This window comes from Podarcis filfolensis, assembly GCF_964270895.1.
Source record: "Podarcis filfolensis genome assembly, chromosome: 12".
NCBI lineage: Eukaryota > Metazoa > Chordata > Lepidosauria > Squamata > Lacertidae > Podarcis > Podarcis filfolensis.
This window is the reverse complement of record NC_139614.1, coordinates 34,741,094-35,894,526: the sequence shown is the minus strand read 5'-3', so window position 1 is coordinate 35,894,526 and position 1,153,433 is coordinate 34,741,094. Positions and strand designations below refer to the sequence as shown.

Genomic DNA, 1,153,433 nt, shown 5'->3' with positions numbered 1-1,153,433 from the left:
AATTGTTAGATTAGAATCCTCAGCACTCACATTAGGAAGTGAATCCCATTCAGTTTAGTGGAGCTTACTTCTGAGTAAATGTTTTCCTATTGCTCTGTTGTTAGACTGGAAGGGTTTGTTTACCTGCTGTTACTTAGCTCCATGGGGAAGGCAAAAAAACACCTTCTCCCAGAAACCCCCTCTCCATGATGCAGCATCGAACCAAGAGGGATTCAGTGGGAAAATGGCAGCCTCCAACAGCAGCTGCCATGTTGTTTCCAAAAGTTGCTTCTGTGTGATGTTGCATCTGACTTTTTGTAAGTTTTGATAGTGTGCTATACCCTCTCTGAAGTTTCTAGGGATACTTGCTGAACAGGACTTATTTGTACATAATCATTATAGGAGAATCTTGGCCAGTGGGGAGAGTACTTCTGGATAATATGGCATGATGTTAAAGTGATTTGTGGAACCTTCATTTCAATTCTGCTTCCAGCTAATTGTGGAATAGCAGTGCCTCCACAGTACTAAAGAAGCAACCTCTGGGCCATAGGGAAACGGATTGAAATTAAGCAGGATTGTTGCGGCTCTGAAGACTTAAACCTTTTGAAAAACCCAGTATGCCAGACATGAATGAGATCATTTCAATATGTTTGCAATAGGATGCCAGTTTTAAAGGGGAGGGGTGCAAATTGGCAGTGAAATGGCTGCCTCTTGTGTCTTTCACTTGCCCTCTGTGTCTTTTGAAAAGCTCTGCCTTAATCTCTAGTTTATCATTTGCCCTCCAACACTGTTTATTCTTAAAATAAACAAGCTGTGAGCCTTCCGAGAGTCCTACAAGAAATGAACAGCTTGCAAAATCCCCACCAGAGTGCAAAGTAAGCAATTAAAATAAAAATACTTTCCTATTATTGCTCAGGACCTCTAATGCAGTTTCATGCCCTGAATCACAGGGCTCTGTGTAACTCGGCATAACATCTGCCACTTCAGCTGAAAAAGCGAAATCTCCAAGATTTATTGAGCAAAAACATCTGATCTGGCAATATGTTGTGATCTAATATAGCAGAGGTGAGCCTGAGAGGAATGCCGCTTCCCCATCCCAGACCAGGATGGAAACTATTTTTGAGATAACTCTAGTGAATAACATATTCTGCAGAAGTTATAGCCAATGGCCTCAGGAACCACTGGAAGGTGATGGGCTAACATATGTAGGGATGATAAGGTCATCCCACAATTAATAACATCCTTTACTCAGCAATCCATTGAACAGAGGCAAAATCTTCTTATTTCATTGGAGCCAACATTGAGACTAGTCTAGAGCTGGCTAGAAATATAAATATGGGGCCAATGGAATTGTTTGCGAACAGGACAAGGAACTTCTGAGGTTGAAAAATAGGCCATTGTAGAGACAGCATGACGTCTGGTGAAGAGGTAGATGTTGGCACAGCAAATAAATAAGTTCTAAAGTGAAGACAAAAAGTTATCATAAAAATATTTGCCCAGCTTACTGGTGCTACTTCGAAGGGGCTTCATATACGCTATAGCTGCACGGTCAGGCCCACTTTTCATGGGTTCACCTTATAGCACAGCTTCAGTGATTAAGGCCCAGAACCACCTGCCCAGAACCTCTTAGTGGAGGGCACCAATTTCAGTGAAAATACTAAAATGGAAGACGTGGTTGGACCCACTTGGTGTTAAAGTCACACTGAGGGGGAAATCCATTGAAAGTTAGTTGCAATATGTGCAGGGAAATTTTGTGATATTGCAGTAAAGTTAGTTCTTACATTGTAGGATTGTAAATCTGTATGGATCGAATACCTAGAAGCCATAAGAACTACTACCCTCCACCCAAGAGGTTGAAATCTATGTCCAGATTTAGATGAGTATCCAAGTTCCAGAAGTCCAGAAGAAACAAAGAAGAAACTAGTCAAAAGAACTTGTAGGAAGTATGGAGTCTTTTGTAATCATTCTTTGCTGCACACGTAATAAAGCTGTACCAGTAAGATGTGAACGAGTCCTTACATTTTAATCCATGTGCCAGTCTGTTACTGAGTTTTTGTGGAAGTGCTAATTGCCAGACTTTGGTATAGCAGTTTATCAAAGACTCCCCCTCCACATTTCCCCAATACTTAGCTATAACAAGTCATGCTGTGAATAGTAAGTATCCAACGGCTTAAAGCGCAAATCTGTATTTTCTCCACACACACACACACACACACACACACACACACAGCTTTAGCAAGGCCGACTCTGGGGATTTAACTGCTTTTCTGTCCAGTTATTTTATGAATTTCATTGAACGTGTCCCAAAATTTAGCTACCTTTTCCACAGGCCCACCACACTGTTGTGTAATATGCAGAATTATTAACAATAAAAATAAAAGAATATCTAGCAACAAATTGGAACAGGAGAAATGTGTTCTGTTTAGATTAGGAGAAGCAGGGAGGTCAGGGCTGTGCAGCACAAAATGCTGCTGCCAGGAGGCTATTGCTGCAGCTCTGCCTCACCAGACAAGCCACTCCAGATTTAGACAGGATAAACTACTAGCACCATTTACCTGAATAAATTATGTGAAATTGACCAGGGCAAGCATATCTTTGATGCATTGCCATGCTAAGTGGAAGCCATGATGGATTTCCTAACACTTGTGCAGGCCCAGAAAATCAGTGCTCCTTTCAGATTATCTTGTCGCAAGAATATTGTTTCCATACCAAACACTCTCTTGGTATTATTGTGTTTCCGTAGCACTATGTTATACGATGAAATGCAGCTCCTCCGCCGATGAGTTCGCCATTAGTCTTGGTTTTCCATGCCTATACATCAAAGCAATTTGTACTGCAAACACAAGCAAAGGGCAGCTTCAGCAAGCACAGACATTCATGGAACAAACAGCACAGCGCATTAGTAGGCAGTGGGTCAGCATGCTCAATGAATGCTCCCAGGATCAGGCAAATATTGGCAAAGCCCAAAGCAAACTGAAATGACTGGACTGCAATGGAAGAAGAGTGCCACGGATCTGGCGCTGCAGCGCAAGGGAGCAAAATCAAGCCGCCTCTGCATTTAGCGAGAGAAGCGCAGCGCAAAAGTCTCCAGATTAAGTGAATTGCAGCGCTGGTAAGCACAGAAGAAAAGCGCAAAGATGAAAGTTTAGGGAAGCTTTTAATGTTTAATAGGTTATTGTATTTTAGTGTTTTGTTGGAAGCCGCCCAGAGTGGTGGGGAAACCCAGCCAGATGGGTGGGGTATAAATAAATTATTATTATTATTATTATTATTATTATTATTATTATTATTATTATTATTACAAATAGGCAAAACATAATGCAATGGATAAGGAGAAGATTAAAAATGAAAGGGAAAATCTTTGGGTGTGTGCTTCGTACACATAGGAGCATAGGAGCCAGCCTCTAGGTGCTGAGGTCACTTCAGGGACCCCAATAAAACATTTGAGAGGCCAGCCCCCCAAATTGATAGGTGTTGCCATTTAAATGGTGTGCATGCACCACATCTGGATGGGGCTTACTCCCCCCCCCCAATATTTTATCCTAGTTGGCCCATTTTTCTTTCTGAAGCAGGAGTGAGGAATGCCCAGACCAAGACTGGTCAATGAGGCCATTTCCCACAAACAATGTGCATTTGTTAGTCAGCTGGCATCACTCATGATGTCAGCTGATGGACAGGAGGACACGGTTCAGTTCTGCCTTGGCTGTCACAATCATATGCATGCCTACTCAAAAGTAACCCCACTTAATTTATGGGACTGATTCCCAGGTGAATGAGGATAGGACTGCAGCCTCAGTCTCCTTTTTCATTTTTTGGGTAGTTTTGCTGCCAGACCTCCCATGCTCCTTTTGTCCTTTGAAATAAAATAGGTTGCTGTTCTATTTCACACCAGCAGCGCATGACCTATCAAGAAAAGCTGCTCTATCTAACAGTTACCATCCTAGCTAACACTACTGAGCATGACAATATGAAATTTGCCAAGAGGAAATGAGGGCTATATGACAAGGCTCTCTTTGTCATTTCCCCCCTACACTACAATTCTATCTTTGCAGCAACAGCACAATCAACAGTGGTTTGTTTTGTTTGATGCAACTCTATGAGTCCCTGGGGAGACTTGCCCATCCTCCTGGCAATTGCTACTGCAACGGAAATTGAAAGCAGTTGCGACTGCAACATGCAGGGCAGAGAATAGCAGATCGGGGAGAAGCATGAATTATGGGTTTCATTAGTTGTCATCAATGTATCAGTGACTAGCTGCAGCAAATGGATTTAACATGGTAATTTGTAATAAAAAGTATTTCAGGTGTTTGAAAATGATTTTTGCAATTAACCAAGTGTAATTATATTCCATGAGCAATGAAAGATGGTCTGCAAACCAGAGAAAACACTCTCCCTACCTGCTTATAGCACCAATAATTTATAGCAGTGTTGGGGAACCTGTGGCTCTCTAGATGTTGTTGGGCTCTAATTCCCATCAGCTGCAGCTGGGCATTGGGCCAGGATGCAGTTCAACAACATCTGGAAGGCCACAAATTTCTGATCCACTATATGCTAATACCTATTTGAGGTTTCTTTTCTTTTCTTTTGAAAATTGCACCACCAATATACAGCAGAGAAGCACTGGCAGATTCAGGGTAACCCTGAAACTTGCAGAAATAGAAAACATAAAAGCACCCTACAATAACCACATGCACTGTGACTCCTTCCCAGTCTAATCTATCAGGTTGTCTAGCTGATATGTGACATCTACAACCTTTGCACCAGGTGGGCAAGTCACCATGTGGTCTACACACGCATCACAAACCACAGTGTCAATGTCTCTAATGTCTGAATCACTCACTAGCAGGAGCCACCTACCCCACCTGTCTTGGTGCAAAAGGATAGCTACTCAGCCCCTATGAAATAGGTCCCTCCTAAGGGTTCATTTCCTTCTTCCTCAGGTGACATCCTCCATCCCAAGTTTGGGAATTTGATTGCTTCCAAGCTGGCGAAATACACTACAACTCTTCCTCTTACTATCTTGTCCAAATCTCACTGGACTGGAAGGGCTGGAAGGAAAATACGCTGCAGCATGATGTGCATTTTCTGTACTGGATACAGTGTGTATGTGTGTGTGTGTGTGTTTGTGTAAAATCAATTGGACAGGGTGTAAAGCTGCTGTGTTTCCCCTAAATTGGTTGTAAGAGGGCTGGAGCCTTACAGATATTACACTTGAATGAAAAATCACACACTATAACTTGAAGTACATATATTCTTTAATGGCTCACCCAGCAGCACATGAGCCGAGAGAGAAGCAGCAAACCACCCCATTTCTAGACTTGTTTCAGATGTATTGCTGTTAAAGGCTTTTGCTTCCTGTTCAGATTGTCTGTGGTCAAGGGAGCAGGGAAGTTTTAGACTCCAAAGGCCTCTTCATTTAAGATACTTTAAGGTATCCCTAACAATGTAAAGCAGAGCTGCCTCCCATAATCCAACTCCCATCAGGCCAAACAGTGTGGTCCAATGGTCAGAGATGATGGGGTTCTCGCAACATCTGACAGGCCACAGTTTCCCCACCCCTCATATAGAATGTGTCTGTGCTAAACAGAAGCATTCGCAGGAGAGCAGGGATTGGCTGTAAGTAGGAATACACATTCAGTGGAATTATATTTTTTCTTAAGTAACAATGGGATCGCAGCCAGGTACCATCTATCATATGATGGCAATACAGTAGAGTAGAAGATCTTGATATCTAGGCAGATCCAGAAGCTGGAGCAGACCAGGAATTGCTCCAGCAAAAGACAAGGGTAGACTTCAAATGAGCTTATCCATTCAGTGGCGTAGCGTGGGGGATGCAGGGTGGGCCGGCCGCACCGGGCGCAACATCTGGGGGTTAGGGCAAATCCACGGGTTAGGGGGCGCAAATTACTTGCCTTGCCCCGGGTGCTGACAACCCACGCTACGCCACTGTATCCATTTCTCCCCATAACAACTGTCATTCATTCGCCCATTCCCTTCAGCCCTCAGAATCTTTGGATGACTATGATTCTGCTGGGCCCTTCCTTAATATTCCCATTTCCTGTAGCATCCAAAGGCATGGAAAGCTTTTCAAACCTCCTTGTGCCATTCGTGTTCCTTTTTTTTTTTTTTGCCACACACCAGATTGCAAAGGTAATATTTGGGTCAAGGGACAGAAGAGCACACTTTTACCCTTCGATTCAAGGCACTTATAAATCGCATATGGACACTTGAGATGTATGAATGCCCACACTCACCTTTCCATAGGCAGGCATAATTTATGTGCCGGCCTTCTTCTCAGAATAATTTTGCCTTCCTTTTTGCAATAAGTACAGTTTCCATGTTCACTTGGGGAACATCTCTTATCTCACTGTCTGCTTCGGCTGTGCTTTGTTCCCGCCTTGCTGCTGTTCCCGAGCGCTGCCAGGAGTTTGCCGCCGCTGGAGAAGAAAGGCTTAATGAAATTCAAAAACTTTCGGTGCATTCATCTTATTTACGATCAAAGGCAGCGAATGAAAAGGAAAACATTTTTCAAAGGGGATGTTGACAGGTTTTGAATCAGTCATGTGGTCAAATGTGTTTTGCCGCAACAAGAATCGTATCAAGGGGACCTCGGTGGCAGGAGATGCATTGGATAGCTTTAAACTTTTAAAAGATAGCTGTGCTTCTGATGGAGAATGCATGCAGGATTGCTTCCCCCCTCTCCTTAACAGAGGTTTCTGCATCAGCCAGGCATTAATTCAACAGGTGTAGCTTTCCCAGTACTTTCCTCTAGCATAGAAATGATGACGGGGGAAGTGACAAACACCAAATTTCTGTCTGTTGGGCAACTCTTGAGGTACCAGGAGCTCTGCCTGGTAAATTGTGTTGGTAAATTGGGAGGTGGGCTAGGAGCAAAGGGTTCAAATCCTCCCACTCAGCCATGGAGCTCACTGAGAGGGAGGAAGGGAGCAGAGGTGGATTTAGGGGAGCATGACTTTTTCGATCACACTGGGTGCCAAGCCTCAGGGGTGCCACAACTATGAGGTAGAATGGAAGTTGAGAGGTGGCGGCAGGGGATGGGGGAGTAAATTTTGGCATCGCACAGGGTGCTGCTAAAATTTGAGACCCAAAGGTCACTGGAGAGAGAGTGTGAAATAAATGTAACCAATGAATTTCACAAATATTGCACTCATCTGAGATATGTGAAATGGCTGCAGGGGTGAAGAAATCTGACAAAAATCTGATGTTATGAGAGACGTGTGTCCATTTTTTACACACCATCGGAAGCCCAGGATGCACCGCCAGGAGCCCAGAACCTCCAAAAGGTGAAGCCATGCATTCTGTCTGAGCTCACCAGCCTCTGTCTAGGCAGAGAAGAAGTGCTTCATCTTTGTAATGAGATGTCAGCTGCTAAGCAGCGAGAGGAATGGGGTGCTGATGGAGGTGGTGGAAGAAACATTATTTGGAATGAAACCTTTTGTAATGGTTGGGGAAAAGGTGTGACACGAGAGCATCCTGACCGTCAGCTGCTATAAGACTTGCTGATTTAACTACCTGCTGTATATCAAGTGCTGATACAGCACCTCACCAATTGTATTATTCTGCTGACGTTGCAGAGAGATGCACACAAACATGAACATATTTTGAAATGGAAGTCTTAGAGTGGTGAGGTTTGTTAAGTTGACATATCAGCTGAAAACTAAAGATCCATTAGGTCAATCAGAAGGAAGAGAATTCATTAATGCCAAAAGGAAAGAAGGGAAGTCTCTTTATAGATTGGGGAGCGAGGAGGGAGACACATGCACGTGGAATAATAATACTTCAAGGCTTAACTGAATGTTATTTAATTTTCTCCCTTTTAGCTAATGGAAGATGATATAAGTTAAATTCACTTTTCACCTTTGAGTGTGCCAATACATCAATGAAGCCAGGCCCTTGCTCTTGTACAGCAAGATCAATAGGTCTCAAAAACATGCCCTCATTATTCCAGCAAATGCATTGGGCTAGAGAGGACTAATATTGAAATCTGGAGTCACTCACCACCGTTGATCTGCTAGTTAAATGTGCACAACTTTTAGGAGCTCACATTACATTTATTTGATGCCAGTACCAAAATATCTTGACATACATGGCTAAGTTTTACCTCCACTATTGGAGGTAAATATATTATTTATACCCTACCCATCTGGCGGGGTTTCTCCAGCCACTCTGGGTGGCTCGTAACAGAATATTAAAAACACCAAACATAAAAAACTTCCCTAAGCAGGGTTGCCTTTAGATGTCTTCTAAAAGTCAGATGGTTGCTTATTTCCTTGACATCTGATGGGAGGGCATTCCAGAGGGCAGGCACCATTACCAAGAAGGCCCTCTGCCTGGTTCCCTGTAACCTCACTTCTCACAGTGAGGGAACCGCCAAAAGGCCCTCAGAGCTGGACCATATGCCCCTGAATCCCAGTTCCTGGGAATCAGAAATGTGGAGAGTCCTGTTGCACCCAGGTCCTCTTCATGGGCTTCCCTTAGGCATCTGGTTGTCTGCTGTTAGCCCAAATATGCTATATTATTCCTTAATAATAAACACCAGAAGGTAGTTTTCCAATAAATCTTGTATAGTACACAGTTGGCCAGATTTAAATGGGAAATTAAGGTGTAGCATCCTGCTTGTGGTTAACGCTTAGCTGGAATGAAATATTCAACGCAGCAATAGCGAAATTAAAATAATAATTTATTTGTCAGACAAATAAATGACAGACACAGTGGTATATGGTTACCAAAGCTCTGCCCACTCCAGCCCTGATGGTCAGCACTTATATTTCCTCAGCCCAGCCCCCTTGCTCCTCCTTTGGCTGCCTCTGTCCAATCAGCCTGGTTGAAATTCCTATTGGCTGTTTGCTAGAACCAATCATAAAAGATACACCCATTTCCTATTACCTTTTATGGGAGACAAAGAGCTATATTTCCTTCTATCTATAAATGGCAAACAAGTAGCCATATATCTTACATTTGCCTCAACAAGGCACCTTAATTACCAGATCACCTCTTGCCCTTCTTGCCCTTTTGCCCTCCAAAACAGATGGCTAATGGGTTTAAATTTTTATCTTAAACAGAGGTCAAAGATCTTGGGTTCACATTCTCACACACCATCAATGAAAGATCTCCTTCTTTGGAGGTCTTTAAGCAGAGGCTTGACAACCATATGTCAGGAGTGCTCTGATGGTGTTTTCTGCTTGGCAGGGGGTTGGACTCAATGGCCCTTGTGGTCTCTTCCAACTCTATGATTCTATGATTCTATGAAATAAGAATCTAACATAAGAATCTAACATTTCTTACTTTCTAAATCCTTTGCATAATTACATTTAAGCCAATATATTTCATACATAACATATATAGATTTTTAGAAGCAAAGGCCTTTTCTAAGTAAAAACTTCTTCAGTTTACAACCCCCTTTCCCGGCCAGTTGCTTTTCCTATTAACTCTTGCCCTTTAACCTGTGGCTCAAGTCTCTAATGGGAGACACATGGTATTATATTTTGTTAAACAATGAATCCTACTATTTACTAACTCTTAATTAGTGCTTTTGCAGCTTGATTGTATTCTGTAGGGTCAGTAACCTAGTAACCTTTGCTCTCAGCCTGTAATTCCCTTTTTACAACTTTGAGAATTTTGGCTCCTGCTATAAATCAGGGGGCCCTTTTCCAGGAGGATAAACATAAACATCTGCCAAAAGTCTTTTAGACAGCTGGTCTTCTGCCTGGCATTAAAAACACACAAGCATCTGCAATATATATATATATATATATATATATATATATATATATATATATATATATCTCATTTAAAAATACAAGTCTTGATCAGATGCCTCAAAGGTACGAAATTTAATAAATAAATAAATAATAATAATCCCATATGCTATTTCATAATCCCTCATATGAGCATTAAACTTTGCATCAGTTTTTTTTTACCTGCCAAGAAAACAGAAGACATCAACCAAGCAATATGCTTAACAGCTTTTAATTAAACAACTTTACTCTGCTCCTTTGTATTTTTACAGTGGTTTCCTTTCAAAAAAGTAACTTAAAATTATACTACAAATGCCCACTATTGTATGGCATTATCTATCCTTTGCATTCTTACCAGTAGGTGGTGCAAGCATTTTTTCTGTGTTGGCAACCATTCCTGCATATTTATGGATCCAGAACTCTTGTTGACTAAGCCCTCCTGTCACCATTATTATCTCACTGAGTGCATTATGATGCTATTATGCCATAATGTGTAGGCAGATTGTAAATAAGTTGATAGGACCAAAAGTACTGGAAGCTACTATTCTGTATATTTATACTGGCATAATAAATGCAAAGTAAAATAGCATAACAGCAATGCCTTCTAAACGCTATTATTAAAGAGCTAAGTTTGAAGATGCAAATTGCAAAACAATGGCGGCATGACTGTAATGTTTTCTGCGATGTTACCAGTAAAGGAGAATTTTGCAGCAAATCCTAAGGAGGCTTACTCAGAATCAAGTCCCATTGATTTCAGTAGATTTCACTTCCTAGTAAGGATGCTTAGATTATGTAGACATCAACTACTGTGCTTAGGAATCTCAGTGGATTTAGTTAAAAAAAATATCAGTACTCAATGATGTCTGTTTGTGATGACCCTGGAGTTGTGCAGAAGTCTCCTCCCCTTTGCAAGAAATCTCATGGCCAGGGTGTGGGTGTTGGAAGGGAGTGGTAAAATTATCCCAACTACTGTTTTGCTTTGTTTTTTACTGCTCTTAAATGGCCCCCTTCCTCTCTGTGCTTTGACTCCTGAGAAAACTCCATGTGGCTTTGATAAGAATAAAAGCAAGTTCATGTTATGGATGGCTCTTCTTCTAGTACAGGGGTCAGCAAACTTTTTAAGCAGGGGGCTGGTCCACTGTCCCTCAGACGTTGTGGGGATCTGGAATATATATATATATATATATATATATATATATATATATATATATATATATATATATGTTGGGGGGGATGAACAAATTCCTATGCCCCACAAACAACCCAGAGATGCATTTTAATAAAAGACACATTCTACTCATGTAAAAACACGCTGATTGCTGGACCGTCTGTGGGCCGGATGCATTTTAATAAAAGACACATTCTACTCGTGTAAAAACACGCTGATTGCCGGACCGTCTGCGGGCCGGATTTAGAAGGCGATTGGGCCGGATTTGGCCCCCGGGCCTTAGTTTGCCTACTCATGGTCTAGTATCTGTTAGACCCTGGAATGTATATTTACTGACGTGATAGAGCAGAAAGGGGACTCTGTATTGGAAAAGACACAAGGGCAGAGCTATGGTATGGCTTGCTCATTCATTTTCTCTTCAGAGGGGGATCTCGAGGATTTCACGAGTCTGACAATATTGGTTCTGCCACTCCTCTCTATGAGATGAGCCGCACATGCAGGAAAAGCACATGGCACACGCAGCCTTCTTGGAATTGTTCTGCTTCAAAATGCAAGCTTGCCTAATAGTGTGAGCAGCCCATGTGCTGGGAGAATGGAGGAGAAGAGGACCATGGGAGGGATCAGTGGCCTCTCTGTGGTGTTCTCTGCCTCATGCAGCTTACAAAGCAGAATACTCAACCCAGAGACGTGTGTGTGTGTGTGTGTGTGTGTGTGTGAGAGAGAGAGAGAGAGAGAGAGAGAGAGAGAGAGATTCCAAAAAGAGCAACATGATGAACTGTCACGTTTATTAAAAGCTTACCATAATTTATATAAAAGCAACATTCACTTAGCATGGCTCATCTTAGGAATAAGCACCAATATTATTATTTTTAATTTGCTGTTTTTGTTTTTTTGTTCACATGGTTTCATAATATGCTGTGACTAAAGGATGGTCATTTTCTAGAGTTAGGTGGGGAATACTTTCAAAACAAAGCTAGTTTACTACAGTGTAACTACTTAAGTTCCCTTTGCCTCAATGGGACCAAAGCATAGTGGTGAATGAACACATTGCAGACAGTATGGATTTTGATAAAGTGGCAATACATCTTTTTATGCACTTTCTACAAAGTTTGGAAAAGTTCCTTCCTTCCTTCCTTCTGCAAGAGGAAACAGTTTCTCTTCACAGATTTTAATATATATATTACCTGGAAAGCAGAAGTGCTAAGTAGAGCACATAGAAAAGATCCATGGTGTTCTTCTGAGCTGCCGCCAGCCACCTTTTCACTTTCCTTCTGTTTTCATTCTTGGTCTCGGTCGCATTAGAAGGCAGCATGAAGAACAGAAGCCTTTTGGGCACAGCTTGAGCAAGTCATACAGAGAGAAATCCAAAGCACAAAGAGCTTGCCTTGTGCCTTTTCCTACATACAATGGTAGAAGAAGGGCTGCACAATGTGCAATGATGCATATACACTGCTGTGGCAAAAGGTGGCTGGGCATATTTGGGAGGGGATGACATGAGTCTTGGAATGGCAGCAAGCATCAACAGTGATGCTGCACCGTGGACCTGGTTCCTGGCATCAGGTGGGGTTCCTGGTGGCACTGGAGTCCTCCAAAACTTCTGGGCACTAAGTAAGTGTCCAACCATGCTGACTCCTGATGCTACGCTGGCAGAAGGTCCCAGGCACAATCCCTGGTATCTCCAGGAAGCTGCAGGTGGTCTGACAGGTCTCAATTCAAGACCCCAAGAGCTGCTACCAGTCAGTAGATGTGGTTTGGACCTCAGTTTGGTGACTGGAAAAAACAAACAAACAAACAAACAAACAAACAAACAAACAAACAAACAGCCTGCCTCCACCTGAAGTGTTTGGGAGGCTGCCTAGTTTGGGGTTTGACTCCAAACTGCTTCAGAAATAAATGAAGCTTTATTTCACTCCCCAGTCAGTATTATGGAGAAATCAAACCCCCAATAACTTCCATAGTGAATAAAATCAAATTATAGGAAAATGTGTCCAGGGGCTGGGTGAGTGGGTGCTAGGCATCTATAAAATATGCTTATTTTTCAGAAGGAACCCTCTATCATTTTTTAATAGTTTAGCAGATTGGGATGAAATTTCAGGTATGATAGACTCTCCTGAGAGGATGAATCCTGCCAAATGCCAGAAGATAGTTGCAGGGGGTGTCCTGCAAGAGGAATCTTCACCATTTGGGTGACTTAAAAGGTTTCCCTTTTTTATATACAATTGTTATCAATGTAGCAGAAAGAAGAGAGATAAGCAACCTGCCTAACTGTAGGCAGCTAGGACCAGCTTTTTTGTGTTAGGAACTTTTAAAGTTTTATTTGAGCCAAAGTGGGTGAGCCAAAGCACAGTAGAACCTTCTGAGGGACTGATTACTGCCAAATTTCAGAAAGATGGCTGCATTGGTTTTCTTGCAAGGGCAGCCTTTACATATTTGATGTGTTGTTTTTTTTTAAGTAATTGCTTAATCTTCCCTATTGTTTTCTGAGATTTTAAAAAATGAAAATACCAGACATGAGAGAGGGGCCGGTATGGAATAAACCTGTCAAATTGCAGATAAACAGGTGCATTTTTGTGTGCTAGGCACCTTTAAAAAAGATTTGCAGACAGGAAGAAACTAAAAGAGATTCACTATCCTTCATAAGGTTTTGTTTGAGATCAGTTTCAGTGGTACTCCTAGGTGGTACTACATACAGAGTAACAAGCAAAGTGTATTGATATGAGAAGTAGCCTAGCATGCGTGTTGAAAACTTTATTTTTGTGCCCCTCCATACAAGTACCACTTAGACACACTCAAACAAAAACACAAACTGCCACATTCTGTGCAAAGCTATCAAGCCATACAAATATTTTTGTACACCACTAAATTAAACGTTACACTAGGTTGTAGTAAAATTGGGTTGTTAAGTGATTCTGAAAGCACTTTTTTCCTGAAGCATTTTGAAAAAGTAGTAGGAGAAATGCAGGATGACTTTCCGGAGTGCCTAGTTGAATTGTTTGGACACAAAGGAAAGAGTTTAGCAGTGAATTAGCATTTTGCAAAAGTGTTGTGCGGGAGATATTTGTGACAGTGATAGATGGAGTCCCAACTCTTTGAGTATTTAAGGGATAAGCAAGCAACAGAAGGAAAGAAATGATTTAGAGTGCAACAATGGGCCGTGCTTTGGAATAATGGAATGAAATGAGGAAGTGGTGAACCTTGTACAAATAGATTAGGAAGCAGTAAACAATATATAAGCTCGAATAGTGAGGAGAATTGATATGAGAGAATACCCCTCCTCAAAACTGTTTCATGTATGCCTGTATGAGACATCTCTTGCATAAGCTCCTCTCTTCATGACTTAGAGCTGGACATATGAATTGGCTGCTATGAAAAGTGTTGTGTTTAAGGATTTGTGAGATCTCTTCTGGAAGAAAATGCAGGGTGCGATTTTTAAAACAGATAGATACAATGGGTTGTCTCCAGCCATAGCTCCTACACAGAGAAGGCTCACTAAAATAAATGAAAGTTAAATCTTGATGAACAGAGCAATCCAAACCTCTGATCCGCTGATCTGGAGGTTTGTTTGTTTTTTTATGAAGCAAAAGTATCCCTCTGCCCAGCTCTACTTCCATTCCTATCCCCCCACCCCCAAAGTATAATTCCCAGAGTTTCCTGGTGATGGGAAGTTTTGCTTCTGCACATAAGCTGAAGCATTCCTTCCTCACCCACCCTAGAATGTTTCGTTCACATTGAGTTCATGGAACATCGTACCCTGACCTGTTCTTAATGCATGGTTGACCACATCTACGGAATGTGATAGTTATGTTCTTTTAAGTTTTGCTATATCAATCACTAGCAATAGTTTAATAAGGAGGTTTTCATACCTGTCCAATTCTGTGTTCCCTTTCCTAACCTTTAATCTATTGATGATTAATGCCTATATGCAACCCTTGCATTGTATTTGTGTTAACCAATCAGCAACAAGCACATATGTGGCAATGCTGTAATATTCAATAAAAAGGACTCCCCGAGACATGCTCGAGAGATGCCTCCCATATGACACTTGTCATTCGTCTGTCGTTTATTTCAACCCAACATCTGGTGACCCCGACGTGAAGTCTAACTGATTGTTAAACCACTCTGGAAAATGTAGCTCTGTGAAGGGAATAGGGATCTCCTAACAACTCTCTGCTCTCTTAACAAACTACAGTTGCCAGGGTTATTGGGGGAGAGCCAGGGGAATTAAAGGGGTATGATATTGCCTTAGGGACGCGGGTGGCACTGTGGTCTAAACCATTGAGCCTCTTGGGCTGCCGATCGGAAGGTCGGTGGTTTGAATCCCCGTGACGGGGTGAGCGCCCGTTGCTCGGTACCAGCTCCTGCCAACCTAGCAGTTTGAAAGCACGTCAGAGTGGAAGTAGATAAATAGGTACTGCTCCAGTGGGAAGGTAAACGGCGTTTCCGTGCACTGCTCTGGTTTCGCCAGAAGCGGCTTAGTCATGCTGGCCACATGACCTGGAAAAACTGTTTGTGGATAAACGTTGGCTCCCTCAGCCAGTAAAGCAAGATGAGTGCCGCAACCCGAGAGTCGTTCGCGACTGGACTTAACTGTCAAGGATATTGCCTTAAATGTATATTGCAGAGGGTATTTGGTTTATATATTGTCTGCATTGACTGGCAGTGGTTGTCCATGGTTTCTGACACTAGGCTTTCCCAACCCTGCCTGGAGATGTTGAGGATTGGGATCTTCTGCTTGTGCAGCATGTGCTCTTCCAGTTGGAGCCATGTCATGGTTGAGCCTAGTACCCTACCTCACTTTATCTTTGAAAGGCAGCAGTCTGGAGAGGTTCCTTTCTTGGTCTACCATGGATAGAACCTCAGTTGGTTAGAGTGAGTGCTGACAGTGGCGGAGTATATGTCTGTGCTGACTAGGGAGGGCGGACGAGGCACCCCCTGATGAAGCAGGGCTATTGATTTCATGCTGGGCTTATGGGCTTCCCAGAAATATCTGGTTGGCCACTGTAGGAAATGGGATGGCAGACTAGATGTTCTTAAGGCTGAAATCCTATGCACACTTACTTGGGAGTAAGCCCCATTGAACTCACTGGGACTTGTCTTTGAATAGATCTGTACAGCATTACACTGCAATTAGAAAGAGTGAAGCATATGCTTAACTTCCCCATTGAAATCAATCTCAAATATGCCCAGTTTTAGGTGGATTGTGCCATGGTTGTTTTAAAAAAAATAAAATACAAAGGAAGAAACATGTTAAAAGTTTATATTCATTTCAGAGTTGTTGGAAGCAGAAATACAGTTGACAGTACAATTTAGAACTGTGATGTTGATAGAAATCAGAGAGATAAGTTCAGTTGTGCCATTGACAGGTGAGAGCATTAATGTGATGTGTTAGTGCTTTGTCTTCCTACGTGTACTTTGTAAAATTATTCACTGCAATACATTTTTATATAAAAGGGCAAGCAATTACAAACAGTGCATGTCAGAAGGATACGATTCTAATATTTCATTGGGGGGGGGGGGACATTCACGCACGTACAAAGCCTAAACTTATTTAATAGTTAACTGCTTTGAATATTACCATATTCACAAAGCCACACAGCACCACTCTGCCTCCAAATAATGAATCATGATGTGATCTGAGTTGCTTAACTATCACATCTGCTATTCGGTGTCTTGGATTGCACACCACCTGCATATTTAGCAGGTTAAATGATTTCTGGTCCCTAAATATGGTTTCATTATCTGAAATGGGGCACAAATGGACACATATGCAAAGTCAACACAACTGGGGCAAATGCAGGAAAGGCACAGATTGAATGCTGTCAGATGTCTGCATAACCTGGCACTGGGAATGCATTCTTTATAGAAGTTTTCCTTTCATTCTCCCATTCCATGCATTTCTTGCTCTTAATTAGATTGTAACCCTGCAGGCCTTATTATTATTATTATTACCACTACTACTTTTAATTAATATTCAGGGCCTATTAGTCACTTGTACTTACCAGATTATTCTTCTTGACATGCCATAGCTCCCAGATTCCACCCCTCTTGTATTTCCATCTCAGTTACGATTTGACTTTCCCTTCCTTTTTGGGTTGGATTTCTCCGTGGGGTCTGAAATGACAGCAACCAAGGGTTGGAGCCTGCTTATTGGCATCTGTCCGTCTCAAGTGACAATTGAGTTTGCCTCTGGGGGTGAAGTCAAACCTCTGTGTTAGCAGCATCAAAGTGACCTATCTAGGGCACAAACCTGGGCAGTGTGTATGGCGGTCCTGGGCTGCCAGATGACAAGACTACCCCTCTCGGCCTCACTGCTGTGGTTCAAAGGAAAACAGAGCAATACATTTGGCACCAGTGTGGTGTAGTGGTTAAGAGAGGTGGACTCGTAATCTGGTGAACCGGGTTTGCGTCTCTGCTCCTCCACATGCAGCTGCTGGGTGACCTTGGGCTAGTCACACTTCTCTGAAGTCTCTCAGCCTCACCCACCTCACAGAGTGTTTGTTGTGGGGGAGGAAGGGAAAGGAGGTGGATGGGCTACCTTCCCGGATTGATGAGTCCCATCTGCCCCTCACTTCCCTCTACAGCATGTGGAGAAACCACCTTCTTGACTGTTGGACCCACTATTGGTCTTGTCCACTAAGGGAGGCAGGTGACGCTGTGGTCTAAACCACTGAGCCTCTTGGGCTTGCCGATCAGAAGGTTGGCGGTTCGAATCTGCACGATGGGGTGAGCTCCCGTTGTGCCAGAAGAGGTTTAGTTATGCTGGCCACATGACCCGGAAAGCTGTCTGTGGACAAACGCCGGCTCGCTCGGCCTCAAGTGAGATGAGTGCCACAACCCGATAGTTGCCTTTGACTGGACATAACTATCCAGGGGTCCTTTACCTTTACCTCTACCTTGTCCACTCAACTTGCCAGAGCCTGTCTTCACATGCAGGGGAAGTCCCTAATTCACTGAGGGTTTGACACTCATCGGCTACCCTCATCTGGTTTAAACCCCATCAGTGGTACCACCCCTCCCCAATACAGGGGTTTATTTCCAGTGAACTTGGTGAAAAGCTAGCCTAGATTTTTCCTCACATTGCTTATTTTCCATTTGCAGGGGAGTAATGTGGACATACGTAGTTGTCTTATACTGAGTTAGCTCAGTATTATGTGTATGACTGGATACTCTAACCAGGACTGAGCTCACCTGTATGTGTGGGGCTGCCCCCCACATTGTTGGGGTGTGATCCTGTTTGCAGAGAGAATGTGCAGGAGGAATTTGCATAGGTGAGGATAATAAGACCTCTTGCAGTGCAGGACTGACAATATGTTTCATCTTCAGCTGTCTCCTCCATTGATAAAGAGCAATTCAGTCAAATTAAAAACATGAAGACATTTTCCTTCAAGCCACATTGAGCAATCAGGGCTAATAGAAAACATACTGTGCTCCCGAAGCAGATAATAATGCCAATGATGAGGTATTACAGTTTGGAGGAAATGGTTTTTTGAGGAAAATAATAAGCTCATTTAATGAGCTAAATGGGATGAGATGCTTTTCATAAATATGCCAAAAGGGACATAATATTGGAAAAGGGGCATGATATTGTGTGGAATTAATGCTGTCATGTAAGGTTTGTGTTTCTGTTCCTGTTGAAATCTATGAAAAAGCAGCCACTGATTTATGATGAAGTTATAACAAGTCTCTGAGAAGTAGTCTTTTCTTTTAGAGGGGATGGACAGTTGCATTCTGTCTAGAAATCTGGATTTGCAAGGGATGCCTTGCATTATAGTACAGCCATCACTGCCAACATGTGGATGAGCTTCTATGAACGTGAATCTGTCTGTGCATATGGCCCCTTTATTTTATTTCTTATTTTGTTTACAAAATTGTAATAAACCAAGGTTAATTTATTGCTTTTAATCTTTTGAATTTTATTTTATTTTATTATTGTTTCAACAACCATTTTGCAAGTAATATTCCATAATATGGAATTAAAAACTTCTTACGAGTTTTTTTTTTTGATCACTAGCTATTGCCTAAATAGCAAAATGATGGATGTCCAACATGCAGTCATTGGGACCCTGTGACTTCAGCAGCAGCACTAGTAAATCACATGACATTGGAGGCAGGGAGAGAAGTCCAATTGGCTGTCCCCTCCCTGCATAAGTGTGACACATGGAGGATACTAGAACGAACCACCATTTTATCTAGTCCCTATGTATGTGGGAGTATGTGGGGGTCTCTTGTTGGACCAAGGTCCTCTGCTTCATTTTCATGATCCACAAAAAAGATTTCAGCAGAATTTTTGATTTAGACTCTTCTGCTAATCACTAGATTTAACATCAAAGAGCTTCAACCAACTGAGAACACTTTTTTGTGTCTGTTTGGCTCCGGATCATTATTCCCAAATCTCAGGATCTGATACCAAATGTTGCCAGGGAGTACTTAATACAGCATTATTGCATTTTATATTATTTTTATTAAAACAATTATACATTCAATCAAACAAACATTATGTTTAAATAAATAATAATAATAATAATAATAATAATCATTATTATTTATTTATTTATTTATTTATTTATTTATTTATACCTGGCCCACGCTGGGTGGCTTCCATTGGGCACCAGACATTAAAAACTTCCCTGAACAGGGCTGCCTTCAGTTGTCTTTTAAAAGTCCGGTAGTTCATTTCTCTTTGACATCTGGTGGGAGGGTGTTCCACAGGGCGGGTACCACTACCGAGAAGGCACTGGTTCCCTGTAACTTGGCTTCTTGCAGCGAGGGAACCGCCAGAAGGCCCTCGGCACTGGACCTCAGCGTCTGGGCGGAACAATGGGGGTAGAGACGCTCCTTCAGGTATACTGGGCCGAGGACATTTAGGGCTTTAAAGGTCAGCACCAACACTTTGAATTGTGCTCGGAAACGTACTGGGAGCCAGTGTAGGTCTTTCAAGACCAGTGTTATGTGGTCTAGGTGGCAATCAACCTCAAAAACAAAAGGAAAAAACCCGAGAAGAGGCAGATTATTATTTATTATACTCTTTTAGCTTCAACCTTGTACATGTTTACATGGGCACAAGGCCTCTGAACTTAAACAGGCTGACGTCTGAGCAGGCATGATAAGTTATATCTATCAAAGATCCAACTGGCTAATGGCTGATGGGACTTGTAGTCAAAAACATATGGAAGGCACCAGATTGTCAAAGGCTGGTATAAACCGTCTCATAATTAATATGGGAAATATAATATGTCTCAGGTGTAAAGCTAACATCTTTATGACTTTTGCTTAAGGAGTTCAAATACGTGGCCTGTGATTCTGAGAAAATAAGAAGGTGCACTGCATGTTTTGATGTATTTTCATTTTGCCTTACTGCTGAAAGGGCATCAGCAAATTGCTTTTGACTCCAATGCTGCTTATCTGTGGAGATGATAAAATTTTGAAAGAAAAATGGATTTTATACCGCCGTTGTGAAAAATAAAGGAAGGCACTTTAAAATATGGTATATTCATAAGATGGATTTATGCTTTCATATTGCATTTGCAGAGACATAAACAGGGGAGTTGGTCACAAAACATGAGCCGGTTTGGGCAATGAAATGTTCACCTTGTTTATAGGCTTTTCCCATAAAGGTCACCAGTAATCCAAATAAAATGCAGCAGCTTACTCTCCCAGGAAGGCTAACCTACTTCTTTTCCTGTTTGATGTTCTCTCATCTGTCTTTTAAAAAACATAAATAGTGAATCCACTCAGTGGAGGAAGAACACCAAATTGGTCAAAAACTGCAGGAGGAGGAGATTGAAAAATGGTGACACGGTTTTCATGGAGAGAGCTGGCTTCCATCAGCTGATAAGAAACAGGATACAGAACAACAGATTTCCTCAGCTGCATTGCCAACATTAAGAACAAACAGCAAAAAGCCGTCACCTCCCAAAATAAATGTTAAAAATAAATGTGACACCCACCTTTTAATCTTGAAGTTCTTTTCCAAGAATGACATTTGGAGACAAAGTAAATTAAAACTCCGATAAAGCTCTTGTCGAGGAGTTACCTCAGCCATTTTGGAGAAGGGAAAGTGGTTTCGTTCCTTTTAACAACATCATTTTTTAACATCCTTCCCTGCCTTTCACAGCCAGATTTCTTGTATAAAGAAACAAGATACTTTGATATTTCCTGCTGTTTTTTGTTTGATTCAGAGAGGGAGCCAACAAAACTTTCATGAAGTGAGAAAGACGAAAAAGTTCTGAGACCAAAACACACGCACGCACACATTTCATCTTATGTGACTCATCTCAGAATGACGGATTCCTTTGAAAGAAACGGTGTCACATTGTGTTGGTTGCATTCTTCAAATTGCCTGTGATATTTCTTTATTGCTAAAACATTTTCCAGGGAAGCAGGACAAATCATGCTGTACAACCATTTGAAAGAGTTGGCAGAACATAGGAAGCTGCCTTATTTCAACTCCGGCCACTGGTACAGTTAGCTCAGTGCTGTTTCTGACAGAGGCTCGTCAGGGTTTCAACCAACAGCACTTTCCCAGCCTGAGCTGGAGATCTCAAAGATAAGACCCAATAATAATAATAATAATAATAATAATAATAATTTATTATTTATACCCCGCCCATCTGGCTGGGCCTCCCCAGCCACTCTGGGCGGCTTCCATAAAAACCAAAAATACAATAAAATATCACACGTTAAAAACTTCCCTGAACAGGGCTGCCTTAAGATGTCTTCTGAATGTCAGGTAGTTGTTTATCGCTTTGACATCTGCTGGAAGGGCGTTCCACAGGGCGGGCGCCACTACCGAGAAGGCCCTCTGCCTGGTTCCCTGTAGCTTTGCTTCTCGCAATGAGGGAACCGCCAGAAGGCCCTCGGCGCTGGACCTCAGCGTCCGGGCAGAATGAAGGGGGTGGAGACGCTCCTTCAGGTATACTGGACCGAGGCCGTTTAGGGCTTTAAAGGTCAGCACCAACACTTTGAATTGTGCTCGGAAACGTACTGGGAGCCAATGTAGGTCTTTCAAGACCGGTGTTATATGGTCTCGGCGGCCGCCCCCAGTCACCAGTCTAGCTGCCGCATTCTGGATTAGTTGTAGTTTCCGAGTCACCTTCAAAGGTAGCCCCACATAGAGTGCATTGCAGTAGTCCAAGCGGGAGATAACCAGAGCATGCACCACTCTGGCGAGACAGTCCGCAGGCAGATAGGGTCTCAGCCTACGTACCAGATGGAGCTGGTAAACAGCTGCCCTGGACACAGATTTGACCTGTGCCTCCATGGACAGCTGTGAGTCCAAAATGACTCCCAGGCTGCGCACCTGGTCCTTCAGGGGCACAGTTACCCCATTCAGGACCAGGGAATCCTCCACACCTGCCCGCCTCCTGTCCCCCAAAAACAGTACTTCTGTCTTGTCAGGATTCAACCTCAATCTGTTAGCCGCCATCCATCCTCCAACCGCTTCCAGACACTCACACAGGACCTTCACCGCCCTCACTGGTTCTGATTTAAAAGAGAGGTAGAGCTGGGTATCATCCGCATACTGATGAACACCCAGCCCAAACCTCCTGATGATCTCTCCCAGCGGCTGCATGTAAATGTTGAAAAGCATGGGGGAGAGGACAGAACCCTGAGGCACCCCACAAGTGAGAGCCCAGGGGTCTGAACACTCATCCCCCACCACCACTTTCTGAACACGGCCCAGGAGGAAGGAGCGGAACCACTGTATGACAGTGCCTCCAGCTCCCAGCCCCTGAAGACGGTCCAGAAGGATGTTATGGTCGATGGTATCAAACGCTGCTGAGAGATCCAGCAGAACTAGGAAACAGCTCTCACCTTTGTCCCTAGCCCGCCGGAGATCATCAACCAGTGCGACCAAGGCAGTTTCAGTCCCATGATGAGGCCTGAATCCCGACTGGAAGGGATCCAAATCAATTGGATGCAACGCATGCGCTCTATTACTGAGCTATGGTCCTCTGCCCAATAGGATGATGTCATAGTATAGACCAGAAAACTGTATAGCATGCAGTGTGCTTTATGAAACTTCATTCACTAAAAAGAGTGTTTCAGAATCTATTCCCACAGCAGCAGAAGACCCTAGACCAGTGATGGCCAAACTTGGCCCTCCAGCAGTTTTGGGACTACAACTCCCATCATCCTTCGCTAACAGGACCAGTGGTCAGCGATCATGGGAATTGTAGTCCCAAAACAGCTGGAGGGCCAAGTTTGGCCATCACTGGTCTAGGGCCTTCAGCTCTTTGACCTGCTGCCTTTTGTCCAGCAAAACTCCTTTACTGCTTACTTCTTTCCCGAAAACTTTACTTTCCAGCTTTGTTTTCATCTTTTCTCCGGAGTTCCTCCTTGCTTCAACTGCATGCTTCTTTTACCCTGCTTTCTCAGGTTCCTGCTTTTCACAGAATCACAGAATTGTAGAGTTGGAAGAGACCCTAAGGGTCATCTAGTTCCATGCCCCTTTTGCCCAACATGGGGCTCAAACCCACGACTCAGAGCTTGAGAGTCTCACGCTTTACCAACTGAGCTATCCCAGATAGATAGATGCCTACTGCCTACTGTTCCCCACTGTCACCTAACCCCTTTCTTGACCAGCCTTGCTTCTATGCCTCTGTCCTTCCCCCTCACAGCACACAGACCCCAATCCTGATATTAAACTGATATGTCAGGCCCTGTCTTGATGAGATCGCCCTTTGTGTTAGAATGCCTCATCAGAAAGCCTCTTTCCTGGGCATCCTTCAGTCCCCACTTTCTCCAGCTTTTTAGAATCCTCTAGGAGACTTTTCCATGCCAATCTCCCATCAAGCCTCTCTGATCGTGTGGATGGCTGTGGAAGCAATACTTCATCTTCAGATTGCCTAGATGCTGGGACAAGCCATGAGGAATGTGTGACAACATTCGTTTTCATTTCCAGGAAAAGAAAAAAGAAAAGATCTGCATTGAAAATCTATCAGGGCAACATGAAGGAAAGGGTGGCATAAGCAGCTACTTTGTCCTTCTTTTCTGCAGTAATATAGAGGCTGAAATGGTGAAAGCTCTGGATATTTGAAATGCAAATCAGGAATTGGGAAGAAAAGCCTGTTTCATTTTAGTGCTGTATGTAAAATAGATAAGCTGCCTTTGCAGGCTGAGCTATTTGAGATATAACTCTTCCTACTGAATGAATGCTCTGCTTTTGTTTTTCCTCATCATGTTACGAAACCATGTTGTTTTGCCACCGTCCAGCCGCATCCATGCAGCAGCGCAAATGTCGATCTCAACTGAATTTCACATGCATTTCAGTAAAACCCTTAAATGTTTTATTTCAGTCCTTAATTACATTGATAAGAAAGAGGCCGGGGGAGGGGGGAGGTATGAATATGTTGCTTAACGATTTTACAGCATGAGCCTCCTATAGCAAACTAATCACTTGTTTTTTGTATTTTAATTTGTCCTGAGCCAATGATCAAAACCCATTGAAAAGGAACCTTTCTGGACTGGATGACTGTAGAAAAGCCAGCAGAATCCTGTGGTTGTTAAGATATTTTTTTTTGTGTGTGTGTAATATTTTCCTTATATTAATTGACCTTTGCATATTAAGGACCATGACAAATTGCTGGTTTTTTTTTGTGTTTTTTTTTTGCTGGGTGTAGTCTGCAGTGTGCCATTGATGCAATAACACTGCATAAGTGGTAGGTTTATACTGGATCGTCTACACAGCATTCCACTGTTCTACAATACTTTCCCAATATTACCACATTGCCTGGAAGGGCACTCTTAATCTCAAGGTCATGGGTTTGAGCCTCAAATTGGGCAAAAAGATTCCTGCATTGCAGGGGGTTGGACTAGATGACTCTTGTGGTCCCTTCCAGCTCCACAATTCTATGATTCTGTGATTCTATGGTTCTCACACTATAGGACATTGAAAGCAGGACAACCTGTGTCCCCAAGCATTTGTGATATGAAAAGTTACAGGATTTCAGCAGGAAGTTATGGGACATACACTGATTGGGGGAAAAGCAATGTGCCTTCCCTGAAACATTAGCAGGTGCAAACAAGTATAGAAATGTGCAAAAAGGTAAAATGGGATGCAGATGGCGCTGTGGTCTAAACCACTGAGCCTCTTGGGCTTGCTGATCGGAAGGTCAGTGGTTCAAATCCACTTGACGGGGTGAGCTCCTGTTGCTCTGTCCCAGCTTCTGCCAACCTAGCAGTTCAAAAGCACACCAGTGCAAGTAGATAAATAGGTACTGCTGTGGCAGGGAAGGTAAACGGTTTTTCCGTGTGCTCTGGTTTCTGTCACGGTGTCCCCTTGCACCAGAAGCAGTTAAGTCATGCTGGCGACATGACCTGGAAAGCTGTCTGTGGACAAACGCCGGCTCCCTCGGCCTGAAAGCAAGATGAGCGCCGCAACCCCATAATTGCCTTTGACCGGACTTAACCGTCCAGAGGTCCTTTAACTTTACTTTCATTACCTAGAAATATGTATAACTGCTTTAATACCATCCAGAGCACAAGTAATCGTTGAATGCACAATAAAAAGGATGTATGGAGGGACTCTGAGTGGTAGAATAAAATGTACTTCACTTTGCTGATTTATCTTAGACAGCAGAGAGCAAAGTCAATGAGTATCTGTCAGCATCATATGCTTAGTTTATATGTATCATATGCTATAGTTACAAGTCAGTGCCAAAACTCTAATTTGGATTTCACCCATCTCTTGCTCACCAAATGATCACACATCCAATAGCCATCTGAGAACAAACATTTAAGGAACTTTTTTTTATTCTGCAAAGAGACATGTTGGTAGATTATAAAGATCAGTTTTAATGCTGTTTGCTTCCAAGTTATTTTTTTAATATAGCAAGAAAGACAGCTTGAGTAATAAAATGAAATTCAATCCCCACCAGACCAACATTTTAAAAGAAGAAATACAGTTCCCAACTGCTGAGGGAAAACATTTTGTTGCTATTGCAGGGTCACAGATGGGGATGTAAACTATTGAACTTGGATACCTCTTTGCAGATGAGACAATAGTTGGTAATTAGTTCCATTCCTTCTTAGTTCAGTAAGAGAAAAAGTATCCAAATGTCTGCATGATTCTCCTTGTGAGTGTTGATAATAACCAATATTTCTTGCGCTCTCTAACAACAGAATCCTATGAGTTATAACACTGAGACAGGGACCCTCAAATATTTTATTGAGCTGCATTTTTAAGCAAACTGACTGATTCACTCTTTTCAGTCTAACAAGCAGATCAAAGCACAGTTTTCTGTTGATTTTTGCACTTCTCTGAATTTTTCAATATACTTCTTGGCTTAAAAAAACAAGTACAAAAATGCATATAAAAATGTGTATTTGGGGTAAAAATGAGCACAACCTGTGCATTTTAGAAGAAAATCCATACAAAATGCATATATTAGGAAATATGTGTATAAAAATGTGAATTTTATGAAAAGATTGTTAAAATATTGTGAATCTTCGTGCTTTTTTTTTAAAATGCAGATTGGTGCAAGAATGGGATAGACTGGTCTGATGAATGTACTAAAATGAACCAGAAATAGACAGATATATCAATTCCTTCTCTGAAATAGCCATTTGTGGTGCTTTCATAGGACTATTAGTGATTAAAGCAAAGGGTCAAACCCAGAAGCTCCCTTCCCCAACTGCCACAAAAGCATCTCATAACTCCAGGATTTTGGACCCACAGAACCTTTAGAACAGGCATAGGCAAACTCGGCCCTCCAGATGTTTTGGGACTACAACTCCCATTATCCCTGACCACTGGTTCTGTTAGCTAGGGATGATGGGAGTTGTAGTCCCAAAACATCTGGAGGGTCGAGTTTGCCGATGTCTGCTTTAGAAGCTGATGACTCAGGGCATACACAGCATACTTTTAAATCGCCCCCTGTAGTTTGCTAAGGGTGCTGGGAATTATAGCTCTGTGATGGAGAAAACTACAGTTCTCACACTTCTTTGGGGGAAGCAATGTTCTTTAAAAGTATGGTATTTACATCGTGTAAGAGTCAGAGATTTTATGCACAGTCCAGTTGCTAGTTCTGATCAGCTGTCCTATAACCAGCATCTTCCAGAGGACCAAGTACATCCATCATCTTTGTGGAATTGGTTCATATGATCTCCGGTGTGCCACTGGCTGCATTATTAAAGAGCAACTGGGACACAGATATTAGATTCATTTTTATGATAAGCAAAATATATGGCTGTTAATACAAACACACCTGGAAATCATTTCTATTGTGCTATGCAATGCCATTTTCCTGTTTGACAACATCTCCCGCTGAAACCCCATGGGGAATCTAAGGGTATGAGGGTCTTGGGCAATGCCATACCTTGCTCTTTCCTGCCCATTCAAAGTGACTGAATGCTACATGTGAGGTCCTTGGTTTATGTTTAACCTTTGAACAAAAACTGCAGGAGTGAATAGAATGAAAATTCATGTCACATATTTATTTCACAAGGTAGAGGCTAGAGCAGAACAGACCTCTGCTATGTATTCCCAGCACCTCTAAATTTGTTTTACTAGTGATTTAACTTTACACTGTGCTTGCTTTGCACTCTCCAGTTTATTGGTTTTACTGTCATATAAAATTATTGGCATTTTCTTTATGGTTTGGATTTCATAAAACCAAAACCCAGCATTTCCTTAAAATGGTCATATGCTGTTTTTTACAGGGCAAACCTAAGTCTCCATGCAGAAGTAAGTCCCACAGAGTTCAATAGGGCTTACTCTTAGGTAAGCGGGTATAGGCTTGCAGCCTCAACAAATTTTGTGTTTCATAATAATAATAATAATAATTTTATACCCCAGGAGAATAGTAAAAACATAATAAAACATTAGACATTAAAAACTTCCCTAAACAGTGCTGTCTTCAGATGCCTTCTAAAAGTCAGATAGTTGTTTATTTCCTCGACATCTGAAGGCAGGACGTTCCACAGAGAAAGGCAGGTGATGGACTGACAGCAATTTCGTAAGAGAACCAAGTTTCTGAGTGTCTGTACTATGATATAACACTGACTCAAGTACCCAGCCATTCATAGTTCTGCACTGTCACACATCCTCTATTTTCTAATGTGGTTCATACCTAGATGCTTTGTTTCCCCTTGCTACATAACAAAGCACCAAGAGCCTTTTTTTCTTGAATACAACCATGGCTTGCTTAGCAACCATCAATCTTCATATGGCAATGGGTTTGCTGCATTCCTCTGAGTCACTTTCCTTGGACCTATGCCAGCGTGAGCAAGGATGAAGTAACTGCTCTATGCACTGCTGCAAAAGTCAAGGCAGATGTGACACTGCAATCCTATAGATATCTATACATCTATATATATACGGTATATGCTTAAGTGATAAGGGAAGCACCAAAGTAATTCTGCTGTACTCTATCGCTGTGGGTCCATGACTTAATATTCATCAGGTATCCCTCCTCATTTTGCAACTGGTTTTCCCCAGAGACCTATAGCCTGTGGGATGTGTCTAATAGCAGCATGGCACAGCTCCAAGCGTAATGGCTCAAATGCTAGGAAAATATACGTTTACCACATGATTACAATACACATACTGAAACTGGACACTGTGTGATTTAGGAAGTGCTGTAGTGCAGAATTGTACCTCTAGTCCATTGTCAGACATGATCATGCCTCAGAAATATTATGGTTATACCATTTAAATGTAATGGGTAACCAAGGACTGATAAGTGAGTGATTATCACTTTCCTGGAGCAACTGCAGAGTTTACAACACACTGTATTTTCATGTCTAAAAGGGTAGGAGGTGTTTTTTTATGTGGAAGGTATTTTTATATGATTGGAGCTTCCTGCCCCCCGCCCTGGCCCCCATGTATCTATGTTTACGTTTTAAATGTGTTGCTAGCTGCTTGGAGACCTTTGGGTAACAAGTGACCAGAAAGTCTAATAAATAAACAACCAACCAACAGATTATTAGGTTTGTTCACCCTAACCTGGAAACACAAACCTTTATATCAGAGAAGCTGATTTTCTGGACCAAATCATTGTGCCTATATTCTGAACTCCAACATGTGCTGCTCTGAACTCCTTGGAGTAAGGCTAAGATAAAAATGTAATAAGGAAATAATGGGAAGGTTCTGTTTATGATCTAGTTGTTCATTTGTTAACAGCCGCCCATACAGTAACAAGCTGCAACTGGAAAAATCTGTATTCTTCTACACTGGATGATTGGTTAAATAATATATGTTTAAATTGAAAAACTGGTAGAAAGAAGACACTATAACAACCAATTTATTGTGGAGTTTGTTTATTAGTTCCCAGCATGGCAAAGTATAAGATAATATTGACCTGTGTTTGTTTGCTTGGAACTTTATAGAGCTCAGTCACACCAGGATGAAACTATAAATAATAGTAACAACTGACTATTAAACTTGAATTGCTATTTTTCATTTAAGTGAATAATTATTCAGGGGGTATACTGTACTGTACATTGTACACCACAGAAAATTTTCAGTTAAAAAAACTGGGGAGGAATGGGTGAGTATCCACTTCTATTGACTTTCATACTTCCTGTTTCCTTAGGAAAGGTGCAAGACCAGTGCTATTGCAGAAAACCCCCTCATTTCTAATGGGGGCCAGGATAGGATATCACCCAGATGGATGATGCCCTTATTCAACATTTGTTCATATGCTTGTTATTCCATTCCCTCTGTAGCTCACCGGACATGCTGTGTTAATATCAGCCAAGCTCTACATGTTGCTGGAATTTACTGAGGAATTAATTATACTGTGACCTAAACGGACTTGAAACAAAGGCAAGGGATGTCATTACACAGAGTTTAGAAACACACTGGGATCTTCTTTGTTTCCACTTCTCATGATTAATCTGAGATGCGTTAAGACTGGTATTTAAATAAATGAACAGGCAGCTGCAAGGGATCAGATAGGCAACACTCAGTAAGATGAATAATATTTGCAAATGTAAAACAAAATTTGAAAACTTTGAAGCTGAGCTGACTCACCAAATGCAATTATGTTAGATATAGGATGAAGCTGACAAATGGGGCCTGTAACAAAATGTTGTGCTGCTTCTGTTCAAAGTACCAGCCTACCAGGCCCACTGAGTTCCACAATGCTACCCTACCATTTTTCCTACTCTCTTGGTTTTCTGTTCATTCCATCACAGTCAGCTGGTATTCTGTGCCCACTTAGTGTGCTGTCCTCACTGGGACAGCTGCTGTTGCTTTAGAGGGGTTCTCCCTTAGGATTTTCCCCCTTAAAGATTTTGTCTGCAAACTTTGCAGGGGCGGGAGGGAGGTTCTCTTGAGAATACTGTACTGATACCTACCTCTTCTTTCTCAGTTGCCCCACTTTGGCTCCTGGCCTGGTGGCACTTCATACTGGTATGATAGAAGAAGAAGAGGAGGAGTTTGGATTTGATATCCCGCTTTATCATTACCTGAAGGAGTCTCAAAGCGGCTAACATTCTCCTTTCCCTTCCTCCCCCACAACAAACACTCTGTGAGGTGAGTGGGGCTGAGAGACTTCAGAGAAGTGTGACTAGCCCAAGATCACCCAGCAGCTGCATGTGGAGGAGGGGAGACGCGAACACGGTTCCCCAGATTACGAATCTACCGCTCTTAACCACTACACCACATCAGTTTTAATTCAGGGGCACGATCTCATCCTCAGGATTGTGGGAGCCTGCCACCACAACTCTGACATGCAGGCATGCGCATTGCAGCAACCAGCATGTTTGCATTGCGGCGACCGGCAGCGATTCCTCTTCCTCCTCCTATCCACAACCAGTGAGGCATCCTTTTCTGTGGGGAGAGGACTCAGAGGCGGAGAGACTGCTGCTGCATCTGAGCCCCAACCCCCAGAAAGGGATCCTTCGCTCTCTGGCTGTGGAGGGCAGAGCTGAACTGCTTCTTTCTCGGAGGCAGTACCATTACTGCCTGTTGGCTTTTTTCATTGACTTTGTGGGAGTCCAGCCCCATAATTATATTATTGTGGGTGCCCACGGCCACCTGGAGTTGGCTCCTATGATTCAGTTTGCCTGGGGAAGAGTAAATGTGGAGCATCCCTTTACAGGCAGTGCTGCTATACTCTGCTGCTTGCCAGCACTTGACATAACATCCCTCTCATTTAGGCATGGATAAAGTCTCCAGCGAACCGATTAGCTGGCGAGTGAAGAGGATCCCTGCCTTTAGGGTCAAGAAAATGAGAAGTCCATGATTGGATCTCTTGCATTTGCTTACAAGGGTGAATGCAGTACCTTAATGTTCCTCTCGGGGGCAAATAGCAGTTCAGCAGGGCGGGGGGCACGTTGTACAAACAATGGAGATGGAAAGGGTTAATCTACATTCTCCCTGAACCATAGTCTCAATCTGAATTGTTCCTTCTTCATTGGTTCCAATTACATCATGGCTGTACAGATGGCAACCATTTTGTGTGTGTTTGACTGGAACACAACCACAAACACACATGCCATTTTTGGCCCCAGAAGCGGGTGGAATGGTGGCAGAACTGGGCAAGGTGGGGTGGGCTTATGTGGACTCCACCAACACTCACAATGACCCAGAATGCAACCCCCACACAAATGGGGAGTTGCCAGTACAGAAAATGCAGGAGACCCAATCCCTAGTTATGCACACAGAGTGCAAATAATGAAATTAGAAAAAGGATCAGGTAGTGGGTGATTTAAGAAATACTAGGGTCTGAGACCCTGAAGAGCACCCGCTGTTCAGGATATTGGATCAGATGGGAAATAATCTGTGATGGTATAATTCTGCTTCCTACCCTTTAGTCAGTAGTTAAATAATGTTAAGCAAAAAATTATGTTCTCAAGACTATACAAAGAAAACCTCCTATTTTTCAGGCACCTCATATAAAAAAGCAGTTTGAAAATCTTTTAGAAAATAGGTTTTTTTAAAAAATATAAGAGTACTGCTACATGTCTGAGCAACTCCCAGATGAAAACAGAGGGAACACAGGTGAAAATGGGAGCTATAGCCTTGTAAAAGTCAAATACCCAAACAATATTTTACTTTTACGCTACTGACCAAAGGGAGGGGGAAACCTTCAATGAGCTAGCTGATGTTCTTATTAACTTTGGAGCAGGGGACCTTGTCATGGGAGGAGATATGAATGTTGTAAAGAACAACTTCATGGGTTGCTGTGGCACAAATGCAAAAAGCAGGCACTCATTAGTCAGATGGTTTTAAAAGGGGATTAAATGTTTTCAATTAAAAAGATTTTCGGAGGATTCAATATCCAGATGAAAGGGATTATACCTTTCTTTCAATGACAGACATGTTTCTGCTTCCTGCGCTGTTAATTAGCAAAGACCATCACAAAGAGAGAGGTAGCTCCTTATATGCAAATCATTTCCCGGTATATGTTTGCCTTCTCTTTCGTTTGAACTTTTACATAGATCATGGAAATTAAATCAAATGTACCTGGAGGCACCAGGGACTGACCATGGAACCTCCAGCATGAAAGGCATATAGTCTGCTATGGTTCTTTCCCATAGGGAAATGGGGAAAATAATAATAATAAACCAGCCATCCATCAGCTCCTACCCTTGCTTCTGTTAGTCTACAGGGGTGGTTCTGGCACAGATTTTTCCACCCAGGTGGCAAGAACTGCTCTGTTAATATGGATAAAGATATAGTTATGACGATAAATAATTATACTGAATGCTGAGACAAATACAGAAAGAAAATAGCTCCAAAATTATCACCTTCGAATTAGTTTTAGATTATGAACTCACTAACTTCAAATGGTGCTGTGGGAAGTTTGAAATAGGGATAATGTTGCCTGACATCAAAGCATTACAGAGGGTTTGCGGAGTTTATATGTAAAATGCTTATTTCAATATTTATCCATCAGGTTTGTTTGCTTACTCAAAACTGGAAATGCATCGTTATCAACACGTCCCACTAATTTTGAAATAAAACACCTTTAAATGGAAATAAAAAGACATTGGCAACAACTTATCCCATCTAAATAGAACCTTGTTCATGGCCAGCAGAATCACACTATTACATACAAGATGCAGCTCGTTCATTATTTTTAAATGTGTTTAGATTTAAGAGAATCACTCCATGGTAGCTCTGCATTCGCATCTCATGCCATACAAAGTATCCAAGATATATACAAATCTTAATGGACTGTGTTGGTTTTGTGCTAAACCCCAGTGAAACTTTATCAGTTGTGGTCATTTTTGAGAGCACAAAGGGCTACAGTACTGGGAAGTTGTGAATGAAATAATGGTAGAAACTATGCAGTCTCATTTATCCCCAAATATTTACACCATCCTGCTTAAATTCAAAGGCCACCACTACAAAAAAGTATTTATAAGGGATGAACTCTGATGATACATTACATGGTAACTGATTAACATATTGTTAATTTGGAGAATCTGTGCCTGAATCAAAGGTTTTCCTCCTCTCTATATTTATTAGCAATTTTTATAGGTTGAAAGTAGAATGGAAAATAATCCCCATTGAATTCAATACGATTTACTTCCAAGTAGACATAGTTAGGCTTATGGCCATAATTTATAGTTACAGTGCATCCATTACTGAAACATAATAACATCTATGTAAACATGAGTACTGTAACATTTAAGCTGGCTGGGACTTTTCAACTGAGGTTTTTAGAATGATTTTTAATAAGCATTTTATGATTTAAGAGTGCTACTGTACAATGTGTTCTAACTAGGGCTGACAAGGAAAGGAGAAAGAAGAAAAACATCCCATTCTCCTTGTACTTTTTGACTTACTCAAACAGTAATTTTAACGTCTGGCATATTTATTGTGGGCTGCTGCAAATGGCTTAATTAATATTTTGTACTTTGAGCAGGAATTTGCATTCTTTTTTTTTAATATAAAAAATAATAATCCCGAAATGTCATGATTCTTTCCTACTCCTCAGAATGCATTTAGTGGCAGAAAATTACTCAAGCCCAGTTGCTAAATAATTAAACAGCAGAGCAAAAAGAAATAAATGTTAAGTGGGTAAAGAGCTCCTCTTAAATTGATTCAAAAGTCCTGTTTGGCTGTTCTGTTTGTGCTCCTGATATCAAACACATGAAGGAGAGGAGGTGTGTGCCTTGCCAAGCCACACCCCCTCCAGCGAAGCTCCACCCCTTTTTCAGCCCTTCATGAATGCATGAAGCAGGGAGTCACTTCACTCATTGAGGTTCCCTTTGTGCTTTAAAACCCCGATTTTGCCAAATCCTGAGTTTAACATTAACACATAGTGCAGAGAAAGTGAAGTTTTTCTCCCTCTCAATAACAGAACTCTAGGTCAACAAATCTAAATGGTGGATTATTCAGGAAAGATAAAAGTGCAGGATTTTTGACCACAGGATTGAAAATGCTGGTGAATTTTCAATGAGAAAAGAGGGAGAAACTGAAACTGACGGATTCACCCACTTTTGGGTTTTGTGCAACACTGACCCTGCCATAGCTTCACTTCTGCTCCCTCCCTCCTACTAAGTGGTCATGAATCCGCTGCTAGACAGCACCCTAAAGGTAAAGGTAAAGGGACTCCTGACCATTAGGTCCAGTCGTGGCCAACTCTGGGGTTGCAGCGCTCATCTCACTTTATTGGCTGAGGGAGCCAGCATACAGTTTCCGGGTCATGTGGCCAGCATGACCAAGCTGCTTCTGGTGAACCAGAGCAGCGCACGGAAATGCCATTTACCTTCCCGCTGGAGCAGTACCTATTTATCTACTTGCACTTTGACGTGCTTTCGAACTGCTAGGTTGGCAGGAGCAGGGACCGAGCAACGGGAGCTCACCCCGTCGCAGGGATTCGAACTGCCAACCTTCTGATCAGCAAGTCCTAGGCTCTGTGGTTTGACCCACAGCGCCACCTGCGTCCCAGACAGCACCCTATGTGAGGCCAAAATCTGGAGCCCCCAAATGGATCTTCTCAGTTATGGCTCTTCTCCATTTTGCATCCCCTCTGCTCAGCACCGAAATCTGGCACTGGCTACAGTTCTGCTCCACCAGGTAAGCCTGCTTAAGTGGGATCCAGCAGAGCTTTTTCAAAAAATATTTTCAGAGGTGGTGGGGGCAAAGCACAATATAATTGATTTGTTGTAGTATACATTTCAAAAATATTTGCGATGCATGCATAAAAGATGAGAAAGAACTGGCCCGAGGTGATTAATGTGCAGAATCAAAGGTTCCTTCTCCAAGAAATAAGTAAAAACAAAGATAACGATAGATAGCAATCAATGAAATTAACATAAATATATTTCCTCTGTCTTTGGAGAGAATAAAGCAGCGTTCCCTCTATTCAGGTGGGTTCACAGTATAGTAAAACAAAAACAGAAACAAATCAACCTGCTATTCCTGAGAGATGAAAAAAGTACACAAAATTATGAAAAACTAGAATTAGCATAATTAATTTGTGAGGAAGTTAAATGAAACCCAAGTGGTGTGAAATGTTAGCAACTAGTGCTCAAGGAAAAGATGGATATATTTAATACAAGAGTAATAAAGAATGAACACTCTCAGAATAAAATGTTAACTGTATTTTTTTTTGGCGGGGGGGGGGGCTGGCAATAAGCTTGAGCCATGGTGCAGTCACTGCGAAGTGCAAAGATATAACCCAAATTATCCCATTTTATTTCACTGAGACGAAACAACATGAAATCCAAATGCTTCTGCTTAAATGGATTATGGATTCAGTTTTACAAATGTTTCTATTATATCAGGATTATTCAGATTGTACTCAAGAAAATCCATGTTCAAAACCAAGCCCTCTAGTTTAGACTCTTTTTAAACAACAACAACAACAACAACAACAACACTACAAATGAAAGCTTGCTATTTATGAAAATGGTAGGTTTAGAAGTGTGTTTAGAACATTTCTAAAACCGTACTGCTGGAAGAAGAGTTTGGATTTGAGATCCCGCTTTATCACTACCCGAAGGAGTCTCAAAGCGGCTAACATTCTCCTTTCCCTTCCTCCCCCACAACAAACACTCTGTGAGGTGAGTGAGGCTGAGAGACTTCAGAGAAGTGTGACTAGCTCAAGGTCACCCAGCAGCTGCATGTGGAGGAGCGGAGACGCGAACCCGGTTCCCCAGATTACGAGTCTACAACTCTTAACCACTACACCACACTGGCTCTTGTCCTCCAGATATTGTTGAATGTCAACTCCCTCAGCCTCATTTATCATGGCCAATTGCCAGGCATGAGGGGAGTTGCCCAACATGATCTGGATCTGAGGGCAACGTTTTCTTTACCTCTGCCATACTTTTTCAATAAATTAGCCCAGATGAACACATACCAAAACACAGACATTTTCTTTTGCTCCTTAGGATTTTCTGCAAAGGACTGTAGTTTTGCAAATATCCTGAAAAGGGTAGAAATCCATGGCTCTCTCTCAAAACCACATTGCCCAGAGTTCATTGCATGGAAAACCATTGCTGTTAAACTAATGGACGTTCATAATGTAGCCATGCTGTAAGAGATTTAAAGCAGCTGAATGTAAAAACACCATTGCAATTTTACTGATTTATTATGCAATAAGTGTAGGTGACTGGCTGGTTACCATTTTGATAGAAAGAGACCATACTGCATGTCTGTTTATCTTTAGTCTAAGGTGGATTCCCCCACCCCCTTTTAAAAATGCACTCAGGGGAGTAAATCATGTCACCTCAAACAAACTGGCTCCTAAGCCTTTTGACAACAGTGGCAGACAACTCTTCAGCAGTTCAAGAAATGTGACTAACTATAGCTTCAAAGATGTGACACTAATTGCATGGAAATAAATAGCAGTCACCCCCTTATCAAGGCCAATTTATAGAGCCCATTGTTAAAATTAAAAACCACTAGTTTCAAGTTCTCTTCTGACTTCATCATATTCACTTCAAAGCATCTTCTTATACATTGGGTTAGCTCAGTCAGTAGAACATAAGACTCTTAATCTCAGAGTCCCATGTTGGGCAAAAGGATTCCTGCCCCTTATGGTCCCTTCCAATCCGACAACTTTATGGTTCTATGATTCTAGTTGGATTCTATTTGGATATTAGTAATGCCTGTCAAAGTTTTACATTTTACTTTTGTGTTACTAAATAAGAACCATTAGTTAAATAGTTTTGTGTTACAGTGTAGTTTCATTAAATCTCACATCAGTAGGGTGGTTTTTTTAAATTATTATTATTCTTGTGTGACTTTGGTACTGTAAGTAACTTAACCCAAATAACCATTTGTTGTCTAATTTCTTTGTCCAGAAAACCGGTGCAATAAACAACTTCGTAATCCAGAAGGCATGCAGGAGTGAAGAACATGTTGCGGGGCTGTGTTTAGATTTCAGGCATGAGTGAAGGGTTTTATTAAGTTAAAGGTAAAAGGACCCCTGACTGTTAGGTCTAGTTGTGGACGACTCTGGGGTTGCGGTGCTCATCTCGCTTTACCGGCCGAGGGAGCCGGCATACAGCTTCCAGGTCATGTGGCCAGCATGACTAAGCCGCTTCTGGTGAACCAGAGCAGTGCATGGAAATGCCGTTTACCTTCCTGCCGGAAGGTATTTATCTACTTGCACTTTGACGTGCTTTAGAACTGCTAGGTGGGCAGGAGCAGGGACCGAGCAATGGGAGCTCACCCCATCACGGGGATTCAAACTGCCGACCTTCTGATCAGCAAGCCCTAGGCCTGTGGTTTAGACCACAGCGTCACCTCTCTTATTAAGTTAAGAGAGGTCAAATATTCTGTGAAAGAATCCCAGATATCAGTCCCAAGCCCATTAAAATGAATGTGCTTGGAGCGGGTGGGGGACATTCTTGGTGGACTGAATACATACTGTACAAAGCAATGGATAGATGATTTGGTCAGAATGAGCTAAATCAGCGGAGTGGGGGGTTGCTTTTTTTTTAGTCCAGTATGGTTTTGTGCAAGGAAAGAAGAATAAGGAGCTGCTGAACATTAATGATTCAGATTTCAGTGAGATGAAAGGCAAAGACAGTGGGAGCCCACAGCATTGCTGGAGAAGTAGAATAAAGTCGGAGATGGTTGAAAGTCATAAGAGAAATTAATTTTCCTTTGTTTTCCTCCTCCAAGCTATTTGGACCCTCCTTCCCCATGCATCATTACAGAAAAGAAGTTGAACTCTGATAAAGCACATGCAGTATTTACTTCCAAGCAAATGGTAACAGCCTGTTATGGAGAAGGAATGCATGCACATTTTCATGCAAGGGAATGCTCTTCTGTTATTTTAATCACCAGATGCTTGCTTTTGACACATTAAATTCATGAATATGTTACTGCAATTGTAGCTGCTCTAGGTTAGACATTTTTGCATGGAACTTCTCCAATAGAGCAATCTAGAATCTGCAATTGTTCCTTCCAATGCAGCCCTATTTACACAGAAGGAAGTTCTGTCTGCAGTTGCTTCTTTATTTAGGGAGCAACCCTATACTTACCTGAAGGCTGGCTGAGAGGCCTTAAGGTGTGGCATTGTGAGCTGGTGGGTGGCCAGACAATCGGTTTGTTTGTGCAACAACCATAAATACTCCTGAAGATTCAAGTTTTAAGAAGATTCATATCTATAGATGCAAGAAAATCAAAAGGGTGCTGCTTCCAGGCCAACAACTACATCATTCCTCTCCAATGCAACCTAAGTTGTTCTTGACTTGAAATAAAAGGTTTATTTAAAGCTGCTAAGTGTAAATGTGAGGGGAGAGAGTGGCTGAAATCCATCACAGTTAAGAGCTATGAATTGAAAAGAAAGGCATTTTCAAATGCATGACAAAGGAGTAATAAGCAGTAGCTGAGACTTCCGGGTCAGCACCATCGGCGAATGGCGGAGTTCCCCTGATCGGAGGAACTTGCTTCGCGAGAATCGGGTCTCCTGCCGCGCCGAAGGTGGAGACCCTCTAGAAATCCCAGGTGGAGAAAGCCTGGGAACATGGGATTCGGCAGGGCACCAAGAGCGCCCCCTACTCATGGGGAACCCCATCTGGGGGCTCCGGAGAGAAGTGGGGTGAGTGGCATGGTGCTGTGAACTGACTGCTACTTTCGCGGAGAGAAGCCGCACAGCCGTCGCCGGAGAGCGCTGACTTTTTCCTGTGGACAATTGGACTTAAAAGTAATTACCCGTGAGTAAAGTGAAAAATTGGAGTATTAAAAGCTGAATTTGACAACGAACGGGGGGAGGTGCAAAACAGGAAGTCCACCTTCCTCTTTTTGTAAATAGTCGGAAGCAAACAGGCACAAGCTAAAGCCTGAAAGTCTGCTTTAAACGTTTAAATTTCCAGTACAAAAATAGCGAACCCTCCCTGGAAGCAGGGGAAAAGGGGGGGGAGAGATTCTGGACTTTATTTGCCTGCAAAAAGAGAGGGAGAAATCAACTCTCCATCACTCGGAACCTGGGAACGGCAGCCATTAAAATCGCTGCATTTCGGAGCTCCGCTTTGACTGGGAACAGACTGTGTTTTTGACTGTCAGTGAAATAGTGAAACTAAAGTGAAACTTTGTTTCAATTACTTTCTCCTGGTTTAAAAGATACAAATTACCTTCTTCTGACCTAAAGTCAAGATTAGATACTAAATATATAGGTGCAACGGCAATTTAATTTTACTTTAAAAAAAAGGATACTTTGGACTAACATAAGAGAAACAATAACTATTTCCCTCTAGAGGAGGACTTTGAAACTGCTTCAAGGAGTGGAATTTTCCAACTTCAAAGATAAGACTCTGGGACTGTGTTTGACCTTGAGGGTTTGTGTGTTATGGCAGATGGCAAAGAAAAAATAGACCCCTCAATACAAGAAAAAACAACAAGGTCTGGGAAGTCTTTTCGAAGAGCCTCTACATCTGGCCCTCCTGCCTCATCTGCAGCTGCATTGATGCATTCTAAACCAAAAGGAATGATTTTGGAAGAAGTTCTGGCACTTGCTCTGAGTAAAATTAATAATTCATTGGAACAAATGAATAAAAAATTGGATCAAAATACACAAAGCATAAATAGTTTGGGACAAAAAGTTAACTCTAACACAGAAACAATTGAGAAATTGGTTAAGGAGTCTAATTCAACCCGGCAGATTGCAGAGGAGGTTAAGGAAAAGGTCGGTGCTGTGGAAGCGAAGGTTACTCAACTGGAAACAGAGGTTCCAGATCTGCAGAAGCAAGTGGAGGATCATAAGCTGACGCTGTCTATGATTGAGCTTAAGGAGAAACAGACAAATTTGAGGATTCGAGCAATACCTGAACTAGAGAAAGACTCTCTGGTAGACTATCTTACGGAGGAATTTGCAACCTACTGGGACCGGGACTTGGAAAAAGACGAGTTTAAAATCGTGAGAGCCTTCAGACTTGGAAGAGGAGGTAAGAAGGAGAAAAACAGAATAAGAGACTGTTTGATTACCCTCCGATCTAAAGAAGAGAGGGATAAAATTTTGAGTTGGCATTACGAGAAGACTCTGGTAATACACCAGTCAAGAGTGGAAATATTTAAAGATATCCCTAAATATCTTTTGGACCTGAGGTTCAATTTTGGAGATTTGGTCGCTTTGCTGAGAAGGAATGAAATCAGCTTCAGGTGGGAATTTCCTCAAGGCCTGTCATTTAGTTTTAAAGGAAGGAAAATAAAAATAAGATCAGTAGAAGACAAAACAAAGTTCCTGTATAAATACGAAGAGGATTTACACAAGGGAATTGGAAAAGAGCCAACAACATTGAACAGAGGATCACCAGACAGAGGACCGGAGCAAACAGGGGAGAGAATATCACCAAGTAAGGGAACTTTACCTAACAGTTTGAAAGCACGTCAAAGTGCAAGTAGATAAATAGGTACCACTCCAGCAGGAAGGTAAACGGCGTTTCTGTGTGCTGCTCTGGTTTCACCAGAAGCGGCTTAGTCATGCTGGCCATGCTGTAAGCCAGCTCCCTCGGCCAATACAGCGAGATGAGCGCCGCAACCCCAGAGTCGGTCATGACTGGACCTAATGGTCAGGGGTCCCTTTACCTTTACCTTTACCTGTTGTGTTACAGAATTAAGGCTTTATAACTTCCAAGGAGAGGGGAAGGAGAGTCCACCACTTTCAAAGGGAGTCCTTTCCAATGTTGGACTCCTGCTGCCCCAGGTGACTGCCTCACCTTGCCTCATGGCTCAGCCCTGGGAATGGCGAAAACTACTCTTAAATACGGTGCCCTACCTAAACTGAAAGGCACCACTTTCCTCTTGGCCCTGTATAAACAAACGTAACATTCCCTAGTTTTGTTATGTCTCAGTAACATACTTTCCAAAGAACTGTCCAAAATGGCACATTTCTCCCATCTTCAAGCTTTTTGAAAAGGGTAGTATTTTTGTGGTTTAATCTCTAAATCTTTCCCTCCCTTTCTTCCAAAAGCAAAGAACTGTCATAGACTTACCATGGCATGGCTCTCTGAAAGGTCTTTTCAGTTGACAAATATGAATAAGTTAACAAAGAGGACTGTGCATATATTGACCTTTATCTAAAGGCTTAATACATTCTGCAGTGAAGTAAAATGGGGAAAGAGTGATGGGTGGGTGGGGGAGGAGGGAGAACATTTTTGTCATTCTAAAAACCATGGCATCATGACATTTTTGTCATTCTAAAACCCCCCCTTTTTTTGGGTGAGCATTTATTTTCATTTCAAGAAATTGAGTGTTTCCTACTGTCTATACATTTTGGGGCTGGATGAAAAACTACAGGCTCCCTTTCAGAAATAGTAGGGGGATGTGCGCTGCTATGCTGTTTCCTTTATCTTCTGTGCTCAGAAAAGAAAGCGTTTACACTGCTTGAAGCTGAAGGCTGGGGCTGCATGAATCTTTGGATTTGACGGGAACTTTCATTGATGTGGAAAGGCATTGGGAAACACTTCAGCCAGGGTTGCAAACATGCATGGAATGGAACCCAGGCTAAGCACCTCACATACTAATGTCCATGCAAGAGGGGAGATTCTTGTGCTGATTTCGCTTTGGAAGCAATAGGCGGAAATACAGTTTTGAAGGCATCAAGTGTGAGGGTGTGCTGGTGTCAAGAGAATGTGGCCAATGCGGACAGCTCAGTGAGGGCACAATCGTGAAGCCAGTCTGACACTCCTTCGCCTGCACCTGTGCTGTATTGAGTCCTGCTGGCCACTATTGGATCCTGCCCTGTATATTAACCAAACACACTTCAGAGGGTGGTAGGACATTGACCTGAGCCAGGAGGGAGGAGGAATAATAGAATCTTAGAGTTGGAAGGTACACCATCTAGTCCAACGCCCTGCTGAAGCATCCAATGACAGATGGAAGATGCTACCTACAACTAATCCAGAATGCGGCAGCTAGACTGGTGACTGGGAGTGGCCGCCGAGGACTTTCTGGCGGTTCCTTCGCTATGAGAAGCCAAGTTACAGGGAACCAGGCAGAGGGCCTTCTTGGTAGTGGCGCCCACCCTGTGGAACGCCCTGCCACCAGATGTCAAAGAGAAAAACTACCAGACTTTTAGAAGACATTTGAATGCAGCCCTTTTAAGGGAACCTTTTAATATTTAATAAACTATTATATTTTAAAATTCTGTTGGAAGCCACCCAGAGTGGCTGGGGGAGCCCAGCCAGATGGGTGGGGTATAAATAATAAATTATTATTATTATTATTATTATTATTATTATTATTATTATTATTGTTGTTGTTGTTGTTGTTATTGTTATTAACCTTTCAGATATGCCAGACCCAGTCTTAGCTCTAGGCACTTTCAACATAATTCCTGCACAGAGCCTGCATGGATACATGGCTGAGGGTGGGTGTTATGTTGAACATGCATATGTGTCAGGGATTGGACTCAAGAGGGCGAACCGGAGGAGGAGGAGTGATGGAGATCACACACCCCTTCTCCTGCAGCTTCCATTGAGGAGGAAGGCAGTCCTGAATTACAGCAGGGCTTTGAGGAAGATACGTAACAGCTCAGAGACAGGCGATCAGCAGAGTTATGCTGTGCTAGGAGAAGGAAGGAGGGAGAGAGACAGAGCAGCTATCTGACACGTCACTGGACAGCATAACTGACCCCGCTTCTCCCAAAACACAGTGTTCGTTAAGGGTGCAAGAACAAAGAGCGCAGAGACAGTTGTCCACGGACAGATATCATAGAAGCAGGTGTTGTTGCTAGAGGGAAAGGGGGAGGAGCTCAGTGTGAGCAATTCCATCATGGAGGAATGACTTGGATTCTTTGTCTTTCACTGTGAGGACTGAATAAATCATAAGTAAGAACTCTCTCGTTTCCTCCTTGCTTTTTGGTGCCATCAGGGGGAGGGAGAGGATCCCTCAAGCCTGACAATATGTTAATGTATAATATGCCTGGCCTTCAGATGTCAAAGAGAACAACTACCAGACTTTTAGAAGACATCTGAAGGCAGCCCTGTTTAGGGAAGCTTTTAATGTTTGATGTATTATAGTATTTTAATATTTTTTTGGAAGCCGCCCAGAGTGGCTGGGAAAGCCCAGCCAGGTGGGCGGGGTATAAATAAATAAATAAATAAATAAATAATAATTATTCTCTTACTATGGGGAAGGCAGGGGGCTTCATACTGGTGGTGGGTGGCAGCAAAGCCAGAAATTGTCATCTCTAGCTACCCCCCTCCATCCTTTCTGTCTCTCTCTTCCTCTTTGATCCCTTCAAGTCCCGTGGCAGTGGTAGCTCTTCATAAGAATGCAAGAAAAGCCTGCTGGATCAGGCCAATGGCTCAACTAGTCCAGCAGCCTGTTCTCACAGTAGCTTCACACTTCTCACAGATGCCAATGGGAAACCACAAGTAGGGCCTGAGCACAAGAGCACTCACCCCTCCTGCATTTTCCAGCAACTGCTATTCAGAAGTACATACCATCCAACTTTTTCTGACGCAAAACCAGGACGCATGTCTTGCAGGACATACTCCTGGGTGAATCACGTGATCCATGCCTCACTCTTGCCCTGGAAAAAAAACAACACTTTTTCCAAGAGGGAGAGTACAGCGAGATCATGGCACCCAAAATGGCCACCGAGATCTCATATAAAAACAATGGGATGTCCCATTTTTCAAAGGCCTTTGAAATGTATGGAAGTATACTGCCTTTGACTCTGGGTAAAAAATAAAAATAAAAATGGAGGCAGACCATAGCCATCATGGCTAGTAGCCATTGATAGCCTTGTCCTCCACAAATTTGCCCAGTCCTCTTTTGAAGCTATCCAAAATGGCAGCCATCGCTTCCTCCTGTGGGAGGAAATTCCATAGCACTGTATGAGGAAGCACTTTCTTTTATTCCTTCCTGAATCTCCCAACATTCGGCTTCCTTGGATGTCCATGAGTTCTACTGTGAAAAGAGACAGGGAAAAACTTTCCTCTACCCACTTTCTCTGCTTAATTTTATTAACCTTTGTTATGTCGCATCTTGCTTGCTTTTCCTCTAAACTAAAAAGTCGTGTACCGTTTCTCAAGGTGGAGCCGCTCCAACCCCACCTCAGCCCTTTGGGAACTTCTCCCCTATTGACAAGACTGCCGCATCATGCAAAAATCATGTCCTATTTTTGTCACTGTTCATGCTGTTAAAATGACAAACGATGACAGAAACCCCAGGAAGAAATTTTACACTAGATAAAACTGACTGATAAGCATGAAATTTATGTTAATTACTTATTTCACTTCCAATATTTTAGACACCTACAAGGTAGGGAGGGTGGGGGTGGAGGAACACATGCTCTTCTGCTGGGATGGTAGTGTATAATTCAATGTTGCTGTTGTTGTTTAGTCGTTTAGTCATGTCTGACTCTTCGTGACCCCATGGACCAGAGAACGCCAGGCACTCCTGTCTTCCACTGCCTCCCGCAGTTTGGTCAGACTCAATAATTCAATGTAACTCAAGCTAAATGCTTCGTTTGCATTTCACAGACCAAGGGAGGCACTGTGGTGTATAAATGATCCAGAATTCTTCTTCAGGCAAAGGTGTTCAAAATGCCTCCCATGAAATGGCACCTCTCTCTTTCTCTTTCTTTCTCTTTCTCTCTCTCTCTCTCTCTCTCTTCTCTCTCTCTCTCTCTCCTTTCTCTCCTTTCTCTCCTTCCTTCCTTCCTTCCTTCCTTCCTTCCAACAGAGTTGTGTTCAGCTAGAGAATGCATTATTGCTTTCCAACTTATGGTACCTATTTCAAGCCACCTGGACTAATGCAGGGATTGGAATATCATTGTGCGAAGTTTTCTGGCCTTGCTTCTATTCAAGGCACAAGGTTAAAAACTGCTTTATTTCAGAAGACATCTATGCTATCACTGCTGTTTTAATTTCTGTTTTAAATTTTGTATATTGAATGTATCGAGAACCAGATGTGATGAAAAGCAGGCTGTAATTTTTAAACAAACAAAGAAAATCCTTCAGATTTCACATTTCTCCAGATAGTGTCATATAGTTACCAGTGTTGCATCCCCTTTTACAATAGGGGATGAATGGATCAGAGCATTCCCAGTCCACGTCAATTTTCCAATTTCCATAAGCCCATTCCCTTTTTCGGTATTAATCTGCATTTTTTTAAACATACGAAAATTTGCATTTAAATAAATGTATTTGTTGCTAAATAAGCATCTTATCTCAGTGAACACATATCTAAATATATGTCACACTTAAAAATGTAATTCGGTTTGGGGTTGTTGTTTTTAAACTGAAAACCCGTATCACACTACTTCAAAGAAATGTGAAATCTCAATGATATTATTTATTTTATTCCTATTGAACAGGAAAGGTAATATTGCTACTCAGTTAAACTCAGCTGGATAGACCTTGATGTTGTCAATATTAGAATCTACACTGAAGAACTTTGTTCAGTTATTAGCCATTCCTAAAAGCCCTCTTCAAGCATTATACATGTGAAGAAATACACAATTTCTGGGAAACAGGACTGCACCACGGGCTGCACCCAAATTCCATGTGGTTTCCTCTTGCCCCACCTATGATATCCATGCACTGGGTGCAGATGTCTGCAGGCATAAAGCCTACACAGATTGCCTTTCCCATAACTGAAATCCTTGCTTGCAAAATTCCAAATCCTGGGGAAGCCTACTCACAAAGTGCTCTAAGCACATGGGCATTTCCCCTAGCCATACTACCCTAAGGTCAGAGGCAGTGATCCCACTCCCTGGTACCCATATAAGAACACCTTCATGCGCACAGTATGTATGTAGAAACTTCCATGGTGCACATTATTGCAATTACTGCAAATGAGAAGATCTGTATCAGCATCTTTACAAAATGGCCATTTTAAAAAAACTGCACAAAGCACACTTGACCTTAAGGTTGTTCACTTTGCAGGGAACAATGGTATAGTAATGAATTTTTGGATGAACGAACACACGCACACATGACATTCAGCTCTTGGTGTATCTGCTTATGCCATATTTACAATTTCAGTGGCATATTCTTTATCAATTTCAATGCTCAGCAAAGATACAGTCCCTGAAAAATGTTAATTTCCATCACCAGAGCTTCAGTATGCGACACAGCTGAGCACCCTGTGCTTTATCATTCAACTTTTATAAACTGCAGAAGAAAAGTATTTTCATTCTTATTGCCTCATTTTGAAAGACAAGGCAACTGGTGACTTTCCACGGGTTACATTCTTTCTTGTCACTATTCCCTTCATTTCAAGTCTCGGCCTTCAAAAACAGGAAATGGGAATGCTGCAAACAGCACCTTGATGACGAATTTCCCCAGGCATTTTTAATCTTTTTTCAGGAGCTGATTTTCAGTGTCGTTTGTTAGTGCTATCACAGGATGCTATCAGGATGTGTGGGACCACATTGCTTCTGAACTTCTGCTGTATTTTCAGATTTCAAAGAAGTCTTCAGGCACTGGCTAAAAAAAGATAGCAGGCATTGCCGTTTTTATTGATGATCATAACACTTCACATTTGCGCAAGCTTCTATAAAGTTTGAGTGTGCCATCCTCTCTTGCTGAAGTGGCCATATGTTCAATGCAACTGGAAGCTTCATCACAGAGTACTTATGGGATTAAACTATTATGGCATGCTTATCTGTTTCCCCCTTCCTCTGGGTTCAGATGCTCAGTTTTGTCCACCAGATCCCAGCAATATCTAATATAGCCATGCCCAGTCCAGGTGGATAGGCCATATGAAAAAAATGGACTCTTAATGGCATGTCTGCCTGGAGAACAGGTGTATGGAGTGGGGTACGCAAAATACTGCACACCATTTAAAGAATTTTTTTTCTTTTTTTAAAAAATGAACACACAATATTGCTTTGAGAATTGTATGCATGAACCCGCCTTCCAGTACGTTCAAGAATATTTTATCTCTTCCAGTTAAGTAAGATTGAAATGAAGATTGACTGAATCAGAAGCTGCTGGAACTTTTGAGATGTTTGACATTTGTATTCACTTTCAATAGGAACAATTTGCTTTCAGGTATGTAAAAAATCTAAGGCCTTAATTTTTTTATTAAAAAAAGTATCATTAAAACAGAGATAAAAACAAAACACTACTGGAGCAAGGAACACCTGGGCAAAAAAACCCACAACTGATGGATGATACTACATGTATAGCAGCGGAAAGTACATTCCAAAGTGCAGAAGGACGCCAGAAAATTCTGATGTTGGGGCCACCACCCCAAGATATTCTGTAGGGTGTGGTGCCATGAGTAAAATTTTCCCATATGACCCAAGTGATGCTACCAGTCTATGCAGGTAATCTGCCCTGAATTATTCAGGGCTTTATTTGTTAATAACAACTCCTTTAACTTGGTCTGGCAGCTAATTGATAGCCAGTCCACCATTTGATGTACAAATTAGACCATCACCATTTGAGCTTTAGATTTGAGTGGGGAAACTTGAATTTAAAAATCTGCCATTGTTACCACTACTTTGACCATGAACCAATGTCCATTTAGTGATACTGGTTTAAATTCAGGCAGTGCAGGTTATTCGGCTCACCTGAAAAGTTGTCATGAGTTGAGTTCTTCTTCCATAGCAGGGTCTCTCTGCCATGTATTTTCTTAAGAAAGAAGTTATTGGGAGATGGCAATTTCACACTGCCACTAAGGACAGAAGTTATAAAAACTGTCACCTTACCAAAGTAATCTTTGAAATATATTGTTTTAAGTTTCAGCTCTTGGAATGAAACACAGCTATAATAAACAATGGCAGTAAAACAAACTCTGGAGATACCATAGTTCTTCTCTTATCACCGGAAAGACAAATGAAAAGTTCACAAATGTGAATGGACTTGTCTTACGAGGGTTCTTTCTCAGAGAATGGGGGAGGGGGACAGCTTTTGCAGAAAAAGGAAAGCTAGCAAGCTCTCCCAATACTTCATTTGAGAAAGGACAATTAGCTCAAAATGGACAGCCAGAAATAATTAGGGCAGTATGAAATGGCTTGTTGTTTGGTTGTATTTCTAACATTATATCTATATCTATAATAATGGGACAGGTGTCACGATGCATGCAAGCTCTCCAAATGTTTATGAGACAGTGGAGGATGAAAAGCTGCTGTTTTCTCCCAAATACACCTTTGATCAGTGCAAAGCCTACGGTAAGCTCATTGGCTAGCTTCTGCATGGAGAATTTGACTCTCTCTTTAGCAAACAGTCTCCTCAGATAAAGTAAACTTTGCACAGAAAACAGGATGTGCTAGACAGAAACTCTGGCTTCTGTATCTTGTAAACCTTTTCTAACAGTCCTAATAGAAACACTGAGCTTTGGATGAAGCTCAGATCACCTAAGCTGGGAGGTCACACAGATTTTTAATAATCAGATATAATATGAATATATAGCGAATACACATGAATCCTACAGTCCAGCGGGTTGCATTTATATTTACCCATTTCCTTTGCAATAGACAATGCAGCATAAGAAGGCACACCTCATATTCAGATGTGTAGGACTGAAACACACAGTTAAATTATTAGGATCTGTTGATGTTAATAGATGGTGCCAGCCATATATATATGTAAAGGATGACACAGAATTGCACAGTATTACTACCAAGGAGCTCATTAACAGATTCTGGGGAATGATTAACTTTAGGAGTTCATGCTTAAGCAACATAGAACCGGCTGTCACTCCAGTCAGAGATGGGCCTATGTAAGTGGCTCCTTTTGGCTCTGCACCCCTGACACCTGCACCAATTTTACCCCTGTATGGGAAGAAAGACTGAGTTCATTACTGGCCCAGGGAGAAGGGATTTCTGTGAGCCCATTTCCTGTGGCTATCCCTGTGATGTTAACATATGAGAGTGCTGGAGGTGAAATAGTTAAACAAGTTACCCAGGGGGGTGGAGTCAGAGGGACTATAAAACCAGCTCTGGGAGGGGTGAAAGGAGAATTTGTTGGGTGGTTGGTTGGAGTGGGAGTGAATGGGGATAGAGTCTGTGGGTAGGTTGAGTTAGTTTAGCGAAATAAGTTGAGTCAGGAACAGTTAGGAGCTAGGAAGATGAGTAAATATCTGAGAGGTGGTTCAGTGAGTGAGAGCAGGTAGCGGAAGTTATCGGTCTGGATAGGCACCCTATGATTGTAATTGACCGATACTGTTTATGAAACCACATGCTTGTTAAACTGCAATAAATAAACAGAAGTTTATGTTCCAATTTGAAGCTGACTGGACTCAGTATTGTCCCAGGTAGGGCCTGGGTGGTGGCAGCAAGAAATAAATTGGTGGCACAGGGATCAATAGATGGTGAAACATCTGGGGACCCTGTGTGATCATCACAGTCCCCTACTAGTGGGAGCTGCCATATCCTCCCTACCCAGAATGCCCTGCAATGGCACTGTGAGAAAAATAAAATGGCTGACGGCTCCCAGCTGCTGCCAACATCAGTTCAGCTACCAACACTATTGCCATAGACAGCAGCAGAAGAGAAAGAAAAAGAAAAGATGAAGTTAATAATGAAATGAATGCAACATAAACAAATGAATAAGGAAACAAATGTGATTTTAATTAATGAATTAGGTTGTGGGGGGGAATGCCATTTTAAGAAGCATTAATTTTGCATGTTCCTTTTACAGTTAAGGATGCTGTTCTGCTTGGGTCTTTTCTGTGGGCTTCCCACACACATCTGTTTGGTCACTGTCAGAAGAGGATGCTGGACTAAATGACCTTTGACCTTATCTGGCAGCCTCTTCTTAGGTTCTTATTTTGGGGGATTCTTTGATATTTATGTATAGCTGCCAACGTTTCCCTTTTTTAAAGGGAAATTCCCTTATTCCGAATAGGATTCGTTGCAAGAAAAGGGAAAAGTCGACAGCTATGTATTTATGCCTCCTTAGCCCTTGTATCCCAAATGTAGTGTAGTGAGTCTTCACAACCACCACAAGAAGTAGTAGTAGTTTATAATTATAATTATTACCATGATATTTATTGCTGTTATTAAATTTATTCATTGATTTTTTTTAACCAATGAAGGGTTGAAACCAAAGTAGCTCACATCAAATTAAAAATACGACAAACAACCAAAGCAATACAGCCATAATTAATACTAAGAGTGTTCATGCCACATGAGGCTTTGGTTTCTTTCTGATCAATTTCTCTTTGGGTTGGCCTCATTCTTCTGCTTTGTTCAGAACACTGGGAGGGAAATTCAGCCAAGCATCGCACAAATGCTCTTTGGTAGTACAAAATACAAGCACCCTTTCTCTAGGCTCTTGTATAATCTGTTCTGAGTTGGGGATAGGTCTGCAACTTTTGGTACTTCTCTAGACTAAGCAGGCCTTTAAATAAGAAGCCTGCTCATTCCAGATAAAGATCGTGGTTTTTTTTTTTTTAAAGAAAAGGTTTGTTCACTGATAAAAGTCCAGCAATAAAACAACTGGGAATTCCTCAGTCAACGAAACCAGCAACATTTTACAGCAGCTGAGTACTTTTGCTTCATCTCTGTTCTTTTACTGTTTCCAGTTGTCTCCTCCTCTGATTCACCAAACTCTGCAAACACTTACAAATCATGGCAATAAAACACAATGACAAAAACCAGTGCTTTTTTTCTTTAAAAAAATGTTTAGGGGTACTCTCATTTTCCTACTCATATTGAGATACTGCCCCTCAATGAGGCCAAACTTAGATTCACAAAATGTTTAGGGGTATGCGTACCCCTGCGTACCCCCAGGAAAAAAAGCACTGTATGTAACAAAACAGTAGAACAATCCTGATGACAATGTGAATTTTGCTGCAAACGGCATTAACTTCTGTTTTTACCATTTTATGTTCCAAGAATTCCTCCGTCATTGCTTCATTCCAAGTCATTCTGGGGCAAAAATGATGGCCACCAGTGGAAACTGCTACCAATCCACCCTGTACCCTGGAACAATGAAACATACAGAGCAGCCTGAGAAAATTAAATGGTTGGCTGCTTTTAAAAAGCTGGTACTGAGGACAGAAAATGTGAACTAGCTTTAGATCTCATCTTCCGTTCTGTTCCTTCCACATTTCAATCATTTTCTTATAGTGTTTATATGGGTAAAAAACAGGGGGAAATGATGGATGATAAGAGGCTGAAAATATATATTTTCTATTTGTCACTTCATAGGAAAAAGCTGAAAATAATTTGAGAGCAAATACATTTTCTCTTTTGTAAAAATAGGAGCCTCTACTCTCTGTTTATTACTGTGTGTGTTTTGGAGAGTCTGGAAAATAGATTTGTGATATTTGCACTTCACATTTCGCTCTGCAAAAGGAAAAGTGAATTTTGTCTGCTCAGTGGCATTCATATGAATGAGTGTTCAGAAACTAGCCATATTTTAAAGTGGCCTCATTTCTATTATTTCTTCCATGCTTTTATGGGAACACAATAGTACCAGCATCTATTTAAATATACATCACTTAAGCCAGTAGGCTTCAATTCTGCAAATTGAATTCATCACAGAATTTTAAAAGTGTTACTGCCATCAGACTTTCTTCCAGGATTTGTTGCCCGAGGGTTTATGAACCAAAAGATTCATAGGGTCCTTTGATGAGCACAGTCAATAGGCAGCCCATGAACAATGTCCAGCTGCTCCCTTTCATACGGGAGCTTGCTTCCTTGAACAGTTTGTGAGGGTGAGAGTCATCACTGATTCTTACCTGGAGAGCATTCCTCTTTCCTGGGAGGAGCGACTGCAAGATAAGAAGCAGTACCTTTCCTAGAAGCCAGAATTCGGCTTAAAAGGGGGGCCAATTGAGAGTTGCATACGGTGATACCTCGGGTTAAGTACTTAATTCGTTCCGGAGGTCCGTTCTTAACCTGAAACTGTTCTTAACCTGAAGCACCACTTTAGCTAATGGGACCTCCTGCTGCCGCTGCGCTGCCGGAGCACAATTTCTGTTCTCATCCTGAAGCAAAGTTCTTAACCTGAGGTACTATTTCTGGGTTAGTGGAGTCTGTAACCTGAAGTGTATGTAACCTGAAGCATATGTAACCTGAGGTACCACTGTACTGCTTTTTCTTACAGGTTCATTTCCCACTCCAAAAATCCCCTGCATCTCCAAGATGGCTCCTCATTTCCTGAAGAACATTAAGATGTAACAATTTCCCATCCTTAATTATTTACTGTTTTATCAAACTGATGGTGCGTATTTTCATACTTTCAAAGCATCAAATTCCTAACTCTAGAACTATGTAGAGATAAGATCTCTTTCTGTTCCTGCTTCCCTACTGGAAAGTCATACTCCCTTATTGAAATTCCTTCCACATGGTGATGGAGGAAGAGCCTTCAGCACCAAAGGGAATGTGTCACAGCACAGCAAGTCTCCCTCACCTTCAGCTACTCATGTGCAGTGGACAATCTCTCTCTCTTCTTCCCGCCCCCACCCCCAATTCAGTTACAGAGTTCCTGTCATAGAATTCTATGAAGTTGAAATAGCCAAAGGGGAAAGCAAGACAAGATTCTGAGGCTCACCCTGAGGGGGAAGCATTTGAACCAAGTTGATGTCATCAGAAGAACCAAATTTGTTATCCGGTCCAAATTTAGAAATGAGGCCAAGTAACAAAGTGTGGCCACTTTTACTCAACTTGTGTTGGTGGTGATGGGGACAATGCAAGGTCTTGGTGAAGGTACATAGCTTTGTCTTCCGCACTCTCTGGCAACTGGAACACAGCAACACCAGAATCCCATGCACTAAGGAACTGGGAAATGCAATTTTCCCATAGTCTCTGTGTCCTCAAAACAAAAAAGAATGGTCATGACAAGACATTTCCCTATTTATTGGAGCTTTCTGTTTTTCCTCCCACGCTCTCAGGTATCCATGGGAAGTCCATGATATGTCTAGAAAAGGGATGATGAACCTGTGGCCACCCAGAAGTTGCTGGATTCCACCGGTCCCAGCCAGCGTGGCTGATGATCAGGGATTATGGGAGTTGTAGTACAAAAACATCTTGAGGGCCACGAGTTCCTCATCCCTGGGTTTTCTACACAACATCCACATGTGTGAGCAGGGCTGCCGACAGATTGGTAGAAACAGTTGGGTTTGCGGTAGGGGGAGGCATAGCCAGCTTCCATTAAAAGTAAGTTCCTGTATGCTTTAGATCAAAATATATAAGCTGAAACAGGAAGGACACCCCCCTCCAATTTCCGTGAAATGAGCTAGCCTGGTTGGTAGTCTCCATTTTAGAGGGTTTTAACCAATGGGTGAAGTTTAGAACTGTGATTGGCAAGTGACCTTTTTGGACACCACAAGGCAGAGCTAGGAATTTGAGAACTGCTTTCCCCTAATTCTCTCTCATTGCTGCTCAGACATTGCATATAATGGTGTGCGCGTACATATTACATGTGTGAGTTTATGGCTTTGACATGTGCCTGCCCCCATCCACTGTTCTCTGCTTTGTGTCTTTCATTATATTACGTACATTGATCTGTTGTGCTTTCCTCTCTTTTAAAACTGCATCTGTTCTCAGATAGCTGAAAATATTTTATTCTTTCAAAACAAAAATTTTGTAACACCTTCTATTTCCCTTGGTAGTAGCTAATGTCTACTGGCTTTCTTAGGAAGGTACCATCTGCTTGAGCTGCACAGTCTTTAATTAGCCTGAAGATGCCTAATGAAGTCTAATTTTTTGTTGTTGTTATGCAGTGATGAGACCAAACATTCCCTAACTATATATTTCCATTTCTAAGTCATGCAGTTTCTTTGTAGCAAATATAAATGATATACAGGAAGATATTTAGCATAATTCGGAAGGTGGGGGTGGGAGAGAGGCCTTAATGCCATGTGCATTTTCTGTCCTTCTGCTCACTCATTTTACCATGAAGGTCATGATAGGTTTAATCAGCTTTTTTTCTGCTTGGTTGCAAGTTCCCTCAGAGCGGCTTCTAAACAAGAGATGGGCTTCACATATCACTTGAAGATTTACCTTCAGATACAGTAAATCTTTGAATGTTTACTTAGGACTGGTCCTGTCATTTACAGGGTGAAGGAGCTGCCTCATGTGGCAGATGCCAGGATTGAAATTACATTAGTCCCCTGAGCTAGCTTGATGCCATCAGGTACTGAAGATGTGTCATGCTCCATACTGTCCTGTCACCAGAGTTGAGGAGGTAATATTCAGCGGGTGGTGCTGTGGTCTAAATCACTGAGCCTCTTGGGCTTGCCAACCAGAAGGTTGGCCATTCAAATCCCTGTGACGGGGTGAGCTCCCGTTGTTCTGTCCCAGCTCCTACCAATCTAGCAGTTTGAAGGCACGCCAGTGTAAGCCCGCTCACACTTTTGGGTGCGGTGGCATTGCGGGACGGAGGAGGCTTCACTGGGGCCCCGATGGAGGAATTCAACCTGACTGGGCCCTTCCTATGCAGATCCTATGCCTGCACCCTGCTTTGGCAAATGGGGTTGCAGGCTGGGACTTGGGCGGTGTGGGGGCGGAGCCAATGGAGCCAGCAATGGGCTTCCCTTGGATCTGCCCCATACTCATTTACGCAGCCAGCACCCTGGGCTTAGCCGGTTTCTTCCTGCGTCAGGTTTTCCCCGCCCACCGACCCTCGGACTTATAGTCAGTGACCTTGCTGTGGCTACAGTGGTTGCCGTCCTTTGATGGGGCCAGGTAGGAATTTGCCCACCGAGCTAATTGGCACTGACTTGGTGGTTTTGCCTACCTCATAGCAAATCGTCACAACTGGTTGGCCATTGGGGCAATCCTTTTGTTTTGGATGGAGGGGAGGTTGTAGTCTCCGCCTGCCCCTCCAAACGCTGGGTATCCTGCTAAAGGGATCTGGGGGGAGTGGCCATGTCCATGTGCCCTGGTGGGGCCAGGGCCGAAGGCACTCCCCCAGACCGCAGTCCCTGTGGGGGCCACCCTATTAGATGTAAGTCTTAGGAACCGCCACCTGGATTGACCATGTGTCACTTCTGATGGGCGGGCCAGAAGTATTTTGATTGCCCCATGCTGAAGCCAAACCTCTTTAGGGGAGGTGAGAGGAAGTCGAGGAAACAAGGGAATGAAAGATAGACTATGGAAAAGGTGTGATGTATGTTTTTAAATGGTTATTGTTTTGTTTTGTTTAGGGTTAAGGTGGGTTAGGGTTTTGTTTAGCTTAGTTTAATGTGTTTAGGTTGTGTTTTGTATTGTTTATATATTGTATTGTATTGTTTTTTTTCTTTCTTTGTTTCTTCTTCTTCTGTGTTTTCTCTTTTCCTTTTCTGTAATCTTTAAAAGTAATAAATATTATTTTAAAAAAAGAAGCCAAACCTCTTTAATCTGTATTCAATAAAGTTGTGACCTGTTTTAACCCAAAACCAGTCTCTTTGGTCTTTCATTATATGGGTCAGGGATGGGAAGTTGGATGCCTGGTCCTGCAAGTAGATAAATGTGGTGGGAAGGTAAATGGCATTTCTGTGTGCTCTGGCTTCCATCACCGTTGCACCAGAAGAAGTTAAGTCATGCTGGCCACATGACCCAGAAAGCTGTCTGTGGATAAACACCAGCTTCCTCGGCCTGAAAGCGAGATGAGCCCCGCAACCCCACAGTTGCCTTTGACTGGACTTAACCGTCCAGGGGTCCTTTATCATTACCTTTTTACCTATTCAGCTCCTAGAGGCGAAGGTCCCTTTGGTTCCCCTAATAAAATATTTGAGGGCCCCCCCAAGGTTGATGAACATTGCCATTCAGAGGGTGTCTGTGCACGATGTCATGTGAACCTGACTGAAGACCCCTGGCAGAAGTCTTCAGCCAGATTCAACACTGTGGCCACACCCCCTTGCATGCCCAGGATTGGTTCATTCAAATGGGCAGCCTCCCAGCATCCCACATGGCTGTCCTGCAACAGCTGTGCAGGGCAGAGCAATGGCCCCCAGCTCAGCCAAGGTCACACCAGGCTCCAAACCGCCACTCTCTGGCAGCGGATGGTAAGCAACAATTCTTCTGCAGGATCCCTGCAAATCTTTACAAAAACTAGCTGCAAGTTTATGCCACCTTGGGGAAAATGTTCATTTTACTTGTAAATCTGCTTATTGGAGAGACAAGTCTGTTCTGAAGCTCCAGTTTGCTCATTCGGAACTAGTGAATACATCTGTTCACTTGCAGATAAAGGGCAAGATGGTCTGATGAATCCAGTAAAACCATCAATATATTTTTTTTTTGCCGCAATATTGCAGATATCTATGCATTCATCCTTAAAGCATGCAGCTTATCTTCTAATTGGAACTGGGTTATATTTATTTATTTATTCTTACTGGTGATCCATTAGCTAGCATATTTTTAGTGATAGAAGTGCCTTCTAATCCTTACCACAGTTTCTTGCTTCTCTTCTCCTTCTCTGTTTCAACATGATCTTTGGACATTTCTTCTTTCTATTCCAAATTATTTCACCCAGCTTATTGTTTTATTGATGGTGTTATGTACTGAAGTTCTCACCCTGGGCCAGCAGGGGGATACTGTAGATAGTTCAGGTCCACATATGCAAATAAGGGATTGAAAGTGACATTCAGTGATTGGATAGTTACAGAAAGTTGTTACAGTTACATGGTACTGGAGCTCTATATAAGCAGGCTGGCTGAACCCTTCAGTTCAGTTCTGTTCTGGCCTCTGAATAAACAAGAGCTGTTTGAAGAATCTCTGTGTCGTCTGATATGTTCACCCACAACTTAACAGATATTCCAATTGGATCTATGTGGGCCCAATGGGGGCAAGCCAAAGGAACACAGTAAGATGCCTTAAACTGAGTCAGACCATTAGTCCATTCAGCTCAGTGTTGCCTACACTGACTGGCAGCTACTCTCCTGGATTTCAGATGGGAGACATTGTGAGTCCTACCTGGAGATCAGCATCCTTCTGCATGCAAAGCTGATGTTCTGCCACTAAGCTACAGCCATGTTTCCTCTCCCAAGAATGACCCTGAGGACAATATATTGTCATGACACAGCATGACAAAACATGGGTCTCCAAACAAAGCGAGTTCAGCAAGTGTTAAAACAAATACAGTTTATCCTGACCTCTTTGAATGCCATTTATCACAAGGTTTTAGGCACAGTTCTGTTGGAAAGGTTACTGCAGAGTAAGGGCTGACAAAATGTAACATTTGCCTTCATGAAATAATAATGTGTGCATTTCTTAGATTGATCAGAGTTACAACAACGGGGCAGAATTTGCTTTCCCTTTCTGAGCCACTTTGCATATTTGTTTATTTTGCCAACAATGGTACAATAATGTTCACGATATAATATGGAAATAGCTATGTGCCTGTTTTGCTCTGCATAACAAGCATCAGTAAGCCAACAGAATGGTGAAATGCAAACCCATTTCTCATAAGTACACATCATCCTGTTATATTCCTCATCTTCACCATGGCATTGTACATCAGGAGTCTACATCACTGGTGCTGTTGCAGTGGGGGGGGGGAGTGGATTCAAATGATACCCTCCCATTTGTGGAAAGAACCCATGAGGGCTTTTGCAGGGCCTCACAGGCCAGCCCTGCCTCCTGCTGCAGACATGTGCTCTGGTCATGCCTGCTCCCACCCACAAGTTCAATCGGTCCTTGATGCGCTGATGTCCTTCATGCAAGAGGAGACACCTCCCATATGGAAGAGCAAGCTACTAGATACAGATGCATTAGCATTAGACATAGATACATTAGCATGCTACTAGCATTTCTTTCACATGCCAACAGAACATGTGAGCAGCAGGGAGGTGTACCCTCTGCATGTGGCAGGGTGCAGCGCAAGCCCATGCAGCCCCACAGGTCCCTTCACAGATTTTCTCAATGCATGTGTGGGGCGTAATCTGAACTTTGGGTGTGGGTTTGGACACAATCAGTATGAGAAAGCAAAGAGGGTAAGCGAAAAATACGGTACTTCTGACCATGGATGATACTGCTGCTGCTGGCCTACGCTGTACTATAAGATCCTATGGAAATGATACAATATTAAAATCAGTAATAACAACAACAACAACAACAACAATAATAATAATAATAATACAATTAGAAGCTGAGACTTGATACGGAATGCATGTAATAAATAAATGCACAATACATTTAGCATTGATACGACTCTATTTCAGCCATTTTTGACCAGCAGGCTTCCATATCATCTTTCCCAAAGCCTCTCCTGCTCTTTTCTATTATGAGATGTGACAGCAAGCCAACAAAGTGTTCTTTTGTTGTTTCCTTTGCAACGTCTCTGTATGAAGTTAGCAATTAACGGGTCTATAAGCACCCAACCAGAGATGCAGTTATTGAACAAACTTAATGGAATGTCAGTAAATATAACAAATAGGTGGAAGGAAGTCAATGGACAGTCACTACCACGACTGTAACAAAAGGAAGAACCTTTATTTAATGGGAATCCAAACAAATGACCTTGCCTTTTTATTGTTCGCCTGGATAAATAATAAAACCAAACAAGTGAAATGAGCTCTTAAATTTAGGCTAAACAAAATGAAGCCATAGCATTATGGGTTACAACTTTGATCTTCCCACGCCTTCTCTAAGATGTGCATCAGGAACAGCAATCACACTGCAAGTTAATCTGAATCTCAATAAAGGCACAGTATATGTTGTTACATAGTTTAAAGTCATATTGAGTATGCCAAATCTGCATCAGGCAGCTTTCTTCCCCATGCAAGTAGCAGTTTGAGAGGAGCAATTTTTGTCAGGACCTAGAAGGAGAAGGGAGGGTTACACTCCCCCTCCGCTCCTGCTGTTACTTGCATTTTTAAAACAGTGTGTTAAATGAAAACTTTATTTAATTTCATGTCCAGTTTGGCCCTCATTTATTTTGGTTTCTCTGTTTCTCATTATTCCAATCTTAAATTCAATTCTCTACATTTCTTAAGAATCCTCATGAAAATTTGTCATTATTTTACTGCAAATTTATCCTGAGATATACATTTTTCTGTAACTCTGATGAATATACACATTTTTTGCCAACTATTTCCCTTAATTAACACCAGTGGCGTAGTGTGGGTTGTCAGCACCCGGGGCAAGGCAAGTAATTTGCGCCCCCTAACCTGTGGGGGCAGAGAGCTGCGAGTGCGAGCGCCCCCCCCCAGATGTTGCGCCCGGTGCGGCTGGCCCCCCCTGCACCCCCCACGCTACACCACTGATTAACACACTTTCTTATGCTATTTTCACTCATTTCACTCATACATGCACTTTTGTACACTTTTTTTTTTTAGTTGGAGAATTGCATCGCAAAATCTGGAGAAGTGTGAATCCTGAAGGATAATTGTGTTACTGTTCACATATTGGTTCAAAAAGTGCAAGCTAGATCATTTCTCATTATAACACAAACAAAATCAGATTTCTCCCCACCCCCCACCCTGCCCTGCATATCCCTAGCTAGAACTGAGAAATGGTATACATGATACAGCGCTGAATTTGTGTGATCTACAAAAAGTAGCATGAGCTCTCAGGAAAATCCCTGGAGGAAACTGTCTTGGATGTTTCAACAACAGCATCAAAGGAAATGCTGTTGGCAAACTTATGGTTAGCCTGGGAGCATTGTGTTGGAATTAGGGACTTTGCAGTATTGCAGGAGAAACTGGCAAACTCACCTTTAGCCTCTTGCAGTAGGCAGAGAACAAAGCAGTGCTGGAAGCTATTTCCTCTTCACCATTCTTGAAGACAGACAGACAGACACACACACACAGACAGACAGACAGACAGACAGACGGTTAAAATTTTCACAGCAATGTATGGAATCTTCAGTTAAAGTGAATAGAAAGGAATGTAACTATAGCCCTGGCTCTGTTTCAGACCTCAAAACCATGCATTTCTCTTTGTAATCCTTACAGGTCCAGACCAACAGTCTTGGGGGCATGTTTTCAGTTCATGACCAGCATCTCTAAAGGAGCAGAGTCCTTCATTGCTATTCTCTTTCTCCTCCATGCGATACAATAGTTAGAAAGCACCTGCAAATGCTTCACAATCCAGGCTGAGCCGCTTTCTAATACCTGTTTTATGAACATAGGCAGGTGTGAATAAATCAAATGATCCTGAACCTATTGGCTCCATTTGTGACATTAAGTGGCAATTTGCATAATGGTGCTGTCAATCAAAAGTGAGAAGCAGCTGGGAATTTCCCCTAACCCTAATTCCATAGAATAGGAGTATTTCCCCTCACTTGGTAACTTTTATCCGTGCCATGTGAGTTGTCTGAAATTGTTGTTGTTGTTGTTTAGTTGTTTAGTCGTGTCCGACTCTTCTTGACCCCATGGACCAGAGCACGCCAGGCACTCCTGTCTTCCACTGCCTCCCGCAGTTTGGTCAAACTCATGTTTGTAGCTTCGAGAACACTGTCCAACCATCTCGTCCTCTGTCGTCCTCTTCTCCTTGTGCCCTCAATCTTTCCCAACATCAGGGTCTTTTCCAGGGAGTCTTCTCTTCTCATGAGCTGGCCAAAGTATTGGTGCCTCAGCTTCACGATCTGTCCTTCCAGTGAGCACTCAGGGCTAATTTCCTTAAGAATGGATGCGTTTGATCTTGTTGCAGTCCATGAGACTCTCAAGAGTCTCCTCCAGCACCATAATTCAAAAGCATCAATTCTTCGGCGATCAGCCTTCTTTATGGTCCAGCTCTCACTTCCATACATCACTACCAGGAAAACCATGGCTTTAACTATACGGACCTTTGTTTGTTGTCTGAAATATTTTTCTCAAATGCATGAAGTTTGTTTTGAATTGCATGCATGGCCAGTGTGAGTCTTTCTCAGCCACCCACCCTTAATCACTGAACTAAAGAAGCTTTAAGGTTTAAGAATAGCATACCTTCCAAGTGCCCATTTTTGGTGCCATGATCTCGTGTGCTTTTGCACTGCGCTCTTGCATGGAAAAAGTGCTTTGGGGGGCATTATCTTGCATGTTTTGGGGCACCATACAAGATCTTACTCCCACCCCAAAAACACTTTTTCAGGGCAAGTGTGAGGCACAGGTCATGTGACTTCCCCAAAAGTGCATCCCGGAAGATGTGCATCCCAGTTTTGCACCAGAAAAAGTTGGAAGGTATGGAATAGGCATGTCACTACCATGTTTTCCAAGACCCATTGCACATTTCTCGTTACACATCATCAAGTTTTGATAAACCTAAGCAAAGAAAGCAATGTCATTACAGTGGTACCTTGGGTTACATACGCTTCAGGTTACACACTCCGCTAAGCCAGAAATAGTGCTTCAGGTTAAGAACTTTGCTTCAGGATAAGAACAGAAATCGGGCTCCGGCGGCGCGGCAGCAGCAGGAGGCCCCATTAGCTAAAGTGGTCTTCAGGTTAAGAACAGTTTCAGGTTAAGAACGGACCTCCGGAATGAATTAAGTGCAGTGGTGCCCCGCAAGACGAATGCCTCGTAAGACGAAAAACTCGCTAGACGAAAGAGTTTTTCGTTTTTTTAGTTGCTTCGCAAGACAAATTTCCCTATGGGCTTGCTTCGCAAGACGAAAACGTCTTGCAAGATTGTTTCCTTTTTCGTAAAACCGTTAATACCCAGGGTGCATTGCTTGAAGAGGTGCAGTTGTGACTTGACTTCGAGGAGCAACACATAGCACGCAGTGTGGTAGCCTTTTTTGAGGTTTTTGAGGACTTTGCTGATTTTTGAAGCTTTTCCAAAACTTCTTTTGAAGCCATTTGGTAAGTTAAACTTTTAAAACTTTTTTGGGGGTTTTTGGATTTTGGGTTGGAATTCAAGGACTCGGTGTTGGGGAGAGGTTTGCAAGAATCTGGGAGCTTGTGTGGTTTTTTCCTGCATTTTTATGATCTTTTGTGACCATTGGGCCACTCTGCTGCTTTTTTAAAAAAAATTCTGGGTTTGAATTTCTGTGTGGTGGGTGGCTGGGGGAACAGTTGAGGAGGGGTTTGCAAGAATCTGGGAGCTTGTGTGGGTTTTTTTTTGAATTTTTATGATTTTCTGTGACCATTGGGCCACTCTGCTGTTGTTTAAAAAATTTTCTGGGTTTGAATTTCTGTGTGGTGGGTGGCTGGGGGAACAGTTGAGGAGGGGTTTGCAAGAATCTGGGAGCTTGTGTGGGTTTTAAATTTTTTTTTATGATTTTCTGTGACCATTGGGCCATGTTGTTGTTTTTTTAAAAAAAATTCTGGGTTTGAATTTCTGTGTGGTGGCTGGCTGGGGGAACAGTTGAGGAGGGGTTTGCAAGAATCTGGGAGCTTGTGTGGGGTTTTTTTTGAATTTTTATGATTTTCTGTGACCATTGGGCCATGTTGTTGTTTTTTTTAAAAAAATTCTGGGTTTGAATTTCTGTGTGGTGGCTGGCTGGGGGAACAGTTGAGGAGGGGTTTGCAAGAATCTGGGAGCTTGTGTGGGTTTTTTTTTTTGAATTTTTATGATTTTCTGTGACCATTGGGCCATGTTGTTGTTTTTTTAAAAAAAATTCTGGGTTTGAATTTCTGTGTGGTGGCTGGCTGGAGGAACAGTTGAGGAGGGGTTTGCAAGAATCTGGGAGCTTGTGTGGGTTTTTTTTTTTGAATTTTTATGATTTTCTGTGACCATTGGGCCATGTTGGTTTTTTTAAAAAAAATTTCTGGGTTTGAACTTCTGTGTGGTGGCTGGCTGGGGGAACAGTTGAGGAGGGGTTTGCAAGAATCTGGGAGCTTGTGTGGTTTTTTTTATTTGAATTTTTATGATTTTCTGTGACCATTGGGCCATGTTGTTTTTTTTTAAAAAAAATTCTGGGTTTGAATTTCTGTGTGGTGGGCGGCTGGGGGAACAGTTGGGGAGGGGTTTGCAACAGTTGGGGAGGGGTTTGCAATTTCTGTGTGGTGGGTGGGTGGCTGGGGGAACAGTTGAGGTTTTTGAAGACTTTGGTGATTTTTAAAGCTTTTCCAAAACTTCTTTTGCAGCCATTTGAGGATTTTGAAGACTTTGGTGATTTGCAGCCGTTTCTTAAGTTAAACTTTTAAAACTTTTGGGGGGGTTTTTGGATTTTGGGTTGGGTGTTTGGAATTCAAGGACTTGGTTCTGGGTTTGAATTTCTGTGTGGTGGGCGGCTGGGTGCTTTTGAATTTTTTGGATGTGAAGCACTGATATTTTTTCTTCTTCTGAGTTTACGAAGGTAGGAGCTGTGCTGTCATGGGACCCAAGAAGACTGCTGGTGCAGAGGCCAGCGAGAGGAAGAAGGAGAAGGTGACGCTGGAAATGAAGAAGGAGATCATCCGGAAGCACGACGGTGGAATGCGTGTGACAGACCTCGCCAGGGAGTACGGCAGGAACCCATCGACCATCGGCACCATCCTGAAGATGAGGGAGAAGATCCTTGCGACTGATGCAGCCAAGGGAGTCACCAGGATCGTGAAGAACCGCCCAGCTGTTCTGGAGGAGGTCGAGAAGTTGCTGCTCATCTGGTTAGAAGAGAAGCAGCGTGCAGGGGACACAGTGACTGAGGCCGTCATTTGTGAGAAGGCCAAGGCCTTGCACGCAGACCTCGTCCGGGAACAGCCAGGAACCTCAGGCGAGCCAGAAGTCTTCAAGGCAAGCAGAGGTTGGTTTGACCGGTTCAAGGCAAGATCTGGAATCCACAGCGTGGTCAGGCATGGAGAGGCTGCCAGTTCTGATGTTCCTGTGGCTGAAGACTTTGCAGCGGAGTTCCTGGAGGTTGTGAAGACGGAGGGCTACGTTCCACAGCAGGTCTTCAACTGCAATGAGACCGGGCTGTTTTGGAAGAGGATGCCCAAAAGGACTTTCATCACACAGGAGGAGGCCAAGTTGCCTGGCCACAAGCCCATGAAGGACCGTCTGACCCTGCTCTTCTGTGCCTCGCTGAGCAGGCCTCGCTGGAAGAGGAGGAAGCAACTGAGGAACGGCTGTCCTCCAAAGAACTGAGGGACATTTGCATGAAGTGGAAGGATGTGCAGGCTTTTGCACAGCGGCACCACCCTAACAAGCACGTGGTACATGACCTTGCGAACACTTTTGATACAACGGTCATGTCGCCTTTCAAGGAGGTGCTGAAAAGGCGGATGAAGCAGCAGACCATGGACAGGTTCTTCAGCAAGAAGCAAAGAGTGGAAGAGGAACCTTCTTCGAGTGGTCCCCCAGAGTCTTAGAAAATGTACTGTACACTTTGTTGATTTTTAAATGTTTTTCTGTCATGTTTAGAAACTTAATTTATTGTTCCTTAAATTTTTGAAATGCTCTTTACAGTATGTGTGACTTTAAAGAGCAGTTAATAAACTCTTGTTATACCAAATTTGGCTTTGTTTGGACTTTTTTTGACCATAGGAACGCATTAATTGAATTTCAGTGCATTCCTATGGGATTTCGTGCTTCGCAAGACGAAAAATTCGCTAGACGAAAAAAACTCGCAGAATGAATTAATTTCGTCTTGCGAGGCACCACTGTACTTAACCCGAGGTACCACTGTACATTGGAAAGTATTTGCACCAATACACTGGATCAATACTTTAGACCCAACCCCACTTACAAAGGACCTTTCCTAGACCAATGGCCTGTGCCAGCAGTGCGGGCCTCAATGGGCAAAGTGATGGAGCTGCAGGGTGAAAGAGAAATTATTAGCACAATCCTGAGTCTCTCAACTATTTCTCTGCAAAGTGATGTAAGTGGAAGTATAAACTTACCACAGCAACAAATGCCTTCTTGCTTACGGATTCTTTTCATCCTTTTCATGTAAGCCTCCCTTTGATGTCTTGATGATCCAGTCGAGATCCCACTTCCAGTATCCTCAAGATACGATCAGGAAAACAAGTCCAATCATTTCACTGGGTTCATAAAATGGAGAATGTTTTTCTGCTTCAGGGTCTCATGACAGTGCTGGACAGGCAAATGTGGGCAGAGCAATGAATGTGGATTGTGCCACAGTACAGTAGGGCAGTTTCTATGCACTCATACACCACTGTATCTAGGGGGAAAAGGCCAAAATCAGGTTTCAAAGACACATGACAGCCAGGTAAGAACATTTGGCAAAGCAGGGCCAATGAGAAATGTGGCCTGAGGAGAGGGGGTGTGGCCTGAGAAGGGGTGTGGCCTGAGGAGAGCCCTGAGGGCCTGACAGAGAGGCCTGGCTGATTGAATGCAGCCCCAGGCCATTGCAGAAATGGGAAAGACAAAGAGTGGAGCATACAGAAAACTTCCTGTCCTCTTTTGAACATTCTTGCTTCTCTTTGCTTTACTGGAAAAATGGGACCTGGCCAGAAATTGTCCAAGCAAGTCTTTCTCTGGCTCAGTTCCTCATTTGACTCAGCGGGGCCAAGTGTGTGCGTGTGTGTGTGTGCTTTAACAGTCATCTTCATTGGGGCATAACAAAATACATGTTGCTTTTCATGACATCAGCAAAACATTCATCCATTGGGTAACAGAAAGAATGAGCAGATTTGCAACCACCAACAGGTGCATATGGTGGAGCAGCCAACCCCCCACCCCCACAAAATGCCGAGGCACACATATTCCAGCTCAGATATTTCACAACATGGCCAGGAAAATGATACAACCAGGCCAACCGTTTGTTAGCTAAAATCCTATCCAGTGACTTCTCAGCTGTGTGCCCCAGATAAGTAAGAGAAACACTATTTGAAATTAATCCAAAAGAATGTCTTTGTACTATTCATTTTGCTTTTCCATACCTCTAGCCAAGTTTCTATGCACTAAGAACTGGGACTCTTGGAGCCAAAACCTTTCCCCCCAGATACAAGCTTGAGCTGCTCTCAGATGAATTTTTAATACAGCTGCCTCTGAAATATTCCAAAACAGCAATCCTAACAAAAAATATTGGTTCCCAGTTCTCAGCATGACTGACCACTTACCCTTTCATTCTCTTCATGTTTAAGAGATGAATGCTTATTATGACAGCTGGCCCCTTGGACAATAAAATAAAATAAGAAATGGAACAATGTAGAAGACCAAGAATCATGCAAAGCTGTTCTAAAGCCCCTACAATTGAGGTGGGCATCCTGTGGCCCTCCAAATTGTGCTGGACTACAACGTTCATAATCCCTGGCCCTTGGTCATTTTGGTTGGAGCTGGTGGGAATTGGAGTCCAGTTTGGAGTACACCAGTACCCCCCCCAACATACCCTAAGTTCTCTTACGCCTCTATTGTATACATCAGGCATTGCTACGGCCTTCTTCCTAATAGGGTTCCTGCCTGGCAATTGTAACTCCTTTGAGGGAACTTTGTTTTACTCAGGGACAATGAATTACTAACTGAATCCCGTGTTCTAGGTACAGCTCTGATGAGACCTTAGCCTATTTCCCTGTTTTCTTATCTGATATTAGGATAGAGTTCTCTGGTTTGGATGTAATGGGAAACTCTAGCTTAATGCAGCTTGGGATTGCCATGCCTAAGTCAATGTCTGATTGAAGAAAAAGGGGGAAGAAGCAAGGGATGAGTGTATTCACCCATAACTTCATGAATCATAGGACTCGGCTATACAGCTGCAACCAAAACAGTATAAATGTTATGAAACCTTAGATGGTTGTCTGAGTATGACCATTGTGCTTTTTGGATATGGTGGATGCATGAGGATGAAGGAGAAACAAAAGGGTACCTTCTTGACGAGGTGCAACCTCTGTGTCTTCTACCTATGAGTGCCGAAACATTTTGCAGATGTGAAGAATGGAAATGTTTGTATGCACATCACATTGGTGTCCTGTTCTCTATTATTTTCCTCTTTCTTAAGTTCAGCAATTGTGTACATAGAAGCAAAATTATTTTCTATTTAACTGCCGTCTGCTCTACCATGATTATTTGTGAGATAATATATTTGCCTTCTGCCACGCAATAAAAATTGAGGTTTATTTTTAGGCAGGATGCAATTATGTTCCATGACCTCTCATGCCCTGTTTCCTATCTAATCAAAGATTATCCCTAACCTGACTGAAAAAGGGGGTTCTGCTTTCTACTGCTTCTGCATTTTTATTGTGGGATGCTGAACCAATAACTATTTGACAGTGCAGAGGATTCTGGGGGCATGCTAGCTCTTCTGCCACCAGAGCCATTCTCCCTAGTAGTAGCAACCCACAGAAGTCGAAGGAGCTGACTCAGCAATACTGGATTCCCTCTGAAGCAACCCCATCCAGATTCTAGGGGTGCCCACAATGCTCATATATAAAGATTGCATTTATAATTGAGTTAAATCAGCAAGTTCCAGCAAGCCAATCTTGGGGACCTACAGGGCAATATTTCAACACCTGTACGGAGGGGTTTGACACTGTATTTGAAAGGGAATTACAATTAAATATTTGGAGGTTAAGACAACAATAAAAAGCAGGAACTCTTTATGGTTTGAATAATTCCAAATTCATTCTGAACTGCAATAACGTATCTGAAATTTCAATCAAATCAGAGAAATGGGAGATTTTAAATAATACTAAAACAGATTAACACAGATTAGTGAAAATATATATTTGTGGTTGAACTACAACATGGAACCAGAGCAGGTTAGATGCTAAATGGACTCAGAACAATGGGAAAAAATATACTAGTGGAAGTTTGGGAGAAGTTAGGAACAACTGCACATAAGTTTTTCCTGAATTCAAGGATAAGAGGAAATTGTTATAAAATAAATGCAGGTGGTATAGTATCTATTAATAACTGACAGATCTTATACGCTGGCAAATGGAGAGGGACAACTGTTTCAACAATGAAAAAGGGGTATAATAAAATATGGGATTATGCAGTAATGGTAAAATTAACATATTATATAAGGTTTAAGGAATATAATTGCAGAAAAAATACTTTTATGTTAAACTGGAACATGTTTTTTTGGGGGGGTTATTGCAAGTTACATGGAGAATTTCCAAGAGTTAGTTACAGATTTTCAATGTTCTAATGAGGAGGAAAATTAAAGAGTATCTGTATGTTGTTTCTCTTTTCTTTTTTGTTGGTACAGTATGGAAAATTATTTCATTATTCAGTATACAAAATACAAATTGGAAAAAGCTTTCTTCTTGCTCTCTCATATAAGAAAGGTAACACCCACACCATAAAGTCCTCTTATACCACTTTTTAACAGTCATGGCTTTCCCCAACCTATGACCTCTCTCTCTCTGTTTAGACTGATAAGTCAGTACAGCAATAAAGGTACAGTGGTACCTTGAGTTACAAACACCTCAGGTTACAAATGCTTCAGGTTACAAACTCCACTAACCTGGAAGAGTTACCTCGAGTTGAGAACTTTGCCCCAGGATGGGAACAGAAATCGTGTGCCGGCGGCGCAGTGGCAGCAAGAGGCCCCATTAGCGAAAGCACACCTCTAGTTAAGAACAGTTTCAGGTTAAGAACAGACCTCCGGAACAAATTAAGTTCGTAACTAGAGGTAACTCTGTACAGGGATACTCTGGCAAGCCAGAGATCCCTTACTTTGTCTAAACCCATGCAAATCCATTGCAGCAAGCTAAATTGCAACAAAATTTATAACAAAAGCTCCTTGCATTGGAAATCACAATGATTTACTATAGCTCATAAGCCTTTTCAAATTTGGATGGGACTGTAATTTCTTTCTTCTTCAAATTTAACTACTAAACTAACATGATATAACTTTGTCGCCTTTATAACAACATTAACCTGCCAAATTGGAGTAAAAGCTTTGTAGCTAGAAGAGAGCCTCTGTTGTGAAGGTCAGTGACAGCAATCAAGAATGCAACCTTATATATTAAAAACAACGCGTAACTTAGAAAATGAACATATCAATCACCCTGCGGCACTACATAAAAGTGCCCAATCAAATTAAAATGTAAAGTGATGGCAGAGTAAGGGGACTTGAATGTGCTGCAGAGCTAAAGTGGAAAGTGGAAAGACACACGGCCAGGTAAATGCAGGATTTGGGCATCCTCTGCCTGCATCATAGCCCTAATGCTGGAAAAAGTGAGGGCAGCTGCAGGAATGACTCAAAGGGTGAGTGGAAAGTGCTTAACTCTTCAATTGCTTGCCGATTATTTTCTACAACCCTTACTCCAAGCTGCCTTTTAACTATCTTTACCAGCTGGGACCCCAAGAACAGAAATAAGCTCACGTGACAAGAAAAGGGTCACTGGATAGTCATTTCAGAGAACGAGTGGATGGGGAAAGGAAGGTTTAACACAGGCATAGGCAAACTCAGCCCTCCAGATGTTTTGGGACTACAACTCCCATCATCCCTGATCACTGGTCCTGCTAGCTAGGGATGATGGGAGTTGTAGTCCCAAAACATCTGGAGGGCTGAGTTTGCCTATGCCTGGTTTAACATCTCCCTCTAGCTTTTCACATTATTTCTCTCTTGTGAATGACTTCCAGCACCTATGGCCCTGTTATGCCAACAAGTATGAATATGGGAAACCATGTTTTCTGGGATAATGTGTAGTTCCACCCTTAATTGAAACAAGCAATGGGAATGTATTTGGAGAAGAATTCCATTGGGTGGCGAAGTATTTTGTGGCATTTCATAGCAACAGACTCCTTCCAAGTCTGTGCAGCTCAATCAATCAATTATTATCGACTTTCATATGGCATATTCTTAATGGACATGTGGGATGTACAATAAAAAGATGGAGCATGGAGTGCAGCTGTTCAGGATTCCAGACAGTGCCTTCTGCTTCCTCTTAGGGACAGGTGAGTCTGTCAGTTTCTGTGTGTCCTAGTTTCTCAGTTTTCCAGTCTTAAATTCAGATCTCCACATCAGTCGCAGTCGTTATTGTTTTCTGAGGTCCTCATTCTTGTATGTTATTTCCATGAGGATCTGCATTTATAGGCTTACCTTTCAAAGGCAGATGCATTTTTTTGTAGACATCATTTGACTTGGCTTGAGAACAGCACTGTTCAGAAAAGCACAAATTCTGAAGGATGGTTGCATCTTAGTTCCCTTATTGTTTCAGAAGGCAGGGCAGGTTCATCCTTAAATGTGAACTGAATCTAATTTCTCCCTTATCCCTCCTCCCCCTCAGGGTAGGCAGAAAACAGATAAGGATCTACAGGTGAATCTCTGGATTGGACAGGGTTTCTGACTTCCAGTTGTTTAGCAGGAACAACAACAATTGCCCCTCCCTTCTAAATAAAAGCACTGAATCAAAGGAAACTTGGGGAAAATCAAGAAGTGGATTTTCATCTAAAAGGCTACGAATGCTGAGGAGGTCATCACAAGAGGCTGGGCCTTCTCATTGGCAGCAGCCCAACTATGGAACTCCCTCTCTGTAGAGATCAAGTTGTCTCCTAAATTATGTTCATTAAAGCTGCATCTTAAGACCTATTTGTTCTGGCAGGCCACCTGAACAGAACAGGAGTCGACACCATTTGCAATAGTTGTCTGTATCCATTGGATTTGAAATTTCTTTTGTATGTTTTAGGCACTTTGGGGTGTTTCATGGGAAGTAATTAATAAATTAAATGGGAGACCAGAGTTCAAATCCCTACTCAGCCATGAAGCCCACTTGGTGACCTGGAAACAAGCTCTGAGCCTAACCTACCTCATGGGGTTATAGGAAAGATATAGTGGTGAGCATGAGAAAGCATATATGCCATTTTGAGCTCCTTAGAGAAAATGCAGAATATCAATTGAATAATAAATGAAATAAATTCCTGAGATGAGCATCTGCTTAGAATTCCTATGTTCCTAAGTTCTAAGTATATGCTTTCCTCCTGTGCCACTATTTTGTACTTGGCTCCTGTTATTGTATGCTAGGCTTCCAGTAAATGACTGGAGTAAATCCCATTAGCCTGATTTCTGTCATTTCCTGATGTAAAGGCTTAGACCCATACCAGGATTTTGTGTGTGTCAGATCTGAGACACAGAGTAACATCTGCTGGTAACATGTGGGCATAACTGTACAGTGGTACCTCTGGTTACGAACTTAATTCGTTCCGGAGGTCCATTCTTAACCTGAAACTGTTCTTAACCTAAGGTACCACTTTTGCTGAAGGGAGGCTTTGACCGTACGCCGAAAGGTCGTCATTGCTCTCCCCTGCGGCGGCGGTGTTACGGGGGCGGCTATCTCTGCTTGAACATATGTTCTCCAGAGCCGGCCCATCCTCCCCACACACACTGGATAACCCTGATGCTCCCTAGGTCCCCGGCGGGGGACTGGGGAGGGAGAACGCCCAATGCCTGAGCCAAGGTCTACCCACATTTGAAATTTAATAAAGTTGTGGCCAATTTAATCCCATAGCACGTTGTCTTGAGTCGTTATTCCACATGACGGGGGGACCGCGCGGGATCTGGGGACTCCGCCTGTCCACGCAACATGTGGGCATAACTGTACAGTGGTATCTCTGGTTACGAACTTAATTCGTTCCGGAGGTCCATTCTTAACCTGAAACTGTTCTTAACCTAAGGTACCACTTTTGCTAATAGGGTCTCCCGCTGCCGCCACGCTGCCGCTGCACGATTTCTGTTCTTATCCTGGGGCAAAGTTCTTAACCCGAGATACTACTTCCGTGTTACCGGAGTCTGTAACCCGAAGTGTTTGTAACCCAAGTTACCATTGTATATGACACCAGCCTATATTTTATTATCCTAAAGTTGATCAAGCATAAAGTAACTAATTGGCTGCTTCAGAACTTAAATTAAGCTACACATTTCAAACAGCAAAAATCACAAATTCAGAAATCATTAAAGAACATTTAAAACACTTAGGAAAATGTTTGCAATGCCGAGTATATCGTGGCATTTATTCTTTGACTGACTGGAAGTTTTTTAAAAATAAATCCTTTTATTGGCTTTAGATTCACTTTTAATGCCATGTATTCCCTTTCTGCAAAAATGAAAAACATACATCAATGCTTAGTTGATCATAAATAATAGAAAATGAAGTTTGGAACAAGCATTTAAAACTCAAGGTATCAATGTAATACTATTACTGCTTTAGCATTTGAAGCAGAATCTAACAGAAACATATAATGTGAAACCATTGATGAAACAGCTTATATTAACTGCCTTAAGTTCATTGTTTGGTTTCCCTAAAGCCTTACATGCCAGCATCCCCTTCCTCTATCTTTCTTCAGTTTGCAGATGTGGGATACAAAAGATCATGGGAGATGTAGTGTTGTATAAATTTCAAACTATGAAGGCAGTGGCTTAGGCTCCTGAAATCTTAGGACTTTTGTTTTTCATTCTGTTTACACCCTGCCTTTCTGGTCAGATGGGCATTCTAGTGATTCACGGCATTCTAAAACTAAACGGGTACAGCGATTTAAAGCAAGATAATAAACCATGCTAAAATGGTTCATTGCTGAATAATTTGTTTGTGTCAATCTCTTGCACAATGCAAAACATGCCCAGATATCATATGCTCTTAGGAGAGGTGACATAACTCTGAACTGCTTGTGGCATTTTGTGACCTTAAAATATAAATATTTACTTCTTTGGAGGCTAAGTTCTCCACTGCTGTGCTACTAAAATGTAGAAATACTTCTGCGTGTTCTTTACGAGCCACAAACCAGTACTCTCTCATCTTGATAAAGTGCCTTTCCAATTTGTGCATTTCCTCCCTTCATTTCTTTTTTTTTTTTAAAATTAGGAGGCTTCACACCTCTGCTTTCCAGGCCAGGAGCATACGTCCTCCTCCCCAATTTTAAAAGTATCCTACCACAGCAAAGCTTCCTTCCCACACATATACATGGCCAGCACACTGTCTCCCAGTAACTGATTGTAGCAACTTCTTACACCTGCAGATATCATGTGAGCAGCATAATGTGTGAATGCACCTCAAGCGAGCACCTCAGCTGAACTAGTTCAACTGAAACTTGAGGACAAGAAAATTTTGCACCCACTTCCCGGATCACACTTCTTGCCCATGGAAATACAAGGCGGTGGCCAGCTGCACATTGTTATGTGGGACCTTAATTGGCTAGAATTGCACAAGGAGGCACAGCTGCACACTGAGAGAATTATGTTGCCATAGATGAATAAATCATGTGCATTGTAAGCAATGGCCATTTTTGCACAAGAGAACAATTTGCGACCAGTCAATTCAAGGAGCTGCAATCATCTCAGATCTAGCCAAGAAGTACATTGTATGTTTTGTCTTCTGTAATAGTTCAGGCTTTATTTCCCATTATTTCCCAGAGTTAAAGTCTGTCATATTTAATGTATAGTCTCTGGAGATTAGTTCTGAAGGCAAGATAAAATAGGGAAGGCCCTGAAGCGTTCATTCCTGAATGAGAAAATACTACTATGCTATTAATGTGACATTCATTCACAAATCAAGGGAGGATGCAGCTAAAACATATTCTGTTAATCTTTCACATTAAAAGAGAGGAAGAAAATTATACTGTAAGAGAGAGAGAAACCAGTGGCAATGCTTAAAACTACTTCCCAGGGTGTACATCCCATAGACCAAAACCTATTTTTAAAAATCAGACCCTGCTTTTCACATGTGTCTCAAAGCAGCTGACAAAGAAAAAAAAATGAAACATACAAGGTACAACATTTAAAACAGAGATGAAAACATCAGAAAATAAGAACATTGGAGTTGCATTCTTGGAGCAAAAGCTTCCTGAAATAAAACCGCTCTGACCCAATATCTAAAACTTTGCAAGAATGGTGCCTGCCCACTGGGAAGAAGTTCCACAGAGTTGGGCCCATTATGCTGAAGGTATGACTCTTTGACATGAGTTTTGCTTCTGGACCACTAATCGTGCTTCCCCAAGCTATCTTGATAATCACTTGGGACATATGGGACAAGGCAGTTCAATAAGCATGTCTAGAACTGCCTGTGTAACTCATTCATATTATGTAGTTGGTTGCCATACTTACAAAAGAGTTAACGGAAGTGTATGTAGCAGTGTTTTTGAGGAAAAGATATTGGTAGAAATCCACCTGTAGCAATTTGTCAATAAGTCAAACAAATATGGACAGCATACAGAAGCCATCAAAAACCCCTTTGTCCAGAAGGAAACATGAAGACTTCAACTGGGGGATAGGGGAGTTACAAGAAGGTTGTTCGTGGAGAAGAGTAAGATCCGAACGTAGCATGTGTGCTCAACTGAATATGCTTACAAGCCTCCTTGTGATCAGGTATGCTGCTAAGATTGTATCCTGAAGAAAGATGTTGCTGTGTAACTGCTGGAACCCTGAAGAGAAGCACTCCTGTTAGGGCTGGTGAGACACTGCAACATTTGGGTGTGGGTGCCACTCATGTGACACAGTTCTATGAACAAAAGCAATTGGCTGTCTCATCTCTCTAACTGTACCAAATGAATGCTGAATGTCCTTGTGCCTCATTAACCTAGTCAAATGTTAATTTATCCTGGATATTAAAAGTAAGTAAAACCACCAAACTCAACATTTCTTAAACTAGTATATTCTTCTGGTCCATTCCTTTTCAGCACTAGGGTGTTGAAAGGGTGCTGAAAGTTGCACTAGGGTGCAAAATAGTTTCTATTTTGGGGAGGGAGGAATTAATAGGAAAGCCCACATGAACACAGAATGAGGATCAGTCCTAAAGGGCCTTGATACGATTTCAAGGCCACGGGCAAGCTTCTAGATGGCACCATCACCTTTTTGTCATTTATTTCAGTGCAATAAATCTCAATAATAATGCTCTACTTCACAAGGTTGTTAAGTCCTGCAATGCCCTATGCATATTTAAAATAATACTTAAATGTTTAATAAAAGCTATTTGAGAGAAAGCCTTACACATCCTATATCAATTTTAATTCCTATGAAATAATGATTGCGTTTTTTGAGAGTATATTGCGTGTTAAAACCCAGCATAAACATTTCCCCTTTCTGTTTCCCTTGTCAGGAACAATAAGAAACTACATCTCCTAAACATCCCAGTGGGAAATGATGTGTCTGAGTGGCCAGGTCAGGCAAGGAAGGCCTACAAGGTCTTTCCAGTGAAATGTCCCCATTGTAGGAGAGACCTATTCCCCTCACAGAGCTGCAATTCCCAGAGTTCCTTGGAAAGATGGATTGGTTTTAAACCACTCCGAAGACTGGAGCTCTGTGAGAGGAATAGGGGTCCCTTAACAACTCTCAACACCCTTAGAAAATGGCACTTCCCATGATTCTTTGGGGGAAGCCATGTCTGCTTAAAGTGGCGTGGCACTGCTTTAAATGTAGAGTTCAGAAGGGGTCAACGTCTGTTGCTCATCTGGAGCCTTATCTCTATTGACTTCCAGCTCCTTTTGTCCATGGTCGCCATTTTGTCCATACAGTAATTGGCACTGGCACTGGCACACAAGTGCAAATGGTGATAAGCAACATTTTCAGAGGGAGTGGAAGACTGAAGCTCCACATGTGCCAGGGCTGGTTCAGATGCAGGTCAGCACTCAAGATGCAGAGACAAGCAGAAAAGTTAGCTCATTATTTATTTATTTATAAAAAAAACCCAGCATACCAGGCAGCAATGCGTACAAACAGGACTGGCCCTCATAAAACAATTACCAGGACTGAAGGTCTTTGTCTTGTACATCCCACTGTCTCCTCCCCAGCCGGATGTCTCCCTCGCAGCCTTAAACTATGTCGGGGAGGGGCCACCTCTGCTATATTCAAAGCTCTCTGTGACCTTGGAGACAAGTGGGGAGGGGAGCTTACCATAGTAGGAAAAGCAAGCTCCATGGATTCTTCTTCAGCCTCTGCCCCTCCTTCTATGCTTCAGGTCCTGAATCTGCATTGCTTTCTGGCACCTGGCTCTTCTCTCTCACTCAAGCCTGTTGCTTCTTCAGCCTCCAACCATTCTACCCCAATGTCATCCTCCACCATTACTTCCCAGGTTCTGAGCCTTCCTCCTCTGAGGCTTGGCTTCCCTTGGCGGTTCCCCAACTGGTGCCTCTCACCACTCCTCTTCAGCCAGCCAGGCCCTGACAACATGCTACTAAACATACAAGTTCCACATATATGTCAGCGGTAGATTTGGATATTGTAAATGCATTCTAAAAATAGACTTCAAAATAGCATAACTCTAGCTGCACATATTTGTGAGTTCCACTGAAATTAATGGGAGCTACTATTCCATGGCAGCATTCTTAGGCAAAGGGTGTAAAAAGAAATAATGTTAATTAACAGATACATTGAAAAATATTTGAATATTGCAATGTTTTGGTCAGCACTCCAGTAATGATCACAATTAGCAATCATATTTTGATTGAAATATATCAGTCCCATCAGGTTTTACTGCACTGTAATGTGAACCATCTGATTCTACTCCACGTTGCATGTATAAGCTGTGCGAAAATGCGTTTACCTGTTACAAACTTTGCTTTTCAACCAGACAAAAACATTTTCCTTTAGATTTCCATTTGCCCGAAGAGTCTTCTGTTATAATGGGTTTTATTACACAGAAGAAGAGAATGCAGCAAATAAATAAATAAAAGATTTCCATACTCCATCAAAGTAAATTAGCCATTTTAAAACTCAACTCTATTTTAAAAAAACCCAAACAACTTGTTTTTAAAAATTACCCTGTAAAAATGAGTAAACTGCTAGTTAAATCTGCTTATGCTCCAAAGGAAATGCTTAGCTCATGAAAAGCCTGAGATGGTAAAAAAGAACGAGGAAGCGAATAAAAAGGAGGGGGTAAACTTCCTGCTTTGCATACAAACAACAGAGACTGTATTAGGCAGAAAGAACTTAGCTATGCTTTGTTCGCATTGAGTTTATAATAATGTTAACTAAGCCACACCCCTGTTTATTCTAATAAACTCTTATCTCTCATTTATTTGTACTATCATTCAAAGGAACTGAGGCTGCCCCAACCTAACACTGTATAAACATTATAATCAGCTGTAAGGGCAATTATACATGTAACAAAGCAAACACAACTGTTGTACAGTGGTACCTCGGGTTACATACGCTTCAGGTTACAGACTTTGCTAACCCAGAAATATTACCTTGGGTTAAGAACTTTGCCTCAGGATGAGAACAGAAATCGTGCAGCGGCGGTGCAGCAGCAGCAGGAGGCCCCATTAGCTAAAGTGGTGCTTCAGGTTAAGAACAGTTTCAGGTTAAGAACAGACCTCCAGAACGAATTAAGTTCTTAACCCGAGGTACCACTGTATATGCATACATATTGTGAATTCTGGTTTAAGCAGTGCTGCTTGATGCATGTAAATAACTGTTTAAAGGGGGACTGGGATCTGGGAGACCAGGGTCTAAATCCTCTCTTGGCCACGAAGCTCACCTTGGGCCAGTCACCATCTCTCAGCCTAACCTACTTCACAGGGTTGGTGTGAGGATTAAATGAGTATGCCACCTTGAGTGCCCATCTATTTTGAAAATTGGTTTGTCTGTCTGTCTGTCCTCTATAGATTTGAACACCTCTTGAGATATCGTCACCAAAATTGGCATAAGGGTTCCAAGTGGAAGTCGTGGTTTTCATTGATGTTAAGATGCTGGCTGCCATTTTGAATCAGGATGGCTGACTGAAATGTGACTTTTGCATGACTACACCCATTTTGGGACATAGGTTCAGCCACCACTTGTAATTTCATCACCAAACTCAACACAAAAATGGTACAGTACCATTCCAGCCTATGAAGTCACTGCTCCAGATTCAATCTGCTGCACAGCTAGCCGTGCTGGCACTGGGTTTTGGGGGGTCCCTAATCTCGTCTTCATTGCCAATGCCAGTGAACATTCACTGGCCTTGGGTTCCCAATATACACAGCTACCTAAGGGAGAGGGCAAGGTGAGAAGAGGCTTCTTCTTACTCCTGCCACTGCTCATTTGCTTAGAAAAAAATCCCCAGGTAAACAGGCAGTGACAACAAAGAGGTGATGCAGAGTGGCTCCAGGGGTTAACTTTGCCCCACCACCTGCTGCAATGTGGGCCTTTGCAGGTGCCCAAAAATGTCATCCCAACATGATAGAAACTCAGGAAGTTGCCTTATGTGAGTTGGGCTTAGAAATAGTTACTTATTTTCAAAGAGTGTCTTCTCCAGCTAAATAAGCACTCCATATATACCTTTAGGGGAAAATTTCCCTAGCCTCTATCCCCAACCAATCACTCACAACCAAGAACAGATGCTTATACAGACGACTCTCAGAGCCTCAAGCTTTTCCTGCTTCTTCCAATTTCAAAGTTGGGTCAGATGTTTCAAGAACAGCTTGTTTATATTCACCCTCTGATCAGAACACTGCCTAAAGCCCTCTGGTGTGAGAGTCTGTTGCTTACTTGAAGCTTCACTGCAGCCTCATAGAATAGTTCCTTTCTCCCCTTAGCCATCAAGTCCACCCTTAAGGTCCTTTTTCAGCAGGATTCTCTCTGACAGCCCATCTTACTTTTTCCTGATTAAATAGGAATAAGAATAAGAATTTATATACCGCCCTATACCCGGGGGTCTCAGGGCAGTTCAGGACTGATAACCAATGGTCTCCAATTGATTATGCTCTTCCCCAGCTGGAACCTTTGTCCAATCATGTTCTTAGCTTCATCGGGATCCTCACCTATTGGTCTTCTTTAATGATGAATCAGTGGTTACATATGGACCTTCCAACAACCAATATAATTTATTGACCCCTTGATCGTTCCAAATGGTATTTCACCATATAAAAATAATTATAGCTTATCCCACTATAATAGTGGAATGATGATGAAGTCAGGCAATCTTGTGGGACTGCTGCATTGGCTCTGCTGGTGCACCTGCGCAGCCCTGACCTCATCACTATCTGTAGCCAGATGTACTTGGACTCCAACTCATCAGCCCCAGCAAGCGTATCCAATAACCAGGGATGGTTGGGGTTGTTGTGGGCACCTGTCTGTCTCGAGAGACAATGGAAGACTGTGTCATTGGAAAAACTCTGGGGCGCAAGCCTGGAAAGTGTATATGAAAGTTCTGGGCTGCCCACATAACAAGATCAGCCTCACTGATGTATTCCAAAGGAAAGCAAAATAGTACATTTGTCACCAGTTTGGCTGCAGGAATTGTCACTAACATACAAGACAACATCCAACCGTCTTAGGGACACCACTCTAGATTTGTGTAGGCCTTTTCGTCTCCCACAAGCCAGTAGACATAGATTATTCCTCAGGGTTTACTCCTGAAGCCTTTCTCACAAATGAGTATAGCCACAAGGCAGCAGAAGTTTAAGGTCAGAGTTTTCCTTCTCCTAGATGGGCTACTTTCCCAGATTGACGAGCCCCATCTGCGGTCCAGCAACATCTGAGGGCTACAGGTCTACCACCCTAGCTGTAGTGAGGAGGAGTTTTCTTCTTAATTTCTTCATATATTGAGCCCCCTACCACCCTAAACAGGATACCATAAGGAACCTGATTTTGGGAAGCAAGTGCTTGGGATTTGTCTGGATGTGACGATAGACTGCTCTGCCTCCTTTCTTTTAGCAAATGTTTTGTGCCACTGGGGAAGTGGTAATTCTGTATTGATTTGTTGTTGTTTTTTTATGTGATGCCAATAAAAGGTTTGATGATGATGATGATTTGTCTGGAGTTCTATGTCTGGTCTGTAGTTTCATCTTTAAGTAGTCTAAGCCATTGAAAGCTAATTACATTTAATCATGAGGTAGCCTCTGCGGCATGGACCTCTGCCATCCAAGAACTCAACTGCTGTTTTTGTTCTCTTATCATTACCCTTATCAACTCCTAAACCAACCAATAGCAAATTATAGTGATTACACATTTTCTGCATAAACAGTTCCTGGCAACTAAGCAATACGACACTGTTAAGCAATAGCAATGAATTATTGTTCTTGGCTAGTGATACAGTCTTATGATTGCATATTGATAATGTCTTATCAACACATGCATTTTTCTTTCTTTTTTAAATAAAATAAGAGCATTTCAGTAGTCTCTGCTATTTCTAACACATTTGTGCTAGGTGATATTTTATGCTTCAGTATGACTAACAATTTACAAGATAATATATAGAAGTTTCCTCATTGGGTGCAAAGTTAGTTATTGATACACTCTGCTTCATGCAGAAGGTCACATGAAACTTCCTGCTTGAAGAACAAGAGCTGCCTCACTGGACTAGATTAAAGGCTTGGTCTACACAGGATGAAGGAGTCTGCACTCCTTAGGTAGTAATGTTCCACATCAGAACAATAGGATAGGATCATGTTGTAATATATAGTTGCTGATTCACATTTGTGTGCATGAAAGAGTTAGCCTGAGTGCAGGTTGCCAGTGGGGGGTGGAACTTAGCAGGAACACTGCAGCCTTTTGTTTTCTCCCTCCCATTCTTCTCTCTCTTTGTGCTTCCTGGAACAAGCAAGGAGCCATGAGATAAATGGCTCCCAGCTGCAAGAAAAACCAAGTGAATGAAATCTCTCCAAAAGAGAGATTTTACTGTCTGCATTTTTGCTAAACCAAAGATTGCATGATTTTTTTAAAAAGGAAACCAAGTACTTTTATTTTTAAATCATTTGGAACCCTTTTCATCTTTGTTTTGCTGCCAGTAGATGGAGACTTGTTTGATGTAACTTCTGGAAACGATGAGTAAAATACTAATTTGCAAAGCTAAGTGTGATTTGTTCTAGCCTAAGTATTTTCATGGGGAATATTTGTTTAAAGGTGCATTAGGACAGATGCAAATCTAACCAGGTTTTAATGTGCTTGAAGCAATTGCCATTGTGCCAACTCTGCTACAAGAGAATCAATTATCTCTCTTCCAAGCCTCTCTCTGCAACAGATCAGACTAAAGACCTATCTAGGTGAATATCCCTTTCCTACTTTCACAGGGGATAAATAGTCTAGCAACACTGTGTGAATATTGGAAAAGGCAGCACACCTTTAAAGTCAATATAGTGTATCTAGCAAAGCTGAAATCCCATCCTAGCTTCAGGAAAGAAACAGTTAAAGGGTCACTCTGAAAAATCCAATGTTGTTGCAAAACGATAAAACTTAACAAGATAGAAGTAATCCCTTTACTACGGTAGTGGCTAGTTTTAATCTCCCCACAGTGATTGCTTTTAAAGTAGAGGAATAATCGGCGTATGACCTCTTTTGTTTATCCTTCTTGGCTAAGAACTTTCCCTTCATAGCCTTAATATACCAGTGTTCTCACAGATAAAGCAAGTCAGTATATGCACTCAGCTAAGGTATATATATATATTACACAAATGGCTGCTTTGTTGTTGATTCTGAGAGCAGAAAAGCCATGGTATGAGGAGTAAAGGAACCTAAAACATTTGTACCTAAAGGAATTCCTCTGTTGCAAGATCTCACAAATAAGCTCACCTGGAAATTTCACTTGGCTTAATGGCCCTGTATTGAAGGGCATTGATCATTCTATCCCCCAGCTTCCCACTGAAGCCTTCCGCAATCTGTCCTTATATGCTTTCTGCTACCAGGTTAGTATGCATTTTCTTTTTTTATTTGTTTACAGTGTTTCTAGGTAGCCCTATAAAAAAGTTCTCATGTGGACTCACACCAAAAAGACAAATAAAACTTTTTAAAAAATCAGTAACTCAATAATAAAATTCAATTCAACCATTAAAGTACAAAGGCAGCATAAAAAGAGGCACACAGAGAGAAAAGGACAGCTGGAAATACTTGGGAAAATGAAAAAGAGATAATTGGCAGATGCAAAAATGACACCAACAGTGCAATCCCAACCATGCCTTCTCAGACATAAGTCATATTTGATTCAATGGGGCTACTCCCAGGAAATCAGGGCATCTCTAGATCCACTCCATTTGATTATCTGGGTGGTGTTTATTGGCTTGCAAATGCTACTCAGAAATATTAAAATAAAATAAATGACAAGAAGTGATGAATGATTTGCATTTGTGAAGCTGTCTCATTAACTCATAGGAAACCTAACCGTTGTTCAACGGAGGACCTCATGAGAGATGCATGACTTTGTCCATGATACACATTGCTGAAAGGAAGAAGAGTTTCTGCATATCCTGTACATCAGCAATGGGGAACCTTTGGCCCACCAGATGTTGCTGGACTACAACTTCCATCATCAGCCTTGACTATTGACCATGCTGACTGGGGTTGGTGGGAGGTAGAGTTTAGCAACATCCAGAGGGCCAAAGGTTCTCTGCATAAACAGTTGCTTCCACTTTACCTTTGTATTTGCAATTGTATTCATGGCCATTCAGAAGCAAGCCCCAGGAAGTTTAGTGAGATATACTTACAAGTGACCTTGAATAGGATTGCCACCTTAAACTAGAAAGTTCCTATTTATCATAGTTACACAGAAGCGGTAATCAAACTACCACACTTTAACGAGGTTGCCTTTTAGAATTCAAATGTACATCTGTACAAAACGAAAGGAGGCAGCTATGCATTTGAAGTCACCTAACTGAATGTGACTGAGCACAAGAAAGATGCTTTAACTCATATGGAATAATTCACTAGGCCAGAATGAAGTTGGATATACATCACAAATTGATTAAGGGCTGCATCAAACATAATGTTGCAAGAAAGTCCTTGGAATGCATGCTGGCAGAGAACGGAATGTATAATTAGGGACACCCAAGGGGGCAGCCACACATTCCTGACAGCAATTCTATTATCAGGATAACACTCCTTTCAACAGCCTGGACAACAAGCAGCATTTAGGGGTAGATCAAGCTGCCTTTATGAATGGTCCAGGCCATGTGGTGTTTTCATTACATGAATGTGTCTGAGAGACAGTCAGAGTGCATCATATGGAGAAGGTTGTGAAAATCTAAAAGAAATTATTTGTGGTAGAAAAGCACACTTCTGTTAATCCACGCAGAGATGCACACAGTTCCTCATTTTCTCAGCTCACTCTCCCATAACTGCACACTTTTACTTAACTACACTAACTGAGTACCACTGAAGCAAGGTCAAAGTAAGAGACTCTATTTAACTGGGTTCTTTCTTCCTAGATGTTGATCTACTGCTCCCTTGATTAAGGGCTGGTTATGATTTTCTTCTAAAGCGGAGATGGGGAACCTGTGGCATCTGGATGTGTTGGGCTCCAACTCCCATCAGCCCCAGCATGATATAAATGTGTATCGTGGTCAGGGCTGATGAGAACTGTAGTCCAACAAGAGCTGGCAGACCATAGTTTTGCCAACCCTGCTTTAGAAAACAGTACAGGTGGGGAGACATGGTGCCACCCTCCCAACATTCACATCACTGCTGTTTACCTGGGTTGAGATGAGACAGTGATAAAGTCGGGTCCACATGGTTGCACCAGTGTGAAAACTGAATTAGTAACAGTGAGGGTCCTGCTTGTGAACTCGTGTAGGCCTGACTCACTGTCATCCTACCTCAGCCCCAACCAAGTAAGTGGCTGTGATGCCTGTGTGTTGGGAGGGTGGCTCTGTGGCTCCATCCCTGTCTACCCCCCACTACTGTTAGAAAAAACCAGAACCTGAAGAACCCAAGAAGTGAATAAACAGCTGGCCAGTACTACAAATACACAGCAAACAATTTTGGCAAGGGTAGGAGGCCAAATACCAGAGCACCATGTTCATTCAATAACTGCATTCCATTATTTGTCTTTTAAAGATGCAAAGGATATTTATAGTTTATTGCATGGTGGGTAGTTGGGAAAATCAGTGGTGCTATCAGGGCAGGACTTAGGTCCAAAAGCTGACAGCCCAATTCAGCAGAGTTATCAGGAAGGACCCAAAACAGAGGAGATGGCTTACTGCTGGAGGGTCAGGCAGCCTCTGTGGCGAGGGATGCTATTTGCAGCTCCAGTTCCAGCTGGTTCCCCAGCTAGTGCCCTTTTTTGGACAGAGATGACTTAGCCATGGTACTCCATGCTCTGGTAACTTCCAGGTTGGATTACTGCAGTGTGCTCTACATGGGGCTGCCCTTGGAGACAAATTGGGAGCTTAACTGGATCAAAAATGCTACAGCCAGATTAATGGCTGGGTTCCATTTAGTACTCATATGACCCCCTATTTTAAAACAGCTGCATCAGTTATCAGTTTGTTTCCAGGCTCAATTCAAGGTACTCACCTTAGTGTTTAGAACGCTAAATGACTTGGGCCTCAAATATCAGATAAAATGCCTCTTTCCCTACAGTTCTTCTCAGGTGTTAAGATCAACAAAGGAGACCCTCTTGGCCAGGCTTCCTCAAACTCGGGCCTCCAGATGTTTTGAGACTACAATTCCCATCATCCCTGACCACTGGTCCTGCTAGCTAGGGATGATGGGAGCTGTAGTCCAAAAACATCTGGAGGGCCAAGTTTGAGGAAGCCTGCTCTTACAGTTCCACCACCCTGGTGGTGCCCCAGGAGAGGGTACTCTCTGCGGCAGCTGTTTGGTTATGGAATTCCCTTTCCACAGTGGGGCATCTGGCACCTTCCTTATATAGCTTTCATCGTATGCTGAAGAAACACCTTTTCGCGTTGGCTTTGACACCTGAGATAAGTATTTTTGAGGTGCACCCTATTCCTGTGTGATTTATTTTAACTGTTTTATAATGTTGAATTTTGGAATGCTGTAACTCTCCCTGGGATGTGCTGGTGGAGGAGGGGTTGTTGTTTGTAATACACATTACCATCTAAAGAGAGATGCCGCCCCTTAAAAGCATTAAATTCAGTGTCTATAACATGCCCTAACTGCACTACTGGAAGAAATGTAAGTTTTTAAAAGCATAAAATCTCATAACAGATAAATATATGATGCACTGTGTACATGCATAAGGCAGAATCTGATCACAGATAAATATAGATACATAAACTCAATGTGTGTGGTTTTTCCCATTGGAAGCAGAAGCTCATGTAAAGAAAATACATAGTTAAATATGTCTGTATTACAGGAAACAGGCTTTTTTATTTAAAAAAACCCAACAACAAACCCTCACAGTACACTTCTGATAAATATGCATTTGATAAAAGGCAGCTCTCATATTATATCTCATAATAACTTGCATAATTTTAGGAGTTGCCGTGAAAATGATCAACTTCAAAACAAATACAAACAAGTAATTATAGTGCCTAAATATACTTCAAAAAGGGTTGGAAACGCACTCTTGATTGACTGATTTCCATATTCATAGGAGGCATGAAAATTCATTTTTCACATCTGTATGGATTGCAAGCAATAACTCTTGAGCAGAAATGTGAAATTGCAGGCTGTAACTCTTAGGAATGAACTATACATTTTTATAGCTAGAAAAGAACTTAGCTCAACTCACATCAAAACAAGAAGTAATATTTTATTTGTGATTGGGAATAAAAGTTGTTCCTTTTTCAAAGTAGGGAATTTATAATAAATGTATCAGTGAAATATTCACTAAAAGTTTAATAAAGACTTTAGCAAGGAGTATAAAGCTTTATTAGCAAAAATGAATTAGTATCCTAACATACTTGGCTCCTAAAGCCAAAATTGTTACCCTAAACTTATGGCAGTGCCATAGATGAAATAGTACCTTTCCTGAAACCAATAAACAAAGGTGGCAAAAATATATATCCAAATCCCAGCTAGTCCCATGTTGCAGAAAGAGCTGGATAGGAGATGAGTGCGTTGTTGCTTCTTTTTCAAAGTGATGGCTTGGGGAAGCTGTGGGGCCTTTAAAGCTACACCATACACTGCCCTCTCATTGGCTGGGTGGTATGAAGCCATTGTAGCTGACTCCACCCTGAACAGCTTGGGCTCCTTTTCCAGCAAGAAAGAGGCAACACTGCCCCCCCAGGACACAGTGAGTAGTGCCATTGTAAGGATCCTCAATTACCTTCGTGTGTGTGTGTGTGTGTGTGTGTGTGTGTGAGAGAGAGAGAGAGAGAGAGAGAGAGAGAGAGAGAGAGAGAGAAAATTTCGGTAGTCATACAAGGAAAAAAAGATAGTAATTATAGTCTTAGAAATTCTCTAAAGAGGTGATCTAGAAATGTTGTCCCCACCTTCAAAAAGTGGAAAAAAGAAGGTCCAGGTAACTACTGAGTTTGACATCAATACTAGGAAAGGTCCTAGAACAAATAATTAAACCATCAGTCTGTGATCACTTAGAAAAGGATGCTAAGACCAAGCATGGGTTTCTTAAAAAGAGTTCATGCTAAACGAATCTCACTTTTTATAGTTATAAACTTGGTAGATCAGGGGAATGCTGTGGATGTAGTACATCTTGATTTCAGTAAGCCTTTTGACAAATTCCCCCATGTTATTCTTGCAGGGAAGCTGGTAAAATGTGGACTGGATGAGATAACTGGTAGGAGGATTTGTAGCTAGTTGACTGACCAAACCCAAAGAGTGCTTACTAACGGTTCCTCATCATCCTGGAAAAAAGTGACAGTGTGTCCCAGGATTCTGTCCTGGGCCTGTTGTTGTTCAACATCTTTACAAACAATTTGGATGAAGGTACTGAGTAGACGCTCATCAAATTTGCAGATGACACTAAACTGGAATGGGGAAGCTAATGCTGAAGACAGAATTGGAATTCAAAATGATCTTAACTAGGGCTGCCATACATTACCAGGATTTCAAAGGTGGAATTGACGTCCGGGGGCGGGGGTGTGTGTCCAAAAAGTGGCTGTTTGTCCTTGATCTTAGGGAAGTCAATTGAAAAATCACAGGGTTGTTTTTTTTTACTATTTTGAAATATGGCAACCCTATCTTAACAGATTGGAGAACAGGGCCAAACCTAACAAAATGAATTTCAATAGGGACAAATGTAAGGTTCTGCACTTAGGCAGAAAGAAGCCACTGGACACCTGACTTGCCAATAGTACATGTGATATTAATCTAGGGGTCTTAGTAGACCACAAGCTTAACATGAGTTAACATTGTGGTGCAGCAGCAAAAAAAGCTATTGCTAGGCTGTATCAACAGAAGTATAGTTTCCCGATCAAGGGAAGTAATAGTCCTACTCTATTATACATTGGTCAGACCACACCTGAAGTACTGTGTCCAGTTCTGGGCACCACAATTTAAGAAGGATATGCACAAGCTGGAATGTGTGCAGAGAAGGGCAATCAAGATGATCAGAGGTCTAGAAACCAAGCCTTAGGAGGAACGGTTGAGGGAACTGGGTATCTTTAGCCTGGTAAAGAAGAGACTGAGAGGAGATATGATAGCCACCTTCAAATATCTTCAGGTATCTAAAGGACTGTCCCAGGAGGATGGAGCAAGCTTGATTTCTCTTGCTCCAGGAACTGGGACTGGAACCAATGGATTCAAGTTACAAGAAAGGAGATTCTTGTATATTTGACAGTGAAACAGATCCCCACATGACGTGGTGGACCATTCTTTCTTGGAGATTTTTAAACAGAGGTTGGCTGGATGGCTGTCTGTCACATATGATTTACCGTAGTTGAGATTCCTGCATTGGCAAGGGGTTGGACTAGATGACCCTCCCAACTCTTCAATTCTATGATTGACACGGTATAAGAAAGGGAAATGAGTATTCCGAAACACTGGAAATATTCCATCCAAATAAATAACTTAAAGGTTGCAATCCTATGCATATTTGCCTTGGAATAAGTCTTCTTTAACTCAATAGAACTTCTATGTAAATGTGTCTAATGTTAATATCTCACTCATTTCAACAATAATCTGATTTTAAAGTTCTTACCTTTGCCTAGAATGTGCTCTTTTCATTTTTAACCTGAATGCAGGTTTTAAAAAAGTCTTAAGGTTTAAGATTGTGCCCATTACTTTCATAAGAGTAGCTTTTAACTACCCTAAACTACTTCTATTGTTAAATGTCAAGTTTCCCACATGGAAGCCAAGAACAATGTCATTTCTTTGCATTCTGGACTTACTCTTCTCAATGAAGATGTCTGTTTTCAGATGTTATTTCCTAATTATTTATACAGCTACAGTTCATATATTTCCAGGTATGAATGTTGAGTAAAATGCAATGACTGACTGAGCTCCTTTAATGCTAAAAATGCAGTTTTAAAAATAGCTTGCTTATTGGGAATGCCTTAAGCAAAAACTGTCATCGTGGGAGTGAGCTGAAATTTGATTCAATTTTCATTTAAAGGCAAGCCAATCTAATTTGTCCTTTATGTAACAGAATGTGAACTAAAACACAGCCATTTTTCTAAATTTGCAGTTTCTGAATTTTGCAATACAATTCTTCAGTCACGGAATGCATGTACAAGGTTAAAGTTTGTGTAAAAATGCATATATTAGTGAAAATAACAAAAAAAGCATCATATATGGGGGAATTGCTTTGCAAAATGATGATGATGATGATGATGATGATGATAATAATAATAATAATAATATAATAATAATAATAATAATAATAATACACTAAGCAAAATTGCAACCACACTATATCAGGAGACATTGGCCCTAAAATGCTGGTGAATTTTCATAACGACTTGATTTTTCTCTAATCACAAATATGATGTGGAAATGTAGAAAACTGAAACTTAACACTAGAAAAACAAGAAACTGAAGCTGATATGTTTGCCCATCCCTAACCATGCTTATTCCTTTGTCTTCAGTGCTTCTCCTCCAGGTGCCCCACTCCTGGGAGCATAGACCATTTTTCAACCTCCAAGCTCTTCAAACTTCCTGTCCCTACTGCATTCTTGCTCTTGTAGCCATTATAGCCTCGCTAGCAGAGCCTGCCCAGCCTTTAAGCCTCAGGTGGAAGCAGCCCCCCAGGAGGCATGGTCGCATATGCCCCACTTGTCCCACCACCTCTGCCATCAATGAAGAAGCTGTGCCACGATTGGCGCCAATTTTGGGCACAGTCACGTCTGTTTGGGAGATATCATCCCAAATTGGCTGAAATCAGAACTGATGGTGGCATCACTTCTCCACAAATGGTGGATGTGGCAGGGTGTACAGCGGCAGCAGAAGCAAGTAGGAGGTGGTGGGAGCGTTGGCAGGGCAGAGCAACACTTCCTGTTTTGCCTCAAGCGTGAAATGGGACACATCACCCCTGCTTGATAGGTTCTGGCTTATCTGTAGCTGTCTCTTGACATCTTTTTCCACTTTTCCCAGGTCCTGGCCCTCACCTGGGAATCCACCCAGCCCTACCAACATACCTAGATACTTTGAAACTTTTATTTTCTATGTTGTTGTTGTTTTTTGCATTTGGTAAAAGTTTAAATAAAGTATGTTAAATATTTATGTCCCGATTGCTTTGGTTCTTCTATACTTTCTCCAACACAGCAAAGATGCAGAAGTATAGGAATGTGCTAACTCATTGTTCTGATCCAATATGGTAGTGTCATGTTCACAATAGGAGACAGACAGATAACCAATCTTGAAAGGCAATCCACTGTCAAATATCAGCTTCACACAGAGGACTAGATTTGATGAGTGTTGTCAGTGCAGGTGTACTTAATGCTCCCAGCAAGAAGTTTCATAAAAATCGAAGGTTGATGCTTAGAGCAGCCAAACTGACAAGTATATTCTAACTAGCTACTTTAAAGGTGGGCCAAAAAATGCTGGAGGATTTTTAAGAAATATGGATGAGTTTTTAATACATCCTGAACGCAAGTATCGTTTGATGTGGTAAACAGTTTTAGCCATTTTCTGATATGATAAAAAGAAGAATGAAAGTAACCTCAGGTTTCAGTAGCTTTTCCAGCATCTTCTCATTCACTGTGTCACATCTTCTTTACAAGCACCTGATTCCCTTTAGAAGTCTTTCAGATCTTTCTAACAAGGCCTCATTTCCCAATAGGGAAACATGGAAAAGGAAAGGTTAGAAACAGATGCATTTGTATTGGGGGGAAAGTATTGCTAAAAGCCAAGTAGGTGAGCTGGGGATGCAGTGCAAAATGAAACACAAGTCAGAAACAAGTTCAGCGATACATCAAGAGCACGAAAGCAATTTCTCAAAGGTGATGAAAGAAAATGTGCTCTTTTTTTAGGTCTCTGGAAAACAGGTGCAAAACTAATTTTAGGATCGTTATTTTCCTGCAAAATATGCATTAAGAAGAACTCTTGATTACTCGTTTCTTCATGGCTGCCTTTCCCCCTCCTCCGCCATCTTGGGTTTTCATAGGCAGGGATACATCAAAAGGCTCAGTGTCCATACCCCTGGTCCCTCTCTTGCTGCACACAAATAACCACAACCACTGGATTCTTCAGTTTGCTGTTGTTTATTAGGGGCAAGGTATTACATCACACACTCATCCCCCTTGAATATCCTCCAGAAGTTCCTTGTTAAGATACCTGTTGGGCATAGGCTGAAGCTGACACTTTACTGTAGCTAGGCTACTTGCCCTTCAAATTCCTTTCCAGCACCTTCTCTTTGTTGAACTTTGGCTCAATTGGAAGTCCAGTAAAGCCTGCTCTTCCCAGTTATAAGGTACTCTGTGGCTTCACAGCCAACAGTTGAGCCTCTCCCCAGTTATTCCGTATCCCCCCAGGCGTTCTCCACCAGGAAGACCTGCTGACCAGAGACCTAATCCTGCATCCACACAACCAACAATTCAGTAAGATTAATAACAAAGTAGCCACCAAAGTCAGTGGAATCACACTAGCTCCAGGTTTTCAACCAGTGTGCCATTGCACCCTGGGGTGCCCTGAATGGTGGTCAAGGGTCACACTGGCCTCTGTGTCTCTTTCCTTCCCTCCCTCCTCTGATGCGCTCTCATGTCTCTGCCTCCCAAAGGCTTGCACAGCTGTTTATTGCAGCAGCCCTGGCTATAAGGTCCACAGGCAAATGGTGCCTCAGGGAGGCACCTCTCTTTGGGGCAGTGGGGGGCAGCTCAGTGACCAGGGGCTGCAGTAGCTGCCTGGAGGACTCACAAGGAGAGGGGAGAGGAGGCTGAGGGAACACTCCACAAGAGAGGGTGTTTGAAAAAAGGGTGAGAGGCTACCAGCTCTGCAGGCAATGGGTGACATACCATACTTTTCAGTCTATAAGACATCCCCTTGTATAAGACCCCCCCTATTTGGGGGGACTCAATTTTAAGAAAATGAGGGGAGATGGCCCAAAGTTGTTGAGCCTCTCCCCCCATGGAGCTGCGGGCAGGAAACACTCCCTAGATCATTTCCCATGTGCAGCAGCATTGGGTGAATTTGCACTCCCGCCAGCCATCTGGTTTTTGGGAGCACAACCTCTTCCGATGCCACCATGCAGGGAGAATGACCCAGGGAGCGCCAGCTGTGCGCAGTGGCATTGGGGGAAGTTGCTCTCCCACCAACAAGCTGGCTGGCAGCGCGTAGCTTCTCCCCCCCCCCCATGCAGCTGCGGGCAGGAAACACCCCCAGATCGCTCCCCGCTCACTGTGGCATCGGGGGAAGCCACGCTCCCACCAACCAATGCCACTATCCGTGTATTGGACGACCCCAGTTTTTTGATGTGATTTTTGAGTCAAAAAACCTCGTCCAATACACAGAAAAATATGGTAACTGGGCACAGGGATGGCGCAGAAAGAATGTAATTGGTTAAGGGAGCCGTGTACTCAAAAAGGTTGAAAACCTCTAGGGTAAGGTTACCAGACTTTTTTCAATGAATCCGGGGACACTTTTCAACTTCCTACTAAATAGATGTATTTTGTCAGGGGACTGATTTGTAAATCCGGGGACTGACCCCGGGAAACAGGGATGTCTGGTAACCTTACAATCTAGGGCTAACTTTCATAATGAGTTGACTCCCCCAACATGCAGATGAGACTCAGTGCAGCAGTCCGCAGCACTTTCTTTACATCCCTAGATAATGGAATAATACATAGGTACTTAATGCATACTAGTGGTCTCAAAGTGATGGTGCAGATTGCCTTGTTGTATAAATTTAGAGAATGGAGTAGATTTTTGGTGTTCATCAGGACTAGCTGAAATATTGTTCCTCTTATTCCAAGTTGACTAGCTGCCAAAGCTTACTTTAGCCCTGGTGACGAGACAGTGCTCTCCTCCACACCTGAGGGCAGCAAATTAATGAAGAAGGTCCAGATCCATCCACTAAGACCTTGCTGTAGGTAACTCATTGGACCGAGGATGACATGGTTTTAGGAGCTGCAGCTGAAAACATTAGCTAGTTGCCTTGTCCTTTTCTTGGAACCACTGTGGTGTTGCACTCGCTAATGGGGCATTTTGTGGCTAACATAATAATCACATAATTAGCATCAAAGATCCCACAGGTGCCTGCAGATCAATATATCTACAGTACAAGATTCCAGACACAACGCAGCAGGTGCAGAGATTCACATTCTGGTATCATCCAAAGGCACAGGGAGTTGCTGCTAAAGCAGATATATTTTGAGACTTAGTGGCAGTGTGGCTTAATTGCTACTCGGGGGTATTGAAGAGGGAAAAAAGAGGCAAAGTGACAAAAAAGCATGACTTCAGTGTCCAGAGAGGGATTTTCAACAGGATAAACACTGGCTGCCTTCTGTGCCAAAATGCTCCTCAGATAGTTTTGTTTTAAGATGGGAGAAGCGGAAAGTGTATTTATGTCTCAATACATATTAATAACCACTTCCGATGATGCGAAATCCTTCAAGCGTTTTTCTTTTCCACAGGAAGAAAAGAGAGCTAACTTACCCTAATGCTTGAATACATTTATTGCCTTTGTTGGTGGGAGAAATGCAGGATCAGATCTAAGGTATAAGTGGAAGTCAGGCATGGAGCCTTCTGCAGGGACCTTCCAGCCCGCTCTAATGTTTGGGCAGCTCCAAGTGCACAAGAGAGATGCAAGCACAAAGCCGGTCCCGAAATTAATTGAAGAGCTGATGCTCACATGGGAACTCCAGATGTACATCAGAGCCTCTGGCTCATGGTGTGTGTATCTTTCTGTAATAAATGTAGCTTTTCTGTTAGCATGGGTTGGTGTTTCCAGAAGGAAAATAACAACCAAGTTCACACAGCACACTGAGCCACACCTTGGCTTCAGAAGACTGCACAGATATGTTGGCTCCCAGCTGCTGTTGCCAATCTAAGCTTGAATGTGTTGTGTAAACCAGGACTCGTGGTTAAGCTTTCTCCTCACCAACCTTGAGTGCTAGGAAAGTGCAGCACGGCAGCCAAAAGGACCAGCTATGAGGTCCTCTCTAGGAAAGGATCACCTGCTTCATGTGGTCTTCCAAAGCCAAGGTGGTGCTGTGTGAATCAGGCCAATGTGGAATTTCCTGGCCACTTGGGCTGAACCAGTTGTTTATTTATATACCACGTGGTGGCTGGCCAAAGGTTACCCAGTGAGCTTCATGGCTGAATGGCGATTTGAACCCTGGACTCCAACACTGAAACCATTACAGCACCCTGGAATCAAGAGAGTTTGACAGTCCTCTCTCCTTGGAGCACAATGACCTCCAAGGAACTCATTAATTTGTCCTTAGAAGAGGAAATATTTGTTTTATTTTGGACATTGTAGCAGTTTGGTTTAAGCAAATGTGCATACTCTGGGTTTAGGCAAAATTAGGGGCCTGCAATTATTTGCTTGTTTAGCTATTATAATCATTATTAAAAGCTCATTAGTTTAGATATTCAGTAATTGAAATCACAAATATTTTTGTTATTCCACTTTGTTTTCATTTTCCATTGCTTTGAAGAGGAAATCTGCTTTTCTGATGCCCTGCCTGTAACTGTGTTTTCTACCTAAATGCCATAACATTTGACTACCCGCTCCAAGGAATCTGGCATGCAAAATTTCAGCCGTACAGAGAAAATGTTCCCATTTCATCAGCAAAGACACAGGGATGGACAGCCTAACTACTGCCTAAACGCTTCATAAAGAGAACTACTAACAACTCGCTAAGCATAAGTGAATGGGAAATAGAGTGTAATATAGTGTTGAATGGATTCTAAATACTTTAAGGAACTGCAAGAGGTAATGGAAAGGGATCTGTTTTTGCAGAAATACAAAAGGCATAACAGAAGGACCTGCAGACACATACTCTCCAAGGAGAAATAGCTCATAGTAAAAAACAGACACCCCCCGACCAAGTATTTGTCTCCCTTTTAGAAAATAACAAGGGCATCCCACCATCACTGTAACTAGACAGTTATATGTGGAAAGATATACGTTGGACATCTTACAGTGGCAATCTCTCCTTGCCCCTTTTCTCCGCACCTCTAACTTGACCTATGCTGGTTCCAAGGGGAAATGAATGTTAAAATGGCACCGAGTTCCAAATGAGAGACAAATTAATAAATGAGGCTGAGAACCATTTCAGAACACTGGAATTTATTTCTTTAATAATACTGAATGAAATGAATGGGCCACATTCATTTCAACTTTCCATTCATTATGAAATGGATGTGCACTCCTAGATAAAATGAGTGCATTTTTAAAAAGTGAATGGACACTGTAGCTCCTCCAACAAGGCACAGAATGTTATGCTCCTTCCATGTGTAAGACTGATAAGCGCACATGCGCATGCACACACGCATACACTTAAAACTCTGTAGATAGGGAACAAGAAGAAGATCTAATACCTGGAATTAGATCTTTACATTCTAATACCTGGAATTAGATCTTTACATTCTTATTTCCTAAGTGAAGTTTCTCCCTGTGTGTAACAAATTGATCTCTGATAACATCTAGACAATCTGAACAGTTTTTTTTAAAAAATCGGAGACCAATTTGTTAAAATCCAGACAATCTGAAGGCAGTTCTATTGAAGCAATTAAGAGCCTTTAGCCTTGGTAGTATTGGGGGTATACCATAATTATATTTACTTCACCAGTGCCACAAATCTCTGGAGTCAACAGGGAGATTCCCTGCTCCCTTCAGCCGAGTACCTGATTGCAGTCTCTTTACTTCCTCCCATGGAAGTGAATGGGTACCAGGAATTTTGCTTGTGATCTATAATCGAATGGCTGTTGCCATTCCCAGCCTTTCTGCTTGCATGTGATCCAAGGAGCCCTCAATGGTACTAGTCCATCTACCAGGGGTGGGTGTGTGTGTGTGTGTGTGCCATAGCTCAGTGCCAGAGCATCTGAAGGTCCAAGATTCAATCCCTGCCATGTCCAGGTAGGGCTCTCTCTGAAACCCTGAAGAGCCTATCCAAGTCATTGTAGACAATACTGAGCTTGGTTTAAGGAAGCTTCTTCCTATATTCCTATGCCACACTTCAGTGGTTCTTCAGCTGCTTAGGATGGTGCAGTAAAACTGCTTCTCACCCATAAACCGAAGCATCTCTGTACAAATATCACCTTTACTGATTGAAATAAACTGCTCTTGTGTTCCACCCCCCAAAAGAAACTGTGCACTGGCCACCGACATATTGAAAGAGATTGAATGAATTCCTTCTCTTCATTTAGTCTTTGGGCTCTCGAGAGAGAGGATGTTCTGTGTTCTGGAAGCCCTTGTTTTGTATTTGAATTTAGTTTTAGACAACGTGTCTCTTTCACCATCTGTCTCAATAATGAGCTCTGACTGCCAGTGTAGTTACTTTTCTCTGCCCATTTGGGATGGCCCATCAAAAATCAGTGCCGCTGATGACTCATCTGTCTGCTAGCTCTGCTATCGCAAATGGAACTGACACCCCTTGTTACAAACACAAACACAGCTTAAAGCAGCCGCGTCAACTTCGCTTCCAAAGACATTTGCTCCCCCAACAAGGATTTAGAGTTGCCTTTGAAGTCACACACCAATAATGTGATAGTCTCCCCAATAACACAAGAGATAAGGCCTTGGCAGCCCTGTTCTCCCAGCTCAAATCAGGGCAAGGATCTGTCCACTCAGGGCTACGGGAATCCTGGGCTCCTGTCATTATCGCCCCTAACAGGAGTGTTTCTTTCAAGATTCATAGTCTTCCCTGCTTTTCTTTCCCAATTCTATGCTTACTGAGCATGCTCAGTCCTCATAAGATGTTTGCTGTTGCTGTGTGTGACCCCATTAAATGCTAAATTGGCGTGTACTTTGCAAACTTGAGTTTTCCCCCAAACATGCTGCCACATCGTCTTCTTGTTTCCCAGTGGCCTCATTTTGAGCTCCAATCCTATCTGCGTTCACCACCTGAATTTGCTCTTATAGAGAACGATGAAAATGAATGATCTTAGATAGCGCAGCTCATTTTATTATTCAGCATTATTGATGCACGTGCCCGCTAGAGATGTCAGATACTTCAGATGAAAACAGGAACAGGAGCAGAAATTGCCAATATTTGTTTATTCATTCCACGTTCAGAGCGGGAATCAAACCAGCAAATACAATTGGCATTCACTGTTGTTGTTGTTGTGGTTGTTGTTGTTGTTGCTGCTGCTGTCTGCCCACAAACAACACATAATTAATTTTGTCCCTCTTCTCCCCACATCCACATTGCATTTTTTTGCATTGAAATGAATAGGGTTGAATAACATGACAATGTACCCTATGTAAATAAGTATTTACATTATGTAAGTTACATAATTTCAACACAGCAAAGAGTAGGACAAATGTGGTTTTTGGCAGAAGAGGAACGACAGCAGAATGAAAACACTGCTGCATGGGGGAAAAAATATAGGACAAAAGTGAAAACAATGCCTTCTAACATCCCTAGTGTCCATGCCAGGATGTGTCCTGGCATCCGTTTTCAGGATTTGTCCAAGGCTACCGTTGTTGCTATCTCCACGTTACGAGGCAGAAGGACTTCTCGGTAGTAGCGCCCGCCCTGTGGAACGCCCTCCCATCAGATGTCAAGGAAATAAACACCTGACTTTTAGAAGACATCTGAAGGCAGCCCTGTTTAGGGAGGTTTTTAATGTTTGATGTTTTATTGTGCTTTTAATTCTGCTGGAAAACCCAGCCAGATGGGTGGGATATAAATAATAAATTTATTATTATTATTATTATCATCATCATCATCATCATCATCATCATCATCATCACTGGAGTGGTATCTTTGACCACTCTTCTGGGTTTTGTTCTAGAAAAGTCACTACCACCAGTTTGTCTAATAAACTTTTAAGAACTGGTGTTTGTCACTTTGTTTTGTGGCACAGAATAACATGCTGTGTGGTATTGAGCTTTTGTCCAATTGAAGTGCATTTGAAGGGTGGAGTCAGTGGTGGATCTTGGGGCCTCAAATTTCAGTGGCACCCTGTGCGATGCCAGAATTTGGCTTCTGTCACACGTTATTCTAAATCATAGCTGTGGCGCCCCTGGTGACACCCCTGAGGCTATCCGCCCCGTGCAACCCAACCGGTTGTGCACCCCTAAATCTGTCTCTGGGGAGTGCATACCTTTCAAGCACCCCAGAAAAAAATGGGACACATTTTTTCCTCAAGAGATCTTGGTGGCCATTTGGGTGCTGTCATCTTGTGCACTCTTGCCCTGAAAAAGTGCTAGACCAGGTTTCCTCAACCTTGGTCCTCCAGATGTTTTTGGCCAACAACTCCCATGATCCCTAGCTAGCAGGACCAGTGGTCAGGGATGATGGGAATTGTAGTCTCAAAACATCTGGAGGGCTGAGGTTGAGGAAGCCTGTGCTAGACGCTAGTCCAGAAGGATGAATGGGGTTGGCCCACAAGTAACCTTATATATATTTAGTAAGGAAATGGAGTGTGTGAATACTCAGTAGAATTTCTTCCATTTATTAGGGCAGGGGTGGCTAACCCTTTCCAGCCCAAGTGTGGCATTAATGATAAGCCACCCATCTGAAGGCCACACATTCTTCAGGCCCCGACTGGCAGGTGAGGTCATGCTGTTGGTGCCACCACTGGAGGCTGCCCAGTTGGGCATGTGTGTGTGCGTGTGTGGGGGGGTGACCTACGACAGAGCCTGTTCAGTGGTGACTCCCTGGTTGTAGATTTCTTTCCCTAGTGAGGTGCATCTGTCTCCATCCTAAAGTTCCAGGAGGAATTTGAAAACATTCTTGTTTACCTAGGTATTTCGTGGCTGAAGAATACTATTCCTGTTCAACCCCAAGATTACTGGATATAGTGCTATTTTTCTAGAAAAAGAGGTCCAGATCTCAGCAGAAACGCTTCCCTTGTTCTGTTATAATGGCAATGGCCCCCACAGGAGAAGTGCCAGAAATCACCTGATAGATGCCGGAACTGAGTTCTGGTGAGCTCCCTCGGGGGGGGGGGGGACCCTGTCTGGATGGAGTATTGTTTTAAACTGTACCTGCTTCTAGTTTTTAACTGTTTCTAAATGGTTTTTGTTTTAAACTGTAGATTTGTTTGCAGCCCTGGGCTCCTTGGGAAGGAAGGGCAGGATGTAAATTCTTTAAATAATATCAGTGGTGGCTTTGGCACATATACCTATGTGCCCCCCCAATAGCGCACACATATACTAAGGACTCAGTGCTGGATCCAAGTAATAGGGTGAATGAGAGTGATTCTACACCTCCCCAAGTCAAACTGTGATGCCAACAAAGTCAGATCAGGGCCCCACAAAGCCAGGGCTGCCATAAATCCGGAATACGGCAGTCAGAATCAGTATCTGGATGGAAATTGCTGAAATGCCCATGTTGAAGTTTAGATTTTGGTGAATTTCCTTAAAAATAGCTTTAAAACTTCACTTTTTGTGAGTTTGCCCCCCCCAAAAGCTCAACAACTTTGTTAAAGAAAGCTTTTGTGTCCAGATTTTCACCTTTTGAAATATGGCAACCCTACACAAAGCCTCATGTTGCTCTGCCATTTTGTTTTCTGTGCTCTCTACTTTGCTGTACCTCTTTCTTTCTCAATGTTAGGTTAATGGGCTCTGCATGATGTGAGGCTAGCCAACAGCTCCTGTGGAGCACCGAAGAACTCTGGATTATTTCCTTTTAAGCATTTTGTTAAAGCAGAGCAGTGAAGAGACTTTTTAAGAGTTAAAAAACCCTTCATTTAACTTTTAAAGAAGTCATCCACTGCTCTGCTTGAAGGGGTAAAAAAAAAATCACCTGAAACTCCTTCAACACACTAGAGACATTATTAAAGGTAGACCCACCTTTTAATGTTTACTGGAGGACGTCTCCTCAAAACGCAAACAAGCCTCATGAAAGCCGAACTGGATGGGGTAAAGCTGCTTATTTTTTAATATATATTTTAAATCAGCAGGCAAGAATATACAACACTCAGCCACCTCTGAATAGATTCTGGAATTCTAGTTGGCCTAATAAAAAAGGTATTGCCCTTATATGGATTATGCAGGAAAACGAATCCCCTTTACTTCCCTCATTAAAAACAAACAAACCTGGACCTACAATTTGGCAGGCCTCTGCGGCGGATTTTGTGCCTGTGAATTTCATTTGCTTCTGCCAAAATGGCAAAAGGTTATACCCACTTTTAGTTACCCAGTAAGAGTGAATGGGAAACACAGAGCCCCATTTTATATAGAGCAGCTTATGCAGAATAATAATAATAATGATGATGATGATGATGATGATGTCACAACTAAAAATTGGCCGCTGTTTCTTTAATGCTAAAAGAACTAAGTCAGCTTGAGTCAGCAGCCTACAACGACTCATGCAACCTTTCACCAAATTGTATCTGTATATATAGAGTGGTCAATGTTAGTGTTGGGTGTGGGTTGGTTGGATGGATGGTAGAAAGCTTGTTGTGTTTGGTGTGTGTAAAAGCTGTCGGTCGTGGTTGAAGAAGACTTTTTAAGAATAAAAGCAGCAATACTCTGCTTCTTGCAGAAAAAGAGTCTTTCTCAAAGACTCTTTTGTGCCAACTAAGGTCTGAGGACTAGGCAAAGGAGTAAAAAGGAGGTCAGAACCTCCCCCCCCCCAAACACTGACAAATAATATTAATAATTTTTATTTATACGCCGCCCATCTGGCTGGCTTTCCCCAGCCACTCTGGGTGGCTTCTTACAAAAGATTAAAAATACATTAAAACAGGCACCCCCAAACTCGGCCCTCCAGATGTTTTGGGACTACAACTCCCATCAACACTGACCACTGGTCCTGTTAGCTAGAGATGACGGGAGTTGTAGTCCCAAAACATCTGGAGGGCCGAGTTTGGGGATGCCTGCAATAAAACATCAGTCATTAAAAACTGCCCTAAACAGGGCTGCCTTCAGATGTCTTCTAAAAGTCAGGTAGTTGTTTATTTCCTTGTCATCTGATGGGAGGGTGTTGCAAAGGGCGGGTGCCACCCCCGAGAATGCCCTCTGCCTGGTTCCCTGTAACTTCGCTTCTCTCAGGGAGGGAACCACCAGAAGGACCTTGGAGCTGGACCTCAAGTGTCCGGGTTGAACACGGGGAGGAGACGCTCCTTCAGGTATACTGAGTTGAGGTCGTTAGGGCTTTAAATCATATCAGGGGGCGTTATATACAAAAAGCAGGTACAAAGCATATCTTGGGGGACACACACATATACCACATACAGACTACATGCAGTTGCCACGTCATGCGACACACATGCTTCTCCCTATCCCCGCACTGTGATTGGAATAAAACTGCAGAGCTTTGAAAAATTGAAAATCAAAGTGCGAGATTGGCTCCATTATTACCAAATAATAGAGGGATACAATTTGGACAAAAAAGTTGGCTTCCAGGTGGAAAAATCAAAATTGGAAACGGAATTGTTAGATTCAAAAATTAAGAATTTGTCAAGAATGTATAACTTGTGGTTGAAATGGAACACTCAGGATGAAATGGTAAAATCAGCTATGATTAAATGGGCACAAGACGTTGGACATAATATAATGATGGCTGACTGGGAACAGTTATGGACCACAGGTATGAAATTCACGGCATGTAATGCCCTAAGAGAAAATTTAATGAAAATGATTTATAGGTGGTACATGACACCAGTCAAGCTTGCAAAAATTTACCATTTGCCCGATAATAAATGTTGGAAATGTAATGAGACTGAAGGTACATTCTTTCACCTTTGGTGGACATGCCCAAGGATTAAGACATTCTGGGAGACGATTTATAACGAAATGAAAAAGGTATTCAAATATACCTTCCTGAAGAAACCAGAGGCCTTTCTCCTGGGCATGGTTGGCCAATTGGTACCAAAGAAGGATAGAACTTTTTTTTATGTATGCAACAACAGCAGCAAGAATACTTATTGCGAAGTATTGGAAGACACAAGATTTACCCACCCGGGAAGAATGGCAGATGAAGTTGATGGACTATATGGAACTGGCGGAAATGACTGGCAGAATCCGAGACCAGGGAGAAGAGTCGGTGGAAGAAGACTGGAAAAAGTTTAAAGACTATTTACAGAAATACTGTAAAATTAATGAATGTTAGAAAAATGTGGGAATGAAGTTATATGGCTTTAGTAGAAATGTTATAAGGAATTAAGTATAAATAGATTATTAGAGCATTAAAGGAAAAAATAAGGTTAGAATATGTTAAGATAATTATAGGATAGAAAACAGAGGAAGATGGGAAGGAATTGCTGAAACAATTAACAGAAGTGGAATACAAAAAGGGAGGTGTGAGGAGGTCGTGGAAATAAGCGAATGAAAGATAAGATATTGAAATTGTTTTATGTGTTTTAAACTGTTTTTATTCTGTTTTGTTAGTCTAATGTGTTCGCTTTGTTAGTCTAATGTGTTAGTGTTATGTAGTTTTTTGTATTGTATTGTATTGTTCATTTTGTTTTGTACTGTTTAAATTGTTGGAAAACTAATAAATAGTATTTAAAAAAAAAAGGAGATGGGGGATCCCATCTTTTGCTCTTTGCAGATCATTCTGTGGCTATAGTGAGAATGAGATGTACCACTGGCCTGATCCAGCAAGCTCATCTTACGTTCTTCAGCCTGATCAAACCTGTGGGCTGCAAGTTCGTAACCTTTGTATTAAGGCTATTGATCACTTGTAAAACTGCCCAGCATTACACAGCTGATTTCACTGGCTGGTTTGTTTTATTCTAGCCATGTTTTCATGTCAAGAATGTCCCTCCATCCCTCCCTGTCAAGGGTTTAATTCGTAATCATGCCACGAACAATTATCCCATGGAAAAATGGCATGTCATCTCGTTACATAAGATGATTCCTATCTACGCCACTGACAAAGCTGCATTCGCATTTGATCTGCTGACGTACTGAGGTTTTTTTGGATTTTTTTGCTTCATCTGGATTTTAATGTGCCTTATTACATCCACCAATCTGCTGAGCATTTTAAAAGACCACTTGGCTAATGTCAGAAACACTACAGTCATCATCCTAAAAGCACCAGTCTGCTAAGCATCTAAGGATACTGGAATCCCAAATAAATATTTTGGTACAAATTAATCTTTTCATGTAAACCTTTCACTAAAGAGCAGCTGGTCCCTACACAGTTGCCAAAGGAATGTAGCCTGCTCTTTCTGCACAGCAGACCTCACTGCTATTACAATTGTGCAAGCAGAAATTTTATTTACTGAAATATTTCTTAAACTGCCCATCATCAGATGATCCCAGGACAGCATGCAAAACCATGACAAACTGTTCATACAACATGCGAATGCAATAATTAAAAAAAACCCCAGCAATATACAAGAGACTGCAAGAGAAAAGACACGCAAAAAACAAAACTGAAATGTAGAGAAAATGGCACCTAAAACAGGTGTGGGTAACTTTGAGCAGTCTTTTCCACTGTCAAACAGCTCATACCATCAGGAAGTTATTCCTAATATTCAGTCTACCTCCTTTTTATTCTCATTTGAATCCGTTTGTTTGGATTTGACCCTCCCCAGCAACAGCAAGCCAATTTGTTATACCATCTCTCTGACAGCCTTTTAAATATTTGAAGACGGCTCACTCACATTTCCTCATAATTACCTCTTCTCCAGGCTAAGCATACCCAGTTAAACAGACACAAACACATACCGAACACCCAAGCCGCTGGGCCTTAACAATATGTGCAACATCACTGCTGGATCAGAACGATCACCATTAAAAACTAGAGAATGCTTACGAAACATTTAATTCTGGATTTGTCTCACAGTCCAAATTTGTGCTTCCAATTATAGTAGCAGGATTCTTTGCCAATACTGACACTTAGCCACAGACATTGGAGTAAAGAATCATATTTGTATCATTTTCAATCCAATCAAATTAAAAACATGGAAAGTATAGATGACCACAGTTAACTTCATTCCATTCTTGTTTCACACAAAAAAGGCAGAATTTGCCATAGTGAATCAAAGGAGGCATGAATGGCATTTCCCTATAGATATCAGTACTACATGGTCACATGAATATGCCTATTGGCCAAAGTAAATGAATCCAATGTCCTGAACCCTTGGCCTACCTGGTGGCAAGCCAGTATGTCAAGTCCCCAGTCCAGGGTCAATCCATGTGTCAAAAGGAAGCAGAGTCCCACAGAAATCCTGGAGCACCCAAGCTGAGGTCCATCTACATGGGCAGTTGGGCAGAAACAGCACCTCAGCTCTGCTGCCCTTTAGTACTTTGCATGCTGGTTACAGCACCTGGGCTCGATGAGGCAGGTGACCCCCACCTGTTTCAAGCCAACTCCGGCTGAGGAATCACACACCTCCTCCCAGAGCTAGTGAGCTCCACCTGGCCAGCTAGGGAAATGGGCTGTGGGTGCTTGCCTGCCTCAGCCTCCTGGAGTTCACCTTCCGCTGCTCCCTGGAGACAGGGGCCCCTCTGGGTCCTGCTGTTCTGGTTCCTGTGCATTAACCCCCATCCCCTTGTCATCCTCCGTCACCCTGTGAGTACTTCCAACACCAACCTCTCCTTCCCCATCCCCAGCTTGCCCCAGTGTGTCCCAGTCCTGGCTACACTCTTTGCTGGGACCCTATTCCTCTTCCCTGTTGTCCTGCCAGTTCATGACACCCATGTATTTTCTACAATGCAATGGAATTAATGAATTGCCCCAATTCTCACATACTGGTTATTACCATAAAGCCTAGACACTGGTGTGTTGTTGTTTTTTTGGGAGTAATAACCAAAGATTGAACCTGATAACATTATTATTTTTATTTCATTTAGATTGCTGTATATATCTTTTGTATTATTTCAAATTTTTGGTTTTCTAACAAGCAGATAAGCCTACCTAGGCTGCCTGCCCCGTCCCACTGTCTGCTGCCAAATGACACAGGCATTTTCCCATTCACGTCAGTGGCATACAACATTGTAAAATTATCTACATGTGGTTTATTCAGTTATGGCCCAAAGGCACAAACCACCGAGTTCTCCTGTGAACATCCCACAGAGAGGGATAGAAGCGTTTGAAAGCAACACAAGATAGTCCGTGCCCAAGATGTTAACTCTCATGTGACTCTTTCTTACCACCAGAGGTCCTTAAACTAGACGAATTAAGAGCAGCGTCGTGGAACGCATCTGTTGAGAAGGATTAACACTGTGCCGCAATGGCCATAACGGGGCTCTGGAGTGACATGAATTTAGTAAGTGGTACAAGTATCAAGCTTGGCACCATGAGCAAAATATGCTGTGCATCCATTCATGCGTCAAACTAACAGCAAGCGAACATTCAGTAATTGTTACATTAGGCCCATTTTTATTGGTGATTCATAATTTGCTGTCTGGTATTTGTGATCCGTAAGAATGAGCATTTTCCAGGATTCTACATGTGGTGCCTGCCACCTGAATTAACAGCCTGTGGCAATCAAAGATGCCCAGAAGCAAAATCAGAATCCCTTGGGCAGCTGCAATGACTCCATGGCCTTTGCAGGCTCCACAAGATAAGATAGGGTGGCTGAAGAATGTCAGCCTCATTTGCTACACCATTAATTAGCAGTACAACTGCTGAGTTTCTGGGACTAAAGACAAAATGCATCTCCCCATATCTTATTAGTACATTTGTTATTAAAGAACATTACCAGCTATTGAAAAGAGCAGGCTGTGTGATTGCATAATTTGAAATATTATTTACTCCTTGCATTGCTGCATTTGACAAGAGTGTGTTTCCCTGACTTCCTTTATCACTATTCTCTTATACCAGTGATGGAAGGTATTCAGTGGGTGTAAGAGAGAGAACCTTTGCCCCTCCTGATGTGATTGGATTCCAGCTCCTATTCTCGTTTATCTTCATCCAAGCTGATGGGAGTTCAACAGCATCTGGACCATGTGTCTCCATGCCATGGCAAAAGCATGGCGGGTTCTTGTCCATGAGATGTTGCTTGCAGGTGACGCAGCCTTGACAGCACTCTCTGAGGAAGCTCTACAGATTCATCAAACATTTTGCACAAGCCTGCAGGGACTTCACACTCACCACCAGCCTGACAAAGACCAACATCTTCGGTCAGAATGTCACCAGCACTCCACGCATCAGCATTAGTGATCACACGCTTGAGGTGGTAGATGACTTTGTCTACCTGGGTTCCATCATAACCAGCAACCTCTCCATAAACAATGAGCAGGACAAGCAAATTGGCAAGGCAGCTACACCAATGGTTTGCCTCTCCAAAAGGATATGGGAGAATGTGATGCTAATGGCCAGTACCAAGATGGAAGTCTACCAGATGCCCTTGAACTCTGATAACTTGACTGGATGAGAGCCAACAAACTGAAGCTCAGTCCAGGTAAGACTGAGGCACTGTTACTGGGTGGTTCCCTAGACCAGATGAATGGGAGGTTGCCTGCTTTTGATGGGGTTACATTCCTTCTGAAGGACTGGGTACGTAGCTTGGGGACGCTTCTGGATCCACCGCTGCTGCTTGAGGCTCACATGGCCTCCGTGGTGCAAAGTGCCTTCCATTAGCTGTGGCAGGTTTATCTGGACAGGGACAGCCTAACTTCTGTTGTCTATGCTCTGGTAACCTCTAGGTTAGATTACTGCAATGCATTATACATGGGGCTGCCTCTGAAGACAGTTTGGAAACTTCAGCTGGTGCAGAATTCAGTGGTCAGGTTGCTCACCAGGGCAAAACAGTTTGGGCATATAACGCCAATCCTGGCCCGACTGCACTGGCTGCCAATCAGTTTCTGGGCTCAATTCAAAGTGCTGGTTTTGACCTATAAAGCCTTAAATGCCTCAGGACTGCAATACCTCAAGGACTGCCTCTCACCATATGAACCTACCTGGACCCTGTGTTCATCATCTGAGCCCCATCTTCATGTGCCATTTCCACAAGAGGTCCAGAGGGTGGCAACATAAGAACGGGCCTTTTCTGCAGTGGCTCCGTTTGTGGAATGCTCTCCCCAGAGAGGCTTGCCTGGCACTTTCATTATTCATCTTTAGGCGCCAGGTGAAAACATCCTTCAACCAGACCTTGGGCTGTTTCACATCCAATACCCTTTTAAATGTATTGTGGGAGGGATGTGCTATTGGTTTCTTCTTGTTCTTGTTCTTATTATTATGTATTTTGTGTTTTTTTTAATCTTGTATTTTTATGTTGTGAAGAGCCCTGAGATCTACAGGTGAAGGGTGGTATACAAATTTAATAAAATATTAATGCTAATAATGCCTCTAGTTTGTTTAACTGGAGGATACTGAGAGGTGTGTTTACATTTCTTGCTCCGTGCTCCTTTGCCCCATGCCCTGTCTATCACTGGCCCCTGGAAGGTTGCTCAGAAGGGAATGCGGCCCTTGGACTGGAAAAGTTTCCTCACCAGTAATCTACTTGGCCCTCAGGTGAATAAACTTTTTGTTTCCTTCTCTACAATACAGCCGTCCACCCAGACCTGTCACTGGAAGAATGGGAGGCCCCTGCACAGAATGAGTTCTGGTTTGTTACCAGGAAATGGAAAAGTCCAGGAAAGGAAAATGACTTTTTAACAGTTTTGTAGTTAAACCACTGCTTTCAGTAATGTCCCATCTTCTTCTGGATGACTAGTGGACACACAGCAAAATGAATCCAACAGAGGAAATAATGAATACAGAAAATACAGTATTGTATTATTTACTGAAGGAAATAACAAGTAAAAATCATGGAGGTTTTGTTTCCCCCCCTTTAAAAAAACCAGAACCATACAAGTATTGATGTGAAAATGTAAAGAACCGTGTTATAAAGGTGCGACCTGAAAAGGTATCTGAACAACCTGAAACTACTATGATTCAAGTGCTGCTGTTCATACGGAAGGTGAAATTAATGAATGGGTTTCACAATGCAATAATGTCCATACAAAATCTGAATAGACATTTTAGTAGCTCAATATATATTGCCCCCTTTCCATCCAAAGGAATATTTCACTGGGAGTTTTCTTTAAAAAAATATTATCTTTCCCAGTCAGGAAAGGAAAGGGTTTTGTTGTTTAAGAAACCATGGCTTCCAGAGGCAGGCAAAGTTATAGCACTGCAGATAAATGAACCACTTTCCCTATACAACATAAAATCTTATTTTAATATTAAGGATTATTTTACAACTCAGTGGAAATATGCAGCAATGCAATATATTTCCATCGTCCGGATGGCAAAAAAAGCACTCTTAACAGTCACAAGAGCCTGCCTTGTGTTAGCTATAAAAAAAATAGATTTATATATATATATATATATGTATTTATATATATATATGCATGTATGTATGTATGCAGCTACTATGTGCATTAAACAATACTTCTACGTGAATCTGCAGGGATTGCAACACATTTAATGTTTGTCTTGGGGAGGGGTGCGGTGGAACCAACAGCATTGTTCTCAAGTGACCTGTGACAGAATGGTAAGAGTTAAAAATGGTAATAATTTCTTTTTGTGTTTCAAGGCTGTTTCCCCTCTGGCATCAGCCAAACACATCTACCACTTCTGTTTCAATCCACATTTCAGGAGCATAAGCATTATCCCTGAAACTATCAGCTAAATACTAGGCGTGGCCACTCCTAAGCGACTTACTCCCAAGCGAGCGTACCTGGCAGTGCTGACTCCATCTCACTTTTGTGAAGATCAAAACTGAATATTAGTCCAATTTCTCTGTATATTCCAGCAGGACAGCTCAATTTCACCATAGTGAAAAACCTTACAGCTTTTTTTTTTTTTTTAGAAACCCCCCCTGACAACTCTCTAATGCTTTGTCAACTATAGAAATATAGTTGTGATCAAAACAATAATAATCACAGTTCATGGGATATAAGCCTACAGAATACAAGAAGGACTCTTGTTGTTTTCAGATGTATATCATGTTTCTGGACTTGGGTGGAGTTTTCTCATTTTATTTTTAGAAATGAAAATTGCATTACTCATGAACTGCAGAAAACTGCTTAGCTATGTTATCTGCATCAGATTGATCTCACCAGTAGCCTTGTCAAACGAGAAACATTGCCTCTGGGGCTGAAAGGATAACCCACCGGTAACAGCTGTAATAGAAACACCATCACTGCACTGGATCCAGAAGGGAAGCACTGTTCTGAACTAAAGCTTTATATCCCGAATCACTCTATATCTCCGATACCTAGAGAGCATGGCAATAGTGTTCATCATTCTCCTACTGTAGGTGTTTCTGAGGGGTGCTACTGAAACATGGCATGGTGATTTGCTGTGAGGGGGGCAAAAAAATATCTCTGAAAGGGTAATCGGGTATCCTAGACACTTTTCCTTGGAGAAAGTTTATCCAGAACTCCATTCTGTCTCTCTCTTGGGTTTACAGCAGCTCAGATTTCCATTTCTTTCATCAGAGGCAGAGTAAATGTCTCACACCTGTAGGCCAGTACTGGTGATCTGCCTTAGAAATCCTAGCACTGCTCTGACACAATGAAGCCTTCCTTTTCGCCAACCGGTTCCACTTCGGCATAAGCAGGGTGTCCAGAGCCTCTCCGAAATTTCATTGCAGGCCATCTGCTGGGGCGACGCTAGAAGAGTGGACACAAAAACAAAGGCAGTCAGATTCTAGCAGAAGCTGTCCCAAGCTCTACATCAGTGGTGGCCAAACTTGGGTCTCCAGCTGTTTTGGGACTACAATTCCCATCATCCCTGACCACTGGTCCTGTTAGCTAGGGATGATGGGAGTTGTAGTTCAAAAACAGCTGGAGACCCAAGTTTGGCCATCACTGCTCTACATAAATCTATGTAAAAATGTAGGGTCAGTTCCAGACCTAGGCCACATTCACACCACACATTTAAAGCACCACCATACAGTTGTATGGGAAGGGTGCTGAGAATTATTTGGAGACCCCCTATTCCCCTCATGGAGCTATAATTTTCAGAGTGGTTTAACCCTCTTCCCCCAGGGAACTGCGGAAATTGTAGTTCTGCGAGGGGAATAAGTGTCTCCAAACAACTCTCTGCATCCTTAAACTACTGTTTGTCGGGATATTAATCAATGGGACTTCAGTTAGTCATTATGACAATAGTTCTATGTAACTTGCCTGATGACACACAATCAAATGGATTCTAGAATTTCAGCAATGCTGCCTGGGAATGTTCACGTTCTGTGTGTAAACAACAATTTCTGATACTATAAATCAGAAATAAAAATAATCAGTTTATGTAAGATGGGATGCAGTTGTCATACAAGAAGTGAAAAACCCTGAAAGTTACTTTAAAAACTTGAAAATTGTCTGAAGAACATCTTTCCACTCCTTTTCATGTGTGAGATACTGTGTTTTTTAAAAAAAGTTTTGATTCTGAAGTTTCTCATTAATAATAACATAGCAAACAGTAAGGGTTGTCTAATTGTACCGGTGAAGCCATGGAACTTTGACAGGAGCTATTATTCATTCACTTGACTGAGCTACCGATCCAAACTCAAATATTTCAGCTATTAATTGATAATACAAATAAAAGTTAATTGTCCTGCCGGGATTTGCAGTTCTTCACACTCCTGCAGTCCAGGAGAAGCCAAACTAATCTCTCATCATTTTTAGACTTAGCAGTGGCTACTAAGCTGAGAAAAGGTAAAGGATGGGGAAGAAGTAGATATTACAGACCTACTTCACAAACACTGATTAAATTTTATAGACTGCATACGAGTGGAACTTTTTTAAAAAATAAAAAAATGTATCTACAGAAGATGTCTCTAGCACTGGAGCTCCAAGTATGGGCAGTGGAAAGGATTTTAGCTCCATTCCCCTCCCCCCCAGAGCAAGGTAATTATGCAATCTGCTGGAGTACCAGGGTAACTGATGAACCCCCTTCGCTCTGGAAACTAAGTGACGTAATCACTAGGTTATGAAGTCTGTGACAGTTTAGTATAGAAGCAGTTAAGAAAATGAGGGAAATAATGAAGCACAGGCTGGGTACTTCCTTCTTTTTCTTCAATGAGGTTCTTACTTCACACTAGCTGTTCAGATGGTAGCATTTCAGTTAGCTAAAGATTAATTTGTTAAAGCTCAATGTGTTTTACACTTTTTCTTTTAATTCTCCCTGGGTCTATGGTTAAAGGGGCAGCCATGATGAACTGCTGAAATGCCCATGGGACAATTGTGACTTTATTCACACATATCTTTGTCAAACTAAATGTGCTTTTTATGGTTCTCCTTATGATCTCTGCCTTGCATTGCAATGGTGGAATCTAGGGTTTAGAAATTGGTATCAAAGATGACAGGTGTAATGAGAAACCAAACAAACCAAAAGTTTAAAACTGAGTGGGAGTGTTACCGAGTATACTTAGAAAAACACTGTTCCCAAACAAAATCCTTAATATGCTTTGATTAATTTTCACAAATTAGATAACAGACAATGTACGCCATGTAAGATCAGTGAACTAAAAGTTGAGAAAGGAGACAGTTAAAAAGAAAAAGAAGTAGTAAGGACCTGCAGTGAGGTGGAGGGAAATCATCTCTAAAGACTTAAGATAAAGTGTGATTTGATGTTGAGTTATTCTGGTTTTTCTTTATGTAACTTATTATGTTTTGAAGAATGAATGGAATAACTGTACTAATAATCAAACTCAATAAAGAATATTGGGAGGGGGAGAATCTTAAAGAAACAAAACAAAGCTTGCTGAACTGAACTAAACTGAATTTTCCAACTAGATCAGCTTATTGCTTAAGTGTCCAGATGTCCTTAAAACAGAAATGAGCTATTTGTTATTTGCCTTTTGAAAAACAAACCAGCCGGCTTCTCTCTTTGCCATGTACTCAAATGAATACTATAAGCACAACAGCAAACACACCACCAGCTGGGCAGAGAACACCAATCGAATTAAGAAGCTCTCCTGGATAGCCTTCTAACATCTAACAAAGATATCCCATAGTCTATTCAGGTGTTAGCCTCACTGAGTACTTGGGGGACTTGTGCAATGAGACTCTCAGGTAAGTGAATATAGGATTGCAGCCACAGAATGCACATGGCAAGCATGGCTGCAGAACACCTTTGTCTTCCAAACAATGAAAACAGCCAGTTAAGATATTTATTTACGGTGAAAGTGTTACTAAAAACAGTGGGAGGGGGAGTGTTATGTGATTTTGTATGCGTGCACAGCAACCCACTGGGACTGTAAAAAAAGAAAGAAAGTTCTGGATGCTGTGAGCAAGTAAGTAGTGGGAGAGATCCGTTATGCACATGCCACAGGGAGATAAAGATTAGGGGATAAGTGATGAAGGAGAAGATTGGTGATAGAATAACTGAACAGATGTGCTCGCTGGGGTTTAATGATTTCCACATATTGCGCAAGCAAAGGAATATGGGTATATTGGCATTTAATGACTATTTCCCCCATGGCTCCTGATGAAACTGAGAAGCATATTGTTATGCCTTATAAGGAGCTATATAATTTTTTATGTACACCAATAATGCTGTACATTTTACCTACTACAAGAATTCAGTTACAGCAATTACGAGCGCTGTGTATGCGCTCTGATTCAGTGTTAGTTTGCTGAGATTCTAAATAATCTCTTTATATGCATTTCCTTCCATGAGTTTATTCCACAATAAACTCATAATGTCTGCGGTGGAGATCATTTCAGAAACATGTTGTTTTGTCCACCAATGCACACAGAAAGGGTGCCTGAAACTATTCTGCATGCTGAGAGGCTTGCCAAATTGGAAACATAACAGTTTATCATGGGGGTGGGGTGTCTCCATTACATTAAACATCTTTTTTTGTTATTTGCTGCATGCAGAGAAATGTAAATTATGAGGTGCCTTCGCTAGATTACTTGCAATTTTACTACCAGTTTACTAAACAAGTCCTTGTGGTAACTTGCTACATTACAATATTTATTAAAGGGAAAATGATAGTATTAGGGCTAATCAAGCAAACAAACAAACAAACAAGTTTCATTTTCATTTTTGGGAACTACTGAGTCTTCTCTCCCCACCTCCATCAACCACCCCATAAAAAGTTCTGTCACTGTTGTTGGTCATGAAGCCACTCCCCCCTTTAAAGGAAGAGGGCTCTACAGACTGGTGAAAGAGCTGTGCAGATGCCAACGAGACACGTCTACTCAAAAGTAGTCTCATTTGAGTCTAGGGTTGTAGATTAACGCTTATATTGAAATCATTTGACATTTGATTTGTTGATTCATCCATCCATCTATCCGCCTAGCAACGATGTTGGCATTCCCATGATGAAATTGCCTTGATGAGGTTCAGCATGCAGAATGGTCCAGTTGCTGTGGAGGTGGATTGTGTTGCTTATGTGAATTATTTCTACCTTCAGTTGAACCCAGTGAGGCACAACCACTTTACCCACAGAGTACAGTAACACTGAGAGCAGTGCTGTGTGGTACGGGAATCTTCACTCCAATTCAGCAGCTTGTCCAGATGAAAAGGCTTTTCTCTTCATACCTGTTCCTTGCATGCAGCTGTGCGGTGGATGCATACTTTGCTTGCATAGGCAAGCATTAAATGAGTTACCAACATATGGATTGGCAAATCCACCGAATCACATATCTGCACAGGTGGCCATCTGCTTAGCCTTAAGACACTTGCATGCGCATTCAAACAGCAAAGGAATGAAGTAGATAAATCTTCCCTTCTATACCTAGATGTGCTTCCACATACACTGGATGGTGCCTCTGCAAAAGGCAACGGTCTGAAGACCCAGGACACAGCCCTATTGCTGAAGCTAAGCAGGCTGGACTCTGTGAGTTGCCTGCAAGAAACTCTGCCAGGACTCTTGGAAAGAAGAGCAGGGTATGAAAAATAAAGAAATGCAATTCCTACAGAAACCAGCAGTCATATGCATCACATTGTTGCCCACAGCCGTGTCTGGAACAAGGCTACTGTCGACTTTCCTATAGGAACAGTGATAGTTTGGTGTTTTCTTTTTGTAAGACACAGAAAATATGCAAGAAAGGAACACTGAGTTAAGATGAATTATTTCCACCATTATTGATAATGGTATGTGTTATACTGATATTAACTAGTGTATCATGATGGCACAGTCACATTAATATGGTCAACTATTGCAAAGATGATTCAGAGACAGGGCTGGAGACAGACTACTTGACCTCAGAAATTTATTCAGCAAACAAGTCAGATCTGTCACTTAACATGTCGTTTTGGGGAAAAGGTCATGCTCAAGTTCGCTGCAGTTAAACTGGCTTGAGATACACTCCCTGCCTGTTATCATACTGCCCAGCTAAAGGCCAAGCATTGTAAATCAAAGAAGAACAATAGCAACACGACAGGAAAAGACAAAAGCCAGTGCTTATCAGGACTCTGAGAATACTTCAGAGTTTCAGCATACAGGAAGCAGACCAGCCTCTGACCAGGTTATAGGTGGAAGATTTGGTGATCTAGTATGACAAACACATCTCACCTCAATAAAGAAGAGACTGGCTGCTGACGTCGGATGGTGGTACATATAAACTGTCACAAGTATTGCCGCTGCAACAATCAGGACCAGTATGAAAATCCCAACAATTAAACCTGCGTGAAGAGTCCCGCTTTTTCTCTCTGCTGCGCTGTCATCTGTTGAGGCTGTAAAAAAGAAGAAAGAACACCATAAAACTCCAACCCAACATTTCATTTTGTTTCCCTCTTTCCCATAAATACAAGGTTTTACTCTAGGAAACTGAGGCGCCTCTTTTCCTGTGAGCTACATACTCATATATTGCCAATGAAAATGGACAATTTCCAAATGCTCTCTTTATTTCTAGCTCAATAAACAACATTAATATAGTTTAGGGAAAGAAGATGCATAAGGCGGGAGGCAGGAATGGGACATGATCAAGATGTAGAGCTTGGGGCCATCCAAGGAAGCTAGATATGGAAAGAGTAGAGCAAACACACGAAAGCACTTATTTACACAGTGGTCCTGCAAGAGATAGTGATGGTCACCAACTTGGATAGCTTTAAAAGAGGATTAGACAAATGCATGGAGAATAAGCCAAATTCAATGGCTACTAGCCAGATGGCTATGTTGTATTTTCACTGCTGGAGGCAGTGTGCCTCTGAATGCCAGTTGCTGGGAATCTGGTCCTGCCTTTGGTCCTGCTAGTGGGCATCCCATAGGCTTCTGGTTGGCCCCTGTATGAAGAGGATGCTGAACCAAAGGGGCCTTTGGCCTGGTCCAGCAGGGCTTTCCTTCTTTGCACACAAAATGTAGGCATCCCAGCGTTTCCAAATTAAGCCACATAATGAATCTACATTTTGTTTTCCCACTAATGTAGCACCGCTGCCTACAGACATACATTAATTGAACGCTGCAGGTCATCATCACATCTTGCAAGCTTCCAAGTTACGAGCTATCGCAAATCTTTCTGAGGAAGAGTCAATAAAATTGGGCAAGTGCAGAGCATCATCTCCCAAACTTCTGTGCTACAGCGGAGCAGATGGGCATTAAATGGTCCTCAAATATTTTGATCGGAACAGAGCCTAAGTACCATATAAAAATGCTGCTGAAAGCCATCCCGTTGCTAAACTTTTATGGCAACACGTTCCATGTTGTAATACGCTGACAGCTGAGAAAGGGACAAATCAGAGCAAGTACCATCGACAACAAAAAAATCTTCCAAAAGCTAGCCAACCAGAACTCTGTTTAAAACTGATGCCATGAAGTTTAGTATATTTAGCTAGTTTCTTGGCGTCTGGCTGCCGGTGGCAAAGAACAATTGTAGTTTTGGATGCTCTGGACATCTAATGGGATACTGAAAGCTTACTATTGGGTAGAATAGCCTGTTTTCCATAAATAAAACACTGCATGGGCATTGGACCAACACTGCCAGATAAATAAGAGTCATCAAAAGAGGTCTGGAGTTTTGAATGAATATCATTCAAACCCAGGAGTGCAATCCTATGGTCCCTGGGAAAGGCTACATTGGCCACTACTCAGCTGGGAGTTGTATGTAATTGTGGCTCCCTCGTGAGCATACATGAACGGTGCATGGGTTTTCAAGCTTATGTCTATCGCATTCAGAGCATGCCCTGAAAACATTTTTAAACATTGCACTGGCACCAGGAGCTGCTGGCAGGGAAGGGTGGTGGCATGCCCGTGGCTTCATGGCATTGATGATGTTGCAGATTATTGAGAAGAAAGCGGGAAGTGAGGTTGGTGCTGCACTAATGGAACAAATCTGGTTCACCCATCAGGGTGTTCTTCTCCCACCTGGTAAACTACAGTGACGTTGCTTCCCAGAGGCCACATGCACAACAATGCCACTCCATTCTGGCTGCTCTTGATTGACACCTGCTTTCCAGAGTCCTGCTTGGGGCCATGGCTTTATTTGAGAATAGGCTACAGAGCAGGCATGACCACAGCAGTACTGTGTGAAAGCACTCTCTTCTAATCCAAATCAGACAGACCACAGACCCCTGGGTGCTAAAACTTGGGAGATTGGCACTGCCCAAGTAGAATTTGTCAGCAGAGTTGCCTTTGGTTTTTCAAACTGGAGGACTGAATTTTTTCACTTTCGCTTCCCAAATGATGTTCTCAAGACAAGTATCGCATTTCCTTGTTTTAGAAGGGCAACTGCCAACAAAGCATGGTGGGCTCCTGTATTTCATTTCTGCTATTTGAAGATTTAGGATCTGTTGAATCAATCATTTCATTCACATGCTGTCTTTCAAAGGTTAAAACCGTGCTCAAGGCAGCTTACAACTTATTAAAAAATTACAAGCATAAAAAGTAGTCATAAACAATAAGCTAAACATCAAAAAGTGCACAACCAAACTGAACGATTTCCATATAAATCACTAGATACAAAATAAAGATAAAAAATAATAATAATCAACAACAATACCCTAGCCCCTGCCTACCTGACCTGCTTACGGCTATTCTTTTAGATGATTCTATAACTGATGGATAAATTGATTTATTTAATTGGGTTGTTGCTGTTGTTATTACAGTATGCTGTTTTATAGTATGTTGGGAAATGCTCTGGGATTCTTTTGCAAGAGAATGGTCTCTAAAAGTTTTGTTAGTAATAATTTTTGCTGTCAGTGGATTAACATCCACTGACAGGTCACCACCAGAAATGAGGGGCCTGAGGCAGCAACACTAGCCTGTCACCATAAAGATCTTAATAATGTGGTATGGAAGCAGTCCATTTGTGGTGTATTTCTAATTCCCACCAATAAGGAGCTACTAAATAGGCCCTAACAAGGAGACCGACACATTTTCGAAGAGTTCACAATTTGCAGTCCAAATCTTCCTGTGGCACCAGTATGTGTGAGTTAAACTTCTTCACAGTAGATACAAGCAAAGCTCTATTAAAAAGAGATTCAGGCCACAGACATCTTAGATAATGCTGGATTTCAACAAAACCACAAGCTAAGAAAGTAAGAACCATAAAAACTAATCCTATCCATTTGATATTCATACAGTGTTTAGCATCCAGGTTTGAAAATGAGAATTCTGTCACTTCCAGACAATACATATGCCAACATCTTGTCAGTATTTCTGCCAGCCTCAGCTTATGAAGCGCTCCATGTATATTGGACAAAGGGATCAGCATGCCAAATGCAAAAGGAACGTGAGGTACATGTATGTGTGTGATTTTTAAGTGTCAAACGGTATACAAACAAAGGATCTGCATAACTGAAGTCCCATAAATTGATAACCTCGTGGTTAAAATGTAAAAGGGAAATCATTTTTACTCTGTTTGCACAGACAATGAAAAAGGCTGTCAACTTTGAAAAACTTTTCGCTGGCAGGGATGGCACCAGACAGTTTCCTTACAAAGTGGTGGAAAAGAAGGGAAGGAAGAAGCAACCTCAGAACCTTTTGCGGGTGAAAATAATGTATTACGTTAACCACAGTGTTATGCCTATTGGTGTGGTTGCTTGAGAGCGATAGGCAAGGTCCCTCACTGGTCTTTTCAAAGGCTTTATTATTGGTGCAAAACGTTTACAATGTATTGCTATTCCATGTCTTGCTCACTCACTAGCAGAATCTGAAAGTGGGTGGTCCTTAAACTTCCCCCAGCAGAGTAGTCTCTTGACCCGCAGCTGACGCCTCCCTTCTCTGCGTGAAAGCCTACTGCGCAGGGAAGGCTTGAGTAAAGGGGGACCTCCCTCCTCCCCGCTTCGCTCATGTACTGTGTCTTGGCTCTTTCTTGCATCCTCCGAGCTCTGCAGCTCTTCCCCACTAGAGGCGGGGCTTCCTGCCTCCACTGAGGAAATGCTGCTTCCCACGATTTTTGGAGGCCCTCTGTAATCCATCTGCCCTTCCACCTCTCGCCTCTGAGCTGATGGCAGTTCCCTGACACACAGCTTATCTGATGTTGCCAGGACAATGGAACCCTTGACGCTCCTCTCCTCACCATCTCTGCAAAGTTCATTTGCAATTAAGGTGACCACAAGAGAGTGCACTTAAGTGTCTGACTGCTTTTGATGAAAGCGCTGATGCTGTGCTGTTTTTGCTGTATTTATTTGTATTATTTTAATAGATTTATCTCTCTCTCTCTCTCATTCCATGTTCATTTTTTAAAAAAATCTCCTATGTTTTTAGCTGTTCTTATTTTTATTTGTAAGCTACCTTGAGTCCATGTCAGGGAAATAGATGGGGTATTAATAAATATGTAATAATAATAATAATAACAACACAAGGTTGGTATACATTATTGGCAACATCTGATACAAAACAACATGCTCAGGAACTCAATAAACAGGTATGTTGCCTTTTTATTACATATACAGGGAAAGGAAGGTCTGGACAACTTTCCAGATTCTGCTACTAGCAACTGCAGTTGAAGGATCTCAGGTAGCAAGAAAATGAAATAATTCTACCTGAAGACCAAAGTAAACAGGATGCTAAAGCTAAAGGAGTCAGTGTAGCTATGGGACTCCAGAAAAGAATTATAAAATCTCTTTCTTTGTACTATTTCACAATCTAAATTGTCCCCCCACTGGAAGCTGCTATTTCTATGTACCTGTATTTCCCCCACTAAGGATGAAATTACAATTTGGAGGAGAGGGTTAGATCAGGAAAACAGCATTGGGAGAAAAGGTCCACACCCACCCACCAGATCCCTCAGTGATGCAATCAGGATCTATTTCCACCCCCTTCTGCTTTTAACTTTAAAAAGACAAACAAGCAGGGTATCCAGTAATGGATTTCCCTTCTGCCTGTAATGTGGGGCTGAAAATTTCCTAGTGCTTTATTTTTCCACGGAAGATTTTCCATTTCAAAAGTTTATTAGTGACAATGAATGGATGCCCATTGCAACACATTATTATGCAAGGTTTGCAGTTTCAAAGTTTTGACATTTGTTTACTCCATACAAGTAAAATAAACATGGTAAGTTAGATCACCCTCCAGGGCACCACATTTTTTTATGATGCAAACTGGGGTGTTTTCTTATGCAAATAACCCAAATTTGCATGGGAAAATTGTAATTCAAAATTCTCTGGAAAAACCACTTCACTGCTTTTGTCAATCCCCTGCTGTCTTACTTTAGATGGCAGAAAACACCAACAGGCTCCACAGTTATAACCCAGATTGCATCCTGTGGACATTCTGAAATCAGTTGTAGAATGAATGAAATGAATCCACTATCATTCTGAGTCTCTCTCTCTTCTCCATGATAAGATCCCAGCCCCCCAAAATGCAGCAGTAATGTTGCATGGATATCATTGAGCATTAGCCTACAAGGCAAGATCAGAGAGCAACAAAGTACTATCCAAAGAATTCTCCTTCTATGAACCAAATGAAAATTAAATTGCAATCCTCAGTTCTTTTACCCTAGAATAATTGTCTCTGGAATCACAATAATTGCTGCAGAACTATGTTATTTGCAGACTACATCTCAATTCCTTTTGGGATTACAAATTCTAAAAGAGTAAACTGATCAAGGAGACATCTTTTATTTGACCTGCATATGCAAGCTTTTGAATGCAACAGAGATCTTCTGCTGGTGTTCTGCATATTCTCAATCCTGGAGGCTGTTCTGATGCAAAAACAAGTTTAAATTCAATGGCAGTCATTTTCCACCTTGCCATTTATATAACTGCTTTTCAAAGCAAAATAAGATTTTGGCATCCAGCATGGAGAAAAAAAGTTACATTCCCATCACTTAAGGAAACAAACCGTAGTGATTTGAATAATCTCTTTGCTTAATTTCTGCGCTATTCTGAACGTTTTCAGCAGCAAAGGCTGCAGTAAAAAACGGTGCTCAGTGAAGCGCGTGGGGGGGGGGGGGCTGGGAAAAATCTGGAGCAAATCCAGGCATTTTATACCAACACATTTTGAGCAAACTCCAAAACCCCATGAAACAAGCTGAAGTGAAAGCAATTTATCAGAGTGACTAGATTAAATTTCCTCAAAGTAAAGATTATTAATCTGGGAGGCTGCTTTCCCAGGATGAATGACTTCAGCACTTTTCTCTTCCGGCAGAGAATTTAAACAAGCCCTTTGTTAAGAGAGAAAGAAGGAGTAAACACCCAGCTCATCATTCCTTGAAACAAATAGCACCACTTCCCCGAGAACCTCACCATGAAAAAGCGCTGAAACCTAGCCATATCAAAACAGAAAATGCTGGAGAATAAACAAAGCAATTTTACAGCACGCGTGTACACACACACACACACACACACACACACACACGTATACGTATATATAATTACTTACAAGTTTATGTTATTTTTAGCAGTTACCAAGACTGCTGATATCACTAGCAGTGAAAAATGCTGATGAGCCAACTGTTTCAAAAAGTGATGGATGTTCATTCAACAGTCATGCAATGTACTGGAGAGCCAGTATGGTATAGTGGTTAGGTTCCTGGACCAGGACTTTGGGAGGGTCTAGTTCAAATCTCCACTCGGCCATGAGGCTCCCTGAGCCAGTCTCCATCTCTTGGTCTAGCCTACCCTGCAGAATTGTGAGGGTAGCATGAGGAGGAGGAGAACCTTGAGCTCATTGAAGGAAAGGTGGCATCCAAATGTAATAATACGTAAAAACATTTACCACTCCACCTTTCAGGAGGGTTGGGGCTGGATTTTGAGCCATTCAATTATCTATTGAGGGCTCTCCTCTTCCTTTTCCTCTTGTGCTTGGCTTTGATTGTCTCTTGGTTCAGAAGTGCATGCAAATGGGTTGCTTGTGCACAGACCTGATTACAACGGAAGGTTTTGGTAATTCTCCTACAGATGCAGCTGATTACGGAGTCTGATTTCAAAAGGGTATACAGCATTTTCAGAAGAAATAATCTTGTTGCTCATATGAATATAGGCCCAGTAATTAACACTTCTTTGAGATAAAGGAATTTGGTGCCAGAAAAGAGTTTTGGAATACAGAAGCGGGCGCAGTTAAGAATCAGCAATCAGGAGACTGATGAAATGAACAAAAGGAGGAAAAGCAGGGATATGGGATGATGCCAGTAGGAAAGGTGAACAACATGAGAAGATGGCAATGAGACCAGGAAGCAGTAGTAGGCAATGTGGTGGAGGAGAGTTACTAAACCGACCTTCTGGAATGACTGACACTACTTTTCTGACAATAATTTTCAAGGCTTTACATTTTCAGGGGGAGCAACAGACGCTTTAGAAGTATTGCAGATAAGAGAAGCTATTACTAAACTTTAGCACAACTTGTTCTAGCTTGAAATTTCACTTTTTAAAAGTTGGGACAGAAGGTCTAAATGGCTCAAGAGGTTGAAAAATCTTCCAAGATAGGACTTAATTTTCAGCAGGGGTGGACCAATCTGTCAGTTTTGGTTTCTCCTTCTTCCAAGCTTAAATTCAGTTCACCAGATTTCCACATTTTTTTGCAATTAAAAAGAAGTCCGCACAAAAACAGCATTTTAAAAGTGCATCTCTTCTAAAATACACATTTTTGTATGCAGTTTTGCCTAACATACACATTTCTGAAAGTGATGTATCCTAATGTTGTTTTCACATATACATGCATTTTAATACACATTGTCCCCATATATGTGCAATTTTGGTCCACATATTTTTTGGGCTGGAGAACTGCTTTGCAAAATTCAGAGAAGTGTGAATTTCAGAGGATAGCTTGTTTCTCAGTTCACATATTGCTTCTGGAAGTGTAAACTAAATAGATTTGCATTAAAAGACAAACTGAATTTCTCCCTCACCCCTTCTTTTCTTAGGGCAGACCCAGACAGAACTGCTTTGCTGCCTCTACCAATCAACATTTACAATATTCCAAAAAAGCTGAGCTGGAGGACATATAGCGAGACAGACTGTACCTTAAAAAGACAACACACATCTGGATAAACTGTATTTCGAAAGGAGAAGCCAATAAAAGCAATGGGGAATTTACAACGAGAAACCATTCAGCGTTCCCACGGGGGTTTAATGCTTTTAATTACAGGTGATTTCCCCATAAATATAAAATAAAATAAAAAGGTCAGAATAGTTTGACCTAAGCCGGCAGTAAGATTTAAAATGTAATTAAGTCACCATGTGATAAATTATGGCCTTAAGTGTTACAGTGTGAAAGGAATGGCAGGATTATTAAGAATCCTTTGGTTGTTTCTAATCAAGTATTGACTGTGGCGCCCCAACGGAGCCCAAGTAACGACACAGCCTCATTGATCAGATACAACTCACTTCTCCAATTCGATAAGAGTTTAATAGAGGATCTTATTTTGGGAAAGCTGATGGCTTTTTATTTGTCTGGCTTGGGATTGTCTGCCTGAAAGGCTAACAAAGCACAGCTAGAGAAGTTTTATCAGCCTAATCTGAGAGCTAGGATAAAAAGCAGTGCATAATTGAGGATGTACCATGAGCAGAGTCCCCAATTTAAAAAGGTAGCAGTTAGCATTTAGTTCTTCCTCCCCATTTTGTTTGTTTGTTTCAAGCAGTACTGGGAAGAAAGCAACAGCATAAGCAAAGCTCTCTACATAACTACCGCTTTTACAAGACTTTCCATGCTGAAGTGCCCCACAGACATTCAGAGAAAACTCAGGTCGTAAACAAGCTGAGTAAAGACTGACCGGGGCGGGAGGGAATCAAGCGCTTCTAAGCTGAGTTGCATGATTACAATAATCACGAGAAGTCAGCCATCCACAGACTTGAAATTCCATGCTGCATAATGTAGAGTTTTACAGGTCGTCACTGGAGGCAAGCAAACCAGCCCTTTTGCCCACACACTTCTAGCAAAAGCTAAGGCCATGGAAATGCTCAGAAATCTGATCTCATATATCATCACTATATGTACTTGGTTTGCTTTTGCTTTGATTTCTTCCTTTGGGGAAAAGGAAGTCCATAACAGGAAAAGATCTATTGCTGTTTTCTGTTAACACAACAACAACAACAACACATGACTGATTTCCAGTATTATAAATTGCATGCAGCAACTCTTCTTTAGACCTGGAAAGCCACAATCAGAACATACTGAGTGTTGAACACTCTGACCTTTGCTGTGAAATGTGCTAGAATGAAGCGCAGATGAGAAGCAATTAAGGGCTGATTTGCTCTGTCTTCAGAAAAGGGAAAGGGGGGGAAAAAAGCGTCCGAAGCATGGTTACTAGCAGAACATAAACAACGGGACTTAAAAAATAAACAATGAAATGAAAAGGAAATGAAAGAATGAGTTGGGGGGGGATTACTGACTCCTAAAGCATCCTTGACATTCTGAAACACAGAATTAATTGTGGTTGACTGATGAAGAGCTACAGTCCATCAATAGGGATGGGAGGGTTGTTGCTGGCTGATCAATGTTATTATTCTGTCCCAAATTTCCTCTATAGTGTCAGGAGTTGAGCAATGTAGTTTTCTTTGCCTGCCTAAGCTGACAGGTCCTGGACACAGAAGTAGTTTGCAAGTGAAATGTGTTTTGCACTAGGAACATCAGAGGCACATGCTTGAACAGTAAGAAGAGAATAGAAGCTACAGCAACCTCTGTGACCATATGAACACAGGGAATGAGCACTTAACTTTTGGGAGTGTGCAAGGATGTGAAATGCATTAACAAGATACCTTGGGTGGGAAGGAGATTCTTAAGAGATAGTGCTCTTTTAAGGAACCAGACAGAAGGAAGGGTAACTGTGGTAGACAGAATTCTGGAACCTTTATGAGTTCATCAGATCTGAGCTTAGGCCAGGGATGAGACCATCCAGGTGTTGATGGACTCTTAAATCCCACCACTCCTGATCACTGGCTATGCGGCCTGGGATTAATGGTAGTCTCCATCCCTGGCCTCAACCAAAACTAAGTCATGGAGGGATGACTGACAAAATTAGTCCATTCTTTTCTCTATTAGAATGTATTTTCCTACATCTACCTTTGTTTTCCTAGTTAGGCAAAGCAGGGCATATACTCCATAAATGAATAAACCAGTGTCAAGTATGTTTGACTAATTGGGGAAATGAATTATGCATTTAATAATGTCAATAACATAATAACGTACTGTGTACTCTCCTAGAATGTCTTCCATAGTATTGTGGTACCAAAAAATAAAATAAAATAAAATAATAATAATAATAATAAGGCAAGTGACTTCTCCTGTGGGTTCAGGACAAGGTTTCTCTGAGACAGATTAATGTGGTTCCAAGGAATGTAGCTGACATTATTTGAACACAAAGATTAGCTGCTCTTACCTCCATTATCTTTTAGGTGTAACGCTATCTTGGTATCATCTAGAAAAAGAAAATCAAAGCTATTAGAACACAGAACTTTGCATAAAAATCTGATATAATGCTTTACTTGTGATTCTTATTATTTCCAGTTTACCTTTGGTATTCTATTTGGTCCCACATTCACAGTAGGCTGTGCACATCAGTAATTTAAGAGCATTTCTGTACTACAAATATACAGTAATTTAGCATTCTCCAGTTTTTTGAAGCAACTAAGGATTCTTGACATCAAGAGGAGATGGTGTTGTGCTCTCCAGTTTCAAATTCCCCAAATGAGGGGTGCTAAGAACTTGTAACACGACTTGGGAATTCAAAAGTTATTTTGATTAAATTAATGTAACTTAGTTTCGCCTGGTAAGTAAACTGTGTGCAGAACTGCATGGAAATCATTAAAAATTATTGCCAAGGGCTTGCAGTTGTTGTTATTTTAACATTACCTGTCATTTTCAGAAGGTAAAAGTAAAATTCTTTTGTTTTTCCAAAAGTAGTTCATGTGCTTCTTCATCAAAAATAAACTTACAAAGCTAAATGTTGTCCAATCACAAAAAATAATAGCAGTTTTCAATTCTTCACAGCAAAAATGGTATTTTTAAGATCTCTCACTGAAGAAATGTGCAAAAGTTAACTTTCATCCTGAACCCCTAAAATGACATGCCCTGCGTGACGCCAGAATGTTAATGTTACCTTTGTACAGGTGCTTTCCTTCCACACTCACACAACCCTCTCTAGCCTCCGTTCAGGCAAGCATGAGGGTTGATCAGAGTTTGAGGACAGAACCCCTCATGGCGGGTGCAGGGTGTGGCTCATGAAGAATTCCATGGATCAGAGAGAGAGGCCAGGAGGTCTGCATTCAGCCACTGGCCCTCCCTTGGTTTGTAGTATCTTTGGATCAGAATCACTACGTGAGGATTGCTTTCCCCCAATGTGCTGATGTCATGTGAGGTTTTCGCCCTAGGAAGCTTAGCACAACAGATAACCCCTTCCAGTTTAAGTTACCTTCTGTGGGTAGGCTAGTTGGCAGATGGGATGTCGTGGCTCCTTTGGTAGTGGTTAAAACTCTGAATCTCATTGTTGTCTGCTGGATAGCAGTAGTGGTATGAGGAGGCATTTGCGTCGTGTCTACATTCTTCTCACAAATCTTATCTTTAGACTACAGAGCCGGGAGGGGGGGAGGGGGGAACACAAACAAGAAAGGAGAAAATTGGTTCTCAATGAAGGCCATTTGTCTCTGATCTACAGACATCTAAAGCAAGCACAAAATGTCAGACCGGAGTGAGTGAAAATGGAAACCTTAAATCAAGACTTAAAAAAAAAAAAAATCAAGACAGAATACTCTCTGCCTTGATTAAAAAAAAACGGGGAGAGAGGCAGTGCAGAAATCTGTAAGATGGGTGAGGATGAATTGCAGTGACCAAGTTGGAGGAGGGAAGGATCTCTGGGCATGTTCAGATTCTCTGCTATGCTGGGAATGCTGATTTGTCGTGGAAGGGCCACATACATTAGCGGCTGTTGCACTACACAATTCCCTTCATCCCTGAACATTGTTGGCTGGGGCTGATAGTAGGGTCCCATGCTGGCTACCCCTATTTGTTTATCATTACTTCACATGCTCTTGTTACGGAAATTGGGGGGGGGGCGCGTGCATATCTTTAAAGTTGTTATATGTTACAAATATTATGCATAAATGTATCCTTTTAACTTGACAGCTCAGGGAAGTTACCTAGCTTTAAAAATCATATAAAATCAACTCCTTTGCTAGTTTCCTTCATTCCAGTGCCAATTTGCTTCATTGGCCACTCGGTCCTCACCATAATCCCTCAAGCGAGAGGTCACATACTCACAGGAAGGTACTCATAGGTGTCAATCACTGGGCAAAGGCACTCCTCAGGACTCGCCCAGGTGGAAGACTATGCAAACCGAAGTTCTATTGTCCCTTTGTAGTAGGTGCTTAGAATGTACATATCCTGTTGCCCCAACACATCCCTCCTATGTTAATCATGTATAACCCTCCCCTTTTCTAATGTAGCAATGAGGTAGCAATGATGTAGTGATGATGCTTAATGAACTGTATGCTGGGATAAGGTAGAAACTTTTAAAAGTCCTTGTCACCCCATCCTCGGGGTTCAAAAATCCTCTTTGAACCTGTTGCACAATAAACTTTGGTCTACAGCTATTTGCTCTGGTTGGTGGCTGGATTCCTTCCTTTATTCCGCAGGGACCCACGGGCTCTGCTCGACGAGCTGGGTGACTGAGCAGCCTCGCACCAAGATTTTTCCATAACACTCTAAAGCTGAGACCTAGGCCTTCCAAACATAATCCAGGGCTAGTCTCCAGCGTGACCTGACATACAAGACCATCAGTATCTACAAAACAATTGGCAGGCTAGTACTTTGGTACTAAGCCACTCATTTTGTTACTGTCCAGCATTTATAGCACATCTCATCTTTTCCCATACCATGAATAACTAATAAAAGGAAACATTGCTAAATCTTAAAAAACAACAACACCTACTCATCATCTTTAAATGTCATTAACAGCTATTCTAGCATGCGTTCCAAAATGACAAGGTCCTTATGCATGGAGAATACTCTGGGATTCAGAATCCATGCCCAAAAGATACTGTTAGGGAATGTGAGGGAGAGGCACACTTGTAACCAGCATCAGGTGCTCATGGCAATAGTGATGGAGCAGATGTTCAGCTGTCAACCTGGATTATCTCCAGGGAGAAGCTGATCCCCCAAATTCTCCTTTCAACATTGGTTAGCAGGGGAAAGTTGTATCTCTGGATCAGGACCATAATCTCAGGTTTGTTTGTTTATTTACTTACTGCCCCAGCTGTTCACAAAAGATATTTATTAAATATGGGATGTCAAAACATTACCTCTTCAGGGCATCCACCATCTACCCAGTCTTGCCGATGACGATCAAATCCACTGGAACATCTTTAAACGATGGTAAGGGATTAAAGCGATCCGGATGCAAATGAAAAATAGATTGGTTGGATAAAGAGGGAAGGGGGGTGGAGAGAGGGAAGGGGAAAGTAAGTCCTTTACTGTTAAACCTTTATGATCAACAGAGTATTCACTTCATTTAGGATGATATTCCAAGTCAAAATGATTAATTCTCCCTATAAGGAACTAATTTTCACGATTAGACAATTTGACATGTCAGTGTCTTTTTGCTATGGATAGTTAATTGTTTCATTTTACTATGCAGCAGGAGATTAAGGTTTGATCTCAAGCCTGTGGATTTAAGCCAATTTAATTTATTCTGTCCAGCATTTTCCCTTCATTTTGTATAAAGCCATACTACAAAGAACACACTGTACCAAGCAATACGGCTCTGTTTCATCATACTAGGCGATCAGAGATATCAAGGAATCCATAAATGTCTGATCAGTGCATGCCAGGTTTTAGGCAAGAACCCATCCAAAACAGTCTCAAAAGCAACTTTTGAAGAAATTCTTTCCTTGAACTTTCCATTTTTTTATTGCAAAGACGTGGGATGCCCATAAACTTTTACCCTAATTAACTGAAAATTAATGAGGTTGACACCAAATTATAGTGTATGATATACAAGGAGTGCATTTCAAAGCAGCTGGTAGAATTATGCTTTAATTATTCCCAGGGAGCATCCAACAGCGCAAGAATTGTCATTAATTGTTTTAAGGTGGCTTGAGATCTTGAATAGGAAAGTGCTGCAACTATGTAACTTATTAAGCAAGAAGGTGTGGCGTAATCAAGCTCAACTTACACATGAGATGTTGCTCAACTATAGAAATCAACCCAGCGCTATATTGACAGAAATTATTCAATGCTTGCAATTTTTTAAAAAATAACAAAAGCAAAACACATTCATTTATTTTGTTCCATCAACCATGGCTTGTTTTAAGCCACAAAAACTGGCTCACACCTTAACACTCAGCTGAGAGTCTTTGATGAATATGCAACTAAACTAGGCAGAAGTCCTGCACTAGGGGCGGGGGAGAGGAAGGGAGAGGCAGTGCGCGGAGATGTGTACAGTGTTAGACCATGGTTTAGCATGCAATCTTATCCACACTTACCAGGAAGTTAAGTCCCATTGCACAAATGAAGGCAGCTTTCTGCAGTACTGAAGCAGGAAATCTTTGTCTATTAACTGCCTGCCTACACTGCATGAGAGGAACTGAAATAATTCCTGACCAAAACATGTGGAACAAGCAAGTTATCTGGATTACTCTGCCCTAAGGAACTTGAAAGACCTAAGGGCACTGCTTATTTGACACTTTCTGCTGAGGCACTGGTGAACCTAAAAAGCCTTACTGAAAAGCTGCATTATCAGAAGTGATAGCTTTGGCTCCAAGTGAAGCTATCTGCAAAATGTTTCCAAGGCATATGTCAGAGACTCATCCGTCACAGAGCATATAATCATTGTTGCATCCCCAAATTACGACTCTGTAAGCTATCATTACAATGTATTTCCTGCTTAGAACACAACATTTAATAAGCCTTTCATTTACTGGCACAGCGATAATTCCCCATTGCCATGAAAACACCATGGTAGATTTGATTAGTTATGCCATTTGTACCATCTGTCAACACAGCCGTTTTATAACAACTTCATTCTCAAAGGATGACCCAAGTCTGCTCCTGGAGAAGCAATTAACAGACCACATTTGAGGACAGGGGAACAAGGGCCTTATTTGAAGGGGAGGGGGGGAAAAACCTGAGGATTTTCTGCTTCTCTTGTTTACATGGAACACAGAAATGTGATGTTAGGAGTTGCAGTGGGACTAAGAGATGTTTACAGACATAATGGTGATGGTTTGATTTGGCTAGTGGCTCTTGATAGGGAACCACAGGGAACAGAGCAGATTTATTCCAGGGTAGTGAATGTAAGAGACAGAAAGAAGCAGTAAACATCTTGAGGTCTCCTAGGGGGTCATTTGTCCTTATTTTTGGCACAGAGAAATAAGGCTGTTTATTTACTATGCTACCTGAAAGTGGTTTTTCTAAATAAAAATATTCTCCTTTTATAATGGTGAAAAGGGAGAGGTCAAAATCTACCAGCATCTTTAGAAATTTCTGCATAATGGGATGGATTCAGCATGTTTCATTTGAGAATGTTTCCTGCCCACCAAAGAGCTGTCAAGGGCAAAGGGGTGTTGCCAGGAAAAATGTGGCAACCCTCATTTAGACAACACAGCCAGAAACAACTTACAAAAAGGGTCAGTAGTGGGGCAGGAGACCCACAGCTTGGACCCCCAGGACCATCTCTTTATAATAGCCATGGTCTGTCAGCAACAGAGAAACGAAAAGATTCTAAGCAGAACTGTTGTCTTTAGACCAGGAGAGAGACTAAAGGCTGATAAGTGGCATGTATTGTCTCAGAATTTGTTAGTTTGCAACAATATGTGAACAGACTTCAGGGTACACTGAGGCCTGTACATATTTTTGTGGTTGGAAAAGTGGGTGAAGGATTAAGTGTATTGAGGAGGGACGTATTTTTTGAACATCGTTCTAATCAAATGCTCATCTGAGTCCACAATGAATCTTGTTCCACAGGAAGAGAAGAGGTATTTTTAAAGTCTGGGAACTGTTCTCAATGGTATGCATGTCTGCTCAGAAGCTGGTCCCATTGATTTCAAGGTAATCCCAGGTAAATGAGCTGAAACGATGATACTAGCAAATCGAACGAATGATTTATCAGAAGGAGGGTAACGGGTATCAAATAAAATATAATTTCTAAAAATGCTAGTGTTCAGCATTGTAAACTTGAAGACACTAAAAAGTACATTAAAAAGTACAGCGTCACTCTGTCCTGTAGGCCAGATTAAAAAGGTGTGTCTTCACACCCCACCTAAAATTCAGTAAGGAGTGAGTCAACCTTACCTCTAGGGGGACAGAGTTGTGCTGAAAGGGCTCTATAACTGAGAAGGCCTTCTCCACACCACCTCCCTATATGGTATCCTTGGCAGTGGGATTGCAAGGAAGGTCTCCTCAGAAGATCTTAAGGCAAAGGTCAGCAGATAATGGGAGAGGTTCTCCTTCAAGTACATGGAGCCCAAATAATTCAGGGCTTTTTAACTGGGCAAGAAAATTTTGAATTGTGCCTGGTAGCATATAGGCAGTGAACACTGTTTGTGCAATATTTGTCTTATATGGTCCCAAATAAAACAACCACTCACACCCCTGGTGGCTGTGCTCCACGCTAGGTGTAGCTTCCAGACAGTCTTTACAGATTTCGCACATTATAATAATCTGAACATGAGGTTACCAGGGCATGGTACTTGTTGCTAAACTATTCCATTCCAGTAATTGCTGTAGCTGGCACATTCCTTGCTACTGAGGTCACCTGAGTATATAGTGCAGAATCAGGAAGTATCACCAAGCAACAAACCTGTTCCTTCAGGTGAGGGCAAACCCCTCTAGCACAGACCATAGCTCCAAATCCTCGACATGGATCTGTCTACCATCTGAGCCTCTATCTTGCTGGAATTCAGTTTCTGTTTATTTACCCTGATCCAGCCCATTACTGCCTCCAGACACCAATCTGGCACTTGCACACCTTCACCTGGAGAAACAAGAGCTTGGTGTCATCTGCATATTGCTTCCATGCCATTTACCAACAGCGGTGTCTAATTCAATGTGAATATGAGTTACTACCCTCAACAAGCCTTGCAAATCTGAAATCAATGGAACCAATTCATCAGGATTTAACTCAACATCTATTAATTTTCATGGGAACTAAGTGGATCCAGAAAAAAGTCTGTTGCTAATTTTGTTTAAAGGATATTATTAGTGAGTGTTCACATTCTATGATGACCTCAGGCCTCTGACCATCAATCATTTATATCCCATCTTTCAGGATATAAATCCATCTAATCCTCATTCATAAGAATACACACTATATTGATGGGCTGGCTACGTTTGTAGTTGCCATCAGACTTAGGGTTGGAACATAAGAAGAATTCTTCCAGATAAGGCCAAAGGTCTGTCTAGGCTAGCATCTTGTTTCCCAGATGAAGAAGAAAAAGAAGAGTTTGAATTTGATATCCCGCCTTTCACTCCCTTTAAGGAGTCTCAAAGCGGCTAACATTCTCCTTTCCCTTCCTCCCCCACAACAAACACTCTGTGAGGTGAGTGGGGCTGAGAGACTTCAAAGAAGTGTGACTGGCCCAAGGTCACCCAGCAGCTGCATGTGGAGGAGCAGAGACGCGAACCCGGTTCCCCAGATTACGAGACTACCGCTCTTAACCACTACACCACACTGGCTCTCCATAGATATCTATGGGAAGGACATGAGTACAAGAGCCTTCTCTTGCTGTTGTTCTCCAGTGGCTGGTATTCAGAAGCATGGTGCCCCTGGTCTTGGAGGACACATATAGCCATCACAACAAGCTCTGAGCTTTGGAAGTTCTCAGAGATCATGAGACTAAGGAAGATCCTCCCACTCACCTCTTACTTGGGGCTGGGACAGGCACCATAAATAAGCTCACCAGAATAAAAAAAAGCCCATGCTTGCCGCTGGCAAGAGCATTAGCAGATCCATATTGAATGGCTGCCCTCCTATTCCAGATGTGGAAAGCCTAGACAAATCGGAAAGGCCGACTGACATAGGCAGATGAACGCAGTAAAACTCTTAGACTGATTTAATCAACACAGACAAGAAACAAGCTAAGGAAAGCCTTGAAGATTCTATGACAGATGGTGTTTGTTCATTGAGCTTGGATGGTGTGGGCTCTAAGTTTAAGGCATACTGGAGTTTTTTCCTTCCCCTCTGGGTTACATTTGTCTTTAGATGAATGCAAAGTCAAATTAAAGTGAACACACAGCAAAAACAGTCAAATGCTGATTACTGATGAATTATAGAAGAGTAGGGGCTCATCAGTTTTCTCATTAGGAATACCCATTAGCACTCATTACACCTAGAGGTGGGAAGCAAATGGTTTAATTACTGCTATTATATAATGCGTGCATTGGAGGAGTCAGCAACAAAAAATATCTAGGGTGGCTTTTCATGTAACCTTTCATAGTTTGTGTTGTTACTGGAATCTAAAATGCACCCATTTTAGCACTGGAGGAGAATTTCGTTTGCTCTGTGTTATTAAGTGAAGCAACCTAATTCTCACCTTGTTCCAAATGGTTTGGAACAAGATTATCCTTCGGATGATGCACTTCTCTGAATTTTGTGATACTGTTCTCTGCTTAAAGGTGAATGTGTAAACGGATGTGTATTTTATGATAAAACGTGTTTAAAAATGCATGTATTATGATAAAATACAGACTGATCTGTCCACCAATAGCCTGCATGTAAATGTTTCCCCATTTCATTTAAAAATATGTAGGAGGGAGCATGTTTGCATATTTCATTGGCAAGTTGCCTGCTTAGTGCACCTATCCACCTTGCATGACAGATCCGTAGCAGTTGTTGTTAAATTTATTACCCGCCCTTCAGCAGCATGTCCCTGGACGGGTTGCAACAATTTAAAATTCAATATTAAAAACAGTTAAGACAAATCGCAGTCACAGGAATATAGCACATGTGCCTTTAGCTATCTCTGTCCAAGTACAAATCAGCGTGGGAGAAACTCTGCAAAACAAAAGCGCAGAAGCACCATGGGAATGACCAGATGCAACCGGACCAGTCTCCCTCAGAGGAAGTCGTGTGCTATTACAATCAGGGAGGCCGCGCATAGCTAGTTTCCCACACAGTGTTTATGCTGGTCTCCAGGCTGCATCCAACTTGAGAAACACTTCCACATGGAGACACATACCGTATTTTTTGCTCTATAAGACTCACTTTTTCCCTCCTAAAAAGTAAGGGGAAATATGTGTGCGTCTTATGGAGCGAATGCAGGCTGCGCAGCTATCCCAGAAGCCAGAACAGCAAGAGGAATCGCTGCTTTCGCTGCACAGCGATCCCTCTTGCTGTTCTGGCTTCTGAGATTCAGGATATTTTTTTTCTTGTTTTCCTCCTCCAAAAACTAGGTGCGTCTTGTGGTCTGGTGCGTCTTATAGAGCGAAAAATACGGTAAATATATTCAGTCATAGACAGAAAGGTTTATGAATGTATGTAAACATGTACCTCCAAATACTTAAATATATAGAAGATAGCTGGAAAATTACCTGCTTTCAAAGTGTTTGCTACAACTTTGCATTGGGCCATAAGGACCTTATGAGACCTAAACCAGGGTTGGCTAACCCTGTTCAAGCCAAGGACTGCATAGGTCCATGATCAGCAGTTGAGGGGCTGCATGTCAAAGTTGGTGTGTCTGATGTATAAAATTGTGTGTGGCCATTTAAAAAGGGGGAAATTTTGCTGTGGTGGGGGCCACAATAATCTTTCGGAACCACAGCAGAAAACCTATAAGTGTGGTCACTCTCCCCCCTTTTTAATGACTTTTTTGTGGGGGAAGAGGAACTTTTTGATATCACAGTTTCAAATTGTGGTACCTATGGGAACAGTCAGTGAAAATAAATGAATTTAAAATTAAGGAAGAAGACCTGAGCTAAAAGTGCAGCCCTGCTTCAAAGATATTTGGTGTCATCTAAATGCAAGCAATCCATAAATACAGTTGATGCCAATCATGTGAGCCTACTATATTGTTCAGGGTAAACTGAAAGCTTGCACTCTCTCGTATCAACAGTTCCATACACAGCATATCTGTATGTGTAGCCATACACACCCACTCTAAAGATGGCAGGGAAAGCTCTCTCAAACAATCAGAAAAGCTTCCATAGCACAGGAAGGTTTATTGTGCTCCTACGAAATATGCCTGATGGATCTCTGTGATCCAGATCCAGATTAGCTCCACTGTCCTACACAATTGTCAAAATATCAATACTGCATTTTCAAATAACAGGTGATTTTGTATTAGGTAAGTATATACCTAAGTATCTACCTATGACCCTACAGTTTTATGCCCCAGTAAACTTCAATATAATAACTTTACAAAGCATCACCTGTGCTACTGCCATTTACATTCAAGTCCACGTTAGCTTAGTGTCTGTTTATAAACTTAAGCTTAATTTCTTTCTTGGGCAATTACCTTTATTTTCGAGAGAACTAATTATTTCATTAGTATGAGCAAGCAGGGGACACGTTGCTTGCCCTTTAATCAAGCCTGCCCATAAATGCTTTTGCTGTTATGGATGCTCAGCAATGGTATATCAGTTAGTACTTCTGTATACATGCTTGGCTAAACCTAAGAAAATTAGGGCAGCAAATTAGGGCAACCAATCACATCAACGACAAGTGCTTGATGAGACATCTAGAGTCAAAGCAAAACCCTTCCAAATTGTATGTAGACAGCAACAATGAAGACCAAAATGGGAAAATAGAAGTGGCAGAGAACCATTAGCAACTTCAGATCCTCGCATACAGCAATATAAGGCAAAAAAATTTTTCATGATAAGGTCCTGTGTGCAGTTTTATACAGTGGTATCTCAGGTTGCATATGCTTCAGGTTACATATGCTTCAGGTTACAGACTCCGCTAACTCAGAAATAGTACCTTGGGTTAAGAACTTTGCTTCAGGATGAGAACAGAAATCGTGCTCCGGCGATGCGGCGGCAGCGGGAGGCCCCATTAGCTAAAGTGGTGCTTCCGGTTAAGAGCAGTTTCAGGTTAAGAACTGACCTCCAGAACGAATTAAGTCCTTAACCCGAGGTACCACTGTAACAGGGATAAGGAACCTCTGGCCGTCCAGATGTTGCTGGACTCCACCTCCCTGCCCATTGGCTGTTCCTGACCATTAATGATGCTGGCTGGGGTGATGGAGTCCAATAATGTCTGGAGGGCCACAGCTTTCACATTTTTGTGTTAGAAAATCAGGCAATCAGTTTACTAAAGGTCATTACAATTATCGTGACAAAACACGCAGACATCCAGTCAATAAAAGCTTTTATACACCTAAGGATAAGAGGTGCCTCTCACGAGGAAGCTCATTTTCCTCTGCAAAAGCACATTTCAGGTTTTGTGCCACTACAGCAAAACTGGATACTTCACATGTTAAGTGTTTGTCCTTATTGCACAGTGGGAATTTTATTTTCGTCATAAGTTATGGGCTTCTGTTCCTGATTTGTTTTTAAAAAAAAGGTCAAATGGGAGTTTTAATTTTTATTCTTTTCCCTTTCCTTAGCTGTAAGGAACTTGAAGAAAATATTCATAGGAAAAGAGCAGGTCATATATATGGGACAATGCAAAAGATAATGCCTAAATCTTCCACAGTTTGCAGTCCAAACAGAGGTGCAATTTAGGGGCGGGTGAGGAAGAAGGTATAGAGGAAACCATGCAACATAAATTGATTGCAAACAGAAACAATGGCAGACCTGGAAACATCTTTGTTCTGTTGGTAAGTAAATGGCACAGGATGAAATTTTCAAGCAGCAATCTTTATTACGGTCCAGAGACCCAACAAAACATTACAAATCAATACACAGTTCATACAGCCTACCTCCAGGTTAATCAAGCATTTTGTTTAGAATATAGGGCTCATTTGTTCTTGCAACCATCGATAAAAACTTTGCCACTGCCAACCTTCTAGCTTTTGTCCGGTCTTCCAGTAGGAACCTGACATAGTGAGCCTCTGATTTTCCCGGGAAAGGCACCAGCAAGGGTAGTATCAGTTCAGCCCTGGCCTGCTCATACTTCGCACAATGCAACAAAATATGGTTTATGGAATTGATGTCTTGAGCACACGAGCAAAGTCTGTCCTGGTAGGGAACTCCTCTCAACCTACCATCCAGCACTGCAGAGGGGAAGACATTTAGTCTGGCTTTGGTGAAAAGCCTTCAATAGTTAGGTACTGTCAGGTTTTTGATGTAAGATGTTAACTCAAAGACATACCCATATTGAACTCCTGCTGCCAGCGGACTACAGACTGCATGTGATCGAGATCGCAAGTCACTGTGTGCATTGTCCCATAATCTTTGCTTTAAAACCTTTTGGGCACCTTCATAACCCAGGTAATACAGTTGGGGGGGAGACAGACCAATAGAGGTGGCTTTTTTAGCCATGGTTTTCTGCCATTTGCTGACAAATTCCTCATTGGTCAAATCTTGGTACAGACCCTTCCCTAGATTAAAGACTGAAATCCTGAGCCAATGTTTTAGGGCAGCCCACCACGCTCTAGCTGAAATTGGGCATTCACCAGCTTCCAACAGAAGTACGGAGTTGGGGACGCAGTTAGGTACCTGCAGCAGAGATCGTATAAATTTTGCCTGAAAGCCATCTAGCTTTGGCAGGTCCCCATTATGCCAGATATTTGCTGCATACAGGAGTTGGGAAATGGGCTTTGCGTTGAAAACCCTTAAGGCTGCTGGAACATATTTGCCGCCCTTTGTGAAGAAGAATCTATATATGGCTAGCTTTGTAATCTCCGCCTTTTGAAGGGAGGTTTGCCAATGGTGCTTCCAAGATCCTGTATGATGGAATGTGAGCCCTAGGTAACTGAAGTATTTTACCTGTTCAAGGTTGTGGCCATCCAGCACCCATTTAGACTGGGAGAATCTTCTTTCGAAGACTAAAATTTTAGATTTTTCATAATTTATGGATTTTCAAGCCATAAAGGCCCTTTGTAGTAAGTCATGGAAGGTAAAGTCAAGGAAATGACTTTTCAAAATGTGTCTCTCTTTAAGATGTTGAAAACAAGTCCAATGTCTGGATGGGTTCTACGTCCTGTTCAATATAATAATCACTTAATTTATTTTTTAATGGTTTGCTGCACACGTATTAGATACACCTTTTTTTAAAAAGGTGCAGACCAAGTTCCAAAAGCTGTAGTTTATGGTTCCATGAAGACCATTGGCTATTTCTGTCACTGCATTTTGGCTGTTCCAAGTAGCATTTCTTTGGTAATCTGCTAATGTCCATCTGTTCTCATTTAACCTGTTATATGATAGCAGGTAAGTATATATGCATTGCTGTTGACATTAACCTGAACCCTACTCTAACCTGAGTTGCTAGAATACCTGCTCTGATAACTGCCTCCTCTGGCATCTTGGGAGAAAGAAAAATGCTACCTCCTTGTAATCTTTTTTAAAAAATTAAAATCCAATTCTCAGAAATGGCAGGGTAAGGTGGTTGCTCCACTCTACTTTGTGAACCATGTAGCTAAACTCTTAGAGCTAGTCTAGATGCGCAAAGAAATGCATGTGTGGAGGTGTCATGCCAGTGCAGATTACGGGACTGGAGCATTACCACACACTGCTTGTGGTCACATTTCTAGCTGTGTTTGTTGAAGAAGAAGAAGAAGAGTTTGGATTTGATATCCCGCCTTTCACTCCCTTTAAGGAGTCTCAAAGCGGCTAACATTCTCCTTTCCCTTCCTCCCCCACAACAAACACTCTGTGAGGTGAGTGAGGCTGAGAGACTTCAAAGAAGTGTGACTGGCCCAAGGTCACCCAGCAGCTGCATGTGGAGGAGTGGAGACGCGAACCCGGTTCCCCAGATTACGAGACTACCGCTCTTAACCACTACACCACACTGGCAACCACATTGTTGCCTTATTACAATCTCATCTCATGCTGCTTAAGTGCAATACCCAACTGTTACACCTCTCTTAGACTCCTGATCTTCCCAGAATGAACTCAGGCCCTGGTCTAAACTCGGATGAGCAGGTATGCTGGTTTTTATTTTATTCTAATACAATATACCATCACAAATTGCCGCCAAACTCCCCCCACCCCATGCTGGTTTGATGCTAAACACTAATTTGTGATGTTGGAAAGGGCTCTTTGGTTTTCAAATAAATGTTCTATTTTGATGCAAAAGGTACCATTTTTCCACAACAGGAGCTAAAACTCCAAGACCATGTTATTTGATGGAAATTGCAGTTCATAAAAGCAGTAATACTGTGAATGAGGAAATGGACAAATGCAAGGAAACAGCAGTAATCAATTTAGAAGCATTTCCGTTCTTACCCATAGGGATTTGTCAGTAGGCCACCCCCACTCTGGCACACTTTTCTTTATTGGAAGCAACGGGACAATGACATACTTTACCAAAGGCAATCATTTACAACACGCAGCATGCTCTAAAAACACAGGAGATAATTTTGTGGGGTTTTAGCTGTTTTTAAAAAGCAAAACTTCTCCCCCACCCGCCGCCGCCACCATGAAACACAGAGACACATACACCCCAACATCTCTGCCAGTTCTTCCCTTTATCAGTGAACATGGCAGTAGGAAAAGCATGGGGGGGCTAGTGAATTCTTTCTAGCTAGTTTTCAGATCAAATCAGAAATGATAATCACCAAACCATTGCATAATGCATTGTGGGGATGTGGGGGAAGAGGCTGGGATCTAGAATTTTAGGGGTCTACTTGTGAGGGCCTCCAGCCATTCGCTCTACAAGAGATCAACAGCTCCAGAGATAGCCAGGTGGAGAGATAAGGATCTGGCCTGCTGGGCCAAAAAGGTTCCTCACCCCTCCTCTAGAGGAAGCATCCTGAGAGCTCATGGGAACTCAGGATCCAAGCTCCCTAGGGAAACCTGGATCCTTCCCCAAATGCTCACAGATTATTTCAGACATCTGCAGTCTTGGGCACTGGAGGGAGAAGCTATATTGGGAACTGTGCTGGAAAGGACAGAACTGTGTGCCTGAGTGCATATGGACCGGAAGCTACAACATTAACAAAGATGGCTACATCTTGCAAAATCTTAGCATGTTTTGAACTTCCTTTGCTGACCAACCCAAATCATGCACACTCAGATTCTGGTAACAAGGATTAGGCTTGTAAGGAAGCTATTGTTACACACAATGCAAATGATTTGGTTTATGGGGAAATGTGTACCGAGTGCTTCCAGGCAAGGGCTAAATTTGGTAACAGGCCATTGGGATATCCAAAAACAGCTCATTGGCAACTGTGATTTTGTTTGATTTAGTGGATTTTCTTCATGAAGCATGAATAGGGATTACATTGGAATATGCCCTGGCATTTTGATGTCAATGAAGTTGTGAGAATGCTGCAAAAATGGGGGGGGGGGACCAGGAGCACCCACTATAACACAGTCAGGACATGGGGTAAGTTAGATTTCAAAAGTGATGGGGGAAGCCTAATACAATACTGCTGCTTTTGTTACATGCAGGTCTGTTTGGCTCTGGGTCATAATCTTCTTCTATGAAGATATTTTATTTAGGTATAATATGTATAATATATGTCAAATATTGTTGCCAAAACTAATTGACAAATTAATCAACTGATCTCAAAGGGGAAAACTGAATGACACAACTCATCCCAAGAAGAAACACTCAGACTTTCAAAGAACATAGGCAACCTTTTAATGTCAGTGACTCTTTGTCTGTTCTCTCCCAGACCCTCATTAGATCTCTGCAAGCCCCAGAAAAGCTAAAAGTCTTATTTTCTTTGTACATTTTCCTTTCACTAACGACAAGAATTTCTGAATCTAATTTCTTGGGCTTAAAGAGCAACAAAACCTAAAGCAAAAATGAAGCACTAATACAGCCAAGCTTGCATAACAGGAGTTTCTGTTGAATTCATTCAAGCTAACCAAGGTCAGCAGCTGGGGAACGTTTTAAAAGCTAAGACTGTGTAGAATGATTGTGCTCTTTATATTCCAGCTATTTTGTGACTTAAAATTGTCCCTACTGCTGCCATACTGGATGAAACCATGAAACATTCAATGTCAGTCTTTCCCAATGACCCAAATGAGTGTACAATCTGTATACCTGACTACAGAAATAGTTGTAGCGTACACATGTGCAGTTACTCACATGTAACACTCACAGATTTACAGTCTGTGTACCCAACACCTGAGCTGTAGAAACTACCAAGTGTAGACTCTTTTACACAAACACTTTTACCCATTTCTGTAAAACATATGAACAAGTCTATTGTTAGCAGTATACAGTGGACGCTCCGGATACGAACTTAATTCATTTTGGGGGTCTATCCGCAACCTGAAATGTCTGTATTTGGAGGCGCCGCTTCTGCACATGGTGTGATAAAGCACTTCTGCACATGTGCGCGTGGTGAAACCCAGAAGTATACACTTCCAGGTTTGCCGCATTCACAACCCAAAGTTTACGTATCCGGAGGGATACATAAGTAGAGGTACGGCTGTAATAGTGTTTGATTCTGTAACAGTGGGACAACATATTGGTCCCACATGATGCATTTGTTTGAGGAGGGGAGTCAGTGACAGCCTTTCTTCAAAGGTTTCACCCAGTGGAGGACCTCATCATGACAATCACCACATCCTTCCCCCAAAGATAGGCATAGGAACACTCTCAAAGAGAGTCTAAATATGTAGGCAACAGTGTTGAGCCATTATTTAACACAGATATGCATATACACATGAACCCACCCACCCAAGAGCAGCAGTTCATAGCGTACTGCTCAGTCTATTAGGGTAAGCATGAATGAGTACAATCCTGTGCATAGTTTCCTAGGAGTAAGCTCCCTTGAAAAAAGAAAATGGAAATGAGATAGAGGCACAACATGGTGCAGATAATGTCGAGCAGGGGGCAGAAACCAGACCTGTGGTGCTCCTCACCAGCATACATCTGTCAGTCACAGACCTGAAGGAACTGCATTTCACACAGCAGTTACTATCAGAAAAAGCACACTAAGAAGGAATGCATTCCACCCCCCCGCAACAAAATATGTAGGCAGATCAGCAAAGAGAGGACCTAGCTAAAGGACAGATTTTCAATTTCTTGCAACAACCATGCAACGATTTAACTCAAGCAAAAATGTGGCCCATCTGGAAATGCCCTGAATATTAAGAAAAGTCCAAGGACCTATAAGGCTGTTCCAGTCTATTTTCTCTTTTGACACAGCAACACGTTCCCGGTCTTCTAAACCATGGTTTAGAAGCCTATGGTAAAGGGTACATTGCCCTGGAGGTCAATGCTTACTGAATGAACCTTTCTCCCCAAGCCTGGAGTACGCTGGCTGGTCCTACAGGGATTCTGAGGAAGGAACCTTATTACTTTATATATCGCAAATTGAAAGGTCAAAACCATCACTTCAGTTGTCAGTAGGAAATAAATCAGCCCAATTAAAAGAATCCCTATGCATTATATAGGGCAAGAGAAAAATGGATTCATTATCAGTGCCATTGTATATCAAAGGCCAGAATTAACTAGCTTTTCTTACCTTTGGAGTTTATTGCACCAGCTGCAGTTGAAGCCAATCTGAGCCGTGACACATGGCCCACAGCTGTTAAACTGGAGGCAGGCTGCAACAAGAAAAGACCCAGGCAGATAAAAACTTCACCCTGCAAATATTTCCTACCACCAATAGTTTTCTAAGGACTAAAATAATGTATTCTCCTTAAAATAATTGGTGAATAAGTGAGTTCCAACCATCTGTCATTAGAAACAGGCTACTATGACACACTATGGAAATAGGCACCACCTATGAAATATTGATCTTTGAGATTCAATTTTAATCCTGTCTGTAAGTATACTACCATTTCTGCAAATCTTCATTTCTTGCCCAGCTCTTAAATTCGCCTTTTGCCATGAAAGCATTCAATTATTTCTTTATGTCTCTTTCCTTTTGAGGTCTTACATTTTGTGGCGTATAGCTAATGTTCTTGTCATATAGACGTAATAAGCTGGGGTAGGAAACTGTGTAAGAGCTGTAATTGGATTAAGAGGGGGATGGGAGCTGACTCCAGTTTCTACTGGTGGTTTGTCTAGCAATTTACATTCCAAGCTTTCTTTAAAGTGTGTGTGTGGATGAGATACAAAATAAGTGTTTGTCACCACTTCCTTTGCAGGGCTTATTATGCACCCATGATCACTTGGTGATCAATATACAATTGCCAGATATTGGATGTTGGGATATACTGGTATTATCTAGAGAGTAACCAGTTAGGTATGTCTGGCCTTTGAAATGTAGTTCTTCACATTTTCTTTTGTTCTGGTGTGTGCCCTGATGTCTCTCTCATGTATTTATATTTTCCTTATTTAAAGTAAATATACAATAAACAAAGGAATCAATATTGAAAAGTTCAAATGCAACAAAACAATAACGCTGTGGTGTGTGGATGAACAGGAAGAAAATCATGGCTGCTTCATCTTCCTGCTGTGTTGTGCTACTGGGAGCTAAGCCACAGTTTGGCTTACTGTTAGGCTCATGGTTTGTTGCTCTTCAAACAGCCACAAGCTGTAACCAAGGTTTCTTTTTGGCTTACCACTCACTCATGGTTTGTTTGGGGAGACAAACCATGAGCTGGGATGCAGATGTAACAGTAAGCCAAACCATGGCTTAGCTCCCAGCACAGCAGGAGTGATGGAGAATCAAAGAGGTTTAGCTCCTAGTAGCATGGCAGGAGCAGAGAAGCAGCAATTTTCCCTGTGTGCGTCAACATGCTGTACACTCAGCTTTAAGCCATAGTTAACTATCATTTAAAGTGACATGTGAACCAGGCCATCGTGGGCTAAGAGGGAAGATGTCTCTAAAGAATTTTAAAACTAATAGATGGTCTTTAAGAATGACATATATCATGTGCTTCTTGGTTTGTACTTACTGGGTAGAGGAATCATCTCAACAGCTGACAGATTGGTAACCTTTGACATTTGAAGCTCCACTCTGTGGTACTCATATATCGTTCTTCTACGGACATCTACCAGGAAGGAAACAACAACTTTAAATTCAGAAGTTGAATGTGTCTGTTGCTGACTATGCTGCAGGAAGCAAGCTCAGCCGGTTTAAATGGTTTGGAGGTGGACCTGAGTGAAGACAGGCTTGACCCAGGTCCGTCCCCAAAATTCTGCCCAGCAACCTGGCCATGATTGGCTGATTCAAATTCAAAGTGACAAGATGTCCTGCCACTCCCCGCAGCTGGCTGAGCCGGATGACGTTGCCAGCCAGCTGTGCAGGAAGTTTTTGCCCTGCTTTGGCTTGCCTGAGGGCGTGCTGGGTCACAACTGCTCCTTGCCACCAAAAATGGTAAGCAGTCTTTTCTGTCATGGTGCCCAGAATACAGCAGGTCTTATCCAGCTGGCTGTGGGTGATTTTTGAAGATTGTTGGATGATTTTTTGCAGGGCAGTCAAGACTCAATTGTTTTCACAGGCATTTTGTTGCTGAGTATAATATGATTTATTTCAATGCTCCTGGTGCATTTCTTTTGTTTGTGTGTTGCTATTTCATCCAGTTATTTCAGACATGTCGTTTGTAAGCCAACTTGTAAGCCTATTTGATTACTGCTGACAGACAAGTGGGATAAAAAAAAAATCCTCAAAATAATTAGGTATCACTGGTAAAATATAATAGCAGTTTATCACTCAGTTTTGTTTACAACGTCCTCCTTTGTAATGCAAAACTTTCTCTGAAACTTGGGAGAGTTCACCGAAAAGTTTAAATGGAGGCCAGAAAAAGAATCACGCATCAACATGTTTTCATTGTATCATCCCACATTATCTCAGAAGTAATTTTGGACAGGATTATAGTTTGAGCTGGTATAGAACTGAAGCCAGAACCTCTCCTCAAGGCAGAATGTTAATTGCCAAGCCATGAATTGATTGCTTTGAAAGGCTTCTGCAAATATTATTTATAAGCAAAAAGATGATAAAAAATCAGCATCTAATTCTAGCTTTTCTATTCATTATTTTATTATTATAATCATGTTCAGGCCTGTATTACCCTCATGACTACAAGACAAGCTTGCATTTTCATACTATAACACTGAGAAACTATGATGACCTTTTACTCTGGACTTCCGAGTTCTTACAAACTTCTACTGAATGCAATTAAATTCATATTCATGGGGGAGGGGTGGGGGAGAGAAGGCACAATTTATAGGCAGGCCAGGAAACAAATTGCCTATGACTAGACGAATGGGTGATTATAATGCAGGAGGTAGGAGAAGGGTAATTAATGGTGGGGCATCTGCACCACACTGAGCATCAACCAGAATTGGAGAAGAGAGCAGAATCAGAGCAGATATGGATTGATCTCACACAGAAACCCGGCATGAAGAAGCAACACTTAGTTGGATAATGAACCGGAAAGACAGAATCAACCAATCTGCAGGATCAAGAAATCCAGATCAACATCATTGACCCCTTTCTCACTGAGGGAGACAAAGGGATCAAAACAAAGACCCACCCTCCTGGAAAAGGATTTTGATCAAAGGACAGTGCTTCACTCATATCCCAAATGGAGCTGGTAAACAGAATCCTTATAATCCCGAAAAGGATTAATCTATCTCCCAAAGAGGAAGGCTTCCTCTTCCTCCAGCTTCTCCACATTTTCTTTTCACTTTCCCAATATCTTGGCATGAGCAGCTGAAAAATAGGGAATGTAAGGAGTACAGGTAGCTGCCTCAGACAGAAGGCAGGCCCACACCCTACTTGTAAAGCATACCCAACACACATTTAAAGCACTCGACTTTCCTCCAAAGAATTCTGGGAACTGTAGTTTGTTTAATGGCACTGGTGGGGTTGATGAGGAAACTATAGTTCCCAGTATTCTCTGTGTGGGGTGGAAATGTGATTTAAATGTATGGTATGTATCTGCCCTAAGTCCATTAAGGTCAGAATTGCCTGCACTGACCAGCAGTAGCTCTCCAGGGTTTCAGGCAGGGGTCTCTTCTGGAGAGTCAACCTGGCACCTTCTGCATATGAAGCAGGTGCTGTACCACTGGGCCAAGTGATTAGGGGGTCCTTGACATGTTACCATTTGGGACCTTCTTTTTTTTTAGAGCTATGAAAGAGGAGCCTTCCTACCCCATTTTCCCCACCTTGAGGTCTCATACTTCCACCTTTCTTCCACTGAGGTACTGAAACCCAGACAGACAGAAACCATTTGCAGAAAAAACATTCCCCACACAGTATTTAAAGGGCCTGTAACCTTGGCTGCGGGACGCAGGTGGGGCTGTGGGTTAAACCACAGAGCCTAGGACTTGCTGATCAGAAGGTCAGTGGTTCGAATCCCTGCGACGGGGTGAGCTCCCGTTGCTCGGTCCCTGCTCCTGCCAACCTAGCAGTTTGAAAGCACGTCAAAGTGCAAGTAGATTAATAGGTACCGCTCCGGCGGGAAGGTAAATGGCGTTTCCGTGCGCTGCTCTGGTTCGCCAGAAGCGGCTTAGTCATGCTGGCCACATGACCTGGAAGCTGTACGCCAGCTCCCTCAGCCAATAAAACCAGATGAATGCCGCAACCCCAGAGTCGGACACGACTGGACCTAATGGTCAGGGGTCCCTTTAACTTTACCTAACCTTGGCTGCATTCCCCTCTCAGCTTAGTCTACCTCACAGGGTTGTTGCAATGATAAAAATGAGGTTAGTGGCAAAGCCATGTCCATTGCTCCGAGTTTCTCAGAGGATAACAATGAAAATCAATCAGCAGATACGATTCCTCGCTTACCAGCAAGCAAGATGGAGCAGTGAGTGGTATTCTACTAATCTGTCATGTCAATGAAAGGATTGCCGTTAGCGTAGCGGGATTCCCCCCCCCACTCTCTTTGTCTTGTGCCCTCCCCAAATCTGTTCTGGAGGGCTGGGGGAACCTCTAGAACAGACTTAAGGGTCAATAGGGGGAGGAGAAATGAAGTATTCCGGTCACACAAGTGGCAATCCTTACGTTGATGGGACCCTGTCTTAGCGTGGCTACAACCCACTGAGTTCAACAAAGCAGCCAGTACTGCCTGTTTAGCAGCAGTAATTTCTGTTATATACTGGCAAGGCTCCCTATACCCAGAGCACAGTGGAGGGTGCTTTTGTTCTTATCTTGTTTCATAGGCACATACTGGCAGGATGTGGCACAGAAACAAATCCACAAATTATTCTACTTAACTTCTTATCATGGCTGAGCACCATCATTGCCAATTAAATCAGCGTGTTATTTAGTTTAGGGCCAATTCTTTCAAACCCTCTTGATGAAAGGCTTCTCTCCCCCCGCTTCTCTCTCTTTCCCTCAGATGTGAACCTAACATCCTATTAAGTGAATAAATTACTGCCACCCAGCCAGTCTGAATGAATTACTAGGAAGATTCTGGGATAGATATCTATCCTGGAAGGTCTGATACCTGTCTGGCGCTCCAAATGCACTGGGCTAGAACATGTGTGCCGAGGCTAAGCTAATTTGGGCTGGATCTGAGAACCTTTGTTGCCAAGCGGGGAAGATTTATTCCCCCACAGTGACTTGCCCGTATGATGCACCTGCCAACACAGAGCATTGCAGGGATGTGTTTGAAATGAACTCCTGCCAGCGCCAGCGGCTTTAATTTGTTTCCCCCAAAGAAGTCGGGTCCTTCAGTCCAAAAAAGCAAGCCAATGAATACCTAAATAAAAATGATGGTATTGGCACTTCAGCTGAACCTTTCAGTGTTCCGTCATTAGCAAAGGTTAACTCGGGGCACACTGGCTTGGCATAAGCTGGCAAATTCTGAATGTGCTCCTCAGGAACAGTTTGAGAAAGGGATTGTAGGAAGCTATTAGGCCTTTGTGACAACACCTCTCATCAGAAGGGAAAAGAAAGAAAAATGCCCACAGCTGAACTGCTAAGGTGACTGGCTCTAATAGTGTAAGGCTGAAATCCTATGCCAATTTATCTGAGAAGAAGCCCCACTGAAATTAATGGGACTTACTTCCGAGTAGACATATACAGGAATTTGGGAAGAGTCAATGTGTCCATTTCAGCTTCTCCTTTTTCTAATCTTAAATTCACTTTCTATATTTCTGTATCAGTTTGCATTTTTAAAAGGCCTCGTGGATATTGACCAGCATTTTACTGCGACTTTCTCCTAATATACAGTTTTGCATTCGGTTTTGCCAAATACACACATTTCCACCCCAAAGCACTTTTTTCTGATACAATGCATTTTCGCTTGTTAGTTTCACCAATAACCATCAATAACCTCTTCACAGATAACTCAGAAACATAGGTCAGCGCCCTTAAGAAACTACAACCCCCAGAATTCTTTGGAGGAAGAATTTTGTTTGAAATGGTATCGTAGCATTTTAAATGTGTGGCATGACTGTGGCTCAAGAGCAGGTGTCAGCACTGCTGGGCCCTGCTGAGGCTCTGAGACCCAAACAGGGTATTCAAGGAAGCCTGGTACTAAAAATGAGCCTGACTAGAACCATCTTTTGTATTCTAAACCAAATCCCCATGACCCCTCATCAAACACAATATTAAAAGCTGCTTTTTAATGGATGAACACTCGAGGAGGAGGAGATGTGAGCATTGCAAATACGGCACAATAAATCTTACAGTGCAGTGATTACTGTGAGCATCCTACTGGAACCAGGGACTGGCTCATCATCTCAGAGGCCAAGATCCAGGAGACACAGATGTAATGCAAAAAGGGGACTCCTGGTGCAAGCACATGACTACAAACTCATATTTCCTACTGACCTGTCAAAGCAGATCCACATCCTTTAACCATCCTTCTCACCCACTTTGCCTCTCTGTCATTTGCCCAATACTGCTACCTTCCCCTTCTCTGCCTGGAGAAGCCAAACAAAGGGAATGCACAGCTAGGTGCTGGGCTAGATGGTGCTCGCATATCAGGATCTTGACTGAGTTGGCACCCTGCAACTTTCTCCAGTCAGTGAATGAAGAAGAAGAAACCATAGAGGGAGGGTCAGGAAGCTAGAGAGTCAGGAAGGACAAGACTGAAGGACTTGAACCTGCACTACAGCCACTGCTTTCAATGCCTGACACCTAAATTGAGAAGGCAAGGTCACAGCACAGATGAGGAATGTGCTACCAAGCCCTCTTTCTTATATCTATATATAGGTTAACTGAAGGAAGTTCATGGAAGGAAAGTGTGCTCTCCCTTCCTATTCCCCACATCCCCTGGCTGGAAGGTTGGGGACCCACCTGAACAATGTGGAATGGGCTACAGGGAGAGGGAAGAGCTGCTCCCAATCTGACCTGCATTAAGGAAGTTCAGAGTTTTATCCAGCTTCTTCCCCTTTCACATATGAAAACTTCTTGAGCAATGTTGGATGGGTTGCAGGAGGAGTAGAGAACTTCTCCCAGTTGGTCTTGGTTTTTAAGGTAAGTTGAACTTCACAGAAGAAATCTTTCCTGTACCCTCCTTCCCTCTGCCCCCAGAAAGCCTCTCTGGAGATCCAGCAGTCCTCCTGAACAATATGGGACAGGAAACAGGGAAGTTGCTTAACTTAAGGAAGCTGATAGGAAGAAAGCTTCCTGCTCTATCCTTACCCCCAACTGCTTCTGTGCCATCTCATTCAACATTTTTCATTAAACACCACACCCTTCAGAGGTTTTTTTTTTGGGGGGGGATTACAGGTAGTTGAAGAGGGTTGAACAAGATGGGAGACTTTAGGCTCCAATCCTTAAGATCTTTTCCTCCAGAACCACCCACTGGACGTCCTTCCCTGTACTACTCTTTGAGTTTTCCAAAGTTCTGCTCAAGTATATTAGTGTGAAGGGACACGGGTGGCGCTGTGGGTTAAACCACAGAGCCTAGGATTTGCCGATCAGAAGGTAGCCGGTTCGAATCCCCGCGACGGGGTGAGCTCCCGTTGCTCAGTCCCTGCTCCTGCCAACCTAGCAGTTCAAAAGCACATCAAAGTGCAAGTAGATAAATAGGTGGGAAGGTACCTATTTATCTACTTGTACGTTTCCGTGCGCTGCTCTGGTTCGCCAGAAATGGCTTAGTCATGCTGGCCACATGACCCTGAAGCTGTACGCCGGCTCCCTCAGCCAATAAAGCGAGATGAGCACCGTAACCCCAGAGTCAGTCATGACTGGACCTAATGGTCAAGGGTCCCTTTACCTTTTTATATTAGTGTGTGTTCACAGTGTATCTGTTTTCTTCACTCAGAGCCCAGGGGGATGCACTGGGTCTGTTTCTTGTTACATGGCTATATCATACATTTAAAGATTTCTGAGTTACACTCATCACTGAATGTCTTATGTTGAGTTTTGTAGGAGAAACCAATGACTGCACTGAATCCAAAGTCATTGATTTCTGTGAGTTATTATCAAAGAGATTAAAAGTTTGTTATATTCCTATCTATCTCAATTTTAAGAGGATAACTATACGAGTGAATGATTTATTTCTAAGACAATCATTTGAATTGATTCTTTCTTACAACCTAGGCGATAAACTGTCTCAATGTTTAGCCATCTATGGAAAAATCCTGTAGGCTAGATCAATATTTATACTGTCTATGCTCAAGATCACTTAACACAGATTAATTACCCCTTAGCACACCTTCACTGCCCCTTTGTTCACACAACCTGGACTATTAAAGGCAGGAGAAGTGCTAAATCCCTCCTCCCTCGAATGCATTCAGTGAAATCTAACAGGTGGGGATCCATGGTCCTAACTTAACTTTAGTCAGTGGCAGTGCTCCTGCAGAAAATGACTGTCTTGACAGTGAAGATTTTCTTTAGAGATTACTATCAGGCAACTTCCTGCAGGTTAATTTATATGCCAGTGTGAATATGCCCTGTGCCCCAAGGCTCTCTGTTATAAAAATTCCCCATCTATCATAGCCCATATGAGTTTTTGACAGAGTGCAACAAATAAAAATTTAAGGACACTTAAAGTCCTTTTAAAATGGTTCAATCCCCAATGCCGAAAACAGTGGTGGTGCCTGTGGCCACATTGCCCAGAGGGAGCCCCACCCTACCCCACCCCTGTCCAGTGTTAGTGGTTGCTGAGTTATACTAAAAACTCCATGCCATGTGGCTTGATATTAGAGAAATTCTATCCATGTCTATTTAGAAATATCCAAAAAAGCCCAATGGGACTTAGTCCCAGGTAAGTGTGTATGGAATTGCAGCTTTATTCTCCTTGTGATGGTTGTCATCGCTCAATGAGTTACCACAGGGCAAATTGTCTTTTATCTACTCTATATCTGGGCTTCAGGCCAATTATTATTAATCGGGACTGTGAAGAATTATGTACTGGTCCAAAAATTCTTTTGCTAATTTATGAGTTTGTGTACATCTGTTTCCATCCATCCATCCAATTCTATACTAGACCTGTAGTAGAATCGTAGCAATCTCTGTGCCAGTACATGTTTTGCCATGCCGCATCCCAATAATTATTTTCATTAAAGATAAAGAGTTGTGTGAAGGGTCTTGGGATTTCTCCCCACAGCATTTGGCTCACAAAAAGTTGCCCCAGAGGGCCAGAGGGAAGGGTTGGACTTCTAGAATAAAGTGGGTAGGAAGCAATGGATGGGGAAACTGGCAGAAAATGGGTATGGCAGATACAGGAGTAGGGGCTGGTAGAAATGGCCCTTTCCTGCATCGCTGCATAATGTATGTCTCTCATCGCTGCATAATGCATGCTGCTCAGTTTGCTAATTTAATTATTTCATAAAATCCACACACCACTCGAATGTAAAAAACCTCAAAGTGGTATACGAAAGATAAAACCGTAAAACCAAGAAAAAAATTACAACTCTACTTTAAAAGTAGGGTACGGCCTTTCCTGCTAATTTTAGGGCACAGGCATGCTAATAAAGAGAGAGACCCATTCTCTGTGGTGATGCCCTATCTGTAGAATGCCCTCCCTTGGAATCACATATGGTGCTTATGCTTTTTTATCATTTTGGCACCGTTTGTTTGTTTGGGCAGCTGTAGGCTCCTAGTGTTTACATGAAGAAGTAAGGTTCTATGGCTTTTATATACATTGAAATGTTAAGGTTTCTCTTGTGTTTTTATCTATTCCTTTTTATCTGATTGTAATGAGTTTGTGATTTTATTTCTTGCCCAGCCTGGGATTCAGTTCTTTATGTATTTAGGTGTAAGGAGATATAGAACAATGCTTATATATCTCTAAGCCTCCTGCAAGAAACAAATAGTCCAACAGAACCATCAAACAGGCTAAGGGAAACTTTCTCACATCTCCCTTTTGCAATAATTGACTGGGCTGATTTATGGCCCGTTTAGCATCTTTGGAAAGACAAGAATGCAAGAACATGCACACTTAAGGAAAAGCTGACATAGGCTCTCTGTGGCCCAACTTGATTTATTTTGTCAGGAGAGTGGTATATTGCCTGCAGCTTCAAAAATATGTATCTGCTTTGCAAAGACAGCGATGAATGAGCCTTTTCTTGAATATTACATACCAAAGGAGCCAAAAGAAACATTTTTTTTTAATAGAAAGTGGGATCCCCACGCTTTACAAAGGAGAATTCTCAAATAGCTGCCAGTACTTTTGTTTCCAAATCCTGAAGCTGTGGGGCTGCCGGCTGCCCAGCCTCCTGTGCCTCTGTTCAAGGTCCCTCTGCAACACGTAAGACCTTCTAGAAACAGCTTTCTAGAAAGGGATATCATTCCTTAGGCAAGGCATACTCTCCTACACCAGGTTGATACATCAGGGCCACAATAGTGCTAAGCGTGGAAGTGCCATCACAGTGTTGATTCTAATGGTCTATGCTGTGATACGCAGCAAGGACACTGGAAAGGGATGGTCTGTAATCATTAGTCTGCCAACAAAAGGAAGAGTGAATACTAATTTCAACCTTGAAAGCTAAACCGGAGAGCCAAAGCAAAGAAGATGGTGCCCAAAGTATTATTAACACACGGTGAGATGTTTTCCTTGGTTTTTAATGAAGGCATCCTATATTTGCTCTAAACTGTGCTGTCTTAATGAAAGGGAAATCTGTACTGTTGAACAGTTACAATTACGTGATCAGCTGGGATTAGTTAATTTCAACAAATTTACGTGACCAGCCGGGTATAGGCTCCTTAATCTCCCTTCAAAGAATGAAGAAACTGCCCATGGGAAATTCCAAGACAGTGAAAACAATGTATGGAATTTTCTTCAAAGCAAATCTATTCCAGTGGTAGCCAGCATGGTGCCATCTAGGTGTTGCAGCCCCATCGGCCTCAGCTAGTATGAAGGATGATGGTAACTGTAGTCTGACAACATCAGGAGGGAACCACACTTGCTACTGCACGCTGTTCTGATAAATATTGTTTAATTTATTTCAGCCAGCTTAGAAAGGCATCTTATGTCCAATTTCTTTGTCTCTTCCAAAGCAAAATAAGAAACAACAACAAAAGCACAACCATACAATTACTATTCTGGAAAACATGAAGGAGTAATCCCATGGAATACAGAATTATACCATCTCCCCCTTTGGGCTAACAGCCACATTTGGCTTTATCGGTTCAAGACAAACAATGAAGCAATGAACAACTGTGGGAGTTGTAAACCAAAATGAAATTATATTTAAATTAACAAACAGAGACTTCATAAGCATTTTGTTTTCTGTTTAGTTAAAACATATTTTCGATCTCTTTAAATTTGCTTTCCACTCAATCATCCCCTCCCCTTCAAACACAAACACACAGGCTTACGTAACATTCATTAGCATGCATTAAAAAAACATACTGGGAATTTGCTGGATCCTGTGGACAACCACAAAGGCATCTGACAGGCCCACCTTCACAGGGTGGTTGGTTGAACTGATCTGTGTCACTGAGACAGGAATCTGCAAGACAAAAATAGACAAATGCCATATGCATACCTATATAAAAAATGCTCTCTTCTACTTGTACCCTACAATTTAATTGATAGAATCAAATGCAATGATAGAATCAGAGCAATACAGTCTGTTGTATCTGACCCCCCACCAATAGGCAGTTGCCCAGTGATGCCAACCTGTAATGGCATTTCTACTCACCAGCACAGCCTTGAATTGTCTTCACATTATCTAGATTCTCTGTACAGCACCTTTAGGCCTTTTATTTTTCCTTTTAATGAAAGGGACAGCTGGATGGGAGCTGACGAAAATAATACTGAAGTGTACTATGAGATTTGGCTCTGGTTTAGTACTTCAGTTTTGATGGACTTGTTAATCAATCCCTCATAAGTACTTTAGCAATTACAATTTCTAGCCTACCTTTCAGTAATCAACAAGGAGAAAGTAAATTTACTTTGCGCCAGCCAATTATAGGCTTCATTGTCAATTCACTGCAGGGAAGAAACTCGCAAAACCTTGAAGTACAATGAATATTTTTTCCTCAAACAGTTTAGCTTGCTTATTGTGTAAACAGGCTCCTCTTAATGCTGTTTTGCTAACACCTAATACAATTCTGCACACAGAGCCACACAGAAACTATATTACATTGGGAAATGAAATCCGTTTCTATTACTGAATATTTCATAGAAACTCTGTTAACTTTTGTAAGCACTAAAAGTGATAACCCATTTTGGCTAAGAGAGGGAAGTGGACTAATATAGTGAATCTAAGAATAGTTTTGTTTTAAAGAGCTGTGGTGTCTATTGCAGAAAGCAATCATTTAATCTTTGCATAAGCGGGAACAAAATAATGCTTGTAAGTAGTGCTAATGTTCCGCGCTGCAAGTCTTCCACACATAATAAACCACCACTGAAATATCTCTACATTATTTGGTCTATTTTTTTTCTGAATTTTCCTAAGGCGACAACTCTTGCCTGCTCATTTAGGCAGTAATGAGCCTCCAGTCATATAATCACCAAGGAGCCATTACAGAAGTTGTAACATTTGCTGCCTTTGCAGAATGTATTGTGGGTGAGGAAGGAAACAGAAAATAGTTCTGGGATAGAATGTGAAGAGTTTCTTCGGCTACATGAACAAAGGTATGTGATGCTGGAAAGTAGCCAGAAATGGCTGGATCCCATGATGATTTATCTGCTAAGAGACAATAGTGACATTCAAGCATCACAACATGCTTTCATGAACTTTGGGCTCATGTGCTTCCCCTTCTTCCTCTCTTCTTTGCACAAAATGGGACCAGATTTAAACCTTCTGGTCACAGTTTGTAACAAAACAGTTTCTTGTTTCATCTGGATATGCAAAACTTTGCTAGTTAACAAACTAGGATATGGTTTGAACCTGGTTTGTTTGTTTGCTTATCATTACATTTATAGCCCACCTTTCTTCCAAGAAGTTCAAGGTGGTTTTCCCACTCCCCATTTATTCTCACAACAACACTGTGAGGTAGGTTGGGCTGAGAGGCAGTGATCGGCCCAAGATCATACCTGATTAATGAAAACATTCTATGCAAATGCTTTTGACTGTGGTTTGCCTTGTGCATTGTCCAGGAATTTCACCTCCAGTGGCGCAATAGTTAATCATGGTGACAATATTTCCACAGGCCACTGTTTCCATTTAATCCAGAAACAAGAAACTGTTGTTTGTCAAAACCATAGTGAAATCAGGATCAAACCAACTATGGTTTGTTACAAACTCTGGTTGGCCTGCAACGGCCTGGCCCCATTTCACTGCTCATTTTTGTTCCCCAGAATATACACAGGGCTCATGTCTGCCTCCTGAGAAACTTTACTGTGAACCATAGGTGTTGCAGAGGAAGAAAGATCAAAGAGCCCTGTCCAAACCATTAGGTCATGCTGCTGTTTTGGCAAGGGCTGCTGACTGAGAAGTGCAATTGATAGTAGGAAAGTCCCATGAGTAAAATAGGAGTGAGGAAAATACAAAGGGTATCAAGAATGACCCAGAGACTACTGCTAGAGGGCAGCTGAGTGCTGGGACCCAGAAGGCAGGAGCTGAGTTGAGGAATCAGAACTGGAAGGATTAAACCAGGTGTCACAGCTAAGGCCCACACAAAGCCAAACCAGAGTCAAAAACACCTTGCTGCCCAGACATCCCAAGAAGTCCTTCTGGTCTAGGACAGCTTAATGACAAGCCTTGGTAGGCAGGGCCAATCCACAGCCTGAGATTATTTCACCAACAACATGTTCTTCACTAGCTAGAGAGTATCAGCAAAATATTTCCAAGCTGCAGTTTTGATAACCCACCACATGGGGCAGAAGCACCCAGAACTAAAGTTTGAGAACAACAGCTCTAGCAGGTCCTGACACTGTGCCTTGTATTTTTAAGGGTGAATCAGCGCTTAATTTTCCTTTTAAAAAACTGGATCTACTATTTATGTTGATGCTGTGAACAGTTGACAAGAAAATCATTACGCTGTGATGAAAAGGCGAGGGCAGCATCTGATGATAGGCAACGGACAAGCTGACAGGAGAAATGATTTGTTTTCATGTTAATATTTATTGGTTGAATCAAAACTTCCTACTGCACAAGAGAGTCATAGAAACCATCCCCAGGAGAATGTTTTTTCAGTGCCAGCTGAGACATTACTAGAGTTGGCTGGCAGGTGCAAATCAGTAGCAGCTGACGGGGCAAGCCAGAACTGGTCTCCCATCACTGCAGCTTACCTGGGCAGGCCTGGGGTGGGGTGGTGGCAGAGTCAGGGCTGCCCAGACACACAGGCGGAGCCAACCTGGCTTTTCCAACTGGTGCATCCATACAATCCTGACCTGGCCACCGCCCTGGCTCATCCTGGTAAGCTGCCACAGCGCTGGTGTCTGGAGGGCAGCTCTATCCAACCACATCAGATTTTTTTAAAAAAATATTTATTAAATTTGTATACCGCCCTTCATCCAAAGATCACAGGGCGGTTCACAACATGAAAATACAAAATGAAGACACAAAATACACAATAAACAAAAGCAAAAGCAAAACAAACCAGTAACTCCCCCTTCCACAAGAGGACCTGTATGGGCAATCTATCCAGAAGATATTTGTATTTTAAGGAGTTTAGTGATCTAACTTGGTCATCTCTTTCTGCCTCTGTTTACTTCCCTTCTCTATCTCTTGTTAAAGTTCTTTGATGGCTGAGAGCAGCCTTTAATGTATAATCTGGTGGAAGGAAGAAGCGATAGTGATGGGTAATGTTATGTACTGAAGTTCTCACCCTGGGCCAGCAGGGGGATACTGTAGATAGTTATGCAAATAAGGGATTGAAAGTGACGTTCAGTGATTGGATAGTTTTAGAAAATTGTTACAGTTACGTTGTACTGGAGCTCTATATAAGCAGGCTGCCTGAACCCTTCAGTTCTGTTCTGTTCTGGCCTGTAAATAAACAAGAGCTGTTTGAAGAATCGCTGTGTCGTCTGATATGTTCACTCACAACTTAACAGGTAACCTTCTGACCTTCTTTGATGGTAGACATTGTTTGGAGGAATGTGCAGTATTGGAAGAGGGGTCTAGCTAATTAATAATCTGCACTAGCTAGTCGGGCAAGGCACGTGGTCTAACAAGTTAGCTATCTATAAATTGGATGGTTTTTTGGCATAGTTCTGAGAAGCTTGTGCATGGACTGATCGAAGGGCTGTGCAAACAAAGGCTACCAAGATGTCACTTCGCCACTTCTTGAGAAATTCCTAGTGGCAGATCCAAGTGCTTGCTTGGTAACGTATATAATGCTTGTTGTTTAGAATAAAATCTTTAACCTTTCACTCACTTGTGTTTGTATTGCTTCTGAATCTCATTAAAAGTACCACCTTGCATTGGGCAAGACCTCTTATTTCCATGGGTGCTAAGCTTGTAAGAGGCTTGAACCCTCCAAACCAAATCCAAATCGTATGGGAGAGCACACAGAGCTATTACTGTATTGGCCCGAATATAAGCCGCACCTGAATATAAGCCACACCTTTAAAATTGGAGGGAGGAAAAGAAAAAAATACCTGAATATAAGCCGCTTCCTTCCTCGCTGCTCCTGGCTACATACTTGGGGGTGGGGGGGAGCCACGCTGCGTCACAGGCGGCCTTTCCCTTTCCTTGCTCTCTCCCTTCCCAGCCTTGGGGGAGAGGATGGGGGACTATGTGTGGGGCGGGCGCTGCTCCTGGCACTGTTTGCCCTGCACTCCTGGCTGCATACCGTAAGGTCGCGAATATAAGCAGCACTTTAACTTTTCACAGTTGGAATTTGAGAAAAAAGTGAGGCTTATATTCAGGCCAATACGGTATATTTAACTAAAAAGATAGCTAAACTGTCACATTAAAGGGCCTAGGGATGCAAGCAGTGAAATATCAGGGCAAGTTGGTACGCAATATTTATTCCATAAAATGGGACTGCCGGTTTCCCTCATGCCGTATCTTAGAAGAAGCTGCAGTAATCTTCTCTGATGCCATATTGCACACAAAGGAACTCCCTTGTGAGCAGAGTACTATTTACACCCATTAGATTGCTCTAACACCATCCAAACTCTCCTCTAAGCTTTCATCATGAAATCAGCCTGGTGCCTTAACGCGATGTCAACTCGCCCAGTGCCTGGGCAGAGGCTGCACAGATACCCAGAAGCCCCTTTGCAGCTCCAGGAAAGGGCTGGTGTGGGAGGAGGGGGGTGCAACTGCATTCAAAAAGGAGGATTTGTGACCCCCAAATCCTGAATTCAACTAGCTCAGTAATGTTTATTTGCTCTAAATAAAAAAATCATTGCAAGTAATCTTAAACAAATGGCATTATATCTGCACTCTATATTCAGTTAACAGTCAAACTAATTTTCTGCACACTCTTTGTTCCTTTTTCTTCCTTGTGGGGAGAATAATTCCTCACTAAAACCTCTAACACTGCACCATACCTCCCAATGTTTTCTGCTATAGCTTATTCATTTCCTGGATTAGTCCTGGAGGCAGATTTGGTCTGTGTAAAAATGTTACTGGGGGGCAAGGGAGGCACCGTGTGGTTTTGCCTAGTCCTCCCTCTCTCCTGGGATGACCCTGACTGTTCCTGACAGCAATCTCTTAGATGGGCAAAGAGCATCCTTTGAACGGTAGCATCTAGTCTTGGCACAGAAAAAAGTCTTCTGTGTTAAGATGGCAGAGCATTGAGGCTGTCGCTTTTTAAATATTTCAGCTGCTTGAGCGGAGCAGGATTTTAAATTTAGTAAATCATTTTGGTGCTTGAACTCACCTCTTTATAGCCAAATATGATACGCCCATCATTGAGAAGTGTTGCTTGAAATGTGAAACTGCCCAGATTGTAATTATCCTGTAGATGTACGTGATCCCACTGGACAACCAATGCAGTACCTGTCAAGTCCAAAGTCGCGAAGAGGAGAGGAAAATGTCACCGTAAATTATAGGGTAGCCATTCAGCAGCATCTGATACCATACAAAATGTAACTTTATAGCAATATTATCACAACTATTACTATTGCTAAATAGGCCTTACAGTGGATAGAGCTTTATCTATTGTTCAGACATGCTTAGCCTACAGAAGAGAAGATAATTTGACTGAGGGGTGTTCAAATACACCTCCAAACATCAGCCACCGCCTCAGCGGAAAACAGAAGGTAAGGTGGGTGCAGAATCCTGGCATCCAATGAAATGTGAACATGTTAAAAGGGGGTGTTTTCAATGTCAGAGAGCCCAAGACAGTGCAAACAGGAACTGAGCAGCAAGAAAAAAGTCTTTTTCACGCAGCATGTGCAATGCAATTGAAGCCAGTGGCTACCCCTTATCTTCAGTGGCGTAGCGTGGGGGGTGCAGGGGGCCCCGGCCGCACCGGCCGCAACATCTGGGGGTTAGGGTTAGGGGGCGCAAATCCACGGGTTAGGGGGCGCAAATCCATGGGTTAGGGGGCGCAAATTACTTGCCTTGCCCCGGGTGCTGACAACCCACGCTATGCCACTGCTTATCTTGCAACAGCAAATTACAGAGTTTAATTAATACTACAACTTTGTGAAGAGGCATTATATTTCCTTTAGATCTGTGACTAATGTTGTAGGGTTTGTAGGGCTGAACTATTATACTATTGGGATAATAAATGCCAGATTCAGAACTGCCTCCATCCACAGCTGTGCCACCTGCCTGAATCTGAGAGGTGATGGGCCAGCCAAAGCCTTCCTCCATTGGGATCAACTGCCATTTGGCTTCACCTCTCCTTATTTTTCTCACCCCTCCCTGTTCCTTCTTCCTCTTCTATCATAGTTTGTAAGACATTGTTTTCCACTGCAAACCTCCCTGAGAGCTTTGGCAGCAAGGTGATATAAGAATGAATGAAGATGCACACAAGTGGTCAGGATTGATACTCTGGTACCTAAGAACATGATATATTTATTATGGGCTGCCTGGGCTAGTACCTATACATTGATGCTGGCCTACCAAAAAATTCAAGCTAGTCCTTAGAAAAAAAAATTCAGACTTCGAAGCCACAACAGGTCAGGTCTGAGTGAAACAATGATGCTACATATTTTATTATTTTTTAAAACTCTCTGTGTGCAATTGTTTAAAATATTGTTTCCTCTAAATCAAAACTGCTAGCTTTCTTTCATCATAGGTTTTTCATTGTGTTATTTAGCTCATAACTCACTGCCTATAAAACTTAAGGATGTTTACCAAAATGCTGACACAGAAATGTTAATATTTAAAGCATTCCATTTTCACCCCGTCCATTTATTATGCATAAGATTATCTTTTCTTATCTACTGCAAGCTTTCAGAGTGGAAGGGTATTAAATAATATACATCATTGGTGGTAAACATTAACTACACCGGCTAAATAGAATCACCATGAATTTATGGATGATGCCCATATTAATAATGGTGTTGAGCATCTTAGTTGCACATGTCCCACTCTTCTTTACGCACATTGTTTTGTTGAATCCCCATGGACCAAACTATAATCCTTCTGACCTACCAAGCTGGATGCATCAATGTTAAGATTTATACACTGCCCTTCATATCTCAGGGCTGCCCTTCATCTCAGGGTTGTTCACAAGATAAAAATACAAAATAAAACACAAACAAATAGTTAAAACAAAAACAAAGGCCTGGTTGAAGAGGAACCTTTTCACTTGGAGCCTAAAAATAATGTGAAGGCACCAGCTGGACCTCCCTAGGGAGAGCATTCCACAAGCAGGGAGTTACTGCCGAAAAGGCCTGTTCTCGTGTTGCTACCCTCTGGACCTCTCACGAAGGAGGCACAAAGAAGGGCCTCAGGTGATGACTGCAGAATTCAGGTTGGTTTATATGGGGAGAGGCGTTCCTTGAGGTACTGTGGTCCTGAGCCGCTTCAGGCTTTATAGGTCAAAACCAGCACTTTGAATTGGGCTCGTAGCTAATTGTCAGTCAGTGTAGTCGGGCCAGGATCGAAGTAATATGCTCAAACCATCTTGCCGTGCTGAGCAAAGCCCTGGCATTGTGGCTTACCATGTGCTGGAAAGCCCCCGTTTTTGCATTCTTGAATATAAAATTCCTGTTGTGTCTTTTTGTTGGATCAGCAGCTTGAAAATGTATTCCCAGGTAACTAGTATGCCCTACAAAAGTGGGGCAAATCCTTTTTTAAAAAATATAAACAAGGGTGACAATGGGCAGCCTTGTCTTGTTCCTTTAGTTATTTTACAATTCTCAGTCAACACATCATTTACTATCAATTTTGCTGACTGTTCGGTATATATTGCCTTGACTCCTCTTATAAAAGTGTCTCCACAGCTCATGTACTCTAAAACGTTAAACATAAAATCCCAGGAGACATTATCAAATGCTTTCTCTGCATCTAAAAACATTAAGGCTGCTTATTTTTCATTCCTCACTTTTAAATATTCTATTATATAAATTATATTCCTAATAATGTCCTCCATTTGTTGCCTTGGCAAGAATCTGGCCTGATCGTGATGGATTACCTCTTTTAATACAGTAAAAGCGGGGCAAATCCTGATATCGTCCTGAATACAAAAGGCACTGGGTTGTATTCAATCAACTCTCACTCAGTGTAGACCACTTGAAATTACTGGACCTAAGTTAGTCATGGCCATTAAATGTAAGTAAAGCCTGCCGGGTCAGGCCAGTAGCCCATGTAGTCCTGTTCTCACAGTAGCCACCCTGATACCTGCGAGAAACCTGCAAGCAGAACTGAAGCACAAGAGCACTCTGCCCTCCTGTGGTTTCCAGGAACTGGTATTCAGGAGCATTACTGCCTCTGACTGGAGGCAGAAGATAGCCACCCAACCCTCTTTTAAAGTCAACCAAGTTGGTGCCTCCTGTGGGAGTGAGTTCCATAGTTTAATGATGCGCTGCATGGATAAGTATTTTCTTTTATCTGTACCCAAACTTCCAACATTCAGCATTGCTGGATGTCGACATGTTCTAGTGTTACGAAAGAGGGAGAAAAACTTCTTTCTATTCACTTTCTCTGTGCCATGCATAATTTTATAATCTTCTATCACGTCACCTCTTACTCACCTTTTCTCTAAACTAAAATATTCCCAAGGTATTTAATTTCAACAGGTCTACTCTGAGTAAAGAATAGCTGAATGCAACTCCTCTTTAGTAAATATATAAGAGTTTATTTCAGGCATTTGCTTACAAAAAAATGCCTTTTGGACTCTGAACTGACTCATTCCCTCACAGCATATGCTTTGATTCACATCTCAACAAGTTTTCCTTGTCAGAGTGACCTAACGACAACTCAGAATGGGTCAGTGTGATTCAAGCTCAATGCACCATGGAGAGTATCTTAAAGCATCAAGATAATAGTTCAACAACAACACGCTGTAATTTATTCTTGTTTCTTACCAGCACTTTGGCGGAAATAAAAAAAGCAAGTCATTTAAGGGGGGAAATTGAAGCATGTTCATTATGTTATCTTCAAATGGAACTTTCACAATCTCGCTGCATAAATTATTTCACTGCATAGCGCATCACTGGATGGTGTGAAACAGACAGACATGTTTGCAATTTACTTTCTGAATATTGATCGGGTTGCTTCTATTTTATTTAAAAGCAATTCTTCCATACAAATATTCATTTTGTCTCGCAAATATTTGGTTATTATGCATATGCAATATGTGCATATATCGGTCCACAAAATTATATAGCCTATTTGGTGATTTGACAAGAGATAGATATATATTCATTTCCTGGTAACGAAACCTGAGACTACATTCCTTGACATGATGTTGCCACTAGAGACTCAGGAGGCCTCACTGTCGAAGATTGCCTATTTCCAGCTCCAGTTGGTTCACTGACTATGGCTGGTGTTGGACCAAGATAAGCAGGTATCAGCAATTCATGCTCTGATGACTTTGCACTCAGATTACATGGGGCTGCCCATGAAAACTATCTGGAAGCTACAGCAAGTTTAGAATGCTATTGGCATGTCATTAGCTGGGGCAGCAAGATGGGAGAATATAACAGCAATCCTAAAAGCACTGCATTGGCTTGCTAAGAATTACAGAGACCTATTCAAAGTGGTAATAACTTATAAAACCTGAAATGACTCCAGCCCCAAGTGCCTCCTCCAATAGCCACCTCGATCCTTATCTTGACCAGTGTTCCCCATGAGGATTCACTGTGGGGGGATTTGGTAGAGATGGGCATTTTGGGTAGTGGGGCTTCAACTTTGGAGTGATTCAGGCAAGATTTTCACCAACCTCGTATGTATGCGTTCCACCACTGTGCTGCCTCTTGGCTCCTCTTTTCCTGGTATACTGTGATTCAACCTTCCTGAGCTAATTAACCTAGTTTCGCCATTATGCCCAAACTGGGAAACTCCAGTTAACAGGATCGGAACTAGCCAGGATCTTAATCCATGGGTAGAAGGTGGTTTAAAGGGCTTGAGAAGGCACTTGGGAAAGGACAGAGCAAGACTGGCCCCCACAGTTAGAAAAATCATCAACAACCCAGATTAATAAGCTAAGGACAGCATTCTATCACATAAAATTCTGTACCAGGTATTTGACCTTCGGGAGCTGTAGGTAAAGTAAGGCTTATTAGATTATTATATAGGAGCACTTTGCACACCATCTTGATGAGGGTTATTAACCTCAGACATGCTCTACCTCTGGGTGAAAAACGACTCTAAGAATGCAAAATGGTTCCTATTTAATGTACTGATGGTACCAGAGGGAGCATATAATTTTGGAAGACTAGAGGGTTGTCTTTTTCAGCTGATGAAGTTAATTGAGATTCATGACTAAAGTAAGATTTAGGACTTTAGCAGCTTGGATGGATTATAATATTGGATAATGTTTGCCAACACAATCTACCAATAACATTTTAAACCATGGTATTTGACTCAGATGGATGGCTAGCCGGATGAATCAAACTTCTGAGAGCTAAATATTATAAACCGTCTTCAGTGTTTATTTTCCTACAAAGAACAAAAAAAGATGAGCTAAAGGATAATCTGGCAGAAGGATTAATACTTACCATTATCAAAGTATCTGACAGTCGAGTTTCTTGATACACTAGGGTCAAAGTTGGCCATCAAAGGTGCGATGTATTGCGTAGCTGTTAGCATTCGATGCACAACTTCCCCTGTATATATAAAACCTATAATAAAGAAACAAAAGAGCAGAATCATGTCAGCCACAGCTGAAAAGTTAATACATGCCAGAGTTAATTAGGTGCTGCCAGAGCTTCAAAGAGTTACTGAAGGAAAATTAATCTCATCACCAGGTTTTAATAATGAATCAAAGAACGGCAAAAGAATACAGAAAAAAACACCATAAAGGCCAAGAGAAGAATAGATTCCCATGAGGAACAAAAGTCAGGGGCCATATTGATAGGGAAATAATTCAGGCCAGTGTTCATCAGCTGGGATCTTCAGGCCACTTTTGAGAGGTGGGGTGAACATAAAGCCTGTTGCTAACATTATGTGGAAGACCAATAGTCTTTCTGGTTTATAGTTCTGTCACTTACACTGCAATTCCATGCATGCTTGCTCACTCTGTTCCTTAGGGCTACCTTAACTCTGTAAAGTGCACAGTATTTATTTGTGAGTGTGTTTGCTAATTATTCCATCATCAAGCTCATAAAGCATTTGCCCTCTTCTGCTTTAAATTCTAGCTCACAGTCATATCTTGAATTGTGCAGAGATACAGAATTTCTCTTAAGAGTTTTTGTGTACTTGGTATTGAGCAGTTCCTAAGCACCCAATAACCAGCTGGCTGAAATGCTGTGCAAGAGCTTTTCACAAGTGGGGTGGAACAACCCACCTATCAGCTGTTTGATATCATAATGATGTCACTCGATTGACAGGTGGCTTGTCCCATCCACCTGTCCAAGTTGGTGGGCACCAAGTATACATACTGCAATCAACACCTGTTGTCAGATTGCATTCTCTGTTTCATTGAAAGCAGGGATGGGGAATGTGTAGCCCTCCCTCCCCAATGCTGTTGGACTACAGCTCCCATCGTCACTGACCACTGGCCATGCTGGCTGGAAGTGATGGGAGTTGGAGCTCATCAACAACTAGGAGAGATCAGTCCCCCTGCCCCGGTCCAAAACAGATCAGCCACATCTGACCAATGCTGCAGCTAGATTCACAAGGTAATACATTTTCTGCTCTCTCAGTAAATGTTGCACTGTGGATTGCTGCCACCCCTGCTCCAAAGTTACAGGAAGAAATAAAAAGAAAGGGAAAGTAACAAGATGGATAACTGCAAGCCAGGAAGCATTTCTGGGATCAAACGTCAACTCTAGTCATGCTTCAGTACAACTTGGAAAGAAACACAGGGTAAGTTCAAAGCATCCCACAGATTCAAGCTTGAATGGTCTCCCGCTGAACAGGATATTTTATCATTTTCACTAATACCCTGAGTAAATCGCAAATGTAAACCAAGCATATTTTTGAATAGGCTTGCACAGACATTTGGCAAGAGCTGGCTTATACTGTCTATGACCCAGTTTTCTGATGGTTACATTTGCTCTCTGTTGATTCATTGTGGCCCAGCAAGAATGTTCCAAACCTACAGTTTCCTGAACTACTTAATCTTTCCTTTGTGGGAGGGGTTTGGCATTTCCGGAAAGACTCTACAGCTTGAAACATAAGACACTGTCTTCTCAACTGCCTGAGTAAATTAATCAAGTTACAGCATGGAAAGTTATTAAAGAGGGGATTTAAAATGGTATCGTATAGCTTTACAGAAAGCCTTTAGACCAGGAAAGAAAAATTTATGAAAAGCATGGACTGATTAGGGATGACTTGCTGATACAAGTGCATTTGTTTTGTGTGTGTGGTTTTTTTTTACTGTTTTATCATGTGTTTGCTGCCCTGGGGTCATTTGAGAGGAAGAGTAGGTTATAAATGTAATAAATTATATTCAATAAATAATAATGATGATGATTCTAACTAATAAATAACAACCACTACTACTGCTTTTATTTTTATTACGTAGCATGATATAAAGTACTGTCCCGCATTCTGCAACATAATAAAACAGAACAAAATGCACGCACCCAATGATACAGGATTCTACAGTAATTCTTACATTCGATGATTCGGATCCAAATAACACATGAGTTGTTCTGCTTGCCCAAGACAGATCCAAGTGTCTCAGCAGCCCACCACAATACATGTCAAATAAAACATGTGGTACCTCAGGTTAAGTACTTAATTCGTTCCGGAGGTCCGTTCTTAACCTGAAACTGTTCTTAACCTGAAGCATCACTTTAGCTAATGGGGCCTCCTGCTGTTGCCATGCCGCCGGAGCACGATTTCTGTTCTTATCCTGAAGCAAAGTTCTTAACCAAGGTATTATTTCTGGGTTAGCGGAGTCTGTAACCTGAAGCGTATGTAACCCAAGGTACCGCTGTACATGCTTTGCATGTAAAAAGTTCCATCTCCAGTAAACCCAGAGAGTGCTGGTAAGGACTACTGGCTGCAACCTTGGAAAGCTGCTTCCAATCCATGTTGACAATACTGAGATAGGACCAATGGTGTGGCCTGGTGTAAGGCATCTTCTCATGGTCCTAACTTCTTTTGAAACTGAGGGGAGGCAGTTTGTGATAATGGCATGGAAGTCAATCGTGGTGGTGGTGGTGGGCATTTAGAAATCTTACTTGGTGTATACCCAAGCTGCTCGGTGTACCTGGTCTCTGTATCCCAGCCAAATCATTAGCAACCTCAATTTTGGGGCCTGCTCATTCCTTCACGGGACACGGGTGGCACTGTGGGTTAAACCACACAGCCTAGGTCTTGCTGATCAGAAGGTCGGCGGTTCGAATCCCCACGACGGGGTGAGCTCCTATTGTCCGGTCCCTGCTCCTGCTAACCTAGCAGTTCGAAAGCACATCAAAGTGCAAGTAGATAAATAGGTACCGTTCTGGCGGGAAGGTAAACGGCGTTTCCGTGTGCTGCTCTGGTTTGCCAGAAGCAGCTTAGTCATGCTGGCCACATGACCCGGAAGCTGTACGCCGGCTCCCTCGGCCAATAAAGCGAGATGAGCACCGCAACCCTAGAGTCGGTCACGACTGGACCTAATGGTCAGGGGTCCCTTTACCCTTTACCCTTTACCCTCCTTCACACACTTGCCCTCTCCCCACTTGCATGCATTTGAGGAAGTGGACTCTAATCAATGAAAGCTTATGCTGTAAAAAAAAAAACCAAACTGCTATCCATCTTCCCGGATTCCCTGCATTGTTTTTATTTTGTCAGTTTCTGAAAAGCAATATCCTTGCACCTCTGGGCTAGTGTACTGAAGCATGAGTGCATTGCCTGAAGAACCTTTCTTCTCTCTTGTGAATCTGCCTGTCTAGTAAGGTTGGCTGTTGCAGCCCTCTGACATGTGCCATTGCCTTCTGAGGCAGAGTTGGTAGCTTTTCCTCTGGTGGCGCCTTGCCTTCCTGCTCTAGGAAATTTAAGTTCTCTTCCCCCTTTACTTGTGTTCCAATGGAAACTCAAAAATTCCTTTTCTGAACAAGTGTTTGATTCTGTCGCTGCTTAATATACCAATTTCAAAAGCTGCTTTTTGTTTTGCTGCTTAGTTTTGTTAATTTGTGTTTTAACAAATGGAATAATGCCATGTTTATATAGTTGCTTTCTTTTGAGTAAAGAGAAAAGCAGGGTGTTGTTACTTTTTTTTAAAAAAAAGAAGTAGTTGTGAGGTCTCCTTGTTCTGCTCAAAGTTGATTAGGTTGTCTAGGAATCGCTGGGTTGAAAAAAATGACCTTATTTAAAATGTATAGGAGTTTTTGCATTGACTTAATACTGTGAAAGCCTAAGTTGGTAAGGCTCCACAGCCTCAGAGTCATATTTCAAGCCTACCTAGGGAAATCAGCTGTTTGTCAAAAAAAAAGACTAATTTACTTAATATAATTTAGATAGTGCTTGGTAGAACCATATGTTAAAAGCTCTGGCTAACACAAAGGTCGGTGCTTAATTAGCTGGAAAAGCAATTGTCTGTCAGTGATGACAGCACAATGAAAGGTTTTGTATGACAGAGTCTTCATCTGGGCAAAGCTTGCATGGCTCTTTGAGCATGGAAGCCGATTTGATGTTATTGGACAGGTTGCAGCAGCATATAGAGTAGGCCGATAAGTGCACAGAGTGCCTTTTAAGAGATTCGAGGTCACTGCCGCCTCTCGTCCTAGGGCATTTGGAGACAACAACCATATTGCTTAGAAAATCACTAAATCTTACAGCCTTCCTCTCAGCTTTCCTCTGAAAATGCATTCGTCAGCAAAAACAGGATATAAGAGATGCACTCAAACCTTCCAGGCTCTTCAAATTTTATCATCTTTCCAGTTATTACTTAAGCCAAGAAAGTGTGAAGGCCCTTTGGGAGGAAAGGAGGGATATAAATTTTAACAAATATATAAATAAATACATTTCCATCCAAAAATAATCGCACCAGGACACAAAGTGGCTGAAATATTCTGACCTGGCCTATTAATTAGATAATTCTAAATTACAACCAATGGCATATCTTACTAGTTTTATCAGATACCAGACCTACAACATGGCTGGAGCTGAGGTCCACAAGAACCTTCTCCTGCTTTCAGATAGGCTGGCTGAATGCAGAAATGCTATGGAGGGGCTCAGCATAGCAAACTACCATCTCCTCCAACTGCTAACATGCTGAAGCTGAGCAAGCTGTTTGCTTGACTCAAGCTGCTTGCCAAAGACAGACCTCTACCATATTAGGAAGTGCATCAGAGGTCCTACTGCCCCTCATACCTCCACAACTATTTGAGCACATATCTCCAGTTCTCAAAAGCTTGCACTGCCTTGCACTCTACCAGGCCAGCCAGATTCAAGGTTCTTGTCTGATTTTTATAAGGCCATTAACAACTTAAGTCCAGAATACCTCAATCTAGGATTTGTCCTAGATCATGGTCTGTGAGGGCTAGCAGTCTGGAAATAAATAGATACCACTGATGCTGACATTTCTACTGTAAAGAACACAGATAGCCAAGCAAGGGAGCAGTCAAACCCATACGCAGGTACAGGGTAACCTGAGACTACTGAGATCAGCTCTGCCTGTACCTGATGGACAAACATCTCAGATTGAGGAGCCAAGCCAGAGGTTTATAAAACCCTCACACCCCCACCCCCAATTCTTGCAAAACTGGCATTTCCACTACCACTTTCTGGCTAAGTGGTATAAGCATTAGGGATAAAAAGGGGGGAAAGCAAATTAAATGAAGTTTAAAAGTTGGTAAATATAACCCAACTTGTTACATTTAAGGCTTGACCTTTTTCGGGGAGAGGAAGCAGTAAATGGGGCCTACTAAAATGACAAGATTGCACACTTGTGTTGCAGTACACAACCTATGTAATTTTGTTTTGGCTCCTCCATGCTCAGATAACCAGCAGAATGTGTGTCACCACACAAAAGGGATGAGTTATAACAGAGGATGTTCTCTAAAGGACCAACACATAAATGGATTGAAAAGAAAGAAAAACGGGGGGAATTTTATGTAGGCGTTTCCTGCACTATTTTTCCATAATAGAGAGGAGCTGCCTTGAAAGCAGAGCAGTGGGGTGTAAATTTTAAAATCTTTCTTCTCTTTATTGGTGAAACTGCACATGAAGGGTATACTATTGCTATTGCCAGCATGCTGTTCTGCTGCACCAAAGGACAAATACACAGGAATCATAGAATAGTTAGAATCACAGAACTGTTGTCAGGGACTGGGCAGACGAGGAATGGTGGAGACTGCCTCCCCAACCTGACCCTTCCAGAGAAGAGGAAACAGTTCAGACTTACAACAGGGGTTTGAGGGAGGCCATAGCTCAGAGGCAGATGAGGGGAAAAGTTGGGAAATAATGGGAGAGGAGGAGGAGGCAGAGCCGGAGCAGCAGCTGACTGACACGTTGTCACTAGAAAGCATTCCAGACCCACCATCTCCCAGAACCCAGCGAGCCTTAAAAGTAGGAGAGCAAAGAGCTCAAAGACAGAGGGCATTAAGCGGCACCCGTAGAGAAGGTGATGACGATGAAGATGAATGATGAAGTGGGAGAGAAGCAAGGTGGAGATTCACTCAGGACAACAGCATTATCCAAGAGGCTGTGTTCCAAAGCCTCTCTCTGTAAATATTGAATAAAAAACGGATGGTAAGAAACTTTTCCTTGTCTTTGTACGTTCCTGGGCAACTGGCTGTGGGAGTTGCTTGCAGCTGCCTGACAACTGTAGAGTTGGAAGGGACCACAACAGTTACCTAGTTAAGTGGTTTTCAACCAGTGTGCCATGGCACCCTGGGGTGCCTTGAATGATGGTTAGGGGTAACACTGGCCTCTGTCCCTCTTTCCTTCCCTCCCTCCTCTGATGCCCTCTTGCATCTCTGCCTCCCAAAGGCTTGCACAGCTGTTTATTGCAGCAGCCCTAGCTATAAGTTCCGCAGTCAAATGGTCCTCTGGGAGGCATCTCTCTTTGGGGTGGAGTGGGGGCAGCTCAGAGACCAGGGACGTCAGCAGCAGGACTCCCAAGGAGAGGGGAGGGCAGAGGAGGCTGAGGGAACACTCCACAAGGGAGAGTGTTCAAAAATGTGTGAGAGGTTGCCAACTCTGCAGGCAAGGGGTGCCATAACCGGGCTCCTGAGCCCCACAGGGGTGCTGCAGAATGAATGTAGTTAGTCAAGGGAGCCGTGGACTCAAAAAGGTTGAAAACCTCTGATCTAGTCCAAAATCCCAGCAATGCATGAATCCTTTGCCCAATGTGGGGCGCAAACCCATGACCCTGAGTTTCAGAGTCTCGTGCTCTGCTGACTGAGCTATCCCAGGAGAATCAAACTTATGAGGAAGGACCGTAACTCAGTGCTGGAGTATCTGCTTTGAAAGTTCACAGGTTCAGTCCTCGGCATCTCCAGGTGGGGCTGGGAATGTCACCCTGGACAGCTGCCGTCATTCAGTACAGCTAATACTGAGCTCAACAGACCAATGGTCTGGCTACATACAAGGCAGTTTCCTGTTTCCTATAGTTGCTAGACTGCTTTCCAAGGATGGGTGCCCACCTACAATAGCAGATGAAGGAACTGTTTAGTCTAAACAACTACTGTTAACATCACGATTGTATTATGTTGATCTTTTCTAATGGAATATACTGTTTTGCGCTCAACCATTTCAAAGTGGTAAGAAGTGCTGTACACCACCTTCTGGAATGCATTGAATTGAAGCAGTTTTGAAGGTTTGTTGTGTCCTTCTGAGTTGTTTATTTACCAACCCTCAGATTTAGTAGGGATTGCGTGTGCAGCAGAAGCAAACACATAGGGCAGGAGGCGCTCATCTTAAAGCAACGTAAGTTTAGCTTAAACCAGCTCTCAGCGCAGTAAATTGCATTTTGCTTTTTGCAAAGAATTACAGCTAGCCAGTTAAACCAGCTACTGATCCTGCTGATCCAGAACAAAATCACTGTTTGGTGGAAATCAACTGAAAAACTCTACCAGAAACCAAGGAACCAAGTTGTGCCCCAGGTGACTTGCTGCTGATTTCAGTGAACTTCTCATTTCACAAAACTGTGAAGATTACTTTCTAAGCCATGTTTTTAAACCTATATGATTGCAGTTTTCCCTGATACCGAGAGGACGTTTTCTTGATGACTAATGGCATGAAATCAGCCACCTGTTCACTTCTGTAGGATTTATTTCTAAGGAGGTAGCTTAAAGCTGCCTTGTGATGTGTGAATAAGCACAAAACAAATTTGTATACAATTTCATTTTTGATCTCATATGCTTTTTATACTTATCAGCCACGTTGGGTTAATACACTTCTCCTGGCATAAACCCACATTACTTCTTCATTCAAGTTATACAGCTTCCTGATACAGTATTGCATCAATGGCATCATGCAATTCTTGTTGAAATGCTACACATTACGTACAATAATACTGTATTAATGTATAGCATGCAAATTATATGTTCAATAGTATTTTGAGCAATGCTGATAATATTCCACAATTAGGGATACAGCCAGTTATAAAAATTGAAGCTGAAATGTCAAATGTGCACTTCATAACGAAATCAAAGCTTAAATACATAAACATTAGTAAGATGCATAGAATTCAAAATGGATTTTGAAAGGCTCATTGTAATGTTTTTAAAAGGAAGATGCAGATGAAATATATTTAAAATGGTATCATTAAAATTACAGTTCAGTAGACATTTATGACCAAATAATGGTACAGCTTGAATTTCAGCATGCTTATTTTATGTCTAAACCTGACTGGAATCCACACAGTGTAGCAAAGGAGGAGGGAATGCATACAAAATCTGGGTATCGAGATAACATATATATTTGGTTTGAAACCACAATGCTCAATCTCCTTGGAAACTTCTGTGGTTAAGAGCAGACAGGCACAGTAACACAAGTTTAACTACTTAGATTAAACTTCCAGTCTAGAGATTTCAAGCTATAAAAAAAACCACCACAAACTTTTAATCTGAAAATTAACTACTATGCTGATAAACGGAAGCCTTAAAATAAATCTGCACCATTTATGTCACATTGCAAGACTGTAGTTTTCCCTGTTATATTCATTGTCAGACATTCACCCAGTCATTCTAGAGAACAATGGTGTTTTTGTGGACAGAACTCTCTTTAAAAGGTTAGAACTCAATAGCAGCCTTGCTCATATGGGTGGTTTGCCAGCTTGAGCCTGCACTGATGAATTTGCTGCAAGTTCAGTGCAAGACCGTGTTACATTAGTAGGGTGCCTCATTCGGCCTAATTCTTATTCTCCCTAAATCACATTACCTTTCCCCTTCAATAATTCCTTCTCCATCCATCCAGTAGCACTAGACACAGTGAACCTGCTGAGAATGTGGCTTTTTTTTTTTTGTCCTGGAGTGGGGATCACAGAAGAACTCAGCCGAGACTTTTAAGCGTAATAGGGAAATGAGCAAAAGGGAGCACCAGGGGAATAACATTCACTGGGAATCACACTGCACATATTCATTAAGCAAAGGCAAGAAACGTTTTACCAGTGCTTAGTTTGAAGGATTCCCGATCAAGAACAGAAAACAAGTATTTAGACAAAATATTATTCTCACATACTTTACTCTAGATGATCACAATCAAGATTTTGTAATGCTAGAAGCAAACAATATAATTATTACTTTTATATAGTTGGTGTATTTATTATTTCGTTGTTGCTTCAGTAAGGAATTTGGACTTCACTCCTACGGAAGGACTGCAATTTTGTGCTCGACAATGTAGCCCTGGAGGAGTGCCATCGCCGTTATAATTACACTAAGATTAGTGAGTTGGGGAAACAAAAAGACAGAAATGATTCCACATCCCTAAGACAATATAAGAGTGTTTAAGTAAGAGAATAATGAGCTTGGGCCTTGCACTCTAATAATGAACTTGGGACTTGCACTCAAGATCAGGGAAGGAGTGAAGCAAAGTCTCCCACGCTCTCTTATATTGCTTTATTTCTGGACAGGCTAGAGATTCCTTTTGCTTTCTTTCAGCTGACTAGCACTCAATTTATAAACCTTTGTGCCTGGCCAGCAATGCCCACAGAACATCCTTGCAACGCCAGCATACAGTCACCACTTGTGATGGGGCAACCCTTAAGCACTGAGTCTTTGCATTGTGCTATAAAGCTGGAGTCTATATTCTTTTTCTTCTTCTCTCTTTTGAGAAGGATGCCTCTGACGAAAAAGCATACGCAGGCCACATAGATATGAAGGGTCAGTATGCCAGCCAGCCAACTACCAGCCTATTTGTTATTTATCAAGGTGCATTGCAGTCAGGGTGGATTTGATTTAAATCAAATCAAGTAAGACTTGATTTAAATCCTTTTTTTTTTTACAGAAAGGCATTCTTGCTGGTATAATCTTAATATTTACAACCAGATGAAGGTTTTGTTTTTGGAATAATAAATTTTCAGAGTAGTTTTTACAGTTATATCAAAAATTACTGATTTGGTTATACTATTAGCAATACATAGACAGATAATTATGAAATTATTGTGAGGCTTAATAAGTGAACTGTTTATATTTGGACAACTTTTCTGCTGTACTTTATTGGAAGGAGAAAAATAACCATTTCCTTAATAACAATTTAAACTATTTATTTAACTGAAACAATAACATCCTAGCAGATGTATCCATGTTTGTTAACTGATGTGGTTAAACATTTTTTTTTTTAACTTGGACTGATTTTCAGCACACATGAAAAACTTAAAACAAATCCTTATTTCCTGACGGTCTTTGGACTATAATGTAACTTAAATAGAAAACTATATTTAGAAAGATTTTTTCCTCCAAAAGCATTTTATTTTAAAAATCCAATTTAAATAAAAAAAAATCAATTTAAATAAAAAAATCTTATTTAAATAAAAAAACTGTTTGGTTTTTTTAAAAAATCATTGATTTTTATCCACCCTGATTACAGTATATAAAATACAATAAAAATGGTCTATAAATATCTACAGAACATTATTAAAGACATTGATAAAACATCAGTAAATACTGGTTGGCTCAAGGGGGGAGGGGAATCATACCGTGAAGGCCTGTCTAAACAGTGCAGTTTTCAGAAGATGTCTGAAAGAGGGCAGGAACAGCTCCTACCACACTAAACCAAACCACAGATGGGTGGGGAACCACCAGAAGTGCCCCATCAGAGGATCTCAGTGATTGAGGTGGAGTATAAGGGATCAGATAACCCAGAAGGGCTTTGTTTAGGGTTTGGTCATTAACCCAAGAACCCTGTACCTTGCTCAGTAGCAAATCAATCAACCGATCAATTGTCAACCTATTATTTGATTGTTGTCAAGTATCATCAGATATTCCAACAATGCCACTGTGTACAACAGAACAGTGTGCGTTACATAGTCTGTCCTGCACCTTTAGTTTGTTTGTTGCTCTCAGGTACAGTGGAGGACGGTGTTCTTCTACCATTAGTGAAGTAAAATTAAAGTTTCAGGGTACATAATGAGGACAGGGCACAGTCCTCCCTTTGCCTCAGGCAGCTAAATGTCCACTTCTCGTCTATGCATCTTGTCTATGAAAGCGGATGCCACAATAAATGTGTTAGTCATTAAGATGCCACAAGATACTTTCTTGTTTTCTTCTTTAATGTAGAATTAATTGAGCTCACTAGCTGTTTAAAACACTTAAAAAAGAAAGGGGAAACCCATTTATTCTTATTAAATAAAATGATACGCAGAAAGTGCAATATGTAAAGTCACTTTCATCTCTCCATTATGGGAATAAATAAATCTTTTATTTTCTCCATATAGCAGCAAAGGCAGTAACAAGAGCCAAGGGTATGTGGTTAGCAATGACAAGTTGGCTTGTAAGTTAAATGTCAGGATTCAGTATTTGAACCAGTTGGTGTCTCAAATCCTTCACAGTTGTCACAAGGTCCCTGTGCTATTTGATCATTTAGGCAACCTTACATGCAGCCTCCCTTTTCTGGCATTTATCTGACGGGGTCAGTTTGCAGTTTGTGAATCCCCTGACACTTTTAACATTACTACTTGTTAGCCCTGCTAGACAGACAACTTGGTTGAATAAATATCAGTCAAATCCCCTGTGGGCTAAGAAGCAAGTAGGAAGACCGGATTTGTATGTCTACAACCCAGTATGGTAGGAGTGTATAGAAGAACAAATGGTTTAATAAGCATTCAAGACGTTTACCGTGATGGTTTATCACATACATGTTCAGTGTACTGCTTTAAGCTACCTGAAGGCCATTTTGGGCAAACAGCAGGACAGATGGCAAACGGGTGTTAATCCATCTACAACCATGCTCAGAATGCAACTAAGAGCACACTTGTATACTGTCATCCATGCACTAACACTAACCCGGGAGCAAGCTCCATTGAGTAAGCATGCAGGATTTCACATGTAATTGTGCAACAACCAGAAGGAACGCTGGAAAGAGATTGAATTTAGTTCTACAGATGAAACTTCAACTAGTAGCAAAAGCAGAAATTGACTGGGGAAAGTATTCCACGAGAGATAGGGGAACAAGTTCCAGCAATGCTTTATGGCCTTCAAGTACCACGTGACTCTCCTCATTCCCGTGCCAAATGTGGGCAATGTAATCATATGGTAAGTTACAAGCAGTGGCAAAGCATCCGTGTTACCTTCCAAGGGAGTACTGTGAAATTAGAGGGTGCATGCAGGGCTGTTTCCACTTCCCCAGTCAGAGTGCAGGTTACAATGTACTTATGGCTAGACTTAACACAGGATAATTGTGGCATGTAGTTATGGCACATTTGCCGCAAACCCCCCTTTGCTTTCCATGCAAAGAAAACATTTGTTTCGTGAAGAACCCGAGAGCCTTCTTAGGCTTGGGAACTCACATCGTAAGAGCTGATCAGTTAACCACAGTTAAAAGATCAACAGCAGGCTAGGTGATCATACACCCATTCATGAAGCGTAAGGCCCACAATGGTCATGATAGCTACAAATTAATTCAAGTATCAGAGAGTGTGTGCTCTTAATGTATTTCTGGGAAAGGCAAGTGGGAGAAGGCCACTGCACTCCTGTCCTGCTTCCTGGTTGACCATAGTAGGATTAAAATGTTGTAGTAGATGGGCCTTTCTTATGATTCTGCAGAGCTCTTCTTAATATTCAGATGCAGAAATCCTTCCTTCCCAACCAGGATTTTTTCAACAAATTTTGGAGTTAACAATAATCTTGTGGAAAGTCTGGTTAAACCTAAACTTTTTAAAAGAAGCAGAAGCAGAATGAATTCACTATGGAAAGGGAATGTTTCATTCCATTGCTGCTTCCAGTAACTTAACCACAATTAAGAAACATGTGCACTCTTCCACCAGAAGGCGTTCCGGACGCCATACCTTTGGCATGCCCATCCCTCCTCACTTGTTCCCCAGACTTCTATGACCTCATGGTGACTCAGCAACAGAGGAGCTCATTGCTTCAACACATAACAATCAACTCAAATTCATTGCCCTAGTGGAGTATACTGGCAGAGAAGTCTAAGCTGAGCTGGGAAGGGAAGGGAAGCTGAGCATGGCTAAGGGCTGCACACGGACCAGCCTTCCCTCTTTTTATCTACTAAGCTTTTCACTCCAAATAAAGGCAGGAACAACTTTGCATTTATTCTGTTGCTATGGCCATATATATTCCACACCTTATCGAAGCCTTATGGGAACATGGAATGGAAAATATCAGCTGTAAGTCTTGGAAGACCTGCTTTCTTGACTTCCAAGGCCATTTTTCACCTGGCCTGGGAGTGCAGGGACCTGACTGCAAAAGCTGGGGGCTGAACAGACACTTGGGATGGGGTATTGTTTAGGGAATTTTTTTTTTTGCTGTTTTTAATATTAATTTTTTGCAACTTTATTTTAGATCTTACTACGGTTTGGTTGTGTAGTTTTGATGTTTTATTTATTGCTTAGGACTACTTTTGTTATAGGGACGCCGGTAGCATCCACTTTTGTTATGTGGTGGTGCAGCAATAAAACTGCTAGCACAATTGCAAAGCTAAGCAGGGTCTGGTATGGATTCAAATTGGATGGGAGACCGCATGCTGAGAGTCCTCCATTACAGGGGGTTGGTCTAGATGACTCTCCGGATCCCTTCCAGCTCCACAATTCCATGATTCTATGTTGCAAGCCGCTTTGAGCATGTGTCTAACTATGGAAAAGCGGCATACAAATAAAATGATGGTATGATGGAAGGAAAATTTTTTGAAGGTGATATTTCTTGAACTTTGTTGCTACTTTTTAGCTATACAATTTAACTCTCTCGAAAACTGTGCATTTTAAGCTTTGAAATAACACCTGCATGTGGACATTAAATGGAGATCCAAGATCTTGGGCACCAAATTCTAAGCTGGGACAACCATTAGGATGAACATCTAACTATACTTGCCTAAAATGCATTACATAAGTGTTTTTCACTGTGGAAATGTATTGTAGAAGTGTGAGGGGCGGGGATTCCTATTTTAAAGTGATCTGGAGGCAATTTATATCCTGGACCATAAGTACATCAACTCTGCTTACATGGGTTACATGCCCAGTTGCAATCAATGGCAGTCAAAAACAAACAAGGCCAATGCAGCAAGGTGTCTTGTGGTACCTTAAAGACTAACACATTTATTAAGGCATAAGCTTTTATTGAGTAGAGTCCATCAGGTGCATGAAATGTAATATGTACTTGGGAGGTATATATACACACTGAGGGTGGGAGGAATTGAAGGGAGCAAGGTACTGTAATGTAAATGCAAAAAATACAGACAGTGGCAATTCTATTCAAGTAAAAGAGTTCTTATTTTGCATACACTCTGTGTCCCTTGTGATGCTTTGAAACCAGAGACCCCAAAATGAAGAGGGTAGAGGGGGCTCATGTCACCCAAGATTGAAGCGGGGGGGAGGGACTGACTTCCATTGGGATGATAATCAGACAAACTGACAGTGGAACGGTCTCCCTCAGAAGGTTCTAGACTCTCCTTCCTTGGAAGTTCTTAAGCAGAGGTTGGATGGCCACCTGTCAAGGATGCTTTAGCTGAGGTTCCTGCAATGCAGGAGGCTGGACGTGATGTCCCTTGGGGTCCCATCCAACCCTATGATTCTAACCCATTTGCTGTTACAATTAAGGCTAATTGATAGAGGTGAGGGAGAGATGCAGCTGTGTGCCGCAGCAATTGAATGCAATTACTAGGCTTGGGAGCAGAGCTTAGCAATAGAGGAAGGAGCCAAGCTGAGCTGAGAGCTAAGGAGAGAGGCAGACAAAGCTGAGGTTGAGAGTGAAGAGGCTGAGCCCTCGACAGCGAGTTTCTAGTTCTTCTGCCTGTTCTGTGATACTCATGGATGGTGTCTTCAGTACAGCTGAAATCCTTTTTCAATTTAATATTTAACACTGGACATTTCTTAGCCCCATTCGCACCTTAAGACACTTCTGGAGTGCCTGTATGCAACATACATGACAATGTGTCTTAGTAAAGGTAAAGGGACCCCTGACCATTAGGTCCAGTTGCGGACGACTCTGGGGTTGCGGTGCTCATCTTGCTTTACTGGCCGAGGGAGCCGGCGTACAGCTTCCGGGTCATGTGGCCAGCATGACTAAGCCGCTTCTGGCGAACCAGAGCAGCGCACAGAAACGCCGTTTACCTTCCCGCTGGAGCGGTACCTATTTACTTGCACTTTGATGTGCTTTCGAACTGCTAGGTTGGCAGGAGCAGGGACTGAGCAACGGGAGCTCAACCTGTCCCAGGGATTCGAACCGCCGACCTTCTGATCAGCAAGCCCTAGGCTCTGTGGTTTAGACCACAGCACCACCCACGTCCCTGTATGCAACATACATGACAATGTGTCTTAGAGGCATGCAAATCAGCATGTAGAAACAGCTGCCCTGCTATAAAAAGATTCTTTGGATTTAACTGGTCTTTGAGAGGGAAAACTCTTCTGTCAGTTCAGAAGATTAAAAAATGTCTCTGACACAGCTTTACCTGCAATTTTGTACAAACTGCAGAGTAGTCAAGTTCTTTTTTTATGTGGCACTCTTTCCCTTTCCAAAGCATTCCTAGAAAATTAAACCCATGAAGCATGCAAAAGAGAGAGAGAGAGAGAGAGAGAGAGAGAGAGAGAGAGAGAGAGAGAGAGAGAATGTGCCATTTCAAGTACAGGAGCCCTCAGTATGAAAAGCTGCTACCTTAGAACTATTATGATACTGCTTCCCTCCCAGTAAAAAAGAAAAGCTACACACACCATGTTTTTCTAAACCTCCGTATACAGAAAATGTTATTCTGGTGGCTGCTGTTGTACAAGAGGCCTCCCAGCCATCACCCCCCTTATCTACAATTTTTGTGTCAGGAACTATAAATTGTCAGAGGCCCCTTATATTTTAAAACCACTTTCTCCTTTCCTATTCTATTCTCATTTCTCACTCTGGAGCCTCACCATTCCATGTTGCTTTCTATCTTTGAAAATAATTTTGTCAAAATTAGCAAATGGCCTACAAAACAAAATTACACAGTTGCCAATAGTGACAGACACTACAACTCATGCCGCCCCCTCCCCAAACTTTTCAGTGGCTTATTTTTCTCAAAGCAACTTAGCAGAGATGAAGCATTTCTGATGGCTTAAGATGCATCTTCCCTAGGTCTCCTCCTTATCTATTTTCACAGAGTGGAAAAGGAGGAGAAAAAAGCTTTCTTGCTTGGAATTACAGAGTCCATAACATAATCTTCTGTGCACTGTACTTAAATGAAAATCAATAAAAGTTCAGGCCATAACTCTCCATTCTCGTTTTGTAAAGTCAGCCACCAAAAGCCTTCAACATTCAGCCTGTTTGTCAGTGTGTGGCCGACCCACAGTGTGACTGACACTGGAAGTGTGTCTTTTAAAAACATGACGACACCTAGCTAAGCGAACAGAGAAAAAGACAGTGCAGGCTGGGAAATGAGAGAAGGGACACATGAGGGCATAAACAGAATGGTATCGTTCAGAAGATATGTGGTGTTTGCTCTTCCCTCACAAAACGATCAAGGAGAAAAATGTTTAGTCCATCACACTGCCTCTCTTTAATGCTCACTATTAGTGCTGAGAAACTGCTTACTGCTCACAGCACACTAGCAACAGATTTCTCTCAATAAGAGATTTTTCTTCTCTCTATTTATGTTTATTGCTCTTTTTTATAGTTGCTTCTTGCGACTTCTTCCCCCGCCCCCCTTAAAGCCTGCTTCATTCAGCCTTTTGAAATTGGGATTGGTCTGTGTATCAAAAGACTGCTCTATCAGGGCTGACATTTTGTAGCTCCTGAGGCACAACAGCAAGTGGATCTCCTGTCAACAACTTTGAAGGCACACACTACCCAAGACTCGCCAAGTTACTTGGGCACCTGAGGCAGATAACCCCACAAGTGCCACTTCCTTGGGAGTAAAAATGCATCAATATAAAAGAAAAAGAAAACAATATGATGCCCAGAATCGGCTGCCTTACTATGCCTTTCGGTAGGGCTGGCTGTGCGCTTTATAAAAAAGGTAAAGGGACCCCTGACCATTAGGTCCAGTCATGACTGACTCTGGGGTTACGGCGCTCATCTCGCTTTATTGGCCGAGGGAGCTTCCGGGTCATGTGGCCAGCATGACTAAGCTGCTTCTGACGAACCAGAGCAGCACACGGAAACGCCGTTTACCTTCCCGCTGGAGCGGTACCTATTTATCTACTTGCACTTTGTTTTTTTTATATAAATTTTTATTGATTTTCCAACACATATTAAAAAACAATACAAGACAATACATAAACAAACAAACATATAAACACGTATAATTTCTTAACCTCTTTTTCTTAAACCTTGTTTCAACGACTTCCCCATACCTCCCTTTTCTGCATCCCTGTTTTAAATTTTCCCAGCAACCCCTAATTTCAATACTTGTAATACAATTTCTGATCTTTTTCCTCTTATCCAATTACTTATCACTGCAATTCTGTTTTACATTACCCATGACATTTTAGCACTCATTAATTTTACAACAGTTCTTAAGATAAATATCTACTTGCACTTTGATGTGCTTTCGAACTGCTAGGTGGGCAGAAGCTGGGACTGAGCAACAGGAGCTTACCGCATCATGGGGATTCGAACCGCTGACCTTCTGATCGGCAAGTCCTAGGCTCTGTGGTTTAACCCACAGCGCCACCCGCATCCCTTGCATGCGCTTTATACACCAGCCCAAAACATTTGCACCATTACATATCTTCAGTGCCACAGCTACTCGATGCACCCAGTTGGGTGTTCAAAGATTCATGCCCCCCTTTTTTCAATGGGGAACACAAATCAATGTACACACTAAGATTTGCTTGCTTTAATGAACACAGAAAGCTTTTCAGGGATAAGCGCCCACCTCAGAATCTATTCACTGATCTGCCACGGCGCACCATCCCACTTAGCATCATGCTATTATGTTATTTTGAAAATTTCTAAACTGAGACTTCATCCAAAGCATCAGTTCCGAGGAGGTGTGCATAAAAATCTAATATCAATACAATACCAAATACCATTCTAAAATATAGACGCACTTTTACTCTCGCAAGACTGAATGTATTGCCCTCGGCTGTACTTGAGGGACGATTCCAACAGATTCCACATGAAAAACACTTATGTCCCTGTGGAGATGGCAGTCCCGAAATGGTGGCACATGCCCTTCTGGCTTGCACTCCTTTTTTTTTGTCCATTCTGGGTCGCCCAACCACTGCCATAGTGTCCTTTCTCTTGGCAGATCAAGATGAGCAGGTGACAGCAAAGGATGCAAGGTTTTTAGCTGGGGCAATCAGAGTAAGATCCACCATTTGACTATTGATTCAAAACCCCAAAATGTATTTTATATAATTGACTTTTTATTTCTATTATTTGTATATTGTATTGTCGTTTTATTGATATGGCCGATGGCTGATGCAAATAAAGATTCATTCAAATACAAAAAAAGCCCCTCAATGTATAATATAGTAATAATATTTGAGAAGTAATAAACCAAAACTATTCAATCAAGTAAGACAGTTTAATAGTTGTGTTTTTTTAAAAAAACAAAACTGGAAACATGAAAAAGAAACACTTTAATCTGCTACTGAAAATAATACAGCCTTACTTCCTTTGAGAGGTTATTTCAAAGCTGTGGCACCACCACTAAAAAGGTCTTCTGCTTCGTGGATGCATAGGAATGGATGCATTCCTACAGAGAGAACTTGGAAAAAGGCCTCATCTGAAGACCTTCATGTATGGACAAGTTACTTTTTTTCTTTTAGTAAGTTAATGCATTTTTACACTACTCCTTATCCAGCAAAGTCCCCTGCAGGGCAGCTCACACAAGATTAATAAGAATAATAGCTTAGATGAGAACAGTAGAAAGTGCATGCCATCTTGAAATGGCCTGTTTAATGGGGTAGTGATAATGACAGATTGCTTCTCCTGTCTGCTTCTTCCTCTCCAGCTCACAAGGCAGTTCCTTCTAATGGCTTCAGGGAGGAGAGGAAAGGAGAGGTCCAGTCCCAGCTGAAGAACCAGCAACTGGCTGACATGGTGATGCTGTCAGCTGGCAATTGTGGCTTCTTCTCTCCTACTCTAATCTGTTAACTGATTCTAACCCAGGCTTCCTCAAACTCGCCCCTCCAGATGTTTTAAGACTACAATTCCCATAATCCCTGACCACTGGTCCTGCTAGCTAGGGATCATGGGAGCTGTAGGCCAAAAACATCTGGAGGGCCAAGTTTGAGGAAGCCTGTTCTAACCTGTCTCCCTTTCAACCCATTAACTTAATATTTGGCCTGGTTTAAGGGGTGGGTCATGATGACATTTACAGTCCTAAGCATCTATGGCAGGCATGGCCAAACTTGGCCCTCCAGCTGTTTTGGGACTACAACTCCCATCATCCCTAGCTAACAGGACCAGTGGTCAGGGATGATGGGAATTGTAGTTCCAAAACAGCTGGAGGGCCAGGTTTGGCCATGCCTGATATGGGAACATCTGCTCCCCTCTCTTTAACAACTGCCGTAAACCTGAAGGCCCTTGAATTAGGGTTGCTTGGTCCAAACGAATAAGGTATTTGACATCTGTTGAGAACCTGTTGCATTCTTGGAATTCAGAAGCAAATATTTAATCTCAACTATGTAGAAACCTACTGGGTTTATTTATTTATCAACAAGTTTGTTGATTTGAGGGAGGTGATAGATGAGCAGCAAAGCACATGATTTGTATGCAGAAGATTCCAGGTTCATTCCTCAGCATCTCTACACAAAAAAAGTTCAGGTGGCAGGTGATGGAAAAAACCTCTGCTTTAGACTCTGTTTATCAGAGTAGACAATACTTGGCCACTGTTTATCAGAGTAGACAATACTTGGTTAGATGGATAATTCTGCCTGGTATAAAGCTAAGGATAGCTCAAGTTGCCTGACAGTATTGGGGGGCATATATGGTGGAAGTGAATGTTCATTTTGAAATCAAGCCTTTAGCTCTTTTGTCTGTGGAGACAGAAAGGAAAGTGTGTCGGGGGTATTGTAGTACCCAATTGCTCACTAGGAATGAAATGGCAAGCTACCTGCATTTATATGCCCTGGCTGTTCTGCAATGATTTCCCAAACCCTTAAGTCCTCTCACCACAACATTTCAGGCCACCGGTGAAAGCATTCTATTTTCTGTATGGGAAAATGTTTGGACACAAGAGACTTCACTTTTTTAGATGATAATGTTAAGGAGACAGTTTTCAAGGTTATTAGGGCTCAACTAGATGTGACATGGAAGGGGGAGTCTATGTGGGCTTATATTTTTATTTCAAAGCAGCTGTGTGGGTTGCTAATTTTATGGAGGAAGCCGCTCTGGGAAGTGGTGAAGGAATTGTTTAGCCCTCTTGTGCCTTGTCTCCAATTTAAATCACTTTACTAAAGCTTCAATTAGGTCTACAAGGGGCAAAACTTACAGATGCTGTACCTGTCCTTAGTGGACAGTACTTAAACCCAGGGAAAAAAATTAATAAGCAGGGATGGAAGGGAATTTTGTTCAGACTGCATTTTTAAGGGAAATGATCTAATTTGCATTTTATAAATGAATACATGGATTGGAACATAATTATCCTTTGAATTTCACACACTCTGAATATTGAGATACGGCTGGGGAGAAAAGTACCATAATATATCACAAAATTATAGGATAAAATACATTTAGAAATGTGTGCATTGAGTTAAAATATGTTATTTAATTGCATGTTTTGTGATAAACTACACATTTAATTATGAATTTTGGTACAGATTCAACTCACTCATTGATATAAAAAGGATGGGTTTTTTTGAATGGACACATGCAGAACTGACACACAGACAATAAACAGATTGATTCATCGATCACATTCATAAATCAGAAGATACCCTGAGCAGGGAGGCCAGTGGTAAGAAGGGTACTTTTCACATTTCTGCTAGAAATGATCAATGATTCAAGCCTGAATTCAAAACAAATATATGAAAGCTAAAGCGAAAAACAAAATTAGATTTCAGATTGGAAAATCTTTTTTTAAAACCTGTACATACATTCATACATACATACATACGTGTGTGTATCTATATCTCTGATGTAATTCTTTCAATGAATCAATGGTTATGAGCATTAGCTCCACAATATGAGGATGGACTCACAAGAAATCAATCAACAATGAGCCATGCTAATCCTGAAGATTGCCTACTAATATGGAAGCCTTTTCTAGTTTACCCAGAAGTGAATAAGATCTTAAAATAAACCTCAGGTGTCTGTATTTACTTTTGTTGTTGTTCTACAGTATAATCCAATGCGTGCCTATTCCATACCCGCCAACTGCCCCAATTCCACCAGGACTGCCATGGAAACCGTTAAGCAATGATGGTTTCTCACTATGTCCCGCAAATCCTGGTTGTTACAAGCAGGGCAGAGGGGAATGTGACTGGTGTTGTGGCACCGAGTGCAGGGTTTCTGGGGTGGTTCAGCAGGTGCCACCACTGTTATGAAGGCAAGAAGCAGAGGCGTGCACCAGATTTGGGCATCACCGGGCACAATTGAAATTTCAGGCACCAAGGTCCGCTACTGATTGGGAAAGGGAGTGAGACTGGTCCCTCCTTCTCTCGCCTCTTACGAGCCCCAGCTCCTCTCCCTGCGCTGCTTCTCTCTTGGCTGCAATGCACGTCCTTAGGAATAAATACCATTAAACTCAGTGCAACTTTCTGCTGAGTAAATGGGTATATTGTCAGGATTCTATTAGGGCTTTAAAAAACAACAACAAACCAAGCATCATCAACATCAGCAGCAATTATTACTTCTACCGCACCAACTTCGTTGGACTGGTCATGTTGTGCAGATGCCTGATGATCGTCTTCCAAAGCAACTGCTCTATTCCAAACTTAAAAATGGAAAGTGTAACGCTGGTGGTCAACAAAAGAGGTTTAAAGACTCTCTCAAGGAAAATCTTGTAAAAATGTAGTATAAACACTGACAACTGAGAAACACTGGCATGTGAGCACTCCAGTTGGAGAACAGCCTTTACCAAAGGTGTCATGGACTTTGATGATGCTCAAACTCAGGACGCAAGAGAGAAACATGCTAAGAGGAAGGCACACTTGACAAATCCACACCGTGATCAACTCCCGCCCGGAAACCAATGTCCCCACTGTGGAAGGACGTGTGGATCCAGAATTGACCTCCACAGTCACTTATGGACTCATTGTTAAAACCGTGTTTATGGAAGACAATCTTACTCGGCTATGAGTGATTGTCAAGGAGAAGAAGAAGAGAAGAGAAGAGAAGAGAAGAGAAGAGAAGAGAAGAGAAGAGAAGAGAAGACTTCTACTACTACCAGCAAATAACAACAAAATGGTTACATTGCAGAATTTACCTGTTCCACTACTTCCTAAAAATGTACAGGATAAATGCTGCAGAATTAACTGTAAATGACACTGGGGTGCCTGCTGATTTGGAAATGGTATTCACAGCAAAGCCCATTTTAATTAATGCTCCAAATTCTTCCCAGATGTTGCAACAAAGGTTCTGACAGGTCCTTGACCATAAAACAGCTTGAATCCCAATGACATTCAAAGTTAGGGAATTGGAGTTGCAGCATCCAGACTAGCACTGAGTGACAGAATAGAATCATAGAATAGAATCACAGCGTTGGAAGGGACCCTGAAGGTCATCTAATCAACCCCCCTGCAATGCAGGAAGTTTTTGCCCAAAGTGGGGGTCAAACACACAACCTTCAAATTAAGAGTCTCATGTTCTACTACTTAGTTTAGGCATACTGTTTGCTTATGTCATATACTGATATTTTCCTATCTAAAAATAATAATACAGTGGTACCTCAGTTTAAGAACAGTCCTGTTTACGAACTCTGCAAAACTGGAAGTAGTGTTCTGGTTTGGGAACTTTACCTCGCTCTAAGAACGGAAACCGAATGGTGGAAGGGCACCGGCGGCAGGAGGCCTCATTAGGGAAAGTGCGCCTCAGTTTAAGAACGGATTCAGGAACAGATTAAGTTCATAAACCAAGGTACCACTGTATCCGTTTACGAAGTCACACATTTTTACACTCAAGACCTATGTCTCCCTATATAAACCAAGCTGGACTCGGCATTCATCCTCTGAGGCGCTTCTTCATGTGTCTCCTGCCTGTAAGGTCCAGAGGGTGGCAACACGAGAACGGGCCTTTTCTGCAGTGGCCCCCCGTTTGTGGAATGCTCTCCCCAGGGAGGTTCATCCAATCACCTTCCTTATATATGCTTAGGCGCCAGGCAAAAACGTTCCTCTTTAACCAGGCCTGTGGCTGATTAATATTCTACAGCTTGTTAAATTTTTTTTTTTGGGGGGGGGGAGGTGGCTTTATTGTTTCTGTTTTAATATTTTGTGGTTTTATCTTGTGAACCAGATCTTTTGTTGAAGGGCGGTATATAAATTTAATACACAAATAAAAATAAGTATCTGATGCTGCTACCACAGCTACAGTCAAATGATAGAATTAGAGTAAAGGTAAAGGACCCCTGGACGATCATGTCCAGTCAAGGGTGACTATGGGGTACTGCGCTCATCTCGCTTTCAGGCTGAGGAAGCTTTCCGGGTCATGTGGCCAGAATGACTAAACCACTTCTGGGGCAACGTGACACCATGACGGAAACCAGAGCACACGGTAACACCACTTACCTTCCCCCCGCAGTGGTACCTATTTATCTACTTGCACTGGTATGCTTTAGAACTGCTATTTTGACAGAAGCTGGGACAGAGCAACGGGAGCTCACCCCGTCACAGGGATTTGAACTGCTGACCTTACAACCAGCAAGCCCAAGAGGCTCAGTGGTTTAGACCACAGCGCCACTCGTGTCCCAGTACTCTTTTAAGATCTTACAGTGATTAGGGGTGGAAACCGCTAATGCAACGCCACAGCCCCAAACCCTACGCACATTAAATGAATGCATGAAAAACATATAAAAAGGGCAACTTTATCTCTTTGCATTTTATCTAAAGATCTAAAGATAAAATGAATTCCATAGAGGAGGGCTGGGATACAAATTTGACAAACAAATTAAATAAATTAGTTCCCTTCTAAAATAAATTGTGTCTTTTATATAAATAAATACACAAATATGTTCTCTTCTAAAAAGGTCTCCTCTCTTTTCTTCTCTCTCTCCTCTCGCTCATTCAGTGTTTGCTGGCTTTCACTAGGCATTTAAAGGAGTTCCTCTTCTAATTAAGCTTCTCCTGTGGCTTTAGTTTGTTTAAAACTGAACTTCACACAGTGTGACATGTTATTTTCTCAGTCATGCCCACAAGTTAATTAGGGAATGTGTGTGCTATTCTGATATTACCTTCTCTGTTATTTTAATTTAATGTTCAGAAACCTCTGCTGTTTCTACACAAGTGGGCACTCATATCTCAGCAAACAAGACCCCAGATGTGAACATTTCTGGAAAAACAACAACAACAACAAATTAACAAACCTGAAGCTCCCCAGCTTTATTCAGAACAAGGTACAAAGCAGGCCTTTTCAATAAAGCAGTGTGTTTTTCTTCAAAAAGAAATCCAGCAAATATCCACAGAAGAGAGATACTGCGTGGCTTTGAGCTACAGAGTCAGTTTTTCTGCAACCAAACAGTCGTCCAGGTCCAGGTTCCATCTTTTCTCCTTCCTCTTTTTTAAAGAACGAAGCAAAGCCTCTCAGTCAGTGAAAAAAGCCTATATCTATTTACAGGACTTACTCGCACGTAACGCAAAGCGAAACCTTGGCCAAGCAATAATGTGCAATCCGGTGGGTCAACCAGAGTGAAAATTGCAGCCACTTCACTCCTCCCCAGTCCTGCTGTGGCTATGCCAACTGGAGTTAAGCCATGGTTTGGCTTAGTAATGAAGACAAATGCAGGTTTCATTGCCACCACCACAACCACTAAAATTGGTGCAGTCTTCTGGGGCCAGAAAAATGGGAGCCTAGATCAGGCCCCTGAACTGGGAGTTAGCCACTTTTGGTGTAGACAGTACTGAACTGCATGGATGAATGATATAACTCAGTATTAGGCAGCTGTCTATGTGTAATATACTCCACTGCCCAATATCCCCACACTGAAGATTGTGTTCTGATGGTTACCTTTCTGAGCTAACGGGGACAACTGTCTGACTTGATATAAGGTAATTAGGTCTGTTCTCACCACTGAACTATGGTCTCACATAGTGGGAGCTACTGTGCATGAATGTGTGGGTCAGCCCAACCCCCCAAATAATGGGCCAAGCCATCCCCTGCATCCTTTCGACTGATGCTGAGTATGTGCTGGCCGGGGACCAGTGTTAGAAACTTGGATACATAAACTAGGTGCCAAATGGCTTCTTAACCCAGGGTTATAATCACCAAAAGGGAATGTCTGGTTGCCATTTTGGGGCCAGGTGGCTCAAAAGTCGTATTTTTCAATTTGACTTTTTGGTTCCTGAATTTCATTCCGATAGTGCAGATAAAATATCATGGATAGAGGATGTGTTGCTAGTGTGTGAAAACAGTCAAGATCCCCAGACATGCACCTCCATGCACTGATAAGATTTAGACCTGCTTAAGTCTGGCAAGATTTCTTAATCAGGTGCCATCAGTCTATGCCCTAGGACTGCTGCATGCATTAAAAAAGGGAGAATAGAAACAGACAGAAACTTCCCTTCCGCAACATCTCTATAATGGGGAAGCAATAGGGGAAAGTGCATAGGTGCGGAAACATGGAAGGATTTGCCTTGTGGGACACTGTATGGCAGGGAAAGGGAACTTGTGGCTCTCTGAATGTTACTGAACTCCAGCTTCCACCAACCTCAGCCAGCACAGCTAATGGGAGAATGATGGGAGTTGTAGTCTGACATCTTCTAGAGGGCCAGTTTCCCTACTGTAGTGGTCAGCAGTTATAAACATAGTTGTGCCACATTCATATTTTTTTTGTCCTCGTGCTATGAAAGCAGTTACAGTGGTACCTCGCAAGACGAAATTAATTCGTTCTGCGAGTTTTTCGTCTTTCAAAGCACGGGTTCCCTGGGTATTAACGGTTTTAAGAAAAAGGAAACAAACTCGCAAGACGTTTTCGTCTTGCGAAGCAAACCCATAGGGAAATCCATCTTGCGAAGCAACTCAAAAAACGAAAAACTCTTTCGTCTTGCGAGTTTTTCGTCTTACGAGGCATTCGTCTTGCGAGGTACCACTGTAATAGGAATTTTGCACATTCTGCAATTCCACAACTATGAATATGGCTCCTGGGTGCAAAACCAACCATCCTGAGAAACTCAGCTTTCTTCCTCTTTCTTCCCCCAGAAGTGTGTCCCACTGTGCTCAATGAGGGCTACTTTCCAGCATTTTTTTTTTATTAAAAAAAAATAGGATTGCAGCCTCGGAAGTATGTGGGGAAACACCTGGTGGCATCTGAAAAGCTGGAGTGTTTTAGCAAACTTCCCAAGGGGGCTGCATAATACTAGTGCACAGCTCTTGTCCAGGACTAGCAGGGCCAAAATTATGCAAATGCCAGCAAATCAGTGCAGAACTGTTTAATTACAGCAAATGCTGGCTGAGAACTGTAGATGCTTATGCAGAAGAAATTCTTATTGCCTGTTCAGTGGACCAGACACAGGTGCATAGGATTCCAGGTTTAGGCAAGCTGCAAACTTCAGCCTTTTTTGCAATGGAATTTGGGTTACATTGGTACAAAGTTTTCATAGTCTATGAGCACAGACTATACACAGGTTATCATCAGCACTTCTGTAGGGCACAGCAATTTCAGCTAAATTGTACAGCTGGGGAAACCAGAGCATGAATAAGTGTATAGAGACATGCTGGAGGTTTCCGTTTGTGTTATTTATAAAGTTAGTTCAGTGGGCTGCTGCATTACACAAAGTATCTGCAGAACGTTGATAACGGTTATGCTGGGAGGGGTGTTTGTTTTCTTAAAAAATCTGCTTTAATCTTTACCTGCCGGGCAAGACACTGTTTTGATCAGACTGGGTCTCGTTTGTCAATTTTCAGCTGTGTTACTATGGAAACTTCACAAAACATATGGAGTGTAGGCGATGCTACAGACCCATCACATTTGGGTAATGGACTGGGGGAGGGCAGTGCCAAAACCTCCTTTGTATTTATTGCCCACCAAAACTAAAGACATTCCTCGAGGGCTTTAAAAGGTTAAGGGGTTTTCCACGGATCTTTCGTAGCCAGTATAATGAGAACCTCCCACTCAGTATCTCCTTAAGAATCTCTCTGCTCACTTCCCAACAAAGGGACTATCTTTGATTTGCTTCCTCGTGGGGTTTATTATCGAGAAGCTACTCATCTAGAGCCTGCTTATATGTCTTCCCACAAAACAGGGATTTAGGCTGGTGCTTCCAGTTCAGCCCTTAAACTTGAGCAGGAGACAGATGAATGACTTCATGAACTATCTTTTGGATTTTTCAGAACTGATGACTGGGATAGGCTCCAATGCTTTTTAAAGCTGTAGTCAGCATACAATTATTTACAGTAACTGGAATGGAAACCCCTTTCTGAATTTCAGTAAAGCATGATGTCTTGAAATCCATGAATTATAAGAGGCATTCCTGCAACAAAATGTGGCAGCACAGAATGCTGTTGTTCATTATGGCAACCACTCGGTTTGATTTCCCCTCCCTGTATTTCCATTCACAGTCAGCATTCCATGCCCACTGGTACATTTTTCGTTTTGAGTCCCTCCCCTTTTATGACTTTTCTTTTTTTTAAAAAAGTCTGGTATTTCTGCATACTTTCAGTTACCCCCCCACCCCCACCCCCCATTGCTGATACATCCCTTCTTATGTGTGAACAGTGCTGTTTAGGCTACATAAGCCATGGCACTCACAGCCTGAGCATTATAAACAGAGCTGAAGAGAACATTTTCAAAGAACGCTTTGCTGCAGCTCTACAGTGGTACCTTGGGTTAAGTACTTAATTTGTTCCGAAGGTCCGTTCTTAACCTGAAACTGTTCTTAACCTGAAGCACCACTTTAGCTAATGGGGCCTCCCGCTGCTGCCGTGTCGCCGGAGCACAATTTCTGTTCTCATCCTGAAGCAAAGTTCTTAACCTGAAGCACTATTTCTGGGTTAGCAGAGTCTGTAACCTGAAGCGTATGTAACCTGAGGTACCACTGTCCTATGGAAATATCCAGCTTGGTTTTGAGGAATCCACAGTTCAAACTGCACCACAGTCTTGCTAAGGCAAGCCATCTCTCCATCTCAATATGGAGTTAAGTCTATCCTCCCAGAGGTGATGTCAGAATAATTTGGATAATGTAAAGAGATTTCAAACTAATAATAATAATAATAATAATAATAATAATAATAATAATAATAGCTCTAGCTTTTGGTTGTTTTTAATTACAAGTCACCTTGAGTTTCCTGGATGACAGGTGGGATGTAAAGGTAAAAAAAAATAATCAAATAAATAAACAAATTTATAAACAAACAAACAAGCGATGAGCAGGAATCACCAAAAGAAGCTATTTGGCAAAGATTGAAGCTATAATAAAATAAACAAGGGAGAAGGGGGAAAGGATACAGTACCCCCCCTAAAGTCACGAGCTACATTTTGCATCAGAATATTGGCAGTCCATCCCCCCAACCTCTTTTTCCTAACCTAATAATGCTGCAGATGTGTTTGTTGAGAAAACAGCAATAATGTAGGCATCTAAATATAATCCATGGAGGCGGCTGGAGGGGTGTGTGGCAACAAATCTGCTTTTGCTGAAAGGCCAGCCTTCATTCTGTTTCTAAAGTAGGTAATAAGTGAAGAGAGTTTCTGTTAAGTGCAAATGACCTTTAAGATCTAAGATGACTGCAAAATGGTTAATAATGAAATAGAAAGTGGGAAAGCCCTCTATTCTTCCTGACAGTTCATTTCAGGCTTCAAATGTTTGTTGATTATGTCCAGCCAGCTTAGTGCTTTTCCCCCATAAGAGGTACTCTCAGCCCACATGACAGAAAAATGCCACCCACAGTTTGCCAATATCATAACACTTCTTTCCTTTATCAGGCAGGCAGGAGAATACATTAGGCAAGGTGTTTCAAAACAATTTGCGGGATCTAATCAAAGAGTTACGACTACAGCACTGAAGTGATTAATCAGATGACTAAAACATTTTGATCAACTCTAAAGGTGCCCTCAATTAATCTGGCATTTAAATAATAATAATAATAATATAAACTGCAACTTGCAAGATCCATATTGTTGTAAGAATTTCCTCTTTTGAGAGAGAGAATAGGACATGCGTCTTCTAAGATTATCCCTGTTGTGATATCTACATGCAAACGCTAAAATGAAAGATTGGGCTCATTTCTTTTGTTTTTTCCTCTCATATGTAAACATAAGAAGAGTGAATCAATTAATTTTTAGAGGTAGCCTTAAAAAGGTTCAGGACCACAATAGCTCAAGGACTGTTTACCTCCATATGAACCTACCAAGACCCTGAGATCATTCTCTGAGGGCCTTCTTCGTGTGTCTCTTCCACATGAGGTCCAGAGGGTGGCAACATGAGAACAGGCCTTTTCTGCAATGGCTCCCTGTTTGTGGAATGCCCTCCTCAGGGAGGTTTGTCTGGCGCCTTCATTAGGTGCCAGGAGAAAACTTTTCTTTAAGCAGGCCTTTGACTGAACGACATCTAACACCCTTTAAAATGTGTTGTGGGAAGGGGGATTACTGGGTTGCCTTTGTTTTTGTTTTTACTGTGCAGTTTATGTCATTTATGTTGCAATTTTATGTTGTGAACCGCTTTGAGATCTACAGGTATAGAAAGAACAAGAATAAAAATAAAAATAAGTGAAAACCCCACATCTTCAGATAAAGAATTGCCCTGTACACATTTTAAACCAGACTTCCCCAACCTGGTACCCTTCAGATGGTTTGAACTACATACCCTTCAGCCCCAACCAGCATGCAGCTGATGAGAGTTTTAGGCCGAAACATCCAGAGGGTACCAGTTTGGGGAAGGATCCCATCGTTCCTGGCCATTTACCATAATGTCTGGGGCTGATGGGTACTGGAGTCCTACAACTACTGGAGAACCACAGGTCCCTGTCATAAGACAATATTCAGACACACCTTCTCCAAAACAATTGCTTAGGTTCACTAGCCTCTTACATTTGAAAAGTGCTACTCCTGTTTAATGCAAGATTAGATTTGATGGTCCAATTTAGCTTTAAAAAGTGTTATTGAAAGGGGGGCACGCTATAAAGGTAAAGGAAAAGGGACCCCTGACCATCAAGTCCAGTCGTGACCGACTCTGGGGTTGCAGCGCTCATCTCGCTTTATTGGCCGAGGGAGCCGGTGTACAGCTTCCGGGTCATGTGGCCAGCATGACTAAGCCGCTTCTGGGAAACCAGAGCAGCGCACGGAAACGCCATTCACCTTCCTGCGGAAGTGGTACCTATTTATCTACTTGCACTTTGACGTGCTTTCGAACCGCTAGGTTGGCAGAAGCTGGGACCGAGCAACCAGAGCTCACCCTGTTGCAGGGATTCGAACCGCCAACCTTCTGATCGGCAAGTCCTAGGCTCTGTGGTTTAACCCACAGCGCCACCCACGTCCCGAACACGCTATACACTGCCCTATATTCTTGCTGCTTTTCATGATCTTTGCCGCTACTCTGACAACCCAATCCTACACCTGACTTCTAAGCCCATTGCCAATGCTATATTCTTCTCTCCTAAATGAAAACATCTGAAATGTTCTGTCAGGAAGACTTTCTATCATCAGAGAGCTGGAAGGCCTCTCGTGGTTTCCTAGGTACCAGAATTAGCATACACAGGAATTCCCCCATGACAGATATCCACCTCTAGAAGAACAGGATTTGATTAATTATACTAATAATGGCAGTGCAAACTGATTTACCTCACAGACATGAATCAAGTAACCTTGGTAAAACATGGATTGAGGGAAAGGATATGCTAATTGCTCAAGCCAACCCATGTGAGTTTCTCTCTCTTTTTCTCTCTCTCTCGTATTAATTGAGGGTCAAAAATCATCATTCAAGACTGCTTGGTAGTGAAATGCAAATGTTGTATGGGTGGTAAAAAACAAAATTTGGCTTTCTTGATCTGTTATAGATATGATGGAGCTCCTTGCAATTTAGCACTGTGATATTTAAGGAGAATGCATCATTTGAGCCCCTTAAAGGAGAAGCAACAAACTCTTTGCTGACATGATAAAAATTGGAAGTCGTCAAAAAACAAACAATGGCTTGGTTCACCCTGTCACACATAGCCACTGACAAAACCGTTGTGATGCCTCAGATTTGAATGTTCCCTCTTTTACTCCCCGGCATGCCACGTCATTTTGGGTCATTTTTATGAGTAAAGTGACTAAATCATCACCATCCCTTATTGATTCACTAAAACAGGGGTTCCCAAACTTTTTTTCAAAGAGGGCCAGATTTGATGAAGTGAACATGCGTGAGGGCTGACCAAAGTTGCTGAGCTTTTTTTAGGATTAAAGTTGCTGAGCTTTTTTTGGAATTTTATCCCAGGACATATACTGCCACGCAGGCCAGATTAATTCAACCGGTGGGCCGGATTAGTCCCCCGAAACGGACTTTGGACATGCCTGCACTAAAAGCACAGTTTTCCTTTATGTGTGTGTTTCACAAAACATAAACCATAGTCACTTGTTCTCTCCCCCAAAATGAATACCATTGCCTGATGGGAGAGCAGGGGAAAAGAGGAGAGAGCACATCATTACTACCTTTTCCCATATCCCCACAGCCTCCCACATGACTGAGACTGAATGTCTGCAGTGGAGAATCTGCTCTCTGTGGGTAGGCTCCCCACACAATTAAGAACCCTGATCTTCCAGCAGAGCAGGCTCCCTACTGCAGACATTTGACCTCCAACATGAGGGGTTTGCAGGAAGAGCAATGGGGACATGCAGTCCTTCTTCCTGTTCTGCATACAAATAGGGAACGCTGTGGTCTAAACCACTGAGCCTCTTGGGTTTGCCAATCAGAAGGTTGGCGGTTTGAATCCGTGCGACAGAGTGAGCTCCTATTGCTCTGTCCCAGCTTCTGCCAACCTAGCAGTTAGAAAGCACACCAGTGCAAGTAGATAAATAGGTACCACTTCCGCAGGAAGGTGAATGGTGTTTCCATGCACTCTGGCTTCTGTCACGTTGCACCAGAAGTGGTTTAGTCATGCTGGCCACATGATCCGGAAAGCTGTCTGTGGAAAAACACTGGCTCCCTCAGCCTGAGGCGAGATGAGAGCTACACCCCAAAGTTGTCTTCTTGGACTGAACTTAACCATCCAGGGGTCCTTTACTTTTACCTTTGCATACAATAGCAATTGCATTGGGGGGGTGTTTGTTAGTTAATAGGGCTATGGTTTGCCTCCAGAGCACAACTGGAAATTATGCTTTAAGGGAGATTCCAATGCTGGTTTAGAGGTGAACCATCATTTACTCAATTCTGATGTAACAGCAAACTATGGTTTGCACAAGTGAGAAAGTGCAGGAAGTAATCTGCGTGCACAGATGCTGAGGATTTAATAGGATGCCCTCAGAACATTGATTCCCCCCTGAGAAAGGTTTCTTCTTTTTCTTGGACAAACAGTAGAATAATACAGGATATTTCTTTTTCTATATTTGGTCGGTGATGTCTACCTATCTCATCATCTCGAGAGTTTGCGTGTCTGGTTGAGCGAAGGAGTGACAGACACTTTTATCTCTTTCATTCCTAAGTATCTATGCCATCCTTTTTTTTGCCCATACATCAACCTCTTCCCTCCATTACTAACCTTGCCATGAATTAAAAGCACACAACCCCAGCATTATCCCCTCCTAGGTCTGTTGTTAGCCATTCCCTTCCTTTCACAGAAACACCTCTTTTCTCTCTCTACTCCTCCATTTTAAAAGAGCTAAATGACAAAGCTCGGATTTGAAATCCTCTCCCCTCCCCTATTCCTTTTCAAAGATGGCCATACATAATTGGCACCCCACGTATCTTTCTGTACATGTGGGTGTCCTGCTTTGGTAACAAGGAGTTGTTTGCGCAACTTTTATTTTAATGGTAGAACAGCAATTCTCATTGCAGAAGTGGAAGAAAAGCCGTTGTAGCAGCCAACACAAAACACAGTCTTCTATAGGGCAAACTAGACATGGTTCAAAGCAAATCACATGCTGCTGTGTCATTAAAAGAATGTTACCAGCAAGTGCAAGTGAGGGCAGGTTTTTGCAGGGACTGCGGGTGTAACAGCTTTCTCCCTTGCAGCCCTTATAGGCCATAGGAAAGAAGCTCCCTTAGGCATCAGCGATAACCTCCCTCCTATTTCTAAGCCCTAGGAGGATTTTTTTTAGCTGCAGCAGGGGAGCAAATGGATAATCTCCTCCCGCATGCATAGAACCCAATGAAAACTGTCATCCTGCACCTACAATTAATAATTTCTTTTTTAAAAAAATGCAAGTTCTGTGCTTAGTTCCATGTCTACTTTGACCCTACGCACCAGCCATTTCAGAACTGAAACACTTGCCAATTGATCAACCATTCACAGCAAACTCTTAGCCAATTAGCAGTGCAACTGATGCATTTCTAAGTGGCTTGATGGATTGTTGTTCATATGCAAAAGTGAATGAAGAGGTTAAAGTCTTCCTATAATTAAATCTATTCACTTTAATATATTTATAGACCACCTTTTAGGGTTAAACCTCTCAAAGCAGTTTTCAACATGTTAACAATCATCTATATACAGTAGTTGCAAATCATGAAATGATGGGAAAATGAAGTGTGTGATATGACCACACCGCCTTTATAGGTCAGCAACTCCCTTTCCCTCTCTCCCACTATGCATCTAATAGTGAGGGGTCAGGAAAGGTGTAAAGAGAAGACATTTATTTAAAATGTTAATAAAATTTTCTGATCCATGGTAAGGATTATTTATACCAGTTTGCTGACACAGAGGACAGGGTGAATTTGAAAGAACTGGTGATCTGGCCTACCCAATTTTGGATATTTCAAGCTCTACCGTAGTTCACTTTCTCTCTCTCTCTCTCTCTTAAGAAACCTGATTTAAAACATCTGAAACTCTTGTCAGATTATTCAAAAGTGAAACGGGTAGAAAGCCACTTACCCCCAGTTGCCACAGTAATTTCACGTAGGAAATGGCCATAAAATGGAAAATCGAACGATAGATTCACTCTCTGCAAGGAACAACACCAGAAAAGAAAATCAATAATGTAAGGAATAGCAGAGACCCCATTCACTTTAAACCCATTCACTGCTGCTTTTGCTTTAAGGTTTTTTGCTTTTTTTTTTAACAGTAGCCTTATGCCATCCTCAATTTGGAATCAAAAGTGGAAACAATTCTGCATACCAGATAAAACTTGGAAACTTATATAGGGAGCATGTAGGGAACCCTAATTGTCAAGAGTTCTAAATCACACATATAGAAAACCTCCCACATCAGAAGCCCTGATCAACACAGAGGGGCAGGAGAAGCCGAATGGCTTTAGGGGTTGGGCTAAATGCAAAGCCCCTTTCACTGCATTTTGGACCATGTACTATGCCTGAAGAGGGCTTGTCTTGCCAGTAAATCCCACCGACACACATAGGAAGGAGTTGGAAGTGTATCTGCAATGGACACTGTCATTACATAGCCTGTGTGCTGCCACCAGCATGGCTGCTGAATTGTGCAGAGGAAAGCAGTGAAGAGGCTGCCTAGAAGAAGCATCAGCTGCGGAAGAGCTCACAGCTTTATGGAAGGAAAGCACCAGGGGGCAGAAGCAGCAGGGGGGCAGCTCTTCAGAAGACGAGCTTTGTACACTCTTCTGGTGCCAGTGTTCTATGCCAGGCACAAAGGCCCACTTTGCAGCCATGCTCTGTCTTTCTGCTGGTATGTTGTATTCTTCTTGGGAAAGAGCACAAGGGGGCCATTCTCTTCAACTGTTGCACATAAGCAGCAGCCTTTTGCCACTTTATTGCCAGGCTTCATAATTTGCTATTAATATATCCCAGACTGGCCTAGATTCTAACTGGGAGAAGAACTCAGAAGCTTTCCCCTTCCTCTGAGTCTCCAGCTCATGCTCAGCTGCACTGCTTACCTTGTTGCCACTGCTGCAACACTGGCGGCAGGAGAAGGAAGGAAGGAAGGAAGGAAGGAAGGAAGGAAGGAAGGAAGGAAGGAAGGAAGGAAGGTTCTCCCATTGGTGCTGCTATGATAGCAAGTCAGGTGCCAGGAGCACTGGGAAATATAGTTTCTCATGGAAAGCCTTTCTCTTGGGCCTCCTATGGCAGCAAATCAGTTGTAGTACTGGTAAATATACTTTTCTCGTGGCTCCCAATGGATGGTTGAAGACTCACGGGTGGGTGAGCAAAAGAGGTTTGAGAGAGCAATGGGTGGAAGGAGTTCAGCAGCTCCTGAGTGCTGCGGGTGAGAGATTTCATTATACTTCAACTGGCTAAATTTGACTTCATTAGACTTGTGGTGGGGGCAACAGTCTGGGTTAGCTCACCAGGCACATTGGTGGCATTGAAGTTAGAAAGGAAATTAAAAAAACTGGCAGCACCTGTCAAATATCTGGGAAGTGATGCTGTTGTTTTGCAAATTTCAAATAAAAATAATCTTCATTTCTGGATCACATTGGAATAGCACAAAAAGGGGTAAGAGGACAGAGCGGAAGGGCTGTAGCTCAGTGGCAGAGAATGCACCCAGAATCCGGTTCAATCCCTGGCATCTCCAGGTAGGGTTGGGAGATCCTGGGTCTGAAATCCTGGACAGCTGTTGCAAGTAAATATAGACAACACAGTGTAGGGCTCAATGGACCAGTGATCTGACTCAGTATAAGACAGTTCCTCTACTTCTTCCCAATAACGTTGCACATTCCATTCACTCCAAGCAATTGGCCACGTTTAAAAATCTTTCAAAAAATTTTTTTTCTAACTAAGCTTATGTCTGTCTCATTTTAACTTTCATATTGCCTCAGATTTAATTGGTTTTCCCCATCTCTCCAGAAAGGATTAGTTTCTCCATCTATCAGGTATTTTTAATGACTTATTTGGTATGAAATTAATCATTGAATATTTACAGCAGCTTCAAATTAGATTTCTTCTTCTTTTTCATTAGAAGCCAGAATTTGAAAGGGTTTATTTACACATATCTTGTTTAGAACTGGAAGAACTAATTCCATTTTATAAACAGAACATCCCAAGGAGGGGTTGCAGGAGGAACTTCCAAGATACAAGATTTATACTAATTGAAATATATTCTCCAATCTGGTTATTTTATACCTTTTCACTACTTATCAGTATTTAACAAGTAACATGGAATATTACCATTGGAAAAGCCAATTTGGGGGCTTATCTGGTCCCAGAGCAGTCTTGGTAGGATTAAAGCAAAATAAAAAGTGAGGTAAATCATGTCAAATTTGTGGCAAAGGGGGCAGAAAAAAGGAAAATAAGATATGAATCCATGTTACTGGCAGTAACTTTACACCTTTAGCAAGCAATTCTGTTGGTCAGTAGGTATTCTGACCGTATTTAATGTACAATCCTATGGAGTTGAGGGGGGTCCTCTGGTGGAGGAACCAAACAAAAGGTGGATTCCTTCCTTCCTTCCTCCCTTCCTTCCTTCCTTCCTTCCTTCCTTCCTTCCTTCCTTCCTTTCCAGTGTTGTGTGTTCCAGTTAGAGTGTCAGACTAGGACCTGGGAGACCAGAGTTCTAGTCCTAACTCAACCATGAAACTCACTAGGTGACCTTGGACCAATCACGGTTCCTCAGCCAAACCTACCTCACAAGGCAGGGAGAAGAGAAAGAATTATGTACAAAACCTTGAGCTCTTTGGAGCATAGGTGGGATGTAAAATGAAGAAACAATTTCCCTCCCACTGGTCCCAATAAATATGCCAGCTCCAGGGCTGCTGTAGTTTCCCTCTTCCTGTTCCTGAAGCACACACTCCTTTTCTCTTACTGCTCTCATTGCTGAAGGTGGATCAGCAATGGCGGCAGCCCTTCCTACCACGGTGTTGGAAAGATTTCCAACTACTGACCTCCACCTCTGAATGCGGGCCACTTTTTCTGACCAACAGCCTACAATCCATTCTCCCCATCATAGAGTTGCTCCCTTAGATTTTGCTTTAGTCATTTCCTTTCCCTACTGATCACACTTTTCCCAGTTTTATTTCATCCAGTGGTTTGCAGTAGCAGCTGGTGCACTGCGGCAAAGTTCCCAACACTGCCATTGCTACAGTTTACCTGGATGGGTCTGGGGCAGGGAGGCAGGAAGGGCAGTGAGACCAGCACTGTATGGGCACAGCAGTGCAGGTGCCACACTGACCCTGCCAGTGTGTCTACACAGTCCTAACCTTGCTGCCACCCAACTCCTTGCTGGTAATCTGTAGAGATGCTAGTGTCAAACAGCAGCTGTGTGGCATTGCCACACAACACCAGCCACTACCACTGGTGTGCAAAATCCAGATCCATGATCTGCTTCTCTCCCAGCTTGATTGCTGCCAATGTTTCCTACAATACAGCCCAAAAATAGTTTGAGAGGGAATAATACTCAAAGTGAGCTATTACTAGAAAAAGTAATGGCCACGACTACACACACTTTTCACATAGCAGTTGGGTGAGAAAGACTACATGGGCTTATATGCACTGCAATTCTAAGCATGTTTACTCAGAAGTAAGCCTTGCCGAGTTAAATTGAGTTTACTTTGCAAAAAGCCAACTTAGGATCACAGCCTAAATTAGCATGGAACGTGGTTCCTTGAAAACCACTCTTCACATATTCAGATTTAATTTGATAGCTTCAGTTCGGGGGGGCGGGGAATGGCCAAATTCAAAATGTTGGGGAAAGCTCAACTGCTCTTTTTAAAGTTCAGTTATAAAAAGTCTCCATGGACATCCTCAGATCTCTTTCCTTACTTACCAGCAAAAATAAAGCCAAGATTTTCACTTCAATGCTCTTCACTTTATCTTTCTGTTTTTTCCTTCCTTATTATAGTCCACTTATTCTGTTCTGCTATGAAGTCCCAGAACACACACTCTTGATACCTCTTAGATCTTTCAGCTGCCCTTCAAAGTTTACTTCTTCTGCAAGGCCTTCTTTAAACTCTACATTTCTTTACTTCTGCTCTCTGACTTACAAGGACCTGTGTGTTCCAGTATGTCCTACAGAGATATATGAGTACTGTAGCTATTTTCAAAAGAAGAGTAGGGATTGTTCTTTCACCCCAGCATGCCTCGCTACAACCTGATGCCCTTTTTTTTTTTTGCCACAGGCACAATTTAAACCAGTTGTGACTGCAATTCTATGCTTATTTACTTGAAGTATGTATGCCCTTTTGTTTTCTCAAAGCAATGTGCATAGGATTGTAGTCTATGTCTACAAAACACATGTCCCTTCTTTCTTAAGACTGTTATAAGCTGCAGATGCAACCTATATCGTCATGTCCACCAACATCATGCCTTCATTTGGACATAACATGATAATAAGCCACAGTTTACAATGAGCCATAGTTACTGGAAAAAAAATACTCACCCTCCCCTTTCTCTGGCTCAACCACAGAAGTTGTTGGAAGCAACAACTTCTTCATTTCAGCAATCTGTAGTTTATCACCACATTGGAACTGCAGTTAGTTTAAACTACAGTTTATTGAAACAAACCAGGATCAGAAACCATGTTTTGCTTTTGACATTTTTCAGTAAACCACAGTTCAAACTAAAAACACTTCAGTCCAATTCAGATGCAATGGCAAACTATTATTAGCTTATAGCAGATGCTTCCAATCAGCGGCGGAGCATATGCCCGCGCTGCCAAGGGCGGGCACGCTCCCGAGGGGGGGGTGCAGAGGGTGCCCTCCCAGGCACAGGATAGCCGCTCAGGTGCCACAGGAGCGGCGCATGCTCCCTTCAGCCAGGGGCGGAGCGAGCCACCCATGGCGGACATCCAGCACGCCGCACGCCCACGACTCCCAAGCCTCCCCCAAGCTGTCAAAACAAAGGGGGAAGGGGGGAATGCCGCTGGCAAAGTGGCGTAGTTCCCCCCTTACCCTGATGACTCGGGGTAGGCTTGGGAGCTGCGGGCAGGCAGTGTACCGTATGTCACCCCCCTCAGTGAGGGCACCTGGGGTGATCTGCCCCCCCCACTCCCCCTTCCTACTCCCCTGCTTCCAATCTCTTTCTGCCAGCTGTAGCCCAAGGGGTGTGCTGTAGCCCAAGTCCCAAGCAGGCTCATTTAATAACTTTGAACTGTGGTTTGGTGTTACATTTGAACTGGGTCTCTCTCCCCGACGACTCCAGCTTTTGTTGCTGATTAGTTTAAGAATCCAGCATGAATAAGGGTTCTGGTAAGACTGAAAACTTGCTCAGCCCTTTGTGCCATTTCAGCTGGTCCTAATATAGGCGTTGTGCTACAGTACCTGTGCTTTTGTATATTTATATGCCTCCTGCGTATTTTCACAAGGGCACGAACTAATCCAAATACTTGGGTGACCGCAACTATTCTTTGAGATTAGATCCTCTTACGGCAACTCCCTCTCTTCCCCTTCCCTGTCCAACCTTGAACAAAAAAAGCAGACTCTTTATTAGCAGAAAGAGGGACAGTTCTTGCTTTGCTCTCCTAAACATCACACACATAGATCACGTTTTGCCTATAAAGCCTTGTTGTCTTGTGCTTTTTAATTCTGCCTCAAGTGTACTGAATCATAAAGGTCTCTGTATCTCACTAACTGAACCTGTTCCAATAAAATAGATAATCCTACAGTACCTTCATTGCACCTCTCATCCTCTGAGGCAGCCAAGGTGGCAAAACAAACAAACAAAACCAGAATACAAAATAACAAAGTTTCCTATGGGGAAATATATTTAAAAATCCCGAATTCAGCAATTATGGAACATTTATAGATAGCTTATTGCAAATATATTTTTAAAAAGTGGAATTTGCAGGGAATTTTTTCTGGTCATCATTTCAGAAAACAATTTTCTAACTCATTAATATCCTAGATTCAGTTTAGTTTAGGAGATTAAGCATCATTCACGTTTTCCTATATTAATTCAGCCTTCTCAATTTAGAAAGCATCTGATGAATGAGCGTTTAACAAATTTAGACCCCCTTATAAGGAACAAACCTTAAGAAGCCATTTTTATTTTTATCACTTAATCTTTGCATGATGCAAAAATTGTCATTTGCTGGCTAATGATGGAGATTCATCTCTTTACAAGGGCAGAGAAGACATTTCAGGCAAGCTCTGAACAAGACAGCCCTTAGATTTTTTAACACTCTAACAGTTTTATGATTCCTCCCCCCCCCACTTTCTCCAAATTTATTATCTTGGGAAGTTGGAAGAAAGCATAAAAAAGTGAAGTGGTGTCAAGTCCAACTAGAAGCCACATTTTTCTTCTTGCACCTGCAGGTACAAGATTAAAATCTTGATTTAACCATAATCAGTATACTGGAATTTCTTTTTTCCCCTTTTTAGTTTGAATGGAAGGATTTGCTAAGTGACATGCTTGTACGCTGAGTGGATTGCCAAGGTGACATTAAGCGCATATCTGATTGCACAGCCTCTTACTGGGAAAGAGTCACATTAATTGTGTTAGGAAGCTTGGATCCAGCATCCGTTTGGAGAGTTTGGAATTATAAAACTATTACTCTAAGAATGAATGGCTACAAGACCATTCATGCAAAGGTGCTGAGATGCAAGTAGGGGATCGAATTATACACATCAAGTGGATAACAATTGGATGTGATAGATTACTAACCAATCTCTTGGTAATTCATACCATGAAAATATTGAAAAGGGGAGGGAAGTGACTCTTGTGTTGCCTTTTTCTTGCAAGATTCTCAAATGGCAGAATTGTGTCAGACGTTCTCCTGAGTTTGAATTCCTGCCTGGGCAACTGTCTCTTAAAGTTCTCACCAAGAATTTTTAAAGCAACACATGTGGCTGTGAACTTGATGATACACACACACACACACACACACACACACACACACACACAGCTTCTTCATGAGTGTATACTGGTTTCTTCAGAAGCTACAAGTCAACATCACAATGGCCATATTCTACCTCCACTGTCTAAGGCAGTATGCCTCTGAAAACCAGTTGCTGGAAATCACATGTGGAGAGAACACTGTTACATTCAGGTCCTGCTTGTGAGAATAGGAAACTCGGCTCAATGGGTCATTGGCCTGATCCGGCAGGGCCTTATGTTCTTAGTAGAGGACAGGTATGCCTCCTACCAAGTCCCTGCCCCATCTGTTTCCATAGCCCCCCATATCTGCTGGCCTTTGCCTCTATTTCCAAAGGGACACATGAAGATCACACCAAAGGTCTATGTAGTCCAGCATCTTGCTCATCACAGAGGCCAATCAGATGTGTATGGGAAGCACACAACCAGAACAGGAAAGCAACAGCTCCCTCCCACTGTCGTTCCCCTTCTCTTGTGAATGCTCATGCTCCAGGCACCATTTCAAAAGATGCTACATATGCAATTAATCTAAAACAAGTCACCATATGAAAGCATATTGGATATTAGCAGGGCCAGTGTTCTCCCCCCTTTCCCCTTTGGATGGAGACTTACAGGGCTACTCGTGCGAGCAAAAACACTACTAACCAAAGCGGTCGTCAGTTCCAATTCCCAGCAACTTAATTGGACAGCTACAACAATCAATGGCCTTTTAATTTACGGCTAAAGAGTTAATATAATTACTAACGTTTCTCATTAAAATGAGGAAAACAAACACATTTATACCATTCTCACGCAACGCTAAGCCAAGCCAAGGCTTAGTGTTGGCTTAGTGCCAACAAGCAAACATGCAGGCTCATGTAAAGAAGATCACGAGTGCTCAAATCCTCTGATCGTGAATCAGAACAGCACCTCTGTATTCATACAAGCTTTTGGCTGCATCAGCAAACTCCAATATAATATACGCCATAATTTATGTCCCTATAATCTCTCACTTCAACAGAACGAATTCTCTATGCATATGTATTATATACCGATGAGTCACAACAGCACTCTCAGATTGTGCCTGTTAATTCACAAGTTCTTGTGGTACTCCCTCATCCTCATCACATTGGTTTCTTATTTTTAGGCTGCTCTAGCTCATTTTAGCTTTACAGTCCTCACAAAGGCCTTCAAAGAGGCAAATCATTGGAACAATCCTTGCAACTTAATTGTTCCCACAACTCATCTGAATTCAGTATTATTTAACTTTGGGTCAAGTATGCTGGGCTGCATGGTTTTGGCTTGGAAAAGAGAGGCAGGCCTACAAAAATGGTTGCAATTCCTTTGACGAAAACATCACTGCTTTTTCATCTTGCTCTTGTCTCTTTCCCAATTCGCTTTCCAAGAGTGCTCAAGAAAAGATGTGTTGGCAGAATAGCCATACCATTAAGCATCCTTATTTGTAGCAGAGTTTGCTTTTTATTAAACACCCAACCATGTCTAGAAATCTCATATAACTGATACTGTGCTGTATTAGGTCCATTCTTAACTCAGGAAACTGCCAGACTCCAGCATTTCCACTTTGCTCCATCCATTTATTAGCTATTCTTTTCAGTTTGGCTGGGAAAAGAGAGCTTCTATAAATTATGTTGTGTCAGTCTAAATCTGGAGGGTTTATTACCTCCCTCTCCTCTTGAATCCTACAGAGATTCTCTTCCATCTACTGCTCTTCTCTCAGCCTGTCACCTGGTTGGTGAGTTTATTGGTCCTGGGAAATGATATGACACAACCCAATGGAGAGCAGAATTCTAACTCCTTTATTTCTTCTCCGCTCGTCCTCTGAACTGCAAATACTTTCTTCTGCATTTTTAAGACTTCATGAACTATCCCTTAAAGCTATTTACTTTGACTCCCTGCCCCCCCACCCCCGGTGTCAGCATTCCATCTGATTAGTCTTCAGACCAATAGAGCAAAAATCCATTCCATCACACGACAATGGAGTTGTCATTTTTGCTATGGAATTTACATCCCCTTTAAGGTCAGTACTGACTCTTTCCTTCCAGGAGCTTCCAGTGCTCAGGTCAGCTGTGGGAATACCATTTTGGAAGTCTTACAGCATCCAATTATACTTGTAAGGTAGCGGCTTAGTTTAGCATTCTCGCTACAAGGAGTGCGTGATCAGAATTAACCAACACAGATCTTTGATGTGGAAATGGAATTATACCTGCCACCTCTGTTATCATTTGACAAGAATCAACAGCTGAAAAACAACAATATTTTGACAAGGATCTAATAGTTCTCAGAAACTCAGGTACCACGGCTCCTCATACAAATCTAAAGGGTAAATACAGGGCTGCTACATTTTAGTTCTAAATATGGCAGTTAAGCTAGTCAATTTGTAAGATAATTCGCCTGTCAAGTGAACTCGAAGGCAAAACAGCCACTGGCTTGAATGACACCAAGATTACATATATTTTCCCTCCCAAGGCATTTTATAATACTGCTGCAGGTCTGTTGAGAGATTTAAAGCTCATTGACACTGGAGTAAGGTTTTCTGAGGGAAATCTAATCCTACAGGAACATATTCAGGGCATTTTATAGTAATGTGGGGAAACCCACAAAAAAACACACCATAGAACCAGTTACAGATCTGAGCTATAGGTTCAGAGGTGAACACCCTGCACTAACAATTATTCTACACACATTATAGTGTGTTTATGCCAGAGGTAAAACAAAAAACAATAAGCAACCACCAAGTGGGGATATATCTTTTAAAAAAAGAAGGAGGCCATTTCAACTTTAGAAATCCCACAAGCGTTAAAAGCAAAAAGCTTCATAATCATTAAATCCTTTGCAAGCCACCAAATCTATTTTGCCTGTAAACTAGCCTTCTTCCCTGGCACAATATCATAGCTGTTATGGTTACAATTATATATTGAAAAATAATTCCCAGCCTCTCAATCCATTCTGGTAAAGCAATGGTCTAGCAGTGATGTCACCTCTAATGTAATATAGGGACCTAAGAAGAGTTTGCTAGATGAGGCCAATTGCCCATCCCGTCCAGTTTCCCTTTTTCACAGCTGCCAGCCAGATGCCAATGGGAGGCCTGCAGGCAGGGCCTGAGGACAACAACATTCTCCTCCTGTGGTTTCCAGTAACTGTATTCAGAAGCAGACTGCCTCTGACAGTGGAGGGGGAGAACACAGCCAGCCATTGCAGGTTTGAGTCTTCCCGTTTCTTTCAATGGCCTGCTGTGTATCACAGAGGGAGCCAAGATGTCAACAACAACATAAGATTAAATAGCAATGCATATCAAATGCCTTACTGCAGCTTGCCGGTGTGTGTTGGAGAGGATCCCATGAATTTTCACTTTATCTTTCTCCATTTTGTCAATGTTCACCCACAGATCTCGGCTGGTAGAATCAAATGGGCCATATGTCCTTGAAGTATAATAATTGTGATCCATATCCTCCTGGAAGAAGAAGAAGAAAAAAAGCCAAACACAGATTTAAAACGACTCAATTTCCAGAGGGTTATTTTTTTAAAACTGTTTATAAATGCAAGATTTATTCATTTCCTGCAGAAACTGGTAAGGTTTTATTTCCTTCTCCCATAAATTAAGGTGACTGAAGAAAAAAGAGGAAAAAAACCAGCACATTTTATTATGTGAATACTAAAACAGGAAAGTGGAGCATCAACTCAGCTTGTGTTAAATCTCATTTTACAAATGCAATTTTTGCATCCTAAGATCTCAGACAAGCAACTGCTGCAAATGCAGAAATAATTCTGCCCTCTGATGCAGCAATGGCCAATAAACGTTTTGGCAACAGCTTCCCCAAGTAGCATCATGTGTTAGTGCTTAAGCTTTTTTGTGGTGGCCCTGAAGCTCCTGTCTGACATGCCATCTCCTCTCCTCCTGTAGCCTTGGGGAGGGGTGGTGCTCTGAGTATTGGCCAGGAACCCAGACCACTTGCATGTGGAGCTCCAATCTAGGGCGGGAATGTCCAGCTCCATTGGCTCTTCAGGTGACTGGCAATTGGAGATCTGCTGGGGGGGATCCTCCTTCTCCTCCAGGGAGACCCCTGGTACAGCTGACCCCTAGTTTGTTCCAGATAACCATCGTTTCATAGTTTAGATGAAATTTGGAACTATGGTCAATTGAAGACTTTCAGGTTTAACTGCTGCATGCCAAGAAAAGAGAAGAGGCTGGGGTGTGGGGTAGGGGACAAAAGTGTAATTCCGTTTATTAGGCCAAGATATGATTATCTGAAAACAGCCACACACATGTGGTACTTTCATATATTTATTCAGCACAGTAAGGTTAAGGTAAAGGTAAAGGGACCCCTGACCATTAGGTCCAGTCACGGAGGACTCTGGGGTTGTGGCGCTCATCTCGCTTTACTGGCTGAGGGAGCTGTCGTTTGTCCACAGACAGCTTCTGGGTCATGTGGCCAGCATGATTAAGCCGCTTCTGACAAACTAGAGCAGCACACGGAAGCACCATTTACCTTCCTGCCAGAGCGGTACCTATTTATCTACTTGCACTTCGTGCGTTCAAACTGCTAGGTTGGCAGGAGCTGGAACTGAGCAATGGGAGCTCACCCCGTCGCGGGGATTCAAACCGCCAACCTTCTTGGGCAAGCCCAAGAGGCACTGTGGTTTAACCCATAGCGCCACCCGCATCACAGTAGTTTCTGTAATGTAACAGTAGTTTCTGTAATGTAACTAATGGCTTTTTAAAAAGATTCCTCTCTTTGCATTCTCTAAATATTTTTAAAAAGCAGCTTTGTGGTTTGTTGCTAAAAGCTGAAACTGGAGGCAAATGAAAGCAAAAATGGAGATCTGGTTTATGTGGAGCCAAAAGGACAAAGCCGCTTAATCTCATCGAAATTAGTTAATCATTTCATAGATGCAAAACTGCAGTGCTATGTGCAGAACAAATTGCCAACATTCTCAGAACTGGTGTGATTCCTCTGACTGATACTATCACAAGCAAAAAAGATTGTTTACTAGCTCTTTTGACAGGAACCATGTGATATGCCTCTGATTTTCGCATCCCATCCCATCACTCATCTCATAGCAAAGGTAGAAGGTATAATCCATTTTTATCTGAGGCCAATGGAAATGACAATGGAGACTCATGCAAGTTCATGCACAGCTATGCGAATCCACAGCACTAAACTCCCCTATGTAGTATTTCATATTCGCAAACTTGATAGCTTGATAATGAGATTTTTGAAGCTTTTCAAGGACTTAACTCTAGCATACACATCTCAAGAGATGCAGATAATAAATTTTGCTTATCTGGGGGAAAACACCTGTAATTTATTAGTGACCATTATGAAACACTGGTGCCCACTGTTTGAAAATCAATACTGCTTTACCCTTCAGATATGGTTTTTTAAAAAAATTACACTGAAAAGTCACTTGCTTGGGCTATGGGGGCCTCTAATGCACAACTGACATGTGTTTTTCACCGTGTGCCCACTCTGAGCAGCTTCTGATCTTACATCATCCTTAGACATCAGATGAATGCACAACTTGTGGCTCATCGAGCTGAGGTCTCTTCCTTGGCTACGCCTTTGCAATCCCACGCAAGTGGGTCTCTACACATGGATGGCAGATCGTTAGTTGAGCAGATCTGCACAAGTTCTCTTGGCTGCTCTGGAGACAGTCATGGCCAAGAGTGCACCTCTTTTTGGATAGATCAGATTTGGCCACAGTCATACATGCCTTACCTTCATCCAGATTGGACTACTCATGTAATGCATGAGATGCCTTTAAGATTGTTCAGAAAATTCAGCTGGTGTAAAATGCAGCTGCCATAACACTGAGTGAAACCAGAAAGACAGAACTTAAAATTCTGATACAAAACTCCTTGTATTGGTTGCTGATCCACTTCCAAATCTAATCCAAAGGTCAAATCCATGGGGCTTTTGTGAATATGTGTGCTGAAGTGCTCTTGGTTGGTGGATTTAATTTGGACCAAGTCACATGTTTTAAAATGATTTTGGGTTTTTTCCAAAAAATAATAATCTTACCCACCTTGAACATGACCAGCAGGAGATACAATCCCTTTAAAAAAATAAACTTGTCACATCGCTGCTGTAAAGTCCAAAGGGAAACTTGGGCAGAAAATATGGGGAAAGTTTTGTTATGCTTGTACTTGTTTCCTTTTTGATATCTGCACATCCAGGTGACTACAGATTCTGTAACACTGCTATGTGCCAGGCAAGTGCAACTAGCCTGAATCCATGCCAGGGATGTTAGAATTATTGCTCTGATAGACAACTTGTGCTCCTGCTTCTAAGATGAAGAGCCTTGGGGCCATTATCACACTACATTCCCTGATAGTTCCGCTTAAGAAGCTTATAGAAGAGCAATCAGAAGATGTGCAATGTTATTACTTGGGAACGGTCAGAAATGTGCCTTGGGGACACATGGGTTTGGTTAATTCCACAAAGTTTACTGAACATACGTTTGAGATATGTATCCAACACAGTTCAGAAGTTACATAGACAGAACGCAGACAGCAACATGAAAAAGGCACTTAGCAAAGCCTTGCTTTGATCCCTAAACTAGTAAAAAATTTTAAGAGGAAACTTGTTTTTTAAATACATTAAATGCTTTCTTGAAAAAACAGCAAAGTAATAAAAACAAGGAACATGTAAGGAATCGTGGATCTCAGGAATAGACAGCGCCAGGAGACTTAGGCTCATCCAGACTTCCTTTTGCGCCATGTTTTGCGACACAGGTCCAGGATTCAAAAGCTGTGTAAGAGCTGCTTTTTTTGTCCTGGCACTTTCCCCAGGAAAACCCATGTTTTATTGCTGAATCGGAGCAAATGGCAATCAGGTTTCTCGTGGATCACTGTTTGTTCCGATTCAGCAGTACACCATGAGTTTTCCCAGGGAAAACATGGGAACAAATAAAAAACTGCTCAGACATTGAGCTTTGAAGAGCGGATCTGTGCCTAGAAAGTGTAGCATAACAGGAAGTCCAGATCAGTCCATGCCAGAGATGGTAATTTTACCTTTGGTGCTGCCATGGCAGTCCACCAGAAGAAGGAGCCATTGTCCTGCAATCCATTGGGTACCACAAATGCAGCTGGCTAGAACAAAGTTCTTCAATTTGCTGATTCAATGGTTGCCAGGCAATGTCCTGTTCATATTTTTATAAACAAATAAATAAAAGGAGGGGTAAGTGGGATTTCATTTGGCCCTATATATCCTCAGACTTTATCCTGATTCCCGAGTCTGAGCAACTTGCCCATAGAGAGGAGGTCAAGTTGCTTCAGATTCTTGCTCATCAACATATCTGTCTCTCCATGCTAATGTCTTTCCTGCTTTACCTTCTGGCTTGCCTACTCATTGATCACCAGGGTTGACTGTTCCTCCAAGACAAACAGCTGTGACACCTTTCCAAGCAGCTTCACAGAAGCAGAACACAAGCTGTATAACGAAACATGTTCTTTCTGAATCCTTGTTTTTTAAAAAAGCTGCAGTTATGGTTAAGAATTGTTAAGAGATGCAAGATCTCACCTGAGCATTGTAAAAACGATGCCAAGCATTCCTCAAACGGTGGAAGCTAAGCAAACAAAGGCTAACTAATCTCTAAAGCACCTCATGTCCGTCTGTATATGTCATGCACTGAAGTTCTCACCCTGGGCCAGCAGGGGGATACTGTAGATAGTTTTCACTCAGGTCCACATATGCAAATAAGGAATTGAAAGTGACGTTCAGTGATTGGATAGTTACAGAAAGTTGTTACTGTTGCCTTGTGGTTGAGCTCTATATAAGTAGGTTGGCTGAACCCTTCAGCTCAGTTCTGTTCTGGCCTGTGAATAAACAAGAGCTGTTTGAAGAATCGCTGTGTCGTCTGATATGTTCACCCACAACTTAAGAGTATAAAGTCTAGTTTCACCCCTTATTATAAAAACAAACAAACAACTCTAGGGGGAAATCAACAGACACCTACTTCTTCCTTTGATTGGGTTACTCACAATCCTGCATTAATTGTGTTTTATCTTGTATTTTATTCTGTGAACTGCCATGAGACCTTATGATGAAGGGCAGTATATAATTTTAATTAATAAATAAAATAAGTAAATCATAATTAATCATATTGAGTGCCCGTGGATTGTAGTAAAAGAAATGTACAGCTGTTACCTACCTTTAAAAAATTTATAATAAGGGATCAGAAATTATTCCATATATAAGCTTTAGAACTCACAACTGCAGTGTGCAGGATGCAGACATTAAGTTAAATGCACTCTTGAAATGGGACCTCAATCCATGCTTTTCTTTTAACAACCAGCAAATCAAATATTTAATTATAGCCTCTAGCTCAACAATCTAGGTTGCGTGTATAATAGCTGATAAACAGCTACTCAAGAACAATCAGAGTCAGTTCCAATTAATATATCATTAGAGCCAAAGGAATGAGAACTGCTTAATAAATGTAACAGGAGAAGCTTCATTTCTGACACTTCCACAAGAAATAATTTCTGAACACCTTATATTTTAAGTAAGGGGGGGGAAACCATATGAAGGAAAGGGGAATGCACATTGCCTCTTAAAATATTTTGTTTGTGTATCTTGATGCTTTACTTGATGCTTCCAGAACATCTTTAAGGTCAGCCCCACATACAGAGAATTACAATAATATAGCCAGGATGTCACCAGTACATAAGTTACTGTGGTAACAATATTATTGTCCTAAAACATCTGTAGCTGGTAAAGGTACTCCTTGCCACTGAGGCCATTTGAGCCTCCAGATAGAACACTGCATTTAGGAACAACCCCATCTAGAACATGCCATATACCCAATTTGTGGATATGAGAACCTCTGCCTTGTTGGGATTCATCTTGTAAGCCCTCATTCAGCTCATCACTCTTATTCCCTTTACACCTTCCACCTGTTAGGTTATTGTAGAAAAGAGGAAGTCTATGGATGCATCACAGGTCCTCATCCAGAGCTCTCTCGCATCTCTGATCAAATTACCCCAAATCCCAATCTTTCTATTCATGGGTGCTAATCTCTTGACAAGGGGAAGATGAATCAATCATACTGTAATAAATGGTCTCATTTTAATGTTTGCAGAATGTAGCATTTAATGGTAGGAGAGGTGTTGCTGCGAATTTGTACTACCACTGAAGCATGCAACTCTTAAATGGCTACTTTATATAATAAAGTTTCCATAAACCGGTTTCTATTTTGTTGGAAAACAATCTTATCATTTCCACTGGTGGATTTTATATGTCTCAGCATGGCATTCCTATACCGTAATACAGTCTACCATGGCTAGATTTATAGACATCTTGAAGAAGCGAAGCTGACATACTGTAAAGATTTATTTCAAATTGCCCTCTGAGATAGGTATGCAATGCTGCAGATCTTGTAAAGCAGCTAAGTACAGGGTAAAAGGTCTTGAGCAGAATCAAATATTCAGAACTACTACAAGATAGTGCTGTGTTTGGAAGGGGTGGGAGGAGGAGACCTCCACTTTAAGTAATAAAAAAAGCTGTCAAAATAGGGTTTTTTAAATAGCCAATTGCTTTCTAGTGGAAATTTGAGCTCCCATTTGGAGAAAAACAGGGTAAGTCCTCTGAGTCAAAGCAGTAGGACAGGGCTTCCCCTTCATGCAGAGAGAAAGGAGATATTTCTGCCTTAAGAGGGAACATATTCAATTGGTTTAATCGAACAGGGAAGTTGTTTTGGAGAGTCTCTGCTGGTGTGGTTTCTGAACTCGGTTTTAGTTCAGATAGTTGCAAGCCTGAACCCTCAGCTTATCAAGTGCTTCTTTGTACTGTTAATACTGATTATCAATCTAACCATTATCATCCACTAGCCTTCCTCTAAAGAACTGAAGTCTGTTGAGTTAAGCCTGTACTCTATGGTTGAACTGTATCCATCATTACTTCTTTGGGTTTCGCTTTGTTAGATTATTAAAATACATATGCAGGTACCCAATGAGGACTGAGATGCTCAGTGGCCGTGAAACGCTTTCTAAGTGAGGAGGGAACTGAGGGAGGGCAGAGGCAGAACAGAGTGGCTGGAAGCCTAAAGAGGAAGCCCTTCATGCTGCAACATTTTGTTGCTGATCCCACACATATAGAACATACTGGGGCAGGGAGAGGACAAAATATTCAGTCTTTACTGCAAAGGTCACAAGTAATCAAATGAATAGTCCTATACTTTGTAAGCATCACATGAACCACCCTTTAGAAATTATTAGCCTTTTTTCTCCTTCCTTGATCACCCCAGCTACAACAGTAAAGGTAAAGGTAAAAAAGGTACCCCTGACCATTAGGTCCAGTCGTGGCCGACTCTGGGGTTGCGGCGCTCGTCTCGCTTTATTGGCTGAAGGAGCCGGCGTACAGCTTCCGGGTCATGTGGCGAGCATGACTAAGCCGCTTCTGGCAAACCAGAGCAGCGCACGGAAACACCGTTTACCTTCCCGCCGGAGCGGTACCTATTTATCTACTTGCGCTTTGATGTGCTTTCGAACTGCTAGGTTGGCAGGAGCAGGGACCGAGCAACGGGAGCTCACCCCGTCACGGGGATTCGAACCGCCAACCTTCTGATTGGCAAGTCCTAGGCTCTGTGGTTTAACCCACAGCGCCACCCGTGTCCCTAGAGGAACCAACCACCACACAAAATGAAACCATCATGCTTATAATTCCTGGATATTATTGAATGGTCTCTCCCAATGCAAAAAGCTGCACTGTAATGACAATCCTAACTTTTACATATGCTTCATAAACAGCTGTGCCACCAGGGTTTTCAGAGAATATGAAACACTTCTGCTTCATTTTTCATGGTGGCTTCTCTCCTATTGTACGTCTAAAATTAATTTCACACTGTTTTAAGCAAGAGTGCTGTGTGATGGTCCACAAACATAAAATGAATTCTACGTCCGATTCCTTTTTCCCAACAGTGAATGTGACGGAAATGGGTAAGAGCTGACAATATTTGCAGCTTTGCCAACAGAGTAGGACCATAGCATTGAAGCTGCACAAAGCACCACAGAAAAGTATCCTTAGCATGAAGAGCTCATGATAGACTACAAACACACAGACAGAAGAGGAAAACACTAAAGACAGACAATAATAGTTTATATAAGAGGTGTATGCCAGGGATAGCCAATGTGGTCTCCTTGATATGTTGCTGGACTCAGCCTTAACCATCAGGGCCAGTGGTCGGCTATGATCCAGATCAACATCTGGAGGGCACCATATTGGCTACCTTGTTATCCCTTTGTAAGGATTTACACTATCCATCCAAAACTAAGACTGAAATTCCTACTTTCTCTGGCTTCAGTTTAGACAGCTGCAGCATGAGTTCCTGGCACAAGAGAAAGATGGATTTCAGCTAATCTTTATGCTGTACATTCTTCAGATTGTTGATTATGCCAGAAAGTTCACTTGCTGTCACTTGATCACGGAGACTCTGAATATACAGAAAATTAAGTCCCTGCTAGGATCTTGGCAGTAAGGAAATTGCAAAGATGTTCATTTGCTATGTGCTCAGGTTTAAAAGAATTGCAGTGAATTAAGCCATTACAAGAATCTTGGCAGTAAGAAAGCTGCAAAGCTGTTTGAGGAATGAAAGTGAGGTAACTTTTGAGATGCTAATAGTTTCTTTCATACAAAAGCTTTTGCCATGTGAGAAAATGTGGCGTTGCTTGGAACAGAATTTTAAAATGAGCAAAAATGGCTTACTTGAAAATTGGCATACGTGAAGATTAAGGGTGCAGTCCTATACACACTTACCTAGAAGTAAGTCTCATGGAACTCAGCTGGGGTTACTTCTTAGTAGATTTGTAAAGCACACTTACCTGGGAGCAAATCCCACAGAACTCAGTGGGACTTACCGTATTTTGCGCCCCATAGGACGCACCGGCCCATAAGGCGCACCTAGTTTTTTGGGGGGGGAAATAAAGAAAAAAAATTATTTCCCCCCCAGCCCCCAGAACAGGCTGCTCTGCGCAAGCCGGGGGAGGGCTCTCGCGGCTTGCGCAGAGCTACCCGAAGTCCTGACGTGACTGCCCAGTGCGCCGGGGCTTCGGGATAAGAGGCGGCTCTGCGCAAGCCGGGGGAGGGCTCCCACGGCTTGCGCAGAGCTACCCGACGCCCCGGCGCGCTGAGCAGTCACTTCGGGTAGCTTCGGGATAAGAGGCAGCGCTGCGCAAGCCGGGGGAGGGCTCCCGCGGCTTGCGCAGAGTTTCCTGAAGCCTGGAGAGCGAGAGGGGGCGGTGCGCACCAACCCGTCTCGCTCTCCAGGCTTCAGCAAAAGCCTGCATTCGCCCCATAGGATGCACACACATTTTCCCTTCCTTTTTGGAGGGGGAAAAGTGCGTCCTATAGGGCGAAAAATACGGTACTTCTGAATAGACATTCATAGGCTTATATTGCAAACTCCATTTTTTTAAAAAATACACTTATGGCAGAACCCTAGGCATGTCTATTGACAAGTCAGTCTCACTGAATTTAGAGGTACCTACTGTCAGGCAAATGTGTGTATCCAGGAATAAAAGCTGATGGGGTAATGGGAGGAATTCCAGATGACTCTGTGGTCTTCCTTGACAGATTTAAGATGCCCAGCATATGGCAGGGTATTAGATAAGCTGCTACACCAAAGTTATTACAAAATAACTGCTTAATTGCTCTCAAATGCATCCAATTGCTTGGTAGTTCTCTAGCCAAGAAATCAGTGAAACAAAACAGAAAGTTGTTATTAACTTCCTTATTTATTGATGCATAAACTAGGATGGCTATTTCCATCTGGACTATGAACTTAATTCTTAATTTTTGATAAGCTCAAAAGTTACTTTGGATTAAGTTATCTAAGATATATTTGAATCAGTTGCTGGAACCAGGGTTATAACAGCATGAACTGTTAGACAAAATTAACTAAAGCCCAGCTTTCAGTAATACCGTACTGGCCTGGAATATAAGCCTCACTTTCCCCCAAAATTCCAACCGTGAAAAGTTAAAGTGTGGCTTATATTTGTGACCTTACGGTATGCAGCCAGGAGCATGGGGCAAACAGCACCAGAAGGGGCGCCTGCCCTGCACACAGTCCCGGTCGTCTCTCCCAAGGCTGGGAAGGGAGAGTGAGGAAGGGGAAAGGCCACCGGCAACGCAGCGCAGCTCCCCCCCTCCCCAGGAGCAGCGAGGAAGGGAGCGGCTTATATTTTTTTCTCCCCCCTCCAATTTTAAAGGTGCGGCTTATATTCAGGTGCGGCTTATATTCAGGCCAATATAGCACTTTAGACCTGCTCATATGAGCACATTAAGATGCCTTGTGCTGGACTAAGGTAAGGAGAATGTATGGCCCTCCAGGTGTTGGATTTTAAATCCCCATTGGCTGTGGGCACCATGGCCAATGGTTAGAGATGATGCATAGCCACAGTTCCCTCATGCCCAATATGGCTTCAGTGCCATCTACCCTCTCAGCCTTGCTAGATAAGATCCTTTTAACTTGACATGCCAGGGATTGATTTGTTCATAATTCCTGGGTAGTGGACCCCTAAGACTTCCTACTATTACCATAACTTTTCTATTTTAAACGACTTCGTTGTCAGCAACGTGAACAACTTACTTGGAGAGAGTCCAGGATCAGAAGAATGTCTAGAGAAAGGGGAGGTAACTTCTCAGTAACTTAAACTCCAAGCCAAAAAGTATTCAGGTAGTGTGATAACCACCAAAACTGTTTGCCTGCTATACAGTTCTATGTTGCCTCAGTAACATATGAAGTCCCAGTGATATGGGCTGACATGGATCATATCATTCTTTCCCATCCCAGTGTGGCTCCCCACCCACAACTGGCCCACTAAGGTGGACATGAGAAAAACAGCTGCATCCTGCATGAGGCCAGGGCACCAGAGCCAAGTGAGCCACAGGGGAGGTTTTTCTGCAACTACCCCACCATCATCTCCATAATATATGAAGTAGGCATAAACCCAATTGCAAGAGTGAATGCGACAAATCAGTGATTCTGGACCATTCACGAGGTTTCTCCCTCATAATATAGCTGATGGAAATGTTTAGGATTGGTGAGCATGTGAGACAGGGCCTTCTTGGTGGTGGCCCCACGTTGTGGAGATTTGTCCTGTTAACAACCATTTGGCTGATTCATCTGGCATTCACGAAGGCCTTAAATATGTATTATTTTACTAAAAGAGAATTCTAGTGATTTAAGTCATTAAGTCTCTTTGCACATCTATATGTCTGTATCCATTCAGCGCTTCATACTCAGCCTGCAGTTCTTTTTTTTTTTTCTCTCTGTACAGTATATTACTTTGCAAGGGTTTGGCCCTGAAAAGCAACTAAATCATAGTGGGAATAAATAAATCAAAAGTACTAGTTTAGGGCCTCTCCAATTCACTCTCTGTTTCCCTAACCCCTGTCTGCACCCTGACCCTTTCCTAGTCTTGATTCTCCATAACTGTCCCACTCCCAAGCTTCTCTATCAGATTTGAATTGTAAGGGCAAGCTCATTGTGACTTTGTGTGCTTTGGCCTCGTGTAAAAAAAAAAGTGCTGGTTTTTAACCTTGGCTTTTATCTCATTTCCTGGGGTAAGTTCAAGCATGTGGTCCTTGGGATGCTGCCAGACAGGCAAAAGTGGATATTAAAGAAGCTCAGATTTATTTATAAAACACTCATTTTGGTTTGTCAACAAATTCTCCCTTGCAGAACATACTTCCACACAGCATTAGCAAATCACATAAGAATATCTGCCTCTCCCCACCAGATAGGAAAACATTTGCCTTGCTTTATGTAGCCTGGTTAGCCATCTAAGGTATTTTACACGAAACCTTTCCTGTGCGCTGAAGGAGCCTCTGACATGGCACATGCTTTGGCTCCTGGCATTTACTTCTCTGTAACACATTGGTGATGGGTTTTTTAAAAATCCTGCTACAAATAGTAGGCTGAACTGTCATTCAAATCATCCAGCCTCTCACAGGGGAAACTAGCAGGTCAGAGAGAAGCTGACATTCTAGTCTTCTATGTGCAGGGGGTTAGACACCCACACCCACACCCACACACCCACACACCCACTGTATTTTCCCGTGCATAAGATGTTTTTTGCTTTAAAAAAATAGTCAAAAATTGGGGGGGGGTCATCTTATACACAGATGGTATAAGGGGGTTCGGGCTTCGGCTCTGGTGTGAATGGCCTGGGCTCAGGTTTGAGTATGGGCTCTGGCACAGGCAGCCTGGGGTTTGGTGCGGATGGCTCAGGCTCTGGCCTGATTTCTTAATTGGGGTTAAAAAAATAGGGGTTATCTCATACATGGGAGTGTCTTGTACACGGAAAAAGACAGTGTGTATTAGGCCTGGGCGATATATTGGTATATCGCCCAGGACCGGTATGAGTAGCAGATCATAATGTTGGTTTCACTCAGCGGTATATAGCTGGTGAAACCGCCATTGTTCCAGAGTCCCTCTGCTAGCAGTCTCTGCTGGAGGGAGTCAAAAGAGTTCCTTCCTCCAGCGGGCACTGCTGACAGAGGGAATCAGGAGCGGCGATGGTTTCACCAGCGATATATCGCTGAGTGAAACCGCCACCCCACTCTGCCCTAATACGACAGAGAGGGAGAAACAAGCTATATTGGTGAGGCGCCAATACAGCTTGTTCCTCCCTCTGCATCTTTAAACTGCTCAACTGAGGAGTGTGCAGCTGCCCTTGCCTCAGTCAAGCAGTTAAAGGGAGCCCCCAGCCTAGTGCTGGCTCCCACAAGCTGGCGGCAGGGTGGGGGCTCTGTGAAACTGCTCAACCGAGGGGAGCGCAACTGCCTCTCCCTGCAGCAAGCAGTTAAAGGAGTCCTGATGCTCTGCATGCGAGCAGCAAGAGCACCAGGGCTGTTTCAGCTGGGGGGGGGGGACCTTCCCTCCCCCCAGCTGAGCGGCATAAACAAGCTGCATTGACCCAGCCTGTGAGCCTGGGTGAAAGCTGTGAGCCTCAAGGTGAGAGCTGGGGCAGTTTCACCCAGTGTCATGTGGGCAGAAGCCAATGCATCTTGTTTTTTTCAACATTGCAAGGTATATTGAATCAGAATGTTCCTGGAAACTGTCTTGGTCCATATGCATAGCACTGTTGGTTCAAATGAGTAGGTCGAACAGCACTTGGGGCCGTCCTTCTGTAACAGAGCACCAACCCTCTTAAGTAAGATAGTTTCCCACCCACTTCTGCCTCATGCTATTGCTGAAAGAACCTGCTACTAAGAAACCTCCTAAGAATGACAATGGGATAGTCTTCACTCTTTACCATTTCTTACAGCTCAAGGAGTGGTGGGGGAGCTCAAAGCTAGGAAATACAAATATAGTACCAGGTGGCTTTGGTCAAGATGAATGAAACCATAAGGAGTGCTGCAGCGGAGATCCATTGCTCTCTTGGGAGAGGAGACAGCAGATATCTATGTGGGTCTGCTTCCCCCTCTTTTCCTTCTTCCTGTTCAGTTCTGCCTCCTAAACAAGGAGCTAAGTTTAGCACCTAAGCAAAGAGCCTGTGAATACATTTACTCTAAAATATCAATCAGGACTGGGAGTTCACTCAAATCACTTTGTATATAGGGTGAAAATGGGGGAATCAGAGCATGATGTAGCTTCCATGCAAGAAGACACTGAGTAGCATCCTTAATGCGGTAGCCATTTCAGCTTTTAACTGTGCCTTATATAATGTAAGTGTTATATTAGATTGTCAGTCAAATGGTGGGAATGTATATGGGGAAAACTTGGATGAGGGACTGCTGAGCCCTTGCATAATAAGGAAGTCTGTTTCCCTATCTCTATCTGGTACCATACAATAACTTTTCTCAGAGTTCCAACATGCCTTTCATCCCAGGTTCACTGGGCACAAATAACAAGCCCCCTCTCCTGTATCTCCTGCCCTCTTCATTCACTGCCATCACATGCTCCTTCCTACAGCCTATATGCTTATCTTATTGCTGTGCATGCTGCACAATGCACAACTTCCCTGGGCCATACTTCTCATATAAACACCCTCAGGGTGGCTCGCACAGTAAAACTAAAACAAATATAATATACTAAACAAAAATGTAAAAACATGAATAAACTGGGAGCATTAAAAACAAGCACAGCATAACTATTAAACAGTTGAACAAAGAAGAAATTGCTTTTGCCAGGTACTGAAAATTTATCAAAGGAGGCACCAGGTAAGCTTCCTCGGGAAGAGAACTCCATAAATGGGGTGCCAACACTGAGAAGGCTCTCTCCTCAGTTGCCGCCTGCCTCACTGCTGATGGCAGAAATGCCTCAGATGATGATCTTGATGCATGGACAGGCCGATGTGGAGGTGATGCTCTGATATCCTGGTCCTAAGTCATTAAAGGTGCATTCCTGGCAGGCCTTTGGGACAGATGTCCAGGGCACCACTCAGCAGCAAGAGCTGAAGGGCCCCTGAACACAGCAGGGTTGGCTTGCCACATTTTGAAGAAATACACATTGCATTGCATGTAAAGTGCCTAGCTGCACCACTGCAACTCATGCAGTGCTTTAAATGCAAGAACTGCTGCAAACACAGCTTGTTTCTCTGTGCTCCTCACAATCAGATCACAAAGGCAATATAATAAATGATTTAATATTGTTTTTCTAATTCACCCTACCCAGTCTGCCTATTTATTTGACTGATCTATTGTTTTCCCAGCATCTAGAACTTCAAGAGGTTATGTTCAGGCATGAGGTAAGAGAAAATCTGTGTCTTGGTTCCTGGGCAGAAGCTTTCCATGTTAAAGCCTGCCCCTTCTGAGATTGCAAAGCATGTTATTCAGCCATATTTGTAAACCATATTTTTTGCTCTATAAGACGCACCAGACCACAAGACGCACCTAGTTATTGGAGGAGGAAAACAAGAAAAGAAATATTCTGAATCTCAGAAGCCAGAACAGCAAGAGGGATCGCTACGCAGTGAAAGCAGCAACCCCTCTTGCTGTTCTGGCTTCTGGGATAGCTGCGCAGCCTGCGTTCACTCTATAAGACGCACACACATTTCCCCTTACTTTTTAGGAGGGAAAAAGTGAGTCTTATAGAGCAAAAAACATGGTATCACCTTCCCTGAACCTGTGTGGATAGGGATCAGTATACAAGCCCCACCCTTTCGAATCCTCATGCACGTCACTCTCATGAAAAAAGGGGTGGATTCCCTTGCCCCATGACCAATGTCTACTCAGGTTCTGGTTGAGCAACTTTTCCAGAAGCAGCAGAATCAAATCCAAGAAGAGAGCAGATTTAAAAGAAACATCTTGGAGGGTAGCAGAGGTCCTGTCTGGGAAGTCTGCTCCTATCATACAGTCCCACATTAAAAACACAGTGACTTTTGCAGTCCCATTCCATTTGGCAAGCTCTTCCACTTCAGTTGAGTTACATGTGAGAAGCACTGCCCCAGGGCCTTTATGTCCACGTGCATAGCTCAGTCTGACTTGTGGGATACCCAGACAGTAGATAACAGGGAGAGCAATGAGAGCACAGTCCCTAGCTCTGCCAACTGTGAAAAGCCACAGACACAACTGATATCCTTCCAGAGAAACAAAGGAATTCCTTAACAATTGCCTAAGTTTCAAGGATGCCTGGGGAAAATAGGTAAACACATGGTCATTTTTCTTACTTAAGCGGTTATTCCAAAAAGATGGGAAGGCAGCGAACAGGTGGCAAGTGTTGTTCACGTGCTTTCAAATAGGCAAACATGTCTGCAGATGCCGGCACCACAGAACCCCTTGAATTTAGGGGTCTGGTGTAAGCTCGCAGTTGCAACTCCTGCAACACATTCAACATGCAGCTTTCATTAATCCTGCCAACATCTGGAGACCCAAAGCTGCAGAAAGGCTGATATAGACTAGGAATAGCCAAGGTGGCACTCTCCAGTTAAAACATTTTTAGCTCCCCTGCTACCGCAGGTGCGATGAATGTTTGCTGAACTACAATTCCCATCATCCCTGGCCCATTGTTCATGGTTGCTAGGGCAGATGGGAGTTTTCATTCAGCAACATCTGGATGACCAAAGGCTTACAGAAAGTACCTGCCTATTATCCTTTAATGTCAGGTTTTAAATTATTATGTCAATACATTTTTTTTTGTATACAGGACAGCAAACGAGGTGTTCAGTTCCCATCAGCCCTGATCATTGGCTATGCTGGCTGGGCTCAACAGGAATCAGGAGTCCAACGACATCTGCGCAGTACCTCATTGGCCAACCTTACTATAAATATAATAATAATCTTCAAATTTATTACCCAGCCTTCACCAGCAAGTCCTAAGAATGTAAAATTCAGAATTAAAAACAGTTAAAACAAATTACAGTCACAGGAACATGCAGCTACAACACCTATGCTACACAATGGTAGACCTAACAACTATGCTGTCTTTGACCTAGTGCATATTCTCATGCAAAGTTGCCTGACATCCTGAATCAGACCATAGGCTACTCTGCCTGGCAGTGGTCCTTCATGGTCTTGGCAGAGGTCTTTCCCTCCCTATCACTCCTTTTGCTTAGATAACGTCCCCTCCCACACCAGCTTTCTTGTAGCCTTACCTAGCATGGAGAAGTTTTTGCTGGAATTTCCCTGGTGGATGAGAAGCTTCAATAATTGGGAGGGAAGTCTCTCTCTCACACACAAATGAACTATATGTTATTCATGTAATACCAAACCAGAACCCTAGAAAGCATCCTCATCACAAGACAGCTAAATCGCCAGCAGTTACAAGGGAAAGAGGCAAACAGCTTGGGGGAGAACACTAAGCATCTGTTCTCTATCAGGGGTAAAATCTATAAACAACTCTGACAGCTTTATGATGTCCAGAGCTCCTTATCTGACATTCACTGGTGGATACACCAGTTTAATAGGGATTTTTCTCCATATGAAGAATTGCCATCTTAGAATATAGGTTATATTTTGCGCAAAAATAAAAATAACAGAAACTCATTTTATCTGGATTTGATTTATAATCCTTCTGGATCTCATTAGCAACTCTCCTAAAGTAGTAGCAAACTCAAAGTACATGGAGCCATCTTCGTGTTTACATTCCACAACAGAGTTGAGCTAAAACCCTTAAGCAATCTGTGCTGCCATACATTCCCTGCAGAGTCCAATGTTGTGCAGTGGAGCAAGCGCAGGAGCCTTAGGGTATGTTCACATTACCACCTAACTCCATATCCAGCATACAGTTGTACATTGGTTCTCAAACAGAATGTGTTCCAGGAATCCATTCAACTCCCGGAACCGTTCAAAAACCAAAGCACGGTTTCAGATTGGCTGCAGGAGCGTCCTGTAGCCAATCGGAAGCTGCGCCGGACGTTCAGTTTCTGAAAATTGTTCGAAAACCGGAACACTCATTTCCGGGTTTCGATTGTTCGGGAGCCGATTTGTTCAGGAGCCAAAGTGCTTCCAAGGTACGACTGTACTCCCATGGCCAGTTTTTGAAGCCGTATTCACACAACAATCCATCTCTAAAAGTTAGTTCGATGAGATTTTTCACAAGCCAGCTTCAATCTGATTAGAAAACAGTGTTCACTTTGTACTTCAGAATGGTGTGCACATTTGAGACTGATGGCGCACATGGGCAGAGAAGCGCACATGCGCAAAGTAACGCCTTAATGAAAAGGTGACCAGGGTCAGGGTTGCCGTGGCAACAAAACAGGTCATGCAGATTATCTCTGCTCCGTCTCTGATGTGAACAACCCCACATAAATGTGGCTTGAAACACAGTGGGTGGGGTGGGGGTGTGCCTTTGCTGCTTTTTAAAGCAGCTAATGTGAACATAGTGCTGCTGCAGTGGACACCTTTGCCCATTATTTACTGCTAAGATCAGGCCTCCCTCTCTGACCCGCAGCCATCAACCTTTGCTTCACCAGCGCTACTGAGGGGAAACCTCTGTACATTACAGAAGCAAAAGGTGTGGCAAAGTGGGGTTGTTCTGTGCCTATTTAAAGAAATGTGAGGTTTATGGATGAAATGGTACTCAGCAAAATATAATGGAAATTGCTATAAATTGTTGAGATGGGCAAACACAGGAACAAAAGAAGACCATTAGTACTGTCCACTCCAGGGGTGGGGAATCTCTGAGTCTTTAGTCTAATTAATAATGCTCAAGAAGGTTCATTGGTTCATAGTTGGGTTTCCAGGAACAACACAAAGTACAATTTTAGCTCTTTAAAGCCTGGTCTCTTTTTGTCCTTTTTGTCCTAGCTCTGTTTGTTAACTGAGCAATATCATCTGCAGTAATAGCTTTACAGAAGTAAAGCAATATACTTCTAGGAAACGGAATATACCTAGGGTGCTCAAGTCTTTAGTATGTACATCAGGCTACCTGGAAGCACCATATTGAAGAACTGGCACAATATTCTAAGAGTGAATCTCAGCTTGAAATATCTTACTCTTTTGTTAGACATTCTTCCACCTATGAAGACCACATTTTTTCCTTCTTATATCCTAATAAAGGGTTGGTTATACCCTCCCCGCAAATAATAATACCTAGTCTTAGCAATGTTAATTGCAGGAAATATCTTTTCCAAGAAGGAAGCGGCATTTTTGTATTAAAAATGTTTGCAATTGACTACAGTGAAAAATGTTTGCTGTCAAACTGCACCAGCAAGAGAGTAGAATAAATAAATTCTTTGAAATGAAAAACTAAGCAATCTGACTTCAATGCCCAGTTTGTTATCGACTCATGTCAGCTACCACATTCACCAAAAAGAATTAGAAATGAAGCTTCTTAGATGTTTGCACAATTTTGGTGTACGCACACACACACACACACACCCGCTTACATTTTCTGTTGTGCAACCTGCAGCTGGAAGGATGAAAGAAAAAGACTTCACTGTATTCTTAGAGCACATTCTCACTAGGTGCTTAGTTATTAACTTTTATTCATTTTTTTGAGCTGCCCGAGAGCTCAGCTAAGTTTAGCTCATGCACCACAGTTTTGCTGCCCTTGCTATTTTAAATAAGTTTCCAGCAGGAGAGTTGAAGAGCAAAGAACTGTGCAACTGAGTGAAATTGTTGACCTCTTTCTGGAAAGAATACAGCACTTACCTACATTACAGTATGCAAAGCTGAAGAGCCACACAAACAAAAGAACTGGGAGAAGCATTTGCTGGCATTCAGAGAGGAAATACTGCATAAGCACTTGCTAATAAGCATGCAAGCCTGATGTGTCACCAACTTTTCAATGGGACTAAAGCTTGGCTAACAAATCTAGGTGACTGAAACATGTAGGGGGAAATTGTTTTTTATTATTATTTATTTAATCAATTTTTCGATGCAAACATCAACCGCAAAAGACACATACAACAAAAACCAATTACAGTAATAACACAATTTGACAATTCAGATTTGGATACACTGATATACCTATGACTACATCTTTTTAAACAATATTTTCCCACCTCTCTCTCCTCCCTCTACTTTCCACCACTATCCGTCTTATCTTTTAAATATTTGTTTCAGATTTCTTCATATTTACCCACTCTTATTTTGCGTTGACATGCAATTTGTTCGTATATAGCTAATCTGTCCATTTTATCAATCCATGTGCTCCATGGAATCTTTTTGCAGCTCTTCCAATTCATCAAAACAAGTTTTTTTGCTTCTAATATAGCACGCTACATCCATTTTTTTGACCACTTGAAATCTCCCACGTTTCCGGAATATAATTTGGAATTAAATTTAGTTCCCCTAAATAACAATTTCTTTTTATTACTCTTGCTATAAATATCCTCACCTCGCACCAAAATGATCTTATCATCGGACAGTTAATCAACATATGTATTAAGTTCGCATTTTTACTTCCACATCTCCAGCAACTGTCTGCACTTGTTATTTTCTTCTGGTATAGTTTTCCTGGAGTCCAGTGGACTCTGAATATTATTTTCTGTGGAAGAAGTCTGTCTTAGATCCATAGAGGCTATTTCTGTTGATTTTATACTTGAGTCCCATATATCATTTGTTATCTGTACTGAGCAGGGGAAAATTGTAGGCGCATGTGTACCCACAGTGGAGAGTGTATTCTGTTGCATTCTGACACGGAATGCTTTTGTCCCTGTCAACGTAATGTTAGGGGGTTTTGACCAGAGGTTCAGACTGTGGCTCAATGCACCAACAAATCCGCTCTTGAACGACTGCAAGGAAGAGCACAGTTGTGATCTGAACACATGGCAAAAGCCACACACAGTTACTTCATCACGGAAAGAATTCAGGGTAACCTGGGCCTAAATCTAAGTCAGGGAATTAAACTGGCCCTAATCTAGCCTGCGGGACGCGGGTGGCGCTGTGGGTTAAACCACAGAGCCTAGGACTTGCTGATCAGAAGGTCGGCAGTTCGAATCCCCACGACAGGGTGAGCTCCCGTTGCTTGGTCCCTGCTCCTGCCAACCTAGCAGTTCGAAAGCACGTCAAAGTGCAAGTAGATAAATAGGTACCGCTCCAACAGGAAGGTAAACGGCATTTCCGTGCGCTGCTCTGGTTCGCCAGAAGCGGCTTAATCATGCTGGCCACATGACCCGGAAGCTGTACGCCGGCTCCCTTAGCCAATAAAGCGAGATGAGAGCCGCAACCCCAGAGTCGGCCACGACTGGACCTAATGGTCAGGGGTCCCTTTACCTTTACCCTTTAACCTAGCCTTAAAAAATGCAATGTGAAATGGGGGTGGTCCCTGAAGAATGGAAAGCAGTGTTTCAGCTGTGTCCTTTTTTTTTATAAGTAAATACTAATCCAGTGCACAAGCCTCGTGTTCTGAGACTCTGCATTGCTGAACTTGATATCCTGCAGACTGGACATAAAAGCATAGGCAGTAATTAAAGTGCCCCATGACACTTCTTAAGAGAAAAGCGGCACTAATCCTGGCTTCCAAGCCTGAGACTAATTAAGATAAATAACAGGCTTCTTTCTACATTAACACAAAAAAGAAGCTTCTGATAAATGAGATTTGGTTCTTAACCTAATATACCACACAAATAAAGGCCATTTCCCTGCTGCATTCCAGGCAGAATTTAAAGTCTTGGGAAATCCATGGAGAAGTTCAAAAAATTGACTTGGGCATACAAAAATTAATACACACACAAAAATATTTTAACAGAGGTGTGGGGAATAGGGTGCAGATCCTCAGCTCCCTCACCTCTCGCTGACCACTTTGGCACATGGGCAAGGCAGCTCACCTGCCAATCACCTGACCTTCCTGTGATACCTGGTGACCCAACTTTAAAGGGAAAGGATCAGGAGAGCACACTTGTTTCTTTCTTTTCTTCATCTGCAGCCAAGCTTGAATTCAAACCAGCTTGCAAAAGAAGATCCCTGGCAAAAGGGGCTTGCAATCAGTGCCAATCAGCTGATCAGTGCTTACTGAGGACTTTGTTTTTGACAGTGCTTGGCTGCAGTCCAGAGTTTCCCAAGCGCAACTGGTCCCTATGAGGTTTGCAGTCAACACTGATCAGCTGGTCGGCACTGACTGCAAAAGCTGCTTTCCACGGAAGTAGCTCCACTCGGTTGCTCCAACTGGAAGCACACTTTCAGGCTCTCAAATGTTCCTTTGCAGCCACTTTTTAACACACACACACACTACCATAATTCTCATATATTGTATCTTTAGCAGTTGCATACAACAAAGCAATATATAAAATATTATTTAGCGATGCACATTCAGCAACAATGTTATATAGGGAGCACAAGTAACAGCCATTGATTTATCTGCTCCACACCTGATGTCATATATAATAGCAGGCATGGGGGGCAAGTGGAGGTGGGTCCGGGAAAAACTGCTTTGCAGGCTAAATAAGGATCCCTGCCAGATCCAGTTTGACCTGCAGGCTGGAGATTCTGCATGCCAAATTTAACACACAAAGGTTTTTCTTTTAATAACCATTGCATAAAGTGTCACGCGTGGAATCTGTAGTCTCTGCTTTCCCCTCTTGCAGCTACACCTCTGGCAAGTTATGAGAAAAAGCAAAGTGTCTCCTAGTGGATTTAAGGAACAAGCAGTCAGATCTTGCACATGACCTTGGATAAATGGCAGTCTGTCAGTAATCTCTGAAGCAGGGTGAAAAGCAGAAGAGAAATCTTGATTATTAGTAGCAACAGTCCTTTTCATTGATCAAGGCTTTACTCAAGGCCAGCACAGGGAACCCTGCCTTCACAACTACCCCCCTGTGCCAAATTCCTTGAACGTGTATCAGAGGCTTATCAGGACTTGCAGTGGAAACACTGAATCATTCACTTCTTGGAATGCATTTGTCTGACAGAAAGTTGATAAAAGCTAGGGCTCCCATTAGATAAAGCGCTAGCTTATTGTCTTTGGAGACAAGTTTAATCAAAGTTTTAATCAGCCAGCAGTGGCCCAAATGGTAGTTGCTCAGCACTGGAAACAAGCTTTTTACACTCAGTGACTGGGTAATTACAGTAAGACAGAAACTAATCCAACATCACAGGCCCATGACCGTGACCAGTTTATGGATACATGGATGCCATTTAAAATATATTGTGAGCTTGGGGGATTCCATTGTTGAAGTAGCCAGGCCAGCTTTTTGGTAATGGCCCTAAGTATGGATCTGAAAGGAAGTTGCTTTGTGCCAGATTGCAAATGGGCGGACTCCCTCCTCCCTCACCTCGCTGGTAGTGAGAAGGACAAGAGTTGAGGTGTGTTAGAGAACTGGCCTAGGATCAGGCAGAAGCCAGAGAGTGACTTCTGCTGGAATCCCAGGCTGTGCCTATGGGAGAAGCAATAACTTCTGGGGTGTTGATGTTGTGAGCCCCTTCATAGTAGACTCAAATGGTATATTTGTGTAAATAAACCATCTGTCATAAAGACACCACAGTCTCCGCTGTCTCGCATATCAAGGAAACTGAATCCTGGGCAAGCTCCTAAAACCCCTGGAATCTCACAATACTTAGAAATAGGGGTGATGTGCAACAAGGGGTAAACAACAGGTCGTCCATTTTCAACCCCCTAGGGATCCAAATATATTTTTGGAAAGATTGCAACCTCCCCAACTGCCTGTGCTCCCTGATCTGAAAAAGCTCCAAGGGGGAAGTTATCCCAGGACAGCTTCCTTGAAGCTTTTTTTAATTGAAGCACAGGAAGGCAGGAAGTCTGGCTACTGAGTGCTTGAGATCACTGTGGTCGCTGATTTTGTTTTTAAGGTAAAATCTTCCTTTTATCTTAAATCTTTCTGCACTGGCTTCTTCAAAAGTAAAAAAAGAATTCACTTAAGCAGCAAGAACAATGGGCAGCTCTCAGGCACACTATAGGCAGCCTCCTCACCTTCTCATGCTTACAGGAAAGCTGAGCTGAAGCCAGCATGAGCTTTTCAGGAAATGCAAGTACACAGAAAGACTGCAAAGTGCAGACCACCAAGGAGATGTTTTGCAGGATGAAAGGAAGTATGATACTCACAAATACCCCTTGGCCACACTGAAAGGAAACTAAGTGTGACAAAACCAAGGCACCCCATCCCTGAGAACTTCAATGAATCTTTTTCTCCCCTTTGAATTAATTTTTGAATGCAATTTCTTTTCTCATAACTGGATGGTGAATGTGTGTTTTTTATTTAAAAAAAAAACTAAGAAGAATTTTTTAGCATTGCACTCATGAGAATTCCTACCACTTCTGCCCCTACATCTTCCTCAAGATACTTAGGAAGGGGGGGGGGAGCAAGACGACAGTCATGATGGATGGTTTGCAGAACTATTTCCAGTCTTCAGATTGAACATTTTAAAAGCCCCAACCATTTTTGGGTCAAGTAGGAGAGCAGTCAACCAATCCCTACCAACTGTTCATAACCTCTCAGGTTATGATGAGGAGAAATCAAAGAACGAGGACCTTTACCAAAAAAATGTCAAATTTAGTCCATTAGGCTTGGAAAATGACCAAACCACATCCCTGTTCTTATATTTACCATGGCATGGCTGTAAATGTCAAATATATGTCTTGTGACTCAATCCCTTCTGACATTTAGTGGTACGTTTCAAGAATCACTAAGAGCCTTCAATAAATGGCAGGCTTTAGTTTCGTTGCCATTATTTACCAATAGTTATTCACATTTCACGTTTACTGGGGCACGCAGGGCAGGATACAAATGTTGTAAATAACATTGGCAGTAAAAATGTGAAGTGTGAAAAAGTCTTAACAGCACCAGTTTTGTGACACAGCTGTGTCTGGGACTCTGCTTATAAATACAAAGTACTTGCCCATGACCCTTTCAAAATAAGTTCATGTATTGTGCAGGAATAGAAGTGCAATATGTCAGATTTGAAAAGGTCCCAAAAATTGGAGTTTACATTCCCTTCCAATCATACAGCACATGAAATGCATTAGCTGACAAGAGGTGCTTCTCAAACTATTCACAACATTTAGCTAATTCCGTTTAGCCACGACAAGCACATATTTCAGACTCCATTTTCTCCATTTTTGTCCCCTTTAAACTGGGCTTCTAGCCATGTCTCTGTTTATTATCTTCCTTAAAGAGTCCACATAATTCACTGATAGCAGCATCAAACCTAACACAGCAGTCTCCAGAGGTTATGGTGCTTGTTATTTACCTGGCAAACTAGTTGTAGAAATATTAATCCAACTTAGAAAAACATATTTATCTTAGGAAACTCAAGCCATGCTGACCCATTTTTTGGGTCAGCGATCAATATGGACACATCTTGCTGAAGTCATTGCCAAAACATGATTTAGACAGATCCATAGCTGTCAACTTTCCCCCTTTCTTGCGAGGAATCCTATTCGGAATAAGGGAATTTCCCTTTAAAAAGGGGAAACCTTGACAGCTATGGACAGATCCGGATTCTGTCCAGGCTTCCTGATTCTAAAGACTTTGATAGGCTCTGAGTGCCCCATGAAGCCATTTCATGCTCTGCAATGTCTGCATGGCAGCCATTTTATGACTGGCACCTACAGAACTCTCTCAAAATACCAAAATGTGCTCACTGGTTCAGAAAGTTTGGCACCCCTTGCCTGCCAGTTTGGACCACACCCTTCTCTCAGCCCCTGAAACCAAGAGAAGATCCCTAGTGAGGCCTGAAAAAGGTACAAGGAAGGGTCGTCCCAGCCCATGATATGCAATTGTGCGTCAGCAAGATACCTCATATGAGCAGGCTGAAGATCTCTTGCAGAAAAATAAATATTTTAAACCGGAGGTACAAACTGCTACCTTTGCAATTCCTTTTATCAGTGGGATCTATTTAAACTTTGAATCTCTCAGAACTTTCCTTAACCTTCAAGCGAGAACCTGAAGGATTAATCTCTGCTCAGATAACCACTTCTGATTTTCCTTTATAACCCCCCACCCTAAATAGCTGTGTGGTGCTGCAGTGTGCCATGAAAGCATAAGGCTGCTTGGTCTGAGCGAGTCAGAAGTGAAACCCACCTCCGTCATTTCACCTATAAGCAAAGTTTCAGCACTCCAACAAGCGATTCTACTGTTGCCAAGATGAGTTGCTTCATTCTAATTCTGGCTGCAATGGGGGAAGAGCATGGACACCTATTTAGGAAGGGGGATGAATTAAGGAAAACAACAGAGACTGGAATTCTATAAAGGGGTTCTTGTCACTTTAGCATGGGGGCAGGTTTTTCCATCAAGGGCAGCATTCACTTGAAGGCAACGTTTGAGGGGGGAGCAGGGACATGCCAGTAGTGTGCAGAGCCACACACAAACATCAGTTCATACATCCATCTGCCCTAAGCATCAGAAGTGAACAGGGGCAGTAGCACAGGTGGGTGTCCAGAGGAAGTGAGGAAGGATGCGGTTGAATAAATGGATGGACATGCAGCAAAAGGGAAACATGCATAGTTGGGGGAAGCAGCAGGCCACCTGACCTGGACAGTCAGGGCAATGGACTGGATGAACAGACTGTATGTCTGGCTCAGAGTCTGTCCTGGTATCCTCCTGAGCCTTCAGATTCAGAGCAGGAGTGCAGAGTCTCCAAGCGCCCCTATTTTCCAGGGACAGTCCCAGATTTAGAGAAGCCGCCCTGGTTTCTGATTTGATTCCGGAATGTCCCACTGTTCCTTAGGACATCCCTATCCTCATTGGAGAAATGTTGGAGGGGACGTCTCTATTTTCATCGGAGAAGTGTTCGAGGGTATGGGAGCAGGGAGCAACAGAGAAGAACTTGCAAAAGGAGGAGGATGTGCAGCAGAGTCTGCTTGATGAAGCCCCCTGCCCCAGATGTGCCCAGGCAGGAGACTCAGGCAGCGGCAGAGCTAGCCTCTCGGGTATCTGGAGCGGCACACATGCCGTGCACCCGGGGGGCGGAGCGAGCCACCCAGGGGGCGATCAGCGCAGCAATTGGTGCCCATTGAGGCAATTGGCACCCAGCAGGGCAGTGCGGCGATCCACCCAGGGGATTTTGTCACACATACCCCCAGGGATGACACCTGGGGCAGACTGCCCCCGCCCCCTTCCTGCGCCCCTGGACCCAGGGACTGGGCCTTCCCAGCCTGTGGAGGACAAGAAAGGCTGAGAGGCCTAATCTGCTGGGACAGAGCAGACGAGTTCTGAGGAAGAAGAGTGCCCAGCCATCTCTCCCAGGGAGAGGCAACACATCAAGAAAATAGATTCGTTTCCCTCAGAGAAGACTCTGCCTCCAGGCCTAGAATGATTGCAGAAATGGAGTTTCTCAGGAGTAGCTGGGCTTTCATATTCATTGTACACTGCTGATAAGTTTTTCTGGGTGTTTTTTGTGTGCGTGTGTGTTTTTACAATCAACGGGTATATAAATATTTTAAATAAATATTAAAACACTGCTTGATGCAAGGCATCCAAGGAGGTGTTTGCCTTACTAAAATCATAGCAGGAAATCCAGAGTTGGAGCATCCTGAACAGATGCCCAGCTTCTGCCTGAAGGTCTCCAGCAAGTGAAATAAATGAGTACACGCACACCCCAACATAGTTTGCATCACAGTCAAACTGCTCTTACTGTCAAGAGGTTTTTCCTAATGCCCAACTGAGTGCTGCTGAGCTTACTCCTTAAAATGATCAGTGCGTCTTACTGCACAAATACTCCTTAAGGTAAAGGTAAAGGTACCCCTGCCCATATGGGCTAGTCTTGCCAGACTCTAGGGTTGTGTGCTCATCTCACTCTATAGGCCGGGAGCCAGCGCTGTCCGCAGACACTTCCGGGTCACGTGGCCAGCGTGACAAACTGCATCTGGCGAGCCAGCGCAGCACACGGAACGCCGTTTACCTTCCCGCTGGTAAGCGGTCCCTATTTATCTACTTGCACCCGGGGGTGCTTTCGAACTGCTAGGTTGGCAGGCGCTGGGACCGAACGACGGGAGCTCACCCCGCCGCGGGGATTTGAACCGCCGACCATGCGATCGGCAAGTCCTAGGCGCTGAGGTTCTACCCACAGTGCCACCCGCGTCCCCTCAAATACTCCTTAGTTAATATCAAAAATTCCTTCATGATCAGAATACTTGTGACCGTTATTACAAGCTAGTTCCTGTTAGACCTTTTGCTATCTTAATCCGCTGCAAAGTTCACTATAAAGAAAATTAGACCAGCTAACCCAGACCTCCTACCTACCAAGCATATTTGTCAATACTAACTTAACAAATGTAATTGGGAAGTAGGGGGGAAGAGGCCTAGAAGAAAATAAGACAGTGATATATTACTTCATCAGCTGCCTAGGAACATATGACATCACGAGGTGAACAAAAAACCAGCTGGACGGTATATATAGATGTAAATGAATTACAATCCCATTAGAATTCTGGTTTCAGATCCAAATGCCAAGCTTCTTTTTTGATTTATGAATGGTAAAAAAAATTCACTTTCCCATTTTTCTTTATTAAAAGCACCTTAAAAGAAAAGGGAAGGTGAAGGATATAACAGAAATGCATGTGATTTACATTTGATTGTGATTAACATATTAAAAAATCAGCTTTGAAAAAGCTTCAACTCTTCTTTTAACTCTGCGTTAGGGAGACAAAAATTGTTCTCCTCCTTCTACATACACAAACACACACACACACACACACACACACACACACACACACACCTTCTTGCTGCCTGAACACAGAGGATTTGATTATGCATAGAATAAATTGTATTCCCTGTTTAATGGCAAGGTAATTTTCTGGAATAAACTCTTGAAAAGCTTGAATGAAAACAATTTAATACAGCACCTGGGACTCTTCAGCATAACAGAATAGTTTCCCAAGAAGAATATGGCAAATTTGTTTTTCTGCAGTCCCTTAGGAACAACAGGAAAAACCTTTACTTTCACTTACCAACTGGTCTTAGCATCCACGTAGAAATTTTATTCAAAGCAGCAACGTATTATGCTCTGGAGTAGATTCCATTTCCATTACATTTTAATTATTGAACAGTAAGCTACCACAAGGAAAATGATACTGTCCACAGATAATTCCAACGCTTAATCTTGGTACTGGCGGAGGGAAACCCCCCCCCCTTCCCAATTCTGTAATATTTGAAAGTGCACAACTTACTTGCCTATGTAACTTAGTTGCACCCTCCCCACAACATTCCTGTGTAAATCCAACCCCAACCTTCCCATGCTGAGTGCTCTGCAGAGGGCTTTAAGTCATGTCTACTTGCCTTAACAGATGTTCCAAGCAAATGTGACTTAAAGCTGCCTGAAATGGCTTGTGTGTACGTACAGTGGTACCTTGGTTCTCGAATTTACCGTATTTTTCGCTCTATAAGACGCACCAGACCACAAGACGCACCTAGTTTTTGGAGGAGGAAAACAAGGAAAAAAATATTCTGAATCTCAGAAGCCAGAACAGCAAGAGGGATTGCTGCGCAGTGAAAGCAGCACTCCCTCTTGCTGTTCTGGCTTCTGGGATAGCTGTGCAGCCTGCATTCGCTCCATAAGATGCACACATATTTCCCCTTACTTTTTGGGAGGGAAAAAGTGAGTCTTATAGAGCAAAAAATACGGTAATCCGTTCTGGGAGTCCATTTGACTCTGAAATGGTTCGAAAACCAAGGCATGGCTTCCGATTGGCTGCAGGAGCTTCCTGCACTCAATCAGAAGCTGCAGAAGCCGCATTGGACGTTCGGCTTCCAAAAAAAGTTCGCAAACCAGAACACTCACTTCTGGGTTTGTAGCGTTCAGGAGTCAATTTGTTCGGGAGCCAAGCCGTTTGAGTACCAAGGTACCACTATATATTGGATGCGAACTGAATGGGACCACCACATGTTCAATGGAAGTGTGTTTAACGGCTTCCACGTGCATACAGCTGCACATGCGCAGATGCCCTTTCATGCAGCTGCACACTTGCAGAGGTTGGGGGAGAAGATTATTTCTTATTAGAAGAAATAATCCACACATGAAACAGCTTCTGTTCATATGCCTTCAACTTTTTGTTTTTAAAATATTAATTCACTCCTGCCCTGCTCAGCACAGCACTGAGTCCGTATCATCCATAATCACTCCTAAAAGACACCCCTGTGTTGGCAAAGTCAGCTGTTTTATCTCTCTTTCTCTCTCTTTTTTAAAAAAAGAATCCTGTAACTGAGTCATTGTTGAGTGTGAATTGAACTGTGAAGGTAATCTGAGCTGTTTGCAGTTTTGAAGAGGGCTGGAAGGGGTGGAATTAGAAGCTGCTTTCATGTGCAATTAACTCAAAAGTTTTAAAGAAAGAAGATGTGCCCCCCACTGATTGCTGTCTGCTCCTTCCAGAGCTTAATTTCTAAACTGTAAAGTGACATGGCTTAATTGTCTCAAAGGTGTGATCTCTAACTCAATTGTGTTCCAGGTGGGAATGGATGGGAGGAAGTGTCTGCTTCAAAGAGAGACAGACACATACACTCTTGTTTTAATATTTGTAGCCCAGCTGTCAGCTTTGAGATTACACTTAACTAATAGGGATGGTTGATTAATCTGATGTTTGAGAATTCCATTATGGACCAACGGAACCTCGCATCCCAGACTAAGGTTACCCTCTGGCTTCACACTTCCTGATATATATATATGCATTTTAAAATGTGTGTTTTGAGAAAGAAAAATGGTTTCAGATTGCTATTCACACAAGTGGTTAAAAAATAAATAAATCACAAATTACAGCAGAAATAGGACAGAAAAGAATTGAACAGTGAACGCCAGGGTCCATCCCTACTTACAAGAGAAATTACATTCCAAACTCCCCACCCACAAAATTTGCAGTTCCAGAGATGCTGTAATGGCAATCCGTTCTAAGTACCGTATTTTGACCTCTATAAGACGCACCAGACCACAAGACACACCTAGTTTTTGGAGGAGGAAAACAAGGAAAAAAATATTCTTAATCTCAGAAGCCAGAACAGCAAGACGGATCGCTGCGCAGTGAAAGCAGCAATCCCTCTTGCTGTTCTGGCTTCTGGGATAGCTGTGCAGCCTGCATTCGCTCCATAAGACACACACACATTTCCCCTTACTTTTTAGGAGGGAAAAAGTGAGTCTTATAGAGCAAAAAATACGGTAATTACCTGGTTCATATGACATGGTAAGTGTGGGACCAGTCTGGTCTGTGGTAGAGCATCTGCTTTGAATACAGAAGTTCCCAGGTTCAATCCAGGTAGGGCTGGGAGTCCTGAAACCCAGCAGAGCTGCTGCTGGTCAGTGCACAATACTGAGCTAAGTAGATCAAATCTTTGACTCAGTATAATAGCAACTTCCTGTGTGTTCGACTCCCAAGAGAAGAGCATGGAGCTGCTTTGCTCTTCCCCTGTCCCTTTCATCACTACGCTATGCATTGCTGAGCTAAGTTGGCTTAGTGTGACATCTAAGCTAGCGTAGTCAGATATATCAAGAGCATTTATTGTGGTTGTTTTTCTATATACATCATGATAACTATAGCAGTGTTATGAGCACAGTTCAAGCAGTAAATCCTTTTTCAAGAAATGAAATCCCTGCCTTTGGAATTTATACCTAGTATGTAGGTCATTTAATTCTTGCAGCAATTATAACTCAGGGCAGTGGTCTGAACATAATGGTAAACCATGGCTTAGCATCACATCAATGAGCTGCAGCTAGCATCAGGCTTGTGCATTCCCCCATATCATCTCTGCCTCTGGCATGCAGCAAAGAAAATGAGAAAACTCCTTTATTTCTGGTTTTAATCTAACCAGAGTTCCCCCATTACACTCAAAACTTGGAGGGGGGAGAAACTTTGGTTAGTTTAAGTTCTAGTTGGTGAACACTTCAGGATCTTACTAGAGTTTGATCCTGTCTTGTTTAAATTATGTAGAGTTTTTATCTAACTGGGATTCCCAGGGAAATCTGGTTAAGGGCATAATATTCTGGTCTCCTCTCACATGCACTAGTGGGAGAGAAAGAAAGAGGAGGCGTATGCAGTCCCAGGGCTCCCTACACTCTTCCACAGAAAGCTAAACAATGCTTTAGCATAACATCATCATACTGGCCTGGCATGAGAGCCCAGTGAGCTGGCCCTAATTTCTGGTAAACCATAGTGTGCCATTACATCCAGGCAAACTATGGTTGCCTTCAAACCAAGCTGATTTGGAAACAAATGATAGATTTCACAAGCTGTTGTTTGCTCAGTTTGCATGTATAACCAAATGACAGTTCACAATGAAATGGGCTGTCAGAGAGGGAACTGGAGCATGCAGAGGAAGGAAGGACACCATTTTCTTAAAAAAACTGTAACCTAAGGAAATGGGTAAGGAGATACTAACAATGTAAATCTAGCTATATTTTGGCACTATATCAAAGTACATTGCATTACACTGGAGAAAAATGTCTGATTATTATTTTTTTAATGGAATCTCACTTCGTAGGAATATCATTCAATATAAATAAGAGACTATCATCCAAAACATAAACAGCAAAATGTGAAAAAGAAGAGCAACTAAGATCAATGCCACTGTGTGGGGCTTCTGATGAGCATAAAGCATTGGGAGAAATGATGGTTATTCAGAACAGGCAGAAACACACAGCTACCTCTACTGTGGTTATCCATTAAGGACCTCCTCGTATATCAAGAGTGGACTACTATGGTTGTTACAATAAGGATTTAGAATGGAAGCCACTCAGACATGGGGGCATTAGCAAGTTTCTTTATCGTGCTGCGAAGCCTTTAAGAAAAAAGCAATAGTGGGAAGGAAACTGGATCTAACACAAAAAGTTTTGGGCACAAAGCTTGTGTGTGTGTGTGTGTGTGTGTGTGTGTGCAGCATCGTTACACAGCAGGGAACCTTTTTCAGCCCAGGGCCACATTTCCTTCTGAGGCCACATGCCAGTGTTGGACAGAGCCAGAGGCGAAAGTGGACAGTGCAAATAATGTAAACATTACAATCTCTGGCAGTAGGCCACTTTCTACAAACCCACACACCCCTCTCTATGTGTTCAAGGACACATTCCAGTCTGGCAAAGACATTCTGGGTGTGAAGGAGGGCTGGTAAGAAGTGTGGCCTGGAGAGACACATTCAGCCTGAGGATCCCCTGCTCCCTAGCCCCTAACAATCCCTATATGGTGACAAGTTTTCATACCCCCTTCTCACCATCTTAAGGCAACAGAATGAAGATAAATAGCTCCCTACCTCGATCTGGGTAGTGTTGTCGTGTGTGTCATCAAGCAGCAGATCTGTGAAGCCCCCAGGTTCTGAGGAGTCCTGCCCCACACTGGCTCTGTTGGTGTCAACTGACTTGAGGAACTCTGAATGCCGTTTCCATCTGTGGCTGTATCTGTAGGAATCCACGCGAATGTTCTCCTCCACTCGAGGAAAGCTTGGAACCATTTCATAAAATGCACCTATTTGACAAAGAGATTTTTGTTGGGTTAAAGCGAGATAGAAAAAATAATAATCCAGCAACATTCTTCTGATATGTATTATTTACGAGTGGTTCTTGCAACAAAATGTTTTGGGTTTTTTTGCATTTCTGCAAACTTTGGGGCGTCACTGAGCCAACTGATACCTCACTCTTGTTCCATTTTATTAAACGATGTATCAAATGCATTTTATTAACAACACTTTTCAGACAGAAACCTCAACGCTTCTTTATATGACTAGCTGCAGAAATATGGCATGTTAACTAGACAATATTCTTACTATTGTATAGTTTGGGGGAAAACAGGAGAAAGTAAAGCAATACTTCTTTAGTTTTCAAGCAGTGAGAGATTTCTGATATGTCAAACTTTGCCTTCTTACTTAGAAACATGCACAGTATGTTTTATTTTGAAGTTACCTATCTATAGCTCTGAAAGCTATTCTGCTGCTACAGTTGACATTAATCTGCTAGTAAAAACCTTAATAGAACTGTTCTTTGGGCCAATTCATAACTGAACACTGCCTTTTGGAGGTCAGTTTTCTGAATACATTCATTATAGGCAGCAGCAGTTTAATTTAAAAAAATGGTGATAGATAACCTTGATCAGATGAGTGCATATGCCTTTCCAAATCTTTGTCCTAATAGCATGACTCTATGATAAATTCACATTAGGGGAGGAATGATTTGAAGGTATGGGCATTAAAAAAAAAGATTTTTACTTACAATAGCTAAAATGCCTTTAGATGCATATAAACACAACACTTATTTAGTTCATGATGTTGATGGCATTTTAGAATCATGCATTAAAATTTTCAAGATTCTTGAACAGGGATCACCAGATAAGATATTTTCCAAGTTTTCTTCTAGCTCCTTGAAAACCTTTTCATAGTCTATGTGAAACTGTGCCCACGCTGTTTCTGGTCTCAAGTTCACCTTCAACCACTTACACATTTTTAAACGCCCCCATCATTCCCTGTGTTTTCTGCTAATGTAGCCCAGATGGTACCATCAATTTGCACAACCAGCAGGCTTGGTGGTGGGTGGGGTGCAGTGGGGGGGGGGAATGGCAAAGCTTGAAACATTTTAAAAAATTTTAAGTGCAGCTTAGCCTGGGAATTCATAGAATCATAGAGTTGGAAGAGACCACAAGGGCCATCGAGTCCAACCCCCTGCCAAGCAGGAAACACCATTCTATGAGCATCCATACTTCTCTGGTCCTGCAGCAAAAACTGAACTTTAAAACTTTACTGAACAGGTAACTGGTTTGGAATTATCATCATCAATTTATTTACTGCCTTTTACACAATAATCTCAAGGTAATGTACAGTAAAAACAGGAAATAGTAGTTAAAAAAGCCCCAGCAGATGGATAGATAGATATATGGGGAAGTTTTTTATATTTGATGTTTTTATGTGCTTAATGTTTTTGATTTGTTGGAAGTTGCCCAGAGTAGCTGGGGCAACCCAGTTAGATGGATGGCATATAAATAATAATGATAATGATAATAATATACAGTTATACCTCTTCTTGAGAATGCTTCATGTTGCGTTTTTTCGGGTTAAGAACCCGGCAAACCTGGAAGTGTTTACTTCTGGGTTTCGCCATGCGCGTGCACACACACAGAAACGTTCTGCGTGATTTGCGCGTGTGCAGAAGCGCTCTATTGTGCTTTGCACATGCACAGAAGCACCACTCTGGTTATGGACTTTTCGGGGTGCGAAGGGCACCCCGGAACAGATCATGTCTGCAACCAGAGGTACCACTGTATATCTAAAACAAAACAAAAACAGGATAAAATAGATACTGGTTACTGAGGGACTTGCAAAATGAATGTGCAGGGCAATGCACAATTCAGCCAAGGGTCCATGTGAATCACAATAATGATTTCTCTCTGCATTGGCCCCCTTAGAATGATGTTTGTGGTTTAACATGGAGAAAGCAATGCGCAGTGGTACCTCGGGTTACAAACACTTTGGGTTACAGACTCCAAGAACTTTACCTCAGGATGAGAACAGAAATCACGTGGTAGTGGTGCAGCAGAAGCGGGAGGCCCCATTAGCTAAAGTGGTGCTTCAGGTTAAGAATAGATTCAGGTTAAGAACGGACCTCCGAAACGAATTAAGTACGTAACCAGAGGTACTACTGTAAAGATAAGCCTGCTGCACATAATAATATTCAAGTTAGATGCATAGTGATTTGGATCTATGCCGCAGAAACAACTGTATCTGCTTTTGATTGCAGGCGTCCCAAACAATAATGCCGGTTTGTGGGAAAATGGATACAGCCATGTAAATAAAGGAAAATATTTTGCACATCCTAGCTTCCCCCTGCTACAGTATTAACTTTCTCTGTTTCTTCAGAGCAATAGCTGAATGCAGCTAATGACCTCTGCGGATAGAAAGACATTAGACTCACAGGAAATTTTATAAGGGACTTGGACTGTTATCACCGAAGATCTCAGAGTTTGCACTCAATTAGCACTGCAATGTCATTCAATTCAGCTGGAAAACAGCCAGATATTGTAAGGGCATCTGACAAATAGTTCCATCATAAGAGAAGGTAGCACTGATTAGCAGCAGCTTGCTTTGCAATTTATGTGGACAGAGGCAGTGCTGCAATAACACTCCGTACTTCGTGCTGGAGAACCACAGTGCCCAATGCACAAGGCTTTTGTTGTTTATAATCCCTTCACTCACTGCCACACAAGACGAAACCTTGCATGAAGCTCTCCCCCAGCAAAGATCTCACAGCACTGTTTTGGAAGGAGCAAGATTAGCAGCAAGGGGGTTTATAATGAACACATAATTAAGCCTGCGTTTTGCTCTAATGATTTTAGCAGTTGTCCTTGAGGTTTGCATAAAATTAGACGCTAAAGTGATTAGGCTGGCAATTTTATTCCCCGCTTATGTGGAATTTAAATTTAAGATCGGAGCCCTACCTCGGAGGAAAGCGGCATGAAGGGAAGGGGAACTGGCAGTCTTGACAAGCTCTTACTACGCTGAGATCAGTCAGAATTAATGAATGGTTTGTTGGCTGCATTCAGGGCCACTTGTGGCTGCTGTTGATCAATCCAGCCCTCTCCAGTCAGTGCAATCAATGAGAGAAGCACTACACCAGAAATGTGTGTGTCTTATAATTCACTCAACTCAGGCAGGTCTCAAAAGAATACTTGAGCAGAGAGGGTGGGAAGAAACCGCAATTAAAAAAAAGAAAAAAGAATAGCTACCAACTAGGCCTTATTCTGATACAGAGCATTTGTGCTAAGTTGCTTCCTGAGAAACAAAAAAACAAAATAGAAAACATGCTCAACTGTGAAAGTAGAAGAAAGATCCATTTTCTATTTTAACCAATTAAGCTGAAAACAGATTCTTAATTTGTTTTTCAGGGCTATCCATCCCAGAGCCTGCACCTAATACCGCATACAGCTTAAATTTGGAATCAAATTGAATTAAGCCCTTAAAACCATTTCAGGGGTCATGTGTGTGGAGAAAACAGGCTTTCTCATGTATATGCTTAACTGATTGAGCTCACTGTCTATGCAAATGGAGCTGCACATGTTAGAAATACCAGCAGTGGAACTTTTGGGGGGAATAGAGCTGGGGAAAAGCTGTACTGCATTCTCACTAGAAAGCATATTGTCTCAAGGGCTGCTTTCCTAGCATATCTCTCTCTCCACATGGTCAGTCCCAGTAACTGTGAACAGTCAAATGTCTGTGGACCGATGTTTTCAATGGGAATTGAATGGTTGCCTCAAGCAATCTTGTGGTGGCAGTTTTATGTGGAAAGGAACTCCACGTAGGAAACATCGTGAAAACCATGTCTCAGAATCATATGCCAACAGCTTATTCCTTTGCACATCTACGCATTGAACTAATCACCACATAACACAGTCTACAGTTTGCATGCTGCTACTATCAGAAGTACTTTCCTGGTCAGTAATGTCACATTCATGTACCCCCTGAGGCCCCTTTTCTTTTTTAAAAAATAAATTATTATTATTATTACTAAGTTTTTACATCAAGTTTAAGGCACTTAAAAGTAAAATGAATAGAACAATAACAGTAACAAACGAAACAAGTGTGGGACAATCAAATTTTAAATCAATGCCAAGCAGGTTCCGTATCTATGTCAAATGTAGTCCATAATATTCCACAAGCCACCTCTTTCAAGTGACATTTCCCCTAAATGAATATAGAAGCCAGGCACAGGGAGGAAAGTGTTCTATATCCAAATCTATAAAGTTGATTAATGCTGAGTTGGGCCATTGTTCCACCCAACCATATAATAAGTCACCTGCTGGGTTAGGTCAAAGACCTATCTAGTCCAGCAGTCCATGTCCACAGTGGCCAACCACTTGCCAATGGCAGGGGTAGCCAACATGGTGCCCTCCAGGTGTTGGGCTTCAACCCTCACCCTGCCTGTCCTTTGGCCATGCTGTCTGGGGGTGATGGGAACCAGAGTGCAACATGGGAAGCCCACAAGCAGGATTATATGTTTCCCACTCCAGCAGCTGGGATTCAAACCCATGATGTCTCTGATACGGCAGACATTATCTATTTATTTATACCCTGTCTTTCCCTCAACACTGGGACTCTATGCAGCTCACAGAAATTTAAAAAAATACAGACAAAGTACACATAGCTAAGAACATATGAAGGGTTATTGTTAAAAAGTACTTAAGCTATATGGGATTGAAACAGTGCAAAGATGTATCCACTAAAATGCAGATGATAATTAATTAATCCTAGACCCACAGAATTGTAGAGTTGGAGGGGTTATCTAGTCCAACCCCCTGCGATGCAGGTGTGGATCTCGAACCCAGAACCCTAAGAGTCTTGTGCTCTCCAATCTGAGCTATCCCATAGGTTAATTATAATGATTAATAGGTAGTACATAACCATCTCCTTTTCTAAACAGCTCGTCACTGCAACTTGTGGTGGCAAATCTCATCATTTACATCTATATGCTGCATGAGGAAGGACTTCATTTTATCTATCTGAATCTCTCACCAGGGTTCTTGCATTATGAGAGAGGGAGAAGCTTCTCCTTATCTACTTTCTCCACACCTTCCATGATTATATACACCTATGCCACATCCCTCATATTAATTACTTGCCTTTTCCCTAAGCTCAGAAGTCCCAAGCTTTGTGACTCTCTGTTTTTAGGAGAGTCCAGCCTGGTACTGTCTAGTCTGATTGATAACAGCTTTCCAGAGTCTCAGACTTTCCTGTCACCTCTGGCCTGAGCCTTTCTAGCCACTGGAGATTCTGGGGCTTGAACGTCCTTTTGCATGCAAAACATTTGTTCTGCCACTGAACTCTGGCCGCAGAATTACAATGTGCAAGGAATAAATCACACGCTTATTGCAAGCTACAACATGCACGCAACTCCACTGGACTGTGCATGGTGCGCTGAGGACCTGCATCAACTAGTCGCCACTAGGTGTCAGCAAACTTTTTCAGCAGGGGGTCGGTCCACTGTCCCTCAGACCTTGGGGGGGGTGGACTATATTTTTTTTGGGGGGGGGGATGAACGAATTTCTATGCCCCACAAATAACCCAGAGATGCATTTTAAATAAAAGGGCACATTCTACTCATGTAAAAACATGATAATTCCCAGACCGTCCGTGGGCCGGATTTAGAAGGTGATTGGGCCGGATCTGGCCCCCTGGCCTTAGTTTGCCTACCCATGGGTTAGGAGGACAGCCTGAAGGAATGACTGGTGGATGTCACTGTGGTATACTGAAAAAATAAAAACACAAATACAAGCATTTAGCTGTCAGAAGAAAAAATATCAGCAGGCTGTTTGCTTAATTCCTAGAAGTGTAAACTGCCTATTTGCTCTTGGGCAGCTATTCTTGTTTTTAAATGGGCTGCCCTTTGCAACTAGTGCTTGGAGACACATTGGAAGAGTGTAATAAAACTGGTAATGTACAGAAACCTACCATATAGCTTCAAGGGATAGTGCAGATTTTTAACTTTGCAAAGTGTTTTCTTAAACAAAAGAAAATGCTCATGGCAAAAAGAAATCCTGAATAAACTGGACAACTGGCAGGCCTTTTTCTTATGGGCTATTAGGCTCCTCTTGTGGAAAAAAATAAACTAAATAAACTGTTCTTTAGAAAAGAGACAGACTCAAGGATGCACAGGCAGTGACAATAGATGTGTGATCACCAACACATGGGTCCTTTAGGATCTGGAAGGTCAAATGGGGGCAGAAGGAGGGAGCGAAACAGGGGCAGGGCATCCACAAATGTATGCAGAGGCCGGGAAGGGAACCCATGTAAATAATTTTAATGGAGTCTTAAGAGGTGGATCCAGACATAATGCCATTTCATGAACTAGCCCTGTGCTGGAGCACTGCCTCCTCCCCTTCGCTCCTCCCTTTTCACTCTCTAATAATAGCCACCCAGAGTGGCTGGGAAAACTAGCCAGATGGGTGGGGTATAAAGAATAAATTATTATAATTATATTATAATTTCTCCCCTCACTTCTGATCAAGGCTGCAATCTTAACCAGAATGAAGTCCTATTTAATTTACTAGGGCTTACTCCCAGGTTAGGACTGCAGCTTTAGTGGCAAACCATATAAATCAGAATACAGCAAGCTATGGCTTGTGCAAACCATAGGTTGCAAGATCTGGATGTAACAGCAAATTATAGCTGGCAGCTAAAGCAGAAATGAGAGAGGAAATCAGATGTGCAAAAGGAGGAATGGGTGCACAAGTTCACGGATCCATTCATATAGCAGCAAGCCAGTGTTTGATGTTATGTCTGAAATGACCCACATGTGCACATTAACACACACCCGTGCAAATAATGTGTGTGTGTGTGTGTGTGTGTCTACAAACAAATTAAGCTACCTTCTTATTAGTCATAATAATTCTTATGTGTTTCCTAATTTTGAATTATTTATTATTCCACTTCTACTAATCACAGGTAGACCTCTCTTTCTTTAGAAATCCTCATTGCTACCCTTCTGAGATATCACAAGACACTGCCCAAAATCTTCCCATCTTATCTTAAAATACAGGGGAAGATCCTCATAATGCTTAATAATAATAATCATTTATTATTTATACCCCACCCATCTGGCTGGGTTTCCCCAGCCACTCTGGGCAGCTCCCAACAGAATATTAAAAACATGATAAAACATCAAACATTAAAAACTTCCTGAAACAGGGCTGCCTTCAGATGTCTTCTAAAAGTCAGATAGCTGCTTATTTCCTTGACATCTGATGGGAGGGCCTTCCACATGGCGGGCACCACTACCAAGAAGGCCCTCTGCCTGGTTCCCTGTAACCTCAGTTCTTGCAATGAGGAAACCGCCAGAAGGCCCACTGCACTGGATCTCAGTGTCTGGGCTGAACGATGGGGGTGGAGACGCTCCTTCAGGTATACTGGGCTGAGGCCATTTAGGGCTTTAAAGGTCAGCCTCAACACTTTGAATTGTGCTGGGAAACGTACTGGGAGCCAATGTAGGTCTTTCAGGACTGGTGTTATATGGTCTCGGCGGCCACTCCCAGTCACCAGTCTAGCTACCGCATTCTGGATTAGCTGTAGTTTCCAGGTCACCTTCAAAGGTAGTCCCATGTAGAGTACATTGCAGTAGTCCAAGTGGGAGATAACTAGAGCATGCACCACTCTGGCGAGACAGTCCGCGGGCAGGTAGGGTCTCAGCCTGTGTACCAGATGGAGCTGGTAGACAGCTGCCCTGGACACAGAATTGACCTGCACCTCCATGGACAGCTGCGAGTCCCAGGCTATGCACCTGGTCCTTCAGGGGCACAGTTACCCCATTCAGGACCAGGGAGTCCTCCACACCCGCCTGCACCCTGTCCCCCCAAAACAGTACTTCTGTCTTGTCAGGATTCAACCTCAATCTGTTAGCCACCATCCATCCTCCAACCACCTCCAGACACTCACACAGGACTTAAGGGTTAGGGTCTACCCATTATCAAGTGGGCAGAACAGGATATGTAGAGAGGGAGCCACAATGACTAGTGTCCCACATCAGTCTCCTTTGGGAAGGACTGTCAATCTGTATGACACACATCCAGTTGCTCCTGAGCTTAATCCTATGAATGTTTACACAGAAGTTAAGTTCTACAGAGTCCAATGGAACTGTAAACTTTGTCAAGTACGAATCATTCACTCCTACTAATAATATGCCTACCAATAAAGCACTGGAACTCTATCCTTTAGCTCAGTGTTTTCACATTGATCATGTGAGTCACAGCCTTTTAAAAAACAATGTTTCTAATAACCTTCTTTCCAACTGTTAAAACAAAATTGCTTCATCCACATTTATCACAGTGGCAGTTTACGTTTTAGAAAATAAGAGATAACTAACAGCCAGCCAGCTGACTGCTCAAATAATATCAACTGACTGCTTCCCGAACCTTAGTTTTTAGAATCATTTACCATTTAAGAGAAAGTGGAACCATCTAATCCTCCATTTAAATGCAAATTCTCATTCTGCTCTTGAGGGGTTTCCAGAGAATGCTAACTCCACCTTATTTAAACACATTGGACATACACTTAGAGGGATTTTTTCCAGTCAATTACTGGATTATAAATACTTCCGCAAGATCAAGCACCAATGTTTAAGGGAGCCTCATCTATAATACAGGCGTGTCGGTTCTTCCCCTGCTTGGAAACCAGCCCACTTGAGGTTTCTCAAGGTTGTCACAAAACCATGCCACCCAGCAAGAGAGGGAACTTTTATTTTTTGGCCTGGTCTTAGAACAGTAGCAGTCTTTCATACGCAAGAGCACTTCACTTTGTTAAGTGAAGTGACAGATGTCTAACTTTAAAATCCTGCTGCTGTTAATTAAGACATTTTACATAGGTGCTATAATTAAAAGCAAGGGAATGACACTGATTATTTCCCCACAACTAGGCAGGAACGTCTTGAAATATAAGGCAAAGATTCATTCTCATCATGGAACAGATCTTCATATTATCATGCATTTTTCTCTCGTTGTCATTATACCAGGAATTCTTTTTCTGCTTCTTTAGGTGATAATGATGTGTGGTTGTAGCCAACGAAGTTCTGCTCAGAGGAGACCCATTGAAATTAAAGGACTAAGTCAATCATGTCTATCCTTCCACAGAATCTCAGAATTGTAGAGTTGGTAGGGACCACAAGGATCATCTAGTAGTCCAACCCCCTGAAATGCAAAAATCTTTTTGTTCAACATGGGACTTGAAGCCACATCCTGAGATTAAGAGTCTCATGCTGTATCAACTGAGCTAGTAACACTAATGGATACAGCACATGGTCACCATAATATGGTCCATCAAGCCAAACATATCCAAATTAGCTGTCTCCTGTGGCCTTCCTTCCTTTGTTGTTGCTCCAACAACAGGCAGGCATTAAGAGCAGGAAGCTTTCAGTATCATGGTAGGTTGCCAGAGCGTGCTGGTGGGTTCATGTTAGGCATGGCAGATCATGTAGGGCTGTTTGGGGGGGTGATGGTGATTCCAGATACTGACCTTGGGATATTCCGAATGCAAATTGTGTTCTCTCCCGCTGCACTATAGCTCCTTCCTTCTTGATGCACATTGTCCAAATATAAACAGTGGCCCAGTTTTATATTATTAACAACCATCTGCATGGTTCGCAAGAATCTGCTAGCAATCTCCTCTATCAGAAGATGGCTGCTTATTATTTTTCATTTGATTTTTGTCCCACAGTCTGAAATCAAAGGAGAAAGATCAGTAGGAAACATAAACAGTGGTTGTCTGGAATTAAAAACTATGGATGCTATGTTAGCCGTACTCAGAGTAGACTGATTGTTATCAGTGGCCTTGGGTCCACTGGCCAACATTAGATATCACCCTAAATAGGGTATCCTTAAACAGTGAGATGGAAAGGAAACTTTGGAGTTTCCTTATTTGTCACAGTCAAAGTGAATTAGCCATTATTGTGCATCATGCACAGTAATTTGGGAGGAAAAACATATTGGTTGGGAAGTGGCCCATCTTATAGGAAGGGAGATAAAATTAGCTTGTTGGGGTTTGTTTTACCCCTAATTCTTTCCACCAAAGTTTGCATTTCTAACAAGCATATAGCAACGTTGACCCAACAGATAATTTCCATCCCTGCCAAAACAAGAACATGGCCAACAGGCATCTTTCATCATCCCCTCCAGCTTCAGTTAAGGTAAAACATCAGCCAGCTATAAAGACCAAGAAATGTTTAAACAGCCTGGCAGTCTTTTGCCTAACAGAGTCCTTTTTTTGCCAAGGCTTCAACCCACAGACTGGCTGACAGCCCATCTTCAACCACAGAAGCCACCATCAGGTTTGGAAAGAAACCCTTTACATCTTGTGGTAAAGAATGGATTCTGGAATAATCTGATTTGTCGAGTGCTGTGGAAATACACTGAGCCTTATTACATTCTACCTACTGCAGAAAGGAGAACAACTTTAGAAATCACACTTAATTCAGACCTGTAAACAAGACAGCCGCCTAATTGATTGTGGGGAGAGATAATGGCCTCCAGGCAACCCCGCAGATAAGCATTTGTGAATCAAAAAGAGGGCTGGCTCTTTTAGGGGGTTTTCCCCCAGTCATCTTTGTTCTGCCCATCACCAACACACCCGTAGGCAGGTAAGAACGCTAGTTAAAAGACTAACTTCTGTGAACTTATTTGCAAGGCTGCACTTAATTGGTAAGTCAAAATCGATTTTAGAAGGATGAGTGTAACCTGTGACTTAAATTCATGGGTCACAAACTTGAGAGCCATTATTTGTTTTAAATTAGGACTGTCACCTGACTAAATAAATGCTAATCACAAATCCTATCAGTTTGAGGCTGGTCCTAACTGGGGCCAGAGGCCAGAGGGTGACAGATTCTTCACTGCCCTTGGTGGTAGTGGGGGGCAGGTTTTATATTTTTGGGCATGCTAACTCAAAGCAGATTGTTATCTTTAGGAAATGCATATCCTCCAACATGTTGAGTACCAAAACTGGGACACACGTCTTCCCACCCACATGAGATCATGGACACGTGAGAGCACGTGCCCCACAAGACACGGGCTCTCACAGCGCCCAAAAATGTGCATTCTGGAGTGCTGCATGAGATTGTAGGCCTGAAGGAACACTTTTTTTCAGGGCAAGATCCTGGTGTGAAATCGTACAAGGTCATGGAGACAAAAATGGCCGCCGCGCTCCCACAGGGCAGGGGGAAATGGGATGTCCCAGTTTTTCTGAGACACTTGGAGGGTAAGGAAATGGGATGAGATTTGGATCCATCACAAGCCTCATTCTGCCCTCATAATGCCCAGTTTGGGGGCTACTAACAGCAGCAGTGCCACCCACAGGGACAGCAGAGGAATTCATGGTAGCAGAGCACCTCCATTTGTGGACAATAGTGGGGAACTACCTCTGCGGCATCCTAACCCAACAGCAAGGATAGGAGATCATGGTTGCTTGTCAATTAATTGATTGATTCACTAGTTTTTAGATGATGTATGTGTGTGTATAATTTTAGTAAAGGTAAAGGTGCCCCTGACCATTAGGTCCAGTCGTGGCCGACTCTGGGGTTGCGGCGCTCATCTCACTTTATTGGCCGAGGGAGCCAGTGTACAGCTTCCGGGTCATGTGGCCAGCATGACTAAGCCGCTTCTGGCGAACCAGAGCAGCGCACGGAAACACTGTTTACCTTCCTGCTGGAGCGGTACCTATTTATCTACTTGCACTTCTGTGCTTTCGAACTGCTAGGTTGGCAGGAGTAGGGACCGAGCAACGGGAGCTCACCCCATCACGCGGATTCGAACTGCCAACCTTCTGATCGGCAAGTCCTAGGTTCTGTGGCTGCAGTCTAAAACCTGTGAGATAAAAGGCAAATCCTTGTTTTAAGATGGTTCTTACAATCTACAGTTTTTATAAAAATGAAGGGGTGGGGTGGAGATTTTGCTGCCCAATACATTACGGTCAAACACATTTAACCAATTGTAACAAATTAATTGGTTAATGGTTGGTGCCCTGTTTAAAATATTTACATTCCACTTTCCTGAGGCTCAAGGCAGTTGATGTAAGACACAACAAAGTGGTTGCAGACCTTTCAAAAGGGCATGTGGAGGATCTGGTGTCGATAAGACGATTCCCATGTTCTATGGAACAGCATTCCTGATGAACACAGGCTGCCGCTATCTGCACTTTCCAGGGGGGAAATGAATACACTTTTGTTCCAACAGGCTTTTCCAGCTGGTTTAATAGGTCTTTACCATGAGTGTCCACTGCTGGGTTTCAGTCTTGTTTGAAATGTATCTGCTATGTGTGTGTGTTGTTTAAACTGCTTTGAATTACATGTAAATTGCCTTGAGATGCTGGTTTAGAAGGTGATTAATGAATCAAAGATGACAATGATAATAATTACTATTATTCCAGCACCTCAGAGAAATGGCAAAAGAGGGCCTGCTCAAAAGCATTGTTCATCTCATACAATGGGTAGATCAGAAAAATGATGGCAGCGCAAGCATTGAAATGGAAAGAAACAGTGCCATGGACTGGTTGGACGCAGGGGAGTGGTGGAAGGAACTAGCTGGGAACCCCCAAGGGAAGAAGGTCAGAGCCAGGGGGTTGGTGGTGGGACGGCCACTAGCACCCAGAAAAATGCACGCAGGAAGCCCAGTTGCTACAGAGCTGGCTGAATATATTGTTACTTCCCTAGGGTACCTTCTGAACCAGCTTGAAGACAGCTGTAAGAAAAAAAAAACATTGCAGCCTTCAATCTTTGAGGTTACAGAAGCGGGCAGAAGTACTGTGAATCCTGTCTGTTCCAAAAAGGGTTGGGACTTATACCACAACTTTAGCTGATGAAAGAGACTTCTGGCTACTAAGGTTATCTGGTTCCAAGTTCCAAATCTGATCCAACGGAATAAGTACAACACCCACACCAAAGCAAGCAGAACTACCCTCAGGAGTTCTAAGATTTCCCACTAGAATCTCCTCTTGCCAACTTTAAACAATCCCTGTTCTAGGCAGCACATATAGCTTGGGCTACTAAGCAATGAACTTGAGGAAACACCATAACATACATGATCCTCCACACAGGTGGGAATATCCGTCTAAAACAGAAACTTGAAAAAGTTGTTCACTTCCACAATGCTTTTTATTTATTTTTTTGACATCCAGTCTGCTGCTCTGAGAAACCTTACAACATGGATCATCAATCGGGTGCCCATGGCACCATGGCACCCACAAAAGCCTTCTTCAGTGCCCCCAGGATACATCATAACTCCCAGATTCTAAGCGTTCATTAAAAAATAATAATTGCATTTTTAGAACCTGAGACATGAGGCAAATCGTACAGGCACCATTCTTCCCAGTTTTGGGGTGATAAATTTGCCTGCTCTGCTCTTTTAGTGTTTCACCTGGGAAGGACCCCTGCCCCCCAAAAATGCCCTCCCTAGGAAAATTCCTGCATGTTTGTGGGAGAGGGAGAGATGTACACATGTAGTCAATGTGAAGCGGGGGGAGGGAGTGTACATATGTATGTGTGGTCTGTGAGAGGGAGGTAAGAAATAGCAGCAGCAGCAGCAGCTTCCTCCTAGTGCCCTCTGGCCTACTTGACTATGCCACTGCGTTTTTCTTTTGCTCTGTCAGCCCTTAGACCCAGGAGCAGAGTGAGCTCTGCTGACAAAAATGTCTCTTGCCTGCTCTTTGGTAGACTCACGCCATACTTTTAAACTGACATAGAGAAGCTCGGTACAGCAAAACCTGATAACTTCCACAACGGTGCTGCATGGAACTGTGTCAAGCTGATGACAGTAATAGACGAAGGGAATAAATCTCCCTTCAGCTGCCAGTTTTATTAAATTCAGGACTGTTTTGCTCCAGGCTCCAATGCCTTCTTTCTCTGAGTCTGCACATAACAGCTCCTCCAAGGTTTTCCTGCTTAAGGCAGCGCATGGCTTCAGAAACCACCGACCACTTCCAAGGACATGAACGCTGCCAACAACACTGGGTTTGACCAAAGTGCTAATGCCCACTCACTCTCTTTCCATCGGTGGTCAACCAAAGGATCGCCACTTCCTCCCACTCAGAAATTAGCAGCATAGAAACAACACTACTGTCACAATTCCATCCCCGCCAGGGTATACTCCAAGGGCAGGCTTCCATATGCAATCTGCTTTCTTATTACATGCTGCTTAAGCGATATCCCAGAGCTATTTTAAACATCTGTTTAGTTACTTTTCATTCCATGTACAGATAAACCCTTCTTCCCATTTAATCCTGTGGAGAGGAAAAATCTTAGAGAGAAAGAATATTTCATAAGAAAATGTGCATGGACTGAGGGAAAATACAAGTCTAAATTGTTTCTGTTTGCATAAACCAAAGGTCAGAGGGAACATCCTGATATATAAGGCACTTTGGCTGTCTTCCTTCAACTGGTAAAGACATTTTTATTCTAGCATTTTTATTCCATTTTGCCTCCTAGGTATCTGGTGTAAAAGGTCATGTTTTATCTGTCTTCGCTGTATCTTCAGTATGTTATTATTATATTTCAAATACTTTTATTGTATTTTATGACATTGTGATTTTAAGCTGTTGGAAGATGCCCTAAATAGTGCATAGTACTAAAAATGGCAACAACTGAGAATACTCAATATTTAAGCAAAAACAACAAATAGTGTTTTGGTACCTTAGAGACGTTAGAAATCTGATACATTTCATGAGATATAGTAAAAGGGATGTTCACACATCACATTCAATGAGTATACAATCTGTGTACACAAACAGTTGTGGTGTACATTTGTATGTACTGTACATTAACATGTAATGCTCAACAAATGTATAATCTGAATGCACAAGAAATGAGATGTGCAAAACAGTATGCTTAGTTGTACATGTGTAGAGACAGTTTGTAAATGTGCTTAGTGTAATGTGCAAATGACTCAACCTTATTCCTATGACTCATAAGTTTCAAACTGTTTTCAGTTTTAAATTGTTGTGGCCCACTCTGGGATGGTAAAGGGAAAATAATAAATTCAGACAGATAAAACAACTTCATTTTCATCACCGTTGCTAATGCTAAGCATGAGTTCATCTGATTGGGAGACTTGAGCTTGTATAGTATTTTTCTTTAAAGAGATTGTAACGTGAGATTGTCAATGGATTTTTTTTATCAATTCCAATGTCAAACATAAAGAGTTGGTTTCTTTCTTATGGCAATAGCAAGACAAATAGTTGCTTCCAAACTGACCCCCCCCCCCATCACAGAAACATGGACCCAATATGTGTGGGATATAGCACTTCTGGAACACTTAACTCACCATTGGAGGGCAATTAGATGAATAACAAAGAGAGATGGGTGTGACTCTTTATGGTCTCGATTTATATCGTTTATTAACAATAGTACAGCAGTCTCAGCCACAGTAGCTACTATGCAAAAAATATTTTGACGTTTAGATTGAAGTATTCCCTGTGAATGTGAGCTGAATTTGTAATGCAAAATATTTTCCAAGTTTGTTTTGATGCCATGTGGCTGACTATATGGAAAACTTCACATGGATTTTTTGTGGAAGACAACACTTTGTGTTTGGTAACTGTAAAGGGAATTGGGGGTTGCTCGTGCGTAAGGGGGCTGCTGCTCTAGGCAACGTTGTCTGGCTAAACCTTTCCCTGGCTGGACAGCCCTTTCTCCGTGGCTGTGTCAGTCACTGGCAGAATCCGTCAGTGGGCGTTTCCTGAACTTCTTCCAACATAAGAGCTCTTTGACGCCAAGTCTCCGCCTAGCCTCCCTGCGCGGAAGTCTTCTGCGCAGAGTGGGCGTGGCCACGGGAGGTCCTGGGCTCTCCCCGCTGGTCTCTGTGGAAGAGTCTTGGAGCCCTCTCTCCGAAGTGCTTCCCTGCTCCCCTTTCTTCCTGGTGTCACGCCGATTTCCTTCCCCAAAGGAAGTGTTCTCTCTCTCCCTGCTGGTCCCTTCTCCTGCATCGTTGGGGAGCCTTACCTCCACTCTTGGCTCCGATGGCAGTTCCCTGACAGTAACTGTTTTAAATATTTTCAATAACATTTAGGGGGAGGGAAACACAGGTGGTAATAACTAAGTATTTGTTTATGAAGAGGTCCTGTGGTCTGGATCTAACCATCTTTCTGTGGTGTCATGTCAGTCAGCAAGCTGGGGTCTCATAGGATAGGTGTGGGGTCTGGAGCAGCATGGATTCCAAGTGAGAGGAAGAACTCATATGCAGAAGTAGAACTAGAAGCTACTAGAACAGCTCTGCTGCCTGTCAGGCAAAAACATCTCTTCCTATTGCTATGAACAAATCTTTTGGCAGTATCTTTAGCTGTAGGCATGACTGCACATGAGCCCCTCCACCCATACTTGGATGACTCACTGGCTAGCTAAAAAAACATTTTATTTACTTACTAAGTTAGAAAACAAAATGTTTTAAACTAACATGGACAATACACTAGAGAGTTCCTTCAGAACTTCCTCTCCAGAGTTGTTTTTAGATTGTGCTCTAAAAATAATTAACCAAATGCCAAATGAATGGCAATATGTTCATGAGACACAGAAAACACACAGAGAGATTATTTGTAAAACACTATAAACCACTCCTGGGAGGGCAGCAGGAAAAAAACAGTCAACAACCTTCCAGGGTTAAGCACAGCCTGCTCCCCGTCAATCAATGCCGTGGACAGCAGACTTTGCAGCAAATATTGCAGAATGATCAGAGATGGAAATAAACCAGGCTCATCTTATTTGCAGAAAAGGCCGCAGAAAGGGCTTCTTTACAGGTTAGTCTATACTATTGCATGCTGTGGCATTCATTTTCAAGACAGTACAGTGGTACCTCGGGTTACATACGCTTCAGGTTACAGACTCCACTAACCCAGAAATAGTACCTCAGGTTAAGAACTTTGCTTCAGGATGAGAACAGAAATCGTGCTCTGGCGGCACAACAGCAGCAGGAGGCCCCATTAGCTAAAGTGGTGCTTCAGGTTAAGAACAGTTTCAGGTTAAGGACGGCCCTCCGGAACGAATTAAGTACTTAACCCGAGGTACCACTGTAAAGCAAGTGCATTTGATGTTCTTGAGCGAAGGTGTTGCACAACAGGTCAGAAGAAAGTAGTAAAAACTCTGGAAAGAATTACAGTCCACCAGCCTACAGAAGCAAGGCAGAGACCCACAGAACCATGCAACTAATTCTCCACGGCCAAGGGTGCCTCAGGCAGGCACTTTTAAAGTCGTAGCCCAGCATGTCACATGCTCAACCACTTTTGAAAGTCACACTTGGGAAACAGATTGTGATACAGCCCGGGAGTCTGCTGTTCAAAGGCAAGGAGGGGAGTCAATAATTCCATGGGGTATGCCTATGTTATCTTTGGAGCCCTACTCAAGGTGATAAAACGATAATGAAAAGTGCTTTGTTAAGACAAAAAATTATCACAAAACTGGATCATGGATCTCGCTAAAACATAGAAAAGGACAAATCAGAGTTTAAAAATGATAAGTTATTTTTGTCCTGTCTAATAAAATCCTAATTAAATACAGCCCTGTCATCTCCTTTAGATACTGAATCTGTAGTTGGTAATGAAGCTAATTTGTGCTTGGCCAAGACTCTTACAGTAACTGATTACATACAGATGCCAGTTCTCCAAGAGGAAATTTTGCAACCACCTGTTTTCAATTTCAGGACTGGCAGTCTTGCGCTTTCAGAGCTTATTGGCATAGTGTGCGGGTGTGCCATCTGTTTGGCACAGCTTCCATGTTCAACCAACCAATCCATACTCATAGAAACACAAACATCTACAGCACTTCCAGTACCGATGCATGCAGAAAGAGCAGTCTCTGAACACCTTCTCTCATATATTTCTCCACAGAAAAAAGAACCAGGTTTGGAATAGGTAACCTTGGAACAGAGCCAACGTGTGTGCTAAATTGCATACTGTGGGTCAAAACCCCAATTTCTGCTACGTTTGAATGGACATCTGCTACCCCTGAGTGTCTCTGAAAGCTGCGGTAGTTGTTGGTTTACAGTCAAGCAGTGCATAAGTTGTATGAAATAACTTCAGGACAAGTTTTTCCTCTTTAGCTTGACCAACTTCACCCACTCAACGAAGGGGAACATTCTCCATAACTCAATTCCTTTCAAGGAGTGCAATCCAGGGCCGGCTCACCTATGAGGCAAGGTGAGGAGACTGCCCGAGAGGCAGCATATCCAGCCTCCAAGGAATGCATTGGCTGCTGCTGCTGCCACAGTGGCAGCAACAGTCATGGCATGCTCCTTGGAGGACAGATCTGCCACCTCCTTGGCAGCCATTGTCTAACTGCACCTCTACAGTGGCTTATTGGGAAAAGGATGTGCTTCTGGTCTCTTCCTATCCCTGGGGAGGAAATGGCAGAGGCTTCCCTCTGGTCTCCTGGGGTCTGCACCCACCCAGTGTGATTTAGAGTGCTCCCCTCTCCCATGACAGCCTTTGATTGCCACTTCAACCACTGGGTAAGGTTGATTTAAACCCCACTCGATTCTGACCAAACGAAACCTCCTCGAGCACAATATACATCAGGAGGCTTAGTTTGGTCAGAATTGAGTATACACTTCTAGAGTTAATGCTAAATACATTACTTCAGGTAAATGAGCCACCATAGCTGCCAGAGGGCTGTGAAAATCTGTGTCCCGGGCTTTTTAGACTAATCTACTATCTGAAAGCAAAGGGGCATATTGGTTACCAGGTGTGAATTCCCCCCCCCCCCAGCTCTCCTCCCCCACTATATAGCCAAACGACACCTAGAGCAGGCATCCCTAAACTCGGCCCTCCAGATGTTTTGGGGCTACAATTCCCATCATCCCTGACCACTGGTCCTGTTAGCTAGGGATGATGGGAGTTGTAGTCCCAAAACAGCTGGAGGGCCAAGTTTGGGGGTGCCTGACCTAGAGGGCCACAGGTTTCCTATCCCTGTCTTAAACAAAGGAGGATATCCAGTGAATATCCACACTAAAGGTATTTAATATTCTTTATGCTTACCAGTCTAAGGCAGACATATGATTAAAATGTTACTTCAGTCCACAGAAAATAATACTTGGAATATAATTTCAGTGTATTTGTTGAGGTCTCAAATGTACTGCCAGATTTATTTCGCCTAGAAGAGAGTGTGCATCTTAATTTTGAAACTAATTCTGACTCTGTCAATCAACAACATTATTACATAGCATCCATCAAACACAGCAGTCAACTGTGGGAAAAATGATAATTAGATTATCAAGCAAATAGGATCTATCCCCTTGGGGGCTTGCTATATATTAAAATGACATCACCTTTGGTCCAGAATTGTGCTATACTGAAGGGAACTAACTTACCATTATGTACTATTAAACTGAAATAAAATTTCATGGACTATGGCACATACTAAATTGGGTACCTACTTAACCTTAGGCATGTGTTTTAATGTATTGCCTCTAATGAGTTGTAAATATGTGTTTAATATACTCTTCTGGAAAGGTATAGAATGAATTACATGCTTAGGTTCCACACTATGAAAGAAGCACTATTCCAAACAAAGGCCAACTTAATACTAAGGTAGAAACCATGGACAATAGGGGTCAGGTGTGGAATTTAATTGATTCACTACAATTCTAGAGCTCCCTGTAAAGAGAGATTGATAAGTTAAACCACTCCAGAAGCTGTAGCTCTGGGAGGGGAATAGGCGTTTCCTAAAAACTCTCAGCACCCTTAACAACCTACAGATCCCAAGATTATTTGGGAGAAGATGTAACTGTTTAAAGTTGTTTCACAGCAGTTTAAATATATAGTGTGAATGTGGCCTAAGAATACAGACTAATCCAAAAATGCGGAATGCAATAAAATTACTCTGGCATATGCAGCATATACTAATTTGCATTTGTAGACAGATAAATGATAGATGATAGATGATAGATAGATAGATAGATAGATAGATAGATAGATAGATAGACAGATGATAGATAGATATAGATGCTAGATAGCCACAGATAAAACACGTGAGCCAATAGCCTTTCTTTTGATTAAAAAAACCAAAACCAAGTAATGTTAGAAAGTTAATCAAATAATAGATCTTATTCTAATTGTCCCTGCTAAATATTTTGCAGTTTTTGCTGTCACCTGCCATATATATCTGTCTGTGTATATGAATGATGGCAAGCCCCAAAATGCATGAGCTTACAATCTATAAAATGGTATTCAGCCACCCACTGAATATTTTTTTCCTCACACTTCGTGAATTCAGGAAAATTACCATATCTGTCTTTATATATACCACCAACGTAAGAAAAGAATATACTGGCAATGAACAACATAAAATCATCAATAACATTACATTCATAAAACAAGCACTGTCCTGACCAAAAGCAAGTAATTTGCTAAACCCTTAGCAGCTAATCTAAACCTACAAACACTATTAATAAACAAAAGATGGAGGCTGCTGGCTTCCAATCAGTGCATTAACATTTTTATTGGAAGTGCAGATGACAGACCCACACTATTATGAATCCACTGCAATCATCACTGAGAAAGAAATGTCCATTCACCACAACAGAGTGGATGGACAAGAAATAATTAGCATAATGTATGTGCTCTATGAAAACAACAACAACAATTTGTGGGTGTTACAAACTGCAGCTCCTTCAGGGAAGGGTTCTTCCTTTTCAGAGCATTCTGGGGGCATATTTCTTGAAAACCACTTAGAGGCGTTACTACAGGCAAGCAGTATATAAATAAAAGATCAACAGCTGTTTACTGGTTCATTGCGGACATTAAAAGACAAGGCTTGTCAGTGTTTTCTGTAAATCACGTGACAATCTGTTCCATTTCTCATTCTTTTTCTTTCCCAAAAACTAGCTGTACAAAATTCCAATGGTTTGACTTGTAGGGAAAAGTCAAAAGGTCATACAGCATGCTCTAGTTTTCTACTCCAGGATGCTAGAACTAACATAAACAACATTTTCAAAGAAAATCTCTGTTTCCCACCCACAAGTGTAATTTTGAACAAGAACAGCAATAAAGGACTTTTTGAAGACTAAACTTTTGGCCAAAACTGGGGCGGGGGGATGGGGGGGGTGACTGGCAAATAAAGTCTTTCCAGTTGTCTTCTTCATGGGCAAACCTAAAGCCCGACTTTATGTCAATTAAGCTATCAACTATGGGAAGCCATCTGGCAGAAACCAAATTTGCACTGACTTCAAAAGACTATGAAACCATTCTTAGCAGTTAACAAATCCTGAACTGGAGTTCTCAGAATGTGAACTCCACATGCCCTGCAAGGACTTTTGAACTGACGCCACAAGGGCATCGATAGCGACAAGTGACAATGCAACACCAAATACTTTATAATTATTCAGTCCTTGATTTCAGATCGGCTACAGCAGGGCAACTTCTAAAATACAGCCACAGGCTTACCTGTGGTATATCTCTCTCTCCCTCCCTCCCACTAGAAATCTAGAGAGTCTGTGAAAAGAATAGGGTGGAGGGGATATGACTCTCCAAAATTATGAGAAGTAACATATCAGCAGTCCACAGGGAGTAATTATATTAACATCTGTCAGCAGAACCTGGGTGGTGCATGGCTTTAAGTCAAGGGTTACCTCCCTTCTAGATAGGCTTTGTTCTCTCTGAGTTATCCAGCAGGTCTATTCACTCACTTGGGAATAGTTCAAAACTTTAATATTTAGATTCGATGGAATGGTGATGAATAATATCCAATGTAATCTCCCTTCTGTGTGATTCCAACTTTTTGCTCAGGTCTTCAGAGAGAGAGAGAGAGAGAGAGAGAGAGAGACCGGTGCTCTCGTGTCCAGGCATCTCAGAGTTCCCAGTCCCAGCTGGCTTGAAGTCATTGCCTGTCAGCTGATAGCCACTGACTTCAAGCACTGCTTTTGGCAAGCACAGCAGGTCCAAGACATTTTGGCCCCTGAGGCAAACGACAAAATGCATCCTCCCACTAGGGAAGCAGGGGCGAGTGAAAATCTACACCAAGAACAAGGGAGGGAATCAAATCAACCTTGCCCAACAGTTGAAGTGGGAATCAAAGGCCATTGCCGGCAGGAGGGGTACAGTGCCCAGGACAACCCAGTGGGCAGCCCCTGCCATTTCCTCCCTTGGGCTCAGAGGAGACCAGCAGCACCTCCTATTCACCAAGGGGCCATGGCAGAGGTGGCACTGGGGGTGGGGGGAGAGGATGCTGAGGATGAAGCAGATCCAGCCTCCAAGGATAGCACCGCAGCTACTGCTGCCACCGCGACAGCAGCAGCAGGCCAGGCGATTCATTCCTTGGAGGCCAGGTCTGCAGCCCCTGTGGATCCTGCCACTTGAAGTGGTCGCCTCATCTTGCCTCATGGGTGGGCCAGCCCTGTCGGCAGGGGTTGGCAATGCTGCAGCCTATTCTATTTTATTAGTATTAAACTTTATTTGACAAACAACATTTAATTACACAGCAAACCACATCACTCCATAGTATACTACAGAACACAACTATACACAACTATACATTGTATACATCACCATTAACTAATTTACAGAACAAAAAGAAAAGGAATAAAGGGGGGAAAGGGAAAAAGAAAAGATTAAGAAGAAATAAAATTGACTTCTGATTAAACCCATTGTACCGTTGCTTATTTTGATTATTTTACACACAGCGTCATACTATTGTTTTGTTTTCCTAGTTGTTATCCAGAATGCTTAACTGTTTATCACCTACTTCTTACAAGAATCAGTCGAGATCTGCCAGGAGATTTTTGTTATTACAACAATTTTTCAAATATTCTTTAAATATTTTCCATTCTTTATGTACCTTCTGAGTCGGGTTTCCTGTAATTCTCTCTGTCATCCTATCCAACTGTGAATACTCTATCATTTGGACCTGCCATTCGGTTATTGTAGGAATCTTTTCACTTTTCCAATTCCTTGCTACCAGAATCCTGGCTGCAGTTGTTGCATACATGAAAAGTGGTCTGACTTTTTTATTTTATTTCTGATGACATTATCCCTAAAAGGTTTGATGCTACAGCCTATTCTAGTGGACTTGCTGTCACTGCTGACCACTGTTGACAGCAAGTCTCCCTTGCCAAGAAACAAACAGGGGTGCACTTTAAGGTTCCCAATTGTCTGTTGGAAGCTGCAGCTCCACCTGCCCCAAAATAAGATGTGACATTAGGTGTGGAGCAGGTAGGCATGATTTGGGGGAAGCAGCCTTGCAGGCCACACTGCGATCCACGCTGGGGCAAATAAAGCCCATGGGTCAGAGGTAGCTCAGTCCTGGATATAGCAATTATGAATAATAGCTTTGATGCTGAACCAGGCTCAGTGATGAACTAAGGGAAGGAGGAGTCCCTTCAAGAGGATCCTCTTTCCCCTCCCTTTCCTGATCCAGATTCACTTCTAATGGTCTAAGGCAATCTACAGAAGTTGCCTTTGTGAAAGTCAAACGGAAGACACTCTCTCCATACACACACACAATAAAAAAAAATCATTTATTAGTAATACCCTTATTTAAAAATGTTTCCATCTAATTTTATTCAGTCTGGACTTGTCATCGTGTCTTCCAGTCACTTTGCCCATGATAGCTTGAGTCAGGCGTCAAACACTAATTGACCGTGCATTTCAGCAGCCAAAAAGAAAAGGGAGTATCAATCTTCACTTTCTTTGCAGTGCTAAATGAAATCTGAATACAACTGGCAAGCCTTTGATGAACATCGCTTTATACCAGAACATTCGCTGTCACATTTCAAAGAAGTGGGGAGAGAGAGAGAAGATAATGGCTTCATTTCCCTTTATTCTACATCAAAAAGCAAAAGACTACAAGAAACACACTTCTCTGTGTTCTTATTAATACACTGGACATGAATTCCAGAGAGAGAGAGATGCATTTAGGAAAGGCAATAAGATAGCAATGGAAATCCATCTTATGTTCTAGGACAGACTTTCCCAGCCTTGTGCCCTCCAACTCACACCAGCCCCGGCCAACATGGGCAATGGTCAGGGATGACTGGAGCTATAGACCAAAACATCTGGAGGGCACCCTGTTGGTTAAGGTTGATCTAGGGGAGGAGCATAATATTAGGAAGCGTGTGCTTGCACTATTCCTGCTCAGCAATATGGAATAATCTAGAGGGCCACATTCAGACAGAAATGATAATTCAACCATAAACATCATATTACTGTCAACAATTTGGTTCTGTCTATCAGCAAGGCTAACAGCTGGTGTGTCATTCCTAATTGCCAACATTCCTAATTGACATGGCAAAACACAACCGTTCGTTTAAAAAATTAAATCCAATCAACAGCCACACAATACTGATGAGAATGACACTGGATGGCTACAATTCTGGACAAGAATGGAAATGTGTCCCTGATAGGTATCTAGCCGCTCTGTCTGCAACAACAAAGCTTCACAGCAAAAGTTCTTCAAAACTTAAAACCTTTTCAAAGGAATTGAAAGCATCTTAGACTGGTATAGCCAAACAGATAAGGAGGAGTGAATTTGTTATACTTTCTACTGTATGCACAGTAGCAAGGAAAATCAGCGATGCAGTCAGTCCTTAGGGTAGACCAGTAGTTTTCCAGGGAGCCCTGGGATTCGTTAATGAGGTTACCAATGGCAAACAAGCTCTTACAGATCTTGTTTACCACCCTAATAGCATGCATAGCCAATGTGGTAGCCTCCAGTTGGACTACAATTGCCAGCACATCCAATGGTCAGGGATGATGGGAATGGTAATCCAAATAATCACATTTGGTTCCCCTGCCCTACAATTTGCAATGGAAAGAAAGTGTAAATCTAGGTCACTCTCTCAGCTCAGGTGGTGAAATCTAACAGGAGCAACTAACTCCCCCGTTGGTCAACTTGGACTCCCTGTAAAAGTTCCTAACGTCTCTGGCATACACAGGGTTTCCACTGCAGCTGAATTTTTGCAGAAAGACTTCCTATAATACTTTCTTAGGCTATAAAAATCAACTGCTGTGTCAAAAGTATTCATTACCTCAACACTGATGGGTGGGAAGAGTCTTCTGGGAGCATCAGCTGATGGAGCAGACATTGAGAAACTAAAACATTTTGATCCTAAACTGTTAATTTGTCATGTAGCTAAAAGTAAACAATCTGAAAAAATATCTTTACAACTGGATAGGGCAGGGAACAAACTGCTCTATAATTTTAGTGTGAGGATGTGGGATCCAGAATACATATTCTGAAGTCAATCGTTTTTCTTCTTCTTCTTTTAATTGTTTCCCAGGGTCTATTCACAAAGCATTACGAAAGTATGAAAAGATTGGCTGCCCACCTGTAACATGTTAATTGTGAGCATTTGCCACTACACACAGGGTTGGGCCACATAAAATAATGAAAAGTGACGTTTATCACTGGAATGCAATTTAAACTTGCCATGTCATTTAATGTACCAACTAAGAAGCTATTATGAGATAATTCGGAAATGGTTACAAAGTTAAGCAGCAGATCGGATGGAAGTACCTTCCATAAAAACACAGAACACTAAATACAACATACTGGAGAGATCACAGGTTAGAAACATAACAAGATCAATGTTAGTAACTGAGATTAAACTTTTTCAAGTCAAGCCAACAACTGCAATTACAAATCAGCATAAATATATATCTCATTTTATACCATCTATTTTGCTAATCTGCAGAAACAAACAAAAAAAAAATCCCAACTACATTGTATGGGAGATGCAGGAGCCAAAAATTCAAATGTCCTGTGTTCAGAGTGTTGGTGTTTTGCTTTTATTAAGAAGGGAAAGGTATCTAATAATGCAGTCCTAAACATATTTTCTCACAAGTTAGTCCCCTTGAGTTCAGTGAGACTTATTCTTAGGTATTGCAAGGGTTGCTGCTTAAAAGACTGTAATTAAACTATGGCACATTGGGAAATCTATTCTAGATCAAACAAAGTGACTTATTGGAATATATCAAGCATGTAATTTTGTGATCTGTCCCATACGAGAACTGACACTGTCACAAACTGTTCACTGCCTGTTTGCAGCTACTTCTTTCACAGACTTTCTTCCAGTCTAATTTAGCAAAGTAAAAGCATAAAAACAACAAAACCCAGCACTCTTTTCAAAGGCAAAGGTACCTCACATCGGCATTCATTAATTTATTAGAACGAGGGAGATGTTTCTTGCTTTCTCCATTCGAACAGTTTTGTCCATCCGAACATTTTTGTGTGATTTCATAATCAAAGGACTGCTGAAATCTGAAGCAAGGGCTTTTCTATGTAGATCAGACCCTTATATTGGGTATCTTTATTTTAAAAAAACAAATCGAAGCAGCCATGGGAAATGTAAGCTTGCCAGGAAAATGCAAGCAAGCTTTAATTTATTTATTTTTCCAAACCAACTATAATGATGACACTGAAACCTTTGCTTAGATTACACTATAAGTCTCTTCACTTTCTTACCAAATTGATTTTAATGGTGGCCTTTGACTTGCCTGCTCAGAACCACCACCCAAACATTGAGTGTGGCTGGACAGTTTTGAAGGCAAGAAAATGGGGAGAGTCCGGCAAGTTGCAAGTAGAAAATACAAAGGCTCAGTTCCAAAAATAAAAGCACCTCAAATTGGGTGATGTATTATAAAAGCCTCTCCCTTCCACAGGAATACAAATTACCTTTAGTACTGCTTTCTCCTCCAAATGAACCAGTCATCAAATAATTTCATTCCCTGGAGAGACTGTTTGATAGAGTTAAATACATATGAAAGAGTAAAGCATTACTGTAGTTCAAGATGTCTCTCTGTCAGCTGAAATCCCTTGGGGGCGGGGAGCAGGGAAATATGGTCCATTTCAGCTAAGGAGAAATAGGGAATGAAGAGCATATAAATTACATGCAAAGCAGAACAGACTTGAGCTCTGATAGATCCTGAGTACTAAATTCAAGCTGTTAAGATCAGAGCCCCAGAATAAGGTTGCATGTTCACAGATTTGCTTGACTTTGTGAGTTAAACTAGGGTTCTTCAAGGTACTGTGATTTCATAAATCGTGTCCTCCCTAAAAGAGGGCACGTGTTGCGGTGAGACCTGGAGACCTCCTGTGTTGTGGGTGGGTAAGACGGGATAGCCACAATACCCGATTGGTAGGTCCCTCGATGTTGGGTTTACTCTGACTCAAAGCTTCCTCTTTCGGCTCGTGCATTCGGAACACCCGCCCACCTCTCCCTACTTTTAGGGCTTTGTGCTTGATCTTGATATGCTGTCGTGTGTTGTCTGTCATTGGGACAGGGGCACGGCAGGAATTTTCCCCACTTGGCTGATTGACTGTTGCCATTTGGGTTTCGCCTGCTGCGTAGCAAATCATCACAACTTGTACAGTTGCGGATAGGCTCTGGTTCAGGTGATAGGGATGGGAGAATGGTTTTGCCATCCCTATGTGAAGGGTATTCCATTAAAGTAATCCAGGGACTCAGCTGGTTTGGTCAACCCCCAAGAGTTGTGCCTGTGCCTGAGTCCAGGGGAGCATCTGGGGGGTGAACATAGTCTGTTCCCAGCTTTTCGCCTACCCAGGTATTCATCCTTGGCTGACCTATGCTGGTGCCCTGGGTCAGCGCTGCCTGCAAGGGTGCAGGGAGCTAGTCGAACCAGAACCTATGCAACCACTCACTTTCTGTAATCAATAATGTTGTGGCCTAAATTCTGCCAAAGACCAAAACTAAAATTTGAGTCAAATGTGTCTTTATTTAGGGGGGAGGTATCTGGGTCTGAACATACAAATGATCTTGGCCAGTGTATCTACTCCCCCAAATACACACAAGAACACATAAAAAAAGATTTCTACAAAAAGATGCACAGTTCTCACATTACTGCTCTAAACGTAAGAGAATCACAGTGTAACTTTTAGGGAATTGAATTGCAACGTTGATATGCAACCTACATTGTCAGGAGATACAGGGCAGCCTAAAGGAAGTACTTCATACACTGCACAGTTAAAACTACTGAATTCACTAAATTCAAGATGCAGTGTTAGGAACCATCTTTAAAATGGGATTAGACAAATTCACGGAGGCTAAGGATATCAGTGGCTAATAGATATCACAGCTCTATTACCTTGCCATAAACTATGCACCTGCTACAATTCCCCCTCTACACAACCAAGAAATGTACAAGAGTCCTGTCCTCTTTTTAACCTGACCACCTTACATGTTATTGCTCTCTCACACACATGCAATAACCCAAATTTGAAGTAAATGAATAAAAATCATCTTCTGATTAATAAAACACAATCCTTTTGCTTTCAGACATCCCCACAGTAATTACTCCAGCCAGCTGCATGGGTACATTTTTCTTAAGAACCATGCACAAGTCTTTTGATAATAGTAACAAATAAGTTTGCTGACTGAGACTTCAAAGCATCAAGTGACTTCAGTAATTTTGTCTTAGTTATTTGGAGACTTCTGCAGATGTTCCCCCAGCTGTGTCATAAAATAACCACAGGGGTGAGTGTAAGCAATAAATAAGCCTGCTTCACAAAATGGAAGGTAATCTTTAAAATTAACTTATCTTACTACCCACAGATGGTTCCATCTCACTCCTCAGAATCAGCTCTGACCCTCAACTTCTTTCATGCTCCCCCTTTGGGGAGTACACTGTCTGCTCTATTCACCATGGTCTTGCAGATGTGTGGTGAAAAGGCCTCCTTTTAAGACCCATTTCATATAAGATGTTTTCTAAACATCTACACTTAACTGAGCAAAAAACAAACAAATATGGGTGCTCCCCATCCTAGCTTTGGGGGGTTCACAAGTATATAAATTACAGCTTCAAGACACAAAATATGAATGTGTTTCAGCAATGAGTGGTTTCATTTAATTTCTTTTTAAGCATTTATACTCTGTCTACCAACCAAAGCTCTTGATGCAGCTTACATACAATAAATCAGGCACAGGCAAACTCGGCCCTCCAGATGTTTTGGGACTACAACTCCCATCATCCCTGACCACTGTCCTGTTAGCTAGGGATGATGGGAGTTATAGTCCCAAAACATCTGGAGGGCCGAGTTTGCCTATGCCTGTACAATATATTTGAAAAAGAATAAAACAGGCAATAGGACAATCATTAACAGCGTGGGGCAAAATTTGTATATGAAATTTCTTGCCCTAGTTCTCCAGTGTTTCAACAAGTGCCATTCTACAGCTGACTCTCCTGGCCAGGAAATGTGAAGCAATTGGATATTAGGTGGCTGGTGCAGCTGTCTCTCACAGCCTCAGGAGATACTGATACTTGCTGATTCTGCCATTGCTGTCATTGTCTGGCAAATATTGAGGCCCACTTTTCACAAATAGCTGATTGGGTGGTAAAGCTGCTATCCTCTATAGCCATCTAATGGGATTTTATTCCAAGCAGACATGAACAGGATTGTACTGCCAATCTGGACGAAACTGTAAGTGGGATCTTTTATCACAGGGGTAGGCGACCTAAGGCCCGTGGGCCGGATGCAGCCCAATTGCCTTCTCAATCTGGCCCACGGACAGTCCGGGAATCAGCGTGGTGTTTTTACATGAGTGGAATGTGTGCTTTTATTTAAAATGTATCTCTGGGTTATTTGTAGGGCATAGGAATTCATTCCCCCCACCAAAAAAAATATAGTCCTGCCCCCCACAAGGTCTGAGGGACGGTGGACCGGCCCAAGGCTGAAAAGGTTGCTGACCCCTGTTTATCAACTTTGCTCAATCCATGGCCTTCCTGATGGTGGGCTGCAAACTCCCATCATCTCTGACTGCTAGCTGGGGCTGCTGGGAAATTGAATCTAAATCATCTGGAGGGTGTCAGAATGGGGAAGGCTAGCCTTATAGTATGATTGAATGTTCACTCTCCCAAAAAGGTACTTCACACTGAAAATTAGCATGCTCTGGAGAAGGCTGGGTCAAAGCACTTTGCCCTGACATTTGGTTGTCTACCCTTTAAAAATAAACTCCAGTCTAATGAGCAAGAGTATCAGCAGGACTACAGCAAATATTTTCACTGTGTATAGGAAAACACACACCATTCATTCTCATTTATGCCCAAGCAGCATGTTGTGCTGATGCACAAATTCCTCTGACAGAGCTCCAGAGCGTGACCGTGTGTGCGTCTGCTTAATTCTTCAAACACAGACATTTCCCCTCTTGTACTAACAAAAAAGGCAGGCGGACATTACTACTTGTCAACATAATAGCAGACCATGTATATTCAGTATCTCAAACAATTTTAAGCATCTTATGGGAACAATCCTAGCCCTCCGATGTCAATAGCTGGGGTGAAGGTTAGGATGACGTGTAGGCCCCTCTCCACTGGTGGAGAGCAGTGCCCCTGGTGTGTGGCAGAGGCCACTCAAGCAGGCAGGGGAACTATCACCAGCACTCATTCCACCCACCAAAACTGGCAGAGGGCTCTGAAACAGGTGCAGTGGGAGATGTGAGGCTGAGTAGACAGTGGATTGGCATGGAAAGTGAAACTAAAACCAGGATTGTTGTTGGCGTCCACCTGTCTCAAGAGACAATGGAGTGTATCAAACTTCTGCATTAGCAGCACCAAAGTGACTTTCGCAGAGTGCAAGCCTGGGCAGCATGTCTAGAGGTCCTGGGCTGCCCAGATGACAAGACTGATGTGCTCTCGCTGATGTGGTCCAAAGGAAAGGAAACAAATACATTTGACACCAGCTTAGCTGCAGGAGCTGAAGCACAGTAAGTTCTACAGCAGTGAGTTGTTGCATGGTCACTTTTAGACAATGAGTTACTGTTAATCTACTGCCGTTTCTGGGATTGACTGAACAGGTGATGAGCTGGCCAGAGGTCTGCTGAATTCTATGGTGGCCCATTGCCAGGTGAGGGGTGCAGATTGCTTTGCCAGCCTGGAGCTGGTGCAGCAAAAAGGAAGGAAACGAGGAAGGAGTAAAACTGCACCCCCATACACACACTTTTTGTCCTGTCTGGTGGGAGCCAGTAGGGCTTCAGATGCAGTGGTGCTCCACGGCTCCCACCACCCCAGGCAGGGTTAGTGTTGCTGCTATCCTCTACACACAATGGAACTTACTTATAAGTAGACATGCATAGAGGTGAACCATTAAAGTAGCTGCAAGTCCCAACATTCAACCCTGGGGACACATCAAGATTTGATTAACTTACTCTGTATAAGGGCAGCTTCCTGTGAATAAGCAAGACTCTTGGCCCATCTAGCTCACTGTTGTCTACACTGACTGGAAGCCACTCTCTCTAGGGTTTCAGGCGGGAGTATTACCCAGTTCTACTTGGAGGTCCCAGGGACTGAGCCTGGACTTCCTGCATGCAAAGCCAATGGCGCTGAGCCGTTATCCCAAAACCCAGGGCAAAAATCACCATGCAACTGAAATTTCACTCAGCCTTTGCAGAAGGATTTGTGCCTGCTTTTTTGTCTGCCAAGATCAGTTTTTAGAATCCAGTTTGCAAGCAATAAAATCAATGAAAGTGAAATTCCAAGCAAATTGCTTTGCTATTGGCAGGAGAGTTTACATAGTCTTCTATCCTCTGCAAAGGAAATCCCATGTGACTCAGGATGATTTAATATAAACAGGGAATGGCTTTGATACATATGCTGCCATCCCTCATATTTTCAAAAATGTTTTAAAACAAACAACATTTGGAAGAAAGCAAGCCCTAATGTATGATCCTTGTCTGGGCACAAAGAGATACAGGCTATCAGCTCTATATGCTTTCTGATTCCCTACTGCTTTGCTGTAGAGTACATTTTTACTTTTCACATTTGCACATCTACAAAACTTAATCTACAAAGCTTAATCGGCAAGGCTTCCAAGACATCTCAGCCCAAAATTTGATTTTCTGTATGTTTGTATTTATTTATTTTCTATTAAATTAAACAATTCCAGCATGTGGCTTATCTGATTAGTTCTTTAAATGGTGCAGGTCCTTAGATTGACTTATGTCTTCTTGTTAATGTTAAGAAAGATTTAACACCTGGAAAACTTATTTCGCCAACCACCTTTTCTTCATATGGAGCAGATGGAGGAGTCAAAGGCATTCACGCACCTCAGCCTGAAGTAAAGGGGAAGGTAAAAATTCCACATGGAAATCCAGTTTATGTAGGTCTCACCCCCCGCCTTCCCAATTTCCATTTATTTATTTAAAACATTTATATCCCACTCTTAAGTACTGTACAACACCATGAGTGCATTCTGATGTGGGGTTACTGTGTTGGTTTCCCTGGTTATAATGCTAGTGTTTCTGTGACAGATTCTAATGCTCCTTTTATACTGCATTATCTGTTGTGTAGGGACGCGGGTGGCGCTGTGGGTAAAACCTCAGTGCCTAGGACTTGCCAATCGTCAGGTCGGCGGTTCGAATCCCCTCGGCAGGGTGCGCTTCCGTTGCTCGGTCCCAGCGCCTGCCAACCTAGCAGTTCGAAAGCACCCCCGGGTGCAAGTAGATAAATAGGGACCGCTTACTAGCGGGAAGGTAAACGGCGTTTCCGTGTGCTGTGCTGGCTCGCCAGATGCAGCTTGTCGCGCTGGCCACGTGACCCGGAAGTGTCTGCGGACAGCGCTGGCCCCCGGCCTCTTAAGTGAGATGGGCACACAACCCTAGAGTCGGACACGACTGGCCCGTACGGGCAGGGGTACCTTTACCTTTTTATCTGTTGTGTTATGGCACCATTGTACCTCTATGTCATGCTAAATTTAATTCACACCAGTGGCTGTGGTGTAACACAGCAGCAGACATCATTGCACATGTTGTGCTGTCCGAATGCAACCTAAATACATCACAGCAGATTAAGATAGCAATAAATTATGTAAAGGCCTGCGTAAATAAATGGGTCTTTAAGTGGTGCCTGAAACTCACAATGGTTCACTCCAGGCTTATTTGGAATGGGAGGAATTCCACAAAAGGGCTTATACTTCCATTTTTCTGGGGAAATGTTGCAGAAAGAGACAGGAAATAAAGAGGCCGGCATCCTTCCTCTTGTGTAAAGACTCACAAGATGTCCATCATCCACAACTAATTGCTGTAGCAGATTTAGTCTCCCTACTCACCCCTCTCTAATCACCATCTTCCCAGGAAGACCACTTAGGCATCAACAAAGGAAAAAATGTATCAGCATAGAGAGGACAACTGGAAATGCATATTAGCATAGAATTTGCATATGCTAATTTCTATGTATAAATACAAATCTGGAAATAATTACTATATTTTAAATAGAAATATACCTGTGACAAAGGGCCTATCTGTACTATACTACAAGCAATTCCATACCACTTTAAATGACCCCGGCTTCCCCAGAGAACCTGGGGAACTGTGGTTTGTTAAAAGTGCTGACAGAGCCACAGTTCCAGAGTGGATTAACAATCAATCCCACTTCCCAGGAATTTAAAGCAGACAAGAAATTCTGGTTTTCCATGCCACGACATTCTAAGACAAAAAATAAAAAAGAAACAAAAACAGTCAAGGAACAGAAAACACGCTGAAGAAATTATGCATAATTGTCAGGGCTTTTTTTTTTTTCATTCAGAACTCACTGGAACTCAGTTCCTGCACCTCTCAGATGGGCGCCATTGCCATTCTATGGGAACAACGGAGGCGTTCATGGTGAGCTCTGGCACCTCTTTTTCTAGAAAAAGTGTACAGTGGTACCTCGGGTTAAGTACTTAATTCATTCCGGAGGTCTGTACTTAACCTGAAACTGTTCTTAACCTGAAGCACCACTTTAGCTAATGGGGCCTCCTGCTGCTGCCGTGCCACCGGAGCACGATTTCTGTTCTCATCCTGAAGCAAAGTTCTTAACCTGAAGCACTAGTTCTAGGTTAGCGGAGTGTGTAACCTGAAGCGTATGTAACCTGAAGTGTATGTAAACCGAGGTACCACTGTAATAGTAAAAGTAATGGCACCAAAGGAAGGAAGGACAAACTACTGTCACCCCAATCCTTACCCACTGCTTCAGAATGGTTATCTAAATTCTGGCACTCTTAAGTAGACATTCTGAGGTTTAGGGCTGAGGTGCCAGAGAGTTATAGAGAGTAATAGGACTTGTCCCTGCCCGCCCCATAGTACGGCCTGTCAGAAAAGACTAATAAAAAGAAGGGAGCATTTCACCATGACCTGTATTCAGCCATGCAGAGCAAAGGAAAGGAAGTAACTGTTCTTTGAGTGAAGAGAAAAGGGTTGGGGGTTGGGGGAAAATGCAAGCCTTGTCATCCATGGTTACTGCCTCCACATCAAGCAGTAAAAACAATACATCAGTTCCAACTGAAAGTATACGAGCTTAATAAATTACTGTTACTTTTTGGGTGAGGGAGAATTGATCAACAAAGGCACAAGTTGTGGGAACTGACAAACTCCAAAACAGAACACGCCAGTGTTCTCCCGTTATTTTAATATATGTATTACAGTTTCTAAAAGGCTGAAATCTCAAGCATCCCTTTCATAACTTTTAAAAGAAAATGGCATGTGCTTCGGCAAGATAACATTGCCAAAAGGTGGGGGGAATTTGCAAACTTGCCTGGTTCATAACAAAAACATATTTTTATATCAGCCTGACTGCTATAGGCAATTTATATTCCTGCAGATAAGAGTCAGTCATTGTGATGTACTAGGCAACTTTTTCCATAGCAACTTTTGTCAAACTGTATATCCTGATGTACCACCTGTGGTCCTCCACTCGAAGTGTTTTGAAACGATATGAATGCAAGAGCACACAAGCTTCTAATTTTACTCAAATTATGGTCTTGGGGCTTTTTGTAAATGTATGCAGGTTCTTATAGTTTGGGACATATAAGTACATGACTAAATAGGAAGTAGCAAACAGGTTGAAAACAGAATGCCCATTTTACAGGATTCCCTCCCCGCCCCCTGTCTTGGAATAAATATAAAACATAGACCCGAGACCTTTTTCAGATATGCATTTTTTAAACAAACTTTCAGTTTTGGAGAGGGGAGGGTTCTGATTTCTGTTGCGTAGAGGTTTGGACCCTCCCCCCTGCATTCTGTCATGAGAAACCTTCGCCAGTGGTGGTAGTGAAGGAGGCAGAGTGAAAAACGGACAGATCAATAGATATTGATTCTTATCTTTGTACGATAGGCTGCACACCAGTCATGCAAAATCAGAGACATCTGCACTCACCCACATCCCTCCATCCGGGCGAGCAAGGGACATTATTACAATTCAAGGACACATTCCAGTCAGGCAAAATGACTGGTGTGGGGCACAGAGTAGGGTCCTGGGGTGTGGCCTAGGGAGAGCCAGACAGGCTTAGAGAGGCACATTTCTCTCTGGACCTGAGATTCCCAACCCCTGCTCTAGAGAAAGCAGCGTGCAACATGCTATTGTTCATGACTAGCCTCGTGTGGCTAATAACCACATGAAATGGCCCCGGCAGAAGGTCATTCATTGGCTTCATAAAGGTGTGTCTGGAAGGTACACCTGTATCAACACTATGCATTGTTTATGGAGATGGACAGAGCGATCCTATACATGTCTACTCACACATCTGCATGTATAGGTTTCTCTGAATCCTGGAGCCCTGTGTGATCAAGGGAAGTCTACATGGGTAAGCTTCCCTGCCACCTGTGTTTAGTGCCCAACACAGGGCACAGCGCCCTGGCCAGACAGACAGCATGTGTTTTACTGCACACAGTGTAGGTGGGATATTTAGAGAGGAGAAGGGCCAGGTATGAATTTGATTAACGCTTCCATTTTTCTCTAAGCCGATTTCCCATTCAGCCAGACCCATACGAGATGTCCTACGCTTTGGGTCAGAAAGTAACAGGGAAACACTGGAGGGGGGGTGTTGCAAGAGGGCTAAAGGTTAAACACATGAACACACACAGAGAGAGCAGGTTCTCCAAAAATCTTGGTTCTCTTACCCATATTTGCCACCAAACATTTAGATCAGGCTCTAATATTAAAGTTTTTATGCCTTTCAATGTTGTGGTTTTTTAACCGAGAATAGCTACACATACCTTGGCAACAAGAATATTATTCAGTAATAAAATACAACCAAAGCAAGTCCTATTATGACATATAATGGGTACTGAGAATCCCCTCCAAACATAGCTTTTATTTTTCATAACCTTAAACCATGAAAGCAATTGCTTAATTTAGTCAGTCTTTGGCAATAGCTGCTCATTAGGTCTACAGAAGCAGCATCAGAAGAAGAAGAAAAAAGAATTCATTTGCCAGCACTACTGTTAAATAGAAAATCACTTCTGCCATACCTAAAATACAATTTACTGTCAATACATTGCTGCAGACAATAAAGTGCCACGGCTAGTTGTATAGTCCTCACAAAGCAAATTAACAGGTAAAAGGAAAATGAGGAATATGAAAACCTCCTTCCTCATGAAGACTAATCTGTGCTTAATTCTCAGTTGGGGTGCAGCTTCCAACGAGGAGAAACCATGTTATTTTGCCCTTATATTTCTGTGGATTCTAAACTGCTGGCACATTAGCAGTTTCTGCTCCCGGACCCAACAGTCTTCGGATTGAATGACACAGCAGGAGCTCACCATGGCATTTTTACCATCTCCCTTTTACTTCCAAAATCCCTATCACGATCAAAGACCTACCCCAGCCTCTGCTTTCCTCCAGCAAGTGTATCTATCCTCACACTCCACTTCCCATACCAGAAAGGGAATAATACCAAATACTTCTGCACCAATTCTATTAGCTGTCTTCCCGAGCCTGATAATATATGAAAAACTAAGGGAGTTTCTCATAAGGGAGTTTCTGAGAACAGTGCACTGTGTCTGAACAATGAGATATATTACGTTTGCCATGGAAATCCCAACAATGGCAACGTTTGGAGGAAAACAGTAAGAATCCCACCCCACAAAAACCTTTTAAGCTAATAAAACCACCATTGTAAAAATTTCCACCCCCCAAAAAATACTTTTCTTCACCTAAGCATGAGCAAGGATGAATTCTTACATAGTCTTACTCAATTTTGGACTATTCTTTTCTTCAAGATGACCCAATTGCCTATTCCACTATATCAAAGAGGTTTATAACTTGGTCATAAAACCATCAAATTACCCATCAGTGGAATATCAAATAATTCCACTCTAGGTCTCAGAAGAGCCAGGCATTCTCAGCTATCCAGATGTAGCTGCTCTTATATTGCTCTTCTCTTCTCCGTGGTGCAACTGTGCTGAGGGCTGACTCCACACTTCTGCACAGGCTACCCCCATCTTAACCATTTCAGATTCCCTCTGGAGAAACAACTTCAGATATATTTATGTTTCAAAACTATGAAGTTGCCAAATATTTTGAGCCCTCTACAATAAACCAAACCTGGTGCCTTTCTGATATCTTTCAAAGGATTCGGGACTGTGCAACTTTGGAGTAGCTTTCTATCACCCCTTGCATAACATGTGTGCCTTTTTAACCAGGCCTTTGGTTGATCTTATTGACATCCAACACCCTTTTTGAATGTTGCATTTTTGGGAGGGGGCGTTTATTGCTTTTGGTTTAATTTTCTATGTTGTGGTCTTGTTGTGAACTGCCCTGAGACCTCCGGGTATAGGGTGGTGTATTAGTTGAATGAATGAATATAATAATAATAATAATAATAATAATAATAATAATAATAATAATATTGAAGTTTGCTGTAGTGACTCCATACGTTCTAATCAGTGCCGGATTTTCATATAAGCTAAACAAGCTATAGCTTAGGGCCCCACTCTCTTGGGGGGCCCAACAAAATTTAAAGGGGGAAAAATTGGATGTACATTTCCAAAGTATAAGATAAAAAACAAATAAAATGGCTTTAGATACTTATTAAGTCCATAAATTACCATATTGCACAACACAAAAAACAGTGGCAATTTGTTGTTGACAAAGGACAGCTGGACATCTAAAGGACACCATTACCTTCAGTAGCTTAGGACCTCATCAAACATAAATCCAGCCCTGGTTCTAATGCTCCTTTTTGGAAGAGGTATGGCCTGTGTTGAGATGTATAAAAGGCAAAACGGATGTTCGCATTTATAGTGAAAGCTGATGCAGAAGTAAGTCCCTCTGTGCCCAGAGGAGCTGACTTGCTTGTAAGTGTTTAGAATTGCAGCCTAAAAAGAGCATTCAAAATTTACAGACCAAGCTTGATAGCAACTTTATCACTGAAGCTGAAAGGCTGGAGACAAGGGAAGCTTTTCAAGGAAAAAAAAATCCAGCTGCATAATGATACTTCATTAAGCCAATTGCAATTTATGAAGTTACTGTGTGTGCGCATGCAGAGTCTGGCAGAGTTCCCTTCAGATATTATTATATTTCGATTCCCATCAGCCCCAGGCAGAATGGCCAATAGTTAGAGGTGATGGGAGTTGAATTTTAGCAACTGGAGGGCTACAGGTTCCCCATTCCAACATTAAGAAGGCAGGGTTGAAAGCGTGGAGTTGTGGGAAGGCTCTCCAAATCCCACTACCTCTCAGCTCAAGAATTACTATTTACATGTTTAGTCAACTGTATTTTTTAACATTTAATTTATGCTTTTAGTGAAAATGCAGGAGCGTTTGGTGCAAGAAAACCCCCCAGAATCCTCTTTAAGTGGATTCCCTCAAATTAGTACAATTTGTTAATTGCTTTATTCTTTAAATAATTTATTAGCTTTCAAAACTGCTGTCACTTCTCTGGTTGGACCTGCCTTATTTGAAGTGGTTTTTACATTAGGCTGCTGATGCGGCTGGATGGTTGAGATAATTGCTGTCAGAAGTCCACATTCTTGTTTTAACAAGCATCTACATGCAAAACTGTGTGTTTAAAATCATGTTAGGCAGGCAACATTAGCACCATTAGCATTAAAGCCTGTTGTCAAGCAGTGCACTCCCTTGAAAGAACTTTGGAAACAGATCTAATAATTATTTTCCCCAAATTCACTGTGTAGCTCTACCAGTGAAAAGGCACAGTCTCTTAGCAAACTGGCTTTTCGGAAGGTGCATTAAATATACTGTATATAGTTTTCGGAAATCTTATCACACAAAGACAAATGACATATTTTCCAACAAAAATACAACACAAAAATATTTGTATTTAAGAACACAGGAAGATGCCCCACACCAGATCAGACTATTTGTCCAATTTATTGAAATGTTGAAAGATCCAGCCAATTCCCTCTTGCTGCCCAATAGGCTCAGAACTCTGTTCTGACATGATGTATGAGAACGCCCTTTGCAATTTTACTACAGTTGCTCATACAGCCAAGAAATGGTGTAGCAGATGAAGGAGTGCTTTAACTCTTCAGCTGTTTAGTTGAATAAATAGCTCAAAACAAATCCATGTAGGGTAACAAGGCAGTGATCCTTCTTGATTGGATTGGGGCATTAAGCAGAGATTGACATTTGTTCAGCTGGCAATTTAGTTTTTAAAATGTTGTCCACATATTTCCTAGCCACCACTCTTTTTGAAGCATCTCCTCTTTTACTGCGCTACCTTTTCTTTACCTAGTTTTCCCTCCCTCCCTCGTACATTTACTTTTGAAAACAGAATCAACACAAACCTTCAACAAAAAAGATAAACAGTGATTTTTGCCAGCATACAAAACCCAGGCAAAGATTTGAGTGTACCGAGGGACAGATGATGATGGGTGCTAAGCAAACTTGCCTAGAACTGTTCAAGTGTGCTTTGTTCTGACTAAGTCCAGCAACATTTGATAGCAAGAAGCAGCCTGAATGAAATAAAAAGCCAAGGATTAAAATGGAAAGGATTATAAACTTAGAACAGAAAAAGAGACTGAGACTGCCACAGAAGTGATGTCCTGATAATGAAACTCGGAACTACGGCACTGTGCTACTTATATATCTAGTTCATCTTTACAAAAGTTATTAATATGGCTGGGATTCCAAGAGAATATTAGTATGTCTAAAGCACTTCTGAGATGAAAATTTTGCCAATTTCCCTTCCTGTCTGCGGCTGCCTGTTATTCTGTCTAGCAGGCTGCAGTAGACCACTGGTTTTCAACTGGTGGGCCACGGTCTGATCCAAGGTGGATCACACAACAGATTTGCCAGTGAAGCCTGTCAATTCTAACATTAGAGGAATGCACAGAATTGTGCTGAAACTCAAATTTCCTAAATATTAAGGACTAGCCAACAGGATCTGCACTGCTCTTTCACCTATAGCAACATAGTACATTGTTGCCACTGTTTTGTTCACCCTTTCATACTTTGGTTTCCCCCACTTTCCTAAAACTTTACAGTTGCTATCTCATTTTATTACATGAGTTCTTTCCCTGTACGTATCCCATGATGGACCATGTCTTGTTAATATTTGATGGACCACATATGTTGATGGAAACGACTTGGGTTTTTGCTAGGTCGGCAGAAAGAATTATTAACTTAAAACTCAACTCCATTCCCACCATCTAGCACATACTAAAGAACTGTAGAAGACACACAGGGCTGGCTCAATTTGTTTTGCCACTTGCCGTCAAAAGCAAGATGCCACCCAGACTCATTCCATCTACTGAAGCCAACCAGACTGGCAACTTCAGCACTGGCAGCAGGACAGCGTCCTCCACAGCACCCAAAGACATTAGGCAGGACAGGCCACATGGACACAGAACTCTGTCCTCTTATGACCTTGTTGCTGCCTTCAGAATAGCACAAATCCAAGGATAATTAGTACTGCTCATGCAGGGGGAAAACCAATAAGGGAGACAGCTCTTGGATCACAAATGCATAACACTGTATACAAGTAAGTCTCAAACGATCCCTCAGTTCAGGGGTAGCCAATGTGGCACCCTCCAGACGTTGTTGAACTAAAGGCTCCCATTTCTCATCATTGGCCAAGCTGGCTGGGGCTGATGGGAGTTGTAGGCCAACATCATCTGGAGGGTGCCATGTTGGCTACCTTAATTTATCAACATACATTCTCAAGCCCTTTGTTTCTAGTACTTCCCATCTGTTACCAAGCTACCTTCAGACAGATGTGCATGCCATGTTCAATGTCTTAGCTTTTATCTACAAAGCTTCACTATGCATTATCTAAAAGGAAGCTCTATAGCTCCAAGGCAAGAACGGCAGTTGACAGCCTTTACGCTCTAAACAGAGCAGAACCATATAAACACTTGATGACCTCATCAGCTCAGCAATCAGAACATTCTGAAGAGTCCGTACAAGACAGCTGAACTTGCTCTCCAAAAAAACCCACAACCAGCAGCACCATTTCTCCTGCCTCCCTTTCACTATGAAAAAACAATAACCATGAAACAGCTTCTGGAGAAAGAAAGGCTGAGACCAGTCATTGAAGAATCCATGTAGCTAATTAGGTTACACACATTTCTTTGGCTAGTGTAATTTTTTTAAAAAAGAAGCTTTTGTATCTGTAAGGTCAAAGTCAGACATCAGGTTAACAGAATTAAAGGTAATTTTCCATTTTTTAAAAAATAATGTGTAACTAGAGAACAGGACTGAGCACTGGTAGACAGTTGTATCAGTGTTATACTATCTGTGTGCATGTACAAACATGTACATAAGTCACTCAGTAACTGCATTATCAGTGTTAGAAACAGATATGAAAGATATATGGCACCTTAAACCTAGGTTATAGGCACAACAATGGAATGTCTAGGTACACTTTTTTATTACAAGAATACAAAGCTGAAAATGAATGAACCACAGCTAAAATCTTATATTCATTTTCACATGGTCTAGTCCTCATCTGAAGACTGCAAAAAACAAAGCCATGCTTCCCCTGCCCACCCCAGCCCCTAATATTCTTAAGAGGGTCTCTTCTCCAGTCTTCAGAGAGTGGCTGGAAGTGGAGAGGCAGAAAAAGGTCCTCCTTTCCTTCCACTCTGCAGTTTTAATCTGAAATCTTAGGCACAGTACTGCGCCCAGAGTTCTGAAACTGCTCGCACTGATGAAATTCCCTGTCACAAAATGCACCTAGAACAATAGGAGTTTTGAACGGTGTGCATCATCAATTTACAATTTGCACAGGTGAAATTATGCATGGCAGGCAAACCTTTAAATCAATTGGTCTGCCCAGTTCTGAGGGATCCTGGCCCAGTGTGTACATTTTGCAGCTCCCATGAGATCACCTGCAGGGATATTTGGGCTCAAGAATCACAGGGAGGTGCCAACAACAGGTTTTGTGATTAAAAGGGCACCCACAATTCCATGAATATGGCCACATGTGTAGTCCTATAAAAAGATACTAACGGTCTCATGAGATCCCCACCAGGCTGTGGATCTGCCAAAGGCCCATAAACTTCACAGGTGGTTCTGTGTGAGCCATCAAAATAGCCCAGGGTACAAATTTCCATATACCACAGACTTACTGGGTTTCTCCAGCTTCCCTCCCCAGTATAGCCCCCCCCAAAGGCCCTCATGAAAGGCAGGGAATATACCAGAGACAGATTCAACATGGTGCAATGAGATGTAGCCAGAAGCATACTCCGCCAATCCTTCCCTCCTTGAAGTTTTTTCCTAGCCATGACCCGGGACAATGTAGTGGTGTAAACCTATGTGAATCAGCCTGAAGACAGAGAGAGCTGCTTCCAAATGCACTGTGGGGAGTACATACACACTTTTAAATTAAGGGGGTAAACCTACAGTGCAGGACTTATTATTAATGTTAGGAGTATCTCTTGCTTCATTTTGGGAGGGGGAGGAAGTGGAAAGAGGGAGGGGTTTTAAAAATGCTTGAAAAGGGAGGATTTGAGTATTCTGTCTTAAAACCCATAAATGGAAAAATAAATACAATGAATATAGGTTATTAATCTAGACATATTAAGCTTTTGTTTGGAAAATATCTGTGGCTTCTGCTCTTTTTCCATGTCCTCATATTTGAAGTCAAGGAAGAATGTTCCCTCAGATCAGACTGACAAACCTAGGTGGTTTGTCACACTGCCCATCACATTTTCCAATTATGTTAATACCTGTATGTAATTTAGCTGTGGCATTCCAGAGAACATAGTCTGTGTAGTCTTCAGAGCTAAGCAGCCAGAGGTATCTCTCAACTGTATTAGCTTTACAGCCTTCCTATGCTGTTCCCTGATTGCGGCCTGACAGCTTGTTTCAGCTCTCACAAACATTTAATGTTTATTCATGTTCCTGCTGAAGTCCATGATTAAATAAGTCAAATATTGACACCAACAAAAGCAGGACCCGGCTCACACCTCCATCCCAGAATTAACCATGAACCCATTAAACAACATGTGTATTTCAATTAAAGGCAGCACACAATTCACCCTGAGGAAAATGTCAGGTGACAGTAAAAGGCTATTTTCAAGGAGGTAGAACACTACCAGAAAATAGCTAGATTTCCAGGGGTGATATATGCAGCTATAACTTTGTGAGCCAGAATCGGTGTTGGACAAGAGTTTCTGGTTTGTAAGTTAGCAACTGCATAGAAACAGGAATCCTGATCCATCTAGGGTGGCTAGTTACACGGCACCGAAACCAGGGAAATGGGCTGCACTTAACGAAATTATACTGGGAGTACATCCATTGAAATGAATAGACCCAAGTGAGGTATGTTCATTAATTTCATGGGTCTGCTCTTGAGTTTGATGATGTTGGGAGAAACTCCATGCCTCACTAAAAGAAGAAAGAAAGAGAGAGGTATTTATAAAATTTTATAATCTAAAAGTCTAGGTATTTATAGATTTATAAATATATATTACCTATATGAAAAATGCAGCACAGTAGGGAAGACTGTGACCAGGCTAACCTGCATTCTTGTTCAGTTTACTTGCCAGGTTCTGACTGTTGATAGACAAATCTATGGTTGCTCTCCTATTCTTTCCTTTCTTTCTTTCTTTCTTTCTTTCTTTCTTTCTTTCTTTCTTTCTCTTTCTTTCTTTTTCTTTAAGCTGCCCATCACCTCTCACAGTATGACAGCCAGGCAGATGATGAGGCAGTTGCTGTGCCAACAGATCCTGCCCCATCAATGTAATGTAGGAATGCTTGGACCATGTTTTGATTTTCATTCATTCACTCCATGCTGACGCTGGGCCAGTTGTGCTCTGTTTATGAATTCTAAACAATAATTTGGGCTGAGGTTGTGTGTACAGTGATGCTCTTCCATGAAACATGCCGTCCATTCAGAAAACCAGTGAAGCTGAAGCCGTATAAACAAAAACTGAGTCACAACAGAAAAAAGATACAATAGCTGCAAATTTTGGCTGGTAATATGCCAGTGAGCATATTATCACAATAAGCCCTGCTAACGCTTTTTTTTTTTTTTTAATACAAAATGTACATATAGAAAGAGAGAGCTGAAAACGGAAAATGTAGCTCCATTTCCCTTTGCTCTCATGCTGGGAATATCAAGTGTGCACTGGCGACTGAAGTGAATTGATTGTTCTGGCTTATAAATGCATTTACTTGTTATAGCTGCATTGGGTTTTAACAATACCGAATACTATTGTGCGTGCCTCCCACCCCAGGAAAAAAAATTATAATCCTTATATATACAGAACAGCACAAGGATTAAGAATAATGTGAACTGCCTTGTGATTTTTTTTTTTTTAAATCACACAACCACCTGGGCATCATGCTTGTCACAGCAAAAGCTTCTACAGGCTATATAGTAAAAGTAAATCCTCCACACCAAACTCTATGAAAGCCTATCAAAAAAGCATGACTGGCGAGATATGATTGTGTTTGTCAGTCACATCAAAAGCTGGATTATTACTGCGTTTCACAGTGATGAAGGTCAGCACAAAACCCGTTAGTGGATAAAAACAGACCCAAGTCTTCCAACACCGCAGGAACAAACCAAGCTTCAACGACAGCATTCACTACGATGGGCAGACCAGCCAAACCTCAAGCGATGGAAACAGCAAAGGCAAGAAGACGCCCGTCATTTCAGTGACTCCCTGAATGCAAGCATTATTTATTACTGCAACTCGATCGCAGCTGCGTTCTATACACAAAACAAACACAATGTTTCCTTCCACATTAACCACGCTTTCAAATTATATTAAACCTTGTACAAATATAACTGGAGCAGTCACTATGCCTTTAAAACATCCGTATTTACATGAATTACCATAATCAGTATTCTACTGCCTGGTCACAAGATACTACTGGATGGCACCATCAGTGCCACCAAAAGAATACAAATGTTTTAATATTGGTGAGCCAAAGGCAACTAACTAGCTTATCTCTGTTTCTGTGTCTCTCTCAGAACCTACCTGTCTTGCAAGGTTGCTTTGAAGATAAAATAGGGGAGATCATGGCTGCCACCCTGAGATCAGTATGAGAAAGACAAGGATAAACAAGTAGTGTCCCTCTTGTGATGCATGTCCATCCTCCTGTCTTCTTCCAACTACACTCAACCCAGAGCAGAAAGGATGGGGGTGGAAGGGGACTTTCCAAACGTCACTTCCAACATGGGCATGTGAGATGTGCCCTTTGTCATGGCACTGTTCCCAGACCTCATCTCTCAGCTGTGATGAGGCAAAAAAAATGGGGCACATGAGATGCTACCCACTGCTGGAGAGAGGAGGAATAGAGGAGGCATAGGCAAACTCGGCCCTCCAGATGTTTTGGGACTATAACACCCATCATCCCTGACCACTGGTCCTGTTAGCTGGGGATGATGGGAGTTGTAGCCCCAAAACATCTGGAGGGCCGAGTTTGCCTATGCCTGGAGTAGAGACTATTCCATGCTATAGCTCACCATTCAGACACCACCACCAGGTGAGCAAGAAATGGGAGAACTCAACTGTTGCATTTTTCTATGTGGAAGAACTGTGGCTCAGGGGCAGAGTGTCTCCTTTGAAAGCCCTGGTTTCAATCTCCTGGTGGGTTTGCGAGAGGACCCTGTCCAAATTCCTAGAGAGCTGCTGCAAGTCAATGTAAACAATTCTGAGCTAGATGAAGCCATGGTCTGATGTGATGTAAGTTTACATGCACAACTGCATTGCTCTTTGTTGTAGGAAAACCTTGGATAACAGGCTGTGGATGGGCCTGAGTTAAATATGGATAATAATAAAAATGAAGAACCTTCAGGACTTTTTTTCGATCTCATTGATGTTTTTGCTTCAGGAGGCAATGGCTTTCCTTAGAATATCAGCTGATCCAGTTGCCCTCTAATGTTTGGGAAGAGGAAGTCTTGCCAAAGAGAGAGGGACTCTGCTTATTTAGTGTAGCCAGCAACAATCCCAGAGCTTGTAGCCAAAGAAGACATTTCTGTTCAGTAAGACTAGTTTCCATTTTGCTCAGTGGCTTAGTGCACTTGGCATTACACAGCTTGAGGCAATCCGAGCCAGCAGAATAAAATGCAAGAGTCACCACAGCTAACAAGCTTTACTTTCCCTCAAATGCCTCACCCAAACCAGTTGGCGACAACTTTTTTTTAAAAAATGAACTTCTCACTCGCTCTCATTTTCTTTACTCATCACAGCCAAACTTCAATTTGGAGTCTTGCTGGGAACAGGAACATGTGCATTCATTCTTAAGACCACCAAGACACAGGAAAAATCATGGCAGCTGATGTGTTGGCGGTTGTCACTCATTTGCAATAATCCATAAAAATGGCAGATGGAAACAAGCAGACCAATCTACTCCTGATATCCTAAAAAAGCAAGGGCCAAAAACTAAAAATCAGTTTGTATGCCAAAGTTATTTGAGGGACTGGATATAAACATAAATGACACCATGACATGCACATAATTAACTGTTCCTATACAAAGGATTTAGGCTGACTCACCAAGAATGGTTTTAATAAATGGCTACATAATTTCTTAAACCCCAGCAAAGTGTTAAAGCTGCTCTTCACGAAAACCTGGCAGTTCAATTGCTTGTTAATACGGCAAGTGCCAAGGAGTATGCTCCAGTACCCAGCAGAGATCAATAACCAGCAAATCAAGAACTCGGGCTTGAAAAATGGAAATCTACTATTCTCTGCTAAACATTGGATTGATTGGTATCATTTTCCAATACTCTATTTTTTTTTAAAGCGTACTTGGCACCCACAGCATCGCAATAAACCCAATCCATCATCTGCCGCTCTTTCCTCTCCCCATTTGCAAAGCTGTTAACTTCACAAAGGTCACCAAACAATAGAGAAAACTACGAGCGGAGCCAAAACAACAAACGGTACAAAGGATCATTTTATTTACTTGGGTGGACACATTAATGAATTTTGCTTAGTCTGGGAAAAGGCACAGTGCAGCCCTGGCAGAACTTGTTGCATACAGAGAGTGATGCAAGAGCTTTGCCAGTAGAATGTACGGTAAATGGTAATTAAGCAATTAAACATGAAAACAACGTGGGCCAGGTTGAACTAATGCTGCCTCATTCCTCTCACAACTTCTTCCGCCTCAGAAGTTGTTATACAGTGGTACCTCGGGTTACATACGCTTCAGGTTACAGACGCCGCTAACCCAGAAATAGTACCTTGGGTTAAGAACTTTGCTTCAGGATGAGAACAGAAATCGTGCTCCGGTGGCCCGGCAGCAGCAAGAGGCCCCATTAGCTAAAGTGGTGCTTCAGGTTAAGAACAGTTTCAGGTTAAGAACGGACCTCTGGAACGAATTAAGTACTTGACCCGAGGTACCACTGCACTTCCAAAATGGCACATGCCCTGTTTGGTTAGACCAGAGTCTTGCAATTGTCGGAGGAAAACTGGCCCGACTCTCTGGCCCCACACAGGGCAAGACCACCTTTGCCCCGATCTCCCTTCCTCAACCCTCCTTAACTAGACGCTGACCCACATGCCCTACTATATGCTAGCCCTCTGTGTGCACCCAATTTCCATGAGAATTGCAGACTCTTCTTCAGTGCCTGCAGCTTACTCTATCATCAAAGCATTCTCTATTAAATTCTCTACTCTCTGAAAACAACTGTCTAATACTTGAGTTGTTTCTTGTTGTTGCTGGGTTTTCTTTTGTTTTTTGCTCCACACTTCAAAAGTCCTCCGTTGTACCTGCTTCTCTTCAACTCCGTTTCACCTCTGCAAGTTCACCGCTCTCCATCTTTAATTTTATTTTTTAAAGAGCGAGGGAAAGAAATTGGACAAGCAGTGTGTTACTTCCAGGCACTTGGCCCATTTTATGCCACTGTGCAGGTGAAATAATAGGAGATGGCTACGGAGGTGAATTCTCGTCTAAGGCCACAGGATTATCCATAGCTATGAAAGGTCAGTGTTATTGGTATACAAGAGTGTGTATTTCTGCATTGATTTATTTTTACAGCCTTTTCTTAAGGCTCCAAAAATTGTGGAGACCTACCAGGAGGAAATGTTCCCCCAGCCACTTCTGCAGCTACCTATCATTATGTGAACACCTACTGGACGAGATAAATGTTTAAAAGGACAAGATGATTACTAGCCTATCAACAGCTTGCAACTTCTAAAATAAATTGTCTGACCTAAGGTAGACCCAAGATAAACCCAGAAGGGTAAAATGAATGCTGGTGCTTCCTTCTTCATTATTTACTCTCTCTTTTTTGAACAATACTGCCTTTTTTTTTTGAAAGCACAGAGTTCAAATGTGAAAATGCAAAAAAAAAATATAATAATCTAAGACATAAATAGATACTCTTAAAAACCTGAGCCATTGATTGTACCTAACCTGACCCCTGATGCCCTCACAGGCCCCCATCTGCAGTCTGCAAAGCAATGCCATTTTACTGTGATAAATGGTCACTTCCCGCAGCTCGCACAAACTGCACGACAGATGGTGCTTCCCAAAGCCATCTTTTATCTCAAGTGTTTTAAAGAGAAATGTTTCTCTCTCTTTTTCTTATGTGGAGGAGAGATGGGGAGGGGGTGGGGAATCAATAACAAAAAGGCTTCAAGAAACTCCAGTATTTTCTGTCTGGCCAGGACAAAACAGGCAAATATGAAATAAAATATACAGCCAGAAAAAATATCAAAAGAAAGATAATTTCCCAAGGATGGTATTCAACTAAGTTTCAGTGGACACACTGAAATTAACCAGCCTAATTTAGTACTGATCATTAATCTCAGTGGGTCTACTTTGAGATAACTTAATTGAATACCACCCCAAGTGTTTGACCGCAGGGACCTATTAAGCTAACGTGTGAATGAGAATATTTTAAACCAGTGGTTCACAACCTATTTGAGACAAGTACAGTGGTACCTTGGGTTAAGTACTTAATTCGTTCCAGAGGTCCATTCTTAACCTGAAACTGTTCTTAACCTGAAGCACCACTTTAGCTAATGGGGCCTCCTGCTGCCGCCACACCACTGGAGCACAATTTCTGTTCTCATCCTGAAGCAAAGTTCTTAACCCAAGGTACTATTTCTGGGTTAGCGGAGTCTGTAACCTGAAGCGTATGTAACCGGAAGCATATGCAACCCGAGGTACCACTGTATCGGATTGGAATAACTATTGACCAGTCATTCATATTCCCTTCTTAATGAAGGTGGTGGAGGGAGTCAGGATGACAAAGCTGCAAGCATTCTTGGTTGAGGCAGATTTTTTAGATCCTTTCCAGTCTTGGTTCAGGCCTGGCTATGGGACTGAGCTGTCTAGTTATGCTATGGGATGCTGTAGAATACTAATTTATCCCCAACAGTACTTAATATCTGTATGAAGCTGCTGGGAATGGTCTTTACGAGTTTTGAGGCAAGGTGACACCAGTATGCTGATGACACTCAAGCTCTCTTTTTCCATATCATATGAATCATGATAGCAGCAGAGTGATGCCCAGACACAGAGTTAGGACAAATGAGGGAATGTAAGTGGAGCTTGAATCTTGGCGAGATGGAAGCACTGTAGGCAAGTGGGCATTTTGAAAGTTATAGCTCTGTGAGGGTACTGGGAGTCTCTCAACAACTCTTAGTACTCTTAAACCACAGTTCTTAAAATTCTTTTGAGGAAGCCATGACTGTCTAAAGTGGTATCACAGTACTTTAAATGTATGGTGTGAATATGGCCAGAGTTTAAGGAGCCCCAGCAACTTCTGAAGAATATCCAGCACTCAGGCTGTGTGCTTTGCTTTTTTAAAACCTTTTGTTTGTACAGCTATGAGACAGCAGAAGAATGCGGTAACAAGACACTCAAGAAGTGGCCAGTAAAAATCAAGAGCTGTTTTGGATTTTCATTATCGATTAGGATTTTTCGGCCATCACTTCAATTTATGGGAGTGCTTCTGTCTATTTGACTGAAGATTGAGTATCACTTTCAGTAAAGTGTCTAGCAAACCGCTATGCCAATATAGGTAAATCAAGTGAGGGGAAATATCACACAGCCTTCAATAATTTGGAACAGAGTTATTTTGCAGCTGGGGTGAACAGCATCGTCGAGCATTTTGGCAGTATGTTCTTAATGCCTACCATTTATGATCTCAATTTAGGGCGCAAGGTAGCAATCCTTCTTTCTCACGTAATTAAACCTTGCTCAAAGAGGTATGCCTCATTTAAATCAATGAGCCAAGGACTGGGGGTGAGTGACAGAAATGCATATGCAGGAAAAGGTCTCAGGGAGGCATGGAGATGAAAACAGAACAGACTGTTTTCCAACACATTCATTTTAGCAAATTATGATTTACAGATGGAAAGTCACACTCTTCCACACATGATGCATGGGTGACCTACACATTTACTGAGCATATGCCTCTGACACAAGGCTGAGTTTAGAGTCAATTGTAAACAGACAATAACCTCTGATGGCTAAATTGTTCAACACAGAGCACTTTCCTTACTGGAGACAAGAAGAAACTTAAGGCTAAAAAGAGACAGAGATATCAATGTGAAGAGCCAGAAAAATGCTACATGTTCTATAGCAGCAGAATATAGCCTATTCAAAAACAACAACACAGATATAAATATTTATTACGGCAATAAGATAATCACTGCAGTTTCTAATTATGTGTGAGTTAAGTGTAACACTATAGTATTTAAGATTTAGCCAGGAAAATCTATTGATTCCAAAAGAGGGTCTAGTAAAGCATAAGGATTAGAAGATTTAGCCTGTAATAGCAGTATTGTAAACACCTGCAATTCCGTCACAAATATGGGAGCATTAGGAGCTACCTAGAGACTGGAGAGAAACGGGACAGGAAGAGACAGACGCTTTGCATGCAGAAGGCCCTAGGTTCAATCCATAGCAATGCATTTTGTAGATGTGCTGTGCCACTGTCTAGAGGCAGTGAAGGACTGGATAAGGGCCAGTAAACTATAGTTGTATTCCAAAAACACAGAGGTACCATGGATAGGCAGTTCTCAAAGTCAGAAATTGGGGATATGACCCATTTTGGATGGAGTTGCACTCACCATCAAGAAACATATACCAACCTGCCCCAGCAGGGGACCATAGGAATGTGGATGGTGCTGTGGTCTAAACCATTGAGCCTCTTGGGTTTGCCGATCAGAAGGTCAGCGATTTGAATCCACAGGACAGTGTGAGCTCCTGTTGCTCTGTCCCAGCTTCTGCCAACCTAGCAGTTTGAAAGCACACCAGTGCAAGTAGATAAATAGGTACCGGTGCGGCAGGAAGGCAAACGGCATTTCCATGCACTCTGGCATTCATCACGGTGTCCCGTTGTGCCAGAAGCGATTTAGTCATGCTGGCCACATGACCCGGAAAGCCGTCTACAGACAAATGACGGCTCCCTTGGCCTGAAAAGTGAGATGAGCGCTGCAACCCCATAGTCGCCTTTGACTGGACTTAACCGTCCAGGGGTCATTTACCTTTTTTTATCTTAGCAGAGGACCTTACAGATAAGCAAGGCTACTGTGGACACAGACAGCAGCAACCTCTAAGGTCACACTCCAGAGAAGCAGTGGCTCCAAAAAGGACAGCCTAAATTTTGGCTCCTGATAAGCAAAAGGTTAAGATCAGGTCCATACAACGTGCTAGTAGCAAAACACTGCTCCAACAAGCTCACCCAGCCTTACTCAAGGCTTTTAAGCTAGAGCTACCAGAACCCTACCCTGAGCCCAGCTGTGGCCTCTTAAGAGGCTTCTGTGGAGAGTATTCCTCCTGAGGAAAGCCTTACTCCTGAGTAGCCCTTTACTCTTCTGCCACCAAGCACTTCTGACTGTGAGGGTCTCAGTCTGCCTCTTGAGCTGCTGGTGGTTGTTCTACGTCAGAGGCCCAGCTCCTTTTCTGCGGGAAAGGATCCTTCCCTGTCTCCCTGGAGCATCCCAGATTTTCCTCAGCTGTTGGTTTGGGATGTTTCTTGGGGAGCCAGATCATCCTAAAAAGAGAAATAATCTGACAGGAGCATTGCTACATAGCTTGGGGATAATCCACTGATCTTGGTGGCAAGGAATGCATCTTCTCACCTCCAGATGTTTTCTCTTCTTCTACTAATTTATTGTTAAATTTATATTCCTCCCTAAGGAGTCCAGGATGGCAAACAACAAGTGATAGAACAACAAAAGAGCTCCACAAAAGATAGAACAACAAAAGACTTCCAGTCTTGCTGGAAGTCAAAGGTCTTCAGTAGGTGCTGAAAAATCAACAGAACCATCACCTGTCTAATATTCATGGGGCGGGAACTCTGAAAGGTAGGTGCTAAAGGCCCAATACCTACTGAAAGGTAGGTGCTAAAGGCCCAATACCTACATGGTGTGGGATGACCTCCTAACAAGGTGGTATCAGGATCTTGCAGGGGTGAGATGATCTTTCAAATATCCTGGTTCCAAAATGTATAGGGCTTCATACACCAAAATTAGCACTTTGAACTTAGTCCTGTAGCTATTTGGCAGACAGTGCAATTCTTTCAGCAGTGGGGTAACAGGCTGACAATATCCTGCCCCACTGAGCAGTCAAATTGCCACATTTTGCACCAGCTGAAGCTTCCTTACAAAGCTGAAGGGCAGCCCCACAGACAGCACATTGTTTTGAGAGCAACTGGAGCAGAATTGCAGCTGTTGACCATTTCTTTGACAATCCTCTTGCAGACCATTTGAAACCAGTTACGAAACGGATTAGAACCTCCAGTTCCATTGACAAACTATATGTTGGGGGAGTGTCTATGTGTGTGGGGAGAGAACCTGTAGCTTTTAGATAGGATTACAGCTCCCACTTTTCCTGAACACTGGCCATGTTTGCTGGAGCTGATGAGAGTTGGACAACAGCACCTGGAATGCAATAGGCTCCCTACGGTCGGTTTAAGTAAACTCTAAACAACAACCAATGGTTCTTTTCCCCTCCCCCAAACTTACAGATATTTCCTCCCAATTAAGCAGCTGCATTACTTCATTGTCTCTCACAAAAACAACAAAAACAAATGCTTGGTCCTTTAATGCATTGAAGTCACAGTCTTACCAAATGAAGGAAAACCCACAAACTGCATGAATCATCCCATTCTCGTTGTTTGTTCTTTCTCAGATTTTGGCAACACTTGATCAAGACATTAGTGACAGCATCACATTGCTCATTCAATTAGATTCCATGTGCTGCATACAGAAGCAGAGAGGGCACATCACACCTATGCAAGGCATGCCGAGAAAGCATTTTGTTTGTCTAAACTCTTCCCCTTCAGCATATTTAAGTTGGAGAGTGAATTTTCACTGATTAGAATTAACTCTTTATCCTGCCTCCTGGCGAGAGCTCCACCCAAAAGGTTTCTTCTTGCAGATTTTCAGTGATCAACAGGCCATGCGCTCTAGAAATACCAAATAAAAAAAAGCAGTATTTTAAGTATTAATGATAAATAAGTCAGTAGAAAAACCCAATCCTGCAAAGCTGCTACATGGGTGCATGCCAACACAAGAGATCGCATTTATTATTGCTGCTCTTGTTGTTGTTATTTTATATAACCCTTAATGCAAAACCAGGATTCTAACCTGTTTACAATGTATAGAACTTTAAAATATAAATATAGTGGAACCTTGGTTTTTGAACGTAATCCGTTCTGGAAGACCGTTCGACTTCCAAAATGTTCGAAAACTGAGGATCAATGGGCGGTTGGCAAAATCCATTGAAAAAAATGGAAAAACACACAGCGGAAGCAGTTTGGCTTCCAAGGCATGTTCGAAAACGGAAGCAATTACTTCTGGGTTTTCAGCGTTCGGGTTCCGAATTGTTCGTCAACGGAGGCATTTGAGAATCGAGGTCCCACTGTATCCTGAACGGATCCATTAAAGCAACACAGTAATGATGCTCTTGGGCACTGCTAGGCAGATGACTGAGCTCTCAGTTCCCATAGTGATGATCTCCTACTGGGGAGGGAGAAGAGTCTGAGCACCACCCCTCTGCCCTTTCCCCGGTACGTGATCCATGTTGGACCTCAGAGCAAAGTTCAGCTGAGAGACTGAGATCCTTGAGGGCAGCAGTAAGAAGATCAGCTTGGACTACAGCCATAATTGCACAAGCATAGCTGTGTTTCAATGGATATTCTAATGCATCTATATCTTATTGGACCACTCCTGTGGAATGCTCTCCCAACAGAGATTCATCAGTGACTACTATTTCGACCTTAGACATTTGCAGAAAACTTTTCTTTGCTTCCAGGTTTATGCAGAAAACTAAGGAAAACATTTTCTGTGATATTTAGCTAGTGATCGGTTTTAATTACTGTGTAGCTTTTACTGCATTATAATGGTTGTAAACTACTTGTAAAATGTTGTAAAATATTTGTATACTGAAATTTCATTAAAAAAAATTAATGTGTCTGTGATACCTTAAATATATCCTGTCACAACTAAAGAGCTAGATTATTACTCAACACCCTCCCCCCTTTCCCTCTCATCTTGACGCCTTTAAATCTGACACCTTCATAACATATATATTTAGGTGCCAGGAGAAAACATTCCTCTATAACTTTGGCTGATTAACATTCTATGGCCTTTTAAATGTGTTTGTAGGAAGGGAGTTATTGGGTTTTAGCTGGTTTGTCTTATTATGTTCTCATTTTGTATTTTTATGTTGTGAACTGCCCTTCGTCTTCAGATGAAGGACAGTATACAAACGAAATAAACAAATAAATAAGGTTTGTATTTGGCTTGTATGAAAAACATTATACTTTTAACATTAACCACGGTTGGTCTAGTTCGGATAACATGACAAACCGTGGTTAAAGGAGTTAAATAAAAGTGAATGCTTCCAAATCCTTTATGCCACACCAGCATAGAAAGAGGGAGTGGGAACACTGCAGCTCATTCTAATCACACTAAATTATGGTTTTGCATGGCATCCAACTCAGGCCACTAAGTCCTAGTAAGTCTTTTCTATACTATTATACATGATCTGCACATGCCCCAAAATGCTGTTCTTTACTACTTCACATTTTACATGTAATCAGGACCTCAAAAAAAGAAATATCACAGATTGTCCAACCTCCAACACGGAGCAATCTTGGACTGTGATCAACTCGTTTGTGCTAAAGCTGTCAGTGATTACTAAACAATTATATTAAATTAGCTTCCACAATTAGCAGTCAGTGTAAGCAAACAGAAGTGAATTTAACATATGGCGTTCTTCGCAATTTCTGCAGAAAGCTGGGGGAGACTGATAAATATGCCACATAATAATAATCTGCATTCCGAGAGAAGCTTGGAAACCAGCAAAGTTTCACAATTAAAATAATTTTGCCTCCTCTCTGTCAAAAAAAGTTGTGGTTAACAACCATTTATGCTACATTGGTTTCCTATCCTGAGGTGAAGAGAAGTCATCTTCTTGAAGATCTTTTCAACAAACATTGGGGGTGGGGAACAGGCTTTGAAAGATGGTCTAACACACTACCAAACAAAAATGCTTATACTGTAAAGGATGGTACCTCGGGTTAAGTACTTAATTCGTTCCGGAGGTCCGTTCTTAACCTGAAACTGTTCTTAACCTGAAGCACCATTTTAATTAATGGGGCCTCCTGCTGCTGCCGTGCCGCCGCTACACGATTTCTGTTCTCATCCTGAAGCAATTTCTGTTCTCATCCTGAAGCAAAGTTCTTAACCCGAGGTAATATTTCTGGGTTAGCGGACTCTGTAACCTGAAGCGTATGTAACCTGAAGTACCACTGTACAACAGAAGCCCTTGCGTCAACTGAAAGTCAATTTGTAACAAGATTTGACTCTGGAGATTAAGATCTCCCAGGAGGAACAGCTTGCATTGGAACATAGGTAGCTGCCTTATACAAAGTCGTAAAATCATAGAATCATAGAGTTGGATGGGGCCATGAGTCCAGCCCCCTGCACTGCAGGAATGGGCCAATGGGTCAGTCCAATGGGCCATCTAACTTGGTACTATATACACTGGCTGGCAGCAGCTATCCGGGGTTTCAAACGGGAAGTATACGATGATATACAATATCTTTATCGTCATTGTCCCATACAGAACAATGAAATTGAAAATCTACATAAAACATTCAAAAACCCCTAAAAACTCTGAAATCTCATTTAAAAATTCAATATACTATAGAGACTCCTTATGCTGCTTTTAGAACCAGAATTGCATTTGCGTAGAAACTGTTTCTCAGGCGGCTAGTCCTGGTCTTTATAACCCTATACCTTCTTCCAGAAGGCAGAAGCTGAAAGAGATCGTTTCCGGGGTGCATACTACCTGTGCTATCTCTGCAGCTTTCTTATAGCACCTGACAGCATAGATTTGATCTAAGGTGGGAAGAGTGCACCCAATTATTCTCTCTGCAGTCTTTACAACCCTGGACGGCATTGTTTTTTCCCTGGCCGTGCAGCTCCCAAACCACACACAGAGACCATAAGTTAATACACTCTCCACAGTGCAATGGTAAAATGCCATCAACAGGTCCTTTGAGAGTGGAGAGTGTTGTTGCACTCAGGTCCTGTTTTTCAGCTTCTTCCCTCCAGCACCTGGTTGGCCACTGTGAGAACAGGATGCTGGACCAGATGGGTGTTTGGCCTGATCCAGCAGAGATCTTATCTTTTTAACATGCCTTTTCCTCTTGAAATGTGGTTCCCCTGGCTGGTGCTTCTGAAGCAGGGAGCCCCTCCTGTGCGATTTAGAACTCTGATCCTCTAGTAATACCCCAAAGAGGGATTGTTCAGTCTTTGAAAAGTCTGTCTGTACATTCCAGTCTCTTCTCATAAAAATAACAGTGATCAGCACCTTGTCAGTTTGCTTCATCAAGGGCCCAACCCTTTTAAAGTTTAACCTTGTCGGAAAAGCTTGTTTTTAAAGCTGCTGGGTGAGAATTAATGCTCACGTTTCAAGTGAATGACTTGAACTACATGAGTGTATATTTGCATGCTAACTCACTGAACATTTGAATTAGATGGTATTAACTCTTCATTACTGACTTGAGAACCTTTCAAATGAGAGGTAAGAACTTAATCCAAAATCAAACATGAGATTACGCCAGAGCTGTTCCCAGGCACAGTTTGAGCTGTCTATCCTACAGTGTGCCGGGTGTGGTGATGGACAAAAGGCGCACCACTTAGCAATATTATCTGCCTTCTGATGTACACAGAATCACAGAATTGTAGAGTTGGAAGGGACCCTGAAGATCATCTAGTCCAACCCCCTGGAATACAGGAATAGGCAGCTGTCCCATACGGGGATCAAACCTGCAACCCTGGCATTATCAGCACCATTCTCTAACCCACTGAGCTATTCAGTCCATGACCATGCACAAGAAAACCCAGTATTTTATTAAGGTAACTGTGTGGAAACATCCACATGTTGTTCTCATGTCAGTCAATGTTCACAGAACCAAACACATCATTTCTTCTAGAAGTCCTCTTGCGATGTGAGTACTGGAAAACTTGCTCCCTGCTTTGCAGGTAATTTTCCATCTGGCCTGGGAATATGGAGCCCTGACTGATTCCAGCTAAAAAAGAAGAGGCAGCTGACTAGACTCCTGGGCTGGGGTATTGCTTGAGGCAGCTGGGGTGGGGGAATTGTTGCTTTAAATATATATATATCGTATCTTTATTTTAGATCTTATTATGATTCATATCAACAACCTCAGATATGCAGATGACACAACCTTGATGGCAGAAAGTGAGGAGGAATTAAAGAACCTTCTAATGAGGGTGAAAGAGGAGAGCGCAAAATATGGTCTGAAGCTCAACATCAAAAAAACTAAGATCATGGCCACTGATCCCATCACCTCCTGGCAAATAGAAGGGGAAGAAATGGAGGCAGCGAGAGATTTTACTTTCTTGGGTTCCATGATCACTGCAGATAGTGACAGCAGTCATGAAATTAAAAGAAGCCTGCTTCTTGGGAGAAAAGCAATGACAAACCTAGACAGCATCTTAAAAAGCAGAGACATCACCTTGCCAACAAAGGTCCGTATAGTTAAAGCTATGTTTTCCCAGTAGTGATGTATGGAAGTGAGAGCTGGACCATAAAGAAGGCTGATCGCTGAAGAATGGACGATTTTGAATTATGGTGCTGGAGGAGACTCTTGAGAGTCCTATGGACTGCAAGAAGATCAAACCTCTCCATTCTTAATAATAATAATAATAATAATAAATATTATTTATATCCCGCCCTCCCCAGCCGAAGCCGGGCTCAGGGCAGCTAACAACAGTAAAACAGTACAACAGTACAACACAACACTCTAAAATCATTCATTATAAAATTAATTCAAATCAAACCAATGGCAACCATCGGGCCAGAGCTCTGTGAAGATTGCCGAAGGAGTGAGTCAGGTTGTGCCCTGGCCAAAGGCCTGGTGGAACAGCTCTGTCTTGCAGGCCCTGCGGAAAGATGTCAAGTCCCGCAGGGCCCTAGTCTCTTGTGCCAGAGTGTTCCACCAGGTCGGAGCCACAGCCGAAAAAGCCCTGGCTCTAGTTGAGGCCAGCCTAACCTCTCTGTGGCCTGGGACCTTCAAGATGTTTTTATTTGAAGACCGTAAGTTCCTCTGTGGGACATACCAGGAGAGGCAGTCCCGTAGGTACGAGGGTCCTAGGCTGTATAGGGCTTTAAAGGTTAAAACCAGCACCTTAAACCTGATCCTGTACTCCACCGGGAGCCAGTGCAGCTGGTATAGCACCGGGTGAATGTGATCTCGCAGCGAGGACCCTGTAAGGAGTCTCGCTGCAGCATTCTGCACCCACTGGAGTTTCTGGGTCAGTCTCAAGGGCAGCCCCACGTAGAGCGAGTTACAATAAGGAAATCAGCCCTGAGTGCTCACTGGAAGGACAGATCCTGAAGCTGAGGCTCCAATACTTTGGCCACCTCATGAGAAGAGAAGACTCCCTGGAAAAGACCCTGATGTTGGGAAAGATGGAGGGCACAAGGAGAAGGGGACGACAGAGGACGAGATGGTTGGACAGTGTTCTCGAAGCTACCAGCATGAGTTTAACCAAACTGCGGGAGGCAGTGGAAGACAGGAGTGCCTGGCATACTCTGGTCCATGGGGTCACAAAGAGTCAGACATGACTAAACAACTAAACAACAACAACATGATTCATGTGGAAACAGTTTGATTTGGTTGTATACTTTTTGATGTTTTGTTTGTTGCTTATGGCTACTTGGTTATGTTTTGAATTATGCATTTTTTTATATTGTAAGCTGCCCTGAGCAGGGTTCTGAAAAGTGGCACACAAATAAAATTATGTATGTATGTGCAGTGCATTCCCTTGTATGTCTACTCTGAACTAAGTTCTATTAAGTTAAATGGGTTTTATTCCCAAGTAAACATAAACAGGATCACAGCTTCAAGTAAACCTGTTGCTTGTGCAAATCATGGGGCAAAATAGTATCTCCATTAGCATCCAAACTTTGAGTGCCTCCAGACTGTTGCTATTTTCAGGTGGGATTCAATAACATAACAGCAATTTCTGGTTGTGTAATTACAGCTGATCTAACATTCCTGTGAAACAAACCCGCTCCCCCCCCCATAAAAATCTGACTTTTTGCAATAAGGAAAGTGATGAAGTGATGAGGAAATGCACTGGAAAGTGTGGGATAACATTTGATTGATACAATGTTGTCTAACTTCCATGTGAACAAATTAGAGCAATTGCTCAATAAATAGCTGACATCATCTAACTTGCCTGCAAACTTTTGGACACACAATAAACAGGTTGTCTGCAAGCGACCTCTGCTCTATGCACTGCAGCACATGTCAGCAAGAGGTATGGCTTTATTGATGTTTCTTTCTGCTTAGGCATGCAAATGCCCCTATTCCTCAGAAAAACAGTGTTCATTACAGGAAACCATCATTAAGACACCCATTCGTCAAAGAGCTGGGTGTACATCTCATGAGTAAGTGAGGTTTTGTAGTTTCTCATGATACACTGTACAGTGGTACCTCGGGTTACATATGCTTCAGGTTACATACGCTTCAGGTTACAGACTCCGCTAACCCAGAAATTTTACCTCGGGTTAAGAACTTTGCTTCAGGGTGAGATCAGAAATCGTGCTCTGGCGGTGCTTTGGGAGGCCCCATTAGCTAAAGTGGTGCTTCAGGTTAAGAACAGTTTCAGGTTAAGAACAGACCTCCGGAACGAAATAAGTACTTAACCTGAGGTACCACTGTATACTTAAAAATTTTGTCTCTGAAAAACAGCTAGAATTGTCCTTATATAACAGCCGTTTTGGAAAAGTCATTGCAACCATTTTGCTGAAGCCCAAATCCTTCAGTAGCCCCAGCTACAGAATCCTTATACTGAAGCAGGCCATTGGCCCATCTGGCTCAGTATTGTTGACACTGGCTGGCAGCTCCCCAGGGTTTCAGGGAGAAGGCATTCCTAGCCCTACTACCTTTTGCCAATGATTACATCTGGGACCTTTTGAACATAATGCATGTGCTCTGCTGCTGAGCAACAGTCCTTCTCAGTTACCAACTTTCAAGGCAACAGTCACAAATAAATTACAGTGTAACCTCGGGTTACAAACACTTCAGGTTACAAACTCCACTAACCCGAAGTAGTACCTCGGGTTGAGAACTTTGCCCCAGAATGAGAATGGAAATGCGCGCTGGTGACGCAGTGGCAGCAGGAGGCCCCATTAGCGAAAGCGCGCCTCAGGTTAAGAACGGTTTTGGGTTAAGAACGGACCTCCAGAACGAATTAAGTTCATAACTCGAGGTACCAGTGTAATTAACTGAACAATTAATATATAAGGTCTGGGAAGGAGGCAGGTTCTTAGCATACCTTAGGTGAAAAAGTGCCATTTTTAAAAGAGAATAGCAATGATGAAGCTTGTTTGTATTTAAAGAGAAAAGGAGGGAAAGAGAAGGAAATCTAATAAAAAGGGTTTTTAAAAAATCTCCTTGAGCTGTCAAGCTCTAAGGTTTAGCCAGTGCACACATCTTACTAACAATACCTTCCTGGCCAAGGTAGCAACAGAACATTTTGCTGATGCCATGCTGCTTGCACCCTGTGCCCTGGAGGACCAATTAAGATGGGGCTGCAATGTTCAGACCCAAGTATGATGCCCAGCCTGATATTTCATCTCCCAACAGCACTAAATGTCATCATCTAAGCAGACCAGCTGTCTGTATTCCAACAGCATGAAGAGGGGGATTTTTTTTATTTTTTATTTTTGGCAAAACTGATACCAGCCCCACAGCGCTGCAATGTCAGGTGGCAGCTGTTTCAGTGACAATTCCCCAAACTAAGAAGAGTTTTGCACTGGAATGTGTGCAGATGTTTTTGTCAGAACAGCTTCAGCACAAATAACTGCCTTGGCAAACAAACAAACAAACAAACAAACAAAAATCCCCCTTTTATTAGTAATTCTTATCTCTAGTTCCTGGGAAAAGATGTGGAAAATAATTCATTCTGTTTTTATCATGGCTAAAAACCCATTCAATAATTTTTGGTTTATTATTCAATCATCTGCCCCCCTCCCCCCCAAACCTCCTTGAAATATTTTTTTCTCCTCTTTCCCCTTTGCTGGCCTTCTAGGACCATTAGCAAGAGGTAATTATATTTAAATATTTTGCATATTGTCTGACAAGGACTGGAGAGACTCAGGTCCAATTCCTTACCCAGACACAGGCTCACTGGATGATCATGGGCCTGTTACGACCTTTCAGCCTAACCTACCTTACAGAATTGTTTTGAGAATTGAAAGTTGAGAACCACATATGATCCCTTGAGCAACTTGGAGAAAGAGCAGGATTTAAACATAATAGTTAAATGCAGCACAATCCTGTACATGTCCACTCAAAAGTAAGTGCTTCGGGGCTGGCCTAAGGAAGAACAGCAAATGGTTTCCCTCTCCTGTCCCACACACGCCAAGTCAAGGTACACAGTGTCCAAGGCTGGCCAAGTTATCTTGGCACTGAGGCAGATAATCTCGCAAGTGCTGCTTCCATGGAGTAAAGATGCAATTATTAAAATAAATGACAATTTGCTGCGCCTTCATGATACTAAATTCAGCTACCTCACTATGCCTAATGGGAGAGCCGGCACTGTTCCCTTATTAAAATAAGTACTGTTAGACCCTCCGTGAAACTAAGATGTCCCTTTTATTTACTGCGTTCAATCCTGCTAGGATGTCAATCTCTACTGGCCTTTCATTGTGATATCAGTTAAAATAATTTCCCTTACATCTTATACTTGACATTTGTATTCCACTAAATAAAGCCATCTGTTAAACATGTGCTTTTTAAAAGCAGAATAACACATTTACACAAATAATGCCCGCAACCCCCCCCTAAATCTCTAACCCTGTATTCAGGAAAAAAAAAATTTTTTTAGCCAAATTCCTTGGCCAAAAAAAAAAGAAAGAATCAAGCAGGATAGGGAGGGTGTAGGTGGAATGCAACTACAAGTACAGTGGTACCTCGGGTTACATATGCTTCAGGTTACATACGCTTCAGGTTACAGACTCTGCTAACCCAGAAATAGTACCGCGGGTTAAGACCTTTGCTTCAGGATAAGAACAGAAATCGGGCTCCGGCGGCGCGGCAGCAACAGGAGGCCCCATTAGCTAAAGTAGTGCTTCAGGTTAAGAACAGTTTCAGGTTAAGAACGTACCTCCGGAACGAATTAAGTACTTAACCCGAGGTACCACTGTACTCTAGGATGACTATTAACTATTATTATTTTTAAATGCATACAGCTTTTCAAAAAATGAGGGAAATTCTAACAAGACACACTGCAGCTGCATGAATGAGAGACTGAACTGTTTAAGGACAGGGAGTCAATATGTCCTTCAGAATTAAACCCAAAAAATCTATATGCACTGCAGAATTACAAACCCTTAGTTTTATAGGAAATTAAATTTCAGCACGGGGGGGGGGGAGGGGGGAGGACAGGTGACCTAGAGAGAGATGTCACAGTCATCCATATCTGTCTCTTTGCCAGATAGCAGTCGAGGGCCAAAACAGCTAGCTATGGTATGCCACCATTCATACTAAGCATTGATTTAAATAAAATATTAATCATCTTAACATTTTCTAGCTTGCATAATGCATTGCTTTTGGCTTGCCAGTGCTTTGCATTACCTATCCACGATGCCCATGAGAATTGGAACTATTTATTTCATTAATTACATATCCTGCTCTTCGGGCCCCGAAGGGACTATAAGAGCGGTTTAAAAGGAAATTGCAAACACACACACACACAAACTACTAAGGTCACAATCTGGCAGTAAGCCACGCCCGGGACTTATTTCTAGCAAAACTTTATTCAAAATCATTCATATACCGCTTAATATTTCAGAAACCTCTGAATGGCAGACAAGGTTATGCTTGAAACAATGGTCAAAGCAGCTGGAGTGACATTTACAAAAATTGCAATGGAGACTGAATTCAATATCTATATCTATATCTATCTGACAAAGTGAGCTCTAATCCATGAAAGCTTATGCTATTGGAAATTCATTAGACTCTAAGATGTTGTGGGACTCTGGCTCCCATCATCCCTCACCATCTGTCATGCTGTCTGGGGCCAATGGGAGGTCCAGCAACATCTGGAGGGCCACAGGTTCGCCATTCCCTGCTTCCAAGGGCCACAATACATTTTGCACAGCTCTCCCTTGAGACGCAGCTAATTTTTTTCTCCTTTTCTTCTTGCCTCTCAGTACGGCAGTTAAAAAAAACAACTATTAACAGTCTATATGTGTATTCTCCTCCCTAACCTAATAAATTATTATGAGAAACAGCAACCCCAAAGCGAGGTGGCCAGCTCAGGATAGTAGTTATATAAATGGCTTTCCTGAAATGTACCCAACACCTAAATTATTCTGATTACCACTCTTTTCTAAAACTGGCTGAAATAGAGTTTTTCAGTACAGATGCCACTGTGATTTCAATTCCTGCTTTATTATGCCTTGGCTAAAGGTCACTTGCAAGGAAGTTCTACTGTTAGATCTGAAATGAAACATTCTGAACAAATATTTTAAGCAGGCAAATCTTCGCCCAGCTAAATGACTGTTCAAAGGAGATTTACTAATTTTAAAAGGCATTCTTTATCACTGTGCTATTAAAAGGCACTGCCTTTTTTGCACCCAGATGTGAATTCCACTCCCCATTAGCGCGCTCAACGTGAAATGGCCACCCTGCTTTGAGTTCCAAGCTTTGAGTTCCAAGCTCTTCTCCTTCTGTACCTTCACGTTTGAACATTCCCCCCCTTCTTTGTGTGCATTTTCAAAAAAAGCACACAAAACAACACAAGCTGTAACCAAAGATTGTTCTTGGTTTACCATTCGTGGTTTGTCTGGGGGAGACAAATCACAAGTCCAGGTCTGAACATAACAGTAAGCCAAACATAACATAACAGTAAGCCAAAGCATGGCTTACTTGTGAGTAGCACAGCAGCACCAGGTGAGGAGTACAGCAGCCAGAGTCTTTGCTCCATGGAGCTGCTAATTTAATCATTGGCACTAAGCTTTTTTTCAAAGAGGGCCAGATTTAATGAAGTGAAGGGCTGTGAGGGCCGACCAAAGAGCTTTTTTTAGGGTTGCAGTTGTTGAGGTTTTTTTAGGATTTTACCTCAGGAAATAAACTGCCACGGGGATCAGATTAAACCGACTAGCAGACCGGATTAGGTCCCTGAAACGGACTTTGAACATGCCTGCACTAAGCCATCTTTTTTGGTACATGTTCCTTATTTGAAGCAGAAAGTGGTGGCTGCTTCTCTGGGCAATTAACCTCCACCTTTTTGTTTTGGTGGCTTTTTTGCTTATAACTGTCACGGCTAGCAGCAAGGGGCAGGCTAGGCCAAGGATCCAAGACCTCAGGGCCTGGGGCCAGATCTCTGCCTTCAAAATAAAAGAATCAATTTCCCAAGGGAAAAGCAACAAAGCAAAGCATGCCCAGCAAACTGGCCACTCCTCAGCCAATAAGTGAAGTCAGAGTTGTGATGAGTGAGTCACTTGTCTCACCAGGTGACAGGAATCCCTGAAGTCATAAACAGCTACTACAGTGGTACCTGTGGTTACGTACTTAATTTGTTCCGGAGGTCCGTTCTTAACTGAAACTGTTTTTAACCTGAGGTTCCACTTTAGCTAATGGGGCCTCCCGCTGCCGCCACACAATTTCTGTTCTCATCCTGAAGCAAAGTTCTTAACCCGAGGTACTATTTCTGGGTTAGCCGAGTCTGTAACCTGAAGCGTATGTAACCTGCGGTACCACTGTACTTGCTATTTTCTTTCCTGTTTGTATCCCCTTAGACTCTCCAGAGCAGGCTTCCTCAAACTCAGCCCTCCAGATGTTTTTAGCCTACAACTCCCATGATCCCTAGCTAGCAGGACCAGTGGTCAGGGATGATGGGAATTGTAGTCTCAAAACATCTGGAGGACCAAGTTTGAGGAAGCCTGCTGCAGCGCAAACCCTATCTTGTGTTCTGTTGCCCTTCATTTATTTCCGTAGAAATCAGGAGAAATCAACTTCTAGGGAGCACCCATCTCAGAAGATATTTCTACTAACTACTAAATGCCAGTATATAACGTGCGGGTGGATGTTAAACACACAATGCAAAACTCTGCAAAGATAAAGCCCAGGCAATTGACATGCAGTACAATCACGTATGTGTTTACTCAGAAATAAGACTATCCTTAATGGGGCTTGCTCCCATGTAAGTTAAACTGGATGTAGGATTGCAGTAAGACAGGCTGAAGCTGAACTTAACTGAGGAAGCAGAAAAACATGGCAGTCCAAGCATCTAGCCCCAGCCACTGCCAACACTGCCCCCAGAGGACAGGATCACACTTCAAAACGACCTTGACAGATTAGAGAACTGGGCCAAAACAAACAAGATGAATTTTAACAGGGAGAAATGTAAAGTATTGCACTTGGGCAAAAAAAATGAGAGGCACAAATACAAGATGGGTGACACCTGGCTTGAGAGCAATACATGTGAAAAGGATCTAGGAGTCTTGGTTGACCACAAACTGGACATGAGCCAACAGTGTGACGCGGCAGCTAAAAAAGCCAATGCAATTCTGGGCTGCATCAATAGGAGTATAGCATCTAGATCAAGGGAAGTAATAGTGCCACTGTATTCTGCTCTGGTCAGACCTCACCTGGAGTACTGTGTCCAGTTCTGGGCACCACAGTTCAAGAAGGACACTGACAAACTGGAACGTGTCCAGAGGAGGGCAACCAAAATGGTCAAAGGCCTGGAAACGATGCCCTATGAGGAACGGCTAAGGGAGCTGGGCATGTTTAGCCTGGAGAAGAGGAGGTTAAGGGGTGATATGATAGCCATGTTCAAATATATAAAAGGATGTCACATAGAGGAGGGAGAAAGGTTGTTTTCTGCTGCTCCAGAGAAGCGGACACGGAGCAATGGATCCAAACTACAAGAAAGAAGATTCCACCTAAACATTAGGAAGAACTTCCTGACAGTAAGAGCTGTTCGACAGTGGAATTTGCTGCCAAGGAGTGTGGTGGAGTCTCCTTCTTTGGAGGTCTTTAAGCAGAGGCTTGACAACCATATGTCAGGAGTGCTCTGATGGTGTTTCCTGCTTGGCAGGGGGTTGGACTCGATGGCCCTTGTCGTCTCTTCCAACTCTATGATTCTATGATTCTATGATTCTAACACTACCAGGTGCTGCCAGAAGCAGCATCTGTAGCCTGAGAGCCATGACCACGGACCAGCTTCTTATTCTGCCGCCTTCCAACATAGTCAGAGAACCCTTCCTGCAATCAACAAAGGAGCACTGCTCCTCATGGATGCTGCCATCTTAACATGGCAGCTGAACACAGGCCACAGGAAGCAAAGGAAGCAGCTCTACCTGCTGGACCCTGGACAACCCCCCCCCCCATACAATGAAGACTGAAATCACTACAGGAAAAAATCCAGCAGTGAAGCTCTCAGGGCCATAAACACCAGCGTTGTGAGGCTGGTTAGCGAAGGAGTGTGGGGGATTGCCTGTAAAGCTGTCTTATGATGTACGTAGGACCAAGGGATGTGGAAGGTGAGGGAGCTTCTGCAGTGACCTGCAACACCTACGCCATGTTTGTCTTCGTGACTGAGAACCTGCACAACAAGACCTGCAGCAAGTCCTAGCTGGCTGCCTTGCTGGAAGAGAAGGTATAGCAACTTGAGGCCGGCCTATCCACACTTTGTGCCATCGGGCAAGATGAGGACATTCTCGCTTGACCAGAGTGGACAGCCCTGGAGTAGAGATGCAGGTGGGGTGCCCCTTAGTAGGGAGGAAGATTGACCAATGTAGGAGACGAACCCCTCAAGGAACATGACACAAAGAAGCAGGACTGTCAGCAGCCATGCTGTGTCTCTGGAGCTGCAAAATCAATTCCATGTCCTCACCTCAGACACTAATTCTTGGCCAGAGGAGCCAGAACAGCAGTTGCAGACCTCAGAACACATCCAGGTGGCAGTGGGAGATACAGTGCACATAACAATTCCTGTCACTCCCCAGGGAAGGAAGAGATGTGTGATGGCGGCAGGCGACTCCCCTTGGAGGGGTGTGGAAGCAGCTGTTAGTGGAGGAGTGACTCATGGTTTCAGTTGCCTTTATACTAATGCACAAAGTATGGGGAATAAGCAAGAAGAATTTGACCTCTTAATTCTGGGTGACATATATAAGCTAATAGGCATTACCGAAACCTTGTGGGATGAGACTAATGAATGGAATCTAGAAATTGAGGGCTATAACCTATTCAAAAGGAATAGACCAAATCTACGCATTCAATCTGAACTTTTGTGGCTCTTGTCTGCATTCTCTAAAATTGCAATGCTTCTAATAAATTATTAAAATATAATCCTTCCTTCTTTCATTTTTCCACATAAAATGAGCGCAAGCAATTTCATATGCTAGCTGCTCTGGAGCCAACTGCATGCCGCTTGAAAGGAAGGTTAATCATATGATGTAGAGCATTTAATTCTTCAACAAAAGAACAAGGTTTGCATTGTTTAAAGACGTTGGTCAAATCTTTTTACTCTCGCTGGATGAAAAACGGGACACACCTCAATCGCCACTTTCATCCTCCAAATCGAGCAATATACTGCCCTACACACAGCAAGGCACCGCAGTGCTGTCTACAATCCCAGTACAATAGACTTTAGCTTTGCATTGCAGAAGCAGAAGTAATCTGATCAAAACCGCCCGCATGTCAAAGCTTTGGCATCTGGAAATGCGTGAACCGACAATGCACCATTTCAAAACGGGCACGCTGTCATATCTGCTGCTCGCTAAACTATGGGAAATGTTTGCAGAGAACAGAGGATTAGCTTTCCCTAGTAGATTCCTTCTGTTCATCCACTGTTGAGCTCAATAATGCAAGCCGGCCGTGAAATCAATAGTTTCCTGCTTGCACCTTTTCTCTCTCCCTCTTTGAAAGCAAGGCACAATGGTGTTTATTAAAGAGGCTCAAGAGCTGCCGTCAAAATAAAGCCGATAGGACTTAGAGGCCATTGATCAAAAAGGACGTCAGACGCATCAGAGGCCCTAGAACAATCTAACACCACCTCTTGTTTCAATGGAATCCCCAAACCATAGCAGGTGAGGAAGGAGGGGATTCATCAACATTCAAATAACTGGAGAAGGAACAATAATGAGAGCTGGGCAAGTGGCTAAGATCCTGGACAGGGACATTCTGTGTTCAGGTCTCACTTTGGCCATGAATCCACTCTCTCTCAGCCTCTGCTCTCCATCTGTGAAATGGTGAGAATATCAGCAGTTGTTAGAAGTACTGAGATACTATATTGAGGATGGACAAATCTGTCCACTTTAGCTTCTCTCCATTTCTCTGTTTTTCCCCTCAGTTCCCCCTGTTTCTGCAGCAATTTGCAAATTTCTTCTTAATTAAAAGAAAATCCTCATAAAAATGCAACATTTATTGTGTTTCTCCTAATATACACATTTTTGTATGCATTTTTGACTACAGGCACACTTTAGCAAGCTATTCCCACTCATATACAAAAGTATGTGTTTGTTATTTTCACTAACAGCTGCATCTTTATGCACACTTTCCCCTAATGCCTACAGTTTTGTTTTGCAAGTGGCGCAGCAATAAAACTGCTAGCACATTTGCAAAGCTAAGCAGAGTCCAGTATGGGTTTCAAGTTGGATGGGAGACTGTTGAGATTTCTGCATTGCAGGGGTTTGGACTAGATGACCCTTGGGGTCCATTCCAACTCCACATCTCTATGATTCAGTTGGAAAACTGCATTACAAAATTCAGAGGAGTGCAAATTTCAACAAATAATAGTGTTTCAGTTTGCATATTGGTCCAAGAAGTGCCAATCTTATTAAAATACAAACAAAATCATCCCTTTATTGTATCCAACTTAATGTTCAATGGTCATTGAACACCCTACTGCATAGGAATGCAGCCATACAGTTTACCTGGAAGTAAGCACCACTTAGTTCCGAGGAGCTTACTCCAAAGTAAGTGCACACAGGATTGCAGCTATGAAATCCAATCATATGAACATTTATTCATATGGTACCCATGTGTTCAATGGGGCTTCCTCTCAGGTAAACATCTGCAGCACTGCTGCCTTTCTTCCCTCATTCAATAACTCATTTTACAAGAATTTGAGGCAGCTTATTTAAGACAGAATATAAAAATCAATAATATATTATATACAACAATCAGTAAAGCATCCTAGACAGACCTGTAAAGCATGACAAGCTAATCTGTTAAGATTGAACAGTTTAAAGATTTATCTGCTTAATGATGAGTGAAAAACCACCATTTTTACATGGTCTCATTTGCTTTTGTCAGCAGCTCCCTCCCTCCCCACCCTGTGTGGCTCATGGCAACATGTCTACTGGGTAACAGCAGACACAGGTGACGGTGGAGTCATGAGTGAGATGAGAAACTACCTGGCTGCTTGCTCGAGCAGGGAGTGATGCTTGCCAGCTTACCCAACTAACACTACTTGGCCGACTGCTGTGCAATTAACAGCAATTCCAAGTTGCTGTAATCAGCAGGTGAAACCGTTCATCGACTGGAGGTGAACATTATCGCCTAGTGCCTTCATCTCAAACTAATGCAGAAGGCAGAAGAGCAAGAGCTTGTTTAAAAATCTGGTGACTATCTATGTAGAAAGATGCAAGGTTTCTCCATTAGTATAAAGCTGTAATCTCACTGAAAAAGGTTCATATCAAGGACCATGAAAACATACTTATGAAGAAAGATACAACACCCAGAGATAATTACAGCCTTAACGTTGTCTTCTTTTGGGGGGGGGGGATTAAAGCCCCAGGTTTCTAACAAGATGCAGCAGAAAATATAGGAGGAATAAAAGTGGACATGTTCCAAAAGCTTAAGCAGTTACTAAAGCATATACAGTGGTACCTCGTGTTATGTACTGTCCCCCTTACGAATGCTGCTGGTTATGCGCTCCGCTAACCCGAAAGTAGATGCCCCTTGCTGCGACCTTTGTCCCAGGCTGCGAGCGGAAGTTGCGCTCCGGTGGTGTGGCAGCAGCGGGAGACACCATTAGAGAAAGCATGCCTCATGTTACAAGAGGTTTCCTGTTACGAACGGACCTCCAGAACGGATTAAGTACGTAGCACGAGGTACCACTGTATTCTAAAAACCAGCGAAAAGTGAATCGCAGAAGGCTGGGCAGTACTGACCCTGAAGGCCCAGACCTGTGTGCCAGGCATTCATGTACCAACTAAAGCCTCTCCTAGAAAGAGATTGGCAGGATTATTCATTCCCTAATGCTAAACTCCAGATTAGACTACCACAATGTAATATATGTGGAGCTGACTTTGGATACTACACCCAGAAACTTCAACTAGACCAAACTACAGCTACTACAAACTGGGACCAGTCAGTGCAAACACATCTCACTGGTTCTTAAACAGCATCACTGGTTGCCAGTCCATTTCCAAGCAAAATTGAATGTGTTGGTCATGTGGCTTTGAACCCAGGTACTTGGAAGGACAATCTCCTTTTCTACAAACCTGCTGCCATATTAAGATCATCTTCAAAGTCTATCTTCTAGGCATCCCCACATCTGAGGCTAGCCAGGTGGCTACAAAAGAGCCTTCTCAGCTGTGGCATCCCAACACAGGAATACCCTCTCCAGGGAGATTGACTACCATCTGCTTTTATGAGTTTTTAGCACCATCTGAGGAAACCCTTTTTACTTTCCAAGATCTTTTAAAACTGTGGCTTTACGTACTTTGTTCTGCTGCCATGATTTGTATGGGTTTTATCGTTCTGCTGCCTCTGTTGTTTTATGATCATCTGGTATCTTGGGAATTTTTTTTAACTGAAGAGTGCATATCCACTTCTAGATAAATTTCAAAAATAAATAAAAAAAGATCTACACTTCCCATCAACCCAACCTGGCACAGTGACAGAGCTACTATTTATTCCATATCTTCAGCTTGAAGGTCACTTTATTTGAAGTCTGAGCCAATCTTTTCATTGGTAGTCAGCTCGTTATTAATTTAACTATTAGCAGTTAGGGTCAATTTGCTGTTCTCTTTTCTGGCTTTATTTCAGTTTGATGCATTTTATTTCCCGCCCCCCCCCCCTCTCCCAACTGCAGTTTGATTCTATTCAGATTCTACAGTGCATTTCTGGCTGCTTTTTCTCATATAGGAAAACTACATTGCTGTGCATAGGACCTACTTGATGATCAAAAGACTCAACTGAAGTCAAACTGTAACTAAGTAGTTTAGGCATAGACACTTACCAAGGAGTAAGTTGCATTGAACTCAATGGTACTTACTACTGAATAGGCTTGAATACGATTACACTGTTTGTGAACTTGCATTCCTAACTAGTAATGCTTTAGGGTGTATAGCTAGGGAAGGGGTAGAAATTCTGTTCACTTCTCATTTAAAGGCAAACCTACCTAATTTGCACTTTCCCAAACCATATGCAAACTGGAATGCAGCCATCCCTCAAAATTTGCACTTCTCTGAACTTTGCAGTGTAGTTCTCCAACCGAATAATTTGTACAAAAAAATTCATATACTAGAGTGAAGGGTATGTAAAAATGCACACATTAGTGAAAATAACATGCAAAAATGCATTATATTAAACTTTTTTGCAAAGATGTGATAGTGGGCAAAATTGCATACAAACTGTTTGTATTAGGGGAAATTCACTAAAATGCTGATGAGGTTTCATTAGGACATTTTAAAAAAAATGAAGAGCAAACAAATGTGGAAATGTGGAGAGCTGAAATTAAGGGTAGAAAAATCAGAAACAGAGAGAAATCAAAACTGACAGATTCACCAATCCCTGGTTCCAGCCCACTGGCTATGTTTGGGGACTAAGATTATATAACCAAGTCCTGGTCAAGCTGGAGAACATAACACGGTGGGTATACCCAAAGGACAAGGCTATACAAGACTTGGTTTAGCAGCAGCTCTTCCTACTACAAAAACAGAGGTGTACCTACTTAACCAGAGTTTGTCGCAGCCCTCTCAAGAGCAAATATTTAGTTTTGGCCACTTCCAGACTGTCACTATTTCATAGGTGCTCTTGCACAACAAACCCACTTCCCCCACAAAAATTGAACTTCTTGCAAAAAGGAAAGTGATCAGAAATACACTGAAAAATGTGACATAACAATTGTTTGACGCAGCACCATAAAACCTCTCCACCAACAAATCAGAATGAATGCTCAACAGCGGACATCATATAACTTCCTCACAAAGTTTGTGCAAACTAATCAGGATGAATGGTGGTCAAAAGTCACCTGGAAATGACCTTTAGCTGCCTAGCATGATTTCTCTGTCTCTCTGCTGATGGGAGAGACTCAGTAGTCAAAGGACATCAACCATGTTTCTTCAGCCAAGGGGAAAAGAGAAGAGCACTATGGCTTTCTAGTCCAGGATATATTTTTCATCTCCCCTCGTCTTTCTGCCACACCAGAAAGCACAAGTGTACCAAAGAAGAATGGCCCTCCCATTCATGGAAACTCAGGGGCTAAGGCTATACAATGAAAATCTGCTTCCACAATGAGAGTTCTGATTTCTCTTCTCCCTACTCCTTCCCCCTGCACACCTCCAAAATATGTTCTAGAGCAGTGTTTATCAAACTTGGGTCTCCAGCTGTTGTTGGACTACAACTCCCATCATCCTCAACCACTGGTCCTGCTAGCAAGGCATGAAGGGATTTGTGCAACAACAGCTGGAGACCCAAGTTTGAGAAACTCTGCTCTAGAAGCTCTCCCAAGTCTCTGGAGATGATTTTGTGGGTGCACAGGGGCTGCGGCAGGAAAGAAAGGAGCGATAATCCCCTTCATCTGAGTAGTGGCCATTTGCTCTATGCTGGATTTCATCCAAGGCTTTGGAAAGGCTCCAGTAGTAGATCATGCTCCAGGTTCTCCCAGGTGAAATCCCTGATCCCTGCTGCCCCAATCCAACCCAGCCAAATGGTATCAGGCAGTATGGCTGGGAAAGACTCGCTGGCCAAGACCCCAGGAATTCACTGGCAGCTGGAGATAGCGGGCCAGATGAACCAGCTACCCGACAGTGCAAAACAGCATCACATATTCATAGCTATGGCAGCTTGTAGTCTCAAGCAAAGGCACATATAGCATCGGGAGTTGTAGGCAGGCAAAGCATTTGTCACTCAGTGGCTTACCCCCTAGATGAGCAGCAAATTACACAGTTCCACCAGAGCAAGCAGCTGGAACACTTGGGGCGAAGGGGCAGCTCCCCAGCCGATTATAAGGAGGCTAGATAAGGCCACTTTTTATTGACTCAGAGTAGAAACTACAGAATCTGCTTGTCTGTTACATGGGTAGCCTGTAGCAGAGATAGGAACCAAAGCTACCATCTCTTTTATTTACAGCATTTACTGGCTGCCTTTCCAGAGACTGCTCAAAACTAGCTTCCCAAAGTCACTCACTGCAAAAAAAGCCTCTCTTTTTCAATGTGTCTTGTTAACAGTTGCCGAAATGTGTGTGTGTGACTGCATACCTGCAGAAACTGTAATACTGAGGAATGCCATAAAGTCAAGGTATTGTAAAAGGTGAGAGTGTGGAGGAAGGATGGGGATGAAATGCTGTTACGCCACCAAGCAAATATCGCTGTGCAACAGCCAGCAGTGCAGACATGTAAGATCACGCAGAGAGCAAGGAATAGACAAGGGCGGTGTAACCTGTCAGGATGCATTACGGGACAGGGGCAGCAGGCAAATAGAAGGTGAAAGCAAAGGCAACATGGCAAGACTCTGGGCACCGCGTAGAAATGTCCAGAGGCCTCTGCGGCATGCAAAACAAGCAAGGCATGATGATTAGAAGCAGCTCCTGAAAGAGCTGGTGGATAGGAAGGAGTAAGCAAAGGGTGACTGAACTCATAAAGCAGCAAGCAAGCGGAAGAGGCACCCCTCTTCTGGCACACAGCTCTAGCGATACAAAGCATAATGCTCACATCACCGCCTGTTTATCTTGCTCTTTCTTTTAAAAGAAGGGATGCAGTTCAGTGGTGGAGCATCCTCTTGGCATGCAAAAATGCCTAGGTTCAAAAATGCCCGGCATCTCCAGATAGGGCTGGGAAAGACTCCTTGAGAGACATTGCTAGTCAGTGTGAACAATACTGAGTGAGGTGGACTGAAGGTTTGTGCTGTTGTGTTTTTGGAGCGTCAGATCAAGCCAAACAAAATCTCCCTGGGTTAGCAGAGCCCTCACAGGAGCCTAAGTAGCTCTTTGGACCCCAACCAATACAAACTGCATTGTTTTAAAGTCTTAAAAGTTTTATGTTGTGAACCACCCTGTGATCTTCAGATGAAGGGCAGTATACTAATTAAATAAGTGAGTGAGTAAATAAAAACTCTTTTACAAACAAATGTCCATTCTCTTCTACTAAATGCTCATTATTGCTCAGGCAATGCCTTTCAGATAGATTTTTTTTAAAGCCACAGGAAAACAAATTGTTCAGTAAAGGTAAAAGGTAAAGGGACCCCTGACCATTAGGTCCAGTCATGACCGACTCTGGGGTTGCGGCACTCATCTCGCTTTACTGGCCAAGGGAGCCGGCATACAGCTTCCGGGTCATGTGGCCAGCATGACTAAGCCGCTTCTGGCGAACCAGAGCAGCGCACTGAAACGCCGTTTACCTTCCCACCGGAGCGGTACCTATTTATCTACTTGCACTTTGATGTGCTTTCAAACTACTAGGTCGGCAGGAGCAGGGACTGAGCAACGGGAGCTCACCCCGTCGCGGGGATTCGAACCGCCAACCTTCTGATCGGCAAGCCCTAGGCTCTGTGGTTTAACCCACAGTGCCACCCGCGTCCCAGCACTTTCTACTAAATCCCCTATTAGGTGGGCATCAAGGCTCTTAGTAACATCGTATGTTTCTGTGGAAGGAAAAGGGAGAGAAATGCTACGTATTTCATGGGAAAGCAAGAGAACAGTCAAGGATTTGCTTTGGCAAACACAGATAAATGATCTAACAGGGTACCCACAATTGCAGACAGATGCACGTTTACAGAGGGAGCCGTTTGCATTTCACAATCCCCAGCAGAAGAGATATATGATTTCTTGTTATATGGCACTTTAACCAATTCCCCACTGCTGCCTCCACTTGCAAATCTTAAGAAAACCAGAATGACATAAGATACTTTGCTGGACCTTCAGGCTAAACCACTACTTCCACAGTAGAGCTGTAAACATATAGAAAACTCCCAGAGGCCACAAAAGCCCTGACCCTAGCCCTGTTATTATGCATCATTATTCCTTCTCACTCTCAATTCCTGCTTCAATATAAAACAGGTTTTATAAGATTGTATGAGTATCCTCAGGAAATTATACCCCTTGGAAAGTCAAGATACCACTTTTCTTGCAAGCAGAAGCAGGTGCTTGGCAATTAAAAAGGACACAAAAGACTCAAGAATTCTGAGATGACATCCCAGCTGATAATTTAAGACAATGAGTCTTTTCATTCTTCTTCCAACAAATATTACATAACAGCCAGTGATAAGAAAAGGAATACAGTGAGGAACAAATATAAACTTTCCTTTTGATGCTCAAGTGGAAAGAGAGAAAGAAACTCCCAACTGCCAACTCCCAATATATCTTCTTTACTGAGAAATGAATAATAAAGACTAATAATTATTGTTTCAACGGGCCTTTCTTGCTAGCACTGAACAAAAATTACTCAAAGGGAATATTGTGGGGAAAAACTATTTTCTTCGCATCTTATCACCCTGTTCAGACACAGACACAGAATAATCCAAACCCCCTTTTGCTCTGGGCTGGGAAAGGGGGTTGAGTTGAGGTGTCCTTCTGGACCCTGCCTGCAGAATCACAACTGTCCCACATGGAGCTCCCTGTTCCACCAAACGAATGTACAAGTAGCTGTATTGCAGCTTTCCAAGGGAGAGTCTGTGCTGGCCTGGAGTCCACTGGATCCTGGGCCAGTCTCACCACCATCACATGAGCTAGTGCAGCGATTTGCCTACCCTGGCATAACACCCCAGCCAGCACAAGCTGCAGAACTGGAGGTGAAGCAGTGTGTCCCCGTCCCCCCCACTGAAGTTTGGATGGCAGCTTTACAAAAGCAGGAACAGTGAGTTTAGATCTAGAATGCCGTAAGTGGGATTCTCCTCCAAGAACAGAGTCAAATATAGGGTTAAATATTGAGCTGAGCCAAAACATAAAACTGAAGCTGGTTGTTATACCGTCTTCCTTAATTGCTATATATTAATTAGCAATGCAGCATGCAGGAAGACTTGAAGATTCGAGGAAAGGGGAACATAGGAAAATGTCTTAATCGTAGTCAGATCTAACTAGTTCATCTAACAAAGTACAGTGGTGCCTCGGGTTAAGTACTTAATTGCTTCCGGAGAGCCATTCTTAACCTGAAACTGTTCTTAACTTGAAGCACCACTTTAGGTAATGGGGCCTCCTGCTGCTGCCGCGCCGCCGGAGCCCGATTTCTGTTCTTATCCTGAAGCAAAGTTCTTAACCTGAAGCACTATTTCCGGCTTAGCGGAGTCTGTAACCTGAAGCGTATGTAACCCGAGGTACCACTGTACTTGCTATTTTCGTTCCTGTTTGTATCTCCTTAGACTCTCCATAGCAGGCTTACTCAAACTCAGCCCTCCAGATGTTGTTGACCTACAACTCCCAAGATCCCTAGTTAGCAGGACCAGTGGGGGCTTTAGAAAGGGAACAATTCCCATTCCTACCTGGAGATGCTAGTGACTGGACCTGGGACCTTCTGCATGCAAGGCTCTACCACTGGCGTAAGGGGTGTGGCATGCTGATAAAGCAAAGGTAAACATCACAGCTCTGGCATTAGAACAGAGAAAGATAATTTCCCCCCCTTTAAACTAAATACAGTTACCTTTCCTCATAGGGGAGCTACTTCATTCCTCTTCTGAACCTTTTTCAACTCAACAGTATCCTTTTAGAAGTGTGGCACCCAGAACTATACCCAACATTCTAAATGCACCCACACCAAAGATTTGTTTAATGACATTATGATACCAGCAATTTATTTTCCTTTCCTTTCCTAAGGATCTCTAGCATTGGAATTTGCCCCCACACTGGGTCAGCATCTTCATTAGCCTATCCACTATGACCACAAGGTCTCATTCTTGATAAGTCGCCACCACCTCAGGCCCTATAAGTGTATACATGGAATTAAGTTTGCTTGTTTTTGCCCCAAGATGCATCAATTTACACTTGTTTACAATGAACTGCATTTGCTGTTTTACCATCCAGGTATGGGTGGCGCTGTAGTCTAAACCACAGAGCCTAGGGCTTGCCGATCAGAAGGTTGGCGGTTCGAATCCCCGCGACAGGGTGAGCTCCCGTTGCTCGGTCCCTGCTCCTGCCCACCTAGCAGTTCGAAAGCACGTCAAAGTGCAAGTAGATAAATAGGTACAGCTCCGGTGGGAAGGTAAACACTGTTTCCGTGTGCTGCTCTGGTTCACCAGAAGTGGCTTAGTCATGCTGGCCACATGACCTGGAAGCTGTCTGCAGATAAACAACGGCTCCCTCGGCCTATAGAGAGAGATGAGCACACAACCCCAGAGTCATCCGTGACTGGACCTAACGGTCAGGGGTACCTTTACCTTTACCTATGCCTGAGGAGTATCTAGAAAAATAGCATCTGATGCTTGTTGCCCCTGTTCAGCAATACTAAGTAATACAAGACACACCTGTAATTGTTATATCTAGACCATAGTCTACCCACAAAGGATGAGTCAGGCCTTTATAAAGCCATGCTGATTTACACCAACGAACAACCTGTGCCCCTGACTTTGCTATTGCCTTCACAGGCAAAGCAATCTTAGAAGCTGAGAGGCAAATTACAACTTGCAGAATTAGAGGCAATATCCTGAAAATTCAGCTCCCATAAATTATGGCCTTAGCTTGAAAGGAAGAAACAAGCTACAATAATAATTATTCAGAGGAAGAATATTCAAATTAGTCTTCTTGCTGCTCAGCTGAGGCGTGTGACAACAGTGCCTTTACACTTTATTTATTGAATGTGTCCCATTGTGAACAACTAAAGAAGAATAAGTATTGTAAAAAAAAAAAAGGCAGAGTAAATTCTAGCATTATATTGCATAAATGTAATGGCACTACTTATTAGAAGTGTGTTCCATGAACTTTTTAAACACAGCCATTACTGAAGACTGTAGCATAGCCTTGTGCTTTCAAATTAATCATGTTTAAGTTTCCTGTGGCGTGGAAGGCTATGAATACAAATGGAGTAAACCCTTAATAAAATTACCAAGGAGCAGCCGCGCTAAGTCTTGTGCAGCAAAAACAACCAATAGTCTCGTGGCAACTTAAAGAGCAGAACAGATTTATTGGGACAGAGAAGCTTTCTGTGGACTTTGTCAGATACACAAAAGTAGGGCTCATGTGGCGATGAATCTGTTAGTCTCGTAAGCTGGCACAAGTCTCAGGGTTGTATTTAGTACTGAAAGCCATTTTTGCTGGAGCTTTTTGTCTTTGATAACAGTATGTCGGGGTTGGAGAACCAGCAGCCCTCTAGATGTTGCTGGACCACAGCTCTTATCACCCCTGGTTACTGGCCATGCCATCTGGGGCTGAGAGTCCAACAACATCTGGAGGACCACACTTTCCCCACCTATGGGTTATGTCAGAGGCTTCATCTCAAATGATGCTCTTGAGAGCATAGTAAACCTCCTTACACCAAGACAGACCAATGGCCCATTGAGAAGGAGTCTGGGAAAATCGTAAGGTACAAAGAAGGAGGAAATGGAAGAAGCAGTAAATTACTAGGGACTGCACGGTGATCAGGCTTGTTAGGCACTGGAGATAGTTAAGCTGTTAACTAGCTGGATATGTTTGCAAAACCAGAATAGGGCCAAACCTCCAGCCCAGTTTTATCTGTCTGGAATGAATATAGGGATTTTCCCCACCCTAATATCTCTGCTAATAACCATCTTTTATGATAAAGACTTCAAAGTGACTAGAAGAGTCATGATTTTATAGCTGGCAAGATCATTTATTTTACAGAATTTAAAAAATGATGAACAACCTAATATATTTAATTAGGTAAGAGATAAGATAGGCATAACCACCTCTCTCTTTTCCCAATAGCTGCAAATAAGAAAGATGAGAACTGAAATTCAAGGATCTCATAGTATTAATAATACGTTGTTAACGTAATCTGAATAATATGTTGTGAACATGAAGTATTACAAGGGTCTACTGTTTAAAATGTATGTAATCTTGATGAAAATGGAGACAAGAGACATCAGATCTAGGCTATTATGAGAAGGGTTCGGAACTTGAATTATTGCAAGAGCATGCTGTCCAAAATATATGTAATCTTGATGAAAATGACATCAACTCTAAGCAATTATGAAAAGGGGATCTGAAAAGAACTGCCGTCTTTAAGAAAAGGAAAAGTGCAGGAATACATCTACGGCTGGTCCTAATTATTTCATTCAGACATCGCCATGAATCATAGTTTATTGTGTTGGGAACAAATGGCATCAAGTCTCAGGCTCACACACTTCCCCCTCCCCTGTCCTCGAGAAGGAGATCAGAAACTGTCGTTTCCGTTTTTCTAACTAACTAGAGATTGTCATTTCATCCAAACCCAGCAAACTGTGGTTAATCTTAAAAAGGGGTTGTTTGAAACAAGTTACTTCAAAGTATGCAATATACATATTTTTTGTTTCTACAAACTACAGTTAAGATTAACCAATGAATGCAGGGTTTGGACAAGTGAACTGCGGCATGATGAAGCTATTATATTTTTCTTATAAGTCAGATATTATGCAACAATAGAAGGGTGAGAAAATATTGGGGAAGCGTTCCAGGAAATAACAGGTAATGAAACACTGGAAGACCTGCTCCCTGCCTTACAGGCTTTTTTTCCACCTGGCCTGGGAGGGTGGGGCCCTGACTGACTCCAACTACAAAAGCTGAGGCTGCTGAATAGACTCTTAGACTGGGGTATTGCTTAGGGATTTTTGCTGGGGTGGTTGTTGCTGTTACAGTGGTACCTCGGGTTAAGTACTTAATTCGTTCCGGAGGTCCATTCTTAACCTGAAACTGTTCTTAACCTGAAGCACCACTTTAGCTAATGGGGCCTCCTGCTGCTGCTGCGCCGCCGGAGCACGATTTCTGTTCTCATCCTGAAGCAAAATTCTTAACCTGAAGCATTATTTCTGGGTTACCGGAGTCTGTAACCTGAAGCGTATGTAACCTTAAGCGTATGTAAACCGAGGTACCACTGTATTGATATTGATTTTTAGTATCTTTATTTTAGATCTTATTATGATTTATGTATAATTTTTAATTTGCTTGTGTACTTTTGGATGTTTTATTTATTGTTTATGACTACTTTTGTTATATTTGTAGTTATGTATTTTTTAATGTAAGCTGCACTGAGCATGGCTTTAACTGTGGAAAGGTGGCATACAAATACGTAAAATCATGTATTAATATATGTATTATGTAATAGAAAAGGATTTAAACCTGAAGAATTTATCAAGAATTATTATATATATATTTAGTAAAATCCTGGTTATTATTCGGCTGGTCTTCTTACTTCTCAAATGTGATTAAATCCAAATAACTGTGCTTTTGTATTCCCCCCTCCCTTTTGATGGATAGGTCTTATTTTTCTTTCTTAAAAAAATCAATAAGATACTACAACTGATACATTGTCACTGAACAGATTATCGTATCTGCTTAATAAGACAAGGCGCATATTAGTCCATGTTAACACCCCTTTTGCTTCTACCTTTGCACAAGCTATGATTAAACCAGAAAGTCTCTAATTAGTTAAGAGTTTCATATTTCAGCCAAACCAGGAAACTATGGTTATCAGCTTCAGAACAAGGCAGGATATTAAACCAACTTCAAACCATGGTTACCCCAGTTGGATGAAATATGGATGGCTTATTATCGAGACTCATGCAGCGGGAAGAGAAAAAGGACTCCATCCAGGTGGAAAAGACTTAGGGCACATCCACACTACACATTTAAACAGTGCTATTTTTCTAGAAAAATAAGTACTGGAACTCACCAGGAACACCTCTCTTGTTCTGTCATAATGGCAATGGCACCCACCTGGGGAAAAAACCCCTGAACTTAAAGCATCGTTATACCACTTAACCAGTCATGGCTTCCCACCAAAAGGCCTAGGAACTGTCATTTGTTAACAGTGCTGAAATATGGTAAGAGACCCCATATTCCCCGCATAAAGTGACAGTTCTCCGAGTTGTTTAGCAATCAATCCTTCCCAGGGAACTCTGGGAAATGCAGCTTCGTGAGGGGAATATGAGGTTCCCTAACAACTTGGATCACCCTTAAAAACTACAGCTCCCAAAATAATTTGAGGAATCTTGACTGTTAAAAGTGCCTTAAATGTACAGTGCAAATGTTGTCTTATTCATCTCTCAGCTTGTTCAGCCAATCCACAATCACCTGAACACAGCCACTGTATGTCTGAGTCTGAGCTAGTAATATATTGCCCTGGTCAGGCTGTATACTACAGTAAGTCGGATGCTGGGCTTCCAGTCCATAAATTTTTGAACTGCAAACAAACTATTAATCTATTATGTTTATGGCAGCTGCAACCTGGCAGGCTGCTCTCTTAATTTAGTTCCCTAATGGATCCCACATTAACTAAGTAGCAAACTTGAATAAGAAATGTGTCAGGGAGCCAGGCTTTGCCACTTAGAAAGAGACAAGCTCTTCACTCCCATCATCTTGTGACAAACTTATGTGTATGAAGCAGCGACATTTCAAAGGGAAAATAAAATAAAAACCAACAAGCGTTTTGAAAAGCTCTTCACAAGCAGTTATGTTGCCTTCAGCAGTATTAAAGGTGCTTTGTGATGCAGGGATGCTTTAACATCAATCTGAAAAGGGATATTATTAATGGCTTCCAAAAAAAAACCTTTATGAAAACAGTTCTCTTCTAATCAGGCCCATCCAGAGCTTGTCTGAGGCCTGGGGTGGAAGTCTTGTTAAAATAAAGTTATAAACTCTTGACAAGACAGTGTAAGTCCAGCAGGCTCCTGGCTTACCCTCTGAGGACTGGGACAAGTGTACTTGACTGCCCTCATCCCAGGTCTGCTTCTAAGTTGTTGTTTTTTGTTAGGAAATCTTTTATTAATTTTTCACATAAACAAATAAACCTGAATTACATAACATACAAAACAAAAAAACACTACAAATGAATAAAAACAATAAAGTAAGAAAAGATAAAGAAACAAACATAAACAATTACTATATATTACACTTACATGTCAAATTAAAATATATAACTTCCAATAATTATCATTATACTACTTATATTATCTATATTCTTTGCACAGATTCATATTTTTTCATTTTTTGTGTGTGTGTGTGTGTGTGTGTGTGTGTGTGTATTCCAATATAATATTTTATGTATTTCTTGCTTACCAGTATCACTCTATTTCTGCAAGTATCTTATTGTTCGTACAGTACGATTTTAGATATTCTTTGAATATTTTCCATTCCCTATATACCTTCTGGTTTGACACTCCTCTAATTTTTCCAGTAAGGAAAAGGTCTGCTTCTAGGTTACTGCTGTCTTTCATTAAAAGCATAAGAGCCAAAGGCCTATCTAGTTTAGCATCCTGTTCTCACAGTAGCCAATCAGACGCCTGGGAAATGCCTCAAGCAGACCTAGAGTGCAAACAGCAGTCTCCCCACTTGTGATGCCAAGCATCCTGCCGTGACAGTGGAAGGTAGCCATAGTTAAGCAAGGGATGGGCAGCAATAGGTAAAGGTAAAGGGACCCCTGACCATTAGGTCCAGTCGTGACCGACTCTGGGGTTGCGGCACTCATCTCGCTTTATTGGCCGAGGGAGCCAGCGTACAGCTTCCGGGTCATGTGGCCAGCATGACTAAGCCGCTTCTGGTGAACCAAAGCAGTGCACAGAAACGCTGTTTACTTTCCCGCCGGAGCGGTACCTATTTATCTACTTGCACTTTGACGTGCTTTCAAACTGCTAGGTTGGCAGGAGCAGGGACCGAGCAACGGAAGCTCACCCCGTTGCGGGGATTCGAACCAACGACCTTCTGATCGACAAGCCCTAGGCTCTGTGGTTTAACCCACAGCAACAGCGCTATCCTCAAAGAGGTTCCAGCCTAATAAGTATCAGCAAATATTTGATTCAAGCATGAAACACACACACACTTATTTCAACTGCTAACACCTTGACCCTGTCAAGAATCAGGCCCAGTTTAATTAGAAATTCCTGCATGTTAACAGACGCCACAAATATCTGCCTATCCACCATTTCCCGACTGAAGTATGGCAGAATTGAAAAGAGTTCTACATGTCAACTTGTCCATTCGAGATCTGCATGACTGATAGCCTCATAAACAAATTGTAAAGCTTCAACCGTAAATTTTACAAGAGAGTTACAAACAAACAAAAATTATTTTTTTAGAGGAGAGAATAAAATAAAGCTGGCAGCAGAATACTATTGATCTGAGAAATCAGTGAACTGAATCCTGTACTGCGCGGTGATGAATTATAAGGAAAGGATATATATAAGCAGTAATTAGCAAGGGTTTCCTGGCAATGGGCTACCTGGAAACAAAGGAACAGATGTCTGGGCAACTACATACCTATATACTAGAGGATTTCATTAGCATCCAAGCTGCCATACTGAATACCAAATGGAGGAAACCTATGTGTTCAGATTTAAGTTACATATGAACTGAACGAGCAGCAGTACAAATAGAATGGCAAAGTTGTGTGAACATTCCTGTCAGATTATTGTCATCTAGGCTGCCCTCAAAAACAGTGATTGCTCAACCCAAACCAAAATATTCATTTTTCACTGATAATTGGCTCTCTAGGCATAAAATGATGTTCAGATTCCTAAGCACCAACACACTAGAAATGCTTTCAGGTTAAAAAATTGCTACTCACAAACTTAAAAGACTGCTTTCAAAAAGTGGAATTACTATAGCAGAAATGTATTGGTGTTTCTCATGTGTATGTGTATTGTGCAGACATAAATATATAAAGAACTGTATCAGCACCAGCTTAAATTAAACCATAGCAACGATATTTTGTTTACAAAAAATAATGTATCACCTCAAAAGGCAACACAACAAAACTGAGGGGGTCTTACTATATACGACAAAGAAGTAACTGACATAGCATGGATCATATCCAGATCTGGGTTCTGGAGAATTTTTACTGGTCTCTAGCAGGTCTATCAAATTTTAATGCAGGTGTGGTAAAAAAATGTGTCCAGTTTTGTTCATAAGGAAAAGAAGAGAGAAATAAAAGTTGTTAGAAGCAGGTATTTCCACACTATAATGTTACACCTCTTTTGAATTGTGTATGCAAAACATACACACAAAATATGTAGCACAGGCTGCATTCTGTTGATCACTCTGTTCTCCAGACAGAGCAGAGAACTCTAGGACCAGAGACACATCTTACCAAATAAACTCAGCTCATCAGAAATGCAAACATTCAGGGTTTCAGCTATAGAGCATATATATTCAGATACAGTTACTCCACATGCGCATAATGCTAAATCATTCTTTAGAATTACAAGGACAAGCCTATACAAACCTTAAGGCTCACGAGCTTCCAGAAGCTTTTGCTTCCGTTCTGACTAACCACAGCTAAGCATGTCTGGCCAAACTGTGATAAGTCCTAACTATGGTTTACTCTAAAACAAGGCAACTTCAAAAACTGGTGTATGAAGCTAGCTTGTTTTAGACTTAACACTAAACAGGTTAAGCAAAAACAGAAGTGGAAATTTTCAGTCTCTTCACAGCTGCACTGGAGAAGATGAGGAAACACATGAGCCCAGGGCACACGCACAGCGTCATCCTTGTAACACTAAACCATGGTTTTGCGTCCTGTGTGAATGCGGCCACTGTGTCTCTGAGCTCTATAGCTGGGAAACACTAAATATTGAATGGCAGCAGCTTTATTAAGGAGCACAGCTATCCATGATGGGCTGAGTGTATTTGGCAAGATACACTTCTGCCCCAACCTCCAGTTCACTTACCTGGAGTAGAGTGACTCAGAAAATGCAGAAGCTGGCCACATCCCTGCTTCATATTAAACAATGCACATATTTTTACAGCATACACCTTCCCAAAATAAAGTCCAATCCGTACAGTTCTAACGTTAAAATAAAATTGGTTCATGTAAACATTGGATTGCTATGCTTTGGTACAATCCTATATTGTTTGCTGGGAATAAACCCAACTGAGACTTATTTTTGAGTAGGCACGTCTGGGATTGTGCCGTTAAATCTTTTCTTTCTTTGACTTCTGTTCATCAGTTTCAAAACAGCAAACATCATCCTAAGCTCCAATGACATGAGTCTACACAGCCAAGCAAGGAATGCGTTCAGTGGAATTATTCAAGTCTGTCTAGCAGTTATCTCATGGCTGAATTATTCTGCTCACTGTCAAAACAGCCTTTCTTGGAACCATTCTGATTTTAGTGCCTATAAATTATAGCACAATTCTAGCATACATTATTGAGACAAAACAATTGGCTACCTTCCCTTTTTTTTGGAACGAAACACACACAGTAGCTTATCTAGGGTGACAAGAGCAGTATCCTAACAGCAGGCGCAAGGTCTGGAATACAAGAATGAATGCCACTGAAAATCAATATAATTGCATGAATCTCACACATTCAAAGAGAAGTTTCACATTTATTTAGTTGTTGTTTTTTTTTTTTTAAAAAAAGATTAATGACATACAGGCAACCCCCATTTTAGGTGTGACCAATATGTGAGCGATCACATACACACACATTGTTGAACCTGTAAGTGACCCAGAAGCTTTATAAAAGATGTCCCTAAAAGGGTAGAATAGGGGCAGGGTGAAGGAGAACAGAGCAGAGCAGAGTGTTTCCATTTATGCAGGGGTTACGTTCCAAGTCACTGTGCGTTTAAGGGAATGTTTCTGTTTGAGGAGCTTTTTTTGTTTAATTTAGCATTTGTTTTGTGGCAGGGCAAAGGGGGGAAGAGAGAGAGAGACAGTGCACATATTTAATGCAAGATGAAGGGAAATGTTGTTGCTATTGTTTCCTGGATGCTTGTTTATGAGCTTGTCAGTGAATTTCTAAAATGAACTTTTTTGGGCTCTATGCCTGCCTGGGTATCACAATGACTGACTCCATATCCTTCCCCAAACCTGGAAGATATCCTTCCTGAACTCATCAATAAGAGGCTGATTGTGATTCCCCTGGTATGATGTACTCTGCGCAGAAACAGAGGCTATTACTTCACATTTTCAAAACAGAGTGGTGCTGATGTGCCCTGGATCATATGAAATAATCATTTTTGTCTGTTGGTTGGAATACTGTACTTTGCTCCTTTAATTTAGAGGGGGAAGCGTTTTGGACAACGAAGTGGGAGAAAACTGCATGGAACTAGAAGCAAATACCGTATTTTTCGCTCTATAACACGCACCCGACCATAACACGCACGTAGTTTTTAGAGGAGGAAAATCCATAGGCATGCCACCCGTAGGCATTCCCTCCATAACACGCACAGACATTTCCCCTTACTTTCTAGGAGGAAAAAAGTGAGTGTTATGGTATTTGTCACATTTTAAAAGTTTCTGTGTGGTGGGGCTTGTTTGTTTTTTTGACAGTGGACACGAACGTGTAATCAGCACTAGAATTCAAAAACAGGTGTCATGTGGTATGGCTTAATTGCTAAACAAGAGGTACAGAGTCAACCTTGTCTGAAAGTCACGGTTAGGCCCTCTTACATGGGAGCTTTTCCCCTGTACATAGATGTATAGAAAATAATTGGCTTTCTTTGGTGAAGAAACAGTAGCGCTCTGCACATGCATAATGACACCCCTTCCTAAATAAGTGATGTACAGATCTTATTGTGATGAAAACAGCAAGGAAAAAGTTGCAGCCCTACCAAGTCAAAATGTTACCAGGCACCACGGACTGTGCCTTTTCTTATTTAATTACAATTGAAAATCTGTAGCTTTAATAGATAAAAACCTCAGTGTGGTGGTGGTGGGGTCACGATATATGGTTCACACCCTGGCACATGTGTGGTTTGTTAAGGCACTGCACACACATGGAAGCTAGAGAATTCTTAAAAGCTCTCTTTCTGGAAAAACTTCAGCATTTTCCCTAAGTCCTCAGAACAACTGGGAGTCTTAATTGCTGGCTTCGCTTCCAAACAAACATTCACTTCATCCAGTTTAACTTGCTCAGTGTTTAGTCTCGCTGGTGCAAAGCAGGTAAAGCGAAACCTTTTGGTGGCCCAACTTCTGCCTCTCAGTTCCTGCAGCTGCCATGGCAAAAGCATCCATGATAAACCTTAACATGGAAAATCTTATGAACTGATTAGCTTGGCAAAGCAGGCTAATAATGTTCAAGTGCGCAGAGGGGATCGCAAAGTGGCTTTGAGACTACTTATGCCTCCTGAAACCGCAGCAAAGGCAGCAGTTCTGCCCTCTAGTGGGTAAATGTTAGCAAGATGAATTTATTCACAGAGATTTCGCAATCAGATCCTGGTTAGTGATGCTAACAGTTCACAGCTTGATCTACAAGGAAGATTCATTGTGTATTACAAACACAACACAGAAAGGCTAATAACAGCTAAGGCTGAAGAACAATTTTTTTTGTCTCTCTGAAGAAGAAAAACTACAGAAAACCATGGCACAGTTATATAAGAAACAAACTACAGTATATGATATACACTAATGCATATAAAAATGCCCCGATAATTTTTTTGGGGGGGTGTTAAAAAGATGGTTTGAGAGGAGTGGGATTTAAAGCAGAGAGCAGAGGTGAAAGAGGGTGCTTAACCACTGTCCCTCACTGTTAGCACATTTGCAAAGCTGAGCAGGGTTCAGTATGGTTTCAAATTGAAAGGGGGACCGTGTGTCGAGATTCCTGCATTGCAGGGGGTTGGACTAGATCATTCTTGGAGTCCCTTCCCACTCTACAATTCTATGATTCTATTCAAAATCGCTAGCAGCAATTATCATGTAACACAAATCCACAGTTTCGTGCTACATGGACAAGCTATAGCAACCCCAGCCAAAGTGTTGGGCTCACACACTTCCCTTCCTGTTTCAAAGAATGATGACTTGTTTCACATGAACAAAAAATCCTGGACAACCAGGAGTTATGAAGCTGACTTCTTTAACTAACCAGAATTCATTGCAAGCCAAGACTTCTGGATCATACAACACTTAAAATTCGCATTCCTAATCTGTCCTGACTCATTGCTTGGGTTCGTTGTGTGTTGCCCACATAGCGTTCAACCTCACTTTAGTGTTACGTGGAAATGCAGCCACAAGCAAATTAAGGAAATGACAGGGTCATGATGCTGCTCTGATGTCACAAAACCTTCACAGACTCTGACATTTCAGGCATAAAATTTTGTGATATCAGAGCAACATACTCCATGGTTTGGGGAGTGTTAATCTCAACCAACCGAAGCCAGAGTCCTGGCCCTGCAATTTCCAGGATTTTACCAGAGAGCCTGACAGCATCCAGTCAGGTTGCATTCTACCATCATGACCCCACCCCAATTTCTTTCATTTGTTCCTGGCACAATTACAAAGCTTCTGTTTTCCAAACCAAATTTGAATGCTGCAGGCTGTTGACGCCTTCTTCACAACTCTACAGCCACATGAAAGCATCCCGAATAATATCCAAAATGGCATGGGGGAAGGGTCCAAAAACAGGATATAGATTTGAGAGATAAGTCTGTGTTTATAATGCCGCCCCCCCCCCCGGGAGTTAGGTACACTCAAATCCATTCATTTTAATGGGCTTAAGCACTCCTAATGCTAGGCTGGATTGTGGCCAATGTATACATTTCAAACTAAAAGTAAATTAATGGGGAACTGAATATTGAACATATGAACGTGCCTTATGCCAAGTCAAGTCATTGGCCTGTCTGACCTAGTACTGCCTACTACAGGAGTATGTTGGACTACAATTCCCATCATCCCTGATGATGCTGGACATGCTGGCTAGGGTTGATGGGACCTGAAGGGCACAGTGTTGGCTACTCCTGCCAGATTTTCTCAAAAGCAACATGGTACTCTCCAGTTGTTGTGGGACCAACTGCCATCAATCCCAGGCAACAGGGTCAAAGATCAGAACTGTAGCCCAGCAACATCTGAAATATATCACATTGGTTACAGCTGATCTAAAGCCACAGACAGATCTTTCTTCCTGGCTCTGCATCCTGCATTAGCAACTGAACCTGGGACCACTTGCATGTAAAGCATGTACCTTACCACTGTAGCTTTCTCCCATTCATTCCTTGGTGAACATGCAGGTATAAATATGCATGCCACCCTTAAGATTACAATTTTTCTGGGTGGAAAAACCCATGTGCTTCTGTGGAAGGCAGAACCCACTATTTGTAAAGCCTTGCTCCTGGCATATCGCCCTGCTGTTCAGGTGTTATTGAATCACAATGTTACGTTGTGCAGTGATATGCTGCCTGGCACAACATTTAGAGTCTCAGAGCTACAGGGGTCTAGAGAGACAATCCTGCGCCACTGGAGAAAATGCAAGATTTGACATTGATTTCTGTGGGAATAGGGGCTCCATCTTGATAGGCAATCAAGAAGCAGTCTAAACCTTTGCTGCTTAAATATTTTTTACTTAACCTATTAAGGCCCACAGTATGAAGAAATCAATAGCGCTTAAATGAATAAATATCAGTGGTATTAGTAAGTCAGTCTGTGCTGCTATGGTGGTAGATATTATTAAACTTATTACATTTACAATTATAAGAGCTAAATGACCATATCTGATGCAGAATAACTGTGTTCTCTTAAACTGATTGATTGGTTATTATCATTGATCAGCCATCATAGGAAAAGCTTTATTAGGTTATCAAGTGCTAAAGCTGGGATGGGAAACCTGTGATTCTCCATATGTTGTTGGGACTCCAGTTCCCATCATCCCTGACCATTAGCCATGCTGTTTGGGGCTGATGGGAGTTGGAGTCCAATAACATCTGTACCGTCATAGATGCCGCCACAGATGCCCCATTAAGTGCAAAAGCTCATCACTTAACGATCACCACCACTTCAGTTCATCATATTATCATATCTTCATAAAAACAGCAAGTATGTGACTTCTGTATTTTCTCCTTAGCCTCACCTAGTATATTAGCACTCAGTATATTGATTTGTCATTTAACAATTCCCAAGTTTACCTGTCAACCTCCTTCTCCCTCCCCCAGACCTTCTACGGTATCTTTGGGCTGCCAAATCTGGCACAGGGCCACCAAGGTTTTTCAGGCTCATTAGTCTGCTTTTTACAGGTGTCAATTATTCCATAACATCTACTCACCTAGCAAATGGGAGTTCTCGCCTGGTTATATCTTATGTATCGTTAGTTCACAGAGCTTAGTCTGATGTTAATTTGTTAAAAGGCCAGGAACAGGAAAGACTGTGATGAAGGAATCCGACACAGGGAGACACACGTGTTGATTCCTTATAATTGATTTGGCTGCATTCTCTGTGGCCTTCCAGCCAAAGACTCTGATTTTAAAGGCAGATGCCATACTTGTCAGACTATCTGTCCATCTAGCCAAGTGGTATCTACTCTGACTAGCAGCTGCTCTTCAAACTGCTCTCCAGAGAGAGGTGTTCTGATGTGAACTCAGTGTGGCGTTAGAAGGGAAAGAGATTACAGTGAAAGACACATAGACGATGTCACAGGTGGCAAGACACTGGTCAGAGGAGAGATGGCTTTAAATCCCAGGAAATAGATTTAGCAGGTGGCCTTGCCCAGCTCACAAACCTCCAGCCTCCGTAACTTCCATACTGGAAATATCAATGGCAACCATCCTTCATAGGTATTCATGTGTTTTTAAATTTCCATTTATGAATCGCTTCCGATAAAGCATCAATAGTCAAACATAAATACGATTTATAAGCCAATACAAATAAAGAGTAAGATGCAAATCTCCATTTCAAAGACTCATTGGAAGAGGAAGGTCTTCAACAGGAGGGAGCACCTATGGTTAGGTCCTGCTACACTAAAACTCCCATTCCAACATGATGTTAAACAGACTTCCTGGAGAGATGGCGTCTACAGGACTCACTGAATATATATGGGGTGAGATGATCTTTTAGGTACGTGGTCCCGAGCTGTATAAAGCTATGTACACCAGCACTAGCACCTTGAACATACCCAGGTAGCTAATTGGCAGCCAGTGCAAGTTTTTCAGCAGCATCGCTACATGATGGCGGTATTCTGCCCCAGTGAGAACCCCAGCCGCTGCATTTTGCACAGGCCTCAGCTCCCAGTCGACTTCAGGAGCATCCCCACATAGAGCACATGGCAGTAATCTGACGTGGAGGCTACCAGCACATGAAGAACAGGGGCCAGGCTGTCTCAGTCCAGATCGCAGATGAAATTCTAAATTGTCACCAGTGACCAGGCATCTTATTCCATTGCTCAGATCCTCTCACTCATTTATTACACTCCTCTCTCTCTCTCTCTCTCTCTCTCTCTCTCTCTGTGTGTGTGTGTGTGTGTGTAAGTTCATGAGGCTCCCTGGCAACCCCCATTCAGATATTGCCCTGGCTGAGACCAGCTTGGCTTTAACAATGTGACAGCATCATCATGTGCCCACAGACCATCCTCTGGCCCCTTAGCAAGCTGTCTTCAGGCAACTATTAGCTTGCAGAAGGCAAACACTCTGAAGAAGCAAAGAGGGATTCTTCTTTAAGACAATCTGATGGAAAGCAGATATTCAGAAGCACTTTAAAATTATGTAAGCCCTAATATGCTTTAATCACTGCTTTGTACTCACAATCAAGATTGATTCCCCTCAGCCCCACTTATGGCTGCTGTGCTGTGCAACTCTTAAACAGCGATAATAATTGTGTACAATCGAGATATGATGGTTATTTCAGATTAGCCTTAGGAAAATGAGTAGGATATGTGCACTTTCACAGTTTGGCCCGATTTTAAGGTTCAGTATGCACTCTGTGTAGGTTAGGATGAGCACAGTGTAACAATTCTGCATAATGATTCTTAAGGTAAAACAACCTGAGCACCTAGCTGTCAACGTTAACAGATGCCACATAAAAAGGCCACATAATTATAGCAGCAACAACATCCGCCATACCATCAGGAGCTCATTCACTTGGACACCATCCAATATTCCACACAACATCACTCATCAATAGCGACAGCCTTCTGGTGTCTACACAGGATGAACAGATCAGTCTCTAAAGATAAATGGACCCAGATTTGAAATCCGAAGAAGCAATGTTGAGAAAACTCACCATTCTTCATCCCCCCACCCAAATCCTTCCAGTTGGAGATGCCAGTGCAATATTGTGGGGAAAGACCTTATTGGAAAATTTGATTCTATTCTCATTCAGGTCTTGACCAAAACCCAAGCTTGCTATGAATAGTCACTATTCTGATATGCCACAGGCCTTCTGGACTTTTTGGATTTCATGCCCTTTTGCTTCTACGGTGCTTTTCCTCTCTGCATACTGGTGCGTTTGTGCGCACACACATAGGTGCAACCTGCCAAACGCATCTAACAGTGAGTGCAACTCCACAAAAACTTATGCCACCATAAATTATTATCTTTCAGTATGCCACAATGCCCTTTGCTGCTCCCCCCCCCCCCCCGTTACAGACTAATGCTACAAACCTACAAACACTTCAGAGTAAGTCCCACTGAACTCAGTGAGATTTGCTGCTCAGTAAACACGCACTGGATTTGTGGAAAATACTTGGGGGGGCATTATCCCATAGAATGCACACCACCTCCCCTAACTGCGTGAACAAACCTTAATAGCACAAAGCCTTTGATCTAGCCCTCTTGCAGACCCCCCCCCCCATTTCCCTACCAGCTTAACAGCAGGAAATGAAAGGACAGGAAACAATATTGCTATATCTGAGAAGAATGTGAAACCTGGGTTCACTCCTTAAGGAAAAGCAATGCCATCATCATTATATATTCACACCAGCCAATAATTTTTTTGTCTGCACCCTTGTAAGAACAGGAAACAGAACGGAAGGAATAGATGCTAGCTACTGCTTTGAGCACGAACCATCTTCTCACATAAAGAAGGGCAGAAAAGAACAGATTAGCACTTAAATAAAAGGATGGGGCTTAATAGAGGAGGGAGAAACAGAGGCTCTGGAATCCACTCTCCCCCACCATCCAATGCACAGATAAAAGAAGGCAAAGGAAGCCTACTGGGGCCTCTGTTTTTATTACATATGGAGATGGGAGAGTCCCAATGAAATGGTAAAGCTGCTTTGTAAGTGCACAAATGTTAACACTTCACATTCTACATTCTTGATGCAAGGATATGTATTTTTTTCTGGCAAGGTTTCCATGTGCCTGTAGTAGCTGTATGCCAAGGAGAAGATTGAATGAATGTGGCTGTCCCAAGCACACAAGGTGGGCAAAACATCATCAGCTGAACTTCTACTTTCATGAATAGATTAGAGGCACACAGAATTCAGCAACCCCATGCAGAAGGAGAGATCGGATTGCCCATTCTGGATAGGCAGGCTGGTTTACAGGTGAAGATGCCAAGGTACTTGCTGCTGGACCAGGAAGCAAAGGTCTGCAGCCAGGACAGGTTACCTGCTCCCACGGAAACAGGTGGAATCCACTCAATCCACAAGGAAGAAGATTCTGTACTCCTATTTGGAGTCCGTTGAGATTTTCCTCTACCTCACTGCAAAGTCTGCCAGCAGCTGACCCTGAGCTATGCGCCTAAGAACTCCTCAAGCAGACAGGAATTCAACAGGTGTCTATTTCTCTCCTCATTCCAGAACGGTGGCAGAAATTGCACCAGCCCTGACACTTTTAGCGGGCATGGCAAACAGCTCTTTAATAAGAGTTTGGAGGAACCGGATTAATCTGACACATCATTAAAATCACACAGAGAAGGTGCCCTGAAGACCTTACCATCCCACACCCCTCATTTAAGGGAAGGATTCTTGACACACAAACCCACAACGTCTGCCCTCCACATTGCACCCTTGGGGGACAATACTAAATTCCATCACTCAGGCAAGCATGTGCCAGGAGGAGGAGCAAGCAAGGGAAGCTGTGCAAACAGTGGCAAGTGCAGTGAAATGATCCAGCTGAATCCAAACACACCATGCCAGCCTACATGGCTGGGAAGGGCTATGATAGAATCATAGATTCATCAAGTTGAAAGGGACCACGAGGGTCAACTAATCCAAAGTGGGGCTCAAACCAACAACGCTGAGATTAAGAATCTGATGATCTGCCAACTGGTGATAATGGATGTCAATTAGTCAGACTCTCAGTCATGCCTGGAACATCATTTGTTCCAGAAGCCATTTGGGGAGGGGCGGCTGATTTTGGCCCTATAGGTGGAAACTGGTTGCAAGAAAGGCAAGAAAAAGAAACTCTGCACATGTTTCAAAGCCTCCTAAAACTAAATCTCAGGGCTCGGAGAAATGGGTGCTCGCCTCAGTAAGGCGGGATCCTCTCACGCCAAAGATATTTAACCCTACTTAGTCCTGGCAAATCTAGATTTATCACGTCGCCTGGATGAGGAAGAGCCAGCCCCCCAGTGCTGTAAAGCGCAAGGCGGTGGTCGTCTGTGGAAAACTTCAAGCGCGACGGTGAACTTTGCCACTTTGCTTAACTCTGCCCACCAGCGCGCGCGCACACGCACGCGCCCCAGCCCGTCCAGGCCAGCCTCCTCTCCTAACCCTTCCTTACCGTGACTCTGCTTCGACTTCAGGGCGCCGATGAGCTGCAGCCGGTCCGCCAAGCACTGCAAAAGTAGCAGCACTCCCGCCGCCGCCACCTGGGCTCCCCCCAGCTTCGCCATAGCGCCTCGCGGGCTGCGCGCTCGCCGGTCCGCCTCCCGCTGGACTCTCGGTGCGCCGCTTCGGGGAGCGAAAAAAGCAGCAGCAGCAGAGCTCAGGAGGAAAGATTCGCGCGCCTCCCTCCCCCTCCCTTCCCTTTAAATCCGGGGTGGAGGAAAGTCACTTTTTATTCCGATCCGATTTCATTGAGCCGGGCAGGAGAGGCGCCGACGTATCCCAGTCCCGACTGTCGCCGCCGCCTTTTTGTTTTTCCAGCCTGCGAAGCCAAAAGGCGATCTTAGTCCAACGGCATAATAACGAGGAAAGAAGGGCGTAAAAGGGCGTGAGTGCGTTTCCCCGCGGGCGGGAGTGTGAACAAGCGAAACCGAAATCAGAGCCGACCACTAAGTACTGTACCAAAGTCGCCCAAAAGCGCGGGGGGGGGGAGAGGGGAGTGCTTTAGCGTGCGTGTGTGTGATCCCCACCGAGTAACTCTCCCTTTCTTTGCTAAGCCTGAGCCGATCTCCAAGGGAGGAGGGGCGGCCGGCTTCAGAGCCGACGGCGATCCTTTCCCCAAACAAAACAAAACAAGAGCCCTTTCTCTGGGAGTGTCCTCGCCACACACGCGTCCTCCTCGCAGACCCTCCTCCCTTCCTCGCAAACTCCTCCAAGCCGTGACTTCCCGCCGAGCGATCCAGGGGAGAAATCCAGGGGGCAGAGTCTTAAAATGATTTCGGAGACGAAACAAGCCCTCTCGCTCTTCCTGCGCGAGGACGGGATGGAGGGGGACGAGGGTGGCTCTCCCAGGAGCCTGAAGGAGGCCGGGTCCAGGCGACCCCCCCCCCCCTCCTCGCAATTGCCTTAAGGCGATTGCTCGAGATTAGGCTTGAGTCTTTTTCTTTTTTAAGAAAAAAAAAGAGGAGGCTCGTCGGCTGTCCAATTAAAAACAAAGCCAAAGGGTAAGGGCGGGCGAGGGGCTGGAGGGAAGCGCCTCCGAAGCCACGCCGAGGTGGTCTCTCCCTCGCGAGGGAGAGGGCGAAGCAACGCCCGGGCAGATGCTGGATGCGAAATAGTTTGGCTGTTTGGCCGCCGGGGGAGGCGGGAGCGGCGCGCTCGCTTCCCTTCGGCCAGGCAGCCGGTGCCTCGCACTGGGGCAATGGGGCTCGCCTCGCTCAAGGCGCAGCAGCAGCAGCAGCAGCAGCAGCAGCCGCAGCCGCCCCGCTCGCCCTCCTCCCCCCACCTTCCTCTGCCGGAAGCCAGCTGCCCCGGCCGATGCTCTTCCCCGGAGGAAGACGAGAGACCAGCAGGAGCCGGGAAAGGAGAGAGAGAGGGAGCTCGCCGCCGCCGCCGCGCCTCCTCCTGCTGCCTGGGCGCCTCCGCGCGACTCTGCCTCGCTGAGTTTGGTCTCCCAGCAGAGACGGGTCACACGCGCCCCTCCCTCCCTCCCTCAGCCTGCGCGGAGGGAGAGCCAGAGAGAGGCATCGCTCCTGCGCGGCGGGAGAGGGAGCAGCCGGAGGGCTCCCCCAAACGAGCGCATGGGGCCGGAGGGGAAATCCTCTCCGAGGAGGATTGGGCGCAGCCGAGAGAAGCCTTTCGAGGAGCTGCAGTGTCCCCAGGAAAGCCCCGTCCCAGCTCTGCCTGCCTGCCGTGGGGCTCGTATCGCCCTTCAAAGCGCGCGGGAAACTAGAAATGTGGGGACTTGGGGTTTTCCTCGGGCTGAATTCCGAGCCTTTTCACAGTCTGGTGGCGGGAGAGAGGGGAATCAGCTGCGAGGGAGGAAATAAAAGGGGCTGCACGCCCGCACGCCTTTCCTATGGCCAGGCTACAGAGCTGCTGTTTGCAGCCCAGTCTGAACGGCTCCTCGCCAACCCCGTCGATGGTTTCTCAGGCACCCTCCTCCCTCCAAACCTGCTTCGCCCTGGGACGTGCCTATAACTCGTGGTTCTGATGTCCCAACGCTCCCACGGGGCACATTTCAGTCAGGCGGAGGAGGGGGGCGTTGGCTAACGGCCAACAGGCAGAAAGGACTGTCCAACAATGCGATTATCCACACACACACATCTGATCCATGGATTAACATCAAAATCCTTGCATTAAAGCTCACTCCTTAGGAACCAGTGGGTCATTAGGCTTTCAGATGCACTTTGAACAAAGAGATGTTCAAAGGGAAAGCTGCTTTTAATAACGCACCTTCCCCCCCCCACTGCTTTTTGCAGGTACTATTGGTCTGGGTCTCATCCAGCATCTTTTCAGTACACCCAGTTAGGATTCAGCAGTCCAGTTGTACACTCTTGGGTATTCAGCATTATCTTAAGGCGTGCAATAATCACATGCCCACTTTTGCAGCATCTTCATAGCATCCCAAGTCTCTCTTGGAATGCTCTCTTTATCATACCTTCCAAGTGTTTACTTGTGTAACACGCTTTACCATATCTTGCAGAGAAGCACCTCAGAGAAGGCCAAATCGTCATCCTTAGACTTGGTTGATGATATCTTAATTGACCCTCATGGCTCACTCCTGAGGTTGAGCTGCAACATGGAAGCCATAGGAAATGTTTCAATGTGGTTATTCAACCAGTGGCAGACTTTGGGCTTCACCGGCACCTTGTGTGACGCTAACATTCAGGCCACCCTCCCCACCTCTCACACTCCATTTGGGCAGCCCCTCCAGGGTACTACTCAGTGCATCCGCACAGGTCATACTACAGTAAAACTGCCTGTATATTCAACCACACCACAGTAACTATAGAAGAGACCCTCACCGGTTAACCATCTAATGTAATGATGACACCAGGTGACTGACAGGTAGGTGGTCCTGCCCACCTATCAAAGTTGGCCCCTGGGGGTAGGAGGAGAGGTCTGATTCAGCAGTTTGTTCCCAGCAAGAAACTATAAGCAGAGAGTTCAGCTGCACTCTTTGCAAGGATCTGTTCCATGCTGGCAAAACAGCACCCAACAGGATCTGCTCATCGGTAGATGAGCAGAGGGTTCAGTTTTGTTCTCTGCAGCACCCAGCAGGGTTGAAACCTGACATACACTCCCATCAAGTGATGGGCTGGTCTTCAGAAGATTGACAGGTGGTCCAATGTGGACCCTCTGGTGGTGCAAGATTGGCCTGTGGGCCAGAGGTTCCCTGCTCCTGCACTAGATGTGGATAGATGTATTGCACATCTGTATTCCTGCCTGTGTTGTCAGGGGGATCCAACAGTGAGCATCTCTTGCACACAACAGCTGCTGCATGGCATCTCTGCTATACAGTGCTATACACGACTCCCATGTGTTAGCTGTAATGTAAAAATCAGCCATCAGTTCACTGTTGCATACCAATACTATGGCATTCTATTCACTTGTATGCTTTTGAGAATATCATCCTTAGTAATTAACAAGACCATTCACCTTTCAAATTGTAATTATATAAATAGGGCTGCAGTGCTTCAAACGTAACAGCTAAATACAGTCATACATTAGCCCAGAAGGATAAGCAGCAAATCAGATTTTATCTAAGCAAGATGTTTAAAGTTGCATCAATCTTATAATTAATTGTTTTACCCTTTCATGCTTTGGCATTCTGGCGCACTGAAGCAGAACTCTTAGCCTCCGTTGTCCCTTGATCTCTCTGGTTATTCGCTGTGAAACACGATGGATTTTTGTTTACAGGTTTGGATTTTTATCTGAAAGGATTTAAATTGATTTAAATTGGCAGAGTGGGGAGAACAAACTAAAAAAAAAAAAGCAATATAACCACAGTACGCCTCTGATATGCCAGACTCAAATGTGCACACAGAGATGTGGCTCCATGAATTAAAACAATCAAGGCAGCTTGCAACAACAAGAAATACACAATATAAAACTGTAAGAGCCCTGGCTTTCAATGCCCCCAAGTAAGAAACGTGTGCACAGATATGCATACTGACCGTACCATCTGAGTTATTGGTGAGAAACATGAGGACAGCATCTGTCTGAAGGGATCCTATATGAGAATAGATATCTGCATGGGGGGGCTCCCTCCATGGTGATGGAAACTGAATTAGAGGTTCGGAACCCATGGAAGAAATCCTAAACGTTGAGGGAGTGGAGAGGCATTCTATTCAATTCACATTTAACGGTGAAGCTACCTAATCTGTACTCTCCAAAACAATGCAAGAACCAAAGCATAGTCATCCTTTGAAATTTGCACTTTTCCAACTTTTGTGCAATGCAGTTCTCCAAGCAAGTAATTTGTAGAAAAATACATACACTGGGGTAAAGTGTGCATAAAAATGCATTCTGTTAGTGAAAATAATGTACCAAAATGCATTATATAACTGGGAAACTGCTTCACAAAAATGTGTATATTGAGCAAAATTGCATGCAAACATGTATACTGTATTAGGAGAAATTTGCACCAAAATGCTAATGAATTTTTATGAGGACTTTTTTAAAAATTAAAATTTTTGAACTGAATTTAAGGCCTCATATGATGGTCTCGGGGTCTGGGTAGGTTCATATGGAGAAAGGCAGTCCTTGAGGTATTGCTGTCATGAGCCATTTAGGGCTTTATAGATTAAAAAAACAGCACTTTGAATTAGGCCCAGAAACTAATTGGCAGCCAGTGCAGTTGGGCCAGGATCAGTGTAATATGCTCAAATGGTCTTGCCCCTGTGTGCAACCAGGCTACTGAATTCTGCACCAGCTGAAATTAAGGTAAGCAGTTCTGCCCCACCAACTGCTACCAAATATTCCCTTTTGTATGTTCAGGTATGTTGAGGTTAAGAATTTAATTCGTTCGGGAGGGCCGTTCTTAACCTGAAACTGTTCCTAACCTGAGGTACCACTTTAGCTAATGGGGCCTCCTGCTGCCGCCGCACCCCCATTTCTGTTTTTTTTTTTGTATAATATTTATTGAAATTTTACAAAAACATAAAAGAAATAAGAAAAGAAAAAGATAAAAAAAGAAAACATACATAAAAAAGTAAAAAGAAGAATAAAAATACAAAGTACAAAAAACGAATAGATACAAAAGAGTTAAAAACAAATCCATTTTTTGTAACTTTAAACTCATTAGCTTGTTTCCTTGACTTCCTCACACCTCCCCTTTTTGTATTCCCATTTAAATAATCAAATCAGCAAATCCTTACCCTCTTTCGTTTATCTTAACTCTATATCTTAACATATTATAGCTCTATATTTTCATCCATTATCAACTCATTTTTGCATATTCTCATTAACTTTGTTGCTAATACCTGTTATTTTCAATCCAACATCATTTTTAACATTCATTAATTTTACAGTGTTTCTGAAGATAGTCTTTAAATTTCTTCCAATCTTCTTCCACCAACTCTTCTCCCAGGTCTCGGATTCTGCCAGTCATTTCTGCTAATTCCATATAGTCCATCACCTTCATCTGCCACTCTTCCAGGGTGGGTAAATCTTGTGTCTTCCAATACTTTGCAATGAGTATTCTTGCTGCTGTTGTTGCATACATGAAGAAAGTTCTATCCTTCTTTGGCACCAATTGGCCGACTATGCCCAGGAGAAAGGCCTCTGGTTTCTTCAGGAAGGTATATTTAAATACCTTTTTCATTTCATTATAGATCATCTCCCAGAAAGCCTTAATCTTTGGGCACGTCCACCAAAGGTGAAAGAATGTACCTTCATTTTCTTTACATTTCCAACATTTATTATCGGGCAAATGATATATTTTTGCAAGCTTGACTGGTGTCATGTACCACCTGTATATCATTTTCATAGTATTCTCTCTTAAGGCATTACATGCCGTAAATTTCATACCGGTGGTCCACAACTGTTCCCAGTCCGCAAACATAATGTTATGACCAATATCTTGTGCCCATTTAATCATAGCAGATTTAACCGTTTCATCCTGCGTATTCCATTTTAACAGCAAGTTATACATTCGTGAAAGTATCTTAGTTTTGGGATCTAACAATTCTGTTTCCAATTTTGATTTTTCCACCTGGAAGCCAAATTTTTTGTCCAAATTATAGGCCTCTCTTATTTGATAATAATGAAGCCAGTCTCGCACTTTATCTTTTAATTTCTCAAAACTCTGCAATTTCAATTTATCTCCTTCTTGTTCCAATATTTCCCAATATTTCGGCCATTTGGCCTCCATATTGAGCTTTTTCTGAGCCTTCGCTTCCATTGGTGACAACCACCTTGGGGTTTTATTTTCCAGTAAGTCTTTATATCTTATCCAGACATTGAACAATGCTTTCCTGACAATATGGTTTTTTATTGCTTTATGTGCTTTAACCTTGTCGTACCACAAATATGCATGCCACCCAAAAACATTGTTAAAACCTTCTAGGTCCAAAATGTCTGTGTTCTCAAGAAGCTGCCAGTCTTTCAACCAGCAGAATGCTGCTGATTCATAGTAAAGTTTAAGATCTGGCAGGGCAAATCCGCCTCTTTCCTTTGCATCAGTTAATATTTTAAATTTTATTCTGGGCTTCTTGCCCTGCCAGACAAATCTAGAAATATCTCTCTGCCACTTCTTGAAACAGTCCATCTTGTCCAAAATTTGCAATGATTGAAACAAAAATAACATTTTTGGCAATACATTCATCTTTATAGCTGCAATTCGACCCAACAAGGAAAGCTTCAAATTTGACCATATTACTAAGTCTTTTTTCACTTCTGTCCAACATTTCTCATAATTATCTTTAAATAAATTTAAGTTCTTAGCCGTCATATTAACCCCCAGATATTTTACTTTCTTAACTAATGTTAAACCCGTCTCCTTCTGAAACCTCTCTTTCTCAATCGATGTTAAATTTTTCTCAAGAACTTTAGTTTTTGACTTGTTCAGCTTAAATCCTGCCACATGACCAAATTCTTGAATTATTTCTAATACTCTTTTCGTACTAGATTCTAGCTCCTGTAACGTCAAAACTAGGTCATCTGCAAAAGCTTTCAATTTGTATTGTTTGGCTCCGACCTGGATACCTTTAATCAGACGGTCCCTTCCGCCGCACCCCCATTTCTGTTCTCATCCTGAAGCAAAGTTCTTAACCCGAGGTACTATTTCTGGGTTAGCGGAGTCTGTAACCTGAAGCGTATGTAACCTGAAGTGACTGTAACCCAAGGTACCACTGTACCCAGAGGTACTGTGGGTACTTAACACCTGAATAGAGCTAAGTTAAACAAAGACCAAGAGACAGCAGATAAAAGCCCAAGGAGTGTAGAAAACATTTTCCAAGCTAGAAAAACAAATCAAAACACTAATAAACGTCATATGTAGCAGGAAGGTTTGATTATGTTTTTGGCAAATGTTGGGGTTCTGCTAAGGTTCCAACAGAATGAACTTCACAAATTCTTTGCAACATGCTCATCTTCCATTCCCTCCCTTTCTTCTTTCCACTAATGCTTCAGACAGTTACCTGCTTACTATTACAAAGCCAACAACCCAGGAGTCCATTTAACATCTTTTCATTTTTAGATGTTGTACGTATGACTTTGAAAACAGTGACTCGTATCACCATTAAACAATCCACTACCGTTTATTGAGATGTGCATGCTTTCTCTTGTTACAATACATAAAGCAGAACATGCAGTGTTAATTTTGCCATTGGAGAGAGAAGAAATTGTCAAGTGTCCTGGGATCCCCCAAAGTCTTTCAGCTTCTTCCTTCTCTTGCTAGTAGATCCGGAGGAAGATGGCAGCTGTTACGCTTCTTGAAGCCTGTTTGGTCTGTTAATGCAACATTAGCAGATTTATCTTTCTGAAAGTGAAATTCTTAAAGTGGGAAGTAATTGGTTTGATACGTTTAAAGAACACCTGCTGGGATAATTACCCATCTATCTCACACTGAGGATGAGAAGATGAATGAAATAAGAATTGCAAAAGCTTTATTGGTGCAGTGCAAGATCAAGGATATTTGATGTTAAGGAATGAGTTCAATGTCTGTTTCAGAAATTAAGAGCCCACCTTCCGAAGTTGCCAGAGGGTTTCCATTCATACAGTGGTACCTCGGGTTACGAACTTAATTCATTCCGGAGGTCCATTCTTAACCTGAAACCATTCTTAACCTGAGGTACCACTTTAGCTAATGGGGCCTCCTGCTGCCACACAATTTCTGTTTTCATCCTAAAGCAAAGTTCTTAACCTGAGGTACTACTTCCAGGTTAGCAGAGTCCGCAACCCAAAGTGTTTGTAACCCGAGGTGTTTGTAACCCAAGGTACTACTTTATTTACCAACAGAGATTCAACTGCACATGTTGTCAGTCTTCCATGGGACACAGGATTAGGAAGGACTGAAGCACTTTGGCCTTTCCATGCATTCTTATTCTATGAAAATAGAACATGGACAAGGGTGGCACTGTGGTCTAAACCACTGAGCCTCTTGGGCTTGCTGATCAGAAGGTCAGCGGTTCGAATCTGCACGATGGGGTGAGCTCCCATTGCTCTGTCCCAGCTCCTGCTTACCTAGCAGTTCAAAAGCACGCCAATGCAAGTAGATAAATAGGTACCGCTGCGGTGGGAAGGTAAACAGTGTTTCCATGTGCTCTGGTTTCAGTCACGGTGTTCCGTTGTGCCAGAAGCATTTTAGTCATGCTGGCCACGTGACCCGGAAAGCTGTCTGTGGACAAATGCCAGCTCCCTTGGGCTGAAGCAAAATGAGCGCCGTAACCTGATAGTCACCTTTGATTGGACTTAACTGTCCAGAGGTACTTTACCTTTACCTACCTATTCTGTGAAAGGAATTCAAAAAGTTAGGACAGCCTCACCCTTCCAGGTCAAGTCGGAGCAACACACTGCCCAAATTGATAGCGCATAACAAACAAGAAGTTGCATTAAATAGACTAGAGAAGGAAAACCACAGACCCTCCAGGCCTTTCTATCAGGCCTCAGATATTGTTTGGCTTGCCTGGAATGTGTCCTTGAACACTGATAGTATAGGATGGCTCTGAAAAATTTCAAGAGGCCAACATATTTTACAAACAAACAAACAAGGCAATGCACACCCCATGGTATGTTGGGAAGTGACTGGAAAGAAGAAAGGATACTGTATATAACAGCAAATGTGGAGAGGAAGGAATAAAATAGGACATGGGGTGATAAAAGAGGGTATACAAGTACCAGGGTTAAGGGGCAGAGGTTATAAAAGGTCTGGCTTCCTTCTAAAGGCATTAAAAGTCTCAGGCAATACAGTAACTTCCACAGCTGTTTATGATATCTGTCTTCAGGACCATAACACTGGTCAGGTTCCAAGCAGACAGAGATTCTTAGGCCTGTAATTTTATGGTCAGCTTTAGGGAGCATTAAGATTACTTTGGTTTAATGTTCTGACATCTTCTATGAGTGTAACTCTCAATTCCTGGGTAAAACTCCCATTGAGGTATTATTATTTCCTTGCGTCTAGTATATATGTTTGTTTAAGAGCTGTAAGCTACATAACTCTATAGTTTGGTCCTGAAACTTACATCAAACAGCTGATGCATGCATTTGCTTTCCAAAATATGCATCAGGGCCAATACATACCCAACCCACATGTGTGTGTGATTACTTTATGCATGCTTTTAAAAAAAAACAACAAAAGTAAGAACTTCCATGACACAAAAAAAGTAATACGACAATTGCCCCTCAAATACGGACCCAGGTTCAAATTCCTTCTTCTGTGGCCTTGCTGGGTGGACTTGGGCATGCTCTTGTGTCTCAGCCTCAGTTTGCCACCTATAAAATGGACCTAGTGTCACAAACATGGTATGATGGCAACCCCCCCCCCAAGATCAAATAAAATAACTTCTTAGTGAACAAAACTGTAATTGCCAGTTGTTTTCATAAATGTTTAAATAAAACACTCTTATGATCGGTATTTTGAAGAATGTGCTTGCTATCTTGCTTCTCTGCATTTTCCCAAATATAACAAACAGCATCCAGGCTACGTTAAGTCGAATACCCTAGGGATAAATTCCTACCAATTAAGAACTGGGCTCAAATTCTTCCAACATTGCTCTCGCCCTTCATTGCTTCTTGCTTTCCCTGTTAACACCATCAATCACTGGGGGGGGGGGGGGAGGAGCGGAGAAATCCTTGCCTCAGGTTCTTGCACTGCACTGCACACTGCTAACTTCACTGTCTCTCCATGTGTCCAGCGGAATTTCTATTTGCTGTCTCATCTTGCATCTGGAAGCTATCCCGTTTTACTGTCATTCCACCTTTATTTCTCCCCACCAAAATAAACTACCATAGATTATAGCTTTGCAAAACGTTTTTGACGTATAAACATCCATTGCTGGGGTGAGTTGTTCCCCCAGCGTTCAACAATACTCGCAGCAGCAACAGCGGTAGCAGAGGCAGCCACCAATAGTTCATGGGTCAAAACCAGCAGCACTCACTGTGTGAGGAGGACTGAGTGGGAAGAGAAATTCCTGTCCATACTTTTAAGCCAGGGGTAGGGAACTATGTGGCCCTCCAGAACTCTCTCTCTGGCCCTTGAAACTCTCCCCAGACCACACCAGCCATACTCATACCCTCTTGTTTTTCTCTGCCGGAATGTGTCCTCGTTCTCTGATATTGCCTCTTGGTTGCCTGGATGGAAGATAGAGAGGGGTGTGAATGTATGGAGAAATCAGAGGCAAAAATAAAAATTTAGAAATCACATTAGTTGCTTGGTTTGCTTTTATTGCTGGCATTATGTCCCCCACAGAAGGTTGTGCAGAAGGGAAATGCATCCCTTGGTCTGAAAAAGGTCCTCCACCTCTGCTTTAAGGAGTGGGAAGCAAGAGTGAGGGCGGGGGAGCAGCATGCAAGTCCGCAGTGGGCACTGGAGAATGCAAGCACACAACTGGATCAATCCTCCCAGGACACATGTACACTGCTGCCATCAGCAGCAATGACTGTTCCATCTCAGATACAGGCTTGCACGCTGCTGGCTGCAGCGGTAGAGGAAGCTGCTCAGGCGCCTGGGGCATACCACAGGGCCTCCGGAGTCTGCCTGCCTCCTCCCACTCGGCCACCCTATAGCTGGGGGGGGGGCGGAAGGCAGCGGGTGGACCATTTGGACAGCATGGAGCCTGCATGCGCTCAAGCCACCACGTCTTTCCCAGGAGGCCCCGCGGTGAGTGCTGCCCAGCATTTTGTCACACACACACACATCATGGTGACACCCATGGCGGACCACACCTACCGCACCCCTTCCTCCGCCCCTGGCTGGCTGTGACTCCCCCTGCTTCCAGGTGCCTAAAAGTTATGGACGGGAATTCTGCTCCCCTTCTGATGACCACAAAGCAGCTGCTGGCAGCTTTGCCTAGCAAAGCACTTCACCAGCCACTGTTGGGCAGCTGCTCTTTCTGCCTGCAGGAAAAGGGAACGCTCTGGCATGATTCTGGATGACTCAGAACTCTTTGCATTGCCTGAAGAGATCATTCCCCTGCCCTCTTAACAGATGCTTGTTGTTGCTTAGTCATTTAGTCGTGTCCAACTCTTCGTGACCCCATGGACCAGAGCACGCCAGGCACTCCTGTCTTCCACTGCCTCCCGCAGTTTGGTCAAACCCATGCTGGTAGCTTCAAGAACACTATCCAACCATCTCATCCTCTGTGGTCCCCTTCTCCTTGTGCCCTTCATCTTTCCCAACATCAGGGTCTTTTCCAGGGAGTCTTCTCTTCTCATGAGGTGGCCAAAGTATTGGAGCCTCAGCTTCAGGATCTGTCCTTCCAGTGAGCACTCAGGGCTGATTTCCTTCAGAATGGAGAGGTTTGATCAGTGGCGTAGCGTGGGTTGTCAGCACCCGGGGCAAGGCAAGTAATTTGCGCCCCCTAACCCGTGGATTTGCGCCCCCTAACCCGTGGATTTGCCCTAACCCCAGATGTTGCGCCCGGTGCGGCCGGCCCCCCCTGCACCCCCCACGCTACGCCACTGGGTTTGATCTTCTTGCAGTCCATGGGACTCTTAAGAGTCTCCCCCAGCACCAGTTGCTTAGAAGGAGGGCAACCTCTGAAAGGTACAAGCCGTGGTAGCCATGAGAAGTGAGTTAGCTTGCAGGACTCTTTCCATTTCCACATGTTTTTGTTTTGTTTAGCATGAACTCTTGGGGAGGGGTTCAGCTTCAAGTGGGCAAACTGGCCTTGATGCCAATTCTCAACCTTCCCCATACCCCACACTCCGGTACTGGTGTTGTTGTAGGCCAGCTGCTGGTTACAATCTGCTTCATTGCAGCACTGGCTCAGAGCTGGCTGCAGAGGCTGACAAGGTCAGGCACTTTATCAACAGTGTCACCACCATCACCTTAGCTAGAACATCTCAAGAAGGTCAGAGGCAGTGTGAATGAATGTTTGATCTACAACACTCTCTTCTCCTGCTGGTCAAGGGAACTCACTGAGGCTGTTTTGCCCAGAGTTCTTCAAAACCCTAGTGTTTGCATTGCATACACCTGTCATAAAATGTAGGCAACTCCTAATTCCAAGAGACGCCTATTTCATTTTGGCTTTCTAGTGGTCCTTACCTGCCTTATATTATTGGTCCAGCTCAGTAGGCTCCATCCTGACTTGTAGCAGCAAGTGGCTTTTTACCCAGAAATACCAGGATTCAAACCCAAAACATGTGCCCATGAGATGGCCAAATCAATTCTTCATTTTTTAAATCCTAAATTCAGTTTGCTACTGTTCTGTGTATTTTTTTTATTTCTTAAAAAAGAAATTCTCATTAAAATTGGTCAAGTATTTGTATGTGCTTTTGCCTCAGATATACATTTTTGCAAGCAATTCCCCACTAATATAATCAATCTTTATATGTTATTTTCACTAGTAGATGCAGTCTATGCACACTTTCCATCAACGTACACATTTTTGGTTGAAGAACTACACTAAAAAATTCAGTGAAGTGTGAACTTTGAAGGAGAGCTATGTTTTGGTTTGCATATTGTTTCAGTAAATGCGGATTTGGTAGGCTGGTATTACAATGTGAACTGGACTGGATTTTTCTCCCATTTCTAGTTGTCACTAAGCTTGTCCCAGTTTTTTTACTGAGACTTATGTGGGGTGTCCCGACAAAAACTCAATTGCTGGCATTATCTGATTGCAGCCCCGAGTTCCCAGAAAACAGAGAACCATCTGACAAAACTGAGAGGTGCATTCATTTTTCCAGGCGAGAGACTAGTGACTTGCCTTCTGCTTGAAACCATGTATGTCTGCTGCAGCTCATTACAAGAAATGCCAGTCACAAAGCAGATAGAAGTGCCAGCATTTTCATCTACAGTCGGATTCCTGGGTTTCAATGAACCCAGAATGGCAGCTGCTTTCTCACTACTCAAGGTCTGTGCCCTTGTGGAAATAACTACAATTCAGATGCTGTTCTTTCTGCAGGAAAGTGCAGTTTGGAAACCTGGGCCACAGAGGAATGTGGATTCTGATGGTGGAATAGGTTTGTTTGTGGCAGCTCCAAGGAAGGGTGCTGCCAGACAAGGACTTAATTTGCAAGGTTGTTGCAAATGGCTCATAGGGTTGGGCTTGGTTTTTCTTTTCTTTTTTAATTTACTGGATTTTTTCGGGAAAGGGTAGACGTGGATCAACAGGGGCAGTGGAATATGGGCTGGCATTTTGATGCAAACAATTTCATGTGGATGCACAAGGCGGACCAATCCCATAATAAGCACTTGTATGGAAGCACCCAAGAAGATTCTATCACATGAGGCACGGACACATACATCAGGTCTTAATATGTGTTTGGTAAGTTAATTTTGAAACGGAATTAGTTCCAGTTCACATTCTCCAAAAAGTAACTAATTCAATTCCCAATTCATTCACACGGTCCTTGGCATTCCCTCCACCCACACCCTTCAGAATTTTACAAGCTGCTCTGCTAAAGTATAAATTATACTTAAGGCAACTAAGAAAACACCAACATACTTTATCGATCAAAGAGCTCAGATTTCAGGCCAGTTCATGAGTGGTGATGTATATAGAACCACAGCATCACAGAGTTGGAGGGGACCACAATGGTCATCTATTCCAACTCCCTACAATGCAGGAATGATTTGCCCAACATGGGGCTAAAACCCCATGGGATCAAGAGTCCCATGTATATATAAATATTCATTATCTTCTCCAAGAGGAGTTACTCAAATCAGCTTATAAAATATTAAAATAAACACAACAATAACAACAAATCATAATTAAACTAAAAGCAGCATCAAGAAACAACAACATAAAGGACAAAAAGAGCAACAATTTGTAGGTAAATTAAATTAAGCAACAATGGAATCCAAAGCTTGTTTTAGAAGAAATCATGTCAGATGTTGATGGGACACAAATAGGGAGGGAGAGGACCTAACTCCTTGGGGAAGCGAGTCCCAGAGATTAGGCATCACAATACAAAAAACCCTCTTGGGTATGACAACAAGTTGTGCCTCAAGAGGCAATGAGACATATCAGAAGGGCACAGCAGCTGATCTTTAAAGGATGAGCAGATGTTCATAGGAGGAGACAATCCTTCAAGTGGTTCACTGTACAGATATACAGATAGCTTCCATACAGGAAAGCCATGTGTATCCTCATTCACACTAAAACACATATAGAAACAATTCTACAGGGCTCACATGAACCTCATGAAGTGGATATGGAAAAGCATTCACAGCTGCACAGCAGGCAGAAAGCTGTTGAGGTCTGAAGATCTTGTTTGATGGAGAAGGGTCATTGCTCAATGGCAGAGAATGCACTCCACAGGTTCAATATCTGGCATCACAGGGTAGGACTGAGTCCCTCGCCTGAAACCCTAGAGAGTTGCTGCCAGTCAGTGGAGAAAATGCTGAGTTATTGGGCCATCCTCAGCACAGGAAGTTGGGGTAAATCATGCCAGCTTAAATTGCGGGCATAAAATATGCTGGATGCTGAGCTGCTGGGCGAAACGGATCTCAGCTTAGGACTGATCCCTTAGACCAGTGATGGCGAACCTTGGCACTCCAGATGTTTTGGAACTACAACTCCCATCATCCCTAGCTAACAGGACGAGTGGTCAGGGATGATGGGTGTTGTAGTCCCAAAACATCTGGAGGACCAAGTTTGGCCATGCCTGCCTTAGGCAGTCTGTTCTAATGGTCAGACTTAGTATGACTCACCCACCTATGTGTCTATGTGAAAACTGCATGCCCTCCAGATGTTCTGGACTAAAATCCCCGTTATCCCTGGCAACTGAGCCATGGTGGCCAAGGTGATAGGAGTTGAAGAGCATCAGGAGTGGGGACCATGTTAAGGAAGGCTGGCCTGAGGCATTTCAAGTAAATATTACCATGTTAAAAATAGGGAGTGCCCCAATCTAACTGCAATTCTAACGTTCTCCAGAGTGAGGTCTTTCATCTTTAATTCATCTTCCAGCTCTAGCTATTATTCAGGCAATAAGAAAACTAGGATAAAGCATTTCAAAAGATACACATAATGTTTCAGGCTCAATAAATCCTTGTTATCTCTTGGTCTTAGAGGGGGAATATCTAAAATTGTAAATGCATTTACTCTACTGCATAGCACAAAATGGGAGGAATTATTAATGGCTAATTTTATCCATTCCTGGGTTGTTTCTTTTTACACGTAATGATGAAATTAAAATGAAATATCTTAAAGATACTTGTGCAATCAAAAGAATAAGAAAAACCTGATTATGTAGGAGAAATTGTATCCTGTTTATAGACTGTTTCCTTTTTCTTCTGTTTTGCCTTAGCCACCTTTTTTGCTTGTGAAGAATGGAACTTTGAAGAGCGCAAGGCTTATTTTCACAGCCCACAGTATATAACTATGTCAAACACACTTCAAAAACAGTTGCAATCTTCTAGTCATTAAAGTGAATTGTTAATGGGTTTTACCAACTTGATAGCTAAATAAGACTCCTAAAATGTTTCCCAGCAAAATCTCTTCTGAAGTTCTGTGAGCCTTGGATAAAACTGCTTTATTATTATTTTTCTTGGAGGACATGAAATTCTGCTTCTCAGTTATCATATTTATCCAATTCGGAGCAAGAAAGAACTAATTTATTTTAAGTGCAAAACCCTGTCAGCTACAGTCTCCTGCTAGGACAGTGGATTTTTCTTCGTTGTTTGGGCTCTGAATTGGGCCATACGCTTAGCTACAGTAAATTGCATGAGAAACTGCAACAGAATGTTGCAGAGGATTCTTCCCAGTTTGTAACAGGAACATTCCTCCTCAGGGCTGCAACCAGCATGGAACAGGAGCTTTTGAGAAGTGTATTAAATAAAGCAATTTTCAAAGAGTCATTATAAAACTGGTTGAAGAAATATTGTGGGGTATATGACCTCAAACTGGAATTTTTAAAATGGCATGATGAAAATCAAATTTAGCTTTGCCAGGGAAAAGAGAGCTTTTATCTCATGAAACAGACAGGTTCAGATCAGAAATATAGAAAACCTGATAGAGTGAGCATCTTTATGTTTAAAAATGCTAAGATGTTTTTGTTTCCACTGTGCATAAGCAGGGGGAGGTAGAAGGTAGAAGCAAGCACACATTGCTTACAAATGCTAAATTCTTTAAGGCAATCATTCTGGTTAATGTTGAAAACTACCCAGGTTCAACTTGCAGCCACTGATGTTTGAAAGCAGGCTTCCCTGCTTGGCCTGATTTATTTCTAGTCTACCTCTCTGCTAAAGACCTGATCAGCAACTAGTGGCTAATTTTACACCTTGGCCATTTTTACGGGGCCCTGCCCTTTAGATGGTAGCAAGTATGACTTCAAAATGTGGTAAGCCAGCTCTGCTCCATATGGTGGCCACCTTCTCGTTCTGCTGCCCCAGAGGGACCCTGGAATTCTGTCTCAAAATCCTCCCCTGACACCATCACTGCCAGTTGTGCAATTTAGCTTATCTGTCCAGAGTTGCTTTTGTGGGGTTTGTGCTAATTTTTGCCTGAGATACAGCCATTAAAACAGGAGCATGATATGGGCTGGTCGAGGTTGCGGCTGATACTCATTTGGAATTGTGGGGCAGAAGGCAGAGAAGCCAACAGTAAGTGGAGCCAGAGCCAAGGCCAGGCCGAACCAACTCCCTCAAGTTTTTGCCCTCTTCCTCCCTGCTGAAATCTATAATGGGAACACTGAGACAGAGGAGGAGGCAGCTGACAGCAAGGGCCACCCTCTGGCATAACTAAGAAGGGAGACAGTTGGGGGCCAGTTGGATGAGCTTCCTTTTTTTAAAAAAAAATAATTTTTATTAACAGGCCAATCACATCACATTATTCAAATCACATTAGTTCCAAATTATACAGCCAAATTTTAAATTTTTTGGGTGTACCCATATATCAAGCTCCGCACGAGTCCAAAATTCCGGATAAGTCCAGACATCACTTATTTTACTGCATTAATTAATCAGTTCTATCCAGTTCAATCCAGATAGTCCTTTATTTAATTTTCTTCATCTTGTTGTTGTCATACATTCCTTTCTTTGCGATCTCTGATGATTCTCACAAGCAGACTAAAAGCTGGCTTCTCTGTGTGGGTTTAGCCCAGGACAACCCTGTTCGAGACCTCCGTAAATTAATCTTCATTGTCCTTTATTTTTCCAGGCTAGCCAAATAAATCAATTAGATCAGGGGGCTCTGTCAGGTCAAACTTTCAGTTCCGTGCTCCTTCTCTTTCCGACATTCCTGAATCTCCTCCCCCATCTCTCTTTTTCTCCAGCAGCCTGTCTTGACGAGACGCCATTTTTTAACTGCGTCATAAAAATTCCTCAGCGTTCACCGATCTTATTTTCCACCTCCCACACAGTTCTTAAACTTCTGCTTATGAATCTTAAAAGACGCAACGATCTTGTTTCTTTCTGGGGTGGAGGGTTATTTTTGTCACATCATATAAAAAAAGGGAAAAGTTTTTCCTCCACCCCCCCTTTGTTCCAAACGTACAGTCTCTTGGTGATGACACATCAAAAGATTTACTTATCCATCCGTCGCTCTCGGTCGCAGAGATCCATTATTCAGCAGCCTTATCGTCGAGCTTTACTTGATATATGTGCTTCAGCCTCAATTCCAATTCATCTGTTTCCAATTATAACAGTTGGATGAGCTTCCATTGGCTGTTCATGCAATATGGACAAGGAAGGGGAAGATTTTCAGCCTCTCATTAGTACAGGGATGTCCAACAGGTAGGTTGTGATCTACCAGTAGATCACTGGACATCTGCGTAGATCATTGCCACCCCCCAAAGAAGCTGAACAACTGTGGCTCCTCTAAAAAAAGCTCAACGTTTTACCTCCTCCCTGAAAAAACTCAACAACTTTGACCCAACCCCCCCAAAAGGGGGTAGATCACTGCCAGTTTTTAACTCTGTGAGCCGTCTCTTGGGAGTTGGCCACCCCCGGTTTAGGACATTTCAGCCTCTCTTCTTTCATAATCAAATATAAATAGGTGCTGTAGATGTGCACCATAAAGCTGGCCATTGAATGTATAATTATACATTCTGTTTGACTACAGGGTCTATCTATTTCTCTTATTTTTTCTAAGCACCACTGCTTTCCCATCAAAGAGTGGCACAATGTACCAATAAAGTGTTTTTAACGATGCCGGCTGCACCTTAATCGGCAGGGTGCTTTCTCTTTTTAAAATGCCTCTCTATCAACTTTCTATAACCATAGATTATAGAGAGGGATAAAAACACATGTTCTACATAAGGTGCCGTGCATACAAAGTAATAAATACTGTATATGTGAATTGCAGGTTCTTTGCCATTTGTGCTCCGAAGGAATGGGAAGTATAATAGAAACAAAATTCAGCCACAGAGTAGCGGATGTGCAGTAGAGAGACTCCATTATCTGAACTGCATTATCTGAAAAACAGGCACAAAACCCTCTGGGCTCCTTTCTCTGCAGAGATGAGCCCCCATTACATTCAGCGACAGTATATATTAGCACTAGATGGATGGTTACAGCATCTTTCAGTTACTTCTGCACCATCCCTAGTCATCGCAGGTTGTTTTCCCTTCCTCATCCATGAAAGCCCTGACCAAATAAAAAAAGATTTCACAGTGCTTTGAAAGCAGGTTGCACATGTGAAGGATGCAAGAGGAAGCTTTGGGCTTCCATCCCTCCTTCATCATATGCAGATGAACTGAACTTTAGTCCAAACTGAGGATCACACAATCAAGCTACTCTTTCTCCTTAAAATAATAGGTTGCACGATGAGTGGGTCCCAGTGGTGACTGGTACCCATTGGTAGGGCAGAAAGCAAGGAGACCAACAGTAGGTGGCGCCAACAACATCTGGAAAAAACCCTGTTTGTTACAGATTTTCATAATAGGACACTTCCTGGGAATGTGTATTTTGCCCACAGAATATACAAAATGCGGTTGAGATATGCACTGTGCCTGAGGTCTGTTGAAAATTATGCATATTGACCAGAGAACGTACAACAGAGAAGGTTGAAATATGCTGAAATGGCAGGAGGATGTACAAAATTTAGTTGATATATGGACATTTTCCAAAGCCTGCTGGAGATGATGCATATTGACCAGGCAATGTGCACAGTTCCTTCTTCATGACTGGGTTATGTGCACATTCTCCATGAGGCACAATAGCAGGTTGTTTTGCAAACTAACTGCTCAACTGACATTCCCTCTAACATAATGCAAAGTGGATATTGGGGCCTGTGCACATGGGCGTATTCATGCTGTTTCCATAGTAAGTAAGCAAATTTTTATTTATACCCAGCCCTCCCTGGCCAAGACCGGGCTCAGGGTGGCTAACATCAAATATCAAATACATTAAAACACAAACAATTAATTAAAATACAGCTTAAAAATTAGAATCAGGATAAATTTAAATGACTGCCCATGAATTACAATCATAGGGGTCGGGAACCTCAAGTATTCATCAGGGCCAGCTATCCATGTTGGTCCCACATGACCTGATAAAAGGGCCAAAGAGTAATCCCTTTTGAACATTAGGCCTGGGTAATGTATCAATCCATTGTCCAGGGCTGATGTGAGGACCAGAGTGCAATGGCGCCTTCACCCGGTGGTATATTGTAGGTGGGGCTTGCCTGCTGGTGCCTTACCTTCCATCTCTGGCTGCCTCCTTTCTCCCTGCGCTGGGCACTGGCGGCAGGTCCACCCTGGCACCTTGCATGGTGGGGTGATGCTCCTTGTTCTGTGCACCAGGAGGGAGCTGCTGCACGTTCATCCCGGTGCCCCGCAGGGCCGGGGCTGTTGCTCCTTCCTTTTCAACATTGTGATGTATCACTATAGCATGATGTTTAGCTGATGATACATCGCAATGTTGAAAAGCTGATATTGCCAAGTCTTATTCAACATATGCCCCTCAGGCAAGCCCAGTGGACATAGTGAGGGGGCAGTATTCTCCAAAATTACAGTGGTACCTCGGGTTATGTACTTAATTCATTCCGGAGGCCCGTTCTTAACCTGAAGCACCACTTTAGCTAATGGGCCTCCTGCTGAAACTGTTCTTAACCTGAAGCACCACTTTAGCTAATGGGGCCTCCTGCTGCCGCCACACCGCATGATTTCTGTTCTCATCCTGAAGCAAAATTCTTAACCCGAGGAACTATTTCTGGGTTAGTGGAGTCTGTAACCTGAAGCGTATGTAACCTGAAGCTTATGTAACCCGAGGTACCACTGTATTCCTCCCAAACCTGTTGCCATTCCAAAATTGGAAGAGCATGAATTAAAGTAGAGGAAGTAAGAGTGAATATATGCCAACTATTAATTAGGAGTAACAAGAAACACCATAAAGGAAAAGCAATAAAGAAATAAATAATAAATATGCACTGCTCATTGTTCATTAAATAAAGCAACGGTAGAAGTCGATAGAATCAGTGGCAAACATACAGGTCCTAGGCAAATGGAACAGGAACATGAGTGAGATTGGTGAAACCAACAAGTATGATGAGAGATAACCAGGACCAAAGCCACAAAGGCATTTAAAAATGAATCAAATAAGTTTTATGTTCAATCCAATAAGAAAGAGGGAGCTAATGCAAAGCTGCAGATAAAGGAAAAGAGCAACCAAACTGAAAAGAAAGGAAACTTCAATAAGCAGAAGAAATCACAACCAATATTAAAGGCTGCAGAGAAGAGGAAAACCATGTTGATGAACATTGCAATAACAGGAGGTCCATGGGCCTCTGTCATGAACTGGCAGGATGACGGGAAGAAGAGGAGAATATAGATCCCGATGAGGGTTGTAGCTGGGACTGGGACACACCGGGGCAAGCAGGGGATGGGGAAGGAAGTACTCACAGGGGGACAGAGGATGGCGAGGGGATGGGGGTCAGCGAACAGGAAGCAGGGCAACAGGACCCATCAGCGGAGTCAGAGGGGTCCCTGTCCCCACAAACATGGCAGGCTCTGAGGTGTGGGGAGCAACAGGATGGCTGAGGCAGGCTGTGGCGGGCAATGGCCCACAGCCCAGCTTCCTTAGCTGGCCAGGTGAGACTCACTAGCTCTGGGAGGAGCTGGAGTTGGCTTGAAACAAGTGAGGGTTCACATGCCTTGTCAAGCCCAGATGCTGCAATCAGCATGCAAAGTACAAACAGGAAGCAGAGCTGAGGTGCTGTGTCTGTTCAGCTGCCCATGTGGATGGACATTGACTTGGGTGCTCCTGGACCTCTATGGGACTGTGCTTCGGGTTTGACTCTGGACTAGGTTTGTCATATTTTGCAGAGCAAAAAAGGGGACACTATGACAGCCATTCAAAGCAAATAAATGCAATTTGTCTCAAATTTTACCCCTGAAAAAGAGGGTGTGACCTGGGGGGGGGGGAGGCACATGGGAACCCTACTCTGGACTGTATCCTGACTGCTAGATTTCAGACTTGGCTACTTGGATTGACCCTGGACTGTGTTTCCTGACCTTTGAACTTTAGCCTTTGCTTGCATGGATTGACCCCCAGACTTTGAACTTTGAACTTGGTAGGCTGAGTAGGCCAGGGGCTCAGTACAGTCTCTGGACAACTGGAGCCTAGTTTAAAGTGACCCAAGCATTGCTGAATGCCTAGATCAGGGTTAATATATATTTAGGTCCAAACTGTTCAGATACAAAGCTTGGATCTGGGGAACAACTAATATCATCACCACACTGACAAATAAATTGTTTCTACTGCAGCAAGGCTCTTCTCGTAAATTGATTCAAATATGGTTTATATTTCAGTAAAATGTAAACAGTTGTCATCTGCTGGTTGTTTTTTTAAAAAAAATACCATTTGCTCACCGTTAAAATATTCAGTCCCAAAGCATTTAGAAACTTACACCATATTCCAAAGAAAAGGTTAGGAGGAAGACAGCACATCCCAAATGAGATTATACTGTTCTTCTTTTCTCAAAATCTGACTTCATTAGTTCAACTGCCGCTAGAAAGATTTAACTTGTATGAAATATTTTTATATGCCACATATCTTAAGGTCTTTGTAACTTAGAGACATTTCTTTTTTTAAAAAAAGAGTTTATGGACTCCTTTTCATAAATTAGCAATAAATTTATTTAAAATAATTTTAGTTTAAATACAGCCACCATGGCTGCAACACATTTTCTTCACACAGACCAACATAGTTTCTTTTTATGGACATTGAAGAATACAAAATTTATCCTATGCAGGAGCGGGATCTACAACCAGAGGGTAGATCTAGCACCTCAAGATGGACTTTGCTTTTTGAGGGTTATAACCAACTATATGCATAGCCCTATAAAGACTTATGGATCAGGCTTCTTCATTAGTCTGAGCAACCACGAGACTTGCTCTTGCTGCCTGCCTTTTCCTCTCCCGTCCAGGAAGCAGGCCCTGCTGTATTTTCTTTCTGAGCACCCTGAAAGAGACGTTTTCCTCATTGCACTGAATTTTCTTTGTCCCTCTCAGAATGTGTGGATCCTGTCATCTGCGTGTGAGTTAGCAGCCAGATAGCTTACCTGATTCATGTACAGAAATTGTTTTCATGTTATCATACATCTTGGCCATTAGCAGTTCAGAAAGCTGGAGCTGAAATTGAATTATGCTGTCATTTGACAAGTTCAAAACAAAAATGTCAGGCAAGGGGCAAATATTAAGCTCATGTGTGTTTCATATGCAAGTGAGCTGCAGCCTTTTGTTCTTTCTGAGAGACGAGGAAATGTGTGCCTGGTATATGTAGATTTTTTGTGTGGATTTGCATTCTTTTCTCCTCTGTTATATATAACTGTTTTTTTTTTTCTGGCAGCCCAAAGAGAAAAGCATTGCTTTTTCGGAAGGCCAGAAGGCCTTGAGTCTAGTGAGAGACTTGCTCAATTTGCTTGACATCTTTTCTTTAATTACAAAAGAAATTGGATCAGGGCCTAAGTGGCCACCTAAATGGCTTTATAATGCATTGGGACAAGGGAGAAAAGTGAAAATGGTTGTAGAAACTATATCTCCTAATTTTCCTAAACTGTTATACATGTCCATTTGCTAACTTAGGCTGCCTAATCATTTCCTCCTTGCACAGAAGACTTGAGACAGCAGAAACAGATAGTTCATCACCAGAATGGACCACACAGCTTGCAAAATACACTGAGGGTAGCAACACCAGTGTTGGCTGATCATCATCACCATCATCATCATTATCATTTGTACAGCACTTTCAAAATATTTCACATTCATTACGTATCTGGTTCCAATCCGTCGGAATCCTGGAAGCCGTGACTCAGGTTTGGGGCAAGTTCTCTTTGGTGAGAGAGCAGCAGCGATTGGAGAAGGTAATAAACAAGAACTGAAACATACATACAAATGTTCATAGGGCAGATGAAGAAGTAATGCACTGAGATATAAAAATAAAATGTGATCAATACAACCAAAACAGTAGTAGCACCAAAAGAGGGAGAGGAAGACTGCTTTTTTTAGATTTCAGCTCGGCATTTAATACCATTCTACCACAACGTCTGATGTCTAAACTGGAAGATCTGGGGCTTCCGTTATCACTTTGTGGGTGGATACTGGACTTTTTGTCAGACCGCTCCCAGAGGGTTCGGTTGGGCCCTTATACCTCTAAAATGCTTAAGACTAACATAGGAACACCACAGGGATGCGTACTCAGTCCGCTCCTTTATATTCTCTACACGTACGATTGTGTCGCTGCTCACCCTAGTAATAGGGTTGTCAAATTTGCAGATGACACAACCGTGATTGGGCTCATCCCTGAAAGGGAGGGTGAAACGGCCTATAGAGATGAGGTGGAGCGGCTGACAGAGTGGTGCAGAGCTAACAACTTGCTCATAAATACAAGGAAGACAAAGGAGCTTGTGGTGGACTTCAGGAGACAGAAGAGCGATATCCAGCCACTTTTGATTGATGGGGTCTGTGTGGAGAGGGTAACAACGTTCAGATTTTTGGGCATTGAATTACAAGAGGATCTGTCCTGGAGTGTCAACACAAGGGGGCTTGTGAAGAAGGCGCAGCAGAGACTGTACTTTTTGAGAATTCTAAGGAAAAACCATCTTCCGCAGAAACTGCTGCTTGCCTTCTATCACTGTGCCATTGAGAGCGTGCTCACTTATGGCTTATGTGTGTGGTACGGAAGCTGTACTACCCAGGACAGGATGGGGTTGTGCAGAGTTGTTAAGGCAGCAGAGAGCATTGTTGGCTGCCCACTTTCCACCTTAGAGCAGATTTATGCCACAAGGTGCCATAGGAAGGCACTGGACATAGTAAAAGATCCATCGCATCCTGGTCACTGTCTCTTCGAGCTCCTGCCATCGGGACGGAGATACAGGACGATGAAGACAAGAACGAGCCGTCTTAAGAACAGCTTCTTCTCCAGAGCGATCTCAGCCCTGAATGGGAAGCCTGGACTTTGAAAGTCATCTAATCTTCCTTGCTGTACTATACTGTATTGTTTTAATTAGTGTTTTTATGGAGCAGTCAAGTAATTTCGTTGTCCCTGAGAGGGGGCAATGACAATAAAGATATTATTATTATTATTATTATTATTATTATTATTATTATGCACAGAAAAACACATACCCCCAACACCAAATACACAATAGGAAAGGCACAAGACCAAGATAAGGCAAGTAACTCAAGAGAGAATGAGACAGAACTGCAGGTAGGATTGGACTGAGGCAAAGGATGTCTCCTTCCCTGGAGAAGAGGCAAAAGGCTTCAGTGGACTCTGTTGTTCCTTCCAGTAGGAGGCATCATTCCTATGATTAATATCACCCAGCAATCTCAGGTAAAGCATATTTTTTCAAATTTATTATGTGCTAACGTCAATAGATCTAGAGCCCTCGGTGTCTCAATTCTTGCTCTAACTTCTGCTGGGAAGGGGAAATCAGTATGCAGTTCATGGTTTTGATACACAAGCCGATAACAACAAATCTTGTGGCAGCATTGCATTTTTTCTTTTCAGTTCTTTGGCATATGCCTCAAAAGGAAACACAAGGCAGGATCCAGACAATATAAGTACAGTGCTGCTCGGACAATGAAGTATTTCCACCTTCCTGGTGTACTCTCCTATATCTTCTCTAGATCAGGAGACCTTTCATGATGGCATAGGATGCAACACGAGGGCTGCCACTGCATATACAAGGTGGGTGGTGGAAATAAGAGGCCTCCTCTTGTGTAAGCTAAACTGTCTTTTGCTCGCAGAAAGAGCTCTCTGGATCACAGCCATTGTGGTGGCTAACTTCAAATGAATAGTCTCCTCAATAATCAGTGTCTCCTTGGCCTTCTAGAAATACTGCAATGACTGTTTACCTAATTGAGGTTTCATGTACATGAGCAGCGAACACCAAGGTAAGATTTCGTCTGAAAATCCATTTGGATGGGCACTCTGCTTGTTGGAAGCTGGTCATGCACAGGATGACGCTGGCAATGCCTCTGAGAAGAGAATGTTCACACTGGAACAGAGAAGCTTGCTGGCTCCCTTCTTGGTTTGAAGGCAGAGGAGAGACTGACTTTCTTAAATAACAGTGGTCCATTTCTAAGGAGATTGCTTCCATTGGACTGTCAAGGATGAGGCAGTTGTCATTCTGGAAATATAAATGCATCTTTTGTTCTTTGTGCAATAAGTGTATTGAACAATGATTGCAGGATGGGAGAGATGAAAGCAGTAAAGCACCTATTATATTTCTTTCTTTCTTAAAAAGATGCTATCTAAATGCAAAAACTGAAGATGATTTCAGGTAAAAGTCCCACCTTGCTGCAGGGCTAGTCCAGAAGAATGACAGATCTCATTTCCTGTGACAGGAAACAGCTATAAAAATAGCACTTTCAAAAAAAAAAATCCATTCAATTTCTGTATTCAGTTGAATAGTTATATATAGGAATCTATTTTTTAAGTTGTGTGTCTGTGTGGTGCACAGCATCCAGCAGTAACATTGCTTAATTGGGTTGAGTAATGCAATGGCAATTACTACTACTACTACTACTACTACTACTACTACTACTACCACAATTCAACCTTTGCTCACATGTGGGGAATATGACCAAAGAGTAAAGACAGTTGCCAAATAACTGAGGGTGGTTTAAACCAGGGATAGCTAACTTGTTGTCTTTCAGATGTTGTTGAAGAAGAACTCCCAAAATTATTGTCCATTGGAAATGCTTGTTGGGTCTGATGGACACTGGAGTCTGACTTAAACATCCAGAGGGCCACAGGTTATCTACCCTTGATTTAAATATGTCTAGAATTCCAAGCAAATCTTACTCATTTATAACCTACCTCCCCTCACCCAACATAGAACTCAAGGTGGTGTATGCAATGTTCTCCTTCCCCCTTTTATTCTCACAACCACCCTGTAGATCTTGGGAAAGTTGATTGCCCACTATCTTTGTAAGCAATCAAATCAAACTTATCATATGCTCTGCAGAGATTCCAGCTTCAGTTCACCATTATCCCTTGCATTGCAACAACTAAAACAGGGGATGAGATGGCATGGAGGTTGTGGCTGTGTTTGATTCGATAATGGGCCATGGGTCTGACAAAGTGAAACAAAATATGTGAGTTTTCTTTCAAGTAAACCCGTCACATTTACAGCTTACACACAGGAAAAGTACCTCAATCTAAGAATGAGTCGATTATAATCTCTTGGATTTCACTGAAGGCTGAGACAAATGGAAGCTTTTAAGTTCTAGAATTTAACATTACGAACAAGTTTGAGTCACTGTTTTTCAATAAAAGCAGAGGGAGAAAAGGCATGCCAAGAAAAGCCCAAATCCTGCTTTTGATTAAGTGAAACTTTTATTTATTAATCAACTGGAATTTGAACTGTTCAACCATGTAGTCAGTTGAAAACTAAAGTTACCAAGAGTGTTCCTTGCCAACATAAATATCACGTATGGCTATGCTTTCCCATGTGGGTGGATGCTATTTTGAATGAAGTGTTATTTGGAGAAGGTAATTATTCTAATATGAAAAATCATTCCATTTTCATTCAAGTGACTAATGCTATGCCATCATTCAATTTGATTTTAGAAACAGAAAAACATCACGGCAAATGAATCTGCATAAAGTTTCTGTCTTGTTTTATACCCACTTCCAGAGACATCTCATAGCGTCTGCTCTTTTCCTGTAGTTGTGCCATATAGGGGGTTGGCAAAGGAAGCGGCCATGATGTCATTACTGTGAAACAGCTGAAAGAAGGGAAGAATAAGAAGTTATTTCAAAACAAAGTGTCAAATTGCAATAAAGAATAACCACAGCAAATGAGATTTCTAAATAAAATGAAAACTAATTTCAGAAGAGAAGTTCATATAAGTTACTGCCAAGAATGTGCAAATATGTTGATTTCAGTTTCTCATTTCTTCACATTCGCACATCAGCTTGTAATTATTTTTTTAAAAAAGTTTTCCTGAAAAGATTACCAGCATTTTAGTGTGAATTTCTCCCAATATAAACATTTCGTATGCAATTTTGCCTAATACACTCTTTCCAATTTTGCTTAATAAATACTGCATTTTTGTATGTTAGTGTCACTAATATATGTCTTTTATCTATACTTAGTGTATCCATTTATGTACACATTACTTGTACATGGAGAACCACACTGCAAAATTCAGAGATGGCTTTGTTCACATAGTTTCAGAAAGTGCAAATATGCCTTTGAACACATACAAAATTGAATTTCTCCCCCGTACCTAGTTACTGCCGAATGAATATGTGTGCGGTAGAAGGCTCTTACCTGTGAAAGCCCATGTGATGGTACATTTATTGATGTTTTAGATGCCATCGGACTCTTCATTACTTTTGCAATGCATCTTGGGATTTTCAGCTAGTGCAAACAAATGCTTTGTTCATAAGAGTCCATTGCACTTTCACAGTGCTACTATGTGATAGTTCATGCTAATAAATGATAGTTAGCACAAGCAGAGCAGTGTGCCTCTTTGGTGAGTTGAACCCAAGTGCCTCTGGCGTCCAGAAATCTCAAAACTTTTGACTGCTACACACCACATATTTTATAATTTGCTAGGTTTTATATGTTACTTGATCTTTACAGCCTTTATCTCAGAGGGCTGCTAGTCCCTTGACCAAGTTATTCTGTAGGAGAACGGACGTCTATACAAATAGACTGGGTCAGGGTTTTTAACATGACTGTGTGCACATGAGGATATTTAAAGCAGTTTAAAGGTTGGCAGCTCAGTTTAATGTGAATTTAGATTTCTTATGAATGGAAATGTTTATCCACAATGTCTATGAAGGCTCTGACAATCTCAGGACTGACTGATGGCAGTCCAAATAATCCAACACTATCAGCATGGGGGGAATAGTAGGTCAAACCCACTATTTTGGTTCTATCATCACTGCCAAATGGAGCAGAGCCATAGCAATAGCCTTGTGACGGTGGCATCACTGTCATTTTCGGGATTCAGGCCTCATCATGGGACTGAAACTGCCTTGGTCGCATTGGTCGATGATCTCCGGCAGGCTAGGGACAAAGGTGAGAGCTGTTTCCTAGTTCTGCTGGATCTCTCAGCAGCTTTTGATACCATTGACCATAACCATCTAGAGGGGCTGGGGGCACTGTTGTACAGTGGTTCCGCTCCTTCCTCCTGGGCTGTGTTCAGAAAGTGGTGGTGGGGGATGAGTGTTCAGACCCCTGGGCTCTCACTTGTGGGGTGCCTCGGGGTTCTGTCCTCTCCCGCATGCTTTTCAACATCTACATGCAGCCGCTGGGAGAGATCATCAGGAGGTTTGGGCTGGGTGTTCATCAGTATGCGGATGATACCCAGCTCTACTTCTCTTTCAAATCAGAACCAGTGAAGGCGGTGAAGGTCCTGTGTGAGTGTCTGGAAGCGGTTGGAGGATGGATGGCGGCTAACAGATTGAGGTTGAATCCTGACAAGACAGAAGTACTGTTTTGGGGGGACAGGAAGCGGGCTGGTGTGGAGGACTACCTGGTCCTGAATGGGGTAACTGTGCCTCTGAAGGACCAGGTGTGCAGCCTGGGAGTCATTTTGGACTCACAGCTGCCCATGGAGGCGCAGGTCAATTCTGTATCCAGGGCAGCTGTTTACCAGCTCCATCTGGTACGCAAGTTGAGATCCTATCTGCCTGCAGACTGTCTCGCCAGAGTGGTGCATGCTCTGGTTATCTCTCGCTTGGACTACTGCAATGCGCTCTATGTGGGAATACCTTTGAAGGTGACCCGGAAACTACAACTAATCCAGAATGCAGCAGCTAGACTGGTGACTGTGAATGGCCACCGAGACCATTTGAAATACCTACATTGGCTCCCAGTACGTTTCCGAGCGCAATTCAGAGTGTTGGTGCTGACCTTTAAAGCCCTAAACGGTCTCAGTCCAGTATACCTGAAGGAGCGTCTCCACCCCCATCGTTCTGCCTGATTATTATTATCATCAGGAGGGATGGGAGATCAGGACTCTGCAGGGAGATTGATGGGACTCATAGATGCCAACTCCCTGGGGCCATGGGTGACTGAGCACCCACAAAATTCCCCATGAAGGGGTTGGGTACCCACAAATTTCAGTGCTAGGACTGTACATGCTGTACGACACCCACAATCCCGGGCACCCATGGTCCCGGGGTCAAGTTGGCACTCCTGATGGGACTACTATATTGACTCTGCTAGTGTATTTATGCAACCCCAGCTTCATTGAAACCTCCCCCTCCCTGTAAATGGCAGCGATAGCGTTTCAAGGAGGCTATTCTTGTGGCTCTTGGTCACCAGGGAAACTGCCATCAGGAGTTGCCTCAAGAATCTTTCCCCTGCTACCCACAGCCTCTATACCTTTTTCATTACCCTGTTGTGTAAGCCACCAATTTGCATGTAGGAAGTATGGTACACATGCAAAGGATTATCCAATTCATTTTAACACAGGCAATGAGAAGCATGTACAAGAGTGAACTGAATTCAGAGCTCGGTTGTAAACTTGGAAGCGCAGACTGCAAAAGAGGACAAGTCTCCCCCATCCAAAATAGGTATGTAGAAGAGGGATTTTTTTCCAGCAGGTGTAGTTTGTGGAACTGAAATTCTCTCTTCTACACTACTGTTAAAGGTGCAGAAGCCCTCTCCTGTTGTGCACCCTATAGCTGATGTGGCTGATGGGACATAGTTCTGTATCATATTTTCTAAATCTTTAATAAGATTATTGATAGATTTTATTTGATTTTATTTGGTACTTAAATGGATGTGGAAGAAAAGCCACACTGTGCATATTTACTTATCGTACAAAAAGATGAATGTCAACCTCCGGGCGATGCACTCTTGTGTTTTAGTCATTGCAGACTGTTTCTAAAGCAACTGCCTTGCTGATCAGGGTAAGGTTGCCTGCTGTACAGCTTTGAGAGGAGTAATGGAGGATTGCATAGCTGAACTGAGCATCCTGTGGTGAAGCTTCTGGGCTTGGGCTGCCAGGCTCCATGTGGGGAAACTCGAGGATTATGGAAAAAGAAGAATGCAGCCATCACTCAATTTTTGGAAGATTCTGGAATTTATTTGTGATTTTATCAAATGCTTGCTATATTTGATAAGAAACACATCATATCATCCTTTTAAAAAGACACAAGGTCAGATCCAGGCTAAGTTTGCTGCATGTTTCAGTGAGTTTCAATGGGAACTATGTACAACTATCACTTTCAACCAGTTGTTGAAAAATGTGGTGGTATCAACTCTGCTACTGAAGATCGGAGAATGAGGCAAATATAAAGTCCATACCCAGATACTCATGACGCAGAACTATGCTTTGCAAATCAGCCTGGCCAGGCTAGCTAAGTGCAGAGCCATTAATGCACAATGGTGACCCAAGGGCTGAGCCATAGGAGGCCATTGGCGATGCAAGAGAAATGTCCTTCCCCACACCTGGCTTTGAGAAGTAGACAGAGACAGGAGAATTGGCAGGTTGCCAGGGTGAAATGTGTGTGTGTGTGTGTGTGTGTGATGTCACAAAAAAATTCATTTTTGAAATCTAAAGATGTCCTGGGCACAAGAAGGAGAAAGTAGGCAGAACTCTATGCAGTGCTGGTTGGAGGAGGCTGTACTGTGAGACTGGGAGGAACGACTGACTGCTGCTTTGGATGCCAAGCTAGCTGAAGCTACAAGAGGGGCAAGATATAATGTTCTGCACCGCCTATACTGAACACTTTAGGTGTAAATATGTGTAAAATAAACCATATTTCTTAAGTCACGACAGTCTCTGACCTGTCTTGACTCCCAATGGAAACATGACTCTGGGTAAATGCCTGGAACCCCATGGAATCTTGCTCCCACTTGGGAGGGATTGGGAATGGCACACACCCTTCATAACACTGTTCTACATTAATATACTTTTTCTTTTGCATGAGCAGCTTAGACATATGCAGGTACTCAATGCAAGAAGCACACCAAAGTGAACAAAGTTTGACCGGGTCAGAACCTCTAGAACCCATATTTAAATCCATTGAAAATGGATTCCTGCTCCATCCTTACATATGAACCACTTTCTTAGCAAAGTAGCTGATGAAACCAAACTACTGTATTAGTATTCTTGTAACAATTAGCAAATGTACACAAGGCTTTTATATGCAGCCCTGAGCAGAGTTTCAGAAGGATGAACTCCTCATCTACCGGTCGTGGATTGGAATCATTTTAACAATTCATTCTAGGGCACATAATTCTTTCAGAAAGCATTTTTAAAAGAACACTATTCACACCTACCTCCTGCTGTGCCTGCCATGGAGAAACACTGATCTGAACTCCCAGTGAGGCAGCATACTCTGTAGACTACAAAAGAGACAGGCATTAGCTTCTGGCCAACCTTTTTCAACAGTGAACAAAACAACAGTAATAGTGCCAACTCTATCAGTCCTAAAGCTTGCAGCTTAAAAAAAAAGAAAATAAAATACTCATATCATAAGCTGCCTAGGGAACCTAGTGTTATTTTTAGGAGAGTGCTAGCAAAGCCTCTTGGACTGCTGCGTGGGTCTGGTAAACTTTCTGAATGCACATATTGCTAAAACCAGAAGAGCCAATGGCAATACATTGACATACCAGTAATTGGTCTTCTGCTCATTAGGACAGAAAATGGAAGGGAGATTTTAGTGTCCCAATCCTAAAACAAGCTGCAGTAGCAGGTAAGAAGTGAAGTTCCCCAAGGATCTCCATTGGCACCACGAATTCTTAACTTGTCCATAAGTGACCTGAAGTTAGTGGTGGCCATGTTTGCAGATGACAACAAATAATGCAGGGGCAAACAAAAAAGGACTGCAAAGAGCTCCAAAGGGCTGGCAACTGTGGTTCAGTGTAGGTAAGTGTAACGTAATGGAAATTGGGTCAAATAACCTTGACTCCACAAATATGCTGATGGGCTCTAAGCTAGTGTCCAATAGCTGTGGAAGCTATTGAAAGGATGCTGCTACGGAGCTGGCAAGAAGGAAAACTAAAATGACTGAAGGGTCTCAGCAACTCAATAATTTTTAGTTTTTTTAGACATAGAGGGTAAGTGGAAACATGATAGAGGCTTCTACAATTACATCTGGTGTGAAGAGGTTCTCTCTCTCATAATACTGGGAGCTGGGGTCATACAATGAAGTTGGATTTTAGAAGATTCAAGACATAAAAGTTGTACTTCACACAGCACACAGTTAAACTAGGGAACCTGCTTCACAGAATCGTAGAGTTGGAATGGATCTCAAAGGCCATCTAGTTCAACTGCCTGCAATGCAGGAATCTGACAGATGGCCACCCAACCTCTGCTTAAAACCCTCCAAGGAAGGAGAGTCCACAGAATGTGGTGGTGGTCACCAACTTAAGTGGCGTTAAAAGGAGATTAGGTAAATTAAATGGCTCCTAGTCATGATGGCTATATGCCACCTCCAGGATTAAAGGCAGGATGCCTGAATATCAGTTGCTGGAGGAGCAACAGAAGGAGATGTGTATTGTCCTCATGTCCTGGTTGAGGGTTTCCATTAGGTACCTACTTAGCCAAAGCAGAGACATCACCTTGCCAACAAAGGTCCATATAGTTAAAGCTATGGTTTTCCCAGTAGTGATGTATGGAAGTGAGAGCTGGACCATAAAGAAGGCTGATCGCTGAAGAATTGATGCTTTTGAATTATGGTGCTGGAGGAGACTCTTGAGAGTCCCATGGACTGCAAGAAGATCAAATCTATCCATTCTGAAGGAAATCAGCCCTGAGTGCTCACTGGAAGGACAGATCCTAGAGCTGAGGGTCCAATACTTTGGCCACCTCATGAGGAGAGAAGACTCCCTGGAAAAGACCCTGATGTTGGGAAAGATTGAGGGCACAAGGAGAAGGGGACGACAGAGGATGAGATGGTTGGACAGTTACCAACATGAGTTTGACCAAGCTGCGGGAGGCAGTGGAAGACAGGAGTGCCTGACGTGCTTTGGTCCATGGGGTCACGAAGAGTCGGACACGACTAAACAACTAAACAACAACAACCTACTTAGCCACTGTGGGAAACAGGATCCTGGACTATATAGGTGTTTTTGATCTGCAGGGCTCCTCTTATGCTCTTAGAACAGGGTACTTCTGATGGGGCATTTCAACAGCTATGGCAATGCTATGTCACAAAACATGCTTCCAGGTTGGCTATGCGCTGCTATTGGACAATCATTACAGGCAGTTATCATGTCAAAAATCCTTGGAGTCACAATGTCTGGTTTGTCAATTGCTCATTAGAAATGCAGTTACATTTTTAATTCAGTGATCAGGTTCCTTACAATACATGCACCACAGATGCAGAGAAAGAGAGGGAGAGGGAGAGATGCTCTTTGAGTCCCATTAAACAAGGGCATAATTTTGAAGAAGCTAAGCATACTTAGATACTAATGAAATAAATGGTTCAGGCAGCCCAACCTATGCATGTTCACTTAGAAGTTCCACTTTGCACAATGAGACTTATTTTCCAAAAAAAAAAATGCACACAGAATTGAACTCCCAGTTCAGTTCTTAAATCACACTAATTTTAATGAAACTTATTCTAGATCGGCCTGAGTAACTTTCAAATATTTAAGGAAAACAAAAGGAATTCAATCAGAGCACCTTAGGCTATCTTAATTTGCACTGAAAAGATAGCTTCTGATTCTGACATCATCATGCTTCAATTTTTCAACCTGCCACTAAATGTATCCTGCCTGGATCTGTTTGAACAAACATAAGAGCGCAGAGATGAAATTGGAAGGACTGCAATGAGTGTATTTCTAACACAGACACAGACCTCTTACAAGTGAATGACAAAATTGCAACTGAATCAATCTAATCTAAAATCAGATGTGAGGAGGCTTTTACTGAAAGTAAGTGACACATCATGGTTAATTTTACTTAAGAGACGAGCAAAATCTTATCACATATTCATGAAAAGATAAAGGAAGTTTTGTTTGTCACTGCAATCCTGCACTGCAGTGCTGATCAGAGCATGGCAGAGAAGATGCAATAGACTTAATTTGCTTCTTGATTCCAAATAGTTCTAGATAAAGTCCATTTCATTAGTTTTTAATAAATAGAGTTAATAACTGTCACAAGTGGTTGCAAAGTAATTGTAAATGCAGTCAGAGGAACATCATAGAGATTTAACGCAGAGCAAAGTTTCTGGCCCATAGTGTTATTTGGTGTTTGCCTCTATTTTTCGGAAGCATGAAGGCGATATGCACCAAATAGGTTCCTAATTCCATTTGTAGGGTTTTTATAACAACAATAAGCTCTTTGCCACTAGCAAATGCGATTCGGGAAGCTCAAGCCAAAGAGTACATTTTCTGCTACATTTGGTTTGCTCTCAGTACAATTTTGCTGCTGTACATATTTTGACACCTCGGTGACAGGATTAAAAAGAAGGCTGCACACAGCATTTCGTGTTTCCGGAATTTCAGAGGAGTTGCACAAGTATCACAGGTGGAGTGAAGAAAATACTAGTCTTTTATGGATGCTACCCATCAAGTGCTACAGTTATACAATTGCCATATTTTGCAAATCAATGCATCCAAAAATGCCATACCGGGTGAGATTATGGTATTTGATCCAGTGTTGTCTGCTCTGCTTTACAGCAGTTCCACAAGATTTCACACCGAGGACTTTACTTACCATCTACTTTGTTTAATTGAAGATGCCAAAGATTGAACCTGCAAAGCATGTGTGATACCACTGCTACCCCCAGCTTCAGAGAGAATATGAACAGAAACTCACGCTGGCGTCTCCTGGATTTACCAGCCTTCGGCAAAAATAATAACTGTGGCAGCAGAGATATTCCTAGCACTGAATTGCCTTCAGAGTAGAGTTTACCAGCATGCTGAGAATATCGTTGCAACAGGAATCTGTTCACAACTGCCAGTAAGAAATGTCATAGTTTTGAAACGCTTGTATTCTCCATTTAAATACCTTCACTAAGGGATCCTCTCATTTCATTTGATGGACAATATACTGGGAAAACAATTGTAGGTTTATTCTATCCATTTCCACATGTGTAGGAAAGGCTGCTTCCACCTACCTTTACACTCCGTGCCTCATAAAGTGGGTTGTCAAATGCAGTTTTGAGGATCTCTCCCTGTTTCCTATAAAAAGACACAATGTCAAAGGCTACTGCATGTTGAGACTACTTTAGGTTACAAAGATGACAGGAGTCAAGGGGGAAACAAGGACCAAAATAAATTCAGATAAAATGATACCCTAGTAATTAGAATTATGCCATGGGAAATACAATAAAAATGGCTTCTTTTCCATCAAAGTGCTAAATTAAATGGACTTTCCAATCTTAGATCCTCCCCTGGAGGGGCAAAGAAGATTTTCATTGCATTCTAAATACCATTTGATGCAATTTGTGACCAAAAGGGTCACAATTTGAATATCATCATCATCATCTGAGCAAAACAATTTAATCCAAAACCTGTAATTCCCAAAGAACATTCCAATGGAACAGAAAAATATCCCAGCTGCCCACAAAGGTCTTTCAAGTTGTTCATCTGAATCAAATCCAAGGTATCGTTTTTAACTGCAAACCTTCTGCAAAAAACAAAACAAAACTGAGCCTGGTATTGGACCCTCTAAAGTTTCCCATATATAAGAAAGCTCTATTTCTGCTACAGCTGCCAAAGTAATGATTAATTCTTGAAAGATTACAGTATATTCTTTTACTTAACTACACAAGAAAATCAATGGATCAAAAGGGTATAGCTATTCCAGAAATATCCCAAATAACGTGGGAAATTTCCCCTCAGCCTTTTGTTTTTTTTCATGTCTCTCCCCCTGCCCCCGCCAATATTATGGAGATCTGCATTTAGCCTTATACCGGTATGTCTCCAACAAAAATTACTTTGGCAAAACAACACAAAATGCATATTAGCCTGAGTTATATATCATTTTAAAATGTTTCTCACAGATTAGTAGCAATGGTTAGAATTCATTCCTTAATATTCTCTTATATTTTTGCTGTTATAGCAAAGTCTTTGTTTGCTTTGTTTTCCAGCACAGAAATCCTTCCCCAATAAATACATCATAGATCTGACTTAAGAGTGTGTGATCTACTCATTGCAAGAGGGGTAGAGAGAGGGTGGGCAAGAGCTTCAAAGCAGACTAAAGAGGATTTGCAAAAGCATTTAATAACCTATATTCCATGCCATATTGCTGCTTAATTCTGAGAGTGTTTTTAACTCTACTTGGAGCTCTCTCCTTGAAAGTGTGCAAATACCCATGTTTTGAATCTAGGCATCCAGACAATTCTTTTGTTCATTACCCACATGGGGATCAAATCTATTTTCCCCTCCACAATATCTACATTAGAAAAAATGATGCATGGGGAAAGGAATAGCCACCTGTCTTTTAGCTCCATGGTCCTGATGAAATTCACCAACACCCTTCCCTGGTACTGCTGGTTTTTAAAGAATTGTAAAGAGATGGCAGATTGCTGATGTCTTTTATGGCCTGGCCTTCAGGGCCAGCTGCTCATTATCAGAATCTTTAAAACAAAGCAGCTTCTTACTACTGAAACGAGTGTAATTTAGAACACCCTCCACCCCAATCCACACTTCTTCTTTTTTTAAAGAAATCAGCTATGTTAGCAAAGGCAGTAACAAGCTCCCTAGTCGGAAAAGTAATAATCCATGTGTTGCTAGAAACCATCAATTGTGTGCAGAAATGGCTTGCTTGCTTTAACATTGTGGTTCGGACAAAACAGTGGCTGAGTCAAAGTCACTTCAGTTAATTACATGGCCAGGACTCTAAAACCACATACCCCAACATTGTCCCACTGACCTTAAGGAGCCTTTTATTTGCAAAGCCGTTTCAGCTGCCTTTGCCATTAAGTGCATTAATTTAAGTATTTTACCTGGACAGCCAAGTCTTAGGCTGCAACCCAGTGCACATGTACTGGGGAGTAAAATCCATGGAAAACAGAGTAACCCCCCCCAGTCAACTATATAAGATTGTGTTCCTAGACTATCATGATGCAGAGGCTTCACATACTACAGGCAACTCCTTGTTTGTGAAGGGGCTGCGTTCTGGGTCATTGTATGCTTTAGTGGTCAGGCATAAGCCCGTTCTGCCCCTGTTCCATCCCTGTTCCTCCCGCTTCCATAGCTGAAATGACATGCACAAAATGATCACCATCTGTATTAGTACATTTAGGGTAAGTGGGTATGTATATGCATGTATGTATGTACGTGTGCAATGCTTTTTTTCTAAAAAAATGTTTAGGGGTACTCTCATTTTCCTACTCATATTGAAATACTGCCCCTCAATGAGGCAGTGTCCCCCCTAGAAAAAAGCACTGTATGTATGTATCTGTCTATCAGTCCATCCAAGTTTGCCTCCAATCTACTGAAGCTGACTAGAGACACATACCCTTCTCAACCATTACATCCTAGACCCATTCCCACCCCCACCACCACTGAAGATTTCTGTCAGCAATTTTACTTGCTTTTTTTTAAAAGAAAAAAACAAGAAGGCTCTTCTAAAAAGTCCCAAAGAGTAATTTGAGCTAATCTCATTCTTATAATGTTTACTTGTTGTCTGACATAATACAGACATTCCCCTTATTGGAAATAATAGCTCATGGTTAAAGTAATCAGCAATCTAGCCTTTGCAAGGTCTCACAATTATGAAGCTGTGTTGCCACTTTATAGCAAGAAGGAGAAAGCCAACCCACGGCCTGCAACTTGTCCAAAGTAATCAGAAAATAGGCCAGAATATTATACTCATTCATATTATCGTACTTTGTCTATGAAAGGAAAACAGAAAATAGTTCCAACTTAGCAAGGCTAGAGAGAAAAAGCAGGGATCAATTTGAAGTTTGGGGAGAAAATGCCGGTGGCCTGGATTTCTGGAGAAAACAAATGTTTAGTGAAAGAGTTCAGTCAGTTTTTAAAAATAGTAACCAAAAATACTGTTGAGAGGAAAACTTAAATCATATTGGATTGCCAATGTAGAACACATGGAGAACTGGTTTTTTTGTGCCCCCCCCAACTTATAATATATAGAGTTACAAATAATTATTATGTAACATGAATTTCACAGCAGATATCTCATCCTTACCAAACAAAGTTGGAGACAGGCAATATGGATCACAAAAATAATAATCAAGGCTTAAAGAACTCATAGAATAGCAATAAGCATTTGGGTGCCCTCTTACTGCTATTATTTTCTTTTACAATATCTCCACTCTTTCTTTTGTCCCAAGTCCTCAATGCAACTTGAGCCACAGCTCTGTGGAAGCCACTGTTCCAAATGACAATCCTATATGACTGGGGGGCTGCGACTGATTGGGCAATCACTTAAGCCAGGACTGATTGAAAGGATCTTTCCCATTGAAACAACAGTCATCAATAGAGTAGCATAATTCAGCTGCCCTCTTCAGCCAGATTGCATAGTTTCATGAAAAAAGGGTTCCCATGTGGCTGCAGCTACATTTAAAGAGAACCCTGGAGAGTTTTCTGCAAGATGTGTTGCTATTTACACAAGGAGGGACAAAATCCACACTATCCCAAGGCCTGTCACATTTCTATGCCCCTGTTTTCCATGTGCAAAATTCTGTTTCTCATTAATGCTTTGACCTGAGTGGTATGGACTGATGTCTCAAGTTATTCACAACATTTTGCATTGTCCCAACCATCCCCTTGCTGCCTCAGAGCATAGTTTCAGGTGACCACATTCAAATTCAAGAAGAGGAAGAGTCATAGCTCTTGATAAAGCTCAAATGTTGCATAGAATTTTTTAGTTTTGGGTATTTTAACTTTTGTATGTTTCAAAGTATGGTTGTGATGTTTTTTATTGATTTCAACGTTTTTTGTAAGCTGATCCAAGTTCTGCTGATCCATTTTCCATTTGAAACTGGGACTATGCTTCCCAAAGACCATAATTTTGGTCTTGGAGTAATTCACAATGAGCTCTTCCCACTTGCAATACCTGCTGAAAGCTGTACGCAGATTGTTAAGACCTAATCGGGAGAGTAATAGGAGCAACACATCTGTGAACAGCAGGCAAGATATCTTCCTATTACTAATTGATGGGGAGGGGAATTGCACCTGTGTTAGCTGTGGCACCATATCATTTATATAAAAGTTAAAAAGTGTGGGAGCCAATATGCAGCCTTGTTTCACGCCTCTTGGTGTCTTAAATGCTTCCGAGAGACCTCCCTTTAAGCCTACTCTGACTCGTGTTTCGGTACCACTATACAGTTCAAGAATTAATAATAATGGTCGTGGGTCTATATTAGCATTTGAGAATTTCTCCCACAGTCGGTTACGATTGATTGAGTTGAAAGCAGCAGATAGGTCAATGAATGGAGCAAACAGGTTACATTTGCTTTGATTGATATATTTGTTAATAATATGAGACAGTGTAAAGCACTGGTCAATAGTGCTATATAGTGTGGACATTATGGAACTGGATGGTCCAATGGCCTGACTCAGCATAAGGCAGATTCCTGTGTTCCTAACCTGGTGTACAATTCCTTTGTGCACAAGGATTCAGCCCCTCCATTGATGTGAATCAGGATCCTACATCTTGCTGCATATGGATCTCTGGACTAGGCTGCTCATGTAGGAGGGCAAATAAAGTAGGAGAAAGCTTGCTGTCATCTGAGATATGGAGAAGCCAGCCCCTACTCCATCTCACCTTCACTTGAGATATCACCTAATAAGCAAGAAAAACCCTTTGAAGTGTGTGTGGGGGGGGATGCCAACCAACCTATGAAATAAACTGACCCCTCAGATACAAACTTTAAAAGATGCACAAAAGGTTCCATAAATATAACTAACATGTTCTTTTATCAGTGCAAAGTTCTGCTGTGCACAATTTGAGCTGGGGGGAAAGGAATCTTATTTATTCCATTTATTCCATTCAGCTGATGAAACATGGGTCAAGATAGACTCCAGTCAAGTCAAGTGGCGCTTTTGTTGATTGGCTCAGAAATCCTGTACCTTTATATTTCTTGCTTGATTAGGCTCTTAATACATAGCCAGGTCCACCTCCTTCTACACTTCACTTCTTCCACAGGCACTTTCTGCCCTTTTACATCATTTTCTACTGGGGGTCTCTGTATCGCTCATTATTGCCACTCCCAGCTCCATCTCAAAGGACAAACGGTTTTGTTGTTTGCTTCTGAATAGCAAAAGAACATTCTATGCCATTTCTTTGCATTTTGTCACACACATAGTCACAAACACATGTGTCAAGGCATGTCCTTTGGGGAAAAGACTAAGGGGACTATGAATTAAAGCTCTCTTAGCTAGATGGTGAAGCAGATTTCTAGCTGACAATAAATGATTTTGAAGAAACTATAAATAGATAAAAGTGATTATTCAGAGAAGAGGATAATATGTGCTTTCTCCTTCCTACCTGGAAGTAAGATATTGTTACTCATTTATAACCTGCTATGCTCTTCATAGCTTCGAATTCAAATTGAATAAAAAGAATAAATCAGGGGTGCACTGCAATCTGTTTAAAACTAAGTGGGAGTCAAAATATGTGAATACAGATGGAAACACAACACATGGGAATTGAAGCTTTGGGCGTGTATTTTTTCTTACATATGATATAATTAACTTTACAATCATTTCCAACATACTCTGGAGCCTTTTCCTTCTAAAGAAGACACAAAGATGGAAGGAATGGTGTCAGAAAGCAAGCCAGCACTATAATTGACAGGCCCATCTGCCAACAGAGTAAAGCCTGGGGTGCCCAGCACAAAATCTGATGGGCCTACTTGTCTGAAATTTGGCAAGCTTCATTCTCTCAGAAGAGGCTAGCGTACCTGCAAATTTAATCCAGTTGTGTTTAAAAACTGTAAAAGGTAGAGGCACGTTGCAATTTCCCCATTTAAATCAATGTCCTGCTCCTGGTTTGGCTTAAGTTCTCCAGATCAGAGTGATTTATCCAGCAGAAGAACAATGTGCATTCAGAGAGATGGTTCATTAGATTCATAGCCATTGGCTTCAATGATTGATGCAGCTAAGTTGGATAAAATATCTTGGTTTTGGCATTTTTAGCTTAGGGAAAGGCCTTTGGCTCAGTTACCTGGCATCATGCCTTGCATGCAAAAGGTGTCAGGTTGACTCCCCAGTGTCACCATGTAGGGCTGGGAAAGCTGCTGTCAGTCAGTGTTGACAGTACTGATTTAGTTAGATGGATTGAGTTGGTGTAAGGCAACTTTGCATGATCTGGACGAAGTTGGTGGCACTTAATTCCCATTGAAATCATTGATAAAACTTAGTCACGACTTAGCTTAAATCTCATTGATTTTAATACGAAAGAAGCGCAACTAACTTAGCCTTGATCCACCCCATTGCATTTAATTCAAGCTTGAAATAAAATGAAAGCAGGATGGACACAAATATTTTCCTCCTACACACCAATCAGCTGAAAGACATTAAAGCACTTTACCCTCATTCAGTCAAATGAGGACAGCCGCCAATGAAAGAGGTAAACAGCTGCTGACTGCTAGCTATTTTCTAGTCCTTTGCTCCAAAACGAAATCTCTAGAGTTTAGACATCATTAATATGCAAAGCCTTGCTATTCTAACCAGTTAGGAATTTCTGAACAAAAAGTTTGTTCACTGTGTTAACCAGAAGCAACAGGGTTACTCCTATATCTGCTTTTCATTGAGACAAAGACATGTCCTTCTGCCAAGCCACAGGGTTGGCTGTTGTTGAGTTACATCCAGGAAGAGTTCCAGTCCTGCAAACGACTTTTCCAGATGACTGACTGAAGACTTGGCATTTCACAAAAAAAGAAGCTAACGTGAAGCTTTTTTGGAAGCTACACTCTTACCAGGTGTAATGAAGAATATTTAGCACTGCAAGTGTCAAACCTGTATGAAATGGTAATTCAACATAAAACAACAGTTCAACCTCTTTGCCAACCACTATAGCCTGATTCTTTCAAAAACATACTTTAGGGTCATATAAGCCAGGGGTCAGGGGTAAAGAACCTGTGGAACCCCAGATGCAGCTGGACTACAACACCCATGATTCCCGACCATTGAGCATGCTGGCTGGGGCTGACAGGAGTTGCAGTCCAGCAAAAGCTGGAAAGTCACAAGTTTCCCACCCCTGCTGTAAGTTTATCTCACTTCCAGGACTTTCTTCAGCCAGAACTTGCCTGAACTCAGTTCCAGCACCTCTCAGGTAGGCGCCATTGCCATTATAAGCAAGCAAGGGAGGTGTTCCTGGTGAGTTCTGGCACCTCTTTTTCTAGAAAAATAGCACTGCTCACTTCTGAATAGGGCATTCACATTAGCAATACATTTGAAGGGTCAGTCGCAACTGCTGAATCTGTAACAGACTACAATAAGGTCTTCCTTTTACTGTGTACCTGTATCCAGAGGTTATCCTATGTTCTGCAGCACTTCTCAAGCCTTCCACCTGGTCTGTCCTAATCACCAACTTCAACCCACAGCACCCTTCAAGACAGCTGTCCACCACCCAGCCCAGCCCAATCCTTCTGTATTGCATATTGCATGAATTTATCTCCATACAAGTTGCTTTTCATCACATTACCTTCACTTTTCTCATATGTTGCTCCATTAGTCACTTTTTCTTCAAGAGGCGCAATAGCTGTAGACTAGACTTTCACAAAACTTTATCTTAATTGACTTTTTCACCAGTAAAATACATGAAGTGGAATTGGAATATGGACACACAACACTTTTACATGAATTTGTCCTCTGGCACGAAGCCTTAAAGCTGAATTTCCTAGGTCAGATGTTCCTCCCGGGTAAATGACAGTGCTATGTTCGCCAGCCAGTTGCCTCAAGCCATCAGAGCACTATCATGTGCATAGATTTATTTGGGTTTCTGTCAGTTATAAATTTTGCTGAGCTGGATGTTGTTCTGAGGCACAGAAGAAACTTCAAAGGAAATAATTTCTGAAATTATCAATACAGCTGGTCCTACACACTTGGAATTTATATTTTGACATCATGGAGGTCAAGAGTCCTTTGCAAGTTTAAATCTATATAGCAAGTAACCTCCTTGGCGATGATGACACTCCATATCCTTGTCTGATACACACCCTCTGATACACACTTCTCTCACCAACATCAACTCACAGAAGCCCTGTTCCATAGTTCCCATTGCTCCCCAGCCCCCCACCATAAATGGGGGGGGGGGGAGAGAATTAGGAATAAGCTAAAGGAAAAAATATCCTGGTATTTTCCTTTGCAGTATAATCCCATACTTCCAAAAGGCATTGCTGCACAATAAATGCACCTGTACTTCTTCTCATTTATCAAGCACTGACAAAAACATGCTCAAGATGTCACAGCAGCACATATTTCTATACCTCTTGAAGCTCAATGTTTTATTTATTTATTATTTTCACATATATCACACCTTTCCTCCAAGGAGCTCTAAGTTGTGCATACAACTCCCCCTCTTCCCATTTTATCCCCACAACAACTCTGAGGTAAATTAGGCTGAGAGATTGAGGCACATTTTTGACTGATTATGCAGAAAGGATATAACCTAAGGTAGGTGTATAGAGGGGGAAATTTCAAAAAGGAAACTAAAACAGAGTAGGACAGAACAGATGACCTGCAATGACCATACCTTCCCCAAGCAGGTGTGAACACAAAACTGCGTCATGTCGAAACAGATCATGTTGGTCCAGTATTGTGTACTCTGAGTGGGAGTTGTTCGCCAGTGTCTTAGTCTTTCCCAGTTGGGCCACCTAAGATCTTTTCAGCTAGTGATACAGAAGATTGAACCTTGAAACATATGCATGTGCCCAGCTTTGAAACACTCTCCGATTACTAGCATAAGCAAAGCTGACTGCGAGATCCATCTGGCATGCAGACTGCTCACAGACTCAATTCAGCACACACTGGCATGGCTTGAGAGTAAAGCAGAGCAAATTTCAGGCAGTGCTCTGGGAATATATAGAAGTCCGAAGTTGCTCCAGCAAGGAACAAGCTGAAACTGAGTCCTTCTGCAGCAGTAGGACTAATTGCTAGCAGTCTAATTGCTAGCAGCATTTGTGCTGCAAGATGCTGCTTTATTGAAAGGGGCCAGCCCTTCTCCAGTTATCTCCTACTCCTGTAGAGGAGCCTCAGGTCTTCCTGAACCTTCTGCAGTGGAGTCCTCTTGAGTTAGAGGAAGGCAATGCCATAACCTTGGGGGGTGGGTACAGCCATGCAGTTTCATCTGGTAACAGTGGTTCTGGGGCTGGCCCTGCGTGCCCTTCTGTTTCAGGTTCGGAGTCCTCGCCTCCATCACCCCATGATGGTCCCTGGTCCCTGACACTGTAGAAGCTAGTGTTCGTTTGCTGCTTGATTTGCCTTTGGAAAGGTTTCGCAAAATGCCACAACTATCCCTTGAAACTGCCCCTAAAATCAATGTTGCTGAATTTCTACGAGCATGGGGCTTTAATGTGTCTTTAAAACCACTCGTGCTCAAGCAATCAAGTTTCAACTTATTCCCCTTTGACCCTTCTATCCACTTGAAGTTGTCTAGGGTTGAAAAACTTTTGTAGTATTCTTGTTGGTGCACAGCCCTGAGGCAAGATTAAAAAGCTGAACTAAGAAAATGGGCTGCTATTCCCTCTGCTTTGTTCCACACCGGGGCCTGATTTTCTTTGTACACAATGAAAGACTTCACTTACGTTCTTGGCAATTTCCTCTTTGAAAGGATGCATGAAACAGCGACTGCAATTTCAATCAACAGGAAAGCTAATCCAATCCCTAGCCCAGTCCAAGTATCTGCAGAGACAAGCAAGGGAATGAGATAAATAAGCAAAGAAACGTATCCACAAAATTGCCTAAAGATATTTTATTGATTTGACTGGACTCACCATTTTGCAGGGAACCAGAAGATGGAGTCAGAGGAGACTTAGCCTTCATGTGGCAACGGTTTCCCTTCCACTCCTTTTCACATCTGGTGATGGCGGGTGGGGAGGATTGTTGTCAGACAGGGGAAAATGAATATTAAATCTGCACCATAACATATAATGTGGCACAAACAGAGCCTACATGAGGAATAAGTTCAATAATGCAACTGAAATGAGGAATACATAATCTGTCAATGTCCATGTAAATGTGTGAATAAGATTTGCTTGGAATCTAGCTCAGAATTAACATGTACATCTTAAATGTCCAGAACAAACTGGAAGGGCAGGAAAGCAGAACATGATAGCATTCATCACCATAGCCAGTTCCATGGACCTATTTGGGAGCTAATGGAGAAAATATTTTGTTTACTAATTAAAAGAACAAATCTTGTTTCTCTTTTTGTTTTACTTCGCCTTCCAGGAAACATTAGGGTTTTAATTTTTTTTGCTCAATTGCCACTCCAAAACTAGGCAGCAAATTATACCAATCTAAACATCCCACAGTTTATACCTAAGCATTTGCATCTTCCCTTACTGCTGTGCTGACAATGTCCTGGCAACCTGTGCTAATACAAACACCCTGTGTTGTGATTTCACACATGGTACCTCTACTTATGAACTTAATTCGTTCTGGAGGTCCTTTCTTAACCTGAAACTGTTCTTAACTAGAGGCGTGCTTTTGCTAATGGGGCCTCTTGCTGCTGCTGCGCCACCGGCACACAATTTCCGTTCTCATCCTGGGGCAAAGTTCTCAACTCGAGGTAACTCTTCCAGGTTAGCGGAGTTTGTAACCTGAAGCGTTTGTAACCTGAGGTGTTTGTAACTCGAGGTACCACTGTATTAGTAAAGAGGCTCTAGTCCTACAGATGCTTTTCAGTCTTGACTGAAAAGTAGCCAACCACCATATGGCAAGCCCCAACGTCTCTTATTTAGGGCATTTCTGGTTGTAGTGCTCACTTTTCTCTAATTCCACTGCCTTTTTAAAGCTAGGTAAGATGAAGATGCTCTTAACTGTTTACTCCTTTGACCAAAGATATGGTACTCTGCTCGTTTTGGATGGGGTTGCATGCCCCAAAGTACTTAGCTTGAGGGTGCTTTTAGACCTGGCCCTTATCTTGGATGTTTAAGGAGTATGCATGTGACACAGGAAAGCCTTTTACTAACTGAAGCTGGTGCTTCAATAATGGCCCCCTTGGACAGAAACAGCTTGGTCACAGTAGTCCATGCCCTACTAACATCCATTTCAGACTACTGCAATATTTTGAATGTGGAGCTGCCTTTGAAGACTACTCAGAAACTTTGCTTAATGTAGAATGTGGAGCAAGCTTTCCTGTCTGGTACTAGCATCATGGAATATATATTTCCAATACTGAAATAATTTCATGGGCTTCCTATTTATTTCCAGGCATAATTCAAAGCACTGATATCAACCTCATAGCCTTTTGTACAGTAGCCTGGGGTTTGCATATCAGAAAAACTGCCAAATGATGTTGCCTGGGTATTAAGGTCTTCAGAAGTAAGGTTCGTGATGACCAAGTGGTAAGAGGACAACAGATCTTTAAAAATAAATAAATAAATAAATGGAAGACAATCCCACCACTATTATGTATCTAGTCTTAAACGAAAGAGTGAGTTTCTTTAAATGTGGAAAAAACGTCGATGCACAGATTAAAGATGAAGCAAGCAGAAGACAAAAAGCTGCAGTTCTGGAAAGCTGGAAACTGGCAAGGGAAGCAATGAAATTAGATCTCAGGAGATTGGGTGGAACAGTGATGAAATCAGGGAAAGAATCAGAGCGAGAGAGGCAAAAGAGAGAGAGAGGAAAGATGTAGAGGGGAAAACAACAATGAAAAAATGAGAAAATACAGATCTGTGATTTTTTTTTTTAGCCATATGATTACTCTTCTAGATAACCATTTCAAATAGGCAGCAAACCTGCAATTGACAGCCTTGGATTTGCAAAATAACAAAGCAGCAACTTGATATATGAGCTGTTGCACAATATTCGGGGCTGCATGACACCACTGTCTGTGCTTTTAGATGATAGGCATGAGGGCCCAGTTAAGCCAAATACAAATAATATTGTTATACACTCCATACTTTTCAAGCGGTGAAAAATTTCAGAGGCAGCACTACACATGTTCCACTTCACTTGGAGGAGAGCTCACTGGAGACTTAGGACTCCACTGCTGTATTTGGCCTATTTACAGGTAGCGCATCAGTGGAAGCATGCAGTAAATATACAGGTTCTCATCAGATCTCCATAGAAAGGCACCTTGCACCCCTAAGAGGCACTCAGCCAACAGCTAATTCTCAGCTCTCTCTCTCTCCGTCCCTCTTTGTTTCAAAATGCTGCATTTGATCCTACACACACACACACACACACACACACACACACACACACACAGCCTCTCATCATCTTCCAAGTCCTGACAGTCTTCACAAAAATTTGTCAGCATTTTAGTGTCAATTTCTTCTAATATACCCATGACTGGCTGCAAAACAATTGCACTGCAAAATTCAGAGAAGTGTGAATTTGAAAGGATGACTGTGTTTGGGTCCACCTCTTGTTTTGGGAAGGGTGAATTAAGTAAGTTCACTTTTAAATGTGAAGGGAATACTATTTCTTCCCCCTCTCTGTGCTCACCTGAATTCTTGGAGCTGTGGGAAGTTCCAGGGGTACCTTCTCAGGTTTGGTTTTCTTTGGAAGGAGGGAACTGGAGATTTTTGGTTTCTTTACAACAAATAAATAGGTTGAGCATAGGTGGAGGTGAATCTTAAGGCTCCAATAGATTGCCAAATCCACCACTCCCACATCAAAACTCCAGGGTGACAAGTCAGTTGCAAGGAGATTACAGATCCCCAAGAAACCCAGCTTTGTTCTGCCTCAAAAAATGCCATATTCTCCATTTGGTTCTTCTAACATTCAGACCTAGCTTGCCCCTTCCAGCAGGTCCTTGGGTGGGAGTGGGGTAAGGAGGAAAGGCATGTCTCTTCCAGAACAATCTCTGCCTACTTCGTAGTAATTCAGGAAGATATAACAAATAGTTCCCATGGCAACAAATAGTTCCCCAACAAATAGTGTGGGGAAATGTGTCTGGCCACACTTGTCCAACCAACTTGACCACTTCAGCAGTCTACCTCTTGTCTAAATCCCCCACTCTTACAATCATAGAAGCACATTATTTGGAAAATATCCTGAAGGTGATCCAGCCCAATTCCAAGTTTGCAACACAAGATTTTACCTATGAATTCTTACGCCTCAACACAACGGGCCCCAGGTTGAAACCTACACTTGCCATGAACTCACTAAGTTAGCATCATGCAAGTCACTCTCTCTAAGCCTCATTTGCACATCTGCAATTTGGGGATAACAATGATGACCTATCTTACAAGGTTAGCCTCTCTTATCACAGTGCTTTTTATCTTTTTGATGCCACAGACTAAGACAGCTACTCTCCTTGGGAGCATTTGTATGCAGAAACAGTACTCAAGCAATGGATGGTACATGCAGCCCTCAGCAGTTTGGTCAACAACAACAACTATTGCTCTTCTCTTGCCACACTTGGGCTGCATTGAACCACTCTTTAAAATCAGGAAGGAAAATGAGCTGTTTTCTTTCACCCAAGTTACTGCTATTGGGCTCAGTGTCTTGAGTAGCAGCCTGATGGTACACAAATAATATTGTGGAATAAAGACCTTCCAGGGAAGTGATCAAATATGTACCCTCTGTGGAATTTGTTCAGTCTACACTAGCAAGGAAAGGAAAGGTTCCTTAATAAGCCTCCTTGCCAGAGTCCAATTTATTTTGAAGACAGGCAATTGTCAGAAGTTACCAAGGAAATCCCCTAGGCCACAAAGCTCTAAAATTTCCACATTAAATACAAGCAATTAATTTGCCTGGACTAATTGCTTCATGACTAACTAGCAGCAGCACATTTTTGTAACTGTGCTTTATCATAAAAACGCCATCCATTTGCAAACTGAAGCCCAAAGATAACCATTTCTATACACAAAATATTTCAATATCCCGACAAGGAACATCCTTTTCCTGACAACATATGGCAGATGAGAGATAAGGCAGCCAACAGGGTTCCTCCATTATCGTACATATCCTTATATCCAACTGCCAAAACGTTTTCTCCAATCTGCTTGGGAGGCACAGTCACACTGTAGGAAGAACGGTTGACTCATCCTGTTTGGACTCTACCCACAGGGCTGGATTTATAATGGTGCAATTTGGCAGAATGTGGAAGCAGGTTTCATTTCTTCTTCTTCACCAAGCAATCAGTAATCCCTGGGGTCCTAAAGAGTTATGGACCCCACTCCATGCACTTTTCTGACTGTATGTTTTTCAATACCATTTTACTTGAAAAGCTAAAATAGTAAAAACATGATTTTTTTAAAAAAAATTATTTAAAAATGAAAGCAGTCCACAATGACCCACCCCCAGTGGCTGCAGGCCAAGGGAGTAAGCTCAGTTGAACACAAGGGGGATTTATGTATCTAAAACACACAATAATCAGGCCAGATTAAGATTGGTTGAAACCTTGGGTCTGCACTCATCTGAGGGGTGAGGGGAGAAAAAGATGGCTATTTATAGTATCAAGATACAACACTCTGGTTAACGGAACCAAAATTTTACGCCTAGGATACAAGCAGTAAATTTCCTTTTGCAGCCATTTTGTGTCTCCTATGGTGCTGTGAGTTAAACCACAGAGCCTAGGACTTGCCGATCAGAAGGTCGGCGGTTCGAATCCCTGTGATGGGGTGAGCTCCTGTTGCTTGGTCCCTGCTCCTGCCAACCTAGCAGTTCAACAGCACGTCAAAGTGCAAGTAGATAAATAGGTACCGCTCTGGCGGGAAGGTAAATGGCGTTTCCGTGTGCTGCTCTGGTTCGCCAGAAACGGCTTAGTCATGCTGGCCACATGACCCGGAAGCTGTATGCCGGCTCCCTCGGCCAATAAAGCGAGATGAGCGCCACAACCCCAGAGTCGGCCACAACTGGACCTAATGGTCATGGGTCCCTTAACCTTTACTTATACTTTCACAACAGGTATGTAATGTAGGCTGGCTGAGTGTTGGTGACTGGCCTGATGAGAAAAATAATTCCTGTTATTTCTCAAGAAGCTACCGTGGGGGAAGGGAAGGGGGAAGGAGAAGAAAAGATCCCATTGGATTATTTTCAGCTCAACACTCTCCCTTCAACAAAGAGAAGAAAAAGGACTGTAAAAGCTACTGTTGCCTTCACTACCTTGACCCTTTACTGGATTTTGGGTATTTTGGGCAGACCACACCTGGAATTCTATGGTCCAGTTCTGGACACCACAATTTAAGATGGATATAGACAGGCTGCAACATGTGCAGAGCAGGGCAACTAAAATGATGAAGGGTCTGGAAACCAAGCTTTATGAGGGAGTTGCATATGTTTAGCCTGGTAAAGAGGAGGCTGGCAGGATATATGATAGTCAACTTCAAATATCTCAAGGGTTGTCACATGGAAGATGGAGCAATCTTGTTTTCTCCTGCTCCAGAGGGTAGGACCTGAACTGGATTCAAGTTATAACAAACGAGATTCGAACTAAACACCAGGAATAACCTTCTGACAGTAAGAGCCGTTCGACAGTGGAATGGACTCCCTCGGAGATGGTGGACTCTCCTTCCTTGGAGACTGTTAAGCCGAGGTTGGATGGCCACATTTGTCATGGATGCTTTAATTGAGAATCCTGCATTGCAGGGGGTTGGACTAAATGACCCTTGGGAGACCTTCCAACTCTACTGTTTTATGATATCTGTTGGCTTCCTTCTGCACATTGCATTTGGCAGGAAGGTGTGTGGAGTATGATTGCTAGAATTAGCGTGATTTGGTTCATATGGACAGTGGCTGCTTAGCATAAAACTAGCAGACATAGAATGTATGGTAACTAAGTTCATGCTGGGCAGTAGCTGGGAATGCAAGATGAATCCTTCCTGTTCAAGGGGGCCTACACCACACAAGTTCATGTGCAGCCCAAACTGTCCAGTCCAGGAGGAGGGTAGCTAGTAGGTTGCGGGGCGGTAGGGATGAGTCTAGGGCAGGGTGCTCTTGAGAGCTCCTGGGCCTTGGCCAGGGCCCAAACTGGCTGCTCGCCAGTGCCAACCTGTATACTCTGTGTATGCATCATTTGTACCTCCCTGAAATTTGTCTATGATGGAAGGACCTGCTGTGCCAGACAAGTTTAAACAATTTTGCATTTGAATATTATTTTACTTACGTATCATTTTAAATATTGTGCATGCTGGCCACCCAAAATGTGATGGGGCACAAATAAAATGCTGCTTGGATTTAAAGTATAGAAGTGAGAAAGCACCATGCCTTGTCAAATAATTTTTGAAACTTGAATTTCAAGCTGTTCATTTCAATCTTGGCCATAGGATTGTTTCCATGAATTATTTTATTGACCACGTAAGTTGGCGAATTCCTGATCCCCACCCCCAAGTGTCATGTATTCTTAGGTTCCTAAAGTTTCAGTAAGTTCTTTAAAATTGCAGCTTTTGTTTAAGAAGCAGAAACACAAATGGAATAAAGATGTGCACGCGCCTGCAATAACCAGGGTTAATAAAACACCCCTTTAAAGGTAATGCCTTTTTGAAGGAACTTTAAAAATTAACACCAGTGATTACATTTAAATCAAGCAAGTCCTTTAATTAACACTGGAAGGGCTTTCAAACAATCATTTGACTGTTCAAGACTGCTTCTTAAAAGTCTAGAGGGACTGCTTAGTTTGAAGAATAAGCACGAACCTCTGAATCTGTATTAGAAATCTATAATTGCCTCAGTCTAGCCTGTTATCATCATAGTCAGGAACTTTCTAGATGCACTTAGGTTGCTATCTTATATAATGTCTGCTTAATTTCCAGGGACACCCCTGATTTAGAGAAGCCGTCCCGGTTTCTGATTTGATCCAAGAATGTCCCACTTTTCCTTAGGATGTCCCTTTTTCATTGGAGAAATGTTAGAGGGTATGGAGTTATCCAGCCCCTGCACTGTCTGAAGGCAATCCTGTATAGGGAAGTTTTTTAAAAAAGTTTAATGTTTTATTAGGTTTTATATACGTTCGAAGCTGCACAGAGTGGCTGGGGCAACTCAGTAAGATGTGTGGGGTATAAATAGTAAAATTATCATTATGGAATGGGATATCCCTATTTTCATCGGAGAAAGGTTGGAGGGTATGTTTTTGTGTACATGCTTTAACTATTCCAAAAACAATATATATATTTTTAACAGACTACTGTAGATACATACATACATACATACATACATACATACATACATAATTTTACTTGTATGCAGTCTTTGCACCGTTAAAACCCTGCTCAAGGCAACATACAACATGAAAAAAACCTACATAATTACAAACACAACAAAAGTACCCATGAACAGTAAAACATCAAAAAAACTGAACCAAATTGAAACAATTTCCACATAAATCATAACATCTAAAATAAAGTTACAAAAATTAATATCAATAGCACGAACACACACAAATTCATGTTATGTATATCTGAAAACATTAAGTTAGTAAGCAAATGGAAGGCGGCTTTTGAGTTCATTTGGGAAAAATAAAAACAAACTTAGCCACCCATCTGCCTACTAGACCCTGATCAGCAAAGCCTGAGTTCACTGATTTTACCTGCATAATATAACAACACAGGTTTTTTTCTTCAGCAGATCCTGTTCCTAAACCCCAGTTCTCATTAGTGATTTCAGTTATAAGATGTCACAATTATTTATGCTGTTTACAGTTTTCTCCCTGCCCCTCAAAGCCCAGTGCTCTGCAAAAGCCTCTCTGAATATATGTCTGTAATGAAAGATAATACTTCATGCATCTGATGAAGTGAATTCTAATCAATGGAAGTTTTTGTCATAATAAAGGTGTTAGTTAAAGGTGCCACAAGACAGTCTGTCGTTTTTGCTGCAAGAAACCAACACAGTTACCACTCTGGAAACCACTGTTTATTTTTTATGTAATCTGCTTCTCTCCCCCAGCCCTGCACCCCTGATGTTCAAATTAATTGAAATCAGTTGAGCTATAAGCACGAGTTGCCCTAATAAAGTTGCCTTCCGAACAGTCATGGCTCTATTACCTGCTAAATAATCATACAGCAGATAGGATATTGCAATATTCAGAGACTTTTGTCATGTCTGCACTATAGTGTGCTAGAAAGCTGAACATGACCATTCATCCCAGTCAAAGGATGCTAAGTATCAGCTTCCCACTGTTGTTTACCTTCTGGATATCTTCCCCATGAATGAATCTGCAAGGCCCCGATAACATTAATCAGTCTGTTATTTTATAGGTTCAAACAATGATGGTATTTCATTGTATGCATTATGTCACACATGTCCTAAAAACAATTCTGTGATATAATTCTGCGCTTCTTTCTCTTATCCGCCCCCACCCTCCAAATCTCAGTGTGGTATTCTTATCAGCTGAAATGGCCTGTTTCAATTGGAGCTTGCCAGAATAGGACATTACTTCTGCCAGGTGGATTGCAGTACATATTGGAGAGAATAAATCATTTTGTCATTCCCAAGCAAACGTAAATTCATCTACTCCCACAGAAGACAACATCAAACAATAATGTCTGAGGCTGATATGTTTTATTTTTTTACATTGGACCAAATAAAGGGGGAACGCTGTATGTTCCCCTCATGAGAGGCTTCTTCTTTTAGAAATCACATTTTACAAAAGGATGCAAAGGAAGGAAAGACACCTTTTCTGGTTTCCTCCTCTACATAAAAACAAATCCTGTGCAGCATAATCCCATCCATGTTTACTTGCAAATCCTACTTAATCCAATGGGGTTTACTCCCCAATCAACCAAGTGTGTATTGTGTAGCATTATGATAAATGATTGGGTTTCTTTCTAAACCTTTTCCTTACTTCTTTCTATTATAGGAAAACAGTGCTGTTTCACTATAATGAAAGGAAACCAGTAATTAAACATCCCCTTTCCCTTGGGTAGCAGGAAAGCAGTAAAATGGGTTGAACCTACATACATAAAGCCTGGTGAGGAAAGACAATTGGCCAGAGCCTCTGAACTGCTGACCGCCTCTGCCTCCTCTTTCCTCAAGATGAGTTACTTGTCCCTTTAGGTGGGGAAACTGCAGGACTGGAGTAAGGAAGGCCCTGCTAACTTTGTCTCAATTCTGTTAATAAGCACTGGAACCGACGAGCTTGCGTTTCGAAGCACTCCAAACCAAATGCACCACCACTAAAATAAATTATATGCAACATAACCCCATGCATGCAAGTGCCCCCAACCACCTGGTGTTGAATTGTGTTACATGATTGGATTTGCACTTCTTTGACTGACAAGCTGACTAGAGATACAAATACTCCAGCTTTTGACCTAAGAAACCACAACATTCTGTAAATACCAGAGCAGCCATGGTGGAGTAAAACTCTACAATGAGAAGCAAAGAGGATTAGGAAAAAAGAGAGGCTTCAGCCAAGTCCTACCAGGACAAATATATTGTCAGCTGTTGGCTATTTGTTATGGCCACTTTTGTGTGGAAGTATAATTATTTAAAGACCTGTTTGTTTTTATAAACTGGTGTTTAGAACACTCATATCTATCATAACTCACACCAACCAAGTCTTACAAAGGGGAAAACAAAGTTGGGGGTATAAGCTGAAACTGTTTAAGGCCAAGGCCAACAACATTTGAGTCGCTGGGCATCAACAGGAAGGGAAATGATGAAAACCAGTGGAGCAGGTCCAGTTTCAAGCAGAAGAGGGCAATGTTGCTGTGCTGCATATGTATATTACATGTACACCACATCCAGTAGAATTAACACATTTCACCTCTTTTGAGTGAGTATGCAGACTGCAAATCTAATTGTAGCTGGGTGGTGGGGGAAGAGAATGCTTCTGTTTCTGCATTTTTCAATCTAGGATGGGTAAGAAATATCCATGTTGGGGGTAGGGAGTCATTATTTTCCTCACCTGATATTACGTAAGGCAGATGAAAGTGCAATTACAGAAAGAACAGTAAGCTGTGATATATATATATATAGAGAGAGAGAGAGAGTGTTTCAAATACCTGAAATAAATCAGTTTATTCTGGCCTGAATATGAAATTACTAGATATCTATACATGATGTTTGAACTGATCTTCCCCCCCTTTCTACATGAAAAATTGGTCTGAATATTAAATAACAGGATTATTTATACAATGTTTGAACTGCTCTCCTTAAACATTTGACTAGAATAAGGGAAACTCACTCTACTTCTTGTCAAACCTTCATAGCAACCTGGACTTCAATGAAGCTGAAATTAGGGCTGAACCAAAAAAAACTTGCTTCACACCCACATCACACTTTTAAACCACACCTACACAATTTTAACAGTCATAGCTCCTCTAAACAAATACTCGGAATTGCAATTTGTTAAGGGTCGCATATCCGCTCCCAGAACCTTTAGCAAATTACAATTCCCAGGATTCTGTGGGGTAAGCCCTTATCATTAAAGTGGTATAGGAAAGCTTTTGGCTGGATATTACCTTGAACTCTGCAAGTAACAATATTATGCCATCTTTGAGGAATCAATGAAGCTGGTGCTGCAAACAGTTCTTAAACCACCTATTTCCTTGACAGCTTTAGAAATATTCCTATCACAAATGACCACTTGAGCTTCTCATGTATTTAAGTAGGCTTTGCCTAGCATCTGGTTTTCTTTTTCTTTCAAAGTATAGAAGAATGGAGATGTCAGTCATTAAAAGCAGGAGTTTCAGGTATACCAAGGATTTGAAATGGTTCTTTAATTGCCATAGCTATTACATCTTTATGGTAAATAAAGTTTCTGTTTTACTGCTTCATCCATATCTCTTTAAATGAGGCTCTTCCTACTTTGACAATATGCCTTCCATAAAAGTGGTTTGCTGTGTTCTCTCTACTTGAAACAAATTTTGTGCCCTTGACACTTCTAGGCCAGTGATCGTCAGTGGGTTTGTTGGGACACAGAAGTGTTGCTACCACCACCATTTTGTTTTGTTGGAAGGACAGTTTCCATCAGTTTATTGCTGGGCTACATCCCCTTATGTATGAGATTCTGAATATGGGTTCTATGTTCCTGGTTGGGCTTTCAGGTAGATCCCAGCTCTTGGCCTGCTGAAGATCACTGTTCTTGACATATGGATTTCTTCCATAATGGAATCTTTCAAGTCAAAATAGCGAAAATAGTTTGAATGGGTTTTGAAGTTTGTAGGCGGGGAAATAAAGCGTAGCTACTATTCTGTACCCAGAGAACCTATCATAATATAACCCTATACTATGAGAATATAAACAAGTAGGGTGAGGGTTATAAGGCTTCCTTATTCTAATGCTATATTTAATTCCCCCAACAAACAGTACATTATTATCACTCTTCCAATGAACTATCCACCTTGCTTTCATCACTTGTAACCACTCTTTAGACAATTTACTGCCCGACTGTACAAAATGAAATCCAATATCTCATAAAACAAGATATACTTCAGCCCCTGAACAAGATGTAGAACTCTTAATAAGTAGAGCTCCTTCTACATCCTGCCTTACGTGCACAAACTGCAGCTTTTTTCAATTTCTACATAGCAAAGTGAATAAAGAGGCAAAAGCACAACTGATTTATGTTTGTTTTAATCTAATGTTAAGGTATGCTGGAAGCATCATCTATAATAATAATAATAATAATAATTTATTATTTATACCCCGCCCATCTGGCTGAGTTTCCCCAGCCACTCTGGGCGGCTCCCAATCAAGTGTTAAAAACAGTACAGCGTTAAATATTAAAAACTTCTCTGAACAGGGCTGCCTTCAGATGTCTTTTAAAGATAGGATAGCTGCTTATTTCCTTCACATCTGAGGGGAGGGTGTTCCACAGGGTGGGCGCCACTACTGAGAAGGCCCTCTGTCTGGTTCCCTGTAACCTCACTTCTCGCAATGGGAAACCTGTGGTGTGTAGGCCTAATTAGATCCACAAGGCCTTGCCATTTGGTCTGTAGTTTGGTCCATAGTTTATTCCTTAAAAACAACATCATCAACAACAATAACCCAACTGGATGGAATGAGCCACGTCTTTTACGGTGGAAGTGTATATCCATGGATGTGGAAACAGTTGCTAGCTAAATTTCTCATCAACTACCTAGATCATTTACATCAGAGATGGAACTTCTCTCACCTTTGGTCCAAAGTACCACCTGCCTTTGTCAAGAAGCCAGGTTTAACTGGCCTCAAAATTCTGTAAGAATCATGAGGGAGCCCCTCAGTCCCCTTTCTACATTTGTCTTGAGTGTCCACTTGTACTCTTTTGGGAGCGATACATTTCCTTTGTTTAGCATAGCATTAAGTGGCCCACATGGGACATGGGTGGCACTGTGGTCTAAACCACTGGGGCTCTTGGGCTTGCTGATCAGAAGGCTGGCGGTTCAAATCCGCACAACGGGGTGAGCTCCTGTTGTTCTGTCCCAGTTCCTGCCAACCTAGCAGTTCAAAAGCATGCCAGTTCAAGTAGATAAATAGGTATCGCTGTGGTGGGAAGGTAAGCAGTGTTTCCGTGAGCTCTGGCTTCTGTCACGGTGTTCCATTGTGCCAGAAGCTGTTTAGCCATACTGGCCACATGACCCAGAAAGCTGTCTGTGGAAAAATGCTGGCTCCCTCAGCCTGAAGCAAGATGAGCGCCGCACCCCATAGTCACCTTTGATGAGACTTAATCATCCAGGGGTCCTTTAGCTTTTACCTATGTGGCCCAGGACTTCCACATGGGAAAGATTTAGCCCAGGACAACAGAACCAAAGGAACAGTGGTGTAATTGGCAGTCATCCCAGATTGTTTTGTTTTTCCTTCATTTCTGTTACCTAGAGCTAATACAACAAGCAGCACAGGTTCTTTACATCATGTACTGCTTTACATTTAAAGGAGAACTTTGAGTCAAAAGAACAGAGAGAGCTCTGCTGATTAAAGTCCAGAGCTTTCCAATAGCTCCCTCTGGGCATAAAATGAGTGAGTGGTTTGAAGCTTCAGGTATGCAAGCCTAATAACACATTTCAAATATATTGCCAAATACATTCAGAAGGGTTTACAATCGGTAACGGCCAGATAAATCCCATTTCGGAAAAGTAGTACAGGGAAAAAACCCAAAGAACAATGCAAGCATCCTTCAATCACTATTAGTTATGTTAACTGTAGGGATGGATAAACCTGGCAATTTTGGTTCTCCCCAATTTCTCTTTTCTCTTAAATTCAGTTCTCCAGCAATTTCTGCAGCAATTTGTGAATCCTTTAAATGAAAAAATCCTTATGAAAATTTTTCATCATTTTACTGCAATTTTCTCCATGTGTGTGTGTGCAGTTTTAACCAATAAGCATTTCTTTGGTACGGCTGGTTTAAAAAGGCAGGTGGTAGACCAGTTTGAAGCCAGGCAGGGTAAGGTTTCACTCAGGCCTACCTGGAATGACCCACCCCTAAGCTTGCCCATGATTTGGCCTTTTAAATTTAAAAATGACCAGTTTGAATTTTGTGTGCTCTCCATCACCCCACATAGTCAGTGGAGGAGACATGTCATCCAACTTGCAATGGCCAACCAGGTGCCTAAGTCCACAAATGAGATATGAGCATGAGAGCACTCTCCCACTCATGATTCTTAGCAACAGCAAAGGATTCATCCCCTGCCATTGGCCATGGCCATGCCACAACCACCGCTGCCCATGGGAACTGTAAGAGGGGGTTTTGTGGCACATAATATCCCCTAATAAAATGCATTTTTGTATGCTAGTGTTGCTAAGATGTGCATTTTTATGCAAACTTTCTACTAATACATGCATTTTTGGATACATTGCTTGGTTGGAGAACTGCATCACAACATTTGGAGAAGTGCAAATTTCAATGGATTATTGTGTCTTAGTTCATATATTAGTTTGAGAAGTGTCAATTAGGTAGATTCTCGTTTAAATACAAACACCACCACATTTCTCCCTCATCCTTAGCTGGCTGGGAACTCTCTCCAGCATCAGAGATAGTCTGCTCTGAACACCTGTTGCTAAGAATCATGAGTGGGAGAGTGCTCTCATGCTCATATCTCATTTGTGGACTTAGGCACCTGGTTGGCCACTACGAGAACAGAATACTGGACATGCCTTTGGTATATGATCCAGCAGGGCTCTTCTTACAACTACCACTCACGGAGGAGGAGGAAGATGCAAATGTTTCAAGCAGTGTGGTCTACTGCAAAAAAGGGCTTTCCCTTTTGAACATAATTATTTTTGCTCAGCAGTGAAACTGCATCAGCTCCTGCTTCTATTTGCTAGTGTGCCTTTTTGTTAATGCGCCTGCTGCAACTAAGCTGCTAGCCAGGAGGTTTCAATCAAAAAAGCCCCATTGCTGTTTCTCTGGTCACCCACACAGCAAAAAGGAAGTTGAACTGTTTGATGACATGGCTCTTATGGTTTGGGCTTCAGCCTTCTTTCAGGAGTCGGCTGCCAAAAGCTTGGCTTGCCCAGACAATGCATTGTAGGCGGTGACTTCACTGGAATTGAAGTGCTTAGGAACCAGGAACTAATCCATGGAGACCACAGGTATGTCATATATCTTGTGATTAGGAAAGCATAACCTGCACCCCCATTTAAAGTTAGAGCAGATGTGCTTACTTTTAGGTGGTTTTTTTTGGCAGAAGCAAGCAGCTCCCCAGCTCTTAAAACTATGGCTTAACTAAACACACAAAACTTAAGCATACGTTGTATTTTCTTGTGACATTTCCTAGTCAGCAGCCCCCAAAGTAAATGTAGATGGAATAGGGCAGTTCTTAATCCAACAACCTTTACTCTACCCTTTCCTTTATATGAATAGCTTATGATTGTAGTTTGTTGTGGGTGGGGGTGGGGGTGTGAGAGACAGACAGACAGAGCTTAGACCAGTGAGAGGTGTTTTTTAAACAACCACTTTCCCTTCTTGCCAACTGAACAATCTGAAGAGAAATGGAAGATACAGTCTAAAAGCATTAACTGTGTGGTGCGTGTTAGTACAATATGGATTACGTTTAGGCAAGCAGCAATGTCAGCTATTTACATTCCATGACCATTGGTGAGACATAAAGAATTTGTACTATGTTGTGCGCAGTTCACAAACCACTAATGTTAAAGCCAAAATGCCAGTGGTTCTGGATTGCATGATTCCTGAAACAATGTCACAAATGTATTTCTTATACTGGTCTTATGGCCTAGTGGGCATAGGAAGATGTCTTTTTCATAAAGGGCCAAACGATGCACAAGCCTGCCAGCTGCCCACACCCAAAAAACCAGCCCCAGGAAGCTGCAAATTTAAATGGAGGAATGATAAGCAGATGAAATTCCTATCTTCTTGTCCTCAGGCCACTTTTCTACTCAAAATCATGTTCCAAGCTGCTTCTCCTCTGGAAGAAAACCAGTTTAGGGATTCCAACAAAACAAACTCAGTGGGTAACAAATGTGTGGAAAGACTACTGAGATTGCAGAGGCTAGCCTTGACTTATAGATGCTGATGCACATGATAGCTGTACCTTCCCAGTCAATGTGTAATTGGTGTCAGTCTGAAGAGAGGGGGAACATGAGTACATATGTGTGCATGTATGACCCCATGGATGGAGCCCGATGCACTTACATAAAGGCCTCTAATGCTCATCAAGGATTGGCCTAGTGTGTGTGGCTAGCACACTGTCGATGTCTAGGGGTTAGAGTTAGCCCATGGATTCATGATGTTACGGAATGCCTAAATATGGGTATCACCAAAGGGGGAAAGGGTTAAGCAGCTTCTCCTCCCTCTGCCTCTACACCATATTTACATTAAGATTTGAAGTCTCATTAGATTTCTTTTGACTTTTTTAGACTTATAAAAAATGGGGTGGAGGAACAACACAGGGAACTACACTTTAATGTCTGCTTTACCACACAAGATCTCCACTATTTGGTCATGTACAATATCTAATAAGGTAGAGAGTGTGCTTGCCTCTCTTGAATGATGAATGAACACAATTGTGGCCCATAGCAGCCAACCACTAGGAATGACCACAACCAGGACAGTAAGAAGTACTCTGTAACATTCAGAGACATAATACTTCTTAGCCATTAGATTGCTGATGGTCATCATGACTGGAGCAAGGGCTGTGGCTTGGAAGCAGAACACATGCTTTGCATGCAGAAGGGCCCGGATTCATTCTCTCAAGGTAGGACTGGGGGAAACCCATCTGAAATCTTGGAGAGCTACTGCAAGTCAGGGTAGACAATGCTGAGCTAGATGAACCAGTCCTAGGACTCAGCTACATTGGCAAAGAAAAAGTGCTTTATATGCGTTGTATATGCATTATAATCCTGTGACACCAGATGGCGCTGTGGAGTTCTGTTTTTCCCAACCCGATTTCTCATACAAAGTTTACAATGTATTTAACTGAAACGTTTCTTTGATGTGTCTAGACCCAGCCCTGATCTGACTTGAAATAAGGCAGCTTCCTGCATTCCTGTATGATTAATAGCCATTGACGGACTCCATGGATTTGTGTAATCACCAATGGTTCCTACTAATATATGTGCCCACGCAAGTTTCCAACTTCAAATAGGTGTATTAAACTGATTCACATTTTTGAAAGTTGATAATTAAGAAAGAAATATAGTAACGGCAATACAGATGTATATCCAAAATGCCTGAACAGATTTTAACTAGAGAGACTTCCACTGAAAAGTGCTTTAAAAATTCAGTAATGTGTCAGGTTAATGACCCAGCATTTAAATACTTTTAATGGAAAGATCATCAACAGCCATTGCAGTATATGATTTTTCTTGTCAGGGATGATTATCATCCCTTTAGTATTGCCTGACATTTGCACCTCTTGCTATATTATAAGTTGCCAGCAGAGAACTAGAGCAGCAAGGCACATTATAATACTATGTTCAACAAGGAACTTTCTGTAATCCTATGTATGCATCCTGATATTTACATTGCTTACTATGAATCTTGTTTGAATTTTGCAATTTGGCACATTTTTCAAACTTTATCTTGAAGGGGTGTCTAAGGATGGGTGCTTGCCAAGATTATGCAGTCTGTCCCAGGCTGGGAGGAGATGAACATTACAAAGTAATTTTAACAGCAATTCGGTTTGGGTAATTACTAAAAACAAAGTTAGAATTCCACTGCTGCTTTGGTTTGACAATAAGAACAAGTTATCAGTGAACAAATGTAGTGATCAGCCACTCAGTGCATAATTTCTCTGCTGTTACACAGCAAATATATATTTACATTTGTAACAAAAATCCCTAGCAGCAAAATGTGATCTGTAGACTATTCTGTGTATACATTTCTCTCAGCCTAGGGTATCAATAACAAACAAACAAACATGGAACAAATATGAGTGATGAATTCATATATAAGAAAACTCTGTGTGGGAATAATACATAGATAGCAACAACTTTTCTAGAAGAAATGTAGACTGGTAGCCAATTAGCACAATGGCAAACATAAAACAAAAAAACAACTAAGTAATGAGAAAAGGTGTGTGTGAAAAAATAAAATTCGAGGAGCAGTACCAGTCTGTCAACACTATAATCTGGCAGGAAAAGTTCAAGAAGTTTTATTTAATTTGCTAGATTTTGCATGTGTTAGGCAGTTCCTTGGCCACCTAGCAACGGCATAAAGAGTTTATTTCTCGGATATCTGAGCTCATGCTGGTTGAGCAGGAAGAATGGTAAAAAAAGGATCAGAGGAGCACAAGGAAGCCTGCAGCTCTTGAACCAACAGGGAGTCTAATAGGGGCAGACAGGCTGGTCAGAGGTCAGGACACTGGGCCCTAAAGCACAGAGCAGATGATAATACATTTTTCTCTCCGTGCAAATCCTCGCTCTCCCCCCCCGCCAACAGCAAGTGACTTTCTCAAAGATATAGCTGCAGCCAATCAAACTGAGCACCCAGGAAAGCTTTAGTACTGTAGTACTGTATTTTGTATTAACTGCATAAAAGACAAACATTTGGGGATTTGCTTGTTTTACATAAAGTTATTCAACTCACAGACTTGCATTTGTTCTATGTGAAAACCCAGCTAAGTAGTTTGGGCTCAACAACCCTAAACTTCACTTAAAAACAAATAAATATGAGATTTTCTAGAATCTGTACAGGTATAGATTTGCTTGGAAATCACGTTTTGGAATATTATACAGCCATATCAGAAACATATATACTCTGGAGTCCACAGAAAGCCTTTAATGCTTTCTATCAAATATAATCACTACAACAAACCTCCAACCACTAGGAATAATCAAGATAAGGTAAGCAAGCTTAAGTCCCATGAAACCTAGTAGGTTCTGAAGCACATTAAACAGCATGAGGGCCATTGATTACAATGAGATTAGAGTGAACCCAACTTTTCCTAGGTAGCACTCAGTGGACAAATTTCACTGATCTGCACCATATGTGCGACCTCCACAGATTTTCTTTCATATGGAGGTTGCATCAATTAAAATGAGTCATTTCTTCTTCTTCTTCTTCTTCTTCTTCTTCTTCTTCTTCTTCTTCTTCTTCTTCTTCTTCTTCCTCCTCCTCCTCTCTCTCTCTCTCTCTCTCTCTGTGCGTGTGTGTGTTTAATATTCGCCGTCAATTAATAAGAAATGGCATTCAAAAATTATAAAAGGGGAGAGAAAATGTCATTGAAATTCTCATAAGACACTCAGAGTTTTGGGTGTGTTTACCTTACTTTGAGGTGGCTGTGGATTCTTGGAAACACCCCTTCTTTAATTCTATAAATCACCTTTCTGTTTTTCTGTAAGTCTCTATCCTTCCTAGCTCCCCATGCTTCTTGAGAACCCAAGGGCACTTCAGTGGGACTTGTAAGCGCAAGAAGCTGGGGAGATTGTCTACCATGCTCCCAACAGCTGTTCACTGTTATTTCTTAAAAGTAAAGTCTTTTTACATTCAAAGAAATGAATAATAATAATAAATAATATTTTTTTATTTATATCCCGCCCTCCCCAGCCGAAGCCAGGCTCAGGGCGGCTAACAACAATAAAATAATACAACATTCTAAAATCATTTAATTATAAAATTAATTCAAATTAAATGGATGGCAACCATTGGGCTAGAGTTCTGGGAAGATTGCCAAAGGAGGGAGTCAGGCTGTGCCCTGGCCAAAGGTCTGGTGGAACAGCTCTGTCTTGCAGGCTCTGCGGAAAGATGTCAACTCCCGCAGAATGAACACAGAAATGTTTGTTTTTTTAAAGGTAAAAAAAGGAAGAATTTCCCCTAGAAACACAATCAGTGAGTGCATTGATCTCAGGTGCTCAGTAGCCAGCCTTAGTGGGTTCTCATGCTTCAGTTAAAGCCTAGGGGATAAGTTGTGGGGTAACTCCACCTATGAGGCTTTTTGGTTCAGGAAGTGTGAGGAAGGAGGCAGAGCACTGGAGAAATAGTTAATGGAAAGAGAGAGAAAACCCCACACCACTCATGGCCACTTTGCACTGAGGAGGTAAGCTCAACCCTGAACCCAGCAGCGGACAGCCCGGTGGTTTTGCACTTGACCTTTTCTGCCTGAGCTGCTGTAGCGTACTGGTATGGCTGTATATTAGCATCCATTAAAATCAACAAGAACCATCCAGCTAGTACAGAAGATTTCATTGTTCATGGGCTTATTTTGATAATATTCAACAGTTCCTGTGTTCCTATTGGCACACATGTTGGATAGAAAACTGGCTGAAAAACAAACATTAGGTCAAAACATAAGGAAAACTTCTTTAAAATTAATATTGTCTGCAACTGATCTCTTGTCTGATTGCCATTTTTAATATTAGTCCCAAATGCATTAAAAAAAACTGTTTGGGATTTTTTTTCTCTCCCTTGCATGCAAAATGAAAAATATATCTTTGACTTTTTTACCCCCATTGCATGATTCTGAGTATTTTTAAAAAACCTTCTTCCACAATCTCCTGTAATTGCACAGAAGAAATAATACTGAATAATCAACCAGCCTTCTCCTTTACAAGGAGAGTTACCTTTCTCCTCCCACAAAACAGCCTCTTCCACATCTTCTGTAATTTTTCTTTCGAAGAAAACAATTTTTCCTAGAACGTTGGTTAACCTTTGCAATAAAGCCAACACTCCTAAGAGCAATCTGTGCCCTGTGAAGATCTATTTTCTTCCTAAGCCTCATTGACCCAAACCTTAACTGTATTGAGAGAGGATGTAAATCATCATGGGAGAAGAACTTTTGCAAGATCTAATGACCACTTTGGATGCAAAGGTGTATATTTAGGCCCTCATCCTGGTTCTTCCCACTGTTTGCAGTCATCTGCCTTCTTTCAGGAGAAGCATCCTGCCTTATAAACAGGCCTGTGTTTTTGCCTCATTGGATACAACTTAAAATTGTGGGAATCCAAGCGAAAATGCTGGGCATTTATCAGACAACCCACAGTATGCTTTCAGCATCCCAAGTACTGATGCAGCCTACCCCAGAGTCCTGTAAAGGGATTTGCAAACCTCAGCCCTGCAAGATGAATTCTCCCTCAGTCATCTTCCAAGGCTTTCGAATCACTCTCACTTTCCCTGTTCTCTAATGATTTCCTTTCCTTGTCGAACAGGCTTGCACTACTTTTGCATTAAGAATTCAATTATTTGGATCAGATGCTAAAAATATCTCCGGCTCTGATACCGCATAATCCGACAGGGCTGATAAAATACAAGCAAGAGCGCCTAAGGAAATATTTAGAACGTGCTGCTATGGTTACTCTCCGAGCAGGGGTGAACGCCTCTCCCAGCTTCAAAAATCCTTTAAGAAAAGATGCATATCGCTTTCATCAGTGGCTGGGCTTGACTTTGAAACTACTTCAGAAAAAAAGTTTTGTACTTCTTTGTAGAGAGGAAATGACCCAGCTATCAACCGTGCTGGAAGGTGGTAACTATCTGGGTCACAGTGCTGGCTCTGGGATGACTGATAGGCTAAATCTGGTCACTGGCCTTCCAGAAAAAATGCCACCCCGAAGAGAGCGGTCATCTGAGAGATCTTCAAAGCAATAACAGTCCCGCTCCTACGGCACTATTCAACACAAAGCTATTTCCTCTTTTCTAAAGTTACAGAAAAACATGACCTTGAATTGTTGTTGGCTCAGAAAAAGATGGAGTTTAGGAAGAAAATGGAGTTGGATTATTTTGAATGAATTGTTACACTCTTTACCTTAGGACACTAGATGTTGAGAAACATATTTCGTATTTGTAAACAGCCTCTAAGACCTAGGAATGGGATGAGCTAGGAATGGGAACATAAATAAATACGATAGGAGGGTGAAGCAACCCAATTCGAAACTTCAAAGCTCTAATGGCAGGAGTATTCATGAGAAGGATCACGTTTTAGAAACCGTTATTGACTTTTTCCACTACCAATTAAATTTTCTTTAAAAATCCACTCAAATAAGCAGATTTGAGTAAATACGTTCAAAGCTCAAAATTTACTCAAGAAATGTAGCCTGCTTTTCTGTTAGTCATAGGTCTGAGAGAAGACTGCTGCCTTCTCAAAGTTTAATCATTATTTGCATTCATTCAATGAACCTTCTGTGCATTTTTGAAAATTGTGATTATATGGAATGACTGCTAAAAATGTATTTCACGGGTAGTTGCTGCTTAGTATTCACCCTACTTTAGTGTCCCATAAAATAAATGGCACTGATATTTAACATCAGGGGTGTCTCATCCCACCTGTTAAAAGTTATGGCACATATCTACAACTGAGTGCGATTTTATTGTATCACAGTCTAATGCCCTAATACTTAAGACATTATTAGAAGTACATCCTACTGATTTCACTGGGATTAACAAATTGACCAAGGTGACAGGTACATAGTTCTGCAAGGACTGCTTCTCACATTATTTAATTCCTAGAGGTGTATAATCTAGAGGTTGGGTATTTGTGCAGGGTTGTTTGTGAAAGTATCTATTTTTCTCAGTCCATCCATCCCACTTCTATCCTCCAAACTCCAAAGGTCTCAAAGTGTAAAAGGAAATTTTGTTCCCCACCCACAAGAACCCTGTGAAGTAGGTTAGACTGAGGTCCTTATGTTCCTTGAGTACCCCCATCCCATTTCCAGGAGTGGTGAGGCAACATGCTCCCCAGCATGGCCCAATGGCCCATGGAGTATCAGTGGGAAATCACTCTGCATCAGCAAAAACAAAGGTAATTTAATTTAAACAAATGCTCAACTGATTTTTTCCAATAACTTAAAAGCTGCAGGGAAACATTCTTTAAAAAGATTTTAAAATACAGGGAAATTATTTATTAAAACAAGATTAAAGGAAAATATTGAGTATGAACAGTTTAAATTTTTCCTTATAATTTACTTATATATAGGTAAAGGACCTCTGGACAGTTAAGTCCAGTCAAAGGCGACTATGGGGTTGCAGCACTCATCTTGATTTCAGGTCAAGGGAGCAAGCATTTGTCCACAGACAGCTTTCTGGGACATGTGACCAGCATGACGAAACTGCTTCTGGTGCAACGGAACACTGTGACGGAAGCCAGAGCACATGGAAACGCCATTTACCTTCCTGCCACAGTGGTACCTACACAGGCGGCAACCATTTTAGGAGTGTCCAACTGATGTGCAACCGCCGACACACGTGTCCTTTTGGACCTGGAAAAGGGAGGAATGAGGGCGGAACATGGCAGAATGGTGGCAGGGGTGTAACACAGCATAACGGGGCATAGCAGCTTATGCATGATCCACAGATGTGTTTGGGGGCCAGGAATGGAACCCCTGTGCAAAATAGTTGCTGTCTGTACAAGACACTTTTTGCTGTAAATACAGTTATAATATTAAGTGTGGTATTAGGATTTCAGGTGAGAAACAACCGTAGAAACTGATGAATACCTAAGTAGTAAACAAACATCTTGCATCCATGTAGAGTTTCTGAATGTAAAAAGCAATAAGAAATAATAAATTATAGATCTGCTTCTGCACAAAATATCTGGCGCTGAAGTTAGAAACACATTTCCCATCAATATTTGTGCTGGCTTTCTCCTCATGTATTCTTGTGAATTGACATTTCAACCTCATTCAGGTTTGTAATCAAGCCAAGAAAATTCAACTTTGAATGGCATTCATGCTGGCCTAATTTTGGAAGTAGCAGAAGAAAAGGAAAAGTATTATGGATCCTCACATGGTTGCCTTCATAAAACGTTTATAATTATGCACCACTCTCAAAAAGTCACACATAAGTACTGGCTGCCTTTCCAGATCTTCCATCTGCTCTTAATTCCCTAACTTGAAACTCAAACAGGGTGGACTCATTAAATCAAGGCAATTTGAATTTCTGATGAGTAACATGAAGACAAAGTACCATTTTAATCCTTCAGTTAAACCATTTCCCATTTGTTTTTCAAATATTTTCTAAACAAAAGTTCCTACCATTTAAACATGTGGCATTAATATTAATTAGAACTTTTTTCTACACAACAGATCACTGAAAATATTTGCTCACATACATTTTGTACTATAGTATACTATCTGTTTAGAACAGGGATGTGGGCCCTTCAGACGACAACTCCCATCATCCCTGAGGCTTGTGAAAGTTGGAGTTCAACAACATGTGGACGCAAAGAGAGCAATGGTGATATTTCATTTCTCTCATCTCTGCCATATCTGATTTGAACTTGTACCAAGACTGTTGCCTTGTGTCAAATCTCTGCACCAGTGCAGCATTTTGCTGCACCAGTTCCACACTTTGACATTTAACATAGTACTAGTATAATGATCCTGCACTTGACCATTTCTGCTTCTTGATTTGAATGGCAAACAGTAGGTCCCAAGAGATCACCTCCTCCCATAACAGCCTGCCCACTTGTTAAAATCAGGGCGAGAATGCCCTGTCCTATGACTCATCCAAGGCCAAAAACATGGCTGGGACAAGGGATCAGGCTTTTTGCTACTTGTCTACGAAAATAAAAAGTTCCTGCTGGATCAGGCTGAACGTCCCTCCTAGTCCAGCATCTTGTTCTCATGGTGACCAAGTAGACATCTATGGGAAGCCTGAAAGCAGGACCAGAGCACAAAAGCATTTCCCCCTCTTATGGTTTCCAGCGGTGCAGAAATAAAACTGCAAGCACATTTGCAAAGATAAGCAGGTTCCAGGATGGTTTCAAATTGGGTGGGGGACTGCATGCTGGGTCCCTTCCAACACTACAATTCTATGATTCTATGAATTGGAATTCAGAGGCATACTGCCTCCTAAAGAAAGGGGGGGCTTTTCTCTATCTACTTTGTCCATAGGTAAAGGTAAAGGGACCCCTGACCATTAGGTCTAGTCATGACCGACTCTGGGGTTGCGGCGCTCATCTGGCTTTCTTGGCCGAGGGAGCCAGTGTACAGCTTCCGGGTCGTGTGGCCAGCATGACTAAGCCACTTCTGGCGAACCAGAGCAGCACACGAAAATGGTGTTTACCTTCCCGCCGGAGCGGTACCTATTTATCTACTTGCACTTTGACGTGCTTTCGAACTGCTAGGTTGGAAGGAGCAGGGACCGAGCAACGGGAGCTCATCCCGTCGCGGGGATTCGAACCGCCGACCTTCTGATCGGGAAGTCCTAGGCTCTATGGTTTAACCCACAGCGCCACCCGCGTCCTTTGTCCATACCCAGGCATAATTTTATACACCTCTAATATGTCTCCTTCTACTCACCTGTTCTCTCAACTAAGAAGCCCCCAACGTTGCAAGCTTTCTGTACAGGGCATTGCTCCATCCCTTGATTATTTTGCTAGCCCTTTCTGACCGTTTTCCAGCTCTACAGAATCCTTTCTGAGGTGAAGCAACAGGAAATGCAAACAGTATTCCACATGCAGTCACACCATAGATTTGTAAAATGGCATTATGATATTGACAGCTTTATTTTCAGTTCCTTTCTTAATGATCCCTAGCATGGAATCCATCTTTTTCACAGCTGCAGAACACTGGATCTATTCTCTCTGAAAGAAGTAAAATAAATCCCTTAGGGCCTGGAGTTTTTTTTGAGCCCTGGACAAGGAAACTACTGACCCCAGAAGTGTTGTGCCTCCTTTGGCACCACTCCTGCCTGCCTCTTACTTTTTCCTCAGACATACTGTACCATAACATCCTTTTCATATCTGCCTAGGACTGAGGCAGTATGACAGCATGAATATTGTTCTGAAGGAAGGAAAACAGAGCCTCGGAACACTGGACATAATTTCATCAGCAAGGAGAGGGATGGCTGGCCAATCCCATCGACCTTGAAATAAATGTACTGAAAAAGAAAACAGAAGCAAAACTTACTGGCAGATGGGAACAGGTTCCTTACTGCATGTTCCTCCATTTTTGCAATATGCCTCTGGACAATCTGGAGAGTTGGAAAATAAGTTACAAAAATGATTTAACTATGACAAGAGTTCTTGACATATGCAAAACATTGGACATATTCATTAGACAATATACAGTTAGCAGATTTACCATCTAAAGGATAATATTCCATAACTACTTGAGGTAAGTTTATATTTTATACTTTAAAAAAAACACCACACCCCCCCCCAAATCCACAACCAGACCCTGTTTTGCCTATACAACTTAGCTTATATATTTCAATACATACATACAGTAGTACTAAATGCCTTTGGATCTTGAAGTATGGGTTCCCCCAACAAAATTTAAAAATTTGGCTTTGTAATTTGGAATTTATTTGATGTGATTTAATTTGATGTGATTGGCCAGTTAATAAAAATTATTTTTTTTAAAAAAAAACTAAATGCGCTGTATTGTCAAAGTCAAGCCCCATTTATTTAAATGGGACAATTAAACACATGCCTTTCTTCATTTATAAAGGGCATGGTCCAGCTGACTTCAACAGTACTAAATGACTGGATCACACTTAATATTTCTATGTTACCATAAGAAGCCTATTCAGTTTTAGACACAGAACTATACAATGTAGAAGGTGATTTTGACTGGTTTACTGAGGCAAATCCTACTTTTCTATCGGTGCTAGCTCTGGGTTTTGAGAGGTCCTTGAGCAAAAGTCCCTCAGTGGAACTCCCACCACTCCCTTGCCCTTCCTGGAAGTGCTTATTTCTACCTCTGGACCCCATACACACAATGGCCCATGAAGAAATGGGAAGTGAGCGAGCCAGCAGTGGCAGTTTCTCCTGCTCACTACCACGGTTTGCTGCTGCTTTCTTTCTGCACCAGAGAGAAATGACGAATAGGTGGCACTGGCAAGAGGAACAGCAACAAGGCCAAGTAGGTGCAGCATAGGCCTTGCCGGGTGCCCTGTGATGCTGACCTCTGATGCAGACCCTGTTTTCTATTTTAAGTTTCAAATATCTATGCCTATTTAACATTACTCATTAGGGTTGTCAGCTTGCAAACCAAAGACTTTCCCATATGAAATATACTCAGAGTCGCAAAGTGATTTCATGCTCTTTATTCAGCTCATAGTGGTGAGGAGGAATGAATGAAAGTCCCCTCAAAGCATCTGCTTTATATACATTATTTACACAATGGGCTGCACATGATTGGCTAATTCCGGAATTCTACTGTAAGCCAATCAGGTTGTGGATTCACTTCTATCTGGAGCATGATTGGGTGGTTCCTGCCAACCAATCATACTGCTGCATTGTTCTAGGACCAATCAGACTGCTGCATTCTGAATCCTATTGTTCCAGGACCAATCAGACTGCTGCCTTTTGGATCCTATTGTTCTAGGACCAATCAGACTGCTGCAGTTTGGATCCTATTCAACTCAGTACATAACACCATACTTTGCCTCTAGCACTGAACTGGTAGATTAAGGAAGCTACAGGCTTAAAAAAAATCCCTCTTTCTTTGATCACTCCTCCTTCCTTGTTTTTCTTGTATAGTGGTACCTCGGGTTAAGAACTTAATTCGTTCTGGAGGTCCATTCTTAACCTGAAACTGTTTTTAACCTGAGGTACCACTTTAGCTAATGGGGCCTCCCACTGCCGCTGGCTCACGATTTCTGTTCTCATCCTGAAGCAAAGTTCTTAACCCAAGGTACTATTTCTGGGTTAGTGGAGTCTGTAACCTGAAGCATCTGTAACCCAAGGTACCACCGTACCTACTGTGTAGCTTGCTACAGCAAACAAAGGAGATGGAAAAAAGAAAGGCGCTGGAAAACATGGGAGAGAGAAGCCACAGCTGCTTTGTGGTACAGGGGAGTTTATGAGTTGCAACCTGGCAACTCTAATCTCAGACAATTTCACCGCCTTTAATGTGTTTAGTTTTGGTACAGCATGAATTTTCTCTCCCAAATATGTCTAAACACAGTTACACACACTAAAAATGCACATAAGCGTTTTCCAAGATAAATTCAAAAACATTTCATTGCAGTGAACCCTTCATGATTTTCCACATCAGTGACCCTGAGGTGGTGGACTCCACCATGCATGGGAACGCAGCCCGCTTCATCAACCACTCATGTGCGTGGTTTTCTGTAGGCTAAAGAAAAATCCTGTTTATTGTGAATGAAATTTTGACTAAAAAATTGGCAGACTACCTGAACAGCTAGACTCATCAGGAGCAAAATCAATGCAATCTACAATGCCATCACATCGCCGAGAAACTGGAATACAGCTATTAGTCGATGGACACAACAAAGACCCATTGAAGCAATCTTTAATAGCTAAATGAAAGGAGAAACAAACAAGATGGTTAGAGAGCCTTGTTATTTAGTGATACAACATAGCAACAAGACAAATAGTTGGTTATTCACTTTAACCTTACAGAAATGTTATAGGGTTTGTTCTGGTTTCTAGTCATCTTTGTGGCAGCCCCTTTAAATCCATATTGTTAGTTTTAATCTATAAAGTTCTAAACTGCTTGCTTCTGAATGTGTGCAGGAGTTTAATTTCATTCCTATGCTCCATTGTGTTCTCTAATTTCCCCGTGGAGATCCAGGCATGCTCTGTCTATGGAATATTTCTGACGACAACTGAAAATGTACCTGTTTAGCCAGGCACTTCCCTGTCTTTAATATTGGTCCTCAGCATTCCCAGTTTACTGTGATTGATTTTTTAATTTTGTTTTATTGAGCTGGTCATATTGTGTTATTTTATTTATATATAAAACACCTTGGGGTCCCCCCCCCACAATGGAAAGTATATAAATTATCAGTATGTGTGGGTGTGTTTGTGTATTATTACAATAATAATAGATAAATAATACATTTGACAGTGCATGTGACATACGCTCAACACTCTCAAAATATGTGTCATGTGACTGTGTGTTGACAAGAATTCTCAACAGATGCTCCAGAAGTGTTTATCTTTCCAGTAGGCATGCTTCAAATACTATCCCTTAAGGCCATTCTGTACAATGAATGTACACAGTTTGACCGCTCAGCAGTTGATGACTCAGTGGACTGTCTGAACTGACTCCATCGAAAAGTATGACATGGTTTGAAACATCTCTGCATATTGTATGGCGGCTCCCCGTTTGTGGAATGCTCACCCCAGGGAGGTTGGCTGGTGCCAGCATTATATATCTTTAGTTGCCAGGCAAAAACTTTCCTCCATACCTAGGCCATTGGCCTTTAACTATCTTGGGCCTTTTAGAAGTGGGTGAGATGTTTTTAATGTATCTCTTTTCCCCCTTGGTTTTTTGTTTTTTAAAAAAATGTTTGGCTGTAAGTCTCTTTGGGTTGCCTTGGGCAAGATAAAGTGACTAACAAAATTAATAAATTAAATTAAATTTAAAATGCGATGGTTGTTTCACATATACAAATTGTTGCTTGATGTTTCATAAATATGCATTTGTACACCCTGTGAGGTAGGTTTGGCTGAGAGGCAGTGACTGGCTCAAAGTCACCCAGTGACCTTCATGGCCAAGTAGAGGTTCAGACCCTGGTCTCCCAGGCCCTAGTCCAACACTCTAACCACTACTACACACTGGTGTGCTCTCTCTCTCTCTCCCTCTCTCCTTCTCTCTCATGTCTCTAGTTTGCGGTTCTATGGTACTTGGTAGGTCCTGAAACCTCGATGGTGACTGGCAAGAGATCAGTCTGTTTTATTTTGTATGTACTGTATGCTTTGCTTTTTCAATATACAAAATTAATCACACTGTTCTGAAAAGGAACAAGAATATAGCTTGCATTTCAGGACCAGAGATGTGTATGCTGTATGCCAGAGATGACTTTTATTTAATTTAATATTGAAACTATGCAGCTAGATGAAAATAATTACACATTGTCTCCATGCAAGAGAGTATTTATCCCGGTACCAATAAATCACCAAATATTCTAAAATGTTCTATTTTGTGTTGCAAAAATTAAAACACACTGTGCTTGCAAGCATAAAAATATCAAATCTATCCTGTTTTTTCTAAAGCTGTATACTGCCATGCTACAGCATTCCACTATAATCTCTAAGATCATCTAACGTCAAAGAACTTTAAAGGGATAATCTTGGAGGAAATGCATAAGCCTCCAACTAATTCATGATGGGATCACTGATCAACAGGATGTGACCCGAATGCCTGTGCTTAGTCTTCCAGAAACTAACAGCGTTCTGTCATTAGAGCTACTATAACTAATGAAATGTTATGTAGTATTGTCTGAGATTATTATTTTTCAGTATCATTGTTTAAGAGACTATGGACAGATTTCTTCCCACCCCAATGGCATTGTTGGTTGACTAATTTCACATTCAGGAGAATTGGTCTAAGAATGGGATAATAATTTTTTTAAAACCAAGGAAATGACAAATGTATGCACAGCTACAAAGGCCTGATATCATTTATCCATTCAAAGCCAGGGCATTACTAACAAATTCTGAAAGTAGCTGCATCAGCAAATAACAATGGCGTATGCCCACTTCAGCAACAATACAATCTCTTTAATTGTATTATTACATACGAATCCAACAACATTACTACAGGCAAGTACTGGCCAACTATGAATAGGCAGAGAGTCCTGCTTGTGTTTCGGTGCTTTCATACCCACAAGGAACGGCTGGGTGGTTGAGGGCAACTGTGTTAATTCAAGAATCAGTAGCAATAACTACAGTGAAATCACCGTAAATTCACCAAATGACACCGAGAGCCACATTAGAGACAGGTATCTCAAGGCATTTCATGTGATTCAAATTTTGAACACAGAGCAGAAAAGAACTATTAAAAATAGCAGATAGTATGTCCCATTTGCCAGATCAAGCAATCTGAATTTACAGCAGATAATTACTGAACATGAACTTTGTGACTACATAATCTTTGAACCATCTGACCACAACTTGTATCACCCCATAATGTCACATCTCAGAGTTTCAGACAGATCCCACACAGAGGTAAATCAAATATCCCTTAGCTTGACTGAACTCAGCATTTTAGCAGCATACGATAGGATATAATGAATTAATTATTTTGACTTTGATTGGTTTGGAGAGTTCACCTTTCAGTAGGATTAGTTCAATTAGCTCAATTTATGAGGACTACTTGATTTTTAGTTAGTTTTTTTCAGTTAGTTTGGTTAATATGAACTGATCAGATTCATTAGTGCTGAGGTACGATTTCAGAAGTATTCAAAAATCATTTTGAAGCAAGAAAGAACAGTGGTGCAAACCCACTGTGGGACACATTTTTGCCAATGATTTTGACTGCCTTAATTGGTGAACTTCCAGAGGGAATTATGGAATTATTAACTGAGAGTATGTGACAGTTTTAATATGTTTTTAGTTGTTCATAATTGTTCTTAAATATTTTTATTGTATTTTTATTGTTGTTTACATTTATGATTCCCCCTTTTCACTTTGTGCAATCTCCCTAAAGAATCCTTTATTTAGTCGTGATTAAGATCTTTAATGCCACCTAATCCACATTGATTCTGCACATGAGACAATTTTTAGAATAACACTATAGCATTTAACATATTAAACATTATCCTTCTTTAAAAGTAAGTATGCTCCTAAAAGAATCAGTTCCTCATCCATGATCACTAAACACTATCCAAACAAGCAAAACATTCTTGTATGTGTGTAAAATGGAAGTATGGTGAGAATGAAAAGCATAATGCACACAACAGAAAAATGAAAACTATTTCAGCATTTAATTATAAAAATAAAGACCAAATAGTATCATAATTACAAGCAATATATTTCAGCAGCCAAATACAGTGGTACCTCAGGTTAAGTACTTAATTCGTTCCGGAAGTCTGTACTTAACCTGAAACTGTTCTTAACCTGAAGCACCACTTTAGCTAATGGGGCCTCCAGCTGCTGCCGCGCCGCCAGAGCACGATTTCTGTTCTCATCCTGAAGCAAAGTTCTTAACCTGAAGCACTATTTCTGGGTTAGTGGAGTCTGTAACCTGAAGCATATGTAACTTGAAGCATATGTAACCCGATGTACCACTGTACAGGAATATTTTAAAATTCCACCTAAATGTTAATAACAAAGGGGACAAACTCTGAAGGGATAGCAAGGGAAAGTTTGGGATTTGGCTCTTTCCAAGCACTAATGCAACACAGAAGGGTTGTAAGAAGTCAAACTAAACACGATCATTTTGATAAGTTATGGTCTCCATATATCAACTATGTAAATAGAAATGATGTTAATGTAAGACATCCAGCCACTCAGGCTTAAGGAGAGATTATGTAACAGATAGCTGAAGCCTTCACAATGCACTTAATAATTTAGTTATTTTACTATGTCCCCGCTCAACTTATCTTTTCACATGCAATTGATATAGACATGTAACACTCTACATGTTTTGTTGGACTTGATCGATATTACTTTACTACAAATTAAAAAAACATTATAATAAAAAAATAATGAGGGGAGCAGATGCACCTCACCAGGAGGTGCATTCCGTAAGTGGGGGACCAGTACTGAGAAGACCGTGACATCAGCTAGGCAGCACTCAGCGATGGCACCAACAACCTTCTAAGGACACCAAACATTTATATAGGGGTAGGGAAGGTTTCTGAAATAATAAGATGGCCCCAGTAACCACAAAGACAATCCTGTAGGGAACTGTGTACAGTTTTACCCTAAGTATTTACAGGAATGCTCAAACCTAGAAGGAGACTTTGGCTATTTTTGTTGCTTTTATGGATACTCAAGGAAAGTTTGTCACAGACAGATCCAAATTGCTACAAGTTTCTCAGCAATCTATCACCTGATACAGTTATTCTGTGTGCAGAAACATCCTCCTTTATGTCAATTGTTGGTAAGGGTTAGGCATTTGAGTCCGGCATATGTGACTATTCAGAACGAGGGACTGCTCAGGAATGAGGTCTGAGCAGCTTTTATTCTCTGCATATAGTTAAGATATTGGCAAGGACTTAACTGTAACTCTAGAATTCTCTGGCTGTTTTAATGTTTATACTTAAGTTGCATTTCTTGCTTTGCAGTTAATGAATATTGCATGCAGTCCAGGTTCTCTGATACTTAAAACTGACTTTTGTGAGGGACAATTAACACCATCCTATTAATGTTTCATGATGCTAATATGACATTTATGTTGAATCTTGAATGCTAATGAAGTTTTTGTGGGTGCAACTATATTTGCTTCCACCACAGGGGATGGAGGTAGGGGAAAACAGACTCAGCCCTTTAAAAATAAAATAAAATTCATTAACACTTTGTCTGTCTTTCAAGGCTTATAGGGATACAACCCAGATCCTATTAATGGCAGAATAAAGGACAGGAAAATCATTTTTCAGTCATTGCTGTCAGCAGTGAAGCCACACTCTACTTGGGCAAATGAGCAATGTATACCGACCTACCATTAATTCAATTTTTATTCCTTCTCTGTTTTAAATCATGCAGTTTTAAAAAATAAAATAAATAAGTGAGAATATATCCTGTTTGTAAGAATTTGGGATGGTGGAAGGACTGGCTAAGTACAACATTTGTAACCATAAGCAGTAATTTCATGCTTCTGGAAGACAGAGCAGGAAATAAAATCCACCATATTAATCGTTATAATGCAACATTAATATATATACCCTACTATCAAGCTCTTCTGTCAGCACTGCTGGAATCCTCCTGTCTACACAAATCTTTAAATCACACATGGCAAGAATTTTGTGGTGGCAGTAGTAGTGGAGATGAGGGTTTACAAAGATCTGAGTGAAAGATTTTCTGATTGCCTCCCTTTTCATTCTGGATTTAAGTTTTATCTCTACAGAACATATTCAACTACACCACCCCAGTCTAGTGCCTGGTCTGGGAAAGGAATTTTCACTCAATAAAAACTGGGGCTCAAAACTCGGGAAAGGATCTAGGTGGCTTGCGGTACAGATCAGGAATTTATAACAGGAAGGGAAACAATATGCATTAAATGATAGGAGCCACATGGCTTGCTAGTTCAGGAGAGATAACGTAAAACACACACATGTAACAATGTTTTATGTCTGCTAGCCCTCATGACAGTCGCAAACATTTAATACAAATGTGTAGCACGTTAATACTAAAAAGAAATAGAACATGGTATATTGCTTTTCAGTAGATTACAGCATACTATTTTTATATTTTTAATAGGACTTTTTCCCAGGTAAATGTGCAGAGGATTGCTGCCTAACAGTGTAATCTCTATATAAATTTACACACAATTAAGTCCCATTGAATTTAACAAGGCTTACTCCTAGAAAACTGAGTTTAGAATTGTAACCCAGATCTATCAATATGATGAGATTTTCTTATTTGTGCTCTCTTGCAGAAACATGAGCAGAAATAAGTTCTATCTGTAAGTGCTATCTCATTCGCTTCCATGAGAGGCAGCACAAAGGGATTCATAAAAATAGCTGTGCCTTCCCCTGAAGTAAATGAGCAAGTCCACTCATACAAGGAGATTTATGCGCCCATTTTTATATATACAGAGCTCTGGAGTGAGGACATCTTTTCTTTTCTTTATTCGTCATTTTTGAACCAACAAAATTGCCATACATGCAAATGGGCTTACCTCCAGTGCCAATACAGTGGTACCTCGGGTTACATACGCTTCAGGTTACATACACTTCAGGTTACAGACTCCGCTAACCCAGAAATAGTACCTCAGGTTAAGAACTTTGCTTCAGGATGAGGACAGAAATTGTGCTCCGGTGGCACGGCGGCAGCAGGAGGCCCCATTAGCTAAAGTGGTGCTTCAGGTTAAGCACAGTTTCAGGTTAAGAACGGACCTCCGGAACGAATTAAGTACTTAACCCGAGGTACCACTGTATTCCAAATATACTGTATAAACAGTATTTTAAATTAAATTAGCTGTTAACTCTTAATTAAAATAAAATTTTAAATTAAATTAACTCCCAGTGAGCATACATATGCCTCTACTAGGTCTTGCCAGTAACTGAGGTGCATACCTTATTTTGGTTTTTCATCTCTTATAAAATTATCTTAACTATTTTGAAACTTCCATCAGTCCAAGAACGCACACGCACGCACACAAAGATGTCTTTATCACGGGTATTCAACCCAAATGGTTTAAACTCAAGGAAGAAATTTGTTATATGGGAGGGTGTCATGGAGCCATGCCTTTAATTTTTCATCACCTAAAAGTCAATTCTACTTCTTAATAACATCAGAGGGCAGGAAAATGTAGACTCCTTATATGCACAAAATTGATCTGTTATTATATTGATGCTGCAAATGTTTGGAATAAGTAGTAGCTGGAGCCATTCCTACTCTGCTGTCTCAAGTAGAGACTATGACCAAGTCAGACCTTTAAGTACCAGTTTCCCAGCCCTGATGACTCAATAATAATTCAGTAATAATTGAGGCAAATTATAAATTATAATTTGCCTCAAATGTGATAAGATTGCTGTAGGGTGCACTGGGAATTTCTAAAGACCCCTGGGGCTTATCTTTGTTATTCGCCCATGTGACATATCATTCAATATTATGTTATACTAGTTGGCAGGGTCCCATGGACTGCAAGAAGATCAAACCTATCCATTCTTAAGGAAATCAGCCCTGAGTGCTCACTGGAAGGACAAATCCTGAAGCTGAGGCTCCAATACTTTGGCCACCTCATGAGAAGAAAGGACACCCTGGAAAAGACCCTGATGCTGGGAAAAATTGAGAGAAGGAGAAGGAGACGACAGAGGATGGGATGGTTGGATAGTGTTCTTGAAGTTACGAACATGAATTTGACCAATCTGCGGGAGGCAGTGGAAGACAGGAGTGCCTGGCGTGCTTTGGTCCATGGGGTCACGAAGAGTTGGACACGACTAAACAACAACAGTGGGCAGGGGCTTAAGTAAAAATAAGTAAATCAAACATTACCCATAGAATCATAATATTTTACATTGATTTTGGGTTGTAGTTTTTGTATACAATGAACTTACGACAATTGGCTTCATCTTCATTGAACCTACAGTCGGCCACACCATCACATCTCAGGAGTGATGGGATACACGACTTGTTAGCACACTGGAATTCTGCTTCCTTGCAATGTCTCGGGGAGCCTGTGGGAGGTTGCTCAGTAGGGCATGCCATTTCATCAGTCCCATCAGTGCAATCTTCCACTCCATTGCACTTTGCAGAAAGAGGCACACACTGCTTTACGTAGCTGCATGTGAATCTGTCACTGCCACAGGTTTGAGGTTGTGGTACAATTGGTCCTAGGGGGAAAGGATGTGAAAAAGAATTTCAATTATCAGATGACCTGCTTGAATTACAGGGCCAGGGAGCCTCCTTACCTTCTCAGGGAGCCTTCTTACCCTATCAGCTACTGTTTTCAGAAATCTGCAGAGTGAACTTAGGCTCCACACTTACATGGGAGTAAGTTATTTCTCACTGAGTAGGCATGCTTTGAATTAGTTTCAGCTTTTTAACCACTTCTTTCTGGAATAATGCATCTGACATAGGAGATATTGAGTCAAAGGTAAGATTGCTGCAACTTGCTGCACAAGCCTATGCATTTATATTTAGAAGAAAATCCCACTGAATTCAATAGGGCATACTCCCAAGTAAGTATTTTTTTGGCATTGTAACCTTAATTTCCTTTATAATCACAGGCAGTCAAACCTTCTTTTTCTTTTTTTCTTTTTTGTACTTCTGAAAAAGAGTCATCCTCTTTGCCTTGAATAATGAGAGTGTTTAACTCCTTGGCAGAATTAGGGCCTAAGTATTTATGCCATTCTGACAACTTGCTCTTTGGAAAAAGAATTTAACAGAGGTCAGGATACATAAGGACCAAGGCTATGATTCAAGCAAGCTTATTTAGAAGGAGGTTTGAGAAAGAAATCAATTGGAGTACATCAAAATAAACGTGTTTAGGATTGAGAGGCCAATATAGTTAAGAATGAAAAGTGGTGGTCCTGAGATTCAGTGAAGAAATATCTGATGGTTGGTCAAATTCTTATCTCCATAAATCCAGTCCAAAGCTATACACTAAAGACTTGTGGTTTTTTCAACTCTTTGCACGTTTCATTAACATTAATGATCCAGTATTTCTTCTAGCACCAAACTTTGGCTGGAATTAGTTAAATCTTACTGTTGACATAGCTAACACAGATATATGCTGTGGTATTCTTTGGTTCCGGGAGCAGAAAGGCAGTAATAAACATTTATATATAGTCAAAATGAAATGTTTCAATTTAGAAAAAATCGGAAGTATAACACATTGCTGTTTATTATGTGACATAAATGAGGTTCTCCCCCTTCAGGATATTTTTAAGTATCAACATCTCAGGTAATAAACATACCCATTCACTCCTTCTTTGTAATTGCACTATCCTAAAATGGTATTAAGTATAGCATGCTACTGCCAATTTGCCATTCAAAGTGGACAATGATGCAACTTCTTGTGTGAGTGATGGTGCCCCATTGTGATGGCCTGGGAATTGGATTTAGAGGCTGAACCTGAGGAATCCCAGCCTGCACAGGAGTCCCCACCTCCAGAACCAGGTGAGCTGAGGCTGGGACTTGAACCTGAAGGGTTCTCACCTGTGCCAGATCCTCAGGAGCAGACACCAGCTGAGTCTGCTCTGGCTCCAGAGGTGATCGAGGACCCATTGCCTGCAGGTGCTCCACTCTCAGTCCCGCCAGGTTGCCTCTGGGTCCAGTAACCCTCCAGCCTCTCCAGCCTACAGAGGCTCAGGGCAGAGAGGCAGAGGGAACTAAGTTCTTGCAGGAGGAGTGCTTGCCTCCAGGCCAAGAGAGGCAAGTCACCTGTGGACTGGGGCCGCCCTATGCCTCGGGGCAGATAAAAGCCAGCCAGCCCAGTCCCAGGTTGCGGGAGCAACGTCGCTGGAAACCTGTTCCTGCCTGGACCCTGTCCTGCTCTTCTGCCAGAGTTCTTGACCTCACCCAACTCCTTGCCTTGGACCCCGCTTCAGCCTTGACGCACAGCCTCCATACCACACCCTTGACCTCGGACTGGACTCGGACCATGCTGCATGGTAACCCCCCGGAACCAGCACACCCATTAAAAGAGCTACAATACTATTTATTATATTTTCATACCCTTTACTCAAGCACCTCAGCTCAATGTGCAGAGTTCTTGCCCATCCCCTTTTATCCTCACAACTAACTCGTGATGCTGGCCAAGCTGAGAGAGAATGATGGGCCCAAGATCACTCAGAGAGTTTCACGGCTGATGAGGATTTGAACCTTGGTTTCCCTGGGCCCTATCTGACACTCTAAGCATTTATACCACATAAAATCTAAAACCCAAGGACTCATTTTCTGTGACATTCCGTGACACAATAGTTCCATAGAGGAGTGACCATTGTAACCAAAACACAGAGGACACAATCCAGGGAAAGTTTAGCGTGCTGATGATGCACTGTGAACTAAGCACAGGAAGTTCCAAAATCCCATTAATTTCAGTGGGACTTTGGCATAGTTAACTTTCTCCTGTGTGCACCGTGTATATACCAACAAAGCAAAATTATATTTAAAAACCACCAATTTCTGCTTTGGTAAGAACTAACAAACTCTGATGACTGTACCCATATTTACTGAAACAATGTGAATTTCTAATGAATTTAAGAGAAAAATGCTGCTCTTAAGGCTTTTGTCAAGAAAACATATGTTAGGGGTGTGCATTGGCTCTGCGTGGGCCAACTAATGAGGTGAACTGGGATTTTTTGCTGCCTTCCTGAAGGGCAATGTCAGGGTGCTCACAAAACCTTGTGTCGTTCTGTTGCTTTGTTTCTGGACTTTTTTCATATTGTATAGTTCTGTGTTTTACTATATATTTTTATCTTTCCCTAGCTTTTCTGTGGGCTTTTTTTTTTTTTTTTTGTTAAAGCACAGCAGTGGGGGATTTTTAAAGGAATAACAACTCCAAAAGCTTCATTTTAGGTTGCTTTTTAAAAAAACAAACAAACATTGCTCTACTTTAACAATAAATAAACAAATTGCTAATCAGAACTCTACAGGCAGCATTCCAGACAGTCTCATGTTGTAAGATGTACTAGAGATGAAAAGCATCACGAAGAGAAGGCCACACAGAGGATACATAAACAGAAATAATTCTAACACAAATGGTTTATGGAGGGGGAACCAGGAGGTTGCACCTTGTAACGCAGAACTGAAACTACAATGCTTGAGAGCTGACTCAGAAAATTCCTAGTATGGCGAACCAGACGAGCCAACATTTATTCATTTAATTTCATAAAATTTATGCACTGCTTGATACAAACAAAAACCAAAAAACTTAAAGCGGTTTACAAAAAGATAAAACAATTAAATCACAAAAAATACATTACAGGAAGCCTTCTGGATTGCACAAAAAACAGGTGGAATGGAAAAGCTGGTGTGATGGTTCAAACTTTTAAAACATGTACAAGCAAGAATACGCATCACTTGGCCACTTCTTAATTATTTTAAGGTGAGAAAGAACAAGACTCCCACCCATCCCCTGTGCTTTCCCCTACTCTTGAAGGATTATGGAGGGAAATGAATCATTTCTCCCACTAAAAGCTTCTGGACCTATTTATCTGCAATTTGGCAGGTCTAATACAGTCTTAATGAGCTTCCATGTAATAAATAATATATTTTTTATGTATACCCCGCCCAACTATTCCATCCATTTTGGTCAAGGAAAACATTATAGCTGTTTTTAGATTCCCCATTATGGTGAATGGGGGCCACAGAGTTTTAGATTATACAGAGTAGCCTGGAACGCAAACCACAAAATGAAGTGATGAGACCACAAAATAACACACAAACAGATCTGGATCTTAAAGTGTTTAAAGCTACAGATACAGCACAAATCTTGCGGTTGTGTCCAATGCTAATATACGTCAATGGTTTCTGTGATCCCCAAAGAAGAGCGCAGGCTCCTAACACATTAGAAATTAGAATATTTTCATACAGCTTTGTACCATTATAGTAGTTTGTTGCTACTACTAGTGGGATACAATATTGTGCTTATATGTTACGGGGGGTGGGGGAGTACGGAAAGCTATTTTGTGCGTTATTGTTTTCCTCTCGCTTAGCAAAGAATTATGGATGGTTTGGAAGTTACAGTACTAAATGCATCATTTCACTTGGGCAGTTAGAACTGCCAGCAATTGCTGATCACAGTAAGCCTAACTCCTTGGTAGGCAGTTGGCAGGTCCTCCAGATGATTTGTGCCCTCACTAGTAGCCAAAGCAATGAAGTCATGAACTAGGCTGGCACTCTACTGAACTCAGATCAGACTCTTGGGGCCTTAGCAACACTTGGAAATTACATCCTGTTAGATACAACCTTTTAGGTTAAGAACAGCTGACTGACTGATGGCTAAACAAGACATCTCTGTCTGCAGAGAGTACTTCCCAGTGGCTCCTCAATACTGTCTTCTAGCAGTAGTGATGGTTTCTAGGCATGATGCAAAATTTTTTAATCCCCTCTTAAATTATGAAAATCCTGTGCATGATTATGTAGTAGTAAGTCCCACCGGGTTTAGGATTGCAGCCTTAGGATTGAATAAGTGGTTTGTTTTCAGATGCCCTTTTCTTCTACCTGCCCTAAAGACATTTCATTTCAATATTAAATAATAAACATTGATAAAGTACTTTCAAGTGTTGAAAAAGTTTGATATCAGCATAGGGACAAATTTCCTTGGTCAGGATTTGAATTATTTCCCACAAATATCAGAAAAGGTGGAAGAGTAAGATGTACATTAAGTCAATATAATAATTACTAGACCCAGGGTGCAGTCCTAATGCCAAATCTGCTGGCGTGAGTGAAGACCTGGTACATCATTAGCTGAGCTGGGAGGTTTCCAGCTCAACAGGGCTACACTAACTTAAGTTCTCAGCCAGAAAAACACTGGTGTATCTCCTCCAAGTCAGCTCAGCCAGGACCCATGTGGATCTTAAACCAGTGCAAGCCCTGGAAAAGCAGTGTGGTGTGGGTGTGGCAGGAGGGAAGGGGACTTAGGCTACAGTACATCCAAACCCATTCAGCAAGATCAGTGACCTGGGAACCAGACAAAAAGAGTGGTGTAACTCAAACACTATTTAAAAGTTTGCTTTCCCTCTCCCAGGCTTAGAAGAAAAGGAAGAGTTTGGATTTGATATCCCGCCTTTCACTCCCTTTAAGGAGTCTCAAAGCGGCTAACATTCTCCTTTCCCTTCCTCCCCCACAACAAACACTCTGTGAGGTGAGTGGGGCTGAGAGACTTCAAAGAAGTGTGACTAGCCCAAGGTCACCCAGCAGCTGCATGTGGAGAAGCGGAGACGCAAACCCGGTTCCCCAGATTACAAGACTACCGCTCTTAACCACTACACCGCACTGGCTCTCAATATACCTGCTCAACCAGCAGCAGCCCTACTTCTGAACAGAGTGTGGATCTGGCATATTTTGCCCCCACTTAATTTACGATGGCTTAATTCATGCCACCTTCTTGTGATTACGATTGCCCTCTCATCCTCTTGAACAAATAGGGAAGGCACTTTTGAGGCAGCATTTAGCACTACTTGAGCACAATTAAAAAAACTAGAGTGTGTGTGACAATGCAGAAGTACAAATGGATAAGCAATGACTAACAAAGCAAAAGCAAATCCAGTTTTTTTAAAAAAAACATTTGGAGGAATCAAACAGGGAGATATTTTCTTATTGACTGCAAGCTAATCTGTTCAATAGGATTTACATCCATATGTGTGCTTAGGATTTCATCCCATAAAAGGGAATTTAGACACACTATTTATTCTTAAGAGCTTTTTCTGATCAAGAGAAATCTGCAGATCCAGAACTGCAATTAACAGCAAAACCCTGTGAAATAAATAGTGAATTTTCAATTATTCACTAGACCCTGAATTTCTATCCCTGTTTAGACTGTAGATACTCAAACTAAACAGACACAAAAAGAACAGTGCTCTTCTGCAATGCTGAATAAATCAAAATTATACCAGTTAAGGCTCCCAGCATAAGAAGACTCCCAGCTGTATTGAAACCCCAAAGCAACAAAGTGTTAGCATTCCATGTGTACCTTCATTTGCAGGAAAGAACTGATCTCTACAAGGACAAGTATCATACTTGACTGATCATTGCAATGTTCACAAAGTCAAACTTTCAATGTTTATGGGCTTCCTGACAGGGTTGTGAATTATCATGAGTGTTCACCAAAGCATTAAACAGACTACTGATGCCTATAATTCAGGGAGCGAGTGCCCAAGGTCTTGCTTTTGGTCTATAAAGGAATAGGTAATCTAGTTCTAATCTACCCCAGAGGCCATCTGCTCGGGAAACATTAGAGTTTGATGGGACAGCATAGGCTTCCTGACTCACAGACAAATTCAAAGTGTTCTTCTTGCTCATGTTTCTGAATTCCCCCTCTAGATTGCATTTATGAAACAAAGCTGCTGTTGTAACAAATTGCACCACACATCAGCAAACAATCTCTAACAGTGCTTGAGAGCATTTGAGGTAGAATGGGGCTCCAGATGTCCATACCTGAATCTAGACATAGAAGCTGTTACTAACAGGAGTGGCCAATACAATCTTTCCATCATTTTGTAGACTTAAAGAAGAGATCAGGGAATGGAGCCGTCAAAAAAAGGAAAGCAAGTAAACTGGCTACCCAGTTTTGATAGTCCGACTGTGAAAAGCAGAACTGTGAAAGCAGTATTCCAACTCCCATTCAAGTCCCTCTGAATTTCCCTTTTGCTTTCATTCTGTTGCAGTGCAAGAAGAACATGAACTCAATTCCAGGGCCAGAGTCAGAATCTGACATCTTGGGCCAGCTGCCAGGATCCCAACACCCTGGCAGGGCTCCCTGATGATGCTTGCCTTGGGCTCTCCTTTAAAAGTAAAACAAAAAAACACTTCAGTTTAGTACAAGCCTAAATGTCACTTTAAATTCCTACAGTGGCCTAGAGTGGCATATATGCCCACTAGACCACTTTGATTGGCCACTTTGAACTGGCACTACTACAGGTACCTGTTCTGTATTTGTAAGAACTTGATTGCTTAGCATGATATCGCTTACATTTTGGAATTCCCTGCCTATTGAGATCAAGCAGGTGCCTTCATTCTCCTCTTTTCAGCTCCTGAGAAAAATCTTATTGATTCTAAGCATCTACCCAGATGCATACAAAGATGAGGGGATTTTAATCTGTACTTAGTTAAAATACTAAAAGTACATTTTAAAGTATGGCTGTGATTTCCCTCCCCCCCCTTGATTTTACTCTTTTATCTAGTCAGTGGAGGAACAGGCCTGCTGGAGAGCACTTTGTCTAGAACACCCTAAACACAAAGCTGGTCATGGCTAAATTTACACAGATATAGTTCTAGCCCAGTTTTCATTTTCCAAATCATCTCCAAAATCAAGATTTATTTTATTTCACTATTGATTGCATTAGGTTTGTATGATTTGCCCAGAGGATTTTATCCCCCCCCCCCGATGTTACATATTGCAATTCAGCATTGCAGTAGCTCCAGGGACTAGGACTGAAGCTAGGCAGTCAAGGAATGAAATAAGAACTGCAGTCTGAGCTGTTACTATTGTACAGTCATGTTTTGTCTCCAACCATCAAAGGAAACAGAAGCCCAGAGGACTATTCCCAGGTATGTGAATTGAACACTGCAATCCGTTGCTCTACTTCTTCCTGATATTGTTAGCTTTGTTGTGCTGGGGTAGTAGGAAAGATCAAGGATCAAGCAAGCCTTTCAAATACAATTGACCTCTATTGCTACCTAATATGTCTGAAATAAACCCCACCTATGAGCCACTACAGGGACGCGGGTGGCGCTGTGGGTGAAACCTCATCGCCTAGGACTTGCCGATCGCATGGTCGGCAGTTCGAATCCCCGCGGCGGGGTGCGCTCCCGTCGTTCGGTCCCAGCGCCTGCCAACCTAGCAGTTCGAAAGCACCCCCGGGTGCAAGTAGATAAATAGGGACCGCTTACCAGCGGGAAGGTAAACGGCGTTCCGTGTGCTGCGCTGGCTCGCCAGATGCAGCTTGTCACGCTGGCCACGTGACCCGGAAGTGTCTGCGGACAGCACTGGCTCCCGGCCTATAGAGTGAGATGAGCGCACAACCCTAGAGTCTGGCAAGACTGGCCCGTACGGGCAGGGGTACCTTTACCTTACCTTTATGAGCCACTACAGCAAACTACAGGAGCTCAAGAGGTTCAAAAAGCACACTTTGAACAGTGTCTCTACGCTCCAAATACATAACAGGCAGCTGAGAACTCCAAGATTCCAGAAAGTACAATGTAAGAAAACACTAGAAACTACACTATGAAATGCTCCCTATTATGAACAGTAACTAAATACATTAAGGCTGAACATGACTCAGCACCACAATTTCAAATATACAGCACCTAAGTAGGTCAGTAACGGAAAAACGCATGTTGAAGAGAACAATATTCAGAAGCATCAGCAGATGACAACACCCAGTTTTACAATGAATGAAGTATTGAAGTTACTCTGGCATTTTACTGTAAGGACACAAGATCATACTTTCTCACGGACATTTTTTAAAAATGGGTGGGGGGGGCAGCATTCTAGCAAAATCCCCTAGTCTAATGAGGTCTTGCTGTTTTTTTAAAAAATAAAACCTCTGGTGAACTTAAGAAGTTGATAATGCTTTATTGCTTAGAGCTACCAACCAGCTAAATTGTGATTGCTTCCATTTAGAACATGTTGCCCTGGGAAACCTAAAGTAATTAAAGTGAGGCTGGAGAAGTAATAATGCAGAAAGAAAGACAAAAAGTCTGCAGCAACAAAGCAATCCTTTAAGGGAAGAGAACATTACAAGAAAAGTGTGACGGCAAGTTCTCATATTATTCCTTTATCTTGAGTTGGAAAAAAATGTGGAACAAAGCTAAGTGCTGTGTGCAAAACACACACACAAATCCATTCTTAAAACGCAAAGCTTTTATACAAATATATGAAGAAAAATATGGGGAAAGGGGAGAAGAAAGTGTGCTTTACCTAAAAGGTAAAAAGTTAAGGAGCTGTTGCTTTTCATCAAAGAGAGACAGTCCGTCCCCTCTAATTGAGCAGAATTGGCTGTAGAGTCTTCCTGCCTATTTTTTAAAAAATGAATGTAATTCCATAATAAGCCTTGATTAACTGGGAATGCTCTATGCCTGTTTCCTATCTGTATGTTTTCATGAGATCACAGTTCAAACTAAAGCTGGGCCAAGAATCTCTACCTCACTTCACTTTTGTGGGACCTTTTGTCCCATGTGAAAGTAGAAGAGGGATATTTGGAGGCACAGTGGGTGCCAGCCCCGCGCCTGGGGGGGAAAATATATTTTTTTCTTTATTTCCCCCCCCCCCAAAAAACTAGGTGTGCCCTATGGGGTGGTGCACCCTATGGGGCGAAAAATACAGTAAATATCAGAGTCAAGGTCATAGCACAAAGGATCTACGAACACTGGTGTTCGATATTATTATTATTAATTTCATTATTTAAATATAATGTCACCTTTATATTTACATTTACAAATATTATTTACGAATATTATTTATTTGTGTAGCCGAAACCATTGCAAAACAATGGCACAGGCAGAGTTTCTCAGACTTGTATTCTGATGATGCTGGTGTTTTCACACTGGAAGTTGTGAGCAGTGATCCAAACCAAGAAACAGCTGCAATGCCATATCCATAATTCAAAGGTCTTCTAATATAATACACCATCGTGTTGGTGATTTACTGATCTCTCACTGTGGCGCCATACCACTGATGTCAACTAGAGTGAATGTCAACCAAACCAGCATCAGTTGGTTTTTGCTGCCAGACTAACAAGGACAAAATCGTGCAATTTTTGAAGCAGTTTGAGCAAAGGTTATGCACACAGTAAACCTTGGATTTATAAGGCTGTCAGATTTGACCTATCATCATCTAAAATATATATACCTGATTATTAACAACCCTTCTGAGGCATAAAGTCCCTGACTGGGTTGAGTTTAAAAAGTTTATTCTTAAATAACTCCCCTTGAAATCATTGCACTTTAACAGTTCCCAACTTTGGCTGGAAACATATATTTTCAGTTTCCTATCCATAGAAATAATTGTTAATAACCAAGGTCACAAGGTTATGGTTGAAAATAGCAATACAAAGTCAATTGTGATGCATGTGAACTATGCTGCAGAAATTAAAACAATTCTTTGTTTTTTTCGCAAGTGCAAAAGTTGTGCTGCACCACAAATATTTCAAGTTAATACCAGTATGCGGCTTCTTTCCCACAAGATATGTTTTTATCACCCCTGACAAAAGAGGCATTGTTTTAAACATGGGGTTAAACAACTCACTGGAGAGAGAGAGGTGTTTTGCAATTGGAGGTCATAATTAGAGCACAGCAACTAGTGGTATATTATTCATGAGCATATTTTCCAGCACTGCTATCATTTTTCACTTAGCCATAAGTGCCACAGTTGCCATCTGCTTATTGCCAATCACACACAAAATAGTCTTCTTAAACATGGAGAGTTAAACAAATGACTATTTGCACACAGCTGCCTCATTTACATTCAAATAAAGGCATTTACCTGGGTGATCATATCCCTACAAAAAAGAATGGATTTTCTATAGTGTGAACTACCTTCAAGAGGCCAAACTAGACATAATAATAGCAAATCAGGCTCTTCAAATGCAGATCTGCCCTCATCAGATATAAATCCAGAGGACAAAAACAGTCCAGGATAAGGAGCAACATGACAGGTGATATGTAAATTCTTGTTGGTTAGCATAAAAAGTGGTAACACCACAGAGCTGTATTGCTGATAGGTAGATACTCAGACCACGGAAATACAAGTGGCAGAGAGGGCTCTGTGTGATGTCATTTCCGCTCCTCTTCTGGACAGAAAGAAGCAAATAGTACTTCCTGTTCCTCTCTCTCTTCCTGTGACCAGCCATGAGAACAGGCATACCCTGTACTTGCTCCAGCTCAGGCAGATGCCTGAAGCTGGTTATACTGCAAATTTACATATTTTGCCTGCTTAGTTTTTACTGCTGTCAAACAAAAGCAAGATTATAAGTAAATTATATTTTTATATTTGTTGCCTGATTCTTTGGTAAGAAGCATGGTAAGAAAGGGAGAGCCAGCTTATTTCATACCTGGACTTGCTCAAAACAAGGCTTTGCAACCTACTTCCCATGCTTTCAAATTTTGCGCCCAAGGGTAAAATCCTAAACTTCTGTTTAACCCACACATGCAGGTGCCTGGAGGGATAAATTGCAATTAATATATTCTCTCCTACCCATCAAAGCCTATCTCACATGATGAACCTCTGCTTGTCCATGATTTACATTCCTGCAATCTCTTCCCCTTTCTCTCAGGGCTCAACGCTTGTCCTGCCATCTTCCCCTGCGAAAACCCGCGTTTTATTGCTGAATTGGAGCAAATGTCAATTGGGTTTTCAGCGGATTGATGTTTGCTCTGATTCAGTGCTAAAGAGCAGCTTTTCCCAGGGAGAGGTAGGGCAAACAGAAAACTGCTCAGACCTGTGCCTAGAAAGCAGGGCAAGTGGAAAACTGCTTGGTCGTAATGCATCTGAGCCCAGGATGTGGGTGTGGGGGGGATACATAGGGAGAAGTACTAAGGCGAAGTAAGTGGCAGGTGGCCCTGTCACTGTTTCATGTAGCTTGGTCCTCAGAGGTGCCTCACATATGTTTTTTTTCCTGAAATAGAATTACTCATGTTAGAAACACACATCAAATGCAATGACCACTTGAGTATCTTGGGGAGTCCAATCGTATTGTGTACAATAACATACTTGTTCCCAAAGTATTTATATCAAAGAGGGGACCTATTATAAATATATTAATAAACAGATAATGAGTTAAGTATATGTGTCCAGCGACATCTGTAGAATTACCGTATTTTTCGCTCTATAAGACGCACTTTCCCCCCTCCAAAAATGAAGGGGAAATGTGTGTGCGTCCTATGGAGTGAATGCAGACTCTTTGGCTTCAGTGATAGCAATGCGAAACCCACGAAGTGCAGAGGGATAGCTCCCCCCGCGCTCCGGAGGCTTCGCGTTGCTTTTGCTGAATCCACCTGAAGCCCCCAGAGCGCAGGGAACTCCCGCTGCGCTCCGGGGGCTTCAGGTAGCTATCCGCAAGCCTTCAGAGTGTAGCAGGAGTTCCCGCTGCACTCCAAAGGCTTGTGGATAGCCGCCTGAAGCCTGAAGCCCCTGGAGCGCAGTGGGAACTCCCTGAGCTCTGGGGGCTTCAGACGGCTTCAGCGAAAGCAAAGCAAAGCCTCCAGGCCGCTGAGAGGAGGGGGAGAATTTTTTCCCCCTGTTCTCCCCCTCCTATGGTCCGGTGCGTCCTACGGTCCGGTGCATCCTATAGAGCGAAAAATACGGTACATACCTCCTGATGCACATTCTGGTGTGAAAGAAATGTCATCGAGAGCAAATTCGATGGGCTCATTAGCTCCTACTTCTGCTTCAAATGCCACTTTGAAAGGACTATTGCTGGAAAGGACCACATTTGCATATGTCCATGTATTTTTTGTATTTCCAGTTGCTGCCCACATCAATATATCCATTCCAAATTCTTCAATGGCATACACCTATTGATAGCCAAATACAGAAAATACAACAACAATTTAGTAAGTACAGAAGTGTCATAATGCATGCCCAAGAAAGAAGAAATCACATATTCACGATAGCAATGAGAATATATTATATGGAGTGGAGGATAAAGCAGGAGGTATTTGAACAGGGAGAGAGAAATAGCTTTATTAATGGAGGGAGAAGTGGGTAGCAAAAGTGGGGCATTTCTAGCAACTGGATTTTAAATACTCCCCTATGTAGTGTTATGCCAGGGATGTTTTTAGGGTGTGTGGGGAGTTGCCAGCTGTTGGTCAAGAAGGTCTAGGAGTTTAAATAAAAAGAAAGACCTATTGAAGCCTCTGGTACTTTCATCTCCAAAGATTTGGGACCCTTATTTAGAAATGCATTGAAAATGTTGTTTTTATTTCTTCTAAAACTCACAGATACAAGTTCAAAAAAATTGGGTAAATATCTCCTAATACATATTTGCACATACAATATAATATAATTGATGGCTCAATACCAAGCTCCTTAAGATAGCGATGATAGATTTTATAAACATAGAAGCATTTATCAGTAAGCCAAAATAAACCATCTTCTCAGCTCAGCCATCCTTTTGAGGTTTTATCCTTTCTTCCTCCCCTTAGAACTACTATAGGCTCTGATTGGCAGAAGTAAACTTGAATTTGTTAAGCAGCATTTCACAGAACAGCATGGCATCACTTCCAAATCATGGGAAATAGTACAAAAATTTGCTGATCCACTCTGTGTTTTCCTTCCTCAAAAGTGAGATGGAGTAATAAAAAAATTAGTCATTTTTAATGAAATTGGCCTGTCCTCTGCTGTAATTTATTACACCCCAGTTCACAGCAATTTATGTAATATGAACTGCCTAACAAGCTGGAAAACTGAAATATTGGACATATATTATCACAAGGGGAATTAATTTTTGCTTTAACTTCCAGTATTATGGCAGTATGTTCAAGCAGCAGTGAAGGGATGCTGAACAGGGAAACTGCAATTATTCTCCTCAACTTGTTCTATCTAGGTAGTAAAGTAACATGGGGTGCCAAGGTCTGATACTGAGAATGTTAAGAAATAAATAGAGTACTGTTCTGAATGGTTCATCTGACAGCCTCGCTCCTTCAATCTCAGTACAAATATGTAATGGAGGAGGGAAAATATCATTCCCTTTTTTGCATTGGAAGAAGTAGATTTTGTGAGTCTTGCTGAGGGAAAAAATACATTTATATTCTTCTCTTCCTCAAAGGTGTTCATTGTGCAATCCTCTGCTTATCTACTGAAAGCTTCATTGGGATTTGCTCCCAGATAAGTTTGTATGGGGTTGCAGGCTCAGGGTGATACGTAAAGCTCTCCTCCACTTTATCCCCACAACAACGCTGTGAACCAGGTTAGTCACCACTTATGTACGACTGTGTAGATGCACAGCATCAGAAAATATTTCAATTCTAACCTGAAATGGTGGGAGAGAGCTGGAAATTCCTTGTGGCTCATGAGGAGACCCTCCCCGGAGCCCAAAGTCCAGACAAAAAGAACGCAAGGGCTCCAAAATGACGCACAGGAGCTCTCGCTGGCGCTGTGCTACCTCACTCAACAGCTGTTGGGCGAGAGGCTGTATGTACTGCAGTGGGCTCCCCACTTACATGCATTTCGCTTATGTGTACAACAGCCCGGAATGTAACGGTAAGAGTCTGGCACTGGCTGTCATGACAGAAACGTGTGTGTGTCGGAGGCTTCCACCAGCATGAATTTATTCTTCAAATTTGGGAAATATTAAATTTATTTCTGATGCCGTGGGCATTTATTTGACTTGCCTTAAAACTCTTTCTATTTAAAAATGTACAAGACTTTTCATTTGATCCTCACCACTTATTGTTTTAGGGCTTCTCAGATGTTTTGACTTTTTTCCTGAAACACAAGCACTTTGCTTTCTAGCTGCCTTACTGATATCTCTTAATTCCAAGACACTGTTATGAGGTTGCTTCCTGCCTACGCACCAATTAATGTCTGCAATGCCTAAATGATAGGGTATCCCTGTGAAACACCTGGCACTCGCTTTAGGGAAGAGATCCAATAGAGAGGCAATAGAAGAAGTGCTGTGCTTCTTCAACAGAACAGCAGACAACATTACACCATGTACCTTTATACTTGTCCCTTAAGGAAAATGAATTTTGTGTTGCCAGAAATATACATTGAATGTTCCTAGGTTTTCATCTCCACTCTCCAAATTTTGTATCTGTTGGTGCATTGATTAGTTGCTACTGTATTTCAGAGGCATTCATCCAATGCTGCCTCTGATACATGATTTTACAACACCAGTATGTTTACACCAGAGAAAACAACCACTGGAAATAATTTTTAAAGGTTTTTAAAAAAACAAAAAACAAACAAACCCAACAAATCTGTTTTTTATCATCTGCAAAAACAATGAGTCTTGTGATACTTAAAACACTAACTTTTTTTTTTTTTGGTAGACTTATACCATACCATAATAAATATGTTAGTCTTTAAGGCACCACAAGACTCTTTGAGATTCTTACTGCAACAGATGAACACAGCTGCCACTCTGGAAATTATGTAACAGGAACCCGATGCAAAGGATTTTAAAATAATAACTATTAAAAACTATATTACAAAGTCACAAAAAATTGCATTTTAAAATCCCGGATTAATTTCATATACTCCCAAGTAACTGTGTATAATGTGAAAGTCCACAAAATTCAACACAGGAAAAACTCATTAATGGCTGATGTATGGTCCCTGGACTGGTTTGCACAAAATTCAGGAGCAACATAAAAGTGACCTTCAGCAGTCAATGCTCTGCATGTATTATTACATAAGTAGAATAACTACTGCAAAAGCAATCCAGTAGTTTCTGGACGCTGGTAACAATATGAGGTTCTTCAGGTATCACATACCTAAGATCTGTAGCTTCAAGGACAAGGCTTCCATTAGAAGCAATCTTCTGAGTACACAGAACCTCACCATCATTACTAGAAAATCTTTCTAGTTCCAAGCATGGAACACCGATACACAGCTGCTTCAAAGAAAAGCACAAGCCACAGAGAGCCGTGGGAGTCACAATGGAGATGAAAACAGTCAAGACTGCTTTGCTCCAGGTTTCTCCAGCAGTGCAGAACATGCAACTCTAAATCACACAGCCGAAGTTCAGCACACACACATACGCCTTAGTAAAAAAAAGAGTAATGCAGGAATGAATGCAGTGCATTTACTGATAGTGGAGAAATGTGATTCAGTTTGCATTTAAAGGTGAACCTATCTTTTTGAAACAATAACAGAACCGAAACAAAAGCCATCCTTTGAAATTTGCACTTCTCCAAATATTGCAGTGTAGTTCCCCAGCCGAGTAAGATGTACAAAAATTCAAATACTAAGATATGTGTTCATAAAAAGGGATATATTAGTGAAAATAACATACACTATTAGGGAAACCCGCTTTGCAAAATGCTATTTTTTTCCAGTCTTAATGAGTGTATTAGGAAAAATCTGCAGTAAAATGCTGATGACTTTTCATGAGGATAAAAAAAAGACCACAAACTGATATTGAAAAGTGGAGAACTGAATTTAAGACTGGAAATATGAGAAATTGAGAGAAACTGAAATGGAAAGATATGTCCACCCTCAATTACATTACATTTCCACTGCATTCCACATGCAATATCTAGCAAAACAGATTGGACAGTGTGAAAATAAGTTGATAAGTTGTTCTTGTATAAGACCATTATTTTGAGACTGTGTACAGTGACTGGGAGGGACTGCATGCACAGCTCTTCTGAAATGAGAACATCGTAGCGCTGCCAATGTTGACTTTGTTTTTTCAAGCAGGTTGGACTATAGCGTGGGAAATAATGGAACTGGCAACCAAGAAAAGGATGAATAATACAACTATAATCTACTAGATATTAAATTCCTTGTTTTGCTTACCTTTAGCAATCCAATTTCAGGGGAATTAAATGGCCAAAACCAGAAGCGCAATGTGCATATCCCCAGACTGGCTGGGAAGTACTGGGTGGTGACTATTCTTGCTCTGTCCCCTTTTTGTTGAGTAGATGAATTGACATACAAAAAATTGTGCCCATTACCTTCAAGAAGACAAAAGAAATCCTGTTAGTATTAACAATGTTTTAAAACAAAAGGAAACATATTTCTCTTAGGGTGTCAGATGCAAGACGTTATCCTGTTAAACTCTTAAGCGTGTTATTATATTCACAATCAGACTTTCAATGTATGCTTGTAGCTGAATGAGTGGGGATTTTTGATCCATCTGCTTGATAATGCAGATCCAAGGAATAGCAGTAGTTCTGGATTAATTTGAAATACAATTGTGACATTACATACTACCAGAGTGACTAGGGGATGTTATCTTTATGAATCTAGCAGCAGAGACTTAGTGCTTATTCATACAACTATCTATGGGAAAAGCTGATTTCTAAATAAATAAGTAGATGAAGGACATTTTGCTGCCTGACAGGAAGGATAAGATGGTGCCCTCCCCCAATTCAACGTAGAGAAGCAAACCACACAAGCAGTTGAATCTTCACTGGTGATGGAACAGCATCTTCCACCACACCTGAGGGCAGCAGGCTAGATTAGGAGGAGTAGGGCAGGCCTCATGGCACACACAACAGACAGGAATAGCTGGGGCAGGGGGCTCAAGAGAAGCAGCTGGAGGCTGTTATCATTGGTTTCCCCACATCCCAGCATCCAAGGCTGGCTGGGGGGGGGGGGTGACAACAGGAACAACCACCCATGGCAAACACCTTGGGAGACACACCTCTACTCAATTGGTGAGGCTCTTTACCTCTCTACCTCCTTTCTTCCTACAGCAAAGGAGAAAGGGAGAGTGGGGCGCAGATAGCCTTACCACTGAAGTAAATTAAAAAAATGGAAGTGGCACAGGAGGAGAGGCTGCCACCACTATCACCATGAAGAGGAGCAGTGGCAGTAGTGGCAGGAGGAAGTTAAGGAAAGGGGGGTGCCCCCCACAGTGTGATTTACTCTAGCTCCTGAACCCCTCTGAGGATGACCCAGCTACCATCTGTTACCTGGGTGACCATGACCCTTTCCCTAATTGTGGCACTGCCCTTAGGAATGCAAAATCCAGAACTGTGCTAGTAAATTCAGAGGAACATTTCATTGTTGAAGATATGTCTAATCAATTGTGGCAACAAAAATATTACCAGGGACTGCGGTAGGAAAGATCACTAGATTATTGTGCCAATCATTTCTGAGACAAGGGAGTTGCGGTAAACACTGTGGTTTCCTTATGGGTCTAGAAAGCAACAAGGAAATGACAGGAATGGCGCTTAAAATGTTTATCTTTTCTAAAGACAAATCAAATGTTCCAGAAGGCTGTGAGGTTTTTTGGGACTGTTGTTTAATTATATAATTTTTTGGTACAGGAGTCAGTTATGTTTGGCAGTGGCAGTGTGTCCAGTTTCTGTGAAAAGAAAACCACTGCTGTTAGACCTGCTTAGATTGTCAATTATATAGCATAATGAATGAAAGGATATATAATGAATATTTAATAATTTTACTTATACAAATTGTAATACTGACAGAAACATTCCACGGCCTTTTCCTCTCTACTTTAATAGTTGAATATTTTCCCTCTGTTTTCTAATAAAAAGGGGGGGAAATACAGAGCCCAATAATGCTTCCCAAAGTTTCTGTTTGTTAATTATGTAAGTACAACTGCAAAACATGGTCAATACTAAGGGCGTTTGATACAGAGACATATAGATCGTCTCCACAATGGCATCTTTTAATTCTTCAAAATATTGTTAGGTTTATTAAGCCCCTCTTGTTTCTTTCAAATTCCTCATCCTTATCTTTAATTAGAACAATATGTTTGCATCCGGTACTCAGTCTGTATGGAGTCATGCTGATGGTATTCCTCTGCAGGAAAAGAAATGCAAACAAACCTATTAAGACTTTGAGATTAGTTCAAAAGAATGCGCTACCTAAGGAAGTTCTGACAAGTGCACTTCATTAGAAGCTAAAGCATCCTTGGACTATCTCTCTCACACTTCTGTGTGGGATAATAGAAACCATCATCTTTGCAAACCCAGGCACAGCGGGCCACCGGGGAGGCGGCTGGAGGTGTAGAAGCAGCAAAAATGACACGGCACCGGCTTGGGAATGAAATGGCTACAACTTTTATTGATTCCAGATGCAAGTCAGCTTTGGCATAGGCAATGGGTATGTATCCTGAATCAGCCAATCTGGTTTCTGGCTGATAACTTCATCAGGGTTGATCTTGGGGTTAAGGATCCTCCTGTGACACAAATTTAATAGGGTTATGCTCACTTCTCACTGCCTATCCTGGGCTATGAGTAGATACCCTATAAAGATACCACTGGACAATTGTCACAAAGAAGGATGAAGAATACTTTGAACTCCCTGAAGTAGGTTATCTAATGTTTTTTTTTTATTCCCTTATTCCAGGTTGAGGAAAGTTTTTCAGTCATAGCACCAAACTGCTTTTGGGCAACATTCTGCAGACCACATTCCAGTGGTGGGCAGGGTCAGAAGCAAAGGGGGTGAGTGTAAATTTTCCCTTTGTACAGTAGGTTAGTTTCTCCATACTCAGTCCTCTATTCAGGTAAGGAAGAAGCATGTTCAGAGTTCAAGGAAGGCAGAAGCACTCAAGAAGGGTGCAAAGCAAGGCTGGTGAAGGGTGTGGTCTGAAGATAGTTCTGAAGGTAGGATAAGAGAGGCCAGAAAGGATGGATTTGGCCCCTGAGCCTAAGCTTCCCCATCTCTACCTTATTTGAAGAATTCCAGCACACAACTGTCTAGGAACAAAATACCACTGGCTGTGCAATATTAGTGACCCCCATACTGTGCCATGGGGCAAGTAGCTGTCTTAGACAGAGTGTAGGAGAGAAACTGGGAAACTGGCATGGGGGGGCAGTAATAAAGCTTCCTCCCAGTACTGAAATGCCAGTCTAATCACATTTCCTGGCTAATGTTAATATTATTATTATTTAATTAAAAAACAACAACAACCCTCACAAGATCCTGATTGCAAGTTTCCCACATTTGACTTTTTGTCTTCATTTGTCAGGTATCTTTACTAAGTACATAAAATCACCTTCCTGGAGCAAAGCAACAGCACATTTAATCCAGATCTGACAGTTTTAGTGGGTTTATGTGAAGGGGCTTAACAAGAGGCCATTTGGCTACACCTTCTAGTCTAGTCAATAGAAAGGTTTGAAATGGTTTTTGGAAGCTCAAGGAAGAGTGATGTGTGGGGCTGCTTGAAAACCTTGAGTAAATGGGATGCCTCACCCTGCCTTGCAATGTTGAGGGAACTGGAGCAGGGCCTTAGAGTTCAAGCAAAGCAGAAACACTCGAGGAGGACCCGAAATTTAGCCTAAAAATTTGCAATGGATAAGGAGTCTATAATTGAAGCTCTGTTGGTCTACAGAAAAAAAAGCAAAACATTCTTTATAACATATATGATTAGTAATGTAGGTACAGGGGTACCTCTGGTTAAGTACTTAATTCGTTCCAGAGGTCTGTTCTTAACCTGAAACTGTTCTTAACCTGAAGCACCACTTTAGCTAATGGGGCCTCCAGCTGCTGCCGCGCAGCCAGAGCACGATTTCTGTTCTCATCCTGAAGCAAAGTTCTTAACCCAAGGTAATATTTCTGGGTTAGCGGAGTCTGTAACCTGAAGCGTATGTAACCCGAGGTACCACTGTATGCAGCAAGGTTGGACTTCCCTTACATGCAAAGACGAGAACAACAGTAGGTCCAATGGTCAAGAAGATGTTCTAGAGCGAAGGGAGGGGCGGATGAGGCTCACCAACCTGGAAAGATAGCCCATCTAGGAGAAAGAAAACTGTGACCTAAACCTCAACAGCCTTGCAGGATATCTTTGGGAGAAGAAAAGGCTAAGGAGTATACCCTACACAAATCTGGAGTGGAGTCCTTAAGGTGATTGGGTGGTGCCTTGTGGGCCTCCTTCCAGCAACTCCTGCAGCCAAGCTGGTGCCAAACATATTGCTCTGCTTTCCTTTGTACCACATCAGTGAGGCCGAGAGGGGGGTCCTGTTGACTGGGCAGCCCAGGACCTCCATACACACTGCCCAGGCTTGTGCCCTGGGAAGGTCACTCCATGCTGCTTATGCAGCGGTTTGACCATCCCCAGAGACGAACTCCATTGTCTCTCAAGACAGACGGATGCAAACAACAACAAATACTTCTAGTATCGCCACAATTGTCCCCACAGCTAGTACTTTTTGTCATCCACAGTAAACTCAAAAATAATAGCTCTATTCAGACAAGAGTATAGTACACAGAAAATGTGAAGGGCAGTTCAGTGGCAGTCCTTACCTCCTTGGTTCATTCAGTGAACCGTCTTTCTCTAGAGCTTATGTGCATTTGGCTCTGTACCTGACTTGAACACACAGAGGTTGGGGAGACCTGCTACTGTAATCCTGTTCTGCCTTTCTAGGTATTTAGTGAGCCTTGTCACTATCTTTCTATGGAGAGAGTTTCACACATTCAGCTGAGAGCCATGTGGTATGTAATCAAGAGATGATCAAATGATGCATGTGTGAATCAGCTGGACTCAGCTGAATTCTTTCTCAATGACTGCTATAGGCATTAAAGCAAAATACTTCTTTCATCATGCTTGTGTGATGACCCATGGAAGTGTTTAGAAAATCCATTAGACAACTTGCACAAGTAAACCTACTACAACAGAAGATTGGATGCGCCAGTTGCCACAGTAGTCAACAATTGTTGCACTATTTGTTACCCTTAATTCTTCATCAAAATAGGCCTAGAAGGGGAGAAGTTTACAAGCACCACTTTAATTAACAGGTTTTTTTATTTTAAAAAATGCAGGCAAATGTACAGAAGGCATATTTAATCTACCAGAACAGTATTTTCTCCCAAGGATTTCTGATTAATTAGTATCTTTATGTATTATTTAGCAGCCCATTCTTAAGAGATGAATAAATAAATGCACCCAACCATAGCAGAGCATCGGGAATGCTATCACCAGGGCTGCATTGAAAAGAACAACCTATAAAATTATACTGTCTGTTGTGAACTAAAGCAATGATGAAAATAGCTGATAACTGGCCACGTCAGACTGTCTTATTTTATTCCCGTTCAGGCAGCACTGTCAGGCAAAATCCAGTGCACTCTGTTTTGCCCATCTCTCCTCTGTCTTCTGTGGTGTCTTATTTATGCTTGCATTGTCACCAAAGAAAACAAAACATCCATTGGCATTTTCCAATTAGTTCCCGGTAGCATTTGCTCACCGTAGTTTGCCTCCTTGCACAGCACACAAAATTGATTTCGTGTCCACCACTGACCTGGCTCATTCAGCAAATGGCTTGAGGATATCTGTTTCAGGAATAACAGCTTTCAATCATTTCCCCAAAACAGCGTATTACCTGGTGTGTGATCCTTGAGTGGACCTCCTGGTTCTATGACAGCTTTGCTGTGAACATACCAGTCAAATTCATCTTCAGGATCTTGTGTAAATCCACACACAGCAGTCCAGTCGTGGCCTTGTGTTTCAAAGTTACAGCTTCCTGGGACGGTGGTATATTGGCCTGGCAACACAAAGAAAACCACATTTATTTATTGTCGTCGAAGCTTCCATTTGAGCCAAGGATGGTGCTTTGATAGCCCAACAATCATTGGGTCTTGTGCCTGCATGGTTTAATTCCACACCATTGGGGGGTGGGGTGGGGAAAATAGGTCACCTGGTGCTATTTTTACAAGTGGACAGTCCCATCTACCTGTCAAACTGGTCAGATCAGATCCAGTTCTCAATCCTTGATTGATTGATTTACTTGTAATAATACAAGTCTGTTCACAAAGTGGTTTACAACCATTTTAAAATACAAAGGACTGCCTCTCCCCATATGAACCAACCTGGACCCTGCAATAATAATCTGAGGCCCTTCTTCATGTGCCTCCTTTGTGAGAGGTCCAGAGGGCAGCAACATAAGAACAGGCCTTTTCTGTAGTGGCTCCCCACTTGTGGAATGCTCTCCCCAGGGAAGCTCATCTGGTACCTTTATTACATATCTTTAGTTGCCAGGCAAAAACATTCCTCTTCTCCCAGGTCTTTGACTAATGAAATCTATGGCCTTTTAAACTGTGTGTTATTGCTTTTGTTTGTTACTATGTTGTGTATTATTATTATTTTATATTGAAAATTACCTTGTGATAATCAGATGAAGGGCGTTATAGAAAATAAATCAATTGACTGATTAAATAAAAATGATAGCAATCCATACAAACTAAAATAATTCAACTAGAATAGTAAAAATAACATTTGAAACTTTATGAAAAGCCAAAGAAAGAAGTCACCACAAGTCTCCAGAAGCTCAGCCAAATGCAAGAGTCTTACCTGCTTACAAAAGGAGACTAGACAGAGACACATCAGTTCAGATGGAGGTCAAAAATGATGATTACATTTTTCAAAATAATGATAGTACAACTTTGTTAACTGGTGCAACTTTCATCGGCACAAATCCAAATTTACATATGTTAAGATGATAAATGACCTCCCAGCAAAGAAGTATTGCTGCTTTGGGGGGGAAACACTCAGGTTTTCCAGATGGTGAGAGAGATATATAAGCAGGTCTTTGCATGGGCAAAGCAGAAATATGTGCCAGCTTAAATAGTAAGAAGAAAACTAATGTTTGGACCTTCACCCAAAAAGACAGACTTGAGAGAAACCAAATATTTCACACATGTGACTTTGGATTCTCTTGGGCACCCCTAGCCTGGCTGTGACCTAGTAACAAGGTATAATCATTGTGGGTGGCTTTGACTGCAATCCTAAACACACAGGGAGTAAGCACCATTAAACTTCTGAGTAGAGGACTGCACTGTTATTGGGTGCCATGGAGGGAAGTTAACATACGAAAGGACCTACGGCAGAAGCCAGATTTGGATCAGGTGCATCTGCATTGTTGGAAGTGTAAGATTCCTTATACACCTGTGAGAATTCAAACCAGTTGGCTTCTCATTCACTTGTTGTTGTTTTGACAAGAATGTGAATCTTTCCTCCTGCTATCTTGATCCTTCTTCACTGACTGACTTACCGTATTTAGTTCAGTTTTAGAGTATTCTTTCTTTTCTCTGAATCCATTTATTCTTGCATCAGCTGTTGGAAACTAGATTCCATTTCATTGGATGCATCCTGTGCTGGCAGGCATTTGTACATGCAGGGTCTGTTTTTGTGTCTCTGATATGGGGGCTGTTGCTGCTGGTGAGTAGATGTTGACAGCGATGCATTTGCTGCAAAACTCTCCCACTTTTATGTATGCTTTTTTAAAAAAACAAAAAACAACAACAAAAAACACACATGGATAGGAGGTCCTGTCTGTAGGGTTCCCAGAGGCACCACTCTGGCCCTTGGCTTAATTCCACAAGAGTCTTAGTGTTATTTGGCACTTCAAACACTGTGGACCTGCTCTTGCTCTTAGGGCTGTCCCTCTGGGAATGGATTGCTGGGCAAGTGAGAACAAGGGAAAGGTAGAGAAGGAATGAGGCAGCCGAGAGAGGGAAAGAACTAGGCAACCCTGCCGGGTCTCAGACTCTGCTCACCATCAGCTATAGCCCCCAAGTGACATTTCCTGTGGGTGAACAGCCCTTCAAAGGAAAAAAAGTAAAACAAAAATAATGAATGTACAGCTTGATGAAATAGAGCTACTTGCAGGACAACACACTCTCTTGTCTATTAAGGAGCAAGTGCTCGCATATATCAGGCATCGGACTAAATGATTTCTCTATTTAGACACTGGAAATGGATTTCGGGGAAATGTTGTGTGATGCATGAAAGCACCTTAGATCAAAATGTGGGATGCAGTGCTAAAGGCTCAAATGTTTTCTGTGTATTTTGTTCATTCTTGTAACTGAAAAAGTTTAAAGAGCTAACTTGAATTTGAAAAGACTTTAATTTAAATTGATTTTCCCCCCTTTGGTATCTGAAAAACTCTCGATTTCCCCACTTTTTATTATGTGACTATAAATGAATCTGGTCTTCAATTACAAACCACCTTGCCTGAGCAAAAGAAATCAATCTAAATAGGTGGGATTACTTTTGGTATCTTCGACAACCAACAATGCAATAGAATACTCCAGCACTCTTGTAGAAAGGAAACAACAGAGATTTATTCAGCATGCCAGATCAATGCAAAACCATAAAGCATAGTAATTGCAGTAGTACTTGTTAAATGTATTCCTAACCGAATGAACAGGGCAGTATTACTCTTGGCTAAATGGGATTGTTGACTCTGCTCAGACCTGAATGCAGGAGATGCCAGGTGAACGCTATTGACATAGATTGTTGCCATGCCACCCAGGTAGTCACAAGCGTGCTACTTCAGCCCTGAGAGGCACAGTTCTTCTATAAGTGTCAGAAAATCAAGAGCCACAATTTGGAGCTACCGGGAGCAAGCAGAGATTAAAGTGCCCTTCACACACATTGCCAGCAGTGTCAGAGCTACTTCCATAAAGTGAGGTCCCATACTGCAGGAGAGGGCATGTGACTAATACAGACTGGCTTTTTCTTTCCAACCCAACTGGCACCCCAGGCATAGGGAAAGGTTCACATGAGTTACCTCTACTCAGCACCAGGGGACTGAACTGGGAGCTTCTGGCAGCAGAGCCCAGGCAATTTTTTCACTGCACCATCAGGGCAGCTATCAAGCAGTGGGAGTTATTGCAATCATTTATGCTGTGCTGCAGTGCCACCAAACAAGACCACATGAACCAACAGGGCCTTTTAAAGGTAAGGGGACCCCTGACCATTCGGTCCAGTCGTGACTGACTCTGGGGTTGCGGCGCTCATCTCGCTTTATTGGCCGAGGGAGCTTTCAGATCATGTGGCGAGCATGACTAAGCTGCTTCTGACGAACCAGAGCAGCACACGGAAATGCCGTTTACCTTCTCGCTGGAGGGGTACCTATTTATCTACTTGCACTTTGACTTGCTTTCAAACTGCTAGGTGGGCAAGAGCAGGGACCGAGCAACGGGAGCTCACCCCGTCGCAGGGTTTCGAAACGCCGACTTTCTGATCGGCAAGTCCTAGGCTCTGGTTTAACCTACAGTGCCACCCAAAAGCAACAAACAGACAGGTCCAGTAAAGCACGTCTACTATGTCAGTATCTAGGTCTTTGCTGGGGACCAGATATGGGATTGCTTCTTCCTTTGAATCAGTGTCAGACTCACTGTCAGAGTCTATGACAAATGCAAGTTTCAGCGCTCTTTATCAGATGCACTGAGCACCTCCCGTATTGTGCATCTGATGAAGCAGGCTCTTGCCTCCCAAAGCTCAAGACATGATAAATGTGTCTCCCAGGTGTCACAAAACTCTGCAAATTCTGCTGCAACAGACTAATGCGGCTACTCTTTTATAATCTCTGTCTACCGCGGAAATGGATGAGACTTTGAAATACTTTAAATGTTGTGCCTTGCCATTTCATCATTACTAAAAAGATCGCCTGGCTACAATAATTCAATCACAATATCTTGCCAGTGTAATTCAGCTTGCATTGTTTACAATAAATACTTAAGAGCAGTATGTGCTGGGTCGATGAAGTCAGCTGCCTGTTTGCACCTTCTTGACATCCTTTTCTTTTTGATGTAAACCAAATCTATTTACAGGTGACGGGGAAAGGACTGTTCCATTTGTCTCTAAAATTGCTTTCATTTCAATATGCCAAGGCATTTGACTAGATGGTTCATCAGCACCGAGGCCTGCTATTAATAAAACCCATGCATAATTGAATGCAGTTCAGCAAAATTGAAAGTGCTTTCAAGGTACGCATGCAGTTTCCCTACATCACTACCACTGCTGATTTTTAAGAGGCATAACAACTGTGGGAGACTGTCTGACTGGGGAGGGCCACTTTAGTTGACTTTCCTAGGCTTATTCCTAGGAAAGTGGTCATAGGATTGCAGCCTCTATGGTGTAGCAAATGTATCGAGATACAAGAAAAATAGTCAAGGGGAACCACCTCAGAAGCAACATGTTCATAACAATCCTGTCCTGAGTAGCTATTTTATAGCACGTAAGCTTTTAAAAAAGCAGCTTACATTAATGCAAGGAGATAGAAGTACTTACTGCAATCAGCTTCATCAGACAAGTCTTTGCAGTCAGCCTTGTAGTCACAAACAAGGTGAGATTCAATGCACTTCTTGTTCCAACATACGAAGTCGGTAACAGTAGGGCACACCCCAGAATCCTTTCCAACTGGAACCAACAGGACAGCTAAATCAATACTTTAATTAAATCAAAGAATGCCCTTTTTGATTTGTTTACCCATTGTGCACCATCACTTTAGTGATTTTCTGCTTCCAACAGATGTTATTCAATCCCGCTCACTTTTAATGATGGCTTGTACCTGCCTAGACTGCTCTATTGCCCATATTCAGAGCTTAATGGATGAGAAGCTTTAAGCAGACTGAAATTCAATTCAGCATGAGGACAACACTTCATTTGCCTTGTTTGGTCTCCAGATGCATGGGGGGTATGATAACATTCATTGCCAGTAAAGACAAAAATACATAGAACAAAGGCAGCAATGACGAGAAGCCCAATATGCATACACAAACTCAGACACAGAGTTCCTCCTGTTTCCCAAAGGCACCACCTCCACCATTGCATCATGAGTTTTCAAGATTATGGAGTTCTCAGTGCCATTTGCAATGCAGAACAGAGGACTATTGATGCTTTTGAATTATGGTGCTGGAGGAGACTCTTGAGAGTCCCATGGACTGCAAGAAGATCAAACGTATCCATTCTTAAGGAAATCAGCCCTGAGTGCTCACTGGAAGGACAGATCGTGAAGCTGAGGCTCCAATACTTTGGCCACTTCATGAGAAGAGAAGACTCCCTGGAAAAGACCCTGATGTTGGGAAAGATGGAGGGCACAAGGAGAAGGGGACGACAGAGGACGAGATGGTTGGACAGTGTTCTCAAAGCTACCAGCATGAGTCTGACCAAACTGTGGGAGGCAGTGGAAGACAGGAGTGCCTGGCGTGCTCTGGTCCATGGGGTCACGAAGAGTCGGACACGACTAAACGACTAAACAACAACAACAACAACAGTTTGAGTAAGTCAGGAAATCTCTCTTTTGCCAACTCCAGCTCCTGTATAGTTGAGGAAAGGTGGGGGCAGGAGGAAAATAAAGCTTAGGACACACACAAACATCCAGCAAGGTAGTCTCCTGGTTGCTCAAACTAGCACGCAAATATAATCAGTGAAAATAATTGAGCAGAAGGTTAAATGCAAGTACTGCATTCCAGTTAGTCTGTTGAACAAACCCTACTTTTTGTATTACACTTATGCTATATCTTGAAAGCAAAACTTTAAATAAAACATGCTTGGTAATGAAAAAAAAGGGATGATGATGATGATGATAATAATGATATGCTGACTGGGGTGTACAAGAAATTTTAAACCCAATGCACACTGAAATGCTGTAATACTGAATACTGAAGGCAAGAAAAAAATGCCCTATCATAAAATCTGACTCAGGTAACATATCTCAATATCTTCATTTGTTTAGCGTGAAGGTCTGAAGGGATTTCAAAGTGTGCTTGGTTTAACACACTCAGAAAACATCGCAGGATCAGCCAGAATTTCCAATCCTGGGGAATTTTCCAAGCATGTTCAACCTAACGCACTTAGAAGCTTTGGCAAACTGCTGTGCTATACATGTAAAACTCTAAGAAGAGCCCATGTACCCAGAGAAGTTGGTGGCTGAACTTGCATGCTCCCATGTATGTTCAGGCAGATGCCCGAATGAGGCTATAATATACCTGCAAACAAGTTTAAAAGACTCACTTTGAAATCAACTGATAGCTCAAGATTACACCTGACGACCTCTTCCCTCTCCAACCCAAAAGCCATGATGGAGGATAATATTGAAGGATCACATACAGTTAGTCACAAAGGCCAGCCGGGGCAGGGGCCATGGAAGGACATACTAAAGACACCTAAAGCCAACTTGGAGTGCGCTGCAAGGAAAAAATGCAGGCAACTTTTATCCTCCTCCTTTCCTGGCCATAACAGGCCATTTCACATTTGAATTTTGCAGGTGACTCCTGACCACTCCTGTGGCCAACAGAGGAGCTGACATCATCCACTGGCTGTGCGGGAAGCCAAAAGACAGCCCTTCCCCCTGATTCCAGGTGATCACATTGGGCCACAATCACCACTCCTGGTGAATCAGGTATGCGGTTCTTCTGACAAATGTCAGCGAACCAAGGCACCCCACAAGCATATTGACCGAGCCATAGAACGCACATCACACCTATCGAAGTGCACGACATGAGGCTACATCACTCTGTTCATAAAACTTAAGCATTCACAAGAGAGAACTTGGTGCTGGGTAAACGGATGAAAGAGCGATGTGTATCCAAAGCGAGCCAACAAAGTGGAAATGCTTTATTGCTAACAATTGTATTAAGATATTCTGCTTCTGGGCTGAAGATACAAACACATACCAGGAACGCCAACTGTACTACTACAACTGGAGATGTAAGGACAAGGCAACACACAAATATAAGCAACAGAGGAGAAGATGGTACCTCAAATGTGGGATCCTGAAACACACTTGAATCCCAACCTCAGCACTCCAAGATGGGCAATGAATTCAAATGAATAGAGGACATTTTCCTCTTCTTTTAATGTGGAGAAATTAATCTTTGTCTTTACTTGTGGACTAGTGGACACTAGTCGTGATGACAATATGAAATATCCAAGTTTAGGGGTTACTTACATTGAATACAAATCAACAGCAGGCAAGAGCAATTGCCTTCATGCTTCCCAGAGCTATTTCCCTAATATACACATGTGTTGGTTAGACAACTGCATTACAAAATTCAGAGAAGTTTAGTTGTATTTCTGTTTGTGCGACTGTTTCTTTAACTGTGAATTTGCGATTTAAACCAAGCTTCTCCCCCATCCCTACTAAATGCAAGGTATCCTTTTACCAGTTTTTCAGCCCTTGGCTGAATGTTGACATTTCATTAAGGAAGGAAGAAAATGGTTTTCACTCAGAATAGTGTTTGTCATAATTAGGAGCATTTTTTCATTTTAAATTCAGGATACTTTTACAAAAACAAGATAAACTGAAAAAAACTAAAAAGGATGCCAGAGAAAATTAAAATAAAATTTGTTTCCCCAAATATAATTCAACTAGTTTGCTCTGAACCAACCAAGAGTAACATGTTGGAGAAACAGAAAGCGCAATGACAAAGAAATCTAATGAAGCGGTATAGCACTTGCATGCATTCCCTGTTTTCGCCTGCTGTGCTTCTCAAGTGTCCTTGCAACGTAAACTATGGGGAGCTGTTGAACTATAGAGAAACGCCAAGGCACTGAAAGAGCTGCGCAAGCTGTGGACGGCCAAACCCTTAGTTTGATCCCATCGTTGTTTGACTCATATTGCAACCTACATATATTTATTTGGAGAGAGGGCTCTGTCCCCTGCTTACTCTGCTTACCAGCTCCCCTCACATTCCCTAGACTTTTCCCTTCCCGCCCCATGCAACTACCAATCCCCTTTTCACCTCCTCAAGCCTATTTTTTAACCCACTTCTCTCTTCTGTTATACTGCACTGCTTTCACCTTCACTCCTATGCCCGTGTCCCTCCTTCCTTTTGTGGAACCCCACTTCCAATTGCAACTACCCTATTGCAACAACCCCTTTCACCTTTAGTCGAATTATGGTGCCACCTTCCCCTCCTATTATGCAGCTCTGTTTGTACTTCTGTTTTCATCTTTACCTCCATTTCCATGCCGACTCTTCCAACCATTTTTGCAACCCCCTTTTGCAACCCAATTTTCACCTTAATCCCTTCTCCTTCATTTTATTAACTCCGCCTTGTGCACAGACCACTCCCATTTCTGTGGCTCCTCCTCTCTTCTGTTCTGCAGTGCCCTTTGCACACACAAACCCATGATGATATCTGTTACTGTATCTTTAAGCTGAATAGACTCTAAAGAGCAAGAGTGTCATTAGCGCGTTCAGTTAGAGGTTAAGTTCAGCTGATGGCTGCTGCGCATATATGGGTGTTTGCTTGTTGATGAAATATCCATTCTAAATTACTACTCGGAAGCTGGATCTTCTTGTTGAAAACAACACAAGGTACTAGGAGTGAAATACATTGCGTGAAGTTACTGTGGGATATTTGCAGGCTCTTCATCCCGTATCTCTCTCACACAAGGCAGCCAAGGAATAGAAGAGGATGTTTGAGTACAGCAAGAAGGACATGGATAGCTTTTCTTTCATTTCTCCCAGCATTCCCTTCTTGCCACCCCCCACCCCCCATAATGCAAATAATTACTCTTAGTTTTAAAAAGTTATCCTTGGAATAACTGTGTGGCCTTTCTTGAAATTGCTATTTTTCCCCCTTGGTAAATGATAAATTAAGATTTAATTCTATTCAATGCTTTTCTATAAAAGTTTTTTTTTGGGGGGGGTGGAAAACAAACTATAATTATGCCTCAAATACAAAATGAACAGTTGCAATCCTCTTGTGAGAAGCCTTGTGGGGAAATTATATATGCAAAACTTGCAAAAATATACTCCTGCCTGATGATCAATATAAAAAGCTGTAATATCAATGTCCTTCACTACTATTGTGATGCATTTCATTTTCCTTACTGTTTTTTGTATGGGTTCCTGAGATAATCTTAAGTGCTTTGAATGCATAGAGAGCAGCAGCAATGTATAAATGCTAAGTGCTGGGTGAAATTGGTAGCTGAATAGTTTTAGTAGGTTAAAATCTATTAGAATACTTTTAATGGGCACATGGTATTTTATATGACGTTTATAAAACAAACCACGTCTGTACAATCCTGGCTTGGGCTTTCTCCTCTCTCTCTTTTTTCTTGTCTTAGTAATCATGTCAGCCCCCTGCTGGGCCTTCTGCATTTATAATATACTATTGATGAGCAAGCCCTGAATAGTTTGTAACAGTCTGAAAAAATTTCACCCACAGCAAATGATCAATGATACTGGGGACAGATACCAAATGTAATCATGTTAGCACAAAGCATCACTCACAGTGGGAAGAATTGAAGTAGCCAACAGGGAAAAAAATTGCCAGCCATGCACAGGTGCTGTGATTCAGTGCATATGATAAAAATCAAAACTTATGAATCTTGGACCATGTCTGTGGCACACTCTCAAGAAGGATTATTATTATGATTAAATAGCTAGTCATGCAAATATTTTACCAGCTTTTAAATTGTTGTGGTAGACATCAAAGTTAAAATTGGGAAGAGTTCTAAAAATACTTAACATATAAGTGCTGTCATGCTATGTTTTTAAGGTAGCCATTGACACGCTACTTTCAAAATAGAGAACTTTTGAGTGTGGATGTGAATCAGGAGGTGAATAAAGTGTTGCATTGAAACAAAAAAAATTCTAAAGGCAGGTATCTCTCTCCCTCTCCCTCTTTTTCTCTTGATGCTATATTGTTTCTTTGAAGGTTATATTGTTTCTTTGAAGGTTATATTGTTTCTATGAATGCTGCTCCTGTGAATCCAAATGAAAACAAGGACGATCACTTTCAAGTATAAAAAGAAATTAAAGGGAGGAAAACAAACAGAAAAAGAAAGCTTTAATATTTTGTTTGTTGATTTGGGTTTCTTTTTATCCTGCATTTCTTTGAGTTAGATGTACTGTGGACAATAGTTAATTAGCTGTAGCTCTTCCAATCTTAAGGAATAATGAGAAACGTTTCTGTGTTCTGAAGATGCACAGCCTGTATTAAATGAAGAAGGAGGCAAAGAAGAGGAGGTGTGAATGTTAAATCACTAATAAAAAGGATGACTGATGAATGAACTCTTTCTCTGAGAGGAGAACTACTTAAAGGGAAAATGCCACATGCAGGAGAATATCACACCAACAATTCCTTTCTTCAAAAGCCGTAAAGCGTTTAGTAACCAAACTGCCTTTGAATTCAGAGGATAACCTTTTATCTAAAGGGATCTTACAGAAGAAAACATCCTTTGTGGGTTGTGCCCTCAGTGATTCCCCTTTCCACTTTTCTATAAAGGCAACTGCCATGGCTTAAAAACTGTTCAGGAACAGAAAGTGGAGAACTTGGAACTAAGGTCTTGGATCCATGGGATGAACAAAATGTATATTTATTTATTTAGGTACAAGTTCAGAAAGATTTCTTGGAAGTAGAATTCTATCAAAGAGCAATAAAGCTTAGCAGGATTCCTCAAAATACATTTGATAAGCACTTTCATTTTCAGGTATTTTTGTACTGGGGTGTTTTGCCAGTTGATTAGATATAGGAACAGCACCATACCATCAGTAACATGTGTGGCAATGGACAGCTGTTTCTGGGGAAAAGTTGATAAAGCATTTCCTCAGGCAGTAGCGAGAAGTCGTATCAAATAAGGTGTGCTATCAATTCAAAAATCTGTGGGGATTTTTACTCAGCCAGGGCTAATCAGAAGATTTGTGTTGATTCTGACATAAAACAAGCTTAACAAATTATATTGACTCTTAGAGAATTCTGCCTGTAGGCATTGGAGCCTTGGCAGGTGGATCCACACACAATTGGAAAGATTTGCTGGTGAAGACATTGAGATACAGATAATCCCAGCTGCGACCATAGATTTGTCATAAAGTCATAATATCTGAATCTGGCTTTCTACATTTCTGCGAATTTCTGTTTCTTGCTGTAGAGTAAATCACACCCCCAAGAATGTGGTAGCAGACACTTGAGACAAAAAGGGCTAATGTTTGGGCATCCATGTGTGAGAATAATGCAGAGGAGATAGAACGTGTTATGAACTGAGTTGAATAGGATCCAAAATGCAGCAGTCTGATTGGTCTGAGAACAATAGGATTCAGAATGCAGCAGTCTGATTGGTCCTAGAACAATGCAGCAGTATGATTCGTCTGCAGGAGCCACCCAATCCAGCTCCAGATGGAAGCGAATCCACAACCTGATTGGCCTACAGGAGAATTCCGGAATTAGCCAATCACATGCAGCCCATTGTGTAAATAATGTATATAAAGCAGATACTTTGGGGGAACTTTCATTCCTCCTCACCACTATGAGCTGAATAAAGAGCATGAAATCCACTCTCGACTCCGAGTATATTTCAGAACAGGAGGGGGCAAAGTGGTGCCCGCCATAGGTTTTGGACTACATTCCAATGGGCAGCAATGAGAGGAATTGTAGTCCACCGAATCTGGAGGGCACCATGTTAGCTATTCCTGGGATAGACGGTAAAGACACTGTCATAACCACCAAACAGCAAAATATAGCTGTGATTTTATTTTTTAATAAGCTGTAAATTTATTATTTAATATACTGAAGGCCTATGCTTCTTGAAACTGCTCGAGTTGATGAGCTGAACAAAGTAAGACAATGAACTTGGCTTAGTGTTACGTGTGAACCTGACCATTATTGCATTGCTTTTTTAAAAAACATTTCTATGCATTTATTTTTTCAGCACATACCATTTTGAGTAAGAAGTCCTTACCTGTGCTGCAGTTCTCATATACAATGTCATCTATTGCTGCTCCTCCTCCAAGATCCTTGATCCGAATGCCTTCAAACAGAACTTCAAAATTTCTCAGCTTCCCCAGATGTATTTCTGCTTTCTTCCAAAGGCCACCATAGTCTCCAGAATCACTCCAAACCTTTGAAAGACCACTCTCAGTCTTCAAAGAAAAGAATAAAGCTTGAGTGAATGCAAAACTCAGAAGGCTGAATTTGCACCTGCCGTGAGTATGGAATGTGGGGGAAAGAAAGTGAAAGTTGCAAGAAACACTGTTAGTTTAAGCAGGGCTAGTCATCATCTGCAAGGTACCACCACAAACATCCCTGACCACTGGCCATAGTGGCTGGACTGTTTGGAGTTGCAGTCCAACAACCCCTGAATTACAGCAGAAAATAAAGACTGAAAGGGAATGTGCAACCACTGTCCTTGGTTCATGAAAAGAGAAAACTTAAACATCCATGGGTAAATGTGCAAAGGGTCACGTTGCACAAGTTTCCTGATACACAGGGGAATTATGTGACTCACTCAGGCATCCTCTACTTTCACTGTTGCATTACATGCAACACAACTTTTATAATCAAGTCAAACTTTCAGAAGCGGTTACGTGGGTCTTGAAGGAGGACTGGAAATCTTTCCCTGTGCATGTGAGAGTCAGGTTAATGACTGAGAGAGGAGACCCAGGTCAGAGCTGGGAGTAAAGGCTGCCACAAGTGAGAGGTGTTCCTACCATTCAATACATGTAAGCTAATTATAGTAAGCTTCTGTGAAATGTTCTTAGGGAACAATGACTTTCCCCCAAGATTTGTACACTACCATTTTGCTGCTGTTTTGGACATTATTCTCTCTGAGCTGTGCTTTTAAGCTGTTACATTAGGTTAGCATATTTGTATTGTTTTATATGTTGTTTTAGATTGTGTATGGATTTATTTACATGCTGATTATTTTGTTCTTGCTTTTTGAATTGAGATATTATTGTTGTTTGTTTGATACATTGTGAGCCACTTGGGCAAATTTTTGTGGGAAAGTGCATATAAATAAACAGATGGTGATGATAAATCTGATTCTTCAATGAACAGACAGTTAAGTACAAATTGTCACGTACAGGACCTATTTTCAAAAGTGTTACATCATTCTTGATGCCTTTCCCAGCTGCTACTTTTTCAGGCTTCAAATCATCCAAGCAGCTAAAATGAGCAAATTTTCTTATTACACGGCAAAGCTACAGCTGGGTTACACAACACCCGCAATTTAAGGTGCCACAAAAGTAAAATATATTATGCAGCGCCTGGAGGCAATCTTTTTTTGGTCTGAAAATACACTACTGATTTTGTTAACATTTTCTGTATTGTGTACATAGGAGATTCACACAAATCCTCACAAAGCCTCCAACTTTGGGGTAAAGTGCTCTGACAGGATGCAACCCAAGGGCTAGATTATATTTTACTACAACTATAGGACTACAAGGGAACAACCCCATATTAAGGCAAGAATCCAGAATCACATACTACTTAAAAATACAACTTAACAAGTAATAGATAAGGGCACCTGACCAGATAGATCAGTTAGTTAAAGGGTGTCAAAGACACCAGAAGACAAAAAGGGACTTCTGAATGAATGTGAAATTTACAGACACTGGAAACAGACTGATGGATCAATCTCTACCTGGCACCGGTGACCACAAACTCAATAGCTAAGATGCATCATTTTAGAATAAATATTTAACATGGTTATACTCAGCATAATATATTTATAGTTGTAATATCCAGCAAAAAAGCTATGTAGTTCAAATATGCAACCAGCAGACTACTCCTATGCACATGCTCAAGTCAACATTAATTCAACGGCACATGAACAGTACACTTTAACTGATTCCACTATGTGTGTAGATAGAGATATATAAAACACTTCTACTAGTACAGTCAATTCCAGGAAGTGAACACAGACTTTCTGAATACATAGCCTTTGCTCTAGGTCTCTCTTATGTGCAGTTGATTTGGCAGCTATGGGATGATTAACAGCAAACTAAAACAAACAAGGCCCCAATTAGTACTTAGCTATGGAAACAATACGAATGCCAATGAAAATCAATGATGGCTTACACAACAAATTTGCCTACAATGACTTCTGAACCTTCCTCACTTGGAATGCTAAAAATCCACTCATTATTCATGTCAAGGCCACATTTGGCCTACAACCAGTATCATTAAAGTGGATTGAAACATTTAACTGAATGAGAATTACATCCTCTTGGACTGCAGTCATACACAATACTTGACTGGAATAAGTTCCATTGAATTCAGTGGGACTTACCTTTGAGTAGACCTGACAGATAGGCTTGAACAGTGGCACACACTCCACAGCATGTATAATTGTCAGCTTGAGGTGCAGCAACCTCAGCTGGTAGAAAGTAAAATGGGTAGAAAGTACTCCATGCACAGAGGCTACTCATAAGGCAGCACTTATTGCTTGCAATACAGTGCCTGCTACTTACTTCTCTCTACACTCTAGTACCTAAACATGTCCTATGTGTTTATCAATATATTTGAAGGGGGGGAAATGCCGCCAGTTCATGCAACAATAAAACTGGAGGGTAGCAAGGGATATGATCATTGTTATTAGACAATGTAACAAAGACACAGTCTGCAATTATGCCATAAGATTGTGCCATAAGAATGGAGGGTGGGCATGCACATTAGAGAGGTCTCCAGGGATCTTGCAAGTGATTTTAAGGAGTAAAAGGTTCATTGTGGTACAGCGTTAAATAAAAAATAGAAAGGGATTCCAACTGTATTTAAAAAGACAAATTCCGTGAATATTATTATATACTAGAAGAACTGAGGGTTTGTTGTTCAAGGCTCAGTCTCTTCACTCACAGCCTTAACTCACAAGGTGGATTTGGGGCAGCATGACCAGTCTTATCGCACTGGGCGCCAAGCCTAGTGGGCGCTGCAGGGCACTGCAACTATGATGTTGTGAATTGAGCAGAATGAAATGCAATAGGCAGAGAACGCAGATTTTTGGCATCACACAGGGCACAGCTGTAATTTGAAAGACCAAAAGTCTGCCCCTGCTTAACTATGTCTCCTTCTGTCTCTCTGCACACACAGCTCCTCACTCCACAGCAACATGGTGCTTTCTGCTGCTGGACCCTAGAAAACAAGTGTACTCTTTTCTCCTGAATGGTGAGTGCAAATGTACTCCCAGCTTAAGTACGGCCATCTTTCTGTTGGAGATTCATTCCCCGTGTCTGCAGTCATGGGATTGTTGTTTATCACATGACAGTGTATGTTTTCATTCCACAGTGTGGGAAGTGACTGAGACAGGATGTTTTGGTATTACTGTGTTCTGTGAAGTAGGACTATTGTCCTTTGTTCTTTCTCTCTTTGCTGTCTGATGAGAAAGAGGAAGGAGCTAAAGCAGAATGCTCCAAGTGTATTATATGTAAATAAACGTAGATTAGCCAAAATGCTATGCTACTGAGTTCTGTTCCACAAACTGCGAATACTCTCCGATCCCTAAGTGTGCTGATGTCTCCAAGGCATCAGTCGCTATGATGTTTGGGTTGGAGAAAGCTTTTGAACGATCGACCAGGAGGGAGACAACATGCCAGTCGGGCATGTGCCTCTGCCAGGGTCCTACACGAGAATAGGATGCTCCTAACACTTTCTCCTTTTTGCCTCCTCTTCCTCTTCTGTTCCTCTTCCTCCATTGAGTGCACTTTTCTCTTTTGCCACACCACCACCATGATGCTAGGGTGGTCAGTGGGGTTGGTTACTAAAAAAAGCTAAAAAAATTTATGGGTTTCAGGAATTTTACTTTTTGAAATATGGCAACCCTAGATATAGAGACCAGTTAGACAAATTTGTCAGTGAAGTATGTGAGACTGACAAACTCCAAGGGACAAATTGGATAGTTCTGCATCAGGGAAGTGTGTGCGGGCATATATATACTTGAATACAAAGACTCAAAGCACTTAATTGCATCTATTCTTTTAGTTGTCTTTACACATACATGCAGTTTGCCCTTGAAATCTCTTTTGTGTGGGAAAACATTCCAAAACATTATTAATAGGAAGAGTCTGATTAATTAATAAAAGAGCTAGCCATTGATTGGGGAATTAAGCAGAAGCTTTAATTGAAGTGGAAATTAATAATGGAAAATTATAATGCAAAATTGATCCATTTAAGTATTTACTGATAATAAAGTGAATTAGACATTTCTAGTATTGAAGCATTAAGGTCCGTAATCCTTTAGACACGTTTACAGATATGCTTTATCTGTTGCACAGGGAATAGCACCACTGAAATCTATGAGTTCAAATACCAAAGGATATTTGGATCAGATACGTAAATGGCTATTTTGCAAACCTTGTAAACATTTCTGGATCTGGAACTGCTAGAAGAGCCCATTACTATTACGCTGCTTAGCTTCTGCTGTTTCAAAATTTATAAATACTTAATAAAACATCAAATACAGTGAAAATATTCAAGTATAAATAGGCCAACATTCTTAACTGAAATTCTGTTTGAAAGGTCCGAAACCATATTTTTCAATATAACATATTATGGAGTTTGCTTGGAGAAGAAAAACAGATTCTACTTTCATCTCAAGATCATTGTTGTCAGTTCTTTGGGGACTGTGAGTGTTTGAGCTATATGCATGCCATTGCTGTGTGCAAGGACACTATTTTAAAACACTGTGAAGACTGTGCACGTTGACAGTACCAATCACCAGCTGAAGGGAAGCTTTACTGAGAAGTTCAACTGGAACTTACCATATGGTCTGAGACTGTATGTGTGACCTGACTTTGCTCTGAGACATGAGTGTATCACTGTGGTGGACAGGGAAAGCCTACTGTGTGAATCACCTCAAATTAATTCCAGAATCCAGTGCCATATATAAATACAATTAACCACTTAATTCAGCAAATAATTCCCTATTGCGTATGATTTTGAGATGGAAAGCACACCCCTCCTTAATTAATTGAACTATCCACATGGTCAATTCCATTTTAGGACAATCCCAGGAAGCTGATACACACAACTCTTTTCTAAACTGCACTGTCTCTATGATGGATCTCAAGACAGCAGGCTTCTTTCTTTCTGTAGTTAGGCTTGAGACCCCTCCCTTACTTCCACCCTCCCAGTATACCCTTGCCTCCAAGCTATGTTTATTATTTCGTCTGAGGGTTAGTCAAAATCCTAGGCAGAGAGATACCAGCCAGCATCTTTCTAAAGAGTTTTTTCCCTGTTTTTGAACTAACAGTACCAGTGGTGCCTTTGCGACACCAATATCCTGTGCCCCCCCCCCCCGTCTCATGCTCCAGTCTACATCAGAGTTATGGTACCCCTAGCGATGTCCCTGGCAGTGGCGTAGCGTGGGTTGTCAGCACCCGGGGCAAGGCAAGTAATTTGCGCCCCCTAACCCGTGGATTTGCGCCCCCTAACCCGTGGATTTGCGCCCCCTAACCCATGGATTTGCCCTAACCCCAGATGTTGCGCCCGGTGCGGCCCGCCCCCCCTGCACCCCCCACGCTACGCCACTGGTCCCTGGTGCTCTGTGCCCAGTGTGACTGAACCCGTTATGCTCCCCTAAATCTGCCTGTTACTAGGGCTCAAAGAACCCAAATATCAAATCAGAATTAGCTATATTATTACCCACTCCATCACTGCCTGAGCCTTACTAGGGACAGGGATGCACTCCACACAAAGTGTGTGCAAAGAAATCCTGGAAATCTATTACTCCTCTCTAGTTAATTTCTTTGACCCTTATGTTTTTTTATTTATTATTACATTTACTTATTTAATATATTTATAGAAGTATTTATATCCTGCCCGCTCATAAAATGCCAGGACAGCATACAGCAACATAAAATCTGTAAAAGTAATGAAGAACAATTGTGAACATGACTGGCTACAATCAGTAAGACAACCGACTATATACCACCTTTCTTTCAAGGAGGTTGAATCACCCAACTGACCAATGTAGAGAAGACTAGGGTGGAATCTACACACATATAAAAAACGTTCTGCATTTTTAAAAATACATTGAATTTTCCATAAGGCTCACCATCGCCATCTAGTGTCACATTGTATATTGCACGTAAAACATACTTAATATATTTTATTTGCAACTGTATTGCTGAGTGCCAAGTTACTGTGGTATAGTGGTTAGAGTGATGATTAAGACCAGGGAGATGCAGGTTTGAATCCCCACTCTGCCATGATAGTGAATGGGTGAGCCAAGGTCACAGAGTAACCTACCTCACAGGGTTATTATGAGGATAAAATGAGGAGGCTTTTTATAAGTTACCCTGTGCTCCTTGGAGGCAAGTTTAATGAAGATATTTTTAATTCTGAGACAGTTTTCCAATAGTACTTCACTATTGTTTGTCCAGGTAACAGGATTTGTAATTTGTTAACATTTCTACTCCATTTGTGTTCCTGTCAATAGACTAAGTTCTCTCTGAAGTTTTTTTTTTTAACCCTGTTAGATTTGCTGACATCAAATCCCTGTTGTAGAAAACTGAGCTGGGAAATGATGGTGTAGCTGTTATCAATGTTTTGGAAAAATGTGTATTACTTTTGATGGAAGCTGAAATTAAAACAAACATTTCAGTACAATTGTAGCAAAAACCTACGGACTGTATTTTATAACCCTTTTCTTTCTTTACAATAAAAATCAATAACCTGAAGACAGACTGGACAGATTAACATACACTTTCTTTGATTCCCTGACATTAGAGCAAGGAAATGTTTGTCTACAGCAACTGACAAACTGGAAGAAAAAACAGTGGAAAAAAGCATCTCTCCATCTCACTCTTTTCTCTCCACAAACAAGTTAAAAAACATAGGAGCACTGTTTGCCTTTTGTCAGTCATCTGGACTCCCATAAATTATTTATTGTGATTTCCAAATCCACTTTATATTTCTTTCCAGGAATAAAGAGGTCACGCTGGTTTGTGGGGTGAAATTTCTTCATCCTTTGCAATTCTTTGTTTATGCTTCCACCCCTCAAATCCCCAAAGAATGCAGAGAATAAAACAAAAGCTACACTTTGCCTCTGACCACTCTACTAAATCTCACCTAGTTGTGACCTTTACACATTATTGTCCATTGGAGGCTGTCCAACACTGTAAATAATTCCCAGCTTCAAACTGTTCACATCCTCTCACACATTGCTCAAGCTGTCTGAGGAACGAGAGATGCCACAATTGAACATATAACCAGTGTTATTTAACTCCCCCCCCCCCAGTGCCCATATATCTGCCAACAGAGGAAGTGAGCTTGGCAGAGGGGGTCAAGGCGTGATAGGACTCGTAGTCCCTGCTCACCCTGCCTTGGAGGCTGGACCAGCAGGTGCAGCAGAAGCGGCAACCTATTGGAAGACAGCACAGTGGTAAGGTTGGGAAGGGAAGGAAAAGGGGTCATCCTTTTGCCACCACTCCAGGCTCCAGGATTTCAGGTACATGGCCTTCAACTCAAGAGGCCAGTGCTTGGCCTCTTCCGACCCCTCAACATGCACATTGTATGCACATCATGAAGAGGCAGACGGTTGGGTGGGAGTCTGAGCGCAGAGTCCATCTCCATGCTTGGCCTCCTCCACCCACTCATGATTGGAGGGGCTCAGCCCTGCACCAACAGACATTGGGGGGCACCTATGATAGCTTGTCTTGGATTAGGGGAGAGGAAAGTCATTCTGGAACAGGCCATGAAGTGGTCTTTGCCTTGCCTGCCTGCCTGCCTGCCTGCCTGCCTGCCTCTCTCTGAAATCTTGATCTTCCAATTCTAAGTTCTCAGTGCTAGCATTTCTAGTCATTGTAGCTGCAAATGCAGAAGTCAAAGAGGAAGTACCCTAAAGAACAGGTGGTTGTTATAAAGGTACTGTATAGGGCTTCTGTGATGACTTTGGGACATCCATTGATGTCCCACCAATGCTGCTGTTTGGATGCTTGTACATTTGAGGGAAACATGCTAGCATATTGGGACTAGTAGGAGACAAACTAAGAATCAGAACAACTAAGGCTGCCTTGTGAGCTTCTGGTGTATTAGTGTGCCAGTCACTCACAAAGGCACCTTTGCTTCTGGAGAAAGCCAGCATCTGGAAATGCCCTATTTATTATAGCAAAGGATGGCCACCAGTTACCAATTTTCAGCATAACTTGTGGTCTTCAGGGACTCAAGGGAGAGAGCGACTTAGTACTTCACATTTTAAGATGGATTATTTAATGCACATCATCTGTCAATATAAATGATATCCCAAACAGGAATAAAATACTCCCTCTTGTGGTGTGAAATGAAATATTCCACTAATTTGAGAGCATAATCATTTTCACATGGGAAAGGTATACTAATTTCAATCAATCCTTTTGCTGGAGGCTGCCATCTTAGACATAAGGGCCTGAGCAATGATACTTACCTAGGAATAAGTCCCATTGAATGTTCACCTAAATCTCTATCTGTATGTGTGTGCCTATAGCAAGTTATACACACACAGAATAATCACACATGACAATCTGCATTAAGATTTCCCAAAGTTGCTGCAGGGAAGTGTCCACTGTGAACAACTTTTGTCATATTGGCAGGCCCCTCAGTTTCACTTGTGAAGTACACAGTGAGAAAAGAGTCACGGCTCCAATATAGAGCTAAAAATGTCCAATCATGAGTAAATTCAACTGAGTTCAACATGGCTTACTCCCAGGTACCTGTAGACAGGGTTGCAGTTTTTTGGGTTTTTTTTATAAAATATTTATGTCCAGCAATTCGTTTTTTAAAAAATCAGAGCAGTATACAATGTACATAAAACCATAAGATAAAAAAATAAATTAAAAAGTTAAAATCAGAAATCAACTAACTGTGATGGAAAGATATATTCTTAATTGCCTGCATAAGGATGGTGGACTAGAAATGTTCTTGGCATTGAAACAGAAGGTGCCTGCTTCTCCAGAGGAGAAGGTGTGGGAGGAAGGAGGATTCTTAACCCTTTCCCTGCACATTGTTTCTCCCCTGCACAATCCCATCCCACCCCGTCCCTTCAGCAAAGCAAGGCTCTGAGGAAAGGCAAGCTGGAGAAGAACTAAAGTTCACTTCATAGTCAAGCTCAACATTACAGCATTCATAGTCCAAAACAAGGAATACTTTGCTGTTTATGTTCACTTGCCAAGGACCCAGTTTAAAGTTGCTGGATATCTGATAAGCATTGGGTGAGAGAGGAGAAACCAAATTTGTTATTCTGCTGTCAGACTACAGGTTTAGGTGGTTTGATTTATTGAACGGTCACTTTTCTTTTCTTTTTACGAAGGGGCTGCTAATTAGAGAACGCCATCACCACAAGTCTTTCTTTGTGAAATCTGAACATGACAAGGATACCAAACATCACTGCTTTCCTTAGATTATGTGTGCATACTAGATTATACATAGTGCTGCTTTCTCCCAAAATAGAATACCCTGTCAGAGCTAAGATGAGTTATTGCCAATAATTCTGTTATAAAGTGCCAGCGAACTCTCTATATTGACTTGTTATCAGCCTAGTGAATGACAATGTGCCAAGGGATGCGCATCCTCATTCATAACTCAAAGGAAGGTTAACTCTTCTGACCTTCCCGTCTTCTTTCATTTTTATTCTTGTCAAGAGCAGCCCAAAGAGGATCATTTGATTTCCTTTAAAAATCATTCTTCTTGGTGAAACCACCTGGGATTTTTAAAAATCCCATTTGGGATTCTTTTGCAAGTGCAAAAGAAGAAAATCCAGGTAGTCCACACCTGCTTCTAACTAGTTAATGCTAACAAGGAAAAATCCAGCCATCCTGAGCTGCCCCAAAGTCTGTTGTTCACTTAAAACCCTCACCTCTGGAACCTGCTCCAAGAAGCTGTATGTGGATCATCTGCTTTTCCTTGGGCAAACCAACCAGATGGGCAGGGTATAAATAATAAAATTATTAGTAGTATTATTCATTCCAACTCTTATTGAGATTCCAGTAAAAGCCCCTTATACCTCCTTTACAAGTGAAACAAAGTTTTCTGTATTTTTGCATCAATTCATTGTTAGTCTCTCTCTCTCTCTCTCTCTCTCTCTCTCTCTCTCTCTCTCTCTCTCTCTCTCTCTCTCTTTGCCTCTACTATCTCTGCCAAAACCAAAACCTAGCTCTTTGGAGCAGAGATTGGTATTTTGTTTAAGTTCCAGAGTACATGCACACTGATGGAACTGTACAGATAGCAGTAAAAGCACAGCCATAGTAGGCAACCTTCTGTAGACAAATTGAGGGTAAATGACATGTAATACTAAATCATCAATCTATTCATTGCCTTCAATATGATTTGCACATAAGGTAATTAAAAGGTAAAAACACAAGAACAGTGAATACATCTGAAACACAACTAAACCCTAACAGAGTAGACACTTGTGCTAAAGACCCACAGTTGGAAATGCCTGTTCGAACAAAAAATATCTTCAAATGTTTCGGGGAAGCGACCATCTTGGCTGTGAGTCCTGGAAGACCTGCTCCCTGCCTTACTGGCCTTTCCCACCCGGACTGGGAAGGTGAGGCTCTGACTGACCCTAGTTACAAAAATGGGATTGGGGACCATGTGTTGAGAGCCTGGCATTGCGGTGAGTTGGACTGGATGACCCTTGTAGTCCCTTCCAACTCTACAATTTTATGATATTCAATTCTATGATATTTAAAGGGCTGTCACATGGAAGATGTAGCAAGCTTGTTTTCTCCAGCTCCAGAGGCTAGGACCTGAACCAATGGCTTCAATTTACAAGAAAGGAGATTCTGCCTAAACATCATGAATAACAGCAAGAGCTGTTCGACAGTAGATTGAACTCCCTCGGAAGATAGTGGACTCTCCTTCCTTGTAGGCTTTTAAGCAGAGATTGGATGGTCATCTGTCATGGATGCTTTAGTTGAGATTCCTGCGTTGCAGGGAGTTGGACTAGATGACCCTCAGGACCCTTCCAACTCTATAATTTTATGGTAAGCATTTATGGAATGAAAAGTGATGAGAGTCAAACAAGATGTCACAGGATATACACTGATAAGAAATGAATCAGTATGATCATCTGAAAACTTTTGTAGGCACAAATAGTAGTGTGATTGCCTATGAATGCTCTGATAGCATCATGAACTCATGAATGCACAGTAAATTGGACATGTGGAGCGGTCCTAACAAAGTCACCAGAAAGGAGGAAAGCAGACCAAAACAAAAGTGTGAAACGTTTTTGTATGTTACCGGTATTTTCACTAATATAAGCACATTTATACACGTTGCTTTGTTGGAGAACTACATTGCAAAATTCAGAAAACTGAATTTCAAAGTATGATTGTGTTTTGGTGCACATATTGTTCTGGAAAATGTGAATTTTGTAGGCTCTCCCTCAGAGGCAAAGGGAATAGAATTTCCTCCCCATCCCTACTTGTCCCCCGGGTCTTCCTTCTGGGCTCCTGGCTCACCTTAGACTGTTGCTCGTGACCCTGCCTCAGCAATTCTAGTATCAACCTATCTTACAAACTCATTGTAAAGATTACAGACTAGGAACGTGAAGTGTTTTTAATCTTTGTAAGTGCTATATAAATGCTACTGTAGAATATCTCCCTACGAGGATTTATCACAGAGTGACTAGCTTTTCTCAATAACTTTAAAGAATGCAATCTTTCCATTGACTTTATTTCTGAGAATAATCTCATATTGGTGCCATTTCTAAAGAAGCATTTCAATTTTGAGGAGCAGCGTGGTATTCTCACCTCAAATATTGTCAAAGTTCAGATCTAGCAATTACTTATATATTTATGCAGGCCTCTGTATTTTTAAAAAGTTAAGGGTCTATGTGCAGTCCCCTTTTAGCAGCCTTGAGCAACCATTTATACAAATGAGCAGAATAAATTTGCAGCACATTTTAGAAGATATTAAAGCCTTTGACTCCTATGGCAGAAGCCTCATTAATCTAACCTTCTGTCCGACGCTACAGGAGTCTGAATGCGGTGTTGCTCTGGCTAGGGTTCCAGACAAGAAAGGAAGGGATTTAAAAACTCACATGGATCCTCCTCCATTCCAGGATATGAAAGGTTGTCATCTGGATATCCTGTAGCCTTATACCAAGAGACCTTATGGAAAGTCCAAACAATCAACTACAATACATTTATAGTCCTAACCCTGACCTTGAACAGTAACTAGGACACTAACTCAGAAGAGACACCTGCCTTCATTTGGGTGTGGTAACTTCAATTTTGCAACTCTTTTTAGTTAACCACACACAGAGACTGCAATCTGCATGCAGTTCAACCAAATTTGGATCAATAGTCATCTGGGACCACACCCACCCACGAAAAAAACCCTCACTTAGATCCATATCCATAGTTTTGCAGTGGCGGGGACAATATTTTGGAGCATGTGTTCATATAATCACATGACTACTTCACCTTAGCGCTAATGGAGGAAGCAGCAAAATCTAATTCATTTGGCCAACTCCTCCCCATCTTAAAATTACTATGTGAACTGAATATGGTCTCATTGCTACTTTTGAAAACTCAGTGATATTTTTTCAACAGTTATACTTGCTAATTCCTTTGTATGGATGCAGAAAATTGCACTTTCATTCCCGGGGTGTCATGGGACATAAATAAAACATAGCATTAATGTGACCATGTTTATTTAGGACACATGTTCCCTTGTGTAGCCTGAGCATAATACAGTACATGGATTTCAACAGCAATGTTTTCATCTAGATATGTTAGGTATTTTATTATTAATGTAGACATTATTTTTCTCATAAAAGCATAAGTTTTGGGATTTTGTTTTTTCCTCTGACAACAATTCTGGAACTAGTTCCTCTGACAGTTCTGGAGCACAAACACCATGACAAATTGCAATTTATTAGTAATTTCAGCAACATAAAATGTTGCTGAGAAAGGTAATCTGTCTGACTGAGAAAGTGCCAATTTTCTTTTGTTGCAAAACAGCTCTCTTTGCAGCCTCAAAGTAATTAGATACACCTCACACAGGCAACAATAGCATCCAAGAGCAGCGTTTACACTGCAAATATATCAAATGGGTTCTGCATTAAAGTGGCAAATGAAGCATTTTATGCAGAATATTGAAAAGAGAAGGATGTGGTGCCTTTTCATGGTAATGAAATACTAAAGGAGAACCCCAAATTCACAGGTTGACAGGCCAGAGGTTTCAAGAGAGTTGCACTTCAACTTTTACTTTCTCAAAATGCTGCCTGGCACTAAGGGTGTCTGGCTGATTTCATGAGTGGAAGGTCTGAGTTCCAATTCCACTGCAATGAAACTGAGTTTTTTTGAGACCCAGAGTTTTCTGTGAAAAAGGTCCCTGTTTTTAGGCTTTGCATCTCCAGTTGAAGGTTTTTCAGGTTTCAGGAAAGCTTTGGAGAGCCATTACTAGTCAGAATGTCAGAATAGATGATACTGGGGTTGACAGACCTTACTTCACACAAGACTGCTTCCTAGGTTCACTTCTTTGTATTTACTTCCTACCGAACCTTGCAGTTGTGGGATGGGCTGACTTTTTTTTAGGGGCTGGCTACAATCATTCTGTAGTTTAGACCTTATTAAAGCCCAGGCATGCCAGCTTGCCACCGTGACTGAGGGGAGTCGGTGCTGCACAACGTGCTCTCATTACGCATGCACACCATGTGATGCTGCAAAATGCAGCCACTGTTTCAAAACGCAGCCACTGTTTCAAAATGCAGTCACTGTTTCAGCCCCACACACCATAGCCCACAATTGTAGTCTGCAAAAACACAGAGATTTTCAGAAGCTTTCCATCCAAACATTCCCACCGGAATTTTATACCAGCTCTTCATTAACACTTTTACATCTGCAGGTATAGCCCCCCCCTGCATTACCCATATTTACTAATGTTTATATTGCTATGCTCCTTTTAGGCGTTTTGAAAGATCTATCCTTCCATGACTCTTTCATAGTTAGCATACTAGGTGCCAATATTTCTGCATCATAGTTTCAGAGATCCTGTAATTTACAAGGGAAGAGATTTTTTTTAAAAAAACAAAAACCCTTCCTGCCCCCACAAAAAGTCTTCTTGGCAATCTGCCAACATCTCCCCCTAGTATGTCAATGGCAAAATAATATAGAAATAAATAAATAAATAAATAAATAAATAAATCGCGGCAGGGATACCTCTGGAATTCAGCCAAAACTCTTGGGCAAATTGGTTTGTAATAGCAGTATGTCCTAAGGTACAACAGATGGAACTCCAAATGGGGCATCTGGTAGGTAGCAAGGCAGGCTCCTTTTCTTAGTTTCTTCGTTGCATTGCTTCGCTTTGCTTAGCTAAGAGACAAGAGATGCTGTCATTCTCATCAAAAGAAAAGCTGCCTGCCTTTCAGAGTGATGTGCAACCTGTGGCCTTCCAGATGCTGTTGGATACCAGCTTCCATCAGCCCCAGCTAGCATTGCCAATGGTCAGGGATGATCAGATTTGTTACCTGAGAACATTGGATGAGACGCGGGTGAGCCACCACTGACCTATAGAAATGAATACTGCCTGTATCCCTTTTGCTTCTTGGCACAAATTTATGAATCATAAAGGAGGGGGAGGAATAGCTCTGTAGGAGTGCACATGTAAATTCGCCTTGGAACGAATTGGCATTGGTTCACACATCGTAAACCTCATTACTGTACTAAATGGGCTTGCAATGTTTTGCACGTGTACAATTTCACTTACTGCTGACATCTTAGCCTTATATCCCACTCTTAAAGAAGTTAACGGAAAACAGCTCAGCACAAAATATCACAACATTTAAAACCACAACATATATCAAAATAATATAAAACAAGTCAAAGTTACATCCATGTCAAAAGAGTAAAACACTAAATCCATTAGGGCTAACTGAGTAACAAGGGTCCTCCTTCTGGCCTTGATCTCCCCTCCCCTCATTTAGTTCCATTTGAACAATGATGGGAGATGCTTCTCCATGGGAAGAACCTATGAAACTAAGTATTATGTCATCCATGTGCTCTAAATTTCTGCACCCTCAAATGCATGCTAAATGAGACAAATGATTACTGTATGGAACACTCTTTCTCTCCGAAATAAAGTTTCTTCTGCCCTCAGAAAAAAGAATCCTAAAAGTTTTTATTATATATACAGAAATATACTGTTTTCCATGGGCCCCATAGTGATAGCATAATTCTAGAAGATTTTTGTGACCCTCAAAGACATCCCTAATTTGTTTTTGTTTTTTTAAAAGTTGTGTGGTTTTTTAAAATTATAAAATCCTGACCTGGGTCCTCTGCTGTGATGCCATTTTTAAAAAGCTGACTGTTCCTATAGTCCCCTCACCACGATCCCAAATGGTGTATTTGTGGCAGCCCTACAACATCCCCTCCAAACTTGTCCTTTGATTATTTTTTTTAAACTAAACTTAATCATGAATGATGAAAACAGTTTTAAATAGTGTAGAATAAGGTTTCTGAAGGTGTTGTTGAGAATTGCAGTTCTCTCCACCACCACTGTTGCAGTTCAGCCATACCAGTTTGACATGAGGCCCCCAGAGGGTTGACCCATGTGTCAGTGTAGACCTTTGCCTATAAAAAGCCAGCTACTCCTGCTCGAAATGTTCCTCTCCCTGATCCTTTTCTGCTGGCCAGAAAATGACTGCAGCAGCCAAAATAAACAGTCCTATCTCCCAGCTTGAAGCTGTTCTTGTTGTCTCTAAAAGACCTTACAATGTGTGCCCCTACAATGCTGCTTGGCATTTGCAAGGCAGAGGAACACAGATTTTCTAGACCAATACATGAAGCCACGAGTAGTCAGAACAGCTTGTCTTTCATTCATATATCTATATATCCTGTCTTTTTCTTTTGTATGCATATATGCACACACACACAGAGCAAGAAAGCAGTCATGAAAATCTCCCCTGTAACCTCCGCATAAACCTCTCAGTAGCAGATTGAGAAGCAGCATAGAGCCAAGGTGTCTCTCCACTACCGTGTCCCTGCAACCAAACATTGACATTCATGAACCAATTGATTGCCCAGGAGCCAAGGCGCTGTTCTGTAAATACATCCCCATTTTAAAATTTCAAGTCAATTTCAGCAAGCAAGAGTAAGGAATTAAAGCAATCGATTTCTTAGTGCGTGCTAAAAAGCACAGTGCCATCTTTGAATGGTTAGTCTGATGAATGCCGACCAAGCAGGCGCAAAATTGGCACATATGCTTGTAATATATCTTGATTTTAATTATCAACAGAGAAAGAATTTCAGGGCAAGGGAGCTCAAATGGCAACGGAATTGAGTTTTGTGAAGTGAGAAAAGCATGTGTTTCAACAGCATTGTTTGTACGCAAAGGGTCCCAAGTTCAGTCCCAGGCATCTTCCGTTAAAAGATCTCAGGTGGAAAAGGCTTGAGGGTCTGATTCAGAATATAGCAGCTTAATTTGTTTAATTGACTAGAAATTACTTAGAGACCAAACCCCAGGATTCTTTTGTTGGAATATCTTCAACTGATGCTGGTCTTCAACTGGTTGTTCAGGACCCTCTGCCAGTTTGCAGCCTGATCTAAGAGCATCAATACCACCCAAAATTGACACTGGCAGGGCTAGCAGTTGCAGGTGGTATCAAGAGGCAGGGCACAGCGAAACAGGACACACCATCCCTGACTGGTGCCCATCACCACATCTTATGGAAAAGAATTCCAGAGTCCAAATCTATACTTTGTACTACTTTTGTGAAGTTGTCCTTTCTGTTGTTTGTCCCAAGTCTCCTGTCAATCAGATTCATTAGACGATCCTCGGTTGTAATGTCAGGAGAAAAAAATCTCTCCTCCACCCCACTTTCTCTACATCATATTCAAATTTATACACCTCTATCATATCTCCTCTTACTCGCCTTTGTTCCAAATTAAACAGAGATTACACAGAGATGGTCAGGAATTGTTGCTGGCATCCATCTGTCTCAAGAGACAATGGCGTGTGCTTCCAGGGGTGAAGTCAAACCGCTGGAGAATCACAGGGTCTGCTGTGGTTGCAGAGACTGGTAACTCATAACTGCCTCCTCCCACATTGTTTTTGTTGTGTTAGCGGCACTGAAATGTCCTCTCTGGGACACAAGTCTTGGCAGTGTGCATGGAGGTCCTGGGCTGCCCAGACAAGACCTCACTGATGTGGTCCAAAGAAAAGCAGAGCAATTACATTTGGCACCAATGTGGCTGCAAAAGTGCTGGAAGGAGGTATACAAGACACCATCCAGCCACCTTAGAGACTCTGCTCCTGATTTGTGTAGGGTTTCTCCTTAGCCTTTTCTTCTCCTGAAGATGTCCCACAAGGCAATGGGTACGGACTTTTTCTTGGAGTTTATTCCTGAAGCCTTTCTCACTAATTAGTATAGCCACAAGGCCACAGAGGTTTAGGGTTGGCGTTTTCCTTCTCCTAAGTGGGCTACCTTCCCAGGTTGACGAGCCCCATCTGCCCCTTGCTCAAGATTAGGGATAATATAATACACAGTTCCCAGTTGGTTAGTAGTCTGGGATCCAATCAGAGCATGAAAGATTGCTAAAACATTCAGGGAAAAGGGGGTTAACATTCTACTACATCTAGAATCAAAGGATTTGGGATCTACCCAGTTAAGTGGGTAGTTAAGTGGTACATACCAAGTACTGTTTTGAGATAATAAACTCTCACACATCTGTAATGTAAGCTTAGTCAAAATCAGACTGTCAAGAATATAACACTGCCAAAGAGAAACATTTCAAATATGACAAACTGCATAGTATGTTGAACTGCAAGGCCTTCCCTGTTCACTGATCAATGAAATGAGTTTGCTAGCACAAGAGACTCCTATCTGAACATGGATACTTCTTGGTTAAATTAAGAACCCCTATTTGGGAATAACACCTTCTCTCTCTCTCTCTTCCCTAGACAAAACTAATATAAGTGAGAAAAGTGAAGAAAGTAATTGGTGTAGGTCAGGTAGTGGTGCCAGGGAACAGTTCAGGTGAAGAGCCAATAAAAGCTAAAAATAAGCCACGGGTTTTCATTTGACAGATGGTAGGGCAGTTTTATCTTTGCCCTGGCTCAGTAGCACAGGTAATATTTTAGCTGGTGAGATGGCAAAATGTACAAAATACAAGCCTAAACAAATGGCTTTAAAGCTACATGATGCTTCAGTTTTGTTCCCAGATGCATCGATTCCAGCATGATATAGGCCATGCCTCTTCACATCTATTCTATTGCAAAATTTCCAATGAACACATGTTTTTCCAGCACTTTTCATTCCTGTGCAAACCTATCTAGAGTTTAGTCTCTTCACTTTCTTAGGGGGGAAATATACATGCCCTGAGAGATTATTCTAGTAGTTACTGTAACTGAGACATGTCTGAAGAGAAAATCCTTGGAGTCACAGCATGAGTTACCATCATTAAGACAAATGATCCCACCTTGATTGAGGGAAGCCAAGGAGTGTTAGGCCAGAATTTGGCATGGTATACACTGGCCTTGACTGGATCTCCAAATAAACACTGCTGGTTTGCTATGTGGCACATGGACTGCTACAAACCATGTGGAGTTGCTCAGGTACAATGTGACTTGTAAGAATGTACTGAATGAATACCCTCAAGATGTGGGGGGAGAAGAAATAGGGCCAATGGCGTATGAATGCAAAACTGCAATTCTGTATGAATACAAAGAAAAGGAAAGAATGTACCACTGCGGGCCCAAAATTCAGCTTCCTCAAACTACCTTATATCATATTAAGATCAAGTTTCTAAATCCCTTACTGACTAAAGTATGCTTGAAAATGTGTGCATAATGTTTGCTGAAATCTCAGAAGCCAGAGAGGTGGCTGCATAAGAGTTCGGTGGTTGGAGACAGGATTTCAGTGTCCATTAGCAAAATAAATAGAGCTGGCAAGTAGTTAGAAGGACTAAAGAGAGAGTTGAGGACCATAAGCAGGTGGCAGGCAGAAGGCTGAGAGAGAGAGGCATGCTTGATTTCTGCTTGAGTCCAAGCATGTGACTATGGGAAAAGCAAGACCTTCTGGGGTGTTAATGTTGTGAGCCCTTTTATCAAAGGCTCAGGTTGTATACAGTGGTACCTCGGGTTAAGTACTTAATTCGTTCCGGAGGTCCGTTCTTAACCTGAAACTGTTCTTAACCTGAAGCACCACTTTAGCTAATGGGGCCTCCCACTGCTGCTGCGCCGCAGGAGCACGATTTCTGTTCTCATCCTGAAGCAAAGTTCTTAACCCGAGGTAATATTTCTGGGTTAGTGGAGTCTGTAACCTGAAGCGTATGTAGCCTGAAGCATATGTAACCTGAGGTACCACTGTAATTGTAAATAAACCATATATCCTAAAGGCACCACTGTCTCTACTGTACCTCATCCTAAGGAAACCAAACCCTGAGTGAAATCTTGCACTGCTCAGAGGCCGGGGTGGTGTGCAACAATATTTTACTGAATAATTCATCTTTATGTGAGACAGAATAAATATGAATTCTCAGAATCTCTGCTTTTGATTTTTAGTCTGAAATACATACAGCCCTAAATACGGTTTTAGATACCAGGAAGATATTAGTTAAGCATTACCGCCCATAAATTTGTTTTCCTAACCTGCAGGAAGCTGGCAGTTGCAATGGGCTGATGCTTCTAATTAAAGAATCTTTCATTGGCTTACATTTAGATGATTGTTAAATAATGCAGTTTACATGAAAGCCTTATTTGACCTTTTTATACAATTAATTAGGAAACTAGTGTCTTCTACTATTTTCAGTAAAGTAAATTACTTTGGATCATCACCACAATTAAATGTAGGATCTCTTCTCCTTCAATGGCTACCTTAGCTTTTATGCTAGACACGAGAAATTAAAAAACAACCATTTTAGCAAAGAGCTGGATTATTTTCTGTTGAAGCAGCTTTCAATTTCACTGAGATAATTTAAAACATATTGGCTTGCATCCAAACTGCTATTTTAGGCAGACCCAAGGGCTTCTGCATGTCCTGTCAGATTTTTTACTGTTTCTCCTCTTTGAAAAGCAGATTTCCATGGCATATCACAAAGGATATTTGAAGCTCTTGTCAGTTTCAAAAGCGGTTTGCCAAGCACCATGAAGGAGCTGCTGGAGAAACACAAGTCCAAAGCTCCCTTGGGTATCCATGTGGAACTAGTTGCACAGTTCTATGAGCCACTGTGCTTGATGTTCTAAGCCTGCTAAATTAACCAAAGCCATTGCTATGTAGTGGAACACTTCCAAGGCTCTGCAGAAACACACACAGCCCACGTCTCTAAACTATAGAATCGTTAAAGGACACAACTATCCTACTGGGCATCTATTAAATTTTAATTGCTAAGGGCTTGTGGATGCAAAATTGCTCATTTTGAACAGTGGGGGAAAATAAAGGATAGGATAAAATGGGAATTAGAAGGAGAGATGCTTTGCTACCAGGTCTAGCACCAAGTATGAGGCAAGCCCTCTCCCAATCAGTGGCCTCCTGGCTGTGTGCTTACATTATGCTCTGGGTCTCTAATGGAAATGTTGAATTGTGGGTGGCTTTCCAGAGCCAACTGTTGCCGCCAAGTATATTTGCAGCTGGGGAAACAGGCAGATGGGAGGGGCACAATAGAAGTTGGTGCTGGTGGATGAAAAGCAAATGTCAATGCCAATGCTACCCCTGCCTGTAATCTCTATTTTCTTTTGCCAGGTCTAGCTAGGCTCAAGAGGAAAACATCAAAGTATCTGCAGCCCTCATCATTCCAACCAGCAAAAGAGGAGTCATCTGCATAGTACCTTTGGGTGATCTTGGTTTATCCTTGGAAAAGAAGGTCCTAAGTCCTTCTTTTATGGTGCTGTGAATTTCAAAAGCAGGAACCTGGCAGCTAAACACCAGCTTTTTTGCACAGGGGAGTGTCTCTGCAGTATGTAAACTGATGCAAATAATTAAAAATTGAGACTTCTCCCACAAAGGCATTTCATACTTAATATCCAACCATTATGGAGATGTGACCCTGTAGCCATTTCCTGTCTGCTTCCAGCAATTGTATGCTGAAAATAAGCCTTGGACACTTAAATCTGCTACCTGCTGAAATGACTAGGAAAGTGGAACAGTCTAGTGCAGCCATCTCCTACTTTTAAAGTGGATCCAGATCAAGAACAGGAAACCTTTCCCTTTCAAACATTTGCAGCAGGCTACTAATACAGTAGGGAAAGGGTGGGGACTATAGTGAGTGTGAATCTTAAATCTGCCAATCTTTTCAAAGGAAAAATTGGCCAATACTGAAAATAATCCCAAAAATCCAACTGCAGTTCTTACTACTCTTTTACCTGAATTTTGAGCCAGTCTATGAAAATCATACTTTTTACATTCTAAAAATATTCCCACTCATCCATATTTTTTTTAGCACTGTCAGAAAACTCAAAAACACATTAGTGACCCTTATTCAAAGCAATTCAGTTTTGTGTGCACTGGAAAGGTTTATTATTCCAGGTCAGCAAAGCTTTGACTGAGTTTTTAAATTGGGCAGTTTAAGAGTAGCATAAGATTTTCTTATGATAATTTACCTGCAATAAGACTAGAATTTCCATTTCTCATTCGTAGAAAATGCAACACAGCCAATGATAAAATCCTTTGCCCGTACTTTAATGATCTCATTACTTTCCCAAAGGATTTTCTATTATTACTGATTTTCCATTATGACTGATAGCTATTTACCTCTTGTTTCAATTAACATTTTGGATTAATTTTGCTACCACTGCCTACAAGGAGTTGAAACAGATAGCCAATCAGATTCAAGCCTCGGGAGCTCCCATCAAAGTTGGAAACTCAGTTCAGTACAGTGCATCAAATCCTTGGTCCAAAGTCAGCTACTGACACAGATTATTACCAGCATGCATGTTATAGGGAGGTGAAAAGCTGTGGTTTCAATAACTCCAGAGAAAGCCCAAAGTATGGTCTAAAAATGCAGCATAAACGCGATATAAAGTGAGGGTGGACATGTTATGTTCTGTGTCCCACCATTGATTCCATTACCCTTCATGAGTTAGAGGGTGAAGTTCTGAAGTAGGGAGCCTCTTGTATTGATGGAGGCTCGCCACAAGATTCAGGACCTGGATCTTGCAGGATTCTATTTCTTGCAGAAAGTCTCAGCAAGTATTGGAGGCCCCCCTGCAGAAATTTGCCCTCCAGCTTGTGGACAGGGAGGGAGGTGGAAACTGTGGGTGAGCGGAAAGGAAAGTTAGCAGGCTTGTCCCTGCTTTCCCTCATCACACGTTGCTTTTACACACTAGAATGCCTGAAGAGGATTTATGCTGTTTATAGTATTTTTACTTTCACAAAGTAGGAATGTGGCTCCACAACTGCGTCTCCTGGTCACACCATACAACATGTCACTAACCCCCCCCCCATCTCTCTCTCTCTCTCTCTCTCTCTCTCTCTCACACACACACACACACACACACACACACGGCTCAGGGGGGACACCCCCCCAAAAAAACCTTGTAAAAAGCCTCTTTTTCTGAATCTAATTTCTCTGAATCATCAGTTCCCAGCACCTGGCATGCAGAATAATAGTGAGTGACATCAGAGAGGTAAGGAAGGATAGAGATGTCCCTCCATTCCACTGATGCCATCAGAGCATCAATAAAGGTAGGCAGTAGGAGGGAACTTGAAGGCAGGGTGAGTGAGTGAGTGAGTGAGTGGGTGGGTGGGTGTAAGACAGGGCTGAAATTTCTCTCCAACTAAGTCTGAAATCTGAATCAAATATGAACTTTGAGAGTATGTAATGCTTGTTCTGCACCAAGGCAAATACTGCAAGACAGCCCACTGTGATATATACGGTATCTTGGTGGCGTCACATCCTGAACATTCAGTGTCAGAACTGACCCCTTATTCTAGATTTTGCTCTAATGTTTGTAATGGGAATCACATTCCACCAAACCTAATCAGGACATTTCAGAAGACTGTGTATTTTCAGCACCTGGATCTTGACCAATAAACAGGCTATTTATATATTACCTCTTTTGGTTCCCATCCCTTCCTTATGCTAGTTGAAAAAGGCAACAGCTGTGATGGCTTATGACACCTGGTAAGAAGCTACAGTGTCCAGGTGACAGATTCAGTACTACATTAATCCATTAACAGCTTTGTGGATTGTAGGAAATGTCTCCAGCTAGCGTTATGCCTGGCTGCTCCACTAGCTGTAGGTCAGGCTATGGGGCTGCCCTTATATAGGCTAACTTTAGCTGGCTGATATGTCTTGCTCTCCAAAATGCCATTAAGATTTTGCTCATTTCTGTTTAGATGCAATTAATTGACTGTGACAGGCAACAGCAGTGAAAATCCCTACTGTTTTCATGTTACCATTATGGGATAGCTACCTGAATGTATAAATATCCAAAAACTATGTCAATGATTATACAAATAAAATAATTTTACTGGTTGAGTAGCATATTGCGATTACAAGATACATGATTTCACTAAATTCATAATGTAGTTTTGCTAGTAAAGGGAAAGGGAAGGGAATGCTACAAATTAATAAGCCTGGGATAAGTGTAAAGGTCAATGTTAAAACAATGACATTTGTGTTTTCCCACTTCACACCCTTTGCAGCCAGTTTGGGTCCAGTTTTATCATGGACCAAAGCTCTTAATCTGAAGCACAGAGAATCAGATCATTTTTCTGTACATGTGGGAGCTGTAACAAAATGTATTAAAATCAGGGAATGAGGTTTTGAACTCTATGCATTGGATTTTATGTGGGCTTGTCTTTTTGAATTATGCCTACATGTGGGCATCTGAGGGACTGGAGATAAAAGAGGTGCACTATGAGTGAGAAGGGAAGGTGCACTCTCCCTACGCCATCCAGTATAATCCAGTCTTCCCTCTTGGGTTTACCCATGTTGTGTTTTTATGCCTTGGCAAATATAAATAGGGATATTCTATGTGGTATCTTTTAGAATGTTTATGTAGGCCAGAGAGAAAGTATAGTAAAATACTATAAACTTCACACAAAAGCAGTATATTCTTGTACCCAAATGAAAGCACCAATGAAGTGGTATGTCAATCAAAATGGGGTCAAACATAGGGTAGCTGACAGTTGGAGACTTAAAGGAAACATCCCTTTGTGGCTTATTTCTGAACACAACTCCCCAATCTACTGTTGAAGCTATTTCTGAACACAACTCAACAACCTACTGTTGAAAATAGTAATTAAATTTGTATATATTTCATCGACTTAATGAGCGCCAGATGTTTGATCAAGAGAGCTAAGCTAAAAGCTGAGCGGAAGATAAAGGTCTTTACAAAAACAAAAAGTGCGCATTTATTTTTCTCTAAGCAGCAATGGGATTATATAAATATAGTCATTTAAAATCTGTTGTTCTTTATATGAAATAATAACATGATATAGACATGGTTGCCAAGTATATGACACTGCAAATGCCAAGTAGGAACGGAATGAGATGTTGAGTGACAGGGGATCTTGCCACTTGACTCAATTTTTATAAGTTCCAGTCCCCTTTCAATTGGAAATGCAGTTTGCTCTCCATTTCTGTAATTTCCCACAACCCTGCTAGTTCCACTTTCACCTTCCCTACTTTGGGGACTGAAGACAGAGCTAACATGAGGGGGCAGGCTGGCAATGTCCAGACAAGAAAGGTCCCACAATACCTCTGTTTAGCTAAAAATACTGCACAAAGCAAAAGTGGTTGGGTGGGGTTTTGTAGTTTTCTAACTATAAGTTCAATGATCCCCAGCAAGAAAGAAGCCACTCCACATATCATTTACAACTAAGAAAAAGTCTTGCAGGTCTTTCTTATATACAAATGCGGCTTCAGCTGTCTGTTGCTCTTCTCTTTTAAGGCAGACATTTCCCGCTCTAAGATTGCACCAGGGAATGACATCATGGTGTAGCAGGCCGGCCCGCCCATGAGGCAGACTGAAGCAGTTGCCTTTGGCGCTGCAATCCTATGAGCAGCAAACCCTTCCCACTGCCAGGGTTGTGTGGCTGCTGCTACAGCCTCTGGAAAAATCTTAAAAAGCTCACGTGAAGCTTTGGTGGCACCTTCCCATTTCGCCTCAGGTGGCAAAACAGGATGGGTCACCCCCTATGACGCAGCATAACTCCCATGAGGCACTCTGTCCTTAATTTGAGGGGGACACTGGCAGGTTGCTGAGGGCAGCCTAGCCGACGCTTGAAGCAGCTGTGAATCTTTTCTTCTTTTAAGAAACAAACCCAAATCCTTGGCCACCTCGGTCCAAATGCTCTGAGATTTTCGCCCCTTCTCCCACAAGAGCTGAAAAAAGTTTGGACCAAATGTCTCGGCGTAGCACTCCACTTAATAGTATAGACAGCTTCTCCAGGGCATATAGCAAAAGCTTTATCTTCATGGCAATAGCTGCTTCTTATGAACATTAATTTCCCAAAGTCCAACACCTTCATGCATCGTTAGATATTTATATCACACTGAGCTTATTAAGTACGAAGTAAGTAGTTTGCTGTTATTCATGTCTAAAGTAGTTAAACAAAACTATTTCCACATAAAGTTTTAATTCTGAATATCTTTCTGAGCAAATTTCTTCATTTTGATTTTTCTGCACATGGTCATCATTGCCACAGCACACTAATTTTGAAAACACATCAATAATCAGAACAGACATTTATCACCTAGCTATTTGATTTATGGACTTGAGAGCTTCTGGGAGCAATATACACTTCTCATAATGATCCATTAAATTGAGCAGCTAGCTGAAGATTGGTCAGTGATTGTTAGACATTTGTGCTAATTTGGGCGGCCGTGGGGGGAGGGGTATACTTCCATTGTTTTGGTATTTCTGATAGCTTATCACCAGGGGACTAAATATTGAAATTTCCATTTATCTTCAGGCATCTGAATTACTTTCAGCATAACTGGGCAAGGTTGACAGTAATTTGTTGCAGATAATTTTCAAGCATAAAAAAATATCAGTATACATTTTGGTGAAGATAGCAAGGTTCGTAATTTCACAAATGGCAGGCGATTGTTCCACGATAAACATGTAGTACATCCAAAGCCTGGAGTGAGGCAGATTGTGTTAATGGGACTCCAATCATGTGACTAACAAAATGACCATTGGGAAACTTTACAGTGAGCATACTGGAAAATAATGATTCCACACTGGGATGTAAGATTACTAATAGTGTGTTTATTTATACTAGACTAATAGGCTTGGAGCCTAAGTTAAATTAACTTAAGGAAGCCATGGATGAATGCACAGGGGCTTCTGGGGCAGAGGGGGTGGGAAATGATCCTTCCATAAATGTTCATAACTTATCTTAAGTTCTGATCCCAATTCTGGGAACCCCCACCTCCAGCGTCCTATTCCACATTTTTGGAGGGTGGGGAGGGCAATCAGGTAATTGGAGGCAATAGAAAAGGGTATATTTTCCTTCTGCAAACTTCAGCTAACTTATCTTAGGATGGAAGTCATGGTCTGATTTGCCTTATAAATGCACCATTTCCTACCATATACACACTTTCCATCTGTTGCCATTGTGCGGTGTGCCTTTGAAGCACTTGCAAAGCTCTGGCAGTGCAGCTTTCCCTGGAGTGTCCCATTCAGACTATTCTGTATTTGCATCATAACAGAACCTGTGCACAAACAATAGTGGCCAAGGATAATAGTCAAGCAGCTAACCATGCCATTGGTTTTAATGTTTGTTTGATTGTTTTTAGAAAGTCAGGTGACACCTTTCCACCTGTCCTGCCAAGAATCACGATTGAATAATGCTTTCATCCATGTGGAGTAGCGAAGGTAAAATGTCATTTTTAAAGACAAGAGTGGCAGAGTGCTGGGGGAGAAGGAAATGCAGAAATAAAATGACACAGGTGTGTCTTTTATGTTTTCATTCTATTTATGTTGGCTGCTGAACATTTTCTGATGACAGATGCCACCATTTCAGAACTGCACGGTTACATATTGCTCTCAATTGACAGGGGACCATATACAAAACTAACATTTTGCTAACATGAAAAGTATCAAAAAAAGTGACAGTTGTCTGTTGTTTGAAGGGAAACTGTTGCATGGAGTAAAGAGTAAAGAGTAAACTGTTGCATGGAGTAAAGAGAAAAGGATGCAGAGGAAAAGCTCTCTTAATGAACAATTTCTTCATAATGAAGATAGAGGTTATGTAAAAGGGTATTTCCTCTTTTGCATTTCATTTTGCTCTGCCTCACTTTATGGTAGGACAATACCATTTTAAAAAATTGAATTTTTCAGTTTTCAAATTCCAAAAATGAGGGGTGCTAAAAAGTTCTAACATGACTCGAGAATTCAAAATCTATTTGGGTTAAGTTAATATAATTCAGTTTTGCTTTGTAAGTAAAATGTGTGTAAATTTGCATAGAAATCACTAAAAAGATTGCCAAGTACTTGCACTTACATTAAATATTATTATTTAGCATTACTGACATTTTCAGAAGGTAAAATTAAAATTCTTTGGTTTTCTGAAAGTAGTTTATGTGCTTCTTCATCAAATGCAGACTTACAAAGCTAAATGTTGTCCAATCACAAAAACAACAGCAGATTTGAATTCCTCAAACCCAAAAAATTATTTTTAAGACCTCTCACTGAAGAAATTTGCAAAAATTAAGTTTCACTCCCTAAAATGACATGCCATGGTGTTAAAGGGAGCTTTCAATGCAGTCGGGTGCAATGCAAGTTAAAAGTAAACCATGACACAATGCGGACTTACAATGCTGCCAGACATTCATTGAGAAGAAGTAAGCTATGCAGTCATGATTCTGCATACTCTGTGCTAAATTATAATCATAATTCTTCTTCATCAAGGTAAACAAAATCCTGTGCTATGAAACTATGACTTTTCTTGGGTGCATACTATTTTGCAAATTCACTCAAGGAATGAACAGATTTTCTCCATTTCATTCCTTTCTCATTCTGTTAATTTGATCTGCCCTATATGCCACCTCTTTTAAATAAGGGTTTCTAAAATCAGTTCCAGACTCAGAGCATGCACACTTTGTGGCAACATGCAGTTGCTTCAGTTCACTCCTATCTTTTCCCCACCCCTCTATTTTATCAACAAATGTTCATGTATTTTTTTTACAAACTAAAGAGTAGGCTTTGGTGACTAGTAGCCCCTCTGTTAAGAAGCTTTCATGTCACTTTTACAAAGAGAGTGGAAGTATCAATTATTTGACAGACGATGGGGAAGTGAAACTATTACCTTAATGAGAACCTGGATGCGTCCTGTTGCTTTTGAAGACATGTAGTACCAGAAACTCAGCATGCAAGTGGTGCTAGACTCTGCCCATCTGGAGCCCTTGAGAAGTGCTTTTTCACCTCTTACTCCTAGTGACATCGCTTCAAGGTAGAGAAATTGTCCTGGAATCAGAAATGATGCAGGATGTGAAAACGGCAACAATAATAAACTAGCCGGGGGGGGGGGAGAGAAATGGAAAAAGTACCACTACAGAGCTTGTTGTACTAAGCAAAACCTCTCTTAGCCACCTCTTATCACACAGAATATTTTTGGATGCATGAGATGCATAATGGAAAACAGGGCAGCCACATGAAGAGGTCTGTGGAATGGTTAGAAAACAAGTTTGTTTACTTTTAAGTGTTGTTTTTTAAGTAGTCATATATGCAGTCACATAGCAGATGCTGTACTGTGTTCCACCCATGCCCATATGTAGGTGTAAGAACCACCTCCAGCACTGAACAGCTTCCATTATAGCCTCTTTATTGCTGAAAACCCTTATATGAAACTCTTACACCTGGCACGCATTTGGTAGTAGACATTCCACTAGGGACAACGTGGCTGCAAACCCAATAATTTATTCTTTGCCCAGACCAGCTTGACTTGGTTTCCCTAACCTTCTTCTTACACAGGACAGCTTAAGGTCCAAAATAGTTTACTTCTACAGAAGCTCAGGCTTCAGTAATAAATACAGTTTTGGATACAGCATGTAGGCTTTGCACACACAGATATACAAGTGGAAAGTATTTCTATTGCTTCAGCAATTCCAAGGCATAACGGACAGACTCACTGACTGACTAACGAGCTGATATGCCTTAATCACTTATATAGACAGCACTGGGCTGTTGTCATAGCAACTGGTTTGGCTGATTCTGCATCTGGTGGCTTTTCTCCTACATGGGGTGATTTGTGACCATGAAAGGAAATGAAACCCTTCCTCCATGCCTAGTTCCTCTAACATAATCACTCTTCTGATCCCCATTCCAACTATAATCAAGCATTTGTACATGTACAAATATATACTCTTCCCATGACCATGTGGGTACCCCAACTTCCTTTGCTTTTCATTTGCTGAATTATAGATTGGGACATCCTTGGGAAAGAGATCTGCCCCTCTGTTCTTTGTAAAGCTTTGTGCATGCTGATGGTGGCATACAATTCAACATATATTTCTGTATGGGCATAAAAGCTCATAATGGAGAAGATCCCTCATACCCACCACAATGTGAATCTCACTTTGACATTCATTGGTTGTTTTAAGCCTGCAACAATATTGTTGGGAAATGAATGCTGCCATGCCAACTCCAGGGGGAAGATCTAATCATCATTAAACACTGCAAAGAAAAGGTCACTTCTGACACTATAGGCATATTGTGTATTATCACAGTCATGGAAATAATGATGCTGAGGAACTGAGGGTTCAAACAAATAGCATGAAATATGACTTTCCAGTGTATGATGAAAAGAAAATCATTTGCAAAAATGTTTCAGGTGCCAGCTGAAACATTTATTACAAACAGAGTTCCTTTATGGAGCAAGAGGTACAATTAAATTGATGTTTCTTTGCTTAGCCACAGGAAAGTACATAATATGAAAAAGGCATAGTAAATACTAGGTTAGGAAACCCTTTCAGCAATAAAGACTCTGGAGGTGATTTTTGCCCACATATGATCAAATCACTCTTCTAAACATGAAGGCTAGAAACTTAACATAAAAATGGAAAGCTGGAATTGTTAGAAGCAGATAAGCCACAATAGAACAATGCTAGAAGCCGCTTGTCTCCTATGGACATTCCCAGCTCTTCTGTTTGCATCTCTTTCCTTTTGGATTACATATACAGGCTACGGTTTCAGCACCTGGGCCTTTGCTTCTGCTGCTAGCTCACCCCTTAATTTTTTATGGAGCGATTACCCAGCTTCAGCTGGCAACTTAGATTGCTCACAGGGGTGTTGTGACAAAGGCTTGAATGTTTAGTCTTGACCCTGCGGAATTATTCACTCAGTGAAATGTCTGATTGGTGACTGGCTCGGCTTGTTACCTGATACCGATGTGATATGGTTTCTCTTTGCCACCTGAGAAACAAGCGTGCAACTTCCCTGCACTCTGAGAAAGCAACAATTAAGAAGAGGCTGCTTTGCAAAACAGTATTCTAACTGCATTATAGAACAGTTTTCAGCATTAGGGATTTAACCAATTTAGGTATTCATAACAGGACTCTAATTAGATTTAGAACTTGCCCTGTGTTGCATGGGATGGGATGATAAGCTTTGTGAATACAGATAAATTCCCTGTGCTAAAGTGGCAACGTACCTTTCCCATTTCCAAGTGTGTGGTCTTTTGGAGGCCTGAGGCTTTGAGGTGAGCTGGTTCCTATAACCCAGTCGAAGTTATCCGCTAGGGAATTCTGCCAACCACATAAACCATTTTCAAAAGTGCAGGAGGTCCCACATTCTCTCTCATCAGTATTATCTCCACAGTCATCCTCAAAATTGCAGCTTTGTTCTGGTCTATAACACTTGGCATTGAGACATTCCAAATAACCATGTGAGCAAGAGCCTGGAAAAAATATACACACAAACAGAAAAAGAAGAAGAGAGAAGGATTTCGATGACAATGTATTCCATTGTTTCTAGCCTGACTTAATTGCTGGCGTTTTCTTTTACTGCAGAGTGAGGCGTTGAACCACATCAGTGATTTACAAAGTGCATGACAGGAAGTTCTGGATTACTCAAGGAAGTGATCAGTAAGGGTAGTCAAGCTTTTTTGAATTACGGCTTACTACCACCACTGATTCAAGCTTCCTCTACCACTCTCGCAGGGAGGGTTAAATAAATGTGCTCTATGAGTGTGCTAGCAGTTCGAAAGCATGTCAAAGTGCAAGTAGATAAATAGGTACCGCTCCGGCGGGAAGGTAAACGGCGTTTCCGTGCGCTGCTCTGGTTCACCAGAAGCGGCTTAGTCATGCTGGCCACATGACCCGGAAGCTGTACGACAGCTCCTCGGCCAATAAAGCGAGATGAGCGCCGCAACCCCAGAGTTGGCCATGACTGGACCTAATGGTCAGGGGTCCCTTTACCTTTACCTTTATGGGTGTGCTCAGTTCACACATAAACCTGAGGTTCAAAATGCTGACTAACATCCAGAATGGACTGAATGGTCCGCTGTATTCAGGAGTTCATTGACAGCTATGTAGATGCTATTTAGCATGAAGTTTGAAAACCATTATCACATTTAAAAATTTTTGAATGACATTTTTAGCAGAAATGAATTAAGGTAAGAGGAGGGAGGCAGAACAATCATACTTTGACTCTTTCTGAAATCGTTTAGCTGGAAGATAGTCCTTTTGGAGTATCTGGAGCTCAGACTAAGCTACAAAAAAAGAAGAAGAAGAAGAAAAAGTATACCTTGCCAAAGAAGTCTCCATGAAAATGTAAGTGAATGGCACGTGCCGGGGGGGGGAGGCGATTCAGGAATAACTTTACACATTAATAGGCACACTGAGGAAAATGAAACTACATAAACTATTTATGCATGTGCTTGCACTCTCTGGTGGAGTTCTAAACCTACCGATCAAGAAGAAAAGCCTTTTAAAACCACATGCACTGAATTCAAGCAAACATGTGAGGACTGGGGTGCTGCTGTTTTGTTTCATTTTTAAAGGGAAAATGAAAGAAACTAACTGTCACAGAGATATGCACACCAGGTAATAAGGAGAGCCAACCAAGGGGATGATAAGGAAAGCCACAACAATTTCTTTTAAAGATAGTACAAAATAATTTTAATAACTAGTTTTAAAAATTGCACTCTACGCTGCAACACACTGGCCCCAAACTAGCCCCAAACTACAACACCAAACTACAACACACTGGCCCCAAACTACAACACCAAACTACAACACACTAGCCCCAAACTACAACACACTGGCCCCAAACTAGACAGAACTAGGCAATTAAGAGAACAATCCTGTACCCACTTTTTTGAGAATAAGCTCTGCTGAGTTCAGAAGGACTGACGTCTTGGTAGATATATACAGAATGTTGTTTTCAGTGTTTCCGCACTAATAAGAACTGAATGGGCATAATCCAAAGAAAGCTGAGTTCTTTTAAACCCTATTGATGCCATAGAACCATAGAACTGCAGGGTTAGAAGGGACCCTGAGGATCATCTAGTTCAAACCCCTGCAATGCAGGAATCTCAACATGTGGTTCCCCCATCCAGTTTGAAACCATACTGGACCCTGCTTAGCTTTGCAAATGTGTTAGCAGTTTTATTGCTGCACCACTAGGAGGGTGCAGGTGTAACAAATACATGGGCTGTACAACATAATCCTATGAATGTTTACTTGGAGGTATATCCCACTGTATCCAATAGGACTCATTCCTGAGAAAGTGTGTTTAGGGTGCAGTCTTGCAGTGCAATTCTACAGCATTGCTTGCTTCAAAATATTCACAGTACTATCTGTTGGTAAAACAGAAGTCATAAAAGTGGTCTGGCTAGTTAATGGACAGGAGAGACTCCTTTGAAAGGGGTCAATATGTTTTTCCACAGCAATCATCTGCAGAAGCTGTTAGCAAGTGGACCCTTACATAAGTGGGGAGTCCTCATGGATCATGAGGAGACCCTCCCCAAAGCCTGAAGAGGATGTCCTCTTTGGGCTCTGGGAAGCATCTCCTTGTGAGCCAGAGGGGCAGCAGAACTTTGTTGAGGCTGCTCATCCTCCCTGTCTAACAGCCGACATGTAGGGAAGCGCAGCAGCAGTTGCTACCCTGAACATCAGCTGAGCAGCCTCACCGAAGTCCCTCTGTCCCTCTGGCTCTGGGTTCCACATCCGGGTACCCTGCTCTCAGCCTCCATGCATTTAAAGTTCCTGTTTGCAGAGACTATCCAAATACAGCCAGATACACCTAGGTCCAATACATGTGGTTCAGAACCCTGAAAAATAAGCTCATGCATACAATAGTCTGTACCAAAAACAGGACCCTTGAATAGATGAAGGTCAAGGGGACGGCGACTTGTTCTGTTCTCATTGCACTTTATTTTGTGTCCAGATTAATGACTGAAGAGGGCTACAGCCATCTCAAGCAATGCAGGAAAAGTCTTCTCTCTCCTGAAATGATAGCAGTAGCCAACACTTTTGTGAATGAACATGCAGACATAAGACAAAATGAAGAGAGTGGCAAACAAAGACCAAAACAATAAATTTTAAAATATATTTTTCAGCTCATTTTTATACTGTGTTCTTCTTCCTTTACAAGATGAATCACTTCCCATTCAACAAATGAAAGATAGGTAATAAGCTGTCTATGGCAAAAGGTGATTGCTTGTGCGGTAATAATAGCTACTGCAGTCACGTGTAAGCATTCCCTGTGAGTGGCGGAGCTTCATGCTCCAGCACCAGGGGGTGGAGAGCAGGTGGGGGCATGGCTGGTGTGTGTCCCGGAGGCGTGACATGCCACCCGCAGGGGCATGGCACGCATCCTGGGGGCATGGCACCTAGCATGGGCGGGGGGCAAGCGCGATTGCACCCCACCAAGATTGTGCTGCTGGGGGCAGTGCACTACCCCTGCCCCCCTCTTCCTCCACCAGTGCCCTGTGAAACTGGCTATTAGTAACAGCTAATAATAGTTTCATTGTTGAAAGGTAGCAGAAGTCATCAATAGCCATTCCCAGCTGTAAAAAATGTTTCTAAGACACATGATGGCCCACATGATGCAAGAACTGTTGGAGCAGAATAGACCATGCCAGCCACACAGGCAGAACCAACCTTCTGCCTTTTGTAGGTAGGAAGAAAGTTATATTATCAGCCTATTCCTTCAGTAATTTTACTTTACCTACCAAACCACTCAAGCTACAAGAGTAAACCTTGGGATTAATCCAGATTTAAGAATTACTAAATGGGTGTAATCTGTTTTCACCATCTGAGATAAAATTCTAATCAGTGGTTTGGAAAACAAAAATTTGGGGTTGTATTCTGCTGTACTTGAATTGGTGGGTTGAAACCAAACACCGGATTGTCGACTAGTCTAAAATGACTCATGAAAAGGAGCAGCATTGTAAAATCAGTTTCACTTAGTAGGAAAGCAGGGTTCTTTGAAACTATTCAACACTGGGATGGAAGATTCATTGAAAATGGCATGAGCACAAACAGAGTCTATCCCTGTATTGCATCGTATGGTTGTAAACACGACTATCAGAATTTCAAATAAGGCATTTTGCTAATGGTGTCCACAGTAGGACTTGCAGATCATTTCTGTCTTGTAGAATGAAATTTACTGCTAACATTTGCACAGCAACATTTCGACTTCTATAGCTGGCAGTCTTTTTCCCCCTTTGACAAAACATGTATATTATAGTTAGTATGTATTGAGAGGCTTCAGGATAACTATACCAAGGCAAATGGGATGAATAGCATTATAAACCCCCAGTTTACACTGATATTTGTGAAGTGGAAACAATAACAAGGTCACTGATAGAGGTTATCAGGAGAAGTGGAAGTATAAAATACAAATATTTAAGCTTGCACAGAAGAGTCATGTTTTTCACAAGGTGAAAGGTCCTCTCATGTAAACTCTGACAGATCTGGATATTGTAAGTTATTGTTAAAGAGATTGGGGGCAGGTGGACAAAAAAGCTTTTGAAGAGTTTTCTACTCTCGCATTAAATTCTATTCATCCCGCAATCTTTTTTCCTAGAAGTGAACTGGGTCATATATTCTGTCTTGCAGCTCCGTTGTGAACAGACACAGCATGCTAAAGTATGTTCTCTTAGCAATACATGCCTGTTTGTTCAGAGAATACACCTAAAAAGTTCTGCTTTCCCTCATTATTTTTCACCAAGAATCTGACCCAGCATCCATGAGTTTTGTTGCAGTTGTCAATAAGTTAGCATTCGTTGAGCATCCAGCCTGGGTCTAATTCTATTATTCTGATTCATCTTCCCTCTCCCTATATTACAAAATAAACACACAGATAAAATAAAATCACTTGATCCAATGTCCATGTCTGTTTTATAACAGTGTAAACAAAATAGTTGTGTGACTATCCAAGCATGGTTTTTATCTGCTGTTATTACTGTTAGTTTGCTTTAGTGTATTGTATTTTAACTTTTGCCAGTAGGGCCAATTTGCTAGTTGGCCAGTTGGCATGGAGATGGCAAAGGGCTGCAGTTGGGAAGAGGTGGCATAATAGGGTATTTGAAAACACACCACATCCTTCGGAAGGTATGGCTGCCAATTCTGCTAGAGGAGAATCCCTAAGACACAGAGAAAGCAGCAAACTAAGCCAACCTGTGTGAAGAAGAAGGTGATAAAGATTTGCATCGAACAATCTTCCAAGAGAGAATCCATGGATATGAGAGAACAGAGATGGGTTTGCTAGTGAAGGCAGAAGGTAGCAGGAAGCCTGGAGGTGGTTGTGTCAGCTGACCGATGTATTTCAGGAAGCTTATGAGCAGGGTTGGAACCACTGCTGGGATCTGATGATGTTAGCCTGGCTGTTATTATTTTTATGGTGTGTTTTTTTAATAATAAAAAAAATACTGTTCTGTCAGTTGTAGATTTTTCAAATGTCTTATTTACATGTGACTTGAGGGATGTGATTTTGAGATGGTGCTGTTTGGTGCTGTTTTGCTAATAATTTTCTGACTGCGAGCCAGTTTGGGAGGACATTTAGTTCTGAAAAACAGCATCTAAGCTGAAAATAGATATATGATAGATAGATAGAGATGATAGATAGATAGATGATAGATATTTCCCTCAGTAGGACTGCATCCTGCCTTACTTGATTTCTGCCTGAACTAACCCTTCTCTGACTAGAAATCAGTCTAGATGAGACCATTGCCTGGGACAGAACACTTAACAATTAAAAAAAACAAAACCAATTGTGTAAAATTAACAAGAAATCCATAATATTTTTCTTAAAAAATACAAAAAAACTATGGTGAGAAATAAATTTACTGAGAAGGACCAGACATGCACACCAGGATATAGAACCAGCCGCTGAAGAATGCAAAGAGCTCCAGAGCCATTCAAAATAATATTTTCTTTGCCAAGTGCCTAAAAAGACCATGGAAGATGCAAGAGGAACCTTTTTTGGGAGGAAGTTTTATAAGTTGGATGCCACTACTGAGATGGCCCTAGCTCAAGCATCTATGTACTGTAACTATGATGGCACAAGCATTTGGAGCAGAGCCTCTGAGGAGGGTCTCTGTGTGTTTGGGAGGTTCAGGATAGGATAGGTTTATATCATTGTTTTCTCATGATCTTTTCTTCTCCCTCTACTGCTTACACAGCTTCCTTCCTTGCTGTAAGCACCTTGCAGGACATACTTGCTTATAGTTCTCTATACATCTTTTTCAGTTCATAAGATACCATGTACACTGATGGTGTCGTAACAGTAGAATCATAGAACCACAGAGTTGGAAGGGACCACAAGGGTCATCTAGGCCAACCCCCTGCAGTGCTGGAATCTTCCACCCAATGTGAAGCTTGAACCCACAACCCTGAAATTAAGAGTCTCATGCTGTGCTGACTGAGCTGTCTATATTCTAGTAGTACTAATAGGAGTAGTAGTTAACTATTCAAAGTCATAAGTATCCTCTACATAGATTTTGGGGAGTTAATCGTTTTCAAAAATAATGGAGGGTAGCACCAGTTTCCAAAACCAACAAACAATTATGTTATTTGTGTTTACATTACATATAATACATTAAATATTTAATTATATACAATACTCTAAAATTAATTATGCTTGGGTTTTTTGAGCATAATGTAATAGTTGTAACTCTTAATCACAATAAAGATCCTGTAGGAGACGTGAGATGAAAATTGTCTTAAACGAAAAGGTGCGCTATACTTGAAATGTCTGAGGTATGATTAAGTTTTTGAAGTGCTTCAGTAAACAGATGGAGGGTGTTTCAGCTTGGGGGTCATCTCAATTTATTGAACTTAATTATTCACAACCTTGTCATTATACTGTTCAAATAAAGAACTCAGTCAATGCTGAATGGCTGGCAAACTTTATTTCTGGGAGCTAGAAAAAAACTGAGCACTATTTTTTTTTTTTAAAGCTGAGTTTTGTTGTCAGTGCAGTTTCCTATACTATAACATGCTGTGCTCAGCATAATAAAGATCAAAGAGATATGAGTCTTTAGTGCAGCTAATCCCATTGTCTCTGGATCTCCACAATTCCAGCAAAAAGTTGCATTAAAAGCACTGACCTTGAAACTTTTGAGTACCAAATCGTGGCAGGTGAACAAGAATGGGACAAAAGAAGTGATTAATGAGCTTCCTGCACAATTGTGTTAATCTGAAAGTGTTTAGAGAATATATATATATTCATACACACACACTCACTCACTCACTCACTCACTCACTCACTCACATATGACTAAAACCTTGGTTATTCTATAAAAGGAAATGGGTCCCACATGAATGTTTGTAAGGCTTTAACATCCCTGGCATGATGATAAGAAATGAAAAGCTTTCACTGTCCGAAAGAATTGATTTAGAATTTCCAGCTATCCCAAGAGTCTCCCAACTGCTCACAAACTGCCAGGTGAACGTGGTCAAGAAGGTTTTGTTTTGTTTTTAAAATAAAGCACAGAACTTTGGTTCAGAGTCTCCAAAGCAGCAAGAGCGCTTAAAAAAAAATATGTCTACAGCAAGAATAATAAATTTTCTTAATTCCCAGTGTAGTTTAACACCATATTGGTATCATATGCTAAATAAAAGGCCAATGGAGATGGAACATAATACACCTCCCTGTCAAGCACACCCATATCTCCAGGCTTCAGTAATTCCCTGTAATAATAAATGCCTTGTCAAAGGGGGCAGTAAATTGCAAGAAATATGTCTGACAATCACCATCAATTTTATTGCTTTCAGGCTCCGATTCTAAAGCACACTCACTTAAATATTAGGTTGTGCTGGGAGGGAAATAATGTTTCTCTTCAGGGTCAGGGAATGTTCTGGATAAGTATGGGGATGTGGTCTAGGGTTCAATGGGAAAGGGAATCAGGTAGGAGCACCTGATGCAAGTGGCGCTCAACAACGCCCCGGGTGTCCTGGTTTTTATTTTTTGAAATATGGCAACCCTAACAGTAGGGAAGAGGGGATGGGAAAGTCCCCTTGTGCAAACCTCTTTCTGCCCACAGTTCTCAGGAACTATGGCGGTATCTTTAGCTACTTTGATATGCATTTTAAACCATAAATGCAACATCGTTAAAAATAGACTTTTACACTTAAAATTGTAAACAAGACTTTAAGAACATGCCCCCGAGAGCAACCTTATGCATTGATATGGATATATATAACTAAGATTGTTCTGTTTCCTGAAGCACAGACTCATCAGTACTAAAGTGAAGAGTTCTGTCAAGAGAAGTTAATAAATTAAAGGCTTTGACTTCAACTATGGGCTGCAACAACCCAGAACAAATTGGAGTAGCTGGATACAATTCTCTCCTGCACAAAACCACAACAAGCTCCTTATTTTAAGTGATCTCTTATTTTAGAGGATCTCATTTTAAAAGGTGTCCTGCATCTCAGCTCCATTGCATACGGCAGATTTTGAATTATGTTGTCAATTACTAGGGCAACGTCCTCATTTAACACATTTCAGAAAAGTCTGAAGTAATCCAGCGATCTTCAGAGATCCATTGCCACACAGGGGAAATGTTTGTGCAACCTGCAAGCATTTATATGTGATGGGGAAGTTCAAAAAGATTCTCCCTCTTTAAAGCGACTCGATATATTTATGCTTTTTCAATGACCACATCCCATCAATGTGCTGATCGCTATATTGCCGAAATATAAAAGTGAAGTGGAGAGTGAGATCTTTCTTGACATTCTCAAGTAATTACCTGTTGGGGGTGATGCTGTAGGTTCATCTGGCAAGAACCCTGATGATGGCAAGCATTCCCTTGTAAACACGATGTCATCAAGGGCTATATATCTGTAGCCTTTTCCAACACGCCCTTCAAAGGTGATCTGGAAGTCCTCATAGGCTTCTAATAGCAGCACTTTTCTTTTCCAGAAATTCCCCTGATCTCCAGAGAGGCTGAATAATACTTGGGGGGGATTTGATGCTGTCACCTGGTAGACAGTTAGTGATCCAGTGTTAGCTCCATACATGTGGTAGTAGAATATTACCTGAAATGAAGAGAAGGAGTAAATATGGAGCAGTGACTTGAAATAATACTCGCTTCATAGTGAAAACATGTTTTATGGTTCCATGAGAAAAGAATCCAACAGACTATCTGTCAGTGTGCAGTGGATTTGCAATATTTATCCATTTAAATATCTATAGTCCATTAATAATTTTACAGTAAAGACCAGGTTTCAAGAGGAAGGTGGTGGGACAGGGGAACATAAAGCAGTTGCACTTCTTAATAGAGATACTGAATTCTTGGAGACTGGTTCAGTATCACCCATGAAGTCTCATTTTAGATCCAGTGTAATAAAATACACTGTCTTCCTTTCGTTGTTTTGAGTTAACTTTGTTGTTTTTGATTGTTTCTTGTTGCTTTAATATGCTTCTAAACTGCCTTGAGAGTTCCACAGTAGGGCACCTTAGAAACCTAATAAATAAATAACTTCCTTTGAAAAATAAATGTTTATTTCCCACTATCAAATGTTTGGCGGTGGAATCCAACTGACATTTTAACCGCAATAATCTTTTTTATTCAAATATTTATCATTGCTTCATTTCAATAGCTTATCAGAGGCACACAAATTATTCTGTACATTTTTATCATAAGATGTTTTCTACACCCAGCAGCCAAGATCCAAACACTAATGTCACTTAAGCAATGTATTTCATTCAGAACAAATGAAGTTTTCAACAGAACCTATTTCCCTTTTTGGAGGTTCTACACTGAAAGCAACATAATACTGCTTTACAATAGCACTCGGCTAATTAAAGGAACAAGGTGATACCTATAAAACCAAATATTTTCTCTAAGGGATGCTTAAGTGATGTTTGATTCTTGCAATTAGTAATTAACTTCTATTGTTCCTGCTAGACATTCCTTCACATACCTTGCAATTTCTGCTCTTTCTGCTTACAGTCACACTAGTAATTCTGGCTTCTTGCCCTGGCAACTGAGGGAAGGAGTTTTTTATGAAGATGTAATGACCAGATGGTTCTTGCAAGGTATGATCAGCTACTGGCCCAGTGCCTGCTCTTGGGATTCCTCCAATTCTGAGATTCCAGTCAAAGTCATCATTCTGATCTTGTTCCCAATCACAGAGATCAAACTCAAAATCACAGCGCCCAATGGACATACCTAACAAAACAAAAAAACCCCAACAAAATTCAAAGTGTCTAAAATTGAAAAAGAATGCAAAATGCTGAAATTAGCACCATAATAACAAACATATTCTGCCTTTATCCTCAAAATGGAGGGAGTCTCATTTAACTAATGAAAGGCTTTTTAACAGGTGGCTGATGCACCATCATGCAAAGGCTGATGGTGATAATGACATTATTTTAAAAGGAATTTAGATTAGCAAACAGCCTTTTGTTTAATTCAGGCTTATTTTACCCAATAGGTATCTAATTGCAATTCACAAATGAATGTTTATAAGAGGCAATATGGGTAAACCAAAAATATCCGGTACCTTAGATATTTATTTCATAATATTTTGAGAAAAACAGAAAGCTTTAAATTTTTAATTGTTAAACCTATTGTTTTAAGTTTCTAAGTTTTAAGATTCAAAGATCGTAACAAATCAATTCTTCTAGACAAGCAAAAGAGAACAAACTTTTTATATATTTTAGTAACATACAGAATTATACTAGATACAGGAATTGGACCATCAGAGAACAAGGTCAACTATTAAAAGAAACAGCAGGATGCAGCTTATTTCATATGGAAATTACCTGTGAAATTAGTTATATTTGGACTTAACGTTACTTCAGTATAAAAAGAGATAATTAAAAAAGAGCAAAAAACAACTTGACTAGATATGTTCTTTTATATTCAAAGAGAAGGTACAATTTGCGAGTCCAGGCACAGTGATGCTGCAGGCGGTGGGAAGTTGAAATAAGCACAGAACAACCATTTGGGATTAAACAGGCCACAAGTTTATTTATTAGAGATGTCATCAGGGTTTGGTGTAGGCATTGGGTGTGTATCCTGTATCAACCAGCCTGTCTGCTGTCATGGACTGGCTGGATGCAGAGCCAACCCCCAGGGGAAGAAGGCTCAGAAGCAGGGGATTTGTGGTGGGATGGTGATGCATGTTCAGAGGGAGAAGAGGGGGCAGACTGGAAGGAGGAGGTGTCAGAAGCTGCAGAAGTAACAGCGTTTAGTGAGCAGGAAGAGGCTGTGGCAGAGGGCAGTCTAGACTCAGAGGCAGGAGAGGAAGGGTGGCAGGAGAGAGAGATGAGGCAGGCTGCTGAAGAATCCAGAGAGTCTCCCCCTCCTGCTGTGACCAGATTCCTTCTGCCCTGGTCTCCCAGAACACAGAGAGAAATGAAGGTCAGAACAATGAGAGGCTTGCCCACGACTGGCTGCAACCATGGGAGAGCTCCAGCAGCCAGTGGAGGAGGAAGTGATGTCATCCCATGCTAAAGCCAGAAAACAACCAGGCACCACTGCAGCTGCACTGGACTGCCCTCTCTGGTTGATGGTAAGTGGTACTTCCATCTTACAACCAGGGAAATCTAAACTTATGCTGAAGTATTCTTTTAGCTAGCTAAATTAATGAGGAAAGGGCTTTGGAGAATTGCAGAAGGCAAATTAAAGTTTCACAATGTATGTTTCCCCCAATATTTTTGTGTAAAAGAAAGTTGTATGGTCTTTTTAAAAAGAGGTACTAGAGCTACTTTAAAATGGATATTCCCCCCAACAGTATTGAGGTTTCATTGGGAAACAAGGAAGGATTGCCTCATACATATGTGCTTGTCACTTGATAACTGCTGCATCAAGTGAGAACCTCTATAATGGAACGAGCCATCATCAACTAAAAGAGGACAGCTGCACAAGAGGCAGAGAATCCTAGAACAGTCATTGGAAGGGACCCTAAGGACTATGTAGTCCAACTCCCTGCAATGCAGGAATCTCAACTAAAGCATCCATAACAAATGACCATCCAACCTCACGTATACATGGGTGCTTCTCAACACATTTTAAGGAAACTAACTGAACTTGCTGCAGCTCACCTAAGCAGACTAAGAAAAGGCTTTTCATTTTCTTACCATTTAAAGATCCTCTACTCTAATCCTCAAATCTCCCATTTTATTTAATGGACTGCAACCTGATAATAAAGCTGGTATTTCATATGTTGAGAAACTAAGCTGCAGTGGTTAGACTAGTCCAGGCATAGGCAAACTCGGACCTCCAGATGTTTTGGGACTACAACTCCCATCATCCCCAGCTAACAGGACCAGTGGTCAGGGATGATGGGAGTTGTAGTCCCAAAACATCTGGAGGGCCGAGTTTGCTATGCCTGGACTAGGACCAGGGAGTCTTGGGTTCAACTCCACAAGCTCACTGGCTGTTCTTTGGTACATCCATAACTCTCAGCCTGACCCATGTCTTAGGGAAGAGTGGAATAAGATGCAATAGGTAATAATAAAACCTGGTGCATGTTTGAATTTGCAACCATAATAAATACATCTCACTGAGACTGCCCTTCCTCTGTCTTGGGCCCAAGCTCCAAAACAAGTAAAGTTTCCAAAACAAATCCCAAGTATTATGCCAACACTTCCATCAGAAAGGCTTCTTACTGCTGATCCTCCTGGGCCCTGCTGATTTAAAGAATCAGGGCTTGATGCAAACATCAAAGAGTGAACCACCACATAGCCACTGCAGCTCCCAAATGCAATGATTATGTCAGCTTTAAGAGACTGATACTGAACTTCAAACAAAAAACTAAACAAAACTCAATTCAAACATTAGACGTTCATCACAGCTGGTCCACTTTCAGCATTGTCAACACACGGTTTCATAAATCTCAAGCGTGATTTGTTGTCAAGAGACAGTACAGACTACATTCTCATTTTAATTTATTTAAAAAATATATTCAAGAAATGCATTTTCTTTGTCATGCACTTCTCTGGAGGGTGAGATCACCGTGTAAGCAGGTCCATCCCAAGCAGTGCTTTGTGATAGTAGATTATCACAGCTAAGACGGCATCATCATTTGGCACACTTTGAACAATGATATTCCTTTTGGAAATGAAGTGAGCATAGCTACCTGATTATCTTATGTCAAAAAAGACCTGACTTCAACAATAGATTATATTCTAAACTTAATTACATTTTTATCTGCTGAGGAATTGTTCCACTGTGTCAATTTTTTTTCTTAGACATTCTTTTCATTATCAAGATAAATTAATGGGGCATGTAGGGGGAGATTAGATCTAATGTTAGGTTAGGAAAAATAGTCACTGGAATGGGACAAATCCCCTTAAAAAAAACAAAAATCTATTGCAAAGTCTTAAGATGGGACCAAGTTGGTCTCCTTCTGAAAGACAGGTGGTAAAACCACCTGGTACACCTTAGTGTCCTAGCCAGTGGCAGAGGTCAAAATTTCCCTTCTTTTGCCTCTGCAATTCCAGAATAACACAATTTTATTTAAGCACAGGCTTTACTCAAGCTCACTCATGATGTAACTAAGGACTGCAGCATGTGATTTTGCCATGTTGCAACATATGTTGATTCAAGCCTTCGATTCAGAGGCATTTGGCCACCCTCCAGGTGCCCGGCTTGAATCCTTGTGACCTCCTGTCTGCGACTCCCGGCAAGACAAGGCGAGGTCTTTATCGGCCGATCCTTCTTCAAACGTGAAAGAAGAACACAGCCACTCCTCCTCCCTCACTCCCTGCCATCCCCAGGGAGGGGAAAGAGACAGACAGAAATGTATTTACATGCCTTTATTTCTGTCTTTCCTCAGTGCAGAGAACAACATGTCTGCACTCTCTGATACCCAGCTGCAGAGAGAGAATAACTCCACCCATGTACTTCCAGTACAGGGTCATGTGACACTCTGAGCTAACATCCGGTGCTCAGAGCACATAATAGACTGTCCCTGGTTCCCATGGTACAGTCCCATAACATAAACATCCTGTTTGGCTTTCCAGCCATCTGGAGCACTCAGCAGCATTGCTCCTTTTTCGTAACATCCTCCCCCAAAAGAATCAATGCGTGTTGCGGCATGCAAAGCGTGATCCAGAGAAGAAAACAAACAGTTGTTATACACATAACACTCCCCTGTTGTTTCAGTTCCACCCTTGGAACTCCCCGCCACTGGTTTCCCCAGTGTACCTCTCTGGTTGTCTGGTTTCCAAGGAACGAGTGCATCTGCACTCCCTTGGCTAGCAACTCTCTGTTGTGTCTTTGTCTCTGACTTAGACACAGCTCCAACCTGTCCTCGGTTGTTTACAACAGCAACACATGCAACAGCTAAGTTAGCAAACTCTTTTGAGTACCTCTTAGGTGGTTGACCCTTTGTAACTCTCTCAGACCTACGTATGAGGTGCTGATCCTCTCTGCTCACTGGTCCTGTCTCAGAACTCTTAGGAGAACCAGTTCCAACAGCAAACAGTGGTTCATCCTTCACCTGTGAAGGTCTATCCATTGTGTGAGATTTCCTCTCAATGACTGTGACAACAGAGCTCTCTGAGCTATCACTGTCACTCTCAGTACCACTGTAATCTGTGAAATCATCATCTGAATCGTCCTCTGTGGGAAATGTGTGCACTATCACTCTCTCCTTTTCAGGAGCACTCTCTAGAAATTTTGTGAGAATCACCTGACCAGATTCAGACAAAATTACTCTGTAGAGACCCTTTTCATACCCCACAAAAATGCCTCTGGCATTCTTTACTCCACCTGGAGCTTCTGTCCTCACATGAGACCCAAAAACCCTGAAATGGGCAACAGAAGGTTTTCTCTGGAACAGTTTCTCAAAAGGAGAACTTCCCAACTCTTTTGAAACCTTTCTCACCCATGCATGACAATACGACATGAGTGACTCCGCCCAGAACTCATGTGGCAGATGTGAACTAAGCAATTGCGCATCCATCCCCTTTTGCAATTCTCTGTTCACCCGTACACAGACACCCCTGTTCCACGCTTCCGCTGAAACAGCAATCTTGTGTCTGATCCCCTTCTTCTGCAGGAACCTCTGGAAATCCTGTAAAAGAAAAATCTGCTTCTCATCTGTGAATAGACAATCAATGTTAGCATCATGCATGTCTTTAACCTTGTCACAAAACTCTTGAAACCTTTCCAAGGCTTCCTGTGGTTTCTTTAACACATAAACCCAGACAAAGTTAGAGAAATGATCCACACACACAAGATAATATCTTGCATTGCCTCTAGATGGTTCTAGAGGACCAATCACATCAGCATACACCCGCTGAAATGCTCTGTCGACCCTGGCCACCTTCTTGGCACTCGTTTTGGTCACACCTGCAAGAGAAATCACGTTAGACTCAGCATTACATTCCATGTAATCACTTTGCTCAAAGTCCAACAAATACAGTCCACCTTTCTGTCTGGCAGAAAGATATAACTCTCCATCTTTGAAGATCTCGCAGCTCTTATCATCGTAGGACAGTCTCAGTCCTCTCTTTGCAATCTGCGAAACACTCAGCAGATTGAACTTCAATTCAGGAACCAAGTAAACATTGTTTATTGTCAAGTTCAGACTCTTAAGATACACAGATCCAACCCCAGTCGCCTCCAGCTTCTGACCGTTGGCTTGTTCCACAGCGAAGCTTTGCTTCTTAAACGTCGAAAAGAGTCCTCTGTGTGGGGACATATGAACCGTCGCTGCAGTATCGATAATAAACGCGTTCCCAACATCTGGCGTGGTTCCTTTCGCCATCAAAGCCCTTGCAGGTTCCACCATAGGCTTGGTATGACCTTTGCCTGACGCCTCAGGCTTTGCTGAGCGGCCCTTCGCTCCTTTTGGCTGACGTGGCTTCTTACAGTTCCGCTGAAGATGCCCAGCCTGTCCACAATTGTAGCACTGTACAACGTTCAAAGCTACAGCATCCTCTCCAGTAGCAACATCAGTGGGGGAATTAGAACTCCATTCTTCCCTCCCCCTGTCCTTGGCATCCATTTTGAATCCAAGTCTCAGCTCTCTCACTCGAGCTAGTTAAAATCCAAAAGCTCCTTTTGAGCTGTCTTTCTGCCTCTTTTCTCAGGCAGGCAATCTCCACAGTCTCACAGTCAAAACAACTTTCGCTTTCCCAGCTCTGACTGAGCCAGCCCCAGGTGTCAGTAGTTTTCCACTGCCCTGACTGTCGTTGCTTAGCAACCTTTCTCGGGACGGGAATCCTTATCTACCACAGGAATTCCTGGTATGCAAGCCTTTCTTTCAGAGCTTGTTTTGCCAAACGCAGCTCTCGTGAACCAGAGAATAAATCAATCTGCATTCACACTTTTAGCCCGATATTCAGCATACCTTTTTGGGGCTCCGTTGCTTGGAAAACACCCCCTCTTGGGGCCAGCCGTCTGTTCAGCTTCTGGCTGCAATTGCAGACGTTATCTTCTTTCCTTGGTGCAGAGGATGGCACACGATCCATCAACCTCTCACCTCTCATGCTGATTCCCATGGATCAGATAACCACCATCCTCTGCTACCATATGTTGATTCAAGCCTTCGATTCAGAGGCATTTGGCCACCCTCCAGGTGCCCGGCTTGAATCCTTGTGACCTCCTGTCTGCGACTCCCGGCAAGACAAGGCGAGGTCTTTATCGGCCGATCCTTCTTCAAACGTGAAAGAAGAACACAGCCACTCCTCCTCCCTCACTCCCTGCCATCCCCAGGGAGGGGAAAGAGACAGACAGAAATGTATTTACATGCCTTTATTTCTGTCTTTCCTCAGTGCAGAGAACAACATGTCTGCACTCTCTGATACCCAGCTGCAGAGAGAGAATAACTCCACCCATGTACTTCCAGTACAGGGTCATGTGAAACTCTGAGCTAACATCCGGTGCTCAGAGCACATAATAGACTGTCCCTGGTTCCCATGGTACAGTCCCATAACATAAACATCCTGTTTGGCTTTCCAGCCATCTGGAGCACTCAGCAGCATTGCTCCTTTTTCGTAACAGTTTTCCCTTTTTTGTTGCCTGTACTTAAAATTTTCAAATTAGCATTCCTTGTTAAAATGAAATAAGATATTTGGATGCATAAGATGCAGTGTTCAACATGAAACCTTTCTTGTTATATTGGGAAATATTTATAGGATTCATTCCCAAATCTTTTAAAATGTTTTGGCATCATTTTGCTTTGTTTTCTTGCAAATTTGAGAGCACCAAATTGCAATTTGCTGGGTAGGTATGCAATTGCCCAGGCAAGCACATTATGTGACCCATGAGAGTAGCAAAATGACCAGACTGTACAACAGTGATGGGATAAAATCAGGCCAAATTAACAGCAGCAGGCAGGGCAAGGGTTGTCATGGCATTGGGTCCCCGGATCAGTTCATCATTCCACAAGCCCCATGTTGGTGGAATGGATCCACTGGATTTGGATCGCCCCAAACCTATATGACGGGAGTCAGCCAGTGTTGAACCTTGCTGTGGTACAAGCCAAACAAGCAAGGTCTCACTGGGGGACCAGGGTGCAGAGTCCAACCAGGCAGGTACTGAACCCATGCTTCGGTTTGTTGTGGTCAGTCCTCCCCTCAGGCCCCTGGAGTCCCCTCTATACTATGTTGATCCTGACCAATGCCATTTCCACCCTCATACAATGTTCTTCTGCCTAACAAAGGAAAGCCATAATTTCCCTGAGGAAAAGGCGATAAAACCCCACCCAAGTGCCAATCAGGTTGAGAGAGAAAAAAAAATCCTTTCCTGCCATGTCAACCAACGACCCAAAATTGCTCAGTGAATGCGAGGGTGGGCATGCAGAAAACTCTCAAACAAAATGGCTGTGATATCCAGGGGAAGCAGCCTTATATAGGCTTTCCCCTCCCCTCTTCAACAAGGGCTCATTGGAAAGCTTTTTCCCATGAGCCCATCACACAGAGAAGATACTGGGCAAAGCCTTGCCCAGTATTTTGCTGCAATCTATGGGCCGCCGGGCAAAGGTGTCCTGTGGTTACTGGGAACAGAACGGGGCTTGGTGGACAGTGTGCATTTTCTGTATCCCCTTTTGGTCTGGAGAGAACACATTATTTTTGTGAGATTTGCCCTGTCATCTGTGACCACTGTTGCTTAATCATCCTTTCATATGCTTTAACACTGAAAGCGGGTGAATGTCCTAGGGGTATTAGCTATTTTTTTTTGAAATTTTATCTTTTAAAAGTTGTTTTAAAAATACATGAATCAAAGCCCTTTGCTCATTTAAATCTTGGCCACTGGAGTGAACATGTAGCAATGTACAATTTAATTTCCGTTTTAACTAGCTGGAAGCAGCTTATGGTCAAGTTTAAGATGCAATAAATAGTTTATTAGCTTGCTTCTGCTCAAAATAAATTTCTATGAATATATAACCTCATTTTCACTTTATTGTATTTTAAAATATGGTTCAAGACTTAGATTGCAGCAGCATCAACACAACATCAACTCGCTGAAAGAAAGTTACTGGCGAAAATACGACAGCAAGTTTGGAATTTGTCTATCTCTGTGGACCGCAAGGTTAGTAGCAGCAAGAAAGTCAAAGGGCATATGTTGGAGATTGTGGTAGGAAGACCTGGGTACACAGGCAGAGACATCCACACACCCTCACTTGCACATGACACTGTTAACATACACCCACTCTTTCTCCACCCAGGAAAGCAACAGGGAAGCATTTGCTGATGCTGAAGCAACATAACAGCACTAGATGACAGAGTAACAGCAGCAGTGCTGGGGCAACAACATCTAGTTCCACATAATTCTCTGAGGACCCTGTTTGATGCTGCCAAAACTCACCCCTCTCAGTGTCCGTGTAACAATTGAGAATCAGATGTGTTTTCATTGCACTGGAAGCCATTTCTCTAGAAAAGTATGTGTAGGGCTGGTTCCACATTTTATTTTGCAACTGTAGTAAAACCAAAATGCTATTGTAATAGCCCGGTGCCCCCCTGTGTCTTCTCGCAAGCTGAGCAGCATCATACCAGTACACTAAATAACAAGTCCTTTTTTTCTTATTTTACATTAATTAAGATAACAATCACACCATTGCCTGAAGCACATTATTTAATTTGGTTAATACAACTTCCAGGTGCCTTGGACACTATCACTAATATTGACTGGAATCACATGCACCCACATGTTCATACAAACAGCTAAGAGGTGCCAACCTCCTGGGTGCCTAAATCCCAAGGTTTAGGCAGCTGCCTCCTGCCAAAACATTTACTTGGGTGACGCAGGAGTCCTTGGGATTTTGGCACCCAGGAGGTTGGCAAACTCTTCGGTGGGGACATCTGTTTGAATGAACATGTGGGTGTATGTGAGGCAGACTCCAGTATAACAAGCATTTCAAAATCATTAATTTTGCTTTTCATTTACATTTCGGAACCACTAATGAACTGGCAGCAGTGCTACTATATAAATAATTCACTAGAGACTTGATAACTTCTGCTCATTAAAGCAAGGAACAGCCGTACTCACTGCAAATGCTTTGATTCTCATCTGAGTTATCTGCACAGTCATTCACAAAATCGCAAAGGTTATCCTTTGGGAGGCAGTATTTGTTGGCACAGGTAAATTCATCAGAAGTACAGTGTCTGTCTGGGATCCGTAAGGGGGAACACTCCTGAAATGAAATATCATCCACTGCCACATCTCCCACATAACTGATGCCCCTTTTCGCCCTGAAGATAACCTGTGAAGTGGAGAAAGTAGAAATATAAATAGCCACATTCTGATACAAGCATGCACCTCTAGTAAATAGACAATGTTCTGATCCATATGATAGTGGTGAGCATCAGTAGCATCAGTGGGGTGAAGCTTCTCTCCCGACACCAGTATTACTAATGCTTACCAGTATGGAGATATGGAGGGGAAGAGTGGTGGAGAGTTCAGGGCTGGACAGGTACAGTAGTGGGATTGCTGCTGCCAAGCCATTGGTCCTGCCAGGGCACCCACATGGCCCTGACTTGACCACTCCAAACCATCCAGGTAAGCAGCAGCAATGCTGGAGCAGGAGGGCAGCTCCATCTATTACAAGTGCCACTACTGGCAAGAATGCTACATGAGAAACACAAAGGAGATAGCTGGTAGGGAGTGAACAATTCCAAAGTTAACATTGTTCATATTTTACTGCCAGAAAAGGGAACAGGGAAGATTGGTACGATGCAGAATCACCATTACTTTGTAATACAAAACAAGCAAATATATATAGGCAAACAGAAATACAATTGGGGCTAAAAAAAATTAAAGAGTCTTGAAAATCTGTTGCTAAATTATTCTATTTTCCAAAGACTGTGATTCTGCCAACTGTGGTAAGGTTTTGACATCATAAAGCAGGGATTGGGAATATGTGACCCTGAATATATTGTAGAACTACAATGTCCATCGTCCATGACCACTGGTCATGCTGCCTGGGGTTGATTGTATCCGACAACATCTGGAGGGTCACTGGTTCCTTATCTCGGCCATAAAGCAACAATAAAGCAGTCAGTTGAAGTAACAGATTCTCTAAGAAACATCCTGCCTCCAATTTCTGCTTCTATGTGCCATTAATGAATGAACTTCATTCTACAGCAGAGGCATCATTTTGATTTTGATTGCTTCAAAATGCAATGATGTCTTAAGGCTGACATTATGAGCGCAGAACAACAGAAACATTAAATAGCTTGAAATAGTAAGGGAAGAAGGCAAACAAAATTGCACATACCTGAAAATAAGATTGAACACCTAAATGCACTTCAGCTCTGTTCCACTGAGGACCCTGGGGGCCACTCTGTGACCAAAGTTCAAAAGACATGTTTCCCTCTTTTCTGAGCACCTAAAAATCGAACAACATCTACAGTGAAATGAGCAACTTGTGTTTTGCAAATCGTAAGACAAACAGTATTTAACAGCTTCAGTTTAGCTCCATGTTTCATTTTTACATGAAAAGAAATAGTTATAATAACTATCCTACAAATCTCTGAACATGCAGTATGTTTATGGTGAATGGCTTTTTTTTCTTTAACAGAATCTGGGATAGCAGCCTCTTAACTCACACCAGCCTTTGATTTATTTACACATTCAAAGCATTAACCTGCTGTCACATGTAGTGCTAGGAGGGAATGGCTTCCTTCTAGTAAGATCTGCAGAATGTGTCTGAATAATATCAGAGCCACATGATCAAAGCCAATGTTTCTGACCCAATCACTGAACTCCTGGTCAGAATTGGTCTTTCGCATGTGTATCCAGTATTCACAACAGCAAGAAATTTGGCGATGGGTCCTTTTCTGCAACTGAGCACTCCTCCTGTGGGGGCATGACATGGGGCACTAGAGAACATCCCCATGCTTGCCCTTGCACAATGTTATTAGCGGGGCAAGGAAGGGCAAGGAGGGAATAATGCCTGAAAAGGGCTGGAGATTAACACATAAGGGAGAGGATAAGAGCCCCAGAATAACAACTTTTAAATTTTGATTGTGTAAACAAGGCTTGATCATTTCCACTTCAACTGGTTTGAATAGCAAGTGGTGACACTTGCCTTTGGTATGCCGAAGAAATAAGAAAAGCAATCCTAATACCAAGAACAGCTAAAATTGCTATTACCCCATGATTGTATTCAGTTTCAAAACTCATTTTCGTTTCGCAGTACATTAAACATCCAGTTGTTTGCATAAAAAAACTTTTGCAATCAAGTTCCAGAGCTCTTGTTTAGCTTGAACTTCAGAAGGTGCATGAGGTGTCCTCCTCGCTTCCTGCCTCAGTAAATATTCATTGAATTGTGACGGGTTGCTCCCAGGAGTCAACTGCCCTAAACATGCTTCACTGAAGCTAAAGTGTCTTAACTGAGTCAAACTGACAACATCAGGAGATGGAAGTATGGTGATGTATGTCAAATTGTGATTCTAGACAGCAATGACAGAACTGTACATCATCAGCTCCCCAAAACGCTTTTCCTCTCCAGGATTTATCACCAGGTATAATGATCTGCAGTTTTAGCTCCAGGACTATCTAGAGAGGCTTTTCATTTTAATAGAAGAAAAATCATCTCCCAGTTGCACATAACATGGCAAAATGAAATAGCCATTCCCTTTAAATGGAACAGTTTTCATTGACAGAGAAGTCTCACATATCAACATTATTTCTTTTATTTAATTAGAACATTTGTACCCCACTCTTCAGCCAAAAAAGGCTCCCAGAGCAGCTTATGTATGATCAGTTGAAACAGTCCCTCTTGCAGGCTATGGACAGGGAAGCAAAAGGGGGGGGGGAGCAAACTCAGTTCTTAAACAATGACTAGCTGCCATAGAGACAGTTCAGGGGGTGATAACAGAATAAATGATATAAGAAGGGAGCTGAAGCCCAAGATAGGAAGAAAGGGGGTAAGGAAACACCTAGCTACTTTAAATGAATTCAGCTCTCGAGGGCCTGAGGAGCTGCACCCGAGGGTACTAAAGGAGCTTGTGGATGTAATCTCAGAGCTATGTATGCTATCTTGAGCTCCCTGAAGGGAAGGTGGGATATAAATGTAATCATCATAATCATCATGCAGGTTGTGAATATTCTTCTTCTTTCTTTTTTTAGTCTGTAAACTGTCTTTTTAGTACCTTCAGTGAACCCACTGTTGCCCCATTCATGTAATTCCAAAACACCAGCTTGCACTTCGGTCCAGTCTGAGAAATTACTGGAGTGGTAATGTCAGCAGTATGTCCAAATTCTCCATTGGAACTGTCTGCATAGAGATACCAGCCTTCCTTAGTCGCCCTGTAAAGAGAGAAATTCACAAATCAAATGAATTCCATATTTTTCACTCCATAAGACGGTTATTTTTAATCAGGCTTTTGAGTCCTATAAATTTTGCCTGAAGTATGGTTCTGTGCTGTTGTTGCTTATTTATATAACTTTACTGTTTTTAGTGTATGCCACTCTAATCTCCTTAGGCAGGAAGAGTGGGATCCAACGATTAAAATAAACAAACACAGTGGTCCAAATGTATAGGCAGGCACGGCCAAACTTGGCCCTCCAGGTGTTTTGGGACTACAACTCCCATCATCCCTAGCTAACGGGACCAGTGGTCAGGGGTGGTGGGAACTGTAGTCCCAAAACATCTGGAGGGCCAAGTTTGGCCATGCCTAGATAGGGTATGGGTGTGCCCAGAGTTCAGCATTTCAAACTTTCAGCTAAGTTTGCTAGGGATACCAAAAGGGATGCCAAAAGAGTGATGATGGTGGTGGTGGTGGTGATGATAATATTTACTATTAGCAGTTGGACAGGGATCACCATTACCCCCACACACAAAAAAAAGCCCCTTGATGTTACATCTTGATGTAACATTGTTCCGGGGAAATTCTGGGATAGTAATTCTAGCAGGTAGCTATTGACCACCATAAGGGGCTCTGGTGTTACACTGGAAGAGTGGGAAATGCTTTTAAAGAATCTGCTGCTCAGTTACCAACGGTAAGCATGCACAAACCCACACTCAACACAGCTCAAAAAATTCCTTCTGAAAAATAATTAAATGTCCCCCTCATTTTTTTGCCACTTATAACGTGGGTACCAATTTTGGGGGAAATTTCACAAAGTAATAATCTAAAATGAAATGAAGGCAACTCTTAAGTCAGCCTTAGTGGTAAAGAGATCCCCAACAATTATTTCCATTGGTCTGCTTATTGGTCTGCTTATCAGGACACCAAGAATCTTTTTATCCAATCCAGTGAGCATATTTCTCTAGTTTATGTGGCTATGTGCACAATACATGCATGTGCATGAATGTATTGCACATGGTCCTGTCCAAATGCTATGGTCATCATAGACTTTTCTCTCAGTTCCGTCTTCCTAAACAGGTGGTAACCAGAGAAAGGACCTTCTCAATTATAGCTTCCAATTTGGAATGCCCTTCCCATTTGGTTTAGTGCCAAATTTGATTTATGGGGCTGAGGGGGAATGATGCCAGGCAGAAACAGTTTCATTTGACAAGACTTCTAGTATAACCCCTGATTTTAATCTGCTAATATCTTACTGGTTTCCCCCCTGTTTATATTGTGTTTTTATGTGCTGCACTGTTACTTTGTTGCTGTGTTAATACAAGGCTATTTACCTATTGTTAGTGTTAACCTGCTATTATTGCTACCCTAAGAAATTCATTTAACTGAAGAATGGCATATATGTGTGTTAAATAAATAAATAGATCTGTATGTAAGTATTTCCAAGTACCAATCAATAATGTTTAACTTCAAATATATTTGCAGGTTATGAGGGTACAAAATGTAGGTTTGCATGCTCACCAGCAGAGGAAAAAAGATACATTTTACCCATCTGTGTCTTCTGTTGTTGTCTTTATTTTATTTTTAAATGATGCTTGCTGCTGTTTTGCCCTTGGGAAAATTCCTCCTGAATTGCTAAGTGGGCGTTAAGCACATTCTCTCTTTTCTCATGACAGTAATGCTTACGAGAGAAGATGCAGAGATACAATACTGTGAGATTTCTTTACCCTGTCTCCTGAGTTCTCTCATAGAGTATTTTAATGCGCTTCAATGATCCTATGAAAGAATGCTATAAACTGTACAATTTTGACCTTGCTTTGTTGCAACCATTTGATTCACTGTTTATCCCCATAATTCTTTCCTTACTTGGGCAAAGAAGGGAGCTCAACATTCTGAACACCTAAAGTTTTCAAAGTCTATATTATAAGTACATTTGCTTTCTCATGCAATTCAGTATTTTTCAACCAGACTATTAAAAAACAGTTTTAAAAAAGGTAAAAGCCATTTCGGAAGGTTATAATTTCTATGAAAGTTCAGCTCTCAGCACAGTTTACCAATTCTGTTCAGTACTTCCGTGTGCAGCAGTTGAGAAGTAAGTAAATGCAGATGTAGATTCCTATTACAGTTCAAATATTCAGAAAAACCAATATAATCTGTCAAGTATGAATTGTTTTTAAAAGGCAAGTTATTCTGTTACAGGCTATACATATAAAACCCAACTCTGAAGCATACTTTGCGGCAATGGTTTCATTGAAGTGCCTGGAGGATTTTCCACATTACCAGTTTATTGCACAATAAACACGCTTTCCCTTCTCATTTGCTGAGCACAGTCACCACGTGGCTTCTCTCAAAATTATTAGGAAAGCAGATTTTATTGTGCACCATAGCCACATCATTTCTGGAAAAAATGGAATTCTCTCTCCAGATAGCACATGAATCTTGTTGAAATGCAGTTGTACACCTTTAAGAACATCATTGGCAAGGGCAGGGAGGAGTGACTTCACATGTGCAAGCTGGGCTTCCTCAAAGTCAACTACAAAAGAAGAAAAGGGTCCTGTGCAATTACAAAAGTATCTGGGTTGTTATCGAAATGTCAACTTGTATCTGGTCCTATGTGAAGGCCAGGGCTAGCATGGGTGTCTAAGCTGAAACATTGTCTTGTCTTTTTGATGATTAAATATAGCCACTGGGGCATGCAACAAAATTCCATTGTGCCATGCTACTTTTAAAGTCACACATGCTGTTTTCCCATTCCATTCTTCTGCTTCTCCTCTCAGCTTCCCATTTTTTAGTTTCTCAGGTTCAGAGTTTCTAGCTTCCTGTTTTCCACAGTGGTCACTAACTTATTCTAATAGCAGAAGAGTAATATTTATTTATTAAATTTGTATATCACCCTTCATCCATAGATCTCAGGTCGGTGCGCAACATAAAAATACAATATAAAAAACACAAACTACGTAACAAAAATAAGAACAAAAAAACCCCAAGAATCTCCCACTCCCACAACACTTTTAAAAGGGTATGGGATGTTAGTCAGCCCAAGGCCTGGTTGAAGAAGAAAGAATGCATTGTTCTTTTACTTGTTTTTACCTTCAGCTAATCTGAGAGCACAGACTTGGTTTGGTATGTGCTGGATTTGTTTTCCCTGCATCTTACATACAGTGTTTTTTTGGCAACCTTGTGTTCTGATTCAGAAGCCTCTGGGTACAACGCAATAGCTGCTTCATGCTATTTACTACAGTGTGGGATACCTTCTAGCTCTCTATATAGCCTGGGAATGGGATATTTAAACAATCACCTTGTCTTTTTTGAACCAACCCAAGAACTGATATCCACATATATTTATAAATGCATGTATGTATTTATACTGCATTTATGTCTTTGTTTTAAATGCGTTGTAAGTTGCTTGGAGACCTTTAGGTGACAAGCAACTAACAAGTCTATTAAATAAATAAACAACAAGCATAGTATTGGATATCCTACACCATGTCCCAGTGCTGTAAGAAGTGTGGTCGCTGGCACAGTGATTTCCTGCCGTGCTGCTGAGGGTGTACAATGCTTGACCAAAGACCCGTGAGCATTCTAACAAGCTGTTCGGATTTCTATCCTCATCTGTGAATTTTTGGTGTTACCATATTATTTTTGCTGTTCTTTGCAATCTTACGCTTTCAGGAATGTTTTAAGATTGTCCCTGTTCCCCCCAACCCCGCTGCAAGCCATTTTGAGGAGTCTTCTACGGAAAAGTGTTTTTGTTTCTAAGAATTGTAAACCAAACAAACTAGCCATAACCCTGCACTCAGGGAGTGGCTGCAATTGCACATCATGCTAAACCATCAGCAATAGAATATCGATAAAGAGCAATGTGCTAGTCTAGTGCCTGCATCATTTTGCTTCTCTCTTCGTCAAGCTGGTTAACCATGGCATGCAAGCCAGCGCATTGTTTTCCAAACAAACCTTTATGCTAAGCAAAGGTTTGATCTTGCCATAATTATTGTGGTTTGTTTGGAAGAAACCATATGTGTGGGTGTGCACACCATGTTAAGCCAAGACTTGCACTTCGTCACTCCCAGCTTGGAAAACTGAGAGGCGCAATGGGAGCGATTCAGTGCTGTGCACAGAAGTTTTGTAAACGGATGTGGAAATGAGGTGACCTGAATTTATGATTCGAGAGACAGAAAATCCAGATTTGACTGATTCATCCATCCCTATCCAGCACACTACTCATTCCTGGTGATGATAATCCATATTTTATATCTTACTTCATGGGTAGGCAAACTAAGGCCCAGGGGCCGGATCCAGCCCAATCGCCTTCTAAATCGGGCCCACAAACGGTCCAGGAATCAGTGTGTTTTTACATGAGTAGAATGTGTCCTTTTGTTTAAAATACATCTCTGGGTTATTTGTGGGTCCTGCCTGGTGTTTTTACATCAGTAGAATGTGTGCTTTTATTTAAAACACACCTCTGGTTTATTTGTGGGGCATAGGAATTCATTCATTATTATTTTTTCAAAATATAGTCCGGCCCCCCACAAGGTCTGAGGGACAGTGGACCAGCCCCCTGCTGAAAAAGTTTGCTGACCCCTGGCTTACTGTGACATGTACCCTTGGCCAGTGAGACCTGCCCAAAGGCACTATTGAACTTCATGGTTGGGAAGAGATTTGAATGCTCTTTCCCACAATGCAGCTGCTGTTGAAGAGTTGAGCTTTAAGTACATGACTTGACTGAAAGACAAAAATGAGTAGGGATGCAGAAATGGAGCGATTCACTTTCACCACTTTTGTGCATTATGCAACAACAGGCTTTTTTTTTGCACAAGATAACACTGATTGAAAGAATGCTAAGTAGGCAATGTAAATTAATGTCATACGTTCCATTACATGTTGAATAGAATATAGTCTGAAGTGACTATATTTAATGGAGCTTGAAGTATACATACCATTATATAGCACAGAGATGCATACACACACGAGGAGAGACATCACTAACTATTGAAAAATGATTATGTGGGGGGTAAAGAACACTACATAAGAGCCATTTTCACTGCACAGATTCAAGTACTACATTATAAAGAATACTCTCCAGCACTGTTTATGATCTCTGTTTCTTAAAGTGTCATTTGAATGCACTTCCATTAATTTCACACTATCTCAATGAGACATCTATCTAAAAATATATACTGTCAGCACATTCCGCCCCAAAGCAGCCAACATAAACACATTGCAGTAAAAAATATTTATCCTTTCATTCCACCCACTCACCCATACTGAAAAGCTAAATTGCAAACACAAATGCACTCTCAATGGTATATAATGTTGCTTTTAAATTTTAAGTATGCCTGGATTCATAATTTTCAGTCTACGGTTTAAAGAGTTTCTACAGATTTTCTTTTTCTAGACCCTTATTGTTGTGCCCCACAAATCAGCCTTATTTCTTTGGGAACTTCCACCATGAAGATATCGTCAAACAGCCTGCAAGTTATTGTGCATTTGGCATGAGACTGGCAAAAGACATGAGCCTTCTTTCAACCCTGTCCCTCCCCAAAAGGCATTCAACGAGGTAAGCACCAGTAGCAGATTTATAGGTATGAACATAACGTGTAAAATTAGGGCCCCTGTGGTTGAGAGAATCTGTTTGAGATATGACTACAATGAACTGCCAAATTCTAGTATTTCTAGTTTGTTGTGTTGTTTTCACTTATCATTTCTCCTGCTCCTCAATTAAAATCATTAGAGGCTGATCCAATAGGATCATCGTTGAACAGTGGTGGCAGACTTTGATTTCTTACTTTTTTTAAAAACAAACAAACCAAGTCTCTAACCTTTTTAGAAAGAAAGTTATGAAGCATAATGTGCAGATATCTAGCTAAGCAATTTGTGTTAAATGAACCAGCCTGGCTGCTCCTACCTTTCAGTGTTTTTAGCCAATGAGTGAAGTCAGAACTGGATTTATGCCAGATGTGGCCCTAAACTCTGAGTTTTTTTGTTTTGTTTTGTTTCTAATGAAGTCTCTACCCTTCTAGAAATAGAATTGTGCGGGCAACCTTCTAAGCAAGGAGAGTCCACTGACATAAACAGAGGGGCAAGTATGATGTACTTGCTGAAGTTCAGTTCCAATTGGCTATGACGTTAACTCCTCCCCTTCTTTCTGAAGCAAAGACGTTGCCTGGGCAGCTGTTGTGGGACAAAGATGGGAGAGAATAGGAGAGATAGGATGAGATAGGTAAGGGGAGAGAGACTGTGTTGGCCAGCAGGTACAGTAATGGCTTTTCTCACCTGTCCAGCCCTAGGAGCCTTCATAAGAGAGCTGTTTCCAGAGGAAGAACTGTGAAGGAAGAGAGACTCTGTTTGCCATCAGAGGGCGGTTGGTTTCACCTGTGCAACCCTACTTCCTACCCAAAGAACTTCCAGAACGGCATTGCTGCCATAGGCATTATGTGTATATGCATTTTAGTGAGCTGAATAGAGTGAGATATTATGAGTTATGGGGTGTGGAGCGGGTGTGTATGATCTTAACAGCAATTAGTTTATTTTTTGGTTGCTATTTTGTTAATATTGTTTTATGGATTATAAATGCTGTTAATCACATAATATGCTTTTTGCCTTAACTGCGGTGTTTAGCTTATTTTTTTAGTTGTTGCTTTGTTTACAATGTTTTTTAGATTGTAATTATTCCACTGGTGACTTGTTAATTATTTCATATGATTTATGCTGTACTTGTGATGTTTTATTGTGTTCTATAATGTTCTTGTTATGTATTGTTTGTAAGCTGCTTTGGGACTGATTTGAATGAAAGGCAGCATAGAAAAATATAACAAATCAAATCAAAAGGAAAGATGCTACTACCCCTTTGGGTTTTTGGAGAATGTTGGGGTTGGGGAAGTGCTGAGACTATTCCATCTCCTTTGCTTTGGCTGCCTATGGAAGGACTTTTTGAAAAAGGGCAGGGTGGGGGGAAAGGCTTTTTGAAAAGCACGCAGAAAAGATGTGCTGGGGCCTATTTGCCTCCTCTTTGTGTTGCTGCCTGAAGAGGGTTTCACACAGCCCTCAGTAAACCCCTCTCCCACATGTAGCTTCATCCACAGAATTAGTGCAGGCTGATGGTTCTTCTCTTTCAGTTCCCTGTCTCAACTGAGAGAGGGGCGTTAATTCAGTGCCATCATTGCTTGAAAGTCACATCAACTACTGTGTCAGTCTCCACTAGTCCAAACAGAAGACTACAAAAATAGGAAGGCAAACTTTCCAATATCCCTCACACTAAGAAACCCCTTGTTTCTGGCTTAGTGCTGGAGTACAGAATCAACTCCACAGAAATCAGAGCCCTTAGAGAATTGGATAATTACCATTTAATCCACAGTAACATAATTAACTGCAAAATGAATTTCTTGTCAAAAGAAAATTACTCAGGTTAATCTATGAATGCAATCATACGCTATACGCACTATAGGTAAAAGGTACCCAGACTTTTCAGCAGATGAGCAAAGAGGAATTTAGTTCATTCTGAGAAATCCTTAGTGTTTTGTAGTCAATGGCCAAAAAGTGATATGGAGTGCTGTGGGAGACTTGCACACAAAACCAGAGATGTGCTTTGTCATTGAACTTCCATTCCACAAAGGGCAAGCCACTGTTAAGTATAAAAGCAACGTATCTCTTTGGTAGTGGTAGGGCTGCCATATATTATTTTCTTGTCTTTTTTGAGTTTTTCACTTTGAAATATAGCAACCCTAGGTAGTGGAAACTATTTTGCAGTTACACATACCAAAAAAACAACAACCCAGGACAAAGCTCCAGCTGTGAGACTGTTTCCACTTTTTGAGTGTGGATCACATCTGAATAGATGTTATTTGTTTTAGACTGATTTAAACTGGTTGTTGTTGTTGTTGGTGTGTATTGGTATAGATTTTTAAGTTCTTCCTGCTACCCCTAAGTTCTTTTGTGACTACAGTGACCTAGAAATGTGAGTAAATATAAATAAATAACCTAATATAAGTGTACTTTTTTACCAACAAAGGATATTGGGACAAGCCTGATGGCAGCCAAACTAAACATATTATAGGTACATAAATAAGCCAAGACTGGATGGTAATCAATGTGATTCCTGTTTCTTTCACAATGCCTTTGATTTTACTTATTTTAACTCACTTCTCTTCCTTTGATAATTCAAAAAGCTCTCAGGTTTCCCACTACCTGATTAAAAACAGCATGGTTAATAATTCACAAACCAAAGGGCACCAGAGATGAAGAATTCCATATTTAACACAACAATTGCTGAATAGTAGCTAAAAATCTACTGTTCTTTTTTGTTGTTGTTATTTTGTTGTGCTTTAAGTTTGGCTGCTTCTGACAAAGAGCTGAAATTAATTCACAATTCTTCTGTGGCTCATCCAAAACAGAGCACATCTCATTAACATTCCATCATAAATCCTCTGAGCTTGAAAGGAAAAGGAAACAATGGGATAAAATCTCACTCTCAAGTAATAAAGATGGAAGCAGACATTCCAGCACAGCATCTAATCACAGTTGGCATGATTTATTTACAGTTTTGCAACTCTTCTGTGGTTTGGCACAATATGAAATTGAGGTTTCACTTGGCAAATGCTTTAACAGTTCCAGTTTTTCCCACTTGGTCAGGGTATAAGATTATATGACTGCTTGCTGCTTTTGACTGTCATGTCAAATCAGATCCAGACCCAACAGAGAGCAGCTATTACCCCAATGACATTCAGCCAATAACTTAACAGAGTCTATCTGAGAAAACAGTGGGTGTCACTAGGGAAACAGCACCATAGGATGCCTGTTCCAATATAAGCCATATAAGAATTCTTAGAATCATTTCCACTAGCAGTTATGCACTTGATACAGCCTTATGTGAATAGCCCATCCACACAAATAGATCCTAAATGATCCAATGAGCCACAGTTTGGCTTACAGACAATTGCAGGACCTCATATTTATATACAAGCAAACATAGCTAGCATGCAACAAAACACACACATTAAATCTTTTTATTGTTCAGAATATCATGCACAAATCCAAATAACCTTTTTACTAGAAAATGATGGTCTGCATAATGAACCCACCAGAAATCAATTGCCACTCCCCCCGCCCTTGAGTCCAAGGCAATTCCACTGTTTGTTATGTGAAGACCTGGGAGGGTGTGTGAGACATTGCCTGCCGTAGGTGCTGTATGAAGTCTGGGCTCAAAGTGTTTATCCTCAAATTGCGTCAGATTCAAGTCAGTAGGTGTGGTAATGGAATCAAGTGCACTATCCTGCTGGCGAAATGGGACCCCGCCCCCCACATGGCTCCTTACACCCCCCATTATTAGCTCAGGAGTTTTTGGAGCACTGCTAGAACACCATGCTGGGGGAGGAAAAGGGAGATTGTTCCATTGGCCAAGCTTGCACTGATGAAATAATTGGAAAAGCATGATGCTGAATTCCTCCCATTGCCTGTTCTCAAACCTTCCTTAGTTGTAAAACCTAAGAACGCATCCCTTCTTGCACATGAATCCCCACCACCACTGTAAACCTGAGTTAAGCAATACATATGACTTATATTGAACCCAGGGCCTCAAAGGGAGTGTTCTTGGATTTTGACTGCCAGAAATAATCAGAAACTCAAGTAGAACAGGTGGGGGAGGCACACATGCCTGAGAGCAGAGGACAGGGCGCAGCGTGGACAATCCTTCAGCTCAATCCCAAAACCTTGATTAGGGCTATAGATCCATGGTAGAGCATTTGCTCTGCATGCAAATGGTCCCAAATTCAATCCCTGGCATATCTAGGTAGGGCTGGAGAAACCTTCTGTCTGAACTCTGGAGAGCCACTGCTATTCAATGTGCACCAACAGTCTGACTCAAAATACAATGTTCCATTGTTACAATGCACATATGTACCAGACTTTGGAGACTCTAGATATAATTTATATAATCTAAACACAGACACACTAGAAGTCTAAGAAATCCAGTGTAAAGATAGCGGAAGAGCTGTAACTAAGTGGTAGAAGACATGCTTTGTATGCAGAAGGTCCAGGTTCAATCTCCAGCATTTCTGGATATGTCTGGAGAATCTCATGCCTGAAAGCCTGGAAAAACTCCGTCAAATAAATTGTGTTTTCTGTTTCCAATTGTTCAGAACTATTTTAAGCAGACCAAAGCAGCAGCAGCAGCACACTCACTGTTAAAATCTATCACAACTGGCTAAATCCACACAGCCCAAAAGAAATACATATAATTCTGAGTAGTTTGACCATTGCACTCACGTAGTATGATCAGTCAAGGGTCTATGGCCCTCTCCACCTGGGTGGATGCCGGCTCCCTTTCCAAGGCCCCACTGGAATATATTAGCAGTATGGGTTGAAGCTCTTGTTGCCACTTGAGCAGCAGGCTGATACCACTCACAGAAGTTTCCATTGTCAAAGTCACAAGCATCTGAGGCTATTGAAACAAGAAAGAAAAGAACATTGGAATTATATTGAACAATATAGACATGAAATGTCATTTCATTTCCATGGACAGTTTGGCTAGTTTCTTTACAAGGCACTAGTAGGTGCTGTGTGAACGCTCTCACTGGTACTCTGTGTCAGAGCAATGGAAACTTTGTTATTGCAAGCAATAAGAGCCTGCCCAAAATGTTCTTCCCCCGTGATGGTTTTTTAGCCTTTTTATGATATACTGTATTGAAAGTTGTGTTCTAAACTGAAGTGTGGGACATTAATATTTCCAAAACCAACCAAACAACCAACAAAATGGTTCTGGCTGGCTACTACCCTAAATATGATCAGCAGAATTGTTAAAGCATGATTTTGTATTTGTGTCTCTTCCAAGAGAGCAGATTTAACATACTATTTTCCTGAATGTTTCTTCTATAGCTCTGCTTAAAAGCAACCCCTCCTCTCATTTCAAAAAGTTAGCTTTTGTAGTATTAAACAAAATATTGTTCTCCTTCTGAACAGTAGTCATAAGTGAAGGGGTTTTGTTCTTATAATAATTGTTCCTAAATTGAGGCTGTCAATAGTACTGGTGACATGACAGCCTGTTATGTTCCTAGGTATGACAACTGATGTGAAGGCTTTTGCCTTTTATAAATAAAGAATTCATTTATTCAATAAAACCACAAAGCTATTTTGAAGTCTGTGGCATCCCTGTCAAGTTTTGAAAGCCACTGTCTCCAGAATATTTATTTAACAAAAATGAAGCAGAATATATATATTAAATTCATTAACTGTTATGGAACCATTAAGACCTACCATGTGTTATGCAAAGCAAATTTTTTTGGTTGAGCTTTTTGGTTATGAGCTATTAAATCGGCTCTATCAAGTACTATGAAATCAACAATGATTATACAGTACTCTTGTAGGCTTATTTTGCATAAGAAACCAAGCTAGATAACTTAATGGCACATATTTTCAACTCGTTGCTTCAAATTTCCATAGCCTTTTGCATGCAGATGAGTGCAAAGGTGCTTTGTAGTCATTGGTCAGTTTAGTAAATCAAACAATTATATGTAACTTTAAAAATGAGAAATGGGCAGAACAATGCATGCTGGAGGCATTTCTTCTAAATTACTGCCATTTCAAATCCCAGCATCAAACGAAAGAGCACACAACAGTTTCTTTGAGTGAAAAACCTAAACTGAATTACGTTGAGAATGGGGAAGATACAAAAAAAAATTGAGATATGCACATAGAATAGCAATCGATTATGAACATGGAATAGCACCATGAAAGAATCAGGTCAACTTAATGCAGCAGTATTCATTAATAATTCTTATGCTCACCACAAGATGACTCATCAGATCTGTCAGAACAATCAGGACGGAAATCACACTTCTGGGTGATATTGATGCATTGGCCAGTGGCTCTGCAGATGAATTCTTTTTCTGTACAGTTGTTCATAGGAAGTGTCACGGGAATGGATGTCCCTGATGGAGTTGTTGAATCAACTGGCAAATTCCCTTAAGAAGCAAATGGTTACAGTTATCTCTTATGAGTTTCGCAAATACCCTATTTTTTCATATATGAGGAATGGCCCTTAGCATGGAAAGCAAGCCCAATGAGAAGAGGTTTAACCTGGAGAAAAGAAGACTGAGCGGGTGACATTCAAATAGCTGGGTAGGTATAGGTGTTTGCTCTTTGCAAGATCTAATGCACTTAAGTTATAGGAGGATAGGTGTTTTTTTTTGTTGTTGTTGTTGTTGTTGAACAGTAAGTGATACTCCTTGACTCTAAGAGCCATTCAACAGTGGAACCAATTACCTGGAAGGGCAGTGGGCTCTCCCTCATATAGAGGGATAGTCTAGCTCTGGAATTCTTGCCTTGAGCAGGGGATTGGACTAGGTGGTCTATAAAGCTCTCTCTAACTCAACGATTCTATGATTTCTTCCAAAATGGCTATTCATTTTCCTGCATTCTGCATTTCTGGGATTGGGAACTTCATTTGCATGCAAACTATAAGTCACAATTTGGCCACACTAAAAGTTTTAAGTCTCGATTTCTCCTTACCATTGTAAAGTGTGCAGTTCATAAAAGATAGGTCATCAATTCCGATGTCTCCAGTGAAGCCATCCCCCACAGTACCTTCCACCAAGATCTAAGAAAAAGCAATAATTAAAAAGCCATCTGTCACCACCACTGAGAGGATTTCCACTTCTAATTACATGTTTAATATCCATTTATACCCTCCCCTCAAAAGAGTACGATTTTGACTTTTTATGAAGCGCTTATAGCCTTTCTTGAGGATAAACTGTGTTTATGAGAGAAACTAATCATGATTAACTCTCCCTGGTGCTCCTTTTAATCACAAGGAACACTTAAAGCATTAGTGTGGTTGGCTACACAGCCATGTGTAAGCCCATTAAAATATCACTGTAATATAGAATTATGGCAAGATTCTATAGTTAGAGCCTCATCATTGTTAGCACATTCAGTAGTAATCATTACATAATTAATCATCGTTAATGATTTCAGTCATCATGTGTCTGAAGCATAATATTAGGGGAATACCATTAAAATGAACCAAAATGAAGATGCTATTATATTATTCGACGAACAGTAAAGAAATAGCATTTCAAGAAATGGTATTAGAGAACAGACTTTCTATATGGAGGTTCCCTTTAGATGGCACCCCAGCCATATGTGAGGCCTTATCCTGGAAGCACATGTATATGACTCAACTACCTGGGCAGGAACGAATCACAAGAACTTCACATCATGCTGAAAATATGAAGGAGCTCCCAAACGACTAAAGAAGCTCTAAGAGATATCTGACTATAATCAATATCCATGGTATTATGGTTTTTATCTTATGCTAAATAAAATGGTGCAACCTAAATTTTAAACTCCAGTTCAAATACAATGTGTTGGACTCAACATAACACTAAGTTGCTGGTTTGGTCAGCACAAGATTTCTACTTGTGCAATGTAACATTCTCTCCATCTCCTTACCCCATGCACCCCATAAATCTGTTCTGGGGTTTCCCCTACCCCTATGGAGAATATTTGAGGACAGTGTGGGGCATGTGGGGGGAGAAGACATAAAGCCCCGTTGCACTGGCAGTAATCCTTCTGCCAGTGCTTTTATTTAGTTAAATACCCCCAGTTATATTTCATTATGTCCAGAGTTTAAAGGACTTGCCTTGACAGAGAGACACCCAGGTAGCTCCCCAATTAAGCTGCCCCTGATGTCTGGAGAAGCTTTGAAAATGGCATGCCATATGAGATGTCAGGCACTGGGAAGGAATACAAACAAAGACAGAGGGACACTTTTTTCTTGTGAGATCTTTTAGATATTGTCCACAGTATTTTAGATTGGAGAGCTCATGTGCTGTCTTAGTCTTAGTCTTGGACACTGTTAAATGCATTAGGGCATTCTTTATCAGCACAAAAGATGGAGAGCCTGATTATCTGCTCTGATTCCAAAATCTATTATTGGAAACAGTAAAATGAAGGATTTCTGCCAAGGGCCCTTCAACCTGGAGAGAACTAACCAGGGTAGAATAGTGAGAACACGGTCAAATAAGGAACATGAGGACACATTCCCAACATATGTGTCTGTATGCTCCTTTCTTGCTTTACATAAGAACAGGAAGGGGAGCTACCAGTTTCTTCCTTCCTACACACCCTAACAAGTTTCATTATCAAGGCCTAACTGGATGAGATGACATTAAAATCAGGACTGGATCCCCCATCTCTTTAAATTTTATAAATTTCCTGTTTTGGAAAAGGACAGATTAGCCTTTCCCAGTCTGGGTAGTACCATCCATGTAGATAGCATAATTTCCAACATCAGCTATGCAGTACAGGCAGTAGATCAAAACTGCACATTCAGGTGTCATGTGGTTTGGGGAAATGATTGAACGCCTATAAAACCCTTGCATGCACATGCCCTACAATAATGCTCTCGTCAATCATAAAAAGCAGACACATGAATCCCACAGTATGGATAAACAGAAAGATACATCTTAGTTTCAATATTAGATTTCCATGCGCCATAAGCTACAGGTGATAATTTAGACAATACATCCATATTTTTCAAAACTAAAGAGTGACAGGAAAAAAATAAGCTGGAAAAGTGCAACTTAAATTGTAATGCAACTGATATTTTCAAAAACAAATGTTCCTCATCAGACATTTACATAAGATGATGTTCTTTTCAGTTCTGTATCATTGGCATTTAGGTGAGGGAATGAAGGATGGGGATGGGGTAAACATATTCAGGTCAAATGTGGGAATGTATGTTTAGACATTATGTATTGCTACATCCTTTCTCCTACAGCTAATTAGTTCTTGTAAATATTTTCACTTTCGGAAAACTAGCAATGAATAACAAATAGGAAGGATTCTTGCAAGATACAAAAAAGATGAGTGTCTGTTTTTACATGCCAGGAGCTTCCCTTTGATAGGCAGACAAACTCCAGTTAGCTACAATTCAGTGCAGATAAAGTAAATTTGCCAATAGAAGTGTGGATGTGGGAGAATAATAACGTGAAAGGAATTCATCCTAAGAGACTGTCAAAGGAAGAAAAATACCAAGACTGCATTACAATAAACATATAGTCAAAATTATTTGTGTACAATGCCACATTATTTCCAAAATTAGTCTGAATATTCAATTTGGGGTTTTCCTTTATTTAATATGTTACGGATAAATAATAGCCTTGCTTTGGGTAATGGGATATTGATTATAAAGTATAACACATCCTTTCAGGCTGGTCTTGGAGGCAGAGTACACATGATGTGTACACAATCCATATCTATCCTGTGTCTGTCCTAGCTATGTTTTAAGTTCAGTTCTGTGTACACAGATCTGTATCTCTTATTAAATAGGGGAGGAGGCGGTAGCATGAACTGTTGGAGCTAGGTCTACATTCAGGAAAGGGTACAGTTGGCAAACCAAATAGAGGTGGCAAAAGACATTCTTGGCTACCACTGTCACCTGCACATTTGTAACTGAGGCAAAATCAAGAGTACCTACCCCCAAACAAAAAAACTCTTTTAGAACAAGTTGAATACTTCTTCCAGACCCATCAGTACCACCAACCAATAGTAACTGTTTTGTCTGGATGTTATTTTTAAAATTAGAACTACTTACTATACATTCTGGACCTGCCATCATCTGACACAGTTGCCATCTTCTCCTGCCCATTGTCCACCCTTATACTCAACTGTATTCACAGACTTCAAACTAATTGTCATTAATTGAGAACATTAATTGAGGAAATCCTGATAGTAAAGTTTCTGCTGTTTCCAAACTGGGAGCTCTTAGGTCCAAACAAGAAGTTACTTTAAGTGCATAGCAAGTTACTATGTGTTTTTCTTTTCCATATTTACTTTCCGGTGCTGAGGTGGCCGATTTTAACTGGGACTGCAGGACGAGGCAATGGGATGATTAACCTTTTCCTTCCTAGCTGTGATCCCAATCACACCCCCCACCACCACCAACCCCTGAGGCTTAGGGAGGGGCAAAGACCCACCACACCTATAATCAAATACAGTGGTACCTCGGGTTAAGTACTTAATTCATTCCGGAGGTCCGTACTTAACCTGAAACTGTTCTTAACCTGAAGCACCACTTTAGCGAATGGGGCCTCCTGCTGCTGCCATGCCACTGGAGCATGATTTCTGTTCTCATCCTGAAGCAAAGTTCTTAACCTGAAGCACTATTTCTGGGTTAGCGGAGTCTGTAACCTGAAGCGTATGTAACCTGAAGCATATGTAAACCAAGGTACCACTGTACGTAAAAATATAGCACAACACAACTAACCTTTAGATATATCCAAGATAATTCTTACAAGTTGACCTATGCAATCTTGATTTCTGCTCTTCGTGATACATGGCAAAGAGGGTTTTCATAAAACTCCAAAGAAAAATTAAATGTTCTGCCATAGTTACCACTGTAAAGGTGCAAATAGGGTCAGTTTCTTATCTACCTTTTTTTTTTTTTTTGTAGTGAAGAAAGATTTGTCAGAATTCAGTTCCAAAATTCAAGCCATTTTAGAAAGCATCTGCCAGCTGTGTATGTGCAAACCTCAGATTCCATTATATATACTGTACCATCCTCCAGGGAACTCATTTACCATGAAGCTAATTTCACATCTCATTTATTATCTGAATGAGGATAAATAGTTCCCAGTTTCTTTTAGCTCTAAGAACTTTACAGATCCAGCTTGAATGAAACTTACAAGGCTCATATGTAGTTGGTCAAATATTACATAAGAAATAATTCTCTGTAAATGAGAATTATACATTATATTTAACTTACCGTATATTAAAGAGAAATACTGATTATTTTTAGAACAAATTGAACTTTCTGTTATCTAAAACTGCCGCAGTAAGGACAAAGCTGATGCTATGGAAATTCATAGGTTAATATGTCTCTTGGCAGATATGAAGGCAATTCCTTCCAACAGTAGTATGACCCATTCTTCCCAATTCCTCCATATCTTCTGTAGTTATTCAGAATGTATAGTTATTTTATCTACCTTCTGAGATTTTGAGAAGTTAACTTTGTGTTTTATAGCTGCTGGATTTTTCTTTTACTTTTTTTACTGCTCATTTTATTCTGCGGTTTTATGGTATTATATATATATGTGTGTGTGTGTGTGTGTGTGTGTGTGTGTGTAGGTTTACATTTCTTATTGTTTTAATTTGGGTGTATGTGTGCCACCTTCTATTTCTATTCTATTTTCAAAAGCAGAGTAGATTGTTTGTTTGGGCACAGAATGTGCACAGAATATTAGAAACATGAAATAATGCACAAGTGTGGGTCTTGATGTTGCAAGATAGACTTCCTGTCTTGTCAGCCTGAGGCCTAAAAGGAAGGGGGAAATTGTGTTGGATGGTTAATTAATTCAGACCCCAATTTCTCCCAAATCCTGGAGTTGTAAGCCACTTTAAAGGACCACGGAGGGAAAGCCCATGTCCCTTTGCCTCTAGAGTGGCTACTGATTCATCACTTTAAAAAAAGGCAATGCATCACCAAAAAAAAAAAAAAAGGAAAAAGGAAAAAAGAAGACATAGTTTTGTGTCATATCTGCATATGCTAATTTATTTGTAGAGAAGCAAATCAAGAAATAATGACTATAATTTACATAGAAATATAATCCGTTTTACCAGCGTTTGGAAGACTGAGACTAGGTGAACTTTGTGCCTGCATAGTGTGCTATCCAGGTACCAACAACTGATGGACAACTTCAAGGCCCCTGCTGTCCCTTCCTATCTTTAAATAGGTCTTGGGTCACACAGTCTTTCAAATAGAGGTCTGCCCTCTGTAAAGTAGGACACATCACTCCCCTAAGCTCCTCTGTCTGCAAATGGGTCGCAGTCTCTCTTCCCCTCTTTGTTGCAATTTAGTTGTTGTGCATATGGAGCACAGCTGATCTGGTGGTGGAAAGATGCCATGAAAGTCATCCCACTCCTGTTCCTGTCCTATCCTTGCCCCACCTCTGCCTATTTCTCTATTTCTCTATGCTGTCACCATGATGCATCCTGTTGTGACTGAATGCGTTATATGCTCTAGGCAATTCAGTCTTTTCCAGATCTATGTGTTTACAGCAAAATGTAAACCAAGTTTTCTTGGATACTTTTTTCTGTAGAACTGTGTAAGAGGAAAGACAAAGTAAAATATCTTTGTCTATAACACACTCATTTTCCTCCCCAAAGTTTAATGAATCAGTTATATATGATTAATCATATAAGGCATCCTACAGCTAAAACTATTTTGAGAAACAAATGCTAAACTGGTTATAAATCATTAAACTGAACCAAGTAGCCAAGCCACGAAAAACTTTTCAGACAGAGATAGGCCTTCATTCTTTTAAACAACATAGAAGAAACCGTGAGATGAAAAATGAGATAAGATATAAGCAAATATGATAAATGCAAAGCAATTAATTTTAATCCAGTGTTTCAAAATTAAGAAAATTGACTTTAGAGTCAATGTCATTTTTCATCACGTTGTTGCTAATGCCAAAAATTGGGTCTATTTTTCATTTTAACACAGTGGGAGTTGAATCAAAAAGTCTTCGTATTGGAACTAATTAGAAACTTATTGCTTCCTCCTCTTCTGTTTCCCCTGCCCCATCTTTTCAGTAGCGACTAAATGCTTTTTTTCTGAACCCATTTTTTATGTTCCTAAAAAACTAAGTGATGTACAATGGACCCTTTCCACAGGTTCACAAGTAAAAAAGTATTATGAAATGAAAGTTTGTTCAAAAATAGATGTGAAGGCCTAGGATTTCACAGAAGATGGGCATCTGATAGACAAGAATCTGACTGTAAAGGAGTTCACTTCCTCGCAAGCACTGTTTATGTAGACTGTGTGGCAAAACCTATTCAGCAACACCAAATGTTCCTTTGGTAAAGCCTTGCCCTGGACAATTCAGAAAAAAGTTAAGTCTTGCTTACACCTGAAGATGAGAGGGACTGGCTATTCCTTTGTACTAAAAACGTCAAGAGCTTGCTGTGAGCCACTGTTGTTTGCTAATTATCCCATTGTGATTGGAGACCCATGGACAGTTTTATGGTACTACAGACTTACAGTATGGGGAAATTTATTGTTCTGGGACCACATGAGAAATGTACTGTCAAATAAAACTGAGCTGTATCTCTTCCATTTTGTAGTCTGGATTTCTGTTCCAGTGTACATGACTTCTTTGATGCAGACAACTTTCCTATTTCTGAGACTGCAATACTCTAACCACTTCCCCAAGAATAAGTCCCTTAGACCTCAGCTGGATTACGTCTGAGTAGACATGTATAGCATGTTGTGAATTTCATGTTCGACATAAACAACATGAAAGTAATGCAGTCTGACAGCAAATTATTTTGGCACAAAGTAATATTTTCTGTTAGTTTATGCTAGGGACTAGTGCAAACATCAAGTTTCTTCCAGTTCAGACTTTGGTAACTTGCCTATGGATAGCGATGTGACCAACAAAAACTGTATCTGCAGGACATCAAGAGGAATCTAAAATTTGAGAGTGTATGAATAAATATTTAGTTATTTAAATAGGTTGCTCTTTCAAGTACCGAATAATTCTTCACTCTCTAATGTTATGTAAATCATTGTTGCAGTTTTTCATGCAAAATTGCACACTAAATTCCCATTCTCAGCATTTTAGCAAATTCAGTCTAGGATATGTGGATAATGAGAATTACAAAAAGCAGCAGGGGTAATCAACTTATACGATGTAGCTATGTATGAACAGAACTTTGTAAGAGTCGTTAATAAAGACCTGCAGCAGTTATTATGGAATAATAAGATATTAGAGGCATTTTTAGTGGTTTCTTATAATTTGGCAGCGCCACATGGGGGCAATTAACACAGTTTCCAACCACACAGAATGGATAAAATCCAGCACAGCTTAGGAGCAAATGTTAGGTGATAAACAAGCAAACTACTTGATGCCCCAAACTAACATTATGGGTACCTGATTACAGAGGCCTTTAGATTTCTATAGCTATTATTAAAGGCATAAGAAAGACTTTTTTGTATACCATTTTGTCACTGATAGCCATTTATGTTTGATTAGTCTGAAACAACAGAGGAAACTCAAACAACTGTATGAAAAATATAAGTATAGAGTAGCACTGTGCTCTGTAAATGAAACTTGCATCAGGAATTGATTTTCCACCAAAGAGACAAGTAAAGACTGAATGACACAGATCCAAAATTCCCTTCCATGGATGGAATGAGTTCACATTTATGAAACAGAACTTTTCCACCTATAACCTTCCACTGCAACCTCCTGCATTCCACACCATATTGTGACCCCATTTTGTGCTATGCTACACTCCCCACACAGCTATTTTGTGACTGGTGCCCACAACACTTCCACAGAATTCAAAATGTGCCCACTGGCCCCTAAAGGTTAGTGATCCCTTTACAATATATTTTGCTGCTAAATATCCACAAAACATATGCCCAGTTAATGTTTGGTCAGAAATTGGTTCAAAGGAAATGTGATCTAACAGTCAAACTTCCATTTGGAAAGGAAAGGAAAGGAAAAATCTTCATAAACGTTTTGTATCATTCTACGCAAGCATACCTGAAATGGCTCTGAACTCTCAACGTAGAGCACTTCCTTTATCCATCTGTTGCCTTGATCGCCAAATGTTTGCCACAGCAGCTGCCCCCTTGTATTGCTCACAGTTCTCTGGGAAACTGCCAGCCTGTAAATGTGCTTTCCAAACATATGATAATGGAAGCGAAAAATGCAGCTTTTGTTTCCATGTGCAAAGGTAGAGTTAAAGACTGGGCTTAGCAAAGCGGCTTGGTTTTGGAACATCTGTGGCTCTGAAGACTCAATGTAAAGGTAATGCCCTTTGGCTGTGCCCAAAGTGTGGTCCTTCATTGGCCCAGTGTTAAAAGTGGAGGTTGGCCCTTGGTTTCTGGTCCAGTCAAAGTCATCATCCACATCTTGTTCCCAGTTGCAGAGGCCAAGTTCAAAGTCGCACTGCAGCTCACCTGCTGAAACCAGTGAATGTATATGCCTTTGATTTTTAAATGCCAGAGAGATGCCACATTCCCCACCCCGGAACACCACAGGTCCATACTATATGTGGGGCATTCTGCACAGAAGAAACTGGTGGCTGCCAGTTGTCAGCTGCTGAGAGGAGCTCTACTCGCACCCATCACAGCAGAGCTTCAAAAACAGAACTTTGTTTATTGGTAAAGGGCTGCTGCCACCCTTGCTAACAGTAAGCCCCCCCCCCACTCCCACTCTGGATCTTGTACAGATCCCATCTCCCAGAAGTAGCCACCTGTGAATGCAGGAAGCAAATTTGGTGAGGCCACTTTTGCTCAAGCAATACTGTCATATGTATCTATTTTCGGACACTTTCAATGACAAATGATAACTAACTTACATTAGTTAGTGTAAACTAATGGGATGTGTTAAATTGTTAGGCTTCTCATGCAGAAAATTCAACTGATTTCCTATTTACTCTTAGCACTGTGCTAAGAATGAGGCACCATTTAAAAGTTTGTAGGAAATCAGCAAATCTTAATCCAAAATTAGCAAAAGACTGCATTTTCTAAAATTCAGTTTCCACAGGCCTTGGTTTCTTTATGGGTGCGATCCTTCCCTCTTCTAAGTACTCAGTGTGCTAGGTCTATTGAAGTGAACAGAACTGTGAGAAGCAAGCACAAGATTTACTCAGTGCTTGAAGTTGACCATTGCAATTTAAGGGGAAATGTTTCAATGTCTTACCGCATTTGTCTTCATCAGACCCATCTCCACAGTCATCAACAAGATCACACAATAACAAACTGTCGATGCAAGCCTTTGAGTCTTGGCACCAGAAATTATCAGGGCCTTCGCAGTTTAATGCTGGAGGTGGCATTGCACAGTTCTCAAATGTTATATCATCAATTGCTGAGACACCATCATAAAATCCAAGGCTGACTTTATCTAGAGATAATTGAAATGGGTGTGGAAGGCGGCCAAGTTGAATGAAACCCTTTAGCCACTGATCTCCTTGATTGTAATATATCCTCCAAAGGGCTGTAGGATCTTTTTGTCCATCAACAAGCAATTGCATTTCTGCTGCTCCAACTGATAGTCCATAATTGTAATACCTGAGAAGGGAGTCTAAAAGTTAGGGATCAGCACCATCAATACACTGAACAAATACACACAGAGAGACCAAATTTGCTCTCAAACACCTTTTTTTTGTAGTGTACCTATGCTTTGCTTGAGACACCAAGTTGTTACTTGAATTGACACAGTTTAATCGTGTGAGAAGGATAGACTGTCTTTCCTGACAATTATTGTTGGCCTTTTTTGACCCTTCCAATACTAATACTGCATATAAAGAGATTTACATACAAAAAAACAAATGCAGTATCTGTATAATTCATAATACTAAGCAGAATTATAGCTGAAATGAGTCTAACCAATTGGTGCTATTTAAAGTACATAAGATCAGGAACACTGGCTTATCTACTCTTAATCAGGCTTCAGATTTTTAATCATTTAAACACTTTGAATTTGAGAGAACTTTGGATTTTTGAAGGGAATTTAAAATGTCATGGGCTCACAGAGACAGAAATGGCTAAGGTATTTTCAAGGATACAGAAACTCAAAAACTACAGTCAAGGAGTTCATGTTTCATTGTTAATCACCCTGGTATGATCCTCTTTCTATTTCCTTTAAGAAGGACTGCTGGAAGGCTGAAGCCAGAAAGAACAAAACAGAAAAATTAGCCCCAAGAACGTTAAACAACCAGTCAGAAAGAACTAGGAACTGATTTCTGACTGAAGTCCAAAATAAAATTAGAATTCACAAAATAATAAAGATGCTGTTGTTTAAATAGCACAAAATATTAATTAAATGATTTTAATTCAATTGAGTCTGGGGGAGGATCTACACTCAGGATTTTTAACGTTAAGGGTTAAGGAATGGTTTCGATAACCATATGGCCACATGACGTTCAACTTTTAACATTCATAATGCCTTATTAAAATGTGGCACCAGAGGGCGCTGCAGAGCAACCAGCAACTAGTAGTAAGGAGACAGTGTTTTGATAGAGGTAAGAAAAGCTTTACTTTAAAAGTATGCCCTGTAACATTTTAGAACAATACATCTAATATTGTTCTAATAATGTTAAACAGGTCGGTGTAGATCCAGCCTAGAATTTAGTACACTACCACATGAAATACTTTGAATAGTTTGAAATCAATGATTATGTCAGAGCAGTGGTGCAAGACTTAGTGCTATATCAATGTAATATAATCATTGTAATAAACCAGGAGTTACACTAGTAGAAATGGGCCATAATCAGAATATACTAAGTAGTCAGACGTAGAAGCTCTAAATGTGTTCAAAGGGTTTAACATTTTTCTTGGGTAGTGAATTTATCCAAATCTATTTTCAAAACAAATACTAAAAATGCATTCCACATATTGCAGAACAAAGCACATACAATGACAAATACTGTCCTCTTTTTCATTTCAAAGGCAGACGTGTCTTCCTCTAAACACAAAAATCAAACTTCATTCATACCAGAAGGTCATTGTGCAACCTGATCCAGCCTGGCTGAATTTTGGGCTTCGTAGCTGTGCAGTCTGTGAGAAACTGCTGCTGTTTCTTAGAATGAACATAAAGTGGCCTGTTAAGAAGAGCAAAATGAAATTATTTTTCCACTAAGTACATATAATAATTAATAATAATAATTTTATTATTTATACCCCGCCCATCTGACTGGGTTTTCACAGCAACTCTGGGTGGCTTACCACATATCTAAAAACATAATATAGAAAAAAAGCCACACATACTGTATTTTTTGCTCTATAAGACTCACTTTTCCCCTCCTAAAAAGTAAGGGGAAATGTGTGTGCGTCTTATGGAGCGAATGCAGGCTGTGCAGCTATCCCAGAAGCCAGAACAGCAAGAGGGATCGCTGCTTTCGCTGCACAGCGATCCCTCTTGTTGTTCTGGCTTCTGAGATTCAGAATATTTTTTTTCTTGTTTTCATACTCCAAAAACTAGGTGCATCTTATGGTCTGGTGCGTCTTATAGAGCGAAAAATACGGTATTTGTACCACATCCCTTGAAAAATGTTCTGACATAAAATTGCACCTATGGATGGCTTTTCCTACTTAGATTGATTGAGATCATGCCTGGCATGACTATGTAGCAACCTTAGCCACATGTCCTGTATTTACTTTTAAAATAATGCTTTTTTTCCTGGTTTGCCAATAAGTGCCAGGTGGCTGGGTCTAGGAGTCACCACCATTTTCACTCCTACAATGCCCCCAATATTGTGGCAAATTAAAATGGTGGTGGCTCCAAGACTTTGTCATCCCCTGATCAGGTGCAGGTGCATCCCCTGATCAGGTGCCCACCATAACCACCGGGAAAATATCCCAGAGAAACCCCCTGATATAGGATAGGAACCACCAAAGAATATTGTGCTGAGGTCCCACTCACACCTGAAGCTGGCTATGGGTAAGACCTTACCTGCAGGTTGGTTATAGGTGTGGTCCCGTGCCGGAGCTTGCTTCTGGAAAGCAGGGGGTAGACCGCTTCTGGAGCTCCTTACCCAATCAAATGCATCACCCCTGGCTGTTTCCATCCAGCCACAGCTGTCTGTTTCAAAGTCACATTTAGCAGCTGGAATATATATATTTATTTTAGTCTGCATCAATTTATCTGACAGGTTAGCAACCAGTGTATACAGAAGGACAAGATGCAGTTGGAAGGGGAGGTGAATTGGAAGGTGCTTAATTAGAAAGTGCTGTTCTGATGCCCCATAGACCTGCAACCACCACACTACTTCCTATGCTGTTCTGGAGGGTTCCTCAACCTTTCAAGGCAGTTATTTGGAGATGAAAGGGACTGCACAGAGAAGGGAGACCCAAGAGACCTGGTTCTATGAACAAAACAGAGTTTGCACAATTTGTTCATTTAAAAACAAATTGATGGGCCAAGGGATCAATGAAAGTCCATGCATGATCCAGAGTAGGCTTCCTCAACCTTGGCCCTCCAGATGTTTTGAGACTTCAATTCCCATCATCCCTGACCACTGGTCCTGCTAGCTAGGGATCATGGGAGTTGTAGACCAAAAACATCTGGAGGGATGAGGTTGAGGAAGCCTGATCTAGAGTATTATTTAGCTTTGAAAAAGTGTGTTCACAAGCTTCAGCTTTGCTCCTGTTTCCACATGCCAGACATGTGTGAATCATCCTTATCAAATCAGTTAGAACTCTATAGAGCCCTGCTGTGAGTGTCTGTATTAAGAGAGAGACAAGACTGTTTTAAGAAAGCAAAGCTGAAAGTAAAGCTGAATTCCTCATTTGAAAAGTGAAGCTCTAGATATCACTTTCTAAGGTTCTGTTATTCTGACAAGTCATTTTCAATTTTAGTTTTAACCTGAGAAGTAGCCACAACTGTACACAAAGACATCAATAAAGACGCTGGGTGAAAGTGCTTCACCTTCTGCGTGGTTTGTCTTAATTAACTGATCCTCCTAATGAAATAGCCATAAGGCTATTGACATGCACATTTAAAGATCTTTAAGCATGAATTACAGATCAATGTGTTTTCACTTACAGCACAGGGCTTCGTCACTGCCATCTGGGCAATCAGGAGTGAAATCACAAAACTTGTCAGAAGTAATACAGTCTCCATTCTTACGTGCCAACAATCCAGGTGGACAATAAAGAGATGAAGAATCAGAGGTTTCCAACAGTGTTGCCTCTTAAAAAAAAAAAAAAAACCACACAGTTGCTTATTCTTGCCAGGAAAAAAACCAGCAGATAAAACTTTAAGTATTATCTACAGAACACATTTGCCATATTTTTGGCTCAGGGGTACAGCACATGCTTTGTATGCAAAAAAAATCCAAGGCTGAATTCCTAGTATTTTCAGATAAATGGGTCAGGTGGCAGGAGATAGAAAAGCTCTCTGCTTGAGACCCTGGAGATCAGCTCTCAGTCAGAGAAAACAGTACTAGACTAGATGTTAATCCTACTCAGAGTAGACCCACTGAAATAAGTGGGCATGACTTTCTTAATCACATTAATTCCCATAGGTTTACACTGAATAGAACATAGTTGAACTTCACCCAATGAATAAACTTTAGTTGGCTATAACCCCCAATCCTTTCCTGCCTAGCAACACTTCTTCTTTCCCTTCAACTAATGTATTCAATATATTCTTCAGTCTGCAGAAGTAGTGGGGTTTTAATTCAATGTTTGTTGCTGTATGATCAGGAGAAAGGCTTGCAAAATTGTCCTGATCTTGTGGGCCATCGATGGTCAATGGCTTTACAAATCCATAGCTTAGATTCTGCAGGTTCCATGACAGTCAGAAGATTCTGTACCACATGCCAAATTCTGCACATACTGAATCACAGAATAATGTGACTCCTGCATTGGACAAGGTCCGTTCTTCTTCATCAGATGGACTACATCTGATAATACTTCGGTAAATTATTCTCCTGCATGAGTTGAGAACTGAGAGACTCCCTACTCGATATTCCTTCACTGTTTTGAATACTGCTAGCTATTCACACAGGGCCCTTATGTCTAATTGGGGAATACTCATGTACAAACTCATGTACACAGGCTCAAATTGTGAGGTCCAAGACGTCCAATATACAGTCTAGAGATTAAATATGTGATTTGAGTATTTATGTACAGAACTGTATGTGCATATGCACCAACTGGACATGCATGTAAGACAGCATGGAGGCAATCAAAGCTTGCCCCACACTTCTTAGGGTAAACTTGAGTATCTGTCATTGGCCATTGAATAAATGTAAACTCTGACAAGCATGATTCTAAGACATCCTCAAAACATAGGTACTTATACAAAAACCTATACTTGGGAATCAGCTACACAGCTGCAAATATAACATTTTAAGTGTGTTTTAAGCACATTATACAAATGTGACACTAGATGGCGATTGTGAGCTTATGGCAAATTCAATATATATTTTAAAACTTTTTTAAAAAAAACATTTTCATAGCGTTTTTTATATGTGTCTAGATTCCATCCCAGAATGCACACAAAAATCAATCATATGGAACCAAACAAAAACCAAATCACAAAACCTCATAAACTTGTAAGAAGCCTGCTGATTCCAACTAAGGAGGCAGCTCTTTATCAACTCAACAAGGAGTAAGTGCCATTGAACTTCACTCCATGGAACTTACTTCTGAGTAGACACGTATAGAATGGCACTGTAACTATATCATGCCTAAGTAGTATATTTTTGTGGAAGCATAAACAAAGGGAGAACAATTAAATAGGTCAGCAAACCAATTTGAAAATGCTGCTCTGTACTTACCTTTTTGGTCAGTACTTGAAAATGAATTATAATTAGTCCTACAAGCCTTTGTTATACTGATGTCATCAACAGCAACAATGCCTTTTGTTGACTGAAGAGTGGCTTGTAGAATTATCTGCAAGACCAATGAAATAACCTTATTAAATACGACTTATACATATATGCTCTGGGTTTACAAATTAAATAAACTTGAAGTTAAATTCCATTTGCAGCTAGCCTGGTTCCCCCCCAAAAAGAATATGCAACTATCTTAGCCAACAATACCATAGATATGTCAATTCCCAAAGTCTCGTTAATAATCATATTTAGTATTGTATGTAATCTAAAAAATATCATCTCACTCCAAAGTCAAAACATAAGTCCCATTCATCAATCAATCAATTCTTTATTGCGGTCCAAAGAGCCAACAGAGTTCAATGCATACAACATACTTTCATAGCATATAAAATACATTAAAAGCACACAAACTGCTTGGGCAGATGATAAGACTATGACTTTTCAGTCTTTTGTCTAATACCAATTGATCTCTGATCTTGGCCACCTCAGACAGAAACTTGGCAACAGCCGAAGTCACACTAGGAATCCTATTATCCAGTAGGAACTTGGAATAGAAATGGCATAGAATTTCCCTGTAGATTTGCCAATAGTGGGTTACTCATATGTTGTCGGGTCTGCTTATAGTCTTCAGGACAGAAGAATGTGCTTCATGCATTCTACTTCCTGATTACTACAGGGAGAAAATCTTGCAAAGTAAGGAACAGCAGCAAATTTACCTCGGAGCATTTCCGAGGGGAACACATTAAATCTGGACATAGTAAAAAGTCTACGATAATTGACAACTGTTAAATTCTTTAAATATTCACCTGTGAAAAACCCAACATACTGTATACTCATGGCATTTGGTGAGCAGGATGAGTGTGAACAGGCCCGCAAATCGCAGAAGGCAATATCCCACAACCTTTGTTTTACTGAATTAAGAGCAGTGTAATACCCCATTATGTAAGAGAAGGTCTGAGGACAAACCAATTGAAGCATCTTTTGGGGCAATAAACTTGGACCAACAACTGAAGTACTCATCCTGAGATAAATGTATGAGTAACCCTGTGCCCAGTTTGAAAACACTGGCATTAAGCCAGTCAGAATTCTATTCAGTATTCCAAGATCAAGACCACTGCTTGAAAGAATATCATGCACATACAAATATCATGGTTTAGGAGATTGGGGGATATGGATCAGACTAGTTTAGAAGCCCATCATAACTATGCTAGTCATATATCACCCTCAACAAGGGAATGCAGGTCACACAGAGAGAAACATGTCTAAGGTTTGCATTACTCTCTACTTCCACACCTCTGAACTGTAAAAACTCAAGAAGAAAGGCAACTGAAAAATAGGGTAAAAAAGTGCATAATCCAAGTGGAAAAGGGGTCAATTTCACAAAGCACAAACATCCACCATCCAAACATCTCAAGGGCAAAGGAAGGGACCATAAAAGGTCATTACATCCAACACCCAATTCATACAACAGGGCCTCAGCAACCATGTTAGAGGGACATTAGAAGAGGCTGCCTGAGTTACATGGCTTTCTAGATGAGCAGAAGTTGTTGTTTGCAATTCAGTTTGATTCTCCCATTAATTCATTTTTGCCATCCCCACCGAAGCCAACAAGGCATTTTCACAATGAGAAATAATATCTGTTGTGATATTTTGTGTAAACACATAATGGCTGACAGCTAACAAATAGAGCCACATTTTATTGCGGGGGTCACTGGAGGGCTATGCGTTGCGCTGTTGAGAAATAGCTGTTTGCTTAAGGGCCTCATAGAAGTGAAATATGACTGAAGAACAATGCTTAAAACAGAAGCCTCTCTTGCGCTATAAATATTTATGGTGTCCAGGATGAAGCGAAGTGGGCTTGTGCAGTAAGGGTGCTTTTTATGGTACATTAGCTCAACAGCAGACTCCACATTAGAATCACAGAGAGTTGGGGTGGAAGGGAAGAACGACAGTGACGTGTTCTGAGGAATTCATATGTCATTTTAAGAATTTGGCTAGAGAAACATTGCCAATCAGTGACAATACCATAATTGTCATTGGTGGGGAAGCTGCCAAGTTATTAACACACATGTATGGCAACTTGGGGCACTGTGAACAGGGCATAACACCCCCTAGATAGGAGTGGGAAGGCCTAAAGGCCTGCATTGCCGCCTGCTCTCCTATGCTGCTCAACTCTCTGCTCCTCAGACTAGGAAAAAACTAACCTACACAAAGGAATGCAGCTAAGGAGTGGCTGAGTGGGAAAAGCCTTTGAGTCAGAAGCCATAGCCAAGTACAATTCAACAAATCTTGGCTTCAACAACTTCCTATTGGTAAGGCTCTGGTAACCTAAGCAACAGAGCTGCCATTTATGCCCACCTTTGCACACTGTTAGGGAAAGGGAGGAAGTTGCAAGGTGACAGAGGAAAACTGAAGGTAGGGAAGATACGCTGCAGCGGAGGCCAACCAGGGAAGAAAGCGTCTAGAATGCACCAGGCCTTCCCTATATAATTGGACTCAAAAAAGTCCAATTCAGCCCAGTCTGAATTGAGATGTTGGGAGCTTGTCTATTCCTACTTATGTTGTTAGTTTAGATATAACATCATATTTGCCAGGTACTGGGATATTGCAGGGACCAAAAAATGGTGACAACACTGCAAGTGAAACACCATAAATGAAGTTACTGAAAAGGCTGTGCATGATTAATGTGCCTGAAAGGATCAGTTTCACATAGACTAGGATGGGGAACCCATGGTCCTCCTGTTGGACTCCAGCTCCCATTAGCCACAGCCAGAAGGGTCAGGGATGATTGGAGGGGTAGTCCAGCAACATCAGGATGATCCTACTCCTGATATGAACCTGATCTAGCCTCTGACAGCCCTACCAAATTTCAGTCAAAGTATGTGGAAAGTCTCACTCATACCAAAAATAAAATATTTTTCAAACCTTGTAAGAAAAGAAGAAGAAGAGTTTGGATTTGATATCCTGCCTTTCACTCCCCTTCAGGAGTCTCAAAGCGGCTAACATTCTCCTTTCCCTTCCTCCCCCACAACAAACACTCTGTGAGGTGAGTGGGGCTGAGAGACTTCAAAGAAGTGTGGCTGGCCCAAGGTCACCCAGCAGCTGCATGTGGAGGAGCGGAGACGCGAACCCGGTTCCCCAGATTACAAGACTACCGCTCTTAACCACTACACCACACTGGCTCTCATTTTAATGTCACATCATTTTTAAAATATTATATAACTGAATATCAACAACATTGGAAAGCTCTTCCTCCTACTTTCCTACAGAGTCTGACTAGCTCTGAAAGGGTTTGGCCTCTGAATGAGTGTATAGAAATCATAAAGGCTCCTGAGCCAAGTCCTTCTCTAAATGCTACTTAGCAATATCTACTAGGATTAATATGATCTCTAGAAATGCGAAATTCTGAACATTCTGCAATTGTTTCTAAACCAATATTAGATACATATTAACATGTGCCATACTATTTAGCAGCATTTGCCTTTATTTTTTAATTTCAACTGAAGTAATGTATTGGGTTGGATCCATATCAAGTTAGTTGAATTTAAGTCCCACTTAGATCAATGGAACAGATTAGTTGTGACTAGGACAACTGACTTAATCTGGATCCAGCCAACTACATTGTTATTGTTAAAGTTTTAAAGTTATTTTGCAATGAGGAATACCAGCAGCAAATAACTACTTGCGTACACTTGTACCTTGGTGCGGGTAAGGGGCTTACCTGAAAAGGTCCTATAATTTCATCGCCAGTTATATTTCTTAAAAGTACATTTGCTTTTGTCCACTGCATTGTGCTCTTGAAAGGCTTTGAGTTATGTAAGCTTTGCAAATTCCCATCAACAGCAGTTCGAAGAAAGACACTCAGCTGGGAATCCTCGGACAATTGATACCAAAATCTCATCTGTTGGAAGGATTTTTAAAATGAAATTATGAACCCCTTCAATAGATCACAAAACAATCAACTATGAATGCACAGTATCTTTCCATGTACTCTTTATTCACAAATCTAATGTAACTGACCTGCAAGCATCCTCCAGTCTCCCCTCCAAAACCGACTGGGCTTTTAATTTGTTATTGTCAAATACTTAGAAAACTTTGAGGTTGCAGCACAGGCATTCCTCAGAATGCCTGGTTCTGAAGAAGAACCTTTATTTGGCCTTTTCTTAGAGTCAAGAGCTGGCAGAGAAGCTGCCAGTGCCTCTTGCAGTGGGGGGGGGGGACAGGGAAGGGGCCAGTAGCAAAGAGGAAGATGGGGAACACAAGGGGCTCTCCAGTGGTGGGGTGGGTGAGTTCCAGTGTCAGCAGGGGCACTGGCAGGGACATTGACAGTGGGGTGAGGGCATTTGTTATACCATGCCAAAGACCCCCTGAAATTTGGTGTTGACCCTGCCCAAGGGCATCTTGCAGGCTGCTGTTGGGGTGGATTGGGCTAGGACTGGGCTTGGCCCTCCAGGTGTTGTTGGTGTATAAGTTCCTATCCCCAACCACTGATCATGCAGGCTGGGGATAAAGGGACTTGTAATCTATCATCATCTGGAGGGGGCTACATGTTTCCCAACCCTGGGCTAAAAGCAACATATGGTCTAATTCAGTTGGCTAAACAGGAAGACAAAAACTGCTTATGCAAAGGATGGCAAGGAAATATCACAAAGTTACCTGGCAATATAGAGCATTGCTGGAGAGTTTTGTAAAGACTGGGCTGCTGAGGTGAGAAATTATAGGCTTAGTGTTTGCCTCCGGTGAGCCAGTCACATAAATAAAGGTTCCTGAAATATAAAATAGGGAGGTTGTTAGGAACGTTCATTGCCTGAAAACATAAATGACATGAGCATGCCTTTAATGCACTTCTTGGGGACATTCTTCTTCAAGCCTTGTTGATATGGTCTTATTCAGACCTAATAATAAATTATGTCCTGTGCATACAAGCCTAGGCGTGTTTCTGGCTCGAGCACATCATCCTCCCCTCTCCTCTGGCATGGAAGATCAGAAGTTTTTGCTTCCATTTTTAATGAACAACAATGCATTGTCTGAATGCGGACAAACTGGTTACTCTTATCTAGGTATTGGCGAAACTGCCACATCAGTTTGCATTTTTCTTTAAGAGCCTGTGAAAATTCATCAGCATTTCTGCGTGAATTTCTCCAAATACATGCATTTTTGTATAGAATTTTGCCTAATGCACACACATGCAAAGCAATTTCCCCCAGTATAATGCTTTTATGTATATCATTTTCACCATTCTATGCATTTTTACACACACTTTAATATACATATTTTTATTTACATCGCTTGGCTAGAGAACTGCAAGTGGAAAATTGGAAGAAGTGCAAATTTAACAGGAGAACCCTTTTTTGCTTCAGATAACATTTCACAAAGTGCGAACTGAATTGAATCCCCCCCCCCCCCGTTTCTGATCTCAACTATAGTTTACTGAAACAGGCCAACTTCAAACTATAGCTTATGAAGCTTCCTTGTTTCAATAAATCATAATTATGATTAGCCACAGTTTAGAGGTAAAAACAATGCTAACTGTAGTTAGATTAAATTGGAAGCTGAAATTTCAGATCTCTTCCTCACGGCCACACCAGGAGTGGGGAGGGACAGCACACAAACTCAAGGCTCATGTATGAAACAACAGAACACTGCATTCAGTTTCTGCTTGCAGGTTTCCCATAGACATCTAGTTGACCACTGTAAGAGCAGAATGTTGAACTAGATGCCTTTGGTCTGATCCAGCACGGTTCTTCTTAGGTTCTTAAGTTCTTGTTGTTTATTATTATATTTGTACCCAGTTTTGTAAATTCTCAGTAAACTTCAGAGGCTGACTCTTGGGCTATTAACCCTCTCATCCTTTCCAGCACCACTGTTCCTATCAGACTTTTACCCATCCCCTCCACCACCATCCTGTAGGACTGCTTTTTAACTTTAAATAAAAGGCATGAGAGCTAATCATGGATCCCCTGATATCTCATCTATTTTGGCCATTAGATTTTAAACCAACGAAAGAGACATTACATGCTGAGTCATGGAGTGATTACCGTATTTTTCGCTCTATAACACGCACCCGACCATAACACGCACGTAGTTTTTAGAGGAGGGAAATCCGTAGGCATGCCACCCGTAGGCATTCCATCCATAACACGCACAGGCATTTCCCCTTACTTTCTAGGAGGAAAAAAGTGAGTGTTATGGTGCAAAAAATACGGTAATTGCTTTGCCCGAAGTATTCTTCTTCCACTGGCACTACTCAAAGAGATCACTCTGGCGTTTATTGCTCAAACGCTGATTGATGCTGAAGGCCCCTCTGCTCCCTTTTCACCCTTCTCCCACTATTAGCACAAGGCTTGTTTTCAGAGCTAGAAAACAGCAGAGTACATAAGGTCTCATCTGGGAAGGCAAAAGTATGTTTCCATTGCCCTATACAGTGCTGCAAACTATGTTTGGAATTAATGTAGTGCACAGACGATCAATTAAATTGAGCAAACAAAGCAAATTCTGCATTACAACTAGTGCATATATACCGCTAATGAAGCTCTAGTCCTGAACAAGCAACAATAGCTTGATAACTTTGAAAGTTATCAGGAGGAAGAGATGAAACTCATTGTAATGAAAACGCCTTTCCCCCTCATTTACAACTGTTTCTCTTGGTCCCATGTGGTGCTGAAATTGACTAGACCATAGCACATTATTTTGGTTCAATTATTTCACTTGTAAGAGAACTGCAGATTTAAAGCTACATGAGACCAGTGCTACTTGGTCTTGAATGTGTTAGAGAGATTTAATGCATGCCATTAATAGAAAATTGTCTTTAAAAAGAATAATTTAAAGTTATTCAAATCGTGTGGAACCGTTGCCCAAAAATGGGCACCCATGTTCTGCAATTCTTCCTTATTGAAGCACTACATGATAATTTGCACGGTTAAAGGATTTGTATGCCATGTATGCACCACGGCGTTTCCATCTATAGCAGCGCAACTGGATGCCTTCATCTGCCCCAACTGCAACAAAACATGTGTCTCCTGTATCAGTCTTTGCAACCACAGTAGGCACTGCATCCTTCCAAGAGTTTGACTTCACTCCAGAGACAGACGGATGCCAGTGGCAATGCACTGAATTACCCATATACATTGAATTAACTGTATGTGCAGCTAATTATACATGCATGGCATTTGTATGTGTGTCACACACACTAAATGCTTTGTGATAAAAAGGAAACCACTCCATGAAAAATGATCATTTATTTATTAAAGATGAGGTGTTGGGCTTTGGTAAGGAGGCATGAGGCTCTGATGGGTGCTAGAGCTCACCCACCTCCTTCCCAAAGCTGGGAAAGCGCTAACTAGGCTTTGGGAAGAAAATCTAGGACCCTGTGAGAGCCAAATCCTTGCCAAAGCCCAGCATTTCATTTGCCCAACTTTGGGAAGAACCACCCTGCTCTAACTAATTGTAGTTTCCCATTTCATTCCAACCAGGTAACTAGTTATCAGCTTCAGAACAAGCCAGATTCAGAACAAGAAGATTAAACCATGGTTTAAATTTGGTTGGATATTGTGGCTTGCTCTAAAAGCTCCTGGTCCAAATTAAACAGAGAACTATGATTAATTAGGGGCTTCCTGGTTTGATTGCGCATGCTGCAAAGGAAGGAGTGAAGAGGCTGCATGCATGGGCAAAAAGCTTATTCATATCTCAGTTTATTATAGTGAGATATAATCATCTCAACTTGGACATTATCTGTTCTCAACCACATTGAATCATCCATTATGCATGTTATTCAGTTTCTCGCATCAACCTGCCAGCACAGGCTAGTACTTTTAAAGCATCTTAGCAGTCTTACAGATCATGGAAGCCCAAAGCATGAGCTGTATTTTTTCTCAAGAAGCCCACAGGCTTGACATTGTTATTTGTGCTAGTGGGAGGAGAGAAGCTTAATTAAAGATCTAATCAGGACTGTCAAACTATCAGCCTTTGGATTTGAGCGACTACAGATATGCACTATGTAGGAGATAACATCTTTGAGAGTTTTTAGAATGGAGCATTTTAGATGACAATGGTACTGTTCCTCTAAAAAAAAAAAAAAAAAACCTAGCTGGCAAGCTTCCACAGAAATCTACATCTTACCTATTAACGGTATGCCAAAATGACCAATATTATGGAACGCCAGAGTCCTTTCCAGTGCTATGGTTCTGTGATTAGGTGGACCTAAATCTCATTGATTCAGGGGCATTTAGGATTGACTACTATCATTCTACATGACCCAAATAGCTGTCTGCCTTTACCCAGTGAAAGAAGAACTAACCTTAGAGCTGGTAATAATTAGCACATTGGGCAGTGCCTAATGGCAAATCAGTCAGTGACAGCAACAGTAGGGATGAGTGAATGTGTCTTATTTCTGGTTCACATTACTTTCACAGGTTTTTACCTATAATTTTGTCCTGTTTGATCCCTGTATTAATCTGAATTTTTAAAACATCCTCTCAAACTGCATATTTAAATGTGCATTTTTACATATATACATACAATGTGCTTGAAAGCTCAGAAAAATGCTGTAGCATGACTCACCCTTATTGCTGCTAGTTGTATGATCTGTTCCAGGAAGGAGGGAATCCCCAGAAGTTTGTGCTTTCATTATCTTCCACTGTACATCCTTTGTGTTCAGTGTCTTCCATTCGCAAAGGTCAGACTCAAAGTCACAGAGAGTGTAATTTGCTATTGAAAAAAGAAACACAAATAGAGTCAAGGGGGTGGTTGGGAAACTGATACAAAAATGTTACTGCATTATTATCTAAATTAATCTGTCTTAATAAAGCAACCATTGGGGTTTCACATTCAAATCCAAAAAGTTTATTTAAAATGGAAACTATGCGAAGACTTTAAGACATCTATTGCCAACCGCAGCAATAAATTTAACACAAAAGTCTTTATTCAATATGAAGATCTTAAACTGAAAATTGAAAGTAGGGGATAAGTTTCCTAATTAATAACTCAGTTGGTACATTTACATAAAAAGCCCTTATGAGTGCTGTAAAACCATACTTTTTTCAAGATAAAAACAACCAGGAATGACACCTGAAAAGCAGTTATAATTGCAGTCAGGCTATCTGCATAGGAAGGGATTAGCCCAATGGTGGTTCTAAAACACTGAAATGTTCTTGCATTCAATTTACTAGTTTAGGCTTGAATATGCATTGGTCTTATTCAGATGTAACACTAAACTATGACCAGAGTTTCCTGTTACATTCAAACTCAGGGAAACTCTGGTTATTGCTAAATTATAGTTTGTTTCTAATATTCCCTTCTGTAGTGTAAATGCTTTCACTAGTCCTTTTGGCACTGTACCATCTTTGGAACAGGTGATTTAACTTACAACAAGCTGCTGGATCTTCATCATTTCCATCCAAACAGTCCAGGTGGTAATCGCAGGCCAAACTACAGTCAATCCATTGGCCATTGGCACAAGCAAATCGTTCAGAAGAACAAACCTCTGGCAATTCTGATGTCGTGTTTCCCACAAAATGAAAGTGATGCAGGCAGATGGTGCTCATGTTGCTTTCGACTGTTCCTTCTAAAAGAAGCTGCAAGAATGGTTACTATTTTATATTTACCGAATTATTTCAATGGAAAGAGGAACAAATAGAACCTGAGGTATTAACATGGTCAATGTATTTGCTCAGTGTTTCATGCAACCTGTTTTAACATTTGTCCTGATTAATGTAGGACATGAACCACCGATAAAGTCATTACACATGTACCACATTTAATGCACTTTCTATGCACACAGGCCCAATTTTGTGCGACATGAGCATGCTAGCAGCACATCCACACACAAGCCATTAAAGGATAGTGTGCTAACATTACATAATAATGCTAAAAGTGTATGTACATGATATGGGACATGTGTGGTATATGCCATAGCTTGCATACTGTATGAAACAAGCCTATGCTTCAGTTAACCAACTGGATTCGGTATAATTTTTTTCTATGTGAAATCTAAGCCGCCTTCATGCAAGAATTACATGAAGGAGCTATGGGGCTGAATGACTGCTCCTGTGGTCTGTTGGCTTCCCCTTGCTACATGTCTAACGTGTATGTATTAGGCATGAATATTTGTGTGCCTTCCACATGAGCTGGAATCCCAATCCTGGAAAATTCTAGTTCTCATTGAAAGCCTAACACCTAAAGGTCTATCCATATGGGGTTATCCCTGCGGATATCCATGCCTATTGCCCAGGTGTCAGATACTGAGCCAGAAAAAGCTGAATGAGCTCAGGGCCAGGGGAAGCCCTGAAGCATCTTTCTGCAGATGATGCCCATTCATGTGTATAAGGCACATAGGGGCTCCAATCAATGCTCAATTAAAAGTTGTTAAGATTGTTGGCTGCTTATGAGGAACAAATCCACATGAAGTCGCTGGGACTAACTTCCAGGTAAACACGCATATATTGATTTGGTTGCACTTTCGTAAAGGCCAAACAGGCTCATGTAACTCCATTTTCTAACATAATTTCCACTTGTGTAATATACACAAGCGGATCAATTCAAGAGCCCTTTAAAATGATGAACTGTTGAAATATATTCAATATTACAGCAAACTGAATGACAGCTGGTGCAAAAAGAAAGGACAAGTTAACACACACCAAAGCCATTAGCAGGGATGGAGAGGTAAGTACTCAGATTTCCTATCTTTACAAATCTCCTTCTTTGGAAAGCTCACAAGAGATCAGTATATAATCCATTTTGCTTCCCCGCTACAATTCAGTCAGAGCCTTCCTATAGGCCTTTAACCCCTACAGATGTGAAATAAGGTACTTTACCTTCCTAAATCTTAGTTATAATTGTGTCAACAGGGCCAGAGTAAGTCACAGTACACTGAGGTGAATTGCAGAGCAGATCCCAGCTCAAGTACTATCCAAATACAGCGGTACCTCAGGTTACAGACACTTCAGGTTACAAACACTTCAAGTTACAGACTCCGCTAACCCGGAAGTAGTACCTCGGGTTAAGAACTTTACTTCAGGATGAGAACAGAATCGCGCGGCGGCAGCAGGAGGCCCCATTAGCTAAAGTGGTACCTCAGGTTAAGAACAGTTTTAGGTTAAGAACAGATCTCTGGAATGAATTAAGTTCTTAACCAGAGGTACCACTGTAGGTAAGCATTGTTGGTTGCCCTTTTCAGCCAATGCTGCTTCCTGATTTTATTTTTAATGGTTCACAACTGAAATTGTTGGTTTTGAGGACTGCCCCATTGCACTGCCCAGTACAATGAAGACAGCACTGGTGCATACTGGCATGCCTTCACCAGTCAGCTTTGACATCTCTCATCACTTGCAAGGCTCTGGTTCAACCTACAGAAGATAGGCTGGGCAAGGACAACAGATTAGGAGTAGAAGGATCTGTCCATTTCAGTTCTCTCAGTTTCTCATTTTTCAATCCTTATATTCAGTTCTTCACATTTTGCAACAATTTGTGATTGCGCGTCGAGGTCCCCAAGACACCCCCCAAGAAAAACACAATTGACACTTAATTTTTGTTTAAGGTTTTTGGCATAATTTTGGCCACAACTTTATTCAAATACAGCAATGTGAGTGGTTGCTTAGGCATTGGTAGCACTAACTGCCCCCGCACGGGGACAGCTCTGACATTCGCACCCCCCGCGAAGTCAGGAAGGGTAAGTCACCTGGGGAGAGAGATGGGACTGGGAACCATGCCTCACCTCTCCCCAGCATGCTCCCAGGGGCTTGCGTGGCCCTAGCCCCTTGCCAGGGGGTTTCGGACAAAAGCATGGAGGAGCCCCTGAGTTCCTTTAACGGTAAAACCCTTCAGCAGCAGCAGCAGCATTTTGGGGGGCAGGCACAGCTGAATCCATACCCCCCAGCAACCAATTCCAGACCAATGCCTGACCACAAACCTTACAAGTTGTGACGATTTGCTACGCGGTAGGCGAAAACCAAGTGGCACACACTAATCAGCCAAATGGCAAAATTCCTACCGGGCCCCTGCCCCAAAGCAGACGACCCCGTGACAGGCAATAGCAAGGTCAAGCAAACAGCCTAACATTAGGGAAGGGAGGGCGGGTGATCCGAAGCATGCAGCGAAAGAGGACGTCCGTTGCTGCGTGCCTTGTATTTAACAAATAGGGCTGTCAATCACTAATTGGCAACATCTAAATTTCCCCAGTAACAGCCCACCCCTGCTTACAGGATGGCCAAACCATTTGCCTAGTAACAGTGAGGTGTCTTGTCAGCCCTGCCCGCAACCTGTGCTCTCCATGAGGGAGAACACACTTTGTAAGCAAAATCCTCATGAAAATCCACCTGCATCTTAGTGTGAATTTCTCCTAATAAACACATTATATATGTAGTTCTGACTAATGTACACATTTCTGCAAGCAATTTCCCCTAATATAATGCATTTTTGGATGTTATTTTCACCAACACCTTCATTTGTATGCACACTTTCCCTAATTTATGCATTTTTTAAAAAAATGCTGCTTAGTTGGCAATCTGTATTACCACATTCAGAAAAGTGCAAATTTTGAAGGATAGATGTGTTTCTATTTGCATATTGTTTAAAAAACTGTGAATTTGATAGATTTGGCTTTTAATGTATGCTATGTGTACTAAATCAAATTTCTCCTCTGTCCCTACATTGATAGACCAATGGGGAAATGATATTGCAAACCAAAGTTATACATTCCCCTGCTACCTTAGAATATTTTAAAGTAGCTGTCAGGGTCTCTGAGTTGCAGTCCAGCAACTCTTATGGGGAGAGAGAAGGAAAACACTTTAAAAAAGAAAAGAAAAGAAAAGAAAAAGGAATCAAGGATGGTATTTGACAGGGTCAGATATTTCATTGCTTTTATTCTCTGAACTCTATATCCACAATGCACAGACTAGTCTATCTCCTAAGCAGTTCAGTTAATATAGTTGCTCAATCAATTTCAGAATATATACCATATATATATATATGCGCAAAAAACCACATTGTTTGTAAATAATTATCCTTTTAGGATTCAAATAAGGCATGAATTTCACAAGTGGATGAAAAGTAGGAAGGAACATTGTACTGTACAATATACTCAGTAAAAAGTACTATTAAAAATAAGTTGGAAGGAAGTGAGGAATTACAAACAAAGTAATCCGTTTTTGTTATGCTGGAAATTGATTTGACGCAGGAAATTGCCAGGAGGTAATTTTCCTGCAGCATGTTTTAAAGTGCCAGGTGTGCCCATAGTTTCTGAAATTCCATTCTGCCCTTTTAATGGAAAGCTTAATCCTGCAACAGCACTGGCTCACTCACCTAGCAGCAACTGGCTGGCTGAATTTAAAGGTGAAATAAATTGGAGCTGCTGCTGACAGGTCCACTTCTTGTTACACTCCATGTGATTTCTATACTTGGTAGGCTCTGGGAGCGAGAGCCAGACCAGTGTGGTGGTTAGAGTGTTAAAGCAGGACAGAGAGAACAGGATTCAAATCCCCACTGAGCATGAAATTCGCTGAGTGGTTTTGGCGCCAGTCACTATCTCTTGGCCAAACCTACCTCATGGGGTGCCGAGAGGAAATAAAGGGGGATAAGCATCTATGTCATATACACCAGAGCTCGTTGGAGAAAAGATGGAATAAAACAATTTAAGAAGTACACAAGACTGAAGAGTTTTAAGTTAGATATGGTAACAGGCTTACTGCAACACAAAGTTATTTTCTTGCAGGGCAGCAATTTTGTTCCTGGCATGTTAAAAAGGTCCTCAGTGGCCCATGGGCAGAATTTGTCTCAGGCTTCTGTGTGAGGTATGGCCAGTGATACGGACTGGATTGTCAGGACCTATGCATGTTCTGCTCCCTCCCTCTTTCCTGAAACCTGCAGCCTAGTCATCAAATACTTGGTGGAAACTTGAGCGTCAGTGGTACAGGAAGATCATTTTAGAACATGGACTTAGTGGTTGCAATGGGCCCCCCTCTGGACAGACTTGTGTATTACTGCAGTTGTGTGGCACACACCATCAACCTTTCTCTTCTTCCCCCTCCTGCCATTCCATTCCTGATATGCAAAAAACCAAGAAGTTTACTATCCCTTATTTTATTTTTTAGAAATACACTGAGCATATTTAGTTTCTTAGTTCAAACTTGCTTACATCATAGTATCAGCAGGACTACAGGGGGGAAATGGGGTTTGCTTCTGCTGCCCTGATGCTAAACATATTGACTTGGGAATAAGCACTGTTTTGCTGTATAAAAGGATAATATCTTGGCAAGTAAACATTTATTATTATTAGTAGTAGTATTAGTATTATTATAATAAATTATGGTACTTATGATTAATATTTATTGAAAATAATGATTACCTGTACAGCCACCCCAGCTATAAAACAGGGGAATCTGTTTGTTTGTTTCTAAAAAGAAGAAGATAAGACGGCAGGGAGACCAGCATGAGTCCCAGTGCATGCCCATGCCAGCCTGAGTGCTGATGTGGGGTCTCTTGGCTGTTCCTTCCACAATCGGCCACTCTCTTGGTACTCATTTGGGGCTCCCTTGGGCTGGGAGGCCCTGGACTTTGGTGCCAAGGTCCAGCCCTAGCTGCACCACTGCTTGAGATGCTTGAAAAGGAAGTTGTAGACCAAATAACTTTGCCTGCAGGGTGCTTCCTGTTCTCTTACATGAAATATATTCTTCCAGCTGCAAGCATGCATTAGTTCATAGAAGAAAAATCCCAGAACATGGAATTCTCCATATATTCAGCAGCACCCCTAGGATCACCTTTCAAAGCGGGGATGCTTAAATGTTTTTCTCTTACCTTGGTTTTTTTAAGATCTGTTGGTATCTGTATTTCTGCTTTCACCCACTCATTGTTAGTTGGTGCACTGGCTCTCCACAGCACCACTTGTTCACCCTGACAGGTATAAGACACATATATGTTCATAAATTTACATACATATTTATAAATGTGCATCCATTTTATCTATGGCTTCTGTCAAACCACTTAAGTTCAGCCTTCCCCCAGTTTGATGCCCTCTAGATGTGTTGAACTCCAACCCCTATCATCCCTGACCATAGTTATGCTGGATGGGGCTAGTGGATGTTTTGTCGAAAACATGGGGAAGGCAGCAGTTTGGAAAAGGCTGGCTTAGCCGAACTTTCTGAACCATATCAGCCTGTCACTGCTGCCTGGAGAAACACGGCTTTCTGTACTTCGTTGCTGTGTTTACTGCTCTGATTGCACGGACTCCAGGGAAGACAAGGCATTTGCAGTAATTAGGCACAATAATTGAGCAATTATCAGGAGGTATCTATGTAAATGTAAAATAAACTGCAATGGAAAGTTACAAGGCAGACAAAAAGACAAATGTGGGGTGGTTTCCCCACATGAGACAAAAGGTTAATGGGAATCTACTCTGCCAATGCTCATGAAACTTTGTTTAGAAAACAGCACAATCTTATGAATTTCTACTCAGAAGCATGCCCCATTGAATGCAATGTGACTTACTTCCAGGAGATGAAGTATCTGTTTTCCTGTGCCTTACACTGCATTGTGTGCTCCAAACACAAGCCCTAATCTTTTCTTTTGTATAGGTCAAAAAGAAGCTAAGACCATGGAAGCCAAAATAGCCAGAGCAGTTCTAGCTGTACCTCCCTCCAGGCCAGGGTGAAGAAATATGGATCTTATAAGAAGTGATTTCACTACAGGGTTGCATGAGACAAGAGGCTAAGAAGTTACATAAATCAATCATAAACAGAAATATCTAAACCTAAGAGTTTCTTGGCAGGACCAGGATATGCCATAAAAAAGCTAAAGGACCCCTGACAGATAAGTCCAGTCGCGAATGACTCTGGGGTTGCGGTGCTCATCTCGCTTTACTGGCTGAGGGAGCCAACGTTTGTCCGCAGAGTTTTTCCAGGTCATGTGGCCAGCATGACTAAGCCACTTCTGGCGAACCAGAGCAGCACACGGAAACACCATTTACTTTCCCGCCGGAGCAGTACCTATTTATCCACTTGCACTTTGACGTGCTTTCAAACTGCTAGGTTGGCAGGAGCAGGGACCGAGCAACGGGAGCTCACACCGTCACGGGGATTCGAACCGCCAACCTTCCGATCAGCAAGCCCTAGGCTCAGTGGTTTAGACTACAGCGCCACCTCTAGGATATGCCATAGGTTATATATAATTCTATAGAGTCTCCTGAGGTGGTCGCTTAAGCTGGAACATAAAGTGCAAGAAAAAAGAAGGCACTGGGCAAGGTTCCTATGATATCAGCCCTGGCCAATCCAGAGGGTTCAGATTCCCTGTCAATCACAAGATGGTGGTGTACACACCAATTTTCTTCTACAATGGAAATATTCTCTGGGGCCTAAACTATATTGCCAATGGTGCCATGGCACACTGGGCTTGGTCTTGGTCGCAGGACTCTGAGGCTCTTGGGTCAAAGTTCCTTACAGTTCAAAAACCAGAAGTTTTATTATATTGCACATTACTTGGTGGCATTGCTGCCATTATGGAATGGAAAAGAACAAGTTCTCTTTGTGCCCTGTCAGCTACTTCAATTTGTCACTGTTCTCTTAAGTTTCATTTGCAGGTTGAAAAATCAGACCTGTCACAGTTTTCAAGGCTTTGCTGCTCTTAAGGCAGCAAAGGACGGTGCTAGTTTGTGTAGTATATAGACTAATTCCTTAGGAATGTGACTTCACATTTCACATAAACTCTAGAAAAAAATTAATTGGGTGGAATGAAGCTATTCAGTAGTCAGAAAGGGTCAAGCTCAACCCCATTCAAGAGGTGAAAACTCCCCTGCTTTGTTATAATACCTCCAGGTCAGAAAGCCTAATTTTGTCTCCGTTCCCATCACAAAGGCTTGGAAAACACTTTCCACTCCTTCTAGGAAGAAAAAGTAAGTAATTTGGTAATAGATCATCTAAGTGTCACTATGTTCTGAGCACTGCCCTACAGTTCATCAGCTCCATTGGTTTCCATCCTCAAAAAATGTTCCTGGTACCTTTGTGGCTCAATTTTTGGCTGCTTTTTTGAAGGTTCATTTGTCATCAAGAACTCTGTGCCATAGGTTGTGGGGTTACATTAATTCCCCTAACCTCAAGATTTTGGTCTTAAAACAACAACAGCAACCTCGAATGCAGGGCAGCAAGCAACCACAGCAAGAAACACGGTGGATAACGGATAAATGCTAATAGCAACTCTAGCTGAACCCACAAAGCAATTGTATTTTGACTGGGGAAAAGAGTATAATGACTGAATCATAAAAAGTGTAAATAGGCTGCTGCAAAGAAAGGTCTGAGATCTGATAATGTATGCTGTCAAAATTATATTTGAGTATGTATATCAATGCCTATTTTCAGTTAATTGATTTAATCTCTGTGCCAAGTATTTTAATCTCGTCCCTACTTTATTTACAAAAATTGTGCCTAATTGACCTATGATTTTGGTTAAGTACTTGGAGAAGAAGAAGAAATAATTTTAATAGAATTCTTTTGAGGCCACAGGATACATTGAGCATATGTGACTTGCTGGCATAAAGCACTTAATTTGTTTTTGCTTTGTTTGTTTGTCTGTGGAAATGAAACTCTTAACTTGACTTGCAAACCCTTTCTGCTAGCTAAAGAAGAAAAAGAAAAAACCATGGTGCTTTTTTGCCTTTGAACATACAGACATAATTTAGCTGGTGAGCTTTTTTTCTATCATTTACTCTTTTTCTACCACTTTTTCTCCATGCCATAGAATTCAGATTTCTTTTGACTCTGTGAGTCAATTTACATGTTACAGCCCCACATGCAAGTTGCTGGGAGGGAAATCCATATGGTGGGTCTTCTGCAAGGGGAAAGTAACATCACCTACGACATGGATTTTCTATGTCACATGGCGAGCCTCCATACTAGTGCCACATATTCATTAGAACAAAAAAAAAGTGCCCTGTATCAAGTCAGATCAACATTCCATCTACTTCTGTATTGTCTACATTGAGTGCCAGCAGCTCTCTATGATTTCAGACAGGAACCTTTTCCAGTCCTGCCTGGAAGTGCAAGGATTGAACTAAAGATCTTTTACAGGTAAATCAGATATTTACCAAGGAGTTTCAGCCTCTCCCAAGTTTGCCTGAATTCTACAGTTCCCCCTGGCATGGGATTGAAATGTCCATCTCCTGTTTTCTGGGTCAGTGCTCTGTCCCTGTGAATCATTCTTCACAGTAGCTGACAATGATGTGCAGGTACTCTATACAGTGTGAAAGATCTATATAGTAAATGGCATGGTGTGCTATCAGCTCCTTTGTGAAGCTACTACAAAAGCAATGCAGGAAGGTGGTAGACAAATGTATTCTTCATTGCCTCTCTTTCGATTCTTCTGGAGAAGGATAAGATCTATGTCCTGACTACAAATATCCTTTCCCTGGCGGATGAAATTGATGAAATATGCAGAAATGGCTAAATTAACTAGTAGAATAAGAGGTTAGGAAGAAAGAGTTTTTAAGGAAGATTAGAAAAGATTTGCAGAATATTAGGGAAAAAAACTATTGTAAACAAATTAAGGCGTTAGCAGGATTAGAGTAAATTTAGCAGTATAAAGTTGATACAAAACTGAAAAAGGAAAGAATACAGATTGATTAGAATATGCAGTGGAAAAGGGTAACTAAAACGAACTATTAAAGGGGAGGGGAAAGGAAGTTGATGTTAAATGTATGATATATGTTTGGTGAATGTAAAAGTCTGTAAAATTAAGAAATTGTATTTTTTTAAAAAAAAACCCAAATATTAAAACAAAAACCCAAATGTTGTTGTTTTTCCCATTTCAAAAAGAATGTATGAAATAATTCAGGGAAACACAACACTGAAGCCTGCAAAAACAATTAATCCTATTTTTAAAAAGTATTTATTTCTGCAGACATGTTCCATTTTCCAGATTTTCTGCTGAAGCTTAGTATATTATACCTCCCTACTAAAAATGCACAAAGAACTTATTTAAAACAATGTGCTACTATTCAATGGTTTCTATAAAAGCTTCGTTCCTGTTCCTGGAGAACTGGATGAAAAAGGAAGGGAGACTGGGCATGCGCTGCAAGAGAGGAAGTCTGTTTTTCTGTCTGAAACTGAATTATATCCACAATTTTTTACTCACCGCATCGGTATAAAGTACTGCTTTGAGAACACTGTTATCCACCATGGTGTAATGAAACCAAATATGGCAGTTTTCACCAAAGCAATGACACATTGAGCCATTCAGAGTTGGGCTTTCATATGATGTGTTGACCCACTTATAGCGTCCTGAAAAAGAATCTCTCCATTAGTTCTTCAAAAATTAATGATTGGTTCCTTTAATATTGATGATGATAACAATGATAACAATTTATAGTAACCTTATTTCTAATCTACCTTATATCAGATGATCTCAGAGATGGGTTACAATCCATAAAATGACAACACAAAACCACAAAAATCAATACTCATTAATAATTATAGCCAACATAACATCCATTGCTCAGCAGTAAGAATCAACATAGTTAGCTCAAATGCAGCTGTAGTTCATGCTGCCAAAATGCTTGGTGCCAAAATGAAGCTATTTCACAGCCAGGGTGCTACAGCAGATAAGGCCTTCTCCAGCATCTCCACATGTATGCCCTACTAAAGGTGGAACACAAATGAGAGCCCCCCCCAAGAGATTTTAATGCCCAGGTATGAGTATGTGAGGAATGGCACTACCTCAAGTATTGAGGTCTCAAGCCATTTATGGCTTTAAACACCAGCAGCAACTTTGAAATCAGACCAGAAAAAATCCTGGCAGCCATGGTCCAGAGATGGCTAAAGTGTGACTTTCCAGATGTTGCTAGTGTAGAACACCAGACAGTACAACCAATGATCAAGGATAACTGGAATTGCCATTCAGCAACAATGGGAGGGCCACATATTAGCCACCACCGCCATAGACTTAATGCTATACAGGCATCGCGTCTGCCCAGCGGCCACTGTGTTGTTTCCATTGTAGCTTTCATTTGAAGAAGTCCTCAGGTCCTTCCACCCTCCTAATATGGAGCAATCTGCTTCCATTCTCTATGAGTTTCCACATATGATTTATGCTGGAAATATAAAGAAATATTATCAAAATAAAATGTTTTCAGCTTTTAAAAAGCTGTTTTTCTGAAGAAAGTACCAAAGGAGGTGAGATCTAATCAGTGTAAGACCCCTGCAGTAGTTTCATAGCAAGGCATATTGTGCAACCAAGTTGCAGAAGCACATGGGTTTACAGCTAAAGCTGTAATTTCAGATCTTTTTGACCTTTTGCTCCTGATAACAGCATTTCTATGGAGGCCTAAGAGAATGACTTGTGTCCTTCATATTCTCCTTTAACTACCTGAAATAAAAAGAGCAGACATCTGTTCTTTTAAAAATATATGATCACTTCTTATTCTTGAATCATTGGACTATCCGGCTATTTTCAGAAGCTGATAGTTAAAATCTTCTAACACTTCACCCTTCAGCTTCTGTGAATATCATTATGGATGGGAAATATAGAGCTTGTTCTCAGAACAATTTCTATCAAACAGAAAAGATGGCCCTGTAGCCAAATGGGGCAATGGCAAATTCTAAAATGAGGTCAGGCATTTCTCTTTTTCCTGCTGATCTGCTGTGCATCAAGTCATTTAATTTGACCTTGGCACTAAAGTACACCGGACGGCGATGCTAATGTGAGTTGATTGGCAAGGCAGGAAAATTTTAAGGCAGTAGTATCACTGGCTTTCTGGCATTTTTGACCATGTGGCTCGCTGACCTCTTCTTCACTTAACCCTGGTTCAAACAGAAGTTCAGGGGTCTTCTTATCTACAGGACAATCAGTGTCAGGATGGGAACATTTTCACAGCTTCCTGCTACTGGAGATTCAAAGTTTGTTGATATGAATTTTGAGATGCTATGGTTTCTCATTATTAGGGCTTAAGCTCCAAGAGTGGTTGTTCTTGTGTAAACCACAGACCCTCTGTGCTGCATATTTCTTTCTTTTTCCTTCATGACAATTTAGGGTGGCCATTCATGCAGTACCAGCCCCCCGAAGAAAGAGGCTACGGGTTTGCATATGCTAAATTACAAACAGCTCTTCAAATAGTGGGCTGTCCTCTGTAAAGTAGGGCACAAGGCTGCCCTATGCCTACTGCCCAGGTTGTAGAACCAGGGCCACTAGCAGCACACCAACATGTGATTCAGAACATTGTACAAAAGAAAATATTGGGTAGCTACAACTGACCATGTTCTATATTAGCGTTCAACATATTGTTGTGCATCACCCCAGTCTCTGAGAAGTGCAATATTCCAGGGATTTCAGGTGCTTACCCGGGGTCCATGTTTCCTTTTGGAAATGAGCCACAGTGAAGACTGTGGTGTCTTTATGATATATGATTTATTTCCACAAATATACAACCTGAGCCTACGATGAAGGTGTTCCTAGCATCAACACCCCAAGAGAGTCTTGCTTCTGCCATAGGCATGACCTTGGATCCAAACAGACATCAAACATCACACTCTGCTGCTTTGTTTCTCAGTCACATAACTCCTAACTCTCTAAGCTCCAGCTTTATCTGTTGAGGAAGAGGGGCCCGACTCATTTGCTGTCTCACACCGAGCCCCTTTCGCCCTCTGTTTTCTTAATGGCTCATCTCCCAGACTATCACCGCACTTAGGAAACTTAGTCTGGCTTAATCAGCTTTTGACACTTGTGGATTCCAGGGGATTAGAAGTGTCTATTACACAACTTACTACACATGGGTCTGATTAAATTCTAACACTTACTGACTCCAGGAATTTAGAAATGTCTAGCACTCATAACAGTATTGTCCATGTAGGTATATGGGAATCTGCTTATTTTTACTATCTGGCAATATAGCAAGGGTACTTTTACCATATACCTGCTACCAAATGAAAATGGGGAAAGCAGGTGTGCAGTAAAATTATTCTCACCATGCAGACTGGCTTCTAGATATTAACTTCCCATTGTGTGATTGCAGCACATTGCAATATGAGACCTCAGGCTAAATGATTACGAGTTGCTATCCATGCTGGTGTATAACCATGCTGCCATGGTAGAAAAAAACGATATGATCACGGTAACAGATCAGCTGATCCATTACATTTAAAATGAGGCTCTTAGAATGAGAGTTCTTTAAAGGCTGAACTACATGTTAGGTTATTTGGGGGGCAGAGCAGGTAGTGTGCTTAAATGGCCATTTGTATTGGAAGGAAAGGCAGTTGCTATGCTCCGATGCACCATGTTCTCCCAATCTGGGTTAGGGCTCTACACCAATGCCCTGCCAACACTCCCCCCTTCCCAGCTGCTATTTTCCCTTAAAGCTCCTATATGTAGTTTGACCATTATGCAAGGAAAGAATTTTCTTAGGTACTGCAAATAAGTTAGATGGCACTGCTCTGGTTCGCCAGAAGCAGCTTAGTCATGCTGGCCACATGACCCGGAAGCTGTCTGCAGACAAACGCCGGCTCCCTCGGCCAGTAAAGCGAGATGAGCGCCACAACCTCAGAGTCGTCCGTGACTGGACTCAACGGTCAGAAGTCTCTTTACCTTTTTACTCTAATCTTAACACCAACTTCAGTGGATATAAACAGATAATTGCATTGTCTAGCAAAGACTATGCACAGCAACAAATTAACAGCACAATACTTTGTATGTGTATTCAGAAGTCAGTCCTATTGAGTTCAGATACCTTAATCCCAGGTAAATGTGCACAAGACTGCAGCCTAAGACAAAATAGTAGTTCCTGAATAAACACAAATATTCAATGATAGTAGTAAGTTCCTCTGCACTCAGGGCATAGGTTGACATTAATATGGCATGGGTTTTAATAGGGTTCCCCCCCCCCCCGCACTATTTCAATTTCCTTTTTTAGAAACTTGAGATCAAATAGCTCAAAGATTGTATCTAGGAGAAAAGATTAGATTTTATTCAAGCAGGTTTTCTAATCTCACTCATTTGTATGCATCTGTGTATCAAAAGCCCTTGTTAGAGAGTTATGCTTTGAGACGGCTATATCCTTGAAGCTCACTAGGCACAGGGCCTTGCATCTCATTTTGGAGCTGTCAGTAAACTTTCCCTTGACAATAATTACCACTTTAAAAAGACTAAGTTTACAGGTCAGTCTTTGATGAATGAATGCTATGATAGCCCAGCTTGCATGTCCAAAGGGTAACATTCTAGGCAAGATAACATGAGCCAGATTTTGTAGGTGTACTCACAACAGAGCACTTAACATGTTGCAGCACTCAGGCGGCCACTGAGAAATGCTTTCACATGGTGAGAGGTCCCTACAGTGGGTGAACGTAAGGGGCTCAGAACATGGATTTGCCTTATCACTTGGGAATTCCCTAGGCTTATGGAAATACCTTTTGCCCCAAAATGATTTTCACATGAGTGCTTCTCAGAACTTTCCATGTGAAGAGATTCATGATTAGATGTACTGGATTAGGAAATCTGTTCATTTAAAAGGAGGCAAAGAGAGAATCTTCTCAAATCCTGCAAACCAGGGCTTATGCTAACCTCCACTGAATATAAACAAATATTTGTATTGGCTAGTAAAGACTGGTTGATTATCCCACTCTTTGTCTTTGGAAGCATTATGAGGGACTGTGAGAAACATCATGGAAAAGGACCAAGGTGAAACTATGAAACTCCCTTGTTATTTTTGTTTAAGTAATCTTGTCATATTTATAGTATTGAAATGCAGTTTTTTTGGATGTTATTATATTTTTGTTTCGCTAAGTTATTATGAAATTGTTTCCGTAGTGTTTCTTTGAAACACATCCCTGTTTTGCTGCAAGCTGCTTTGAGCATTTTGTGTGTGTGTGTGTATAAAAGTGCCATACAATTAAATTGAAGGAAGGAAGATGAATGAATGATTAGACTGCTAGAGTGAGACAGAGCAGACTCAGGTTCAAAGCTCACCTCCTTTCAACATAATCTATCTCACAGGGAGTCATGTACACTGCCCTAAACTCACTTAGATGAAAGGTGGGATCAAAATGTAATAAATAATCAATGAAACAGCTCCCAGAAACATTTGTCATTAATATTATGTAATCTGCATTAATTGGGTATTTTTTGACATTATTGTCAAATCCTGGCACCCAATGAAATGTGTGCATGTTTAAGGGGCCTTGTTTAATGTAGGGTAAGTCAAGCCAGTGTAAACAGGAACTGAGCAGGAACAGCAAGCATGCACTGCAGATATTTGAGAGGGTATTTATTTACTGAGACAATTCATGAGTGCCATAAGAAGCACTAGTGGATGTTACTGTACTTGCAGGTATCAGGTAAGCAACCCCTGGCATAGACTGTGGGATAGGCTGGGAGAGATGGGGACAGTGGCGTGGTTTAGCTCTTTCCCTTCGTATGATTAAAATCACATAGAGGGAGATGTGTGAACAGGGCTATGGACAAATTTTAATATCAGCGCCCTGTACAGCCATGTGAAAATGCTGCATAGACTTTCACTGGTAAATAGAAATACATTTATTCCTTTGTTACACTTTCGGATTTTAAAGCAACGCCCTAAAGTGGCTTGTGTTTGATAGAGTTTTGCTCTAAGGTTGTACATTCAGATGCAAGGAATTAAACATTTCTAATTTTCATACCAACTCATGTTACATGTTCTGAACTATCAATGAGCAGTGAGTTTAATCTAATCACTTATGGAGAAGGCAGAAAAAACAATGTATATATTTCACCAACTTAGATTTGGGGAATGCAGTCTAATCTGCAACGCTCGAATAATCTTAAATAGCTGGACTTTGTTTTTTGTTTATGTTTTTACAGTGCAAAAGAAAGAAAATATTTGCTAAATACAACACTAAACCAGAAGATACTCTCTGTTGGGTGATTAAGATTTTTCCTACATAATTCTATATGTTGCTGTCAGGGAACTGACATCGGAGCCGGAAGTGGAGGCAAGGCTCCCAAGCGATGCCGGAGAAGGGACCAGCAGGGAGAGGGGGAACTCATCGGCTGGGGAAGGAAATCAGCGTAACACCAGGGATAAAGGGGGGCGGATGGGGGAATCGGAGAGGGGGCTCCAGGACTCTTCGCCGGAGACCAGCGGGGAGAGCACAGGTCCTCTGCTACCCACACCCACCCTGCGCAGAAGACTTCCGCGCAGGGAAAGTAGGCGTAGACTTGGCGTCAAAGAACTTCTTTGCTGGAAGAAGTTCAAGAAACGCCCACTGACGGATTCTGCTAGCGACTGAACAGCCACAAAGTGAAGGGCTGTCCAGCCAGGAAAAGGTTTAACCAGGCAACCTAGCCAGGAGTGGCGGCAGCTTACGCACGAGCAACCCCATATAACCATTACAGTTGCTAAAATGATGTGCTTATTGTAAAACTCTATAATTGTCCACTATATTTGCAAACAGCTAATAGGAAAGAAAAATCCAGTAAAGATACCAATTATAACAGCAGGAAAACAACAATACTGAAAATGCTATAAACAAACAGGTAATAGATCTCTTAACGTTAGGACAATTAAACTAGCGGCCAGCATTCTGTTCTTTAGTCCAAGGACTCCTTTGATGCAAAGCTCATCCATTTCAATAAAGTTCCAACTAGCGCAAGTGCCATAAAACTCAAGAGTTTAATAACACAGAAAATAGAAATCACACAGCTAGAAAAATATCAGTCAAGGTCAGGAAGAGAAGTTTATTATATGTATGAGTACATTAAAAGACTCGCAAATATTCTATAATCAATTTTGTTTCATGAATACTGTTCTCCAGTCGTCTTCATGATTTAATTTTATGCTCACTATCTATGTGGGAGGGGGCTTGAACAAAATTAGAAAAGAAAACATTTTCTTTGCAAATCTCAACCTTAGCAAGCCGCCTTTGAGAGTGGTATGTGACATTGAGAGGTTTTTGTTTTGTTTTTTGTGCTTGAGCTATAAAGCTGATCTCTGCTATCCATTTATCCTCGGAATAAATAGAAGGAAAAGAAATGCTTGGTGTCTGAGCTATCATGAGTGAGACTGAACCAACTGAAACCTTGGAGTACATTCCAGAAATTATGATGTTTCTATGCATCTTATACGTTTCTGACCTTAAAGTGCTTCAGCAGTTATTTTAAGATGAAACACTGAACTATATATGAACATATAAAGCTGCCCTACACTAAATGTGACAGTTGAATCTGAATAGCTCAGCATGGCCTACTCTGACTGACGGCAACAGAGAAACCACAGATAAGAGTATAGGGTCTTCTCTGTGCCAAGAATATGTTCTAGCGATCTGCTGTGACTCTTAGTTCTGTTTATTTTAATAATGGTACCCGTCAGGGGACAGCCATCGGAATGGGGGAGGGAGGCAGGGGAATACCGAGAGCCTCTGAAGCTTCTGAGAAGCAGCTCCTCCTCCGGCAGTGGAGAAAGCCACACCTCCAGTGGAGCACAGGGGGAAGGGGATAGCCGAGTGAAGGGAAGGCTCGAAGATGCCTCTGAGAGCAAAAGCACCTCACCTAGCCCAGCCGGCCAGGAGGCAAACACGCCGCTTCCGTCGCCCTGCTTGTGGAGAAGTTTGAAACGTAAGGAGGGGAGGTGGAGATTTGGGGTGTCCAAGTTCTTATGCTGGGGGAGAAACAGGAAAGGGGCACTCCCGGAATCTGCAAGTGACTGAGACAGACATGAACACTGGGTTTCTGCACTGTACATAGTTTGCACCAATAAAACCTGTAAAAGACAGGTCGGAGTCCTGCCTGGTTACTCACAAGCAACCACCACCAGCGCCTGACAGTACTACTTTCTAGATAAGGATGCAAAAACATATTAGCTCCTAAAAATATAGAGATCATGGACACAAGTGAAGGAAGCAAATAACATGAGGCTAATTCACTTCTCTCTCCACATTTAGGCCCTCCCTTCTTCAACAAGCCTTCAACAACACTACACTATTAATCTAAGGAGGAAGGGAGAAGAATCCCACACAAAGGATTTGGTCTGGGGCCAAGACAATTCCCTACAATGGATCTGCAGGCAACATGTATGGAAAGCAAACTCACTCACATATCCTTTTCACAGCCAAGGCTGGGCAGCCACTGCTGCAGCTCTTCTAAAGAGCAGAGGGTCTCCCTAGATTCCTCTCCAGCTGGAAAGAGTAACAGAAGTTGCAACCTAGGAATGGGATAAGAATTTAAGGAAGGGGTACTCAACTATGGGAGCATCCCTGCTCAGAATTCATACCACCTGCCCTCCATCACCTGCTGCCAAGCTTCACTGGAGGGCAGGGTAAAGGTAAAGTACCTTTCAAAGACAAGAGGAAGTATAATAAAAATTAATTACAATTGACCAATGAGCAAACAAAAAGTGGAAACTGAACAAGGGGGAGTCTTGACTATCATACCTCATACTCTGAATATGTTCCTTTCATTGAAATGTCTTATTTTTATCTGCAGTTTTTCATTCTATATTCATGAAGGTTCTTCTTTATATATAAAAAATGATTACCACAGGTTTCACATCAGCTGACAAATGCATATTTAATTCATTTTTATTACCATTGCTGTCATTGCTTCTATCTTTCAGAAGAACAGATTTTAAGCCACGATCATCTAATTCTTTCACAGGAACCCAGGAAACATGTTCTGCAGATGCATCAGAATTCCAGTCACACACGTGAATCTTAAAACTGCAGTTCTGTTGAACTGAATGAAAGAACAATGTGTTACTCCCCTTTAAGCTAATTGAATCTCACATTACTTTCATTATTGGGAGATCATTGTTCCTCCAGTTCCTCATATTCCCTTTCTTTGGGCTCCAACATAAAGAAAATATTCAGGGTGCCCGCAATCTGTCAATATGTTGCGGGAGGGATTCAAGCACATACCAGAATTTTGGAATTGCACAATTAAAGTCTGTTGCCCCAGCACAACAAATGCACTTCTAAAAAAATTGAGCTTTTACATTTTGGAAAGGTAGGATAAAATGCATTGCAATGTGTGGGATGAGCAAATCATTAGTGGGAGGAAAAGAAAACACCCCACAAGCAAATCAGGATGAAAGCTTGTTGTTATATAATTGCCTCTTAAAATAATCAGAATAAATGCTCAATAAAGACTGGTTGTAGTCTATCTACCATATAAGCTCTTTGGCAAAAAAAATTAAATTAAAAGGGGGCAGAAAGGGGGCAGGGTTCTGGCAAAAATGGCTTTGGTAATCCCATCCGCCACTGAATGCAATGGTTTTGGCTATACACGATTTTGGCTTTAGGCGTGAACCCTGGAACGTAACCCCTGTGTAAGTTTACAGGTGCTGTTTACAGAGGTGGTCCCTATCAGTTCAGCAGCATATGACCATGTAATAAAAATAGTGTAGACTGAGTGTTATTTTGAAGAGACAGTTTTATAAATTAATTATAATAAAGTTATATTCAATAAATCTTACAGCAGAATCCTCCATGTGTGCCATTGAAAGGGATGCCGGAAGGATTACTGAAGTGCTCTTGATCTGGAACTTGGGTCTTGACTTCACAAGCATGGACTCTCTCCTTACACAGTGAAGTATCTGCTAAGAGCAAGATCAAAACTTTAAGAATAAAAGTTGAGATTCCTACATACAAAATCATTATGATGGCTACACTGAATTGAAGCTTGGTCACTCAAAATCTCTCTTTCGATTTTTCAACTCCACAAGTAAGAACAGTTAAGATCCAACCCATCAGGTAAATCAGTTTTTCACAAGGCACAGCCTAGGAACAATGGAAAAAGCTATTGGGCTCAGGGGGGAAGCATGGATGAGACCTTTGAATACAACTAAGTAGCACTGCTTCTTAACAAAATCAAATAATATTCTGGATATGTTTAGGTCATGCACTTGAGAAATAGACATACATAGATCTATAAACATGAATGTTCATGGGGGGAAAGTGCAGCAACAAGGGAAGAACCCAGCTCTTTAGAGTTATTAGGAGCAGCACAACTTGACAGGGAGGAATTGAAGAAACTTGCTTTCCCCCTTTCTGAAAAGAACGTAGTGTGAAGAAAAATAATATTAATTTATTGAATTGTTTTTGAGTGGAAATAAAGCTACATGGAAAGGGCTAAGAATCACCTTCACTTCCACCGTTCCTCCACTCAACACTGCAACATCCCATGACCGGCTTTTCATTTTTTAAAAAGCCAAGACTTTGGTATATGCATTTGGATGTAATGTGTAGCTTGCCCCTATGGGGCCCAGAGGCATTTCAGGGGAAATGAAAATGGCAGGTGTAGCTGGAGCTTCACTGCACAGCACACAACTGCCAGACCATTATACAGTGGTACCTCGGCTTCAGTACTTAATTCGTTCCAGAGGTCCGTTCTTAACCTGAAACTGTTCTTAACCTGAAGCACCACTTTAGCTAATGGGGCCTCCTGCTGCTGCCGCGCCGCTGCTGCACGATTTCTGTTCTCATCCTGAAGCAAAGTTCTTAACCCGAGGTAATATTTCTGGGTTAGCAGAGTCTGTAACCTGAAGCGTTATGTAACCCGAGGTACCACTGTACAAAGATTTTAAAAGGGGAGGGGGGATATTGCAGCCGTTGGCATTAGACTCAGTATTCCCACACTAAGTGTTGAAACTGGGACTATTTGCTGCCCTCACCATTTCTTGCTATCTTTGGCAGACATTTAGACACCCACTCCCAGACTGCTGAGCCTGAGACCAATGCCCTGAAGTTTGACTTGAATGGCACCACTATCTAATGCATTAAACATTTTAAAAAACCCTTCTGTATACAAGATTGCCTTCAGACAGCTTGGGGACCAGATAACTCCATACCCTCCAACATTTCTCCAATGAAAATAGGGACATCCTAAGGGGAAAGGGACATTCCGGGATCAAATCAGAAACCAGGACAGCTTCTCTAAAACAGGGATGTCCCTGGAAAATAGGGACACTTGGAGGGTTCGCTAATGGCTGCTTTGCATCAGCAGAATGGACTTTTACACACATCAACTTTTTTTCTGAACTCCTTACCCACCACAGTCCCCCCATGCCACACAGCAAGCAACTTTAAAGAATTGGGGGACCTAGAGAACAACATGGGACACCGCAGTAAAGGCCACAGTAAACAGTGGCATGGCAAAAATTGGGTTGTCCTCATCCCCCCCCCCATCTTATGGAAGCAGAAGCACTAATGCAAGGCCACCATGGATACAACCTGAGAAGAATAGCATTTCCCTTTTTCTTTCCAACTTCACAAGCTTCTTGACAATGAATACTGTGCATTGCTCTACTATAAATTAATTTTGACAACTGGTGAAGCCAGAAAAAAAGAAGAAAAGAGAAATGATCAATAAATCATTTGAAATGAGAATTGCTTCAGAAATAAATCAGGGTTAGTAATGGGATGTTTATAATAGATCTATAAGAATATTCCAAACTTATTTGAGCCATTTTCTTGTAATCCTTACAGTTGCAAACATTGTCCCCTCTGGGCTACATGGCTAAGCACTGAGTAGCCAATGTAGTCGTATTACTTTTTTTCTCTTCTCCAAGGCATTCTACTTTAATTTTACTGATATGAAAGAATCAATGTGTCATTTGCCATCTCTAAGTACACACAGAAAAGATGAGCTCGTTGTGCATGCTAACTGCTTTGAACAACAATCTATATCACAGAGGAATGAAACATAGAGAGGCCTGTCTCGTGGAAAGTCAATAAGGACCACACTTTATTATTTTAATTAATTAATTACATTTATATATCACTCTTCATCTAAAGACCACAGGGTGGTTCACAATATAAAAACATAAAAAATGCATAACATAGTAAAAAGCGAAAACAGCAACCCCAGCACACACACATTTTAAAATACCATAGATTATTTAATTAGCCAAAGGCCTGGGAGAAGAAGGTTTTTGCCTGACGCAAAAGATATGTAACGGTGCAAAAGATAGGTAATGAAGGTGCAAGACGAGCCTCCCTGGGGAGAGCATTCTACAAACGGGAAGCCACTGCAAAAATGGCCTGTACCTCGGAAGTCAAACGGAATCTGTTCCGGAAGTCCGTTTGACTTCCGAAACATTTGGAAACCAAGGCGCAGCTTCCGATGGGTTTCTGATTGCATAGGCTTGCCAGAAACAATAGCAGAAGTCTCATTGGACGTCTGGCTTCCAAAAGAAGTTCGAAAACTAGAACACTTCCAGTTTTCAATCGTTCAGGAGCCGGAAAGCTTGACTCCCAAGGTGTTCGGAAGCCGAGGTACAACTGTACTTGTGTTGCCACCCTCTGGACCTTTTGTGGAGGAGGCACATGACGAAGGGCCTCAGTTGGTGATTTCAGGGTCAGATTTGGTTCATATGGGGAGAGGCAGTCCTTGAGGTACTAACTTTCTTCTACACTACTACAAGATGAACATGCCCTTGAGCAGTAGGACTCACTTTTCTATTTTTCTTGATAGTGCTAAAAGAATAGGATTGCTTTTTCAAAGTTTTTGTTTTGATGTCAAAATTTGCAGGTTGAATAAAATAAAGCTTTTTGTCAAACAGATATGCAAAAGGCAAATGTTTAATGCATGTTCTATAAACTAATCACAATTCAGAGCAAATTTTCTGGGTTGTATTCAACAGTGTCATTTAGCTGATGGTAAAGCTTCCATTAGCAGATCTCGGAAAAAATCATTTTTCAGTTATTCCTCCTCCCTCTTGCAGCCTCACACCCCCGGCCCAGTAAATCTGCTCCAGAAGGGCCCCCAACTCTCTGGAGCAAATTGAGGCTATGGGGGCTGTGGAGGCGGGGAGAGAATGGGCAGAAAAATGCTTTCCTCTCAGTTCTGCTAACAGAAGCAAAGGGACAGCGCAATCCCTTGTTTTACCAAGCTCAGGGAAGCTTCCAGACTTTACTGAGCTAAAACTCAAGCAGAAAGCAGATTCAGTTTCTGAACATCAACAAGAGTTTGCTTCCATGTTCTTGGCAAGGTCTGACAGTATTTCAATAATTGTTGGTAGCAGAGTTTTAACCATTTTGGATTATGCAATTATACTGAAAAAGCCACCATGTAAGATACAGGCGCCGCCCCCCCACCTTAAGTGCAATCAACTCGCGTTTGACCACCTATATGTGCGAGGCCGGGAAATAATTTAATAATTTAATTCAAACCTGGAAATGGCAGGAGAGAGCTGGAGAGTCTTCGTGGCTCACAAGGAGACCCACCTAGGAGGCTGAAGACGACATCAGTGAGGGAGGAGGAAGCCCTGAAGAGACCTGAGGTGCAGCAGGTCTTTGTTTTGGCTGCTCAGGCTACCTGCCTAACAGCTGACATGTGGGGTAGTGTAGAAGCAGCAGCATCCACTGCAGCTGCTTTCCCATGCACCCTCCAGCTTCCAGCCAACCCCAGAGCTTCAGCCCTAGATATTTTTGTCTGGATTGGCATGAGAGTGGAAAGAAAGCTGGAGATGAGTAGGGGGAAAGGCATTTGAAGGCTTTTTTAGAGGGTGCTCCTCACTTTATGGGTTTCCGATCATGCATGTGGGGGCCCAGAATGTAAGTGACAGGGATGCCTGTGCGATAAATAAACCCCTCCGAATCTCATGTCAATTAATTTTAACTTATAAAAACAACACCAGAGCTAGGCTAAAAACACAGGACAAGAGAACATATTAATAGAAAATAATATAGGCCTTGAGCTGAAACTTGTCATGCAGCAACAGAAGCTAAGAATTAAACTGAAAGAAGCAACAAGGAAGATTGTTGAAGACTGCAGGCGGGTGGGGGATACACTGGAGAGGCTTAAACCTAGGCATATGGGAAATTGCCGAAGTTTTGTGATAGGAAGGAGCCAGATGCAACACCAATTATCTGGAGAGAAGCAAATTAGGGTGAGCAGGCCTAGAACAGATTCTCAAGGGTTCTTGAAAAAGAACAGTACCTGGAGTGGGAAATCGCTAATTTAAAGAGTGAACAGCATTTCCACAGAAGCCATATCTTGCAGATGTGACACACCACAGCAATTTCACATATCTGATATCTTATTATTCAGCTCATATATACTTGTTTCCATCATTCTTTGACTATAGTAACAAGAGACAACTTGCATATGTGAATCAGTCATTATAAATTAGTGGCATAAACTATTGCTCTAAGTCAATCATAGAATCTTAGAATTGGAAGGGAGCCAAGGGTCCTCTAATCCAATCCCCTGCAATGCAGGAACCTCAGCTAAAGCATCCATGACAGATGGCCAGTCAACCTCTGCTTAAAAAAAAACCTCCAACGAAGGATAGTCCACCACCTCCCAAGGGAATCTGCCTTTTCAAAGAGAAAGCCAACACTTGGTCCAACACATTTGCTTGGTTAGGGTTGCCATATTTCAAAAGGCAAAAACCAGGACATCCTGAAAGCTGTTGAGCATTTTTTAAAAAACAAAAACACCCCTCCCACACACACACATACACAATTTCTGAAATTCCCCCCCGGACATCAATTCTGCCTTTGAAATCCTTGTAATGTCTGGGAAAATCTGGACGTAAGGCTGCCCTAGATTGGTGATATCTCTCCAAGGTTCAGATAAGAGCCTTTCCCAACCCTACCTGCAGATGTCAGAGATTGAGTCTGGGACCTTCTATATGCAGAGCATATAGTCTACCTCTGAGCTACAGAGAAAAAATGCTGATTCACGATAAATTTGAAAACAATTGAAAACTAAAAAAGAAGGAAAAATCTACTTTGTGTTCTACAGTGCCTAGATTAGAGCTGAAACTAGTATTTTTAATTATTCAAAAACTAATATTTTTCCAATTGTATTAACATTTTTAATATGAAATTTCAAATTCATTAACATTCATTTCACATGAAAAGTCATGTGGTTTATATTTGCTGGTGTCTCTTTAATATTTTGGTATCATAAAGCATCATAAGCTATCAGCACTTACATATTATCAAGAATTATATAGCATGTAACTTTCAAAGCCACCGAATACTAAATACTACTGTATGGCTGCAATCCTATACTCACTTACTTAAGAGTAAGCCCCATTTAAGTAAGTAGAGTTTCTTCCAAGTAGACAGGTATGTGGTATGTGTTAGTTCAATACTGTGAATTACTAAACACCATTACGCAGCAGCTATTAATCATAGCTAAATCATTGAAGCTAAGCTATCAAATAGTGTCAAAAGGCATTATAGAAGAACTATAAAATATCATCAATTACGGTATCAACTGTCAGATAAGGAAATTTAATACTACAAATATTCAGCAAAACATTCACGGATAATTTTCAGGAAAAACTTAGGATGCAAATTCATTATAGTTTGCCTATGTGAACTCAAAATGGGTTGTGATAGGGACCAAGAGCTTAGATATCAGGAGTCATTATCAAACAGACATTTTCCTATGCATATCAAGCAAGATTGGGGAAATGTTTAAATTCTCAAGATACCCTAGAACAGCAAGGCAGAGAAAGAGAAATATCTGTTCCAAGAGCAGAGGTTCTGTTTAAAGTCCAAATCTGCTATTACTTCATAGGGCTAGAATTAAATACCTACTTCAGCTCTTTTGTACTTTTTATATCCTTTCTTTTTATAACAGATTGGTCTCTTTAAAAAACATTTGAAACAAGATAGTAGGTTTTCTAAAAGAATATTGGCAATAGAGTGGGTTGACAGCTTTTTGAACCCCTGCGGTGCCATGAAATTACAAGCTGCACACCTGCCAAAATTCCTTCTTCTATACAACTACTGAAGATACAGACATAGACTCTTGCCCTTTGTTACATCTATTCACTCTAGCAATTGCATCCATTCAACCTAGCGGCAACTAGCCTGAAACTCAGTTTCTGAGGACCACTTGACACTTGACTTTTCATACTCAGGCATGATTATCCACACACAAAACACATGAGTGGCATTCTAAGGGAGCATTCATGTACTGTTAGTGGGGGGGGGGGAGAGAAACAGACTACACTTCACTACTCAAAAAGGATGAGCAGACTTATAACACATGAATACGACCCTCTCAACAGACACAGCAGTTGTATATTGTGTACTGAAGGACCCATATCAGGCTATGAATATTAGGCATTAATATTAGGCACAAGAAAATGTAATTGTGGGGGGGAAAGAACCCATTGGAGGTAATTTTTGCTGGTAGTGAGGAATGCTCCCTGTTATTAGACAGCAACAGCATCAATGTGATCTCCATCATTGGAACAGCAGAACATGGCTGATTTCCCATGGTAAGCATAACGTCGTTGGGAGTGGTTGTCTCTATTGTGTTATGCCATGCTCCCCATAGTAGTCATTTTGTGTTCTGCCACACCCCTTCCAAGGCAACTGTTTTGAGAGTGGCACCCCTAGCGCTCTCATCCAAAAGCTTGGAGACCCTTGATGTCAGCCCGTTGCATCAAAAACAACTAAGAATCTTGTGACACCTTAAAGTATAACAGATTTATTGCAGCATAAGCTGCATCTGATGAAGTGATCCACAAAAGCTTATCTTACAACAAATCTCTTTAGAGTTTAAGGTGCTACAAGCCTGGCTCTAAATCCATAGCAGAGAAAGTGTACTTGGATTCAGATGCTTGGTTTTGAAATATGTATAACTAAACTACAGGGGTGGAGTCTAATATGTTCAAAACTCTTAAGAGGCACTGTTTGGAAGCTAGCAGACATTTGGTAAAGGAATGTATGTCATGCTTGGTACAAGATACTTATATTGTCTATACAAATCCAAATGCAGGACAGGCCAAACAAAAACATGCAAACATAAAATATATATACTGTATCAGCAGTGCTTTTTTCTGGGAGGATGCAGGGGTATGCATACCTGTAATGGTTCTAGGGGTTGCTCGTGTGTAAGTTGCCGCCACTCCTGGCTAGGTTACCTGGTTGAACCCTTTCTGTCTGGACAGCCTCTAGCTTCGTGGCTGTCTCAGTCGCTGGCAGAATCCGTCAGTGGGCGTTTCTTGAACTTCTTCCAGCAAAGAAGTTCTTTGACGCCAAGTCTCCTCCTACTCTCCCTGCGCGGAAGTCTTCTGCGCAGGGAGGGTGTGGGCGGCGGAGTACCCGTACTCTCTCCGCTGGTCTCCGGCGAGGAGTCTTGGAGCCTCCTCTCCGATTCCCCCATCTGCCCCCCTTCTCCACTGGTGTTACGCTGATTTCCTTCCCCAGCAGATGGGCTGCCTCTCTCCCTACTGGGACCCTCTCCGGCATCCCTCTGGAGCCTTCCCTCCGCCTCTAGCTCCGATGAAAGTTCCCTGACAATACCCCTAAACATTTTGTGAATCTTTGTACTTTTGTCCATTTACTGTATTTATTTCCCCCGATTTGAACTATAAAATGGTGATTTTATTGAGTCAAAATGAGAGTACCCCTAAACATTTTTTTAGAAAAAAAGGACTCTGTATAAGGATTATACATAAAAATAAAAAATACATAAACAACTGCTACTACTATTTATTTTTGTTTCATAAATATGCATGTCTAGAGCATACTCATAAAATAATATAATATAATCAATAAAAAGCAAGTACAACTTACTCTTAAAGCAGAACACACATAAACCTAACAGTAAAATGCCCAGCTCCACAGGTATAATGTATGCTCTTCATGTATTGTTTTCCTATTTTGTTAAAGGTACCATGTGAAATAAATCTCACACTACTGCCAAATTCCTAGGGCATTTGAGTTATGTTTGCTCTACGATGCAACAATATTGCTCAGAATCCTAAAAGGTGTAAGAAACTACATGTGTACTGAAGAAGCGAGTTTTTCCTTCAGTCTCAGGAGACTCTGCTTGTTTTGGACTCCTGTGCTCAGAACTGTTTGCTGGAGCTAAATTTATCTGAGACATAAACACTACATTCTAGAATATAACATGAATCACCTCACTAAAATAAACTGATGGGCCCCCAGTGCTGCATTGTAAGAGACAATTTGAGGTCATCTTTGAACTCTGCAACTCCAAGGGCTTAAATGTGCTTGGCAAATCTCCCAGTATCTTTTGTAGGTTTTAGTTGCTGCCTTGCACTCCACATTATTGCCAGTAAACCCAAATTATTGTAATGCAGACAGTTATTTGGGGTCACATATTTAGGGCAACAAAACTCTGGCCCTGTCCCCCTGACATTTTTCTTTTACTGCAGTCTCCAGAAGGTCAGTATCAATGGAGCAGAGGTGCAAGGCAGATGTTTTATAAGGCTGACTGCAAAGGTTGGCATTGTTAGGCATCTGCCAAGGCCCAAATAAACAGGGGGCCCACTCCCAGTCACCTCCTGAACCTACACCTCCACTCACTGCTTGTACATCTGTCCTCTCTGGGAGAAATGAACAAGTTTTATAGAGCAGCAGCTTCCATTCGGCTTCCACTCTCACTCCCAGTGTAGACTGGGCTCAGGGCACAAGGCAAGCAAATGGACAATAACATCAATGATTAGGAGGAAGTGGGCTGCTAGGGGCAGGGAGGGGAGGTCTCAAGAGCATCTTGTCCACAAGTTCCCCCAAACCTGGACCCAACACCAGAAACAAGAAAAAAATCACAAAAATAACAGATTTGCCTGGCACAAATCTAGGAGGCCAGAAGGTATTCTAGAAAGAAGCACTAGCTTGTGGTCTGGCCATGCACATGTATAGTCCCAAATACATTAAAACACATCTGTCACTGCCACCTTTTGTCAACATCAAGACTATGTGCTTTTAATTTTTGAAGTTCCTAGTGTACAAAATCACAAGATTGATTACTTGTTTGCATGTGGCAGGCATTACTCACTGAACTAGCTTGTTTTGCCAGCAAGCCAGCATCCAGGTACAATGACACATGAATAGTCAGATTCTCCCTGTGGCATCTGTTGCATACTAAAGGTTCACCACAAGCTAAGATCAGCTATGCAAGTAAATTCAAAACAGATGCCTGAAATCCCTGGTTTATTAGTATCTACGCTTAGAATGTCAACAAGGCATTCTTGCTTTGTGGCTTTTTTCTTTTCCTAATTAAGCATCAGATAAATAATTTAGTACAGCTACAAGAATGCATCCTTACCAAAAGCTAGCAGACATCCTTCAGTGACTGAAACATCATCAATAGCAATGGTTTCTCCTGGTGCCCAAGGTTCAAATATTTGTCCTTTGATGGAAACCTGCATAACCAGAATATTAGGGAGACACTGTTATTCAGTAGTAATACTGTCTATTACAATACTGAAGTATCTAAAATTATCTGCAAGGAAGCTTATAAGGGAGCTTGGAAGAAGCTGTGCCTCTCTCATTGTTCCTTTCTAGTTTACCAGAAGGTCTTACGGCCTAACACAGATGTGTTCTTTAAACATGTCCTCTGTGCCCACTCCTTTTTGGCATCAGTGTTAGAAGATAGGACAGGGGAACAGACACCAACAATCCCCTCCATTAAGCCAGTATGTCATAGTGCTTAGAGTAGCATTCCCTACTTTGTGCCATCAATTCCTATAATCCCTGGCCTTTGGGTGGTGTCAGTTGATGTCCAAATCTTCTGGAGGGAAGCAAATGGGAAAGGCTAGTTTTAAGTGACAAAACTGGAGCAGGGAAACCCAGGCTCAAATTTCTGGTCAAGATTATTCTCTCACAGCCTAACTTAATTCACAGCGTTGTTCTGAGGAGAAAAATGGGTGGTTGAGTAACCTCGCATGCCACACTGAATGCCTTAGAGGAAAAGCAGAACATGAATATATCGGTACTGAAACTACATCCCTGTGCATCCATTACTTCTATGCAGCACATAACTGAGTACTGACCAGAGAGGATCTAAGCTACTAGGCCTACTAGAGATAGGAAAGATGTTGTTTTTTTAGTTTCCACAGATTTTAAAAACTCTTTTCTGAACAGACATTAGATAAAGGGCTGGTCCCTAAATGGAAGTTTCATTAATCTTGTTTGCTATAGGCTTGAAAATTGTAGTAATACGGTTCTGAGCACTGGTAAAATTATAACCTATGCATATTAGCAAGTCTTCACTGCTCCTGTTTTATTGTGATTTTATACTTTTAGCTACCTTGTAAATCAACATGACTAAGAAGCTTGATATGAATAATGTGTTGGATCCAGCTTATTAGTTGCACTATTAGCCTATTAGTTTGTCAAAAGTCCTACTGATTTTAATGGGAACTAAGTGCAACTAAGCAAGCCATTATAAAGAAATAAATACATGTAGCAAACCACAAGCCTAGACTTATAACTTCTTCAGGCATCAGGAAGGAAATGAAAAGGGATGCAGTAATACTATAGTGCCAGGATCCAATCCTGTGGGCTGTTAATTATCCAAAAACTTAAACAACAGTACAATTTTGTGCTAGCCAAAGGTCTGTCAGAGAGAAACTTCCTCTTGCATTTAGAGACAAGCAAGGCAGCATTGTACAGGATAGCTAATGGAGAGCAAGAATAAGTTTTCATTGGAATAACTAGAGATCTGACTGCAACTAGGTATCTACTCTATCTTGGCAGGGTATATTCTACATTTACTTTCAGGAATAATGCATAATATGGAATCCCGAAGGACTTAATATTTATAATCCAAGAAGCTTGAATGTAAAGGGTTAGTATTTCAGTCTTCCATGATTTTATTTATTGCCCTACTGAATAATGGCACACATATCAGAATAATCAATTTTCTTAATAGGTTGACTTCTGAGAACCAGAGAGTACCCAAAAGAAAATGCTTTTTACTTTTTTAGTTGGTATAACAGTATTTTTTTTTTACAACAACCTAATTTACTATTAAATTAATGCTTTTTCTTCATAAACCAATATATGTATCTTCCTAAATTGTTTTAATAGGTTTAAAGAAGGCTGCTGCTTTTCTGAGAAACTGGAAAGCATTAAACATATGTAGAGTCACTATTGTTTTCTAATCAGCACAATGAACTTGCACTTTGAAAACCTATATTGAAATCACTGTCCAACTGTTAACTGACTGACATGGATCTTGGGCAAATCACTAAGAACCTCATTTTCTTTCAGTGCCAGGAAGGAAGACGAATAGGGTGCCTATGAAGCCCTAGGTGAGCTGCCCTACATGGCTCATAGGATATGTTAGGCTTGGAGGGGGATAAGTTGCACAAGTCTGGTTCAACATTCAAAGCAAAACGCTACTGAAAAGTAAGTGTAAGTGCATGGCTACTGTAAGTGGGTTTCATTATTATGTCCTCCCACTTCATATACTAGCATGTGACTATCCAGCTAATTTCAGTTTGAGTTACATGCATAATTACAAAATGAATGCTTCCATTAAATCATTGAGATAAGGTCAAGTAATACCAGCCATGAATTTTTCATCAGAATTCCACCTTATTATTCACTTGAATTAAATTTCTAGTGCAAGTTCTTCTCTTTAAGTTGACATTTCACTCATCCCAGTATTGGAATATGCCCGAGCAGCTTGCATACCTCGACATTCAGAGTATTGTTGATTGTGATCACAGCTCTTTGCCACTGATTTTTAATTCCTCCTCTTTCTTGCCATATGGTCCCCGAGGCTCTATCAGAATTGGTCTGGAGTCCCACTGTGAGGGTTCCATTTATTTGACCAATCCAATAGTAAAACGAAATCTAAGAAGAAAAATAGGAACGGTCCAAGTGTGTCGGCAAACTGCAGTGACAGCAGGCAATATGAAGAGGAGATAGTTCAGTTACCTGGCAGGTGAGCTGGTTGCTAGCCACAAAGACCACTCTGCTCCTCAGAATGGCCGGAAATGGGATGTGTTCAGAGGACAGTGTAAGGAAATGGGCTATTGATAGGAAGGAAAAAAAATAGAAGTTGGTTTCCTGGACTTTGTAGAATTCTGGAAAACTCAGTATGAAAAAAAAGAAAAGAAAATGGATAATGGATTAGGCAACTGGCCTGTAGCCAGTACTGAGCACTGTGGGTTAGGACAACTGGGAGTCACACATCAGATGTTAAAGTGAAACAATCTACTTTATATTCAATGAACAGATCGATCAGGGCTGATATATTTCTTACAAGCTGAGAGTTCTTGGTACAAACTGAGCAGCAACTCAATGTCACATTTTCTCATACCCCCGCTTTCATGTCACATTTTCTCATACCCCAGCTTTCATGTGCTGCTGCTTTTAGATTATATTAAGACAATTAAAAAGATGTTGCAAGGTGCATTGCAGTAAATCAGATTCCTCCTGCAAACTTTGGGTTTCAAAAGCTTTGATGACTCCTCAGAAAGCACCTTTCTTACCTTCTTCCACTCCACCAGTTTTGCCCCCTTCCGTGCCAAACCCTAACTATATACAGCTTCTCCCTCTCTGTCCATCAAGCCACCACCCTCTCCTTTGAACACTCACAAGCTTGATTAGTGCCAGGTGAGTAAGGAACATGGGAACAAGGCCATCAAATCTATCTGCTCAGATATTCCACTGCTGACTGGGTCCTTATGTTGTGGATGACCTAGGAGAACTGAAACCAGCTGTGACCAATTTGAAACACCTGGCCAGTGGACTTTCGTTTAAGGAGTGCTACTACTGCACCAACTCTCTTTATAGTTGTTTAATTTTTGAAGTTTACTTTCTCGATTTCCTTTTCCTAAATCAAAGGCTGCATAGACGTCATACATTTAAAGCACGACTCCCCCCAAAGAATCCTGGGAACTGTAGTTTGCTAAGGGTGTTGGGAATTCTACTTCTGTGAGGGGTACACTACATCTCACAGGATTCTCGTGGGGAAGTCATATGCTTTATGATATGCACAGATCCTATTTGCTGTATGGTTGAATAGATGTGCAAGAGTTGTTTTGATAGGCACATGGGCATTGGTGTTTATAGCTCAGGGCAAGAGCCTGAGGAGATAAAGTTGCTCACAGCCATTCAGAGTCTTATCAGAACAAGGCTGCCCTCCACAGGCATGCAACAGTGAATGTGCTAACCCAGTTGGAATAGATTATTTTAATTTGAATTCCAAGGCTATACACATCTTTGTTTTTGTCATACAAAGTGACTGGCTGCGGTTTTGTACTGAGGGATATGGATGGCTGTGTTACTGACTGAATAGCATGGTGTTTTTTAATAGGTTTTTATTTTATTATTAATATGCTGCATTGTATTTGTATTTTGTATATTTCTTTGAGATTCTTTTGAAAATAAAATGATTACTTGTGGCTAAGTGAGCCCATTGAAGCTGTTGGTCGATTGCTGGGGTAGGGCAGGTGCTGCTATGGCTGGTGTGGAGGGGTGATTCATAACAGCAACCTCTTGTTGTGGAGACAACCATAGGACCTGGGTTCAAATTGTAGTGAGGTGGATGAGGGGAAAGAATGACAGCCCCTCCCCCCAAAAAACCAGTATGTGGTATCTGTAGTGTATCAGCCTCTGTTGCCACCCTGAAAGGAAACAGCAAATACAGTGGTACCTCGGGTTACATACGCTTCAGGTTACATACGCTTCAGGTTACAGACTCCGCTAACCCAGAAATAGTGCTTCAGGTTAAGAACTTTGCTTCAGGATAAGAACAGAAACCGGGCTCCGGCGGCACGGCAACAGCAGGAGGCCCCATTAGCTAAAGTGGTGCTTCAGGTTAAGAACAGTTTCAGGTTAAGAACGGACCTCCGGAACAAATTAACTACTTAACCTGAGGTACCACTGTAATAGGCAATTTAACAGAATTGGATGGGGGGCGGATAGTGAGGGAGCAAGAGGCAGGCATACAATTTGAACCACACCAGGAGTTTGGATGGAGGCCAAATAACCAAGTTAGACCCAGGTGAGCAGTCTGAATCTCTCAAACTTGGAATCCAGGTGTAGGCCTCAAGCTCTGCTCCTGGTGGGAGCTTTGGCTGAATCGGGTTGTTATGCGAAGGCAGAGGCTGCTCTTTCCTCCACAGCCTTCTCTCAATGGTTCCTTCTCTCTCCCTCCTGCTTTGTCAATGTTTTAAACTCTCCCTTCCCATTCTTCCTCTCTCCTCAGAAACTCCTCCACCTCTCGCTCGATCCCCTCAGAGTCTCCTCAGCCAGAACCTTTGTGGCATATCCTAAGGGTCAAAAAAGGGCTGTGCTCAAGGCACCCTTCTGTAACTGCATCTCGCTGCCTAAAATCATTCCTGGGGCTGTCTTTGCTTTCTGCTCCTTCCTTTTTATCTGACTTCAGACCTTGGCCTGGACCCTGAACTTCAGGAATATGTTATCTTTGATTGGGTGAGTCACTCTTTTCTCATTTTGATTTCCTGACTTTGACCCCTGCCCTGCTCAGACACAAATCCACAACTTGACATTTGCCAATTCCACCTAGGCTTGCAAGCAGTCACTATTCTCGACCCAGCACGACATATCACTGCAAACCCAGGAAAGTGGCAGGACATACCTTTTCAGAGAGTTACCCAGGGTAGGAACTATGACTGCCATGCATTACATCCAGCTTGAATAAAAAAAGAATTTCCTGAAAGTGCAGCTGAAAATTGACTGGTATTAAGTCAGAGGCTGTGACCGTATTTGAGTCCAATTCCCATTTGTAATGGGGCTACCAATCTCTTACTTTTGATGACCATTTAAATTCAATAAAATGACCAAGACTACTTTAGGTCAGAAACCAATTTTATGCCTCCTAGTACACTTTCCAAGTCTTAAAATTACCAACTCAAGAAATGTTTAAAAGATGATGTCTTTAAAAAAAAAAAAAGCAGAGTACTGTAAAAGGATTTCTTCGTGTGCAATGTAATACTGAGGATACTTGTTTCCAGTGTTACCAGAGGTTCAAAGTATATCTAGAGGGACCATCAAAAATCTTCTTATGATGGTTAATTATCACTTGATAATATCTTTGGTCTCAACATAATTATATGCAAGAGAATTCTTCCCTTTCCTCTCCATTGTTGTCCCTTATCATTTGACTCCCCCCCCCCCAAGACTCTGTGGGAACCATACTAAAACAAACTATAGGGTTCATGTTCCTGAAGGCAGAAAAGGGCCAGAAGCCAAACGGTATCACTGAATATATAAAATGTTTAGGTTTTCAAAGAAGACAGTTTTAATCCTCACAGAAAATAATAATTTGCAGAAGAGTAGCTGTGTTAATTTGTTGAATAAAAAATGATAATGTGTCTTGTGGACTCCAGACCAAGAAAAGTATTACTTCAACAGATGCATGAAATGTTATCTTTAGTTGATACTGTACGTAGATAAATGTGTACACATATACATATGCTCTCAGGTGTAGAGCTATGCTGATAGGAGTTGGAGTCTAACATCCAGCAGGCCGAAGTTTCCTCACCACTAATTTATATGATGATAGATTTGTTTATTATTTGCAAGAGAGTAAGTTGCCCTTACCTGTGTTGTTCCCATTGTGGTCAGAATGAGGAGAGCCTATGATGTTCCTTCCGTTTCTCCTTATCCAGTCAACAGGTGATTTCTCATTGTTCATATTGCACAGATCACTTTCAAAATCACATTTTCCATAATAGGAACCTAATATTAAAAGGGTTATTTGCATATTTTGCATTCCATAATGAACACCTGCATTATACAAAATGCCATAATATATAACATGTACTTATTAACATTTTTCATGAATAAAAAGCATGCCAATTCTGTTCTATTGCTTTCAGATTACAATTTACCTAAAACAATGAACTTTAAGTATAAAAGATCACAGGTCTATTTCCTACATGTTAAAAACTCTGATATTAAACTATCAAAATCTGCCATCTCTATCAGGTAGTTAGACATGGAAAGGAAGTTTACTCCACATAAAACAAATCTGGAATGACTGATCATCTCTCTGAATCTACCAGCATTTGAGCAAAAGCAAATGGTACTATTTCAAATTTGCATTGAAACATAGAGTCCAGTTCTGATTATGAACATACCTTTAAGCATATGACCAAGCTGGATGACTGACTAGCAAATCAAGGAGAATTATTTTAGCCCAGCACTCCATTTGCAGGGAGTTTTCAAACAAGAGATTACCCCATTTACAGGAAGAATACCCCAGGAAGAACTCTGCAACCTGTTTTTCCCCTGCACATCTTAAACATTGTACATGATAAAAGGCAAAATTAAATGGGTATAAAAGAAGATGGATGCAGCAGAACATCCTCCCCCCCGTAATAAAAATAATCTGTCTTTCTGTGCTTTTTCATCTATTCTGTATAAATGTTTAGAAAATTGAAGAGGCTAGCAAAAGTAGATATTCATAAAAAATAATTCTCGCAAATATTGCTAACATAACCAAGGCAGCATTTAGCACTAATGATTCAATATTGTACATGTCAGCAGCATTGCCCTTTCCTTTAGAGCAATGAAGATTAATCACTGAAAACAAGCATTTGGCTCAAACATTTGTAACTTCATCAACATTATGCTTTGCTAGATTGCATTTTCAGCAATATGTTCATAATATCTTCAAAAAAAGTTATAATCATTGTTGGTGGAGAGGGAGATCTCTTAGGCTTGATCCTGCACATTTCTCAGGTGGGCAGTTGCAAAATATTAATGGAGAGGGAAGGCATTTTTTAAAAACCACACCAGCCTTAAAACAACACTTACATCAGCATGCAAGATTGAAATGGTGCAGTGATGAAAGTCTAAAGGGCAAAACTGACAATGAATGGAACAGCATAACATTAGGTGTATAGAATAATGTCATTTGACTTAAGCAATCAGCACTTTTCCCTTGCAATTTGAAACTTCCGTAAAACCATTTATTCAGCTTGCCTATACCTGCTTAGTTGGGAGGAAATTCCAAAGGAAGCTTACATTTAAGTATACATGTGCAGGATTGCACTGCCCAAAAGTGGCTTGCGCACTAAATATTTTCTGTTGAGTTTTCTTCAGTTTCCTAAACTATTTAAAGACATCAAAATATGATGCTCTTTTAATACTAAAAAGTTTGCTGATTTGTAATTCTATTTGATTGTATAGTTTTCACAATATAATACTTTAAAAGTTATCTAATTTAATTTAATTAGGGGTGACTCCAGAAAAAGGGACATGGGTGGCGCTGTGGTCTAAACACAGAGCCTTGGGCTTGCCAATCAGAAGGTCGGCAGTTCAAATCCCCGCAACAGGGCGAGCTCCCATTGCTCGGTCCCAGCTCCTGCCAACCTAGCAGTTCAAAAGCATGTCAAGTGCAAGTAGATAAATAGATACCGCTCCGGTGGGAAGGTATATGGTGTTTCCGTGCGCTGCTCTGTTTTGCCAGAAGCAGCTTAGTCATGCTGGCCACATGACCCGGAAGCTGTCTGCGGACAAACGCTGGCTCCCTTGGCCAGTAAAACGAGATGAGCGCTGCAACCCCAGAGTCGTCTGCGACTGGACCTAATGGTCAGGGGTACCTTTACCCTTTACCTTACCAGAAAAACTAATTTCAGGGAGCAGAGAAGTGTTAAAAACCATTGTTTGTGGAATAAGAATTTAATTTATACTATATACCCTTCAGAATCATCACTGAATATAATCAGCTTGGAGATAAACCTGTTGGATAAAACTGAAACATACAAGACGGAGCAAAATGGGTGAGTTGTTTTACACATGCTTCCCCACACTGTCTGAGATTTACACATCTTATCATTATTTCACAGTATCTCACATTTCTGTCTAAACATAAACTACTGCTCAGCCATGCCCATTTAATTTTCCAGGCCACAGAAGATACTTTTAAAAAGTATCTGGTAGTATATGTTTTGGGGGGATGGAATGTATATACTTTAAGGAGAAACTGTTTCTCCTTAGGTTAATAATTTTAAGTTATCTTGAACCTGACTCAATATGCAATCACTCTGTCAGCCATTTGTCTTCCTCTTCTTACACAACTGCAAAGCAGAAGCAGCTTAGATATGAAAGTCAGTTCAAAGTGCTAATGAAAATGTAAACACTTGATGCCCCATGCTGAAAACTGATTCATGAAGAACTGAGCACAGTAAAAAAATGGCTGACTCTCAGCTAGCATGTCCTACTCAAATGTAAGGTTTTTACCTCCCATAATATTGAAGTTAATAGCTTATTGAAATGCAGGCCACATTTCTTTAAAAGGACTTATAGCTATGTGTAAACCTTCCAAGATTAAAAGAGCCACACAGTCTATGAATTCCAGGTAAACTTCTTGGAAGGGGACAGGGCATGGAGAAGAAGCTACAGCTCATAGCTTGAGCCCTTTATTATTATGAAAATGCAAACATACAATGGGGTGGTGGGAATCATCATGACATGAAAATTATCATTAAATCAATCTATGTGGCAATATAATTGAAATTTCTAGTAGCAACAATGCAGGCCAGATTTATATTAAAGAAAGCAATATATACAGATGAATATAATCTTGGTATTTCATATTCCAGTAATGTATAAACAAACTCTGCTTTTCAATAAACCGGTCTGGTTAGTGTCCATTTTTAAATCTCTTATAATGCCACAGTCCAAACTCACTGATAGTTGTCAAAGATTTCCAAGATGGCTGCAGTAAGTAAACTGGCTGTTAACCAGGTGCCCCTTCAAATCTTAGAAGACATACATGTAACTTTTTGTCATTAAAACAGATGTTGTCGGCATTTGATGAATGATAGGTAAAAAATCATACTAGTCAGAAGGAACTGGTGCATTGTGGCATGTGCAGTACATTTCTAAGCATGATTGCACAAGAATAAGGTACACTGTTTTAATTATCATCTTATGCAGATTGTGGGGGTGGGTAAAAACATTCCCAAATATTAGATGAATCCTTGGGGCAGACAAATTCTAAGTATTTGCTGGGGGGGGATGTCTATTTAAATTTGGCCAAGGGTCTTTCCTTATTTTTTTTTTTTAACTAAAAAGCACTTGGCATTCCTGGAACACAGCATTCTTAGGAGTGAAAGATGGTCTCACCCACCTTAGATTTAAGGTTAGGCATCAACCCTGAACATTCAGAAAGTTAGATCACCATTCCTTTAATGTTGCCATATACCCCCAATCTACTTTCATGGAGGACATGATCTTGCAAAAGTGAGGAGAGATATTCAGCCAAGTTTAGACCCTTATTTTAGAATGCTTTAACTGCTAAGCCTATTTCAGCTTTTATGCTGTTATTTTATTCATTGTAGTAGATTTGTTTTGTTTTAATTGTTGCAGCCTGTCCTGAATGATGCAAAAGCAGTAGGAGGGCAGGTGGGGTATTGGTTTTCTAAACGATACTTAAATAAAATGGGGACAATAACCCTGCAAATATAAATATGTACATAGAACAGTAATCAAGAGAAATATAAAATCACAAAATGCCCAACCTTATCACAATCCCACCCCACCCCCAACCCGCACAACCCCCCCCCCCAACTGTCTTCCACTGTCTTCTTCCTTGGGGCAAATGTTCCATGATACTAAGGTCTTACTAAAGGCTTACCAAGTTAATAAATCATCACATTCTGGGTCTATGATCTCTGACCATTTTCAAAATATGAACTTGATTTCCACAGCAATGTTTTACACAACTTGTTTTAAAGCTGATCTGAGGTAGGAACTAATTGCATCCAACTAATACTGGATTCTAGGACAACACTGAGAAACTGTTGATTTGTATTGTAATCTATTTAACACCATGAAAAGGAAATGCACTGAAGGCTAGTGACATCTACTTACATTGTTCTGCATCACTACAATCCTTGCATTGGTAGGTGAAATCATACAACTCCACTGATGGAACCACAGAGCCATCACAAGATTGAAAAACGTCTCCTTTAGAAGGCCAAAATGCTGCCAGATTGATACACAGCAAGGCACAAAAGTTGCTGGCTGTGTACATTGAAAATGTTTCTGTAGATACCTTGTCCTTGATGGAATTATTGCAGCAATTACCCTGCAAAATGTGTATACAAAAATGCCATTTCAAAATACAAATGCATTTAAAAACTGATTCAAACTTTGCAGGTCTAGAAGAAGTTTTCCTTCTAGTACGGCATGGCTTATGTAATGTGTTCAGTTTTCATATTCATACAGGTATAAACTTGGAAAATATTTAACCGGATTGCTCCACATTTTATGACAAGCTGAAGTAGTTTGTGGCTTTACAGTGCAACTCAGTTGCCTGGTGCTACAAAGAACATCAGATAAATTGAATTAACAGTGGCACACAGTATGCAAGACAGTACTAAAGGCCATTTCTCCTTATTAATAAAATCAAATGGCAGCAGTGATAAACTGATTAAAAAGTATGACACACACATTTTTAAATTAAGTTATCAGGGTTTTTAGTAACCTCTCGAAATTAATCAAATTTATTACAATATCATAATTCCTTGGACCCAGGATTGGCATATTGGATTAGCCAAAGTCCACATTCTTGCAGGCTAGGGGCATTGCTGGCTCCTGGGATCTCCCAACTTTTCTGCTCTTCCTCCTGGCTGTTCACCTGCTTCAAGGAGAAACATGTCAGGATTCACCAGAAAACAGACATCACCCCTGATGGGAGACTCTCTGATGACAGAAAGAAGGGAAGCAGGGTACTGTGGTAGTCCCCGGTGCTCATGGGGACTGCTGAGACTTAATATCCTTTGAGGCAAGGGCAGAGATTGTGTTACCCTGCCCAGTGGGGCTTCAGTACTGGGAATTTGCATTGCCTCTTGTTGGGACCCCATCTAAGTTCTGAACCTCTCCATCCCCTCTGGAACCTCAGAAATGTTGACAACAATGGGTGCAGGCAGAAGTTCGTGTCCAGCATTGAAATGCCTAGCTGGTAGCTCAGTTCTATGAGGAGGGAAGGAAACAAGCCCCACATCTGGTCCAGATGCTGGACTTGAGCAGCTTGAGCTTGGTCTTTCTGGCAAGTAAATGGTCTCTGTTCACAGCAGCCTTCTTAAAATGGCTGCCAGTGCCAATAGTTCCATGAAAAAGAGAAACCTACATTGTATTTATAACATAAAAGGATATGAAAAGACAAGGTGCTTATAATTTGGGGGAACTTAACAACGCCTTTTATTTTTTATTTTTTTAAGGAAAAGTCAACACCAACTTGTTCCTGGAGGTTTCAGTGTTTTACAGAAAGGTTGTAGCCAGACATCACCTAGTCTAACCACCAGTTCCTAACTACACCGAGGAATTACGGTAATATACCTTTATTTCTAGTTAGTGCTATATTTTGGGCTGAAATGGACAGGAAATGGGCCACAGTGCTGGCAGTGGTGAGGTTTTTGGCCCACACCAGATGGCGTAGAACATTTTGTCCATGGGAAAACAACTACCCCAATCTTGGATCTCACACTGCTCTGAATGTTATGAATTTGACCTCTAATTTGTGAACATGGGGAAGGGCACGGGTAGGAAAAAGAGTTCTGCATTTTCTATCTCACTTTATTAAAAGTAATAAACCTGCCTTGCTTGGGAGGGGGTCAAATTATTGTCAGATTAGTCCTAATGTTGAAGTTACCCAGTCTCTTTGCCCAAGCAAGACATTTTACAAACAATGCGGCTGCTGTGATGTACATTCCTTTTCTGCAAACATCATTCCTGGGTGGTACATCACTATGAAACCAGGACCTAGATAGGGAAACACCAATCAAGAACTCCCTGGAGGCCAAGATCAGCCAGCAACATGACTCCTCTGGACAGGTAAATTGCTGTAATGAGAATTTGCATTGATAATGTGGAAACTCTTGCCTTGAGAACATAAATGCAGTCATAAAATCCTGGATAGTGCCTGAAGGTAGGCAGTTAGACCAATGGAAATCCATACAATTGCAAGGATAGAAATGTAGTCCCAGCAGCAGAGATACATCATTATACAAAAGTTTGAAAATTGCCCAAAGGGCAGGTTCCACATGATACTCTGCTCTGCTGCAAGCCTGGGATGTCAATATCCCTCTGTAATTACATATCATATGTTACCTCTTAACATCCTACCTTCCGGCAGCAGCATGAGACTGTAGAATGTATTTTTGTAAGCACTTGGGTAATTCAATATTAGAGATTGAATAATATTAGTGTAATTTAATATTCACATATGGCACCCTTATGCATGAACCTTTAATAGCTAAATCCTCATAAAATATGAACATTCAAGTAAGCCTCCAGGATTAAAATTCCACCTCACTCCGTCTTTCTGCTTCTCTGCTCCGTGGTTCTTAGAAAAAGAACAAAAAAAAAAACTTGACATAAACTCCTTTCCCCTATGCATTAGCTTCACACCTGACACCCTCTGTAAAAAAAAGGCATTAAAAGTATTTCAAGCTTTTTAAAAATACAGTTTCAAATCCCAGGTGCTTTTTGTGAACTATTCTCACAAAAGGATTTCTAGACAGGGAATTATGTCAGTGATTAACTTCTGACATTATATCAGGGATAGGAACCTGTGGCTTTCCAGATGTTGGTGGACTCCAGTTCCTATCATCCCTGACCCTTTGTCATGCTGGCTGAGGATAATGGGAGCTGGAGTCCAATGATATCAGGAAGGCCACAGGTTCCCCACCCTGGAATATACACTTTGAAATTTATCTATTCTGACCAAAGAGAACAGCGACCCAAACTTTTGCATATTTTGGCTGTGATTCTCACATACCTGGGAATAAGCCCCACTTAGCACCGTGGGACTTACTTCTGTGCAGACATGTACAGAATTGCACTGCTATTCTCAAGTTATTCACAAGTAAGTGTCCACAAGAAGGGATGAGACCATTTAAAAAACAAACCTAGAGGTGCCACATCTTAGTGGTAAGCACATGTTATGCATGCAGAAGATCAGCCCTTGGCATCTTCAGTTATAAAAAGGATCAGGTCGGGTATGGCACAGATCTTCATCTGAGACCTTGGAGACCCACTGCCAGTTAAAGCAGCCAATACTGGGCTAGATGCAATACTACTGGTGCCGCAGTCCAAATCATTATTTCAAACAAAAGCGTAGACTGAGCTTTTTGCAAGGGTCTGCTTGGGTGCGCTACAGAGCCTAGGACTTGCCGATCAGAAGGTTGGCGGTTCGAATCCCCGCAACGGGGTGAGCTCCCGTTACTCGGTCCCTGCTCCTGCCAACCTAGCAGTTTGAAAGCACGTCAAACTGCAAGTAGATAAATAGGTACCGCTCTGGCGGGAAGGTAAACAGCGTTTCTGTGCGCTGCTCTGGTTCGCCAGAAGCGGCTTAGTCATGCTGGCCACATGACCCGGAAGCTGTACGCCGGCTCCCTCGCCCAATAAAGCGAGATGAGCACCAGAACCCCAGAGTCGGCCATGACTGGACCTAATGGTCAGGGGTCCCTTTACCTTTACTCGCGAGTACGAAAGAAGACTTTGCCAACACTTTAAAATTAAAATGTTATAAAAACAACAATATAAATCAATCAACCATCAGAAAAGTGTGGGAGGAAAACCAGATGAGGCAAATCAGATAGCAAAGGGGCCCAACATGCATGGAAATCAGCTGTGTGCCACATGTGAACCACCCTGAGATCTTTGGACGAAGGGCAGTATATAAATTTAATTAACAACAACAACATGTGGCCCATGGGCCACAGGCTCCCCATATGTGATCTAGATATGATTAGGGAATGGAATAAGGAAAAGTTTAAAATCAATAATGCTAGTTTTATCTGACAAAATGTATATGCTTCTGGCAGTATTGTTTGTCTCATGCCTAGTGAGGTAGCAGTCATCTTACCTAAGGAGAAAAGTTATGCTTGTAAGGACTGCAATTGTATTAAATTTAATACGTCCTGAATGCCAAAACATAACGCTCTAGCCTGTGTGCAGCACCTATGCTGTGCTAAGGAATCTGGAAGTGCCCGGCAGCACTGTACATATTTCCTTTAATATATAATCCCATTTGGCACTCCACTTAATTTTCCAAATTTATAAACATCGTGAACTGTAGAACATGCATTTGTCTAAGTGTATTTACAGAAAAACTGTTTCATTGCATAACAAGTGGAGGGGGGGTGGAAGCACCCAAAACAAATCCTATTTTCAAAAGAATTCCAAAACAGTTTGCACTCACAACTACAGAACTGTGCAACTTGAGAAGGAGGAGAAGGTGGCACTGCAAATGCATTATATGCATATGGTAATCTGATTTCTTAAGATTAGGGGTGCTAACCTGAAAAACATTAACAGTCATTACACAGCAGGGGCCATGGACCAACTTAATGAGTGCCATGACAACAAACTTGTTTATACTTCCCCGCAAAAGAACAGCTAGCTTCCAAATCTGTCACAGCAAAAAACATCAGTCTTCAGGAGGCGAGTAGGGCTTTGAGCTTGTGTGAACATATGAACCTCTCTTATAGTTAGTCAGACCATTGGTCCATTTAGTCCCAGTACAGTGCACTTGGACTAGCTCTTCAAGTCATGGGAAGGAGCTAGATCTATTACTTGAGATCCTTTTAACTGAAGAATGCAGGGAGCCTTGTGTATGCAGTGCAGGTGCACTACTACTGATGTATAGCCTCTTCCCACCAATCGCCTCTACTAAATTGCTGCCCCCTGATGAGCTGAATCGATATTCTACACACCAATGCTTTTCAAATTGTTTACTAGGAACCCTGCAGTTCCTCGGCTTATCAGGGATTCCTCAGTGGAAAAGTCAGCAATTCCCAGAAAAATGACTTGCTCACTGCTACCATTGTTTGTCCTTCCCTCCAATGTGCAGTCATAGGAGAACGGTAATGAACTCTCAGTTTGCACAAAGCGAGACCAAAGAGATGAGTTCTCATGTGAGAGCGCTGACATGCGGGTGCCTTTTTCATTCTTTAATCATCATCAACAATAACAATAATAACAATAATAGTTACTTATTACTTATACCCCACCCATCTGACTAGGTTGCCCCAGCCACTCTGTGTGGCTTCTAGCATAATAAAAGCACAACAAAATCTAAAACATTAAAAACTTCCCCAAACAGGGCTTCCTTCAGTTGACTTTGTAAAGTTTTGTAGTTGTTTTATCTGTTTGATGTCTGATGGGAGGGGCCACTACTGAGACTTCACTTCTTGAAGTGAAGGAACCACCTTGGCAACCTCTCTTTGCCCAGGCCCAATGATTCCTCTTAGATGGCCCATCAACACCTTTTGTCTTGTTAATGACTTTTCAGTAGCCTGGCCAGGCTGGTTTGCATAAGCCAGTCCAGGGATTCCTTGTCTGGTTCTGCAGCTTGTATTTCTCTCTTCATATCCCAAATAATCAAAAAAGTACCATTTATTAATTTTTTGGGTTTAGGAGGGTTCCAATCCCCAACCCATAGTATTTTCACCACCTTTCTGAAACTTCACGGCTGAGCTTGCCTACCAGTAAGGATGCCCAGACCCAGAAAGCATGTCATATTGTCATAGTGAGCCTGCAAAGAACAAGGGTACAGTACCCTTGGAAGGCTGCAATTCAGCTGGGTCTTAAGAAAACATGTGGGAGTTGTAGCCATGCAGTAGGGGGTGATGATGTCAGTACATTAATCTTCCCATCAGGTTTCTCATTTCGGAAGAAAATTGTTCCTTTATAAATGTTTGCAATAGAATGAATACAGTTTTCAAATGCATTATTCATTTACCATAAAGTTTTTAAGTATCCCACCAAGAAAATATTAAGGTTTAAATTTTTAAACTGCAATTTCGAAATACGGTTGTTTTGCAATGCAACTTATGGTATATATCTTTCAGTGCTGTTATTGACTGGAGTGATGAAAAGAAATGCCAAATCCTATGCAGATACACCAATAAAGGGCTGTAAAACTTTCATTTTAACCCCCCCCCATAAAAATAGTTTGCAAATCACTTTCAGTATTAGAACTCCTTAAAGTATTAAGAGATTTGGGCCATGAAAACAGCTTTAATTGCTTGTATCCATGTGAAAACAAGGCAATTAAAGTCTATTATGTAAATACGATACTGTTTTAAAATGCTGATGACAAAATCACAATTAAGTAGGATGGGGAATTAGAGCATCTTGTTTTGATTACACAAGCCATGAGCTTTAATTTTGACACTCTGACAGGCATATAATGTAAACATTATATTTTAGTTTTCACTGATCAGCTACCTAGATCCATTGTAGTCACTGAGGGTAGCTTTAATCTAACCACGCAGTTCTGCTTGCTGATCTAATGGCGGCGATTACCTCTCCATGAAATTCATATACAACATCACACTCACTATATGCATAGGAGGTTCATATTGGTATAATGATGCTCCACTGGGGCACTGTAGATACATGGAATGGCATTAATGACTGATGACTGTCCATTCCCAAATGAGATCAAAGTAATGGAGCTGAACACTAGCTCTACTCATACAGTTGTTCTCACCTCCATAAGCAATTATGATTGTGCAAGCAGGAGAGAAGGGATGAATCTTAGCCCATCCCTGTCACCATTCCTGCAGCTCACTATATGCTGGAGGCTGAACTTCTGCAGCAGGGAGATTTCCAGCGGAGCCATGATCTCTAAGCTCTATCTGGGTTCTACACTACCTCCACTGGTCTAGACTCTACTGGCCTCTGAATACCAGTTGCTAGGAATCACATGTGTGCTGTTGCACTGAGGTCCTGCTTTTAGGCTTGCCATGGGCCTCTGGATGGCTACTGTGAGATCAGGATGCTGGACTAGACAGGCCATTGACCTGATCCAGCAGGCTTTTCCTATGTTCTTAAATTCTCAAGAAGAAAAGACTTCCCATTACAAAACTGAGGAGTTAGAATCATAGAATCATAGAGTTGGAAGAGACCACAAGGGCCATCGAGTCCAACCCCCTGCCAAGCAGGAAATGGCAATAAGTGTGGGATGTTAGCATCCAAAATGTGTATGTAAAGAGTTGTAGAACTCTGAGATGCCATAAGCCTGAGGCAGTTATGGCTTTTGGTACAGCCATGACAGCTAGATACAGTTTAACCATTAGAGCAGCAGGTACGTTCTGTTGTGCTGCTGTCTGCCTCAGAGTTAGTCTGTAACAGCTTAATCTATGGAAGATGTTTCAGCAACTGAAGTATCACCTACCCACATTGTATATTTAATCTGCAACTGCAAGTACAGTAAGTAAAAGTTCTGTGTTATTTAAACTTTAAAAGAAAGTGTCTTGGGTAGTTTATATGGGGAGGATGGGACAGAACTAATTAAAGGTTCAAACACCCAGGGCTGTCTTTCACATGTCCTGCAAATGGAAACTAAAATCTAATTCCCACAATAGGACATGGCAGGGAGGCAAGTGATCTTTACTGCGTCCTTCATGCAGTGGGAATTACAAGGGGATCAGAGGCATGAAAGAGTAACTGGATAGGGCTGCTATCAACTGTTGATGCTTGTTTTGCAATCAGGGTGGCCAACAAAATACTGTATCCCAGACTTAAATGTTTTTCCCTACATCTGGGTTTCACGCCTGCACAGGTGAAAACAATTATTTGCACTGGCCGTTAGCTTCAGCTTATTCATCATTTTTGTAGGTTTTTGGAAGGCAAACATTTTTGTGTGATGGTTTATTTAGATACTGCTGCTTTAGTCTTATTTGTGTGTTAGTGCTGCGATCTGTAATTATGACTTAAAAAAAAGGTTTTATGATTTTTTTTATTTTTATTAGTGTGCAGCCTTCCAGTGATTTTGATTAGGTGGGAAATAAATGTGTGGTGTATTGGTCAGAGTGTAGGACTAGCACCTGGGAGTCCATGGTTCAAATCTGCACCCGGTCAGGGAGTTCACTGGGTGACCTTGGGCCAGTGATTGTCTCTCAGTTTAACCTACCTCTCAGGGTTGTTGTGGGGATTAAATGGGGGGGGGGGAGAATCATATGCCACCTGGAGCTCCTTGGAGGAAAGACAGGATAAGAATGCTATAGATAAACAAACAGAAGAACTCATCATTACCACCATGAATTGTCTAATGCAGGCATGGGTAAACTCAGCCCTCCAGATGTTTTGGGACTACAACTCCCCTCATCCCTAGCTAACAGGGCCAGTGGTCAGGGATGATGGGAGCTGCAGTCCCAAAACATCTGAAGGGCCGAGTTTGCCTATGCCTGATATAATGGTTGTGAGGAAATGGGTGTCCTTTGAGGGCAAATGGGATGGGATTGGAGTATCTTGGAAGAAGAATGAATAATTATATTTAGAAAACCCTGTGATTCAGCCAATTTTGTAATCATGTTTAATCTAAACAACAAGCAAGAATTTATCGAGAGGATTTATTATCAGAATGGCATGTTCTAGAGCCAGTGTGGTGCAGTGGTTAAGAGCAGTAGTCTCGTAATCTGGTGAACCGGGTTCGCGTCTCCGCTCCTCCACATGCAGCTGCTGGGTGACCTTGGGCTAGTCACACTTCTTTGAAGTCTCTCAGCCGCACTCACCTCACAGAGTGTTTGTTGTGGAGGAGGAAGGGAAAGGAGAATGTTAGCCGCTTTGAGACTCCTTCGGGTAGTAATAAGGCGGGATATCAAATCCAAACTCCTCCTCCTCCTATTGCATTCATTTGGAACTTGATGCATTTTCGTCCATTGTTAGTAATTATTTAGTTGGTGCCATGAGATTTCTCATTGGCTTAACATCAAATTGTTGGTGTTTGGATCAGTCAGGGCGACCACTTGCTCTCTAGACTCTTCCACAAGCTTTATCCAAACAAGCTGGGTATCTACTGGATTCAGTCTAACTTACTCATCCTGATGGATCTTGGGTTTGGATTGCTCCCTAAGTCAACCACCAATTTCTAAGCCATCAGCACCCATGTGTTAACAGTTAAATCTACGATAGCAAAATGCATCCTAATTGATTTGATGCCCATTAAAATTTTATTTCAGAAAATAAAGCACCAGAAAATATAATAAATAAATGATCAGTCATCCATCAAGGACAAGAAAAAAAATCACATGTAACATGAATTATTTAAAACTGAAATCATTCTTCTCATACTATGGAAATATCTTAATACCAATTAGTAGAGAGGGAGTAAAGTGATGTTTCAGGAACACATAGAAATTTCATTTCAGTGGTCTTTCTCTATGTAATAAAAATGTTAGAATATCATCACTCAGCCCCCATTGGATTTATAGTGCCTCATCGTCATAATCCTGCATTTGCTTTTTTTGCTTTTATTTGTAAATTTTCAGTTATACACTCATATCATTTTCCATTCTTATACAGTAGTTCTTTTGGACTTTCCACGCAGCATTCCATGACAGTTTTTTGTACATCTTAATTAGCTGCATATACAATAATACCTTCACCTTATTTTCCACCTTCCTATATCCTTTGTATTGTGAACTGCTGGTGAAGAGGTAACCCCTATCTAGAATTTATATTTAAGATCACTTTTTTTGTAAATATTCCCCTAAATACTCCCACTCACTCTTCGTCTGTTTATTGTCTACATTTCTTATTTTAGATGTCATACTTGCAAGCTCAACATATTTGATATGTTTAACTATTGTTCTTTCCCTGGAATCTCTCTTTGTTTCCAGTATCTTGCGTATACTATCCTTGCAGCTGTTGTTGCATACAAGAATAAATTATGGGCTTTTTTTGGTAACTCATTTCCAATTATGCCAAGAAGGAATGATTCTGGTCTCTTGGGAAATGTAAATTAAATATTTTTTTCTAACTTGTTATACACCATTTCCCAAAATTCCTTTGCCCGATTACATTTCCACCATAAATGTACCCTCAGCTTCTAGACATTTCCAACAGATTTTTGAGTCTTTTCTATACATTTCGGCCAATTTAACCGGTGTCAAATAACATCGGCATTGCATTTTTAGCATATTTTCTCTTATTTGATACCAAGCGGAGAAATTCATTGTTTGGTTCCATGGTATGGGAATGAGGAAGAATGGACACTGAGAAGGGGAAACATTATTTAAAACAAAGGCAGAAATTGAGTAAAGTGGAGATGGAGAAAACCGAAAAGAAAAATGTGCCTTTAAACAATGGCAGAGGTCTGAGTAAAGTGCCTTCATACTATGCAATATCTGAGAACTCTGCATGCTTTATCCCTCTTGCATGTGGTGGATGAGGAATGGAAAGAGGAGAATTTTTGAGTATAATCAGAAAGACATGAAGACTCTGAAGTGGAAAAAGTGGCTGTTTTAAACAATGGCGGAGACTTGAGAAGGGAGAAAGCCACCATTTTAAACAACAGCAGAAGTCTGAATAAAGTAGAGCTGAAGGAATACTAAGACGATAACAGTGGTGATTCTAAACAATGGCAGAGGTTTGAATAGCGTGAGCAGGGGAGATGCCAGGAGGGGAAGTGACGGTTTAAAACAAGATTTAAGTAGAGTGAGGATGGAGTTTGGAAAGGGTCTGTTGTTTAGCTTTTTGATGTAAGTTTCTCTGTTGTATTCATCTCTGCTATTTCTCTTTATTAAAACTGGATTGTTTGTTTTCTTAAATAAACAACCCCTCAGTGTCTCTCCAGTAAATACATGGAGCTTCTCCATGCCATTTCTCGCACACCATTCCCATGTCCACCATTTCTGTTAGTAGCCATGGGGATAGAATGTTTGAATACCACCTGTACACATACAGGTTAAGACATGGAGGTAAAAACTGTGTGGTTGATTTACTGTAATGTAGCTGCAATGCCAATGGAATACTGCTTGAAACCTATATCATGATGGGAAATTCAAGCTGCCCAAATTGTGTTTTTTGGACAGGATATAAATGATTCACAAAAATTAGTAAACTTTCAAAACAAGAAACACAAGAAGCTATTTAAATGTATTAAAAAGTTGGGTCCAGTTGAAAGGAGCACTGGAAAAAGAAGTAAAAAAATATCCATCCGTGTGATATGAGGGCATGAGGACTAAGAGTGTTCCTAATGGGGTTGCCTGCAATGCAACAGCTACACCTAGCAGAGAAACTAGAATCTACATACAACACAAACAGTATACAGGCTTTCATGGGATGAAGCAATCTCTCGAGAAATTAAAAATCAAAGTATTGCCATCAGCCATTCATTTTGGTCTATCAGCATCCCAGCAAGACCCAATACCAAGTGAAAAATGAATTAACCAGAATGGGGAAAATGGGCGCTGACTACTAGACAGATGAGCCCACTGATTGGTGTGTAGAAATGATTGTTGTACTCAAACCTCAATCCTTATTTAATGCTCTTAAGCATTAAAAACTTTTGTATAGAAAGACATAGGTTTTTAGCAAGCAAGCAAACCTTAGCTTAATTATCTGGAGTCAATACATTTTTAAGCTCAATATTACAACAGCTGGCTGTTGGGCAAATCCTGCTTGCAAAAATAAAACAAATAGAAATAGAAATATAAGCCACTGACCACTTTCCTCACTCACCTTTGAATTTACCATTTCAGATGTCTCCCTTTTAGCCTATCTGGGTACTTCAAAAAGAGAATTTATCAGATTGTGTCAGGGTCCATTGGCTTCCTTTGGTTTTATTCATGGCAAAAAAATAAGAGTGATAAGAGAAAAAACGTGATAAGAGATTACGGTACATACATTTTGAAGACATTTAAGACAGCCTTGTGCAAACCTCATATGGTTTCCCAAACGGTTTTTCTATCTTATATAGAGACCAACAGATTTCCAGAGAAGCCCAAATCTAAAGCTGATTCCTCTTCCAAGGAGTAATTTGGTCTCTGAAACCTACTTCAGCATGACCTTTACATTGTTTTGTTCATTGTTTATCAAGAAAGTTGGCACAGAGAAAGGGAAATATTGAATGATCAGAGCTCTGGTCATTCCTGCTTCTCAGAGAGAACTAGAAAGTGGAAGTTAAAGAAAGCAAGTGCTCCCTGTGTGCAGATTCTGAGAAGTTTGCTTTATAATGGATTTCTTTAATTGCATAGCATCATCAGCATTCATAGCTCAAGTTGTGGCCATTTTAAATCCCAGATAGGTGTCATTTTCATTCATTCACACACACACACACACACACACACACACACCCTTTAGTATTAGGCACACTGGGGCGGGGACTCTGTAGCTGGGCACACAATGGGTTTATTTAATTGCATAGCACCATTAGTGTTCATAGCTGTTTGCAAAGTACCAGAGGACAGATCCCTTCACCAAAGAGCATAACAGTTAAAATGTGATATTGGGGGAAGTACATATGAAAGTGAGGGAAACTGAGGTTGGATAAACAGAGAAAGACCATATGGTTGCTTCTGTTGCAAGTACTTAGCACACTTCAAGACTGTCCAGACTATTTTGCAGTTGGGATTCAGTTATATAACAGCACATTCAATTAAAGTGGATTTGGAACTTTTGAGCAACAAACCCCACTTCCAAAACATAACAGGCTTATAGCAGTAAGGAATGTAATAGAGAAAGACAGTAGAAAGTGTGAAATAACAATTGCTTGATGTGACAACTAATAACTTCCCCACAAACTTTGTAAGAACAAATCAAATGCTCAATAAACAGGTTGTCCAGCAGTGACCCTGTACTTAGTTATCACCTAAGGCTGCACTCCAAATACTACTTACCTGGACATAATCCCCACTGAATTCAATATAGACATGACTTCAGTTGCAGTAGGGTATGGAGGCTACTGGCTGAACGAAGTCATCATGAAAAGATGGCTTTTGAGGAGGGATTATTTTAAGGAAGAGTGATAGTATTGCACAGCTCTTCTGGTCTCAAGCAAATGGGACATGCTTCTACTTTAAAATAGTTGCAGTATATTTCCTTCTTTTCTGCTGAAAAGGGTTTGAAAGTCCCTGTGGCCTAATTTCTTAAGCAGCTGGCTGCTTGAGCAAAATATGATAGTTTAAAAGCCCTACTCCAGATGTTAAGGAAGCCCCAGTAGCCAATAATCCTCTTCATATTTTATGCTGATTTTTAAAATCAACTATTGCATAATGTTCCCTGTGCAAAGCAGTGGCTTTATTTTTGTCTTGCTTCCTTTAGGCTAATTTGATTTCCATCTCACTTATCCATTCTCCCTACCCCTACGGTTCAATTAGTGTAATATAAGTTGGAAAGGTACTTCAAAGATCATGAATGGCCATGTACTGAAACAAGGAGCACAAGCCCCAATGAGGTGAATGTTATTTGAGTTATAAACTGATTGTATTTGTCATGGCCTTTGGCTAGTACAATAAATTGATTGATTGATTGATTGATTGATTGATTGAATGATACAATTTTAAATAAATAAATAAATAAATAAATAAAGACATTGCTGGAGGGGAGGTATTTGCCTGGTACCAAAATGACAACAAAGTAGGCACTAGTTGAGCCTCTTTGAGAAGGACATATGATAACCAGGGTGCCACTACTGAAAAGGCCCTTTCACCCTTAACTACCTACTGCACTTCACCTGGCAGGGGCACTCAGAGAAGGGGGTCTGAAGATCTCAAGACCCTTTAGGTATCCTGATCCCAAGTTGTAAATGACATTCAGTTAGAGCTACAAATAGACTACTCTGAGGGGCACTCAGAGAAGGGGGTCTGAAGATCTCAAGACCCTTTAGGTATCCTGATCCCAAGTTGTAAATGACATTCAGTTAGAGCTACAAATAATCGTCAGTGGAGACGATTATATACACAAAACATACGATCTTCCACTCAGATACGGCTATTTGGACTCCTTTATATATCTGGCCAGCATTTTATGTAACTGTATTTCGACAACTACATATATGCAGACATGCAAGTCTCCTTCTTGATGCTTCCACTTTATACACATAGTACACTTTAGTTTTGACAAGTCTTTGAGGTTAATTTATTTATGTATTCACAAATGTTTGTCTTTATATGGTTCAATGCATCCCAATTTTGAAGCTTCACTTTTGATGATATAACATTCTAGAAGAGCTGCATAGCACTATGTGAAGCACTGAAAGAAGATATAAAAAACAAGGCAAAGATCAAGGAGAAATGACTTTCTAAAAAGAGCTCAAATCTGAAAAGGAAACAGAATGACTGTAATACTCAAAAGCAAGAACAGCTGCAATTACATCATGCAATCCACATCTGTAAGAAGAACAAAGTGTTCAATTCTTGGATCATAAAGCCAGAACAGTGGTTCTGAAAGAGAAATTACATCTTACCACACATTAAAAATTGTGGGGTTTTTTGAGATTTTCCCCATGTGTCTCCACATTGCCACTAGTGTACATTTTCATCAGGAAAAAGTAGCACCACAAGATGCTGTTCTCCTGAGATTGTACTTCAGAATACAAGAGGGAGATGATTTGTTTCCATATACAAAAAATAATAATCCAAACCATACGTGCATGGAAAATTAGCATATCAGGAAAAAGTCTGTTTGAAGTCTTCTAACACTGTGACTTTCCATGGGGCAAGAGGGTTTTGCTGAGGATAAAATATCCCGTCATGTTGTTAACTACCTCAGCTCTGAAGTGGGACAGTTCTCAATGCGTATTTTAATTTAATTTAATTTGACTGACAGATTGGCCCCACATTCATCAGTCAAACACACTTTTATTCACAACTCTAATATTAAATGCATCAATATCTCAAAATCTAGAAGTGTAAAGTGGCTTAAGGTGTGATATGGATTTGTGTGCCATTTGTTGACATTTTTCACGTTCAATTTGCTTGCTAATATTCCATCTTTCCTGTTCTCAGTCTCATTCCTCAGTTCTTCTTTTATTAGCTCACTGCTGACTTAACGCCTTTCTCAACTGATCTTATGCTTAATGAAAGTTTATGAATCCATGACTGCATCACAGCAGAGGTCAAAATCACACAATTCCACAGTCATATAACTATCTAAAACTTAGCAAGGTAATCAGTACAGGTATCACTTCCAGAAGTGAAATCTGCAACCAAGGAGGTCACATCATAGATGGTCAGAAAAAGAAGAAAGGGTTTTCAATCTAGTTCTGGCTCATATGAAGGGGAGTGGGTTTAACTAGTAAAGATAATTAAATGGTCAGTCTGTGAGCACTTGGAAAAGGATACAGTGGTACCTCGCAAGACGAATGCCTCATAAGACGAAAAACTTGCAAGACGAAAAAACTCGCAGAACGAATTAATTTCGTCTTGCGAGGTACCACTGTATTGTGATTACTAAGACCAGCTTGGGTTTCTCAAAAACAATCCATGCTGGATGAATCTCTCTCTCTCTCTCTCTCTCTCTCTCTCTCTCTCTCTCTCTCTCTTTCTCTCTCTCTCTTTGACCATGTTTCAAGCTTGGTGGATCGGGGGAATGCTGTGGATATGCTGTATATTGAGTTCAGTAAGAATTTTGACAAAGTCCCCCATCATATTCTTATGGAGAAGCTGGTAAAATGTGGCCTAGATGAGGTAACTGTTAAGTGGATATTGACAAGCTGGATCGTGTACAGAGGAGGGTGGCTAAGATGATCAAGGGTCTGGAAACGAATATTTATGTGGAATAGTCAAGGGAGTTGGGTATGTTTAGGGCTCCAGGCTTGGAGTGTCTTATTTCTTGAACTGGAATGGCTCTCCTTAGTGAGTAGACCTGACTCCACTCCAGTGGGAAACATATTGCCCTATTCCAGTGGTGGGGAACCTGTGGCATTCCTGGTGTTGTTGAGTCCCAGTCAGCGTAATCAACAGTAAGAGTTGATGTGAGCTCCTCCACTGCTGCACTCTTTACACATGACAGACAGATCTTGGATGACATATTGACTGGGATTCATAGGCATGTCTGTGGGATTTTTTACTTTCTTTTTTAAAGAGCAGATTCCCATGGCATCTACCAGGGGTAATCAACATGGTGTCATCCAGATGCTATTGTACTACATTGCCATCAAACCCAGCCAGAAAGACCAATGATCAAGAATAATGGGAATTGTAGTCTGACAACATCTGAAGGTCCTGTCTTATTTCTAGCAGTCCCCTCAGGTGGTTTGACATGTGACACGGTGGGCTCCTGTTTAAGAAATGCCAACCCTTCAGTATATGGAACAAGTAATTTTTTTTACATCCCAACCATTGGGAAAATTTCAACATGCAGAACAGGGATGGCTAACCTGTGGTTCTCTAGATTACAGCTCCCATAATCACTGGCCATGTTGATGAGAATTGAAGTCCAACGGGAACTGCAGGGCCACAGGTTCCCAATCCTTGATGTAAAATGTATCCATAGGTTGTTAGAGGTTGGTATTTGAAAGTTTCAACTATTAATGTCACAGAGTACTTGTGGAGAGAATTAGACAAGGCATGTTGATATCAATATGAAAAGCATTTTTTGTACAAGCAAATCTTTTCCATTTGCAAGAACTTTCCAACCTCTTTCTGTGCAACCATGTAATGAGGGCAAGTTTCATCTCCACCACTCTGCAGAACTAAATGTCTTAAGAATGAAGTAGAATTAAGACAGGAATATCATTATGACAATAAATGTTAAGCTTTAAACCAGAAAAGCCTCCCCCCCCGACACTACATAAAATATGAATGAATGTGACTTAAATTGGAAAATCATTCACTGTATAATACAAGTACCAAATAGGTTTATATGTGGGAGGTAAATGAGTTGTAAATGAAAGAGCAAGCACATTGGGAATAAGGCAATGCTTTTCATGTTCCATGTTCCAAAAGTCCAAGATCTTTCTTGAACTGTTCTTGTCCTTCACATGAGGAGGAAATATGCTGACTTTACAGAGCACAATCCTGCATGTTTAATTAGAAGTAAGTTCCACTGTATTTGGGTCCGGGGGGGTTTATTTCCAAGTATATATAGGATTGCAGTCTTAACCAAAGGGCAGGCATGCAGTTCTTATTATAGATTTCCAAGGGAGAAGATAGCATATGCGTATATATTATTTAATGCTAACATGGTATAAATGAAGGTGTGAAGGGCCATATTCTCCACACAGTAGCTTCCCTGGAGTAGGGATGATGGGAAACCTCCAGTCCTATAGATGCTGTTGGACTACAACTCCTTCATAATTGGGCCATGCTAGCTGGGACTCATGGGAGGTGTAGTTCAACAGCATCTAGAGGACTGGAGGTTCCCCACCCCTGCCCTTGAGTCATCTCCCTTTTATCTCAACAAAAATGTCAGTTTCATCTGAATTTATTGCCATGTCTACTTTGATATGCAACACTGCACAGTATGGAACTTCTTTGCAAACATACATTTATGGAAGCAACAATAACACCAGCAATGGATGCACAGTGTAGGCTGTTGCAAAAACATGCAGTAACAGGCGCTAGTGAATTAGATTTTTTGCTGTATTGAAGGCATCAAGTTCCTTGCAACTAGGATGGTCCTTGGAGATAATTCAGTGATTTGTGTAGCATGAGTAAGGGTAGCCACCACAAGGGGCTTCATAAGGTCTTATGTTTGCTACCCATGACATTATGTTATTATATAAATACTGCTCAATAGGGTTTCTTTTTGCTTTTTCAAACCTCCAAGGTACCAAATGACTTCAAGATGCTAAATGTCTTATTGCCTCTTGAAAAATGAATGAATAAATCAACAAGAAAAATAGTTTCAAAGAGTCCTTTGGCTCTGAAGATAGTTTTAGTTCTATGTATAAAGTTAATATTTCATGGTACTCAGCAGTGATGTTGAAGTAAAACACATTTATCCTTTGGGGAGATCCCTAGCTGATCAGTCACTTTTAGACGAGCCATAAAGCAAGGTCCGTGGATGCCAACAGCAAGCCTGACATTGAGGCAAGATGCTTCTAGAATGGATGGGCATTAAACTTTCATTTAAAAACACCACCACACATATACATATTCAATTGAGGCATATGGTTCTAAATAGGCCCAGCAACAGCAGCTGGCCAGGTTGGGCACTGGCTCAGGGCCTTAGAGGTCCAGAGGAACATGTGAACCAGCCATGCAATCACTTCCTGCCCTCCTTGCTGAGGCCTCAGACAGCTGTTTTAGTGGTGAATGAGTGGCAGTGACTGTTTCGAATGGGAGCCAAACTTGGTTCCCATTCACAGTGGCCATCTCTTCCTTTCCATCTTAATTTATCCAAAATGCAATGCCCAGGTCTATAGATCTATTAAATCTTTTCATAGACCTACAGGCCTAGATGTTCCATTTTGGAATTACCCAAAATTGGTGTGTGCATTTAGGATAAATTAAAGCAGCATGTGGTCACTACAGATGGGAACAGAGTTTAACTCCCATTAAAAAATGGCCCCAGCACTGACCCAGTGCTAAAAAAAGCTGCCTAGGGGTTCAGCAAAGCTTGGTGAGTAATGTTGCTGCAGCCTTGGCAGCAACAGCAGTGGCAGAAGAAGAAAAATACCATGCATTGGGGGTATGTGTTGGGGATGCCACCCATTGGCAGTACCCTGAAGTCTGGCCCCAGCCCTGATTTTAAGCCATCACTAGCCCATGCTCTGAATAATTTGTCTGGAGATCTGATAGGCCTGTCTCTGGGCTGGTTCATCATACCTCTGACTACTGGGTGCTCCGAATAGTGGAAGCAATTCTTAACTTCCTACATGTTTAATATTCATGTAAATCCCATTCAATTCATGGGAATGGAGAGGAATGTTCAGAACTGAGCTGCAGCTAGACTGTTTTCTTTGACTGCTTCTGCCCACCCCATTTCTCCTTCTGATGTCTGCTGTATTTCTTCCTTTGCCCATTTGAATAAATCCATCTCAGAGGTCTCATGCCTTTGCTTTGATGCACCTGTCAACACTGTTTTCTTCCCGAGGGTGTCATAATGCAAATCAGACAGTATTACAGCGTGACTAATGCATAGGTGCATTCCTGAGTGTGCTGCACTCCATTTCTTCCATCACTGCTTATTAGGTGAGCGCTGATAATGTTTTCAGCCTGACACACTTAATGATAAATGGAGCTTTTATTACCATCAGTGGAGGCATGTTTATTTTCAAGGTGCTTCACCTTCATAAATTAATAAGTTTCACTGCAGTTATTATAATAAAAGCGGTGGATATTTCTTTAGCATTTCCTGAATAAAATACACATCTATCTACATGTTCCCAAATACCTCCTCCTCCAGTCCCCATGTTATTGATTTTCGGAGTCCAGTTCAAAGTTCTGATGTTGAATGTATGTCCTTCCATGGCTCAATGCTTGAAGGATTTCTACTGCCCAGACCCTGAGATTCCACAAAGGGAGGGAGAAGATTTCCTGTTTGGTGTTCTCTGCTGGCACAACCCCATATGTGGACTTCAAAAGGCACCTTAATTAAGAGTACTACAAGGCATGGAACAGGAAACCCATGAATCTCCAAATGAAGGAAACTCACTGCTCACAAAGTTCACTATAAAGAAAGGGGGAAAAGGACACAGGATTAGCCTCCTGGTGTCATGCCCCAGCTAATGATGTTATACTTACAAACAACTCAGCGGAAGCCACTGACACAATACTGTACTAGTGTTTCATCCTACTGTTCACAAAGTTGTTTCTTGCAACAGCACTAGCAGGAGCAGAATTTATGGTGATCTCTACAGTGCATCCTAGCAAACTTTTCAAAACAAAAATTAACAGGAAAACAGAAGCCAACCTTTGGGTGGATTTTCTTATGGTAAGTTATCAGAATGACAGTTTGGACTATGTTTACTCTTTATAAAGCCAGCCAGCCATAAGCTACAACAGAAGATAAGTAAACAATTAAGAATAATTACCAAAAAAATTATTTACAATAACATGCACTCTTGTTTATTTACCACATTATGAGCAAGTAATAAACTGTTTTGGGCTTTTGCAGGTGCCAAAGCAAATCTTACAAGAAGCCAAGAGGAAGTCAGTTCCGTGCAACTTAGACCAACTGGCTTTCCCCTCAAGAGGTGAGTCTAAACATTTAGTTCTGATCACAGAGAAGACTGGGCAATGTAATTATTAATGTGGCACATCCTCCACAGAGCCACTACCACAAGAACAGAATCCCAAATCCTAGGATATTACTGTTCTAGTAGATCTATAGGACTGAGGTGCCAGTTATAATTAATACAGAATTATACTAATAGATGTAACCAAATGAGATAAATAGAGCTTTGGGACGATGAAGCAGTGTCTCCTGTGTTCTACAGGCTGCATTGCCAGCATGGCTGTTTCCATTATCTGCTCTGTCTCCTGCAGATAAATTAGAAGCAAGCAATAATCCACAAATCAATAATATACTAGGCTAGACTGCACTATCTTCAGAAGAAGGGAAGTGCCATGATCATTTTTTCTGACCACAGGATAACCCCCAAAATGATACCGAAAAGGTATGATCATGAAAACTATAGAGTGGAGAGTTTTTCAAAAGAGCTGCTCATTTATCTTTTAGAGGGGTCTTTAATTCTGATTTTTCATTAAACTGATGCAGTATTTTTCTTTTCTTTTTTTAAAGCAGGGGGCGGGGACAGAGAAGGAGAAGTTACAGAATACTCTAGATTTTGGGCTCTTTGCCCTTATAATAATAATAATAATAATAATTTATTATTTATACCCCGCCCATCTGGCTGGGCCTCCCCAGCCACTCTGGGCGGCTTCCATAAAAACCAAAAATACAATAAAATATCACACGTTAAAAACTTCCCTGAACAGGGCTGCCTTAAGATGTCTTCTGAATGTCACGTAGTTGTTTATCGCTTTGACATCTGCTGGAAGGGCGTTCCACAGGGCGGGTGCCACTACCGAGAAGGCCCTCTGCCTGGTTCCCTGTAGCTTTGCTTCTCGCAATGAGGGAACCGCCAGAAGGCCCTCGGCGCTGGACCTCAGCGTCCGGGCAGAATGATGGGGGTGGAGACGCTCCTTCAGGTATACTGGACCGAGGCCGTTTAGGGCTTTAAAGGTCAGCACCAACACTTTGAATTGTGCTCGGAAACGTACTGGGAGCCAATGTAGGTCTTTCAAGACCGGTGTTATATGGTCTCGGCGGCCGCCCCCAGTCACCAGTCTAGCTGCCGCATTCTGGATTAGTTGTAGTTTCCGAGTCACCTTCAAAGGTAGCCCCACGTAGAGTGCATTGCAGTAGTCCAAGCGGGAGATAACCAGAGCATGCACCACTCTGGCGAGACAGTCCGCAGGCAGATAGGGTCTCAGCCTACGTACCAGATGGAGCTGGTAAACAGCTGCCCTGGACACAGATTTGACCTGTGCCTCCATGGACAGCTGTGAGTCCAAAATGACTCCCAGGCTGCGCACCTGGTCCTTCAGGGGCACAGTTACCCCATTCAGGACCAGGGAATCCTCCACACCTGCCCGCCTCCTGTCCCCCAAAAACAGTACTTCTGTCTTGTCAGGATTCAACCTCAATCTGTTAGCCGCCATCCATCCTCCAACCGCTTCCAGACACTCACACAGGACCTTCACCGCCCTCACTGGTTCTGATTTAAAAGAGAGGTAGAGCTGGGTATCATCCGCATACTGATGAACACCCAGCCCAAACCTCCTGATGATCTCTCCCAGCGGCTGCATGTAAATGTTGAAAAGCATGGGGGAGAGGACAGAACCCTGAGGCACCCCACAAGTGAGAGCCCAGGGGTCTGAACACTCATCCCCCACCACCACTTTCTGAACACGGCCCAGGAGGAAGGAGCGGAACCACTGTATGACAGTGCCTCCAGCTCCCAGCCCCTGAAGACGGTCCAGAAGGATGTTATGGTCGATGGTATCAAACGCCGCTGAGAGATCCAGCAGAACTAGGAAACAACTCTCACCTTTGTCCCTAGCCCGCCGGAGATCATCAACCAGTGCGACCAAGGCAGCCCTTTGCTTAACAATATTTCAAAGCTTTACAGATCAATTATATGTGCACAATGGAGAGTTGATAAAGAGAGCATTAATTGTTGCACACTGAACAGGTGAATACGAGCACAACAATGGCAAACCAAGAGGCTGGTAGAATTAAGCAGACATTTTTAAAAGCACCAAGTCTCTTTCAATGCAAACAGTTTTGCTTAAAGAATATTTACAACATTGTTATTTTCCCTTCATGAGCAAAGAATTCAAGCATGAATTATGGCCAACTTTGAAGGGCAACTTTGTATCCCATCTTCCAAGTGCTTGTACAAAAAGTCAGACACACAAGCAAAAGGAAGACTCTAAATGCCACCATAAAAAAACCCAAATAGATTTTCAACAGCAAGTCAAACTGAGATAGTGGAAGTAATTAAGAATGTCTGCAGAGTAAGCAATTTGCCTGGGAGGAAATAACATCCGCTACATATTATTTGCATACAATATGGGGAAGATGCTAATTTCTTTGTAAGCAGTCATGTTTTCAGCTTTGGTATGCTGTCAGACACTAAATGATATAGACGTATATGAATGCTGACCCAGCAAATATTAAGGTATTGATTTACTAAAGTAAGGTAGAAGTTGGGATAAAGGTGGGTTGTAGTTCTTCTTTTATTATTTTCCTCCTGAATTAAAGCCACCCCATGAGTCCATGACAGAGAAGGCGACTCAGATTCAGATCTTTCATACTGAAGCCCAGCAGTCATTCTTTTCTGAATCGCATTGGTTCTCATTGCTACTTCATGGCTACCAAGCACACTGCATACATCCCAATTTTCCCAAGAAACTAATTCCAGGGATAGCATTGTACAGACAAGGGAGCAAACCAACACCTAGGCTCACAAACAAACAACCTACTCTTGATGCACCCCAAATTCTTCCCAGCCAGCTGCAAAACTTGTACTTGATATTTTCCTCTTCACTGGTTGCATTTATAAGTTCCGAACTGTTTCTCTCCAGCCCACAAACACAAATTTGCAAGTACTGTAAGTGGGGTGTGCCCAGTAGCTAGCAGCTGCTAGCCATCAAAACCCATCCATGCTCATTCAAGCAATCATCTAGCCATCAATGCAAGTGGAAAGAATATCGTCAGACATAAGCCATGCAAAAACCTAGCAAAAATGTAATTTTGCCTATCCAAACAGGATGCCTACAACAATATTTTCAGGCCCGCACTTGCTTTCTCATTGTGCTGTGAGTCCCAAAATGGAAACCATACATATTTAAATGACCTAGCAATCCATAATAAAATGTAGTCTTCTCAATTAATAATGTCACAGACTCCTGAGCTCAGTAGCAACTTCACAAAGCACTTCTCTGCCATGCACAAATAGACACACACACACACACGCATGCACACACACATGAGAGAGAGAGACTTATACACAAAAGGAGAGTAGCAAGGGCTTTTTACTTAAAAGTACACTGAAGCTTGAATTTTGTGCATTGAATTTGAGAAGCCTTGTCAAAACTGAGATTGGATTCCCTCGTTGTAGACACCCTTTGTCTAGAATCAAACGAGATAATAAACTAAGATAGATGAAATATATTATCTGCATAAAGAGCCTCCTTCTTTAAATAAAAGAACCATAATTTTCTCAACACCTAGCTAAATGATGCATTACACTATTTAAAAATATACACATTTAGTAATATTAATACCACAAGTTAAATTATAGCTGTACTTATGCTTGGTGATACCCATGAGACATATTTAAGCCTAAATTACTGCCTGCATTTCCTTTGCTGAGTACTGTGTTCTTTTTTTAAAAAAAACAACAACCCACAAACACCCATATTATCAGTACTCTCACGCATACATGCATTATTTTATTTATATTTTATTTATATTCCACTGTTCAAACCATGCTCAAGGCAGCGTACAGCATGAAAATATGATACATAACTACCACATAACATAAGCAGTCATAAAAAATAATAAAACACTAAAAAAAATACACAGCGAAACTGAACAGTTTCCACCTAAATCACAAAAAGATCTAAAATAAGGATACAGGAAACCAACGACAACAAACCCCGACCAAACACACCAACCCAAAAAGCGGGAGTCAGTCAGGGCCCAGCCCCACCAGGCCAGGTGGAAAAAGGCCTGCAAAACAGGGAGCAGGACTGACAGCCAATATGCTCTCAGAAATACGAGAACTGTCTCTTTTAGCTAATAGACTGCTAAGTTTGAGGCACTAAATATGCTTTATATTGAGCACATACTTGATGGATGGGATGATTGAATACCTCAGAAAAAAACCCATGGCTTTAATCAAATTCTGTCAATGAGGTAGTGGACACCTTGTATACATTTTTCTTAACAGATCTGTGCCCACATAATAAAATTTGAACTTGTTTGATTTGATACTAAAGCTGTATACACACCCTTGTTTATTCTGCATCCAGTGCACACCCACTGCTGGTTTGGGAAGTGATGTACACACACCTTTAGCCACAATTCATCTCTATCCTGAATCTATATATATAAAAATACAACTTTTTCAGACGTTTCCCCACAAATCAACTTCGATCCAAATTTGGTATCGGGGGGGGGGGGTGGGTGGAGTGGGCAACCTAGCTGCATTTTTATCCGGTAGAGTTATTCTTCCGATCCTGGAGTTGTTCTGGATTGCTCTCCAAAACCATGAACCCAGTTGAATTGCTGGCTACTGATACCTGCCGACTGCTGTTGTTTTAATGACCTTGCCTGAAAAAGCTGTTTCCTTACTGCTGTTCCTAGCAGAGTATTATTATGTGTATGGTAGTTCCTTGCACATAAGCATGTGGCCAACTCAGTTCTACACTGAGTAGAGCCACTGAAGTGAACAGACCTAAGTTAGTCATGTCCATTAATTTTAATTGGTCTACTCAGAGTATGACAAATGTTGAATACTGCCCCACAATCTATTATTTTCCTCTCCCTTTCAGCTTTCTGATGGTATTTCTCATGACATGCACCATGCTGGTGAAACAGCTAAACTGGTAGAGGACAGATGTTCCAGATCCCACGCTGGCAAACATTTGGCTCATTCTGATAGAAATCTCTCTCTATAATATATATAATTCAGTTGAGTTAACCCACTACAACAGAACAAGGCTGTGCAGACAACACAACAGATTCAAAGTCATGATGTATTAGTTTTGAAAGGTTTTCAGACTGGTGTTTTGGATTTATTTTTTTAGACCATTCTTTTGTCTACAAAATGTTTGCTGCTCGTAAAGCATCATTTCCCCTTCCCTGCCTCCTCATACAAGAACTAAGTGGATTAATGAGTGTTTTCCCTTTATTTACCAGACAAAAATCCATGTTCTTTAATAACGGAATGTAAGGAAGATTTATGGACTACTCTGAGCTTCCTTTTGAGCAGCCAGTTCAACAATGACTCATTCATGAAGAATCTTCTTTCACAGGCTGGAGTGTGCTATGCTGTGCATCTATGTAGAGGTAAATCCAAAACAGAATTTCACATTTTCATTGTCATAGCAAATGAACCCAAGAAAAATGTATGCTCATTGTAAAATAAAATGCCCCACCTTTCATGGCGAAAGAGAGACAGCATGGCATAGTGGTTAGAGTGTTGGGCTATGACCTGAGAGACCAGGGTTCAAATCCTCACTTGGCCAGGGAGCTCAATGCATGACCTTGCACCAGTCACATACTCTCAGCCCAACCTACCTTCAAGGGTTGTTGAAAGGATAAAATGGGGAGAATGATGTAAGCCTCCTTGAGCTCCATGGAAGAAAGGTGAGGTACAAATATGATGATGAAGAAGCAGAAGAAGATAGTTCTGTTTACAGTTTATGGGGGACATTCTGACAAGTTTTTTGGGGTGGGAAGAATTAAAAAGGGAGAGCTGTTGTTGCTGATGCTGCTGTTGCTGTTGTTGTTAAAATGGAGTTTGGCTGCCACCACAAGTTTTGCTTGGCCACCATTTTCCCCCAGACAATACCTCTGGAACAGCACATAGCATCATTCAAAGTGAGAGAATCTTTTATCCACTGATAGGAAGATTGTCACAGCAACCAAGTACTTTTAAGCAAGCAGACAAGGGTCTGCTTACCCGTTGCATTTTTAGCTGTACATAATAGGTGTGTGCTTCAGAATTTGATGTGCAGAGAAGGTCTTAATATTACTAATTAAAATCTAGTACATCAGTGCACAGCAAAAAGTCTTTAATCACACACTAACTGGGCTGGGGAAGCAGAGAGAGTGTAGGCAACGTCTATTAAAATATAAACATTGTGCTCATGAAGCAACTGATTGCGAGAGCAATGGCTAGAAAGAAATGCAAAACACTTTTATTGTTTTCAAAACAATAGAAAATGGGGTGTTTTTCAGATTTTTCCACCATTCAAAATTGCAACTGGGTGACTATGTTGTGTGAAGTGTTATGTACATCCAGTGCTTTTATCTTAAAAAAATGTTTAGGGGTACTCTCATTTCCCTACTGCCCCTCAATGAGGCCAAACTTAGATTCACAAAATGTTTAGGGGTATGCGTACCCCTGTGTGTCCCCCCCAGAAAAAAGCACAGTGTACATCTTCAGTGTTTGGGCATTGATCCCACTGAGGGACCAGAGCTTATTTTCTGGTTCTGTACTGAGACCATAACAACTTAAGCAGGAAAAGGTGCAGTACTTGCTTTCTGTATCTGGAGTGAGGGCATCTGTGTGCTAGGTTCAGCAACATCAGAGCATTTTCCAGCCATTAACTGATGGTGCCATCTCTGCATACATAATATGGTCCTCATCAGTGACCAACATCCTAATTCATGAATGATGACAGAATTTTCAAGGGCTCTGTGAGTGTGTCTGTGGGTGTTTTTACAACTATTGTTTGCTGCTGATTCAACTTGTAGAAGTACACAAATGTGTTACTGCGTTAGCCCTGTTGCAGAGGTCAACCAGCATGAGAGTGAGTGCCACAAAATCGATCAAAAATACTTATGATCAACTTAACAGGTGTCTCCATTTAAATCAGGCAACTATTTTTTACTTCTGATGTAAGAACTGATAAAAGCTATAGGTGGCAGATTATTGGAGGGGGAAAACTTCTCTCAGCCAGGAGGGAACCTCTTTTTTTAAGATAATGCCTGCTGCAGCACAGGCAGGCATCAACTAAAAAGGCCAAATAATACTTTTTTTCTTCAAAACTATTGTTTTATTCACATACAGGTGTATGCAGATTTAATCAGTTAATGAAATCCATTTACTGTAATTTGCTGGATTGGTTGACAACCCTAATGATAACAAAATCAAACCCTGATAATGCATCGTTAGGGATTTGTGTACATATCCCAATTATTGTTCCACAAATACCTGCCAATCAATTTCAATAAGAATGTAGATTTTAAAATAGCACCTCGATCCCTGATGTTTGGGACAAGACTTTTGAGCCCAAGTGCAAATCTGCTCTAATTTAATTCCTATCAAGCTAGCAAAAGTATACAATAACAAAAATGTCAAATCTGATTATCAGATTTCTTTCTCCTTCCATTGGAGCTCTAGCATGGATCAATTCTAAAACAGTTAAAAAGGATTCCATGGAAGCTTAATATTTTCTTCTGTAAAATCAATGGCAGGTCATAACCTAAGCATACTATTTTGGCTGAGATCTGCAACCCATTCAAATTGCATTTCTTGTGTCAAATGAAATGGGGCCCTTTTGAAGTTAGTTTTTTGTAAGTACAGTTTGTACTTTCAGCAAGAATTACAAAAACAAACTCCTATTATGACAGCAATGTGTACTCTAGTATACAATAAAATTAATCCATTTATATGCTACACTGATTGTATTATTGACACCAAATTATTCATGGTGGTTAAAAAAGGATGAGGTGTCGTGAGGAGCTCAAGACACAGTGAGTGGGCATTAAAATTGGAAATGCATTTCAATGTAAACATGTAAAATGATTTACATGTGGGCAAAAAAACCCCCCAACTTAACATAATACATGAATGGGGTTTGCACTAATTAGGAAAAAAAGTATTGGGATATTGGTGGATAGCTTCATTGAAATGTTGACTGCCATCTAAGGAGATCTGCCTAATAGTAGGGCTGGAACTGCTGATAAAGAGGATTGACCTAGCATGGTAATCAGTATACAATGCTCACCAATTTGAGACATGAGTAGGTGTGCTAATTTGTCAGTATCCTCCATTGTTTTAGATAATTAGTAATGATCTACCATAAGGGGACGGGATGCAGGTGGCGCTGTGGGTTAAACCACAGAGTCTAGGGCTTGCCAATCAGAAGGTCTGCGGTTCGAATCCCCATGACGGGGTGAGCTCCCGTTGCTTGGTCCCTGCTCCTGCCAACCTAGCAGTTTGAAAGCACATCAAAAGTGCAAGTAGATAAATAGGTACCGCTCCAGCGGAAAGGTAAATGGCGTTTCCGTGTGCTGCTCTGGTTTGCCAAAAGCAGCTTAGTCATGCTGGCCACATGACCCGGAAGCTGTACGCCGGCTCCCTCGGCCAATAAAGCGAGATGAGCGCCACAACCTCAGAATCGTCCACGACTGGACCTAATTGACAGGGGTCCTTTTACCTTTACCTTTACCAGTGTGGTGTAGTGGTTAAGAGCAGTAGATTCATAATCTGGGGAACCGGGTTTGGGTCTCCACTCCTCCACATGCAGCTGCTGGGTGACCTTGGGCTAGTCACACTTCTCTGAAGTGTTTGTTGTGGGGGAGGAAGGGAAGGAGAATGTTAGCCGCTTTGAGACTCCTTAGGGTAGTGATAAAGTGGGATATCAAATCCAAACTCTTCTTCTCTTCTTCTACCATAAGGGGAAGATCAGTGGCCAACTTCTGTACTTTCAGATGGCAACTGGTTATGCAGACAATGTATTTTGCCACACAAACTGACCTGCACATTAATAATCAGGCTTCGTATAAGAATAAATTAGGCGCCATATCCAGCAGTAAAGAAGTGAGAGGTTGTACCACTGAGATGAACTGCATATGGATGTTTCATGCCCATTCACGCTTTTTGTGGAGCGCCTTGCAATCCCTTTTTGTTTTAACTACCCTGAATAATTGGGTGTCACCAGTAAACTTGGGCACTTCACTGCCTCACCCCTAACTCCAGGTCATTTATGAACAAGTTAAAACCTTAATTATCAAGCTGTAACCCAACTGAATTGCCCCATAACTCTCACTAATAGGATGGAAATATTTGGACTATCATTTGTTGGGTGTGGATTACTGCCAAAGCTATCATCCAGTAGGTATTTCTTGCCAGTGCAAGTCATCTGCTCTGTGCTAAATTAAACATGTATTACTGCTTGAATTGATTCAATGTGAATTGGCAGGGCTAGCTCTGCACTCTGAGACAGAAAAGACATTAAATATTGGTCCTGGGATTTAATGTACAATGCACAGAGGAGGCATGACATTTAGCAAGTGATAGATACTCACTCCTCCCCATTTTTGCTTATGTTGCACTGGCAGCAGGACCGAATTATATTAACTAAAGCTGACTAACTACTGAAGAGAACTCGGGAACATTCATATCATAAATGAAATTGTTTCAGCCATTCCTGACCCAATGCTAATCACACATGTTGTTGTTTAGTCGTTTAGTCGTGTCCGACTCTTTGTGACCCCATGGACCAGAGCACGCCAGGCACTCCTGTCTTCCACTGCCTCCCGCAGTTTGATCAAACTCATGCTGGTAGCTTCAAGAACATTGTCCAACCATCTCGTCCTCTGTCATCCCCTTCTCCTTGTGTCCTCAATCTTTCCCAACACCCACACATACTCAACAACTAAAACCATTACTCCACACTGGAGGGTGGATTTTCATTTTGCATGCAAACCTCTCTGTAAGAAATGCATATGCCGTGGAATACTTGCTTGAGTTTAGGAATCTCTAGAAAATCCAATGGCCCTTGAATAAAAAAATCACATGGCAAAGCTAATAGGAAAACAGGACATCTTTTAGGGAAAGGGATAACTTCACTCCTATAGCTTCACTCCTATTGCATCTAATGTCAGGAGGCGGGTGGGTGGGTTAGATTTGTCACCCAGCCATTTGTCTCAAACGTTACTCTCAAACCCACTGCTTACTAGCTCTGTCGCATAACTTCCAACTGCAATTCTAAAATCCTAACCTAAAACACTGGCATTGTCTTTTTAAACTAACTCTCAGTTGAGGGAGGGAATGAGTAAGCCCACTCATTTGCAAATGAAAGTTGCCCTTGATCATAGCTGTCAACTTACAGATTTGAAAATAAGGGACCAGCAGCCTTGAAAATAAGGGACCAGCAGCCAAAATAAGGGACCTGCAGCCTCACCTGTTCCAGGCACTCCAGTCTTCCTGTCCTCCTGCAGTCTGGTCAAACTCATGCTGGGTAGCTTCGAGAACACTGTCCAACCAACTTTGTAACCAGAGGTTCAACTGAATAGAATCTGAATCACATGCACCACAAGGCCTATGCAGCCTCAACTTAAGATGGCTCCCCGGCCTGGCTTTGCACTGCAAAGTTTGCAGCAGCACGTGCAACAAAATGGCGTCCAGCATTCAAAAACCCCCTCAACTTGCATTAACTAGCCACACACAAGGCATGCAAGCTCCACCCCCCAGTCATTCTTAGACTTCTTATTGGGTGAGCAACAAAGCCAAGCAACACAGTTGGAGCCTTCCTCCTCCCTGGCCGGCAGGGAGGGAGGGAGAGGAGCTGCTTCCTTTGAAATTTAAGGGACATCATTTAAGGGACATTTAAGGGACATTCATCAATAAGGGACAGCAGCGGGACATGGCATTGGAATAAGGGACTGTCCCTTCAAATAAGGGACACTTGACAGCTATGCCCTTGATCCTAAACATTCATTACCCCCAGACTATCAGCTCATGTAAGAGGCTAGTCCTGGCTTAATTAGCTTTTGATGCATGTTGATTCCAGAGGGCTCAAGGTATCTAGTACACAGTTCAAATACACACATGAGTCTAGCAACGAGTTTTAACACTCGGTCTAAGCCTTAATTTAATTCTAACACTAGCTGGATCGGGAATTTGGGGTGTCATGCACCCGCAAACAGTATTTTAATGCTTGTGTAATTGGATTTTATACTTGTAAACTGCTTAGAAGGCTATTTAATAATGCTGCTGCTGCTGCTGCTGCCTTTGGTGGTGGTGGTAGAAGCTCTGTTGGCATATTCTTCACCAGAAACTGCAAAGCTAAATACTAACTTGGATGGCAAATGGTTTAAATAAGGACTTGGGTTTGCTTTGCAGTAATATTTCCAATGTTCTTGTTCTTTAGCACAGAAATGTTAAACTGCATAACATTAAGGTGTTTGCATAAACCTTCGTAGATGTAACACTCATCTCTTTTTTAGACAACTCAACTTTTTTTCCTTTTTAATAATAAAAATAATAATGCTTTCTCAATGTGACAAACATTTAGCTACCCAGAAATACACATACTGTACTTTTCCGTCTATAAGATGCCCCCTTGTATAAGACACCCCCTATTTGGGGGGACTCCATTTTAAGAAAATGAGGGGAGATGGGCCAAAGTTGTTGGGCCTCCCCCCCCCCCCCACGCAGCTGTGGGCAGGAAACACTCCCTAGATTTTTCCCGCGCACAGTGGCATGGGAGAAGTTGCGGGAGCGCAACCTCCTCTGATGCCGCCACATGCGGGACATGACCCAGGGAGCGCCAGCTGTGCACAGCGGCATCAGGGGAAGTTGCACTCCTGCCAACAAGCTGGCTGGCAGAGTGCAGCTTCTCCCCCCCCATGCAGCTGCGGCTAAGAAACACCCCCCAGATCACTCCCTGCTCGCTGTGGCATCAGGGGAAGTCGCGCTCCCACCAACAAATGCCACTATCCGTGTATTGGATGACGTGATTTTTGAGTAAAAAAACCTCGTCCAATACATGGAAAAATACGGTATTTCCAGTCACCTCAAAGCAAAACTCGTTCAGAGGGAAGGGATTGAATCAATCTCTTATTTCTCTGGTGGTGAGGAATAATATTTCTCCTTTGCCTCCCTTTATATAGAGACTTGCTGTTTTTATAAAAACCCTAACAATTCTCTGTATTGCTGTAACACAAGTGCAGGTCCCTGGATTCTTAAAAACTAAAATTTTTAAGCTTTCTGCTGCACTGCAGGTAGCTACACTAGAAGGAAGTGAATTTATTCTTCTCACTGCTCTCCTAAAACTTTTGCCCTTTCTCTAAGCATTCTCAGAAGGCAGAAACCATTTTTCAAAAAGAGTCATGCAAACAAACAGAAGGGCCACGGCCATGGATTAAATATTGCATCTATATTAGAAAACTGCTCTGCTGTAATGAAATCAGGAAAATTAAATGGAAGGTTAGATCAAAATCATTATAATCTATGTTAGCCTAATCATGTCAAAAATAAAAATAAAAAGATATCTGTTTATCTGTTACCTCAGTCAAAATTCCTATTTTGGAAGCCAGCAAAGTAAAGAGCAGGGATAGGAAAACTCTAGACTACCAGATGTTGTTGGACTACAACTCCTATCATCCCTGACTATTGGCCTATCTTGGGTTGATGGGATTTGTAGTCCAACAATCAGGGATTACATAGGATCAGGGAGACTCCGGTTCAAATTCCTGCCCAGCCTCTCTCAGCCCAACCTATCTCACAGTGTTGTGAGGATAAAGTGTGGAGAGGAGAACCATGAGCTCTGTGTTGCTCTAAGCTCCTCAAAGGATGGGTAGGATAAAAATAGAATAGAACAAAACATTTTGTCATAGGAATATAGTATCTGAAGAAGTGTATCTGAAGAAGTGTGCATGCACACGAAAGCTCATACCAAGAACTAACTTAGTTGGTCTTTAAGGTGCTACTGGAAGGAAAAAAAATTTGTTTTGTTTTGTTAGGAATATAGTAGTTTGACTCACAAATTACATTTTTATATGTAAGCCTATATTTTAAATTAACTGCTACACATGTGAAGTGTGAATGTGACAAATATGTGGTACACTTATCAAGGAGCTATCATTGGCCAACAGCATAAAAATCTTACCTATTACCGCTGCACAAATGACTGAGTTGAAGATGGGTGAATCTGTCAACATTGTTTTTTCTCAGTTTCTCCTTTTTCCAATCAGATTTGGCTCACCCCATTGCTATATATGTCTGCATTTTCATTAATATCCATTAAAAGTCTGCATGAAAATTCATGTTTTTGGGGTCCATTTCTCTCAGTATTTGCATTATGTATGAAATTTTGCCTAGAATATATGAATTTCTCAAGCCATTTCCCTCTAATGGAACACATTTTTTGTATGTACCTTTCTCTGATATAGATCTCTTTGTATACACTTTTGCAATACAGTGGTACCTCAGGTTACATATGCTTCAAGTTACACACTCCACTAAGCCAGAAATAGTGCTTCAGGTTAAGAACTTTGCTTCAGGATAAGAACAGAAATCGGGCTCCAGCGGCACGGCAGCAGCAGGAGGCCCCATTAGCTAAAGTGGTGCTTCAGGTTAAGAACAGTTTCAGGTTAAGAACGGACCTCCGGAACAAATTAAGTACTTAACCCGAAGTACCACTGTAATATATTTTTACACATGTTCCTTGGTTGAAGGACTGCATTGCAAAGTTTGGAGAAATGAGAATTTCAAAGGAGAGCTGTGTTTAGATTTGTGTATTGGTTTGGGACCTGTACATTTGGTAGGTTCACATTAAAATGCAGCTGCTGAGTATTAAGACATCGTCCACAATCTGATACTAAACCAGAGATCGAAAAAAGTAAACCCCTTTGAAATATTCCTAAACAACTGGAAATCACAGAATAAGTGTGCTGGGAGTACAGAAAGCATAGCTAAATTATTTTGAGTAAATTACAGGCTGTGAGGTATTTACTTTGCTTTCCTCTGAATGCTGGTGCTGAAGGGTTGAATTCAAATGAAAACTGTAAATACAGCAACCTGAACAGTAACAGGATAGCTGCTTTCTTTGCCAGAAATTTGTAGGAGGAAGTGTTTGCAGGGATACCTGATGTGTTTGTGCCATCACAGGCTTTGTGTCACCCTGTGTACAAAATGAGAGGGTGTCCCAGAATCCGCTCTACTGTTTTAGAGGATTCTGGGGGCATTTTAAGAGCTTGCAAGAAGCAGCAAAAGGGCTTACGACGGTGCATTTGGTACCCATAGAGAAATCTCCTAATGGGCCACTCTTAGTGACATGATTGGGTCCATGAATATAGCCCATAGAATGTGGACTGCCATGAAACACAACTTAAAATGGGAGACTCTGTCAACCATTTGTACACCAGTTTCTAAACTTCCTGTGCTACAAGAGCCCTGTGTGACCTTTGGGCATGGTCACAAAAAACTAATTTGTAAAATAACAACTACCACAGCAGCAACAACAACAAGATGTGGATGTTGAGTAGTGTCCCAAATAAGAGAATCTCTCTACATTTTGTACTGTCTCTGGAGAACTGCCAAATCTGCCAGCCCTACTTGGTAACTGGTTATATAGTGCATTTTTGTATTCTTAAATCATGTGCCTGAACAAAAGAGAAGAGTGTTACATCCTCCCTTGAATTAGAAAATGCTATTTATAGAGGATTTCTGGAAGTTTTACTGCATGGCTCATTACTCAGGTGTCTTTGTAACAGGTCAGCAAAAACGTACATCTTGCACACACAAAATGCAGTCCTGCAGAAACTAACAAGATAGCGAGATACCATATTATAGCCATTTGGGGGCCATAAGAGGGAGGGAAGAGGATAGTTTGAGAGAAAGCTTTGACTGTCTTTGGAAATGATGATACTTCATAAGCCAATAATATATTTCCAGACCATCATCACACTTGCGGTTTTGTGTGGATGGGGGATTGCACAAAACATGTTTAGGAGTTTGATTCCTAGTCTGAAATGCATCTTCCAAGTCCAAAAAGAATTCAGCATTCTTAAAAAGCAGATTCTAGGCAGCTATTGCACGCAAGAAGGTTTCTGTCAGAAAATGGAATTCTTACTCAAATGAGAACTAAACGCAACCTAGCTCAGGCAAAAATGTGAACAGATTTTTTGCGGGGAGGAGGATAAGACTCCCTTCACTAAAAACATTACGACTAACAAATAAATACAACAAATAAATAAATACAACAATAATATAAATAAATAATAAACAATAAATAAATAAATACAACAAATAAATACACACATGTTGCTTTTAAAGTATTAAAATACATTTAAAAATCAGATAAGGGGGATAAGTAAATTGCAGGAAAGCTTTGCAAAAAATAAATCATTGCATCTGTACTCGCAACAGAAGATGTAGGGAAGCTACAAGGACTCCCACAACTGAAGGCATTTTTGTTCTGACAAGCTTTCACAGTGTGTGGAAAGTAGACAGAGAAGTCCCCCCACCCAATCTCATAACACTAGGATTTGGAGTCATCTGATGAAACTGAATGGAGGAAGATTCAGGACAGACACACAGCGTGTATTTGAACTAGTAATTTGCTGCCATAAAGGCCCTGCTGGATCAGATCAAAGACTCATTTAGTACAACATCCTGTCCTCACAGTGGCAAGCTTGATGGTTATGGAAAGTCTGCATGGCAGACTCAGTGAAATAGTGCTCTCCCCACTTGCGATGTGGTGAAGACCGCCAATTTAGACAGCCTTGGGCTGATCCAGAAGGCATCCTCTTATGTTCTTATGAAACTTTACTATATAGCCTTACATTGGCTAAACAGCTTTCATTAGAAAAAGTCTACTCCTTTCAGTAGGCTGGTGAAATTAGTTAATTGGCCTTTTGCTACAAACTTCGTAGTGACTGGAATTTTTGAGTCGGGCAAAGCTATGGTTTAAGAGAAAGTGAAGCAACCTTGGCAACAATAAAGCTTTCTATTCAAAGCAGATAAGGTAATGGCCAGATGGGGGAAAAGAGAGGTGCAATAAAACTAAGAGGGTTAACTTCTGAATATTCATTGTTCTTCCCAATCAAATGAAATATCACACAATGCACAGATTTGTAGACTCGCCTGGTGTTAAGACAAGAATGTTAAAACAGCTTTCAGTCTTCTCCTGAGGTAACAGCACATACGAGAGGGAAAACCGTTATTTCCATGCACTTTTTGATTCAGCATGCATGTATATATTTAATTTCAGAGATGATATCATAACTCCATTTTCCAGACATCTCATGATAAACTGGATAATATAGCACACTTAAGTCTTTATTCTACCTCCAGAAAAGTATTAAAGTTGAGGGACACATTCCAGAAAAGGAAATAAAAGCCCTAAAGCAGGGCTTCCCAAACATGGCTCACCAGCTGTTGTTGGACTACAACTCCCATCATCCCTGACCACCGGTCCTGTTAGCTAGGGATGATGGAACTTATACTCCACAAACAGCTGGAGACCCAGGTTTGGGAAATCCCGCCCTAAAGGATGGTTTGAAGTAGGGAAGTGGGAGGGGGGTGTCCTGAGGGCTAGATGGAAAGGGCTGGAAGGCTATATTCAGCCCCCAGGTCTAAGGTCCCTCATCTGAGACAAATCATATCTCAAATCTGCAATAGTTAATCACTGAGAAAGCCCAGCATCCTACACTACTAGCGCTTGATCTGAGCTAGTGCTGTTTAATGTTTAAAGCCCAACAGTGAACTTCAAATGGTGTTTAATGAATTTTTAAAATTAGTTTTGATCATCTGCAAAGGCCATTAGTGCAGATGCGAAACTCAGGGAAGACTGGACTATGGGAGACCAGACCTCAGCTATCATCATCGCTTGGTCTCTAAGCCATAGCTCAGTTTTGCACTTAAGACTGAGAAGTGCAGATTTGCTTCCAAATACCTCTAGGCTTCCCAAAGTGGGCACAGAACATGCAAAGATTTGGAGCCACCAGCTGAATCTGCTTAAATAGAACAACTGACCTAGTCTTGGTCCCGAAAATGAAATTTTCAGGTGTTTGAATGCAAAGAGAAAACTAAGTAGATCTGCATTCTTGATTATAAAAGATGTCAGTTGTCAAATGTTATAGGAAAAAAATAAAAAGCACTACAATGCCTATATAAGACATTTACAACTGTACTGAGTTTTTGGATATATTATTTTCTAGGCTTCTTCCATTATCATGTTCCTCTGACTCAGCATTTTAAAGAGATTGGAATGTAATGAACTTTTGATGAACTAAGATATGGGTGGTTACCTCTAATGAATCATTGAGACAGAAGTTTCTTTCAATGAGAAGCTATTTGTACCAGAAAAAACGAATCAAAGTTTTAATTGTTATTTCTCTCTTCCTTTTTCTCAAAAAAAGAAAAAGAAGTATAAACCAATCAAGACAGAACTTAGAAAAAGAAAGTTTGACTTAGACTTTGCTAGTAATACTGCAAAAACATCCATAATCTAAACACCATAGGATGGATCCAGACTGAATTAAGTACTGTTGAAATCCATTGAATAAGTTAGGTGTGGCTTAAATTTTACTGGCTTATTTGGGAAATGAATTCTACCCACTTAATCTGGACCCAGCCTAAGTATTATTATTTTTCAGATGTGCAATTTGTAATGAAATTGAACTGAAACACCTGCAATGCTATTCTATAAAAAGAGGTGCCAGAACTTACCATGAACGGCTCCCTTGTAATGACAATGGTGCTCCGAGTGAATTCCGAATAAGAAAAAGCCCTGCACCTAAGTAAATTCAACTGAGATGAACACTACACCATTCATGATCATCACCACCCCCACCCACCTTGTCTTGAGATTACTGGGCCAATGTGAGAAGCCACAAAGAAACTGTTTCCACACCAATTGTGGAATTGGAGTTTAATCCCTGGTCACAATCTGCTATTCTAGTGCAGACTCTTCCCTACTCAGAAAGTATATCAAATGCATTCATGAACACATTTCTAATGGAGGGAATCCAGAAAATTGCAGGCAGAGTTATGCCCATGCGATGGATCTTTTTCACCTTCTCCATTCCACTGTATCCCAGTACATCTCCTAAAAAGCCATTCTCAAGGGTCAAGGGATCCCCTACAGCAGTGTTCTTCAATCATGGGTCCCCAGATGTTGTTGGACTACCATTTCTACCATCCATGGCCATTGGCTAAATTGGAGTTGTCGTTCCACAAAATCTGGGGACTCAATGCTGAAGACAAAAGATGGAAGGAAGCAGAACTAGGAAGCTTCAGCTGGAGAGGAAATGCGGAGGCCCCACATGTACAAAAATGAAGTGCCTTCTCTAAGCCCTGCCCAATGTCAGGAATTAGCAATCCCATTTATTGACAGATTTAAGCCCTCTTTGGGTGTTGTCCAACCCCTTGTTGAACATGGGCGCAAGAAGCAGGGCTATATTGAAGCATATACAGCAGTCATCCCTCAAGGGGGTCTCATGTTCATGCTGTATGTGTAGAAGAAGAAGAAGAGTTTGGATTTGATATCCCGCTTTATCACTACCCGAAGGAGTCTCAAAGTGGCTAACATTCTCCTTTCCCTTCCTCCCCCACAACAAACACTCTGTGAGGTGAGTGGGGCTGAGAGACTTCAGAGAAGTGTGACTAGCCCAAGGTCACCCAGCAGCTGCATGTGGAGGAACAGAGATGCAAACCCGGTTCCCCAGATTACGAGACTACCGCTCTTAACCACTACACCATGCTGGCGATGTGTAGACATCAGGGAGTAGCACACAACAGCAGGGTTGAAGCTACTCGGCTCCTCACTCCTTTGTTGTTTAGTCTTACCTTCTGCGCATCTACCGCCTCAGCAATCTTGTCATATTTGTGTTCCTAGTTGTTTTACATTCTTGGAGGCTCAGCTCTTTCTTTCAGAGTCCAGGTGTTCGGAAGTGTGCCATAGGACTAACAATCACTTTCTTTGTTATATTTATTGCAAAAGAAAAAGATGTCGGTGTTTGATTAGTGAACCTCTGGAAGATTATTACTGGATTTATTTTACCTCTGGGGAAATATTGGTGTGTTCATTTTCCACCGTGTTCATTCTTCACGACATCTTTTGTGTGTTTTTTAAAAAAATACGCAGCTAACCACAAGCTAGGCATTTTTTGAACTTGAGCAAAGGAAAAATGAGTGCCTCCCAGCTGCTCTAACTGTAAATGTAACAAAAATAATTAAAGGTAATTAAGTGTCGTGTGTGTGCAGAGATTGAGGGGGTAGCTAGCAAGCAACTAAAGCGATTTTGCAAGTAGACAGATCTTATCTATCAATGCTCATGGCTAAAGGGAGAAGAGAGGAAAAGAAAGGAGAAATTATGTGCCTTTCGCTGTTGAGGTACAGAAGTGGCTGGCATGCACACATAGTAGCCCTTTTTGTTTTCAGCAGGAGGCAAGCATGGAATGATTACTTTTTCCCCAGTTCATATTAAGTGTGGTTCAGGCTGGAGGAACCTGGATTCAAGCCACGTCTTTCAGTATGTGGCTTTGATAACATCAAACTTTTGCACTTGTTTTTCAAAAGGTTGCACAGATATGATAATAATAATAATCTATCTCTTGGGGGGTTTTTTGTTTGTTTTTTTAAAATGTAGCCTGCCTTACCACTGTCCAAGGCACCTTTCATAAGAATTAAAATCACAGTATTAAATGCAATAAAAACAATACTGAAATTAAAACTAAAATGGCAGTGCCCTCCACATTCAGGACCATCAGGACATAGCTGACCTCCCATGGTATGTTTGTCAGGGAAGGCAGGACTGCCTCTCCTTTTGACAGCCATTTTGTGTTACGACATGCACCTCCATAGCAGCAGCTATTTTGTGACTGGCAGCTCTAGCACTCTCTCAGAATTGTAAAATGTGCTTGCTGATCTGAAAAGGTTGGTGACTCCTGGTGTAGGGACTGGCATGAACAAACATTTCACCTACCATCTCAGAGAACAAGGCTTTCAACCAATTCCTTTGTGAGAAAAGAAACCTTTCCTTTCCCTCAGTTCTTAAGCTCTCGAGGAAGGGGGGACTGGCACAAAATGCTTGCTGCTGATAATTGTGTGCAGAAAGAAGGCCTCATGACCCAGTGAACATAAGGCAACTGGCCCTCTGCCCTTTTGTTATTTAAAGCTATATTCTAGTGGAGGAAAAACCAGGCTGATAGAAATCAAATTCATTAAGATTCTGTGTCACTGAAATCTTGTCTAGTGATGGCTTTAAATTCTTTTCAGTTTTATCCCCTAAAGACCATTTGGAATGTGACCCTGGCGGCCCACACTTGTCTTCTTCAATCAGGCCTACCTTTCTTGTTATCTGCCACCTGTAGGGGTCTGGCTAAAGTCAAAGTCATTATTTCTGGATCTGAACGTCCTCATGTGGAAAACACACACACACACACAGAGGGAGGGAGACAGAGAGAGACTTCTCTTGCTATTACATGTAGACGAGCAAAACATGCCCCATTGGGATGGGGCATGTTTGTATATCTTTAAAGAGATTGTATTGCAGATATACAAATATAAACATGATTTGGGGGTTCTGTTAAAAAAAATGGAGGAAAAAGCTTGAGTTCAGAAGAGCATATTTATTATATCCAATTCTTTTAAAAAGAATTGTGGTTGCTGGCTAATAGTATTTCCTCCTTGCCCTCACATCAGCTTCATTGCAACCCTAAAGTTGGACTGAAGCCCAGGTGAAGGAAAGGCCATATCTCAGTGACAGCATATCGGCTTTGTCACCCAGTGCTGACAATACTGAGCTGCCTATATGGACTTAATGGTCTATATGGACTTAATGGTCAGTATAAGGTAGCTTCCTGTTTCCATTTAAACCACCCCATTATGGAGACCATGAGGACTTTAAACTTAATTTACCATCTGGCTGTTCACTGTGAGAACAAGATCCTGGACTAAATGGGCCACTGGACTCAACCCAGAAGTCTATCCTTATGTTTTTATGAGTTAAGAAGGAACTTATTTCAAAGGTTCTAATACCACACTTAATGCTGAGGTTGAGAAGATAGGTGATAGGCAGACAACCCAAGAGATTTTTTGGTTCCAGCATTCAAAATAGAAACTATGCAAGCTAATTTAACTGTCTGGAGTGTAACTGCATCCTGTTGAAATATGGGATGGAGCCTGTGGAGATCATGCTAATAAGGGCTATGAACTCTGCTCAGGTTGGGTTCCTTCCACACAAACTGCAATAGTCGCAAGGCTCAAGTGCATCTCTGCATGTTTATTCTGATGGGGAATCAGTGGCACTCTGGAAGTTGCTAGACTACAACTCCCATCAACCCTAACCATTGATGATGCTGGCTGGGACTGATGGGAGCTGGAATCCAACAACATCTGGAGGGTCACAGTTTCCACATCCCTTGGACAGATAAAGGAAAAGATTGCGCACAAAGATTTTGTAATCTCAGTTGTTAAGAGACGTCTATTCCCCTCACAAAGCTATGATTCCCAGAGTGTTTTTGATAAATCCCTCTTCCCATAGAATTCAGGTATTTTACTGCTTTCAATGCATAGTGCAGATTGGGCTACAACCAACAACTCATACATTGCAGTATATGAAATAAGGATTTTATTTAAAAACGTACTTGTTTATTTTTTAATCATTTCCCCCCTGCAACATAAAAAGAAACTCCCAAATGAAATTTATCTGCTTCCATTTTAGTTAATACTTAAAGCACTTCGGCAAAATAATTTATCCATTAATAATCACTGATACTTGAATATAAGATTAGCATTGATCCGGATCCTGCTTTTGAGGACATTTACCATAGCAAAAGGCATTACTACTGCAGTGAGTCCCAACAGCATGCAATGATTCCCTATCAGGAGACATTAAATCATAAATTAATATGGGTCATCTGCAAATCCATCTGCTGCTGAGAAACTAAAGAGGGGCATTTGCAAAAGGCTTTAGATTTAACTGTGTAGAATTTCTAAAGATTTACAAAGACAGAAATAGCAATTTAGCACTTTGCTAGAAGAATGACCTTTTTTGGTGTGGGTCTCTGAGACTTTTTAAATCAATATTATCACTAATCCCAGAAGCAGCACAATATTTTGTTTCTACCTTTTCCAGTTTGAGTAGCATGGAATTCCAACCATAAATAAATGGCATTTAAGTTTTAAAAATAATATTGTAAAACAAAATGAAACACACCCAAAAACTTTCTTAAATGGGGTGGGGGGGATAATGTTTAAAGCTCAGTACTCCTAACTTTTTCTTATTTCTTAATTCAGATCTCCACAAAAGTCAGGCATGGAACTGCAAAATTTGAAAGGTACAAAAAAAATGCCTCAAGGCCTCCAACTGACAAGGAGCCCATTTTTTAAATTATTTCGTTATCTTCATACCTTTATAGCCTACCTTTCCCCAACTGTAGAACGACATCATGCATTTGTTCTTATTAGGTGTCTTGCTGGATACAAAAAAAAAAAATCCGTATAATATCAACTTTAGATTAGCCTTTGTGATTTGAAATTATTTTTATGGTTATATAAATAGGCTAGAGAACACAGTCTTCACTTTTATCTGTGCATCTAATTGGTAAAAAAAGGACATGTTTTTAAAATTATGTTTTCCTATCACAATACCAACTTCTTCTGGCTTGCAAGAATTAAACAGATAAATTTCATTATTCAACGCACACTAGCAAACAGAGTTTTGTGGGGGAATGTATGGGGGATTTCAAGGGACATGCTAATTCAGTGGTCCAGGTAATTACTGACAGGGAATGCTATAGTAAAAACATCAGAGTGGTTTACAACAAACCCTGAACCCTTCTTTTTTATTATTTCGGGATACAGATGATAGCATAAATAATTTCCCTGCATGCTATATGGACAATGAGAGGGGGGAAATGTACCTCTGAGAATATCTGTAATATCCATGGGTATATAAATCCTAGGAAATTTAAGGGGTGGTTCACAAGCCATTTATACTGATATAGTTTTAAAGAAATCAATAGGCTCTAGGTAGCAAAACAGGCCTATCTGCTATTTTAGTAGAATACTAAATGTCTGCATCATTCTTCTACACAGTACATGCCAGATTCACTGGAACCAATATGGTGTCATGGCTCTACTATTATTTCCATTCAGTTATGAAATCCAGTGGGTGGCCTTGGGCAAGTTACAGTTGCTCAATCTAGCCTCCTTCACAGAGTTTAGACAGGAAGGGTAGGGTGCATAGAAGTGAAGTAATATTTTCTTCCCAAATGTCAGTTTTATGACTTGGTGCTCAAGTGTCAGCTGGGCATAAAATATTAAAACAGATATTATTGGGGGAAGCAAGCTTGTAGTTAGTGGTAGCTAAGCTAGAACTGTAGCTGTTTCTGAAATAAATGTCCATCACTTGTTGACTGATGGAACCTTATATAAATACTCATGACGTACAAACCCAGAAGCATCATGGGAACCTCTTTGGAGTATGCCCAGCCCAGCCCAGATGTGCACATGGAGTGTGAGTCATGTCTAAGGACCACATGCATGTGAAGGGCCCCATATGTCAGCAACACAGCAAGCATCATAGAAATGGAACTTTAGCATCAAATTGTGGTACCCAGAACTGGACACAGTACTCCGGATGTGGTCTGACCAAGGCAGAATAAAGTCGGACTATTACTTCCCTTGACACTATACTTCTGTTGATGCAGCCTAGAATAGCATTAGCTTTGTTTTGCTGCTGCATCACACTCATGTTAAGCTTGTGGTCTACTAAGACCCCTAGATCCTTTTGTACTACTGGCAAGCCTGGTGTCCCCCATCTTGTATATATGTAGCTGGTTATTCCTACCTAAGTGTAGAACCTTACATTTGTCCCTATTGAAATTCATATTGTTAGATTGGGCCCAGTTCTCCAATTTGTTAAGGTCATGAATCCAAATTCTGAATTGAATCCAAATTCTGTCGTCTAAGGTATTATCTACCCCCTCCCAGTTTGGTGTCATCTGCAAATTTGATGAGCATCCCGTCTGTTCCTTCATCCAAGCCATCTTTAAAGACATTTAAATATCCTTTTCACATGTACTACTGGCAATCCAGGTGTTGTTTGTTTGCATGTTGCTTTTCTACAAGCTTGTGTTCAAAACAGCTCACAACATATCAATTAACAATAGGTACGCCAATCCAAAACAACAACAATAGAAACAATTGCAAATAACCATTGTCTCCATAAGTAAGCACATCATTAATATATAAATCAACACAACTTTGTAGGGGGAGGGGAATGCAAATTACCCAGTTCAACATCTTCAAACTATAATACAAGGCCCAATAGGTTTGAGTCTTCATCCTATAATGTTTTGGTCCTGAAATTTGTGAAAGTGGTTCAGCAAGCTTTTAGGACTTCGCTGATGATTCACATACTAGAATGAGCACAATTTAAGTAATTGCAATGAAATCAATTACCTATTCGTTAAATACTGAAATTATATTTGTTTGCTCTCTCCGGTTTTTCTGAAGATCCTTAAACAACTCTGTCTTGGAAACATAAACTCTAATTTGGCCTCCAGAAAAAAAGTGGGGGAGGCTAATCCCTCAGCACAATGTAAAATGCTTAAGCAGATGTTTATGAAAATCTGTGTCCTTGGGCCATGTATAGATTTGCTATGCTACAGTTGTCATCATAAGCTACAAAAGAAATTGCAAAGCTGCATTAAAGATTACCAAAGTTAAAATCCTAGAATTAAAGAACTAGATGCCCCAAAGTCCCATTGTGTCTAAACCTTTCCTGCATGGCAGCACTACCCAACTGGCAGGAGCACCATTTACAGTAGGTGGTATGTGGGAGGCAGTGTGTCGCCTCCAGAATTTCAAACCACAGAGCACCTATTATTTTGAACTAGTTCATTAACTCTGCATTCTACATATTCCCCCAAGAAGCCCTGTGTATTAGCAAAACGATTGACCAAATCAACCAAAATGATTTACCTCTTTGTGGTCATTCTCTAGTTGAGATTTCATTATAAACAGAGAACCAATGCCATGGGCTCACTTTTTTTTTTTAACATATGTGCAAAAACAACAAGGAGGCTTGTGGCAACTTAAAAATTTAAAAAATGTGTTGTGATGTAAGCTTTTGTGGACTACAGGTCACTACACATACCGGTACATGATTTTGTTTGTGTGTGCATTGTGTGTGTGTGTGTGTGTGTGTGTGTGTGTGGTGAATTATAAACAGTGAGGTCAGAAAGATATGACATGTACAGGTGGTGATAAATCACCTTGCTAATGGTGGCCATTCACAAAAAAACTAGGTGCTAACACACATCCTGGCACTGGTAAGCCAACATGCTAAAAATCAGTTGTGCCAACTGAGTCCACAAGTGGTAGCACTGAACCTCTTGATGTATCCAGTGGTTTTATGTTGTACCCTCCTCTGAAGTTCCTTTGATTAAGGATGGCCAAATACAAAGTGTCCTGGGAGGCTGAAGTGTTCCCCACAGGCCACGTCCAATGACAGATTTGCTTCCATAGAGACTGGCCTCTTTGCACTATATAGAATGCAGAAGGGCAGTGATGGTGGATGATCACTTATGTCCCTTTGGAAGATGAGCTGGTGAATGAACCACTGGTGGGGTGAATGACATTACCAGGTCCTGCAATACTGCTGTGGATGGAGTTGGTGGCATCAGTCTGCCTCAGGGTCTGCTCCCTGTGTAGGTATCCCTGTCATTGATGCTGAGTAGCTGTTTTAAGCAGTGGTGGCTGGTGCCCATTGGGAATGATGGGGTGGAAGGCAGGAAACCTAACAGTAGATGGAGCTAGAGCCAATGAGAGGAAGAGTTTGGAAATTCTAGCTTTGTCTCCATTCTACAATTGCAATACTGAGGAGGAAGAGGAGGAAGCTGACTGGTTATATGAGAAAGAAGGCAGGCAGGTATAGGTTGACTAAGGACAGGTGGAGGTTGTTGGAGCAGCCCCAATGTACCAACCTCCACTAGTTTTAGGTTGTGTGAATGCTCTTTGTAAGCAACTACAGGCCTTCTATCCAAGGCTTGGAAGAGGGAAATGTAATTGTCTGGGATGGGCTGTAGAAAACTGAAGATATAGTGATTTAGGGAATATAGTGTTTAGGGAAGTTTTTAATGTTTGATTTTTTTTGTGTTTTTAATATTCTGTTGGGAGCCACCCAGAGTGGCTGGGGAGGCCTGGCCAGATGGGCAAGGTATAAGTAAATAAGTAAGTAAGTAATAAACAAATAATCTAATTTTGACTTATAATTGACAACAAGTAGTGTTCTGTCATTTTTCTCTCCTCTAATGGATTGTTTGTGGGAAGTAGACTGTAGCCGACAAAAGCATACGTCATAATAAATTTGTTTCTCTTTCAGGTGCCGCCAGTCACTTTTGCTGCAAGACACTATGTCGCTACCCCTTTTGGAAATGGTCACATATCTGTGCAGGTAAAATTATGTGGTCTGGATGCTTAAGTACATTGTAGAGTCCATTTAACTTTCTGAGTGTTACACTTCCGCAAATGTACTGCAGTTTTCATTACATCTGACTTGATTGGCAGGGTTTAGATAATTTGTTTTCTAATTAACATGGCTTTCTGCTTCATTCTGATTAGCTTCTAGCAGGTAGGTTCAGAGAACGCAGTTGGCGGTGACAGTGTTTTGCTCTCCATGGTAACTAACTTCCTGAGAGATGCTTAATTGCCTGATTGTCTGTTTCAGAAATGCTGCTGTTTTGGATGCTACCCTTGCATTCACTTAAACAGGAGAGCTCCTCTTAACCAGTTATACAGTGGTACCTCGGGTTACATACGCTTCAGGTTACATACGCTTCAGGTTACAAACTCCGCTAACCCAGAAATAGTGCTTCAGGTTAAGAACTTTGCTTCAGGATAAGAACAGAAATCGTGCTCCGGCGGCGCGGTGGCAGCGGCAGCAGGAGGTCCCATTAGCTAAAGTGGTGCTTCAGGTTATGAACAGTTTCAGGTTAAGAACGAATTAAGTACTTAACCCGAGGTACCACTGTATAGAGAAGCAAAGGATAGTATAGCATGGGGTCTAAACTGCTGGTTGTTGAGCATGGTAGGTTGGTCTTATTTGTACTTATTTTATTTGTACTGTTTTTGCTGTTGTAAGCAGCATTAGGACATCATGATGAAGAGTTTCAGTAAGAAATCTAATAAACAATAACAGCTGCTTTTGACCCTCTGTGCATGTACGGATGCAGCTTATCAGAGCCGGTCCACCCACAAGGAAGGTTGGGGCAACAGGATCCACACGGACAGCAGATTCTGATGCAGATCTTTATTTTACCCCTTGTTCCTGTTGTAGATCTTCACTCACCTCTTATTCCCTGGTTCAGGAGGGTGTTTTTGCTGTTCACCTCAGGTGCCGAAAAGTCTCAGACCAGCCCTGCAGCTAATATAGAAAGGGATGAACTGAACAAACTGTTGCACAGCACCTTGATCTCTGAGCGATGTGAGATTCCAGGCATTCTAGGCTCTTACCCAGAGTTCATGTTTCCTTTGGAATGAGGCACAATGGAGACTGTGGTGTCTTTATGATTTATAGTTTATTTATACATATGTACAACCTGTGCCTATGATGGAGGGGCTCACAGCATTAGCACCAAAAGCTTCTTGCTTCTGCAGCTATCTGCAGCCTTGGATTCAAGCAGAAACCAGGCATGACTCTCTCTCTCTGTCTTCCCAGCCTGCAGCTTTGCTTCCAGCTTCCAGCTCACATAGCTCAACTCTTAACTTTGCCTTTGTCTTTCTAACTACCAGTGAGTTGAGGGGGGGGCACCATTTGTCTTCATGGCATAGTCGTGTTTGAATATCACTGTTGAAAGTAATAGTTTTCTTCATATCATTGGACAAACAGCACATTAAAAGGATCTGGAATACATGTACATACAAACATACAAATCCTTCTTCAATTAAAGCTGCAATCTACCCCTCGGTGAGCTTCACACTCTGCTTCAAGAATTAAATTATGTTCTTCAATTAGCTGTATCTATCTTTCTGCAGTTCTAGTTTCCACTCCATCAAAGAGCTAGTTTACTAAATCAATTTTAGACTCCATTAATTCCAACTTTCCTTTTTAGCAGACTCTTCTAGAGCTTGATCTTCTTGTAGTAGTATTCTACTGTCAAACACAACTTAGTCTTTTTTAAAAAAAGTTTTACCAAATTTTAGCCTGCAGGCAGAAGTGTCCTAAGGGTTGCCTTACTTCATTGCATCTGGTCACCTGTATTAGTAGAAACTTGCTACACCATCCTGATGTATATCAAAATATGATGTTACAAAAGTATGTTTTTCATCATATCAAAGACTGCATGAGAAAAGGGGTGAGGAAATTAAGTAATGTACCTAAGGCAGCTGTCAAGAATGGAGCTGGCGAGCTGGGTTGTAGATGAACTGATGAGAATTGGCTCAAAGTCGTTGTAAAAGCCATCAATAAGGATAGGATTCTAACCTATGAATCCAAGTGACAGACAGACATAGAAGATATCCCATTATTGCTACAGCCCAGTTAGTACGCAAGAACATTTGCTGATCTCTTAAAATGGACCACACATAAATATACATAATTGGATTTCACTACATTTATTGACAAAACATATGAAGAGACTCAGTTGAAAAGCACTGTGAGTTCCAGAATACAAATATTAATTCTCTGGCTTTTTATCTGTGATTCATCTGTAATTCACACAAACCCTGAAGATTATCACTCTCCAACTTGTGGAGGGCAATGCAGACAGTGGTGGAGAGTGGATGGAGCTTGCTCACTCATTGCCGCTCTTCCTGCTCATATGTTTAGCTATCCCAGAAGACAAATGACTGAATAGGGCTATAGACAAAGCATCATTGGAAGCTGGAGTCATAAAGTGAGGAACACTAGGCCCGGGATACCTAACAAATTGCCTTGTCCAATATCACCCTGCTTAATGACTCACATATTAATCTAAGGCCCCACTCCATGCCTTTCTGCTCCGTTAAAGTGGAGCAGATTGCCAAGCAGGAAATATGAGGGCCTTCTCAGCAATTGTGCCCAGGCTTCTGAATTCTCTGCTGTGGGAAGCCAGGGCTGTTTTCCTGCAGATGAAAGTTTCTGCATTTGAATAGTGTGTAAATATTTTGTAGTATTAGGTAGAGGTATGCATCATATTCAGAAAAATCCTGAACCCATACACGCACAAAACTCATCTTCTGCTCCTAACACCTCCCTATTGTGTACTTAACATGGGATTTAATGTCAAGCTACATAATTTGTATTGTATGGGTTATTACCAGTACTAAAATAAAAGTACATTCCCCAGTTTCTTCTGCCCATAGAAAATTGGGTTTGTTTTTGCCTCTAGTCTTCTCTAACTTAATGCTGCAGAGCTAAAGAAGACATGCTGAATAAGAACGTAACATTTTTATAGACACTTTAAAGGGCGGGGGGAAACCAGCTTTATGGAACACTTCGCTTTACAAATGCATTTGTGTTTTCAGTGTGCCATGGATGATGGTCATCTGTTACTTCCTAATCAACATTTTATTAGGGTTTTGTTGGGTGGGGGGGTGGGAGAGAGGGAATCAATATGCTTTCAAAGCTCTGGGAAGACTAGATATTACCTGAAAATAGCATCCGCCAATATTTATATGTTTGGTTTGAAGGTATGAGAATGTTTCTGATGTCTGATATGTGACCACAGAGCAAGAGGTAAAATGAAGTCACCAAATCCTGCTATCACAGTGGCCTGCCAGATGTCTATGGGAAGCCCACAAGCAGGAATTCGGCGCAACAGAACTCTCCCCACTGAGCCAAGTGGTGCTCAGAGACATACTGCCTCCAACCGTGGAGGTACAATATAAGCAGCAGCCAAGTGGGATGGTGAGAAATAAGCTTTGTGCTATAGAATTGTCCACCCCCACCATCTATATGCATCTACTATAAAATGCTGTTTAGCCTAAACAAACATGATGCTTCAACCAAGTTAATTAAGAATCAAGTATTTTACAGAGTGAAGGGCGCACAAACGAAGGCTAGTATTGACCTCTGTCAATATCATTCTAGATTAGAATAATGCCATCTGCCTTTATTTGCAGTTCCCAAGATTAGTCTCTAAGCAACCAACTCACTCCCTAAGCATGCAGGGGGTAATAAAAATGTCAGTGTGGTTTCCTCCATTCCTTGAACAACACTTATCACCATTACAATGGAGACAAAGACAATGTCTAGACTCAATGGACTAGTCATTGACACTGACTTGGGTTGATCTATAGACCATTTAAAACCTACTGGTGATGTGGTTCAGATTTTAACTGCATATATTTTATGCTAACCTAAAATGTGAGGTTCCTTGAAAGGCTCCAAATGTTTTTTCTCTAAAAAAATTTTCACTTTCTTTCCCGTTAATAAAACAAAAGAACCCCAAGATGCTCTTTATTCCTCATACATCAAATCTTATCTAAAAGGAAAACATTTTGTCAGAGATATTGCTTAAGGCAATACAATACTGTATATTTTTGACTGTCAAAAGAAAATCACTTTGATTAAAGTGTGCCCTTTTTTTCAGCCATTTTAATATTGCTGCTTTGCTGAGTGAATGCAGTGATACAGATCAACGCTTTCCCTTGAAATCAGAATTATTTCAGTTGCTGGTTGAGTGGGCCCCTATGCTTAGCTTCCACTTGATTAAAATGACTATCAGAGTGGCTTTGCACCCTGCACCCCCCACAAAAATGAGGTTAATGTGTTTTGAAGCCTTAGAAGGATGAAGTCTTTTGTGTCAGGAGACATAATGGAGTATTATGGTAGCAGTCATTCCACACAATTGAAATAGTTTATTTCATATTCAGTACCATTCACCATGACATTTTGCTAGCAATATCAAGGGGAAATGCTTCTCTTTTCATGATTTTCCAGATCTGTTATATTAGTCAGTAGCAAATGGTAGTCAATAGGCATTTCCTGGGTTTCTACCACTCTCTTCATCAGTACAAAGGTGAGTGGAATATACCTGGCTCTTGGCTGGTGTAGCAGCTCTCTTTCCTCTTTGGGTGGACGTGATCTTCTCCATAATCCAATTTCAATTGGCTATGCCTGGGATGGGGAACTTTTGGCCCTGCAGATGTTATTAGGCTACAAGTCCCATCAGCACCAGCAAGCATGGCCAATGGCCAGGGATGGTGACTATGCTTCAGCAACATCTGGGGAGTAAAAGGATCCCCTAGCCTGCCATTGTCCATGACGACTGGGGCTGATGGGAGTCGGATGAAGTTTCCTGGACTCAGCTTGGAATTATGACCGACATAGGCGGACGCTAACATACACACACTTGCAATTCCAACCCCACAATCAGATCCAACTCCTTTACTACTGCTACCACATGGGCCACTGCTCTGGCAACAACTGCTACTCCAGCAATAGTCTAGGAGCTCTCTCCATCTCCCCCATGCCAGTGCCCAGAACAAATGCTGCCACTGCAGCAAGTCAACAGTCATGGAGTTCAGGCTGATCGGTAGCTTGAGTAACAGATGGCAAAGTCATACAGCCCTCGGGGAAAATAAATGATCTTAAGAATATGTATTGTTGAATGCCATCACAATCTCCAAGCGGTGCAAGATTCCGGGCTTTCAGATGTTTACCCAGGGTTTGTGTTTCCTTTGTGATATATGGTTTATTTACACATATATACAACCTGAACCTATGAAGGAGGGGTTCATAGCGTTAATACCCCAAGTGGGCCTTGCTTCCTCCACAGCCTTGGATACAAACACTGACTTCCCAGTCTGTTGCTTCTAGTTCACATGACTCACTCTCCACTCTCAACTCTGCCTTTGTCCTTTTAACTACCTGTGAATTGAGGGAGGAGCCCCCACCCACTTGCCATCTTGCACTGAGCCCCTTCCTTTGTTCCCCTTAATGGCTTGTCACCCAGAAAGCTAGCTTGGCTGTTCCAATGATTAGAGGAAGGCCCAAGCATTCAGCCTAACCTCCCCTCCCTTAACAGCATTATTAGAACAGCTGCACATGTGAACCATGTGTGGATATATGTACATAGAATACAAAATGCAAATATTCAAAGCCAGTAAGTCATTGTTTTGTTATATTTGAGGACTTTTTTTGTTTTGTTTAACACTAGTTTGATATGTTCTATCCAATTCAGAAATCCCCCTTTAAACTTTTAATAAATCTTCCCAAACCTTCAAACAGCAGGAGACTGAGAGATTTGTTTCCTGCTGCAATAAAATGTAGCTGCCAATTGCACAATGCATATAAATCCATAATAAATAACTTACTCGCAGCCTTGGCTCATTTACATATTCACTAGCATCTACAAGTCGTTCTTAAGGGTATAGAAGTACATATAAAATCCCCAGCAAGCCTTGTGTTCTTGATCTTATCACAGGGAAGTATGTCAACAAGCCCTAGAGCAGTTTTAGTGGGTGGAAAGCAGTTTTTAAAATGTTGCTTTGCTAGGAGCAGGTTCTACTTGAGAAAAATGTTATATGGAAGCTGGCAGGATATACCTAAGGGAACAGCAAGCAGACTAGGTAGACATTCTATTTTCCTTAGGCAGACTGTCCTGGAGAGTATGCATGAACCTTGCAAGGCCTTTTTTAAATCTTAAATCAACTTGGAGGCAGGGCAGGATGGGGGTGTTCACACAAGCATTTCATTACTCATGAACCAAAAATACAGCCGCAGGCAAGATTTCAGCTTCTAGTAGTAAAAGTAAGGACTTAAGTCTCAGCAAGAAAAGCTGACTGAATGTTTGGCAGCGAACACTGAAGACTCTAGTCCTCACCAACAGGGAGGAATTGAACATTGAAGTGGAAGCAGCTGGGAACCTTTGGAGGAAGTGATCATTTCCTCTTGGGTTTCCTGATACAGAGGCAAGGGAAAACTGAATGTACTCAGAAATGCACTCTGGACTTTTAAGTTCTTTCCAGAGGTTCTATCAAGTCTTTAATCCAGATGTGTTGGGCTATTTTGGAGCATTATTCTAACCCAGTGAAATCCGTGAATATATTGTTACACAGCACCCCAATCTCCACAAAGGGTGTGAGATTCCAGGGGTCCCAGGTGCATAGCTGTCAAGTGTCCCTTATTTGAAGGGACAGTCCCTTATTCCAGCGCCATGTCCCGCTGCTGTCCCTTATTGATGGGTGTCCCTTAAATGTCCCTTAAATGATGTCCCTTAAATTTCAAAGGAAGCAGCTCCTCTCTCTCCCTCCCTGCCGGCCAGGGAGGAGGGAGGCTCCAGCTGTGTTGCTTGGCTTTGTTGCTCACCCAATAAGAAGTCTAAGAACGACTGGGGGGTGGAGCTTGCATGCCTTGTGTGTGGCTAGTTAATGCAAGCTGAGGGGTTTTTTGAATGCTGGACGCCATTTTGTTGCACATGCTGCTGCAAACTTTGCAGTGCAAAGCCAGGCCAGGGAGCCATCTTAAGTTGAGGCTGCATAGGCCTTGTGGTGCATGTGATTCAGATTCTATTCAGTTGAACCTCTGGTTACAAAGTTGGTTGGACAGTGTTCTCGAAGCTACCCAGCATGAGTTTGACCAGACTGCAGGAGGACAGGAAGACTGGAGTGCCTGGAACAGGTGAGGCTGCAGGTCCCTTATTTTGGCTGCTGGTCCCTTATTTTCAAGGCTGCTGGTCCCTTATTTTCAAATCTGTAAGTTGACAGCTATGCCCAGGTGCTCACCCAGGATTGTGTTTCCATTGGGAGGATTAAGGCACAGTGGAGGCTACTGTCTTTACGGAATATTTTTAACCCATATTTACACCTGGAAGTCTGCAATGGAGGAGGCGCAGAACATTATATCCCAAGAGCATCTTTCAAAGATTCAGCAAGCTTGTATCTGAAGCAGCAGTCAGTTATGGTTCCCGGTCTCTTAGTGCAGTTTTCTTCTGCCAGCAACTCATGGAGGTCTGGCCTTTGTTTTCCTCCCTCTTCCCAGTGTACCCTTAATGAGTTGTTTCTTAATGGCTCTGCACTTACCTGTAACTAGCCAGCTGGTTTGCATAAGCTAGCCCAGAAATCCCTGTGCAGCTTGTATTTTTCCTTCAATATCCCAAATATTATCTAGATTCTGACATTCATTTATTTCTTGGGTTTTAGGGGAGCATCCCCCCACATTCATATGTTCTTAATCCTTGACTAAGGTCCTCTTTTCACCATTTCAGAAACAAACATTTAGTGATAAATGTATAATGCCACACATTATAAAATAAACACAGTCTCTCCTTGCTGATCTATGTGTACAGCGTCTCATCATGAAGTTTATTTGCGCTGCATTTGCACAATGGAACGAAGCACATGTTTCTCATTTGGTCCCCCAGAGAACTACCCTTTGATCTCTTTTGTCTCACCTGCCTTGATTCATTTCATGTCAAATGCTGCTTGACAGCACATGGCCTGACCAATTGGAATTTGTACACTGATGCTTCATTTGTCTTACTCTTTCATTTCATGGTTTCATCTAGTTCATGTGGCCAGTAAATGCCCATAGGAACTACATTTGTAAAGCTAAAAAAAAGGCTTCCTAGTAATCTGTTGCAAATTTGCAGTGATATTTCTGTGGCGGGCAGTATGAATTCATAGCATCGTCACCATTTCATATATGGCCTCATCCTGTACAATTTCCTCTAATGCTGTCACTGCTGTGGCTTTTTTTACTCAACTAGGCATTTACCTCTTACTTCATGCAGTTGTCCACAGTTCAGTCAACTTTCCCTTATCTTTTCCTTTTAATATTCCAGACAGATAAACAGACCAGTAGGTCTTCCTCATAACTTTGCATCAGGATGGCCAGATGCAAAAATAAACAGGACTCCTGCACCTTTAATAGCTATAAAGAGGAAGGAATGTCATCTACACCTGCTGAACCTTCCTGTCCTATACAACTATTAAAGACACAGGACCCTTGTCGTAATTTGCACCTGGCCAACTTACTCGATAATCACCAGCATAATGAGCGGGACAGAACATACATGTTTGCTTGTAGAAGAATGTGATGGGACAGGATGAGACAACCCAATCTTTATTCTACACTTCCTCATTCAATGAAGACAGACACAGAACTATTACACTTATTAATTGTGCTTGTTTGTACAGATAGATTGTGTTTGTTTATTTATAGCATGCTAAGGATCTGCACACGATACACGTCAAAGCATCCCTTCTGTTAAAAGTAACAGCAATGACCTGTATATATTTACACAAAAATAAGTACTGCTGTGCTCAGTGATGCTTGCCCCAAGTAAAATGTACATGTGATTGCAGCTTGTTCTATACATATTCTGAATAGTTTACTTTGAGTTCTGAATAAATTCCACAGAGTTCAGCAAGATGCACCACCTTGTAAGTGTTGGCAGGATTACAGCCTTACTAAGATCGAACAGATTCTGACAACAGGAATTAAGGAGTTGAACCTGCCTGAAGCCAATACTTCCTAATATGCAAAACCAGACCAGCTGCATATTAAATATAAACAGAGACGGTCTTCATCTTCATGATCATTGCCTTTTTCAAAATGGTAAATGGATCATATTCTATTCACTGATTTCCAGAAGTCTTGTGGTTTTGATGCTACCATTAGAGCATGAGAGTATTGGGTATCAAACTACATCAAATTCTAGGCTGAATACTCCCACCTGCTGGTTCAGCTCAATCTCCACAATGCTTTTTAGCACTTTTAGGTGTGAATACATTAAGCATGCTGGATTTTTTTAAACACAGGTTCAGGTTTTTAAAAAAGACTTCCCCACATTATTTATTTCAGTTGCAGTCTTTTATGAAACTTATACCCCATATCAGTAAAAAAGAAGCACAATGCACCAAAATACATGTGAACTATTACAAGTAAATTCTGGCACAGCTCTACTGTGTTGGACAGAGTCCAAATTTAGAGTCAGAGCAAATGCATTGTTTGATGAGGCTTGATTTAATGAAATGGCTGCAGTTTATTTTAAGAGTGAACGTAATCTATAAACATTAAAAATGAAAAGTTGAAAACACTCTGCTGCAGATGGGCCTGCCACCACTTCTCCGAAGATGCTGAGGGTGCATAGGATGGCACTGAAATCTGGAGGATCTGTAAAATCTTGGACTTCGTTTCATTGATATTTTCATTGAAGGAAGATTCATTCTGGATTCAGCCATGAGAACAAAAGTCAACATACCTTTTTGCCATTTTGTCCAGGAAATGTTACTGTTCTTAGTGAGATAAGCCATTTAAAAAATCAAAGTGACTCAGGACACACCATCTTATGACACCATCTGAAGAAATATAGTTGTTTCTCATGGGTGTCATTAATGTTCTCCCCCCAAAAGGATAGTTTTGCAAGCTGCATTAAATTTTTATCAATTTAAAGCAGAGGCACTAATGAAATAGTTTGGGGAATTTCATAGAGTAAGGCTGTTTCTCCTTCTTCCTGTGCTTTTTTCTACAAACACAATTTGAGAGATAACAGCTTTGCTTACTCCTTGTTTGGATTGATTGAACCTTTCTAGTGAGTTCTTACCAATCCCCAGTAAAAAGAAAGCTGTTGCTTGGGATTAATGTTTTTAATAAAACAACCCCCTCAAACATCTAATTGCAATGATTCAAAGTGAAAGTCACTAACAAATCATTTACACACACATTATCTATAATGTCTACTGGGTTCTGTGTAGCTGTAAATAGACATGGTCATTATGTTCCATGAGTGTTCCTACAAAAGTGGGTGGGTGTTCCTTAAAGTCAACTGCATTACAAAAGAACACAGAATGAAAGCAGTTTTTAAACAGAAGTGCCTCTCCTGCATGCAAAAAAGATGCCGCAACATCCTTATAACAACATTTATATAACGCAGTAACATTAGGCACAATCCAAAGATGCGCAAAACTACAGTTTATTATGCTCGGCGAGATCTTAGGCTTATTGTTTTCAAACCACAACATGCCACAAAGCAAGCTGCTTTTGCAACTAAGACTTCTTACTCTTTCGGGCATTTGGGGTCAGCCATTCAAAAGGAGAAAAGCCAACAATTTAACTAAAATAGCCTAAGCCTCATGTGTGGCTGCAGCTATGTCTTTGGATCTTTGCCATGGCAGCTGTGAAATCCATCACAAAGTACCATAACATATCTTGACTGCAGTATGCTGGTTGTGGTATAGCCTCTCTGTTAGCCATGAAAACATCCTTGAGGATCAGGGTTTTGTTCATATGCAGAAGGTGTTTAAGGTTGCTGAATGAAGAACACCTAACAGGAAGTCAGGGTCAGTGAGTTAAAACACACCTCTGAGTTAAAACACAACTAGTTCAGAATCCAGTCACACAAATCTCGTTTAATAAATTTTATCCAGATCATTGTCTTAAATCACGGCCCTTGTCATTCATTTGCTTAGAGTAAATAAAGTGTTTTACTGCACTTGCAGAAAAAAACAACACAAAAAAGAAACACCAACCATTAATATTTATTGGTGTTTAGCAATCATGCCACAACGTATATAAAATTTATTTTGAAAATGCTTTCTAAGCATTTCAGGTTTTGTTGCATATTCTTCTGGAGAGGTGTAGTAATGCCTGCCATTAAGTGGGTTGTTAATTATGTTGTTTTCTTCGCCAAACCTCTCTTCCCCCTTCTGCTCATGAGATTATGGATAGGAGCTAAATACTTTATTATGAACATATATTACCTCACGAGCTCTTTTAGATTTATTCCCATAATTGCAATCCCTAAGGATATGTTAATCTGCAATAAAGTTTACCTCGTTTATCCTTCCAAAACATTCTTGTAGTGGTAGGTAATTTTTCCATTTTCTATATAGGATATGAATAGTTAGTTGCCCAGAGCCAAAGGGCTGAAGCCCAACCAACAGGTATACTACCTCACCTTATTTGGCTTGCATAGCCTGAAGCAGCTCCCATATACCAAATACCGTATTTTTCGCTCTATAAGACGCACCAGACCACAAGACGCACCTAGTTTTTGGAGGAGGAAAACAAGAAAAAAACATTCTGAATCTCAGAACCCAGAACAGCAAGAGGGATCGCTGCGCAGTGAAAGCAGCAATCCCTCTTGCTGTTCTGTCTTCGGGGATAGCTGTGCAGCCTGCATTCGCTCCATAAGACGCATACACATTTCCCCTTACTTTTTAGGAGGGAAAAAGTGAGTCTTATAGAGCAAAAAATACGGTAGTTCATTCACCACAGGCAGCAGAAGGTCCTCTCCCTCTTCCCGTCAGCTTCCTTATTAGTCCCTACTCTTTCCATAGCTCTTCAAGAGACACTTTGTCCTTGTGATTTGCAGTCCAGTGAAACCTACCTTCAGGATGTATAATTGGAATGGACTAATACTTGACAGATATAAGACATGGAGAAGATACGGTCCATTTTGACGGATGGGCAGGGCCATGGCTTGGAAGTGAGAGCTGGACCATAAAGAAGGCTGATCGCCGAAGAATTGATGCTTTTGAATTATGGTGCTGGAGGAGACTCTTGAGAGTCTCATGGACTGCAAGAAGATCAAATCTATCCATTCTGAAGGAAATCAGCCCTGAGTGCTCACTGGAAGGACAGATCCTAGAGCTGAGGGTCCAATACTTTGGCCACCCCATGAGGAGAGAAGACTCCCTGGAAAAGACCCTGATGTTGGGAAAGATTGAGGGCACAAGGAAAAGGGGATGACAGAGGACGAGATGGTTGGACAGTGTTCTCGAAGCTACCAGCATGAGTTTGACCAAACTGCGGGAGGCAGTGGAAGACAGGAGTGCCTGGCGTGCTCTGGTCCATGGGGTAATGAAGAGTCAGACACGACTAAACAACAAAAAGACACGGAAAAGATGCGGTCCATTTTGACGGATGGGCAGGGCCATGGCTTGGGTGTTGGAAGCACAGTTTTATGATGGTTTTGCTCCTACCCGCATGACTGGTACCGGAGACTCACACCTACATCTTGGTAGCTTAGTTGCCAGATGACTCGAGACACTATTTTGTCCACAATGCTATTTTACATCTACATAAAACCATTGGGAACAATCATCAGGAGGTGTGGGACACAGTGTCATCAGTATACTATTGACCCTCAGCTCTACTCTTCTATTAAATATAAGGAGAGGCTGTGCATAAGCTGAACCACTGCACTTTATGGAGTAGATATGGGTCAATAAACTGAAGCTGAATCCTGCTAGGACACTGTGGGCAAGTGGTTCCCAAGTTCAAGAATTGGGGGATCTGCCTATTCTAGATGGTGTTGCACTCCCTCTGAAAAAAACACAGATAAGCAGTTGGGGGGGGGGGTTCTTGGAGCCATCTTTGTCCATGTAGACTCAGGTGGCCTCTGTAGTAAAAGACACCTATCAACAGCTTTGGCTGGTCCATCCATTGCACCCCTTACTGGGCAGAGATAATTTGACCATTGTGGCACATACACGGGTACCTTCACCTCATGTGTGTTTGTTTTTGGCATGTCGCTCCATGATGGAAAAAATGGTGGGATAAAAATGAATTAAATAAGAAATAAACAAACTTGAGTGAACCTAAAATAGTTCCCTAAAATAGCACCTAAAATAGTTTCTGTTTTTTTCAGAAATTGCTCTCCCTCTTCTCTGAAAAAACACAGATGGGATCGCAGGAGCTATTTTAGGTATACTCAAGTTTATTTATTTCTTATTTAATTCATTTTTATCCCACCATTTTTTCCATCATGGAACAACATCTTACCAGGTTTTGGTATCATGAGTTAACAGGGCTTAGATTGGTGGGGGAAATATGATTAGTTTTCTAATTAGAGGAAATCTTATTACTATTCTCGTTCCAAATATGCAAGTAGTTTTCAGCAGGGAACAAATCTGTATGTCTTTTATGAATGCATAACTCATTTTTTTTTATTTCAAACACCACTTAGACACTTTTATGAGTCAAACGCCATTAAAACAGCTCAGATTCCCTCATTTATCTCTGCATTTATTTATTTATTTTTTAAAAAGTTTGCCTTTGCGAACTGGAAATGAAAAATCCTCCCTTAGCATTTCTAATCATATGAAGAAAGAGCTTATCAGATTCAATAACAGAATAGTTCCATTGCTTTTCTGCAGAAAAAACACAAACAGGCCATTTAATTATCAAATTAGTGAGAAGCTTGTTGAGTAATAATGGATAAAATGTTAGAACATATAATAGCTAGAGAAAGTTATAAATGCTAGCAGTTTTGTCTGTTTTGTAAATGGATATACGGACCTTATTTTAGAGATGTGTTGCACTAAAAATTAATGAGATTTACACAGCAAAGAAAAACAAGTCTTACTATATATTATTACAGTGGTATGACCGCAGTATATCTGTGCTCATATTGTATCACAGAAATAGCATGTGCAAGTAAACTACCTACAACAAGGATCCATCTCTCATATGAATCTACCTGAGTCTTAAGACTGGCATGAGAGTCCCTGCTTCATGTCCCACCACAATTGGATATATGGTGAGAGGGTAGGTAAAAACAGAGGAGCAGCATTGTTTAGATGATTCATTTATGGCCACTCCCTTCAGGACTGCATAGAGTCCCATACAACAGGGCAGGAGGAATCCCTATTACAATTAAACATGGGTGGCGCTGTGGGTTAAACCACAGAGCCTAGGTCTTGCCGATCAGAAGGTCGGCGGTTCGAATCCCCGCGATGGGGTGAGCTCCTGTTGCTCGGTCCCTTCTCCTGCCAACCTAGCAATTCGAAAGCACATCAAAGTGCAAGTAGATAAATAGGTACCGCTCCACGTGGGAAGGTAAATGGCATTTCCGTGCGCTGCTCTGGTTCTCCAGAAATGGCTTAGTCCTGCTGGCCACATGACCCGGAAGCTGTACGCCGGCTCCATTGGCCAATAAAGCGAGATGAGCGCCGCAACCCCAGAGTTGGCCACGACTGGACCTAATGGTCAGGGGTCCCATTACCTTTACCTATTGTTGTATCACATCACTTGACGCCTGCACTGATTCCTGACGTGCTAGGAGAGTATTTTTCCGATACCATACAGGGGATTCCTGCTTAGTGCCCAGAATCCAAAGGTTAATTATTATCTATCTTCCTGGGGCCTACACCCCCCCTTCAAGCTGTCATGGAAAGAACAGTCTATTGAGACATAATTGATTATGCAGGGGACCCATACTGAGAGGAACAGAAAATGAAACCTAGGTCAGCAGAATGTATCTCGTGCCATGTGTCCATGGGAGACTAAAAGACTTGCAAATTTGCACACCCTGAACAGAGAAGTTGGGGTCATAGCTGTCAACTTTTCCCTTTTTTAAAAGGAAATTCCCTTATTCCGAATAGGATTCCTCGCAAGAAAAGGGAAAAGTTGACAGCTAGGGTTGGGGTTCCTCAACCCTTCCTGCCCAAACCCTCACAATGTAACATATCAGGATCACCACCAATCAAGACTTCACCCTCCAATTTCTCTGAAAGGAAAAGCCATACACGCTAAAAACCTCCACTAGTGGGAGTTTGGACCTAAGATAGAAGCAATAGTTAAGGATTTTGGTCCCTATTTTCCCTTCAAGAATATATAATCCCCCTCAAGATCTTGACCCTGAACAGAAAAGGTGCATCAATAATTGCAGCCACATCAATAATTACACTTCTTGAGAAGCTGAGAAATCCTCCCCAAAGTATCTGTGAGCCAGCAAGTGTGTCAGCCTATTATGGTGTGTTGCCTGCAGGCAGATTATATTTGGGCAGAACTTCTGAAGTTGATCAGGAACTGTGTCTCTTTATAGGATCACGTAGCCCCGCCCCAATACCATGACATAAAATAAAGGAAATAAAAGTATCCTCCCTCCCCCAAAAATTCTTCAATTAATATTTTAGTGATACTATTCTGATATGTGAGTTTCTCTGCAAGATTTTTTTTGCTAAATTGCATCTTACCATGAGTTCACTGTGTAGTTTTAAGGCAGATTTTCAGGGAAATGCTTCTTTGAGCTTGGTAACCACAAAAAAGAAAGTCAGAATTTCTTCATGCATTCATCTTAAGGTTGTTGGACATTCACCAAAGTGAAAGCCCACCTATGTACACTAGAGTGGCACCATTCACCTCCTATTGACTAGGTGCCCACTGTGTGCCCAACAAAGTGAATGCTACTGTTTTAACATATCAAAACATAAATACAATCCTTATATGCGACTGCCTTCATATCTCTGATAATTCTTTGATCGGTTCTTCTTTCTTGCTTTAAGCGACAACATCTTACCCTGAGGAAAGCTAACTGATCTGCCAACTCTTCCATTTAGTAATTAAATTCAGAATGTTTGTTTGAAAAGGAAGAATGAACCAAGTGGTTTTGTGGCTGATAATATACAAGAGAGAGAAAGGCAGATGGCATGATGAGCCAATGATGGGAAAACATGGAGGTGAGAGAAAACTGCGGTCATTGGAGAGATGAAGACTGACATGTCCATTACCAAAGTCTGGGCTAGTTTTGACAGTATGAAGATTTAGTATGACAAATGAAGGGGTGGGGGTGGGGGTAGAAAAATGGACCTGACTTTAAAATGCAGCTATCTGAGGGAAAGAATATAAACCTTAAAAAATTGCTATAACTAACACAATGAAGTCACTAAGCTAAATGCTGCAGGACCAGCACACGCCAGGGATGTGGAATCTGTTGTCTTCCAGATGTTATCAGATTCTAGCTCCTATCAGTCCCAGCCAGCGCAGCTTGCAGTCAGGGATGACAGGAGATGGAGTCCAACATTCATCTGAAAGGCCACAGGTTCCTCACGCCTGCTTTAATTTGTAGATACTGAAGGTGTCTGAAGCACCTGTTTACACTGGACTGAACCCTAACAGTCTAATCCTAACCATGTCAGGGGTTTCAAGCAAAAGCGGAGACTGAGCTTTTTGCAGGGGTCTACTCAGGTGGCGCTACAGAGCCTAGGACTTGCCGATCAGAAGGTTGGCATTTCGAATCCCTGTGACGGGGTGAGCTCCTGTTGCTCGGTCCCTGCTCCTGCCAACCTAGCAGTTCAAAAGCACGTCAAAGTGCAAGTAGATAAATAGGTACCGCTCCGGCGGGAAGGTAAACGACGTTTCTGTGCACTGCTCTGGTTCGCCAGAAGTGGCTTAGTCATGCTGGCCACATGACCCGGAAGCTGTACGCCGGCTCCCTCGGCCAGTAAAGCGAGATGAGCGCCGCAACCCCAGAGTCGGCCACGACTGGACCTTATGGTCAGGGGTCCCTTTACCTTTACTTTTTAACCATGTCTACTCAGAAGTAAGTCCTATTGATATTAATGGGGCTTTGTCCCAGTTAAGAGTAATGCTATATGTATTTACTTGGTAGTCTCATGGAACTCAATGAGACTTACTTATGAGCAGACATGGTTAGGATTGAGCTGTTAGCTGAGATCTAGCCTGTTATTCAGGTTGGGATAGCAGCTCCTTGGACTAGCTTCAGACACTATTTCAGGGGTAGATAAGATGTTGATGACCCTCTGCAACATCAAGAGTTCTTGGGTCCTCTATTCTAAGGTATGTGGGCTTGTAAATGAAATCAGGACTCTAGATCCTGACAGGAAGACTTCACAGTTCAATCATGACCTGTGTAGGGCACAAGAGGATGGGATTTCATTCTTATTTAGGCATATAAAATAGAGCTAAACGGTGCTTGATTGTGAAGACAAGCCTTTTCTGAAACTTGTAGTCACAACCTTAAGAAATATTGCTAAGTTCCTTAAATATTTGATCAGCCCATTACACCTTGGGGGGGGAGCCCACATTACTACTGAGACAGATAATGGCAATATGTTTTGGTTTAATTATCACAGAGCATAGAAGTCTCTTTAAGAAATGTCAGTGACCCTAAAGAAATGATATCAATTCAACACGTAGGATGATCTCCAGCAGTGTTTCTCTGCGGGGAGCTATCAGAAAGGAAAGAGCTAATGTGCTTATATCACTTGCCTAGTGTGAGCCATTTGCACGTATACGGTAACTCTCTGGAATACAGGCAGTAGGAACATACAGGTCCTATGAAAGTCATTTAAATGAAAACCCTTGTTTGCTGTGTGATTCACCATGGACACCAAGACATCCCTCCACACCTTACAATTTCTCCCATACGTGCATACAAATGCTTTGTTTTGATTTGTAGCCTAAAGAAGATATCATAAATGACAAACTGGGACCGTGTGTATATATTTTATAGATTAGGAATGTCAGATTTAATAGTGGGATTTGATGTACACATTCCTGAGGCTCTGTTCGGCAGTAATGCAATTAAACATTGCAACAAAGTAGTAAAGTTTTATAGGCAGTAGCAAATAAATTTCCTTTTTAAAGGCCAAAGGCATTGCAGGGAGAAATTCAGTTCTGAAAAACAAGTTTGGTTAGGAATTTGGCAATATTATTTTCTTTAGGAAGAGAATGCTCACTTTTGAGCAGAACAGGATGGGAAAACAGAGATTAAATTAGAGCAGGGTATCCCAAACTTGGGTCTCCAGCTGTTTTTGGACTGCAGCTCCCACAATCCCTAGCTAGTAGGACCAGTGGTCAGGGATGATGGGAACTGTAGTTCAAAAACAGCTGGCAACCCAAGTTTGGGAAATCCTGAATTAAGAGTATTGTAGTGGTTTGTTAGTATTATGAATATTTCTAAATCACGATGAACATCACAACAGTACCACAGTAGGAAGAGCACAGAGAGAAGAAATGCCTTGGTGCATCTGCAGCAGCACAACTGGATGCCTTCATCTGCTCCAGCTGAAACAAAACATGTCTCTGTCTCTACAGCCACAGCAGGCACTGCAACTGCCCAACAGTTTGACTTTACCCCCAAAGGCGCACTCCTCCATTGCCTCCTGAAACAGATGGATGCCAACAGCGATACTGTATACAGCAACAAAATAAAACAAGTAAGAACTCATCCTTCTAGGAAAGCCTATAAAAACAAATAAGTTTTTAGCATCTGATGAAATGCACACAGTGTTGCAGCCTGTCAATGAGTTTTGGCAGGTAGTGCGTTCCACAGGGCAGGTGTTACTGTCTTGAAGGATCTAGTCCAAGCTACCATGGAGCAAACCTCCAGCATATGTGGCCCCCTCTAGAAGGGCCCTTCTAGGTGTCCACAGCTATCAGCAGGTATATAGGGAATATCCTCCTCCCAAGTTGTCTTGCTAACTGTAAAACCTTAAATTTGGTCTCAAAGCATATTGGCAGCTCATTCATCTTGTTTCAGCCATAATTTACAATTGTGGATGGTTCCAGGTTTGTTCATCTATGTTCCTTTGGTGCAGAGATCAGAGGGAGAGCTGCCTTACACAGAACCAGACTACTGGTTTATGTAACTCAGAGCAGGATTTCAGACAAGGGCCTCTCCCAGTCCTACCAGGAGATGCCAGGACCTGAACCTGGAACCTTCTGCATGCAAAGCAGATGGTCTGCTGCTGAGCTGCAGCCCCTCCCCAGCACTCAGTCAGTTTCATAGACTTCTGTCTCTGTCGCCTTAGTAATTCCTCCATGTTTCAACATGTCCATTATAGAAGTGACAGTCCTGTGACAGCTCTGACCGCTCTCAATTAAAAACGACATTGATGGAGTTCTTCTATAACTGAATGTGTCTTTCTTATTATATCAATGTATATTTTCATAAAGCGTGTTAAAAAGTGACATAGTCATTGATGGAGGCAGCAGGGAAAAGCCAGTCGACAAAGATTTCTCTCACCAGAGCAACTGTGTGTCATGTTTTCTGAATGCTGAAATACATAACAGTACTATTTTGGCAAACAGTGCTATTTTGGTAAACAGTATTATTTTAGTAAATAATAAATACAAAGCTATAGTATTAATAGTATGACTTCGTGTTACCTAAATTCTACCAGAAATATTGCCTACCCCTGTTTGGACCTTCACTTGTCTAAATTCCCTGAATTTTACTGGTTTTACAGTATACTTTGTTTTAATGGTGTTCTTTATTTTTAAGTTGCACACTGCTTAGATTTATTTAAAAATATCTCTAATAGTAAACACTTTAATTAGACCAACCATCAAAACTTAGAAATAAGGTAAAATACAAAAAATATTATTATTATTAGCATTTTCACATCCATGTGTTAAGTCAAACTGTAGCCCTCCAGATGTTGTTGTTTATTAATGTAAGTGCTGCGTAATGCCAAATTAGGCTACAAAGTAGTTTACAAGTAGTGCTTCTTCAGCATTGTTGTTGGACGACAACTCCCATCTTCCATGGCCATTGGCCATGGTGACTGGAAGGCCACAGCAACCTCTGGAGGGCCACAGGTTTCCCACCTGCAGTTTAAGTCACATGGTGCCTACTGTAAAGCCCCATTTCTTCTACTTCACAAGGGCTAAACTAATTGCTAATTCTTTTACTATCAAGACTGTCTTTTCATAATCGTTGTTGTTGTTGTTTAGTCGTTTAGTCGTGTCTGACTCTTCGTGACCCCATGGACCAGAGCACGCCAGGCACTCCTGTCTTCCACTGCCTCCCACAGTTTGGTCAAACTCATGCTGGTAGCTTCGAGAACACTGTCCAACCATCTCGTCCTCTGTCGTCCCCTTCTCCTTGTGCCCTCCATCTTTCCCAACATCAGGGTCTTTTCCAGGGAGTCTGCTCTTCTCATGAGGTGGCCAAAGGATCTGTCCTTCCAGTGAGCACTCAGGGATGATTTCCTTAAGAATGGATAGGTTTGATCTTCTTGCAGTCCATGGGACTCTCAAGAGTCTCCTCCAACACCATAGAATATAGAGCCTATTTTCTGTCATCACAAAAACAGGACAGTTGTTCCGCCTGCTTTTCACTGGAAGGCCCATCTTCTGTTCTAATCCTTTAGGATTCCCCCCTAAAAAGGACTATATTGGGGTGTGCTACCCTGAAACAGGGTTTTAGAGGTGGTTTGTGCCACTGACTCTATGGAAAGGGCTTCAAGTCCCTGCACCCCAGGACCTTGGGGTCCCCAGTAATGAAAAAGTTTGTTTCAGAGTATTGTGTACCTGGCTTGATGCCTCTGACCTATAGGAAGAGGATTTTAACTGTTGGACACTTCTCTGAAATGTAAGTAAACTTCAGGAGTACCTGAATATTGACTACCTTCTTCTGCATCTGTCCATCTTTTAGTTAGAGGCAGCAGAAACATGAATTATTAAATATTAACTTCCTCATAAAGGAACAGAATAAAAATTAAAAGCCAATTCATTGCCAGTAAAAAAAAAAAGTGACCATCGTTTATTAGTAGAAGTTTCGTGGTATAGGGTATTTTATTAATTGACTCAGAGCTGGAAAGGCGATTGCAGCCTGGGGAAGACTGCATGTATAATTGCAGTAATAATTAGTTTCAAAGACTTTCGCTACTGAGCTGAACAGTAAGTTGAGTTGTTTAATAGTCTGATGGCAAATATACATAACAACAATGATCTTTCAACTCAAATGTTCATAGTACTTGGAACTGTAAAAAATATCCCTGAACAAGAAGAAAAATCCACATTCTGCATTCAAAGTATCCCAAAATTTTGTGCCAATGAAAACTAATAAATTATGAGATCTGAATTAGACATATTATTGAGCATATTTTTATTTTGATTTATTTACATAATTGACTCTGCTTCCATGAAGAAGGGTATAACATATTCCACAGAAGATCAACAGCAACATCTAAGGCCTCTGAGACTCTGGATGCCTGCTGACCACCACCTGAATAAACCGATAGCCTTGGTTTTATCTCCAATCCCCCTTTCCAATTTAATTCCTTCCCCTCTCTCCCTCCTTCTCTCTCACACAGTAGTCTAACTGGTCTGAACTTTTATGATGGAAGTTCAAAACCATTAAGAAGTTAGGCTCATCATTTAAATACATACTGTACTAGGTACCTGAACTACCTGGACCAGAGATGCCACTGATTCACAAAACACTTTTACTGGCATCAGATTCCCATAAATGTGTAGGGCATCACAGCACCTTTGTCTCCTTCAGAACCATATAATTTAGGTGACCACAGATGTTCTGCAAGAGGCTAGTATTCTCAGGCCATCTTTTCTGCAAAGAACTCAACACATTCTCTAAAACCCAAGACTCTACAGAAGTAGCTAAATTGTTACTAAGAGAGTTAGATTGACTCTTTGATTTGATTTTATATTCTGTTTGTGTGATTTGTTTCCTCCTTTCCGCCAAATAAATGTCATATATACTGAAATTTCACTGTTCTGAAAAGTGTTTCCCCTGCAATTTCTCCTTAAAATCTTCCCCAGATGCTAAGCTGCGTAGTTCTTAAACTACTACTTGTGTTCTAATGGAATTTCACAAGTTTTGTTTAAAGCCTGAACTCTCAGGCTTTGGGAAAGTAAATCTACAGCTCCTTTGCTTTTTTTCTAGAGGTAGACTGGATGGAGGGATCCTTGGCAGTTTGGCTTAGAAACCCCTCCCCCAACAACTGGAGTGCTTTTGTCATGCTAAACTTAATCTGCCTGTTACAGATAGGTAGCCGTGTTGGTCTGCCATAGTCAAAACAAAAAATTTTTTTTCCTTCCAGTAGCACCTTAAAGACCAACAGATTAAGACCAACTTAATCTGCCTGGTGACACTTTATCTTGATAGTGGGGACAAAAAGGCAAGTCCACCAGGAGAAAACAATTCCCACCACCACCCCAGCAAGCAACCAGAAACAAAGAGTAAAAAGCAGAGCAAAGCACCAAATAAGCAACTGTAGCTGGCTAGAAGCTTAGTCACTGATGCATTGCGACTAAATGTTTTTGAACTCATCTCTGCATCCACAAGACTACAAGCCTGGATAGTAGAAAACCCTGTATCCAATACAAATATCACATTTGCAATTGTCAAATTAAAGTTTATGGAAGACTCATGTTTAATAATTTAATTCAATCCTCTCAGTAATGCAGGGATCCAAAGCAAGAAAGGGTTTTTTTTAATTACTATTTGAAACAAAAAAACTACCTGTTTTAAAAGCTGTTTTTAATACTGTACCTGATAAACCAAAATCCTAAGGTTTCCAACATTGACTGAATGCAATATTATTTGCATTATTATCTAAGTGTTTAAAAAATCTTGGTAAGCATCCTTCCCCCTGTTTTTGCAAAAAGAGTGAAGCAGAAAATTTGCAGCTTTGTTGCCTGGGTAGTTCAGTAACCGCTGATGAGCACAGCCATTAAAAAGTAAATAAAATAAAAAGATTCCAACACTATTGCAAATCAGTTCTTGGTTCTTTTATTCCTCAAGAGGTAGCTGAGCTGCTTATTCCAACTAGAGAACAAAAGAAATGGAGGTATTGCATATTCTCTTGCTGCAAACAACTTACTTAACAGCCCAGGGGGAGAGAAAGGAAATATCCTTTTATAGCTCTGTTCCACTGATAGCTGTTTCCCTTCCTTCTGACAGCAACAACCGCTCCTTAGAACATTACAGAACTAAGGATAAAATCTCAAATGAGACATGGCACAAAATAGCAGCTTACCCCACATCTCAGCTTTGTTTTATAGGTGAGCTGCGCTGCAGTGAACACAAATTTCTAGCACAGGGATGGGGGATCTATGGCTCAAATGTTGATGTACCTCAGCTCCCAGCATCCCTAGCCACTGGCCATGCTGGCTGGGACTGATGGGAATTGGAGTCCATTGACATCAGGGCTAAATGGAGGGGCCATGGCTCAGTGGCAGACCATCTCCTTTGGATTCAGAAGGTCCCAAGCTCAACCTCTGGCATCTCTGGGTAAGGCTCTGGAAGAGAATCCCTGTCTGAAACTATAGAGAGCTGCTGCCAGTCATTGTAGACAATATGAGATGGAAGGACCAGAGGGTATGACTCCGGGAAAGGCAGCTTTGTTTTGCTACAGTTCCACCTTTAACATGGTACAAAATGGGCTTCATCCAGGGGGAAAAAAACATGTCATGCTTAAATCTCATTGGAATATGTGAGACCCATTAGTCATGATGGTTGATTGATGGGTTCATTTCAAGGACGTAATCTTGACAACCTTTTGCTAGATTTGAATTGATAATCCCAATGGCAGCCACCTCTACCTATGTACCTGTTCTCTTTCTAGAGTTCTCAGATCCCCACCTGCTGAATTTATCAGCAAGGGATCCACTAGTTTTCATCAGAACATTTGTATCCTTCACCACCACCCCAGAGCATAGACTTAGAATGCTATTCATCACTAGATGGGGGAAATCAGTGAAAATCAGGTGCCTTGCCTCACACAAGTGGAAGCACTTTCTACTAGTGCAAATCATTAATGGATATAACCCCAAAACATTTTGCTTTTTGCTTAAACCCCCACCCCCAACTTTATCTACATTGTTACCTTAAGGATTCTGACACGAACCTTAACAGGCATTATGCAAACTTCAAAATAAATGTACTTTATGAAGCTGCTTGAGTAATTCCACCTTGCTGTTTCTTGTCTTTTAAGAGTGTTCATTTCCCTGCTGGCCTCCATAATTATTGCAAGCTTTTCTTATTTTAATTCCCCTTGTCTTACTGCTAGAGGCCTTTGTCACCTGCTAGAAGGAGAGAGGAGGGTCAGCTGAGAGTTCATTCAGTTATCACGTCTGTTTCATTATGCTTCTTTAGTCTGAAAGCATCCAGGAGTTCTGTCTGTATATTTGTTATAATTATCATCCTGACAACATCTTCTTGGTGCAAGGGCTAAGGCAGCCTCTTCAGAAAATGTCTCCAAGGCAGCTTTGCCTCACAGGAAGCCCTCGCTAATTAAAAAGTGACAGTCTTCTCCATCTCCCTGAAAGTAGCTTGTGTCTCATCCCCCGCTTCCATTCTCTTCTTTTAGCTCGTTCCAGATAATTGAAAAATTAATTGAACTTATTAAAAAATAAAACATCTGGGTTACGGGTCAGGAATTGCAGCAGCCTTTGTAAGTGATCATTACAGCACTCAGCGGCACTTAAAAATAGTAACATCTACTTCTCTTAGATCATTAGGCCCCTTTAGTGGTCAGGAGAAACCTTTGAGTACGTATACAATAAATTGTGGCCCAGCAAACCTGTTGAAACCATTGAATGATTTGCAGGGTTGCATGAAGGACACCATGGCTGGAGGGAGAGGGCGATCCTCCCACTTCATCTTTCAAAGCCTAGTGAGATCTTGCGGATGGACAAGCCGGTGGACATGCCGCCATTTTAAGAGGACATGTCACCATTCCACCTAGGCTTCAGGATATAGATAATAAGGGGGACCTCCCCTTAACAGGTCCTGAAGGGTAAACAGCTCTTGGCCTTAGTTCAGGGGGACTGTGCTTGCCAGTCGCCATCTCAAGTCATCAGTGGTCGCAGTCTCAGTGGTCTTGCACCACACTGGGTCCTCAGTGCTGGTTAACTCCCTATATAATGCCCAAGCAGGTGTGTGAAGATGAAGGTCAGACTTCAAGACTGCAATTAATCGCATAGCTATAAAAACTTGTTACATTTGTTTATTTTGAAGTATGTAAAAAGGGTAATTTGAAAAACCTTCCAAGTTTTGCTTGCTATTTTGAGTTGAAAGTTACTCACAGTAACACTCACCAGTGGGGATGCAGACAGGTGATAACTGACCTTGTCAGTTGGAAATAACTTTGTCTCTTTCTTGGAACGTTTAACTTGCAGATACAGTCAATTACCTTATGGTAATGGTTGCTTCAAGGATTTTATTGCTTGGCTCCCTTGGAACGAAACACATATATTAGCCTAATTTAGGAGTGCTTTGTCTGAAGTTCCCGTGCTCTCTGTGTGCAGAATTATTGCAGCCTTAACTTTTTATTCAGACTGCAAATTCACTACAATTCCTTTTTAAAAAAAGAAAGAAAGAATGGAAACTGAGTGGATTTCTTCATTGAAACAAGAACTGCTGCACTTATCGCATCACTCTGAAATAGTGTTCATTCTTTCTAAAATGAAGACGACTCATCAACAAAATCAAGACAGAGAAGGTTACTTGGAAACATTAACTGTAGGTATCCTACAGTAGACCTCTAATGTCTTCACTTACGGCTATTAGAAAACACTCAGATTTCAGATTTTGTAGCTTTAGGGAACACTTCTAAGGAACACCAACAAGCCTGACAGTCATGAAACTCCTGCTTATGCAGGGTGTGGGATATTGACTGCGCCTGTTGGGCCTCACTGTGAGGATGAACTTTAGGCTCTATCCCCAACATCTCCAGGGACTGGGAAAGACTCTTATCTGAAACACTGGAGAGAGACTGCCAGTCAGTGTCAGTAATACTGAGCTAGATGGACCAACAGTCTGACTTAGTATAAGGCAGTTTCCTATGTTGCTGCTTTCCCTGTTCCTGGAGGGGAAGACCAGCAATAGGATGCAAATTGTATTTCAAGAAAACATATATGCCATTGCCAACCATCTCATTGGTAATAAGCTTCTGAGGAAAATGTTTCTGGGCTTTCCAGAACCCAGTTTGAAACCAGTATCCTAGAAGAAATCTGACTCATTTTGAGGGAAGAAAATGGTGAGGTAAAAGTAGAAATATTACAACAACATTTCCTATTGCCCTTAATAATGGAATATATATGGATGCCAGATATTCAATTGGTATTTCTCTGCTGGCAATGAGAAGGGGGGCAATTTTCTGAGATTGTCTTTCGTTCTTGCAGTCCCCCAGCATCCAAATCTTCTCCAGAGTGCTGGGAGATCCTCTAAAGCAGAGGGTATCTGGGGTGAGGGTGGGCAGGAGTCACCAAAAATGGCTTTTCTTCCTGTTCAACTGATGGACACCTTCCATCAGTTAAGGGACACCAGATGGATACACCCACAATGACCAAGTCCTGGTCCTACAGTTCACATGCAGCAGAATGAGGTGGGAAAACAGTGGTGGAATCCTGAAATGAGAGAATAGGATGCACCACTTTGGACTGCAGGTGTGGGGGAGAAATCAATTTTTAAAACACTCCTCTAGGGTTCTGTAAATATCACTTTACTCCAGCTCCCATTACCCCCAATTTGCATGACTAATGGTTGAGGATGATGGAGGTTGTAGTCTGACAATCTCTGGAAGGCACCAGGTTAGGGAAGGTTGCACTGAAATGTGGACATCCTCTATAATTCCTGTTTACATGGTTGAGGCAGACCAGGGTCAAACTAAACAGGTTTGCTTCTGTCATAGTAACATTGGCTCTTAATTTTACAGCCATTAGGAAGTATGCTGGTCACTACTAATTACAGAGTTTACAAAATAATGAGTCTAGAGAACACTGACAGTAAACTCAAAGGATTTATTTTCTTACTGGGAGGGGCAGAGGAATCTACATTTGGGATAATCATTATGATAAGTGCAACATTTTTGGAGGCTTTGCAAAAATCAATGGCTACTGTTCACTTTATCTGACTGGATGAAATGGTCACAGCAGCAATTGAATTAGAAGGAAAGCAATTGTCTTCAATTATTAAGGATCAGAGTACATATAATTCATATCAGTACAAGATGCTTCTTTACCTGAAGTCCAAGGAAAGGAAGCAAAAAACAAAAAGGAATGGAAGGAATTAATGCAGAAGAAAGACAGAAAACATTTGGCAAAGTATGTGGAATATCAGTGAATACGTGGAACTCCAAGCCAAGGTTGCACTCGGTTATGGTGCAATCCTTTGCATGTTTACCCAGAAGTAAATCCTACTGTGTTCAATAGGGCTTACTCCCATGCAAGTGCATAGGACTGAAGCCTTGCAGAGCACTCCTTGGCGTATGCATGCAGTAGTAAGCTCTACTGCAGGCATAGGCAAACTTGGCCCTCCAGATGTTTTGAGACTACAATTCCCATCATCGCTGGTCAATAGTCCTGTTAGCTAGGGATGATGGGAGTTGTATTCCCAAAACATCCGGAGGGCCGAGTTTGCCTATGCCTGCTCTACTGTGTCCAGTGGGGCTTACTGATTTTAACCAGGCAACCCTCATTTCTGTTAGAGGGCATCATTGAAGCAATAAATTATGATGGCTTACTGTTTCATACATTCCATCCCTATTTTGCGTTTGTCTGAAGAAACCACAAGAACTGAATATATAACAACTGCCTGTTTTCCCCCTAATAAAAAGAGCACGTGCTGCATCTTGCTGGAAAAATAAAAATAAAAGCAACCACTGGGTTGGATCTAACTTGATTTCAATGCATCTACTCCAGGTAGGACTAAGTCTGGACACAGCCCAAAAGCTGTATCTTGATTCTTTTTCAAAATGCAAATTGAAGTCTTGCTTCAAATTTAGAAAGGTGCTGGAAAATTTGAGGAAATATAGTTAACTAACAAATATATCCTGTGCTCTCTTCTTCTTTTTTTTAGTTAAAAAAAAATTGAGGTGCCAGTACTCATACCTTGCTACAAGTGCTGTGGGTGCCGGCACAAAATGGCTGCCATGGGCAGACAAAACCAGAAGAAGATGTGGTGGAATTTTGCACCAGTGAGTCCCATCCCATTCAGGGTCAACTTGTTTTTAATACAGAATTTTAAATTGTAACCCAGCCAGGGACCTGCTGGTGAAGGGTGGGTACTATTACTACTACAGTACTAATATTATTTCATTATCACATGCATTTATTTGTCCTAATTGACAGACCTATTTCAACAACATTTCACTGAAAAGGGTGCATTTGAGTAACTGACACAAAACATGTCAAAGGTTTCCCCCTGAATCTATGCAACTTTCCGCTGGAACCAGTGGAATGTAGATGCCTGCTCTTCATCCATATCACAGGTCCACATTTTCCCTTTTCCTATCATTAGTCTTGCTACGACTGAAGAGTGGCAATTTCCCTGTGGAAAAAAATGTTATGATAGAATTATTCTGAGGTGTTCCCTTAAGAGAAGTCACAGCAAGAGAAAAATGGCAAAGAGAAGTGGCAATTTAGAAGCAACTTCCAGTAGGACCACAACATGTCTAGGACTAAAACATTTTTATCGTACTTTTATTGTACTTTTGGGGTTGAGTGTTTGGAGGAGTGTGTGGGCGTGTGGAAGCAATTCCCTGCTAAGAGGCAGAAAAAGCTTGTGCTGAAAAAGAGATTTAAAAATACTTCAATAGAGAATTGCTTTCACTCCATTAAAAGAAAGAAAGAATTATGGATGTTTATTTACATTTATATTGTGTTTTGCTTGCATATTGTTCATTTTCTTGCTTTGCAGATAATGAACAATTCTATACATATGTTTTCTAGCTGAGAACAGACTACCATCCGTGATTAGAACTACCACTGTCATTTGTAAAGCTAATAGACAAAGTTATTCACTAAAATCCCCAAACTATAGACAACCCCTCCAAGTCTTTTAACAGCCTGGGACCAGTTTACTTGAGAGATTGCCCCTGCCTATTCACAGTCTTTGCCATATTAAACACCTGCTGAAAACTTTGTTTCATCAAGTCTTCCTAGTCATATAATTTAGTAATGTACATTTGCTTTCAGAAGTTTTAGCTGGTTTTATATTGTGCTTTACTGATAATTATTTTATGTACACTCTTTTTTTTTTAAAAGGTGTTGCTGATTTTTATATTTTTTGATAATTTTATTATGTGCACCACTCAGAGATTTTTCTGCGTACGTGATCTATATATATTTTCTAAGTAAATACTTTGCTCTCATGCTTAGAAGCAATGGCTCTCGATTACATTTTTCTCCTATTGTCCTGGGCTTTCAATCCCTGATCAATTCTGCTGCCTGTAAAGCATAGGGTAATTGATTTAATTTGGAAGAACATTGAGGATTTTAGACTGGGGGTGAAGCCATGTGTACTCTGTAAAGAAAAAAGGAGACAGGGTGAGGGAGGATCAGAATCAGGGAGGAGATACAAAGACAAATAGAAAGTCAGGCTGGGTAGCAGTCACATATGGATGGCAAGCGATGAAAAGGCAAAGAGAAAGAGAAAAAGCACCAACTCGCCCAAATTTCACCATCCTCCAGTTTGTCCAGATGTTACCACACTCCAGCATTAGCCTTACTGCAGAACCTGGTTAAGACACTCCAGAACGGCCTCCATGGTACATTTCCATGAATGCATCCAAGGATATAGAGTACATATAGGGAACTTGTGACCCTCAAGCTGCTGTTGTACTCCAATGCCCATTGGCTGTAGCTACCATGGCTGATGGGCGGTAGTGGCGTTTGCCCTCCTAGGTGTGTAACATCATACTGGGTTCATAAGGAAAGGGTTAACCAATTGTAAAATGACTAACCAATAGGAACCCAAGGGGAGGAGTTAGAGTTAGAGTTGTTAAGAAGTCAGTCTGGAGTTCGTGAAGAGACAGAGAGGATAAGTCTGTGCGTTGGGCTAGTCTGATGTGAGAGCATGAGAGAATTTGTTAAGAGGCGTCAGTCAAACAGTTGAGATAATCAGTCAGAAGGTATTAGGAAGGCATAGGCCAGTAAAGGAACTAAAGTTAAGATACTGACAGGAATATTATCTGAGAAACCATAAACTTGTTAATGCTTATAAAATAAACTTGTTTATTTGGTTCAATTTAATAACTGTCTGGACTCAGTGTTTTACCCGAGAGTAACGGGTTGGTGGCAGTGGGGAAGCGAGCACAGTGGTGGCACAGGGATCAATAGACCGTTAAACGTCCGGGGACCCTGTGTGATCGCCACAGCGGGGATGATGGGAGTTGTAGTCCAACAAGATCTAGAGGGTCACAGGCTCCCCATCTCTAGTGTAGAGGAAGTAATGCTTGGTTCAGCATGACACACTGACAGTCACTGCTTCCTGTCCGCAATCCATATGAATGTTATGGATTGAAAAGAAAGGGACATCATGCCCCAAGTGAATCCCTGGGAAATGGTGGCTAAAAATACATAACAATGGGTCAAGAGGGTGGCTACTTTCATGCAGCTTTCTCTGTGGCAGCCTTTCTCAACCTGTGGGTCCTCAGATGTTGAACTACAACTCCCATCAGCCCTAGCTAGCAAGGCCAGAGCTCAGGGATGATGGGAGTTGTAGTCCAACAACAACTGGGGGGACCCACAGGTTGAGAACTGCTGCTCTATGGGAAAGCTCCGCATGGAGAGTTTTAAAATCATAGAAGCGAATGAAAAAGAAGAAGAAGAAGGTGCCTTAAACCAGGTCAGTTTATTGTCAACTCTGCCTGGCTGCTGCTAGCCAGCATCTCGGACAGAATATTTTCCCCATCACCTGGAAACATTGGCCCCAGAACTACACAGTACCCTCCCAAGTGTCACATAGTCTCTCTTGTCTGGCCCACATAGATGAGGCAGCTCATGGCTGGTTTGTATTGCAGAAATCATATGAAGGCGCCATCATGCAGTGGTTTGGAGAAGATTGCATGCTGCTGCAAACTACCCTAAACAGAAGTAGCATGGGCATCTAAATGTGATGAAAACAGGATGTCATCAGATAATGATGGGCTGAGAACCAATTCTTGCAAAAGAGTTGTGGTAGGTTGTCTTTCCACGTGCCATTTTATAAATAAGGTCTATGAGAGCCGCTGTAACGTGCTCCTGTATCACGCATCAGGCTAGTTCTTGGGACTTGTTTACATCCTGCATCACACTTGTGAGCTATTGTGTCCCCTATTCATCCAAAGGGATAGCTTGCATTTTCTTCCTCAGCTCCCCCCTTCTTTCTCATGCCTACATACACAGAGAATAAAAACTGCTTTGAGAGAAAATGTCATACAACTGCAGTGTATGAAAGGTCATTACATGAATTACAAATCAGCTTATGCTGAATTTTCCACTTTTAAGTGCTGGCAAGGAAGTTCGTCTTCTTTCCTTTTCTTTCTTTGCACTCTATTACGGTGCTTTTTTGCCCATTCTGCAAAGAATGGGCAGCAGATTCCTTCTTGGACTCATACGTATGAGTACACTTTTGTGCTTCTTATGAAACCAGCACAAACTGGTATGGGGCAGGTACATATTTCAATTTCTGTTTCTCATTTTTCCAATTTGAAGGTCAGTTCTCCACATTTCCACACCAGCTTGCAATTTCTTTTTTTAAAGTCCTCATGAAAACTCACCAGCATTTTAGTGTGCTTTTCTCCTAATAAATACATTTCTGCATGCAATTTTGCCTAGCCTGCACATTTTGGCATATTTCCCCTAACACAAAACATTTTTTGTACATTTATTTTCATTAATCTGTGAATTATGATGCAACATTTTATCTTGGTATTTGCATATTTGCACACATTACTTAGCTTGAGAATTAGGGAAAATTTGAATTTTGAAGGATGGCTACATCTCAGTTTGTATACTGCTTTAGAAAGTGCCAAATTAGTTTTGCCTTTAAATGTAAACTGAATTGAGCTGGTGATATGTGGTAACTCACAGGACAGAACGAAACTTTCCATTCCTACAAATAAGTCCAATTAAACCCCTGAGCCCAGAGATCTGGGTCCACCTGCAGACCAAAGTGAACAAATGCTCACAGCTTAGTTATACAGATTTTTTTCTTCCAGAAGTGAGCTCAAAGGGATTTACTCCCTGGTAAGTACACTGTGGGTTGAACAACAGAGCCTAGGACTTGCCAATCAGAAGGTCAGCGGTTCAAATCCCCGCGATGGGGTGAGCTCCCGTTGCTCGGTCCCTGCTCCTGCCAACCTATCAGTTCAAAAGCACATCAAAGTGCAAGTAGATAAATAGGTACCGCTCCAGCGGGAAGGTAAACAGTGTTTCTGTGCGCTGCTCTGGTTTGCCAGAAGCGGCTTAGTCATGCTAGCCACATGAACTGGAAGCTGTACGCCGGCTCCCTCGGCCAATAAAGCGAGATGAGCGCCACAACCCCAGAGTCGGTCACGACTGGACCTAATGGTCAGGGGTCCCTTTAGCTTTACTAGGTGTGCATAAGGTTGCAGCTTGGCTTATATGTAGAAATGGATGTGGAGGGGGAAAGAAACTTAGTGAATACAGAATCATAGAATCATAGAGTTGGAAGAGACCACAAGGGCCATCGAGTCCAACCCCCTGCCAAGCAGGAAACACCATCAGAGCACTCCTGACATATGGTTGTCAAGCCTCTGCTTAAAGACCTCCAAAGAAGGAGACTCCACCACACTCCTTGGCAGCAAATACCACTGTCGAACAGCTCTTACTGTCAGGAAGTTCTTCCTAATGTTTAGGTGGGATCTTCTTTCTTGTAGTTTGGAACCATTGCTCCGTGTCCGCTTCTCTGGAAAGCAGAAAACAACCTTTCTCCCTCCTCTATGTGACATCCTTTTATATATTTGAACATGGCTATCATATCACCCCTTAACCTCCTCTTCTCCAGGCTAAACATGCCCAGCTCCCTTAGCCGTTCCTCATAAGGCATCGTTTCCAGGCCTTTGACCATTTTGGTTGCCCTCCTCTGGACACGTTCCAGTTTGTCAGTGTCCTTCTTGAACTGTGGTGCCCAGAACTGGACACAGTACTCCAGGTGAGGTCTGACCAGAGCAGAATACAGTGGCACTATTACTTCCCTTGATCTAGATGCTATACTCCTAAGCTTCCTTTTGTCATATTTGTACCTCCCTTTCAAGGCAATAGAAAATCCCTCTTTTGGATAAATCACTGAATGCCACCTACTGAATTTGCTGAGTATTCTGCAGTTGTAAACACTATTGACAAATACTGAATTGCTTAATGATAAATTAGCAGTGTTTGGCACCTGCAGAATGGTAATGTATAGCACTAATGCAATGTCTAGACAGCTAAAGGAAAATGTGTTCTACAAATTGCAACAGAAATTATGGAGATAATTAACCTATGTTTAGTTCCACCACACATCAAGAATGATGCTGTTCTAGGCATTCTTTTCTTAGCATTTGGTAAGAAATGTCAGCCTTTTGCCACCCTATTCAAGTGATGTGTTTCATACATTTCTCTAGCATTCGGGCCACACAGGTGTGTGAAGTCACTGGTCTTGTGACAAGTAATACATAAGACATCTTATACCTACTCTGGGAAGCCTTTGGATCACTGCCACCCTGGGAACGGCTAAGGGAGCCGGGCATGTTTAGCCTGGAGAAGAGGAGGTTAAGGGGTGATATGATAGCCATGTTCAAATATATAAAAGGATGTCACATAGAGGAGGGAGAAAGGTTGTTTTCTGCTGCTCCAGAGAAGCGGACACGGAGCAATGGATCCAAACTACAAGAAAGAAGATTCCACCTAAACATTAGGAAGAACTTCCTGACAGTAAGAGCTGTTCGACAGTGGAATTTGCTGCCAAGGAGTGTGTTGGAGTCTCCTTCTTTGGAGGTCTTTAAGCAGAGGCTTGACAACCATATGTCAGGAGTGCTCTGATGGTGTTTCCTGCTTGGCAGGGGGTTGGACTCGATGGCCCTTGTGGTCTCTTCCAACTCTATGATTCTATGATTCTATGATTCTAAGTCCCCAGGACCCCTAAGCCAAAGTATGTGTAGTTGAAACAGACACATATTCTCCCATCCCAGGAAGAGGACATGAATGGTTGGGTAGGATACTGAACAAGAGAGCTCCATGTTACAACATTTTGTTGAAGACCTTACTTGTCTCATGAACTGTCTATTTGAAGCATCTGCACTGAGGTGTATGTTTGTGTCTGCGTTTGCTGTGCTCCACCACAGATTCTGTAGCTGGCCCATCCCCACTTCAACTTGCCCCAGTTGTTGCTCAGCTTGCCTTTCGTACCATGGCAGCATTGTCTGCCACTGTCTCAGACTGCACCCTCACTGTTTTGGGCCAGCAGAAGTTGGGCTTCCTGGATAGCCGCATCTGTCTGTCTGTCTGTTTATGCATCCAATGCTGTTAGCTGCACAGGGCAAGGAGCAGAAATTGCTCCACATCTGGCAGATCCTAGGCAGTACAAACAGGATCAAAAAGCTTTGTTAACGGTGTGTGTGCATGGCGCCATCTTCAGCTATTCTCTATTTCGGGGGTTTCCAGGCTGTGGTCTGTGGACCATTGGTGGTCTGCAGCATGTCTGTGGATTTGCGGTTAAAGCTGGGAGATGGCAAGTCCATCACATTAAATATTCATATTAATATGTTATTGTATTTCAATCACTTCTTTTATTTCTTATATTGTATTTGGTTGTGTTGCATTTTATTCTATTCCATAGAATTATTATAATACAATAAAATACAACATAAGAAATAAAAATTAAAAAGAAAAGAAAAAATGAAAAATCTAGCGTACTGCTTTACAATTGCTACAACACGGTAAAAATATATTTTAAAAAATCATTAAGTGGTCCACTAAGACCCAGAGCAATTTTCAAGTGGTACATAGGAGTGCGGAGAGTTAGGAACCTAAAACACATTTGCCAAATTGTGTTTGGGCGAAACAGAACATGAGCACACATCTGGCAGTCAACTGCAACAAGTAGGCAGTCCTGCTTGTATGTCATGTGTGCACACAAGCCATTTCAAAAAGCGAGCTATACATTATGTTACATCCAGAGCATTAATTAGTGGGTACTCCTATCTAGTCTTCTCCTCCCTTTAAATTACAGTCTTGCCCACTGACATTTTCTTAATTTAAGGTGAATGACTCCCACCCTGCACCTCTGGCCGCCTTTAAATTAGTGCTGTATAATTCCAACATTTCATAGCTAAGTCCTTTAGTGCCACCTCGAGGTCACAGCTGAAGTAGCAGGAAATAAGGCAATTGAAGCCCAAGGTGCAGCATTCAAACTCCATAGAAGCTGCTGAACTGGATAGAATCCTCAGCATACCTCTGGGCTATAAAACAAGGAGTGGTGATCCTGAAACATATTAATATCACAGGATTAGGGACCTGTAAGAAACCTGAAGATCATCTCACTCATGTTCCTGCCACAAAGCAAGAACCTGCTAGTTTGCTCAGAGTGACATTTAACATTAAACTGGTAAGAGAACAGGAATGCAGGCACCTGCTTTATGCGATGTTAAGACTGTCTAATTCTGACAGTTAGCAGCTCTTTAGGGCCTTGGACAAAGGTCTCTCCCATCACCTGCTACCTGATCCTTACACCTGGAGATGCTGGGGATTGAACTTTAGGGCTTCTGTATTCAAAAGCATAAAGACAGGGCTTGCTAATCGGAAGGCTGGCAGCTCGAATCCCCGTGACGGGGTGCGCTCCCGTTGCTCGGTCCCACCTCCTGCCAACCTAGCAGTTCGAAAGCACTTCAAAGTGCAAGTAGATAAATAGGTACCGCTCTGGCGGGAAGGTAAACAGCATTTCCATGCGCTGCTCTGGTTTCGCCAGAAGCGGCTTAGTCATGTTGGCCACATAACCCGGAAAAACTGTCTGTGGACAAACGTTGGTTCCCTTGGCCAGCAAAGCGAGATGAGTGCTGCAACCCAGAGTCGTTTGTAACTGGACTTAACTGTGAGGGGTCCTTTACCTTTACCTTTTTATTCAAAAGCATGGGTGTTTGAGCTATAGGGCCTCTCTGCATACATCATGCTTCCTGTTGATTCGCTGTCCAAAATACACCTTTCACATCTCTCTGCCTGCTCTTAAGTCCAGCCATGAATGTGCCTGACTGCTGTAGAGAAGGGCTCTTACATTAGAAGCTGGAAACAATGGAGGTGACATAAGCATCTTACCAAGTCATGGGTAGGCAAACTAAGGCCCGGGGATCCGGATCCGGGGATCTGGTCCAATTGCCTTGTAAATCCGGCACACGGATGGTCCGGGAATCAGCGTGTTTTTACATGAGTAGAATGTGTCCTTTTATTTAAAATGCATCTCTGGGTTATTTGTGGGACATAGGAATTTGTTCATCCCTCCCAAAAAAAAATAAAAAATAGTCCGGCCCCCCACAAGGTCTGAGGGACAGTGCACTGGCCCCCTGCTCAAAGTTTGCTAACCCCTGTTCCAAGTGGTCTGTTGTTTGCCCTGGTAGGCCATTGTTGATCATTGGGAAGGCCGATTCTCTTGCTCCATCCCCAGTTGTGCAGTGCATGGCACTGGCAGACCTTTCCAAGTAGACTGATTTGTGGGGATTGACCTTTTGCATCTAACCTGGTAGCGATGGAAAGGGGGGAAATTGGAACTTTGTGTATGTGTGTAGGCAGGAGGAGCTAAGCAAGCAGTGGCAGTGGCAGGAGCTTGCCAGGAGAAGGTGGCAGCAGCAGGAGGAGTTGTTGTAGCAACAGCCAGAGGAAAAGCATCTGTGGCACAGCATGCAAATTAGTAGCGCCCACTCTTAGTCTCTCTAGCTGGGCTTGGCAGTGTAGGCACCAAATCACTTTCTTCTTCTTCTTCTTCGGTGATCACTTGTAGCCGAGTAAGATTGTCTTCCATGAACACTGTCTTAACAGTGAGTCCGTAACTGACTGTGGAGGCCAATTCTGGATCCATTGTCCTTCCACAGTAGGGACATAGGTTTCCGGGCGGGAGTTGACCATGGTGACGGTTTGCCAAGCGTGCCTTCCTCTTAGCGCATTTCTCCCTTTCATCCTGAGTTTGAGCGTCTTTGAAACCCATGACATCTTTGGTAAAGGCTGTTCTCCAATTGGACCGCTCACAGGCCAGTGTTTCCCAGTTGTTGGTGTTTATACTACTTTTTAAAGATTTGCCTTGAGATTATCTTTAAACCTCTTTTGTTGACCACCAACATTATGCTTTCCAAATCACTAGCCATTGCCTGACATGGCTGGCAAGACATCTCTTCATCTCCTCCCTTGAAAAGCCCTAGCCAAGCACCATCTTGAGCGCTGGCATGGACAGCTCCTGACCGCAAGCAGTGATGCCAAGTTCCGTGCAGCGCCTGGGGTCAGCATCGCCTTGCCATTGCCAGTCCTGTGAACTGGTCACTGCGGCTGCATGGCCAAGCTGAGAATGGCTTAAAAATGTGGCATGGGAAACGAGACCTGCATGACACAGCAACACATGCTTGGGAGCTCCTCCTTTACATTTTGGCCGAGTTCCACTGGGTGGGTGGAAAAACTGTCTAGTCACTCAGTGCGTGTTGCGATACGCCTCTCTCCTCTCTTGTTGCAGCACTGTCCCTGGTATTTAAAGCTGTGTGCTGTCATTGACAAGCGTTGTGCTCACAACCCAGCAGATTCTTTTTCCTTTTTAAAAAACCAAAACCAAAACTTAAAATAGCATTCATGAAAGTTGCACAGGACCCACACTACTAGGCTGGACCTTTTCTGACTTATTTGTTCTATATACTTGCTTTGTAACAGCAGCAAGAAACTTTTCTCTCAAGAAGGCAATTGACACTAAATCATGTAAAACTACTCTTTACTGATGTAGTTTATTGCTTTTTGCTTCTGGGTCTGATGCAGTGTTTCTCTATCAAGCTTTGTCTTTGTAGGCATAACTAAAGCAGGCACATGGAAACACCCAACTTGCGTCCCATCTCTAGAAGACACTGCCCAATCTTGCCCAAATTTCCTATGAACTGAAGTTTCTTCTTTATCTTCACCATTTCATTAATCATTTCAGAAAGATACTAACCTGTCATATTAGTGATCCACCTTGTAACCTTTTGGGGCTATGATCTCATTCATATTTGTTAATATTCTTATACTAGCTTGTTATTTGTTATAAGCAGTGTCATGTACCAGTGAAGTTTTAAGGCAGCTGTCATTCTCAACTTTTCCTTTCTTCTCAAACATACCAACAGCCTGTGGCTGTTTGATAATTACAAAATGGGTGAACTCTACAGTGTAGGACTGGGGTGAGGAAAATATTTTTTTCCAGCCTGAGACACACACTCCCACACAGACCCATTTGCTACAGGCATAAACATAGATGGATCAATGATGGTCACTCCATCTTCACCTGCATTCCAGCCACCCATTCCAGCCACTCTGGCAAGCATCATTGTAGTTCAAGGACAAATTCCAGCCCGGCAAAAGCTCTTGAAGGGGCAAGAGGAAATGGTCTAGGTACAGGTATGTTTTGAGGAGAGGCTCTATGACCATATAGAGAAGCTACACAGGTCTGATGTTTCCCATCACTGGTTCAGGACCTACAAACGTTCAAGTAGTGTGAGGTGTGTGTACTGTGGCCTTCCAGATATTGCTGGCCTTTATCTCCCATCAACCACACTCAGCTTGCCCAACAGCCAAGGATGATGGGACTTATAGAGCCATAGAATGGAAGGGACAAAAAGGGCCATCTAGTCTAACCCCCTGCAGTGCCCAAGATGGCTTGAACTGGTAACTCTGAGATCATGAATCTCATGCTCTACCAATTAAGCTATCCCAGCATTCCAAAAACATATGGAAGACCAGCTTTCCATAACCCTCTATTAAAAATAAGCCACTAAGCACCATGTAACTTATTAGCATGTTGGAAATTATTTGGCTCACAATAAAAAGGGGCTTTCCTCAATTCCTTGCCATGGTAGTCCTCAGGATGGGGGGAAAACATACAACTTGGATAATTCTAAGTCATGTGTTTAAGCTATTGAAGCAGCACCACAGTACTTACGGTTGGAAGATGGAACACATGCACAACACAAGTACACATACAGCAGGATATCCATGGTGTGAGCAAAGGCTTGCCAACTCACTTCCATTAACCTCATGGGGAAAGGTTGCTTGAATATGTAGAATTGTCTCAGATAGCACATTGTCCTATGGAACGCAGCACAGGCAGTCATTTCACTACCAGTGTAAAGACTAAGGCTGTGAACGCACAAACATTTACCTGAGGGCGTCACTGAACTCAGTATGACTTCCTTCTAAAAAGACGTACCTGAGGTTGCAGTTGGTTAACTAGCACTTGCAGTAACTGGCAAATTCATACTGCCTTGCTGGAATTGAAGAGTTTATACTAATTTTTTGGGTGTCAGATAAAGCTACTCTAAACCTTAAACTTTACAAAATAAATTGAAGCAGAAGTGAGTGTTAGAGGGTCCTGCAGGAAAGGATCAGTTTAAGGTCCCACATGTTCAGTTTTCTGGACTACTCAGAGATGTGTACATCACATTTTGGATATAGCACCTCTCCAGCTTTACCTTTTAGCTCTTGAAAACACCTTCTGACATACGCAGTGTAAAATAAAACCATAACACTCTTTCAAAAGACGAAAAAGATCCTTTTTCAAACACATTCTTATATCAAGTTCTGATGTACTCCAGAATTTTACCAAGTGATCAACAAAAAAGTGATATGCAGAAAAGCATCAGTGGTAGAGCATCAGTTTGCATGCAGAAGGTTTCAGGGAATGCCCCTCATCTGAATCCCTGGAGAGCCATTACCCACCAGTGTAGACAATAAAGAGTTAGGTGGGCCAATGGTCTAAGTCACATCGTCCAGCTTACAAGCTAAGCATCATTTCTACAAAAGCTTGTATTCTAAAGAGAAGCTTTGGTAATTATGCACTGTAGGCTAATTCTTTATCACACAAGGGCATTCTTGCTGGACTTCAGCCCTAGCCAGACATTCTAAATCCCTCATGGGATGGCGAAGCGTAAGGATTAGTATGCTATTTCTACCCACCACTGCAGTTGCCCTTCACAAGTTGGAGGCATAATCATGGGGGTGGGAATCACAGGGACCCTAACCGGAATAGAAGAGGTTTCTATGGAATCCACTCCCACAAGAGGTAGGGACAATCACCAAACTTGGATAGTCTTTAAAAGATCAGATATATTCCATATGAGAACACTATTGCACTCATGTCCTGCTTGCAGGCTTCACATAGCCAGTGTGCAAACAGGATGCTAGACTAGATGGGTCTTTGGCCTGGTCCAGCAAGGTTCTTAGAAGTTATCTCTCCAATTCATGGAGGGCAGCTGCAGTGGGGTGCAGCTAGAGCACTCATCCCCACTCTGCCTCATCATGTTTTTTTCCTTAATGTTGGTTCTGTGTTCTTTTTTTCAGTTGAAATGGCACAACTAATTTTTCACTGTTGAAATATTCAAATTGCAACACACCAAAGTTAAAAATAGATGCACCGGTTCCAGTCCAAAGAGCCAGTTTACATGCATGTAAAATTACTGTACATATGCTCCTTAGCAGAGCTTTTTTACTGGCAAATCAGTCCCCACTTCCTTTCTTGCCCTTTTCAGAGTAAATATTGCACTCACTGCTAGCAGTATTTGTAAGTGTAAAAAACATAAGTCTTGCTTTACACAGCCAAGCACTTTAATTCACCCCAACAAAATAATTACAATGCAATACCATGCTGATCATTTGTTATAAAAAAGTGTACAAGTTTGATAAACCACTTGAGTGATCGAATGACAAACATTATCTTGGACAAAAAGGGCCATGTTTTTCAAACCCTGTGGCATCATAAGTACAGATTAAACACTGAAGGCTTCCTTGCCTAATGGTAAATTCACAGTTCCTGTGCAGCTCTTGAGCAAAGCCAAGATGAAGAAGGCAGGGCAAATTGGAAAAATCATGGTATTCTCAACAGATTCTCAACATCCCTGAAGAATTTTTTTAATGACCAGGGACTAAGATCAGAAATAGACTTCATTTGAAATGTATTTGTTAAGATGCTAAGAAAAAAGTTCTAAATATATTTCAATAGATATGAAAACGTACACAGAGAGGAACCATAGCTGAACAGAATACATGCTTTGCATGCAGAAGGTCCTAAATTCAACCCAAGGCATCTCCAGCTTAAACAAGGAATAGGTTGCAGGTGATGAGAAAGACCCCTGCCCAAGTCAACAATACTGGGCTACAGGAACAAGGAGCTTCACACATATAAGGCAGCTTAATCTTATCCCAACGAAGGTCTTCGGTTTGATGCTTAGCTTATACCTCTAACTCTTGCCGCGTGTGGCCTTTAGCAAATATAACATTGCACATCTAATTTTACAGGAACATGTGCCTATATTCAACAGTGCAAGTCAAAGGAGTTGACACCATTAAGAGAAAAAAGCCCAGATCTCACTGCATGTTTTTTTTGACAAGCCCAGTGATGAAAGCTACTGTACTGTTGCTTGGCATGCTAGGGCTGAACAGAAAGAAGGCAAAATGACATGAGGGTTCACCCCTTACACATTGCAACAACAGAGGCAAATAACAATTGCTTTCAAACTGAATTGCTGGGGGAGATCACAATTCCAAAGTGTGAGGGGTTCTTTTCTTACAGAACACCATTTGCCTGGGAGGGTGGGGGTTGGAGAGAAAAAATTGTGTGCACTAAAGTATGTCACCTTCACCAGGAGAAAATGAACCCAATGGAAATTCAGTTCAGCCCCAGTTGCAATGCAGTATTTCTACCCCAATCCACACACAGGTTAAGCCACAAAGGGCAGCTGTTCTGCAGCCTCTGAAGTTGTCTGGCATTTCAGGGAAGCACTGAATACAAGAGCTTTCACATAATGCTAAGTGTCAGATCACATACATTACCAGCATTGCCTTAAGACAGAAAACAACTGAGAGGGGAATCAATTGACATTATAGAAGGCAGACAAAATAGTATTTAAAAACACCACAGAAAACTGTTACTGAAAAATTTACAGTGATTTCTTGGTGTGGGGACGACAACAAAGCAAACCACTTTAATGCATTAGTTAATGCTTTTTCTAGAAAAGCTAGTTCAATTTGTGCCAACAGAGTAGTTATTTTCAAGCGTACTTTTTGCTCCAATTCTCTCCAACAGAGATGTAGGTAGGCCTCACATTTGAAGGTGTGTGCATACTTTACAGACACAATTCAAATAAATGATTTCTGTGCCACAATCATCCAGAATCTGATTGTAGAATTTCACTGACAAGCGGAATACCCAGAAAAAATTGGCTTTTCCAAAGGATTGAACTTGCTTGGAAGGAGCAGGTCCACAGCCGGGGGTGGGGGTGGGGTGCTCCTGGATTCAGACCCATTACTGGAGGCCTCAGTGGCAAGGGGTGCCTTTTCCCACCTCCAGCTGGCTCGCCATCTACAGTCCCTTTTTCACAGAAATGACTTGGCCACTGCACTCCATGTTCTAGTGACTTACAGACTGGATCCTTGCAATGCCCTCTGTGTGCAGCTGCCCTTGAAAACAACTAGTCCAAAATGCAGCAGCCAGATTACTGCTGAGGTTCCATTTAGATTTCACACACCTTAAAAACAGCTGCGTTGGTTTGCCAGTTTGTTTCCGGATCCAATTCAAGGTGCTCATGTTAAGTGTTTAAAGCCCTGAACAACTCAGGCCCAGATATCTGAAAGCCCACCTCCTCCTCTACAGATCCTCTTGTATGTTAAGATTGGCAGAGGCGAACTTCAACCACCCTAAGATATTCAAGGGTGCAGTGGCCTACAGGAGCACATACACTGTGGCAGACCCCAAGTTGTGGAATTCCCTCCTTCCTTCACTATACGTTTTTGGGGCAGAAGACATAACTCTTTATCTGCCTTTGACACCCTGAGATGTATACTTTGTAGGACCCATCCTATTTTTGTGATTGTGAGCCGTTTTAATGTTTGTATTTAAAACTGTTGCAATGCTCCTTGGCACCTAAGGATGAAGGTTGGGTAATACAGAAAATAACAAATACAAATGCTGAATGTTTGGCTTTCATGTACTGTTACAATACATGTACATGTATTGTTAGAGAAGCTATACCTCCACTTATTTGAACACTTTCCCCTATTCAAACCTGCATCGCTAAAACACAATGCACTCAGATTTGTCCTCCTTGCCAACATGCAGCATATTCACTGATTTACCAAAAATAAAAATAAACAAAAAAATTAAGTTAAACCGAATATATAAAACACTTAGCAGTCAATTTAAGTTTCTTTCTTTTAAAAAAGGTGTATGTTCACCAAGTCATAAAATGCAATACATAAACAAAAAGGCAACAACAGCAAATAAATAACTTTCAATGTTAGAGAACTCCTGTAGTGTGCATCAATATTTGAACTCCGATCAACTGGAATCACGTTGACTTTAGTACCCATAACCTTGGGATTCTTAAAGCTAATTGTTGCAGCATAGAAACAGGAAAGGAAGGAGACCGACCTATGTTAGAGGCGATTACTGTAAGCAGCAAGAATAAGGAGCATTTTCAATGGCAAATTGTTACAAGGCAGTCATTTAGCTTATATAGGAGAGCTTTCATATAGTCCCACTTGTTCATCCATCCAAGATTAGTGCATTTAAAAAATGTTTAAAAATACTTTTGAGTTTAAGTTCAGCTGCACTTGATTCAAGTGTTGCTTGTGGAGGTTTCAGAAGTTTTAAGTTAAGTTTGTTGCTGCCTCAACAAACTGCAAAGGAGTTTGTCCATAGGCAAGTGTCACTTTGACTCCAGAAAAGAAGTTATCTTACTCCAATTCGGGAAGTCATCCATTCCAGGCCTTGGCACAATCTGAAAAAGGGGAAGAAAACCCAAGTCTTAATAATAAACATACAGGGTGCAAAATCACTATGCTAAGTGTCACCAATCATACAGATTTTGCTTTTCTCTACTTAATGTTACCAAAGTATTAAAACCATCTTACAAAACATTTTTAAAAAAATAAAATATTTTGAATAAAATAAATGTGAGCATGCTGCTGGGGGAAAAAACACTTCTATTATTATGACAAATTGTGTGTTCAAATGTAACTGAAGGTCTTTCTGAAAGCTATCTCGGAATACTGTGAGGGACTGAAGTTTATGGCACAGCAAGCAGGTGATATTGCATGGGAATTGTAGCACGGAATCCACCCCAATATTGGATTTAATCCAAAGGGATGGTTGCACAAGTGGAATACACTTCTATCTGTGATGGGGTGGGAGCTGTGCATCTGATTTTTGGAGATCAGGAGGAGGGTCAAATGAGCCTGAGGTTTTGCTTTCACACTTTTGGAGTGCAGCACATTGGGTATTGCTGTGCTAACCCATGGCTTCCTGTTGAGCGTGAATACTTTCCGACAAGTTGCCAGTTTCTGTACACAAGCATTTATTTAACACTATGACTACTTACCCTTCTCCCGTTAGCGCACAACAGGACTGAATGCGCCATGGGTGATCCTTTATGGAACTAAGGGTGAGGTACTTGGAAATTTCAGCTGCCGACATACAGCCTTTCATATCTTGCTTATTTGCAAAGATGAGAACTGCAGCTTTCCGCAAATCCTGTAAATGACGTGTATTTAGAAAATTTATGTTTCCATGGCCCTAACAGCTACATAATCCTTGATTTTTTTAAAAAAGAAAGCAAAAATAGATATTTTCCACTATATTTAAGGTTGCTTTTGTTGCAATTCTGCCAACTGCATAAGCATAGGTTGTAGATTTGTTCCTGCTACACTTCCCCTTCCAAAGCATCAACTCTTATCACCAGTCTCAACACATATTGTTAAAGCCAACCAAAGCAGAATTCATTATGATGTATATGGAGACAAGTACTAGACTTTAAAAAAATTAGGGTACAACCCTCTACCCAATTTCCTGGGTAGAAGTCTCACTGAACTCAAAAGCCTAGTAAATATGCGTAGGATTGTGGAGATTAGCTAATGCTCTTCATTTCTGTGGCTATTTTTTTAAAAGAATAGCTTGGATCCAAATATGCTGTTTCAAAAGCAAAAGGCACTAGACTTACATAAGGGAAGCACCCCCACGCCGCCTTCTTCTCTGCCAACCCTATCTCCCCTATCTACTGCAGCCACCTGCATTTCTTGAAAAACTGCTCCTGAGGGGCAAGAAATCTTTCACACTTTACGGGATGTAGCAAAACTTGGGGCTCTGCCAATTTCAACTTGTGTAATATTTTGGGCAATGCTTTGTGTCCCAACCATTGTCTGTATTCTTAGAATACACACAGAATATAGAATATCGTACCTCATGTGCCAACATTCTGTATAGTTCTTCTTTTATGATAGATAGTCTCTCTCGGTCAATGCTGTCCACTACAAGGATAATAAACTGTGGAAAGAAAGAAGAAAAGGTGGACAAAAAGCTAAAGGTAGCCACCATGTTTCTAACTAAGGTATGACTGAATGAAATGATACATTTGTGTTACAACAAAATGGCTATGCAGGCACACATGTGTTCAACTTGCGCATGATCACTGGGAAATAAATAAATGTTGTGATTCAAACCTGGAAAGGGTGAGAGAGAGCTGGAGAGTCCTTGTGGTTTGCGAGGAGCCCCTCCCTAGAGCCTGAAGAGGGATTTTTCTTTTAGCTTATGAAGGAGCAGGGTTCCAACGCTGGCTTGATAAAGGCATGCAGGGGCCCCTGCTGTTGCTGCGCTACCACGCTCGTCACCTGAGAGGCAGGGAAGACGCTTTGCAGCAGGTCTCGCTTGCACGACTTTTCCAGTCTCTCTCAGGTCACAGAGCTTGTGGATACTTTTCTGTGTGGGGTGGGGGACATCTTCTGCTTCCAAAGTGGATAGCAAAAAAGGTTTCTGTAAAAGCTTACAGGCTCCAGCGCTGAACCCAAAATGGCATGCAGGAGCCCTCTCTGCTGCTGCGCCACCCCGCTCAACAGCTGATGGGCAGGAAGCCGTTCCCTGCATTGGGCTCAGCTGTGCGGCTTCTCTGCCTTTCCTGGTGAGACTGAGGGTGAGGAGGGGGGAGAAAGGGAGTATCTGCTGCCCCTTAGATCGCTCTTGCTTGGCTCCTACCCTTCCAAACAAAAGGGGGAGGGGAAACACAGCCACTCAAAAAAATCTTTCAAGCTCCCTGCTTACACATATTTTGCTTATGGGGGCAGGGGCTTGAAACACAACCCCTGTGTAAGTGGGGAGTCCCCTGTACACAGCATTCTTTAATTTCCTACTGCTATCTGAGGCAGTACAGGGCAGGGAAAGTGAGCTCAATAAAACAAAATGACAATGGCAACAAGAGCAGTGTCTGGACCCTTGTTGCTTCCACACAGGCACACTAGAAAGAGTCAGGAATGCTTCCCAGTTCAACCCCGTCATTCATATTTACCAGAGATCAACATCAAGAGCTCATTCTTATGGTGGGCCAAGGAAGGGGGAGCACTTCCTATGGTCTGAAAAGCCTTTCAGAGGTTTAATACAAAAAAACTTTTCTACTGCTTTCTCCTCAGCTACTTCCCTTCCTCTCTCTCGGATATTGCTTTAAGCCTTGTGGGCCAAGGTGGACGGAACCCTCAGGAAATTGTCACACACATTTGCCAGCACAGCCCTGGGTCTTTTGGGTTGCCTAAATTAAGAACAGCATCAACATACCTCTGTATTTGAATAATAGGTATTCCAGGACGATCTTAAAGACTCTTGTCCTCCAATATCCCACATGAGGAAATGGGTGTTTTTAACTACTATTTCTTCAACATTGCTTCCTATAGTGGGAGATGTGTGAACCACCTCATTCATTAGGCTAAAGGGGATGAAAAAGTTGTATGTTTATCAAGGTCATCCATACAGAAATATGCCATCATAGAACAATTCCTGTCTTTGGATTAAAAGAAGATTGTACAGAAAATAGCTCAATCAGAATTTATCTGAAAATGCTCAATTTTATTTTTACTTAAATTTAAGCCCTTGAGAAATAGCTTATAGGTTTTCATGAAATTCTTCCATATGATCACAGGAGTCTGCTTGTAACTGTTTAAGCAGATTCCGATGATCTGGAAGGCAGGTAGTGAGCTCACAGCTGCCTCTCATCATGAATAGGTATATCTGTGATCAAAGAGAGCTGCCAGCTAACTGTGTTAACAACCTTACCTTTTTTTAAGATGGTTGTATATCCTTGGGCACAACCATGTAGAGGAAGTTAACTGTTCCTTCAATAAGATGGTAAGCAATTATATATTGCATTCTATAATGCACCCTTAGAGTCAGGGTGGATTTAATTTAAATCAAATCGATTTAAATCATGATTTAAATCATTATTTTTTTTACAGAAAGACTCATTCTTGCTGGTATAATCTTAATATTTACAACCAGATAAGGGTTTCATTTTTGGAATAATAAATTTTCAGAGTAGTTTTTACAGTTATATCAAAAATTACTGATTTATACTATTAGAAATACATAGACCAATAATTATTGTGAGGTTTAATAAGTTAACTGTTTATATTTGGACAACTATTCTGCTGTACTTTATTGGAAGGAGAAAAATAATCATTTCCTTTATAACAATTTATTTAACTAAAACAATGACATTATAGCATATGTATCCATGGTTTTTAACTGATGTGGTTAACCTTTTTTTAAAAAAAACTTAGACTGAGTTTTAGCACACATGAAAAACTTAAACAAATCCTTATTTCCTGATGAATAGCCTTTGGACTATAATGTAATTTAAATAGAAAGATTTTTCCTCCAAAAGCAATTTTTAAAAATTAAATCCATTAAAAAAAAATGATTTAAATAAAAAAAATCATTGATTTTTATCCACCCTGCTTAGAGTTACATAATGCAAAGCATTCTATATGTAACAAGATTAGCAAAGCTATTTAATAACTAGCAAGATTGTACCAAAATGGTTTTTCTCCCTTTTCAGAGCTTATCTATATCTTCCTGTATGCAGTATCAGCCAACTACCTGTTTGCCAGTTTTATAGCCACAGCTTCTGACAGTTATAATAGCTACTGCACTATAGTGAAGTAATACTTTCAAGCAACATTGTATTGCCCACATTATACTGTAACCCAAGTAGGTGATAGGTCAGCCATAAGATTTTATCCTTCCACCAATGGGAATAGCTGGGCTGACTAATGGTTGATGAACTCTCTGCATTTATGAATCATAATTAGAGAGTCTGACATACTGGAAGATCATAGGAAAGCTTCCATGTATCTGCTTAAGTCTGAAAAAAACTCAAGCTTCAAAGACAACAGGATTCCTATACCTTTGAAGCTGGATAATTTAAAATATTTTGACAGAGAGGCTGTCCCAAGTTCTCTTTATGCTTAAAAACCCTGCTCCAAGTGTTGGTTGAATTGTGAACAGTATCACATCTGAAGAAATGAATGTTATCTTGTTAAAATACTTACAACTGGTATAGAATGGTGGTCTTTCCAGCATTGTCAAGGCCCACAATTATTACTTTGTGTTCTACAATACATAATAGTGAACAGTTGTAAGCTGCTGTAAACTTGACGTTATCACATACCATAGATGATATGAAAGTGTAATACAATGATGCTTCTAGATTTTTCTCGGTGTAGTAGTTCATATGACCATCTGGATAGCTATCAATAAGCATTTCCCATACAGTGGTGCCTCGCAAGACGAAATTAATCCGTTCCGCGAGTCTCTTCGTCTTGCGGTTTTTTCGTCTTGCGGTTTTTTCATCTTGCGAAGCACGGCTGTTAGCGGCTTAGCGGCTATTAACGGCTTAGCGGCTTTAAGAAAAAGGAAACAAACTCGCAAGAACTCGCAAGACGTTTCGTCTTGCGAAGCAAGCCCATAGGGAAAATCGTCTAGCGAAGCGACACAAAAACTGAAAAACCCTTTCGTCTTGCGCGTTTTTCGTTTTGCGAGGCATTCGTCTTGCGGGGCACCACTGTATACAACTAGGTAAGACAACCTCTACCCATATTTTCAAGAACCCAATCCCACCCCACAAGTCTTTTCTGTCTCACCATAGATTAATTTTGCTGTGTTTTGCGACTAGATCTGAGCCCCCGCCCCATCCTTGTTAATCCAAACATGTTGAGCATCTCCCTCCCCACAAAGACTGGAAGATGTATCTAGGATAGAAAACAACAATGATGCCTCTATGGCTGTTTTCCAAAGTCAACAGGTGTCATTGAAAAGCAAGTATGAACTACTTAGAAGCCCATGAGCTCATTACCAACCAAGACAAAGCTGGCAAATAAAGAGTGAAGACTAGCTCCTTGGAAGCCTACCTTTCCAAGTCTCAGCAGCCCATGATAAAGGTAAGATTGTGAGCTATCAAGCTCAGTGGTCTTCCCTCTTTCCCCAATGCAGCAAAGATGTATCATTGCTAAGAACAACCTACCACTGTCGCTCTCCACACCATTTCTGCTACTCTTACCAGTCTTTCAATTAAGCCATTACAGAATAAACTACTGCCAAGCAGGTATTGTTTTTGGCAGTAGTTTAAGAGTGGTGCGGACATTAGGTCTGCATATGGAAGCTGAGTGTTTCTACATGGTGGCAAATCCAAGCAGCAGGTCTTAAGTGAGAAAACACCTCATGAAGTTCATCACACACTGGTGGCCAACCACTAAATTACAGGGCACCAAGCAAAGGGGCTTCTCGGTAGTGGCACCCTCCCTGTGGAACGCCCTCCCACCAGATGTCAAAGAGAACAACAACTACCAGACTTTTAGAAGACATCTGAAGGCAGCCCTGTTTAGGGAAGCTTTTAATGTTTGATGTATCACAGTATTTTAATATTCTTTTGGAAGCCGCCCAGATATTATTATTATTATTATTATTATTATTACTAGGGCAAGAGGTTTTGCACACATTCATGGGATGAGCAAGTCTGTTGCATCAATCTCGTTACATGAAACCACTGTTAGTTTCTTTAGCTCAGAGGTCCAATATCAGCACCACGTAATTAAAACAATGTAGGTTTGTGTGAATTCTTTGTTCAGTACCTTCAAGGTAGTGGAGTTATTGATTATGCCTCATAAAATGTTAACAGGTATTCCATTAAGAAAGGAATGCACTAAGGCAGCTTTGCATGGCACCCCCACACCTTAGGAACGACATCTGAATGGCTTCTTCATGTATATATCTGGCATGCTATTTTAGCTTAAAGAATGCAAGGCAGATGCTGCATTGCTGGAGTTTTTAAAATTAAAACAGATTGCTGTTGTATAAAAACAGTAACCACCATGCCTTGGAGAACACAGATGCATTTATTTTGCGGGCAAAGCTTTTAAAATAAGATTAGACAAAAGCATATATGTCTTGCAAATTTGAACAGAGAAAAGGAAAAACTATCAGCTGGCAATATGACTGTTCTCTGCAAATGCATTCAACAGGGTGTTTTCTCAAGAAACACAAAAGAAAAATGAAAGAAGGTGGTTCCTAAGTTGTTACAGACATTGCAACATTTTAACACAAATTTATTACTTCCTGAACAGCATTTTACCAACAGCCAAGGCTGAGGAACTCAATGGAATTTCTCTACATTTTGGGGGGAAACCCAAACTCCAACTTTAAGTTTTTGCCACATTCCTGTTCACAGGTTCTGTATACTACAAGTTGAACATGGTTGAAATGTGCTGGCACTTAGCATCTTATAATCCACAGGCTAATTGACTTCCTGGCCTCCCCATTATTCACCCTTGTTATTCATCATACCTATTTCTCCAGCTCACCTTCCCGCTGACTCAAAACCAGTCCTTGTTGCCCTGTTTATATTAAAACACCTTTGGTCAAACAGACAGGATGCTCCTACTCACAGCAAGTGGCCTCCTCTCCCCTAATTTCCCAACTTCACTGTATTAACTTTTCACAGTCCCTTCCTTTCTCAGCCCACTATTTCCTCCATATTACTGTATTTACCCTATTGTTACTGCGCCCTGTCAAAATAAATAAAAACCGTCCTCTCTCCCAACGCCACTCTTGCCTTTTTCGTACACCTCCGTAACATGGGAGATCCAAGACTGGGGGGGACCCAAGTTCAAGTCCCGGCAAAAAGGACACCGAGTGGCCAGTCATACACTTCTTCCTTCTCGGCCTCAGCTACCTCCAGGGGCTCTTGTGAGCATACGGTGGGTGGGTAGGGGAAGGGAACCATGCACGATGCCCCCTCCTTCCTTGGGAGAAAGGGCTCAGTAAATACCCCGCTTCCCACCCAATGCAAAGCCCTCATTGTTACAGACACAACTGAGATATCTCCCCAGGTCTCTTCAGGATCACGACCCTCTCCCTTCCTCTGCGGTATTGCTGCCCTCCCTCAACCGAGCTCTCCGACCCCCCCGTTAAAGGGCAGCCCGGGAAACACCCGCCCCCGCCCCGAGACGAAACCCTCCCGGCAAAAATGCCACACGGAGCAGCAAAAGCAGCAGCCCCGGTAGCGGCGGCGCAGGTGCCCCTCCAGCCCCAGCCCCGCTCTACTCACCCTGGTTACAGAAAAGGCTCCACAGCTTGGCAAATATCAAGCCCATCCCGACTTGGCCAGCAGAAACCGCCGACCGCCTCCTCCGCTCCTTCTGCTGCTGACGAGCGTCTTCTCTCCTTTCCGTCGGTTCTTTCTTCTCGTGGCCAACGCGGCGGATAAAGTGGGAGGGGCTTAAGCCCCGCCCCGCCCCTCCTCCTCCTGTTCTCGACCACGGCAGCGACGCGAGAGCCCTTCCGCAAGGCGCGCTGATGTCACCGCGTCCGCAGGAAAGACGCACGTTCTACGACTGCCGCTGACGAAAGGCCGAAACTGGGATTAGGGTGGCGGTTTCCCTCTCACGCGCACCCTCCCTTGACCTACAGAGTGTGGGGCGGGGTGTTTTGTGCTCAGAGCAGGGAATGGGCGTGACTTAGTCGTGGTCATTGATTTCAACAGCTCCTGCTCAAAAAAACGGTGAAAGCTGATACGCCCGCCCGGACATTACGTGCGAAACCTCATTTCCTCTTTTCTTTCGAGCGGCGCCATATGAGGGGCGCGAGAGCCGAGCCTTTTCTGTTGGCATTGGTTCAACCAGGCGCCGGAAGTGACTAGTATCGTTGCGGTCTTGCGCCGCTTCCCTTTGGACGAGGAAGGGGCAGGGCGGGGCCGCGAGAGTGACGTCATCCTCCGCTCCGGACGTGAGGGAGGCGTTGTTTTCCCACGCCCGTGGTGAATAGTTTTTCTCTTTCAGAAGGTTCCTGACAGGGACAGCCGGTTTTTTCCACACGGAGTTAGATTTTTATATATGGACTGATACGAATATCGCGCCCCGTGGCTTAAAGTCGATTTTCACTTCTGACTTCCGTTGCAGATTGTTAGAGGAGTATCACCATAGAAATGCGAAGATACTCGCATGGGGAATAGTGGCGGTCAAAGGCTATTTTCATTATTATTTTTTAAAGTTCGGACTGTAATCTGCTGAGTCTCCACGAGGGCTCAGTTGTGCAAGTAAACTCCCCTGCCCACGCCACGCCCAACTCAGCACTTTGAAGTCAACATATTTGATTATGTAGAAAAGGTGTAGGTAGCCATGTAGAAGCTCCTGAAGCCACAGTAGTAATAAGGTTTAATAGAGTCTGCTAGGTCCTAATAATTGGCATCCTGCGGAGGAAGACATTTGAACTTTTATAGTGTAATTTGCTCCTAAGTACACATGTAGACAATAATCAATCTGCAATTAGAGAATTATGGGATAACCAGCCTTATATAACTAACATGGTTAAGTTTAATTAATGCATGAAGGGATTAATGCCATAGAGTAAGCTGCCCTGCCAAGTTTAGCTAGGTCACTCCCTCTCACCTTGGGTGGGGGGTAATCAATGCCTTTGTTTGCCTTCTGTCTACCAGAGAAACTTAGTGTGTGAAGAGGCTAAGGTAGTTGCTACATCTTAGCTGCATGGCTCTTACAAACCATTGTTGTGTTCCTGTACCAATAATTTAGGAAAATTCACCACTGTAACTGAGGCAAGTTGTACTGCCTGTGTTTTCTGACTGATGTATGGAAATCACATGAACCTGACCTTTGGAGAGTTTGTAAGTAAACCATTCGTAAATGTGTAGATTTTTCTATGCTGAGGGAAAAGGGAAACGTTGGAAGGAACTCACAAGGGCATATTTTAAATGGGTTTATTTCAACGCTTTACTTTGCTGCATGCTTTGTGATTTTAAATCTCATCAAAGAGCACTTGGCCTCAAACTTGGATCTTAGCATTCAGGAAGTTTCTTTTTAACCTATTTTTCCTTGCCAACCATTTAAGAATGACCCCAGAAAGCTTATAGTAGAAGGGAAATGTGATTATTTCTCTCTTCACCAAGTATTAATAGAATCAGGATGATTACAGAGGCATCAACAAGTGTAATAACTATATAGATTATCAGTATTGTTGACAACACAAGTTTATGCATGTTTATTTGCAAGTAAATCCCACTGTGTTCAGTGGGTTTTACTCCCAAGTAAATGTGCATGGGATTGTGGCATAGGGCCATTACCCTGGGATTCATCTTCTCTGGCAATCACTCGTAGCTGCGTTAGATTGTCTTCCATGAACACGGTCTTAACACTCACCCTGTAAGTGATTGTGGAGGCCAATTCTGGATCCACATGTACTTCCACAGTGGGGACATAGGTTTCTTGGGAGTTGATCACGGTGACGGTTTGCCAAACATGCCTTCCTCTTAACATGTTTCTCTCTTTCATCCTGAGTTTGAGCATCTTCAAAGCTCATGACACATTTGGTAAAGGCTGTTCTCCAATTGGAGCGCTCGCAGGCCAGTGATTCCCAATTGTCGGTGTTTATAAAACATTTTTAAAGATTTGCCTTGAGAGAGTCTTTAAACCTCTTTTGTTGACCACCAGCATTACGCTTTCAATTTTTAAGTTCAGAATAGAGTAGTTGCTTTGGAAAACAATAATCAGGCATCCAAACATGACCAGTCCCACAAAGTTGATGTTGCAGAATCATTGCTTTGACACTGGTGATCTTTGCTTCTTCCAGTACACTGGCATTAGTTCGACTGTCTTCCGAAGCGATATGTAACATTTTTCGAAGACACTGTTGATGGAATCTTTTGAGGCGTTGGAGATGGCATTTATATGTGGTTCATGTTTCACAAGCATACAGTAAGGTGTAGCACAGTGGCTTTGTAAACAAGCATTTTGCTTTCCCTGTGAATGTGCCGGTGCTGAAACACACTGCAGAAAGCTGCACTTGCAGAGCTCAGGCGAGGCTGGATTTCGGCATCATTCGGCCCTTGTGGAAAGATAACTGCCCAGGTAGGAGAAGTGATTGGCTCTTTCCAACATTACACAATTGAGTTGGATTTGTGGCGCTGCAGAGGGTTTTTTTGTGCTTGTTGGTGCAGTACTTTGGTTTTTTGGATGTTGAGCGATAGGCCAAACCTTTCGTAAGCTTCTGCGAAGATATTTAGGATGGCTTGAAGGTCATCCTCTCAGTGTGCACACACGTTGTCCTCAGCATATTGAATCTCTTATGTTAGAAGTTATGGTAGCTTTACTCTTTGCTTTCAGCCTACTCAGATTAAAGAGCTTTCCATTGGTTAGATTTGATTTCTACTCCAGTGGAGAGTTTCCTTTCAACAAAGTGTAGGATCATGGTGATGAAAATAAGAGTTGGGGCAATAACACAACCTATGCCTGATCCCACTGAATGAATCACTTTGAGAGCCATCGTTATTTGCAATTGTTGCTGTCATTTTATCATGGAGGAGCTGAAGGATGTTCACAATTTAGCTGGGCAGCTGATTTTCAAGAGGGCAGTCCACAGGGCATTGCGATTTACAGTGTCAAAGGCCTTTGTCATGTTAATAAATGCCATATACAGAAAAATAAAGTGAGATGAGCGCCCCAGAATTGGTCACGACTGGACGTAATGGTCAGGGGTCCCTTTACTTTTTTACCTTTAGTAGCTATTATGAGCTTCTTGGTTATTTTGGTTTTTGAATGTTTAGGTCTGGAGAGAAGGCAGAAATATGCTGCAACTATGTTGATAATACATGCTCAGCCCAGGTGGAGTGAGTGGAGCTGGAAAACAGTGAGCGGAGCTAGAAAACACACTATCAAAAAAACCCCCATAAAAATGGCACAGATCCACATTTCCTGCAAAATCTGTAGCCCTCCAGATGTTGACTATAACTCTTCTAAGCTTTGACCATTGACTAAAATGGTTGTTGATGATATAAGTCGACTACAACCTCTCAGGAGCCACCGGCAGGCTTTCCACCCCACCTAACAATGCAGCTTCCTGGATAGGTCATTGGCAGGGGGCACACAGCCCTCCTGTGACAAAGGCTCAAGTCCATCCTGGGAGGAAATGATAAGCAGCGGGGGGGGGGGGGGGGCGCACCACGTGTTGCAGCACATTTCTGCATTCAATAGGGCTCTGAGCATATGCAGAGTGCATGCCCCTGGCAGCAAAATAACCACTGGCCTCCCTTCTAGAGATCTTCACATGAGCATTTCAAACCGGACATGAATTCTAATCCGCTGCTATTTTGTGCCTCGAGGGGCATCTCTGTGTGGTCGGCTTGTTGGCCGGTCTTCGATGCGATTCGTACACCCGCAAATTGTGATCTGGGGTGGGGAGTTGAAATGAAAAGCACCCCTCTTTTGCGGGCACTGAAGGTTTCATTATTTTTGCGGGGGGGGGACTCCCAACCCCGCAATAGTTACAAGTCTTTGGCTACTGCCTCCCTCGTCCCCCCCCCCCCGCCTGGTAACCACATTCTCCCCCGTGGGCGCCCACGTTCTGGAGCGAAAGCTTCATTACCCTGAACGGAGCTTACTCCCGAGGAACCCTAAAGAACTGCAGTTTCGTGCTCTGGGGAGGGGGGCCCTCTCCAAGTAGAAGGAGGGAGGGAGGCGGGGCTGGGCTAGGACGGGGCGGCATTTCCTATCGCCTCCCCGGATAAGGGCAGGAGGGAGGCCGAAGGCAGCGACTGGGCGCGGCATTGCTCGGGCGCTGGGGTAGGCAAAGGGGCGCGGGAGGACGACAGCAATGAGGGCCCCCGGGGTGGCGGACCCCGGTGCCTCAGCCCCAGCCCGGGGAGAAGAGAGGAAGCCACGTCCCGGTGTTCAATCCCCGCCGGGGTCGCTCTCGGAGCCCGGCAGCAGGTGGCGCCCCATCCGAGGCAGCCGCGACGGAGGCGGGCTCTGCTTTTCGGCTCCTGAGGGGAAAAGGGAGCCCTTTGCAAATGGCCTCCCTCGAGGACACCCCTTTTAAAACGGGTGGAAAGAGGTGTGAGGCGAAGTAGACACGGGACCGAATTTAACATGTACTCCAAAGCCCCCCCCTCCCCGTTTCAAATCGGATTATAATGTCGCCACGCCTGTTTTGCACCGACTAGAGGCGAATTAGGGGCTCAAATTTGCGTGAAGCAAACCGAGCAGCGGCATTTCCCAGTAAAGTGCAGGGTGTCTAGGCGTTTTGGGTAATGCCATGTGAACACGGGTGAAAAATCCAGCAATTTAAATCCAGCGAGTGCGCTACAGTAAATGGAAATGTGGACGCAGCCGAAAAAGTTCGCGATTAGTAACTGCTCACTTCTGGACGAGCCTGCCCCCCCCCCGAGTATTTCCATGCCAATCCAAGAGGGAAAAAGATGAATGCAATGATAAGATTATTGGCAGGCCATTTTTGAAAAGGGGCTTGGAATCTTGGCCTTGTTCCTCATGCTTCCTTCACACTAACTGTTGTACAGGACCGTTTAGCTTATTTAGTGCCACTCATTCTCATAGAATATTAAATTATTGCTTCAATAATCATTACATTACATAATTTATGATACAACCAGATGCAACGTATAGCAGACAAAATGCAGCTTATTACTGCTATAAACCATCATTCACTTTGGGAATGGCACTGTTTGGCTGAATGTTAAAGCTGGTGAATTGACGATGTCAGCTTATGCCTTGCCTTCATTTTTTTTCATATTCTATGACAATGAAGGAGAAAAAGATTATAAAAGAAGCTTTTTAATCTGAATTTGTTTGGTTTTGAATTATTCATGTGAAAATGATTTTCTTTCTCCAGATGTGTTCCAAAAATAATAGGAGACAGTAAAGACTATGTCTGTTTTCCCCAAAATCTCATTGAGGGCAAAGGTTGAAGAGTACCTGAGGGCTACGTTTAAAAACGATGAGGTAAATACCATAAAGCGAGTCCAAGGAAGGAGATGTTTGGAAGAGGTACACAAGTGTGTGTGTGATGGCTGCTGTCAGGAATACTTATAGTTCCAGCTAAGGTAGCTGCTCAGATGAGATCTGTCATTTATTTATTTTTTTAAATTTAATGAGGCACACTTTCTCTCTTATTTTGGTATGTCTGAGTTAAAAGATTTGGGGTGGATTCCTGACCCCCGCCACTGTTTGACGGAGCTAAACAGAGCCACTGATGGAGCCCTGTTGCACATGCCAGCTAGAATGCAATGTGGGTAGAGGCAGCAGGTGGATTACCGTGATGACAGTTGGGCTGGTTTGGTATCCAGTAGATCCTAGGTCAGCTCAGGCCCTCCCTGGAATTCCCCATTTGAGTACTGTCCACTGGCAGAGATTCTGTTGGTGGCACTTACATTTTCCTTCACATTTTGTGGACAGAAGGGAGAGAGCATCCCACTCTGCAGGCAGAGACTGGCAGGGCTGAGTGGAGGTATACTACTGCCGAATCCACCCTCCCAGTCCAGCACAAAGGGAAGTTTGGTTAATCTTTTTGGCAAAAGAAAATATTCACAATAAATGCTTTTTTAAATTATTCATCCCATCCACAGAAGATCGCGGTGGGTAACAATCTTAACAAAATAGATTTTTTGAACAAAACTGAAGATAATCATGCTTGCTTATTCCCAGCCCTTAAATTCTTCCCCATTTAGGCTGTTGCTCATCAGTTGGTTAAGACTGTGTATTTTAATTTATAGCTAATTCTCCACGGATTTACTTTTATCTTAGTACGCACGTTTAGGATGGCTGTCTTACCCTAATGCAGCCTGTAAGAGGTATCGTGCTTAATTTTTGTTAAGCAGTACGTGAACAAGTCAAGTGTCCTCCTAGGCTTGCATACCCTTTCCTCTTCCAACATGACAGAGGGGAGGAGTTTGGAGGCTTTTGCTTCTGCTTTTGGTTAACCACAGATTGTCATGTCATCCATACATACCAACAAATTGTGATTAACACTAATTCTGGTTGGTTCTAAGCAAGCAAACTTCAAACCATGGTTTCTGAAGCTTGCTTAGTTAAACCAACTGTATTTAATGTTAACCACAGTAACCATAGTTAAAAGTGGAAATTTCTGAACTTCTACCACTTTGAGAGGATAAGGGGGGCAGAATGTATACACCTGGGAAGAGGCTAGACTTACTCACACCTATCTAAACCATAGTTTAGTGTGATTCTATCCAATCCTGATAAACCGTGGCTTAACTGGCTTGTGCCTTGAGTTTGAATCAACAATTCTGTACTCCTGGGATTATAGTATGAGCCACAATTTTTGCTGATCTACTGTATTTTCTTCTCTTTTTTAAGCTCCTATCTGCTTTGGGTGCAGTGGAAGCCGAACGGAAATATGAATCTCTCTTAAATAATTTATCCCATCCACCAGCTTTCACAACTGTTCGAGTGAACACCCACCTGGCATCTGTGGAAGATGTAAGAGGTCTGCTTTCTGAAGAGATCCACAAGGTCTGTGTAGTGTCTCCTTACTACTTGTCTTGCCATCAGTTAATTCACTAAAAGTGGTGCAACTTAGATTCACATTAGTAGATCTGTGTAGCAGGACATTATGAAATGCTGTAATATTTTTTCCTGCCTAGGAAGATCCATGGGCCCCCTGTCCTGTAAATAAGTAGCTTGATTGTTTGGAATTTAGAGGCAGCTCATGCATGGCAAGAGCAGGGTCACATTAGTATGGAGCCCATGCTAAAGCTTTTCTTGCCATGCCAGCTTTTAATGAGCAGGGAGCTTTTCATGCAGGGAAGCAGCAAATTAAGGGGGGGAAATGCAAACATGATTTCCTTCACGTTCAGTCTGCGGGTTTTTCTTTTTCTCTGTGTTTAATTTGGATCTGTGCCAGTTTCTAAGTGCACCCATGAACGAAGATGCAAGGCAGCACGCTTTTTCTGTAGTCACTAATAATAATAGAAATGCATGGGTTGGTCATACCTGTATAAGGAAGAGTAACTAAAAACAACAACTCTGTATTTTTTAATTCTGAAATAAAGTCCATCACTGCTGTAACTATCTTGATTCATTAGCACTATGGCTATATTAAAGAGTCCATAATGTATTGTGACCTTAAACATTTCCGTCTAATGGAAATATTAGTGTAATTTTTTTAAAAACAAACAAAACTGTTTTAAATTGTTTAACTTGCCCTGAAACAACATGATGAAGGATGGTAAGAAACCTAGTAAGTAAATAATGACAATAAATAATGTCAATGAATAAAATGGCTATAAAACACTCAGGTCCTTTTCATTAACCAAAACTAAGAAATATACTTTTTTCTTCTTCCATATGTAGCAGTACACAAGTCTTACTGTTCCAGTTCTTCGGCATCCAAAACTTCCTGACATCTTACTTATTCCTGTTATTGGGCCCAGGTCTGTGTATTTTAGAATTTTAATGTTAATGGAGTTTATCTGTATTTCATCTTCTGATGGGTCATAGACTGATTTGGAGCATGAAAACATATGTGCTAGAGCAAATATTTAGAACTGGCATATTGGTCATTGTAAAATTGATAATGTTTTGCAGCAGAAGCCTAACCATGGGCTCATCCACATTTACCTTTTGCCCCTCCTTCTCTAGGCACAGGTCCATGCTTTAAAACTCCTACATCCAAGCACTGCCACTTTCCCCAGGAAAACCCACTCCATAACACTGAATCAGAACAAGCAGTGATTTGGGTATTGCCGTTTGCTCTGATTCAGCGGGCTGGGTTTTTTGGGGTTTTTTTTTGTTATAGTGCTTGGACACGGAGCTTTGAAGCATGGACCTGTGCCGCAAAAGGAAGTCGCGATGAGCCCCATGTTTGCTCGGAGGTAAATTACATCAAATTCATTGGTGTGTCTTCCTGAAAAGTGGAGTTAGGATTTCAGCCTTCCTTGCAATGCAATCCAGCTTGGTCAACTAACTCTACGGCTGCAGCAGGTACTGCAGCTCGCCAAAAAGGTGGATAGTAGTGGTATTAGAAAGGCAGCAGAGAACAGCAGATGTCAATTATAATTGTGCCGATTGGTTTTTCTTAACTCTCTCCTTCCCCTGCCCCCAGCAGAAAGGAGGTACAAAAGTTGACAAATGAAGTTATTGTTGGTGCACAGTGTGGGAATGCGGTGCTTCGAGGAGCACACGTCTATGCTCCAGGAATCATATCTGCTTCAAAATGTATGTAGTAACACCCCCCTTCACGCTTCCTTATCTTGTAAGACTGATGGAAAATAATACTTTGTAGTTGATAGCAGCTACCCTTTTTAAGTGTTAATATCTCTTCAAATATCCAATACTAGACTGTTTAGAACTGTAGTTTGTGAATGTAAGATTGAATGCAAGTTGCAGCCATTGTCTTACTTCCCTACCATCCTTTGTTCTGAAATTCTGTTAAAAGGATTCTGTAAAAGAGTAGGTGCTACTACTAAATTGGCAGATTTGCACTGTAAGAGAGTCATGTTCCAGTTGAGGAAGTTTATAAGTTATGTAATCAGTATTTAAAGAATTTGTTAAGAAATGCATTTCCTAACAAACTTGATTATCCTGTCCTATGGTTTTGGTAAGAAAGGACAAAATCAGGAAACCAGACATTTACCACTGCATCTATTTCATTCCCTGCCTCAGACTCTGTGGTCCCTAAGCTTTAGTAACTTGAGTATTAACTATTCTTCCTTGTAGATTAGATGCTTTAAAAAGTTACAGAAGAAGTTGCCAAGTATGCATGCGGAATAGCCATTACTGAAGTTGTTCCAGAGCTACTCTTGACCTGAACAGATTCTTGTAAATAGTCGGGGCTCAAGTATGTGGCCTACTTGAAGTCCCTAGTGAGTTCTTGTGCCAAATAAAATATTATTTGAAATGTTCTCCCTTTCTTTCCTTAGTCATGAAAGCTGGAGATACTGTTTCAGTATACTCTGATATTGAAGGGAAGTGTAAAAGAGGGGCCAAAGAATTTCTCGGAAGCAAAGTTTTCATCGGAAATGGGATTTCTGAACTGAGCCGAAATGAAATCTTTAATTCTACTGGCCCAGTGAAGTAAGTCAGAAATTGTAATAAAGTTTGAGAATAATATGTATGTGTTATACTTTCTGGATGTCCCATGACCATATTATAAAGTACCATAGAATGGGTAAAAAGATTGAGGACTGTGCACTCCACACTGGAAACTGCATGGGGTTGAGTATCATCTCCCAGCCATCACCTTCTAGGGCAGTGGTTCTCAAAGTTTTTTTCTCTGGGCCACACTTTCAGAATAAAAATTTGCTCACGCCACTGAATTTTTTATTGATAAGAAATACATTGGGAATCAAGAAGAAACAAGTCCTAGTAGTGCTCAGTTTCTAACAGAACACAGCTACTGCTCAGTTGGTAGAGCATGAGACACTTAATCATGGATTCATGGATTCAAGTCATGGATTCAAGGCCCACCTTGGGCAAAAAGCTTCCTGCATTGCAGGGAGTTGGGCTAGTGACCTTTGTGGTCCCTTCCAACTCTACAATTCTCTTTAACATCCACATGAAGCCGCTGAGTGGTGTCAGCACTGCACCGAACCCGGAAATACCAGAACGGGTTACTTCTGGGTTTCAGTGCTCACGCAGAAGCGCTAAATCATGCTTTGCGCATGCACAGAAGCGTTGCATTGTGACCCGCGCGTGCGCAGACGTGGCGCTGGGGGTTGCAACCCAAGGTTCCACTGTATATCTTGCAAATTTTCAATTTTCCCTTCTTAGTTGTGTTTATGAAAGTCAGATCAGAATCTGTTTAAGTACTGGCCAATATTATGTTGAAGTGTTGGATCTTTTATTAAAAGATTATTAGTATAATACAGTTTTAGAAATTCAGATCGGGATTTTTTTTTCTTACCGGTGTGCATTGTGCCTTTCAGAGGGATGGGAATAAAAATGACAGAACCAATTTACCTTAGTCCTTCATTTGACAAAATGTTATCGAGTTATCTGTTTCTGCAGGTAAGTCATATTAAAAATAACACTAGCTTTCTGAATTCTGAGGTCACAACCCTTTCTATTGCATTCTAACCCCATTGAACACAGTTGGACTTCACATCTAAGCAAATAAGTTATTTGGGGGGGAATTCAATTAAAATAGCTCTGTAAGTATTTTATATCTGACATGCTAGGCGTGGACTGTTTTCACTGTGCTGTGAAATGAAATGTTACCTAATTCTGTTTTTTTTTTTTGCCTTTGGCAAGATATCAATAAATGATATGGACAGCTTCATCTATAGTTCAGTTTAGACGTAATAGGGTGATAGTGGACTTCAGTGGGTCTGAACAAGAGGTGATCCAAAACTTCTTTTGAGAAGTGCGTTGGCTTTGAAATGGCTTAGAGAGAACAAAAGTTTTACAAAAATCGTACTTCCCTCACATTTTATGCCACTAACGCATGATCCAGGTGGTGGTGATTGTGCTGTCAGCCAATGGGTCCTAATAGCATTGTGTTGACAGTCCCAGCTCCTGCTAGGTGAAGTTTTCTTCCATGCTTCCTCTCAGCAAATACCAAAGGGGGGGGGGTCAGGAAGCATTGGTTCCTGCTCCCACCCTTTCTGTTTTAGCCTCACTTTTGCATCTGCTAGGGAAGAATTTGAATTTGCATTGAAGAAAAATGGTGCCTGTCCGCAGTGTGGAGCATGATTGATGCCTCTGGCAAGTTGTCCCCCACCTCCCATTTCACAGGTTGTGAACAAAGTGACAAAGTTTGGAGGGCATTTCATTTCAACATAAGCCTTGAATCCAGTCCCTGAGCTGACACACAACTCTGCAGATCTATGTTGTTTCATCTTGTTGATCTAAAGTGGTCAGTGCATCCAAAGCAGAAGTCTTTATTTATATATTGTTTCCAATAAGGAAAGCTCTGCAATAAGAAACCTTGGTTTGATTTTGTTACATTTCCCAAGAAATGCCTGTGTGTGTGTGTAGGTGCCGTCGATTGAATTTGCATTTTGTTTTGTTTGAAGACAAATTTAACCTGTCATTAAACAAGAAATCACCTTCTGTTTTGTCTATCATTGCACTTTGTGGCTGCAGATTTCCACCACCCATATTTCCAGTGTTATTTCAACTATAGAACATAAACCAGTGTTTCACTCCTCCTCCAAAACATTTGTTGACTTTTCTCCCGTATTGGAAGCAAAAGCATGTTAGCTTGCTCTGCTGCAGCTTTGCACTACTTCTTAACTAGAAGATTTAAGGGACACATGTATGCTCATCACTTGTAGCATTCGGTGAGAAGTTGAATGTATATGAATAAGTGATCACAGATGACCATCTCAGACAGAGTTTTATACCTTCTGGTCAAATCATACACAATACACATAATTTGGCTGAAAGTGTCATCAAATCATCTCGTACCAGCCCCCTGTGTATCCTATTTTCCATGCTTCACCAATTGATTTATAATGCAAGAACACTTCAGCATGTACATGTAAGCTCATGTAGCTGAGAAACAGATACTGCCTGATTACTGAGAGTGTGGAAAAAATATATTGATGAACACTGTGTTGTTAATGTTGTGTACCATTAAGCCAATATTATTGATTAATGTTTTCACCATGTATGTTATTAGGTAATATGTGTTTTTGCCTGTAGGCACCAGCAGTTTCTTCTGTATATATGTTTTAATGGACAATTAATGCAATTATTTGTGTTTATATATGTGACTTAGCTGTGTATATATAACAGTCAGTCTTTAAATATGTAATATATAATCTATTGGCTGTGCAATCCTGTGCATTTCTACTTGGAAGTATAACTTGCTTGGGCTTACTCCCAGGTAAACACGTATTGTCTTGATGTTTTTGAAGGGATGACACAAGTAGGTTGTGTGTGTAAAAACGCGATTTGCAGTAAAGCGAAGTGCATTTAAAAAGTAAATGGTCCAAATCTGTAGGACAATTTGGGATACAAATGTAAACACACAATTAATGTAAAATTAGACACGTTTTGTTATCTTATACATTTGGTGACTTGGTGACTTACTTTGCCCTTGCCCCAGAGGAAGTGCTTTGCTGCAGCTTGTACCGGGGTTGAAGCCCCATTTTGTGTGTCCTCACTTCTATGCCATGGGAAGTGAAACCTTCAAGCATCTTGTCACATACTTGGGGGACTGGGCTGCTAGAAGTATAGAGTCTTACACTGCAGTTCAGCTGTGCACTGTGCTGCTCCTATGGACTCTTTAGATCCAGGCATTCATAGGCACTGAGCACTGTCATTGGTTGGTAGCTGCATACATGTGTCTCTCTCCTGTTCAAGGGCTCTAAATAAACCTTGCCCTTTGCACATGTTCGGTAGGGTGGGCAGAAGTATATCCCATTAAGCAGAAACCTTTTAAGTTCTGTTTTTGACATTTATCTAGGAGATACAATGAAGTAGTGAGACATAATACATACTTTTAAATAAATCTTAACACAGTGCAAGTTTACAAGTTTGCTAGAGTTTTCCCCAAACACAAGAATCAAAACACTTTGTTTTGGAATTGAAGATTTTTAAATACGTTCCACAAGCCTCCCTGGGTCATTCCACGCCAAATCACCTGGTGCCATGTGCTCTCACGTCTCAGATTTTGTTCAAAATTTTTTCATGTGTAGATAACTATGAGATAACCTCAAATTAATTTAAATTAAATCAAAACAGCATCATTGACCATATAACATGGGAAACAAAATAGCTATGCAGAAGTGTTTTACACAATAAAATGAACAAGGGTTCCAAGACATATTTTGTTTTTATTAAATAATTAATAAAACTTAATTTTTAAAATACGTTATAACCACAAATACACCCTTCTTATTTTTAAAACATAGCAAGTTCATGCTTAGCCCATTCTACAAAAAAAGTATGATGCATGTGTTGGTTGTGGATTATGTGCTATGGCTTATCAAACCTACCAAGGTAGGAAATGACTAACATTCACTTTGGTCAGTGTCCCTTTTCTGTGGCACTTAATACCATTTTTATACCTTATTTTGAAAGAGACCAAAGTTAGTTTGATTTTGATACCAAAATAAGCCCAATTGGTTGAAAAATAAGCGGAACAAGAGGTTTTTTTTCTAAACTGACGCAGAAATTGCATTAGCCTAAATCATGCGAAAATCGAAATTTTTCTCCTGCGCCCAATTTTGGACCATAAAATCTTTAAAAATTAATTTGAGGTTATCTTGTAAGTATGTACACATAAAAGATTTTGAACAAAATCCGAGATGTAAGAGCACGGTTGAGTATTAAAATCAGGTGATTTAGCGTGGAATGACCCCCCTAGTAAGTGTTTAGGATCCCTGCCTCAATCCGTTTGGTTGATTACAATGTATTGGGTTCTAAGAAATACCATTTTCTGTCAAAATAGGTATTCCTTTCTCATGTTTATAGTTGCTACAATCAATCATGCTGTGAATGTTTTGAACACTGCTTACAGAATTAGAACACACACACGCACAATTTTGCCTTTTAGTGGAGGAAACAAACAATAGAATTAGTTTTAAGTAAGATATTCCTGTGTTGGTCATCATTGAAGCAAATCTAGTTTTTTTCTCTTCCATTACTAGAATTTGCCCTCTTCAGTTGTGAGTTATGTTTTAAATCCTCAGCCAGGACAGAGAATTTTGGACATGTGTGCTGCTCCCGGGGGGAAAACAACCCATCTTGCAACATTAATGTGTGATGAGGTAAGTGAAGTCACTGAGCATTTTCTGTCTCAGTGAGGAAAGTTTGACCTGTGCTTCATTAGCATGGCTTGTTTCACTCGTTTGCTGAGATCCACAGATAACTCAAAGTAGCACACCATTAATATTTGAACACGCTGCTGATTTACTGGCTGATTTTTGCAGCATAGCAGAATTGCTGAACCAAAGATAAATCTTTCTGGCTTACCTATCACAACATATTTCGAACAAATAGATTTCCTTTCGGTGGACATGTGATAGATTGAAAAAAAATAAGTAGAAAAGTCTTGCAAGAACTAATACAAATTAATTTGGGCTATTTTTAGTGCAGAAGCTTGGTTTTAAAAATTCATTTAAACTTCAGTACTTTTCATTGTGTAAAAACAAAGTGATTCAAATGAGAGTACTGAGTAACCAAACTGTCAACATGACACTTTGGCCCACCATTTTCAATAAGATCAAATAATGAGTTAATTATGAGTGCTTTAGGATCTGCTATATTCTGTGACTTTTGAGTTATTAAATTGCATGGAGTAGTTTAACATCTTGTGCCTTTTGGAAATTGGCAGGAGCTAATCTAAAGGGACAATTTCTGCTTGTAAAGAGAAGGGACTTTAGATCTCTTAGAGGCACCCGTCTTTCCTAACTTGGGGAGCACAGAACCTCTTCCCTTCATTCTCTTTCAATTTCCCCCATCTCCAGTCATCTCTCTTTGCTTCTGACAGTTGGGCCACCCCTTTTCATACTTTCTCATTGGTATTCAGGATTTATTTGTTTCATTTTAAAGAAATGTATACACTGCTCTTTAGTCATACACTCTCAGGGCATCTGAGAGGACTGAGGAACTTCTCAGAAGACTATATTGTTTCTCTGAGCAGAATTGGCCTATCTAGCCTGATTGACAAAGGTCATCACACATCCCTAGAGACTAAGGAGGAGGTGAGGCTCCTATAGTTGCATCATTTACTGCATAATGCTGGGCGAGCATTCTCTTCAATATCCAGGATTTACACTTTTCCACAAACTAGAACATACTTTGGAGATTCACAGACAGCACAGCTGGAGTTGGCCCATGCTGAGGAGACCCCTGTATTCCGTTTTTTGTGCCCAGGGAACCTGGGGCAGCATCCTACTTTATCAGTCAGCAGATGAAGAGCAGCTCTTTTTGTGCGCCCATTCAAAGTGAAATGCCCCGATATTTCAGACAGCCTTTTGCCCAGACATAGGGAAGGTATCCCAATGGTCCACAGCTCCATTTCCATTTTACATCTGCAGATGTGGCAGTGGGTGTACTAGACCAGGCACGTCCAACTTCCAAGAGACTGCGATCTACTCCCACTATTAAAAAAACTGGAAGTGATCTACCCATTGAATTGACCAGAGGCTTCATCAAAGTTGTTGAGATTTTTTGGGGGAGGATTGACCAGAGTTGTTGAGGTTTTGGGGGTGAGGATGAGCCAATGTTGTTGAGGTTTTTTCTTTGGTGGGGGGAGGGGCCATCAGGATCCCACGAACGACCAGGATCAACCAAGGAAACCCAGGAATCGGCTGGTAGCCAGCCGGTTGGACATGCCTGAACTAGACTGATGTCTTGCCTTTGTAGTGGATTGGTTGACAGCCATCAAATTGGAGCTTAATCCAGACAAAACTAAGCTGCTGTCAGTGGGTGGTTCCCTGAACCGGATGGGTGGGACATGGCCTCTAAGATTGCTACATCCTGGCACACTCACTATGGGCCTGCTCATCAAACCATCAAATAAAATAGATGTGCTAGCTTGAGGTGCAAGGAAACAGGGTTCAAGGAGCGGAGCTGTCCCCTAGTGCAGCAGTCAGAAAGCTTGCTTTCTGCATTTTTACCATTTGTGCTCTGACTTTTGGCTTCTTATGGGGTCCCAAAGAAGCCTTCTTGACATAGTTGTATCATGCTCACTGAAGTGTTCAGCTTTTCGGTATTCAATAAATTAAGAATCTGAGCAGGAAATATGGAAGTCCATATTGCATTTTTGCAGAATTTTGCATGGCTGCATGTTAAATTAGTGTATAGTGGTACCTCAGGTTAAGTACTTAATTTGTTCCGGAGGTCCGTTCTTAACCTGAAACTGTTCTTAACCTGAAGCACCACTTTAGCTAATGGGGCCTCCTGTTGCCACCGCGCCGCCGGAGCACAATTTCTGTTCTCACCCTGAAGCAAAATTCTTAACCTGAGGTACTATTTCTGGGTTAGCGGAGTCTGTAACCTGAAGCGTATGTAACCTGGAGCGTATGTAACCCGAGGTACCACTGTATTTTTGCATGCCATTCAGCTCTAGTAGTCTACTAAAATGCTTATATTTTGGCTGGAGGAAACATAGGGCAAAGCGTACTAAGTACATAGAAAATTTACGAGACATTTTATCTTGCAAGAAATTGTTTGAGTAAGTTTTAGTATGTATGAAACAAAAAGTACCCCTTTGAGAAATTTGGAATAAGGTGGTATGCATTTAGATGAATCATATTTCAACTGAAAAGGGATTGTATATAAAATGTCAAGTAGGTTGGGAAGTTCAAGTGGGCTGTAGCATGATGTGCTTCCAGTTGTGACCTGTGCATTCTTTAGCAGGGAAACTTTGTTACAGCCAGCCATGTGTTGTGTACAGAGGAGCCATGCAATTTGTGATATGTGACAGCCTCCTTGACATAATCATATTTTGCTTACTGAACTGTTCAGTTTTTCATTATGGAGAAATTGCTAGCATGAGGTACAGCCTGGAAGTTTTAAAGAAACAACCATTTTCATACTGGAAAGTGTTTATGTGTGGTGGTGTTTGTTTCCATCAATTTGATTTAGTTTTAATGGACACATGTTTGCTAAGTCAGCGTGTCCCATGAACATTTTAGTTAGCAGTTTGTACTATTTAAAATATACCTTAAGAGGCTGTTATAAAAAACAAAACAAAAGCAACAACTGCAAGATTTAAGCAATTGGAAGAGGCTGGAGCTGACTACATTATACAATGTTCTCCTGGAATATGCCATTCCTGTACAAAGAAGTCTTTATGTGTAATGTGCAGATTGAATGGTAACTGCTTGGTCAAGCAGAGCAGTTGTTAAAGAAAGAATGAGAAACCTGTGGCCCTCTAGATGTTACTGGACTACACCATCTCCCATGCCAGTGGGGGCTGATAGGAGTTGGCAGGGCAACAGCTGACTGCTTCAGTTGGTGGAATTGGCATTACTGCAGGTGCCACATAATACCCATTGGGCTTTTGCAAGAACCCTTTGGAACTCCCTGCCTATTGATATCAAGCAGGCACTTTCACTGTACAGTGGTACCTCAGGTTAAGTACTTAATTCATTCCGGAGGTCCGTTCTTAACCTGAAACTGTTCTTAACCTGAAGCACCACTTTAGCTAATGGGGCCTCCTGCTGCTGCCGCATCACCGGAGCACGATTTCTGTTCTCAACCTGAAGCAAAATTCTTAACCTGAGGTACTATTTCTGGGTTAGCGGAGTCTGTAACCTGAAGCGTATGTAACCTGAAGCGTATGTAACCCAAGGTACCACTGTACTCTTTTCAGTGCCTGCTAAAAACATTCCTCTTTAGACAAGCCCACTCAGATGCTTAGAAAGTTGAGGTGATTTTAATCTGTTTTATAGTATTTTAACTTTTGTATATTTCAAAGTATAGTCGTGAAGTTTTTCCTCAGTTTACTGTTTTAACTTTTTGTAAACTGCTTTGAGGGTTTTTCGTTTTCCTTTTTCCTTTTTTTCCCTTTTTTACAATTGAGTGGTATATAGGAGTTTATGAAACAAATAAGTAATAAATTCCTACCCTTTTGATTTCCAACATGTTTTTCAGGGAGAAGTAATTGCCCTGGACAAGATTGCAGAAAAAGTAAAAAAGATAAAGCAAAATGCTGCGTTACTGAAGTTGAATTGCATTAAAGCATTTTGTTATGATGGTACTAAGGCACTTGCCATTGGCAAAGGAGAGGATGGGCAAGGTAATATTATTTTTCATTTTGGTGTTCTTGTTGTAGCTGTGTTTTCTGAGGAGGATCAGGATTTTTATGGTAATCCTTAAGACCCTGTTGTGACTAGGAGTACTATTGCTTTAGTGTAATTTGGATGTTGATTAATATTGACTTGCCATTTTATCCAGATCCTTTAAACCTCAAAAACGCTATATAATTTATAAATGGCTGGTAATTGGGGGCATCTTTCATAAGTGCAAGTGAGGTAGCAGTTGGCAGGTCAGGTTTCTTTTTGATGGTTCTCAGCACACAAATTCAGTCTTCATTCAACATCAGCAATACAAATTTGAGGAAACTGTCATGTGCAGCAACAGAATGTGACTCAGATCTTTCAGTCAGAAAGTAGGAGGGAAAGGACATTTTGCTTTCTATATCCAAACATAATGGTGATTTATCAGCAGTTATAAAGACTTTGAAACCAAGGCCAGTATGACTGTATTTGCAGCTTATACCAATTTAGCTGTGTTAAGCTGACGTCAAGCTCATGCTATTTAAATAAATTCTTTTGTGACATTTCCCCAAACAATAGCAAAGTTAAGTATGCAACATAAATTGGCTATAGTTTTTTTAACTGATCATGTTCCTCTTTGCAGAAGGACCTCCATTTTTACCAGAATCATTTGACAGAATACTTCTCGATGCTCCCTGTAGTGGCATGGGGCAGAGACCAAATATGGTGTATTCCTGGTCTTTAAAGGAAGTGACTTCTTACCAGCCCTTGCAGCGCAAGCTCTTTAGAGTGGTATGTATTTTGCCATAAAAACTACAAAAGAATAAGTAACCTGACCATTGGGTCATCATTTCAAACACATTCTTGCTTTTAAGCAGTGCTTCATTGAGAATTCTTACATGCATTACTGGTTCCTCATTAGGGCTGGCAATATCTGGTTTCAGCATCACAATATATCACTAGCTAAATCTGATGATATCTCAATATATCATGATATATATCTGCAGCGGTGGAGGGCCTTGCTGGGCCCTCCCCGCAGTGGCAGAGGGTGCGCTATGTTTCCTCACAGCAGCCGAGTGCCTTGAGGAGGCTCCCTGCGGTGGTAGAGGGACTTAAAATCTAAGGAAGAAGTAGATTTAATAAAAATATTAAATAATCTTCCATATAATATATATAATAACCTCCATATAATATATTTAATATATTTTCAACTAATTTAAGAGTTCAAGTGATTAACTAGTCAAGTTGCATCTGCTTCCCCACCCAGAGGTTTGGGTGGAATCTATGCACGCATAAGCCCCACTGAGTTCAACTAAACTAACTTCTACTTTCCTGGGAGTAAGCTTAATTGAATTCAGTAGGGCTTGCTTGTGAGTAGACCCGCAGTTGCTTGCACTGCTTGTTGAAAAACACCCTCCCCATCATTCTCACACAGTACCCAACCTTCCATTTCAGCATAAGGAAGCCAGCTAAATTTTCTCTCCTCCATCCCCCTTCCACAGAAGGCCTCCCACCAAAAGCCCTCATCCCACAATCTCTCCCTTTTTTAATATGGAGAAAAGCTCTTTAGGGGGAACCACCAACACAAACACCACCAGAAAATAAAACAAAAATTTCCTCTCTTTTTTTCACCAGTGGGGGTGAGTGTGAGGGAAGAAAGAAGTGTTTTCCAGTTCTTTGTTTACTTTGGGGCTGGATCTTTGGTTGTCTAGCCGTGGGGGGTTTCTCCTGGATTGTTAGGAGGCTCTGCGTAAGCTGCGTAGCTGAGCTCTAAGTAGAAAGATACTGGTGAAGCTTTATGGTTAGGAGGAAGGAGGGAGAGAGCAAACAAAGCAAGAGACAAGGTGCCTGTAAAGTATGTGTTCATCTGAGCTACCTCCTGGGAAGCTGTCAAGTCTCCACCTTTTGTTCACCGGTATATTGCCTTGTTGAGACACTTTCCAAGACGTTATTTCAATACAGGTATTCAACAATACGGCGATTTGTTGCACAGCCCTACTCCTCATTCGAAGCACCTCAAAAGCTTCCTCTGCTTTGTCTTTATATACTGGATTAAAATAAAAGCTTCCATCCATTGCATAATCTTAGTCTGCAATCCTGGCTTCCCTTCATCAAGTTTCTCCAAGGAACTCCAGCTTACCAGCCAGCCCCAGTCCCTTCCATGTACTTAAATCTTGTGTTGAAACCCATTCTGTGGTTTTTGTGGTTTTAAATGACAGCTTCTTAATTTATCTTTTAAATTCAATCCAGTTCCTTGGAGGTGGGAATGGGAGTGATTCATAGTTCTGTAGAGTTCTACAATAAATTATTGGGGTTGCCTGCATATCTGCGGGGTATGATCCCTCTGCAAAAAAAAAGGAAAAGGAATTGACCCGTTAGCTCACAGCCTTGTCTTATTAGTACAAGGGAGGCAAGGGAAGTGCACACGGTTACACTGTAGAAGTTGGCACTTGGTCATCCTTTTTTGAGCACACCCAGTTCATGGCACATGCAAAAGTTCAGCTGGTTGGGGTTGTGCTGAGCTCCATTGTTCTCAAACCAATAGCAACATTGGAATAGATGTGTAACAAGGCTAAATCAAGCTCCCTATCTAAAAAAAAATCTACACATTGTTGTTATCCTGGCGGCAGAGCCTATGGTGATGTGGAGGCAAACCACACAGAAAGGCCAATCAACTCTAAAGCTGGAAGACAATATCTTTTGAACATAAATAGATCTAGTTAAATTTAGCACAGGCTAAATTTACCTTTGTTGGTAAAGATTCAGTTGATAAGAGATGTCTTTTCTAACCCTTTCCCTTTCAAAATAAAAAGGGTAGTACATAATTTCTTCAGTATAGTCAGAGATGTTTGAGAATTCCTAGGGCGTAGTTTACCTATCTGTTTGGCTTGCTAGTCTGCCCCATCTGTAGGGCTTGGACATGATATTACTTAAATGTGCATAGAATAGTCCCCCACCCTCAAACATCAAACAGAATGACACCATTAAGAAAATTTCAAATCCACTGAAAGTGTAACCCTGGCTACCGAAATCCATCTCAGATACTAAGCTCTTGTATTGACAGAAGTAAGGAGGGTTCATTTCTGTCAAATTGACAAAGTGAGTGAATCTAGTGGGAAGATGGCTTTGTGCCCTATTTGCCTTGTCCCAAGACATCTTTAATATCACTGCTGTGCTCAGATGGAGGTTGGGAACATCAACAATCATGATTTATTCAGCTGTGTTCCCTTGTGTATTGGAATCTGCTGAGCCAAAAAGAAGGGAAGTTTCAGTCGTGTCCTAGAACCCTTCAAATGTTTGTTTAAACAAGGCCAGCTTTTGTATATGCATTCCACTTTTCCTAAAAGAGAGGCAACTTTGGAAGTGTTTGTTTACCTTCTGATAATATCTGCTAAAATATATTGTGTCTTTGCGGGACTGAAAACATCAAAGGTGTAAGATCTTAATTGTTAGATTTTTATCAACCGTGTGTACTGGCCACATAGATTGACCCTTGCTTGTTAACTTGCCACTCTAGGCTAGTTGCCTATAATATTCGTCTGCAGGATACAGGGGAGGCAGTGCAGCGGAGGACAGTACACACTGGTACACACACAAGGCTCACAACACAAAGGCAGCTTGAAACATCATCATGAGAAGTTGTCCTTGGTCCTTTTAAAATAAATATGGACTGTGTAATTCTGCATTCTAAAAGTAAGTTTGCTTGAGAAATGCTGGTATCCTAAAAATGAGGGTATTGTTTCCTTAGGCAGTGCAGCTGCTGAAGCCAGGGGGCATCCTGGTATACAGTACTTGCACAATTACGCTTTCTGAAAATGAGGAGCAAGTTGCCTGGGCATTGGAGACCTTCCCATGCCTTCAGCTTCAGTCACAGGTAAGAACATGTTGTTGTTGTTTTTTAAAAATTGCGTCTTTCTCACTAGGACATGACATTACATGCTTGCTGACAGTTAAAAACAACAACCCTGTCTTTTACTTGCTGCCACTCTGAGCTCTGCTCAGCTTCCTATGCTCACTCTGCTGTGGCTACTTCGGCAGCACATAGACTGAAATTGGAATGATACAGAGAAGATTAGCATGGCCCCTGCAAAAGGATGACACAGAAATTAACGAAGCATTCCATATTCTGAAACACCTCAATGCGCCCAAATACACACACTCCACCCAGAACATGCACAGCATCCTCAGCGGGTGGGGGGAGCCCCAAAACTTTGGCATTCTTGTACTCAGGATAGCTCAGTCGGTAGAGAACACACAACTCAGGGTTGTGGATTTGAGCATCACATTGGGCAAAAGATTCCTGCATTGCAGGAGGTTGGACTAGATGACACTCGTTGTCCCTTCCAACTGTGCAGTTCTATGATTATTTTATACTTTTAGGTTTCCCCACCTCCCTGACATGCACACAAAACCAGCCATTGCTTCCCAAAGCTTCCAGTTCATCAGACAGGGAAGCAGAGACTTGATTGGAGACCTCTCCCCAAACCTTAGCCTTCCATGCCTTCTTAAGAATGGTCATTGCCTGTCCCCATTTCTGTCCCAGTGCTCATGCTAAAAGTGATTTCTAAGATCCCGCCAACAGTTAAGAGGTCTTTCCCCAGTGAGGTAGCTTCCCTGATCGTTGTGCAAGCTGCACCTCAAGTGCTTTACACCTGCTGGTACAGAATCATCGAGTCCTATGAGCTGGCAGAGGTTGCCAAGAAGGCCAGAACCCGCAGCACCATGTGGCCTGCTCAACATTTTTCTGTCTCTGAGCATTTGTTTCCCCCTTACAAAGGGCACAGGGAGGAGGAGCAGATGGACACAGAATACGCCTGCATTGACTTATCTGAGTCTGGGCACTCTGCTGATCCTGCAGGGAGAGAGGGCTGGGGAAACATCTGTGTGGATGAGCTTCTATGACTCTGTTGCCCTTCCCTGTGCAGGGTTCAGCAGGCTGTGCCAGTGCTTTATGAGTTGGCAGCTGTTTGGGAATCATTAACTAATGTGAACGTTAGTATCTAATACATTTGTAATACATGCCTACCAAAACACTGCATCAGATATGACACAAAACTCTGAAAAGTTGTGTATTCAGAAGGCATCAGATAATTGTGTGACTTTGAGTTTAATTAGTTGCACTTCGCTTCTCCCAGACCTTCACTAACAGTGGCTAAAGGGATTAGGTTTTAATCTTGCAGGATTAAATGGCTGAGACAGCCTCTAATTTGATAGTGGGTTTTGTGTATTTTTTGTAATCATGCTTGTCTTATTGCATGTCTACAGAAAATGCTGATGCACTGTTATGGTTGTTTGTTACATTTGAAATTCCAGGGCATAACGTATTAAAGTGATTCAATGCCATCCTTCAATGTAAAGACCAGAAGAAGCACTTGATGAACTGAACTGTTTTGTATGAGGCTTTCTTTGGTTAAACCTTTAACAGCATTAAGTGTCTTACTACATTTCTCTGAGGAAGGAGACATGTAAAAGACGCACACATAAATCAGGGTTTCCATTTACAAGGTCCCTAAATCTGTTATATATATGATCTGCTTGATTATGCAAAAATCTGCTATTTTTGTATGTATCTCATTGGCACCATGTGCTGGAGCCAGAAAAAGACTCTCATAGGCTGCCCCCCCCCACTCATTCCTTGTAAGTATTTTACAAAGAAGCATCCTTCCTTGAACACAAAGCTAAAGGGGGAGCTCTCTCTCTCTCTCTAGTACCCAGGGACTTAGACTCCTCCCAGCAATAGACAGTGGCAGGGAAAGATCACAGTGGCAGGGAAAGATCACAGGCCTTTGGTCTGTTGGAGCTTGATGCTAGAGCCCTGAGGTCCTGCTGCTGACCATTCTCAAGGATCTTCCATCCTTCCTGGCCACCCTGCAAGGTTTTTGGGGTGTACAAGTATATTAAGTGAAGCTCCACCCACTGTTAACAGTGCAATCCTATACAGGTCTATTCAGAAGTGAGGCCCACTGAATTCAGTGAGACTTATTCCCACTTAAGTATGCGTATGATTGCAGCTTGAGTCTCAACATGTTCTTGTCAGTAGTATCAGGATTTACTTGCCCTCGGGTCCTGGGAAAGCCCACCCCTTTTGAGTAGCAAAATAGTGTGATTATCTCAATATTTTCAGTACTGTAACACCTGCGCATCCATGTTCAGCCTTCCATCACTGATTTGCTGACACAACATGGCAACTCAAGCATAAATTAGATTGCATATGATGTTCATTTTTAAAAAAGTGGTGTTTTGTTAGTGTAAATTTCATCGGTGTTAACTGATAATGAGCAAATTATTTTCGGTGTTATTCTGCTGCCTCCTTAGTCTGCGCCTTTCTACAAATATATTTCCTTCCGGAGGAATGTAGCAAGGCAAACTCCAGGACAGTTTAGATTGCAGTAAAAGTACTCCAAGGATGTGCCTACGGTGGTAGATTTAGAGGCACTGACCCTTGTGAATACTGGCTTTCATTTTTGGGTAAATAAATAATGAACTGCAGAGCAATTAAGCCCATTTGTTTTATTTTCCTCTCTAAAAGGAGCCCCATATTGGAGGAGAAGGCATGATGGGAGCTGGGCTGTCACCTGAGCAGTTGAAAAAGCTGCAGAGGTTTGATCCATCTGAAGCAGTTTTGCAGGGAATGGATTTTAATTCACTGCAAGAATTCAGATACGAAGATTTGATAAGCATGGCAAATAAGGACTGCATAGGATTTTTTATTGCAAAATTTATAAAAGTACTGTGAAAATCATGGCTTTAGAAGTTGACATAAAAAGCACCCTTTCTGTTAACATTTGGAGCATTCTGAACTGTACCTTCATGCTGCTGCAATGTTGCCAAGCCAACGGACTGACGACACAGTTGCCATAGCAGCAGCAAAATCTGCCAGCTGTTTCCTTTGGGAGAGATCCACAGGTTGGAGAAACAAGTCTGAGGGAAGGGGCAGCTTCAATTTGTAAAGCTCCATTTGGTTTTATATTAGCAGTAGGTCACTGATTCTAGAAACATGCTTGTTTTTCAGTTTGTCTAAAAGATTTATTTATTTTTTTAGAAAAAAGCTGCAATTATGTACAGTAGAAAATCTGCTTTCAAAGTATTTTATCATTAATTAAATACACTGTCACATGTTGTAAAATCTTATCCGAACTCTCAAATTGCTGTTTTTGAAAAACAATTTTATATTATTAAATGGCATTTCTTACAAAACAGTATTAATCTTTTAAGTGATATTGTACATCTTGGTGCTTTAAATTATTAATCCATGTCTTCTAAGCAGATATCTTTCAAGGCCTAATCCTATTTTCCTTGTATCTTGACTTTCTAGCAGCATTCTAACATTTTGTTTCCGGAGAATGCAGATTTGTGAACTCCAAGATCAGCTGTCCCATATTTTATTCTGAGACTGATGTAAAGAAATACTATTAAGCTAACAGACCAAAAATTCCTTCAAGCATCACCATCATCTTTGGCCCTAGAAGGAGTGGCAACTCAGAATCTTAGCATTCACATTGCTTTTTATATTGTCTCATTTTTATTTTTATTTTAAATAGCCTTTGCATCCTAGAAATGCTTCTATTGTAATATGTTTGTGATTTATAGATTTGGGTATTCTACTGCATTTCAGGAACCAACAAGTGGATACTCAATTCCAGCAGTAATTAATTTTTTTTTAAATTATATACCACTTACTAGAACAAATGCCACCAAGCAGTTTAGAAAGATGTAATATATATGTGGTTAATGTGTATAACTGGCCAGTGTACAGATGCACCAGGCATCAGGGAGAATGTGCACATAATTCATCCATGAAGAGGGAATAGTGCACATTTTACAGGCAATATGCATAATCTCCAGAGGAACCTGGGAAATGCACATATATCTACAGAATCCTGTACATCCTCTGGTCATTATGTATAATCTCCAAGAGTCACTGGGAGGGGGGATATATCTGACCTTTGTTTTGTACGTTCTGCAGGCAGCAAGCACATTCTCTGGTCAGTATGCATAGTCCTATCTCCTGTTTGCAAGAGTGCAATCCATCTCCTCTGCCCTTCTGTTGGTCCACTGACTAATCATGGCCCACAACAGATCCTCCTATTGATCAGCTGATTAGCAGCAGGAAGAAGGGATCCATCTTTAAAAAATAACTTCTTTTGCATTCCAGCCCTTTACACCACTCTCAGCTGTTCCCCAGTCAGCTTAGCAGCACAACAGGGATAGTAGGGGAAGCTTTAAACCTTCCCACCACCTTCCCCAATTTTGATGGAAATTGCCCCCTGTCCAATGCTGCTATTAAGCTTAGGAAGAAACAGCATTGGGGCAGTCATCATAGGAATCACAGGGTGTCATGGGCCAGGAGTCAGCTTCACCTGCTGAACAGCAGAAGGGGAAGAAGGCAGAGTGGCTCCACCTGCAGCTGATCAGGAGGAGAAGGCCCTGATGAGAACCAGCTGGCTTTCAGCCTTCTTAAGCAGTTCCCAGCAGCAGTCAGATGCTGGTAACGTTTGTAGTTCCTGGGCCTAACTTCCTGCTCCCTGCTCATCTTGATCCTTGGCCACCTGCTCATCAGATTCTTTGGTGCCTGGACTATCTGACCACGTGGATTGCTGTTTGCCCAACCCTAGGACTGGACCTGACTTTGGCTGCCGACTCTGCCTCCAGGTAAGTACACCTCAGAGACCCTTTGAGTTGGCTGGTTTCCCACTGCGCTGTGCTCTGCATGTTTTTGCTCAGCAACAAGACTATGAGATGGGAGGGAAGTTTTAGCTTGCTGAGGAAAATCACCATCAAATAGAAAGCCTGACTGAATCAATTTGGTGCTAGTTTTCTATACCATAAACAAGTTTCACTGAAAGCAATGGAATGAAACTTAGTAATTGAGTTTTGTACTGCAGCGTGGGACTGAAATATCTAGATCTTCCCCCGCTTTATGTACACATAAAAAAGTAGCCTGGAACATTGTGTCCTGGCATGTAGATACAGGAAGTCTTGTGTATGAGAGGGGAGATTCAAATATGATCATACAAATCCTGTCTGAAATGGGAAGGCTCAGCAACAGATAAATCAGGTGGAACTGTGTAAGGAAATAAACAACTATCTGACTTTTAGAAGACATCTGAAGGCAGCCCTGTTTAGGGAAGTTTTTAATGTTTGATGTTTTATCCCTTTATTAATATTCTATTGGGAGCCACCCAGAGTGGCTGGGGAAACCCAGCCAGATGGGTGGGGTATAAATAATAATTTGTTGTTGTCATCTTGAATTTAAGTTCTATTTGTTAATCTTAATTGGGCTTGGGCACAATTGGCTTTTGCTGCACAAAGCTGTAAGTTTTTCTGCTGGAAGATCTAACTAAATTTATTTCTGAAGTTAATGTGAACTTGAGTCGTTGACTTCAGTGTAGAGGAGGTTACAACTTCCACAAACCACTCTTGAGGGCATTGTGTGAGAGACAGCAAGAGGTTTCCTGTTTGCCTGAGCATCGGAGGCTGCTGCATTTCTATAGCGTGTGCACACATACACACAGTTGCTTCCAGCACTAAACATTCGCTTGAATCCATAGGATTTCTTACAAGTATTAAAACATAGCAGTGTTGTTCACATATTCTTGTATCAAAAAACATTTGGTTTAAGAGAACAAGGAAGGTACATAGTTATGGACCAAAAATCTGCCTTAAGTTGCATGCTAGGTAAACGTTTTCCAGTGTAGCTGGCTTTACAACATAGCCTCCATCTGTCCACCCTTGCCTTTAGTTTTTCAGATCTGATACAGGTTGGAGTCATCCCTGAAATTCAGGACGGTAGGAGTGCAGTGATTGCCTTCCTCCACACCGAGGACCCACTTACCATGTGTTTTCATTTGCATTAATGGCCTACTTTACTGTCAACAGGGCTGTATGTAGATGGGAGGGTGGAACAAGGTTGACAGATGCTATTAAGAGAAGGCATGAGTGGAGGCAGCCTGGCATTGAATTAAAGCATCTGTTTCACCATGAGTGAATTGTAAGTCAGCAAGAAAAAGGAGGCAATGACTAGGTCTGCATTTATGACTAAACGTTAATAGGCCTAGCCTGTGCAACACATATATTACAGTAATGCTGGCTTGTTTTACTTTTGCTTAAACAGTTGCACTCTACTCCTTAACATAAGCTTTGCAAGAAGCTAGCTATTGTTTGAAAAAATCAGGGAGCCCAGCCTCAGTGTTTCCTGCTGAGGGCGAGAATTGGAGTGGAAATCCCGAGGGGAAAATGTGAGCTTGTGGAGGTTAATATATAGTCTACTATGTAACATGACATGTTTGTTACTTACATGGCACAGAATGTGCAAGAATCTGTCGTGGCAAGAATGAATTTGTAAGTGCATTAATCAAGTAGAAGGGGCTTTTTAAATCCTAAAATTTCTTCCTCTTTATTCACTGATATTTGTCTTTTTAAAGGAAATTTATTGAATTATATGAGCCCGAGGGTAGGAATTTAACTTGACTGTGACTCTGTGGTAACTAGCATACATACTGCAGTTTAATTCTGCATACCTAGCAAGCCCTCTTAGTGTCTGGAAAACCATTACATTACCTGTTCTGTTTCCAAACTTTTAGTGGAGACGAAACAATAAAAACACTATAAATTTCACTTATAAATGTTTACCCATTCTTCATAATCTTGACTTAAGATCAAAATCCTTCTTAAATGTACTGTTGCATCTTCATTATTGCCAGTCAACATATTATTATTATTACCATCATCATTAATTATTACTGTTCTATTAAGTTTGTATACCATCCTTCATCTGAAGACCACAGAGTGGTTTACAAACATAAAAATACCAAATGAGAACACAAAAAATAATAAAACAAAAGCAACCCCCCCCCCAAATCCCCATTAAAAATGTCATGAAGTGCTAATCAGCCATAGGCCTGGTCACAAAGAAACGTTTTCACCTGGCACCTCACGGTATGCAGTGAAGGCGCCAGGCGAGACTCTTTGGGGGAAGGATTCCACTAAGTACCTGTGCCAAGTGCCCCTTACCATACTTACCCCTACCCTGAATGACTAATTGGGGAGCTTCTGCTCTTTCCAGCTCTCTTCCCACAGCTTTCAGTTAAAAAACAAACAAACAACCCTCTCCAAGGTTAAAAACACGTAAGTTAAAAAGCTTTTAGTATTCAGCACAAATCCTGATTATTAGGGCAAAGGGCATTTGCCATTTTACAATGCTGTAAATAAAGCAAAGTTGTATATGCATAGCACTTTCTTCAATGCATAGCACTTTCTTCATCTGAGTGTTTTAGTATTGATTTGATTATTTAAAAACCCTGTTGTATTCTGCCGGAATGTCAGGTTCTTGGTGAGCAGCTTCGTAACAGAAAAATGACCCATCACTTTGCAAGAAGTACAAGGCCAGCCTACCTCTTCTCTTTCTCTTAAAGAGTAATTGAGGAAAACACATTATGGATAGGGTTATTAAGTACCAAATAGTAATCATTAAAAGATTATGAGCTATAGTACTCAGCCTTGACACCAATAGATTTGTTAGAATTCATCAGTTTGCTAATAGTGCATACTATGAAGAAATGAATAAACATTGGATTGCATCTAAACCAAGTTAGTTGTACTTAAATCCCATTTAAATCAATGAGACAAGCTAGTTGTCACCTTTAAGACCTATTGATTTCAATGGAAACTAACATAGCAATCTTATATATTTCTATTCAAAAGTGTCATTGAGATCAGTTGAATTGCATCCATATAAGAGAATAGAATTGCAGTCCAAATGAACTATTTGAATCAAACCCATTGAGTTTCCAGTTCCAACTGGACAATTACAAAGTTCATAGCTTTATATGGAAGCTTGTTGCAGATGCTGAAGAATTTGAAATCCTGCCAAAGTGTTGCAAAGATTAACTTTAAGTAGAACAAATCCTGCAGCAATAAAGAATAGGCTTTAAAAGCCAGATTCAAAGTATTAAGAGTAATGACTATAGCCAGGGGAGTGGGGGGTAGGGCTTTAGAATATTGGGAATTTGAGCAGAAATACAATAAATAGTGAGAAGCCTCCCACCAAGGAATCATGGGTGGAGAGGTGGGAATACTCTCCCTAATTAGAAAGTGTCTACAGAGCTCTGGGATAAATAGCTTCCTATTCACCTAACCCTGGACATTGGCAGTCTAGCATTATATTGTAATTACCCCATAGTACTGTAGTAGGTTTGTGATGTGTGTGTGTGTGTGTGTAAGAGAGAGAGAAAGAGACAGAGTTGTCGATGCCCTGAGTTCCTTCTAATTCTTCGAGTCCTGTTAAAGTCTCATAGCGCAGCAGTTACCAATTAGCTAAGTATTGCAGCTTCCGTTTTTCAAAAGCCAAGCCATGTACCCCATATTATTGACAATTTTTATTTCTCTTTGGTAGTTTTTGTTATTTGAATGGTGCCACAGACCTCCTGGGTGGGTTACGCTGACCCCCCGATTGGGAACCACTGTCCACAAGAATGATGTGAATGTCTTTCCCACTGGGTATTCTGGAACTGGTTCCAGTCCCCAGCACATAAATTGTGTGTGTGGAGCACCTGTCTCCATTACCGCCTTCCCTTTTCCGACTGTATTAACTTGCTCTCATTACAAGTATACTAGCTGTGCAGGGCAAACCTGAAATTCAGTTTGGAGTCTTGCTTGCTTCTGTCAGGAAGCTACAATAGCCTTTTAGGAACTTGCTAGAGGCTAAAATCCAGAGGCAAGTGTCGGAAGGCCATGTTAACCAGGATACAGAGATTGTCAAATATAGGAAAGTGGAGAAGCTACAAAAATTTATTTTCCAACAAAATAACTCTCCACAAGCAGTGTAAACTTTTCTTACTAAAACAAATACTCTAAAACACAAAAAGATTTTACATTTCCAGTGAAACACTCAGTCACATTTGCCTGTGTTTTTTACTTTCCTGGATCCTCAACGAAGAGCCAGCAGATTAATGCTTTCCCAATTACCTGTAGACATAAACTTCCTCATGTTGCTTGCCTGCAATTTGGACCTTTAGAGTTGCAGACAGAAGGAAAACCCTTACTCATTTTTTGAATAATTACATTCTCGGGACCAACTGATGTGCTATGATTCAGCCCCAATTGCCATATTTAGCTGCTCAAATGAGTTCTCTGCTGCCATGGCCAGTGTGGTGCTTGAAATCTAAGCCTGGAAGATCACGCGGTCCTTCGATAAGAGGGTGTATTGAAAGTGTGGGAATCCCTTTTCATGAAAGTACAATTAAGGATTTCCTGACATTGTACTGCATGTGTGTACAAATTGCAATACCTGAGCAGCTAAAGGTGGAAATTATGGTTGATTCATAACATGGGTTGCCTATGGAGTCTTCTGTGTACCCTTTACAACCACTCCTGTCATAAATTGTTTTACACACAAACACACACTTGCACCATGTCAAATGTGGCCTATCAAGTTGACAAGAAAAAACGTTATCTGTGTGCTCACTGCAATTAGTGTGTCCTGTTTAGAGCATTTATAGTGTCACATTATTTTTGCTGTAGATTTAAAAATGCAAAAATGATTTTAAGTTTGCAAGGACAATCCAACCTTTTATCCTAATGTATTCCTATTTACACTAAATATAAGCTTTCTGCTACTGAAGAAAGTGTGTCTAGAGTGAACCTTGTTAACAAATTTCCTGAATGAGGCTAGTTCCAGTTGCCAGTAATTCAAAAGCAAATCTGCTGACTTGGCATTAGGACTTTAAACAGTGTGGTCAATCTTATATAAGAAGGTGTTTGCAGAAATAACATTTATAAACTGTCTATACAGTACACAGTACCAGTACATAGAAAAGAGATTTTGACTTTATGATCCCCTGTGTGTAAGGCAAAACTGAATTCTGTCTCCAAATGTAGTCCACTAGAAGTACAATCAACAGAAAGTGGCTCTCAAATCAATGGCAAATCAGGTGCCTAACGATTAAAAAAAATCAAAACAGATGAGAGCTTCAGTTTTGGATGTGCTGATTTTGGCTTGCTGAAAAACATGGGAAGTTAATAAACACCAATTGTATTTTGTCTGAAAACACTAACAACACCTTGATGACAACAGATATTGTTCAAGTGGCAGCTACCAAAAACGGCTTTGGGGGGAGAAAAGCTTGGTACAACACCAGGGACTTCGCAGTTGTACTATGCCAATGTGTTATAGCACTAATCAAAATGAATATTCTATTTCATGCTATTGCTGTGATAGCAACAGCAATTTTTTTTTAAAAGCAGCATACAGGATACCACATGTTCTGCAATGAAAACCCAGATTTGTTCTTTTTAAAAAGGGGGTGGGGTGGGGCTTTGTCATACACAACTTCAAAAGAAACACAAAACTGCCAAACGTTATTGGTGACTGTACACCTCTCGCTTCCATTCTGCTGTATCATTGCGTTTTTTAGATATCACTTCCCCATCTTTGTCACAATACTGGTCCCTTGATTTATGACGGCTACGCTGCTTGTTGCCTTCGTTATGGTCCTGCTCTCGGTCCTTTTCCTTTGAGCGAAGCCTTGATTCTCGGTGCCTGTGATCACTGCTCCCATGGGACTCATCCCTGTGACTGTGATCTCGATGAGAATCATAGTGTTCATGAGAATAATCCTCCTTTGGCTCTACGTATGCTGAATCTCTGCTGTCTTGTGTTTCTGAGTCAAACGTTTCTTGTCTAGGCAGGCCACGACTAGTTCCACTACGATGGTTATGGCCTGAAGTGGAAGAGCGGTGTTGAGATTTCCTGGTGGGTTCGGCCCGTGCTGCTTCTTCAGCTTGGGAACCAGTTCGTTCAGGGGCTGATTGTTCATTCCTCTGATCTCCTTGAGAGCCCTGATTAATAGAACAGAGTTGTAATTTCACACTGGCAAATATTGAGCAGAAAACGCCTCATAAACCAGTAATGTCATGATCCTTAAACTGTTAAGCAGACATCTTTTTCACAATGCTATTCCACAGTAAGCTGTCTGAAGTCAACCTATGGCTAACAACTATAGTCAAATCTAGGAATACAAGAATTGGAACTTTTACTGGAGATACTGCTTTATAATACAAGTGAACCTTCATGCCACAAAGAAACCAAAGTTAGTTTCACTTTATTTTCAGTTAGGCCCTGAGCTCTGGTGATCATATCAACTTTCAGAACATTTTGATTAGCCCCACCGCCCAGCACAGACACACCACATGGAAAATAAAGAGCAGATCTGGCAATGAGGTGGGTGAATCAGGCATGAGATAAACCTGAAAGATTTTTGAAAGCAGACATCACTGCAAAAAAGATCAATAGCAAACCACAGAATGTAGGTGAATCAAGAGTTTTCATTTTAAAAACAGGATACTGTCCTTAAAATAAAAATTATTCAGAGGTTCAAGCTTGATAGCACTTGTATTATAACACCAATAATATCACTGCTGTAGTGTTTTTTAAGGCACTTAAGCTTTTAAGTCCTACACAAGCATACTAGGGAGTAAGCCCCACTGAATTCAGCAGAACTTACTTCTGAGTAAGCATGTTTGGATTGTGTTGTAAGTGCATTCTAGTTGTGGCAAGATGTCTTTTTAAACTGCCAATTTATTTTTGCAGAAGGGTTGAACTTTGCCACAAAAAACAAAAACAGAGTGAAATTATTGTTTCAATTTCCTAGCACATTACTGAAAACAGAAGTGAAAATTACCAAGCATAATCAAACCTAATCTTCATCAGCACAATGTTTTGAAATCACTGAAAAATGAACAGTTTTGATTAATCATTTTAACTTGCATCATTTTTTTACAATTTTCACAAAATCACTTAAAAGCAAATTCAAAAGATTTAGCTACTCCTAATGAAATGCTCATACTGAAGATATTATCCTAAATATTACAATTTCATTTTTTATTACAAAACTAGAGTTAAGGCAAGAGCAGAACTCTTTTGATGTTTTCTACAGTCATAACTCCTAGAAAAAGTACTTCTACTTAACCTTACATAGACTACTTTTGGTCATTAATTCAATAAAGCCAGAACTGGGGGCTTTGCTTTAGGCTGGAATCTGGCTGTTGTAAATTGCACAACCTGTCTCCATTTTCAGATATTTTACTTATTTTAGGCTGAAATGGAACAGCTCATCTTTCAGCTGCATCGGATCTGAAAGCTGAGAGGACACCTGTGATCTTTTAATACTGGGAATTAGATCCATTTTTAGTAACACAAACAGCCACCACAGTGCATGTGCACAGCAGGGACTCTTGGGGGAAAGCCTTAAAACCAAATGGCATCCAAAAAGCACCTTTACCTGCAAATTAACATTTGGGCCTGGGTTGATAGGAAGAGTGGCGGTTGCCAGTGTGCGAGTGAGAAGCTCATTCGGAGGGTGGCTGCTAGCAGGGTGGGTGGCCTTCCAATAAGCTTCCAAATAGTCAGCCAGGTGCTCGCAAGCATCTTCAAGCTGATTCTCATCCAGAATCACATCAAACATTTCCTGGAAATGATTAATTCAGTCAAAACAATGCAAAATAAATAAATCATCTAACGCCATAACCAAAGAACTATGGAAAACCATGTTCATAATATTCAAATCATTAAACTCATGTGACACTTAAACTCAGCCAAAGCTTTGCCATACAACACAGAAATTTACTACTCTGGGGTGTGGGGAATCACTATTTCCACCATTCTGGTTAAGATTTTGTTTTCATTTGGCAACAGAAAGTACAAGAGAGGTTTTGGCAAGAAGGGAAAACCCATTATTACAACAGAAAGCTAGAAGATCAGGATATAGCACCCAGCATACAATATCCAATACTTGGGTACATAGAGGAAGAGACCGTTGATTTAGGAGTTATTTAGTGGCCTTTTGACCTGGATAAGGAACTGTGCTACATAGTGCTGCATGCACTAGTCATCCCCTCAAATCCAGCTGGCTGGGCTATGTTCATGGAACTGTCTTCCAAAAACAGTAATTGCACCAATTGGGAGGATCCTTTCCCACCATTTGATTAACATGGTTATTGCTTTTAGAACAGGTTTTGCATGTGTGTAGATAGCTGAACTGTGGAATAATTAATTACAGAGATTTGTGAACTCGTGGCTAGAACTTGCTGCAAAAATGAACACACAGATTTAATTTCAGGTCGTTTTCAATCAGTAGAGAACGGAATGAGTTACAGTTCCACAGCTCTACCCATATAATGTTAAGAATAACTCACTGGAGGGCACTGAGCCAGTTTATCAGCTGCTACCATTTGAACATTAAGGTGCTTCGCCTGAGATTTGCCTCGGGATTTTATCAACCTTTGTAAAACCTGTGGGAAAAGAAGACCACAGTTAAATTATGAAAGAATGAAAATATAACGGAATCAATTTTGAACCATGTAAGAAACAGATTGCATGCATAGATACTGTAATGAGGGAAGTATTTTAAAGCAGGGGCACAGAAAACACTGATCAACTGCAGGGTCGGTCACAGTGGACCAGCAAGCAGCCACACTGCCCCTTTAAATTCTTTAAAATTAATTTCTTTTTTGCATTCAGGGCCAGTGATTTCACTCTTGTTGCTTGATATTGTGAAGCCAGATCCCATACAAAAGATGTCAATTGTATAAGCCCTTCCTTTGGACTTAGTCAGAAATACGGCGGCAAACTGTACTTATGTGTTGTTGTTTAGTCGTGTCCGACTCTTCGTGACCCCATAGACCAGAGCACGCCAGGCACTCATTAAATATATTTTACCACACAATACTTCAAAGATGAAATTCATCAATATTTCCAGGCAACGCAAGTATCTCCACACCACAGCATGGGACTGGAAGCAAAGGTTAGGCCAAACGTTGAACTACCAGTGGAAAATATTTACCTTTGGAGAAGTAATCTTTACATACACTATAATGGGAGCCAGAGAGGTTTTACCAAGTTGAGCTGGATGATTAATAGTATCAGCATCAAGTACTACCAGCTGTAACGTCCTTGCTAATTCAAATATTCGTTCAATTTCACTCTGAACTTCAGCTGTGGAAAAGCAAAGAGACACTTGTTTATGGATAGGTTCATTTCCCACACTCACTCTTTATATAGAACATGATGATTCTGTTTGCTAAAAGGTTGGAGAAGCCTAAATTGCCAACAGGTTATGGCCATTTTAATAACAGTCAGGAGCTCTGGGTATACGCATTACAGAATCTTTCAGAATTTTCATCTCCTGCCCAGTATCTTTGGATACTGGCCTTTCTTCACATTTTCATGCGGGTGGTTAGCTCGATCCAGCGCCGTTCCTGGCACCACCGAGGGCCCAAGTATAAGAGTGGCGTATGAACATAAATCAAACTGAATGCTTTGCACTCATATAGCATACTCTCTAAGGGCCATTGCTGCTGCCCTAAGACTACTGCGTGTCAAAGTAAAGAGAAATAAAACCACACCTTTCACTATCCCACATTGTAGCTGCCAGTAAACCATCTTCAACTGATAGTAATCAAAGTAATGGGTGACCAAATCCTACTCTCTCTGTTTCTATCAGTATTTGTCATCTTACGCTTCTGTACTGGATTACTTCAACTTTTTAAAAAATTATTTCAATAGGCACTTCTCTTATCTGTCTTTGGCATGTCAATGAAATATACGTGCTAGCTGCCTTGGGAATATCAGTGATTTATATAGTTGCAATTTTTTAAAAAATAATGAAATGTATTTACAGTGCTTTCAGCCCTTCCTCAACTGTGTCACTAGTTTTTGTAACATGAACAAAAGAGTCACAAGGTCTCAAGTACAAAGGTTAAAAACATGTCCAGAGATCTGCTGGAAATCAGAAAGAAATGATCAAGAATGGCTTAATAATTCACTAGAAGGGTGTCTCATGTGTAACACTGGACCTTATGGAGCAAAAGCAGTCTCAAAAAGCAGTTCTTTAAAAGTGATTCCATACAAATTTGTGTGTGTGACTAAAGGTCATTGTGCTGGAAGCCTTTTCAAAGCAGTGTCAAGCACTGTCAGTTGCTACTTTTTCCTGGAAGAGGGTAAGTATGGGATGGAAGGAAAAGGAGGCCTCCGTCCTTGGCCTCAGTCAAAGCATAGTATTCTCAGTGGAGACTGATCCAGGATACACAAAATGGCAACATTCCAGAGGTTGCCTTATATTTAAAACATTTTTACCCAGTTTTATTTCACATTAAAAGCTGCTCCCTCTTTCATGATGCAAGTCTATTTAAGAGCCAGGAAAGGTCTCCAGATTGCAACTGGGCAGTTGATATGCTGGCAAGTATGTTTTTAGCAGCAAGGTGTTAACATTTATTAAAACTTCAAGCGAGGATTAGCTCTTGGAACTTTCAGCAGGGTTACAGTCTTATAATTTGTAATTACAGTGGCATTTTTTGTGATATTTAGGAAGACAAAGAATCTCACATGTGGTGGATTGATATTTAATTTTCTGAAGACGCTGATAAATTGCTACTTGTTTTAATGGCAAACGACCACACAGTTCAGCAAAAGTTGAATTATGATTTCAATGGGAACATTAAGTACAAATTCTAACTGAAACCAAAGATATTAATATGGCTTAATTTGGCTCGATTGTGGCCTAAATTTGCAAAGGTGTATTTGGAAATATATATATGTTTGACCTTTTCATGTTGCATTTCACAAACTGGGCAGGAACAATTATAGAAAAATACATTAAGAAATATCTATCCATCTAGGCTAGGAACAGATTTTTAAGTTCTGAACAAAGGTGGTTCGCACTAAATGCCTTAGCCCCAATCCCATCTAGATGCTGGTGGATTCACACCAGCATCTTTAACTGGGCTTATATCAGAACTTTGCCTCTAGATATAAGCCACATTTCCTATGAATGGGAATCTCCCCCCCACACACACACTTTATATATATATAATCTATAATATCAAATCTAATTACTTCTGGATACTAGGTCCTCTGTACACTTCTACATTTCTATTCTTTATTAACCAGATTTCACTTCAAACAACTAATGAGATTCAAATATGAGAAGCTGCCAGTCAATGAAATGAATGTCTTCCTAAAGAAGGAAGCTATTTAACGGTGTTCAAAAGAGGAAAAAAACCACTGCCTAATCAATAAAAAAGAATTGTACACCAATACTGAACTGTCTTGAGGACAAATTAATTCAGTAAAATAACCCTGCTACTTATCATGATAATGTGCTACATGATAAAATGCTTGACACAAAAATTGCTCCCATGTAAGAAATTTGTGTGAAGCAGAGTTTTCTCCTTTAACGGCTGAAGCCAAAATGTTCCCACCCCATCAGCAACCTGGTCCTGTGCTCGGGCTATAACACTGTGGATACATTTTGGTAATTTTAGTGAGGTCAAACAGGCGTGCAGTGTGAGGTAAACCTGCTCTTGGAATTTTGAATGCATTGGCTCATGGCATTTTACTGCATTTTGAAATGCAAAGAAACTGCTGTCAAACACAATGGGCAACAGATTTGTCCAGAAATACTTAGTTTGAAATATGGAAGTAGATCTGTGAAAGAGGAACACATATTACAAGACAATACTTGACACCAAGAAGATTAAACAAAATATATCCCAACTTCAGTAGTATATGCTGGTGATGTCAATCTCAAATAGATGTTTTTTCACATTTTGTGGTCTTGGCCCCAAATGAGGTTATATTTGGATAAAGTATTATTAGAGAAGGATAGATTATGGTTTATGAATGACCAAGAAACCCTTTAATAATATTATTATTTAGCTATACTAAAGATGTAGTGCTGCATGAAGATTTTAAAGTCAATTCTTAACAGCCCATATGACTATTATGTCAGGTACGGGTAAAAAACAGACCCTCCTGAATTAGAAGCCTGGGTGCTTGAAGTCTGGGATGTAGTACACTCTGTGTACAATGCGGTAAACAGTTTACTACAAAAATGGTATATTTAAAAAGCAATGGAAACTTTAGTTCCTTATAGTGATAGATTGTAATGCTACCACTGTACAATGGATGTGATTTTCATGCGTACAGTATCTTTTGCTAGAAACAAGGGATGTTGGATGAACACACATCAACTGCACATTAGTTAAAATACAGTATTTTTTCAAACATTTAGAGGTTGTTTTTTCTAACACAATCGGCATGGCATGTATAGCAACAAAACAAGTAAACAAAGCTTCTAAGACAACATTTTCAAAGCAAAGCTCCTCTATTATACATGCAAGGATGTGTGCATATATTACACAAAGGAGAACTGTTTCTACAAACAGCTGTGTACAACTCTTTTCGTACTTGCACATTTACTATCTTAGACTAGTGCAGTACAGATTCTGAGTACACAATTTAGATATCTAATATTAGTTTTTCTGAGTATTTTCCTGCCAAATGTGACTTGATTTCTGATATTTAAAATCGTTGATACCCTCTAGAATAGAGAATTCCATACAGACTACACCAGTAACTTGTTTTTACTGTTATAAAACCAGCTATCAGAAAGAGATAGTGGTTTTGTGAGGTGCAATACGTCATGAACACAAAGACAAAAGCAAAAATAATTAGCAACCATATATACATACCCAAAACATCTGGAAAGGGAGGGCATTAATGAAGCAAAGAATGGAAAAACCCAAGAGAATCAGGTTCTTGTCCAAAGCATACAGAATGAGATAAGGTTACAACAAAAGCAGCTAGAAATGTAACATACATGGGAACAAACAAGAAAAAGGGGGTTGGATTCTTGAAACTGACTAAATGAAGCAAAAGCCATAGATTTGGTTCAGCAACTTATACAGATGTCACGTACACACAGACACATATATGGCTACTGGATTTTAACCATGTGTTCCGAGTAAAGCTTCCTTTCTCACACAAATGTAGATTCAAATAACTTTTCAACAGCTATTTGTTCTTGAAACACAACAAACATGCTATGCCCAGAAGGATATATAAGAGGAAATGCTTGAATTGCTAATGACCTGACATGAACTTGGAATAGTTCTTTTTTAGCTGTGAGACTGTCCATGGTCCCAGTATATGGTTTGAGGAAGCATGATGCAAATACCTCCTGCAGCTAAGCACGTGTAGGTGTGGTCAGTGCTTGGACAGGGGATTATGGAAACCCCATAAACACTGAATTGAGTTCTGTGACTGAAGAAAGGTGGAATATAAACTATTAACTAATAGGACTAATAAGAGAATTAGTGATTGCCTACACATTTAAGAATGAAGGGTTCAAAAGGACTAAGAAATCAGCCACAACAGAGTAAGAAGATAGCAACACTGAGGAAAACAAATACCACAGTTACATGGTGCCAAGAGAGGAAAAAAAGATAAATACTGACAAGGAAGAAAGATTACACATACCATGCTAAGCATATGGTCAGCTTTTGTTTGCTTGCTTGTCTTTGCTCTGCCCCCTGATTTTTTTTGGGACATTGGTGGTGCAAAAGGGCTTAGTCCCCATGAGTTGGTGCCCCTGCTCTCATATCTTACAAGAAAGATGCCTGAACTTATTCTAAAGGTTTGTGAGATGTACGTATGAAGCAAACCAGTACATAAGAATTTATATTAGATGAATATTGGACCAACTTTTGTAATACCATGGACATTTTTATTTTATTTTTACATTTTTTATGAGTGAAATTACTAAGCTACAGAAGGAATCTAAGAATGGTTTTGAAAAACCTGCTACTTTGAAACAGGCACATAATTTCAGGTGCACAATTACCCAAGAAGTACATGTGTTACCTCAGTAAGATCTATGGATGTACCAAATTGACTTCCACAGGGAGGCAGTGCCTAAACCCGACACTGATTGTGGAGTTATAATGAATAATCCCTTTTTTATAAAATGAAGAGTTTTCAAGTTCTAGATTATTATAGTTAGTGATGACTTTTAATACTATTATTCCATTCACTTACCTAAACTTGACCTTGTATTGGACCGTTCTATTATCGCATGCTTGCTGGGATTGTTTAATACTGAGCGTTTGGCAAGCGAGATGTCTGCTGTGACCCGTGTGATTGATATACTGAACAAAACAAGAAAAAAGAGTAGTGTTGTAATTCACTGTAGAGAAATCTAGGATACTTTTAGCACACCAAGTTAGGGCCTCTCCTTTTGGTTTGTTGTTACCCCTTCTGAGCCAAAAGGGCTTTTCACACAGCACTTAAAATCTTGAGGTTTCAGACTTTATTCTTGCTTATCTGCTCCCAAGTTAAACCTTGTACAGTAGTTATCTTCGTGTGTGTGTGTGTGTGTGTGTGTGTGTGTGTTAGTTTTGACTGTCAACTGCCTAGGCAAGGAACTTAAAAAAAAAAAAGCAAGCATAAAATACAACTTAGATGCTGTAACAGCAGAAACAGTAACAGTGGTATAATCTCTGTACAGGAAATTTGCCTTAAAAATTGTGTTTAAAACAGTTATACAATATAGCTTTATCAAATAAGTTGCCTTTCACAACGGGAATTATATTTTATAGAAAAACACATGCAGCCAGAATGAACAACTAACTATAAAATAAGGGATCTGCCATTACCCTAGAGAAGATGTGGGAAGCCTTTGGCCCTCCAGAAGTTCCTGAACTACAACTCCCATCAGCACTAGCAAGCATGGCCAATGTACAGGGATGATGAAGGTAGGAGTTCAGCAACATTTGGAGAGCCAAAATGTCCCCACACTTGGTGGGGGTGGGTTGTTGTTTTTTAAAGCAGTGGTTGGGAAACTGCCACAAATGTACAGAAGATAGTTTAACAGAGACTTGAGACTCGTGAAACTATTTCCTGAACAGTTTACCACTTGAAAGTGGAATCCAGGTCATAGCAAACAGCGATCATCATCTTTAGATTGCTTTTTTCCACTACACAACACATGCTTAAAACTAGCTGACTAGAAACAAAATACTTGCTAACAAGACTATATTACAATTATGAGGCTAGTTGATTAAAAAAAAAAAAAACCCAGGGGTTGTATACATTTATGTTGCTGACAGAGTAACATCTGATCCATCAGTATAACAGTGACTGAGGTGATAATTTGCAATTCCCACTGCCCTCTGCCCATTCCTGTATCCCTAATCTGCTTTTATTTATATGTTTATATATTTAGTTATGTATCCAGGTACCACTTTGCTTTTCTTGTTTCTGAATTGTTTGTTGCTAAAAACAGCTGATATACACTAAGACGTCAATCCTACCCAAAACTCCTAGGTAAGTAGGAATAGGACTGCAGCCATAATCTGCTACCTTCAATGTTTTTGAAAAAAAGGTAAAGTGCAACATTAATTTCAAAACTAATCAAATAATATCAGTTTCTGAAGATTTGTAATTCATGTCAAATGACAAACAGAATTCTACACAGGAAAAAAATATTACACATGAGGTTCATTGGTGACAATATTTTGCTATATTGCTTGGATAAAGCTTAGAAAATATGCTTGTAACATTTGCAGACAACAGGAAAGGAGACCAACTTGTTCACACTTGAGAAGCAAGTTGGATATAGCATAAGGGGACGGATGAAAACAAAACAAAATCCATCCATGCATATTCAAGCCCTTAAGGCTTACATGGATGAAATTCAAGGAGAGGTCTTTCAGCTGTGATCTCTGGTAGCTTATTTCAAGAAGGATGTCAACAAACATGAGAAAACCCAAATAAGAGTAAAAGCAATTACAAGAAAAATAAATGTGAATTCCATTCAGATTTAGAAATATGGTTTAGAAGTGGGGATGGGATTCAGTCTTAACTAATGCAACTTAGTCTAGATTCTTAAATACTTACCGCCCTTCGAATCTATGTTTTAAAAAATCAAATAATGCTTTTTGCATCATGTCTGTCACCTGAAAGTAAAGAAGAAACAAACCAGTTTAATGTGAGATTAGTGAATTAATATTTTTACTCTTAAATGAACAAAATGTTGCCAACCACAGGTGTGGGGGAATCTAATAAAATTTCACACACTTCGGCAGCATCAAGGTAGGCAATACCTTTTAAAATCATTGAACTAGTTCTCATCCTCTCATATTTACACACAGGAGAAAAAAGATACCTAATTAAATTAAATTTCTTACCTCATATCCCTTTAAGGAAGGCCCCACTAAGACTACTGGTCGCATAGAAGGCACTACATCATACGGAGGGATGTGTTCTGTCTGATAAAGAGAAAAAGCACTAAACTTCTAATTCCTACATAAAGGTTAATTCTAATATATTATTATTTTTATCTAGCTGAGGTTCCAGTGGTGTCACTGGGGGAAATCTGAGGTGCATTTCCCCCCCAGGGCTCTCCCAGCAACAACTTCAAAAGTATCAAAAGATTATTCATATTTGGGAGAATGTTTTAAAAATGCTTCCATCCAACCTTATTTGCATAGCCAGTTTAAATTATATTCACTCCATGTAACTGAAAGATAACCATCACTCTGAAAGAGTGGCAAATGGACTATATCTATAGAACTCTATTGCCATCAACTTCTGGTAACTGAAGACTACTGTATAGTCAAAGCTGTTAGACAATTTAATAATAGAATTGAGGCTGTAGAGACAAGAGGCAAACAAAAGGTAAGAATCACCAGTCTTCACCCCTCAAAATAAATATGGTTCATTAAACCATGATACTAATTTGAAATCTTTTTGATTGGATTTTTAAACTTACACTTTTATTTTCAAATCAACTGGCATATGAGTTCACAAATACAATTATCTTAGCAACTGCTGAATGCTATATTAGCAGAATTCTAAACAGTAATCCTCTCTAAAAGACTCCTGCTAATGGTAATGCATGTTTTGTAAATTACTTGCTTGATTTATCATGCAAAAGTTATGAATGGATAATTGACCATTCAATGTGTAAAATGTGTCATACAATTATATGCAAATATGGTCAAAAGAGTTTTTTATATATAAAAAATACATTACCAAAACCACCAAAAGTGGCTTATTTAAAACATTGTTTCAGTTTTGCTTGTTTGCAGTGGGCAAAATGTTTCAAATTCAAAACCACCAACCTGGAAAAAGCTTAAAAGTAGGTATGCCAGATCTATTTTTCAAGGGCCTACATAGTATAAATACATCAGTCAACATCACAGAATGTTGTCATTGTTCATTATTTCAGTATTCAACATGTCCCAAGTGTAGTAATAATAATAAAAGCAATAAGGTAGAATACAAACATAAGAAAACAAAGACAAACATTAATACAGCAACAGCACAAAATGCCACACAAGCAGCAGTCTAAAACATGGAACACAGTTGTGTCAGTGTTTGTTTCTGTTTACATGTAAATTTGACACATAATTGTTAAAGTAAGAAGAATGAATAACAGTGCCCAAGGCATCAAAAGCATGTGAATTTAATTTTTGCATGCCAGATCCACTAACTGTTTAGAAGCGAAGCCTGTTGACTCTGCTGTGTAATTATGAATATATACTTTTGGAATTATTCTTGCTATAAAGATAAATAACCTGGTGCATGCATTACTGTATCAGCCCTCATGAATAATGTTACAACCCTATTATATTTGCCAAATCAACATCCCACTATATTGTATCTCTATGTTTTATGGTGGCTATCCAAAAACCAGCCTCACTCTAATAACCCTTGAAAATTAGGGTAGGTACAGATATTACCTTATTTGATGGAATACTGGTACTTATTAAAATCAGCTGTATGCTAGCCTTTAGCTTTCCCCAGCTCTAATTAAATATGCTGTCAGTGGCAATATGTTATGGGACTGAAATGTGCAACAAGAGACTTTCACCTCCATGTTACTGTTTCAAATTCATTCCAGATAGTTAGGGAGGGATATTTTTTGCATCTGATGGCTGTGCTTTGACTGTTACAGTGAGTTAATTAGAGTATCTATCCAGATTGTGGTGAGCAAATGTCAACACATGACATGAATTTCTCCTGCACATGGCAATTTTGTTGAGATTTTGAGATATCTGCTTTTTAAAAGTGAAAGGACTAAAAAAGAATTATTAGGTGTGGCTCTTGGAAATAGCCTTTCATTACTGAGGAAGATTTAGGCCCAGTAAAAAGAAGGAAGTGAATCATATTTAACAGAAAATACACATGGGATCACAGAGGTGATGAATTTAAAAATATATTTATTTGTGGGATTTATATCTTGCCTTTCTGGGGAGAAAAAGTAAAACACCCAATGTGCCCAACGTTTTTATGTACTAGTACTCTGTAAAGCAGTGGACAATGTAACTTTCGTATCAACTGACATATGTAGATAAACAAGGCAAGCAAGGGAATTTTTTAATTCAAGAAGAACTGAACAGTTCTGAAGACGACTGGACTGTTGTGAAAGTAGTGAATTTGTTGTTTCATTGAGCATGCCATAGACCACACTAGCAAAACACTGGTCTCTAGAAGAACAAGTATATCATGTATATATAATGCTAGGTGTGAATCTAAATTTAAAAAAAAAATTGAGATTGTTTTAGTAAAAATAAACAAATAAATAAATATTAATAGCTAGCTTTGCTTTCCACTTGCTCATAATTGGCTGCTAAATAACAAATTCTAGTCAGGTCTTTGGGAGCATCTTGTAGTTCCCAGACAAGGGATGAAAAGAGTATGACAATACACCACATTTGTCAGCCTCCCTATTGAGTACCTTTTGACTATGAAGGGAGTCCCCAGTCCTGTTATCTAACAGGCAAGATGCTATAGTCTGACTGCTGGAGGAGAAGGCAAGAACAATGGGAAAGAATTTATATATGACAATAGGAAAAACTCACAGTAGACCGCCAAAACAAGCCTGCAGTTTTCCACTGGTCTTGCTCATCTGCAGATTTTGCACCTAGTGGATTAGAAGTTTAAATACTGACTAAATTAAAAATTGCAAGTTCTTTTTAAAGAACAAGATGAGTATCTGTTTAGATTTAACAAAAATGAATTATAGTTATAAGACTGAATTACAAGTAAAAAATCTGGAAAAATGACAAAGAATAAGCATGCACTAGATCGGTGCATTATCTGGTCTTGTCAATTTTTGTTTACTTCTGTGGATGTTTAAAGAAATTCCCCTGGCAGCCTATTATTCCATCAAAAAGGAAAAGTACCATAAGCAACATTTGACTAAGTCACTCACAGGGCCTGGTCTGCCTGTTTCTACTGTACTGGAACAGCTAGCAGTCTGATAAGTTTCTTCCTTTGTACTGAAATGATTGCACTACATAAACTGTAGGTGATGCTAATGATGCCAGTGGCAGAATAAATACAACTCGTGTCAAGTAAACTTACCGATTTCTGCTTCTGCTTAGCTACAGCAGCATGGAAAAGAAACAAAGAATAACAAAAGCATGCATGTTATTGGCTTGTCAAAGGACGCAGACAGTCAACAGGACTCAAAATGTGACGCAGTGCAGGTGAGCAGGTGTACAGATGGCAGCTTGGAAGTAGGTGTTACCTTCTTAAAGAAGGGCATTCTTTTCTCTTTGGAGTGGGGTGATGTGACACTGTTTGCACTGGGTTTGGGGGAGCGATGGTTTGCTGGAATATCAATTTCTTCTGCATCTAAACCAGTGGCATCTATGTCTATAGCTATATATAGATAAATAATGTACAATTATCAGATAGCAGGGAGAGGAGAAAAGGGTTAAAAAGAAATAGTAAGCAACAGTATCCCAGGTCAGATGTCCGTCAGAAATATCAAACAGAATAAAAACAAAAGGGGGAATTTTAAAATGTACAATACTCAGGGATTAAATGTAGGCATACAGATACAATTATAAATTGTATTTAATTTTTGTTCAATTTTAAGTTTTTCCAGCTTTACCAATACAAATGTATCCTTCATTATACTGGAATATACACTTTCAAGAATGACTGAAGGTTTATACCAACTCTGAATCCATAACCAAGCTCTCAGAACTAGTGACCTAGGTTGGGCCCTAGGCAAATCCCAAATCCAAGTGGCATAGATTACTTAACCTCAAAAAAGAATGCATATCACACATACTTGTGGCCTGTAGTATCCTGCCCCCCAAGTGATTAAAACCTACTGATGGGTCATGGAATTCAAATGAGTGGGTCATATTGCCAGTGGTAGTTAAGGGCAATTAACCGCAGGGGGTCTGACTTCTTGTTGGGGTTGGAACCTGTTGGTTCCTTTCATGAAAAGTTGTGAATTGCTATAATGATTTGACAGATCAACATTCACCTCTTGTGATAACTTTTAATGTATCACATACAGAAAATTTTAAATGCTATAAAAAATAAGTGTTTGATTACATGAAACAGGCAGAAAACCAAACCTGTTTTATATAGCTGAAGTTTTAAAAGTCTTTTAAATGAAAATTATCTATAGTCATCTAGGAAATGCTATAGCTATTGAGGGCTCCAGCTGCCTTTGTTTAAGTAAAGACTGAACAATAAACTGAGGATACATTCCTATTATATAAAGCCTTACATCTTAAGGCAATAGGAAGAAGGGGAGGAGGAGGGAAAGACTATTATAGGACACTATGGAGCACACAAATGTCTTATTGAAAGGGCTTTCTAACAATTATATTGACTGGAAAAATTAACAAAGATAGATGACCAATTACCATTAAAGAGACGCAAATTCAATTGAAAATGTTCAAGTATTATGTCTATTAGGCTACCAATTTAGGTCCATTTTAACAAGTTTCCAGATTAAACATGAAGCCACAAGGCAATTAATGGCATATGAAAAAATAATAGTGGAAGGAAAAATAATAGCAAAAGTGTTAATACCATCTTTGTATAAATCTATCATGGAGGTTCAATTTTGTTTCAGCAAAATTTCAGAAGGTGGTGAGAACTGAATTAGGATTTAGAAACTAAAGAAGATGCACAGAACAGGCTGTGGACAAAAGTGCCATACAAATCCATACTGGCAACAACCAGAGAAAGAACCCTTAAAATTGTGCATGGCTGGTACTTAACCCTTAGCCATCTAGCATATATAAAACAGTGGGAGAACAGTTCTCCCACGTGTTGGAGAAGATGTTCCACTATAGGCACGTATCAGCACATGTGGAGGGAGTGCGCAAAAACAGAAAAGTTTGGGGAAAATAATGTACAGAAATATATTTGATTACAAGGCAGAGAGTCCCCATGAACCTAAGACTGGCTCTACTTTTATAGTCACAAAATGTTGCAAATTTGAAACAAAGAACTCATAACACATCTATTAACTGCTGCAAGAAAAACTAGTGCCAGAACATAGAAATCATTACAATTATTAACTACGCACCAGTCTGACAAACAGGATTATTGGAAAAACTGACGCACCCACAAAAATAAAAATAGCAAGAAGCCAAAAGAAACATGACAATTTTTACACAATCTGGTGTGACTTTATTGATCACACAAATAATGAGGCATATGGTAGAATAGTACCCATAGTTTGCAGCAGTCTTGCACTCATGAAGTGCATATTTTAATTACCCTCTTCTCCCCTCCCTCCCTTCCTCCTTCCTATAAATTCTAATTGTTATTGATACAAAATAGCTTTTATTTATGGTCACCAATCCAAGCAATACACATTATTATATATCATTTTATATCTGCAATAATTGTAATAATTTTGGTATATACACTTCGAAGCAACTTTGTTAATATATTCAGAAATGTTAAAAGAAGGGTCTTTATGACAACAGGGAGCTGGGTTGTATGATGAACATGAAAGCAGTACAAACATCTCCCTGTCTTAACTCCCAAAGGAACATATATGTGTAGCAAAAATATGCAATGAATATGCAATATATTTTAAGTTCTCTATGGTTAAACTTCTATGATGCTTTTCATTGTGGATTACCTAATGCATTGCTGGTGTTTCATTACTACTACTACTACTACTACTACTACTACTACTATTACTATTAGTGCCATTGGCAACAGAACTCAGCAATTGCTTAGCCATTATTTAAGTGATGATTTGATACCAGGATTGTACATTAAAGGGAAGTGAAAGGCTGTAAACATGTTTCTAGTTTACATGCTCAATCAATTTTGTAAAAAGAAAATCTGGATATATTGTTATTATCAATTTAAAAAGTATTCCTCTAAGAGATTTTATAGATCTCAGCGAAAATGTTTAATCTTTCTTCCTCTATTATTTATTAATTACATTTATATATCACTCTTCATGCAAAGATCACAGGGTGGTTCACAAAATAAAAATACAAAATGAGAACACAAATCACATACTAAAACAAAAAACACCCAAACCAATAACCCCAAAGAAGTTTAACCTGGGTGGGAGATGGCAGCAGCAGCAGCAGAACTTAAACTATGGCAAAGGACGTTGATGGGCCCTTCCCTTTTTGGAGTTAGGGAAGCTTCCTACCAAGGAGATGTCAAGACTTAAGAAGAATGACCAACTAGTGTGGTTTGCGGGGCCTGGCCGTGATGAGCGATTATTGTGAAGGCACTCAGTAGATGCTTGGAGACAGCCTGCATTTTCCTGGAAGTGTTGATACTGTGACTGAAACAACACACCCAGTCACTTTGGAATGTCGCCAACAAAGGTGCCCAACAAAGGCCATCGCTGGAGGAACTGGATCCATATACTCTCTTGCCAAGCCAAAGCTATGGCCTGGCAGTTTCCAGGCCCACCCAGCCAGTGACTGCTGGAGGGCCCCTTCCTCTTGGCCCTGGGCTCTGCAGCGCTCCTCCTGGTGCCCCATCAAACAGAAAGCACCAAGCTCACTGCTCATATGGCAAAGAGATTATCATTCAAGATAACCAAGGAAAGTTTTAGAAGCAAGGTATCAAAAGCAATCTATTTAATATTTCAAAACATGTTTTACCACATAAACAGTCTAGAGGCTAACAAAATGTGATGCTGCCAATCCTCTTTCCATGATCTTAGAGATGATCTAAAAATATTTGTTTAATAATCTAAGAAGAGTCCTGCTGGATCAGACTAGCAGCCTCAATGGGAAGTTCACAAGTAGGACAATAACCCGGTCCTTGCTGTTGTTTCTGGTGACTGTGTTCAGAGGCATGCTGCCTCTTACCTTAGAGATAACATACAGCTATCCTTCAAGCAGCCACTGATAGCCTTATCCATGAATTTCTCTAATTCCCCTTTAAATGGCTCTAAGTTGGTGGCCATCACCACATCTTTTGGTAGCAAATTCCACTGTTTAACTGTGTAGGAACATAATGCTCTATGTAAGAACTTTCACCCCCTTCCCCCCAAAGGCCACCATGACTGCTGCTGGCATGGTTCCAGTAAACCATGTAAAGCCACAGCCTCAGCTATAGGCCTCTACCCATTTTACGTGCCTGGCAAAACTGCTGGTAGATGTACAGCATATTCCACATAATAACTGGACTAAGAGACTATCTCCTTCAACAAAGATCCACAACTTACATTATCACTCTAACATAAATACATGAACTATCCAGAGTGATGCTCTTTAAGTTCTGTTCTACTCCTCATTACCAGTTTTTACATGAATGAGTCTTGCTAAAATCATCTATACCCTGAACCTGTTAATTAAAAAATGAAAAAGGGTTGATTTCTCACTTCTACTGAAAAGTGTAATGTGCAGGAAGACAATAGTTATATTAATTATTATTTATAAGTGTGAAAAAAGCAATGGCCCACTTACCAGATGATGGAGGTGTAGACTTTCTGGAACTAGGTACTACGTCACCCAAACTGGATGATGAATTTCCTCCTGATTTACTAGAGTAAAGTAAATAAACATTCACTTTTCTAATATAATGCTCACAAGGTATAAATGTGATTATGTTCAGTGAAAACTAAGATTAGTGGAATTGTTAGGAATTTCCACAGAAACCAAATCTTGGTCCTGAAGGCCAAATGACATGATGCCTTTAATCTGTCTCTACAAAACAGACGATGATGATGATGATGATGATGATGATTTATACCCCACCCATCTGGCTGGGTTTCCCCAGCCACTCTGGGCAGTCTACCAACAGATATTAATAATGATAATAATAATAAAAAGCAATTAAACATTAAAAACTTCCCTAAAATGACTACTTCAATATTAAAAGGCCTGATATACCCTGGTAAGGGTCCACAGAAACAATATTTTTGGACTGCATAGAGTTTGAAGATCATATTAAAATATTGCTGGTGGCTCTGAGTTGTCATGGCAAAAAACTGACAGATTAAATAAATAAATAAATAAATAAAACCCACAAAAAAACATATGGGTGTTGATGGTAGCTTCAATTAAAAAACCACACATCTGTAGTCAACCATCAATCATCAAGGAATGAATATCTATATATATAGATTTTAAGTCGACAATTTATAGGAGGAAAAGACTACAGAGATTTAAAAGTTCTCTTTTCACCACTTCTGGCTATTATTGTGAAATGACGACAATAAAAATACCATCTTTCACAAATATAACTAAAGTGGAAATTTTATTCTCTCTCTGAAAGAAGTAAAATAGCAATTAGCAGCTTATGACAATATTGAGGAAGAGAACCATGCTCAGGGAGTCTTAGTTCTACACATGTGGAAACAAATTCAAATCAAAAGAGCCAATTCAGACAATACTTGACTCCAAGGATTGTAGCTGCAGAGTGATGCAGAGAGGCCTTGGTTTTGTGCAGGGAGACTGAATTAGCAAGTTCCTGTATTTCTTTAATCTCCTTGCACAAAACCAAGGCCTCTCATCAATCCTTTATGAGAGACAGAAGGAGCATGTAAACTGGAAGCATGTTCATAGCCTTTCCCTTCAAAGTACAATCCTGGCATTAAAGCTTCACTTAAAGAATGGCTCTGGTAAATAAGAGTGGAGAACGAGAATAACAGGATTTTTACACACACCCCACCACCACCACCAAGGAAGAAAAATATATCCAGGCTTTTTAATTTTAACAACTTCCCATAGATTAAATCACGGTCTCTGTGTAATTGATTACCTGGAGTAAAATTTCCCTTGTTTAGCCTTTTGTTCATGCTGCAGCCTCATATTTTCTAATTTGACTGGACTTGGTATGAATCCTATTTCACAGCCTTCTTTTACCAATCGTCCTATCCACCAGTCGTTGTTAAATTTCTAGAGAAAAGAATAGATTAATGAATTTAAATGTCAGAAGTTTTCCTTTTTGCTATTGCCAAAGAATTCTCCCCTCATCCTAACATATCACATTTACCATGCTGGTAACTGATCATGCTAGTAATTGCATATAATGTATCTACATAGTGTTTTTAAGCCTAGGAAGTAGATGTCTAAATAAAATATCATCAAGCAATGTGTGAATGTAGATGGAGGGTCTGGGGGTTGTTAGATTTATCAGAATTTAGCCCTTAACCAAAATGAGTAAGAATGTGGATGAAAGGATACAGAACGGAAAGATGTATATCTGAAATAAAGAAGTAAAAGCTTGAAGCTAGAATTAGCAGGCTGTAATCCAAAGAGTCATGTTGTACCTTAAAATTCCCCTCATGCAGTAGAAGACAAAACAGTCAAGACTTGTTTATTCACCTACTCTCTCGGCCAACTAGTAATTGCTTTAATAAAAGGATTCTAAATCCGCTACACAGCAGGTGTGGAGTGAGAAGAGGGACAGACAACAGGATTAAGGAAGAAATGGGCAGGAACCCTAGTATCTGACTCATTCCTGATGCATCAGGAAATTTAGAAAAGTATTTCACCCTGACAATGCTATTTCAAGCTAACACAGAATGACTTTTAGGTGTTGGAGAAAGTATGGGCTCTATCCAACCAAAATTAAGTGCTTTTGAGTCTCATTAACTTTGATGGGAGAAAATCACGCATGTGCAATGGGACTTGTGTACTTAAGTTTGGCTGCATGATAAGGATTGCACTACAAATTTTGAACGATTAAGCATCATGTCACCATCCACAAAGCAATCCATGTTTACTTAGTCCTGAAATATTTGGTAAGATGACATGCATTAACTACACATGAGGTGGAGCACCCATGTGTTAGAAAGCACATTATACTGAATTTCCATAAAGCAAGAGTAAATAATTTAAAAGAGAAAATGGGTAGTCTCTTCTCTAATTCATGGAAACTTGAGAAATGGAAAATAAGAGGACAAGAAATCCAGCAATAGATATCTCGGAAGACCATCGCACAAGTGCTATAAACAAGCAAACTGTACCTCCTCAGCAGTAACTCATTTTTATTTTCCAAAAGGTAACCAATTTATACGAGCTGCCATTCAGATTTTTCAAGCTGAAGTGTTGGCCCAGCTACATTTTGGGATCCCAGTATGGATACAATCAAGTATGAGACAATGTGTGCAGAATTAAGTAGACACATGACAGAATACTGGGTGTGGATTAGCACTATAAAATATGAGCTGCATTGCCATTTTTGTTCCCAACCTTCAAATCTGGTTTCCAATTTACTTAAGGACTCCTATAAATCCAGATGGCTCCAACCCATACACAGCGAAATTAGATCTATTGGTATTGTCTTGAAATTATTGTATAATTCTAGTGAGCAATATATTTATCACAATATCAAAATTAGATTAAGGGCTATTGGGGGGGGGCATTGAGTCAGCTGTAAATAAAATCTGCTCCCCCAAGTTCTATGGTTTAAATACAACCAATAACAGGATTATTTATATCTCAAAGTTAATAATTCCAGCCCAACATAGGGCATTTACCTTAGCCTGACAATGTTTCTCCCTGGGCTTTTGTTAAAGGCAGGTATTTAAATATCCCTTGAAATGATAGACATTGTGGATGTTATTTGAATGTGCTGGACACTGTAGAACATATTCTTTTCTACTGTCCACTGTACAACCAGTTACGTAAACGTGTGTTATCCCCCTTTTTGGGTACTGTATTTTTCGCTCCATTGGATGCACCGGACCATAGGACGCACCGGACCATAGGAGGGGGAGAACAGGGAATTTTTTTTTTCTTGTTCTCCCGCTCTAAAACAAGGTGCGTTCAAGGTACATTCACCAGAGCTTGTGGGGCTGGTGGTGGGGGGAAGCGCTGCTTTCCCCCACCGCCAGCCTCAAAGATCCCTGAAGCCTTTGGAGCGCAGCGCCCCGCTGCCCTGGAGAGGCTGTGCGCGCAGCCATCCCCAAGCTAGAACAGCGAGACGGAGCGCTCCGCAGTGATCCGTCTTCCTGTTCTGGCTTTGGGCTTAGCGGCGCAGCCTGCATTCGCTCTATAGGACGCACACACATTTCCCCTTAATTTTTGGAGGGGAAAATGTGCATCCTATGGAACGAAAAATACGGTAGTTTAACATCAGGGCACAATGAAAACATCAGATTCTACCTGTCTGATATTAACCCAGAGGTAACATTCTGTCAATAGTATCTCTTAAGAGTGGTGAATGGCAGTGGGAAGACACTCTATATCTTATATGGCTGCTTCTTTGTATATATTTTAATTCTTTTGTATATGGATACTTTAAAATGGTCTGTATCTGTAATACCTAATAAAGGTTTGGAGAAATAAAAAGAAAGGTTGGAAATAGTGCCACATTTTTTCAGGATCATTCTTTCCTTAATATGACTCCAATACTAGGATTTATTATTAATACAGTGTATCCTTTTTGTTTGTTTCATATGAATTACATAGAAATATATAGACTGGTTGGGTGGCATCTGTTTCAGGAGACAATGGAAGGGTGTGCCCTTGGGGGGTGAAGTAATAGGGTTGTATAATTAATTAATTAATGTATAATTAATGGACTGAAATTAGTAATGTCCATTATTTTCAATGCATCATATCTGAGTAGGATTAACAAAGAATACTACATTTTTTGTAATTGTTTCATTCTCACTTTATAATGCACAAAAAGCAATAACAACAGTAAAGAGGAGAAAAAATCAAAGAAATGAAAAGAAAAGAGAGGAAAATATATGAAGAGAGGGGAAGGAGTGGCAGTATTTCAACAACAGCATTATAACTGCAGACAATTGCCCTTCAGAAGGGATACAACCATTTGTGATTTATTCATGGTTCAGAAAAGACTGGTGTGCATACAAGACTCAATTTGCATTTAAAAAGGAAGGAAGGAGTTACTCCTTATTTGCTATCGGACTAGGTTAAGGAAAAATGCCAATTTGTTATACTTCTTGTTCATCATTACACAGTCAAATACAAATACTCTTTCCAAATACTCTTTCTTTTGCTAACATTTTTATTTTCTTCAAACTACAAAAGACTCTTTAATAGAATATTACATATCTGCTTTAAATGGCTATTACTTTCCTGAGTAAAAATCTGGCTAGTCTAAAAGAGTATCCAGATGTATTACTATCTACAAGTTAGCCATTTCAATCACTTTATGCAGACATTATCTCTTATTTGCTGCTATCGCGGTAAACTGCACAGACACCAAAGGTATATTGACTTAGAAGTCTACTATAAGTGTCACAGAAACATTTATGTAGCACTTTAGCTTACTGTCTGAAAAAGAAAAAACGAGACAAAAGCAATTCACTGAATCTTCTGATTACTAAGGACAAAGGCATTGCAGCATTTAAACTGACCCAGTTTGTACAAACCATGGCTTAGTGCGAATGAGCAAATGTGTGGTTTTCTGGAGAGAATATCATATCATGTCTACTCTGCTCCTCCTCTCTTCCTGCTGCTACTATGGAGTTGGTTAGCATTATGTCCAAAACCTAGGCTTATGTTTTATCTCCAGACAAACAATGAACTGTAGCAAAAAACAAAACAAAACCCTTGGCTACAGTTCATGGTTTGTCTGGAGTGAAACAAACCACAAATCCAGGTTTGGACATAATGCTATGCCAAACCATGGCTTAGCTCATAGCTGTATGGCAGCAGCAGGAACAGAGATGAGGCAAAGTGGCTGCAATCTGGGAACCCAAATGTTTGTTCAGGATGTATAAATATTACTTTTAAATGAAAATGAGAAAGGAAGAGTGGCACACAGTCTCTATCATATGTAAAATCTTGCTGGATTCCATCCAGCGTAAATAAAGCAGCATACTTTATATTACTGCAATCACAGCTATAATTGAAATATAAGCTGTCTTACTTCTTTAACATGAAGAAAATCTTTCGCTTCAAATGAGATGGCCATGCCTGGGACTGGTACATCATCCTCGTGGGCTGCACTGTAGCTAACATTTGTCCGGACTGCAAATGCAACAGGTTTTGTCTGTAGAGCAAAATGAGAGAAAGAGAGTTGATATTTCCCCCGGCATTAAAATGTGCTTGTCTTCAATGAAAACACTGAAAAGTCTGGGGAGTATTTCATAAGAGGCAATCAAAGTGATGATATTATGCTGATGATAGATGGCAGTTTTCCAAATAACTTAGAAGTGGGAGACCTGTAACAAATTTGATTATTCCAGAGGCACTTCACAAGGTCAGGGAGAAGACTCATTGCCTGTTGACAAGTTTCCCAGACTTGCCCAATGACAACTCTCCCAGCAAGTATAGTTAACAGTTACCGAGACATTAGAAAGTAAAGCAGCTTTGGTATCTCATCTGTGGTACCAGACAAGTCTTTTTTGTAACCTAATTATGAAACTTATAAAGAAGAACAAATGCAAGGAGTCTGCTTCCACCAAATTTGAAAGTCCGTTCATTTATATCCACCCTTGCCCATTAACTGACAGCATCTTTATGTGGTGATTGCCTGTTGAAAACATCATACATATTGTTGGGAGAAATGGCTTCTCTGCAGCAGGATGGGGGGGGGGGGGAGAATCAGTGATGGGGCTCTAAAACAAAAGGTTGCAATGTGGAGTTGTTCAGGATTCCAGCTACTTCCCATGGTTTTCTTCCCCTTACACCACCAGTCAGTGAGAATTCTAAGCTTACTGGGCATGCTCACTGGACTGTTTTCTTGGGGCGGGGGTTACACCTCAATTTGGGGTTGCCTTGTCATTTTTTTTTTTTACTAAAGATGTTTTGCATTCCTGCAAACCTCCAAGTTACCCCAAGCCGCCTAGTATGAATACATATGTATAAAGATACAATATATGATTTAGATGTGATTTTAATTCAGTGAACATTATAGTATAGTAAATGTGATTCTCCCCTCTATTTTGCAAACAAGCAGATTCTGCAGTGAAGGTTTTCGCCCTATAGGACGCACTTTTTCCCCTCCAAAAATGAAGGGGAAATGTGTGTGCGTCCTATGGGGCGAATGCAGGCTTTCGCTGAAGCCTGGAGAGCGAGAGAGGTCGGTGCGCACCGACCCCTCTCGCTCTCCAGGCTTCAGGCAGCTCTCCGCAAGCCTGGGGAGCCCGGCAGGAGTTAACGCCGGGCTCCCTAGGCTTGCGGACAGCAGACTGTTCTGGGGGCTGGGGTCGGGGGAAGCTCGGGCTTCCCTCGCCCCAGCCCCGCGCCTGGGGGGGAAAATAATTTTTTTTCTTTATTCCCCCCCCAAAAAAACTAGGTGCGCCCTATGGGCCGGTGCGCCCTATACGGCGAAAAATATGGTAACTTAGCAACTGACAACAGGTAAAAGCACATGCTTAGAAGATATAACTAATACGATTATAAAACTATTCATGTTTGTGGCCTTCATGGTAGAAATATATTTTTTTACATTAGGAGTAGAGAACATTTTTTCTGTTAAGAACCACAGTCGCCTGGGGTAATCCATTGAGGGCTACATGCAGATGATGAGCAAAAGTAAAAAATGTGCAGATTACCACCTTTCTGCCACTTCTTTAACAACCCTCTCCCTCCACAACAGACTGCCAGGGGACAAATGACTTTTGCCATAGGTCCAAACTGATATTTTACTAAAACTGGTATTTTTTTTATTTTTTTAAAATGGAAATAGGCTAGTGTGAGTACTTGAGTCCAAAGCCATTTAGGGCTTTATATGCTGGTACTAACACACTGAACATGTTATCTAAACTAGAACATTTGAACACAAGCATCACAGTTCAGTGAGAACAGGTTCAGAAGCAAAAGTAGGCAGAGGAACAATAAATTTTATCTTTGTACAGTAGGCTAGTTCCAACACACACACACACACACACACACACACACACACACACACCTGTCTCCATTATCCAGACAAGCAAGAGACACTTTCAATGTTCAAGCACACATTCCAGACAGGCAAAAAACACTTGGGCTGCAGAGCCAGTGAGGAGTGTTGCCAAGGGAGAGGGTGTATGGCTTGGGGACAGTTCTGAGGGCCAAATAAAAGAGGACTGCAGGACCACATCTGGCTCCTGGGCCTCAGGTTCCCACCCGTGATCTGAACATCAGAGAACTAAAGCTTGATTCACAAGTTGGATGCAATTTTTGCAGCTTGTATAAAGTACATCCACAAAGTTTAGGCAGATTCATCCAGAAGAAATTCTGGCATGGTTTGAACTGAACAACCTGGGCAAAATTTCATACCAGTGACTAACTGTGGTTTGGCATCCACACAATATATCTCCATTGGCAACTGTACCTCCAGTATAGCTTATGAAATGGGTGTAAATTTCAGCAGATGGCAATCTTAGTTAAGCTGACATCTCACAGAAGAAAGGGAAACAGCTTAAGAGAAAGTTATGATCAGCTGAAAGCACAAAGAATGAGATAAATTCTGGGTCTATATGAATTTAAGGGGGGGGACAGCTTTTCAAAGACAATCAAATGATATCTATTATAGAATAGTGGAATAAAAAAATGTGAGGTGGCTTTGTAAGCCATCTAGTCCAATCCCCTGCTCAGGGTCAGTGTTATCAGCTCAACAATCTGGCAGGGCCCACCACTAATACCTGCCTGCCCCTTTTAAACTCTGCCACAGTGCTCTAAACACTAGGCAGCTGGGTCTAGCTGCCATTCTCAGTTTTCACAATGACCCATCACAGCATCATTCTATGGCATTGCAGAAAAATAAAGTGGCAGTCCCACAGTCACCTGATGCTGCTTGGGAGAATTACTGCTGCCCACCAACACGGCCAGGGTAGTGTGCTAGCACTTACCAATTGGAGACCACTAAAGGACACTTTGCTCAGGGCCCCCTCAACTTGTAGTCAGCCTTGGGAGGTTTAATAGAGATTTAGTCAGATAAAAAACACTATACTAATGCTACCAAAGGAACGTCCCAAGAGTTAGCTGTTTTGCATTAGTATTCCTTTAAAAATTATGTTTGGTTTGAGAAGTCTCATTTCTAATGTTCCAGAATAATAATAAGCTAATTTTTTTAATTCACACATCTTCACAACAATTCTGTTAATATTGCCAATTTTATTCCCTCTTACTATGTGCGTCATTCACTCATATTCAAGGTGAGACTGCCCTATCTAACACAGCAAGGAAAATATTGTGATATGTATAATCAGCTCTCTAAAAATGCTGCATGCTTCTAGAAATTATCTGATAGTTCCCTTGGTATTTGTGCAATAGCAGCTAGGGACTTTCAGTGTTTCATATCAAAGAGCAGATATAAAAAAGAACAGGGGAAAAAAAGTAGAGTTTTTCAAAAGAAACAGTCTCCAGAGAGCCTTTCGAAAAAGGGTGTTAACCTAAATATAGGCGCCACTGTAGATGTGTTGTTTCCACAGCTCTGCTTATAAATAATGTATATGAATAAAGCTGGAAAAGTGACTCAACATGTAAAAAAGTCAAGCTTCTTATCTTAGATCCTAAGAAGAGGTATTCAGAAACCAGCATTTTTGCACAGCAGTACACAACTAGATGTTTTGCACACGTATGAACAACTGATTAATGACTGAAAGGTAGATGGCAGAAGCAGTGTGTCTGATGATCATGGCAATTGAGCATGCCTTCAAAATGCTTTGTGTTTTATTGAAAGAGTTTCAATGTCCATATTTTAAGAAAAACAGATATATTTATGTGGTAACAGTATCAGAGTACTATGCAAACATTCTGTAAGCTTAAGTCTCAAGCACACTTACAAGCTAGTAAACACCACTAAACCTAAATGCAGTCTGGATTTACAGCTCTAATCCTTCCCCGAATTGTGGGGTGGGGTGGACAGGTGAAGACTGTCTACCCCTAGAGACTATTGGGTTCTGGTGGGTTTCCAAATGCCCTAGGGCAGAGGATTTCAACCTGGGTACTCTGGCACCATTGGGTGACTTAACAATTGGTATGGGGTGCTCCTCCTGCTGCTGCTTTCTGCCTTCCAATCATGTCCCAGATTACTTCTCCCCCTCCGCTCGCTCTCAAGTAGAGTTGCCTTTGAGGCACCTTACATGCACGAGGGATTTGGTTATGGAGCAGCCTATGCAAAGTGGGAAGTTTGCCTTATTTATTGTGGGGTAAGGGATTGAGGCTGAGATCTCTTCAGTGAGGGAGTGGGGACTGCTCTGGTGCCTGCCTGCTACTCACAAATAAATACTATCAAGTACATGAAACACCTGGATGGCTAAATCCAAGCACGTACGTGTGTGTGTGTGTGTTTGTGGACAAGGGAAGAGTGCCATTTATGGAAGAGTTTTTATCCCTGCTCTGGAAAAGGGGTTTTTTTTTGCATTCCTTCTGCTTGCATGTAAATCCACGTCTGTTCTACAGGAAGCTCAAGGTGGTGTATGTGGTTCTTCTCCCCACACCCCCCTTCTAGCTGCACAACCCTGAGAGGTAGGTCAGGTTGACAGGCAGTGATGGCCCCCCAAAGTTACACCCTGTGAAATTACAGCTGAGTGGAGGATTTGAAGCCCTGAAGGTGCCCCAGGCCCCCTGGTAGGTTTGATCATTATTCCTTCAGTTTTTCTAGCTCTTTAAAATGGGGCAACCAGATCTCTTTGCTTGATTGCAAAGCCACACATTTAGACAGAGATGGATGTATCTGCAAGACATTTAATTTGCTCCAGAGCCTAGGTATGGGTAATGTAAGAGGAAACCCCAAAGCCACAAAGTTTGGTCCTTTCCAGGGTCGTCTCAGGCCGGAAATAAAATTCCCCCCAACCTGGCTCCAACTTATTTGATGCCATTATTTGCATGCTGCCCAACAAAAGATTAAAGGATTAAAGATAAGATATAAAACTGTGAAATCAAAGCAGCTGTCAACACTGATGGCATTCTCCTATGACTACCAGTAATTATGGCTAACTGATTTCTGTTTTGGCCTAACATTGCCTGCTCTTTTATTCCTTCTGCTTCAGATTTTCTTGCACCCAGGTCCCATGCTTAAATTTGCAATGCAGCAATATGGAAAGATTATTTAGATTGCCAAGCACCAGTAAAAAGGGGGAATAGCTCAACTGTTCACTGGAGCAGGGTATTACCAACATGTTACCCTGCTGTTGAAAGAATTGCACTGGTTTATCACTAGTTGTTTGCCACTCTGGGCTTCTTTGGAAGGACAGGAAAATAAAGGTAAGTCCCCTTCATGTATTAATCACACAAAGATACAGGAAGATGCTTGGAAACTGTGGCTGGATGGTTTCGTGGGAGCCGATTTGAAACTAAATGCTTCGAAGACAGAGGTCCTATGGCTAGGTCGGGATGGCATGGGGATGAGAGACCAACTCCCTTCTCTTGCGGGGGCCCAATTAGTGCCATTGCCTTCCATTAAGAGTTTGGGTGTAATCCTTGACGCCTCCCTTTCCATGGAGGCACAAGTTACAGCAACAGCCAAGGCGACATTTTTCTACCTTCGCCGCATCAAGCAGTTGGTCCCTTACCTTCCCCGCCCTGACCTGGCGACAGTGATCCATGCAACAGTCATCTCCAGGCTTGACTACTGTAATTCGCTCTACGCGGGGCTGCCCTTGAAGCTGTCCCAGAAACTCCAGCGGGTACAGAATGCTGCAGCAAGGCTCCTCACGGGGTCTCTGCCATGGGAGCATATTCACCCAGTGCTTTTCAAGCTGCACTGGCTCCCGGTGGAGTACAGGGTCAGATTTAAGGTGCTGCTTTTGACCTTTAAAGCCCTTCACGGCCTAGGACCCTCGTACCTACGGGACCGTCTCTCCTGGTATGCCCCACGGAGAGCCTCAAGGTCCATAAATAACAATACCCTAGTGGTCCCAGGCCCTAAGGAAGTTAGATTGGCTTCAACCAGAGCCAGGGCCTTTTCAACTCTGGCTCCGGCCTGGTGGAACGCTCTGCCTCATGAGACCAGGGCCCTGCAGGATCTGATTTCTTTCCGCAGGGACTGTAAGGCAGAGTTGTTCCGCCTGGCCTTTGGCTTGGAGCCAATTTGATTCCCTCCCTCTCTTTCTTTTTTCTTTTCCTTCTCCTCCTGCGATGAGGCTACATTTTAATATTTTAATGTTCCATTATTTTAATGTTGTTTTTTATTTTTGTTTTTAAGTTGTAATCATTCATCTTGTTTTTATTATTGCTTGTAAGCCGCTCTGAGCCCGGCCTTGGCTGGGGAGGGCAGGGTATAAATAAAAAATTATTATTATTATTATTATTATTATTAAAGGGAATCCATGTGTAGAAAGGTGGAGCAGGATTGCACTGCTGACCCTGTTCCTGTGGTCATGAGACCTTTCTTGCTGTAACCCACCTGCCCCAGTTCCATTCATTGATATTGAGCAGGGGAAGTTTACATGCATAGATTATGTAGACTTCCATGGGAGATGGAAACCCGCATGACAAGGGTCCCAGTTCCTGTGGAAGCTTACACATGCAGAGGTCTCTATGGATAGGTTTCCCCTTTTCAGATACCATGCTCAATGTATGCATGAGCCACATGAAGAAGCCACATGACCTCAGGCAAAGGCCCAGCCATGTGGCCCCATTGCCCCGTTCTACATGTGGACCCCCTTCATGAGATTAATATGTGAAGAGGCTGCAGTGAGTCCCACTTCTGAGTCAACACATATAGGACTGCATTGCCAAGGATTTAGAGTTATGAATGTTAGTCAATCGGGGGAAAGGGGAATCATATTTAGAAACTAAAGCAGAAAATGTAGAAACTATTGTGTGCAGGTTTATATTCTTTGCAGGGAGTATAGCAGCCCATACTGAGGTAATTTCAGAAGTACATTTACCAATGCAATTTGGCACAATATTATTTAGGCATTAAGGTATAATTAATGGGTGAACTTCTTCTTTTTTTAAAGCACTTGGTTAATTATAATTTTGCCCACTAAGTCACCACCAATGCTGAATTAAGGCTGCAAACCAAAACACAGTTACTTGGGATTAAATATACCATCCTGAGTACATACATGGGAGAAACTCCTTTGGAACTCTGTAGGACTTATATTCAGAGTAAATATGCACACCATTAATCTAATAGAATTTAATTATGAATAAACATGGATAGAACTGGACTTTAATTGGACTATAAATTGCTAAGATGCTAATTTAGCTCCAAAAGTTCTAATCCACCAGCACCCAATTGCAAAAGATTTATCAGTTCTCCTAAGTTTCATACTTACAGAACTGCATACAGTATTAGCTGTAGCCAGTTATCAAAACTCAGGAACTTAATACATTATTGTCCATGAGAGCAATGCATTTATGGAAACCAGAGGTTTATTTTTCTGACCGATTCAAACAGCCCACAGAGTTCCATGTCGATACTAGATTCAGAAACTAAAAATAAACTAAAACTACTTCAAATGGTCTAAGAGCATTCCTGTTGAGAGATAAGAACATGGAAGAGCCCTGCTAGATCAGTCCAGCATCCTGGCCTTTACTGGCCAGCCAGATACTTCTGTGCTTTCTTACAAAAGCTGTATGACAGCAACAGCTGGCCCCCACTGTCTGACACTCAACAACTGGTGTTTAAGAAGTTGCCTTTGAATGTGGAGCAGTCATTTAACTATTGTGGCTAATATCTATTAATCAATTTTTACTATCATTTCCTTTCCTCTTTCCAGCTCTATGATGTACTTTTTGAGACAGTGTGGCCAGAAGTGCACAGAGTATTCTGAATTGTGTTTACCTTAGAGTTACAATAAAGTATTATATTACTGAAGGTTTTATTTGTAAGAGCTCGTTTCAAGGTTGAGGACCAAAATACTACCTCTCATGGGCTTATTAGGTAGCAGCAGCAGGAGAGCCTGATGTAATATTATTCTGGGGCACTGGGGGAATTAAAAAAGAGGTTTGCAGACCTAGTTGCCTGATATGGAGGCCCACGGCAAGTGTCAACCCGGTGGGCTCTGCTGGAGCACTGGGGACCCAATAACTGTCTAGGATGTCAGGTGGTGCCACCACACCTGATTTTTAATCCTTCCTTAGCAGTCTTCATTGCTAAATTTGCCTCTCCTTATACAATTCTATCGGATTTATACAATGCGCAAGTCAAACAGAATTGTGTTAGCAGAACTACAGTATCTATGTTAAAACTGAACATGTAAGAGACTATTCAAGAGCCCTACTAGGGATGGATGTTGTAGCTCAGTAGCAGAACATCTGCTTTGCATGTAGAAGATTCCAGGTTCAATCTCCAGGTGGGGCTGAGAGAGACTCCTGCATGAACCCTGGAGAGCTGCTGTAGTCACTGAGCTAGTCAATGACCTTACTTGTTATAAGGCAACTTCCTATGCCCCTTTGCATGTATTCATATTCATCAAATGTTAAATCAGATATTTAACATTTTATTCAATAGTTAAGAAACATGTTCCATGCGCTTACTGCCAAATGTTTTGAAATTCATATTTTTTGAATTCTTGTGAAAGTAAATTATCATTGGGGGTTCTCTTCAGCTTGCCTATGGTATCATGATTGTTTGAATTAGGTTATTCTTAAGTGGTGGTGCTTTAATAAAACTGCTGATGAGCCATGATGATGAATGAATTAGTTTTATAAAAAGAAGTTTGAGATCTTTATAGCTGTCAGTTCCAAATGTAAAAAAACAAACAAACAAGGGACACTGTGGAGCTGTGGTGCATTCAGGACCAACCTGACTTCACAAGTAACCCAAACACTTGGAACAGCAACATTTTAAGGTGTGCTAATGAACAAAGAAAGGATGGTTTATTCTCCCAATGTGACTTCACATCTTTCAGGCAGAATGATACACACATGCTTAAAGTAATGGAAGCTCCTGAAATCCTTAGGAAAAGAAACAAATATAGGTCAGGACTGCACTGACAGAGAGGCTCTTCAAACTGTATTATCTATTATTCTATTTTGCTGGAAACAGACTGAAATCTGTTGCTTATGCAGAGACTTTACACTCAACACTATCAAATCAAATATCTGAACTACTGGTAAATCTTTTTTTCTAGACAACAGACTCACTTGGAATACAAATGCAGTTAGTTTCTGCAGTCACTTTACCTGTCTTTCTCTTTGCCTGCAAGACAATACAACACAACATACTACATAGTAAGGTATTATGTACAGACTATTGTTTTTTTAGTGAGCCCCTTCACTCCTTTCCTTTCCCACAAGCCATGATTAAACCAATACATCTCTAATTAACCATGTTTTTTCTTTTATCCAAACTGGGAAACTATGGCCACATGGATCAAAATTAACCAGAATCTTAAGCCATGGTTTGAAGTCAGTTTAATACCCTAGCAAGTTGTCAGCCAATGTGGTTTGGACAAACTATAGTTAACCAGAGGCTTACTGGTTTGAGCACAGCTTCTGCAAAGGGATGAGCAAAGGGGCTTCATGTGCAGACAAATTGCTTGTACATATGACTGTATGAATCAGGCATTTGAGTCGCAAAAAAGGGCCTTTCCCACATGATCGCTCTAAGTGTGCCAGAATGTATTTTACTGCTGAGAGAAATCTTCCTTCTCCCAAGTATTATAAAATACCCCTCAAAATAATAATATGCAGGTATCATTGTTCATTCATACTCTTGTTAGTGTTGTAGGCAATAGAATTATACATACAGAATATATATTTTCTTGAACAAGTATTTTATTGTACAAGTATTTTACTGACCTCAGCATTTAACTGAAACTCTTCAGCATTACTGTTATCATGTAACATGAAAAATGTTGAGCATACCAATTATCATTATAAAGAAAGAGAAATAATTACATTTCTAAAAGCTGTGTTTTCACATATGCCAGCACACATTTTTAGAACGAATTCATCCTTTGTGATCTCTCCACTTGTTATCATGGTGCTTGTTAAAATGTCTGTACTGTATAATTTGTTAAATAAGTACTGTATAAACATGTTAGAGTAGCATGAATATAAAAGTAAGAGTTTAAATGTCACATTGTTATGAGGCTTATGAATTCTTATGCACATGCAGCATTCTTTTCAAACTGCAAGCAGTATTTAAGATAAGGACAGCACATATAATAGTTTTAGAATTAAATGGGAAGGTCTTGTTGGAACACTGCACTAGCACTGCTAATAAGGCTAGTTAATTAAAGTAGTTTCAATATAAATTGCTAGCATTATTTGCTTTCAGGGTTGTTGTTTTTCCTTTTAAACCAGTGTCACTTGTAAGCATGAAATAAGGAGAATTCTGCTTCATGAAAGTTATTGAATGTAAGAAGAGCCCTTCTGGATCAGATCAAAGGCCCATCCAGTCCAGCATCCTGTTTGCACAGTGACCATGGGAAGCCCATAAGAAGGACATGAGCAAAGTAGTAGTCTCCCCACGTGTTCCCCAGCAATTCAGATACACTGGTATGCTTCTGACACACAGCCATCATGACTACTAGCCATGGATAGTCCTCCATGATTTTGTTTACCCTCTTTTTAATGTCAACCAAGTTGGTGACCATCACTATATCCTGTAGCATCACTGTATCCCATATGTGCTGTGCGCAAAAGCACTTCTTTTTGCCATCAGTCTTCCAAAATCCAGCTTATTTGGATGACTCTGGTCCCATGTACTATGACAAGAAGAAAAACGTCTCTCTACCCACTTTCTCCAATACATGCATAATTTTATATGCCTTAATCAGGTCCTCACTTTTTTTCCAAATTAAAAAGGCCCAATGTTGTAACATTTCCTCATGACATTAGCTCTAGCTGGCTGACTATTTTGATTGTCATTTCCTGCACCCTTTCCATTCTACAATGCCATTTTTAGAGGTGGCAACTGGAACTGTACACAGTATCCAAGTATGGTCATACCATAGAATGTGCCAGGCCCTTATAGCAGTCGTTCAGTTGTTCAGCAGAGTGGGGGAAGTCCCTTTTGAGAAAACCAGGGTTGTTTGTGGATTTTGGTTTAAGCTTTGTATCACCTTTCCAGAGAAAATGACATGGAAGTAATGGGTCTCAAAATCATGACTAAACTTTCGTGGAACCCAGGTTAAACCAACAAACTCAGTTTCTTTTATATGACAGCTTAAATTTCTCCTCACATCCTGCCATCATTCTTCAAACTTTTGGGCGAGGAAAAATACAATTAATGAAGCTAACAACAATTTCCCCAAACCTTTATTGTTTATATTTTTGCTTTCTGCACTCCCTCTTGTGAATAACAAGATATATGGTAAGTGTTTTGGAGTAAGAGACAGCTTCATCCTGAAATTTCCTATCAAAACAGGACACCACCCACAGGGTTTGCACACTGTGTATATGTAAACCAAGCCCAGTCAGATATGTGGAGTGGGATGAAGCAACTTGTTGTTTAAGATATCTAGTCATGCCTAACTCTGTCCCAAAATAAAACTCCCATATGATTGTGTAGGTAAATATTTAATGAACAGACCAACTAGAGCGTTCTTTTGAACAGATGGCCTTAGTAGGGGTGAACAGTATACTCAGCCAATTTCTACGCTTACCAGGCTCTCCTAATGCTCCAACCAGTAAGAAACACTACTCTGAGTAAAAATTATATAATTTCAAATAGTTAAAGGGCCAGGCCACCTTGAAATTCCCAACTGAGCATATGAACTCAACAAAATCTAAGAGAAGATATTTTAAGGTTATTAAATATTGAAGCAGTAGAAAGTATTTTTGGAACAGAGTGATTCTCTAAGGTACATTCAAGTTAAATTATTAAACTGAGCAAAAGTGTAAAAGTTATCTTCTTCTGATATTTTACATTTTACAAATGGTATTAATATAGTAAAAGTCATGATAAAGATTCTGTAATTAAATTTCAAAGCCATTAAATTTGTAGGTCACGATTCAGACTAGGTAAGGCACAATAATTTTGATGAGAGTTAAGCATCTGGTTAAATTCATTCTACTGGAATTAACGACCCTCAAAAATGCCTGAATAGCATTGACAGAGAACCATCCTTATTCCTTTACTTCTGAACATTTAAAATATATTTAGAAAATGCACAAAGTATTCAAATTTCCCACTAACAGAAAATACAGAATATGTGGCTGTGTGCACTAATTCATATTTTGTCCTCTTAATTTTTATCTCTCTAATTTTAACCACATTAAAAATAGATGGGAAAATTTTGGGCTTCTGAATATTATTCTCTAATGTGCCACAGTATATTTTATCCTATTGGTCATGAAAATGAGCAAGATCCACATCTACTAGATGACCACCATAATCTAATGTGTCTGCTCAGTCCATCTCAACATGTGACAGTGAAAACTTATCCTTCAAAATTCTGCAGTATGCTTGACACTTAATTTTTTTACATAACCCATGGTCCTTAAAATATGCTGTAGATTCACTGAAAGAGCACAAAGTACCTTTGAAAACTAACGCCACATTTTAAACTGTAGTGAACCAGTAAGATGAAATATGCCAGTAGCCCTTGGGAAAACTTGCACTTCTAAAGGGCTTTGGGGGCTACTCAGCACACCAGGCACTGGAGCTTTGTTGTTTAGTCAGGAAGGGAGAAAAGGATCTTCACTCCTCTCCCTGAAGCTGTTATGCTACTGCTTACCCAGCTGATAAGTGGGACTTCAAAAGGGAAGTGGGTTAGGGCAAAATATTTAGGAGGGGGAAAGAATCATTGAGTGGGAGAGGACATGGGCCTAGGTTGCAAGAAGACAAAGAATTGTCCCTTTCCAATAAAGCAGCTAGTTCAGGATTCTCTTCCATGTCCAATGGTAAAGGCAGCATGACTTCTTCATTGTTAAGAAAATCTATTTCGATATTAACTGTTTTGTCTATTCAGTTTTACAGTGAACTACTTTTCCACCCCCCCTACATTCTAAGGATAAATCAACAATGAATCAGCTAGTCTTTAATGTATTATAGCACTTTGGGGAGGGGGTCTATTTTCCTACAGAGACTGGAAACACTAATGATTAAACACAATAACAACAGGTAAGACTAATCACTGCTATTCTGTAAAGGCCTCACAGTGGCAGATTGGTGAATGACTAACACTTGAGTTTAGAAATATGACTGTTAACTTATAATCTCTCACAAGTATAGTGTGTATAGTTTTGGTAGGCAGGTGGCAAGAGGTCCAATTATGTTCATTTTTAAGCTTCAAAAATGAAGTCACCTGATCTCTCGATCTCTCTCTGGCAATTCACAATAGTGGAGGTATTAAAATACTTTGCATCATGGCTTGCCTAATTTGCTGTTCCAAGTATCACTGCAAGCAATTATTTGACAACATAAGACGTTCTCCAAAAGGTTTGGTTCCTTCCACAGCTAATTGTAATATGTTAATTTTAAAGCCATTGCATTACATATTAACCATAATGACCCTATCTCCAAATGCACCTAGGAAAGACTGAATCCTTGGAAAGTCACTGAAAGTATAAAGCAGACTTCTCCAACCTCATGCCCTCTAGATACCATATTTTTTCTGTGTATAAGACAATGTTTTTTGCTAAAAAAAAAATAGGCAAAAAGTGGGGGTCGTCCTATACACGGATAGTGAATTTAGAGGGGGAACAGGCATGGGGATGATTGGCAGTGGCTGTGGTGAGCGATTGGTGGGGGGTGGGGGTGGCGGCGACCTCCCAAACAACTCAAGGGCAATCTCTGCAAAAAAAAGCTCCCCCCACAAAGCTCAGCAACTCAAGAAATATTGATTTCTTAAATTGGGGTTCAAAAAAATGGGGGTTGTCATGCATAGGGGCATCTTATACACTGAAAAATGTGGTATTTTTGACAACATGTTTCATCGTAACTGAGCATGCTGTCTGACCATGCTGTAGTTCCAAACATCTGGGACTCTATCCAATGTTCTCTGTTTGCTAGTGCAAAGGCTGTTGTGCAAACAGACAGGTGAGTTTAAATGGTGAGCAAAAGAGAAATCCAATGCAACAGTTGCACTAGTGTAAGCTTGCTGTACAACAGATTGTACAGAAATATTTTGTACAACAAAGTTACAAGCAAACTGCTTAAATATTATTGTGCAACAACGTTCTGCTGGTACAAAACACTGCACCAGTGAAACAAGTATACTATTAAGTAATTTTTAACTTAGTGTTACATTGGATAACACTACTTCCAGAGGACACCTGGAAGAGGAAATATAATACTGAATTAGAAGGACCAGTGGTCTGAACTGATATAAGCCACTTTCCCACATTCTTTCAGGACACATTTTGAGGGTTAAAAATGTGCTATATGAGGGATAATAGATTTGATAGACAACTTAAACCTAGATACCTTGGACAATGACTTCAAAGCAGAAGGAGCCTCTACAAATTAGTATCCCAATTAGGCCCACTTGAACGGGGGGGGGGGGAGGGGAGTGAATTCTGAAGTTTGGGGCCTGAGTCTGCACTGTAACTGGAGATTTGCACACTCCAAATGTGGAACTCTACAAACTCACTACTACAGCCGTCAACCAAAGATCTTCAGTATCACAAAAGTTCCTTGCAAAAAGCAAAGGGAATAAACCTGGGAACTATCCAGCAACACTGTTGGCTTCAAACTGGGGCCCTTCCCACTCCGGTTTTCAGCTAAGGGACAATCCTGCTTTGTTGTTTAGTTCCTCAGTTGGTTTCAGATTATTATCAAAGCAATGCATAAGCTGCTTGGGAGCTCTCACTGGAAGGCTTCCCACATCCTGTAATACTTGACACTTCCCTATTATCTGGATCCTGTTCACCTCACCACACCCCAGGTTACTTCAACTCTATCTGAACCCTAGTCAACACTTAGTCAAGGCCTTATGGGCTCTTAGGTTGTCCAATACTGGAAAATAATAATGTCTCATGATCCAGGATTCTAAGCTCTTTTGGAAACCACATTTTTATTTATTTACCATATTCCAGATGCAGAGGAAAGCATCTGTTCGGTAAAAGGAGGGTTTTTGGCAGGTGCAACTTGCTACTAGAGATGGGCAAGCACTGGCTTATTTGGCCTATAAATCAACTGGGCTGCTCGAAAAACCAAGTAGCCTAATTTCCACCTTTTCTCATGAAACTGGGTATCTCCCAGGCTCAAACAGCAGTCGGGTCTGTGCATTCCAGGGACGGTCCACATGATCAGGCTGCAAAGAATTCCTTGAAAAGGCAGGCCAGCCCCATGCAGCCCAAGATCCTGGGTGCTTGCAAGCTTCACAATCTCTAGATGTAAATCATTATGTTTACATACTTTACTCTTGGATTTATGCATTACATATTAGTGTAGATCAGGACAAGATGTGTTAAGTCTTCTCCACCTTTTATGGTGGTTGTCCTTCAAATGTTTTGGTAGGTTTAAAGAGTATAGAAGAGAGCAAAGTTTTCCAACCTTTTATTATTGGGCAGCACTACCCTTCTTTTGTAGATTTGGCCTGTTCTAGCTTAATCTAAGTATGCATTTATTAGCTCAGGCATAGGCAAACTCGGCCCTCCAGATGTTTTGAGACTACAACTCCCATCATCCCTAGCTAACAGGACCAGTGGTCAGGGATGATGGGAGTTGTAGTACCAAAAGAGTTGGAGGGCTGAGTTTGCCTATGCCTGTATTAGCTGCACACAGGGCTTTTTTTCCAGCCAGAACTTGGCGGAACTCAGTTCTGGCATCTTTCAGATGGGCACCATTGCCATTCAAAGAGAACAAGGGAAGTTTCATAGTGAGTTCCGGCACCTCTTTTTCTAGAAAAAAAGCACTGGCTATATGGGAATAAATTTGTGAATTTTTAGCATTAAAAAGGGAATGGTTTACTTAAAAACTCTTTTTAAGATAACCACATGTTGGCAGCATTTCCACAGTTGAATAGGAGTTGAAAAGATTTTACAATTCAGGGAAACTTGTTAACTAACCTTGAAACAAGAGAAGCAAAGCAAACTTTAAGAGCCAAGAACACTTTCCAAAACAAGAACACTTTCCTATTTACATGTATTTATGTACACTACTGCTTATCATTTGGGGGAGGTTTGCCCTTAAAGTTAGAAAGCAAAATGGACACCATTGATTATGTATTCACAAGCTTTTTTATGTGCTCTTAGGTTTCCATCAACGTATTGTGCATTATTCATGTATGCCAACATTTTCTACATTTTTATGACAAAAAGAAGTGTCATCACATTAATCAGGATCACTATTTTCATCCACAATATTAAAAATAAATAACTGCTTTTAAATATCTTAAAATGGCAAGGAATTGTTAAATATGAGTATTGGACAATATACATTTTCCTGTCTTGTCATTTAGTGTCATTCAGTTATCATTCTTATTAATGCAAAAAATGATGTCAAACATGAACATCTTTGCAGTACTGAAACACCAGCTTAACACTGCCAGTGCCCTCCCACGTCCACTGTTTACAAGTTGTCTCACAGTCAGAGACAATGTCAGACCTGGAGATTATTCCTGAGCCTACCGAAGTGAGAACACCGTTTTGATGCATGGAAATACAGTTTTAAAAAGTCAAGGTCTGCTGGCAGTTTCTCTGTGAACTCCTACGGCAGCTTTGCTAGAGGTCATGAATATTACATAAGGGCTGTCCATGCATTCAAGTCAGCATTGCTAAGCCAAATTCCCATAGCAACACTCACATAGATTTACTCATCAGTAAGAGATGCATCAGCTTAGCATTAGTGAGTGCACTAATGCTATTCCTATTTCTCTGTAAATTCTTATTATCTCTTTTCTTTGAAAGTTTAATTTCACTGATAGTAAAATGCATACTCTTTCCTAGAGCAGTTGATTTGTATCATAAAAATGCAGTCTGTAAGAGTAGGAAGAAACTGTCACATATATTCACAGCTATCAAACTCTGACAACCCAGACCCATTAGTTACTTCTCAGGGTGGCCATCATGGGAAGATACAAAAGTTACTGATCTAAATTTTGCAACCCTTTAGCAGCTTTCTGTCTCCATAGTTCAGAATTAAAGCAGGGCAGCTGGGAGAGAACACAACAGTATTCCTTCAGGGCAGCTGGGAGAGCACATCAGATTCAGCAGGAAACCTAAAAAGACAGAGCTAAAGGCTCTTAAATGGACCATCTAAAAAAGTGCACTTCAAAGGCCAGTACCACAAATTTGTCTTATTGCAAAGGGCTTGAAGCCTTCAAGCAATTGGCTATGACTATGAATAACAGCCCATTATTTAAGAATGTCATAGCATAAGCATTCAAGTGTAACATCCTCAAAAAGGTACCACTGATCTAGCATACCTTAGTTATGAAAAATGGATCAGGCAACCTTTCCAAAGATTGGACCAAATCTTTAAAATTAGGTAAATGCTTGCTCCTGGAATCAATGCACATTCATCCATATACTGAGAGTGAAAACACACAACTTAAAATCCTCAGAATAACATTGCAAAGCCTTTCCCTAAAGAAGAGGCTTTAATGCTGAAGACCTTGATGATGCTTTAACATGACCTTTTAAATTGTTTATTTGGAAGATGGTTTTAAACACAGGGTGGATTTTGTTGAACTTAGTTGTAAGCGGCAATACAATTTCTGAATTAGGTGGGAGATACATTTTAAAATAAATATATACACATACAATCAGACAATGAGAAAAAATAGGATGAACAAGTATATGGAATATTAGAAATATTTTTTAAAAGAACAGTGTGAGGTAAAGAGACTAGAGAATATAGATGTGAAAGACTACATTCTAAAGAAACTAAAGATATAGATAATTAAAATTACATTAAAATTATTGTACTAAGACATATATGGAAGGCAACAAGTGAAGTCAAAGGAGCAGCAGCAGCATAAAAAGAGTGATGCAAGAGTTTCTTTTAAACAACATCCTTTTACCAACAATATTATCACACACATCTTTGGCCCCATATACTCACAATTCAAAATCACCAAAGAAAAATAGTAGTATTCATACGCAGGGAATGAATCTGGGATTCCATGTTCTATATAAGATTCTGGAATATCTCTATATATTTACTGAAAAGCAACTTTTCACTAGTTTGTTTTTCATATGCAAAATCCAAGTGCTTTGTTTTTCTATAAAACTTACTATAGTAGTCAGAACATACTAGGGGCAAATGAGCGTTGTACTCTGCCTTTATCATGCATAGGAAAAGATGTCAATGATGATTTAGTAAGACAACAGGTTCTACTAAAAACAACATTTCCATTAATCTAGAGAGTGAAACAGCATCTTACCTTTGCCTTTTCCAGCTGCGTCTGGGCCTGTCGCTCTGCCTCTCTCCGCACTGCCTCTCTGTCTTCCTCAAGAGATACATCTGAATCAGATGGACGGCTAGTGTAGGAGTCCGCCGAACCCTGGACAAAAGGAATATATTACAAATGAAGAAAACTGTGTTGTGTTCTTTAAAAATATATACTAGTTCAGAATTCTTATTTGATATAAATCCTCATTTAACAAATTCTAAAAACCTGTGATTCCCAATAGCATCAGTGAGAAAAAGAATTACTATGTAAATTGTTTTAACCCTGAGGCTATTCTGAAAACCAGCATTCTTTCTCCAGCTCTATACTTGCTGTTTCTCCTTCATTCTAATCTGCATATGCCTTTTGCTATGCAGAGCTAGTTTCCGTGAAGTAACCGTAATGGTGCAGTGCAGAGCTGAAGGACGTGCAGCTGTTTCAAGGATAGCTTTAGATAAGCAAGCCACAAATAAGGCCATTTGAGTCTCACTAAAAGCAGCATTCAGATAAAAAATACGAAGTTGCTAAGAGAAATCCTTACACCTGAGAAGCACCTCAGTGTCTCCTTTAAACTATTAATTTTATCTTAACTGCAGAGCACCTCCTCACCTGACACTATCTTTCCCCATCAGAAAAAATAACACGGCATAAATCTCAGCCCTTCAGCAAAAACAAAGAAATGACCACAAATCAAATTGCAGCTGACAGAACATGTCTGGAGTCAAGCACATGTCCAACCCCTGGTCACAATGCTAGAATAACTATGTAAACAACTTACATCTCAGATTTTCCTCCTTGTTGCAAGCAAAAGAATGGAAACTGCTAATTCAAACAGAATGAAAGCCTTCCCCCATCCCACCTGCAATGCAAAATATGCCAGCGAATTGAAATTTAGAGCTTACACAGATATCAGAATTCTTCAGCCGTCCTCCTTTGGCTCTTTTCAGAAGCCTGATCCAGGTGGCCTTCATTAGCCAGACAGCTTAGTTATTGTCCGCAGCTGCAGAGCCCAGCACTGATTCTCATAAAACATGTGCACACTGAACACCGCAGAATCACTGTTCTTTTCCTATCCATGCTCTGCTGCAAGCTCTTTCCTCAGTTTTGCAAGTCCTCAATGTCTCTGTTCTAGTGTAAGTAAATTTTTAATTTTCCCATGGCACCAAAAAGCAAAGATGTTTAATTAATTCAGTGGGGGGAATTTCCAGACCAAATATAATGTAAGAGATGCTACACTGATGCAATCCTCAGTGCATACAAAAAAAACCTGCCTTTGCTGCTGTTATTTGTTAACTGCCTTTGTTGCCTATTTTTTTAACTGTTTAGAATACAGTGCTTATAAAAGAATCTTTACAAATCCTGTGCAAAATGTAACATTTGCAAGTGCAAAGTTCATTTCATCTCTTCAGAGCTCGGTGTGTGGTGGGGGTGGGGCTAGAAGCTTTTCACATCACTGGGCATGCTCCATATGCACAGCCTTTTACGCAGATGCTCACATCACACTGTGTTGCTAGTCTATGTCAAATTACCACTTTACTTCTCAAGGGTAAACAGCTGGAAAACGGCAAGGTCTCTTGAAAGCAGAAATAGCTGCTATTGTGCTCTATTTTATTTTTGTAATATCTGGCATAAAATGTATTTCTTTCACTCAATGTCTAGGCTATGTCACATACTGCTCATTCCCGAGTTTTTAATGAGTTAGAATCATACTGCATAGACAAACACCACTTATTTTGCCAGATTAAGATTTGGATCCCCCCCCCCCAATAGAGTACAGTATTGTGTTGATAATAGTAACTCGTGTGTTATCACGTACTGCAGGGCTTATGTTGAAGGATTAAAATGTATTTAATATTGTGCTATCATGTGAGGAAGAGAGAGGAAGAATCCCCTATTACATATTCCCCATCCAACACCGTGGCCACTGTAATGGATAGAACATGGAGCATTGACCTGAACAAGGGATGGGGATCAGGCTTTTTGACCCATGATACCCTGAACCAACAATGGGTTTCAGGCCCTTATAAGGCAAAAATGAACACTTCTAACACCTTTTCCCACTATAGTCTCCAGGTTTTTTAAGATGATGAACAAGTCATTTTCAGGGAGACCCCTTAACCTTGAAGATGTGAAACATGTAATTTTGCCTTTCTTCCTCTGACTTCCTTGGGCATTCTATGAACAGTGAGAATGGTGTTAGTGTTGGACCAGCAGACCCTTTGCTATCTTCATGCTTATGAAAATTCCTAACCAGTCCACTCTTTGGAGCTGTCCCTGCCCACCTCCAAGCACCTGCTAGAAGCTGTGAGCAAAGGAAAAAGGAAATGCTCTGCATAACCTTCACCCCTACTCCCCTTCTTCAACTCTGCTTCTGAATTTTTCACTATTGGGGGTGATAGCTATGTGTCTGTTACCATATTTTCCCTACTCCCCATATTTTCCCCTTTCAAATAAATTGCAGCCATGCATGTACATTATTATTATAAATATATTAAATTTATATACCACACTTCACCTGAAGATCTCAGGGATAGTCACAAGATAAAAGCACAAAATAAATAGTTAAAACAAAAACAAAACAAGCAATAACCGCCTGCCCCGCCCCCCCTTCCACAATCACATTGAAAAGGCTGCAGAATATTAATCAGCCAAAGACCTGGTTGAAGAGAAACATTATTGCCTGGTGCCTAAAGATGTATACTGAAGGCACCAGATAAACTTTCCTGGGCAAAGCATTCCACAAATGGGGAGCTGCTGCAGAAAAGGCCCCTTCTCGTGTTACCCCCCTCTGGACCTCTTGTGGAGGAGGCACACAAAGAAGGGCCTCAGGTGATGATAACAGAGTCCGGGTTGCTTTATATGGGTAGAGGCTGTGCATGTGAAAGGTAAACAGGCTGTACTGGTAAATATTGGTGTGGAGAACAAACTTGTCCCCTAATGGTCTCTGACCATTAACAATCAAGCCTACCACTGCTTGTTTAATTTAGAAAATTCTCACTCGTCCAGTACATTTGCATTGCTGTTTTAATGGTTGTAAGCCACTATGAGCAATCTCATAACAAAACAATATATCATAATGATGAACAATCCAACTGATCAAACAAATTGAACTAGATACAAAATTTATTTCCAAGTGAACTCAATTGAAGTAATCATCAAAAGAAGTAAAAAGAAACAATTAATTGTCACTAATGCAATATGTTCCTCCACGTAGATTCAGCATTATCAGTTACAAACATCAAAGATTCCTGTGAGTAAAGCTATATACAATTAATTTGATTCTATATTATTTATATGCATTTATTTAAGCCTACAAACATGAGCAGCAAATGCTTCCTGGAGTAACACACAGCCACAAAAGGTCTGCTCCCCACAAAATGACCTAAATTAGAAAAAGCAAACCAGAACAGCCCCCCACTCCGAATTAGGCAACCCACATCCATAGAATTTATCCCACTAAAGCATCAGAAATAATCCTTAATAACAAACTAAGGATTCCAAATGTAATTGGCAATGAGGCACAAATCCTGCCAATGTTCTATAACTAAGAGCAGGCTTCCTCAACCTCGGCCCTCCAGATGTTTTTGGCCTACAACTCCCATGATCTCTAGCTAGCAGGATCAGTGGTCAGGGATGATGGGAATTGTAGTCTCAAAAACACCTGGAAGGCCGAGGTTGAGGAAGCCTGGCTAAGAGGTTGTTGACATTAAGAAATGATCATGGGAAGACAGTCCCCTCCCTTACCACATTTCAGCCTCTGAAGGCACAAACAGGAGGGAGGGTTGAAAAAAACTCTTTAAAGCATCTGCCCCCTTCTCCTTCAAACCCTGGAGCAAGTTATCCCACCACCTGCTGTCCACTCATTAAAAGGAGGGGGGAGGCTTAGTGCAATACCATTGATTCTACCTACAGATAACAATTTGCATTGAAAATAGAAATTAAAAAATGGGAAATATTCAAAGTTTAAATTCTTATAAGCAATATAAAAGAAAATTGTAATATCATCAAACTATACACTTCCTAGTCTATACATTGAATGGCAAAAAATTCCAAAGCTAACTAATGACACACTGCCATTTAAGAATTAAAATGCAGGGATTCATATCCAAAACGTACTTGGTTGCAAACAACAGTATACAAACAATTCATCATGGGAAGTGAAACCTCTCAGGGCTTTTATTCATTTCTCAGTAAGAAGATTCTATAATTGCAGGTTCCAATGTCCCAGTAATTACACTAGTCATTACCCCTAGGTAACCTCAGTTCTCTCCCTCCCTAGAAACAGCTGATTATAACATTTTATCTGTTGAAGGTTTCTTTAAACAAATCTAATATGTCACAATCCCTATTTACAGTTTCTATGTGCCCTTTCCCCCCTGAATACAGAATTTGGGAGTCTTGTGGGAAATCATCTAAATTTGAAGGGCTCGCAATCTAACTACTGAATTTAGGAATTATAAAGCTTTATATATTTCCCAGTATTTAGTCTACATACCAGGCACCTCTGCATCAGCTCCCCATACTACTAGAACTTAACAGCGCTAACACAATCTAAAACGGATCATCAGCATTCATCAAATGTGTAATACTTTTCAGCAGGAATGTAAACACAATGGATGTTTGCTGAGTTTTTCCTGCTAAGGTAACTGGTTCTAAGATAACATGGAGACAGTTGGCAATGTCTTCTTTTCTACATGCCAGATGTTGATATAAACCTCCTTGGGTTAAGAATGGAAGAGCATTTTTCAAAAAGTCAATGCAGCAGTGAAATTGAGGGCCCACGAAGGCAAAGTACCTTATACATGTTAGGCTTTCAAAATGCATCTGCCAAGGATGCTGTTTTTGTTTCAAACATTGAAAATTTTGGATAAGATGGATTGTTTCAAGAAGTGGCAGAAAGATATTTCCAGATTTGTTTGGCAGGGCAAGAAGCCTCGAATAAAATTTAAGATATTAACTGATGCCAAAGAAAGAGGTGGATTTGCCCTGCCAGACCTTAAACTTTATTATGAATCAGCTGCTTTTTGCTGGCTGAGAGAATGGCTGCTTCTTGAAAACACTGACGTGTTGGATTTAGAAGGCTTCAATAATGCATTTGGCTGGCATGCATATTTGTGGTACGATAAGGTAAAAGCACATAAAGCGTTTAAAAATCATATTGTTAGAAAAGCATTGTTTAATGTTTGGATAAGATATAAGGATTTGTTAGAAAAGAAAACCCCAAGATGGTTGTCACCAATGGAAGTGAAGGCACAGAAAAAACTCAATATGGAGGCCAAATGGCCGAAATATTGGGAAATTCTGGAACAAGATGGAGACAGAATAAAACTGCAGAGCTTTGATAAATTGAAAAACAGAGCGCGAGATTGGCTCCATTATTACCAAATAATGGAGGCATACAATTTGGACAAAAAAATTGGTTTCCAGGTGGAAAAATCAAAATTGGAAACAGAATTGTTAGATTCAAAAATCAAGAATTTGTCAATAATGTATAACTTGCTGTTGAAATGGAACACTCAGGATGAAATGGTGAAATCAGCTATGATTAAATGGGCACAAGATGTTGGACATAACATAATGATGGCAAAAGTGGTTGCCGTGCTTGCTTATGCTGCCCCGCTCTGGGCCGTGATGACAGATCTTGCTCCCCTTGAGACTCTGCAAAGCCGATTCCTACGTCGGCTCCTAATGCTCCCCCTGTGCGTAAGCAACGCAGCCATGCGACTAGAATTGAAGGTCGCATCCTTAGAAACTTGCCTGTGGAAGCAAGTCTTCAATTACTGGTTATCATTGTGGCATAGATTACCAAACCATTACCTTGTCCAATGCTTATGGCGAGATGAATTCTCTAGCCTTTGGACTAGTAGAATTCATGCCAAACTCCTGAGTTATGGAATCTCTCCCTCAGATTCCCTAAAACTAGACCAAATCACCGCTCAAAGACTGATCCGCCAAAGACTGGATGACATCGATTTACAGCGAAATTATACGCTGGGGGGAGGTGTTTGCTCGCCCCAGAACATTGGTATCACTTTAACTTACTGCATTCCATCATACCTTTCCTCCCTTTCGACTGTTGCCCATAGACTGGCCTTCACCAAAGCGAGGTTTAACGTTTTTCCCTCCAATGTCCTGAGACATAGGTTCTCAAAGGGCCAAGCCCCCGCCGTGTGCGAATGTGATAAGGTGACGCCGGAGTCGCTCCAGCACATTATGTTCACTTGCCCCTTGTTCAATGTGCCACGGGCAAATTTGTTGGGTTCAATCATACAGAAACTAGAGGGTACCCCACCAAAATTCCACCTTGCCCAAATCTTGCAGGACAAGGATACCCATACGACCCTGAAGGTGGCTAGGTTCCTAGTTGCTGTCCTTTCCCAAAAGCGACGCCAAGGAGCACTACAAGCAAATTAAGGCGTAGTATGCCTTTCCATTTTATAGTATTTTATTGTTATAGTGGTGTTTTAGCGATTGTTTTTTTATTTCCCTATGGCACAAGCTGTTATTTAGGTGTTGTTTTTACCTGTATGGGCCTATGGCCGTAATAAATTTCTCATTTCTCATTTCTGATGGCTGATTGGGAACAGTTATGGACCACAGGTATGAAATTCACGGCATGTAATGCCCTAAGAGAAAATTTAATGAAAATGATTTATAGGTGGTACATGACACCAGTCAAGCTTGCAAAAATTTACTATTTGCCCGACAATAAATGTTGGAAATGTAATGAGACTGAAGGTACATTCTTTCACCTTTGGTGGACATGCCCAAGGATTAAGACATTCTGGGAGATGATTTATAACGAAATGAAAAAGGTATTCAAATATACCTTCCTGAAGAAACCAGAGGCCTTTCTCCTGGGTATGGTCGGCCAATTGGTGCCAAAGAAGGATAGAACTTTTTTAATGTATGCAACAACAGCAGCAAGAATACTCATCGCGAAGTATTGGAAGACACAAGATTTACCCACCCGGGAAGAATGGCAGATGAAGTTGATGGACTATATGGAACTGGCGGAAATGACTGGCAGAATCCGAGACCAGGGAGAAGAGTCGGTGGAAGAAGACTGGGAAAAGTTTAAAGACTATTTACAGAAATACTGTAAAATTAATGAATGTTAGAAAAACGTTGGAATGAAGTTATGTGGCTTTAGTAGAAATGTTATAAGGAATTAAGTATAAATAGATTAATAGAGTATTAAAGGAAAAAATAAGGTTAGAATATGTTAAGATAATTATAGGATAGAAAACAGAGGAAGATGGAAAGGAATTGCTGAAACAATTAACAGAAGAGGAATACAAAAAGGGAGGTGTGAGGAGGTCGTTGAAATAAGTGAATGAAAGATAAGATATTGAAATTGTTTGATGTGTTTTAAACTGTTTTTGTTTGTTTTGTTTTGTTAGTTTAATGTGTTAGTGTTAGGTAGTGTCTTTGTATTGTATTGTATTGTTCATTTTTTGTTGTTGTTGTGTTTAAATTGTTGGAAAAGTAATAAATATTATTTAAAAAAAACAACAACAAAAACCAAAATGCATCTGGGTTACAGCCAACGTTTTGGATGTGTCTCAAAACAAAACCAGCCCAAATGTTAAAACCAGAGACAAATATTAGTCCATATGCTCAACTTTTAACATATAAACTAGCCTAGGTGAATGGATGAGTGGTGAATGCTTTTAGCACTTGCATAACAATGGTTCATTGAACAGCATAAACGTACCAACTTAGGCATTGATGTGTGAGACGGTAGTCTATGTTTTTAAAATAAAGAGTAAATTGGGTGATCTCAAGAATATACAAAGGGTGCTTTTAAAGTTCTCCAAAATCAACCCTACTATACTTAGGGTATATTATACCCTATTATACTTACAGCAATATGCTTTGGTCCGCCATCTTTTAATTCATTTTAATTAAATGAATTAATTAATCATTCTAATTTTGGTTACTCTGTTTCATTTTTGTTGGGTTGGTGTTGGGTAAATGATTAGTTGGGGTTGGCAGTTATTTTAATTTGGGTATAACTGTAAATGTGTTCTTCTTCTTCTTCGTTTGTTGCTTATATAGGATATCTTGGTATTTTAATGTTTGACGTTTTGTTGTGTTTTATATGTTGTAAGCCACCCAGAGTTGCTGGGAAACCCAGCCAGATGGGTGGGATATAAAATAATATTATGATTATTATTATGAAGTCATTAGCAGATCTTTTGCAGTTCAACTAGCCCCATGTTTCCTGGGGCTTCGCATAGATACAACTGACTAGGGATGCCCTCTAAATAAGAGTTACAATATTATTTCACTAATGCTATAGTAACTATTTCTAATAATGATGTCCTGGAGTTTGACATCTGGACAGTGAGTAAAAGATATTACCCATACCATCCATTCAGAAGTAACTTTTTACAATCCTAGACAAAATACCTGTGAGGTTTTAATTAGACCTGTGAATTAGAGAGAGACTGACTAAAGGGAATATAGAGCGCAGGCAAGGAAGCACTTGGTATTAGCCAGGTCTTTCCAAGATTTCAGACTTGTATTTCTCCAAGGTCTTTCCAAGATTTCACCAGATTTGTATTGGGGATGATTCAAGAATTCTATGAAAAATCTCAGAAGTCCAGGAGGGGGAGTACATAATGCCTTTTCATGGAAAAGCAATTCCTTTCATCTTTTCATCATGCATTCTTACCCACTAGTACACTAGCTACTGACGTAGGGCAGAAAAGAAGAAGGGAATTAAGGCTTTAAATATGTATCACATATTTTAAAATTTAAATAGATTTTAATTTATTTTAGTACATTTACCTTAAAAATGGCTTAAAATATCTGAATGCAACAATAAACCTACACATACAATACAATCCTATGTTTGTTTATCCTGAAATAAATTCAACTGAGTTTAATAAGGATTACTGCCAAACAGGTGCACATAGGAACATAGCCTCATCTCTTAAAATTAAATCCATGATCTCTTCTCAGAGACATTACCATAGCTTTGGTACTATGAAGAAAAACATGACAGGGCCATCTCATTATGCCCTATTCCCTTCAGCTGACTCCTCACTCCTCCCAGGCCCATAATACAAGTCCAAGAAAACATAAAGATGTGAAGATGGTGATCCTTGTCCTTGTCCTACCCCCTCAATGCTCCCCCAAGGGGGGGAGCTTTGCCCACCCCTACTGGTCTCAGCTGGCACAAGTTGACAATCATCAGAGGTCAGGCTCTCTCTTGGCATAGAATGTCAGCTTCTGCAGGTAAAAAACATAGCAATACAGTGGAACCTCTGTTTTTGAGTTTCTTGGAAGTCGAACGTTTCGGAAGCCGAACACCGAAAACCTGGAAGTAATTGCTTCCATTTTCAAATGCACCTGGGAAGTTGAATGGCTTCCAAGGCGCATTTCTCAATTTTCACCACAGACTTTCCAGACCACCCATTGAGCCTTGGTTGTTGAACGTTTCGGAAGTCGACTGGTCTTCCAGAACAGATTACATTTGACAACTGAGGTTCTACTGTAACATGGAGTAGGTACCAAGATGGAGCAAACAGCTCACCTGTTCTGTATAGTGTTCTGCCTGCCACCCCAGAGACCATAAATCTTCTCTAAAGAAATACTATATTCTACTTTTTTCATGGTTCATATTAGTATGCAGACTCTGTAGAAGGGTTTGGCGATACACAAGAAAGTCAGGAGTTGAGCCTCTCATTGTGCTCGATCCCCTTACCCAGTATTCAGTGAACAATGTTATCATCCAAAGTAAGATCAGTTAACACGTTGGACCTTACTTTTGAATAAGCATGTTCAGGAATGGGCAATGTATGCTAGTTCATGAATCTACTACTGGTACAATTTTACCTTTAAATGCTATGCACGTATACTCACAGAAATACATCCTGGAGCAGGGAATTAAAAGTTGTAGCCTTGGGTATACACCAAGATGAACAACAGAAAGTCATTCTAAACTCTGAAGCACCAACATTTGAAGATTTCTGCCTCAGGTAATAGGTGAATTGTACAATTAGAATAAAAGCTACATTTCAGATGAGACAGCTCATTTATTAGCCTGAAGGAACAATTTTAAATTGTACAAAAATGTAGGTCAACTGGATTAATTTGTAAAGATCAGTAAAGCTGAATACAAGCCCTTTTTTTTTGCTCCTATGACTAAACAAAATATTTTGTTTGTTTTTGCTGTACATTATAAAACTACTGGCTGAAATCATGCTGACAGAGAGACATTGCTATCACGTCTTGCCACGTTACACACAGCCTGCCAGCAATGTAAACCATGATGACACAGGCAGGAAGACACCAGCATCCAGAAGCCTCAGGCATCCTTGCACAAATAAGTTCAATTACTCTCATACTACAGTTGTTGTAAACAGTCATGGGCTGCATGTGAGTCAACAAACTGAAGTTGAATCCTGAAAAGGCAGAGGTGTTATGGGTTCCAAGTTCCCAAGTCCAGGTGGGAAGACAGCTTGTTTTAGACAGGGTTGCTGTCTACTGGAAGAAACAGGTTTGTAACCTAGGAGTGCTCCTGGAGCCAACATTGTGACTTGAGGCCCAGGTAGCCCTTGTTGACCAGGACTGCCTATTTCCAGCTATGGCTGGTTGGTCAGCTATAGCCTCTTGGTGAGGTGACTTGGCCATGGTATTCCATTCTCTGGAAAGTTCCAGATTCGATTATTGCTGTGTGCTATAAGTGGGAATGGCCTTGATGATGACTGGTCCAAAATGAAGCAGCCACCTTACTAGCTGGGACTGCCTTTAGAAATCAAATAACCCCTGTTCTAAAATAGCTGCACTGGGTGCAAGTTCATTTCTTGTGCAGTTCAAGGTGCAAAACATGGTGGTGTTTAGAGCCATAAATGATTTAGGCCTCAAATATCTGAAAGCCCCTCTCTCTTTCTCTACAGACCCTCCCAGGTGTTAAGATCAGCAGATGTGGTCCTCTTGGTATTTCCTCTGCCCTTAGAAGGTTGGGGTAGGGGTGTCCTGAGAAAGGGCATTCTCTGCAGGAGCCACTAAGTTGTGAAATTCCTCCTGCACAGAGGTGTGTCTGGCTTCTTCACCAAACAGCTTTCAACTAATGCTGAAAGCCCACGGCTTTGGACTGGCTTTTGCTACATGAGATCCATGTTTCCAGGGTCTTTCCTATTCCAGTGATTGCAATCTGTTTAACCATTAAAAAATTAAATTGTTGTAACCTGCCCTGGTAGCTGCCAGTGAAGGACTGGTAATGCATTTAATTGGGGAGGGGGGAGAGGAGCCTAAACATGTTGTAAAAGAAAAAAACCAAATTAAATTGAACCTGTCCTGTATTTACTAGCATGAAACTATGAGCTCATTAAGGTTAAGCAATTCTAAGTCCCACTGAATATACTTCACTCTACCACTGAAATAAATTGAACTTAGAAATGCTTAATTAGGACTGAATCACAAAGAACATACTTGAAGACATGATACTAATTATAGTTTCTGGATTAATAACTGCTCTGGAATCTTCTAAATTAAGAGTGGCATATAAATGAGCTTACCACAGAAATATATAAAAAACGATAAAGTATTTCTCTCACTTCAGCTACCACATTACCAGCACAGTAGGCGTTCAGGATAACCATAACAACAAAACAGCAATACAATTAGAAAGAGGAGGTGAAAGGCGACAATTTATAGATACTGCAAACATGGTTTTTGTTTCGTCAAGAGTAAGTATTTCAACAATGAATTATCTGTTTTCTAATTAGGGCGGTGTCTTACCTCTTTAATATATATACAGTTTGTGTGCCTCTATCCCAGGCACCCCCAAACTTGGCCCTCCAGATGTTTTGGGACTACAACTCCCAACATCCCTGACCACTGGTCCTGTTAGTTTTAGAAAGGAACTATCACCTTCAGAATCATAGAATCAAAGGAAAAGGAAATATTTCCACTAATAAGTTAGGCATTCACACTATTTGAAGTACTGTAGTGAGCGGTCAAGATATTTTCATATTTGTTTCATATCTTGATATAGCCATTGCTTCTCTAATTTCTTCTTCTTCTTCTTCTTCTTCTTCTTCTTCTTCTTCTTCTTCTTCTTCTTCTTCTTCCACATTTCATCTGTGATCTCAAGGCATAAAAAGGCAGTCCTTAAGGTATTGCGGTCCTGAGCCATTTAAGGATTATAGGTTGAAACCAGCACTTTGAATTGGGCACTGAAACTAATTGTCAGCCAGTGTAGTTGGTCAGGATGGTGCAATATGCTCAAACTGTCTTGCCTCAGTAAGCAACCTGGCCACCAAATTCTGCACCAGCTGAAGTTTCCGAACCATTTTCAGAGGCAGACCATGTATAACATATTGAAATAATCTAACCTAGAGGTATCCTGAGCATTGCCAACAGTAGTTAGGCTATTCCAGTTCAGATAGGGGCACAGCTGGGCCACTAGCCAAAGCTGATGAAAGGCACTCCTTGCCACTGAGCTGACTTAGGCCTCAAGTGACAACAAAAGGATCCAGACGTAGCCCACAGCTGCCTATCTGCTCCTTCAGAAGGAGTTAAACCCCATCAAGAGAAGGCAACCTCTCTGCAGGCAGCCAGGTAGTCTAGGGAACTGGCCAACAATACCTCAGCCTTATCTGGATTGAGCTTCAGTTTGTTGGCTCTCATCCAGTACACAGTATGAGGCAGCCATCTATGTTCATCCATGGCAGACAACTTCTATTTCTCAGACATGGGAACCATTACCCACAGAGATCTGTCTTGCTGGGATTCAAGTTCAGTTTATTTGCCCTTATCCAGCCCATCACGACATCAAGGAACTAGTCCAAGGCTTGCTTGCCCCTTGCCCCAAATCACCTAATGACCACAAAGCTACTAATGACCACAATGCTACAGCAATTTTTTCCCCTAAAAACATACCGGATTATTTTAATAATAAACTGCTGTTTTTATTGTTGTACTGTATTTGCAAGGAGTAGGTTGAATTTATATCACTGTTTCTAGTCTACACTACTGAGATTCAGAATTAATATTTTCCTGTAATTGTAATTAACAGCACGTTCTGAATCTAAGTGAAAACCCCTAATTTTTCTGTCACACTTCCGGCTGTACTTTGTTGTGCAGTGACTCAGAAATAATTGCTTGTGTGGGATAAGGATATGAAAATATTTTCTTCAATTGGGACCTCATGGGTTCTAAAACACATTCAACTTTATATCCCAACACCAAACAAAAAATCTGTAAGCCTAGGCGGGGGAGGGGGGGTCCAAAATTGGGGGGGCATAAAAAGGGGAGGGAATTGAAATTTGGGAGGAAATTGAAAAATCTGGATGATGATTACAGTATTTTTACATATAAGAAGTTGTGTTTAAAATAATGTTATTAAAGCCAATTCATTCCACTGCAAAACTCTTATATTGAAAAAGCAAAGCAAATATTACATGTGGATGTTACTGTTTAAATATTTATATCCCACCTTCACATTACACACATTACATAGGCAAGCAATAAGTTAACTACTTTTTTTCAAGGTTATTGGAATCCTTCTCTTAATAATATAATATAATGATATATTGCTTCAAATTCTAAGAAAGGAGATTCCAATTAAACATCAGGAAGAACTTTCTGACGGTAAGAGCTCTTTGACAGTGGAAAGGTCTTCCTGAGAATGTAGTGGACTCTCCTTCCTTGAAGATTTTTAAGCAGAGGTTGGATGGCCATCTGTCATGGATGCTTTAGTTGAGATTCTTGCACTGCAGAGAGTTAGACTAGATGATCCTCGAGTTCCCTTCAAACTCTACAATTCTATGATTCTATACTAGAGAAGTAATGTACTTCAGAACATAATGCAAGGAAACTACTTTCAAATGTTGCACAGCAGAGAACGCAGAATACATGTTTCAGGTATTTGGTGCAGAATTGCACTTTGAGAGACTCCAAAGCATATTTCTCCTGCAGCATGGGGACAAAGTCTTGTCTTTATTTTATTTATTTAACAAAAAATATATATGATGCTTGATTGACAATATATGTTAAAATAAAAAGTTTAAAACTATTTAAAACATATAAAGTTCACTAATATTAACAGTAAAAAAATTAAAACACATCAACACCAACGTTTCTGGATATTTTAAGGAGGTGCGGAAAAGAGTACAAGCAAAGGAACTTGCCTGATGTCAACAGACAGGGAATTCCAAAGTGTGGGTGGTACCACACTAAAATACCAATTTCTTATAGCTGTATAACAAGTACAATGTGGAATGTGTAACAATGCTAGTTCTGCAGACTAAAGTGGTAGAGTGGACACACTTGTGATCCCGCAAGTAAACAGGTTCCAAGCCATTAAAAGTTTTATACACCAATAGTAAGACCTTGAACTTGTCCTGGTAACAAATCAGCAACCAGTACAAAACTCCAAGTGCAGGTATTATAATCTGACAGGGTATCACTCCTGTCAACAACTGTGCTGCAGCATTTGTACAACACTCAGTTGTCTCAAACTCTTTTTTTTAAAAAAAATAATATTTATTAAGATTTCAAAAGAAATTACAAAAGTAATGAAGAAATAGAAAAAAGAAAACAGAAAATACAAAATACAGAGGAAATAAAAACAATTAAAAATAAATCCATCTTTCCATGTCTTGCCTTTCATTTACTTGTTTCCCTGACCTCCTCACACCTCCCTTTTCTGTATTCCAATTCAAATCGTTAATTCAGCAAATCCTTTCCCTCTTTGTTTTTTATCCTAATTCTTTATCTTAACATATTATAGCTTTATATTTTCATCCATTAACAATCCATTTTTGCATACCCCTTTTTAACATTGTTGCCAAAACCGCTTCATTTCATTCCGACATCATTTTAACATTCCTTAATTTTACAATGTTTCTGTAGATAATCTTTAAATTTCTTCCAATCTTCTTCCACCGACTCTTCTCCCTGGTCTCGGATTCTGCCAGTCATTTCCGCCAATTCCATATAGTCTATCACTTTCATCTGTCATTCTTCCAAGGTGGGTAGATCTTGTGTCTTCCAATACTTTGCAATGAGTATTATCTTTACATTTCCAACATTTATTATCGGGCAAATGGTAGATTTTTGCAAGCTTGACTGGTGTCATGTACCACCTGTATATCATTTTCATAATATTCTCTCTTAAGGCATTACATGCCGTAAATTTCATACCTGTGGTCCACAACTGTTCCCAGTCAGCAAACATAATGTTGTGTCCAACATCTTGTGCCCATTTAATCATAGCAGATTTAACCGTTTCATCCTGAGTATTCCATTTCAACAGCAAGTTATACATTCTTGATAATATCTTAGTTTTAAGGTCTAACAGTTCTGTTTCCAATTTTGATTTTTCCACCTGGAAGCCAATTTTTTTGTCCAGATTATAAGCCTCCCTTATTTGATAATAATGAAGCCAGTTTCGCACTTTATCTTTTAGTTTCTCAAAACTCTGCAATTTCAATTTGTCTCCTTCTTGTTCCAAAATCTCCCAATATTTCGGCTATTTGGCCTCCATATTGAGCTTTTTCTGAGCCTTCGCTTCCATCGGTGATAACCACCTTGGGGTTTTGTTTTCAAGTAAATCTTTATATCTTATCCAGACATTAAACAATGCTTTCCTGACAATATGGTTTTTAAATGCTTTGTGTGCTTTAACCTTGCCATACCACAGATATACATGCCACCCAAAAACGTTATTAAAGCCTTCTAAATCGAAAATGTCTGTGTTCTCAAGAAGCAGCCATTCTTTTAGCCAGCAAAATGCTGCTGATTCATAATAGAGTTTAAGGTCTGGCAGGGCAAATCCACCTCTTTCCTTTACATCAGTAAGTATTTTAAATTTTATTCTGGGCTTCTTGCCCTGCCAGACAAATCTAGAAATGTCTCTCTGCCACTTCTTGAAACAGTCCATTTTGTCCAAAATTTGCAATGATTGAAACAAAAATAACATTCTTGGCAATATATTCATCTTTATAACAGCAATTCAACCTAGCAAGGAAAGCTTCATCAGTTGTCTCAAACTCCTCCATCTACTGTAGTAAACAAACAAACTACTGTAGTAAACAAACAAACAAACAAACAAACAAACTGATGACTGTTTGTATGGGTCTATTTTTATTCAAGGAACAAACTAGCATGTGAAGCTCAAACTGAAAGAAAGGAATCAGAAGCTGTAACATTTATGCTGATTCAAGAAATAAAATTAAGATATATTATCAAGTTACATTATTTACCATGTTGGAAAGGGATCTCATATTAATATATAAGATTCCAGGATAGCTAATTTTGTCCACTATTACTATATTTGATATGTATAATGATACTGTACTACTGATAAGTTCAACAGCACAGCCAAATTTACTAGGGCATTTATTTGTCCCTGAAAATATGAGTTATGCTTCTACATAATAATGTTGCAGCTCAAAGCATGGATAAGACACTCTTCCTCTTGTTTATTATGACATTGTTTTTATTTATTTTATTTGTCCTTGTTTTCACAACTGGGAAAAGCTACTGCATATTTAGATACCTAAGGGTATAGCAGATTGCACCTTCATCTAATAGAACAGAATGATGTAGTCTTGAAAGGCAGTTTAAAAACATTCAAAATGAAATAAATAAAGTGGGTATATTTGCAATTACTGTTGGAGGTTAGAAAGCATATCTACTTTTAAATTTTATAAATATACAAAAGATTATAAACTAAGTTTAGGTTAGACACAAAAAGTGAATATTGCCTGTATTTCAGTTTTTCACAAATACCCATTTCCCCATTCCCTCAAAAAGTGGGGTGATGGCATATTTCCCCTTATGGTTAAAAAATAATCAGAAATTTTACATGTCTACCCAACCCGCTCACATACAATATGTTCACAACTTACCCCTTCAAAATCTTCATTGTCGTAAAGGTACATATCTTTGTCGAATTTTACACTTCTTCACTGTGTTCATATAGTCTTGAAGTTCCTTAGTTTTCTCTTAAAAGTTCACTATCTTAGTGATATACTTTCTACAGCTGGGATACAGAGCTTCAGTACTTGTTTCCCACGGTTGAAATGGTCTTTAAATATTGTTCTCTGATACAAAAACAAAACCTCTTGCTGTAGGCAGTTAAGGAAATTATGATTTGGCAAGCTGCACCAGTAAAAATATTCCACAAGCAAGGAAAGACAGCCACAAAGATGTGTTATCTTAATCCACTTCTATAAGTAGAAGTGTACAGTTGAAAGGCATAGGTCAGTTATTCAAAAGTCCCATGCTAATTGCATGTAGCTGGCCCTGCAATGATTGGCTCTAAGTATAGGCTGTACTTGAAAAACAGAAAGAATCCTGTTCACTTAGCAGGAATAGCCAAGGGCTGTTGCAGTTCATCTCACTACAGTATATGTACACTTTTCTTTCTATACAATCACTTGTGTACAAGATAGTATTAATGATCCAGGAAATGGGTATTTTGAGATCTCATCTGGTGACATGACTGGCACTTTAAGAAGATTTAGCTCTCCAAAAGGGGACAGATCCTTAGAGAGGCGAATTAGAGGCAGATGCTCAAAAAGCAATTCACTTACAACCTTTGTCGGAACAAGCTGCTCATTAGGAGATATGGGGGAAATAATCAGAGCATCCCGTTTTCTAATCAAACACTATTCTGTTGCCTGAACTTTTTTCAGTTCTTATTTTCAAAAGAATTTTTAAAGTCCTTTCCATTCCATCAGGGTATAAATACTGAAACTGTAAGAATCAAGTTAAACAACCTATGGCCTTTTAAATATGCCACGTGTGTGTGTGTGTGTTATTGTGATGATGATGTTTAGAGGCAGCCCCCTATTTATGCGTGTTCAATATGCACATGACCGTGTATACGCACATTGCGCCGAACCTGGAAGTGAATTTTAAAATTGCTAAAACAGCCCCAGAAGAGGTGCGAAGCAGTTAGAAAAGGCACGAAAACAGCACCTAGCAATCCCACAGGCCTTTGTAATTGCAATCCCAAGAGCCCTTGCACTGAGACCTGTGCAAAGTTGGAGTTTGAGGAAGGAGCTTGGGAGGGGGTGATTGTGGTGGAGTTTGGAGGGTTTTTTAGCTGTTGGCACCTAAACACACAGCGCCATCATCTTCCTCAAGTGATGGCAAACCCAAGAGGCAGCAGGTGGTGCCCAAGCCTGAGGAGAAATTGGAAGTGATGGACTGTTTACAGGACTGCATGAGCATGTGCTGTGGCATGCAAGTTTGGCAGGAATGAGCCCAGCATATGTGCCATTAATATAAGGGAGAAGAAACTCCAGGCTTCAGGGGCAGCAAGTCCCAGTACACCTACAACTGCCAAGGTCCCCAGTCACATGTGGGATGAGGCACTGAACCTATGGCTAGAAAGCATGAACCACCGGTGTATCCCCATCAATGGCAGCACCTTGTACAAGAAGGTTCTCATGCTGTATGCACACTTCAAGTAGCCTGCAAAGGAGTTCTGAGCCAGCTCCAGTTGGCAGCCCTGCTTCAAACAATGCTTCTATTTGAAAAACATCAGCACCCGTGTTGAAGCTACACCCGCAGATCAGGAGGCTGCCCAAGCATGCCCTGACCAGTTGAGGAGACAAAAGTGCCTGCTGCCCATCACCATGTTCCTTGGCAAGACACCATCAGCCACACCAAGTGCATATGTCCCACAATAAAGCATTTCAGCGTACTGGTCTACCCTGCTTGTCATTGTTTGCAAATCATCCTCCAGTGATGAGGAAGACTAAGGGGAAGAAGGCAGTAACTCACTGACAGGGTGAGGAAAAGAAAAAGGAGAAAAAACAAGTTTCTCCCCTGCTCTGAAAAAAACAGTAATGGCTGTTTATAGAGTCCAATCAGACCCCACCTACCCCAGCTGAGGCAGTATCGGACTGGAAGGGCAGAGTGGCATGTCTCCCTGAAGAGGCAGAAGCATAAAATTAAAGACCTTGCTTAACTTACCTGGAGGGAGGAGCCAACCTGAGGTGAAGAAATGCTAGTTGGAAGAAACTACAGAGCTTTCAGGAAGGACTTAATAGGTTGGAGAAAGGGGGCAGCTTAATCTTGTATGTGTATTCCAGGGATCCTAGGGACAAGAATGGTCCCAGACTTGCTTGGTAAGAAAATAAGGGACTCACTATATCTCCCTCAAATTAAAGGTAGTAGATCTGGGGTTCTTGTGGAACCCTATAGTGCTGCTAATTCTCCCTTAATTTCTTTTTGGACTATGAAGCACAACCCTCATCAGCTGTCCTCTCTCTCCTCAGTCCACACCACTCACTAGCCCTATTTCATACTCAAGTGTCTTGCCTGACTGGAAGGTGTCTCTGAACTCTGATAATGGCTGTTGGTTGCCTCTATGAAGGACACTGAGGGATGTGTGAATGTGTGCAGAAAGTAACCTTCTGTACAAATGTGAAATGCACATTTGTTGCTTTGTCTACTGCTGTCTCTGCTCCCACCCTCTATTGGCATGTGGCCCCTGAGGTTCAAAATAGTTCCCCATTCCTGACATAACACAGCCTCCCTTGGCTTGTTAAAATTCCCAATGAATTTTATTCTCTTTCCATTACCACACTTTCTCCCCATAAGATCAGTAACACATTAGTAAACCTATGAATTTGTCTCAAAAACCTGACAAGTTGACTTTTTGTTAATATCATATCGTAGTTGAATTATCAGGAAGTCTTGGTATTGGAATCTTAGCCAAAAGCTACAAAAAACACCAGTTACACAACTAGGCACACTATAAATAAGTTTGCATAAGTTTGCAATGCAATGCCTTTGGGAAAAGCAACAGAAAGACACCACAGCTTTAGTTGGCAATATTAATAGAATAAACATATTCTTCTTAACAAACCTGATGCATTCATTTTCTCTCTCAACAAGCTTTTTATTTGGATCACTTTAACAAAGTGCATGGATTATATATAACCAGATTTAATACTTTGAAGCATAATTCAGTAAAAGAATGTCAGTAGTGTAACTTAAAATGGGATTTATTTTATATACATATTTTTCCTCACCTCTTTTTACCTGATGAAACAATACTCTGCCCAATTTAGTATTTACTGAAGTGTTGCTACTGTGGCTTCTGCATAAGCTCTATTGAAATAAACAGGCTGTGCAGCATCAGTGCCATTTTACATTTATCTGGGAGAAGTGACACATCTCTAGGCTTTCCTGTTGAATACGTTGCTGTCGTTTATCCATGATACTTTGAACAGCATTTCTCTTTATCACTGGGAAGTTCAACTCCAGAAATAGATGCTATTCATCTTATCAGTCTGCCAGACATAAGCCCCTGTTTTTTTCAATCCTTCTCTGGACTGCTTCCCTTCCTGTGCAGTATTAACTTTTGTTTTGAGCACTGCTACATTACTTATGCCTTTCCTAGTGACTAAAATACCCAATCGCAAAAGTGAAATCAAAATCTGACTCAAAATATACTTTGCAGGAATTCATTTCTCATTTTTATCATTTCTGTATCAGTGCCTACTGAGTATGGCATGTTGATGCAACTGGGCAAGAATAGTTTCCTTCATAAACTATTCCTCCTTTTATTACATTATGCATTTTTAATCACTCAAAGCAGCACCACATAGAATGGCAAGAGGGAAAACTCTGGGGTCAATTGCAATTGAAATATATATGGTTGGACAGTGTTCTCGAAGCTACCAACATGAGTTTGACCAAACTGTGGGAGACAGTGGAAGACAGGAGTGCCTGGCGTGCTCTGGTCCATGGGTTCACAAAGAGCCGGACATGACTAAGCGACTAAACAACAACAACAACAACAAATATATATATATATATATATATATATATATATATATATATATATATATATATATATTTTTAACCTGCCCACTAACAATTGATTTCAGGGAAGGATATAACCAATAAAACCACAGTTCATGATATAAAACCATAATCATATTCAGCATAAAATTAAGGCAACAGTAAAATGATCATGAGCAGATCACAGGCTAAGCACCAATCAAAAGGAACCAAATGACTGAGTAATTGATCGTGTCTATGTCACTATTGCAGAACTTTCATTCCTTGTCTTTTAATTGCTTTCTCTATAAATACGTAAATCTTTGAGGAAAAAATGAATATATTGCTTTTCTAGCCTGCCTTTATTTCATGATGAAATCCAGCATAATATACTTAGGTTTTCCAGGTGATCTTCTATGCAGTCACTGATCAGACCTAGAACTGCAAAGTTTCAGTAATTCCATTGCATAATGCGCCTTCAGACCATGCTCTGTACATATATTGCACTTTCCCAGAAACCAGCCAGGAAGTTGCAATAAAAGGAGCTCTGCTGGGCTTCAGGCAGTTAAATTGGTTTCACTACTGAGCTATGGTCACCTACCCAAAGGAAACTCTGATGGGCCATAGACCTCACATATGAATAAGACCAGTGCTTTTTTCCCTAAAAAAATTGTTTAGGGGTACTCTCATTCTGGGATGCAGGTGGCGCTGTGGGTTAAACCACAGAGCCTAGGACTTGCCAATCAGAAGGTCGGTGATTCGAATCCCCGTGACGGGGTGAGCTCCCGTTGCTCGGTCCCTGCTCCTGCCAACGTAGTAGTTCGAAAGCTCGTCAAAGTGCAAGTAGATAAATAGGTACCACTCCGGTGGGAAGGTAAATGGCGTTTCCGTGCGCTGCTCTGGTTCGCCAGAAGTGGCTTAGTCATGCTGGCCACATGACCCGGAAGCTGTACGCCGGCTCCCTCGGCCAATAAAGCGAGATGAGCGCCGCAACCCCAGAGCCGGTCACAACTGGACCTAATGGTCAGGGGTCCCTTTACCTTTACCTTACTCTCATTTTGACTCAAGAAAATCACTATTTTATAGTTCAAATAGGGAAAAATAAATACAGTAAATGGACAAAAGTACAAAGATTCACAAAATGTTTAGGAGTATGTGTCCCGCTGAGTCCCCCCCAGAAAAAAAGCACTGAAAAAAAGCACCCAGAAAAAAGCACTTCAGCACATGAAGGAGAACAAACTGTTATGGCTCTATTTGCTACCACTCCAAAAAGAAAAGTATGGGCAATAGCAAACAAATTAACCTGTTTCAACTACTTAATAGTATTTGCAGTTTTGTAAACTCCTGGTCATTCATCTTTCACACTGATAGTATGAGAGCTGAAATTATTTATTTCTACAGTAATTGTGTTAGTTACTAAGGTTGCAATCCTATACACTTTTATATGAGTAGACATGCATAAGAATGCATTGTAAAATACCACTAGCTTCAGTTTATTATATTCTCTGTCACTTTCCTGTATGTACATATTCGTCATGGTATTGCTTAACATCTGCTGACATCAGAAATAAAGTTCATAGCTGAATAAAAAGCACCATTCACCTTGTAATTTATACAAGATGTGTTGTAAGAAGGCCAATAGAAATATTTATCACAGGAAAAAAAAACACTGCAAAAAGGAATATATTAGTAAAGAGGTCACAATAAACTATCACATGAAAGTTATTATAAAAATGTAATTCCTTAAGAGGTCTTGTTAAAATACTGATTTGATTCAGTTTCTGCTGCTCTTTCAAAGAAACTCTTCAACATCACTTAACACAGTGTCCTTTACTCTCTTTAGGGGGAACATCTATTTTAGTAAAAGAGATTGGGCTTTGTTAGAATGAAACAACTTTTAATTTAAGCACAGAAGAGCTTTTGAGCAATCATAAATCAAGAATAGGGATACTAATAGCATACTTGGCCAGTGATTCGGTGATGTAATTTCTGATAAGACAGAAACAATATATGTTTTATTTAAAAAGCTGTGGCTAAAAATATTCATATGTACAAATATATAATGGCCACATTTCTTTCCTCCTCCTTATAGTAAAAAATTTCAATGACTGAAAATTAGGCATTTCCTTCCATAGTTAGATGTTACATAGTTATATGCAAAGGAGCAAAACAAAGGGTTAGAATCAAGGATGTAATATCAGTTTCTGAAATCACTTGTTCCATTTTATTTTAATAAATACTTTCTTCATGTTATCTCTGAGACTGATTTTAGGAATCCTGTTGCAATGTCTGTAACAGCAACTTCAAAAGTTCAAAGGCCATCACACAATTCAGTTGCAGCACTCTCCATCTCCATGTGCATGCTCCCAAAATCCAGAAGAATGTAGAAAAATTCACATAAGTCGCCAAGAAGCAATGTCTTTAGATATAATGGTAAACTATGTTTTTGTGTTACATGAATTAGCCAAAGGATTGTGAGCCAAAGGCTTGTGAGTCAAAGGCCAAACCAGGTCGAAAACCATAGATTTTGCTTAACTATAAAAAAATCAGTTCTGTGTGCTATTTGTTTGCCTATGTTTTGAGATTACTTCAGACAGTTCTCTTAACTCTCTGCTTGTTTGTTTGTTTGTCCTCCACCCACCTAAGGTTGCAATCACTTAAGTAAAGCAAGTGCAAGTTGTAGGGTTACTGTATTTATAAGCAAAATGCATAACATCAAAAATTACATTCCATTTTAGCTGCAGATATTGAGTTATTCATATTCACACCACATTCAATGTTGATGGCAAGGTGTAATGAGAATTATGAACCGATCTTAGTATGTGGTTTTGAATATTGAATATATACACACAAATCACTAGCCTTTTTTTTACAGCATAAATATTATCCAAACTGTATCCTGAAAAAACAGAAATGTTACACATGCTCAGAAAGCTATAGCAAAAGGACATCTTTCCTCCAGTCCTGCCTTATTTAATGAAGAGAAATTATTTAAGTTCAATTCATTTTCTATCTACTTTTCCTTCATACAGGTGTGTTATTCTTAGCTATACTCCCAAATTTAGTCTAGTTGAGCGAAAAGAGATGCAAATAAGAGGAAGAGTTTAGTACCACCTAACAGTGCTCCACTTCACTTTAGACATGATTAAAATATACAATTGGAGACAGGAGTATGATGCCATCATGTGCAGTTTAAGTATTATATAAGCTATACATTACAAAAGAACATAGAAAAGTGGCTGCTATTATGCATAGCTGAAATTGTTGCACTGCTAAATGATGTGATTCTTCTGCCTGGCCCACATCACTGATGGCAGCTGATGCTGGTCTGAAAGCGGTGCCCGCCTGATGCAGGAATAATATGATGACAAGCACTACATAATTATGGAGTCAGCATGGAAAAGTAATCACGTCAAAGCTGTTTTCAGTCTGTCTATATAACAGGTGGTCACGCCAACTGCAGCACAAAGAACAGCAGGCTCGCCCAGCTGAGCTGTTTACTGAGTGGGAACCAACTGTGAAGTGCAAGGTTTAACGGGGCAGGGGGAGGCCCTTCACACAGCGGTTATCAAGCCTCTTGTGCAGTGCTCCTTCTATTAAATGTATGTTTTAGCAAGCCTTTGAAATGATATAGGTCTTGGGGTGAGAGCAGAGGGGCTTGAGGTGAGCTGTAGGGAAAGGGTGATAGGTGGCAAGGTGGGTGAGGTGGAAAGGGGGCATTTGGTCAGGGGAGGAGAAAGGGGTAAGGGGAAGACAGCGTTGGCAAGCAGGGGTGGCAGCCCCTAATATTAAATGAGAACTGAGCAATATTTTGTCCTTTGAGTACAATTGTAGACAAACAAAAGTCCAAACATTTGAAAAGCGCTCTAGAATATTTTATTTTAATTGCCACTTGTGTGGCAAATATAATCCAACAGAAGGAAGTTGGATTTGTGTGTTTTGCCTGTTTTATTCTATTTTAGGAACATTTTACAATTTCTCTATCACTATCAGCCTTTATCCTTCTAAGTAACTTTCCTGATGACTGATCTTGAGTAGCAGTGCTTTATTTAAACTATGGTTTGAGAACAAGCCACGATCTAGGACTACAGATTGATACTAGTTGTTTCTCACTTATCATAGTTTAAATAAATCACAGCTCTCTAACATCAAATGTCTCAAAGAACCATGGTTAATTTGAAAACACATGATGTTGATTTCCTTTTCTAGCATGTGGAGAGGAGAGAAAGAGAAAAAGAGCATGTGAGCACAACACTTGTGTAGAAAACATCTGTTCTGAACCACTATATAGGCTGATAACGACTGATTTAAAACACAGGGAAAAAGGCTGTTTTGTTCAAAATGACTAGAAAAGGGTTACTCTAGGATTATTTTTTCTCATTTTATGCCATAAAATGAGTGAAATGACCATGTGAATATTTATCTCTATATCTATATACTCCATTTACAATCCTGCTTGCAATGACAAAACAATAAACTTAAAGAAAGCTGTATTAGAATAAACTGGTAAGAACTATTTAAGAGGCTTGCAAGTTGTAGTAGAGGGAGAATGAAGCAGTGAAATGTTCAATCTGTCTGAAGTATACTTTGCTGTTTTGCATGGTGTTGTAAAGAAACTGCTGTTAGGACCAAGCAGATTTCTGTACCCACCACTAGGTAGGTTATCTCTGAGATATTCTATAGTATGCATACTGTACTTTAAGTAGGCAATCTTTACTTCAGGGTAGGCCTGGGTGATGTATCTGGGTGGGGAAAGCACCGGGGCTGGCTCCGCTGGGGAGCCCACCCACACCCCAGTTGAGACGTGCAAACAAGCTGCGTTGTCCCACCCCACAATGCACTGTGGTGAAACCACCTCAGCTCCCACAGTGCTGGACACATTCCAGCTAGACATAAAACTTCTGACAATGCAAATGATATTTTTCCTCTTGCCTTATTCATGGCACAACTTGGCTGTGAGGCCTGGAGGACCTGCTTCCTGTCTTGCTCAACAGTCACAGAGTGCTGACAAACTAGGGTATGGGACTGAAAACTGAGGGGGAAGGGGACTGGAGTGGGGTATCATGAAGAAGGTTACTACTGAGTCAACGAACAGGAGCACTTCTCATTGCAGCATCTATTTGCAGGTCCCACTTCTTTCTCCTTAACATCTGAATCAGGTGAGTCTGTGGAAGTGCTAAACTAGTTTCCTAAGTTTAGTGATGGGCTGGATGAGGGCTAATAAACTGAATATATTTTCTGACATAACTCAAGTTGCTTCTGTGACATGGAGTATCCTTTACAAGCTATGGCTGGTCAACCAACTACAGCCAGTCCTGGACAGGGATAATCTAGCCATGGTTACCATATTCATGACCTGGTAACTTCTAGATTTAACTACTGCAATGCTATTGGACTAATGAAAGAAAAATATTTTGAAAAAGGTGTGTTATCTGTGGTCTTGTTTGCATGCTACTTTAAATCACATTTAAACTAAACTGTGGTTTAAAGGTGAACACATAGCTCACTTGTGCATGGAGTGAAAATCACAGGCATTTCACTCCTCCCCTGTTGCTGCACTGGCAGGAGTTAACCATGATTTGGCTTAGTCCTATGTTTGAATCCCGGCTTGAGGTTTGTTTCCCTAAAACAAACCACGAGTGGTAAACCAAGGGCAGCAGGAACAGGAGAGGAGTAAAGCACTCACCATTTTAGCTCTATGCACCAGTAAACCACATGTTCTCCCTTAAACCATAGTTTAACTATGGTTTAAAGGCAACCAGGTCAGAATTATTGAGAAACCATGATTTTTGCTTCCTATGCATGGATTATTGTGCCAGCAACAACAATGTCATTTTTGCTGTTATGCTGGGGTATATTAAAAGAATTTTCCAAATATGCTATGTCTCCTACCACTTAACACTATAACTTTATTTATTTTATTTATATACTAGCAGTTATGCTCAATTTATGAAAGCACCAATTGCTCTGATTGGCCACAAATAATCTACAACACAACATCTGTCACAAACCAATTAATTCAGATAGTATGGTGAGTATATTTTGTGATTTTATAGGATATTAAAGTATTCCCCCCCTCCTTCTTACTATACATGACACTCATTATTGGTAAGGATGTATTAATTACTTATCTGTTATTAACCTACTCTTACTTTGAGCACCCCTTTTTCATTTTAAAAATTCTGTTTTTAAAAAGATGTGGGAGTATACAACACCAGAACTAGTTTCAACTGAAGACAACAAAAGGGCCCATGACCCAAGAGACCTCATTATATACAACTTCATCATGTTTTTAATCTCACATGATTCTGAGTCTATACTGCAAGATTTTTAATTGGCTGTTGCATGCTGCCAGATAGGGTTTCTATGCTTCGACACAAAATCAGAAACACATTACCACACAACATCAGATTACGTGCCCCTGCTGTGAAAAACTTATGATATATTTACAAGCAGCTGAGCAACAACAGCACATCTTTTAGACCACTTTATGCTTTGATGCAGTCCTTATTAAATATTTCTAAGAGGACTTAATAATGCTTTTTTCCTTTGTATCACACCATTTGTTGCTCTTCCTTTACCCACAACCATTCTATCCATTTCTAAAGATAATTTTTGTTGGGCTGTATGCCCAATGGTTAGTTAGCAATAATTATTTAGCTACTTTGTCACTTGTTTTCAAGACCCAAAATAACATTAACAACCTCCACCCAATATCACTGAAATTATTCCATTGAATTAGTGCTATGTAATTATTTCACTAATTCTGAAAAGATAATGAATGCAATATATGATTTAGAAGCCATAAATTAAACTGAAGATCAGAGTTTAATACTTATACAAGGCATTTGCCTTACACTGGCACACTGGAAGATGAAACTGGAAATGGTGGGAGAGCAATGCTAATACTGTATCTACACACAGGCCCTGCTTTCTGAACACAAAGCATTCCTAGAAAATCATTCGTTAGGCGAGTGATCGCATAACAAGCTGACAATTTCCCTTACTTCCTAAGGGAACATTTCTAATCTGTGGTCTCTCTTCTGCCTCCCTCCATGGTTTCTTCCTAAAATAGCTGCAGCCAATCAGCAAAAAGGAGACAAAGAAAAAAATGATTTGTCCAATCTCTTCTGCCCTGCTCTCTCCCCTACCTCTCTATACAGCGGCTGCCTCAAAATGACTGCCGTAAGCCAGCAAGGCACAAACAAGTAAGGAAGTGGGCAAAACCCAGTTGTTTGGGTATCTGTATCAGCTGTGTAACTGTTCAAAAAAGTGAATTTTTACATAACAAGTGGGCAGACAGTTGGAGCTGCATGTAGTGTTTAACCATGGCCATGGAACACGCATGACAGAGTGACCATACTGGCTGGAGCTAATGTAGGCTGGAGGGCCATGGATTGCACACTCATGGTCTATGCCTTGAAAAACTGTATTAGAGTCAGGCTTTTCTAACTATAGAAGAAGAAGAACAGTTTGGATTTGATATCCTGCTTTATCACTATCCTAAGGAGTCTCAAACCGGCTAACATTCTCCTTTCCCTTCCTTCCCCATAACAAACACTCTGTGAGGTGAGTGGGGCTGAGAGACTTAAGAAGTGTGACTAGCCTAGGGTCACCCAGCAGCTGCATGTGGAAGAGCAAAGATACGAACCCAGTTCACCAGATTACGAGACTACTGCTCTTAACCACTACACCACACTAGCTTTCCATGAAATATAGTCATGGAGTGGTTGGACACAGAGGAATGGTGGGAGGAACCAGCTGGGGAACCACCAAGGGAAGTAGACTCAGAGCCTGGGGAGTGGTGGAGTGGGACAATGATGAGCGGTCAGAAGGAGAAGATCAGGAAGAGGAGGTGATGGAAGATGAAAGAGTAACAGGGCTTAGTGAGCTGGGAGAGTCTGTGGCAGAAAGAAGTCAAGAATCAGGGACAGAATATGAAGCAGGTGAGTGGGAGGAGGGAGGCCAAGAGGCAGAGATGTGTCAGGTTGGTGAAGAGTCATGGGTGTCTGCCCCTCCTGCTGTGACAAGCTCCCCTCCCCCTCTGTCTCCTTAGAATCAGAAGAGGGCTGAAAGAGGCAGAGCAGCAACAGGCTTCATGTAGGCGCAGCCTCTGATTGCTTGGAAAATGCCTTAAAGAAGAGGGAATTTAGTCGGCTGTGGGGAGGCAGGGACTTTCAGTCTCAGCAACTGATTTCATAAAGTAATACCCACAGGGCATGAGCTGCTGTACTTCTTAGGCTGACACTCAACAAAGTCAGTGAAGACCATGTTTTTTTTAATAAAGAATTAACTCCAGCTCAAACAGTGTAATTAACTGGCTGACATGTTCTGTGACAACTATAAAGAACGAACAATTCAAGCCGAAATCAGTGTGTACCAGCAATGAGTGCTTTGCACTGCTAAGGAACTTTTAGAAACAATGTTTAGTGTGTGGTTTTTAAGTGGATAGTGTAATTTGTGAGTTTGGATCAGTTATGTGAAAAACTGGGTGAAGTCATGTCAAGATCACATTTTGGTCTGCCATGCTGTTTCAGAGTGGTACCTGGCATCTAAACATTGACAAATACTACCACCCTCACATAAGGCACCTCCTGCCTATTTGATATCTTGAGAAGTGACTGAACCGATGAGAGAAATGAGGCAAAGTCCTGTTTCACTCTTCCATCTTGACTCAAAATGGTGTCTGGCTTCCAAACATCCATGAAGACCACTGCTCCCACCTCAGGAACCCTCATGTTGAGTTTGGCAATGATATCTCAGAAGGTGGCCATACTTATGCCAAAAAATGGGTGAAGTCACACCAAAGTCATTTTAGTTTTCCACACTGATTCAAAATGTGACTAACACTGCAACACTGACGGAAACCATTGCCCTGACCTCAAGAAGCCTTGGGCCAAATTTTGCAATGGTATCTCAAGAGGTGAGTGAACTTATAAAGAACAGACAGACAGACCACTTTCCAAAATCCATAGAATATGTGTATTTTGATTAAGACAATAGATTTATGCATCATTAGCTATGTGTTGTAATTATTGCATTGATTGTTTATACAGTAAAGTGAAATACAACTTTATTTCTTCATAGACTTCTCACTGTATTATTCTGGGTTTTTTAAAAACAAATTGTTGCCACAGCTTGTATTTCCCTCATTTTCTTTCTGCTCATCCATCACTTCCAGGACATCCTTGTATTTAATTTTAGATACCCTTAAAAAGTTTTTTTTAGCACACTCTTAACATTGCCATTATAAGAATGAGTTTGCAGTGATGGCCTATGGTTACAAATGCATTCACTTTGCCCTACTCTGCGGCCTAAAACAGGTTATTGCCTTTGAGTCAGTGCCAGAAGAGCGTTAAGTGGAAAGACACTTTGGCTACATTTGCACATTATGCTAAAATGTGAGGCTTCAAGCTTGCACTCACCCTCCCACTCCCATATAGCTAGAGGAGGACTGGCAGCTTTTTAAGGAAAAATGAAAAAAGTCAGATTGCCATGTGATCTGAACCAGGGATTGTGGTTTATAACAAACTCTGTTTAGTTTAACAAGCTAGCTTCAGAAATCAGGGTTTGAAGCTGTTTACTCTCCGTACTGATCAGAGTTTGCTCTAAGCCATAATCCCTGGTCTAGATGACAGGACCAGCTCAAATTCAGGGAAAGCTCAGGGAAGGAGTATAGAAGTTGCCATAATAGAAGATGATTAATCTTCTGGATTAATCCTGTTTGGACTTTCCTGCCCCTCTATGAAGGTCAGCAGAGAAGCATATAAAATAATTAATATAAACATTATTAATAGAATCCCTGCTTCCAATTTGTTTCAGACTACTTTTCTCTTCAGTGTTTCTGTTCACTCTTGTATTTTGGTAGGCCTGACTATACTTCTGTGATTCCTGGAGTTCTAATGTTCCTTACTTCTTTAGAGACTATTCTTTGGACCTTATTCTTGTACGTTTTAAGCACAACCTATAAAGAGTTTGCCACCAAGCAGCTAGCCTTCTCCTGGATCTTTTACAAGAAGAGGCAAATTGTTGCAAAGGGTAAAACCTGAAACAAAGTCACAACACAAGAAAGCAAAAACCAACGAGTAAATAGTATATTACTAAATATAATACAAAGTGTTGATGTGTTTCATCTTATCAACTTGTACTAGTGGCCTTGTACAGGTATCCAAATTAAATATAATTTTTCCTTCAGGAGGAAATACTATGAAAAGTTCTAAGCATGGGCATGAGTTTGAAACAGAGAAATTATTTACAGTTTCTAAATGAAATGTCTATTGTACATAAATGCAACAATATTACAAATGGAGGTGCTCTACCTCCACCCTAGAACCAACTGTGGCTATTATGCAGGAGTCCACAAAGAAAAAGCACAGGCCACAATACACTAGGAAATTATATTTAAACCAATACAGTTTAAACCAATACAGAGTTAATCTATCCATTAAGTAATCATGTATTTTTTTGAGGGGGAAGCATTAGATATAAATTGATCTATCAGAAATATGAATACCTATTGCATTATTAGAGTTGTATTTGTTACATTTGTATTTTTATATTTGTATTGTATTTGTTACATTTGTTACTGGTTAGTAAAAACTATTTGAATTACATAAATTGTGAATCCCTTCATTGAAAGATAAAGTCCCTGTCCCCCCCCCCCTTTATTTACATGACCTTTGCTTGTCTACTTTCAGGTCTAGACTATATAATTGCTTCGGTCAAAATATCCACTTTAAAAGCACAGTCTTTATTTAGACAGTAAGCTGCTCGAGGGAAAGGCTTTTCTTATTTGCCTGCATGATGATGACATTTATAGCTTTGAAGAGCAATATCAATATTATATAACAATGTAGATGGTAAGAGCAGATGACAGTCTATTTGTAAGAATGCAGTGATGTATAACCATTATTACATATTGAAAATACAGTTCTAGTCAGTTTATTTTGAACTTGTACGATTGTGAGTAGTTCTACTGTCAGGCGACAGACAAACCAACCCCCACGGCAGGTTGCCAGGAATGGACAAGACAAGGAAAAGTCCTTACCATCTGCTTTTATTCAATATTCACAGAGAAGCTTGGGAATGTAGCCTCTCTGAATAATGATGTTGTCACGAGTAAATCTCCACCCCACTTTTCTCTCACTTCCTCATTCGTCAACAGCACTACCCCCTTTATGGTTGCCACTTAGGGCCATCTGTCATTGAGCTCTTATCTCTCCCACTTTCAAGGCCCGCCAGGTTCCGGGAGAAAGTGGGTCTGGAATGCATTCTAGTGATAACATGTCAGTCAGCTGCTGCTCCGGCTCTGCCTCTTCCTCCTCTCCCATTATTTCCCAACTTTCCCCCTCATCTTCCTCTGAGCTGTCACCTCCCTCAAACCCCTGTTGTAATTATGAACTGTCTTCCTCTTCTCTGGAAGGGTCAGGCTGGGGAGGCGGTCTCCACCATTCCTCCTCTGCCCAGTCCCTAACATCTACATTTAAAATAAAATTGTTTGTATATCAAACATTTTGGTATATGTTAGATTTCACTTAACTGTGTTCTGGGATTTATTTTTGTAGATGTATGTAAATTTTCATACAGTCAAAATGACCAAGAGGCTATAGCAACTGCTCTATGGGAAAAGGTCACAACATCTGGGACTTTTTCATTTAGAGAAAAGACAATAAGGGTGTATAAAAATAAGAGGTATTTAAAGTTATTCGTGGTATGCAGAAAGTGGTTAGAGAAATTGTTTTCGGCTAGGCATAACACTGTTTCCAATGAAGAGGACATCCACTGAAGCTGAATGTTGAAATGACAGACAAAAGAAAATACTTGACATAGTGCATAGTTAAACTATGGAACTTGCTCCCAAAGAAGGCGGTGATTGCCTCCAACTTGGATGATTTTACATGAGGACAGCACAAATTCATGGATATAAGCTTATCAATGGCTACTGGCCACAATGGCTATGTTCTAAATCTACTGTTGAATTCCAGTTGCAGGGAATCAAAGGCATGGGAAGCACAGTTGCACCTAGATCTTGCTTTCAGGCTTCCCACAGGCATCTGGTTGAGAATAGAATGAGGGGCCAGATGAGTCTTTGCCTGATTCAGCAGGGCTCTTCTGATGTTCAACATGTGAGCATCCCAGGAAACATCATCCTCACTCCAACTCAGTTATGTTTCCCATCAGTGATATCACCAAAAATGAGGCTGGATGAAACACACACACACCTGCATTGTTTCATAAGATAAATTAGCAACTTATGAATGGACAAAATAGCAGTCAAACTGAAAATGTTGTGACTTTTTCCAATCTTGCTTGCCAATCCAACATTACTGATCATAACACTTGCTACAAAATTTCTGATTTTGTAGTATCACTCAAGGAAGGTGTTGGAGGAAAATATGGCAACAAAGCAGCAACAGCCCATGGAAAGAATGAATGCGAGCAGCTACAAACAATGCTGTAAAGGCAGTAGAAATGGCTTGGTGGCCATTCTGGTCATGTTCACAGGTCCCAACTTGAATAAAATATGGGGGGGGGGAGTAAGCCCCACCCTGCATAATCAATCACAAGATGTGGTGCATGCGCACCATTTGAATGGTAATGCCCATCAGCTTTGGGGGGCCTGGTACCCTAACATATTTTAGGGGGGGTGGCAAAGGGACCTCAGCTCCTTGGAGTTGGCTCCTATGATCCTGTTGAAAGAATGTGTTCAACTCTAGTGAACTTTCAGCAGAGTCCTAATTAGCACTGCATTTTTTTAGAGAGAGAGGCTGTTAGGATTTAAGCACAAGTTAAGTAAACATGACAACTACCCTGCAAGAGACAAAAAGGAAGGGAAGGGAGACAGGCTTGTGAGTTTGCTCCTGTTTCAGCTGGATTTCTTTTGTGTGGGGGATGTTTGTTTGCTTAAGATATAAAGTTATTAATGGCTCTGTTAGATTTATGAATATTATGAAGTACTATGGTGACTGGTTGAAAAACAAGTAACAAATTAATTAATTAAATAAAAGCATATATCATTTTGTAAGGAAACTAACAGAAAGGTATTGGGAAATAGTTCTGTGGTCCTAGACTGTAATCCACAATGACGTAATCCTGGGTTTTGGCCCCTGCTGCATCTCTGTTCACTTCTGTACTGGGAGAAATCTTAATTAGACAGGTTGCACTTTCCTACTTGTTCTTCATGACAGAGAAACAATTTGCTTCATTGGGCTTATGAGCTTTTACAAATGATCTTGGAAAGACTCACTTTGCCAGACATTTCAATGCTGGCAATCAATTTGCAGCAGTATTGTTTTCAGAATATGATAATCAACATGAAATGTGTCAATAAGTCCTTTGTATAGACATACTGAGCTACTGTCACACAGTGAAAACATTCACCCCAATTAGCAATTTCATATTTAATTTACTCTGCATTTTCAAAATAACTTAGCACCTTTTACATAAATGACTGAATCAGAGATCTCGCCACTGCCAACACTAGTCAACAATTATTCTGCTTTCTTTAAGAATGCAGAGGTGACATTTTTAACACTTTGATTAGAACTTTGTCCCCCCCCCCTTCTATTTCACCTTAAGCATAGGTTGAGCTTATTATTGGGTTTTATGATGCTCAGCATCTAAGGCCATGTCCAAGGACATGATGCTCAGTATCTAAGGCCATGTCCACAATAGGAGCATTGTTGTGGTAGTATTTCCTTTAAATGGAATTGTCGCTATGTCCACACATAAGTGAATATTACATTATGCAACATATGAATGTATGGTATAAGAGGTGCAGGAGAAATGGGTGGTGGTTTTTAGGTCAAGTGGGTTGTTCCAGAGCATACTTCTCGCACCCTCCCTCCCCCATAAATGAATGCACAGAATATTTTGGGAGTTGTTTCACCCTAGCATTTGCCAGTGGGCTATCTTCTTTTGAAAAATGTTTAATGTGCTCTGACTATATTTCTGTGACTGTCCAAGTTTCTCTTTGAAGCAATTTAATCTTTCCAGGCACGTTGCTTTCCCTTTGCCATGGACTGTTAAGCTATTTCTCACTTTTAACATGAATGGGTTGTTCACTACCTGTTTGCCCCTAAGTCTACCTTATGCTCCACTGTTCACCTCCAGCTAAAAGCATTCTAGAAACCCTTCTCTAAACCAACAGTGAAGCCTGTGCATTCCTCTCCTGTAACACCACCACCATAATGTCTCACTACTTACCTTTCCCTACCTTGGTGGCACCCTCTTGCCTATTCTTTGCCAACCACTATATTTTGGGGGTTTAGGTTGTCCTCCAGGTCACTCTTATATATGACAATCAATTACCTAGGGGTAAGCCTTAATGAAATAATTTGGACTTGCTTCTGAATAGACATGTATAGGATCTGGCTATCAGACTTGAAGTAGTACTTTGAAGGAAGCGAATGAAAGAGGCAACGTGATAATAGACATTTAGAATGTTACTTCTTTAAAGAGGAAAGAGATCAAAATGAGTTCTGCAGTATTTGTAAGCCTTTCCTTTATAGGCTCTGTAATTTTTATGATTCACTCTAAAGGTGCAACTATAATGTGATAATTGACTTTGGTTTTGGTGGCATCCTGTTTAAAAGAGTAGTATGGATCAATGTTTTTGCAATATGGTAGCACTGGATCCCTGATTCTTACAGTACAGTCTGTGACAGCACAGATGTAATCTGTGAGCTGATAGTGGTTTTTTTGGGGGGGGGTGTCTCTTTTGTAAAAAAAGATCATGCTAATTCAAGAGGACTGAAATGTATCATTGAATGGTTGATCATCTGGTCTGATCAGTGGAGGTCCGGAAATGGAAAACAATCCCCCCCCAAAGACCCCTCCTGCCCTGCCTCCTTGCCAAAAGAGAAGGTGATGGTGGGGCAGAAAGATGCCAGACCAGTATAGCAGGTTAAGGCTACTCCCTCAATCAAAGTTTGCATAGCACATTCTTTGACAGTGCCATCAAAAGTAGCAAAGTGACAGTTCAATAAAAAATAATAATCGCAAAATATATTTTGAAAAAATTGCCCGAAGAGCAGAAATTACCAGAGAACAATGGGCTGATGATGGCATAATGTTGTGCACAAGTGAGATATTGCAATAACAGTAAAGAAAATATGGCATGAATGGACCCTAAATCCTCTCTGACTAGAAACTGTGAAATACAGTGTTAGAAATCCAAAGAGGAAAAACATATAACAGACCTAACTGGGAAGGTTTCAAAAGCTAAAAGATAGCTACTTCATAAATTACAATGACATATTCATATGCCATATTTGAATAATTTCTTAAGGAATAATAAGTAATACCGGGTTTTGCTGGCCATTAAATTTATTCTTAAAGAAACTGAAAACTGACACTGTTATTTAATTATTTCAGTGGTGTAAGTGCAATTTCATTTACACAATGAAGTAACCTAAGATTTTTCTGCAGGGGATGTTTCTTCTGCATGCACTTGGCTTCAATCTGTGATGATCATACATGCATTTGCAATACAGAAGAATAGAAATTTTAGGTTACAGTTTAGTGTAACTCAATGCCTGGATATTCTTTCATCAACAAAAATGTATTTGTTTTTATTTCTTTAAAAATAAAAGTTTTTTAAAAGTTTTTTTTTAAGTTCCTACTCGTGTCTTTTTTTAAAAAAAGTTCCTATTTATGTCTTGTTACATTTTTGCAAGACCAGCTAGTTCACTTCTCCATTTGTCTAAACAGGCTCTGTCCATTTGGCACTTCAGAACTGAATCAATTTGTACATTAGAAAAGGCTAGTATGTTTTGCATTTTGCATAATATTCTTCACTATTTATTTTTGTTTTGAGATACTAAGTAGAAAAGCACTGATTTGTTACTATATCCCAAGGGTATGATATGTAGAAAATCAAACAGAAATTTCATGCTTGAAGTATGGCTTGTTTCCATACTAAAATAGGCATGTGGCACAGCAGATATAAATAGATTTCCGTTTACTATTAGTGGATTATAATTTAGGACTTCAAGATGGAACTGTGTGAACCAAGCCTTACAATACAAGAATAAAATAAATATATTTGCACTTGATGACAGAAGACTGTTCAACAACAGCAGTCAGAGGCATAGTTATATCAGACAGAATTATCAAGTAAGATATTTGATGCTGGTCTTTTATTATAAAATAACTCTTTCACATAGTTTTAAAACTATATACTGTATGTATAATTGCACTGTGTTTGAGATGATGAAGATTCTGACAGAATTATGTTGTTGAGGTGTGTAATGTCGTTTATGAGCATTCCAACCACCCAGGGAACAAAGCTGCCATAATGTCTGTAGTTCTCTGAAGAAATGGAAAGCTGTCCACTTGTTCCTAATGACAGGAATAGCTTTGTGCATCACTCTTGCATCAATCTATGCCTAAGGCCAGCTTCTAAAGATCTATTAAAAACTTTTCTATTCTGCCGGGCCTATGCAGGCAGTTAAGAACATATGCTTCCACAATGGTCAATTGATGTCTGCTGTTAAGTTTTTATTGTTTTTTTTTATTATGTGGTGTAATGTTTTCTTGTTGCAAACTGCATATATGAGAGACACGGCAGTATACTAATATTTTTATAACTAAAATAATTTAAGGCACCACAATCACCAACACATTAGCACTCATTAAGATTAAATACCTTCATCCAAATTATGCACCAAGAACCACTTTGCACCTCCACACTTTTGTACTCATTGCATAGCAAATGACAAAGGCTAAAGTCACCCTGATCTGGACTAGGGGCCCTGAACTGGCAATACGTCTTTTTTAAAAATGCACTTAATGTCATAGATATGAAGCAAAAGTATCATCTATTTTGGTCCCTAACCGATACAATAAAGCTTCTGCACACTATTAAACTTGCAGAACTGCCCCATAATATTGCAGCTAATGTGAAAGCCCTTGCTGGAAAGGAAGATAACTCTATCACTGCATTTGCATGACACACTACCATGAGGGTTTGGGAACCTCTCCCCAATAACTAGCAGGCTAAACCTGTCAATCATTTGACATCATAATGATGTCAGGTGATGCTTTGCCTTGAATCCCCAGTTGGAGGGACTTCAAAGTGCTATCAAACATCTGCAAAACTTTAGCACTACAAAGACATGCCTGTGAAAGTTTTGGGCTTGAACATTCCCCACTTAATTTGAGTGTGAGTGCAACCTGTGTGTACCTTGGAGCCTGTGAAATGATAACTTTTTCTATATTTGTCAATTATATTCTGTTTTAATTCCTAGCTATGCTTTGTATATGTATTTTCTGCCTGGCTAGATTGTGTGATTTTATTTAGCAAATAGGTTTTACTTAGCAAATAGAATTGTTCAAGTTAAGAAAATTATGGAACAAATAATTAATATAGGTTAATAAATACACATGAGGATATTGTTGCTTTTTCCTCTGGGTATTTCAGTTAACAGATTTGGCTTTTATACACTGCATTTATCCACTCTCTCTAATATGAATTTGGTTGGTGTGTGCTGGCAGGACTGCAGCCAAAAGCAGAAAAATCCAGAAAGCCCTCCCTCACCAAATACAACCTAAGGAGGAACTCCCTCCTAAACTGAGATCTGAGCATGCTATGTGGTCACAGTATACAGAACATGTGATAGGGGAAAGTATGAAGTGGCTGGCTGGAACCCTGAGCTAGAGCGTTCCATAATACAGCACACTACTGCAAGTCCAATTTGTGTGGTTCTAGTGACAAACTTTTGCCTTGAATTTTTTTTAAAAAAAATATTATCCCACCTTTCTCCCAATGCAGGACTAAGGCAGTTCACAGCATAAACGAAAACAAATACAACAACAAAAAAACCACACAATGAATTTATTAAATAACCCTCTTAAAAACAGCACTGAAAACACTTAAAACCATTTAAAGGCACCAAAAAATGGAGATTGAGTAGAGGAAGACTTAAGTGAATGTAGAATAGATGCAGGAATGACCACAGAGCAAGGGGACTATAAAAAAGCAAGTCTAGTTATAAGTTTAAGAGAAATTGAAAGACGATGTTCTGGACAAAAGCAATGAAGAGTGATGTTAGCATTAATATATTATACTAAGAAAGAAAGAAGTTAGATTCAAATTCTACAATATATTGGTCTGAGCCTCAGTACAAACAACTAAATACATCTGTGCTGCAATATTGGTTTGGATTTAACAACAGTCATAGTATGAGTTCATCACTGAAATCAAAGAAACTTAAGCTATGTTGCATAGAGTTCAACTATTCTAAATATGATTAAATATGGATCCAATAAATTTACTTGTAAATACCTGCAGTATCTGCCCCACTGATTATGCAGGATGGTATGCGATATAAAAGCAAACTATAACATAACCGTTTAAGCAAACCTTTACATCTCTACATAAATAACATGACTGCACTCTAGCCTTAATTCTGTACACAGACTTTTCCCATATATTGAGTAAACCTTCTCAAACAATGTAATGCAATGGAAGAAAGTCCTGGCTGAGAGTCTGATCCTCCAAATGCAATATCCATTAAAATAAAGAAACAAACCATAGAGGGAAACTGCTAACTGAGCAGAAGCTATAACATCATATTTCTATGGTTTCAGATTACTTTTGTTCTTACCAAAATTTAATAATGTTTGCATATGTGTATGTTTATACAGAATTACGTTTTGCTAATTCTTAATTATTTTAATTCCCCACCCTCCATAACAGAGGACTGTTATTTCCACTGTCTGGTGCTCGAAACACAGTAGTGACATAATGAAGGGGAGGGGTGTGAATGGGAAAGATATGCATGTCATAAGGAACAGAGATCAACAGTTACATAAACGGATTAATGTCCCTTTCAGGGACTATAGAACTCATGCTCCAGTCCATCTATTTCATCTCACCTCCATGCAATGAACAACCAAACACTTTCTCTTTCCCATACTTAGCTAATTTGTAATTTAGTTACCAATTCAGCACTTAACATTATGGAATGCTTGTAGAAACGTTAACAAGAGGTATGGTACATAAACACGCAGACTTATAAATGCACATCAAATATGCCAGCCACTGTAACCCTATCCTCGGATTTTGGTCCCAGCTAACTGTCATTATTGTACTCTTCAGTAAAACGAGTGTATATAGAGTCCAAGCGTAAATATTTAGTGTTGGTAGTTACTATTTTTAGAACTTCTAATCCATGCTTCTCCTGCACCATATGCCATATGTTGCCAAAATAATGATGCTGGGAGAGGTACTGTCTAAATAGTATAAATGTTATTTAACAATAAAAAATATCATTTCCTTTCGAAGAACTTGAAATTTCCATTGATTTCCCTTACCACTCTTCATTTTTGTTCAGCAGCTGTACAATCAAGGTGAAGGAATGCTGAATTAATTATATATCCTTGCTTACAAGCCATGTCCCTTGGCTGACAGGGAATAAGGGGATGTTGATTAGCTGACTGTTCAGTGGCCTTCAGGTTCCAGCAATCAATATGGTTCCTGTTCTGCTTTCTGGAACCAGGAAGCCACAGCAAGCCTGACCTACTTAAGATCCTCTCAGGTCCTTGAAAAAGGTCTGGAAGTGTGACATTTCCAGGTAAGAGCAACAACACTATCCTAGCCTGAAGTGAATGCAGGTAAGGATTCAGGCCAATGAATGCCCCATTGGAAGATAAACAACTTTTTTCCTCATATGCTGCAACCTCTGCTATAGATATGTACTTTGCAAGACTGTAGCACAGTGGGAGGAAGATCTGCACATGTACAGATCCCTGCTGTAGAATGTGGTTATTGTTAGCAGCAGATTCCATCACTATCCGCGCTCTCTCACATGTGCAGAACCTTCTCATCTTGTACTACACATGTCATTCTTTTAATGAAATAAATACCTAGATATAGCAGCAATATGCAGTAACTGATGCGGCACTATTCTCTCAGTGAGAATATTCTTTCTAAGCAGTGTATGTTATACAGTACTGAGGAAGAACAATCAAGGGGCCAAGAGGCAACTGCTGATTTTATGTCTAAATAAATTCATTTAAGCAGTGACCAGAGGTACTTCAAAGGTAAGAAAATATGTACTAGACACTAACAAGGAAATGATAAACATAGCCACTGCCCTACTACACTACATACTGTGAAGATATGACAGATACTAGGCCAGGGTTGCTGGATTACTAACAGAGTAAATGCCATACAAAAGGGGATATATGCATTAGCTCTGAAACAACTACAAATAAAAATATGTATTGCATATTATGTGATATGGCATAGTCTTTGTGAAATACCACAAAGTGTTTTATTTATTTTTTTGACAGCAGGCTGTGTGTGGACACGATTATATAATAGTGTGAGACTGACTTTAAAATAGGTCATCATTACTTACTCTAGAATTGGGTCCCAAAATAGCTAACGAAAACAACATGCTACACAGATAATCTTTATTTACTACAATTCTTAATTAGCAATATGCATTTAGAAGAACATTTTTGGTAACCTACTTGTACTTACCCAGGACACATTTTTACCCTTGGGTGTCTTTAGCATGGCAACATGCAGTGCTGAGATGGCCAACAACAGTCCCACCAGCATGTGAAATCTGATGGAGGGGTAATCCAAGTCTCTCTGTTACCCAAATGTATAAAGTCCCTTAGCCAAGACGATACAGGCGCAGCGAGTATCATGCAAGGAAACAATTAAAAAAGCCATTTTTCTCCTTAGTGTTTCATCCAGCCAGAAATAAAGAAAAAATGAGAAATGCTCACAGAAAGAAAAAAAAATCTGTACTTTCGGTATATACAAAAAGTTGACAGAATGGTCAAAAAATCTAAATCAAAAGCACACAATATTGAAGTGCAGTTGTCCTCCTTTAGCTCTAAAAATGCTTCACCCGATTAATAAAAGCTTTGAGGCTAGAGCTTACCCGAGAATTAAGAAATAAATACTGAGACTGAGATCAAGTAGCCTTCGGAAGACCTTGAAGAGTTTGGTTTCCGGTAGCATTGATTAAGATTTGCTATGCTTGAATATTTCTGAACTCCAGGAATCTACTGACATATAAAAAGAATTAAGATCTCAGTTTCCATAAATAATGTATAGAAGCAGGTACACTGTATATACCTGTTGCTACCTTCTGCGCATTCTCCCTACCCAGCGGCTGCTGCTGCTGATTCAGAGCCTCATAGTGCACCTGTTGTTGATGTATCTCCACTGTGAAAAGACTGGTAACCTAACAACCAATCAGCATTTGTTTAAAGAGAAGCCCTAGAAGGGAGAACAAAAACTGAAAGATCAGACTCCCTGCTTCTTTCCTTTTGTATCTCTGTCCTTCTGTCCCTTTACTTTTACCTCTTGTCAATCTAGATTACCAAAGCCGATCCAGGCTAAATTTTGCAACTATCAGTAGTGATTAGCGTGAGCTGATTGAAATCGGATTATACAAGAAGACCTCTGCCTTCTCACTCAGCAAACAGGCCAGTACCATTTGAAAACCATTTATGCTTCAACTCACAACATTACTGCATTTGGAACAATCCATTTTCAGAGCCATGGGCAAGCTAGATTTGTGGTTTCTTTTAAAGAGAAAGACAAAAATACATCTGAATTGTCTTATAGTTGGAACACTTCAGCAAAGCTTCTGAAGATTTACAAGGAAGCATTGAAAATCAAAACACACTGCAGAATTTAAATGTTTCGCATTTTGTCACTAATATTCTAAGGGCTTTAAGTACATGATTTAAAGCATTATCTCCCTGAGAGATTGAAGTGATTATTTACTAGTTTGTAAATGATTAGGACTATATGCTTTAATATGTATTCTTTGAAAATTTTTACTCATTAGTTAAAGGTTCTGAACGTTATATTACTAAGCCAAATAAAATACACATTAATAACCATTTCAGTAACTTTGGATAATATAGTTCTAATGTTGCAAAATTGTGAAAGTAATTCTAGTTTCTCATTTACTTCAATGGGAAGCAAGTAAACATGACTATAGAATGTAATGAAACAATGTGTGTGGTATAATATACTGTATATGTCATTTACCACAGCTGCATTTTTAATTGTGCACTTTTAATTGTACAATTTGTAAGCAGACCTACAGGGGGTTATTTCTAGGACATTGCCCTAAATTGTCACCTGTACAATTTCCCCAAATTTCAGCTTGGGTATGATTTTCCTTCTGGAAACAAAAAAACCACGTGTGACAAAGTATCCCAGGAATGAATTGGATTTTGCCATTAGGGTATGTTTATTACCCCAGCCAATGGTTTTATGAGTCAATAGTACCCCACACTCATTCAAACCCTTTTGCAAATCTGAATTTTTGCTGAGTGTCACAAAAACTTCACTGTGGCCCAGCAAAACCATGGTTTGTTTGCGTGTTGTTTTTTGCTTTTTGCATTGTAGCTATTTCCACATTGAGCAGTACTTCATATTTCTGCTTTGGGGATCATTTTGACCCCAGTTGGAACCACATATGTTTCCATATGATACACCCCCATTTCAGAAGGTAGCAAGACTTAATGACAATTCTCAATCTCTGTTTACAGGAAGGTAACTACAAAATTGTTGTTGATGTTTGCTCTCAGGCATCTTTATAACCTCAACAATTTAAAACCTAGGCCAGAGAGCAGCTAAGAAACCAATGCCACACCTTAATGGTTCTGGACAAAACATTACATTAGATAGCTAATTTTCTGATTAACTGGTTAAAAAAAAAGTTACATAAAAAGTGACTGGCTTGCAAAAAAAAAAAAAAAGTTCCTAACCACTACATGCATGTGTCAGGATCATAAAAACCTGCAGATTTCACTCTGTGCAGAGAAAATGCAATATATAAAATAAGATCATTGTTAGAAAACAAAGACGACACAGGTGTGCAAAAGAGTCCTAGTAATCCTGAATAACAAGCCAGAGTGATTGCTTGGGAGGGGTCTGAGGTACCTATGAGGCCAGGTGGGCTTTTACAATATGAGCACAAGTCAAAGCTGAGACCCTTGAATAACTTCACGTGACTCAGCAATTCAGACATTCTAAAAAGTTGAGGACAAGTATCTGTGAAAAACCATGTGTCTACATTTTACTGTCAATATCCTAATGTGGTGGGTGGAAGGTGAAGAAAAAGCTTGCAAAATCCAAACTTTAGTATCTAGGTTAAGTGAAACCACTGACTTGGGTTCCACAACATAAGGTGTTATTGAAGAAAATATATATTTATATATGTAATAAAATATACACAAAGAAACTCCGGGAGTGGGAAGGAAGACTGACAGCTCCAGCTTGTAATCAAAGGGAATGATTTTAGCAGCACTGTCCAGTCCCAGCGCTTTGGGGGAGGAAGAAGAGGCAGCTTTGCAAGAGCAAATCTAAGCTTAAGGATTTTTCAGCAGACAAAGATACTTTACTTAGCGAAGTTCTGTCAGACTCCTTCCCTTCCCCAGGGCTACAACTGTTTTGCACAAAGATATGCCAACTCGGTCTTTCAGAGGATCTCCTGGGTGCTGTGGCTTTCCCAATCGCCAAGGCCATGTTAAAAATTAGGCTGTGGGACATAGATCGCCAGGAACTAATCTGAGCTGTGGAAAAAACATGTTCCCCTCTTTATTTTCGACTCTCTTGGGCACAGCAATTTAACCTTAATTATTTACTATTTTTGTTTAACCGGCAAGAAAGAAGGGCTTTTTCGCTGGCTAGATTCAGTTCTAATCCTTCTAACCTTCTTTGGGGTAGGTTTGCGGGTATGGCAAAAGGAGATAGAATCTGCCCATGCAGTGCCCACCTGGTGGAAACTCTAGCTCACATGGTCCTTAAATGTAAAATGTATGATGATCTCCGCCAACAATTTCTAGACCATCTATGTATTCCAACATGGAAACCAGAGACAGAGGTTATACACTTCTTATTACAGGGGAGAGACCAGGAGCTCACCAAGACAGTAGCTAAGTTCCTCTGTTTTGATTTTTTTGTTGCCAAAGTACGCTACAGGATCCTGCCCTTGCTGGAGACCCACAGAGATGAAATAGATTGCTTGCCTCTTCTTCCCTTTGACAAGTTACTGTACTGTTGAAATGGTGACGAGATCGCACTGGCCTATTTATTCTGAATGTTTGTATGTGATGCCAATAAAGGTTTGATGATGATTAAAAATCCTCCAATGAACAGGCCATTGGGATCTGGATGAGAAATGTTCTAGTCAGAATTCTAAGACATCCACTGTAAATCCCTTGAGTATCCACAGATGTACTGCCTGCTCTCCTTGGAGTGTTATTTACCCACATTGAAACAAACAAACAAACCAGAAATTCTCTCAAACTCCAGAAGTGCGAGCACTTTTTGTTTTCACAAAAGATTAAGACACTTTTAAGTCCTGTACTAAAAAAATGAAGGACAGTAATTCTTATTTCTTCAATTCATAATGATGCAGAAATCTCATACAATGGTTATTCTTCATTAGAAGACTAAAGATGGCATAGATAAATGTTTCCCATCTGGGGGCCCTATGGCCCCCCGGTGGGGTCTAGGATATTCCAGAGGGGGCACAGGTAAAAATTGTGTAAATGGGGGGCCACAGCATGAGGCTAGGGTCCATAGAGAGAAGTGAGAAGTGAAGGGGGAAAATCATTTTTTAAAAAATCCTGATTGGCTGGCTATCCACTTTGTCAATCACAAGCGGGTAAGGGGGCAGCCCACCAGGGCCTAGCGCTCCTTTTTGCCACGTATGTTTTCTTGAAGCAGTCCTGATTTGTTTCCAGTGGAAAAGGGCAATTGCTCCTGTTTTGAACAGTAGAGCCCACAATCCAGAATTCCCAGGTCAGGTAACTGCAGTAATGGGGTGGCAATGGGTAGTGCTGGGCGAGCCAGAACTGCTTGTTGCTGCCGCCAGTGCTGGGCCTGGTGGCAGCCTAGGCCTGACTTTGCAAGGTGCAGGGTGTAATACACCCCAGCACCTAGTGGATCAGGGCCTTTGGATATTGCAGTGTCGGCCCGGCTCTGCTAGGCACAGGGTGAAATCTAACCCGGTGTCTAGCCGAGCAGGGTTTTCTGGTGCTGCTCACTTGCATCTAGTAAATAACTGTCTACTCAGAAGAAAGCCACATTGAGTTCAGTGGGCCTTACTCCAGGAAAGGGGGGGGTATAGTGTTTTATCTAGGCTGCCAGAGCTCCTCTGGATGACAATATCTTTTCGCTCCAGGTCAATGAGGACCACTTGCTTTTTAAAATTCTCCCATATATACCGTCCCATAGGATGCACCAAGTTTTTTGGGGGGGAAATAAAGGAAAAAAATTATTTCCCCCCCAGGCGCTTGTGGGGCCGGCAGCGGGGAGAAGCGCTCTTCTCCCCGCAGCCCGCCTTCAGACCAGGTCTGGGGACAGTGGGAAGACGCGCTGCGCCTCCCAGCTGTCCCCGGAGCTTGTGGGGCAGGCAGCAGGGAGAAGCGCTCTTCTCCCTGCCGCCCGCCTTCAGATCAGGTCCGGGGACAGTGGGAAGACGCGCTGCGCCTCCCAGCTGTCCCCGGAGCTTGCAGGGCAGGCAGCGGGGAGAAGCGCTCTTCTCCCCGCCGTCTGCCATCAGACCAAGTCCGGGGACAGCGGGAAGACGCGCTGCGCCTCCCAGCTGTCCCCGGAGCTTGTGGGGCTGGCAGCAGGGAGAAGCGCTCTTCTCCCCGCCGCCCGCCTTCAGATCAGGTCCGGGGACAGCAGAAAGACGTGCTGTGCCTCCCCGCTGTCCCCGGAGCTTGCGGGGCTGGCGGCGGGGTCTCCCCGCCGTCAGCCTCCAAACCACTTCGGGAGACAGCGGGATGGCGGCGTTCCACCTCCCTCTTTCCCCCGACCTTGTGGGGCTGGCGCTGGGGTTCTCCTGAAGCCTGGAGAGCGAGAGGGGTCGGTGCACACCGACCCCTCTCGCTCTCCAGGCTTCAGCGAAAGCCTGCATTCGCCCCATAGGACGCACACACATTTCCCCTTCATTTTTGGAGGGGAAAAAGTGCGCCCTATAGGGCGAAAAATACGGTACAAAACTTCCTGTGCACCTTTTGCTGGTGCAGCTGGAACTTGCATCATGGAAAGATGTTGAATTTAAACCAGAATCTTTTGATGGGGGAAATTCTCTCAGGATTTGAGTTTATGTGATAATGTGATAACCAAGCAAAGAAGGAACAGGCCTACACAACTTCTGAACCACAAAACTGAATACAGATACTAGATCATTACTCATATAAGAAAATCCACCGGGGCAGGCCAGAATACATGACTGCTGGTTGCATTTTATGACTTATCATTCACACATTTGCTCAGTGTGCTATTATGAAAAGTTTGGACTATATTTATATTATCCAGATATTCATTGTGGGTTCCTTGTCCAATGTGGAATTCTGAACAGCTTTCATACTCCTCTACTGGTAAAAATCAATACCAGTTTTCTTAGTGCTGCTTAAATTATACAGTTTCATCAATATGAAAAAAGTATTAAATTAAGATAATGGTTTTGTTTGAAAAGTGCCCTAGAGTCTCTTTATAATATCCAAATGAACTCAATATTTGTTAGCTTTCGCTTCCAGCAGTTAAATTTTCTGCATGTTTACTCATAAGTAAAAAGGTAAAGGTAAAGGGACCCCTGACCACTAGGTCCAGTCGTGGCTGACTCTAGGGTTGCGGCGCTCATCGCGCTGTATTGGTCGAGGGAGCCGGCATACAGCTTCCGGGTCATGTGGCCAGCATGACTAAGCCGCTTCCGGCAAACCAGAGCAGCGGACAGAAACGCCGTTTACCTTCCCGCCGGAGCAGTACCTATTTATCTACTTGCACTTTGACGTGCTTTTGAACTGCTAGGTTGGCAGGAGCAGGAACCGAGCAACGGGAGCTCACCCTGTCTGATCGGCAAGTCCTAGGCTCTGTGGTTTACTTTTGCAGCCTTACTTTTTAGGGTGGGGGTGGGGAGGAATCCTTAGTATTGAGGTGTTATATTTCTCATCCCTATTTGTATTCATATTGTCCAGTGGGCAGTGGGGTTTTAAAGAGTCTATGGATTGTGACAATAAGTTTATATTTGCTTTCTCTTCTAGTTTTTGATTACGCACATATGTCCTTTAATTGCAACCTTATACATTAACAATCAGAACACAAATCAATTACCAAGCTTTGAACAATGATACTGGACTATTATGGGACATAAAAACATAGGCAGAAGTAACTTGCATACAGGAAAGCTGTGCGTTCGACTCTACAATTCAGTTTAGCTGGGTTTACATAAGGAATTCAACTCATCAAATTCACAGAAGTAAAAAAGAACAGTACAAAATACACAGAAAGAATATAATCACCAAAGTAGTATTTTGGCAAGCACAACATCTTAATGTAATAGTACAAGGAGTGCCATATACCCAGATGATCAAGGCACAATGGAGCACTGTTTTAACACTGAGTCAGAAGAAAGAATTGTGTATCATCAATTTCATAGTTGCCAGTACCCTTGAGTTTCCTTGAATATCTCCAGTCCAAAATTGGATTAAGGCTGATACGACTCACCTTCATTCAATATATAACCCAATATCTTTTTCAAGCCTCCAAAAAAGCAGACATTAAACTTGATCTTGGTTTCTAAATAATGTTATAGTAGTTTGTAAAATATGATAGAAAGGGGGCAATTCCTATCAGGATTCCATCTCACTTTCTGTCCACCAGGTACTCTGTCAAGTGTATATACTTAGTGATGCGTGTCTGGGGCAAGATAAAGATTTATTGCATACCATTTACTCCCCAGAATGGTGATCCTGAGAGAATCTCAACATCTGTGACAATGTCCCCTTGTCTGATGCATCTCAGGACATATAGCACCAGGAAAGAATCCTAACTTTTCTACCACTTTTGCATCAGCCAGCAGTTGTTTGCAGTATTGAGGGGCCTTTTACAGCTGAGTCCAGAGAGAGAGAGAGAGAGAGAGAGAGAGAGAGAGAGAGAGAGAGAGAGAGAGTGTGTATTCAGAAACTTGTTACAATCAATTTCTGAAACACTTTGGTGACAAAAACATTTGTATCCGTTCCAATCTGGACTCCCATGTACAACAACTTGGGAGCTTCTATCATGTACCCTCAACTCAGGTTTCTATGAATAACCTTCAGGTTGTTTAGCCTGGTGGTGGGAACAGAATATTTGAAGAAGCAAGGGGACCACATACACTCTTAACTCTTGCCATCTTGGCTGCTTAAAAAGGTCAGGTCAGGGTTATCTAGCTGGACAATAGAATATTAATGCCTCTTTGAAAGCAGGTCTTGTTCTAAAGGAAACCTTAGTGTAATCTTTTCCTTAAAAGTTAGCTACACAACCATCTGATTTAAATAATCGCCGCCTCATTTCTAACATTCCATTCCTAGGACACTGACTTGTTATGGCAATCTAGTTAGAAATTTTCTTGAATGAAACTAATCGTTGATCTCTTTCAGACTGGTTTTCAACATGTCTCTGGAACAGAAACTGTTTGCTGACCTCTGGAGCATCCATCAGGAGACACATAGGGGGATGGACTGCAAGAAGATCAAACCTATCCATTCTTAAGGAAATCAGCCCTGAGTGCTCACTGGAAGAACAGATCCTGAAGCTGAGCCTCCAATACTTTGGCCACCTCATGAGAAGAGAAGACTCCCTGGAAAAAACCCTGATGTTGGGAAAGATGGAGGGCACAAGGAGAAGGGGACGACAGAGGACGAGATGGTTGGATAGTGTTCTCGAAGCTACCAGCATGAGTTTGACTAAACTGTGGGAGGCAGTGGAAGACAGGAGTGCCTGGCGTGCTCTGGTCCATGGGGTCACGAAGAGTCGGACACGATTAACAACAACAAAGAAGAGAACCCGAGGTTCAGTCCAACCCACTGCAATGTAGGAATCTCAAGAAAAGCATCCATGACAGATGGCCATCCAATTTCTGCTTTAAAACCTCCAAGGAAGAAGAGTCCACCATCTTTTGAGGATGTGCATTCCACTGTCAAACATCTCTTCCTGTCAAAAAGTTTTTCAAGATGCTTAGTCAGAATCTCCTCTCTCGTAACTTGAAGCCATTGGTTAAGGTCCTACCCTCCGAAGCAGGAGAAAACAAGCTTGTTCCATCTTCCATGTGACAACACTTTAGATATTTGAAGATGGCTTTCATATCTCCTCTCAATCTTCTTCTTTCCAGGAGGAACCCAGTACTCCAGGTGCGGTCTGTAGAGGGGTACTTTGACTAGACTGTTGATGTAGCCTAGAGCAGCATTAGCTTCTTTTGCTGCTTCATCACAACTACTTGCATATTCTTTCTCTTGCTTCAAACATAACCAAAGATACCTTCTTCATTACACGCAACTGCCCGCTTATGTGAGGAGCACCCTCTAAACAAATGTTGCAATCTGAAAGGCTTCTGGCTGCACACTAGGGGAAAAACAGTTCCTTTAAGTACTTAAGCAACAATCAGCCCAGTTTAGAGGGGTCTTGGCAGAATATGGGGAAGCCAGCACCCACCCACATATCCCAAAATTCCTAGACACTCCAGACCAGAGGATATGACCTTGCCCAACAACTCTGGCACCCCTCCTTGGGAGCCTTCATCCTCTCTATTGTAAGCAGCTCCAGGACAGGGCAACACTGTTTTAAAAACAGGTATCTTGAGAAGGGAAAGAATCAGCAGGAGGTAATAATACTAATACCAATACTAATTTATTACTTGTACCCTGCCCATCTGACTGGGCTGCCGCAGCCATTCTAAGTGGCTTCCAACAGAATACAAAAAAAACACAACAAAATACCAGACATTAAAAGTTTCCCTATACAGGGCTGCCTTCAGATGTCTATGGAAAGTTCTACAATTTTATCTCTTTGACATCTCAGGGAAGGTCATTCCACAGGGTTGATGCCACTACCAAGAAGGCCCTCAGCCTGGTTCCCTGTAACCTCACTTCTTGCAATGAGGGAACCACCAGAAGGTCCTTTGAACTGGACCTCAGTGTCTGGGCCGAATGATCAGGTAAGCTAATTTTTATAAGGCATCAGTAGGCATCAACATGCTGATGAGGCAATGTCTGACTCAGAGGAACCTAACCTAAAGGAATGTTCCAGGGTTTATCTTGTCAGCACCTCACCTCTGGATGTCCTGTCTCAGATTATGTAAGGCTGGACTTACTGACTCACCTTAACTGATCATGGCCTCATCATTCAAAATATGAGTGCTCAGGAGTCTACTTGTTCCCTAGGATCCCAACCCAAAGAAAGTTGTGACAGTTTCTCATTCACCAAATATATGGCAGGCCTACAGAGAATATACAAGCTGGCTAGTACATTCTTTTTCTAGTATTCGTTTTTTTTGGGGGGGGAGGTAATGGAGTAAGATTTATGAAATGAATTCAAAACATATGAAAAATTATCTTGACTTAGGCACCAATTATGATGAAAATACAACTGAGAAACATGAAACTCAGATTTAGGTAGGAACTTCAGAAATGAAAGCTTCATAGTGCTTGATGGGATGACTCTTTGCAAGTGTTTAGGATAAATTCCAAGACTGCAACCCAGATAGTTATCAGTGCCCATAAGGGCTGCTGTTTCAACTCATCCTTAGACTTTCCCATTGCCAACATCAAGTCTGATCCTTTTTGGCTCTGAAACAGTGTGTGGAATGCAACTTTTGGTGAAATTCTGAAATCTGTTTCCTATGAGATAAGCATCTCAGTTTCAGCCAGCTGCCTGAATATTGACCTATGTCTTGCTTGATAGATCCCCAGAAACAGCTTCCATGAGAAACTAACAATTATGTGTTCAACATTAAATGCTACAAAGCTAAAACTTAATTAGTAGAACACATAGTTATTAAAGCAATGAATTTCTTATTCTCAAGTATGCCTGTGTTGTTTTAGATTGTTCATAAATATATGTGGGCCTACTAATATTACTATAATAATATAATAATACTATTTGCTACTAATAAATGAAAGTTATTTGCTACCAATAAATGAAAGCAAATAATACTATTTGCTACTAATAAATGAAAGTTGATGCCACAATATTTGCCTTGTATACATCAAAATTATTGACTTATTTTTACACAGTAGTATGACTCTTGTGTTCCAACTGTATCATATATTTTCTGTTGCTTACTCATATTCTAAAGGAGACAGAGTGCCAACATTATAGGATTGCAGTGTGTGCTATTCCATTAGTAAAGCAATTCATTATGTCAACTGTTGCATCACCAAGAAAACGAGAAGTGAAAATGAAATTAAAAGAAGCTACAGAAAACCCTTCTTAGCTATCTTGGGTTTTGTTTGCCATACAATGTTAAATCAAAATAGAAAAACACACACATCCACTGTATGTCACAGAGAAACACACTGCATCACAAAAATACATCTCCCTCCCCAACCATTATAGGCCAATTGCTACTTTAAGCAATTCAACTCTATAAGCTTGGCCACATCGTATAAGCCTTCTGCTTCCTGTAACATCTGCACAGTAAACCAGAAAAGAACTGCTGAAGCATAATGCATCACTTAGGAGACTTATTACATCAGCTAAGTGCATCTTCAGCACATTTCAATTAACATTCAGTCCTTCTATTTCTTCTAATATATCAGTTTTATTGCTAAATTTCACAGCAAGAGCTAACATTCAAACAGCTTTTTTGCAATACAGGTATGGAAAAACCATCAGGACTTATATACTATGCTCTAGAAAACACCAGAAACCGATTAACATTTATGCCATACTTTTGCCACCATGCTGATGTTTACATTGAGGTAAAATGAAAAAAAGGAAGAATTTCCCACACTAAGCAGCTGGTGGTAGCTGCTATACATGTCTATAGCTGACACTTAGGCTTGTAAATAAATTTAATATATTTGTTAAATACTTGGACAAAATACACCCCTAACTGCCATACAAATGTATTTTTTAAAAGTCTATCATTTTTGTCAATAGAATATCTCAGAAAGGTCAGTTATTTGCTACAAGTTGCTTCCAGTATTTTTTCCGTGTTGCTCCTTATGAATTACTGCTTTGTTTTCTTTCTTTCATTCATTTTTTTTTAAATACCTGTTAGAACTGTTCTTAAGCTCTGTGCAAGAAAGCCATTGCTCATTAGTCTTTCATCCAACAAACATCTCATAAAGCATCTGCATAAAGTAAACTGCACTATCAAATATACTATGTTCACCTCCACAATCATCACCATTCTAAAACAATCAGAAACTTACATACGAAACCCGTACTCGACGCCGGTGTGCCAACCCACAGCACTGCATGAAGAGGACAGCAGAAAACACTCAGTATATGGTCTCACCAAGCTTCAGACTGTCTTGTCATTTCCTCTGAGACACTGTCCATTCCTCTTTACTCTCCAGCCCCAGAAAAAGAGAATAGGTAGAAAAATCATTCAGCCAAGCAATGTTGTTAAAAGTGCCCTTGCGACTGATGAAATTGTGTGTGTGTGTGTGTGTGTGTGTGTGTGTGTGTTTCCTTTAAGTAAATCAATCCCTTCTGTTTCAGCTGAATATATAATTACCAAATGTCTGTGTTCTCATCCCTATGGTACTATAATGCATCTCTACTGAGATGAATTATTTCCTACTTGAAGATTTTATATTACCTGTTCTAAACTTAAAAAATAATCTCAAATAGAAGAATCTTATTTCTGTGACTAGTGAAATACCCTTTTTGTGTTTGATTTCTTCGTGCTGCCGTGGCTGCTGCTGCTGTTATTACAGGCTTCTTCCCAATACACAAACTAGCAAGAGCATCCTTGATTCAATGCTTCCTCTGGTCCACAATGGACATATCTGATCTGTTGTTTATTCCCCACCTCCAAGCTTGAAAAATGACTGAGTCTAGACTTTAATTCTCTCTGGATTCTTTGGACTACAGAACCACTGCACAAATTGTCAGAAGCTTTGTCTTGCAGTACGTGTTTCACATGAATTTCAAGCAGAGATTTTTTTTACTGGCTACAATACCTGACTGGCTTAGAAGCTGCAGTTGCACAGTGTTTTCTTCCTGTTGACACTGACACAAGATTTTACAATAACAGTAAAAGGTAAGCACAAATTTAGTTTTGATGCACCTTTAAAACAACCAAGAACAGTACTGGAGATAAGTATTTTTCTCTGGTGATAACCTTTTGCAATGTTTAAAATTATTTATTTATTTTTATTGCTGTGAGTTGCATCACTGTGAATGATTATTAGCCAGCACCTTTGACAAAGCAATGCTAAGCTTCATCAGAGAATGAGGATGGTCCCTTTTATGAGAAAGTTGTATTTGGGGAGGCAGATGCCCTGCAAAGGGGGTGACAGCTCTGAATTTACAGAGGCAGAGAAGTGTGAGAAGTATAGCTGAAGTTAGCTAAATGGGGATACATACTTGGGGGAGGGAGGGAAGCAGAAGTATTTATAAGGATCCACTGTCTGCTTATAGGAGTGCATTCACGTCCATTACGATATATACACACAAAAAATGAGGGAGGGTGCAGCAGCTGCCTCAAGTGGTGGAAGCCCTTGAGGTGGTGACCCCATGGGCACCCTACCTGCCCCTGCCCCTGGCATCAACTTCCAATGAGATCTTGTGGAGCATGAAAGATCTTGCTGGGTATTAGTATCACTTCTTGGCCAGTGCCAGAGGCAGCACTTCCTGTTTCACCTTAAGCAGCAGCCCAGCCATGAACAGAAGACTCACAAGATAATCTTTGTAAGGAAATGGAGGCTTTACAACAAGGTTTTCGGATGACCTTATAAAGCAATCCTGAAGCAGAGCTTGGAAGCTGTTCCGGAAAAAACAAGAGGCATGTTTGCTATATGGGATAAAGCTGTACAGAAGCCTAGCTGTCAAGCACCCACTGAATAATTACTGGTTATTGAGAAGTTGCATGAGAACAATGAGGAGTTCACAGAATCAAGAGACTCTGTCCATTCAGGCTAGCAGTAAGGGGAAGGGGAAGGAAAAGCAACAGGAAAAGTTGAAGCAAGAGACGATCAGAGCTGGGGAACCTGTGGCCCTCTAAATACTGTTGTGCTACAACTCCTATCACCTAACCACTGGCATTGTTGGATGATGGGTGTTGTCCTGTATAATGGAAGTGTAGATCCAACAATATCTGGTGAGCCACATGTTCTCCAGACCTGGCCTATAGTAATGGAAGGAGGAGGTTTCTTCACTATAATTGTATACCCTGAAAACCTCAAGCTCCACCACTGAGAATAATACAGAAACTGTGAATTGTGGGTACAAAACAGACTGGGAAATCAGTTTGATATCACAGCCTGTGTAAATGACAGGGGTGATGACAGAAAGGACACTGACAACTGGCTTGAAGGGATCAGCTCTGCTGGTCAGGCAGAATATGTTGGGCGTGCCTAACCTATGGATCTCCAGATGTTGTTGTATTCTCAACTCTGACCAGTCCAAGCTTGCATGGACAACTGTCAGGGATGGTGAGAGTTGTAGACAACCTACAGCTAGAGGCACACAGGTCATCCACCCCTGCCTTAGGTAAAGCATGATGATGGGCTTTAAATATACAGATTGGACAAAGACCTGAGTTAGACTGGTCCAAGAACATGTTCAGAAGCAGCAAAATGAAGAAAGAGGGGACCTTTCCACAATGTCCCACAGAGAAGACAATTCAATGGGAACTCATTTTCTCTCCCTGGAAATTTGCCTTGAAAGAAACACTATATTCACTGAATTCTACTCAGCACCAACACACAGAAACGGAAGTGAAATGTGCACTCAATAGGTTTGTTTTTCAATAGGTCCGCCTGGGCCTGGGCCCTTGGTCTGGACCAACCTGGCAACTCCTAGGTATACCCCCGTCCCTGTAGCAGGAGATTGGGGTGGCTTACAATTCTGGGCTGCTGCGTTTTTGTTCCTTAAGTTACTCTGAGAATGATAAGAAGTAAACTGGGACTGTGAAGAGACTGTTATCATCATGTAGAGAAGTGTATGTCTGGGTATAGGACAAGGGGTAAAGACACAAACATTATGTTTTTCTTGCTAATACTGAAAATCTTCACTGGGAACCATTTTTGGCTTGGGCAATCATTTGATGGTGATGGTGAAAAACCTTTTTAAAATGTGAATACATACCTAACCATGAGCCTGAGCTTTTAATTTTTAACATGTCCAACTGTTCTTTAAGCTATCTCAGCATGGCATTCAAGCTTTTTCTGACAGGAGGAACAATGTATGTTTACAAATTTCAAAGTGTAGCAAGAGCTCTTGACAAAAGAAACTTACTGTTTCTTAATAACTGTTGGTCCCTTGAAAGGACAATGCATTGGCAGAGGTGGCCAGGAAGGGTTTGTTTTCAGAAGTACCTTGCAAGGATGTGAATATGAGAAAGAAACAGCACTTTTGAAATGTCAAATAGCTAGAAGCAGAGATAGGGGGAGTTTTTCTACATGAAGTTAGCCTTGGAGGGATTGATTAAGCAACTCTCTCAGGATCCACTTCCTACTTGTAGGAGTGTACTTGTCTACACTATGCTTTGATTTAAAATACATATATAGAAGCAAATAAAAGTGACAAAGACACAAGTTTCCCAAGTTCTTTCACCTGAAAAAGAATAAAACCCTGTAGCACTATATCTGCAACTCAATTATCAGGAAAACATTGTTGATATAAGTTTGTTTGAAAACAGGAAACAGTACTTAATACATTTATTAGCATTAATGTTATAAAATCTGAATTATTGTTAACATATTTATTGAGGACTATAATGCATAGATGAATAATTATTACCCTTCAAAAATGGAATATTTTCAAGGGTGAGCATCACAGAATCTCCTAAAAAGTTACTTAAAATGTCAGTAGCTAACTCCAAATATAAAGGGAAAGTATTACAAAAGTGAGCTATGTGACCTGGCTCATTCTCATCCCAGGACTATTGCTAGCCAGACACTGAATCAGCTGATCAAATGACTGTCTGGAACTGATGAAATGTATTCACATAGCTTAATGCCAGCACACTAAGGACACCACAGTTTTGAATGCCTAGTTATCTTCTCTAATGGCCTTCTGTATTGTGAATAAGAACAGTGTACTAATAATGGAGGAACTCAAACAGAAAGAAGATGGCCTCTAAGTACTTGGGTTCATTTCCTGCAAATGTTTAATTCATTCATCTCCCCACCCCACCCCCGCCACTTGGTTGGGCTCCAGAAAGTTCAGACACAGCATAAAGTTTTTTGAGAATCTGCACTGCTTCTACTGCAGGAAATTACAATATGTTCAGTGTTTTATTAAGCCCCACTTTTCTCACAGAGACTTAAAGTGGCTTACACATAGAATGTGTCTGCCGTAAATAAACACTTTGAAAACTTGCTGATAGTGTATCAAATTCATTTCCCCTTTTTACATCTTTGGTTCTTCACAGATGCTATTACCTGTTCTTTTGGCTACTGTCTGAGAACCTTTAGAAAAGTTCCTGTAGGCAGCATAGAGTAGAGTTAGTACATATCTTTAATCTTAACTGAGCCAACACTTTTGGCATCAGGCTTTTCACTGAGCAACTGGGAGTGGGAAGGGTGGAAGAAAGAGAGAGAAAAAACACCATTCATTCATTCAATATACCACCCTTCATCTAATGATCACAAGGTGGTTTGCAGCATAAAAACTAGTGATGTGAGGTGAGAATATTCTCCGGAGAATATTCTTGAAAATGAGTATATTCTTGAGAATGAGAATATGAGAAAATGAGTATATTCTTGAGAATGAGAATATTCTTGAGAATATTCTCTGCTAGAAAATTCTGTGGAGAATATTCTCCACAAATTGAGAGCCAGTGTGGTGTAGTGGTTAAGAGTGGTAGTCACGTAATCTGGGGAACCGGGTTTGCGTCTCCGCTCCTCCACATGCAGCTGCTGGGTCACCTTGGGCCAGTCACACTTCTTTGAAGTCTCTCAGCCCCACTCACCTCACAGAGTGTTTGTTGTGGGGGAGGAAGGGAAAGGAGAATGTTAGCCATTTTGAGACTCCTGAAGGGGAGTGAAAGGCGGGATATCAAATCCATTTTATTTTTTTAAAACTCTAACGTAAGAATAAGTTTTAAAACCCACATTTAAAAAATCTAGTAAATAGTAAGTCAAGCTGTGATATTGCCAGTGTAAGTAATGAATAATCTCAAAATATCAGCAAGTGCACCAAATGATACACAATATATTTTGGCAGAGCTGGCAGCATATCAAGCTAAGGAAGATTTTTTTTAGCAAGTCATATGTATTGAAGTCAGCTGAAAAGTGGATGCAGTGGTTTGTGGAAGGAAACATGCTTTGGTTCAAAGCATAGCAGAGTGGCTGTGGACATTTAAAATATGCCACCAACAACAGCTGCAACAGAACGTAGCTTCAGTACTTATGGACTTACTCATTCAGCAAAAAGGAATAGGCTTACTGTAGACAGAGCAGGAAAGCTTACATATGTAGCTCATAACTTAAAACTCCTAGAAGAGAAGAAAACACAGCTTCTAACAAGCTCATTGAATTTTACACAACCATCAACTTCGTTCTATGATCTCGCAGATGATCAGTGTGGAACTGAAAGCTCTGTTACTTGTGGAGACGAAGATGGTGACTTATCCTCTTAAGATGTTTGAGGAGTCAATATAAATTTATAAACATTTGAGACTTGTTACTTAAAGCCAATTTTAAAAAATAAATTTCTTTCTTGTGACAATTTATCAGTTATAATATAAATATGTTGTGCGTTGCCTTACTTGTGTAAGCAGATAGTAACTTGCATTTCTGATGTTATGTATATTACTGATTATTTGTGTTTTATTTTCTGGAAATAATAGCATTTATTTTAAACTTTATATTGATTTTATTAGTGTTGCACTGAAAATACTATACCATGTAGATATTAAAGAACGTACTCATGTAGCAGATTTTCAATGCATTAAAATGAATATTCTCCTATTTTAAATGAAAATTCTCTAATATTCTCATTAATTCTCATTAATCGAGAATATTCACGAATAGTCTCCAAAAGATTATTCTCGAGAATTTGACATCACTATTAAAATCACAAAAAATATAGCATAACAGCAAACAAAACAATATGCCCCCTCCAATATGAAAGGCCGTAGATTGTTTAACAGTGGCAATATATAGAGGGGGAAAACAAAAGATCCCATCCTTTCACTTCCTTCTTTATACATTACTAAGCCTTGAAAGAAGAGCAGAGGATTTGTAGTGAAGTTAATGGAAGGCTGGAATTCAGAAGTTTAATCTGAATATAAATCAAGACTTTCAGCAATTTTCAAGTGGTTCACTGGGGGGTTTTTTTTGGTGGGGGGGTATTTTGGGAACCACTGCCCTATACTACAAGGTAGCAAAATTTCAACTGAAGCATTATGGGGAACATAGTGGTTCACTGGACCACCAATACTGCACCATCTCTTTCAACAGACAGTGCTAAGATAAAAATAGTATTTGCTTCTTAAAAAGTATACACTACTAATTACTGTCAAAGTTAATATGGAATATTTATATATTAAGATCCATATACTAAAAGAGAAAAGTATACAGTAACACTCTCAAAGTTTGCTCATGGGCCATGGGATGGAAATTATTATGTTTTGGCCACTAGATGGCAAAGCTGACCACAGAACTGACACACCTCTACATCTTATTTCTGAAAAGTTTGTTATTGTGCACACACACACAAAGAAACAAATATTCTAGGCTTCCCTGCTGACTGAAATCCTCCTCAACTATTCAAATCACTTGGTGAAATCTAAAAGAAGTCTCTTACTTATAAACCTAATAAAATATCACCAATATAATTTCATCTCAAAAACCACAAAGTTAACTTTAAAATCCACAGTTGGGTAATATCATTTTTAGAACCAACTTGAAAGTCACAAAAGGCATGTCAAGCTTTTGAGTTCTCCAGAAGTCTTCATCTTCTGGAGGCAAGAATTACACAAGGCAAACGGTGGTGAAAAATCAAAACACAAAAAGAAAAGAATCACCTGGATCTGGTAGCCAAGAGATCTGTTTGTAGGCTCAGTTTCAATAAACTCAATAAACTGATCATCTGAAGGAACCATGAACAACTAGAAAATACCTGAAGGGATGATAACTATTTCCCCTAATCTCAGATAATGTTATCTAGGAGACTGTGTGTGAAGATACTATTATTATTCAGCCCAGTATACCTGAAGGAGTGTCTCTACCTCCATCGCTCAGCCCGTACACTGAGTTCCTCCTCTGAGGGTCTTCTGCTGGTACCCTCACTGCGAGAAGCAGTTACAGGGAACCAGGCAGAGGGCCTTTTCGGTAGTGGTGCCCTCCCTGTGGAATGCTCTCCCTTCAGATGTCAAGGAGATAAATAATTGCACAACTTTTAGAAGACCTCTGAAGGCAGCCCTGTATCGGGAGGTTTTTAATGCTTGATGTTTTATATTTTTAGATATGTTGTAAGCCGCTCAGAGTGGCTGGGGAAATCCAGCCAGATGGATGGGGTATAAATGATAAAATTTAATTATTATGAAGAGAAACTTCAGTATGGAGACAAAACACAGGGAGAGCTAGGTTTGGCCTCTGTGAGCACCGTAGGACATCATCTGTCTTCTTATAAATCTGATGTGGGAGCAGTACGCTTTGGCTGTTTGGTGGAGTGCTTTAAAAGCTGTTCCTTCATTTGTGACCTGTTTCCAAAGGAAACCAAATCTCAGTAAGTTTTGCCCCTCAGAGAAGTGGGATGAATATAACACCCTGTGAATCTGTTAGCTAATACAAAGAAGTGTGAAAAGTTCACAATAAAAGGAGGAAATGGAAGAATAAGTATTTCTGATCCTTTACGAAACTGGCATGTAAACATGAAATTTATTTAGTTAAATTATCTTTATTCAACCTCTTGCCATGAGATGGCAGCAGACTTCAGCTGTAATTATTAAATGCTGCAGACTTAAAATGAACCCTTGGAAAGCCCTTCTGTGTCTATTATCTTGAAAGTTGTGAGGGCTGGGAAATTTCCTTTTTAGGTCAGCATCTTCCTCCATACACTCCCTGTTTCCTTAGAATGATAAATAATTTTGGTGGGATAAAGAAATGACCACACGCAAATGTTAAGCAGGACAGAGGGCATTGACTGCTAAAACCTATTTAATGATAAATAGAAAATTAGCATTAGTCAGAGACAGGCAGAATTCCAAATGAAATTACTCTAAACCAAACTTTTACTAATTTTTCCCAGACTAGCAATCTTTAGTTCACTGGGCTAACTAGGATGTCATTTTACACTGTACTATTATTAGTTATCTTGAAATCAATATTCTCTATTACACTAGCTACCATAAGTGGCACTTTTCACATAATAGCCCTCAGCACGCCATAGCAACAGGAAGAGCCTGAAGTAAAATGGCCTGGTTTCTATAGTAACTGTCTTTCCGACCATCTGTAATCAAATGGGATTATAGGCAGGGAAACTAAAATGGGCAATTCTGCACATTTTAAAACTATTTGTATACAAAAACTTCTCAAAGTTTTGCAGCTTTGCTTCAGCATTATTACTTATTTCTTAACATAATTAAGTACTATCACATATTAAACAATAATAAATGAAGCAATGCAAATGCACTCTCTGTCACAAGTAAGTGACAGAAGCCGTGGCTGCTGAGAGAAAAGGGAAGCTGGTTAAGGCAGGGTGGAGAATACATTCCCCTTAATAGCAAAAAACATGCTAGTCAAATAACACATTCACAGGACATGCAAGTGGAGCTGAATTTCCTGCCACAATCAGTCTCTCCTGATTTTTACATTCTCTCCTGTTACAGTCTCTCCTGCTGTTTTCTGCACACTTCATTTCTGATGACAGATTTGTGCCCATTTATTCGTTTTCTGTGATGTAACAAACTACACTGCACTCCTGTCATGTGATAAGATATATCAAAATGGGAAAAGATCAGATGAGTGAGGTAAGGTGTTTAGGCGCTGAAATAGTGTTGCAAGAATATCTTTTAAAAATTTACCTATTAAGCTGTTTACTGCTTGTGACCCAATATCCCCAAGGTTCGAATTCAGATCTTGTCAGGGGACTGCCATCGGAACAGGGCAGGGAGGGGGGGGCCACTGGGATACAGGGAGCCTCCGAAAATCCTGAGTAGCAGTTCCTCTTCCAGAGGTGGGGAAAGCCACACCTCCAGTGGAGAAGAGGGGAAAGGGCTTGAGGATGCTGCTGAGAGCCCCAGCGCCTCACCTCGCCAGGCTGGCCAGAAGGGACGGACGCTGCTTCCGTCGCCCAGCTTGTGCAGAGGGGTAAAACACAAGGAAGGGAGGTGGAGGTTTGGGGTGCCGAAGTTCTTATGTTGAGGGAGAAGCAGGAAGGGGCCACTCCCGGATTCTGCAAGTGACTAAGACAGACATGGACTTTGTAGTTCTGCACTGTAAATAGTTTGCACAATAAAACTTGTAAAAGACAGGTTGGAGTCCTGCCTGGTTACTCACGAGCAACGACCAGCAGCATCTGACAGATCTGATAGGTTATTAGGATGTTTCCCACATGCCTTTCTCTGGATGTACCCACTTTTGCAGGTTAGACTGATAGCAAGTAGAGAAAAGGCCTTTCTGTGGTGGCATCTCAGCCTGTTGAGATTCACTTGCCATCAAATGAGTTTTGGTGCCATATCAAACCAGTCCGTGCTTTTAATTTAAACTTACACAATTTTTTTATTGTTACTGAATGTTAATGTCATGCCAAATTCAATACACATTTAAGTAGCAAGAAAAGCCAACAGCTACATTTGACTTCAAAAGACAAAACTTTCAAAACATGAGGAGATTAGTGAAATGGAAGTGAAAAGGCAAAAGGGTCACATTTCTGCAAAAGTACTTAGGAATCGTTCAGAACCACAATAATAGAAACTCAACTGGAACGTACAGTATACCATAGGTCAGGAAAAGGATCACCAAGGCCAAGAGGATGCCAACATCGTTAATAAGCAGAGTAAATGAAGCTGTTAGAGGCAGTAAGTCTTCCTTTAGAAAATGGAAGTATTGTCCTTACAGTGTAACAAAAAGGAACACAAACTAAATAAATGGAAGATGGAAGTTCTAGATTTTACTGAGAAATTCACCAGGTTAAGATGGCATCACTGAAGAGTTTTTAAAGAACGTAAATCTCAAATTGCTGATCTCCCAACAAAAATATGTAACTTGCCCCTAAGATCAGTCCCTGTAGTCACAGATTTACTACCTATTTTATAGGCTGGCTGTTCCTCCGGTCACACTTGGTGCTGCACCTGACAACATAGTGGGCACAATTTGAGGGAGGTTCCCACATACCCTTATTGTAATAATTAACAATAATGTTTGGCAGTCACTTATATCCACCCATACGATTCATTTTCCTTAGAATTCATACACTCAAGAAAACTGTTTTTTTAACTCAAGGGATATAACAGGCAGTTTGCTAAGTGGCATGGGAGTTTTCTATTCAAAGGTCCCAAATGTAACTTATCATCTGTAATAAGATAAACAAAGACTGTACTGATCTTTTGTGCCTTTGTTTTTCTCTTTTTCTTTCCCAAGGGCAATTTTGTAGTGGCATAACAGAACTGTAAGCAACTGCTGTTCTAGGAAAATAGTTGAAGATAGAAATCTACACCACTCTGTGGAATATAAATGTTTCAGTACTTACTTATGCAAACAGTATCTATTCAGTAATGTTTGAGGCAGTAGTAGTCTCAAATAGATCACAGTCACTCTACAGCTTACTAAATTTTGACCTAATGGAAGACGTGTTTACTTTAAAATTACCCAAATAAGCTGAATACAGCACTCTTATTTTCAAGTACAACATAAAACTCCTCAAAGTTTATATTCTTTATGTTGCCACCCCATGGCAAATACTCTGCAGTCTCTTTTATATTTAGAATTTTTCAGATCTGAACTTCCCTGCTGACTCACAGCTCATAGATTGGTCTCTCATAATCAAGGATTATTCCTAACCATTAGCAACAAAGCATTAAAAAATACGAGAATGCTTCCTTAGCAGACAATACAAAATATAAATTCTATTTTAACAACTGATGGTACAACCCATACAAATCTGATGGCAGGAGGGAAGGCTCATCAGGTACTTTTCTAGAAGCTCTGACAAGAGGGAGAAGTGTAGGTATGCCATTTGCCAGTGTTTCTGGCAACCAGTCTTTCCCTTTACGGATTAGGAGGACACTGAGCCATGCTGCTTGCAGACCACACTGGGTGACACCACTCTATTGCCCTCATGACAGAATAATAGCCCTTCAAACAGAACATGCATGATATGCGTTGAGTAGAGACTTGGAGCACTAGATGTCCATATTGGGGGATGTGAAGTCCTTGCCTTACTTTGGACTTCCCATTGATAAAAGGATGCTGAACTGGGTGGGCCACATTTTAACTTTCCATGAAAAGAAGTTGCAGAGGGCTGCCAACTCCATCAGTGAAACATCACTACAGAATGAGGTATAGCTTAATTTGATTGGGCTGGGGAAAAGAAAACCTGAGGGATCCAGTCATGGATATGTTGAATAACATACAGTTTGGTCCTAACATCATTAATGTTAGTTTAATACCGGTTTTTATTTAAAATTGTTTTTCTACCGAATGACTTGATAGCAATCATTAAAAAATTGAAATAATATTTCAGATATAGAAATAGTGCCATCCAAACCTACTGATTTGTCCATGGCAGAACATTTTAACAGAACCAATGACTTTCAGAACAATCTGATAGAATCCCAACAGAAGATAGCACAAGCATCAACCCAAGCTTCAGATTGGAACATTTTTCCGCTTTCTGTCATCAAACAGAGTCTGTTCTATATCAGATGAAATGTTCGTAACCAAAACATTATCTTAAAAGTTCAAGAACTACCATACAAATGTGCTATCCTATCATGCAAGTGCTTAGATTTAATTATGTGCTGTATGTTTATGTCTTCATATTCCTAAAAAGGCAGAAGCATTTTAAAACCAAGGAATGAACTTTCTGCCCTGTTAATGATAGCATTCTGTTGCTTTTATGGATGGTTCTTTAATGTCTTTCAACAGAAAAAGAAAAAAGGAACACCATTAATTCAAAACTGCAATAGAAATGTATTTAAAAGCCATTACAACTATTGTCTGTTTTTAAATTGATTTTGCTATATATAAAAAAGGAGAATACTAATGGAATATGCTTTTCTCAAGAGGAACCACTAAAGTATTTTCATCTCAACTTAAAATGTACTAATATAAATTAAAGGAAAACAGAGAGATCTGTAAGAAATATTCTCAGTCTCACAAAACCAAGGTCTCTTGAAAGGGAGCCTGGCTCATTTAGAATCAGTTGCATAATGAGCACCAGCATTTATAACCCTCCCTCAAATTATAAATAATTTATCATCCAATAAATGAAAATTACAAGAGTTTTCAGTCAGAATCTGTATCTTTTTTAAAAAATAAATAAACAAACAAACCATCTACCTTACTGTTCCTTTGAATACTCAGATGATTCTGCTACATATTATACTTTTCATGAAGCTTTTGCCCAGATAACATATCCCTTTTCCCCAATCTATGTAACTCAAGTGTAGTTCTCCTCCCAAAAGTTCAAAGTATGACAACCTAGTCATAAAAAATCTATTAAAATAATAAAGCAATGCATAAATATTACTTTTCAGTTACCTTCTCTTTTTCAGGTTTAGGATCTAGAGTTTCCTTTGAATTCTCACTTTCATTTTTATTTGATGGTTCTTCTTTGCTTTCTTGTTCATCTTTATTTTGCAGTTCCTCAGGATTTGGAACCGTATCTGCATTTTGTTTTTCATCTGTATTCTGTATATCAGTATGTATTTCCCTATCTGTATTTTCTGCTTCATTTGAATTCCATAGTTCTTCAGCATTGGAGGCTTCTTCAACAAAGTCTTCTGCCATTCTGAACGCATAAAACAGTGCAGACAACTTTCCTCACAAACATTTAAGTGTGAGTGTCCAAGTATTAAGTTTGTGTCGAGGTGATAGGATCAAAGCGAGCTAGAAAACAGACACCTGAACCTAGTACTGACACCTATGTGAAACGAAAGCCTTTTGTTGTATTCCTCTTTTTATATTTAGTTCTAATACTCCACTAAGGAGAACATTAAAATACAAGGAGAACTGAGAAAGACCTAAATCATATTAGGTGGATAAGAAAATAAAAGATCAAAACCATAAAAAAAAAATCAAGGGTAAGTGTATGTGTATGTGTAATTCTATAACTTAGTCTATCATTGTTATGGAACCCAAACTGTCACTGAAATCTGACAAGAGAGTAACAATGCAGCAAAAGTAAACTAGTTCTACAACAACTTTCCCCATGGTCCTCTAGTTGTTCTCAGTGAAGGCTGACATGGATACTTGATCATTAGTCTTGCAATTGGAGTAGTTTCAGTCAGCAGGAATCAACCAATGCAAAGGGTGTGCTTGGGCATTCACCAACAAGTGGCAAGTTGTATCTGTGCCCAACATGGCTGATGAACCTTCTAAAATATAAAAGATAATTCAATGGATCATCTGTCTGTGACATTCAAAGTATTTCAGAAAATGAATGAAGCCCCATGAGATTAGAAATGCAATCCATGTATCACTTGAATTAAAAGCAGAACTCCATATATTGCAAATAACTAAAGGATTTTGCGGCAGTTGCAGCAGTGAAACCTCTAATTGAGCTAATGTGAGCTGCCGGCTGCTAATTCCTTCCCAAATCACTTATTTGTTTAGCCTGGCTCGATTCTTTCATCACCACAAACCCCCCTTCTTCAACGCCACCAACAGTTATGCTGTTTTATGCTGAAAATGATAGTAAATGTAGTGATGGTGTTGCCAAGGTACAAGTAGGCCACGTTTCTCCTCCTCAGGGGTTGCTTTCCTATCTTCAGACATTTTTTGCAATATGATTCATTTCCCCTTGACTAAACAGCAAGAGAGGCAATAATTTGTCAAAGAGTACATGAGCTTGTCTCAGACACATTAGCCTATTACCTTGCTGAAGCTAAGCAGGTATAGGCCTGACCAGTGCCTGGGTAGGTGACCACCTGGGAACTATGTGTTCACTTTCTTAATGGAAGAAAGATGGGATATAAATGGAAGAAAATAAAATAATGAAAATAAAACTTCATTGTCTGGCAATGTCTGGAAGATGTTAGCACTTTCTGTGCATTTTTTTACTGCCAAGAGAACAGCCTGACCTCAGTATTACTTTCTTAATTGCTTTCCTGCTGAGATGAAAATGGAAATGGTCAGTGGAGATAAAAACAAATTATCCTACTCCTTGGATTTAAAAATTGTCAGAATAGCTGTGCAGGGAAATTAAAACTTTTTGGAATGTGGATTAGTGAACTGGAGAAGAATAGGTGGAAAGGGAATAAACTGGATGAACATTTTCATATAATTTTTACAATAATATGGCCTTTGTGTACGATTTCTAAATGCAAAAAGGATTTTTATAGGTAATTTAACATATATTTTGCAAAGCAAGTTGAAAATCTGCTGGTATTGGCCAGTTTCTAAGTCCTGTTTTAGAAGAGAAAGCTAGTCATTAAATTCGAAACCTGAATTTAATGATATTCTTAAATTTGGCCTTACAACCCAGTCCCCTAGGTTAGCACTCTGTATGACATTTCTAGGTCAATGTGCCGTATCCTTAATATATGTATCTGACTTACTAACCTGAGGCTGTAAAAAATGGTCAACAAATTTCGATAGAGGTACCAGGACTGAACCTGTGCTGGAACAAATTGGATGACCAGGAGGCAGTCTCTCAGGTTTGTGTACCTTTAGTAATACGTAAGAAACTGGTACACAGGGATAAGATTGTATTAAAAACTGTCCTGCCTTATCCGTTAGGTAACCCAGTTCCATAGCCTCCTGGATAATAGTCATTACCATATTCTGAATATGTGCTGTGGGGTCTGAACATATTTTTCTGTAGCTTGTGTCATCTGCCAGTTTTCTCCTATTAACTATTATATACTCATTTCTTTCCATTATTATGTATATGCAGTCAACAAATGCATGTTTTGGGAACCTGTTGCTAATGAGGCCACTCTGATGAGTGAGTCACAAAGAAAAAGATGTGCACATTTTGTCACTCATGGTATTGGACATGAAAGATACAAGTAATTTCCTCCTTGGGAATGATATCCAAGTACACAATTCATCATGTGTAAAGCAGCGCTAAAGGCAGAAAAGACCTCTACAGAAAATCACATGGATAATAAATTCACTTTGCCATTATTTATAACCCTGTTTGTGACTGAACACAGTGTAATAGGCATCCTGCCAGTATTTAAACACTGTGAGGATACACTGAAAATATTGGTCTAAAGCAGCCCATCTAGCCTTTATCACAGCTTAATATTTACAAAAGTGATTTTTAAATAAGGTTGCTTCTTTTTAATAAACATCAGGCTTTAAAATAAGATCTGAATACAAGGCTCACAAGGATAACTTTTTATATAAAGTACCAATAGCATATAGAATTGCTTTATAACAGTTATGTGCCTTTCATCAAAGTGATTTTGCTTGCACAATTTGGTTTACTTGATCTGTATTTTTGTAAGTCTTTTTAATAATTATATAGCCGTGATCTACGTAAAACGCTTAACATGAAATTATAGTAAGACAAAAAAATCACTTGCAAGTAAACTATTTTGAAATTTTGCAAACTTAAGAACTACGTTTCCATATCTAATTTCATTACCCAAACAGTTGAAAGTTAAAGTTATGGACTTCTCTAAATCATCATCATCATCATCATTAGTACTAGTCAAACCCCTATAGAAAAATATTTATGCCTTCAGATAAGTAATATAATACAGGAGATCTTCCTTCAAATCCCCATACATCACCATGTTAAAACAAATTGCTACTGCTGTTTAATCCATACTAAAAAGATAGTTTATTTTCCATTCAAAAAAGCTATATAACTGAGACAAATAAGTTAAAAAGTGGTATTTTGTGTAGGTGTGTATAGAATGTGCTGTGTCGTAATATCAATTATATTATCTATTATACATTATCGAAGTCTCAAGATGTTGCTATTAAGAGCTGAATCCACTACACTCCTTCAGCATAAAGCACCAGTCAACTCTGATATTGTTGATCAAACTGTTCCTTGAAATCGTTATAAATATCTTAGTATAATTCCTTTGCAATTATTTCAGACAAGTTGGATTTGGGGCCAGACCCTAAGTAATAACATGTAATCTGGTCCTGCACATATATTTTCTTAAACAAATAGCCAGCACATAATGGGGGAGGGGAGGCTTTAATGTTTTGCCCCCTGCTGCAGTCCCAATGCAAATTGTCAAGGCCTGTGCCTACTATCCACAATGGGCAGAACACTGGTGCTAGTGGGAGTTTTCTTCCCATTACAGATAGAAGGCAGCTATTTGTTAAAAAATAACCAGGCATGCAAAGCCGATTAACATCCTATCTAGTTTGGCCCCCAAATTTAAAATATTTAATTTGAAATGTTTAAGGATACAGAAGCATCGTCAAATTACTTTTTATATATTGCATTTATGTTCAGAAAGTTCAGTCATCTCCCATCCAAGGACTGATGACATCCACACCTGCTTTGTTGCAGTATTACTGAAACCACTGGAGCCTGAAATCCACAAAGTCTTGATGACTGCAAGAGTTGCTCTTTCAGCTCCATTCTAACTCATTAAATGGGAGAACCACAAAAATCCCACACTAATATTGAGAAGAAACACTATTGGCTAATGTGAAAAATTAAGCTAAGTACGGGCAGTCCCCCCCTTCCACGCGTTCAATAGGTGCACAACTGTGCATACGTGCATAGTGCTGAACCTGGAAGTGGCCATGAAACATTATAAAGACATCACTGAAATGTCTCTAAAAGGGCAGAACAGGGGCAGGACAGGGAAGGAACGGGGTGTTTGCAGACTTTTTCAATTACAGTATACATGATTTCACCAGCATTGCGGTACCTCGGAATGTAACCCCCGTGTAAACGGGGGGGGGGGGGCGCTGCCTATGCTATTGTATCCAACAGGAATTAAATGCATATTTAAGCCAGGAATCTACATATTCAATCTACAAGCCAGGAATCTACCTATTCAATTACAGTGCTTTGCCTTGGTCTTCAACACTCCTAAGTAACAGAAAACCACAACTTGTAGTAAGATCTACTGTGGATATACATATGGGCATTTAAGCTTCACAGGATGCATCAACATGAAATTATATATTCTACAGTTACCACCATATCACCTTTGGTTTTGATTATGGATCAACACAACACAATAATACACCATTGGGGAAAGTGGAGGAAATAACATACCTGTCGGACAAAACTATTAGAGGTAGTGTCAGAAGATGTACTCCCATCTGAACCTTTGAATCGGTGTTTTCTTCTTGCACCTTTGCTGTAAGACTGTTAAAAAGAAAAGTTATTACTTTATGCATACATGTCTATATATCAAGCAGACACAAATACTCAACATATTATTAAATTTGTTATATTAGCAAATGCCAGCTTTAGAAATTAGCCAGGCACTAGAATCTACATATTATAGCACAAAGTGAACAAACCCCTTACACAAGTGTTTGCCCAACTGTACTGAATGAACAGCACAGGAATCACAAGACGGAGAAACCAGTTCCTGGGAAACTTCAGTCTCCCAGGACATTCTATACAAGATCTCAAAGTAGCTGTCTTATTACAAAAGAATTTCAGAAATAGACTGGAAAGAGAAGTTGCTGAATTGCAACTTATTACCAAACTTAAAACCATGGAGAGACCTGGTCTGAATAGACATTGGATTCTTATCTCATTATACATGATAAAGCTATTTTTAGCCATCTCACCCCTTGCTTTTTCCTGTAAGACCAATTACAGTTGTTAACAGTCATCAACAGTTTTACCAGACCTATCAGCCAACCATCCATTCCCACCACCCTTCTGAGTAATACCCCTCCCCACCCTCTCACTATATATAAGGGTCTGGTGACTTCTGTTTCAGTGTATCCAAAGAAGTGTGCATGCACACGAAAGCTCATACCAATAACTAACTTAGTTGGTCTCTAAGGTGCTACTGGAAGGAATTTTATTTTATTTATTTTATTTTGTTTCGACTACGGCAGACCAACACGGCTACCTACCTGTAACTAGAGCTATTTTCTTTCCACTCACAGTTCTTCAAACACAATATTAAATAATAATAGAAAGGCAAATGAATAATCAATCACAGAGAAGATAGTTTACTACTGGATGTTTATTGAGTTCTTAAGATTATACATTGGAATAGATATCAGCTTCTGGCATTAGAGAGAACACTCTCTGCTGCATGCAGGCAGTAGTGTTGTAGCACTTATAATGTATAATATCAACATTAAAGAAAAAAAATCAAAGCAATAGGTAAACATCACAGAAAATGGTGCTTTAGGGCAGTGCTTCAGCCATGATGATCTCCTGGTTCCCTCTAGGTCAATTTTTCTACATACTACATTAATACACACATAGTAAAATTGACTTACCAAACATACTGAAAACGATTTTTAAAAAGTTAAAGGAGAAGAATTGTTCTTCTCCACAAGTGTAAAAGAGTAATAAGGCAAGTAGTTATACAATAATATCCTCCTTGGCTTATTAGGAGGTTACTAGTCCAAAACAGTTTAGCTTGATTAATATTCAAATACAACTTTTCACAGCTATTGTTTAAAGCAGTATCCCTTCAATTAAATGTCATAAACTGAGTCAAGGGGTCCACTGTTTCATGACCTAGCTGTGAAAATGTAGCAATACATAGCTTAACTTTATGGGGCAATGAATGTGATTGTATAAAAATATGAAAGCTACACAAGAGGGACTGGAAATAAAAACATAAGGAAGTTAGCTACTCAGATAAGGCACTGACAAGACTTCAGGGGAAAAACAGGGCTCCGAAGGTATGCATATTTCTCAACAAGTAGGAATTAAAAAGCTATGACAAAATGTAAACGTTCAAGAGGTTACTCAAACCAGAGACCGTCGTATTTAGAAATCTAATTTTAGCAATGTTAAGATGTACTTATAAGGGGGAAATTAGAAGACTATGATTATTTAAGAAAAGAAAAGAAAATAGCTCCAAACTAGAAACACAGAGACCATCAGGAGTAGCAAGCTTAAGGAAAAAACACAAAGTAATTGCTAAAGTACCAGGAGCTGTATAAAAATAAATAAATAAATAAGGAAAATAGCTAATTAAAGAGGAGACACTAGTAATTTATTTCAATTAAGCTCTGCCATGAATTTCTACCCTCCCTGAGGGGTGGGCGAAGAGTTCTTTATTGTTATGAATATATGTTACTGATTATCAGAGATTACACTGTCAGAGGTAATTGTGCCAGAATAAAGAGAACAAGGATGAACAAAAGGTGTAAATCCAAAAGGAGGGCAGGGATAAGCTTGAACTGGCAGAACAACATTAGAAGTGTGCAATATGGAGTTATAATAGCCATATTATATACATTATATTACAAACCAATAAATCAGAGCTTTCCAAACTGTGCATCACGACACTTTAGTGTGTCAGCTGCAGTGTGTAGGTGTGTCGTGTGAACACCCCCTGTGCTCCTCCCGGAGCTGGAAAGGGATTAGTTTAACCTCCAGTTTGCTAGTAAAACTGAATTACTGTGTCGCAAAATGATGCATGTCTAAAAAGTGTGTCACCAACGGGAAATGTTGGAAAGTTCTTGCCATAAAATACATGTTTTCCAACCAGGGAAATTAAGTCAAATTAAAAATAAAAGATATTCAATGCCAATTTATAAAATAAGCACAATCAAGTGATAAAGGTTTCCTAGCCTATGCTGCTTCAAGCTGCAGATAGGGATTGTATGTCGGGATACATCCTGACAAACATGCTTTTCCTTTTTTTACTGTCATGCTTGTTTACCGGTATATGCAGAAGGGTCTGTTCCCTAGCAGGGGCATTTAAAAATGCAGCCCACTCACTCAAAGCAGCTCGATGTACAGAAAGCTTGTGTATCCTAAAGAACCCTTGGGAGAATGTTATGGATAATGGGGTTTTTTGTTACTGTTATTCCCAAGGTTTGAAAATGATGGCAAACAAGCTGAAAGATCAAAAGCAACAACAACAAAATGAAAATCCATTTGTACTAACTCCGTTTACAAAGGTTGTCCAGAGTGTAATGATGCCCCCCCCCACACCAATTTTGACAAAACAGGGTCAAATTAAGAACATAGCAATACATGCATCCTATCTTCCTTCTCGCAACTCCTGCAGCCAAGCTGGTGCTCTGCTTTCCTTTGGACCACATCAATGAGGCCTTGAGAGACATCTTGCAATCTGGGAAGCCCAGAATTTCCGTACACACTGCCCCATGCTTACACCCCAGAAAGGTCAATTTGGTGCTGCTGACACTGCAAAAAACAATGTGGGAGGCAGGAATTACGAGTTACCAGTCTCCATAGCCACAGCAGGCACTGGGATTCTCCAGCAGTTTGTGTTCAGCCCTGGTGGCACACTCCATTGCCTCTTGAGACAGATGAATGCCAGCAATCTTCTAAATGCAGTTTGGTCCTGTTCATTAGATGCTAGTTAAATAATGTTTACTAAAATACTGGGCTTAGTGAAAACTAGGGCCAAAACCATTTATGGATTTGGGGAACATGTGTAGCTCAGTGTAAGAACATATGATTTGCATACAACAGGTCCCTTGAATACCTCACATCTCAGGATAGGACTGGGAAGGACTGCTGCTTTAAACCCAGTCAGTGTCAACAATACTGAGCTAGATGGGACTAATAGCCTGACTCCTATAACTTCCTATGTCCCTACGTAATTGATTAATTCTAATTAAACAGGCAACATGGGGTTTTTTTAAGATGTTAATTATTTTTATATAAAACTTATGCTTTTATTTAAAAGCATTCTATGCTGCCTTATATTTTCAGAAGACAATCCAAAGCAAGTATTAAATATACAGCAACTAAATAACAAAAAAGCAGAATAAAAAACAAAAACCTTAAGGAAAACTGCCAAACAATAACTGAAAAATCCAGATAAACCAACAAACAGAAGAATCAAAAAGCAACAACAGTGACAAACATCAGTTCAGTACACTTGCATTTCAAAATACTTAATAATAATAATAATAATAATAATAATAATAATAATAATAATTTATTATTTGTATCCCGCCCATCTGGCTGGGTTTCCCCAGCCACTCTGGGCGGCTTCCATAGAAAACCAAAAATACACTAAAATATCACAGATTAAAAACTTCCCTGAACAGGGAAGATTTACTTACTGCCTTTAACTGGATATTAAGTGGTAGGAAGTGTAGTTCATGTATTTATAAACATATGGTTCCATGCCATAAAATATTAGGTTGGTGTACAATGTTAAAGCATAAAACACAAAATAAAAAATATATCAGCATCACATGGTGCTAACTAAGTACACTCTGACTGGAAAGTAGAACATATTCTGCAACACCAGAAGGTTTCAAACACTTTTCAGGCATGATCCTATGTGGAGCATATTATAATATTAAGGCTTGCAGATTACAAAAGCATGGTTTATAGATAGCAATTCCCTTTTCTCCAAATAAGCTATATCCAGTTAATTAAATAGAAGATAAATGTATCAGTGGCAACAAGTCATGATGGCTGTGTTAGCTCCAATATCAAAGGCAGTGTGACTGGGAATCAAGAGCAGGAAACAGCTCTTGCCTTGCCTGTGGGCTCCCATAAGCATCAGGTTGGCAACTCTAAGAACAGAGTGCTTGACTAGAAAGGCCAGCAGGGCTGCTCTTATGGTCTTAAGGCTCCTGACATTCCAGAGGAGGGAATGTGGTGAAATTCCTGAATTAAAGAGATACTGCTGGACTTTGCCTCTGGAGTGGCTGGCACTGAGCAAGTGCACAGCTCTCTAGCACCCAAACCAACTGTTACTTGTTCTCTGCCCAGAGACACTGCTTTTAGGCTGGCAACCTTTCCTGTTAAAGATGCTTTCTCAGTTGAGCTGTGTAAGCTGCAAGTGCTGCAGGACAGAGACAAGTCAATAATGATTCTGCAAGATCTTTGTTCTGACATACTGAGGATAACAACATATAAACTGGCAGCAGCAGACATCATAGTGCGGGTGTGCCATACACCTGAACTCCATCCTGCTGAGCTGCTGCAGCATACCAGGACAAAGGGAGAGTGGCATATTGGTGGCAAGGCTGGCGTGGTACAAACACAATGGCAGGAGCATCAGATTGGCTCCCTTGGCATGATTGCACCATACCAACCTCACAGCTCCTTCGCCTCTTCCTCGCTCCATCCCGATATGCTGCAGCCACTCTGCCGGATGGAGTAGAGGTGAGTGATGCAGTCCTACCAAGTTGCCCATTGCTGTATGCAGGGATCCCGCTTTAAATCTCTGGTGTAGCAGGAGGATGGCATCACCAATTCAACTTCTTCCCAGAGAGAAGCCCACCAGGTCATACTAATTCCATAGGAAGAATGGAATAAGACGAGAAAAAGCAAAGTGAGCAGAAGGACCCAGATCCTGCAGTAGCTCCAAGAAGAGATAACAAATTGGCCATCTATCTGTCTATCTATCAAATGTAATGCTTTCCATCAATAGCAACAGTACTTAATCCTATGGGTGCTTCTGCAAATGATGGACCTGCCTGTGATGTATGACAATAACAAAGATGTTCAATGTCAAGTTTGTTGCATCCTGAATTTGAGAAATGCATGTTGTACTTTATCTCACAGCTAATGAGCTTATTATGGTTAGAGACAGCAGGGAAACACATTGGAGGTACATGACCCCATCTCACCATGATTCCCACTGGTTCAAGTGACTCTTCAAGCCAAAATCTTTGTCTGCAAAGTTATGCAGGCCAGGCATTCCCAGTTGGAGGTTTATAAACTCTAACTGCATTTCATCTTATTCATTTGTTCTTCACTTTTAATTTTTCTACTATTTTCAATATGGATTTATTTAAAGACTACTTTGAGTACGATTGCAAAAAGCTGTTTTTCCAAAAATAAAAATAAAATAAATTGATAAATGAATGAATAAATAAATAAATAAAAGGCACAGGCAGTGCTTTGTCACTCAATTAAAATTCAAAGTTTAATTAACAGAGTAATATATCAGGGTTGTTTTTTTAAAAAAACCTGCCATTAAATTTTTAATTGCCAGTGAATTGCATGTTTATTCAAACAGCATTGGCTTGTCTTATTTAAAAAGGTTATTAGGATCATTTGTTTTTGTCTAAACAGAAAAACACTATTGTTTCATATGACCAAAATCAGTCACTTTCCCAACCCACCTGTTTCATTGTTTAAAGCTGTAATGCTATTCTATGTAAAAAGTCAACAGTTACGACTGCAAAAAGTCCATAAAGGGGAAAATGCAGTGAAAAGGAAAGATATTTTTCAACTGTAGATGTTTCATTTATTCATCATTAGTGTCCCCCAAAAGAAGGTCTATGATGCAGAATTTATCACATTGACACCAGCATAACAGCAGTATGAAATAAAACAATTGTAGCGGTCCATGTTTTTGATATCAGATCTTTAATACTAAGACAAAAGGTCAGGGTCACTTTACACTACAAAGAACCAGTCATTGCAACCCTGAAACAGATCAGAGAATGGGAAATGTATCTTGAGAAAAAGATACATTTTGGGGCATAATTATGATCGCCATGTAATGTAGTTGTACAGGTAGTGGGGATATTAGCTGATGAAATCTATAAAGTCTGATTTTGAGCAAAAGTAATGAATGGAGTTAGACAAGCTTGGTGGATATGCCAATGATCTTTTAATATTTATTAGCAATACGAATAGAGTCCTTCCAGAATACTTTTTAGCTGAATATTCCAATCAAGTAATGCATTTATCATTGTTTTTGTTCATTCACCAACATTAAAATAATTAATTAGGTTAAAAACACCATGCACAATAAGATGTTGTCATATCCCTGATGAGTTTAAAACATTCAGCAGCAATTTATGCAGTTAACTAACTCAAAAATGGAATTGAAGTGTGAACTACGGTAAGGAACACATTTCATAAACATGCTCACACATATATCTATAAAATAGTTCCCTTGTCAGTAACATTGAAAACCAGAGAAAGAAATATCGGTTTAAAAACCAAAAGTAACATGTAGAAAATTGTTGCTGAAACAACTGATATGCTAAGGAAAGAAATCATGGCAATATAGTCCTACACATGTACTTTTCAGATAACAAAAACTATTTGTCTGGCTTTAAGTACAGCTATTAAACATCATGGCTTGCTTACATTAACACACCCCATGATACAGAGTATTTAAAAAAACCAAAAACAAAAAAAACCCCAACAACATACAAAAGTACTTGTTCTGTACTGTCATTACATGAGTTAGAATTTTTGCCCTGCTCTTAAACTTACACATGCACATTTTTTCTCTTCACTCTGGTCCTCTAACACCTTTATTGTGAGTATACAACAAATCATATTATGTGTTTTATTAAAACAGATGCAACAAGAACCTGCCTTAATAACTCCTCATTGGCCACATCTCTCCATGTGCCCATAAGGGGAAAACATGAATTTTCCTGCCCAGAGTTTCCCCTCTCCCACCAACTTTCCAAAGTTGAGCCATTCATATTGCTCTGATTTCCCCACAACAAATACTTGCTTCTATACTTGCTTCTAACTCTGAACTTGCTTCTGGCTCTGAACAAAGACAAGATTTTGGTAGATCTATAGGCACCTATTACAGACCATTTAAGGTAAAATATAACCACCGCTGGCCTGGTTCACACAACACTTGCTTTTTCTACGTTTGATCACTGCAGGCTAACTGATGAGTGGCAGTAAAGCATGAGGAGGTTCCACTAAAGTACATGGTGTGGTGAGTGGGATGGGGGCAGGCGACCAGTGAAATATGGGTCTGTTATTTGTGATGGTACCGTGATCAGGTGATGAACACTCACGTGTGGAGACAAAAGCACCCTGTTGCAGTCATAATTAAGGGCACAAATAGCCAGCAATCCCACCCACATTTGAGCGCATGCTTATAGGTAAAGCTTTTCATTCACACCGGTGCATGCTAATAAAGAACTAAGAACGAAACTGTTCCAGACTGAAATCCTGAAGTTACACTAGGACATAAATCTTATAAAAACAGAGAGGGGCTTACTTCTGAGTTGCAAACCCTAAACACATTGGCATGTGACAAAATCCCACTGGACACACAAAACCTACTTCTGAGTAAACCCACTCACTCACAGGGCTGGAACATTAGCTTGCAATTCTGTGCTCACAGACCCCGGAGCAAGTCCTACTGAACTCGGTGGGAAGTAAATCCGAGTCGACACGCCGTTGGGGGCAGAATTTCACCCTGTGCCCAATCTGAGATTGCTCAATAGAGGAGTCTCCTCGCCTTTCTCTTGCTCTTCCCCTCGAATAGCAGCTTTACCTTGTAAAGTAAAAAAGATGGAAGCCAGCAGGATTCTTTTTTTTGGGGGGGGGGGCGCGGCGGCAGGGGATTTTACTGCCAAGTGAAGCCTCGAAAACTCTGGCTCCCAAGAGCAACAATCTGGAAGCGGAGTCACCATTAAGGTTTCCCCTGGCCATATGGAGGGGGCGGGGGCCGCACGGAAAGAAAGCCGCCCCCTAATTTTTAGGCGAGCAGCCCCTCCCTCTCTGTCCCCCTCCACCCCTCAATAACTGTACCTGCACAGCCGGGACTGGAGCCGGGGGGTTGTCCAGCAACTCCATCTGCATCTCCTGCGCCGCCGTTGCTGGAGTGGGAGGCGATTTGGACATGTCACTTTGGACCATTGGAGAAAGCGGGTGGGTAGGGTGGATGGGGGGGGGGAACAACTCGCCGACACTTCCAACAACAAAGCGCCTCAGCGAAGCCGTCGCCAAGTAGTCGCCGCCTCTCTCTCTCTCTTTTTGAATCGGCGGCGGTTGGTGCACGAGGATGGCTCTTGCTTCTTCTTCTTCTCCCTCAGGGATGGGCCATTTTGAAACGGTTCAAGTGTCTTTCCTTGCTCGCTCGCTCGCCCGTCTGGCTTGCTTGCTTGCTTAGGTCGGTTGCTTGACTGAGGGAGATGGTGAGAAACAAAACGAAAAGACTCTGGGCTCCTGCCGCAGCTGCTCGCCTCGCCCAGCCCTCAAGTACCAGCGCGTCTCCTCGGTGCCTCGTAGAGCCCAGAGCGCAGCAACCGCTACTACAGCCGAGCAAAAGGGGGAGGAGACGGGGAGGAGGAGGAGGCGCCTGAGGGAAGATGAAATCTCGACAACGACCACCCTCTCGTTCTCCCCCCCGCCCCGAGAAAGGTGGGCGGTGGGGAAAGCGCGGGAAAAGCTGAGGGAGGGGTGTGTGGAATGGCCGCCGCGCGGTCGTCGAGTGGCGGCCCCGTCGTTTCTCCTCAAGAAAGTCGCCGGTCCCTGAATTTTATCCTCCTGCTCGGAAGGCCAAGACAAGCCGTCGTCGAACAAACTGTTTTTCTTTTTTAAAACACAAGGCACACACTCCAAAGCGAGCGGAGAGTAACATTGGCTAGTCAGGCACGCTGGTTACAAGCTGCACGTAAAACAAAGCAAAAAAAGGAGGAAAAGTGCTTAACATTGCCGCTTTGCTCAAGGAAGGGCAACCAAGGAGCCAGCCACCATCTGGTGCTGGTAAAGAAAATATATAAAACAAGCACTGTCTCCGCCTTCCATTTTTTCCTCCCTCAGGTGCAAGTACTAAGTGCCACTGGTTTGGATCTCTCACCTGTGGAAAACTGTAGGCGCTCACATGCCCTCTCTATTTGGGCATTGCCAGAGGAGCCAGCTCCTAGGGGCTGAGGTCCCTTTGCTCCCCCACCCATTAAAATATTTGAGGGGACTGGCGCCACAAAGGTGATGGGTATTGCCCTTCAAATGTTGTGAGCGCGCTGATTGATTATACCAGGTGGGACTAACCTACGTCCCCACCCCCACCCCCAATTATTTTATTCAAGTTGGCAACCCTGGGCAGTGGCGTAGCGTGGGTTGTCAGCACCCGGGGCAAGGCAAGTAATTTGCGCCCCCTAACCCGTGGATTTGCGCCCCCTAACCCATGGATTTGCGCCCCCTAACCAGTGGATTTGCCCTAACCCCAGATGTTGCGCCCGGTGCGGCCCGCCCCCCCTGCACCCCCCACGCTACGCCACTGACCCTGGGTGTTGCAGCAGGAAGGATCAAACCCAACAAGGCCTTCCAGATCTCGAGTGCGAGTGAACAAAAAAAGACTGGCTAATCTTCGGAACGGCAGCTGCACCTTCCTTGCCCTCTTTCACTAAGCAGCGTGGAGGACAATAGAGAATTTGATCTTCCTGGGCCTATTCCCCACCACTGTGCCCCCACCTCGAAGGAGAGGGCATGTGAGGAAGCGAGAATATGAGGTGATGGCCAACTCTCTCTATTTCTTCCTGGCCATAGAGAGAAGGTGAGTGAGCAGAGCGCTTCCTTTCGTTTCTGCTTTCTGCCTGGGCCCAAAGAGGGTCGGAAGTGAGAGGCGGTCTTTTGCTGAGAAGTGCTTCTCACAACCACCTCTGGAAGCAGCAGATGCAAGATACAGTGGTACCTCGGGTTACATATGCTTCAGGTTACAGATTTTGCTAAACCAGAAATATTACCTCGGGTTAAGAACTTTGCTTCAGGATGAGAACAGAAATCATGGTCCGGCGGCGCGGCAGCAGCAGGAGGCCCCATTAGCTAAAGCGGTGCTTCAGGTTAAGAACGGTTTCAGGTTAAGAACGGACCTCCGGAACGAATTAAGTTCTTAACCCGAGGTACCACTGTACTGGAGGGAGGTGGTGATTTTCACCAGGACTGCAGTATGTGGGGAAAGGGAGATTTAACCCTTCCCTCTCAGCCACTATCCTGATGTAAATCTACACTCCCCCCCCCAACACCAGCACTACCCGCATGCTGCAATTAGCATTAGGAAATCCTACCGCATAAGCAAACACCTTTCTTGAAAAAAGCCCAAGCAAACAGTTAAAATTCCTGAGTCAGGCATGCTGAGAATCAAGCCAAACATAATGTGCAATTCTTTAAAAGCATGTTTCCTGCTGCCACTTCTATTTTGGAGAGAAAGCAGCAGTTCAGCATTTAGTGGTGAGGATAAATTGTCAAATGGTAGGGAAATATGCTGAGTTAGACCTTTGGTCCATCTATCCCTGTACTACAATATTTGGTGTCCTTCCAGATGTTGTTGGACTATAATTCCCATCACTTCTAGCCACTGGCCATGCTAGCTGGGACTGATAGGAGTCCAACAGCATCTGGAGGGCCACTGCTTCCCCATCCTAACCTTGTTGTTTACCCCAATTGGCTACAATTCTCCAGGGCCTAAGACCAGGACCTTTTCATCCCTATTGTCAGAGATCCTTTTATGTGGTGGAACTAGAGATTGAATCTCATCCTGCATACAAAGTGCACGTTCTACCATGCTATAGACTGGACTTACTGTTGCACTTTAGAAAGTCTTCTTAAAATTATTGGCACAAATAACTCAACCTTTAGCATATTTTAACAATATATTTGTTCATAAGGATCTCCCTCCCCCTGTGCCTATTATTATTCCCCTTGTGCAGTATTTTCCCTTTTGCAGTTTAAATTGTGGCACTGTTGGCTATTTTTATCATAACATGTTGGCTGCTTTTGGATGTGGATTTGTTTTTGCCTGCTTTTTAGTGAATGAATGTGCCAGCAGCTATAAAGTAGAGAGTTTCTTTTACTGACATGAGATAGAAATACTTAAATGCAGAAGCAGTGGGTGTGAAATCCGGCCACACTGTCTGCTCATGTACCGTATTTTTCTGTCTATAAGATGCCCCCATGTATAAAACTCAGATTTAAGAAAATGGCCTCAGCACTATCTGTGTATAAGACGCCCCTAATTTTTGATATAATTTATTAGGGAAAAAAACCTAGTGCTATACATGGGAAAATACGGTAGTTTTTTAAAAAAACACCTCACAGTAATAGGCTTTTGGTACATTAAACATACTGTTGTATGAAGTAACTGTATAAGGAAAGAGTCAGAAGGGAGGAATGCAAAGTAGCTCTACCAAGATGGATTTTGTCATCACTCGTCATTCACAAACCCATATGTCTGTTTATCTCCAAAGTCAAACAAAGAATCTAACAAAATGCTTCTCGGCCTTTTGGCTAAGATCAAGTGTAACAAAATGCAGCTAGTCTCTTTTCAAAGTATATCCAAGGAGAGGTCTAAGGATTTCACAGTCTATCATATGGTTAGCAAGTTAAAATTATGTTTCTTTGCTGTTAGTGTAACCACAGCTTTTAATTAAACAGACACAAATCTTCAGAGCTACAATGAAGTCCCACTGACAAAATGTACCACTGTTAATGAAAGTCTTATTAGTTTCTTTGAAATTCCTTGGACTTTTTTATCTGAACAAAAACCTGAAAATTTGCCTTATTGTTTTTTTTCTATCACCAACTCTAGTGGCAAGTTATACAGCTGTGCATGCAAACCTTCACACAAACCCTATTTTTAAACTTATTTTAATCATATTGTTACAGAACGGGATGGGGGTGGGGTCCCCTAAACACTAAAAATAATAAATGCTAAGATCTGTGATATGAAGGGAGAATATAAGCTGCAAAGGAATTCCTGGGTAGCCTGGCCAAACTAGGGGCCTGGAGAGAGCCATTGTGGGTCGTTAAAAAGACAGTGTAACTTCTTATCCCAGGTGTGACCAGAGTCTGGAGATTTGGAAGGTTGCCAGTGTAACTGCTGGGGGGCGGGCAAGGGGCTTTTGGGAAGAAGGAGGAAGTGAGGCTGAGATCCATCTTTGTGGAGAAGAGAGAAGGTTGCCTGCAATGCTTTGGGCCATGCTATAAGATTTGGACTCTCTCCACACGGACTGTAAATCCTATTTCTTAAAGCATGACAGTCTCTGCCATGTCTTCTGTTCTCCAAAGGGAGAATGACCCTTTGCTTGGTGGCCTTTGCTTGGTGGAGAGAGAGGCAGGCACTGGGCTTGTGTAACAATATTAAAATTATTTAAGTTTTCCCCAGAATTCTTCAGGCACAGCTAATGGCAGACGACAGGTGCTATGGAAAGCAGGATATGGATATGCCAATAGATGCTGATGCATGGAAGGTTATATGCAGAAAATGAGCTTTTCATTCAGTAGCTACTAGCTAAGGGCCAATTCCTTTTTAAAAGTCACTTTCCCTGCAAGCTCTTAGCTGTATGTTTAGTGCAATGAGTCCTCAATGTTGTAGAGAGTGCAAGGAGATTGGATCTTTCTTTACATGTGGCACTGTGGAAAAATATTATGATTTTGGATAGATATCTTTAAGGTGGTTGGTGAGATCAGGGACAAAGCCATTCAGTGTGGTCCTAAACTGGCCTTATTGCCTTTATTTCAAAAGGGAAACAAAAACAAACAAACCCCTGTAGTCATTGACTTCTTTTGGTGGCAGCTAGACTAAGGGACGTGGGTGGCGCTGTGGTCTAAACCACAGAGCCTAGGGCTTGCCGATCAGAAGGTTGCGGTTCGAATCCCCACGACGGGGTGAGCTCCCATTGTTCGGTCCCAGCTCCTGCCCACCTAGCAGTTCGAAAGCACATCAAAGTGCAAGTAGATAAATAGGTACCGCTCCGGCGGGAAGGTAAACGGCGTTTCCGTGCGCTGCTCTGGTTCACCAGAAGCGGCTTAGTCATGCTGGCCACATGACCTGGAAGCTGTCTGTGGACAAACGCCGGCTCCCTCGGCCTATAGAGTGAGATGAGTGCGCAACACCAGAGTCGTCTGCAACTGTCCCTAACGGTCAGGGGTACCTTTACCTTAGACTTTCAGAAGCTGCTAAACTAGTTGCTTACTCATGAGTAGTCTGACCAGCAGTACAAGAACAATGCAACTGGAGAAGGCTGCTGGAGTAGTTTCCACATGCCTCCCAATGGTTTAGAAGCCTAAGAGGAAGTTGCAGTAACGATAAGCCAAAGGCTTCCTCATGAAGGAACAGCAAGCAGACAGAGGTAACTCTAATTCTTGCAGATACAGGAATAGATGGGGAGGGGTAAAGAGGATTGTCTCCTCTCACCCACCCACACACCCCAGTGGAGTTGGCTACTTATTTGACTATCTCTGTCTGATAGGCAGATGGCAGAACTGCATAGTTATGGTATTTGTAATAATTGGGAACCTTTATTCCTACTCTTGGGTTTGTTTCATTCTTACATACACTGGAAGCTGCTTTATATAAGCCAGACCGTTGCTCCATTTAGCTTTAGTATTGCCCATCCTGAGGGCAAAACTAGACCAGATGCCATGTATGCAATAAGCAATCTTAAAAGTAAATTTTATTTCCCCCCAATAATTTTAATTAAGTTTTATATAATTATAACACATACTGCAACAAACGTTGCACAACCAAAAAACAAACCAAAACAAAAACAAAAAAGAGGAAAAAAATACATCTATAAAAAATAACAGCAAACAGATAAACAACACAAACAAACTTAATTATTTAAAAATCCAACCTTATAAACATGTTACTTGACTTCCTCTAGTTCCTCCCTTCTGAATTTCCTTGTATCTGAATGTAACAGCTTTCCAATATCATTATTAAACAACAATATTCCAGTTATAATCAAATTTCTTCACTTTTCTTAGTGTTCTAAATCCCGTTTATTTAAATAAATCCTAATTTAATCCTAGGCCTGTTTGATACTTTCAAGTAACTTCTAATTTTTAATATTACAATATTCAAATACCCCTTGAATTTCCTCCAATCTTCTTGATATTCCTCTTCTTTCTGGTCGCGGATTCTTCCAGTCAGGTCAGCTAGCTCAAAAAAGTCCATCATCTTCATCTGCCATTCTTCCACAGTTGGTAGTTCTTGTGTTTTCCACTTCTTGGCTATTAAGATTCGAGCAGCAGTTGTGGCATACAAAAATAACTTTACATCTTTCTTGGGCAATTCCAAATATCTTAAAAGTAAATTTTAAGTGTGAGGGCCACAGTTTGGATCATGGCCCTGGTAGGGGAGTGAGAGGCAATTTAACCCTTTCCCCCATGTTCCAGTCCTGATATGGATAATTAACACACACATTCACTCGTGCTATTTGTACTGAAATAAAACCTTTCATTTGCACCAGTGGAAATGTTTCTCCCAATGCAAAGCTCAGGCAGTGGGCCTTGCAAACTGAATTGGAACTGCAACAGGAAGCAAAGGATTAAGGCTCCCCAGACTCATGCAAGCATCCCAGTTAGGATCCCAGTCACACTACTTACTTTTTAAAGCTATTCATGTGTGAATGGCATCTTTGTCTAGCTCGGCCAGACTGGAAGCAGCTCTCCAAATTTCTAGACACGAGTGTTTCTGCACACTATCCAGAGATAGCAGAGATTGAACGTGGGGCATATGGTTCTTTGCTAAACATACTTTACATGTTTAAGTGTACACTTGAAATGCCTTCCCTAATAATATAATGTGGTCCTGAGAATACTAATGAGGATAATGCTTAAATGAGCTTTATTGGAATGGAAGAGATGCAGGTTACAACACACAGGAAATGAGTTCGGGCAAATAGGTAGGATTTATGCCTATAATAATAGCTGAGTGGTGCCCAGTTTGGTAGCAAGAGGAAGGGAAGAGGGGCATTTTTTGTTGCTTTGGATGTGCTCTTTTATAAATGCAAAATAAACCTGTTAGTGCTGCTGTGTATTCTCATAATCTGAATGACTTGTTCTTCCTTCTCAGGTCTCCTTTGAAGTTTATCAAACTGACTCATTTGTCACAAGCAGAACCTACAATTAGCATGTTTCTGCAAACTGAATAGTGGCATGGAAAATTGCACACTTTCCTCATGGTGAACAAGTCAGATGACCATTTTGCTATGAAGAGGGAGCCATACAGGTAGGAAATGTTAGATTTCTGTCATGATAAATGGAATTGTTAGCACTATAGTGGGAGGAGGGTAGGTTTTCATCAAAACAAATTGCACATATGACTGGGGGCAGGGGAAAGCCTTCTAAAGCACACAAAGAAAACAAGTGATGAGTGAAAATACATAAGGCATTTCTGACATGTTTTCTCTCAATTATATGCTTGGCTGAAGGAAGGATAAAGGAATTATTCACAGTTAACTTAACCTGAATTATATGTGAAGAAATTGTAAATTTTAACTGATCCTTTCCGTCCCATTCCTGATCATCTCCTGCTTCACCTTCGTCTTTTCCCCACCTAAAATTTACCCACATGCTCCTTTCTGATCACTGTCCCGCTTCTCTGGAAGGGGGAGCTGGAAGGGGTTTATCAGCGGGATGAGGCATTGTACACACACTTCCTATAGCTATGGATAGGTGACTGTGAAGTTCAATTTCTCTCCGTTACTCATTTTTCTAATCTAAAGTTCAGTTCTCTGCATTTGTACATCATTTTGGATTTTTTTTTATTAAAAAAGGCCGTAATGAAAATCCATCAGCATCTTAGTGAGAATATCACTTACTGTATACATTTTTATACAATTTTGAATAATATACTCATTTTCCAAAACCAATTTCACCTTAAATAATACACTTTTATGTTATTTGCACAAATATATGCATTTTTATGGAGAATTCAGAAGAGTGTTAATTTCAAAGTATAGTTGTGTTTCAGTTCTTATATTGTTTTGGAGAGAGTGAATTATATAAGTTCACCTTTAATTGTGAACTTCCGCTTCCATATCTATAGCACAATACTTCTGTTTCAGGTCTGAGTGTGGGAGAGGCAAAGTGCTGTTCAGGAGGAGCTTATCTCTGAAACATGAAATAATCCTTTGGCAGTATTTCAGTATGAGTGGGAAAATGAGAATACCCCTAAACATTTTTTTAGAAAATAAAAGCACTGCACATAATAATTTAAAACATATAACATTGTACTGTATTATGTTCCTGGAGACCATGTACCTAATTAGAAAACCCTAGCTAAATTACACTAGCATAAAATATTTTTATTCATAAGCTGAATAGATAGAAAAGTATAACTCAGCTTTTGTTTATGGTGCTTAGACATTGTGAACCTGAATGTTGTGGCTATCTTAGGTTGGGCAGGTAGCATCAAACCTTTTTAAAAAGAACCTTTTTAAAAATTATGTTTCATGATTTATTACCTAGAGACTTGAATGTGTAATAGGGTCAGGAGGAGAGAGATTCAAATAATGACAACCAGAAAACTTCATTGTGAGATGCAAAGTTAAAACTTGGGGCTTATCTGAAGCTAATAGAGAGCAGAAGCACCATGGCAACAGGGACAAAGTAACACTCTCAGTAACACTCTCAGTATAGAGCTTTTATTCCCCACAGGGTGTAAGACATTGCTTGCCTATTCACAACATGTAGGAAGGAAGGAAGATCTTTCCTTTGTTTTTACTTTATGCATTTTACAGCATTCCAAAATCTACTTTATGCCATATGAAATAATGTAAACAAGTAAACAACGAAAAGTGATCATAATATCTAATCTGTGGAATCAAATAGGGAACAACATTGAGATAATTATCAACTGCCAACTGTGTATAAATAGCTGTTAGTTACAGAGAAAGAACAAACTGAATCTAGAATAAGCAGTTTGAAGTATAGTCCCTCAAATTTTAAGAAACCTGTTTTTAACAGCATTCCTCATACAGTATTTACCTTAAGAATTTATTTCTCTTAAAATTTTTACATAAACAGAAATAAAAGAACAATAAATATTTGTTCTTTTATATAATAAAGAAAGAACTTTTCTTTATAGAGTGGCTGGGGCAAGGCAGGGTACAAATAACAAATTATCATCATTATATATAATAAATATAAGCAGTTAATAGCAGCAAGATTATAGAAGACAATAATCAGTTCTCACTGTTATCTAAAATAGTGTAAGTATTAAGGTTTCTATTATATATATAAACAGTATTTTACTTTTTGATGTATGGTAATCAAATCAAACTTTTAATGTGCTAGCCAATGACCATGACAACATCCAAAACATTGACAGAGACTAAATATACAATAAAAATATACAACCATCTAACACTGATGTCCCGTTGGGCAGGGAGAGTGCTGCTCTGACAAATTTATTCTGCACCATTTCTAGTCCTTTACTGGCTTTTATATTGATACCCAAAACCTCTGTACCATAAAGCATCTGGGGAACCAATTTACTAGTAAAAAAAATTAAGAGCAGTTACAAACAGCTTTCCACCTACCATGAAATAAAACTTCATTAGTGTCTCACAAGCTTTCTGCACCTTAGGTTTGCAGCCTTGATATGCCCCTTCCACCACAGTGTCTCAGTGAAAAGGACTTCAAGGTATATAAAGGAATGCATTTGCTCTAGATTCTACTGCTCCATTTTCTATTTGAATCTGGGACTATGCTTTCCAAGAACCATAATTTTGATCTTGGAGTAATTCACGGAAGGCACATCCTGCTAGCAATACATACTGAAGGCTGCCAGTAGATTATTGAGACCAAAGCAGGAGAGTGATAGCAGCACCATGTCATCAGGTTATCCGTCTGTTCCTGATTGTTTGGACAAGGGAGTGCACCTGTGTTAAATATGGCGTCTTTCATTTTTCATTTATTATCAATGGGGAAATTGGGCAGCCTTGTCGTGTCCCTTTCTCTATCTTAAATTCCTCTGTCACCACATTATTAACTATTAGTTTAGCCTTTTGTTCTGAGTAAATTGCACCTATACCATTTTCAAACCCTTGACCAACCCCCATCCCCTGAAGATTTTTCTTCATGAAACTCCAAGAAATATTATCAAAGGCTTTCTCCGTATCTACAAAGATTAGGACTGCTTTAGTGTTAATGTTCACTTGCAACTTCTCCAAAATGTTAATTATATTCCTCGTGTTGTCAGACAAGTGTCTACCTGGGAGAAAGCCAGCTTGGTCTTTATGTATCTCCTCCACTAATACTTTTTTTAGCCTTTTAGCCAAGATATCTGCAAAAATTTTGTAATCCACATTAAGCAGGGATATGGGGCGGTAGTTCTTAAGTTGTGTCTTTTCAGACTCAGTTTTCAGTATAAGTGTAATATAGGCTTCCTTCCATGACTCTGTCACTTTTCCCCCCTCCAAAATTTCATTGCAGACCTCCTTTAGTGGTTGAATTATCCAATCTTTCAAAGATCTATAATATTTTGAGGTTAAGCCATCCAGCCCTGGAGATTTGCCCAACTGCATATTCTGGATGGCACCTTCCACCTCCTGTTCTGTTATTTTATAGTTCAACATTAACTTATTTTCTTGAGAGATTTTTTGTAGTCCATTTGTTTTTAGAAATTGATTTATGTCAGTTTCTTTCTGTGGCCCTTGTGTATATAACTGTTTAAAATACCTCTGGAAACATTTTCTAATTTCCACTGGATTCTGTATATTCTTTCCTTCCACTTCCAAATTGGTAATAGTGTTGAGTTTTTGTCTTTTTTTTCATTTGCCAGGCTAGCAGTTTCCCACATTTGTTAGCCGATTCAAATGTCCTTTGTCTCATCTGTTTGATTTTCCATTCTATTTCCTGGTTCATCATTTTCATATATTGAACTTGATATAACTTTATTTCTCTCAGAATCTCTTGTGACTTTGGTTTCGCTCTCAATTTCCTCTCTCCCTCTTTTATTTTCTCCAAAATTTTATCTTTTTTCTCATTTTGAGTTCTCTTCTTTATTGCATTCTGTTGAATTAGAAACCCCCTCATAACCGCTTTGCTTGCGTCCCAGATTACTCTTTTTTCCATAGTAGTGTTCATATTTATCTCAAAATAGTCTCTCAAGGTTTTTTTGGGCCTTCTTAGTAACCTCTGCATCTCTAAACAAGGTGTCATTCATCCTCCATCTAAAGGAACCAGTTGGTGTTAGTTTCATGTCCATTCTCACAGCATTATGGTCGGAGCAAGTTTTAGGGCAAATTTCCGCTTTTCGAATCTTGGGAGCCAGTCCTCTAGTTATCCAGATTTGGTCAATTCTTGTCCATGTCATTTTGGCTTCAGAGAAGAAAGTTCCCTCTCTACCCAAGGGATTCTTTGTTCTCCAAATGTCAATCAAGTCCATATTGTCAGTCATCTCAAAAAAAGTTTTTGGTAGTCTGCCATCTTTAGTAACTACCTGTCTCTGTGACTTATCCATGTTTGTAGATACCACTCCATTCATATCTCCCATCATAATAATGTTGTAATCCATATAGTCCAACAATGTCTCATGCAACTTCTTAAAAAATTCAGATTTCCCCTCGTTTGGTGCATATACTCCTACTATCAAAAATTTCTCTCCTTGTGTTTGGATTTCAATTGCCACAAATCTTCCTTGGTCATCTTTAAAGATAAATTTCGGTGATAGCCTCTCTTTTGCATAAATTACTACTCCTCTCTTTTTGACCTTGTCCGATGAAATAAACTCTTGACCCAATCTTTTATTAATCTATACTTTCCTATGTAGCCTTATCACATGTGTTTCCTGTAAGCAAATCAAGTCCAATTGTTCCTTTTTCAATAAATGAAAGATTTTTTCCCTTTTCTCCGGGAGTTAAAGCCATGAATATTCCAACTTAATATTTGCAGAGACATGGTGTATTTATTTTGCTTTTCCTCCAACTGCACCCAGTAGTTGTTCTTGTTCTGTCGGTGGTATCACTTTCTCTAGCTTGTCCAGTCCCAAAGGTAGTGGTACTATGTCTTGTATTCCTGGTTTTAATGCTCTTGGCTCTTCTTCAGCTTCTTTTTGCAGGTCTTCTCCGTGCTCTCTCAAAAAATTTTCTTTATCTTCCACTGATCTTATTTTAAACTTTCTCCCTTTAAAGGTAAAGGATAGGCCTTGGGGGAATTCCCACCTAAAAACGGTTCTATTTCCTCTCAACAGGGCCACCAGATCTCCGTAATTAGCCCTAAGATCCAAAAGGTATTTCGGGATGACCTTAAATATCTCCACTCTTGATTCATGTATTTCCAAAGTCTTCTGGAAGTGCAGACTCAATATTTTGTCTCTTTCCTCTTTTGTTCGGAGGGTAATCAAACAGTCTCTCACCCTGTTCTTTCTCCCCCCTCTTCCAAGTCTAAAAGCGCTTACTATCTTGAAATCTTGCTTATCTGAGTCTAAGTTCCAAAAGTCTGCAAATTCCTGCGTAAGAAAATCACTCAAACTGTCTTTCTCAAGTTCAGGTACAGCCCTGATCCTTAAATTTGTCTGTTTTTCTTTCAATTCAATCATAGACAGCAATGACCTGTGATCCTCGAGTTGCCTACATATCGGTGGTATCTTTTCCTCTACAGCCAATGCTTTTTCCTTTGCTTCTTCAGCTGTCTTTCGATTCGAAGTAGATTCCTGCAGCAGTTTCTCAATAGATTCTGTATTTGAGTTCACCTTCTGCCCCAAGTTATTGATGCTTAAAGTGTTTTGATCAATTTTAGTTGTTGCTTCAGCAACTTGTTTGCTTAATTTTTCCAAAGATTCAAAATTTTTTCCTAATGCTGAAGCTAAACCCTCTTCAGATGCCATTCCTTTTAGCCCAACTTGAGCAGAATCTTCCCCTAGTGGAGCAGAAGGGCCAGATGCTGATGCTCTTCGCTGCTGCAGTCTAATTTTACCCGATCTTGTTGATTTTTCCTGAGGCAAGTTTGCCATAACACTTTATCTATGGATCAAGGTCAGTCCCACGGTTAGAGCTTGTTTTGTAGTGGAAAATTCCCCTGGCCAGTTTAGAGAGGAAAATTCCCTGGCCAGTTGTAGCAATTTCAAAGTTCCTCTAGGGGGACACAGTAACAGTCAAAACTTGTTACAATAAAGTAACTTTTCCAACTTTCCCAAATCCCCCCTTTAACGAAGTAAGCAACAGTTTCAAGTCCGGAGAAACCCTTCAGAATCAAAGTATCTCTCTTACAGAGTTAGCTGTCAAAAAGTTGCATTGTCCATAAACAGCGCGATTCACAGTACGGCAGTTCTATTGCCCCTTGGCAGTCCGTTCCCAGGCATTAAGTGGTGGTCTTTGTTCCCTTTTCTCTCTTTTTTTTTGCAGGCAAAAAATACTTCCCCCTTTTCCCTCCCCTCTCCTGCAACTCAGGGAGGGAGTTTTCTTATACTGATGTTAGGATTTGAGTCTTTTTAAAGCGATTTTCAAGGTCTTGGCTTAGACAGTCTTTGCTTTGATCTGTTTACAAGAAACGGAAGGCGGACTTCCTGTTTACACCTTCCCGCTTCGGTGCCAAATTAATACTTTCCCCCCCCTTATTCCCCCAGTCTTTAAACTTGACCTACTCACGGGTAGTTGTTTGATAGCCGAATTGTCACAGGAAAAAGGTCAGCGCTCTCCGGCAACAGCTGTGCGGCTTCACTCCACGGAAGAAGCAATTGACTCTCAGCACCGCGCCAGACACCCCGTTTTGCTCCGGAGCCCGTAACCGGGCTCCTTTGCAGATTGGGGGGGCGCTGAAGGTGCCCGCCAAGTCCCACGGTCACAGGCTTCACCCACCTGTGGTTTCAGAGGGGTCCCCGCTTCGCCGTAGCGGCAGGACCCGATTTCCGCGGAGCTAAGTCCCTCGGAACTAGAGGGATTCCGCCATTGCCGATGGCGCAGCCTCCGGAAGTCCCATCCAGGGGTTCTTTACCTTTACCTTTTATAGCCCCTTCATACAGCACTTCTCATCTCCGTGTTATTGCATCCTAAGTAAGCCAAATGGTAACTTCTGATAGCTTCCATTTGTGAGACTGAAATTAAATGGGAGCTTTAAGCCTCACACAATTGCTCTGCAAGCAAGAATGAACAGAAAGTTCACTCATAGGTTTGTTGAGGGCTGTTAGTGCCTTGCTGTCCCTTCAAGTACTGATTGCAAGACTGATTTGTAGAGATGGTTGCTAGTTCACAGAGACAATAAACATCGAATCTACACCATCTATGCAAATATAGGCAAATAATTGTATTTGCAGAACCAAGGATCATAATAATGTTATCCTGTGCATAAATCACATTACGGGTTCATGTTAAGAGCATTTCTGCTGTACCAACTGTCCAATTTAATAGAAGTTTAAGAGGTTTTTTTGTATTGTGTTGCTGTGGCCACATCCATAAAAATTGTGCTCCAAATTCTCCAAGATATTAACACTGCTGGAGTCCCTGTTCCAACAGTGATACTAACTGAAGGGACTGTTCTCTTGATGCAGTGAGGGAGTCTCACATACAGCTTCTATCAACACTAATCCCTATCCATTGAGAGCAAAAGAAGATTAGACTCCTGTGGTGATTCTTTCCAACTGAAATTCAGATTGTGAGGGAATCTGTAGTGTAATCAAGAGAAGCCATATAGAGTCCTCATTTTTCTTGTACAGCTTGCAAATGAATTACTGACAGAGGGAAAGGACTTGTGCTGAAACCAAACCAATTCATTTAAGGAGCAGCATGCTGCTCCCTGAAACAGTCTAGCGTATTGTGTGAAGTGTCAAAGGGCCAACTAAAGCATGTACATTCAAGGCAAGGACAATGGGCCTGAAAGGGGTGATGATGCTAAGCTTCTTGGAACATCTGGTAATTAATCTTAGTTTTGGAAGCTTTGTAGAGTATTGGCTAATGTAATTGCTATTCACTTTCACTGCAGGAAAATGTAAAACAGCAGACAGCCAAAAGACTTGTCATTATAGTTCCCCAGATTTCTTATACAGTACTAGCAGAAAGAAAGAGAGAGAGAGAGAGGGAGGGAGAAGGAAAGAAAGAAAGAAAGCAAAAAGAGTGCAAAACCAACGTTTTCACATAAGATAAGGGGGCAAAGTGATGCAAGGCACACGGTAAAAAATAATAATAAATCTATGCAAATATGTTTGCCTCTCTTTCAAATCAGAGGTGATAGAACCATGTTTCCTAATACCACAAAAATGTACCTTATTCACTTCTGGCAGGCTACTGGTACAACTTTTGTCTGGTGATTGAGAATCCCATATGTGGATAACTGGAATTTGTGCTTTGAGTTGTTCACAAACTGCTTATACGGCCATGACAATCAAATCACAACAGTTAGCAATGTGGACACTATTGAAGCAAGGAATATAAAAAAGTATTGAGGTAGTTAGCCATCCAGACACTTTCTCATCTCCGTATAAAACTAAACATATGGATCTAAAGCAGAGATTTTCAGCTTTGCAACTTGTTCTTGATTATCAAATTGTTCTCCTCTATTTCCCTTCAGAATCTGCCTCCTTAGGTTATCAGTCCAGGAAGGCTTCTTGCCTTGTGTTTTTCCAACGGTATAATCACATTAGCACTTATGCCACATCCAGTGCACTCCTGCTGCTAATTTTTGAAACCGCAATATGTTGATCCATATTAATCCTGTAGTTCCTTGACAAATACTGTTGCTTGCTACATTCCCCCCAACCAGCTTTAGTTTGATTAGAAAATAGGGTATGTTCACATGACCACTTGTTCCACGTTCTAACAGCCATTGTGCAAGTTCAGGTCACCACGGAAGCACAGATGAGAGCTTAATGAATAGGAGTTCCTGTTGGATTTTCTCTCTGTTTGTGAGAGAGTCATTTGTTCCAGAAACAGAGAAGAACAGAGAAGAAGTTTCAAGAAGAAGCAGAAGGCTGAGATTGTTTTGTCTATGCAAGGACATTTTCTGTGGGAACTGTTCTTTGGACATGCGTAGTGTGACAGGAAATACTGATAACAAGAGTTCTGTGTAACTTCTTGTAAGTCACTTGCTTGCATCTTACGGTGAGAGAAGTAGAGAGAGAGTCTTGGACTCTTGTTGGACTCTAAGCTTGCCTTGACCATGGCAGTGGTGAATGTCTGTATATATTTGCTACCAACATGCTTTTATGCCTGTCAAGTAAACCTCTACACTTGACTGAATCTTTATGGCATCCATGAGTATCTATTGCCTACTGTGTGTACCTTCAACCCCAAAGATGCTTCCAAGAAAGGAGCTGCATTGCGATGTAACTCTGCTGAGTATGGATACTGGCACACACATGCAGTGAAATTGATGCCCGATCTCATCCTTCTAAATCATCCATCAGAGGTTTATGAATTGATCCAACAGTTCCCTGTGTGTATTGAGACATTCCCATCCCCTGCCTACTGTGGACAGCTCCATGCAAATGCAGTTTGAAATGACGCAGGGGAAAATGACCTTGCTGCATTTCAAGCCGCTAATGTGAACATACCCTAACTGAGTTAGCTTTTGATCCTCAGCTAAAAATTTGGCAAGTTGCTGTCAAGAATCAGCTACTGAGACACATTATAAAATTCTTCAAGCCAATATGGCAAATTTATTTTCTCAACCTCCTTTCAATTCCTACAGACAATATGAATAGTTTAATCCCTATTAAAGTGTGACTGAAAATGCAGTTTGCATTCTAAACCTTACTATTATTTTTTAAAAAAACCTTCCCTCCCTGAATCCCAGCCTGATCAAGGACCCTGGATATGTTTGTAAGATGTAAGGGGGAGCTTAAGGAGGTCTAATATTAAATTAAAAACTACATTCAAAAGGGATCCCAACTATTCCTAAAATACAGTTTGTTAATGTTGTGGAATGGTAAAAATTCTCTGCTCACAAGCTTCTTAGTTCTCTTAGTCTGAACACACACTCTCTCCCCACAGTCCACACACACACATTAGCTCACAGCTCAGTTCAGTGTAACTTCTCCCTCCACAGCAAAGCTGTGTCCCAAAGCATGTAAGACAATGCTGTCAGTTGGTGGGTCCTAAAAAACATGGTGCACCTTTTCCTCTATTTCATCAACCAGCTAGGCTTGACTACAAGAACAGCCTTCTTCCTCTGATCATCCTTGGGATGTTCAGGCTGCTGATCTTCTGGTGTCTCTGAGTCTGTTTTAATAGGATGAGGGGGAAATGAAATTTGCATGAATATTAGCAGCACATACTCTTTCTTGCTTGTAGGGTGGCCCCAAAAGAGGAAATGGACTACCAAACAAAGAGGTCATAAGAGGGCATAGATTTGCATAAAATTTACATATGCTAACTTTTCATTATAGAGCCAACTTAGAAATAATTACTACAAGTCTGTTAAAAATGTAGCACTCTATAATGGGGAAAATAGTGACTAAGTTACCTGCTCAGGTGCTATCCAGGTACTAACTGTTGATGGCTCCCAATCCCCCTTAGAATTCTTTGTCTAGACTTGGGCCAATCAGACCTTCATACAGGATGTCTTCAAAAGGGGGCTGTCTGCTGTAAAGTAGGATATATAACTACAAAATGTCACTTGATTTCAACTTCACTGGAATGCTAATATGTTATGAAGTAATATTAATGTCTCACATTTGGATTGTCAGTTGTAAAAATACCAAATTTTCAGACATTTCTAGTAATTAGGATGCTATAGATTATACCTGTGCCAAATTTCAGTTTTCTAGCTACAGTAGAAACAATGTAACCTTTTTAGGGTACTTTTTTGTCTGCTTGTTTAGAAGGAGAGATTTTGTCTTTCATACTTTTCTATAGCCAATGTAGCATAAAATACATGCTTTCTGTTTTCAGCTTTCCAGGTAGTTTAGAGGTGTCTTAACTAGTTCCATTTTGATGAAGACATACAAGTGTTCCATTGGCAGATTTTTCTTTTAAAATTGCATTTTGGGCTGTATGTTTACTAGAGTTTAAGCTTCATGTCTTGGGTCATCTGAATGGCCTAAGCACAATGGCCTAAGACACTAAGCACAACAAAATTTCCTCCTGAGGCATTATCACAAATGGGTTTTGCATAGAAAAGTGGTTGAATGTTCCACAACAAGTTCTGGAAATATCTCAGGTATTGTGAACATGGCCAGATAGGTTTGTCAAGAGAGAAAGATCAGATGTTTCCAATTTTATTATTCAAGGGCTCTTGGCAGCTTTTGAGCAATCAGCCTGAAACATCGTTATTAAAACTGCAATAAAATGGTTCTGGTTTATTACAACTGTCTGCATTTGTTTGATCTGCTGTTCTTCATGAAGGTTCAGTATACAGTTTAACATGCACACAGCACTATGAAATAACCCTTTCAGCTTAAGAATGCATGAAGAAGAAAATGAGATTGGTTTAGCATGGATATATGTGTGTAGTTCAAATGCAGCATATGCTAAAAAGCTTCATATTTTCATTGTACTGATGGATTCAAAATTGTCTTTTTAGGCATCCAGTTTGGAATCATTAAGTTCTATTATCCTAGACCAGTTGGGTAGCCATATGCATCTCTTGGCACGGGAAAAAAGATGTTTGACTGGTTTCCCGGTATTCTTGAAATAAAATAAAATGGAGAAGGAATAATAAAATATTTGATAGGGCATTTACACCAGGATAAATTATATGAAAAGTGTATTCAATTTGCTCTCTTCACCCTAGGCCATTAGTCATACATATCATTTATACTCTGAGAATCTATTTTACTTCATCACTCAACACCATGGTTTGCTGGAAAACGTCTTAGTGGAAAACAGCTAGCCAAGTAAATCCTATCCCTTCCAAGAGAAAGAGAGATCTTTTTTCAAATTCTCTTCCAGGATTTGCATTAACGTGACTAGAAGCTGGAGGTGCCACTACGAACAGACCTTGCAAGCCCAGCCCACAAAGAGGAATGCCCATTTACTTGCCTAGTCTTGAGAGTCCAGTCATTTGCCACACTAAGTGCTGTGCCCACCCCATCCTTCAAAAAGAAGGTTCTGGAGACATGCCACTTGTTAGGTCAATGTCTTAGCTTGCGTTTGTTGTTGTTGTTGTTGTTTAGTCGTTTAGTCGTGTCCGACTCTTTGTGACCCCATGGACCAGAGCACGCCAGGCACTTCTGTCTTCCACTGCCTCCCGCAGTTTGGTCAAACTCATGCTGGTAGCTTCGAGAATACTATCCAACCATCTCATCCTCTGTCGTCCCCTTCTCCTTGTGCCCTCCATCTTTCCCAACTTTCCCATCTTTCTTGCGTTTAGCTTCTTGTATACCTGCTGTATCCTGTAGCAGTACCTTGCTTATGTACCATTCTTATTTTAGCATTTAAGTTTTTTGATAGTCATCAAACTGGGAGTTCAAGTACTTCAGTGAGGGCTGGCACAGTTGTGCACCCAATTATATCATTGGTGTCTGATTTGACTCATGATTGGGCTTAGAATAAACTACTAAACTACAATAAACTACTGGATAGTAAAGATCGAACCTGAGAGCATTCATGTTCTGTTACTGAGCTACTGCTTTCCCACCATACTGGAAAATACTTTATTCTGGCAAATTGGTTACAAATTAAAAAGAGGGAACTGTGATTTTCATCACTAATTTGATACTAGTCATAGCTTATTTTGAAGAGTCATGGGAACTGTGATTTGCTGAATGAAAGTAATGATCAATTTCACAGTGCAATTCATTTTCATATTTATTTATTTTAACATTTATATTGCACTTTTTTGCTAAGGAGCTCAAGTTGCCATACATGGTTCTTCCATACATGGTAAGCCTAAAACTACACACACCAATCATATACACACTTCCTTGGGAATGTTCCAAGGAACTCATTTGTGCTTAGTAGCCTTAGTAGAAATCCTCAGGATTGTACTGCGCAGTTAGCAGACCTCTTCAGGCACTAACAATGACGGCTAAATTGCCACATGAAGGGAGGCTGCTTGATGGGAACAAGCTCACTAGCTCTAGTCCTCTGTTACCATGCTTGCCACTTGTCATGAGTTGGAATAATAATAATAATAGTAATAGTAGTAGTAGTAGTAGTAGTAGTAATAATAATAATAATAATAATAATAATAATTTATATGTACCCCACCCATCTGACTGGGTTGCCCCGGCCACTCTGGGCAGTGTTTAACATATATTTATACATAATAAAACATTAACTATTAAAAAGCTTCCCCGTACAAGGCTGCTTTCAGATGTCTTCTAAAGGTCATATATTTACTCATCACCTTGACATCTCATTCCTTCTTTCCTATCATAAGATCAATATGATCTTGATTTCTGCACCAAAAGCAATCAAACAATGCTTGCAATCCAAAGATCCATTATTGCCATCAGCCTACAAGTCATGCCCATGTACAATGTGAGAAGGTTAGAAAGAATATAGTTAGAAGCAAGAGGGAGAACCAACCTAATAGTAATCCAAGGTTCTGTAGCAGAAACATCAACCAGGGCCTCTGTGTCTGGATGTGAGTCATTTCAGGAAGCTAAAAAAAGAATGAGGCAGCAGTAAGAGAGCCAAATATATTAATATCTGGGACTGTGGGTGGGGCAGGCTGAGTCTTATGGGAAACATGACAAACTTCATTAGTAAAGACTTTTAAACCCAAGGTTTCTAAATATAAGATTCAAATCTGTAGTAAGCTTGGAACATATTTTCTACTTCAACAAATGAGAAATACAATTCCGAGATTTCAGCTCTTACACCATCACTATAAAGAATTACTGGAAGTTTACATGCATAGAGTTTTGAAAGGAATCCTTCCAAGAAAAGAATGTTTGATGAACACTTTCCTTATAGCAGAAAGTCCTATTTTGGTTGGAAGTGGGTTTGTTACACAAGAGCTGCAAATCAACTTTAATTGTGCAACCTACATTTGCTGTTACATAATTGAATCCTACCCGAAATTAGCAGTAGTCCAGAAGCATCCAGAGACTTGATCCAGTAGTGCAGCACCATATTTATGAGCTAAGCTATCCAACTGTTGGACGCTGACAGAAAGTCAGTGTGGTGTAGTAATTAATGCAAGGATCTTTTGATATTGAAAGGCCAATGTAAAGTCTTATGAAAGCAGTTAGAGCACTTAAGAAGTTCATTAAAATGGCAATCTTTGAAGAAAGACCTGTACTTAACAGTACGCAAAATCTCCTAAGGAGAGGAAGAGCGACATAAAATATTAATTAGCCCATAAAAGGCTGGTACTGTTTCACAGTAGTGGCTACAATTAAGATGGACCTTTCTGTGCAAAATGTTACACCATTTCCATATGTGACATTGAAATTACCTTTCCCTTATATTCTTTATGTGAATGCCTGAACATTTTTTAAAGCGAGAATTAGGGGGAAGCAAGGGTACGTTCTGGCCAAAGAAGGTTTTATATTTGCATAACAGCGCAAAACCAAAATGCACTTACTAAGGAGTATGTCCTCTTGTTACTTCTGAGTAAACGTGCATGTAATGTACTGTAATTTGTTCTTAAAGGGTAAAGGTAAAGGGACCCTTGACCGTTAGGTCCAGTCACGGATGACTCTGGTGTTGGGGCGCTCATCTCACTTTACTGGCCGAGGGAGCTGGCGTTTGTCCACAGACAGCTTCTGGGTCATGTGGCTAGCATGACAAAGCCGCTTCTGGCAAACCAGAGCAGTGCACGGAAACATTGTTTACTTTCCCGCCAGAGCGGTACCTATTTATCTACTTGCACTTTGACGTGCTTTCAAACTGCTAGGTTGGCAGGAGCAGGGACTGAGCAATGGGAGCTCACCCCATTGCGAGGATTTGAACTGCCGACCTTCTGATTGGGAAGCCCTAGGCTCTGTGGTTTAGACCACAGAGCCACCCACATCCCAATTTGTTCTTTAATAACTACATAGGGATCTCAGTTCCTAGTGTTCCAGCCTGGCTCGCTGACAAAAGTTAATGTGCGTGCTTTCCTTCTGAATTCCCAATCTTTCTCACTTGGAAATGTGATGCAGAATCATATTACTACATCCCATGTGATCTACAGGTCCTTGTTAAGAAGTGATTCATGTTGGGAATTAGAAGCTTAGGACCCAGTTCTGACCTTGCACATTGGTTTTTAAAGGTCATGTGAAAGATCACCTATAGCAGGCATGGGGAACTGGAACTTGCCAGTGGGGCAAATCTTATCTCCCTCACTTTCTGGGGTTCAACATTGATTAGTTGGCTCTATCAATCACACAAGTAACAAGTAACAAGTCTCTAACTCACCAGGGGTTTTAGACCCACCCATTGGCTACCCTCACCTGGTTCAGAACCTACCCCCCCCTTAGCTTTCTGGTAGTTCTTCACGCTTGGTAACATTGGCAGGCTTCCTAGATTTCTTTGCCAAGTTACAGACTAAACCTAGATGTCAATTGTATATCCATTAAAAATCATGAAAAGCACATTAGAGCATAGAACAAGAGTACCACGAAAATAAAAGATTCTCTTTACCACTTTAAGTTTGAAAATGGCTATGCACATTAGCTAGTTCAAAATCTTAGCATGCCACACCTGAGACTGTTCTATTGAGATAGATGTATATGTATATGTATATGTATATGTATATGTATATGTATATGTATATGTATATGTATATGTATGTGTAATGGCTGTAGTAAAAGACAGCACTAAATGGCCTTAACATTTTGTACTTTGGCATGCAGGGTGATGGAGCTGCTGAGCACCATAATAAGCTCAGACTAGATGGAAAACAATTTGTTTTCCATGACTTTACTGTATTTGCTAAAGATAGACCATGGAGAAACAGGCAGAAATCACTGTTACCATTGACCAGTACTGCAATATTAAGCAAAAGCCATTCAGCTGATGGTACTCTATTCCATATACAGTGGCACCTCTGGTTAAGTACTTAATTCGTTCCAGAGGTCCGTTCTTAACCTGAAACTGTTCTTAACCTGAAGCACCACTTTAGCTAATGGGGCCTCCTGCTGCCGCTGCGCCATCGGAGCACAATTTCTGTTCTTATCCTGAAGCAAAGTTCTTAACCTGAAGCACTATTTCTGGGTTAGCGGAGTCTGTAACCTGAAGCGTATGTAACCTGAAGCATATGTAACCCGAGGTACCACTGTACATACTTACTATGGCGTTGCTGCTTATAATAGAAAATAGTAAAATAAGTGCTTATGGAAGTAACCTGTATATAGATGGCTACTGCTTGTAGTCAGTTTCTTAAGCTGGAAAAAGTGACAGTATGCTAAGTCTGCTTAATGCATGTCCCAAATTAAAATGGGGAATCAAGTGGTTGTTGCCTTACATGGAAACCAAATACAAAATAATAAGAACAAAGTAAGGACATTGGAGAAGAAGAGGTAGCAAAGAGACTGAGAAGAAAAAGATATATAAGGATAGAACACTGAGCTTTTTTAAAGCTGATTTATATGTATAGTTGCAAATTTAGATCCATTTCAGAAGAAATCCACACTATAAGTAATTTTTTTTGAGGAGGTGGAGGGTTAGGGCTTCAGTAAAATATTCAGTGCTTGGACCTGTAACAATCCATTGGGGGATTTATATCTCACTCCTGGCTGCTGGAAAGGAGGTTCTAGTGTAAAAATCCACATTTGAATAAGAAAAATGGTGTTACACAAGTCCTTAAAGGAACCAGTTGCTGCATAGTCTTGAGATGTTCCACTTGTGCAACCATTCTACTTCTAATGCAATAACTCTTGGGTCACTTCTAGATGACCTGTTTATTGAGCTTTTGTTTATGGAGAGATCAGATAATGTTGACTGTTTATTGAGCATTCATTCTGATTTGTTAGCAGGGAGCTTAGCTAATGCTTCAAAGCAAGTGCAATCTCAAGCTTTCCAGTACATTTTCCTGTCACTTTCTTTTTTGCAAAAAAGTCCTATTTGGGGGCTGGGGCAGGTTTGTTGAGGTTGACCTAATCACCTATAAATGTGCAGTCTAAATTTAAAACTTAAAAATAGCCATTGTTTGGAAGCACCCTTAGAAGTTGTAGCTAAGTATGTTCTGTCAACCTTAAACTGGGCCATAGCATTGCTCTTCAGCTACTAGAAATGCAGAAGTTGGAAGCCTTTCCTGTCAAAACTGCAAAAAAGCAAAAAAATCACATATCTATTTCTTTGATGCAGAGAGAGATGATGAGATAAAGGAGGACACTTTCTTAGAATTATCCCCAATGCAGGCACAATTAGATTGAAGCAAATTACTGTTCTGTTACCTAATATATGTTTTATGTTATTAGAGTATGATGATTGAACAGCACAGAAACAGCCAAAGATGGATTAAGATAATAGCATGGAAACTAGCCCTGAAGAAAAGACAGCATTATGCCATCCCTGAAATGGATAGCAAGTCCTATATGCCAGGGGACCGCTAAGGATCATACCAGAGCATTTAGGGGTCATGTTTTGAAATTTCCTAGATTAAAGGAAACTGAAATGTATCATTACGAGATGCAGTTATATACCTATTTGTTTCCATCTGGGCTAAATGAAGTTAGACATAGGGATGGGTGAATCTGTCAATTTCAGTTTCTTATTTTTCCAATCTTAATTTCGCCAAATTTCCACATCAGTTTATGATTTTTAAAAATATATCCTTTTGAAAATTCATCAGGTTCTTTGTGTAAATTTCTCCTAATGTACACATTTTTACAATGTACTTTTCCCTAATATAATTCATTTTTGTATATTATCTTCAGTAATATGTGTATATTTTGGTACACATTACTTGGCTGAAGAACTGAATTGCAAAATCCAGAGAATTACTAAAGGATGGTTCTGTTTTGGTTCACATAGTGTTTTTGAAAGTATGAAAGTATGAATTAGATCCCTTTAAGTGAGAACTGAATCAAATTTCTCTTCCATCCCTAGTTACACATTAATTCACCCTGCTCCATTAGTTCAAAGACTTTCAGAGGAGCTCAGAGTTTTAAAATGACTCTAAGAACAAAATGTAAAGCACAATAAATAGGTAAAAGCAGTTGCAGTGGTACAATCAATAGAAATACATACACCTCTGTGGATAAAAATACTGAAAAATATGACGTGTATCTGGCTCCTTCTGCAAGGTTCAAGGTATTACATGACAGAGATATGTTGTATGTGTGGCAGGGGGAGGTTCCCTTAACCCAAATTTTAAGCATCCTTCATTAAGATTGCAATCTGATCCATGCATGCATTTGTGCTGTAAGATGGCAATCCTGAATCGCTAGGATTCATTTTTACGTCTGAATCAAAATATAGCTTTGATTCCTGGATCAAAATTTTGTAATGAGAATTGAGAGTTGTGAAATTAAATTATTTTTTCTTTTTAAATGGTCAAAATTTAAGTCCTTAAGGTTCTACAAAAAAGCTTATGGCATCAAGACATCGCAGGGTGGGATGAAAAACGGCAGTTGGTTTTTTTAAGTGACAAAAATATTGGTGGGCAGATATGCTCTATAAGCCGTGGTTAGCCACCCCTAATACCCATAATTTAATGGAAAATGTCATTTTATAGCCATGATGGGTAGCATAGAATGTGATTATGTAGAACTGAACCCCTGGATTGTTAAGCCCAGTCAAAGGCTACTATGGGGTTGCGATGCTCATCTCGCTTTCAGGCCGAGGGAGCTGACGTTTGTCCACAGACAGCTTTCCTGGTCATGTGGCCAGCATGACTAAACTGCTTCTAGCACAGCAGAACACCGTTATAGAAACCAGAGCAAACGGAAATGCTATTTACCTTCCCACCGCATTGGTACCTATTTATCTACTTGCACTGGCGTGCTTTCAGACTGCTAACCCCAGAACCCCAAACCACATAAATCACTGGCCCCCTCTCCTGAATCCGCCTCCAGTTCCCCTGCCTTCGTCACACACTCGTCAGAGCCCTGCCAGTCCCTGACAGCAATAGTTTGGTTGATCATGGGCTTCTCCACATGGTTACATGTGTATTTGAAACTGCTTATGTCTCCATCTAATTAGCAGCATTCATATCAGGCTGGTGGGTGGGCAGGTGGGTATCCAAGGCTTGTGAAGGAACAGCAGCCCAGGCCAGTCAGTGAGCAGCCAGGCAGTTGGGTAGCCCAGGCTACCAAGTGGAGGTTTTACTAGATCTAAGGGGAGGGGAGAGGTGGTAGTTTTGGCAAGGTTTAAAGGAAGGAAGGAAGGTAGCTTTGAAGAAGGAGCACAGGGATGGGGGTGTCTTTGTCAAGGAGTAAGGAGATTGAGGATGTCTGTGGCAAGGTATGAAGGAAGGAGTAGGTGGCTTTGGTGAGAAGGTTAAGTGGAGTTGGCAAATAAAGCAAGCAGGGATGCAGCCCCCAGTTCTTGATAAAGTTTTACACATATTAATATATTAATGGTAGTTTATTTTACTAAATTTGTTTGAAATCATTAGGGTTGCAATCGTGTACACAAAAGCTTGGGATTAAGCCTCACTGAAGTCAGAAGGACTTACTTCCATGTAGACTAGGCTTCCTCAACCTCAGCCCTCCAGATGTTTTGAGACTACAGTTCCCATCATCCCTGACCACTGGTCCTGCTAGGTAGGGATCATGGGAGTTGTAGGCCAAAAACATCTGGAGGGTCAAGGTTGAGGAAGCCTGATGTAGATATACACATACTAATTGCACTCTAGGCCAGTTTAGTTTGTGATCATTGTCCTAATGGTGTGCTTTAGAAGATTTGGCAGAGAGAAATCATTTTTCTTTGTACATTTTCCTTTTGGTGTATTTCCAGTTGTTGAAGATAAAACTATGTCCTAGTTCATCATCAACAATCCATTTAATACATGGGGCAGGTTTTATCTCTTGGTCCTCCTTGTCTCTAAGGAATATACTTGCATTGTTACATTGCAGAATTCTTGGAGGCACTCGCTAATTACAGGAAATGTTTTAATGTCAACATATTCTGATTCTATATTTAAAAAATTAAGGGCAATGTTTAAAAATAACTTAAGGGAATTGCAATCCTTAAACATCCTGGTTGAGTTAATAAATGTTAAGTATGGGTTGTAGTGAAGACAGAAGTGCCTGGCGTGCTCTAGTCCATGGGGTCACGAAGAGTCGGACACGACTAAACGACTAAACAACAACAACATGGGTTGTAGTGACTGATGAACCTACAATTTGTCTAAACTTGTGGTGATATTACCAGCAATACATAGAGATAGAATTACCATTTCAAATGCTTAATGACAAGTAATACTCTTATAATCCAGAGAACCAGGAGTGAATTTGTATCAGTGTCGTTCAATGAACTCTTGTGGAACTGGTAGTGGAAGATGTGTCCTACAATGCAGCACCATGATAAACTGAAGATTGCATTACTGTTTAAGAAAAATGATAAATATAGGTAGCTTGATATAAACAAGTGAGATATAACAAGTGGGAAGCTCACATGTACCCCTCACGTGTTTTGAAACCTCACGCACCATGTCTACACTTCCTGCCACCTATAGCAGCAATGCTTCCCTGTCGTTCAACTATTTGGATGGCATAGAGAAAGGCTTTCCACCCATGCTGATTTATGTGGAGAGTTCCTCCACATGGGGAGGGACTCTGGCTCACTTAATGGTGGAGGTAGGACTATTCCACATTTCTGTATAGTTCTTTTCACATCCATTTATTTCATATATTTGTATACTGCTTAATACTTAAAATCATCTCTAAATAGTTTAGAAAACAAAAAAATACAACATAACAATGAAACTGAGAAATAAAAATACAATATTAAACAAAAGTGTGATACAATGTAATAAAACAATAACATCCCAAAAACAAAAACCTACCAGCATATTTTGAAACATCTTTAAAGTCAGGGGCTCCCCTCTCTCTTCAGTCTCCCTCTTACCTGACTTACAAAATACTCAAATTCTGCCTTGCATCTAGAAAAATCATAAAATACTGAAGTTTAGTGCGTGTGTAGAATGTGTTTATTTGGGGAAGGAATCAGCAGTTTTAATGTGCAAGAACTGAAACTTAAGGAAATACAAATATTACCTGTGGAATAAGATGTAGTAGGACATCTCCAGAAAGAATTCTTACAGCTAACCCCACAAATAGCTGTAAAATGAGGGTGTAACATTCTTGACAGGTATTAAATAGAATGAGAGTTGTGCCAAACATAGATCCAGTTGTCATAAGTAAAACTGCAAGAGTGCTATAGCCATATTCTGTAGAAGAAAAGATGAAAGCAATGCTAAAAATAATTCTTGCATTTCTGTTGTTAAATTAACTTGAAAGCTCAGATTTTGAAATCCAATTGTCAAATAAAAAAGGGGGCAAAGAAGCACTTCATAAAGTGAAAGTAAGTTCCATGAATTTCAACAGCATTTCCATTAAATAGGATTTTTGCCTGACCCAGGGTACAAACCATAGGTCAGAGCTCATATATGCTGGGAGGATTAGGCAAGACTGTGATGTAAGGCAGATGAAACAAAGCACAGTACAGCAAAGCAAAGCAAAGCAGAGAGGCTGAACAAATGAGCAGGTCATCTTGCAGTAGGCAAAGTAAAATTGGGAAAACAGGATCAAGTGAATCTGAAGGTTATATGTTAGCTATGCCTAATGTAAGATAATACACTAAACCATTGGAGGCAAATGTAATGCTTGAATATATGTGCGTCTTACAAGTAGAGAAAAGGTGATAGAACCAGTACTTTTGTTATCTCGATGCTCATTCAAAACATTAAAAAATAGTATATGCAATCATTGTGCTGTTAAATAGTGAGAAATGAGACAAGGTGGAGAATGGATTAAAAGTCATATCAGTTTTTTATTCCTGAAAAATAACGTATTGTATCAAAATAAATAAATAAAAATTTAAAAATTGGCCAGTAGCACCTTAGAGACCAACTAAGTTTGTTCTGGGTTTTCATGTGAATGCACACTTCTTCAGATACCTGACTTTTCATGCAAACTTAGTTTGTCTCTAATGTCTTTTATTTTATCAACTATTTTCTTGAAAATTGATGGCCTAATTGTATGGCATTTTATCTGAAGGAAGAAAATTTTGTTTCTTAAATTAATTAGCAGTAGCAAAAACTGCTACCATCTGTTACTAGTGACAAATAATGTTTTTTATGTAAGTGTGAAAAACAGAAGATAAAATTTAGTAACAGCATGAAATATATCACTCTTAGCAATTACTTTCTCGAAGGAAGATGCTCATGTCATTAATGAGGCAATTAAGAGAAACAGGAATAAAGTGTGTTTAGAAAAAAATGGCTCTCTCTAAAGATACTTTCAGAATTACTAGTCAACCTAGAAACTATGTAAATCTTGTTTTTTGTCTTATTCCTGCCAATTTAATCCCATAGATAAGCCAGTTTGATTTCACCCTGACTACAGTTTACCTGGTTTGAGGGTATGATTCTATGAGGGTTAAACTATAGTACAGAGAGGAGGCTCTCCAGATAATAGACTCCAATTCTCATCAGCCCCAGCCAAAGATATGAAAGCAAAGATATATTTGGAAATCTACCTGTTATATGGAGTTCATTAATACTGTTTGAAGAATGGAAAATACATTGCATAAAGAATTATGGTGAAGGTAAACGTGTTTTAGTCAGGCAGATCCCATTCAGGGCCAACCTGAGAATGGCAGCACCCTGCTGGGGAATGGTACTTTCATCAGTACCACTGATGTTCAAAAAAGCAGCTTTCCTTTCCAGAACACTTATATGTACACACTGAAAACAGAAGAAAATTGGATGAATATTTTTAATGTATTATTTATCAAGAGATTCCATTCACCAAAATGATCATAGGATGTTAAAAAGAAGAAGTAAATATACTAACATATGGTAACATTTAATTAACTTAATTGCACTGTACTGTAGTACAAATAATGATATTCAAAAGACACATGAGAGCATTTTCATAGATGGGGCTTAAAGTTGTCTCCTGACAGAGTATTTTGCAAGAAGCATTCAAATTGAACAATTAAAATGGATTAAAGTGCTGTGCTACCCTAGCACAACAAATCCAGTTGTGTGTTTGTTTGTTTTTAAAAAACCAACAAACCAGACTTATTGCTGTTAGCAAAATGACAAGGAAATGCACTTAGAAGTGTGGGGTGAATGAATGATTAGTGGAAAGGTATATAAACACCATTCAAGGAATTCAGGATGAATGCTTAATAAAGACCAGATAGTCTAATTTCTATGTAAGTGTCAGGGAACTGCCATCGGCTCAGGGGCGAGAGGGGGAAAGCCAGATGGATTACAGAGAGCCCTCAAAGATCGTGGGAAGCAGCACCTCCTCAGCAGAGGAGAGTAGCCACGCCTCCAGCGGAGAGGAGCTGCAGGGCTCGGGGGAGGCGAGGCGGTGCCAGGATACCTTGCCTGAGCAAAGTGGGGAGGAGAGAGGTCCTCAGTTACCCACGCCCTCCTTGCGCAGTAGGCGTCCGCGCAGAGAGGGGAAGCGCAGACTGGGCGTCAAAAAACTACTCTGCTGCGGAAGGTTTAAGGACCGCCCACTCTCAGATTCTGCCAGTGAATGAGGGAGCCACGGAATAGTGGTGCTCTGCATGGTGAAGGTTTTTTTGGCACTAATAACAAGGCTTTACAGCCAACTAGGGAGGCATTTGCCTGATTGCTCTCGAGCAACCCCCTGATACCCTTACAATAAGCTTTGTGCAAGAAAACCAAAATGAATGCTCAATAAATGGGTCATCTGTAGGAGTATCAGTCTCTACAATGCAAAAGTACAAACTATGTTTGTTAGAAGTAGTGATGAACACAGAGTTTAGAATTCAGAAGTACAGGAGTACAAATTCTTGCAGGTACAAATGAGTGTGGCCTCTCTACTGTTGCAACTATCTGTTGCCCTTTCAGGATGGCTACAATGAGAAAGCTTGCTAACTGCTGCAACATCCATTAAATAGTATCATTGTGGGCACTCAGACATTGGGGAAACTACATTTTTCTGGTGTTGGGGGGAGAATGAGGCTTGTAGCTATTGTTCAACAGCAACATATATTAATTCTAACAGCCAGTTTAATAATCATGCTTCTTGTTTTGTGATGATCACATGCAATCTAAAGTAACCTGCAAATTGGCCTTTAAATTGAATGTTTAATCAAGGAGAATGGGATGTTCTCCATTATATAAAAGAGTGCTATTTTACTTACTTTAGATACTGAGCAATTCACAAACTTTTTAGCATTCAGATATAAAACAGATTAACTAGCAGAGGGTTGATCCATAGAACTCTAGCCTCAGGAAAAGATATTTCGAATACATTTCCAACTACAGTATTGCTGTGGCGATTTTGCCCCATCCTGACAGACATAAAATGGATGAGGTTTTTCTGGAAAATAATGCAAGGTTTGGCCAGCATTCTAAATTTCCAGTTCATGCCCACTTTTGCCGCTGCTTTTCATTTACAGTACATACAGTTGAAAAGCTCGTTGATAAAGCTGATAAGCAAATTTCATTTTCTATGGATTTCATTGCTTTGTGTTGATTTCATGTTTCACCATATCCTTGAAGTTTGGGCAGCACTGCCCATCAAATATGTTTAGTGATTTTAATAAGTAAAAAGTGATGGTGTTAAAGAAAAAAAGGGTAATACCCTTTGTAGCTGCCATTGTACTTTGGGCATGAGTGCGTACCAGCTAGTTACAGTACAAGAATCTGCTCATCATTTTACCTGTGCTTTCCTTCAATTTACTTTTACCTGGTATTCAGATATTTTTAAATGTTTCCTTATTGATTCCACTACATCTTCAGTTTCATTCCAAGAGAAAAGTCTTCATTGCTTCTTCAACTGACCATACTAGTTAGGTAAAATTTATAATCCTGGTTCCTCTGACTAAACATTGGTGGACAGATATCTCTTTGATGAGTAATATAATAAAGAAGAAATTTTTTGGAAGACTTTTTCACTAAAATAGCCTTCTAAATCTCCTCCAGCAACTAATATCAAAGTGTCTGGTTCAAGGCACTGTGAATAAGAAAAAAACCACATAAAATTTAAAACACGGCTCAGCAGCAAATCTCAATTAATATTAGAAAGGGTACACATTACTGCCTCAGGTCTTGAATGTTACCCGCAAGTTTGGCAGGCGAGTCTGGATGAGCCAACAGAGGTATACTCCAAAAGAAAGACTCCAAGTTTTCTAATTTGTTAGCACACTCTTCATCAGTGGTTGGTGTCCATTGGGACTTAAAAGAGCTGAGGGGAAGGAGACCAACAGTAGGTGGAGCCAAAGTCAATGACTAATTCTAGTTTTGTCACCATCATGCTCCCTGCTGAGTTCTACAGGGGCAAAGCTGAGGCTGAGGAAGATGGCAGCAACTAATCATAAATAAGAAGGCAGGTTGGCTGAGAGCAGAACTACGTTGTTGGAGCAGGTTGTAGGGCTGCCATATTTCCAGATTTTTCCAGACATTATGGAGATTTCAAAGGTGAAATTAATTTATGGGGAGGAATTTCTTAGACAAGTCAACATCTTTTTAGGTGTCCTGGTTTTTACTTTTGGAAATATGGCAATCCTATCCATTTGCCCTTATGGATCAGCCTCCACTGCTCTTCATCAGAACCCTTTGCTATGCCTAGAAAGAAAAACTCTTTAAAAGAAGTTGCCTTTTATCAAGTCCTTCTAACTCAGTATTGCCCACTCTGGCTGAAAGTAGCTCTTCACGGACTCAGGCACCATTTTCTCACACCGCCTGCTCCTTGATCTTTAAATGAAAAACAAACACATAAAATTGGAACCAGGGACTTACCACATGCAAAGTATGTGCAAATGCAATTACGATTCATTGCTTCTTCATTTTCTCCCTTCCCAGAAGGGAACAATTGGTTATTACCTCTGATGAAAAATATACCATACTCAAAATGCATTTAGCAGTTTGGAGACGTTCTGTAAACAGAAGCAATTTGTTCAAGCACCTCTTAAAGTTTATCTCTGTTTGTTGGGCTGAAAATTGGTGCTGACCTCCTTCCTTTCCTTCCTCTCCTTAGACTTCACCCCAGTTACTCTTGTACCTGCTTTTTTCACCACAGCTACCACTTCCTGGCTACTACTGTTTTAGGAGCCATGGTGTTAGGTTATGATGCAGGGTTCTGGAAGTGGCATCAGTAGTGAGGTAGAAAAATTGTGTGATGAGTTCTTTCTTTATTGTTGCATTTTGGGAGTTAATATCTAATGCTTAAGCAACAGAAGAAGAATTTGCTGAAAGCTATCTGGTAAACTTCATAGCTGTGTTGGAATTTGAACGTGTGTTTCCCACCTGCTCCTCAGCCACATCCAGTGGTGCCAACTTGAATAAAATAGGAGGGGTAAGCCCCACCCTACATAATCAATCACATGATGAGGTGCATGCACTCTATTTGAATGACAATGCCCATTAACTTTGGGGGGGCCAGGCCCCTCAAATATTTTATTGGGGGAGCGAAGACCCCTTGGCCCCTAGGAGTTAGCTTCTATGGCCACACCCCTTACCACGTCAAATGCTCTAGACCGGCAGTGGGGAATTAGTTCTGGGGACCAAATGCAGCTCTTCAGAACTCTGATCTGGCCCTTGGATCTAAGATCATTTTGGTTATATATTTAGCTTTGCAGAATAAAATAGCTTAGGAAGTTCCAGAGAACCATTTTAGTGTTTGTGAATCCCTTTCTAGTGTCTATGTAAGTGTTACAGTTGAAGCAGAAACAACTAAATGGTAACAAATAAATATACACATGTACCTGAAGAATATAGTACATCTGTTGAAAACAACATGAATAAATATATAAATGAATAAATATATAAATAGCAACACAATCCTTCTTTGCTGAGATGAGAAGTGAATTACACGAAAATGCTGTGCTTACTAAGTACTCCATACAATTTTCCATTCACCACTTGACTCACTGACCAGATTACAGTCCTCTTGTATCCCCCCAATCCTTTGTGGACATAAAGTTCTCTCCAGTATTTACTTGATAATTTCTCCTGTTTGGTTCTGGTGGTGTTCACTATAGTTGTTAACTGACATGATACCTAAATCAACTTTCAGATACCTGTGGTGAGAGGCAATGCTGCCATCTTCCTTCAGTTCTTTATCAGGCTGCATTCCTGCAGTATTTGGTCCAAATATAAAAGTCAAAGATGCTATCCAAAGAATGAGACAGGTAGTCAGGAAACACATTTCCTCCCCGTAGTCTGTGTTTGCATTGGTGGTGTTGAATTCTGGTTTGCAGTTCACAGCTCTAAACTTGAAACCTGCAGAATTTATACAATAAAGGGGGGAACCCTCAATTAGAGTGGCTGCAATATGTTTGGAAGGATTTATATGCTTGGCTAAGCTGATTTGCAGCGACAAGCTGTTTCTGAACAATGTGGGGGTCTGCAGGGAAGCAGCAGGAAGCTAAGTCGACTGTGGGTAGAATGGTTCAGTAGCATTACACAGTAAAAGGGTGACTCAAATGGATCATTCCTCTCCCCCATCCCCAACAACAATAATAATAAAATCCTTGTAGTAAATTGCTCCATTCTTCATTAACCAATTTGATAATGGTAGGCTTCTGTGATAAGTTTATGAAAAGGTTTTATGTTTCCCTTTCATTGCATAATGCCAGGAGGACTAGGAAAATTCAACGAAGGTTTCATATTAGTATAAGAGCTCTGCAAGTGTACATACATACCAGTTTCCAGTCACTTCCAGTCACAACAAAGAGCTTGAACCTATGAGCCTCTGAACTAATAGAAAACAGCAGATTCTATTTTACCTGTGTTGAAGCATCTCTGCTTTGGTCTACATTTATGGGAGAATGAGGTGGTATTCTGCACTACACAGCTTCAAATTGTAGGTGTGTATTCTGGATTTGAATGTTTCTAAATGAGAGAAGGTGAAGAACACAATTCCAGCACTTTGTTGTGCTGGTTTTATATTCACAAAGGCACAGGGCTGTATTAAAAATGTGATCACCTACCCACAGACTGAGTGGTACAGTCCAGAACACCACCTCATCATAACTTCTCAGTCACTGCAGTTCTAGTGCTCTGCCCTTCCCACAAACACGCATAATACTGCAACATCCAGTTTCTTTATGTATTACATTTATGTCTCACCTTTCCTTCAATGAGCTCAAGGCAGCATACATGAAATTGCATCCCAGTTTATCTTCACAACTATCCTTAGCTTAGGCTGTGAGAAAGTTATATGCCCTAGATCATCCAATGAGCTTCATGACTGAGTGGGGATTTGAATTTGATTCTCCTTGTCATACACACTGTCAGGGGATGGACTGAAGTGGAATGGTGGGAACCGTGCCCCCCTATTCCAGCACCTTCCCTAGAAGAGGAGGATAGTATCGATTTAGAACAGTGGTTTGCAGAAGGTTCAGAGGCTACAGAGGGGAGAAGCTGGGAAATATTGGGGAGTAGCAGGAAGAAGAAGCACCAGGGGAGAGACAGCTAATAGACTCAGTGTCTCTTGAAAGCATTCCTGAGCCCCACTCTCCCGGATCAAGGTGTGCCTTGAGGGTGGTAAAACAGAAAACACAAAGGCAGAAAGCACAGGTCAGTCAGCGCAGGGGTGACGTAGAATAGGGGAAACTGATGTGGTGGAACTTTACTTGGAGCAATGCCATTTACTAAGAGAGACCGCATTCTTTAGTCTCTCTCTTTGAATATTGAATAAACTACCTGGTAAGAACTCTTTTTGTATTTCCACTTCTTGGCATCCCACTGTAAAAGGGATAGGATTCCCTGAAGCCTTGACACTAACCACTACAACACACACTGGATTCACATTGGATTTAAGATTATCTTTATTGGCCTCAGAACCAAAGACAAAGTGAAGACAGTTGTCATGTTGTTTTCATCAAAATAGAACCTGTACAAACACTTGTACAACACTTATTTAAGATAGTATGTCATTGCACGTTTGTAGAATGTCATTGCCTCCTCATTTTTTAAAAAAATCAGTTAGTCTCTACACATCTATAGACAGAAGACGAGTTTCCATGTAAGAGGACCAACAAGTATGATTTTCAGACGAGGTTGACTCCACAGTTCTTATTTAGCAGTTAAGCCATAGAGCATGACATCATTTTTAAAATTCATTTATTGTTTGTACCTACATACCCACTGCCAAAAACAGACACAAATACTTTTAAAATGTGAGGAAACACCTGCTTCTAGTTGCATGCAGTTTTCCTCCCTGCAGAAAAAAAACCCCACACCAGTGAACTTTTCATTATCCAAAACCATTCTTTCTCTAAATTTAAAGAACAAAGAATTCTGTGGCACCTAACAGACTAAGAAATTTATTAAGACGTAAGCTTTTAAGGGCCACAGTCCATTTCATCAGATGCCTGAAATGTAATCCTGAATTAGCAAGCTTGCATACACATGGTGGTGGAAGTGAAGAATGTAAAACAGTGAGATTAGAGGGAAATGAAATGTAAAGAGAGATAAAAAGCAGACTAACATCACATTTTGCTTAAAGTTATTAATGAACCTGAACCTGAAAAGAACCTTGCAAATATGTAATTTTATCAAAACATGCTTAGAAATGTATGAAGATTCGCTTGTGCCCATGCCAGGAAACTCCTATAGACATACAATTTATTCTATATCTAATTCCAGATACTGCAAAGGACATCGCTTTTTTCTGGGAGGACGTAGGGGGAAGTATACCCCTAAACATTTTGTGAATCTAAGTTTGGCCTCATTGAGGGGCAGTATTTAAGTATGAGTAGGAAAATGACAGTACCCCTAAACATTTTTTAGGGGAAAAAAGCACTGGCAAAGGACATCGCTCATAAAATGTCCTTCATCCCAATACAATATACCTTCTGTATCAAAAGACAAACTTTTGCTTTGAAATAGGAAGTTTGGCCTACTGTAGCCAACAACAACAACAACAACAACAACAACAACAACAACAACAACAATTTATTATTTATACCCTGCCCATGTGGCTGGGTTTCCCCAGCCACTCTAGGTGGCTTCCAACAAAAAATTAAAATACAGTGGTCTGTTAAACATTAAAAGCGTCCCTAAACAAACACAGCAATGTATGCATGCATCCCTTTACTGGAAGCATCCTCCATACAGCATTCATGCCTGTTATACACAACATCAGACCTGATTTACTGTAAAAGAATGTAGGTTTCATTGCGAAATAAAGCAGTGCTAAGAAGCTATAAAAGTAGAAGCAGCTAATAATGCCTGCCAAAACAGTGCCTGGCGTACAGTCTGATGGGAAATTAACAACTGTGTGGATGTTGAAGAAGGGCTTTTGATGATTAAAAATAGTTTTAGTTTTAGGGTGGCACCGGGAAAGGATTTAAAACTGAAAAAATGTTAGAAGGAAACCCCCATCTTGAATTTTCTCCTCTTACCTTTGCTCTGGGGGATAAAAGGGAGGACTGTGTATCTTTAGCTTTGTGGCCTTTTGAATCCCTCAAAGTATTAAGCTGCTGGGAAGCCCAGTGTTTTTTAAATTCCTTGGCTCTGCTCTGCAAGCCAGAGAGGATTAGTTTATTCCTGCTTTGAAAAGTTTCTGGTTGCTATGGAGAGAGTTGTACTTAAGGTAACAAGGGAGGTGGATAGACATTTTGTACAAGTTCTTCCTGGCAGGTTTCAGAAAGTACATTGTAAAATATAGCTAACTATTTTAAGTGTATATTTTATGCAACTATATCCTAGTTAGATACATATCTGAAGAACAATTTATCCATTAAAAATTATAAAGTAATCAAGAAGCACTTCTATCTTTTAAATGATATTTTCCTGCAAAAGAAAAAAAAAGTATTGAAAATGTAAATGCTTTCTATTTCATTCACAGAATATCTAGATTCCAGGCCCTCCTCCACTCCTTGAAGTAAGAATAACTTAAGAAAGAAACCTCTATATCCATTTTTATTATTTGGGCTCCTTCCAGGCAACCCATTTACCGGTAGCAAACATTCATCCTGATTTGTTTTTCAGGGAGAGTAGATGACATTGGCTATTTATCAAACATTCGTTCTGATTTGCTTGCAGGGAGGTTAGATGATGTTGGGTCAATGCCAATGTTATCCCACTCTTCCCAGTACATTCCTTCTTGCAAAAAGTCTCCCATCTTTTTGGGGAAGTGGGTTGTTCTGTCATACATTCAAATCAATATCTCCTGCCTGAGTGGTTCTGTGTTGTCTTTCTGCTTTCTGTTATCCTGACTGTGTGTTTTGCTTTTGTAACTGGATGCAGTCTTATGAGCTGAAGTTTTTGAATCTTACTGGGGATCCAGAAAGATCCTGTACGCTTTTGAACCTCAGTAAACTATTACTGAAGAATTCTACTGCCTGAGTGTATATATTTTATTTTGAACTTTGCACGGGAGTTGAACCCCACACATCTGCTACTCTGCTACCTTCTGCCCATGTTCTGGAGTTGCTGTATTTAGGCATGGAGACAGGGGGGGTGCTGGAATCTAAATGGAAGCATTGCAGACAAGGGCATGCTCTGTGGCTCACTTGGATTCTTATTCTCTGCTCACTGCTGGAGATAGAGCCAAGTAATGGCTAACTTGTATATTTAAAAAAAAAGGGGGGGTAACAACCATTCGTGTTTCTATGTCCCAGCAGCCCTTGATACAGTCTGAAATCTATTTTGCACCCTAGCACAATATACTGTAATTTAATTCAGTCTACATAAAACTTCCCATGTTCCACCTCAAGATAGTTAGATTATGTAGAATTCCAGGCATTTCCATAATCTCCCTTCTCCCCTCCATTAATGTAATGGTTTTGCTTTACATGTAACATGACTTTGTGATATATTAGTCAGCCCTAATAAAGGCTGCTGGATTCCCCCCCCACACACACACATTGGACCAATCACATGGTTGCCTGAAATTTTTCTAAGCATGACTGCATAGTTTAGTCAAGACAGCCAGTGCTATGTAATGCATAAGAATTCCCTAAATGCAAATATAATCAGAGGGATGCACTCCATTAAAGTCATGCATATGACTGTTAGCCAGCATTTGGATCGCTGAATCCACAGGTAAGGGCATCTATCTCTCATTAGCTCACAACAAGGATTACTTTTGCCAGGGAATGGATGGTGGGAGTGCAACCCTATTGATTTTCCTGGACATTTCAGCAGCTTTTAATACCAACTGTCAAGTTCTTCTGGATCAGCTGTCTGAATTGGGACTGAGGCGGGGGAGCACAGTGTTATGGTGGCTCTAGTCCTTCCTGGAGAATCATTTTCAGAAGGTGCTGTTGGCAGATTTCCGTTCCATGTCTATGGACTGCCTCAGGGTTCTATTCTGCCTCCTATTCTTCTGGAGATCTGAAGTATCAGCAGTGTGAAGATGACACATATCTCTACCTCTGTCTATGTCTGCTGGTCCCAGAGAGGCTGCTGGACTTCTGAATTGATGTCTGGAGGTTGTACTGGGTAAACAACCTGAAATGTAATTCCACACATCATATTTTGACTCCCTTCCCCCCTTTAATTTTAAAGGTGTGGCTTATTTGCAGGTGCGGCTTATAGTCGGGCTAATACAGTAAACACCATGAGTTAGATTTAGATTTGCTGTGATTCAGTTGATGCTCTCACTGGAGCAAGAGTGAAGGTGATCTTCACAAATACTTCCTTAGCTCTACATGGGAAAACAGGAATTGGAGGAACTCAGGTGAAGTCTGAAGTCTAAGTGGAAGCATAAACAATGTTGCTTCTTCCACCATTCCACACACTGTTGGCAGAACATTGCTATGAACAAGGGCCCCAGATTTCTGTATTGCACAGTTATTTCCATCACTGTCAGCAGCTGAACAACATGGGGATGTTAATAAGCTTTATCATACTCACTTCTTGGCTAATAGCAGAAACAACTCTATATGTGCCAGCAGTTCAGCATAAGAGTTTAGTTTTATTTACACAGCAGTGTGGGATATTATATTTTAATGATGCCCTCTTGGTAATGTGCAGATTTCTGATAGAGGACCACAATTTACTGAGCAACAGCCACTACTGAACCGGTGAACTACTTATCTTGACAAACTTAGTAAATGAGCTTTGAGCTACCTTACTAAGCACAGCAATTGTGAGGAATAAAGGATGAAACCTGCACACTTCAGATTTCCCCTATGCTATCAGTGTGCCGTGTGCATATATTCTGTAATTAGATCCATGGGGTGCATTTTTTATGAAATAATCTTACTCTCTGCACAAAATGAAGTGGTGGAGGAGTACATGTGGCAAGTCTGCCAATGCAGAAATGATGACATAAATAATACCCACATTTCAGAGTAATAAGAGAAGTACCATGCGCCAGTGTAAACGTGTAGAACTAGATCAGACAATACTTCTCCCCTAACCTAAGCCATCAGGTGGTCTTCCCATGGAGACATATTGAATTTGGTGGATTCCTGAATGTTCTGGGGAATTTTGCAGGATATAGTCAGATTTTTTTAAAAAATAAAAAAATATTTGCACTGTTGTGCTGTAGAGATCCTGGCAGCTAACAGCATCCATATCAAAAGTTCCTTTTGGTGAAATGTCGTTGTAATGGCTTTAGGGGTTGCTTGTGCGTAAGTTACCGCCGCTCTGGGCTAGGTTGCCTGGTTAAACCGTTTCTCGCTGGACAGCCATCCACTCCGTGGCTGTTCAGTCGCTGGCAGAATCTGTCAGTGGGCGTTTCTTGAACCTCTTCCAGCAAAGAAGTTCTTTGACGCCAAGTCGCCGCCTACTTTCCCTGCGCGGAAGTCTTCTGCGCAGGGTGGGTGTGGGCAGCGGAGGACCTGTGCTCTCCTCGCTGGTCTCCTGCGAAGAGTCCTGGAGCCTCCTCTCTGCTTCCCCCATCGGCCCCCCTCTATCCCTGGTGTTGCGCTGATTTTCTTCCCCAGCTGGAGACCTGCCTCTCTCCCTGCTTGGCCCCTCCCCAGCATCGCTGTGGAGCCTCGCCTCCTCCGCTAGTTCCGATGGCAGTTCCCTGACAGTCGTCATAGAATCTGTCCACATATTTAGTAGGATAACTGAAGAGAAATGTGAATGTGTGTTTTAATAATTTCCGATCTCTCTTGATGAATTTGATTCCAGAATAAACCATTTTCACCTGAGAGAGGGGAAAAGTCCCCATCACCTTTCCCAGCAGTTTGTTGCTGTGTTGTAATAATATTTGAATGGGTGTGTGATGCTACCAGTGTAGAATTTTTAAGGAACATGTTGCAGATACTGATTTGTATGGTTTAATTTTTATTTATTTAGTTAGTTAGATTTGTATATCACCTTTCATCCAAAGATCACAGAGGGGTTCACAACTTAAAAATACAAAATGAGAGCACAAAATAGTTAATATAACAAAAACAAACAAACCCCCACAACACATTTAAAAGGCCCTAGAATGTTAATCAGTCAAAGTCCGGGTTGAAGCAAAATGTTTTTGCCCAATGCCTAAAAATATGTAATGAAGTGTAGTTGGGCCAAGATTGGTGTAATATGCTCAAACCATCTTGCCTTGGTGAACAGCCTGGCTGCCGAATTTTGTACCAGCTAAAGTTTCCAAACTGTCTTCAGAAGCAACCCCACATATAACATGTGGCAATAATCTAACATAGAGGGTACCAGAGCATAGCCAACAGAATTTAGGCTAACCTGTCAAGATAGGAGAATAGCTGGGCCACTGAGGTCGCCACTGCAATTTTCAATGGAAACAACAACAAAACCCCAATTTTAAAAACACACAACTTTAAAAGCAGTTAAAAACAATTTAAAACATTTTAGACGATCGGGGCAATAATAATACCAACAAAACCTACTAAACGATACCCTAACCCAAAGGCATGCCCTCTAACAAGACACTCTATAGGCAGAAACAGTCTTAGGTAAGAAAATGCATTTACAACTAGGTGCTATGTATGCAGTTACTCTTTCTTACTTAGCACCTGGGCTGCACATATGGAAGCCTATTTTCATACTGATGATTGGCACTTCTGGAGGAGAAGTGCAAGGGTGGACACAAAGAAACATTTCACTATCATATTTAAGAAAACAAATAAAACCATGCCATTTTAAGCCATAAGCAGAAATGCCACCAAACAAGCAAAGGCTAGACATACAATGCAATCAGAAATAGGCCTATCTATGGATACAAAATTAGGTACTGAATCAGAACCTGGGCTGCACATATTGAATCCTTTAAAAAGAACAAAAAGCATCTTGATTATTATCTTTTCTGGAAGAGTGGAAGAGGGTGAGATACACCCCTTGCTCTTTCTACAACACTGGACAAGTGGGGTTTTTTTTTCATGCATGGCAAAAATATTGTGCAGTACCTTGGTTGCCAAAGGATAACGACGACACAATCCTTAATTTTTCAAGTCAAGTAATATTTAATTTGAACATATTTTGTGAATATGTTTTCACTAAATAATAATTATGCATTCAGAGAATTCCACATAATAAGCATGATCATAGAAAGTACCCTTGCATATTAAGGCTTAAACCATTCCCAACAATGGTTACTTCTCGGAAATGAATGAATAAACAGTGCAATCCTATACCTGTCAATTCAGAAGCAACTCCTATTGAGCTCTCTGGGACTTACTCACAGGTAAGTGCATATAGCATTACATTCCTTTGTCCTCCACGTGCACTTCTGACTCATTATTCTGAATAAGAATCCTATTGTCATGATACAAAGCGTTGTCAAAGCTACCAGTAGTTTGTTGTTGTCGAAATCTTCTTCTGTAGACAATATAAATTGCAGTGCCTGCACCAATGAGGATGAGGATGAAGAACACTGGGAAAACCACCTTTATAACTCGGCCACGTTCTGATGCAGAACTATCTTCTTGCTCTGCCAATGGGGGAAAATGTAATATATATATAAAATATAATAGACAACACTGAATACTATATACTATGGCAAACCAGTGACAACCCCCTTGTAAGAACAGGAGGGATGTCTGGGTGGTATTTTCTGCACATAAGCATAGTGTGCTGAAAACTTACCAGCCAATTAAATGTCACCTGACTGCAAGGAGGGAAGGGGACGCAGAAGCAAAAAAGATGCACTGGAGTAGCTCAGATTCCTCTTAAAATAGGAGTACACCCCCTTTTTAAAAAAGAAAATAGCTTTGGCAGGCTGTGAAGGAATCCAGCCCAAAAGAAGCTGGATGTTGCAATGCAACTGAAAAACCCCCAAAATGTCAAGGCAATAGTATACCTTCCCCCAGTTGTCTTTGCACCACATCTTAAATAGGATACTATTATTCTGTGCATCTGTAGATTAAAGACGATTTGCCTTTTGCGCTTCCATCTTATACGTGAAACACTATAGAATACTCCATTACAATGAGATCTCTCACCCACTCCTCAACTGTCCTGCTTCATAGTAGCAGTTTTTCAGAAGAAAGGAGAGTTGCCATCATTTTCCCCCAGTAGGGAAATGTATTAGTGCCTACATAAACTGAAGAGCTTATGCTAGAAGAAGGTTCAGTTGTTGATTTCTGCCTGCCTGGGTGTGGTAGGAACATGGGGAAAATTTGATTTCACATATAAAGGTGAACCTACCAAATACACTTTCTAGAACAACACACAAACTGAAACACAGCTATCCTTTGGAATTCACATGTATCTGAATATTGTGATGCAGTTCTCTAATCAAACAACGTTTACATAAATGCATATAGCAGAGCAGAGGCAGTTTGAGAGTACTTAGAAATACATATTATGCACATGGCTTAGAAATTCTGAATATTAAACAGTATATAGAAACAAAATAAAAAAAAATCATTCCAGTAGCACCTTAGAGACCAACTAAGTTTGTTATTGGTATGAACTTTCATGTGCATGCACACTTCTTCATTATATAGTATATAGTATACAGTACACAGTATATAGATATCTGAAAAAATAAACAAACAAAGGAATACTGAAGACATTACTTCACTGGGGGTTGGGGATTCCTCAAAGCAAAATGACCACCTTAGAATAGTGGAACAACTCAGAATTGTTGTGCACAAGAGGAAGGAGCAGACCACTATGGCGAAAGATGCTGAGTTGAGGGTTTGTTATGGTCCCAGTTATTGCATCAACCCCATGCCTAGAAATTTGAGTCAGAAATTCTTTTTGGAGAATGTTTGGCTCAATGTTCTGGATAGCACAGATGCTTGTAATTTTACCTGAGGTTTTTTTAAAAAACCCAGTCTTACCTGCAGTTTTTGTAGGTGACTTAGTTGTCTCTTCAATAACTGTAAAACAAAAGAAATGTTTAAGGTGTGTGTGATTGTTGTGTGTATCTATTTATCATCTGTCTATCTACAGTAATAGCAAACTACAGAAGCAAATGTTTTCAACATAGTAGGGAAGGCAGGTATGCAAGACAGTATTATTAACCTTTTTTTTTTTTAGTTCAGAGCTTTGATTAGCAATAAAGTGAGCCAGACTAATGTGGAAGAGTAAAAGGAAAGTTAGTCTGCTTGCCAGCAAATTCAGCCAGCATTATCTATTTAAAAAAATGTAGGAATGGTCAATTGAACATTCAAATATTGTCGTATAATGGATTCTACCACGAGTAGCTTTTAAAAATTGAAATGAATGTTTAGTTCTCACAAGTTAGAAAAGGGTTTAAAATGTGAATGGTTCACTGAACGATTCTTCTCTTTAGCTTTTGTTCTGGAATACCAGGATCAGGTTACAGAAATAACTTTCAAAAAATAAATGTGAGCTTTTAAAATCAGTTGTGTTAAGTAAGCAGCAAGCCATTTCAAGCATCATTTGACAAGGAACAAATAGGTGGTCAGGTGACATCAAATTGACTGGAGTACCTAGAAACAAACTACAGTGGTACCTCGGGTTACATACGCTTCAGGTTACATGCGCTTCAGGTTACAGACTCCGCTAACCCATAAATAGTACCTCGGGTTAAGAACTTTGCTTCAGGATGAGAACAGAAATTGTGCTCCAGTGACATGGCGGCAGCAGCAAGGCCCCATTAGCTAAAGTGGTGCTTCAGGTTAAGAACAGTTTCAGGTTAAGAATGGACCTCCGGAACGAATTAAGTTCTTAACCCGAGGTACCACTGTACATGGAATGGATTTAATGGGGAATGTGGGGGGTAGGGAGAGGGAGTTTATTGAAAGGATTGCATTCAAGTAGATTGGGCCCTTGGACATCCTAATTATTCCTCTGCTTGGTATACTTATATCCTGCACTTCTTCCTAAGAGATTAGGGCAGTTTACATATGGCTTGGGGTAGTATCATATCCAGGTAACTGTCAGACCTGCTTAGCTTTAGTGTAACTGCTTCTTATGCTTTCAAATTGGTCCCTCTCCATTTCTCCCTCAGCTGATTTCATTGTTCTTGTTAAGAAAAGTGTTGCAGTAAAAGTAATTTATTTGGAAATAAGTCCTGCTGGTTTCATTGGCATGGAATTCTGAATAAATGTGGCACACTTGTAACTCTCTGCCAAGAACCGATCCCCTGTAGACTGAAATATATCACCTTTTGGAACGAATGTCTCAATAAGCTAACCTTCTGCTTTTCCATCCAATGTAATGATTTGCTACCTACAAGTCTTATCTGAGGTTTTGTTACAACCAAGCAATATATAAATCTTGTGAAATAAATACGCAATTATTATCCATTTACCACATTTGTATTTCAACTTTTCCAGAAATAGCTTAGTGTGCTGCACATTTTTTACCCTTCTATTTAATACTCAGAGGAGAAACTAGACCAAAACTGATTCTTGATGGGACATTCCTAGGTAAACAAGGACTCTGCCAGTTCCTTTGTCTCTAGCCTAGTGTAAACATTGAATTCTGGAGATGTGGCAAGGTCTGGGAGTTTAGGATGGGGACTGCCAGTCTATCTGCCATGTATGCATTGGGCTGTGCACATATCTCTCAGTAGGTCTGCACTCCTGATTCTCAAGATCCTTCCTTGGAGGTAATGGACAAAAAAGAAAAGGGGACTACTAAAGTCACCAAATCTGTTTCTTTAAGTAAAATTGCCCTGGAGAGTATTAAGTCACTCTTTTGCAACTGAAGAGTACAGATGACTGGAGAGGGTCTTATCACTTGGAGATTGGTGTGAGTGTAATAATATTACAGGGAAAGAATAAAAATGCACCTCAGATAGGACATTTGCTTCCAGATGTGCTTCTTTCAATTAGAAAATATGTTACTGTTTAAAAATGGGGACCAAGTTTTGAATTTGAAATGTTCGGTCTGTTCACTCAATCCCTATGCTTAGCAAGATCAGGCATGGTGACCTGAGCCTTAAAGCTATCAAAGTGGAATCTATTAAATGGCTTTTCCTTTTGAATAAAAGGAACGATTTATTAAAATGTTGAATATACCCATTCTGAGGATTGTAAATAATAGTGGGAACCTTTGCTATTATATATTTATCAACTGTTAATAACATTATTAAATATAGAAGTAGTGAAAATGATTATTCTCTAGCTTTGGTTCTATCTTTTAACATTTGTTGTTAGAGAGTCGATGACTGGAAGCTCCAGTAAGGTCTGCCAGAAGTTGGAAAGAGAATGGGAAGTAACAAAGAGTATGGAGGACACACAAAAAAAGAGGACCAATTTGATGGAATGTGCAAGAAAAAGAAAGGCAGTTGGGAAAGATTGCACCCCCCCAAAAAAAACCCACTGAGAACTTGCTAGTAAGGATAGAACAAGGCAGAATATTATAAACATGCAGAGACAGGAAACAGTCCCTCTCTGGACAGTAGTCTCACAGAAACACCTTTGTTACACAACTTTAAGAAGAGGGCAGATAAAGAGATGACACGGATAAACTTATAGTAATATGAATCTAGCCAGAAAACAATTACATAAGACTGTCCTAAGACATTCACTGTAGTTCTATACAACTCACCTCAACAATTAAATACTGTTTTGAATAAGAATTATTGTTAATAAATAAGAAAATGTCTTACTTTTGTGTCTTTTACAAATAAATCCATTGTATCTTCTGCAGCGTTCCTTGTACCACTCCCCATTATCTGCCTTCATGTAAGCGCAGATGCCACTATAGTAAGAGGAAAAATCTTCAGGCTCGAATGTGGGCTCATTTGCTTTCCAGTTGACAAAATCTACTTCAGTCTTATCTTCCCATAACCATTCTCCTAGTATTAAAATCAAATCGTATTATTAAAATCAATAGATGTTGTAATGACTAAAAAGGGAAGGAGCAGCACAAACATTGCAATGTGTTCTATATGGAAACACAATTTAAAAATACACTCACCATTTTTAGTTTGGAAAATATACAAGCAACCAGCAATATTATATCAGAACACTGAATACACTAACAGTATGGGGAGGGTCTCTGATTTCTGGCTACAGTCCCCCCTCCCCCCAGACCATATTGAGCTCTATTTTGGACAGCTGCCTGGCTCTCAGGAGCAGCTTTTTTTTTATAGACAACATAGAAGTGTCATGGGAACAGGGAATGCTCACACTGCTCGGGATCAAAACCAGATTATATGTAGCATTTCTTTTTAAAATGACTAGTAGATACATCTCTTTTTCTCCTTTCTCTAAACTAGGAATTACAGGCAGGTCCCCGTTTACATGGGAGTTACATACCAAGGCATCACATGTGTTGGTGAAATCGTGTATAATTGAAACCCATTGAAAAAAGCCTGCAAAAACCCCATCCCAACCCCGTTCTGCCCTTTTAGTGATATTTCAGTTCTGTCTTTATGACGTTTCCAGGTCACTTCTGCATTTGGTGTGATGCACGTATACATGGTCACACACATACTGAATGCGCATAAATTGGGGGGGGCTGTCTGTACGTATTTTTCATACCTAAAAACACTTTTTCTAGATCAGTACCCAAAACTCCCACAACTATTTTGGAAAAATGGTTGGCTCTGCCTTTTCATAAAGTGAACTTTAACATATAGATGCCATTTCCTAATGTAGACTGTTATTCTTCTAATCTGAAGCTATAGCTTCAAGCACACTTACCTCGAGCTCACTGGGAACAACAGACTTATTTTTTTAGTTTGCTAGGCTAAATACAAATATTCTGGTTTCCAACATCCCTTTTGGGGCAAGGCTCTGGAGCATATGGTGGCATCTCAGCTCCATTGGTTTCTGGAGGAGACGAATTATCTGGATCCATTTTAATCTGTTTTCAGGCCTGACTATGGGACAGAGATGGCTTTGGTAGCCTTGGTGGATGACTTATGACAGGAACTGGGGACTGTGTCCCCGTTGGTTCTGCAGGACCTCTCAGTGGCTTACAATACCATTGACCATGGTATCCTTCTGGGCCACCTTGCTGGGACTTGGAGACACTGTTTTACAGTGGCTCTATTCCTTCCCGGAGGACTCCTGGGGGGTACTGAGGAACTCCTGCTTGATGCCTTGGCTGTTGGCCTGCGGGGTCTCTCATGGTTCTGTTCTGCTGCCTATGCTATTTAACATTTACATGAAACCACTGGGAGAGGTTGTCCAGAGTTTTGAGGTGCCGTGCCACCAGTTTGCTGATTTCTCCTTTCCAGCTCTATTTCTCCTTTCCACCTAAATCCAAGGAAACTGTCTCATTTCTAAACTAGTGTCTATCTTCAGTAATTCCAGCAAGGCTTTTTGCCAAACTGTGCTATAACATTAGTCTATTTCTAGCAAATTTTAAGTTTTCCAATTACTACCTATGGCTGTACGTGCTGCCATTAGAAGATGTGTTACAAATTCTATGCTTTTTAACTGTTCAATTTATTCCATATATTAGTTATTGCAAAAAAAAATAAAAATGGAAAACTCTGAGATGCAATTAAAGAAATTCCCTGGACAACATTTTCCTAAAACAACTTCACCTTTGAACATTCCCACCACATATGCCTTTACATTCTTATGCTGGTGTGACCCCTCAAGCACATGGAAGAACTGTTGGGCTTGATGTACAAAGGTTTTCTGGGAGTTAGGTATCATCTGAGCTCTTTCACTTCCAAAAATATAGTTTTAACCAAGTTTTACCTTTTTGTATTGCATTTCTTGTAAACCACATAGAGAATATTGTAAATAAATTGTTTTAATAAATAACTATATTAGAAATAAGTATTATAAATGTTATTATAGTATAAACATTGACTGTAAAACAGTTACCTTCAATATTTCTAATTAATCCTATCCAATAATTCCAACGTGTGTTTTGCTGTGTGTGCTCCACTAAAAATTTCAGTTCCGCTAAATCTTCTATTGAAGCCAAGGTGCTACCTAGGAAACATCAGATGAGTTAAATTCTTCATTCATTAAGAATTTGTCATACCACCTTTAATTTATTTAAATAATTATAATTTTCATACTACATACTTTTATCATTGTAAATTGCTCTGGGACCTTAGGGGCAGGTAAGACGAAACAGAAGCAACAACGTATTTGATAGATACACACTGGCAAAACTGACCATTGGTTTCAAATTGCAAGGAAGGAGATTCCAACTAAACATCAGGAAGAACTTTCTGACAGTAAAAATTGTTCAACAGTGGAAAAGACTCCCATGAGAGGTGGTGGACTCCCCTTGGAAGTTTCTAAGCAGAAGTTAGATGCCCATCTGTTATGTATGATCATAAGTCAGCTTAGAAGGAAAGCACTGCTGCTGGCACACACAATTTTTGTATCCCCACAGTGCTTCTCTGGCCCCAGTGGAGCAACATTCTATCTGGGCTCAGAGGTACTGAGGAGGAAATAAAATGGAAAGTTAATAAATATGTGTTTGGCATGTGGCTTTTTAACACCCCACCAATAAACTTTTATTCAGTAAGATTCATACATAAATCTCTTGGTTGGACAAATGAGGATGATAAGTAGAAGAACAGCACAACCCACCTCACACAGAAGCACCCAACAATAGAAAGATTTATTATTAGGGATCAGCACAGTCAGGCATTTGCTGATGACCTGAGTGCTCTGAAGGACAAACCACCTGTTCTTCCAATCTTCCCTCAACTTGGCCTCTCCCAAAGTAGGTGTGGGCAGCATTGTCAGCCAAAAACCCCACTTGCTGTGCCTTGCCATTCCACAGTACCTCCAAGGACTACAGGGTCAATTCCAGGCTTCCTTCCTTCCTGCTTTATCATCATAGCAACCCAGTGAGACATATTAAGCTAAAAGGTGGGGGATTGGCCCAAGGCATCCAGTGAGGTTTGTGGGTGAGCAAGAAATCGAACCTCTGTCTCTCTGGTCGAAGTCCAAGGCTAAAATCCTGTACCCACTTACTTAGCTTAGGCTCCACTGAACTTGATGGGACATATTTCTTGATAGACATGCATAGGATAGGACTTCCCTGCAACACCATCCACTTACCACATTGGTTTTACATACTAACTAGGAGTTTCCTAGCATGGAAAATTTATGTCATGATCTAATTCAAAACGATACCCACCTAACTGAGAACATTTGAAGTGTGCTCTCGGGCGATCAAACCAATCAGTGAAGAATTTATAGCAATGTGCCCGAAAAGGAATCCAAGATATCTGGTTCTGTTTTGATTCAGGGCATTTTCCTGGTGCCTGCGGAGGTTCAGTTGGAATTTTGCCTATTATGAAACAAGTATTTTATTTTATTTATTTTAAATAAATATATTAGAAACCTATAAATACTAAGGATGTGCAAACGAATCCCAAATCATGAGATGAAGCAGAATATCAAGGTGGCATCTTGGGCTAGTGGCATCTTGGGCTAGTGAAATGAGATGTCTGCAACTTTGCACATGTCAAAACAGGGCCCTCAGAAGAGCTTCATGGTGCCAATCCAGGCATTAAAAAACTGTTGCAGACTAGTTTCCAGAACATAAACATGAAATGATGGGGGAAGGAGAGCAAATATGAGACTGGGCGGGGCAAGGAGGGAAAGCTGTGCTGTAATTGACAGGTTAAGCATATAATCAGAGGCAATAATTTTACACAGAAAGTGAATAATTTAATTCTTTTCCTCTGCAGAATTAATTTTAAAGGTGCCTAGCAAAATAACTCCCCGACTGATAGCAGGTTTCTGACCTACAAACTATCATGTCTGTATTTTTCAGATCAATTTGTTGGCAAAATGCTAGGGGATATCAAGTGATTATTTTTTTTTTACCCATCCAAAAACTGTTACAGCTGCGCCAGGAGTGCCAACTTGAATAAAATATGGGGGGGGGGGAGGTAAGCCCTGCCCACATAATCAATGACACTCATGCCATTTGAATGGCAATGCCAATCAACTTGGGGGGCAGTAGCCTGAAATATTTTATTGGAAAATATTTAAATTTATCTCATTTGAGTCATAGCCAAAACCATTGTCAGTACATGGCATCCTTGGGCACAGTGGCAGGGCCCACCAGTAATACCTGCTTTGCCTTCCCACCCCCCTGCACATAATAATAATAATAATAATAATAATAATAATAATAATAATTTTTATTTATATCCCACCCTCCCCAGCCAAAGCCGGGCTCAGGGCGGCTAATAATAATACAACATTATAAAATAATTTCATTATAAAATTAATTCAAATCAAATTGATGGCAACCATTGGGCTAGAGTTCTATGAAATTTGCCAAAGGAGGGAGTCAGGCTGTGCCCTGGCCAAAGGCCTGGTGGAACAGCTCTGTCTTGCAGGCCCTGCGGAAAGATGTCAAGTCCCGCAGGGCCTCAGTCTCTTGTGACAGAGCATTCCACCAGATCGGAGCCACAGCCGAAAAAGCCCTGGCTCTAGTTGAGGCCAGCCTAACCTCTCTGTGGCCTGGGACCTTCAAGATGTTTTTGTTTGAAGACCGTAAGTTCCTCTGTGGGACATATCAGGAGAGGACATGGGCTTTCGGCAGATGCTACATTAGGAGCATTATGAGAAATTGTAAGGAAGACTGGGGGATGCTTGGTGCTCATCAGAGCATTCTTGCCACCACCTGATAAGCCCAGCAGGACGACACCCCAGCATAGGGTGCTTTGCCCATCAGCTGGTGCTTTGGCAGAAATCTCAAATTTAGAGCTGGCATTGTTCCCAACTATTTGTAATATTACAAGTCATTGCTCTCTGAGAAATCAATGCCCTGAATGGACATAAAATGGCCACCAAAAGAAAGAAAAAAGAATCCTTTTAGTGAAACGTGAGCTATTTTAAATCCTATTGACTTCAATGGTAGGTTAACAGTGCAACCCTATGAGAGTTTACTCAAAGTAATGTTCACATAGTTGCATGGAGCTTACTCCTGTGTTAATATACCGTATTTTTCGCTCTATAGGACGCACTTTTCCCCCTCCAAAAATGAAGGGGAAATGTGTGTGCGTCCTATAGGGCGAATGCAGGCTTTCGCTGAAGCCTGCAGAGTGAGAGGGGAGACCCCACCGCCTGCCCCACAAGCTCCGGGGACAGCGGGGAGGCGCAGCGCGTCTCCCCGCTGTCCCCGGACCTGGTCTGAAGGCGGGCGGCGGGGAGAAGAGCGCTTCTCCCCGCTGCCTGCCTCGCAAGCTCCGGGGACAGCGGGGAGGCGCAGCGCGTCTTCCCGCTGTCCCCGGACCTGGTCTGAGGGCGGGCGGCAGGGAGAAGAGCGCTTCTCCCCGCTGTCTGCCTCGCAAGCTCCGGGGACAGCGGGGAAGCGCAGTGCGTCTTCCCGCTGTCCCCGGACCTGATCTCAAGGCGGGCAGCGGGGAGAAGAGCGCTTCTCCCCGCTGCCTGCCCCGCAAGCTCCGGGGACAGCGGGGAGGCGCAGCGCGTCTCCCCGCTGTCCCCGGACCTGGTCTGAGGGCGGGCGGCAGGGAGAAGAGCGCTTCTCCCCGCTGCCTGCCTCGCAAGCTCCGGGGACAGCGGGGAGGCGCAGCGCGTCTTCCCGCTGTCCCCGGACCTGATCTCAAGGCGGGCAGCGGGGAGAAGAGCGCTTCTCCCCACTGCCTGCCTCGCAAGCTCCGGGGACAGCGGGGAGGCGCAGCGCGTCTCCCCACTGTCCCCGGACCTGATCTCAAGGCGGGCGGCGGGGAGAAGAGCGCTTCTCCCCGCTGCCTGCCCTGCAAGCTCCGGGGACAGCGGGGAGGCGCAGCGCGTCTCCCCGCTGTCCCCGGACCTGGTCTGAGGGCCGGCAGCAGGGAGAAGAGCGCTTCTCCCCGCTGCCTGCCTCGCAAGCTCCGGGGACAGTGGGGAGGCGCAGCGCGTCTTCCCGCTGTCCCCGGACCTGATCTGAAGGCGGGCAGCAGGGAGAAGAGCGCTTCTCCCCGCTGCCTGCCTCGCAAGCTCCGGGGACAGTGGGGAGGCGCAGCGCGTCTTCCCGCTGTCCCCGGACCTGATCTGAAGGCGGGCTGCGGGGAGAAGAGCGCTTCTCCCCGCTGCCGGCACCACAAGCGCCTGGGGGGGAAATAAAATTTTTTTCCTTTATTTCCCCCCCCAAAAACTTGATGCGTCCTATGGGCCGGTGCGTCCTATGGAGCGAAAAATACGGTGTATAGGGTTGCTGCCTTAAAAACACTTGCCCAAGTCTCTTCAATTGAAATCAATGGGTACTAAATGTGGTTACCAAATCCTAGATTACTTATTGTAACTCCATCATATTTTTGTTTGCCTGATAGTTATGGCCTGATGGTTCGAACTGTAACAGTTCTTTCCATATGAAAGAGGCAGAAGTTTCAAGAGCACATTTCTCATATCTTCAAATGGAGTAGGCAAAGTCCCATATTAAAAAAGATACCGTATTTTTTGCTCTATAAGACTCACTTTTTCCCTCCTAAAAAGTAAGGGGAAATGTGTGTGCGTCTTATGGAGCGAATGCAGGCTGCGCAGGTATCCCAGAAGCCAGAACAGCAAGAGGGATTGCTGCTTTCACTGCACAGCGATCCCTCTTGCTGTTCTGGCTTCTGAGTTTCAGAATATTTTTTTTCTTGTTTTCCTCCTCCAAAAACTAGGTGCATCTTGTGGTCTGGTGCGTCTTATAGAGCGAAAAATACAGTACATTCCTTTACTTACCATGATGCCGCTCACAGACAGTGAAGAATGTTTCATTGCAATTTCCTGTTTTCCAGTGACCATCAGGGTGTAAGTAGACACATGCTATTTTCTGCTTTGGCTCTTCAGGACCCCAATCAGTATATACTAGTCTCTGGTTACTTATCCACTTGTAACGCTCACCAGTCTAAAATTCAAATGCACATGGGAACATCACATGCTGGCTTAGAAAAAAACTTTGACATTTGCAACCCTTAACATGAACTCCACATTATTTACTTTTTCTCCTTTTCATTTTATTTACACACACCATCCTCTTTCAGGGGGTTAACTTAGAGTACTACTATATGGGTGACATCAGATTTAATACCTATACTATTTAACATCTAATTGAAATAGGTGAGGTGTTATCCAGGAATATGGAGCATGGTGTCATCAGAATGCTGACTGCACACAGCTCTGTTTCTCCTTTCCATATGAATCAGGAGAGGCTAGGAAGGTGTTGAACTGGTATCTGGAAGCAGTAATGGGTAGGGGGTCAATAGAAGGGCTGAATCCTGATAAGTTGTAGGTGTTGTAGGTGGACAGTTCCTGTGTCAAAGAATTTGGTTGACAACCTTCTCTGGGAGGAGGTTCCTTGTGAAGGAACAGATTCACAGTTTGGGAGTACTGCTGGATTCCAACTTATCACTGGAGTCTCAAATGGCTTCTGTGGCTAGGACTGCTTATGTCCAGGTTGGGCTAAGCTGCTAGCTACAGCCGTTCCTGGACCACAGTAGTAGGGTCTCAGTTGTCCATGCTCTGGTGATCTCCCACATGGACTTATTTAATGTGCCTGCTCTTGAATATGACCTAGAGGCCACAGCTAGTGCAGAATGTGGTAGATTGGTGGCAGCATGATGGGATTATATGTCACCACATATCATCACTCTGCACTGGCTGCCAGTAACCTACCTGGCAGAGTTTGTCATGCACCCAGACCAAGCAGAATCACCCTCCCATCACATCATCCACATCTCTTCCTTTAGAAGAAGAAAAACCCCATCCACTTAGCAGCTCCTTGTTACCTGCTACGTGTGCAGCCAAACCAAGCAGCTTCAGGTGCATGAGAAAGCTCTCTGCGGAGCTTGTCGTGCACCCAGACCAAGCAGAATCACCTTCCATCACATCAGCCAATGTGCATACATATGTATGTGGTCCATTCTTATGACTGGGTTTCAGCCTGAAATGGGAGCACTGGAGCTGCCTTAAAGCATTTTGCAAAAGTGCTGTTTGAAGCAGTTTGAACTTTTCTTTAAAGTGAGTGGGTGGGCAGTGGCCATGGTAGCAAGTTGGGTGGCATAGAGGACTCTCCTCCACTACCCCTACGTGCTCATAGGTAACCCACAGGTTAGATCCAAAGCTGTTTGTGGGAAGTAATGCTGAGGGTATTTTCAATGAAGTCAGCTATTAAAAGTTCTGTTCTTTCTAACTATGCCCTCAATACAAGCCCTTGATGTGGATAAGCAGGTTTATGTTCATGTATATCATATGTTCTTACCATATTGCTGTTTAAGCCAATCCACACGGGCTCCTTGTATTTTAACACATGTAGCAATAAGAACGATTGGATGTATGGATTCACAATGCTGGCAAGCTCTGACTGTATAGAATGACATTTTTTCCTGGCCGCTTCCCATGTCATTTTGGGGCCAATGAGAGAGTAACTGCTGTTCCCAAAAACAGTATAGCCAGAGGCTGAAATTGTCGTTTCAGGGTGTGATAATGCAGGGTCTACAGGAAAGTAATAAAGAGAAAAGGCAGAGATCAGTTTAGACTGTACACCATCCTAAAATTTGATTTCACTTGATACTGAAATTTCAGAATGCCATTATCTCCTAAGTTTTAACATCTCAAAGTACTAAAAATCTGAAGTGAAACATTTAAAAACCTTGGAAATCAACATTTTAAAAGTTAACAATTACAGGAAAGTTCTAGTTAGAGATTATATGGATGTGGCCTCAGAATATATTTTCTTTACAGTTACAAAAAAGTCAAATACTCAACATGTAATCAACAGGACCTTTTGAAACATGTCTTCATTTCTTTCCAGAGAAGTCAAGAGATTTCAATTAATTTCCTATCTGCCATTCTTCTCAGATGATAAAACTTTAGTTCAGTCATTCAAAGTGGACTTCTTATATTCAAATGAATTTGCATAGGTCATAGGAGAAGCCTATCACTTTGAACAGGGCTAGATACAACAACATTAAACTGAAAAATCCTGTGCCAGCATCCTCCTCCTGCCTGTCCTAGAGATGATGTGTAAAAAATGAGGCATATAATTGTGGCAACTCTTTGGCATTAGAGTTCACCTCTTTGCATCTATAAAAACAGGTTCTCGTGACTGCTACTCCCCTAACCCCTGCCAGCTGATTTATACTGGCGAGTGTGGAATCTCTTATGCATTAAGTGCTTTCAATGTTGTTTTCTTTTTGACCAATATGGCATGGAAAACTGGCTTTGGATTCCATCAGGCAATCTGATTTTTTTAAAAAAAATCTGTTACTTCTGTTTGAAAAACATACCAGTGTTTCTTTGGCAAATGTAGGATTTTTTAGCAGAACATGGTCCATCCTTCCAGTTTCCTGCCTGCTTTTCAGGCTCCTTCATCATAAAAACACAGTCTTCCTAAGGAATAAAAATATAACAAAGGAACAAGTAACACAAGAGCCACCTATAACATGTAGGGTTTGATTATTTTGTAACATATTATGCTTTTCTACTACTTAAACTAGATGAAAATATTAATCTATACTTTTTTGAGCCAAGTTTGTAGATTATTATTTCTCACTTCTTATAATGTCCTGTTGAACCCAGCCCAGAAACAAGTCCACCACTTAATAACTCTGCAATCACCTCTGTGATTCCAGGTCAGCGATGGTGTGAGGTTCACACCAAAACCTGACTAAACAGACAGTGCAAGTTTGACAGCAACAGGTATCCTATCTCTGAACCCTACTTATGAGAAGGAATCTGTAACTGATGCATGCTGATGTTTTCAGGAAGTAGGGTAGGGTAGCAGGGCCAGCTATAAAACTGCTTAGGTGAAACCTAGCTGTTGCTGGTGCAACACCTTTTCAGACTGGCTCCTTGACTTGAGACACCTATGCTTCTTACCTGAATGAACAACTCTCCTTGTTTTCTCATCAGCTCTGCTCTACTAGCAACTCCTCTGACTCACCAGGAAACAGGGAGTCTTTCAGTTTCAGTGTTGGCAGAAATAGTACACAATGAGTACCCCAACCAGTAAGATACATTTCCACACAAGCGGTGTATTCAGTTAGTGCTAAGGTGAATGTTCCATCAGCACAAGTATTTCTTCTTGTGCAATAGAACCTTCTACCTGTCTCCTTCCTCCATGTGCTTCCTACATCAGTTGATGGGGTTCCCCAGTGCTCTGGAGTAGATTTGGGGATGGCATAGTGAGATGAGATGGGGGAAATCCTCCTTTTTTTGCTAGAGCTGATCCTTGCCAGCCAAAATGTAGTTGAATATTGTGCTATGACGATGAATCAGAGATAATGTGAATTACTATATGTCTAAGAGTAAGGTGCCCAGAAGGGCACTGCCTGAAAACTGGTCTGTAAAAAGAGTAGTAGTAATTGTAGAGTTTTTAAGTAGTGGTAGGGAACTGGACCTGGTCAGCAGACACTTTGAAGCCCTGACAATCAGCTGATGATTACAACTTCAAAGTGCTGCTTGGGACTCTTTGCAAGCCCTTAGCAAATAAAATAAGAACTATTCATTCTCTGTGCACAACATGTACATTTATAACCAATTCTGAGGAAAGTCTATGGCTGGCACTAAAAATGAACAAACTAGGAGCCAGATGAAGATTTGATGGGAGAGTGGTACATAAAATGGGTTTTCTGAATAAGTAGTCTCACTGCAGGATGCAGTACAGAAGACTTTTTTTATTTTGGGGGTGGGGGAACCTTTGCAGGCAGTACTTACACTCCAAAAAAGTGGAAAACCTTTGGCCCAGTTTAAATAGTGGACTCCACTTCCATCTGTCCACAGAAATGTGTGCTCCGAATGAATATCATTCAGTCCAATCCAAGCATCAGTTGAAGCACTTTTTAAATGTACCGTGAGGAATGCTGAATAAAAACAAAAGACACGTTTCACCGTAAAAGATTCGACAAACACATCCCCTTAACCTATAAGTGAACCAAGATTCCAAGTTGTTCACATCTATTCTGGCCATGTAATTAAAGCATTTTATGACCAAGTATATTGCTGAGAGGTGTATGGGGTGTTACGGGGTGGATAGTACCTCTGGTGGGGGGCATGTCGTGCTCAATCTGGGATAGTTTGTCCCACCTTTGGGCCCCACCCTGCCCTCAGCTCTCACCTGTGGCTCCTAGAAGCTTTCAGCATGCAACAGCAGCCACACCCTGGCAATGGCCAGGTGAGGGTAACTGGTGGATCTCAAACCCTCAATGAATTAGGCCATTGGTTGTCAACCTGTGTGCCATAGCATGCTGGGGAGACTTGAGGATCATCCAAGGGAGCTGCAGGGGGCCCATCCTTTAATTAACTTGCAGCCCATTATCTTCCTGCATCTCTCTCTCTCCTCTGTGGCCATCCTTCCTTGAGTCCTCCTCCTCCTGGATGCCTCCCAGTCATTTCCCAGATTCCTAGTTTCTGTGCCCCCCCCCCCGGTTCTCCATTTCTGGTGTGCCAATTTGGTGCAAGGAGGAGATTCCCTGGTGTCTGCCTTTGTCTATTGTTAAAATGCAGGCAACTGTGGGGGTTTATACTACAGTGACGTTGGAGGGGAAGGTTTTACTCAGGAATAAATCTGCACTTTGGAGAGCCTGTCCAAGTGTATGAAGGGGCTGCCAATGTGGGAGGAGGGATGGCGGTTGAGATCTCTCCAGCAAGGGAGGCAAGGAGGCAGTGAAAAGTAGCTTGCATGCCTGTGTCATCAGGCAGTGTAGGCAGCAGCCTATAGGCCCCACACCTTTTAGGTGTCAAAACGAATCAAAATAATATTGATTTGATCTTGAAAGAAAATTACAATCAAGCTTTCTTAGTTTAATGTTATCCCACTATATCACGCACATGAGGGCCCCCCCTGAGATTTTGACTGCCTAGGGGCCTCCACTGGGTTTAATCTGGCACTGTGTGCCATTTGCAAAAACGGGGTTGTTTCCATCCAAGCTCGCAAGTAAATCCCAACAGAGTTCAATGGGGCTTCCTCCCAAGTAAAATGTTCATGAATTGGGGACCCGAATGGCTAAAGTCATATGTGTATGTAAGGAAGGAGGGAACTCTCTACATTGCAGCAACACTGCCCTGGTTTCCAGCACCTCCAAGTCACAAGCAGTTAGTCAAGTTACCTGAGTGGCAAGGGCAGGAGCCACATTGTAGCAGTTCCTCTGGCATGAGGAGAAGTTGAGCAGGGGGTCTTGGACTTCTAAAACTTTAAGTCCGTAAGAGCAATATGTTTTAAAAGAACTGACCTTGAAAAGCTTTGCTTGTTATAGAAGCCAAGTTTCCTCCTTGTTTTTTACAAGCAGTTCGTGCATCAGACCAATTTTTTCTGTCTTCTTCATTAAACCCAAACAGTTGGAAGCACTGGGGGAAAGAATACAAACTCAAAACTCTCATCAATCATGATATGGTTAATGAAATCAACAGTAATGAAATGGTACTGGAGTAGCAGACATGGATTATTTAATGACTTCAGAGAGGAATCAGAAATCTGAGATTTGTTGACTAGGGTTATCATAGAGTGGAGGATGGGGCAGAGGTGCCTACGTGCTGCAGGTTGGGGGAGAGACTCCCTGGCAACTACAGCTATATCTGCTGATAGCTCTACAAGTGTAGATTTACCACTGATAGGAGTTTACAAAGGAGTGATTGAATAACATATTCTTTTACTTTTTAATTGTATGTTTTTTGTAATATACAGCCCACTCACAACTTGCACTGGGGTTACGTTCTGAGGTTTGTGCAAACCCCATAATTGTGTATTGTCAGAATATTTTGGAACAGCCCACACACCTTTTGGAAGCTTTGCACTGAATGAGCCTTGCCCCCTTTGCAGGGCAGAGAGCTTTTAAGCTTTCCACCTTGTGTGCATTTAATTTCTCTGATCGCAGCTGACCATCCACCAAATGTGTGAGGCTGCCATCATGCAAGTTGACTGTAATATTCATTGTAAGCTCTGTAAAGAGCCCTTGCATAGAACTGTGGACACAGAGAGCAATCTCTGCATTGTCATAAGCTCATTGTATGCACTATAATAACTGAGAAGGGACAATATACCAGTTATATTTGCAGTCACTTTCTTAGTTACCTTGTTATTAAAAAAAAGCCAGCCATCAGCACAGCCCCCAACAGGTACAGGCATTGTGGGAGCAACAGTTGAACGGACAGAACTGTTATGCCTTTCACAGATGAATTTATTAGCAGTACCACAATTTGTATCATACCATAAACCTGAAAGAGGAATTATGTCTTGATCAGTAATATTAAATTACTCCCAAGTGAAAAAGCACACAGAGACCTTCAAGTATATATTGCAAATGAAAGATTGGTAACAACAAAGAGCAGCCACCACTTTTCTGAAAATAGAGCTTGTGAGAGACACCATACTGTTCCTACATTCTGTGGTATATGTCAATCATTCCAATCTGCGGTCTGCAAGCACATGATACAGAAGCCATGCTGAAATTAAACCTATGTGGGTTAAGCCTCAAAGAGAGCCTGTCCATGAACTCTGTGTTGTTTTAAGTTCCATATTGGATGGAAGGGGGATTATATATACAGGAAGTCCTTGTTTTGCACAGGGGTTACATTCCGGACCCCTGCAGGTGTTTGTGGAATGTGCATAAGCCTGCTCTGTCCCATTCCCCCTCTTTTCATGACATCTTTAGGACATTTTGGGGCTACTTCTGGGTGCAGTGCTGTGCATGCGTGCATAATTGCACGTCATTCAGACACGCCTAAAACGGTTGTCGCCTGTAAATGTAATACACAATTATCAGTGCTTTTTTTCTGGCACTCAATGGTACGCAGTACTGGCACCCCCCCCCCCAATCTAGCGTGGCCTCCAGCCACGAGGCCCAGTCAGCATCTCTCTTACACAGCATTTTCCTTTTTGTCTCAAAAAACCTTGTGCTTCTTGCTGCTGCTGGTCTCCAGCCTTGGAGTCCATGGGACTGCAATCTCATAGTCTAGTCAGGAGGGTTGTGGGCATTTCCTGGGACTCTTCGCCACTGAGGTGGTAGCAAAAGCAGCTACTCAGGGCCGAGGCTGGTATGAAAGGAACGATGAGGATGCCGAGCAGCCATGGTAACTGTCACTAATGCAGGAGGGCAAAGCTTGGGAGCGGAGGAGGCCCAAAGCCTGCAGGGCCAGTGAGTGGGTGCATCGCTGTGTCATACAGTGGCTGAAGCATCCCATTCCCTCTTACGTAATGGCAATCACTGTCCCCAGCTAGGAGCTCCCACTGCTCCACCTACCCTGAGGCTATTTCTTCCCTTTGTGAGTCATCCCTGTCTTCTCTGCGTTGGCTTTGTCTCCACATTAGGTGACAGGAGAGAGGGAGGCTTCAGATGTGTTAGTAACACTGAGAGGTTTCTTTATCCTTCAGCATAATCTCTTTCAGCTCTCTGGCCCAAGAAAGGTACTTCATGGTGAGTACCAGCACCTTTTTTTCTAGAAAAAAGCCACTGGCAATTATCCAGAATATAAACTGCTTAAAGTCCCAGAGTTAGTAAAGTAGCATATATAAAAGTCCATGTGGCAGTTCCAAAAATCTCTCTTACTGTATAAACTTGTCCACATGATAAATATATAGTGTCTTTTAAAATATTTTAATATCCTGTCATATTCAAAAGAAGACAATTAAAGAGCTGTAAAACAATTGATTTCCACTCCCATTTAATGTATATTTATGGATGGAATAGTCACTGTAACTACAGATTCAACATGTGATAGGTATTTATTGTCAAGTTTGCAGATTCTTATGACCCCCCCCCAATGATAAACTTTTATTCTACTTGCCTGTGATAGCCTTCATAGCAACACATGTTTCATCATCATTTCCAGAGTTGGATTCACCAGGTGCCCAGGATGCATAGGTCACTGGAGTTTGATCCAACCAGCTATAGAAAATAGTAAGAGAAAACGGGACAGAATAATGTAATTTGCCCTTCATTTACATTGCATACTTTTACAAAAGAAATATTGGGGGGCAGGGTTGTGGGGATTTAGCAAAGGGAACACCAGGCTGATAAACTATTTAGCAAAACTGAGCATTTAACAATATTAATTTACAATGATAAAGAATATTATTTACACTGTTATTTCATTCTTATTTGTACTGTTTTATTGTTGTTAGCCGCCCTGAGCCAGGCTTCGGCTGGGGAGGGCGGGATATAAATAAAATTTATTATTATTTATTATTATCACCAGGCTTTGCATCTCTTGGTGGCACTGTATATATCTAGCATTACTTTTTCTCTTTTTACCTTTAGAGGGACTTTCTTTAAAATGCAGGGTCTCATGATTAGCAGCCATAGCAATTTCTAAGGCTAAATATGGAAACACAAGAACCTGCTCACTGAGCTCCTTCGTCTTCTTGTCTTCTTAAGAGTGGTCATGTGCCCCATTTTAAAGTGAACAGTCCTTTATCTGACAGGCTTTTAGGGGACAATCTTTTATTTGAAGATCTGTCCACTATAAAGCTGGTTTAAAGAACCCCAGGTCTCCTGGTCATTCTCTTCCCTCAGCATGGTGAGATGGATTGAAAATATAATGAAATTATAGCAATTATTTATAAATTCATACATACAATTATAAAACATCCCAAACAGGACTTATGCAAATCAGTGCCTTCTTTGGTTCCCTGCCCCTGCTTTTTGGTAATGCAGTTCCTCTTTTCTTTATGATGTCTAAGTGGCCTCTCTATGTCTTTCCAGGATTGTACCTTTCTGATTCACTCTGACCTCAGCCATGGCCTAGCCCTATAAAAATAAAAATAAAATACCTATGACTGGCAGGTAGAAGTAAGGGGCCTGTCAGTTACTGGGGCCGTTTAATTAGAGAAAAATGATATGCCTGTATTTTATAGGTAGAATGTAATATTTATATTTGAAAAATGATTAAATTGGTTCTTCTTTTACATAAAAGCCCCCTTTCATGGCTGTAATCTTCAAGCCTGAGGGGAAGCAGTAGTGAGGAAGATCTGAAAAAAGCTTGTTGGTGGGGGAGCAAGGGGCAACTTGCCTTTGCACTGCTTCTTTGCCAACTCAAATGGAATGGGGGGGAGTATACCAGGTGTGGAGAAGTATGACAACAATGAACTCTCAGCTCTCTCCATGAGGCAAGGTGAAGCCATTTGCCTCAGGTGGCAGATCTGACCCATGTCCCACTCCCATCATTATGCAGCTGCCAGCCCCACTGGGGCTTCACCTGTGCCACTGCCACCACAGCACTGTTGCTCATGCTGCTGCCACTGCACCCTCTCTGCCGCTGTTGCATTATAATGCAGATGCAGGCAAGGGTGCAGCTGCTGTGTCAGGACTGGCAGCAGCATGGGCACAACAGCAGGGGCAGGGAGGGTGTGGGAAGGGAGCTTAGATCTGTGGGGGGTGCTATCGTGGGGGTGGTGTTGGGGTGTTTTGCCTACAATGACATAATATCTTGGGCTGGGCCTGGTTCTCAGTCTCTTGCACTGGAGTCATAAAAGGTCATCAGTATTAGAGGGAGGATGTCATGGGAGAGGGAGAGTATCAGTGCTGCAATGTTCAGAGCATGGCTGGGAGCAGAGCAGAAGGGAGCAATTAACTAGGAACACGCCACATCCAAGCTACATACAATAGCCATAGAAGTCAGGCAGATAGAGTGGTGCCCTCTTCCTCAACACATGAAGAAAGAGGGTGGTGCCCCCAAAAGCTTTGGAGGAAACGGCATAATAAGTGAGAAGTTCCATGCAAATGAAAGAGACAAGGGTGTGATGCCAGCCTGGTGAATTGTAACATTGTAGTTTTAGATTGTTGTAACCTATCCTGAGACCTTATGGTTAAGGATGGGTAAAACACGTTAATAATAATAACAAGGCCAACAAGAACTAGAATGCATAATTCTGGGTCTGATAGAGCCAGGGGCAAGTCAGAGTAGAACAGCGGAAGGAATAGAGGGAAATACAACTTGCAAAGCTAAGAAAGGTAGGTCAAGTGATTAGAATGGCTACTGAGATCTTTGAGCAAAGGACCCACCAGTTAAGAATTAGCCTGTGGCTCTGTAGACCCTTTGTAAAGTCTACTTTAACAGAGCTAAAGTAGTGAAACAACTAAATTGGCTGAACTACAATATCCAAATCCCTGTTGGGCTCTCACTGACATAGCAGAAAGAAAGGTGGTATAGGACTTTTATTCTCTATCCTTTTCCGGCTACTCCCCAAACTATTTCACTTTTATTGGAGACATAAGTTTTACCACCTTGTGGGGGCATGCTGGGGGCTAAGTGCTGGATCCTTAGGATCAAAGCCTTAGCCTGGTGTTTCCCTTGCATGTATGCATTCATTCCAACACTGGGCTTTGATGTCAACAGAGCAAGGGCTGTGAAAGTTTCTGAGGTAGCACAGAGGAGGTAACTGACAGTCAGTTTTCCTCTCCAAGGTCAGTCTTCCCTATCCACCATCCCTAGACACCATTACAGGAACCATAGGACTGCAGAGTCAATCTATATATCTGGGAGATTAATTGAATCAGTTTAGAGAAAAATGGTGAATATAACATCCTTCTATCCAGATTATTTAACATTAACCTAGATATTATCTAAGAAACTTTGTATGATTTACATTTTTTAAAAAAGTTGTTGACTTACCCAAACTCTCCATCAAGACCCACAGTTAAACCAATGTAAAGGTCACCAGAGTGAGTTCCATAATAGTTGTTCTATAACATACAAAGGAAAAATGGGGAGTAAATGTAACAATAAAGTAATCAGATATATTTACAAATCAGCCAATACAAAAAGAGACTTGTAATTATAAACATAACATGTTTGTACTTTATTAAAACACAAATAAAGCTTTCAGTTAAAAGAAATTAGAGAAAACAGCTAAAATTAGAGAAAACAAGGAAGTTATTTATTATGGATTAATAAACTGATGTACCCGTAATAAGACCATTGGTACTTAACGTGAAAAGGATTTTGGGGTCAATGTAAGAATGGGCATTTAGCTCCCTCTAGCAGTTGCAGGCAAACTGCAAACTAGAAAAAAATATTCAAATTCCTCCCTCAGTTTGTGAGAGGCAATAGACAACTTGGGAGGAAGATTTCTTAAGTGCTGAACTAGGAACTGAGAAATCAAGGTCCAAATCTCCACAGCCATGAAGTTACCTGGGTGACCTTGGGACAGTCACTGCCCAAGTTGTTGTGGGGATTAAATGTAGAAACCAAGAGTCCACCTTTTGCTCCTTGGAAAAAACCCCAGAGGAAAAGCAGTCTGACTTTGTTTTCTTTTGTTTGGTTGCTTTCTTTAATAAAGAAGGGAGAGGGAGAAAACTGATCTGCCTTTCCTCTGCTGTGGGAGAGGGACAATGAAGGGAGGGGGGAAAGAGTGGTGCTTCAACTGGCTCCGGAGTCCCTCATAAAAACCAGACAGAAGCCAAGCTGTCATAGAGAGATAAAACATAACAGAAGAGTGTAGTGAGGCTGTTGCAGGTTGCAAGTTGGGGGAATGTATGTGAGGGAATATATGTACGTATATATAAAATAAAAAATCTTTAACAACAAGGGAAAGCAACACACTACAGTAACACAAACAAGGAGATACAGAAATAATACAAGCCTATAGTGAAGATGTAGAGAGTCAAGAACAGACTGCTTTCCTGAGGCAAAATTGAAGAAAAAAACCAATCTGGATTGTGCTCTAACCTATCTTGTATATACATTTTTTTGTCTGATGGCGAAGAGTCTCTCTGTTTTCTTTTGCTGTCATGTGTCTAGCTTCTCTTTCCCTTCTTTGGCTTGTCTCAGTATAAAACTGGCTTTCAATGAGGGAACAGTTTGGATTACGGTACTTCTTTCCAGCTTGCAATTTTGACTGCAACTGCTAGAGGGACCTAAATACCCATCCTTGACATCAGCTCAAGAGCCCCAAGAGAACAGATGGTTTATTGAAGATTTTTAATTATATGTGGTATAAATTACAATGCAGCCTATGCCACCTGCTTTCATGTCATAATGCTGCCCATTTCACTTCACTCTTCCACTTAGTGAGTTGCACTTCTTTGTCTTCTAAATGAAGAGATGGGGAAGGAAAATTAAACAAGCAATGAAAAAGAACTAGAAGAGGGAAAGGATAAGATGGATCCATAAAGAGGGTTTCATAATGGATCTGGACAGAGCTTTTTTTCAGCTAGAACTCACCGGAACTCAGTTCCGGCACCTCTCAGGTGGGCACCATTGCCATTATAAGAGAACAAGGGAGGCGTTCATGGTGAGTTCCATTCCTGTTTTTCTAGAAAAATAGTGCTGGATGTAGAGAAAAGCAGGGAGGGAGGTTGGGGAGGTGAAGGCAGAGGGTGAAACCCTGAGTGATAAGCCCACTATGCTTTCATTATAGGCCCCTGATAATCTGTAGAGAAACTCCTCTTCCCAAACATTTTGTTTGTGTATTTCCATCATGTTTCTTTGAAAATTGTATATTGCTGGATAGAATATTGAACTTTGCTGGCATGAAAATTAAATGCTTAGGCACAAAAATACATTTTGACCTATTGCTCTGCATCAAGCCTAGATCTGTGATGATTATTTGGGTGAATGGATCATACCACCCCCCCCCCCAATTCTCACTTCTTTGTCAGTGTCTTACACTTCAATACATGACCACATGTATAAGATTAAGGTTCTGGTGACCCTATCCAGAAGAAAATGTTTAGCAGGCATCAAAATAGCCACAACCCATCATTCATCTGGCTCTTTTTTTAGAAACACTCCAAGCTGTACTTGATTAGGAAAACATATATTCCAAATATTTCTTACATATTTCCACAAAAACTTTCTTTCCGTTTCACTTTCAATGACAGTAAGATCTCCACCATGCTTCTTGCACAATGCTCGTGCTCTTTCTGCAGATGTACTTGTATTACTGACATAGTACTCATGTTCCTCATACAAAATCCAGCCATTATCAATTATTTTGAATGAATAGTCTGCAAAAGAAGACATATTTTTATTTATCTTATTTAAAGTAGTTCTTAAATACCCTTCACCAAATGATTCCAGAGAGTTATACAGAAATATGCATAACGGTAATTCATGCAATCAGTGCTATAACTAAGAAACTTTAATGATATTAATGGAGATCTCCCCTCCTCTACATTAGACAATCGCGCACATCAGTTCTGTTTGAAACACACAATCAACACCCCCCTCATGCATTTCTTATTGCTGGTTCACACTGTAAAATTAATTTAAAAACAAAGCAGTTTAGTTACCATGATACTATATTTTATATATAAAATGAGCACCTATTTATTTATTTTATTTTTATTTATTTTATTTATTTACCTCCCCAAACCCGCAGGTCTCAGGGCAGTTCACAAAATAAAATCAGACTATAAAACCACAAAACATATAATCAAAATAAAAACAACAACCCAATAACACACACCCCCAAACACATTTTAGAAGGGCATAGGATGTCAGTCAAATCAACCAAAGGCCTGGTTAAAAATGAATGTTTTTGCCTGGTGCCTAAAGATGTATAATGAAGGAGCCAGACAAACTTCCCTGGGGAGAGCATTCCACAGACGGGAAGCCACTGCAGAGAAGGCCTGTTCTTGTGTTGCAACCCTCTGGACCTCTCGAGGAGGAGGCACACAAAGAAGGGCCTCACAAGATGATCTCAGGGCTCGAGTAGGTTCGTATGGAAAGAGGCAGTCCTTGAGGTATTGTGGTCCTGAGCCGTTTAAGCGTTTATAGGTCAAAACCAGCACTTGAATTGGGCCCGGTAACAAATTGGTAGCCCATGCTTTGGCAGGCAAGGTGCATGAGAGTTTGGTGGTAATTCATCTGCAGTCTTGAAGGAACTAGTTAACTTGGCCTATTTCTGTCTGGATGCAGGTCTAGATCTGGAACAGCCATAGTTTCCCTGACAGCCGACCTTATTTGGGACAGGGACAAAGAGTGTGTGACTCCATTAGTCTTGCATTGAAGGTGCAACAAACCTTCAGGCAAGCAGCCAGGTTTATTGAAGATCTGAGCTAGAGAGCCTCTCTTGAGGCTCCCCAAAAGTCTGCTGGAGTGTGCTGGCAAGTGGCTAATCGGCGTGCCTCAAGCTTTCAAAGTCACAATGGAGGAATGGTGAGAAGAAAGGGGGTGGGGTGATCCTACATTCCAAAACTGCAATGTTTCTACTCTAGACAATTTGGGTGACAAAGGGAAATGAACTAAGCAGATTATGGGGGAGGAGAAGCAGAAAGGGAAGTTATAAGGATATAAGGTACAGTGGTACCTCTGGTTACGTACTTAATTCGTTCTGGAGGTCTGTACTTAACCTGAAACTGTTCTTAACCTGAAGCACCACTTTAGCTAATGGGGCCTCCCGCTGCCGCTGCGCCGCTGGAGCACGATTTCTGTTCTCAACTTGAAGCAAAGTTCTTAACCTGAAGCACTATTTCTGGGTTAGCGGAGTCTGTAACCTGAAGCGTATGTAACCCTAGGTACCACTGTACAGCAGTCAAGGAAACCTGATGCTTAGGAGCACAGGAATCTACTTTATACCTCCAGCTAGCTCAGTTTTGTCAACACTGGTTAGCAGTGGTTCTCCAGACTTTGTAAGGAATCTTTTCCAATCCAACCTGGAGATGCTGATGGTTACTTCAACACACAAAGGATGTGCTTTACCGATGAGCTAAAGGCATCCCTTCTAGAGGTGAATCTTAACAAGTTCAGCAAGCCCATACCAAGGAGAATCTACTGACAGAACTTTCAATGACTGAAGAAAACTGCTGGGACAATCCCGCCCCCACCTTCCCCAACACTACTTAGGACTTACTTGTCCTGAGAGAAGGCAGAAATTTGGGTGCCCAGACTATGGAGCACAACTATCCTTCACTCCTGAGAGAATCATCCTTGGCCTGAGAGAGCTGTTAAGGCAGACCCACCCCCACCTTCTATGGTACAGCTTTAAAAAGACCAATGTGACCTGAGGGAAGGCAGAATCACCCAACATACCAAAATCATTGCTTGGTTCAGGTTTCAATGGTACACCTGAAAAACCAAAGACAAATTCATTATAATGGATTATAGTATCATTTGTATTGTATTATTTTATTTCATATAGCAAGCAGGAGTTCATAAAAATGAACATAAAGTTTTATTTATAGCATACCACATTTCTACATCTTTGTGGAAACACAGGTAAAACCTAATGTGAAAGAAGAATCAATAGCTCTGTACTCACAATAGCCGCAATGGCCTAATTTCTTGTTCTTATTGAAATGGAATAGAGGCGACTCAGAACTTATGCTGGGGTTATGTTCCGGGGATAGCACCTAGAGCCCAAACCATGTATGGTCAAAACATATTGGGTTCAATGGCAGGGGCAAGACGGGGCTTGCCAAAGTATTTTTTTCTAGCCATCCACCCCCTTTTGCAAAGCAGATAGATTAAATGTGGATAATTTGTGAGTGACCTGTGCTTCACATCTCAGACTGTCAGAATCTGAACTCTGCAACATTCATAGCAAAGGTTGAATGCATTTCTCATTATTTTCCCCTCCTCTCAAAAAGGCATGCATCTTAAAAAGCCAGGCTTCAGCAGTGCAGCAAATGAAGGCCTTGTTGGCTTTGTTTAATGGACCAGTAGTAAATGAAAAGGAATCTTACCTCTTTTAATTTGGCAAACCCAACTGAGAAAACTGTCACAGTGGAAAGGCATCCAACGATTCCAATTCTGTCTTATTCCTCCACATTTTGCATCTGGTTCATAGAAAAACCAAGGGCTCCTCATTTCAAAGTTTAGCTACAGTAGAAACAAACTTTTCTTATTCTTATTCTTTTTAAAATTCATCCGTGGCAACATATCAAAAAGGAGACAGACTTACAATAGCAGTCTTAGAATGATTTGTACCCATGTGAACATCTACATACAGTGGTGCCCCGCAAGACGAATGCCTCGCTAAACGAAAAACCCGCAAGACGAAAGGGTTTTCCGATTTTTTAGCGGCTTCGCAAGACGAATTTCCCTATGGGCTTGCTTCGCAAGACGAAAGCCCATAGGGAAATCTCCGGGGACAGCGGGGAAGCGCAGCACGCCTTCTCCTCTGTTCCCGGACCTGTCCTGAAGGCTTGCTGTGGGAGGTCCGGGAACAGAGGAGAAGGCGCGCAGCGCTTCTCCTCTGTTCCCGGACCTGTCCTGAAGACTTGCGGTGGGAGGAAGGTTTTCCTCCCCACCGCCAACATTCAGAACAGCATTCTGAATGTTGGCGGTGGGGAGGAAAGCCCTCCTCCCACCGCAAGCCTTCAGGACAGGTCCGGGAACAGAGGGGAAGGCGCGCAGCGCTTCTCCTCTGTTCCCGGACCTGTCTTGAAGACTTGCGGTGGGAGGAAGGTTTTCCTCCCCACCGCCAACATTCAGAAGGCTGTTCTGAATGCTGGCGGTGGGAAGAAAAGCCCTTCTCCCCCCGCCAGCCTTCAGAAGAGGTCCGCGGACAGACTGTCCCCGGACCTGGTCTGAAGGCGGTCTCCATAGGAACGCATTAATTGATTTTCAATGCATTCCTATGGGAAACCGTGCTTCGCAAGACGAAAAACTCGCAAGAAGAAAAAACTTGCGGAACGAATTAATTTCGTCTTACGAGGCACCACTGTATATAGAAAGAAATGGGTTGCCATTTCCTTATTAATACTGTGTGGGTGCAGGCTAACATTACTCTTATACCTAAAGAGGGACAAGAGTTGACCTTAATAAAAAATTATTGACCAATCTCATTACTGAATAATGACTATAAATTATTTCAAATGATTTTGTTAGGAAATTTTTAAAAAATTCTATAAGACTTAATATACACCATGACCAAAGCAGATTTTTACCTATCAGACAATTAAGAGACAATGTCAGAAATGTGTTTGAGTATTTGAGCTGTCATAATGAGAAGCAAGCTGCACTGATTTTTCTGCATGCAGAATTTTTACGTGAAAGAGTAACTGAACTTGAGGATTTGAAGATTAGAGAAGATAGAATTGTTAGATTTTAAGGTATGAATACTATATTTAGCTGCAAGATAGAGATCCAGAAGTCCTTTTATTCTTTTTTATCTTTCTCTAAACATTTCTCTCTCTTTCTACTCTCTTGCTTTCACTTTCTTTAGGTTTTCCCTTTTTTGTCTTTTCTTCATTCTGCCTATGTTCTTTTTTAGATTAAGTGGCTGTTTTATATCAGTAAATTATAAAACGATACTTTGTAATGGGCATGTATTTTTGTATATCAATAAGTAATTTCAAGCAAATCTTGTAGATTGCATACAAGTAATATGTTTAAAGACTTCATTGCTGGATATTTCAATTACTAAAGGTTTTAAAACACTGCTATGTGATCTGTCCAATGTAAATATGAGAACAAGAGGGTGTGTACGCCAAGCTTAAAGACATTTTTTTGTAAAACTAATAATAACTTTGCTATTAATACATCAGCATTACCCTTTTACTTACATTAGATCCATCACTCCAAGTAAATCCTTTATCAGGATCCACATTATTCAAACCAATCCAATAATTGTCATTGGAACGCCTAAAATATATAAAAAATAGTGTTACAGAGTCTAGAAAAATTCAACAAAGGAATGGATTTCATAAATCTGATACTCTGGTTTCTCTTCAGATCGTATAAATCTTTTGCCTAAGGATTTCAAACATCTGAGTTTTTAAATTTGCATTCACTACTTTGATATTCTCTAGAAAAATATTATACATGTGTATCATCAGTTCATTCATTTAAAGCTTGTTACATTATCAAATTTCTGGAACAGGTGTGCCATTCTGAGCAGGAAGGATTAAAAACAAACAAACTCACATCTCTTCTAGAATCTTCTGTTCTTCTTCACTGTGAATAGAAATGAGTTCTCCTCCAACTGCTCTACAAAACTCTCGTGCTTCAAACCAAGATTTCTTATTACTTTTGTTTTTCGTATAGGCCTAATGCATAAAACATAATTAAACACTGATAATAAGCACCAGCTTTTAATACATAACACTCCCTCCCTCTAAATATTGCTAATTTCCTTCTTTGTTTGCACCCAGGATTCATAGCCTGATAACCTTTTGAATTCAGACTCCAATTTCATATTCTGCATCAGATTCTACTACTTTTGCTCTTGACCACTAACCAGTACCAGGCCAGTGCCCTGTTCTGTCTTTATTACATACCAACAATTTATTCATGTTATAGAAAAGAAAGGAGCTTTGAAGTGTGAGCTTCATTCATTCTGCTACAACTAGAGATATGTGACAAGGGCTGTCCCATAACATTTTGGCACCTAAGGTAACCATGAAATAGTATCCCTCTCCCCACCAGGGATACTGCCACCTGAGGTGGTTGCCTCACTTTGCCTCATGGGTGGGCCAGTCCTGTGTGTGAATCATCCCTAGGATAAATCTGGTGAGCATTCCTTATGAAATTCCTACTTGCTCTTTCTTTCTTTTCCTGAAGACAAATAACATATTTCTATGCTAGTTGTAATATAAAATGTGGGACTATCAAATTATCTCATTCAGAGTATGGTTTGCATGAGTTCCCATTTCACAGATAAGGAAAGCAGCTAAGGGCAAGGCAGACATAGCATAATTGAATGTATTTACACCAGAAGAGTTCAACCTTTTGGAGTCCACGGCTCCCTTGACCAACAACATTGTTTCTGTGGCACCTCTGTGGGGCTTAGAAACACAGTTGTGTCACCCCTTGCCTACAGCACTGGCATCCTCTCAACCTTTTTCGGACACCCTTCCTTGTGGAGTGTTCCTTTAGCCTCCTCTCCCCTCTCCTTGGAAGTCCTGTGGGAACCTGCTGCCGCCGCCCCTGGTCTCTGAACTACCCCACCCCAAAGAGAGGTGCCTCCTTACACTGCACCAAGGGGCCTGGCCTTAGCGACCTGACGGAGACTGGCCAAAGGTGAATGTGAGGCCAGCACCTTACCTTACTTATGCACACTTGTTAGAAAATAATGCTAGGTGGCTTTACTGCCATACCTTAGAAGAGCATCTACAGTATGTTGGGCTGCCATACGTCTGGGGGGAATTTCCAAAAGGTGGCACTTTGTTCTGGATCTTGAAATATGGCATCCCTAACAGTATGATCAACACCAGTTTGCTGAACCTTTTTTAAAGATTCTGTCACTGTCAGGATACAAAAAATCTGGATAGCTATGCAGCCTTCATTGAGAATTAGTTGCACTGTTTTTGTTGTAAGCCTCATTTAATTATTATTATTATTATTATTAAGGTAACTGAATATTTCAAACTCATTTCAAAAAGTAAATTTGAAGGATCCCCTCCCAATCCCAATTCACAAGGGAAATTATCTTAAAATTATCTGAAAGATGTGTAGAATTTTTCTCCAGTTCCTCAGGCTGTAGTGTCACAAATTTTAAGATTCAACAGAATATACAACAAACATTTTTGGTTGGTTTGAATTTGGTTGGTTTGTGCTCTACTTAACAGGTGACAAAGGTTGCAAAACACCATCAAAAATATTCCTTCTGGATAATGACTCCATAAATATAATCCAGAATTATCTAATTAAGCCAGCACAGCTGCAAATCTCTGGGCCCTAGGTACCCTTTCCTCTCCCTCCCTTAAACCCAGAGCTGTTTTACTGGGCTACTGTCAATGTGGAATTATCTTTCACAGGCCAGTTTGAAACTGATCTTATTGAACAATTTTAGGTTAATGTTGAAAAATAGGAGACAAGAATTATGAATGGTCACACAAAATATGAGACCCGCAAAAAAAAAGGATTAGTAAAACAGAAATAAATATGCAGCTACAATATGTTAAACCACCAACAGAAAAATTCTGAGCCCAGAATTGAATGAGATTCACAGCATTTCCACACAAAAATCTAAGCTTTCTTCATATCAGTGGTAGAATAAATAGGGCAGCCAAGGAAGGGGGAGTCATTTTGTTGCTAAACAGTGGGGAGGCAGAAATCCATTCTGATCTACGGCAGAAATCTATTCTGATCTACAGCAAACCAGCCAAAGATCAATTTTGAAGTTGACATTTCAAATAAACTAAAGTTCAAAACATTGAACTAAACTACACAATAAAATGAATCACAATTTAAAAAATCCATTGAACATTTATATTTAAACTAAAACCACACTCTCAGATGGCTTGCATGTCTACCTTTGCCTTGCTATTTAAGCAAGCAAGAACTTAGACACAAGAAACGCTATACCTACCTTAAAGCACACATTTCTAGTACTGCTTGGACGCCATCCTACTGGGCACGGCTGCAGAGGAGTTGGTTTGGGGGCAGGAGTTGTTGTCACATCTTCAGCCCATTGTTTGCAGATGAAGGTTGCCTTCTCCTCACAGTTCACAACATCCCACAATCCAGCTGCAGTCCCAGTTCTCATGGCAACACAGCCAGAATGTTGCCCTTTTGGAGATACAATCGCCAGTCCAATTGAGTATCTGTTCATATGTGTAAAACTACTACTAATGTAGAATGTAGAAGCCCCTTGTGAAATATTACTCTAGTTAGGTTTCAGGAAGTACCTACCAGGCATTTCTGAATTCCAGTGGGTGAACAGAGCACTGTCTCCACTGGTCCAGATAAATGTCCCTGGTTGCTGTACATCTGAAAGACCGATCCAGAGATATTTTTCAGAATGAAGCCCAACTAGGCTAGTCAGGTAGGCTTGTTCATACCTGCAAAGAAAAATACGTAATAAGTGCATTAAAAGTGAGTGCTTCTTTTTTAAAAAAGAAGAAGTTAATTTTCAGGACATGGTGGAGTTGATGTGCATTTATTATTATTGTTATTATTATTATTATTATTATTATTATTATTATTATTATTATTCCCAGGGCATAGTTAAGCTGGTATCACTCTGTATATCAGAGAAGACATAGAAGCCAACACGCTGGAAAACCATGAAGGGTTAGACTCCACCACAGAGTCGTTTTGTAGGTAACAATACTAAGCCTGATGAGTAATTTAGTACAGGGGATATGCTATTGTCCTCCTGCTAAAAATGCTCAGGGAGATCTTCAGATGGAGACTGAGATCAAGGAGGCATTCAAAAGAGGGAATGCTAGAAAAATAGGTGGCTTCAACACTCTCACAGATTGGGTGCATGTGTGTTCTAATCACAACAAAGAGGTAAATGTTCTAGATATCCTCAATGACTGTGACCGAGGGCAGCTGGTCACGGAACTAACCAGAGGGATCTCAGCCCTGACTTAGGCTGCTTACACACCATATATAGAAAACAATGCTCTTAATAAAACTGAGAAGTATAGTTTACCCTTCACAGAGCTACAATTCCAAGCACGCTTAATAAACTACAGTTCCCAGGATTCTTGGGAGTGGGGGGAGATGTACTTGAAATGTATGGTGTGTAGATAGCTTTAATCTTAGGTGGTGGCCAGAACCTGCTGCAAGATGTAAACATTATCGAACCAACTGGGGAAAGTGACCAGAATGCTATCAAAAGAAAAAGGTTAAAACAACAACACACAGCCATGCCTTCAGGTCAATTTTTACTGAGGAATACATCTACATTTTGTGTCTACCAGCATCATCTACAGGTCTGTCAAAAGTCTGACAAAAGAATTACAAGTGCATCCAGAGTAGGTAACTGAGGCACATGATTCTCTGTTCAGACTACACACATATAAAACAGCAAAATACATATATACAGGAAATCATCAATGGGTTTAGAAGATATATTAGAAAACATGCACCCATTTGAGATAGAAAAATCATTTGAGATAGAAAAATCATTTGAGATAGAAAAATCATTCAAGCTAAGTGTCTTATATTCATACGGACAACCAGTAAATCCCTGACGAGCAAATTGAGATTCATGATCAAGGAAATCAGTAAGGCCACAGATTGCAAATCTAATAGGAAGTTCACAAGAAATGCTGAGCAGATCATTCAAGAAAGTACCTTAGTCACAGACTGTGGTTCAACTCTTAATATGTATTATGTGGCCAAAGAATTAGGCCTCTAACAATTGTAACCATTGTACTTTTCACCCACATAACACTCATAAGCTTGTATCCAATGTTCGTTCTATTTAGTGTAGACACATAAAAAATAATGAACATGGCTGACTTAGGTCCATTAATGTCAACAGGTGTAGTCTGAGTGACATTTAGATGGACACAAGCAAGAGTAAGAAAGCTGTGCATAAATTTTAAAAATAAAACTAATTGAGCAGATAGTCATAACAAAATCATCTTTTTTCTTTCATGGCCAAGAAGTGGGGAAAGTGGAGTGAAGAATGCCCTCTGAATATCAAGACCAATTATTTTTCAGTTGGAATATTGAGAAATATAGCTATTTTGTAGTTTATCAATATTTAAAATGCTCGTTTCTTCATTCTTGATCTAAGGAAATTCTTTTTCATACCTGTTCTCCACAGAAGTTAAAGATCCCTTATTTGTTTCACAGAACATCTTTGCTTCTGAAAATGTTAGAGATGTTTGTCCAATTAAATAACAATAGATACCGTGCCTTTTCCAGCCCTGTTGATATAAAAGAACCAGCAACCACATTACTACAATATTAGATTGGAGACAATGAGGTTTTTCAAATTACGCTGCTGAATATGTACTAAAATGGGAATCTCTGTCCATCATGAGGCGCCACAGAAGTTGCACAGAAATGTCCTATATGTTGCCTGGGTCAGTAATGTCACCCTCTGAAATGATGCAAGAGTCTTTATCCCGGCATAATAATTATGCTTATTATTATTAATTATTAGATTTATATACTGCCCTTGATCATAAGATATCAGGGCAGTTCACAGTACTTTGACCATTTGACAATTCCTTTTCGAGCCCAGACTATCAATATAACAATCTAAAGCAGATTATGGGGAATAGTCTGGTGTAAAGCAGATGAGTCTGATTTCTTCTGGTTCTGGAGTAAAACATACAAGACTGCCTTAAACAGAGTCAGAATGTAATCTCCTTCAGTATTGTCTACTCTGAATAGCAGCAGGTCTTCAGTGTTGCCAACTTCCCTTTTTACTGGAAATGTCAGGGATTGAATCTGAGGCCTTCAGCAAATGTTTGCCACTGAGTTGCATCACCAGCAATTTTGCCCATCTCTATTATATTTTGCTCTTTGGGAAAACACAGTTGTGTGATATTTAAAAAACAAACAAACAGAGCAATCTTGCTAGCTAAGGAATAAAGTTGAATCTAACCATTGAAATGCATAAATTGCTGAATGGATGATGAAGACCTTCCAATGTATACTTGTACTTTTCTCTGAATCAGGAAATGTTCCATGTATTCAATGAAGAATTCCCAAATTCCAAAATCTGAATCCAATAAAGGAATTACATTGCCCCTGTGAGCACATACCTCCATGAGCACATCAGAGCTCTATCACATTTATTAGCTATAATACAGAACTAGATTCCAAGGGAAACTGATTAAAGTGACCCACCTAGCCCAGCATCCTATTCTCACAATAGTCAACCAGATGCCTCTAGGAAACCTGAAAATGAGAGCTGAGTACAAGAGTACTCTTCCCTCCGGCAGTTCCCAGCAACTAGAATTCAGGAATTACCGTAATTTTATCTATTAATTTCCCCTCTGCTTGTGCCCCCTACAGGAGTCCCTCATTGATGGATCTGAGCAAGCCATCATGTCCACACTCTTATGGTCACAAGTTGCTGCTGAGAAATTTCAACTATTAATTAGCTTTAAAACCCTGGTAAAGAACATAAATGATAGATATATATGTGCATTTAACTTTTTAAACCACTTCAGACTTACTCTCTGGCAATTTGAATCAGCAATTTCAGGTTCTTCAGGAAGAGCTCCTGAAGGTTTTCTTTTACAGATGTAACCAAGTTCCACTTCACAGAAATAATCTGCCCAGTATCCACCCTGGATGAAGAAACATAAATATTGGTGAAAGATGATTCACTATCTTTACACTTTCTCATTTTCTTGATGCTTGGTGTCTTCCTTGATATCTACAACCAAAACTAATGAACTATTCTACTGAGAAATACTGTGCTTGTTAATGATAAACAAAACAGGGTTTCAGGTTGCAAGAAATGGTAGCATTCAAACATAAGTGGTCATCTTAATTCGAAAACTTAAGGCTGAGCTGGTCCAGTTCCCACTGATGTAAGATTTTCAAATATAGAAGTTTAGGATTGAATTATTTTGTTTTTTTAAAAAGCATTATTTAAAATTCTGCAGTCTTTGTATAGTATGTAAATTCTTTTAGTTTGCAAAATTTGTTCTGCATTATGGGTTTACCTTGCATAGTTTATTTCGGTTTTTCTATAACTATGATAAAGAGCATTCACCATCAAAGAACTGAAGCATCACTACCAAAGACTTTAAGTCTTACTGAGCCACATGTTTGGCTTCTGAGATTTTAAGAGAAAATTCCCACACAAGCAATGGTGCAACTCTGATCAGCTGAAAATGGTTTCTGCATGTAGTACCATGTTGTACACTATTTCTGTGATCTAACAGAATGTAAAGGTAAAGGGACCCCTTACCGTTAGGTCCAGTCGCGGACGACTTTGGGGTTGCGGCATTCATCTCACTTTACTGGCCAAGGGAGCCGGCATACAGCTTCCAGGTCATGTGGCCAGCATGACTAAGCTGCTTCTGGCAAACCAGAGGAACGCATGGAAACGCTGCTTACCTTCCTGCCGGAGCGGTACCTATTTATCTACTTGCACTTTGTGCTTTCAAACTGCTAGGTTGGCAGGAGCAGGGACTGAGCAACGGGAGCTCACCCTGTCATGGGGATTCAAACCGCCGACCTTCTGATCAGCAAGCCCTAGGCTCTGTGGTTTAACCCATAGTGCCACCCGTGTCCATACACTTATTTCTCAATAGGAGTGAATGGTGTGCTGGGTAGTTTTGCAGAGCTTCCCCTCCTGACACTAGCACTGCCAGTTACCTGGCACTATAAATTTTAAGGGGTATCATGAGCAGCATTGGGATGCGGGTGGCACTGTGGATTAAACCACAGAGCCTAGGACTTGCTGATCAGAAGGTCGGCGGTTCGAATCCCCGCGACGGGGTGAGCTCCTGTTGCTCGGTCCCTGCTCCTGCCAACCTAGCAGTTCGAAAGCATGTCAAAGTGCAAGTAGATAAATAGGTACCGCTCTGGTGGGAAGGTAAACGGCGTTTCTGTGCACTGCTCTGGTTCTTCAGAAGCAGCTTAGTCATGCTGGCCACATGACCTGTATGCTGGCTCCCTCGGCCAATAAAGCGAGATGAGCGCTGCAACCCCAGAGTCGGCCACGACTGGACCTAATGGTCAGGGGTCCCTTTACCTTTACCTTTACATAAGTGGCATTAAGCAGTATTAAACAGTCATGGCTTCATCTAAAGAACCCTGGGAACTGTAGTTTGCTAAGAGTGCTGAGAGTTGTTAGGAGACCTAACAGAGCTTCAGTTCCCAGAATTGCCTGGGAATTGATTTTTCAACTATTCTAAAAATTGAGGGTTTGGCATTCAGTTTGCCAGACTGACTCTCAATATTTCACCCAAAAAGTCAGTTCAAGACCAATATATCTCTACTGGAAGTTCCACATTTTTACCTCCCCATTCATGATGACACATTCATTCTGGACATCATTTATTTGTGTGGGTTTTCCTTTCTGCCACTTGGTGAATGTCACTTTAGTACCATCACTCCATTCATAATACATCTGAGTCTTCTGGTCATTCAGTCCTATCCATAGAAGATCTGTTGGCTCTAAGAACATAAAGGCACCTAATTAATTTGCTCTCACACTTTAGGTACAAAGAGTCCAGATATTGAACAGGATCCTATCACAAACAGTTCTATGGTACATAGATGTGGAAATAGGATAAAATTCACAACTGTAATTCAAATAGACATGTCAATGTGCAGCTAGCTAAACAGCTTATTGGAGAATGTCAGTCTTCAAATGTAGCACTACAACTGAGGATAATCTAACTGGCCAACCTCGTGCTCTCCACATGTTTTAAACTATACCTCTCAACATCCCTGACAATTGATTATATTGGCTGGGGTTGATGCGACTGAACCAGGTTGTTGAAAGCGATAATAGTCCATTCATCTCATGTTTGACCTGTTTATCTTCATGTATTTTTCAACAGGACAGAGACCTCAGTAACATTCCATCTTTGCATGTGTAACAAAAAAGCAACACAAAATACCCTCTCTCTTAATCTCACATATATATCAGATACCAGGAGAACCAAATTTCCTAGATGTACTTACGGTAGCCAAGCTGAGATATGACAAAGCTGTATTCTTCAATGTGGTGTATACTTATTAAATCACCACCTTCCTTCCGACAGGATGATAGGGCACTCTTCCATGTCTTGGGGTCTCTGCTAAGGTGGTAACAGTGACCTGCATATGCAACCCAGCCATCCGGACAGCTAATTGACTGAAATCCATCTAAAAAGAAAACAGTCCTTTGTAAGATAGCATGACTAGATGGAGTTTTTAAAAAATAATAATTTATGTGCCATTATGATGTCATTGACTCAATACAGAATTTAGTAGATGCAAATCTGGCAATTGATATTAACAAAAGAGGGTAACCCATCCTCTCATATGATTATATTATTGTTAATAAGTTAACAAACAGTTCTTGTAGTCATATACTGTACATTTTTTGACCTGAGAGAATGTGGGTTTGGTGTACAATGGCAGTCATAGACGAAAACGCTCCTTATCTCCCTTGTTGAAGGCAACCTGCTCAATGCCCCCCACCAGTCCTTATAAATTATCTATTCTCAGTGACAGAATTTGGGATAGAGAGAAGCCTGATCTGTGAACATACTTCAGAGCGCCCCTTTACTGGGGCCACCAGATTTATATTTGCCAACTCCAGGGAGTCCCTCACCCTTGGACAGGGTTGAATTGACCCTAGCTTTGAGACAGGTCACAAGGAAGCCACTAGCATCAGCTGCACTTCCAAGTCCTGTTCAGTGGCACTCACGGAGGGGGTGCATCAATACCACAGGTGGCCAAACCTCCTGAGGAGGTGGCTTCCAGGAAGGTCACCCTCATTCTCTAACTAGTTCAAAGTTCAGCTGTTCTGAGATATTTCTTCCTTACATTTAAATCCCACCTTTATTTCATAGAATTCTAGAAAATCTACTACCCAGGTACTGACCAGACCTAGACCAGCCTAGTAAAGTTTCTGAAGCACATGCATTTAGACCATGCCTGCAGTCTTTATTGATTGATAACCTATTATTAGCTACTGTCAAAATACTCTCAGCCATCTCAATCCAATAAAATGTTTCCCATTACATATGCCACTACAAACAGCAAAACTGCATTACTGTATAAATATGGACAATGTCACCCTCCATAAATCATGATATAATGATATTTAGGGAAGCTTCATTCCCAGTTTATCGTCCTACCTGAAGGAATAACAGAAGCATCTAATGAAGAGTTTGCTTTTTTGCAAATATATCCAAGTTTCTCTTGACACTTATTATTCTCCCATTTGCCAACCTTAGACAGCATCGATCCACATATTTTTTCTGTTTCTGGAGTTGGGCTGCCTTTAAGAAAGAGTGAGACAGGTGATAATTGCCTATGTTAAGCTATGTTAACATTGCAACATTATTTTAATAGTACTAAGCCATTTCCATAAAACACTTTTTAATATATAGTCAGCAATGATAAAGTTTAAATTCACCAGCATAAAAAATAATAAATTAGCCATTCCCCAGTAACTGCCCTCATCTGTCCTGTCCCACCACTATCAACAACTTATAGAAAAGCCTCTTTAAAAGTGTGAGAAAAGAGGGTCTGTCTAATTTCTACAGGAATTGAATTCCAAAATTGTGGAGCCACCGCCGAAAAAAGCCCTATTACACATATACTTCAATCTATTGCCATCCATGACTTGTTTGTGGATGGAGGAATTGACCTGGCATGTGTAACAGAAACTTGATTAGACGTGGCAGATGGGCCTGTTTTTGCCACTGCTTGTCTGCCAGGTTTTTCTTACAGCAACCCAAATCATTGGGGGGGGGGGGTGTTTCCAGTGATTTTTAGGAAGTCACTGGCTCGCACCAGGGTGTCCTACTGGGGAGACCCAGTTTTCTGAGTGCATGATCTGGAAGCTGGGCAATAGGATTCCTATTGGTGTACCAAGCTCCCTGCTGCACCAAGAATTCCCTGCCGAAGCCGCTTCAGGTCATGGTGGATGTTCTCCTTGGAGACATCTCATCTGGTTGTCCTAGGGGATTTTAACATCCATGCCTTCTAGAGAGCTCTTTGAAAATCAAATTGAGTTATTTGTTGGATTGCTGAATTATGTTATGCTGAATTATTGTAACAATTGATTTGCATTTTCATCGCTCTGTTGTCAGCCACTTTGAGCATGTTTATAGGGAATGCAGCATACAAATTTAAATAATAAATCAAAAGGTTCCTATTAAAAAAGAGGTAACTGAGTGGAGAGAAAATGGCAGATGTTCTCAGAATGATGATCCAAGCAGCTATAGCAAAGCATTAAGAAAAATAGCAATACATTATATTTGGTTTATCATTAAACCTGTTTAAATTGATGTATTTTATGTAGTATAAACTCTGGATCTTCTAATCTACTGTAAATCCCTTCATGCAATTAGCATATGTGATTGAATTGTTGGCACCTTGTTGGCACATAGATGTTCACTCACCTGGAGCCCAATTTAAATATCTTAAAGGATAGTTGCCCATCCACTGCCATCCACTCTCATCATCTAAACTGTTCAGCCCAATCCACAGATCAGTAGGCATACAACTTGTTAATCCTATTTAAGGAAAAGAAAATCAATTAGATTGCATTATGAAGCTAGGAAGTTTATATTTATGAAGCTAGGGTCATGGGAGCAAAAACCAAACATGCTCATCCCAACATTACTAGAGTAGTCAGCTTTTTCTACTGGTAGAGCTGGATATCAATCAGAAATTCTTCAACTGAAGCCTTTCGCTCAGCTTATAGATGCAATGCTTCATCAGCTTCAGCCAATGAATTTCTGCTTCTCTTACAGTTGTTAAAGACACAGAGGACCTGCAAAAGATTGGTAACCTGAGATGCAATGAATATTTCATACTGAAATGGTCTGAAAATGACTGAATCTAAATTAATTCTTTGGGTGATGGGAGGGTACATCTAATATTATCATTTTGAAAATGCTATTTCTAGTTGAGACAATATTAATTAACAGAATATCCTAATAAACTGATCACTTCTTTAAATATGCCTTGTTATGTCCTACCTGTCACATACACTTGTTCCTGTAAATCAGTGATGCTCAGTAATTCTGCATTCTGTTGCTGACAACTTTTTCTTGCTTGGTACCATGTTAGAGCTGAGTCAGAATTGATCTGATAGAAGTCCCCGGTCCAGTGGTTTCTGGTCCAGAATAATTCATCATGGTCATCTGTAATCATTGTTAACGAGTGTCAAATCATCAAATCACCAATGGTGAAGAAAATTTAGAAGCTGGATATGCTCGAGTCTTTAATAATCTGGGAACCACTTTCCCAAAGAATACACAAAGTAGAATGGTGAAACACAGAAGTTTATGTGATCAAAAGACAGTATTGCTGGCAGTCCACCATTAACTGATGGCTTCCCCAGTCCCATCTTCAGTGTTAATGCATAAGGTGTGGATATCTGCAGGGGGGAAATCTACACATAAATAACTCACTATGTACCCCAGGACTTGGAACCCCATGTGCAATCAGGACTTCCAAGTTCCAGGAAAGTTTCTGTGAGTTGACTTTCTCCCTGTAAACATCCACACCTAATGCACTGAATTGCATTAACCTGTGTGACTAGTACAAACCCAGGGTACCCCCCCTCTTCACAGCTGCCTTGCTTTCTGCCCCCATCCATGTCAGTGAATCACTTTCAAAATACAAGTCTACCCTACGGGGATGCTGGAAGTGTCATTGCACAATCACACATATACATAACGGGCATATATTTAATTATTACCCACTCCAAATTGTACATGCATTTCCTCCATGGACTATTTGACCTAAAGCGGAAACAGCTCACTAATAAAAACAACAGCACACCATTTCTATCACCCTTTCTCTGTCCTGTAAAAGGTAAAGGTAAAGGGACCCCTGACCATTAGGTCCAGTCGTGGATGACTCTGGGGTTGCAGCACTCATCTCGCTTTATTGGCCGAGGGAGCCGGCATACAGCTCCCGGGTCATGTGGCCAGCATGACTAAGCCACTTCTGGAGAACCAGAGCAGCGCACGGAAACACCGTTTACCTTCCTGCCAGAGCAGTACCTATTTATCTACTTGCACTTTTGACGTGCTTTCGAACTGCTAGGTTGGCAGGAGCAGGGACCGAGCAACGGGAGCTCACCCCATCACAGGGATTCGAACCGCCGACCTTCTGATCGGCAAGCCCTAGGCTCTGTGGTTTAGACCACAGTGCCACCCACGTCCTTCTCTGTCCTGTACTTGCAAGCAAAAATCACTCAATAATTCCAGCAAAACAATGCAAACAAGGTCAATGCACGGATGAACTGCAAGCCATGCCTTACCCTTCCAAAGGCTCAAACTTCAATATATAAGTGCATCCTGAAAATTTCAAGTATGTAATTGAAAAATGCACAGGAGCAGAAGACTTTTATGACATTTCCCTCTCTGCTTTGATCTTCTTACCACAGGGGAAGGACTTGCAATTGTAACCTTGTACAACATCAAACCCCAGCCTCCGTCAACTGCTCCCAGTTGAACAGCTGATGGTTGTAATGAGACCAAAATCCCAGACAAAATTTGTCTGCATCCTGTATCTAGCAGCTCCCTCTCTCTGCTCTAGACCTTGATTTTGGCTCAAACTGAGCTACTTCCTTATACCTCTCCCTTTCAGCTGTAAGCCTGATCCTGTAGGGGGCCCTGACATCATTGACAATTCCTTTTGTTCTTATTCACAGGGTAACCCCCTCCCTTTTCTGCTTTAGCTGCACAATCTGTAAAGCAGAGGCAATAACAAAAGCTTCCCTTTTTGTATGGGAAACCTTCCTCTAAGCAGCAAATATATGGTGGAATAGTATGGGCTTTAAAAAAACATTGCTAAGTGCTTACCTTTTATTGGACAATATCCAGTTAAAGAGTCTCTATCCACATCTGCAGTTGTTCCACACCAAAGTTGTCCATGTTCATCACCATCTCTTATGCATTGAGCATACAATTTATCCTGATACTTGAATGGAAATACACAGGGGGCTCCTTGGGCATTGCCCCTTAAGGTATACAGAGCTAAAAGAAAAATGGATAGATGTTATGCTGAAATAATTTTGAACATTTAAAGAAAAGAGGAAGTTGGTATTCATTTCAGAAGCAGTTTCCTCCTAATAGAAAGGGTGTGGATGTGGGTGTAAGAGAGAGAGAGAGATTTTTCATGGCCGTGCACGGAATTAAAGAGGCCTTTTCCATTTATTGAGGTCCTGGTGGAAACTGGACTCCCATGCCTGCTATCAAGTTTGGGTTGTTTCCTGAAATAATTTGAAATTATGTGATTATTATTATGCCTGTTTTGGCCTCCAGATGCAAGGGATTCACCATGCTTGAAGCAGGACACAACAAGCTATGTCTAAAGAAGTGATCATATAGAAAAAGGGAGAACTTCTCTGAATTTTACCTCCATAGTGCTTAGAACACAAATTTTCTTTCGTTCCATACATCTTCCAGGTACTCTTGCTGGTGGCTACTTTAGACAGTATAGGACGACTTTTTTGGCCACTCTCGGGATTTAAAAACAAATCTTCCAGATCAAGTACAAGAAGGTTGTCATTTCTACATTCCCATTTCTGAAGTTCAGTGGTCTCATTACAGGGGGAGAGCATGACTCGGACCTGGTCTGACTTGGAAGGCACTGCCAGGCATAACTTCACTGCCATGTTCAAAATCCGGTCATTGGAAATCCACTTAAAATGTTGCCCCTCATTGTCTTTATCACAGTAGTCCAGGATGGGGGATTGAGATTTCTTAGCCTGAATACAAAGCTTGAGGATTTCATTATATATCAGAAAGCTGTCACTATCTGTAAAATTAAGAGGCAAAATAACAGGAACATTGTGGGGAAAGTTTCACATAACTTCAAATATCATCCTAATCATTTTAATTTATTACCTGCCCTTCACTCGGAAGTCTTATGGCAACCACTGACAGAATAATACCAGGATTCATAATAAGAAGCAATAACATGGAAAGACGAGAGAGAGAAATGCCTCTTGTGTTAATTCTGTAGTTAATTTTCACTATCCACTCCTCTGTCTTGTTGATTTGTGGGCAATAACTTTCTACGTTCATATAGCTAAGACACCAATTTTGATGTCTTTTTGCAGATTAGTTTGCAGCTTATTTTACTTTGAATAATATGTGAATTACCTTAGTGTTCTCAGCATCTATTTTTAAGGAATGCTGCACTTTTTAAAAGGTGGTTGGTTAAAAAAATCTGTATTATTATTATTTTTTAAAGAAGACATCAGAGCCACTAGGAATATTTTTATTTTACATTTCTTTTGTATTATAGTTATAAGTATTGTATTATAGTTAATATTATTTTTAATATTTTGAGGACCTAACTAAATGTGGCATATGAGAGTTTGTACTGGATCTTCCCAATGTATTTTTGTTTTTCTAAAAGCATTGGGGAGAGGGGAGAACAGTGGGGTGTGGGCTGAACCTTTCCTCCAAATCAGTTCCTTGATGCTAATGCTCTCCCCATAGGTTTTATTTGTAAAGGGAATAATATGCAGGCACTTGTTATTAAGCTAGGAACTCATCTCAAGGTATGATGATGATGATGATGATGGTGACAATATACTATAAACAAGTCAATATGTACACATGAGAAGTACAATATCCTTGAGTCATTGAAAACGGTATGAACAGTTGGGATAGAAATAGACAGATACAAATAACATAGCTATTTAAGCTAACAGCCTATAATCTATATTATAAAACTCCAGCCACTTTAATAAGTTGTTTCCCTTGTATTCAAGTACAGTTAGGCATCAGGAAGGGAGCGTGTGTTTGTGCTTTGTGCCTGCTTATGGGCTTCCCACAGGCATCAGGTTGGCTACAGTGAGAACAGAATGCTGGACCAGATGGGCCATTGGCCTCATCCACCAGGCTTTTTTTTACATTCTTATAATAATGTGGTTGTTTCCTTTTGTGAGGAATAAATGCTATTCAGATTTGCTAAAGCACAGGGGGCTGTGACCAGCGGTGTCCTTCTCTCGGAAGGAAGGCTCTTTGACCCTGCAGTATTTTCCATTAGCAAAAAACGGGACATTAGCAAGGAAACACAACATTTCGTCAATTCCCTCTTACTCCTTCAGACCTCACATATTATCCCAATCTTCTCCAGAGCTGTAGAGGAAATATCATCATTTAGGGGAAGTGGGAAATGGCAAACATTGCCCCTTTCCTGCTCTGTTCATGGAAGCCTCCACTGGATCAAAGAGTTGGTGCAGAGGACATCACTGAGTACAATGCAAATACTTTTTAGTGATGGAAAAAGAAATGTTGAATATTTTTCTTGTTGAAAAGTTATTGTTTACACATTTATTATATTTGCAGCTTATTTTTATATTGTGAAGAAAATAAGTAGCAGCATATGACTGCTGCATAGGAAAAAAGCAAATTCTTTCTTGCAACCATGTAGTAAATTGCATTTAAAATTATGTTAGCCATTCTTTTACTAAAATTTAAACCTGATTTCAATGTTAAAAGCAAATTAATTGTTTAATTAACACGCCTTGCATCTAACACTTAATGGATTTCCCTTTAACAGTATCTTCCAGAAGATTATTTAAAGGTAAATCTACAGTATGAAAGATGCCCATCCACTTACTGTTAATAATCATAATGGGAATGGAAGTGATGAAGAGCTTACCTGATACCTGCAAAGCTGGCTGAACGAGGATCAAGATATTTAGGAGCAAAAAGGCAGGCATTGGACACAACCAAACCTTCCACATAGCTCTCCCGAAAATAAGACAAAGTCAGGGATTGCTGCTTTTCAGTTACTTCTTCATCATGAGTCATACAGAATGAAGTTTTCAGTCTTATATATACGCACAGTACTACACACAGAGCATAGCTTCATGGGAAGTACCTATTCCAGAATAATAGCTTGGGCCGTATTGATTCTTTCCCCACCACTTAGCCTTGTAAAATCCACCAGTTTAAAATTCAAGATAATAATGCTCAGGGCTAAAAAATATATAAATAAATAAAAAAGGAGGGAAGAGGGGACAGGTGATACAAATTGTTAACCAGTGTTTTTCTTTCTGGGAATGCTCAAGAGTACATGGTACTGGCACCTTTTTTTCACATGTTAAAAGTGTGGCACTTGGTGTAACAACTTCTTGGTGGGCACCAGCACAATTTACATTTCTATTAAAAAAACTCCCAAACACTGTTGTTAGCTATAGTACTGTCAGAGACTTGCCAAGCTCAGAGAAAGTCTTCAGCTGGGAGTCTGAGTCCCTTTCCTCAGACATGGAACTTTCAGAGTTGATTCACAGAACTGTTCATTTAGTGGCTGGAGCCCAGTTCCAGCAACATCCATGGCTTGCTTTGGGGAATGGGAAAGTAGAAGTAAAGTAAAGTAAAATAGAAGCAACCGTCCAGGGCCCACATGCTGCTGCTGTGTAGAGCATGGGTAGGCAAACTAATCAACATGTTTTTACATTAGTAGAATGTGTCCTTTTATTTAAAATGCATCTCTGGGTTATCTGTGGGGCATAGGAATTCGTTCATTCCCCCCCCCCAAAAAAATTAGTCTGCCCCCCCCACAAGGTCTGAGGGACAGTGGACTGGCCCCCTGCTGAAAAAGTTTGCTGACCCCTGGTGTAGAGCAACAAATTCTAATTTACACACACACACACACACACACACACACACATGCCCCGACATGCAGTTTTCTCATATTCTCCCCCCAGGCATTAAAGAAGCATTATTAGTCTTCAAGGGCACATTTTAGGCAGGCAAAAACATCCAAAGATGGTACAACATAGGAATGGTGTCTTGGGAGGGTCCCAAAAGCCAGATATAGGTGCTTGGAGGGCCACATTCAGTCCCTGGGGCTAAAGCTTGCTCTCTCTACCTGCCTGCCCGAAGAAAGAAGCAAGTCAAGCAGGAGTGCAAGCTAGGATTCACTTCTCTTAGCATTGGCTTGGAGAATAAACATAAAGAGATAACAACACAAACCATTTTCATAGAGGCCATGTTGGAGCTGAGCTTGATGTTTCAGTGCATGGTAAGCTTATCAGCCTCATCATTTACTATTATTATATTTGTATCCCACCTTTTTCCCTTACAGGGACTCAAGGTGGTTTATAGATTAAATCTGGTTTTTTAAATGTTCAGAGCTTTACAAAACTGACCACATTATTAAAGGGATAGGGAACCTGTGGCTCTGCAGATGTTATTGGGCTTTAGCTCGAATCATCCTTGACTGCTGCCATACTGGATGGGGCTGATGAGAGTTGGAGTCCAACCACGTCTGAAGATGCACAAGTTCCCCACCCCCATTGTAGAACTCCGTGTTGGGTCTTTCTCATGACTTTACCTGCCCATTCAAGCAAACACTACTAATGCAGATCACAGGCAGAGCAAATGGCTGACAGTCCACATTGTGAGGTATGCTAGACCTATTGCAGATAGTAATATTGTGCAACTTAAAGCAATAGGATGAATAAAATCTGACTCTCTTGGAATAAAAATTGTCCAGACCAAAATATGGTTCCAAAGCTTTACTAATAGAACTTTCTTTGAATAGTCTTAATAATGATGCATCCAAATAGTTGTATAAAATCCTATGCTTGTTCAAGCACAGGAACATCTTCTTAGAAATATAATATTACTTCAAACAGGCCTGAAATCAAAGGTATATTGCTCCACACACAGGCTCCATTAGCCTACATCCAGCCTGAGGCTTTATTCTCCAGGACAGATTTATTTGCATACCTTTATTTTGCTGTGGCTTGAGAACAAAGAACTCCCTCCAAATGGAGATTTGCAACTGAATAACCCTCCCATGTAATCTAAAGTTAAACACCATGTGAGAGAGCAGCAGACATACCCTCAACAGTTAATTATCAGCCTCTTAGGTACCCGGAGAGCTCTTCTTAGCTGCACTGGAATTTTCCATGCCCCTTTAGCAATACGCATACGGAGTCATTTTCCATTTCAAAGTACAATTAAACAATTATACTTAAAAAGGCCAACATTCTTTAACCTCGAGCCTCCAGGTGTTATTAGAATCACCAGGTGTTATTAGACTACCTCTCCCTTCATTCTTGATTATGCTGACTGAGGATCATGGGAGTTATAGACCAACAACGTCTGGGGACCCAAGGTTGAAGACAATAAATTTGGGATTTACAATTGAAACGGGGGGGGGGGGACCCTATAGTGGTTCTGATCGTTGTGCAGGCCCTAAGAGCTAAACCTGTACTTGGCTCCTATAGTTAGGAAAGGTTCTTCAAACTAGTATGCACTTTTGAAATCTATGTAGGATGACTAACTTTTACTATTCATTATTGACTGGCTTTTCTATTCAGCTTTCAGTTCTATTTAAGTCAAATGGACACTGTTTTCAAGAAATGTATTTTGCAACAGGATATTAAGAAACCAGTTTTCAAGTCCTTGAGTGCAGTAAGCTATTATCAGCTAATAAACCATTATGTTGTCTGCAGTTGAGCCTAAAGTTCAGTAAGTCCAAAAGTGGAAGTATTTGCAGGTAAAATGTGAAAAGGCACAACAAGAAAATAAGAAGGGATGAAAATATTACTATTAAATGTATACAGGCTGCAAGCTTAAGCACCCTTCCTTGGTAGTAAACCCTTTTGAGCACAATTGGATTTTCTTTGTAGCAAATTTGTTTAGGATTGGGCTGCCAGAATAAACTTCATTTTTTTAGAAGGTGAATAAATATAATATTCAACAGTTTCAAGCCATTCAACAGCTATTCAGATTATGTGAAAGTGGGGCCTCATTCACAGGGACTGAAAATCACTTATTTATTTTCTTTATTCTTACATTTATATCTTACATTTATATATTATTCTTGCATTTATATCTTACACACACACACACACACACACACACACATATATATTTCTTACATTTGTCACCCTCTAGGTGACATACATTGTTCTCCTCTTCCCCATTTTATCCTCACAACAGTCTTGTGAGGTAGGATAGGTTGAGAGACTGTGACTGGTCCAAGGCCACCTAGTGAATTTCATGACTGAGCAGGGATTTGAACTCTGGTTGCCCCTTATTTGAGCTTCAGAGATAAAGAGCAGTGATTTCCAAACTGGGGGCCATGGCCCCATCCAAAGGGTACCATGCCCAACTGCTCATTCATGGAGGGGCAGCACAGAGATTGCCTTAAAATGCTTGCAAAAGCACCCTTTGAAACAACTCCTCCTCCTTTAAACCAGTAGGCAGGGGATGGACTCCCCCCCCCTTGCTGCCCTCTCACTTGCTCTGAATTCTAAAAGAGAAGGGGAGCCCTCCTCCCACTCCCTTTGTTGCCCAGCTCAGACATTGCATATTGGGTTATGGTGTGTATATCACATGACTTGGAATAAATTTATGGGTTTCAGCAGCAGCATCTGGGCCTACCCAGCCACCTTGTCTGTCTGTGCACCTCCAGCACAAGGTCCAGAAGATCAAAGAAGCACAAACTGCCCAGCTGCCCAAGCTCCTGGTAGGCACGTACATGAAACAATTTCAGTAACGACAATAAACTAATAATCACCATCATCACAATCATCTATCAAATAATTTTTGAAGAGAAATATAAAATGTATGTGTAATTTATGATGGCATTAAAATGTGTTAATGGTGTATTCATCTGACATCTTCCTCCTAAGGAGGCCAGAGGAACAGCAGTGTACCGTAATTTTTCCTTGGCTGCTGATCAGGGAAGTTTATTTGTCTAATTTATAGGCTGGATCTATACTGACCCTTTAAACATTATTGGAACGACATTAGATATATTATTCTAAAACATCACAGGATGTACTGGTAAATTTAAAATGTTTCTGCCTTGTTTTGTTGGTAACAACAGTTTCCCTATTGCTGGTTCATGGCAACCATGGTTCCTCTGCAACATTTTAATAACGCATTATTAACACTCTAAGCTAAATGTAATGTGTCCGTTATGTTGTGTAAATGATTCCTTAACCCTTCCTTAATGTTGTAAACCAGGAGGGAAGATCCACCCATAGCCTGTTTGGAATCTGGTCCTTCCCAGCACCTTATACCAACTTTTCTGGGAGTAATTCTACAATCCTAATCCTGATTCAATAGGACTTACATTTGAGTAGACATGGTTAAGATTGTGTGGTAAACTAGTAGGATTTACTTTTGAGTGGATATAGGATTGTGTTGTTAATATTTGGCATGGAACGAATACTGTTTTTTAAAAAATATTAATAAAAATATATTATGCAGTGTCCAACTGGTTTTGACCACAAACTATTATATGTGATTTGGCAGGAGAATTTTGGTTAGCAAATTTTGGAATTCAAATGATCAACTTTTGTTGGCACCACTCAAAAGTGAATTAGGAATCTTTCTTTTCTGTATAAACATCTACCTTCCCCCTACTAATAGTTTGTCACAGACCACCAAGATTTGGTCAGAGCTAACATCCTTACTGGAGCATATGAATTCTCCAGAGTATTTATACTTTTTTGTGTGGAGATTTTAATGCCCAAACTGGAGCAACTGCAAAGGGTATCTTACTGCCTTTAGGCTTAGACATGGAAGATATCTGCCTAACTTCACATTGTTCTTTGGACAAGAAATATAATGTACAGGGCCTGAAAGTTTTGGAATTTCTATTCCAACATAACACAACACAACAGCACAACACAACACAACACAACAGTCAGGAGACAGTGAACATCCACAGCAGTGACCAGAGGAAGAAAGACTGCTAGGAGGAACACAGAGAGAAGAAACACCATGGTGTACCTGCAGAAGCAAAACCAGATACCTTCATCTGCCCTCCTACTATAAAATATGTCTCTCCTGTATTGGTCTCTACAGCCATGGTAGGCACTGTAATGGTTTGAATTTACCTCCAAAGGCACACTCTTCCATTGTCTCCCAAGACAGATAGATGCCAACAACAAGAACAATTTATAAATTCTAAAGGTCAGTATACAAACATGGTGGAAGTGCTATTGACTACATTATAGTCTGTCCTTCCGTATTGCCTTTTGTGAACACTTTTGAAGTGTTAGAATGAACAGAAATGGTTTGGTTTCTTTTGAGTGACAATAACAGCTTCATAACACAGAGGGTGGCCCTCTATATAATGGCTGTAAAAAATAATAATCAGGAGATCAGAATTAGATAAATTGTTGTGATTCAGAGGTTTAATCTGAAATCAAGCTGGATTTGAGTTTGTTGGTGTCTTTGGAACTTTCCCCTCTTACATAATGAATGTTCGCAAATTGGATTTTTAAAAGGCAAAATAATATTAGAATTGGAGGTGTTAGATGCATAAGGGAAACTGTTTTAATGCTCAGGAATTTGGCAAAAGTCTTTGCAGATTTTTACATTATGAATGGATGTTTTGCATTTTTTTATTAATACTATTGCTTAATACAAGTTTGTCATGGCCTTTGGCTAGAACAATAAGTTTATGAACTGAACTATTCAAGTGACTTCATTCCCATGGCTGGAGTGACTGACCAGGCTATTACAGGATAATTCAGAAGAATTAATTCAGGAAAAGAGGAAATGCTATATTTGAACATCTCAGCAGTGAGTTCATTGGTGTGTCATAAGCTTCCTCTTTCTCTGCAATTGGGTGGGAGCCCCTCCAAATGCATTATACGTGTGTATAAGTGGGGTGAGTGGGTTGTGTATGTATGCTTTGGCCCTGACACCTTTAGACACTGATTGTTGTTCTAGAAACCCAGACCTTGAGCAAACATAGCTCTCAGGTAAAATATTTCCTCACCTATGAGGTATAAGACTGTGCTGCATGTCTGTAAAAGACCCACATAGAGTGCATTGCAGGTTACCAATATATTATCAATAAACAGGTTATCAGTTTCAGGTTATCAATATGTAGGATACTTTGACTATTACTTATTCCATATTCTGGAAAGAAGGCATAAGAGTTAATAAAGTAGGTGTGTCTGTCGATGATAATATTTTCCTATGGGCCTGGAAGTGTATGGGGAGCCTTGTTAACTGTTACTGCACAGTAACTGTAACCTTTTCAGAATAACCAATTCAGGTTGCAATCTGGTATACACGATTTGTTTAATTCAGTGGGGTTTACTTCTGAGTAAAGTATAGTTATTGTTGTATAAGCCCACACAAGCCCATATAATGTTTAGTAGCCTTTTTAAAGGCAAGTACTGTACTAAATAGGCCTATTTGGATACGAAACTGCATATACAAAATTAGGTACTGAATCAGCAGAGCTGCACATATGGAATTCCTATTTTTTAAAATAATAATAATAATAATAATTATGATGATTGGCTTTCCTGGAAGAGTGGAGGAGGGCTAGATGTACCCCATATTCGGCCTGGCAGAAATGACGAGCAGAATCCGAAACCAGGGAAGAGAAGCAGCGCAAGAAGAATGGAAAAAGTTCAAGGACTATTTAAAGAAATACTACAAAATTAATGAAAGTTAGAATGATGTTGGACTGGAAAGTAAACGGTTACTATTAGCAAGGGTTAAGACAAGGAGAATAAGGAAGATTAGATTAAATTTAAATTAAAATAAGGGAAGATTTGCTGAGTAATTGATAAGAATTTGGAATACAGAAAAGGGAGGCACGAGGAAGTCGGGGAAGAAAGGTATAAGAAATTAAGATACGAAATGGTACATGTTTTTTGTTTTGTTTTTGTTTATGTCTGTTTATGTATTTGTTATATGTTTGTTACTGTTATAAAAACCTTTAATAAAAAATATTTAAAAAAAAATAGATGTACCCCATATTCTTCCTATAAAACCAGACAAGTGGGATTTTAGCTTTATGCATGGACACTGTACTGATTTATGGAAAAATGTTGTGCAGTACCTTGGTTGCCAGAGGATATTAATGACATGGTCCTTAGTTTTTCAAGTCAAGTCACCTTTAATTTATTATTTTTTTATTTCATAAAATGTATACACCTCTTGATTTTTTAAAAACCACAAAGTAGTTTACAAAATGGTAAAACAATAAAATCAAGGAGAAATTCCAACCATACTTAAAAACAAACAAAAGTTAAAATACTAAAACAGATTAAAATTACCTTAATTTGAATTTATTCTATTTAGAATATTTTTTTTCTAAATAATAATTATGCATTCAGAGCATGCCACACAATGAATGTGGTGATAGAAAGGACCTCTGCATATGCATATGGTTACTTCTTGGAAATGAAATAATACAGTGGTACCTCGCAAGACGAATGCCTCGCAAGACGAAAAACGCGCAAGACGAAAGAGTTTTCCGTTTTTTGAGTCGTTCCGCAAGACGAATTTCCCTATGGGCTTGCTTCGCAAGATGAAACGTCTTGAGAGTTCTTGCGAGTTTGTTTCCTTTTTCTTAAAGCCGCTAAGCCGTTAATAGCCGCTAAGCCGCTAATAGCCGTGCTTCTCAAGTCGAAAAAACCGCAAGACGAAGAGACTCGCAGAACGGATTAATTTCGTCTTGCGAGGCACCACTGTAATGCAATCCTACCCCTGTCAATTCAGAAGTAATTCCTATTGAGCTCAATGAGACTTACTCCCACATTACAGCCTATCTCCCTCTTTATCATCCACAAGCACTTCTGAATCATTGTGAAGAACGATCTCACTGTCACGATACAGAGAGTTTTCAAAGCTGCCAGTGGTTTGTTGTTTTCTACTTCTTCTTTTGTAGAAAATATAGAGTGCAGTACCCATGCCAATGAGGATGAAGATAACCGGTAGAAGTACCTTTGCAACTCTGCCATGTGCTGATGCAGGAATATCTTCTTGTTCTGTGGATGGGGAAAGATGTATATATCACACACACAAACTCACAAATAGAGAAACACACACACAAATAGACCCCCTTGTATGAAAAGGAGGGATATCTGGGTGGTGTTTGCAGCTCATAAGCATAGTGTGCCAAGAACTTACAGACCAGTGAAATGGCCACATGACTGGAGGGCACGGAGAGGGGATACAGAAGCAGAAGAAGAAGAGAAACATCTTGTCCCTTCTTAAAGAAAAGGGCTTTGGCAGGCTGTGAAGGAATCCAACCCAAAAGATGTTAGCTGTTTCAACGCAGCTGAAAACAACTACAAAATGCCAAGGCAATGGTGTACCACTCCCCAGTTATTTTTGTACTACATCTTAAACAGAATACTATTCTGTTCTTTCATGTTTCATCTGAAACACTGTGCAATATTCCATTACATGGAAATCTCTCACACAACCCCCAATTCTCCGCTTCATAGTGGCAGTTCTGTACCAGAAAGGAGAGTCATCACCCTTTTCCCCCAGTAGAGAGCTATAATGCCTCCACCTTTTCCCAGAAATTTCTCTCTTCAGCTTTGAACCAGAAGTTCTTTTCTCAGAATGTTTGGTGCAAGGCTCCAGATAGCAAGAATGGTTATAATTTTTCCTGAGTTCTTTTCACAAAACAGCCTTACCTGTCTTTTTTGTAGGTGCTTTAGTTGTCTCTTCAATAACTGTAAAACAAAAGATATGCTTATGTTCTCAGAATAGTAAGAAAGTTAGGTATACAAATCATTATTTTTTATTAAAAAATTAGCATAGATTAGCAACAGAGTGAACCAGATTGAGCCAGGTGCCATTCCCATCTAGAAGAAAAATGTAGGATTGGTCAACTGACATTTCATAGCTTGTCTTAAGAAGATAAGAAGAGCCTGCTGGATCAGGCCAATGGCCCATCTAGTCCAGCATCCTCTTCTCACAGTGGCCAAGCAGATGCCTGTGGGAAACCTGGAAGCAGGATTTGAGCACAAAAGCACTCTCCCCTCCTGTGGTTTCCAGCAACTGATATTCAGAAGCATTGGTGCCTCCAACTGCAGTGGCAGAGCATAGCCATGGTGGCTAAAGAATACAACGAAAATACAGCTGAAGATTAGGAAAAAAGGTTGGCATGTCCTTCCCCTACTCTGGCTGGTACTGGTGTTATCTTTGATGGAGAACAAATAATAGGCAGTCTTGGTTTGGCAACTGGAGCTGGAAAGAAGCCTGATTCACTCTCTGTGATGAATCCAAAGCTAAGGGGTTGGAGACACCTCTCCCCTCCAAAACCTAACAGGAAAAAAGATCTGTTGGAGTTTTAATGCTGCATGCACTTTCATCTTATGCCTCCAGTGATTTTCCTCCCAATGAAACAAAAACCAAAGGTATTTGATGGGACCTCTGGAATCCCATAGTGCCTGAAAAATGTGGTGTGTGTGACAATATTATAGGAAGCACATTTATCCTTTTATTTTTCAAGCTTTGGGTCCTGACATATCACACCATAAAAAGAACATGATTATGCACTTTAGATACGGCATTTGCTTTTGGGTGTGCTTCTTTCAATAAAAAAAACCAATAAGTATATGTTACTGTTTAAAAATGGGAGCCAAGTTTTAAATTTGAAGTGTTTAGTGTAGTCATTTAATCCCTTTGCTTAGCAAGATCAGCGATGATGAGCTGAGTTTTAAATATGTCAATGTGGAGACTACTAAATGCTCTTCCCGTTTGAGGAAAATGACATATTTATTATATTTATCACACAGCAATTCTGGGGACTGAGAATGATTGTGGGAACCTTGACTATTAGATATTGATAAAATGTTAATAACCTTATTAGTTATAAATGACAGAATATTCTATAGTTAGTAGCAAATAATAAATAGACTTCAGCTTTGGTTCTACCTTCTCTCCTGCCATTTATTATTAGGAAGTATTTAGTTGGTTGGAAGTATCAGTAAAGTCTGTCAAAAGTTGAAAAAAGAATAGGAAGTGACAAGGAGTAGGAAAGACAAAATGCAGAGTATCAATTTGATGAAATGTGGCTTATGCTAGAAAAAGGAAGACTGACTGTCTAGAAAGATTACTTAGTAAGGATAGGACAAGGTGAAATATTGTTAAAATGCCAAGAGAGAGAAAAGTCCCTTTCTGTAGTAACATGGAAGCCCCTTCCTTGGAGAGCTTTAGGAAGAAGGCAAATAAAGAGACAACAAGGATAAACTAGTAGCATGATCTAGTCAGAGAGCAATTAGAGCAGGGTGTCCTAAGACACTAATTTTAGACAAGTGACTCAATGTTCAACTGCATCAGAATTATCGTGAAATTCAGCTGAATAGCCATTTAAGACTTACTTTTGCGTCTTTTACATATAAATCCCTTAGAGTATCCGCAGTGCTCCCTGGACCACTTCCCATTGTGGCTGTTCATGAGAATGCAGTTCTTATCGCTATCACTGAAAATAGCTTGAGGATCAGGTGTGGACTCTTCATCTTTCCAGTTGACAAAATCCAGTGCAGTGTTATCTTGCCATATCCATTCTCCTAATTATAAAAGTAAAGTAAATGGCATAAAGACTGTCGAGAAAAAGAGTAATGCCACTGCACAATCCTGGATTTGCATGAAGTCAGACTGGGAAAGAGCGAGAGGAAGGAAAGTGGCGGTTTACAACAGCAGCGTTTTGAGTAAAGCAGGAATGGGGAGAGGTTTGGGGGAGAAAGGGAAATAGCAGTTGTAAATGATAGGGATGCCATATTTCCAAAAGTAAAAACCAGGCCACCCTGGTTTGAGCGCAGTTTTCTGTATGACTTGCCTAAGATCCAGTACAAAGCACTGCCTTTCAGAAATTCCCAGTAATGTCTGGGAAAATCTGGACATATGGCAGCCCTACCATAGCAGAGGTTTGAGTAAAGCATGGATGGACAGAACTGAATGGGCAATGGTGCTTTAAAACAACAGCAAGGTTTGTGTAAAACAGGTGGGGTGGAGGAACAGAGAGGAAATGGCAGGTTTATACCATGGCCAAGGTTTCAGTAAAGTGGGTAAGGGGGAAGCTAGGGAGGAAGATGGGGAAGATCTAGGACAGTGTTTCCCAAACCTGGGACTTCAACTGTTTTTGAACCACTATTCCCATCATCCCTAACCACTGGTCCTGCTAGCTAGCTAGGGATGATGGGAGTTGTAGTCCCAAAACAGCTGGAGACCCAAATTTGGGAAACACTTGTCTAGAGGGTTAATGTGGGGGAAATGGCTGGGATGGGTGGGTGGGTGGGTGTTGATGAGTGGCGCAAGCAGGGGCACAGTCCCATGTATTATAAATAAATATTGAATGTTAAACCATTACCATCTATGTTTCTGAACAATCCTATCCAATAGTCAGCATGTTGGGATTGCTGAGTATGCTCCATCAAAAAGTTCAGTTCAGCTGAATCTTCTATAGAAATCAAGGTGCTACCTAGGAAACATCATACAAGTAAAGTAAACTCATTTAAAAATTGCATTCCTGTTTTAAATTTTATTTATTCATTTTAATTTATTTAAAATATTCCCATTTTAATATTTTTTTTTAAATATAACCGTAACCCACCCTGGGACCTTATGGTGATGGGTAGGTAACAAACCACCATCATATATGTATTAGACATGCACTGGTAGAACTGACATGAGGTTTTATGGGACTCTTGACAGCCCTGGCAAGTGGTTCTTGGCAGTAATGAAGTTGCCAGGAGTGTTGATGAAAACGCCTGCCCCCAGGATGCAGGAATGGTGAGCTGGGTGGCAAAGTCCCTTTCTTAGTGAAGCCCTTTTTCCAGGCAGCAAGGACTCTGCTCACTTCATCACCCCTCTGTTTATCTCACACCCCTGGCCAATCTCTCTTCCTCTAACTTTACTTCACTTTTGTGCTGCCAGCCGCAAAAAGTCAGCTTAGCAAGAAAGCACTGCTGCTGCCACACACCATTTTTGTTCCCCCACAGTGCTTCTCTGGCCCCAGTGGAGCAACCTTCTGTCTGGGCTCAGAGATACGGTGGAGGAAAGAAAATGGCGAGCCACAGCAAGTGGGGTTTCTGGCTACGCTGACAATCCTGCATGCTTCAGGTGAGGACACATGGAGGGGAGCTGTCCTTCAAAGTGCTTGGATCATCAGCCAGTGCCTGAGTGTGCTGATGCCTGATACCAGGCCTGCATATCAGGTTTTCTAACTATCCTTTTAATAATAAATCTTTCTGTTGCTGGATTCAGACAGTAAGAAAGAAGCTGTTGTTTGCAGTGAGATCTCATGGGAGCCTCCCAGAGCCAGCATGAGAATTCTCCGCCTTGCATAAGGGGCAAGACACTCTTGGTGTGTTGGCTCTGGACAGGTAGGAGTGGTTGTGTGGGTGGTGGTTCCAGGGTTGTTCTGGCTTTACACACAATCCCTAGAAACTAACCCCCCTATAAGTCATCTGTACCTCCAATGAGTTCAGAGAGATATGCCAGGTTTATTCCCTTCCTGATTTATCATCATAGCAATCCTGGGAGATAAGTTAAACTGAAAGGTGGGGATTGGCCCAAGAGCACCCAGTAAGCTTTGTGAGTGAGCAGGAATTTGAACCCCTGTCTCTCTGGTCAAAGTCCAAGGCTGAAAGCCTGTACCCACTTACTTAGCTATAGGCCCCATTGAACTCGATGGGACATACCGTATTTTTCGCCCTATAGGATGCACCGGCCCATAGGACTCACCTATTTTTTGGGGGGGGAATAAAGGGAAAAAAATTATCCCCCCCCCCAGCCGCGGATATCTGCCCGAAGCGCGGGGCGCTCTGCTTCGGCGCACCCCGCGCTCCGTGCAGCAGGCTGCTATCCGCAGCCTAGGGAGCCCTGCGGGAACTCCCGCGGGCTCCTCAGGCTTGCTGATAGCTTCCTGAAGCGTGGAGAGCAAGAGGGGTCAGTGCGCACTGACCCCTCTCGCTCTCCACGCTTCAGCGAAAGCCTGCATTCGCCCCACAGGATGCACACAGATTTCCCCTTCATTTTTGGAGGCGAAAAAGTGCGTCCTATAGGGCGAAAAATACGGTACTTCTGAATAGACATGCTAGGATATGTATAGGACTGCACTGCAACACTAACCAGTGTACAATACTGGCTTTGGACACTAACTAGGAATCTTCTAGCATGGAAAAATCACGTTGTGATTTGAATCAAAATGACACCCACCTAACTGAGTACATTTGAAGGATGCATCCGGCCATCCATTTGAAGGCTGGTTGATTTGATAGCAATGAGCCCGAAAAGGAATCCAAGATCTCTGGTCCTCTTTTGAGTCAGGGCATTTCCCTGGGACTTGTGGAGCCTCAGTTGGGAGTTTACCTATTATGAAACAAATATTTTATTTTTTGAACAGGTATCTTATCTTAGAAACCCTTAAGTACCAGAGATATGCATAAGATTTGAACAAATCCAAAATCTTGAGGTGCACATGAATATCTTGGAGGAATCCTGGAAATGTAGAAGGTGAAATGGGAGGTGAAACTCTGCAAATTTGCACATGTCAAAGAAGTCCCCCTAAAAGAATAGGTTTATAGTTTCTGAGTACTCCTGGATGCTTACTCACAGTGATGTCAAATGGGGCTTACTCCTAGGTAAATGTGTATAGAATTGCTGTCTTAAAACACATGCCTGAGTCCATTCAGTTGCTAAGCATGGTTACCTAATGCTGGATTGTTTACTGCAACCTCTATTCTATTTTTGTTTGCCTATTATAGCCTGATGGTTTGAAAAGTAACATTTTATTCATTCCCTACGAAAGAGGCAGAAATGTCAATTGTACATTTCTCAGCTCTGTGCTCAGATGGACATTCCTTTGCTTACCGTGGTAGTGCTCACAGAAAGAGAGGTATGCTTCATTGCAAGTTCCGGTTTTCCAGTGACCATCAATGTCTAAGTAGACACAGGCTTTTTTCTGCTTTGGCTCCCCAGGGGCCCAGTTAGTATATACCAGTCTCCAGTTGCTTATCCACTTATATTGCTCATCAGTCTGAAATCCAAATTCACAGTGAAATAACACATGCTGGCCCAGAGAAAGCTTTTAAGTTCATTTTCCATAACATGAACTCCACAACACTTACTTTTCTTTCCCTTTCATTTTATTTATACACACATTTCATCATCCTTTAGGGGATGAAGTCTGGGTAGTAGTACTATACTTATGACGTCTGAAGTCATGAGTATGAAACAATTCTGAGCTATCAAAGGCAGGGGCAAAACTAGGCTTTGTTTCATCCAGGTTGGCACCCCCTGCACACGTGTTTGTGCATGCACACACACACACACACACACACACACAGACATAGGCTGGGAGCCTGAATGGTGCCCTTCTAGAGGCTCCACCCTGTGCAAAAAACCTGACTAACCCCTCTGTAGCTATGGCTCTATCCAGGGATTTGGAGCACAATGTTTTCAGTATGCTGGTGTCATGAAGCTCTAGCTCTTCATTCCATCTGAATCATGAGAATCTGTGAAGGTTAGGAACCTGGATAGGAGCCTGGAAGCAGTAATAGGCTATGCGGGGGCCAACGAACTGAGGCTGAATCCTGATAAGATGAAGGTGCTGTGAAGGGGTGGTTCCTATGTCTGGGAATTAGGTGGATAACCTGTCCTGGAAGGGGTTGCAGTCGCCCTGCAGGAACAGGGTCATAGTTTGGGAGTGCTCCAGGATTCCTAACTATTGCTGGCCTCTCAATTGGCTTCTCTGACTAGGAGAGCTTATGTCCACTTTATATCTGCCAATCAGGTCCATTCCTGGACCTCCCACCTGGACTACTCTAATGTGCTGTATCTGTGGCTATCCTTGAAGATGGCCCAGAGACTGAAGCTACTGCAGAATGTGGCTGCTAGATTGGTAAGTGGGGCAGCCTGATGGGACAATGTGTGGGTCACTCATCCAGAAATCACTGCATTGGCTGTCATTAACTTATGGGGCTTGATTCAAGGTATTAGCATACCAAATCCTGAACATCTTGGGATCCAAGTACCTAAAATATCAGGAAGGAAGCATCTTCCTGAATATCTAACATCAATATACAATCAAGATAACATTTTATAAAAGAATGGAAATAGTTGATTGAATATTTACAGATAAATTGTAAACAGATAAGAACATTGGCAGGATTGTTATAATAACCTGCAGTTTTATGAGTATATATTAAGATATTAAAAATAAATTTAAGGAACCACAGAGAGAAGGAAAAGGATGTCAAGTTTTGAATATATATATAAGAATCCTGGTTGGTGTTGATCCAGTATGGTACTTAGTTTACTGTATTCATTGTAGACAATGCAAGTCATCTATGGAACCTGTTGCCCCACCCCTCCTAAAGCAACATAGAAGTGATTGATTTCTCTTTCTGAGGGTGAAAAAGGAGTCGAGACTAAAGACTACTAAAGATCTTGCTGCCTGGGGGTGTGCTGCTGCACTGAGTGCAGAAGCCCCTTGACAGACTGGAAATTGTTATATTTCTGTTAAGATTTCGTGTACAGATAAAGTATAGCCACTTGAAATAGCTCATAGGTAACCCACAGACGATATCCAAAACTTTTGTAATGCTTACCAAGGATATTCGTAATAAAGTCAGGTAATAAAAGTCTTTTCTATGTCCTTCTGAACACATGTTCTTGATGTGGATATGTAGTACAGTATTATGTTAATGTATATCATATGTATTTACCATATTGCTATTTAGGCCAATCCATGCAGGTTCTCCATATTTTAACACCCGCAGCCATAGGAATGATTCAATGTAGGGATCCAAAATGCTGGCAAGCTCTGACTGTTCAGATTTACACTTTTTCCTGGCCTCTTCCCATGTCATTTTGGGGCTGCTGAGAGAGTAACTTCTATTCCCAAAAGCGGCATAACCAGAGGCTGGAATTGTTGTTTCAGAGTGTGATAATGCAGGATCTATAGGAAAGTAATCAAGAGAAAAGACAGAGATCAGCTTAGACTACACACACCTGACACTAAATTTCTGAATACTATTATTCCCTAAACATTTTAAATCTTGAAAATCGACATTTTAAATGCCAGCTATAACACTTAGTCAAGTTTTCTTCAAAAACATATATGGATGAGGCCACAGAATACATTTAATTTACTATCACAAAAGCAGCAAACAAAATACCTAAAATGTAGTCAACATGACCATTAACAACACACCTCCATTTCTTTCCAGAGAGGTCAAGAATCTGTTCTGTAATTAGCTTCCTATCCACTATCATTCTCAGATGACAAAACCTCAGTTCAGTCATTAAAGCTGGCAATCAGCTTTTTAATTTTTTTTTTACCAGAACAGAAAAACGGGAGTTAGACTCTATAATGCAATCTGCATTAAACACTGTTTTCTGTTCCTTCTCTTCTAAAAAACATACCAGTGTTTCTTTGGCAGATGTAGCTTTTCTTAGCAGAACATGGCCCATCTCTCCAATATCCTGCCAGCTTTTCAGGCTCCTTCATCATAAAAATGCAGTCCTCCTAAGAAATAAAAGTATAACATTGGACATTTGCTGGGGATCGAAACCGGGAAAGGGGGTGGTGGGGTCTGGGAATCCAAAGGGTGTACAATTATAATCTGTTTTTTATTTTGTTTTGTTATTAGTATGAAAATTGGGGAATTTGTGGAAGGGAATTTGGGTCGACTTTAGAAAAAGGTTTCAAGAATGAGCATTGAGGTATAAATATTGATGTTTATAAGTTAAAATTGGTTTTTCTAAAATGAATTAAATATAAAAAGGTTAAAAATTTGGGATAAGAACTTGTTGAACTAACAATTTGAATTGGAATATAAGAAGGGGAGGTGTGGGGAAGTCAGGGAAATATGTTATTGAAAATATGGATTTGTAAACTTTATGTGTTTTTAATTTTTTTTGTTTTTGTTTTATTTTCTGTATTAATGTGGAAAATTTTAATAAATATTTAATAATAATAATAAAAAGAAATAAAAGTATAACAAAGGGACAAGTAACACAGTAGCTATTTATACAATGTAGGGGCCAATCCGTTTGTACTTGAAACTTTCCTTTTATACTCTTGACCCGAAACTCCCTGGAACTCTCAGGTGGGCGCCATTATAAGAGAACAAGGGAAGTGTTCATGGTGAGTTCCGGCACCTCTTTTTCTAGAAAAATAGCACTTCTCTTGACAAATACCAGGCTCCACAACCACCCAATCATAGATAGTGGCAAAAATAAACCCAGACTACAAGTGCAGTGTGCATCTGTCAGCGCAAGGCTTCCTATCTCTGGATCCTATTCAGGAGTAGGAATCAGTAGCTGATACGTGCTCTAGATCAGGGATTAGCTGATGCTTCCTGGAAGTGGGGTAGGATAGCAGACCAGTTATAAAACTGGTTAGGTGTTGCCTAACTGTTACTTTACGTACTAGCTGCTTAGCTTGAGACAGCTGGCTCTAAAAATAAACAAAGGAGACACCAGCCAGAGATTGAATGGGGAATTGGTACAGAAATGGAGTGCTAACACTGAAGCTTCTCTGCACATGTAGTTTCACTGCAGGAATGGAATATAGAAGATATTTCTTGTTTCTGGGGTAAAAATGATGAAAGCCTTTGCAGGCAGGACTTACACCATAACCTGGAAAACCTTTGGCCCAGTTTGTGTAGTGGACTCCACTTCCATCTGTCCATACAAACATGCGCTCAATATTAATATCATTCAGTCCAATCCAAGGATCAGTTGTAGCACTTTTTAAGTGCACTGTGAGGAATGCTAAATAAAAACAATGACACGCTTTTTCAAAAAGGATTTGGCAAATGTACGCCCTTCACCTATAAGTGTTTGATATAGTCATAAGTGTTATGATATATCATAATGTGATCTAGTTGTAGTTTGGGTTCATGTTGTATCATCATCATCATCAAAACACATTTGATTAATGCAAGAATTGCCAGTGTGCTGGCCTTCAGATGCTGTTGGACTAAATCCACCACCATTCCTGACCACTGGCTATGCTGCCTGGGGCTTAATGGAGTTACAGTCTCACAAAGTGTGGTGGACATCACATTGACTACCCTGTTTTCATAATAACAAAAAGGACCACTGAATCCAGCACACCACATTCTGTACCTGGATAAAGCATTAATAGGCCACCCTTACAATAAACCAGTGGCGTAGCGTGGGGGGTGCAGGGGGGGCGGGCCGCACCGGGCGCAACATCTGGGGTTAGGGCAAATCCATGGGTTAGGGGGCGCAAATCCATGGGTTAGGGGGCGCAAATCCACGGGTTAGGGGGCGCAAATTACTTGCCTTGCCCCGGGTGCTGACAACCCACGCTACGCCACTGCAATAAACAAGCTTTTCCCCAGCTTAAGAAGGGTCTAGATCTGAACTGAGAAGATGTTTGGTGAAGTGAAGTTTTGCCTTTTTAAGATTTTGAATCATCACCCATTTTCCTCTCTTTTCCCCCAATATAATTTTATTGAATTTCACAAATTAACTTCAAATTAAATACATTGTTTCATATACTGACTTCCCATCGCCACAGTATTTTTATTCAAACTCTTTTCTACTGCATTCTGTATCAAATTCTCATCTATTACCAAAATCCCTCTGATACAATTACTTTATCATTTTTCTTCCGCTGTTCCTATCTCAAATCCTGCCCTCGATTTCATTTCTTTGTAATGCTTTTCCAAATAGTCCCTCCATTTTCTTTTCAAAATGATGGACAACAGACTATTTCCCTCAGACTGACAATATACATATTAATTAAGATTCATTATCTTATCAATATAAGCATTGTTGCTTGCCAAATATAGTCCATGTACAAAATTATGCTTTGGAAGACAATAAAAGTGGAGTGGGTAGCTTAATTTTGGCTATCAGGCTAATTTCGTATGGGTGATGGGAAAGGGGAAATGGTGGCAGAGAAGTGGGCAGGGAGGAAAAGGTTGGGAGAGAGAAAGGGTGCCCTGGCCACTTTTGCCTTCAGCTCTACCCATTGACAGTATGCAGCCCCTGTGGAGGTAAGGCACACCTCGCACCCGGCATGCCACAGCGTGCCAAGGAGCTCTGTGCCCACACTCTCTGGACTTTCGCCTCCTGGCCAGAAGACAGGGTTTCCCCCTGACCTTTTGGAGCTATGGAGGTAACGCTCTGCTTGTTCTGAGGCACACCTCACACCCGGCATGCCACAGTGTGCCAAGGAGCCTTGCACCCACGCTCCATGAACTTGTGGCCTCTTGGCAAGTAGACAGGGTTTCCCCTGACCTTTTGTTCTTTCATATGATCTGTTTACTGGACAGAATGCTTGGCTAAAGCATAACAAGGAACACAGACGCAATCCACTTTCACAACGCCTACGGGAAACACCTGCTGACACGTGTATTAGCTAATGCTTAGAATGTGCTTAGATGGAATATGTTAAAGTTCAGAGTGGTTTCACTACCTCTTTTTCCAACTGTATTTTATCCAATAAAAAGAGGCTCTGCAAGGCTTGCTTTTCAGCTTGCTTCTGCACAGCTCACTTGCATCCAACCTTCTGTCGTCCTCGTTATTCCTGCAGCCCCTAATGGATGGCCCCTCAAGCAAATACAGCTCTCAACAGGTAAAAAGTTTTCCCACCCCAGCTATTGATCTTGCCTATTAAATCTCTTTTAACTGCTATTAAAATAGCAGTCACTCTTTCTCAAGTTCCCCAAGTATTATCCAACTGCAGCCACCAAATGCATTATACAGAATAACTACAGGGTCATTTTATTCTTCTTGCACTTGTCTTGTGGGAATCTTTGCAGAGTAGATTCTTCCTGTGCTACTTGGGGAATCATAAAATCATAGAACTGTAGAGTTGGAAGGGACCTCCAACCTTCTGCAATGCAGGAATCTTTTGCCCAACGTGAGACTTTTGAACCCACAACCCTGAGATTAAGAATCTCATGATATACCAACTGAGCTGTCCCTGAGGTCTACGGCCATGTGGAAGGAGCTGGTAATATGCACTGCTGCATCACTGCCCTGGTTTCCTTGAAGTTTCTCAAGCCACCTGAGGAGTAAGGTGCCACAAAGGAGCCATTTCTAACCCTTCTTCTGGCACAAACGTAACTTGAGTCAAGGCTCTTGGACTTTTAACATGTCAAGTCTATATGAACAATCTGTTTTAAAAAGAACTGACTGCACCTTGTGTAGCTTTGTTTGGTATAGTTGCCAGATTTCCTCCTAGATTCTTGCAAGTGGTTCGTGCATAGGACCAGTTTTTCCTCTCTTCATTAAGACCAAATAGCTGGAAGCACTGTAGGGGGAAATAACAACTCTCCAAAATTCCATACATGATGTAATGGGTAATGAAAGTAGCAATCGTGAAACGGTATTGAGCAAATAGACAGGGGTAATTTTGCTTGGCTTTAAAGAGCAGTCCTACCCCATAGGATTTGCTGGTTAGAAGGAGATTAGGATGGGGTGGAAAATGGGGCAGAGGAAGGAACTGGGGAGAACATCCACCTTGGTAGCTACAGTTGTTAATTTGAGCTTTTAAAATATCCCCCCTTTAATCAAAAATTTTAGCTATTCAGATACAGATTTTTATTTTATTTTTTGTATTTACTATTCTAACACAATAGTCCTTTTCAGTTCCTAGTGGAAAAGAAGAATGTGACAACATAATGACAAGCTGCGCCTCCTGGTCTACGTGCCTCTTTATTTTAAGCTCTATACAGAACACCTGAGTAAGACATGGAGGGCAACCTCTGCATGTTCAGCAGCTCTGGGGAAAGTATTCACTGTATGCACTAATACTACCCGAAAAGGACTAGTATGCCAAGCAGTTTGTAATGACTGCACTAGTTACCTTTTTATCAAAGAAAAGCCATCCTTCAGCACAGCCTCCAAGAGGCACAGGCAACGTGGGAGCAACAGATGAACGGACAGAACTGTTACGCCTTTCACATACAAATCTGTCCTCAGCACCACAATTGATATCGTTCCATAAACCTAAACAGAGAGTTATTAAATTACTCGCAAACTGAAAAGGGCAAGCAGTCCTTCAGGTACACAGTACAAATGAAGGCTTGAGAATAACAAAGAGCAGCGGCAGCAACTTATTCCATATTGGAAGAAAATGGGACAATCAGGGGTGGGGCGCCCAGTGCAGGGGGGGGGGCAGCCGTGATGGCACCCTGCTGGGATCGCGCTGCCGGGGGCGGGGTGCTCCCCCCGCACTCCTCTTCCTCCGCCAGTGGGGACAATGTGTAGATGGAATAAGCAAGCAGTTGTTCACAATACAAACTGCTTAAAGTCCCAAAGTTATTAAAATAGCATTGAAACAGTGTAGTATTTCCCCAAATCTCTCTTGCTGTATAAAGTTGCTCATGTGATAAATATACAGCACCCTTTAAAACTTTTAATACCATGTCATATTTTTTGAAAAGGCAATTCAAGAGCTGTAAAATAATGAATTTTCCCTCCCAAACAATGTATATTTATGGATGGAATAGTCATTGCAACTATAGATTCAGGGTTTATCCACACTTGCCTTTCCTCCCTGCTTCCAGGCACAGTCTGCACTTTAAAGCTCCATGTCCGAGTGCTCTTTCTTTCTTTCTTTCTTTCTTTCTTTCTTTTGCCTTGGAGCTTTCTCCATGAAAACCCACTCTTTAAATCTCAATCGGAGCAAACAGCAATCTGCGGAAAACCCAAATTGCTGTTTGTTGCGCTTCAGTTTTAAAAAGTGGGTTTTTGCAGTGAAAGCTCTGGGACATGGAGCTTTAAAGACAGGACTGTACCTGGAAAGAGGGGGGTAACAGGTAAGTCCAGATAAGCCAGGTAAGTGTTGTACTTGTTCTGTATTAATCCCTTTCCCCATCCTCAAACACAGTTTCTCAAGATTTTTGTTTTAATGGTAGTATTTTATTCTACTTACCTGTGCTGTAATACATGACCACACAGTTTTCGTCATCGTTTGCAAAGTTGGGTTCATTAGGTGCCCAGGCTGCATAAGTCACTGGAGTTCCATCCAACCAGCTAGAGAAAATGATACGACAGTATTGGACAGAACAATGTAATTGTCCTTTATTTTGCATATTTCCACAATGGTTTTTGCTGTTTGTGGGCTTTTTTAGTCAAGGGAACAGCGGGTCTAGAAAACATTTTACTGTTGAACCTTGCAGGTCAGCATTAAGTTGGCAGCATTAAGAATATCCAGCAAAATTACGGAAATAATGTAATCAGAATGACTAGGAAAACAATCCTAATCTTGAAGGACTGAGATGCTGTTAAAGAGGAGCAAATTGCCAGTTATTTTCTTTAATAATAATTTTGTATCACCATGCCAGGAAGCATTTGGAATTTCTGCCTGAGGCAAGGAAACATCTTCTTTAAGATAATGCATTAAGACTTTGCTTCAAATAATGTTAATAGATAGAATTATGAACAGCTCATTTATTAGGGTTAACAAAATTGGTGATGAGGCTTTAGCCCTGGCCCAGCCCTATCCTGAAAAATGAATTAGTAGTAGTAGTAATGATGATGATGATGATGTGCCCAATGGCTGACAGATAGTGAAATATGGGTTCTTACAGTTACTGGGGCAGTTCATTTTAATTAGAAGAAAATGAAATGCTTGTATTTTATATGTGGAATCTAACATTCATAGTTGAGAAATGATCAAATTGGTTCTTAATTTACACACATTTTTAAAAAAACCTCATTTACAACTGCAACCTTAATGTCCTTATTGGGGAGGGGGGCAGTAGTGAAGGAGAACAGCAGTTGGCTCATGCAGGGGAAGAGGAGTGAGGCTGGACATGCCTTCACATTGCTCCTTTGCTGGCCTGAATGGAAGAAAGGCCAGGTATGTCAGGTGTGGGGACAACCATCAGCTGGAAAGCACTCTTAGTCTCTTCTAGTGGCATCCCAAAGGGCCGTAGTTGGGAGATGGGGAATGTCATTGCTCCAACATTCAGAGCATGGCTGGGAGGAAAGCAGAAGGCAGACGTAACTGGAGACACACCACACTCAAGGTACATAAAACAACTGTAGGAGTCAGGCAGATAGGAGGGTGGTACCCTCTTCCTCAGTGCATAAAAAGAAAGTTCACAGGGGGGAGAGCACCCCGAGACCTAATACAGCCTAGAGAGACAAGGAAGTGGTGACAGCCTAGTAAATGGTATTCTCCACAGTTTGGGGGTACATTGTGGGACTAGGAAGATGTTGGATCCATAGGATTCAAGCCTTCCCCATGTTCATTTTCCAGCCATGCCAAAATTGGGGCTTTCATGTTATTAGGCTGTGAAATTTTATGAGGTGGTGAGGAGAAGGTAACTGACATTAAAGCTTCCTCTTTGTGGTCATGGAGGGAAATCTGAAGTTTCATGTAGCCTCCAGGACACCATTACAGGGAACAGGACTGTAGGGCAACCTCTGTATTTGGAAGAGTCCTAAATTTCCTTTAGAGATCAACTGTGGAGGGGGGGGATATTATAGCTTAGATTAATTAATATTAGCTTAGTTACTTAGGAGAAACTTAGATTTACAATTTTGTTAAAAATCTGAATTCCACTTCTAATTTTTCTTCTTCACTTACCCGAACTTTCTATCAAGACCCAATATTAAACCAATGTGAATGTTCTTGTAACTTCCATAAAGCTTGTTCTACAACAGACAAAGGAAAAATTGGAAGTAAATGAAACAATATAGTATTCAGAGGCAGAGCAATGTAGGCTATTCCATAGGAAGTGCAGAATTCATAAATCAGGCAATACAGAAAGGTTTGTAATGATGAGCACAGCATCTGTGCTTTTTACAAACTTCATTAAAAGTTTCCAGTTAAGATAAATTAAAACATGCCAGCTAAAATTAGCATGGAAGAAAATTTTGCATCATGTTGTAATATACTAATGTAGGGCTTCACTGATTTAAGCTGGTTTATTAAAGATTTTTAGTTTTATGTAAGCATTACAGTGCAACTCACACAATCAGCTTTCATGCCAGAATTCTACCCACTGTTTCCCATCTCACTCTTCCACTTAGTGAATTGCATTTTTTTGGTTTTTTAACTGAGGTGAGGAGAGGGAGGGGAAAAATTAAACAATGAATGTAAGAACCCTGAATGTCTGGAATCCTGATTACACAGAGACATTTTTCAGAACTTTTCTCATGAGTAAAGCATGAATTTGTGATGATTAGTGGAGTGAGTGGATGGTACATTCTTTTTGAAACTTGGAAAGCCTCACTTACCTGTTAGTGCCGGATGCTACAGGGAAAGTATATGGCCACAGAAAGTCAAAGTCCTTTAGGTTGCAATTTTCTACACACTTACTTGGAAGTAAAACCCATTAGATTCAACTAGGCTTATGTCTCAGCAGACCCAGCTATATTTGATTAGGAAAGCATATGTTCCAATTATTTCTTACATATTTCCACAAAAACTTTTGTTCGCTTTCTCTTTCAATGACCGCAAGATCTCCGCCATGCTTCTTGCAGTATGCTCGAGCTCTTTCTGCAGACGCTGTTTCATTACTGAAATAGTACTCATTGCCCTCATACAAGATCCAGCCATTTTCAATTCTTTTGAATGAATATTCTGTAACAGAAGAAGTATTAATTTCATTTAACATATTTCTTAACTATTCCGCATCAAAAGATTTCAGAGTGGTATTCAAACATGTGAGTAGCTTTAAATCACCCAGCCAGCAATTCTCCAGTATTTCAGGAAGGAATCTTTCAATCCCTACCTGAAGATGCTGAGGACAGAACCTGTGGCTTTCTGCATGCAAAGGATCCAGTTGAATGTAGCCAATTTGAGGAGCGAGAAATCCCAAGCCAGAGAATATCTACCATGGGATCCTCATGACAGAACTGTCAGTGGCCAAAGAGAATCACTGGGGCTGCCTCTTCCCCACTTTCCATTAGATTACAAAAGACCTCTTTGTTCTGAGGGAAAGCAGAAACTGGGAAGCTGAGGCCAGGGAGCAAACATATCTTTGGCTCCTGACAGACCCCCCAATAGCCTGAAAGACCTGTTAAGGCAGTTCCACCCCTGCTTTCCACGGTGCTGCTTAAGATGGACCTGTGTGAGCTGAGGAAAAGTGAAATCACCCAACATACCGAAATGATTGCTTGGCTCCGGTTTTAGTGACACACCTGAAAAACCAAACACATATTAATTCTATCATAGTGAATTTTATTGCATTACGTTATTTCATACAAACAGGAGTTTGTAAAAATGAAAGTGTTATTTGTACATTTCCATGGCACAATTAACAAGCTAATGCAGAGAAACTATCAGCAAATACCGATATTCACCATGGTGTACATGGCTCAGGTTCCTTGTTCTAATTGAAATGGAGTTCTTTACATCTCAGCATGAAAGCCAAGGATATTAACCCTGCAACAATCATTATGAAGGCTAAATGTGTTTCACATTTCTCATTTTTAACCTCTTCTCAAAAGGCAAAAGGTTAATAATCATGTTTTTAAAAAATCAGGTTTCAGCAGTGCAGCAGATGAAGGCCCTGTTGGCTTTGTTTAATGAACCTGTTGTAAATGAAGAGGAATCTTACCTCTCTTTATTTGGCAAATCCAATTCAGAAAATGCTCACACCAGGAAGGTTTCCACCACGAATAAAACGAAGCCACTCCTCTGCATCCCATGTCTTTATCTCTTAAAACTTGATAGAGAAAGCTCCTCTCTTCGTAGTTTAGCTACAGTAGGAATAAAGTTTTCTTACTCGTTTTCTTTCTAAGAATCATCAAGGGTAATATATAGAAAAGGAGAGACTTAAAGCGACAGTTTTTGAATGACTTGTACACTAAGGTTACCAGACGTCCCCATTTCCTGGGGACAGTCCCTGGATTTACAAATCAGTCCTCATACAAAATCCATTGAAGTTGAAAAGTGTCCCCAGATTCACTGAAAAAAAATCTGGTAACCTTATTGTACACACATATGCATGTATATACGTAGAGAGAGATGGGCTGTCATTTTCACATTAATAGTGTGTGTGTGTGTGAGCTTCTGCAAGTTATTCAGATGCCTGGCCATGTCATCTGGGCTAGAGGGGAGCAGATGTATCACCTGGTCAGCCCACAGCATCATGGTAATGGAAAAGCATAGATTAAGGAGATGGTAAAAAGCAAATGCATTTTTTTCTGGTTATCTTATCACTCCACTTTTTTAAAAAGATGAAATAATTTGCATCTGGGTTGTTGTTGTTTTTACTTTAAATTGTTCTAATTATTTTAGTTGAAATGACTGCTTTCCCAAACCAGGTTTGCCTCAGGTAGTGCAGCACCAGCAGAACCAGGGAAGGAATGCAGCAGCCACAATCTCTGTTTGCCCTAAGCCATAGCTTGGCTTTGCGTTATATGCAAAGTGGATAGTTAGTCTGTGTTCTCATGTTTTTCCTTTTTAAAAATAAATAAATTAAATGTTCCTTACACACACACACACACACACCCAACTGAGCAAGCAATAACTTCAAGCAACTGTGCAGTAATTGCCATAAGTGTTGGGTCCAAAAATTAGATTACCCATCACATTTATAAATACTTTAATGCTGGACACATCAATAACTAAACTTTTAAAGTATTGCTATGGTCTCAATCAAAGTTCACTATGAGAACAAGAGAACAAGAGGCTTGAATACTAAGATTATAAATGAATTTGCAAATAATTTTACCAACAATGCATTAGTATTCATCATTTACTTACAGGAGTTTCATCACTCCAAGTAAATCCTTTATCGGGCTCCAACTCACTTAAACCAATCCAATAATAGTCTGCAGAAGACCTAAAATATATAAAAAAATATTGTAAGCAGAGAGTTGATTTCAAGAGTTTTAAAATTTACAATATAATGACTACTCTGAGGATCACCTTAGATGAGCCATTTGGAGCAGGAACTCTGTGTGTGTGTGTGTGTGTGTGTGTGTGTGTTCAGATTACACGTGGTCATTTCTTAGGCATGCTTGCATTACATGCTAAGTCATTGGATATTTACAGGTGACTGTATTATAAACTAGGACATGAGTAAGCAAACTAAGGCCCGGGGGCCGGATTCGGCCCAATCACCTTCTAAATCCAGCTTGCGAATGGTCCTGGAATCAGTGTGTTTTACATGAGTAGAATGTGTCCTTTTACTTAAAATGCATCTCTGGGTTATTTGTGGAGCATAGGAATTCGTTCATCTTTTTTCCTTCAAAATATAGTCTGGCCCCCCACAAGGTCTGAGGGACCGTGGACCAGCCCCCTGCTGAAAAAGTTTGCTGACCCCTGAACTAGGAGTTCCCAATGCAGTCCATGGGCACATTTAAAAATCTTATAAAACTATCATGGGCACCACACCAAAATGGGGCCATAACAAGTGATGATGGATAAATAAGTTTCTGAAGAAACTGAGTATGAGGCAGAGGTTTGATCTGAACCCAAACAATCAAAACCGATATCATAAGAAAACACCTATTTCACAGAAGTCAAACTGGTGATTCTTAGAGGGAAGTAACCTATCAGCCAATCCATAGAGGTCAAGCCTAAGACATATTGCTGCCTGATGCGTTCCTGCCCTGGTCCCAGGAAACATCCCCAGATGTGTGCGCACACACACATTCTGCCCTAGGATCATCATTCAGACTTTCATAAACATAAACTTTTCTCCTCCAGGATTGTCACGCAGACATGGACCCCACACAAATCTCATCAATTTTCTCACACACTCAAATAGTCGGCCAGAGTAGTGTGTGCTATGGTTGCAAGTTCTGTGAAATTCCTTGTTGTTAAGGGTAATAATGACACAGGATTAATACACTGATATGTACTGGTAACTATGATATTTTTGTTATATGTATGTTTGTGGCACAACACTTCCTTTTATTTTGAAAGAAATGTGGTGTCAATTAAAGCCCATACACCATGCTTGTAGGTGTATGCACTTTACTCTGTATAGAATGGACCTTTATTCTTTGCAACTGTATTGTTTTACTTAAAAAGTCTCTCTCTCTCTCTCTCTCTCTCTCTCTCTCTCTCTCTCTCTCTCTCAAATGGTTTCATACTTAATGCTATCACTCAGTTGTTTTATATTTTGGGTATTCTTGGGGAACATTTCACCACAAAACCAAACTGACATGGTACTTAATAGATAAATAAATGATTGCGCATCCATTAACACTTATCTCAGGGATAGCCAAAGTGATCCAAACTCTCAATGTTGGAGTACAGTTTTCATCATCCATGAGTAGTGACCAGATTGATTGGGACTGATGGAAGTTGGAGTACAACAACCTCTGGAGGACAAGTTATGCTTGACTTAACCCTTTCCCTGCTACTGCTTCTATGTTGCAATACATCACCAAGTATTTGTTTCTTATAGTTCCGTTTAACAGTGTTATTACTCTAATATTTTATGTGGTTTTTATTTTATTTTTTAAGAAGTGGCTCTCTATGCTCACCAAGTATATAAAAAACAATTAAATTTTCCCTTTTGCTATGCATGCAAGCAAAATGTGCCTTTAAAAAGTCACAATTTAAAGTGCTAATAACCAAGGTTGAACTGATGTGCTCCAGCCCCAAAACCAGCTAGACTGTACATGGGCAGCAAAATTGTGATACATGTTGCAATTTGGGGGTGGGACAGTTGTGTTCCTTCTGGGTTCAAGCAGCTGGGAGTTGCCTCTTTTATTTCCCAGAAGTTCCCTGCTCCTCAGAAAAGAGAAAACTATGTGATAATGTAGTGTTATTTTGAGGAGGGCATCTAGAAAACAAAAATGGCCATTGCCAGCTGTTGGTCATTGCAATGTGTTTGCAAAAGATGGTGGGATAAAGGAAAACTGGGAGGTGCCAGTCTCAGCTCCTCCTTTCAGGAAAGCGCAGCAAGCAAGAGAGAGGGATGACACTGTTGCTGTGACCTCCACTTCTGCCAGTTTGGATTAATTCCTCTGTTTGCAATAAATGACAATTTCTAGTGATGCCTCGGGTACCGTGTGGTTTTGTGCCATGGCTGAAGTGTGTGATGCAGCAGGATTCAGAGTGTTAACTTTAAAAGAGAAATAGGTTTTGGTATGTGTATTGGTTTGGGAAGTGTGAACTGGAAAGCTGATATTAAAATGCCATTAAACCAGAAGAGTTTTTGATTCTGAGACAATGAGGATTAACATTATATGAAACTCACAACTCTGATAGCATTTTCTGTTCTTCTTCACTATGAACAGAAATGAGGTCTCCTCCAATTGCTCTACAGAAATCTCGTGCTTCAAGCCAAGATTTCTTGCTCTCTTTCTCTTTTTTATAGGCCTAAAGGCATAAAAATATAGTTAAACATAAGTAATATTAATCTGTTTTAAATCTATAACGTTCCCTCTCCCTGAATATTGGTAATTCCCTTCTTTATTTCCTAACCAAGGTTCATATCCTGATACTCTTTTCTATTGGTTCTCCAACTTCATATTATACATCTGATTTGACTACTTTTGCTTCTGAGCAATAACCAGTTCCAGCACCCATGTTTTTATCCCAACACAGCTGTAAACATTTTATATTGTCCACCCTATTCCTGTCACTGTAATCCATTTTTACTTATTTAAACTTTAAATTGTTGCAACCCACCCTGGGACCTATTGGTGAAGAGTGGATAGCTGTAGTAGTAATAGTAGTAATACCAATTCAGTTAAAAGGTTTTTCTTGCCCTTTTCTTTGACAAATCACAAATTACTTCCCCCAAGTCAATTTCTTTGGCAAGGTCACATTTGGTAGAAAAAAGTATGATGAGTGCCAGTTTTCGGAATTTTTTTTGCTTCTGTCACTGGCAGGGTGCAAAAAATCTGGATCGCTATTAAAATTAGATGCATTGTGTTTTGTTTTTGCTCTAAATCTCATTTAATAAGACAAGTGAGGATATCTAAAACTCTTTCTAAAAAGTAAATTGAAGGATTTTTCCTCCCAGAACCAATGTTACACAAGGTGAACTATCTGAAAGATCTGGTGGATACTTGTGAGGCAGCCATTTAGAATCTTATTTCAGTTCCTTAGGCTCCAGAGACACATATTTTAGGACTCAGCCAAATATGAAATGAATATTCTTGGTTGTTTTGAACCTGTGTTTGAATTCATAGATGACAAAGATACATAGAAAACATTCCCTCTGGACACACTCTCCGTAAATATCATTAACCATGATCTATAGTTGAGAGGCAAAAATCCATTCTGATCTACCTCTAACCTCCCCAATGAGCTACATTCTGCCCACTCCTCCACTAAAATATAAAAAGTCTGTACTTCAAATAAACTACAGTTCAAAATATTAAAGTAAAACTCCACAATAAAGAGAGTCACAAAAAACCTGCATTGAACATTGACTTTAAAACTAAAGCCACACCCTCAAATATCTCAAATGGTTTACTGATAGAGAAGAGCCGTTTCTGCCTTGCCTTTCTATTTAAGCAGACAAGAACTGGTATGCCTACCTTGAAGCACACATTTCTAGTACTGCTTGAACGCCATCCTTCTGGGCATGGAGGTGGAAGACTTGGCGTGGGGGCAGGAGTTGTTGTTACACCTTCTGCCCATTGTTTGCAGATGAAGGCTGCCTTCTCTTCACAGCTCACAACATCCCACAAGCCAGCTGCAGTTCCAGTTCTCATGGCAACACAGCCAAGATGTTGCCCTTTTGGAGACACAAGACAAGAGCCAATTCAATTGAATTTCTGTTCATATGTGTAAAACTACTACTACTATTATTACTATTACTACTACTACTACTACCACTAACAACAACAACAACAACATTGATGTAGAAGCCTTTTGTGAAATATCGTTCCAATTAGGCTTCAGGAAGTACTTAACACACAGCTGCCCAATGCAGGTTAATTCTGCGTCCAGGGCAGCAGTCTACCATCTCCACCTGTTATGCCTGCTGACACCCTGCCTGCCTTCACCCTGTCTCACCAGAGTGGTGCATGCTCTGGTTATCTCCTGCCTGGACTACTCCAATGTGCTTTACGTGGAGCTACCTTTGAAGGCAACTCATAAACTACAGCTAACCCAGAATGTGGCAGCTAGATTGGTGACTGGGAGCAGTCGCTGGGACCATATAACACTGGTCCCAAAGGATCTGCATTGGCTCCCAATACATTTCCAGGCACAATTCAAAGTGTTGGTGCTGACCTTTAAAGCCCTAAACGGCTTCAGCCCTGTATATCTGAAGGAGTATCTCTACTCCCATTGTTCAGCCTGGACACTGAGATCAGCTCTGAGGTTCTTCTGGTAGATCCCCCACTGCAAGAATTGAAGTTACAGGGAACCAGGCAGAAGACCTCACTAGTGGCATCTGCCCTGTGGAACACACTCCCATCAGATATTAAGGAAATAAATAACTATATGACTTTTAGAAGGCAGCCCTGTACAGGGAAGTTTATAACAGTTCATGTTTTATTGTGTTTTTGATATTTTGTTGGGAGCTGTCCAGAGTGGCTGGGGCAACACAGTCAGATAGGTGGCATATAAATATTGTTGTTGTTGTTGTTGTTGTTGTTGTTGTTGTTGTTGTTGTTGTTGTTAATGACAATGTAGAAGCCCCTTGTAAAATATTACTCCAGTTAGGCTTCAGGAAGTACCTACCAGGCATTGCTGAATTCCAGTGGGTAAACAGAACACCATCTCCATTTGTCCAGTTAAATGTCCCTGGTTGCTGTATGCCTGAAAGGCCAATCCAGAAATATTTTTCAGAACGAAGCCCAACTAGACTAGTCAGGTAGGCCTGTTCATATCTGTGGAGAAAAATGAGTAATAAATGCATTAAAAGTGGGTGCTTCTTTTTTTAAGAAAAAGTTAATTTTCAGGACATACTGGAGTTGGCCACTCTGTACATCAAAGCAGAAGTGAGTTCAACAGCTATAAATCCAAAGTGTCAGACTCCACTACAGAATCATTGTGGTTGGTGATACCTGTAATTTATATGAAAAATATGCTTTCGTCCTGCTGATCAAAATGCTGAAGGAGATCTTCAGATGCAGGAGATCAGAAGGAGATCACATGCAGAAGGTAGCTGTATACTTAGTTAACTTCAGCTACCTTCGGAAAAATTGGGTGCATGTGTGTTCAAATCGCAACAAAGAGGTAAATGTTCTAAATGCCTTATGTGACTGTGCTGCCTGACCCAGAGAGGCTGTGTAAAACATACACAACTCAAGAATTCTGGGAACTGTGGTTTACCCCTCACAGAGCTATAATTCAAAGTACCCTTAATAAACTACAGTTCTCATGATTCTTTTTTCCGGGGTGTGTGCGTCAAATGTATGGTGTGTAGACAGCTTTAGTCTTATGTGGTGCCTAGGTGGGCCTGTTGCAAGAGTGTCATTGAACCAGTTGGGTATATAGACCATAGTATTTTCAAAGTAAAAGGTAAAAACACACACATGCCCCAAGCTTTCAGGTCCACTGTCACGAAGCAACACATCTACATATTGCATGTATCAGCACAATCCATACCGATTATTTCTCTGCTAGTAATCTTAGAATATTCAGAAATAAACCAATTTTGCATTTCATCGATATTAAAAACACTTCTATTTGTTCCTTTCTTCTGGAAGGAAAATCTTTTTAATACCTGTTTTCCACAGAAGTCAGAGATCCCTTATTTGTTTCGCAGAATTTCTTTGCTTCTGAAAATGTTACAGATGTTTGTCCAGTTAAATAACAATAGACACCGTGCCTTTTCCAACCCTGTCAATATAAAAGAAACAACAACCACTTATTATTGCAGTATTAGGTTGGAGACACTGAGGTTTTTTAAATAATTTTATTTTCTCATTTTACAAATATTATAACAAAGATAAATTTACATAAGCAATTTAAAAAACCAAATCTTAATATCGCCCCCCTCCCCACTTTCTGTGGTTACTTATATTATCTATATTACCACTACATATCCAATTCAAATCTATTTACTAGTTATCTTTATATTCTATTTAGTTTATTCTCACTGCACGTTTTTATGTCAGTTCTGCTAATGATTTAAGATGAGGATTTCTTTTATGTACCACCCCTCTTTTGTGAACACAGAACCCTCCTTCCAATGACTAGCTAGTTCCAGCTGCTCTGCAGTCAGCAACATTGCAAACAATTCTCTATTTAACAACAACAACAATGTGGAATATTGAATTTATTTTATTATTATGTTTATTACCACTTCCAATCAATAACAGCATTAGAATCATATCTAAGTATAGGAATTTTTTGGGGGGTAATTTTGCCTAATTAGAAAAATACACCCTTCCAATTTTTTTTGAGCTATAGGGCAATCCCACCACATGAAGCATGAAGTACCAATCCTCTTTCACTGCATCTCCTCCAGCATAGCAGTGAAGTTCCTTTTATAACATACGATAGTTTAACAGGTGTCCAGTACCACCCGAATATTATCTTTAAAGTAACTTACTGAAAACACACTGGAATTGAGAGACTGAGTTTATTTTAGTGACACTGCTGAAAGTTGATTAAAACAGTAATCTTCGTCCAGCTTGAGGTACCACCGAAATTGCATAGAGATAGTGTGGTTGCTAGGGGACGCGGGTGGCGCTGTGGGTAAAAGCCTCAGCGCCTAGGGCTTGCCGATCGAAAGGTCGGCGGTTCGAATCCCCGCGGCGGGGTGCGCTCCCGTTGCTCGGTCCCAGCGCCTGCCAACCTAGCAGTTCGAAAGCACCCCCAGGTGCAAGTAGATAAATAGGGACCGCTTACTGGCGGGAAGGTAAACGGCGTTTCCGTGTGCTGCGCTGGCTCGCCAGATGCAGCTTTGTCACGCTGGCCACGTGACCCGGAAGTGTCTCCGGACAGCGCTGGCCCCTGGCCTCTTAAGTGAGATGGGCGCACAACCCCAGAGTCTGTCAAGACTGGCCCGTACGGGCAGGGGTACCTTTACCTTTACCTTTACCTTTAGTGTGGTTGCTGACCTTGAGCCAGACATACTGGATAGTGAAGTCAAATGGGCCTTAGAAAGCACTGCTAATAACAAGGCCAGTGGAAGTGATGGTATTCCAGCTGAACTATTTAAAATTTTAAAAGATGATGCTGTTAAGGTGCTACACTCAATATGCCAGCAAGTTTGGAAAACTCAGCAGTGGCCAGAGGATTGGAGAAGATCAGTCTACATCCCAATCCCAAAGAAGGGCAGTGCCAAAGAATGCGCCAACTACCGCACAATTGCACTCATTTCACACGCTAGCAAGGTTATGCTTAAAATTCTACAAGGTAGGCTTAAGCAGTATGTGGACCGAGAACTCCCAGAAGTGCAAGCTGGATTTCGAAGGGGCAGAGGAACCAGAGACCAAATTGCAAACATGCGCTGGATTATGGAGAAAGCTAGAGAGTTCCAGAAAGACATCTACTTCTGCTTCATTGACTATGCAAAAGCCTTTGACTGTGTCGACCACACCAAACTATGGCAAGTTCTTAAAGAAATGGGAGTGCCTAATCACCTCATCTGTCTCCTGAGAAATCTCTATTTGGGACAAGAAGCTACAGTTAGAACTGGATATGGAACAACTGATTGGTTCAAAATTGGGAAAGGAGTACGGCAAGGCTGTATATTGTCTCCCTGCTTATTTAACTTATATGCAGAATTCATCATGCGAAAGGCTGGGCTGGATGAATCCAAAGCTGGAATTAAGATCGCCGGAAGAAATATCAACAACCTCAGATATGCAGATGACACAACCTTGATGGCGGAAAGTAAGGAGGAATTAAAGAACCTTTTAATGATGGTGAAAGAGGAGAGCGCAAAATATGGTCTGAAACTCAACATCAAAAAAACGAAGATCATGGCCACTGGTCCCACCACCTCCTAGCAAATAGAAGGGGAAGAATTGGAGGCAGTGAGAGATTTTACTTTCTTGGGCTCCATGATCACTGCAGATGGTGACAGCAGTCACAAAATTAAAAGACGCCTGCTCCTTGGGAGAAAGGCGATGGCAAACCCAGACAGCATTTTAAAAAGCAGAGACATCACCTTGCCAACAAAGGTCCATATATTTAAAGCCATGGTTTTCCCAGTAGTAATGTATGGAAGTGAGAGCTGGACCATAAAGAAGGCTGATCGCCGAAGAATTGATGCTTTTGAATTATGGTGCTGGAGGAGACTCTTGAGAGTCCCACGGACTGCAAGAAGATCAAACGCATCCATTCTTAAGGAAATTAGCCCTGAGTGCTCACTGGAAGGACAGGTTGTGAAGCTGAGGCTCCAATCCTTTGGCCACCTCATGAGAAGAGAAGACTCCCTGGAAAAGACCCTGATGTTGGGAAAGATTGAGGGCACAAGGAGAAGGGGACGACAGAGGATGAGATGGTTGGACAGTGTTCTCGAAGCTACAAACATGAGTCTGACTAAACTGCGGGAGACAGTGGAAGACAGAAGTGCCTGGTGTGCTCTGGTCCGTGGGGTCACGAAGAGTCAGACACGACTAAACGACTAAACAACAACAGAAATTAATACATTGGCCATTTCATACAGTCATAGAATTGTAGAGTTGGAAAGGGACCATGAGGGTCATCTAGACCAGCTCCCTCAATGCAGGAATATTTTGCCCAACGTGGCGCGTGAACCCATGACCCTGAGATTAAGAGTCTAATGCTCTACCAACTGAGCTGAGCCCAGGCAATTGATACAAGAGTCTAGAGCTGATTTTAGGGAAACATCTGGTAGAAATCCAAATGATGAGTGTGACTTTTGCAAACTGTTTCTGGAGCTGAACATATGAAGCTGTCTGCAACAGTCAGATAGTTGGTTCATCTCCTTCAGTATGGCAGAAGGTTTCCAGGAGTGTTGTACAAAATCCTCTTGAAATGTCAAGAGTTGATTCTGAGGCCTGCAGCATGTGCTCTGCCCATGAGTTGCATCACCAGCAGTTGTGCCCATCGCTATTTTGAAAATTGCAGTTGGGTGAAACCAAAAATTTAAAATAGAGCAATAACTAGAGATTGAAATAAAACTGAAATATTTAAAAAATATGAAGCAGTGAATCGATGTTAAGGACCTTCAATGCACCCATAACATCTCCAAGACATACACACAATCTTCACATGCCCCATATCTTTCTCTGAACCAGGAAATGCTTCATGCTGTCAAATGCATGCAGACCATTATTTGAATCAAATGAAGGAATTGCACTGCCCCTATAAGCAAATACTCCCACAAGCACCTCCACCATATTTTGATTACTAGCTATGATCCATAAGAAGTGATTCCAAGTGATTACTGTTCACACCTGATGCCTTGGAGGCTAAGACAGATATATGGGAATATTTCCTGTTGTTGGCAGTGGAAGCAGGGTATCCTGCATATATGTAGTGGATCTGTTCTCAAGTTTAAACATTCTGGAAACAAATTATTAAAAAATAGAAGAAATAGTTGATGTAGTAGCTGTTTTAGATCCATTAGATACATTTTTTTAATGTAAGATCAGCAAAAAAGGGGGCTCTTCCCTACTAATAGGCACAAGGGTATAATTACCCTATTGGGGGGGGGGAGAAGCAGTAACTCTATTGATTAGAAACTCTCTATTGAAACTTTATCCAAATTGATATTGTCTTTCAATCTTTGATAAAGCAGCCTTCCTGCGGTCAGCAGTAAAAAGGAAAAGAAGCAAAGAAAGCTGACCCATGGTGTAGTTGCTGAAGAGGCCTGAGTGGCCATAGGAAGGGTATGAAATTGGAGGGGAGTGGGAAGATAAATTTTACATCTTCCCTCAAGGCTAGAGGTACCTCTGTATTAATGGACAGCTTTAAGAAGAGAAATAGTTGGTGTCTATGCATATTTCACTTTTTAAATCACTACACAGTTTACTTTAGACTTACTTTCTGGCAATTTGGATCAGCAACTTCAGGTTCTCCAGGAAGAGATGCCAAAGGTTGTCTTTTACAGATGTAACCAAGTTCCATTTCACAGAAATAATCTGCCCAGTACCCATTCTAGAGATGGGAATGTGAAGAAATACAAATATTAGTGAAGAGGAGTCCACTGGCTTTCTCATTTTCTTCCTGCTTGATGTCTTTGTGTCAATGCAAAGCTTTCCATTTTTGCATGAGTTGGACAACTTCACGAAATTCCTATTACATTTGAACTTCGCTGAAATCTTCAGCTGAAACTAATAAAGTATTCGGCTTGAGGATCTGATATTTCTGCTGATGATGATTAGGACATTGAGTTGGCATGATGGCAGAGAGAGCAGTGCAGGAAGGAGGAAGCAGTGGCCAGCCAGCTGGCCTGGTAATCTGTTTCCAGTACTGCCATTGTAAACCAGCCTGTGATCCTCAGATGAAGGACAGTATAGAAATTTAAGAAGAATTGGTCCCACTTGGCTGGAGAAAATTCAAGGGATTAGCGAAGGTAGGTGTGTGGTGAGGAAGTTGGTGAGGTGTGGGCATTTGGGGGCAAGGTCTAGGAGATCATGGGGCTGGCAAGTGAAGCCAAACAGAGCTTCAATTCCTAGGGCAGCCTAGAAAGAGGGAATGATTGTTAAACCATTCTGGGAATTTTAGCTCTCAATGTGCCAGATTGGCCCTCAATCCATTTATTCAGTCTTTTGTGTAATAGGCTGAATAAATGTATTGAGGACCAAAGGAAATACATCTCTCTTATAGGATTCATATTTTTACCTCCCCACTCATGATGACACATTCGTTTTCAACATCATTTATTTGTTGTGGTTTTCCTTTCTGCCACTTGGTGAATGTCACGGTAGAACCATCACTCCATTCATAATACATCTGAATCTTCTGGTCATTCAGTCCTATCCATAGAAGATCTGTTGGTTCTAAGAACATAAAGCCGTCTTATTTATTTGCCCCCAGTCCAGAGTGCCTAGGATCCTACTGCACACAGCTCTATGGTGCATAGATTTGGAAATGGGAGACCATTTTGAACTGTAGCTCAGTTTGACATGTGCAGCTAGTTACATAAAGATTAATGGAATGCTGAACTACAGATGAGTAGCGTCTAATTGACCAGCATTCGCCAAGCTGCTGCTCTGCAAATATTTTGAGCTGTAATTGTAATCATCCCTGACCATTGGTGATATTGACTGAGGTTGATGGAAGTGCACTAGGTTGTGGAAGGCTATAATAGTCAGTGTCATCTCTCATATTTGACTTGTTTGTGCACCTTAATCACTTCAACAGACTATCGCTCTGTGGTGCTTTTTAATAGGGGAGGGCCTTAGTAACATTGTATAATTGTATGTGGTTAGGGGGAAAACCCCGCCCTCTCTCTTTTACACACACCAAATACCAGGAAAACAGAATTTTCTGGATGTACTCACTGTAGCCTAGCTGAGAAATGACAAAGCTGTATTCTTCAATGTTGTGTATACTTATTAAATCTCCACCTTCCTTTCGACAGGACCATAACGCATTCTTCCATGTCTTAAGGTCTCTGTTAAGGCGGTAACAGTGACCTGCATATGCAGCCCAGCCATCTGGACATTTAATTGGTTTAAAGCCATCTAAAAATAAAACAAATATATCTAAGATTGCATGACTGGATGAGCTTTAAAAATTCTGATCTGCCATTATGTTGTCATTGACTCACTTGTGTGCCAGGACCCTGCGACTCCACAGTTCCCCTAAGGGGGTGAATAACCAGACAAGACAACAGTATATAGGTTTTATCAGTTAAAATAGGCCACAACTTTATTTGTTACAGATGTGAACAATTTGGCACAGGCATTGGGTGAAGCGAGACTACAGCACTCCAGCCTGTCTGCTGGGAGTGCATCTAAGGCTAAACCACCACTAGGGGGGCCCTATGACCTACATCAAATAGGGGTAGCCCCCCAGGAGTCCTCGTTGGAGGATTGCTATGGCCCTGGCCCCATCTGGGCGCCAGACAGAAGCTGCTTCTCCTGGATCCCTTTAACAGGATAGCTTCCACCAAGGAGGGGGAGATAGAGTCTATAACCTCCTCTCCAGCCAAGACCAAGGTTTACCCGATGCCTCACAAAGTTGTGAAAGCCTGCCCACAGCCTTTAGACCTTTACTGGTCTTTACTGATAGAGAAAATACTCTCAGCCATCTCTGTCCAATCAAACATTTCCCATTGCATATGCCCCTACAAACAGCAAAACCTGTATTACTGTTAGAAATGTAATTTTGGACTCTGGCGCCCTCTATACATAATGATGATACAATTATATAGATATAGGTAAACTTCATTCCCAGTTTATCATCCTACCTGAAGGAATAACAGAAGCATCTAATGAAGAGTTTGCTTTTTTGCAAATGTATGCAAGTTTCTCTTGACACTTATCATTCCCCCACTTGCCATTCTTAGACTGCATTGATCCACAGATTTTTTCTGTTTCTGGGGATGGGCTCCCTTTAAGAAAGAGTGAGACAAGTGATCATTGAGTCCTGTGTTAACACTGCAACACTGCAGTTTGAGTTGATCTTTCACAAAGCAGCCTACAATATTTTAAATTAGCACAAAACCATTTAATATATATATGGCCAGAAACGATAAAGTTGAAACAAACCAGCATAGAACAATAATAAATGAGCCACTTTCCAGTAAATTAACCTCATCCATCCATTGCCCCTTCATCAAGAGCTTTTGAAAAGGCTTCTTTAAAAGTTTGAGTCTGCCGAATCTCTACTGGAATTGCATTCCATAATTGTGGAGCCACCATTTCATCACCATATCTTCAGTCTAATCACCTTTACTGGTGAACAATGAAGCAAACCATCTGAGCTGAAAAATGAGTCCAAATGTGTGCCCGCTATGCAAATTGGAAGTGGGTGGGTGTGCATAATCTGTGATCTACCTGATAACTGGAAATCTCTGTTTGGGTTAGGTACCTTTTCACTGGATTGTGACTACTGAATTACACCACAATTCCATATTCTATGCAGGAGGAGGGCACTTACATTACTTTAAAAGTTATGGCACGAACTGATGTTCTGTTAAGTGTCATTTCCCCTACCACTTCAACACTGTGATGGGAGAATGTGCACTAAAAGATTGCTGTCTCCTACAGAGCTCTTAAAAACAGAAGAAGCTGAATGGACAGAAAGTGCCAGATCTTCTCAGAATCATGGTACAAGAACTTTAGGGAAAGTTAAACTATTTGGTTTAATCATTACAAGAAGGCTACAAAGAATTGTTTTTAAATGCTGCATGATTATTCAAAACTAATTCCTTTATATAGTATATTCTGGATAGTCTAACCTCCTGTAAACCCCTTCAAATTTTTGGCACTTGTGCCTGAATATTAGGCAGCAATGTTGTTCAGTATTGATCTGATTTGGCAGATAGTTGTTCACTCACCTGGAGCCCAGTTTAAATATCTGAAAGGGTGGTTGCCAATCCACTGCCATCCACTGTCAAGATCCAAGCTGTTCAGACCAATCCAGTAGTAAGTAGGTATACCATTTATTAATCCTATTCATGGAAAATAAAATCAATTAAACTGTATTATATAGCTAGGAGATGTATATTGATGTCAGATCCCCCCCCCCATAAAGCTGGGTACCAAACAGAAATTAATCAGAAAAAACTTTTCATCTGGTATGCCGATACAATGCTTCAACCAGCATCAGTTTCAACCAATGAATTTCTGCTTTTCATACAGTTTTTGAAGACACATGGGTCTTAAGATTATGGCTTTTTGTTCACAACAACAACGTCAGAATTGTATTCCATAACACGGTGCTTACAACACCAAAATAAATAAATGTAGAGTTTCAAAAGTATTTTACTATATATTCTCCAAGTATATTTTACATTTTTTTTCAACCAAAAGGCACTTTAAAACACCAAAATAACAATATACCAACAATAGGAAGGTGATGATTTGCACAAAAAAGTCATATGTGTAAGGCAGCAAATGTACTTTAAGGCTGTGTGTGTACACATCCTAAGATATTCTAGGAGTGGAAAGGCACTTTCCATAATTTTCATGAAATTTATGCTTAGAGCTAAGACAGTATTGACTAATTAGCAAAATATCACAAGACACTGATCGCCTCTTCAGGTATGCCTTGTTATGTCTTACCTGTCAGGTATGCTTGTTCATGTAAATTGGTGATGCTCAATAATTCTGCATTCTGTTGCTGGCAACTTTTTCTTGCTTGGTACCATGTTAGAGCTGACTGGGAATTGATCTGATAGAGATCCCCTGTCCAGTGGTTTCTGGTCCAGAAGAATTCATTATGGTCATCTGTAAGCATTGTTAACTTGAGTGTCAAATCTTCAAATCACCCATAATTAAGCTAATTCTACAGCTGAGATATATTTGATTCTTTAATGATCTAGATTCTTTGAATTTTCCAAAGAATACTCAAAGCATATTCACATATTAGGTGTGGTTATCTACACATACCTAGATATCTAACTATTTGTGCTTCCCCAGGACCTGGAAACCCTGTGTGCAATCAGGACTTCAGGTTCCAGGATAGTTTTGATGAGTTGGCTTTCTCCCTGTAAACATCCATACCTAACATACCTAATGCATGAATGTACCTGCACCTGTATGGCCGGCACCAGTCCAGAGCTCTTCCCACCTCACTGCTGTTTTGCTTCACCCCATCTCCATTGACACTGCTGCTGGGAGGACACCATGGCCTCCGCCCCACTCACTGCATGAGCCACCACTGGACAGATCTCAAACTGGGAGGGACTCAGGCACAAACACTTAGTTTAACCCACCATCACATAGAGAGACCTATTCCCCATAGAAAGGGAGGCATCTGTTAAAATTTTAGTAGCTCCACTCAAATTGTACCTACAGGTTCCCTCTCTGTTTTAGTCTTTTTGCCTCTGGAAAACTGCATGCTTTGTTCAACATCAAAACCCAGTTGCCTCTCAGCTGCTCCCCACTTAACAGCTGATGGTTGTGAGGACCAAGGAGTCAGGTGAAATCTGGCTGCAGGCCAGAAGGACCCATGTCTGCTCTATGCTTTGATTTTGGCCTGAAGTGGACTACATCCTTATCTCTGTTCCTTTTAGATGAAGAACTGGAGGCTTGATCCTGTAGGGGTCCTGATGTTAATGATAATTCATTTTGTTCTGACTTGCAAAGGAAAAGTTCTTTCCACATTTTCTTTTCTTAAATTGCACAATCTGTAAAGATGAGGCAACAATAACAGCTTCCCTTTTCTTTTGTAGGTTAAACATTTCTCTAAGCAGCAAATACGCAATAACATAGTAAAGGCTCAAACAAAACATTGTTAAGTGCTTACCTTTTACTGGACAATATCCACTTAAAGAGTCTCTATTCACATCTGCTGTTGTTCCACACCAAAGTTGTCCATTTTCATCGTCATCTCTTATGCACTTTGCATACCATTTATTCTTATACTTGAATGGAAACACACAGGGGGCTCCAAAGGCATTGCCTTCTATGGTATACAGAGCTAAAGGAACATTGGACAGATCATGTTAGGCTGGAATAATTTTGAACACTATTGAGAGGCAAACACAAATAAAGCCGAAATAATGAAGACAAAGCCCTCTATAGGACTCTATGTAAACTCAGATATGCACTGTTTGTGTGTACAGGCTTCCATGTTCACCTCAGTGGAATTTTGAGCATCCATCCCTTTGCATGTACGCAGAATAAATGCATGCAATTCCTCCATTATGTGGAATGAATTGTCAGCCTCTGGTTTCTCTAGACAGGGTTAGGAAAGTAGTGTAGAGGAAGGGTACTAAGTTCCCAAAGGTGCCACCACTCAGGTGCCCATGCTGGTTGGTCCAGCTTCTACCTAGCCAAAGCTTGAACCCTCCTGACTGCCCAGCCATCACTTGAGGACATCAACCAGTCAGACCAACAGTCAGCAGCAATCAAGTATTGGACTCTGTGTGTGAAATCCATAAAAACAACAATATTATAAAACAGTAATATGTATGTTTATATCAGATATATGAAGGTATGTTTAACATCTAAAAGCTATTGTTTGTATGAAGGGGGTATTTTTTAGCTGCTTAATTTTTCAATTTGATCTTTAATTCCCTGACTATAGTTGGTGCTTAAGTTGAGCCACTTTCTTTAGTACGCTGCCTTTAGATCCTATTTTGTCCTTCTGATATAGCTGGAGTCTGGACTGATGGTTATGTGATTTGCATCATACCTATTTTGGGTCCCAGATGTAGGGGATTCAACATGCTGGAATCAGATACACCAACTGAATATCTAAAGAAAGAGGATTAACTCTCTCATTTTACCTTCATAGCCCTTGGAACATAAGCCGTCTTTCGTTCCATAGATCTTCCAGGTACTCTTGCTGGTGGCTACTTTAGAAAGTATAAGACGACTTTTTTGGCCACCTTCGGGATTTAAAAACAAATCCCCCTGTTCAAGTGCAAGGAGGCTCTCATTTCTGCATTCCCATTTCTGAAGTTCAGTCGTCTCATTACAGGGGGAGAGGGTGAGGGCAACCAGGTTTGACTTGGAAGGCACTGCCAGGCATAATTTCACTGCCATGTTCAAAATCTGGTCGTCGGAAACCCACTTGAAATGTTGCCACTCATTATCCTCATCGCAGTTGACCAGAATGATGGAACGAGATTTCTGAGGTTGTATACAAAGCTTGAGGTTTTCATTTTGTATCAGAAAGCTGTCACTTTCTGCAAAATCAAGAGAGGAAAAATTATAGGAACATGGTGACAAAATTCCACATAGCTTCCAACATGGCAACCACTGGCAGGATGATAAGACCAAGAGGCAATAAGATTGAAAGAGCAAAGAGAGAAATGCCTCTCATGTTGATTCTGCATTTTACAGTGCTGCGTCTTATTTATCAGAGGTCCATAACTTGCTTAATTCCTAGCCAGGACACTGACTTTGACGTCCTTCTTCCAAATCCTGTTTGCAGTTTATTTTATTCTGAATAAGTTTTTAATCATTTGATTAGTCTGAAAATACTACAATTTTAAACAAAAAACCCATACATTTATAAATAAAGCTTTTTAAAAAATGAATTTTTAAAAAATATTTCACTCCTTTTGAGTGCCAAACTAGACATGATGCAAGACATCTGAGATTGAATCTTCCTAATTGTTATTTTTAAAATTTATTTATTGCTAAAATAATGGGCTGGGGGCAATTTGGATTGGAGAACAGAGGTGAGCAGGTTCACCTATCCTTCCACATCAGTGCCCTGAAGCTATTTGTCCCCCTGCCACCCACCCCTATCCTGCACTGTACAGGGAATAATATGCTGGCACCAGCATTCTGTGAAAAAAATTCCTCTGCTCTGCTCCATGGCTAAAAACAGGTTTGGTGGAGGATTTGGACAAATGTGTAGCAGGAAAAAGGTTTAGCTCCTCTTGCCTACCCAAACCATTGATCTCATCCAAATATTCCCCACTTGTCTGCTTTTATTAACACCAAGACATCTTCTATGGCCCACAATATGTGGTGACCAACTGATTTCCTATTTATTTATGTAATTAAAACCATTCGCTATACTGCCCATCAGTAGGAATTAGTCTGATGGTGATTTCTTTTTTTAAAAAAATACACATAAGACATGAGAAATACAGTATCCTAAAAGTAGTATCAGCAGTCATAAAAAACACCAGGACAAATTCTTACCCAATAGATACAGTAAAAACAGTCATGTAGGCTAACAGCCTGCATGATTATAACACTCCAACCATACCAATATATAACCTGAGAAATATCACATTATATTCAAGAACAGTAAGGATATGATGCTTTCCTTTCGTGAGGAAGAGGTGTAATTTAGATTTGCTAAAGCGCAAGGAATGCACTCAGTGGGATCCTTCACTCTGAAGGAAGGCTCTTTGATCCTGCAGTTTTCTGTTACCAAAACAGGGAGGAAGGCAATATTTTGGCAATTCCTCATTCCTCCTGCACCATGTATTTCCTCCCAATTTGCTCCAGAGACTTGGGAGACCTCTTGGCACAGCTTGGGAAGCACGTGAGGAAGGAGGAATGGCAAATATTGTCTCCTGACAAAAGGCTCCACTGGATCAAAGAGCTCTAGGTCAGTGCAAAGGACACCAATGGAAACAACAAAAGATGCCTTTTTTGTTGTGTACATAAATATGTCAGATATTCTTCTTGTTTAATATTGTTAAAATGTTATCGTTGATGCATTTCTTATATTTACAGTTCATTTTTATATAGTGAAAAAGAAAGTAACAGGATGCAGAGGAGTGTTGCATGAAGAAAGAACAAATTCTTTCTTGCAACAGTAAAAACTCATGATGTAAATTACATTCAAAATGATGTTGGCTGTGATGTTATTGTAATTTTAACCTGATTTTATTGCTATAAGCAGATTCAATGTTTAATTACTTCTCATTGTAACTCCTGTTGCATGGATTTAACTTTAATGATGCAACATTAACTTCCAGAAGATGATTCAAATGTAAACAGTTAAATTTATTGAAGGTGCACCTTTACTTACTAAAGTAACAATAGTGGAGCTTACCTGGTACTTGAAAAGTCACTTGAATGAGGACCAAGAGATTTAGGAGCAAAAAGGAAGCCATTGGTCACAACCAAACCTACCACACAGATCCCATGGAAAGAAGAAAAATCAGAGTCTGCTGCTTTTCAGTTACTTCTTCATAAATGAGCCAGGCAGAATGAAAATTTCACTTCTGTGTTTGACATGTTATAATGTACACAAAGCCAAATTTTGCAATGCTGCAATTTTTTGTCTTTGGCAAATGCAGCAGTGGACTCAATCTGAATACAGTATACCAGGGCCAGAAGATCCTCTTGGCACCCTTTAATTTTTTGGTCATTGAAAGGGGTCCTTTGACTCTTAAAGGTTGGGAGCCACTGATATAAAGGAAATCTTTCTTGGCTACAGGGAGAAGTCAGCAGGCATCTTCAAGAACTGTAGAATATGTGGAGGGTAGCAGGCTATATAACCCATACATGTACGGGACTCTTACTTCATAACTGGTGACACTTTTTTCTAATGAGAATAGGCAAATAAATATGTTGCACTTCGCATTTAATGTCTTATATGGAGCTTCACATTTAGAAGGATTTTTTTTTAAAAAAACATCCAATAGTTGAAATGTCTTGATGAGTCTCTTTATATTTCTGGAGAACTAAATTTCATTTTTACTATTTCTTTAAATTTATTTATTACTTTTATACCATACTTTCTAGCCATGGACCTTAAAACCACTCACAAAATTCATATTTTGGTGTAGGTGTGCAATGGTGTTCTTGCTTTCCTTTCACTCAACAGCACATTAGCACCTGCCATGATATAGATATGCTGGAATATATTATCCTTTCTGGGGCAACAGAAGCTAACTGCATTTTATTCCTGTAGTCATGAAAGTACTACAGTTCAAATGAGTTTAAAATTTCTTTTTTTGTAAAATTATGTTTGGCAAATGTGTTTTTTGTTTTGTTTTGTTTTGTTTTGCTATAACAAATCAGGAATATGGAAGCAGCTGTAAATAATGGAATAGCCGGGAGTGTGGGGGAGAGATGCTGATTCTGTGCTACAGAACTGAAGTAACGCAAATTGCAATCTAAAAGGAGGACCCCTTAAGACCATTAAGTCCAGGGTCTAAACTCAATTAGCTGCACTACTGGTCTTTATTATTCCACATTCAGAAGCAGACTGGAGTGGCAGTTGACTCTTCCTTCAACAGTGGCAATGGGCTGGCATCCTGGACTTCACCTTATGCAGCAGGTTAGTTTAGCAGAGTGGGCCAATCTTCCAGTTGGGAAGATGGTGGTCAGGGGGCTTAATAATAGTAATAATACCTTTATTGTCATTGTACAACCTGTGTACAATTAAATTAAATTAAGAGGAATAGGCAGAGGAATATATTGGGAAAAATTGCACACAAACATGTTTTTGCTCAGAAAACTTCACACTAAAATGATGTTGAATTTTCAGGACCCCATGAATGCAAATGGGTAGGGAAATATTGAGAAAGGAATTTAAGATGGAAAAATGACAAGCCATAGCCCTCCAACATCTGCCACCTAAGGTGATCACCTGACTTTGCCCAATGGTAGGGCTGGTTTGCTCCCAAGGTCTCCTTCTCATTACAGAACTTTGGCAGAGCAGAACTGTATGTAAAGGTCCTCTTCCCAAAGGACAAGGACTTGATTAGACCAAAGGCCTGGCCCTGGCCCTATCTTGTCCAGATTGTGTTCTCAAAATGGTGAAGCCCTATGGGAAGCTCACAAAAAGTGCAACAGCATTTTCCCACTTGCTGGCCCCAGGAGCTGGCATTCTGAGGTCTTCTGCCTCTGATACTGGAAGCAATATAACCATCAGGACTAGAAGCTATGGACAGCCTTCTCCTCCATTGATATCTCCACCTCCACCCCTGTAGGAACTAATTTGCTATGCTCTGTGTTCCCCTGCATCATTATGCTGAGTGTTTTTTCTTGTCCTCGCCAGCAGCAGCCAATGCCTATTTCTGGAGCAGGGGCAGGAAATAACGCCGGGGCACGAGCTATAAAGAACAACATGTGCGGAGGAGATGGGGAGGATCATGGGGCTGCTCTTGTGTCTTGTGCAGTCCAAGTAATGCCTAGCCCCTCGCCCCCTGTCCCAAAGGAGAACTGAAAAAATGTGACTCAAGCAGAAAGAGAAGTGAAAGCATGCTGTCATGTTCAGAAGTTTCCTGGGGAAAAAATGGAAAAATTGTTCAAGTCTCTTTTTCATTGCAGACATTGTTACCGTCTGGTCCAGATCCTACTAAATCATTCAGAAGAATTAATTCAGAAAAAAAGGAAATGCTATATGAACATCTCATCAGGGATTTCCAGATATGTGAAACCCCTCTGAACACATTATGTGTGTGTCTAAGTGAGGTCTCCATACATGGACATGAGTTTGTTGTGTATGGATGCTTTGCCTCTGTCCTTCCTGGACATTTATCCCATTGACTGCAACTTTGTCCTGTTGCCTATTGTGCCAAAATTATGTAACTTACATTAATTATGCAAGTTCTGGTGGCATTTTGTAATTCCACCCCGTTCATTTAATGCAAAGGAAACACAATGCAAATGGATGTAATCAGTTATCTGTCGTTTGCAGATTGTACACAACAGCAGTAGGAAATACTGATCATATTGACTGGATTGATTTCTGTTCCAGGTGTGGGATAAGTAAGGCAACATCAGCAATTTCTGTTCCTGTTTCTGGTTTTCTTGTAATTCTCTTAACATCCCCTACTGAGTGAAATTTTAATTAAGCTGCTTATGTATGTTTTAGTTGTTCTTATTCATTTTTCAATTTCATTTTATTTTTATTTTTGTTTTAAAACTATTGTGTTAGTACTTGGTTATTTTTTTAACCCTGGGCTCCTTTTGGAGGAAAGGTGGGACAAAAATTAATACAAAATAATCTCCAGAGCAATACAGCCCTTTACTCCCAGATAAATAAGGGATGAGGTGCAAAGGCAAGGGAGAAGTGGCCAGCAAAGGGAATGTGTGAGCCACAGTGAGGCAGTGGCCTCAGGTGGCCGGCTGGGGAACAGTCAGGAGGGGTAGAAGATCTGGGTCCCAAGGACTGTGCTTCTTGCCTCCTAATCTTGTTGCCCTCCTGCTGCCTGCTGCTGCTCCTCCTTAGCTGCCTGCTCCTCTTCCTTCTCCTGAGCTGCGACCTGCTCCTCTCGGGCTTCCTTTTCTCTCCCTGGCCACCTTCAATAGTGGCAGGCAGTGGCTTTGGTGGCAGCGGGGAGGCAGCTTTGGCAGGGAGGGGGGCAGCACCAGCTTCGCCTCAAGCAGCAAGATGTCCCCAACCGGCCCCGTGTATGAGTGAGTGTGAAATGGAGGAGGAACAAGCAGATAACCACGTGGTAAACGGGAAAGGGATGAGAATAGGATACTGACTGGCACTGGAATAAGGGAAAGGGGCACTACCTGTGGTGAATTAATGGAGGAGAGGTTACAGCTGAATAAGAGGGGATAGCCAGCATTACCAAGGATCCAGGAAATAGAGAAGAGAGGAAATACGGTTGTAAAGGCTGGGGCAGCAAACCAGTGGTAGCCTAAGTGACAGAAGGATAAATAAGGAAACCTGCCTGGCGTGCTCTGGTCCATGGGGTCACAAAGAGTCGGACACGACTAAATGACTAAACAACAACAAGAAAGTACCTAGGGATGAGATGAACCCTAACCTTGAAAGGGGAAGAGCTCAGCAGGTAGCTCTGAACATAAGCGACTGACTGGGGCTCTGAAGTAAGATAGGAATCTTCACACTTAGTTTTTCAAGTCAAGTAATCTTTAATTTGAAAATATTTCATATAGCATTTGTTTTCACTAAGTAATAATCATGTTTACACTGTGACATCATGAGTCTTGTCACAGGAAGTACCACTACATATTGCAGCTTGGAACAATTAATTTCCATCAATGGTCCTGGTGAGCTCAATGTGACTTACTCCCAGGGAAATGCATATAGAGTTACACATTTGTTAATCTCCCTCTTTTTCATCCTCACCCATTTCTGAATCTTTATTTGGAAGAATGACTACTTTGTCGTTATACATAGGGTTGTCAATGCTACCAGTGATTTCTTGTCGTCTGCCTCTTCTTTTGTAGAAAACATAGGCTGCTACACCCACACCAATGAGGAGGAGGAAGATAATCGGGAGAACCGCCTTCAGAACTCTGCCCTGTGTTGATGCCAGACTGTCTTCTTGCTCTACTAATGGGGGGGAAAAGGTACATCATACACACAGAGAGAGCAATAACTACTTTATACTATAACCAATGGCTATCTCATTGTATGACTAAGAAAGACAGCTGGGTAGTGTTTAGGGATAAGGGATAAATTAATGTCAAACCCACCAAATCCACACTCCCTAAAACAATATGAAAACTGAAAAACAGCCATCTTTTAAAAATTTCAGCTGCCTGAAATTTGTAATCCAGTTATCCTGTGAAGTAATATGTTCAAAAATGCATATACTGGAGTAAGGAGTACAGATATTAGTTAAAATAACATACAAAAATGCATTGTATTTAGCGAAATTGTTTTGTAAAAATGTTTATATTGGGAAAAATTGCACACAAACATGTTTTTGCTCAGAAAAAAAAATCACACTAAAATGATGTTGAATTTTCAGAACCCTGTGAATGCAAATGGGTGGGGGAATAATGAGAAACAAATTTAAGATGGAAAAATGAGAAGCTGAAAGAAACCAAACCTAACAGATTCACACATTCCTAGTTTTGTTTGCTGCACCTAAGCATAGTCTGCTGAGAGCTTGCAAACCAAGGAAATGGCCATCTGACGGGGGGAGGGGCAGGGAGGGAAGGAGATGCAAAAGCTGAACTGATGTGGAATCAGAATGTGTGTGTGTATGAGAGCTGCTCTGATTCTCCTTGAAGTAGAAAAAGAAAGGCCCTTTTTAAAAAAGAGTTTTGGCGGGTTCTGAAGGAATCCAACCCAAAAGACATTGGATATTTCAGTGCAGCTAAACGATTCCCAAATGTCAAGGCAATTTGCACTACAACTTTAACAGGATACCATTGTTTTATGGATATGCAGATGAGAGAGGAACTTACCCTCTCCCCCCGCCCCACTTTTCACATGCAACACTATTGAATTTCCCATTAAACCAAGATCTCTCTCCTATCCTCCACCTCTCCTGCTTCATAGTATCTGTTCTTCTCCAGAAAAGAGTTGCCATCCTTTCTTCCCCAGTAGAGCCAGCAGAACCAGTTCGTGCCCGCATATCTGGTAGGAATTACCCTGAGAGAAGGTTCTGCTGTTGATTTTTGCCTGCCATCCTGCTACAAAAGACATGACTGCTACCGGGGTGGGGTTGGGAGTGGCAGCCCTCCAAGCAAGATGACATAATAGTAGTGAAACAACAATCATTGTGATCAGCATGCCCACCATTCTGAGTAATGACTCGATCTTGATCAGAGAGGTTGTTGCGGCCTCAGTTGCACCATTTATGAGACTTCCATTATTTAGAATAAGGTTACCATTCTCATTACAAATGGGGAGCAAAGAGTGAGAGCTGAGCTGTAGTAGGGAAAATGACCTGATGTCTGCAAGATCTTTGCATTGTCCACCTGAATGTCAGCCTGCATTCCTTCCTCTGGCCCCATTAATCTGGATTTACTCTTTTTGATAGAAAATCTTATAAATTGTCTAAGGGAAAAACCCACCTGCTGTTGCCAATGGTAGATGCTTAACACTTTAACTTAGTTATTTTAATAAGAGTCTTACCAGGCATTTTTGAAGGAGCTGTCATCTCTTCAATAACTATAAAACAAAAGATATGCTTACTGTGTAAATTATAGATATCACAGCAAAATACAAAACCAAAAGTCAGGCATGATTCTTTACTAGTGCTTATTACCAATGCTGACATTTCAATGCAAAACTTGACTATTTAAAAATGTAAAACAAGCATTGAATCTGAAATGTTTAGTGCATTCACCAAATCCCTGTGATAGCAACATCAAGTATAGTGACCTCAACTTTAAACCTGTCAGTGTGGAAACTATTAAATTATATTCCCTCTTGAAGAAAAGGACTGATTTATAAAAAAACATTATGAATTATAAAAGCTCCACAGTTCTAGGGACTGTAAATGATAAAGGGGGAGAACATTTATTATTAGGTATTTATCAAATGTTAATAATCTTATTATATTTAAAAGACAGGCTATCATATTATTAGCAGCAAAAAATAAATATGCTTCAGCTTTGGTTCTGTCATCACTCCTGCCATTTATTATCAGGGTGTCAACAACTGGAAGCATCAGTAAGGTCTGCCAGAAGCTGGAAAGGCAGTAGGAAGTGACAAAGAGCGGTAAAGACAAAAAGTAGAGCCTCCATTTGATGAAAAGTGGCTTATGCGACATAAAGGATGGTAGACAGTATATCTATGGAGAGATTGCCACAAAGAATGCTGAGAACTTGCTAGTAAGGATAGCTCGGGGGGGGGGGGGATGTTGTTAAAATGCCAAGATAGGAAAAAGTCCTAAGCAGTAGCTCTACTCATCATTAAACTACTATATTGAATCAAAATTATTGGTAAATTAAGTCTAATAACCATTTAAGACTTACTTTTGTTTATTTTACATATATATCCCTTGTCATAGTGGCACCGTTCCCTGAACCACTTCCCATTTTGGCTGTTCATGAGAACACATTTCTGATAATTAAATTGGTATGACTCAGGATCAGTTGTGGGCTTTTCATTGTCCCAATTGACAAAATCCAGTGCAGTGTTATCTTGCCATATCCATTCTCCTATTTATTAAAATAAATAAATTACATAATGAAATGGAAAACAGTAGAATAATAAGTGTAAGACAATATTAACAAAAACAATAATGTTCATAGTAGTAGTAGTAGTAGTAGTAGTAGTAATAGTAGTTTGTACCCCTCCTATCTAACTGGGTTCCCCCAGTCACTCTGGGCGGCTTATAACAAATTATAAAAACCCAGTGAGACGTCAAATATTAAAAACTATCCCTATACAGGGCTGCCTTCAGATATGAAAATATGTTTTAAAACTAAACTGACTGCTTTTCCTCTCAAACGTTTGCAGTTTTGAAAATGTGCAAGCTACCACCATTATCATATCAGAACACTGAATGCACTAATGATCTCAGTGATTTTTGGCAGCATTAACCCACCCCCAATACAACGGCGTAGCTATCAGCTTGGGTGCCTGGTGCGGTGCACGCGTCCTGCAGCTGGGGGTGGGGTGAGTTGCCATGGGGGCGGGGCAAGCCAAGGCAGGGCAGCTGTGTGGAGCCTCTCCGCAGCCTCCCTCTCAGCTTTAGGGTGGCAGAGGCAGTGGGGAGACGCAAGCCCTGCACTGCTCAAAAAAGCAGTGCGGAGCTTGCAGGCAATCCACCTGCCACCTCCCCCTCAGGAGATACACATGGCTCAGGCACGTTGCAGGCCCTGCGGTGTGCCGCCCAGTGCCCCCACCTCACCTAGCTACCAGTGGCATAGGAAGGGGTGTGTAGTGGGTGCGGAAGTTGTTCTTTTTTTTAAAGTCTTGTGAGCCCAATTCTTTAAAATTTATTTTAAAAACACATATTTTTGCCATTTTGTCACCCCTCCTCAGTGATGACACCCAGGGCGGACCGTACCTGCCATACCCTCCTTCCTACGCCACTGCCCCAATGCCCCCAGAGACTTACCATCATTGTGCTCGCCAACATTTGCCTTTTGCTGCTGTCACCCTCCTCTGGAGGAGAGCTTTTGGAACCAGCTATATGCCATCTACCCTTCTGCTCTGAACTGTATTTAAGCCTCATTGGAGTGAAGCAAGACCAGCAAAAGAACCTTTATTGTTGTTTTGCTTTGTGTGTTGGTACTTAAGCCTTTTGTAATATTGAATTTATTCTATGTTTGCCAAATTGTTCCTTTTTTGTTTTTTTGAATTTACTGACATGTTCTGCATTTTGTATATTCGAATTTCCAATGCTCTGCATTTCAATATTTTGAATGTTTGCTGTAAGCTGCTTTGGACACAGCTCATTGTGGGAAAGCGCCATATAAGTGGTCCCCATACTACCAAGTTCAAGATTCTTATGTTTATACACAAAACCCTGAACAACTTGGGTCCAGGATACCTTAAGGTCTGAGGCCTCATATCTCAGTTCAAAGGACTTCAGCAGAGATATGGGACAATAATTCCTGTTTGATTTAGTTCAGCATGTCTTCTGAGAGATAACAGAGTCTAAATCAAGTCTTCGAAGGAGCACTTAAAGGAGCTGGGTGAAGGAATGATTGCCGGGAACTCACAGAAAATTGGTGAATTTCCTGAATGCATGCCAAGCAGACTCATAAATACAAGGTGATGTGAATTTGCTAGTACCATTTGCTTGCGCTAACAGTTATTCCTGCTGAGCTCTTTTACTTCCAAAAACCAAAACGAAAATGAAATGCCATATGTTTGAACATATTTTTGCATTAATAATATATTATAGATTAAATATTGAATGTTAAACAGTTACCATCGTTATTTCTGAACATCCCAATCCAATACTCATCACGAGATAATTGTTGAGTGTGATCCATCAAAAAATGCAGTTCAGCTAAATCTACTATCGAAGTCAAGGTGGCACCTAAGATACAGAAGAGGAGTAAAGTTAGCTCATTAAAAAGTTGTCTTCCCCTTGAAAAATATCAGAGTATGACCAATGATTCACTGTGCAGTACTGGCAACAATATAAGGTTCTAGATACCTTAGAGAAAGTGTATATCTTTTTCTTTCAAATGATTGTAATTGCTATCCTATTGCATAATGTTGTAGTAGAAAAGAATCATTGTGACCTAGCTCCTTTCCCCAATAATAATAGTTAAGAAAAACTTTTAAGGACACTGTATTTCACTGTGTAATGGTCACATTTTTGGTGCCGCTTTTTTCCATTCCAAAAGGGTATGTGTGCAACTATTACACAGGGAAATACAAAAGTGTGACCCTTATGCGAAGGAAAAAATGGGGACAACAGCAGGTGGATCTGAGGAGCTGGGCCGATGGCATGGGGAGGGCAAGCACGAGCTGGAGACAAAATAACTGTTGTTATCGGGACCATGGGGAGAGAAAACACTTACGGAGAAAGACACTAGCATACCTTTCTGTAAAAAGCGAAGCCCCTCCTTGTGCATATAATAAATAATAATAGTAATAATAATACCCTGCCCATCTGGCAGGGCCTCCCCAGCCACTCTGGGCATATGTTCCATTGCCCAGCCTACTGATGTGCAGCAGCATCGCTCATCTATCAGAATCTCTATGGTGAACAATAGTCACCGCTCTATACTTTGAATTGCAAGAGCGGAACAGCCATTCGAATTTAGACAGGAAGTTCCAGTAAGGAACGCCATGGGAACAGCAAATGAGTGGTGACAGCAGTGCCTGTGGCCAGGCCTGCCGGTGCCCGCCGTATCTCCCCTCAGCCCACATGTCCCAGCCATCCCCAGCATCGGTTCCCACTGAAACATTGATAAAAAAGCACCAGGAGGAAGGTGGGAAGAAACATTCCCACTCACTCCACTCCGCTCATGGCCAAGCTGGCGAGGTATGAGGAGAACAGGGGTGGCGGCAGCTGGAGGAGGAAAGGAAGAGGCCTGAGGCCTAGAGGAGCCTCAGAAGTAGTTACCCAGCAATTATTATGCAAGGAATGCTCTGGGACCATTTTCAGGGTCCAAAAAAGGGGATGCGACTATTATGCGGTGGTGACCATTATGTGGTGAAAAGCGGTAATACTATCAAACATTTCTCTCATCTTATCTCACTATACATGATAAAGCTATTTTAGCCATCTCACCCTTTGCTTTTTCCTCTAAGACTAATTGCAGTCGTTAACAGTCGTCAACAGGTTTACCACACCTATCAGCCAATCACCCATTCCCACCACCCTTCTGAGTCATACCCCTCCCCTCCCTCTCACTATATATAAGGGTCTGGTGACTTCTGTTTCAGTGTATCTGAAGAAGTGCGTACACACAAAACCTCCTACCAATAACAAACTTAGTTGGTCTCTAAGGTGCTACTGGAAGGATTTTTATTTTATTTAAAATAAATGTCATTTTTGCAAGTTAGATGGTTCACAAATCCTGAACTCCAATACTTAAAACATATTTCACTCTGTATTTCTAACTGCACATAAAAGGAAAAAAGCCACACAGTTCTTTAGTGTCAGCCCATTAACAGTATATGTTTGGTAATTTATTACATTTTCATCATACATTACCTCCAATGAGAGTTTACAATGAGATGCTGGGCTCATCATGTTTCCCAATTTATCCTTGCAACTGGGATATACTAAGCTGAAAGGCCCATGGTAATCTAGTGAGCTTTCTGGGTGAGCAGGAATTTGAGCTTCTGCCTCTCTTGTCAAAGTCCAGGGCTAAAATCCCATATCTACATAGGCATCTATAAGTGCCATTGAACTCAATGGGACTTACTTCTGGAGAGAAGTATAGGAGAGAACTGCAGTGCAGGTAATCGCCATACCACACTGGCTTTCCGTATTAACTAGAATGGAAAATTCATGTTGTGATCTAATTCAAAATGATACCCACCTAACTGAGCACATTTGAAGAAAGCTGTTGGCCATTCATACCAACCAGAGTAGAATTGATAGCAATGAGCCCGAAAAGGTACCCAAGCTTTCCCATCTTCTTTTGATGCAGGGCATCTTCCTGGGAGCTGTGGCTCCTCAGTTGGGATTGTACCTATTACGGAGAACATATTTTTCTTTCAAAAAAGAGAACAGGCATCTTAGAAATCTATAAACACTAGCGATGTGCATAAGGTTCAGAGAAATCATGAATCATGAAGCAAAGCACGATATCTCAGAGAGAACTTAGGCTCATAAATGTGAAATGGGATCTGTATGAATTTGCACATGTCAAAGCAGGGAACCCCCACTGTGCAATCCAGACATTTAAATGAACTGCTACAGACAGGTGCCTACTACAGTGGCAGGTTAAGTACTTAATTCGTTCCGGAGGTCCATTCTTAACCTGAAACTGTTCTTAACCTGAAGCACCACTTTGGCTAATAGGGTCTCCTGCTGCCGCTGCGCCACCAGAGCACGATTCTTGTTCCCATCCTGAAGCAAAGTTCTTAACCTGAGGTACTATTTCTGGGTTAGCGGAGTCTGTAACCTGAAGCGTATGTAACCTGAAGCATATGTAACCCAAGGTACCACTGTAATGCCTTTAGCGCAGAGGTTTTCCACCTTTTTGAGTCCATGTCTCCACTGACCAACTGCATTCTTTCTGTGGCAGCCCTGTGGGGGCTCAGGAGCCCAGTTATGTCACCCCTTGCCTGTAGAGCTGGCAGCCTCTCACCCTTTTTCGAACACCCTTGCGCAGTGTTCCCTCAGCCTCCTCTTCTCTCTCCTCTCTCCTTGGGAGTCCTCTGGGCAGCAGCTGCCAACATCCCTGTTCTCTGAGCCATCACCACGCCCTGTCCCCAAGAGAGGTGCCTCCTCACACCCCCACAGGGGCCTGGGAAGTGGGTGCCCCCAGGCTTAGTGGCCCAGTGGAGACTGGCCAAAGTTTAACGTGAGGTCAGCACCTTACCTTGGGAGGCAGCAGTGGCAGCACCGGGCCCTCAGCTCCCAGGCAGGCCTTGCACACAGCAAGCATAAGAAAGGCCAGCGCAGCGCCTGCCTGCCCAGCCTCACACTTGCCTGTCCATTCCCAACAGCAAGGGCTGACACCTGCTGGACTGGCTGGCTGCGCTCCCTCACCCACTTGCTTGTTTACTCTGAGGCCGCCTCAGTTCCTGGCAACGCTCACCCCCTGGCCAGCCCCAGAGGCACAATTCACCTGGGGAGCTTGTAGCCAGGGCTGCTGCAGCAAACAGCTGCACAAGCCTTTGGGAGGCAGAGACTTGAAAGGGCATCAGAAGAGGGAGGGAAGAAAAGAGGGACGTTGACCAGTGATGCCTGCAACACCCCTGACCATCATCCAAGGCACCCCAGGGTGCCGTGACGCAATGGTTGAAAGCCACTGCTTTAGTGTACCAGGATGCCAGAGTCAGATGATGTCAGAAGGAAGAGCAAACACCAGAGTGAAGTGGCGACTAGGAGAGAGAGCTCTGTTGTGGTAGACAGGTCAAGCTTTTTAATCAGAGAAGATGGTTTTACATGGAAAGCCAATCCTTTAGTTTTTCAACCCTAAAATCTAAATATTTATTTTTATTTGTTTAATCAAAAACATATAATTCTGTAACATCTAGGAAGTAAAGAAACAAAGACAGTACAAGAGAATTTTAAATTGAACACACACACACCAAAGGGACAAATTTAGATTGTTGCATTCACAATTCCTGTCAAGAATTTAAAGAAAAAAAGTATTGAAGGGTAGTAACATGTCATTTTTAGACATTTGCAAAAAAGATGCGTATTTCCACCTATGGTGGGAGTGTAATCCTCTGGCAGCTTTTTGGAAGACAGTGTTTCCAGAAATTAATTTAATAACATAGTAAGGACTGATAGCAATTCCCTCACTGGCATTCCTGGGGATGGGCCAAATGAAGATGGGTTGAATAAAGAATTGATTCTGTATTTCCTGTTAGCTGCCAGGATGGTTATTGTTAAAAAAAAAAGAGGAAATATTTAGAAGGTTAAAAAATCAGCTTTAAAAGTACCTAGAAAACAGCCCCTGGACTGATAGCAGGTTTCTTACCCAGAGACTTCCATGTTTCCCATATTCAGGCCAATTTGTCCACAAAACACTAGGGGAGATTGACCATTTCTTTTTTTATCCACCCGAACTGTAACAGCTGCCACTATCCTTCTGCAGTTATTGTTCTGCAATGTGACAGGATTCCTACCCTCAGGGTGGGTGAACCTTACCAACAAATTTATGTCCCAAATAAACATAAAACAGTTGTAGGCATTTTCTCTCTCTCCCCTCATCCCATTTTTAAAAGCAAACTTTAATCAAGGTATTTAGTGTAAAAACCCCTGGACCAATTGGTTTATAATTTGGCAGACTTTATCCATGCTCTTACCATGCTGGCAAATGTCGGCCACTACTGTCATTTTTAAAATTCAGAATAGTGAACAGAAGTGAAGGTAGGGGGAAGAGAACTCCACCCCTCAAGCTGAATTGGACCATCAGGGAATTGGCCTGAGCAGAATCAGGTGATTTTATAAAGCAACACCTAGAATCTGAGATGCACACCCACATGGTGGGTGTGGAGAAATAATGAGACACTTAGCCTCAATCTGGATGAAGATGGTTACTGTGGTCAGAATTGTATATTCTGAAAGTAGAATAAATTTGTTTAACAAGGCTCTGTTCACCATTTGATCAGTCTGCACGGTTTAGTAGAACACAATTTTGTTGTATCCTTAGTGGCAAGCCATATCCTTAAGCATGTGGTTAGACAATCTGCTTCAGTATCAATCTCATTCAATGGGATTGAATAAGCATCAATGGAAATTATTTATAAGTATTGTTGTTGTTATATTTTTCTACCCTTCCTCTCACAAGAGGGTAGGGCAGCTAATTACAAAGGTACAGCAGTAAAAAAACTCAAGGAGAAAGACCATTTGGTAAGGGGGATTTCAAAGCAGGAAAAAGATCCCCTACTTCGTTACCCCTCCTTCCTTTGGAAGCTAGTTGTAGCCTCCGTTCTATTTTTGTTTGTTTATTATTCTAACCTGGTGGATTAAATAGTAACTTTTTACTCATTTATTCCTTACAAAATAGTCAAAAGTGCCAAGAACACATATCTTAGTACTGTGCTCAAATGGAGACTTTATTGGAGTTAGAAAGTAATGAAAACAGATACTTCCTTTGCTTACCAGTATACTGCTCACAGGCAGAAAAGTAGGTTTGATTGCAAGCTCCTGTTTTCCAATGACCCTCAAGATCCATGAAGACACAGGCTGTTTTCTGCGTTGGTTCTTCAGGTGCCCAATTAGTATATGCCAATCTCCGGTTGTTTATCCACGTGTAGCGCCCACCAGTCTAAAATCCAAATGCACATGGAACAATACATGCTGGTTTAGAAAACTCTTTGTTTCCCACAACATGAATTCTGCATCATTTATTTTCCCCTTTCATTTCACTTGCACATACACTCAATAGAATCAGAGAATTGCATAGAGTTGGAAGAGGCCCAAAGGCTCAGCTAGCCCAACCCCTGCAATGCAGAAATCACAGCTGATTTCTCCTACCCTCCAGAGCAAGAAAACAAGCTTGTCCCACCCTTTCCGTGTGACAGCCCTTTGGATATCTGAAGCTGGCTATCATATCACCTCTCAGTCTTCTCTCCTCCAGGCTAAACATACCCAACTCTCTAAATTGTTTCTCATAAGATATGGTTCCAGGCCCTTGATCCTCTTGGTCACCCTCCTCTGCACATGTTCCAGCTTGTCAATATCCTTCTTAAACTGTGGTGTTATTCCATCACTGGTATCCCACCTGAATTGATTTCCACACAAGAGCCTCAAACTTGGCTTGGTTGGCCAAGTTCTTACCATATTGCTATTTAGACCAATCCACACAGGCTCTCCATATTTCAACACCCACAGCCATAGGAATGATTGAATGTAGGGATTCCAAATGCTGGCAAGCTCTGAGTGTTCTGAATTACACTTTTTCCTGGCCTCTTCCCAAGTCATATTGGGAGCAATGAAAGAGTAGCTGCTATTCCCAAAAGGGATATGGCGAAAGGCTGGAGCCATTGTTTCGGGCTGTGATAATGCAGGATCTATAAGAAAGCAATCAAGAGAAAAGACAAAGTCCAGATTAGACTTTATATGTTACAAATATTTTATTTCACTGGATACTGAAATTTTGTAATATTCTTATCACATACATTTTAATATCTCAAAGTTACTAAAAATTGGCAATGAAACATTTAAAAACCTTGAAAATCAACATTTTAAATGTCAACAAAAACATTCTAGTTCTAGTTCAAGATGACACAGATAAGGCATCAAAATATATTTCCTTTATAGTCTCAATAGAAGCAAACCAAATTCCCAACATGTAGTCAACAGGCCCCTTTGAAACACATTCATTTCTTCACAGAGACTTCAAGAAACTATTCTTCAGTTAGCTTCCTAAAATAATTCAAGGTGGGTTCAAGAAATACACTTAGGAGGACAGCTGTACACATGGAGTTCTGTTCTTTTGGTCAAATGAACTTGCACAGATTATAGGAGAATCCTGTCATGTTGAATATGGTTAGATATTATGACACAGAAATAGAACTCAACTTATGCCTCTTTCAGTCCTATTTCAGGGGTGAAAAGCCAAGTTATATCTCAGCAGGTGCACATCTGAGGCTCTCTCTCATAAGAGTTCATTTCTATGCACCTGTAAGATATAGTTGTCACAACTGCACTTTTTCTTTATATGGCTCAGTGTTGAATCTCTAATACAAAGACAGGTGGCCATCTAATTTTTATTTATGAACAAAATATGACATAGAAAACTGCCTTTGGTCTCCATAAGTCAATCTGATTTACATATTATTTTAATAATAATAATAATAAATTTTATTTATATCCCGCCCTCCCCAGCTGAAGCCGGGCTCAGGGCGGCTAACAACAATAAAATAGTGCAACATTCTAAAAACATTTCATTATAAAAATTAATTAAAATCAAATTGATGGCAACCATTAAGCTAAAGTTCTGTGAAGATAGCCAAAGGAGGGAGTCAGGCTGCGCCCTGACCAAAGGCCTGGTGGAACAGCTCTGTCTTGCAGGCCCTGCGGAAAGATGTCAAGTCCCACAGGGCCCTAGTCTCTTGTGACAGAGCGTTCCACCAGATTGGAGCCGCAGCCGAAAAAGCCCTGGCTCTAGTTGAGGCCAGCCTAACCTCTCTGTGGCCTGGGACCTTCAGGATGTTTTTATTTGAAGACCGTAAGTTCCTCTGTGGGACATACCAGGAGAGGCGGCCCTGTAGGTACGAGGGTCCTAAGCCGTATAGGGTTTTAAAGGTTAAAACCAGCACCTTAAACCTGATCCTGTACTCCACCGGGAGCCAGTGCAGCTGGTATAGCACTGGGTGAATTTTCTGTTACTTTTCTTCTAAAAACATACCAGTGTTTCTTTGGCAGATTTCCCACTTACCTTAAGTCCCCTGGGAGTGATGGTTTGTGGCCTGGGGCGACCACAGCTGAGCTGGGCACCTTCTTCCTGTCCCGCACATCCGTTGGGGGACAAAATCCTCCTCCTGTGGTCATGCGAGTTGGCGGGAGCATGTCTGTTTAATGGGACTATGACAGGCAGGCTAGTAGGTATGGCCATGTCATTCATAAAGGGGCGCCACGATTGTGGTTCCCGGCTTGTTTGCCACTAGATCCCGCACTCTTATTCCCTATGTATCAGCCTCCGGTCCTGCCTGGAGGTAAGTGGGCAGGCCATGCTCAAGATCCAGCTATGGAGATTCTCCATCATTCTATTTGGCGCTACGTAGGAATTTTTATTGCTGATGAACTGGGCCTGTCTAGAGGTTTCTGCCTACCTCGTGGCAGTGGTCACCAACTGTCACAACTTTATGGTGGGTAAAGCATTGGGTTGGGTCCTTAGCCTGGAGGGGGCAGTGTTGGGGATCCCACACCCTCCTGCTAAAAAGATTTTGTACCCCAATAAAGGAGGGGATTGTGGCCAGATGGGGACTGATGGGCCATGACACCTGTCCCGAGTGGTGGGGCTGATGGATCACTCTGTTTGATGTACTGTACATCATAGGGCAGGCACCCCCAAACTCGGCCCTCCAAATGTTTTGGGACTACAATTCCCATTATCCCTAGCTAACAGGACCAGTGGTCAGGGATAATGGGAATTGTAGTCCCAAAACATCTGGAGGGCCGTGTTTGGGGGTGCCTGTCATAGGGTGAACCTTAATCCAAGTTCGACCAAGCCAAAAAGAAAAAAAATCAGCAGTCTGACTGGTTGATTCAGGATACATATCCAATGCCTACGCCAAAAACTGCTTACACCTGTAATCAATAATCAACTTGCAAACATCTGTAATCAATAAAGTTAAAATGTACCAGTGTTTCTTTGGCAGATGTAGCTTTTCCTGTCAGAACATGGTCCATTTCTCCACTTTCCTGCCTTCGGTAGAGGCTCATGCATAAGAAAAACACAGTTTCCCTAAGGAATAAAAACACTTACGTTGTGTAGGGGGCAATCCTTTTGTCATAGATTTTTCTTAAGAGCCCTCCTTTTGTACTTCTCAAACTAGATGAAAACAGTATCCTATCTTTTTAGAAATAAGTTTGCAGATGGATAGTTCTCATCACTGATAGCTTTCATCACTCATCACTTCTCATCACTGTCTTGCCCAACCCAGCCAAGAAACAGCCTCCACTACTAAATTAAATATCTAAGGAGGGGCTGGCCCCATTGTATCCTGGGATCAAAGGGAGTTAGTGGAGTCCAGCAAACACCCTGAGATTGCTGCAACTAAGGGTGCCTGTGAATTCACGATACCTGATGAAAGCTAATAGATCATACAACTCAACACAATCCAGACTACACAATTGCTTGTGTGATTCCAGGATCAGATGGTGCCAAGACCACATCAAACCCTAGGCTAAAGGTGCACTGCATGTCTGGCAACACAAGGCCTCCCATCTCTGCACCCTACTCAGGGGTAGGCATCTTTTAATGATGCATGCTCTGGATGAGGGCCCTGTTGAAGTTTACAGGAAGTAGGGTAGTCAGCAGGGCCAGCTATAAAACTGCTCACATGATGCCTGACTCTTCCTGATACAATACTGTTTCCAACAAGCAGCTTGGCTTGAAACACTCTTCCTGCCGGACAATTCATCCACCTCACCTTTAAGTTCAAGTCTTGGCAGAAATAGTACATTACCACTGAGTACCCAGTGTGATAAATTTCCACACAAGCTCCTCCACAAGAGGGAGTCCATGTATCAGAGTGGGGATTCAGGACACTTCCTGAAAACTAGTCTTGGGAAAAATAAAATGGCAGCCAGTCTTAAATGTAGAGTTTAAATTAGTGGGGGGGGGGGCAGCTGGTTAACCACCTGACGCCACAATGGCATCAGGGGTCAAGGTACTTGAAGGTCAGCTGATTACCAGGATTTCAACATGTAGTGCTTCAGAAGTCCGTCCTCCTTTCTTCCTGCTCTAATGACACCAGGTGATTGGCATGTGGGCGTAGCCTTGGCAGAAGATTGACCACAGCTTTTTAAGGAAAGGGTTGTTAGGTGTGAGCATCAAAGGGGAGCAGTAACTCTACCTAGACAGTGGATGGTATTCTAATAACTCATCCCACCAGCACACTGACAGGACAATATTTTAAATGCTACAATAGAAGCCATCTCAGATTCTTGCAACTTTCTCAGCATGTTTCTGAATCCTTGTAAGACCTAATATAAGTGATTGCTATTTGAGAAAGATGTGGCAGCACCTACCGGTCTGAAGATCAAGGAAAGTGTGTACAGAAATGGGTGAGATGCCCTTCAGAATGTCTGAATTCCCCAACTCAGTAGGGAATGTACAATTGAAACGAATGGCAATGCTTCAGTGGGTTTTGGGGAGGAAGGTGTTAACTCTAACTAGGAAACTAAACATTGACAGATTATCTTCAAATCTTTCATCCACTGGCAGAATGCAAACAGAATAAAAATGTCCAGAGAGAGCTGAGGGGAAGTTTCCAACCCTCCAGACCGAATTTAATTGACACAGTTAAAGCAACAGGCCTTATTTGGCATATAAGTTGTTTCACACCAACTTCTACAGAGGCTCTTCAGAATCTGTTTACAACTCTACTGCCTACTTTTGATAAAAATGTAAAGGTACCCCTGACCATTAGGTCCAGTTGCGGACGACTCTGGGGTTGTGGTGCTCATCTTGCTTTACTGGCCGAGGGAACCAGCCTACAGCTTCCGGGTCATGTGGCCAGCATGACTAAGCCGCTTCTGGCGAACCAGAGCAGTGCACGGAAACGCCGTTTACCTTCCCGCCAGAGCAGTATCTATTTATCTACTTGCAGTTTGAGGTGCTTTTGAACTGCTAGGTGGGCAGGAACAGGGACCGAGCAATGGGAGCTCACCCTGTCGTGGGGATTCGAACCAACGACCTTCTGATCGGCAAGCCCAAGAGGCTCAGTGGTTTAGACCACAGCACCACCCACGTCCCTGCCTATTTTTGATACTTCAGCACTAAAAGATAAACTAAGTAGATGCCCCTCAAAGTAGGTGGGGAGGGGGAAGAGAGATATATATAAATGGGGTGCTAATGCTGAGAAGGCGTTACAATAATAGAATGTAGGATACATTTCTCATCTTGGGGGAGGGGGAGAGATGAAAGCTTTTGCAGGCAGGACTTACATTGTAATTGGGAAAATTTGGGGCCCAGTTTGTAAAGTAGACTCCACTTCCACTTGTCCATAAAAATCTGTAACTAGAACTACAATCATTCAGTCCAATCCAAGGGTCAGTTGCAGCACTTTGTAATTGCACCATAAGGAATGCTAAAAAACAAAAAAACAAAAAAATGACTAAAACATAAAAATTTCACCATGGTGGATTTCACCACCATGACCAATAAGTAATCAATACCATGAACTGATATATTTTGTATACAAAAAACCTATAAAGTTTGATTAATTCAGGAGTTTTAAACATGTTTTAAAGGCAATGACTGCACCTTGTGTTTCTTTGTTTGGTATGCTAGCCAGATTTCCTCCGGATTCTTTGCAATCAAGTCGTGCTTCGTGCCAGTTTTTCCTCTCTTCTTCATTCAAACCTAATAGTTTGAAGCACTGTGAAGAAAGATAAAGAGCTGTGATATCCACTTTCTTTTAGAAATAAATGTCAGAAAACTAATGATTGAAAACTGCATTTTATTGCTTTTAATTTGATGCTTTGGATAATGTCATTGCCTTTTAAATGTTTTGGTATTGTTTTGTCTACAGCCAGCTCTGCTATGCAACAAGATGAGATTGCCCGCGTCAGATGAAAGAACGCCTACATAAAACTCCAAGAAATGTTGTCAAAGGCTTTCTCCACGTCTACAAATATCAAAACTGCTTTAGTATTGATGTTCACTTGTAGTTTTTCTAAAATATTTATTATATTTCTCGTATTGTCCGACAAATGTCTGCCCGGGAGAAAGCCTGCTTGGTCTTTATGTATGTCCTCCACTAGCACTTTTTTAAATCTTTTAGCCAGAATATCTGCAAAAATTTTGTAATCCACATTAAGCAGAGATATGGGGCGATAATTCTTAAGTTGTGTCTTCTCAGACTCAGTTTTCGGTATAAGTGTAATGTAAGCTTCCTTCCACGACTCTGGTGCTTTTTTCCCCTTCCAAAATTCCATTACAAACTTCCTTTAATGGTTGTATTATCCAATCTTTCAAGGATCTATAATATCTTGAATTTAGGCCATCCAGTGGCAGACGAAGGTGATAGACTATATGGGACTGGCTGAGATGACTGGCAGAATCCGCGACCAAGGAAAAGAGACGGTGGAAGAAGATTGGAAGAAATTTAAAGTTTATCTTAAGAACTGTTGTAAAATTAATGAGTGCTAAAATGTCATGGGTAATGTGAAACAAAATTGCAGTGATAAATAATTGGGTAAGAGAAAAAGGATTAAAGAAAGTGAATTATAAGTAATTGGAATTAGGGGTTGCTGAAAAAGTTTAAAATAGGGATGCAGAAAAGGGAGGTATGGGGAAGTCGTTGAAATAAGGTTTAAGAAAAAGAGGTTATGAAACTATACGTGTTTATATGTTTGTTTGTCTGTGTACTGTCAGTTGTATTGTGTTTTAATTTATGTTGGAAAATTAATAAAAATTTATATATATATATAAAAGAAGAAGTTAGGCCATCCGGTCCTGGAGATTTACCCAATTGCATATTCTGAATGGCACCTTCTACCTCCTGTTCAGTTATTTTATAGTTCAGCATTAATTTATTTTCTTGAGAGATTTTTTGTAGTCCATTTATTTTCAAGAATTGATCTATATCAATTTCTTTCTGTGGCCCTTGTGTATAAAGTTGTTTAAAATACCTCTGGAAACATTTTCTAATCTCCACTGGATTCTGTATATTCTTTCCTTCCACTTCCAAATTTGTAATAGTGTTAAGTTTTTGTCTTTTTTTCATTTGCCAAGCTAACAATTTCCCACATTTATTAGCCGATTCAAATGACTTTTGTCTCATCTGTTTGATTTTCCACTCTATTTCCTGGTTCATCATTTTCATGTATTGTACTTGATGTAGCTTTATTTCTCTCAGAATCTCTTGCGACTTTGGTTTCGCTCTCAATTTCTTCTCATCTTCTTTAATTTTCTCCAAAATTTTATCTTTTTTCTCATTTTTAGTTCTCTTCTTTATTGCATTCTGTTGTATCAGAAACGCTCTCATAACAGCTTTGCTTGTGTCCCAGATTACTCTTTTTTCAACGGTGGTATTCATATTTATCTCAAAATAGTCTCTCAAAGTTTTTTGGGCCTTCTTAGTCACTTCTTCGTCTCTAAATAAGGTGTCATTCATGCTCCATCTGAAGGAGCCAATTGGTGTTAGTTTCATCTCCATTTTCACAGCATTATGGTCGGAGCAGGTTTTAGGACAGATCTCCACTTTTCTAGTCTTTGGGGCCAGTCCTCTAGTTATCCAAATTTGGTCAATTCTTGTCCATGTCATTTTGGCTTCAGAGAAGAAGGTTCCCTCTCTACCCAAGGGGTTCTTTGTTCTCCAAATATCAACCAAATCCAAATTGTCAGTCATCTCAAAGAAGGTTTTCGGTAGTCTACCATCCTTGGTGACTACCTGTCTTTGTGCCTTGTCCATATTTGTAGATACCACTCCATTCATATCCCCCATCAAAATCACATTGTAGTCCAAATAGTCCATCAAGGTCTCATGCAACTTTTTAAAGAATTCAGATTTCCCCCCATTTGCTGAGTAAACTCCTACTATCAGAAATTTCTCTCCTTGTATTTGAATTTCAATTGCCACAAATCTTCCTTGGTCATCTTTAAAGATAAATTTCGGTGATAAACTCTCCTTTGCATAAATCACTACTCCTCTTTATGTAGTGACAGGAAAAAGTCAGCGCTCTCCGGTAATGGCTGTGCGGCTTCGCTCCACGGAAGAAGCAGTTAACTCTCAGCACCGCGCCGCTCACCCCGCTCGCTCCGGAGCCAGTAATCGGGTTCCCTTGCGAATTGGGGGGGGCGCTGAAGGTGCCCGCCGAGTCCCACGGTCACAGGCTTCACCCGCCTGTGATTTTTAAAAGGGTCCCCGCTTCGCCGTAGCGGTAAGACCCGATTCCCGCAGAGCTAAGTCCCTCAGAATCAGAGGGAATCCGCCATTACCGATGGCGCCAACCCCGGAAGTGCAGTTTTGATATTTGTAGACGTGGAGAAAGCCTTTGACAACATTTCTTAGAGTTTTATGAAGAAGAATCTTCAGGGGATGGGGGTTGGTCAAGGTTTTGGAAATGGTATAGGTGCAATTTATTCAGAACAAAAGGCCAAACTAATTGTTAATAATGTGGTGACGGAGGAATTTAAGATAGAGAAAGGGACACGACAAGGTTGCCCAATTTCCCCATTGCTCTTTATTTCGGTCCTGGAGGTTCTCTTAAATATGATCAGAAGGGACCAATTGGTTAAAGGTATACAAGTCGGAGCCAAACAGTACAAATTGAAAGCATTTGCAGATGATCTAGTACTGACATTACAGGAGCCAGAATCTAGTACTAAAAGAGTATTGGAATTGATCCAAGAATTTGGTCAGGTTGCAGGATTCAAGTTGAACAAGTTAAAAACTAAGGTTCTAGAGAAAAATTTAACACCGATTGAGAAAGAGAGGTTTCAGAAGGGGACAGGTTTAACACTGGTTAAGAAAGTAAAATACCTGGGGGTCAATATGACTGCTAAGAACGTGAATTTATTTAAAGATAACTATGAAAAATGTTGGTCAGAAGTGAAAAAGGATTTAGAAATATGGTCAAATTTGAAGCTTTCCTTGCTAGGCCATATTGCTGCTATAAAAATGAATGTATTGCCAAGAATGTTGTTTTTGTTTCAATCATTGCAAATTATGGATAAAATGGACTGTTTCAAGAAGTGGCAGAGAGATATTTTTTGTCTGGCAGGGCAAGAAGCCCAGAATAAAATTTAAAATACTAACCGATGCAAAAGAAAGAGGTGGATTTGCCCTGCCAGACCTTAAACTTTACTATGAATCAGCTGCATTTTGCTGGCTGAAAGAATGGCTGCTTCTTGAGAACACAGACATTTTGGATTTAGAAGGTTTCAATAATGTATTTGGGTGGCATGCATATTTGTGGTATGATAAGGTCAAAGCACATAAAGCATTTAAAAATCATATTGTCAGGAAAGCATAGTTCAATGTCTGGATAAGATATAAAGACTTACTTGAAAATAAAACCCCAAGGTGGTTATCACCGATGGAAGCGAAGGCTCAGAAAAAGCTCAATATGGAGGCCAAATGGCCGAAATATTGGGAGATTTTGGAACAAGAAGGAGGTAAATTGAAATTGCAGAGCTTTGAGAAACTAAAAGACAAAGTGCGAGATTGGCTTCATCATTATCAAATAAGGGAGGCTTACAATTTGGACAAGAAAATTGGCTTCCAGGTGGAAAAATCAAAACTGGAAACAGAACTGTTAGATCCCAAAACTAAGATATTATCAAGAATGTATAACTTGCTGTTGAAATGGAATACTCAGGATGAAATGGTGAAATCAGCTATGATAAAATGGGCACAAGATGTCGGACATAACATTATGTTGGCTGACTGGGAACAGTTATGGACCACAGGTATGAAATTTACGGCATGTAATGCCTTAAGAGAGAATATTATGAAAATGATATACAGGTGGTACATGACACCAGTCAAGCTTGCAAAAATCTATCATTTGCCCGATAATAAATGTTGGAAATGTAAAGAAAATGAAGGTACATTCTTTCACCTTTGGTGGACGTGCCCAAAGATTTTCTGGGAGATGATCTATAATGAAATGAAAAAGGTATTTAAATATACCTTCCTGAAGAAACCAGAGGCCTTTCTCCTGGGCATGGTCGGCTAATTGGTGCCAAAGAAGGATAGAACTTTCTTTATGTATGCTACAACAGCAGCAAGAATACTTATTGCAAAGTATTGGAAGACACAAGATCTACCCACCCTGGAAGAATGGCAGATGAAGGTGATGGACTATATGGAACTGGCGGAAATGACTGGCAGAATCCGAGACCAGGGAGAAGAGTCGGTGGAAGAAGATTGGAAGAAATTTAAAGACTATTTACAGAAATACTGCAAAATTAATGAATGTTAGAATGATGTTGGAATGAAGTTAAGTGGTTTTAGCAGCAATGTTACAAAGGAGTATATAAAAATGGATTGTTAACAGGTGAGAATGTAAAGCTATAATATATTAAGATAAAGGATTAAGATAAAAACAAAGAGGGAAAGGATTTGCTGAATTAACCAACTGAACTGGAATACAAAAAAGGGAGGTGTGAGGAGGTCAGGGAAACAAGTAAATGAAAGACAAGACATGGAAAGATTGATTTGTTTTTAATTGTTTTTATTTTTCTGTATTTTGTATTTTCTCTCTTTTTTCCCCTTTTTCTTATTTTGTAACCTTTTTTGAAACTTTAATAAATATCATTTAAAAAAAAGAAAAGAAAGAACGCCTACACTTTTCAAATTGTAGGAGCAGTATAGGAGGGAAGCATTTGAGCTTCTCTTTGAGAAGAAAATAACCTCTTTCCCCCCTAAGATGTAAATAAAAATTAACATAACCAAATTCTGAAAATTTAGTGTGAATACCATTTAACTGCTCTTTTGGGTAGCTGATACATAACCAAACTTTAAGAATACCACCTTTTATTTTAAAATCTGGCACTTCTATTTTGCAGCACAGCAGTCCTTTTCAGTCCTTATAGACATGGGGGTGGCGGAAGCAGGGGTGGGGAGAGATGTGTAATCATGATGGGAGGTTTAACCCCTAAGCTACGTGCACATTCGTTTTAACCTCTATAAAGAGCCCTTGCATAGAACTGTGCGTGGGGAGCAATCACTGCATACTCAAAAGCCCTGGGAAAACATTCACTGTATGTGCTATAATAACTGAAAAGGGGTAATATACCAGTATATTTGAAATCACTTTCTTAGTTACCTTTTTATCAAAGAAAAGCCAGCCATCTGCACAGCCTCCAACAGGTGCAGGCGTTGTGGGAGCAGCAGCTGAATGGACAGAACTCTTATCCCTTTCACAGATGAATCTTCTCTCAGCACCACAGTTTATGTCATTCCATAAGCCTGAATAGAGAAGTTTTGTGTTGATCAGTAAGATTAAATCACTCCCAAATGAAAAATAATCAACAGCCATTCAAGGATGCATTACAAATAAAGTCTTGACAGCAACTACTACTACTGTACTGGAAATAGAGCTTGCAGGTCAACACACTGCCCTTGATTGTTGTGGTATATATACCAATTATGCCAGTACACAGTCTGAAGGCACATGGTACAACAACTTTTCTGAACTTAAGCTGGTCTCAGTCTGATCAATGTGCTTCAAAGGGAGGCTGTCCATAAACTCTATGTTGCATAAGTTCCATGGATAAATGTAAAAATAATGTAAATGTAAAAATAAAATACAATGGTACCTCTGGTTACGTACTTAATTCGTTCCGAAGGTCCACTCTTAACCAGAAACTGTTCTTAACCTGAAGCACCACTTTAGCTAATGGGGCCTCCCGCTGCTCCATGCCACCGGAGCACGATTTCTGTTCTCATTCTGAAGCTAAGTTCTTAACCCAAGGTACTATTTCTGAGTTAGCGGAGTCTGTAACCTGAAGCGTATGTAACCTGAAGCATATGTAACCCGAGGTACCACTGTAAAATAAGCAGTTCTTCACAATTTGAACTACTTACAGTTCCAATGTTATTAAAAATAAGCAATCTTTAATGTATATATCTGTTTAGCATCTCTCCAAATCTCTTTGGAGTATACACTTGCTGATGTGATACAAATATAATGCCCATCCATAATACATAATGTGGACATAGCCTCAAGTGTGCTTTAAAACGTTTAAATATCCTGTCATGTTAAGTACAATTGTTTCATTGTACATCAAAATTTAAAATAACTCTGTATAACTCTCTGTGTGTACTCCTAAAAGCATAGCATAGTATGGGAAGTTCCATTGAACTAAACAAGACCAGCAGAGGGCCTAAAAAGTTGATAATTAACTGAGAATGTATCTCTGCTAGCTCTGTCAGGTGTTTAACTTAGATCATATGAGGTATTCAATTACAAGGCACCATTTTGGGTCTTTGGTTCTCTGAAAGCAGCCGGAGAAAAAGACCTGCTAATGATTATTTCCAGATTATTTCCAGCCTCAGGCTAATGGAGTCGGTGTTTGGAGAGAAACTTTGTTTTTAGCTCTGAATAGAAGAAATTCATATCTCTAAGATTTAATATGTGTGCTGGGACTAGTGTGTAGTAGTTAACTATATATAAATTAATTTTTGTGCCACTATCAGGCACACACATTCTCAGATTTTTTTAAAAGAATGATAATATTTTATTCTACTTGCCTGTTCCATAATACATGACGACACAATTTTCCTCCTCGTTTGAAAAGTTGGGTTCATTGGGTGCCCAGGCTTCATAGGTAACTGGAGTTCCATTCAACCAGCTAGAGAAAATGATATGACAGTATTGGACAGAACAAAGTCATAGCTTTTTCATTTATACTGCATATTTTTACAATGGTTTTCAGGTTTTTTTGGAGCTCCGTGGCCAAAGAACACCAAGCTAATAAAACGGTTTAGCTGTTGACCTTAGTGTTCTATCAGACAGCGCTGTCAGATTTTCTTTTTGAGGAAAAAACATTAAATATATCCAGCAGTATTGCTGAAATAATGGAGCCAAAATGGCTCAGAAAAAAATCATTATCTTTAAAGATTGAGATGCTATTAAAGCAGAGCAAATTGCCTGTTACTTTCCTTAATATCATTTTTTATCACCACGAGGTTATTTGGATTTTATGCCTGAGGCAAGCAAACTTTTTCTTTAAGATAATGCATAAGATAATATTAATAGATAACATTATCTCTATTATGAAGCTTAACAAAATTTGTGATTAAGCTATCCACTTCTTGTCAGTGATTATGAACCATAAACTGTCCATAGAAGAAAAGGCAGTGGGGTGCACTGATTCAAATCAGGGCATTAAAAAAAACACACCCAAGCATTAAATCAAGTGCCTAATTGATATGTCTTCAGGGGTGTCAACTTGAATAAGACATTGGGGGAGGGCAGGTAAGCCCTGCCTCATATAATACATTACATGATGTGGTGCGCACACAACATTTGAAGGCAATGCCCATCTACTTTTTTTTGGGGGGGGGGTCCCAGCTCCCTTAAATATTTTATTGTGGGGGCCAAAACCCCATGGCCCTTAGAAGATGGCTCCTATATACATCTGCATATATTTCCGAAGCAACGGTGATCAAAAGATCTAACTGGTTCTTCATTTACATAGAAAGTTTCCTCTTAATGCCCAGATGGAGGGGCAGCAGTGAGGGAGAAGTGAAGGTGGCTTGTAGCGGTGGTGGTGTGGTGGGGAGAAGTAAGGTCGGCCATGCCTTCTTTTTGCTCCTTAGTTGGCTGGAATGGAGGAAAGGATGGATGTTCCAGGTGTGGGAGAAAGTGACAACTATAAGCCAGGATTTGTTCTCAGTCTCTTCTAGTGGCATCATAAAGGGCAGCCATTGGGAGAGGGAGACTGTCTTTTCTTCAATATTCAGGGTGTGGCTGGGAGCAGAGCAAAATAGGAGCAAGAAATAAGGACACATCACATCCAAGCTATATACAACATCTAGGATTCAGGCAGATAGGGCAGTGCCCTCTTCCTCATGGATAAAGAAGGCATTTATTTATTTTACATGTATACAGCACACCCTGTGTTGTAGGCAGAGAGAGATTTTACTTTCTTGGGCTCCATGATCACTGCAGATGGTGACAGCAGTCACAAAATTAAAAGACGCCTGCTCCTTGGGAGAAAGGCGATGGCAAACCTAGACAGCATCTTAAAAAGCAGAGACATCACTTTACCAAGAAAGGTCCATATGGTTAAAGCCGTGGTTTTCCCAGTAGTGATGTATGGAAGTGAGAGCTGGACCATAAAGAAGGCTGACCGCCGAAGAATTGATGCTTTTGAACTATGGTGCTGGAGGAGACTCTTGAGAGTCCCATGGACTGCAAGAAGATCAAACCCATCCATTCTGAAGGAAATCAGCCCTGAGTGCTCACTGGAAGGACAGATTGTGAAGCTGAGGCTCCAATACTTTGGCCACCTCATGAGAAGAGAAGACTCCCTGGAAAAGACCCTGATGTTGGGAAAGATGGAGGGCACAAGGAGAAGGGGACAACAGAGGACGAGATGGTTGGACAGTGTTCTCGAAGCTACAAACATGCGTCTGACCAAACTGCGGGAGGCAGTGGAAGACGGGAGTGCCTGGCGTGCTCTGGTCCATGGGGTCACAAAGAGTCGGACACGACTAAACGACTAAACAACAATACAGCACACCACCTTTTCCTCTGTGAAGCTCAAGATGGCGTACATAGTTCTCCCTTCTCTGTTTTATCATGACAACAACCTAGTGAGATGCACTGGGCTGAGAAATAGTGACTGGCCCACTGAGCTTCATGGCTGAGAGGAGATTCAGCTCTGGCCTCCAAGCCCATAGTCCAGGCATAGGCAAACTCCGGCCCTCCAGATGTTTGGGACTACAATTTCCATCATCCCTGACCACTGGTCCTGTTAGCTAGGGATGATGGGAATTGTAGTCCCAAACATCTGGAGGGCTGGAGTTTGCCTATGCCTACCATAGTCCAACACTCCAACCATTGCACCATACCAGTTACAATAGTCCAACACTCCAACCATTGCACCATACCAATGCTGTGCCCTCAGAAGGCTTGGAGGAAATAGATGACCCTGGGGGTTCCTTTCCAACTCTACAATTCTACAATTCCATGATTCTAGAGCACAGTAAGTTTGTCATTGGGAAGGTGGTGCCTGAAGTGTTAATAAATTTGGGAGAGACAAAGGAGTTGTGGCAGCATAGTAAATTTTAAGAATGTATTTTTACATTGTTGTAACCTACCTGGGGACCTTATGGTGGAGGTATGCAATAAGTAAGTAAGTAAGTAAATCATAGAAGGTATATTTTGAGATCTGTTAGACCCAGTGTTGAGTCAGAGCAGAGAGGGGGGAAGGTTTAAAAAAGGTTAAGGACCCCTGGATGGTTAAGTCCAGTCAAAGGTGACTATGGGTGTGGCACTCATCTTGCTTTTCAGGCGAAAGGAGCCGGTGTTTGTCCACAGACAGCTTTCTGGGTCATGTGGCCAGCATGACTAAACCACTTCTGGTGTAATGGAACACAGTGATGAGTGGAAGAGTGCACAGAAACACTGTTTACCTTCTCACCACAGCGGTACCTATTTATCTACTTGCACTGGCATGCTTTCGAACAGCTAGGTTGGCCGAAGTTGGGACAGAGCAATGAGAACTCAACACTGTCACGTGGATTTGAACCGCTGACCTTCCACTCGGCAAGTCCAAGAGGCTCAGTGGTTTAGACCACAGTGCTACCCACGTCCCTTCTAGGCAAAGGAAGGTTATCCAGTGATGAAAATGACAACTGCTATTTTGGGCACAAGAACTAAAAATCTGATTTCCACTTTTTGTTTGTTTGTTTGTTTACTTGTGTTTACTTACCGGTAACTTTTTTCAAAATCCACAGTTAAACCAATATAATGGTCATAATGACTGCGATAAAGCTGATTCTACAACATACAAAGAAAAATGGGAAGTAAATGCAACAATAAAGTAATCACATATTCTCCAGGGCAAGATAATTCAGCTGTCCCATAGGAAGTGCAGAATCAGGCAAGACAGAAAGAGGTTTGTAATTACGAACATAGCATGTCCATGCTGTTTAAAAATAAAATTAAAGCTTTTCAATTAAAACAAATGAAAACCTGTCAGTTACAATGAGGGTAAGCACAGAAGAAAGTTTAAAAAAAATGTTTCAATTTTAGCTGGTTATTTGAAGATTTCTATTTTCTATATAACTCAGTAACATTGCACCCCACTCCACCAGCTTCCAGGCCATAATATAGCACGGTGTTTACCTGGCATGTTGTTCATTTAGTGAATTTGTAATTCTTAGTGAAGACAAAGAAGAGGAAAAGTAACAAATGAAATAAAAGGAGAAAATAAAGAGGAAAGAACTAATAAATAATAATAATAATAATAATAATAATAATAATAATAATAATAATAATTTTAAAATTTATATTCCGCCCATCTTGCTGGGTTTTCCTAGCCACTCTGGGAGGCTTACAACATATATAAAATCACAACAAAGCATCAAACATTGGAAAACAAAATATCCTATATGAGCCACAAACCAACCAACAAATCAATAGAAACCACCAGCAGCAATAATAAGCAGTTTACGTTATACCCAAATTAAAATAACCACCAACCAACCAAACATTTAACCAGCTAGAAGAGGGAAGGGATAAGAAGGGGCTAGAATAAGTTTTCATAATGGGTGAAGAGAAAGGTAGAAAGGGTGGTTGGGCAGGTGAAGACAGAAGGTGAAACTCTGAGTGATAAGCCCACCATGCTTTCATGAGAGGCCCCATAGAATCTACTGAGAAGTTTCTGCTCTTCCCAAACATTTGATAGCCTATTACCAGAACCATCAAGTTTCTTAGAAAATGATTTCTGCATGGCATTTTTAACTTTGGTGGAATTAAAACTACATGCTTAGTCACAAAAATAAATACTGAAACAACTATTTTTAGGCTTTGAAAGAACCCGGTGTGCTGGAAAGTAGTTCAACATAGCCACAGAAAATGCCAGGTCCAACAGGAATGGAAAATATAACTTCTTGTGAGACCTAACAAGAGGAGCATAATCAGAAACTGTTTGATGGGCACTGTACCTCACTTCCTGTTAAATTTCTTCTCATGTGGTTGGACGGATTGAGATAATTGCCAGCACAAGCAATGCCTGGAAAGTCTAGTACTAGATTTGGCATTTATCACACAACCTGGTCAGCCCATTCAGGAATCCTATTTCCATACCTGTGTGGACCCCTAATCACATGGAAACTATTATCAGCATATTGCTGTGGTCGTGAATCATGCCCAAATTGTAACAATTATTGGGGGGGTGGGGTGATGGTGAGTGGAATGTATGTAGATTTCTATTTGGCAAGTCTCACTTCCCCATCAGTGCCTTGTTTTACAATGGAAGCATATGACCACAAAGGCTCATATTAGGTCTTTTAGGCTGCAATCTTCTACAGACTTATTTGAAAGTAAGACCCATTGAAGTCAAGAGACTTACTTCTCCACAGACATGAATAGGATTGCACTAATTATCTCTGCAAGCTTCGGTGCAGAAGAAAATGTTCGTCAGGCAACAAAATGGCTATTATCAAACAATGTATCTGGCTCTTTTTAAAACCCAGCTATATTTGATTAAGAAAGCATATGTTCCATATATTTCTTACGTATTTCCACAAAAACTGTCTTTCAGTTTCACTTTCAATGACCACAAGAACTGCATGTTGCTTCTTGCAGAATGCCCATGCTCTTTCTGCAGATGAACTTGCATTGCTGAAATAGTACTCGCTCTCATTATACAAAATCCAGCCATTTTCAATTCTTGTAAATTTATATTCTGCAAAAGAAAGCATATTTTTATTTATTTGATTTAAAATATTTCTCAGCTACCTTTCATCAAAAGATTTTGAAGACATGTGAATAAACATGTGAATAACATTAATTCACACAACAAGTGGTCCAGCTAAGCAACTTCAGTGATCTTAATGAGGACCCTCCTACTTTAGACAGATACATTATTTCAGTTTTGAAACTGATTTTCTTGGCCTTTTCAGTCTGGGTTTCGGACCAGATATGAAACAGAATCAGCCTTCATCCCCATGATGGGCGATCTTTTTGTGGAGAAGGGCAGTGGGGTTGTGACATCATCACTCTTGAACTTAATTCAGTGGGACTTAATTCTGGGTAGACATACATAGTACAGTCGTACCTTGGTTGCAGAATGGAATGTGTTCCGGGAGTCCATTCGGCTTCCAGAACCATTTGAAAACCAAGGCATGGGTTACGATTGGCTGCAGGAGCTTCCTTCAGCCAGTTGGAAGCTGGGGAAGCCGCACCAGACATTCGACTTCCAAAAATCATTGGAAAACCAGAACATTCACTTCCGTATTGCGATTGTTCGGGAGCCAAAACGTTCGGCAACTAAGCCTTTCGAATTCCAAGGTACGACTGTACTGAGATAACATCTCTCTTGCTCTCACTCACACTCAGTAGTTGCCTAGTACAACTAAACTTCAGGCAGGCAGGTGGTTTTTCTGAAGCTGGAGAACCACATTCTGCCAGTGTGTGTGCTAATTTGTGTGTATCAAGCTGTTACATTGTGCACCGGCAGTGCAGCCTGAAAAAAAAGTGGAGGGACAATCCTACATTCCAAAGCGGTACAATCTTCTTAGCCTAGCCAATGAAAATGCAAAAATAATAAAGGGGCGGGGGAGGAGAAGGATAAACTCAAGTTATAAGAATATGATGTACAGCAGCTAAGGAGATCTGACACTCAGGAACATAGGGGGTGCCTAAGCCAAACCACTGGTCCTCCTAACTGAGTACTGTCAACACCGCCAGGCTGTAATCTCCAGGGTTTCAGTCAGGGATGTCTCCCAGTCCTACCTGGAGATATGGAGGACCTGGGACCTCCCTCATGCAAATCAGATGCTCTATCACTAAGATACAGTCCCTCCCCAATTATATGTAATCCAAGCAAGCAAGCCCAGGTTAGGAAGCAGCTGCCGCTGGCTCCTGACAGAATTTCCAATGGATGAGAAGAAACTGGCGGGGTGGCTCCTTTCTCACTTTCCCTGGGGCTACTTAAACTTGTGTGACCTGAGGGAAGGCAGAATTGAACAAGCCCAAGCCAGGGAGCACCTGCATCTTTGGCAGAACCATCAATGGTCCAAGAGAGCTGATAATGCAGCCCCAGCCCCACTTTCCATGGTGCTGCTTAAAAGAGGCATGCATGACCCAAGGAAAGGTGGAATCACCCAACATACCAAAATCAACGACTGGATCTTTTTTCACTGTTACACCTGGAAAAAAACACATTAATTATAATGGACCCTAGTGTAATTTCTATTTTCTTACATCGTTTCATATTGCAAACAGGAGTACATAAAAATTAAAGTGTCATTTATAGCATATGACATTTCTGTAATTCTGACAGAATAATGCGACAGAACAATCAGTGGCTTCTGTATTCACAAAGAGTTTGATGCACTAGATCCCTCGTTCTCATCAAAATGGAACACAGGGGAATCCCCACTTACACTGGGGTTTTGTTCCTGGCTACCGTGTGCGTCGCTGGGATGAACATGAGTGGGGATTTCCCTGTTCTGCCCACACCTTGTACTGCTCCTGCCCCTTTTGGTGCCAAAAAGGGCACACATGTCAGCGGGAGCATGCATGCTCATCATGAGCAAGTGGGGAGACACCTGTACTTCATATCTCATAATATGAAAGCCAAGGATCTGAACTCTGCAACATTCTTAATGACGGCTGAATGTATTTCACATTATTATTTCCTCCTCTGAAAAGTTAGGCATGTAATAAACATGTTAAAATGCCAGGTTTCAGCAGAGCAGCAAAAAGCCTGTTCACTTTGCTTAATGAACTAGTGTTAGATTAAAAGGGTACCTTACCTCTCTTTATTTGGCAAACCCAATTCTTAAAATGTTCACACCAGTCAGAATTCTGCCACGAACTATAGACATACATGGCTCTGCATCCCGTGTCTTCATGGTAACGATCACTAAGATAAAAATTCCTTTCAGAGTCTACCTACAGTGGGAATAAAGATTTCTTACTCTTTCTAAAAAAAAAAAAAAAGCTTTAGCGGTAATATACAGAAAAGGAGACAGACTTATGTTGCAGTCTTTGAAAGATTTGTACACATGTGTGCGTGTGCATATGTAGAGAGAGAGATGGGCTGTCATTTGTTTATTAATATTGTGTTGATCCTATAGGTTATTATAAAGAATCAGTTCTGGTCACTGTAAGTTATCTAGATGACTGGCCCTGTGGCCCATGCCTTTGGCTTTCTAACTACAAGCGAGTTGAGGGAGGGGCCCCCACCCATTTTTCCTCTAATGCCATACCACTTCCTTTGTTACTGGGATGGCCAGTTACCTTACCAAGAAGCTAGCCTGGCTGTTCCAGGAATCTGAATCATTGCTTAGATTTTAACACTTGTTGGTTCCAGGAATGCAGCCTACCTGCCCACATACTCAAAACAACATAAACCAGGCAGTCAACGTGTGCTCTCCTGCTCCAGTATCCTTGTTTTTGAAATAAAAAATGTTCATTTAAACATATAAAAACAAATCTAATCCAACCAGACAAGCAGCAACTCTTCAGCACTGGTGAAAGAAGAGGGGGCGGTGGGAGCGCATTACCCCCAGCAGCGCGATCCTGGTGGGGTGCCCACCTGACCCGCGCTGGGCGCTGCACCCTGCAGGCGGCGCGCCACGGCCCCAGGATGCATGCCACGCTCCTCTGGGCAGTGCACCATGCTCCCGGGATGCGTGCCATGCCCCCAGGATGTCAGCCAGCCACGCCCCCATCTGCTCTCCACCCCCCATTGCTGGAGCATGAAGCTCCGCCACTGCTTTGTAGTAACTGCCGTAAGTGTTGAATCTAAAAATGAGATTACAAGCAAATCATGTTTATAAAAACTGAAATTTCCAGTGACTTAAAATGTGGTGGTTGTGCGAGCCTATCAAAAAATTCTGGGAATCTATTTACAATGAATTAAAAAAAATCCTCAAATATACCTTTATAAAAAAAACCCGAAGCCTTTCTGCTGGGGATAATTGGGGAGGAAATCAAAAAGGAAGACCACACACTCTTTCAGTATGCGACAGTGGCTGCCAGAACTCTTAATAGCGCAGAATTGGAAGACATCAAAAATCCCAACTATAAACGAATGGCAAACCAAACTATTTGATTATTTAGAACTGGCAAAAATGACACAGAAAATAAGAAATCAAAAAGACATAAAGTTTAATAAAGAATGGAATAAATTTATGACATATATGGAAACAGAGGTAAAAAATCTAAAAATCACAGTAGGTGTGACGTAACACTTGTGACGTAAAGAGTCTTTTGAGGAAAAGAAACTGCAGATAAAAAATCATATAATATATTCTGAAACCGAGATGAAGGGAAGTCAATTAATGTTGTGTGTTATTTAGTTATTTAGTTAATGTAAGTTAATTAGTTGGTGTTTTATGTTAGGAGATGTTTTTCTTTTTTTATTATTATTATTTCTTTTATTTATGTACTCCTTTTTTGTATGTATGTGTTATGTATGTTTATTTTTTCACTTGTTTTAATGTTGGATGTAGCAAAATGAATTAAAAAAATTTAAAAAAAATAAAATCGAAAACACTGCTATGGGATCTGTCAATGTTCAGTTCGAGAGTAAGAGGTCATTTACTTACAGGAGATCCATCACTCCAAGTATATCCTTTATTGGGTGCCAACTCACTGAAACCAGTCCAATAATAACCATAATTTTTCCCAATTCTAAAATATATAACAATAAATATACAGAGATCAGAAAATTGCAAACAGAGTATGGATGTAGATACAGTTGGTGTTTTAAACTTCATGGTACAGACCACTCCCCATTTACACAAGGGATACATTCCAAGGCACCATACCTTTAAGTAAAACCATGTTATTGAACACCATTGAAAAAGCCTGTAAACACCCTCCAAAACCTCTGGGAACCTTTTTTTTAATAAAAATAGCGGACCACTGAACTCTGCCACAATTGCTCCCTCCAAACCTCCATTCTCAAACTCCAACTCTCTACTGGCCTCAAAGGTCAATGCAAAGGCTGCTGGGATTGCTCTTGGAAAAGCTAATGAGAATGCTGTGTGCTGTTTTTGTGTCATTTTTTGCAGTTTTTGCACTCTTTGGGGCTGTTTTTGTGCTTTGTCGTGCCACTTACGGGTTTGCAGCAATGCGTGCAAATGGGAAGTTGTCTGTATTGCAACTAGCTTGATATTCTTTAGAAAAATAGCATAAATGAATCTATCACCAGTTCATACATTTAATTTTTGGTACAGTATCAGATTTCTGGAGCGGGTGTACTGTTTGGAGCAGGAACTGTGTGTGTCTAACTTCTGCTCACATGGTCAATTCTTAAGCACACCTGGATTTCAAACTAAGTTATTGGTTCTGTATAGGTGACCACATTATAATCCAGGTGTCCCCAGTCCTCTGTGGCCCATGAGTTCATTTATACATTTGTTAAAACTTTCTCCCTTTGCTTCCCAGAAGCCTCCCTCAGAACAAAGCTAACTATGTGACAATGTAGTTCGTTCTAGGAAAATCGGTAGCTCTCAGCTGCTGGTCACTGGGATGAATGTTCAAGAAGTGGTGAGATAATATGAAATATGGGAGGAGCCAGCATCAGCTCTTACTTTTAGTAAAGCTTGGCAAAGTGGAGACTGAAAGCAGTGGCATAGCGTGAGTTGTTGGTGCCCGGGGTGGGCAAGCCACTGACGATGCCGGAGCACCCCAGCCAAGCAGAGCCATGCTGCTTGTCCACCCACATAACCATCACCCTACAAGTGAGCCTCGCTCTCACTGCCATCTTTTTTTCTTTCTTTTTCAAGCTAAATTTACAAATCCTTTATTTAAAAAAGAAAATAGGGACTTATGGGAAAGGCGATACTGCTGTCCAAACCATCTCCATCACCAAACAGCTTGAAAACCTGCATTTTAGCTTCATATTTACATGCTAAATTCTATCCTCATATTGTTCTGGACATGCACCCAACCCTATGCACATGGTTCATTTATGGAAACAGGAGGTGCTCTTGGAAAGTGTGGGGCAGTAGGAAAAGTTACCACCTCAACATATAGCAAGTTGTGTTTCCTTTACAATCGTACCTTGGTTTTTCAAACAGCTTAGTTCTCGAATGTTTTGGCTCCTGAATGCCGCAAACCCAGAAGTGACTGTTCCGGTTTGCAAACCATTTTAGGAAGCCAAACTTCTGACGGGGCTTCCGCAGCTTCTGACTGGCTGTAGGAGCTTCCTGCAGCCAATCAAAAGCCGCACTTTGGTTTCCGAACGTTGTGGAAGTTGAACAGACTTCCGGAATGGATTCCATTCGACTTCCAAGGTACAACTGCATTGTAAGACAGTTACACACAAACTGCAGCTACAGAACCTGGGCAAAGAGAGAGGGGGGCATGAGGAAGTGAGTGAGAGGCAGGCCATTTTAGTACATGCATTTCAGAGGAGAGAGGGGTTTGGGTTCGCACCTTGGTTCAGGAAGTGTCAGTTGGGAGGTTCACAAGAAAAAATGCAAATGTCTTCCCCAACCCTTTTTGATACTGAGACAAAGTGAAGGAAAAACCATTTAATGAAACTCACAATTCCTTTATAATAACATCTTTTTCGTTTTCACTGTGAATAGAAGCTAGGTCTCCTCCAATTGCTCTACAAAAATCTTGTGCTTCGAACCAAGATTTCCTGTTCTTTACTTCTTTGTAATAGGCCTAAATGCATATAAATACAATTGCATATTGGTAATAAACAAATCTTGCAAAATTCATTCACAGTGAGATTTGTGTGGTTTGCATGAACACCTATTTGGCATTTAATAATAGTGGCTAATGACCAAAATAGACATAGCATAATTGTACATGTTTTTAAAATGTACGAAAATAGCTTTGTGCAGGAGGCTCCCACTGATGCCAGTTTGAACTTTCCTCCCAACATTTTGTCCCTCCCACCAGCTGCCCTTCCTCCTGCCTTTGCACAAGGAACTCAAAGACTGGTGGTTCTTGAGAGAGCAAGTAACACAGGGAAGCACAAATCTCTTTGTGTTTCCATCTGAAAGTCCTGGATAAACTGCACAAGCACAGTCTTTCTTCTACAGAAGGTCAGAAGGTTGCTTCTTCTGCTCTAATGCCAGTTCTGGAAGTCCATTTTGATCTACTGCAAACCTACCAGAGATCTACCTTCCACCCTCCCCATCTATAAAACATTTAATAAGCAATTGAATATTGGCAGTTCAAATAAATCATGGAACCAAACCCCACTATAAAAAGAGTAACGATAAAAAACCTGCACTGAGCAGTAACACTGACATACTGAAATATGTATCCATCCTTGTTTTGAAACAAGCAAGAACTGGCACTGAAACTGACTCAAGAAATGGTATAAAGGTAAAGGTACCCTTGACCGTTAGGTCCAGTCGCAGACGACTCTGGGGTTGAGGCGCTCATCTCGCTCTATAGGCCGAGGGAGCCGGCGTTTGTCCGCAGACAGCTTCCGGGTCATGTGGCGAATCAGAGCAGTGCACAGAAACGCCGTTTACCTTCCCGCCAGAGCGGTACCTATTTATCTACTTGCACTTTAGCATGCTTTCGAACTGCTAGGTGGGCAGAAGCTGGGGCCCAACAATGGGAGCTCACCCTGTCGCGGGGATTCAAACCACTGACCTTCTGATTGGCAAGCCCTAGGCTCTGTGGTTTAGACCACAGTGCCACTTGCGTCATCAAGAAACAGTATACCTACCTTAAAACACACAGGTCTAGTACTGCTTGGATGCCATTCATTTGGACATGCAGGCAGAGGAGTTGGTTTGGGAGCAGGAGTTGTTGTCACACCATCTGCCCATCGTTTGCAAATGAAGGCTGCCTTCTCCTCACAGTTCACAACATCCCACAATCCAGCTGCAGTCCCAGTTCTCATGGCAACACAGCCGGGTTGTTGCCCTTTTGGAAGTACAAGAAAAGTTCAGTTGAGCCTTGTTCTTCACAGATATTCAAAACAATTGGAGAAAGCCTTTGTGAAATACCATTCCTGATGGACTTCAGGCAATACCTACCAGGCATTCCTGAGTTCCAGTGGGTGAACAGAACACCGTCTCCATTTGTCCAGTTGAATGTCCCTGGTTGCTCTACATATGAAAGGCCGATCCAGAAATATTTTTCAGAATGAAGTCCAACTAGACTAGTCAGGAAGGCCTGTTCATATCTGTGGAGAAGAATATGTAATCAATTCTTTCGAATTATTTTAAATTTCCTATATTTTAAAACTAAATTGATGGCCTACCACAGGACAGTTCTCTTCCTGTTGAAGTACAGAGCCTAGCAGGATAATGGACAGGTCACAGTGGAGAAAGGGATGTGTCTAAACCAATAGATCCACTATCACTAAGCAATATACCTGCATGTTGCATCTATCTATACAATTCAGTCTACAGCAATTTTACAAGTGAAAAACAAAAAATACAAGTGCATCCAGGCAAATAACTGAAGCAGAAGAATCTCAGCCCAGGCTGCACATTAGGCGACTTGTGTAACATACATATAGGATTAGGGATTTTATAAGGAATTCTAGAAAACATTCACTCACTTGAGAAAGAAAAACACTGGATTTGAAAGTCTTCCCACCACACAAGGACAATACAGGCAGCAACCATTATAGGCACAGCCAATATGCGTGCGACTGTGCATGCATGCATCACGTTGAACCTGGAAGTGACCCAAACCCCATACAAAAATGGGCAGAACAGGGTGGGGGCAGAGGAGAATGAGGTGTTTGCAGGCTTTTTCAGTGGTGTTTCAAATATATGTAATTTCACTTAGACACACAGTGCCCCGTGTAAACTGGGAGTTGCATGTAATGAAATCAGTGACAAGGAGTGCAAGGTCCATGCAGTGCAGAAGTTTCAGGAAAGTGAGGCAAGCCACAGATTGCAAATCAAGTAGGAAATTCACAAGAAACATAGAGCAGCTAATTCAAGAAAGTAGCTTAGTCACGGGCTACAGGTCAAATCTTAATATTCATTATGTGACAAAGAAATATAGCAATTACACATTTCACTCACATAAAACACATATGGTTGTTAGTCCTGTTCACAATAGAGTAGACCCATTGAAATTAATGAGCACGGATAATTTATGTCCATCAGCAAGTTTAATGTGAGCAAACCTTAGCTGGAAACAACCCATAGTCACAAGAAAAGTAATCATTTCTCTTTCATGTCCAGCAAAGGGAAGAAGAAAGGAATACAGTATATGGCCTCCAAACAGCAAGACCATTTAGTTTTGATACCTGTTTTCCACAGAAGTCAAAGATCCGTGATTTGCTGCACATGATGTCTTTGCTTCTGAAAATGTTGCAGATGTTTGTTCAATTAAGTAACAGTAGAAACCATGCCTTCTCCAGCCCTGTTGACATAGAAGAACCAACAACCATATGTTACCACAATATTACCAGGATGGAGACATTGCGTTTATTTTAATGGTGCTGCTGAACATTTACTGAGATGAGAATCACATCCACCACTAGACATCATAGAACTTATACAGAGTTCTCCTATATGTTGCCAGGGACAATGATGTCATCACCCCTAACAGTGCACGAACTCGCAGTGCTTCTTTTTTATTGGATAGGTCAATGAATCAGAGACCTTCAGCATTGTTGCCAGTAATTTGCTACCCCAGCCAATATGACAATCTTTATTATTTTTTGCCCTTTTGGAAATTGCAGTAGTGTGAAACCAAAAAGTGAAAACAGAACAATCCTGATATATAACTAAGGGATAAAGTAGAAACTTTACATTTAAATACCTTAACAATGAAAGACTGATAAAGAGCCTTGAATGTACACATAGAGGCTCCAAGGCATATGCATAAGCTTCCCTTGTCCAATACTTTTCTCTGACTCAGGAAATGCTCCATGTATTAAATAGAGGATCTTCAAATGCACGCAGGGCGCTATCTGAATCGCAAAACGTTTTGTGTGGAATTCACTAGGGACAAATGTAAGGTTCTGCACTTAGGCAGAAAGAACCAGCTGCACCAATATAAGACAGGGGACACCTGGATTGTCAGTAGTACATGTGAAAAGCATCTAGGGGTCTTAGTAGACTACAAGCTTAACATGAGTCAACAATGTGATACAGCAAAAAGAAAGAAAGAAAGAAAGAAAGAAAGAAAGAAAGAAAGAGAAAGAAAGAAAAGAAAAGAAATAAGCTAATGCTATTCTAGGTTGCATCAACAGAGGTATTGTGTCCAGATAAAAGGAATTTACAGCACTGCTCTATTCTGCCTTGGTCAGACCACACCTGGAATCCTGTGTCCAATTCTGGGCACCACAATTTGAGAAGCATATTGGCCAGCTGGAATGTGTGCAGAGGAGGGTGACCAAGATGATCAAGGGTCTGGAAATCAAGCCTTATGAGGAATGGTTGAGGGAGCTGGGTATTTTTAGCCAGGGAAAGAGGAGATACGATAGCCATCCTCAAATATCTAAAGGGCTGTCACATGGAAGATGGGCAAGCTTGTTTTCTCCTGCTCTGGAGGGCAAGACTTGTATTCTGATTACAAGAATGGAGATCAGGAAAAATGTCTGACAGTAAGAGCTGTTAGACAGTGGGCTCCCTTGAGAGATGGTGGACTATCCTTCATTGAAGGTTTTTAAGCAGAGGCTGGATGGCCATCTGTCATGGATGCTTTAGTTGAGATTCCTGCATTACAGGGAGTTGGCTAGATGACCCTTTGGGTCCCTTCCAACTGTACAATTCTATGATTCTATGACAACCCCAAAGAACACACACAGTTCCATAAGCACATGAGGGCTCGATTTGAAGTGTGGTTACTGGCTATAATCCAGATGTGAAGCTTCCTTGGTTCCAAGTAAATTTGATTAAGCTTAGCATTTGATACCTTGGAGACCAGCACAGATTTATAAGAATGTCTCTTCCTGTTATGGACAGTGGGAGGATGGTATAATGCGTAACTGCTGGAACTGCCCTCATGAGGAGCAGGGCCTTTGAAAAAGTTGCCCCAAGGCACTGCAAATTCCTCCCTGAGATCTGCATTTGCTTTTATTTATTTGCCTTCCAGAGGGTGTGCAAAACACATTTATTCTCTTTGGCCTTGGTTTTATACATTTTTAGCAGTGGTGCCGGACTCCCGAGTTTACTTTATTTTGCTTTATTTATCATTGTTTGCTACCTTAAGTACTAGCAGTGCAGCTAATAAATTGTTATTCTCAATAAATAAACAAATAAAAGAAAGAGAAATTTAAGTAACAGGAAACCCTCTAGGACAACAGTCTAGATCTTCCCATTGCTAGCAGTAAAAAATAAAAGAAGTGAGGAAAGCTAATGGTGTTGTAGTTGCTGAAGATGGGAGAATGCGATTGAAGAAGGGCAAGCAATTGGTGTGTATGTGGGAGAGAGAAACTGTACAGCTCATCTCAAGGCTAGAGGTGCCTCTGCATCACTGGGCAACAAATCCTTATAGACTCTTATAGAATAGAATATTAAGAATAGAAATGGATGGCATATATGCTTACTTCACTTTTTAAACTACGACGTGGTTGACTTTATACTTACTTTTTGGCAATTTGGATCAGCAGTTTCAGGTTCTTCAGAAATAATTGCCAAAGGTGCTCTTTTACAGATGTAACCAAGTTCCTCTTCACAAAAATTATCTGCCCAGTATCCATTCTGTAGATGGAAAGGGGAAGAAATGCGTATCTCAATGAAGGAGGGTAAACTATCTTTACACTTTCTCGTTTTCTTGATGCAAAGTTTTCTATTGTTGCACAAGGGGGACAGCTGTACAAAACGCCCATTACATATGCACTGCTCTGAATTCTACAGCCTCTTCAATAATGCATTTCTATACTGAGAAAAAAGAATAAGTTGTGAGACTGTGAGTGGTGGTGCAGATAACGAGCTAAAATGGCACTCTACCCCCGGCCTAAACCAATAATACCAAGAAAAAAGGATTAGAGAGAGATTTATTTCAAGCCTGTTAACAATAAACAAAGTCAGGTTTCAGCCTGCAAAAAATTGGTAGCATTTGAAAATACATTTCTATCCCAATTGGAGAACTCAAAGTGAGGTGGCCTAATTCCCACCTTTGTAGACGTTTCAAATATAAAATTCAGATTTCTATTATCTTGTCTTTAAAAATGCGTTGTTTAGGTTTGTTTGCAGATCATGCATATTATTTTACTTTGCAAAATGTATTCTTTGATTTATTTTTACTAATTGTGTAATTTATTTTAATTTTTCTAATTATGGGAAGGTACTCTTAGTGATGCCCAGAAGCATAACCACCAGAGTGATGGCACAATCATGTCTGCTAGAAGCTTCCTCTTTAAAAAAGAAAAAGAAAGAAGGCGAGATTCTCAAGAAGATCATTTTTCATGTAGTGGTATGGAAACAATGCTAATTATGACTAACAATGGATGGGATGCAAATCACTGTCTCCTTACACCCCTAGTTCTCCTAGAATTGCAATGTATACAATTAGCTTTCAACAAGAGCAGCTGGCATGGTGGGGAGGGTCTTGTGGAGTCACCCAGCTTACACCAATTATGCTGCTTACCTGGACAGTACAAGGACAGTGTAGGAAAGTTTGGTGTGCACTAGTACAGCTGTGGGAGTGTCAGATTAGCTGTCGGCATATTTGTTTGGTCTTTCACACAAAGACGAATCCAAGGGAAATACATCTCTATTAGCATTCCTTATTTTTACCTCCCCATTCATGAATACGCAGTCGTTTTGCACATCATTTATGTGTGTGGGTTTTCCTTTCTGCCACTTGGTGAGTCTCACTGTAGATCCATCACTCCATTCAAAATACATCTGAGTCTTCCGGTCATTCAGTCCTATCCATAGACTATCCTCCGGCTCTAAGAACACAAATTCATCACATTATTTACTCCCTGACTTTAGTTACAAATAACTCGGGCGTGGAACAGGATCCTGTGCTACACAGCTCTGTGGGGTACAAATGGGGAATTAGCACCCAATTGGACACGTTAATGTCCCCTCAGTGGAGGGGAACCATTTTCAGCCAGAGATCCAGAATATCTTTCGAGGAGCATTGCCAGTTGTGGGTTGGGCCAAAAACACGAGTGGGTGGTGCAATGCTACATTTCAGTCACACATAACTTATGGGTTTTTGCACACCCATGTGCAGTGAGCCCCCCTGTGGAAGGTAGCGGCAAGTGATGGCAGGAGGAACAAAGATGCCACAACAACTTTGGGGGATTAAAAATTAGCCAGAACTTTATTGATTACAGATGTAGGTAGGCTTAGGCACTGGCTGTGTATTGGCTAGGAGAAGGCTGAAGTTAGGGCAGGGTCATGCCTGAGGTTAAGGGCCACCTCAAGATGTGGGTCAACTAAGGTGGCCTGCCCTGGGCTGCAATTGGAAGCCCAGCTGCTCCCCACTTGGCTTCAGGACAGAACTTTGATTCTGACCACTTTTCCAGGATACCCTGAGATATCGCACCTGCTTGTGGTCGGGGTGGTCCACCATGTCAGCCTGCACACAAAGACAGACTAAAGATTCCACCCAATACCTTATCTGCTGAAAGATGTGATGATTACTATTAGGAAGACAGAAACCCCAAACAGGCCAAATTTTTTTGCAGGTAAATTCCTTCCCAGTCCCTAATACAGCGACCATTTTGAACCACAGCAAAGTCTTCAAAACGAGGTGCCCAAGGAACAGTATATAGGGTTGGTGGGAAGGCTATTTTCTTCTGCTGACTGCACTGACAGTCCAATGCTCAGCAGGCTTTTAATTTTCCAGAGGTGGACCAGAGTGAAGACTAGCACTCGGGTCTGCTGCTCCAACCACCCCTCCAGGGTCTTGATTGGCCCAGAATATTTAGAATTTTGACAGACAATCCCATCATCCTGCGCAGCTGGCTGAGGAGTATTCCAATGGCCAGCTGTGAGGGCAAAATGATCTTTTCTGCTCCTGGGGAGATGTGCTAGGACTGCAACTGCCACCCACCCTGAATTTTAGGTGAGTGACCCTTGCAGCCATACTGTCTTCTCCATCTAGGCAAGCAAGAGCCATTACCAGCAAAGCAAAAGCTCTTGTGGTGGATGTTGAACACATCCAGTGCGTGTCGCCTACGGAGAGCCCCAAAAGCTAGACGGAGAGCCCAGGCCTAAATTCTCCCCCCCCCCCCGGGCAAGCCAAAAAGTTTATTTTGGAGTGTCAGTCACATAATGCAGTATTACAGATGCAGTAGCATCTTCACTAACCTGGTACCCTCCAATGTTTTAGAATACGACTCCCATCATCCCTGCCCATTGGTTATGCTGAAATGTATAGGGTTTGTAGTTCAAAACATCAGGATGGAACCAGGCTGAGGAAGGCTGTAATAGTCAGTGCCATATCTCACATTTGACATTTTTGTGTCCCATATTCATCATCATCATCATCATCATCACAACAACAACAACAACAGACAATCCCTCCAAAATATTTTTAATCAGGGAAGGGGTCCCAATAACTTTCCATTCCAGCATGTGGCAACAACAAAACATAAGAAGAGCCTGCTGGTCCATCTAGTCCAGCATCCTGTTTTCACAGTGGCCAACAAGATGCCTCTGGGAAACCAGCAAGCAGGATTTGAGCACAAGAGCAAACTCTCCCCTCCTGTGGCTTCCAGCAACTGGTATTCAGAAGCATTGCTACCTCCAACTGTGGAGGCAGAGAATAGCCATCATGGCTCGTAGCCATCAGTAGCCCTCTTTCCCACAAATTTGTTTAATCCTCTTTTAAAATCATCCACGTTGGTGGCCATCACTGCCTCCTTTGGGAGCGAGTTCCATAATTAACTCTGAGTGGCCTGAAGAAGTCCTTTCTTCTATCTGTCCTGAATCTTCAAAAACTCTCTTCCCCTTTATCTCACATATATCTTGGATACCAGGAGAACAGAACTTTCTGGATATGCTTACGGTAGCCTAGCTGAGAAATGATGAAGCTGTGTTCTTCAATGTTGTGTATACTTATTAAGTCTCCACCTTCCTTTCGACAGGATGATAGTGCCTGCAGCCACGTCTTGAGGTGTCTGTAAAGGCGGTAACAGTGGCCTTCATATGGAGCCCAGCCATCTGAACATTTAATAGGCTTTGACCGGCCTAAAAAGAGAAAAATCATATTTAAGATAGCATGACTGGATGGATTTCCTTAAAAAAACAACAACTGCAAGCTCAGGTACACTGAGCTCACTGCCTGGTGCCTTGCATACATGATTTTTTTAAAAAACCCCAGCAACCAGGGCTATGTCCTTGGATCAAAACAGGCCACAACTTTATTGATTGCAGATGTAAATGAATTTGGCTCAGGCATTGGGTGATTCTCTGTTCAGTCAGCTGGTCTGCTGACTGCTGGCGATGGGGTCAATTCTGAGATAGGAATGCCCTATGACTTACGCCAAATAGGAGCAACCCATCAGAATCGCCACCTAGGGGAGTGCTATGGTCCTCAACCCCCATCTGGGCTTATGAGCACCTCTCTTAGGATACCTTTAACAGGGTACCCCAATTTCCTGGAAGGCAAACCCAAAGAACAGCACCCCTTTTGATTAATTACTATGGATCCTACCCAGTGCCTTAACTGCTACGCAACCTGCTCTCTCTCACACATATACACACAGTCCTTAGAAATTATGCATTGTCAATTAATCCAATGACAGAATTTGGGACTGAGACAAACGTCATGTATGATGCAGAAGGGGACTTCACATAGCCCCTTTACTGGGGTCTACCAGACTTAACCCTGGCAACATGGGGCTCCCTCATCCCAGGAAAGTTGTTGAACAGGTCCTAGGTTTGCACCAGGTCACGAGAAAGCACTATCATTAGCTGTACTTCAAAGTCCTGCTCAGTGTTGAAAATAGCTGCACCCGCAGAGGGTGCACCACCACAAGTGGTCAAAGCTTCTGAGGAAGAGGCTTCTGGTAAGACCCTCCCTCCTTCTGCAACCACTTCAAAACCCAGTTGAGGTAACAAAATGGTGGTGAGCCAAGTCTACAAGATCTGAGGTGGGACTGGGAAGTGGGTTTACCCTCCCCCTGTGAGGCATGTTTTATGAATTTGCACAGCTCAGTCGAGTGTAGTGAGTGGAAGTGGCAGGCCATCTGAGGAGTCCACCCTTTACTGCAGGAAATTGTGAAATTAAATCTGAAGACATCCTTCCACTTGCACAAGATCTTGAGCAAGCAGGAGCACAAGGAAATGTCATAGAACATATAAACTTTTATAGCATGGCATAAACTTGCAATCATATATTCTCAGCAGTCCTAGCAGATAGTTTCCTCAGAGGCAGGCTTTGGGAATATGGCACCCTGAGCGAGGACAAAAATTGGCATTCCCCAATATTTCTTATTTTCACATTCATTCATTCCTTATTTACTTATTTATTTATTTTGTTCCCCCTTGGCTCAGTGCCCTGTGCGGAGGAATCGCCCACACCACCATCACGGTTTTTTGCACACAACTCACAGCTTTTCAATGACTTGACTGATAATAATTATATACCACATTCATAAGGATCACAAAGGTTTACACAAAAATGTAATAATCGCAAAGTTAGGCGTAGGGGGAAGACTGTTTGAGCTTTGTACAGGAGTTCCAATATATTTCTTTCTTTTCTATAATTCCCATCTTTTTTCACAATTGAATTCTAGATTATATCCATCCCATGGAAATCTACTCAGGCACTGCCATATGTGGTCCAGGTTCCTGTAACATATGCCTTTTTAGACCACGCCTTACATCTTTACCGATAGATAACTTATTCTTGGCTACTGATAAAATATCCTCCAGCTTCTGAGTCCACTAAAATGCTTCACATTGCATACACTGCTACAAATAGCAAAACCTCCATTACTAGAGAAAAGCTTTAAGAAATATTGGACACTGGCACACTCCATAACTTATGGTACAACAATATAAAGGTAAACTTCATTCCCAGAGCAGCATCCTACCTGAAGAAATAACAGAAGTATCTAATGAAGAATTTTCTCTCTTGCAAATGTACCCAATGTTATCTTGACACTTTTTATTCTGCCATTTGCCATTTTCAGACTGCATTGATCCACAGATGTTTTCTGTTTCTGGAGATGGGCTACCTTTAAGAAAGAGTGAGAAAAACTATTTTTTTGCTTTGTCCTAACATAGCAATGTAATTAATTATTTATTTCAAGATGTTGCTTACAAGATTTTAAATACCAATACACTTTACTGATTTATTAAAGCATGTATATACAGCCCTTTTATTGAATGGGTAAGGCTTGTGTTGTTATTGTTGACATCTGTCTTGAGAGACAATAAAGTGCGCCTCTGGGGATGAACTCAAATACCTGCCGTAACAGCACCAAAATGACCTCCTTGTGGTGCAAGCCTGGACAGTGTGTATGGAAGTCCTGGGCTACCCAGATGACAAGACCCCACTCTTGGCCTTACTGGTGTGGTTCAAAAGGAAGCAGAGAAATACGTTTGACACTACTTTGGCTGCAGGAGTTGCTGGAAGCAGGTGTATAAGATGCCATCAGTGATGCAGCAAGCTGATCAGCTGCTTGTGGGGCAGGGCGAGCTGGAGCAGGATGCTCCGTGGGGCCTCCGAGAAGTCTGCCTGCCTCCTCCAACTCAGCCGACCAACAGCTGAGGGGGAGGTAGCGGGCGGACCATTTGGGGCAGCGCAGAGCCTGTGGGCGCCCAAGCCACCGTGTCACTCCCAGGAGAGTGCGCTGCAGGCCCCGCCATGAGTGCCGCCTAGCATTTTGTCACCCCCCTCAGTGGTGACACCCAGGGTAAACTGCCCCCCTGCCCCCCTGCCCCCCACTTCCTCTGCCCCTGGGTGCCATCCCACTGTCTTAGGGACTCCAGATTTGTGTCGGGCTTACTCCTTAGCCTTTTCTTCTCCCAAATATGTTGTTAAGTATAATTGCTTGGTTGACATTGAAATGGAAAATAACTCTGTATGTGTTTAAATGTGTGTTTCTTCTTCTGCTGGTACCTAAGACACTATTATGTCTTAATTGGATATATAGTACATTGAATGATGCCTATTGGAGCCCTAAAGCAGAAAATGCTGGGATGTGTAACATTTTTTGGATATGTCCTAAAATCAGAAAGTTATGGGAAGAAGTAATAATTGGCTAAGTTTTGGAGCCTCTAATATTGTTATTTGAATATGTTAAAGTTATTGTACCAAGAGGGGAGAGGTAGTTAATGCAACATTGCTGACTGCTGCCAGAATGAACATTTGTCAACACTGGGGGGGGGGGGGCAGGGGCGGAATGAGAATACCCTCCATGAGACAATGGATAACTAAACTTCAGGGCATTGGTGAGAACCAGAGAATTCCTTTGGGTAGTATCCATTCTGGATCTTATAGGCGCCAGTAAATCCCTTGAAGCATTTACCCTATTTATTTTGATTATATATTCTGTGTTTTTATATTGTGATTTTATCCTGTGAGCCACTCTGAGACCTGAAGGTATAGGGCAGAATACAATGTTTTAATAATAATAATAATAATAATAATAATAATAATAATAATAATAATACCATATGTGACTGAATACTAAATGGAGATGGCTTTCAGTATTTATTTAGTTGTGGTTCGAGTACCCGATCCCCGCGTATTGGAATGAAAACACGAGGACACGTGATATAAGGTTAATGGGCAAGAAAAGGCCACAACTTTATTGATTACAGCAAGTGAAAAGGTATTGGCTTAGGCATTGGATTACGTCAGCTGACTCCACCCCCCTCAGAGAGGGGTGAGTCTAAAACAGGGGGGTTTATTCACCAGTAGGTGGAGCCTGTTGATGCTAATCCAACTATAAGCTCTCCCCTGATGTCACCGAGGGTCATGCCATGGCCGCCCGCCACGCAGGCATCGGACAGAATACACGACCGCCAGATTCCTTTAACGGAATACCCAAAATTGAAGGCACAGGCGATGGCCACACCTAGCCCTTCGACACACCACAACACATTATTCCAATGCCTAACCTGCCCACCAATACCACGAAAGTTGTGACGATTGCTATGAGGTAGGCGAAAAAACCAAAAAGCCTAATGCCAAATGGAAAAATTCCTACCAGCCCCCCCCCCCCCGGACAACCAGAGCAACCAACCTAAGGTCCATAGCAAGGCCAAAAGAAAACTGAGACCCTGAGCTCTAAGGGAGTGGAGGGTGGGTGACTCGCGACGGGACGACGAAAAGTGAGGCCAGAAGGCTGGTGCCACAGCAATTTAGGCTGCTAAACACGCCCCCTCGCAGGCACCTGGTTGGGTGCCTGCCCGTGGGCGTGGGCACCAGCCAGGTGAGTGGGAGGCAGGGGGCTATCGCCCCCTGCTTGAGGCGGAGTCCGGCTCCCGACCACAACCACTCCCCTCTCTTGCAGGAGGAGAGTCTTTGTTGGCATGCCAATGTTTACTCACCTGGAGCCCAGTTTAAATATCTGAAAGGACGATTGCCAATCCACTGCCACCCACTCTCAACATCGAAAGAGTTCAATCCAATCCAGTAGTCATTTTTCTTATCATTTATTAATCCTATTCAAGGAAAAGAATATCAGTCATACTGAATCACTGCCACAGGCACATGATGTCTGCAGCTGCTGTAGGGAGGGCTGACAGAGTGGACACAGGATACTGGTATTGGGTTGAATTAGGCCACAGAACGGCCGGAGGTGGGGGGGTACCATCTCCTCCCCTGGCTGGGCAGGAACATGGAGGCCTCCTGGGCCCAGCTGCAGTCACACTGTGTGGCAAACACCCTCCTCCGGAGCCCCAGGTAAGCAGATATTATGTAGCATGAGGTTTATAGTTAGGAAGCTGGAGGCAGGGGCCAATGAGAAAATGAAAGAAATACAGTGGAACTTTGGAAGCCAAACACCTTGCAACTCGAACATTCCTGTCCCAAACGATCGAAAACCGGAAGTGAATGTTCCAGTTTTTGAACGATTTTTGGAAGCCGAACTTCCAGCATGGCTTCAGTGGCTTCTGAGTGGCTGCAGGAAGCTCCTGCAGCCAATTGGAAGCTGTGCCTTGGTTCTCAAACTCGAATAGACTCCTGGAACACATTCCGTTCAAGAACCAAGGTATGACCATACTCATTTTTATGCTTCTAGGGCAGAAATTAGATGGAACATTTTGTCCAGTATGCAGGTACAATGCTTCATCATCTTCAACCAACACAATCCTATACGCAGTTCCTCATACAGTTGTTAAAGACACAGAAGAACTACCAGATCCTTTGGTAACCTGAGATAACGGATAACCTGTGTGGGGATTGTTCGAAACTCCTCTGGGGTGAGGTTACTTCTTATATAATGTTTATGAAGTTGCTGTCTATAGTTGAGATGGTATTGACTAATTAGTAGATTATCACAGGACACCAATTGCTTCTTCAGGTATGCCTTGTTATGTCCTACCTGTCAGGTATGCTTGTTCTTGTAAATCGGTGATGCTCAATAATTCTGCATTCTGTTGCTGGCAACTTTTGCTTGCTTGGTACCATGTTAAAGCTGAGTAGGAATTGATCTGATACAGATCCCCTGTCCAATGGTTTCTGGTCCAGAAAAATTCATCATCTGTAAGCATTGTTAACATTAACATCAAATTATAAAATTACCAATGGTGAAGCTAAATCTACAAGTGAGATACATTTGATGACTTAACATTCCACTTATCAAAAGAATACCTCAAACATTATGGAGAAACATAGAAGCTTATGTGATACTTGGGCAGCATCACTGGACCTCACTCCATAATCAGAGGGCTTCTCAAGCCCCATATTCATGCATTCAGTGTCGATATCTGCAAGGGAGAAACATGGATACCTGCCCCCAGGTCCTGGAACTGTGTCTGCAATCAGGCCATCACAGCATACAAATTTAATAAATAAAAACAATAATAAATAATGTGTGGCCTGTACTACCCCAGCAGTGGTGTTCCTTGGGGTCTCAAATTTCAATGGCACCCTAGGCAATGCCAAAATTCTACCTCACCTCCTCCTTTCATGATCCATTCTAAATAATCATGTGGCATCCCTGGCAGAGCTCCTGAGGGTGTGCACCCAGTGTGACTGAACCTGTAGAGCTTCCCTAAATTCACCTTTGACCCCAGAGCTCCCCTCACCTCACTTTTTTTTGTCACACCCCACTCCATAAAAACACAAATCATCACTGGACAGACTCCAAAATGAGAGCCAGAGCCAAGCACAAACATTCACCTTTAACATACCATTACACACGTTCCCCAAATAAGGAGGAATATATTTAATTTTAGGAGCTCCACTCATTCAAATTCCTTCTCTGCTTTGGGCTTCTTACCACAAGGAAAGAACCTGCATGCTTTGTACAATATCTGAACCCCATTCCCTCTCAGCTACTCCCCACTGAACAGCTGGTGGTTGGTAGGGGACCAGGGGACCAGATGAAATCTAGCTGCACCCTGGATTTAGCACCCTACTTCGGCTGTAGACTTTGATTTTGAAGTGAACTACATGCTTATCCCTCTCACTTTCTAATGAAGAAGTACAGGCTTCATACTGTAGGAGGCCCTGACATTATTGATATCCATTTTGTTCTGATCCACAAGGGAAAGTCCTGTCACCCCACATTTTCTGCTTAAGTTACACAATCTATAAAACAGAGAAAATAATGACTGCTTCCCTTTTCTCTTTGTAGGAGAAGCATCCCTCTAAACAGCTCATTTATGATGAAAAACTGAAAGCCTCCTATCTTATACCATCCATTGAATTTTTTTTTAGATATATATAAAAGTGCAGATTATAAATACAGTGGTACCTCTGGTTACATACGCTTCAGGTTACATACACTTCGGGCTTGTGGTGCTTCAGGTTAAGAACAGTTTCAGGTTAAGAACAGACCTCCGGAACGAATTAAGTACTTAACCCGAGGTACCACTGTAAATGAATTTTATTTGAATGAATGGGTTTAACTTTACTGGACAATATCCACAGTCCCTTTATCCACATCTGCCCATTTGACTTACTTCTTCTCAAAATTAAAGCTAGGAGTCTGGCCTCCCTTCTTCCCCAAATCTGACCCCTTTGACCCATGTGTCAAAACCCTTGCAGTCATCCCAGAAAAACAATGCAAATAAAGTAAATGCGCTGGTAAACTGCAAGTCCCACTTCAGAGCTATGCAAAGAGATAAACTTCTATATGCAACTGCATCCTGAAAATTGTCAGTATATGAGTGAAAAAATCCATAATGCAATATTAAAAGGAACAGAAGTCTGCCAATACATTTTGCCCTCTGCTTTGTTCTTGCAGCAGGGGAAAGATGTGCAGTTACACACTTTACACCAGAGCTTTCCAAACTGTATGTCACAACACATTAGTGTGTCAGTAGACGTATCATGTAAATGCTCCAGGGGCTGGAAATGGCTTACTGCATTTACACAAATCTAATGCGCCACCAAATCTAATGCACGTCTCAATTTTCAAAACCTTGAAACCAAAAAAGTATTTGCTGGAGAATGTAAATGCACCATTAAATCTAATGCACACCCTATTTTTTGCAACATAATTTGGCCAAAAAAGATGCATATTCCATTTGAGTAAATACAGTAGTTTAACTTCTGGTTACTAAACTAAATTACTGTGCCATGAAATGATGCATGTCTAAAAAGTGTGTCACCAACATTAGAAGTTTGGAAAGCTCTGCTTTACACCATACCAAACCCCTTCCCCCCTCAGCTGCTCCCCACTGAATGTTGGGAGGGGACCAGATGAAATCTGTCTTCATCCTGCATCCAGCAGCTCCTGTCACGAGGGAGCCGGCACACAGCTCATGGAGATAACTGCTGAGTAAATCCATATATGCAGAGACAGTGGCTTTTCGGTCCTTTTATTAGTATCAAACAGAATACATGGAGGCTGTGGAATGTACTCCCTTAAGCTTGAGCTGTTGCCCAGTGTGCCCACCCCTCTCCCTTGGTGCTGATTTCCTACATCCCAGACTCCTCCTGGCTGGCATGGGAATCTTTCTGTCTCTGCTTGGCTTTCTGCTCTGAGACACGAAGGGAGTGTCTTGTTCTAGGATAAGAAGGGAGCTCTACCAGGCTTTCAAGTGCCATGATGTCATTTGCATGCTGTACTGTTTCTATCACACCTGACTCCTCTCTCTGTTCAGGATTAGGGTACCTGCTAGCTTGCTCCTGTTCCCCACCCTCCATTATTTCCCAGCTCTTTGCTTCCTCTTCTGGGGTGTGTCCTGCCTCAAACCATCATGACCCTGGGTCCATACTATCTTCATCTGCCTCCTGCCTGGAAGCCTGCTGGGGCGGAGGTCTCCCCCACTCCTCTTCATCTGATTAGTTCCTGACAGCTTCCCACCTCTGGTCTAGACTTTGATTCTGGCCTGAACTGAGCTGCATACTTATAACCATCGCTTTCAAATGAAAAATGGCAGGCCTGATCCTGTAGGGTAGCCTGACATTACTGACAATTCATTTTGTTCTGACTCACAGGGGAGAGGTCCCCACCCTCCATTTTCTTCTTAAATTGCACAATCTGTACAACAGAGGCAACAGAGACAGCTTCTCTTTTCTCTTTGTAGGTGAACCATTCCTCTAAGCATCAAATATATGATGGCAAAGTAAAGGTTTAAACAAAACTTTTTAAATTGTTTACCTGCTAAATAATTATTATGGTCGGAGACCAGCTTATAAAACATACTTGGGGGTACAATCCCAGAAGGAAAACAAACATTTAAAACAATTTACAACAATAAATTTTAAATTTATAAATGCAATAAGTGTATAGACACTTAAAACTTTAAGATAAGCTACCACAGAGAGATGAAATTGTTTACCTTTTATTGGACAATATCCAGTTAAAGAGTCTCTGTCCACATCTTCAGTTGTTCCACACCAAAGTTGTCCATGATTATCATCATCTCTTATGCATTGAGCATACCATTTGTTCCGAAACTTGAATGGAAACCTACATGGGGCTCCCAAGGCATTGCCTTCTATAGTATACAGAGCTAAACGCAAATTGAACAGACTGTGTTATGCCGGACTGCTTTCAAACAGTTATAAGAATTAGCTAAAGCAGAAGAAATGAATACAAAACTCTCAATATAGAGCTCCATATATATACGCAGATGCACACATACACTTTTTTAGCAGTGTTCACATCCCTCAGGTTTTGAACATCCATTCTATTGCATCAATGCATATACGAAAACTTCCCTTTAATTGAAGTAAATAAGCAGTCCTTGGTGTGTCCAGGGAGGGTTGGAAAAGACACCTGGTTGAAACCACTACCAGTCAGTGCTGACAATAAGAGGTAGACGAACCAACATTCTGCCTTCTGACAAGGCATCTTGCTATCTTTCCAAGTCCTTCTGAAGTAGGCTGCATGGTATGCACACTCAAACACTAGTGCCCATAATGGAATGCCTATTCCAGAGTTGGGTGGCCAAATAAACAGCCCATCCAGTTTGGGTTGACCTGAGCCCTTGTTACAACACAAAGGCGGTGAAAGCATTGCCTTCTAAGGCAAACAGAGCTAAAGGGAAATGGAACACATACTGTTCAGTGATAGTTCTATCCTAGAATGGATTTTCAGTTTCATTTGCAACTGAAAAACTTCACTTGAACATTTTGCTATGGCAGAAGGCACATGTGTGTTTTGTGACAGGAGTGAAGCAGCACCTGGAAGTGGCGAATGTTTCAGTGCAGCATCTTCAGTGAGAGAAAGGGAAATCACACGTTCCCAGCACCCTTAACAAACCACAGTTTGCAGGATTCCTTGCGGAGATGTGCTTTGAATATATGGTTTGCACATAAGCCTTAATGTTTGCTCTGCAGTTTCTCTCAGCTGCTAGAGTTCAACATTTTTAGCTTTTGCCCTGTTCTTGTGATATAGCTGGAGTTTGGACTGATTTGTACCAGGGGGTATATACGAGGAACACATCCACACTTGAATTGAACAATGTAATTGTTTATGTCCTGCTCATTTACTACTGGACTCCACCCCTTGCTAATAAGACTGAACCCTGGAGTATGTTCTCTGCCCCTTTACTGCTGGCTTCTGACAGCAGACGCCATCATTGTCACTCCTGATATTTCCCCTTGATATTTTCCCTAGTTAGCTTTTACACCTTGACTAGGGATGGAAGAATTTGTCAATTTTGTTTCTCTCAGTTGCTTTTTTTTTCAAATGTAAATTCAGTTCTCCACATTTCTGCAGGAATTTGTACTTTAAAAAATCCTCATGATTTATTCAGCATTTTAGTGTGAATATCTCATATGGAGCACATTTTATATGTAGATTTGACTAATGTGTATATTTCTGCAAGCAACTTCCCCCAAAATACTTTTTTTGCAAATATGATTATTTTTTGTGCACACTTCCCCCTAATAGATACCTTATTGTAAGCAATGCTTGGTTGCAGAACTACATTGCAAAATTCAGGCAACTGTGAATTTTGAAGGGAAACTCTGTTTTAGTTCTCCTAAAGTTTTCAAAAGTGCAAATGTGATAAATTCAGCTTTAAATGCAAGCTGAATAGAATTTAATCCCGACCCCCACCCTTGAACTACCAGGTCTACAGCTGAGACTTGGACTGGTAGCAGCATTTTGTCTTTCAAGTGTTGGAATCTCCAACAACAACAACATCCAGTTCTATTGTGACATGAAAGTAACGGGAGTTTTCATAGTACTTGGATTTGGCTGGAATTACATTATCACTACTTTGTTAAAAAAAAGAAGTAATGTGCTGAGTGCTCATTACAAAAAGGGTCCCTTCGTGGGACTAATGTGTGTGTGTGGATGTGTGTTAGGGAGATAGAGGACAGAAAGTCAGAGAGATGGAGAGGCCAGGTGACATATTTGTCTTTACCATGGCAGAAGCCAGAGGTGGATTTAGGGCTGCGCGAGCAGGGCACAAACACTGGGCGCTGAGCTGAGAGGGTGCTGTCTCAGAGCCCAGAAACAAGATACTGGGCTTTGGGAATGAGGCGCAAGGCCCTGACAGGGTCCTAGAGTCCTTCTGTCTCCTTACCAAATCCTAGTTAGCACTTTCCCATCTTTGGGAAGGTGATAGGAGGCCTACAGGCCCCTGCCCAAGCCCTCATGCCTCCTTCCCAAAGCCAAGAGCCTCCTTACCTGTCTTTGAGAAGGCAGCACAAGGGCTGGGTGGGGGTGCCAAATTTTGACCTCACACGAAGTGCCACATTACCCAAGTCTGTCACTGTAGAAGCAGACTGTTTTAAACAGCCTCTGCTGCCCCTTTACTGTGGTCCAAGTTTGGTTTTTCTACTGATATATTTTGAAGTTACATGATTACCATCGTGCCTATTTCACTCCCTGATGCAGGGGATTCATCATGCTTGAAGCAAATACACAAGCTGGTCATTTTAAAAAAGAGAACATATTATCTGAACTTTACCTTCATAGTGTTTAGAACACAATTTGTCTTCAGTTCCATAGATCTTCCAGGTATTCTCGCTGGTGGCTTTATTAGACAGCATAACACGATCTTTTCGACCACCCTCAGGAGTTACAAACAAATCTTGGTGTTCAAGTCCAAGGAACTTTGTATCATTTGTGCATTCCCATTTCTGAAGTTCAATGGTCTCATTACAGGAGGAGAGTGTGACCCGGGCCTGGTCTGACTTGGAAGGCACTGCCAGGCATAACTTTGTTGCCATGTTCAAAATATGGCCATCAGAAACCCACCTAAAATTTTGCCGTTTATTACTCATATCACAGTAGTCCAGGATGATGGAACGAGTGTTCCAAGACTGTATACAAAGCTTGAGGTTTTCATTATATATCAGAAAGCTGTCACTCTCTGTAAAATTAAGAGAGGAAAAATAATAGGAAGGAACTTTGTGAGAAAGTTGCACATAGCTCTTGTAGTGGATCCCACTTCTAGCACCAATTATGTGGTGGATCCCACTGCTGTACACCAATTGCGGTAGCTCCCACCTATGGACACACACTATAATCACAACAACAGGTTAACTTTGTGTTCTTGTGTGAGGGAAAACTTTGATACTTGGGGACCCAGGCAGAAGTTGAACAGATAAGATTTATTTTATAGAACAAAGTTAATAAAACAAAGGATGTGTCAGGAAATAATGTACTTTCAAGAAGCAGTTAACTTATTTAATATTTACTCTAAATCTAAAGGATTCCATTACAGGCCTCCAATCAAGGTAGTAAACACACAGCTTCTTTTAAGCTTCAGTTGCTTATGTTCAGTTATCATACTTCCATTAGATGTTACAGGTTTCTAGACAAGTTGGTAAATGCTTTGCTTATTTCCAGTTATGTTACTTCAGTTCCTGAAACTTAATTACTTCGGTGTTACATACACAGCTTCCTCCACAGCTTAATTCTTTGGTTCCTAACCAAGGTGGTACTTTTTGTCAGTTACCCTACCTTTTTACAATCACACTCCTGAGGTATTCCAAGTAACAGACCCAAGGGATCACCGCACCCCTCTTAACTGGTTTGGGAGTCTTCTCTTTCTAGAGGAGCTCTCCCCTCCTGACTGGAATGAGACCTAAGTAAACTGTAACCTCACAACTTCTACGTCTCCTGGATCAAACTCAGCCTCCCATTTAACTCCTGGCTGAATACTCTCCCTAGGCACTGCACACAGTCTTCTAATCTAAGCTAAGAGTCTCCTTTCTCTAGCTGTAGATACTTTCCTCAGAGTGGACACAAACAGACCAGAAACAACTGTCCCTTTTGCTTTCTCTTAAACTTTCTCAGAAATGGCTCCTTTTATTCTCCCTCACAAAATACTGTTTCACCTACCTCTGGCCAGCTGTCTTGACATTTTTATAGCCGTGATATGACCTAGCCAGCCAAGGCTTGTGAGCTTCAACTTTAATAGTTCTTTGTTTATTGTTTTTAACAAAGCTTCATAATTTCCTTGATTTAATTGAGATCAACTGTTAAGATTATCCCAAGGTATTTAAACCTCACATGGGCTATCTTTATCTTTGACATTTCTGTCAGCCGCTTTTGAAGTGTCACCATCAAATTAATTGGTAGTATTTTTTATTTTGCATGATTAATTTGCAATTAAATCTTGATGGAAGATTTCTAAGTGTTCCTTCAAAGACTGAAGCACAACAATTGAATCTTGCACCATTATCAATGTATCATCAGCAAACACTGTCATTTAATGAAGATGCTGAGTATTTTTCATGAATAATATTGTTAACGTGTTATTGTTTAAAAATTTCTTAGATTTAGCATTTTTTTTCTGTATTGTGCAAAAATAAGCAACAGGGATATGACTGACTTCTGTATAGGAAAAAAGCAAAGGATTTCTTGAAGCAATAGAACACAATTTAAAAACATGTTTTCAAAATTGTGTTAGCAGTTAATTTATTGTAACCCACACCTGTTTTCTTTGTTGTGAGCAACTTAAATGTTAAATTAGTTATCATTCAATCTAACATGTCATGGATTTAACTTCCAAGCTGTACAACTTTAACTTCCAGAAGATTATTTAAATTTAACCAAATAAAAGTACCTGAAATATGCACCTCAACTTATTGCTGAGGTAACAACGGTGATGGAAGTGAAGAAGAGCTTACCTGATACCTGAAAAGCTGGTTGAATGAGGATCAAGAGATTTAGGAACAAAAGGAAAGACATTGGCCACAACCAAACTTGCCACACCGCTCCCGTGGAAATAAAAGAAATCAGAGTTTGCTGCTTTTTAAGAACTCCTTCATAAATGAGTCAGGCAGAATGATATTTTCACTTCTGTCTTTGGCATTATGAAACACTTGTAGCACACTCACAGATTTTTTGCTAAACTTTTAATCAGCTTCCTTCAGAGAAAGAAAACTATTTCTGCTGAAAATCTTTGGGTTATTTAGATTTATTTCCCATCACACAGGCTGGTTCAACTCACCAAACCAACAAACAGTACACAGTGCTACGGAAGGAAGTAACTAAAAGATTCTCATTGACAACTATGCTACTGCTAAGCCATGACTTGAAGATTAAGTCCCAGATCAAACCGATAAGGAATCTCTGTGGCTAAAGTCAGTGAGATGAGCTGCTCAGAACAAAGAGCTGACTGGAACTGTGTCCTAATAGTGGGACCACAGACAGCATGGAGGCTGAGTGTGTTAAGACTCAAACTGCATCCTTGGCCCACAAAGTTTACTCTGCAAGGTTTGCTGAGGGATTTCAGGAGAGTGAAAACTCTTGTTTGAAACTCCTGCCCTTTTCTTGGCACCCTATAGATACTTGAAGAATGTGCAGATACAGTCTGTGACTAAGAGCCATCTATGTACAGTGGTACCTCAGGTTAAGTACTTAATTCGTTCCGGAGGTCCATTCTTAACCTGAAACTGTTCTTAACCTGAAGCACCACTTTAGCTAATGGGGCCTCCTGCTGCTGCCGCACCGCCAGAGCCCGATTTCTGTTCTTATCCTGAAGCAAAGTTCTTAACCTGAAACACTATTTCTGGATTAGCGGAGTCTGTAACCTGAAGCGTATGTAACCTGAGGTACCACTGTAGCTCCTTCTTGTAATAACCTAGGTCCAGTGGTGTAGTGTGGGGAGGGCAGAGAGGCGTTGTGTGTGTGTGGTTTTTTTAGGGGCACAACCAGGCACACCCAGGATTGGCTCCCTCATTGAGGCCAGAGTTGCTGTGCCCGGGTTGGGCCTTTGGCGCCTGGCTCCAACAAGTGAAGGAACTGCAGAGGCAGCTTCCTTGCATGATAGCCCAACTGCGGCAGCTGGCCACAGCTCCACTCCCAGGCTCCAATGCAAGAGTGCACCCCATGCACCACTTTCCGAGGCTGGGATAGGACAGTCAGAGCCCAGCTGTACAGGGCTACCAGGGCAGCATGTGTGCGCCCTTGAAGCAATGCACTTGCCCCAGGCAACAGTACCATATGCTCTACCACTGTCTAGTTCTTTAAGAATGCACTGGATGATATTCGAAGCCCCCAACCCTTAAGAGAGCTGGAACACACACACACACACACACACACACACACACACACACCATTTATAGTCTCTGCAGGCTTTAGTCTTTTCTGAAATCTTGAAAGTTTCAGAGCTGATTTTCAGAAGGGTGAATTTAGTGGATGAAGTCAGTCCCAGCAATAATCACTGCAGGTTCTGGGGAGCATGAAAGCAAAAGTATATACAACCCACCCACACGACTTACCAGGCAAAGGACAAGAATAATTGGTATGTAACCTGCTGCTGCGTATCACTTAAACAAGGATATGTGGGAAATTCAGCCTCATATAAACAGCATGCGTAGCATGAGGGAGTTAAAACCATAGAGAAAGCTATTTTTGCTAGACTTGACTGGGTCATACCCCCTCACCTTGGGATGAAGGAGGTGAAGTTTCTTTGTTCGCCCCTCTTCCATTATGTGAATCTGGCCAGGGAGGACACCTGGGCTTGTCACTCCGAGCCCACACCATGTGTTTAGAAACCATGTTATCAAATTTTGCAACTAAGTTTTTCTGCCTGTGTTTTTCTTTCTAGTTTTCTATGGAAAACTACATGAATCTGATCTTTGGAAACTTTGTAAGTAAAAAAATCTTTTTTAACTTACCAAACTGTGTGGCTTTTTCTATGCTAACAGGAAACAAAGGGAAGCTTTGTAAGTGAGTTAAAGTGGGATATTTTAAAGGTCTAACAGTCTACATTCCCATGCTTTACTTTGCTGCATGTTTCATTATTTTAAATCTCTGCTGGGCTTACTGACTGGAGAGGGCTTGCCCAGCGTCTGGATCTAGGCATCCAGGAAATTATTATTTTATAATAACCAAATACCAATAGGTTACACATGCTCCGTGGGAGAGCTGAAGCAGGGAGTGGGCACCATTACTGGCAACTAGGTTATATTACCTTAGAAAAGTTAGGAATGATGTCTGTTGTGTCCTTTCTGTAGGCCTTGTGTCCTTGGAAACAGGTCAAGTTTAATGTTGCTCAGATTTATTTATTTTTGTCTAATTATGGTGTTCTTTTTTAAGCAATTATTTTTCTGGTACCTATTTGAAGTTCACAGTGAAAGCTGAGATGGAAGGACAGACACAGACTGAGGCAGCAAAACCCAGCTTAAGAGAGAGAATGGTATTTGCCTGCACGTGACTGTGCTCATGGGTTTCCTGGTCTTCTTAAAACTTTGTGGCAGTGATACTGGTTCATTGTTAAAGAATCGTAAGTTATTTGGCTCCATCACTGCCGTTGCAGGGAGTTCCTTCAGAAACTGTTAATACATACCTTTGCCATGCAAAAGAAAACCAAGAATTGATACTAAACTCATTACACTTTCATTGTGAAAGATGCACTGAGTGCTTCGTCACATACTACCTTCTTTCGACATTTGGTTTCATGTTTGCTGCTATGCTGACAATATATTTGTTCCAATGTTCACTTCCTCTTCTGGTGAAATACTGTGGAAGGAGAGGCAGCCCTTGGCTAATTAAGCAATTTATGGCTTTTTAAACTGTGGGAGAAGCGCAGGGCTGCCCTGCCAGGGGCATATGATGGGGTGGGGGGCGGCTCACCCCAGGTGCCACCCTGTGGAGGGGGGACAAGATGGCCCACTGCCTCCCCCCCAGCTGTAAAGCGACCAAGGGCACTTGCGGCATCCATAAGGGCTGCCGCACGTGCGCAGTCCCCACCCCGGGCGCCAGAGAGGCTTCCTCCACCACTGTGCCCTGGGCAGGAAGAAAGGGTGAATGGAGTTGGGTGCAAGGGGTCTTCATTTAAAAAAAAAATTAAAATTAAAAATGCTTTATGCATCTGCATGTAATCTTGCCCCTTTTAATTTTTTTTTATTTTTTTATTTATTTTTGGTATGTGGTTTTCTTTTGGTAAATCTACCAAAGAATAAAATAAAATAAAATCAGGACTAAGGAGTTTTCTCAGGAGGGTGGAGGGTGTGTGTGCAGTGTCCTGTTGGTGTAATGGTGGTGGAACTCACCCTTCTTCTGATCGGAAATGCTCAGCAGGGGGCAAAAAAAGGGGAGGTTGTGGAGATAAATGTCCTTATTTTTATCTGGGGGATGTTGGAGGGTATGGAACTTGTATGTGAGCGGTAGTTAGCCCCTTATTTGCTAGTAGGCACGCGTAGGACATATATTTCAAGAAATATATGTCATTGTTATCAAGAATTATATTTCACAACAGGCTGTTAGGAAATCCTTTTCCAAGTAAGTTGTAACTGAAAAACAAAACTATATACCCTGTGCAGCTGAGGCCAAACTTCAGCGAGCCCCAAAGTGGAAGTGGAAGTACCGTATTTTTCGCACCATAGGACGCACTTTTTCCCCTCCAAAAATGAAGGGGAAATGTGTGTGCGTCCTATGGTGCGAATGCAGGCTTTCGCTGAAGCCTGGTGAGTGAGAGGGGTCGGTGCGCACCGACCCCTCACGCTCTCCAGGCTTCGCACACCTCTCTGCAAGCAGCGGGAGCCCAGCGCTGGGCTCCCGCTGCTTGCGGAGAGTTGCCTGCATGCTGAAGCCTGCGCGCGCTGAGCTCAGCGCGTCCAGGCTTCGCGGACCTCTCCGCAAGCAGCGGGAGCGCTCCCGCTGCTTGCGGAGAGTTGCCAGCATGCCGAAGCCTGGGCGCACAGAGATCAGCGCGCCCAGGCTTCGCGGACCTCTCCGCAAGCAGCGGGAGCACTCCCGCTGCTTGCGGAGAGTTGCCAGCATGCCGAAGCCTGCGCGCGCTGAGATCAGCGCGCCCAGGCTTCGCGGACCTCTCCGCAAGCAGCGGGAGCGCTCCTGCTGCTTGCGGAGAGCTGCCTGTTTGGGGGCTGGGGTCAGGGGAAGCTCGAGCTTCCCCCGCCCCAGCCCCGCGCCTGGGGGAAAAATAATTTTTCCCCCTTTATTTCCCCCCAAAAAAACTGGGTGCGCCCTATGGTCCGGTGCGCCCTATGGTGCGAAAAATACGGTATTTAAGGGAAGTACTTAAATACGGTATTTAAGGGGGAAATACGGTATTTAAGGGAAGTGGGACGCGGGTGGCGCTGTGGGTAAAAGCCTCAGCGCCTAGGGCTTGCCGATTGAAAGGTCGGCAGTTCGAATCCCCGTGGCGGGGTGCGCTCCCGTTGCTCGGTCCCAGCGCCTGCCAACCTAGCAGTTCGAAAGCACCTCCGGGTGCAAGTAGATAAATAGGGACCGCTTACTGGCGGGAAGGTAAACGGCGTTTCCGTGTGCTGCGCTGGCTCGCCAGATGCAGCTTTGTCACACTGGCCACGTGACCCGTAAGTGTCTCCGGACAGCGCTGGCGCCTGGCCTCTTAAGTGAGATGGGCGCACAACCCCAGAGTCTGTCAAGACTGGCCCGTACGGGCAGGGGTACCTTTACCTTTACCTTTACCTTTACCTTTACTTCCCTTAAAATGCCAGATTTGGTACAGGTGCGTGAGCAAAGAGAATGAAGAGCTGGAAATTTTACTATTAAATTTATGTCAGGCTGCAAGCTTAAGAATTCTTCCATGAATATAAATCCAGTGCTATTTTTCTAGAAAAAGAGGTGCCAGAACTCACCACGAGCGCCTCCCTTGTTCTCTTAGAATGGCAATGGTACCCACCTGAGAGGTGCCAGAACTGAGTTCCAGAAAGTTCCGGCTGAAAAAGCAGCAGCAGCACTGGATAAATCCCTTTTAATTCAATGGGATTTTCTTCTAAATGAATATTGATCTATTAGAACCAAATATATATAGTTTCCCCCTTATAAGTTAAATGGCAAATGAACAATGTAAAAATTCAAGAGTTTCAGTCAGCAGGTGTTCAGATTATCTGCCAGCTGTGTGTGAAAGCTGGGCCGCATTCATAGATACTGAAAATCACTCGCTACGTATTTATTTTATTTATCTTTATGTTTATATCCCACCTTTTCTCCATGGACCTCGAGGAGACATACTTGGTTCTTTTCTTTTCCATTTATCATCATAACAACATTTTGAGATATCTTAGGCTACAGGGGTGGGAAAGCCTAATGGGGCTGATCGTAGGCGTGGGAACGCCCGGTGAGGCCCGCCACAGTGAGGTCAGGCCCCTCAGGGTGGGTGGGCATAGCCCCCATCCCAATTTCGCAGGGGGTGGGGTGGTCTGAGATCCCCTGTTGTGGTCAGATGAGGACTGCCTTCTTAAACCTTCCCTAATCTAGGTAAGTGCTTTACAAAATTGCATGTTTTAAAAAAATCCCCAAATTGCAGGAAGTGACGCTGGAGCCCACCAGAAGAGATTTTCCTTTCTGATTTTCTAAGTCCCACTAGTCCCTTTCAGCCTGAAGGTTCTTCGCTTAGGCAGGAATAACCAGCTGCGCCAATATAAGACACTTGGTTTACCAGCAATATATGTTAACAGGATCTAGGAGTCTTAGTAGACCACAATATGAGTCAACAATGTGATGCTGCAGCAAAAGAAGCTAATGCTATTCTAGGCTGCATCAACAGAAGTCTACTCTCTAGATCAAGTACCACTCTACTCTGCCTTGGTCAGACCACACCTGGAATACTGTGTCCAGTTCTGGGTGCCACAATTTAAGGAGGACATTGACAAGCTGGAACGTGTGCAGAGGAGGGCAACCAAGATGATCAAGGGTCTGGAAAGCAAGCCTTATGAGGAGTGCTTGAATGAGCTGGGTATGTTTAGCCTGGAAATGAGGAGACTAAGAGGAGATATGACAGCCATCTTTGAATATTTGAAGGGCTGTCACATGGAAGATGGAACAAGCTCTGGAGGGCAGGACACAAAACAATGGCTCCAAGTTACATGAAAGGAGGTTCTGACGAAACATCAGGAAGAACTTTTCTGACAGCAAGACACCTTCAACAGTGCAACAGACTCCCTTGGGAGGTTTTGCACTCTCCTTCCTTGGAAGTTTGTAACTGGAGGTTGGATGGCCATCTGTCATGGATGCTTTAGTTTAGATTCCTGCATTGCAGTCAGTTGGACTAGATGATCCTTGGGGTCCCTTCCAAATTTACAATTCTAAGATTTTATGAAAGGTCCTTACAACATAATGCAATTTAGTCCCATATGATTAAGCAATTATAAATAAATGAGTCTCCCCCCCCCGAAAATAATACACTCAGATAAACTGGTTTGTGCAGATCTTTTTGGTAACAACGGTCTACATCCAACTAAATTCTACTTAGGGAAGACACTTTGAAATTAATGTTTGGATTTTTAATTCATTTCAGTGAGTCTACTCTGAGGTAACCGTGTGTGAGAGAGATAAAGAAAGAGGGACAGAAGGAGAGTGATATGTAAATTTACATAGGAGGGCAAACGAGGGATGAGAGCAAATGTAAAAAAGAATGGGACAGCGGCAAATTCCTGCATTGCAGAGGGTTGGACTAGATGATACTCAACAGGGTCCCTTCCAACTCTACAATACTATAATTCTAGGGGAAAGGAGCCAAAAGGGCAAAATCGCTTCCCAAAGGTGTTTTTTCAGGTGAGAAAGGATTTAAAGTGAGGCAGGAAACAGTTAAGTGGGGATATGTGGAAAGGTGGGAGGGGGCACAGAGAGAGGGGGGGAGAGAGAAGGAGGAAAGAGTCGCCCTGTTAATTTGTTTGCAACTTCAAAAACACAGGCCATTACTCAGGAAAAGAAACCCATGAATACCTGAGTGTAGGTGCTTAAAAGACACAGAGTGCGTGGCAGTGAAGGGAGAAGTGGCTTTGCGCAGCTCCCAAGTGCTGGTGGGATGGCTCACTTTCCCCTCTCACCTGCCTCTGCCTCCCAGCGGTGGCTTTAAGGGCAATGGCTAGGCCTGAGTGGGTTCAGGGGGCAGTGGCACAGGCACATGCTCACCCACTGGTGGAGAGGGAGGGGGGAAAGCCCTGTGGCACTGCCAGTGCAATTCTGGCATGCTTCCTCTGACCTTAGGGGCAGAACATAGCTATGCTGACTCCTTATCCATACGCTCTCCCCTACACAGCGAGTTCAGCCGTGTTTCATTTGTTGGCTGAACACCCCCCTCAGTGATGAAACCCGGGGTGGTCCGCACCCACCACCCACCCCCTTCCTACACCACTGCACACAGAGGTACAAACAGACCTAGCTTTATAGGGAACTACAGGCACACAGTTAGGTGCTGTGCATGCAGTCACACTCTCTGCAACAACACCTAGGCTCCTTTTTTAAATCTTGAAAACTGTCTCTTCTGGAGGAGATTCACCCTTCTGCTCTTCCTCCTCCTCCTCACAACAAGTGGGATTTTAGCTTTCCTGAAAAGGCCTTTGTGCATAAATGGCCCACTGAATTGGGGCAAGAATATATTGCAGCACCTTGGTTGCCAGAGGATAACATTGACATGACCCTTAGGTTTTTTTTGAATTGCATAATCTTTAATCAGAATATAATCAGTACAACTTATGATTTTACTCATACTAGATAATATGTATTCAGAGCATTCTACATCATGAGTCTCATTGTAGAAAGTACCTCTGTATACTGCTGCTTAAGACGAGTAACTTCCAGCCATGGTTACTTCTTGGAAATGAATAAATGAATGGTGCAATCCTACACCTGTCAATTCAGAAGTAAGTCTGAATGGGGGTTCAATGGGCTTACTTCCAGGTAAATGTATACAGATAGCATTAGTGCCTACATTTGTTAATTTCCCTCTTCATCCACCACATGTGATTCTGAGCCATTTTTTTCTGAAGAATTATCACACGGTCACAAAGGAAAGGATTGTCAAAGCCTGCTGTGGTTTATAGTTGCCTGCTTCTTCTTCTTCTTCTGTAGAAAATACAGGCTGTGATACCTGCACCGATGAGGATGAAGATGACTGGGAGAACGACTTTCAAATATTTGCCGTGTGCAAATGCAGAGACATCTTCTTCTTGCACTGCCATTGAGAGAAAAGGTGTAGATATATACATACGAAACCAAGACATTAAATACCTTACACTATTATAAGAAGGATGTCTGGGTGGTGTTTACTACCTAAGCACAGCGTGTTGTGAACTTGCAAACCATGAACATTGCCCCTTATTTGTAGGAAGGAAATGGGATGCAGAAGATATGTGGAGTCACAACCTGAGCATGTATAGAAGCAGCTTTTATTCTACTCAAAGTAGAAACAGATTGACCCTCTTAAAAGAAAGGGCTATGAAGGAATGTAACCCCAAAGCTGTGGGACACTGCTGAACAATTTCCATGTGTCCAAGCAATAGTGTATCTTCCCCCAGTAGTTTCAGCACTGTGGCTAAAAATGACAGCATTATTCTGTGCATGTGCCCGTGAAAGGGGAACCTAACCTCAGGTGTTCCGCCTCCCCACTTTTCACACGCAATACTATGGAATTTTCCAATAAATCAAAATCTCTCTCTCCCACTCTCCAACTCTTTCACTTCAAAGGAAAAGTTCTTTACCAGAAAGCAGAGCTGTCATTATTCCTCCCCACCCCCAGTAGCCTGCACAAACCTCCTGAGAGGAGGTTCAGCTTCTGATTACAGCCTGCCATTTTGCTACCAAAGACATGAATACAACTGGGGGAGGCAAGCCCACCAAGCCAAATGGCCACCAGTTGTTTGATGGTATTGGACAACACAGTCTTGTTGTGCTCAGGAGGGAGGAGTTGTTCACCATGCAGAGCAATGCCTTGATTAGAGAATTTGTTGTGGGCTGGATTAGCCTATGGATGGGGTCATCCATGCTGCACCAACCCTTCTAGTGTAGAGCAGTAGTTCATTCATTGTGGAATTCGATATTTGATGAGCACTTTCAGTGCTGTTTTTGTTCTATGGGCTTGGACTTTCTAGTCATTGCTTTCTGTTCTAAAGCGATTTCTACCTGCCATGTTACTTGCTGAAATTCAGGTGCATGACAAAGGTTTTTTTATTTCAGCTGGCATTTCAAGGTAGGGTGCTGTTGTTAATAATAATGGAATTTAACTGTCTCTCCCCCCACCCCTGGTATGTTTTGTTTAGAATAGAAATTTTATGTACACCACTTAATATACAGAATTTCTAAGCGGCATATAAATGTATGAAATTTATATATTTTTAAAAAAATACTGACATTAGTAATACCAGTGAGGGTGTAGTGCCAGCTATCCAAGCAGAATGACCATGTGTCATTAATAGTCTTACCTGTACTGTTTGTAGGTGCTTTAGTTGTTTCGTCATTAACTGCAAAATAAAAGACATGCTTAAGGTGTAATCATATACATTGTGCAAACCACAGAACTTCCTACTCAGCCCAGTAGGAAGATAGTTATGCAAGGGAATGTTGCTGCTGTTTAGCTCAAGAGTTCTGTTCAGCAGGAAAGTGAACCAGTTGGGAGTTTTGAGTGGAAAGAAACCTAAGCAGCCTCTCTGCCAGCAGAATTGGCCCCCACCCCCACTCCCCAGCGCAAGAATCCAGATTTGGGCATTTGATTCACCAAAAGATGATTTGGCCCATTGGTCCTTCAAATGTTGTCAAACACTTAATGGTAAAGTATACCATATTAAAAAAGGTAATGGATCCCTGACAGTTAAGTCCAGTCGCAAACGACTCTGGGGTTGTGGCGCTCATCTTTACTGGCTTTACTGGCCAGCTTTACTGGCCATATAAGTGCAACTTTATTTGAACAACAGCAAAAAAGCTGATTTTCAAATATTTGATTGCAATTTCCACTTGGATATTAGGCAAGGTCTATCAAAATTGTAGGGAAAACTTTATATTTTTCAGGCTTTGGGCCTTGACATATCGCAACATGAAAATAACTTAGCAATGTATGCTAGACAGGGCTCTTCCTAACTTTGAAGTTTCAATCCAACATATTACTATTTAAAAATGAGAACCATTTGAAATGTTTATTGCATTCATGGCTTAAACAAGCCATCTTTGTGTTTCTCTACAAATGATTTAGCAACTCTCATCACTTTGGAACCTAAGTCTTCCTGCCTGTCTTTTCTTACTGCTGTATGGAAAAGCACATGAATCTGGCCTTTGAAGTGTTTGTTAGTAAACCATTTTTAACCAGCCAAATGTGTGGTTTCTTTCTATGCTAAGGGAAGTGGGGAACTTTGGAGGCAACCTAAAAGAGGATATTTTAAAGGTCTAACAACCTAAATTTCAATGCTTTACTTTGCTGCATATTTTGTGATTTTAAATCTCTGCTTTGGTGAGAGACACCAAAGCGTACTTACCTCAAACCTGGATCTTAAGCATCCAGGGAACTCTCTTTCTCTTATACCTAGTGTTTTTTCTTTTAACCAAAATACAAAATACCAACAGTTTGTGCTAGAAAAGGAATGACAGACAGTTTGGAAAGAATGCTAAGAACTTGCTAGTAAGCATAGCAGGGGGTGGAAGGTTGTCAAACTGCTGAGGTAGGGAAAAGTCTGTTTTGTAGAATCACAGAAACACCTTCCTTTGAGAGCTTTGTGAAGAAGGAAGCAGATAAACAGATAAGGATAAACTTCTAGTACTGTACAATGAATCAAGCAAGAGAGCAGTTGGACAAGATCGCCATAAGACACTAACTGCAGTTCTATATAACTCAATATTCCCCTATTGTATTATATCAGAATTATGGCTAAAATTTAGTTTAATAATAATTTATGACTTACTTTTGGGCGTTTTACATATAAATGACATACGATTGCGGCAGTCCGTAACCAACCATTTCCCATCATTGCTGTTCATGGCAATGCATTTCTGATCCCGAAAAGCTTGAGGATTGAATGCAGGCTCTTCACCTCTCCAATTGACAAAACCCACTTGAGTTTTATCCTTCCACATCCATTCTCCTAATTATAAAAATATATAAATAGCATTATGACGGAAAGGAGAAGAGTAGCACCATGACTGTAAAACATACTATATGGAAACGTGTTTTAAAATTACAGCGATCCTTTTTCCTCTTCACCTTTTCCAGTTTGGAGAATATGCAAGCTACTGCCATTATCGTATCAGAACACTGAACACACTAACAATAAGGGGAGAGTGCCTCTGATTTCTGACAACACCCCCCTCATATTTAGTACTATTTTGGATGGTTCTCTGCAGTGTTCTTTTCGGTTTAAAAAAAAGGAGGGTCTGGTGCCATAGGTGCCAGCAGAAAATGTCTGCCAATGATAGCAAAAAAATGAAATAAGTGACAGCACTCCATACCGTCAGGATCATCACAAGAAAGTACTGGTTGTCTGGCTCACATGTGCAGACAACATAGAGGTGCCATGGTAAGTGGGAACATTGACACTGCTCCAGATCAAAGCCATTTTTTGAATTATTGCTTACTAGTAGGGCGTGACCAGTGCTGCCAAGCAATTCAAAGAAACCTATAAATCATGGTTTTTAAATAGACAGGGCAATTTGTTTTGTTATTAGGGCAGTGCAAATGTACACACAGACAGTGACCTGACCTGGATGATTTCACGGCCTGGATAAATTTGGGGATTGGGCTAATGTTAAATTAGGGTTTTTGAAAAGCCTCTCCTCCTTACAGAGAGGAGGAGTTGTGAGCGGGAGCTGTTTCCCGTGTTGGCAGGGGACGTTCCGGCCCCTGCCCAGTTGTCCTGGCTGCCGCGCCACGCCCCCAGGGAGCCAACCAATCAGGTGGAGGCTTGGGGGCGGGGTTTAGCTGCTCAAATGCGGCCACGGCAGCGCTTCCCTTTCATTGAGCTGCTGGTTTTTGAAAACCTTTATGGTCAGGAGGTGGGTAGGGAAAAGAGGTGCTACATCACATTTCCTCCTCCCAGTTATTTCATCTTACATTAAAAAGTTGGAAAAAATGTGAGTATTGAAGACAGCAGGGTAGGGAATGCCAGTGTTTTTCCATAGGGCTTGAGATGGCGGTTAGCTGTGAATTTCCACTGCAACGGTGTGGCGATCTAATTCTTTACAGTTTATCACATGCAGTCATGAGACTGGGATGGGGTTACAGGAAGTTTGCATATGTTAATTGAGTAGCATCCTTCATTTTAACACCACATAGTCCTTTGTTCTCAACTGCTGAACCAATGTGAAATGGGGATGAAAAAGGGAGCTATGATTTTTAGGCTCAAATCCATTTCAATCGGGGTTTAGGTCTGGTTTAGGCACAGAAACTGCTTTGGTCTCCCTGTATGATGACTTTTGTCAAGAGAGAGAGGGGGGAAACACGCCCTTGTTAATTCTCCTTGGCCTCTCAGCAGCTTTCGATATCATGGCCATTCTATCCTTCTGGAGTGGCTGTACAAATTAGGGGTGGGTGGCACTGTGTTGAGGTGGTACTGGTTCTACTTGGATGGCCACTCCCAGAGGGTGATGCTTGGCGAGTGCTTTTTAGCCCCATGGAGATAGTGACATTTTGGACCACCATTTTGATTCAAAATAGTGTCTGGCATTCCAACATCAATGAAAACTGTCACCCCGAACTTCAGGAATCCTCATGCCAAGTTTGGCAATGATATCTTGAGAGATGCCTGAACCTACGGAGGACAAAAGGACAAGCCACTTCCCAAAATATGTAGTAATTATAAATTTTATTTTCCCAATATGCCTAGTGGGACATCTGGGATGGAACTTCAAGTAATGGCATAAGTCAAGTTGAAGGAGATGTGGTTAGGGGCAGGGCTTGATTATTTGAAAGCATAGTCAGGGGTCAGCAAACTTTTTCCGCAAGGCGGCGGTCCACTGTCCCTCAGACCTTGTGGGGGGTCGGACTATGTTTTGAAAAAAACCAACCCCCTCCCACAACTCTCCCCTCCCTTCTTCACAGCAATAGATGAGCCCCAGTGGTTGCTTACCTGTGCCTTGCGAGCGGCAGGGGCTGCTGCTGGTGGTGGTGGCGGGGTGATGAGCGGCATGAAAGGGCTGGCTCCAGAGAGGGGCTGCTTAAAATGGTGCTCAGGTGGCTCAGCCCAGCCCCCTTCCTCCTCTAGGCAGGGCAGGGAGAAGCCAGGAGGAGGGAGGGAGGAGGTGCCGCCACGGTATGTGTGAGGGGGGTGGGGAATGGGGCAGCCCGAACAATCAGAATCCCCATGCCGATTCACGCGGCAATTCCCGGACCGTCTGTGGCCACGGCCCCTGGGCCTTAGTTTGCCGACCCATGGCATAGATGTTTCCTATACTACTGTTTACCATCTAGTTGATGAATTGTCAGATAATGGGTGAGCTTTTTCCTTTTTCCTGAATGCTTGCCAAGAATATGTAAGCATCATTCGCTTACAACCGATGGCTTTTGCTGCTGAGCTCTTTTACGTCCAAACTCCCCCCTCCAAAGGAAATGTGTGTCATATTTGAGGACACTTTTGCATAAATACAGATAATACATTTATTATGTATATAAATATTGAGTGTTAAACAATTACCATCTATATTTTTGAACAATCCAATCCAAAATTCTTCCTTGCTGAATTGCTGAGTGTACTCCAACAAAAAATCCAGTTCAGCTAAATCTTCTATTGAAGCCAAGGTGCCACCTAGGAAGTATACCACAGGAATAAAGTAAACTCATTAAAAAGTTATCTTCTCCTTGAAAAAGACTGCCTAACAAGATAAGACCAATGAATCACTATCCAGCACTGGCAGCAATATGAAGTTCTGAATATTTAGAGAAAATATATACCGTATTTTTTGCTCTATAAGACTCACTTTTTCCCTCCTAAAAAGTAAGGGGAAATGTGTGTGCGTCTTATAGAGTGAATGCAGGCTGCGCAGCTATCCCAGAAGCCAGAACAGCAAAAGGGATTGCTGCTTTCACTGCGCAGCGATCCCTCTTGCTGTTCTGGCTTCTGAGATTCAGAATATTTTTTTTCTTGTTTTCCTCCTCCAAAAACTAGGTGTGTCTTGTGGTCTGGTGAATCTTATAGAGCGAAAAATACGGTATATCTTTCTTTCAAATGCTTGTGACTGCTATTCTATTGCATAATTTCTATTGGAGAAGGATCATTGTAACCTACCCATTTGTAGAAAATAATAATTAACAGTTAAAGAAAATCACTTAATCAAACATTCAATAGAAATGTCATTTTTACAAATCAGATGGTTCACAAAAATCCTGAGCTCCAGTACTGAAAACGTTTTTCACTCTGTATTTCTAATTACACATAAAAGGGGAAAAAATCACCTCAGTTCTCTGGAAGAGAAAGATGATACCCTTTCAAAGTATTTATATTAATGGGGTGCCTGTGTGACTTTGATGTCATGTTTACTGAGTAGGAGGAACTCGGATTAACCCTTTCTATCAAATTCTATCAAATAGAATTTATTGCGATTTGGTCAATCAGTTTGAAACAGGATACAAGTTTTCTTCAGAGAAATATTGCAGCAGCAGCAGAAATAGTAGTATATTCAGCAATATGAACAGGTGGAGATGGATGGATGGATGGAATTGGCAGATGATTGGCTGAGGTTCCATATAGAACTGACACAGCCTAATTTAAAACATCTGTATAGGTAGCCCTTTCATTTCTAGACGCATTTCAAGGTGATCCCATTTGTGTTAAAAACCCTAAATAGTGCAGGCCTCAAGTATCGGAAACTGATCTCTTCAGTATAAATACTCTCAAATTGCTGTCTTGCTAATTCCACTGACCTTGGAAGTGCAAGGAATGGCAGCCCAACAGAGAACAGACCTATGGCCCTAAGTTGTGGAATTCTCTTTCCACAGAGATATGTCCTCTTGCACCTTCATTTTATCACTTCTGCCATATGATGGTGCCTCTCTTTCCCCTTCCTTTTCACACCTGATGTATGTAAATCTTGTGGGAACGTTCAGGGAGGCAGGAGAGGATATACTGTTAAATAATATTCTTCATATAACTTGCGTTAGTAAGTCCCTTTACTTAGCAGAGTGCATTCCCCTTTTTAAACACACAGCAGTTAGCTTTGTTGCAAGCTTGTTTAAGCTTATTAATATAGATTCCTGGTAATCTCCTTTTGTCCCTCTTAAAAAGAATATACATGACAATCTTATTTAAAGTCAGTAAAAAGAAGTTTACTCACAGTATCATTCAGTTCACAATTGGATCCCTGAAGGCAGACTTAGGTTACAAAATATGTACACATGGAATCTATCCCATAGGGAGAGAGTTCCTTTGTCCCTTTTTGGCTGAAAGCCAACAGGGCATCTCTAGCTGAAGAGATGTTGCTTCTTTGATGAATGGAGTCAGAGAGAGAAAAGCCAAAGAGGAAGTGTGCTCCCTGCCTTGCCTTCTTTGTTACATGGGCAAGTAAGGCAACGCCCACCTGTAGTCACATGCAGAGGAAGTTTGTCCCCTTGTATGCCCACTCTAGGAATGTTGTACTTGACAGCTATGTGTTTTACATCCCACAAATCTCAGGGCTGGTTTTAACTTTGTATTGTTGTAACCTGACCTGGGAACTTATGCTGAAGGACAGGTAAGACCTCCAACATATGAGAACAAGAATTGAATGGTGCCACACTGGCAGAACAATGCCAGGTTTGACAGGGCCCTCTGCAGCTCTTGCCGGTCTGTTCTTGGCAACAGTGATGTCCCCTGGAAGGCATGGTGAAGTGGCAAAGGCCCTGTCCAGGGCAGTGAAGGCACAGATGAAGAAGACTCCTTCCCAGGTAGGGCCAAGTCTGCTTGCTTGAGCTCTCCTCTGCTTTTCTTTTGCCCCTGGCCCATCTTTCCTTCATTGTGTGCCACCAGTGGCAAAAATTCAGTGTATCAGGAAAGCACTATTTAAATTCTCCCATGGGGCTTCTGTGGCTCCAGAGAAGGAACACTCTATCTGGGCCCAGAGGCATTATAGAGGAATCAAAAGGTGAGCCACGGCAACAGGGGTTTTTGGCTGCACCAACACTGCTTTGGGATTGGGCAAGGAGAGGAAGACTGGCTGGTGTTCAGGGAACTCAGGCCATCAGCGAATGGTTGTTGGTGCTGATCCCTGATACCAGGTCTGTAACACATTATTCTCAGTATTATTTCGATAATAAAACTTTTTATTATTGGATTGTGCCAGAAAGAAAGAATTTCCTGCATGCCATGGGCTGTACCATTTTTCTTCCTACCATTCTCATTTGTAAAATAATTCCTTTTTCAAAATGACACTCACCAAAATAAGAACATCTGAAGGCCGCTTGCCACCAAGGTTCCCAAGCAGGGTAGAATTTATAGCAATGAGCCCGAAAAGGAACCCAAGCTCTCCCGTCGTCTTCTGGTGGAGGAGGGCATTTTCCTGGCAGCTGTGGTGCCTCCGTTGGGAATGCACCTGTTATAAAGCAAGTAGTTTTCTTTTTTAAAAATAAAGGCATCTTAGAAACCTAGAATTACAAGGGGAGTGCTTAAGGTTTAGACAGGTCCTGAGTCATGAGGCAAAGCATGATACCCCTTTGGCTTATAAAAGGGGATATGGGATCTGTACAAGTTCGCACACTGTGCCACGGTGGACCCCACTGTGCCACGGCAAGCCAAACATTTAAAGAAACTGCTGTAGACAGGTGCCTGTTGAAAGCAAAATTACCTTTAGCATACCAGATGATGGGAGAAGGGAGAGCAAACACCAGAGAGATGTGGAGACAAGGAGAGGGAGCTCTGCTGTGATTGACAGGTCAAGCTTTTAATCAGAGGGAATGATTTTACATAGAAAGCCAACCCCAAAATCTAAATACTTATTTTTATTTCTTTAATCAAAAACGTATGATTCCATAACATATAGGAACTAAAGAAACAAAGAAGAAAATACAATGGAAGAGAATTTAAAATTAAATTCACACACACACAAAATTAGGTTGTTGCAGCCACAATCAATCAATCAATCAATCCAATGCATAGGAAGGTAGTAACGTGTTGTTTTTGTTTGTAAGTATCAGGATGTTGTCCTTGGGTGTTTTATGCTATTCTCACTTGAAGCTGAACGATTCCTAAGAATTCCAAGTTCTGATGTATTTCACTGGAGGCATTTCAACAATAAGTCATCAAATATATATATTTATATATATATAAATTTATATATATATAAATTTATATATATTATATATTATATATATTATAAATTTATCTATAAATTTATTATATTTATATTATATTATATAAATTTATTATATATATAAATTTATTATATATATTATAAATTTATATACATTTATTTTATATATTTATATATATATATATATATATATATATATATATATATATATATGGAAATTAATCTTTCCCCCCAGTTTGTCTTGCACTATGAAAGAATATGGAGCAAGCTGCCTGTGAAAACAATTTCAGCAAGGGTGGAAGAATCCTTTCTTAAAATAATTTTGAGGTGTCATTACAGCACCAGTGATCTTATCACATAAACTCCCAATCTCTTCCCAAAGTGCTGGAGCTGCAAAAACAGCAACATAAAGGCACATATTTCCACCTATGGTGGGAGTGGTAGATGGTGTTCCTATAAAAGGAACTGAACAATATCTATATAGATAGCAACACACTGGGCGAAAGTGATTTCTGTGTTCAGAATTGTATACTCCAAAATCAGAATAAACTGTTTTATCAAGATGCTATCAGATCAGTGTCTACAGTTCTCAGCTCTGTTCTGAAATGGAGACCTTATTGGAATTAGAGTGCTATGCCCCACATTAAAAGAGAGATATTTCTTTGCTTACCATGATGCTGCTCACAGATAAATAAGTATGTTTCATTGCAAGTTCCTGTTTTCCAATGACCCTCAAGGTCCACGAAGACACAGGCTATTCTGTGCTTTGGCTCTTCAGGTGCCCAGTTAGTATACATCAGTCTCCGGTTGTTTATCCATGTGTAGTGCTCACCATTCTAATGCACATTGGAACAACACATGCTGGTTGTAGTTTATTTCCCATAACATGAGCTCCACATCATCTCCACACACCCCTTTCATTTTATTTACAGAAACACAATCAGGTGATGAATTCTGGGTATAGCTATAGCTATGACAACTGAAGGGATCCCTGTGCTGTTTAATATCTATTGAAAAAACCCTTGGGAGATGTCATCTGGAGATCTGAAGCATGGTGTCATTGGTATGCTGATGACACATAACTCTATCCACTCCATCTGAATCTGGAGAAGCCAGGAAGGTTTTGGACAGGGGTCTGGAAGCAATCAAAGGCTAGATGGGCGCTAGTCATCCAGTTATATCTGTTCCTGAACTAAGATAGTTGGGCCTTAGTTGTCCATGCTCTGGTGCCTCTCACCTGAGCTACTCCAAAGTGCTTTATGTGGGTCTTGCCTTGAAGATGACCCAGAGGCTACAACTACTGCAGAATACAGCTGCTGGATTGGTAAGTGGGACAGCCCAATGTGACCCTGTGTCACCAATTATTGAGAAATTGCTTAGACTAGCTCATGCTCTGACTCTTCTTGATAGAATGAGGCCTCTTTGGGTTAGTGGAGGTATATATATAATTGACTGAGAAATGGCAAGTATTCCTGTTCTGTCCCAACTGGGCATTGTGTTACATATATTGCTCCCTAATGACTGTGTTTAGACTGCTGGCAACTGATCAATTCTTGTTATCTGATACCTTGCATTGATTAGTTGTACTATATCTAGCTGTGAGGTGCCTTGAGTCCCTATCAGGGAAAAGGGTAGGATATAATAATAATAATAATAATAATAATAATAATAATAATAATATAAAATAATAATAATTCAGAAAATACTGCATTAGCTGCTAGTGACCTACCAGGCCCTATTATTATTAAAAAATTGTACACCGCCATATACCTGGAGGTCTCCAGGTCTTGGTACTAGCACACAAAGCCCTACATGGCTTGCAACCCTGGGCTCCTTTGGAAAGAAGAACTAGATTTAAATTTATGCCGATGATAATAATGATGATTAATGATGCAGGGAGGATGTGCAGGGAGGATGAAGGGGTGGGTGCATAAAGGGAGGGCGGTTGGTCGGATGTGGGGAGAGAGTGGTTGCCAAAAGGTTAGGTGGGGTTGGCAAGTGTAGTAAGCAGGGGCAGTCCCTAGTTTTGAATAAAGTCAGCTAATGAAAGCCCTGTGCTTTCTAACTATGTCCTTCTGAACAAACCCTTGGAGTGGAAAAGTAGTATTATGTTAACGTACATTGCATGTTCTTACCGTGTTGCTAGTTAGACCAATCCACACAGGCTCCTCATATTTCAACACCTTTAGCCATAGGAATGATTCAATGTAGGGATTCCAAATGCTGGCAAGCTCTGACTGTTCAGAATTGCATTTTTTCCTGGCCTCTTCCCATGTCATTTTGGTGCCAATGAGAAAGTAACTGCTATTCCCAAAATTGAAATAGCCTGAGGCTGGAATTGTTGTTTCAAAGTATGGTAATGCGGGATCTATGGCAAAGACAAACAAAAAGCCAGAAATTGTTTTAGACTGCATATATTCCTAAAATTTGATTTCATTTCATACTGAAATATTTGAACATTATTATCTCCCAAGATTTAACATCTGAAAGTACTAAGAATTTGCAGAGAAACATTAAAACCAACATGTTAGTCAAACTCTATTCTTTACAGCCACAAAAGAAGCATATCAAATTCCTAAGAAGCAGCCAGCAGACCTACTTGAAACACATTCATTTCTTTTCATAAAAGTCAAGTGACTATTCTTCAATTAGTTTCCTAGCCACCATCATTCGTAGATGATAAAAAATTCTGTTTCTATTCTGGTAATTTCTGTCCAAAAACAGACCTCGGAGGGTGGCTGTACTCATGGGGGTCTATTCTTCTTATTAAAATGAAAGTGCATTGATCAGGGGGCAGGCTGTCACTTGCAACATGGCTAGATATTATGACACTAAAAAAGAACTAAAAGAATCAATATGGCTAACTTAACCCAACAACACACCTCTCTCTCACACACACAAATCCCACTGCAGCCAACCAAAGACAACCAGCCACACCCTAGGTCACCCTAACCTCTCTCACTACCAAGGAAACATAACAAGCAAATAGAAAGATAACCTACCCAAGTGACGCTGACACAAAACCCCCATGTGCATGTGCTTTTGTAAACAATGAAAATCTTTAATAAAATTGTTTTTAAAAGAAATAGAACTAAACTTTTTTCCAGCAGCCTCCTTCTGTCCTATTTTGCGGATGGTATAGTGAAAAGTCAAGTCCCATATCAGGCAGTGTACAACTGAGGTTCTTTGACACCAGGGTTCATCTCTGTATATCTATAAAATATTGTTGTCACGATTGCATCCTTTTCTTTATACAGCCAAATACAAAATCTCTAATACTGGAAATCAAATTTTTGTTTTTTGACAAAATGATATGGTACAGAAAACAGGCTTTGGATAGATTGCAATCTGAACTGCAAAATATTTTTTGTTTTTTCTCTTCTAAAAACATACCAGAGTTTCTTTGGCAGATGTAGCTTTTCCTGGCAGAACATGGTCCATCTCTCCACTTTCCTCCTGAATTTCCAGTCCCCTTAATAATAAAAACACAGTCTTCCTAAGGAAATAAAACATAAAAATCAAATATGACAAGTGCCATCAATTTGCGCAGGAGGCAATTCTTTTATCCTAGATCAAGCATAGGCAAACTTCCCCACAGCTGTTCTAAAGAAAGGTGTGAGCATCAAACTGGAGTAATAACAGTGGGTGGTCTCCTAATAACTCATCCTATCAATACAAGGATTTCTGCTTGCACAATGGGATTTCCCCCTTCCCTTGGATACATCTCATGCCCTACCCAAATCTGCTTCAGAGGGCTGGGGGAACCCCTAGAATATATTTAGAGGGTGCAGAAGGTGAGGAGATTGGGTGGGAGAGATTGGTCTTTGCATGCAACTAAGTCCTAGTAAGCCGAGATAGAAAAAGTCATTGCTGGACAGAGGCAGTGCCTGATTTACTGGCCAGTGGATCAAGGAAGATGTGTAACATAATGGGTGAGATGCCTTTCGGAATTTTCTTAATTCCCAAGCACACAAGGGGATGTACAATTGAAGTGAATGGCACTGCTGCTGTGGGAAGGAAATAATTCAGTCTAACTAGGAAATGGAGCATTGGCAGATTATACTTAAGTCCTTAACTCGTTGGCAAAATTCAGACAGAATAAAAGCAGCAGAGTTGAGAGAAAAATTGCAACTCTGAAGAATATAACTGGCTTTAAGTCAAAATTGTCAGAGGCTCCTCAGAACATGCTGCCGACCTTGGATGCTTCCTATATATTTTATCAATTATGTAATGTATCTATTTGTAAAATTTCTATTCCACACTTCTTCTGGAGTATTTTCAGAGTGGCTCACAACAATTTAAACTACAGTAAACTGAACAATAAAGAGTAAAATGAGGATTAACAATCATAATACCAATCCACGTATTAAGTATCAAAACATGGCCAGCTAACCTTGCAAGATTGGCATGGGAAGACTGGTACATTAATGGAGTGATAATGCTGAGAAGGCACTCTGAATATATATAATTTTACTGCAGGAATGGAAAATAGGGAACATTTCTTGCATCTGAAAAAAATAAAGATGAAAGCCTTTGCAGGCAGGACTTACATAATTTGGAAAACCACTGGCCCAGTTTGTATAGTAGACCTCACTTCCATCTGTCCATAGAAAACTCTCTTCGCTAATAATATCGTTCAGTCCAATCCATGGATCAATTGAGGCACTTTCTAAGTGCACCATGAAAAATGCTGAATAAAAACAAGGACATATTTCATCATAAAGAATTTGGTAAATACTCTCCCTCACTTATAAGTAATCAATATAGGATACCATGAACTGATCTAGTTATATTTTATGTTCGTTGTTTTGTTTTTTAAAATTGTGTCATGCAGAAGTTGCCACTATGGTCCACTTCAGATCTTACTATACTGCATCTTTTTAAAAAACAAAAACATTTTAAACTTGTTTTTCTTGCAGAGAAAAACTATATCTTCCATCATTCCTGACCATTCTCTTAATGCAGCAAAATATTGCAGATGCAACATTGGCTATCCCTGCTTTAAAAAGGACCACATAATCCAGCTCATTACATTTTTGCCTGGAAAAAACACAAACAGGCCATGATTACAAGAAACATCCCTTGTTTTCACTCAGCTTAGGAAGGGCTCCTTTCTCCTGGGCCTTGTTCAGAAAGTGGTGGGGGGGGATGAGTGTTCAGACCCCTGGGCTCGGGAAACCCAGCCAGATGGGCGGGGTAGAAACAACAAATTATTATTATTGAGTCAACATTAAGTCTATGTGTGCAACATGTTCTAAAAGAACCGACTGTACCTTGTGTAGCTTTGTTCGGTATAGTTGCCAGATTTCCTCCTAGATTTCTGCAAGCAGTTCGTGCATCGGACCAGTTTTTCCTTTCTTCTTCATTCAAGCCAAAAAACTGGAAGCACTACGGGGGGAGTAAAACTCCAAAATTCCATCAATTATGAAATGGTTAGTGAACTCAACCATCATGAGATGGTACTGGGTTGCAGACATGGATATTTTAACTTGGCTTTAGAGAGAAATCCCAACCCTCAGATTCATGGACTTGACATAGATTCAGATTGTGTGGAGGATGTGGTGTAGTTAATTTCTTCATATAGAAGCCAGGAACTAATAAAAAGTTAACCAACACAGTGGAAAATAGAGGTGGGGGGGGGGAATTTACCCAGTTCCTGCTCTGACCCTCCACATGCCTGCAAAGGTTTTTAAATGGTAGATCATACACTACTTTACCTTCCTTCTCCAACCGAGTCACTGCTCACTGGCTCCTCTTCAGGCAGAAAATAGCTTCCCCCCCCCCCGGGAGATTGTCATTTAATAAACAATAACATAGCCAAATGCTGAAAATTTAGTCTGAAGACAAATTCACTGCTCTTTTGGGTAGCTGACCCATAATCAAGCTTTTAAGATACCACTTTTTTTAAAAAAATTCATTGTTCCTGACACTTCTATTTTGCAATGCAATAGACTTTCTAGTATGTACAAAGATACATGGGGTGGTGGCATGGAGAGATGCGTTATTATGATGGCTTAACGCCTGAGCTAGGTGCACATTCATTTTGAACCTCTATAAAGAGCCCTTGCATAGAAGTGTGGACATGGAGAGCAATCTCTTCATATTCACAAGCTCTGGGAAAACATTGTATGTGCTATAATAACTGAAAAGGGGCAATATACCAGTATATTTGCAATCACTTTCTTAGTTACCTTTTTATCAAAGAAAAGCCAGCCATCTGCACAGCCCCCAACAGGTGCAGGCGTTGTGGGAGCAGGAGTTGAACGGACAGAACTGTTATGCCTTTCACAGATGAATCTGTTCTTAGTACCACAGTTTATGTCGTACCATAAGCCTGAATAGAGAAGTTAGGTGTTCATCAGTAAGATGAAATCACTCCCAAATGAAGAATGACCATTTTTTACCTGTACAGGGGATTGTCGTACACATAATAAGATGAAAGTGGAAGTCAAGCTTCACTTAGTGGTTGCTGGCAAAATCGCTACTCCTGCTGCAAACTAAAAACACGCACAAAAAACCCTCCCTCCTAGTAGAGATCTCATATGTCCTCTTTTGCCAGGACATGCACTCCTTTTCATGGGTTTGTAAAATGGGAGTCATCATAGTGATCCACAGTTAAAAGTAGAAGTTAGCAAATGTGTCCTCTTTTTCGCTCTTTAAAATATAAGACTCTAAGAGACTGAAAAAGGCACAAAGATAGCACAACCAGAACAACAAACACTCTGTCAAACAATAAACAACAAGTAAAAACTAGAAAAGAGGTCAGGCATACTAGAAAAAAATCCTCCACAAGCTGAGGCAGCCCAAGACCTACAGTGTGGGACCTGAGTTCATCTTATTACATGCACAGAAATCCCCTTTACAGGTAAGAAATCGTTCTCTGCCCCCGCTATGCATGTAGAGATGGCCTCAGCACTATGCTGTAAGTGATTGTTCCCATCTAATTTACCCAAGCTGCAAGGTCCACAAACACTGATATCAAGGGAATGCTAGTCTCTTTCAGAAAGATAAACAGGAGGAGAGAAGGAGGTAAGAACTGAGTTCCTGCTGGCAGTGTAAAGGTGGCAAACCTTAGGGAGAAAGGAAGAAATAATTCAGACTGTTACACTGTCCTTGTGGAACACATGAAGGTTTTTGAGCTCTGAGATCCATTGAGCAAAGGTGAATGCCACTAGGAAGAGCACTCTTGAGAGTAGATGAAAAGAAGCAGACTTCCATGAGGGAAATCTATGCTGTGTGGAGGTGACTTCAGGATGGCCCCACTATGAAACTGCCTGAGGAAAGGATGAGATCCCACTGGCTTGTTCAGATCCTCAGAAACAATGGCAGCATAGATGCCTGGTGGTTAGGCATGTTAGGCCGCAGCCTCAAAATAAGACCTTCTTGCAAGTAGGGCAGCAGGGATGAAATACCAGCCTTTTAAGGGACAGTGTGGTGTTTCCAACCCCAGTCAGAAAAGACTTTCCATGTCCTCAGAATACTTTGGTTGTAGAAGGTAACCTAGAAGCAAACATAATCTCAACTGCTGATGAGCCAGTCCCAGTTTGACAAGTTGCTCTTGTTTCATTGCCAAAAATCTTAATTTCACATGGGATCTGAACTGGTGGTGACTGATGAGGAACGAGACCATGGGTCCTAATGGATTGCTTGAAGAAGATGTCAGCCAAGTGTTCAGCAGCTGGGCGGAAGGCAAACTCGCTGCTAGGGATCATTAGGAAAGGAATTGAAAATAACACTGCGATTGTGGCACCATTCTACGTACAACTTTGTGGAGCAACTGCATTTAGAATACTGTGTATTGCTGTCATCACTTTACTTCCAAAAGGATATTGTAGAGTTGGAAAAGGTTCAGAAAAGGGCAACCAAAATAATAAAGTGGATGAAGCAACTTCCCTAAGAGGAAAGATTACAATATTTGGTGGGAGGTATTCAGAGAAAAAGCAAGTAAGAGGTGACACAATACAAGTACATTATATTATGCATGGCAGGAAGAAAGTGGACAGAGAAAAGTCCTGTCCCTCTCATAGTACTAGAGCTCATAGACACGCAATGAAACCAAAAGCTGGAATAATCAGGAGAGACAAAACAATGTACTTCTTCACACAGTGCATGGGATTTGCTCCAGTATGAGGCAGTGATGACTACAAACTCAACAAATGAATGGAGGACAAGGCTGGTCACTGCCTACTTAACCCCCATCCACAGTCAGAGGCAATATGCTTCTGAATACCAGTTTCTGGATACTGCAGGAAGGCAGCCTGCTATTGTGCTCAGGTCCTGCCTACAGGCTTCCTATGGGCATCTGGTTGGCCACAGCGCTAACAGCATGCTAGATTAGATGGGTCACTGGTCTAATGCAGCAGGCAAGAAGAAGAAGAAGAAGAAGAAGAGGAGGAGGAGGAGGAGGAGGAGGAGGAGGAGGAGAGTTTGGACTCGATATTCCGCCTTTCACTCCCCTTAAGGAGTCTCAAAGCGTCCAACAATCTCCTTTCCCTTCCTCCCCCACAACAAAAGTGTGACTAGTCCAAGGTAATCCAGCAGCTGCATGTAGAGGAGCGGGGAATTGAATCCAGTTCACCAGATTACAAGTCCACCATTCTTAACCACCACAGTACGCTGGCAAGTGTTACGTTGTTCTGTGTGTGAACTGAGGCGAGCAAATGCATTAATGAAAGTAGTGATCCACATATGTTTTAGTGCCCTAGTGTGGACACACCCAAAATGTCCTCTGAAACATTTTAATATTATGAGATATTCAAAGGAAGACAATTAGAAATGCAAAATAATATTATTCCATCCACCCACATCTTCAATGGGCCAGAATAGTTATTGTGATGTGACATGGGTTCCGTTTGTGGTAGTTTATTTTAATTAATCAGTTGCCCCACAATTGATTATATATGCACCCCCTTTTAAAAATTGTAATCTTTTATTCTACTTGCCTGTTTCACGATACATGTAGACACAGGTTTCTTCATCATTTGAAAAGTTGGGTTCATTGGGTGCCCACATTGCAAAGGTCACTGGAGTTCCATCCAACCAACTTGAGAAAACAATATGAAATCATTGAACAGAACAGCATAATTTCTCTTTCATTTACACTGCATACTTTGACAATGGTTTTTAGTTTTTGTGGGTGTTTGTTTGTTTTAGCCAATGGAACACCAGCTTAAGAAAAGATTTAGATGTTGAATTGAATTTTGTATCTGGCAGCATTGCCAGAATTTTTTTATTGGCAGCATCCAAAATACTGTTAACAAAAAACGCCTAATCATTATCATTAAAGATTGAGTTGCTATTATAGGGGAGCAGATTGCCAGTTATTTTATATAATATTATATTTTAATCACCATGCGGTGAGAAGCATTGGTGGTCCAAGGTCACATACTGAGTTTCATGGCTGAGTGAGAATTGAAGCTCTGGCCTCAAACTCATAGTTCAACAGTTTAGCCATTAGACCACACTGGCCACAGGGAAAAAGGAGGGCTGTGCCCCCCCAAACCTTGGAGCAAACAGAGCACAGTAAGTTTGTAAAGAGGGAAGCAGCACCCTCAGAGCTAATATAGCTGTGAGAGACAAGGCAGTTGTGGCAGCCTAGTAAATCTTAAGACTGCATTTGTACATTGCAAGTTGCCCTGAGACCTTCTGGTGAAAGGCAGGTAAGAAATGTATATTTGTTGTTGTTGTTAATTGGAAAGTCAGAGCAGTGATGAAAAGTGCTACTGAGCTCTTTGAGAAAAGGCCCCATCTACCAGGTAAACTCTAAAGCAAGAGGTAGCCTGGGGCTCTACGGACACACTGCAACTGTACTTTATGTTATGTACTGAAGTTCTCACCCTGGGCCAGCAGGGGGATACTGTAGATAGTTATGCAAATGAAGGATCAAAAAGTGACGTTCAGTGATTGGATAGTTTGTATGCAAATGAAGGATCGAAAAGTGACGTTCAGTGGTTGGATAGTTTTAGAAAATGGCAACAGTTACATTGTTCTGGAGCTCTATATAAGCAGGCTGACTGAGCTCCTCAGTTAGTTCTGTTCCAGCTTACAAATAAAGAGCTGCTTTGGAAGAATCGCTGTGTCGTCTGATATGTTCGCCCACAACTTAACACTGGCGACGAGGATGGGATCGATGGACATCAGAGCACAGCCAGATGCGGCCATCCTCTGAACTGAGCTGAATCACTGAGCTGAATCACTGAGCAAAATCACTGGACAGAACCAATTCAGAGCTGACTGTTCTGGCTAGAGCACTGTGTTCCATCCATCACCCTCCACGCCGGCATTGGAATCATGGCTTCACTTGTGCCTCTACCGCCGTTTGCGCCAGCCTCTGAATCATGGGACTCCTACCTCGCTCGGTTCGACTGCTACCTCCAAGCCAACGAGCTGACAGCAGTATCAAAGGAACGGAAGCAGGGCCTATTCCTCAGCCTCTGTGGGCCTGAGGTGTTTGAGACAGCCCGAGCATTGGTTGCGCCTGAAGCAGTCCAGGCAACACCATGGGACACGATCCAAGAGAAGCTCCGCAACCACTACGCGCCAAGGCCGTACAAGATTGCTGCCCGCCATGCGTTCTACCACCGGAACAAGGCAGAGGGGGAGTCAACCAACAACTACACCACTGCCCTGCGACAGGCTGCAATGCACTGCGAGTTCCGAGACTTAGACGATGCCCTGATGGATCGAATCGTCTGCGGGGTCCAGGACATCCATCTGCAACGGCGTCTCCTCGCCAAGCCAGATCTCACGCTACAGAAAGCCATTGAGGAGGCTGTGGCCTCAGAAGCTGGCTGAACGCTCTGCCCAGGAGATCCGCAAGTCCAGCAGCCCGCGTCTTGCTAGGGAGCCAGTTCCAGTACATCACGAAGAGGCCAGCAGTGATGAGGCATCCTCCAGTGAAGACAATGACGTGCACCAGACAAAGCGGGAGTGCAGGAAGTTCCAACAGAAGTCCAAGGGCCAACCAGAATGTGCCGGCTGCGGAGGCAACCATTCCCGTGCCAAGTGTCGATTCAGAGACGCCATCTGTCGGACGTGTTCCAGAAGGGGTTACATCGCTAAGGTCTGCCGATCGGCTCCGTCTGACACCCCCCTTCACCAACTCGCAAGTCCAAGTCTTCACTCCAGTCTGCCAAGGAAAGCTGTTTCGGTCTCACCAACTGCCGCTGCCCGTCTGGAACCACGATTGGCCAAACCGACTCACCTACGCGGCACAAGCTGAACGTCACAGTGCTCATTGAAGGAGCTCCATGTGACATGGAGATCGACACCGGGTCTGCCCTGTCCATCGTGTCTTGGAGCACCATCAAAAGACTGGTACCCAGAGTGTCCAAAAGGCAACTCGACTCTCACCGCATACACCTGAGAGACTACCAGGGAAACGACATTCCCGTGGTAGGTGTTGGCTGGTTCCGGATCGCCTTCAAGGATTTTTCGGGCCTGCTCCGACTGGTTGGTGGTGGTCGAAGGTCAGCGGCCAAGCCTGCTAGGGCTAGACTGGTTTGATGCCCTCGGCCTGGAAGTCACCGGCATCAACTGCATCTCTAACGCAGAGACTGAGGGTCCGGTCAAAGACTTTGCCGAGGTTTTTGATGGCACTTTGGGGCAATATACAGGTATGCCCATCTCCTTTAACCTTGATCCACAAGTCGCCCCCATTAAGCTAAAGCCACGCCGGGTTCCCTTTTCTCTCAAGGCTAAGGTAGACGAACAACTGGACAAGCTGATCGCCCAAGGAGTTTTGGAGCCGGTTGACCACGCCAAGAGGGAAACCCCCATCGTCATGCCTGTCAAGCCAGACGGGTCGGTGAGAATCTGCGCTGGCTACAAGTGCACGATCAACAAGGCACTTCAGCAGCACGCTTATCCGGTTCCTGTTGTCCAACACCTGCTGCATTCCCTGGGTGAGGGTAAGGTCTTTGCTAAGCTGGACCTTGCCCAAGCCCATCAACAACTGCCCGTCGATGATGCCACTGCTGAAGCCCAGACGATCATCACCCACCGAGGGGCATTCCGTTGCCGCCGGTTGCAGTTCGGGGCGAGTGTGGCTCCTGGCATCTTCCAAAGCCTTATGGAGCGTCTCCTGCAATGGCTTCCGGGCATGGTACCATATTTTGATGACGTCTTGGTGTCCGCAGACTCACACCAGCAGCTGTTCGAGCGCCTTCGTGCCGTGCTGACCAGGTTTTAAGAGGCCGGGCTAAAGGTAAAGAGGGAGAAGTGCCAGATCGCTGTTCCACAGGTGGAGTTCCTGGGCTATCTTATCGACGCCTCTGGCCTTCACCAGACCACATCCAAGATCCGCGCTATCCAGCAGGCCCCCATCCCAAAGAACAAGACAGAGTTGCAGGCGTTCCTGGGGCTGCTGAACTTTTATAACATGTTCCTGCCCCACAAAGCCACGGTGGCTGAGCCTCTTCACCAACTCCTCAGCACAAAGATGCCTTGGTCCTGGGGTCATCGGGAGACGGCGGCCTTCAATGCGGTCAAGGCTCTCCTTTCATCGGACACTGTGCTGGTACAGTACAGTGAAGCCAGGCCGCTGGTCCTTGCCTGCGACGCCTCACCTTTTGGCATCGGCGCTGTCCTTAGTCACCGTTTTCCAGACGGAAGAGAAGCACCGCTCGCCTACTTTTCCAGGACGCTATCTCTGACTGAACGGAATTCCAGCCAGCTCGACAAGGAGGCACTGGCACTTGTGGCTGGAGTGAAGAGGTTCCATGAATACCTCTATGGCAGGACTTTTGACCTCATCACTGACCACAAGCTGCTCCTGGGCCTCCTCGCCGGTGATCGTCCAACTCCACCGGTCCTCTCACCGCGCATGCTGCGATGGACTGTTTTCCTGGCTGCCTACCACTACCGGCTCGTCCATCGCCCGGGGAAATCGATGGGACATGCCGACGCCCTCAGCCGTTGCCCTCTTCCAGCATTTGTGGAAGACCCGGCTCCAGCTTCATCGCTCCTCCTGATTGAGGATCTTCCGGCAGCGCCTGTATCGGCTGTCACTGTGGCCTCCGCATCTGCCCAGGATCGCACCATCAGCCGTGTGCTCAACTGGGTGTGGAGGGGGTGGCCACAAGGGCCTTTTGCATCGGAGTTCCAACCGTTCACAACCAGACAACATAAACTCTCGGCTCATCGCGGCTGTCTGCTGTGGGGAGACCACGTCGTGATTCCCCAAAGACTCCGTCAACGCGTCCTGGAGGCTCTGCACGTTGGCCACCTGGGAATCGTCAAAATGAAGGCGTTGGCTCGGTGTTACGTCTGGTGGCCTAACATGGACGATGCCATCACTGCCTGGGTGTCCACCTGTCAAGTGTGCCAAGAATCGAGGCCTGCACCACCGGCAGCTAAGGGACACACCTGGGAGACACCCAAGACACCCTGGTCGAGGGTGCACATCGATCTGGCCAGCCCCTTTCACGGCCGGACCTTTATGGTAGTGGTGGACGCCTATTCCAAATGGCTGGAGGTGGCCCTGATGCCCTCCACCACTACCGAGGCCGTCATCCGGGTGCTGCGAGGCCTGTTTGCGACGCATGGGTGTCCTGATGTCCTTGTCTCCGACAAGGGACCGCAGTTCACGCCAGGCACTTTTGAGCGGTATCTTTTGGGACTGGGCATCCGCCATGCCCTAACGGCACCATTTCATCCATCCAGCAATGGGCAAGCGGAGAGAATGGTGCGCTCAGCAAAAGAGGCACTGGCGCGCCTGGACCGGGGAGACTGGCACGAGCGGGTCGCTGAATACTTGTTCGTGCAACACATCACCCCTCATGCGGCCACAGGGCGGAGTCCTGCTGAACTGCTTATGGGCCGCCGCCTCAGGTCACCGCTCGACCGGCTGCACCCGGACTTTGCCATGGCTGAACCCCCAGGCTGTGCCAACGCGCCACGGTCATTTGTTCCAGGAAACCAGGTCTTTGCCCGGAACTATGTGGAGGACATACCTTGGGTGCCAGCCACAGTAGTGGGAGTCACTGGACCTCGCTTGTACCAGGTGGCACTCGAAGATGGACGCTTGTGGCGCCGGCACATAGACCAGCTTAGGCGCAGGGTTGGGGACTTGGACACTACCATGGTGCCCCCAACTGCGCTCGTGGCTCCGGAAGAGACACTTACAGATGGCGAGGCTCCACCTACACCTCCATCGCAAACTGCCAGCGTGGAGCTGAACCAAGCCACTTCAGAGGGTCTGCCAGACTTACCACAGGCTCAGACCACTCCACTTGCGGAGGCTCCACCCACAGCAGCGGATCCAGGGGATTTGGTTTCAACGCCACCTAGGGTCGCACCACAGCCTCAGCAAGAATTGGGTGGCCCCCCGGACTTGGCTACCAGTCCCTGGCGGTCTGGCAGAGTTTCCAAGTGACCAACTTATTTAAAGGACTATGTTGTTGGACATGTATCACTGTTGGTCTAAGTATGTGAAATGTAACCGATATGCTTTTGTGCCTAATTGAACCATTACGTGTAGTGCTGTATATAAGGAAACCATTACGATTGTAACTAATGCCTTATCTCGGTGGGGAGGGGTGTTATGTACTGAAGTTCTCACCCTGGGCCAGCAGGGGGATACTGTAGATAGTTATGCAAATGAAGGATCGAAAAGTGACGTTCAGTGATTGGATAGTTTTAGAAAATGGCAACAGTTACATTGTTCTGGAGCTCTATATAAGCAGGCTGACTGAGCTCCTCAGTTAGTTCTGTTCCAGCTTACAAATAAAGAGCTGCTTTGGAAGAATCGCTGTGTCATCTGATATGTTCACCCACAACTTAACACTTTAACTGAACTAAAATGATGAAAATGGCTGAACTGCAGTATCCCAAGCATTGCTGGGCTCACTGTAGCAGACTGGGGCGCTGATTTGGGCCCCAGATTATGGGTGCCAAGCAGCGTGCGACGTATTGTGACATCATGTTGTGCTGTGACATCATGAAGTCACATTGTGTGTGCCGCAACGGCTCCTAGGGACTCCAGAAGTTGTGTCCGAGGCCCAAGAAGGCCTTGGATGCCACCCCCAAGGCTATACAAGGCATCAGCCATGATTTCTGGTGCTTTTTGAACCATTTTCAGGAACCATTTTTTCTGGTTCCTTAGGTACCAAAGGCCCCTTATAGTTGGCACCAGTGGTGGCAGAGCAGAATTAAAGGTGGGGCAGGATTTGTGCACTCCCCCATCATTTTCTATCCCCCTTGCCATTAAATTATTTCCACATGCTGACAAACACAAGCTTCTCCGTAGTTCAGGGGCAGGGTTGGAGACTAAGAAGATTTTGGATCTTTTGGATCCAAGACTTCTCCTGGTCAGTCACTGCCATGCTCACTTTCCAGTCATTGGAGATTGATTTCAGCAAGGCAATGGCCATGGAAGTTCCTTAGGCGGGATGGAGAATGTAACTGACATCCAGCTGTCTCCGCCAAGCTCAGACCTCCCTCTCCACTCTCAGGAAAGGAAATCTGATGTTCTCATAGGAAACCATCAAAAGAACCACAGGATTGCAGAGTCAATCAGAAAAGTAACTGATGAATGGTGGGCAGGTGTAACATCCTTATATACAGAAGACTTAAATTTTAATGCTAACCTAGTTATGATCTAAAATAAAGTTAGTATTTACAATTGTTAAAAATCTGATTTCCACTTCTTTTGTTCACTTACCTGAACTTTCTATCGAGTCCCATAATTAAACCAATATAATAAACAGATCCATGATACTTGCTCTAAAACATACAAAGGAAAAATGGGAGTAAATGCAACGTAAATGCAACAATAAAATAATCAGGTATTCTCCAGAGCAATATAATTCAGTTATTCCATAGGAAGCTTGTAATGATGAACATAATGTGTTTGTTTAAAAACACAATTAAAGCTTTACAATTAAAACAAATTAAAACATGTCAATTAAAATGAGGGTAAACATGAAAGAAAGTTTTTTATTATGTTATACTTTAACTGATGTAATTAGCTGGTTTTCTGAATGTTTTTATTTCTATACTGTATAAAATCAGTTACAGTGTATCCCACTAATAATCTTTCATGCCCATTGTTTCCCAGGCCAGTTGTCCACTTAGAAGAGCATTTTGTTCTCTGAAACATTATTTTATCTATTATCAGCACCATCAAGTTCCTTAGAAAATTATTTCTGGGTGGGATGTTTAACTTTGGTGCCATTAAAATTACATGCTTCGCCAAAATAAAATCACATCGAAGCAAATATTCCTAGATTTTAAAAGAATACAATTGTGCTGGAAAGTAGTACAATATAGCCACAGAATATGCCCGTCGCAACAGGAATGGGCAATAGAAATTCTGCTGAGATCCAACAAGAGGATGATAATCACAAACTGTACCTCACTGCATCTTAATTTCCTTATTAACAGATAGCAATAAGTGTCAGCACCAGCAATGCCTTGAGAGTCTAATACTCACAGGTCTGGCTATTTGCATGCTTGCTATCCGAAAATTCACTTATCTGCACTTACCGTATTTTTCGCACCATAGGACGCACTTTTTCCCCTCCAAAAATAAAGGGGAAATGTGTGTGCGTCCTATGGTGCGAATGCAGGCTTTCGCTGAAGCCTGGAGAGTGAGAGAGGTCGGTGCGCACCGACCCCTCACGCTCTCCAGGCTTCGCACACCTCTCTGCAAGCAGCGGGAGCCCAGCGCTGGGCTCCCGCTGCTTGCGGAGACTTGCCTGCATGCCGAAGCCTGCGCGCGCTGAACTCAGCACGCCCAGGCTTCGCGGACCTCTCCGCAAGCAGCGGGAGCGGTCCCGCTGCTTGCGGAGAGTTGCCTGCATGCCGAAGCCTGCCCGCGCTGATCTCAGCGCGCCCAGGCTTCGCGGACCTCTCCGCAAACAGCGGGAGCGCTCCCGCTGCTTGCGGAGAGTTGCCAGCAAGCCGAAGCCTGCGCGCGCTGAGATCAGCGCGCCCAGGCTTCGCGGACCTCTCCGCAAGCAGCGGGAGCGGTCCCGCTGCTTGCAGAGAGTTGCCAGCATGCCGAAGCCTGCGCGCGCTGAGATCAGCGCGCCCAGGCTTTGCGGACCTCTCCGCAAGCAGCGGGAGCGGTCCCGCTGCTTGCGGAGAGTTGCCAGCATGCCGAAGCCTGCGCGCGCTGAGATCAGCGCGCCCAGGCTTCGCGGACCTCTCCGCAAACAGCGGGAGCGCTCCCGCTGCTTGCGGAGAGTTGCCAGCAAGCCGAAGCCTGCGCGCACTGAGATCAGCGCGCCCAGGCTTCGCAGACCTCTCCGCAAACAGCGGGAGCGCTCCCGCTGCTTGCGGAGAGTTGCCAGCAAGCCGAAGCCTGCGTGCGCTGAGATCAGCGCGCCCAGGCTTCGCGGACCTCTCCGCAAACAGCGGGAGCGGTCCCGCTGCTTGCAGAGAGTTGCCAGCATGCCGAAGCCTGCGTGCGCTGAGATCAGCGCGCCCAGGCTTCGCGGACCTCTCCGCAAGCAGTGGGAGCGCTCCCACGGCTTGCAGAGAGCTGCCTGTTTGGGGGCTGGGGTCGGGGGAAGCTCCAGCTTTCCCCGCCCCAGCCCCGCGCCTGGGGGGGGAAATAATTTTTCCCCTTTATTTCCCCCCCCCCAAAACTGGGTGCGCCCTATGGTCCGGTGCGCCCTATGGTGCGAAAAATACGGTAAATAATTATGCCCAGACCTTGCTATACTCTGGGGCAGAAATCAGAGAGGGGTGGGGGGAAGCGAGATCATACAATTCAGAGAGCAGGAGAGGTTGGACAAATAAGTTTTTTTTTACTTTGTCTCTCTTTTGGTGATTGGAGAGGGGGTGGGGGAGTGATCAAACAAATCCTACATTTGCAATGTTCCCATAGGAATGGATGGAATTCGTGGACTCATTGTGCAAACTCTCGCCTACCAAAGGATTTCCACAGAACACATTGTGTTCAGTAAGTAGGAACTCCATGTGTTACACCACACAATCTCACCAGTCCATTCAGGAATCACATTCATATATCCATGCCTGCATAGAACCCTGATTACGTGGAAAGTGTTTTCAGCACAATGCTTTGGATATGTGATGATTATTGGGGGTGAGTGAAACACACACACATATATATAGTATATATTTGCAAGCCTCATTTCCTTGGCTTATGCTATGATAGTAGTATATGACCACAAAGCTTGCAATATTTTACACACTTACTTGGAAATGAGACCCATTAAAAACAATGAGACTTACTTTTCAGTAGACATGCATGGAATTGCACTGCTAATCTCTGCAAGCTTTTGGTGCCACCATCCAGAGGAAAATGATTAGCAGACATAAAAATGGCCTTGATCAAATAATTTATGTGCCCTTTTTTTTAAACCAAGCTATGCTTGATTGGAAAGCATATGCTCCATATTTTTCTTACATATCTCCACACAAATTGCCATTCGCTGCGACTTTCAATGACAGTAAGATCTCCTCCATGTTTCTTGCAGAATTCCCGTGCTCTTTCGACAGATGTCTCTTCATTACTGAAATAGTACTCATTGCCCTTGTACTCAATCCAGCCATCTTCAATTCTTCTGAACAAATATTCTACAAAAAGAAGCAATTTTATTATTTTAATAATGAATATTAAATTTAATATTAAATATCAAAATATTTCTTAGCCATCCTTTATGGTATACAAGAGTGTGAATAACGTTAATTCACACAACCAGCGGTGCAGCTAAGCAACTTCAATGATCTCGCCCACTTTAGACTGTCAGATATATGATTTCAATTTTGAAGCACACAATGAACAACTTCTCCCTCTCCATTCCCCTGTCACACCATGGTACATTTAAAACTATTACAGTTTGATTACCCTGATAATTTATTTTCAAATTAAATTATAAAACAAGCACATAGGACTGTGGAAATATATCTCCCATGAAAAAAAAACTGGTCGGTTCAGTAATGACAACCATGGAATTATTTGCTGAAAGGCAAGTATGCAAAACTGAAGAAAAGACACAATGCATATGTTTTTAAAGGTACTATCTTATGACTTCACATTTTCTAGCAGGGCCTGGGACCTCTTGCATACAAAGCAGTTGTACCACTGAGCTTCCCCAGTTGTATGCAATCCATTTTGGAGGAATGAGCAAGCCCAGGCCAAAAAGCAGCTACCATTGGCTCCTGGTAGGTGTTAGTTTCTGTTTCCTCACTGAGCAGCTGCTTGCAGTCACAGGACTGTTTACATTCCACAGAGTCCAGATACTGTTGGATTCTCATGGGAAAGGGAGACGGGATGTGACGTTACTGGTTTCCTGTTTCCTTTGTTCTGTTGTTTCCTTTGTTCAGTTGCTCTCTGCTTCTCATAGAGAGAACATGTATATTTCTTTGCTCTCTGCATAGCTTAGTAATAAAGCATAGCAATGTAGCCCATATTATCTCATCCTTCCGCTGTGGCGTTGTTTTAATGCTCTGCTGGGTGGGCTCAAAAGAAGATGAGCCTTATCAGCTCAGACGACCGGAGCTGAAATCCCAATAGTAGGACCCTCAGTGGCCGATGAGAACCTCTGGAGAAGCCCCTTCCCCATTTTTTTTACTTAAGACCTGTTTGTTCTGAGGGAAGGCAGAAACTGGGATGCCCAAGCCAGGAAGCACACACATCTTTGGCTTGTGACAGAACCATCAGTAGCCTGAAAGAGCTGTTAAGGCAGCTCCACCTCCACTTTTATAGTGCTGCTTAAGAGAGACACATGTGACCTAAGCAAAGGTGGAATCACTCAACATACCAATATCACTGCGTGGTTCCGGTTTTAACTGTGCACCTGAAAACCAAACACATATTGCTTATAATAGTGCGATTTATATGGTATTGCATTGTTTCATATTACAAACAGGAGTACATAAAAATAAAAGTGTTTACAAAAACCAGACCAAAGCTGGTAAGTGTATGAGGTTAACGCTATGCAAGGTCATATCAAAATAAAATTAATCACTGTTACCTTACATTGCATACCAGATCGAAGGGCAGTACGGAAAATAAATAAGTACTTTCTAAATATTTCTCAAAAGTAATAATGTGTATATATGACTGTACATATGATACCATGAACCCAATACTATTTTTCTAGAAAAGGAGGTGCTGGAACTCACCATGAAAATCTCCCTTCTTCTCTTATATAATGACAATGGCACCTACCTGAGAGGTGCTGGAACTGAGTTCTAGTGAGTCCCAGCTGAAAAAAAGCCCTGCATGCAGAGGCGTAGCAAGGTCAGGTGGTACCCGGTGGTGGAAATTTTTTTTGTCACCCCCTCCCCAAGTTGGGAGACGAGTCGAGGGAAGGGGGGAGCTGCTCTGCTTTGCCGACGGCCCTGACGAGCCGCCAGGGCCACCGCTCGCTGTAGGCTTGGGAGTCACGGGCAGGCGCGCGCCCCGGATGTCACCCCCCTTCAAGGATGACAGCTGTCCTCTCCCCTGCCTTCCTGCCTGCCTCCTCCAGCCGGGAGTGTGGGTGGCAGGGCAACGGTGCAACCCATCTGTGACTCCCAAGCCTACAGTGAGCCGGGGGAAGGGGGGAGCTGTGACGCTTTGCCAATGCTTTGCTGCTGCTTTTGCCTGCTTTGCTGCTGCTTTGCCCCTCACTGTATGCTTGGGAGTCGGGGCAGGGGGGCGCCGAATGTCACCCCCCTCAGGATGACACCCAGGGCGGCACGCACCCCCATACCCCCTTCCTACGCCCCTGCCTGCATGTACTTACCTGAAGAGTAGATATGCTTGTCCAATATAGCATCACTGGGTTGGGCTTACTTGTACCTCTAGTGGACAAAGGCAGGAGTAGCCTTTTACAGGAAATGGGCTAGCCCCTCTTCATTTATTTTGTTCCTGCCTCTTCAGTTTTACGTATTCACCAAGCATGAACAGTCCAGAACTGGAGGCCATAATAGTATTAACCTATTTCCTATGAGAAACCATTAACTGAAAGCCAACAGAGGTGCAAACAGAGGTGGGAAAAGGTGTTCTAGGTCATGCAAGGGTGTGGCCCCAGTGATCCATTACACTGGACAAGCAAATCTACCATTCAGGTAGGTACAATGCTATTATTTTGCTTGCTGGTGTAGCACCCCCGGGTTGGGCCTACTATTCTATAATTCTGTGAACTAGGGTGGATCCCAACTGCAACAAGTGATTTGTGTAGGACAGCCTGCTGTAAGACCTTCTGGCTGAATGCTGCTCCAGAGGATGCAAAGGCTCCATCTTATAGTGCCTGGGGAATGTGCTCGGGGATGTCCAGGTTGCTGCTCTGCATATTTCTAACAAGGATGCATTCGTAGAAAAAGCAGCTGAACAGTAGAAAAGTGAAATCACAGAAGAAGACTGCTAAGCCAAGATGAAGGAATAAGAGGATTCAAAAGAGAATATGACTGCTTCATCGAGGCAGGTGCAAAAAAACCTACCGTATTTTTCGCCCTATAGAGCACCCCGGCTCATTAGGGTGCACTTATTTTTTGGGGGGGAGGGGGGGAATAAATAATTTTTTTTATTCCCCCCCCCCCCCGAGCTTGCAGGGCTGGGGGCGGGGGAAGCCCGAGCTTCCCCCAACCCCAGCCCCCAGAACGGGTCCGGGAACGATGGCGATGTTGCACTCAACCTCAGCCATCGCTCCCAGAGCTTGCTGCTATCCGAAGCCCGGGGAGCGTGGCGCTGTAGCCCGCTGCGCACCCCGGGCTTAGGGCAGCTATCCGGGCGCAGCAGGCTTGTGGATAGCTGCCTTAAGCCCAGGGTGCACAGTGCTGTGCTCCCCGGGCTTCGGGCTGCAGGCAGCTATCCGCAAGCCTTCGGAGCCCGCAGGAGTTCCCGCCGGGCTCCGCAGGCTTGCGGATAGCTTCCTGAAGCCTGGGGAGCAAGAGGGGTCGGTGCTCTCTCCAGGCTTCAGCGAAAGCCTGCATTCGCCCCATAGGACGCACACACATTTCCCCTTCATTTTTGGAGGGGGAAAAGTGTGTCCTATAGGGCGAAAAATACGGTATTTCCCATAGAAGCTACTTCTGCCTTTCCCCCCTAGAGGCACAAGTAAGGTCGACTTCCGGTTAGCGCCAGCGCTTAATGGCGGATTTCTCCCGGAGCTCCGGGAGAGATCTGCTTCGTGGGTTCGGGTCCTGTCAGCTACGGCGGAGCGGGGACCCTCAAAAATCACAGGCGCGTTGCCTGTGAACTGGAGACTCGGCGGGCACCTTTGCGCCCCCCCGACGCTGTGAAATAGCCTTTTTAAAGGCTGCGGATCAGCGGAGGGTGTGTGGAGCGGTGCTGAGAGTCGCTTTCACCCAGCCTGCGAAGCGAAGCCGCGTCGCCATTAGCGGAGAGCGCTGATTTCTTCCGGTGAATTTAGACTAAAAAGAACAACTATCCGTGAGTAGGATTGACCTCTAAGATATAATTGGACACTAAAATTAAAGAAATTGGGCACCGAGACGGACAAGCACCAAAAAGGAAGTCTGCTTTCCGTTCTGTAGCAAGATCAAAGCGAAAGGCATTTAAGCTGTAACTGTTTGAAAGGAGAGTTGTGGGAACTAAGAAATCCACCACCAAGCAAAGAACTCCCTCCCCGAAGGCAGGAGGGGGGGGGGAGAAGATTTTAAAGTGTTTTCCTGCCATTTTAAAAGAAATTGAGTTATTTACCGCTGCTCCTATACCTGGGGATCGGACTGCCGGAGAAAAGGAACCGGCTAAGGACTGTTGCTACAAGAAGGTAAAAAAGTATCTTTAACTGACTTTGGCTACTCTCAACTTGAAACATTTACTTTGTTGCATAGTAAAGTTATTTGCAGGACATTACTGATTTGGATCCTTTAGAAAGAGAAAAGAACAATTGAAAGGGACTAGGAGGACTTTTGTTTATTTTCTGGAGAGTGTGGGACTAACTTGAAGGCAAAGAATTGACTTTACGCCCTCTAGAGGACTTATAAATTGTTTCAGCAACAAGTGGAGTTTAAAATTTGAGAATTTTTGTCTGACAGCTCAAGAGTGTGGGAATGACCTTGAGTAAAAGACTTTGTTATGGCAGATGGTAAAGAGAAAATTCACAAGAAAGAGGATTTACAAGAAACAACCTTGAGATCTGGCAGACAATACAAAGTTGATCTTTCCATGCAAAGAAGGGCTTCTGTATCAGGAGCCTCTGGAACTACAGTTGTCCCAAAGGCAAAAGTGAAAATAATGTCTTCAGAAGAATCTTTTGCCAAGGTACTGGAGAAGATAAATTACTCTTTAGAGGAACTAAAAAAGCAAGGCGCAGAAACTAAAGTACAAGTTGCTGAAACAAATAAGAAAATTGAAGAAATCTCTGGGAGAATTGATCTAAACACAAAAAGTATAACTGACCTTGGGAACAAAGTGAACTCAAATGCAGAAGCAATTGGGAAATTACTGGAAGATTCATCAACAACACGAAAGATAGCTGAGGAAGCTAAAGAAATTGCAACTGCTGCTGAGGAAAAGTTTCCACCAGTGTTCAAGAAACTAGATGAGTATGAGCTGGCACTTTCTATGCAGGATATGCAACGTAAGGAGAGGAACCTAAGGATCAGACTTGTGCCGGAAAAGGAAGGAGACAACCTGGTGGATTACCTGACAAAAGAATTTTCTGACTTTTGGAAGCAGGAGCTGGACAAAGAAGAATTTAAGATAGAAAGTGCATTTAGACTGGGAGCAAGGCAGAGGAAGAATAGACCCAGAGATTGCTTAATAACTCTAAGATCAAAGGAGGAACGAGACAAAATATTGAACCTGCATTACCAAACAACCCTTCGAATTGAAGATTTTCATATTGAGATTTTTAAAGACATTCCCAAAAGTATTTTGGACGCAAGAGGATTCTACAAGGACTTGGTGATACTGCTGAAAAGGAACTACATACCATTCAGGTGGGAGTTTCCCCAAGGCTTGTCTTTTAAATACAAGGGGAAGAAAAGAAGAATAAAGACAGTGAGTGATAAAGACAAGTTCTTAGGAGAACACGAAGAAGACCTACAGAAAGAGGCGTTTCCAGGACAAGGGCATCCTTCACTAGACACGGATACGGAACCACCGACAAACGAGGAACAAAAATTGGGAGCTGTAGGAGGAAAGAGTAAATAACCCCATCATGGCTCTGCAACTTCTAACCTGGAATTGTAACGGTTTGAACATTCCCAGAAAAAGGAAAAATATATTTCATGCTTTAAAGAAAGACCAATTGGACTTGATTTGTCTACAAGAGACCCATGTGACAAGAGCACATAGAAAATTATTAATAAATAAAAGATTGGGACAAGAATTCATATCTTCAGACAGAGTAAAAAAGAGAGGAGTAGTGATTTATGCAAAGGAAAAGCTGCAACCGAAACAAATTTTTAAAGACGACCAAGGAAGATATTTGGCAATTGAAATTCAATCTCAAGGAGAAAAGTATTTGATAGTGGGAATCTATGCACCAAATGAAGGGAAAGCTGAATTCTTTAAGAAGTTGCATGAGACTTTGATGGACTATATGGATTATAATTTAATCATGATGGGAGACATGAATGGAGTAGTTTCAACAAATATGGACAAAGCACAAAGACAGGTAGTAACAAAAGATGGAAGACTACCAAAGACTTTTTTTGAAATGACTGACAATATGGACTTGATTGACATTTGGAGAACAAAACACCCATTAGAAAGAGAGGGAACCTTTTCTGAAGCCAAAATGACATGGACAAGGATTGACCAAATTTGGGTGACTAGCAGTATGGCGCCAAACATAAAGAAAGTGGAAATCTGCCCAAAAACCTACTCCGACCACAACGCAGTAAAGATGGTGATGAGGCAAACAACAACTGGCTCCTTCAGATGGAGAATGAATGACACCTTACTCAGAGACGAGGAGATCTGCAAGAAGGCCCAAAAAACTTTGAAAGACTATTTTGAAATTAACTTAAGGACTAAAGTAGAAAAAAGAATAATATGGGACGCAAGTAAAGCCGTGATGAGAGGGTTTTTGATACAACAAAATACATTAAAGAAAAGAAAGCAAAATGAGAGGAAGGAGAAAATCTTGGAAAGGATAAAAGAAGGGGAAAAGAAACTAAGACTGAAGCCAAAATCGCAAGAGATTCTAAGAGAAATTAAATTTTATCAAACACAATATATGGAACTGATGAATCAAGAATTAGAGTGGAAAATCAAGCAAATGAGACAAAAGACCTTTGAATCTGCTGATAAATGTGGCAAGTTATTGGCCTGGCAAATAAAGAAGAGACAAAAGCTCAACACGGTAACAAATATAGAAGTGGAAGGAAAGAACATAAGTAACCCAGCGGAAATTAGGAACTGTTTTCAGAACTACTTTAGACAACTCTACACACAAGGGCCGCAGAAAGAAATGGATATACAACAATTCCTCGAGAAAAATGGGCTGAAAAAGATTTCGCAGGAAAGTAAGATGATTTTGAACCAGGAGATATCAGCACAAGAAATAGAAGATGCCATTCAAGGCATGACGCTGGGCAAATCCCCAGGACCGGATGGACTGACTTCCAAATACTACAAAGTTCTGAAGGAAGGGTTGATACAAACGCTGAAGGAAGTCTGCAACGAGATTATGGAGGGGAGAAGGGCACCCGATACGTGGAGAGAGGCCTACATTACACTTATACCAAAGACAGAGACTGAAAAGACCCAACTTAAAAACTACCGACCCATCTCGTTATTGAACGTGGATTACAAAATCTTTGCTGACATTTTAGCAAAGAGACTGAAAAGAGTTTTGATGGAGGAGATTCATGGGGACCAAGCGGGCTTTCTCCCGAAAAGGCATTTGTCGGACAATGTAAGGAATATAATTGATATTTTGGAAAAGTTGGAAGTGAATATAAACACTAAGGCTGTTTTGATATTTGTGGACGCCGAGAAAGCCTTTGACAACATTTCTTGGAGTTTTATGTTGAAGAACCTCCGAGGGATGGGGGTAGGCCAAGGGTTTGAGAATGGTATAGGTGCAATATACTCTGAACAGAAAGCAAAATTAATTGTAAATAATGTGGTTACAGAAGAGTTCAAGATTGAAAAAGGGACACGTCAGGGGTGCCCTATCTCCCCATTACTTTTTATATCGGTCCTGGAGGTTTTGCTTAATATGATTAGGAGGGACCAGTTGGTTAAAGGGATCCAGGTCGGAGCTAAACAATACAAACTGAGAGCATTTGCAGATGACCTAGTACTTACATTGCAAGAGCCAGAAGCTAGTACGAAAAGAGTTTTGGAAATAATCCAAGAGTTTGGTCAATTGGCAGGATTTAAATTGAATAAGTTAAAGACAAAGGTATTGGAGAAAAACTTAACACAGGTGGAAAAAGAAAGGTTTCAGAATGAGACAGGGTTGACTGTGGTTAAAAAAGTGAAATATTTGGGTATAAACATGACAGCTAAGAATGTGAACCTATTTAAAGATAATTATGAAAAAACTTGGACAGAAGTGAAAAAAGATCTGGAGATTTGGTCAAACTTAAAGCTTTCCTTGTTAGGTCGAATTGCAGTTATAAAAATGAATGTATTGCAAAGAATGTTGTTTTTGTTCCAAGCATTGCAAATAATGGATAAAATGGATTGTTTCAAGAAGTGGCAAAAAGATATATCTAAATTTGTCTGGCAGCGCAAGAAGCCCAGAATTAAATTTAAGATATTAACGGATTCAAAGGAAAGAGGGGGGTTTGCCCTGCCAGACTTTAAACTGTATTATGAAGCGGCAGCTTTCTGCTGGCTGAAAGAATGGCTGCTTCTTGAAAACACAGACATTTTGGATGTGGAAGGCTTTAATAACATTTTTGGGTGGCATGCATATTTGTGGTATGACAAGGTTAAAGCACACAAAAGTTTCAAAAACCATATTGTCAGAAAAGCACTATTAAATGTATGGATCAGATATAAAGATTTGCTGGAAAATAAAACTCCAAGGTGGCTGTCGCCAATGGAAGCAAAGGCAGTTAAAAAGTTAAACATGGAGTCGAAGTGGCCAAGATACTGGGAAATTCTGGAAAAGGAAGGGGACAAACTGAGATTGCAGAGTTTTGAGAAATTAAAAGGGAAGGTGAGAGATTGGTTGCACTACCACCAAATAAATGAAGCGTTTAAATTGGACAGTAAAATTGGCTTCCAGGTGGAAAAATCAAAATTGGAGACAGAATTGTTAGAACCCAGTACTAAGAATTTGTCAAAAATGTATAATTTGCTGCTGGAATGGAATACACAAGATGAAATGGTTAAATCAGCTATGATTAAATGGGCTCAGGACATTGGTTATAATATTTTGTTTGCCGATTGGGAAAAGTTGTGGACCACCGGGATGAAATTGACGGCATGTAATGCCTTAAGAGAAAATATTATGAAAATGATATATAGGTGGTACATAACCCCAGTCAAGCTTGCAAAGATTTACCATTTGCCTGATAATAAATGCTGGAAATGTCGAGAAAAGGAAGGTACATTTTATCACCTTTGGTGGACGTGCCCGAAGATTAAGGCATTCTGGGAAATGATCTATAATGAACTTAAAAAGGTATTTAAATATACTTTCCCCAAGAAACCAGAGGCCTTCCTCTTGGGTATTGTCGGCCAAGGGGTGTTAAAGACGGATATAACTTTCTTTATGTATGCTACAACAGCAGCTAGAATACTCATCGCGAAGTACTGGAAGACGCAAGATTTACCCACACTGGAAGAATGGCAGATGAAGGTGATAGACTACATGGGCTTGGCAGAAATGACGAGCAGAATCCGAAACCAGGGAAGAGAAGCAGCGCAAGAAGAATGGAAAAAGTTCAAGGACTATTTAAAGAAATATTACAAAATTAATGAAAGTTAGAATGATGTTGGACTGGAAAGTAAATGGTTACTATCAGTAATGGTTAAGACAAGGAGAATAAGGAAGATTAGTTTAAATTTTAATTAAAATAAGGGAAGATTTGCTGAGTAATTGATAAGAACTTGGAATACAGAAAAGGGAGGCATGAGGAAGTCGGGGAAGAAAGGTACAAGAAACTAAGATATGAAATGGTACATGTTTTTTGTTCTGTTTTTGTTTTTTGTCTGTTTATGTATGTGTTATATGTTTGTGTTGTTATAAAAATCTGTAATAAAAAATCATTATAAAAAAAAAAAAAAGAGGCACAAGTAAGGTCAACCCCACAGATGCTACAATGGCAAACGAAATCATCTGTGGTTAAGATAAAACCAGGGTGAACAGACTTAAACCATGGAACAACGAATTCAATCAGATCATCCTCCAACAATCCCTCATGAAAAAGGCACACAGGAAGTCCCTCATTTCCTGCCCCTTTAAGTTTATCAAGTATTTCAGCTTTCTCATTCTGCTAAAACTTTTACAGTCATACCTCGTGTTGTGTTCCGCTCTTGTTACGGACTTTCAGCTTACGAACGCGGCAAACCCGGAAGTGTTTACTTCCGGGTTCACCACCCGTGCATGCGCAGAAGTGCTCGCTCACGCCACGCTCATGCGCAGAAGAGGCGCTCTAGTTGTGGACTTTTTGGGGTGCAAACTGTACCACAAAACAGATTAAGTCCACAACTAGAGGTACCACTGTATCTTCCTTTCATGTGCAGTGCCTGCTGTTGCTGCTGAAGTTCTTGTATCTGTGAGAGGGCCCAGTCTAATGTTATCTTCTTTAAGCTTGAGTCTCCATAGGAACTATTAGATCTTTCCACAATTCTTATTTGTAGTTTCAGTTGCTGTACTACAAATGTATCTCAGATGTTGCTTTCTCCTTTCCTAGGAGTGTTTGGGACATCTTGTGTTGAAGGTGCTATGTTAGATGCAGCCTGATTTTCTTGACAGCTTGAAGGGGAAACATGGTCTTTGGGCTGAAAATAGGGCGGTCAGATCTCTCATTTTCACCTGTATATGAATTCTCCCTTTCCTAGCTCATGGAGGGAGGATTAGTGTTGCAGAACCTCAAAAGTAGGAGAAGATTCAGGTGCCTTTACAGAACTCTCTCTTTAGTTGGCCATTTCCTCAGGTGCTGTGGCCACACCCCAATATTTTTACATTTCTGAGGCACAAATAATAATATAATGTGAAGCAGCCTTCAGTGGCTTCCTGTATTAAGTCCAATGGCCCATCTAGTACAGCTTCCTGTTCTCACAGTGGCCACCTAGACGCCTGTAGGAAACCAGCAAGCTGAATCGGAGCACAAGAATGCTCCCTCCCTCTGTAGCAATTGGTATTCAGAAATATTGCTGCCATCACTACCTCTTGTGGGACAAGTTCCACGGTTTAACTATGCATTGTGTCAATAAGTACTTCTGAATTCACAATGGCCTCCATGCACTAGATTCCTGCTTCTCATTGAAATGGAACATACTACACCTCAGTGTGTACCATAATAAAAAGGCCCTTTCACTTTCCTTAATGAACTACTTGTAAATCAAAAGTAATCTTACCTCTCTTTATTTGGCAAATCCAACACAACATATTCTCACACGAGGAAAATGCCACCCCCATAAAACTTGTATACGCTGCTACACATCCTTCGTCTCTGACATGACGTGAAGAATACGTATACGGTTCATAGTCTACCTGCAGTAGGAATAAATATTCATTACTCTTTTTCTTTATAAAAATCTTCAGAAATCTACAGAAAAGGATACAGACTTACAGTAGCATTCTTTATACACCTGTGCACATGTATGTATGTGTGTATTTATAGAGAGAAAGATGAGCTGTCATTTCCCTGTTAATACAATCTGGGTGCGAAAGGCTATTATAAAGAAACAGTTCCTGTCATTGCAAGTTTTCCCAATGACTGAACATGTTTTACCTCCGCCTACCAATTCACCACACTCCCACTGTGGGCCAGAGCAGGGCAGACATATCAGCTGATTCGCCCACAGTATCATACTGAAACTGTCATTCATTCATTCATTAATTTAATTTAATCCTTTTACATTGTTTTGTATGTTTTGCGTGTTGAGGTCCCCAAGACACCCCTACCCCAATAACTCACATATCACACAGAATTTTTGTTTAAGGTTTTTGGCATAATTTTGGCCACAACTTTATTAACATACATGGATGTGAGTGGTTGCTTAGGCATTGGTTAGGATAGGACTATCTGTCCCCCCGCCTTGGGGACAGAACTGACTTCTGGATTCCAGCGAAAGTCAGTGAGGGGAAACAATATTGGGGAGAACTGGAGCTGTGACACAGGCCCTCAGCTTCTCCCCGCATGCTCCCAGGGGTTTGGACAAAAGGATGGCAAGCCCCTGAATTCCTTTAATGGAATTCCCTTGCAGCAGCAGCATTGGAGGGGCAGGCCCAGCCAATCCTTACCCCTCCTCCAACCAATTTTAACCAATGCCTAACCGCAACCTCAAAGTTGTGACGATTTGCTACACAGTAGGCAAAAACCAAATGGCACCAGCCAATCAGCCAAATGAACAAAATTTCTACCAGGCCCCTGCCCCAACAGCAGGCGACCCCATGACAGGCATAGCAAGGTCAACGCATAAGACCCAAATCAAGGGAGGGCGGGCGGGTGATCCGGTGCACACAGCAAAAGAGAAAGCAGATTGCTGTGTGCACTGCTTAAAAAACCTCTGTTCCCACCCCCAAATTGGCAACATCAAAATTACCCCAGCAACTCAGGCTACCAATCCCTGCTAGAGCCAAGCATCCCAAACATGCCTAGCAACAGCGGGGTGTCTTGTCTGGCCCCCACCGCAACACGTGCTCTCTTTTAATGAGAACACGCGTTGTGGTTTTTTATGTATTGTGATTTGCTGCTCTTTTTATCGATTATGGATGAGTAATTCTTTATTGTAATTGATAAGTGTAAACTGTTTAAATATTACTTGCCAATGTTAAATTTTAGTGTTTCATTCATTCATTGCCTTTATTGCACTAGCCAAAGGCCATGGCATCATTCACAAGAAGAACACAAAAAAATCATCAATAACCATAAAACATCAGGCATAACAAATATGATAAATCACAATCACGTCTCCTAAAAATTGTTTGCTGCATGTAATAGACTAGCTGGGGATTCTCAGGTAGACTGTGCCAACTTAAATGTCCAAATCACCTTTGCAATTGACTGCAATTTTGTCTAGTTCTTTCCTCCTAATCTTCTTAGCTGCCAGTGTGTATAGTTTATAAGTTACAAAATCATCCGTATCACTCAGCAGCCATTTCACCCTTTCCACCCTTTTCGAGTGTGTTCCATTCATAAGCAGGGGTTTTATAAATCAGTCTCTTGGGTCTGTATATAGCGGGCATTGCAGTAAATAATGGTACAGGTCCTGTACATAAGGTTGCCCACACAGATAAAGTCTCTCGTTGTACTGTACTTTGCCGTACCGTCCATCCAAGGGCATTGATTGAAATCATAATTCTGTAAAAGCGATTCTTAGTATGGCAAGTGGGAGCTTTGTCAATAACTAGCTCGAGTGTGCTCCATTTTGATAAGTGGGAACCATGGTGAACTTTGGGTAGAGGCAATCATGGTTAAATCCCTTTCTGCAACGGACCTATAGAGGCGATCTCTTAAGTGCCTCTTTGTCCAACTTCATGACCGCCTGAAGATCTTGTAGTTGATATTGGGACAAGAGGTGTTCGATGCCAGCCTTCCAGCATTTGGTCTGTTCTCATTCTGTGAAAGACATAGCGGGGGAATCTCTCCTCCGGGAGGGATTGAAGTATTTTTACATAGTTTAGACACAGATCCTTGCCTGTATTGTTATTGTGTCCACTTCAACACGAAGGAGAGCAGCTGGAGTCAAATTTTAGTGCTCACTATTGGATTCTAATGGATTATTGCATATTGCTTTATTTGATATACATTGTTTATTTTAAAGTTATTGTGAATTTTTATACAGGATCTGATTGTTACTATTAATGTTTTATGTTTTATTATTATTTGTGTGTGTGTTGTAAGCTGTCAAGAGTGGCTGGGGCAACCCAGCCAGATGGGCAGGGTATAAATATTATAATAGTAAAATTTATTACATTTTTGTATGGCCCTTCATCCGAGGATCACAGGGTGGTTTACAATATAAAAACACAAAAATACACAAGATAGTAACAAACAAAATTCATAACCAGTTTTAAAAGCCATAGATTGTTTAATTAGCCAAAGGCATGGGAGAAGAGATATATTTTTGCCTGGCACCTCAAGATATGTAATGAAGGTGCCAAACAAACTTCCCTGGGGAGAGCATTCCACAAGCAGGGTGCCGCTGCAGAAAAGGCCCTTTGTCATGTTGCCACCCTCCAAACCTCTCATGGAGGAGGCGCATGAAGAAGAGCCTCAGATGATGAAAAATATTTTAACTGTAATGGCCACTTTTCCAAATCATGGCTTTGCTTTGGATAGTACAGGACCAGCAGGACCAGGGAAGGAGGGCAGCAGCCACAATCTTTGTTTTCCCATTTGCACTAAACCATAGTTCATTTTTGAATTACATGTAGGTGTTTGTGCTCCTATTGGTACATTGTTTAATGCTCTGTTTGTTACTAAATAAATAAATAAATAAATAATAATAATACATAAGAGCACTATCTTAAAAACAAAACAAAAACAAATCTAATCCAACTGGATAAGCAGCAATTTCATCAACTCTGCAGGAACTGCCATAGGTGCTGGGGCCAAAAATTAGATTGCATACAAACCTATGCTTAAAGGCTCGGATGCTGGAAATTTACCGGTAAGTGACTAAACATTTAAAACAATGCTATGGGATCTGACCAGAAAGCAAAAGAGCTTCAAGATTCATATTCAAAATGGTTTTGTAAAAATGATATTAATTTTCCTGTCAATACATTAGCATACTTACAGGAAATCCATCACTCCAAGTAAATCCTTTATCAGGCTCCAACTTAATTAAACCAACCCAACAAGTACGTCGAAACCTAAAATATATAAAAGATAATTTTAGAGTGCAGAAAATTTTAGAGTGCTCTAGTTTTTTCCCGCTTGGACTACTGCAATTCACTCTTCGTGGGGCTACCTTTGGAGGTGACCCAGAAACTGCAATTAATCCAGAATGTGGCAGCCAGACTGTTGACTGGGAGTGGCTGCCGGGACCACATAACTCCGGTCTTGAGAGATCTGCATTGGCTCCCAGTACGTTTCTGAGCACAATTCGAAGTGTTGGCGCTGACCTTTAAAGCCCTAAATGGCCTCGGTCCTGTATACCTGAAGGAGCATCTTCACTCCCATGATTCAGCCCGGACACTGAGGTCCAGCACCGAGGGCCTTCTGGCGGTTTCCTCGCTGTAAGAAGTCAAGTTACAGGCAGGAAAGTAAGACAATTTTGAACCAGGAGATATCAGCACAAGAAATAGAAGGTGCCATTCAAAGCATGACGTTGGGCAAATCTCCTGGACCGGACGGACTGACTTCCAAATATTACAAAGTTTTGAAGGAAGGGTTGATACAACCCTTGAAGGAAGTCTGCAACGAGATTATGGAGGGGAGAAAGGCACCCGACACGTGGAGTGAGGCCTACATCACGCTTATACCAAAGACAGAGACTGAAAAGACCCAACTTAAGAACTACCGACCCATCTCGTTATTGAACGTGGATTACAAAATCTTTGCTGATATTTTAGCAAAGAGATTGAAAAGAGTTCTGATGGAGGAGATTCATGGGGACCAAGCGGGCTTTCTCCCGAAAAGGCATTTGTCGGATAACGTAAGGAATATAATTGACATTTTGGAGAAGTTGGAAGTGAATATAAACACTAAGGCCGTTTTGATATTTGTGGACGCCGAGAAAGCCTTTGACAATATATCTTGGAGTTTTATGTTGAAGAACCTCCGGGGGATGGGGGTAGGCCAAGGGTTTGAAAATGGTATAGGTGCAATATACTCTGAACAGAAAGCAAAACTAATTGTAAATAATGTGGTTACAGAAGAGTTCAAGATTGAAAAAGGGACACGTCAGGGGTGCCCTATCTCCCCACTACTTTTTATATCGGTCCTGGAGGTTTTGCTTAATATGATTAGGAGGGACCAGTTGGTTAAAGGGATTCAGGTCGGAGCTAAACAATATAAATTGAGAGCATTTGCAGATGACCTAGTACTTACATTACAAGAGCCAGAAGCTAGCACGAAAAGAGTTTTGGAAATAATTCAAGAGTTTGGTCAAATGGCAGGATTTAAATTGAATAAGTCAAAGACTAAGGTATTGGAGAAAAATTTAACACAGGTTGAAAAAGAAAGGTTTCAGAATGAGACAGGGTTGACTGTGGTTAAAAAAGTGAAATATTTGGGTATAAATATGACAGCTAAGAATGTGAATTTATTTAAAGATAATTATGAAAAAACTTGGACAGAAGTGAAAAAAGATTTGGAGATTTGGTCAAACTTGAAGCTTTCCTTGTTAGGTCGAATTGCAGTTATAAAAATGAATGTATTGCCAAGAATGTTGTTTTTGTTCCAAGCATTACAAATAATGGATAAGATGGACTGTTTCAAGAAGTGGCAAAAAGATATATCTAAATTTGTCTGGCAGGGCAAGAAGCCCAGAATTAAATTTAAGATATTAACGGATTCAAAGGAAAGAGGGGGGTTTGCCCTGCCAGACTTTAAACTGTATTATGAAGCGGCAGCTTTCTGCTGGCTAAGAGATTGGCTGCTTCTTGAAAATACAGATATTTTGGATTTGGAAGGTTTTAACAATATTTTTGGGTGGCATGCATATTTGTGGTATGACAAGGTTAAAGCACATAAAGGTTTTAAAAACCATATTGTCAGAAAAGCACTATTAAATGTCTGGATCAGATATAAAGATTTGCTGGAAAATAAAACCCCAAGGTGGCTGTCGCCAATGGAAGCTAAGGCAGTTAAAAAGTTAAATATGGAGTCGAAGTGGCCAAGATATTGGGAAATTTTGGAAAAGGAAGGGGACAAACTGAGATTGCAGAGTTTTGAGAAACTAAAAGGGAAGGTGAGAGATTGGTTGCACTATCACCAAATAAATGAAGTGTTTAAATTGGACAGTAAAATTGGCTTCCAGGTGGAAAAATCAAAATTGGAGACTGAATTGTTAGAATCCAGTACTAAGAATTTGTCAAAAATGTACAATTTGCTGCTGAAATGGAATACACAAGATGAAACGGTTAAATCAAGTATGATTAAATGGGCTCAGGACATTGGTCATAACATTTTGTTTGCTGATTGGGAAAAGTTGTGGACCACCGGGATGAAATTTACGGCATGTAATGCCTTAAGAGAAAATATTATGAAAATGATCTATAGGTGGTACATAACCCCAGTCAAGCTTGCAAAGATTTACCATTTGCCTGATAATAAATGTTGGAAATGTAAAGAAAAGGAAGGCACATTCTTTCACCTTTGGTGGACGTGCCTGAAGATTAAGGCATTCTGGGAAATGATCTATAATGAACTGAAAAAGGTATTTAAATATACCTTCCCTAAGAAACCAGAGGCCTTTCTCTTGAGTATTGTCGGCCAAGGGGTGTTAAAGACGGATATAACTTTTTTTATGTATGCTACAACAGCAGCTAGAATACTTATTGCGAAGTACTGGAAGACACAAGATCTACCCACTCTGGAAGAATGGCAGATGAAGGTGATTGACTACATGGGCTTGGCAGAAATGACGAGCAGAATCCGAAACCAGGGAAGAGAAGCAGCGGAAGAAGAATGGAAAAAGTTTAAGGACTATTCAAGGAAATACTACAAAATTAATGAAAGTTAGAATGATGTTGGACTGGAAAGTAAATGGTTACTATTAGCAATGGTTAAGACAAGGAGAATAAGGAAGATTAGATTAAATTTAAATTAAAATAAGGGAAGATTTGCTGAGTAATTGATTAGAATCTGGAATACAGAAAAGGGAGGCATGAGGAAGTCGGGGAAGAAAGGTATAAGAAATTAAGATATGAAATTGTACTTGTTTCTTGTTTTGTTTTTGTTTTTGTTTGTTTATGTATCTGTTGTGTTTATGTTATGTTTTTGTGGTTATAAAAACTTCTTAATAAAAAAATATTAAAAAAAAAAGAAGTCAAGTTACAGGGAACCAGGCAGAGGGCCTTCTCGGTAGTGGCGCCCACCCTCTGGAACACCCTCCCTTCAGATGTGAAGGAAATAAGCAGCTATCCTATCTTTAAAAGACATCTGAAGGCAGCCCTATTTAGGGAAGTTTTTAATATTTAATGCTGTACTGTTTTCAACATTTGATTGGGAGCCACCCAGAGTGGCTGGGGAAACTCAGCCAGATGGGCGGGGTATAAATAATAAATTAAATTATTATTATTATTATTATTATTATTATTATTATTATTATTATTTATTCTAAATCTTTACAGGTGACTACATTATAAACCCTGACCCCTACCTCCTTTTTGGTTGGTTGATGGGCACATTTGAACCTTAAAAAAAAATACCATCCTATTATCAGCACTATACCGAAATGTCTGACATGGGGGTATGGATAGTCACAATGGACAAACAAGTTCCCAAAGACACTGAGTTAAAAAGCAGAAGTTGGGTCTGAGCCCAAAACACCTCAGTACATATTTCAGTCTACCTAGTGCACATATTTCACAGAAGTCAACTGGTGATTCTCAGAGATGCGTGGCATGAGGTAGATTCTTTCCCCTCTTTTTGATAAAGGGCCACCTGTTTTTTTCAGTATAGTTAGTGTGTGTAACAGAGAGGAAGGACATTTTAGTGTGTGAATTTCAAATGAGACGGGTGTTTGGGAGATTCACATGGAAATGCAAGCCAAATACAATGTCTCCCCCATCCGTAACCAGAACAGTTTTTGATTCTGAGACAATGTGAAGAAATAAACATTTCATGAAACTCACTGATGGTACAAACCCGACTTTTCTTCGCTGTTAGCAGAAGCTAGGTCTCCTCCAATTGCTCTACAAAAATCTTGTGCTTCAAACCAAGTTAGCATGTTACTTGTATAGGCCTAAATGGATATAAATACAATTGCATATTGGTAAGAATCTTGCAAATTCCATTCACAGTGAGATCTGCGTGGTTTGCATGAACCCCTATTTGGCATGTAACAATGGTAGCTAAGGGCCAAAGCAGACATGGCATAAAAGCATGTGATTAATCTGCACAATTTTTTTAAAAATAAATAAATAGATTTGGGTGGGAAACTCCCACTGATGCTCGTTAGAACTTTCCTCCTATGTTTCGTCCTTTCCACCAGCTGTCTCTTCTACCTGCCTTTGCACAAGGAAGTCCAGGACTGGCAGTACCTGAAACAGCTGGTCAGATTAGGAAGCACAAATCTTATCTTCCCATCTGCAAGTCCTATTTTAACTGCACAAGCACAGCCTCTTTCTCTTCTGTAGAAGGGTATGGCTCAGCAACTCACTGGTTACAAAGTTCCCTGTAGAGGAGGAAGCTTTTTAATGTGTAAAGATCAACATATCTAAAATGTTGAAAGCTGCCCAGAGTTGCACCTCCTAGTCAGATGGGTGGGCTACAAACAATAAAACGACGACAACAACGAATGTAACTTCTTCTGCTTGAGCACCAGTTCTGATAGTCTCCAGCAAATCTCACAAGATTTGGACCCTAGATACATAGATGTAGCTGCTATAAATATCTTCAAGCATAATTAAGCCTCATTTCCACCCTCTTGGTGATAGGGTTGCAGGTAGACTGGACTCCCTGGATCTTCAGACTCTAGTAAAGGCACCTACTGTGTTACTATCAATGTGGGGGTGTCTTTCAGGGGGGCAGTTTGGTATCTGGTCTTACTGAACAACTTTGGTTAATGTTGACAAAATGGGAGTTCAGGAAGTGTCCCCTCCCATCCCTACCTGGAGATAGGGGTGGACTTTGGACTTTCAAATTTCAGTGGCACCCTCTGCAAGGACACAATTCAGTGCCCCTCCCGACTATTGCCTTCTGTTCTGCACATGCACTAAAAAGAAAAGAAAAGCTAAAGGACCCCTGGATGGTAATGTCCAGTCAAAGGCAACTATGGGGATGCGGTGCTCATCTCACTTTCAAGCTGAGGGAGCAGGCATTTGTCCACAGACAGCTTTCCGCGTCATGTGGCCAGCATGACTAAACTGCCTCTGGTGCAATGAAACACTGTGACAGAAACCAGAGCCTGCAGAAACACCATTTACCTTCCTTCTGCAGTGGTACCTATTTATCTACTTGCACTGGCGTGCTTTCGAACTGCTAGGTTGGCAGGAGCTGGGACACAGCAAAGGGAGCTCACTCTGTCATGGGGATTTGAACCACCGACCTTCTGATCGGCAAGCCCAAGAGACTCAGTGGTTTAGAGCACAGCGCCACCCATGTGTACTACATCATAATTGAAACACCCTGCAGTGGCACCCCTACTTTGGCTTGGTGCCCTGTGTGGAGGAACATTTAAAAGGCAATTGCATATTGACACTTCAAATAAACCACAGTACAAAACATTGAACTAAAACCCACTTAAAAAAGAATAACAACAAAATCCTGCACCAAGCAGTTAAATTGAAAACTAAAAATCACATCCTCAAATATCTCAAAAGGTTCACTTAGACAAAAGTAATTTCTCTCTTTGCTTTGATATTGAAACAAACAAGAACTTGGATTCAAGAAGCAGTATACCCACTTTAAAGCATACAGTTCTGTAAGGGCTTTGAAGCCATCCTTCTGGGCATGGGGGTGGGGGAATTGTTGATGGGGCAGGAGTTGTTGTCATAGTTTCTGCCCATTGTTTGCAGATGAAGGCTGCCTTCTCCTTGCAGTTCACAACATCCCACAGTCCAGCTGCAGTGCCAGTTCTCATGGCTACACAGCCAGATTGTTGCCCTTTTGGAGACACAAGACAAGAGCCACGTCAATTGAGCTTTTCTTCATAGGCATTCAAAACAACTAGAGAAAGGTTTTGTAAAATATGATTCTGTTGGATAGCCCACCTCATATAACCTGCTTAAGACTAAATAATGGATGAGGGGGGTTAAGACCAAAGAGTAAGCTGTCGTGCCAGGCTTAGCTCACCTTGGAGGGACTAGGTCAGGGATAGTCAACTGTTAAGTTGTGGGTGAACATATCAGACGACACAGTGATTCTTAAAACAGCTCTTGTTTATTCACAGGCCCAGAACAGAACTGAACTGAAGGGTTCAGCCAGCCTGCTTATATAGAGCTCCACTACAATGCAACAGTATCAACTTTCTATAACTATCCAATCACTGAACGTCACTTTCAATTCCTTATTTGCATATGTAGACCTGAGTGAAAACTATCTACAGTATCCCCCTGCTGGCCCAGGGTGAGAACTTCAGTACCTAACATCAACCTGGTCCCTACCACCCACTAGTTGGCATTTCAGGATTCCAGGTGGGTGGTAGAGGGTTCCACGCCCCATGTTACTGCAGCACTGGTGGGCGGTAAGGAAATTTGAAAAATGCATTAGTGGGCGGTAGGTATAAAAAGCTTGACTACCACTGGACTAAGTAATCAAGCATTTGTTTTCCTTCAGTCTATCTGAGAAGCTCAGTGTGTGAGGAGGGCTAAGCTGGTTGCTCCAAGTTCAGACCACATAACTCTAACAAGCCTCTCTTGAGCTCCTGCTCCAATAACATAGGCACTTGCAACACTTTGGAACTAAGCCAAGTTTTGCTGCCTGTGCAAGCTTTTCTGGATGCTGCATGGAAAAGCACATTTCAATGAGTTACTTAGCTGAATATATACAGTGGTACCTGAGAAGTCGAACGGCTCTATTGCCTAAAGTTTAGGCTCCTGAACGACGAAAACCCGGAATTAAGTGTTCCGGGTTTTGAGCGCTCCTCAGAAGCCAAACATCCAATGGGGCTTCCGCTCTCTGCAAGTACCAATCAGAAGCTGCACCTTGGAAGTTGAACAAAGTCAAACGTCCTTACAGAACAGATTATGTTCGACTTCTGAGGTACCACTGTATGTATATTAAATCTTTGCTGTGGTTCTCTCACCAAAGAGTACTTGCCCCCAACTTGCATCCAGGAATTTTCCTTCTTATACAGCGGTACCTCGTTTTTTGAACCTCTCTGTTGACAAACGTTTCGGTTTTCAAACGCCGTAAACCCGGAAGTAAATGCTTCTGTTTTCGAACACGCCTTGGAAGTAGAGCAGCTTCCGCTGAGTTATTTTTCTCAATTTTCTCTATTAAAATTGGCAGACTGCCCTTTGTACCTTGGTTTTCGAACGTTTTGGAACTTGAACAGTCTTCCAGAACCCATTACGTTTGGAAACTGAGGTACGTGTTACGAAAAAGGAGCAATGCAGAAGCGAGCTCCAGGTGGCTGGAATGGTAAACAGGATGTGGATGTTTTGGGACTGTACCGTGGGAACAAGGGACAGTGTACTGAGCACCGGATGTTAGCTCAGAGTGTCACATGACCCTGTACTGGAAGTACATGGGTGGAGTTATTCTCTCTCTGCAGTTGGGATGAGAGGGTACAGACATGTTTTCTCTGTACTGCTGGAACGACAGAAATAAAGACATGTAAATATATTTCTGTCTGTCTCTTTCCCCTCCCTGGGAGAGGAGGGGGAGGAATGGTGTGTTCTTCTTCACGTTGAGAAGAATCGCCAATTGGAGACCTCCCTTGATCCTGCCGGGAGTCGCTGGCAGGGGAGGTCAACAAGGATTCAAGCCGGGCACCTGGAGGGTGGCCAAATTCCTCTGAGCTTCGCTGGCTCTGCTGGCTTGAATTCGACATCTGGTAGCATTGCTGATGGATTCTGATCTATGAGAATCAGCATGAGAGGTGAGAGGTCGATGAATCGTTGCCATCCTCTGCACCTACGGAGATAAAGAAAGCGTCTGCCTGCAGCCAGAAAGCTGAACAGACAGCTGGACACCGAGAGGCAACGGAGCCCCAAAAAGGTATGCTGAATTTCGGGCTAAAGAGAGTGAACGCAGAAAGATTTATTCTCTGGTTCACAAGAGCTACGTTTAAGAAAAACAGCTCTGAAAGAGAGCAAGCTGGCATACCACGAATTCCTGTGGTAGATAAGGATTCCCGTCCCGAGAAAGGTTGCTAGGCAACGACCGTCAGTACTTGGAAAGTTACTGACAAATGGGACTGGCTCAGAAAGAGCGTAAGAAGTCAAAGAATGTTTTGACTACCTTTGCAGCTGTGGAAAACAGCGTGCAGATTGCCTGCCTGAGAAAGCAGAAAAACAGCCCAGAAGTTTGCCTGCCAGAGTAGGCAGAAAAACAATAGAGGCTTTTGGATTTTACTGGCTTGAGAAAGTGAGAGCTGACACTTGGATTCAGAATGAATGCCAAGAAGACGGGAGGGTTACCCTATCCACCTCCCCTGAGTGCCGTGGTTCTGATGAACACAATCGGCTTGCTGCACTGGAAGAAAAGGACAGGGGGAGGGAGGAACGGAGTTCTAATTCCCCCGCAGATGAAGCTACTGGAGAGAAAGCTCTAGCTTTGAACGTTGTCCGATGTTACAATTGTGGACAGGCTGGGCATCTTCAGCGGAACTGTAAGAAGCCACGCCAGCCAAAAGGAGCGAAGGGCCGCTCAGCAAAGCCTGAGGCGTCAGGCAAAGGTCACACCAAGCCTATGGTGAAACCTGCAAAGGCTTTGATGGCGAAAGGAACCACGCCAGATGTTGGGAACGCGTTTATTATCGACACTGGATGTACCGTTCATATGTCCCCACACAGAGGACTCTTTTCAACGTTTAAGAAGCAAAGCTTCGCTGTGAAACAGGCCAACGGTCAGGAGCTGGAAGCGACCGGCGTAGGGACTGTGTATCTTAAGAGTCTGAACTTGACTATAAACAATGTTTATTTGGTTCCTGAATTGAAGTTCAATCTGCTGAGTGTTTCGCAGATTGCAAAGAAAGGACTGAGACTGTCCTACGATGCTGAGAGCTGCAAGATCTACAAAGATGGAGAGTTATTTCTTTCTGCCAGAGAGAAAGATGGATTATATTTGTTGACTTTTGCACAAAGTGATTACATGGAATGTAATTCATCTGTGTCTAACCTAGTTTCTCTTGCAGGTGTTACCAAGAAGGTGACCGGGGTCAACAGAGCATTTCAGCGGGTGTATGCTGATGTGATTGGTCCTCTAGAACCATCTAGAGGCAATGCAAGATATTATCTTGTGTGTGTGGATCATTTCTCTAACTTTGTCTGGATTTATGTGTTGAGAAAGCCACACGAAGCCTTGGAGAGGTTTCAGGAGTTTTGTGACAAGGTTAAGAATATGCATGATGCTAACATTGATTGTCTATTCACAGATGAGAAGCAGATTTTTCTTTTACAGGATTTCCAGAGGTTCCTGCAGAAGAAAGGGATCAGACACAAGATTGCTGTTTCAGAGGAAGCGTGGAACAGGGGTGTCTGTGTACGGGTGAACAAAGAATTGCAAAAGGGGATGGAAGCGCAATTGCTTAGTTCACATCTGCCACATGAGTTCTGGGCCGAGTCTCTGATGTCGTATTGTTATACGAAGATGAGAAAGGTTTCAAAAGAGTTGGGAAGTTCTCCTTTTGAGAAACTGTTCCATAGAAAACCTTCTGTTGCCCATTTCAAGGTTTTTGGGTCTCATGTGAGGACAGAAGCTCCAGGTGGAGTAAAGAATGCCAGAGGCATTTTTGTGGGGTATGAAAAGGGTCTCTACAGAGTAATTTTGTCTGAATCTGGTCAGGTGATTCTCACAAAATTTCTAGAGAGTGCTCCTGAACAGGAGAGAGTGATAGTACACACATTTCCCACTGAGGACGATTCAGATGATGATGATTTTACAGATTACAGTGGTACTGAGAGTGACAGTGATAGCTCGGAGAGCTCAGTTGTCACAGTCATTGAGAGGAAGTCTCACACAATGGATAGGCCTTCACAGGTGAAGGATGAACCACTGTTTACCATTGGAACTGGTTCTCCAAAGAGTCCTGAGACTGGACCAGTGAGCAGAGAGGATCAGCACCTCATACGTAGGTCTGAGAGAGTTACAAAGGGTCAACCACCCAAGAGGTACTCAAAAGAGTTTGCTAACTTAGCTGTTGCATGTGTTGCTGTTGTAAACAACCGAGGACAGGTTGGAGCTGTGTCTAAGTCAGAGACAAAGACACAACAGAGAGTTGCTAGCCAAGGTAGTGCAGATGCACTCGTTCCTTGGAAACCAGACAACCAGAGAGGTACACTGGGGGAACCAGTGGCGGGGAGTTCCAAGGGTGGAACTGAAACAACAGGGGAGTGTTATGTGTATAACAACTGTTTGTTTTCTTCTCTGGATCACGCTTTGTTTGCTGCAACACGCATTGATTCTTTTGGGGGAGGATGTTACGAAAAAGGAGCAATGCAGAAGCGAGCTCCAGGTGGCTGGAATGGTAAACAGGATGTGGATGTTTTGGGACTGTACTGTGGGAACAAGGGACAGTGTACTGAGCACCGGATGTTAGCTCAGAGTGTCACATGACCCTGTACTGGAAGTACATGGGTGGAGTTATTCTCTCTCTGCAGTTGGGATGAGAGGGTACAGACATGTTTTCTCTGTACTGCTGGAACGACAGAAATAAAGACATGTAAATATATTTCTGTCTGTCTCTTTCCCCTCCCTGGGAGAGGAGGGGGAGGAATGGTGTGTTCTTCTTCACGTTGAGAAGAATCGCCAATTGGAGACCTCCCTTGATCCTGCCGGGAGTCGCTGGCAGGGGAGGTCAACAAGGATTCAAGCCGGGCACCTGGAGGGTGGCCAAATTCCTCTGAGCTTCGCTGGCTCTGCTGGCTTGAATTTGACAGTACGACTGTATATCTATTTTCTCCCTTACCATCAAAACATTCCTGATAGACTTCAGGCAGTACCTACCAGGCATTCCTGAATTCCAGTCGGTGAACAGAACATTGTCTCTATTGATCCATTTGAATGTCCCTCGTTGCTGTACATCTGAAAGGCCAATCCAGAAATATTTTTCAGAACGAAGCCCAACTAGACTAGTCAGGTAGGCCTGTTCATATCTGTAGGGAAGAAGAAGAGAAGAATAGTAGTTTGGATTTGATACCCCGCTTTATCACTACCCTAAGGAGTCTCAAAGCGGCTAACAATCTCCTTTTCCCTTCCTCCCCCACAACAAACACTCTGTGAGGTGAGTGAGCCTGAGAGACTTCAGAGAAGTGTGACCAGCCCAAGGTCACCCAGCAGCTGAGGAGCGGGGACGCGAACCCGGTTCACCAGATTACGAGTCCGCTGCCCTTAACCACTACACCACACTGGAACCATGTGTAATTGATGCATTCAAATGATTATTAATTTCCTACATTTTAAAACAGGCTAGCTCTCATCCAGTCAAAATGCACATTTTGGAATGACAAGAGATAGCTCACAGTGAAAAAATGGAAAATCTTAAGCCTACAGGTCCACTATCACAAAGCAATACATCTGCATGTTGCATTTATCAGCACAATTCAGACAACTCTTTCACAAGTACAAAACAAAAACTACAATGGCATCCCGAGAAAGAAACTGTGAAACAGAAGAATCTCAGCCCAGACTGCACATTAGGCCACAAGTGGCCACATACAGCATAGCATTAAGGATCTTAGAAGGAATTCTAGAAAACATTCACTCACTTTAGACAGAAAAACACAGACTGAGACAACGATTAAATCTGCGGGAAAGACTGCAAGTTCCATGTAGTGCAGGAAAGTGAGGCAAGCCACAGATTGAAAATCGAATAGGAAATTCAAAAGAAATGAGAGGAGCCGCTCATTCAAGAAAGTAGCTTAGTCGCATGCTGCAGGTCAAATCTTAATATTTGTTATGTGGACAAAGAATTTAGTATCTTAAAATAAAGGCATTGCACCTTTCATTCACAGAAACAGAAAAGGTTGTTAGTCCTATTCAGAGTAAAGTAGACCCACTGAAATTAATGAGCATGGATAATGTATGTCAATTAATTTCAGAAGGTTTACTCGGAATAAACTTTAGTTGGAAACAGCCCATAGACACAGGAAAGTTATTTTCTCTCTCTTTCATGCCCAACAAGGGGGAGAATAGACTAAAACACGCTCTCCGAACAACAAACCCATAGGCTTCCTTTTACCTGTTCGCCACAGAAGCCAGTGATCCCTTATTTGTTTCACAAAACGTATTTGCTTCTGAAAACGTTGCAGATGTTTGGCTAATTAAGTAACAATAGGAACCATGCCTTTTCCAGCCCTGTTGATACAGAAGAACCAACAACCACATGTTACTACAAGATTACAAGTTTGGAGACATTGTGTTTTTGGTAGCAATGTTGCTGAAATTTTACTGAAACAGAAATCCCCATCCAGCGCTAGATATAATAGAAGTTGTACAGTTGAAAGCAGAATGTGTCAGAATTTAGTTATAAAATAAGATTTCCCTGGATTCCTAGATTGAGATTTTGGGGCGTAATACAAACAGAGGTTTAAAAAAAGAAAACATGCAGCAATGTGTGGAAAAGCAGGCCATTAGGCCTTTAAAACACCCCCTTTTTAAATCATTTGCAAAGCTTCCCTTTCCTTCCCCTTTAGCATAGAAAAGACCATACTGTTAGGTTAGTTTATCATTTGTTATTGGTTGTCAGGGAACTGTCATCTGAGACGAAGGAGGTGAAAGGGCTCATGGAGGGTGAGAGAGACCACTCAGCGGAGGAGGGGACCAGCAGGGGGAGAAGTGGAGTTCCAAGGGAAAGTGAGTCGGAGGGAGGGCTCAGAGATACTTCAAGCGAGAACAGTGGAGAGGTTTCAGGACCTCCCGTAGGGACACCCACTCCTCGGCGGAAACTGTCACGCCGAGAGTCCAGAAGACGCGTTTCCGTTAAGGAGCTTTTATGCTGGAAGAAGTTCCGTAAACGCCCACTGTCCGATTCAACGAGCGATTGATGGAGCCATGCTTAAGGAGCTCCATCACAGACAGAGGTTTGGGAACTTAGCCAAACTCTGAGGGATCAGGATTTTACGCACAAGCAGCTCACCATCCCATCACAGCAATCGGACAGTCCCTGAAAGCAGCTTGTGCAGAGAGGCATCATGAGCAACCCAGCCGGAGCCGGAGGAGCAGCAGGAGCTGGAGAAGGTCCAACTCTGGAAGAAAGGTACAGAGTGTTGGAACTCCAGCTAGCAATGCAAACGGCGAGGCTAGAAGAAAGGAGGGCGCAGGATGCAGAAAAGGCAAAAGGCGCTACACTAGCAAGAAAGATGCCAGGAATGGTGCAGAAGTTTGGGGGGGACCCCAGGAACTACCAAGCCTTTAGGACAGAGATGCAGTATGCTCTCGAACTGCAGTTTAACGACTTTCCCGATGAGGCATCGCGAGTGGCGTTTGTGATTGGCCATCTCGAAGGAGGGGCGAGAGACTGGGTCAGGCCCCTGATGGCAGGGAATAGTGACATGCTGAAGGACGCGAGGAAGTTTTTTCGCGCCATGGATTTGATGTTTTCCAGCGAGATTGAACAGGGACTGGTGCGCAGACAATTGATGGCTTGCAAACAGGGGAGCCGATCGGTTCGTGAGTACTGGACTGAGTTTACAATGTTGATACATAAATTGGGGTGGGACCTATCGGCGGAACCCATTCAAATGCTCTTTGAAGAGGGGCTTTCTTCGGCGGTGAAAGACGAACTTTCCCGGCCGCCCAGGGCGGAGTCTATGGACCAGCTGACCAAATCAGCGCTGACCATTGGAGCGCGCCAGGAGGCAAGAGCCTTGGAGAAGCGGGAGGGGAAAGGAGAGCGTTGGAGGGATTTCCGCATTCCAGAGATTCCAGAACCAAGTTTCCCGCCCGGAGAGCCGATGGAAGTTGGAACAGCGCGCGCGCGCGCAGTTTCAAATCCCAGTGAAGGGAGGAAGAAGGAGGGAAAGAGCGCCAAGAAATGTTACCTCTGCCAGCAGCCAGGTCACTTTGCCAGAGTCTGCCCGCAAAGAAAGGAATGGCAAGGGATGGCGGGAGCTGTTGGGGGGAAGGAGGAGGAAGTCCAGGAGCCAGTAAAAGCCAACGCCTGTCTGCCACTGTCAGGGCACTGCAGACAGGCCAAGGAGCAGTAAAAGTGCCCACTCCGGAACCTCCAAGACCAGCCCTAGTAATAGAGGTGTTGCTAGAGCTGGCAAACGGATACCCACTAAAGACCAAGGCGCTGTTGGACTCAGGCAGCTCCTGTAATTTTATGAGCAAGGAGTTTGCAGCTGAACACCAGATACAGACACTCCCTTTAAGCAACCCCCTGCAGGTCACCACGATCGATGGGAGGGAGCTGTTGGGGGGAGAAGTTAGCCTACAGACCGTCCCAATGGTTATGAGGGTGGCAAGGCACACTGAAAGGATAGCGTTCAATGTAGCCACCCTGGGAGGGGCGCCAGTCATTTTGGGAATGAGCTGGCTAGCGTTGCATGACCCGCTAGTGGGCTGGCATCAGAGAGTGGTCTCCTTTGGGTCAGCACATTGCCTGGAACACTGCAAAGAGGGAAAGGTGCCAGAAGGGGCAAAAGCCTCCCTAGCAGGGACGGAAGTGGCGGACAAAGGGAAGGTGCCCAAACAATACGCTGACCTGAGCAAGGTCTTCAGCGAAAGGGAAGCAGATAAACTACCACCGCATAGAGACTTTGACTGCCAAATTAACCTGGTCCCTGGGGCCCAGCTCCCCGGGGGCAAGCTGTACGCCATGTCAGACAGGGAAATGCAGGAGTTGAGGGAGTTTATTGACAAAAACCTGAAGAGAGGTTTCATCAGAGAGTCCAGAGCGGTGGGGGGCAGCCCAGTGTTTTTTGTGGACAAAAAAAACATGGATAAACCGAGATTGGTCGTGGACTACCGGCGGCTAAATGCCGTGTCAGAACCAGTGACTTTCCCCATGCCCAGGATTGATGACATTTTGACCAGGGTGAGGAAGGGAAAGATATTCACGAAACTGGACCTGAGAGGAGCGTACAACCTGATACGAATAAAGAAGGGGGATGAATGGAAGACAACGATGTTCACCCCCCTAGGGGCTTTCGAATATCTCGTTATGCCCTTTGGATTACAAGCAGGCTCTGCCTGTTTTCAATCGCTCATGAACCATGTACTGGGACCTTTGCTCTACAAGAATTGCGTGGCCTTCCTCGATGACGTGCTGATATATTCAGAGAATGAGGAGCAGCATGTAAAGGATGTCAGGGAAGTGCTGAGCCAGCTGCAAGCAAACCAGTTGTGGGTGAAATTGGAGAAGTGTCAGTTCCACACCAAGGAGGTGGAATTCCTGGGGTACCGCTTATCAGACAAGGGATTAGCCATGGATCCAGGCAAGGTCCAGGCGGTGCTGGAATGGAAGACACCGAAAACGAAAAAAGATGTGCAAAGGTTCTTAGGGTTTGGGAACTTTTACCGTAAATTCATCAAGAACTTTGCCCACTTAACGGCTCCCATCACGGACTGTCTAAGCAGCAAGAAGAAATTCGTTTGGACGGCGGAGGCGGAGCACGCTTTTGAGGAATTGAAAAAGGCATTCGCTTCGGAAGAACAGCTCCTGCATGTGGATTTACAAAAACCCATGAGAGTGGAAACTGATGCCTCAGACCGGGCGGTGGGGGCGGTGCTGCTTCAGCCAGGGAGCAATAAGTCGGAATGGAGACCGTGTGCCTTCTTTTCGCGTAAGCTGAACAAATCCGAGAGGAACTACACGGTATATGACCGAGAACTACTCGCCATTCACGAAGCGTTCCGGAGATGGAGACACTTACTAATTGGCGCACAGCATAAGGTGCAAGTGTGTACGGACCACAAGAATTTGGAGTATTGGAGAACGGCACGAGTGCTCAACCAACGACAAGTGAGATGGGCCCAGGAGTTCTCCAAATTCCATTTTGAAATCTGCTATGTGCCAGGTCCAGAAAACGTCAGAGCGGACGCTCTCTCTCGCAAACCTGAATATTTGGAGGGGGAGGGAGCGCCAGAAGAGAGACATATTATCCCAGAGGACCACTGGGTGTGTGGTGCGGCCTGGGTGGGGCAAAGAGAACTGGTAGAGGGAATGGTAAATGATGAGTACGCCCAGGAGAAGCTCAGAGGTTTAAGGAGAGAGGGAGAAGACCCCGGAGGTTTTGAAGAAAGAAACGGGGCATTGTATTACAAAGGGGCGCTATATATACCCGAAGGGGAATTGAGGGGGAGAGTACTCAAACAGCTGCACGACAATCCCACAGCGGGGCATTTTGGGCAACACAAGACCATGTGGTTGGTGACCAGGGAGTTTTGGTGGCCCAAGGTGAGGGAGGATGTACGGGAGTATGTGAGAAGGTGTGACCAATGCCAGAGAGCCAAAGGAGAAAGGCGGGCACCAGCGGGGTTATTAGAACCGTTACCCACACCAGAACGACCGTGGGAGGCGGTGTCGATAGATTTTATGACTGATCTGCCCAAATCCCAGGGGAAAACCGCCATACTAGTCGTAGTAGACCAGTTAACTAAGATGGGTCACTTTGTAGCTTGCTCACATGCAGTCACGGCGGAAGAGACAGCGAAATTGTTTGTAGAACATATTTTTAGGCTGCATGGCGCCCCCTTGAGGCTGGTTTCCGACAGAGGGAAACAGTTCACATCCAGATTCTGGAGGAAGCTTATGAGCTTGTTGCACGTAGAGGTCAACTTTTCGACTGCCAGGCACCCTGAGACCAATGGGCAGGCGGAGAGGGCAAACGGTATCCTTCAACAATACCTGAGGTGTTATGTCAATGACAGAGAAAACGATTGGGTCGAAAAGTTGGCACTAGCGGAATTTGCTTACAATAATGCAGAGAATGTGTCCACCGGGATGAGCCCCTTTTTGGCTAATTATGGGTGCCACCCCAGGGCGTTTCCAGGGGAAGGAGGAGAGAGATGGAGTGTTCCGGCCGCTGAACATTTTGTGGAAGAAATGGAAGCGATCCATCGTCAACTCCAACACAACTTAGAAAGGGCCAAAGAAGAATATAAGAGGCAGGCAGACAAGAGCAGAAGGGAAGGTGAAACAATTAGGGTGGGGAGTCGGGTCTGGCTATCAACCCAAGGGTTGCCGTTCAAGGGGGGTTGCAAGAAATTGAGACCCAAAAGATTGGGACCATTTGAGGTCATCCAACAGGTCAACCCAGTGGCTTTCAGACTCCGGTTACCGAACCACATGAAACTGCACCCAGTATTCCACAGGTCATTACTGTCACCATACAGGGGGGAAGGTGAAGGGGTATCCACACGGGGGCCAGCCATAGAAGAAAGGGAAAGCCGCAACTATGTGGCGGAAATCATCGACTCCAGGTGGAAGGGTAATCAGGTGGAGTATTTGGTCGCGTGGGAAGGGGAACCGGAGTCGGAAAACACCTGGGTGAAGGCAGAGGAGGTCCATGACGAGGTCTTGATCGAAACGTTCCACCAAAGGTTCCCCAGGAAACCTCAGCCAGTAGCGAGGTTCCGGAGGGAGTACTTTGGCACCACCGACGATGAGGAGGAACTGGAGGGATTCAGGGAATCGGAGTTGGAAGGAGGTACAGACTCCGAGGAGGAGGAGTACTTGGAAACCGGGAACAGCAAAAGGTGGAGGGAAGTGTTCGAAACTTCGGAAGATGAGGGAGGTTCCTTCAGGGGTTTTGCTCCCTCGCCTCCCGCAGAGGAGGGGAGGGAAGGGGGTGAAGGGGGCCCTGGAGGGGAGGTGGATGTCAGGGAACTGTCATCTGAGACGAAGGAGGTGAAAGGGCTCATGGAGGGTGAGAGAGACCACTCAGCGGAGGAGGGGACCAGCAGGGGGAGAAGTGGAGTTCCAAGGGAAAGTGAGTCGGAGGGAGGGCTCAGAGATACTTCAAGCGAGAACAGTGGAGAGGTTTCAGGACCTCCCGTAGGGACACCCACTCCTCGGCGGAAACTGTCACGCCGAGAGTCCAGAAGACGCGTTTCCGTTAAGGAGCTTTTATGCTGGAAGAAGTTCCGTAAACGCCCACTGTCCGATTCAACGAGCGATTGATGGATCCATGCTTAAGGAGCTCCATCACAGACAGAGGTTTGGGAACTTAGCCAAACTCTGAGGGATCAGGATTTTACGCACAAGCAGCTCACCATCCCATCACATTGGTGCATTTAACCGATCTTTCAAAAATTCTTTCAGAATTTTTGGCAAATTATTCTTCCTTAAATACTCCTCCATTTTTTCTAAATCCTCTTTTCCAGCTTTATATAAGTCTCTATAAAATTTTAAGAATTTTTTTCTAATTTATTTTGGGTTATCTATTAATTTCTCCTCTACTTTTATCTTATTGATTATATTTTGGTCTTGTTTCTTTTTCAATTGCCATGCCAAAAGCTTTCCTGGTTTATTTGCAAATTCAATTTTTGTTTGTTTTATATATTTTATTTTCCATTCTACTTCTTGATTAATTAACGTTGAAAATTGGGTTCGCAGCATCTTAATATTTTGTTTTATCAAAGTATTTCCAGGTTTCTTAGTTAACTCTTTTTCATTTTTAATGCGTTCGTCAGGTATCTTTTTCTTCTCCCTTAACTTTCTCTGAAACATATTGTGTTGTATAAAGAAACCTTTCATTACTGCTTTACTAGTTTCCCAAACCATATTTATATCAGTTTCCTTATTCAAATTTAATTCAAAATTACCTTTTATAGTTTTTTGGGCTTTTTGTAGAATCATTTGATTATCTAATAGGCCTTCATTCAATTTCCATCTAAATGTTGAATTCCCTTCACTTCTCAAATCCAATAATATTGCATTATGATCTGAGAGAGTCCTTGGCAATATCTCCACCTTTCCCACTCTTATTGTCAGTTCACTGGATAGCCATATGTAGACTATTCTTCTGGCAGATTGATTTGGCTCAGAGAAAAAAGTGTACTGTCTTTCTAATCAATACTTGAATCTCCAAATGTCTATTAGGTTCAAACTTTCCATCAACTTTAAAAAAGCCATTGGGAGTTTCCCTTCTTTTGAGTCTTCTTTTTCCTTATTGTTCTGTCCATTTCAAGGGAAACCACCCCATTCATATCCCCCATTACTATTATTTTCTGATCCATATAATCAAATAATTTTTCCTCCAAAGATTTGTAAAATTTCGATTTCCTCTCATTTGGGGCATATATCCCCACAATTATTATTCTTCTTCTTTTTTTTTTTTTTTGCCTTGCAACCTTAACTGTACAGCTATCACTCTTCCTTCCTTGTCCTTGAAGATCTGTTGTGGGTCATATTTGTTTTTTATATACAATACTACTCCTCTTTTCTTAATTTTCTCCGATGTTATAAATTCTCTTCCTAATCTTTTATTTATCAACCTTCTTTCATTCGTTAAACTACTGTACAGTTTACTTTAGACTTACTTTCTTGCAATTTGGATCAACATTTTCAGGTTCTTCAGGAAGAAATCCCAACGGTTCTCTTTTACAGATGAAGCCAAGTTCCTCTTCACAGAAATAATCTGCCCAATATCCACTCTGGAAATGAAAAAATAAAGAAATAAACATTTCAGTGAAGAAGAATACACTTCCTCATTTTCTTGATGCTTGACGTCTTTTGTGTTGATACCAAGCTTTCTATTGCATTATCTTGTCCTTAAAAAGCATAGTTTGATGCTAGGCAATTCAAATTCTCTTGCTGAATTCTCTTGAATTCTTCAGTTATTGTGCACAATCTTTTGCCTTACAAAATGTATTCTGCAATTTAGTTTTATTAGTTGTGCAATTTATTTGTAATTTTTCTTCTTATGAGAAGCAACAATTAGTCTTGCACTGGAGCGTAACCACCAATGAGTGGAAGTTTTATTCAGCCACATGTTTGGCTTCTGATATTTCAACAAGCAATTCCCACCTTAGTACTGGCACAATCATATCTGTGAAATGCTTCCTCTTTTAAAAACAAAAATCAAAAGACTAAAGGTGACATTCTCAAGAAGATGGTTCTACATGTAGCAGAAGAGAAACAGCGCTGATTGTGACTAACATGAGATGGAATGGAAATTGCTGCCTCCTTGTAACATACAATTAGGTCTCAACAAGAGCAGTTAGTATGGGGAAAGGTGTCATGTGGAGATGCCCTCCTGACACCAGCACTGCCGCTTACTGGGACAGTAGGACAAACTGGGGTTGTGAAGGTGCACCAGGTGCACCACTATGCACACAGGTCCTGCTATCAGAACGCTCGTTATCCACAAATTTTGTTATCGGAAATGAAGAATTAGTACCCAGACCTCGCTATGCCCACCGCAGATTCAGAAATCCAAGCAGCCAAAATCTTCTCCCTCCTTACTTGTTTGTGCATTTGTGGTCGGTGGCAACCTTTTTTTGGGCAGAAACCATGCAGGGAGGGAGAGAGATTGGACAAATCAGGGAGCAGGAGAGAGCAGACAAATCAGTCCCCCCCCCCTTTGCATCTCTTTTCCTGGTTGGCTGCAGCCATTTCAGGAAGAAACCATGGAGGGAGGGAGGAGAGTGATTGGACAGATTAAAAATATTCCCATAAGAAATGATGTAAATTGTCAACTTGTTATGTGAATGCTCGCCTAACAAATTCCTGGGAACGCATTGTGTTCGGAAAGCAGGACCTGGATGTATTTGATCTTTCACACAAAACTGAATCCAAGGAAATACATCTTTGTTGGGGGTTCCGTGTTTTTTACCTCCCCATTCATAATGACACAGGCACTTTGCTCATCATTTATGTGTGCGGGTTTTCCTTTCTGCCACTTGGTGAGTCTCACTGTAGAACCATCACTCCATTCATAATACTTCGGAATCTTCTGGTCATTCAGTCCTATCCAGAGAAGATCTGTTGACTCTAAGAACACAAATGCATCTTGTTTATTTGCTCACAGACTTTAATTGCAATAAACTCAGGTGTTTCACAGGATCCTATTATTATTAAATTTGTATACCACTAGGGATAAAGCGAGATGAGCGCCGCAACCCCAGAGTCGGCCACGACTGGACCTAATGGTTAGGGGTTCCTTTACCTTTACCTTTAGGGATAAAGAAAGCTGATTGCCAAAGAATTGATGCTTTTGAATTATGGTGCTGGAGGAGACTCTCGAGAGTCCCATGGACTGCAAGAAGATCAAACGTATCCATTCTTAAGGAAATCAGCCCTGAGTGCTTACTGGAAGGACAGATCGTGAAGCTGAGGCTCCAATACTTTGGCCACCTCATGAGAAGAGAAGACTCCCTGGAAAAGACCCTGATGTTGGGAAAGATGGAGGGCACAAGGAGAAGGGGATGACAGAGGACAAGATGGTTGGATAGTGTTCTTGAAGCTACCAGCATGAGTTTGATCAAACTACAGGAGGCAGTGGAAGACAGGAGTGCCTGGCGGTCCATGGGGTCGCAAAGAGTCGGAAACAACTAAGCGACTAAACAACAACAAGGGATGATGGAAGTTGTAGTCCAGAAACAGCTGGAGACCTAGGTTTGGTGAAGTTTGGTGAAGGCTGTAATAGTGCCATATCTCACATTTGGATCTCATGTTCAATACAGCAGACTGGTGCTTCCCCCTCCCCCCAGGGTGGGAGACTCAGTAACATTCCCTTCTTGCACGTGGTAACAAAAATGCAAAACAAAAAACTCTCCTTCTTAATCTCACATATTTAGCAGATACCAGAAGGACCAAACTTTCTAGATATACTTACGGTAGCCAAGCTGAGATATGACAAAGCTGTATTCTTCAATGCTGTGAATACTTATTAAATCTCCATCTTCTTCTCTGCAGGACCATAATGCATTCTTCCATGTTTTAAGGTCTCTTTTAAGTCGGTAACAGTGACCTGCAAATGCAGCCCAGCCATCTGGACATTTAATTGGTTTCAAGCCATCTAAAAAGAGATCAAATTTAAGATAGCATGACTGGAGGATTTTTTAAAGAAGAAAGTGTATTATGCTATTAGGATGTCATAATCTCAATTCCTTAATTTGTGTATATAAAATATGTCAGAGGCAAATCTGACAATCAATATTAACAAGACAGAGTAGCCAGTTCTTTACCATGAGGATATTATTGTCAATAGAATTACCAACAATTATTGTATTCAAATACATTTATTTCACCTATGGGAATGTGAGATTTGCTGTGTAATCGCAACAACAGATGGGAATGCTACCTGTTGAGTTTAAGAATACAGTTGATAACTTATTCTTAGCTAATGACAATATATCCTCTGGCATCTCAGTCCAATTGTCAGGGACTGGGCAGAGGAGGAACAGTGGAGACTGCTTCCCCAGCCTGACCCTTCTAGCGAAGAAGACAGTTCAGAGGCAGATGAGGGGGAAAGTTGGGGAAAAATGGGAGAGGAGGAGGAGGCAGAGCCGGAGCAGCAGCTGGCTGATACGTTGTCACTAGAAAGCATTCCAGACCCACCATCTCCCAGAACCCAGCAAACCTTAAATATAGGAGAGCAAAGGGCTCAAAGGCAAATGACCCTAAGCAGCTACCGTAGGGGTGGTGGTGCTGTTGATGAATGAGGAAGTGGGAACGAAGGAGGGGTGGAGATTTACTCGGGACAACGTCATTATTCCAAGAGGCTGCATTCCCAAGCCTCTCTCTGTGAATATTGAATGAAAAAGCAGATGGTAATGACTTTTTCTTGTCTTATCCGTTCCTGGCAACCTGCCGTGGCAGTTGGTTCCTGGGCCACCGGACATCAATAAAGTGTTCTATATTGCATATACTGCTACAAACAGCAAAACCTCCACTGCTAGAGATAAGATTTTAAAAAATGTAATATTGCCATTGGCAAACTCCACAACTTATGACATAATGAAATATATGTAAACTTCATTCCCAGGTTAGCATCCTACCTGAAGGAATAAAAGAAACATCTAATGAAAAGTTTTCTTTCTTGCAAATGTATCCAAGTTTCTGGTGGCACTTATCATTCTCCCAATTGCCATTCTTAGACAGCATTGATCCACACAATTTTTCTGTTTCTGGGGATGGGCTTCCTTTAAGAAAGAGTGAGAGAAACAATCATTATCTATGCCCTGTGTTAACACAGCAACACTGTATTTATCATTCATTTGGAGGCTCTGCATTTTTAGGAGCACTGCTAAAAAGTAGCTTGTAATGTTTTAAATAGAAATGCATGTTATTTGTTTTCCTGTTTGCAGAAGTATTTATATCTCAAGAGAAAATAGTATTCTTGGAATATCTATACAAGAAACTACAGGGACAAAACACTAAAACACGGGAGAAATAATATATATATTACGATTCAGATAGAATAATATATATATTACGGTTCACTCACCTGGAGCCCAGTTTAAATATCTGAAAGGACGATCACCAATCCATTGCCATCCACTCTCGGCATCAAAGCTGATCAGACCAATCCAGTAGGCAGTAGTCATACTATTTATTAATCCTATTCAATGAAAAGAAAATCAGTTGTCTTGTATTATGGAGCTATGGGATCCATAATTATGAAGCTGGGTGGAAGGAAGCAAAATTAAACCACAACAAAAGTCGCTTCTAGGATGGCAGCTTTTATTCCAGTATAGCTAAATTTTAAGCAGAAATTAATATGATGAAACATTTCATCTAGTATGCCGATGCTATGCTTCATTAGATTTAATTAATTAATTTCTGCTTCTACTGTTGTCAAAGACACAGAGGACCTGCTAGGAGATTTGGTAACCATGAATGCAAAGAATAATCTGCAGTGGGATCATTGGAACGGATGACATTCAAATTAATTCTGCTGGGAGTAAGGGTACTTATTATATTATGTTTATGAAATTGCTCCCTATAGTTGAGACAATATTGATTATGTAGCAAAATATTATTAGAACTGATCACTTCTTTAGGTGTGCTTTATTATGTTCTACCTGTCAGGTACGCTTGTTCATGTAAACTGGTGATGCTCAGTAAATCTGCATTCTGTTGCCGGCAACTTTTTCTTGCTTGGTACCATGTTAGAGCTGAGCGGGAATTGATCTGGTAGAGATTCCCTGTCCAATGGTTTTTGGTCCAGAAGAATTCATCATCTGTAAGCATTGTTAACACTAGTGTCAAATTATAAAATCACAAATGGCAAAGCTAAATCTGCAAGTGAGATAAACCTGATTAATCAAGATACCACTTTTCCAGAGGATACCCAAATCATATGGAGCAGCACCCTGGGCCTCCCTCCATAATAATGTGGCTTCCGAAGCCCCATTTGCAATATTCAAACATTAGGTGGGGATATCTTCAGGCGCAGCAACTTAAACACATCAATTTCCATTTACGCTTCATGGAACCCTGTGTGCAAAGAGGACTTCAGGTTTCAGGTTAGTTTACATGAGTTGGCTTTATCCCTGTAGACATTCACACCTAATGCATGGATGTATATACAACTCTACCCCACCCACTGCATGAGTCACCACTGGCCAGATCCCAAAAAAGGAAGGACCAGACACACTCATCTTTAACACACCATCACACACAGAGACCATTGTTCCACATAGAAACAAAGGCATATATTTCATTTTAGTAGCTCTACTCAAATTGTACCTTCTGGTTCCCTCTCTGCTTTGGTCTTCTTACCTAAGAGAAAGGATCTGCAGCTGCATGGTTCATACAGCATCAAAACTTTTTCAGCTGTTCTCCACTGAACAGCTGAGGGTTGGGAGAAGACCAAGGGACAAATGGAATCTGGCTGCCCCGCTTCTGCTCTAGACCTTGATTTTGTCTTGAACTGAACTACATCATCATCTCAATCCCTTTCAAGTAAAGAAGTGCAGACATGATCCTGTATGGAGCTCTGGCATTCTTTATATTTATTTTACTCTCACTCTTAGGGGAAAGTCCCCCTCCCCCACCCTCATCTTCTGCTTATGTTGCACAATCAGTAAAACAGAGGCAATAATGACTATTTCCCTTTCTCTGTGTAGGAGGAACATTCATCTAAGCAGCTCATACATGATGGCAAAGTAAGGGCCTGGCTTATTCTTATATGTTGTACTCCCCATGATTTTTTTAAAAAAATTAAAACTGTATATTATAAATAAACAAACTCCGTTTTACCTTTTACTGGACAATGTCCGCTTAAAGAGTCTTTAGTCACCCCTGTCCAACTGGCTTCCATCTTTTAAAAATTAAAGCTAAGAGTCTAGGGCCCCAGCTGATTCCCCAAAATCTGACCTCTTCTCTGTTGGCAGCCGTGCAGTAATCCCATGAAAACAATACAGAGAAGGTGAATGTGCAGGTAAACTACAAGCCCTGCCTTACGCCTATTCAATGTGTCAAATGCCAAGGTGTAAGTGCATCCTGAAAATTGCAGGTATGCAACTGAAAAAAATGCAAAAGCCTATTTGCAAGGGACGGAAGTCTGCCAAGACATTTCTCCCTCTGCTTTGATCTTCTTGCTGCAGGGGAAAGACCTGCAATTGCACACTTTGGAGAATATCAAAATCCTTTTCCATCTAAGCTGCTCCCCACTGAACGGCTGATTGGCTCAAAGGAGATGAGAGAGCCAGAGGAAAACTGGCTATACCCTGCATACAGCAGTTTGCCAACTCTACTGTGGACCTTGCTTTTGGCTTGACATCTGTTCCTTTCAATTGAAGAAGTGTGAGCCTGATCCTGTAAGGGGACCCTGACATTACTGACAATTCATTTTGTTCTGATTCACAGGAGAAAGATCCCTCTCCCCATTTTCTTCTTAAGTTGCACAACCTGTAGAACAGATATAATAACGACTGTTTGCTTTTCTCTTTGTTAAGACGAACATTCCTCTAAGCAACAAATGCACAATGCCAAAGGCTCAAACAAACACTTTTTGTTTACCTTTCGCTGGACAATATCCGGTTAAAGAGTCTCTATCCACATCTGCAGTTGTTCCGCACCAAAGTCGCCCATGTTCATCATTGTCTCTTATGCACTGAGCATACAATTCATTCCGATACTTGAATGGAAACATACAGGGGGCTCCAAAAGAATTGCCTTCTAAGGTATACAGAGCTAAAAGAAAATTGAATAGATGCAATGATGAAATAATTTTGATCTGTTATGAGATAAGAACAGAAGTTGGTAAGCAGAAGAGATGAAGACAAAGTCCTCAACACAGAATGCCAGATATACTCAGATGTATATGTTGACTTTCTGTGTAGACAGGCTTCCCCATTGACATTAACTAGGTTTTGAACATTCATTCTGTTGCATGAATGCACATGTGCAACTTCCCTTTTAATTGAAGTGGATCATCAGTCTCTGGTGTCCCTAGGAAAGGTTGGGAAAGACTTCTGAATGAAACCCTGGAGAGCTGCTGACAATATTATGTGGATGAGCCAAAGTTTTGACATGGTACAAAGTATCTTGCTGTCTTCCTAAGACTTTTTGAAGTAGGCTGCATGGTATGCACACTTAAACTCTGGTGCCCATCATGAAATTTCTACACAGGAGTAGAGTTGCGAAATAAACAGAAAGCTACCAACCAGTGGCGTAGCGTGGGTTGTCAGAACCCGGGGCAAGGCAAGTAATTTGCACCCCTAACCCGTGGATTTGCGCCCCCAACCCGTGGATTTGCGCCCCCTAACCCTAACCCCCAGATGTTGCGCCCGGTGCGGCCGGCCCCCCCTGCACCCCCCACGCTACGCCACTGCTACCAACCACCCAGTGTTGGTAAATCCGGCCCCTTGTTGCAATGCAAAGGAAGTGAAAGCATTTCCTGCTCAGGCAAATGGAACTAGTGGAACCAATGAAACAAATTGAACTAATAGAAATTGAATTGATACTGTTGGGCTATATTTCTATCCTTGCATGTCCCCCCACCCCGGTAATTCTTACAGTTTTAAAACATCATTTAAACATCTATTGGAAAGGGTGCATATGTCTACTGAGGAAGGAGAGATTCAGCAATTTTTGATTTTAAAAAATCGTCATAAGATTTTAGTATGAATTTCTCCTAATGCACACATTTTTTATATGCAGTTTTGACTAATGCACTTTTTTTGCAATTTCCCTTACATAATGCATTTTGTATGTTATTTCCACAAATATATTCTTTTTTTAATGCACTTTCCTATTAGATCCCTTTTTGTGAATGCTCAGAGAACAATATTGAAAAAAATTAGATAACTGCAAATTTTGAAGGGTAGCTGTGTTTCAGTTTTCGTATTGCTTTTCAAAAGTTCAGATGTGCTGGATTCAGCTTTAAATGCAAACTGAATAGAATTTCACACACACACCATCGCTACCCTTGAACCTCCAGGTCTACAGCCCAGAGACCCCAGTCCTGGTAGCAGCATTTTGTGTTTCAAGTGTTGGGCCCTCCAAGACCAAAAAATAAAACCATCCACTTCTAATATGACATGAAAGCTTTCTTAGTACAGTACTTGAATTTGGCTGGATGCAGATTATCACTACAGTGGTACCTCGGGTTACCTACGCTTCAGGTTACAGACTCCCCTAACCCAGAAATAGTACCTTGGGTTAAGAACTTTGCTTCAGGATGAGAACAGAAATCATGCTCTGGCAGCGCAGCGGCAGTAGGAGGCCCAATTAGCTAAAGTGGTGCTTCAGGTTAAGAACAGTTTCAGGTTAAGAACGGACCTCCGGAACGAATTAAGTACTTAACCTGAGGTACCACTGTACTTTGTCAAAGCAAAGAGTAAGATGCTAGTGTGTGTGTGTGTGTTAGAGAGATATAGAAAGAGATGGTCAGAGAGATAAAGAGGCTGGGCTGAGACATTTATGTCATAACCATGACAGAAACAAACAGGGCTAAACAGCTGCTCTCCCTTTGCTCTGGTCCTGATGAAAACTGGACTCCCATGACTGCTACAAGATGGGTTTTCTTTGGATATGTTTTGAAGTTATGTGGTTAGCACCATGTCTATGTCAGCCTTGACCATCTGATCATCTAGAGAAAGAGGAATTTGAATTTTACCTTCATGGGCCTTAGAGCACAGGCTGTCTTTTGTTCCATAGATCTTCCAGGTACTCTTGCTGGTGGCTACTTTAGAAAGTATAAGACGACTTTTTTGGCCACTTTCGGGATTTAAAAACAAATCCCCCTGTTCGAGTGCAAGGAGGCTCTCATTTCTGCATTCCCATTTCTGAAGTTCAGTCGTCTCATTACAGGGGGAGAGGGTGAGGGCAACCAGGTTTGACTTGGAAGGCACTGCCAGGCATAATTTCACTGCCATGTTCAAAATCTGGTCGTCGGAAACCCACTTGAAATGTTGCCACTCATTATCCTCATAGCAGTTGTCCACAATGATGGAACCAGATTTCTGAGATTGTATACAGAGCTTGAGGTTTTCATTATATATCAGAAAGCTGTCACTGTCTGTAAAATCAAGAGAGGAAGAATAGGAAACTAGGGAGGAAGTTCCACATACTTTCCAATATCCCAACCACTGGTAGAATGGTAATACCAGGATTCAGAATAAGAGGCAGTAATATTGAAAGAGAAAAGGGAGAAATGCCTTTCATGTTAATACTGTACTTTATTTTCATGATCCAGTACAGTGCCTTATTATTCAGTGGTCAATAAACTATTCCATTTATAAGTCACTAATTTTGATTCTTTGTGGCAGATATAGTTTGCAGCTTATTTTATTCTAAATACTATGCTATTGTTGTTGGCAAGGGACACGGGTGGCGCTGTGGGTTAAACCACAGAGCCTAGGACTTGCCGATCAGAAGGTCGGCGGTTCAAATCCCCACGACACGGTGAGCTCCCATTGCTCGGTCCCTGCTCCTGCCCACCTAGCAGTTCAAAAGCACGTCAAAGTGCAAGTAGATAAATAGGCGGGAAGGTAAACGGCGTTTCCGTGCGCGGCTCTGGTTCGCCAGAAGCAGCTTAGTCATGCTGGCCACATGACCCAGAAGCTGTATGCTGGCTTCCTCAGCCAATAAAGCGAGATGAGCACCGCAACCCCAGAGTCGGCCACGACTGGACCTAATGGTCAGGGGTCCCTTTACCTTTAACTATTGTTGTTGGCATCTATTTTTAAGCAACATTTCATTTTCATGGTGAGGTTTTGTTTTGTTTGTTTTTTTAAATCTTTATAAATAAAACTTCTAAAAACCCTCAACCATGCCAACAGAAATATTTTTATGTTATATTTCTTTAATGTGTTTGAAGGACAAAGTAGGCATGTGTGAGATCTGAAATTGGTTCCCTTAACATCTTTCTATTTTGTTAAAACCACAGTGCTGGGGCCAACCTGGTGTGCAGATAGGAAAGAGTGAGTTGATCCTTTCCCTCTCTGATGCCAATTCCATCCGAAACCCCAACAATTTAACTGTGCAGGGAAAAACATATGACCCTTGTATTGTGCCATATATTTTCATTTAGGTAAAGGTAAAGGGACCCCTGACCATTAGGTCCAGTTGTGGCCGACTCTGGGGTTGTGGTGCTCATCCCGCTTTATTGGCCGAGGGAGCCGGTGTACAGCTTCCGGGTCATGTGGCCAGCATGACTAAGCTGCTTCTGGCGAACCAGAGCAGCGCACAGAAATGCCGTTTACCTTCCCGCCGGAGCGGTACATATTTATCTACTTGCACTTTGATGTGCTTTCGAACTGCTAGGTTGGCAGGAGCTGGGACCGAGCAACGGGAGCTCACCCCGTCACGGGGATTTGAACCGCCAACCTTCTGATCAGCAAGTCCTAGGCTCTGTGGTTTAACCCACAGCACCACCCGAGTGCCTTATATTTGCATTTACCCACTGGCTAAAAGCAGCTTTGGTGGAGTATTTGGGCTGTGACCAATGTTTTGGGTCATCTGCTTTTAATAAAAGAAAACATATGGTGAACAACTGATATATTATTGCTTTAGTTAATTAAAAGAATTTCTGTACCACCTTTTTGCTTGAAACTAATCTAGAGGTGAATTACAAATAAAGACAACAGCAACCCTAAAAGCAATATAATACAAAAACATAAAGCATGACTAATCCTTGATTCATTAAAACTGGTATCAACAGTAAGGTGTACGAATTGAGTTATCTAACATATCTAGAAATTAAAACTACATTGGTTAATAGACCATCATCTACATGATTAAAGAACTCCAGCCACTTCAAAAAATGATTCTTCTATTGAAGTATAGCTAACAATGTGGTGATTTCCCTTCATGAGAAAGAGGCTCCAAAGGGCTGTAACCAGTATTGTCCTTCACACTGAAGGAAACCTCATTGATCCAGCAGAGCCCTCCATTAGCCGAATGGGGAGGACCCCAACCCTCTTGGGGGATCTTTGGCACATGGGGGTGGGAGGGAGATGCAAGGGGAGTGAGAAATGGCAAATGTTGCCCCTTTCCCTATTTCACTGATGGAAGGTTCCACTAGATCAAATAGCTTTGTGTCCGTGCAAAGCATATCGGTGATATATAAACCAGATGCTTTTTTATGATGTAAATGCAGATGTTGGATATATTGCTTGTGTAATATTGTTAGATCAAAAAATATTTATCTTATGTTTACAATTTATATTTGTATCGTGCAAAAATAAGTAACGGGGAAAAGAAGGGAAAGAAGTAAATTCTTTATTTCAACAATAGAACACAAATAAATAAATTGTATTCAAAACTATGTTAGCCATTAATTTATTGTAATAACTTCCACACCTTTTTATGGTTATAAACAATAAAAATGTTAAACCAATTAACCTTGAATCTAACATTTCATGTATTTAACTTCCTAGCTGTACAACATTAACTTTCTGAAGATGATTTAAATTTCACCAGATAAAATTATGTGAAAGATGCAGCTCCACTTATTGCTAAGGTAACAATGGTGGTGGAAGTGAAGAAGAGCTTACCTGATACCTGAAAAGCTGGCTGGATGAGGAGCAAGAGATTTAGGAGCCAAAAGGAAGACATTGGCCACAACCAAACCTATCACACCACTCCCATGGAAATAAGACAAATCAGAGTTTGCTGCTTTTCAAGTACTTCATAAATGAGTCAGGCAGAATGAAATTTTCACTTCTGTGTTTGACATGAAATTCATTGTAGTAGTACAAACGGATTGCAGTGTGTGTGTGCTGACACAGACACACTCACTCACAGATTTTTGCTAACCCATCAGCTTCCATGGAAAAGATCTATTTTTGCATATCATCTTTGGGATATTTAGATTCGTTTCTCATCACTTAGGCTGGCACTTAGGCTCTCTCTTACACACACACACACACACACTTTTGCTAACCAGCTTCCATGGAAAAGACCTATTTCTGCAGAAAACCCATGAGTTATTTAGTTATTTAGGCTGGTAGAACTCCACAAGCTAACAAAACAAGGTAACAGTACATAGTGCTAAGGAAGAATGTACATGGGAGATCCTCATTGATAACTATGCTGCTTTTAAGCCATGGCCAAGCTCTGAGAGAGCCGATAGCTGGAGGTCTGATTCTGGCCTCAGGAAATGAAGATGAAAAGGACCAGAGGCAGATCAAAAGGCTATCAATCGTCACTAGCCATAATGGCTATGCTCTGCCTCCACAGTTGGAGGCAATAATGTTCTGAACACTATGTTAAGTATAATTGTTTAATTGACGCTGAAATGGAGAATGTCTGTGTGTATTGTTGAAAAGGTTTAACATGGGGAGATTCCACTAGAGTATTCTAAGTGCTCTCTGAGCTCCTAAATGAGTTGGATCCTTGATTGAGAGGGAGCAACTGTGTGGCTACAGTGAAGACCTTACAGTGATTGTAGACAATGTTCATGTGTTTACTGGAGTCCTTTCAATTTTGTGTCAGTGATGTAAATCAGCTTATACAGTGGTACCTCTGGTTATGTACTTAATTCGTTCTGGAGGTCCGTTGTTAACCTGAAACTGTTCTTAACCTGAAGCATCGCTTTAGCTAATGGGGCCTCCCGCTGCTGCCGTGCAATTTCTGTTCTCATCCTGAAGCAAAGTTCTTAACCTGAGGTACTATTTCTGGGTTAGCAGAGTCTGTAACCTGAAGTGTATGTAACCTGAAGTGTATGTAACCCAAGGTACCACTGTATATAGAAAATCCTTGCATTTGCAATTTAGATAAAAACACTGTTAATGGTTCATATTAAATAATTATATTGTTCCAGTGCTCACTTCCTCCTGTAGAAGAAACACTGTGGAAGGAGACAGTCAGGGAGTGGACTGAGGAGGAATAGTGGGAGCCGCCCACTTTTCTGAACCTTTCCAAGGGCAGAAGGACAGTATTGATTTAGAACAGTGGTTTGCAGAAGGGCATAGTCCAGAGTGGAAAAGCTGGGAAATATTGGGTGAGGAGCAGCTAGAAGAGGAAACACCAGGAGAGAGAGACAGCTGGCAGATTCAGTGTCCTTGGAAAGCATTCCTGACTCCACCTTTGCCTAAGACTAGATGGGCTCTGAGAGTGATAGAACAGAAAGCACAAAGGTAACAAGATCAGATTACCCGACATAGGAATGACATAGATTAATGGGGACAGAGGGAAAACCTTTACTGGGAACAACACATTTTTTAGCATGCTATATCTTCCTTTGTATCTTGCTGTGATTATTAAAGAACTTATCTGGTAAGAACTTTCTTTTGATCTGCTTAATTACTGCCACCGGGGGAGGGATCTGATTCCAAGAAGCCTGACAGAGAAGTAATCTAGTCTTGATCCATAACAGGTGTGGGGAACATTTTTCAGACTGAGAGCCATATTCTGTTCTAGGAGACTTTCAAAGGACCACATACTAGTGGGTGGAGCAGCAAATGTTAATTTCATACTTCAACGACACATTCTAGACAGTCAAAATACTCAAGGGGGAGGGGGTACAAAACAGGGCCAGTGGCTGGGAAGTGTGTGTGGCTGGGGGAAAGATCCAAGGGTCACTTAGGGGTTCTGGAGGACCACAGTCCCTAGGCCTGAGGTTCCCCATCCCTATAGTCTTGGTTGTCAGATGTAAGCCAAGCAAGTTGAAGTGGTGGTTGGGAATAACGTCTCTTGTCATGGACTTCCATCATAAGCAGATAGCCAACATCAGCCCTTTGAGGCCCAGAAGTTTCCTCGTGACTGGGAAGGGGAGAGAAACACCACCCTCTTTTGTCTTTAGTTTTTGTTTTTTGCTCTGTTGCTATGGACAAGGGTTGTGTGCTGGGCCCGGAGGTAACCTGAGTAATGCGGTCCTGGTCCGGTCCTGAATCCAAGGGTTCCATGAGGAGTCAGTCCGACAGGGCCAAGGCAGGACACGAGGCAGGAAACCAGGCACAGGATCACAGACAGGTTCTGGGAAACAGCAACATTTCTCCTGCAACCTGGGGCAGGGTCCAGCAGCCTTTTATCTCTGTCAGGGTAACGGCTGGTCCTGATCACCTCCCTGTCTCGCCCGAAGGCGAGCACTCCTCCTGCGAGTACTCAGGTCTCTCCTTCTCTCAGACCTCTCAGTCTCTGCAGCTCGGGAGATGTTGGCAGGTTACTAGACCCAGAGGCCGCCTCAGCCTCTCCTGACCCAACTGGTAGTGGAGCAGCTGTAAGTGATTGCCCAGCTGGAGGCAACAAGGTAATCCCCGCATCTGCAGCCAGGGCAGGCTCAGGCCCCTGACTCGGCCCAGCTAGTGCTTGTTGCAGGGGAACCTGTGCAGACTGAGGCTCTTCAGAATCAGGCCCCAGACTAGGTTCAGCTGCCGCCTGAGGCAAAGGATCCGGTGCGGACTGAGACACCTCTGGCTCCGAGCCCGAGTCCCAGCCATCACAGGTTGGATGGTTCTTGCTGTGGATGCTTGTTGTTAAGTTGCTCAAAAGTCACAGAGTGAGAATCTGTTGGCACAGTGTGTAAGAGAGACAATGTATGTGAGACCCCATTTTATTCCTATGGTCATTAACTCATGATATTGTTATGATTTAAGTAAGTTTAAAAGGCTAAACTGCACATTCTCACCATATTATTCCCCCCCCCAGGGTTTACGAAATGCTTTGTAGTAGTAGTAGTAGTAGTAGTAGTAGCAGCAGTAGTGGTAGTTTTGCTATAAGATGTCAGGAATGTAGAAGCAACTGTAAAGAATGGAATGGTGAGAGAAAGGTTTATTCTGTGCTTCACAACTGAAGTAATCCAAATAGCTTTCTGAATGGAGGAGCCTGGGAAACCATTAAGTTCAGTGTCTAAAACTACCAAGCTCTTGCCCCACTGCCTCTCTGTGTTCCACATACAGAGGCCAACTGGAATGGCAGTCGAATCTTCCTTCAACACTGGCAATGAAACAGCAGCTTGCACTGTGCCTGACACAACAGGCTAGTTTAGTGAAGCCAGGACAGGCCATGTAGCACACACACCTCTGTCTTCCAATAAGGGACAATGGTCATGGGGCTTCGGATGCAGAGGCAGAAGTTTGATGCCACTGCCCCTGAACAACTGTCACCTTAGCTTAATGGTGGAGCTGGCTCTGATCCCAATGTCTACTTCACATTACAGGAAATACAGACATTGGAGGGTGGTGAACAACTGTGTAGCAAATTCCCCTTCCTATGAAAAGACCCCTCTGTGGTTAGACCAAAGGCCTATTTAATCCTATTTGTGTAGTGACCAACTAGATCCTGTGAGAAGCCTACAAGGGGGATGCAATTGCAGTGGTCCTCAGCAGCTCTTAATCAGACACGTACACTTTCTGATACTACAGGTAATATCATCATCATGGCTTCTCATTGACCACCTTCTCCTCTATCGATAGCACCCTCTGTAGCATCTGATTCAGCACACTTTGTGTTCTCTTGGCATCATGAAGCAGTATGGGGTTTTTTTTGTTTGTTTTTCATCTTCACCAGCAACAACCAATGTGCATTTCTAGAGAAGGAAATAACACCAGGAAGCAAATAAAGAGCAACATGTTCAAAGGAGATTGGGGGACATGGGGCAGCTGTTCTGTTTGGTAAGCACTGCCTAGTTCCTTCCTCAATCACATCTGGAAAATGTGGATCAACCGCAAAGTATAATGAGTTCAAAAGAATTGAGAAGTGAAAGTCATCTGCAATGTTATGAAGTTTCCTGAATATTTTGAAAAAGTGGTCATATTTTTTTTCATTCAAATTGCTGAGTTGGTGCCTGGTTAGCCCATTACCAGATAATTCAGAAGAATTTATAAAAGAAAAGGAAATGTTTGTATGCAGCCCCAAACCATGAAGAAATGTGGCTCTCTGGGAAAGATGATTCATCACCCATGAGATGCAGGACTGTTCTGTAAAATTGTTGTGCATACTGATGTTTCACATAGTTAGTAGTTATTCTACTATACAAAGTATTCATTAACTTTGTAGATGTTTGTAGTTTCCAGACAAGACTTAAAGACCCACAAAGAGTCCACTGCAGTAATCCAATCTTGAAGACTAGCAGACCCTCCAAGTGCCCCTATTTTCCACTGACATCCCTGATTTAGAGAAGCTGTCCTGGTTTCTGATTTGATCCCAGAATGTCCTGCTTTTCCTTAGGATGTCCCTATTTTCATTGGAGACATGTTGGAGGGTATGGAGTTATCGGACCCCTGAGCTGTCTGAAGGCAATCCTGTATAGGGAAGGGTTCCCCCCCCCAATGTTTAATGTTTTATTATGTTTTTATATATGTTGGAAGTGGCTCAGAGTGGCTTTGGCAACCCAGTAAGATGTGTGGGGTATAAATAGTAAAATTATCATTATGGAACGGGATGTCCCTATTTCCATCGGAGAAATGTTGGAGGGTATGAACTAGTAAGGCAAAGTTATCCCAGCACAGGAACAGTTGCAGCTGTTGTAGTAGCTGAGGGTCATAAAAGGAGCTCATAGCAATGGATGCCCTAAGAATCTATTGAGAAGTTACTGTTCTTCTCAAACACTTTTGTATTACCAGCAACATCCTGCTGCTTAGAAAAATTTGGTGCTATTAAAACTACATTCTTTGACACAAATATACATCTTGAGATATGTAGTTTAATGTTTTTAAATAATCCAATGTGCTTGAAAGGAGTGTAAGCAACAGAAAATAATGCAGCCAGTTCCATCAGGTAATCAGCAGTATAACTTATAATGAGGTCTAACAAGAGGATCATAATCAGAAAGCGATTGGTGAACATTGAACCCTCCCTCCTGTTAACTTCTTTTCCATGTGGCTAGGCAGATTGTGATAAACACCAGCAGTAGCAATACCTGGAAAAGTGTACTACTAGATTTGGCAACTACCACACAATCAGATCAGTTCAACCAGGAATCAGATTTGTATTTTCAGAGCAGCATGGAACCCTGATAACATAGAAGCAGTTTTCACCCCATTGCTGTGATTGTGAATCAAGCCTGGACCTGTGCAGATAACTGGGGCGAATGGAGTCTACCTTTTTATTATTTATTATTTAGCAAGAATTACTTCCCTGTCGGTGTCTGATGCCAACAATGGAAGCTTACGACCAGAAAGAACCTTTAGGTTGCAATCACCTACGCATTTGAGGCCCATTAAAATCAATGAGACTTACTTCTCAGGAGACGTTCATAGGGCTGTCCTTGAAGATGTCTTGGAGAATTCAGTTGGTCCAAATGTAGCAGCCAGATTGCTGGCTGGGTTCCATTTGTATCGCATATAACCCATTTAAAACAGCTGCCCTGGCAGCCAGTTCATTTCTGAGCCCAATTCAAAGTGCTCATGCCCCAAATATCTCAATGACCACCTCCTTCCATACAGACCACTTTGCTGCTGAAATCGGCAGAGAACAGTTCTTGGTAGTTCCCCCACCCTCAGAGGTGAAGGTAGCCAGGAGAAGGCGCTCTCTGGCAGCTTCTAAACTGTGGAACTCCTTCCCCACAGAGGTGCACATAGCACCTTCATTATATTGCTTCTGGAGGATGCTGAAAACACACCACTTTCCCCTGGCTTTTGACCTTTGAGGTATTTTTGAGGGCCCACCTCATTTTAATAATTGTTAGTTGTTTTCAGTATTGTGTTTAAGTGCTGTAACCCTCCCTGCTACCTCTGCTAGCTCTGCTCCCACTCTTGCCTTCATATTACAAAATAAACAGACTTTGTGGTGGGCAGGGGGAGTAACTGTGAATCAAGTTTCCCCCACCGATAAGAAGACGCCTGCTTGATCAACCAAAGGCCCATTTAGCATTCTATTCTCAGGGTGGCCCTCCAGTGCTTGTGATGGGGACCTCACAAGCAAGACATGAGTCCAACAGTCTTCTTTCACTCGTGGTGAGTGATCGGAGGAATTCTGCCTCCAGTAATGGAAGTAACATAGCCATCACAACTAGATGCCACTGAAAACTTCCTTCTCCTTTAAAAGTCTCTCCACCCCGCCCAGTAGCATCTAATTCATTGCACTCTGTGTCCTCCTGGCCTCATTATGCTGAGAGCAGCAGCCAATGTGAGTTTCTGGGTTGAGGGAGCAAAGAAAGCTTTCTCTATCACACTGAAGGAAGCAAAGAAAAGTGTAGAGCTTTAAGCTCTCATCAGAAAGGCATCCAAACAAGTAAAACGGCTGAGGCACAATCCAGATGGAAACAAACTGCATATACAAGGAATTGTTTTGCATGCAGTTGCTCTTTCTGTATCAGCACCTTGGCTGCACATATGGAGTCCTTTGTGAATCCTGACAAGTCCACTCACCCCTTTTGGTGTGGCAGCATTGCAGGACGGCAGAGGTTCCACAAGGGTCCTGATGACGGAACCATGGCTTCAGTGCCCTTCCTATCAGGAGCTGGATCCTAGCCTGCACCCTGCTTTGGTGAATGGTGATGCAGGCTGAGGCGTGGGCTGTGCCAGGGGGTGGAGCTGACAGAGCGGGAAGGCTTCCATTGGGTCCACCCCTTGGCCATTTAAGCAGCATGCACCTGTTTGTCCCTTCGTCGGGTTTCCCCACCCACCCTTGGTTTAGGCTGATAGTCAAGGATTTTGCTGTGGCTACGGTGGTCGCTGTTCTTTACGGGGCCCGGTAGGAATTTGTCCACTGGGCAAAGTGCCTCTGACCCGATGGTTTTGCCTGCCTCATAGCAACCGTCACAACTGGACTTGAGCATTGGGGAAATCCGTGGTCTTGGATGGAGGGGAAGTTGTAGTCTCCGCCTGCCTCTCCAAAAGCTGGGGGAGCCTGTTAAAGGGATCTAGGGGGAATGGTCATGTCCACACGCCCAGGGAGGGCCAGGGCCGAAGGCACTCCCCCAAATGGCGGTCCCAGCGGGGGTCACACTATTTGATGCAAGTCTTAGGAACCCCCGTCTGGATTGACCTATGTGTCACTTCCAGCGGGCAGGCCAGAAGGATTTTGAATGCCCCATGCCCAAGCCAAACTTCTTTCATCTGTATTCAATAAAGGTGTGGCCTGTTTTCATCCAAACCAGTCTTGTTGGTCTCTTATTTATCTGAGTTGGGGATTGGGGAGCATGGTGCCTGGACCTGCAACTGGCTCTTCAGAAGAAGAGTGGAGGTCCTCCTGGGGGAGGAAGTAGGTTCACCATCCTTGGCTCTTTTCTCCCCTACCTGATGAGTGGGTTCTTAGCTTTCTTAAAGGGCTTTATGTGTGAATGGTTCACTGTTTTGTGGCAAAACTGAACGATACCAACAACATGATCCTTAGCTTGAAAAAAAAATCTTCCAGTGGAAAATACTCTGCATAGAATATATTTTTATTGAATAAACATTACACATTCAGAGCATTCTACATCCTGACTCCATTTGTAGAAAGTGCCCCTGCATATTGGGACAATTCCCAACAATGGTTACTTCTTTGAAATAAATGAATTATCAGTATAATCCTAAACCTGCTCATTCAGAAGTAAGTCCTATTGAGTTCAGTGGCACTTACTCCTATGTAAATGTGCATAGCATTTGAGCCTGAATGTATTAATCCCTCTCTTGCTTCTCCACAATAAATTCTGAGTACTGATTCTGAGAAACTATTGTGCTGTCCTGATGCGAAAGGGTCTCGACACCCGCTAGTAAAGTTTGTGGCTGTCTGTGTCTTCTTTTGTAGAAAATATAGACTGCAGCACCCACAGCAATAACGATGAGGAGAGCTGGGAGAACCACCATCACCAGTCTGCCTTGCGGTAATTCTGGAACATCATCTTGCTCTACTGGGGGGGGGGGGAATATATATATGTAAGACACACAGAGAGAGCATCAAATACTTTCCCCAGCAGAACATCCATACAGACCCATACAGAAGGTTGAGCTGTTGATTCTGCCTGCCATGTCACTACTAAAGACATAGGGTTGCCATATTCAAACGGTGAAAATCGGACAGAAAAGTTGTTTTGCAAAATCTCAAAAAAGCCATTTTAAAACCATTTTTATGGGAAATCAGCAAAAACGGCACTACCAACATGAGCTGCCATTCACCCAGATTTCCCCGGACATTTTCCCGATTTCCGTGCAGACACTGCTGCTGACTGCAGTATTCCGTGTATGTCTGGGAAATTCCGGACATATAGAAACCCTAAATGAACACTTTCAGAAAGACAGCAACCCTCCAAAGGGTATTACTGGTAAGCAGTCTCTTACCAGTAATAGAAATGTTTAATGAATGCAGCAAAGGAACAAGCGGCCATTCTCAGAGTGCAGGTGTTCCCAATTAAGGTTCCTCCTACTTCCCTCTAGTCACTTCCATCCTCTCGTCTCCTGGCCACCTGACCTCTCAATCATTGAGCCTTTTGCACAGCTAGCTTTTCTAATCTCCTAGCCTTGGGACTGAGAGGCTGCACATCTTCCAGTGCAAGAGAGTCTGCTAGCTCACTCTCTTCCTGGTCTTCTTGCTTTCACCTCCCAGTTCTGCCCAACTATTGCCTTCCGAACTGTGCCCCTCAGTGAACCATTGTTCCAAATCAACACTACTCCACTGCTCCTGTGGAGTTTCAGGATCCTGGCTATGAGCAGGGGGAGGGGTAGGCTCCCACCATTCTTCATCAGGTTGTACTCCTCAGCCTGGTCTTCGATATGAAGCATGCATGGCCCTGGCAATGAAATTAGTGGGTGCCCGGCCCCTTCATGGGGAACTTTGTGGGTGTTCGGGCATCCAGGGCCCCAGGGAGTTGGCACCTATGGTGAGTGCAATGTAAATTTAATTTAATTACTAGCTTTGGACTTTAACTTGTTGTTGTTTAGTCGTCTAGTTGTGTCCGACTCTTCGTGACCCCATGGACCAGAGCACGCCAGGCACTCCTGTCTTCCACACCTCCCGCAGTTTGGTCAGACGCATGTTGGTAGCTTCGAGAACACTGTCCAACCATTTCATCCTCTGTTGTCCCCTTCTCTTTGTGCCCTCAATCTTTCCCAACATCAGGGACGTTTCCAAGGAGTCTTCTCTTCTCATGAGGTGGCCAAAGTATTGGAGCCTCAGCTTCACGATCTGTCCTTCCAGTGAGCACTCAGGGCTGATTTCCTTAAGAATTGAGAGGTTTGATCTTCTTGTAGTCCATGGGACTCTCAAGAGTCTCCTCCAGCACCATAATTCAAAAGCATCAACTCTTCGGCGATCAGCCTTCTTTTTCTTTATGGTCCAGCTCTCACTTCCATACATCACTACTGGGAAAACCATAGCTTTAACTATACAGACTTTTGTCAGCAAGGTGACATCTCTACTTTTTAAGATGCTGTCTAGATTTGTCATTGCTTTTCTCCCAAGAAGCAGGCGTTTTTAAATTTCTTGACTGCTGTAACCATCTGCAGTGATCATGGAGCCCAAGAAAGTAAACTCTCTCACTGCCTCCATTTCTTCCCCTTCTATTTGCCAGGAGGTGATGGGCCCAGTGGCCATGATCTTGGTTTTTTTGATGTTGAGCTTCAGACCATATTTTGTGCTCTCCTCTTTCACCCTCAATAAAAGGTTCTTTAATTCCTCCTCACTTTCTGCCATCAAGATTGGGTCATCAGCATATCTGAGGCTGTTGATATTTCTTCCGGCAATTCTTTTTTCTTTGTGGTCTGGGCTTTCTTCTCATTTCTTGTCACATGCGTTATAATAGTGGGACCCAAAAAGGACTGTGCTGGTCTGTGGTGGGATAAGTGCTCCTCCTGTGCTTTTTTGATTTATTTTGCAGCATCTACATGACAACACTCACATCAAAGTACCTATATCTCCCTTCCACCCCAATTTAATCTAGATATACTCTTTCTGTGAAAAATCTGATCAGATAAAAACAAACAAAACCTGCATCCTATGTCCTATTTGTGATATGTAATATTAAGCTCCCACATGGAAGTGAATCAGAGTACAAGCTTGCCTTTGGAGTCTGTGACAACTTACAGTTACTAGTCTGAAGGGGTTTGGCACAGCGATTCCTCAACATAGCCTATGTGAGTAAGCAGCTAGGAGGAGTGACACTTCTGTTTCTGTGTGGCAGCTGCCGTTTCCCTCCCAGAATGCCCTAGAACAATGCTACATCTGGATAATTAATTTTTGGGGGGTGGGATGGGAGTAAATGGTTGCCAGCAGTCATTTTAAGGATGTCCACTACCTGTCAAAGGTAATCCTCTCAAAAGACCCTCAGACATTTGTCTCTTTAATTTTGAATTGGAAGGTTTTTTGGGGGGGATGTTTAGTCCAGTGCTCCAGATAACATACATGCCTATACTTTTAACTTGGTTATTTTCATAAAACAGTCTTACCTGTACTTTTTGTAGGTACTCCACTTGCCTCTTCAAAAACTGTAAAATAAAGGATAGGCTTAAGGGGCAATAAAACATACCATAGCAAATTACACAATGAAGCTAATGTAACAAGGGATTTCTATGCTCCCTTATATAATCAGCCATGGTCAAGAGTCTGGCTTCATCTCTTTGAGATAGTTGAGGTTTCTGAGCACTTTTCAAAGGCAGACCCACTTAGTGCACATGAAAATAATCCAAGCAGGATTTAACAAAGGTGTGTGGCCAAATGAGATATCTCAAGGAATGTGAGCAGCTCATGCACTAGCTTTAACTGCGGAGATGCACTCCTGGCCACCAGAGTGACCTAGGCATCTGTGCTCAGAAGCATGTCAAAACTGTGAACCTATGTCTTCAGGGGGCACGTTACCCGTTCCGGCACAGGCTGAATCCTTATTCCCTGTTCTGCCTTCCAACTGACCAAGAGCTCCTCTATCTTGCAGGATTGAGTTTCAGTTCGTTTGCCCTCATCCAGTCCATTGCAGATGATAGGCATGGTTTAGAACCGAGACAGCTTCCTTGGATTTAGGTGGAAAGGAGAAATAGGGCTAGGTAGGTGTCATCAGCATATGGGTGACACTGAACCCTGAAACCCCAGACAACCGCCCGCAGAAGTTTCATATAAATATTAAATAGCATGCGGGGCAGAACAGAACCCTGAGGGACAACACAGGACAACAGCCAATACTGTGCCTCCAAGTCCCATCCCAGCAAGGCAGCACAAAAGGATACCATGGTTGGTGGTATCAAAAGCTGCTGAAAGGTTCAGCAGAACCAACAGGGCCACACTCTTCCTGTCCAACTCCTGGTATAAGTCATATGCCAAGGCCACAAAAGCCATCTCAGTCCCTTGAACTCAGGCTTGAAACTGGAAACCTACCCCATCTGGGCAGCAGAACCATAGACGTGAATTCATGGATAAATTTAAGAAGAGGACAGATAAAGATATACTTCTAGTACTATGAATCTAGCCAGAGAACAGTTAGACAGGAGTGTATTATTGATTCTATACAAGTCTCCAGTCCTATTTTTCTAGAAAAAGAGATGCCGGAACTCACCATGAACGCCTCTCTTCTCTTATAATGGCAATGGCACCCGCCTGATAGGTGCTGGAAATGAGTTCCAGTGAGTTCTGGCTGAAAAAAGACCTGCAAGTCTTCTCAGTGTTCAGATACTGCTTTGTATCATAGGTATCACTAAATCAACTATAATAAACATTGAAGTCTTACCTTTGTTTGTTTTACAAATAAATCCACGCGAATGTGTGCAGTCTCCCCTGATCCACTCTCCACTATCACCGTACATGAAAATGCAATAGTTCCAATAGTCAGGAAGATCAGAAGCAGGTCCCATAAATTCATATTCTGGATCAAATATGGGGTGTTCACCTTTCCAGTTAATAAAATCCAGTGCAGTGTTATCTTCCCATACCCATTCTCCTAATTACAAAAGTACATGATTGTTATAATGACTATAAAGGGAAGAGCAACACGTTGTAATGCATTCTATATTGGAAATTCATTTTAAAAGTATACTTGCTGTTCTTCTTCTGAAGCTTTTTCAGTCTGGAACATATGCATGCAACCTCAATTATTGTATAATACATTGCTGATACAAGCTTATGTCCTACATTTTTCTGCTTGTGAAAAATGGTGAGGATATCTCTGATTTCTGCCATTACTGCCCCCCTTGTCCCCAAACCATATATTTTCGAATGGCTGCTGGCTCTCAGAAACAACATTTTGATAAAGTTATGTGGTTGTCCTGTGAAAGATGGGGCACTTCAGATCAAAGCCATAATTAACATTGTCAGTTGCTAAACCTCTTGTTCTTCTTCACTAAACTAGGAAATACATGTTTTTCATACTTGAAAACTGTTTTGCTAAATCAGTAGCAAATCCCAACAACTCTGTTTTGGTGGCAAATGACTAGCTCTTCTATCTTCATATAATGAACTGAATTAACAATCAAGTAGTAGAATGAGAAGAGGAAACTATCTCTCCCCCCTAACTTTATTAAGTCTGACAATATGGAAGTTTCAGGCAGTCAAATGCAATGCATGCTTACTCAGGCAGAAGTCATAAATGGCTTGGGATCAGGCAACCTGAAGACTACCTGAACCTATTTTAAAAGTGTGCAGATCTTCCAAAGATGCCCTTCTATCTGTCCCACCTACATCAGGTGCCTATTTTAGAGGAAGTTGATAATGGACCTTCTCAACAGCTGCTCCAAGGATTTGAATTCCCTGCCAAGGAAGGCTCATTTCGCCCCCTCGCTGAAGGGACTACATGCTTTTGAGTTAAAGAGAGTTTTGGCCTACTAAGATGATGTGGTTGGAAGTACTCTCTGTTTTCTTCAGTAATTTTATTTTTTAAAAAAGTTTTAACATGCAGCCAATTTAAATGTTCTTCTTAAAGTTGTTTCTCCAATGGTTTGATATTGCTTCTTTATCATGACTTTTTATTGTGGATTTAATTATTGTTAGACACCTCTCTTCCATGGCTTGCACTAGGATGTGGGGAAAGGGTACAAGAAAGCAAACGACAATTCCCTTGGAGGGGCAGAAGGCAAAATGATAATGGACATGCCAGGAGATATTACTCTGAACATGAGTGAGGTTTTTCCCCCCTGAATGCTTGCCAAGAGTAGTCATAAATGCAAACAGGGATGAATTTGCTAGCTCTGTTTGCTAACACTGACGGTATTTCCAGCTGAGCTCTTTCATTTCATAAAGAAATAAATGTGTGCCATATTTTAACATACTTATATACATGGATAAATATTACAAATCTGTTATCTTAAAAATAAATATTAAATGTAAAGCAATCACCATCTATATTTTTGAATAATCCTATCCAAAATTCTCGTTGACGGAATTGCTGAGTGTGTTCCATCAAAAATTCCTGCTCAGCTAAATCTTCTATTGAAGTCAAGGTGCTACCTAGAAAACATCAAATGGGTAAAGTCAACTCATTAAAATTTGTCTTCCCATTAAAAATAAACATGAAGCAGCCCATTAGGCTAAGACTGGTACTGGCGACAATATGAAGTTATAGAGATCTAAGAGAAAGTGTCTGCCCAGTGGAGGCTGATCCTTTCAGAGCACATAGGGCATTGCCCCACCAAACTCAATGTGCCCTCGACCAGCCCCACTTTTTTACTTATAACTGAGGGGCTGCACTTGCTGTCTGTCTCAGAGTTGCCTTTGTATAAGTCAGCAGGGAGGAGGATGGGGACAAACTAGAGCTGGTTGGGTTCTGCTTATCATTGGCTTTAGCTCTGCCAACTTGTGTTGGCTTCACTTACTCTTGGCTTCCCTGCCTTCTGCCCTCCGAGTCCAAATGGGCACCAGCCTCTACTGTATATCCACGTCTTTCAAATCTCTGTGATTGCTGTTCAATTGATTAATGTTTTAGTGGGGAAGAACCTTTGTAACTTCGTCCGTTTATTAAGTGCATAATGAAAAAGAAAGCCATTCAGTCAAATTTCAACAGAAAATAATTTGCAAGGTAGATGCTTCACAAAAAATGGAGCTTTAATACTTAAAAAAACCACCATAATTCGCCCTGTTCTTCAAGTTACAGTACACTAAAAACATTTCTACAGCTTTCTAGCATCAACCCAAGAGAAAGCTAACACTCTATCAAGATATTTTATATTGATAAGTTGGGGAGAAGATCATCAGAAGACAGAAGCAAAAGTACAGTGTGCTTTTGATGTCATGTCTGCTGTGCCAGCCTCTAAAGCAGAAGCAATTTAATTAATTCATTTTTTTAATCAAATAGAAATTGTTGCAATGTGATCCATCAGTCTGAAGCAGGATACAAGTTTCATTTAATGAGCTGCAGTGATGCAAGGAGAAATAATAGTATAAGTAATCTGGACTGGTAGATATGGTGGGAAGAAAATGAAAACTGAATGGAGACTTGCTGGCAGACCAAGATGGCAGCAACAGTGGGGTGGGTGACAGCACCTTTCTAGGGAAATGAAGACATGAGTTAGTGAAACTCATTTTCAAGGCACTGGCAACTCTACCCACTTCATCTCCCCTATGTTTGCCTTCATTCGCCAAGTCTTGCATTAGGCACCTACATCACCACCAGGAAAAAGGCACTGCCATTTGCACATACCATTGTAATTCCCCCAACAGTGGAGAAATACTCAGTCTGGGCTCATACGTATTTAGGGGAAATTAAAATGGCAGGCCACAGAAACCAAGCTTTCTGACCACACCATGCCTGCTTGGGGAGAAAGCAAGTGAAGGGGAGAAAGACTGGATGGTGAGTCCATCAGAGGAGAGGGCTCAGGACAGCAGCCTAATGGTGTTGATTCCTGGTGTCCGACCTGTATACTGGTCTCTCTCAATATTCTTTTAATGCTAAAACTTTCTGTTGTTGGATTCAGGAAATAAGAAATAAGTTTCTTCCATTCCTCCTGGTTTGTCCAACATTATGAATCTTACTGATTAAAACAACACAGTTTTCATCCAGAGAACCCCACTGCCACAAAGATAACACACATTTGTTGTTGGCAGGAATTTCAGCCTCTGTCTCTGGTCAAAGTTCAGATTCCTGTATCCACTATAAGCCCCACTGAACTCAAAGGGACTGTTCTATCTATAGTATTGGATACTAACCACCACTGCCACTGATCTGATTCGAAATGGCACCCACCTAGCTGAGCACATCTTATGAATGCTTTTGCCCATGTATCTGACGTAGGGTAGAATTGATAGCAATGAGTCCGAGAAGGAACCCAAGCTTTTGGGTATCCTTTTGATGAAGGGCATTCTCCTTGGCGCTGTGGTGCTTCCGCTGGGATGTCACCTGTTATGGAAAAAACATATTTTTCTTTTTTTCAAAAAATTATAGTTACCTGAAAAATCTATAAATACTAGGGATGTAAAAAAAAATTGGACAAATCATGTATCAGGAGATGAAGCAGGGTACCTTCGAGGAAATTTGGGCTTGTACAAGGTGAAATGGAATCTGTTCGCACTATTTGCATAAAGCAGGGACCATGGAAGTGTTTGATGGCAATCCAGATATTTGTGCAGCAGCTGCAGGTTTGCAACTTGTGAAGGTAAAACAGGAAGACACCCGAAGAGTTTGATGAAGTACTAACACCGAGGGGAGGGGCAGGTCAGGAAGCATGGTCAAGAAAATGGTCCTGACAGATGTGTCTTTGAGGCTTTGAAGCCCTTGGCCCACCAGCCCCTTGTGAAATCCCTTGAGACTTCTCAGCCTCCAACTGGATCTTGAAATTGCCCTGTGGGAAGCAGGAAGCTGATGCTCACCCCGTCCTGGAGCTGCCATGCCACTGGACAAATGTGCTCCACTCACAAGGGCATGTAGAGCAACGATTGAAACAAACTGCTTCAGACAAGAGCTTGCTGAATGTGAAAATGAGTGTACCAGAACACCAGCATCACATGACGGGGGAAGGTACAGCAGACATCGCAGTGGGGAGGGGGCAAGGAAGGAGGGCTTTGTTTTGATTGACAGGTCAAACTTGCATCAGAGGTGGAAAGAAAATCCTTTCATTCTTTCTCACCACAAAATGAATTTTCAAGGTGCCTAGCTCAAAGACCCCTGGACAGATGACAGGGTGTGTGTTTTTACCCACATACGCTTCTCTCATGTTTGCATTTTTCATACCAATTTGTCTACAAAGAATTATGGGATAATGTTATGCACCCCAAAACTGTAACATCTGCTCTTGTGGATAAAGCAGTGCAGTGAACCTCCTGAGACATGGAAGGATTAATAGCTTTAGAAAGTCAACATCGCCTGAAAATAAAAATTAGAAAGTTGGGAATGTTTTCTTAAAAACAACAACACTCCTATGTCTCTTCAGTCAAAACCAGTGGGACCTAAATGGAGTTATCTGATACTGGATTCTTTATTGTAAACTCCACTCTATTTTCACTTATCTATTTGTTATCGTTTGATAGTTTGAATAGTATCATATTCTTCATTTATTTACTATGAAAGAGGCAGAAGTACCAAGAACACTTTTCTCATCTCTGTGCTCAAATGGGAACCTTACTGAAATTAGAGTTAGATGTCTCATATTAAAACAGATATTTTTCTTTGATTACCATGATGTCGCTCACAGACCGTGAAGAATGTTTCGTTGCAAGTTCCTGTTTTCCAGTGACCATCAAGGTCTAGGTAGACACAGGCTATCTTCTGCTTTGGTTCTTCAGGAGCCCAATTAGTATATGTCAGTCTCCGGTTGTTGATCCACTTGTATTGCTCACCAGTCTAAAATACAAACGCACAGTGGAACAACACTTGGAAAAAAAACCTTTGGGGTTCATTTCCCATAAGATGCACTTCATGTGATTTACTTTGGTTTCTCCTTCATTCTAATGTCCGCACACATTCACTCCCTTAATAATATTTCAGGAAAGTCATTCTGGTATTGTTATATTTATAACATCTGAAGTCATATGGAAAGGTAGTTGCCTCCATTAATATATGCTGGTTGCAAGCCCTTGTGTGTGCATTTGCTGCAGAAAGAAGCAGCGTGAAGAAGAGAGAATGTAAATGCAGCTGCACAGCAGAAAACATCTTGAATTGCTTATCTTCTTGCCTGACAACTGAACTTTATATAGGACTTATAAACATAATGTATAATAATTATTATTTTATTATTTGTACCCCGTCCATCTGACTGGGTTGCTCCAGCCGCTCTGGGAGGTATAGGATTTACAAGACATAAGACCTATGCGTTGGAGAATTACCGTATTTTTTGCCCCATAGGATGCACTTAGATTTTTTGGGGGGGAAATAAAGAAAAAAAAAATTATTTCCCCTCCCCCCGGCACGGGGCTGGCGCAGGGGAAGCCTGAGCTTCCCCCGACCCCAGCCCCCAAAACAGGCTGCTGCTGCCTGCAAGCCTTGCGAGCCTGGCGGGACCTCCCGCCGGGCGCGCGAGGTTTGCGGACATCTGCCCGAAGCACGGGGCGTGCTCTGCAGCGCGCCCCATGCTTCAGGCTGCAGGCCGCCGCCCCAAGCCTTGTGTGCCTGGCGGGACCTCCCTCTGGCGGGACCTCGCGAGGCTTGCAGACACTTGCCCGCAGCACGGGGCATCCTCCAGAGGGCGCCCTGTGCTCCGGGCGGCAGGCTGCTGCCCGCAAGCCTTGCGAGCCCGCGGGAACTCCCGCGGGGCTTGCAAGGCTTGCGGATAGCTTCCTGAAGCCTGGAGAGCGAGAGGGGTTGGTGCGCACCGACCCCTCTCGCTCTCCAGGCTTCAGCAAAAGCCTGCATTCGCCCCATAGGACGCACACACATTTCCCCTTCATTTTTGGAGGGGAAAAAGTGCGTCCTATAGGGCGAAAAATACGGTAAGTTACTGCATGAGGAACCTTTTTCTTTCCACAGATGAGAGTGAAGGCAACGGTTCTTCTTCTTCTTCTTCTTCTTCTTCTTCTTCTTCTTCTTCTTCTTCTTCTTCTTCTTCTCCTCCTCCTCCTCCTTCTTCTTCTTCTTCTTCTTCTTTTGTTATTCACATGCATGCCACCCAAGCAGGATTCTGTACAGGAGTTGGTACTTCTGTCTGAGAATGCTCATGAATGTATTACTGCGCTTTAAATGATATTATTTAATGGATATTATTTCTGAATGGGCAATTCATCTGAGGGTGTGTGTATGAGAAACAGAAAAGGATTTTCTCTCTGGGAGATAAACAAGAAATGAAGAGTGGTTGAGTTGCCTTTGGCTGGAGGGACTCTCTTGGCAAAATCTTTTGGGTTATTATGGGTGTTTATACATTATCAATTGGTTATATCCAAAGCTGTTTGGGGGAAGTTATGCTCAATAAAATGAGTTAATAAAAGCCCTGCACTTTCTAACTACACACCTTTGAATACAAACCTTTGATGTGAATACGCTAATGTTAACTGCATATACTCACCATTTTGCTGTTCAAGCCAATCCACATGGGCTGCCTATATTTCAACACCTGTAGCCACAGGAATGACTGAATGTAGGGGTTCCAAATGCTGGCAAGCTCTGCCTGTTCGGAATTGCATTTTTTCCTGGCCTCTTCCCATGTCATTTTGGGGCCAGCAAGAGAGTAACTGCTGTTTCCAAAGAGGGTATAGCCAGAGACTGGAATCGTCATTTCAGAGCGTGAAAATGCAAGGTCTATAGGAAAGCAATAAATAGAAAAGGCAAAAGCTCATTTTACACATTACACTATCCTTAAATTTCATTTCACCTGACACCGAAACAGTTCTGTTTTACACTGAGGTTGGAAGGGCACCTGCCAGGGATTCTTTAGTTGTGATTCCCGCATTGAAGAGGGTTGGACTTGATGGCTCTACCATTCTATGATTCTGTTAAATTTCTGAATACAATCATCCTGCAACATCTTATACAAATCTGAAATGAAACATTTAGAAACCTTGTTGTGTACTTTTAAATGTGGACAAGTCCAAGTTTTAATTAAAGACAGATCTGGATCAGACCACAGAATACATTTTCTTTACAATCAAATTCCTAATAAGTACTCACAGACCTATTTGAAACCCATCTTCATTGTTTCCAAAGACTATGCAGTTTTTCAAGGTGGCTGTACAAATGGGGTTTGGGTCTTTTTTTAAAAAATAAAAAAATTGAACAGGTCAGTGGAGAAGCCTGTGATTTGATCAACTGAACTGGGCTCCATATTATTACACTAGAAGAGAACTAAACCTATGTCAGCAGCCTCATACTGTCCTATTTTTAGGATGAGCTGTAGAAAAATCAAGTTGCATATCGATAGGCACACATAGTAACTGTGGTTCTTTGGCATCACGGTTCACTTCAGTGCATGTATAAAATTACGCTGTCATGACTGCTGCTTTCTTTGCTGTATAATAGGGAGTATGGAATCTCTACTACATTGCTGACAATCCGGTTTTCTTTCTGGCCAAAATGAAATGGCACAGAAAACAGGTTGGGACTCATTAAGATGAATTTGCGTGGACAGGCGGAGTCCCCAGACCCCGAGCGGTCCCCCCCCCCCGTCATGTGGAATAACGACTCAAGACAACGTGCTATGGGATTAAATTGGCCACAACTTTATTAAATTTCAAATGTGGGTAGACCTTGGCTCAGGCATTGGGCGTTCTCCCTCCCCAGTCCCCAGCCGGGGACCTAGGGAGCTTCAGGGTTATCCAGTGGGGGGGGGATGGGCCGGCTCTGGAGAACATATGTTCAAGCAGAGATAGCTGCCCCTGTTACGCCGCCGCCACAGGGGAGAGCAATGACGACCTTTCGGCGTACGGTCAAAGCCTCCCTTCAGAAACCCCTTTAACGGGGAACCCTGGTATCGCCGCCGCAAAGAGGAAGATGGACTAAAGGATTCCGCCCAAGGCCTGATACCGCCAATGTTGTGACGTTTTGCTACGGGAAAGGCGAAACCTGCCAATGCAGGGAAATTCCTTTCCGGCCCTTTAACAGCGACCTTATCGTAGCAGCGCCCGCATACCTGTGAAGAAAAGTTAACCTGCAAAACCTATGAAGAAAAGTTAACCTGCAAAGGAAGACATTAACTGAGGGTGGGTAGGGTGGGAGAAGCTCTGGAGCCAAGTGAGGATTCCCAGGTAAGATCCTCCCTCTATTGTGTGGGCAGGTAATCCCTTCCCCTACCTGGCCTGGTCTCCTTGGCAACGCTTCCCCCAGGTGGGATTGGACAACTGACTGAGGTAGGCGGGGACCTCCAGGTATCCCACCTGAGGGAAGGCAAAGCCAAGCCTATGCTGATGGGGCCGCTCCAGATCTAGGGCTGTGCGCGTCCACGCAAAGGGCGCCCCCCGTTTTAAACGGGGAGCGGTCATTAGCAATGTTCTCTGTTACTTCTCTTCTAAACACGTACCAGTGTTTCTTTGGCAGATGTAGCTTTTCTTTGAATAGCAATTTCCACTTCTCCAATTTCCTGCCTCTCTTTCAGGTTCCTTCGTTATAAAAACGCAGACGGTTTTCTAAGGAATGAAAATGTAAGAAAGTAACAAGTCAAACAAGAGCCACCTTACTCTTTGCCTTTGCACACCTGATGTCTGCCTCTCTTCCCTACTTAATGCTCCACCCACTGATAACCATGGATTACTCTGGACCATCCAACCAGGTGTAACCCACAGTGATCCAGAGCTATATCAGCCTTACTCAACTGATGCCTGGATCTCCCCAAATCAGCCTGTTTTGGTTTGAAACACACCCACCCCAATTTTTTGTGATTTTCATCATTCAAATTATTTTACATTCATTATAACCATACATTAAAGAATTAAGCATTGACTTCCCTTCCACCTTTCCACAGCTTCCTCCAACCATCCATTGCAGCTGCACATTCTAGTCATTCCTTATCTTTTCTTTCTCATTTTATCTCAACATAACTTATACTGCTGAATTTAAACCTACTAATGTTCTAATCTGTTTGCAATGATTCCTCATGTACTCTAGAAACATTTTCCAACCCTCCTTAAATATGCTTTCCTCTTGTTCTCTAATTCTGCTGGTTAAACTAGCCAGTTCTGCATATTCTGTCATCCTCAACTGCCATTCCTCCCTCATTGGGACTGCTCTCTCCGCCTCCATTTTTGAGCATATAAAATCCGAGCTGCAGTTGTTGCATAGAAAAATACTCTTTTTTTGGGGGGGGTGTCCTTGGGGATGTCTGACTATTATTCCAAGAAGAAATGCCTCTGGTCTTTGTTTTGGTCTGAAACTTGGTCAAATTTGTTATACAGCCCTTGTATCGCAAGGCCCTTTCCACCTGGCCGAGGAGGCAGGGCCCAGACTCACCCAGCCCTACTATGTTAAATACCGTATGCATTCTGTAGTTGACCTCCTTTACAATGTTTTATTTTGAAATCTTTAAGATATTTTAGTTTTCTGCTACGTTGCTTTGACTGTATACTCTATATTTGACTTTCTTCAGATTGTTTTATTTATGTTTTATTGATTTAATATGCTGTAAACCCCTTTGAGGTTTTTCTTAAAAATATAAAGCGGTATAGAAATTAAATAAATAAAAATAAAATAAATACTACAGAGGACATTTCTTGTTTTAAGGGGCAGGAGGCGGAGAGTAACATTGATTACATTTTGATTGGGATTTCTTGGACCCATTGAAGCCGTTGTCTAATCTGTTGCAGTCATGTTGAATCCCAATTCTTCTATAGCAATGGTTTTCAACCTTTTTGAGTCCATGGCTCCCTTGACCAACCACATTCATTCTGTGGCTCCCCTATGGAAGCCACTTACTGTTCTGTTATAGGACGCACGTAATTGGGGATTTCTGTGTTCTGCCCCTTTTCGACACCAGTTTTACTTGCAATTTTGCAATCTGCTGGGAGGGATTAGATATCCACTATGGCAGTAGCTTCATGGATCCAAAAGAAAGATGAAAGCCTTCACAGGCAGTACTTACATCATAATTCCCAAGTGGGAAGCCTTTGGCCCAGTTTGTATAATAGACAACACTTCTATCTTTCCATACAAATGTGCCTCGACTATAAGTATTACTCAGTCCAATCCAAGGATCAGTGGAAGCACTTTGTAAATGCAGTGTCAGGAATGCTGAATGAAAATAAAGACACATATTTACATGACAGATTTGTTAAACTAATGCCCTTTATCTAATAAATGGTTAGTATCACTAGATGCTAGTCATGGCTAGAATCACATTCCAGTAATTCCTCTGACAGGAAGATACCTTCAGTAGGAGTGCCAGGACTTTTCAAATATGAGGCCACTCCCTATACAATATTTGCACACATCTGCAGTCACGCTCATAACTGGCTGGGTGTAGTGGAGAATAGGGATTGGGGTGGGGGTTTGTGGAGCTGTGAGGGGATGGGAACATGGAGCTGGGGTGAGGTGGTTACATAAAGAAAGAAAAGTTGGCAATGGAATGGAAACTGGTGGGTAGGCAGAGTTGGCTACTAGGGGCAGCAGCCCCTAGAGTGTTTTAAAACAACTGACCGCACCTTGAACGACTTTGTTTGGAATACTAGCCAGGTTTCCTCCTAGATCTTCACAAGTAGCTTGTGCATCAGACCAGTTTTTTCTTTCTTCTTCATGAAGGCCAAATAGTTGGAAGCACTGTGAGGGAGAGGGTGTGATAGGAATTTTATGGTCTTAGATATATGGTAATGTTCATAAGCGTACCAACCAAGCACATACATAGATCAGCACAAGAAGACCAACCTGGAACCATTTTGATTCCTAAACTGACCAAATGTTTTCTCTGCAAGGTCAAAGGAAAATGGAAAAGCCTCCCCATTGTCTTTTCCTTCACAAATCCTGTCTTAAGGGTATGTCTTTGTTTGAATAGGGTGTGACCCTGTGACCTGGTCCAGGAACTAAGTATTTATCACTACAAAAGACTGGCCAGGCTACCCAGGCAATCCAATCAAGTAACCTGCCAGAAAGGAGATAAAGAACGACAGGAGAAAAACAACATTCAAATTTCTGTTTTAAGACCGCCTTTTCCTGTGATGTAGGTATGATGTATATGAGGGGTGGTCTTAGGTTACACCCCTTCTGTGATGTATGTATGATGTTTCTGGGGGTGGTCTTGATCTACAGGGTGGCAATTTCAAAAGTCTTTATAAGGCCTTCCACGCCATTTTTCTGGGTTCCTCCTCTCTCCTGCGGGTAAGGGGCGCACCCTGTTGCAACAGATCAATAAAGATCAAGCTTACTAGCTGCTTTGCTTCTCAATATTCTCTGATTGGCCTCTGTTATTTCTCTCCTACCAATAGGGAACCTATGTAACGACTCTATATGGGCTCTTGGATACCCCATAAGGGAAAAGGGCAATTTTTGTTTACAACAGGGGAAACTTCAAAATTCCATCACCCATGAATTGTTTAATGCAGTCAAGAGTCACAAAATGGTGCCGGGATAGCAGTAGCAGAAACTGATAGTTTAACTGGAGGGGGAATCCCATGGGATCAGGGTTGGGGAGAAATCATGTACTCTAGAAAGGGCAGTTATCTCTGCTGATAGCTCTGCAAGTGCAGATATGCCATTGAGAGAGGGCCTACATCACATGATGCCATCAGACAAGGATGGAGGAAGGCAAAAATGAGGAACAAGGCTCTTCAAAGTGTTGGCTCTAGGAGGCCTGTATAAACAGTATTTGGGCTCTGCGTTAGGGAACAAAACAGTCTGTATTTTTTCAGATGGTCATTTAATAAATGCTAATTTAACTTTAAAGCACGAAAAAATGCTGAACACTTAGTTTGAAGCCACTTTCAATGCTCTTTTCTGTAGCTTGCATATATCTTGAGCTTTTAAAATGTCAATTCCCCTATTTGACAATTAGCTTTTGTTTTGTTTTAGTTTACATTATTTATCAGTTTCACTGTTACTTCATTTTTTGCAGCTCAACAGACCTTTTCAGTCTTCATAGCATGTACTGAAGGCTGAGGGAGGATGTGGAATCTATAGAACAGAACTATGGACATGGAGGGCAATCTGTGCATATTCAACTACTCTGGAAAAGTATTCATTGTCTGTGCCATAGTATCTGAAAAAAAGGCTGATATACCAATATATTTGCAATAGCTGTATTAGTTACCTTGTTACCAAAGAAGTGCCAGCCTTGAGGACAGCCTCCAAGAGGTTCAGGCGTTGTTGGAGCAACAGTTGAAGGGGCAGAACTGATACGCCTTTCGCAGATAAATCTATTTTCAATTTCACAATTGATGTCATTCCATAAGCCTGAACAGAGAAGTTGTTACGAGTCAACAGGTAAGCTCAAATCACTAGTACAGCCCATCAGGTACGTATTCCAAGTAATAGCTTAGCAACAAAAATAAAATGCAACAATAACAGCTGTACTGCAAGTATACTATGCTGTTTCATATAGGAGGTGATTTATAATGTAATATATATATATGGAGTACTTCATATTAGAAATGACTTAATTAAAGCCTCCAAGTTATTAAAACAACATATAAACAATAAGTCGGGGTAGTATTTCCTAAACTCTCTCTTGCTGTACTCCTTTGCTCAGAGAATGCTGAATTACAACCCAATCCTAACAATGTCTAGTCAGAAGTATTTGATTGGTATCTGTGATGGAAAGCTCAGGTAGGCCAGAGTGTGGTGATGCAGAGAGCTAAGTTGCAGCCTTACTCTAACTGGCTGCGGGTGCAGCTAGCCAGAGCAGGGCGGGCTCACCACTTTGGGAGGGAAAAAGGGAAAGCAGTTGAGAGTTGAGTTCCTGGCATTCATCTGGATACTATAAATAGCCTCTGAGATACTATCCACAGCCAGAGAAAGAAGTCTCTGAGCTTAGATTGAAAGCTAGTGATGAGTGTCCTTCAAGAGTATAAGAACCAGGTAGCTGAATTTGAGGCAGGAGAAGTGGAGTTGCGAGGGAACACTCTACGTGGGTCTCAGTTCAGTAGGAAGGGAATAAAACTTCCAGTGAGAGAAGTATAATCCCCAAAAAGATAGGTTGGGTGGGGTGATCCCCTGGTCTGGTATACTAATAGAGGAGCCTCAGTAATTTGATTTACAGAAGGTTGGGAAACTGACAGAAAGTACCAACTTGTTTCAGACAGGGGCGTAGCTTGGTGGGCAGGAGGACCATAGGCCTGGGCCCACAAATTTGGGCAGGGGGGTCGCGAACCAAGTGCCCTACACAGGGATTCCCACCCTGCCCTGTCTGCTGCCGAATCCCAGGCCCCCTCACTGAATAGCCACGTGGCCAACACAGGGAGGGGGGTGCCTGACAAGGGGCTGCCTGGGCTCCCCCCTACACAGGGAGGTGGGCAGCACAGCGCAGTCCTGTAACCCCTCCGTGACATCTATTGTTGTTGTTTCTTGAAAGAACTCTATCTCATGACAAAATCTTTTGTTTTACCTGTTTTGTTGTAAAATAAAATCCTTCTCCTGTTTAACGTCCCTATGTCTCCAAGTACCAGAGTTTTCTTTTGTATAATAGCAAAAATAGCTAGTAGTATAGTAAGAGGCCCCATGCCTCAGTATCCTTTAAAACACTTTAATAACCTGTCCTATCCAAAGGAAGACAATTATTGAGGTTTAACATAATGGATTATCCTCGGTTTAATGTTTTAATTTTGGATGGAATAGTGATTGTGATTCAATGTGTGGTGCCTATTCATATTAATCCTCACCATTAAGCATGCACATTCTCAATAACTGCTTATAATAGTAACATTTTATTCTAGTTACCTGTTTCACGATACATGATCACACAAAATTCGACTTCGTCTGCAAAGTTGGGTTCCCACGGTGCCCAGGCTACGTAGGTCACTGGAGTTCTATCCACCCAGCTATAGAAAATAACATGCGGTATTTAGTCCTTCATTTGCACTTCATAAGTTTACAATGACTTTTGTTTTGTTTTTAACAAAGAGAATGTCAGGCTAAGAAAAGAAATATTTAGGTGTTGAATTTCCAAGCCTGCGACTTGGCTCTTCAAGAAAAGCTGGCAGCACTAAGAATGCTGAGCAGGATTAATGGATATAATGGCGATTAAAAAAAAATTACATTGAAAAACCTTCCTATGGTGAGGGAGGGGGTCTGAATGTGGGGCAGTGTGATAGGAAGACCAGCTGAAAAGTACTCTCACCCTCTTCTTGTAGCGTCATGAAAAGCTGAACGTCATTGCTGAACCACATTCAGAATGTGGTTGGGAGCAGAGGGCAACATCCAAGCTATGTACAAGAACAGGAGGATTCAGGAAGAGAGGAGAGTGGTGCCCTCTTTCTCAGAGGAGAAAGAAAGTACAGGGAGAAAGGAGTGTGACAGCCTTGGAGGAAATATAACATTGTATGATTGTAATTAAGAGGTTGGCACCGTTAGCCCTAATGCAAATAGGAGAGGCAAAGGAGTGCTGACAGCCTAATAAAAAAGATAATTCTTAGGGCTTGTCAGGGGTCCTTTACCTTTACCTACCTGGAAAGAGCAGGGCTCTATAGGGCACACCTGACCATAGGGCGCACCTAATTTTCAGAGGGGGAAATCAATGAAAAAAATATGATTCCCCCCCCCCCCAGCTCTGGGAGCAGCGGACAGGCTTCTCTCTGCTATTGCGGGAGGTGGGGGAATTCGCCCATCTCCTGCAAAAGCCCACAGGAGAGAGAAGGGACTGACTCGGCCAGTCAGTCCCTTCTCCTTCCTTGGGGAAAAGCCCGCAGGAGCGGCGTGCTCTTTAAAGCCTGCAGAAGCCGTGCAGCCTTTAAAGAGCGCACGGCTTTTGCGTGCTTTTGCAGGAAGTGGGGGAATTCACCCATCTCCCGCAAAAGCCCACAGGAGGGAGAAGAGAAGGGACTGACTCGGCCAGTCAGTCCCTTCTCCCTCCTTGGGGAAATGCCCCCAAGAGCGGTGTGCTCTTTAAAGGCTGTGTGGCTTCTGCGGGTTTTCTACGAGGTGGGGGAATTGCACAGCCTTTAAAGAGCGCACAGCTTTTGCGTGCTTTTGCAGGAGGTGGGGGAATTCCCCCATCTCCCGCAAAAGCCCACAGGAGCCGCGCACCCTTTAAAGAGTGCGCCGCTCCTGCGGGCTTTTCAACCGAGCTTGTGGGGCTGGCGGTGGGGGGAAGTGCTGCTTTTCCCCACCGCCAGCCTCAAAGACCAGACTCTCCTGGCTTCGCTTTGCTATCGCTGAAGCCAGGGAGCCTGCATTCGCTCCATAGGACGCACACACATTTCCCCTTAATTTTTGGAGGGGAAAAAGTGCATCCTATAGAGCGAAAAATACGGTACCTTTTGCCCTGCTCTTTCCAGGTAGGTAAAGGTAAAGGACCCCTGACAATTAAGTCCAGTCATGAACGACTCTGGGGTCGCGGCGCTCATCTTGCTTTAAAGGTCAAGGGAGCCGGCCACTTCCACAGACAGTTTTTCCAGGTCATGTGGCCAGCATGACTAAGCCACTTCTGGCAAAACCAGAGCAGCACACGGAAATGCCGTTTACCTTCCCACCAGAGTGGTACCTGTTTATCTACTTGCACTGCGTGCTTCCGCACTTTAAAGCTCTGTGTCCAAGCATTGTTGTTTTCCTTGCCCAGAGATAGCCCCACGAAGACCTCCTCTTTAGTGCTCAATTGGAGCAAACAGACATTCAGAGGGGAGGGGGGTTTCCAGAGTTTGTCCTTAGCTCTGATTCAGCAGTAAAGAGTGGGTTTTCATGGCAAAAGCGCTGGGAAGGGGGTGCTCAGACATGGACACAGAACTTTAAAGCATGGATCATGCCTGGAAAGCAGAGTGCAAAGGTAAGTGTGGGTAAATCCATACAATCCCAGTGGCAAGCCAGAGATGGACAGGAATGGATAGAGGGGAATAAATCCCCCCCGACCATGAAATTATTTCATTTCCATTGGAAACATAGATTTCTCCACAGTTTGGGGGCATGTGGGTGCTGGAGCCTTTGGAGCCAGGATTTCCCCCTAGCCTGTTTCTGGCACACTCGCTTTCCAGCTTTACTGACATTGAGCTTTCATAGCAATGGGACAAGATAGGGACAAAGTAGTTGAATGGAATCTCTCTCTCCAAGATCAGACCTCCCTCTGCACTCCCAGAGCAAGAAATGCAAGCTTCCTATGGCCTCTGTAGCACCATTGCAGTGTATCTGCTCAAAACAGTCAAAATGTTGGCAGAACATCCTTATATCCAGATTATTTTAATGCCAATCTAGCTATTATCTAAGAGAAACTTAATACATAATTACCATTTTAAAATCTGATTTCCATTTTTTATTTTTCTGTTCGCTTACCCAAAACTTCTATCCGGACCCAGAATTAAACCAATGAAAATGTTTCCTTCAGTTCTGAAAGTAATGTCCTACAACATACAAGGGGGAAGATGGGGAAGAAACACAATAAAGTACTGGTGTTCTCCAGTTGAAAATATGTCAGTTATTCCACATGAAGTTCAGAGTTTACAAATCAGGCCATATGGAAAGAAGCTAGTAATGATAAACAAGAGCAACAGTGATTGTGCTCTTCAACTGAGTTTAAAAGCAGGGCATGAAACTCATTTCTTTTCTTCAACAACTGGAATCCAGACTAAGTTAGAGAGCAATCCTGGCTCCTCTCTCAATTCATACCTGGACAGTGTGTGTGTGTGTGTGTGTGTGTGTGTGTGTGTGGGTGTGTTAGGGTGGCATATGGTCACCTCAATGCTTGCCCAGAGAGGAATGCTGCTGGTTGAGATGTCTCTGCTGTGGCAGAGATCCCAGCTTTGCCCAGCAGAGTGGGAAGGTACCATTGGTTGTCGTCCCCCCCCCCCACTAGCAGTAGTCAGCAGAATCTGCTGATTCCAAAGTCCCGTGAATTTCCCAAGTTCCCTGATTGTTAAGTATAAGTGTTTAAGTGTACATTGAAATGGAAAGTAACTGTGTTCTCTGTATGCATTCTGCTGAAAGCGTAGCATGGAAACTTCCACTGAAGCTTAATGCTAGAGAAGCAGAGTGCCTGACAGTTGATAATTTACTTAGAATGTATCTCTGCTGACTCTCACATGAAAAAGGTATTCAGTTACAAATCTCCATTTTTTGTGTGGGTCGTGGGTCGGTCTTTGCTCTCTCTTTCTCAAGCACCAGAGAAGAAAGGATGGGCAAATGATTCTCTCTAGGGGCAGAGCCTCAGGCTGCAATGGAGGCTGTGGGAGAAACAGAGCTTTGATTTCAGTGCTGAGTGAAGTGCTGAGTGACCCTCCAGGTGTCCCTATTTTCCAGGGATGTCTCTGATTTAGAGAAGCTGTCCTAGTTTCTGATTTGATCCCAGAATGTCCCACTTTTCCTTAGGCTGTCCCTATTTTCACTGGAGAAATGTTAGAGTGTAAGGATCCCCCCCCCCAGCTGTCTGAAGGCAATCCTGTATGGGGAAGTTTTATAAATGTTTAATGTTTTATTATGTTTTTATATATGTTGGAAGCTGCACAGAGTGTAAGATGTGTGCAGTATAACTCGCATAGGATTGCACTGTTAATCTCTGCAAGCTTCTGGTGACACCATCCTGAAGAAAGGGTTTAGCAGGCAACAAAATGGTCACGATCAAACAATTCATCTGGCTTTTTTAAAAAACAAAAACAAAAAACCCTAAAAGCCTAGTGATATGTGATCAGAAGGGAAAATATATCTCATATATTTCTTACATATTTCCACAAAAACTTGTTTTCACTTCCACTTTCAATAACAGCAAGATCTCCATTGTGCTTTTTGCAGAATCTCCGGGCTCTTCCTGCAGTTAAAGTTGTGTTACTGAAATAGTACTCAGTGCCATTGAATGCAATCCAGCCGTCTTCAGTTACTTGAAATGGATATGCTGCAAAAGAAGAAGAAATGTTTTTCCCCCATTTAATTTAAGATAATTTAAATATTATAAAATGAAATACAAGAATACAAATAAATTTACGTACTTTGCACAACCAGTGGTGAAGCCAAGCAATTTTAATAGTCCTAACTGGGGTGACCTCAACAGTGATGTGTGTTATTTCAGCTTTGAAGCACACTGTGAACATGTCCACCCTCCTGCCCCCAGAACTGCATGCTTTAACACCGCTACATTAGAGTAAATCAAAAACAAAACAGCTGTGTGGCCGTAATAATCTATACTTAAAATGAAAGAGCACCTTAGAGGCATGAACAACAGATTCTGAAGAAAAACTTGACTAGTTCAATCGTGGTGATCATGGCATGGATTGGGGTGGGGGCTGAAATGAAAGTATGTAAGATTGAAGAAAAAGCACTCTGTGCGTGCTTAAAGGTACTAGCTTATGTCTCCACATATTGTGGCTAGTCAGCCACTCATATTTGTTTTTGGGCAAGGTGCGTGAAACGTTGGTCATGGTTCAGATGCTCTTGAGGAGAACTGATGGTTTTGACCTATTTCAGTCTGGGCTAAGCACCAGATTAGCCTTCATCCCTGGTGGATGATATTGTTTGTGTCCGAGAGGGAGAGTAGGAATGGAACCATTCTCCTTTAACAGAAATCAGTGAAATTTACTTCCAAGTAGACGTGCAGAGGATTTGGGCTAGATGATTCCCAGGATCTCTTTCCAACTCTACAATTCCATGATTCTATGAGATAATTTCTCTCTTAACTCTCAGTCACACTCAATAGTTGCCTAGTGCAACTAAACTTCAGACAGTCAGGTTTTTCTGAAGATTCCAGCAGGAGAACCACTCCCAAGGCTCACTAATATGAGAATATGATAATGAGCAGCCAATAATACCTGAAACTTAGGAACATAGGGAGCTGCCTAAGCCAGACCACTGCTCCATCTAGTTGAGTATACTGTCAACACTGCTGGGTAGTGGTCTCCAGGGTTTCAGTCAGGGATCTCTCCCAGTGCTTCCTGGACATATGGTGGACCTGGGACCTCCTTCATGCAAAGCAGATGTTCTACCTCTGAGCTACAGTCGTTTTGCATTTTTGTGTAACTCATTTCAGAGGAGTGAGGAAGCCCAGACCAGGGAGATCTACCATTGGCTCCTCAGCCTTGGCCCAGTATACCTGAAAAAGTGTCTCAGCCCAGACACTGAGGTCCAGCTCCGATGGCCTTCTTGCGGTTCCCTCACTGCGAGAAGTGAAGCTATAGGGAAACAGTCAGAGGGCCTTCTTGGTAGTGGCGCCCTCCCTGTGGAATGCCCTCCCATCAGATATCAAGGAAATAAACAACTAGCTGAGTTTTAGAAGGTATCTGAAGGCAGCCCTGTTTAGGGAAGTTTTTAATGTTTGATGTTTTATCGCTTTATTATTATTATTCTTAATATTATGTTGGTAGCCACCCAGGGTGGCTGGGGAAACCCAGACAGATGGACGGGGCATAAATAAATTGTTGTTGTTGTCGTCATCATCATCATCATCATCATCATCAAACTTTCAATGGCTGTAGAGAACTGCTAGAGCAGTTCCTCCCCAACATTCCTTAGGGCTACTTAAAATCTGCTTGTTCTGAGGGAAGGCAGGAATTGGAGTGCCCAGGGTCAGGGAGCACAAGTATCTTTGGCTCCTGACAGAAGCATCCTTGACTTGAGAGACCCACCCCCCACCTTTCATGATGCTGCTTAAGGAAGACCCGTGTGGCGTGAGAGAAGACAGTATGAGCCAACATACCAAAATCATTGCTTGGTTCCGGTTTTAATGGTACACCTGAAAAACAAAACAGGAGTCCATGACAATGAAAGTAAAGGGTTATTTCTAGCATTTCACATTTCTACATTTCTGAGACACAGCTAATAACCCTATGTGAAAGAACTATCAGTAGCTTCCTGTATTCACAACGAGCTTGTTCTCATCAAAATGGCGGCCAAAGCTCTGGACTCTGCAACATTCATAATGAAAGCTGAATTAATTTCACATTATTTTCCCCCTCATCACAAAAGGCCAGGTAAGTAGCAAGCATGTTTTTTTTTTAAAAAAAATCCAGTTTCAGCAGTGCAGAAAAAGTCCTCTTCACTTTGCTTCACAAACTCGTAATTTAAAGGTAAACTTACCAATTCCAATTCAAACCTTGATTTTGTATATACAAATCCATTTTTGTTTTTATCTTCTTTAAAAATTTCAGTGACTTGACAATAATGCAACCAATCATTCGCCATACATTTTACATCTTCATGTGGCTTTAGCTTCCATTGGTTCTCCATCTCTATTACTAATTGTTCATAGGTGGCCCAATTTTACACATATATGTCTTTTTTACACTCATTGCCTCAAGCAGCAAGAGCCACCATGGTTCTAATAATTTTTTATATCTATCCCACACCTCATACAATGACTTTTGAAATATGTGGTTTCCAAATCCTTTATCAACTTTTACTTTGCCATACCATAGATATGCATGCCATCCGAATCTGTTGTCAAATCCTTCTAGATCTAAAATATCTGTATTTTCCAACAATATCCTGTCCCTTAACCAACAAAGGCATGATGCTTCATAATACAATTTCAAATCTGGTAGGGAGAAGCCTCCTCTTTTATATCTGTTAACCATTTAAATTTAAATCTTGGCTTCTTCCCTTGCCAGATATATCTTGAAATTCCTTTTTGCCACTCTCTAAAGATACCAACTCCGTTAATTATCTGGATTGATTGAAATAAAAAGAACATTTTCAGTAGCATGCTCATTTTAATAACTGAAATCCTACCAATTAAGGATAGTTTCATTCTTCCCCACACTTCTAAGTCCCTTTTAATACCATTCCATACTGGTGTGTAATTGTCTTTAAATAAATTTATATTTTTCGATGTTAACCAGATTTCTAGATATTTAACTTTTTTAACAACCTCTATTCCACTCTGATGCTGCAATGTATCAATCAAATTCATATTTTTCACTAACATTTTTTTTCTTGTTTAATTTGAAACCTGCTACTTGTCTGAATTGTTCTATTCTTTCTAGTGCTTTTCTAGCACTAGTTAATGGTTCTTCCACTGTTATGACTAAGTCATCTGCAAAGGCCTTTAACGTAACCGCCATTCAAAATCTTGCCTAATACCAAATTTCTTTTGATTTACCCATAATACTGACCTTTGACGCCTATTTTGAATATATGGCTCAATGTTCTGCGCCACTAGTCTGTTACATTGTATATATAAACACTACATTGTATATATAAACACTAGATTTATTTCTACCTTTTGAATGATATCATTGTTCTATTATATATGATTTAACCTACGTGTTGTGTCTATATTTCTATGATTGGTTCTCATTGCAACACAGGGGTTTGTTTTTGTCAGCTAAAGAAGAGTGGCAAGAGAAATTGATGAACTATGCTGTGATGGCAAGATTAACCGGGAAAATTTGGAACCAGCAGGACCAGACTTTCCTAAAAGAATGGAAGAAGTTTTTGACATATTTGGAAAGCAACTGTAACCAATTGACATCGCTTGTAGGGTTAAAAGAAGCTTTGTAAGAGTAATATATAAGTTATTGTGAAAAGAATTAAGAATAGGTACTAAGATTTGAATTTATAGCAATAACTCTAGTAACAAAATGCATAATTAGAAAAGATTTTAGAAAAACATCGGTCAAGGTTGAAGGAAGTCTTATGCTGTGATAGCCAAAGATTTTGAAATGATGTTTAAAAGGATGATATGCTGGAAAATATGTGTAAAAACCAATAAAACCTTATTAAAATAAATGAATAAATAAAAGTAATCTTACCTCTCTTTATTTGACAAACCCAGCTGTGATAATTCTCACACCATTCAACTATCCACCATAAATAATGTAGAATCACTCCTCTGCAATCGTAGTCTTTGTAAGGCCGAAAGGTTTCTTGAAAGTCAAGCTACAATAGGAATAAAGATTTCATTAGTGATTTACAGAAAACAGGACAGAGGACTCAGCTACACTGGCAAAGACAAAGTGCTTTATATGCATTGTTTATGCATTCTCACGCTTCGACACCAGATGGTGATATGGAGTTCCATTTTTGCTAACCGGAATAATTAATAATAATATTATTATTTATACCTCGCAACGAGGGAACCGCCAGAAGGCCCTTGGAGCTGGACCTCAGTGTCCGGGCTGAATGATGAGGGTGGAGATGCTCCTTCAGAGGTCAGAGGGCCGAGGCCATTGAAGGCTTTAAAGGTCAGCACCAACACTTTGAATTGTGCTTGGAAACATACTGGGAGCCAGTGTAGATCCTTTAGGACCAGTGTTATATGGTCTTGACGGCCATTCCCAGTCAGAGGCAGAGGAAGAGGGGTGCGGTGGGGGCGGTTTGACCTGGGTGTCATCACTGAGGGGGGTGACATTTGGTGCGCTGCCCGCCTGTGACTCCCAAGCCTGCCCCAAACTGTTGGGGAAAGGGGGGAGCTGCACCGCCTTGCCGGCGACCTTCCCCCCTACCCCCTTAGTTTTGACAGCTCGGGGGAGGCTTGGGTGTCGCAGGCAGGTGGTGTGCTGTTGGCACCGCTACCGGGCTGCTTCCTGGGAGGGGGAAGCCCCTGAGCTGTCAAACTGAAGAGGAAACGGACGAAGGCTGCTGGCAAAGCATTGCAGCCCCCCCCCCCCCCAGGAAGCAGCCTGCCATGGACAGCTTGATCCACCCCCCCCTTGGACGCTCGCCTCGCCCCCATGGCCCCGCGCCCGGGTGCACAGCAGTAGCTAGCTCCTCTGCTCCTTAGTTGTAGTTTCTGGGTCACCTCCAAAGGTAGCCCCATGTAGAGCAGATTGCAATAGTCCAAGCGGGAGATAACTAGAGCATGCACCACTATGGCGAGACAGTCTTTCTCATACAAAGTTTGCAATGTGTTTAACTGAATACTTTTTTTATGTGCCTAGATCCAGCCATAGTTTGGTTTGCACTACATGCAAACTGGGTTGTCAGTCTGTGTTTTCCTGTTATAACGTTCCAGCGCCAAATGTTCATTTTTATGTAGTGTTCCTTGTTGTTGTTGTTTAGTCGTTTAGTTGTGTCCGACTCTTCGTGACCCCATGGACCAGAGCACACCAGGCACTCCTGTCTTCCACTGCCTCCCGCAGTTTGGTCAAACTCATGCTGGTAGCTTTGAGAACACTATCCAACCATCTCGTCCTCTGTCATCCCCTTCTCCTTGTGCCCTCAATCTTTCCCAACATCAGGGTCTTTTCCAGGGAATCTTCTCTTCTCATGAGGTAGCCAAAGTATTGGAGTCTCAGCTTCAGGATCTGTCTTTCCAGTGAGCACTCAGGGCTGATTTTCTTCAAAATGGATAGGTTTGATCTTCTTGCAGTCCATGGGACTCTCAAGAGTCTCCTCCAGCACCATTCCTTACTTAATAATAAAACTATTTTTAAAAAAATAAATAAAACAAATCCAATGGGGCAAGCAGCAACTTGAAGCAACTCTGCAGGAACTGCTGTTAAATATTGGGTCCAAAAATGTTATAGCATACAAAGCATATCTTCAAAGACTTTAATGCTGGATATGTCAGTGGCTAAACATTTAAAATACTGCTATGGGATCTGTCAGAGTTTAGTATGAGGGCAAGAGTGCTTGAACCTTAAAACTAATAATAATTTTGGTATCAATACATCAGCATTAATCATTTACTTACAGGAGATCCATCAGTCCAAGAAAATCCTTTATCGGGCTCCAACTCATTTAAACCAATCCAACACAAGCTGTCACAAATTCTAAAATATATAAAAAATAATTATAGAGTGCAGAAAACTGGAAACAAAGAATGGATTTCAATACAGAGATTTGAAACTTTCAAAATAAGGACTATTGATACTCTCTAGGTAAAGGTAAAGGGACCCCTGACCATTAGGTCCAGTCGTGGCCGACTCTGGGGTTGCGGTGCTCATCTCGCTTTATTGGCTGAGGGAGCTGGCGTACAGCTTTTGGGTCATGTGGCCAGCATGACTAAGCCGCTTGTGGCGAACCAGAGCAGCGCACGGAAACGCCGTTTACCTTCCCGCCAGAGCGGTACCCATTTATCTACTTGCACTTTGATGTGCTTTCGAACTGCTAGAACAGCATAAATGCAACAGGCATCAGTTCATTTATTTAAAGAGTATCAGGTTTCTAGAACAGGTGTGCCATTCAGAGCAGGAACTCCCTGTGTGTTCATATCACATGTGGTCATTTCTTAGGCACACCCACATTTAATGCTGAGTCTGGATCTTTACAGCTGACAACTTTATAAACACTGAGGTCCCTGTCCTTTTGGGCCCATGGGCACATTTAGGAATTTGATTAAAAAAAATATCACAAGCAACCCAACAAAATATCTGACTAATCACAATGGACATCCCAGTCCTTTCTTCATTATATACAAAAACTGCTTGGTTTTTCTTGACTGTGCCTTATCCTTATACTGTTAATTCTCAGTTAAAATAGGTACTGAGGCAGCACCACAGCCATTCTCTCCTCTGCCTTCTTTCTGCTATTCTAGCACATGTGCCTATACGAATATCTGCAATATCTGTTACACTACTGAAAAAGAAAGGGGCAATTCACATTTCAGATTATGTGGTTCCTTCTCTGAAGAGGATAATGATGAATTGAGTGGCTCTCCACAATGAGGCACAAATCTTAAAGGTGATTAAAGCTACTAAGGCTGAGTTGAAATGCTTTCCCTGTTCAACGTTTGCTGCACTGTACTTTTTTTAAAAAAAAACAAAAACCCACAAACCCACAATATTATGACCTAACAATTTAATGGTATAATAGCAGTGGTACACCTTCTAGGAGCTACTGGCTGGGAGCTGCCACTTCAAACTTCCCAGAGGCTCCCCCTTTCAAAGAACAGAGCTTGTTCTGTGAGGAGGACTTCTAAGAAACAACATGGCAGCTTCTAGCCATTTGCCACTGGAAAGAGTGTAGAAGAAGTGGCAGAATGAAAGGGAAGCTGGGAGGTGCCAGTCTCAGCATCTGCTTTCAGGAAAGCCTGGCAAGGTGGAGAGAGGGATGACACTGCTTTTGTGATCTCTGATTCTGCCTGTTTAGGATGTGGATTCACCCTTTGGAATAAAGAGCATTTTGGAGGGATCCCTCTGGTGCTGTGTCATTAGTTAGTGTGTGAGTGAGAGACATGGAGGGGTTTAGAGTGCGAATTTTTAAAAAGATATGAGTTTTGCTCCAGCTACTGGTTTAGGGGTGTAAATACATAAAATTGGGAAGTTCACATTAAGATGCAAACGGAACAAATTTCTTCCCCATCCCTAACCAGCATTGCTTTTGATTCTGAGGCAACGTGAATAAACATTTTATGGAACTTCCAACCTTTTTAGCAGCTCATGCTCTTCCTTATTGTGAGCAGACATGAGGTTCCCCCCAATTGTTCTACAAAAATCTTCTGCTTCAAACCAAGTTTTCTTGTCCCGAAGGTCTTTGTTATAGCCCTAGATGCATATGAATACAATTAGATATTTGTCACAAACACCAGCTTTTAGGAAGATTAATTGGGATTCACCTCACTTGCTGCACATGGAAACACAGAGGCGTAGCAAAGTCAGGTGGTACCCAGTGCATTTTTATTTATTTTTTATCACTCCACCACCACCACATCGACAGCTCGGGGTAGGCTTGGGAGTTGCGGGTGGGCGGTGCGCCAAATGTCACCTTCCTCAGCGATGACACCCAGGGCAGCCCGGCCCCCCCTTCCTACGCCTCTGCAGAGACAAGGAGTTTTTTTCGGATGTGGAGAAGTGTTTCGGAGAGAAGAACCACCATTGGGCCCAGACACTGCGCAATAGCCCATAATAAGGTTAGCCCTTAAGGCATCAGGTCAGCAAAATTTCCCTTCTTTTTTTGAGACTGGAACTAATGACAACTGGTTTACCCAGAACACAAATTAGCTGCTGATGTAAGAAGAGGCATCAATTAACAGGCTGAAGAACAAAGCAAAAAGCTTATCTTAATTATCGATGATTACAAAAGTTTATGATGGACAAGGTTGCTCTAGATTTTTTTTATTTTTTTAAAAAAACACCCTTCATGTTATATCACTTTTAATTCTCTGTCCTGTCTGTGTGGAGTGTTGGGAATTCCATTCCACCCTTGCTGCAGATATGTGGGATTGTTACATGCCACATGTCTGTGTTTACATTTCAGTACAGATTGCTGGAGTCCCTTGAGCGGAACATCTGCTCTGTATTACAGTGGTACCTCGGGTTAAGTACTTAATTCGTTCCAGAGGTCCGTTCTTAACCTGAAACTGTTCTTAACCTGAAGCACCACTTTAGCTAATGGGGCCTCCTGCTGCCGCCGTGCCACCGGAGCACGATTTCTGTTCTCATTCTGAAGCTAAGTTCTTAACCCGAGGAACTATTTCTGGGTTAGCGGAGTCTGTAACCTGAAGCGTATGTAACCTGAGGCGTATGTAACCCGAGGTACCACTGTACTTTTGTTTGTCTCTCTCTCCGATAAGAACGACAAGGAGAGAAGCCATGTTTTCTTTGTCCTGTTTCTAGTTTTGTCCTGTAGTCTAGTTTCCACACCTCAAGCCAACACTGTTGTGTGTTTACACTGCTGAGTAATGTGTGCTCATGTACAGTAGCATGAGTTGCGGACGCACGTCGGAGGAGGGTGACTGATGGATCTCCGGCGCGGCAGGGCTGAGAAGGGAGACGGGGCAGTGCATCCCGTTTTGCTGCTTGTGCACTGGCAGGAACAATATCAGCATTTTGTTGCTGATAATGTTAAAATATTTGGCAGGCAGAAATCCTTCCCAGCCTTCTCCAAACCAGTAAGAAATCTACCTTCTGCCCTCTACCTTCTAAATCTTGAACTTCAAATAAACTTAACGAAACTGCACAATAAAAAGAATAATGTGCACTGAGTGGTTAAACTGAAACTGAAAGTAGCACTCCCAAAAACCTTTAAAGGTTCACTGACAGACAAAAGCCACTATTTTCCTCTTTGCTCTGCTACTGAAAAATACAAGAACTTTGACTCAAGAGGCGCTATACCTACTTTAAAGCACACACTTCTAGAATTGCTTGGATGCCATCCTTCTGGGCATGGGGGAGGGGGAATTGTTGTTGGGGCAGGAGTTGTCACAATTTCTGCCAGTTGTTTGCAGATGAAAGGTGCCTTCTCCTCACAGTTCACAACATCCCACAATCCAGCTGCAGTCCCAGTTCTCATGGCAACACAGCCCGGAAGCTGACCTTTTGGAGACACAAGACAAGAGCCACTTCAGATGAAACCCTTTGTGAAATGCAATCTCAGTTAGGCTTCAGGCAGCACCTACCAGGCATTTCTGCATTCCAGTGGGTGAGCAGAACACTGTCTCCATTGGTCCAGTGGAATGTGCCTGGTTGCTTTACATCTGAAAGGCCGATCCAGAAATATTTTTCAGAACGAAACCCAACTAGACTAGTCAGGTAGGCCTGCTCATATCTGTGGAGAAGAATACATAACAATTGTATTAAAAAATACATTTGTGTTTCTGTGTGTTTGTGTTTTCTAATTTCCAGATTTTAAAATTAAATTAATAGCTTGCCATGGATGGGCCAGCTCTCATCAATTCAAAGGGCAAGGGGTGGATCACAGTGACCAAGGGGGAGTGGCTACACTTATAGCTCCACCATCACGGATCAATACATTTACACATTGCAACCTGAGCATGTAGCTGAAAGTGGGTGAACCTCAGCTACACTCAGGTAATATATGGAACTAGTGCTTTTTTCTGGGGGTACGCAAGGGTACCCTAAACATTTTGTGAATCTAAGTTTGGCCTCATTGAGGGGCAATATTTCAAATTGAGCAGGAAAATGAGAATACCCCTAAACATTTTTTAAAGAAATAAAACACTGTATGGAACTCATATTTGTACAGCATAATATTAAGATTTTAAGAAGATATTCTAGAAAGCAGGTACATATTTAAGGTGGAAACACATGGAGGCTGAAAGTCTTAATTGTCCAGGTCCACCAGTAAATCTATAACAAGGAATTAAAGGCTCTCTGGGTAGGAAGTCAAGCCACAGATGGCAGCTCAAATAGGAAATTCACAAGAAACGCAGAATGGATAATTCAAAATGGCAGTTTAGAATCCTGAAACATAATTTGTTGGGCTGAGCTTGCCTGGGTTACAAGTGGAGCTCAGCCAGGCTATGCCAGCACATCTCCCAGGACCCTCCTGGTTCCTCCTAGCCTGGAGGGCCTTAAACCATCAGAAGCCCTGAAACAGGGACATGGGATGGGCAGCGCAGGAGGGAGCAGGATTCAAACTGGATCTTAGGACTGTTCCACTCAGTCACGTGACCTGAGAAGCTGGTGGGACCGATGCCAGCAAAGAGGGTGATCCACACCATCCAACATTTCTCCAATGGAAATAGGAACGTCCCATTCCATAATGATAATTTTACTATTTATGCCCCACACATCTAACTGGGTTGCCTCAGCCACTCTGGGCGGCTTCCAACATATATAAAAACATAAGAAACATTAAACATTAAAAAAAAACTTCCCTATACAGGATTGCCTTCAGACGACTTAGAGGGTCAGATAACTCCATACCCTCCAACATTTCTCCATTGGAAATAGGGGCATCCTAAGGAAAAGTGGGACATTCCCCGATTAAATCAGAAACCGGGACAGCTTCTCTAAATCAGGGACGTCCCTGGAAAATAGTGACATTTGGAGGGTCTGGGTGATTTAATCACAAATCACAATAGAAGTCGATGGAGAGGGGCTGCTCCTAGGGAAATTGGCCCAGGCTCACCTGGTGACCCTATCCAGATCCAAAAAGGGTCTCTGCTCCAAAAGAGGTTTCTGTATCCTGCAGATCTTTGGCCAATCACAAGGCAGCACCTGCAGGTTTCAAACTGAGCATGCTCAAGCCTCAGCTTACCTCACTTCTTGATTCCCATGACATAAATGTTACTTTGCATGTCAACCAACGTCAGGCAGGGTGGGGGGAGAGAATAATACCTGTTCTCCACAGAAGTCAGAGATCCCTTGTTTGTTTCACAGAATGTCTGTGCTTCTGAAAATGTTGCAGATGTTTGTCCAATTAAGTAACAATAGGATCCATGCCTTTTCCAGCCCTGTCAAAATATTCAAAAAGTCAATAGACACACGTTATTGCCATATTAAGTTCAGGGCACCTAATTTACTTGGAAAGACCTGGAAAGCTGTCTGTGGACAAACACCGGTTCTCTTGGCCTGAAAGCAAGATGAGCGCCACACCTCATAGTTGCCTTTGACTGGACTTAACCTTCCAGGGGTCCTTTACCTTTTTTTCTTTTTTCTACCTTACACAGTTTACTTTAGACTTACTTTCTGGCAATCTGGATTGGCAGTTTCAGCTTCTTCAGAAAGAAATGCCAATGGTTCTCTTTTGCAGATGTAACCAAGTTCCTCTTCACAATAATTATCTGCCCAGTAGCCCCTCTGGAGACAGAAAAGTGAAGAAATATAAATCACAATCAAGAAGGACCCACTGCCTTAAACATTTTCATTTTTACATTTGATGCATTTTTGGTCAATGCAAAACTCTTTATTGTTGTGCATGCTAGAAAACTGCATTTCGCAATTACATGAAATCTATAGTCTAAACCAACGAAGTACAATTACCAAGAAAAAATAATGAGAAGTTGTTAATGACAGGCAAACAGGAGTTTGTAGCATTTGAAAATACATTTCTATCTTGAGAACTTAAGGCTAATGTGGTCTAATTCACACTTATGAAAAATTTTAAAACACAAAAATTCAGGACTGCATTCATTTGTTCTATTAAAAAACATTTATCTAGGCAATCCAAATTCTGCTATAAGAGCAGTTGAATCCCACTCTCTTTATACACTGTCTTTAACTTTGCAAAATGTATTCTGCAATTTATTTTTTAACTAATTGCATAATTCATTTGGGGTTTTTTCTGGTTATGGTTAAGAACATCAGAAATGCAGGGGATTGAAGCATTGCCACCCAAAATAGGATGCTTTTCAACTTTTTTGGCTTCCGAAATTTCAACAGACAATTTGCACCCAAGCACTGGTACCAAAGCTATGAAATCGCTTTTTAAAAATGTGAGATTATCAAGACAAATTGTGCCTCTAGCACCACGCTACATGCTATTCTTCTGTTCTCACAGAATTCTAACATACACTCTCCAGAAAAGTGGTTGGCATGTTGGGGCAGTGTTGCAGAGCCACTCTCCTGACCCCAGTGCTACATCTTACCTGGACAATGCAAAGGTAGCACAGGATACTTGCAAGTTGGGGCTGTGTGGGCACACCAGTGGGAGTGCAAGATAGATCCTCAGTATTTTATTAGTCCAGTCTTTCACACAAAAAGGAATCCAATGGGAATATCCATCATGGATAGGCTGGATGCTGAGGAGTGGTGGGAGGCACCAGCTGGGGAAGCTCCAAGGGAAGAAGGCTCAGAGCCAGGAAATTGGTTGTGGGGCAACAATGCGTGGTCAGAGGAAGAAGAGGGAGCAGAACAGGAGGAAGAGATGTCAGAAGCTGAAGAGGCAACAGGCTTTAGTGAACAGGAAGAGACTCAGAGGGCAGTCTCTAGACTCAGAGGCAGGAGAAAAGAGGGGGCAGGAGACAGAGATGAGGTAGCCTGCTGAAGAATCTAGGGAGCCTCCCTCCTCCTTCTGTCACCAGCTCCCCTCTCCTCTGGTCTCCTAGAACACAGAGAGAAATGAAGAGGGAGGAGCAACGAGAGACATGACAATGGAGTCTTAGGTTGCCAGGGAAGGAACCAGGAGGGGAGCCTTAGAAAGCAATGGGAATGCAAGGAACTTCAGTCCTCGCTACTGGTTCATTGGGGCAAGACCTATTGGGAAGGGTTGCTGTGACCACTAGGACTGAGTGATTTTGCTTCTTTGAATCAAAGTGAACTTCACTGACATCGGGTGCTTTATTGTTTCATTGCTGACGTACGCCTGACTCCAGCTCCTGACAATATTAGAAGTTCCATATTTTTTACCTCTCCATTCATGATGATACAGTCGCTTTGCACACCATTAATTTGTGTAGGTTTTCCTTTCTGCCACTTGGTGAATCTCACTGTAGAGCCATCGCTCCATTCGTAATACATTGGAGTCTTCTGGTCATTTAGTCCAATCCATAGAAGATCCGTTGGCTCTAAAAACACAAATGTATCTTATTTGTTTGCTTCCAGATTTTATTTTCGAATGTGTTGAACAGGATCCTACCACACACAGCTTTGTGGCGTATAAGTGCGGCAGAAAAAAGCATTCACCACTCCTTTCCACCACTCCTTTTTACGCATGTTTGGGTATAGCAAACTACACTGGGGACCATCAGTCCTGAAATGCAGCACTACAACTAGACAACATCTAATGCCCAGCTTTCCCCCAACCTGGTACCCTCTGGTATATTTTGGACTTCAAACTCCAATCATCATTCCTGATCATTGGTTACACTGGCTGGAGCTGATGGGAGCTTTGGTTCAAAACATATAGAGGGAACCTAATTGGGGAATTAGGGCTGGATGAATTAATTGGGGCTGGGGTGGATGAATCCCTAGCCGGAATTAATTTTGCTGGAAGAAATATCAACAACCTCAGATATGCAGATGACACAACCTTGATGGCAGAAAGTGAGGAGGAATTAAAGAACCTTTTAATGAGGGTGAAAGAGGAGAGCGCAAAATATGGTCTGACGCTCAACATCAAAAAAACGAAGATCATGGCCACTGGGCCCATCACCTCCTGGCAAATAGAAGGGGAAGAAATGGAGGCAGTGAGAGATTTTACTTTCTTGGGTTCCATGATCACTGCAGATGGTTACAGCAGTCACGAAATTAAAAAAACAACGCCTGCTTCTTGGGAGAAAAGCAATGACAAACCTAAGCTATGGTTTTCCCAGTAGTGATGTATGGAAGTGAGAGCTGGACCAAAAAGAAGGCTGATCGCCGAAGAATTGATGCTTTTGAATTATGGTGCTGGAGGAGACTCTTGAGAGTCCCATGGACTGCAAGAAGATCAAAACCTATCCATTCTTAAGGAAATCAGCCCTGAGTGCTCACTGGAAGGACAGATCGTGAAGCTGAGGCTCCAATACTTTGGCCACCTCATGAGAAGAGAAGACTCACTGGAAAAGACCCTGATGTTGGGAAAGATGGAGGGCACAAGGAGAAGGGGACAACAGAGGACGAGATGGTTGGACAGTGTTCTTGAAGCTACCAGCATGAGTTTGACCAAACTGCGGGAGGCAGTGGAAAACAGGAGTGCCTGGTGTGCTCTGGTCCATGGGGTCACGAAGAGTTGGACACGATTAAATGACTAAACAACAACAACAATTGGGGAAGGCTGTAGAAGTCAGTGCCATGTCTCACATTTAACTGGCTTGTTCCTTGTTGTGCTTCCAAAAGAATATCCCTCCATTGTGTTCTTCATCGGGGCAAGGTCTCAATAACATTCCATACTCACATGTGGTAGCAAAAAAATGCAAACGTCTTGCTCCCACCCTCATACTCACACAAACATCAAACAACAGGAAAGCAGAACTTGCTGGATGTACTTACGGTAGCCTAGCTGTGAAATGACAAAGCTGTGTTCCATAGTGTTGTGTATACTTAATAAATCTCCACGTTCCCTTCGACAGGACAGCAATGCCCCTTTCCATGTCTTGGGGTGTCTGTTGAGGCGGTAACAATGGCCAGCATATGCAGCCCAGCCATCTGGACATTTAATAGGCTTTAAGCCATCTAAAAAGAAAATAATAATATTTAAGGCAGCATGACTGAATGGATTTAAAAAATAGGAATTATCTGCTGTTACAATGTCATTGACTCACATCCTTAATTAAAATATCCAGAATTCAGCAGAGGCAAATCAAGACATCAGTATTAACAAGACAGGGTGATCTGTTTCATCCTGCGAAGATATTATTGCCAATATGGTAATCAACAGTCCTTGGGGTCACTCACACTGAATTTGCGTAGTTTTGCATAGTGGAGCAAGTGGGAGAGGCAACCAGTTTGAAGATCCCCTCCTCTACTGCATGAAATGGTGAAATTAAACCTGAAAGCATCATTCCACTTGCGGAAGATAATGAGCCATTAGAAGCATGAGGAAACATGCCATAGGATCTATCATCTTGTTTACCCTCACATCAACTTGAGAACATATCTATCTCCTTTCACCAATATCATAGTAGTTTACATTAAAATATAGCTTTAGCAAGGTTTCTGCAACATATGCCTTTAGACCATGCTTGAGATCTTTCCTGATAGATAACTTATTTTTGGCTACTAGTAAAATACCCTCAGGCATCTCAATCCAATGAAATGTTTGGCATTGCATACACTGCTACAAATAGCAAAAACCTCCATTACTAGAAATAAGTTTTTGAAATTTAGTTTGGTAAATGAATAGCATTGCAGGACCGGGCATCGGACTTCCCATACCCCAACCTGTATAATAAGAGACCAATAAGACTGGGTTTTTGGTCAAAACAGGCCACAACTTTATTGAATACAGATGAAGGAGGTTTGGCTTGGGCATGGGGCAATCGAAATACTTCCGGCCTGCCTGGAAGTGATGCGTAGGTCAATCCAGACAGGGGTTCCTAAGACTTACATCAAATAGGGTGTCCCCTGCAGGGACCGCCATCTAGGGGAGTGGCTATGGCCCTGGTCCCGCCTGGTCCCGCGGATATGGCCACTCCCCCTGACTCCTTTAACGGGATACCCCAGTGTTTGGAGGGGCAGGCGGAGACTACAACCTCCCCTCCATCCAAAACAAAGGATTGCCCCAATGCTACAAATAGCAAAAACCTCCATTACTAGAAATAAGTTTTTGAAATTTGGTTCGGTAAATGAATAGCATTCTCGGTTTAATCTCCTACCTGTGGGAATAAGAGAAACATCCAGTGAAGAGTTTCCTTTTTTGCAAATGTATCCAAGTTTCTGTTGACACTTTTCATTCTGCCATTTGCCATTTGTAGACTGCATTGATCCACAGATTTTTTCTGTTTCTGGGGATGGGCTGCCTTTAAGCAAGAGGGATATAAACGATCATTGTTTATGCCCTGTGCTAATTTTATTTATGATTTATTTGAAGACTCCACCTTTAGAAGATATCATCATCCGCCTTTAATAAAAACCTTTTTACACACATAGTCAAAACAATATATTTTAAAGTCACCAGCATAGCACAACAGTAAGTTAGCCACTTAACTATAGTCATTCATAGGTTTTGTAAACCACTTTTTATTGTTCTCTACAATCAAGCATTATATAAATGTTATGAAATAAATAAATGTACATGTACAACAGTTTGAAAAGCCTTCGTTAACAATGTGAGAGATGGGTTCTGCCTAATCCCAGCAGGAATTGCATTCTGGACCACAAAGAGTTATTTTCAAATGCCACCTGGACTATTTAAAAGGAATTACTTTAAGCACTATCCATTGGGTTTTAAACCACCAATAAATCCTTGAAAGTGCTTTACATTGGTGACTGACTGTTAAATGGGGGTGGCTTTCAGTATTGATCTCATTGTAGATGCTCACTCACCTGGAGACCAATTTAAATATCTAAAAGGATGGTTGCCAATCCACTGCCATCCATTGTCAAGATCCAAAGCGTTCAGACCAATCCAGTAGTAAGTAGATATATCATTTATTAATCCTATTTATGGAAAAGAAAAATTCGTTGAATTGCATTTTGTTGCTGGGGGGGGGTATATTTACGATGTGGGGATGGGGTGGGGTGAAACAAAAAACTCATTCCAACATTACTAGGGTTACCAGCTTTCCTTCTTGTGCCAAGAAGAAATTAATCAGATGAATGCTTTCAGCCGGCATGCTGGATCTAAATTAAATCGCCTTGTACTGTGTGGGAGGATACTTCAATATTATGCCATGTAATGTCTGCTTACAGTTTAGACAGCATTTCTTAACTAGCAGAAATCAAATTATACCAATCACTTCTTCAGGCATGCCTTGTTATGTCCCACCTGTCAGGTACGCTTGTTCCTGTAGATCTGTGATAGTCAGTAATTCTGCATTCTGTTGCTGACAACTTTTTCTTGCTTGGTACCATGTTAGAACTGAGAGGTAATTGATCTGGTAGAGATCCCCTGTCCATTGGTTTCTGGTCCAGAATAATTCATCATGGTCATCTGTAAACGTGAGTGTCAAATCATCAAATTATCAGTGATGAAGCTAAATCTTCCAGTGATGGATATTTGAATATTTATTAATCTCGATGCCACTTTTCAGAAGAATACCCCAAACAGTATGCAAAAATAGAGGTGCTTATGTGATCATGGGGAGATCCACTGGCATTGTCCCTTAATCCTACAAGTGTTCCTGCATTTCGTGTTGCATCCAAGGAAGAAATCAACACATATACATACACATATAAATAACCTAGAACCCCACATGCAATCAGCGTTTTAGATCCTAGGCTAGTTTTTGTGAATTGGCTTTCTCCCTATAGAGTCAGTGAGTGGATGAACGGCGAGCCCTGCCTCACAGGCTTAAACGTCAGTGTGTAAGCACATCCTGAAAACTGCACATAAGCAATTTCAAAATGCACAGATGTATAGTTACAAGGAACACAAATCTTCTGAGACACTTCCCCTCTGCTTTGATTTCCTTGCCTCAAGGAAGGAAACTGCCATTGCATGTTTGATAAAATATCAAAATCTTTCCCCCTCTCAGTTGCTCCCTACCAAACACCTAATGTTTGGGATATGACCTGTCTGCTTCCTGTATTCAGTGACTCTCCACCACAGCTCCGGAACTCAGTTTTGATCTGAATGGAACTACATCCTCCCCAATGAACAAATGCGGGCCTGATTCTGTTGGGGAGCCCTGACATTACAGACAATTCATTTTGCTTTGACTCACAGGGGGGAAGTGTCCCCCACCCATTTCTGCTGTAGTTGCACAATTTGGCAATGGCACCAGTTTCCCTTTTCTCTTTGTAGGAGAAACTTTCCTCTAAGCAGCAATCACATGGTGGGAAAGTAAGGCCTTGTTAAGTGTTTACCTTTCCTTGGACAGTATCCTCGTAAAGAGTCTCTATCCACATCTGCAGTTGTTCCACACCAAAGTTGTCCATGTTCATCATCCTCTCTTATGCACCGAGCATGCCATTTATTCCGATACTTGAATGGAAACACACAGGGGGCTCCAAAACCATTGCCTCTTAAGGTATACAGAGCTGAAAGAAATTGGATAGATACCGGTGAGAAAATTGGATAGATAGTGGTGAGAACAGAATTAGGAAGCAGAAATGATTAAAACAAAGTCCTCAATACAAGAGCTCCACGAATGCTCAGATATACACAGGCACTTTTTGTGTCTGTCAGTTTCCACCATCCATGGAGTTTTCAGCATCCATTCCTTTGCATGCTTGGATGAATACATGGATGCATCTTCCACTTTAACTGAAGTGAACCAACACCTGATATCTCCAGGTAGGGTTGGGGAAAACTTGTGGCTGAAATCCAAATGCTATCGAATTTGGGTTGTTTATCGACATGATTTGAAGTTATGCAAGTAACATCATGTCTATTTTCACCCCTGTTGCAACATGCTTGAACTGCATAGACAAGCTGATAATCTAGAACAGATTGTCTGAATATTACCTTCATAGCCCTTGAAACACAAACTGTCTTTCGTTCCATAGATCTTCCAGGTACTGGTGGCTGCTTTAGACAGCGTAACACGGCTTTGGGGGCCACTTTCAGGATTTAAAAATAAGTCTTCCTGTTTGAGAGCAAGGAGGCTGTCATTTCTGCATTCCCATTTCTGAAGTTCACTCGTCTCATTACAGGGGGAGAGGGTGAGGGCAACCAGGTTTGTCTTGGAAGGCACTGCCAGGCATAACTTCACTGCCATGTTCAAAATCTGGTCATTGGAAACCCACTTGAAATGTTGCCCCTCATTATCCTCATCACAGTTGTCCACGATGATGGAACCAGATTTCTGAGATTGTATACAAAGCTTGAGGTTTTCATTATATATCAGAAAGCTGTCACTGTCTGTAAAATTAAGAAAAATAACAGGAACACAGAGAGAATGTTTCACATACCTTCCAATATGACAACTACTGGTAAAATGATAATACAAGGATTCAGAATAAGAGGCAATAAGATTGATGGAGAACAGAGAGAAATGCCTCTTGTGCTAATTCTGTAGTTTATTTTAAACTATCCAATGCTGTGCCTTATTTATCAGTGGTCCATAGTATTGTTGTCATGTTTAAAATGCATTTTGTTCTTTTCAACAATTATCCTTGCAGCTGAAATTTCATTGATTTAGCTTTAATAGTACAACTTTAGCTTCCATAAGATGCTTTAAAAGTAAACAGTTAAAAATGCACCTAGTGCTAAGTTCACAATGGTGATGGAAGTGAAAAAGAGCTTACCTGATACCTGAAAAGCTGGCTGGATGAGGAGCAAGAGATTTAGGAGCAAAAAGGAAGACATTGGCCACAACCAAACCTACCACACCGCTCCCATGGAAATAAGACAAATCAGAGTTTGCTGCCTTTCAAGAATTCCTTGATAAATGAGTCAGGCAGAATGAAAATTTCACTTCTGTTTTTGACATTAGGAAATGCACCATAACATGGCAAACACACACACACACACACACACACACACACACACACACACACACCATAATCTGTTAATCAGCTTCCATGGAAAAGACAGAAAAAACATGGGTTATTGAGGCCATTTCCCTTCACTTAGCCTAGTGCAAGCCCAGCAGATTGTTGGATGAACAGTTTAAAATGTCTTCAGATTCCCCACCACCTGTTTTAGGATTGCACGCTTAGCTCCATACTAAACTTATCTCAAACAACAAATGAAACGTCTTAGGAACCAACTGTAACTCGTGTAACACTG

The 1,153,433-nt window shown here is 41.5% G+C and overlaps 11 protein-coding genes and 5 long non-coding RNA genes across 51 annotated transcripts; 5 read left to right on the top strand and 11 right to left on the bottom strand.

The window, feature by feature from the left end:
- Positions 1 to 106,609: 106,609 nt before the first annotated feature.
- On the bottom strand, positions 106,610 to 336,994 carry PLXDC2 (plexin domain containing 2). Of its 2 annotated transcripts, XR_014540486.1 has the most exons (15): positions 334,433 to 336,994; positions 238,881 to 239,092; positions 206,679 to 206,825; positions 196,536 to 196,605; positions 162,480 to 162,602; positions 157,241 to 157,359; positions 151,872 to 151,971; positions 142,065 to 142,160; positions 140,684 to 140,765; positions 126,461 to 126,521; positions 124,576 to 124,729; positions 123,544 to 123,582; positions 113,361 to 113,521; positions 108,004 to 108,504; positions 106,610 to 107,944 (listed from the first exon to the last, which is right to left on the bottom strand). XR_014540486.1 is itself a non-coding variant. In XM_083579818.1 (14 exons), the coding sequence occupies exons 1-14, from the start codon at positions 334,542 to 334,544 to the stop codon at positions 108,388 to 108,390; spliced, it is 1,593 nt and encodes a 530-aa protein (XP_083435944.1). In that variant the 5' UTR covers positions 334,545 to 336,994; the 3' UTR covers positions 106,610 to 108,387. The 2 variants fall into 2 exon arrangements, 1 of the variants encoding a protein (XP_083435944.1); XM_083579818.1 differs by having other exon boundaries at positions 106,610 to 108,504.
- A 19,993-nt stretch (positions 336,995 to 356,987) lies between these two features.
- Positions 356,988 to 578,892, bottom strand: MALRD1 (MAM and LDL receptor class A domain containing 1). 3 transcript variants are annotated; one of them, XM_083579135.1, is made up of 43 exons: positions 578,594 to 578,892; positions 574,313 to 574,450; positions 570,677 to 570,771; positions 570,431 to 570,592; positions 568,056 to 568,152; positions 558,484 to 558,606; positions 557,598 to 557,744; positions 549,189 to 549,334; positions 544,866 to 544,961; positions 539,443 to 539,650; positions 538,638 to 538,784; positions 534,735 to 534,844; positions 533,800 to 533,979; positions 530,022 to 530,136; positions 528,281 to 528,427; positions 527,189 to 527,341; positions 526,232 to 526,337; positions 524,438 to 524,805; positions 523,274 to 523,695; positions 515,229 to 515,316; positions 514,505 to 514,681; positions 512,988 to 513,162; positions 502,572 to 502,728; positions 500,693 to 500,803; positions 499,465 to 499,678; positions 489,938 to 490,185; positions 488,761 to 489,049; positions 480,214 to 480,459; positions 477,871 to 478,028; positions 449,653 to 449,833; positions 442,252 to 442,380; positions 437,558 to 437,719; positions 432,066 to 432,223; positions 427,915 to 428,116; positions 415,492 to 415,767; positions 407,713 to 407,838; positions 405,480 to 405,543; positions 380,141 to 380,223; positions 379,952 to 380,048; positions 370,349 to 370,412; positions 366,561 to 366,626; positions 361,944 to 362,040; positions 356,988 to 357,435 (listed from the first exon to the last, which is right to left on the bottom strand). In XM_083579135.1, the coding sequence occupies exons 1-42, from the start codon at positions 578,754 to 578,756 to the stop codon at positions 361,957 to 361,959; spliced, it is 6,678 nt and encodes a 2,225-aa protein (XP_083435261.1). In that variant the 5' UTR covers positions 578,757 to 578,892; the 3' UTR covers positions 356,988 to 357,435; positions 361,944 to 361,956. The 3 variants fall into 3 exon arrangements, with proteins under 3 accessions (XP_083435261.1, XP_083435263.1, XP_083435262.1); XM_083579137.1 differs by lacking the exons at positions 356,988 to 357,435; positions 574,313 to 574,450; positions 578,594 to 578,892 and adding an exon at positions 572,710 to 572,832 and having other exon boundaries at positions 361,630 to 362,040; XM_083579136.1 differs by lacking the exons at positions 356,988 to 357,435; positions 574,313 to 574,450; positions 578,594 to 578,892 and adding an exon at positions 572,696 to 572,824 and having other exon boundaries at positions 361,630 to 362,040.
- Positions 434,152 to 471,256, top strand: LOC310746327. The gene is made up of 3 exons (XR_014540633.1): positions 434,152 to 434,342; positions 452,781 to 452,855; positions 470,353 to 471,256. It is a non-coding gene; the product is annotated as an uncharacterized lncRNA (long non-coding RNA).
- On the top strand, positions 439,509 to 450,729 carry LOC310746353. The gene is made up of 2 exons (XR_014540663.1): positions 439,509 to 440,916; positions 449,623 to 450,729. It is a non-coding gene; the product is annotated as an uncharacterized lncRNA (long non-coding RNA).
- On the top strand, positions 572,659 to 657,822 carry LOC310746268. Of its 3 annotated transcripts, XR_014540553.1 has the most exons (9): positions 572,659 to 572,750; positions 572,955 to 573,181; positions 576,423 to 576,498; positions 598,523 to 598,601; positions 603,842 to 603,991; positions 624,781 to 624,852; positions 640,614 to 640,787; positions 643,168 to 643,289; positions 655,626 to 657,822. It is a non-coding gene; the product is annotated as an uncharacterized lncRNA (long non-coding RNA). The 3 variants fall into 3 exon arrangements; XR_014540554.1 differs by lacking the exons at positions 572,659 to 572,750; positions 640,614 to 640,787; positions 643,168 to 643,289 and having other exon boundaries at positions 573,073 to 573,181; XR_014540555.1 differs by lacking the exons at positions 572,659 to 572,750; positions 640,614 to 640,787; positions 643,168 to 643,289; positions 655,626 to 657,822 and adding an exon at positions 629,320 to 629,835 and having other exon boundaries at positions 573,073 to 573,181.
- A 7,563-nt stretch (positions 657,823 to 665,385) lies between these two features.
- ARL5B (ARF like GTPase 5B) lies at positions 665,386 to 676,340 on the bottom strand. The gene is made up of 6 exons (XM_083580077.1): positions 676,215 to 676,340; positions 673,162 to 673,222; positions 671,393 to 671,540; positions 670,031 to 670,114; positions 669,174 to 669,325; positions 665,386 to 668,573 (listed from the first exon to the last, which is right to left on the bottom strand). Exons 1-6 carry the CDS (start codon positions 676,258 to 676,260, stop codon positions 668,525 to 668,527), a joined length of 540 nt encoding a protein of 179 aa, XP_083436203.1. The 5' UTR covers positions 676,261 to 676,340; the 3' UTR covers positions 665,386 to 668,524.
- Positions 676,341 to 676,797: 457 nt separating this feature from the next.
- NSUN6 (NOP2/Sun RNA methyltransferase 6) lies at positions 676,798 to 701,804 on the top strand. Of its 18 annotated transcripts, none has more exons than XM_083579884.1 (14): positions 676,798 to 676,922; positions 677,695 to 677,786; positions 678,749 to 679,026; positions 681,803 to 681,912; positions 683,287 to 683,442; positions 684,283 to 684,362; positions 685,034 to 685,146; positions 685,851 to 686,004; positions 686,856 to 686,937; positions 690,528 to 690,647; positions 694,483 to 694,627; positions 695,251 to 695,399; positions 698,356 to 698,481; positions 701,137 to 701,804. In XM_083579884.1, the coding sequence occupies exons 4-14, from the start codon at positions 681,838 to 681,840 to the stop codon at positions 701,341 to 701,343; spliced, it is 1,407 nt and encodes a 468-aa protein (XP_083436010.1). In that variant the 5' UTR covers positions 676,798 to 676,922; positions 677,695 to 677,786; positions 678,749 to 679,026; positions 681,803 to 681,837; the 3' UTR covers positions 701,344 to 701,804. The 18 variants fall into 18 exon arrangements, with proteins under 18 accessions (XP_083436010.1, XP_083436009.1, XP_083436013.1 ...); XM_083579882.1 differs by lacking the exon at positions 676,798 to 676,922 and adding an exon at positions 676,940 to 677,201; XM_083579883.1 differs by lacking the exon at positions 678,749 to 679,026.
- LOC310746386 lies at positions 677,866 to 678,749 on the bottom strand. Its single transcript, XR_014540695.1, has 2 exons — positions 678,093 to 678,749; positions 677,866 to 678,056 (listed from the first exon to the last, which is right to left on the bottom strand). It is a non-coding gene; the product is annotated as an uncharacterized lncRNA (long non-coding RNA).
- A 5,574-nt stretch (positions 701,805 to 707,378) lies between the features above and the next one.
- Positions 707,379 to 829,816, bottom strand: CACNB2 (calcium voltage-gated channel auxiliary subunit beta 2). 10 transcript variants are annotated; one of them, XM_083579614.1, is made up of 14 exons: positions 829,260 to 829,816; positions 820,866 to 820,958; positions 750,785 to 750,904; positions 732,547 to 732,669; positions 728,458 to 728,594; positions 727,161 to 727,237; positions 722,981 to 723,114; positions 719,631 to 719,711; positions 719,341 to 719,399; positions 717,481 to 717,590; positions 712,448 to 712,599; positions 711,801 to 711,896; positions 710,888 to 711,073; positions 707,379 to 709,445 (listed from the first exon to the last, which is right to left on the bottom strand). In XM_083579614.1, exons 1-14 carry the CDS (start codon positions 829,365 to 829,367, stop codon positions 708,966 to 708,968), a joined length of 1,956 nt encoding a protein of 651 aa, XP_083435740.1. In that variant the 5' UTR covers positions 829,368 to 829,816; the 3' UTR covers positions 707,379 to 708,965. The 10 variants fall into 10 exon arrangements, with proteins under 10 accessions (XP_083435740.1, XP_083435742.1, XP_083435744.1 ...); XM_083579616.1 differs by lacking the exon at positions 722,981 to 723,114 and adding an exon at positions 722,310 to 722,371; XM_083579618.1 differs by lacking the exon at positions 722,981 to 723,114 and adding an exon at positions 722,815 to 722,834 and having other exon boundaries at positions 829,260 to 829,815.
- A 210-nt stretch (positions 829,817 to 830,026) lies between these two features.
- On the bottom strand, positions 830,027 to 866,930 carry SLC39A12 (solute carrier family 39 member 12). The gene is made up of 9 exons (XM_083580136.1): positions 866,552 to 866,930; positions 863,138 to 863,423; positions 861,263 to 861,387; positions 859,835 to 859,902; positions 858,802 to 858,899; positions 857,209 to 857,428; positions 850,216 to 850,404; positions 849,644 to 849,719; positions 830,027 to 830,118 (listed from the first exon to the last, which is right to left on the bottom strand). The coding sequence occupies exons 2-9, from the start codon at positions 863,347 to 863,349 to the stop codon at positions 830,099 to 830,101; spliced, it is 1,008 nt and encodes a 335-aa protein (XP_083436262.1). The 5' UTR covers positions 863,350 to 863,423; positions 866,552 to 866,930; the 3' UTR covers positions 830,027 to 830,098.
- LOC310746278 lies at positions 830,740 to 847,479 on the top strand. 2 transcript variants are annotated; one of them, XR_014540567.1, is made up of 3 exons: positions 830,740 to 831,006; positions 836,308 to 836,463; positions 844,158 to 847,479. It is a non-coding gene; the product is annotated as an uncharacterized lncRNA (long non-coding RNA). The 2 variants fall into 2 exon arrangements; XR_014540568.1 differs by having other exon boundaries at positions 830,740 to 831,140.
- Positions 866,931 to 870,378: 3,448 nt separating the features above from the next.
- Positions 870,379 to 917,412, bottom strand: LOC310745935 (macrophage mannose receptor 1-like). Of its 3 annotated transcripts, XM_083579245.1 has the most exons (30): positions 917,261 to 917,412; positions 914,999 to 915,400; positions 914,443 to 914,616; positions 912,607 to 912,771; positions 912,025 to 912,138; positions 910,753 to 910,896; positions 909,590 to 909,772; positions 908,919 to 909,076; positions 907,120 to 907,233; positions 905,741 to 905,856; positions 903,881 to 904,029; positions 903,558 to 903,757; positions 901,172 to 901,293; positions 900,811 to 900,889; positions 898,987 to 899,122; positions 898,334 to 898,369; positions 896,138 to 896,307; positions 893,972 to 894,042; positions 891,146 to 891,246; positions 889,434 to 889,576; positions 888,595 to 888,709; positions 887,081 to 887,226; positions 885,652 to 885,754; positions 884,625 to 884,857; positions 883,106 to 883,271; positions 879,558 to 879,710; positions 878,279 to 878,389; positions 876,100 to 876,288; positions 873,356 to 873,394; positions 870,379 to 871,998 (listed from the first exon to the last, which is right to left on the bottom strand). In XM_083579245.1, the coding sequence occupies exons 1-30, from the start codon at positions 917,343 to 917,345 to the stop codon at positions 871,769 to 871,771; spliced, it is 4,347 nt and encodes a 1,448-aa protein (XP_083435371.1). In that variant the 5' UTR covers positions 917,346 to 917,412; the 3' UTR covers positions 870,379 to 871,768. The 3 variants fall into 3 exon arrangements, with proteins under 3 accessions (XP_083435371.1, XP_083435372.1, XP_083435373.1); XM_083579246.1 differs by lacking the exon at positions 878,279 to 878,389 and having other exon boundaries at positions 917,261 to 917,395; XM_083579247.1 differs by lacking the exon at positions 879,558 to 879,710 and having other exon boundaries at positions 917,261 to 917,395.
- Positions 917,413 to 924,476: 7,064 nt separating this feature from the next.
- Positions 924,477 to 962,949, bottom strand: LOC310745936 (macrophage mannose receptor 1-like). Its single transcript, XM_083579248.1, has 30 exons — positions 962,783 to 962,949; positions 960,546 to 960,947; positions 959,561 to 959,734; positions 958,375 to 958,539; positions 957,648 to 957,761; positions 956,556 to 956,699; positions 955,645 to 955,827; positions 954,983 to 955,140; positions 954,182 to 954,295; positions 949,941 to 950,056; positions 948,953 to 949,101; positions 947,800 to 947,999; positions 946,509 to 946,630; positions 944,057 to 944,135; positions 942,906 to 943,047; positions 942,451 to 942,486; positions 941,757 to 941,926; positions 940,928 to 940,995; positions 939,266 to 939,366; positions 938,195 to 938,337; positions 937,528 to 937,639; positions 934,979 to 935,121; positions 933,769 to 933,871; positions 933,069 to 933,301; positions 931,213 to 931,378; positions 930,559 to 930,711; positions 928,709 to 928,819; positions 927,720 to 927,908; positions 926,028 to 926,066; positions 924,477 to 925,370 (listed from the first exon to the last, which is right to left on the bottom strand). Exons 1-30 carry the CDS (start codon positions 962,841 to 962,843, stop codon positions 925,141 to 925,143), a joined length of 4,320 nt encoding a protein of 1,439 aa, XP_083435374.1. The 5' UTR covers positions 962,844 to 962,949; the 3' UTR covers positions 924,477 to 925,140.
- Positions 962,950 to 966,550: 3,601 nt separating this feature from the next.
- Positions 966,551 to 1,022,878, bottom strand: LOC310745934 (macrophage mannose receptor 1-like). 2 transcript variants are annotated; one of them, XM_083579243.1, is made up of 30 exons: positions 1,022,403 to 1,022,878; positions 1,020,233 to 1,020,637; positions 1,017,647 to 1,017,820; positions 1,014,235 to 1,014,393; positions 1,013,240 to 1,013,353; positions 1,010,773 to 1,010,916; positions 1,008,740 to 1,008,922; positions 1,006,511 to 1,006,668; positions 1,005,359 to 1,005,472; positions 1,003,069 to 1,003,184; positions 1,001,837 to 1,001,985; positions 1,001,524 to 1,001,723; positions 1,000,375 to 1,000,499; positions 998,426 to 998,510; positions 996,626 to 996,764; positions 995,981 to 996,016; positions 994,382 to 994,551; positions 992,572 to 992,639; positions 989,381 to 989,481; positions 987,954 to 988,096; positions 982,441 to 982,555; positions 982,122 to 982,264; positions 979,812 to 979,914; positions 977,283 to 977,515; positions 976,605 to 976,770; positions 973,360 to 973,512; positions 971,286 to 971,396; positions 969,376 to 969,561; positions 968,531 to 968,566; positions 966,551 to 966,994 (listed from the first exon to the last, which is right to left on the bottom strand). In XM_083579243.1, the coding sequence occupies exons 1-30, from the start codon at positions 1,022,461 to 1,022,463 to the stop codon at positions 966,762 to 966,764; spliced, it is 4,323 nt and encodes a 1,440-aa protein (XP_083435369.1). In that variant the 5' UTR covers positions 1,022,464 to 1,022,878; the 3' UTR covers positions 966,551 to 966,761. The 2 variants fall into 2 exon arrangements, with proteins under 2 accessions (XP_083435369.1, XP_083435370.1); XM_083579244.1 differs by having other exon boundaries at positions 966,551 to 966,991; positions 1,022,403 to 1,022,661.
- A 7,257-nt stretch (positions 1,022,879 to 1,030,135) lies between these two features.
- Positions 1,030,136 to 1,103,537, bottom strand: LOC310745937 (macrophage mannose receptor 1-like). The gene is made up of 30 exons (XM_083579249.1): positions 1,103,371 to 1,103,537; positions 1,100,490 to 1,100,891; positions 1,098,389 to 1,098,562; positions 1,096,447 to 1,096,605; positions 1,095,870 to 1,095,983; positions 1,095,421 to 1,095,564; positions 1,094,256 to 1,094,438; positions 1,093,254 to 1,093,411; positions 1,091,959 to 1,092,072; positions 1,084,712 to 1,084,827; positions 1,083,478 to 1,083,626; positions 1,078,271 to 1,078,470; positions 1,076,499 to 1,076,608; positions 1,072,493 to 1,072,568; positions 1,069,103 to 1,069,238; positions 1,059,420 to 1,059,455; positions 1,058,063 to 1,058,232; positions 1,055,348 to 1,055,409; positions 1,048,629 to 1,048,729; positions 1,045,878 to 1,046,020; positions 1,044,960 to 1,045,074; positions 1,044,237 to 1,044,376; positions 1,043,080 to 1,043,182; positions 1,041,822 to 1,042,054; positions 1,040,357 to 1,040,522; positions 1,038,814 to 1,038,969; positions 1,036,101 to 1,036,211; positions 1,033,377 to 1,033,556; positions 1,031,910 to 1,031,948; positions 1,030,136 to 1,030,663 (listed from the first exon to the last, which is right to left on the bottom strand). The coding sequence occupies exons 1-30, from the start codon at positions 1,103,429 to 1,103,431 to the stop codon at positions 1,030,527 to 1,030,529; spliced, it is 4,188 nt and encodes a 1,395-aa protein (XP_083435375.1). The 5' UTR covers positions 1,103,432 to 1,103,537; the 3' UTR covers positions 1,030,136 to 1,030,526.
- A 7,584-nt stretch (positions 1,103,538 to 1,111,121) lies between these two features.
- On the bottom strand, positions 1,111,122 to 1,153,118 carry LOC310745933 (macrophage mannose receptor 1-like). Its single transcript, XM_083579242.1, has 30 exons — positions 1,152,950 to 1,153,118; positions 1,152,168 to 1,152,563; positions 1,151,567 to 1,151,740; positions 1,150,527 to 1,150,691; positions 1,150,085 to 1,150,198; positions 1,149,415 to 1,149,558; positions 1,148,090 to 1,148,272; positions 1,146,527 to 1,146,684; positions 1,144,865 to 1,144,978; positions 1,144,517 to 1,144,632; positions 1,142,833 to 1,142,981; positions 1,142,553 to 1,142,749; positions 1,140,861 to 1,140,979; positions 1,139,188 to 1,139,266; positions 1,137,305 to 1,137,431; positions 1,135,252 to 1,135,287; positions 1,133,288 to 1,133,457; positions 1,131,906 to 1,131,973; positions 1,129,365 to 1,129,465; positions 1,127,740 to 1,127,882; positions 1,126,142 to 1,126,256; positions 1,125,583 to 1,125,731; positions 1,124,029 to 1,124,134; positions 1,122,082 to 1,122,314; positions 1,120,262 to 1,120,427; positions 1,118,835 to 1,118,987; positions 1,116,992 to 1,117,102; positions 1,115,391 to 1,115,600; positions 1,114,123 to 1,114,161; positions 1,111,122 to 1,111,589 (listed from the first exon to the last, which is right to left on the bottom strand). Exons 1-30 carry the CDS (start codon positions 1,153,008 to 1,153,010, stop codon positions 1,111,360 to 1,111,362), a joined length of 4,326 nt encoding a protein of 1,441 aa, XP_083435368.1. The 5' UTR covers positions 1,153,011 to 1,153,118; the 3' UTR covers positions 1,111,122 to 1,111,359.
- Positions 1,153,119 to 1,153,433: the final 315 nt, after the last annotated feature.

Bases quoted from the DNA above. Each gene is read 5' to 3' on its own strand.
- PLXDC2 (XM_083579818.1), bottom strand. From the start codon at position 334,544: ATGGCGAAGCTGGGGGGAGCCCAGGTGGCGGCGGCGGGAGTGCTGCTA. The intron at 206,826-238,880 runs GTAGGGAGCTAT...TTCTTCTTCCAG, and splicing joins ACAACACTACCCAGATCGAG to GAGGATATGGATCACAATTA. The intron at 113,522-123,543 runs GTAAGAGCAGCT...TCTTTTTTACAG, and splicing joins ACACCTAAAAGATAATGGAG to CCTCAACAGATGACAGCGCA.
- MALRD1 (XM_083579135.1), bottom strand. From the start codon at position 578,756: ATGTACACAGCCAGCAACTTTTGTGCCTTGCTGTGTATCAATCTGGCA. The intron at 539,651-544,865 runs GTAAGAGAAAAA...CCATTCTTGCAG, and splicing joins CAGATCTTAAAAAAACCAAG to CTTCTTTTAGAAGGAACAGT. The intron at 523,696-524,437 runs GTAAGACATTGA...CACTGGTTTCAG, and splicing joins GTCTGATGAAGACAAATGCG to CAGGTGAGCTGCAGTGCGAC.
- ARL5B (XM_083580077.1), bottom strand. From the start codon at position 676,260: ATGGGCTTGATATTTGCCAAGCTGTGGAGCCTTTTCTGTAACCAGG. The intron at 673,223-676,214 runs GTGAGTAGAGCG...TATGTATTGTAG, and splicing joins GAGCCTTTTCTGTAACCAGG to AACACAAAGTAATAATTGTG. The intron at 669,326-670,030 runs GTACGATATTCT...CGTCATTTACAG, and splicing joins ACAGAATGTTGGCACATGAG to GATTTGCGGAAAGCTGCAGT.
- NSUN6 (XM_083579883.1), top strand. From the start codon at position 681,838: ATGTCTGTTTTCCCCAAAATCTCATTGAGGGCAAAGGTTGAAGAGTAC. The intron at 685,147-685,850 runs GTATGTAGTAAC...TTCTTTCCTTAG, and splicing joins AATCATATCTGCTTCAAAAT to TCATGAAAGCTGGAGATACT. The intron at 694,628-695,250 runs GTAATATTATTT...TCCTCTTTGCAG, and splicing joins CAAAGGAGAGGATGGGCAAG to AAGGACCTCCATTTTTACCA.
- CACNB2 (XM_083579614.1), bottom strand. From the start codon at position 829,367: ATGGTCCAAAGTGACATGTCCAAATCGCCTCCCACTCCAGCAACGGCG. The intron at 727,238-728,457 runs GTAATCAATTAC...ACTTTACTCTAG, and splicing joins CAAGGGAAATTTTACTCCAG to TAAATCAGGAGGAAATTCAT. The intron at 711,897-712,447 runs GTAAATATTTTC...CTTTTCCCACAG, and splicing joins TAAAGATTACTTCTCCAAAG to GTTTTACAAAGGTTGATAAA.
- SLC39A12 (XM_083580136.1), bottom strand. From the start codon at position 863,349: ATGTGTTTCCTGACTACCTGTCTCATTCTTTGGATAGCATCTTTGACT. The intron at 861,388-863,137 runs AATACTGGAGAG...CCTTCCCCTCAG, and splicing joins ACAGGAGAAATTATCAAGTA to CTCTTTTAAGTCCCAATGGA. The intron at 857,429-858,801 runs GTTGGCCCTGAA...ATTTAACAACAG, and splicing joins CAGGGTGCTGCCATTCTCAG to AAATGCAAGAATTATTTTTA.
- LOC310745935 (XM_083579245.1), bottom strand. From the start codon at position 917,345: ATGTGGAAGGTTTGGTTGTGTCCAATGCCTGCCTTTTTGCTCCTAAAT. The intron at 915,401-917,260 runs GTAAGCTCTTCA...TTAATTTTACAG, and splicing joins GCCAGCTTTGCAGGTATCAG to ATAGTGACAGCTTTCTGATA. The intron at 879,711-883,105 runs GTAAGTAAAGGA...GTTTCATAATAG, and splicing joins TGTCTGTGAGCGGCATCATG to GCAAAATTCCAACTGAACCT.
- LOC310745936 (XM_083579248.1), bottom strand. From the start codon at position 962,843: ATGGCTTCCTTTTTGCTCCTAAATCTCTTGGTCCTCATTCAAGTGACT. The intron at 939,367-940,927 runs GTAAGTGAAGAA...CATTTTCTCTAG, and splicing joins GGTCTTGATAGAAAGTTCGG to CTGGTTGGATGGAACTCCAG. The intron at 937,640-938,194 runs GTAACTAGTGCA...TTCCCCCTACAG, and splicing joins GGCTTTTCTTTGATAAAAAG to TGCTTCCAGCTATTTGGTCT.
- LOC310745934 (XM_083579243.1), bottom strand. From the start codon at position 1,022,463: ATGTCTTTCCTTTTGTTCCTAAATCTCTTGATCCTCATTCAACCAGCT. The intron at 1,017,821-1,020,232 runs GTAAAGTTCAGA...ATTTGCGTTTAG, and splicing joins GTGTTCTAAACACTATGAAG to CTCTGTATACTATAGAAGGC. The intron at 1,014,394-1,017,646 runs GTAAACAATTTC...CAATGCTTACAG, and splicing joins TGGATATTGTCCAATAAAAG to ATGATGAATTTTTCTGGACC.
- LOC310745937 (XM_083579249.1), bottom strand. From the start codon at position 1,103,431: ATGTCTTCCTTTTGGCTCCTAAATCTCTTGCTCCTCATCCAGCCAGCT. The intron at 1,044,377-1,044,959 runs GTACAGTCGGTT...GTTTTTATTCAG, and splicing joins ACCGAACAAAGCTACACAAG to CATTTTTCATGGTGCACTTA. The intron at 1,036,212-1,038,813 runs GTGAGTGTCATT...TATACTTCCTAG, and splicing joins CTTCAGATGTTCTTATTTTG to GTGGCACCTTGGCTTCAATA.
- LOC310745933 (XM_083579242.1), bottom strand. From the start codon at position 1,153,010: ATGTCTTCCTTTTTGCTCCTAAATCTCTTGCTCCTCATCCAGCCAGCT. The intron at 1,142,750-1,142,832 runs GTAGGTGCTGCC...TGTCTCCAAAAG, and splicing joins CTGGAATGCAGAAATGCCTG to GTCAGCTTCCGGGCTGTGTT. The intron at 1,111,590-1,114,122 runs GTAAGACTGTTT...CCCCCCCAGTAG, and splicing joins AGTACCTACAAAAAGTACAG to AGCAAGATGATGTTCCAGAA.